The sequence below is a fragment of the Dermacentor albipictus genome, chromosome 1 (genome assembly GCF_038994185.2).
Source record: "Dermacentor albipictus isolate Rhodes 1998 colony chromosome 1, USDA_Dalb.pri_finalv2, whole genome shotgun sequence".
Classification (NCBI taxonomy): Eukaryota; Metazoa; Arthropoda; class Arachnida; order Ixodida; family Ixodidae; genus Dermacentor; species Dermacentor albipictus.
Window position 1 is genome coordinate 515400875 of NC_091821.1, and position 1076574 is coordinate 516477448.

The window sequence follows — 1076574 nt, forward strand, 5'->3', positions numbered from 1 at the left end:
TTTGGACATCATCTAAAAGTCTTAGAAAAAAGAACAACACCCACAATCCCTACAATGGGCGGCGAGGTGCGACGTTTCTGATGAACTATATGCCGCCAAGTATTCTCTTGGCCTCATGTTGATGTTCAACCTATACTGGTCTTTATTATTCCTCTTTTCTCAATCATTTAATGGTCCGACCTGTAGGTAAGGGTAGCTTTAAAATACCTGAGTCGGCAGTACGAGCAGGCATGAAGCAGTTGAAAGATTAGTCTTAGGTAGAGACATTGTAATTGGTTATCCTGCGGGAATTCGAAAGAAAAAATTACTTTCATAGAGTTTTCCTCGAAAATCTTTAAAATGTTTACAACACCCGAGTTAGATTAGTGGAATTAGTTATAGTCATATGTTCCGAATTGAAAAAGTCATGGCAACACATTAGGAAAACGAGCTTTCTCAACCATATTGACAAGCTAGCACAAGCAGGATATCCTCAGTCTGTCATTAAATCAGTGTGCGCTAACACTTTCAAAGTAATAAAAACAAAAGAAGACAGTCTGATCACCCGGGAAGATCGTCGTTAGAATAACAAAATAGCCGTCGTTCGGTATCTACATAGAACTTCACATGAATTAAAACGTATAGGCACTAAGTATAAGGTTGAGGTTCTTTATTTCAGCGAAAAACCAACTTTAGGCAACTTGTTCGAGTATTCGCAGGAAGCCATCGCAGTGCGATATTTGGCACTTCATAAAATTTGTAGATTCTGCGATGGACGTAGCATATATGGTAATGTTTACGTAGACCAGTCTGATCTTTGCGTCGACGGGAGGATAAGAAACAACCTGGCGGCATATAATTAATCAGGAGCGAAGCATCTAGCCACCGACTATAGGGATTGCGGGTGTTGTCCTGTTTTCGAAGCCAGTTAGATTAGCTTCAAAAGCACTAACCAGCTTACCCGCGAAATGGCACAGGCCTCGCACAGAAAGAAAAAAGGAGATAGCTGCGTCAGCCATCAGACGATCTTGCTACGTTAAAGGAAATTCAAGTTTTTTATAGTTAGACTTTCTTGAACTTTTAACGTTGCCTTTCAAATAATTTAGGTCATAATCTTGACACGCATGCGCAGCCATCCAACTCTGTTGTTGTGTATATATTTGTCTGCTTTCAATAAGGTTTTTCAATTGTGAGTAAGGGTGTCGTCCTGTCCTCTCTCTTCGTTCTCGTCATTGTGCGTTTTTACAATTTAAAGCCCGTATAACGCTCTCGCGCATTTAGGTATAATTAGAGCGCAGCTGTATATGGCTAGGGTTCCGTGCTTTTTGTTCTCCGTGAAGAAACACCAGTAGGCATCCAGAAATATAATGGCTCAAAGCCTCGTAAGGCAGAGGCTACAAGCACTCAGCCAATTCAAGCGAACAGTGCCTACATTTCTCCTACTCAAACATACAACAAACAGAGCAACACGCTGAAAACTATCATGCTCGTAGCCCCCTAAACAAGCGAAAAATTCAATGGCTGATAGCCTCGTAAGGCAGAGTCTACAAGCACTCAGCCAAGTGAAGTGAAGAGTGCTTACATTTGACATACAGAATAGCATGTTGAAAACTTTCATGATAAATGGCTCGTACCTCCCTAAGTGAGCAAACAATGCGATGGCTCATAGCCCCGTAGGGCAGAGGCTACGAGCCCTCGGCCATGCGAAGCGAGCAGAGCTTACATTCGTTCTACTGACGCATACAGCATACATCATCACCACCAACATCATCATCATCATCATCCTTCCAACGCCCACTGCAGGGCAAAGGCCCCTGCCACACTTCGCCAACTACCCCGGCCATGTGCTAATTGTGCCCATGTTGTCCCTGCGAACTTCTTATTCTCATCCACCCGCCTTACTTACTCTCACCTCCTGCTATGCTTCCCTTCTCTTAGAATCCACTCCTTAACCTTTAATGACCATCGGTTATCTTCCCTCCTCAATACATGCCCTATGCATGCCCATTTCTTTTGCTTGATTCCAACTAAGATGTCAATAACTCGCGTTTGTTCCCTCACTTAGTCTGCTCTCTTCTTATCCCTTAACGTTACACCCATCATTCTTGTTTCCATAGCTCGTTGCGTCGTCCCCAATTTAAGTAGAACCCTCTTCGTAAGCCTCCAGGCTTCTGCCACGTACGTGAGCACTGGTAAGACACAGCTATTATACACTTTTCTCTTGAGGAATAATGTGAACCTGCTGTTCATGATCTGAGAATGCTTGCGAAATGCAATCCATTCCATTTTTAATTTTCTGATTATTTCAGTCTCATGATCCGGATCCGTGGTCACTACCTGCCTTAAGTAGATGTAGTCCCTTACTTCTTCCAGCACCTGGCTACCTATCGTAAAGTGTTTCTCTTCCAAGACTGTTGAACATTACTTTAGTATTCTGCTGATTAAATTTTAGACCCACCTTTCTACTTTGCCTGTCCAGTTCAGTCAGCATGCATTGCAATTGGTGCCATGAGTTAGTAAGCAAGGCAATATCATCAGGGAATCGCAAGTTACTGGTTCCTACCAATCCAGGTTTCTAAACACTTCCTATAAAGAAGCTGTGAATAGCATCGGAGATGTTGTATCGCCATGCCTTACACACTTCTTTATTGGGAGTTTGTTGCTTTCTTTATGGAGGACTACGGTGGCTGTGGAGTGGCTATCGATACCTTTCAATATCTTTGCCTACGGCTCCCCTACACCCTGATTCCGTAATGCCTGCATGACTGCTGAGGTTTCGAGAGAATGAAACGCTTTCTCATAATCAATGAAACCTATATATAAAGGTTGGTTATATTCCGCACATTTCTCTATCACCTCATTGATAGTGTGAATATGGTCTATTGTTGAGCAGCCTTCACGAAATACTCCCTGGTCCTGTGGTTGACAGAAGTCTAAGGTGTTCGTGGTTCTATTTATGAGTACCCTAGTAAATACTTTGCAGGCAGCGGACAGTGCGCTGATCGGTCTATAATTTTTCAATTCTTTGGCGTCCCCTTTCTTATGGATTAAGATTATGCTGGCGTTCTTCTGAGATTCCGTTACGTTCGAGGTCATGAGACATTGCGTATACAGGGTGGCCAGTTTTTCTACAAAAATCTGCTCACCATCCTTCAACAAATGTGCTGTTACTTGATCTTCCCCAGCTGCCTTCCCCCTTTGCACAGCTCGCAAGGCTTTTTTTACTGCTTCCGTTGTTACTTGTTGGATGTCAAGTTCCTGTGTTGCCTATTCCGTTATCGTAGTAGGTGTCACTGGTACACTGGTACTGTACAGATCTCTATAGAACTCCTCAACTATTTGAACAATCTTATTGGTATTATTAATGATATCGTCGGCTTTGTCTCTTACGTATACAGGCGATTCTTGCCTATTTCTAGCTTTTTCGTCACTGCTTTTAGGCTTCCCCCGTTCATGAGACAATGTCCAATTCTATACATCTTGTACTTCCTTATGTGAGCTATATTACGCTTGTTGATTAACTGCGAAAGTTCTGCCAGTTCTATTCTAGCTGTAGGGTTAGACGCTTTCATACATTGGCGTTTCTTAATCAGATGCTTCGTCTTTTGCGATAGCTTACCGGTATCCGGTCTAACAAAGTTACCGCCATCTTCTATCGCACGCTCCTTATGATGACTCGGGTTGCATATGAAGGGTCCTTAATGATGGCCATAAGACAGTCATTCATTGCTTGAACTCCAAGGTCATCTTCTTGTGTTAAAGACGAATACCTGTTCTGTAGTTTGATCCAGAATTCCTCTATTTTCCCTCTTACCGCTGACTAATTGATCGGCTTCTTATGTACCAATTTCTTCCGTTCGCTCGTCAAGCCCCGGCTAATTCGTGATCTTTCCGTCCAATGGTCACTGCAGCACACCTTGCCGAGCACGTCAAGATTTCGCATGGTGCCAGAGTTAGCGCAGTGTATGTAGTCTCTTTCATTTCTAGTCTCCCCGTTCGGGCTCCTCCACGTCCACTTGCGGCTATCCCGCTTGCGGAAGAAGGTATTCACTATTCGCATATTATTCTGTTCCGCAAAGTCTTCTAATAACTCTCCCCTGCTATTCCTAGTGCCTGTGCCATATTCTCCCACTGTCTTGTCTCCAGCCTGCTTCTTGCCTGCTTTGGAATTGAAGTCGCCCATCAGTATAGTGTATTTTGTTTTCACTCTACCCATCGCCGATTCCACGTCTTCATAGAAGCTTTCGACTTCCAGGTAATTATTACTTGATGTAGGTGCGTAGACCTGCACGACGTTCAATTTGTACCTCTTTTTAAGCTTCACAACAACACCTGCCACCCTCTCGTTAACGCTATAGAATCTATGTATGCTACCAGCTATATCGTTATTAATCAGGAATACGACTCGTAGTTCTCGTGTCTCCGCTAAGCCACGGTATAGTACAGGAGGTGCCCGCTTTTTAGCGCTGTATATGCCTCATTTGTCCTCCTAGCCTCAGTGAACTCTATTATATTGTTACGTCCAAGCGCGTCAAAGGGACGCGGGAATCAAGAAGAGAAGGGAAGAGGAGAACGAAGACTGTGCAGCGGCCATTCCTGTTCTTCGTAGCCTGCCGTTCGTGCTCTCGCACGCCTCAATAAACCCCTTTTCCCCGTGCTTGTAACAAATTGGTGGACGGTGCGGGGTACACCTCGTAACCACGGAGCCTACGCTGCTACAACTTCGCCGAAGCCGTCGACTTGCCGGACTTCCGCCACCTTCACCTGCCATGCCTGAATACGCCTGCCAGATTCCTGAAGGATCTGACGCGGCTTCAAGGCCAACACCTGGTGTTCCATGGCAGTACTACCGGGTGCCACTCACTTTCGGAGGAAAAGCCGGAGAAGATGTCGACGAGTGGCTCACGAACTACCGAAGGGTGAGCCGATCTAACGGTTGGAACTCGATCGCACAATTGTCCAACGTAGTGTTTTCCCTCACCGACACAGCGCTCGTCTGGTATGAGAATCACGAAGACACGCTCACTTCATGGGAGCTTTTCGTCGAGGAGATCAGAGCGTGTTTTGGAGACTCTAGCGCAAAAAAGAAACGCGCTGAACAGACGCTTTCGCAAAGAGCTCAGATTCCCGGCGAGACATGTACGACTTATATCGAAGAAGTGCTGAAACTGTGTAAAATAGTCAACTCTCAAATGTCTGAAGATGACAAAGTTGGACATTTGTTAAAAGGAATAGCCGAAGACGTCTACAATTTTTTGATCGGCAAGGAAAGTTTGGATTCCGTGTCTGACGTCATTCGCCACTGCAGGACCTTTGAGACGCTGAAGATGCGACGGATAATACCGAAGTTTGGTCGCCTAGCTAATGTCACTACGGTGGCAAGTGTAGACCCGAGCTCGTGTGTTGACCTTCCATCCACTATACGGCAGATTGTTCGCGAAGAGTTGCTCCATCAAGAAGAGATGTACCGTTGCACACCCGGCATCACTGGCGCGTACTCACCACACGAGATGAGAAACACGGCCGTTTCGACATCATGGCAACCCACGGTTCACTCAGCGTCCATCGAGTATAGGTCTACCCCACAAACGAGAGGGACCATGAGCTATCAAGGTCATGACTACGACCAACGCCCACGCCACACGCACGCCTCCCAGCGGCCGATGCCTAGCTATGATGAATGTCACCCACCTGCTGTCTATGCAGTCGACAGCAACATGCGCGACTACATGGAAGAACATCGCAATTTGAGGCATCTGCCGGTGTGTTTCCAATGCGGTGTCGCGGGCCACATAGCGAGGTTTTGCAATCGTCGCCGAACAACGTGGAATGGTCGATCCGGATCTTCAACAAGGCCCACACCTCCTACGAGGACTACTCAACAGCCGTACACCACCTCTTGGTCAGCTGGCGTCCCTCCCGGCAACGATTACTGGCAGAGAAGCTTCCGGAGCCGCTCGCCGGCATCTGACAGGAGTTTGACACCACCGCCAACTTCTCGTGCGCCACGTTTACGTCAATCTCCATCGCCAGTGCGCCGCTCCGCCTCGCCTTCACAACCGGAAAACTAGCTAGCGCGGCCGATGGGGGTGAGGTCGCTCGACACGTGCTATCGACAGAAATGCCCCCTGCAGTTGCTATGATTAAGAACAAAGTGCATGTACTTGTTGATGGTGTTTCTACAATGGCTTTAGTGGATACCGGAGCAACTGTATCCGTAATGAGTCTCGGTTTTAAAGGTCGGTTGGGGCGTAAAGTTGTATTTCGGTGGGACCAGGCTGCAACGTTTTGTGGAGTGAGCGGCGAGTCGTTGCGCCCTGTTTGTGTGTGCACTGCTGACGTATCCTTGGCTGGTGGAGTTTTCGCGACAGAGTTTGTAGTTATTCCCCGATCGACGCACGAAGTGATTTTGGGCATCGACTTTTTGCGACAGTGTGGTGCGACCGTCGATTGTCGCACGGGGGAAGTTTGCGTCGATGGCCATATTTCGTCCGGGCTCTTAGAGGAGACTTGCAGTCACGGTGAACTTTGTGTATCTGCAGATACTGTTGTGCCTGCGTCCACCTCTGTGTGCGTGCCGGTTGTGTGTCGCGGTGAAGTTCCAGACAGTTTCGATGCCTCCGTAGAGCCAATGCTTCTAAATTGTATGAAGAAGAACGTTTTTGTCCCTCATTGTGTGGTTTCTATTGGCAACGGGCGTGCTGGCTTGTGGACGGCCAACTGCTCAGCGGAACCTGTCCTGCTTCCAGACGGCTTGAAACTCGCCTACTTTACAGAATACACGTCTTCGTCCGTAGCCGTACTAACAGATCCACCGTGTGAACCTGCTGACCTTCGCCACGTTTCAGACAACAAGCTTCTGTCTATGATAAACAAGTCACTCAGCACAAGGGAGCGCCATACCTTGGTGGATACGCTTTCTAAGCATCTGTCAGTGTTTGACTTTGCGCAGCCGGACAAAGCGTTCTCGATTCCCGAGTCACGAACACGCCATACTATCGATACGGGATCTGCGCGCCCGATCAGGCAAAAGCCTTATCGCGTGTCGCCTAACGAGCGGAAGATAATCGGGGAACAAGTGAGTGACATGATGAAAAATGGAATAATACAAGAGTCCTCGAGTCCTTGGGCAGCTCCGGTCATACTTGTCAGAAAGAAAGACGGTAGCTGGAGATTTTGCGTCGATTATCGAAGATTAAACGCCGTGACTAAGAAGGATGTCTACCCCCTGCCCCGGATTGATGATGCAATTGATTGCCTGCATTCGGCCTCTTATTTTTCTTCAGTGGACCTGCGCTCAGGATATTGGCAAATCCCGATACACCCGGCAGACAAGGAGAAAACAGCCTTCATAACCCCGGATGGATTATTCGAATTCAATGTGATGCCATTTGGGTTGTGCAACGCTCCAGCAACCTTTGAAAGGTTCATGGACACAATTCTGCGTGGGTTAAAGTGGAACATCTGTATGTGCTATCTTGACGACGTTGTTATATTCGGGCGCACATTCAATGAGCACAATACGCGCCTGGATATTGTACTCGACTGCATCAAAAACGCTGGCCTGGTTCTGAACTCCAAGAAATGTAACTTTGGTGACCGTCAAACCCTTGTGCTGGGTCATCTTGTTGACAAAGACGGTATCCGGCCTGATCCCCTCAAGACGGCAGCTGTCGAGGCATTCAGTGCACCGCAGTCAGTGAAGCAACTTCGTAGTTTTCTGGGTCTTTGCTCTTACTTTCGCCGATTTATTCCTGGTTTTGCTGACGTCGCTTATCCTCTGACAAATCTGCTACATAAAGACGCCCGGTTTGAGTGGACACCCGAGTGCGATTCTGCATTTCGTCAGTTGAAGTTCCTGCTGACCTCCCGACCTATCCTTCGCCACTTCAATCCTACTGCGCCGACAGAAATCCACACAGATGCTAGTGGCGTTGGTCTGGGTGCCGTATTGGTCCAACGCTATGACGACCGTCAGCACGTGATTGCTTATGCAAGCCGCTCATTAAGCAAACCTGAACGGAATTACACGGTGACAGAGCAAGAATGCCTCGCTGTAATCTTTGCGGTTCAGCGATTTCGCTCGTACTTGTACGGACGCCCATTCCAAGTCGTCACAGACCACCATTCCCTGTGCTGGCTCGTCAACCTTCGCGACCCTTGTGGTCGCCTTGCGCGCTGGGCTTTGAGGTTACAGGAATATAACTTCACTGTTTCCTACAAGAGTGGCCGAAAACACGCTGACGCAGACTGCCTTTCCCGTATGCCGCTTGCCACGACGAACTGCGACGCAGACGATTTTGATCATCTCGTCGCTTCTGTGACACCCGCTTTTCCAGATATTGATGCGTTCAAAACGGAACAACGGACAGACACTAAATTGGAGCCACTCTTTACTTCTGCCCATTCAAGTGCAACAAGCAGCTACTGTGTACGTGACGGGCTCCTGTACAAAAGGAACTACTCAAGCACGGGTGCACGCTTCCTTCTAGTGGTGCCGGAGCGTCTCCGGCCAGCAATCCTTCAGGCTATGCACGATGACCCTACCTCCGGGCACTTAGGCACTGTGCGCACACTTTATCGCATTCAAGAACGCTTTTACTGGCCCCGGATGCGACATTCGGTTGAGTTTTATGTCGCCAGCTGCATACAGTGCCAACGTCGGAAACGCCCAACCACTGCCCCCTCTGGTCTCCTTCAACCTGTGCCGCCTTCCAGCTCACCCTTTCGGCAAGTTGGCATTGATCTATTAGGCCCTTTTCCAAAGTCATCTAAGGGGAACCGCTGGATAATTGTCTGCGCCGACTATTTCACACGCTATTGCGAGACGGCGGCTATACCATCAGCAACTGCCACCGAAGTGTCGCTTTTCTTACTTCACGCTATTGTTCTACGACATGGACCACCTGGTGTTATCATAAGCGACCGGGGACGTCAATTCACGGCGGATATAGTGGAAGAGCTTGTGCGTTTGTGTAACTCGCACCTCAGGCACTCGACGCCGTATCATCCGCAAACGAATGGCCTCACTGAGCGCACTAATCGAACGATCACAAATATGCTTTCCATGTATGTTGCGTCCGATCACAGGAATTGGGATGAAGTTCTACCGTTTATTACTTACGCATACAACACCGCCAAGCACGAGACAACCGGCTACAGCCCCTTCTTCCTTCTATATGCTCGGCCGCCCCAGTATACGCTCGACACTGTCCTCCCTTTTTACCACCACGACAATCCTACGGTCGCCGATACGCTGTGCCTCGCTGAAGAGGCTCGGAGACTTGCGCGTCTTCGGACTTTGGCATCACAAGAAAACTCCAAAGCCCGCTACGACGCACGACATCGGCCTGTTACATATAACCCTGGTGATCTCGTTTGGCTTTGGACTCCCACAAGGAAGCGCGGTTTGTGTCAAAAGCTGCTGGCAAACTACGATGGACCGTATGTTGTCATCGACAAAGTCAGCGAAGTGAACTATACTCTCGCGCGCCTCACGAACACTGGTAGACGTTCTGCTAGGACACAAGTCGCGCATGTCGCACGGTTGAAATCATGTACGCCACGACAAGCTAGTTGACTCGCCCAGGGGGCTTTGTCTGCGAGGGGAGGTATGTTACGTCCAAGCGCGTCAAAGGGACGCGGGAATCAAGAAGAGAAGGGAAGAGGAGAACGAAGACTGTGCAGCGGCCATTCCTGTTCTTCGTAGCCTGCCGTTCGTGCTCTCGCACGCCTCAATAAACCCCTTTTCCCCGTGCTTGTAACAATATCTTATTTATTGCGCACTAGTTCCTCCAATAGCACTGCTAGACTAGCCTGATTAGGTAATGTTGGAGCGTTGAACGCTGCCAGGTTATATACATACATACAGAATACCATGTGGGAAACTGTCAATGATCAATGGCTTGTACCCCCGTAAGCAAGGAAAAAGTACAATGGCTCGTAGCCGGGTAGGGTTCATGGCTACTCTAAAAACCGCCAGGGGGCCGAGAAGCACAGTCGTACCTTACATGGGATCCTGCTTTTCTCTCTATTTTGTATATAACATTGCTTGCAAACTCAGCGAATTCGGTAACCTCAGATTCCTGAACTTGCAAGGCATCGTTTGACACCAGCCACGACGCAGTGAGTAGACCTTTACTCGAATGATCGAACCCTGAACATTCTGTCACCATGCGCTCCGAGATAACCCTAACGCCGGGGAACCCGTGATATGAGCGGGAGACCAGTGGCTCGCGCCTGCAGGCCCGCGGTGCACGCGCACGGCGCTCTCGCAGTAGGAGTGAATCACGCAGAACCAGAATCTGAGGCGAAGCGCGCCCGCTTTTCTGGAAACACAGATGGCGAACATTTTACAAGAAGAGCCGAAAACGGGACTAATGGAGCTGACCGGGGCTAACTCCTATACCATACCACAGTGGACATACGACGCGAATAGCGGCAAAACGACGGGTAAAGCCCGCATCGAGTGGATGCACGTTGGTCATAAAGGCAGATCAGCAAAAGAAGACAATAAACCCACCGAGGAAAGAGCGACGGAAGTCCTGAAACCAGACCCCAAACAGCAAGCGCAACCACTGCCGCAGCGTCAACGCATTCTGAAGACGCGCCCCTTCCCTACTGACGACTTCAAGATCGTCTCCCGCCTTTAAGTTGGTCTTGACCTCTCGAAGCACACACTCATCGCAGTGACACATGCCATCGGAAGATCCAGTTGTTTGGTCCAGCAAGACTTTCACGATAATGTCCGAGTACAAGTGCAGTAACTAGAGAATGTGATCATCGCGAGCACGGCAAGTACGGAACGAGCTTCTTAACTGCAGCATATCAACACCACACAACTCAGTGGAACCGTCTATCAAGTAAATCCCCACATTCGACACCCAGACGATTTGTGCCGTGGTGTGATATACGGCCTCGAACCGGGTACAAGTTCCGCGGAGATTGTTGCCGGCCTTCGAGTGGACTCAAGATACACGGTTCTCGGCGCGCGCATGCTAGGATCTTCAACCGCCGCGGTTATCACCTCCGACGGACAGCACGTCCCTTATTACGTAACGTACCAGATCTGTGGCTACAGATGCAATCTCTACGGAAAATCCGTCCAATACTGCAGAACCTGCGGCACCATCAGTCACCGAATGGATATATGTCCTCAGCCGAGAGCCAACTTCTGCTAGAAATGCAGGCGCGATGGTGTCACGGATGGACACGATTGTCACCCGAAGTGCAAAATTTGCGGCGGAGACCACGAAATGTCGACCACAGCATTTTCTGTGTCCGAGATTCTGAAATATGCCCTCCGGGATATAACGTTATCAGAAATGACCGCAGTAGCAGGGGTGGGGGCGTTGCCATCTTTCTGGAATGCAGCCTTAAATACACGGTCCTTTACAAACCGTCCGACATTGAAGCAATATGTTGCAAAATTCTTGGACGCCCTGACTTGATTGTGGGATGCGTATATCGCGCTCCGGGAAGCGCTGCCGCTAGTATTGATGCACTGAATAAGAAACTGCATGACTTACGCGTTCAGAACAAAAACGTTATCATAGCGGGGAATTTCAATCTTCCAGACGTTGAATGGGACGGAATGGAAGCGGGTGCGCGAGACCGTGACGCAAGCTCGGCAATTATAGATATGTGCTTCTCACATGGACTTACACAAGTAGTTCGTGACTTTACGAGGGTCTGCGGTAATAGCAAATCTGTTCTTGACATGTTTTTTTTAAGTCATAACATTCTATCGAGATACTATAGAGTTGACATTCTGCCCGGGATCTCGGATCACACGATTGTAAGATTGTCCTTAAATATAAGTTCCTTTTCATGGGTCCGTAGGCTTGTTTCATAATACAGACAGTTTAATGAAGCTGATGATACGGCAATAATAGATGAACTAGCCTTCTCTTTTGAGAAGTTTGAAAAAATAAGTCAAAATGAATCTGCGCATATCGATGAGTTGGGTGTGTGTGTGTGTGTGAAGTGATTTTAGGAAAGGAAACGGAAGAGATGAGTGCAGCGCCGTAACTGTCTCTCACAGGAGGACACCTCAACAGCACTGCACGGGAAAGGGGGAATGGGAAGAAAAAGATGAAGGAGAGAAAGACAGGACGAACGTGGCTAGGGAAAAAAAAAATGTGAGTGCGGGGCTCAGAGCCGCGCTCTCAAGTGCGTGGCATTGCAGTAGTCTAGCAGTGCCGAAAGAGCGTGCTTCACGATGGACGAGTGGGCTGCAGGGAATAGCAGCGCGGTCGCCGTATCGTAAGTCAGTCCCAGTCGCCGATAGACTGTACACAAGTCCGTGCACTCCACATCGAAGGCAGGGCAGCGAAGTAGCAAGTGGTCGAGCGTCTCCAAATCGGCGCAGTTGCTGCACGCGGGGTCGCCAATTCCCTGCAGGCTGTGTGTTCTAGCAGCCGTCCTGTAGCAGCCGACGCGCAGGCGAAGCAGGAAAGAGCGGTCCGCCCGGGAGAAGCCCACGCGGGGGAGGAGTGCGGCGACGCGCTGGTCCGGGTGCTCGCAGAATGGTTGCTTTGGCCACGTCGAAGCCGCCGACCGAGGTAGTTAAACTTTAAGCGAACGGTTCACAAATATATATGCCGCTTTGTACCTCTCAAATGTATAACAAAACGAATGCACAGCCCATGGATTACGAGAGAGATCATACAACTGAAAAGAAAAGTGGCAAGGCGTAGGACACTTTATAAGCGTTCACATGATTCCGTTGTTCGTGATGATATGTCAAACCTTAAGGGCCCCTGAAACGATTCGGACAAATTTTGTAGGCGCATAGGGTACAGCTTAAGTAGAACATTCGCACCACAATTTAAGTGAAGCGTTACGTATTAATGGAGTTACAAGCGATTAGAAGTTACCCTCCTCCCTAGCCATGCCTTTCCTCCTCAACTCGCTCGCCGAGCGAGCGGCGCTCAGCTCCGCCTTCACTGGTCCTGCGTCACGATGCGACGTCACATCGTCCACTTCCGGTTGTTGGAGCACGCCTCCTCCCGCGCGAGACTTCTCCGCTGGCCGCTTGGCCGTCGACCGTCGATTCTGTCGTAGCGCCGAAGGTGGCCGGTATTCCGGTAACCACAGGCAAGCTGGTCATTTCGGCAAATGACTGGAGGCATAAACTCAAGCTGATGAAGGAACTTCAGAGTAAACGTACGTGAGCAGCCTGATCGGTCTGCATGGTCCAGACACTTGTTGGCGCAGCGCTTAACCAGTCAAACGAAGCGCTAATATTGCTCTAACCAAGTGTAAAACATTTGAAACATTTATAAGAACAACGTGTTGATGATTACACTCCTGCGAAAAATACACACCAGCAGCAACGAAAAATGCACTTCGTTGCTGCTACTGTGTATGGTTGAGCTCTGTGCCACCAGATGGCTGAACCGTGCAGACCATTCACATTTACCTTTCTGCTCATCTCATGGCTCATCCCGGCACAGTCAAGCGGCCAGACCCTGTCCCCTTGCGCTTGTGTTTGCCCTAATACCGGACTTGCGAAACGCTATTGCGTTAGTAATCTTCCGCTGTAAAGTGACGGCCACAAACGCGCAAATCCTGGCGCCTATCGGATAGCCGCAGTCCGATGCGCAGCAGCCAGTTCGCTCGTATGCTGCCTTGCAGAGGGATACGATTTCGCAACTTCACATCTTTCCAGTCGCTACGTCTGCAGCCCACAACGCAACAAGGGTGATTCATCGTGCTCACGAAAAGACTGATCGACACTGACGGCGGAGCTCTCGTCAAAGACTGCGTACGTTGTAACACAAGCAGACGACACTTGCTGTGTGCCGGAAGTGCTCAAGTGTACTAAAAAACTATTCTTGTGTATTCTCTTTAACTTATTTTCTTTTTACAAAAACAAAGTAACTAACATTCCAACTATTACGAGCATCATTTGTTCACCATAAAGTTGGAAAAATTATCGACCACGCGCCCTGGTCAGCCAATCAGATAGCTCGCCCATGTGACGTCATATGGGTTATTTGCATCATATGGGTAGGGGCGCCTTAAAATTCCGCCGAGCAGTGCGCTGCGATCGACAGCGATGTGCATTTTAAAACCTTATAATAAATTACACGCTTTACGCAGAGCACTTAGATGTGTCAATTAATGATCAGAAGGACCTACTCTAACGACTCAGTACGTTTGTAGAAAATCGCCAAAATCGTTTCAGGGTCCCTTTAAGTAAACAGCTAAAGTTAATGATGAAGGAATCCAGGGACAAGTACTATGGTGTCACTATGGATACTTTTCCACGTGAATCCCCCCAAAAGGTTTGGAGGCACCTGGCGTCAACTAAGAAGGTGGTCACTAAAATAAGCACAGAAGAGGGACTTATTGAGGATAAAGGTCATATAGCGGACGCCTTCAATAACGTTTTTGCTATTGTGTTCGCCAGTGATGACGGAAAGCAGTCAAAATTTGAGGTACACAAACAGCTACCTGTTGCAGAGGAACTGCGGGTAACGTATGAAGGAATATTAAACTTGCTGCTTAACCTAAATACAAAGAAATCGGCAGGTCTGGAAGAGATACCAAATCTGTTCTTAAAAAGGTATGCTGAGTGGACTGCAAAGAACCTCTTCATTATCTTCACGAAGTCACTACGGTCAGGCACACTTCCGGGAGAATGGAAAATTAGTAAAGTTATACCCGTATTTAAAGACGGTGACACCACGTCTACTGCCAATTACAGGCCCATTGCACTAACGTGTGGCTGTTCTAAAGTGTTAGAACATATTGTTTCTAAGTGCATTCGGCTGTTTTTGTCACAGAACAAAATTATTAGTGACTATCAACATGGGTTTCGCGAGGGCTTGTAAACCGTAACGCAATTACTAGAAAGTGTTCACGATTTCAGCAAAGTTATCGATGGCAAGGGACAAATAGATCTGATCTTTCTCAACTTCAAAAAAGCATTTGGTAAGGTTAATCATAGAAAACTGTTAATTAAACTAAAGGCTATTTTAGGAGATACAGGTGTAGTCAATAGGTGGAGGACTTTCTTACTGATCGCCGACAGTTCGTCAGTATTGATGAAAATAGGTCCGAGGTCTGTGAGGTCGAATCAGGCGTGCCTCAAGGTTCAGTTCTTGGGCCTGTGCTGTTTCTGGTATATATAAACGACCTTATCGAAGAATCGGCCACAGTTACAGCGAGGTTATTCGCAGATGACGGCGTCATCTATACAGAAGTGAAATCTATTAGTGACCAGATACTTTTAAATACCTTCTTAGGAAAAGTGCACCAATGGGGCGACACGTGGCAGGTGTCTCTTAACCCAGCAAAGACTGTATGTAGGACCATCACACACAAACATGAACCTCTGTGATTCACATACACTCTACAAGGTGAACCACTTCATCGCGTAACCGAGTACAAATCTCGGAATTTTAATAACTTCTGACCTTAGTTGGACACCACACATTAAAAAAGTAGTAGGGAAAGCCAACCAGAGATTAAGTTATTTTCGACGTGTCCTTAAGCTAGCATCTCCAGTCACGAAACTGACTGCTTATAAAGTGCTCGTGCGCCCAATATTAGGATATGCATGTGAGGTGTGGGATCTGTATTGGAAAGATTCAGTGGCAAAATTGGAGCACGTTCAAAGACGTGCATTGCGGTTTATTTATTCCCGATACCGCCGGCAAGACGCCGTAACACCACTTTACGCGAGAGCAAACCTGCCCCTATTTACTGTCAGGAGGAAGGAAAAACGACTTAGCCTTTTCTATTTAATCATGAATGAGCTTCTGCTTGTTGATAAGTCTCGCTACATAAATGAATCTAAGACCCGCATAGTGCGACATAAACATAGCAGACACGTTAAGAAAAATCGATTTCACAAGCATTGCTACTGTAGCGAAGAGATTGTAGAAGAGACGCTAGTGGGTTCAGCGTTACTGGCTCTAAACGCTAGTGGGTCGAGCGCTCCTGCTCAGCAACGGCTCTCGTGCTTGAAAGCTGTGACTGCCCTGCCCGTCGACGTTGCGCTGCTCCCGAGCTCTATAATAAACACCTTTAGAATTGCTGGAGTGTGCGGGGTAACCTCAGACGATCATCCTGGAACTCCGGTCCCGTACCTTACCATCTACCATGCCCCAAGACGCCTCCCAGCAAACGCCTCCTCCTGCACCCACTGCGTGTCCCGGGGTGCCTCGTCATCGCGACCCTCCTATCTACACTGGAGCGGACGACACTGACGTGGACGAATGGCTCATGGCGTACGACAGGGTAGGCGACCATAACAAGTGGGATGAAGCAGCCAAATTGAGCCATGTTCTGTTCTACCTTGCTGGAGTGGCCAGCCTGTGGTATAACAACCATCAAGTAGAGTCCCAAGCGTGGTCGGAATTTGACTTCCCTCGCCGATGTATTTGGTCGCCCTGCAGTTCGCAAGCTGCGTGCCGAGCAACGTTTGCGAGAACGAGCTCAACAGCCAGGCGAAACGTTCACCAGCTATATCGAAGATGTCCTGGATCTATGCAGGAAAGTCGATTCGACCATGGCGGAGTCTGATCGCATCCGAAACATACTGAAGGGCATAGAAGACGAGGCCTTTAACATGTTGCTGGCCAAAAGTCCACGCTCTGTGGCTGAAATTGTCACACTGTGCCAGAGCTATGAAAAACTCCGCAGGCAGCGGTCACTGACCCGTCGATCTCTACCGCGTGACGAACACCTCGCTGGTTTGGCTGCCATGTCCAACCAGGCAGCGTTGCTCGCAGAAATGAAGGCGTTCGTCCGCGAGGAAGTTGCCCGGCAACTCTCGTTGATGGATTTTGCACAGCCGCATTCGGTACACGCGCCTACGCCAAGTTTTGCGCCTCCGCTTCGCCACGTCATAGCGCAAGAACTGCACGAGGTTTTGCCTGAGCAGCACCAGCGTGTTCCTGCGGCTGCGCCTCACAGCTACGCCGAAGTCATGGCCAGGCCCCAACAGATGCCGACGGCTGTGCCACTCAGCTACGCGGAAGTCGTCACCCAGCCTCAACAACTCCCTCAACGGGGACCTCTAACGTACGCCGAAGTCCTCGCTATGCCCCGACAACAGCCGGCTATGCAATCACTTCACCAGGCGCCACGTCCAACGCGTCCTTCCACATGGATGGGACCTGCCGCAACGACTCGCTGGCGTACAGCGGACAATCGACCAATATGTTTTGCGTGCGGCTATGCAGGCCACGTCGCACGCTACTGTAGTCGCGTGCAGTGGCCTAGCGCTACACTTTATGGGCCAAGTTCTATGGCGGGTTCTCCGCGCCCTTATTACGACGACGAACCTCGGGCTGCGTCACCACCATTCCGCCGGTCCGGCAACATCCGCCGCTCAACTTCTCCACGCCGACGCTCCCCATCACCAATGCGGCCTCGTCCCGAAGCTCGGGATGAGGAAAACTAATCGTCGCAGTCCATGAGGCAAGGGCTGCGACGCCGTCGAAACGCGGAAGTCCTCAACGTAGCCCGACCAATGTGATAGACGTGTTAGTTGACGGTGTGCGCACATATGCCCTCGTGGATACCGGAGCCGCTGTATCAGTTATGGACGCAAAGCTTTGTCGCTTCCTTCGAAAGGTTACGACGCCCATTGCTGGATTCGCCCTCCGCACAGCAGGCGCACAGCGTATTCACCCGATTGCGGCGTGCACCGCTCGTGTTCTCATCGAGGACGTTGTATACGCCGTCGAATTTATTGTGATTTCCTCGTGCTCCCACGAAGTTATCCTGGGGTGGGACTTTCTCGCCCGCCACGATGCCGTCGTTCATTGCGCACGGGCCGAACTCGAACTGTCGCCGATCTCAGATATGACGCTTGCCGATGATGATTCTTTTGCAAACAAACTACTCGTCAGGCACGACACCAACGTTCCTCCCAACTCTTCAGTGATTGTATCAATGCATTGCAGCAGCCTCTCCGACGCCATCGCACTACTTTCTCCATCAGGCCGCTTTTACACTCGAAAACGTCTGCTGCTGCCTTTTGCGACTGTGAACGTCAAACAGGGCTCCACAGCTATTTTTGTCTGTAACCCCTTCTCATACCCTGTGATACTGCTTCAAGGCGAATGTCTTGGCCAGGTGGAAGTGCTCGACGCCGTACAAATTACGGATGTTCCCGAAGACACGTCCTGCGCCAGATACAACACGCTCGGTTCTCTCTCGACGTCCGACCCTTTGCCCACAGGTGTGTTCGATTCATCTATTGCCGATGGCCTCACCCCACCTCAGCGTTCGCAGCTTCTGCGCATCTTAGAAGAATTTCGTTCTTCTTTTGATGTCGAGCAACCTTCCTTGGGCCGGGCGTCTGCTGTCACGCACCATATTGACACTGGCTCCCAACCACCATTGCGGCAACGACCATATCGCGTCTCTGCGACGGAACGTCGTGTGATTAATGAGCAAGTGGACGATATGCTTCGCCGCGAAGTCATCCGACCCTCGAACAGTCCATGGGCATCCCCTGTCGTCCTTGTTACGAAAAAAGATGGCTCGATACGGTTCTGTGTAGACTATCGCCGCCTGAACAAGATCACTCGCAAAGATGTGTATCCGCTGCCGCGAATTGATGACGCCATCGATAGCCTACAAGGAGCAAAATTCTTTTCATCCCTAGATTTACGCTCCGGCTATTGGCAAGTACCCATGGCTGACGTCGATAGGCCGAAGACAGCCTTTGTCACACCCGACGGCTTATACGAATTTAACGTCATGCCGTTTGGACTTTGTAATGCACCAGCAACTTTTGAACGCATGATGGACACAGTCCTCCGCGGTTTGAAGTGGCACACGTGCTTATGTTATCTCGACGACGTTGTTGTTTTTGCCTCTGACTTCACCACGCACCTTCAACGCCTACGGCATGTTTTGACTTGCTTAGCGAAGGCTGGCCTTCAACTGAACCTAAAGAAGTGCCGATTTGCAGCGCGGCAGCTCATGATATTAGGCTATGTCGTCTCGAAGGATGGAATCCTCCCCGATCCAGCCAAACTTCGTGCCGTAGCTGAATTTCCTAAACCGACGTCCGTCAATGAACTGCGCAGTTTTGTAGGTTTGTGTTGCTACTTCCGGCGCTTCATTCGCAATTTCGCCGCCGTCATATCGCCCCTGACGAAGCTCCTTGGCAGCAACGGACCTCTCCATTCGTGGTCGTCCGAGTGCGACGAGGCGTTCAATAAGCTCCGTCGTTTGCTGACGTCTCCTCCCATTCTGCGCCACTACGATCCAACGGCACCTATTGAGGTACACACAGATGACAGCGGTGTTGGCCTCGGCGCTCTCTTAGCACAGCGCAAAGAAGGGTTTCCTGAATATGTTGTGGCATATGCAAGCCGCATGCTTACTAAAGCCGAGACCAATTACACCGTCACGGAAAAAGAATGCCTGGCGATCATCTGGGCGCTTACCAAGTTCCGGCCCTATTTGTATGGTCGCCAATTTGATGTCGTCACGGACCACGATGCACTATGCTGGCTGTCGTCATTGAAGGATCCCTCAGGCCGTCTCGCCCGCTGGGCGCTTCGCTTACAGGATTACGATATCCGCGTACTGTACCGCAACGCATGCCAGCATGCTGATGCTGACGCCCTCTCACGTTCTCCCTTGCCTGACGACAATGCCTGCTGCGCAATATCCCAGCTTGACGTTTCTTCCATCGACATTGGGACCATCGCTTCTGAGCAGCGCAAGGACCCCTGGATTGCCTCCATCATAGACTGCCTTGCTGATCCGTCATCGCAGCTAACCACTCGTGCATTGCGCCGTCAAGCTCGCCATTTCGCCATTCGCGACGACCTGCTTGATCGACGCAATTACACCTCTGACGGCCGCCAGTGGTTATTAGTTGTACCTCGAAGCCTGCGTTCTGAAATCTGCGCATCGTTCCACTCTGATCCACAGTGTGCGCATTCCGGACTTTTCAAAACCTACCAGCGCCTCCAACGACGCTACTACTGGCGAGGAATGTACAACTACATTCAAAAGTTTGTTCGTTCATGCCCCGATTGCCAGCGCCGAAAATCTTCACCCCACCTCTCGCCAGCTGGCCTGCAGCCTCTACCCTGCCCTACCCAACCGTTCCGGCGCGTTGGCATCGATTTGTATGGACCACTTCCCCTGACGTCGGCTGGTAACCGGTGGGCCATTGTGGCAGAAGATCACCTTACACGATACGCTGAAACCGCCGCTCTCCCAGCAGCTACAGTGCGCGATGTTGCATCATTCCTGCTTCGCCGATTCATCCTGCGGCATGGTCCACCTCAAGAATTGCTCAGCGATCGCGGACGCGTCTTCCTGTCGGAAGTAGTTGAAGCGATTCTCAAAGAGTGCCACGTTGTTCATCGTACGACTACGGCGTACCACCCTCAAACGAATGGCCTCACAGAACGCTTCAACCGTACGCTCGGCGACATGCTTTCAATGTACGTTGCCTCCGACCACACGAACTGGGACGCCATTCTGCCATTCGTCACCTACGCGTATAATACCGCTACGCAGAGCACCACTGGATTTTCACCCTATTTCTTGCTGTATGGTCGACACCCTTCGCACACCATCGACACCATTCTTCCGTACCAGCCGGATGCTTCCGAGTACGTCCCTTTTTCTGACACGGTCCGACATGCAGAAGAGTGCCGTGACCTCGCGCGGGCCTTTACTTCCGATGATCAAGAGCGCCAGAGGAGCACTCGCGGTGACGGCACTGCCACGGTCACCTTCGATCCGGGAGCGCTCATGTGGCTCTCAGTCCCTTTAACTGCCCCTGACCTCTCATCAAAACTGGTCCCTAAGTATGAAGGCCCTTATCGTGTCCTCGAACGCGCATCTCCTGTAAACTATGTCATCGAACCAGTTGAGCCATCTGAAGACATGCGCCGCCGGGGACGAGACATTGTCCATGTCGACCGTTTAAAGCGTTACTACGACCCACTCATCGTGACGAGCAGTTAGGTCGCCGGACGGCTCCCTTCTCGCTCCCGGGGGGTGGTTGTAGCGAAGAGATTGTAGAAGAGACGCTAGTGGGTTCAGCGTTACTGACTCTAAACGCTAGTGGGTCGAGCGCTCCTGCTCAGCAACGGCTCTCGTGCTTGAAAGCTGTGACTGCCCTGCCCGTCGACGTTGCGCTGCTCCCGAGCTCTATAATAAACACCTTTAGACTACGAGTACTCATTCTTCCTTTCGACAGCACAGGACTGGAATTGTCTCCCTGCAAACATTGTAAACGCAGGGACGCGCGAGCAGTTTTACGAACTTTTGTCCGAATACTTTCAACAATAGCGCATATATGGCTGTATCACTGTAATCTATTGTTCCATTCACTGCTTGCTGTATATTGATATATTGTTACCACTCCTGTCTTGGTCCTGATGTGGACCGACAGTATCTGTAAATAAATAACAATAAAAAATGGCAGGAAAGGAATGTTAGAAGAAACTCCGTAACAATCCGCCTCCCTACCAAGTAAGAAGACCGCAACTTGACAACACTCGCGCCAGAGAGAATCACTGGAGCTCGAGCACCGAAGACTTCCCCGCGTTGGTTACCACCTCAGACAGCTCACGGGGGCCCTCGCCTCGACAAAGACCTGGCCGGAGACGCTCTCGCTCTATCCTGAGATCACATTCTACATCCCGCTCTTTGTCATGGTCTCGCTCCGTTAGGCGAATCACTTACGTCACCGCGGCGAACGGAAGCAGCGCCTCGAATTCCTCACGCAAACCGAGCAGTTCGGGCGAGACAGCAACGATATGGACTCTCGAACATAATGTACAGGATCTACAGAGGACGATACAACAGCAACTGGTAGCCGAGTGCAACATGTCAGAACTTGAGGAAAGAGTAGCGAAGAGAGTAGAAGTATGCATACTAAAACATGTAGAAACCAGAATAATGAAGCGGGTAGACGAGCGGCTGCAAGCACAGGTGGGCTTCGCGGCTGTGCCACCAAACAGACCGCTAACCAGTTCATCCTGATCATGCAGGTTTTCGCCCGCATCATCGTCCACCTGCTCGTGTCTGCCTTCTTGACAGCCTCTTCTGCCACTTCGGGAAACTTCGTGCCTGCTGCCAACGGAAGCGAACCCAGCGTCTGCCTCCTCCCTGTCGCCCATGCTTCAGGACGTTTGACAGCGCCTCCAGCCCCGCTGTGGATCATCGAAACTAATGTAGCTACCGTATCGCCGTCGACATCATCATATTGACACGTGTACTTATGTTTATCGGGCAACCACGTTTCGCCGCTTAACAACTGTAATCGCAGAGCGAGGGACGCGCCTGCATGTATCCGACGTTTCTGGAAAGTTATCGACGCTTCTATCCGCGTGTCTGTTGTCGCCGAACCTTGTGCTATCAGATTTCATCGCGTGACACGAATGGTGTAGAACTTTGTGGAAGACACGCGGGTCCCATCAGTTAATCTGGAACATTCGACGACTGATCTATAAAAGCCGACGCGCTTGACTCGCTGATCAGATTTTCGACGATCGCCGACTGTGTTCGCCGCTATCGTTGTGCTTTAAGTGTATCCTGTTTTGTGGGCACAGGTTCGCCCAATAAAAGCTAGTTTTGTTTTTCACAGTACTGCTACTGTGTTCTTTCTTCACCGTCACTACCACGTGACATCTGGTGGAGGTGCTAGTGCGTTCATGTACCGAACGCCCCCGCAAAGCCGCGATCCAAGCCCGAAGCCCGAGGACAAAACCGACACCGCCCAAGACCAGCGTGCTAGCCGCAGACTGCAAGGACTGCCCCCAGAGCACGGACTTCTACCTGAGGCGACAAAGAAGATCGTGGTCAAGACAACCTCAATGGCTGCCCCAGCGTCCCCCGTTATCTTACAACAACCCCGGGACCCACCGACCTTCCATGGAGCAGCGACTGAAGACCCGGAATCCTGGCTGGAGACCTACGAGCGAATCGCGACATTCAACAACTGGGACTCCGACGACAAGCTGCGGCATGTCTACTTCGCCTTAGAAGACGCCGCCAGAACGTGGTTTGAGAACCGGGAGTCGACCTTAACGACATGGGACCTCTTCCGTAGCGGCTTCCTGCGCACCTTTACAAGCGTCGTGCGCAAGGAAAGGGCCGAAGCCATGCTGGACGCCCGAGTGCAGCTACCGAACGAGAACGTTGCTATCTTCACGGAAGAAATGAAACGTCTCTTCCGCCACGCCGACCCGGATATGCCCGAAGAGAAGAAAGTCCGCCTTCTCATGCGTGGTGTGAAGGAGGAACTTTTTGCCGGAATGGTACGAAGCCCACCGAAGACCGTCGACGAGTTTCTTCGCGAGGCCACCAGCATCGAGAAGACACTCGAGATGCGAAACCGGCAATTCGACCGCCGCACGACCTCGACAAACTACGCCAGAGTTCAGTCACTGGCCGCCGACGACCTACGCGAGACTATCCGAGCTGTCGTGCAGGAGGAGCTACAAAAGCTGTTCCCATCATCACAGCCTCAAGTGACTTCGATTGCCGACGCCGTGCGTGAGGAGCTCCAACAACAACTTGGAGTAGCCCCTGAATCGCCGCAGCGTGAGCCGCAAGCGATGACCTACGCCGCCGTCGCACGCCGTCAAGGACCCCCTCCGCGACCGCGCCAGGGCCCTGTCACGCCGCAGTTTCGTCGTCCGCCGCCGCCGCCGCCAGCACGACCACCCGTCGCCCAGCGCACCTACGCGAGGAAGACGGACATTTGGCGTGCTCCTGACCACCGCCCGCTCTGCTACCACTGCGGAGAAGCGGGTCACGTCTACCGACGATGTCCGTACCGGGAGATGGGACTGCGAGGTTTCGCCGTCAACGCGCCGCGTCCACAGCTTGGCGAGCGCCCACGTGACATCGCCGATTACCTCGCCGCTACTCAGTGGAGCCCTCGACGGCCATCCCGTTCACCGTCACCAGGCCGCTACCTGTCACCGCAGCGCCGACCGTACACTGGTCCAGCTCGGGGCCGCTCTGCGAGCCCATATCCGGAAAACTAAAAGCAGCAACCGATGGAGGTGCGGTTGCTGTTCGTCGAACTGACGAAGATCCTCCGCAGCCGATGAAGTCGATGAAGAAACCATCCCGACGACCTAATGACGACACGCCGCCGTCCCGACGAAGTCAGCAAGCCAAGACTACACCGACGAAAGACGACTTGACGACGCGACGTTCCAGTTTCAGTTCAACACGACGCAGCCGTGATCCGACGCCAAGACCTAACTGCAACGCCAGACAAAGAACCACCGACCTCGACGTGCTTCTCGACGGCCACGCAGTTACCGCCTTAGTGGACACCGGTGCTGATTACTCCGTCATGAGTGGACACATCGCCGCCCAGTTGAAGAAGGTTAAGACTGCATGGGAAGGCCCTCAAATTCGCACCGCTGGAGGACATCTGATTACGCCGACTGGAATCTGCACGGCAAGGATAACCATTCATGACCGGACTTACCCTGCCACCTTCGTTATTCTCCAACAGTGTTCTCGAGACGTCATTCTCGGTATGGACTTCCTGAACCAACACGGCGCCGTCATCGACCTGAAGTCGAAGTCAATAACGCTGTCGGAAGATAAAGCGATACCGCCGGAGAGCCCTCATAGTCACCACGCCTTGAGTGTGCTCGAAGACCAAGTGAGCATCCCGCCCCGCTCCAGCATTATTATTTCGGTCGGCACCGAAATACCCGCTGACGTAGAAGGTGTCATCGAAGGCGACCAACGCCTCCTGCTAGACCGTGAAATTTGCGTCGCAAGAGGGATCGCTCGACTGCATGGAGGGAAAACTGAAGTGTTGCTGACAAACTTCAGCCCGGAGTTCAAGCACATCAACAAGGGCACGACGATCGCGTACATCGAGGAAATTGTGGAAACCAGTAATGCGTTTGTCCTCTCGGATTCCGCCACATCTACCCCGACGACCACGGTTCCCGAACCAGACTACGACATTAATCCAAGTCTCCCAGCGATTAAGCAACAGCAGCTCAGAAGTCTGCTCCGACGATACAAAGACTGCTTTTCGACGACATCGAGGATTCGACAAACACCAGTCGCCAAGCATCGCATAATCACCGAGGAGTACGCTCGACCACTCCGCCAAAGCCCTTACCGAGTTTCGCCGCGAGAACGCGAAGCTATAAGAGAACAAGTCGACGAAATGCTGCGCGACGACATCATCCAGCCGTCGAAAAGCCCGTGGGCGTCCCCTGTTGTCCTGGTGAAGAAAAAGGACGGAACCCTACGTTTCTGCGTCGATTATCGTCGTCTGAACAAGATCACGAAGAAGGACGTATACCCCCTTCCACGGATAGACGACGCATTGGATCGGCTTTGCAACGCTAAGTACTTCTCCTCGATGGACCTCAAGTCTGGCTATTGGCAAATAGAAGTCGACGAAAGAGATCGCGAAAAGACCGCCTTCATCACCCCAGACGGCCTCTACGAGTTCAAGGTTATGCCATTTGGACTGTTCTCGGCGCCTGCAACGTTCCAGCGCGTGATGGACACGGTTTTAGTGGGATTGAAATGGCAGACCTGTCTCGTTTACTTGGATGACGTCGTTGTATTCGCCGGAAATTTCGACGATCACCTTAGGCGGCTTGCCACAGTACTAGAGGCCATCAAGTCATCAGGGCTCACTCTGAAGCCAGAAAAATGCCGCTTCGCTTACGACGAGCTTCTGTTCCTAGGCCACGTCATCAGTAAATCCGGAGTACGCCCCGACCCGCAGAAAACAGCTGCCATCGCAAAGTTCCCGCAGCCCACCGACAAGAAGGCAGTGCGTAGATTCCTTGGCATGTGTGCCTACTACAGGCGCTTTGTTAAGGACTTTTCACGCATCGCCGAGCCGTTGACACGTCTAACTAAATGTGATGTTGAGTTCAAGTGGGAAACGCCGCAGGCCGACGCATTTGAAGAACTCAAACGACGCATGCAGTCGCCGCCGGTACTTGCGCACTTCGACGAGCACGCCGATACAGAAATCCATACTGACGCCAGTAGCCTAGGCCTCGGTGCCGTTCTAGTCCAGAGGAAAAACGGAGTCGAACAGGTGATATCTTACGCTAGCCGGTCGCTGTCAAAAGCGGAAGGCAACTATTCTACGACCGAAAAGGAATGCCTCGCCATCGTTTGGGCTACAGCTAAATTTCGCCCTTATCTTTATGGCAGGCCATTCAAAGTCGTCAGTGACCATCACGCTTTGTGTTGGCTAGCGAGTATAAAGGATCCTTCAGGACGACTGGCGCGGTGGAGCCTCAGACTACAAGAATACGACATCACTGTAACCTACAAGTCCGGACGAAAACACTCCGATGCCGATTGCCTATCACGTGCCCCTATTGACCCGCCGCCGCAGGATGACGAAGATGACGACGCCTTCCTTGGCATGATAAGCGCAGAAGACTTCGCTGAGCAGCAACGGGCAGACCCGGAGCTAAAAGGCCTGGTGGAATATTTGGAAGGGCACACCGACGTTGTCCCCAGGGCATTTAAGCGCGGACTATCTTCCTTCACGCTTAAAAACAATCTCCTCGTGAAGAAGAACTTTTCACCAGTCCGCGCCAACTACCTTCTTGTTGTCCCGTCAGGACTTCGTCCAGAAGTATTGCACGCCCTACATGACGATCCGACCGCTGGACACCTCGGTTTTTCCCGGACACTCTCGAGGATACAACAAAAGTATTATTGGCCGCGCCTGACCGCCGACGTCGCCCATTATGTCAGAACATGCCGAGACTGTCAGCGACGTAAGACACCGCCGACAAGGCCAGCCGGATTACTACAGCCAATCGAGCCTCCTTGCCGACCATTCCAGCAGATCGGGATGGACTTGCTGGGACCCTTTCCGACGTCAACAACCGGAAATAAGTGGATCGTCGTGGCGACAGACTACCTCACCCGCTTCGCTGAAACTAAAGCACTGCCGAAAGGTAGCGCAGCCGAAGTGGCGAAATTTTTTGTCGAAAACATCCTGCTTCGACATGGCGCCCCAGAAGTCCTCATCACCGACAGAGGAACGGCCTTTACAGCGGAGCTCACCCAAGCCATTCTGAAATACAGTCAGACAAGGCACAGGAGGACCACGGCCTACCACCCGCAGACGAATGGCCTTACGGAGCGGTTGAATAAGACCCTCGCCGACATGCTAGCGATGTACGTCGACGTCGAACACAAGACGTGGGACGCGGTCCTGCCGTACGTAACCTTTGCGTACAACACGGCGGTGCAAGAAACAACACAGATCACGCCGTTTAAGCTGGTTTACGGCAGGAACCCGACGACGACGCTCGACGCCATGCTGCCGCACGTCACTGACGAGGAGAACCTTGACGTCGCTACCTATCTCCAGCGCGCCGAAGAAGCCCGACAGCTCGCCCGCCTACGGATCAAGACCCAGCAGCGTACCGACAGCCGACATTACAACCTCCGACGACGCTTTGTTGAGTACCAGCCCGGCGACCGTCTTTGGGTATGGACCCCTATACGCCGGCGAGGACTCAGTGAGAAGCTGCTGCGACGCTATTTCGGACCCTACAAGGTCATCCGACGTATTGGCGCACTAGACTATGAGGTCGTGCCAGACGGCATTTCGCACTCACAGCGGCGCCGCGCACGATCTGAAGTGGTCCACGTGGTGCGCCTTAAACCATTTTACGGACGCTGCTGAACTTCCTTAGTTTATTGTTTTCTTTGCTACGAGTGCTTTTCTTTGTTACTTTCGTTTGTTTGAAGCATCGGGTCGATGCTTTTTAAGAGGGGGGTAATGACACGTGTACTTATGTTTATCGGGCAACCACGTTTCGCCGCTTAACAACTGTAATCGCAGAGCGAGGGACGCGCCTGCATGTATCCGACGTTTCTGGAAAGTTATCGACGCTTCTATCCGCGTGTCTGTTGTCGCCGAACCTTGTGCTATCAGATTTCATCGCGTGACACGAATGGTGTAGAACTTTGTGGAAGACACGCGGGTCCCATCAGTTAATCTGGAACATTCGACGACTGATCTATAAAAGCCGACGCGCTTGACTCGCTGATCAGATTTTCGACGATCGCCGACTGTGTTCGCCGCTATCGTTGTGCTTTAAGTGTATCCTGTTTTGTGGGCACAGGTTCGCCCAATAAAAGCTAGTTTTGTTTTTCACAGTACTGCTACTGTGTTCTTTCTTCACCGTCACTACCACGCGACAATATGCGCAACCTATAAAGCTGCAACCACCGTCCACCGCGCACTGTGGGCTTCGCGGCTGTGCCACCACACAGACCGCTAACCAGTTCATCCTGATCATGCAGGTTAGTAGTTGGTATCAAGCTCCTTTTAAAAAATCAAGTGATTACTTTTTGGTGCAGTTGCCAAGCCCACAGTGCTGCATTTTACTTATTTCTGAATTTATTGAAGTCATACGCGCCTTGCTAATGCTTACAGGGGACATAGAGACAAACCCCGGTCCTGAAAAAGCCGTCCTCGACGAACTAAAAAAATTGTCTACTAGCCAGGCCACACTAATATCTAAGATGCAGAGCCTCAAAACCCAGCTAACGAGCACAAACTGCACTATTGCTAATCTAAGCACCCACCTCACAGATTTAGAAAATCTCTGCAAAAATGTTTTAGCTCTCCGAACAGAAGTTGACGCCATTAGCACTAAGACCGGTCAACTAACCCATCGTATGTGCGATATTGAAGAGCGCCTCGACGACTTCGAGAACCGTTCCCGGCGCAACAATTTAATACTATATGGTTTTCCTGACCCTAACCCGAAGGAAACATACATTCAATCGGAGCAAATAATCATAAGCCACTGTCTTGAACGCTTTGGTCTTATAGTCGAGCCCAAAGATATAGAGTGAGCACATTGACTAGGCGTTACACCACTAACCGCAAACGACCCATCATAGTGAAGCTTTCATCCTTCAAAACTAAAGAATCTATCCTCTCAAACGGTCTAAAACTAAAAGGCACAAATTTCAGCATTAAGGAAGACTTCACGCGTCCAGTTCGAACCGCCCGAAAACAGCTCATTGCCTTTGCTAGGAGCAAATCCGTACCGTTTTCATTACGTTACAAAACATTGCATATTGGAGCCCAGCGATATATCTTTGACACTGCATCAGGAATTGTCAACGCCGTATCGTAGGGATCATGTCGCCGTCAGCCACCACGCCATCAGCACCATAAATGCGCAAGAGCGAATCTTTCATTTTCTGTACTTTATACTAACATACGCAGTTTTCTTCCGAAACGCGTGCTCCTGCCTAATCTAGTGCAATCAACCGGCAGTAGTATACTGATACTAACAGAAACATGGCTCAATGACGACATTTCAGATACGGAGGCACTGGCTGACTTGCCGAACTTTAACATTTTTCGCCACAACCGCAAAAATGCACGTTGTGGGGGCGTACTCACCGCCACTAACAAAGAGCTATCATGCTCTCTAATCATTGTATCTTCACAACTGGAATCGCTATGGGTAATGTGTCGTGCCCCTCCCGAAGCAATAATACTTGGGGTATGCTACAGGCCCCCCTCGAACTGATCCAGATTTTGCCCTCGAACATAATGAAATATTATCCCAGCTTACTAAAAAACACCCCAATGCACACATCCTCTTTTATGGAGACTTCAACTTCCCTAGCAATATTTGGCTCAATCAGGCTTCACCAGCTTCAGGTAACACCGAAGCAAGCGAATTTATCAATGTTTGTCTCAACTTTGGCCTCATCCAACAAGTAACAGAACCGACGCGCGTCATTTGTGAATCCTCAAACATTCTAGACCTTGTACCAACGAATAACCCCGAACGCTTAAAATCTATCGTATATTTACGAGAAATAAGCGATCACAAAGTCATTCATACCACTTTTAATTTCGTCCCCAAAACACGTCCCGTCTTCCGCAAAACAATTCACTTGTACGATAAGGCTAACTCTGAAGCAATTATTAATGAATTACGAGATTTTCTGCCTGTTTTCCAATCCAATTTCCGTTCCCGTTCCCTCAATGACAACTGGCTAGTGATTAAAGACGGAATTACTGACCTGACTAATAAATTCATCCCCACGGCGAGCTTTCTTGCCAATAAAAATAAACCATGGTTGTGTAAAAATTTAAAAAGACTCGAAAATAAGAAAAAGCGCCTTTTTCGTACTGCGAAATGTGATGGAAGTCCGTGTGCATGGGACAGGTACTATTCTGCGGAAGGCGCTTATTACACTGCAATTCGGAAAGCGCGAGAAACATCTTATCATTATGACTTAGCTAAAATTCTAAAAACTAACCCTAGAAAATTTTGGGAAGTCATAAACCCGCCACAAAAACGTGACGTCACACTTACAAGCGATAAAGACGAAATTATGAGCGATGCTGTTTGTGCTGACACTTTTAACATCGTGTTTTCATCCGTGTTCACTGAAGAAGCCGACTTGCCTCTCCCTACGCCACCTACTGCGACACTGCCAATGATGGCCCCTGTTGTAATTTTTGTCGCTGGCATTTCATCCCTCATTGACAAATTAAAACTTTCATCATCAGCTGGTGTCGACGGCATTAACTCAAAACTGTTAAAAAATAATAAAGAAATTATTGCACTGTATTTTTCGATGCTCTTTTCACTTTCACTTGAAACAGGAATCTTACCAGACGACTGGAAAGAGGGCAAGGTCATTCCAGTCCACAAATCAGGTAACAAACAATCCCCGCTAAATTACCGCCCCATTTCTCTAACAAGCGTCCCATGAAAAATTATGGAACACATCATTTACTCTCACATTATGCACTTCCTTGACACTAACAATTTTTTTCATCCTTCCCAACACGGATGCCGTAAATCTTTAACTTGTGAAACCCAACTTGCCATATTTCTTCATGATCTACACTCTAATCTCGACCTCAACCTTCAGACCGATGCAATCTTTCTCGACTTCGCTAAAGCATTCGGTACAGTATCACACAAACGTCTAATACTAAAACTCTCCCAGCTGAATTTGCACCCTAACGTTTTCGCATGGATCGTAGCATTTCTCAACAAACGCTCCCAGTATGTTTCAATTAAATGTAGCCGCTCCAGCTCCCTCCCTGTAACATCCGGCGTCCCCCAAGGATCTGCACTCGCACCCCTCCTACTCTTCATATATATTAACGACCTGCCTGTACATGTATCCTCCCATATCCGTTTATTTGCCGACGACTGTGTCATCTATCGCACAATTACAAAAATTTCTGATCAAACTACACTCCAACATGACCTTAATCTTGTACAACAGTGGTGTGATCTTTGGCTAATGAAGCTTAATCCTACTAAATGCAAGCCCGTTTCCTTTCATCGCAAACTTAATCCCCTGTCATTTTCATACCTAATCTCCCACTCCACTGTCGAACAAGTTCAAACATACAAATACCTAGGCGTCACCTTATCCTCTGACCTTTCATGGAACACACACGTCAGCAATCTCATATCATCCGCGAACAGATCCCTCGGTTTTTTAAAGCGTCATTTGCGTCACGCACCATCAGACATAAAAGTTCTCGCGTACAAATCACTCATCATATCGAAACTAGAATATGCAGCACCCATCTGGAGCCCGCATTAAGCATACTTAAGAAACGAACTAGAATCTGTGCAAAATCGTGCCACTAGGTTCATCCATTCTCCATATTCATACGACATAAGCATATCATCCCTGAAACGAAAAACTGATCTTGCTAATCTTTCTGTGCGTCGCCGCATCGCCAGTCTTTGTTTGTTTCACAAATTATTTCACAGTCCGCTCAATCAAGCACCGTATATCGTCCCACCGGCGCGCATATCCCCCCGTACGTCCCATCCTTACCCAATCGCACGCGCACGTGCTCGCACCACTACTTTTGCAGCCTCATTTTTTCTGCGCACAGCAGTGGACTGGAATGGCCTTCCCCGGAACATTGCAGCCATCACGTGTTCATCAACTTTTGCGGACAACTTAACTACATTTGTTTCTCATGAAGATCACTCTCTGTAACCTTGATTTGTTAACCCACCCCTTATGTAATACCCCCTAACCGGGGTCTTTAAGGTAATAGAGTGATGATGTGATGATGAAGCGAACATTCTCGACCTTGTTTAACGACGCCTTCAAGTCTTCGAGGAAACCCTGACTGCAAAGCTTCTCGCATCAGCAGACAGAACCATACAGATAGTGATAACTAAAATCATGGAAAAGGTAGAGTCACTAACCCGTACGGTCACTGGATGACTTCATGGTACAACTGGATCGCTTCATGAATGGCTTCATGGCACAACACAACTTCATGACCTATGCTTACAAGGATTTCGTGCCTCATGAACATCTGGTGGAGCAGTTAGGAACCAAACGCAAAGGACGAAGAGAATTCGAGGAGAATTCGAGCCCGACAACACCAAACCACCTACTCCAGGTGGACAACCACCAACATGGCGGCTCCCAAACGTAGACATACGGAGCCACTTCCCACCCTCCGCATTTGACACTGGAATTGCAGATCCTATAAACCCCGCTCGGCCAACCTGGAAGAATATCTCAAAGCAAACAATCCTGACATAATCGCGTTACAGGAAACCAACACCAAGAAAATAAACCTCCCCGTCTACAACACTGGCACGCACTGCCGGCACCGCAATTCATGTCAAGAAGACAGCAACCGCACAGCCTCACGAAATTGAAGACAATGAAGCCGAACACACCATAGTGGAGGTGTTGCCGCCTCGCAAGAATCGACAGAGCCTCTACCTGGCCAATCTCTACAGCCTGCCGCGGGGGCAGCTACTCCACTACGACCACTTCGTCCGGGACCTTCGCAAGAACGTTAACGGCAACCGGTTTGTGGTAGTAGGGGACTTTAACGCCCCACACGCGGCCTGGGGCTGCTCCAATACCAACAAAAAACGGGCACGGGTTCACGACGCCACACAGCAGCACGGTCTTACGTTATGGAATGACCTGCTCCAACCCACCCGAGTGGGCAACAGCGTGTCGAGGGACACCAATCCTGATCTCACGTTCACTCGAGACGTGCGAAAGGCCACGTGGTCCCGACTCCCGGACACGCTAGGGAGCGATCACCACATAATTCAAATCGAGGTTGCACAATCTCACCGCGTGCACAAGACAGGAAAGGCGCGGCTCACTGACTGGAACGCGTATAGGAATGAGCTTGACAACGATTCGGACATCGAAGACGTTGAAGCTTGGCTAAACGGTATCGCTGGTGCGGCTGACGGCCACACCAGGACGATTCAACTAGATGAGGACAATCTGGCGGTCGATAACCACCTACTGGACTTATGGGAGGCTCAGCGATCGCTCCTCAAACGATGGCGACGCCAAAAGGTCAACCGCAAACTCCAGCGCCGAATTGCCCTGTTAAGCATGCAAGCAAAGGAGTACGCTGCACAGCTAGCGAGCCAGAACTGGCGATCCGTCTGCGACAAACTTCAAGGGACCCTCAGCACAAAGAAGACTTGGCATATACTTCGATCCCTGATCTACGACACCCACACCTAAACCCAACAAAGACGTACAATTCACCGACTAATCCACAACTATGGCGGCACAGAGGATCAGCTACTCCAAGAACTTCAGACGAAGGTACACGACTCGGCCAACTCGTAAACCACTACCACCAACCTTTCCACCCCCAGGGAGTACCAAGGAGCGCCAGGTGAAGAGCTAGATCGGCCTTTCACACAGGCAGAGTTGCAGGCGGCCTTCTCGAGGCTAACACGCAATACGAGCCCGGGCAAAGACAGAGTCACCAACAAGCACCTTCGACAGCTACCCCCTCGGACGTTGACGGCTCCCCTTCGGTACTATAACGACACTCGGAGGTAACGATGGTACCCAAGCCAAACAAATCCATCTCCATCGGAAATCTCCGCCCCATCTCCCTTACGTACAACGCCGGGAAACTGTTTGAACACATGGTCAATGAGCGGCTCACCACACATCTCGAGAAAAACGATCGCTATCCGCACACTATGTTGGGCTTCCGCCAGATGCTCTCTACGCAGGACGTCCTCTTCCAGCTAAAGGAAGATATTCTTCACCATTTGAGCAAACACAGCAAGTCTTCCATTCTATCACTAGACGTAAAGAGCACCTTTCATAACGTGAGCCATGAAGCCATTCTCCGTAATGGTGAAGATATAGGCTGCGGTGCCAAAAATACTCCTACACGCGTGGTTTCCTTACCAAGCAATGCTTACTTTACCTTACCAATCCCTACCGTGCGGCCACGGTGGGGATTGCCAACCTCCGGAGCAAGACATTTAACCTACCTAACAGGGGTACGCCACAAGGATTGGTAGTCTCGGCACTCGTATTCAACGTGTCCCTCCTCAAACTTTCGCGCCTCCTAGGCACCATCCCAGGGATATTCCATGCTCTATATGCAGATGATATTACACTGTGGATGAATGGCCCGAGCACGGGTGAACAGGACGCGGTGAAGAACACTATGGCATCCTCGCTTGCATGGGCGACGAGTGCTATAGGTGCTTCCTCAGCTGTGTCCGCGCGTTTGGCGCGGGCACAGCTGCGTCTTCAGCAGGCGATCAACATCATCGAATAGTACCTCAACACCTGCGGCCTCCACTGTGCCCCAGATAACTCTGAGCTGTTAGTATTCGGGGCACACACCCGGGGCCTGCCCCCTAGCCACAATGCACCGTACCCACAAGTCCTTCTTCAGGGAGTCCCGATACCGAAGGTCGACTCAGTTCGAGTCATCGGAGTCTAATACAGTATGATGGGTCCGGCTCCGCCACACTCCCCAGGCTACACAACACCGTGGCACAGCTTACTCATCTGATACAACGGGTGGCCAATCGCCGCAATGGCCTTAAAGAGCACGACGCTTTGCAAATTGTACGAGCCCTCCTTTACAGACGCATTACATACGGGACTCCTTACCGCAACTTGAAGACAGCCGAGAAACAAAAGCTAAACTTTCTAATACGAAAGGCCACGAAGCTCGCCCTAGGACTACCGACAACCGCCTCCACTGACCGATTGCTTCGCATGGGAGTTCACAACTCCTGGGAAGAACTCGCGGAAGCGCACCTCATCAACCAGATCGAGAGACTCAAGCTCACAACCTCAGGCCGAGCAGTCCTCCGACGCACACGATGCGTAACCAACCTAGAAAACGATGACGAACGTAAGAAAAAGATCTCATCGAAGCTGTAAGAATGTCTACAAGCTCTTGAGATCCCTCGGAACATGCATCCAGAACACAATCGAGGCAGACGGCTCGGCAGGCTAAACGCCGTCAGACAAAAGCACCGTAACGACCTGCAGGCGCGCTACGTAGACGCAGCCAAGTATCCGGGCCGAAACGCCTTCACCATCGTCACAGACTGCAGGGGGACGACAGTGGCTTTGGCGACAAATCTCGCCAAGCGCGCGGACACAGCTGAGGAGGTCTCTATAGCACTCGCCACCCATACAAGCGAGGATGCCATAGCGGTCTTCACCGACTCTCAAACAGCGACACGCAACTTCATGAAGGGCAGGATCTCCAACAAAGCGGTCAACTTACTGAAACGTGGCGATACTCTTCCCCCCTACACCTGCATCATGTGGGTGCCGGGACACGAGGGACTCGAGGGAAATGAAGCGGCACACGCCGCGGCCCGCGCAAGCATTAACCGGGCTTCCTCGCACGAGATTCTAGACAAGTCGCACCCACCCAAATCAGCAAAGGAAACGGAAACAATACCGTTAACTTACCAGGCACTACTACAACACTATCGGCTTGGACGCAGTGTATACCCTCCACCACATCCAAAACTAACAAGAAACGAAGGCCCCGACTACAGGCGACTCCAGAGCAATACCTTTACCCACGAAAGCTTACTGCATCATTTCCACCCGACGCTATACAGCTACACCTGTCCACACTTCAACGTGCCAGACACCCTGGCGCACCTCCTCCTGCAATGCAAGAACACCCGATCAAGCATCACAGCGACACAACTGAAAGCAACAGACGCCGACCCAAACCTCCTAGCTGAAACGTGTGAGGCTGCAATCTCCAAGCCGGATCTGGTCGACCAGCGCGAACTCGTCGCCCGAGCCAGGAGTGCGATCTAAGCCAGAGGGTTCCTGGAATAAGGGACCCTCCCACCTCGACTGACAAGTCACAACTTCAAATAAAGGTTTCATTCTCTCTCTCTCTCATGGCTACTCACTTTGCGTGGGTCAGTCGCGATGGCACTAACCCTGCGATCACTGTCGGTGATACTAATGTGGAGGAGTCGGGACCAAAAAGGGAAAGATTTAGGTGTTTCGTGTTGCAGACATATCGCTTGCGATGCCACACCGATCCGGTCCAACCAACCACTCAGCGGCGTGCGTGCATCGATTTGACATTATCATAGAATATGTTTTAGCTGTGAGTAAAATAGTGACCAACGATAAACACAATTAATGTGCATGCGTACCTTTTGTCACGATGTCAATGGATCAAGGCAATAATGAGTTTGTACCTTTCTTCAAAATTCTGTGTAACCTCTGTGTCGTGTGCTAAGCAGCGTCACTGATGATTCACCTTGAAAGGGTGGAATGGCTCGTGATTTTTTCCAATGTCCGTAATTTGTCAACACTGAGATATCTTAGTATTCTAATGGGCATAATGTTCCCTTTATCTTCCGTACATTTTCTCGCAATGGCAGTTATAGGCCGGTGGGCTAAATTTTTCCCCATGCGTAAAACAAACCTATAATTCGCCAGAGCACTTGAATACAAAATTTACTACAAAGGTCCCAATAAATCCACACACTTCGACCTCTGCTTCCGTATATTTATGCCCTCACCCTTTTCCCAAAATTTCTTCTCTAGTTCGCCGACAACAACGTGGAAACTTCCTACGAACCCCCATAACTAAATGAAGAGAAGTGTGCAATGCACCATCCGAGAGTGCCTGTAACTGCGAAAATTAAGCCGGTAACGTCACATTTGCGCCACACATGCGCAGTAATATGATTCTCATTTTCATCAAATACGAGGGGCGTTCAATAAAGATTTCCCCTTACCAAGTTCCTGTGGACGGAGAGTAGCGAAACTTTGCAGATTTATTAGTCCTTCTCTACACAGGTGCCACCAAGGGACACACTTCTCCCATCTTTTATGCAAATGCAAGCAGTTCGCTTGTAGAAGTCGACAGGTTGCTACAAATGCCTTGTTGTGACTTCAGAAATCAGAGTCTCATCCTCTGGAAAATGCTTGCCCACCAAGCGCGACTTCATTGTTGGAAACGGGTGGAAGTCCGATGATGTGAGGACGGGTGAATAAGGGGCAGGTGGTAGAATTTAAAATGCGCACCAGCGTGCTTTCATCTGGGCAACATGCGAGTTGTGAACTGGGGCATTGTCTTCGAGATGCGGACAACTTTGGTGAGCATGCCACGTCTCTTGCTTTTGATGGCCTCCCGCAATTTCCGCAGCAGTGAAGCATAGTATGCCCCAGTAATCGTGGCTTTTTTGCAAGGAAATCCATCAAGACTACTCCATGCTGGTCCGATGAGACTGTGAGCATGACCTTGCCCGCCGACGCCTGGGCGCGTGCCTTCTTTAGACTCCAGATCATAGTGGTGAACCCAACTTTCACCCCGTGTAATCAGTCTGTTGAAAAAGTCTTCCTGGTTTCCTTGGCACGTGGTCAAAAGAGCCTGGGAGTGTTCGACTCGTTTCGGCTTTTGGAAAGGTGTGAGCAGCCGGGAAACCAAGCGAGCAGATGCCTTACGCATATGAAGATAGTCCTGAACGATTTTTTCGACGAACCCCACACTAATCTTGACCATTTTCGGGCTAGGCCTCGAGCGGTTACGCTTCGATTTTCTAAGATGGCGGCCTCCACTTGCTGGATGGTGTGTTCATCGATAGCGGAGTGGGGTCGCCCTGCAATCGGAGCCGTTTCCACCGAAGTCCGACCACATTTGAATTAAATTAAAATTAAATTATGTGGTTTTACGTGCCAAAACCACTTTCTGATTATGAGGCACGCCGTAGTGGGGGACTCCGGAAATTTCGACCACCTGGGGTTCTTTAACGTGCACCTAAATCTAAGTACACGGGTGTTTTCGCATTTTCGCCCCCATCGAAATGCGGCCACCGCGGCCGGGATTCGATCCCGCGACCTCGTGCTCAGCAGCCTAACACCATAGCCACTGAGCAACCACGGCGGGTCACATTTGAATTGACGACGCCAGTTATTCGCTACATCATATGATTGGGAATCCTGCCCATTAACCTCGTGTATCTCATCGAACGTCTCCCTTGGAGTGCGGCCTTTCAAGTACAGGAACTTGATTAGTGATCTGTATTCCACTGCATCCATTATCACGCGTCACACATCTTCAGCACCGGCAAAAGAAAGACCTTTATTAGTTGAGGGTTGCACATTGGCACGTGACTTGTATTAACTTATGTCATTGCACATGCGCAGTTTCAGCATCCTGCAATAAATAGCAGTGAGTCAGGGGAAATGTTTATCGAACGCCCCTCGTAACCACTCGGTACACAAGAAGTGCTTTAAGGACTTTTGGTAGCATTGCGCTTAACAGCCACATAACGCTTTCGTACACTTATTAGGGATGTTTACAAAAGCTCATGTCTGCCTGCTTTTCCTGGACCTTCTCCCTTTCGCTTATAATTCCCGCATGCTCTTGAAATACTATATTTATCGAAAGCTAAGCTCTGTCAGGACATTACGCAAACTTCCTGCACTCTGTAAAATGGGCTTGTGACACTCTGAAACGCCTGTACAAGGAATTTGTTTCAAAGGTTGTAATTGGGATACACATTTGAAACTTTCTGTGGTGGTAACATGTAATACTGCGTAAATATAGAATTGGTGTCTTTATTATTTACTGAATAGTAACAGGGAAACTGAAAGCATTTGATATAACGCTTCTGAACGAGCAAACAAAGAGGACGTAGCAATTTTAATTTATTTCGTATTTAAGCCAGACACTTCAAAATTTCCACGTTTGTCACACCTAACATATCCCATCTTTACGTTAAATGTAAACTTGCTTAACTGTAACGGCACCTTCAAAATTTGCATATAGCGCTTCGAATCGTGCGTCGTGAGCTGACCGGTTCGTTGTGGAATAATAAGACAGTTGTTTTGCATCAGTGATCAGGTCATCATCGACATTTATTTCAGCACATTTTTTTTTTGTTTGGGCTTCAATGACGCCAGAATTTATCAGGATCTAACGAGGTGGATTCATCATGGTGCCTTAGGTGTCAAGCGGAGCCCGCAAGCGAAGAGGGTGATGTGGTGCTAAGATATCACTCGGCTTGCCTGAAAGGCCTTGGCCTGGGCGTCGACGTAAGCTTAAATCTTGCAGAGACATCAATATATTCTCACTAATAGCCACGATTTCAGTTTATCGGTGTGGACGCGCTGTTGATAATAAAGGTTCTAATGAGTAGGTTGTAATTACCGTTTCTGGATCAACCTGATCAACAGAAAACAAAGCTTAGCCGCTTACATAGAAAGTTGAAGCTCTGTCACCGCATCCCTTTCAGTGCCTAAAGTGGTGGCTCCATAGATTCCTTAGAAAGATCAATGTCGCACTTGTCACCAGCATTACAGTTCGGCACACTGTAGTACATAAGGCACTATCCTTGCTCACGTTTCAGATTTCATCGCACGAAAGGGAGAAAGCGCGCCGTCTTCCGTCACGCGCAAGGCTCCGCGGGGAAGGTAGAGAAGAGGGAGGGCGCGTTCTCCTCCGGATGAACCATGCGCCTGCTCGGGCAGCTGTATCTTGAACGCTACCTGCGATACGGAGATCCGCCATGCGAAAGAGGGGGGGCTTTCTCTTCGAGGCGGCGTGGTCGGCCGCGCGTGCCTGCCTTGTCCTCTGAGTCTTGAAGACAATCAGCGACACGGACGGAGTCCGCCGTGCGCTCTGTTTTCGCTTAGTTCGCACTCATGCGAGCGGCAGCACGAACGTCAATTCGCTTGCTGCTCCTGCCGCGCTTATTCACTGCAGCGTTTTGACAGCGAGTTTCCGAGGTCATCGAGTGAGATGTGTTCATGCTTGCCTTTGCACGCGTGACACCACGATTGATTATTTAGTCAGTATGCCTATGTTTACAACTTTAAACCACCGATAAAGCTACTATCCTGACTTGGTAGAACTGCCCACTAATTTGCTGTCGCAATCGTGGCTTCGCCTTTCGAGTGAAACTGCGACTTTTTTCAAACTTCCCTGTATATGAAGGCAACAGCTCATGCTGGAAACCGTTGAACGACGACGTTGTTTCAATAAGGAAGCCATTGCTACAATGAAGGCTCAGAGAAGCGTTCGTGTGAAGGTGCCTTAGTCGGCAGCAATTGACGTGCATTTTCTCAATGCCTTGCTGATATGGTCCATACAGCCACGTATAAGGTTACGAAGCGTCTTACTTGGAAGCTTAGTTACTCGTTGGCGGAATTGCATTGAAATCACCCAACCGAGATTTTCGACACACCTTCTACTATTGGTATCATAATCATCATCAGTCTGGCTACGCCCACTGCAGGACAAAGGCAACTGCCCTGGTCATGTGCTAATTGTGGCCATGTTTTCCCTGCAAACTTCTTGATCTCATCCGTCCACCTAACTTTGTGCAGTCCCCGGCTGCGCTTTCCTTCTCTTGGAATTCAGTCCGTAACCCTTAATGATTATAGGTTATCTTCCTTCCTCATTACATACTCTGCCCATGCCCATTTCTGTTTCTTGATTTCAATTAAGATGCCATTAACTCACGTTTGTTCCCTCACCCAATCTGCTCTTTTTTATCCGTTAACGTTACACCCATCGTTCTTCTTTCTATAGCTCGTTGCGTCGTCCTCTATTTAAGTAGAACCCTCTTCGTAAGCCTCCAGGTTTCTACCCCGTAGGTGAGTACTGGTAAGACACAGCTATTATATACTTTTCTCTTGAGGGATAATGGCAACCTGCTGTTCATGACCTGAGAATACCTGCCAAACGCACCCGAGCCCATTCTTAGTCTTCTGATTATTTCAGTCTCATTATCCGTATCCGCGCTCACTACCTGCCCTAAGTAGATGTATTCCCTTACCACTTGCACTGCCTCGCTACCTATCGTAAACTGCTGTTCTCTTTCGAGACTGTTAAACGTTACTTTAGTTTTCTGAAGATAAATTTTAAGGCCCACCCTTCTGCTCTTCCTGTCCAAGTCAGTGAGATTCCATTGCAATTCCATTGCATTGCACGCTGAGTTACTGAGCAAGGCAATATGATCAGCGGCTCGCAAGTTACTGAGGTATTCTCTATCAACTCCTTTCCCGAATTCTTCCGAATCTAAGTCTCTGAATATCTCCCGTAAACAGGCTGTGAATAGCATTGAATAGCATTGGAGAGATCGTATCTCCTTGCCTGACGCCCTTCTATATTGCGATTTTGTAGGTTTCTCTATGGAGGACTATGGTGGCTATGGAGCCGCTATAGACATGTTTCAGTATTCTTACATACGGCTCGTCTAAACCCTGATTCTCTAATTCCTGCATTGCACCTGGGGTTTCTATTGAATCAAACGCTTTCTCGTATTAAATGAAAGCTACATGTAAAGGTTGGTTATATTCCGCGCATTTCTCTATCACCGGATTGATAGTTTGTAGCCTTTACGAACTCCTGCCTGGTCCTTTGGTCCACAGAAGTCTCAGGCGTTCCTGATTCTATTGGCGATTACCTTAGTAAATACTTTGTAGGAAACGAACAGTAAGCTGATCTGTCTAGAATTCAAGTCTTGGGCGTCGCGTTTCTTGTCGATTAAGATTGTGTTGGCGTTCCTAAATTCTTGTACGCTCGAGGTCATAAAGCATTGCGTATACAGGGTGCCCAGTTTTTCTAGAACGGTCAGCCCACCATCTTTCAACAAATCTGCTGTTATCTGATCCTCTCCAGCTGCCTTCCCCTATTGCATAGCTCCTAAGGCTTTCTTCCAGCGTCACTTGTGGGATATCTAATTCCTCTAGACTATTCTCTCTTCCATTATCGCGTTGGTGCCACTGGCACTGTATAAATCTCTATAGAACTCATCAGCCACTTGAGCTATCTTATCGATATTAGTAATATTATTGCCGGCTTTGCCTCTCAACGCATACATCTGATTCATGCCTATTCCTAGTTTCTTCTTCCCTGCTTTTAAACTTTTTGCGTTTCTTAGAGCACGCTCAATTCTGTCCATATTTTACTTCCTTATGTCAGCTATCTTACGCTTCTTGATTAACTTGGGAAGTTCTGCCAGTTCTATTCTAGCTGTAGGGTTATATGCTTTCATACATTGGCGTTTTTTAATCAGATCTTTCGTCTGCTGCGATAACTTCCAGGTATCCTTTCTAACGAAGTTACCACCGACTTCTACTGCACACTGCTTAATGATGCCCATAAGATTGTCGTTCAGTGCTTCAACACTAAGGTCCTCTTCCTGAGTTAAAGCCGAACATCTGTTCAGTAGCTTGATCCGAAATTCCTCTATTTTTCCTCTTACTGCTAACTCATTTATCGGCTTCTTATGTACCAGTTTCTTCTGTTCTCTCCTTAAGTGTAGACTAATTCGAGCTCTTACCATCCTATGGTCACTGCAGCGCACCTTGCCGAGCACATCCACACCTTCTACGATGCCAGGATTAGCGCAGTGTACGAAGTCTATTTCATTTCTATTCTCGCCATTCCGGCTCCTGCACGTACACTTTCCGTTATCCCGCTTGCGGAAGAAGGTATTCATTATACGCAAAATATGCTGTTGTGCGAACTGTACTATAACTCTTCTCTGTTATTCCTGCTATACTATCGGTATAGCCTCCCAAAATTTGTTGCGTACAGCCATCGAATAATAAAGTATCATCTTTTCCTTGTCCATAGGAGCTCCAAGTGCAGGACAATCCAATAATTTTAACTGGCTGCAGTCACAAGGTCTCAATAATGACATGCACATGTATTTCTGCTTCCTCAAATCGGAGGATAAGTTTTCTTTCACAGAAGGGTTGTGGAACAACCCTTCTGTGAAAGAAAACTTATCCTCCGATATAGATAAAGGAGATGGCTTTTCATGTTCAAAGGACCCACTTTCCGCCATTGGTGTCGCTGCGTCAACGTTACGTAGATGCCGACGGCTTTGCACGTATGAATACCGCTTGGAACCAGGCTTCTCTGAATGCAACCGCACTGTTACGGTTCACTGTGTGTGGTGATGAAAGAAACGGATGGCAAACGTCTGAGACGCGACGTGCGTAATCGTCAGGCTGGTTAATACGAATGACTGATACATCAGGTGTGTGAAACGCGAATGTGCACCACTGCAAATCCTATTCTCCTTTGTCCTACGTTCAACCCCTCTACTCCAGGGAGTGCTTTCTTTGAGAATTCCTCAGTGCGGGCTGACCACTGTGCTGGCAAGGCCCTCTATTAGTCACCAAGAGAGAATGAGGTAGCCCAAATGGTGTAGGGTTTAAAAAAGGCCAGCGAGACGCCACGAGCAAATCTCTGGCCTTGCGTGCAGGAGCAAGCATGCCGAACGTTTGTGTACTTTTAGTCTTGGAGCGCTCCGCTCACTTGTATTGATGTAGTAAACTTCTGTTATTTGTTTTTACACCACCTCGTCATCCCTGCCTGATGCTCTTTGATGATCAATCTGGTTAGAACTCCAAGCAGACGCTGTAGAAGGTCGACTCAACCCGGTCCCCAAACAACTGGAGGTGACAATTGGTGGTAGCCGTAAGAGAATGCGCAAGTAGGTGCCTCAGAACACTTTATTTAGAGCACAAATAATACTCAGTTCAAATTATTTATCTGCCCGGTGGAAATGATAAACAGGTGAAAAGGTGAAAGGTGAAACAGGTGAAAAGGCTGATTTGTTAACTGAAATAGTGAGTTGAAGAAGAAAAGACAATCACTGCTGAAATTATTGTTACGGGGATGGTGGGAGTATAAACAGACTCTATTTACAATATATGTGAATCGAACTGCAGCTGCGAAATCTCGTAATTTAGGTCGTTAACTTGACGTAGGCCTTCATAAGGCCCTGTGTAACGAGAACGAAGCTTCTGAAAGACGCTGACCCGATGACATGGTGTCCAAAGTAGCCCCCATGCACTTGGCGTGAACCTAACATCGCGATGGCACCGGTCATAACGCTGTTTTTTGATAAGCTGCGAGGCTAATAAGCGAGATCAGGCGACTTGACATGTCATGCAAGCGCAATCAATGACTTCACGGGCGTACTCTGTAGCAACACGTGGCACAGAAGGGAGGGCGGCGTCAAACAGCAATGTGAGGTCGTGACCATACAAAAGATCAAAGGCTGGATATCTTGCAGTGTCCTTTCGGGACGAGTTATACGCGGACGTCACTCACACCAACGTGGCGTCCAAGTTGCGGTGATCGCTGGAGACGTACATCGACAGCATCTCTGGGATTCTTCGGTTGTGGCGTTCGGCAAGACCGTTCGTTTGTGGGTGGTAGGCGGTTGACAACTCGTGCTGAGTGGCACAAGAGTGGAGGAGGTCGTTGACAACTCTAGACAAGAATCAGCGGCCGCAGTCTGTAAGTAACTCTCTAGCTGCACCGTGGTAGAGAATTACGTCGCGCAGGGGAAAATCGGCGAAGTCTGTTACGCAACCAGTCCGCAATGCTAGTACCACGCAGCATGTCACGTAATTAGTAGCGGCAGCGATGATTCTATTCCCTGTAGCCGTCGTCGGAAAAGGGCCAAACAGGTCAAGTCCTACGCGAAAGATCGGCTCAGAGGGAACATCAATTGGACCGAGTCGGCCGACAGGTGGCAGGGGAGGTTTCTTCCGGCGTTGACATAGTTCGCAGGTATCAACATAACGATGCACAGAGCGCTAGAGACCCGCCCAGAAGAACCGGCGTCGTACGGGGTCGTATGTACGCGAAACTCCAAGGTGCCCCGCCATTGGTGCAACGTGAAGTTGTTCGAGAACGACGGATCGCAGATGACGAGGAAGGACAAGAGTCTCTCAGGGCTATCAGGATTGATGTTGCGGGGGTAGAGGATGCCGTCGTGCATCACGAACATGCGGCACGTGCCGTCAGTGCTGCCAGATTGCACTGCGGCGGTTGTGGACTGTAAGGATTAGTCGCGTTGTTGTTCAGCGCGCGTGTCGTTCATGTCAGTAAAAGCCATCCCGCAGGTCGCGGGATCATGCACAGCAGGATCAGGGGGATCCACGGGATGGCGAGAGAGGAGTCAATGTCTTTGTGGAGGCGTCCAGTCTTGTAATTGACAATAAATGAACATTTCTGGAGCCGGAAAGCCCAGCGACTAAGCCGTCCTGTTAGGTCCCGGAGGGAAGACAGCCAGCAGACTGCGTGGTTGTCTGTAACGACCGAAAACGGGCGGCCGTATAAGTATGGCGGTAACTTAGCGATAGCCCAAACTAAAGCTAAGCACACACCCAGGAATTTTGGACATGCGTTTAGTATCCTTTTTTGCCACCACGTGGTGTATCGACCTTAAAGATTTGTAATTCGCGCCATGACGTATGCCATGACGCACTACAAAAGAAAACATAATGAAAAGAAGCACACGCTGAGACTGTTGCTTCACCTCTGTACTTGAAAACGAGCGCGCTCATGTATCAGCCTTATCTTGAAGACAACCTCCTACTTGCTCGACTGGCCATGAATCGACGATATTGCTGGACACCTTGCCAGACAGCTCGTCGGTATTCCGGGTGAGATGTGTGGGCGAGATAACGGCTCCCGCAAAGCTTCCCTTTGGTTCCCTTCATTGTTTTTTCCAATTATTTGTGCACCACTGCGGGACGGGCTTCCGTATAGTCAGCTTTATATTTCTAGGGTTTTCGATAAAACCGGTGTCATGTAGTAAGGGGAAGCTTTAGCTCGGGCCTCTCTTCTATGCCGGCTGCTCAAATACACGTAAATGGCATGATTTTATGAAAAAACGGCTCAATGATCTGAATGAGAATTGTTGCATTTACCAGAGATCATGTTGCATTTACCAGAGAACGTTAAATTGCAGTGATTGCAGCAAAAATAATTTGACAAGACTTGTCGGAAATCAGCAAATTTGAAAAAAAGAATATAAGTACGATGTTTACCGATGCGTTAGTTAGCATCAAAAGCTAATATCACATGTCTGTAAAGTGCATCCCTTGGAGCATCTCGATCGGGCAAAGTTTACGTATGAATTTATGACGTATGTGAACTTGTTACAATGCTTGTAAAGGTTTTGCAATGCCACATTCCGGAGTTAGTGGCGTATTTCAGGGTGTTGCATGATGTATCATTTTCGTCCGCATTATTCGAATTAGGGGCAGCTTAGAGAATTGCGATATCATTTTTAGTTGCTGAGATGCCGGGTTGTATACTTCAGGTACTGTTTCTTAAAACTTCGAATTTTTTCAGAATTAAAAGAAAGTGGAAGTTAAATAAAAATTCGGGCTTGCTGCAATCTCATTTAGCGGTTTCTTTTGAGTACAACATAACTCATTAATTATGGTGCAGTGGTCATCAGAAGAAATGATTACTCATTTCCCATGTAGGAGCTAAAGCTTCCCGTTCGGTTCGATTTAGAGTGTTGTTGCTGAAAGAAGCAAGACGGGTAGGGTATTCACCGTATGGCTGCCGCACTTCGATGGGGGTGAAATTAGAAAACACCCGTGTACTTAGACTTAGGTGTACGTTAAAGAACCCCAGGTGGTCGAAATTTTCCTGAATCCCCCACTATTGTGTGCCTCATAATCAAAGGGTGGTTTTAGCGGGTAAAACTCCATAACTTATTTTTTAAATTTACACAATCTGCATTAATTTTCAGTGGGTGTCAGAGACACTTCTACTGCATGCTAGTTCTTGAAGTATTGTCTTTTTCAATGCCAAGCGTTGTGCAGCGTTGTGCAACTTATTTATACCTGCCGTGGAAGCACTGTGCCGCTGCTTTTTATGCGAAAACGGACTACTAGCGTTTTAGGCGGCTGACAAGCACGACGTCATGGGACGTCTGGATGGAGCGAATAGTCGATGCGACTGGAGAGATCTCGTAGGTTACGTCGGTTACCTGACAAAGGACCCACTAAGGCCAGAATAGCGGGACAGTTTATCCGAGTGGTCGAAGCGGCGGGTGGCAAATCGTAGAAGGACAAGATCCCTGGCAACATAATCGGCGTCCCGGTGACTAATCTCACAAATGCTTTTCAGCTTTTTTCTAAAAAGCACAAAGGCGATGGTGAGCAACTTGGCGTCTTTTTTGGGCTCGAGCAGTGACATGATAGGTATGCTGAAACACGGGCTCCTGATAGGCAGGCAGTATTGTATGAAAAGGCAATACTGAATCTAAGCTGAACAAGTAATAAAATATTAAGTAACCTGTAGTGCCGCAGTAGTCTGTCACATTCGACGCTAATGTGGCAAAAGTTAGAGCATTATCCGAACCACGATGGTTTTCAGAATCATACATGGAGAGCTTGTCCGTTATTGTTCGAATAAGCCGCTCCGTAAGATTTGATTTGATTTGATTTAAGGATTTCCGTTTACACACACACATGTACAGAGGAGTGGTAAATAGTGGTGGATGAGGGAAAAAATCCGCACAGACGCGGCTTGAGGTAACCTCACCCCCTTAGGTACAATAAGACTGCATGGGGTAAAACATCAAGCGCTATATAAATTACATATATATAGTGGCCATAAAACATTGCAGTTATACAATATATGAAAAAAACAGTGAAATATTTCCACAATAACAATGCAAAACACAATACGGTATTGAAATAAATAAATGATATACACTTGATAACACAGACAAAAAAAGATCATAATATACTTTATTAACCATGAACAGACGCGCTCTAAAGAAGTGAAAGCAATAGAGTTTTAAATTTTGACAGCGAAAAATCCTGGAAATTGTAGCCTGCTCTGCCATATGAATTCAGTAACTTGGAAGGTTGTTACACAACATTTGACAACCGTAGCTATAGTTCTAGAGCGCGAAACCTTCCATAATTCAGGTGTACGAGTTGATTATTTCAATGGTATGAGTTGACGAATAGATTTGCAAGTTCTACTAGTAAAGTATAGTCACGTTTGGTATTAAAGTAATACTCGCGTAATAGTCTGCAGTTATAGATGTTATGGGCTGCAAGAATATTGTATTTATTGAACAGGTATTCAGTCTGGGCGGCAAACGGTACATTAGCGATGACACGTATTATTTTCTTCTGCATACGAAATAATTTGCTCAAGTTACATTCAGTTGTGGTGCCCCATACAAGATGCCCATAATGTGTGTGAGGCACGAATACGGCATTATAAATCAGTAATTTTAGAGATACGGGTAAAGTATATCTGTAGCGATTTAAAACACCTGTTATGCGGCTATGTTTTTGGAGTACAAAGCTTACATGGTCGTCCTATTGCATAGTACTTGTGAAGTGTACCCCTAACACCTTTGCAGAAAGAGCAAGTTCTATATTTGTGGATCTATGCGCTATTATTAGACCTGGATGAAGGAGACTCATGCCTTTGGTATGAAAAATTACGGCCTTTGTTTTCGCCGTATTTACTTTTAAACAGTTCTCAGTGGACAAATAGGATAGGCTGCAGAAGAAATCATTTGCCATAATAATTAAATTGGTGCAAGAGCCGGACGAGATGAAAACACTTGTGTCATCTGCGTAAATGATAAATTTCACCTTTTCGTAGACCGAAGTAATATCGTTAGCATATAAGTTAAATAGCAACGGGGCCCAAAATGCTACCCTGTGGGACGCCACAAAATATTTATTTGGTTACCGATGTATTGTGGCGAACAGAAACTAACTGGCGTCTGTTATTAAGACAAGATTTTAATAATTGAATTCGAATGCCTCGAATTCCATATTTCTGTAGTTTGTAGAATAAAATGTTGTGAATAATATGATCAAACGCCTGTGTACACTCGACAAATATGCCTATTGTTAATAGCTTATTTTCGATGTTCTGCAATATAAATTCTTTTTGATCGAGAAGAGCTAATTCAGTCTATCTGTTTTTACGGAAACCATATTGAGCATTTGAAATTATCTTGTATTTTTCACAGAACGCAGACAACTGACTTAGAATAATTTTTAAATACCTTTTGAAATAACAGAGAGGATCGAGATTGGGCGATAATTTTTAATGTCTAATTTATTACCCTTTTTAAATAATACTACTAAATTAGCAACTTTCATTTCTTCTAGAAATACGCCTGTGGAAATGCATAAATATTAAATATATGTCAAAATAGGGGCTATATCATATGTAACAAATTTTATAGGTTGAATTTGTAGACCATCGACATCGCAGCTGCGAGATGTTTTGAGTCTTAGGTATACAGAACATACATCCGAAGGCATGAGTGGCTGAAAAAATATTGTGTTTGCGTTTGGAGTAATGTGCACATAGTGCGGTATAGGAAAATTGAGGTCAACGTCTCTGTGTACAAAATAATCACTGAAGGCGCTTGCCAAATCCTCCTTTATCAAAAATCTACCGTTTTAACTAATTTGTTCAATTGGATCATTCCTCTGATATCTATTCATACGCGCATTTAGTCTATTCTATAGTTTCTTTGAGTCATTCGTACAAGACGAAAACATATGCAGAAAATAAGCATCGCGTGCTTTCCGTAGGTCTTTGATTAATTTGTTACGAAATATTTTAAATGTTTTTAAGTCCAGAGGCTCTCGAGTTCTGATGAATTTGGCATATAGATTATCACGCTTCTTCATTTTTTTACAAAGAGCATTCGCTAAATCCATCCGTTAAATCAATCCGTTAGATCCAGTCGTCTTAGGGTGGTATGCTGTACGAAATTTGTGTTTGGCAAGCAAGTAGTCCACAACTGCAGAGAGGAAGGCGCCACCACTGTCAGTTAGAAGTTGACGACAAGCGCAGTGGTGAACCATGATGTTGTGCAACAGCAAGTAGCTTACGGCTGTTGAAAAGGCTCTGGTGAACCCGGATAAAGTTCTACAATCTGTTGCGACGGCAATCAATTTGTTGCATGGGTCAGATGTGGGAAAGATGCCAAGAGGTCTACACCAACGTGGTAGAAGGGTTCGGTAGGAATGCCAAGAGCAGTGGCGTAGCCAGGAATTTTGTTCGGGGGGGGCTACGCCACTGGCCCAATATATATATATATATATATATATATATATATATATATATATATATATATATATATGTAGCTGCACGTTTTTCCCTGCAACCACTTCAGCAAATTTGAGGAGGTTTGTGGCATTTAAAAGACTACTGGCTTCGAATTTTTCATTTAGGAGGTCAATTATTTATTAAAAATTGGCCAAAATTGAAAATTTTCAGAAAACGAAACTATCACGTTTAAAACTCCGTGACTCAACAATGAAAAGTGATATCACAATTCTGTGAATTGCATCTAATAGTACATCTACAGCGGACAAAATAAATATGTTACACATGAATCTCAAAAAAATTTAGTATTGTGGAAATACGGCTTTTGCAGAACCCTTGTACACAACGTAACCAATTAACGTAAGATACAAATTGACACAGCAAACTTGTCCGCTTTGACTGTTATAATAAATGCCGTTTACAGAACCACAATATCTGTTCTTCATGCATAGCTATTAGTTTGTAAACGCCGTGCTTCTATTTTTTCAAACTTTCGAATCTTCCAAAATATTTTAAACGAAATTCAGGCCCTAAATCGAAGTTCTGTTTGCAACAGACACTAGGATTTAACTTTCTCTCTCAAATGCAACCAATTTCAATAAAAGCGATTAGCAGGATTACCTCAGAAAAGCGTTTCTGCGTTTTACAAGTATTTGAATAGGCCGCGTCGGATTGGGCCCGAGCTAAAGCTTCCTCTTAAACAATTTATCGAGGGATCAAATACATGAATAATAACTGCATTGTCATTGCCAAAGATGCTGCAAACGAATTCTTGAAAGCTACGCTCTGTAAATACAAGTGAAATATGTATTTTTTTCGTAAAATATTATACTCGTATGTGCCAAAAATTGTGCCCAACATAACTGACGTCAATGCGTCCATGTTTTTTGTCTATTTATTAAGTAAAGAAAATATCAAACGAACTGTAGAACTATATCAGTTCGAAACCAGGAAAGCAGCGCATGCCGCTAATATGAAAAATTAAAAGGCAATGAACTGAACAAGTTGAGGACAAATATCTTAATGAAACTTTGTCATTCAAGAACCGTGCTTACATTCTTGTATATATGCAATGGCCAGTGAAAAATCTCAATGACGCTGTCCTTTGCTGCATTGTATTACGCAGGAGTAGCTGTCCCTTGTCGTGTATCGTGAGTAATTGCACCGAAGTTATAGTCGCGACAGAGAGCACGTATAAAAAGCAGTTCTGCAAGATATATGAGGGCAAGTCAAATGAATGAGCCAACAACGGGGTACTTTATTTCAAAGTAGTCTTCATGAGAATTTAGACATTTGTCCTATTGACTAACGAATTGCGTGATTCCCGTCTTATAAAACTCCTTGGGTTGCTGCTTCAAAAAGTCTGTATCTGGTTCCCTTGAGCTGTTTTTTCGGTTGCCCCAAAATGTAGAAGTCGCAAGGTGACAGGTCTGAGCTGTATGGCGGATGTTGCAGCGTTTCCCACTTGAACTTTGCCAGTTTTGTATTAACCACATAAGCGACGTGGGGACAGGCATTGTCGTGGAGCAAGATGACCCCATTCGTCAATTTTCCACGTTGTTCGTTCTTGATTGCGACACGCTGCCGTTCTGGCGTTTCACAATATCGGAAACAATTGATAGCCTGTCAAGATTTAGCAAATTCTATCAGTAATGGACCCTGTCGATCGAAAAAAAAAGTCAACAACACCTTTCCAGCGGAAATGATGGCCTTTACGTTCTTTGGGCGTGGTAAATTCGAATGTTTCCGCTGTAAGCTTTGCCGTCGTGTTTCAGGCTCGTAGTAGTGGCACCAAGGTTCGTCCCCAATCACAGTTGCAAACAAGAAGTCGCCATGCTCATTGTGATACCCGATCAGATGAGTCAAGGCAGCGCGAAACTTCTTCGTCTTCTCGCGATGGATAAAAATCTTGGGGATCCATTGCGCACCAAAGAGCCGATAGCCGAGAAGCTCATGAATTATGGCGTGAACCGAACCGTGACTGATGTTCAGACGGTCTGCCAGTTCATCGATGCTTATCCTCTGTTCTTGTTTCATCAGCTCATGAACCTTTGAAATTGTGTGGGGGGTGATTGCACGATGGTTTTGGCCCGGTCTTGGAATGTCTTTGCAACGTCCTTTGAACCGTTTGCTCCAACGATTCACAGTGGTCAATGAAATGCAGTGTTCAACGTACACGGCAGTCATATGGTGATTAATTTCTGTTTTGGAAACACCTTCAGCTGTCAAAAACTTCGCGACACCGAGTTGTTCAACTTTTGAAGTGTCCATTATGTGACGCAACCATATTCAACCCAGTGTATGAGAGCATTAAAGAACATTTATCTTCACACCTGCGTGTCACTTTTGTAAATGAGACATGCCGTTCTCCTACGCGCATGCCTCGCAGATAATGAACCGAACCATTATTGCGTGGTTAGGGTAGGCTCACTTTCATTTGACTCGCCCTCGTACATTAGAAATGCAAAGATACAATGGGATATGCAAATGAGAAAATACTGCTTGATAAAGGACAAAAAAGTGTCACTGGAAGCAAAGTTCACTGCATGTATACACAAAACCTCGCAACAAGATATTTAAGTATACGTATAAGTCTCCAATGAGTCTATGTATGTAACTGTATAAGTTAACTGTATATAATGCGTCTAATAACTGTATAACTGTAATAACTGTATAATGCGTACATAATACTGTAATAAAGAAGTAACTGTATATAATGCGTCAAACAAGGCAAATAAACATGTTGCACAATCATAGATTCACAGAATCCTAGATTCCGCCCCCATTCCATCCACTCCCCCCGATGTATTGCGCGCGACGGAAGGCGGCGCGCTTGCTCCCCGCTTTTCTCCTTTGCGCACACAAGACTGAGCCACCATCGTCGGCTCACCCATTCCACCTCCCCTCCTACGCTTTCACTCGCACATACAGCATGTAGCGCGTGGTCACGATGTTATCACCCTTGGACTTTATACGAAACATGAGGGCGATGGCAGGAATGCGCCTGGAGTGTCCATATAATTGCTTTCGCAATAATATAATAAACGTATCCGGCAACTGAAGCGTCCCGTCGCCCATTACTTTCCGCAAAAGAAGTATCAAAATCGAACTTTCACCATGCGACAATTCGCTGCGCCGCAACAATGTATTTTTTTTCTGTGAGGCGGAGGCACCGAAAGGAAAAAGAAACGCATAGGAAAGTATCTTGGCCAGAATCTAATGCCTACTTCGGGCACCTAATGGGGCTATGGAAGGAATACCGAAGAAAACATGAGACGCTTGGTCCACTGAGAACCATACGCATACTGCTCAGTATCCTACAGCGGAGAAAGAAGACCTTCCGGAAAGGTTCCGCTCAAGGAATGCGGTGCAATCCTTCGAGTTCCCACAGTGATGGCGGCGAGCGACCATTGTTTTTTTTTTTCTCGTCTGCTAGCCAGAAGACATCCAAAACTCTGTTCGGTGAAAATCCACTCGGCCAGAGCAAACCGAATTCGCACCAAAGTGTACCGCACGGTGGTCGGGGCCATACGAGAAAAACGTATGCGCTCTGGTTGGCTTTGGCAGCCCGCGGTTAGGGTAGCGAGAACAAAAAAAAATCGAAGAGGCTCAATGTGTCCTCGCGAATAAAAGTCAAAGTAGAAAAAATAAATAAGAACGTATTTACTTTGGCTGGCTTGAGTGTCTTGGCATGGATGTTCTGGCGTAGGTTAAAAAAAATGTTTATATTTTTTTATGTGACATGACGGCACAAATGAACCACCCCAACGCTTCGTCTCATTGGACCTCGCTGCCTGTTTGTCAACTCGTCTGCTAGTGTGTTGATTTGGCTTGTCTCGTTGTATGTTCCGATGTAAGACTTTAGAAAAGTGAATAGACATTTGGCGTCAAATGTTTATAACAACATTAAACGCACAAAGTTCCGTAATTGAAAATCTAAAGCACAACTTTGGAAATGTCAATGCACCTTTCACATCAAGAGCTTATGAGATTTATACCCATAAAGTTTCGCAATTGATATCCATGCGCTCCACAGATTCCATGGCCTCAGTGAGATGCCGCGGCGAGCCCGCTCACCATCAAAGCGCCCTCGAAACTTCGTGCTCGGATGGGACTGCTTGGCGTTATGTGACTTCCGGTGAATGGGCATTGCCACGAAATCCAGCCCGAGTTTGCAATCTTCGCGGTTAAATGTCTTTTCGAGCGTCAAAAAGACATTATAGACAAAATCCAGAGTGATTTCCGGCGCCGGAGGTCACTTCGGTCGGCGGTGCATGGACAGCACGAAAAAATTTCGGGGGGGGCTGAAGCCCCATAAGCCCCCCCCCTGGCTACGCCCCTGGTGACAAGGTCGTACGTACTGATTCCCCGAGGTGACGGAAAGTTGGTAGATCATACATATTGGACAGAACGGTGGTGCGAAGATGCCTGGCGATGACCAGCACCATCTCAGATCTACTATCGTACATGCTGCGCCAATGTAAAGGGCCGTCCTGGAATAGGAACATGCCAAGAGAAGGAGAGAAGGATCATATGACCTAGATGTGAGCTTGTCCATGATCCCACGTATACTAGATCTCAGCGCTGTTCGGCAGCGAGGTCAGTGAAGCACATAGCGAAAATACAGAAGCAGAAGCATAGGTCGCAGAAACATCAGCAGCATCGCCTGGGTGGTAGTACAAGCAGCTGGCATGTTGGTGTAAACTCGTACAAGCAACAGTGTACGGATATTCCTGCACGCGTAGTGCCCACTAACCTAGGCGACCGGTAGGGTCTTTGAGGGACGAAAGCCAACAGAGCGCATGGTTGTCTGTGGTGAATGTAAAGGGCCGACCATATAGGCAAGGGCGAGATTTCGCCACTGCCTAGAGAACTGCAAGACACTCACGTGCCTTGCAGTTGAATAAATGAATAAAATGTATTATATACAACCACTAAAATTGCGAAGGAAAATTCAAAGCATTAGGTTCCTCTATCTGCTTCAGAATAATCGGCTATCTCTTAATCGGCAGCAATACATACAACCACTAACAAGGCGATTAACAAGGCACCAGCACGCCAAGTCATTAACTCCGTATTTGGCCAGGACCGAAACCTTTAAATATTCCTTGTTTCCTCGCACAATAACTGAATGCAATAACGTGCCTATATCGCTTCTTATTAACACTGACAGCATTGAATGAATCGACATCTGAACATGCTACAGTTGAAAAGTGTTGTTTGCTTCTTTTTATCTTGTTTTGTTGCAGTGTTTTTGAAATTGTTTATTTTTTATTTTCCTGTCATCATTCCAATGTAATTATTTGTTGTTATTTCTGTTTTGCTACCCGTCTATTCTCGCATTTCCTTGTTGTTTTTTTTTTCTGTAGTTCTGCCCCTCCGGCAAGGGCCACTACAAGGCCTGCAGTATTTTCTAAATAAATAAACAAACAAATAAATAAATAAATAAATACATCTGGAGAAAGCAGATGGCTGGCATAGGCAATGACGCGGTCGTGGCATCATTGTCATTGGCAAAAAATGACACCAATTCCATTAATACTGGCATCAGTGCGGACTTCTGTTGGAGCAGTCTGGTCCTAGTGCGCAAGACAGAATGGAGATGTTAGGCAGTTGCTTGTTCAGGTCCCCAAGAAAATGAAACGTCTACCTTCAGAAGAGCAGAGGGCGGGTGACCTCCGCAAAATCGTGCATGAGGTGGCGCAAGTAGGAGCACAGGCCCACGAAGCTCCGAACATATTTAGCAATCTTGGCACGGGAAACTTCTGTATGGCACGAGCTTTGCCCGGGTCTGGGCGCACAACAAATGAATCAACAAGATGACCGAGGATAGTAATTTGACGCAATCAGAAGTGACTTTTAGACGAATTAAGGTGAATGCCAGCATTGTGAAAGGCACAAAGAACGAGCGAGAGGCATATTCGATACGTGGCAAATGTAGGAGCAAAAACGACGGTGTCATCTAAGTAACAAATACAAATGGACCACTTGATGTTATGAAGGAGTGTGTCTATCATGCGTTAAAAAGTAGATGGAGAATTACATAAGCCGAAGGGCATAAATTTGAACTCGTATAAGGCATCGGGTGTTCGCGGTCCATGTCGTCGACGGCAATCTGCCGGTAACTGGAACCATGGTCGATGGAAGAAAAGCACTTCGCACCATGGAGGCAGTTGAGGGCGTCATCAAGGTGTGGTAGAGGATAAACGTCTTTCTTGGTCAACTTGTTGAGGTGCCTATGTTCCACGCAGAAGTCATAGCTGGCGTCGTTTTTGACTAGAACGACAGAGGATGCCCAAAGACTGGATGGTGGTTCAAGGGTTCCTCGAGAGAGAATCTTCTCGACCTACATTTGAATTACTTGCCGTTCATGCAAGGACAGACGGCATGATCGCCTGTGAAAAGGGTGTGCGTCACCGGTGTAAATACGTGTGTCGTGAGAGAGATCGGGCCTGAAGGTCGACGTAGGTCAAAAATGTCGCTCAACGTGTAGATCAGTTAGAATTAGTAGTTGGCGGAGTGAGGCGAAAGTTCGGGAGCAATTACGTTTGTGAGCTGAGGAAGGACAGCTGGCAAAGAAGTGTCAACGGGAGACGATGTAATAAAAGCAGTCAAGGCTGAAAACAGGCAAACTTGGGAGGAAGGCAGCTTACCTAAGGCTATGCCTTGTCGTAGGACGTGGTCACTGATTCCGAAGTTGACGAGGTGAAGGCTAGTAGAGCAGCGAAGCACATAGTGAAAATACAGAAGCAGAAGCATAGGTCGCAAGAATATCAGGAGCATCGTGCGAAGCACGATGTTCCTGTTGGCTTGAAAGCCAACCGGTGCCGCGGCTCCGATCTTCCAGCGAACGATGGGGATGATGCTCTCAGGCGTGTACGGCTCATGCGCAGAGTGAATGTCCTCGCACGAATATGTAGGAGCCGTATTTGGAATCTTGTGGTGATAGACAAGTACCTGGGGTCTGGCGTTGGTGATAACAACGACGGTTTGTGGAAGAGCAACGTGATACGCAAGGAGGACTTCCACGAGAGGAGACGCAACATAGTCACCATCAGGCACAGGTGGAGCTGTATAAAGCAGGACACTGTTCATGGCTTGTGGGGCGAGTCGAATGGGCTCAGCGAAGCAGAGCCTGCAGGGAACATCCTCAGGAGGGTCACGACAAAGTAAATCAAGTGGAAGAAGTCCACCGGAGCAGTAGATAAAGGCGGAGCGAGTGGATAGTAAATCAAGGCCTTGAATAACGTCATGGGGACACTCTTAAAGAACAGTAAACAAATCAGATGTTTGGAGGCCACCGACACCAACGAGAACGGCACACATTCTTACTGTGGCCAGTGTTCTTCCGCTAGCAACTCGCACAAGACAGGAAATCACAGGTGTCATGACGTAAGTAAGCCGTGTACGAAGCTGGTCGTTCATCAAATATATGTACGCGCCTGTATCAAGCAGAGCAGTGACAAGGATACCATCTACGTCACATCAAGTAAATTCTGTCGGTAAGGTCAGTAAGCAATTGCAATTCCGATCGTTCTAGCAGTGTCACCTTTCAAAGCTGCACCCGTCAGTTTATCGTAGAGTGCAGGTGCATGGGGGACGGAGAACGGCAAATAGGGGATGAGTGAGACAGGGGTCGACCGTGGTGAGGGTGAGCGACCCTGCCGTTTAGATGAGGATGCCTGCGTAAAGTTGTATGGCTCTGTGGAATCTTGCGGTGATGGACGAGTATCTGGCAAGGGGCGGTAAGGTTGGAGCGCAGACTAATATTGGCATGACGTTCAAGTACTGCGGCAGTGGCGGGAAATGTGACCAACGTGCCGGCAATTGATACATATCGGCCGGACATCGGATGTTCGCCATTCCGCTCGGTTGCTAAAAGGCCGACAAGGGTACTGGCCTCACGAAAAATACATTGTAGGATAATGTCGGTGTCCCCTCGGTTGACGGAATAGACAGGCGGAATTCCAAGGTTCGCCAGCTCGTCGCGCACAACAAACTGCCCAAGAGAAATAGTCGGCCGAGAATAGTTCAAAGGGGTCTGGAAGGCAAGCGGTGCCACGGCTCCGATCTTCCGGCGAACGATATGGACGAGGCTCTCAGGCGTTGACGGCTGATGCACAGATTGAAAGTCGTCGCACGAAGACGTAGCAGCCGTATTTCGAAGACGCATCAACTGGTGCGCGTTGCGACGACTTTTTGCTTCTTCGAAGCGTCGACATTCATTAATGTCGTCGGCTAGCGTGGAAAAAATTTTATGCACGAAAAGATTACACGCGTCATCTGCTGTGCCCTTCAGTACGTGGTTAACTTTGCCTTCTTCTGACATGCTTTCATGTCACATGTCATGTGACATGACATGTCAGCCTTGGGGCAAAGCGCGAGAACGTCCGGGATGTATGTCCCATAATTCGGTTGGCGCCTCTAGCGGCCCAAGTTCCCTTTGCGCAGCTCGCTCACGGCCAACAGGTTTCCCGAAAAACTCGTGCAGTTGTGCTTACATTGCTCTTAGCTCTTTAGTTCTTCCTTGTGATTTCAAAACCAGAGCCATGTCATTTTTTTCATGTATAAAATTATGTTAACATGTTAACCAGCATAGCAGTTTGGTACCCGCTGTTGTTGGCGCTGACACTCTTGTACATTTGGAGTCGCTCATCGACATCAAGATTCTCGACACCGCAAAAGGTTCCTAAGTCACAGGACTGCGACGAAATGACTGTTGGTGACCCCTTCTAACCACATATGCGCTTATCCCACTTAGTGGGAACATTGGTGGTGCGTTAAAGCAGTGTTTTCGTCAGGAATCGGTGTTGAAGCCAGATTTAACTTCAGGAGCAACTTGTTTTGCACCCTCCCGGCAGGGGGAAAGTTAGGGCTATTTTTTTTCCCTTCACTTCGTGCAGACTCGTGTATACGAGTGTAGTGCTGGGCAGACATTATGACGTCGTCTGCTGCACTTGGCTCGCTGGGATGTAGCCAATCACAGCAGAGTGCGCGTCGTCTTCTGCACCAGCAGACGAAAAGCACGTGACGTCGTACTTAATAGCTGCATAATAGCTGCATAGAAGATTAAAATACTTCTTCTCTTCTTGTGTTAGCGACGACAACACCCAAGGGAGCGTGGCGTCGAGCCTTACTCGTAGCCGCTTGCCATCGCACCTTGCAGGAGCAGGGATCGTCGTCACACAAGTTGGTATCGCGAATTGACGACGACGCGGACGGCCGTAGCATTAACCATATCACCCTACCCTGAAACTAAACTCCAGTGTACGATTTTTTTTTCATCAACACATCTAGACAATCTGAAGCTAAATGCATGGCGAATGCGCACTGCATGATGGCAACGCGGAGTCCAAAACAGCCTGCATCATCCATGAGTAAGATATCTAATTTTACCTTCTTGGAAGGTCAGCTCACCTCCCTCTGTGACGCATGGTCGCGCAAGCACTTCGCTACCGTCTTCAACGAATATTTACCGTCGTTGCTATATGACTAATACTGTTTGACGTACGTTGCCTGAATTTATTGAAACTACAGCGTAAGAAGTATAGTTTTCGTGCTACACTACAGCTATCAAAAATGACTTCGTGTAGGTAGGCGGAGGTAAGCTCACCTACGCCAAGTTAAAGTATGGCGAGTTCCTACACTAACTACACTCATGTAGCCAGTGTAGACAAAAGATAGCACTGTTGACTTCAAGAAGCACCAAATGTAAACAGTAAGGCGATTAATTAGAGCTGGCGTTGGAACTGTAATTGCAGAGCAAGTGTGATTCACTCTGCACGCAGTAGGTTTTTGAAAGGCAGCAGGGAGGGAGAGGGGAGTGTGTATGCGTATGCTCGTCTTGAGTTTGCATGCGTGTGTAGTTCAGTTTGTGCGTTCGCGCGTGCTCGTCTCTTCATATTTGAGTCTGCGTGCGCACGAGCGCGTTTATGCGTCTGCGAGCATACGCGCGTTTGTGTATGCATGCATTTTCATGTGCGTGCGGTCGCCCGCACATTCCTCTGCGTGTGTACATGCGTGGGCGCGTGTAATTGTGCATGGATACAAACGTGCCTGTTTTCTGTGCGTCTGTATGCGTGAGAGAGAGAATGGTGAATGTCTGTTTGTGTGTATATGTGTGTGTGAGTGAGCGAGCATTTCCTTGCTTGCACCTACTCTCGGATGCAAATGGGTAACAGACTTTAAAATAATGGGATTTCCGATTATGATGCATGCAGTATTGGGGGACTCGGGAATAATTTCGACCACCAGGGGATCTATAACTTGCACCTAAATCTATGTACACGGGTGTTTTCGCATTCCGCCCCCATCGGAATGCGGCCGCCCTGGGCGGGATTTATTCCCTCGACCTCGTGCTTAGCAGCCTAACGCCACAGACACTAAGGAAGCACAACGTGAATAGAAAGTTTACTTGAACATTATTTGTATCCGCAGAGACAGGAACGAATGACACTGCCTTTATAGCATTATCACTTTCTGAAAGCGAAACCGACGCGCTATAATAAATATATATCTATCTATATAGTGGATATCATAATTCCGTCTTTCGTTTGTACGGCACAGGCAACCACACAGTCGGTGCCCCTGACGAGTCAAGGTTGTAGGGTTGTACATACATTTCCTTTTCTTCATATACGGCAATGCCTTCTGTCCGTGAGTCCACGTGCTGTTCACAAGCTATTGCAGCATACCGATCGACTCGAAACAATCCATCTTTACTTATTTTATTTCTTTTTCTTCTTCTCCTTCATCTTATTGTCATTATTATCATCATTAGGATTCAAGATTCATTTATTTCTCCAAGAGAAAAAGGCCCGGGCCAAAAATATGCCTTGGAGCAGCTTGATCGGGTCCGGGGCCCATTTCCAATATGGCAGCAGAGGAGGGAAAAAAATACGATTTCACATAGATGATGAATCAAGGAACCATACACAATGCAGAATTACAATGATACTTAATCCAAGACAAAAGTAAAATTCAAATACAAAATGCAGTGAGAAGCGAAAAGAAGCATATATCAACGGTATAGCAGGAACAGAAGGATTAAAACATAATTGCAATTCAACACTACAATATAGTAAATGAAGTTCCAACACAATACATAGCAATATTCTTTCATTTTATATCATGGCAAGAATATAACAAGAATACCCTAATTTGGTTTGGAGCCCACCACATGGTCAAAAAAGCTGCTGAACAATTGTATTTTGTTTAGGTTCATATTTTCTGTGTACCATTTGTTTGTGTTAAGGGTGTTCTGAACCAAGAAATGCAACCTTTGGGAGGCATGCCTTGTGCGAAGTTGGGGTAGATGCCATTTCTCTTTGCGTCTTGGGATTACATTATAAGCGTGTGCGTTTGTGTCACCGATGAAAGTTGGAGTATCAACTTAGCCCGAGGTAAGCTCTAGTTATTCAAGGCGCCAAGCATGGATGGTAAATGACTCCTAGATGATGGATGGGAGATATTCTATGTTTAATAAACTGTGGCCTGGTATGAGCTAGGTAATCTGAGCCAGAAACTATGCAAATTGCATTTTCTTGGAGAAGTAGTAGTTGGTTGAGATGCACGCGAGCGGCACTTCCACACACAAGATGACAGTAGCCTATATGAGAATGAAATAATGAATGATATATTATTTTCTAACTTGCACGGGAAACAAGTGGCGACCTCGTGAAAGCGCTCCTACAGATTTTGACAAGTTTAAAGAAAGATAATGGAAGTGTAAAGAAAGATAATGGAAGTGATCAGCTCATTTAAGATGTTCGTCACATATTCCGCCAAGAGATTTATATTTACTTATGATTTCGGTAATGTAGTCTCCAATAAGCAGTGGGATTGATATCGTAACTTTCAGATTTATCGAACGAAAAATAACCGCCCTTGCTTTGTTATAAATTACCTTTAAGCTGTTTACATATGGCCAATTATGGAGGCTTTCTAATATAACGTTCGTTTCAAGCAGGAGTTCATTCGATGAGTTTCCAGATAAAAATAAACTAGTGTCGTCGGCACATATTATAAATTTAGCTTTCTTGAAGATATTGACGAGATCGTTCACATACACGTTAAAAAGGAGCGGCCCTAAGATGCTGCCCTGTGATACACCACATCTTATATGTTCACAGCAGGAGCTACTACCATCAGCACATACAGATTGCTGCCGTTTTTCAAGTTATGATCTGATCAGCTAAAGCGGATTGCCTCTTATACCGTATGCATAAATTTTCTCTGAAAGAATGTTATGATTTGAACAGTCAAACGCTTTGCTGAAATTAATAAGAATGCCTAGTGTTAGAAGTTTATTTTCAATATTTTGCAAAATTAGTCCTTCTTGTTTAAGCAGCGCAAATTTCGTAGATAAGCCTTGTCTACAACCAAATGGGGAATCTGAGGACAGGTGATTATCATTAAAGTAAGTTTCCAAAGGCTTAAGCTGCATTTTTTTCTAGTGGTATCGAGGAAATTGGCAGAATCGATATTGATCGATAGCTGCCCATATCTTGTGTCGTCCCAGATTTGTACATAACAATCACTTTGGCTAGGTTTAGTCTGTCTGGGAAGGCAGAGGAGGATATCGATAGGTTAAATATATACACCTAAAGCTTTCATCGGCCTCCAAAGAAAGCATGTTCTGTGCACGGATGCGATTTTGACAACCGTATGGCTGGCCTTTTCCTACATTGCTTTCCACGCTGAAAGCTCGAAACGCCCATCAAGTCGAATGGCGGGGCATTTGAATATATAGCTCCAAAGGAAGAACAACAAAACAAATTTCGCGCCTTCAAAAACAAAATGACGTCACTTCTGCTTTTAACGGACATGGCGTCACGTTATTTCTTCTTCCGCCGGAAGTGTTCCCACCACATACAGATGCCGCCACATACAGATGGAGCCCCATGAACCGGCGATGGACCTCCATGTTTTGAACGTATGGGCTCCTATGGAAGCTTCGCTACCAGGTATATTCACCTTGGCTTCACTGTGAGAACGCCTGTGCAGTCAGTATTGCCGCCCTGTATTTTGTTTCGACGGCACCATCACCATCGGCATGGTCCCGCGAGGAGCTAGCTGCTAGCGGTTCGCGTTCGTTGTCTTCCTTGCATCGGCGGCAGCCCATTCTTTTGATGACGATGACGCTTTAAATCTGCCCTATCATTGCGTTGTGCATCCCTTACGCGACGAAGCAAGCTTTCGGCAGCACACGTTCGCTGCTGTATTGACATTAAAGCTTTAAACTACTTACTTTCGAAAAAACAACGTAAATACCTATCGAAAGTGGACTAGCCGCAAGGAACATGCTCACGCAGCGATGCCATTGATGGCTATATCACAAAACGCTGGGCTCGGTCAGGTCGCCCTTAAAGACGTTCTGTTTCAGCATCAGTTATGCTTTCCAAGAGCTTACCCGCAAAACATTTGTGCAAAACAGAAGCATGTGTAATATTTATTCACTCAGCTAGATAATTTCGAGGACGGGCTTCAAACTACTCATTTCTGTTAGCCGCATAAGATCAATTATTCAATATTTATTTATCGCAGCTTCGTTTATTACGCGAACAACTGCTCAACTTACTCGCTATCTAGAGGTTACTAATTTGAACACTCGAATGATAACAATAATGTCAGCAAGATTTACATCGCTCTACTAAAGTTCGGCGCCGTTAAAAAATAACTGCCTGGATATTCATGTTGTTGTACGCTTCCCATAAAGCAGGTGCGAATGCTTGGAGGGGTTTCCTTTGTACAATTCAAGTTCATAAACTTAAGCACATGTGCCCAACGGTACACTTCTGCCTTTACGACGGACTCTCCTATGTTATACAAGAAGCACTTCAGCGCTACGGTGCATCACACAAGGTGTGTTCGAACATAGTGCGCGCTCGCGATTACATATATAAGCGTTGGTGGCATTAGGCCCGGTTTCCTGGCGTCAGTAAGAATAAAAACAGCTGCCTGGCAGAAAGCAATGGATAATTTTTAGTACATTGTATCAAATGTAGTAGCGCTAGAACAAAAAGTACCGGAGTGTTGGGATGAGTGCTTTGCGGAATATGTTTTAACTGTCTATTGCTGAAACAAAGAAAAATATAGTGTGTTTTTTTTTAGAACTAATGCTGATATACGTATACAGTCAATGGAAACATGAGTTTAAACCTAGTGCCCGTGTTGGGAGTAGCCCCGCACCGCACGGCTACATTGGCACATGAGATATTGGCTTGTTAAGGCGAAGGCCTGAATTGGTCCGTAGCAATGGCTCATACCCGAAAAAAAGTGGCGTCTAGTCTAGTGATCAAAAGTGGAAGAGTGATACAAAAAAGTAGATGAATGGTACGAGAAATACGAGCAGCACTGGCTCATTCCCGAAAAAAATGACAATCAGGAATGGCTCATACCCCCTTAAGCAAGCAAAGATGCAATGGCTGAATATGAATGAAGAAATAAGAGAAAAAAAGAACGAAGGAAAGAAAAAAGAAACAAAATAACGAAAGAGAGAACAAACAAAGAAACAACGAAGGAAAGTAAAAATAATAATGAGCCATTCCACTCTGTGAAGCTGGTTGACCAGCGAGGCGCAGGTGACACATAATTTTGAACAAAGGTACGAACTCATTTATTGTCTTGATAGGTAGTCATTATTTCACTCGCTACTTTGATCACATTCTTCGATAATGTCAAATCAATGCGCTTACGGCGCTGGGGGGTTGGTTGGGCCCAATTGGTGTGGCATCGCAAAGGATATGTCTGCAACACAGAACGCGTAAACCACTTCCTTTTCGCTGCCGACACATACACATTCAAGTCACCGACAACAACTGAGATAGTGTCATCGCAGCTGATTCCCTGAAAGTGAGTAACCATGAACCTTACTGGACTATGAGTCATGGCATTTTTTTCTTGCTTACGGGGGTATGAGGCATTGCTCACGGGGGGATGAGCCATTGATGACGACATTTTTCCACATGCTGTTTCGTATGTTGGATGCGCGATTAGGAAGAATGTAAGCACTGTTTGCTTCACTTTGCTGAGTGCTTGTGGCCTCTGCCTTGCGGAACCATGAGACACTGCATTTTTTTACTTGCCCAATGCAGCATGAATGCTTGCAGAGGTATGAGCCATTGATGATGATAGTTTTTGTTCGCAGAGAACGAAAATGCATGGAACTCTAGCCATATACAGCTTTGCTGTTAAAGCGAAACAGTGCGCGTCGCTGTCGTTGTGCTTTTAACGTTACTTCTTTTTCTGAGGACAAATGTGCGAAATATGGAGTTAGATTCGCGGCTCTCAATTTTAGAACATTGTTTGTTCTTCACTGTCACTTCTACGTGACAGTAAAGACATGCTACATTTTCATTGAGTGAATACTGGTAAAATGACCATAGACCTTTGCTCCGCTTGCGTTTACCCTTATAACAAAATATTTTAAAAATCACAACCTATTTCTTCATCTAACAGTTGCAGAGAGCAGACTGTCTCAAGAGAAAAGAGAGAGAGAGAGAAACTTTATTGCAATTGTAAAGATTTGAAGGAGGGGTGGTCGGAGCCTCTAAGTCCAGGGCCCCACTGGCCTCTGCCGCCTGCCTGACCTGGCTAATTAATTACTTTTGTCCTGCCAGGTCGGAGCGGGCGAGCTGTGCCTCCACTGCTCCATTGTCCTACTGGTATTTGGCCTGTGAGGGTGCTTAGTGCCCGTGCATTAGGGTAGGTATGCCACCGCACCAAGGACAGTTGGCGCTATAACGAGTGGGATACATGGCGTTTAGCAATTTTAAATGGGGGAACACCCCGGTCGATATTTTACGCCAATTGGCGCCCTCTTCCCCGTTAAGTTGTGGGTGAGGCGGCGGGTATTTTTTGCGGACTCCACGCTGATGAGCAAGGATGTCTTTGGCATTTAAATTGGTGGAAGTTTGTGAGGAAAGTGCGCGTGGTTGGGGTTAGAAGAGGGACGCCGTCGCTTGGTTAGTGAACCCTCGAGCTAACGCGTTAGCCTCTTCGTTCCCCTATACCGCCGCGTGACCCGGGCACCAGAGTAGGCGATGATGGTGGTTGAAAGATTTGGGGATTAGCGCGAGGCTAGCCGCAGTCCCGCTCCCCTTTAGAAACATGCGACATGTCTCCTGGGAGTCCGTGACCACGACCGAGTCCCTTTGCGAACACTCCGCGTGAGCGAGTGCGATCGCCACTGCTAATATTTCAGTCGAGGGGGGGGGGGGGGATCCCGCCGTGGCCGACGCGGTAATTTGCTTTTCGCTGATAGCGCTCACGACTGCCAGGGCGTACCTCCTTTGGTAGTGCTGCCCGGTCGCCTCTGCATACAGAGCTGCATCCGTGTAGAACGTGTTGTACCTATGGTTATTAGAGTACGCTGACTGAATGTGTTGCGTGCGTGCTCTGCGCCTTTCTTTGTTGAACTCGGGATGCATATTCTTTGGAATTGGGGCTACTGTAATTTTGAATCTCATTGAAGGAGGGAGAGGTACGGCCTGCTCTGTCAGATAAACGGGGTGTGTTGGGATATTGAGTCTAGCCAATATTGCCCTAGCACTTTTTGTGAAGCTGAGGCGCTCCCACTGTCGCATCAGGGTGGCTTGCCTCAGTTCGTCGAAAGTATTGTGCACTCCTAAAGCTAACATGCGCTCCGTTGAAGTACATTTAGGCAGGCCCACAGCAGCTTTGAAAGCTGTTCGGATTATGGTGTTAGCCTGCTTTTCCTCCTCCCTGTTTAGGATTTGGTACGGCAAGCCATACGTTATTCGACTAACCACTAAGGCCAGTACGAGCCTTAGGGTATCTTCTTCTCGCATTCCCGCTTTTCGATACGTCACGCGACGTATCATTTGGGCTATGTTGTTGGCTGTGGGTTTTAGGGTCTTGTGTGTCTGCACCGCTCTCCCGTCGCTCTGAAGCCACAAACCCAGGACTCGCATCGTGGGTACCTCTCGGAGTGATTGGCCCTCAACCACGATGTTAATCGATCCTCTGGATTTGTAGCCTTTCGTGTGCATCCGGATAACCTCAGATTTTTCGGGTGTGCACTTCAGGCCACTCCATCTAGAAAATTTCTCCACCGCTAATACTGCGCTTTGGAGCGTATATTCCTTATCCCCTAGTGAACCTCTGCTCGTCCACAGCGTGACGTCGTCTGCGTAGAGCGTGTAACCTAGGTCGGGTATCCGATCCAGATTGCGTGCGAGGCGACACATCGCAATGTTGAAGAGAAGAGGAGATAATATAGCTCCTTGAGGTGTTCCTTTGTCAGGCATTTTAAATAAATCCGAAGTGATTTGGCCAATACTTATGCTCGCCTCGCGGTTGGAAAGAAACGCTCTTAAGTAATTGTATGTGCGCTCACCACAACCCGCGAGTTCGAGTTCCTCCAATATTGCGGCGTGAGAGACGTTGTCGAAGGCTCCTTTGAGGTTTAGTGCTAGGACTAGTCTCTCGTCGCCGTACGGTATATTAGTTAGAATGTCGTCTCTAAGTAGGAGGAACGCGCCCTGGCAAGATAAACCCGTGCGAAATCCTATCATGGAGTCCGGGAACCAGCTCCGCTCTTCCAGGTATCGCCGCAATCTGCTATGGATAACCCTTTCATAGAGCTTACCTAAGCAGGACGTCAGCGAAACCGGCCATAGTGTATCAATCGAGGGATTCTTTTTTGCTGTGGGGATCATGATTATTTTAACCAATTTCCACTCTTGGGGCAAGTCTCCATTGGCCCAGCACTCACTATTAAAAATCTTTGTGATTTCGCTAGGGCTACCGAATCCATGTTTCGAATCATTGCATTTGTTATCGAGTCTGGGCCTGGTGCCGAGTTTTTAAGTGCGGATTGTGCCGCCTCATACACTTCCGCATACGTTATATCTTCGTCTAATTTAGGGTGCGCCTCCCCCGCGTATTGTCTCCTCGCGTACGATGATCCCGCGGTAGGTGAGGGTCCTATGGACGCATGGACGAGATCCTGGTCTTTATCGCATGGACGAGCGCATGGACGAGATCTTGGTCTGTACCCTGGAAGTTGTCTGCTATAATTTGGAGCTTCTTGTTATTCTCAGTACGCGTGCTCATGGGGTCTAGCATGCTTCGTAATATTCGCCACGTACTGGTCGTTCCCAGAGTTCCTAATAGGGTTCCACAGAACGTTGCCCACTTGTTTTTAGCGAGCTCGTCCGTGTCCGAGCCGTCGGATTCTGTTACGCAGTGGCTTATTTTAGTTTTTGCCGAACGCGCTCCTATCGCAATTGCGCGTTTTTTGGTGGGAACAGCCTTCGAGACTGCCTTAAGCTGTTCCGCCACGAATACCTTGCGTTTCTCGAAGTCCTTCGCGCATAGCTGTTGAAATTCCGTTAACCTTTGGGTAACTAACGTCATCATTTCAGGCATAAATATTTTCAAGAGAAAAGACGATTTTATTGCTTACTATTGAGGTTTCACCGGACGGCAGAAAAGGGAAATTCAACAAAAAATATCCTTAGTATATTTAAAAGTCCGTCCACTTTGAAACGATTCATTTGAGTTCCTGCTTTGCACGCTGACACCGACTGGAGGAAAAACGGCGGAAAGATAAGCAAAAAATAAAAGATAAGAAGAATAGTGAAGGGATAGCAAGAGTGAACAAACTCAAAGAGCAATGGCCGCTAACAGTCGCAAGCGTTCGTATACAGTCTGCAGTCGTTTTTGAGAAGCACAGTTGGTCTTTGTGGCCTTGAGCATCTATTAGTACTTGGGACAAGTCCCCGAGACATTTTCCTCCCAGCGCTATCTGCCATCCAAGCGGCTAATACTGAGCTCCTGGAGCCGAGCGCGGAGCGTCAGGCGTTGTGTCCAGCATCCATGATCTAACCAGACGCGTCGGCTTAGAAACGAGAAGATGGTTACTAATGCCTTTTGATGATTTGGATATGTTTTTCAGGAGACCCGAGACAGCACCCTGCCTTCTAATGTCTTATTATGCTGGCGTTCCCGTACCCTAAACTCAGTTCTTAAGGGACGCTCACCGTAAAATGTGGTAGTGTTGCTTACGTTTAACATACGCAACGTATCTTTCCTACGTATGTAAGCTGAGATACGCTATTTCAAACTGCCTGTTCAGAATAGCGTTTCGCTGAATAAATATTGTTACGGGAAGGAAGAAGCGTTCGTCTATTTACAAGTGGCTTTTAATGGCGGAGCCAACAAGCGTAGAGCATCGATACTCTTAAACACTTCTTCGTCGTCTCTAACACCACCATCAGCGTCGTCTTCTTTCCACATTACCGACTGTGACATCACCCCCGTCGGAAAAAGCACCTGATTGGTGCGGCTCATCTGTCCGAGAAAGGTAAGGTTTGAGACGGCTGACGTGGATGATGTCAGAGAGAGGTGAAGGCACCGTGGCATCCAGCGGAGACACTTCATACGTGACAGTGGTCACCTGGCGAAGGATGCGGTAAGGGCCATAGTATTGCGAGAGGAATTTCTCCGAAAGACCAACATGCCGAGTTGGATACCAGACTAGCACAAGAGCACCTGGTTCATAATGCACGTCGTGATGGCGCTGGTCGTAACGGCACTTCTGGCGTGTCTGTGAAGCAGAAAGACGAATGCGGGCAATCTGGCATGCTTGGGTCGCTGTGGTTATGACATCCCGAGTGTACTCTGTCGGCGAATCGAGCGTGGTCGAGAGGAGTGTCTTGAAAGGCAAAGTTGGCTCACGGTCGAAGACGAGATAGAAGGGGGAATAGCCAGCTGTGTCGTGGCGCGGGGAATTGTAGGCGAACGTGACAAATAGTAGAGCAATGTCCCAGTCGCGATGATTGGAGGAAACATACATTGCGAGCATGTCAGTTATTGTGCGGTTCAGGCGTTCGGTAAGACCGTTAGTTTGAGGGTGGTAAGCGGTAGTAAGTTTGTGTTTAGTAGCACATGATCGAAGTAGCTCGTCTATGACTTTGGAAAGAAAGTATCTGCCGCGATCGGTGAGAAGCTGACGAGGTGCCCCGTGGTGCAAGATAACGTCGTGAAGCAAGAAATCAGCGACGTCTGTAGCGCAGCTGGTCGCTAGGGCTCTAGTAATGGCATAGCGAGTTGTATAGTCCGTAGCGACGGCAATCCACCTATTTCCGTCATTCGACATAGGGAATGGTCCGAGAAGATCAACGCCAACGCGAAAAAAAGGGTCGGCTGGTATATCCAAAGGCTGCAGCAGTCCGGCAGGAGGCACAGCTGGTCTTTTCCGGCGTTGACACGACTCACACGTGGCAACATAGCGGCGAACGGAGCGGTTGAGACGGGGCCAGAAGAACCGTCGCCGAATTCGGTCATAGGTCCGCGTATCGCCAAGGTGTCCAGCGGTGGCAACGTCGTGCAGCTGCTGCAGTACAGTCTGTCGCAGATGAGAAGGAATCACGGTCAGGAGCTCGGGCCCGTCGGGGTGCATGTTGCGGCGATACAGGATGCCATTTTGTAGCACGAACATGTGAAGGGATGGGTCAGACGGATCAGAGAGCAGGCGTTCGATAATTGGGTGTAACGACTCATCGCGTCGTTGTTCAGCGCCAATGTCTTGCAAGGCAGAGAGCGAAAGAACGCAGATTGGTGCGACATCCACTAAGCCGTCCGGTACATCGACGGGATTTCGAGACAGGCAGTCGGCGTCCTGATGTAGAAGACCCGACTTGTAGACCACACTGTATGTGTATTCCTGCAGCCGTAGGGCCCAGCGACCGAGGCGTCCGGTGGGATCCTTAAGGGAGGAAAGCCAACAAAGGGCGTGGTGGTCGGTTGTAACTGTAAATGGCCGACCATATATATAGGGTCTGAACTTGCCCACCGCCCAAATGAGGGCGAGACACTCGCGCTCGGTAATCGAGTAATTTCGCTCTGTGGGAGAGAGGAGGCGGCTGGCGTAGGCGATGACGCGGTCGTGCCCACATTGGCGTTGAGCTAAAACTGCGCTGATGCCATAGCCACTAGCGTCAGTGCGGATTTCTGTCGGAGCGGAGGCGTCAAAATGGGCGAGAACAGGAGGTGTGGTGAGCAGCGTGATGAGCTGCGAGAAAGCAGACGCTTGTTCAGAGCCCCAAGAGAAAGGAACGTCTTTCTTCAGGAGGTCAGTCAAGGGGCGGGCAACATGGGCGAAACTTTCCACAAACCTGCGGAAGTACGAGCATAGGCCAATAAAGCTGCGAACATCTTTGGCACAAGTTGATACGCGGAAATTCTGCACAGCGTGAACTTTAGCGGAGTCGGGGCGAATGCTCGATGAATCGACGAGGTGTCCGAGCATAGTTATTTGGCGGTGACCGAAGTGGCACTTGGACGAGTTGAGCTGCAAGTCAGCGGTGCGAAAAACAGAAAGAACAGATGAAAGTCTTTCAAGATGAGTCGCAAAAGTTGAAGAGAATACGATGACGTCATCCAAGTAGCACAAACAGATGGACCATTTCAAACCACGCAAGAACATGTCCATCATCCGTTCAAAGGTCGCCGGGGCATTGCACAAGCCAAAAGGCATTACCCGGAACTGATAGAGGCCGTCTGGTGTGACGAATGCGGTCTTTTCACGGTCCATTTCGCCCACGGCAATTTGCCAATATCCAGAGCGAAGGTCTATAGATGAAAAATAAGTGGCACCATGGAGACAATCCAGAGCATCGTCAATGCGGGGAAGTGGATATACATCTTTCTTGGTGATCGTGTTTAGATGACGATAGTCAACGCACAATCACCAGCTGTTATCCTTCTTTTTGACGAGAACATCAGGGGACGCCCACGGGCTGGAAGAGTTTTCAATAATCCCTTTGGCAAGCGTCTTGTCAACCTCGCTCTGGATAACTTGTCGCTCAGAGGGCGACACCCTGTATGGCCGTCTGCGAACAGGTGCCGCATCGCCGGTATTTATCCGATGTGTCACGACCGTAGTTTGACGCAAAGGGCGATCGTTCAGATCGAAAATGTCGGAGTAGGACTCGAGGAGGCCACGGAGCTGTGCGGCTTCTTGGGTTGAGATGTCCGGTGCAATCATCTTTGTAAAGTCGTCGCTCGGTACTGATGCAGAAGGCGCAGAATGAGCAGTGGTCGAAGACGGCGCAACAGATAGAGCAGAAATGTGGCACTCGTGCGTTGGTGACAACGTGTCAAGATACATGCCTCGAGGAACTACTTGTGGGCACTGTCCGAAATTTAGGATGGGAAGGCATGTCGGATTGTCAGCTACAGAAACGATGGTGTGTGGGAAGGAGACATTGTAAGAAAGCAGGACTGACGTCGAGGAAGTAAGGACATAGTCTCCGTCAGCTACAGGTGGGCTGGTTAAAACAGGGATGAAGGTTGCTGCAAGAGATGGCAGGCGTATAAAATCCGCGGAACAAAGTTTAGCTGGAGCTTGAGCCGGAAGGTCAATGGGAACAGGTAGGGGTAGGTCAAGTTGTACAACACCGGGGGAACAGTCAATCAGAGCAGAATGAGCAGACAAAAAGTCGAGTCCGAGGATCACATTATGAGGGCAATGTTCAAGCACACTACACAAAACGGACGTGTGGCGACCGGCGACACTGACACGAGCAGTACACATTCGAAGCGCAGCCGGAGTTCCACCATCGGCGACCTGGAGCAGTCGAGTCGGAGCAGGGGTAAGTGATTTTTTCAAGCGCGTTCGAAGCTCCGCACTCATGATGGAAATTTGGGCTCCAGTGTCGATGAGTGTTGTAACGGGCAAACCATCCACGTCCACGTCCAGAAGGTTCCGATTAGTAGGCAGGGTCAGCAGAGGAATTTCAGGCCGGTGTTCTAGAGCAGCGTCACCTCCAGGAGCTGCCCCAGTTAGTTTCCCGTCGGAGAGCGGCGACGGTAAGCTGGGGATGGAGAGCGACGCAGCTGGGGCGAACGGGAGCGGCGACTGTGTGGTGACGGCGATCGGCTGGTCGCGGTGGCTCGAGCGTTGTCATGTGCGTCTTCAACCTCGGTGGAGAGTGATGGCGGGCGAGGATTCAGTGGGGAGCGGCGGTAGGCGGGAAAGCTTGGTCGTGAGTGGGCTGGCCAGGAACTTCGACAGTGGCGAGAGATGTGGCCCACATGTCCACAATAAAAGCAGATGGGTCTGTCGTCATGGGTGCGCCATTCGGCCGGGTTGCGATAGCTCGGATAGGGACCGTATTGGCTCCGGTGAACAGGGGCAGAGGCAGCAGACGAAGCAAAGTCAGGACGGCTGGCGGAGCAGATGGATGGAAGACCTACATTGGCAAGTTCTTGGCGAATGACCGACTGAATGAGGGACACAAGCAGCCGGGAATCGTCAAAGCACTGCGTGACTGGCGTGGAAGGAGGCGCTGCTTCGATTTCTCGCCGAACGATACGTACGACGTTCCCGCTGGAGTTGGACTCACGCGGTGGACAAATGTCTTCGCACCTCGACGAAGCTGCGGTATTAGGTAGACGAGTAAACTGTCGAACTATGCGGCGACTCTTCCCGTCCTCAAAGCGGCGACATTCGTGAATTATCTCATTGACCGTTGTGATGTTCTTATAAACAAGCAGGTTAAACGCGTCATCCGTGATGCCCTGTCCGTCTGTCTGTCTGTCCGTCCATCCGTCCGTCCGTCTGTCTGTCTGTCTGTCTGTCTGTCCGTCCGTCCGTCTGTCAGTCTGTCTGTCCATCCGTCCGTCCGTCCATCTGTCTGTCCGTCCACCCATCCGTCCGTTCGTCTGTCCGTCCGTCCGTCCGTCCGTCCATATGTCTGTCTGTCCGTCCGTCCGCCCGTCCGTCCGTCCATCCGTCCATCCGTCTGTCTGTCCGTCCGTCTGTCCGTCTGTCTGTCTGTCTGTCCGACCGTCCGTCCGTCCGTCCGTCTGTCCGTCCGTCCATCCGTCCGTCCGTCTGTCTGTCCGCCCGTCCGTCCATCTGTCTGTCCGTCTGTCTGTCTGTCTGTCTGTCTGTCTGTCTGTCCGTCTGTCTGTCGTCTGTCTGTCTGTCTGCCTGTCTGTCTGTCTGTCTGTCTGTCTGTCTGTCTGTCTGTCTGTCTGTCTGTCTGTCTGTCTGTCTGTCTGTCCGTCCGTCCGTCTGTCCGTACATCTGTCCGTCCGCCTGTCCGTCCGTCCGTCTGTCCGTCCGTCTGTCTGTCCGTCTGTCTGTGTGTCTGTCTGTCCGTCTGTCTGTCTGTCTGACCGCCCGTCCGTCCATCTGTCTGTCCGTCTGTCTGTCTGTCTGTCTGTCTGTCTGTCTGTCTGTCCATCTGTCTGTCGTCTGTCTGTCTGTCTGTCTGTCTGTCCGTCCGTCCGTCTGTCCATCCATCTGTCCGTCCGCCTGTCCGTCCGTCCATCCGTCTGTCTGTGTGTCTGTCTGTCCGTCTGTCTGTCCGTCTGTCTGTGTGTCTGTCTGTCCGTCTGTCCATCCGTCCGTCTGTCTGTCTGTCTGTCTGCCCGCCCGTTGGTCCATCTCTCTGTCCGTCTGTCTGTCTGTCTGTCTGTCTGTCTGTCTGTCTGTCTGTCTGTCTGTCTGTCTGTCTGTCTGTCTGTCTGTCTGTCTGTCTGTCTGTCTGTCCATCTGCCTGTCGTCTGTCTGTCTGTCTGTCCGTCCGTCTGTCCGTCCATCTGTCCGTCCGCCTGTCCGTCCGTCCGTCTGTCCGTCCGTCAATCCGTCTGTGTGTGTGTCTGTCTGTCCGTCTGTCCATCCGTCCGTCTGTCTGTCAGTCTGTCCGCCCGTCTGTCTGTCTGTCTGTCTGTCGGTCTGTCTGTCTGTCTGTCTGTCCGTCCGTCCGTCCGTCCGTCTGTCCGTCCATCTGTCCATCCGCCTGTCCGTCCGTCTGTCTGTCAGTCTGTCTGTCTGTCTGTCTTTCTGTGTGTCTGTCTGTCCATCTGTCCATCCGTCCGTCTGTCTGTCTGTCTGTCTGTCCGCCCGTCCATCCATCTGTCTGTCCGTCCGTCCGTCCGTCCGTCTGTCTGTCTGTCTGTCTGTCTGTCTGTCTGTCTGTCTGTCTGTCTGTCTGTCTGTCTGTCTGTCTGTCCGTCCGTCCGTCCGTCCGTCCGTCCGTCCGTCCGTCCGTCTGTCTGTCTGTCTGTCTGTCTGTCTGTCTGTCTGTCTGTCTGTCTGTCTGTCTGCCTCCCTGTCTGTCTGTCTGTCCGTCTGTAATCTTACGCCGACCCAGCGGCGGAAGTAGTCTGCCTGCTTGGGCCACTAGGTATGTGCTCCTTTCATGCCTGATGACGCCAGGAAACCAGGCCTGGTGCCACGAACACTCAGAAATCTATTAGGGAGAGCAAATAATGCTCCCTCACACCTTTTGTGTTGTACAGTGGCGCTGAGGTATTTCTTGTACAATGTAGGAGAATTCACTGTAAAGAAAGAGGTGCATGGTTGGGCTCATGCGTTTTAGGTTCATCAACTTGAATTGTTTCAAGGAAACCTGGCCAAGTATTCGCACCTGCTTTATGAGAAGCCTGTCACTATGATATACAGGTGGTCTTTCTTAATGGCACCAAATTTTAAGAAACAGATCAATGTAAGTATTCATGACATTATTGTTTTTATTCGAGTGTTCAGGTGGTAACCTCCGGATACGGAGCAAATTGAGAAGTTGTGTACGGAATTCACGAAGGTATCTTAATTATCCTTGGAAACAATTACCTTGGGTGGCTAAAGCAAATGAGTAGTTTGGAGCCTGTCTTCGAGATTGTGTAGTAGAGCGAAGTATGTGGATTAAGAATGCCCCTATAAGAGCTAAGAACAAATATTTCGCAATTAAGTGTTACTGACGCGGGAAAACACCAAGGGTAAAATCGACTTGACCACTTCCAGCCTTTAGATATATTGCCATGATTGGTCAGCTCCGTGAGCATGTTCTTTGCTGCCAGAAGACTGTCGATTTTTATTCCCATTGTTTTTCTGAAGGCAAGCCGTTTAAGCTAGAAATGTCAGTGTAGCAACGAATTTGCGCTGCCAAAAGCTTGCTTGGGCACAGAAACAATACACGATTGAACGATATTGCAGATATAGCGCGTCATTGCCCTGAAGACAGTGCGCCACCGCCGACAGCAGCAAGATAACGAAGGTGAACCACTTGGCAGCTAATTACGGAGCCGTGCCAGCCAAGGGTTACAATACTAATGTTATAGGCGCTTTCTTTCTTTTTATCGGTTTCGCTTTCAGCAAGAGATAGTACTAGAAATGCAGTGTCATTTATTCTTGTCTCGTCGATTTAAATAGGGGTTTTAACGGTCTCCACATCGCGTTTGTTTCCAGGAGTAGGTGTAAGCAGGAAAATGTTCGCTCACACCCGTAAACACGCAAACACCCGCGCAGGCACACACACACGCACTCTCTCTTCCTCACCCGAACACACACTCTCTTCCTCAGACGCACGCACACAAACTCACTCCACCGCACGCACAGACATCCATGCGCACACAAGCACGCACAATTTTGCCTGAAGGCATGCATGCTGAGACTGGAAAAAGCGCGGTCCCACACGTGCACATTCGCACGCCGCCATGTATGCACCGCAAGCACGCAAGCGCACACATACATGCACTAACACGCGCGCACACGCTCACGCTTACGTACGCACAGATGCAGGCATGCACACACGTCGCGAACGCTCAGACATGCATACATGCACTCGCCTGTATGCATATGCAAAAACGGAGGCACTAACACACACTCTCTCTCCCTCACGCACACACACACACACACACACACACACACACACACACACACACACACACACACACACACACACACACTCTCTCTCTCTCTCTTCCTCGCGCACACACATGCTCTCTGTCCATCGCACACGTACACTCTCTCCGTCTCCCTCGCACAAAAACGCGCTCTCCCTCACACACACGTACTCTCTCTCTATCCGTCGTACGCGTGGGCACACACACGCACATAAACACACGCACAGACATACATGCGCACACACGCACGCACAAATTTGTTCGCAATCGTGCATGCTGAAACTCGAAAACACACGCAGGCACGCGCGCACGTTTACACGCGAACGCAGGCACGCACATACGCCGCGAACGCTTACACACGCATACGCGCACTTGCACCCATGCCAACGCATATACGCAGGCACACGCCCGCACACACATACAGAGAGTACACATGCCCATGCAACCATGCCCAGGCACGCTCAAGACATGCACACGCATAACCACTCTCTACAATCTCGGCTGCCTGCCAGATACCTGCGCGTGCTAACAGACTTCATAACCATAGTGTTTCTAAATATACCCTAGAGGGAAATGTGGCGCTAGTGTCTACGGGGGCTCTCATGAGTGCGCCTCAACCTACATGGGAATGGTGGGAAGTACAGTCTTCGGATTGACTTCGATCCTTAGACCGACTGCGTTTGATTAAGGCGCAGTAAACAAAGTTATAATCAAATATTATCGCGTAAAATTGAAAGTTATTTCTGCAGTATTCTATGTAATGCGTAACACCTTACATAAACATTGTATCACTTTGAGATTGAAGCATGGTTTGCCACCAGGGCACACCAGGGTATGCATTCCTCAGCAATTGTGTTCCCGATTTAGCCTAGAGAATAATTATTTATTTATTTTTACAAAAGCAATAACAACCGATCATGTGCTTGTACAAAAAATACTCAACAATAAAAATGTTGTGTTGTGAGAAAAGTGTTTTATCTTTGGGAGACATGCTGCAAGTGTCGTCTGCTACGACGCTTGCTCGCTGCGAAGGCGGGAAAAGTGAACTTTTCTCGCAGATGGCAGGCACTTACGAACTTTGCCACTCTTTCTAAAGGCTACGTCGGATGTCACGATCGCTGAACGTCCTTTAAGCACATCTGCTGCAGTGCTAACGGGGACGCTTTTGACCTCCTACGAGTATGCCCTTTTATTGTATGTTGACCTACCGCTTCTACTGAAGCGTGCGCGAGCAGCTGTTATGTCGTGGATTTGCGCTTACCCGTTTTGCGACAGCAGACTACAGCCATGAAGCAGCAACCTTTCCTACCACAAGTAAGTTTGTGTTCTCTAATGTCTTGAAACGCATTTCAACAGGCACACAAAAAGAGAAATCTGTAATGAAGCCCTAACAAAAATTTTATCCCGAAGACACTAGAAGTGCCATTATATACTAAAGAGAATGCGTTATGAAAGCAGTCTGCGGTATTTTCATTGTATTCTGCATCACTAGTAGTGAAATGTTACTGGCAGGTTATCAAAATACACAGCACATGTCTGCAGATAAACTCAACAGATTTAAAGCTAGCAGTGCAAACATAAACATATACAAGAAGCCAAAGAGCTGTAGAAAAGGAATAAGTTGCATCTACATACTGACCACGCAAGGTGCGACTTAACTAAATACGTCATTTACAGCGGTGTGAGAGCAGTGTGGATCAGACAGCAAATGGGGAAAGCCAATATTCTATTTGGGATTCCGAGAAAAAGATGTGAGTGAGAAGGCCATGTAATGCGTAGGGCATATAACGAGTAGACCGTTAGACTAATAGAAAGGGGTGCCAGAGGGAAGGATGCCCAGTCGATGACAGCAGAAATGTAGGTGGGCTTGATGAATTGGGAAATTTGTGTGCACAAGGTGGAATTGGCTCGGGCAACACTGAAGTAATTGGAGATCACTAGGAGAAAGTCGCATCCTGAAGTGAATATAAAAATAGGCTCATGATGGTGAATAACTTCTTGTTGCACTTGTGTTGAATACACAGGTTCCCAATTGACAATCTCATCTTTCTGCGAAAATGGCTTCAAGCCATGGGCCTGAGAGGATTTGCACCAACCAGACGTCATGCTCTATGCTCCACCCACTTCGAGGCATCTAACTTTTGGGGTGGTCTACAACGACGCCAACTGCGTGAAGGGGCAGTGCCGACTTGGTTTCAACCAGCCAGTGACAACACGAGGGTAGAAATATGTCTGTTTATTTCAACTTTCAATATAGTTTTCACTGCATAGCAAGGAAGTGAACGGTAGCAGATCCCAGAACGTCAGTCTCCCTCAGGTCCTGCAGAAACATGGGAAAAAATGCAAAAAGAATGTTAACAGCAGGTAACAGCAACAAAGAGGAAAAGTAACATGAAAGAGTAAAAATGATGAATACATGTTGCACAATGCAAATGCGCAGCAAAATATGGCAGTCCCATACAGTATGCCCCAGCAATGATTTGATATTGCTGTGTTTTTGTCTTGAATGCACTGTGTTCATGCGCATGAACTTATCAGGGAATAAACTGCCCGATCGGATCAAGAATAGTGAACGAGTACTGACACAATGTTTGTCTCCTTTTCTTTATTTGTAGATACGTTGCAATCCAATAACGTAGGCACAAAGCTCCAACTGCTCAGGCACACAACCAAGAATGAAAGGTTCCTTTGATTTCACCAGTTATAAACGCACGTCAAATGACATGTGCCTTCATACCACTGGTAGTGTCACAGAGACAGCATGTGTAACCTTGCGGGATTTCAAGCTAGTGAAGCGGTGACAATCACCGCACAAAGCATACACTGAGGCTCTATTGCGAAATTATCCCATCCTAGGCATCTCACATGAACCATATTCAAGTTATTAAAAAAGTGAGGGAGATACTTTTGGCTTCAAGAGAAGTGATAACACACAACAGTTTAATGGAGACTCATCCCATACATGCCGACAAGTCGGGTGAAAAGGCAGGGCCAATTTCAAACAGCAGAGGTCCTGTGATGTGTAAGTTTTGGCATAAAGCCACACTGCACCTAGGATGTTTTGAAACAGTCATATGAAAGTTTGATTTAAAACATTCTTGTACGCAGTGCGATTTGAAGTTTAATATCATGATTACTGAATCACAAGAGGCATCTCCTTGTTTTTAAAGTCAGATAACATAAGCTTAGATGAGAAATAACTTCAGCTAGGAACTGTGTATAGATGGAGGAATGAAATACATGGAGCAATAAGGAAGGGCCTCTAGCTAATACAGATAACCAGGAAAACATTTCCTTGAGGCAGAGCCAGGGCTAAGTATCATACTGTGCGTAACAGTTACGAAACTGTAAAAAAATATGTAAATAGGAGAATTTCAAAAGCACATCACACATGATTATTAAAACAAGATTACACAGAGTATAATAACGTGTATAACTAGAGTTTTAAAAAGTTAGCAGGGTGTACCCCAAGGTCAGGAGGAAGGCATTCTATAATAAAGTTGGACCAATAGTAGTGCCACATTTTTAATGATTTCTTCTTCAATGGCACCACAGAAAGGTGTTCTTCTAGTGGAAGTAACATCTAATATTAGATTTGGCCTAATCCGGTTTTGAACAGGGAGCGATTTATTCAGGAATTCGTAAAACAACATATTGAGGGCTTATTTGTTGAACTTATGAAATAGTAGTATGATGTGAGTACAAAGCAACAAGGATGCATTAGCTGCAGGGTTGTAGAAAAGATTAATTTGTAGGGCCAATTTTACATGTGCTGCATTCAGACGTGTACATGTCACAGATAAAAAGTTTGAATTATTTCAATCAAACTTATGCTTGATTGCAGTGACCAGTTGCCCCCCTATAAAATTGAATAATCGAAACTAATATCTTTCTTTACCAGTACTTCCCTCCAAACTTCTACTAACGCCACAGTATCATCATCATCAGCCTGGTTATGCCCCCTGCAGGGCAAAGGCCTCTGCCATACTTCTCCAACTACCCCAGTCATGTACTAATTGTGGCCATGTTGACCCTCCAAGCTTCCTAATCTCATCTGCCCACCTAACTTTCTGTCGCCCCCTGCTACGCTTCCCTTCCCTCGGAATCCAGTCCGTAACCCTTAATGACCATCAGTTATCTTCCCTCCTCATCACATGTCCTGCCCATGTCCATTTCTTTTTCTTGATTTCAACTAAAATGTCATTGACGCACGTTTGTTCCCTCACCCAATCTGCTCTTTTCTTATCCCTTGACGAACGCTGCACAAATACGCTAAATAGAAGTTGGCCTCGCAGTTTCCGTACGTCAACTGAAACCCCTCGCACGCTGACTATCCTCAGTAACGCTGCTTTGTGTAGCAATAGCACACGACACAATTGCTGTGGTATTATAATTTGCTTTTGTTTTGTACCCTCTATTTCCTGTGAAGGCACCAGCAGCAACGCCAGAAGCTCGCTCGATGTATGCGCTGCAGGGAAGGGCAGTGTTGTTGTGAATCAATACATTGTACGCAAGAATTCGGTTACTCAATGCATCACCATAGTTGCTGGGTTCGAATAAGGCACTCCTGATAGGGCCACTGAAAAAGTGAAGAACCTTATATAGGCGATTCTCTGGTGTAAACATTAGATGTGGACATTGCTCTTGAGCCATAGAATTACTGTTTCAATTAGTGAGGCAGCATTTCGTGGACTTCTTCCTGGCAACCTTCACTCCTTAGCCATTTAGACTTGAATGACTAATTTTAACGAATACCTACAAACGTTTACATTTCTTGAAAAGGTTGACAAATTTGTAAATTATTTTAAGATAAAATTGCACAATGTTTGACCCTAAAAATACTTCTGTATGATCATTGCATATATGGATGTACATGAGTCACTTATCAGACACACAAAAGCATTAGCATTCAACGGCCAAAAGCATTAACTTATTTCACAGAAGTCTGTATGGTTGAGTGAGCGAAGAATTGAGCAGTAGTTCTGTGAGGTCGCTCAGAACCACATCTAAGAGATAGAGAAATGTATAATAAATTGCCTCCTACAGCTTGTTTTGTCAGTAATGTAACTGGTCAGGTGTAATGCCCAAGTAATAAGTAGGTCTGTCTAAATGTGTACACAAAATTCGTATGACAGCCTAAGAAAATGTGCGCCTGTAAAACAAGTGGACACTACTTGCATAGGTAATCTACTGCATGTGTTCGGTCAGCAATTAGTTCAGCTATGCCACATCTGTGGTTCTCCTTTGGTGCAATCATGCACAATTCTTCAGATGCCTCAGCCTTTCTCCCAGTCAACTGCAAAAGATGTTTCGGATCCTTGTTCTAAGAATGAAAGCAATACAGGAGGCTTCCATAAATTCAACCCTTGTAGGGCCGACAACACTCATTGAATTATTTGGCCGGTTCAACGGCAGAATTTCCACAAACAAAACATAAAACGCACAGCTGATTTTTTGACATTAGGTTCCCTATGACAACATGCCCTCAAAACAAAAGCACAGCCACTATTTCCGTCTGAAGCAGAACACCAACGTAGAAATTACATGAAAGCTCTCAAACAAAGTAGAAAGCAAAAGCTTACTCACTTCCTTAACAGCAAGAAAAATATGCAAGGAACTATTGTGCGTTGTGCATTCATTTCTAGTTTTCTAATACCACCTTTGCTACAACACGTCCATCTTATACTGTAAAGGTTACGACTTCCGTGAAGGTGGTTTTGGTTTTGTGCCCACTTGAAACATGAACACATTTCTTGACGAAAGTTTCTAGAAAAAAAAGGCATACATTGGAATCCAGTAAATACCATAATGAGACATTGTGGGCTGCTGTTACCGCCTGTAAATTTTCCTAGTGCAGTAGGCACTTTTTAGGAAAGATGTTGTGTGTTCAACACACTCACTGTCCCCTAAGCTCCTCTGATGCAGAAAGTGCCACTAAGGAGGCACTACTGAGGGGACACCATAGGGGTCAGATGTGTGCATTCTTACTGGTGAAGTTCTATAATTATCTGGCAAAGGTCAATTTTTGGATCGAAATAACAGAAGGTTGGCCCCAATGAAATGCAAGATATCAGGCCGAGACCTTTGGTCAGAATCGTATTGCCCGAGTCAAATGAACGCAAGTGTACTGTATTCCACAACTGCCAAGAGTGAACTGCAGAAGCGAATAGTAAGGATAATTCAGTTCGCACATATAATTTGTAATGTTTGCGCATCTGCACTTGAATGATGCTTTAGTGTTGCTAATGTGAAACCTCCAACGGCATTTTTTACTGAAGTTGTAGCTTGCATACTGGTCAGAGGTGTAATGAGAAACATCTACCTTACAACTCACGCAGGGGATACCAGCTGACTACATTGCAGCAGAAGAGGCCCCTACAGTAGGTATTGTAGCTGATACCTGCAACAACACTGAGACACCATGCGAGCGTGCAGAGGTAAGCATGAAATGTAAGAAAGGTGACAAGCGAGCTGATGTGTAATCTATTGTGATGCAGGTGCAAGGCATTGCATCAGGAAGCAGGCAGGCTAGGGATGACCAAGGTACAAGTGAAGACTATGCACCACACCAAGGCCCCCCCCCCCCATCCAAATCCACAGGTTGTTCAAACCATTACCAATCAGGACCACACATACTCCACAAAAGAAAGCCCTACGACAAAGGCAAAGCGGCTGGGAGAGTCCCTCAAGGAAGCCAGAAAGAAGATAAAAGTGCTTGAAGCAAGAACAAACCGTTATTGTGAGCGAAGCCGTACCCTGCAGGGCATGATTGACGAAATGAGGAGCAAATCTTTGATTACAGAGGAGGCACAGACAAAGCTGGAACAATTTGGAAACCTGCCAGTCGAAATATTGAGTAATTGGTGCAAAAATGCAACCGAGCAGCCTCGAGGCAGGAGGTACAGCATGGAAATGAAAAAATTTGCCACGACACTACATTATTACTCTCCTAGTGCATATGAATACATGAGTTCATTGTTTGCGATGCCTAGTGAGCAATCCATACGGCAGTGCCTCAGCATTGTAGGAGGCTGGCCTGGCTTCACAGCTGAAGTGCTAACATCACCCAAAGAGCAGCACAAGAATGACACGCCAAGAGGGCGCCTGTGCTCCATCCTTCTTCATTGAATGAGCATAAAGAAAGCATGTCAACTAGACCATTCAAGCGGGCGGCTGATAGAGTTTGTGGATCTCGGAAATGGCCAGGAACCTCACGAGGCAGACAATAGCCCCCTTGCCACAGAGGCACTTGTATTTATGGTGGTAGGCTTGGCAGCGCCGTGGAAGATGCCCTTTGGATACTTCCTGAATGCTGGACTTTCAGAAGAAGTTCTTAAAAATTTGCTGTTCGAAGCCATCCACTGCATAGATGAATGCGGACTGAAGGTGACAGCAGTCGTATGTGACTGCCTTATGGCCAATGTGGCAATGGTGAAGCTTTTGGGTGCCGGGTGCATGAGCTCACATTTGAAAACTTAAGAACATCGTTACCACACCCGCAGGATAAGGAAGAAATCTTCGTGATATTTGATGCGTGCCACGCACTCAAACTACTCAGGAACCTTTTGGGTGACGAAACTCTATGGAGTGCGACATATGGGGTAAGAGTTATAATTCATGCAACATAATAATTATGCGTATGGACTGTAACGTGACAGTGCCACCATATTAGAGGCATTAAAGGCATGAAAGTATATAGGCACTCTCCTTTTGATGCAGGGATGGTAGCTATGAACTGAATACAAAATGGATGTCCAATTCTTACACCTCATGATCAGGACCAACAGGAAATTGTTTCACGCTAAACGTGTAACCACCTTGTACAAAAAGCATCCTTCTTTGTGATTCACATATATTTCAGATAGTAACTACAGTTAAAACTTGATCTAACGAAACCCGACTTTACAAAGTTCTTGATCTTATGAAGCAACTTCCATTGTCCTGCAAGTCCCTGTACAGTTCAATGTTGTCATAAACCCGAAATAAGGAATCCAACTTGGCTGAACTCGATTTAACGAACTTGTTCCTGAAGCGAACAGGTTTTGCATGAGGGAGGCTTTCGGAAAAACGAGTAAAATGTCAATGTCTTTCATAGAACCTTTCAATGAGAAAATAATACTTTGAGGCTACAGCTAGTTTCTCTATGTGTATAGTAGGCTGCAACTTTAACCAGCTTTAAATCTACAACTGCAGTTCACACTCTAAAAGTATGAAATCACAGTCAATTATTTTACAATCACTTTAACCATTATGGAATGCGCCTTGCCATTTCTCCTGCATGTGATATGCCCATCTCTTTAGGTAATCTACCCGGACAGGTGGAACTGCACCAGCTTCAGAACAAAACTTCCGCGGAAAAAAAGAGGAGCAAAGGTATTGCAATGTGTACAGATAAGAGACAAGGGACTATCAGTGCTTATCAAATGTCAGCTACTGATGTGTTCCTTCAAGCTATCCCAATATATTTATTTTAGGCAGTCTTTGTCCGCATTATTTTGGCCCACAACTGCTAGAACTGTCAGTGTCGTGGCTGGGCAACGTCATGGTACCTCGTTTCCACGTACACCAATTGTGTTGCAGTTACCTTTCACTGTGTTTATGTTGATATGTACTGGCTTCCCAATGATTGTTATTTATTTTACAACTTGTTTCAATTGGTTGTGGAAAGTATTTCCCATAAGACAATTCATGGTTCAAGATCATGTATAGTAAATAATAGAAGAGCGCTTTAAAACTGTCCCAAGAAAATAGCCTCAAAGTCATGGTTTATTTGTGATAAAATTGACACGTGCACTGATGCTGCCAATTCCGCATGGAAAGCACCTTTTGTCGTAAGCTCATTTAATGTGAATAAAATTGACGCAGATTTTAGAAGGTGTACTTCAATAATTTTGGGCATCCTCCACACTCATAAGTCATTGGAAACATTTTTGTATTTTTGTGACGTCTTTGGCATCCACATTTATAAATAAATCAGTGCTGTGGAATGTAGCGCATGCACAAATATGTGAGGAACCAGTTGCACATGTGAAAGGCAGCCTGTGAACTGACAGTTGACATTGCAGGGCAACCTACTTGTGCAAGTTGACCTTCATCACTGCCACAATAACCGGATATCAAACCATGAAGACACCCAAGATAATTTCACATGACAAGTTCAGTGGCTTGCTAGCAGAATATCAGACACACTTGAATGTGAAAACCTGGCCACAAATGGATGCGCGTAGACATTTCAGTGAATTCAATTACAACCCGATGCATTTTTTCACTGCTGGCAATTGAATGGAAATACATTGTCCTTCTTCATGAGCTGCAAGAAAGAGAAGGTTTCCGAGCAGGCAACAAGCTGTCCCGGGCTCATGTGGAGTACTACAGGCAGGTAAGATATGCGTGCAATGTTAGTTGCTTGTGATTTTGCAAAAATAGATATGGTATGTAGTTCAAGAGCGGTGTGCCCATGTAGTACAGGTTTTTTTGTTGCTTCCAGATCATGAAAGTCAAGCTGGCAGCACAGACATTCAGTGCCTCAGTAAGCAAAGCGCTTGCTTTTGCTTTAGAACTTGGTGAACCTCAGTTTCATGCATGTCATGGAACTGCTGAGTTCATCAGCATGATTGATCGGTACGAACTTCATCTTTCCGTACATTCTAATCAACTACGCAATGAAGCACATACTCTGTGTGATCCTGTTTAGTCTGATGGTGTAATGGTAAAAAGATTGTGAGAATGAAACTAGAAAAATGAAATCATAATGGTAGAATAAACGCATATTATAGGAACACCAACCATGAAGCAGAACAGTTTCCATCATGAAAAATGAGTGTCTAATAAATGTCTCTTTTTTCACGTTCAATCTTACTTTACACTGTCAACCAAGTGTCGCAAGTGTCTTTCTGTAACATACACTGCCTCTCTTTGTCTTTTTTTTTGCAACCAGTAAAAATGTACAGTATGTAGGAAGGTTACCTCCTACCCATTCTCTTCGGTTTGGTTACCTTTCTCAACACAGCCTATTGTGCACTGCCTAGGGCCTTGAGGGAATAAACGAATTAAACACCACTGAATACAAAAGTGTGCAATCATGACTAAATCGATTACCGTAGACAACCATCACGATGGCAAACCACCACGTATTTCATCCAATGCACGCACTCAAGCTTGAATTTATCAAACATTGCTAGTTCAGGAGTTCAGGAGTACGTGATGCTTGAGAAATGACTTTAGCTCTTCAACTTGTATAAATCTTATCCAAATGATGGTGTCTTATACTTCACGATGCTTTGACATTCTGACGCAGCCGAGAAAAACAACTTTAGTTTGCATGTGCAAAACGAGACTGCTACTTCCCCCTACTCCAGATATTGGATTCCACCATAAGTAGGACAGCACTGTACCACCAAAGAGGCCATTAAATTTTAACAGTGCTCACAAACCTTTCCAGCAATGAGGGGTGACCAACGTAACAATTATCCCACTCCAGTGGCTGAGTATGCACTTGCACATTACTGGAAGGAATATAATGCAAAATTTTCTCGAGGAAATCATTGAGCCCAAATTTTTAGCAACCATTTCATTAGATGCGGACTCTTGCCTTTCACTTAGGCAAGCTATGAAAGAGCCCCGGGCAGAGGTACATTTGTGCGGTCGTATCTGATGATGTCTGAGGAGTGTGGGTGGAAACATTTGCATTTTCTTTTTTGTCTTCAATTTCACTTCTGCACTGGTGGGAACTGCTACTGTCTACACAATCCTGTGCACACCACACATTATACTCTAGTGCTAATTAAGCTGTAAACATTTTCATTCACTAGAATATCATTCCATGTACATGTCATGCTGATTAAATCACTGTTCCAGATAGAGATGCATCAATTTAACAGCATGACGAGCCACAGGTATAGACATCATTTTATCAGCGTGCTCCATATATACATAGCAGACTACAGAATATGCCAAATGCTTGCAACAGAAACTGGACAAGTCATATACCCGCAATGACAAAAGACAGCTAATAAAAAAGGAACTCCTTCCATTCCACTTGAAATATGGTAATTTAGGTGCTTTGATGCTCGAACATTTAACTTGAAGGTGTATCATATGTACATATACATATATATATATATATATATATATATATATATATATATATATATATATATATATTGCGATGAGGTTTATTCTCGTTCCCGACGTTGTGGAACGCTAGGCAAAACAAGGCACTGCAAGGGCTGTCCGAAGCACGGGGTCGCTCGAGATCACGGCACGGCCCTTCGTCTTCCTCTTCAGACGGCACATACACAGGGGCGCGTCTGCTTCATTACAATGCCCCGGGAGCTAAGCGTAGCCATCCTGGCGACTCAGGGCGCGGAGAAGATGAGCGGGTCGTAGTACGGTTTCAGGCGGTTGACATGTACTGTCTCTCGCCCACGACGACGCAGGTCTGGTGACACGGTGAGCGGCTCGACGATGTAGTTGACCGGTGAAGTGGCCTCGATTATACGGTATGGACCGTGATAACGCGCCAGGAGTTTGGAAGAAAGGCCAGGAATGTTGGCTGGTATCCAAAGCCACACAAGTGAACCAGGAACAAAGTTGGGCGGTGGTTGATGAGCACGGTCATGTCTTGTCTTTTGACGTTCTTGAGTCTCATTAGTCAGGGCACGTGCCAGCTGACGGCAATCTTCAGCATATTTGGCGACTTCGGAAAGCGGAGTATACTCTGTAGCGTCAGGTTGTTACGGCAGTATGGTGTCCAAAGGGCATGATGGCTCACGGCCATACACAAGGAAAAAGGGGGAAAAGCCGGTGGTCGCTTGCGTCGCGGTGTTGTACGCGAACGTAACAAAGGGGAGTACGGTGTCCCAGTTGGAGTGGTCGGATGAAATATACATCCGCAACATGTCGCCAAGTGTGCGATTGAAGCGCTCGGTAAGACCGTTGGTTTGGGGATGGTACGCGGTCGATTTGCGATGAATTATCCTGCACTCAGCGAGGAGGGCTTGGATGCCCTCCGACAGGAAGACACGGCCCCTATCACTCAGTAATTCTCGGGGAGCACCGTGGCGAAGGACAAAATTGCGAAGGATGAAAAAACCAACGTCACGGGCGGTCGCTGCTGGCAGTGCTGCAGTCTCAGCGTAGCGAGTAAGGTGATCTACGCCGACAATAATCCACCGATTTCCACGCCCGCTGCATGGAAACGGGCCGTAGAGGTCGATGCCGACGCGGTCGAACGGACGAGACGGGCATGGCAGCGGCTGCAACGGTCCTGTGAAACGCTGTGTAGGTGTTTTGCTTTGTTGGCATGTAGTGCAAGACTGAATGTACTTTTGCACAAAGTTGTACATGCCTCTCCAATAATAGCGCTGACGCAACCTTGTGTAAGTTTTGAGGACGCCGGCATGAGCGCTTAGGGGGTCAGCGTGAAAAGACGCGCAGACGTCAGAGCGCATATGACGAGGTATAGCGAGGAGCCATTTGCGTCCGTCGGGCATGTAGTTTCGGCGATATAGAATGTTGTCCCGCACTGAGAAGTGGGTTGCTTGGCGACGCAGTGCTCGTGTCGAAGGGACATCAGACGGAGCAGCAAGGTAGTCGAGTAACATTGCAAGGGATGGGTCCTTGCGCTGCTCTGTGAGCATGTCAGGGATGGGGAACGGTGACAGGGTGGACGAGGAAGCTGACAACGACGCCAAATCAGGCGTCAGTGGGGAGCGAGAGAGCGCATCAGCGTCGGAGTGCTTGCGACCAGAGCGGTACATGACGTGGATGTCGTACTCTTGCAAGCGAAGCGCCCAACGTCCCAAGCGTCCAGACGGGTCTTTCAAGGAAGAAAGCCAACAAAGGGCATGGTGGTCAGTAACAACGGCGAAAGAACGGCCGTAAAGGTATGGGCGAAACTTGCTTAATGCCCAGATGATCGCTAGACACTCCTTTTCTGTGACGGAGTAATTTAATTCTGCTTTCTTTAGAGTACGGCTCGCATAAGCGACGACGTATTCATCATAGCCAGCTTTCCGTTGCGCTAAGACCGCGCCAAGGCCAACTCCGCTGGCGTCAGTATGGACTTCCGTGGGAGCATCAGGGTCGTAGTGGCGAAGAATCGGTGGTGAGGTCAACAAGTGGCGCAATTGCTGAAATGCTGCATCACATTCAGGTGACCATGCTGCTATGCCGTTACTGGCGGAAAGTAAACTTGTCAAAGGCGCCATGATGGATGCGAAATTGCGTACGAAGCGACGAAAATAAGAACATAAGCCAATAAAACTTCGGAGGGTTTTGATAGACGTGGGCCTTGGGAACTCTGCAACAGCGCGGAGCTTGTCTGGATCCGGGAGGACGCCGTCTTTTGAGATAACGTGACCCAATATGGTTAGCTTGCTTGCAGCAAAGCGGCACTTTTTGAGGTTAAGCTGTAGACCGGCAGAGGCGAGACAGGTCAGAATGTCATGCAGGCGAGCGAGGTGCGTCGGAAAATCGGTTGAGAAGACGACGATGTCGTCGAGGTAACATAAACAGGTCTTCCATTTGTGGCCACGAAGGATGGTGTCGATCATACGCTCAAAAGTAGCAGGCGCGTTGCACAACCCGAAGGGCATGACGTTAAATTCGTAGAGGCCATCGGGTGTAACGAATGCGGTTTTCGGACGGTCAGGCTTGGCCATGGGAACTTGCCAGTACCCGGAGCGCAGATCCAAGGAACTGAAGTATTCTGCGCCTTGTAAACAGTCGAGAGCGTCATCGATTCGAGGCAGAGGATAAACGTCTTTCCTCGTTATCTTGTTTAGGCGTCTGTAGTCGACACAAAAGCGAATGGAGCCATCTTTTTTCCTCACCAATACGACAGGTGAAGACCAAGGACTTTGAGAGGGACGGATGACTTTACGTTGGAGCATGTCGTCCACGTGCTCCGTGATGATTCGGCGCTCTTCGGCAGAGACACGATACGGGCGCTGTCGCAAGGGGGAGTGGGAACCAGTGTCGATGATGTGAGAAACACCGGTGGCACGGCCCAGTGACGTCTGATGACAGTCGAAAGAAGAGACAAACTTGTGAAGGAGAGCGAGAAGTTGGCGGCGATGAGATGGGGAAAGTGCAGGGTCGATGGCCTTGTCAAAACCCACTGAAGGTGATGAGCCGGAGACCGAAGCGATGGCGTCAAGGTGACGGAGGGAGGCGGCAGGAACATCGAAGTCGTCGACGTAGTCGACCGCTTGAAAGTATCCTACCGTCTCTCCACGCAGTAGGCTGATCGGGTACTGGTAGTAGTTGTTGACCAGCATCACAGTTGAGCCAGAGGTTACAGTAAGCACGGCAAACGGAAGAACAATGCCCTTGCGTTGAGCAAACACATCGGACGGCGTGAACACTACGGTGGCGTCAGATGCGGAATCAGACGACAAGACAACAGCCATCGACGACTCAGGAGGTACGGCTGTGTCGGCATCAACAGTGAGTTTGTCGGCAAAGTGAGGAGAGCTGGTCGGCAGTGATTCACATAGTGGTAAAAGCGACACTTCTGCACGTGAACAGTCAATGACAGCATGATGACGTGACAGGAAATCCCAACCAATGATGAGGTCGTGAGAGCACGATGGTAGCACGAAACACTCGATTATGTACAGAACGTCGTTGATGACGACACGGGCCGTGCATACAGCTGAAGGGTGGATTCGCTGCGCGCTGGCAGTGGCGAGCACCAGGCCAGAGCGAGCTGTAGTCACTTTTCGTAGATTGCGGCAAAGGCCCTCGTGAATGACGGAAACGGCTGCTCCGGTATCGACTAGTGCCACTGCTGGTACTCCCTCTACAAAAAGGGTAATTACATTTTGCGGCGAAGATTGAGGTCTTGAGAAAATCGACGTATTTGCAGTTCTTGCCTCAGGAACTGCAGCAGTCAGTTTCCCTCTTCAGTGGGAACTCGACGACGCAGGGGCGAAATCGAACGCCGACGAGGGGAAGGGGAACGCCGAGTTTCCAACCGGCGATCAGTGTCGAGACGTCGCGGTGATAATGGAGGCGTGGCGGCGTATTGTGGTGCGTAGCGGGGCCTTTCAAAGCTGGGAGACGCAGTTGAGGCGCGGCGGCGACAGAAGCGTGCCACATGGCCAGCAATGCCGCAGGCGAAGCAGATAGGCCGGTTGTCTTGAGTGCGCCACGTCTCGGTGGGACGAAAAAAGTGTGGTGACGGTCGGGCAACTTGAAATGAAGCCGGATTCATGGGCGATGGAAAGGAAGCGGTCTGCGCAGGTGGCCGTGCAACCACGGCTGCATAACTGAGCGGCAGCGACGTAGGGTGGTTGGCAAAGTTGGTATGGGCCAGCGGCACACTCATAGGGTTGGGTGGGGGGGTTGTAGGAGCTGCAGGAAGCGCTTCAGATATGTGATTTCGGATGGTTTCCTGCAGCGTTGGAGGCAAAGCTGCCGTAGGTGCGTCACTGTGAGGCAGCAGCGAGAGCTGCCTGGCCACCTCTTCACGGATAAAATCTTTGATATGCTGCGAGAGGGTCGAGTTGGTGAATTCGGTAGAAACCGCGATGCTGGAGACGGAATCGGCGTGCTGGATGTTCTGGCGGGCGATGGAACGTTGGCGGCGCAGCTCGTCAAAGCTCTGGCAGAGGTTAATGAGGACGGATACGCTAGTTGGGCCTTTGGCCAGCAACATCTGGAATGCGCTGTCCTCGATGCCCTTGAGGATGTGTTTGATCTTGTCATCCTCGGACATGCTGGGATTGACCCGCTTGCACAAATCGAGAACATCCTCGATGTAGCTGGGGAATGTTTCACCAGGCTGCTGTGCGCGCTGGCGTAGACGCTGTTCAGCGCGTAGCGTACGCACAGCTGGGCGATCAAACACTTCTGCAAACAGAGTCTTAAAGGCGGACCAGCTTGTAAAGTCTGATTCGTGGTTGAAGAACCAAAGTTTTGCTACGTCGGCGAGGTAGAACGGCACGTTGGTCAGCTTAGACTGGTCATCCCATCGGTTATGGGCACTTACACGTTCGTACGATGAGAGCCAGTCTTCCACGTCGTGTTCGGCGGTCCCACTGAAAATGGGTGGGTCGCGCTGACGAGGGACGCCGGCACAGATGACAGTGGCAGCCGGTGGGGCGGGCAACGAGGTGGCGGGATCAGGCATAGTGCAAGGCGATCTTGTTGGCAGGGTTCGAGTGCGGAGCTCCAGGACGAGGCGAAGGATCTCAGCAACCTCCACCAAATGCGATGAGGTTTATTCTCGTTCACGACGTTGTGGAACGCTAGGCAAAACAAGGCACTGCAAGGGCTGTCCGAAGCACGGGGTCGCTCGAGATCACGGCACGGCCCTTCGTCTTCCTCTTCAGACGGCACATACACAGGGGCGCGTCTGCTTCATTACAATATATATATATATACACACACACACACACACACACACACACATATATATATATATACATATACCATTATACATTATAATTTATACAAATCAATACTGTTTTGAATGGAGATAAACCAGAAGGAATTGCCGATAGTTTCTTGAGATCAGTTAACCTAACCTAAAAGAAGCACCACTAGAGTCATGAATGAAAAAGATTATCAGGTACTTTTAGCACATACACTTAGAGTAAACAGAACATAAATATATGCTCCCAGCTTCTAGCTTCTGCACGTTACACGCCGCGAGAAAAAAATATCCACATTTGCTGTCGTGAACATTACCTATAGCAATGCCCAAGCTAAAGGGGGGGGGGGGTTGTGGCTTTGCAGACGTGGAAACGGATAACCAGCCATGGTGCTAGGAGCATCTGTTTTTACTAACTGCAGTAGTCAGACGAGCAACCCTTACGTACTCCACGCAATAATTGTCAGGTTGGGGAGCATGACCAAAGCCTCGTCATAGTTGACTGTTTTGTTCGATCCACTTTTACGTAGAAGCGAGGTGGTCAACCAATATGCCTAAGCCTGGCTCTGGCTGTACAGTATTTCTCCAGTATTGTACGGTACTTCAAAGTAATGAATAAAGGCATTTCCACAGGCAGTGTTTAATAGCGACAAATAAGGCTATTCGCAAAACTTCTGCCAGTCTGAGATTGAACGAGTGCTCTTCAGGGAAAACTCCACATGACAGTAAGGATTGCTCCTATGGGCAGTGAACAGGGGGAAAAAAGTAAATGTACACTTGATATCAGCCAAATGCAAACATCAAACCTTAGCGTGTACAGATGTTTGATCAAATCTGATCAAAGCATACCAACTGAGGAGACTATGTCTTCACTGCTGCTGTCCGTTAATAGTTTGGTTGTCGAGTCAGCCAAAGTACAAATTTTTATTGTTTGGTCGGTGAAGTGCTTCGAGCACTGGAGACCAGTTTTTACAGTACCTCTTGCGATATTTTATTTTTCCAGAGTTTCTAATGCGCCAAAAAGGGTAAAACATGAGCAATACTTAAAAGAGAAACTGTCATTTCGTAACATGTAAGGCGTGGCTTGCGAAAAAGTTCTGTCGCAAATGCTTAGCAACGTGTCGAAGCACTGTCGATGAAATTGTTCATTATTTTTTGGCCCAAGTAAGAAATTATTTTAACGCTGACAGTAGCATGTAGTGAAAAATTACCCACACGTTCTATGTCTATAAGCTTGACACAAATAAAAAAAAACAATTTTTTCTGTTTGGCAATGTGAAAGCAGTGCATGCACCAAATGACCGTAGATGCAAACTGCCTCGTGAATGGAATATGCAAGGTAGACTATGAAGCAAGTAACACTAGGGTTCATAAACTGCATTAACTACCTCTTTCCTTCCAGGACATTTGACACGCTCAACTCCAGGAGTCCTATTGCGAAAGGTTTCAAGTCTCCTCTGTGACCATCTACGTTGCACTACCAGAAGGAATTCATAGAACTCACCGGAAGAGAACTGTTGGGCTTGAGACTAGGGTCAAGAAAGCCAGTGGTCGAAGACGGATGAAGGATGTCGGTCATTTCTCTGGCATTCACCCTCAAGAGTGTATCCCCGCTATCAACAAAACTATTTGACAAAGAGCTGTGCAGGTACGAAGGAAAGTGAAATCACTAAGCATGCAGTTTAATTCCAAGAAGAGAAAATTATAGTTTAACCATACATGTGAACTATAGCTGCCCATGCAATGGCTTTCATTGCCTCATTTGCCAATCTGAGTACACTAAATACGCTCAATCCCACTCAGCTGCACATGTATTCATAAAGGTTTCACCGACTAAGTAATTGGTGAGTTGTATTGCATGACTGGAATGAACTTTATCACAAAAATATAACTCACTATTCAAAATGTGGCAACCCACTGCAAGGAAATGCATTAACAGCTAGCAAGATTCATACAATGTGCGCAATGATTGAACTGCGTAGCTTCCATAGCAAGGTAACGTTGTATTCAGATGATTGTATGCTTTAGAGAAATTCACAGAATGAATCTGATGTGCCTTGCTTGGAAAAGGAATTAGCATTTGCAGTAGTCATGAAAAATGGAATTTGTGGCTAAATGTTGTCAACTGGCAGTACATTTCTGTTCCATGTAAACAGCCTACACCTCAGTTACATTAGTTTAGTCATCATCATCATCAGCCTGGTTACGCCCACTGCAGGGCAAAGGCCTCTCCCATACTTCTCCAACAACCCTGGTCATGTACTAATTGTGGCCACGTTGTCCCTGCAAACTTCCTAATCTCATCCGCCCACCTAACTTTCTGCCGACCCCTGCTACGCTTCCGTTCCCTTGGAATCCAGTCCGTAGCCCTTAATGACCATCGGTTATCTTCCCTCCTCATTACATGTCCTGCCCGTGCCCATTTATTTTTCTTGATCTCAACTAACATGTCGGTAGCTCGCGTTTGTTCCCTCGCCCAATCTGCTCTTTTCTTATCCCTTAATGTTACACCCATCATTCTTCTTTCCATAGCTTATTGCATCGTCCTCAACTTAAGTAGAACCCTTTTCGTAAGACTCCAGGTTCCTGCCCCGCAGGTCAGTACTGGTAAGAATCAGCTATTATACAGTTTTTTCTTGAGGGATAATGGCAACCTGCTGTTCATGATCTGAGAATACCTGCCAAACGCACCCCAGCCCATTCTTATTCTTCTGATTGCTTCTGTCTCATGATCCGGATCCGCCGTAACTACCTGCCCTAAGTAGATGTATTCCCTTACGACTTCCAGTGCCTCGCTGCCCATTGTAAATTGCTGTTCTCTTCCGAGACTGTTAAACATTACTTTAGTTTTCTGCAGATTAATTTTTAGATCCACTCTTCTGCTTTGTCTCTCCAGGTCAGCGAGCATGCATTGCAATTGGTCCCCTGAGTTACTAAGCAAGGCAATATCATCAGCGAATCGCAAGTTCCTAAGGTATTCTCCATTAACTCTTATCCCCAATTTCTCTCAACCCAGGTCTCTGAATACCTCCTGTAAACACGCTGTGAATAGCATTGCAGAGATCGTATTTCCCTGCCTGACGCCTTTCTTTATTGGGATTTTGTTGCTTACTATATGGAGGACTACGGTGGCTGTGGAGCCGCTATAGATATCTTTCAGTATGTTTACACACGGCTCGTCTACACCCTGATTCCGTAATGCCTGCATGACTGCTGAGGTTTCGACAGAATCAAACGCTTTCTCGTAATCAATGAAAGCTATATATAAGGGTTGGTTATATTCCGCACATTTCTCTATCACCTGATTGGTAGTGTGAATATGATTTATTGTTGAGTAGCCTTTACGGAATCCTGCCTAGTCCTTTGCTTGACAGCAGTCTAAGGTGTTCCTGGTTCTATTTGCGATTACCTTAGTAAATAGTTTGTAGGCAACTGACAGTAAGCTGATAGGTCTATAATTTTTCAAGTCGGTGTCGTCCCTTTTCTTATGGATTAGGATTATGTTAGCGTTCTTCCAAGATTAGGGTACGCTCGAAGTCGTGAGGCATTCTGCATACAGGGGGGCCAGTTTTTCTAGAGCAATCTGCCCACCATCCTTCAACAAATCTGCTGCTACCTGATCCTCCCCAGCTGCCTTCCTCCTATGCATAGCTCCCAAGGCTTTCTTTACTTCTTCTGGCGTTACCTGTGGGATTTCATATTCCTCTAGACTATTCTCTCTTCCATTATCGTGGTTGGTACCACTGGTACTGTATAAATATCTACAGAACTCCTCAGCCACTTCAACTATCTCATCCGTATTAGTAATTATATTGCTGGCTTTGTCTCCTAACGCATACATCGGATTCTTGCCAATTCCTAGTTTCTTCTTCTCTGCTTTTAGGCTTCCTCCGTTCCTGAGAGCATGTTAAATTCTATCCATATTATGCTTCCTTATGTCAGCTGTCTTCCGCTTGTTAACTTCGAAAGTTCTGCCAGTTCTATTCTAGATGTAGGGTAACATGTAGGGTAACATGTAACATTGGCGTTTCTTGATCAGATCTTTCGTCTCCTGCGATAGCTTACTGGTATCCTGTTTAGCGGAGTTACCACCGAATGCATTTGTATGTACGGAAGTGTTTGTATGCTTTTGGGCTAGTTGGTGCATGGTTAGCCATGGACGCAAAACAGTGATAAATACATGTTCAGAAGTAATACATGCAGTGCGCTCTAACCTTACAAGTCTGAGTAGTTGTCTTATTTTTCTTCACAGGTACATCTGCACCAGCCACTTGAACCAAGACCCACTAGAGATGTATTTCAGCTACATCAGGCAGCGGGGTGGATGGAACAATAACCCATCGGGATCGCAGTTCCGACATGCTTACCGAATGACGCTTGTCCATGCAGTCGTCGCATCTTCAAGAAATGCCAACGTAACTCCACAGCTGGAGGGTATCTGCCTACCCAGGAGTCAGGCACATGCCACTGGCTTCCTCCCTGTACAAAGCAATGACAACGTCGATGGGAGCAACACTACACACTGCAGCACTGGGCAACCAACAGCCACTCCCATAGTAGATGCTATCGATCGTGATTGCTTTGTTTTTAGTGAATACTTGGGAGAAGTGCAGTACATTGGTGGTTTTGTGGTTAGAAGCACGACAAAGAATCTGTCTTGTGCAGAGTGCGTTGCTCTGCTTGTGTGTGACACTGTGCACAGCTTGTTGACAACTCTGAAAGACAATGGTGGCCTGATTGACCCTTCTAAATTTGTACATGCTGCATTACACACATGTGAGCGCATCATGCGTCAGCACACCGATGTGCACAAAGAAAGTATTGACACACTCACATTCAAGGCATTCCAAGAGTTTGCTAACCGAAATAGCAACATGCTTCAGCAAATGCCGCATTACCATGCAGAACCACAAGACATTATGAACCTTACAAAAGTGATGCTGGCCAAATACATAACACTTCGACTGTGAGCTATTGGCCGTCGGATCACAGAACAGAGCAGAGGGGCGTACCTAAGGCATATCATGACAAAGCGCATACTATTCCTGCATCAGTAGGAACATGTATAAGCATGCTCAGAACATCAGCGGCTGCGAGCACCAACTGTACACTCTTTGAGCAATGCCACTGAGAGGACACAGCTAGCTGTAAGGGTATGGGACTATAACAATTAAAGGCACCTAACATGGCTGTGTCATACAGGCCATGATCAGCGGTGCTCTTAACAATGTAGAGTTAAACATGATGCGTTTACAAACTACCATTTGCCAGACAACTTGAAGGTGCATGCATAGTGCATACAGAAGTTTGACCACCAGTGCCATACTGTAGGTTTTAGTAAATGCAGACCAGGTGTTGGTTTCACACTGGTGGAAAAGGTCAGATTCGACTAGTGTGCAAGTTACACATAAGCTACCACTTCAACAATTGGCCTCACACATAAATGCATCGACAATGCAATGGCCCTTCTTTTCACACTTAAGGTCGACTAGCTAGCCTGCCATTCGTGTTGATATGTTCATGTAACAAAAATCTGACAGAAAACATGCAGACAATGCGCTAAACTTACGCATCAGTTTTTGTATCTCGTCATGTCAGACAGCATAAGGCAATGGTGCAAGGAATATGCAAGTCCTTATAAAGATGGCTGTTGAACGCAGCCATTTATCACCCCATAGTCAGACTGTGGCCATTGAAGGCTTACTAGGTTGGTGCACTATGTTTCCATGCTTGCTCATTAACGGGGCTGATACGCTGTTATAGTGACTGCTGCACCATTGAAATGCACAAACTGGATTGTTCCTTTGTTGTTCGTTTTGCAGACGACAATTTCACAAATCACTACACTCTCGTCTGTGACACATGACACCTCTTTATTCCAGCTACACACATGGCAGAAAATGTGATTTGATGTCACAGTGACAATCTCACTTGCATACATGTACATGTATTACTGTGGAGTGTTAGGCAATGCCCACGTGACCCAACAGGAATCAGTTACAGCACAGGCTACTTCACACATATGCAGATAAATTGTTGCGGTATTGAACACTACCCGTAATGTGATTATACGTAATGCATGCTCCAAAGGTGCACTTTCAGTGCCTGTTGCATGTATGTTTCATGCACTCTGCATGAATGCCACAGCTTCACTACATATCACCGATGCACATTACCCCTATGTGCCCCTTCACAGCACTTCTACCACCATTTCGATGTGATGTACGTTGTGAAGGGTGTAATGTTCTTGTTTTGTGTAAATAGTTGGAAACCTTCTTAGGTTACGCATCATCAATTTTTCCTACACCTATGACATTTACAAAAATATGCCAGCACATAGGCACACACAACAACAATGGACATTTACAGTCTGCTTTCATTTTACCCTGCAGACATAAGAATAGGTCTGCACATGGTATTGCAGTGCTTTCGCTCTTGGCCCTTTTTTTGTTGTCTTCTTGGTGTGAGGTGCAAAGTGTTTAAATCAATGTTATGAGTTCGCCATTCCTGTTTTCTTGTAGGTTCACGTGTTCCATTACACTTTGGTGACAGAGAATAACTTAGCCCAACTGTGATATTCACTACATTAGCAAATGTGGGTGTCTTTGGCATAGAAACAAAGTAACAGATGTTGCTCTTCCCTTACAATTTCCTTGGGTCTGCGGTTCATGGGTCTTTTGCAAAAGAACTGTTCTATCAATGTCTTACCTAGACTGCTTGGCCCATTTTGCTTACTTGCAGCAACGGTATTGTACCATGGCGTTATGAACGTCTCAGAATGCTTTACTCGTGCTGAACTGGTGTACTGTGCAATATACTACAGGCTTGTCACGATGCTGTGATAAGTTACAGAAGTGTTACACCTATTTAACAACAGTTCTGATATTATCTCACTTATGTTGCTGCATGTAGCATGTGAAAAGTGCTCCTAGAATAAGAACTGGTCCGCATTTCCTGCTCACTATAAGTATGCTTTGCAATCTAGCCTGTCCAGTGTGATCAATGTGGTCAAGCTTACAGATCTGTCCACTTGTAGCAGGGTTATGAGTAGCCCATCTGCTGAAAGAACCTAAGGCAGGTTAGAGCGAGAAAAGTATTCAGTACTAGAGCTGCACATTTGTTCTGTCAATGTATGTATTTTATTCATTTCTTCTAGCTTTCTGTATTTCAGTAATTATATAGCGCTGCTGTTGCTAAGTCTTTCAAATGATGATTACTTACATTTTGTCAATTCATCTTCGACACATGGCCACCAAGTCCTTATCCTCAGGTTTCACTTGTCCCACACCAACACCTTTGAACACAGTTTCCTTTCCTGAACAATTGCAACATAGAATGCTTTACCTGGTGTGCTAGCCTTTCATTGCCAATTGGTATATTTGTAGATGATCAATCAAACCATTACCCTTTAGCGCAAGTATGTCTACACTCCTGTTGTTAACTAACACTTTTGCTATCTTTGTCTCACTGTCACAGTTCTTGTTCATGGTTTCAGTGGCTTTTTTCTCTTGATTTCATTCTCATATTCTAGTTTTCATTGTTTGTACACTGCGATCCACTTCCTTCTGCTTGCCATTGCTTTCAATGTCTAGTTCTAATGGCTCATGAGTATGTTCTTCCTCTATTGCCCAGATTGTTCTCGTAGCTCTTCAATTACCACAATATATGTACTCTACATTACGTGCTATAGCACCAGCACAGGCTTAGCTATGTCTAAATAAGCACACCCTATTTGAACTCTGCATAACAATCCCAGCAATCTTTACAAAATCTCTGGCTGTACCTTGCATATGCAGTCTTTGCCAGACACATGAATGTCACTGTATATTAAATTAACTTACCTGAAGTCATTGCAAAGCTTTTTTGCTCAACCTCTCAAGCCACTGAAGTGGTGCATATTTAGCATAAGCAGAGGCAACTGTAAGGTCAGACATTCTAGGAAGGTTACAGATTGATTTCCCATAGCAGCAGCTATTTCATTTCTATCATTGCAGTGGGAACATTCAGTCATGCATAATGCAAATGTTTTGCTAAAATGTAAGAGAACATTTATTAGCGTTAATTACTTAACCTTTCAAACAAGTGTGCAATGATGCCTGTCTAATGCATACTTTTTGTGTTTGCAATGAGCAATTCCTTATATACATGGCATCAAAACATGGCCTCCGTGTATGCCTTATCATACACCTATGAGTAGATCCAAACAGGGCAGAAGTTTACATACACAGGACGGAAATTCTAGCAAACATCAAGGCTTGAAGCAATGAGCAGTAATCGGACAAGGAATCTCATTCGGAACAACATGTCGACAAAGGGTCTTGTCTTCATCAGCGTAGCAACTGCTTTCCTGAGCAGTGCTTTCATGTATGCATAGCTCTCTCCCCTCAAGCTGGTACAGCACAACAATGACATTAAGAAGCATCCGAGCTGGCCAAAAAAAGGAACGCAGTGCCGTCTGCAAAACAGTAGGAAGTAATCAACACTCCGTTCCATCGTTTGGCCAGCTCGGCTGTTCATTTCCTTGTTGCGCTGTATCAGTTTCGGAAATGCAATACCAACTTGCCCAATTCTCAACACTAGTAGGCGCTCCCCAGCCCTCAATAGGGGACGAGAAAAGCGCTTGCATGGTAGCTAGTAAACCAGTAGTGTAAATATAAGCAGTAGCATCAACTATTTCTTCATGCTGACTACTATTAACATTACTATGTTTTTGTGGTCTTGCACCTGGTTATGCCAGGAGTGTTCATAACCCCAACACTGATTTATTTCTTCTATTTGCTCTGTATACATCTTTGTACTTTGTCACAGGGCATCCTCAACCATCTCAACATCCTACACAGCCTAACAACTTTTTTTTTTCATACTGTTACCGTTTCTGTGGTATGTAGTGCCTTAATTTTTTTCTATCTTTGAACGGGATGCCTATACATGTTCTTTGCTTGCAGCTATCATATCTAATGTTAACAGAACACTAATAGGTAGAAGTCCATTTCTTTGACCACATTATCTCCCCTCCCACATCCTTTATTCCTTTTTTTTCCATTTCCGGAGAGATTATATGAATAATGGTAATGTAATTAACCATGCACACTCAATGGCTCCACCTGTCTACCTGTGCATGAAAGTTCTTTTCAGTTTCTAATTTTTGTCTCCATTTTTCGAAAGAACATAATCCCTATTGTCCCCTTTTTTATAATTGCATATCTCCTTCAACTGTTGCCCTTGATTTCCAGTCTACCTTTCTTTTTTTATTTTACCAACCCCACACCGGCTTATTCTTTTCCGCCTACTGATGGTGGAAAAGAGTTACCTACACATGCATGAAAATGCAGCTAAGAATAGTAGTTGTTGCCCTGACGATGAAGAAGTCATTTTGTCACAATGTTGTCTCCAGCGTCATTTAATGTTCAAATACTACTCATGGCTTGCTTTTTGTTTCCTATGATGTAGCCTTCTATATGGTAGTCCAAGCAGATAATTTCGTGTCACTAAGCACATATTGCATTAAAGCCAACATACATTTCAATAAGCTAAGCCAAATTTTATACCAGGCACTTAGGGGCATCTAACCAATATATAGGCCGCATTTATGCAAAGTCTCTACTTCTCTTTAAATGCACACAAGTTGTACAACAATCGCGGTTACTGCTGTCGTGATTTTGTTACAATAAGGCCAGCTGCTATTACCCTCTTACTTCATCACTGCCACCATCTATCTGGTAATGGAATGTTTTCTATGGACTACTAAGACTGCTAGCATGCATGCTTTGTGCAAGCGCCCTTTCCACAGAATATAATAACATTACAAGTCAGGCAATAGCCACATCGAAATAAAAACAGTGGCAGCAGAATTACTACATGTACCATGGCCAGAACGCAGTGCACAGCTGTCTACAAAAATAAGCAAGCTGTTATGAGCCACATTAGGCTGGTATCCACATACCTAGGCAAAAGAGGCCTCACTTGTGTGCCAAATGCAAACATCTAAAGTATTTCCTCCTCATTCGAGAGGCTTTTCCTAAAATGAAAAAGAGGATACTCAGGTGTGCCATATACAGAAATGCACTTGTGCAAGGCTGGAGAAAAGAAACTGGCAGAATGTACTCATGCCCAACATAGTTAATGAACCACATGCTCAAAAGTAGAAAACGAAACCACAACTTATCATCACGTTTGGTTTTTCATCAAATAACATAAATGTATATATACCTACCTGTATGCTAATCAGAATTGCAAGTTCTGTCTGTTTTGCAGGTTGTCAAGTTGGAATGCTGTAATTGTTACACTTGTAAATGTTGGCGGTAGTGCTAATGGGTATCATGCTCTTGTGCTCCTACTATATCGCATGTCCTTGCGATTTCTGTATTTTTCTTTTAACCAATGCACGAGCGCAAGCCTCGGCATGTAAGCATGTTTTTTACAAATGCTTTTTGGGGTTACAGTACATTCACCACTGGTTTAGTCAGTGTCCACTTTCTGATTATATCTTACTAATCTGTTCCACAAGCAAACAAAACAGCTGAGCTTGTTTGTACTTCTTTTCTTTTGCTGTGATTCCTTCATCTGTCCATGGGATTTAAGCTCTGGAAACATTTAAATAATAACTAAACCTGCTTTTATACACACTGCTTCTAGTGTACAATTATGAATTCCCACTCTGCTTCAATGCTGCCACACACACTGCATTTATCTTAATACTAATCTGCAAAGTCAAAAGCATAGAGTCAATTTCATGCAGGCGTTAGCCAACTTCAATTGCAAGGTGCGTTGACGGCACAACTACCCCAAACATTGCCAGGTTTTACTATGCCCCGATTATTTTATGAGCAAGGAAAGTCAAGCTCATTACAATGGTGGTCTTTTTTCTTTTCCTTCCTTCCTTCCTTTTCTTCATGCAAAAATTTTCAGTTCATCGACCAGCGCTTGTCCTCTTTTCTTTCTCGTGTTTCGTTTGTGTGTGCGCTGCCCAAGAATGGAAACCACTTCTGCTGCAGGTGGTAGAAATGACCAAACCTCACGCGTGCCGAGAAATTGAATATGTGCAGTATGCATTCAACATGACCAGAGTTCATTCCTGCATCATAGCTGCACCGATCGATCGAGTTACTGGAGGATACACGCCATGCCGGCATTGCTGAAGCAGAAATGATTACTAATACTTTCAAGTTCCGTCGCATGAGCATTGTTTAAAAATGGTCAAGCTATATACATTGCTGCCTGTATTGTATATTGTAGAGGACGTACTAGTTAAAGTTGAGTGCGCATGTCGTACTTGTGCTATGCTGCGATATAATTTGTTTATTATGCAAAATAGAAGTGAGGCGTGAAGATAAGACACAAGAGTAGAGAAGTGGACAACACGAACGCCGACTATCAACTGAAGGGAGCAGTGAGGCGATAAAAGAAAGAAGACACAAAACTCATTTGCGCATGCTCAGGAATGGTAACAGCACGTGTCAGTTGGGTACACGTGCCGGTCTACGTGAGAGATAACTGTTAAGGCACTTAATCTCTTTCTTAAGTAAAGTAATTGAAGATTGACTCACGCACGCACTTCCACCATTACAGATATGCCATGCCTCTACCATAAGACGCGTATCTTCATTCTTATGCCTGTGCAATATCGCGCATTCATCTAACTCTGGCGTGCAGTTACAATCTCGGCAATGTAGCGAAAGATTAGAAGGCCATCCACCGGTTAACGACCTTTTATGTTCCATTAGCCTCTGATTGATACACCGTCCCGTATGCCCTACGTAGAACTGGCCTGAGCTAAGGGGAATTTTATAAACACAACCATACGACAGTTAGTAAAACTGTTGTTCTTATTGTGCTTCACTGGAAAAATATCTGTTCGTGTTTTGCCTTTTACCCGCTCCTTTTTATTCTGTACGGCAGCGGATATCTCACCTAGCTTATTGGGAGCAGTGAAAGCAACATTAACATCATATCTACTTGCAACTTTTTTAAGCCTGTGCAACACGGTATGAATATACGGAATAGCCACTACTCTTTTTTTTTGCTATTACTACTTTCTGCAATCACGTCCGTCCCTCTCGAAACCGACTTCTTTAGGCGCTCAGCCACAGTGGCCACTGCTACACTAGGATAACCTGCTTCTAATAGGCGCCGAACCTGCGCATTAAAACTGGCCCTCATATTGTGCATGCAGGATCTGGTGAGGGAAGACCTAAGGCACGACATGGCAATTCCGTTTTTTACTACTTTGGAATGCTTGGATTGAAAGTTTAGCAACGGCTCCGAAGATCTTGGGGAGTACTGCCGACAAACGTAATGTTGTTCGAAGATCAAGGAAATGTCAAGAAACTGAATTACGCACCGGAGGAAATTCCTTGGAAAACTTTAATCCTCCTTCATAAAGTTTAAAATGCTCACTTACTGAGATAGCAGCGGGATCGAATTCTTCCCTGTTGCCGAAAATCAGGTAATCAGGTAATCATCAACGTAACGAAATATATTGATAACGCTATCACCTAAGGCTTCCTCTAAGCAGTTGTCAACCTTACTGAGGTAAATGTTACTAAGAATAGGGGCAACCTTTGAGCCGATGCAAATGCCTGATTTTTGCAGAAAAATGCCATCTCTCCATCCAATCAGTGTCGACTTCACGTACATTGAAAGAATTTCTAGAAAAGTTCCCGTGGAAACACCGCATCTGTCAATAAAAGCCGACTCTTGCACTTGTTCTTTAATGCACTCATTTACGGAATTTAGCAACCCGTCATGCTGCAAGGAATAATACAGGTCTTCGATATCCATACTAAAAGCTGTACAATCACCAGGTTTTTCCTCTCTCAAATACTGAACTAGTGCCTGAGAATTACGTAAGCAAAAGGGGTCTGAAAAAACTAGTGCAGCTAAGCAGTTCTGCCGGTAACTAGGGACACCGACCTGCCACGTCCCTTTCTCTGACACTATAGCACGAAAAGGAATTTCTTGGTTCTTGTGCGTTATCAAGATATTTCGTTACGTTGATGACTACCTGATTTTCTGCAATAGGGAAGAATTCGATTCCGCTGCTACCTCAGTAAGTGAGCAATTTAAACTTTATGGGGGAGGATTACAGTTTACCAAGGAATTTCCTGAGCGACGCGTAATTAAGTTTCTTGATATTTCCTTGATCTTCGAACATAAACATGTTTGTTGGCAGTACCTGTCAAGATCTTCGAAGCCGTTTCTAAACTTTCAATCCAAGGAATCCAAAGTAGTCAAAAACGGAATTGCCATGTCGTGCCTTAAGTCTTCCCTAACCAGATCCTGCATGCACAAAATGAGCGCCAGTTTTATTGCGAAGGTCCGACGCCTATTAGAAGCAGGTTATCCTAGTGTAGCAGTGGCCACTGTGACTGAGCGCCTAAAGAAGTCGGTTTCGAGAGGGACGGACGTGATTGCAGAAAGTAGTAATAGCAAAAAAAAAGAGTAGTGGCTATTTTGTATATTCATTCAGCGTCGCACAGGCTTAAAAAAGTTGCAAGTAGATATGATGTTAATGTTGCTTTCACTGCTCCCAATAAGCTAGAAGATATGCGCTGCCATACAGAATAAAAAGGAGCGGGTAAAAGGCAAAAAATGAAGAGCTATTTGTACAGTGAAACATAATAAGAACAGCAGTTTTACTGACTGTCGTATGGGTGTGGTTTATGAAATTCCCCTTAGCTGTGGCCAGTCCTACTTAGGGCAAACGGGACGGTGTATCAATCAGAGGCTAATGGAACATAAAAGGTCGTTAACCGGTGGATCGCCTTCTAATCTTTCGCTACATTGCCGAGATTGTAACTGCACGCCAGAGTTAGATGAATGCGCGATATTGTACAGGCATAAGAATGAAGATACGCGTCTTATGGTAGAGGCATGGCATATCTATAATGGTGGAAGTGCGTGCGTGAGTCAACTTTCGATTACTTTACATAAGGAAGAGATTAAGTGTGTTAACAGTTATCTCTCACGTAGACCGGGACGTGTAGCCTATTGACACGTGGTATTACCATTCCTGAGCATGCGCAGATGAATTTTGTGTCTTCTTTCTTTTTTTCGCTTCACTGCTCCCTTCAGTTGATAGTCGGCGTTCGTTTTGTCCACTTCTCTACTCTTGTGTTCTATCTGCACGCCTCACTTCTATTTTGCACAATAGACAAATTATATGGCCGCATAGCACATGTACCACATGCGCACACAACTTTAACTAGTACGTCCTCTACAATATACAATACAGGCAGCAATGTAAATAGCTTGACCATTTTTAAACAATGCTCAAGCGACGGAAGTTGAAAGTATTAGTAATCATTTCTGCTTCAGCAATGCCGGCATGACGTGTATCTTCCGGTAACTCGATCGATCGGTGAAGCTGTGATGCAGGAATGAACTCTGGTCATGTTGAATGCATCGTGCACATATTCAATTTCTCGGCACGCGTGAACTTCGGCCATTTCTACTACCTGCAACAGAAGTGGTTTCCATTCTTGGGCGGCGCACACACAAATGAAACACGAGAAAGAAAACAGGACAAGCGCTGGGCGAGCAACTGAAAATTTTTGGATGAAGAAAAGGAAGGATTATATACCGAGTCTTCATGAAATGAATGTGGATTACATACAAACGCCGTCACACACTCACGAGTGATTAATGAACGAGCTCGCTTCGTTTGCCAGTTGTTTACTTCGTTCGGCGCACTGAAGTAATCCATGTCTGTCGTCTGCTTTTTTCATACCATTTTTTTGTGAATAGGCAGAATTTCGCTGATGGCATCAACCGTTTCGTGTTTACATTGCTGTGGGGACAGTTAACAACACCATAATAATTTCTGGTCATCCGAAGATGCGCCGTCACAAACAAGAGACCTTTCGCGCGCAGCACGAACTGAACGCGGGCACGACCGTAAATGGAAGCGGCGGCAGAAATCTACATCCGGTGGAGATGAAACCATTCCGCCAGGGGAGAAACGAGCGCTGACGTCGGGTATGAAATTTGGTGATCGGACGTCTATTACCATCTCAACGCCAACTGTAATAAATCGCTTTGTGATTTACATTCGGCGCTTCTTCAAGGGAATGTGCCCACTACCGGGAGGAGTATTTCCAATTGCTAGTAGGTACAGCGGGACGTGGCACTTGCGTAGACGACGGATGTTAGCGCGCGTGCGCGCGTAAGAGCGGGTGCGAGAGAGGAAATGGGGGGAGTTTTGTTCCTTCAATATACGACTCTGCCTAGGTACTACGGAGGAGTTTCTTCGCGTGCGTTGTATGCGCTTGTCTCTAGGCGTACCGGCAGAAGTCGCAGGGTGCGGTAGTGCTGAACTTAGCATCGCAAGGTGGCGGGCTCGACGCAATTATATTATTCGATCATGTTTTTACTAATCACAACAACGTATCATTATTTCGAATTATTGGCGGCGCCTCCAGGACACCAAAGCGGCAACGGGGACATCAAAGCCAGAAGCCAGACTGGTCCGTAGGCTGGGGCTCACAGAGGCCGGCGCGTGCCAGGGAAGTATAAGATCGGCTGTCCGCTATCGCGGACAGGCAAGTTCTTATGCGAGTGACCCTGGCACGCTTCGGCCTCTGCGGCGCCAACCTACGGGCCGCTTGCTTCCAGCTTTGATCCCCCCGCTACCGCTTGGGTGCCCCGGAGATCCTGCGCCACCTGCTTTAGTATATCCTCAGGTGCTCTCCTGAGGCCTCCGTTTGCCGGTTGCATGTGCACTCCTGGAGCAGTGCTTGTAAAAATTCCGATCTATCGTCGCGACGAAAGAAGCGACCCGCGACTTATTCGACACCAGTCAAGTTCAGGTTCAAGTTTATTTTTATTCTAGTACAGACTAGAAACGTCCTCCCGGGCTAAAAGCTGCCGCCAGCAGCTTGACTGGACCCAGGAGGCGTTATACATGGCAGCGCGATAGCAGTAACCTTTTTGGTACAAAAAAACTTAAGCAGAAATTTACTAAACCTAAATTTGAGAACTCACATACACGCTTATGACAGGATATGTCAGAATCAACAAGACATTTTTATACAAATAAAACAAAAAAGGCAGAAAATAAAACATGGTAATTTATATGCATCGTTATACATGAATATATATGCCGAAAATTCTAAATAATCATGTTCACGCTAATCAATTCTCTCGTAAAGAGTTAACGAATTACATCTTCTACTCTTTAAGAGAGAATTTATTAGCGTGAACATGATTATTTAGAATTTTCGGCAAATTGTGCCTAATAGATTGTAACTTATACTCGGTGCGAAAGCGCGGTACAAGGCAAGGTTCAGGGTTTCTGAGATGCGCAGGTATGTCATGGTGTTGCAAGGTCGCTAGTGATGTAAGAAAATCTCTCCATTATTTTTTTGCAAAATGAAATATTTGTAAAAGACGATATACGTAGTATTGATCTACCCATATGATTTGGTATGTTTGTGAAAATGTTTTTATTGCTGATCGGGCTTCAATATTAGCAATGTGTCGGAAAAGCGCCTTTTGTAATGTAACTAATTTATTTATGTTAGTTCGTGTTATGGTTGCCCTTACTAAACTGCAATAATTAAATTGCGAGGTGAACAATGCGTGATAAATTTGTAGCTTTGCTTTTGTCGGCATGTAAGCCCTACAGTGAGATAGTACACCGGCGACCGCAGAAAACCTCTTTCGAAGGTTAATAAAATGAGCATCCCAACTCAAATGACATGAAAAGCAGTGGAACTACCAACTAAGGAGGTAAACAGGGTATGGGAGACAGGACAGGTGCCTGACGGATGGCGGTCGGCTATAGTGACACTCATCCCTAAACCAGGAAAACCCCTTCATTTGGACAACATGAGGCCAATATCACTAACCTCGTGCATAGGCAAGGGAGCGGAGCACGTGATCTTGAACAGGGTTTCCGGGTACATAGAGCGCAGAAACCTAGATACTAGGCTTGCTCATCGACGCGAGGGGCTGTAATGCCAGAAAAATTACCCACGTCACAGCCAAAACGGAGAATATGTTGCGGCTAATTACTAGGGTGTCCAACCGAAAGAAGGGGTTAGGTGAAGACAACCTCCTTCGGATGTATGCGTTCCTCATGAACCATATTAACCATGTGGCGTCAGCTCTACTGTGGACAAAAGCGGAAAAGACCAAATTAAATACACTCATGCGCAAGAGCATCAAGAAAGTGCTAGGCTTGCCTATTGCCACGAGCTCCGACAGGCTAGATCAACTCGGTATGTACAATAGCATAGACGAGATTATTGAGGCACAGGTCACTGCCCAGGTGGTTAGGCTATCGTCGACCCAAGCTGGCAGGCGAATTCTCGGCGAGGTTGGCATGGCTCCTAGGATAATGGAGGACCGGCGTATTACACTGACACGAGAAACGAGGGCAACCTACCTAGTGAGGCCCTTCCCGCGGAACGTACAGTACATCCGCAGCATAACGAGGGTAGACGTAAAGCCCGTGCTCGAGCCATATTGAAGAAAGTTAGAGATGACAGAGACTCCGCGGTCTTTGTCGATGCGGCACAGTACGGGAACAGGAGAGTGTTCGCGTTGGCGGTTATAGACGGGCGGGGGGGGGGGGGGGGGCTTCGCTCCTCGGCCTCGGTCAGAGCGGCCACCGCGAGTATCGCAGAGCAAATTGCGGTTGCGCTGGCCTTGTGTGACCCAGAGCGTTCCTACATTTACACTGACTCGAGAGACGCAATCATAGCTTTTGAGTCCGGTAACGTTGCACGAGAAGCGGCCTCTATTTTAGAGAAAAAGGACTTGCCTCGGTTTTCATTATATCACGTGGTTCCCCGCACACACGGGGACGAACGTTCTCGAGGGCTTCCCAAACCTCAACGAGCTTTGCCACGACCGTGCGCGAGAACTCACGCGCCGCGACGGTCTGGAGGCTCCGGAGGGACAGGAAGGGACTCAGCAGAACGATCCACTGCTCACATTTAATAAAATTACTAAACATTACCAACTTGGTTGGAGAATTTATCCTCTGCCTCACCCGAAGCTCAGTAGAGGTCAGTCAGCTACACTTAGAATGCTGCAGACGGGATCTTTCCCGTCGCGGGGATTCCTCAGTAGGATGTACTCGGATGTCGACCCTAGTTGTCCCGACTGCACTGAAACCTTTTGCTCAATGGCTCACATGTTCTGGAGATGTCCCGCGTTGCCTAACGACTTCCTCTCCAGCGAAGCCGAATGGGAGGAGGCCATGAGAAGCACGGTACTCCGTAAGCAAGCCCAGGCTATCCACAGGGCCCAGGAAAGAGCGGAGCGTCATGGCGTTCTGTCCTTTACGTGGGCGAGGCCAGCGGCTACAATGGCCTCCCGTTAGGAGGTGCTGACAGTAGCTCCTCAGGATTAATTAAAGTTCGTTGTCTGTCTGTCTGTCTGTCCAAGTATATTGTGTTCATTAACGAGTTCTAGGTGTTTGCCTAAATAAGTGATTGAATGTTCCAACTGAAAATGTTTGTTTCTGGCTCTGAATAGAATAGCTTTTGTTTTAGTGGGGTTAATTCGGATCATATTTGAATGTGACTAATCAGATAGCTTCATTAGCAATGCATTACACCTGATGATTAGTTCGTTTGCGTCTTTTCCACAGAAGAGTATAGTGCTATCATCCGCATATATAATGAAATCAACTGCAGGATCTATATTTACTAAGTCATAAATATAAAAGGTAAATAATAGTGGGCCCAAAACACTCCCTTGTGGCACTCCATTTTTAAGTGTTAAGAAAGAAGATAGGACGTTGTTAATACATACACACTGAGTTCTATTTCTTAGATATGATTCCATTAAAGTGAGTGGATGTCCACGTACTCCATATATTGATAGTTTATATTTAAGAATGTCATGACTGATGCAATCAAATGCCTTGCTAAAATCAATGAAGAGCCCGAGGGCGAATTCTCCGTTGTCTATGCTGTGCACAATACTTTCTTTCAAGGATAAAGGTTCGGCTTCCGTAGATCTACCTTTTCTAAAACCAAACTGTGAGTTTGTTACTGCATCACGTCTGTCTAGAAACTTTGTTAGGCGCGTAGCAATAATTTTTTCTAGCACTTTGGAAAAAATGTGTGGGACAGACATTGGTCTATAATTAGAAACATTATTTATATCGCCATGTTTGTATAGCACAGATACTTTAGCTCGTTTCATGCCATCTGGGAAAGTCGCCTAATCTATTGCTAAATTGAATTGGTGCATACTCGACTTCCTGTCGCCGCCGCTTGTAACGGTCCGCGTCGATGCGCTGCCTTTGTTGAATGCGATGTCTTGTTGAGTGCGAACAGGAACCACCTCAACCGTGACCTTCAAACAGCCTACACCGCCGCAACCAAACTTGATCGAGCCGAGGTCCTCAAGCCCCGCCCGAGGATCACAAGAACAACAACACCTCTTCTTACTACTAATTTCTCAAACACACTCCCGAACGCGAATAGTATCCTCAGTAAATACTACCCTATTCTCACAAGCAACCAGAAACTTAAGATTTTTCCCGACCCTCCCTGAGTAGCCTACAGACGCAACACTAATTTTAAAGCTGTTCTTGTGCGCGCCAAACTACACACAAAGAGGAAGATGGGAACCAATCCATGTGGCCGCTCCTGGTGCTCAACATGCAAGCATATTCAATCTACTACTACAGTAAAAAGTACAGCGTCGAATTACGCAAACAAGGTGACTTCGGCTTTCACCTGCACATCAAGCAACGCAGTCTACTGTCTAGAATGCGCCGCTTGTAGCAAACAATAACTAGGGGAGACTGGACAAAAATTCATACAAGACTCAACGGTCACCGCGCGGACACAAAACACAATTTCTCGCGAAAGGAAGTATAAAGGAATCATACATCATACACAAGTTTAATTGCCTACACCCGACGGGAATTAATTTGGCACTCGGCAACTTAGAATCTTTAAAAGTGGTAACTTAAATCTGAAATTCTCATCTCATCAACCAAGACACGAAACCCATTATGTCACCAGCTAATCTTAATTCTTAGCTTCACCTACTCTTCCATTTCGAAAAATTTTCTCCGGCCTACTACTCAATTTGATACAGTCTTTCAGGTTTTTACGTATATATCAACTGTGCGACCCCCTTCTTCCAGGTACACTTGCCCCCGCCCGTTTCTGCGCACGTCACCCTCCTGTTTGTTATTCCGATTTTGGTCCCCCTCCCGTTCTCTTTCCCTTTATATATATATATATATATATATATATATATATATATATATATATATATATGTATATATATATATATATATATATATATATATATATATATATATACGCAGGAAAGAGACGACGAACTTTTTGGAAGACTTCTTTTACTTAACGTTTTCGGCTGGTGGACCAGCCTTCGTCAGAGTACAGTAACGCATGTACAACACATACACAGCTTTAAAGGCACCGTATCACGAGCAGAGGGCGCGCTATCTACACTGACTAGACCATACACCGCGCATCATAAATCATTATCATTGCACATTATAAATGATTGTCGATGACACGCATTTTGGAATATACAAAAAATGAAATGCAGATGTGTTCACGATACAATACATACAAACATGACTCTCAAATAAGTGCCAGCGGTTACAATGGTTATGTGTAGTGAAAACAAAATGACTTACACATACAGATACAAAGGCATGATGTTTAGCACATGGCATCTCTAAGTGCAACCTCGAATTATCTAAAAATTGATATGTTAAAACGTACAACTTCGAGCCACAGCGACATACGTCAAAAAAGCCACATGCAAAATAGGAGACTGAAAAAAGCGCTGAAATCATGTGTGTACACTGTGTGGGAAGTGTATATTTGTGCTTAATCTATATATATATATATATATATATATATATATATATATATATATATATATATATATATATATATATATATATATATTGAACCCCCTTACCAGCACATTGCGAAGACAATATGCCTTTTTCGGCGCCTCAACCCAGAGTATCGCCATTTCTGGATGCCGCCGTAACGACACCTACGTTGAGCGACTGGGGCAACGCCCCATGATAGACCATGCCGCGGCCTTTCTGTAACCCCATACATTGCACCGCAGACACCTCGTCGCCATCTTAACTATTTCAAGATTACTCGACGTATTGCTGCTATGCTACTCAAGTCACTCTTTCAACTCAAGTTCTTTTTTATTTTTTGTCTTTTGTGTTACTCGCGCACTGACCGCCTGACCGGCTCGTCCAATGCCACAAGAACATGCCGCCAACGATACCCCTGAATACATCCTAGACTCACGAATCCCAAACACGCTTCCAGGCCCCCGTATTTCTTAAAATTTTGTATTTCTCTTTCTTGTCTCTTTCTCTCTCCCTTTTTTTCTGTCTTGGTGTCGCCCAGGCTTTCCCCCTTTTTTTCTCTTCCTTCCTTCCTTTGCTGTTCACCCCGCGCTCCCACTCTTCCGCTCTTGTCCCCCCATCTTGGGAACGAAGCTCACTGACGTCGGACGACAGTGCTCGTTTCCTCTCAAGTCTCTCTCTTTAAAACCAGCCGCCAGCGACAACACCTGCACGTGACGTCACTGCACTAACCCTTTAAATCTAGCACGCCGAGGATTGCGAGGCCACCTTTGACGAAGATAGGACCTCCTATCGAAAGGTTGGCCAGCCTTTCTGAGGCACCTTGTCCCTGTTTACAAACTTTATACCATAGTGTGCTATTCCATCTGTCAGCCCCTTTCTTGTTTTTGATCATGAGAAGAACATTCATAGAAGGATAAAAATGGGTTGGATCGCATACGGCCGATATTGTCGGCTTCTGACTGGAAGCTTGCCATTATCATTGACGAGAAAGGTATCCAATCGGTGCATTTTACCGGTGCTCACATATGAGGCAGAGACTTGGAGACTAACAAATACGTTTGAGAAGAAGTTAAGGACCGCGCAAAGAGCGATGGAGCGAAGAGTGCTAGGCATAACATTAAGAGACAGAAAACGAGCATTTTGGATCAGAGAGTATACGAGTATAGCCGATAGTCTAATTGATATTAAGAGAAAAATATGGAGCTCGATAGGTCAGGTAACGTGCAGGTTAGATAACGGTTGGATCATTAGGGTTACAGTATGGGTTACAAGAGAAGGGAAGCGCAGTCAAGGGTGATAGAAAACTAGGTGGGGCAATGGAATGAGGAAATTAGCGGACGCAAGTTGGAATCGTTGGAGCAGGACAGGGGTAATTGGAGATCGTAGGGAGAGGCCTTCGTCCTGCATTGGACATAATATAGGCTGATGATGATAATTTTGATGATGGTGATGAAGATATCAACCGTCAGGACAAGAAATGTTGCTGCAGTGCTTCATTTGTCAGATTGTGTTTAGCTTCTCTATGGCTATCTGCCTTCTAACGCAGAAATTAGGATAAAAACGGGTTGGTTACATCATGTCGAAGCATGATGCTAATAAAACAAATACTCCAAGAATGTGGGGAAGGGGAACATGATATTGGTGCCGGTTTCTCTCCAAACACGTAATAATTTCATGCAGTACATCTTTGGCAAAAAAATAAATTTCTTCCTGAACATATGCCCCAATGGTGGTTCTTACAAGATAATGAAAGGACGATGCATATTGAGCAGTGGCACAATAGTGATCACCAGCTTTAGCACAGCCAGGTTTATTATGAACCAGATGGTTTAACATGAACTAGTGGCCGAAAATAGATGCATGTTTCCGTACACCCACTCATAATCCACATCCAATACTTCAAACAGTGCGCATAATTGTTTCTCTTAGAGAAAACTAAGTAGGCCCTAAAAACACACTCCATTGCCTGTTGTACTAAACGGGCCTCAGTTTGTTTGCTCCCGTCGTGATATACGCTCTCGACATATGTGTAGATATCTTAAAATGCAAAATGTGTCAGCTCTTTCTGCTGGAACACTACTGTGACATTTGGTACTGTAGGAGAAGACAGGTTGATATATAATTTCATTTTGTTCAGACGCTAATTACGACAAATGATTGTTTCGCTTGGTAACATGGCGCATATTTTCCGACAATGAAGCGAAGCAAGTGCACAAGAAGTTTAATGACCACCCATGCTGCGCAAACGAGACCGCATTGTCGCATTGAATGTGCAATACAGACCACTTTGTAACCCAAGCATCTACTGCTTGTGTTGCAAGGATTTTTAGCATGGATGTATCTCTACTGCACAACTTGAAAAAGGACCCCTAAAAATTTAAACTAAACACTCCCCCATTCCCCACTTCTGATCGAAATTTTGTAACTTTCTTTAGCCTTCTGTGATTACGACCCTATAATAATATCGCTGAGCTTAAAACGGATATCATGTCTTCCTGCGTCATCATATATGGGGTCGAACTCTTGATACACCTCGTTCTTTGTTAAAAACATGCAAACCACAGGCTGCTCCTCAATTTCAAGAGATACTCATATGAGTGGCACAAACACATGACAAGCAGTGCCTCTATCACTGCAATAGAGTACATCTGACATGCAGATAATTTGACTTGGTGCTTAATATGCAGGCTCATTATTATGCATGGTGCATAATATGAATAATATGCATCCCCAGTATAGTTGTGTGTGCCTCGTCTCTCCTACGCTTTTCGTCTTTTGACTGGTTCGTATCTCAAGGACATGCAGATTCAAGTAGAGGAGAAGTTGCGAACGTATTTTATTTGATTTCAGTGGGGAGTCTCTTCGCTTAACATGGATTGCTGCAATTGTCTATACCAATCAAATATACCTGCTGAATTACCAAGCTGTAATGTCCCTACAGAGTAGCACAGCTTACTCACGAAGGATAAGTGAGATAATGAGAGTTAACTTACTGTTCTCACACAGACGCATCCACGGTTTAGCTCAGTACCCGCGGGGGCGCTAGTCACCAGCAGCCAGGGTGTCTCCCCGTGGGGCGTTTGTCTTCAATCAGGGCTCCACACACGCATATCTAGATCGGAATGCTCAGTGTCGCCACTCACCGTCACCCGAGACATTGTCCAGGGTGTTCCTGCGGCGTCCTCATCCAGAGTGCACAAGTGGTAACGCACATTACCTAGCAGTCCGTGCAAGGAGTTATTTTTATAAGCATAGACTTAATAGAAACTCAAAGCATATGCCATTGGTGTTTGATTGAAAAATGGCTTTTATTTGAAACAACAAATTAAGCAGACCTGTGAGAGAAAATAAGAGACAAAACCGACCAATGCAATTAGCACATTTAACAATTCATTCTAAGCGTGACCGAGTAACCTAATATAGCATAGAGGTCAGCTCGGACGCATTCATGGTCAAAAAGCGTGAAAATTCCGCTTCGTCTATTTGGCGACTTGATCGCAAGTAATTTGGGCAAAATATGGTTGTGCACGGCACGGCCTTGACACAAGTGGCCCAACATAGGCTCCAACGAGAATTAAACACGCGGCGCTGCTCAGCTTATAATTTTCCCCGTACCTAACTCTCTCTGGCGTTAACGTCGTGCGCTATGCATGACAGGAATGTTGACAACATACTGGTGTAATCGATGAGAAATAAACAAGCAGTTATCACCACCTGTTGCGGTCACTGATGCGACAGCAGGCGGGAGTAGCAACGTACTCCACAGACACAGCGACAGGGGACAAAACGGCAGCGCGAGTGGCACTTAACGCGCAAGAAAATACGCGCTGAAAGTATGATGACGACCGCTTTGTAGGACACAGCGCTTTAAATCGCAGATGAAAATCCCAGCAAAGTGCAGCGGTGAACGTTTACCGACGGAGCCGAGTGGTGTGACAGTAGGCGAAACGCAAGAGCGATTGTGTGTCCCGAGCATGTTAAAAACATGGCATGCAACTCACAAACAATGCTTCTCACGGAATTCACCTTGATTGAATGGCGCTAAAATCGTGGGAACGTGATCTCACTGACGAATGCACATGGGTGAAAACGAACAGCGGAGGCGGCCATTCTGGTAAGAGACCGTAAGCGCAGACGAACCCGCTTTTTCGTTTTCTTACGAGACCGCGGCGCGAACGTGGTCGGCCAACAGGTTTTTGGGAAGGACCAATGAAGATACAGGAGGAACGCTGACTTTCAACGGAGCTTATTGAAAAATTCCGGCCAATTTTATTCAGGTGAAGAACTTCGCACATGCGCAGCAGCACGCATGTGATTAAACACGATCACAGTGTTCACCGAGGAATTTTTGTATCAGGGAGGAGAAATGAAGGTGTACTAATGTATCGATCTGCGGCCTTCCCAATAAAAATAATTTTCCGAAATTTATCTTGCAGTTTTCGTTTTTGCTTATGTCAGAAACCATGCCCTGTGGAATGAAGACTTGCATTGCCATTTGTTGGGCGTGTTTCGTGAAATGAGCCGAGAGAAGGGCTTCGAGGTTGTCGAAGTAAACAGGGAAGTGAGAAGTTGTGGTGGTTTCAAACGAGACGGGATCCACTTCAATTACAGGCTAGCACGAGAAGTGGGCTGGCGACTTGGTGGTCGCAATGTTGCTTTTTTAGGGGGCCCGCGAGCGCTCAGGAGGACAGAGTGGATAGTAAAGAAGAAGCTCCCCCAGGGGAACATCAGAAGAGCATTGCCGTCGATAACAGAGAAAGGAGGAAAAAAAGAAAAAGAGCTCGCCATGCAATAGGCTACATAAACATGCAGGGCGGAAGAAAGGGAAAGTGGGCAGAGATTGAGGAGCAGTTACACAGAGAACAAATAGGCTTGTGTATGCGGTTACAGATACGCACGTTAGAGACTCAGAAGAGCCGCCAGTTATTGAGAATTATGTTTGGGAAGGGTGCAAGAGAACTAAGTCGGAAAGAAACGGAGGGGGAGTCGGAACGCTCATCCATCAGGGAGCCATATGGAAAAGAGTAAATTCACAATGTCAAGAGCATCTTTGGTTATAAGGTACAATGAGTGGGAAAGAAACATGGCTGGGCGTTACGTATTTGTGGACCGGAAAAAATTGCACAGAGAAGAATGAAGAGTTAGTGGAATGCATTAGCTCTGATATTAAGGGTTTCGTGAATGGTGCTGAAATTGTCCTATAAGGTGACATGAATGGCCACACACAGGATTTAGATGGCTATACCGACAATAACGGGAGTCAATGCTGAACCTTGGTGAGCAACATAACCTCGTGATCGGGAATACAGGGCCTAGGTGTTAAGGACAGATCACGTGGGAAGTGGGAAACCGGCAATCGACCATTAATTACTGTCTGATGACAGAAGGACTTCATGATAAGTTGAGAGAAAGGGTCATCGATGAAGAAGGGTTCAACAGCATAGGGAGTGACCATAAACGCATCATTTTCAAAATGGGATATGTAGTTGGGAAAGAGAGCAAGGAGAGCGAAATGGCCAGTCCAAATTTGAACGCAGAACAAATAGCAAACACAGTCACAAGAGTTGAGGAAGAACTTGGCAAATGGCCAAGTAAAGAGTGGGAATATGGTTAGCTTCTAAGTGTAATAACGACAGAAATACGGAAAGAGAAACAACATGTTCGTTGGAAAGGAAAAAAGAAACCGAAAAGCTTGTGGAACAAGGAGATACGAAAAGGGATCGCCGAACGACACACAGCATCTCGAGAGCACAGGCAGGCAACGAAGGCGCAGTTGCCGAAGGATGAAGTAACCAGTAAATGGGAAATATACCGGGAGAAATAGTCTATGGTTCAAATACTGGTGCAAGCAAAATTAAAAGGTGAAAGTGAACGTTGGTTGTCAGAAACACGTGAGAAAAAGAGGGCCGCACCAACAATATTTTGGAGCCACATAAAATTATTAGGCAGGATGTCAACAACAATGCAACATATCCTAAACGAAGATGAAAACAGACTGAAAGGAGAAGCGGCAATAATTTACATCAGAAAAGCAACAGCCGAATCTTTCCAAGGCAATGATGAGGTTGTACTTGATGAAAAAACGAGCATGAAAGAGACCCAAGTGGAAAAGTAGCTGGTGATGATTAATTTAAACTGGAAGAAAGAGGAAGAGAAAATTCTTAAGCACATAGCCACAGGGCAAGACGAGGTTCCCGTTAGGCTGATAAATGAACTAGGACCAAGAAGTAAGCAACCTCTGGTGAAAGCAGTGGAAAAAAACTTTGAAAGATAGACGAATACCAGACAGTTGGCGATAAAGTAGATTGAATTTAATTTATAAAGGTAAGGGGGAGAAAGACAGAATTCACTCGTATAGACCGTTGACCATTACATCGGTAATATACAGGCTAGCAATGCAGGCAATCAAATTAAACCTTCAAGCATGGGCAGAGAATAATGGCATTTTGGGAGAGCTTAAGAATGGTTTCAGAATAGGTAGGTGTTTGGATGATAATTTGTTTGTTCTTACTCAGTGTATTGAAATATCAAAAGCAGAAAGCAGACCGTTGTATGTGGCCTTTTTAGGCATTACAGGAGCCTACGGCAACGTAGACCACAACATTTTGTGGGATATTCTGGAAGGGGAAGGCTTAGGTAACGATTGTCTACAGCTTTTGAGAGAGATTTACCTAGAAAGTACCGTTTGCGTTGAATGGGAAGGGATGAGGAGCGAGGAGAAAGTTCATATCAACAAGGGACTGAGGCAGGGGTGCCCTTTATTCCCGCTGCTGTTTATGATGTACATGGTGAGGATGGAGAGGGCGCTAGAAGGAAGTAATATCGGGTTTAATCTCTTATACAAACAGGCGGGTACAGTAATAGAGCAGCAACTCCCAGGTTTATTTTATGCGGACGACATTTTGTTGCTAGCTAACAAGCAAAGTAATATCTGTGGACAGGAAGGCAACAATTTAGGTTTGAAATTTAGAGTTAGAAAATCAGGTGTCATGGTATTCAATCAAAACAGTGAACAGACAGTGGAGATACAGGGCCAAGAAATACATCGGGTAAGAGAATATAAATACCTTGGTATTTGGATAAACGAAGGCAATGGATATATGGAAACACAGGAAAAAAAACATAACCGTAAAGGGGAAAAGAAATGCAGTCATAATGAAGCACAGAGCGCTATGGGAATACAATGGGTACAAGGTACTCCGAGGTATGTAGATAGGTGTAATGGTTTCAGGACTTACTTTTGGAAATGCGGTTGTTTACTGTAAATCAGGGGTACAATCAGGACTCGACGGGAACCAAAGGTCAGTGGGTCGCCTCGCATTGGGCGCTCACGGGAAGGCTACAAATGAAGCTGTGTAGGGTGATATGGGCTAGACTAGTTTGGAAGTGAGGGAAGCTCGCAGTAAAATTGAGTATGAAGAATTGCTGAGGAATATGGAAGAAAGTGAATGGGCTGGGAGAGTGTTCAGGTATCTGTACAGGAAAAACATTGATTCACAGGGGAGGAAAAGAACTAGGAAGCTTACCAGCAAGTATGCGGCCTGTAGGGTGGACAACACAGCAACAAAAAAGGTCAAGCGGAAAGTCAGAGAGGCTGAATTAATCTCATTGTTGGAGGCAATGGAAAAGAAACCTGCCATGAGTAACTATTTAGGAGGAAAAAACGAAATCAGGAAACAAACGATTTATGATAACTCAAAGGGTAGCTCATTACTTTTCCAAGCGAGATCGGCATGCCTTAGAACACGCACCTCTAAAGCGAGGTATAAGAAGGAAGAAGAAGCATGTGCTTGCTGCGGTAAAGCTAGGGAAACTACGGAGCATGTTTTATTAGAATGTGAAGACGTCTACCCAGCGGTCGATTTAGGCACCACTGGCACCACCTGCACGGTGAAAAACCTCAATGTCGTATGGATGGATAGAACTTTCTTCTACGTCGGGCAAGGTTTAACGCGACCCGGGCTCAGGTCACTCACGGGGGAACGTCAAGGCCCTACCTCAGCGCCACTTCACGGGCTTGCTGGACGACCCACGTCTGGATTCCAAGTTCACAGCCGTATTGCTGTAGGTTTTTGAACCAACGGGCCAGCTTCCTCCTGGGCTAAAACTTAGGTAAAAGATGAGTTTGAACTTCCTTCTATCGATGTAGGAACGGAAGAAACGCAGAGCCATTAAAACAGCTAGTGCTTCTTTCTCTGTTGTGGAATAATTCAGCTGAGTAGGGCTGTATGTATAGCAGTAGTATGCCATAATTCGCAGGTGCTGAGTGGGACAACATGTCAAATCCCTTTGGTATAGTATTACCCCTGTACCGTAATTTGAGGCGTCCTTGTTCATCCCAAAGTTAAATTGGGTAGGAAGGTAAATTGGGTAAAAGGGTAAGAACAGGGTTGGAGGATACACGTTGTATTAGTCCTTCATAAGCCTTTTCGCATTCTTTGGTCCAGACAAAATGTGTATCTTTCTTTGTGAGCTCCGTCAAGCACTTGCTGATTTTCGGAAGATTTTTATTCAAGCACCTAAAGTTACTTGCGAGTCCAAGGAAGACTCTCAGCCGTGAATGTCGTGTGGTTTTATAAGCTTCGTGACCCTTTGGACGGACTCCTCTTTCGTGCTCTTCGTAGCTCCGTTTAACACTCTCACAAGGAACACTTCCTTTGACTCAAAGAAATCGCTGTTCTACTCATTTATTTTGAGGTCCGCGTCACTGAGTGCTTGCAAACCTTTCTCCAGATGTTTGAAGTGCTCCTCTTCTGACGGTGAGTACACTAGGATATCATCAATGTAAACGTTGCAGAAACGTCCCAAATGTGGCTGCGAAACACCGTTCATCATCTTTTGAAACCAGGCTTCAAACATGAAACTGTGTGAAGAATGCCGAGCACTTCTTCGTCTCTTCTCGCAGGGGCACTTGCCAGAAGCCCTTGCAAAGGTCGAGACGAGAAAACATTTTGCAGCCTCCCGTCTCATTGATTCATGATCATCAGCACCAGCCTGGCTACGCCCACTGCAAGCCAAAGGCCTCTCTCTTACTTCTCCAACTGCACCGGTCATGTGCTAATTGTTGGCCATTTTGTCCCTGCAAACTTCTTAATCTCGTCCGTGCACCTTACTTTCTGCCGCCCCCGGCTAGGCTTCCTTACCCACAGAATCCAGTCCGTAAACCTCAATAACGATTGATTATCTTCCCTTGTCATTACATGTCCTGCCCATTCCCATTTTTTCCCTAATTTCAACTATGTTGTCGTTACCTCGCGTTTGTTCACTTACCCAATCAGCTCTTTTCTTATCGCTTAACGCTTCGCTAAGCCCACCATTCTTCTTTCCATAGCTCATTGCGCCGTCCTCAATTTAAGTAGAGCCCTATTCGCAAGACTCCAGGTTTCTGCCCCATACGTGAGTACTTGTAAGGCACAGCTGTTATACACTTTTCTCTTGAGGTATAATGGCAACCTGCTCTTCATGATCTGAGAATGCCTTCCAAACGCAACCCAGCGCATTCTTAATCTTCTGATTAATTCAGTCTCAAGATCCGGATCCACGGTCACTACCTGCCCTAAGTAGATGTATTCCCCTTACCACTTCCGATGCCCAGCTACGTATCGCAAGCTGGTGTTCTCTTCCCAGACTTCTGCACCCTTCTGCTTAGCCTCTCCAGGTCAGTGAGCATGCATTGCAATTGGTCCCCTGAGTTACTAAGCAAGGCTATATCATTAGCAAATCGCAAGTTACTAAGGTATTCTCCCAGAAATCTTATCCCCAATTCTTCCCAATCTAGGTTTCTGGATACCTCCTGTAAACACGCTGTGAATAGCATTGGAGAGATCGTATCTCCCTGCCTGACGCCTTTATTTACTGGTATTTTGTTGCTTTCTTTATGGAGAACTACAGTGGCTGTGGAGCTGCTTTAGATTTCTTTCAGTATTTTTACATATGGCTCGTCTACACCTTGATTGGGCAATGCCTCCATGACTGCTGAGTTTTTGACTGAATCAAGCGCTTTCTCGTAATCAATGAAAGCTACATATAAGGGTTGGTTATATTCCGCACATTTCTCAATCACCTGATTGATAGTGTGAATATGGTGTTCAGTAACCTTTACGAAATCCTGCATGGTCCTTTGGTTGACAGAAGTCTAAGGTGTTCCTGGTTCTATTTGCGATAACCTTAGTAAATACTTTCTGGCGACGGACAGTAAGCTGATCGGTCTATAATTTTTCAAGTCTTTGGCGTCCCCTTATATATGTATTAGGATTGTGTTGGCGTTCTTCCAGCATTCCGCTACGCTCGAAGTGATGACGCATTGTGTATGCAGGGTGGCCAGTTCTTGTAGAACAATCTGCCCACCATCCTTTAAGAAATCTGTTGTTACCTGATCCTCCGCAGCGTCCTACTCCCTTTGCGTAGCTCCGAAGGCTGTCTTTACTTCTTCCGGCATTACCTTTAGGATGTCAAATTCCTCTAAACTATTCTCTCTTCCATTGTCGTCGTGGCAACCCATGGTATTGTATAAATGTCTATAGAACTCCTTAGCCACTTCAACTATCTCAACCGTATTAGTGATGATATTGCCGGATTTTTCTCTTATCGCATACATCTGGTTTTTGCCAATTCATAGTTTATTCTTCACTGCTTTTAGACTTCCTCCATTCCCGAGAGCACGTTCAATTCTATCCATATTATACTTCCTTACGTCAGCTGTCTTACGCTTGTTGATTTACTTGGAAAGTTCTGCCAGTTCTACTCCAGCTGTAGGGTTAGAGGCTTTCATGCATTGGCGTTTCTTAATCAGATCTTTCGTCTCCTACGATAGCTTACTAGTAACCTGTCTAATGAAGTTACCACCTTGCACACTCTTTAATGATGCCCATAAGATTGTCGCTCATTGCTTCAACACTAAGGTCATCTTCCTGAGTTAAAGCCGAATATTTGTTAAGTAGCTTGATCTGGAATTCCTCTATTTTTCCTCTTACCGCGAACTCATTTATCGGCTTCTTATGTGCCAGTTTCTTCCGTTCCGTCCTTAAGTGTAGACTAATTCGAGTTCGTACCATCCTATGGTCACTGCAGCGTACCTTTCCAAGCACGTCCTCATCCCATATGATGCCAGGGTTAGCGCCGAGTATAACATCTATTTCATTTCTACCCTCGCCACTTGTGCTCCTGCACATCCACTTTCGGATATCCCGCTTGTGGTAGAAGGTATTCATTATCCGCATATTATACTGTACTGCAAGCTCTACTTATAACTCTCCCCTGCTATTTCTAGAACCTATGCCATATGACCCCATCAGTTTTCTCCCCAGCCGGCTTCATGCCTACCCTGGCATTGAAGTCGCCCATCACTATGGTGCATTTTGTTTTGACTGTACCCATCGCTGCTCCCACGTCTTCATAGAAGTTTTTGACTTGCTGGTCATCATGACTGGATGCATGGGCGTACACCTGTACGACCTTCAATTTGTACCTCGTATTAGGTTTGACATCAAGACCTGCCACCCTCTCGTTAATGCTATAGAATTCCTGTATGTTACCAGCTATATGCTTATTAATCAGGAATTCGACTCCTAGTTCTCGTCTCTCCGCTATGCCCCGGTAGCACAGGACGTGCCCGCTTTTGAGTACTGTATGTTCTTCTTTTGTCCTCCTAACCTCACTTAGCCCTATTATATCCCATTTACTGCCCGCTAATTTCTGCAATAGCTCTTCTAGACACGCCTCACTAAATAACGTTCTTGCGTCAAACGTGGTCAGGTTCAATTTATCTTTGATTACTTCATCTATATGTGGCAGACGAAACGGGAAAAGGTCGTTATGTTTTTATTTGTCTGTAGTCGGTGCAAAGGCAGAATGTTCCATCCTCTTTAGGCGCAATCATGATTGGAGAAGCAAAAGACGATGCAGAGGGGCTTATGAAAACAGCATCAAGGATTTTCTGCTGCTCTTCTTTGAGCCAAAGCTTGTCTCTCGACATATGAAAGGCCTTCCACTTCACTGCTGTCGTATCGCGTAGTTCGGATGGGACTTGAAACTTTGACGTCGCTCTTGGGTAGCCTCCCACACAAAGTATCTCTGGGTACATCCGAGTGACGTCTTCTGCTGCAGCGGGCTTGTGAGCATTATCATCGTCATGCGTTTTGTCTTGGCCATCCCAGCAGAAGCTCAAGCGTAGTTCTTGCATCATTGGACGGTCCAAAAGCATCTGACACTTCACGCCGCTAAGAACGATGGCTTTTACGGAAATGCTCTTGCCTTGAGACGTAATGAGCACATCCACCTATTTATTGCGCACTTCTTTGTCTCCGCCATATCCGTAGACCACGACTGGATAATCTTTGGTTATATTTGGCTCTGGGATCTCGTTCTTGTTGACCACAGTGATTGACGCTCTGCTGCACGCGAGTGCTTTCACATCCTTTCCATTGACTTGTGCGGGAACATATATCAGCTTGACACGATCAATAAGGAAAATTGCTTCCTGTAGAGGTGGCGAGAGTTGGTCAGGCATAATTTTAAATATATTGTTTTTCTTCTCTTTAGAACAGTATTCCACAAATAAACCAGATTTGCCGCCTGCCTAGCAAAAATTGTCACTTCGGATCCGCGGTACCAGAGATATTTCATTGCCATTAACTTTTGCCGCTGCATATTGTCGCTCCTGAAATAATTGCTTCATAATTGGCAGTAGGTGTTCTAGTGTTTGTGGTGCCCTAAGTTGGCCTTGATGCCGTATCCGCTTGGCAAGTCCCAGTATGATGAGGGGCACAAGCGACAAGCCTCACAGTGTAGGATCTGCTGCATGCAATAGCCTCCACTTTTCAACAAAATTGTTATGAACCGGGCCAGAAACGTACTTGAAGGCTATCGCCCTGTCACAACTTTCGAGCCTACTTTCCAAAATGTCGACAAAAAGTGTTTCCTCGAGTCCGCCCAAGTATTTGTTGCCTTTTCGGTCAGTCGGAGCTCGTACCGAATCCTTGCAACGCCTCCGAGGTAGAACCGCATGTTCATAACCTTGTCAACATCACCCTGCCAACAATTATGGTCACATGTGTATTCATACAAATCAAGCGAAGCCTCAACATTCTTTGTCAATGACCCGTCGAAGATATACGGTTGAATAAACTGCATTCATGTCATCAGAGACCATTGGAGGCCCGTTTGCCTAATGAGTTCCAACAGTTGTTGCCACTGGCTGTTTTTTTTTTCTTTCAAATCAAGCACATCTCACAAAATATATTTGTTCTGGAAACGTCTTTGTCTTTTTCACAGCGATCTACTTCTGCAGTCATGAGCCCATTCCCCTGCACTTTCGCGTCGCTATGCTCCTTACAAGAGGCGCGACGGCCACTCCATGTACGTGGTCGCTGCTATTTATCTTGTGAGCATTCATCGTCGCTTCTTCGCCGAAAGCAAGTCTACACGTTTTAAGACAAAACAGTCAAAGTTCGCGCTAATAGGCCGACGCAGTCTACAGCGCTCACCAGCTGGACACCATCTATATCGGTGGCCCCGACGTTGACACACATTTTTCTTGGGAAATCGGAGTGGCCCACGAGGCAATTAACACAGGATCGTGAGGTAAACTGCGCCAACTTCATAACAACACTAAGAACAACTAGTTATACGGTCGCCATTACTGTTTATTCTCTCTTCTTCTTCTTCTACTCCTCAAGACCGTCCACTCGTGTCATCTTTCTCTCCAACGTTGCATTATTTTTTCTTCGATAAAGTCAGTCGAAAGTCAGCGTTCCTTCCTGTCTCTTCGTTTCTCCTTATCAAAAATGTGTTGCGCGGTATCTACGTTATTCAGTGTAAGCCGATTCCTCCCAATTAGGCTGTTGACGCTGAATTTTTTAAAATTTCCCAATTGATTCATTTGGTGCAATATTCTCTTTAACATCTGTCTTGTCAGTTCTGGCCAACATGTCATCGTTCTCCAGCTTGGTTTGCCCTATCATTCTGTTTATCAAGGATTGACTAACGGACTAGTTGGTTCACTATGACAGAAAGAACAGCGATTCAAGACGGGACACGAAGGCTGAACAACACACACACACACAGTGCTTGAAGAACTGCGCACTGTGTGTGTGGTTCCACCTTTGTGTCCTGTTTTGGAGCGCCGTTCTTTTTGTGTTCTGTTTATTGCTGGCGTTTTATTGTAATGGCACCAGGTACCAGGGTGCCCTTTAATATGCTTATTTGTCAACTCTGTGTGTAATGGTTTACCCGTGCCTCTTAATTGTGTATATTTCTTCGAAAGAAATAATCAATAACAATAATAATGCATGCAATACCCGCTTGTTATTCGAAAGCCATATATATATATATATATATATATATATATATATAGTGATGCAGCAGTTATCACGACGTTTATTAAGCGTCGGAGATGCGCTGAACCGACCACGCCCCAAAGCACGGATCACACAAGAGCGAGCCCGACAAGCGATGATGAATAACCCCATATTAACCCCACATCGTGATGATCATGTACAGATGACAAGGTATAGCTTATAAATGCCCACACAAATGTCCCCTCGCGCAGAGCGGCCATCCTGGCCGCAATTCAAAGGGGCGGCGAACGCCTCGTGAAAGGCTTCATACGGGAAATGTGGACAACCTCAGCAGCAGGGCAGCGGCGGTCATTTCGAACAATAAGCGGTGCCACGCGATAGTTAACCGGAGACGTCTGCGCAAAGACTTTGTAGGGGCTGATGAACCGAAGCTGAAACTTGTCACACAAGCCAGGAGTACGAACTGGTGTCCGGAGTAGCATTCCCTCACCAAGGCGGAAGCACACGGCGCGGTGGGAGGCGTCGTAATGCTGCTTGCGGTCCTGTTGCCGTGCTTTGGTGTTGATGCGGGCGAGCTGGGGACAACGCTGAACGCGGGACACATATACTTCGCAGGAGGATGGACATCGATTAGCGGTTGGTGCGAAAAAAGAGACGTAAAGACAGGAAGAGGGCGAACGACCATAGACAAGGTAAAATGGCGAGAAACCGGTCGTGCGTTGAACGGTGGTATTGTACGCAAAAGTCACGAATTTGCCAAATTGCGTCCTAGTTTCTGTGATCTCGTTCGATGTACATAGCTAGAATGTCTGACAGCGTGCGATGAAATCACTCTGTTAGGCCGCTGGTTTGCGGATGGTAACTGGAAGTGCTGTTGTGGGTGGTTCCGGAGGCTCTGACAACTTCATCAACTAGTTGCGAGAGGAATGCTTTTCCTTGGTCACTCAGGAGGACGCGAGGAGCACTGTGACGCAGTATTAAGGCTTGAAGTATGAATGCAGCAACTTCAGGCGCTGAGGCAGAAGTCGCACAAGCTGTTTCGGCGTAGCGTGCCAAGTGGTCAATGGCTGTCACAATCCATCGTTTACCGGTGAGAGGCACAGGAAGAGGACCATAAAGGTCAATGCGAACAACTTCAAATGGTTGCGACGGACAAGGAACCGGTTGCAGTTGTCCGCTTGGAGCGGATGTAGGGTGCTTTCGACGCTGACATAAGACGCAGGAAGCGACATACCTCGCTACAATGGCGGACAAGCCAGGCCAGTAGAAGCGACCTTTGATGCGGTCATAGGTTTTCTGGAAACCAAAGTGACCAGCAGTCATGTCGTCATTAGAAGCCTGCAGGACATGAGCACGTAGAGAGCGTGGCAGGACAGGAACCCGGCGTTGACCGTCAGGGTGATGGACATGACGGTACAGGACGCGGTTGTCAATTTTAAATTGCGTCAGCTGTCGACGAACGCGGGCGTTAGGTGGGCGCGAAGCTCCTTGAAGATGGTCTATGATGCGCCGACAGTAAGAGTTAGCAAGTAGATGAGATTGAAATACTATGTTGTCCTGTGTAGGCACCTTGTCTACAGTGGCCAACGAGAAAGCATGCGAAGAGGTGTCGTGCGAAAGCTTGTCACGGATGGTAGTTGGAAGTCCATTGCATGGTGCCGCAGGAAGCGGACAGCAAGAAAGTGCGTCTGCACCCTGGTGTTTTTTTCCGGACTTGTAGGTAATAGCAAAGTCGTATTCTTGCAGACGAAAGATCCACCGACCAAGTCGTCCTGACAAGTTCTTCAGCGCCGAAAGCCAGCATAATGCATTATGGTCTGTAACGATGGTGAAATGGAGGCCGTGAAGATAAGTTCGATACTTCTGCACAGACCAAACGATAGCTTACATTCCTGCTCCATGATGGTGTAATTCTTTTCGGCGTTTGTGAGAACGCGACTTGCGTACGCGACGACCCTCTCACCCAAAGTGTCGTCTCGTTGTAGGAGAATGCCACGAATGCCGTGACCACTAGCACCCGTATCCAGGAGGGTAGGAGCAGCTTCATCAAAATGGCGAAGTACTGGTTCAGATGTGAGAGCGCGCTTTAGATGGCCAAACGCTGATTCACATTCTTAGACCACACAAAGGGAACATTAGAACCCAGTAATTTGTGCAGAGGCGACGCGATTGAGGCGAAGCCTCGTATCAATCGGCGAAAATAGGAAGCGAGGCCTAGGAAACTGCGCAAATCTTTCGTCTTTTCGGGACGAGGGAAGTGCCGAGCCTCCGAAACCTTGTCAGGATCAGGACGAATACCGTCGTTGCTCACAATGTGACCTAATACCTTGATCGTCTTGCTCGCGAAATGGCATTTCTTGGTGTTTAGCTGAAGTCCAGCGTTGGCAAGGCACGTGTAAGCTTCATCCAGATGTTTCAGGTGCTTAAAGAAGGTTGACGAGAAAACAACAATATCGTCGAGATAGCACAGGCAAGTCTTCCACTTTAGCCCACGAAGAACGGTGTCAGTCATGCGCTCGAACGTTGTGCGCGCATTGCAGAGGCCGAAAGGCATGACATTAAACTCATATAGCCCATCTGGTGCTGAAAACGCTGTTTTCTCCTTATCGTCCTCATGCATGGGTATCTGCCAGTAGCCGGAACACAGATCGAGACTGGAGAAGTACTCAGCAGCCTGCAGGGAATCCAAGGCATCGTCTATTCGCGGCATAGGGTATACATCCTTGCGTGTGGTCTTGTTAAGTGCTGGGTAGTCGACACAAAATCGAACAGAGCCGTCTTTTTTACGAACCAAAACAAAGGGGAATGACCAAGGGTTAGCACATGGGCGTATTATGTTCCGTTGGAGCATGTCGGTGACGTTCTCGCCGATGACTTTCCTCTCGGCTAGCGATAGGCGATACGGCCTACGGCGCACGATAGATGTGCCATCTGTCTCTATGCGATGCGTCACAATCGAAGTTTTTCCGAAAAAAGATGAATGCGCATCAAGGGAAGCTTCATGTTTTTGCAGCAAAGCAAGCAACTGTTGTGACTGCGAAGGTGTCAGGTCGGAAATGATGGTAGCTACAAGTGCTGACGGAGATGCGGCCTATTCTGTGCAAGAAACTTCAGAGGAGGCTGCTTTAAAGGAAACAACAAAGACAGACTCCGATTCAGGGGCGCAAGCCAATGTAGAGCCTTTAGGGATGAGAATCTTTTCGGATGTCTGGTTTGTAGCGCAGAGAAGTGCAGAGCCATGATCAAACCGAACCAGCCCTGATGCAAAGGCTAATCCTCTTGCGAGACATCGTGCAGATGGCAATACGAGCACGTCGCCGCAGTCGACGACATCAGACGTGATAGTAACAATGCTTTGATGGCGAGGTGGTAGCGCGGAATCTTCTGCAGCAAGCAAGTGAAGTGGTGCGTCATTTGCATGAAGTGAATAGGTCGTGTCGGTCATGAGGAGAACGCCTTGCCCGCAGCAGATGGAGGCGGAGGCCGTAGAAAGAAAATCCCATCCCAATATGAGCTGCTGGTCACATGAACTTAGCACTGCAAATTGCACGTAATGCAGATGTCCATCGATGGTAATACGAGAAGTGCACATGGCGGTAGGTCGAATGGCGGCCCCTTGAGCAGCGATTAACGTAGGTCCATTATAGGGGGTCGTAATTTTCCGGAGTCGCGAACACAATGGACGGTGAATAACTGAAACACTAGCACCAGTGTCTATCAAAGCTTCGACTTGTACACCTTCTACTACAAACGATATCATATTGCACGGACGCGATGGAGGAATTTCGGTCCAGTCGTTCAATGCAGCTTTTCCTCCAAAAGCTGCATAATTCAGTTTTCCGGACGACGCTCAGCGAAGTGAGAAGCAGGCCGAAGTGGGGACGTAGAGCGGCGAAGGGGTGATGGCGAGCGGCGTCTCGCAGGACGATACGTCTGAACCGTTTCTCATACTACAGTAGTTGATGGACTGGCCGCGCGGCGGAGCATAAGGACGGCGTTGCTCATGCAGGCTCCCTAGACGTTGGAGAGTAGCTCCGGGCGAAAAGCCACCCCGTTCGTATGCGTCATATCCGCGACGCTCGTCTTGCTGGCGCTTGCGGCAGAAACGTGCTATGTGGCCAAGATAGCCACAGTAGTAGCAGATGGGACGAGGAGGACGCCACTGCGGATAGCTGGTTTCGGTAGGTGCGCTGGTAGTCATGGAAGCCATGTGGGCCGGCGTTGGTTTTTGAGGCATCAGTGGAACGATGACTGGAGTAACTGCGGCGACTTGTGCGTACATTGGTGGGGCCCGAGGGGTTAGAGGGCAGAATCGACAGCTGGCGCAATCGGCGACCTGATCGAAGGTCCAGGAGGTTGAGCGGGGAGTCAGAGGACGGAGGACCAAAGAGCACGCTCCACCACTTGTGATGCAGCAGTTATCACGACGTTGATTAAGCGTCGGAGATGCGGCGAAGCGACCGCGCCCCCAAGCACGGATCACACAAGAGCGAGGCCAACAAGCGATGATATATATATACATTATATATACATTGCTTGCTAGACAGCTTTTCCACACGGACACAATTTTCATCAGAACCTAGCCATATACAGCTTCACTGTGAACAAATGTTCGATGCAGTTCTGCCTACAGGGCAGCAAGGGCAAATTGATGTGCTAAAAGAAGTACATCGTATCATTCACGGAGAGCTCGAAGAAAAGGTTTCGAACCATGCGCAAAACGTCAGGCTCGCGGAGGATGGCGTGTAGTCCGTGCTCCAATTGAAAGATGAAGTCATGAAGTTGGTGACGCAAATTGATAAGCTAGCTGGCATGTGTATGGAAGTGCAAAATAGTCATGACAATGTAGAAAGTATGTCCAGAAAGCCTAACATAGTTTTTCTTTGAAGACGCGAAGACGAAGTTATACGAAGCTTTCCAATTATCAACACAGCTGCAGACGAAACTGTTTAGCGTAAAGTTGACCTTGCTAATGATGATCCTACAGCTTTTGGCTCATTCTAGCGGCCGCCTTTCTCAGGAAACGTACAGGCCTTATATGACTTAGGCAACGTTGGTTGAAGTGTTAAATTAAATTATGGGGCTTTACGTGCCAAGACCACGATTAGATTAATAGGCACGCGCACACGTAAACTGCACCTAAACCTAAGTGCACGGATGTCTTCGCATTTCGCCTCCATCTAAATCCGGCCGCCGTGGCCATGACGCGATCGCGCGACCTCATGCTTAGCAGCCCAACACCACATCCACTAAGCAGCCATTGCGGGTTTCTTTCAATAATGAAGACAATGTACGCAGTTTTTGTGGCTGATTTTAATATATGCCGGATGTACATAGGGATAATTCAGCGTCTGTACTGCATAATTCGTCTTTCTTAATATCGCCTTGAAAGAAATCATAAATGTGCACTCGCTGTCGCAGTTTGGTAAAACGCCAACAAAAGTCAGTTCTCAGAGTGCTAATGTACTGGATTAATTTTTCCCCCGTGAACATGACATGGGGTCTTCTGTTACTGATACACCAGGGATGCGTGATCACGGCAATATCGTTTCAACAATTTCTTGCGGGATTATGGGACACCGAACAACGCATGCGCTCTAGGTTTTATTTTGTTTTTGAAGAAGCTCATGGGATTTCACAAGCCAGTGAGCTGAATGTCTTTTATGGTGACGTTGATTAGCTTAGTTCCTGCTTATACATCAACGCATTGTGGGCCCAAAGTTTTGTTTCATCGCGTGGGATTGCATCTGCGTGTCGTACTGACCAGCCGTGGTTGACAGAAGAAATACGAACGCTGGTAAAGAAGAAACAGCGGCTCCTTCGATCTGACTGCACACCACCTGTGTTTGCCCTGCACGTAAAATGAAGGCGGTTGACAAAACGGTCGTAAAAGAAAGGCCTAATGCGCGTAACGCCTAACTTTTTAATCGTGCTTAAAATGAATTCAGTGAAAATGTGGGAGTACATAAAAACTAAGAGCAATCTAGATTCTTTATTCTGGATGAAATCGACAGTATATGGTATGCAACTGCAGAAAGTAAAGCAGAACATTTCAATGAATATTTTTGTTCAGCATTTTCAAGTCAAGTAGGCAAAATTACGGCCTTCAAGAGCTTAAAGAACTGACGCATATAAGCGGTGTCGACATTTCAGTATCTCGCGCAATATGCTTATTAAAAAATGTAAAAGAACACTCCGCCGCTGGCCTAGATGGTATATACAATTTTATTTCGAAGAAATGTGCCGTATCTATTGCTTCCTATATTGTGCTTCTTCAGATCTCCCTTGATCAACGTGCCCTAGTACATGAGTGCAAAAAGGCAAACTTAATACCTGCGCGCAGAGGTGGTGAAAAACAACGGAATTGTAAGTAAGATCCCATATCATTGACGAACGTAGCTCGCAAAGGACTTGGACATATTATCTATACGTGTAATGAGTCACTCGCAAAATAACATTACTTTCTGTGCAATTTAGCATAGCTTTAGGACTGGCCTTTCGTGCGACACACAGCTAGTCGAGTTCACTAAGGAAATTGCAGATTCATTAATTCCCGATAGCTAAAATGATTGTTTATTTCTAGATTTTCAGAAAGCGTTGAACTCTGTTTGCCATATTTAATAACTGCAAATGTTATCGTTCCTTCACCTGTTCATTGGGCTATTACCTGGATATAGGCCTAGTTTTATTTATTTTGTAGTGAAGAGGAATGCACGGCCCCGCAGCCACATCACCAATCGTCCGGGAGGCGTGAGCTCGAGATTGCCTGAGCGGCTCTGGTTGAGACATGCTCCCTGCTGCTCTCTTGTGCTGTATTCATATTATATTGTGGTGGAGGTGCTACGGTTTTCCCCAATCTGGAATTACGCACCCGAACACTGCCATCCGTCATGCCTGACGACCCGAACCCGACATCCCCACAGGTTACTCCAGCCATCGTATGTGCCGGTGCCCAGCGTCAGCGGGATCCTGATATCTTCAGCGGTACCAATGAGAAAGACGTTGAAGATTGGCTGGAATTGTATGGACGCGCCAGCAACACCAACAAATGGGACGATCCCCTAAAGCTCGGCAACGTGATCTTCTATTTATCGGGCGTCGCCAAGCTGTGGTTTAAAAACCACGAAGCCGATCTCCGCACGTGGGCTAGCTTAAAAACCGGCATCGCCGAAGTTTTCGGCCACCCTGCCGTGCGCAAACCTTGCGCTGAAGAACGCCTACGAAGCCGATCCCAGCAAACTGGTGAAACATTCACCAGCTACATAGAGGACATCGTCGACCTCTGCCGGCGTGTCAACCCAACGATGGCGGAGGCCGACAAGGTACGTCACATCAGGAAGGGCATTTCCGACGATGCCTTTTATATGCTCCTCTCCGAAAACCCAGGCACTGTCTCTCAGGTCATAGAGCTTTGCCAGAGTTTCGACGAGCTCTGCAGACAGCGCGTTCTCACGCGGCGCCCCCCTGCGTCCGACAAACCCTCGCGAGCATGACCGCGGCTCCTAAGAAGGACTCCCCGCTTGACCACATAAAAGATTGCGTCTGTGCTGAGGTCGCTCGTCAGCTTTCGCTGCTGTCCTCAGCCACGCCACCACCTTCGCTTTTGCCGGCCAACCTTCGCCAGGTCAACCACGAGCAAGTGTGTGCAGCTCTCCCTTCTGCCCGCGAGACTCCGCCTGTGCCGACTCCCGTGGCTTTTCCCGAGGTGATTGCACCTCTCAGCTATGCCGAGGCTCCCGCGCGGCAACCATCTCCGACCTCTGCGCCTTCCCCATCGGTCGTGCTACCGCGTCCAGCTGCTCACTTCGTTCAGCCGCGGCACAGCAGTGGACAATGGCGCACAGCTGACAACCGGCCAATATATTTCGCGTGGGGTGTACCTGGCCACGTTGCCCGATTTTGTCGTCGCCGAGCAACGTCCTACCGCCGTATCTTCGGCGCCGCTCACCTTCGCCGATGCGCCATGGTCCTTGTTCGCCGGAACGGGAGAACTAATCGTCGCCGTTCCAGAGGCAAGAACTGCGTCACCACGAACTGACCATGGCCTCTCCCTTCTCTTACTAATGTTATTGACGTATATGCGGACGGCGGGGGGGGGGGGGGGGGGTCGCTGAATTCGCCCTCGTTGACACTGGTGTCGCAGTTTCAGTTATTAGTGCCCAACTTTGCCGTTCGTTCAGAAAAGTCATGACGCCATTGTCCAACGTGTCACTTCGTACTACCAGCGCAGACCGCATCACGCCTGCAGCTGCGTGTACTGCTCGCATTGTGATCAACGGCCTTCGTCTACATCGAATGATTTTTTGGTGCTGTGTTCATGTTCCCACGATCTTATTTTGGGCTGGGACTTCCTTTCCGCTAATAAGGCTGTCATCGACTGTTCTCGTGGTGAAGTGGAATTTCAAACGATGTGTATTGCCCCACTCCTTGACGCTCGTGAACCTGAAGATAGAGTAATTGTTGCCCAAGACGTTACAATTCCACCGCACTCATCTGCCCTTGCCACAGTGTCAGGCAACGTTGTTGCTGATGCCAGCGCACTTTTTACGCCATCTGCAATTTTCGCTCATCGCAAATGTTGCCCGCTGCCTTTCGCTCTTTTGGACGTTCATGCCGGCGTCAGTAGATTGCTCGTCGCCAACCAAATATCCTGTCCTCTCACTTTGCTTCGTGTGCAGTACGTTGGCCGTGCCAAGTGTGTCGACCCTATTGCCGTCATTGACATGTCAATTGGTCCCATCGCCACTCATGAGGTCGCCGGCGTGACCTGTAACCCCGCGCAGGAGCCGACTTCGCCCGATGTTTTACACAGCTCCATCGCCGACACATTGACTGTTTCTCAACGCGCCCAGCTTCTACGCCTTCTCGACAAGCTCCATTCGTCTTTCGACTGCGAGCATGTTCCCTTGGGCCGCACGTCGACTGTTTGTCATCGCATCGACACGGGTAGCAGTGCGCCACTGCGACAAAGACCATATCACGTATCCGCAACGGAGCGTCGTGTTATCGACGACCAAGTAGCTGACATGCTCAAGCGCGCCGTCATTCAGCCTTTGGACAGCCCCTGGGCATCTCCTGTTGTTGTTGTTAAGAAGACGGATGGATAGATACGATTCTGTGTCGATTACCGTCATCTTAACAAAACAACTCGCTAGGATGTTTACCCTCTTTCAAGCATTGACGACGCCCTTGACTGTCTCCAAAGCGCGGAGTTCTCTTTTATCGACATAAGCAGCGGCTATTGGCAAGTTCCCATGGCACCCGAAGACCAACCTAAAAAGGTCTTTTAACATCAGATGGCCTATATGAATTTCGTGTCGTGCTTTTCGGGCTTTGCAATGCCCCCACAGCATTTGAGCGTATGATGGACAAACTTTTGCGTGGTCTCAAGTGGTAAACGTGCCTGTGCTACTTAGATGATGTCGTTATTTTTTTGCCAGATTTTCCCACCCATCTCTGCAGGCTGGAGGAAGTGTTGCAATGCCTAACTGCCACCGGTCTTCAGCTGAACCTGAAGAGATGCTTCTTTGGCGAAACTCACCATCCTTGGCCATGTAGTATCTAAACACGGTATTCTTCCTGACGCCACCAAGCTGCGTGTAGTTGCTCATTTTCCCGAATCTTCCTCCGTAAGAGAACTCCGCAGCTTCCTTGGCCTGTGTTCTCACTTTCGCCGCTTCATTCGGAATTTTGCATCCATCACCGCTCCCTTGAATCATCTTCTACGCCTGGTCGTCCGCTTGTGGCGATGCCTTCAAAGAGTTGCGTCCTCTACTGGCCTCGCCGCCCATACTGCGTCACTTCGACCCGACAGCTCCGACCGAAGTACACACCGACGCCAGCGGTGTAGGACTCGGCGCTGTGCTCACGCAGCGCAAATCTGGATTCGACGAGTAGCACGACATCGTTGCATACGCAAGCCGCACCCTCACCAAAGCCGAGAAGAATTATTCCATTACGGATAAGGAATGTGTCGCCACAATCTGGGCACTTGGTAGATTTCGACCCTACCTCTATGGCCGCCCCTTCTACGTGATTACAGACCACCATTCACTTTGTTGGCTATCCACGTTGAAGGAACATTCAGGTCGATTAGCTCGCTAGGCTTTGTGGTTGAAAGATTTCAACGTGCGCTTGTCTATAGGTGTGGCCGCCGCCACACCAATGCCGACGCGCCTTCCCGTTCGCCTGTGTCTATCGAAAGCAATGCCTGCCTCTCTGTCGTTGACCAAGTACTTTCGTTCCCAGCAGGCTGCGACATGGCTGACATGCGACATGACAACGTAAGGATGTCTGGATTAGTACTCTTATCCGCCTCTTTTTAAAACAGGCGACTGTTCCTTCACATTCTCGAGCTTTGCGCCGTCAAGCATCTCACTTCAAAATTCGGCATTGACTTCTCTATCGCCGGAATTACGTCTCTGATGTCCGCAAGTGGTTGCTGGTCATACCTCGACATCTTCGTGGTGAAATATTGTTACGCCCACAAAAGGAGTTACTTTGAAGCCGGGTAGCGTTAGATGCGATGGTCTTGATCAGCTGAGCGCCTGTCGAGATTCAGCTAGCAAGCCACCCGTCGTCTTCTTCGTTCACCCCTCTTCGGTGGGTCCGCATACTGTTTGTTGAAGCGTGAACCCACTATGTACGCAAGAGCGTCACATTTCCCTCCGCGCAGACGAAGCCCGCCGGGCAAGTCAAACAGGCTGTCAAGAAATAAAGGGTTTTAAACGGGCGACATGCGAAAGTTCAGTCTTTGCTGACCATCAGCCATTTGATGTGAGACGTGCTATGCGGTAGGTTAATTCGCTGATGCGCTCAGTAATAACATAGGATCCAACATGGTGGGCCAGCACTTTTTCACATAATCCTCGTTTCCTGGTTGGTTTCTAGAGCAACACTAAATCACCAGGGTCATATATCACGTGTCGGCATCGGCGGTCGCAGAGTGCCTTCGAACGGTCTTCTGAAACAAGAGTGCGTAATGAAGCAAGTCGTCGGGCTTCTTCGGCAAGACAGACTGTCTCTGATATACAAAGATTATCATGGCTGGAAAACGGGAAGATAGTGTCTAGTTTACAACGAGGCGCACGAGCGTAAAGAAGAAAGAAGGGACTGCAGCCCGTAAGTTCATGCTTTGAGGTGTTAAATGCGTACGTAATAAAAGGTAGCACGCTGTCCCAGTTCTTGTGATCTGACGTGCGTTCTGTTCGTCGACGTGCGTTCCATTCTGTCTGTTTCTTTGGGGATGACACGGGGTGGAATGTGGAAACCTTGAAGCACATAGACGAAGCATCTCTTCGACCTCGTCTGCAGTCAACTGCCACCCACGATCACTGATGATGACTCTGGGAGGTACATGTCGGTTAATGACAAAACGCAGCTGAAAAAATACACACTTCGGTTGCAACAGCCGATGGTATTGCAGCTATCCCACAGTGGCGTGTCAAGTGATCGGCACACACGATAATCCAGCGATTCCCATCTGATGAACGCGGGAAAGGACAGAGGAGGTCGATCCCAACATGCTCAAAAGGAGTGCTGGGGGATGGCACTGGCTGGAGTTGACCAGGAGGAGCACTCGTCGGACGCCTGTAACGTTGACACTCGCTGCAGCTGGACGCATACTGGCCGGTCTTCTGGCGCATTTTAAGTAAGTAGAACCTTTCTTGAAGGCGGTAGAGAGTTCGCGCCGAACCCAAATGGCCAGATGTTGGATCGTCATGCATAGCGCTACACGGAGACACGGAGACTCTCCGGGACCACCAGAACATATCGTGGGCCTGTAGCGGAATAGTTCTTTTTGTAAAGAACCCCATCACGAAAGCAGAAACGAGTGGATGGTGCTGATTGCCTTGCAGTAATGAGCAGTGATTCTAAAGTTCTGTCTTTTTGTTGCTCGACCTTGAAGGTATCTATATCAGGAAATCCCGGCTCCAGTGATGCGATAGAGCAGCCGAAGTTGTCCGCATCGCAGTCCGTCGTTGGAAGCGGCATGCGCGAGAGTCAGTCAGCGTCGGCACGTCGGCGTCCGCTTTGATAAGAAATGGTAGATTTATATTTCTGTAAACGAAGTCTCCAACACGCAAGCCGGCCGGACGGATCACGGAAATGAACCAGCTTGCAGAGAGAATGATGGTCTGTCACCACAGTGAAGGGGCGCCCGTACAGGTACGACTGGAAGCGCTGTACTGCGAAAATAACTGCAGGACATTCTTGCTCTGTAACGGTGTAGTTACGCTCGGACTTACCTAAAGAGCGACTCGCATAGGCGACGACGTGTTTATTGGTCTCGACGCGTTGAATAAGGACAGCACCGATGCCAATACCGCTAGCGTCCGTATGAACTTCTGTGGAAGCCGCATGGTCGAAGTGTCGGAGAACGGGCTGGGACGTCAGACGAGGCTTCAGCTCACGAAAACTAGCTTTACATTCAGGAGTCCATTCAAAGGGAACGCCCTTCTGGAGGAGGCATGTCAGTGGATAGGCGATGTTGGCAAATGCACGAATTCACCGGCGGAAGTACGAGCAAAGCCCTAGGCAACTGCGTAGCTCTTTTACATGGCGAGGTTGCTTGAAGGCTTCCACCGTAGCAGTCTTCACTGGATCAGGTCGTATACCGTCATTATCCACTAGGTGTACCAGAACGAGTGTTTGGCACTCTCCAAGATTACACTTCTTTGAGTTTAGCACCAAACCCGTTTTGTCCAAGCAGTCTAGCACAAGATCGAGACGTGCGTTGTGCTCACTGAACGTGCGCCCGAAAATAACTACATCGTCTAGCTAGCACATGCATACTTCCCACTTCAAACCACGCAGGATGTGGTCCATAAGGCGCTCGAAAGTTGCAGGTGCATTACAGAGCCCGAACGGCATCACATTAAATTCAAAAAGCCTATCTGGTGTTACAAATGCCGCTTTCTCCTTGTCTGCCTTGTGCATAGGAATCTGCCAGTACCCCGACCTCAAGTCAACAGACGGAAAGTAAGACGCTGATGAGAGGCAGTCGACAGCATCATCAATACGCGGAAGAGGATATGCGTCATTTTTATTGATGGTGTTGAGGCGGCAGTAGGCAACACAAAATCACCATGTACCATCTTTCTTTCTAACCAGAATCACTGGTGCTGCCCACGGACTACAGTATTCTTGGATTACATTTTTATTTAGCATTTCATGGACTTGGTCATTGATCAACTTGCGTTCCGATGGTGAGACTCTGTATGGTTTCTGTCACAGCGGTTGGGCAGAGGCCGTATCTATGCGATGGTGTATAAGAGAAGGAGGAAACAACGGTGGCCCCTCTTGCTGGAAGAAGTTAAACAGTCAGGCATGTTTTAGCAGAATATTCGCCACTTCGTGACGCTGCTTAGTGTTAAGTGACTTGTTTACCACAGTCAGAAATGAGAAATGCGCCGCAGGGCAGGCATTAACGAAATGGCGCTAATCCGCAGAATCAAGGGCCTCTGTAAGAATGGTGAGCGATAGCACTTCATGTTCATGGTAGGCGGCAAGCTTCAGACCCTGTGGTAGTATTGCAGTTTCACTCGAACAGTTTACGGCCCATAAGTTGGTGCGTCGCTGAACAACTGACAGCGTGAAATACGGTATCAGTACATTGCTCGCGTGCAATACGGTATCAGTACATTCACGAAGTGCCCCGGGTTTTTGTTTACCTTTTGACCATGTTTCATCCCGACCAGACGGGCTTCCGTCAAACACTGAACTTCACATTCCTCTTGATGCAACTCAGATGAACGGGCTCCATGGTAGCATCAAACATTCCGTCGGTGGTAGGGAAACAGGCAACTGAAACACACATTGCGGATAACGGAGGCACAAGTGTATCCGTGGATACACAAAGCACACTTTCACGATACGGTGGGCCTTCCAAAACGCAGCAGAAAAGCTCGTACCTACACTGATTTCACCCGTTTTGCAGTCGATGGTGGCACCACACAGTTTCAAAAAATCAAGGCCCAGGATTACGTCATGCGCAGAATGAGGTAGAACAGCGAACTTCGCGTTAAATATTTGACCACCGAAGGTAACGTCGGCATAACACACGCCCACAAGGTAGAACAACTCCCCACTCACTCCGCGAAACGTATCGGCACGGTCCCAGCGAAACATCACTTTTCATCCTAGGAGGCTTTTGAACGCAAGACTCATCCCTGAAACGGTTGCTGCCATGTCCACTAAGGCCATAGATGAAACCCTGTCAATTAATACAGGCACCTTATTATTAAACACACAAATGGTAGGAGGTATCTCTGTCGACATCGAACGTTGTCCAGCGACCTCAACTCCAACGGCCGCGCTGGCTAGTTTTCCGGAGGAGGCGACGGGTATCTACGCCGTGGAGAGGGAGATCGGCTTACACGAGGAGCGGGTGGTGGTGTCAAGCTGCGATCGGATGCTGGAGGACGGTTCCGCAGCGGCTCCGGGTGCTGGTGACGCAAGCTTCCTAAGTATGCGTGCGAGGGCGAATATGTTCCGCCCAGAGAAGCGTGGTACCGCCTAGACATCGTCGAACCTCGGTGGTTGGCGGCGATTGCAGTACCTGGCAATGTGACCGAAGACGCCACATCTATAACCCACAGGTAAACGACGATCGATGAACTGCCTTTCGATGCGCTCAGCCATGGGGGGGGGGGGGGGGTCGTCTAGCAGAGCGATGCGGCTGAGCCTGCTGCACAGGAGGAATGGTCGATCTGCGTGCAAACCTGCTGGGGCGAGGGTGTTCTGCAGGTCGGTGTTCGGGCATAAATGTGCCGTCACGTGGCCATGGAGCTCCTCTGTGGTTGACGTCTGTGACACATACCGCCGGTTGCCAGGAAGCGCAGGGTGCGGCAGGCGCCTTGTGTTGCCTGTAATAAGCATCATGTTGTCGTATGACGTCGCGCACAAATTCCTAGTGCCGCAGCAGCTCTTCACCCACGATCTGCCGTATAGTAGACGAAAGATTGGCGCACGGGCTCTCATCGACGCTGGCAACGTTTGTCACATTCGCCAGGCGTCCAAATTTTGGCCCAATGCGACGTGCTTTCAACGTCTCAAACGTACGGCAATGACGCACGACATCTGAGACGGAATCAACGTGTTCCCGGCTTATGAGGAAATTGTATGCATCTTCTGCAATTCCTTTGAGGAGATGTCCGACTCGGTCTTCCTCAGACATCTGTGAATTGACTATTTTGCACAGCTTGAGGATTTACTCTATTATATGGTGCATGTTTCTCCAGGAGCTCGAGCTCTTTGAGCTAGTGTTCTCTCTGCGCGTTTCTGTTTGGCGCAGGAGCCGCCAAAACACTTCTTAAATTCCTCAACGAAGCACTCCCACGTTCTTAGGGAGTCTTCGTGGTTTTCATACCACATCCGCACTGTCTCACTCAGAAAGAGTACGACATATTCAAGCTGAGTGACAGAATCCCAATGGTTGTAGCGGCTCACCCTTGCGTAGTGCGTCAACCAATCGTCGATGTCTTCGTCCACTTTTCCTGCGTCCACTTTTCCTCCGAGTAGTGCTGCGAAGGTCCAACTGGCGCTGACCTTTGAGCAGGTGAAACTAGAGCTGGAATTTATCCACCTCCGTCCTGAGCCATAGGAAAAGTCGTTGGCAAGAGACCGGCAATACGACGTCTCCGGCGAATTTCTACATGTTGCGGCTCCATGGTACGTTGTGTAGTACCCCACACCTTCACCACTCTGTTACGCCCACAAAAGGCGTTACTTTGAAGCCGGGTAGCGTTAGATGCGATGGCCTTGATCAGCTGAGCGCCTGTCGAAATTCAGCTAGCCAGCCACCCGTCGTCTTCTTCGTTCACCACTCTTCGGTGCCCCCCATACTGTTTGTTGAGGCGTGAACCCACTATGCACGCAAAAGCGTCACAATATGTTCTGCCTTCCACACTGACTCGCAGTGTGCACATGCGGGTGTCTTCAAGATGTACACCCGACTTCGCTCCAGGTTCTATTGGCGTGGAATGTACACCTCTGTGTGCAAGTACATTCAGTCGTGCCCTCAGTGTCAACGCCGCTCAGCATGTCTCTGGTCCACTACAACCAATCCCGTGTCCAGCCAGGCGCTTCGATCGCTTTGGCATTGACCTGTATGGACCCCTTCCGAGCACCGCTTCCGGGAACCGCTGGATAGTCGCCGCCATCGACCATTTGACGCGATATGCAGAAAGAGCCGCTCTGCACTCTGTGGTTTACGCTCACGTAAACGAACGAACTGCTGCGTGACCGCCCTTTTCAACAAGAACCCGGAACAGTTCCACTGTCAGATTAGGAATCAGTTATCCTCGCCGCCATGTTTGGAGCTATTGCTTGTCCTTGGATATGCGCAACCGCCTTTAAACCCTCCGCCTCTGAGGGTAGAGTATTTCTAACCACCGCCAAAGAGCTAGTAGTTTACTTCCCGAGGCCGACCCTAGTTTTGAGGGTGTTGACCCTCATCGTGAGAGCAGCCACCGCTTCTACTAAGTTCACGAGTGAGCCTCCGAGGCTGTGTACTGACTCACTAACCCCATTCACGGAGTTCCTAATGTTGCTTTCGAATTCCTCGAAGTACCCTTGTCCCTCACCGGAAGCTGCGAGGGCCCGCTTCTTGGGGGACCGCGCTCCGTGGGAGCCGGCGTGGGCGGCGCTTGAACCTGACTCGCGAAAGGACTCGAACACGGCCCTGAGCTGCGGCAACGCGGCTCTGAGATGCGCGTTCTCCTGCTCTAAGTGAATGACTCTAGGGTTGCTCTGCTCTGGCGGCGAACACTTCTTTACCCTCTGCTTGACTCGACCGGCCCAGGTGGTCGCCTGGATCCTGACCTTCGAGCGAGAGCAACCCCTGGAGCAGGAGCGCCCTCTGTACCGGCCGCGGTGGCCGGCTGCCGTGGCGGAGCGGCCCCTCCAGAACACCCTGGGCACGCTTGGATCTCATATTTGGCAGATGGATGCCACCTGCGGCGCAGGTGTTTGCTCGGTGTTCTTTCGCTGCCTCCTTCTGCGACGGACCAAGTAGGGCACTTGGAAGCGTTGCTTGCAGGCTTTGTCCGCCGTGAGATGAGGCCCGCTGCAGAGGGCGCACTTGGGCAAGCACCCATGCGAGCACTTAACCTAGGTTCCTACATTAGGCAGTATGATAGCAAGAGCTTGGTGGTGCAATCCACCACCCCGTTCCAAAGGAGACGCTCATAACATCCATCCATCCATCACGGTGTTCCCCGGAGGATGATTCCACATCCCCTCCAAATTGTTTTCTCCAGGGCCGGGCACACGTCGACGCGGTGACCCAGCCTCCCACAGGCGTGGCAAACGTCCGCCTGGCGTCTGTGGTGCCTACAGCTAAGCATGCTGGCGCCGCAAATTACGTAGTTCGGACCTTTCACTCCGTGCAACATAACGACAATCGCGGTGGTGTCCTTAACGAGTTTCACTACGAGGGCTTTGGGATTTCTTGGCAGGACGATCATGTCGTGCAGCCTGTTGTTGTCAAAGTCGAGGTGGACGTCTCGCACGGTCTCCTTGCACGTGTTATCCGGTGCCGCCAAGTACGAGTTTATTTCGCCAAGTTTTCTTTGAACTCCCCTTTTCTTCTGTTTGAACACCAGCCGTTTTTCCAGCGTGATGACATGTGCATAGGGTCTTACGTAGCCCCTATTCGTTGCGACATTTTGCTGGCAAAGGTGGACGACACAATGGAACGGCTGTTTAATTGAGACCGGAACAAGCAGCCCGCCTTCAACTAGGCCTCTATTGTAGGCGAAGTTTTATCTATCTTTAGCAAAAATGGACTTGGGTTGCGTGCACCCATGGACTCTCGGACCTTTGGATTCTACAGTTTTATACCTAAAAATCATATTCTTTTATGTGCACGTTTGCTGGAGTTGACCCATGGGCTGAGAAGGAGTTGCTGCCCTTTGACTTGACAAACTGCAGGACAATTAAGGGAGGAATAGCGGTGTTGTGAATAAAATCGGCTCTCCAAAAATCGGGTCCGCATGAGATTAAGCCCAGTTTTTAAACTTAGGCAAGCCTTTCTTTGGCTGCAGAATTCACTATCTCGGTCTTGACTACCATTCCAAAACCCTCCTTCTAAAATTCAAGCGAGGCTCGGGAAGTACAATGTTTGAGGATCAACGGAAAATGTTCCCTTATATCCAAATACTTTCCCACAATCTTAGGAAGGTGGAAAGAAGGCGCGGCATGCCAATTTGGTTCTCTGCCCCAAATAAACTTGGAAAGTTATGTTCACGTATCTGTAACGCCAGAAAGCATGGATGCCAGAAGAACCACCAAGTGCCGTTAGTTAAATGTACTACTGGAACGGTGCATTTCATTCCCATGTCATTTGGAATATTTTGCCTAGGCGAAACTGGTCGCTGTGTCAATGACCGTTTAGGAGAACAAGCTCAAGAACTTAAAAACCTAGATGATAAATACGCCCATTTAGTTGCGCATGTTAGCAAGTGTACTGGTGGTGTGGCCCGGTTGAAAGAGACGACGATTCCACTAAAGAGCAGTGACAAGACCTTGCGCATCACTTTAGAAGCCTACCACATTAGGGAATTTGTTAGCAAGTGCTTTAGCACCTCTTTCCTCGTTCTCTTCGATGCTGAATTTGATCTTCTGGATACAGCTATCGGGGTTTCAGATTGCGAAGAAAAAGAATTGTTTGCGTTTTGTTGCACTTGGTTTGCTGTATTGTACTTGCGTTGTTAGCACGCTATCACCCTTGAAATGTTTCCTGCTTTATTTCCCTTGCTTCACTCGGCATATATGAGGTGTACTATCCTTGCCAATAAAACTATTTTGTTATTCAGTGTTTCTGTGCACGTGTCTCCTTTCTTGGGGTCGTCTGTTAGCGCTGCTACTCAGATGTTTCAAGGGGGAGAGCTGCTTTGTATACATCGATGGTGTGGTCATCTTCTCTGAGACATTCAAAGAACATCTGAAGTGCCTAAGAACAGTCCTTCAAGCCACTTGCTCAGCGGAGCTCACGCTGAAACCTGAGAAATGCCATTTCAGCTATGAAGAACTGAAATTCCTTGGAGAAGTCGTGAGTGCAGATGGAGTTCGCCCAAACCAGACATAACTGCAGCCGTCGCCACTTTTCCTGTTCCCTCAGATAAAAGAGCAGTGTGACGTTTCCTTGGCTTGCGCACTTACCATCGTCGATATGTTACCAACTTCTCCAAGATAGCCGAACCACCCACGCGACTCACGCGAGAAGATGTACACTTTGCCACAGGGCGAGAGACAGCTTTCGCAGAGCTGCGGTAGCTCGCGCAGACAGCACTTGTACTTGCCCATTTTAATGAGAAGGCAGATAAAGAGGTACACACAGATGCTAGCAACTTCGTACTTGGGGCTGTTTTTGCCCAAGCATCCGGGGTGCTCCAGAGGCAACCATCGACGTCTAAAGCTAGTTGCTGGGCCCGAAGTCTAACCGTAGCTGCTAAACACGTCTGAGCCCAGCAACTGCCGTTAAACGTCACTGGAAGGCTCCTTAGTGTCCCGGAGGCCACCGTTCCCACGCTCTCCACAAGGGGGACGCTGACTGTGCAATGACACATTCGTTTTGAGCACGTCATAGCTTACGCCAGTTCTACACCTTCCCGTGTCGAGACCTACCACTCTTCTTCAGAGAAAGAATGCCTCGCAGTCGGCATGGACGGCGACGAAATTCCGGCCCAACCTCTACGACCGTCCCTTCAAAATTGTGACCGATCACCACTCGCTGCACTGGCTGGCCAATCTCAGGGATACGTCTGACCACCTTGTTCGTTTGAGTTTGCGCTTGCAGGAGTTGGACATGCCGATTGTGCACACATCCGCGCACAAATACGAAGATGCCGGCGCGTTTTCACGCACACCTCTGGGACATCCTTCTCCTAGCTCTGAGGATGAAGATGGTTTCCTCAGGTCCATTCCTGATTCTGACTTCATGTGAAGACAGCAAGCAGACAAAGAATTATGGCCTGTTGTTGACTACCTGGAGGGCCGAAAATCCCACCTTGCTCAACACATTACTTGCGAGTTATCCACATATTCTCTCAGAAGCGGCGTGCTGTGCAGGTAAGATGACTGTGCAGCGGCAAAGCTTTTCTCCTCGTTGTGTCTAGCGGTATACGTGATTACATCCTCTTTGCGTGCCGCGACGAACCCACGTCAGCACACTTGGGCTACTCGTGGGCTTTCGCCCTAGTACGCCTGCAGTACTACTGGCCACGACTTTCATCTAGCGTACACTACTATGCAAAACACTGCCGCTAGTCTCAGCCCCACAAACCACCAGCTGTGAAAGCTGCGGGCCTACTCCAACCAATTCCACCACCTGAGACATCGTTCGAGCTAGTGGGAATGGACCTTCTGGGGCCCCTGCCTTTGTCGTACGCTATAAATAAATAAATTATTGTTGCAACAGACAACCTGACTCCTTATGCGGAGACAAACGTTGCACGGCAAGACGTGATTCCCTTTGTACACGACATCGTCCTGTGGCATGATGCCCCGTCATGTCTGATCACGGACAAATGAGGACAAATGATGGAGGACTAATCCAGACTGAGCTTCATGAGTCGTCGAAAAGGAAGAGCCTATCATCGACAAACACGTGGACTGACGGAGAGGTTAAAGAAAGCTATAGCAGGCATGCTATCAATGTATACAGACGTGCAGCACAAAATTCGGGACGAGTTCTTCCGTGCATCACGTGTGCCTCCGATACAGTAATAGAGGAAACAACGCGATTTTTGTATTTCCGCCTGGTTTACGGACTCAACGTGCAAACCATGCTTGGCGCTATGATTCCCCGTGTCAAACGCGATGATATTGCTCCACACGCCGAGTTCTACACCCAGTGCGCCGAAGAAGCCGGCCCACTGACTCGCGTCCCTTACCAAGAAGATGCCGATGCACGACGCTACAGCCTGCGCCGCTGAGAGGTCATTTATGACCTTGCTGACCGAATCTGCGTGTGGACCCCTATTCGGCGCCCAGGCTTCTCTGAAAATCTTTTAAGCCGGTAATACAGACCGTAGAAATTTCTGAAACGTATCAGTGATGTTACCTACGAGGTATTTCCGGATGGCATTTTGCCTTCGCGTGGCCAGCTTCGACCCGAAATCGCGCATATCGTACGGCTCCAGCCGTACTTCAAACAGTAGCTCTTGCACCCTTGTGCCGTCAAGTCAATGCTTTCCGAAAATGCGTGTGTGTGTGTGGGGGGGGGGGGTGTCTAATGCCGCTTAATATTTGTGGGATAAGCACGCATAGAAGACGATAAAGTAGAGGATCGGACTGAACAGTCATCTGTAACGAGAAACCACCTGATCGTCTTGTTTACTTGACCGTCCAAAACACGCGACATTTTTAAAGGGGCAATGGAAGCTTTAAAATAAAACTGTTCAACTGGGTGAAAAAAGAACGGTGTACTGGGGGAACTACAGAATGGGTTCAGAGGATAATATGTTTGCAGCAACTCAATTTATAGAGATTTCAGGAGCTCAGAATAGACTCTTATGGATAGCATTTCTAAATATTAAGGGACCATACGACAACATAGACCGATAATTGTTATGGGATATTCTCAAGCACGAAGCATAGATGAGAATTCCGTGGAGCAGCTGAGGGAGAAATATGGAGTGTACAGAATACAAATTGTACGGGAATGCCGAAAATGTTCCGTAGTTGTGGAAATTATACAAGGCCTGAAGCGAGGATGTCCTGCGTCTTCATTGTTGACGCTTTATGTTAAAGGCATAGAAGGCAACTGGAAAACAGTGAATGCAGTGGGTTTGATTATTCAGGAATGCGTAATGGACAAAGGGGAGCACAGAAGGTACCCGGACGACACAGTGTGGACGGAATAGTGTTACTAGCGGACAATGCAAGATATTTATTTTTTACTGGCACTTGCGAATATTTGTGCTAACGCAGAGACAAATTTAGGCATTAGGTGCAGCTCAGCAAAATCGGGAATTGTGATCTTCAATGAAGAGACGTGGCATCAATTCAGCAGCAAGTCGCTCCCATAGTCACAAAATTGAAATGTCTCGTCGTATACACAAACGAATGAAAGACTTACTCAAGCATCCACCAAGATAACCTGAAAATAAAGGGCAAGTGGAATGCAGCAATAAGGAAACATAGAGCAGTTGGGGGCCTCAATAATTATGAGGTATTGCGTGTAATCGGGAGAGGAGAAATGGTGCCAGCATTAATGTTCACAAATGCCGTTCTATGCTTAAAATTGGATATCTTCTCGGTGCTGTAAGTTAACCAAACATCGCTAGGCTGGTTGACTATGGGAGCCCACTGCTAATCCGTCAATTAAGCAGTGTTGGTTGACATAAGTTGTGCCTCATTTGAAGTCAGAGAAGCGCAGTGCGAAATCAGTTCCGAAGAAACACTCCGGAACATGAATTAAAATAAATGGCCGAATAAAATGCAGATATATCTGTACCTAAAAAACATGAGCACAGAATGGATGAAGAAGTCAAGAAAGTTAGCAACCAAGTACAAAGTAATTGAAAGTGTAAATAAACAAGCAGGAGTGCTCAGAAAGAAAGTGAGAGAAAGTGAGAAGTTGATTGGATGCAAAGAATGGAAGCAAGAAAGACCATGGAGGTTTACAAGAATTGGAAAAAAGAAATTAGAAGGGAAATTGTGTACGATAACACAGAGGGTAGCGCCTCGCTTTTTGAGGCTCGAGCTGGTTGTCTAACGACGAAAACATACCGGAGAAAATATTGCGGGTACTGTTGGAGGACAACGAACATCGCACGTCGCAGAGCAGGTCCGTTCATGAGATATAATTCTAATTCAAATTAGAATCTTAGCTGTAGTCTAAATTTGAGGGCTGTCCCACTAAGTATTGACTTTCCTCATCGCGCCGGCTAGCAATCCACTGATCACGGTCTAGTAGGCTCCAGTGGTCCCCTGGCCCACGGTTACAACCTGGCGCCTCTCAATAGCGTCTCTGCAGGCCTCTGGTTGTGCCCAGGTGACCTCTGCTGTCCGCACGGTGGCTCTGGATCAGGACCAGCAGCAGGAATGTCAGCAGCAGCAGGTGCAGTAGCAATAGCTGAGCCTCACGCTCGGCGGATATATGCAGGCACAGCTGGGGTTGTGGTGATTCTGGCAAGGCTCTCGGGTACGCGTCTGGACCCCGACAACAGCGACTTCGACACCAGCGACCTTCGAGCCCTGCGTTTTCAAGCCATCTCTTCTCTCAGTGCTCGAGTCTTTTTCCTCTCCGCTAGTTCCTCGTCCCCTTGGTTTCGTGCAAAGGCTTCATTCGGTGGTGTTCTTTCACCCTCGACTGACAGCTCATGCCATTGCCCGCCTACGTCGTCTTCACTGTCAGCCACTTAAAGCGTTTGGAGCTGCCGCCGTTCCGCAGAGATTTTTCGCCGTATTTTCAACAGTCTTCAACGGTCATCACAATTTCAACCACGAAGCTCTCCGCTCACTCATTAGAGCGAGCCGTAGGTCGTGCACAAATAACTTGATATTGTCTACACTATGTGATTGTGTAAATGAAAGCAGGAAAAAATCTGGAAGAAAAGGCATATTGTTTTTTATTTCAGATGTGTGCTTATCAGACTATTACAAGAGCGTATATTAAACGTGCGCATAGACTGGGAACGTTTGTGAGAGTTTAGTGAGAAGAACAAGCCAATCGCCGTCAAGATGTGAAAATTTACAGTTAGAAAACAAGTTTTGTGATGCCGATCAATGCTAAAAGATAAGCAATATGCAATGCAAGAGCGCTTAAGTCATTCGACCAGGCGCGCTCGCTCGAAATTGATCGACGATGTGCACTCCAATAACTTCTCATTCAAACTGCGTTTAGATAAACTCTTTGTGGAGATCAAAATCTTTGCCTATAACAATAGAGATGATAAGGTGATGGATAGGAATAGATAACTGCGTGACGAGCGTTCCTACAAACGAGAAACTTTACTTGCGAGTTTACGACGTAGCTCTTTTGCAACTTTTTTTTGCTGTGTTGCTAGTTAACTGCGGTAGCTTGAAAAATAACGCAAATTAGTTTTCTGTTTTTCCTCTGTCCAACCACACATAGTAATCTGAACTGAATCGTGGCTGCATGAATCTATTGCAATATGTGTCATACTGTCACGTTGTAGTGACGATGAAGAAAACAGTCGTAAAACAGTGAAGGATGAAACTAACTATTTATTGAGCGAACCTGTACCCACAAAAGCAAGTTACACTGAAAGCACAGCGATTAAAGGCGAACGCAGTCAGCAATCGTCGCAATCTGCTCAGCGTGGCAAACGCGTCGACATTTATATCAGAGTCATCGAAGATTCCAGAATAATGCGTGGTGACGGTGTGTCTTCCAGAAAGTTCTACACAATTCGCGTCGCGCATACAATCAGATTACACAAGGTTGAATGACAACAGATAAGAGATACAACCATGGATAACATTCTAGAAAATTTTGATACATGCAGGTCATCCTGCGGTGAGCAATAACGTTTAAGATTTGTTAGCTGGTGAAAAACGGTCCCCGAAAAAGATAAACAAGCACACATGTTAATGCGATCGCAGTTTCGCATGTGCGGAACATTGGTGACGAAAGATACTGTTTACCGGGCATGTATCAATTGGTAAAAAAAAAATTTTTTCTCGATCGCAAACGTTGCATGGAAATCTGAGGATGTTTGTTGTGGGTGGCAGGCACAGGAAATTTCTGCCCGCCTGGTGGCGTCGGGTCCGGCGTTATTGCATCCTGGGGGAGAGGTGCCACCGTGTCAGCCTCATGATGCGCCTGCTGAGACGCGGTTGGGTACCCCCAATGATGCACAACGTCCTCGGTCTTGGGTCTTCTCAGGCCTCCCTCACCAACGCTTAATCCTGCATGCTGGAAACTGCGCGAACGCAAATGGTCAACATGAACGTGCCAGATTGTCTCTGCTAGATAAGTCACTTGGCTAACTCGCCGCACCACATCGCGAGGAAGAACTTGAACAACCTACTAACCTACAAAAAAGGACAGGAAGAAATAAAACTGCGGAATTCATAGCAGGTCAAGAATAAGCCTGTGAGTTGAAGATGTATCTTGTGAGCCTTTCCAGAAATAATAATTATCTCAGCGGTGTTTCTCGCGTTCAATACTATATTTCTTGGCCTCCTTGATGGTCAGGAAATCATGGCGACTTTCAAAGAGCTCGACCTCACATCATCCATTATCGATGGTTTAAAAATGAAGCCTTTTGGTTATGCTATTGACATAATTTTACCCTATGTTAAACACATAAGGAAACTATGCATCTCTAATGCAGTGTTCTTCTGGGGTAACCGCACGTACACTGAGCGTCCTTATTAGAGCAAATATTCCAGGCTCGCTGTAAGATTTTTGCTTTAATCTTGACGACCAGATCTCTGACCATGGCGTACAAAGATTACGCCCGAGAGACCCTAAAGCCAAATTTCCATTCGTTCCAAGATATCTAGTTGAGGCCTGCCACATCGCAGGCCACGTGCCCTCAAGCTCACGCCACCCTTCACTGTGACTAATGAGTGAGCGCGGCCTTGGTACATGTTATGAAAGCTTATGAAGCAGATGTAGCTCCCGTTTCGGCCCTCCAGTTGCAGCATGAACTGGCACACGTGAATATGCGGAATAGACGTTTCCTAGCGTTGTATCCAGAATACCCTGTGCGAATTGTGACACACTCTACAACGGCGAAAGCAGTGAGTTTGAAAGCATTGAAGCAACAAATGTAGGATGTCAAAGATAAGAATTAGAAATAAATCATAAGTGAAAAATATTGTCATTCCCAATGCACTTGGCTAGCGCGGATCAGTCTGAATATGCCATTGACTGAGGCAAGGCTTACATAATTGCCAAGGAAACTGGATTTGAAGGCACTATCTGACTCTTTTGCTACTCCCACTATACTCTTAGGCAAAATTACCCAATTTTGGAGTAATGGAGGCCGCTAGACCTTCATGATTAGCAGTTAATTCGCTAAGGAGCAACGACGCAGAGATGCGTGCGTGTGCAAACCTGCAGGAATAAACGTTACACCGCTTTTCAGATGGCGCTTCTCCACGGGACGAATGTCAGCATTTACTCTCACTGGCCACGCTGTGCACATGGTTAACAGTTGTTCACATCATCAATGTGAACAACGGCAGTTGGCGGCACGTCCAGAGCCGGCCCTAAAACGATTTGTTCTGTTCCTGCAGGTGCGCAACTACGTCACAAGAGTTTCAAGTGGTTCATCGGACGTCGGATGCTCTTTTGCACGGATGGCTTCGACGGTGTGGTAGCTCTGCTGAAAAACGTGGAACTTTTCCAGTTCTTCTTGACTTCGGTTCGCGTCACAAGATGGTGCTCTGATCAACAAGCGCCGTCATCGTCTCCATAAAAGCGTATCGCTTGCAAGCAGCAAGCGCAGTTAGCGGCACGTCCAGAGCCGGCCCTAAAACGATTTGTTCTGTTCCTGCAGGTGCGCAACTACGTCACAAAGTTTCAAGTGGTTCATCGGACGTCGGATGCTCTTTTGCACGGATGGCTTCGACGGTGTGGCAGCTCTGCTGAAAAACGTGGAACTTTTCCAGTCCTTCTTGACTTCGGTTCGCGTCACAAGATGGTGCTCTGATCAACAAGCGCCGTCATCGTCTCCATAAGAGCGTATCGCTTGCAAGCAGCAAGCGCAGTTGGCGGCACGTCCAGAGCCGGCCCTAAAACGATTTGTTCTGTTCCTGCAGGTGAGCTGGTTTCGCTGTAGCCACTTTTCTGTACATTCCATGCCGTCAACTGCAAAACTGTCATTTGCTTGATCTACTGCGTATGTTCTTTTGTGCGCATGTGTGATGGAGGGAAAAGATTGTGCTCAATGTGGGGTTGATTTTGCCGGCGAAGACCGGTGCATGGAATGCTCTAACTGTGCATCGTTGTATCACCTCGGCCAAGAGTGCTCAGGTGTGGCTGAAGGCACCTTCTTGTCGATGGGCCCGAAAAAGAGAGAAAAGTGGCGGTGTAAAACATGTAGATCAGCGGATTCTTCCCAAGGCAGTTCTAGCCAGTTAACAGCTATTGCTGAAAAGCTATCGTTTCTGGATTCTATTCATGCGAAAGTTGAATCCTTTCCCTGGTTCCGTCGAAAATAGACGAACTGTTGTGCCTCAACTCCGAGATCGAAGTAGTGAAAACAAAAATGCAGGAAATACACGACTCGGTTGACTTTCTTTCAAATAAATATGATTCTTTGCTGAAAGGATCAGCAACACGAGAGAAACAGGTCACTGAATTGTCTTCTAGGGTGATGGTACTTGAGGATCAGGTCGCTTCTCAGGCAGGTGTCATTGAAGACCTTAGAGGAGAAATAAATGCCTCTGAACAGTATAGTAGGTCCTCAAACCTCGAAATTCATAACCTACCCCAACTTCCTAGTGAAAACTTGACTACTACTGTTGCTGAACTGGCTGCTCAACTGGGCATTGATTCATTCCTGCCAGGTCACGTAGTAGCTGTGCACCGCTTGCCCAGGAAGAGCAAAACAGCTCCAGTTTTAGTGCGCTTCCTTTCGGTGGGCATACGTGACAGCTGGCTGGCAAAGCGAAAGAAACTGGAATCTCTGGCGAAGGAAAATGAGCCCTCGGTTTTCTTTGTCGAAAACTTGACGAAATACAACAGAGAACTGTTCTGGGAGACAAAGACTAAGGCCAAAGAGGCCGATTTCAAGTTCGTATGGGTGAAACATGGCAAAATTTATACCCGTAAAAAGGAGGGTGATCCAGTTGTGTGCATAATGAGCCCTTGTGACTTGTCTCGGCTAGTCTGACCTCTTCTATCCTCTGCTGTGTCTGTTGTAATCTTTTTCCTGATTCATGGCTTCGTGCGAACAATTTCGAGACTTTCCTTCTTTTTCTGTTCTTTTAAAACCAGGTGAAGGCACATTCACTGTTTTTCATGCAAACGTGCGTAGTATTCGCAAGCACTGGAATGAATTTTGTGTCCACACTGGTGCAGTACGTGATATAGCTGATGTTTTTGTCTTAACTGAAATTGATATTGGGCAGGAACATACTGGTCTCTTTCAACTCGAAGGTTATCACAATAATTTTTTGACGCGCAAGGACGGCCGTGGCGGTGGAATTGCCATTTTGATTAAAAATTGTTGGATTTCAAGTCCTCTGAACATAATTTTCACAAGTGCTGAATCGCTAGCCCTTCGTATTCACACACGATCTTTTGCTATCACATTACTCGCTATTTATAGGCCGCGAAATCTAAGTGTTAGAAAGTTTGTGGACGAATTGCATCTACTTGCTTTTCCATCTGGTCACGTGTGCATGATAGGTGATGTTAACATTGACGTGCTGAAGAAAGAACGACACATTGTAGCTGATTACTTGAACACGCTTGCTGACGTTGGAATAGATTCTATTATCAACCTCCCCACACGTGTCGAAATTTTGGGTACATCGCTTGTGTCTTCATGCATAGATCACGTCAACGTTCGCACTGAGAACGACCAGGTACTTCCGTTTATTATTGAGCAAAAGCTATCCGATCACTTCTATGTTGGGTGTAGCTTTCTATCGTCTCAGCATGCTGCGGCTGACAACCCAGTATCACAGATAGAGGTTATTGATAAAAGAAAGTTGGACTCGTTGTTGCAAGGCTACGACTGGAAATCTTTCCTAGCAGAAGTTCCTGCCAGTCACCTGTATAAATCTTTTATTGCCGTTTATACGCAGGCAGTGCACTCTTGCAAAAACGTAGTCGTCTTAAAGCAACGAAAGCCGAAATGCCCGTGGATAAATGGAAATGCTCTAACCGCGTTAGCTGAAAAAGAACTAGCCTGGGCGCGTTGTCGGCGCTCACCTAATAATCAGTATCTTCGTGAAGCTTATAAGATGGCTCGCAATAAAGTCACTGCTGTGCTTAGAGGTGCCAGGCGACAGCACTTCCAAGGTAAATTTTCTGAATTTAGAAATAACCCGTCCAAGACTTGGTCCGTGGTTAACGAATCAAGGGGACGTCCCCGGAAAAGCGCATACCAAACTATTGCGAAGAATTTCGGTCCACCATCTATAACGTTGGCAGATCAATTTAATTCCTTTTTCTCGTCTACTGCAGCAAGCTTGTCCGGTAAGACGGCTAGTTATTGTATGCCACAATCGGTAGTTGACTCTGCATTCCTGCCTGAGTGTACCGAGGATGATATTCGCTATATTTTATTTAACTTAAAACAGCACAAGTCGGTTGAATTAGATGGTGTATCTGTGGACGTCCTTCGCAGAAATTTCGAGGCCCTGAAGAATGTTCTTTTAGCAATTAGAAATAACATTATAACCACAAAAGAAATACCGCCTGGCCTCAAGGAAGCGCTTGTAGTTCCTCTCTTCAAAAGCGGACAGGTCAATGTTGTCACAAACTACAGGCCAATTTCGATGCTTTCGTGCATTGCTCTTATACTTGAAAAGCATATTTTTCACGTAATGCAGAGCTTCATTGATGCGCACAGCATAATGTCGCCTAATCAGTACGGATTTACTTGTGGGCGTGGCACTAGATTAGCATTAGATGAATTAACCGATTTCCTTAATAGTACTCTTGAAATTAGTGCATTCGCTTGTGCATTATTTCTAGATGTATCAAAAGCTTTTGACTCCGTCAACCATGAAACTTTACTTTGTAAACTTTATAGCTATGGCTTCCGAGGGCCTTTTCTAACTTTCCTTGAGAATTATTTGCACGGTCGAATTCAAGTAGTAGTTCTCGGAAATATTAAAAGTAAACCTAGGCAGTTGAGCGCTGGAGTTCCCCAAGGGTCGATTTTAGCTCCCCTTTTATTCAATTGTACGTTAATGATCTCAGTCAAGCAATTTTTCGCTGTCGGGTGTTTCAATACGCAGATGACACGCTTTTAGTATCTCGTGGTACTAATTACCATCAAGCCGTGGCTGAATTACAAACTGACACTACAAATGTTATCAGTTGGTACCGTAAAAATTTAATTTCTATTAACCAGAATAAAACTAAATTAGTATGTTTTCACGATCCGCTGAAATCTATTACTGTCATCACTCCACTGTTTCTTCATTCTCCTCTGTGTAACAATTGCTCTTGCTCTCCTATTCCATACCTCTCAAGTGTCAATTATCTCGGTGTTCACTTCGATTCTAACATGTCCTGGAACACTCACTTGGCTAACGTTTGTGAAAGGCTGCGCAAAATAGCCTGCCTACTGCATTCTATTAAAGCACTATGCCCAATTTACGTAAGGAAAACAATAGCACATGCATTAGCGTACAGTGTGCTGAGATATGGAATCTGTTCTTTTTATTTCTGTTCAGTGTTCTGGCGCAATAAAGTTGATTCTTTACTAAAATCCATAATTCGGGTGGTGATGTATGGTGTGCACATTACTAACAATTTCAGTCTTTTTTTCATGCTCGCACATGCCCTCGTTCAGGCTGTTATTCAAAGAAACGGTAATCCTTTTGTATATATGGAACAATGAGTTCTGCCTCCCGTATGTCCCCGCCAGAGCATTACGTACACGCGACCGCTTTACCTTACCAAGAGTACGGACAAGATTCGGCAAACGTGTCCGTGCCTTCTATGTACCTGATGTGTTAAATGACCTGCCAGATAAAGTTTTATCTTCCAGCACAGGGAAAGAAGTTAAATCTTATATTTTTGATTTGTATGTGTAATTTGGTTTCTTTCCTTTCTTTCTTTCTTTCTTTCTCTTTTTAGTTTTATTTTGAGTCTTGTACATAATTGATTTAGTGTGCCGCTCCCTGGCTTGCTCCATTCTGCCGAGCGCTGCCCCACAAGCCCATTGTTGGCTTGGGCAGGCTCGTATTTGTATGTCATTTTCGAAATAAATAAATAATTTATATATATAAAAAAATACGGCTGTCGCCTGCTTGACAACTCAGTGGCAAGGGGAATTTTGCTGCGCATACGCACGGAATGAGACGGTCAGCGGTATGTTCCGTAAAAAAAATAAAAACGATTACACATATATCTTGTCATGCGTTACAAAGTTCTGCAGTTTGCGAGTTGTCCTTACATATTATTATTGACGTCGCCACGTCGAGGAAAAAAGGGGCGCCCTACCCACAGCAAGTGCTGTGAAAATTTAACGACGTGGGCTGCTAGCCAAGATTACCCGGCATCGGCTGTCCCGCACGCATGCTGGTTAGTTGATTGGGCAGTTATGTGTGCTTCCTGCATAAATGCGGAACACGCGCATGACCGCGTGTACATGCACACGGTGTTGGTATTGAAGATAGCGTACAACGCGCAGACACGCGCAGGCAAACACACACGTTCAGCTTTCCATATACACATGCGCGAATTCTTTTTAATCTCTCAGGAGAGAGACGGGTGTATACTCGCGCGCGCGCGCGCGCATGTACACACGCATGCGTGATACAAGAGAGACAAGTGTTCGCATGTGCGCACCTACAGCTTTTTCTATTGTGCCTACGAACGTACACGAACGTGTAGGTGGCGGTGTACACACTCACTGACCAAGCCACGCCCACCGCACATGCACGCACATTTCTATGTCCATGCATGAATACATTAATTTACATGTCGGTAGCAGAACAGTGCGCACGCATGCACCCGCACAGTGGCGTAGACAGAAAACGTTTTTGAGGTGAGGGGGTCCCCTTTAACCGGGAACGGGAGGGGGTCCAGGCAGTGGTCATCATATGGTACACAGAAATTTTCATGGGAGGCATGTACGCAGTGCACTGCCCTCCCCTGGCTATGCCCCAGCACACACACACACACACGCACACACGCGCACACACGCACACACGCACACACGCACACACGCACACACACACACACACACACACACATGCATGAATACATTAATTTACATGTCGGTAGCAGAACAGTGCGCACGCATGCACCCGCACAGTGGCGTAGACAGAAAATGTTTTTGAGGTGAGGGGAGGGGGCGACGCACCCCTTTAACCGTGAACGGGAGGGGGTCCAGCCAGTGGTCATCATATGGTACACAGAAATTTTCATGGGAGGCATGTACGCAGTGCACCCCCCTCCCCTGGCTATGCCCCAGCACACACACAAACGCACACACGCACACACGCACACACACGCACACACACGCACACACACGCACACACACGCACACACACACACACACACACACACACACACACACACACATGCATGAATACATTAATTTACATGTCGGTAGCAGAACAGTGCGCAGGCATGCACCCGCACAGTGGCGTAGACAGAAAATGTTTTTGAGGTGAGAGGAGGGGGTCCCCTTTAACCGGGAACGGGAGGGGGTCCAGGCAGTGGTCATCATATTGCCACGTGGTAGTGACGGTGAATAACACAGTAGCAATACTGTGAATGACAAGACTAACTTTTATTGGGCGAACCTATGCCCTCAAAACAGGCTACACTTATAGCACAACGATAGCGGCGAACACGCTCGGCGATCGTCGAAAATCTGATCAGCGGGTCAAGCGCGTCGGTTTTTATACAGCAATCGTCGAATGTTCCAGATTAAACGTTGGGACCCGCATGCCTTCTAAAATGTTCTACACCATTCGTGTCAAGCGATGAAATCAGATAACACAACGTTCGGCGACAACAGACAGCGGATAGAAGTATCGATAACTTTCCAGAAACTTCGGATACATGCAGGCGCGTCTCGCGCTGTGCGGTAACATTTGTTCGGCGGCAAAACTTGTCGCCCGATAAAGACAAGTACACGTGTCAATACCCCCCTCTTAAAAGCATCGACCCGATGCTGCAAACAAACGAAAGTAATAAGTAAGCACTCATAGCAAAGAAAAAAGCAAAATAAGGAAAGTTCGTTAGCGTCCGTAAAATGGTTTAAGACGCACCACGTGGACCACTTCAGGTCGTGCGCGACGTCGCTGTGAATACGAAATGCCGTCTGGCACGACCTCAGAGTCCAGTGCGCCAATACGTCGGATGACCTTGTAGGGTCTGAAATAGCGTCGCAATAGTTTCTCACTCAGTCCTCGTCGGCGTATCGGGGTCCATACCCAAACACGGTCGCCGGGCTGGTACTCGACGAAGCGTCGTCGGAGGTTGTAGTGTCGGCTGTCGGTCCTCTGCTGGTTCTTGATTCGCAGGTGGGCGAGTTGTCGGGCTTCTTCGGCGCGCTGGAGATAGGTAGCGACGTCAAGATTCTCTTCGTCCGTTACGTGCGGCAGCATGGCGTCGAGCGTCGTCGTCGGGTTCCTGCCGTAAACCAACTTGAACGGCGTGATCTGTGTTGTTTCTTGCACCGCCGTGTTGTAAGCGAATGTTACGTACGGCAGGACGGCATCCCAGGTCTTGTGTTCGACGTCGACGTACATTGCCAGCATGTCGGCGAGGGTCTTATTCAGCCTCTCCGTAAGACCATTCGTCTGTGGGTGGTAGGCAGTTGTCCTCCTGTGCCTTGTCTGACTGTATTGCAGAATGGCCTGGGTGAGCTCCGCTGTAAAGGCCGTTCCTCTGTCGGTGATGAGGACTTCTGGGGCGCCATGTCGCAGCAGGATGTTTTCGACAAAGAATTTCGCTACTTCGGCGGCGCTACCTTTCGGCAGTGCTTTAGTTTCAGCGAAGCGGGTGAGGTAGTCCGTCGCCACGACAATACACTTATTTCCGGTTGTTGACGTCGGAAAGGGTCCCAACAAGTCCATCCCGATCTGCTGGAATGGTCGGCAAGGAGGCTCGATTGGCTGTAGTAATCCGGCTGGTCTTGTCGGTGGTGTCTTGCGTCGCTGACAGTCTCGGCATGTTCTGACATAACGGGCGACATCGGCGGTCAGGCGCGGCCAATAATACCTTTCCTGTATCCTCGACAGCGTCCGAGAGAATCCAAGGTGCCCAGCGGTTGGATCGTCGTGTAGGGCGTGCAATACTTCTGGACGCAGTCCTGACGGGACAACAAGAAGGTAGTTGGCGCGCACTGGTGAGAAGTTCTTCTTTACGAGTAGGTTGTTTTGAAGCGAGAACGAAGATAATCCTCGCTTAAATGCCCTAGGGACAACGTCGGTGTGCCCTTCCAAATACTCGATGAGGCTTTTCAACTCCGGGTCTGCTCGCTGCTCTTCAGGGAAGTCTTCTGCGCTTAAAATGCCGAGGAAGGCGTCGTCATCTTCGTCATCTTGCGGCGGCGAGTCAATGGGGGCGCGTGATAGGCAATCGGCATCAGAGTGTTTTCGTCCGGACTTATAGGTTACAGTGATATCATATTCTTGCAGTCTTAGGCTCCACCGCGCCAGCCGTCCTGATGGATCCTTTAAATTCGCTAGCCAACACAAAGCGTGATGGTCGCTGACGACTTTGAATGGCCTGCCATATAGGTACGGGCGAAATTTCGCTGTAGCCCAAACGATGGCGAGGCATTCCTTTTCGGTTGTAGAATAATTGCCTTCCGCTTTTGACAATGACCGGCTAGCGTAAGCTATCACGTGTTCATGACCATCTTTTCTCTGGACTAGCACGGCACCGAGGCCTAGGCTACTGGCGTCAGTGTGGATTTCGGTATCGGCATGCTCGTCGAAGTGCGCAAGTACGGGCGGCGACTGCATGCGTCGTTTGAGTTCTTGAAATGCGTCGGCCTGCGACGTTTCCCACTTGAACTCGACGTCAGATTTAGTTAGCTGTGTCAGCGGCTCAGCGATACGTGAAAAGTCCTTGACAAATCGCCTGTAGTAGGCACACATGCCAAGAAATCTACGCACTGCCTTCTTGTCGATGGGCTGTGGGAACTTTGCAATGGCAGCTGTCTTCTGCGGGTCGGGGCGAACTCCAGACTTGCTGATGACGTGGCCTAGGAATAGAAGCTCATCGTAAGCGAAGCGGCACTTTTCTGGCTTCAGAGTGAGCCCTGATGACTTGATGGCCTCTAGTACTGTCGCAAGCCGCCTAAGGTGATCGTCGAAATTTTCAGCGAAGACGACGACGTCATCCAAGTAAACAAGACAGGTCTGCCACTTCAGTCCTGCTAACACCGCGTCCATGACGCGCTGGAATGTTGCAGGCGCCAAGCAGAGTCCGAATGGCATGACCTTGAACTCGTAGAGGCCGTCTGGCGTGATGAAGGCGGTTTTTTCGCGATCTCTCTCGTCGACTTCTATTTGCCAGTAGCCAGACTTGAGATCCATCGACGAGAAGTATTTTGCGTTGCAGAGCCGATCTAATGCGTCGTCTATCCGTGGTAGGGGGTATACATCCTTCTTGGTGATTTTGTTCAGTCGACGATAATCGACGCAGAAACGTAGGGTGCCGTCCTTTTTCTTCACCAAGACAACAGGGGATGCCCACGGGCTTTTGGACGGCTGGATGATGTCGTCGCGCAGCATCTCGTCGACTTGTTGTCTTATAGCTTCACGTTCTCGCGGCGAAACTCGGTAAGGGCTCTGGCGGAGTGGTCGAGCGCTTTCCTCGGTTATTATGCGATGCTTGGCGACTGGTGTTTGTCGAATCCTCGAAGACGTCGAAAAGCAGCCTTTGTATCGTTGGAGCAGACTTTTGAGCTGCTGTTGCTTAATCACGGAGAGACTTGGGTTAATGTCGTAGTCTGATTCGGGAACCATGGTCGTCGGGGTAGATGCGGCGGAATCCGAGAGGACAAACGCATTACTGGTTTCCAGAATTTCTTCGATGTACGCGATCGTCGTGCCCTTGTTGATGTGCTTGAACTCCTGGCTGAAGTTTGTCAGCAACACTTCAGTTTTCCCTCCATGCAGTCGAGCGATCCCTCTTGCGACGCAAATTTCACGGTCTAGCAGTATACGTTGGTCACCCTCGATGACGCCTTCTACGTCGGCAGGCGTTTTGGTGCCTACGGAAATGACAATGCTGGAGCGAGGCGGGATGCTGACTTGACTTTCAAGCACACGTAAGGCACGGTGACTACTAGAGCTCTCCGGTGGTATCGCTCGATCTTCCGACAGCGTTATGGACTTCGATTTCAGGTCAATGATTGCGCCGTGTTGGTTCAGGAAGTCCATGCCGAGAATGACGTCTCGCGAGCACTGTTGCAGGATAACGAAGGTGGCAGGGTAAGTACGGTCATGAACGGTAATTCTTGCCGTGCAGATTCCAGTCGGCGTAATGAGGTGTCCTCCAGCGGTCCGAATTTGGGGACCCTCCCATGCAGTCTTAACCTTCTTTAACTGGGCTGCGATGTGTCCACTCATTACAGAGTAATCGGCCCCTGTGTCGACTAAGGCAGTGACTGCGTGGCCGTCTAGAAGTACGTCGAGGTCGGTGGTTCTTTGTCTGGCGTTGCAGTTGGGTCTTGGCGTCGGATCACGGCTGCGTCGTGTTGAACTGAAGCTGGAACGTTGCGTCGTCAAGTCGTCTTTCGTCGGTGTAGTCTTGGCTTCGCGACTTCTTCGGGACGACGGCGTGTCGTCATTAGGTCGTCGAGATGATTTCGTCGTCATGTTTGTCGACGGCGGAGGATCTTCGTCAGTTCGACGGACAGCAACCGCACCTCCATCGGTTGCTGCTTTTAGTTTTCCGGATATGGGCTCGCAGAGTGGCCCCGCGCTGGGCCGGTGTATGGTCGGCGCTGCGGCGACAGGTAGCGGCCTGGTGACGGCGAACGGGACGGTCGTCGAGGGCTCCATTGAGTAGCGGCGAGGTAGTCGGCGATGTCACGTGGGCGCTCTCCAAGCTTTGGACGCGGCGCGTTGACGGCGAACCCTCTCAGCCCCATGTCGCGGTATGGGCATCGGTGGTTGACGTGACCCGCTTCCCCGCAGTGGTAGCAGAGCGGGCGGTGGTCAGGAGCGCGCCAAACGTCGGTCTTCCTCGGGTAGCTCCGCTGGGCGACGGGTGGGCGCGCTGTCGGCGGCGGCGGCGGTGGTCGACGGAATTGCGGCGTTACAGGGCCCTGGCGCGGTCGCTGAGGTAGGCCTTGACGGCGTACGACGGCGGCGTAGGTCATCACTTCGGGTTGGGGTTGCGGTAATTGAGGTTGGACCTCCGGAACTCCAAGCGACCTCTGAACCTCATCTTTGACGATGTCAGTGATCGAGGCCACTTGAGGCTGCGACGACGGGAAGATCTTCTGAAGCTCCTCTCGTACGACTGCCCTGATAGCCTCGCGCAGGTCTTCGGAGGCCAGTAATTGAACTCCGGCATAGTTTGTAGCGTTGGTGCGGCGGTCGAATTGCCGGTTTCGCATCTCGAGTGTCTTCTCGATGCTAGTGGCCTCGCGAAGAAACTCGTCGACAGTCTTCGGTGGGTTTCGTACCATACCGGCGAAAAGTTCCTCCTTAACACCACGCATTAGTAGCCGGACTTTCTTTTCCTCGGACATTTCTGGGTCGGCGTGGCGGAATAGGCGGCTCATTTCTTCTGTAAAAATCGCCGTGGTCTCGTTGGGCAGCTGCACTCGGGTTTCCAGTAGTGGTTGGGCTCGTTCTCGGCGTACGACGCTTGTGAATGTCTTCAGGAAGGCGCTTCGGAAAAGGTCCCAGGTCGTTAACGTCATTTCCCTGTTCTCGAACCACGTCCAGGCAGCGTCTTCCAATGCGAAGAAGACATGTCGCAGTTTGTCGTCGCTGTTCCAGCTGTTAAATGCAGCGACCCTCTCGTACGTCTCGAGCCAGGTTTCCGGGTCCTCGAATGTTGAACCGCGGAACGTGGGGGGCTCCCTGGGCTGCTGCAGCACGACGGGGGATGCTGGAGCTGCCATTGGGGAGGACTTGGTGGCAATCGTCCTGCTCGTCTCAGGTAGGAGTCCGTGCTCTGGGGGCAGTCCTTGCAGCCGGCGGCTAGCTCGCTGGTCTTGGGCGACGTTGGTTTTGTCCTCGGGCTTCGGACTTGGATCGTGGCTTTGCGGGGGCGTTCGGTACATGAACGCACAAGCACCTCCACCAGATGTCACGTGGTAGTGACGGTGAATAACACAGTAGCAATACTGTGATTGACAAGACTAACTTTTATTGGGCGAACCTGTGCCCTCAAAACAGGCTACACTTATAGCACAACGATAGCGGCGAACACGCTCGGCGATCGTCGAAAATCTGATCAGCGGGTCAAGCGCGTCGGCTTTTATACAGAAATCATCGAATGTTCCAGATTAAACGTTGGGACCCGCATGCCTTCTAAAATGTTCTACACCATTCGTGTCAAGCGATGAAATCAGATAACACAACGTTCGGCGACAACAGACAGCGGATAGAAGCATCGATAACTTTCCAGAAACTTCGGATACATGCAGGCACGTCCCGCGCTGTGCGATAACATTTGTTCGGCGGCAAAACTTGTCGCCCGATAAAGACAAGTACACGTGTCAATATGGTACACAGAAATTTTCATGGGAGGCATGTACGCGGGGCACCCCCCTCCCCTGGCTATGCCCCAGCACACACACACACACACACACACACACACACACACACACACACACACACACACACACACACACACACACACACACACACACACACACGCACACGCACGCGCGCACACACACACACACACACACACGCACACACATGCATGAATACATTAATTTACATGTCGGTAGCAGAACAGTGCGCACGCATGCACCCGCACAGTGGCGTAGACAGAAAATGTTTTTGAGGTGAGGGGAGGGGGTCCCCTTTAACCGGGAACGGGAGGGGGTCCAGGCAGTGGTCATCATATGGTACACAGAAATTTTCATGGGAGGCAAGTACGCGGGGCACCCCCCTCCCCTGGCTATGCCCCAGCACACACACACACACACACACACACACACACACACACACACACACACACACACACACACACACACACACACACACACACACACACACACACACACACACACACACACACACACACACACACACACACACACACACACACACACACACACACACACACACACACACACACACACACACACACACACACACACACACACACACACACACACACACACACACACACACACACACACACACACACACACACACACACACACACACACACACACACACACACACACACACACACACACACACACACACACACACACACACACACACACACACACACACACACACACACACACACACACACACACACACACACACACACACACACACACACACACACACACACACACACACACACACACACACACACACACACACACACACACACACACACACACACACACACACACACACACACACACACACACACACACACACACACACACACACACACACACACACACACACACACACACACACACACACACACACACACACACACACACACACACACACACACACACACACACACACACACACACACACACACACACACACACACACACACATGCAGCATATGAAAAAGGACTGGAATATGGTTAGCATATATACATTATATAGGGCTCAGATGTCTTCCTTTGAACAATGCGATATGGCAGAATCACCCCATATGTGTTCACACCTTTTGAATGGCAATGAGCACTTTCTTCATGTACCATAATGAATTTGTGCATAGTTCTGTAGCTTTAAATTTTGTGGCACCTACCCATGAAGAAATTAAAAAGCTTTCAATAAATCTTCACCCAGAAATTTGTATCTATACTGTTTATATGCATTTTTAACACAGCACAACCATAGCACATAATAACTGCCAAAATATTGCATAGCATGGCCTTCCGTTGGAGATTTTAGTTGCAGTGCTTGCTAAGTTACTGCTTGCCTCACAGCCTCACTTTTCAGATAGCTCTGACGAGTCGCTCTTATAGAACAAAATATAAATGCTGAGTTTTTACGTCGTCATCTGCCATGCAACAAACCGCACTGCAGCAATTTCAATTTTTTTTTTCAAAGAGAAGCTTTCTTTGCGTACTGTCTCATACTTCTGCTTGGGTTGTTCGGTCGGTCGGTCGACCGATGGTCAGATTCTCGCTGAGTAGGTTTATCTTCACTCTTACATATAAAAAAAGAACCATGCCTGGCACCGGGTTTCGAATCTCCGACACCATGCTCTAATCATTAGGCCACAACAGAACTTTCTTTTTCTTTATCGCATGGAAAAAAGGCAATACCTCTGTACAACAATATGGTCTAGGTTCACACAGTTAATAATCAGGCAAAGAAACACAAGTGTCTAATAATGGCATCCATTAGGGCTGCGGCTTTTGGGAAGGCCACGACTGCAAGCGTGCTCCTTTCGTGCACAACGGCTTGTCGAGTGCGCGTGACAACTCGACAGGTATTACGAGGGGGCCACGCATGTAGCTTACGCAGATGCAGCGGAGTACCCACAACTACCAGCCATGGCCCTAGCTGTGGTCACGGGGCCGAATCGTACCACTACCACCACCGCCTTTATACACACCACAAAATCCGAAGAGGGCGAAGAAGCTTCCATCGCTTTAGCCTACGCAATGACTACGGCCGCTTGCATCATTAGAAACTCCCAGACGGCTATCCGCAACTTCACCAGAAGCGTCATATCATTGCAAGCAAACCGCATACTCTATAGCACGTCGCCATCCCGTCGCCGCCATGTTCATCTAATGTGGGCCCCAGGTTATACGAGCCTTGCCGGGAATGATGCCACTCACGACACTGCCCGAGAAATTGTCCGCTGGGTGCATCACCTGTCATCGGAGCAGCAACCCCCTGCGATGACCCGCAGCCCAGCAGGCTGACGACAAGGCAGTCATCTCCTGGTGCGGCCACACGAAAGACAGAACGGTAACATAAGGCGAAATCCTCTCGCATTACCGTAAGGCAAGGGTGAAGTACCCACCTTCTGGCAAGTCACTCAATAAGCACCAGTCGACAGCATGTAGATTATTACAAACACGCACATTCCCCACACCCTTGCTATACAGTCACATCCACCCAGATGTTGACACACCACAATGCAACGCGTGCGGGACGTCTCACATTGACCTCAGCCACATTATCCATACATGTCCTGCAGCGACAGACACCATTAAACACAGCACCAACCCTACATTTAAAATCACCCAGCCCAAGAAATGGGAGGCTGTGCTGCTCAGCAAATGCCCAGAGGACCAACTCTGGACAGTGTAGCTGGCTGCCGTTGCCGCCAAGACACAAGGTCAGGCCACCGCCTTAGGAAGGGGGGCTCTGGTGGGACTAGTCCCCCCGCCCCACTTCCCACCAGCAAGGACATTTAATGAAGTTTCGTCTCCCTCCCCCTCTCTCGTGCAATCACCAACTAACTCTCTCAGATGGTCACCACATGTCCATTGTGATGATGATTTCCATACTATGGCCCTGGGAAGGACGATGATGGCAAAGTGTGCATGCATAGTCATGGGGGCAATGCTTCAGAAGAAAAAAATGACCTCGAAAAGCCAAGCTTGAGGGCACACAGAAGAAATTAATAAAAGAAACGGGAGCCAATCACAGGTGTTCGAATGAGTGTAAGAAATAATGCAAATATGAAGAAGATGACAGCAAAGGGTGCACGCACGGTCGTGAGTGCAACACTTCCGACGAGACAATGATGAAGAGCCAAGCATGAGGGCAAAAGAAAGGAATAAATGAAAGGGGAGCCAATCACAATAAAAGCTCCGACTAAACATTCACATGAACATAGGAGGCTCAAAAAGAAGATAATAACAAAGTTATGAAATTATGGGGTTTTACGTGCCAAAACCACTTTCTGATTATGAGGCACGCCGTAGTGGAGGACTCCAGAAATTTCGACTACCTGGGGTTCTTTGACGTGCACCTAAATCTAAGTACACGGGTGCTTTCGCATTTCGCCGCCATCGAAATGCGGCTGCCGTGGCCGGGATTCGATCCCGCGACCTCGTGCTCAGCAGCCTAACACCATAGCCACTGAGCAACCACGGCGAGTAAAAGATAATAACAAAGTGTAGTCTACAATCCGGAGGAGTTCTAGGAAGATGCACAGCAAGGAGATCCATACTTTCGTATATACTCACAATGGGAGGCTGGCCAACAAGCAGTCAATAAATTTAAAATAAATCAGATATAAAGAAGGATAGACCAATATAAGGTTTGTCGCATTCAGCAGCATGGATGCGCAAGAGAACATTGTAATTCCGGTTTCCTCAATCTAAAAAGCAGTAATGAAATGGGCAAACTCATAGCATTTAATTAAATACTTCTCTTCATGAAGATTCCACGATGTGCATTGGATGTGTACAATTATTTTAATATATATTGTAGGCATGTTATATACATCTTAGCATCATAAGGTCGCACCTTGTCGTTCGTAGCCTCTCTGCACTTGTAACATTGTCTCTCCTACTCTGTCTTCAGGCATGAATAATGCAACAACAGGGTGCCCACATTTTTATTGTGCTACTGAATACTGCGACATGAAAATATAAAAGGTAGTGACACCTCGAATAATTGAATGAGGTGCCAGCCTCATTTCTCAGTCAAAGGTACAAGAAGCAGTCTGTAATTGCAAAAAGAAAAGGGGGGAGAAGGATCTAATATTGGGGAGGTTGGCTGGAGTGTCTGTAGCAACCGTCATTCCAGTCTAGAGAACTATTGCATGGTCATCTATAACGGTACCTATCCAACTAAGATGGACTTCAGGGACACAATGTTGGTTTGGGCTAGTTGGTATCTGATATTAAAAAGATTAACAGCGCACTTAAAAGACAATGACAAAGAAAGCACATAGCCTGTAACTTTCTTTGACCTCTTCTTTTAAGTGTGCTGTCAATCTGTTTATATTAGAAACATGATTCTGTTCTTTAAAAAATGTAACACCAAGATAACAACTCACTGTTGATAAAAATTTGGTCTCACGCAGCAAAGCATATCTTTAGGTTTAAAGAAACATTGATTCAGCCACATGAAACAAATACATTTACATTACTGGGAGTGGCTACTTGTAGTCTCTTTAGAATGAGGAGTGACATACTTTCAGTCCACGCAGCCTTCCACATGCCTTCCACACGCATGTAGAAAACTTCCCCTGTGTGAGACATGGGCAGTTTTTGTGCACTCGCACACATCTGAAAGGCAGGCTTTGTGGACTGAGCTTAAGACGCCCCTTACTAATGAAATATTGCAATCAGGTAGTCAGGTGGCAAATTATTTGCTACAGCAAATAATTTGTTAGAAGAATTGCTGTCCAGATTTGCTATAGCAATTCATTTGAAGTAAACTAAAATTTATATACACTTGTATTTTGTGTCAGTCTCATTGAAAATGTAAGAAAGTTATCCAAACAGTACAACAACCGGCTAATTTTTGTAGACATTCATTATCAGTGAAATGTTTCTCCTAGACTCACTCACTTCTTTATATATTTTGATAGTACGCGTTTAAGGTTAGTTGAGCTCGGCGTTTATTCTTCTTGCCTCCTATTTCCGGTGTCTGCTATAGCAGCAGAACACTTTATAGATATTCATAGTACAATTTTAATGCAGAAATTACATTGCAGCTCGTCATATATGAATCATGCCGAGGGACAAAATGGCAAGTTTAGTCCACTAGGAGTAATTCCTGAACTTGGTCCCTGGGGGTGAACAAGTCATCCCAAATGGATCGTCCTCGCTGTTGATCTGTGTGGACTAACCGTTCATCGGTGAGGTGCAGTGGCATGTGGACTAACTGTTCATCTCGCGAGGTGCAACGGCATTGGGACTGACGGGTGAACCTGGTACCGTTAGTGTATTGAGACTATCGGTTAGACATGACACCGTTAGTACCAAAAGGGATTAATGGTTGTGGCAGCTCATTTAGTCCCTTAAGGGATGAACCACACGCCCATTTGACTCTCTTTTGCCCTAGAGTGTACAGAAAAAACGGTGAATCGTAACAAGAGCACTCTTCCTCCTGCACACGCATAATGCCGTTGGCTCGAGTTGTTTGTGAACAAGACATCCGTACAGAAACTTAAACGTATAATTCCTATTACCACGTTTTGATCGGCGTACTTTCTTTTTTTTTCTTGTAACATGAGCTCCAGTATCAAGAAAACGTATACCCGGGATGAAGCATTGAATTTGAATTTTATTATCCTGTTGCAAAGTATACGAGTTAATCTGAGTAAAATGTTGAAGACGGCAAAAATGTACTTGATATGTATTCTTGTAGTCTAAATTAGTAGGACAAGTAGATTTGTCAGAAACCAAGTGCAGCAGCCAGGAAAGAAATATTGCCAACTCAACAAATGGTTTTGGAGCTACATCACTCGTTCGGTCCAAAACTTACCGTTAATGAAGACACAAAAATACATATGCCACAAATACAGGACATACGTATCAATTCATTTACTTAAGTGCGCAGACAACATAGGTACGCACACAAAAGGCCATTACATCTGTGTGTTTGTATACTCGAACTTCATTATCGAGGCCACAATGACGTATTAACCTTCTCCTGGCATCGTCGCCTGAATGGTAAGTTCAATCTATTTCGCGGTAGATTTAGCTTGCCGGTAACAGCACACTTAATTGAGACTAAACGTGGACACGCGCAATAGGCCAGTCATATCACTACTCCAAACCATCCCATTATTAAGGTGTTTTCTGATTATATACCAGTGAACAAGACATTTGAATAGATATCAGCCAGACACTATTCCTCCGCATCAAAAATGTTTCCCGAGTACAGGCGCACATCATTGCTATTGTTCTCGATGAACCTAATCAATGCACGTGACCACTCAAAAACAAATTACAACCATTCACAGTGACACTGAGTCAAGCAGCACACTCGAAAAAATAATATACTGCTCTTCTGGAGTCGCGAAGTACTTTAACTTTCGCATTGAAGTCGCGCAGCTAGTAACATGGCCGAGTTACAACTGCGCTGTGTTATGAGCACACACGGATAAAGGCAACACAGCAAAGCAGCACATAACAAGCAAGTGAGCAAGTTTCAGTTCGCTGAGCTCTTTACTGACACATGCCACTTGATCCACCAGCAGCGCTGACCCCACTGAGGCTCTCGGTACCATGGGCGTTGAGCTTGCCAACCCGGCAGGACAGAGGCCTACTTTGATACGCTATTCAAGGAAGCGAGGTACTTGGCCTGGCACCAGCAAAGACACTGACGCTTACTCAGCCTCAGGCGATGACTCGTCGGATGAAAGCTTTGTGTCGGCGATGAGTGCAAAGGCCACAAGGACGCTCATCAAGATGTCATCACCTACGAGTGCATCAACCTTGCAAGCAAAGTATCAGCGCTGGCCGCGCATCATCCTCTTCATACTGTGGACTCCTCCATCAGCCTACGAGGATTAAACAGGCAAGTTCTCTCCATTTGCCTTGAGGGAATAGCACTAAATAAAATTAAAGAGTTTAGACTAAACACGTGGAAGAATGTCTTGGCGGTCGACATGACCCGTGTAAATGCGCTAGATAAGCTCCGACAGATAACGGTATTGGGGAACATCAAAGTGCGCTCTGTTATACCAATGGAATGCACCCGTACTTCCGGCGTCATCTACGACATTCACCTGGCAAGCGCCAACTCGGACCTGCCTAATCCGGTCTAACGACCGTATGAAAGATTGGTCATAACGCGCGTATTCCAGCTTGGCAACAGCCGTTGTGTGAAGATAGTGTTGAAGGGTGACATCATCCCTTCACATAGTAAAGTCGGCTTGGTGACACGTAATTCGACCGTGTGCGCCCGAGCCGCTTCAGTGCCATAAGTGTTTCAGGATCGGACATGTCAAGGGTCCCTGTGCAAAATCTACGATGTGGCCCCGATGCGCGAGGCCACATGCTGTCGACGTGTGCAGCGCAAGAAATATTAGGTGCGGTAACTGTAATGAATGTCATGACGCCACATATAAAGATTGCCTACGTGATAAAAGCGAACAAGCAAACGAACATGCTTATTTTGCAAGAATACAAAATGTCCTTGTGGGAGGCAAAGAATAAAGGCAAGAAAGCCTGATGAGGTATTGGCCCCCTGATCAATAATACAGTCTGCAACAGTTAATATGATATAATGTACATTTCATTAGGTACATAGCGCATGTCTTTTGTTTTCATCTGATCGCATGCGTATTTGTTATGTATCTGCATTCAACAATTACGCAACAAAAACCTACATTGTAATGTAATCAAGACATTTTTGCGAGAATTATTGTAATTTATCAGCAGGAATTCAAACCGTAAGAGAAGTTAAATAGAAATATACAAACGTAATTTGACAACATTTATGGATCGACTATGATATTAGTAGCCAGAAGGAATGGTTGATAATTCCGTCTCAGCTGCTTGGTATATAATGTAAGGTCAATATTCAGTTCACGGAGGTTTAATAATATCACTATTTTGTATTCAATGGCCTGTTTGCCATAGTTTCTGAGTTATTTTTCTAGTTCTCCGGCTAGAACTTCTGAAACAATATTCCGTGGATACAGCGCTTAGGAACGCATCCTGTAATATGTTTTTGTATGTGTTGCATCAGCTTTAGATAATATACTTTTTTAAGAAATTCGATTTCATGTTTAAGAAAAAGTGGTTCAGTGGCTAGGTCCTCTCCATGACCTTTAATATTTCCTAAGATACGAAGCATGCGCTTTGGTAGATTAATAACTTAGCGTCATCATCATCATCATCATCAGCCTGGTTTCACCCACTGAAGGGAAAAGGCCTCTCCCATGCTTCTCCAACTACCCCGGTCATGTACTAATTGAACCCCGTGTTGTCCCTGCAAACTTCTTAATCTAATCCGCCCACCTAACATTATGCCGCCCCCTGATACGCTTCCCTTCCATTGGAATCCAGTCCGTAACCCCCAACGACCATCGGCCATCTTTCCTCCTCATTACATATCCTGCCAATGACCATTTCTCTTTTTTTATTTCAACAAAGAAGTCCTTACCTCCCATTTGTTCCTTCACCCAATCTGCTCTCTTCTTATTCCTTAACGTTACACCTATCATTCTTCTTTCCATAGCTCGTTGCGTGGCCCTCAATTTAAGTAGAACCCTCTTCGTGAGCCTCCAAGTTTCTGCCCCGTACGTGAGAACTGGTAAGACACAGCTGTTATAAACTTTTCTCTTGAGGCATAGTGGCAACCTGCTGTTCATGATCAGAGAATGCCTGCCAAACGCACCCCATCCCATTCTTATTATTCTGATTAATTCAGTCTAATGATCCGGATCTGCAGTCACTACCTGTCCTAAGTAGGTGTATTTCCTTAGCACTTCCAGCGCCTCTCTACCTATCGTGAACTGCTGTTCTCTTCCGAGACTGTTAAACATTACTTTAGTTTTCTGCAGATTAATTTTTAGACCCACCCTTCCTCTTTGCCTCTCCAGGTCAGTGAGCATGCATTGCAGTGGGTCCCCTGAGTTACCAAGCAAGGCAATATCATCAGCGAATCGCCAGTTACTAAGGTATTCTCCATTAAATGTATCCCCAATTCGTCCCAATACAGCTCTCTGAACACCTCCTGTAAGCACGCTGTGAGCAGCAGTGGTCAGATCATATCTCCCTGCCTGACGCCTTTCTTTATTGCAGTTTTGTTGCTTTCTTTATGGAGGACTACGGTGGCTGTGAAGCCACTATAGATATCTCAGTATTTTTTACATACGGCTCGTCTACACCCTCATTCCGTAATGCCTGCATGACTGCTGAGATTTGGACAGAACCAAACGCTGTCTCGTAATTAATGAAAGCTACAAATAAGGGTTGGTTATATTCCGCAAATTTCCCTGCCACCTGATTGGTAGTATGAATATGGTCTATTGTCAAGTAGCCTCTACGGCATCCGGCCTGGTCCTTTGGTTTACGGATCTAAGGTGTTCCTGATTATATTTGCAATGACCTTAGTAAGTACTTTGTAGCCAAAGGACAGTAAGCTGATTGGTGTATAATTTTTTAATTCTTTGGCGTCCCTTTTCTTATGCACTAAGATTACGTTGGCGTTCTTCCAAGATTCCGGTACGCTCGAAGTCATGAGGCATTGCGTATACAGGGTGGCCAGTTTTTCTCGACCAATCTGCCTACCATCTTTCAACAAATCTGCTGTTACCTGATCCTCCCCAGCTGCCTTCCTCATTTGCATAGCTCCCAAGGCTTTCTTTACTGCTTCCGGCGTTACCTATGGATTTCAAATTCCTCTAGACTAATCTATCTTCCTTTATCGTCGTGGGTGCCACTGGTACAGTGTAAATATATGTAGAACTCCTCAGCCATTTAATCGATCTCATTGATATTAGTAATGATATTGCCGAATTTGTCTCTTAACGCATACATCTGATTCTTGCCTATTCCTAGTTTATTCTTCACTGCTTTTAGAATTCATCCATTCCTGAGAGCATGTTCAATTATATGCATATTTTACTTCCTTACGTCAGCTTTCATACGCTGTTGATTAACTTGGAAAGTTCTGCCAGTTATACTCCAGCTGTAGGCTTAGAGGCTTTCAGACATTGAGGTTTCTTGATCAGATCTTTCGTCTCATGCGATAGCTTACTTGCATCCTGTCTAACAGAGTTACCACCGGCTTCTATTGCACATCTCTTAATGACGCACATAAGATTGTCGTTCATATCTTCAACACTAAGGTCCTGCTCATGAGTTAAAGCCGAATACCTGTACTGTAGCTTGATCTGGAATTCCTCTATTTTCCCTCTTACCGCTAACTCATTGATCGGCTTCTTATGTACCAGTTTCTTCCGTTCCCTACTCCTCCTCCTCCTCCTCCTGCTCCTCATCATCATCATCATCATCATTATCGTCGTCGTCATCAGCCGAGTTACGGCCACTGCAGGACAAAAGCCTCTCCCATACTTCTCCAACTACCGCGGTCATGTACTAATTGCGGCCACGTCATCCCTGGAAACAGGGTGGCCAGTTTTTATAGAATAACATGCCCACGATCCTTCAACGAAGATGCTGCAACCTGATCTTCCCCAGCTGCCTTCCCCCTTTGCATCGCTCCCAAATCTTTCTTTACTTCTTCCGGCGTTACTTGTGGGATTTCAAATTCCTCTAGACTATTCTCTCTTCCATTATCTTCAAGGGTGCCACTGGTACAGTATAAATCTCTATAGAACTCTTCACCACTTGAACTATCTCATCCATATTAGTAATTATATTGCCGGATTTGTCTCTTAACGCATACATCTGATTCTTGCCAATTCCTGTTCCCTCCTCAAGTATAAGCTAATTCGAGTTCTTTCCATCCTATGGTCACTGCAGCGCACCTTGCCGAGCATGTCCACATTTTGTGTGATGCTAGGGCTAGCGCAGACTTTAAGGTCTGTTTCATTTCTAGTCTCGTCATTCGGGCTCCTTCACGTCCACTTTCGGCTATCCCGCTTGTGGAAGAAGGTATTCATTATCCGCATATTATTCTGTTCTGCAAACTCTACTAATAACTCTCCCCTGCTATTCCTAGAGTCAATGCCATGTTCCCCCACCTACTTGTCTCCAGCCTGCTTCTTGCCTACCCTGGCTTTGAAGTCGCCCATCAGTATAGTGCATTTTGTTTTGACGTTACCGATCGCCAATTCCGTGTCTTCGGGGAAGCTTTTGACTTCCTTGTTCATGACTGGATGTAGGGGCATCACCTCTTATTAACCTTGGTCATGACCATACAGGTCATGACCTCTTAATAAAAAGGTCATGACCTGTATGACCTTCAATTTGGACCTCTTAATAAGTTTCACAACAAGACCTGCCACTCTCTTGTTAATGCTATAGAATTCCTGTATGTTACCAGCTTTATACTCATTAATCAGGAATCCGACTCCTAATTCTCGTCTCTCCGCTAGGCCCCGGTAGTAGAGGACGTGCCCGCTTTTCAGCACTGTATGTGCTTCTCTCGTCCTCCTAATTTCACTGAGCCCAATTATATCCCACTTACTGCACCCTAATTCCTTCAATAGCACTGCTAGACTCGCCTTACTAGATAACGTTCTAGTGTTAAACGTTGCCAGGTTGAGATTCCAATGGTGGCTTGTCCGGAGCCAGGGATTCTTAGCACTCTCCGCTGCGTCGCAGGTCTCACCGCCACCGCGGTCAGTTGCTTCGCAGGTTCTAGGGACTGAGGGCCGGGGTTTGATTGTTGTGGTCATATAGGAGGTGTTGGCCAAGTACTGCACCAGGGTGGACAATCCTGCTTTTGTGAGGGAGTGAGTTACCGGTTCTGGCCACCGGGATTATGCCACACTCCAGGCCTGTTTATGCAATTTTATCAACACGCGGATTTTTTTAAAATCCGGTGAAAGACTGCGTGGCACAGGGATTCGAACCACGGTCCTCTTGCACGCGAGGCGGATGTCCTACCTTTACGCCACCGCTGCACCATCTCCACCCGGCACTGTTAGGCTCTAACCTAGTGTATTTGGTTTTAATTGTTCCCGATTCAGCGTTTCAAATGGCAGTTTTCAGTAAAATGATGTGTGGTGCAGTGGTTTAGTTAACATGGAAAGGAGAAGAGAAGCGATCCTACTCAGACATCCTGCAGAACGAGCTTGATCAGTGAAGAGATGATTCACGTGCCGTACCCATGAGAGTGGTCCATGGAACCAGAGTTCTAGGAATTTCTGCATTAGTAAGATCAGCGCTTGCCTGTAGTATTTGTTTACTCGTGTCCTTATTTTATTTGTGCTGTTTAACCTCATTTCTAGGAACTTCGGTTCGTTGTGGAATTTATTGGGTGGTATAATAAATTATTATATTGTCGCTGGTGAGCTTGTTAATATGCCTGAACATAATACATTTTTCTGTGTTTAGTTTCAGTTTATTTTTTGTTAGCCAACCTGAGAGTTTAGAGAGGTATAGATTTGCTGAAGCTTTTCCATCATTATTTGTGGATCCTGTGAAGAACAGGCAAGTGTCATCAGCAAACATTTTGATTTCAGGTGTATGTTGAACCTCGGTTATGTCATTTTTATATAGAAGGAAAAGCATGGCACCTAATATTGATCCCTGTGTAACTCCTTTCTTACCCTTAGACACTGGGACAATTCATTCTCTACGCCAATAAATTGATATCTTGATAATAAGTAGCTTCTAAATATGTCCAGGAAAACTCCACGAATTCCATAGCGGTGTAATGTCAGGAATAGTTTACTGCGGTCGACGGAATCGAAAGCTTTAAAGGGACACTAAAGTGAAAAATGATTTCTTCTGCATTAGTAAATTACCGTTCTACAACACCAAAAACACCACTCTTACAACGCTAAGACGTTCGGTTAGCCAGAAAAAGCGCAAGAACGAAATACGGGTGGCGACACCTACTTGAGTTCCCGCACCTGGAGGCTGTGACGTCATGGATTTTGATGGCATCTTCAAGGGCCTACCAATTATATATAGCGGTACAGATTGACTACATTGTGTTCTAAAGGAACCAAATATTAAACATGGCAAGTTTCGGGAACCTTTATTCAGCCAACGCGGCCCAAATGCGAAAACATACTTTGGAATCCCTGACGTCACGCTGACGTACCGGCGCTGGGGTTGCGGCGCGAACTTCAAATACTGATACTTGGACCTCCATTTTCCGATCTAATAATCAAACTATTTATTTGAAATGACTGCCTGCAGGGTTCTCAAACAATGCCCCATTAGTCTAAACTGATTTATTGTTTCCCTTTAGTGTCCCTTTAGGCAAGTCAAAGAAAACACCTAACATAAATTTTTTTGCTTATTAACCTTCTAATATGCGGTTTTTAACGTCGATTTGAGCTTCCTCCTTAGCTGTGTTATATTTATTTATTTATTTAGAAAATACTGCAGGCCTTGTACTGGCCCTTGCAGGAGGGGCAGAAATACAGAAAAAGACAACAACAAGGAAATGCAAGAATACATGAGTAGCAAAACAGTAAGAGCAACAATTAATTACATTGGAATTTCAGAAACACTGCAACAAAACAAGATAAAAAGGAGCAAACAACACTTTTCAACTGTCGCATGTTCAGTTTTCAGTGCATTCAATGCTGTCAGTGTCAATAAGAAGCGATATGGGCAAGTTATTCCATTCGGCTATTGTGCGAGGAAACAAGGAATATTTAAAGGTGTTGGTCCTGGCAAAATACGGAGTTCATGACTTGGCGTGCCGGTGCCTTGTTAATCGCCCTGTTAGTGGTTGTATGTATTGCTGCGGATTCTGAAGCAGATAGAGGAACTTAATCCTTTCAATCTTCCTCCGCAATTTTAGTGTTTGTATATTATTCATTTTCATTAAGTTTGAGGGAGAGTCTGTTGAACGGTATTTAGAAAATATAAAGCGCACAGCTTTTCGCTGAATTTTTTCTAATGCATCGATGTTGCGTTTCGTGTGCGGGTCCCAAACAATTGCCGCATATTCTAGTGTAGGCCTTATAATGGTGTTGTAAGCCAACAGCTTGGTTTCCGGAGGTGCCATCTTTAATTTATGCCTGAGCAGACCAAGTTTTCTTAAAGCTGAAGCACATGTAGTAGAGATATGTTTATTCCAGGAAAGATCGTGCGTTATGATAACCCCCAGGTACCTATATTCCTCGACTTCGGATAAGGGTTGAGATGCAAGATCGTAAGTAAACAGTAAAGGGTACTTTTTTTTAGTAATTCTCATAGAAACTGTTTTATTAATGTTGAGCTCCATGTTCCACTGCTGGCACCAGGAATTAATGCTCTGAAGGGTAGAATTTAAGAGGACTTGGTCTTCGTGGCATTTAATTTCATTAAATAAAACACAATCATCAGCAAACAATCTTAATTGAACGGGTTGAGCGATTACTTCTACAATATCATTAATATATATTAAAAATAACAAAGGGCCAAGCACGCTTCCTTGAGGAACACCGGAAGTAACTGGCACTTCTGAAGAGCAGTCGCTTATGCTGACGAATTGTGTGCGCTTAGTTAAGTATGCAGAAATCCAGCTAATTAAGTATGGCGGCAGTTTCATTATTTCGAGCTTCTCAATTAGCTTATGGTGACAAACAAGATCAAATGCTTTTCTGTAATCCAGAAATACAACATCAATCTGACCAGGTTTATCAAGAATGCTAGCAAAGCTGTGGATGACTGAAGCTAACTGAGTGACGGTGGAAAACCCCTTCCTAAAGCCATGCTGTACCGGTGTGAGGATGCTATTGTCACTTAAGAATTCTTTTATCTGGTTAGCTATAATATGTTCCAATAGTTTGCAGCAAGATGAAGTAAGGGAAATCGGTCGATAGTTCGTTATTAATGTCGCTTCGCCTTTCTTAAGCACCGGTACAACCCGAGCCGATCGCCAATCTTTGGGAAGGGCGGCTGAAGATAAAGATACACCAAAAATGCGCACTAGAAAACGTGCAACCATTTCTGCATAGCGGCACAAAAAGGCATTTGGGATGTTATCCGGTCCTGGTTATGATTTCGTTTTTAAATTTAACAGCATAGAAGCCACACCGCTCGTCGATATAACAGCAGGATCAACATAACAAGGGGTACAGCTGCAGGCTACATGGTTCGGGGCACTTGAAAATACGCTGTGAAAAAATTGATTATAATGTTCTGCTATACATCGCTTCTCAGTAACCGTTACACCATTGTGTACAATGCAGTCAATGGGTTTCTTTGTGCTAGCTAGATGGTTCCAGAATTTTCCTGGTGCACTGCGCATAAAGCTAGGCAAGGTATATTGAAAATACCGTTGCTCAGCCTTGAATACAGCCTGATTCAAGGCCTCTTGAATGTTCTGGATCTCAGTGCAAAGTGCATGCCGTTGCCTTAGCCTTTTTAGTTTTCGCTTAAGTTGCAGTACCTTTCGTGTAATCCACGGATTTCGTTTGGACTTCTTTTTAACTTTGTTTGGAATAAAGTTATCGAGACAGAAATGGCACATTTCTTTGAACTTATTCCAGAGCACCATGACGTCATTCCCATCAAATTCACTCAGCCTGTGATCCAAGTAGTCCAAAACACTTTCATCTCTGGCACGGGAAAAATCCTTTACAATCACTGTTTTATCAAGGGCAATATCGCAATGGTCCATGGGACATGAAAAGTATACAAGTTCATGATCCGAAATACCTTTTTCTACAGAGGTGACAAAATTTTCAATAGAGCGACTAATAAAAATGAGATCAAGCATAGTTTCACTATCTTCTTGTAAGCGCGTCGGCTGTGTCACAATTTGTTGCAAGTTATTAGTTAGCATAATATCAATCAAGTAATCGACATTCTGATCGTAACTGTAAGCAGAATAATCCCAGTTAACGCCAGGCAGATTGAAGTCACCAACGAGAAGTATTTTATCCTGAGAAAAAGTCGACATATGCGCATAAAGGTCATTTAGGAACTGCGTAGGTGACTGAGGTGCACGATAAACCGCGAATAATAAAAAGGATCGTCCCCAACAGCGAAAGTTTAGGCTGATACTTTCGTGATTTTCAATCTGCCGAAGTAGAAAAGCAGGTATGCTATGTTTGACTAATACAGCTACACCGCCTCCTCTGGAAGGCCTGTCACGTCGAAATACCTGACAAGAAGGTGGAAAAACGCTTGTGCTATCAATGTCATCGCGCAGCCAAGTCTCAGTAATCACAACAACATGTGGACCGTAATTTAAAAGGGTAGCTTCAAGCAGGGCACTTTTGTTCACTACGCTGCGCGCGTTTATGTTTAAAACCCGTAGATTCCTAGTAGTCGAACTAATTCATTGAGGGGCGGATGAGCTTTGACGAGTATTTAATTCTATTCTGGAGTTAGTGTTTTCGTCCCACATAAACAATTGTCCATCCACTCGTAGCTTATCATTGATAAGTTTTACTTTCTTGCCCAGTTCTTTCTCGCTTTTTGCACTCTCCCACAAAAGTTTCCGCTTTCTGGGCGTGTCCGGAGAAAAATCGCTTTGAACTGACGTTCTCGATCCTTTAAGCTTGTATGCGTTTTTCAATACTTCCTGTTTCTCGTTATAATCTTGAAAATATATTATAACTGGCCTATTTTTGCTAGGTTTGCCCAACCGATGAATTCTCCCTACCGAGTTGCAGGTAACATTAAGTTTCTGTAAAAAGATGTCCCTCAAAACTTTTTGCTTCAAATCAGTAACAGTTTCGTCGCTGCCTTCTTGTGCCCCGAAAACAATCAAATTTGACCGCCTGCTCCGGTCCTCTAGGTCAATGATTTTTTTATGCAGAAGATTCACCGATTGTTCAAGGGATGCAACGCGAGCACCTTGTTTATTGATTTCGTCGAAACGTAACGCCATATCTGACATTAACTTTTCCATCGTGCTTTGCCGAGTCCTAAGTGCCGCCATTTCAGCGGTAAGTTTGTGTTGCCCTTCTAACAGTTCTTTCAGAAGTTCTGCTGTCTATGGATCAGGGTTCAATTCTACATCCCCGCAAAGAAGAAGCCGACACACAGAATACACATTGTACGCTATGATAATGCACTGTTTTGTTTGTCGAGATATTTTAATTGTCGAGATATTTCTTCAGACGTCTATTTAAGCATTTTTCATCTACTTTTGAGAATCAAGGTAGAAAAGATATCGGTCGATAATTCGTAAATTCACAAGAATGGCCATCTTTATGGATGGGAGTAAGTCTTTCCACATTAAATTTTGTAGGGAAAGTTCCTGCCAGAAATTAGGCATTTACAAGATATGTTAATATGGAGCTAAGTATAGATGCGACAGTCTTTACTGATGCCAGTTTACGTCATCATAACCATCTCAAACATTGATCCTTAGTTATATTATGTATCCGTAGACCTCTTCTGCTGGAACTTCGTGCAACACGAGATAATTCAGCTAGTTACCTATTTCTATTTCATATTGCATTGAATACTCATCACAAACAATCACATACACAAAGTACCGATTGATTGCATTCGCAAGCTCCCTGCCCTTTATTATAATAACGTTACGTTTCACTTGTTTAAGTTTATCGCATGGTACTGTTCATCAAGCTAAAGAATTAACGTGCTTCCATGTTTTTTGCAGGATCCGACTTTATGCGCGAAAACATGTCTTCATGAGAGGCTATTTTTGCCTTTCTAGTATCACTGTTTAACCTGCTTCGGAATTGCTTGATTTCTCCAGTATTGTAATATTTCGGCTAGCAAGAAATCTGTTGAAAAGTGCGTTTTTCTGCTTGATTCTTTTCAAGAGGTCGCTATTTGTCTATGTCTTTCTACGTTTACCCTTTCAGACTGTTGCAGAAAAAAAGGAGTGTGGTAGCATTCAAAGAAGACCTAGGAAACTGTGAAATACTTTCTCTGGATTTTTTTGCACATACACACGTGACCAGTCAGCTAGTTTATTCGTTCACTGAACTTATTAATTTATCTATAACACTTCTGCATAGCGAGAGGGTTGGACGTTCATTTTTAAGGAACAAGCTATGCATGCAAATATACATAGGTAGGTGGTCACTAAGGCGTGAGCCCTACATGCCTGTAATAAAATTATGGGGTTTTACGTGGCAAAACCACTTTCTGATTATGAGTGGAGGACTCCGGAAATTTTGACCACCTGGGGTTCTTTAACCTGCACCTAAATCTAAGCACACGGGTGTTTTCGCACTTCGCCCCCATCGAAATGCGGCCGCCGTGGCCGGGATTCGATCCCGCGACCTCGTGCTCAGCAGCCCAACACCATAGCCACGGAGCAACTACGGCGGGTTACATGCCTGTATTGTAGTCGCATTTGTTTAGGTTTGTTAGACAGACGTCGATAGATGTGGAACTACTGGAACACGGGTAAGCTCTAACATAGCATTTTCACAACTATAGGATGCTACAGGGTTTTTCAGAATAGGCCCATATAGATCTTCAGCCAGCATATTAGGTTCGCATTGCCCATGATGAAATATATTTTTGTCTAATTAGAACAATGCAGAACTTCCAAATGGCGCATAAAGCGGTGCTTGAATATGGTTGGGAGTCTGTATACTAAAGTAAGCAGAAACGAATTTGCTTCCATTGCTAGGCATTCGATGTCATCATTACTCGTAGAAAAATCCCCCAGTATTTTGATGGAATATCGCTGTTTCAAGTACATAGATAACGCTCCTCCTCTTCCGGCGCGGCCCATACGTACTGCAGAATAGTTGGCGAAGTCGGGGCACATGTAAGTATTACACAGCTATGTCTCTGTAAACACTTTTGCACCAAGGTGTATGAAAAGAACTCAAAGATAAATCAAACTGTTCCTTCTTATTTTTATTACTTCCTATATTTTGACGTAAACTAAAACCAGTCTTAAACAAGCATCTCTGCTCCTCGCTGCTGTTGTTTTTCAATGAAAATAGAAATAAAATTATTTTCCTTGCCTTTTCTTTTGTCCACATGAGGATATCTAAGGCAGCAGTGCTCGTTATCTAGATTTCATCAGAAATTTCATCTTTGCTCGCAAAAGCTTTTCCTGCACTCATCCACGCATACTTCCATATTGCCAAATTCCATCGCTGTAGTTACCCTAACGAGTTGCTTATTCTGTCGTGTCAGGTGCTCGTTAATGCAGATGGCACTTTCCATGCCCATGTGACCAACGTCAGTCGGAGGCATCTTCTCTTTCTTTGACTTCGCGAGTAGCGCACTATGTTTCTTGCGTGCAATGAACAGGACAACAACATTCAGTTCATTCTTTTTTTGCCGTGGATACTCTGTGGGATATGTAGATGTCAATATCAGAGATTGCTTCGCCTAGGAGCTCTCCTATCACTTTTACCACGACTATTGAGTCGAGCTCCACTGCGCCTTTCATTTAGGGATTGTTACACCTTTGGTATTCCTCAAGTTATTCGATTTCCTTTCCAAGCCGTTTATTTTCAGTCATCACTTTATCATTCGGCGAAACTACTGTTTTTATTTCGCATCTTAAGTGCCTTGATACAAGTTCCTATTCAAGTCATCACATCTATCGCTGCCGAATTTTAAGCTTTCTTTCAGTGACCTTACCTCAGCACGTATTTCTCGTTGAAAATCAGATATTAGTGTCGAAATAATTTTCTTGTCACCTTTACTCACATACGAAAAATTACTGAACACATTTCAAATTAAGATCAGTTGTCCGGCAACACTGCAAGGAAGCAAGGAATGTAGCTCGGAGATACATGGTGCTTACCTGCAAGAGATTGCATATGTACTTTTAGTCGCCCGGTCGCTTCGTGCGCCGTTGCCGGACTACGCAGAAGATCATAATTCTAGTGTTTGTAAAGCCAATCTAAGATAAGCTGGTAACCTTCTGGGCCGAATCGGGGTTATCCCGCTCCAGCAATCAAGCAAGCTGTGATGAGGCGCCAGTTGTCGCTGCACTGCAAGGGATTACAGTTGTACTCTTTGTCATCCAATCGCTTCGTGCACTGCTGCAGGATTGCACAGAAGACCATAATTTCAGCGTTTATAAAGGTAACCGAGGATTAGCTGATAAACGTTTGCACCAAATCCGAGGTATCTTGTTCAAGCAATCAAGCGACCTGTGACGAGGCGCCCGTGGTCGCTGTACTCCAAGGCATTACCGAAAACCTTTTATTCACCCAATCGCTTCGTGCCCTGTAGCCGGACTGCACAGAAGACCCGAATTCGAGCGCCTGTAGACCCAGCCGAGGGTAGGCTGATAAACTTCTCCGCCGAATCCAATATATCTCGGTCTAGCAATCAAGCGAGTTGTGGCGAGGCGCAAGTTTTCAATGCACTGCAAGGGATTAGCGATATAGTTTTGTCGCCCAGTCGTTTCGTGCATGGAGCGGACGGCACAGGAGCGCAGAATTCCAACGCTTATAGAACCGACTGAGGATAAGCTGATAAACGTTTGCACCAAATCCGAGGTATCTTTTTCAAGCAATCAAGCAAGCTGTGACGAGGCGAAAGTTGTCGTTGCACTGCAAGAGAGAACCGATATACTTTAGTACCCCAATCGCTTCGTGAACTGCAGCCGGACTGAACAGGAAACCATAATTACAGCGCTATAGTGCCAACCAAGGATAAGCTGATAAATTCCTGCACCGAATCCGAGATATTTCGTTCAAGCAATCAAGCGCGCTGTGACGAGGCGCCAGTCTTCGCTGCACTGCAAGGGATTACCGATGTAGTATAGGCACCCAATGGCTTCGTGCTCTGCAGCCGGACTGCACAGGAGACTACACTTCCAGCGCTCGTAAAGCCAACCGAGGATAAGCTGCTAGTCTTTTGCACCGGATCCGGGATATTTCGCCCCGGCAATGAACAGAGCTGTGGCGAGGCACCAATTGAAGCTGCACTGCAAGAGATTTAACCGCCCAATCGCTTCGTGCACTGCTGCAAGATTGCACATCAGACCCTAATGCCAGCGCTTATAAAGTCAACCGAGGATATGCAGATAAACTTCAGCACCGAATCCGAGATATCTCGTTCAAGGAAACAGACCAGTTGTGACGAGGCGCCAGTTGTCGCTGCACTGCAAAGGATTACCGATATACTTTTATTCGCCCAATCGCTACGTGCACTGCTGCCGGACTGCAGTTGAGACCAGGGGGAGTATACTGTAAAAGTCAACCTAGTCGACTGTTCATTTCGCTCTCTGCTGATTGGTTGCAGCTGTACGAGCGAGGAGGGGACGAGTGGCCCCTGCCAATTACCCGCGGCCTAAATGGGCAGTCCACTAGGTGGACTCCTACAGAATACCACCCCAGAATTCCAGCACTTACAAAGCGAACCATCGGCTCGTGCACTGCTGCCGCACTGCACAGGAGACCAAAATTCTAGCGCTTATAAACCCAATCAAGGATAAGTTGACAACCTTCTGCGCTGAATCCGAGATATCTAGTTGCGTCAATCAACCGAGCAGGGTCGAGGCACCGGCTGTCGCTACACTGCAAGGGACTACCGGTCTATTTTATCGCCCAATTGCTTCAAGGCGGGATGCTGAAGTGCGCAGAAGGCCAGGATTGCAGTACCTATAAAGCAAACCGAGGGTAAGCTGATAGCTTTCCGCGCCGAATCTGAGATATCTTGCTCCGGAAATGAACAGAGCTGGCGAGGCGCCAGTGGACGCTTCATTGCAAGAGAATACCGATATACATTTCTTCGCCCCATCGCTTCGTCCACTTCTGCCGGACTGCACAGGTAAAGGCCGATCCACACGACGAACCAAGTCCGCGGGCTGCTCGGTCACGTGATGCGACGTCACGGCCCGCCGCGGTCCGGTCCGGCGCAGAGCACTTCCAAACGGCGGACCGCAATAGCAGATGGCAGAACAGACCAACCAGCTACACTCTCGGCCAGAGTGTTATCATCGTTATCATTCCGGCTCGAGTCCCACAAAGCCGGGATCATCTCAACGAGGTATACAAAATGAAAAAAACCTTCTCGTCACTCCAAGAGGACACGGTGCTTAAAAAATATATCTGCTGCACGCACGTGTAGGCGGAACGGCGGACATGAAACGACTGGCTTGACTGGCTTTTGCTGAGCCGAAAACTAGATTGGATTTGGCTGAATTAAGACACTCTGTTGCCGGACAACATTCGTTGGCTACGCCAAAATCGCTGCGGTTTGCATGTGGTCCGCCGCCAAAACGGAAGCGGGAAAAGCCTCGGCGATTTGTTGGACCGCGAGGGCCGCGGTCTTGCGCGGGACAATGGCGGTAGGCACGAATTGGTGACGTCCTATCACGTGATGCGCGGACCGCGGTCCAAAAGGGCAATTTGGTCCGTCGTGTGGATCGGCCTTAACCAGCTTTTCAGCGCTTATAAAGCTAAGTGAGAATAAACTGATAACCTTCTCCGAAAATTTGGTATATCTCCTTCCGGCAGTCACGCCAGCCGTGACGAGGCGCCAAATGTCGCTCCTTTGCAAAAGAATGCAGATGTACTCTTGGTAGCCCAGTCGCTTGGGGCACTGCTGTAGGATTCCACAGGAGACCATAATTCCTCGCTCATAGAGCTGTCATGAGACAATACAGGAAAAAAGAAAGAAGAAGAAAAAGCGGACGATACGAAGGAAACAAGAAGAAACGAGGAGTCGGCGGCAGATATAAAGACAAAGGAAGATAGAAAATAAAAACATACGAATAAAAGGAATACAATATAAAAGCAAACGGAGAAGCGCAAAACTGCACGCGCAGCTACATGGCCAAGGGGAGAAGAGACACGTAGTCGGAGAGAGCGGCCCAGCTACGCTTTTGGACCAAGGTGAGCAGAAGGGGCTGCAGGACGAACAGCACGGGTGGATCGCGGAGACGACGTCAACTCAGTGGAAGCAGTTCTTCAGCAGTCGCGGCCACGACCCACGAGCGGAATGGACCTCCCACCGGAAGCCGCAGCTCCAGGCTGACGGCGCCGCTTCCCGGATTCCCTGCGGCTACAATATGCAGCATGCGGAGTTGACCGGGTGATCCAGGCGCCTAGGTCACTCCACCCTCCTGACCCCCTGAACAGGCCAACCGTGGACCGAACGTCGGACACAGCGACGTCGAGTATACGACGCATCGGTGTGCTCAACGACGTCTCGTCGGAAGGAGCGACGACGAGGTGACGTGGCCACGTCGATAGACTTTACGCAAATATTTTCAACTGCATAATACGTCGTGTGCGAGGACCTAAGACAATGTTTTCAATTACGTAGCTTTCTATATATTTTGTCGTATGTTACGGTTTTGCCATTGGGTTCACACCTCGTGCTTTCTGCATTTTTCATATGCTCATGCCCCATGAAGGCTTTTTCTAACTCAAACGTTCCTTGCGTCGTGTTTGCCACCCTGAGACCGTGACAAAAGGCAACCGAGTATAGGCTGATCAACTTCTGCAGCGAATCCGAGATATCTCGTTCAAGCAATCAAGACAGCTCTGACGAGACGCCAGTTGTCGCTGCACCAGCAATGGATTACCAATATAATTTTGATCGCCAAATCGCTTCGTGCCCTGCTCCAGGACTGCACAGCAGACCAGAATTCCAGTGCTTATAGAGCCAACCGAGGATAAGCTTATAGCCTTATGCGCAAAAAAATCTAGGATATTTGCTCCGTCAAACAACCGAGCAGCGACGAGGCGCCGGTCGTCACTGCACTGCAAGGGATTGCCGATAGACATTTATTCGCCCAATCGCTTCGTGCACTGATGCCGGTCTGCACAACAGACGAAAATTCCAGCTCTTAGAAAGCCAACCAATGATAAGTTGGTGGCGTTTTGCGCCGAATCCGCGATATCTCGCTCGGGTAATGAAGAGAGCTGCGGCGAGGCGCGAATTGACGCTCCGCTGCACGGGATTACCGATAGTTCATTTTGATTTCTCATATCATTTTATGTCAGCATTCTTTTTTTTAATTAATTACCTATGGGGTTTTACGTGCCAAAACCACTTTCTGATTATGAGGCACGCCGTTGTGGAGGACTCCAGAAATTTTGACCACCTGGGGCAAGAACAAAAACCCGCAAAACAGGAGCTTGACTAGGTCCTAGCCCCTTGGCAACAGGCACAGATTCATACATACTTTCAGTGTACATATATATATATATATATATATATATATATATATATATATATATATATATATATATATACGCATACCAGAAAACTTCCTGTTAGTTTGTCATTGAGAGAGAGAAAAGAAAGAAAAAAATAGAAGTGCGCACATATTCACGAATAGAAAGAAAAAATATAAGTACATTCTTAGCATTTTCTTCAAACATTGTTACAACATTAAGATTTCAGAAACTTGCCATTGTAACTCATACAGCTACTCATAAGGGTATAATTCAGTACAGTAACATGCTTTCGTACAAAGGATATTCATCAAGAAATATAAGCAAAATACCGTTATATAAACGATTTTATTCAATTTGCTCAACCGTGTGTTTCATCGGTTCCACGCAAATGCACCGTATTCTGACAGTTGTCCCGTAAACGTTCACTTAGAAGTATCATTTAGGGTTATATCATCATTCTGTAAGGCGTTTAGTAAATTCAGTACGTTATATTCTAATCCAGTAAATCCATACTTTTGTTCTTGAAAATGGCAGTAGCCAAGCATTCTTTTGCCTCATACTGAATTGTACGTGTGTGAGGAAAGTTAATTTGCCTATATCTAAGAAAACTGTGTTGTGTAGAAGACTGTTTTTGCGCTTTAACACAAGGTTTGTTTGTACGAGTGTTGTACGGGAATCACATTAAGGGAGCAAAATATTGCAGCTGTATTAGCATTGTAACAGGCATTCGCAATATTGCGAGCGCCTTTTTTCCGCAGGACTAGTAGTTTGTGAAGATTCGTTTGGGAAGTGGTGCTCCATACGAGATTGCAATAATCTATATGAGGAGCAAGAAGGCTGTTGTAGATTAAAAGTGTTTTTCTTAGGGGGTAAAACATGCCTGAATTGGCATAGTATGCCACAAACCCTGGCCAAAGACGTTGAAACTCGGGCGACTTGATCATCTCACAATAAATGCTCATTAAAAACTGCTCCTAGAGCCTACTGTTTTTACCAGCTCTACCCTCTCCGCACCACGCTTTCACGTTATGTTGCTCTCAGTTTTTTTTCTGTGGTGGAGCAAACAGAATAGCTTGTGTTTTTGTACTATTTATTTCCAATCAGTTAATTTTACTCTATTTAGGTAAACTACTCAGGGTGCCATTTGCCAGGTTCGAAAGGTAAGCCAGACTAGTTCACTGGAAAAACAAACTGCTTTCGCCGGCGTAAATTATGAAGTGTGTTTTTTGCTTATATGAACGATGTCATTTATGTAGATGTCGAATAATGTTGGACCAAGAACACTGCCTTGCGGAACTCCTTGGAACATTTTTAAAGAGTTGATTCGTTGGATTTATTTCAGACGGCAGAACAGAGAAATTGGTAAATGGTCACCTGAACTAGTGACAATCACACTTGGATCTGTACGATGTTTCGAACAATTTGTTATAAATACATCTATTAAACTATCAGAGAGGTGACGGATGCGTGTAGGTTCCATAATAAAATCACTACAGTGATATGACTTGGGAACCACTCGCGATTGAGAAGATTTCGGCGTCTGGTGTAAAAAATTGATGTTTAAGTCGCCTCCCATAGTAAGACGCCATTCATTCTTTGACGCAAACCTGAGTAATGTTCAAAAAAAAAGTGTTGGTGTTTCCATCTGGTGGCTGGTATTCAACGACAAATATGCATTTTTCACCCTTCAGTGCTAAAACTTCATAATCTTCGGTAGCTATGAAAAAGTCGTCGAGCAAGTTGCACAATAAGCGCTCTGACACAGGCTGCAACACGCCCCCGCCACGTCGACAAGGTCTGTTGACAAAAGGGACCTTTAGCGTGTCCAGTATTCGGGCAAGCGCGGCCGGTTTTCCGGTTTAGCGGGGGCGCCAAGGTGAGCGGCCCGATCGGTGGCGCCAGCTGGTGGCGGAAAGCTCAACCACACAAACACAGCGCTAATTACTGTATTCTGCTTAGCTGCTAGCGTAAATTTTCGACAGTGGCGTAATCGTGTTCACAGTTACGCCGCTGCCAAAAATTTGCACGAGTGGCGAAGCAGGATATGGTGAGTTACTGCAGTTTTAGCTATGAGTTTGTCTGGTTGAGCTCTACAACACCAGGCGGCTTCACCACTCACGTTTACGCCCCGACCATCCGGTAATCCGCCCAAACCGCTCCCGTTTACCGGAATAGCGTACAAGCTAAAAGTCCCTAAAGAAGGCGTAACCACACAGGCGCATTACTTCGTTCTCAGAAGTATGCCATGCCGCCTTGATCATGATAACTTGAAAACGGAAAGACTATTCATTAAAAAGTGTAGTGAGACGGTCATGCTCAGTAAGCGCAGATTGCGTGTTGCAGTGTATAAAGGTAAAACAATCACTGTATTTAAGCGTTACAACGTCGCTGGGTGTGGCCATAAAGAAAAATAAGAATAGACCGAATGCGCTTTCCTAGCTGTCTTTAGTTACCAATTATTTGTAGATCCGCTTCACACGCAATTCTCACTATACGCAAATCCTGTCTTGCACGCGAAAACCTTGCCTCACTTAGACCATGCGAAACGCCAGTTTGCTCCCTTTTTCTTAGCGATGGTCATTCCAAGCAGTTGCTTTAACTGAGGACAAAGGTTTTCGTTGACGTACACTGGTTTCTCAAGGGTAAATCCAATGTTCTTTGTTGTTAGCCTAGTCTTCCTGGTCTTCTGAAGCACCGTATCTCGTTTTGATCAGTGGTTGAAAACAACCACTATGTTTGGATCTGCATTGGTGTTGCACACAGGAACGTGGTGACAAATCTCGACATCCTCCTTCGTAATGGGCTCACCGAGTGCACTTCCAACCCGATTTAGTAGCTTCTCGAGATTCTCTATTTTTCATGCGGCACTCATTTCACTTTAATGTTTTTGTTCCGGGAATACTGATCTTGCGCTGTCACTTGCTTTTTCAGTGCCTCAACCTCGTGCACAAGCACCGATTGCGTTGCCTTGAGGGTCTCGTTCTCTGTCATTAAGGTGTTACATTCAGCTTTTAGATTCTCAAAGGCTTTGTTTATGAAGTCAAAAGTGCCTTTCATTTCCTGGAGTTTTCGACGGAATTCCATTTTCAAGTCCGCAATATCAGTAGCCATAGTTAACACAAGTCTTTGGCAATAAAATGAAATACGTATGATATCAACCGACAGCAACTTCGCAGCATGTACAGCAAATTTATACAACTCAAAAGGAAAAGAATAATAGAACCATCTCAACCTGAAGAAAAGCGGAAGTTTGACAATGCGCTCACGCCGCTGTTCACGCTGCCAAGTGACCCGCGTAGCCGTCCGACCGTCTTTTCATATAGTGCAAGCATAAGCATAAGAGGCCACGTGGTCCGGATGAAGGGCGGATGCGTCCTAGGGAGTGCAGTGTTGTAACAAGCAGCTGGGCACCAGAATCGTTGAATGCAGCAACCGCCGGTTCCGCACCATGCATGCCTGTAATGTGCAGGATATGTGGTTAGGTACAGAAAGTATCGCAGTCACTGCTACCAATTATTTAATCACATTTATTCACATTTTAATCACATTTAATCGCCCAATCGCTTCGCGCACTGCTGCCAAACTGCACAAGAGACCAGCACTTATAAAGCAAACAGAGGTATATTTATTTATTTATTTATTTATTTATTTATTTATTTATTTATTTATTTATTTATTTATTTATTTATTGTACCCTCAAGGCATACAAGCATTCTAGAGGGGAAGGGGTCAATCATTCAACATAAGTTCAGTTATTTGCACATACACAATCAAAAATTTCAAGAAATGGGAATGAATGTAATTTCTAATAACAAAAATTCACACTGTCATGCACGGCTTGTACAATGATTACGGCAAGAACATACCATTGCAATCGATTGAGACACTAAAAGATGAAGTTTCCAACCAACATAGAGAAGAAAAAAAATTGTTGGAGTGCGTTAAATTTCGCTGGAAAGAGCTTCACGAAAATGGTCACAGTTGGTAATGTTAACTAATGAGGCGGGAAGATTGTTCCAGTCGAGGCTGGTTTTGGGCAGGAAAGAGTGCGAGTATGTTGCAGTGTTTTGGTGAGGGACATGAACTTTATGGTTGTGATCAAGTCGAGATGAATGATGAATGATGATGATGAATGATGATGAAGCTGACTGGTTAAGCTGGTTCTGCGTCGAATCCGAGATTTCTAATTCCGTCAATGAACCGAGTTGTGACGAGGCACCAGATGTCCCTGGACTGCAGGCGTAACCGATCTACTTTTCTCGCCCAATGGCTTCGTTCCCTGCTTTTCAACTGCGCAGGGGACCAGAATTACACCTGTTAGAAAGCCAACCGAGGATAAGGTGATAGCCATTTGCGCGGAGTCCGTAATATCTCATTCGAACAATCAAGCGAGCTGCGACGAGGCGCCAGTTGTCGCTGCACTGCAAGGGATTACCGATATATATTTAATCGCCCAATCCCTTCATGCCCTGCCGCTGGATTGCACATGACACCAGAATCCCAACGCTTATAAAGCCAACCGAGGATAAGCTGATATCTAGTGGCGTTGATCAACCGAGCAGTGACAAGCGCCGGTTGTCACTGCATTGCAAGGGATTACTGACTTACTTTATCCGCCCAGTCGCTTCATGCCCGGCTGCTAAAGAGCACAGCAGACCAGCATTTCAGCACTTATAAAGCACACCGAGGACAAGCTGATAGCCTTATGCACCAAATATAGGATATCTCGGTACGGCAGTGAACAGCGCTGTGGCGAGGCGCTGGTTGGCACTGCACTGCGAGAGATTACTGATATACATTTATTCGCCCAATCACTTCGTGCACTTCTGCCGGCCTGCACAGGTAACCAGCATTTCAGCGCTTGTAAAGCCAAATCAGGATAAGCTGATAACCTTCTCCAAAATTCGGGATATCTTGTTCTGGCAATCACGGCATTTGTAATGAGGTGCCAAATGTCGCTCCTTTGCAAAAGATTGCAGACATACTCTCAGTCGCCTAATCGCTTGGGGCACTGCTGCAGGATTGCACAGGAGACCATAATCCATGCGCTTATAAAGCCAACCGAGTATAAGCTGATAAACATCTACACCGAATCCGAGATATCTCGTTCATGCAATCAAGCGAGTTGTGCCAAGGCGCCAGTAGTCGCTGCACTGCAATGGATTAATGAGATAATTTTCATATCGCCAAATCGCTTCGTGCCCTGGTCCAGGACTGCACAGAAGACCAGAATTCCAGTGCTTATAGAACCAACCGAGGATAAGCTTACAGTCTTATGAGCCGAATGGAGGATATTTGTACCGTCAAAATACCCAGCAGCACCAAGGCCCCTGTGGTTCCCTCGGTGCAAGGGATTTCCGATGTACTTTAATCGCCACACCGCTTCGTGCGTGGCTGCTGAACTGAGCAGGAGACCAGAATTCCAGCCCTTAGAAAGCGAACTGAGGATAAGCAGATAGCCTTTTGCACAGATTCCGGAATATCTCGTTCCATCAATCACGCGAGCTGTGACAAGGCGCCAGGTGTCGCTTCACTGCAAGACATTAACGATATATTTTCAACCGCCCAATCACCTCGCGCCCTGCTACCCGACTGCACAGGAGACCGGAATTCCAACGATTATAAGCCAACCGATGATAAGCTGACAACCTTCGGCGCGTAATCCGAGATATCTAGTTCCGTCAATCAACCGAGCAGCGACGAGGCGCCAGTAGTGACTGCACTGCGAGGGATTACCGATATACATCTAATCGCCCAATCGCTTCGTGCACTGATGCTGATCTGAACAAGAGACCAGAATTCCAGCTCTTAGAAAGCCACCCGAGGGTAAGCTGGTGGCCTTTTGCGCCGAATCCACGATCTCTCGCTCGGGCAATGAACAGAGCTGCGGCGAGGCGCGAATCGACGCTCCAATGCACGGGATTACCGATAGTTCATTTTCATTTCTCATTTCATTTTCTGTCAGCATTTTATGACACAAGACCAGAATTCAAGCGCCTATAAAGCCAACCGAGGGTAAGATGATAAACTTCTCCGCCGAATCCAATATATCTCGTTCTAGCAATCAAGCGAGTTGTGACGAGGCGCAAGTTTTCAATGCACTGCAAGGGATTAGCGATATATTTTTGTCGCCCAGTCGTTTCGTGCATGGAGCGGACGGCAAAGGAGAGCAGAATTCCAACGCTTATAGAACCGACTGAGGATAAGCTGATAAACGTTTGCACCAAATCCGAGGTATCTTTTTCAAGCAATCAAGCAAGCTGTGACGAGGCGAAATTTGTCGCTGCACTGCAAGGGAGAACCGATATACTTTAGTAACCCAATCGCTTCGTGAACTGCAGCCGGACTGAACAGGAAACCAGAATTACAGCGCTATAGTGCCAACCAAGGATAAGCTGATAAATTGCTGCACTGAATCCGAGATATCTCGTTCAAGCAATCAAGAGCGCTGTGACGAGGCGCCACTCTTCGCTGCACTGCAAGGGATTACCGATATAGTATAGGCACCCAATGGCTTCGTGCACTGCAGTCGGAGTGCACAGGAGACCACAATTCTAGCGCTCGTAAAGCCAACAGAGGATAAGCTGATAGCCTTCTGCACCGGATCCGGGATAATTCGCTCCGGCAATGAACAGAGCTGTGGCGAGGCGCCAATCGACGCTGCACTGCAGGGGATTTAACCACCCAATCACTTCGTGCACTGCTGCAGGATCGCACATCAGACCGTAATTTCAGCGCTTATAAAGCCAACCGAGGATAAGCTGATAAACTTCTGCACCGAATCCAGGATATCTCGTTCCGGCAATCAAGCCAGTTGTGACGAGGTGCCAGTTGTCGCTACACTGCAAGGGATTGCAGATGTACTTCTATCTGTCCAAGGGCTTCGTGCACTCCTGCCGGACTGCACTGGAGACCAGGCGCAATATACCCTAAAAGTCAACCTAGTGGACTGTACATTTCCGTCGCTGCTGTTTGGATGCGCTATACGAGCATCTCCTCACTCGTATAGCAGCATCCCATCAGCAGCGACTGAAATATACAGTCCACTAGGTTCACTTTTACAGAATACCACCCCATAATTCCAGCGCCTCTAAAGCGAGCTGAGGATAAGCTGATAACACCCTCCGCCAATCTGGGGCATCTCGTTCCGGCAGTCAAGCGAGCTGTGACGTGGCGCCGGTTGTCGCTGACCGGTTGTCGATGCATTGCAATGGATTACTGATATACTTTTATTCGCCCAATCGCTTCGCGCCCTACTGCCGGACTGCACAAGAGACCAGAATTCCAGCGCTTATAAAGCCAACCGAGGGTAAGCTGATAGCCTTCTTCGCCGAATTTTGGATATATCGTTCCCGTATTCAAGCGAGCGGTAACGAAGCGTCACTTGTCGCTGCACTGAATGGGATTGCAGATGTACTTTTAGTCACCCAATCGGCTCGGGCACTGCTGCCGGACTGCACAGGAGACCGGAAATGCAGCCATTGTAAAGCCAAACTATCATAAGCTGATAACCTTCTGCACCGAAGCCAAGATATCTTGCTCAAGCAATCAAGTGAGCTGTGACGTTTCGCCCATTGTCGCTGCACTGCAAGGCATTGCCGATACACTTTTCGTCACCCAATCGCTTCGTGCCCTGCTGCCGGACTGCAAAGCAGACCAGAATTGGAGCGCTTATAAAGCAAACCGAAGATAAGCTGATAACTTTCTGCGACGAATCCGGGATATCCCGCTCCAGCAATCAAGCAAGTTGGGACGAGGCGCCGGTTGTCGCGGCACAGCAAGGTATTGCAGATGTACCTTTAGTCGCAAAATCGCTTCCTACACTGCTGCCTCACTGCACAGCAGCTTTTTCCAGCGCTTTTAAAGCCAACTGAGCTTCAGCTGATAACCTTCTGAGCCGAATCCGCGATATGTCGCTCCAGCAATGAACAGAGTTGTGGCGAGGCGCCAGTTAACGCTGCACTGCAAGGCATTGCACATGTGCTTTTTTTTTACTCACCCTATCATTTCTTGCACTGCTGCCGGCCTACACAAGAGACCTGGGGTGGTATGCAGGATGTGCCGAGTTTCTCGTTCACCCGAGTTTTACCCGAGTTTGCTCGACGGCAGTAATGAACGGTGATAGCGCGGAACGCGGAAAAGCTACAGGCAAAAAAATATGTAGACAAAAAGCCGCATATGGCAACATGAACGCACCCTGCGCGGCACGCTGCTTCCACGTTTTAGCCGCAGAAAGCTGCACCAGGAAACGCGCCAGCGCCGCGTATTGTTATCAACGAATTATCGCGACTTTGCATTACTGTCACTGTCCCGCCATAGAGAAAGGGATTGAACAAGAGCGGACACTCGGCGAAAATTGGAAACAGGAAACACGTCACGCTATACTTTTACCATCGACGAATTGGGGTCGCCAGCATCGAGAAAAAGAAGAATGTGAAATGAAATTAACAGAAATTGTTTTATTTTTTTATTCTTTCCCAGAAAAATTAAAAATATTTGCGTATAAATTAAGTTAAACTTTTCGGCTTACTTCCGTTGCCTAGCGACAGGCGAACCGGCGAATGACGAGGCAGATGTTTGCGTCATTCGTCAGACACGCCGCCGAAGCGACAGAGACCAGCCGCGCAGCTGAGAGTTGGACTGTTTGGTCACCCGTCTGACTGTTTTTCTATTTTGGGATTTAGCCTGGTTTCATGGGCACCCGGCGAATTCTTGCGTTCGTTCGGAACTTCGACATGGCGAAATTGCGCTATTGGACAACGGCAAGATGAGAAACTTTCTTTGACAGTCTGCGACGCATTTCAAGCAATTAGGCTTATCCGGCACCTTGGCTAGACTTGTGATGCAGTTAACGAAAAACAGCGTGGCCGTCGTGGAGCAGTTAATTTTAATTAAAGAATTGTACTGGGAGATGATTGCGACGCTTCCTATAAGCCCCAATATTATTTTAACTAATTTCGGTAGTTTTTGGGCACGCTAGTCGCACAGGGTGCTGTGACGCAGTTTCGCGTGTACTGAATCTTGCTGCGACAAGTATGGGCCATTTTGCGCTTTCGCTGACCCCCAACATTATTGTGACTAAATTAGGTTACTTTTTGGAGTACTTTGCAAGTGCAGTGGGTGCGCCTGGCGCTGTGACGCAGTTAGCGAAAAGCAGCTCGGCCGTGGTGCGCGGTTTCGCGCTTTAATGCACTGACAAGTTCATGGCGCTTTTCTTTCTCTGACGCCCAACATTGTTGCAAATTATTTTCGATACTATTATTTTATGAGGCCTGCTCGCCGCGCCTGTCGTGACGCAGCAAAAAGCAGCTCGGCCTTCGCGCTTTAATGTATCTAGCAAGATAAATTTGCGGCCCTTCCTCTGGCGCCCAACGTTATTGTAACTTATGTTTTGGTAAATTAAAAATGTTAAAGCTAATTGCCTTTGTTCGTAATCTCGTCTGTTCGCCACTTTCGCGCATGTCGCCTCTTCAAGCGCTTTACTTCAATGACACATGCTTGTCATTTACGTTTCTCAACAGATGTCCTCCTGTAGCGGCTTGTACGGCAGGTACTGTTGTGTACAGTGGTGCCAAAACAATGGAACAACGAGAAAGAAGCCCAGCACCAGTTTTTTTCGTATCCCACAGGACAGCAGGTTTGTTGTGTTGCAATTTAGGAGAGCACTGTTTCTGCTGCTTTAATGAAAATATCCAGCAATGTCGCCCGATTATAACAGTTATTTAGCTGAAGTAATCCAGGGAGGTGCATAATGTGTACGCTCTGGAATCATTTTGGGATTCTTAAAAAATCGTGAGCATTTACACATTGCAGCAAATCCATGTTTTTTTTTTTTTGTGGTATAAGCGTACCATGGTACCTGTAACTTAAGTGTTGTGTACCTCTTTGTCAGTATCTTGTTATAGAAAATTTGCAAAATGAAACATTCTATCGCATTAAGTCGAACATTCTAGAGGCCCCTACAGCTGTTCGGCAATTTCAAAACTAGCGTACAAGTTTGTTTTTTTTATAACTGATGTAGCGCATTTGAAATTCCTGATTTGTTAAGCATGTACGCACTCATGCAATAAAATGCTTGATGCTTATTGTTTGTGCCATACAACATGCTGTTTTAAAACGTGCGCAGGTCGACGGCATGGGTGGCATATTCCCGCAGAGCCGACCTTATGGAAAAGCCGGCAGGTGTATTGTACAGGTCATACAGGATATGCAGCTACCATTTTACTGCAAAAGATTTCCTGGACCCAGGTCGCACGCGACTCATTAGAACAGCTGTACCTACAGTTTCCTCAGGTACGCAATAGAGCAAAGATCCAAGTTTCAGCACTGTCTTGGTGCACTTTGCTGTACCTCATGTACGTCTCTCAGTGTCTTCATAGTATTGCTAGTGGTAAGAGTTTTGTGGCAATTATTTCGACCTGAACCAACCTCAGGTGAACATTTTTTTTCTATTTAGCTTTTGCAGATGCTGCTGATGTGCCATCTGTTGGAGGTTTCGCTGTTGCATCACATCAAAACACCGTCCCAGAGGGCCATCTGGAAAAGTCTATAGGCATCAGCACTATGTGTGAAGACCCTGCTTTGCAAGGTACTTGTATGTCCTGTGTTTGCGACTAACACTCAGATTTGCCAATCAATGTAGGCTGCAGCCGTCCTGCAAGTGAGGAACAAGCTGGTGAGGACGTCCTACATAAGACATGCGAGCAAGGCTCCCTCATGACGGCAAGCCATGCTGCTAAAGGTGAGTTAGGTATCAAGTTAAACTTAACAAAGTGGCAATGATCGGTATTTTTCCAGCAAGCCTACAACAGATGTCTGGCTGCAACACCTCTGTGAGCGAGCTAGGTGCAAGGGCCTCCCAAGTGGATATGTTTGGCAGCAGTTCTACCGAGGATGAGCGTTGTGCTGTTGATGGTAACTATCATACATTTTATAGAGCAGACGCATAGTTCTTTTAACAACATTGTTGTTTCAAATCAGGGTGTGTTGAATTTGATTTTTACCTGAATCTGAAAAAGGTTAACCTGGCTATATAGATATGCCTTATATAGAAAGACTATAGAAAGGCTATATAGAAAGGCTATAGAAAGGCTATATAGAAATGCCTTATCTATATAGCCAGGTTAACCTTTTTCTTTAGAGACTTTTTACGGACTAGTCAATATTTAATTGTTGTTTTTCAGAAATCTCTCTCGACGTCTGTTATACTTTCTGCCTGGAAAACAGCTAAAATTATTCCGCTATTCAAATATGGTAGTACGCAGTCCTTACTAAACTACAGACCCATCGTTATAACGTGTCATTCTTGTGAAATACTTCAATGTGTAATTTGCGAACATATTGAATTCTTGGAGTGTAATGGTTTATCTGGTGCTCAGCACGGTTTGGATTTATCACTGCAACCCAGCTTATTGAATTCACTACCGTCGCACAGGCCCCATCAGGCCCTTTATGCAGGTGATCGAATTGATGCAATATTTATTGATATTTCAAAAGCTTTCGACACTGTGTTGCACTCTGAGTTGTTCAAGAAGCTCACTGTTATTCTTAACAACAAAGTGTTTAACTGGATTTCTTTTTTATCCAATCGGTCCCAGTACGTACTATGACGTACTCTTTAGGTCTTCTCAATCCTCCACATGCAGTGTAACGTCTAGTGTGCCTCAAGGTTCAATATTGGGTGCGCTTCTATTTTTGATCTTAATAAATGATCTAACAAGTAATGTTCCTCTTAGAATCTGCATTGGGCAGATGATTGTGTTTTGTACCATACGATTAAAACTCTTCACGATCACATCATCCATAACGACTCGTTTGCATCACTTCAATCATGGTGTGACTTGGCAGATGCAAATCAACTTCCAGAAAGTTGTACCTATGTCTTTTACCAAAATTTTCCGCCTTCTCCACTTACCTATTCGTATAATGGCTATCCTCTAGGAGATGCTTCACCTCGAACTCGTGCAACCGTGTGCTTAGGCTGCTTGCAACGCATATTACGTTCATCCCCACTTAGCACACGACTCCTCACTTATAAAACGCTGGTTCGTCCAATACTGAAGTGTGGCTCTGGCGTTTGGAATGCACACAAAATATCTATCAAAAAAAGTGCATCTGACAAGAAAGCTGTGGGCTTCGTTTATCGTTTTGACAGGTATTTTTCGCCCATTTCCCACCTTAGTCTTCAACTTGCCAGTCTCTCTTCTCGTCGTCACTTTGAATCTTTCAGGTTTCTTTATACTCTTACTCCCCACAATTTTCCTTACTTGGCAAGTAAGGAAAATCTAGACCCAATATCACCAGACATCACCATGAGTTCAATACGTCCACTTGTCACCATCATACCGAAGCGTTTAGTCTCCCTGTCCTTTCGGGAGATTGCGAAGTGCTCTGCCTGGTCACGCAAGATCTTTACCACTCAATGAATTTCTATTGGATATTAGTCATGATGTTCTGTGCTCTTTATGCTATTCTATGTATTGTATTTCCCCACTCCTGCGATAGCCCTTCTGGGCTGCAGTATATCGAAATAAGTGAAATTAATAAATAAGTCCCTAGTCGACCATAACCTTTGAATAACCATTACATACGAGGTAACTGGAAAGTCAAGGTGCGATATTTAAGCAGTACTGTTCAGATTGGAGCACGCTCATAAAGTGCACAATCTTTTAGGATGATTCTTCTTGTGACATATATTTTCCATATATGTGTACTATGATTGCATCATTATGTTAAATTGTGTGGTGGACACTGGCATTTCTCATATCTGAAATTGACGAAGCTTTTATGAATGCTTGTCTGCAGAAGCATGGGCTTTGTAAATGCGTAGAGTGATATCTCTAACAAACTCTGTGAACACATGACATACAACTTATAAACTATGCAATATTTATTTTGTTTAAAGAGCACAGTGCAATAACTGTTGATGCTTAGCATTTGGTTAGGTCTTGCACCGCAAGCTAGGAAATAATTGTCAACGCACAAGCTACCGTTGCTTTGTACTTTCCACTATTTTGGCAATAAGTGAGGGAGGTAATGCAAAATTGTGCCAGGCAAGTTCTTGTTAGCGTTGTAGCTCAAAGGATGCTTGGGATGCATAAGCTGTTTGGGTAATATCTTGCTCTGTGTTTTTGTGCAGATTCCATTTCCGAGGTGTCCCCAAGCGCCAACATTTTCGATTCAGCTGAAAGACCAGTAGGAAACTATCCCGGTAAGTGTTTGGTTCATTTAACGCTAGCCAAAGGCTTTGTGGGTTTTCTTCAAGATGGGGGGTGTTCTTGTAATAGTGGTTCATTTTAATAATGTAAAAGTTGAGCAGCCGAAGGAAACTCATATTGTTTGATTTTTGTACTATTTACTCAAACTCCTTCATGAGTATATGCGAGAAAGGCTCCCTCATCGCGTTGACACAAAGCAATTTAGATCTACTTTTAATTGTGTTCATGGAGGCTCTGTGTAGGACTTGTACCTGCGAACAATGGTTATATTGGGTTGAATGTATCGTACTGTTTTACAGTTTCATAATGAGCTGTTTAGTATGAAGTAACCAGTAAATTAGTGTTGTATCAAGAAATTGTCGAATTGTTGTACACGTAGCTTTATTTATGCGTGCATATTTTTTGTATCTTACAGTTGCTTGGAAGAGCGCAGTGAGGAGCTCTCCGTCAAAAAAATTTAGGGCGACCGTCCGGCGACTGCAGTCCAAGCTAGCAAGATGCCAGCGGACCATCAAACGGTTGCAGAAGAAGCAGAGCAAGCTACCGCCATCCATTTCGAAGGCACTGGGCATTATTCGTCCATCGGTGACAGAGGAGGTTTTTAAACTTTTGTGTACACACGTGCGATTGCAGCAGAGGGGAAAAGGCAAGCGCTTCCCTATCTGGCTCAAAAAGTTTGCCTTGCATTTGAACTTCCGTGGACCCCGTGCATACCGTTTTTTGGCACCAATTTTCTCTTTGCCAACACAGCGTACTCTGAGACGCTGGTTGTGCAACTTTAGGATGTCACCAGGAGTGATTCCCGGAATTATTCAAAGTATTTCTGCTGGCAATCACGCATGGAATGAGCGCGACCGAGTATGCACCCTCATGTTTGATGAAATAGCACCCTCCGGAGGTGCAGCAGCTCCTCCGGGGGGAGGGGGGGACATGGCCCTACAGAATGCTATTCCTTGTGAACACGGCACCCACAACAGGCTCAAAACAATTTCTTTTCACCTTTACCAAGCGCCAGAGTATAGAGCAGTGCGCACTGGTGGTTGCCTCAAAAATGTTACTCTTGCCCGCGTCCGGTTGAAACGTTTAATGCTTCTATATTGATTTTCCACACGTTACAGAGCTGATGAGGACTGGGTAAGGATTTAAGCCCAAAGCAATGCAGTATTCTCAGCAAAACAACTTTGTTTGTTAATTGGATATATAACGCCAAAAGTATATGAGGGTGTGTGCGCGAGGAGTGGGGGAGGGTTAGCTTGTGGATTGAGGGATGGAGGGAGGGGGCACGGATTTAAATGCAATGCCGTAGTCTCAGCAAGACTACTTTGTTAATTGGATATGTACCGCCAAAAGTATATGAGGATGTGTGCGCGAGGAGGGGGGAGGGTTAGCTTGTGGATTGAGGGATGGAGGGAGGGGGCACGGATTTAAATGCAATGCGGTAGTCTCAGCAAGACTACTTTGTTTGTTAATTGGATATGTACCGCCAAAAGTATATGAGGATGTGTGCGCGAGGAGCGGGGGAGGGTTAGCTTGTGGATTGAGGGATGGAGGGAGGGGGCATGGATTTAGATGCAATGCGGTAGTCTCAGCAAGACTACTTTGGTTGTTAATTGGATATGTACCGCCAAAAGTATATGAGGATGTGTGCGCGAGGAGGGGGGGAGGGTTAGCTTGTGAATTGAGGGATGGAGGGAGGGGGCACGGATTTAAATGCAATGCGGTAGTCTCAACAAGACTACTTTGTTTGTTAATTGGATATATAACGCCAAAAGTATATGTGGATGTGTGCGCGAGGAGGGGGGGGGGGGTTAGCTTGTGGATTGAGGGATGGAGGGAGGGGGCACGGATTTAAATGCAATGCCGTAGTCTCAGCAAGACTACTTTGTTAATTGGATATGTACCGCCAAAAGTATATGAGGATGTGTGCGCGAGGAGGGGGGGAGGGTTAGCTTGTGGATTGAGGGATGGAGGGAGGGGGCACGGATTTAAATGCAATGCGGTAGTCTCAGCAAGACTACTTTGTTTGTTAATTGGATATGTACCGCCAAAAGTATATGAGGATGTGTGCGCGAGGAGGGGGGAGGGTTAGCTTGTGGATTGAGGGATGGAGGGAGGGGGCATGGATTTAGATGCAATGCGGTAGTCTCAGCAAGACTACTTTGGTTGTTAATTGGATATGTACCGCCAAAAGTATATGAGGATGTGTGCGCGAGGAGGGGGGGAGGGTTAGCTTGTGAATTAAGGGATGGAGGGAGGGGGCACGGATTTAAATGCAATGCGGTAGTCTCAGCAAGACTACTTTGTTTGTTAATTGGATATATAACGCCAAAAGTATATGTGGATGTGTGCGCGAGGAGGGGGGGCGGTTAGCTTGTGGATTGAGGGATGGAGGGAGGGCGCACGGATTTAAATGCAATGCGGTAGTCTCAGCAAGACTACTTTGTTAATTGGATATGTACCGCCAAAAGTATATGAGGATGTGTGCACGAGGAGGGGGGGGAGGGTTAGCTTGTGGAATGAGGAATGGAGGGAGGGGACACGGATTAAAATGCAATGCGGTAGTCTCAGCAAGACTACTTTGGTTGTTAATTGGATATGTACCGCCAAAAGTATATGAGGATGTGTGCACGAGGAGGGGGGAGGGTTAGCTTGTGGAATGAGGGATGGAGGGAGGGGGCGCGAATTTAAATGCAATGCGGTAGTCTCAGCAAGACTACTTTGGTTGTTAATTGGATATGTACCGCCAAAAGTATACGAGGATGTGTGCGCGAGGAGGGGGGGAGGGTTAGCTTGTGGATTGAGGGATGGAGGGAGGGGGCACGGATTCAAATGCAATGCGGTAGTCTCAGCAAGACTACTTTGTTTGTTAATTGGATATATAACGCCAAAAGTATACGAGGATGTGTGCGCGAGGAGGAGGGGAGGGCTAGCTTGTGAATTGAGGGATGGAGGGAGGAGCACGGATTTCAATGCCATGCGGTAGTCTCAGCAAGACTACTTTGTTTGTTAATTGGATATGTACCGCCAAAAGTATATGAGGATGTGTGCACGAGGAGGGGGGGAGGCTTAGCTTGTGGAATGAGGGATGGAGGGAGGGGGCACGAATTTAAATGCAATGCGGTAGTCTCAGCAAAACTACTTTGTTTGTTAATTGGATATTTAATGCCAAAAGTACATGACGATGTGTGCGCGAGGAAGGGGGGAGAGTTAGCTTGTGGATTGAGGGATGGAGGGAGGGGGCACGGATTCAAATGCAATGCGGTAGTCTCAGCAAGACTACTTTGTTTGTTAATTGGATATATAACGCCAAAAGTATACGAGGATGTGTGCGCGAGGAGGAGGGGAGGGCTAGCTTGTGAATTGAGGGATGGAGGGAGGAGCACGGATTTAAATGCCATGCGGTAGTCTCAGCAAGACTACTTTGTTTGTTAATTGGATATGTACCGCCAAAAGTATATGAGGATGTGTGCACGAGGAGGGGGGGAGGCTTAGCTTGTGGAATGAGGGATGGAGGGAGGGGGCACGAATTTAAATGCAATGCGGTAGTCTCAGCAAAACTACTTTGTTTGTTAATTGGATATTTAATGCCAAAAGTACATGACGATGTGTGCGCGAGGAAGGGGGGAGAGTTAGCTTGTGGATTGAGGGATGGGGGGGGCACGGATTTACATACAATGCGGTAGTCTCAGCAAGACTACTTTGGTTGTTAATTGGATATGTACCGCCAAAAGTATATGAGGATGTGTGCGCGAGGAGGGGGGGGGGTTAGCTTGTGGATTGAGGGATGGAGGGAGGGGGCACGGATTCAAATGCAATGCGGTAGTCTCAACAAGACTACTTTGTTTGTTAATTGGATATATAACGCCAAAAGTATATGTGGATGTGTGCGCGAGGAGGGGGGGGGGGGGTTAGCTTGTGGATTGAGGGATGGAGGGAGGGGGCACGGATTTAAATGCAATGCCGTAGTCTCAGCAAGACTACTTTGTTAATTGGATATGTACCGCCAAAAGTATATGAGGATGTGTGCGCGAGGAGGGGGGGAGGGTTAGCTTGTGGATTGAGGGATGGAGGGAGGGGGCACGGATTTAAATGCAATGCGGTATTCTCAGCAAGACTACTTTGTTTGTTAATTGGATATGTACCGCCAAAAGTATATGAGGATGTGTGCGCGAGGAGGGGGGAGGGTTAGCTTGTGGATTGAGGGATGGAGGGAGGGGGCATGGATTTAGATGCAATGCGGTAGTCTCAGCAAGACTACTTTGGTTGTTAATTGGATATGTACCGCCAAAAGTATATGAGGATGTGTGCGCGAGGAGGGGGGGAGGGTTAGCTTGTGAATTAAGGGATGGAGGGAGGGGGCACGGATTTAAATGCAATGCGGTAGTCTCAGCAAGACTACTTTGTTTGTTAATTGGATATATAACGCCAAAAGTATATGTGGATGTGTGCGCGAGGAGGGGGGGGGTTAGCTTGTGGATTGAGGGATGGAGGGAGGGCGCACGGATTTAAATGCAATGCGGTAGTCTCAGCAAGACTACTTTGTTAATTGGATATGTACCGCCAAAAGTATATGAGGATGTGTGCACGAGGAGGGGGGGGGGGGAGGGTTAGCTTGTGGAATGAGGGATGGAGGGAGGGGACACGGATTAAAATGCAATGCGGTAGTCTCAGCAAGACTACTTTGGTTGTTAAGTGGATATGTACTGCCAAATGTATATGAGGATGTGTGCGCGAGGAGGGGGGGAGGGTTAGCTTGTGAATTGAGGGATGGAGGGAGGGGGCACGGATATAAATGCAATGCGTTAGTCTCCGCAAGACTACTTTGTTTGTTAATTGGATATATAACGCCAAAAGTATATGTGGATCTGTGCGCGAGGAGGGAGGGTTAGCTTGTGGATTGAGGGATGGAGGGAGGGGGCACGGATTTAAATGCAATGTGGTAGTCTCAGCAAGACTACTTTGTTTGTTATTTGGATATGTACCGCCAAAACTATATGAGGATGTGTGCACGATGAGGGGGGGGGCAGAATTACCTTGTGTATTGAGGGATGGGGGAGGGGGCACGGATTTAAATGCAATGCGGTAGTCTCAGCAAGACTACTTTGTTTGTTAATTGGATATGTACCGCCAAAAGTATATGAGGATGTGTGCGCGAGGAGGGGGGTGGGTTAGCTTGTGGATTGAGGGATGGAGGGAGGGGGCATGGATTTAAATGCAATGCGGATGTCTCAGCAAGACTACTTTGTTTGTTAATTGGATATATAACGCCAAAAGTATATGTGGATGTGTGCGCGAGGAGGGGGGGTTAGCTTGTGGATTGAGGGATGGAGGGAGGGGGCACGGATTTAAATGCAATGCGGTAGTCTCAGCAAGACTACTTTGTTTGTTAATTGGATATGTACCGCCAAAAGTATATGAGGATGTGTGCTCGAGGAGGGGGGAGGGTTAGCTTGTGGATTGAGGGATGGAGGGAGGGGGCGTGGATTTAAATGCAATGCGGTAGTCTCAACAAGACTACTTTGTTTGTTAATTGGATATGTACCGCCAAAAGTATATGAGGATGTGTGCGCGAGGAGGGGGGAGGGTTAGCTTGTGGATTGAGGGATGGAGGGATTGGGCATGAATTTAAATGCAATGCGGTAGTCTCAGCAAGACTACTTTGGTTGTTAATTGGATATGTACCGCCAAAAGTATATGAGGATGTGTGCGCGAGGAGGGGGGGGGGTTAGCTTGTGAATTGAGGGATGGAGGGAGGGGGCACGGATTTAAATGCAATGCGGTAGTCTCAGCAAGACTACTTTGTTTGTTAATTGGATATATAACGCCAAAAGTATATGTGGATGTGTGCGCGAGGAGGGGGGGTTAGCTTGTGGATTGAGGGATGGAGGGAGGGGGCACGGATTTAAATGCAATGCGGTAGTCTCAGCAAGACTACTTTGTTTGTTAATTGGATATATAACGCCAAAAGTATACGAGGATGTGTGCGCGAGGAGGGGGGGGAGGGTTAGCTTGTGGATTGAGGGATGGAGGCAGAGGCACGGATTTAAATGCAATGCGGTAGTCTCAGCAAGACTACTTTGGTTGTTAATTGGATATGTACCGCCAAAAGTATATGAGGATGTGTGCACGAGGAGGGGGGGATGCTTAGCTTGTGGAATGAGGGATGGAGGGAGGGGGCGCGGATTTAAATGCAATGCGGTAGTCTCAGCAAGACTACTTTGGTTGTTAATTGGATATGTACCGCCAAAAGTATACGAGGATGTGTGCGCGAGGAGGGGGGGAGGGTTAGCTTGTGGATTGAGGGATGGAGGGAGGGGGCACGGATTCAAATGCAATGCGGTAGTCTCAGCAAGACTACTTTGTTTGTTAATTGGATATATAACGCCAAAAGTATACGAGGATGTGTGCGCGAGGAGGGGGGGAGGGCTAGCTTGTGAATTGAGGGATGGAGGGAGGAGCACGGATTTAAATGCCATGCGGTAGTCTCAGCAAGACTACTTTGTTTGTTAATTGGATATGTACCGCCAAAAGTATATGAGGATGTGTGCACGACGAGGGGGGGAGGCTTAGCTTGTGGAATGAGGGATGGAGGGAGGGGGCACGAATTTAAATGCAATGCGGTAGTCTCAGCAAAACTACTTTGTTTGTTAATTGGATATTTAATGCCAAAAGTACATGACGATATGTGCGCGAGGAAGGGGGCAGGGTTAGCTTGTGGATTGAGGGATGGGGGGAGGGGGCACGGATTTACATACAATGCGGTAGTCTCAGCAAGACTACTTTGGTTGTTAATTGGATATGTACCGCCAAAAGTATATGAGGATGTGTGCGCGAGGAGGGGGGGGGGGTTAGCTTGTGGATTGAGGGATGGAGGGAGGGGGCACAGATTTAAATGCAATGCGGTAGTCTCAGCAAGACTACTTTGTTTGTTAATTGGATATGTACCGCCAAAAGTATATGAGGATGTGTGCGCGAGGAGGGGGGGAGGGTTAGCTTGTGGATTGAGGGATGGAAGGAGGGGCACGGATTTAAATGCAATGCGGTAGTCTCAGCAAGACTACTTTGTTTGTTAATTGGATATATAACGCCAAAAGTATACGAGGATGTGTGCGCGAGGAGGGAGGAGGGCTAGCTTGTGGATTGAGGGATGGGGGATGGGGCACGGATTTACATACAATACGGTAGTCTCAGCAAGACTACTTTGTTTGTTAATTGGATATATAACGCCAAAAGTATATGTGGATGTGTGCGCGAGGAGGGGGGGAGGGTAAGCTTGTGGAATGAGGGATGGAGGAAGGGGGCACGGATTTAAATGCAATGCGGTAGTCTCAGCAAGACTACTTTGGTTGTTAATTGGATATGTACCGCCAAAAGTATATGAGGATGTGTGCGCGAGGAGGGGGGTGGGTTAGCTTGTGGATTGAGGGATGGAGGGAGGGGGCATGGATTTAAATGCAATGCGGATGTCTCAGCAAGACTACTTTGTTTGTTAATTGGATATATAACGCCAAAAGTATATGTGGATGTGTGCGCGAGGAGGGGGGGTTAGCTTGTGGATTGAGGGATGGAGGGAGGGGGCACGGATTTAAATGCAATGCGGTAGTCTCAGCAAGACTACTTTGTTTGTTAATTGGATATGTACCGCCAAAAGTATATGAGGATGTGTGCTCGAGGAGGGGGGAGGGTTAGCTTGTGGATTGAGGGATGGAGGGAGGGGGCGTGGATTTAAATGCAATGCGGTAGTCTCAACAAGACTACTTTGTTTGTTAATTGGATATGTACCGCCAAAAGTATATGAGGATGTGTGCGCGAGGAGGGGGGAGGGTTAGCTTGTGGATTGAGGGATGGAGGGATTGGGCATGAATTTAAATGCAATGCGGTAGTCTCAGCAAGACTACTTTGGTTGTTAATTGGATATGTACCGCCAAAAGTATATGAGGATGTGTGCGCGAGGAGGGGGGGGGGGTTAGCTTGTGAATTGAGGGATGGAGGGAGGGGGCACGGATTTAAATGCAATGCGGTAGTCTCAGCAAGACTACTTTGTTTGTTAATTGGATATATAACGCCAAAAGTATATGTGGATGTGTGCGCGAGGAGGGGGGGTTAGCTTGTGGATTGAGGGATGGAGGGAGGGGGCACGGATTTAAATGCAATGCGGTAGTCTCAGCAAGACTACTTTGTTTGTTAATTGGATATATAACGCCAAAAGTATACGAGGATGTGTGCGCGAGGAGGGGGGGGAGGGTTAGCTTGTGGATTGAGGGATGGAGGCAGAGGCACGGATTTAAATGCAATGCGGTAGTCTCAGCAAGACTACTTTGGTTGTTAATTGGATATGTACCGCCAAAAGTATATGAGGATGTGTGCACGAGGAGGGGGGGATGCTTAGCTTGTGGAATGAGGGATGGAGGGAGGGGGCGCGGATTTAAATGCAATGCGGTAGTCTCAGCAAGACTACTTTGGTTGTTAATTGGATATGTACCGCCAAAAGTATACGAGGATGTGTGCGCGAGGAGGGGGGGAGGGTTAGCTTGTGGATTGAGGGATGGAGGGAGGGGGCACGGATTCAAATGCAATGCGGTAGTCTCAGCAAGACTACTTTGTTTGTTAATTGGATATATAACGCCAAAAGTATACGAGGATGTGTGCGCGAGGAGGGGGGGAGGGCTAGCTTGTGAATTGAGGGATGGAGGGAGGAGCACGGATTTAAATGCCATGCGGTAGTCTCAGCAAGACTACTTTGTTTGTTAATTGGATATGTACCGCCAAAAGTATATGAGGATGTGTGCACGACGAGGGGGGGAGGCTTAGCTTGTGGAATGAGGGATGGAGGGAGGGGGCACGAATTTAAATGCAATGCGGTAGTCTCAGCAAAACTACTTTGTTTGTTAATTGGATATTTAATGCCAAAAGTACATGACGATATGTGCGCGAGGAAGGGGGCAGGGTTAGCTTGTGGATTGAGGGATGGGGGGAGGGGGCACGGATTTACATACAATGCGGTAGTCTCAGCAAGACTACTTTGGTTGTTAATTGGATATGTACCGCCAAAAGTATATGAGGATGTGTGCGCGAGGAGGGGGGGGGTTAGCTTGTGGATTGAGGGATGGAGGGAGGGGGCACAGATTTAAATGCAATGCGGTAGTCTCAGCAAGACTACTTTGTTTGTTAATTGGATATGTACCGCCAAAAGTATATGACGATGTGTGCGCGAGGAGGGGGGGAGGGTTAGCTTGTGGATTGAGGGATGGAAGGAGGGGCACGGATTTAAATGCAATGCGGTAGTCTCAGCAAGACTACTTTGTTTGTTAATTGGATATATAACGCCAAAAGTATACGAGGATGTGTGCGCGAGGAGGGAGGAGGGCTAGCTTGTGGATTGAGGGATGGGGGATGGGGCACGGATTTACATACAATACGGTAGTCTCAGCAAGACTACTTTGTTTGTTAATTGGATATATAACGCCAAAAGTATATGTGGATGTGTGCGCGAGGAGGGGGGGAGGGTAAGCTTGTGGAATGAGGGATGGAGGAAGGGGGCACGGATTTAAATGCAATGCGGTAGTCTCAGCAAGACTACTTTGGTTGTTAATTGGATATGTACCGCCAAAAGTATACGAGGATGTGTGCGCGAGGAGGGGGGGAGGGTTAGCTTGTGGATTGAGGGATGGAGGGAGGGGGCACGGATTCAAATGCAATGCGGTAGTCTCATCAAGACTACTTTGTTTGTTAATTAGATATGTACCGCCAAAAGTATATGGGGATGTGTGCACGAGGAGGGGGGAGGGTTAGCTTGTGGAATCAGGGATGGAGAGAGGGGGCACGGATTTAAATGCAATGCGGTAGTCTCAGCAAGACTACTTTGTTTGTTAATTGGATATGTACCGCCAAAAGTATATGAGGATGTGTGCACGAGTAGGGGGGAGGCTTAGCTTGATGAATGAGGGATGGAGGGAGGGGGCACAAATTTAAATGCAATGCGGTAGTCTCAGCAAGACTACTTTGTTTGTTAATTGGATATTTAATGCCAAAAGTACATGACGATGTGTGCGCGAGGAGGGGGAGAGGGTTAGCTTGTGGATTGAGGGATGGGCGGAGGGGGCACGGATTTACATACAATGCGGTAGTCTCAGCAAGACTACTTTGGTTGTTAATTGGATATGTACCGCCAAAAGTATATGAGGATGTGTGCGCGAGGAGGGGGGGAGGGTTAGCTTGTGAATTGAGGGATGGAGGGAAGGGGCACGGATTTATATGCAATGCGGTAGTCTCAGCAAGACTACTTTGTTTGTTAATTGGATATATAACGCCAAAAGTATATGTGGAAGTGTGCGCGAGGAGGGGGGGGGGGAGGGTAAGCTTGTGGATTGAGGGATGGAGGGAGGGGCACGGATTTAATTGCAATGCGGTAGTCTCAGCAAGACTACTTTGTTTGTTAATTGGATATATAACGCCAAATGTATATGAGGGTGTGTGCGCGAGGAGTGGGGGAGGGTTAGCTTGTGGATTGAGGGATGGAGGGAGGGGGCACGGATTTAAATGCAATGCGGTAGTCTCAGCAAGACTACTTTGTTAATTGGATATGTACCGCCAAAAGTATATGAGGATGTGTGCGCGAGGAGGGGGGGAGGGTTAGCTTGTGCATTGAGGGATGGAGGGAGGGGGCACGGATTTAAATGCAATGCGGTAGTCTCAGCAAGACTACTTTGTTTGTTAATTGGACATGTACCGCCAAAAGTATATGAGGGTGTGTGCGCGAGGAGGGGGGGGGAGGGTTAGCTTGTGGATTGAGGGATGGAGGGAGGGGGCATGGATTTAGATGCAATGCGGTAGTCTCAGCAAGACTACTTTGGTTGTTAATTGGATATGTACCGCCAAAAGTATATGAGGATGTGTGCGCGAGGAGGGGGGGAGGGTTAGCTTGTGAATTGAGAGATGGAGGGAGGGGGCACGGATTTAAATGCAATGCGGTAGTCTCAGCAAGACTACTTTGTTAATTGGATATGTACCGCCAAAAGTATATGAGGATGTGTGCACGAGGAGGGGGGGGAGGGATAGCTTGTGGCATGAGGGATGGAGGGAGGGGACACGGATTTAAATGCAATGCTGTAGTCTCAGCAAGACTACTTTGTTCATTGGATATGTACCGCCAAAAGTATATGAGGATGTGTGCACGAGGAGGGGGGGGGAGGGTTAGCTTGTGGAATGAGGGATGGAGGGAGGGGACACGGATTTAAATGCAATGCTGTAGTCTCAGCAAGACTACTTTGGTTGTTAATTGGATATGTACCGCCAAAAGTATATGAGGATGTGTGCACGATGAGGGGGGGAGGGTTAGCTTGTGGATTGAGGGATGGGCGGAGGGGGCACGGATTTACATACAATGCGGTAGTCTCAGCAAGACTACTTTGGTTGTTAATTGGATATGTACCGCCAAAAGTATATGAGGATGTGTGCACGAGGAGGGGGGGGGCAGGGTTACCTTGTGTATTGAGGGATGGGGGAGGGGGCACGGATTTAAATGCAATGCGGTAGTCTCAGCAAGACCATTTTGTTTGTTAATTGGATATATAACGCCAAAAGTATACGAGGATGTGTGCGCGAGGAGGGGGGAGGGTTAGCTTGTGGATTGAGGGATGGAGGCAGGGGGCTCGGAATTAAATGCAATGCGGTAGTCTCAGCAAGACTACTTTGGTTGTTAATTGGATATGTACCGCCAAAATTATATGAGGATGTGTGCACGAGGAGGGGGGAGGGTTAGCTTGTGGAATGAGGGATGGAGGGAGGGGGCACGGATTTAAATGCAATGCGGTAGTCTCAGCAAGACTACTTTGGTTGTTAATTGGATATTTACCGCCAAAAGTATATGAGAATGTGTGCGCGAGGAGGGGGGGTTAGCTTGTGGATTGAGGGATGGAGGGAGGGGGCACGGATTTAAATGCAATGCGGTAGTCTCAGCAAGACTACTTTGTTTGTTATATGGATATGTACCGCCAAAAGTATATGAGGATGTGTGCGCGAGGAGGGGGGGAGGGTTAGCTTGTGAATTGAGGGATGGAGGGAAGGGGCACGGATTTATATGCAATGCGGTAGTCTCAGCAAGACTACTTTGTTTGTTAATTGGTAATATAACGCCAAAAGTATATGTGGATGTGTGCGCGAGGAGGGGGGAGGGTTAGCTTGTGGATTGAGGGATGGAGGGAGGGGCACGGATTTAAATGCAATGCGGTAGTCTCAGCAAGACTACTTTGTTTGTTAATTGGATATATAACGCCAAAAGTATATGTGGATGTGTGCGCGAGGAGGGGGGGAGGGTTAGCTTGTGGATTGAGGGATGGAGGCAGGGGGCTCGGAATTAAATGCAATGCGGTAGTCTCAGCAAGACTACTTTGGTTGTTAATTGGATATGTACCACCAAAATTATATGAGGATGTGTGCACGAGGAGGGGGGGAGGGTTAGCTTGTGGAATGAGGGATGGAGGGAGGGGGCACGGATTTAAAAGCAATTCGGAAGTCTCAGCAAGACTACTTTGTTTGTTAATTGGATATATAACGCCAAAAGTATACGAGGATGTGTGCGCGAGGAGGGGGGGAGGGCTAGCTTGTGGATTGAGGGATGGAGGGAGGAGCACGGATTTAAATGCAATGCGGTATTCTCAGCAAGAGTACTTTGTTTGTTAATTGGATATGTACCGCCAAAAGTATATGAGGATGTGTGCACGAGGAGGGGGGGAGGCTTCGCTTGTGGAATGAGGGATCGTGGGAGGGGGCACGAATTTAAATGTAATGCGGTAGTCTCAGCAAGACTACTTTGTTTGTTAATTGGATATTTTATGCCAAAAGTACATGACGATGTGTGCGCGAGGAGGGGGGGGAGGGTTAGCTTGTGGATTGAGGGATGGGGGAGGGGGCACGGATTTACATACAATGCGGTAGTCTCAGCAAGGCTACTTTGTTTGTTAATTGGATATATAACGCCAAAAGTATATGTGGATGTGTGCGCGAGGAGGGGGGGAGGGTTAGCTTGTGGATTGAGGGATGGAGGGAGGGGCACGGATATAAATGCAATGCGGTAGTCTCAGCAAGACTACTTTGGTTGTTAATTGGATATGTACCGCCAAAAGTATATGAGGATGTGTGCGCGAGGAGGGGGGGAGGGTTAGCTTGTGGATTGAGGGATGGAGGGAGGGGCACGGATTTGAATGCAATGCGGTAGTCTCAGCAAGACTACTTTGTTTGTTAATTGGATATATAACGCCAAAAGTATACGAGGATGTGTGCGCGAGGAGGGGGGAGGGCTAGCTTGTGGATTGAGGGATGGGGGATGGGGCACGGATTTACATACAATACGGTAGTCTCAGCAAGACTACTTTGTTTGTTAATTGGATATATAACGCCAAAAGTATATGTGGATGTGTGCGCGAGGAGGGGGGGAGGGTAAGCTTGTGGAATGAGGGATGGAGGGAGGGGGCACGGATTTAAATGCAATGCGGTAGTCTCAGCAAGACTACTTTGGTTGTTAATTGGATATGTACCGCCAAAAGTATACGAGGATGTGTGCGCGAGGAGGGGGGGAGGGTTAGCTTGTGGATTGAGGGATGGAGGGAGGGGGCACGGATTCAAATGCAATGCGGTAGTCTCATCAAGACTACTTTGTTTGTTAATTAGATATGTACCGCCAAAAGTATATGGGGATGTGTGCACGAGGAGGGGGGAGGGTTAGCTTGTGGGATCAGGGATGGAGAGAGGGGGCACGGATTTAAATGCAATGCGGTAGTCTCAGCAAGACTACTTTGTTTGTTAATTGGATATGTACCGCCAAAAGTATATGAGGATGTGTGCACGAGTAGGGGGGAGGCTTAGCTTGATGAATGAGGGATGGAGGGAGGGGGCACAAATTTAAATGCAATGCGGTAGTCTCAGCAAGACTACTTTGTTTGTTAATTGGATATTTAATGCCAAAAGTACATGACGATGTGTGCGCGAGGAGGGGGAGAGGGTTAGCTTGTGGATTGAGGGGTGGGCGGAGGGGGCACGGATTTACATACAATGCGGTAGTCTCAGCAAGACTACTTTGGTTGTTAATTGGATATGTACCGCCAAAAGTATATGAGGATGTGTGCGCGAGGAGGGGGGGAGGTTTAGCTTGTGAATTGAGGGATGGAGGGAAGGGGCACGGATTTATATGCAATGCGGTAGTCTCAGCAAGACTACTTTGTTTGTTAATTGGATATATAACGCCAAAAGTATGTGTGGATGTGTGCGCGAGGAGGGGGGGGGGAGGGTAAGCTTGTGGATTGAGGGATGGAGGGAGGGCCACGGATTTAATTGCAATGCGGTAGTCTCAGCAAGACTACTTTGTTTGTTAATTGGATATATAACGCCAAAAGTATATGAGGGTGTGTGCGCGAGGAGTGGGGGAGGGTTAGCTTGTGGATTGAGGGATGGAGGGAGGGGGCACGGATTTAAATGCAATGCGGTAGTCTCAGCAAGACTACTTTGTTAATTGGATATGTACCGCCAAAAGTATATGAGGATGTGTGCGCGAGGAGGGGGGGAGGGTTAGCTTGTGGATTGAGGGATGGAGGGAGGGGGCACGGATTTAAATGCAATGCGGTAGTCTCAGCAAGACTACTTTGTTTGTTAATTGGACATGTACCGCCAAAAGTATATGAGGGTGTGTGCGCGAGGAGGGGGGGGAGGGTTAGCTTGTGGATTGAGGGATGGAGGGAGGGGGCATGGATTTAGATGCAATGCGGTAGTCTCAGCAAGACTACTTTGGTTGTTAATTGGATATGTACCGCCAAAAGTATATGAGGATGTGTGCGCGAGGAGGGGGGGAGGGTTAGCTTGTGAATTGAGGGATGGAGGGAGGGGGCACGGATTTAAATGCAATGCGGTAGTCTCAGCAAGACTACTTTGTTAATTGGATATGTACCGCCAAAAGTATATGCGGATGTGTGCACGAGGAGGGGGGGGGGGAGGGTTAGCTTGTGGAATGAGGGATGGAGGGAGGGGACACGGATTTAAATGCAATGCTGTAGTCTCAGCAAGACTACTTTGTTAATTGGATATGTACCGCCAAAAGTATATGAGGATGTGTGCACGAGGAGGGGGGGGAGGGTTAGCTTGTGGAATGAGGGATGGAGGGAGGGGACACGGATTTAAATGCAATGCTGTAGTCTCAGCAAGACTACTTTGGTTGTTAATTGGATATGTACCGCCAAAAGTATATGAGGATGTGTGCACAATGAGGGGGGGGGAGGGTTAGCTTGTGGATTGAGGGATGGGCGGAGGGGGCACGGATTTACATACAATGCGGTAGTCTCAGCAAGACTACTTTGCTTGTTAATTGGATATGTACCGCCAAAAGTATATGAGGATGTGTGCACGAGGAGGGGGGGGCAGGGTTACCTTGTGTATTGAGGGATGGGGGAGGGGGCACGGATTTAAATGCAATGCGGTAGTCTCAGCAAGACCATTTTGTTTGTTAATTGGATATATAACGCCAAAAGTATACGAGGATGTGTGCGCGAGGAGGGGGGAGGGTTAGCTTGTGGATTGAGGGATGGAGGCAGGGGGCTCGGAATTAAATGCAATGCGGTAGTCTCAGCAAGACTACTTTGGTTGTTAATTGGATATGTACCGCCAAAATTTTATGAGGATGTGTGCACGAGGAGGGGGGGAGGGTTAGCTTGTGGAATGAGGGATGGAGGGAGGGGGCACGGATTTAAATGCAATGCGGTAGTCTCAGCAAGACTACTTTGGTTGTTAATTGGATATGTACCGCCAAAAGTATACGAGGATGTGTGCGCGAGGAGGGGGGGGAGGGTTAGCTTCTGGATTGAGGGATGGAGGGAGGGGGCACGGATTCAAATGCAATGCGGTAGTCTCAGCAAGACTACTTTGTTTGTTAATTAGATATGTACCGCCAAAAGTATATGAGGATGTCTGCACGAGGAGGGGGGAGGGTTAGCTTGTGGAATGAGGGATGGAGGGAGGGGGCACGGATTTAAATGCAATGCGGTAGTCTCAGCAAGACTACTTTGTTTGTTAATTGGATATGTACCGCCAAAAGTATATGAGAATGTGTGCGCGAGGAGGGGGGGGTTAGCTTGTGGATTGAGGGATGGAGGGAGGGGGCACGGATTTAAATGCAATGCGGTAGTCTCAGCAAGACTACTTTGTTTGTTAATTGGATATGTACCGCCAAATGTATATGAGGATGTGTGCGCGAGGAGGGGGGGAGGGTTAGCTTGTGAATTGAGGGATGGAGGGAAGGGGCACGGATTTATATGCAATGCGGTAGTCTCAGCAAGACTACTTTGTTTGTTAATTGGTAATATACCGCCAAAAGTATATGTGGATGTGTGCGCGAGGAGGGGGGGAGGGTTAGCTTGTGGATTGAGGGATGGAGGGAGGGGCACGGATTTAAATGCAATGCGGTAGTCTCAGCAAGACTACTTTGTTTGTTAATTGGATATATAACGCCAAAAGTATATGTGGATGTGTGCGCGAGGAGGGGGGGAGGGTTAGCTTGTGGATTGAGGGATGGAGGCAGGGGGCTCGGAATTAAATGCAATGCGGTAGTCTCAGCAAGACTACTTTGGTTGTTAATTGGATATGTACCGCCAAAATTATATGAGGATGTGTGCACGAGGAGGGGGGGAGGGTTAGCTTGTGGAATGAGGGATGGAGGGAGGGGGCACGGATTTAAAAGCAATTCGGAAGTCTCAGCAAGACTACTTTGTTTGTTAATTGGATATATAACGCCAAAAGTATACGAGGATGTGTGCGCGAGGAGGGGGGGAGGGCTAGCTTGTGGATTGAGGGATGGAGGGAGGAGCACGGATTTAAATGCAATGCGGTATTCTCAGCAAGAGTACTTTGTTTGTTAATTGGATATGTACCGCCAAAAGTATATGAGGATGTGTGCACGAGGAGGGGGGGAGGCTTCGCTTGTGGAATGAGGGATCGTGGGAGGGGGCACGAATTTAAATGAAATGCGGTAGTCTCAGCAAGACTACTTTGTTTGTTAATTGGATATTTAATGCCAAAAGTACATGACGATGTGTGCGCGAGGAGGGGGGGAGGGTTAGCTTGTGGATTGAGGGATGGGGGAGGGGGCACGGATTTACATACAATGCGGTAGTCTCAGCAAGGCTACTTTGTTTGTTAATTGGATATATAACGCCAAAAGAATATGTGGATGTGTGCGCGAGGAGGGGGGGAGGGTTAGCTTGTGGATTGAGGGATGGAGGGAGGGGCACGGATTTAAATGCAATGCGGTAGTCTCAGCAAGACTACTTTGGTTGTTAATTGGATATGTACCGCCCAAAGTATATGAGGATGTGTGCGCGAGGAGGGGGGGAGGGTTAGCTCGTGAATTGAGGGATGGAGGGAGGGGGCACGGATTTAAATGCAATGCGGTAGTCTCAGCAAGACTACTTTGTTTGTTAATTGGATATATAACGCCAAAAGTATATGTGGATGTGTGCGCGAGGAGGGGGGGTTAGCTTGTGGATTGAGGGATGGAGGGAGGGGGCACGGATTTAAATGCAATGCGGTAGTCTCAGCAAGACTACTTTGTTTGTTAATTGGATATGTACCGCCAAAAGTATATGAGGATGTGTGCACGATGAGGGGGGGGCAGGGTTACCTTGTGTATTGAGGGATGGGGGGAGGGGGCACGGATTTAAATGCAATGCGGTAGTCTCAGCAAGACTACTTTGTTTGTTAATTGGATATGTACCGCCAAAAGTATATGAGGATGTGTGCGCGAGAAGGGGGGAGGGTTAGCTTGTGGATTGAGGGATGGAGGGAGGGGGCATGGATTTAAATGCAATGCGGTAGTCTCAGCAAGACTACTTGGTTGTTAATTGGATATGTACCGCCAAAAGTATATGAGGATGTGTGCGCGAGGAGGGGGGGGAGGGTTAGCTTGTGAATTGAGGGATGGAGGGAGAGGGCACGAATTTAAATGCAATGCGGTAGTCTCAGCAAGACTACTTTGTTTGTTAATTGGATATATAACGCCAAAAGTATATGTGGATGTGTGCGCGAGGAGGGGGGTTAGCTTGTGGATTGAGGGATGGAGGGAGGCGGCACAGATTTAAATGCAATGCGGTAGTCTCAGCAAGACTACTTTGTTTGTTAACTGGATATATAACGCCAAAAGTATACGAGGATGTGTGCGCGAGGAGGGGGGGAGGGTTAGCTTGTGGATTGAGGGATGGAGGCAGGGGGCACGGATTTAAATGCAATGCGGTAGTCTCAGCAAGACTACTTTGGTTGTTAACTGGATATGTACCGCCAAAATTATATGAGGATGTGTGCACGAGGAGGATGGAGGGTTAGCTTGTGGAATGAGGGATGGAGGGAGGGGGCACGGATTTAAATGCAATGTGGTAGTCTCAGCAAGACTACTTTGGTTGTTAATTGGATATGTACCGCCAAAAGTATACGAGGATGTGTGCGCGAGGAGGGGGGGAGGGTTAGCTTGTGGATTGAGGGATGGAGGGAGGGGGCACGGATTCAAATGCAATGCGGTAGTCTCAGCAAGCCTACTTTGTTTGTTAATTAGATATGTACCGCCAAAAGTATATGAGGATGTGTGCACGAGGAGGGGGGAGGGTTAGCTTGTGGAATGAGGGATGGAGAGAGGGGGCACGGATTTAAATGCAATGCGGTAGTCTCAGCAAGACTACTTTGTTTGTTAATTGGATATGTACCGCCAAAAGTATATGAGGATGTGTGCGCAAGGAGGGGGGGGGGTTAGCTTGTGGATTGAGGGATGGAGGGAGGGGGCACGGATTTAAATGCAATGCGGTAGTCTCAGCAAGAGTACTTTGTTTGTTAATTGGATATGTACCGCCAAATGTATATGAGGATGTGTGCACGAGGAGGGGGGAGGCTTAGCTTGTGTATTGAGGGATGGGGGAAGGGGGCACGGATTTAAATGCAATGCGGTAGTCTCAGCAAGACTACTTTGTTTGTTAATTGGATATGTACCGCCAAAAGTATATGAGGATGTGTGCGCGAGGAGGGGGGGAGGGTTAGCTTGTGGATTGAGGGATGGAGGGAGGGGGCGTGGATTTAAATGCAATGCGGTAGTCTCAGCAAGACTACTTTGTTTGTTAATTGGATCTTTAATGCCAAAAGTACATGACGATGTGTGCGTGAGGAGGGGGGGAGGGTTAGCTTGAGGATTGAGGGATGGGGGGAGGGGGCACGGATTTACATACAATGCGGTAGTCTCAGCAAGACTACTTTGTTTGTTAATTGGATATATAACGCCAAAAGTATATGTGGATGTGTGCGCGAGGAGGGGGGAGGGTTAGCTTGTGGATTGAGGGATGGAGGAAGGGGCACGGATTTATATGCAATGCGGTAGTCTCAGCAAGACTACTTTGTTTGTTAATTGGATATATAACGCCAAATATATATGAGGATGTGTGCGCGAGGAGGGGGGAGGGTTAGCTTGTGGATTGAGGGAATGGGGGAATGGGCACGGATTTAAATGCAATGCGGTAGTCTCAGCAAGACTACTTTGTTTGTTAATTGGATATATAACGCCAAAAGTATATGTGGATGTGTGCGCGAGAAGGGGGGAGGGTTAGCTTGTGGATTGAGGGATGGAGGGAGGGGGCACGGATTTAAATGCAATGCGGTAGTCTCAGCAAGACTACTTTGTTTGTTAATTGGATATGAACCGCCAAAAGTATATGAGGATGTGTGCGCGAGGAGGGGGGAGGGTTAGTTTGTGAATTGAGGGATGTAGGGAATGGGCACGGATTTAAATGCAATGCGGTAGTCTCAGCAAGACTACTTTGTTTGGTAATTGGATATATAACGCCAAAAGTATATGTGGATGTGTGCACGAGGAGGAGGGAGGGTTAGCTTGTGGAGTGAGGGATGGAGGGAGGGGCACGGATTTAAATGCAATGCGGTAGTCTCAGCAAGACTACTTTGTTTGTTAATTGGATATATAACGCCAAAAGTATATGAGGATGTGTGCGCGAGGACGGGGGAAGGGTTAGCTTGTGGATTGAGGGATTGGGGAGGGGGCACGGATTTAAATGCAATGCGGTAGTCTCAGCAAGACTACTTTGGTTGTTAATTGGATATGTACCGCCAAAAGTATATGAGGATGTGTGCGCGAGGAGGGGGAGGGTTAGCTTGTGAATTGAGGGATGGAGGGAGGGGGCACGGATTTAAATGCAATGCGGTAGTCTCAGCAAGACTACTTTGTTTGTTAATTGGATATATAACGCCAAATGTATATATGGATGTGTGCGCGAGAAGGGGGGAGGGTTAGCTTGTGGATTGAGGGATGCAGGGAGGGGGCACGGATTTAAATGCAATGCGGTAGTCTCAGCAAGACTACTTTGTTTGTTAATTGGATATGTACCGCCAAAAGTATATGAGGATGTGTGCGCGAGAAGGGGGGGAGGGTTAGTATGTGAATTGAGGGATGGAGGGAAGGGGCACGGATTTAAATGCAATGCGGTAGTCTCAGCAAGACTACTTTGTTTGTTAATTGGATATATAACGCCAAAAGTATATGTGGATGTGTGCGCGAGGAGGGTGGAGGGTTAGCTTGTGGATTGAGGGATGGAGGCAGGGGCACGGATTTAAATGCAATGCGGCAGTCTCAGCAAGACTACTTTTTTGGTTAATTGGATATATAATGCCAAAAGTATATGAGGATGTGTGCGCGAGGACGGGGGGAGGGTTAGCTTGTGGATTGAGGGATGGGGGAGGGGGCACGGATTTAAATGCAATGCGGTAGTCTCAGCAAGACTACATTGGTTGTTAATTGGATATGTACCGCCAAAAGTATATGAGGATGTGTGCACGAGGAGGGGGAGGGTTACCTTGTGGATTGAGGGATGGGCGGAGGGGGCACGGATTTAAATGCAATGCGGTAGTCTCAGCAAGACTACTTTGCTTGATAATTGGATATGTACCGCCAAAGTATATGAGGATGTGTGCGCGAGGAGGGGGGGAGGGTTAGCTTGTGGATTGAGGGATGGAGGGAGGGGGCACGGATTCAAAAGCAATGCGGTAGTCTCAGCAAGACTACTTTGTTTGTTAATTGGATATATAACGCCAAAAGTATACGAGGATCTCTGCGCGAGTAGGGGGGGAGGGTTAGCTTGCGGTTTGAGGGATGGAGGAAGGGGGCACGGATTTAAATGCAATGCGGTAGTCTCACCAAGACTACTTTGGTTGTTAATTGGATATTTAATGCCAAAAGTACATGACGATGTGTGCGCGAGGAGGGGGGGAGGGTTAGCTTGTGGATTGAGGGATGGAGGGAGGGGGCACGTATTTAAATGCAATGCGGTAGTCTCAGCAAGACTACTTTGTTTGTTAATTGGATATGTACCGCCAAAAGTATATGAGGATGTGTGCGCGAGGAGGGGGAGGGTTAGCTTGTGAATTGAGGGATGGAGGGAGGGGGCACGGATTTAAATGCAATGCGGTAGTCTCAGCAAGACTACTTTGTTAATTGGATATATAAATCCAAAAGTATATGAGGATGTGTGCGCGACGAGGGGGGAGGGTTAGCTTGTGGATTGAGGGATGGGGGAATGGGCACGGATTTAAATGCAATGCGGTAGTCTCAGCAAGACTACTTTGTTTGTTAATTGGATATATAACGCCAAAAGTATATGTGGATGTGTGCGCGAGGAGGGGGGGAGGGTTAGTTTGTGAATTGAGGGATGGAGGGAAGGGGCACGGATTTAAATGCAATGCGGTAGTCTCAGCAAGACTACTTTGTTTGTTAATTGGATATATAACGCCAAAAGTATATGTGGATGTGTGCGCGAGGAGGGGGGAGGGTTAGCTTGTGGATTGAGGGATGGAGGGAGGGGCACGGATTTAAATGCAATGCGGTAGTCTCAGCAAGACTACTTTGTTTGTTAATTGGATATATAACGCCAAAAGAACATGAGGATGTGTGCGCGAGGACGGGGGGAGGGTTAGCTTGTGGATTGAGGGATGGAGAGAGGGGGCACGGATTTAAATGCAATGCGGTAGTCTCAGCAAGACTACTTTGTTTGTTAATTGGATATGTACCGCCAAAAGTATATGAGGATGTGTGCACGAGGAGGGGGAGGGTTAGCTTGTGGAATGAGGGATGGAGAGAGGGGGCACGGATTTAAATGCAATGCGGTAGTCTCAGCAAGACTACTTTGTTTGTTAAATGGATATGTACTGCCAAAAGTATATGACGATGTGTGCGCGAGGAGGGGGTGGTTAGCTTGTGGATTGAGGGATGGAGGGAGGGAGGGAGGACGGATTTAAATGCAATGCGGTAGTCTCAACAAGACTACTTTGGTTGTTAATTGGATATGTACCGCCAAAAGTATATGAGGATGTGTACGCGAGGAGGGGGGAGGGTTAGCTTGTGAATTGAGGGATGGAGGGAGGGGGCGCGGATTTAAATGCAATGTGGTAGTCTCAGCAAGACTACTTTGTTTGTTAATTGGATATGTACCGCCAAAAGTATATGAGGATGTGTGCGCGAGGAGGGGGGGAGGGTTAGCTTGTGGATTGAGGGATGGAGGGATGGGGCACGGATTTAAATGCAATGTGGTAGTCTCAGCAGGACTACTTTGTTTGTTAATTGGATATGTACCGCCAAAAGTATATGAGGATGTGTGCATGAGGAGGGGGGGAGGGTTAGCTTGTGGAATGAGGGATGGGGGAGGGGGCACGGATTTAAATGCAATGCGGTAGTCTCAGGAAGACTACTTTGTTTGTTAATTGAATATTTTATGCCAAAAGTACATGACGATGTGTGCTCGAGGAGGGGGGAGGGTAAGCTTGTGGATTGAGGGATGGGGGGAGGGGGCACGGATTTAAAGGCAATGCGGTAGTCTCAGCAACAATACTTTGTTCGTTAATTGGATATAGAAGGCCAAAAGTATATGACGATGTGTGCGCGAGGAGGGGGGAGGGTTACCTTGTGGATTGAGGGAATGGGGAGGGGGCACGGATTTAAATGCAATTCGGTAGTCTCAGCAAGACTACTTTGGTTGTTAATTGGATATGTACCGCCAAAAGTATATGAGGATGTGTGCACGAGGAGGGGGGGGGAGGGTTACCTTGTGGATTGAGGGATGGGGGGAGGGGGCACGGATTTAAATGCAATGCGGTAGTGTCGGCAAGACTACTTTGTTTGTTAATTGGATAGATAACGCCAAAAGTATATGAGGATGTATGCGCGAAGAGGGGGGGAAGGTTACCTTGTGTATTGAGGGATGGGGGGTTGGGTCACGGATATAAATGCAATGCGGTAGTCTCAGCAAGACTACTTTGTTTGTTAATTGGATATGTACCGCCAAAAGTATATGACGATGTGTGCGCGAGGAGGGGGTGGTTAGCTTGTGGATTGAGGGATGGAGGGAGGGAGGACGGATTTAAATGCAATGCGGTAGTCTCAACAAGACTACTTTGTTTGTTAATTGGATATGTACCGCCAAAAGTATATGAGGATGTGTGCGCGAGGAGGGGGGGAGGGTTAGCTTGTGAATTGAGGGATGGAGGGAAGGGGCACGGATTTAAATGCAATGCACTAGTCTCAGCAAGACTACTTTGTTTGTTAATTGGATATGTACCGCCAAAAGTAAATGAGGATGTGTGCGCGAGGACGGGGTGAGGGTTAGCTTGTGGATTGAGGGATGGGTGAGGGGGCACGGATTTAAATGCAATGCGGTAGTCTCAGCAAGACTACTTTGTTTGTTAATTGGATATATAACGCTAAAAGTATATATGGATGTGTGCGCGAGGAAGGGGGGGGTTACCTTGTGGATTGAGGGATGGAGGGAGGCGGCACGGATTTAAATGCAATGCGGTAGTCTCAGCAAGACTTCTTTGTTTGTTAATTGGATATGTACCGCCAAAAGTATATGAGGATGTGTGCGCGAGGAGGGGGGGAGGTTTAGCTTGTGGATTGAGGGATAGAGGGAGGGGGCGTGGATTTAAATGCAATGCGATAGTCTCAGCAAGACTACTTTGTTTGTTAATTGGATATATAACGCCAAAAGTATATGAGGGTGTGTGCGCGAGGAGGGGTGGAGGGTTACCTTGTGGATTGAGGGATGGGGGAGGGGGCACGGATTTAAATGCAATGCGGTAGTCTCAGCAAGACTACTTTGGTTGTTAATTGGATATGTACCGCCAAAAGTATATGAGGATGTGTGCGCGAGGAGGGGGGGAGGGTTAGCTTGTGGATTGAGGGATGGAGGGATGGGGCACGGATTTAAATGCAATGTGGTAGTCTCAGCAAGACTACTTTGTTTGTTAATTGGATATGTACCGCCAAAAGTATATGAGGATGTGTGCGCGAGGAGGGGGGAGGGTTAGCTTGTGAATTGAGGGATGGAGGGAGGGGGCACGGATTTAAATGCAATGCGGTAGTCTCAGCAAGACTACTTTGGTTGTTAATTGGATATGTACCGCCAAAAGTATATGAGGATGTGTGCGCGAGGAGGGGGGAGGGTTAGCTTGTGGATTGAGGGATGCAAGGAGGGGGCACGGATTTAAATGCAATTCGGAAGTCTCAGCAAGACTACTTTGTTTGTTAATTGGATATATAACGCCAAAAGTATACGAGGATGTGTTCGCGAGGAGGGGGGGAGGGTTAGCTTGTGGATTGAGGGATGGAGGGAGGGGGCACGGATTTAACTGCAATGCGGTAGTCTAAGCAAGACTACTTTGTTTGTTAATTGAATATGTACCGCCAAAAGTATATGAGGATGTGTGCACGAGGAGGGGGGAGGGTTAGCTTGTGGAATGAGGGATGGAGGGAGGGGGCACGGATTTAAATGCAATGCGGTAGTCTCAGCAGGACTACTTTGTTTGTTAATTGGATATTTAATGCCAAAAGTACATGAGGATGTGTGCGCGAGGAGGGGGGAGGGTTAGCTTGTGGATTGAGGGATGCAGGGAGGGGGCACGGATTTAAATGCAATGCGGTAGTCTCAGCAAGACTACTTTGTTTGTTAATTGGATATGTACCGCCAAAAGTATATGAGGATGTGTGCACGAGGAGGGGGGGATGGTTAGGTTGTGGAATGAGGGATGAAGGGAGGGGGCACGGATTTAAATGCAATGCGGTAGTCTCAGCAGGACTACTTTGTTTGTTAATTGGATATTTAATGCCAAAAGTACATGACGATGTGTGCGCGAGGAGGGGGAGAGGGTTAGCTTGAAGATTGAGGGATGGACGGAGGGGGCACGGATTTAAATGCAATGCGGTAGTCTCAGCAAGACTACTTTGTTTGTTAATTGGATATATAACGCCAAAAGTATACGAGGATGTGTGCGCGAGGAGGGGGGGAGGGTTACCTTGTGGATTGAGGGATGGGGGGAGGGGGCACGGATTTAAATGCAATGCGGTAGTCTCAGCAAGACTACTTTGGTTGTTAATTGGATATGTACCACCAAAAGTATATGAGGATGTGTGCGCGAGGAGGGGGGAGGGTTAGCTTTTTGATTGAGGGATGCAAGGAGGGGGCACGGATTTAAATGCAATGCGGAAGTCTCAGCAAGACTACTTTGTTTGTTAATTGGATATATAACGCCAAAAGTATACGAGGATGTGTGTGCGAGGAGGGGGGGAGGGTTACCTTGTGGTTTGAGGGATGGGGGAGGGGGCACGGATTTAAATGCAATGCGGTAGTCTCAGCAAGACTACTTTGGTTGTTAATTGGATATGTACCGCCAAAAGTATATGAGGATGTGTGCGCGAGGAGGGGGGGAGGGTTAGCTTGTGAATTGAGGGATGGAGGGAGGGGGCACGGATTTAAATGCAATGCGGTAGTCTCAGCAAGACTACTTTGTTTGTTAATTGGATATATAACGCCAAAAGTATATGTGGATGTGTGCGCGAGGAGGGGGGTTAGCTTGTGGATTGAGGGATGGAGGGAGGGGGCACGGATTTAAATGCAATGCGGTAGTCTCAGCAAGACTACTTTGTTTGTTAATTGGATATGTACCGCCAAAAGTATATGAGGATGTGTGCACGATGAGGGGGGGCAGGGTTACCTTGTGTATTGAGGGATGGGGGGAGGGGGCACGGATTTAAATGCAATGCGGTAGTCTCAGCAAGACTACTTTGTTTGTTAATTGGATATGTACCGCCAAAAGTATATGAGGATGTGTGCGCGAGAAGGGGGGAGGGTTAGCTTGTGGATTGAGGGATGGAGGGAGGGGGCATGGATTTAAATGCAATGCGGTAGTCTCAGCAAGACTACTTTGGTTGTTAATTGGATATGTACCGCCAAAGTATACGAGGATGTGTGCGCGAGGAGGGGGGGAGGGTTAGCTTGTGGATTGAGGGATTGAGGGAGGGGGCACGGATTCAAATGCAATGCGGTAGTCTCAGCAAGCCTACTTTGTTTGTTAATTAGATATGTACCGCCAAAAGTATATGAGGATGTGTGCACGAGGACTGGGGAGGGTTAGCTTGTGGAATGAGGGATGGAGAGAGGGGGCACGGATTTAAATGCAATGCGGTAGTCTCAGCAAGACTACTTTGTTTGTTAATTGGATATGTACCGCCAAAAGTATATGAGGATGTGTGCGCAAGGAGGGGGGGGGTTAGCTTGTGGATTGAGGGATGGAGGGAGGGGGCACGGATTTAAGTGCAATGCGGTAGTCTCAGCAAGACTACTTTGTTTGTTAATTGGATATATAACGCCAAAAGTATACGAGGATGTGTGCGCGAGGAGGGGGGAGGGCTAGCTTGTGGATTGAGGGATGGAGGGAGGAGCACGGATTTAAATGCAATGCCGTATTCTCAGCAAGACTACTTTGTTTGTTAATTGGATATATAACGCCAAAAGTATATATGGATGTGTGCGCGAGAAGGGGGGAGGGTTAGCTTGTGGATTGAGGGATGCAGGGAGGGGGCACGGATTTAAATGCAATGCGGTAGTCTCAGCAAGACTACTTTGTTTGTTAATTGGATATGTACCGCCAAAAGTATATGAGGATGTGTGCACGAGGAGGGGGGGAGGGTTAGTATGTGAATTGAGGGATGGAGGGAAGGGGCACGGATTTAAATGCAATGCGGTAGTCTCAGCAAGACTACTTTGTTTGTTAATTGGATATATAACGCCAAAAGTATATGTGGATGTGTGCGCGAGGAGGGTGGAGGGTTAGCTTGTGGATTGAGGGATGGAGGCAGGGGCACGGATTTAAATGCAATGCGGTAGTCTCAGCAAGACTACTTTGTTGGTTAATTGGATATATAATGCCAAAAGTATATGAGGATGTGTGCGCGAGGACGGGGGGAGGGTTAGCTTGTGGATTGAGGGATGGGGGAGGGGGCACGGATTTAAATGCAATGCTGTAGTCTCAGCAAGACTACATTGGTTGTTAATTGGATATGTACCGCCAAAAGTATATGAGGATGCGTGCACGAGGAGGGGGAGGGTTACCTTGTGGATTGAGGGATGGGCGGAGGGGGCACGGATTTAAATGCAATGCGGTAGTCTCAGCAAGACTACTTTGTTAATTGGATATATAAATCCAAAAGTATATGAGGATGTGTGCGCGACGAGGGGGGAGGGTTAGCTTGTGGATTGAGGGATGGGGGAATGGGCACGGATTTAAATGCAATGCGGTAGTCTCAGCAAGACTACTTTGTTTGTTAATTGGATATATAACGCCAAAAGTATATGTGGATGTGTGCGCGAGGAGGGGGGGAGGGTTAGTTTGTGAATTGAGGGATGGAGGGAAGGGGCACGGATTTAAATGCAATGCGGTAGTCTCAGCAAGACTACTTTGTTTGTTAATTGGATATATAACGCCAAAAGTATATGTGGATGTGTGCGCGAGGAGGGGGGGTTAGCTTGTGGATTGAGGGATGGAGGGAGGGGGCACGGATTTAAATGCAATGCGGTAGTCTCAGCAAGACTACTTTGTTTGTTAATTGGATATGTACCGCCAAAAGTATATGAGGATGTGTGCACGATGAGGGGGGGCAGGGTTACCTTGTGTATTGAGGGATGGGGGGAGGGGGCACGGATTTAAATGCAATGCGGTAGTCTCAGCAAGACTACTTTGTTAATTGGATATGTACCGCCAAAAGTATATGAGGATGTGTGCGCGAGAAGGGGGGAGGGTTAGCTTGTGGATTGAGGGATGGAGGGAGGGGGCATGGATTTAAATGCAATGCGGTAGTCTCAGCAAGACTACTTTGGTTGTTAATTGGATATGTACCGCCAAAGTATACGAGGATGTGTGCGCGAGGAGGGGGGGAGGGTTAGCTTGTGGATTGAGGGATTGAGGGAGGGGGCACGGATTCAAATGCAATGCGGTAGTCTCAGCAAGCCTACTTTGTTTGTTAATTAGATATGTACCGCCAAAAGTATATGAGGATGTGTGCACGAGGACTGGGGAGGGTTAGCTTGTGGAATGAGGGATGGAGAGAGGGGGCACGGATTTAAATGCAATGCGGTAGTCTCAGCAAGACTACTTTGTTTGTTAATTGGATATGTACCGCCAAAAGTATATGAGGATGTGTGCGCAAGGAGGGGGGGGTTAGCTTGTGGATTGAGGGATGGAGGGAGGGGGCACGGATTTAAGTGCAATGCGGTAGTCTCAGCAAGACTACTTTGTTTGTTAATTGGATATATAACGCCAAAAGTATACGAGGATGTGTGCGCGAGGAGGGGGGAGGGCTAGCTTGTGGATTGAGGGATGGGGGGAGGGGGCACGGATTTAAATGCAATGCGGTAGTCTCAGCAAGACTACTTTGGTTGTTAATTGGATATGTACCACCAAAAGTATATGAGGATGTGTGCGCGAGGAGGGGGGAGGGTTAGCTTTTTGATTGAGGGATGCAAGGAGGGGGCACGGATTTAAATGCAATGCGGAAGTCTCAGCAAGACTACTTTGTTTGTTAATTGGATATATAACGCCAAAAGTATACGAGGATGTGTGCGCGAGGAGGGGGGGAGGGTTACCTTGTGGTTTGAGGGATGGGGGAGGGGGCACGGATTTAAATGCAATGCGGTAGTCTCAGCAAGACTACTTTGGTTGTTAATTGGATATGTACCGCCAAAAGTATATGAGGATGTGTGCACGAGGAGGGGGGGAGGGTTAGCTTGTGAATTGAGGGATGGAGGGAGGGGGCACGGATTTAAATGCAATGCGGTAGTCTCAGCAAGACTACTTTGTTTGTTAATTGGATATATAACGCCAAAAGTATATGTGGATGTGTGCGCGAGGAGGGGGGGTTAGCTTGTGGATTGAGGGATGGAGGGAGGGGGCACGGATTTAAATGCAATGCGGTAGTCTCAGCAAGACTACTTTGTTTGTTAATTGGATATGTACCGCCAAAAGTATATGAGGATGTGTGCACGATGAGGGGGGGCAGGGTTACCTTGTGTATTGAGGGATGGGGGGAGGGGGCACGGATTTAAATGCAATGCGGTAGTCTCAGCAAGACTACTTTGTTTGTTAATTGGATATGTACCGCCAAAAGTATATGAGGATGTGTGCGCGAGAAGGGGGGAGGGTTAGCTTGTGGATTGAGGGATGGAGGGAGGGGGCATGGATTTAAATGCAATGCGGTAGTCTCAGCAAGACTACTTTGGTTGTTAATTGGATATGTACCGCCAAAAGTATACGAGGATGTGTGCGCAAGGAGGGGGGGAGGGTTAGCTTGTGGATTGAGGGATGGAGGGAGGGGGCAGGGATTCAAATGCAATGCGGTAGTCTCAGCAAGCCTACTTTGTTTGTTAATTAGATATGTACCGCCAAAAGTATATGAGGATGTGTGCACGAGGACTGGGGAGGGTTAGCTTGTGGAATGAGGGATGGAGAGAGGGGGCACGGATTTAAATGCAATGCGGTAGTCTCAGCAAGACTACTTTGTTTGTTAATTGGATATATAACGCCAAAATTATACGAGGATGTGTGCGCGAGGAGGGGGGAGGGCTAGCTTGTGGATTGAGGGATGGAGGGAGGAGCACGGATTTAAATGCAATGCCGTATTCTCAGCAAGACTACTTTGTTTGTTAATTGGATATATAACGCCAAAAGTATATATGGATGTGTGCGCGAGAAGGGGGGAGGGTTAGCTTGTGGATTGAGGGATGCAGGGAGGGGGCACGGATTTAAATGCAATGCGGTAGTCTCAGCAAGACTACTTTGTTTGTTAATTGGATATGTACCGCCAAAAGTATATGAGGATGTGTGCGCGAGGAGGGGGGGAGGGTTAGTATGTGAATTGAGGGATGGAGGGAAGGGGCACGGATTTAAATGCAATGCGGTAGTCTCAGCAAGACTACTTTGTTTGTTAATTGGATATATAACGCCAAAAGTATATGTGGATGTGTGCGCGAGGAGGGTGGAGGGTTAGCTTGTGGATTGAGGGATGGAGGCAGGGGCACGGATTTAAATGCAATGCGGTAGTCTCAGCAAGACTACTTTGTTGGTTAATTGGATATATAATGCCAAAAGTATATGAGGATGTGTGCGCGAGGACGGGGGGAGGGTTAGCTTGTGGATTGAGGGATGGGGGAGGGGGCACGGATTTAAATGCAATGCGGTAGTCTCAGCAAGATTACATTGGTTGTTAATTGGATATGTACCGCCAAAAGTATATGAGGATGTGTGCACGAGGAGGGGGAGGGTTACCTTGTGGATTGAGGGATGGGCGGAGGGGGCACGGATTTAAATGCAATGCGGTAGTCTCAGCAAGACTACTTTGCTTGATAATTGGATATGTACCGCCAAAAGTATATGAGGATGTGTGCGCGAGGAGGGGGGGAGGGTTAGCTTGTGGATTGAGGGATGGAGGGAGGGGGCACGGATTCAAAAGCAATGCGGTAGTCTCAGCAAGACTACTTTGTTTGTTAATTGGATATATAACGCCAAAAGTATACGAGGATCTCTGCGCGAGTAGGGGGGGAGGGTTAGCTTGCGGTTTGAGGGATGGAGGAAGGGGGCACGGATTTAAATGCAATGCGGTAGTCTCACCAAGACTACTTTGGTTGTTAATTGGATATTTAATGCCAAAAGTACATGACGATGTGTGCGCGAGGAGGGGGGGAGGGTTAGCTTGTGGATTGAGGGATGGAGGGAGGGGGCACGTATTTAAATGCAATGCGGTAGTCTCAGCAAGACTACTTTGTTTGTTAATTGGATATGTACCGCCAAAAGTATATGAGGATGTGTGCGCGAGGAGGGGGAGGGTTAGCTTGTGAATTGAGGGATGGAGGGAGGGGGCACGGATTTAAATGCAATGCGGTAGTCTCAGCAAGACTACTTTGTTAATTGGATATATAAATCCAAAAGTATATGAGGATGTGTGCGCGACGAGGGGGGAGGGTTAGCTTGTGGATTGAGGGATGGGGGAATGGGCACGGATTTAAATGCAATGCGGTAGTCTCAGCAAGACTACTTTGTTTGTTAATTGGATATATAACGCCAAATGTATATGTGGATGTGTGCGCGAGGAGGGGGGGAGGGTTAGTTTGTGAATTGAGGGATGGAGGGAAGGGGCACGGATTTAAATGCAATGCGGTAGTCTCAGCAAGACTACTTTGTTTGTTAATTGGATATATAACGCCAAAAGTATATGTGGATGTGTGCGCGAGGAGGGGGGAGGGTTAGCTTGTGGATTGAGGGATGGAGGGAGGGGCACGGATTTAAATGCAATGCGGTAGTCTCAGCAAGACTACTTTGTTTGTTAATTGGATATATAACGCCAAAAGAACATGAGGATGTGTGCGCGAGGACGGGGGGAGGGTTAGCTTGTGGATTGAGGGATGGAGAGAGGGGGCACGGATTTAAATGCAATGCGGTAGTCTCAGCAAGACTACTTTGTTTGTTAATTGGATATGTACCGCCAAAAGTATATGAGGATGTGTGCACGAGGAGGGGGAGGGTTAGCTTGTGGAATGAGTGATGGAGGGAGGGGGCACGGATTTAAATGCAATGCGGTAGTCTCAGCAAGACTACTTTGTTTGTTAAATGGATATGTACTGCCAAAAGTATATGACGATGTGTGCGCGAGGAGGGGGTGGTTAGCTTGTGGATTGAGGGATGGAGGGAGGGAGGACGGATTTAAATGCAATGCGGTAGTCTCAACAAGACTACTTTGGTTGTTAATTGGATATGTACCGCCAAAAGTATATGAGGATGTGTACGCGAGGAGGGGGGAGGGTTAGCTTGTGAATTGAGGGATGGAGGGAGGGGGCGCGGATTTAAATGCAATGTGGTAGTCTCAGCAAGACTACTTTGTTTGTTAATTGGATATGTACCGCCAAAAGTATATGAGGATGTGTGCGCGAGGAGGGGGGAGGGTTAGCTTGTGGATTGAGGGATGGAGGGATGGGGCACGGATTTAAATGCAATGTGTTAGTCTCAGCAGGACTACTTTGTTTGTTAATTGGATATGTACCGCCAAAAGTATATGAGGATGTGTGCATGAGGAGGGGGGGCGGGTTAGCTTGTGGAATGAGGGATGGGGGAGGGGGCACGGATTTAAATGCAATGCGGTAGTCTCAGGAAGACTACTTTGTTTGTTAATTGAATATTTTATGCCAAAAGTACATGACGATGTGTGCGCGAGGAGGGGGGAGGGTTAGCTTGTGGATTGAGGGATGGGGGGAGGGGGCACGGATTTAAAGGCAATGCGGTAGTCTCAGCAACACTACTTTGTTCGTTAATTGGATATAGAAGGCCAAAAGTATATGACGATGTGTGCGCGAGGAGGGGGGAGGGTTACCTTGTGGATTGAGGGAATGGGGAGGGGGCACGGATTTAAATGCAATTCGGTAGTCTCAGCAAGACTACTTTGGTTGTTAATTGGATATGTACCGCCAAAAGTATATGAGGATGTGTGCACGAGGAGGGGGGGGAGGGTTACCTTGTGGATTGAGGGATGGGGGGAGGGGGCACGGATTTAAATGCAATGCGGTAGTCTCGGCAAGACTACTTTGTTTGTTAATTGGATAGATAACGCCAAAAGTATATGAGGATGTATGCGCGAAGAGGGGGGGAGGTTACCTTGTGTATTGAGGGATGGGGGGTTGGGTCACGGATATAAATGCAATGCGGTAGTCTCAGCAAGACTACTTTGTTTGTTAATTGGATATGTACCGCCAAAAGTATATGACGATGTGTGCGCGAGGAGGGGGGGAGGGTTAGCTTGTGAATTGAGGGATGGAGGGAAGGGGCACGGATTTAAATGCAATGCGCTAGTCTCAGCAAGACTACTTTGTTTGTTAATTGGATATGTACCGCCAAAAGTAAATGAGGATGTGTGCGCGAGGACGGGGTGAGGGTTAGCTTGTGGATTGAGGGATGGGGGAGGGGGCACGGATTTAAATGCAATGCGGTAGTCTCAGCAAGACTACTTTGTTAATTGGATATATAACGCTAAAAGTATATATAGATGTGTGCGCGAGGAAGGGGGGGGTTACCTTGTGGATTGAGGGATGGAGGGAGGCGGCACGGATTTAAATGCAATGCGGTAGTCTCAGCAACACTACTTTGTTTGTTAATTGGATATGTACCGCCAAAAGTATATGAGGATGTGTGCACGAGGAGGGGGGGGCAGGGTTACCTTGTGTATTGAGGGATGGGGGGAGGGGGCACGGATTTAAATGCAATGCGGTAGTCTCAGCAAGACTTCTTTGTTTGTTAATTGGATATGTACCGCCAAAAGTATATGAGGATGTGTGCGCGAGGAGGGGGGGAGGTTTAGCTTGTGGATTGAGTGATAGAGGGAGGGGGCGTGGATTTAAATGCAATGCGATAGTCTCAGCAAGACTACTTTGTTTGTTAATTGGATATATAACGCCAAAAGTATATGAGGATGTGTGCGCGAGGAGGGGTGGAGGGTTACCTTGTGGATTGAGGGATGGGGGAGGGGGCACGGATTTAAATGCAATGCGGTAGTCTCAGCAAGACTACTTTGGTTGTTAATTGGATATGTACCGCCAAAAGTATATGAGGATGTGTGCGCGAGGAGGGGGGAGGGTAGCTTGTGGATTGAGGGATGGAGGGATGGGGCACGGATTTAAATGCAATGTGGTAGTCTCAGCAAGACTACTTTGTTTGTTAATTGGATATGTACCGCCAAAAGTATATGAGGATGTGTGCGCGAGGAGGGGGGGAGGGTTAGCTTGTGAATTGAGGGATGGAGGGAGGGGGCACGGATTTAAATGCAATGCGGTAGTCTCAGCAAGACTACTTTGGTTGTTAATTGGATATGTACCGCCAAAAGTATATGAGGATGTGTGCGCGAGGAGGGGGGAGGGTTAGCTTGTGGATTGAGGGATGCAAGGAGGGGGCACGGATTTAAATGCAATTCGGAAGTCTCAGCAAGACTACTTTGTTTGTTAATTGGATATATAACGCCAAAAGTATACGAGGATGTGTGCGCGAGGAGGGGGGGAGGGTTAGCTTGTGGATTGAGGGATGGAGGGAGGGGGCACGGATTTAACTGCAATGCGGTAGTCTCAGCAAGACTACTTTGTTTGTTAATTGGATATGTACCGCCAAAAGTATATGAGGATGTGTGCACGAGGAGGGGGGAGGGTTAGCTTGTGGAATGAGGGATGGAGGGAGGGGGCACGGATTTAAATGCAATGCGGTAGTCTCAGCAGGACTACTTTGTTTGTTAATTGGATATTTAATGCCAAAAGTACATGACGATGTGTGCGCGAGGAGGGGGGAGGGTTAGCTTGTGGATTGAGGGATGCAGGGAGGGGGCACGGATTTAAATGCAATGCGGTAGTCTCAGCAAGACTACTTTGTTTGTTAATTGGATATGTACCGCCAAAAGTATATGAGGATGTGTGCACGAGGAGGGGGGGGATGGTTAGGTTGTGGAATGAGGGATGAAGGGAGGGGGCACGGATTTAAATGCAATGCGGTAGTCTCAGCAGGACTACTTTGTTTGTTAATTGGATATTTAATGCCAAAAGTACATGACGATGTGTGCGCGAGGAGGGGGAGAGGGTTAGCTTGAAGATTGAGGGATGGACGGAGGGGGCACGGATTTAAATGCAATGCGGTAGTCTCAGCAAGACTACTTTGTTTGTTAATTGGATATATAACGCCAAAAGTATACGAGGATGTGTGCGCGAGGAGGGGGGGAGGGTTACCTTGTGGATTGAGGGATGGGGGGAGGGGGCACGGATTTAAATGCAATGCGGTAGTCTCAGCAAGACTACTTTGGTTGTTAATTGGATATGTACCACCAAAAGTATATGAGGATGTGTGCGCGAGGAGGGGGGAGGGTTAGCTTTTTGATTGAGGGATGCAAGGAGGGGGCACGGATTTAAATGCAATGCGGAAGTCTCAGCAAGACTACTTTGTTTGTTAATTGGATATATAACGCCAAAAGTATACGAGGATGTGTGCGCGAGGAGGGGGGAGGGTTACCTTGTGGTTTGAGGGATGGGGGAGGGGGCACGGATTTAAATGCAATGCGGTAGTCTCAGCAAGACTACTTTGGTTGTTAATTGGATATGTACCGCCAAAAGTATATGAGGATGTGTGCGCGAGAAGGGGGGAGGGTTAGCTTGTGGATTGAGGGATGGAGGGAGGGGGCATGGATTTAAATGCAATGCGGTAGTCTCAGCAAGACTACTTTGGTTGTTAATTGGATATGTACCGCCAAAAGTATACGAGGATGTGTGCGCGAGGAGGGGGGGAGGGTTAGCTTGTGGATTGAGGGATGGAGGGAGGGGGCACGGATTCAAATGCAATGCGGTAGTCTCAGCAAGCCTACTTTGTTTGTTAATTAGATATGTACCGCCAAAAGTATATGAGGATGTATGCACGAGGACTGGGGAGGGTTAGCTTGTGGAATGAGGGATGGAGAGAGGGGGCACGGATTTAAATGCAATGCGGTAGTCTCAGCAAGACTACTTTGTTTGTTAATTGGATATGTACCGCCAAAAGTATATGAGGATGTGTGCGCAAGGAGGGGGGGTTAGCTTGTGGATTGAGGGATGGAGGGAGGGGGCACGGATTTAAATGCAATGCGGTAGTCTCAGCAAGACTACTTTGTTTGTTAATTGGATATATAACGCCAAAAGTATACGAGGATGTGTGCGCGAGGAGGGGGGAGGGCTAGCTTGTGGATTGAGGGATGGAGGGAGGAGCACGGATTTAAATGCAATGCCGTATTCTCAGCAAGAGTACTTTGTTTGTTAATTGGATATGTACCGCCAAATGTATATGAGGATGTGTGCACGAGGAGGGGGGAGGCTTAGCTTGTGTATTGAGGGATGGGGGAAGGGGGCACGGATTTAAATGCAATGCGGTAGTCTCAGCAAGACTACTTTGGTTGTTAATTGGATATGTACCGCCAAAAGTATATGAGGATGTGTGCACGAGGAGGGTGGGGGGAGGGTTACCTTGTGGATTGAGGGATGGGGGGAGGGGGCACGGATTTAAATGCAATGCGGTAGTCTCGGCAAGACTACTTTGTTTGATAATTGGATAGATAACGCCAAAAGTATATGAGGATGTATGCGCGAAGAGGGGGGGAAGGTTACCTTGTGTATTGAGGGATGGGGGGTTGGGTCACGGATATAAATGCAATGCGGTAGTCTCAGCAAGACTACTTTGTTTGTTAATTGGATATGTACCGCCAAAAGTATATGACGATGTGTGCGCGAGGAGGGGGTGGTTAGCTTGTGAATTGAGGGATGGAGGGAGGGAGGACGGATTTAAATGCAATGCGGTAGTCTCAACAATACTACTTTGTTTGTTAATTGGATATGTACCGCCAAAAGTATATGAGGATGTGTGCGCGAGGAGGGGGGGAGGGTTAGCTTGTGAATTGAGGGATGGAGGGAAGGGGCACGGATTTAAATGCAATGCGCTAGTCTCAGCAAGACTACTTTGTTTGTTAATTGGATATGTACCGCCAAAAGTAAATGAGGATGTGTGCGCGAGGACGGGGTGAGGGTTAGCTTGTGGATTGAGGGATGGGGGAGGGGGCACGGATTTAAATGCAATGCGGTAGTCTCAGCAAGACTACTTTGTTTGTTAATTGGATATATAACGCTAAAAGTATATATGGATGTGTGCGCGAGGAAGGGGGGGTTACCTTGTGGATTGAGGGATGGAGGGAGGCGGCACGGATTTAAATGCAATGCGGTAGTCTCAGCAACACTACTTTGTTTGTTAATTGGATATGTACCGCCAAAAGTATATGAGGATGTGTGCACGAGGAGGGGGGGGCAGGGTTACCTTGTGTATTGAGGGATGGGGGGAGGGGGCACGGATTTAAATGCAATGCGGTAGTCTCAGCAAGACTTCTTTGTTTGTTAATTGGATATGTACCACCAAAAGTATATGAGGATGTGTGCGCGAGGAGGGGGGGAGGTTTAGCTTGTGGATTGAGGGATAGAGGGAGGGGGCGTGGATTTAAATGCAATGCGATAGTCTCAGCAAGACTACTTTGTTTGTTAATTGGATATATAACGCCAAAAGTATATGAGGATGTGTGCGCGAGGAGGGGTGGAGGGTATACCTTGTGGATTGAGGGATGGGGGAGGGGGCACGGATTTAAATGCAATGCGGTAGTCTCAGCAAGACTACTTTGGTTGTTAATTGGATATGTACCGCCAAAAGTATATGAGGATGTGTGCGCGAGGAGGGGGGGAGGGTTAGCTTGTGGATTGAGGGATGGAGGGATGGGGCACGGATTTAAATGCAATGTGGTAGTCTCAGCAAGACTACTTTGTTTGTTAATTGGATATGTACCGCCAAAAGTATATGAGGATGTGTGCGCGAGGAGGGGGGGAGGGTTAGCTTGTGAATTGAGGGATGGAGGGAGGGGGCACGGATTTAAATGCAATGCGGTAGTCTCAGCAAGACTACTTTGGTTGTTAATTGGATATGTACCGCCAAAAGTATATGAGGATGTGTGCGCGAGGAGGGGGGAGGGTTAGCTTGTGGATTGAGGGATGCAAGGAGGGGGCACGGATTTAAATGCAATTCGGAAGTCTCAGCAAAACTACTTTGTTTGTTAATTGGATATACAGTGAAAGCTCGTTAATTCGAACTTCAATAATTCGAATTTATGGATAATTCGAACTGTACGATTTGGTCCGGCCAAGCTCCATAGAAGTGTATGTATAAAAAAGTCCGTTAATTCGAACGCGAGAAGGTTCCCTCACGGATAATTCGAACTACGCTCACCTGGCACACGGCCAGAGAAAAGCGCCTACTGCCTACACACAAGGCTGCATTGCCTCCGAAACGGAGAGAACGGCGAGAGAAGGCAAAATCTGGAAAAAATCTAACCGACGCGGGGTCAGCCAGAAGGCAGTGGCGGCTGCCGCCTCTCCGTTCTACGTAACCTCCAAGACTTCTTGCCCGTTGCGAATCTCGGAGGCTTTGCAAATCTTGTACAGCTGCTAATGTTGTGCGGAGATGGCACGGCAAGCACCAAAACACAGCGAACCAAGTACGTCGCAGCTGCGCTTGCAATCAAGAACCAACGAATCAGGGCCTTCGCCACCTTCACATGTTCAGCGTCTTTGTCTCGGCAGTCTTCATCGGTTGTGCACCTCTGTTTTCAGCTTAGGAGGTATCGGCCGTCGCGAATCATTGTGATAGTGTTAAGCCTCGGCTAACGTTTGTTTCGGTGGACATCGGTGGTGTGGCACAGTCGGACCCAGAGCTTCGACTTGAAAATGGCGTGTGCCAGCGGCACACGCCATCACTTTCTGACATGCCCTACTGCTTCCAAATCGCAGTGTACTGTTGCTCTCCTTCACTTTCGTTAGTTCGAACTTTCGTTAATTCGAACTGAAGCGGCTTCCCCTTGCGGTTCGAATTAACGAGCTTTTACTGTATAACGCCAAAAGTATACGAGGATGTGTGCGCGAGGAGGGGGGGAGGGTTAGCTTGTGGATTGAGGGATGGAGGGAGGGGGCACGGATTTAACTGCAATGCGGTAGTCTCAGCAAGACTACTTTGTTTGTTAATTGGATATGTACCGCCAAAAGTATATGAGGATGTGTGCACGAGGAGTTAGCTTGTGGAATGAGGGATGGAGGGAGGGGGCACGGATTTAAATGCAATGCGGTAGTCTCAGCAGGACTACTTTGTTTGTTAATTGGATATTTAATGCCAAAAGTACATGACGATGTGTGCGCGAGGAGGGGGGAGGGTTAGCTTGTGGATTGAGGGATGCAGGGAGGGGGCACGGATTTAAATGCAATGCGGTAGTCTCAGCAAGACTACTTTGTTTGTTAATTGGATATGTACCGCCAAAAGTATATGAGGATGTGTGCACGAGGAGGGGGGGATGGTTAGGTTGTGGAATGAGGGATGAAGGGAGGGGGCACGGATTTAATAGCAATGCGGTAGTCTCAGCAGGACTACTTTGTTTGTTAATTGGATATTTAATGCCAAAAGTACATGACGATGTGTGCGCGAGGAGGGGGAGAGGGTTAGCTTGAAGATTGAGGGATGGACGGAGGGGGCACGGATTTAAATGCAATGCGGTAGTCTCAGCAAGACTACTTTGTTTGTTAATTGGATATATAACGCCAAAAGTATACGAGGATGTGTGCGCGAGGAGGGGGGGAGGGTTACCTTGTGGATTGAGGGATGGGGGGAGGGGGCACGGATTTAAATGCAATGCGGTAGTCTCAGCAAGACTACTTTGGTTGTTAATTGGATATGTACCACCAAAAGTATATGAGGATGTGTGCGCGAGGAGGGGGGAGGGTTAGCTTTTTGATTGAGGGATGCAAGGAGGGGGCACGGATTTAAATGCAATGCGGAAGTCTCAGCAAGACTACTTTGTTTGTTAATTGGATATATAACGCCAAAAGTATACGAGGATGTGTGCGCGAGGAGGGGGGGAGGGTTACCTTGTGGTTTGAGGGATGGGGGAGGGGGCACGGATTTAAATGCAATGCGGTAGTCTCAGCAAGACTACTTTGGTTGTTAATTGGATATGTACCGCCAAAAGTATATGAGGATGTGTGCGCGAGGAGGGGGGGAGGGTTAGCTTGTGAATTGAGGGATGGAGGGAGGGGGCACGGATTTAAATGCAATGCGGTAGTCTCAGCAAGACTACTTTGTTTGTTAATTGGATATATAACGCCAAAAGTATATGTGGATGTGTGCGCGAGGAGGGGGGGTTAGCTTGTGGATTGAGGGATGGAGGGAGGGGGCACGGATTTAAATGCAATGCGGTAGTCTCAGCAAGACTACTTTGTTTGTTAATTGGATATGTACCGCCAAAAGTATATGAGGATGTGTGCACGATGAGGGGGGGCAGGGTTACCTTGTGTATTGAGGGATGGGGGGAGGGGGCACGGATTTAAATGCAATGCGGTAGTCTCAGCAAGACTACTTTGTTTGTTAATTGGATATGTACCGCCAAAAGTATATGAGGATGTGTGCGCGAGAAGGGGGGAGGGTTAGCTTGTGGATTGAGGGATGGAGGGAGGGGGCATGGATTTAAATGCAATGCGGTAGTCTCAGCAAGACTACTTTGGTTGTTAATTGGATATGTACCGCCAAAAGTATACGAGGATGTGTGCGCGAGGAGGGGGGGAGGGTTAGCTTGTGGATTGAGGGATGGAGGGAGGGGGCACGGATTCAAATGCAATGCGGTAGTCTCAGCAAGCCTACTTTGTTTGTTAATTAGATATGTACCGCCAAAAGTATATGAGGATGTGTGCACGAGGAGGGGGGAGGGTTAGCTTGTGGAATGAGGGATGGAGAGAGGGGGCACGGATTTAAATGCAATGCGGTAGTCTCAGCAAGACTACTTTGTTTGTTAATTGGATATGTACCGCCAAAAGTATATGAGGATGTGTGCGCAAGGAGGGGGGGTTAGCTTGTCGATTGAGGGATGGAGGGAGGGGGCACGGATTTAAATGCAATGCGGTAGTCTCAGCAAGACTACTTTGTTTGTTAATTGGATATATAACGCCAAAAGTATACGAGGATGTGTGCGCGAGGAGGGGGGAGGGCTAGCTTGTGGATTGAGGGATGGAGGGAGGAGCACGGATTTAAATGCAATGCCGTATTCTGAGCAAGAGTACTTTGTTTGTTAATTGGATATGTACCGCCAAATGTATATGAGGATGTGTGCACGAGGAGGGGGGAGGCTTAGCTTGTGTATTGAGGGATGGGGGAAGGGGGCACGGATTTAAATGCAATGCGGTAGTCTCAGCAAGACTACTTTGTTTGTTAATTGGATATGTACCGCCAAAAGTATATGAGGATGTTTGCGCGAGGAGGGGGGGGAGGGTTAGCTTGTGGATTGAGGGATGGAGGGAGGGGGCGTGGATTTAAATGCAATGCGGTAGTCTCAGCAAGACTACTTTGTTTGTTAATTGGATCTTTAATGCCAAAAGTACATGACGATGTGTGCGTGAGGAGGGGGAGGGTTAGCTTGTGGATTGAGGGATGGGGGGAGGGGGCACGGATTTACATACAATGCGGTAGTCTCAGCAAGACTACTTTGTTTGTTAATTGGATATGTACCGCCAAAAGTATATGTGGATGTGTGCGCGAGGAGGGGGGAGGGTTAGCTTGTGGAGTGAGGGATGGAGGGAGGGGCACGGATTTAAATGCAATGCGGTAGTCTCAGCAAGACTACTTTGTTTGTTAATTGGATATATAACGCCAAAAGTATATGAGGATGTGTGCGCGAGGACGGGGGAAGGGTTAGCTTGTGGATTGAGGGATTGGGGAGGGGGCACGGATTTAAATGCAATGCGGTAGTCTCAGCAAGACTACTTTGGTTGTTAATTGGATATGTACCGCCAAAAGTATATGAGGATGTGTGCGCGAGGAGGGGGAGGGTTAGCTTGTGAATTGAGGGATGGAGGGAGGGGGCACGGATTTAAATGCAATGCGGTAGTCTCAGCAAGACTACTTTGTTTGTTAATTGGATATATAACGCCAAAAGTATATATGGATGTGTGCGCGAGAAGGGGGGAGGGTTAGCTTGTGGATTGAGGGATGCAGGGAGGGGGCACGGATTTAAATGCAATGCGGTAGTCTCAGCAAGACTACTTTGTTTGTTAATTGGATATGTACCGCCAAAAGTATATGAGGATGTGTGCGCGAGGAGGGGGGGAGGGTTAGTATGTGAATTGAGGGATGGAGGGAAGGGGAACGGATTTAAATGCAATGCGGTAGTCTCAGCAAGACTACTTTGTTTGTTAATTGGATATATAACGCCAAAAGTATATGTGGATGTGTGCGCGAGGAGGGTGGAGGGTTAGCTTGTGGATTGAGGGATGGAGGCAGGGGCACGGATTTAAATGCAATGCGGTAGTCTCAGCAAGACTACTTTGTTGGTTAATTGGATATATAATGCCAAAAGTATATGAGGATGTGTGCGCGAGGACGGGGGGAGGGTTAGCTTGTGGATTGAGGGATGGGCGGAGGGGGCACGGATTTAAATGCAATGCGGTAGTCTCAGCAAGACTACTTTGCTTGATAATTGGATATGTACCGCCAAAAGTATATGAGGATGTGTGCGCGAGGAGGGGGGGAGGGTTAGCTTGTGGATTGAGGGATGGAGGGAGGGGGCACGGATTCAAAAGCAATGCGGTAGTCTCAGCAAGACTACTTTGTTTGTTAATTGGATATATAACGCCAAAAGTATACGAGGATCTCTGCGCGAGTAGGGGGGGAGGGTTAGCTTGCGGTTTGAGGGATGGAGGAAGGGGGCACGGATTTAAATGCAATGCGGTAGTCTCACCAAGACTACTTTGGTTGTTAATTGGATATTTAATGCCAAAAGTACATGACGATGTGTGCGCGAGGAGGGGGGGGAGGGTTAGCTTGTGGATTGAGGGATGGAGGGAGGGGGCACGTATTTAAATGCAATGCGGTAGTCTCAGCAAGACTACTTTGTTTGTTAATTGGATATGTACCGCCAAAAGTATATGAGGATGTGTGCGCGAGGAGGGGGAGGGTTAGCTTGTGAATTGAGGGATGGAGGGAGGGGGCACGGATTTAAATGCAATGCGGTAGTCTCAGCAAGACTACTTTGTTAATTGGATATATAAATCCAAAAGTATATGAGGATGTGTGCGCGACGAGGGGGGAGGGTTAGCTTGTGGATTGAGGGATGGGGGAATGGGCACGGATTTAAATGCAATGCGGTAGTCTCAGCAAGACTACTTTGTTTGTTAATTGGATATATAACGCCAAAAGTATATGTGGATGTGTGCGCGAGGAGGGGGGAGGGTTAGTTTGTGAATTGAGGGATGGAGGGAAGGGGCACGGATTTAAATGCAATGCGGTAGTCTCAGCAAGACTACTTTGTTTGTTAATTGGATATATAACGCCAAAAGTATATGTGGATGTGTGCGCGAGGAGGGGGGAGGGTTAGCTTGTGGATTGAGGGATGGAGGGAGGGGCACGGATTTAAATGCAATGCGGTAGTCTCAGCAAGACTACTTTGTTTGTTAATTGGATATATAACGCCAAAAGAACATGAGGATGTGTGCGCGAGGACGGGGGGAGGGTTAGCTTGTGGATTGAGGGATGGAGAGAGGGGGCACGGATTTAAATGCAATGCGGTAGTCTCAGCAAGACTACTTTGTTTGTTAATTGGATATGTACCGCCAAAAGTATATGAGGATGTGTGCACGAGGAGGGGGAGGGTTAGCTTGTGGAATGAGTGATGGAGGGAGGGGGCACGGATTTAAATGCAATGCGGTAGTCTCAGCAAGACTACTTTGTTTGTTAAATGGATATGTACTGCCAAAAGTATATGACGATGTGTGCGCGAGGAGGGGGTGGTTAGCTTGTGGATTGAGGGATGGAGGGAGGGAGGACGGATTTAAATGCAATGCGGTAGTCTCAACAAGACTACTTTGGTTGTTAATTGGATATGTACCGCCAAAAGTATATGAGGATGTGTACGCGAGGAGGGGGGAGGGTTAGCTTGTGAATTGAGGGATGGAGGGAGGGGGCGCGGATTTAAATGCAATGTGGTAGTCTCAGCAAGACTACTTTGTTTGTTAATTGGATATGTACCGCCAAAAGTATATGAGGATGTGTGCGCGAGGAGGGGGGGAGGGTTAGCTTGTGGATTGAGGGATGGAGGGATGGGGCACGGATTTAAATGCAATGTGGTAGTCTCAGCAGGACTACTTTGTTTGTTAATTGGATATGTACCGCCAAATGTATATGAGGATGTGTGCATGAGGAGGGGGGGAGGGTTAGCTTGTGGAATGAGGGATGGGGGAGGGGGCACGGATTTAAATGCAATGCGGTAGTCTCAGGAAGACTACTTTGTTTGTTAATTGAATATTTTATGCCAAAAGTACATGACGATGTGTGCGCGAGGAGGGGGGAGGGTTAGCTTGTGGATTGAGGGATGGGGGGAGGGGGCACGGATTTAAAGGCAATGCAGTAGTCTCAGCAACACTACTTTGTTCGTTAATTGGATATAGAAGGCCAAAAGTATATGACGATGTGTGCGCGAGGAGGGGGGAGGGTTACCTTGTGGATTGAGGGAATGGGGAGGGGGCACGGATTTAAATGCAATTCGGTAGTCTCAGCAAGACTACTTTGGTTGTTAATTGGATATGTACCGCCAAAAGTATATGAGGATGTGTGCACGAGGAGGGGGGGGGGAGGGTTACCTTGTGGATTGAGGGATGGGGGGAGGGGGCACGGATTTAAATGCAATGCGGTAGTCTCGGCAAGACTACTTTGTTTGTTAATTGGATAGATAACGCCAAAAGTATATGAGGATGTATGCGCGAAGAGGGGGGGAAGGTTACCTTGTGTATTGAGGGATGGGGGGTTGGGTCACGGATATAAATGCAATGCGGTAGTCTCAGCAAGACTACTTTGTTTGTTAATTGGATATGTACCGCCAAAAGTATATGACGATGTGTGCGCGAGGAGGGGGTGGTTAGCTTGTGGATTGAGGGATGGAGGGAGGGAGGACGGATTTAAATGCAATGCGGTAGTCTCAACAAGACTACTTTGTTTGTTAATTGGATATGTACCGCCAAAAGTATATGAGGATGTGTGCGCGAGGAGGGGGGGAGGGTTAGCTTGTGAATTGAGGGATGGAGGGAAGGGGCACGGATTTAAATGCAATGCGCTAGTCTCAGCAAGACTACTTTGTTTGTTAATTGGATATGTACCGCCAAAATTATATGAGGATGTGTGCGCGAGGACGGGGTGAGGGTTAGCTTGTGGATTGAGGGATGGGGGAGGGGGCACGGATTTAAATGCAATGCGGTAGTCTCAGCAAGACTACTTTGTTTGTTAATTGGATATATAACGCTAAAAGTATATATGGATGTGTGCGCGAGGAAGGGGGGTTACCTTGTGGATTGAGGGATGGAGGGAGGCGGCACGGATTTAAATGCAATGCGGTAGTCTCAGCAACACTACTTTGTTTGTTAATTGGATATGTACCGCCAAAAGTATATGAGGATGTGTGCACGAGGAGGGGGGGGGGCAGGGTTACCTTGTGTATTGAGGGATGGGGGGAGGGGGCACGGATTTAAATGCAATGCGGTAGTCTCAGCAAGACTTCTTTGTTTGTTAATTGGATATGTACCGCCAAAAGTATATGAGGATGTGTGCGCGAGGAGGGGGGGAGGTTTAGCTTGTGGATTGAGGGATAGAGGGAGGGGGCGTGGATTTAAATGCAATGCGATAGTCTCAGCAAGACTACTTTGTTTGTTAATTGGATATATAACGCCAAAAGTATATGAGGATGTGTGCGCGAGGAGGGGTGGAGGGTTACCTTGTGGATTGAGGGATGGGGGAGGGGGCACGGATTTAAATGCAATGCGGTAGTCTCAGCAAGACTACTTTGGTTGTTAATTGGATATGTACCGCCAAAAGTATATGAGGATGTGTGCGCGAGGAGGGGGGGAGGGTTAGCTTGTGGATTGAGGGATGGAGGGAGGGGGCACGGATTTAAATGCAATGCGGTAGTCTCAGCAAGACTACTTTGGTTGTTAATTGGATATGTACCGCCAAAAGTATATGAGGATGTGTGCGCGAGGAGGGGGGAGGGTTAGCTTGTGGATTGAGGGATGCAAGGAGGGGGCACGGATTTAAATGCAATTCGGAAGTCTCAGCAAGACTACTTTGTTTGTTAATTGGATATATAACGCCAAAAGTATACGAGGATGTGTGCGCGAGGAGGGGGGGAGGGTTAGCTTGTGGATTGAGGGATGGAGGGAGGGGGCACGGATTTAACTGCAATGCGGTAGTCTCAGCAAGACTACTTTGTTTGTTAATTGGATATGTACCGCCAAAAGTATATGAGGATGTGTGCACGAGGAGGGGGGGAGGGTTAGCTTGTGGAATGAGGGATGGAGGGAGGGGGCACGGATTTAAATGCAATGCGGTAGTCTCAGCAGGACTACTTTGTTTGTTAATTGGATATTTAATGCCAAAAGTACATGACGATGTGTGCGCGAGGAGGGGGGAGGGTTAGCTTGTGGATTGAGGGATGCAGGGAGGGGGCACGGATTTAAATGCAATGCGGTAGTCTCAGCAAGACTACTTTGTTTGTTAATTGGATATGTACCGCCAAAAGTATATGAGGATGTGTGCACGAGGAGGGGGGGGATGGTTAGGTTGTGGAATGAGGGATGAAGGGAGGGGGCACGGATTTAAATGCAATGCGGTAGTCTCAGCAGGACTACTTTGTTTGTTAATTGGATATTTAATGCCAAAAGTACATGACGATGTGTGCGCGAGGAGGGGGAGAGGGTTAGCTTGAAGATTGAGGGATGGACGGAGGGGGCACCGATTTAAATGCAATGCGGTAGTCTCAGCAAGACTACTTTGTTTGTTAATTGGATATATAACGCCAAAAGTATACGAGGATGTGTGCGCGAGGAGGGGGGGAGGGTTACCTTGTGGATTGAGGGATGGGGGGAGGGGGCACGGATTTAAATGCAATGCGGTAGTCTCAGCAAGACTACTTTGGTTGTTAATTGGATATGTACCACCAAAAGTATATTAGGATGTGTGCGCGAGGAGGGGGGAGGGTTAGCTTTTTGATTGAGGGATGCAAGGAGGGGGCACGGATTTAAATGCAATGCGGAAGTCTCAGCAAGACTACTTTGTTTGTTAATTGGATATATAACGCCAAAAGTATACGAGGATGTGTGCGCGAGGAGGGGGGGAGGGTTACCTTGTGGTTTGAGGGATGGGGGAGGGGGCACGGATTTAAATGCAATGCGGTAGTCTCAGCAAGACTACTTTGGTTGTTAATTGGATATGTACCGCCAAAAGTATATGAGGATGTGTGCGCGAGGAGGGGGGGAGGGTTAGCTTGTGGATTGAGGGATGCAAGGAGGGGGCACGGATTTAAATGCAATGCGGAAGTCTCAGCAAGACTACTTTGTTTGTTAATTGGATATATAACGCCAACAGTATATGTGGATGTGTGCGCGAGGAGGGGGGAGGGTTAGCTTGTGGATTGAGGGATGGATGGAGGGGGCACGGATTTAAATGCAATGCGGTAGTCTCAGCAAGACTATTTGTTTGTTAATTGGATATATAACGCAAAAGTATACGAGGATGTGTGCGCGAGGAGGGGGGGAGGGTTAGCTTGTGGATTGAGGGATGGAGGGAGGGGGCACGGATTTAACTGCAATGCGGTAGTCTCAGCAAGACTACTTTGTTTGTTAATTGGATATGTACCGCCAAAAGTATATGAGGATGTGTGCACGAGGAGGGGGGGAGGGTTAGCATGTGGAATGAGGGATGGAGGGAGGGGGCACGGATTTAAATGCAATGCGGTAGTCTCAGCAGGACTACTTTGTTTGTTAATTGGATATTTAATGCGAAAAGTACATGACGATGTGTGTGCGAGAAGGGGGGAGGGTTAGCTTGTGGATTGAGGGATGCAGGGAGGGGGCACGGATTTAAATGCAATGCGGTAGTCTCAGCAAGACTACTGTGTTTGTTAATTGGATATGTACCGCCAAAAGTATATGAGGATGTGTGCACGAGGAGGGGGGGGAGGGTTAGGTTGTGGAATGAGGGATGGAGGGAGGGGGCACGGATTTAAATGCAATGCGGTAGTCTCAGCAGGACTACTTTGTTTGTTAATTGGATATTTAATGCCAAAAGTACATGACGATGTGTGCGCGAGGAGGGGGGGAGGGTTAGCTTGTGGTTTGAGGGATGGGGGGAGGGGGCACGGATTTAAATACAATGCGGTAGTCTCAGCAAGTCTACTTTGGTTGTTAATTGGATATGTACCGCCAAAAGTATATGAGGATGTGTGCACGAGGAGGGGGGAGGGTTACCTTGTGGATTGAGGGATGGGGGGAGGGGGCACGGATATAAATACAATGCGGTAGTCTCAGCAAGACTACTTTGGTTGTTAATTCGATATGTACCGCCAAATGTATATGAGTATGTGTGCACGAGGAGGGGGGGGAGGGTTACCTTGTGTATTGAGGGATGGGGGGAGGGGGCACGGATTTAAATGCAATGCGGTAATCTCAGCAACACTAGTTTGTTTTTTATTTGGATATGTACCGCCAAAAGTATATGAGGGTGTGTGCGCGAGGAGGGGGGAGGGTTGGCTTGTTGATTGAGGGATGGAGGGAGTGGGCACGGATTTAAATGCAATGCGGTAGTCTCAGCAAGACTACTTTGTTTGTTAATTGGATATATAACGCCAAAAGTATATGAGGATGTGTGCGCGAGGAGGGGGGGAGGGTTGCCTTGTGGATTGAGGGATGGGGGGAGGGGGCACGGATTTAAATGCAATGCGGTAGTCTCAGCAAGACCACTTTGTTAATTCGATATGTACCGCCAAAAGTATATGAGGATGTGTGCACGAGGAGGGGGGGAGGGTTAGCTTGTGGAATGAGGGATGGAGGTAGGGGCCACGGATTTAAATGCAATGCGGTAGTCTCAGCAATACTACTTTGTTTGTTAATTGGATATGTACCGCCAAAAGTATATGAGGATGTGTGCGCGAGGAGGGGGGGAGGGTTACCTTGTGGATTGAGGGATGGGGGTGGGGGCACGGATTTAAATGCAATGCGGTATTCTCAGCCAAACTACTTTGTTAATTGGATATGTAACGCCAAAAGTATATGAGGATGTGTGCGCGAGGAGGGGGGGAGGGTTACCTTGTGGATTGAGGAATCGGGGGAGGGGGCACGGATTTAAATGCAATGCGGTAGTCTCAGAAAGACTACTTTGGTTGTTAATTGGATATGTACCGCCAAAAGTATATGAGTATGTGTGCACGAGGCGGGGGGAGGGTTACCTTGTGGATTGAGGGATGGGGGGAGGGAGCACGGATTTAAATGCAATGTGGTAGTCTCAGCAGGACTACTTTGTTTGTTAATTGGATATGTACCGCCAAAAGTATATGAGGATGTGTGCATGAGGAGGGGGGGAGGGTTAGCTTGTGGATTGAGGGATGCAGGGAGGGAGCACGGATTTAAATGCAATGCGGTAGTCTCAGCAGGACTACTTTGTTTGTTAATTGGATATTTAATGCCAAAAGTACATGACGATGTGTGCGCGAGGAGGGGGGAGGGTTAGCTTGTGGATTGAGGGATGCAGGGAGGGGGCACGGATTTAAATGCAATGCGGTAGTCTCAGCAAGACTACTTTGTTTGTTAATTGGATATGTACCGCCAAAAGTATATGAGGATGTGTGCACGAGGAGGGGGGGGATGGTTAGGTTGTGGAATGAGGGATGAAGGGAGGGGGCACGGATTTAAATGCAATGCGGTAGTCTCAGCAGGACTACTTTGTTTGTTAATTGGATATTTAATGCCAAAAGTACATGACGATGTGTGCGCGAGGAGGGGGAGAGGGTTAGCTTGAAGATTGAGGGATGGACGGAGGGGGCACCGATTTAAATGCAATGCGGTAGTCTCAGCAAGACTACTTTGTTTGTTAATTGGATATATAACGCCAAAAGTATACGAGGATGTGTGCGCGAGGAGGGGGGGAGGGTTACCTTGTGGATTGAGGGATGGGGGGAGGGGGCACGGATTTAAATGCAATGCGGTAGTCTCAGCAAGACTACTTTGGTTGTTAATTGGATATGTACCACCAAAAGTATATTAGGATGTGTGCGCGAGGAGGGGGGAGGGTTAGCTTTTTGATTGAGGGATGCAAGGAGGGGGCACGGATTTAAATGCAATGCGGAAGTCTCAGCAAGACTACTTTGTTTGTTAATTGGATATATAACGCCAAAAGTATACGAGGATGTGTGCGCGAGGAGGGGGGGAGGGTTACCTTGTGGTTTGAGGGATGGGGGAGGGGGCACGGATTTAAATGCAATGCAATAGTCTCAGCAAGACTACTTTGGTTGTTAATTGGATATGTACCGCCAAAAGTATATGAGGATGTGTGCGCGAGGAGGGGGGGAGGGTTAGCTTGTGGATTGAGGGATGCAAGGAGGGGGCACGGATTTAAATGCAATGCGGAAGTCTCAGCAAGACTACTTTGTTTGTTAATTGGATATATAACGCCAAAAGTATACGAGGATGTGTGCGCGAGGAGGGGGGGAGGGTTACCTTGTGGTTTGAGGGATGGGGGAGGGGGCACGGATTTAAATGCAATGCGGTAGTCTCAGCAAGACTACTTTGGTTGTTAATTGGATATGTACCGCCAAAAGTATATGAGGATGTGTGCGCGAGGAGGGGGGGAGGGTTAGCTTGTGGATTGAGGGATGCAAGGAGGGGGCACGGATTTAAATGCAATGCGGAAGTCTCAGCAAGACTACTTTGTTTGTTAATTGGATATATAACGCCAACAGTATATGTGGATGTGTGCGCGAGGAGGGGGGAGGGTTAGCTTGTGGATTGAGGGATGGATGGAGGGGGCACGGATTTAAATGCAATGCGGTAGTCTCAGCAAGACTATTTGTTTGTTAATTGGATATATAACGCAAAAGTATACGAGGATGTGTGCGCGAGGAGGGGGGGAGGGTTAGCTTGTGGATTGAGGGATGGAGGGAGGGGGCACGGATTTAACTGCAATGCGGTAGTCTCAGCAAGACTACTTTGTTTGTTAATTGGATATGTACCGCCAAAAGTATATGAGGATGTGTGCACGAGGAGGGGGGGAGGGTTAGCATGTGGAATGAGGGATGGAGGGAGGGGGCACGGATTTAAATGCAATGCGGTAGTCTCAGCAGGACTACTTTGTTTGTTAATTGGATATTTAATGCGAAAAGTACATGACGATGTGTGTGCGAGAAGGGGGGAGGGTTAGCTTGTGGATTGAGGGATGCAGGGAGGGGGCACGGATTTAAATGCAATGCGGTAGTCTCAGCAAGACTACTGTGTTTGTTAATTGGATATGTACCGCCAAAAGTATATGAGGATGTGTGCACGAGGAGGGGGGGGAGGGTTAGGTTGTGGAATGAGGGATGGAGGGAGGGGGCACGGATTTAAATGCAATGCGGTAGTCTCAGCAGGACTACTTTGTTTGTTAATTGGATATTTAATGCCAAAAGTACATGACGATGTGTGCGCGAGGAGGGGGGGAGGGTTAGCTTGTGGTTTGAGGGATGGGGGGAGGGGGCACGGATTTAAATACAATGCGGTAGTCTCAGCAAGTCTACTTTGGTTGTTAATTGGATATGTACCGCCAAAAGTATATGAGGATGTGTGCACGAGGAGGGGGGAGGGTTACCTTGTGGATTGAGGGATGGGGGGAGGGGGCACGGATATAAATACAATGCGGTAGTCTCAGCAAGACTACTTTGGTTGTTAATTCGATATGTACCGCCAAATGTATATGAGTATGTGTGCACGAGGAGGGGGGGAGGGTTACCTTGTGTATTGAGGGATGGGGGGAGGGGGCACGGATTTAAATGCAATGCGGTAATCTCAGCAACACTAGTTTGTTTTTTATTTGGATATGTACCGCCAAAAGTATATGAGGGTGTGTGCGCGAGGAGGGGGGAGGGTTGGCTTGTTGATTGAGGGATGGAGGGAGTGGGCACGGATTTAAATGCAATGCGGTAGTCTCAGCAAGACTACTTTGTTTGTTAATTGGATATATAACGCCAAAAGTATATGAGGATGTGTGCGCGAGGAGGGGGGGAGGGTTGCCTTGTGGATTGAGGGATGGGGGGAGGGGGCACGGATTTAAATGCAATGCGGTAGTCTCAGCAAGACCACTTTGTTAATTCGATATGTACCGCCAAAAGTATATGAGGATGTGTGCACGAGGAGGGGGGGAGGGTTAGCTTGTGGAATGAGGGATGGAGGTAGGGGCCACGGATTTAAATGCAATGCGGTAGTCTCAGCAATACTACTTTGTTTGTTAATTGGATATGTACCGCCAAAAGTATATGAGGATGTGTGCGCGAGGAGGGGGGGAGGGTTACCTTGTGGATTGAGGGATGGGGGTGGGGGCACGGATTTAAATGCAATGCGGTATTCTCAGCCAAACTACTTTGTTAATTGGATATGTAACGCCAAAAGTATATGAGGATGTGTGCGCGAGGAGGGGGGGAGGGTTACCTTGTGGATTGAGGAATCGGGGGAGGGGGCACGGATTTAAATGCAATGCGGTAGTCTCAGAAAGACTACTTTGGTTGTTAATTGGATATGTACCGCCAAAAGTATATGAGTATGTGTGCACGAGGCGGGGGGAGGGTTACCTTGTGGATTGAGGGATGGGGGGAGGGAGCACGGATTTAAATGCAATGTGGTAGTCTCAGCAGGACTACTTTGTTTGTTAATTGGATATGTACCGCCAAAAGTATATGAGGATGTGTGCATGAGGAGGGGGGGAGGGTTAGCTTGTGGATTGAGGGATGCAGGGAGGGAGCACGGATTTAAATGCAATGCGGTAGTCTCAGCAGGACTACTTTGTTTGTTAATTGGATATTTAATGCCAAAAGTACATGACGATGTGTGCGCGAGGAGGGGGGAGGGTTAGCTTGTGGATTGAGGGATGCAGGGAGGGGGCACGGATTTAAATGCAATGCGGTAGTCTCAGCAAGACTACTTTGTTTGTTAATTGGATATGTACCGCCAAAAGTATATGAGGATGTGTGCACGAGGAGGGGGGGGATGGTTAGGTTGTGGAATGAGGGATGAAGGGAGGGGGCACGGATTTAAATGCAATGCGGTAGTCTCAGCAGGACTACTTTGTTTGTTAATTGGATATTTAATGCCAAAAGTACATGACGATGTGTGCGCGAGGAGGGGGAGAGGGTTAGCTTGAAGATTGAGGGATGGACGGAGGGGGCACCGATTTAAATGCAATGCGGTAGTCTCAGCAAGACTACTTTGTTTGTTAATTGGATATATAACGCCAAAAGTATACGAGGATGTGTGCGCGAGGAGGGGGGGAGGGTTACCTTGTGGATTGAGGGATGGGGGGAGGGGGCACGGATTTAAATGCAATGCGGTAGTCTCAGCAAGACTACTTTGGTTGTTAATTGGATATGTACCACCAAAAGTATATTAGGATGTGTGCGCGAGGAGGGGGGAGGGTTAGCTTTTTGATTGAGGGATGCAAGGAGGGGGCACGGATTTAAATGCAATGCGGAAGTCTCAGCAAGACTACTTTGTTTGTTAATTGGATATATAACGCCAAAAGTATACGAGGATGTGTGCGCGAGGAGGGGGGGAGGGTTACCTTGTGGTTTGAGGGATGGGGGAGGGGGCACGGATTTAAATGCAATGCAATAGTCTCAGCAAGACTACTTTGGTTGTTAATTGGATATGTACCGCCAAAAGTATATGAGGATGTGTGCGCGAGGAGGGGGGGAGGGTTAGCTTGTGGATTGAGGGATGCAAGGAGGGGGCACGGATTTAAATGCAATGCGGAAGTCTCAGCAAGACTACTTTGTTTGTTAATTGGATATATAACGCCAACAGTATATTTGGATGTGTGCGCGAGGAGGGGGGAGGGTTAGCTTGTGGATTGAGGGATGGATGGAGGGGGCACGGATTTAAATGCAATGCGGTAGTCTCAGCAAGACTATTTGTTTGTTAATTGGATATATAACGCAAAAGTATACGAGGATGTGTGCGCGAGGAGGGGGGGAGGGTTAGCTTGTGGATTGAGGGATGGAGGGAGGGGGCACGGATTTAACTGCAATGCGGTAGTCTCAGCAAGACTACTTTGTTTGTTAATTGGATATGTACCGCCAAAAGTATATGAGGATGTGTGCACGAGGAGGGGGGGAGGGTTAGCATGTGGAATGAGGGATGGAGGGAGGGGGCACGGATTTAAATGCAATGCGGTAGTCTCAGCAGGACTACTTTGTTTGTTAATTGGATATTTAATGCGAAAAGTACATGACGATGTGTGTGCGAGAAGGGGGGAGGGTTAGCTTGTGGATTGAGGGATGCAGGGAGGGGGCACGGATTTAAATGCAATGCGGTAGTCTCAGCAAGACTACTGTGTTTGTTAATTGGATATGTACCGCCAAAAGTATATGAGGATGTGTGCACGAGGAGGGGGGGGAGGGTTAGGTTGTGGAATGAGGGATGGAGGGAGGGGGCACGGATTTAAATGCAATGCGGTAGTCTTAGCAGGACTACTTTGTTTGTTAATTGGATATTTAATGCCAAAAGTACATGACGATGTGTGCGCGAGGAGGGGGGGAGGGTTAGCTTGTGGTTTGAGGGATGGGGGGAGGGGGCACGGATTTAAATACAATGCGGTAGTCTCAGCAAGACTACTTTGGTTGTTAATTGGATATGTACCGCCAAAAGTATATGAGGATGTGTGCACGAGGAGGGGGGAGGGTTACCTTGTGGATTGAGGGATGGGGGGAGGGGGCACGGATATAAATACAATGCGGTAGTCTCAGCAAGACTACTTTGGTTGTTAATTCGATATGTACCGCCAAATGTATATGAGTATGTGTGCACGAGGAGGGGGGGGAGGGTTACCTTGTGTATTGAGGGATGGGGGGAGGGGGCACGGATTTAAATGCAATGCGGTAATCTCAGCAACACTAGTTTGTTTTTTAATTGGATATGTACCGCCAAAAGTATATGAGGGTGTGTGCGCGAGGAGGGGGGAGGGTTGGCTTGTTGATTGAGGGATGGAGGGAGTGGGCACGGATTTAAATGCAATGCGGTAGTCTCAGCAAGACTACTTTGTTTGTTAATTGGATATATAACGCCAAAAGTATATGAGGATGTGTGCGCGAGGAGGGGGGGAGGGTTGCCTTGTGGATTGAGGGATGGGGGGAGGGGGCACGGATTTAAATGCAATGCGGTAGTCTCAGCAAGACCACTTTGTTAATTCGATATGTACCGCCAAAAGTATATGAGGATGTGTGCACGAGGAGGGGGGGAGGGTTAGCTTGTGGAATGAGGGATGGAGGTAGGGGCCACGGATTTAAATGCAATGCGGTAGTCTCAGCAATACTACTTTGTTTGTTAATTGGATATGTACCGCGAAAAGTATATGAGGATGTGTGCGCGAGGAGGGGGGGAGGGTTACCTTGTGGATTGAGGGATGGGGGTGGGGGCACGGATTTAAATGCAATGCGGTATTCTCAGCCAAACTACTTTGTTAATTGGATATGTAACGCCAAAAGTATATGAGGATGTGTGCGCGAGGAGGGGGGGAGGGTTACCTTGTGGATTGAGGAATCGGGGGAGGGGGCACGGATTTAAATGCAATGCGGTAGTCTCAGAAAGACTACTTTGGTTGTTAATTGGATATGTACCGCCAAAAGTATATGAGTATGTGTGCACGAGGCGGGGGGAGGGTTACCTTGTGGATTGAGGGATGGGGGGAGGGAGCACGGATTTAAATGCAATGTGGTAGTCTCAGCAGGACTACTTTGTTTGTTAATTGGATATGTACCGCCAAAAGTATATGAGGATGTGTGCATGAGGAGGGGGGGAGGGTTAGCTTGTGGAATGAGGGATGGGGGGAGGGGGCACGGATTTAAATGCAATGCGGTAGTCTCAGGAAGACTACTTTGTTTGTTAATTGAATATTTTATGCCAAAAGTACATGGCGATGTGTGCGCGAGGAGGGGGGAGGGTTAGCTTGTGGATTGAGGGATGGGGGGAGGGGGCACAGATTTAAAGGCAATGCGGTAGTCTCAGCAAGACTACTTTGTTCGTTAATTGGATATAGAAGGCCAAAAGTATATGAGGATGTGTGCACGAGGAGGAGGGGAGGGTTAGCTTGTGGAATGACTGATGGGGGGAAGGGGCATGGATTTTAATGCAATGCGGTAGTCTCAGCAAGACTACTTTGTTTGTTAATTGGATATGTAACACCAAAAGTATATGAGGATGTGTGCACGAGGAGGGGGGAAGGGTTAGCTTGTGGAATGAGGGAGGGGGCACGGATTTAAATGTAAAGCAATGCGGTGGTCTCAGCAACACTACTTTGTTAATTGGATATTTAATGCGAAAAGTACATGAGGATGTGTGCGCGAGGAGGGGGAGGGTTAGCTTGTGGATTGAGGGATGGGGGAGGGGGCACGGATTTAAATGTAAAGCAATGCGGTGGTCTCAGCAACACTACTTTGTTAATTGGATATTTAATGCCAAAAGTACATGAGGATGTGTGTGCGAGGAGGGGGGAGGGTTAGCTTGTGGATTGAGGGATGGGGAAGGGGGCACGGATTTAAATGTAAAGCAATGCGGTGGTCTCAGCAACACTACTTTGTTAATTGGATATTTAATGCCAAAAGTACATGAGGATGTGTGCGCGAGGAGGGGGGAGGGTTAGCTTGTGGATTGAGGGATGGGGTGAGGGGGCACGAATTTAAATGTAAAGCGATGCGGTGGTCACAGCAACACTACTTTGTGTGTTAATTGGATATATAATGCCAAAAGTATGACGATGTGTGTGCGAGGGGGGTTGGGGGTGTTAGCTCGTGGAACGAGGGATGGGGGAGGGGGCATGGATTTAAGGGCAAAGCAATTTGGTGCTCAGCAACACTGCTTTGTGGGTTAATTGGATACGCAGCGGCGACAGTATACGTGGATATGCGTGCCATTTTTTGTATTTCAGTTTGCTTGCAGTGCGCAAAATGAATTGCAGATGTATGATTGGTGTTAAAGCTGCTTTTTTATGAAGTGAGATAAAAATTACTTTTTATTTTTCTCTAAGGTTCTGTATTGTATTGAAAGCTTTATGTTGTGTATGTATTAGCATTCTTTTCAATGCTCCAAATGGACTGCATACCACGTTTGTTTTATTTTGGGGGTAGAGGGCATGGATGTATATTTAAGTGCAAAGCAATGTGGTGGTCTCAGCAAGACTGCATACTAAACTGTGTGTTAATTGGAAACGAAATGCCAAAATTATACGTGGATGTGCGTGTCATTTTTCGTCTTTCAGTTTGCCTGCAGCGTGCAAAATGAATGGCAAATGTATGATTGGTATGAAAGCCGCTTTTTTATGAAGTGAAATAAGCATTACTTTTTGTTTTTCTCTAAGCTTCTGTAGTGTACTCATAGCCTCATGCCTTGTGTTGTGTATCAGCATTCTTTTTATTGCGCCACATGGACTGCACAGTGTTTTATTTTGTTGGAATGAAATAAATATGGAATTCCATTGAAAGCTTATCCTAGCATCTCTTTTCTGGAATGGCACTGTTGTACAAACCCTGTCTGACAACTGCCTTTCCGTATATTTTCACATCCTACAAAATGCTGCTTCCCGCCCTAAGCAGCGCGCGCCTGTAGAAATAAAAAGCACGCGCAATAATAGTGCGAAAAGGGGATCAGCGCAGCAGGCGCCACGTGTACCAGCTAGTATTCAAAACGCGCTCGCACAAAACTGAAACCGGAAGTGTGCTTCAGGTTTTAACATCGACGGCTTGGTGCGCTGCAGTCAATTCGGCCGCTGGGCTCTATGGGAGTGTCCCCTCTTATTGTATTCCTTTCTCTATGGTCCCGCTATCTGTCTGCACACTTGCCGTGAGCCGTTTGCCACTCCTTTGCCGGGCGCGTAAGGGCGAGCCTCCTTTTGCGGGCACTATACTTCTATCCTCGATCGAATGCGAACAGAGTACATGTGGCACGTTCTTGCACCGACACTTTCACTCAAACGAATACGTTAGAATACAACAAATTAAATAACGAACATTTTTATTTGTTTATCTGTTTTTCGTTTTGAATGTTAGAAATTTCTGATGACAAACGGAGATCGAGCACATTATTAAATTTTGCACTTCTTGCCGCGAGTGGCGACAGTGAGGCGAAAGCTCACAAGCGGATACATTGAAGAGCGTGCGTCTAAATGTCGTACGAAAATCCCTCACGTGACCAGATCCTAGGCGCCAAGGGACATGATCTTTTAGGGACTTTTGAGAAGGCGCGATGATATGGCGCGAAGTGATGCTGCCAAAGTTGATTTGTGCTGTGTTGAATCTTCGGCCCACGCCGACCGCTGATCGTATGGTGTCTCCGCAGTGGGTTCAGTATTTGTTGGCGAGTAGTCGTGCAGTAGTAATGGTGTGGCACATCGGCTTTTAGTCTCGGTGAACGCGCATGGTGGTGTGAGACGCGTATTTCTGTAGAATTCAGTGGTGCTGACGATCGAAATTTTCAAGTGGTGTAGCGCCTCGGCAATGCAATTTGTGAACCGGCGTTGTGCAGCAGCGTCGTCACATCGCACATGCACCTTTACTTGACGGGCGTCATAGGCGAAGGTATGGTACGTGCCCTTCACCACGACTTACGTTACATAAGTAACATAATGCTTAAGGTGGTGTTTGCTCACAACTGTTCGTGCGTCCTGAAATGGGGCAGCGTACGTTTTCAATTGTGTTCAGCGCTAGTGCGCCATCCGTGACTTCATGTGATTTACTTTTATTCTGGGCTTTACGAGAGTTATCGCCTAGAGCTGTGAACTTAACGGAGCTTTAGTGACATCACAATGCCTGCCAGAATTCCACGAACTGAAATGCACAGTAGATGTTTAATATTATTCGTACCAAGGGCACAATAAACACGGTGAGGTGGAGCCTAATACTGTCCCGTTATGTTCAGCTGTATCTCTACCCGTTTTCCGTGCTCTTAGTTTTAGCAATGAGATGCAAGCTTCTGTGTAAAGTTGGGACGAATAAATGTGTATATGTGCGTCTTCAATAGCTTCACCGCACCACTTTTGCGTAATGCGATGAAGCAAACAGTGCATTGCGGTGACGAGATGCATGGCAGCCCTAGTTCCAGATTTGATGTCCGCGTTACCGATAAGCTACTGCCCCGCCCATTCTACTATTATCTAAGGTGCTATTGGACGCTCTATTTGCCGTTATTTTTATTTCACATGCTGAATGGCCCGACCGCGCTACAGATATGTAGTGAGGTGAAGCTTATCAAGGTTACCAAATGCTTTGACAGTGTCAGACCTAACAGTTTTAGAATAACATGTCCAATACAACAGTCCAGACATTCACTTTAACCATTTTATTAGGACTGTCAAACTAATCTTACAGTACAACAAAAATATTGTAAGCAACTCAAGGGTTGATTAGCAAGTAATACTGGAAAGCACATGACTTGCGTCAAACGATGTGGTGAAGTGCTCTAAACATTCAACCGACACACCTGTAGTGCTTAAAAATTTCTAGCATATTGATGCAGGTTGATCAGACTTAATGCGATATTGGCTGCTTTACAATGAAAGTAATAGGATTGGATAAGAGGATGCAAATGACTTGTGTGCTGCTTGGTTATGCAAACCACATGGGCCCCAGAAAACCCAAACAGGCTTCTTGTTTACGCATGCAGCTTGTGTCCACTAATATAAAGCTCTCTCATGTCAGTAGCATAAAGAGAGGCTATAGAAATAGGGCTTTGAACTTCACAACTACAATTGTGTTTCTTCTATACTCATACAACCTAAAGACTATGCTTTCCTGACAGCACCTGCCCAGCTCACTGCCATATTTTGCGACAAGAGCAGTGATCGCTCAGTTAGATTTGCCTGTCCTAATATTGCTCCAACAATTTTTTAAACAGTTCATTTTTTAGGCACGGATCGTGTCATGCCCAACTAGAAAATTAACCACGCAAGAAGCTACTACAATCAACTAAAAATCAGCAGTCTTCTGAAAGTAGCTTGATTTGCAGCTCCTCAGATTGGCTGGTATTGAATTTGGAGAAGGAAAGAACAGCTTACACAAACATGTCTCATCAGAAAGTTGTGGTGGTGTGCAGCAGGCTAAGGCAGTGAAAGGAAGCCATTCTGGCATTGGTCTACCACTGTCCCGAAAACAGGGACTGCAGCCGAGGCGACTTCACTTGGCTTTGACATCTTCAAGTTTCTTTAGCGAGCACAGAATACTCAGTCAAGGTGAGCTCAATGCACATCACCCGCATTGGGAATGCAAATACGTATGGCCAAGAGGATGCAACTTTGACAAGTACACATCACAGACCTCAAATTAAAAAATGACACCATCTATCCCAACTGCCACACCCTCCACTAAAAGCAGCATGGGCAAGTGGTGCCTTCATCCAGAGTGTCAGTGCGACTCTGTCCCAAGAGGCAGCGATCCAGTATAGCACTTGATGTAGGTGTGAAAATGTACCACATTCACAAAATCGGGCTTTCAGGCTGGGACCATTTCCGTGATGCACTTCAGTCTGCAGAATGTGAAGGTGTTGAAGAAATGCTAGCAACACACATCCTTTACAAACTGCAAAAAGAGACATGTGAATTAGAGCTTACTGGGGCAACATACAGCCCTGACAAGCACCTGCTGCAACTTTGGGGTGAGCAAGCACGCAAAAAACTCTGATCAAGGTTTTGCACAAGACTGAGCAGACAAGATGTCATAGTAACAAACTTGCCAGAGACTAGTCGATGGACCACTGCATGTCATTTGAATGCATAGGTCTCAGTAAGATGTGACACATTCTCGGCTATAACAGGCTGAACCAAATACTGCAATACTATTGAAAACACGCTGCTCAATCTTTCATGCACATCTGAATAATTTGAGGAACAAGCTGCAGTTGCTTTCCCCGACCCCCTCTCAGTGACTAACCATCACCAGAGTTGCACTACGCACCTTAATGATTACTTGCCAAGGAAGCAATAGCAAGCGTCTTTAAGATGGCAGAACCTGTTCTTGCCTTCGAACATGTCAACACTTAAAACGCACGTGGCAAATATGGAGTCATTTTGCAGATGTTGATGAATCTTGCCGAAATTAGGAAGCAAGCACTATTCCTTGTAATCAATGAATTCTGGAATATTGGAATTCCCCACAGAGTGGAAACACTTCCGAAACCACGCAAGAAACCCGACGCCATAGCCAACCTTTGATCAGTCTCACTCACATTGACACTGTGTAAATTGACTGAAGGAGTATGCCTCGCGAGGCGGAACCAGCACGTGGAAGGACAAGACTATTTCCACCTGTGCGAGATTGGTTTCTGGCGTAAGCCTGACACGTGCGATAATAGCCTCTTTCTGCATCAAAGCATCGCCGATACCAGCCGCTTTGGAGGAAAGATGTATGGGTTGTTAGTCACAGTCGAACGAAAAATAATGTCGAGCACAGTCTGCAACGAGGAGGTACTGGTGGCCTTTCATGAAGCCTGCCCAGCATTAGGGTTGCCAGTGTTGCCAAAGCCTCTTATGCAACCAAATGTTTAAAATATGAAGTTACAGTAAACAGCCAAAGAACTTTTACCAACTGCACAGGTGGAAATGCAGGTGTAACCCGGACAAGGAGATTTGGTTGCAGGAGTGATTCGCTGATGAGTTAAGATGACTTACCAGTTAGTGACACGGTATACCGAAATGTGCAGTATGTGTATGTACTTTAAGACCGAAAAAGATTACTTTTCTTCAAAAGCTCATCTATTTTGTTTCAGGATGCCACTGCTGTGCTTTAGGCTTGTGTGGACAGGGTTATACAAAGCTGCGTAGACAAAATGCTACTAGATACAGCTATGAAGCGTAATATTCTTCCAGGCTGAATTCTCGCTCCTTGAACTCATTCGAGATCATTAACTGTAGCACCAAATTAGAGGACCACTACCAGAGCAAAGGCATGTACTGTGCCCATCTCAATTCTTGTGTTATGCCAGTCTTTTTTTTACAGCAACAGCTGCTATGGGCAAACTTCCTTGGTTGTACTGATGTCTACTGGTGTTGTTACTGAAACTCCCAAATTTCTTGCTAGAATATTGCTGATAGTTCTCATTGTGCTCCGAGGATTCAAACATATCAAAAGTTTGGCAGTCCACAATTATATATTTCACCCACCCTGCTGAAGGTACAGTAGTGGTGAATACTGATCCTGGAGAGCGAAATCAAGCCAGCAGGTGCCATGATTGGCTAACACCTGCTCAATGTCCGCGTGCTGTATATAAAGCTGGCGTTCACGCCTTCAAGTTCTGACACATCACCTTCCCACTTATGAAGGCAGTCCTATGGTAATTTTTCCTATTACATGTAATGGCAGTGATTGCGTGCATCTGCTTCATTAATCTTTTTATAGTGCTTGGCACCTCAGATTTACTGGACGGAGCTGTTGGGGTCCCATTTTCTTCAAACACAGCGCGAGACATGGCAATGGGTAGCCCAAATATCGATTTGAGAAAATCAAAACAAATTCAGCACTAAGGAGCTAAAGGGTTCTTTTGGTGGAGACCAGTGGCCAAGTCCAGATATGAAAGAAGAGGAAGAAAAGTCGAGTCTTTCCACTTTAACACTGTAAGGCACAACTCCCACAAATAAATACGACTCCAACTTATTTTACTTCCTTGAAGGAGATTACTGACTTCCATTGGCAAGTGTTCACTTCAACAAACACTGCATGAAGCAACCTTCCTCCTAATATTTCACCAGCTACTGCATAATTGTTTTGCGTTATGAGGGAAACTGCAATTTTCCTTATGCCAGAACATGCCAAATTTTGTTTCTTGCAGCAGGATATTAGATGTGCTATACCACACCTAAAAACTTGTGAATAGTTGTAGAGAGAAAAATAAAAGTAATAAAGCAGTGGCTTTTTTGTGCGTAGACTACGCATACACCTGGTGCTCTCATGGCCATTTCTTACCTATCTGCTAAACCAGTCTAAACAAGAAAAGCTTATACACGATTATTGTGCAAAGTCAGACCACAACTAAACCGGAAATATCCTTCGTAAGCAAAGTATATTGATGTGGTGACATTTTCTGTAGCCCTGCTATTGGGCTTTCTTTCCTGTTCAGATATGCAGGTTCATTATGAAGTGACGACAAAAAATGACAATTTTAATCATTGAAAGACTTAGTGAAACCTCTCTTGGGTTGTTTTTTCTGGGTTTCAGACTCTGCACATTGCATTTTGAGAATATTTTCTTTGTTTTTGCTTTTGTTTAAGCTAGTTTATGGGGAGGGCATGTAAACATATTTTACACCATGTCAAGTACGTGGTGCCATACAGTGTTCTTGGATGGAGTGCTGCCCTTTCATTCTGTAAACTATAATGTCTGTTTTCTGTGTCCAAGGCCATTTTAAATTTGAGTTTGAGTGTAGCATTTTGCTATGTTTTTCCTCTGTCACCCAAGCTTGGAAGTTTGCTGCCCACTGCTGGTGGTGGCATGACACATGACATTTTTTTTAAATAAAAGGAAGTCTGTCGCTTGTCCTGTGCACTGGTTGTCTTTGTCTTTTTGAATTACAAATTTGTGCCTATTTTTGCTCTTTTGTTGCATTTCACATTAGTTGACTTCATTTAACCACATTGCGCTCAGTATGGATATGTACTGACTATGGTGACAATACATTATTATAATAAATAGAAGTTAATATTTCACAAATAGCGTCTTTGCATGGTTGTGCAGTGATGGATTGTGGCTATAAGGCACCAGCGCTGTAGGTAGCGTTGCTTCTGCAGAATATTGTTCAACTCTAAAAATAAAGTCTGCTACCTTTTAGGAGCAGTTTACAGGCCTCCGAATTCACCTGCCACAATATTTGAACAGCTTAACCAGTATATGCATCGCCACGTAAAGCCTGAAGACAAACTGATTCTGGCAGGTGATTTTAACCTTCCCAATCTGCTCTGGAACACCTTTTCGATAACCAGTGTTAAAAGTGTCGAGAATGAAATATTAAACATTGTGTTCAACTTCGACCTCTTGCAAGTTGTAAATGAGGCAACCAGAATTCAGAACGGCTCTGAGTCAGTCCTTGATCTGTTCCTTATAAGTGGGAATATTAAAGACAAAGTGATCTGCAGCGTCAACTCCGGCATTTCAGATCACAAAGCAGTAGTCTTGACGTTAGAGGGCATCGCATTGGAACAGCGAGGCAATGTCAAGTTGTTTTCTAATTTTTCTAAAGCAGAAGACGAGTCTATTCTTGATACTCTCAATTTTAATTATGACTCTTTCAGAAACAGCACTTGTTCGGTAAATGACTTGGGGCTTTTCTTCAAGGGGGTTATTCACGAATGCGTTCAGCGTTTCGTGCCAAGGATAGCTAAAAAACATAACTTTCGAAATCCATGGATAAGTCGAGTAACGCTGCAGCTGCAGCGAAAATTGAAACGCCTAAAGAAGGGCGCGAGAACGACAAACAGGTCTGACTTGAAACTAATGGTCGAACAGATATCGGAGGAGGTGAAGAACAAGATTGCGCATGATAAGAAAAACTATTTCGATATAACACTGCCATCCATTATCAAAAGGTCACCTGAAAAATTTTGGAGATTGGTGAGCCCGAAGTCTCGCTCTAACGACGGACGTGTAGTTTATGGTGGCTGCGTGCAGGATGATGCAGGGGCTTCCATGTCATTCAATAAAAATTTCAGACACATAATTACGCAAGATGATGGCCGTATTCCGCTTTTTGAAGTGTCCGTACCTCCTATTCCTGATGTCGTAATAAGTGAACATGGCATTTTAAACCTGCTGTTGAACCTTGAGGTCAAAAAGTCGCCTGGACCAGACAATATACCAAATGCTTTCTTGAAACGTTATGCTGAGTGGTGTGCAAAATACTTACATGTTCTGTACACTCGGTGTTTAAACGAAGCTGCAGTACCTGATGATTGGTGGGATGCCAAAATCGTGCCCTTGCACAAATCTGGTGACAAAACACTCATTCAGAATTGCCATCCAATTTCGCTAACCTCAACGGCTTGGAAAATATTACAGCATGTTATTCACAAACATATAACTGCTTTTATTGAAGAACATAAGCTACTTACCTGCATGCAGCACGGCTTTAGGCGAGGATTTTCAACTAATACTCAACTTGCAGAAATCATTCATGACTTTGCAGCAGCCATAAACGAGGGTAAACAAACAAACGTAATTTTCATGGATTTCCGTAAGGCGTTTGATAAAGTCTCGTATAACAAATTGTTGCATAAGCTAAGCTACATTCTGCAAAATCACAAACTACTCGCCTGGATAAAGAGTTATTTGACTAACCGACGTCAGTTTGTAAGACTGAATTCAGCCAGTTCAGATAAGGTGCCCGTTGATTCCGGCGTCCCCCAAGGATCAGTTCTTGGTCCGCTTCTGTTTTTACTTTACATAAATGACATTGTGGATCAGATTTCTATGGGTATTAGGTTGTACGCTGATAACTGTGTTCTGTACGAAAAAAATTCCTCTGTCGACGATCAAATTAGACTGAAAGATGCCTTTAAAAGCATAGTAACATGGTGCAATCAGTGGCGAATGGAAATTCACTTCGATAAAACTGTCTTTATGAGAATATCGTTAAAAAACAAGCCTTTCTGGTACAACTACCAGGCCGAAAATATCATGCTTTCTGAGGTAACTGCATATAAATACCTTGGCCTCTGGATTACTAACACTCTCTAGTGGAACAAACATGTTGACATTGTCACGGCAAACTGCCTTCGAAAACTATTTTTCCTAAGACACTCTCTAAAATTCGCTACGCCTCCTGTGCGTTTTCTTTCTTACAGTGCCATCATTCGACCAATGTTGGAATACGCAATTGTCATATGGGATCCCTTTACTAAAAGAAACATTACTAAACTAGAAAAAGTTCAAAAAAGGGCAGTACGATTCATATATAATTCGCATGGCCGCACTTCAGTTACGGAGCTTCTCAAGAGAAGTGGATTGCCACCTGTAACACAAAGGAACCAAACGTGCCGTTTAAAGTTTTTATGTCAGCTCATAAAGGGGCACTACAACATTGATACATCACGCTTTATCACTTTCTCTACTGGTTATGCTACACGTCATCGACACTCACAGACAATAACACCGTTAATTACTAAAAAGAATTGCTTCAAATTTTCCTTTTTCCCCAGAACTATTGTTGAATGGAATAATCTTACTGATGACGTTGTAACTCAATGCTCATTGCCATTATTTGAGTCGCACCTATGTTTATGTAGCGAGTGATTTACTGTGTGTTATTCAGTAACTGCTTGCATTTGTACATCGCGAGTGACCTATGTTATATATCGCTGTATATTTGCTTGGATGTTTTTCACTTTGTATGCACCCTGCTAAGGTCCTGGAAACAGGACCGCAGCATCAATAAATAAAATAAAAAAAACTGCTTTCAAACATCATTGTTCTTATGTGCATTTGCATAGCTCCAGTTCTTGTAAACAACAGACATCTGGTGGAAGAATAGCTTGCACCTGCTGTTGGGCCCAATGAATAGCCAAATTTCTGCCCGTTTTCATGTTATTAGCATGTTAGTAAAGGCAATCGCTTTTATAGTGACCTGTTTGCCCAGTGCAGAAGCTGCTGCGGGGTGTGAGAATCTTGTACACATCCTCAGCTTTGCAAGGGACACAGCATCTGGCACATAGTTTGTCACAGGCCATGTCTTCGGGGCAAGTTGAGTTGACTCACTTGCATAGGGAGAACCAAGCTTGTTGGATATGAAGTAGACCGCCTGTACACTCAGTGGCCTTCTTCATTTTGTGTGACATGTGTGCTTGTAGCGACCCTTGCTTTATGCACTTCTTGTCCAGCAGCGGTCTTTGGCTTTTGAAACACTCAGGATAGCTTTCAGCAAGCTGGACAGGAATACCACTGAAAAACCAGATGTTAATCATTCACTTATCATGCAAAGCTTCGTACAATATGATGAGGGCTTAAATAAATGAGTGTGTTCCTCAAAGCTTTGTACCACATGTCATGAGTTTGGAGGAATATGGTGTACAGCACTTTTTTGATTGCATGCTATAGATTCAGCAGGTGCGGCCGTGGTTTAGGTGCAGCGCAAGGTCAAGAAAACATATCTATGAGCAGCACCCTGGTAGGAGTGGCAGCGAAAACTAGTGGGAAGCCTGTTGAACATCTGGTTGACCAGGGTGCTGGCTTCATCAGGCAAGTGTGAAACAAGAGAAGGAAGTCATGAACATATCAGAAGGTTTTTGCATATATATACACTGTGCTAATGTTCTCAGGCAGGTCTCTGTCATAACACGACAAGTCAGCCTGCAGGCTATGCACGACCAACTACATATACCTTCGGTTCGGACAAAGAACTGCTCATTGCACCTGACGAGGATGGAGTAGGAAAAAAACAAAAACAGCAGCTCTATTAATCTGGTTTCACTGGTATCAGCAGTCATTTGTAAGTGTGCACCGCCATACTCCCGAATGCTTTCTTGCGTGACACCAGCAAGGACCAGCTTGAGGCAAGGGGTAATAGACGTCTTTACAAGCTAAAAATGCATGCATGCATGGACAGCTAATTGTGTCCAAAAAGTAGGCCCTTCACAGGGGCACGGGAGAAGGAGCAGAGTATTGATAGTGGGCAAAGACAAGCTTCTCTGCTACAGACACCCAACATTGTTGCCATGTAATAACCGCTGAAACAATCCCTCTGAGAGATAAAATCATCGTTGTGCATCCATAAAAAGGGCAGACAGGCAAAGCCCCTTCAGCAATGCTACCAACTTCAAAAGGCCCACTTCGCACCATCCTAAATGCTTCCTCCTTAGATTTTTCTGGGTGCGAGCATTCTACTCTCCAAACGTTGTCATTGAGATGACTGTTGGCATGGTGGCAATATAGTTCAGAAGCAATTGCAAGAAACCTCTCCCTAGTTAGTCTGGAGGCTAACGGTACTCATGGAGCGACCCCATGAGACAAGCAACCTGACTGGATGTCTCCAAGCCCTTGTTCGCTTATCACATTGTTCTGTCAGTAACAACCATGAGACCTCAAAACGAACAAGCTCAAGCTCAGCACTCGCGTGGTTACTGAAGAGGATCCATAATAAAAAGCACAAAAACAGAAAACTCAAGGGAAAAGATAAAGCTCCATTTAACACTTAGTAATGCTGCAGCCCACCCCTTTCTTTTATTTTGTCTGGTCATGCTATATATAATTTTACTCTACAAAGGCATGAACTTCTCCTGTTTAAGTGATGTTCCCAAGCTCAATCAGTGCCTGATATTTATACACATTATGTGCTGGCTCAAAGAGGCTCGAAACAGTTTAATAAAAGCTTCTAGTAGAAAAGGTGCCTGGAATAAAAAAAAATGCTGTGCTGCAGCTACCCTAGCAACATCTTGTCCCCTTAATAAAAATTGTGTTTCCATATCAACTTCAGCCCTCCAGTTTAGACTAACGTACCAGTGTACTTATGAACAACGAGTCAGTTCTCAAAGAGTATATGCAGTCGAGCCAAAAGCATGGGCATGAATCCGAATTATGCTCTTGCATTGAAGGTGAATAATGTATTTCATAATGGTGAATGCGTTTCAGTAAGCTTCCCTGCAATATGAATTTGAAGTGTACAAAGGATTGTCAATGAACTTACCACGAGCACAGATGCACTTGCAATTTGTGTCACAATTGAAAATAATGAGCGCAGTGTAAACCTATGTGCACATCCACTCTTAGTATGCATTACTGCACCATGCTTATTTCCACCCCTGTATTGTGGTGTAGCAAGCCACAATATAAACGTTGCATAATTAGGCTTTTTAAGATTACCTTTCTTGCAATACACCAATGTTTCGCGGCGAAGCCTAAGCAACATACTGCGGTGAAGCATACCAAATATGGAAAGGGGCCATTGTCAATGGACATAATAAGTGTTCTTTAATTATACACTCATGCACGCGCCACCTCTCAGGTCGCGTAAGTGGACTTACTATGCTGGGTGATAGCGGCCTCCTCGCACATTTAGTGTGCTTCAAGCGTAACTAAAATGTACTGCGGCAAAGAAGCTGTGGAAAAACAAATGGTTTTTACAACAGTACAGAAATAAACGCGCACCATGCGTCAGTCTACCGCACGGAAAAGCGTCGCAACAAAAGGTAGCTGAGACACGCAGGCCGTGTAGCCCACTTATTATTCGGGAAGGGTATTATGTGTACTTCAAAATTTCAGACACACAGAAATATGTCTATATGCTTACGTTCGCACTCCTTGCGTAATAAGACTGCCAGAACATCCACAATAGAAAGTAACTTACAAAACACAAACGCAAAGAACACAGACATATGCCTCGTTTTCAACTCTATCATCATGCAAATGACATATAGCACGGGAAAACGTGAACAAGCTTTGTGTCAGCATCGTAAACTTCATACTCCGCAAGGAGTACACCAGAATCCCACGACATCCGCTAATGAGACCAAAACGCAAGCACATGTCTGTGAACGCGCAAATGGAGCCCCTAAGCCACTCTGCTTCACCACCACCTTCACTGCACGGCTGCAACACTCGTTTCCAGCACAGCACACCACGCACATTCAGCACTGAACAGTGGGCGTTCGACGCAGTCACATATACATGACTTGTAGCTAGCAGCACATCCCACGATGTCCGTTAAGCAAAGTCTGACACGGCGAAGCCACATTGCGGTTCGCAGAACTTCGCTGCCGAGGCGCTAGGCCGCTTAGACACCACCGCCGGGTTCTCTAGGAAGCACGGGTCACAAAACGCAGATTCTGTACGGCCAGAGCTCACCGAGGCCAAAGCCGCACTGCCGCACCAACACTGATCACGGCTTTCTGCCAATTAACACAGAGCCTACAACCAACACACAAGCAACGCAAGCACAATCACATGAGCAATGTTGAACAACGCGCTTTCCAGAGAACGATCAGGCCGAGGACGAACACAGCACGGTGTCGCTCGGCAGCACCATCGCGCCTTCTCAAAAATCCCTAAACGATCCTGTCTCTAGGCAACCAGGATCAGGTCACGTGAGGGATTTTTGTACGACATTTAGACGCACGCCGCACGCACGAGGGAGTTCATACGATAAGAAGTCGCCTAGGGGCGCTGCTGTGCTATTCTCCATAAAGTCAGGCTTCACCACTCTTTTTCTATTAGCGGAATAGAAATGGCGCGCCGCGGTATGGCTGTTCATTGCAGGCGCTTCACTAGGCTATTAAAGCCCCCGCTTTATCGACTAAAATCGACACATTAGTCATAGATACGGGAGCAACGGTTGTTGCTGCAAATTGGCGGTACGTTATTTTAGGGTCCATAGTGACGCAGTTCAGTGAAAATGTACCAGTTTATCTTTGTGCGCGAAGCCTCTGCGATACATTGCGAAGAAGTGCGTGCTTCCCCGCGACACAATTCATCGCTTGTCATCGTTTGCCCAGTGAAAGTGCCTCTGAGCGCATGTACGCAGTATTTGAGTGTGTTGTGCAGTCCACGGTGCTTGCGGAGAACCTCTGCTGGAGCCAGCAGCGATCGCAGATGGATATCGTAACGACACCGCAGCAATCCCATTTTGGCAGGTGAGGGCTCTTATGTGCAGTTCGAAATGAGACTTCGAACGGAGAAAGGTGTTGGAACTGTTCAGCGCACAGTACTTGTGATGAAGAAATGCCATTGTACTGGGTCTAGAAGAGCGAGCGATTCTCGGACGCTGATCGTGCTTACGACGCTCTGGCTGCGGTACATCTCCGATGATAGAGCAGCCATCTCAAACGACTGCTGCGATACCCACTCCTCAGCATCGTCATCCCCCTCGGTGCATCGATGCTTTGCAAGCAGCTACAATGAGGTGGCGATAATTATTTACTGTACGCTACGTCGTCACAATGCAGGCGATGAAACCGTGTTGTGGGGCCATCTAAGCCCGAGATGCATGCGTAAGCCAGCGACAGTCAACGCTTTCTTTATAGTGGTGCTCAGTACATCCAGAGATGACAGTGCGTAGTGCGTCTTTCATCTCGGCCGTCAAGATTGTTGATGCCTCTGAGATCGACATCGCGTCACCGTTGCCGAAAGATAAGTTGGGCGTGGCCCAACCGTGGTTGGTGCGTGCACAAGAGTTACATGCCTCGCGCGGGGCGTGACCTCTGCTTTTGATTGAGAGGCGAACTCATGCTAAACTCGTACATCGTGAAACGCCCTGCGAGTTCCACTCGGGAACATGGCGGTGGCAGCAGCAGCCTGTGCCAGTGCATCCAGTGGCAGCAAGCGTCGGTATGACCGTCTGGACCCGTTCACCAACATGACCGACGTGGGGTCATTTTCGCTCGTCGAAGACATCAGTGCGCTTGCTGTGTGACGAGCTAGGCGAAGACTCGTCTGCGCAGACAGCGTGGCGGGCTTCATTCGCTCAACGTCATAGAGCAAGTCCTCTGCGCCCTCCGTTTCTACGGGACTGGGGATTTTTCAGGGAAGCCTCGGCGCCGAGCGTTACATTGAACGTCATCAAACTACTGTTAGCCGCTGTGTCAGACATGTGTCTGACGCGCTTATCGATGCGGCCGTGCGTAAGCGGTGGCTAGCTTTCCCCAAGACTGCGGCTGAGCGGGCATATGCAGAAAATGTTTCCTACTTCGCGGGAACATTACGAACGTAGTCGGGTGTGCCGAGGGAACGTAGGTAGAAATAAGGGCGCCTTCAATGCCAGCGTTACTGTGATTAGCATTGAAGCAATGTCTAGACACGCCATATTGCCAAATTTGTCACTTCTGTGTAGCCAACTTAAGTTTTTTTTATCTACATTTCACATGCGGCTGCCTATGATACTGATTTTCTCGCTGATGGATGACTTTTTGCCGATTGTTCTACTTGTCTGTGAGGGTGCTTTCCAAATGGCTCACTTTCTTGGGAAAGAGGTCAATTAAGTATAAATGGGTAAACGGATATCACAAATTGTGTGAAGTATCCTGTGAATGCTAACATTATAAAGAACTTGGGGTTCTTCATTGGTGAAGTTACTTAGTATGCATAATGCTGAATTTTGGTCATGTGTCGTCTATCGGCCGCACTATGAAATATCGAGGCATTACTACATTTTTTGGAGCACGAGATGTGGATGCTGCGCCAAGCCGGTTCTGCCTATGCATTTTTGGCGAAATGAAAATGCATTGCGAATCTTAGTGTGCTGGCTTGCATGAACAAAATAGCCTAGATTCTTTTTTCTGTTCACTGTTGATGCATGTCCCAGATGTTCGGTGTATCTTCTTTTTTTTTGGGGGGGGGGGGTAGGCAGCGTTACTCTGGTTACATAAATCATATATTTTCCTTTCATAATAGGGCACGAACTTTTAAGAAGTAGAACAATGGAGATCTAATGCTCTGCAGAACTCGATGTGCGTGAAGATGTCTTGCACCACCAAGGCAAAATTACCTATCGGGAGAATTGTGGTGCAGATGCCACTGAAAAGTGGGGGTTTAACCCGCATTGATAAAAATAAAAAGTGCGGAGCAAATAAAGCTTTCGTACAGCTTCAGAGCAATGTTTACACAAAACGAGATATGCTCAAACTAGTAAAAGCTTGCCGCAATGACAAAGTAGGATGAGCGACATGCAGAATATTTTGGCATTGAACATGTCTTGTAACCGCTGTATTTATTGTTATCCTCGCTGTCACACCTTTCCCTCCGGCACTCCTTTTACTGAAACGTAGCACTGTATTTCCATTGGTGTTATGATGGTGATGGTAACAGTAGCAGTAAGGCTGGTTAATGCTTGTCCCTTTGATTCCTGTGAGTTTAGTGGTAAAGAATATGGCACGTGCATAGACCTGCGCTGAAAAATTGAACACTTGTGATTTTTTGCGAGCTAATTTGTGTTGGGACATTTCGAAAATGTGCACAATTGTGGCCTAATAACTAGAGCATTGGTGAGGTTGAAGACTGGGTGTACCGGTATAGAAGCTTGAAGCTGAATTGCACATCAATTCGACGGGACAAAAAGACGAGAAAGACAGACAGCAGAACGCTCTGCTGTGTGTTACTCTTCTTTGTGTGCCGCCGAATTGTTGTGCCATCCAACTTCAAATAGAGCACTGGGCTTCTTTGGTGCAGGACCGAAGAAGTGATCTGTTCGACAACATGCCAATGCCTTGCCCCACAATTATGGAAGTCTTAAGATTTGCAAGCAAAGCTTTGCTTTCAAATCTGCCTGCTCATGTTATACAACACTTATTGAAGGGACCGTCATACAAAAATTAATGGGGAAATCATTGGTCTGTGAAAAGTGTAATTTGTATAGTGACACTGTTGACATAATAGGTCCCATACCGGCCTCAAAATAGTACTGGACTGAGAAGTTTGTTTCCTATGTGAAACACAAGCTTCCATTACATGCTGTGCAGATAACCAAGCTCAGTTTAACGTGATACACAACACTCACTGTAATCTGTTTTTCATTCTAAAGAAGTGCCAAACACCACTCTCTTTTTCTTGGACGTCATGGGAATATTTGGCGAGACTTTTTTACAGCCCCTCATAATGGAAGTGTGGCCAGCCAGCTTTGCTTGGATGCCTTTTATAGATTTCTGTTCCTGATCATTGTGTGCTATCAAATCGCTAAAGTCAATGCAACTGGTGCAAGGCATTACGTGATTCTATAGTCGGATACAACTTTAGGAGGCGACGAAATCTGCACTTTAAAGGCAGGTGAACACAAGCCTGCACCAATGGGCAAGCACACTAGACTGACGTCGTGCCGCCGGATGCACCAATACCCGCTCGTTGGAGAGGGACTTTTTTCTTTAGACGTGGCGGCAATCGGCTGCTGCGCTTTGGTTATCTGGGCGGGGCCCCTCCTGTTTTCTGAAATTGTGTCTGACGGTAGAGGATGCCGCTTTTCATGAAACACAAAAGGACAACGTCTACAATTACTTGGCCTATGAAATGGATACATCAGAAGTAAGCTCTGCAAGGGCTTAAGCTGTGTGAAACTTAGTACATGAAAACATATGACATTGCTCAAGAATATGTGGTTTCGAACATGCATGTAATGGCACGTTTGAATTGAGAAGTGTTCCAGTCATTTGCACAGTCTCAGTATGCATAGGTGATAGCATTATTAAGCTCCTGCTGGTTTTTCTCTTTTCATTGTGAAATACACAAACCATTTATCTTGTGGCTAGTCAACATGCGCTGTATTCTTGCACATAGAAAGAACAAACATCACAGTGACGTGTATGCTGCATTAGTGTGTTTTCCACTTACATGGTCCAACAGTGGCATATGTTGTCTTACGTTCTTGCCTATTTTGAAGAGACAACAAGCGCATGTTACAGGGGTCCTAATGCGCTCAGCACAATGTTTACTCCAATAATTTTATTCATGTTTTTTAATAATAAACGAAATAATAAACTGAAAGCTCCTTTATAGGGTGTATTCTGGGGGCTCGACTGGAGAGCAGTGAGGGCACCGATGCTACTGTTGCCGAGCAGCCCTCTGGATCTCTGCCACACTCTCAAGAGCACGTGCCTGGCGCTCACCTACTGCTATCAGGCGGTTGAGTGCCTCCAGCAGCGGAATGTTTTGCTCCAAAAAAAAGTGGATTATTTATTATATATATTTATTTATTAATGCGTCAAGGGTCCAAAATAGGACATTACATGAGGGGTGGGCATGTAAAAGGCGGGATTGATGATGTGGAAATTAGAAAGATCAGTCGGAACACTCAATGGCAGATCTAAAGCGTGCTGTATCGCGGATGAGTGCAGTTTGTCTGGGAAGGCCATTCCAGTCTCGGGCAGTTCGGACGAAGAATGACTGCAGGAACGTAGTGGTGCGGGCTTGTGGTGGGATTACGGAGTTCGGATGGCCTGTTCGACGAACACGATGAGGCAGCTGGACCAGCTGGCTGTCAGGAGGTATGGAATAAAAAAACCTGTGGTAGAGGCATAGGCGAGAGATGTGACGACGAGAGGCAAGAGGCGATAGATCTAGTTTAGATTTTAGTGATGAAACGCTAGTGTGATATGAGTAATCTGAAAGAATAAATCTAGCAGCACGGTTTTGAACGCTTTCAAGGGCTTTAGTGAGATTAGTTTGGTAAGGGTCAAAGATAGCACATGCATATTCAAGTTTTGGTCGCACAAGCGTTTTATAGGCAACTGATTGCATGGGTGGTTGTGCCATGAAGAGATTACGGCGAAGAAAATCAAGAATTTTGATAGCTGAATTAATTAGGTGGCTTGCGTGATTTGTCCAAGACAAATCTTTGGACAGGTGAATTCCTGAGTACTTTAAGGCGTCAGTAGTAGATATAGTGCAGTTGTTAATCTTGTAGGCAGGGGGAATGTAGTTAGGTCGACGGTGAAATGAAATATGCACAATCTTACTAACGTTTAGGGACATGAGCCATGTAGCACACCAGTCTTGAATATGAAAGAGGTCCTCCTGAAGAGTAGAGACGTCTGCGACGGTATTGATAGGGCGGTATAGGACACAATCATCAGCGAAAAGACGTATTGCAGAGGTTACAGTGAATGGCAGGTCATTAACGTAAATTAAAAATAGGGGTGGCCCAAGAACAGTGCCCTGAGGTACACCAGATAGAACGGAGGAAACGAAAGATGTAAGGTTGTTAGCATATACAAACTGTTTTCGGTTAGTTAAAAACACTGGACTCAGTTAAGAACAAGTGGGTGGATGTTTAGGCGTGATAATTTTAGTAAAAGGCGAGGGTGTGGAACCTTATCGAAAGCCTTTTCGAAATCTAAAAACAGGGCGTCAGTTGGAATGTTAGAGTCGAGGTTTAAATGAATATCATTAATAAATAAAGCTAACTGCGTTTCGCATGAGTTATCTTTCCTGAAGCCATGTTGATTAGGGTGAAAGAACTTTACTGAAGTTAGGAAGTTAGCAACATGAGAGTAAATGACATGTTCCATGATTTTGGAGCATACGCTGGTGAGTGAAATGAGGCGGTAGTTACCTGGGGAAGAGCGATCACCTTTCTGGAATGACCTTCCCTGTTTTCCAGTCTCTTGGTACAATGCCTGTGTCAAGTGATTGCTGAAAGATGATACAGAGGATCGAACTACAGACATACTTCGTATTTTTTAACACTTTGGCATTAATGCCGTCGGTCCCACAGGATGATGAGCACTTCAGGCCATCTATTGCCTTAACGATGCCTTCCGGCCTAAAATTAATACCTTCCATTGGTGTAAAATCGAAAAATGGTAAATATGGTAGTTCATTGGCAGGTTCTTTTGGAAACATTGAACAAATTCCAAGGTACAAGGCATCAGGAAGATTTGAGTCAGGAATGGGTGAGCCAGAATTATCACATAGAGGAATAGAGCTATTAGTTTCGGGTTTTATCGTTTTCCAAAAACGCCGCGGGTTAGAGTGCAACTTGTTTAGGACGGTAGAAGAAAAGAAATTACGTTTTGTGTGTGCTTTTAATGAGTTATATTCTTTAGTAGCTTTCTTAGATTTTTCCCAGGCAGAAGAAGAACCTGAGTACTTTACTACTCGAAATAATCGTTTTTTCTTATTGTTTAAGCGCTTTAAGGTAGTGTTGAACCAGGGGGAACGCGCTCTTCCATTTATCGTGATAGTTGGAATGTAAGGAAATATTAAACGCAGCATTTCTGTTTTGAAAAGTGCCGAGTTACTCTCAGTCGACCGCTGCTGATATGTAAGGTATGCTGATATGATATGATATGTGATATGTAATATGTAAGCTGCTCATGAAAGATAGAAAGTTCGCGATTAATGCTTGAATAATCGGCTTTATCATATAGTGTTAGTACTTTCTTTGATATTTTACTTTTGAGTATATTGCAAGGAAACGTGGCATGAATGACGGTGTGATCGCTAAGACCACTGACGTACGTAAGAGGAGGCATCTTATCGGGGTGCGACGCTAAGACGAGATGTTGGATGTTTGATGAGTGTTGAGTTATTCGCGTAGGTTTATTAACAAGCTGCGATAGACCGAACAGCAAGGAAATGTTTATAAATTCGCTAGCCATGTTTGTTTGTGTGAGACATGATGCAACGTTACTCCAATCTATAGTTGGAAAGTTGAAGTCCCCGAGTAACAATATGGGGGTGTTACGATAAGCCGTTGTTAGTTCAAACAACGCATCGTGAACAAACGAAAGAAAGGAGCTATCAGTGCAGGGTGGACGATAGCAGCAGCCGATGAGCGTGCGCGGTGAAGTGGCGTGGCAGCACGTCCAAATCATTTCTAGGGGCGTTCTTATATTTACAAAAGAGCACTTAAGTTGGCGATGAGTAGCAATAGCCACACCGCTTCCACGGGTTCCATCGCACCTGTTTTTGCAAAAAAATAATAAACTCTGGTAGATCAGGAAGAATTTCGCAATCAAGTATTGTGGAATTTAACAATGTTTCCGTTAGTTCAACAATGTTACTGGATGAAGAGGAAATGAGGCTGCATAACGAATCCCGTTTGGGTATGAGGCTGCGGATGTTAGTGTAGAGCAACGATAGATTGTGCTTAACACGCTGAGTCGGCCTCAGTGGCTTTTGCACTTGCTGCTAGGATTGAGGTTCAACGACAGACTGTTTAGCGTGATCGCAAACGTAGGTTTTTCGGCCTGAGATAAGTTTGTCGTAACGGAGCTTGAATGGATACTGCTGCGCTTTTCCAAATTCGATGAGACGTCTCCTGGCGAGACGCGTTTCTGAGGAGAAGTCTTCGCTGATGCCGTATTCGCTGCCCTTCAGCTTACCGCTTGAGAAAAGGACGCCTTCTTTATCTTTAAAGTGGGAGAATTTTACTATTATTGGCCTCCCTTTTCCCTCTTGAAAAGTGCCAAGTCTGTGGGCACGCTCTATATCACGCTTTTGAATAGTTACGCCGAGGTTTTTGTTGCAGTGCACAATTATTAATTCCTCAGAAACACGCCACGACTCATTTCGCGCATCGCTGAGTCCGTAAAAAACCAAGTTACATCTTCGTGATCTGTTTTCTATCTCATTAATGCGGTCAGTGAGCACAGTTACCTGAGCAGCGCTGCTAATAGTGACGCTTTCTATGTGATTTACTTGGGACTTTATATTCGAAAGTGACAATCGGTCGGATTCAATCTTGGTCAACCGTGTGCCGAGTTTGCTGAACGTTTTCTCATGATCAGCAAGGGTTGACCTAATTGAATTTAGCTGCTAAAGCATGGCCGACTGCCCGATTTGCAACGTCTTCAGAACATCAAGCATATCAGCAGGAAGTAAAGTTGGATAATTTCTAGGTCCAGGATTAGTCTCAATATCTCTTGCCAACAAAAGCAATTTCAATAGCATGCGAGCACAGTCAGATACTATACAAAGAGAGCGCCGTGGGCTCGTCACCACGAGTACTGTTCGGTAACCAGTGCGTTTAGCGAAAAGGCAACAGCAATTTGTTACCTGCGTAGCGAAGAAGTGAAGTCGGTTAGGATGGCCCATCACTGACATGCCGCCGAGCCCACTGAGCGTGGCGATGGTTTGTCTAGGCTTTATATAGGGAATCCGAGGGAAGATGGCGCTATCAATCGAAGATAGTGTGCCAGGGAGCCAGGGCGTCAGCCGATGACACCGCAGCGACAGAAGTGGCGTAATCTGTGATGCGCATTTCGGTGTTCCGTAGAGGTAGGTGGCAATGCGGGGCGTCCTCATCTGCAGGCAGTGCAATCCAGGCAGATTGTTCCAAGCACGGTGTTAGCTTCAGAATCCAAGACAGCACCAAGTACTGCGTAGCGAAAAAGTGAAGTCGGTTAGGATGGCCCATCACTGACATGCCGAAGAGCCCACTGAACGTGGCGATGGAATGAATGGAATGAATCAACCGCATATAAACCATTATTTACAAAGAAAAATGCTCGTTGCACTATCGGTACTAAGTGCCCTTAATTGTGGATACCTTTAGTATAGTATGCATAATAAAACAATGTGTCGGGACAACGTTGCTTTATTTTTCATACCTGTAGTTTTTTCACAGCCAGTTGTCATGTTGCTTAGTGTGCCAGCAGCGGAGTTGTCCCCGCACCTTCACGAGTTTCTACTGTCAGCACCACAAACCTATTTTGGTTCACTTCAAAACAAATGCTTCTTCTTACATTCCCATCTTATCCGAGCTGATTGCCTCCTATGCCTACAAACATCATATTTTTTCCCTTTACGCAACTTTCTACCATCCTCGGCTGAAGTTCTCTCTCCTTGACATCCATTCTGTCACGCTTATGTAATCACCTGTTATGAATTGGCAACAAGAGATTGAAGACGTGCATGGCCTGGCTGCCGATTCCATTTTTGTTTCTTAATATCAATTAGCATGTCAGTTGCCACGGTTTACTACGCCACTATCTTCCTGCCTTAATGCTATCTCCAACAATTCTTGTTACTTCGCTTTCAACACAGTCCTCGACTTCTCAAGTTTCTTTGTTAACCTCCAGCTTTACGTCCAATATTGCATAACCGGTAGAATGCAATGATCCTAAACTTTTTTTCAAGGATATAGATAACGTAGCGATCACAATTCGGTAATGCCTTGCATGTGCTGTTCAACCCATGACATTTTTGTATAAGTTTCTGCTTTATATCAGTACCTGTTATTGATATTTCCTCTGGATAAAGATACTCTTCCATAGATTCTGCGGGCTGAATGTCACTCATGAATTTCGGTTATCTCTCCAAGTTAGTGAAGGCTACCTTTATCTTTTATATATTTTAGTGGTCCCACATGCATGTAAAATCACAAACGCTTATTGGTTCTCAATGCCTTTTTTAAACTGCTGGACATTCAGTTCGTTACTACAAAAGTGACTTAATCAGTGCACTATTATTATGCTAAATATGAAACAGGAGAAATATTGTCACATGGTGGTGACGTTCAAGAACACAGTAGCAATACTGTGAAAGACAAAACTAACTTTTATAGGGCGAGCCTGTGCCCACAAAAACAGGCTACACTTATAGCACAACGATAACGGCGAACATCGTCGGCGATCGTCGAAAATCTGATCAGCGGATCAAGCGCGTCGGCTTTTATACAGCAGTCGTCGAATGTTCCAGACCAATAGTTCGGACCCGCATGCCTTCCACAAAGTTCTACACCATTCGCGTCATGCGATGAAATCAGCTAACATAAGGTTCGGCGACAACAGACAGCCGGGTAGAAGCATCGATAACTTTCCAGAAACTTCGGATACATGCAGGCGCGTCCCGCGCTGTGCGATTACATTTGTTATGCGGCGAAACGTCGTCGCCCGATAAAGATAAGTACACGTGTCAATACCCGCCTCTTAAAAAGCATCGACCCGATGCTGCAAACAAACGAAAGTAATATACAAAAACACTCGTAGCAAAGAAAACAACAAAAATACGAAGTTCGTCAACGTCCCTAAAAGGGTTTAAGGCGCACCACGTGGACCACTTCAGATAGTGCGCGGCACCGCTGTGAATGCGAAATCCCGTCTGGCACGGCCTCATAGTCCAGTGCGCCAATACGTCGAATGACCTTGTAGGATCCGAAACAGCGGCGCAATAGTTTCTCACTCCGCCGTCGTCGGCGTATCGGTGTCGACACCCAAACACGGTCGCCGGACTGGTACTCGACGAAGCGTCGTCGGAGGTTTTAGTGTCGGCTCTCGGTCCTCTGTTGGTTCTTGATCGGTAGGCGGGCGAGCTGTCTTCGTCATTCATTCGACATTCTCTTCGTCAGTGACATGGGGCAGCATTGCGTCGAGCGCCGTCGTCTGGTTCGTGCCGTAAACCAGCTTAAACGGCGCGATCTGTGTTGTTTGTTGCACCGCCGTGTTGTAAGCGAAGGTTACATACGGCAGGACCACATCCCACGTCTTGTGCTCGATGTCGACGTACATTGCTAGCATGTCGGCGAGGGTCTTGTTCAGGCGTTCCGTGAGACCATTCGTCTGCGGATGGTAGGCAATTGTCCTCCTGTGACTTGTCTGGCTGTACTGCAGAATGGCTTCGGTGAGCTCTGCCGTAAAAGCCGTTCCTCTGTATGTGATGAGAACTTCTGGGACGCCATGTCGCAGCAGGATGTTCTCGACGAAAAATTTCGCCACTTCGGCTGCGCTGCCTTTTGGTAGAGCTTTAGTTTCAGCAAAGCGGGTGAGGTAGTCCTTCGCCACGACGATCCACTTATTCCCGGATGTTGACATCGGAAACCGCCCCAACAAATCCATCTCTATCTGCTGGAATGGTCGGCGAGGAGGTTCGATCGGCTGTAGCAATCCTGCTGGCCTTGTCGGTGGTGTCTTGCATCGTTGACAGTCTCGGCATGTCTTGACGTAACGGGCGACGTCGGCGGTCAGACGCCGCCAGTAATACCTTTCCTGTATTATCGACAGCGTCCTGGAGAATTCGAGGCGCCCAGCGGTTGGATCGTCGTGTAGGGCGTGCAGTATTTCTGGACGCAGTGCTGACGGTACAACGCGAAGATAGCCGGCGCGGACGCGCTTAAATACCCGAGGGACAACCTCGGTGTTCCCTTCCAAATACTCGACGAGGCTTTTTAGCTCCGGGTCTGCTCGTTGCTGTTTAGTGAAGACTTCCGCGCTCATTATCCCAAGGAAGGCGTCGTCATCCTCGTCGTCTTGCGGCGGGAGATCGATCGGGGCACGCGATAAGCAGTCGGCGTCGGAGTGTTTTCTTTCGTACTTGTATATTACCGTGACGCCATATTCTTGCAGTCTGAGGCTCCACCGCGCCAGCTGTCCTGAAGGGTCCTTTAAGTTAGCTAGCCCACACAACACGTCATGGTCACTGACGTCTTTGAATGGCCTCCCATAGAGGTAAGGGCGGAATTTAGCTGTAGCCCAAATGATGGCGAGGCATTCCTTTTCAGTCGTAGAATAATTGCTTTCCGCTTTTGACAGCGACCGGCTAGCATACGATATCACCCGTTCACGTCCTTCTTTCCTCTGGACTAGGACGGCACCGTGGCCTAGGCTACTGGCGTCAGTGTGGATTTCGGTATCCGCGTCCTCATCGAAGTGTGCAAGTACCGGCGGCGACTGCATGCGTCGTTGGGGTTCTTGAAATGCCTTGGCCTGCGGCGTTTCCCACTTGAACTGGACATCACATTTGGTTAGATGTCTTAGCGCCTCCGCGATGCGTGAAAAGTCCTTGACAAACCGCCTATAGTACGCACACATGCCAAGGAACCTGCGCACTGCCTTCTTGTCGGTTGGCTGCGGGAATTTTGCGATGAGAGCTGTCTTCTGTGGGTCGGGGCGTACTCCTGATTTGCTGATGACGTGGCCTAGGAACAAAAACTCATCGTAAGCGAAGCGGCACTTTTCCGGTTTCAGAGTGAGCCCTAATGACTGAATGGCCTCTAACACTGTCGCAAGCCGCCTAAGGTGATCGTCGAAATTTCCGGCGAAGACAACGACATCATCCAAGTGAACAAGGCACGTCTGCCACTTCAGTTCGGCTAACACCGTGTCCATGACGCGCTGAAACGTTGCAGGCGCCGAGCACAGTCCGAATGGCATGACCTTGAACTCGTAGAGGCCGTCTGGCGTGATGAAGGCAGTCTTTTCGCGATCTCTCTCGTCGACTTCTATTTGCCAGTAGCCAGACTTGAGGTTCATCGACGAGAAGTATTTAGCGTCGCAGAGCCGATCCAATGCGTCGTCTATCCGTGGAAGGGGGTACACATCCTTCTTCGTGATCTTGTTCAGTCGACGATAATCGACGCAGACGCGTAGGGTTCCGTCTTTTTTCTTCACCAGGACTACAGGAGAGGCCCGCGGGCTTTTCGATGGCTGGATGATGTCGTCGCGCAGCATTTCGTCGACTTGTTGCCTAATAGCTTCACGTTCTCGCGTCGAAACTCGGTAAGGGCTCTGACGGAGTGGTTGAGCGCTCTCTTCGGTTATTATGCGATGCTTTGCAACTGGTGTTTGTCGAATCCTCGATGACGTCGAAAAGCAGTCTTTGTATCGTCGTAGAAGAATTCTAATCTGTTGCTGCTTACTCATAGGAAGACTCGGATTCACGTCGAAGTCTGGTTCGGGGACTATGCTCATCGGGGTAGATGCGGCTGAATCCGAGAGGACAAAGGCATTGCTGGTTTCCGCAATTTACTCGATATATGCGATTGTCGTGCCCTTGTTGATGTGCTTGAACTCTTGGCTGAAGTTGGTTAGCATAACTTCCTCTTGCCCCCCGTGAAATCGAGCGATCCCTCTTGCAACGCAAATTTCAGTGTCGAGCAGTAGATGTTGGTCGCCCTCGATGACGCCTTCTACGTCAGCGGGTGTTTCAGTGCCGACGGAAATAATAATGCTAGAGCGCGGCGGGAGGCTCACTTGATCGTCGAGCACACTGAAGGCGTGGTGACTACGACAGCTCTCCGGCGGTATCGCTTGATCTTGCGACAGCGTTATCGATTTCGACTTCAGGTCGATGATAACGATGTGCAATTTGTTAATGTCTCCTTCACTGTGTTGGTTGCGAGATCCTTCGTCGGCACCACCTCCTTGACTCATCGTAGCTATATAGGCTGTCTTTCTTTCGCACACACTATGAAATATTCGTGACGCTCGCAGTCACGCAGAGTGGAGGAACTGAGCGTACTCACAGAAGCAGCACCGGAAAAATTGTTTCTTCAGCATTACGGCGTGAACAGTAGGTGCGCGTTGCGATCTCTAAAATCGCCGAAGCTATTAGCAGTCTTACGGGGTGCACGGAAAGATTGCTCACGGAGGAACAGAACTATCGAAGAAATAGTGGTCATCGTTGAGCCTGATCACTACGTCACGCACTGCAACGTCGTTGTACGAGTTTTTTTACAATGGGCCTCTTCGATGTTTAGCCGCCATGCTCGCCCGGCGAATGGATGTAATGACGCCACCACAGCGCTCCCTCGTGGTATAATGCGAAGCGTACTAAATTACAAATTAGTCTAATACACATTCAGTATACATCTAGTAAGATTTATGATGCTTCTAAACAACGCTAAATTAACTAATAATATTCTACTAAATGTATTTCTTTTATAACTTGCTTGTGCGTGTAATGCATTCGGTGGAACGACAAACAAGTGAAAGAAGGCACGACCATGCAACAACGGTATGATCACGTGAGCCCCAGTATGTCGACCGCCCAGAAGGCAACGCCCAAGGAATGATAGCCACCCAGAATGAATCTAGTTAAACCAATGACACTGGAGGCTTGTCGAAAGATAAGCTGTGTCTCGGTATTATTTGTGCTTTCATCTTGGTGTCGCCAGAGCTCGTGACGATCCCGAGTTTTGCCAAACTCGGCGCATCCTGCATAGCACCCCAGAAACGCAGCTCTTAGAATGCTAAACGAGGATACGCTGATAGCCTTTTTCGCAGAATCCGGAACATCTCGTTCCGGAAATCATGTGAGCTGTGACGAAGCGGATGTGATTGCTACACTACAAGGGATTCCAGATGTACTTTTAGTCGCCCTATCGCTTCATGCACTGCGGCCGGCCTGCACAGGATACCAGAAATGCAGCGCTTACAATCCGAAACGCGGATATGCTGATAGCTTTCGCCACAAATCCGAAATATCTCGTTCCGGCAATAAAAAGAGCGTTGACGAGACGCGAAATGTCGCTGCACTGCAAGGGATTACAGATGTACTCGTAGTCGTCCAATCGCTTCGCGCACTGCTGCCAGACTGCAGTAGAGACCAGCGGGAGTATACCGTAACAGTCAACCTAGTGTTCTGTTAATTTCGGTGGCTACGGACTGGATGCAGCCGTAGGAGCGAGGAGGAGACGAGTGGCCCCAGCCAATCAGCAGCGGCCGAAATGGACAGTCCATTAGGTGGACTCCTACAGAATACCACATCACAATTCCAGCGCTTACAAAGCGAACCCAGGACACGCTTACAGCTTTTTGCACCGAATCTGGCATATCTCGTTCCGGTAAGCAAGTGAGCTGTGACGAGGCGCCGGTTGTCGTTGTACTGCAAGAGACGGCAGATGTGGTTTTATTCGCCCAATGTCTTCGTGCACTGCTGCCGGACTGCACAGTAGAAGAGAATGCCAGTGCTTTTAAAGCCAACCGAAGATAAGCTAATAACTTTCTGCTCCGAATGCGACATATCTCGCTCCGCCAGTCAAGCGAGCTGTGACGAGGTACTAATTGTCGCTGCACTGCAAGGAATCGCAGTTGTTCTTTTTTCGCCGAATTGCTTCGTGCACTGCGGCCGGACAGCACAGGAGGTAAGTATTGCAGCGGTTACAAAGTCAATCGAGGATAAGCTGATAACTTTCTGCGCCGAATACGAGATTTCTCGTTCCAGCAATCAAGCGAGCTGTGACGAGGTGCCATCGCTGCCCTGCAAGGCATTACCGGTGTAATTTGAGTCGCCAAATCGCTTCGTGTACTGCTGCAGGAGTGCACAGCAGTCCATAATTCCAGCGCTTATAAAGCCAACCACAGATAAGCTGATAACATTCGACGCCAATCCGGTGTGCCTCGTTCCGGCAGTCAAGCGAGCTGCGACGAGGCACCAATTGTCGCTGCACTGCAAGGGATTGCAGATGTACTTTTAGTCATCCAGTCTCTTCGTGCGCTGCTGCCGGACTCCACAGAACATAATTACAGTGTTTTTAGGCGAAGCGAGGATAAGCCCATAGACTTTGGCGCCTAATTCAGGACATCCTTCTGGCAATGAAATGAGCTGTGACGAGGCGCCAGTTGTGGCGAGAGTGCAAGGGATTACCGATCTACTTTATTCGCCCAATCGCTTCATTCCCGAATGCTGAACTGCAAAAGAGCTCATAATACAAACCGAGGATAAGATGATAGCCGTCATTGCCCAATCCGGGATATCTCGTTTGAGCAATCAAGCAATCTGTCATGAGGCGTGGGTTTTCGCTGCAATGCGAGGGTTTATGATGTACTTTTTGTCACCCAATCGCTTCATGCACTGCTGTCGGACGGCTCAGAGTACCCAAATCCTAGCGCTCATAAAGCCAACCGAAAATAAGCTGATAGCCTTCTGCGGTGAATCCGGAATATCTGTTTCCGGCATAAAGCGAGGTTTGACGAGGCGCACGCTGTCGCTGCACTGCAAGTGATTGCCGATGTAATCTAAGTCGCCCAATTGCTTCGTGCACTGCTTCTGGACTGTACCGGAGACCATACTTCGCGCGTTTATAAACGCAACCGAAGATAAGCTGATAACATTCTCCACCAAGCCGGGGTATCTAGTTCCGACAGTCAAGCGAGCTGTGACGAGGCGCCAATTGTCTCTGCACTGTAAGGGATTGCAGTTGTACTTTTGTTCGCCCAATCGCTTGCCGCACTGATGCCGGACTGCACAGAAAATCCAGAATGCGAGCGCTTATAACGCCGACCGAGAATAAACTGATAGCCTTCTCCGCATATCCGGGATATCTCGTTCCAGCATTCAAGTGACCTGTGACGAGGCATCAGTTGTTTGGCACTGCAACGGATTGCTGATGTACCTTTATTCGCACAATCTCTCCGTACACTGCTGCCGCAATGCACAGGAAAGCATAACTGCAGCGCTTTTAAAGCCAACCTAAATTAAGCTGATAACTTTCTGAGCCAAATTCGTGAAATCTCACTCCGGCAATTAACGGAGCTATGGCGAGGCGCTAGTTGACGCTGCACTGCAAGGCATTGCAGATGTACTTTTACTCGCCCGGCCATTTCTTGCACTGCCGCCTGACTGCACAAGAGACCAGAATTCCAGCACTTATAAAGCCAGCCGAGGATAAGCACATAGCCTTCTGCGCTGAATTCTGGATATCTCGTTCAGGCAATCAAGCTCACTTTGACGAGGCTTCAGTTGTCGCTGCATGGAAAGGGATTACCGATGAACGTATAATGGTTTCCAGCAGGTACGAACGCGAGCACAAGTAAGTAGAAACGGACAGGACAACGCTGGGCTTACAATTGAGTCCAGTGTTGTCCTGTCCGTTTCTACTTACTTGTGCTCGCGTCCGTACCTGCTGGAAACCATTATACGTTCCCCATGCACCAACTGGCCCAGCAAACTACTCTACTAAAAGACTACCGATATATTTTTAATCTCCCAATCGCTTCGTGCCATGCTGCCGGACTGTACAGGAGACCGGAATTCAAGCGCTTACAAAGCCAACCAAGGATAGGCTGATAGCCTTCTGCGCCGAATCCCGGATACATCGTTCCCGTATTCAAGCGAGCTGTGCCGAAATGCCACTTGTCGCTGCACTGAATGGGATTGCAGGTGTACCTTTATTCGCCCAATCGCTTTGTACACTGCTGCCGCATTGCACAGGAAACCAGAATTTCAATGCATATAAAGCCATCAAAGGATAAGCTGCTAGCCTTCTGCGCAGAATCTGGCATATCTTATTCCGGCAATGAAGCGAGCTACGACGAGGCGCCAGTTGTTCCTGCACTGTAAGGAATGGCAGATGTACTTCTATTCGCCCAATCGCTTCGCGCACTGAGCTACACAGAACATCCAGAATTGTAGCGCTTATAACGCCAACCGAGAATAAGCTGATTGCCTTCTGTGCCATATCTGCCATAACTCGTTCCGGAAATCAAGCGACCTATGACGAGGCGCCGGTTGTCGCTGCACAGCAAGTGATTGAAGATGTACTCTTAGTCACCTAATCGCTTCATCCACTGCTGCTCGACTTGGTATCTCGAAGAAGTTGGTGTCCTGAAAAGAATGCTTAGGGACAGTTCATCTCATAGTAATAGTGCTGAAAAGACCAGGAGTCGACGCCGTCATCGACGGAAGCATACAACGCAAGGTGCAGTTCATGCACCGATTTCCGACGACAGCAGCCTCTAGTACAAGCAGAATCGAGACCCCAAAAAGGCCTCAAACGGAAAACAATTATTCTTTAAGGGACTGGCCGGCGCTCCCGAGTGTCCAGCCTTCCAAGGAGCGTTTACGCTTGATACTTCCACATCCTGATGCGCACACAGTAGACCGCCAAATCATTCCGATTCCGCATTCAATTATCCATGTCACCAGAGTAATGTTCGTCAGCTTCGAAACTCCATCCTATTGATGAGGACTGGAAGTGCTGGACGCGCAAAGCCCAACCCGGGAGTGAACCATGGCTAACAACCACCAGTCATTTCGTAAGGAGGTCAGAGATACATCGATTATTCAGTGGAACGCCAGAGGCCTATGGTCTCGCATTGTTTATTTTGCCAATTTGTGCACGTTAGCCGTTTACTACTTATCGTTATCTGCGAACCAAAATTAGCCATCCGATCAAGTTATCCGGCTACGAGTCAAATACGTCCTCAAGTAAAAACGAAAGTAGCAAGGTCGTCGGCTTCATTCGCCATTAGCTTGCTTACGTGGTCCAGTATGTGCAACGTCATGACGACAGTCAGTACGTCTGCCGAAAATTCAAAAAAAAGAAAGCTAGCGATTACACGCGTAGGTGCTTACTTATCTCCATCATGCCCGTTTGATGTCAAAAGACTAGAAGACATAATAAAAGCATATCCTTGCGCTTTAAATATTACAGGGGGATTTAATGCCCATCACACAATTTGGGGGATCTCAAGCGTTAACACAGCGGGATGAAGACTCGTTTTATTTGTCTCTAATGATGGCCTCTTGCTGCTGAAAGACACTGCATTTCTACGGGGTACGGCGCACAGCAGCTACCTGAACTTGACCTTTGTACCATACCGCTTTGCCACGCTTAAGTGGTTTTATGCGAAGCATATTACGAGAGCTCAACCCAGCTCCTCAGGCGCGGCGGTGTCGCCTTCAATACCACGTGACACCGTGACGTCACGACAGAGCAGAAACGGGGCTCCAACTCGCGCCGTCGCCCCCCGCATCGGACGTGGTGATCGTCGAGCAACGCAGCGTTCGGCGCGACAACGACTTATTCATGAGGTGCAACGCCGCAGACACCGACACCGACGACACCGGCTTTTCTGCGACACGATCTCCTTAACGCTGTCGCGTTAAAATAAAGGCTAGTATGCTTCGCATCCTGGGCGTAACCTTAGCTAAGCCACAGCCATTTTTTTTTGGACATTGAGACACATGGGAGCGACCCTATTCCCACTTACTTTAACATTGACGGGATGTCTAACACTCATCCGCCTAACACACTACAAAGAATAGATGGGACAGTGTCTAAAAAGCTACTGGAGAACGCTTGTCAGAAAAGTATCTACTCTGGACAGCAAGAAGCTATACATAAAGCGTTGCAGACTGCTATGCGCACGTTCATGCGCTCACCGAAGAACTCGTAATTCGATCTGGAGCTGGAGATGGTGCGACTCCGCGCGATTCGTCGTCTCGCCAAACGAAGATACTGACGCACGAAGTCAATTCCTGATCTAAGCAAAAGGAACTCAAAGAAAAATACAACGTCGCATGAATAAACAGGAATCCGTTAATGGAGAAAATATTGTGAGTCCATTGGCTCCCGAAAACCATTGTCTCTTATATGGAGAACTGTGAGAGGCCTACGTTATGTTCCGGAACAACGCCTCCCATTCAAGGCCACATCCTTCTTCCAACGCCGGCAAGACCTCAATGTAGTGAAAATTTTTGTGCTACGACTACATGCGAGTCCACGGGCACAAGATCCCTTACGTTTAAATAGGTTCCTGGCACACGTTTTACGCACGGATCTGTCATTCACCACTCAAGAGCTCGATGTGGCAGTTGCCCTATGTAATGAGTCATCATTACCTGGACCAGTCAGTATATCTTACCTTATATTGTGCTACCTCGGGGAACGGGCGCAATGTCCATTGCAGCCCACCATCAATGAGTCCTGGCAGGCTGAAGACATTCCTCAAGAAGGGAAGACCAATGGTCTGATACCGCTCCTGAAACCTGGCTGGTCTCCTATATAGGTTACTTCTTACCACTAAATCGTGCTGGCTATTTGCATTGGCAAAGTGACTAAAGGAATGGAGGGGGGGATCTTTGCCAGACTTGAATGGTACCTTGAACGCGTTGAAGTTTACCCAGACACCATGGCTGAATTTAAACGTCACCGATGCCCCGTGGACGTCATTGATTTAGTTATGTACGTTGAACATCAAAAGACGTGTAAGCGATTATCTGTCGCCATGTTCCTCGGCATCAAAGGAGCATAAGACAATATCCTGCATGAGGCTTCATTAGACGCTGCGGAAATGGTTGGCCTTGGCGGTCGCCTCTATCACTAAACACACTGTTATTTACATATGTGGTCTCTCTGTTAATGCCGACGACGGCCCAACTTCTCGACATTGTTACACACCGCGTAGTACCAAAAGGAGATTGGTGTGTTGAGCCCCACTCTCTTCAACTTTTCGCTTATTGGTCTCGTAGAATGTCTACCAAATACAGTGAAGTTGCGAATCTATGTCGATGACATCTGTGTCTCGGCATCTGGTGGTACGCGTCCTCAAGTGCTTGCAAGGCTGGAAAAATCTGCGACGTTGATATCGACGTGCCTTAGGGAACAAGGTCTCAGAATTTCTCCAGATAAATGTGCATTGGTGGCGTTTAGCCAGAAGCCAATGGCGCCTTGCGCCATATCCATCCATGGACCAATTATCATCGGGATCTACCGTGAACTCAATTATCGACCGTGACCTCTGTGTGAGTCCCGCTGTGGCCTACCAAAAGAAGCGCCTGACAACCATCCCTCATCTTTTCACGTTTCTTTAAGGAAAAGCATGGGGTGCTTCAGTGCACGTGATTATGTAACTGTGCCGGACACTGTTTCTCGACTATCTGAGGTACAGGTTGGCAGTGCTAATACCTACAGAAGTAACATCCCTACACTCAAAAGCGCTCAAGCCCAGGCACTTGGGCCCATGCCAAGGGCTGCAGCGATGTGTACCAACATCCGAAAATATTGCAACTGCGCATCATTACCCAGCCAAGATTCAGATTTTTATGGAAGCGCTCAGAGCATACGTCAGGCACCTAGCACGCACCCCTCCCCACTGTCCCGCCTCACTGCCAGAAGACCGCCCACGCGCCCCTCTTATTGTCAGACTATACTATTTTATCGTGCATACCTGTCATCAGATTACACAGCTGCAGCGAGGGTTTAGCTTCGCCCATGGTCCTAGGCCCAGCCACTGGGTCGACTGATGGTACCTGGGATTCAAACGAAGGCACAGCTCTCGTCACTAGCTCACCAACAACTTTGGTTGCTCTTGCTGTACGAACAATAAAACGATCATACCCATATATACACTGATGGTTCAACCGCCGTGAATAGATCTGCAGGATCAGTAATTTTTCCTGCGAAAGTCACCTCCTTCAAGTTTAAGATACCGCATCAGACTACATCCACAGCCGCTGAGCTTGCAGCTCTTTCTAGCGCACTACGCATAATTCGACAGAAACTACCTCAAAAGGTAAAATTTTCAGCGACTATAAGGCAGCTCTACATTGCTTGCTTTCCGCCTTAGGCCGTTGACTCTGCGAACAACCAGTGCTACAAACCTGAGAGCTCTATCATTGCCTCGTCGAGCAAGGACAGGACAGTGGCTTGGAGGCCTCAGGTGAGCACCTGAGATAATAGTAAAGACTAGAAGGGTGGTCGGGTAAGGTTTACTGTTTTTATAATAACGCGCTGCTTACACTGCGTTTGTGCGCAAATTCTCACTCGCTTCACGGCAACGCACCAAATGCTTCGCCCCATTACCCAGACGTCGTGTGCTGAAGCCATTACAAATTACCATTTTCTTTTACCATAGCTGAAGAATCGTAGCAAGCTCGGTGTTTTAATAGAGTTTTCCTCTTGGTCTACGTTTTCTTTCAATGAGTGAGGAGACAATTACGTGTTGGCCACAAGCTTTTCCTTGACGCAAAGCCGCTATAAGAAAAATTGGAGGACGCTTAAGCTTCGCCTTCAAGAGTGGAACGCGACAGCATTCCCGTCGACCCGCCAAGGGGTGTAAGACAATGCGCGACGGCGCAGCGATCACTTACGAGGCGCCCCGCATCGGACACGGTGAGCGTCGAGCAACGCAGTGTTCGGCGCGGCAACGAAATGTGCGCCTGAGCAAACGGAACGAACCAAAGAACTCGGTGTCTCGGAGGAGGAAACGATCTACGCCAGCCGAACGTCGTGATCGGCACGGGCATAGAGATAGATAGATAGTAATCTAAAGAAAGGAGCGGCGTTTGAGTCTGCAACCGGTGTGGGAGAACGGCGAAGCGTCGTCAGGGGAGAGGGAGTCGGGGCATGCGACGCGCCTTGCACCGGTCCGCGCACAGCCGTGGCGCGCCACCTGTCGGGGCAGCGCCGTACATTGAAAGGAGGGGGTCTTTTGTGTTTGCCGCAAGATGGCTCTGCGTGTGCGGTAAGCACAGAAGAAATGTTGCGGAAACGTACTGCGCTACTCATGTAAATGCGACTTCTGTAAGTTGCATGCTCATAATTACCGATATACACCGCAGTATAACTTTCTACGGCACGTTTCTAAGGCAACACCGCATTCACTAGAAACGCTTTTGTACTTCTCTCACGCATCAAACTCGTGGCTGAGTGGTAGCGTCTCCGTCTCACACTCCGGAGACCCTGGTTCGATTCCCACCCAGCCCATCTTCGAAGTTGCTTTTTATTTATGAAGTGCCCGCAGTGATTTATCGCTCACGGTCAACGCCGCCGACGCCGACACCGCCGCCGACGGCACCGGCTTTTCTGCGACACGAGCTCCTTAACGCTATCGCGTTAAAAGCCACACGCGTTGCAGCAGGAAAGTGCTCATGGTTAGAAGCATGCTTTTAACGCATATGGACGCACATCCGCAAGTGTGTGAGCGCTTCTCATTCCGCGTTCCATGCACTCAGTCCCTCTCTTTGGCGTCGAAAAATTTTGGACAAGAGTGCGCTCGGCGTAACGTACGCGGCGTTATGTCTTACCTGATCGTACTAGCGTTCTCGGAAATGTGCACTCCTAACTGCAACAAAAACCTACTCTGTGTCGTCGTTATTGCTGTGATCTCAACACATGGAGGAAGGGAAATTTAGGAGGGGCTCTGACGTCACTCATTGTGAAGCTAAGTGAAGCCGCAAGTTGGCGTTGCTCCTCCATTATGTTGGGCCAGTACTCGCTTGTTCACATTTCTCGCGAAGCTACGCCACGCTTCGTGAAACCGGGCTGCTCGGACGCGCGCGCTCCACAGGAATACTAAACAAAAGTATGTAATTGCCATGTCTCATTGCATTGCCATAGCCGAAGTCATGTTTAAAGAACTCCATAATGACCTTCGAAAATTGGGCCTTTGAGGTCAAATCGGCTGCTTCTACCGCCTTTTATGAAAATAAACAATCTTTATAAGGCAAGCCAACTGAACCGTTTTCATCAACCGCAGGTACCGACCGGTGCCAAGTTCTTCCGTCTTTTTTTTTTTTTTTCTAGAAAGGTCACCTTTATCGCTGGCTACTTCTTGCTTTCCTCTTCTTGGGCCTCCTGGGGCTTTCAGACGGACTTCCGAGCTAGACGTCTGGCTATACGAAAAAAAAAATGTACTCATTCTCATTGCACTGTAACAATGCACTGGAGACGCGTACGCCACACCGACCCATTTGCGATCCATTTGGATTTGATGAGCACAAACATATTCTCACTGTGGATTGAGGAATCGTCGTGCTTTATTGAACAAATTTTGGATGGCCGCGCATCACTACGAAAGTGCCTCGGCGAGGAGGCAGAATGTCGTTTCTGACCCCGCGTTTAGATTAATTGACTGCGGCCTGACGTGTCTTCTTCCCGCGTTAAGTGAAGCTTTAAGGAGCCAAAATCCAAAGTTTTGCGATAGCCGGCATATGGTGCAGAACAATACGCGTGTAGAACTGACCTACGGGCTACCACGGAACAGCCGCGTGATGTGTTCGCAGGCGTACGTTATGTGGAACATTGCTCACTACTGCAGCGCATCCGCTAGCCTTCTCTTCCCTGTGTTTCTCTCGCGCGCAGATAAAATACGCCTGTGGCAGGAAGGATTCGTTCCTTAGGTCAAAGCAGCCGCTTCTTTCCCATCTTCCTGGATGAAGCGTCGACTTGCCGGCGCACGGTGCCGAGGGCAGCAAAATGCACATATTTTGCGTAACGCTGATCAGCACCTGTATTGTGGGACACACGTGCAGGTGTGCATGAACCCCGAACGCGCTTTGCTTAGAAGACTTCGTGCTCTCGCGAGTACAGCGAGAGACAAGCTACAGCTAAGCAACGTGTGTTTCAAAACACGCCAAGGCAAGTTGTTACTGAACACGAATATTCTAGACCCGTCGTGGTTGCACAGTGGCTATGGTGGGCTGCTGAGCACGAGGTCACGGGATCGAATCCGGGCCATGGCGGTCGCATTTCGATGGGGGCGAAATGTTAAACACCCCTGTACCTAGATTTAGGTTCTCGTTAAAGAACTTGAGATGATCGCCATTTCCGGAGTCTTCCACTATGGCATGCCTCATAATCAGAAAGTGGTTTTGGCACATAAAACCCCATAACTAACATAAAAAGGAATGTTCGAAAACCAGGACTATGCCTTCTTGCATAACGTCCGTTCTACGTGCGGCAAATGCACCATGCCCTGCCAAAAGCAGGAATCATTGACCTGCAAGGTGTTCATTGTACAGTTTCTGAAACGCATCGGTTTTGACTTGCGATGGGACGTTAACATGATTCCCCCCCAGGGGCAAAATTTCCCGCGGATATTCCTTCGTCCGTTGCTATTGCCGTGGCGCCTTACATTGCGTACAGCGTTGCATGCGCTTTGATTTCACGAGCTTTAGTTCCTTCTGTCCCACCTGGCCACAACAACGTCCGGGAGAGCACGGTCCAGATAAAATAGCGCAACAAAACACGGAGACTAACGCAAACCTGCCCATGCGACGCCTTTTCTACGGTACGAAACCTATGGAGCAACATGCGTGAGTGCACAGAACCATAACAAAGCCGCCGTTATGGCCCGAACGCACATGCGCTACAGCAAAACAAAGAAAAAGAACAGCAAGAAAAGAGAACTTACTACGTCATTTCCTCCACACTTTTCTCCTAGCTTGCGAAGGGGGTAGGGCCTCTCCTCAGTTTTCCTTCCTCCATTTCTCAACACGTGGTGCCATGATCATGTCGCCAGCCTCTTACTCTTCGGTGGGGCGCTTGTCCACGTTCCACGTGAATGATGTTTCAGCGTCGTTGAAAACGGAGCGATGCGGCTTTCAGCGGCGAGTTGTGGCGTTGTCAAAGGCCTGCACACAACCTTTGCGTAACGTCGCGCATGCGTTTCCTGAAGCATTTCAAGCGAAATGGCAGTAAGACATGTTACTATCGCCTAATGGGAGTCAGTACCCACTCCTGCATCGCGTTCACCGCAGCGGAGCCCAGCGCAAGAGCGTAAACAAACCTAAATCTCGGAAGCAATGACGGAGGTTGCCGCCCTGAGCGCAGCCATGCTAGCGGAAGTGGCCTGCTGCGAGAACCAATAGGCGTGCAGCTCTGACCATCCCCCCCACCGGAGCCTAGGAGATATGTTTTCCTTATACGGCTTGGGCAACCGGCGCCGCTACTATCCGAAAAGATGTCAAAGGGCGAAAAATTGGAAGAGCAGGTTGTGAGAGAAAACTTGAAGGCAGAAACTGAAAGGCAGAGTGAGAGCTAGCTTAAGCAACTCTCTCCCTCTCAAGGCTTTTGGTCACGTGATAGTACGAAGTGTCGAGATGCCGCCTGGGCCGTCGATGCGTCGGGAAAAAGATCCCAAATTGAAATATTGTTTTCCTTCCCTTTAGCTGTCGCGGCGCCATTTAACACTGACGGGTGCAGCTACGCTCTCGCTCTTTCGTATTTTATATTTCTTTTTTCTTACTTGCTTTCTGTCCCATTTTCTCTCATATGCATCACGGAAACATGGCTTTATGAGGATAACACTAACATGTTTGAATTTCCCTCTTGTCTTTCAGAATACTGCTCCCGTTCAAATGATTATCACGGAAGATAAGCTTTTTTTTTCACTAATATTACTTACACTAGCAGCCGTGACATTTCTATGTCCATTGCGCAGTGTGAATCGGTAGGGGCTGAAGGAGATCGTTCGTTTATATCCGTTGACTCTGAAACCGTTCGTTTCTATCCGTTGACTCCAGACCCTGAAAAATTGGTTCCTTGTGTTACCGCTCGCCGTCATCATCTTCATCTGAATTTACGATTCATCTTGATAAGATATTCAACATTTGAGTTTCAAAACACTTTTACTTGGGACGACGTCTCCTTCCGCCCCCGCACCACAAACTAAACAGGCTGCAGGGGCGAACGCCAAGCTTTTTACAAAGAAATACCTATCCCAACGCCGTCACGGTACACATCATCTACCTGGACGGCTACCGCGACGATGCGTGCCCCTCATGTGAGGTCACGGCGACACTCGCACACGTAGTCTCGGAGTGCAGAAACGCTCCGCCCGACTCTACCTCGGGCAAGTGGGAGAAGACCCTGCGAAGCCCACTCGTACATGACCAGCAACAACCCGTCCAGCAGGCTCGCGCAGCGGCCGCCATGTATTCCCTGTTGGTCCCGGCGTGGGAGACGCACACTGCGCGCCGACGTGCGTCCTGCAGGACCGTTATTAAAGTTTGTCCAGTCAAGTCATAGTGGTTAATATTATTATCAATATTATAGATATCGACAGTAATCAGTGAGTAGCCTACGCTGACTGCTTTACTGGATTTTGGTATGAGCAACTCATAACATCACCAACAAGATGTACTACTCATGAACCAGGAAAACGTCTAGGTCATGCATAAACTAACATAACTCCTACACCTAAATCAAGCGTTATTAAAACTGACGTTAGTGATAATTATCCTATTTTTGCCATTTTAACTCATTGCATAGCTCGCATTGTTCACGGTACTTAGCCAAAGTATTCAATAAGAATAAATTTATAGAAGGCGTAAATAATGTTGACTGGCCCGAAATTGATCAGGTGCGAGGCCCTGAAAGCACACTTGAAAGGTTTTGTGACTTGTTTCGGGAAGCCGTGTCTGGGAACACTGTTAATAGCAAATGTAAATGGCGGTACCATTCCCCTCGATGTCCATAGATAACCGAGGGGCATCTTGAAAGTATGCGTAAAGAAAGGTGGCTTATACAAAAAAACAGCCATTCAATCTAACTTTCACATTAAGATAAAAAATACTGCCACATTCTAAATTTTTTACTGAAGAAAGCTAAGTGAAGTTATTATGATAAGGAATTTGTTAGCGGCCAGAACAATTCTGGAAACAATGGGAATTACTCAACGCATTCTTAAGCCGAACAACGTGTCAGACTCCAATCTCTAAAATTAGTTCTAATGAAAGTAAACGCGAAGAAGAACTTCAAACTGGTAGTGCTTTTGGTGAATTCTTTTTTCGAAATTTACAATCGGCATCACGCGGGTGCTGATTGTAGCATGCATCGCGTTCATTTCTCGTTTATTTTCTTTGTCCCTGTAATACCAGAAGTTTTCACTGAGATTATAAACAGCAAAGACACCTCGCCCGGATTAGATGGCATTCAAGCACGGCACATAAAATTGGTAGGTCAGTTAATATATCGAACGTTCGCCAACGTAATTAATAGAATATTTAAAACTGCAATTTTGCCGTGCACTCTTAGGAACTCTACAGTCATACCCATTTTTAAGAAAGGCTATAGGTCCATTATTTCTAATTTCCGACCTATTTATATTGCTACGGGGAAGTATTCCCGATGACGAAGAGCCGAACAGGAAGAAGACGAAGACGACGATTGGAAGCTAGCGCGGGCTGTTGCCTCTTGGTCAACTGCGGCGTATTGCCTTGTAAATATACTTGTAAATAGCTTTTCGTCGGTGTCTTCCTACGTAACATATTTGGTGGAGGTGGACGTTCCCTGTACCTCGTCACGGAGCTTCGCAGTGGACGGTACGTCGAGCCTACCTTCATGGCTCCCGGCGACGCCAACCCGACTCCACCGGCTCCGACACCTGCTGCCACTTCGACGACCTACATCACCCTCTCCGCTCCCCGTGATCCTGGCGTATTCTCGGCAAAAGATGGGGAAGACGTCGAGGACTGGATCAGCCTTTACGTACACGTCAGCCGCAATAACCGGTGGGACCCAACTATCATGCTCGCCAACGTCGTCTTTTACCTCGATGGCACACCTCGAGTTTGGTATCGGACGCACGAAGATGAGCTGACCAGTTGGGATTCGCTTAAGCAAAAGCTTCGAGACTTGTTCGGCAACCCCTACGGTCACCAACTTGCCGCGCAGAAGGCGCTTTCCGGTCGTGTGCAGACGTCAACGGAGCCCTACGTCACGTACATTCAGGATGTCTTGGCTCTATGCCGCAAAGTTGACGCACACATGACTGAGTCCGACAAGGTCTCCCACATCCTCAAAGGCCTTGCCGAGGACGCCTTCAACTTCCTCGTATTTAACAACGTCGCGACGGTGGATGCAGTTATAAAAGAGTGCCGTCGCCTGGAATTCGCTAAAAGCCGACGTATCGACCAACAGTTTGCCCGTCTGCCCAACACCCCAGCGACATCTTCCTGTGCCGACGCTCCTCGTCCCAACAACACTGGCGATGTTACCAGGATTGTCCGGTGTGAGATCGAGGCCGCCAATCCGGATGCGTTCGACTCCAGCCTCTCCAATGCACCTGCAGTCACTGTTTCCCTGATCCAGGAAGTTGTCCGCCAGGAGTTCGCCAACATGGGTATTCACACCATCTGCTCGGCCCATCGCCCTGATCCTCACCCGGCATCTTCGATTCCACCCCGTCCCGCACCTTCGTAACCACCACGTTTCCGCAACCCCTCTGAATGGCGCACTGCAGACAACAAGCCAATTTGTTTTCACTGCCATCGAATTGGGCACATTTCTCGGCACTGCCGCAGTCGCTGGAGTTCCCTGAACCAGTCTACATATACTGCCTACTCTCGCCCCCCAGGTGGCCTTTCTCGTCCCTATGCTGCCGGCTCAGATAATGCCGCCACCGATTCTCCTGCGCCGAACCGCCCCTATTCTCGTTCGCCTTCGCCCCAACGACGACAATCTCGCTCTCCCCAGCCCCGTCATTCCTATTCGCCGACTCCCTTCGGACGCCGCTCCCAGCCGGAAAACTAGCCGATGCAGCGCCTCGAGGGGACGCTGCATGGCTCCCTACGCCGCCAAATCCTCTCCTGACGTTGCCCACTCATCTGAACCTTCTTGACGTGCAAGTCGACGGTGTTCCTGTATCAGCTCTCATAGACACTGGGGCGCATTTGTCGGTAATGAGCGCGGATCTTCGTAACCAGCTGAGGAAAATAATCACCCCCGCCACGACGCCTGTTGTCCGTGTCGCCGATGGCGGAACAGCCCCCGTAATTGGTATGTGTGCCGCCCGCGTCTCCTTCGCCAATCGCTCCACTACCGTGCTATTCACAGTCATCGCTCACTGTCCCCACGACATCATCCTCGGCCTCGACTTCCTCTCCGCACATTCTGCTCTCATCGATTGCTCCGCCAGTACTCTCCGCCTCGACCTGCCTGTTCTGGATCCCGCTGAACAACACCTTCCTCGCCTCAGTTCCGTCGACCTCGTTCGCTTGCCACCTTCGGCACTGACTTACGTTGACTTTGTGTCATCCCCACCCGTGCCTGACGGTCACTACATCGCGGTTCCTATGCAAGACATCCTCCTTACACACGGGATCACACTACCTCATACTATTTTATCTATTACGGCGAATTGCGTCTGCCTGCCAGTGGTCAATTTTGCCTTGACGACACAAGTGCTGCCACGCGGGATGTCTCTGGCCTAGCTTTGCTCATTCGAGGATCACTCAGTAGGATCCATTATAGTAGACGACACTTCATCTGATACTCCTCTACCATCGCAGTCGGCTAATTGTACCATCGCCAACTTACAGAAAATGATTGCACCCGACATGCCGTCCGAGCACACTCGTGCGCTCTACCACGTTCTGATTTCCTACCAAGATATTTTTTGACGTAGTAGTTCTGCGGAAACCCGCAAGGTGGAGAGATGTAATGAATGAAGGGAAAAAAAAGATATTTTTTACTTTAACGATCGTCCTTTGGCCCAAACAACAGCTGCTAAACATCGCATTAATACCGGCGATGCCCCTCCTATTCATCGCCGCCCGTATCGAGTATCACCGGCTGAGCGTCAAGTGATTCACACCGAAGTTCGCCAAATGCTTGCCAAGAACATTATTGAACCGTCATGTAGTCCATGGGCGTCCCCGGTTGTGCTGGTAAAAAAGAAGGATGGCTCATGGCGCTTTTGCGTGGATTATCGGCACCTTAACAGGGTTACCAAAAAGGACGTGTATCCCCTACCTCGGATTGATGACGCCCTTGACTGCCTCCACGGTGCTCGTTATTTCTCCTCTATTGACCTTCGCTCCGGATATTGGCAGATTGCCGTGGACGATCTCGACCTCGAGAAGACTGCCTTTGTAACACCCGACGGTCTTTATCAATTCAAGGTGATGCCGTTCGGCCTATGTAACGCTCCTGCCACTTTTGAACGCATGATGGACTCCCTTCTTCACGGTTTCAAATGGTCCACGTGCCTGTGCTACTTGGACGACGTTATAGTATTCTCCCCAACATTCGCTACGCACCACGAGCGCCTCTCAGCAGTCCTGGACGTTTTTCGGCGAGCCGGTCTGCAACTCAACGCATCGAAGTGCCAATTGGGCCGTCGCCAGATTACCGTCCTTGGACATCTCGTTGATGCGAACGGAGTGCAACCGGACCCAGGCAAGATCCATGCTGTTACGCACTTCCCTGTTCCGAAGTATGTCAAGGATGTGCGCAGCTTCATCGGCCTTTGCTCGTACTTCCGCCGTTTCGTCAAAAATTTCGCGGCCATAGCACGACCACTAACCGAGCTTTTGAAAAAAGACGCCCCTTTCCAGTGGGGCGATAACGAGGCCTCTGCATTCTCGCTTCTCATCGATCTTCTCACAACACCTCCCTTTCTGGCCCATTTCGATCCTTCTGCGCCTACCAAAGTCCGTACTGATGCCAGCGGTCACGGAATTGGCGCAGTACTGGCACAACACCAGCGTGGCCACGACCGTGTTATCGCTTACGCCAGCAGGCTCCTCTCGCCCGCGGAGCGCAACTATTCCATCACTGAGCGTGAGTGTCTGGCCCTAGTTTGGGCGGTTGCGAAGTTCCGCCCATACTTATATGGCCGACCCTTTTCCGTTATCTCAGACCATCACGCGCTTTGTTGGTTATGCTCATTGAAAGACCTTTCAGGACGACTTGGTCGCTGGGCCTTACGCCTCCAAGAATATTCGTTCTCTGTCACCTACAAATCTGGCCGAATACACAAGGACGCTGACTGCCTGTGTCGCTACCCGGTAGACGAGTCTGACGACGCCGACAGTAGTACCGCCAACGGCATTTTCTCGGTGTCTGCCTTCACTAACATCGCCGATGAGCAGTACCGAGACCTATCGCTGCGAGTACTCATCGAGCGTCTGCGCTCTACACCTACCGACGCATCCGTTCGCCGATATGTCCTCCAGGGCGGCATTCTGTACCGAAGGAGCTTCCTCCCTGATGGCCCTGATCTTCTTCTTGTCGTGCCAAAACATCTACGACAGACTGTGCTCTTTGAGATGCATGACGCACCCACTGCAGGACATCTTGGCGTAACCCGCACGTACGACCGCGTCCGCCGCCGCTTCTATTGGCCTGGTCTTGCTCGCTCCGTCCGACGCTATGTTGCTGCCTGTGATCCCTGCCAGCGTCGGAAAACGCCTCAGGTGCTACCTTCCGGTCATCTCCAGCTGATCACCGTCCCTGTGGAACCGTTTTTTCGTGTTGGATTAGACCTCCTCGGTCCCTTTCCCACGTCATCCTCTGAGAACAAATGGGTAGCCGTCACAACTGATTAGGCCACCCGATACGCTATCACGCGGGCTCTACCTACCAGTTGCGCCACTGACGTCGCGGACTTTCTCTTGCGTGACATTATCTTAGTGCATGGCGCCCCGCGACAGCTGCTTACTGACCGTGGTCGTAACTTCCTCTCGAAAGTTATCGCCGACATTGTGCGTTCCTGCTCTATTCAACACAAGCTGACTACCTCATACCATCCTCAAACCAATGGCCTGACAGAGCGCTTAAACCGTACTCTTACCGACATGCTGTCCAAGTACGTTTCGAAGGACCACCACGACTGGGACGTTGCCCTTCCTTATGTCACCTTTCTTACAATTCTTCCAGGCACAACACCGCCGGATTTTCTCCATTTTATCTACTCTACGGTCGCAAACCAACCTTGCCCCTTGACACGGTACTTCCTCCTGCTGCGACCTGAACAATCGAGTATGCGCGCGACGCCATCGCCCTCGCCGATCATGCACGCCAGCTTGCTCGTGCTCGACTGAAGGACTCGCAAACCACGCAGCAGCGTCAGTACAACGCCCGCCACCGTGACGTACAGTTTTCGCCTGGTGCACTCGTGCTCCTCTGGTCGCCCTGTCGTCACGTTGGACTTTCCGAAAAGCTCCTTTCGCGATACACAGGGCCCTACCGCGTGCTGCGCCAGGTGACGCCTGTGACTTATGAAATTGCTCCTGTGAGCTCAACCTCGTCATCTACTCTGGCGTCTAGTGATGTCGTGCACGTCAGTAGGCTCAAGAGCTACTACACTGCTTCAGAGTCCAGCCTTTAGTCGCTCCGGGACGGCGCTTTTGCCGCCGGGGGTAGTGCTACGGGGTAGTATTCCCAATGACGAAGAGCCGAGCAGGAAGAAGACGAAGACGGCGATTGGAAGCTAGCGCGGGCTGTTGCCTCTTGGTCAACTGCGGCGTATTGCCTTGTAAATATACTTGTAAATAGCTTTTCGTCGGTGTCTTCCTACGTAACAATATAATTACGATATCATCGAGCGATGCTCAAGAGACGAGCCGCCGCGAGAACGACGATGAAGTTGGTCGCTGCCCTTGGCGCGAGCGAGTGTGGGCCTGGCTCCAGTGTTAGTAGCCTGTGAATAGCATCTTTCGTCTGTGTGTTTCCATACGTAACAATATCTTATCCTCTGTTAGCAAAATAATTGAGAAGCTATTTGTTGCGCGCTTGAAGAATTATTTGAAAAAGTTTAATTTATTCAATAACTCCCAATTTGGTTTTCGTTTAGGTCGCTCAATTGAATTGACGTAATCTCGTTAACTGACTACATTAGGAATTGTATTGACAAAGGACTTCTAGTTCTATATTTTTTATTCCTCGAAAGCTTTTGACACAATCACGACATGCTACAAAAAAGTTAGATGCCTCTGGAATAAATGGTCAACTGTCAGTCCTTGTGGAACATAAAACCAACAGTTTATATATCGGGCAATTATTCAGACACCAAAAACAATTATTCAGAGGGCACAACAGGGCTATATTTTCGGACCATTATTAATTAGCTACATAAGTGACCTTCTGCAACACGCTTCACCTTCACAATGCATGTTATATGCTGATGACACAGCTATCTCAGACTCAAATGTATCTTTAGCATCGTTAACTCATAAATTTAACAGTTCGTTAGCTAAATTTGTTACTTGGTGTCGCAGTAATCACTTGATTTTCAATCCAAACAACACTGAATTGATGGTTTTTCGCTACCCTCAATGAAGACTACCATTTTCACCTTGACTCACACTTTATTTCTACTAGTGACTGTGAATCATTTCTTTGTATCTACCTCAATCAACAACTAAATGTTCATAAAGATATCGCACAAGCTAAGAAAAGAACTTCTTACGGTGTACGAGAGTTCTTAAAAGCTCGCCTCTTCTCTGTCTACTACGGCTCTCCTTTCACTTTATTATGCACTCATTCATAGCAATACTAATTACGGGATTGATGGTTATCGCAACACGTATCAGTGCCACTTAATGTATGTGTAGCACATAGAAAACCAAGCTCTGCGTATTATTTCTAACTTTAGCCGAGATAATATTCATATCATACAACTGTAGGATAAATTGCTGACAACTACTAAATTATTCGCACTCACCTTAGAACTAAGCTTTTAAGATTGATTAATAAAGATCTCACACACAATTTTATTTCCTTTGATTCCTTGGAAATTATTAAGCCTACTCGTTTTGCTTACAAAAAAAAGTTCTTGTTGCCGAATGCTCTTACTAATTAAGGTAAGATGACAGCAGCATCCTGCGCTCATAAAATGTCTAATTCACTTCCCTACCCTACTAAACATAATCTCTTACTGCATTATTGAAACACTTAAAAGCCATCTTTTAAATAAATAATTCTGTTATGACTAGGTTATTATATTTACTCTGTTCCTTTGTTTGATTCTTTTTTTCTTTCTTTCTTCTTTCTAATTTATGTTTCTAGTTATTTTACATAATAACGATGCACTGTTACGCTTCATGTTAACTTTACATACATATTTTCAGCGTTAATATGAATTTATATTTCTCTATCAAATATTTATGCCATCACAAAGCTAAGTTATGTATATATAAACCTCGCTTTCTTTACCCATTTCTTCGTTTGGCTTGGTTAATTCTATATTTCTCTGCTAATTTCGTGATTTGTATACAATAACCTTGAACAGAGGGTCACGGTACGGTCTTGTTACCTTGGGGTCCACTTCTGGATATGCTTCTTGAGTAATTGTGCGAAAATTACTCGTCAATTTCGGTCAATTTTCTGCATGTCACAGTTATGCTATCGCAAGGTAAACTACTGACAAAACTTTATCGCCAACCTACTGATAGAAACCAGCTTCTGCATTTCCGGAGCAGCCATTGTTAGATATGGGGCTGTTTCCTGCGCCTACTTCGAGTTCCCCAGACTACATCGAATCGCAGCACAACTAATTGAGAAGCGCAGAAACACGGAAAGCACATTCCAGAGGAGCGCTCGAGCAAACAAGTTGAAGGCCCCAACTTCGTACCGCCGGGAGTAGGTTGGCCCTCGGACAATGGGGCCCAAGCGTCCCCCCTTGTCCGCCTTTGAAGAGTACATTACAAGTCAGCAAGGCAAGACCGCAGGGAGCCGCCGGGTGTGACACCGCCGCACGGGCGCCTACCAATGGCCGAAAATGGCGTCATCTGAGCGGACTCTCCCATTGGCCGAACATGACGCAACTTCCCAACCTCGAAGGGTTTAAAAGACGCAGACCGGGAGCAGCAGGAGAGCAGTCCCTGATTCACCTCTGTCGAACTTCTTGCGACGGGCCGCAACGTCCGAGTTGCTGCCAGCCCGTAATGACTGTACGACTGTTACTTGACTCTCACCTCTCTGTATATAATGTAAAGTAAAACCTCTCAAGTTTGTTTTCATCCCGAAGTCCGTCCACAACGCCTACAACTGGTAGGCAGCGGTGAGATCGCCTCCGAATGCAACAGCTGGTGGCAGCGCTACGGATCAACCTTCGTCGAGAGAGATCCTAAGGAACCGGGAAGAGGCAAGAAGAGAGAGCCTTCGTCGAAAAAGGTCCGAAGAAGCTGGGAGTGACGATGAAGAGCGAGCCTTCGACCCAGGGAGTCCGGAGGAACCGGGAACAGCGGACAGATGAACCCGATGGCAGGGTGCTGCAACCGTAAGTGAGCGCGTGGTTTTTTTCCTTTTGATTCGCCAGACTCAAATGTTGTGTGTTCATTTTGATAGTTCTGGGAATCGGGAGTTTGTTCCACTGTGTGTTTGCAAAAATTAAGGAAAACAGTTCTAACCACCTGTCGGGGCAGCTGCCATGGATCTGAGAAGGTTGACGAGGTTATACTTGTTTTTGGTGTGCGATGATTTGGGAGTTGAGGCGGACGAACGGATGAAAACGCCAGCTATAATAAAGGCGATTAACGATAGCTGCAATGATGGCAAAAGCATGAAGCTTGCTTGGGAGGTGATACAGGAACCACGGGAGCGTGAGCGTCGTGAACGTGAGCGAGAGCGTAGTGAACGTAAGAGTGAGCGTAAACGTGAAGAACGCGAGAATGAACGGAAGCGTGAACTTCAAGAACTTACTCTTAGCTGTGAGCGTCATGAACGGGACAATGAACGCGAACGTGAATATCAGGAACGTAGGCGTGAGCGTGAGCAAAAGTATGAGAGAGAGAAGGCAGCACTGATCAAAGAGATACAGTATTGTGATCAGTTAATGGTACAGACAACGGCTGTCTGAGAATTCTGTAGGTAGTACAGAGCGAAAGCATGAGGCAGCATCGAGCGGATTTTCGCCGAAAGCCGACGAGAAGAGTAGTGCCTGTGAGGTTGGCTGCAGATTCATAAGTTAAGGGAAAAGGCTAGCTGCTAACGATGCCTTAGTGGCAACAGAGGCCGTTAAAGGCCGCAAGGAGAGCGACGAGGTGCTGTGCCAAGAGATGACTGTAGAGACAGCTAGGCCAGCTGCGAACAAATTGGCACAGTTACCGCGCGGGTGCGTCGCTTGTAATATTATCGAGGTTGCTAGCGAAGAAAAAGGTACTGCTGACCCGACAGACGCAAGCGCCCATGTAGAGCCAGATCTGCGTGCAGAAGTTAAGTGCGAACTGGACGATGCAGTTGAGAGTAGTTCTCGGGATGGCGAGCTCCGTAGTTCATGAGAGAACAACTGCATTGTTCAGGATCGGTGCGGCTCTCCGCCAGTCTAGATAGCCTACATAGGGATGATTCCGTTGTTAATCATTCGGAGTGTGTGCGTGAGACAGCGATCGATACCGACAGGCTGTGTGCCGAAGTACAGCGTGAGCTGGGCAATGCAGTAGAGGGCAGTTCGCAAGAGTGCGAGTTGCATAACTCGAGTAAAGCCTGCTGCCTTGTTCCAGACTCGGTTGGGCTGTCCGCCAGTCGAGGCAAAGTGAGGGTAGATTTAAATGTAAATCACTCAGACTGTGCGGGTAAGAGACCGATCCGGGCTGACGAAATGTGTACCGGCCAGCACGAGGCACGAGAAGGCGACAGGAAAGCGAGTGCAAAGAGAAAGCGCCGTAAAAAGAAGCGCGGTAAAGACAGAAAGACGGTAACTAAAGTAGCGCCGCCAAAGATAGCGAGAAACCCAAAAGGGCAGGGCGCGAGGAAAAAGGTGCGGTCGTCACGGACGATGTTGACGCATCCAAAACGTTCGAGCCACAGGTCAAAAAGAGACCGCGAAGTATGTTCTGCACGGACGCGGACAAAGGGCACGGGGCAGTTAAACACCTCGTCGTTCCGTAGTTCTTTTCAAAGCTCAGCGTGCAGTACGATGAAGCGCAAGGTGGCAGGACGAGATCAGGTGGGGAGTAGCGACGCGGTCCACCGAGTTTGTGAGGAAAGCGTGGTGCCAGGACGCAAATTGGCAGGAGACCGTAACGTCTTGGGGGAGCTGATAGTGAATCAGCCCTTTTGTTGTTCCTCGATAGCCAGAGTAGCTTTCAAACCGCGGCCACCTCGGGTACGGCTCAAAATCATGAGTCAGTTGAAAATGCTTGGAACGGGATGCCAGGAGAGCTTCCGTAGAAGTAAAGCACGTTGTATTTTTTTACTTTGAGCATCGGAAAGTTTTCGCGATTTGAGACTAGGATTTCTTTCAATGTGTAAGGTTTGAGCTTTGTTTGTCTTTTCGTTGGAGAAGCTCCGAGATTTGAAAGATGAGGTTTATGTAAACGTGTAGTCTCGCGAGTGTTAGTTAATGAGTATATAGGCTCTTTTTTGTGTGTGAATGAGTAACCTGAAGGGCAAGGTTATTGTTGAGAGGCCTATCGTAACGCGCGTGTGTTTTAGTTGACCTTCATTTTTTATAAGCGTTTTCTTTTTATTTTCTAAGGTTAACCGCATAGTTTTCAGTGAGTGCATGATTTGCACTGAGAGGCGTTCTTAGTTCCATTAGCGCGTGTTCTGTGTGGACGGAAGGAAGCAGATTTATGACTAGGTTGCTCGTGTGCTGAGGGCAGCCTATTCTGATTTCTCTGATAAGTATGAGTTGAACAAGTTATTAAAAGACGCATTATATTAAGGGTTCTGTGGAGTGTGTAAGTCCCGCAAGTTTAATTGTTCGTTTAAGTCACGTGTCCTGTAGGACTTTCAGGCAAGAAACGTGAGTAAGCGTAAATGAAAAGTTTGCCTACAACGCAAGTACGCGTTCTGTTTAGTGACCACAAGGCTAGTGCACTCGTGATTACGTACTCGTGAGGTTGACCAGATTGTTCAGTGGCACCAATACGTGCGATAAGTACGCCACTGCGATAGATTGGAAACACGCTGTTCGTGTAGTTAGGCCACTTAAGTTATGTTCGGCTGTTTTCAGTTGTTGTTTGCAACGTCAACGACCCTTTGTTTTGCAACAACAATCTTATTGTGGTCTTGTCGGCATTCGGGGAGAAATGGATAGCAGTTTGGAAGGGTGGTTGGAACTGCTTTGTCAAAATTGGGGAAATAAAACATCAGGGTTCATTTTGACTCAGTAATAGCCTGGCGAGTCAGGGGTGAACAGCGTGCGCTTACGCGTGGTGCAGCACTGTGTTGTTTTGTTTGTTTGACGTATGTTCTCCAGGGCCCAGGATCCCGAAGTTCGTCAAACGAGGCTCGACACCAATACCCTGCAGGTTCTTTCAGCGTTCCTCATGGCCAGCGAATTGAGTTCACCGGCCATTCAGAACATCCGGGGCGAGGACGAGCTGTTAGATATGGGGCTGTGTCCTGCGCCTACTTCGAATTCCCCAGACCACATCGAATCGCAGCACAACTAATTGAGAAGCGCAGAAACACGGACAGCACATTCCAGAGGAGCGCTCGAGCAAACAAGTTTAAGGCCCCCACTTCGTACCGCCGGGAGTAGGTGGGCCCTCGGACAATGGGGCCCAAGCGTCCCCCCTTGTCCGCCTTTGAAGAGCGCACTGCAAGTCAGCAAGGCAAGACCGCAGGGAGAAGGTGGGCCCTCGGACAATGGAACCCAAGCGTCCGCCCTTGTCCGCCTTTGAAGAGCGCATTGCAAGTCAGCAAGGCAAGACCGCAGGGAGCCGCCGGGTGTGACACCGCCGCACGTGCGCCTACCATTGGCCGAAAATGGCGTCATCTGAGCGGACTCTCCCATTGGCCGAACATGACGCGACTTCCAGACCTCGAAGAGTTTAAAAGACGCAGACCGGGAGCAGCAGGAGAGCAGTCCCTGATTCACCTCTCTCGAACTTCTTGCGACGGGCCGCAGCGTCCAAGTTGCTGCCAGCCTGTAATGACTGCACGACTGTTACTTGACTCTCACCTCTCTGTATATAATGTAAAATAAAACCTCCCAAGTTTGTTTTCATCCCGAAGTCCGTCCCCAACTCCTACACCATGTGCAACATTGAAAAGCCGGTATCCCCTACAGTCAGGCTCACCCATTCAAGCGATGTTGTTCGGATCGCAAAGATTTCATTTCTAATAGCGAACAACGCAAAGTGCTCTCGTTAAATGGCAGTATCTGTCAAAGTTAATTGACGACGCCATATGCCGAGCAGATCAATTAAACAGAGCCGATATTCTTAGCGAAAACGGGTTACCCGAAAAAAGTAACAGCACCAATCTTGTACTAACATTCTCGGTATCAGCGCCAAAAGTCTTTTCTATATTGAAACGCCATCACAATATCCTTTCCCAAAGTGAACATCTTCTCGATATTTTTTTCCGAAACGCCTCGCGTCGTGTACCGACGGTGTAAGAACCTCCGCCATATGTTAACATATGTTAACATATGTTAACATCCTCAAAATTAAATGAGCACTACAGGACGTCTGGCTGTAACCCATGCAACAAAGCGCCTTGCAAGGTGTGTGTGCACATGCAAACCACAGAGAGGGTGATTAGTACGTGCTCAGACTTTACCTGAAAACATCGCAGATCTTTTAATTGCGATACCTCGAATGTTGTATACATACTTGAGTGCACAGTTTGCAGAAAACGATATATTGGCCAAATAGAAACCTCGTTTCGAATACGCTTTAATAACTGCAGATCGCATCGCAACACTCATCCTAACCTTCCATTATCAAGCCATATTCGCTTACCAGGCCATTTTTTCGAAAAAGTCAGGGCCACTATACTTGCATCAGGTTTTCGTTCCCATCACGATCGTGAAGTCCGCGACTCTTACCTAATCTATAAGTCCAACCCCGTGTCATCTGACATTAACGAAAGCACAGGCACACTAACCAGCGTGCCTACTAAGCATTCTTGACATTAGCCGTGACGCCATATGTATGCTGTGAGACGCAGCTTTCTTTTAAGAACCCTCTATTATTATTGTCTCTTTTTTTTTCGCTGTTGCGTCTGTTCTGTGTCACATAATGTCCGTAGTCTGCAAACGACACAGTATTCCACCGTACGAATGCCCATAATAGCCCTGGTCATTCAGCCTGCTCGCCATGACGACTACTGAGCAGCGCGCTTCCCTTGCACCCTGAGCGTACTATCGCGCGGTGCCTTATTATCTGCATGTTTCTTTTTATGGTATTAGTTTTATTGTATTATTTCTGTATTGTTGATTCTCAGTGGTTTACATTGTAATATTCAGTAAACGAACGATTCATTTCTGCGCCGTGCGCCACGTGTGTGGCAGCGCTATCGCCAGTGGTATCGCTGTATTTATGTTGTTTTTTCTTGCTAATATTGCGCACAACCTTATCTGATGTATTGCGGGTTTATAAGGAAGCCCAAATGCACGTACATGTTAGTTTGACAACGGCTGGTCCACCAGCCGAGGCGTCATCCAATTATATTGTGCGCATGCAACGTACGTTCCACTCTTTTTCTTCATTTTACTACCAGGGCAAGGAACTATATATATATATATTGTGAGCATTGAATTACTCCTGCATTTTCTTCATCTGTATATATTCAGCACCATAGCCAGCGTTCTCGTTTTCAGCGCGCGACCTGTTAAATAAACCGCCGAGGTTTAACAGCTGTCTCGCAAGTGGTGTCTTGGTCCTCTACGACTTCGAGTTTCCCTGGAGCTACGTTCAGGTTGCCCTCGCTCCTCCTTTCCGCCACCATGACCAAAGAAGATCCACCAGGAACCTCCGGCGTCACCGTCTCTGCCCCACTCGCCGTTCCTTCATGGACCGTCAGCACGCGCTAGCACGATCTCACTATGTTCGCTGGCCTTCGCAGTGACGTCGTTGACGACTTGCTGGATAATTATAACCGCGTGAGTGAGTCTAGCCATAGGGATGACATGCACGAGCTTCGCAACGTCGCATTCTACCTCACTGACGTTGCCAGGACTTGGTTTAAGCACGAGAGCACCTTGCCTGACTGGGTGGCAATCAAACACCAGCTTCGGCAGATTTTAGGTGCCCCCAACGTCCGCTCTGAGGTCGCCAAGAAAAAGCTTGATAGACGCATGTAACCTCCCAGGGAAACATACATCTCTTATATCAAAGACGTCCTCTTCCTTTGTCGCGGCGTTGACGCCACCATGATGGAATCTAGTCGTGTTTGTCTTATCCTGAAGGGCATTGTGTGGTATCACGTGTTGGCTTCTGGTTTCGGTTTTGGGTCATTTACGTGAGGGCGCCTCTCAGCGCCAAACACTGTAAATTGCCAGCAGCGTTGCCACTCGCAGAAATATATTCATTCTTGGTCTGGTCCCAGACTGAAGTAGTCCGGCTTTTTCTTGCGGCGCTGCGCGCCCCGGCTGTTTAGGTCTCATGCCGTAGATCCTCTGTCCGGCTGCTCCATCGAAGCTACAACAAACTGGCGACGAGGTAAACCACTTACTTTACTTCATACGTCCCCTTACCTTTCTACTTCTGCTGTTCTCCTGCTACCGGCATGGAAGACACTACGTTTACTTCGACGTCGTTTACCTCAACTCCCCCGCCTTTGTTCTCGATGCCCAGCATGGCGTTCGCACCCCCAAGGCGCCTTTCCTGGCATTACCCGGTACTCCTTTGGTACTGAGGCTCACATGGAAACGTTCTTTTCGAACGTTTCTCCAGGCGACCGGATGCGAGGCACTACGAGACGAGAGGAAGAAAGCTATTTTACTGAGTAACTTAGGCTTCGAAGGCCAGCGTGTCTACTACGACCTCGCGTCACAAACGGACCAAGCGGCTATTGCGTTCGAAGACATTATTCGCATCTTCTACCAGCACTACGCAGAAAGCACCAATCCCCTGTTGCACCACGTTATTTTCTGGGACAGGAAGCAACTACCTGGGAAAGCCTTTCAGGACTTCGTCATTGTGCTACGAAGGCTAGCGCCTGCTTGTGGGTTCGGCGCTTGGCACGACGAATCCCTTCGCGACCAAATCCTCCAAGGCGTCGCATCAACAAGAATACGAGAAAGGCTACTGTACGAAGGATCGTCCCTCACGCTCAAGAAAGCCGAGAAAATCGGATGAAGCGTGGAGCAAGTTGATAGGGAAGTTCAAGTCTTAAACAACTCGTTTGTTCAGCGCGTCAAGCCGCAACGCCAAGATGGTGTCGCCAGCCATCTCCTTCCTCGCCCGGGCGCGAAAGATGGCGGCCCCCGCCCCCTTTCTCCCTCGACCCGGCGCCTTCAAGATGGCGATCAACGGCATGGCGGACAGTCGCATCCTCGAGCGGCCGGCCAACGTGACGGCCGGCCCGAACTCTGCGATACCAGTCGAGAGTTCGCACCCCATTGTTACCGATGTGGTTCAACTCACCACATCGCATCCGATTCAGCCTGTCCGGCAAAGCAAGTTACCTGCCGTGCGTGCGGAAAAGTGGGACATTACGCTGCGGTTTGCCGTTCGAGGAACCGAACGCAGCGACAGTCTCTTGCTCGAACACAGCTTGTTTCCGTTACCGCTGATACCGAATCCGCCATAGCAGTCCCGTTTGTCCTTACAACTCAAGCAGCAAATTCCCGTCCGGCAACAATTCGCGCCGAAGTCCTCATGGCGAATACTACCCTCAAATTGCTCGTGGACACAGGAGCTACGGTGTCGCTGATGAACAGCTCCCTATGCGATGAGCATTTCAAGGTTTTTCAATTATCTCCTTCGAGTCTTCGACTGAAGAATTTTTCGTAGCAAGAAATTCTGCATTCAGGACATTTCTCCGTGCTCGTCAAGTATCGCAACAAAGATGCAGTAGTGACATTTCACGTCACTGACCGAGGCACTTCTCTTCTGGGCTTAGACGCCATTCAAGCTTTGGGCAAGGGTCTTCGCTCACATGTCAGCAAGTATCAGGACTTCCAGCTGACCCAAGCGTCCAGCTTCCGTATCTTCCACACAACACTCCAGCGGAGTTCACCCATCTGTTCTCAGGACAATTGGGACTTCTAAAGGGCTTCTTCCGCGACGTTCGTCTCCTACCTTCAGTGCAGCCAATGTCAGCGAAACGGCATCCTCTACCTCTGGTTCTCCGGGAGCAAGTCTCCGCCGAGCTGCAACGCCTGGAATCAGCTGATATCATCGAACGAGTCACTGCGTCCGAGTGGATTTCTCCGCTCGTCGTCGTTCGAAAGGACAATTGCATTCGACTTTGCGTCGATCTTCGAGACCCCAACAAGGCTATCATCATTGACGCCTTTCCACTACCGAGGGCTGACGAACTGTTGCATCGACTCACTGGTGCTACTGTCTTTAGTAAGTTGGACTTGCGGTCCGCTTATCATCACGTTTTATTGTCCAAGAAAAGCCGTGAGCTTACTACTTTTCTAACTCATGACGGTCTTTTCCGCTTCAAGCGTGTGTGTTTCGATTTGGCATCTGCGCCATCCGCTTTCCAGCAGATCATGTCATTAGTTTTAAAAGACTGTCCAGGCACCTTGTGCTACCTTGACGATGTTCTTGTATGGGGTCAAATTGAACGTGCCCACGACAGAAATTTGCAAACCGTCCTGTCTAGCATAAGTAATGCAGGCATGCAGCTTAGCCACAAGTGCGTATTCAGTGTCCCAGAATGAACTTTCCTAGGACATAAAATTTCCGCTAAACGGCATTTCGCCGATGGATAGTAAAATTCAGGCAATCGTGGAGGCACCGCAACCTAAGGACAAAAAAGCTCTACATTGATTTCCGGGCCTTGGGATATTATGCTAAATTTATCCCACACTATACCGACGTAGTGGAACCGCTAAGGAAACTCCTAAGGCAAGGACAGGCCTTTGTCTGGGATCGGCATACTGAATGCAGCTTTCAGGCAGTTAAAGTCGTACTTGCATCACGCCCGGTGGTACGCAAGTTTCAACCGCATCTGCTATTGTTGTGACGGTTGGTGCTTCTGACGTTGGTATAGGAGCCGTCCTACAGCGAAAATGCGGAAATGAGCTCTTTACAGTAGCTTTTGCTTCTCGTACGCTATCTTCCGCAGAATGACGGTACTCCGTAAGTGAACGGGAAGCATTGGCATGTCTGTTTGCGTGTGAACACTGGCATGTTTACTTGTGGGGTCGACAGTTCACTCTACGAACTGATCACTAAGCTCTAGTCGCATTGCTATCTTCAAAGGGTCCTGAACAGCGACGATTAAGAATCGCAAGGTGGAATGCAAAATTGCTACATTACCATTTCAGCATTGAGTACTGTAAAGGTGACCAAAATGTCATTGCGGACGCATTGTCACGCCTACGTGTCCCTCCCGAATGTGAACCAGCACTATATCAGGAAATAGTGTCTTTAGTTTCATCTTGTATTACAAAGGAGGAATTTCCAACAGCCACACAAGCAGATCCAGTCTGCCAAGCATTAAAAGACAAAATAGAAAAGGATGGAGAACTGCGGCGGTCCTTCCGTCCGAGTTGAAGGCGTATGCTGCTGTACAGTCCGAATTGTCCTACATGGATAATCTGCTTATCCGAGGTGAACGTATCGTTCCTCCTGCTTTCTTGCGTCAGACACTCCTGTCTATTGCTCATGAAGGTCACTTAGACATCACGAAAACCAAGCTCAGATTGAGAGGCATCTACTGGTAGCCTCACATGGATATGCAAGTTGAGGAACTTGTGGGAAACTGCTTTGTGTGCCAACAAGCAGATAAATCTGCCAAACCATCTTTTTCTCCATTACAACCTGTAGAATTGCCGTTAAGACCATGGGAAAGTTAGCCATAGACATAATAGGCCCTCTTGATTGTGCTCCACAGTATGCACGTTTTGCTTTGGTCATGGTTGACTACCATTTCAAGGGGCCCGAAGTTGATGTTATGCCTTCCGTCACATAGGAAGCCGTCATGCACAGTCTTATGTCCATATTCAGTAGAAAAGGATTTCCTGATGCTATAGTGTCCGACAATGGCCCACAGTTTGTTTCTGCACAGTTCGAAAACTTCCTGAAGGAAAGAAGCATTAAGCATTTCTTCTGTTCTCTTTACTACCCACAGGCCAATGGCCTGTGGTTAGTAATCATACAGATTGCTAATCCTAATCATACAGATTGCTATTTTGGAACAGCGATACCTCAGACTTGCGGTCTTAGAATACTTGGCAATTTACATGTTTACTCCACATATGACTACCGGTGTGTCTCCAGCTATGGTGCTCCATATTTGACAACCGCAAACTCGGCTGGACGTTGCGAACATGCCTCCAAGTCATCCGGAACTTCGTTCGCCAAAGTTGCGCCAGGAAGTGCAGAGTAGAGCACGTGAAAAATACGAAATTACTAAAAAGTATGTGGATTGTCGTCGCGCAACCAAATTTCCTCAGTTTCAGCCAGGCGATCTGGTTAGGGTACGTACTTCACGGAAATGTGGTCCTAAATGCTCCGGTCCGTTCAAGATATATCGCAAAGCAGGCCGAAGTATTTTCCAGCTTGAAAATGGCAAGTGTTGGAAAGCGTCTAAACTGGTGAAGTACTCGGTACGTTGGCGTGAAACAACAAATGAAAGGAGTCATTTCAATGACGACACACTCTTTGACGATAGTTTTCCGCCTTTTCTTCCAGTTCCTACTGGTACCCATTTTACTGCTGCAACCACTCCTTTGCAACCACCTGTCTCACCACCGCCGCCGGGTTCACCCCGTGCAGAAAAGTCTCGTGAACATCCGTGCGGCACTCCTCCCCAAGACACTGCCCCTGAAGGCACTCAGGACACTGACACCTTCCAGTCCCTGTACGAGTAACACTTCTGCTGTCCTTGCTCTACAACCGAACCAGTCCTCCGTAGGTCTACACGCCACAGACAACCTCCGGAACGGTTTAAGGATGATGTTTCCAAGTAGCTTTCTGCCTTGGGTTACTGTCTACAGGGGTGTTAACCCTCCCTTGTGGATTCGGCTCTTAGCACCAAAAGTCTTTCCTTATTGTTTGTTAGGTAAACAGGGCATAAGTAGTATCCTTCAAATGGGGAGATTTCTGGCAGCATAGAGGGTGCTATGTGCACGCTGTTCTTACTGCTATACTGCAGATTTATCAGTGGATCCTAGTGGTAGGAACACTTGTCTTCATTTCTTAGCATCCAAACAGAAGGGATACCATACATTTCTTGTACATTACATTTCTTGCAGCATAAACATGTAGTATGCACATTTTCACTACGGTAATAGCCGCCATACGAATTTTTCTTTCATGCCAAAAAGTTTTTTTTTTAACATTAAGTCGTTAGCATCATTACGGGGGGACTATCCCAACTTTTTCGGAGTGTAAAGTGCTTGTACACACAATCTCCAATGCACGACAGCCACAGAGACTGTCGCGAGTCAGGCTCAGGGCAAATGAGCCACCCATCAATGCTGTCCGAGGGGGCACACAGGTGTTTGCACTGTCTAATTTGGTACTCTGAGTTTTTTTTTTCACGTAGTATCTGTGTGGGCAAGGCTGCATCTCATCGTCTTCCCAATACGGGTACTGAAACTCTGCAGAACTGGAGTGCAATCGTGTTCATTTTCAGTTTTCATGTTGTGCGTTTTTCTTAAAATGGAGAAGCCAAAGATGTCATTTCCAATGTGTGAAAATGTCAACACTAAACACGCGTGTTCCGGAGCTAACACGTGTTCTTCTGTGACTCATGTCTTACTTTTGTTGCGAGAAAAGCGAGTAGCGCATTTTCCTCTCAAGGGAGAGGTGATGTGGTGTCCTTTGTTGGCTACTGGTTTCGGTTTTTGGGTCATTTACGTTAGAACGCCACTCAGCGCCAAATGCTATAAGTTGCCTGCAGCGTTACCACTCACAGAAATAAATCATTCTTGGTCTGGTGCCCGACTGAAGCAGTCTGGCTTTTTCTTGCGGCGCTGCGCGCCCCGGCCGTTTAGGCCTTATGCCGTAGATCATATGTCCGGCCACCCCGTCGAAGCTACAACACATTGCCCACGTCGTGTTGACGCACTGGGGATAAAGAATCCGAATACCGTTAACGATGTGATCGCGAGTTGCCAACACTTGGACGCACTGCAGGCCATTCGTTTACAAGATGTCGCCTTCGACGCGTCTCCTTCCTGGGATACGGACGTGCGTATGCCCATTCGGACCCTCATACGCGAAGAACTCCAAGCGTGTGGCCTGCTCAGTCCTCCCGTTCTCAAGCCTCAACCTTCGGTTTCTCGCCTGCGTGACATCATCATAGAGGAGCTGCCCTCCATGACCTGCGCTGCGGGCTGTGCCGTTACTTCATTGTAGATCTCATATGCTCAGATTGCGGCTATGCAACCAGCGTTCGTTCAGACTCCTTCTCCTGCTCCTGCTACTGCTCCCTACCATCTGGCTACTCTTACCACCCCGTCCGCCTGCCACAGCATTTCACACTACCCGGCCTATTTCCCGCCCTCTTTTGTTATTATTGCGGTATTCGCTGGCACATATCGCATTTTTGCCGAAGACTACTACAGGATGAACGCCATGGCTACGATGTTTATGAGAGAGACATGTTGCTTCCTACGAGTCCCTACTAGCGCCGGCTTTCCCCACGCTCACTTTCTCCACCTACCGAAGCGCCTCGCAACTACCCGCCAGGGCGCCGCCGCTCGCCCTCCCATCTCGGACGCTCGACATCACCCTTGCAACCGGCCACTCGCACGCCTGACTACCGATTTCAAAACTAGCTGGTGCTGTTTTTGGAGCGAAAGCTGCATGGCTCGCACAGACTACAATTCCTCCTGTGTGCCCGGCCAGTACTTTATTCGTGTGTGCAGAAGGTGTACCAGTTCTAGCCTTGATTAATACGGGAGCACCTATTTATTTTATTCACGCTGACTTGTGCTCTCGTCTACACAAAATTACTACACCTTACAATGGAGCTCTTCTTCGTGGTGCAAAAAATGCTGTGATTCGGCCATCGGCGCAATAGACCGTTCGAGTTTCGATCGACGGCATACGCCACCATATCCTGTTCGCAGTATTGGCTTTCTGTGCTCAAATGCCTATATTAGGGTGGGACTCTCTCTTCGGCGTCTGCTTTCGTCTCGTGCCATCAACGCCTCGTTAACTTCACAGAGACCGACGATAGCGACGACGTGTGGAAACTGCGCCTTCGCGTGCGAACTGCTGACGATTGTAGGGTGCCACCTGGCCGCGAACGTCACGGATTGTGATGTTTTAGTTATACCGTCAGCCTGTTGCCTATGCAAAGAGATTGCTCTGGCACCCAGCCTTGTTCGCTTCACCAACGGCACGGTCACTTTGGCTGTACTCAACACAACCACTGAGCCAGTACTGCTTCCTAAAGGCGCTGTTGTCATGTGCGTCTTGGACACGCAGCTTGTCTCTGTGTTTACCTCGACTACTGCTGTTTCACGACCACCCACAGCTGTAGAACCCGTGCCTGCTTCTGTTCTCGCTAGTGTTTTCGCTAGCGCCATCAGCACCGATCTAACGCCACAGCAGACGGGAGAGTTACTGGCATTGTTATTCAAGCATAAAGGCACCTTCGACGCCCACTCTGCTCTTCTGGGACCGACTGCTGCGATGGCTCATCACATACACACTGATGGAACTTTCATCGAGCGCCCGCGGCCATACCGCGTTTCTTCCACCGAACTTCAGGTCATCGACACCCACGTTACCGTCATGCTGGAACGAAGCATAATCCGCCCTTCCTCAAGCCCTTGGTCGTCACCTGTCGTTTTGGTGGGTAAGAAAGATGGCTCAGTGCGATTTGGCGTACACTACCGCGCGTTGAACAAAATAAACCGCAACGATGTATATCCACTGCCCCGAATCGATGATGCATTAGATTCATTACAAGGCGCGGAGTATTTCTTCAGCTTTGACCTACGCTCGAGATATTGGCAGATCCCCATGCACGCAGCAGACAAGGAAAAAACAGCCTTTGCCACACCCGATGGACTTTACGAATTTAACGTAATGCCTTTCGACCTGTGTGATGCTCCTGTCACATTTGAGTGGATGATTGACACCGTACTATGGGGCCTAAAGTGGAAGACTTGATTAGCTACCATGACGAAGTCATCATATTACTGTCGGCCTTCCATCAGCACTTGCAGCGCCTCGGCGAAGTCCTGACAAGCCTATCAGCTGCTGGCCTTCGGCTGAATACAAAAAAGTGCCGCTTCGCCAGCAAAACCATTAAATTACTTGGACACCTTGTCAGCAAGAAGGGCCTACAACCTGACCCCGATAATATTAACGCTGTTCTCCGCTTCCTCAGGCCTCGACATGCCAAAACTTGCGTAGCTTCTTTGGCTTAGCTTCGTATTTCCGGCACTTCATACGTAACTTTGCCATCATGGCGGCGCCGCTCCATCAACTCCTTCCTTCTGGATCTTCTTACGTATAGTCGGACGAATGTCAAACTGCATTTAACACCCTCGAGCATGCCCCCACGTCCGAACCTGTGATTTGTCATTTCGACAACACCGCACTTACTCTTCTACATACTGATGCCAGCGGCCACGGTATCGGCGCTGTTCTAGAGACCTTTCACGACGATCCCACTGCCGGTCACTTAGGTTTCCATAAAACCTTTGCGCGGATTCGCAGCCGCTTCCCTTGGCCAGACTTGCAACCAGCGTAGCGAAATACGTGGCTTCCTGATCGCTCTGCCAACAGCACAAAACGACTGACCTAACCTCCAGTTGGACTGCTACAACCTGTCCCGTGTCCTGAAGCTCCTTTCGCAAGCGTTAGTACCGACCTCAATCAATCTTTATTTTCATTCTGTCAATGATACAGAAAGAAGGACTGTGACAAAAAGCTGTTTTTCAGAACAGCTTGACTAGGCCACAGCCCCATGGAAAAATTTCGGAGCGGTAACAGCACTACCGTAAATTAATCAAACTAACACACACTAACAAACTAACACACTAAGTAAAGGAAATGCTAAGATAATACAGAAAGGCAGTTTTTACAGTCGCCAAAAAATAAATACAGAACACTTTCTTAGAAAAATGAAATATCTGACATGCTATCAAATACAAATATCTAGAATAAATACACTGAATGTACAGAAAAAACAAAACAGAAATCACTTTGTTACAAACAGTTACATACAACCAGATGAAACAATACGGTTATGGATTTGATTAACGAGACAGTTTGTAGTATAACCAGTGTTAAGTAGTAGAAATATCAGAGCTATACATTACTGTGTATAACTTGCGGATATCCTGATATGAACAATCAAAGAAGTCAAAATTGTTAAGGTAATAGTGATTGAGGAGGGACGGAAGAGTGCAAGACAAGCGCTCTTTTCCGGAGTTTATTAGTACTGTGTCTATACTTCCCAATTTTCTCCATGACGCGTGGGATAATTTAAATGCCTAATTCCTAAATTGGCCAGAACACGCAAATTTCTTATGTTCTTACGAGTTTCTAATTTGAATTTTCTGCTTAAGGTATAATTGTATGCCTGGTGTATTTTAAGTATTCCTGAAGTGCACAATAAAACATTAGTAGATGCCGCAGAAGGTGCATTGAAAATATGCCTAATACATTTTTTCTGAACCAAGTATACTTGATTTAGATTTGTGACCGTCGTTGTACCCCATACTAGTTGGCAATAACTTAAACGAGAGCTAAAGAGCGAATGATAGAGTAGAAGCTTGATGCCTTTTGGAAGTAAGTATCGAAGCCGACCAATTACACCTGTCACCTGAGCTAATTTTTTGCAGAACATGTCTTACGTGGTAATCCCAACTCATAATCGCGGAAAAAATATGCCCAGACATTTAAAATGGTCAACTATTTCAATAATGTGAGTACTCAGTACTATGTCTTCATGAGGTGGAATAATTTTATTTTTTGGTCGGAATATAACAGCTTTTGTTTTATTTTCGTTAATACGCATAGCATTTGCCGCTGACCATCTCTCCAGCGTTTTCATTGTCTGATTACAAGTTCTGATAAGCTCATGAATATCATGCCCTGAAAATAGTATGCTGGTATCGTCAGCATATATTATGTATTTCGCCTCGCAATTAATATTTACAATGTCATTAAAATAGATATTAAATAATAGTGGGCCTAGAATACTGCCCTGTGGCACTCTACACAGCAAAGGTTTCACTCCGGAAATTGAGTCGCTTATCTGAACGACCTGCTGTCTGTTCGATAAATAAGAGTCAATAAGCGTTAGGGCTTGTCCACGAATACCATAACAATGCAATTTCTTTAACAACATTTTATGGTTTACTAAATCAAAGGCCTTTGAAAAATCAATAAAAAAGCCGAGAACGAGCGCCTTAATTTCAAACTGTTTAAGAATATACTCTTTTTGCTCCAGGAGTGCCAGTTCAACTAATTTATTTTTCCGAAAACCAAATTGATTAGGTATAAATAAATTATATTTATCAAGGAAACTTGAAAATCGAGTGTGCAGAATTTTTTCGAAGGCCTTTGAAAACACAGGCAAGATAGACACATGTCTAAAATTGCCAAAGTTATTTCGGTCACCTTTTTTGTAAAGTACGGTCACTTTTGCTATTTGCATTTTTAAAGGAAAAACAGAGTTAGTTAAACAAATGTTAATGATATCGGCTAAAATCGGCGCGAGAACATCAGACACGTCTTTAATAGGACGTATTTGAATTCCGTCGATATCGCAACTGGCGCTATTTTTTATACTTTCTATTGTCCATAAGACTTCGTGGGCGGTGACAGGACACAAGTACAATGACTGAGCGTTGTGAGTACATACGTATTCGCACGCATCAGCCGGGGTTCCAGTCGTTATCATACCAGTGAAAAAATTATTAAATGCATTAGCCAAAGCTGATCCATCCATATCAATACCGTCTACTTCTAGTTTGGAAACAGGGGCGGTACAATGGCCGCGATGAAGGAGTGTGTTTAGTCTAGACCACAGTACGTCAGAACGATTGCCAGGAACTTCAAGATATGTGGATTGATACTGAGTTCTCGCGGATCGCAAGCGTTTTGTAAGTTTGTTACGATAAGACTTGAAGGCCAGCCAGTCCTCCGGTAAATTAGTATGTAGGAATTTTTGGTAAAGTTTATCTCTTGTCTTGATTTGATGACGCATCTCCGGCGTTATCCATGCTTTTCATGTTTTACAAGTTAATCTGCGCTCTTTTAACGGAAAATTCAAATGATATAATCGCTTGAAAATTGCAATAAATTTATCGTAAGCATTGTTTGCGTCAAGAGATTTGCTTACATCGCTCCAATCTGCCTGCAATAGACTGTTACGAAATGCACTGAGCGCCACAGGTGTAATTAACTGAAACTTAATTATTCGCGGCTTTCCTCTACGTTGTGTCAATAGCTCCGCACATAAAAATATTGGAAGATGACCACTGATACAACATGACAAAATACCTAATATTTTTCTCAGACAAATTTGTGATGAAAAGATCTAGGACTGACTCGCATTCAAGTGCCACTCTCGTGGGTATGTTAATTGTATTTATGGAACCATTAGACAGTATGATAGTATCAAAGTCACAGCTAAGAGAGCCTGTAGAACTGACTTCAATATTAAAGTCTCCCCCAGCAATTAATGTATACTTATTTTCTGCCATATATGAAAGGAATTTATCATAAAATTCGGGAAACTTTGCAATATCGCCATGTGGTGGACGATAACAAACTGAAAACACGTTATTGTTTGCACGTACACAAAGCATATCATAATCAGGGTTTGTCTGGGTAAAGTAATCCAATAGCTGACATTCAACGCTTTCGTAAACTAACAAAGCAACACCCCCACCATGGCCGTGCATGCGATTTTAATAAAATGTCCTGTAATTGGACAGTCTAAAGATGTCGCATACGTTAGTGCTCCAAGTTTCCGTCAGCATTATGGCGGAGTATTGGAATGAAAATTCAGTGAAAAACTCTTCTAGGCACGAGACTTTATTTCTAATCGACCTCGCATTTAGGCGCACGCATCTGCATGAATTAGGAGGTAGCTGACATACAATGTCGTTTAGGTCATTTGGCAGATAATAATGGTGATTTGCCATTTAAGTTACTTCCACAAAGGAACATAACGGCAATTAGACTGTCTAGAGTCGGTTAAGGTCACCATAGCTCCCAATGTGAACAGCACGTGCTCGTTTCGTCTTCCCACCAGAACCTTACCGTGGCTATACCAGACGTATTCGTATCCTTTATCCTTAGCCATTTTCTTTGATTCTCGGAGCAGTTCCTGGCAGTGCCGCGTCAGACTCTCTTGAATGAAAACCATCGGGTCGGACTGTTTCAGGTTACTTTTGTTCGTTAACCACGCATCCCTTGTTTGTTGCTGAACGAAGCGAATAATTATTCCTGGTATTGTCTCTGGTCTTGCTGGTAGCCTATGAACAGATAACACGTCCGATTCAACCACATGGGGAACTTTAAGTTTGTCAGCGACTGTGTTTAGTGATGCAATCAGGTTTTCATGCGGCACTACATGGACCCCATGAATTTCCAAGTTCAGCCTTCTGCTTCTGTATTCTAGCTCATTTGTCTGTCGCTCAAGATCACTTTGTGCGGTTGTGCGAGTAGCATCTTTTGCCTCCAATTATGCTACCTTCTTTCTTAGCTCTTTTATTTCATTGTCCTGGCGACTGATTGTTTTCTCAAGATCGTCAAATTTGTTTGACATGAACTGTAGACTGTGCTCCATCTTCTGAACCTTTTCTGTCAAAATCGGAAGACTTTCAAGCTTCTTATTGTTGGAAGACAGAATTGCTTTCATATCTGAACCATCATGGTTGTTACTTTCTACGGAAGCTGACCCCGAACTACGGCACGGCGGACACCGCCAAGTTTCCTTCTGCGCAGCATTTTTACCTTTGAAAGATTTTTCTGTGATTCCCGCACACTTTCCTAAATGATACATGCGACGACATTTGCTACACTCTACAGCACAGTCGTCAGATATAGACAGATGACATGTCGAACACAATGTTGACATTGCAAGAAGCAAAATGATTTCAAAAGGTTTTCGGCAGCGGAAGCAGCAACAACACTATGCAAAAAGTGTCTGACTTAATTACTGACCTGCGACAACGTGAAGACAGTGCCGAAAGATAGCGGTGATTGCAGGGTGCTGCCGCCGCTGCCGAAATGACCGCCGCCGCAGGAAGGAACGCTATGTATACTGATGTGGTCCGCTGAAAATGGCGCCAGCGCAGTAGTCCCGCTGTACAAGGTAGCGCGGTCAGGTTGGTCGAAGCTTCCGAAAATGTCGGCAGATGATCCCTTTTGCAGCTGACCACGATGGCCAAACTTTCGACGGGCCCAAGCGGCAGGCACTGCAATGTCCGATCCAGCGTCTATTCTGATGTGGTCCGCTGAAAATGGCGCCTGCGCAGTAGTCCCGCTGTACAAGGCAGCGCGGTCAGGTTGGTCGAAGCTTCCGAAAATGTCGGCAGATGATCCCTTTTGCAGCTGACCACGATGGCGAAACTTTCGACGGGCCCAAGCGGCAGGCACTGCAATGTCCGATCCAGCGTCTATTCTGATGTGGTCCGCTGAAAATGGCGCCTGCGCAGTAGTCCCCCTGTACAAGGCAGCGCGGTCAGGTTGGTCGAAGCTTCCGAAAATGTCGGCAGATGATCCCTTTTGCAGCTGACCACGATGGCGAAACTTTCGACGGGCCCAAGCGGCAGGCACTGCAATATCCGATCCAGCGTCTATTCTGATGTGGTCTGCTGAAAATGGCGCCTGCGCAGTAGTCCCGCTGTACAAGGCAGCGCGGTCAGGTTGGTCGAAGCTTCCGAAAATGTCGCAGATGATCCCTTTTGCAGCTGACCACGATGGGGAAACTTTCGACGGGCCCAAGCGGCAGGCACTGCAATATCCGATCCAGCGTCTATTATGATGTGGTCTGCTGAAAATGGCGCCTGCGCAGTAGTCCCGCTGTACAAGGCAGCGCGGTCAGGTTGGTCGAAGCTTCCGAAAATGTCGGCAGATCCCTTTTTCAGCTGACCACGATGGCGAAACTTTCGACGGGCCCAAGCGGCAGGCACTGCAATATCCGATCCAGCGTCTATTCTGATGTGGTCTGCTCAAAATGGCGCCTGCGCACTAGTCCCGCTGTACAAGGCAGCGCGGTCAGGTTGGTCGAAGCTTCCGAAAATGTCGGCAGATGATCCCTTTTGCTGCTGACCACGATGGCGAAACTTTCGACGGCCCAAGCGGCAGGCACTGCAATGTCCAATCCAGCGTCTATTCCTGCGACAACGTGAAGACAGTGCCGAAAGTGAGCGGTGATTGCAGGGTGCTGCCGCCGCTGCCGAAATGGATGACCTCTATGGACGACTACCCTTATCGACTGGCGGTAAACGATGAATCGTCACAGCTGTGGACCACTTGACACGGTACGCTGAATCAGCCGCACTACCTTCGGCATCCGCAGAGGAGGTTCCAGCTTTTTTCTTGGAGGCCATCATTTTACGCAACGGAGCCCCACGGGTCCGTTTGAGTGACCCCGGCAGTACTTTTCTGTCTAAATTTCTCGGCGATGTTCTCCGTGTGTCCAATACCATCCATAAAACGACAGCCAGCTACCACCCTCAAAATAATGGTGTCACAGAGCGCTTTCATCGCACGCTGTCCGACATATATATGTACATCATCCCTCACCACACCAATTGGGATGTCATTCTACCATTGGTCACTTTCGCATACAACACGGCTGTCCAACGCACTACGGGGTACTCACTTTTTTTTCTTATGTGCGGTGGTCAACCGATCACAATCCTCGACGTTTCTTTCTTCAGTGTTCCCGTGTCCTCGTCCACATCAATGTGGGATCAGTTCGTTTAGCGCATTGCCCGGTGTCGCCAACGTGCACGCCTCAACACGGACGCCAGTCACCCAGACCGCAATATTCGCTATGATGCATCCCACCATGTAGCTTCCTTCCACGCTGCAGATGAAGTGTGGCTGTAGGCCCCAGTTCGCGCGCCTGGCTTATGCGAGAAATTTCAGGCCTGTTTTATCGGGCCCCACATCGTTCGGGAACAGACTTCACCAGTTAACTATCCTGTCACTCCAGTTGTTCCGCCTTTGGACGGACGCTGCCATGCCACAGAGAGTGTAGATGTTTCGTGTTTAAAGCCTTTCATACAGCTTTTGCGCCATAACCAGCGGCCAGGTTGGCCGCTTGCATGCGTGGGAGATATTATGTGAGCATTATATTGCTCCTTCATCTTCTTCACCTCTATATATTCATCATCAAAGCCAGCGAGCGCTATCGCCGTCAGCGCGCGACCTGCCAAATAAATTGTCGAGGTATAACAGCTGTCTCGCAATATATATATATATATATATATATATATATATATATATATATATATATATATATATATATATATATATATATATGTGTGTGTGTGTGTGTGTGTGTGTGTGTGTGTGTTAGGCAAAGAGGGATTCTTCAGGCTACCTTTCAAACGTAAAGAACTTGAGTGGTGCTACAAGGTAAACAGAACAAGTATTTCATTTTGACGGTTTCGATCGGTGGACCGATCTTCATCAGGGTTTACAAAAAAATGGCAGTTTGGCCCTGGTAGGGAAGACACCAGACCGGGTACCCGGTCGTTCTTACATACATCAAACCGAGAGGAACAGTTTTGACAGTGACTGATTTTCGGCGCCTTGGCAGATTTACAGCGGCCTTTGGCAGCTATGCAGGGCAAGAGGAAGGCGGAGTCACATGTATGTAGAGCAAGGAGGTCAGTGAAAAAAAAGGAAAAAGAAAGAAAACAGAAAGAAAAAGAAAAAAGCACACAGGAGGAGGGAGACGTAAGACGGAGAGGGAGGGGGGCGAGAAGTAGCGGCAGCTAGGTTCCCGTGCACCCGAGGCAAGGAGGGAGAAAGCGGTCGCTCCGCAGCTCCAGTGCGTGGGCTGCCGTTGTAGCGGGAGCGGGTGGCGGGGGGCACAATAGAGAATGGGTCCAGAAGGAAGACAGAAGAGCGGCAACTTGTAGAAAGAAACACAGTGTCACAGTACAAATATACAAGGCACGGCAACTTTGTGGTCCAGCTACGGTGCGAAAAAAAGAAAGAAATATAGTTCCAAAAAAGAATATATGCATGGGATTCGCAAAGCAAGTGCGCCCATGGGCTTAGATTTAGGGAGTCGAGTTAAATAGCTTCCTTGTGGTCCAGTTTTTGAACGTTTAACAGACAACTGACATCAAGTCAGCACGTGCGTATTTCAAGAAGGGCAATAGGTCACTCAGAATGACCACTTCAGTGGCAGGGTCCAGGAAACTGAATTTATTGGTTTTCTGCTCGCCCCCTTGAGGCGCATGCGGAGGGGTGAGCAAGCAGTGAATAGCCAGCGTCTCAATTTTAGAGTACATAGCATGTATTCGCCTTTCCCATGCACTTTCACGGCATATCCCGGAGGCACGTCATCCGCCCCGGACTGTCATTAATTCCTTTAGTGTACGTTCCAAATTTATGGATGAAAAAAGATGCTCTCTGCTCGCGTGCCCTGGTGTGTTGGAAACCAGATTGCAAGAGCACAACGCTCACGCGTTCAAAGGAGTGATCTGGCAGCCGAACGTATATATATATATATATATATATATATATATATATATATATATATATATATATATATATATATATATATATATATATATATATATGTTGTCACGGAAGGATGGACCAAGAGAGGAAGAAGAAGATCGCGAGACGCTGGCTGCTGCGGGTTGTTGAGGGTTAGCCACCTTGTCTACGCTGATTCATCCTGCGTCGGTACAGCGTAAAGCTATTCCGTGCTGTTTCTATTCCCAAATGGCCGACGCCGCTCGCTCATTGGTCAAATTCTTTGAGACCCCGCCCATTTCTTCTGCCTGTCATGCGACGTTAGGAATGCTCAAAAACCACCACGTCAAAGTAACGTTTGCGCACTCATTATGCTAGGTTATGCCGAACAAACCCGCCAAATTCGTGGAATAACCGGCGAGTGCCCCGTTCTGTTTGGAATAAAAAATGGCGGCCTTTTTTATTGCGTTGGCCGCGGCGGTGGCTCGTCAGCCCGGGAGCGGGAGGATGCGTTTGACATGCCAGACGATCTGTTTCGGCGACACTTTTGCCCGAAGAAAGAAACTGTGCTGTGGATGTGCGACGAAGCGGAGGAGGAACTCGGAGGCTTGAGAACTTCAGCGCTGTCGACGGAGCGGCAAGTGCTGTGCGCGTTGCGATTCTTCGCAACGGGCAGCTTCCAAGCCTCGGTAGGGAGCGAGGAGACGATCGGCGTCACCCAGCCTGCGGTCAGCAAGTGTGCGCGACGCGTGGCGGAGGCAATCGTCCACGCCGGGGCCCGCAACAAGTGGGTTCATTTCCCGAGGACGTCACCTGCGATACACTAGTGGTGCAGGTTGAGGCATTTCTTTACTTTGCCTCTCTCACTTCCTCCTCCTCCTCCCGAGGACGTCGGAGGATATGGGGGCCGTGCAGGAAGGGTTCCTTAGACGCGGCTCCATTCCCGGCGTCATCGGAAGCGTGGACGGCAGCCTTATCGCCATCATAGCACCGGAGGGCGAGCAGAAGGTGGCATTCATGTGCCGCAAAGGCTACTACGCCCTCAACACGATGTTTGTAAGTATCTTAATTTTTATCTAACTTACCCGTCATAGCAACGCGTGGCTTATGTTTTGCGCGCTCTCATCAGAGCTGCGACGCAGGCATACGGATCCTCGCCGTCGACGCTCTGCGACCGGGGTCAGACCATGGCGCCCAGGTCTGGAGAACTACGTGGTTGCGTCGTCGGTTCCAGGAGGGGAGGGGCATATTGCCAAGGCCGGCGAACACCTACTCGGTGAGCAGCGGGAAAATTTTGTACGGTTCCAATTCTGGCAGCATGCAGCAAAGCGTGCTCGCACCGTAATAGAATATTGAAGCCCGAACCGCTTATGTTATAGTAGGTTATTAAGTACAGGCGATATGTAGAATTTTTTCAATGGTATCTGCACGAAACAAAGTGGCAACACACCTGCGCTGTACTCTAAACTAATTTTCAATGTGAGTGTGCAGTGCACGTGTTGTCACATTATTTTTTACACTGATAGTCATTTATGAATGAAGACTACACAAATGCTACTGCAAATGCTACAATGTCCCAGCCATCGTTATCTGTGATCACAGCTGCGTCAGGTGCTCAGCCTGTATATTCCTTTTTGGCAGCCTTTCTGTAGTAGTTGCATTTTACATGACCCATGCTTCGCCTACTAAACTTTGTGCAGATTTCATACTATTTTTATATCATGCTGCAGGTGACAGCGGCTACCCCCTGGAACCATGGTTCCTGACCCCAGTCACAGGCCACCTTCCTATACACACTGCAGAAGGCAGATACAACACTGCACATGCTGCCATGTGGTCCGTAGTGGAGCGGTGCATTGGGCTTCTGAAGAGCCCCTTCCGCTGCCTTCAGCGGTACCGCGCCCTCCACTACGAACCAGACCGTGCTGCCAACATCGTTGCAGCATGTGCGGTGTTGCACAACTTGTGTCTTGACGAAGGTAACGTGTTGGATGTTGTTAGTGATGACAGCAGCAACAGCAGCAGTGACGATGACAGTGGCAACCCCTCCGCACAGAGAGTTCCCCGAGGGAGGGCAGCACGCATGATGTACCTGAGAGGCTGTGCTGCCCAGGATAATGTTATTAGTTCGTTCGGCACGACACGGCAGCAGCACCAGCACTACCTACGAAGGGTGCGAAGGCGGCTGCGTCGACAGCAGCAGCGACAGCAGCAATAAACACGTGCCTGATACTGCAGGCAGATGTTTATTACTGCTGTCTACACACCTAATAGAGAGCAGGAACCAATGTGAAGAAATGTGTGCAATTAGTGGATAGCGTGCTGTTTTTTTTTATTGAATCTGCTCAATCATAACCAGCGTTTTGACGTGTCCCCTGCCAGTGAGCTGTCACTACCTGAGATGATTGCATCATTCCACTGTGACACTACATGAGAGCCTTTCATTTAGTACCTGTGGATAGAACACTTTGTGTTCATCAGCGGAATGTTGTAGCCACTTCTCTGGGCAGCTGGGATTTGCAAAATGATTTGCTGCGGCTGCTGCTTCTGTCATCACCGACACTGTCACCGCCATCTGCACTGTGCATGGGAGGAAATTGGTCTTCGTTTCCTCGCTACCTATTTTGGCTGCTGCCAAGCACAACACTTCCCGCTCCACCATGCGTACTGTTCTCACGCACCTTCTAGGCCCTGCGCTGCTGTGCCACACAGCCACCACACAGTTCCTTGACAAAAGGCCAAGTTATGCCAGAAATGATCGCCTGGCATGTCAAGCGCGCTATTTTCCCTTGGGAGAGTGCACGTATGCATATAGTTCTGAAATCGAACGAACATGAATTGTAAATATTCATTTCAAGTGCCACTTGCATTGTTTAAAATCGTTTATTTATATCCGCATTGTAAATAAAACCATGTGATCCATCTTCAATGCTATCTTTCATAAAACCAAATGACAGACAAGTACACAGAGCATGGCTACATGGGACCCAGTACACTACTAGTTGGACCGTTGGCAGATGTTAAATTGCATAAATATGACACGAGCATAATGATCGTTTTTTGAACTCGCGCACATCCATTTATCTTCATCCAGCAACTTAACAGCAAGAAAGATGTCTTGTCTATTATGTAGTCAGCATGTTTGTAGCACGAAGTGTTTTTTTTTTTTTCAATGACTAGTGCCGTAATAGGATCACAATATAAAACAGCCATCACATGCTTTCAATGAACGGCAAGTGAGAAAATGCTTGGTACTTCAACGGTATTTCATATAACGGCTGCAAGAGCAGCCTGGCAGCGAATGTCAAAATAGTGGCCACATCGATGGCTCCACTATGTATGTCACAAACTGTGCTCAACTACAATGGGGACTAGATTGTATTGCTATCATAGGTAAGGACACCTGAAATATCACAATAACTATCACAAGTAACAGGCGCTTGGCGTTAAAAAAATTCCAATTCGGCCACTTTGCCTTGCGAAGGCACGAAAGGTCTGACATTGCAAACATGGCATACATATGGCATGAAAATTCATTTCCGGTTATCACAGCATTGCAGGCAACTGCGCCTGTATGTGTGCGAGACAATGTCGTAGTTGCCGAAAAAGTGATTGCATAGTGTATCGTCCTTAGAGAAACGGTGCACATTGAAACATATCAGTAACAGCAAAACAAAAGTGAGCAACACCTAACGAAAATATGGCAAAAATTCTACATATAAGTAATAACGTCTCACTTGGACCAATAAAAATACACACGAAAAGAAATGAACTTGCGGAAAAAGTAGGATTAGGAACAAAAATGGAAAAATATGGCAAAAATTCTACATATAATTTATATAACGCCTCACTTGGGCAAACTTGCACTGCGAGTGAAAATACACATGAAAAGAAATTACCTTGCAAAAAATATGATTAGGGACAGAAGTGTATGGAAAATAGTCATATCATCCTTTAGTGTTACATACTAAAAACACATGCATTCATGTTTCAAGTGACATCACAGCACTATCAGTTTTCGCTGCCATGGTCACGCATTAACTGCACATCAGTTCGCAAGGCTGGCTACAACTCGGCACAACAGCTTGCGAGGACGTATGGGCACCACTACCAAATGCTGCAGCGGTGATTTGAACGGAAAGATAGGCAACACATGCACTAAAGGATGATATGGGGGGGGGGAACTGTCCGTCATGGCTGAGGCGGCTCGCGGAGGCGAGCCAGGGCAGCCAGGAGCTGGCGCAGCGTGGTCGCGATGAGGCCAGTGGCCTCTCTCAATCCACGCATGTCTGCTGCCAGCTGCTGCTGGACCTGCCGGGTCGCCGTCAGCTCCTCCACGAGCAGCTGGTGATGCTGCGAAACAAATTCGCTTAGTTAGCTACAGGTTATGCAATGTAAATACTTGATTCGCACTGTTTGCAAGTGTTGCAGTTTCAGCAAGGTTGCTCTTGAGGGCAGTGAGATCATTTACATATGACATGACAAATGGCCGTGCAAACCTGTATGGTCTGTTATGTTAAAAACATGTGAAACATAGCACATCATACCAAGCTGCCTCTACCGGTCAGAAGACAGTATTGGTGACTAGTTGAATTGTTAAACAAAAGATGATCATGCTGTGGTGATACATGCAACTTTGAAAATGCTTTTAAGTTGCTATGTGTTAAAGAACACCTCAAAGGATATGTAAAAACGTGCATGAGCCAATGAGCCAAATGACTACAGATTCCTCTCATGTGTACTATGGTTGTAATGTACATTACCATGCGCACTAATCATCTCTTCAAAAATGACCTGGCCTAGTTGTACGTACCTGCCTATTTTGCTGCAGCAGCAGCTGGTAAAACTGGCGGCCGTCCGCATTCGCTGCCTCAGCCAGCTGCCCCTGCCGCGCATTCTCGGCGGCTGCCCTGCAGGCCGCATCCTCCAGCGGCTGTTGGCGGGGTGGCCTGCGGGCTGCTGTCGAGCTGATGGTCCTTAAAAATAAAATTTGTAAACAGGATAAAAAAAAATTTGCTCCGTCCTGCGTATAAATTTTACTGGTTCATTATCAGGTGGAAGCCCAGAAAAATAATTCCAGCAACACACTGTTCACAAAATGAACAGTAAATTTGCATAAACAGAAAGGCACTGCACCATTATAAAACACTACACTGATAGTACTTTCAGCTTGTACGCTACACAAGCTGCATTACAAATGGTGTTAATAGTCGAACAGAATATTGTTCCATTTTGCAGTGACATTTAGGCAGGCACTTTTTTTGCCATGCAAATAAGATAAATACACAATTTCTGTTTAAAAGTTCTTCACAGATACTGCTTTGTTGCTTTGAGTGATGTGTTCGCATTGCAATAGCTGCTGAAGTGCCTCACGTGCGGTGCCACTTGTCCCCGGCTCGGTCTCGATGGAAACGTGGGCAGCTGCTGGTGGGGCAGGGGGCACTTGTACAGGCTCCTCCTCACTGGAGGTGTCCTGCTGGAACAATAAAGTGCGAGACATGATGTGATTAGGTTCCATCAACTGGTTGCAATATCTACTTCACTTATAGTTTTTAAATCAGAAAATTCTTAATCCAGCATGTGACATACTTGTGACTTAGAGCTTTGACAACTCGTTGCTAATGCTTTACGGATTAACGAGCCATGAAATCCATCACAAGGTGTTTCTTAACAGCAGTGGGGCAGCATTTCCATTCTTGCAAAGTACGGATATCATGTGCCGGCATGTGTGCTGAATTGTAAGAAAACACACACAAGCACAAACGGCAAAATATTCACCACGGTGTAACTTCCCGACATCGGTACACATAGCTACGCACCTCGGCGTCGTCGGTGAAGAAGTCCACCGGAGCGGAAGCTGGGCCGGTTCGGCCAAGCACGTCGAGCCCGCGGCCCTCCACGCCGCCCGGCTTCCCGCCTCCCGTCTTCCTGCGAATGCATGAACGCCGTGAGCTCATACGTTCCGAAAATGTTGCTAGCCGCGGGCTCACCTCTTCTCGGCACCCGCCTGAGCCGCGATGCTCCGGCAGTCATAGCACAGCCGGGCATAGCATAGTCATAGCATAGAGGCGCCAGCGCCGGTCTGCTTTTACTGCCGGACCGATCGCGTTCAGCGCCGCGGGAACCTCCTCCCAGAGTGCTTTTTTTTGAGCAGCACTCATAGTTGGCGAGAGGCTTGTGGCGCCTCTCGCCAAGTATGGAAGCTACTCAATGAATTCAATCAGCATGGTGGCCTGCGCCGCCGAAACTTGCGCGCTTTTAGCAGGAGTAGTCGCCATTTCTTCTTCACTCTCAATTTTTGCCGGACCTCAGCGAACTAATACCAGCAAATCGTACCGTTTCAGATATCACTATGCCGTTAAATCATAACGGTTACATTCATTTAATGTGTTTATCACGCCTTAAGTGTCACGTTAAATTTAACGCAATTGAATAACAACAACAAAAAACTTTTCTCGTGCAAGTTATATCCAGCAGAAGTACCTGTACCGCCCACACGGGGGAATGTATCACTGCGCAGCAGTGTGTGGCAGAGAAAAAAAAAATGAGCCTCTGTTACGGACCAGCTTCGATTTAAATCAGGACCTGCATTCGGAAATAGTTGCGATCGTTTATAGAAAACGTTTACTTACCAGCTATCTGTTTTGATGCCTTCCAACCTTCATCGATTCTTCCGTATCCTATGCGAATAAAAGCAAAAGTGAACACCATGCGATCACCGCAGATGCTCATATGATACTGCTCAGTCATTAAGCACAAGAAAAATTGATGTGTTTACTCACCGAGCACTACGCTTTCACAGTCTTCATGATGTCGACACTTCCAAAATTCTTCTCGGGTGAGAGTACCTCGTACGCCGAGATTTTATCTAATCGGGCAGCATTATGGGCAAATATACACCAAGTGCGGCCCACAGAACCAATCAGCTGTTTTCACGTAGCCGCCATCTTACTTGTGCGTAGCGAATTGGATTGGATGTTGAATTGGCACATGTGTGGCTAGAACTCAAAAAATTAAAATATTTGTGCTTACTTTCAAGCACGCTTCAACTTATCTTGCGTCAAAAGATTACAAAACAATTTCACTCTCAGCGACATACAATTGTTCTTCTATTAGGCGTTTATATCTAAAAGTTACTTGCTATACGATCCCTTTGCAAATAAAGAAGCAAGCAAAACATGCTTCCGGCAACGATGGAGGCTGCTGGTCGGGCAGATTGAAAAACGTCGCTGGTTCCCGCCCCCATACGCAGAAACAGTCACGTCATTTTGACGTCCGGAGTTTGGGAATCTTTTCGTTTGGTATAGAGTTACGTTATCGCGCCCCTGTATTTATATTGCAAATACAGTGTTTATATACTTTTAAAATCCCCGCAACATATTGGTGGGAGGTGCGGAGGACCACGGCTGGAAACGGAGCTCCGCAGTGGACGTCGCATCACCGTCTGCAACATGAATGACGGTTAGCACGCGGGATCAACGTCGTTGCCGCCTCCAACAACACCGTCGCCACCTACATCGCTGTCGCCTTCGGTTGTGGTTCTGCAACCCAAGGATCCTGGAACTTTCTGCGGGACCAATGGCGCCGACGTTGACGAGTGGGTTGCTATGTACGAACGCTTGGGTGGAACGAGCAGATGGTACCCTACGCTTATGCTAGCCAACCTGTTGTTCTACCTACGAGGCACGGCAAAGGTTTGGTACGAAAACCGCGAAGAGGAGCTCACCAGCTGGAACCAATGCAAAGAGATGTTGACAGAGTTGTTCGGTAAACCAGCCGTCCGTAAGGTTGCCGCAAAGCAGGAACTGGCCTGCCATGCCTAATCCCCCATGGAGTCCTATGTCTCGTACACCCAGGGCGTGCTGGCACTTTGTGGTAAAGCCGATCGCGACATGAGAGAAGCTGAAAACGTCGGGTACGTACTTAAGGACAGTGCTGGCCTACGTAGACGCTTAAGAAAGGTACTCAACGCAGTATACCTGTCCGGTCATTTTCGCTCGTCGAAGACATCAGTGCGCTAGCTGTGTGACGAGCTAGGCGAATACTCGCCTGTGGAGACAGCGTGGCGGGCTTCATTCGCTCACCGTCGAAGAGCAAGTCCTCTGCGCCCTCCGTTTCTACTGGACTGGGAGTTTTCACGAAAGCGTCGGCGCAGGGCGTTACATTGGACGTCATCAAACTACTGTGAGCCGCTGTGTCAGACATGTGTCTGACGCGCTTATCGATGCGGCAGTGCGTAAGCGGTGGCTGGCTTTCCCGAAGAGTGCGGCTGAGCGGGCATATGTAGAAAATGCTTCCTACTTCACGGGAACATTACGAACGTAGTCGGGTGTGTCGACGGAACGTACGTAGGAATTAAGGTGCCTTCAATGTCAACGTTACTGCGATTAGCATTCAAGCAATGTTTAGACACGCCATATCGCCAAATTTGGCACTTCTGTGTAGCCGACCTAAATTTTGTGTTACTGATATCTCGCATGCGGCTGCATATGATGCTGACTTTTTCGCTGGTTGCTGACTTTTTGCCGATTGTTCTACTTGTCTGTCAAGGTGCCTTCAATATGGCTCACTTTCTTGGGAAAGAAATTAATGAAGTATAAATAACACAAATGAATATCACAAATTTTGTGAAGTACCCTATGAATGCTAATCTCATAAAGAACTTGGGGTTCTTAATTGGTGAAGTTACTCAGTGTACATAATGCAGAATTTTGGTCATGCGTCATCGATCGGCTGCACTATGAAACAGCGAGGCATTGCACAAGTCGTTGCAGTGCGGGATGTGGATGTTGCGCCAAGCCGGTTGTGCCTATGCATTTGTGGCGAAATGAAAATGCATTGAGAATCTTAGTGTGCTGGCTTGCATGAAGAAAATACTTCAGGGTGTTTGCTTTGTTCACTGTTGTTGCATGTGCCAGAGGTTCAGTATATATATTGGGGGGGGGGCGGTATTTTGGAAGCACAAATCACATATTTTCGTCTCATAATATGGCTCTAATTCTTAAGCAATAGAACAATGGAAATCGAATGCCCTGCAGAAATCGGTGTGAGTGAAGATGTCATGAACTACCAAGGCAAAATTACACATCGGGAGAAATGTGGTGCAGAAGCCAATGAAAAGTGAGTATTTAACCCGCCATGATAAAAATGAAATTTGCAATGCGAATAGACCTTTTGTACACCTTTAGAACAATGATTACACAAAATGTGATATGCTTAAATGTGTAAAAGCTTGCCGCAATGCTAAAGTAGGATGAGTAACATGCAGTAGATTTTGGCATTGAACATGTCCTGTAACTGATATTTTCGTTGTAAGCCTCGCTGTCACGCCTTTCCCTCCGGCACTCCTTTTACTGAAACGTGGCACTGTATTTCCATTGGTGTGATGATGGTGATGGTAGCGGTAGCAGTAAGGCTGGTTAATGCTTATCCCTTTGATTCCTGTGAGTTTAGTTGTAAAAAAATATGACACGTCCATACACTTGTGCTGCAAAGTTTGACGCTTGTGGTGATTTTTTGTAGAGCTAATTTGTGTTGGGGCATTTGAAAGGTCTGCACCATTGTGGCCTAATAACTAGAGCACTGGTGAGGTTCAAGACTGGGTGTATTGGTATAAAAGTTTCAAGTTAAATTGCGCATTAATTCGACGGGGCACAAAGAAAAGAAATACACACAGCAGAACACTCTGCTTTGTGTGTTATTCTTCTTTGTGCCGTCGAACTTTTGTGCGATCCAGCTTCAAATAGAGCATTGGGCTTCTTTGGTGCAGGACCGAGCAAGTGCGAGCTATTCGACAACATGCCAATGCCTTGCCACACAATTATGGAAGTAGGAAGGTTTGCAAACAACGCTTTGCTTTCAAATCCAACTGCTCATGTAATACAAGCACTGATTGAAAGAACCGTCATAGAAGAATAATGGTGAAATGAACGGCCTTAGAGAAGTGTAATTTGTATATTGACATTGTTGACATAATAGTTGCCACACCGGACTCAACAATTGTACTGGACAGAGCAGTTTGTTTCCTATGTGAAGCACAAGCTTCCATAACATGCTGTGCAGATAACCAAGCACAGTTTGTTTTGACGTGGTACGCAACATTCATTGTAATCTGTTTTGATTCGCAAGAAGTGCCAAACACCACCTCTTTTTCGAGGACGTCATGGGAATATTTGGCGAGACCTTTTTGCAGCCCCTCATAATGGAAGTGTGGCTTGTCAGCTTTGTTTGGATGCCTTTATAGATTTCTGTTTCTGATCATTGTGTGCTATCAAGTTCCTAAAGTCTATGCAACCGGTGCAAGCCATTACGTTATTCTATATTCGGATACAACTTTTGGAGGCTGCGGAATCTGCACTTGAAAGGCAGGTTAACACAAGCCTTAGCCAATGGGCACGCACTCTAGGCTGACGTTGTGCCGCCGGACGCACTAATACCTGCTCGTTGGAAAGGGACTTTTTTCTTTAGACGTGAAGGCAATCGGCTGCTGCTCTTTGATCATCTGGAGTTCTCCTGGAAGCCTCTCCTGTCTTGTGAAGTTGTATCCGACTGTAAAGAATGTCATTTATCATACAACACAAAAGGACAAAGTGTACAATTATTTGGCCTTTGAAATAAATACATCACGAGTAAGCTATGCAACGGCTTTAACTGTGTCAAAATTAGTACATGCAAATATATGACATTGTTAAAAATACGTGGTACCGAAGATGCATGTAATGACATGCTTGAATCGGGGAGTGTTGCATTCGTATGCACAGTCTATAGGTGACAGCATTATTAAGCTCCTCATGTTTCCTGTCTTTTCATTGTGAATTACACACACATTTCATCTTGTTGCTAATCAATACGCACTGTATTCTAGCACATAGAAAGAACAAACAGCACAATGACATGCATGCTGCATTAGTGTATTCTTCATTTACATGGTCCAAGAGTGGCACAGGTTATCTTACGTTTTGGCCCATTTTGAAGAGGCACCAAGTGCATATGAAAAATGCACAGTACAACGTTTACTGCAATAATTTTATTCATGCTCTTGGATAATATACAAAATAATAAGCTGAAAGCTCCTTTATAAGGTGTCTTCTGGGAGCTCGACTGGAGAGCAGTGAGGGCACCAGTACTACTCTTGCAAAGCAACCCTCTGGACCTCTGCCACACTGAAAAAAGTACGTGCCTGGCGGCTCGCCTACTGCCACCAGTCGGTTGAGTGCGTCCAGCAGCAGAATGCTTTGCTGCAAAAAAATGTGGATTGTTGGAATGAATTAAGCGCATGTAAACCATTATTTACAAAGAAAAATGCTCGTTGCACTATTGGTATTAAGTGCCCTTAACTGCGGAAGCCTTTATTGTAGTATGCAGAATAAATCAATGTGTAGGACAATGTTGCTTTATTTTTCATAACTGGGGCTGTACTTTTCAAAGCCAATTGTCATGTTGCTTAGTGTGCCAGCAGCTGAGGTATCCCCGCACCTTCGCGAGTCTCTACTGTCAGCAGCACAAACCTATTTTTGTTCACTGCAGAGCAAGTGCCTCTCCCTAGAATCCAGTCTTATGCGAGCTGATTGCATCCTATGCCTGCAAACATCATATTTTTTCCCATTACGCAATTTTCCATCATCCTCGCCTGCAGTTCTCTCTCCTTGACATCCATTCTGTCACGCTTATGTAATCACCTGTTATGATTTGACGACAAGTGATTGAAGACGTGCATGGTCTGCCAGCCGATTCCATTTTTTTTGCTTAATCTCAACTACCATATCGATTGCTACGGTTTACTATGCCACTGTCTTCCTGGCTTCATGCTATCTCTAATGATTTTGTTACTTCGCGTTCTACACAGTCCACGACTCCTCAAGTTTCTTTCTTAACCTTCAGCTTTACGTCCCATATTGCATAACCGGTAGAATGCACTAATTCAAAACTTTTTTTCAAGGATACTATAGATATTAATATATAGATATTCATAGATAGATCATATTCAAACTATCAATCAGGTGATAGAGAAATGTGCGGAATATAACCAACCCTTATTTATAGCTTTCATTGATTACGAGAAAGCGTTTGATTCTGTCGAAACCTCAGCAGTCATGGAGGCATTACGGAATCAGGGTGTAGACGAGCCGTATGTAATAATACTGAAAGATATCTATAGGGGCTCCACAGCCACCGTACTCCTCCATAAAGCAAGCAACAAAATCCCAATAAAGAAAGGCGTCAGGCAGGGAGATACGATCTCTTCAATGCTATTCACAGCATGTTTACAGGAGGTGTTCAGAGACCTGGATTGGGAAGAATTGGGGATAAAAGGTAATGGAGAGTACCTTAGTAACTTCCGATTCGCTGATGATATTGCGTTGCTTAGTAACTCAGGGGACCAATTGCAATGCATGCTCACTGACCTGGAGAGGCAAAGCAAAAGAGTGGGTCTAAAAATTAATCTGCAGAAAACTAAAGTAATGTTTAACAGTCTCGGAAGAGAACAGCAATTTACAATAGGCAGCGAGCCACTGGAAGTCGTAAGGGAATACACCTACTTGGGGCAGGTAGTGATGGCGGATCCGGATCATGAGACGGAAATAATCAGGAGAATAAGAATAGGCTGGGCTGCGTTTGGCAGGCATTCTCAGATCATGAACAGCAAGTTGCCATTATCCCTCAAGAGAAAAGTATATATTAGCTGTGTCTTACCAGTACTCACCTACGGGGCAGAAACATGGAGGCTTACGAAAAGAGTTCTACTCAAATTGAGGACGACGCAACGAGCTATGGAAAGAAGAATGATAGGTGTAACGTTAAGGGATAAGAAAAGAGCAGATTGGGTCAGGGAGCAAACGCGAGTTAATGACATCTTAGTTGAAATCAAGAAAAAGAAATGGGCATGGGCAGGACATGTAATGAGGAGGGAAGATAACCGATGGTCATTAAGGGTTACGGACTGGGTCCCAAGGGAAGGGAAGCGTAGCAGGGGGCGGCAGAAAGTTAGGTGGGCGGATGAGATTAAGAAGTTTGTAGGGACGGCGTGGCCACAATTAGTGCATGACCGGGGTTGTTGGAGAAATATGGGAGAGGCCTTTGCCCTGCAGTGGGCTTAACCAGGCTGCTGATGATGATGATAGATAACGTAGCGATCACGATTCGGTAATGCCTTGCATGTGCTGTTCAACCCATGACATTTTTGTATAAGTTTCTGCTTTATATCAGTACCTGTTATTGATATTTCTCCTGGATAAAGATACTCTTCCATAGATTCTGCGGGCTGAATGTCACTCATAAATTTCTGTTATCTCACGAAGTTAGTGAAGGCTACCTTTATCTTTCCTATATTTTAGCGGTCCCACATGCATGTGAAATTACAAACGCTCATTGGTTCTCAATGCCTTTTTTAAACTGCTGGACATTCAGTTCTTTACTACAGAAGTTACTTAATCCGAGCACTGTTATTATGCTAAATATGAAACAGGAGAAATATACTTATCTGCAAGTTGTTGATGTCTCCTTCACTGTGTTGGTTGCGAGATCCATCGTTGGCACCACCTCCTTGTCGCATTGTAGCTATATAGGCTGTCTTCCTTTCGCACACAGTATGTAATATTCGTGACGCTCGCGGTCACGCAGAGTTGAGGAACTCAGCGCACTCACAGAAGCAGCACCGGAAAAGTTGTTTCTTCAGCATTACGCCGCGAACAGTAGACGCGCGTTGCGATCTGTAAAATCCCCGAAGATTGCTCGCGGAGGAACAGAACTATAGAAGAAATAGTGGTCATCGTTGAGCCTGATCACTACGTCGCGCACTGCAAGCTCGTTGTACGAGTTTGTTTACACTGGGCCTCTTCGATGTTTAGCTGCCATGCTCGCCCGGCGAATGGATGTAATAATGCCGCCACAGCACTCCCTCGTGATATACTGCGAAGCGTACTAAATTACAAATTAGTCTAATGCACATTCAGTATACATCTAGTAAGCTTTAAGTTCTTCTAAACAACGTTAAATGCACTAATAATATTTTACTAGATGCATTTGTTTTATAACTTGCTTGTGCATGTAATGCACTCGGTGGAACGACAAACAAGTGAAAGAAGGCACGGCCATGCACCGACGGTATGATCACGTGAGCCCCTGTTTGTCGACCACCCAGAAGGCAACGCCCAAGGAAAGCTAGACACCTAGAGTGAATCTAGTTAAACAAATGAAACTGGAGGCTTGTCGAAAGATAAGCTGTGTCTTGGTATCATTTGTGCTTTCATCTTGGAGTGTCGCCAGAGCTCGTGAAGATCCCGAGTTTCGCCAAACTCGATGCATCCTGCATAGCACCCCTCTATTCCTTACACCCCATCTCTACTCGAATGTAGTAGACGCATTTGGGGTGCGTGCCTCTCGAGGAGGTGAGGAGAGTGGTGTTTGAGCTTCCTAGCATTCAGGCCCTTTTGATGGTCGCTCCTTGGGCCCTGATAGCAGGTGTTGCTGCAGATCGGCTGATTCGGTGTGGGCTGGGAATCCATGCACCGCCACTTTGTAGCTATGCTCCGAATCCGCTACGTATGCATTGAATGGTTGTTGTTTGCCTCACACCTTCATGCATGTGATTCGACCAATGATGTACGCACCTCCAGTGAGAGTGCGGATGCGATGATGATATTCCTCCCTTCTCGGATTTACTGTACGAAATCATCTCCGGTGATTCTTTTGTTTGTTAGGTCTGCTTATGCTCCAGGTAACGCGGATCATCTCTTGTGTTAATTCTGTTGCCAGGCCTTCATTGAGTCCCGTGTGGTGTTTCAGTATTATCTTGATGTGATTTCTCAGTAATCGTAATAGAGGGTTCGCCTTCATGCTGCGACGACTAGCGCCCCTGGCGCCGTGGTGCCCGCCTCCTTTCGCGGCGCCTGCTGATAACTGTCCGTTAAGCTTATTCTTGCTGCTGGAAGCCTTTTGCCTGTCGTTGTTGAAATGACGGACCGTAGCCGGCGAGCAGTGGCAGATCAAAGAATGCTTCATTGCTTGGTGTTGCTAGTTCTATAACGAAAGAGAAAAGGCTCACATGACTAGACATGATAGCAAGAGTGCGACACGTGTAATCTGTCTTGCTCATGCTATACGTGAGCACGTGGGCTTGATAACGTTACATCACGCGTGCTTGATAACACTACATCCCTTCCCCCTTAGCTGGAGTAAGTGAGACAATGTGGGGGCTTCCGTAGGCGAGTCGAACGACGTGGTGACTGTTGGGGCCCTATAACGTAAAACTATTCCAATATGTTTCTATTCCAATTTCCTGACGTCAAATTTGCGTAACCACCGACGCAAGCACCGGGCGGTCACCCATAGGGTTGTCTGAACTGACCAATCAAACGCTCTCCTCGTTCATAGGAGGTCCCTTTTGTTTGTTTGAAAAACGAATAACATTGCCTACACTGAGCGGCTTGTTGTATCTAATTGGCTGACAAGAGGCGAGGAGAACGCTCAAGTGGAGAGGGATTCACTAGGGCAGAGCCAGTGCACTAAAAACCGATAACCGGATGAAGAGGGTGGTGCCGGCGTCTGCGATTGGTCGGCTTTCCCTTACTTAGCTTGTGGTGGCTGGTCGAAAATCGCGGCGGCATGCAACGGAAGCTTAAGAATGACGCTAAAATTGACCCTCAGCAAAGAAGAGTTGGCAGAATGAGGTAGTAAACGTGTCGAAAGTGCTTGAAAACGTTACACGGTCACGCAAGAAGTTTTATTATACGCAAATACACCCATGCTTTCCGGCAGGTGCGAGTAGCCAGCGTCTCAGCGATCGGCGGCAGCTATCTTTTATTCCTTTCGGAACGGGGCAGCCTGCGGCTATTCCGAAAAAAATTCAGTTTTGTTCGGCATATTAATGCATCTTTATCGCGTACACGTCACTTTGACGCGGTGAGTTCGTGCGGTTTTGTGACGTCGCGTGACAGGCAGGTGAAGTGGGTGCAGCCCAAAAACTTTTTACCAATAGCCGAGGGCTAATCGCGAAAAGGGGTCGAATCAGAAATAACTGTTTTTCTTTTTTCTGTCAAATCATGCATAATCAGTGTGCACACATCATATCAGATGGGGAGCTATTGCGGTTTTTGTAACGTCGCGTGACAGACAGGTGAAGTGGGGGGTGGTCGAAAAAAGTTTTTGACCAATCGTGGAGGGCTGATAGCAGAATTGGAATAGAAAAGTTTGCAATAGTTTTACGTTATAGCGCCCTTGGTCTTCGGCTTGAGAGCCGACATCCCGTGCGTCTGAACCTTCATGAGCTGCAGCCTGCTCGGCGCTACACTGAGCTTCGTCGCCTGTCTGGACTTCTCTCGGCTTGCTAGGTGACGACCCTGTGCCGAGCCGTGGCCGGAGTTGGTCTACGTGGCGCCGCTGCGGTCCCTCCGGTGTTTGCAGTGTAACCATGCGTGATCCCTTCGTGGACACTACTGTCGCGGGCATCCACTTCCGTGTAGACTGAAACTGGCGTGACCATACTCGCCTGCCAGGTTGATACCGCGTTAGTGCTTTTGCTGCTCCTTGAACAGGTTCGCCGGAACCATCATTTTCTGCCCCCTTTTTGTCCGTCAGTGAAGCTGTCAGCCTGGTTCTGGAACGGAAGCCCAACAGCAGTTCTGCGGGCGATTTTCCTCCTTCCAATGGTGTCGTTCCCTAACGAAATAAAAACTTGATTAGTCGCTCCTGCAATGTACCTGCCGGATTCTTTCGAAGCCCTTCCTTTACTGTCCGCACAGCCCGTTCCGCCAACCCATTTGACTGAGGATGGTATGAATCTGTTCTGATGTGTTTCACTTGGCTTTCCTTCAAGAAACTGGACATAGTGGCAATTGAAAACTGTGGTTCGTTATCAGATACTAAGCAGTAGGGCAGGCCAAAACGTGCGAAAATACCTTTAAGTACTTTTATGGTCGTCTCTGCTGTAGCGGTCTTTGAACGTATGGCCTCAATCAACTTCGTCTCGGCATCCGCCAACACAAAAACTTGGCAGCCACTGATGGAGCCCGTGAAGTCCATATGCAACCTATACCATGGTTTGTTGCTCGCCGAGACGGAACTTAAGCAGCCGGCATGGGCCAACATTGCATACACTGAGGGCAGCTTTTAACCAACACTTCGATGTCCCTATCTAGACCAGGTGCTGTACGACGGCCTCACAGCTCAGGTGATTCACCGATTCTGACTGGCACTGGCCTTGAAGTACGCGGACCACATTGTCACTTAGTGCTGGCACAAGAAGCGCACGCTGCTTCCCTGGATCCGTGATGCTGTGGCCCTCAAAAAAAACCTCCAAATGGACCCGGTGTTCCAGCTAGCTAAGTGTTCCAACTTGTTTTGACTAAACTAATCAGCTTGGCGGCACGCGCGAAAAGTTAAACATGAACACATGCCGTTCGACGACAGCGGAAGCGGTCTGTAAATACGCTCTGTAAAGTTGCGTACTTTTTCTTCTCCAAGATTACAGGAGATTCTACGATTTTGCCGTGCAGCATTTCGTCGACTAGTTGCCTTATAGCTTCACATTCTCGCGTCGTCGAACCTCGGTAAGAGCTCCGGCGGAGTGGTCGGGAGCACTCATCGTTTATTATGCGATAGTTTGCAACTCATGCTTGCTGAATACTCGATGACGTCGAAAAGCAATCTTTCTATCATGGAAGAAGACTGTCAAGCCATTGTTGCTTACTCATGGGGAGGCTAACATTTATGTCGAAGACTGGTTCGAGAGCTATGATCATGGAGTTAGATGTGGCAGAATCCAACAGTAAAAGCTCATTGGTGGTTTCCACAATTTTCTCGAGGTGCGCAATCGTCGTGCGGTTGTTGACGTGCTTGTACTCCTGGTAGAAGTCGGTGAGCACCACTCTGCTTTTCCTGCATGCAGTCGCGCAATCCCTCTTGCTACGCAAATTTTACGATGGAGCAGGAGATGTTGATCGCACTTGATGACGCCTCCTACGTTGGTGGGTGTTTCGGTGCCAGCGCAAATGAGAATGCTGGGCGAGATGGAAGGCTCACTTCATTGTCCAGTGCACTGAAGCCATAGTCACTATGGGAGCTCTCCAGCAGTACTGCTTGATCTTCGGACAGTTTTACTGACTTTGACTTCAGGTTAGTGAATGTGCCGTGTCGATTCGGGAAGTCTATGCCGAGAACGACGTCTAGTAAACACTGCTGAAGGATTACAAAGAGGGCAGGGTAAGTTTGGTCATGAAAGGTTATTGTTGCCGCGCGATTTAGGTCGGCGTTATTAAGTGTCCTCCAGCGGTCAGGATATGATGGCCTTCCAGTGCAGTCTTAACTTTCTTCAACTGGTTCGCAATGGGTCCAGTCATGATGGAGGAGTCGGCTCCTGTGTCCACTAAAGCGGTGGTTGCGTGGCCGCCGAGAAGCGTGTCGAGGTAAGTGGTACTTTCTTTTGCGTTGCGATTAGGTCTTGACATCGCATTAAGGCCGCGTGGCGTTGACCTATGGATCGTACCCTGCGTCTACAGGTCTTTATTCGTCGGCATATTCTTCACTTCTAGGCTTCGTCGGGATGGCGGCGTTATGTTGAAATTTCGTCGAGTGAGTTTTTTCGGTGTCTTCGTCGGCGTAGGATCTCCGTGCGTTCGACGAAGAGCAACCGCGCCTTCGTCAGTTGTAGTAGAGTTGAAATATGGGCGAGTTTGAAAGGAGGCATACTTATGAGTCAGTGCGACAACAACGGAAGACACAGAGATAGAAGAACACAGAGTGAAAGCTGTCTAACAACAGAAATTTATTGAACACGATGCTCCATAAAAACGCACGGATAAACCAAGACCTGCCTACGTAGGAACTCTAAGTCGCCTGGAAATGGTTATTGAGCAAGCAAGTTTCGCAATCTAACAAAACAACAGATGGATCGCATGCACAATCATCGCACAACCTTTCTATATGGAAGCATTCAGCAAGTTCGCGAGCATTTCTCTATATGTGTCTGATGTAAACATCAGTTTATTTGACACAGGACTGCACCCCTAAATCTTCAATGCGCGGAAGTGGAGAGGCAGGTTTTTCTTTTAAAATATTCTTATGCTGACGCAGGCGCACACTGATGCTGTTGCTCGACTGCACAATGTAGCATTTCCAACAAGGGAGAGGAATTCGATAAACTATAGAAGGATCGATGTTTGGGTGAGTTGCTACTGGTTGAAAACCTTGCGCTGCCCCTTTAAGATGTTCGATAAACTATGCCTACGCTGCAGGAAACGAAGGCTTTGCGACGATTCACGGAGCAACCAACAGTTGATCCATCTTTCTTCTTTTAAGTCGCAGCACAAGCTTCACCGACTTACGGTGGGCCGAAAAAACAACATCCATGTGAAAACGTTTAGCTGTCTTCTTAAATCGATGCAGCAGACTATGAACATATCGCCGGGTCACTATGCGTGCCATCTAAACCCCTCGACGACAAAGAAGACGAACGGGCCCCTCGAGAGTACGAGCACGATTAAGAAAAGACAAAAACATCCCTTTTGCTGGCCGGCATCATTCTGCACGTCCTTTTCGAGTACGACGCAGTATTGCTACTTCCAGCAAAAAAGCCCATGTGCTTGTGACCTGCGACAGTGGTGAAGGCGCTGGGTACCATCGCTTCATGATCGGCACTCCTTCCAGAAGACCTGCATCTTCGCCCGCAAGACACCCACACGTCGTGACGCCTGTACACCGCACGAGCCGCCGCCTAGACCGCAAAATTTGGCTTCTTACAAGAATAAGCTCTGTCAGCGGCCACCCTAACTCCAGAAATGGCACTGTGAAGCAGCCCAAAACAGGTAATGGTCCAGAACCTTCGGATTCCCGACCCCTTTCACGGTGACACACACCAAGATGTGGAAGGCTGACTTGAGCAGTATGAATGGGCTGCTAGATATAATCACTGGCACCCCGACCAGAAACTTTTTGACGTCTATTTTGCCCTTGAAGGCAGTGCAAGGGCGTGAATAAAAATCACGAGGGGAGTTTGATGACATGGGACGAATTTTCCCATTGGTTACTCGATGCATTGGGGAACACAAAACGCCGTGAAAATGCACAACGCCTCCTTCAGTCACTTATCCAATAAAACAGCCACATGAAGGTGTCGCCCTCTTTGCCGAAGATATGGCGCATCTGTTTCACCGCACCGATCCCAAAATGTCCTAGGCAAAGAAGCTGAGCCACTCATGCGGGGTGCCAAAGAACCACTGTTCGCTGGCCTTATGCGCAATCCGGCGGCAGCTGTGTACGAGTTTGTTAAGGAAGCCATGGCAATTGAGCGGGCGCTTCAGCAACGGTACCAGCAGTACAATCGCTTGGACCCTGGGGCACCGAAATGAGCCGAAGCACTCGCCACAAGGATGAGACCTATTTACGCCAATTGATCCAGCAGATTCTGCTAAAAAAATTGCTAAGCAGAATGCTGGGTACGCACCATCAGCGCATGCACCCCCGCCGCAAGAGTTCATGGTTTCCTCCGTCGCTGAAGTGATGGGCCAGGAACAGGCGTTTGTCGTTTCCGAGCCATATCCCGACATGTCATACCAGCTGAATGCCTACAGCAACGGAGGTGACATTTGCCATCCATTGCCTTCCGGGCTGCCATGCCGAACGCACACAGATATGCAGACGCTGTTTGTCGTCCCTTCTCGTCCATACCTACACCACAGTACCGTCAATGGCCTCCAGTCGGAGCCTGGATTCAACTAGAAACTGTAAGGCGACCCCAGCTATGGGAGACCGATATGCGGTGCCGACGACAACCATGTTTGCCGGCAAGTGAGCCCATCTAATTTACGGTAGTGCTCACCGTCTGCAGCACGTTTTTCCTCGCCGAACAGCTGAAGATTTCCTGACGTCGAAAGGGGCCGGTCTCCGAGCCCATGGCGGGGAAACTGAAAGCAGCGACCTCTGGGGGTGACGTTGCCAGTGATCAAGTTGCCCAAGATCCGCCACGGTTGCCGAAAAAGGAAGGCGCCGACAAAATTGTAACTGCCGACCTCACTGTAACAATTGACGAGCACGAAGTGACGACCGCAGTTGACACCGGCGCAGATTTTTCTATAATGAGCGAGCAGCTGGCCGACAAACTCAAGAAAGTCAGAATGGAATGAACGGGTGGTTACATTTGAAATGCTGGAGGCCACATGACACCTACAAACATGGCAAGTGCACGGCAAGACTCACGATCGGGAACGACGCCTTTGTCGCCACATTCGTGGTTCTACCAGAGTGCTGAAAATCACTTATATTAGGAGTGGACTTCTTAAGGGATTACGGTGCCATTTCCGGCATACGCGACAGCGCGGAGACATTTTCCTGTGATAAAGACCCGACCCATGGCACAGGACTCCAACGTCGAGTCTTACGTGCAGTCGACGAGGACGTGTGCATACCACCGCTTTTATGCAGACTTCTTTCCGTCCGCTGCGGCGCACAGCATCAAGACGCAGTAGCGGAACATGTAACTGCTATGCTATTCCGCCAAGATGTTGCCAACCCCCTTGGCATCGTCAGCTTATTCGACAGGAGGGCGGAGGTGCTCTTGACAAATTTGAAAAATGAATGTCGCCACATCAGTAAAGGCACCGTTGTCGCGTACCTGGATGAAATCGACCGCGCTGAAGGCTCTTTTGCAATGCAAAGAGAATTCAAGGCTCGTGCAGCACCATGTGCATCCGCTGTGGCCGTCGGTTCGCTCTTAACGCCAACAAAATGACACAATCTTATGGAACTGCTCGAAGAATTTAAGGACTGCCTCTTCTCTACGTCGCGAGTAGGTCCAACGCCGCTGACAAAGCATTGCGTCATCAGGGAGGACACAGCAACACCCATTCTACAGAACCCGTATGGTGTGGCTCAGAAAGAACGTCAGGCAATACAGCAGCAGGCAGTACAGGATGATGTTGTGCAGCCATCAAGGAGTCCGTGGGCATCACCTGTAGTACTTGCAAAAAAGAAAGATGGTGCAGGTTCTGCATTGATTATCGCAAGTGGAATCACATTAAAGAGAAAGATGTTTATCTGTTGCCCCGGATCAATGACTCTTTGGACAGGCTACGGCATGTGCGTTACTTCCCCTATATGGGCCTTAAAAGTGGATACTGGCAGATAGAGGTTGATGAGGGAAATTGAGAGAAGAGTGCTCTTCTGACACCTGATTGGCTTTACGAATTTAGGGTTCTGCCTTTCCGCTTATCCTCGGCCCCAGCCACGTTTCAATAGCTCATGCATACTGTCCTATCCGGTCTAAAGTGGAAGACTTGTCTGGTGTACCTCGGTGGCGTGACTGTTTTTTCTGCCGTTTATGACGAGCATCTAAAATGGCTGCTTCTCAGTTCTTCAAGCCAAATGGTTCGCGAGGCTTACACTGAAACCAGAAAAATGTCACTTTGAGTTTGTAAAACTTCAGTTCCTAGGTCATGTCGTCAGTCAAGACGGTATTATGCCTCAGCCAGATAAAATTGCAGCCATCGCAATGTTCCCACCGCCTACCGAGAAGAAGTCAGTCAGACGCTTCCTGGGTCTCTGCACCCATTACCGGAGATTTATCGCAGATTTTGCCTAACTCGCCTTTCCGCTCACCCGCCTCACAAAAGAAGACATTGCGTTTGCATGAGGAGAGGAGCAAGAAGTGGGCATTCAACTCGTTGCGGTAGCATCTACAAACTAAGCCTTTGCTTGCTCACTTTGACGAGGACGCATCAAGAGCAATCCACACAGATGCAAGCAACGTGGGCCTTGGCGCTATTCCCGTTCAGTGGCAAGACGGTGCCGAGAGAATAGTTGCCTATGCGATCAGAACAATGTCATGTGCTGAGTCTAACTTCTCGACCACGGAGATGGAATCTCTGGCTGTCGTATGGGCCGTCGCGAAGTTTCGCCCGCAGCTATACGGCAGTAATTTTCAAGTCGTAAGCGACCACCATTCCTTGTGTTGGTTGATCAATATGAAAGATGCTTTTGGACGTTTGACACGCTGGAGCTTAAGGCTTCAAGAATGTGACATGACGACAGTCTACAAATCGGGAAGACAGCACTTAGACGTTCACAGGCTCCCGAAATCACCAATTGAACCGCCTAGCGGAGACGCGGATGACTACGCTGGTTTTTTTAGAACTTGTTCATGCGGTCGCCATCTCTCTGCAACAGGAAGACGACCGGCAGCTCAACTCACTCATGGAGTTCTTTAAACGTCGAGCTGCGAAAGTGTCGAAATTATTTTCAAGGAGTCTACCTTCATTCTGTTTGAGTAATGGAGTTCTCTGCAGGAAGAACTTCTCTTCAACAAGGAAAATCTATCTGCTCGTAGTTCCCACGAATCTCCGCCACGAAATCTTGCAAGCCTGTCATGACGAAGCCACCTAGGACCACCTCGGTTAGATGCGAAAATTGGAGCGAATCAAAGTAAGATACTTTTGGCCAAGGCTCGCAGCAGATGTGAAACATTACGTTAGAGCGTGCCTTGAGTGCCAGCGATGCAAAGTACCACCGACTAAACCCGCTGGGCTATTGCAGCCCGTTGCAGTACCGGCAACGCCGTTTGCTGAAATCGGAATAGACTTTCTTGGCCCCTTTCCAATATCTGACAGCGGAAACAGATGGCTCATAGTCACGACGGAGTATCTCACCCGATACGCTGAAATACAGGCAATTCCGAGCTGTATTGCAGCTGAAGTGGCACGATTTTTTATCGAGAACATTGTCCTGAAACACGGTGCTCCGGCGGTCGTCATAACCGACAAAGGAACCGCCTTCACAGCTTAGATTTTGCGCATTGTGCTCACGCTCAGTGGCACAGCGCATAGGAAGACGACAGCCTACCATGCACAAGCGAAAGAGCTTACAGAACGCCTCAACAAGAATATTGCAGACTTGCTTTGGATGTACATCGATGCGGAGCACAAGCATTGGACAAAATATTGCCGCAGGTCATATCCGCATATAATATGGCACGCCAGGAAACAACCAAAATGACGCCGTTTGGTTTGATTCATGGTAGAGAAGTCACTACAGTGGTTGATTCTATGCTGCCTCATGAGTGCAATGATTCACCCGCAGGCGCCGCAGAATTCCCTGAGCGCGCCAAAGGAGCACGGCAATTCTTGCGCGTCAGAATACTTTCACTTTCTTACCTTAAGGGCCCCACTGTGGAGGTATTACATAAGGGGTGGATGTACAAAAAAGAAAACACTTTGACCATCCAAGATGAGTAGCGAGCTCTTACAGCGTCAATTAAGGCATGCCGGTTGGTGATGGCCACGATAACGTGGGGAAGGCCGTTCCAGTCTACAGTAGTGCATAGAAAAAAAGAAGACGAAAAGCTAAGAAAATGGGTTCGGGTGTGATCAATACTCAGAGAATTGGAAAGCATACTTAGCGCCAGTGATCAAGGACAGAATGGAGACGACACCACAATGCGCTAACTGCAACCACTTTATTTTCAGAAAACAACCACCTATTTAACAAATCCAGAGTGGCGCCACGTCATCCAAATTTTCACCATTCAAAGCCGTCTCCATATCTAACAAGTCGACCGAAGGGGCACTAACACGCGTACCACTATTCCGACATATAGCTGGAGCCTCAATAATCTCTTGCACACCTTTATCTGTGTGCTTCGCAAGAACACAGCAGAACCCGTCCACCCGCGCACTGCCGCATTCCTGATAGTGAGTTGAAAGATGACCATGCATGTTGCTTATTTCTCTCGTTTAGGCTACGTTCTCTTAACCGATCATTAAGACGCCTTCCTGTCTGTCCGATGTATTTTTACCACAGGACAGCGGAAGCTAGTAAATAACAGCTTCCACTGGTGGTTTAGGATTATTCGTACAGCTTATTGGAGCTGGCTTACGGTACGGGTTCGTTAACCGACATAATTTTTTGAGTTTTTCTGGCGCTGAAAAGACCACTTTTGTGTCCACATGGCTAGCCATTTTCTTAACATTAGGTGCCGTTCTATGCAGATAGGACACTACCGCTACCTTCCCTCTGTGTTCCGTCCATTCATTTGCCGCCTCCCGATTAGTGCTCTCCGACCCGCATCTTTTAACAGCCCATCTACGACCAAAACCTACACTGACTCCGGAAACCTTGCTGCTGATAACCTTCCCGACTGGTCCATAAGACTCTTATAGATCTTATGGGGGCAAGATTTCTTTAATGCATTTCCAAAGCACAAGTTGGCAATGCTCCTCTTGACGAGTTTCGAGCGGGCGGACCGATATGGCAATACGGGCCTATTATTTCTAGGTTTATACTCCCAACACGTGTGCCGTTCCATAAACTCCAGCTGAATATCTAAGAAACGTAGCACGTTATCAGTCGGCTCTTCAAGCGTGAAAGTAGGTGGGCTACGGCCTACAGAAAAAACTTCGTAAAGCTTGTCTACTGTAGAACATGCGTCTGCTTCGAAAAGAACTAGATAGCCATCAATGTACCGGACAACTTTATCCACCCTGTGCTCCCACATGGTACGCGACAGGTTTTTGTTATGGTAGGCTAGAAAAACGTCCCCTTCGTGTAAGCGGCAAACATTAACCGATGCACACACCCTTTTTTTTAATGAATATTTCGTCATTCCATGCTGCATACGTCGAGCAAACCCGTACAAAAATGACAGTTGATTAACCATTAATATATTGTTGGAAAATTGTTGAAACAACGGACTTCAACAAATTTTCAAAAGCAATTGAGTTCACTCAACCCTTGCACAACAATATTTCCGTTAAGTGTTCTCAATAAACAATTTATTGGGTAATTTGCGATGATTTTTCTAGTTGTTGTTTTGTTGTGTAGCAGTTGAGCCCACTATACAATAACTAGGACTCGCATATGGAGACATTCCAAACATTTATTGCGATGCGTTCGAACCTCGTTACTGTAACTTTGCGGCAGGCAGGTCCTTCTTTCGCCTCGCTTTCAATAAAAGAATATTGTGTGTGACCGATGGGGTGGAATCGAACGTCGGCCGTCAAGCCCGGTACTCTAACCAATAGACGAGGCAACCTAAAGTTTGCCCGCGCGGCACCAGCGCTGAATGCTCCCCTAGTGGACCGATGCAAGTTTCGAGAGTCGCCGCTGCGCTAGCGCGCGCCCATGTTCTGTACGGCGGGAGCGCTCGTGCGCGTGGTTTTTGCGAAGCCGAGTGCGACCTCATCAGCCAGGAAAGGTGGCACACAATACTGATGTGTTGTTGATTGCCACAGCAGCCTCGCAAACGCGAAAAGTCGTACACCGCCCGTGAAGTTCTACAGATTTCCGGGTAAGTGGTACGAGAAGGACAGACGACAAGCATAAATAACTGCAGTGCGCTGAGTCAAGAAAGTCTCATACTTTCGCATTCGCGTGTAATATCTTGAAATCGGAATAGACATATGCCTGTATTTAGTGCACGGCCGTTTGTTTAGTCGTGCCGCGTTGTTGAATTGTGGTGGCATCCGCCATTTGTTAGCGGTAAATGCATGCGTGTTGCGCCGCTAAGCTCTACAACGCGTGCTCGATTCTCAGCAACGGCGGCCGCATGTCGATAGGGGCAAAATGCAAGAACACCCATGTTACCATGTGCTTTGATATTTGTGCACGTTAAAGAACCCCCAGAGGTTAAAATTATTCCTGAGACTCCCCATTACAGCCGGCCTCGTAATGATTTCGTGGTTTTGGCATAGTTTTGGCATTTAGAACGCCCGAATTTATTTGATTGCACTGTGCCTTCCCTCGCGATCGGCATGGACGAGCTCAACAGAATTATTTCCCTTTTCCAAACGCTTCAAATTAAGTTACTAGTTGGGCACGTAACGAAAGGGGCCATGCGCTACTTTTGTGTGGTAGCAGACCGTATTTAATGCAAGCCGCGGTCATCGCGTGCGTCGGGAAGCGGCAGAACGGAAAGCAGCTGCTCGAGACGTGCGCGTTATGTTTTTTCTTTGCCCATGCTTTCTAAGTATCTAAGTTTGCAAGTATCATAACTTGTAGTGGTACCACTCTTGTAGAATAATATATGCACACAATCACAGGAACGTTACCTTTGGAAACATATTATTGAGAGTAATTTAATCCCCACAACAAATAGGCACACATACTGTTTCATTTATATGCGATGCAGATGGAAGCTGCGCCAAACAGACCAATGGCAATCACAACAGTCTTCCCAGCAGTCAGCACCACCGGGACATATGTTTTCGTACTGCAGCGACACAGCTCTTGAGCAGCAGCAAGACACGTGTGTAACAGACTCCAGAACATGCCTTCGTGAAGTGACGGAACCGTCAAGAAGCAGCCCAACGGATCTGCAGTCATCGAATAGTATGACAACAGAAGTTCCTGCTACCAGTGTGACTTATGTTGTAAATGAAATAAAAGTGGCTAAATTTCTGAACATGATGCGTCCCTCTAACTCGACGTCGTCAACGATCTTGTCGGACACCTGTGACACGCACTTGGCTTTCACTCTCACATCACCGTCCACGATTTGTTCAACGCCGTACACGTTCGGAAGCAGACGCTCCCCTATCGTGAGGTTGCCGCCACGAAAAAAAAAACGGTCGGCGTCGGCAACCTTCTTGAAACCGCACGGCAATCTTTGCATCGCTGTTGCGCCAGCAGGCGATCTGCCGACGACGAAAACGGAGCGCCGTGAGAACGAGCAGCAAAAAAAAGCGTGGATGGCACAATGTAAACAAAGCGGAGACTGCGCCACGACGCGACCGCGCTGCTTGGCGTTTCCACATTGGGGCGCTGTCAGGAGGCGCAGTAGCGCCGCCTGGCCATGGTTTTCTCGTCTATTGGCGGCGAGGAGTTACGGAGTCGCCATCTATCGGAAGCGCCTCGCTGGCGTAGTATGAGGGATCACGTGGCGCGCTCCTCATACGTTTTGCTGTCAGCGCTCACTGAAAACACCACGCGCGAGCTTTCCCGGACATTTCTGTAAGTATACTCTGGAAACGAGAGAAGTTTTTTGCTGTCTAAACAATAATCTTGGGCAAACTGAAAGCACACAATCGTTTACAGTCGCTATTTCCTTACCGAATACGTACAGTGAACGCCACTGCGCGCGGTCGCCGCAAGTCTCCCGAACCAGCTTCTTGCGTGAAAGGTGGGTAAACGCTATGAGCAAACTATGTGAAATATGTTCTTATAATGTTTGTATAACTAAATGGGGCGTAATAGAATAAAGACTGTGCGTCTATATGCTCGTCCGCGCACTGTTTCGTTTTATCCGCGCGCGCGTTTTCGCACCGCGCCATGAGATTTAGGCCGCAGAATATGAGCATTTGACAGCATACAAGCAACCATTGTTGCGTGGGCGCTATCAGAGCGGTTCAAAGTAATTTCATTGTAGAGACTTCGACGCCTACAGGGACTGTGATGTGCCGTCGTAACGATTCCATAATTTTTTTCTTCTAAATTCTTTGAAATTTAAATATTATTTCTCGAGTTGCGTCGCACTGTATGTTTATCGGTGTTCTCAGGGTGCAATTTCCCACTGCTCCTTTTTTGTAATCCAGTGCATTAATTCATAACATAAACATGACCATATGCCATGCTTTTTTTATATGTGCTTCTTACCGCTGCCTTTCCACTCCACTGAACTTGCCAGTATCTATAGCATCGACAAGTTCATAGACCAAACCATCATGACATTAGTCGGGCAGCGGACTGGGGCGAGCGTCGCAGTGTGCGTTTTCAGAACATCGCAGACCAGGCGCCGTAGCAGAAATCTTCCTCGCATCTGTGCTTGCTGCATACCCGAGTTGTAGCCGATGACTGTTTGCCGGTTTTATGTTTCCCGAGCCAAGCTTCACGCAGTTTCTTGTCCTGCGGCTACGTGTGAATAAGGCTGACACCGGCCTTCGTTACGTGCGTCCGGCCCTGCGGCACCGAGCAGTAGCCTACCATATTGCGCGCCTTCAAAGGCAGCCACTACCTATTGTAGTGCCATCAAGCGTTGTAAAGGAGACACTCGAGGGGAGAAAATTTTGCCACTAAATAGGGACCGCAGCGTACGAGGGAATTTAAACTCGTTTTCAGCTCGCTTCGGTGCTCCCGAAGCAGCCGACGCGGCCGCTATATCCACGTGATCCCTCTAGGCACGTCACGCCGACGGTGGCGCCAGCTTTTCCAGTGGTGGAGCTCGAGGCCAATAGGCCACGAGCGCGCGCATACTCCTCTCATTCGAAAGCCACTAAGCTCTGAAATGTTTGGGGCGTGCGCCGCGTGCCACTTCCTGGAGCTGTCACTACAGCTGGCGCTTTGAAGCGCCTATCTCCGGTACAGCCCCACTTTCGTAGCCATTTTCGCTACGTAAAAACTGCAACGTTAGACTAGATTCATGACCGTCCAAATTCATAAAGATTTATTTCTTCGCCGGCGTACAAATGCCATCGTCGTTTTAACATATGCTAGATGACATAACCATGGGTACGATCCGAGATAAGCACGTTTCGCGGAGCAGAAGAATGCGTAGTTCACTCGCAAACACGGTGACTACGCGCATGTCGAGTTCCCCAAAAGTAGACACGGCAGCAGCACTGGCCGGCGGTAACACAGGTGCCGACAGGTGACGACGCTACCTTCGAGCATCGGACACGCTGTGGGAACCGTAAGATGCAAGCGCGCACACGGTACAAACATACACGGGTGAGGTCTTCGAATTTCCTGCGACGTACCCACTGTCCGTAAAGCAAATATAGTTTTTTTATCCAATGTGCGTGGTCATCATCATCAGCAGCAGCAGCCTGGTTACGCCCACTGCAGGGCAAAGGCCTCTCCCATATTTCTCCAACAACCCCGGTCATGTACCAATTGTGGCCACGCCGTCCCTGTAAGCTTCTTAATCTCATCCGCCCACCTAACTTTCTGCCGCCCCCTGCTACGCTTCCCTTCCCTTGGGATCCAGTCCGTAACCCTTAATGACCATCGGTTATCTTCCCTCCTCATTACATGTCCTGCCCATGCCCATTTCTTTTTCTTGATTTCAACTAAGATGTCATTAACTCGCGTTTGCTCTCTGACCCAATCTGTTCTTTTCTTATCCCTTAACGTTACACCTATCATTCTTCTTTCCATAGCTCGTTGCGTCGTCCTTAATTTGAGTAGAAATCTTTTCGTAAGCCTCCATGTTTCTGCCCCGTAGGTGAGTACTGGTAAGACACAGCTATTATATACTTTTCTCTTGAGGGATAATGGCAACTTGCTGTTCATGATCTGAGAATGCCTGCCAAACGCACCCCAGCCCAGTCTTATCCTCCTGATTATTTCCGTCTCATGATCCGGATCCGCCGTCACTACCTGCCCCAAGTAGGTGTATTCCCTTACGACTTCCAGTGCCTCGCTGCCTATTGTAAATTTCTGTTCTCTTCCGAGACTGTTAAACATTAATTTAGTTTTCTGCAGATTAATTTTTAGACCCACTCTTTTGCTTTGCCTCTCCAGGTCAGTGAGCATGCATTGCAATTGGTCCCCTGAGTTACTAAGCAAGGCAATATCATCAGCGAATCGCAAGTTACTAAGGTACTCTCCATTAACTTTTATCCCCAATTCTTCCCAATCCAGGTTTCTGAATACCTCCTGTAAACATGCTGTGAATAGCATTGGAGAGATCGTATCTCCCTGCCTGACGCCTTCCTTTATTGGGATTTTGTTGCTTGCTTTATGGAGGACTACGGTGGCTGTGGAGCCGCTATAGATATCTTTCAGTATTTTTACATACGGCTCGTCTACACCCTGATTCCGTAATGCCTCCATGACTGCTGAGGTTTCGACAGAAACAAACGCTTTCTCGTAATCAATGAAAGCTATATATAAGGGTTGGTTATATTCCGCAGATTTCTCTATCACCTGATTGATAGTGTGAATATGATCTATTGTTGAGTAGCCTTTACGGAATCCTGCCTGGTCCTTTGCTTGACAGAAGTCTAGGGTGTTCCTGATTCTATTTGCGATTACCTTAGTAAATAGTTTGTAGGCAACTGACAGTAAGCTGATCGGTCTATAATTTTTTAAGTCTTTGGCGTCTCCTTTCTTATGAATTAGGATTATGTTAGCGTTCTTTCAAGATTGCGGTACGCTCGAGGTCATGAGGCGTTGCGTATACAGGGTGGCCAGTTTCTCTAGAACAATCTGTCCACCATCCTTCAACAAATCTGCTGTTACCTGCTCCTCCCCAGCTGGATTACCACTTTGCATATCTCCTAAAGCTTTCTTTACTTCTTCCGGCGTTACCTTCGGGATTTCGAATTCCTCTAGACTATTTTCTCTTCCATTATCGTCGTGGGTGCCACTGGTACTGTATTAATCTCTATAGAACTCCTCGGCCACTTGAACTATCTCATCCATATTTTACACGTGTACTTATCTTTATCGGGCAACCACGTTTCGCCGCTTAACAACTGTAATCGCAGAGCGAGGGACGCGCCTGCATGTATCCGACGTTTCTGGAAAGTTATCGACGCTTCTATCCGCGTGTCTGTTGTCGCCGAACCTTGTGTTATCAGATTTCATCGCGTGACACGAATGGTGTAGAACTTTGTGGAAGACACGCGGGTCCCATCAGTTAATCTGGAACATTCGATGACTGATCTATAAAAGCCGACGCGCTTGACCCGCTGATCAGATTTTCGACGATGGCCGAGCGTGTTCGCCGCTATCGTTGCGCTATGAGTGTAGCGTGTTTTGTGGGCACAGGTTCGCCCAATAAAAGTTAGTTTTCTTGTTCACAGTATTGCTACTGTCTTATTCAACGTCACCACCACGTGACATCTGGTGGAGGTGCTTGTGCGTTCATGTACCGAACGCCCCCGCAAAGTCGCGACCCAAGCCCGAAGCCCGAGGACAGAACGAACATCGCCGAAGACCAGCGTGCTAGCCGCAGACTGCAAGGACTGCCCCCAAAGCACGGACTTCTACCTGAGACGACAAAGAAGATCGTGGTCAAGACAACGCCAATGGCTGCCCCGGCGTCCCCTGTTATCCTACAACAACCTCGGGACCCACCAACCTTCCATGGAGCAGCGACTGAAGACCCGGAATCATGGCTGGAGACCTACGAACGAATCGCAACATTCAACAACTGGGACTCCGACGAGAAGCTGCGGCATGTCTACTTCGCCTTAGAAGACACCGCCAGAACTTGGTTTGAGAGCAGGGAATCGACCTTGACAACGTGGGACCTGTTCCGTAGCGGCTTCCTACGCACCTTTACAAGCGTCGTGCGCAAGGAAAGGGCTGAAGATATGCTGGACGCCGGAGTGCAGCTACCAAACGAGAACGTTGCCATTTTTACGGAAGAAATGAGCCGTTTGTTCCGCCACGCCGACCCGGATATGGCCGAGGAGAAGAAAGTCCGCCTACTGATGCGTGGGGTAAAGGAGGAACTTTTCGCCGGGATGGTAAGAAGCCCACCGAAGACCGTCGAAGAGTTTCTTTCTGAGGCGACGAACATCGAGAAGACACTCGAAATGCGGAACCGGCAATTCAACCGCCGTACAGGCTCTACCCACTACGCAGGAATTCAATCGCTGGCCACGGACGATCTGCGCGAGACCATCAGGGCCATTGTGCGCGAAGAACTGCGGAGGGTCTTGCCTTCGTCGCAGCCTCAAGTGGCCTCGATCGCCGACATCGTAAAAGAAGAGGTGCACCGATCGCTTGGAGTTCCTCAAGTGCAACCAGAACCGCCGCAGCCTCAGCCGCAAGCGATGAGCTACGCCGCCGTCGCCCGCCGTCAAGGTCCCCTTCCACGACCGCGCCAGGACCCCGTAACGCCGCAATTCCGTCGACCACCACCGCCGCCGCCAGCACGCCCACCCGTCGCCCAGCGCAGCTACCCGAGGAAGACAGACGTTTGGCGTGCTCCTGACCACCGCCCGCTCTGCTACCACTGCGGAGAAGCAGGTCACGTCTACCGACGATGCCCGTACCGAGAGATGGGACTGCGAGGTTTCGCCGTCAACGCGCCGCGTCCACAGCTTGGAGACCGCCCACGTGACATCGCCGACTACCTCGCCGCCACTTAGTGGAGCCCTCGACGACCGTCCCGTTCGCCGTCACCAGGCCGCTACCTGTCGCCGCAGCGCCGACCGTACACCGGCCCAGCCCGGGGCCGCTCTGCGAGCCCATATCCGGAAAACTAAAAGCAGCAATCGATGGAGGTGCGGTTGCTGTTCGTCGAACTGACGAAGATCCTCCGCCACCGACGAAGACGACGAAGAGACCATCTCGACGACCTAATGACGACACGCCGCCGTCCCGAAGAAGTCGGGAAGCCAAGACTACACCGACGAAAGACGACTTGACGACGCAACGTTCCAGCTTCAGTTCAACACGACGCAGCCGTGATCCGACGCCAAGACCCAACTGCAACGCCAGACAAAGAACAACCGACCTCGACGTGCTTCTCGACGGCCACGCAGTCACTGCCTTAGTCGACACAGGGGCCGATTACTCCGTAATGAGTGGACACATCGCCGCCCAGTTGAAGAAAGTTAAGACCGCATGGGAAGGCCCTCAGATTCGAACCGCTGGAGGACACCTCATCACGCCGACTGGGATCTGCACGGCAAGAATAACCATTCATGACCGGACTTACCCTGCCACCTTCGTTATCCTCCAACAGTGTTCACGAGACGTCATTCTCGGTATGGACTTCCTCAACCAACAGGGCGCAGTCATCGACCTGAAGTCGAAGTCAATAACACTGTCGGAAGATCATGCGATACCGCCGGAGAGCCCTCGTAGTCACCACGCCTTGAGTGTGCTCGAAGAGCAAGTGAGCATCCCGCCTCGCTGCAGCATTGTTATTTCGGTCAGCACCGAAACACCCGCTGACGTAGAAGGCGTCTTCGAAGGCGACCAACGTCTACTGCTAGACCGTGAAATTTGCGTCGCAAGAGGGATCGCTCGACTGCATGAAGGGAAAACTGAAGTGTTGCTGACAAACTTCAGCCAGGAGTTCAAGCACATCAACAAGGGCACGACGATCGCGTACATCGAGGAAATTCTGGAAACAAGTACAGTAAAAGCTCGTTAGTTCGAACCGCAAGGGGAAGTCGCTTCAGTTCGAATTAACGAAAGTTCGAACTAACGAAAGTGAAGGAGGGCAACAGTACACTGCGATTTGGAAGCAGTAGGGCATGTCAGAAATTTGGCGTGTCAGAAAGTGATGGCGTCTGCCGCGGGCACACGCCATCTTCAAGTCGAAGCTGTAGATCCGACTGTGCCACACCATCGATGTCCACCGAAACGAACGTTAGCCGAGGCTTAAAGCGATTACAATGAATCGCGACGGCCGATACCTCCTAAGCTGAAGACAGAGGTGCACAACCGATGAAGACTGCCGAGACAAAGACGCTGAATATGTGAAGGTGGCGAAGGCCCTGATTCGCTGGTTCTTGATTGCAAGCGCAGCTGCGACGTACTTGATTCGCTGTGTTTTGGAGCTTGCCGTGCCATCTCCGCACAACATTAGCAGCTGTACATGATTTGCAAAGCCTCCGAGATTCGCAACGGGCAAGAAGTCTCAGAGGTTACGTAGAACGGAGAGGCGGCAGCCGCCGCTGCCTTCTGGCTGACCCCGCGTCGGTTAGATTTTTTTCCGATTTTGCCTTCTCTCGCCGTTCTCTCCGTTTCGGAGGCAATACAGCCTTGTGTGTAGGCAGTAGGCGCGTTTCTCTGGGCGTGTGCCAGGCGAGCGTAGTTCGAATTATCCGTGAGGGAACCTTCTCGCGTTCGAATTAACGGACTTTTTTATACATAGACTTCTGTGGAGCTTGGCCGGACCAAATTGTACAGTTCGAATTATCCATAAATTCGAATTATTGAAGTTCGAATTAACGAGCTTTCACTGTAATGCGTTTGTCCTCTCGGATTCCGCCGCATCTACCCCGACGACTGTGGTTCCCGAACCAGACTACGACATTAATCCAAATCTCCCTATGATTAAGCAACAGGAGCTCAGAAGTCTGCTCCGACGATACAAAGGCTGCTTTTCCACGTCATCGAGGATTCGACAAACACCAGTCGCCAAGCATCGCATAATCACCGAGGAATGCGCTCGACCACTCCGTCAGAGCCCTTACCGCGTTTCGCCGCGAGAACGCGAAGCTATAAGAGAACAAGTCGACGAAATGCTGCGCGACGACATCATCCAGCCGTCGAAAAGCCCGTGGGCATCCCCTGTTGTCCTGGTGAAGAAAAAAGACGGAACCCTGCGTTTCTGCGTCGATTATCGTCGTCTGAACAAGATCACAAAGAAGGACGTATACCCCCTCCCACGGATAGACGACGCATTGGATCGGCTCTGCAACGCCAAATACTTCTCGTCCATGGACCTCAAGTCTGGCTATTGGCAAATAGAAGTCGACGAAAGAGATCGCGAAAAGACAGCCTTCATCACCCCAGACGGCCTCTACGAGTTCAAGGTTATGCCATTCGGACTGTGCTCGGCGCCTGCAACGTTCCAGCGCGTGATGGACACGGTTTTAGCAGGATTGAAGTGGCAGACCTGTCTCGTATACTTGGATGACGTCGTCGTCTTCGCCGGAAATTTCGACGTTCACCTTAGGCGGCTTGCAACAGTACTAGAGGCCATCAGGTCATCAGGACTTACTCTGAAGCCGGAAAAGTGCCGCTTCGCTTACGAGGAGCTTCTATTTTTAGGCCACGTCATCAGCAAATATGGAGTCCGCCCCGACCCGCAGAAGACAGCGGCCATAGCAAAGTTCCCGCAGCCCATCGACAAGAAGGCAGTGCGTAGATTTCTTGGCATGTGTGCCTACTACAGGCGATTTGTCAAGAACTTTTCGCGCATCGCTCAGCCGCTGACGCAGCTAACTAAATGTGACGTCGGGTTCAAGTGGGAAAAGCCGCAGGCCGACGCATTTCAAGAACTCAAACGACGCATGCAGTCGCCGCCCGTACTTGCGCACTTCGACGAGCACGCCGATACCGAAATCCACACTGACGCCAGTAGCCTAGGCCTCGGTGCCGTCCTAGTCCAGAGAAAAGATGGACATGAACACGTGATAGCTTACGCTAGCCGGTCGTTGTCAAAAGCGGAAGGCAATTATTCTACAACCGAAAAGGAATGCCTCGCCATCGTTTGGGCTACAGCGAAATTTCGCCCTTACCTATATTGCAGGCCATTCAAAGTCGTCAGCGATCACCACGCCTTGTGTTGGCTAGCGAATTTAAAGGATCCCTCTGGACGGCTGGCACGGTGGAGCCTCAGACTACAAGAATACGACATCACTGTAACATACAAGTCCGGACGAAAACACTCAGACGCCGATTGCCTATCACGTGCCCCCATTGACCCGCCGCCGCAAGATGACGAGGATGACGACGCCTTCCTTGGAGTAATAAGCGCGGAAGACTTCGCCGAACAACAACGAGCGGACCCGGAGCTTAAAGGCCTGGTCGATTATTTGGAAGGGCACACCGACGTTGTCCCCAGGGCATTTAAGCGCGGATTATCTTCCTTCACGCTTCAAGACAGTCTACTCGTGAAGAAGAACTTCTTACCAGTCCGCGCCAATTACATTCTTGTTGTCCCGTCAGGACTTCGTCCAGAAGTATTGGACGCCCTACATGACGATCCGACCTCTGGACACCTCGGATTTTCCCGGACACTATCGAGGATACAAGAAAAGTATTATTGGCCGCAAAAGGATAGACAGCTGGGCGAGTTGGTACGGTAACATGATATTGGCTTCTAGCGCGAAGTGAAACACGGACACAGAAAGGAGCAGACAGGACGAGCGCTAACTCTCAACTAAATTTTTATTGAAACGAAGAACATATATATAGGTGATTGCAAAAACCGTAGCATCAGAACATGACAATGTAAAAGCATCAGTTAAACATGTCAGTGGGTAAGGAAGTCAAAGAACAAAAAAAAATTATTTCAGATTAGTACACGTATTGCGAAGGTACTGGAATTCGCAATCTAACAGAGACAACGAAGCATGACTGACACAAGTGTCTCCTAATCTTTTTATGTGGAAAGCCTCGATAATTTCCCTCGTGGTTTGGCATCTGTGTCTAGAAAGAATTTTTGTGTCTTTAAAGAAAGGCTTGCATCCACAATCGGAACAATGTGGATGCAAGCATCCAAAGTTTGCCTGTGAACCTGAACTGTCACCTCCGGAAAAGGTCAGCTTGTCTAGATCCATTTCTCGTTGGGTCACTGAAGACTTTCGACCAAGGTGTGTGACTGAGTGCGTTGATGTGATCGCGAGGACTGTACCTCAGCCCTGTAAGTCAGACAACCTAACTGGTGTGTCGCGTTTTTTCATCAAGCACGAGCTTAGGTTGGTTACTGCGGACAAAGAAGGTTTCTTTGTTGTTGTTCCTGAAGGCTTGTACGCACAAAAAGCTAAAACCGCTATTGACAAAAACTTTGTTCCAAAAATTGCCAATTTAAAGAAAGTGAAAAAAACTGCAATTGATTTGCTTGAGAAATTTGGACTGGAGCGCCTCGCGTCGGGTGTTAAACGTTCCAAGGGTCTGCACCTCGAAATATTTTTTAGTGCCAAGACACATAAGCCGGAAGTTCCCTTTCGAGCCATTATTTCTGAAAAGTGAACTTGGCAGTACGCTGTCTCAACTTTTTTGCTTAATGTATTATCTTCAGTTCGTCTTAACGACCCCTTCCTGATAAGACATTCGGAAGAAATTGTGGCCTTTCTAACAGAAAATAATCCAGGTAAATGCTCAGCGATCAGTGTTGATGTTAAAGACCTTTTTTATTCGCTTCCGCAATCGGAACTAATGTGTTGTGTTAAAGAAGCACTGACGCTCAACAATGATGAGTTCCGGTTTACTCAGGACTGTGGGATGCCTGTGGAATCTTTTTTAGAACTGTTGTTGTTTTACATAAGGAATACTGTTGTAAAATGGGGTAGTTCTATATACGTACAAAAATCGGGAGTTTGTATTGGTTCTAAAGTTGCGCCTGTTTTGAGTGACATTTACCTAAGTCGCGTTAATAGAAAACTACAAAACAATCTTAAGGAATTGGCCGTGCATGTGTTTAGATACGTAGACGACTATCTGGTGTTTTGTTCTCGCGATAACTATACCAAGAAAGCAACGGATATTTTAAAGGTTTTTAGGGAATGTGGTGGGGGCCTAGGTTTCACGCTAGAAATTATCCAGGGAAACAAATTACAATTTCTAGATCTGTGCTTAACGTTCCAGGATGAGCATGTCTGTTGGCATTATTCGCCTAGGGCCAAGAAGCCACTGCTTGAATTTTCTTCTTGCCATTCTAAACTTGTAAAACAGGGGATAGCTTATTCAACTCTTAGGTCTGCCATTACTAAATCATGTCCGCACAATATGCAACAAAGTTTTTCACAACAGATAGAAAGGCTTGCAAAGGCTAGCTATCCCGTGCATCTATTATCACTAACCTGCGAAAAACTCGTAAAATGGGTTAAAAGCCCTGGTAAGAAACAAGAAAAACAGAAAAAAGATACAAAGTTTGCTGTAGTACCCTACGTTCATAGATTATCACATGGTCTAAGGAATGTGGCCAATAGGTATGACGTCAGTACCGTTTTCTCGGCCCCACGAAAGTTGGCTAGCATGTGCCCTTTGATAAATAGGAGACTTGAACAGGAAGGCAAAAAAAGAAAAGATGATTGCGGAGTTAAACATGTGTCCCCTTTAGTGCCTTGCAGCACGGGCATAGTTTATCAGATTCCACTCGAATGTGGGAAAGCTTACATTGGACAGAGTGGTAGATGCATTAACATTAGACTAAAAGAACACAAACATTCACTAAACAACCCTAACGCATCACATTTAGCCGCACATTGTTCCGATTGTGGATGCAAGCCTTTCTTTAAAGACACAAAAATTCTTTCTAGACACAGATGCCAAACCACGAGGGAAATTATCGAGGCTTTCCACATAAAAAGATTAGGAGACACTTGTGTCAGTCATGCTTCGTTGTCTCTGTTAGATTGCGAATTCCAGTACCTTCGCAATACGTGTACTAATCTGAAATAATTTTTTTGTTCTTTGACGTCCTTACCCACTGACATGTTTAACTGATGCTTTTACATTGTCATGTTCTGATGCTACGGTTTTTGCAATCACCTATATATATGTTCTTCGTTTCAATAAAAATTTAGTTGAGAGTTAGCGCTCGTCCTGTCTGCTCCTTTCTGTGTCCGTGTTTCACTTCGCGCTAGAAGCCAATATCATGTTATTGGCCGCGCCTGACCGCCGACGTCGCCCGTTATGTCAGAACATGCCGAGACTGTCAGCGACGCAAGACACCGCCGACAAGGCCAGCCGGATTACTACAGCCAATCGAGCCTCCTTGCCGACCATTTCAGCTGATCGGGATGGACTTGCTGGGACCCTTTCCGACGTCAATAACCGGAAATAAGTGGATCGTCGTGGCGACGGACTACCTCACCCGCTTCGCTGAAACAAAAGCACTGCCGAAAGGTAGCGCAGCCGAAGTGGCGAAATTCTTTGTCGAAAACATCCTGCTGCGACAAGGCGCCCCAGAAGTCGTCATCACCGACCGAGGCACGGCCTTTACAGCGGAGCTCACCCAAGCCATTCTGAAATACAGTCAGACAAGGCACAGGAGGACAACGGCCTACCACCCGCAGACGAATGGTCTTACGGAGCGGCTGAAAAAGACCCTCGCCGACATGCTAGCGATGTACGTCGACGTCGAACACAAGACCTGGGATGCCGTCCTGCCGTACGTAACATTCGCTTATAACACGGCGGTACAAGAAACAACACAGATCACGCCGTTCAAGCTGGTCTACGGCAGGAACCCGACGACGACGCTTGACGCCATGCTGCCGCATGTAACTGACGAAGAGAATGTTGACGTCGCTAGCTATCTCCAGCGCGCCGAAGAAGCCCGACAGCTCGCCCGCCTACGGATCAAGACCCAGCAGCGTACCGACAGCCGACACTACAACCTCCGACGACGCTTCGTCGAGTACCAGCCCGGCGACCGTGTTTGGGTATGGACCCCGATACGCCGGCGAGGACTCAGTGAGAAGCTGCTGCGACGCTATTTCGGACCCTACAAGGTCATCCGACGTATTGGCGCACTAGACTATGAGGTCGTGCCAGACGGCATTTCGCACTCACAGCGGCGCCGCGCGCGATCTGAAGTGGTCCACGTGGTGCGCCTTAAACCATTTTACGGACGCTGATGAACTTCCTTAGTTTGTTGTTTTCTTTGATACGAGTGCTTTTCTTTGTTACTTTCGTTTGTTTGCAGCATCGGGTCGATGCTTTTTAAGAGGGGGGTAATGACACGTGTACTTATCTTTATCGGGCAACCACGTTTCGCCGCTTAACAACTGTAATCGCAGAGCGAGGGACGCGCCTGCATGTATCCGACGTTTCTGGAAAGTTATCGACGCTTCTATCCGCGTGTCTGTTGTCGCCGAACCTTGTGTTATCAGATTTCATCGCGTGACACGAATGGTGTAGAACTTTGTGGAAGACACGCGGGTCCCATCAGTTAATCTGGAACATTCGATGACTGATCTATAAAAGCCGACGCGCTTGACCCGCTGATCAGATTTTCGACGATCGCCGAGCGTGTTCGCCGCTATCGTTGCGCTATGAGTGTAGCCTGTTTTGTGGGCACAGGTTCGCCCAATAAAAGTTAGTTTTCTTGTTCACAGTATTGCTACTGTCTTATTCAACGTCACCACCACGTGACAATATTAGTAATGATATTGCCGGCTTTGTCTCTTAACGCATACATCTGATTCTTGCCGATTCCTAGTTTCTTCTTCACTTTTTTTAGGCTTCCTCCGTTCCTGCGAGCATGTTCAATTCTATCCATATTATACTTCCTTATGTCAGCTGTCTTACGCTTGTTGATTAACTTCGAAAGTTCTGCCAGTTCTATTCTAGCTGTAGGTTTAGAGGCTTTCATACATTGGCGTTTCTTGATCAGATCTTTCGTCTCCTGCGATAGTTTGCTGGTATCCTCCCTAATGGAGTTACCACCGACTCCCATTGCACACTCCATTATGATGCCCACAAGATTGTCGTTCATTGTTTCAACACTAAGGTCCTCTTCCTGAGTTAACGCTGAATACCTGTTCTGTAGCTTGATCTGGAATTCTTCTATTTTCCCTCTTACCGCTAACTCATTAATCGGCTTCCTATGTACTAGTTTCTTCCGTTCCCTCCTCAGGTCTAGGCTAATTCGAGTTCTTACCATCCTGTGGTCACTGCAGCGCACTTTGCCGAGCACGACCACATCTTGTATGATGCCAGGGTTAGCGCAGAGTATGAAGTCTATTTCATTTCCAGTCTCGCCGTTCGGGCTCCTCCACGTCCACTTTCGGCTATCCCGCTTGCCGAAGAAGGTATTCATTATCCTCATATTATTCTGTTCCGCAAACTCTACTAATAACTCTCCCCTGCTATTCCTGGCGCATATACCATATTCCCCCACTGCCTTGTCTCCAGCCTGCTTCTTGCCTACCTTGGCGTTAAAGTCGCCCATTAGTATAGTGTATTTGGTTCTCACTCTACCCATCGCCCATTCCACGTCTCCATAAAGGCTTTCGACTTCCTGGTCATCATGACTGGATGTAGGGGCGTAGACTTGTACAATCTTCATTTTGTACCTCTTATTAAGTTTCACAACAAGACCTGCCACCCTCTCGTTAATGCTATAGAATTCCTGTGTGTTACCAGCTACATTCTCATCAATCAGGAATCCGACTCCTAGTTCTCTTCTCTCCGCTAAGCCCCTGTAGCACAGGACGTGCCCGCTTTTTAGCACTGTATATGCTTCTTTTGGCCTCCTAACTTCACTGAGCCCTATTATATCCCATTTAGTGCCCTCTAATTCCTCCGATAGCACTTCTAGACTCGCCTCACTAGATAACGTTCTAGCGTTAAACGTTGCCAGGTTCATATTCCATTGGTGGCCTGTCCGGAGCCAGTGATTCTTAGCACCCTCTGCTGCGTTGCAGGTCTGACCGCCGCCGTGGTCAGTTGCTTCGCAGCTGCTGGGGACTGAGGGCCGGCGTTTGATTGTTGTGTTCATATAGGAGGTTGTGGCCAAGTACTGCACCAGGGTGGTGTTGGAATCCCACCGCTGCCACCAGCTATTTGATCCGCACCGATGGCACCGGCTGTTGGAACCTCAGTGCCGACACCCGTTGTTGCAACCGGACCGTTGGCGCCCGTTGTTGCAAATGGGTCGCAAGCCCCAAGGGTAGCGTTGGCCTGGCGGCCTTGGGCACACTGGAAGCATCCGAAGGTCCCAGCAAAGCATGAGGCGACTGCTAACAGAACAACTTGTTTATTCTAGCATCGCAAAGAGCGGGCGGTCAGGTCGACCGAAGTAGAGAGTCGGGAGAGCACGTTACTCAACAGAAGAAATCGGTGCCTCTCTCTTGGCGTCGGGGGGCAGCTGCTCTTATACTCTCGGAGTTGAGAGCAAGAGGGAAGGTCACGGGACGACACCACGTGACAGCGGCGACGGACGGACTGAGAGACACGTTGGGACAAGGAGGTGACGCATCAGCCGGGCCGGCGCCGGTCAGACCTCCTCGCTTCACACTGGGGGAGCTCCTCTCCCCGGCTGCCGCGCTTTGACAAGCGTGGGCACACACACACACACACGCACACACAAAGACACGTGGCACTGAACATGCCGGGACGCGCTCGGCGGGGATGCGTCGCGGCCGCTCCGAACGGGCCAAAATGTCCGCCGCTTTGAACGAAGCCCCGGCGTCCGTTGAATCCGCGCCGGGTACACCGCGCGTCATAGGCGAAACGTAACAGTGGCCAATCCTGCTCTGGTGAGGGAGTGCGTTACCGGTTCTGGTCACCGGGATCAGGCCACACTCCAGGCCTGTTTTTGCAATTTTATCAACACGCGGATTTATTTTTTAATCCGGTGGAAAATTGCCGGCAGCGGGATTCGAACCACGGACATCTTGCACGCGAGGCGGGTGTTCTACCTCTACGCCACCGCTGCACTTCTGTGCGTGGTACTAGAGATCAAAGAACGAAAGCGCTTTGAGATCGCAGCGCGAAGCCGCTATAACTATTTACTTCAAAGAGCTTCGGATTTAGCAACGGCCGCAACAGTATCACAGCTAATCGCTGTATCTGCGGCTGCTCCCATCTCTCGCCTAGCAAAAAGCACGCGATTTATTTGAGCCTCGCCTAACTGTCGTCTTCTCATCTCGTAAACCTTGAGGTCTCGTATGTTCAGTTAAGCACACCAAAGGGAAATGAAAGAAATACAGGTAACGGACTCTTATCATACCTTACTTGTCACCTCGTCATCTGCAAAGGTACTACAAACTATTTTAGAAGCTTTATTTTTGTAAAGATAGCAAAACTAGCAGTAGTCTTTATTTCTAGATGGCGCTACAAACGTCAAAGCAGCGTTCGGGTGTGTATGTGTGCGCGCAAGCGGGTGCAATCGAGCTTCGTTTTGCGCACACTTTTGCAACAGTACACACGGTTACCGCTCGTTTCGTAGGCGCATTTTTTGGTCGTATTATTTATTGTTTACGCTACAATGTTCTTAAAAATTTATGAAGGGTAGTGGCTGAAAAATTATTGCTAATTATGTAGCGGTTTTTCAGTGCCGTTATTTTGTGTTTGAAAGGTTTTTATAATTGAATACGATAGTAAAGCTGTGAACTGCTTTCGGGCTCAGTTATTCGGTTGCAGTTGTGCGGTGGTCCACGCCTCGTGCTTTTTGATGAAAGTATTTTTTTTCTTTTCGGACACCATCACGCACATTTTAGTGATATGCTTTAACGATGATAAGTGGGGCGTTTATCCGTTGAATTGGTTGGCTCAGCCAGCTACTAGTCTTGGACTGATGTGCGAGCCTGGTTGTTTTGGTGAGTTGCGCGGCAGAGGTCATGATGCCTCTTGGAGAGAAGGCACCCCGAAAGAGTCGCAACTGAACTTCTGCAGATAGGTAAGTAATCTCGTTTTCTTGGGCACGTAGCCTTTTTTTCTATTTTGACATTGACGAGCGTGAGATGTTAAGCCCACCGTTCACTTTCTTCAAGCAAACCGCACGCCCCGGAGCAAATGCGCGCGATACTAAAAGGCCAAGATATAGTCCGGCGTTCTCATATAGTCCGGCGTTCTCGGCGCGCCAGGCCGCGGCAGGCGAAGTCGGATACGCTGCGCTAGCGACGCCAGGGGTGCAAGAAATTTGCTTCCTCTAGAGTTCGGCGTGCGCGCGCAGCTCGAGGCTGGCGCCATCTGTGCGTCCGGGAGCGCAACTTCGCCGCGGCGAACAGCTGTTTACATGGCGCATGCGCGTCGTTCGGGTAGCGCGCGCGCTTCTCGTTCCGCGCGCTATTTGTGCGCTAAAATGAAAACTTTTGCGGGATGGTGTTAACTTGTCCTGACAGCGAAAAAAAAAACATAAGGTTTTACGTGCGAAAACCACTTTCTTTCTGACCTGGGCTTCTTTAACGTGTACCTAAATCTAAGCACACGGGTGTTTTTCGCATTTCGCCCCCATCGAAATGCGGCCGCCGTCCCTGACAGCCAGAACATCGCACTCATATTGCTAGTACTTCGGCTACGTCAAAAACGGAAGCGGACCATGTATGTACATGCGAAAGCTATTCGACAAGCGCCCTCAACTCGGCGACTACCACCAGCTAGTACAGGAGCTGCGAAATGCAGCTTACCTGTGGCTGCAGCGCGCAGTGCATTCTGGTCTAGCGGCAGCCGCGTGAAATAGAACACGCTCTATGTCCGCGCCGGCGGCGTTGTGCTCGCCAAGCGCGCCTAAGCACGCCGGCTACGCCGGGACGCCGGACAGTAGAGTGCGCGCTTTTCACCGACGTCGCTTAACCGCGCCGCGCGTGGCCGCGCGCGCGCGTTACGCCGGACTATATCTTGCCCTTAACTCTCGCTGCCGCCGTCGCTTCCTTTGAAACTGGTAGGCGAAGATGCAGCGGCGCCCCATGTGCGTAAAATTGCATTGCTTCATTTGTTGCTGTCTAATAACGTTTCCTTCATTTGTATAAGAGAACACAATTGGAACGTAATGATCGGCTTCTCTGCGCAGTGATAATTTTGTACAGCGGCCAGGTCATCTCTCAAGGGCAAGATATAGTCCGGCGTAACGCGCGCGCGCGGCCACGCGCGTCGCGGTTAAGCGACGTCGGCGAAAAACGCGCACTCTACAGTTCGGCGTCACGGCGTAGCCGGCGTGCCCAGGCGCGCTTGGCGAACTCAACGCCGCCGGCGCGGAGATAGAGCGTGTTCTATTTCACGCGGCTGACGCTAGACCAGAATGCAGTGCGCGCTGTAGCGGCAGCGAGCAGAAGGCAGAATGGCGGCCTGCGATGCGCGTCCTGACAGTGCGCCTGTGGTTTTTTCAACATCTGTGTGTGATGACAGCGCGAGTGAGGACGCCTGCTTGAAGCGATTAGCAACCATCCATGTGTATACGATGTGAAACGCATGCACCACCGCGACACAGAGCGGAAGAACCACGCGTAGGAAGCTATACGAAAGCAGTGTGGTATCGCCACAGGTAAGCTGCATTTCGCAGCTCCTGTACTAGCTGGTGGTAGTCGCGGAGTTGAGGGCGCTTATCGAATAGCTTTCGCATGTACATACATGGTCCGCTTCCGTTTTTGACGTAACCGAAGTACTAGCAATATGAGTGCGATGTTCTGGCTGTCAGGCATGGCGGCCGCATTTCGGTGGGGGCGAAATGCGAAACACACCCGTTTGCTTAGGCTTATGTACACGTTCAAGAACCCCAGGTCAGAAAGAAAGTGGTTTTCGCACGGAAAACCTTGTTGTTGTTTTTTCTGGCTGTCAGGACAAGTTAACGCCATCCCGCAAAAGTTTTCATTTTAGCGCACAAACAGCGCGCGGAACGAGAAGCGCGCGCTACCCGAACGGCGAGGGTATAGACAAGAACGGCACCGAGAGCGGCGCTGCTGCGCCGGCGTTGAGAGCGCCGCATGCGGAGCAAAATTCTATTAGCCGGTGGTACCCCTCTCCCATCTCTCGTTCGCGCCGCCTTGATTGCCTCCTGCACTGCGCGTGTTTGGGCACGTTTCGCGCCGCGCGCGGTGTGTGCGCGTGGACATTTCTTTCGAAGGGCGGTGTACAGTCTCTCTCACATTTAGGGGAAAACTCGAAGCGCATTGCATCGCGATGCGGCGAGCGCTTGAGTCAAGCGGCGGCAGCAGCTCGCGCAGATGCTCGAGGGGCGGCATCTTGAACGGCGTCGTCTGCTACGGCGACGCACGCTGGCCGCATTGTCGAGAAACGTTCTACTGTCAGGTGCAGGGCGCTGATCACATCATTACTGCGTGAAAGGAGCCGGTATTCTTTGCTAAGCGTTGCGCGACGCCCACTGATACGCCTCGAATGTAAGTTCATCGCTGCATGGCAGTCATAGACGACGTACTGATTCCATACATTCTTGACGGCCCGTTTCTGGAAGGCGACTATATATTCTAACGCGATAGGACGCCGATCCACACTGCTCGTGCTGTGCAAGAACTGCTAGAAGAGCGCGCAGTCACTCTCTTGGAGCGGCCGCCTCAATCCCCGGGCGCCAACATCATTTAAAATGTCTGGGGCTCGTTGAAAGTATCGCTGGCGCAACGTCCCCTCTATCAGTCGCCCGAGGATAGGCTTCGATCCACCATCGTCAGTGACTGAGACGTGCAGCGAATGAACACATCCCTGATCAAGTCATTCTACACTTCACTGCCTTCCAGGATGAGCGCTGTCATCGCTGCCGCTGGGGACATGACGAGATACTAACTGAAGTTCCGAGCGTGACGTGTCCAATTCCCCACCGGCGGGCAGGGTCTGTCTGGTGTAGCGAAAGATTATCGAGAAAAATCACTTCCAGCTCATTGTCTGAACCTAAAACGTTCATTTAATCGTGTCCGTTTGTTTCACCGTGTTCGACTCCCATTGTTGAGTGCTTTGTTTTCCTTTCGAGTCAAACAAAGACTGAGCACGTTGCGCGCACATCTTGGTGCGTTTTGTCGCTGCTCATTACGGTAGCACACACAGTGAAGAAATATACGTGCACACGCTCAGTACTCCGGCCTTTCGAAAGAACAAATGAACCATGTTGTCAAAAGAAGTTTGTGGAACTCCATTATCGCCAATGAAGGATCAGAGTGTGGCGACGCACAACGTTTAGTAAAGAATATCAGCTCAGTTCCCGCAGTACCGATGAAATCGGTGCATTGCCCCTGACAGTACCCCGCTTCCCGAAAATGCGGCCAGCGCGCGCCGCCGTAGCAGACGACGCAGATCACGACACTGCCCCTCAAGCGTGTGCGCCTGCTCGAGCTGCTGCCGCCGCACGACTCCATTGCTTGCCGCATCGCGACGCAATACGTTCCGAGTTTTTCCCTTAGTGTGAAACAAACTGCACATGCTATATTTGCCTTTAAGAAGATCGGTACGCTTGACGATTATTTTTATGGCTGCAATGCGGCGAAACGGCAGCGTCTGCTTAACCATGTAAGGGACGCTGAGCAGGTAATTGGAAACGACATCGTATGTGCCGCCGGAAAAATCGTCAGCACATACGATGCGGCACATACATAGGGCACCTACGAGCTAAAGTCATTTTTGCAGTTTCTCACATCATGTTTACTACAAATCCGTGTTGTCTCTGATGGCGACAACGGACTTCTATCGACACTGTGCGGAAATAAACAAGATATATCGCTGCATAGCACAAGTACGACATGCGCACACAACTTTAACTAGTACGTCCCCTACAATATGGAATAGAGGCAGCAATGTAGACAGCTTGGTCATTTTTTAACAGTACTCAAGAGACGGAAGTTGAAAGTATTATTAATCATTCCTGCTTCAGCAATGCCGGCGCGACCAAGACGCGAGTGTGTATCGTCCAGTAACCCGATCGATCGGTGCGGTGGTGAAGCGGGAATGAACTCCGGTCATGTTCAATGCATCATGCACATATTCAATTTCTCGGCACGCGTGAACTTCGGCCACTGTTAGCGCATACAACAGACGTGGTTTCCATTCTTAGACAGCGCACACACAAACGAAACACGAGAAAGAAGACAGGACAAGCGCTCTTTTAACTTAAAATTTTTATATGAATAAAAGGATTATGTACCGAGTAATTATTAATTTCACGTGGGTTACATATAGAAACCGTCATACACTCAGGAGTGATCAATAAACGAGCTCGCTTCGTTTGCCAGATGTTTACTTCGCTCGGCGCATAATCATGTCTGTCGTCTGCTTCTTTCGTACCATTTTCTCGTGAATCGGCAGAATTTCACTGGTGGCATCAACCTTTTCATGTTTACATTGCTGTCGTGACAGTTAACAACACAATAATAATTTCCGGTCATCCGAAGAGGCGCCGTCGCAAACATGAGACGTTTCGCGCGCAGCGCTAACTGAACGCGGGCGCGACCGCGAAGGGAAGCGGCGACGGAAACCACCGTTGGAGATGAAATCGTGCCGCCAGGGGAGAAACGAGCGCTGGCGTCTAGGATGAAACTTGGCGTGCGGTCGTCTATATGCAAGACGCGCATGCGCCATGTAAACAGCTGTTCGCCGCAGCGAAGTTGCGCTCCCGGACGCACAGATGGCGCCAGCCTCGAGCTGCGCGCGCGCGCCGAACTCTAGAGGAAGCAAATTTCTTGCACCCCTGGCGTCGCTAGCGCAGCGTATCCGACTTCGCCTGCCGCGGCCTGGCGCACCGAGAACGCCGGACTATATCTTGGCCTTCATGGGGGCTCACGTGGGCCGTCTAAGCACTTGTTATAGCGTTCCGATACGTTAGAGGTGCGCTGCCTTTCATGCTATTTAGGCAGGCACTACAAGCTTAGGGGAACCTCGACATATAATTGTGCAGAAGGTGTGCAGCTGTGCTGCGCTTGTACCACACTCGTACCGGAAGGCGGTGTTGCACTTCACGCTTACGCATTTCGTAACTATAGCGGCCGCTGTGGCAATTTGTGGCTCGAGATCGTGGATACCATCCCTGCAGCGGCCGCATTCCAAAGGAGCGGAATGCAAAAACGCTCGTGCATTGTGCACTGTATGCACGTAAAAATTTCCAGGAAGTCAAAATTAATACGGAGTACCCAACTACGACGTGCCTCATAATCAGATCGTTGGTTTGGCACGTGGAACATCAGAATTATTTTTTTTTCCCTAGTGGCTCATCGTATACCGTACGGTTAGTCTGATCACCATTTGTACCGTAGCGGTTAAGCGCGCCTCGATTTAGGTTGCGGCTAATGATGCGGCGCACCGCGAAATATATTTCGCCTCTTCGGGATTTGCGGAGAACGGCCAACCGATTACTCACAGCTTCCGCGCGGTGGCTGTACAGATACACAGCGCAAATGAACAGAGGTGTTGTGACGACGTCGACAAAGAACGCAGCCATCGACGGGCTCACCTTATCGCCTATCACCGCCAAAACTACCGCAGTAAGCACCTTTATCTAGTGCGGCGGATTGCCATTGAAGGCGTACTGTACAATTTTAATAGGCGATAACCGAAACATGCCACCGTTCTCTGCTGCCTCTTTGAGTAGGACCGATCCGAATGTGCGTTGCTTGCAGGAGCGAAAGGAGCTCCGATCGACGCGTTGTCGCCTCGAGCTAAGCGTCGCAATCGAGCACCGTTTGCGCGGTGAGGAATGGTGCCTGCACGAAGCTAGCTCACTGCGCGGACGCTACCGCGCAAAACGCGCAAGGGCGTGTACGCGACGTTCTGCACACGCCGGAGCGGCTAGCTTCGAAGAAGCGGTACATACATGTTCTCACTCGTACAGGCACGCTCACGCTTGCATCGCTCTCGGCTATCTTTAGGTAATTCCTTCTGAAGCTGGACTTCTACCCAAACATTCGATATTGGCTTGGTATCGGCTATGCACTGTCGCGTGCTCTTTGGTTCTGCGAGAGAGCCGGGAAAGCGAAAGATTTGTCGGACAAGTGATACTACCCAATGATAAATACTGTATTGAGAACGGTATGTTTTTCCCACTAAGGGCAACAGATAACTTGGCTGTGCATTTTGTTTCGTTTGTGGTCAATAAATATTGCTTCTGGAACTCCTCTGGTGTTGCGCTATATATAGAGCAGAAAGAACTATTGTTTCATCACAAAGACCAGAACACAAAAGGACTTATGGAAGCATTATTTATTGATCACGAAGAAATTTCATAAGCAAGATTTTTGTGACCCTTAGTGGGAAAGAGTTGCTGCAGTACTTCTCGTTAATATCACTTACAGGACAAACATTTCAGTTCTCATGTTTTTGTTAGTTTTTGACGCACATGTTTATTCTACAGGACGTATTTCGGTTCTTTTTTATTTGTGCCGGGCTGTTTCTGCTGCGCATCCATGGCTTTTTCTTTGTGATGTTGGCCAGTGTGTTTAAAATGTTTCTTCACGAATAAACTTCTAGTTCAGTCAGCGTTCATGTGCATTCCTATCTTAATTCATCCTTCTAGTCTCTGTTTGGGTGTTTGTCAAATATAAATGCACACCGAATTGGCGAAGTGTCAATAAAATTGATACATGAAGTTATTTGCCCTGTTTATTTCAGGAAGAGCGATATAGGGTCTTATCTCTTTCTTTTTAACACTGAGTACATTTTTTCTAGTTCAAGGAGTCCCTTGAGGAAGCCAATAAGAGTGATAGTAACTTCTTTTGTGTGTAAGATTTATAAATTTCATCCATTCAAGGCATGACATGGTACATGCCTGATTGTAGGTTGCAATCATTTGTAGTAAAATCTAATTATCGGTTCTCATTACGCTTCTTTGTACTGTTCTGCATTCTCCAGGCACATGAACCTTTTTATGCTCTAAGTGCATGCGTGCTTTTTCTATATGTTGGAGCAAAAATTGTGAGCCTAAATATGCATATATATCACTTTCCTTGTAATTTAATTCAACACCGGTGCTGTAGCTCCCTCCGTCTTTCAGTTCCTGCTTCGTCCCAACTTTTATGCAACCTTTATGTATTTTATGCAGCAAAATTCTGGTGCTATTTTAATAACATTTTACCTGCGAAATTGAGGTAATTGGTGTTTTGTACATTCATTTATTTGCGTTTTTCACTGTGTCACCAATCTGGCTGTCGAGTCATTGAAACCTTTTCTCATCCTTTATGACTATTGCTGGGGTACCTGATGCTGGAAGTGCAGATGACCATTTATTTGGCTGTTTGGAATTCTGTTAGCCGTATGTTACTACCAATTTTCTGTGCTAAATTATTTTTCCTCTGATCGTTCGAGGTATTAGCCTTGCCTCATCTCTTTATTGACTGAGGTACCACTTAGTGGCTCGTTATAGGGAAAAAGGCCCCAAAAAGTGCTGTAATTAGCTATGTGCAAGTCCAGAAATATTACCTGAAAATGAGCTCACTAAATTGAGGAAATGCCACCAACAAACTCTTCTGTACCCCAAATTAACATTATTCAATGGTGTACTGTTTGTTCTTGACTTGTGCCAGGGAGATAAGCTGCATTCATTACACAAAAGTTTTACAAGTTTATTTCTGAAGAACGCAAACCTGGCTCGTGAGAAACATTATTCAGGTGTTCACCATGCCTGACAACTTTCTAAATGATGTCTCGTCAATTATTAGATGTTGAGTGATGTTATTTTATAAAATAATTGGGCAACGTGAAAATATATACATCTCCAAGACAAAGCTCAGGCAAGTCTACTTTGGTACTTCATTGAATTTTAATAGCAGTGAAAGCCGTGTGCTAAAGCTTGTATATATTTACGTGAAGTCACTTGTTTCAAGTCTGTTATTTTGCTTTCTCACACTCAGCCGTAGCTCTTCCTGTGATGTGTTAGTGTGCGAAACATTTTAATGTAGCATATTCAGATGTCTTTTGTGTATTCACACGCAAGGAGCTTCAAGTGTTCATGTGTTCAAAGTCGGTTGTTACAAGGGTATGCTTAAGCCCTGCCTTTCGAGTCGCTTTGCCTTCTAGTCATAAACGTAAGTCGAAAGTGAAGACCACAATCGTTTTGATTGAATTCTTATGTTTTGGTTTTTCAGATATATGCACACTGCTAGAGTGCTGTAGGTACAAGCCTATGTCTCCAGGTTCGATGTAGTGGTGCCTTATGTACTGCAATGTTTCACGTGCACGCATCTTTAGTGTAAATAAAGGTACTTCAAGTTGACCAGTCTCTTCTTTGATTTTGTATGTGTTTGGGAAAGCTATGAGCAGGCAGCGGGGCATGCAAGTGCGAACAGCAAAGAAACTTCAATATATGAATAAAATCCACTAGCCCAACAAAACGTCAATCATATTTCAATGATGACTTCTGAAATCGCAATGCCATCTCAACTGTGCCACAATGTGCTTTTCAATGCTGTGGCAACCCGCCGTGGTTGCTCAGTGGCTATGGTGTTGGGCTGCTGAGCACGAGGTCGCGGGATCGAATCCCGGCCACGGCGGCCGCATTTCGATGGGGGCGAAATGCGAAAATACCCGTGTGCTTAGATTTAGGTGCACGTTAAAGAACCCCAGGTGGTCAAAATTTCCGGAGTCCTCTACTACGGCGTGCCTCATAATCAGAAACTGGTTTTGGCACGTAAAACCCAAAATATTATTATTATTATTAATGCTGTGGCAATAATAACTCAACAACAGGTCAACAGAACTACCACCACGTCAGTTCAACGCAGAAGCAATGGTAACTCAACAACCATTCAACAAAACGAACACAACGGGCCGTCTAAGGACATGGACTTTCAATGGTAACTTAATTATTCAACATTGAGGTACCCAATGGTGTTTCAATTAAATTTCAGTGGTCAATATTCAAGAGTGCTCAACACTCCACCCAACAATTCTCCAACCAACTCTCAATATTCCTCAATCAAAATCTCAACGTTGACCAACGATGCTTCAATGCCTTCTCAATAATATTTTTGTACGGGAAGCTACCAACTAGGCATATCTAAAAAGCCCCGAACGGTTTAACCGACTGAATTTTGAAATACGACCACGCTATACTCGTCGATGCACAGTTCTACGCATGCTATTAGTTTCTTTTGGGGCAAGGAATAGAAATAAGCAGTACGGTCATCTGTCAACTCACTGTCAGGAATGCGGCTGTGCGCCGGCGTACGAGTGCTGCCGTGCTCTTGCGAATAAAAGTTTTCCCACCCTAAATTGCTCCGAAAGCTTGATAAAATTGTCAAAAATCCGATGATCCCTAAAAGGTGTTCATCCTATCTCTCCAACATAGAACACTACGTTGTGCTTGAAAACTGTCGCTCTGATCCCTCAGGGGTACTATCCGGTGTACCCCAGGGTAGCGTTTTGGATCCGCTCCTTTCTTTAATTGTCAATAAAGATATGCCAAATAAATCACAGTACCCATTCGGCTGTTCGCAGACGATTGTGCCTTGTATAATAAGGCAGAAAATCCTGATGACCAGACTCTTCTTGAATTAAATTTGCAAAAGATTAACACCTGGTGCGACACATGGCAAATTGTATTAAACACAAAAAACTTGTCATGATGGTTACGAGAAAAAAGAAACCTCTGTTTTATACGTACTCCATTGAGAACACTTCCTTAACAAGGGTTTCCGCTCATAAATACCTTGGTGCTATTACTGCATCCGAAAATGTTCTTGTCGATGACATGTGTACCAAGCCATGTGTTACACTATGGTCCTTCAGAAGACGCATTCACAGCGCAACTGCTGAAATAAAAATCCTGGCATACAAAACGTTATTTACACCAATCTTTTAGTATGCCAAAATAAATGGGACACTTACACGGTAATGAATAAATCTGAACTTGATAAAATACAATGCCTCGCTTTAAGGTTTTTTTTTATAATAGGTATCGGCGACATGACTACCCCTCTAAACTTGACAAAATTGCCAATCTGCCCTCTCTAGAATCTAGAACTTGCCCTGAAAGACTAAAATTTCTCTTTCTTGTTATTCATGATCTCGTTGGCATAAATAAAAACCATTACTTTATCATGCAACCAGACACCTATTTTAGGAAAAGACACAGTATGTACATTCCCCCTCCCTCTGTCTTTATTGATTCTCTTAAATTTAGTTTTTTCCCTAGGGCTATCAATGAATGGAACGGGATACCAGACACTATATTGAAACTATCAAGAATAGGTGAATTTCAGGAAAAGTTAAGTCTACATATTTTACATATTTTGTCCCATGTGACCTTAATTTGTTCATGAGTACACCTCTATAGTGCGTCTTCCAGAAAGTGTTCGTTCGTTAGCATATTTGCTCAAGTATGAAGACAGTATTACAAGTGCAATGTTCCGATCCATACCGCATGTTAATTTTGCTAGGGTCTGGACACTCTCTGTATGTCTTTCTATGCATCACCTTTGTATGCCACTTTGGGTGCCTTTGTGTACAACGTACTTTCTTGATCTTGTATATCTAGTAACCGCTGTTTTCTATAAGTTTTCATCTGAAAGAATATTCTTGTACCTAGAAAATCAACACTAATATATGATGTTGCACTACCTGGCAAGGAATGTAACATTTTGTATGTTCTTTCTGCACTTGTTCCACTCCTGTAATAACCCATTGTGGATTGACAGTATTAATAAATAAATAAATAAATATTTAAATAAATAAATAAATAGAAAGATAAGCATGTGAGAGAGATTATTGAGGCTGACGCTGTCTGTCGGAATAGTGATACGTGTGTTACTTTCCCTTCGGTCGGCTTGTCAGGTAAGGAAACGGCATTTTTGGATAGTCGAAATTTGGATGATGTGGCGCCACTGTGCATGGGCTGAAAGGGTGGTTGTTTCCTGAAAGTAAATTGGTTGAATTTAGCGCGTTGTGGTGTCGTCCCCCTTCTGTCCTTGTTACCCGACGCTAAATATGCTTTCGAAGTCAGTTTACCAACACGCCCAACAAATGGCAATACTTGGAGAATGTGCTGTAGAAAGTGATATGCGAGCTGGTGGTAAGATGTAAGGTATCTGATTGAGCGAACTATGATAAATTTTCTGAATTAGGGATAGACTAGCAATGCGACAACAACATTAAAAGAGGGGAGGGGGGCAGGCCTGCTTCTCCCGTTAACGAATATATGCTTACGTTGTATGAATACGATGACAGGATTAACCTAGTAGAACAATTCTACACCATCTGTAGTGCATTTAAAAGATAAATTTCATTAGGGTTCCAAATTGCTGACGCATATTCAAATTTAGGGCGAATTAGAGGCTTGCTTGCAAGCAGTTTATTATGGACGGATGGATGCGTGTTGTTTAGTGGCGCAAGGGCCAGTTGTGGCCAAAGAGCGTCTTGACTGATAATAATGTTACGCGCTGATTGGTGAGTTACGATGATGGGGTGTAATATGGCTGTAAAGTGGCCTAAAATTAATTGCTATCGTAGAAGCATAAAACGATATATTGTATAAAATTATGACAGTGATACGTGGAGTGGTCTCTGGGTATAGCACGAATGACAAGTGAACATGGGGCAAAAATGCATGAATATGGAAATAGCACATATGTCTCCTTAAGGCTTTTGAGCCCAAAGGCTGGGAGGCAGGTGCTTTATTTTAATTCTGCTACCGCCGAAGAAACCTCTGTTAAAGGGAAGCTGAAGAGTCTGTCAAATTCAATAAGACGCTCATATACGGATGCGGGAACCTTATAAACCATGTAGATAAAATTTGGTTTTTTTTTCAATTAGGAGCGACGTAATCGTCCGTTGAAATTGCGCTGTAGCTCCGCCCCCCGTCGAGTGAGCGAGCGGAGCGGAGACCGGAAACCGCGGTGTTGTGACGTCAACTCTAGTGTTTCGTTCCTTCGCAGCGTCCGCGACCGTGCCTGACCGCGCTTGTTTCTGCGCGCGTGCCATCGTAATCTGCTTAGATCGACCCTGCATTCCTTTGTTGGTGCGTCTGCGTGTATGTAGGGTGGTAGTCAACGTGCTTGGCAGTCAACGTGAGAGGTAATCAACGTGAGTGGTAGTCAACGTGAGTGGTAGTCAACAGATGAAGGTCACTACACGTACTGCATGAACCGAGAAGCTTTTCACCCGTTTAAACCGTCTTTGCAGATTGCCGACAGCTTTGGACAGCGCACAAATGCCGACGATCGCATCCCCGCTTACGTTCCACGAGGAGGCATGCAAACAACACTACAAACAACACTCCGGCAAACAACACTACAGTTGTTTGACCGGAAACGAGCTCACTAGATCGGCGAAAGATCGGCGAGATCACTAGATCGCTTTGCAAAAAAACATACTCACCAAAGAGCATTTCCAACACGATGAGATTCCATGACTTTGCTTTCGTTCGCGTCGAAAGCACTGCTCGCACCAGCATCGTTTGCTTCTTCGAGAGGCCGGCTCTTCGCAATCGGCTCGTACATGTAGGGAGTCACGCCGAACTCCTCAGAAAAACGCAGTCTCTCTAAATTTTCCACTACCGTCTCAGAAAAACAGCACCAAACTACCTGGCACCACGCTTCATGTGTAGCGGCAGCGGTCGGTTAGTAGAGTTAACGTCACGAGGCGCACCAACCAATCACTGGCAGAAACGAGACGCGCGAGGTGGGCGTGTCCGCTGCTGCACTTTTCGTCGAAATAAAATATATTTGCGCTTTCTTTCGCTCAATTTCGATACGATATTCGAATTCGGAGGGTTGAAAACCATTATGTACAGATGTTCACTAATTTTTTCTGGAAAACCTTTCAGCTTCCCTTTAGGAGCCTGTGCTACGGATTTCCTGGGGCTATAATATGAAAACTGTGTACAGCTTTTAAAAATTGGAACAGGCATTGATGTTCAAAGAGAGGTTCCATACCTATAATCATTTGAGGGTGAAGTGGCATTTGTTGCCGGTGTGGTAATGGAAAATGCTTTTTCCTATTTGTGTCTAATTTCATGCATTGCATCCGGATGTGAAGCACGGTAAGTGGCTCACCACATTTATCACACGTGGGTGGATCACCACTGGACAAGAGGTATGCGTGTGTACCGTATGTGTGTCCTATTCTAATTCTGCAAAGTGTTACTTCCGTGCGGTGGTTCTTTGATACCGGCGGCCAGTTGACAAGATATGGCTTGATAACATGCAGTTTATTTTCTGTTTCTTTATCCCAGAACCGCTGCCAGTAAGCCCTGAGCGTTTTCCTTAGGGAGGGCATAAGGTCCATTACAGGGACAGTCATGAAAGAGTTGGAAGCGTTCGCGTGGACGGGTGTGGCTAGCTGGTCAGCCAACACGTTTCTTTCAATCTCGCGGTGCCCCGGCACCCAGCATACTACGATATGCTGCTTGGACGCATAGGTGGTGCATAATGCTGAATAGAGAGATACAATTATAGGATTTTGATATTTCTTGACAGTTTTCAATGCGTTTACAACGTTCAAAGAGTCTGTATATATAACTGCCTTTGGGATAATAAATTCTTTAACGTGTTTAATGGCAGCCAATATCGCGTAGGCTTCTGCTGTGCAGATGCTTCTGCTCGGGTGCAGAACACCGGTATCCGAAAAGGATGGACCGACTGCTGCGTAAGACACGCGAGAATAACACTTTGATGCGTCTGTAAAAAATTCAGAAGAAGAGTATTTGTGCTGTAATTCGAGGAAGTACATTCGGATATGCGCGACAGGCGCGCGCTTTTAACAGCAACGAAAGATGTATCACAGTGTATAGGTTCCCACAGCTAGGTTGGGGGCCGTATAGCAGGGGGCATAAGGCGGTATTCAAGCAGTGGAACCCTTGTTTCTTCAGCTGTGTCTCTAACACGCAGTGAAACAATTGCAGGATGCTTAAGCTTCGCCTTCAAGAGTGGAACGCGACAGCGTTTCCGTCGACCCGCCAAGGGGTGTAAGAGAGTGGGCTACAGGGCAGCCATCACTCACAAGGCGCCCCGCATCGGACGCGGTGAGCGCCGAGCCATATGGTCGAGCAACGCGGCGTTCGGCGCAGCAACGAACCGTGCGCCTGAGCAAGCCGAACGAACCGAAGAACTCGGTATCTCGGAGGGGGAAATGATGCACGCCAGCCAAACGTCGTGATCGGCACGGGCAGAGAGATAGACAGATAGCGATTTAAAGAAAGGAAGGACGCTTGATTCTGCAGAGGGAGCAAGGCAAAGCGTTGTCAGGGGAGAGGGAGTCGGGGCCGCGAACCGCCTCGCACCAGTCCTCTCAGCTCCAATGAGCGCGTGGCGCGCCATCTGTTGGGGCAGCGCCGTACATGGAGAGGAGGGGGTCTTCTGTGTTTGCCTCAAGATGGCTCTGCGTGTGCGGAAAGCGCAGAAGAAATGCAGCGGAAGCGCACTTCGCTACTCGTGTGACTGCGACTTCTGTAAGTTACTTGTTCATAATTACCGATATACACCGCAGTATAACTTTCCACGGCTCGTTTCGAAGGCAACACCGCATTCACTAGAGGCGCGTTTGTACCGCTTGGAAGCATAGAACTCGTGGCTGAGTGGTAGCGTCTCCGTCTCACACTCCGGAGACCCTGGTTTGATTCCCACCCAGCACATCTTGGAAGTTGCTTCTTATTTATGAAGTGCCTGCCGTGATTTATCGCTCACGGTCAACGCCGCGGACGCCGACACCGCCGCCTACGACACCGGCTTTCCTGCGACACGAGCTCCTTAACGCTATCGCGTTAAAAGGTTGTGCCACTGTGGGCCGGTTGCGAAAAAGTTGAGAACTGAACAAATCGTTTATAGTAGAATACGCGGGGTGCTCACTTTTTGCGTTCACTCAGAAAATACATGAAAGACGAATATGTTCTCTGCAGATGAAGAGACCACTCATCCGATTCAACGTAAAGGCTTTCGATTGGGCTTGTTCTAAAGGCGCCTGTTGATAGGCGAGTTCCTAAATGGTGGACAGGGTCTAGCATATTTAGAGCAGTTGGAGTAGCCGACTGGTAAACTATGGCTCCATAGTCTAGTCGTGTGCGTATGAGGCTTTTATACAAGCTCATGAGGCATTTTCTACCACTGCCCCAGGTTGTGCGTGACAGCACCTTTAAGATATTCATTGTTTTCATACATTTGATTTAAGATATTTTATGTGTGGTGCAAAGGTTAATTTCGCGTCTAAAATTATGCCTAAAAATTTGTGTTCCTTGCTTATAGGCAGACGCTCACCCTGCAACACAATTTCAGGATCAGCGTGCAGGCCTCTTTTTTAAGAGAAAATGACACAGGGGCTTTTTTGTGGGTTCAGTCTGAACCCGTTCTCATCAGCCCATTTGGAGACCCTGATAAGACCAAGCTGGACCTGTCGTTCACAGATTGCAAGAGAACTTGATTGAAAACCTATCTGCACGTCGTCAACACACATTGAACAGAAGATGTTATCTGGGCTGTGTAGACGAAGAGAATTCATTTTTACTATAAATAGCGTGCAGCTGAGCACAGCACCCTGCGGCCTCCTGTTTCCTGTACAAACTTCCGTGACAGAACATTGCCCACTCGAACAAGGAATGTGCGATTAGACAGATAACTTTCAATAACATTAAACATATTACCGTGTATATCTAATTGTGAGAGGTCTCTCAATATCCCAAACCGCCTAGTAGTATCATATGCTTTCACCATATCTAAGAAGACTGATAAAAAAACCTGCTTATGAACAAAAGCTTCACGGATACGTGCCTCGATACGTATGAGGTGGTCACTGGTGGATCGACCCTCCCGTACCCGCACTGATATTGGTCGAGGAATTTGTTTGATTCGTGAATATGTAGTAGGCGACAGTTAATCATTTTTTCGAATACATTGCAGAGGCAACTTATTAGCGCTATAGGTTGGTAACTTGATACAGAGGAAGGATCCTTCCCGTGCTTCAGAATTAGAATTAAAATCGCCTCCTCCCATACGGAGGGGATCTTGCCGGAAAACCATATAACGTTGTAGAGGTAAAGGAGGTTTTTTTGTGTTTCGGAGGGTAGTTGTTTCAGCATTTCAACATCTCATATATTACGCGGTCTGAACCTGGGGCGGATGTATTACAACAGTACTTGTACTTAGGAAGGTTTCGGATTAGTGTGAGGAGCTCGATATGTATTCAATATGTGCACCAAGAAAATTGGCTTGATCTTCAAGGCTTTCTCCGTGGCTATTTACTAGAGGTAAGGAATACGTTTGTTGCCCATTAACTTTCTTAACTCTAATCCATACTTTTCTCTCATCTGTATACGAGTTGATGCTTGATATAAATTTTGCCCAACTCTCTCGCCTTGCTTGTCGGCGCGTTCTCCTTGCCTGGGATTTGACATGCTTAAAGTTTTCCAAGTTTTCTGCTGTTGGCGAATCGCGAAACAGCGCCCACGCTTTGTTCTGGTTCCTTCGTGCTTGCCTACATGCGTCGTTCCACCAGGGAACACGCCACTTAGAACCCATGCGGATCGCTTGAGTAATACATTTACAGGCGGCACCCAGTATAAAAGCTGTAAAATATGCAACAGCATCATCTATGGTTATACCAGACATCTCAGTCCAAGTCATGTGTGTAAGAGTTCGGTACCGTTCCCAATCGGCTGAGTCAATCTTCCACCGAGGGACCTGTGGGGGAAGTTGATCTCGTTTCGGTGTAGTTAGGATTATTGGGAAGTGGTTACTCCCATACGGGTTGTTAAGCACATTCCATTTATAATAGGGTAAAAGCGTCGGCGATAAAATGCTAGGACCTATGGCAGAGTATGACTTGTTGGCTGGGTTAAAATATGTGGGCTCCTTCGTAATCAAGAGACATATTCCGGAAGAAAAAAGCACTTGTTCAATGACGCGACCTCGCCCATCACAGCATGAGTCGCCCCATAAACTACTGTGTGCATTAAAATTACCAAGAGTCAAAAAGGGCTCCGGGAGCTCATCTATTAATGATTTTAGGTCGCGTCTGTGAAGCTGATAATGTGGTGGTATGTACAAAGAGCACATGGCAATGAGTTTATTTAAAAGTACGGCTCGAACGGCCATGGCCTCAAGGGCCGTTTTGAGCCTCAACTCCTGACACGCTACACTTCTATCAGCAATGATAGCTACACCACCAGATGATACGACAGCATCCTCGCGGTCTTTCCGGAAAGTCATGTATTCTCGGAGGAAGTTAGTGTGCTTCGAAGTTATGTGGGTTTCTTGCACACACAGCACTTTAGGTTTAAACTTACAGAGAATTTCTTAGACGTCTTGTAGGTTTCTTATTAATCCTCTAATATTCCACTGTATGATGTCATCCATGTCGAAAAAAAAAGTTGTTCTGTGTGTCTCAAGAGAGAGGAGAATGACATTACTTTACAGGGCCTTTGTTAGGCCCTGTACTTAGTGTTTTGTCTTTTTTGGAGCGGTCGAGAGAACCACGCCGCTCCTTCGACGCTACTTGCGCCGTTTGGCTTAGGCTGGTCTCCATAGCCTCTTGCGAGGCACTGGGCACCCGCTCCAGAGAGCGATGTGTTCGTCGCGTAGACTTCGCCTCAAGCGACGGAGTCTTCGTCCCCACGGGGCCGGAGGTCGACAGGACCCCTGTGGCCTCTGCGGTGCCCTGGCTGCTGCCGGAGCTTGAAGAGGCCACTGGTGAGGACACTTTGAGAGATGGCAGGGCAGCGTTGGCTGCTACCACCGTAGGGGCGGGTGGCGTTAGCCTCGGCACGCTAGGCGTGGTCCGGACTGCCGCCAGAGGCCGTTGTGGTGGCGCCCCACGATGCACCACTTCAGCGAAAGATGTTTTCAGTGAAAATAGCGAAGAGACCCTTTGTCGTGCTTCACGGAATGTTATGTTCTCCTTAAAGTTTAAAGTACTTATTTCTTTTCCTTTCTTTCAGGCTGAACAAGCTCTGGAATATGCAGGGTGACAGCCGTAGCAGTTCGCACAATGTACCTCATTATTGCAGTCGTCAGCAGAGTGACCGGTTGTGGCGCACTTTGCGCACATAAGCTGTCCTCGGCAGCTCTGGGATGCGTGACAAAATCTCTGACATTTAAAGCAACGTCGCGGATTAGGAATGTAGGGTCGAACATGTAGTTTTACATAGCTGGTTTCAAGGGTCTCGGATAAAGTAGTTGAGCTGAAAGTGAGTATTAAGTGGTTTGTTAGGATTTCATTATCATTCCGTCTGATTTTAATGCGCTGCACATGGATTACGCCTTGATCCTTCCATCTGTCTAGGAGTTCTTCATTCAGTGTCATTAAGTCTTCATCGGATACTACGCCTTTGACTGTGTTCATAGTTCGATGTGCGCTGACATAAACAGGGATGTTACCAAAGGCTACGAGGTGTGCGAGTCTGTTGTACTGTTCCTTGGCCTCTAGTTCGAGGAGCAAATCGCCACTTGCCATCTTTGTTACTTTGTAATCAGCTCCGATGGTCTCTTTTAGGCACTTGGCCACAAGAAATGGTGAGATTACTCTGGTTTTTGTAGATAACTGTTCACAATGGAGTACGTGGAATTTCGGAAATGTTTCTTTGTTTCTGGGTAAGAACAGCGAGGTTGCGTAGGTGCGTACCCTTTTCGATTTGAAGATCCCATGCAAAAAAGTGAGTTCTTCGGCAACGGCGTCTGCCATCCACCACGAAGCCCTACAAGGGGGCGTGGCAGAACATGTAAACAAGTCTACACAGCGCCAGCAGTATGCCGTTACTATAACCCAATATGGTATACCCAAGGTAGAACAGCCACACCAGGTTAACCCTTGCCGCCAGGAAAAGTCGAAATGAATGGAAAAGATGAGATGACAGGAAAGATCAAAAGTGGAAGAAAAAGACAAAGATGAGGGTAGAGAGAGACAGGAAAAGGCGACTGCCGGTTTCCTCCAGGTGGGTCAGTCTGGAGGTGCCGTCTGTATGAAGAAGAGGCCAAAGGGATGTGTTACCATCGTCGGGGGGCCTTAAAGGTCCAAACTCCAACCATCGGCTCAACCTCCAGGATCTCCCTTTCCCCAGACACGGCTAAGCCGTGCACGGCTACCCGCGGGAGGGTCCAACCCTCATGTGCTCGGGTACGTGGTGTCGCAACACACCAAACGCCTGCTTGCGCAGACGCCCCTGCGGGGAATAAGTTTATTATGAGAACGCGAGTTTCGTAAATGACGTCTGAGGAAAACTAGAGTTTTGTTACTTGATGACATTATGATGGACACACGCAGAGGTCAATTAAGATCTTGAGAGATAGTGACACCTAGATATTTAAGGGAACTAACTGTCTCAATGAAAGTGTTAGCAATGGTGTACAGAAAAATGAGAGGTTTACGACAACGAGTGAAAGACATTGCTTTACATTTAGTGGGGTTTGAAATCATTAGCCAACGATCAGACCAGTTTAGGATATTATTTACGTTGCGTTGCCGCGTGATCTGATGGTTTGTGTTATTTATTGATTGGCAAATAGCGCAATCGTTTGTAAACATGCGAACTGTGCAATAAACTTCCAATGGTAGATAATTAATGTATAGAAGGAACAATAAGGAACTCAATCAGGGTGCCTTATCATTTGGCGTCCACCAGTCAGCCATGGAGGACCCCAGATGATACGCGGACAGGGTTAGAGGCAGTGTTATTGATGCATACACACTGTGAACTGTCAGTAAGGAGTTCTTTAATCCTTCGTAAGGCACCTGGGTGCAAGCCCAGATGAGAAAGTTTTAATATCCAGGTAGCATACAGTCTTCAAAGCACCGCATTAATGGATTCAAGGTCCCAAAGAGATTTTTGACCAAACTCGACGCATTAAAACGTCCCAAGCACGGTAGCTTAAAAACGAAGGGTGAATACGTCTCGAAGACGTTTGCATACGACAGACCGTATCTGTTCAGTTTGCGTGCAGGTCTTCCACGGCGCCGTTCTTGGCGGGATAATTCTCCATTTATCAAGCGGCACTCGTCGTGTCAATTGCTGCTGTATTCGCCCGGCATTAGCGAGTTGGCCTAGGAAAAAGAAGCCTTTTGTGGTGTTGACCTCATGTCCAAAAAGACGAACGATTCCAAATGAATTTGACACCGCAACAGGCCACGAGGAAACGGTGCGCGAGTGCAGCAACATTGAAGCCAGTCTGGGTGCCGCGGACAACGGCTCCACATCGAGTGCGGAGGAGCGATGCCAGTCAGCAGACCGTGCGGGTGCTAGTGGTGATTCTGACAGCGCATCCTCTATTTCAATAGCTTTCGCTTTTTCATAAACTTTATCATCATTAAATTGTTTGCGACGATTTCTCCCACTCCCCTGCAGTAACTTTTTTGTCATGATCAGCGGTGCAAATGTGAAGCGACCGAGTGGTCATTCTCATGGCTTTGCAAATTCATTCATACCACGCACTATAATCGAATGAAACCACTTGCCATTGCAGGTAGCTACTGAAGGATACGCAGCAAAATTCAAAGAGCTGCTACACCCTGAGTGTGGTGCCCACCCTAATAACTTTTTATACGTTTTGTTATCAGTTAGGTGTATTTTACCGACGGCATAATAATTTTTGTTCCGTTTCATTTTGTAAGAATTCTTATGCAGTGTATTTATAAGCTTTTTTTCTACAGTACGCCTAAATAAATGTATAGAGTTAAACAGCGAGCATCACTTTCGATGGCTCCGAAGGAATACATCGTACAGCCGTTACTAGGAACGGTGCTCTGCAGAAAGTGTTGTGGTGAATTCTACTGTGCGCACAATGTATACAAAAGCTATGTGCAGAAACCACCGTCGATGAATGTCAGTACAAGCGAATAGCCCGAACGAGCGAGTGAACGACAGGAGAGAGAGTGAGTGAAATATAGTTGGCTAGAGGGAAAAAAACGAACCAACGTTGCGCATCAACAGTACATACGACAGACCACTGACCTCTTATCAACCACAAAAACACCCGGAGACAGAATGTTGCTCGCTTTGATATTCATGGGACTCACCGGTAGGGGATCGGCACGCTTGGGCGCGTAGCTTGGTGTGATCGCTCCTGCTCAGACGCGCCGATCGCCTGACCACAATGATGCGGCACTGACGGACGAGAAGTTCATTTGAGGGATCGCCAGACCTTTGTGCGCAAGCGCAAGTAAGAATGGGTATGAGAGAAAAAATCTGGGGACTTTTGCTTGTTGATTATGTGACTCTGCCTAGGCACTGCGGAAGGGGTTTCTTAGCATGTGTTGTATGCGTTTATCCCTTAGACATGCCGGCATTGCGGAGTAGGGTCGAGTTTGTTTACGCCCCGACGTTGGCTGCCCGCTCGGTGACGCAGTGAAGAGAGACGCCCGATTTGGTGATCTCTGTGTCTGAAGGTACATCGAACAGGTAGTGATAGGTTGGTAGTGATTTCAACGCCCCTCACCCAGATTGGGGGTACCCTACTTCTAGCCCCCGAGGTAGACGTGTGCGGGACGCCTTCGCGGATGCGTTGTTTGTACTACTGAACCATCCCGATTCAGCAACGCGGGCTGTGCCTAAATCTCGACGTACAACATACGCACCCGATCTTACGTGGTGGTCGGGTCCCGGCACTGCCACTTGACACCTGGAGCCCGACTACTTGTGTAGTGACCACTACCCTATCATCATCGGCCTTCATCCGTGGTAGGCCCACCGATTGCGCCGCAAGTGTACTGTGGTCAACTGGGAAACCTTTCGCTCCGTTCTTTAAGATACCTCTGTGGACTCGTCACCGCTAATTGTTACCGCATACAAAGCGCGATGAATGAAGCTACAACCATCAGCTGGGTAGACGTCGATCGACTGGCACCGGATATCGGCCTGCTCAACTTGTGGGCTGCTCCCAGACAAGCTGAGCTGGCAGCATCCCGAGACCCCACTTCTGCACAAGCACGTACAAGACTGAATTTGCCTTACTGCTAAGGCCCGAAGATATGAGCGCGAACCTCTCGCGTTAGCAATGGCATACGTGGTGTGAGCGGTTTTCATCCAAGACATCGAATGCTTCTCTCTGGCGAATGTTCCGTGCCATGGAACACGGTTGCCGCAGTCCAGACGCGGCGGCCACAGCCTGCTTCGCTACTGGCTTGTCGCCGGATGATTTTGCCAGAGAAGCAGCCCGGAAGTTTTTCCCTCAGTACGACGTGTTGCCTCTAACAGGCAATGGTACTTCCTTGGCAGGCATTCCGGCACATATCGACAAGTTACCATCTATAGCAGACTCCGAGGAAATGGCAAGTTCTTCCAACATGCCTGAGTTCCTCGCAGCGATAGATGGTACCATTCGCAAGACAGCACCCGGTCCAGACTCTATTACTTATGAGGCTTACAAGAACCTGAGTTGCGATGTGCTGCCTCAACTCCTCGGCACCATTAACAAGGTATGGGTAGATGGCGTCGTCCTTCCCGGTTGGAGATCGGATATTGTGATCCTGATTCCGAAACCCGGCAAGCCGGCGACCGACCTTGGCAACTTCCAACCCATTTCCCGAACGTCAACGTTGTGCAAGCTTGCTGAGAAAATGCTAGCCACACGACTATCGTGGTGGCTAGAGCACCACGGTTTCTACCACGCTGCTAAATTTGGCTTCCGTCCATCCATAGGTACTGAAGATGGGCTGACTGTCTTAGCATCCTCAGTTTGATCGTCAACTCGTAGCCACAGTGTCCATACTGTCCTCGCTATGGACGTCGAAAAAGCGTATGATAACATCAGTCATGCTGCCATCTTGGCTTCAATTAATGTGCTGCATTTTCCCGCTAGAGTATGGAATTTTCTCAAATCTTTCCTTAAAGACCAACATTTTGCAATTCGCCTCAGTGGTGACGCCGTCGCCTCATTTATCCCTCTTCGCGGAGTACCCAAAGGAACGGTATTGTCACCCACATTATTCAATATTGCTTTCATCCCGCTTGCATGGCGCTCACACGATGTACCCGACATAAAGTTCTTCTTGTACACTGATGACATCACGGTATGGAGCACTCATCATGACCTGCAGACTCAAGCCGCTGCCCTTCAATAAACTTTAGATATCACGTCGACTTACGCTTCTTCGGTCGGCCTTAGGCTTTCCGTCAGCAAATCTGCTTACATGTGAGTCGCCGATGGCTGGGGCAGGCGTAAACTCTCTGCAACACTCATTCGTCTTCATCTATCCGGAACCCCATTTCAGCAATGTTCAACTTTAAACATTCTGCGTCTGACGGTACACGAGTCGGGAACAGGAACTGCTTGGCTCTCCAGCGCTAAGAAACAGGCAATTCAGGCGTTGGGGTCTGATTAGGCGCAATGCTCCTAAAACGGGCGGTGCCCGCTCATATGTTGCGCGGCAGTTGGTGAAGGCAGTAGTGCAACCACACCTTGTTTATCAAGCCCGATTCCAGCGTTTGACGAGGGCACAATGGTATCGCCTTGAGGCTGTTAATCGCGAGGCAATGAGGGTCATCACTTGCCTTCCCCGCATCACCCCGATCAAGGCTCCCCAAGCAAATGCACATTTGAACATACTACAGTGAAAGCTCGTTAATTCGAACTTCAATAATTCGAATTTATGGATAATTCGAACTGTACGATTTGGCCCGGCCAAGCTCCACAGAAGTCTATGTATAAGAAAGTCCGTTAATTCGAACGCGAGAAGGTGCCCTCACGGATAATTCGAACTACACTCGCCTGGCAAACGGCCAGAGAAACGCGCCTACTGCCTACACACAAGTCTGTATTGCCTCCGAAACGGAGAGAACGGCGACAGAAGGCAAAATCGGAAAAAAATCTAACCGACGCGGGGTAAGCCAGAAGGCAGCGGCGGCTGCCGCCTCTCCGTTCTACGTAACCTCCGAGACTTCTTGCCCGTTGCGAATCTCGGAGGCTTTGCAAATCTTGTACAGCTGCTAATGTTGTGCGGAGATGGCACGGCAAGCTCCGAAACACAGCGAATAAAGTACGTCGCAGCTGCGCTTGCAATCAAGAACCTACGAATCAGGGCCTACGCCACCTTCACATGTTCAGCGTCTTTGTCTCGGCAGTCTTCATCGGTTGTGCACCTCTGTTTTCAGCTTAGGAGGTATCGGCCGTCGCGATTCATTGTGATGGTGTTAAGCCTCGGCTCACGTTCGTTTCGATGGACATCGGTGGTGTGGCACAGTCGGACCCGGAGCTTCGACTTGAAGATGGCGTGTGCCCGCAGCACACGCCATCACTTTCTGACACGCCAAATTTCTGACATGCCCTACTGCTTCCAAATCGCAGTGTACTAGTTGCCTTCCTTCACTTTCATTAGTTCGAACTTTCGTTAATTCGAACTGAAGAGGCTTCCCCTTGCGGTTCGAATTAACGAGCTTTTACTGTAGATGAGCTGGTGCAGCAGCGACGTGATGCTCGCAGGCTTAAGGCCAGCCTTTCACACGCAGCGTCTGCTCTCAGGGCTTACGCTTTCTCGTACTCCCTTCTACCGCCACCATCGCCAGTTCTTCCTCCCTGGAGTTTTGTACAGCTGAGCGATAACAAGTCAACTGATATACGTTGACCAACATCAACTCACGCGGCGGCGTCGCTTCGTGACCGAATTATAACTCAAGATTTCCACCTGCTGCTTGGCTCCGTCGTACTTTTCGTTGATGCAAGCGTTCAGGACTATGAAGCAATCACTGCAATTGATTGCCCTTGCGCACCTGCCATTAATAAGAAGACCCGGTTTCAAATCCAAGAGCCTCCTTCCTCCTGTTGTGCTGAGCTCCTTGCTGTCCGAGAAGCGTTGTGCTCTGTGGCCGCCTTTCCCATGGTCCCCACGGCCCGCATCGTCATCCACACTCATGCCCTCCAGGCGACGCGGCTTCTGCGACGCGTCAATCGCAGCCCTGAAATATGTCAACAAATCCACCTTCTGGCGGCACGCATCCCGCAGCCAATGTATATCGAGTGGATCCCACGCGAGCTTCAAAGCTTCCAAAGCAGTGCGTATTCTGTGACCCGTCTAGCGACCATCACTGCCTCTGCTGTTTCACCTAGATGATGCCACCCTTTTAACAAGATAGGAGCACCTCCGGCGCCGCACACGTCCTCTCATACCTCCGTGTGCGGTAAACCTCCCCAGCGGTCTTACCCGTGCAGAGGAGGTCGCGCTTCGGAGGATCCGGGTCGGGGTTACCCTCACTCCTGCCGTAACTCGGAAGTGGCCGCACTTTTACACGTTATATCCTAGCCCTGAGTATCCACTCTGCAAGTCACGAAATGCTGAAGCCGACCTCCACCACCTGCTGTGGGTTTGCCCTGCACTGAAACCGTCGAGGTTCCGGCGCCTCGCAGCAGCGGGACGTTCGGCGCATAATCCGAGCGATTACACTGTGTGGTTGAACGCCACTGCCTGTTGTCACGCCACGAGGATTATTGGCTTCGCGTCTCGCCCACGTTAGATAAGGTTACATTACGTTTGGGTGAGATTTAGTTTACGTTAGGTTACGTTAGCGCAAAAGGCGTAAGGGTGCCGCGGCGTATTCTCACAGTGGTTACCCTGTGTGGAATATTGTGTATTCATCTTTGCCGTGTTTGCTTAGGTTAATACTAGGTTATGCTAACGTTAGGTTAGGTTATTTTAGCGTAAGAGGCGTTAAGGTAGTGCGACGTATTGTCGAAGGGGCGTCGAGCGTCACTGCCGGCCTTTCAGCGACTTGCGTTCAAATGCGGTTGCTCATGCGGTCTTACTTCTAAATTTTCAGTACATGCGGCCTGTCCTCTACTACGCTCCTTATTGCTCCCACGGAAACATCTGTCATGTTATTTCCCAGGTACATCGCCGTAAGGCGCGATAACGCAATGACTGACTTAGCACAAGCGCCGCAGGTGCGAGACAGCCTGTCCGACAAGGCGGTCGCCACATGGGGCGTATGTACCCGCTTCTTCACGTATTTCACCGCGCCAGCAGCCAGCGTCCGAGTGTAAACAAACTCGTCCCCACTTCGCAATGCCGGCACGCCTAAGGACAAAAGCATACAACGCGCACTAAGAAACCTATTTCGTAGTACCTAGGCAGCGCATATATTCAAGAAGCAAAAGCCCCCAGATTTTCTCTACTGACGGCGTCCGAATTAAAGGCCTGCGAAATGCATAGCGGAATCTCCCAGCTCACTGCTCTCTTTTGAGACGGAGTGGCATATCGAGCAAGCGAGCCGCGAGTGAAGGAACAGCGGAAGACAGGGCGGTGCCTGACTCTGCGACGTGATTCGCAGTCGATGCAGAGAAACGCGCTGTGCGCGCGACACGCGCACCAAGCTCTCACACGGCAGCGCTTCACCGCCCCTCAACGCAATCCAACGCAAGGTGGCGATACGGCACCGTCATCGTATCGGTCATATGGCCAAGCGTGTGGCCAAGGCTACCATGGCTTTTTGGTTCTTTATTCCATGCATGCCGTGTGAAACCGGGCTGTGCATATAGTTCCGCAATTGTGGCCGTTTGATCAGTCGTGTATATCTGACTCTTTTCGGTTGCGCTGTCCTTTCTCAAGCAAGTATTGTGCTTTGTTGTCTTACTTGGCACTGTTTGTGCAGCGATTTGGTTGATTTTAATTTGGAGAGCAGCTGAGTTTTTCCTTCGAGAGTGCCGAGTAGAGGGCACTAATTGGCTCTTCAAGCTCATTGCCATGTCGCTATGGCTATGTAAGGCGCCTTTCTAGTAACGTTGTAATTAAGGCGTAAATAAATGAAAGTTGGAGGCGAAATGTTGCTTTTGAGTGCCTGGCATCGGGTCGGGCGTCATGCAGGAAACTAGCAAGTTTTACAGGATGTGCAGAAAGGCAGGCTGTGTCTGCGCACATTGCCTAAATTGCCTAGATAGCCGTCATGCAGGAGTGCAGAGTTTAGGTCTACTTGGTTCGTTGGATCGATCGAAGTCGTAGCGCTGGATTGAAAGGGACATGGAAGAGGACAGGACGTGCGCTATATGCTATCATGGTGGTAGTTCAGTCTCCCGTTTAGCAAGAACGTTGCAGACAAGGGAACTGACAAACGGGCTCTTTGTTAATGTTCATTACGAGCACAGTAGCGCAAGAGATCAGGTGAAGTACCTGTCCTGTTTCCTAGCCCTGGGCTACAGCGCACTTATATCATATTGCGTGAACCACACCGCCGTTCTGCTTTCGCTTGCGATTCAGCTTCTTCGATTGTGTTTTGGCCCCTTTTATCATACGTGACTAGTATTTCATGGTCTTAAGAGGAAATGTGTGTCCAATATGAGACGGCCAATTCAATTTTCTTCGGAGCCTCAGAATGCTAGCAATATATTGCTCTGCTACTAGCTTTGTTCCTGTTATAGCTTTTGTAGTTCGCGAACGGATGCCGCATATACTCTGAGTAGCTCACTAGTGGATACTGCATTCGTGAGTCGTTATTGTTACTCGATGTTACTGTTACTCGATGTAGTCACTATTTTTTGCTGTTTGTGACTGGTGCCGGTCTCTACGCTGCGCGGCCTTCGCGGCATTTAGACGGCCGCCTGCCGAGTTGTGTGTGCCATGTGTACGCAGGAAGTTTCGGAAGTGCTCACGCGGTTTTTTTCGATTTGTGCGCTGTTGGTGTACTTCGCGCAACAGGGCATCCGCTGGTCCTTGTGCAGCAAATTGTTCAAGCGTACATCAAACGGGGGAACCTCTATTTAGGCATGTCAGCTCATTAAGTAACTTGATGGGTAAAATCGCATAGCATTTGCTGATGTACGTGTAAGAAACGACCAGTCTTCCACCATTACCTTACCCCTCCCTGTTCTAAACGTTGATGACGATGATGATGATGATGATGATGATATGTAGTGTTTATTGGCGCAAGGGCCAAGTGTGGCCAAAGAGCGCCAAGGCAGTGTTGATAAGTTCGCAATGTAGTTATGAGTTCTATGGGGTTATGTAAAGTGGCTGCATAGGGGCCTTAAAAATAGTCGCTCTAGAGTGCGTAAAATCTATATGTAATAAGATTATGTCGATGACAAATGCCGTGTTCTATGTGTAATAAAATCCACCGTGAAAGAGTGATGCAATAGAGAAAATATATTAGATGGTGAAATTACCTGGAGCACCACTGCCTCGCCAGAGCCCTTGAAACACAATGGCCTAGAGGCATGTGCTATATGAAACAGCTATCACAGTGGCATCCTCTATACAGAGGAGACGTTACGAGTGTGTGGGGCTAATAACATGTAATAAAACATCTTTCAGGACGCCCTGGACTGCGCTGGAGTCAAACAGCGGTTCTGGGCCGAGTAACATTACCGGATGAAGGGGGTTGTGCTGGCGGTATGCTAAGGGAAAATGTTTCTTTCTTTCAGATTCGGCTTTCCGACACTCCAGAAGGACGTGGAGGACGGTCAGCCTCTCCCCGCATCTACCACAGGTTGGAGGCTCGTTTCCGGTGAGTAAAAAGTTATGTGTGCCAAATTTGTGTCCTATTCTTACACGAGAGAATAGGACATCTGTCCGGCGTTACTTTGTTACGGAAGGCGAGAATCCTAACTGTGGCTTTATCGCGTGGAGCTTATTATTTGTTTCCGCATCCCATAGCCGTTGCCACTGGTTCCGTAGTTTCCTCCGTAAGAAGGGCTTCAGGTCTGTGACAGGAACTGCAGCGGTGGGATTAGCAGAGTGCGATGCAACTGACGTGGCCATCTGGTCCGCAAGAACGTTACTTTCGATGCCCCTATGACCTGGCACCTAGCATATGATGACATGCTGATTACCTATATACACTTTACACAGAGCAGAATAAAGTTCGTTAATTACCGGATTTTTGTGGTTAGAGAATGCCATCAAGGCCTTCACAACACTAAGGGAATCCGTATTTATCACTGCTTTCTGGAGTTTTGATTTCCTGATATGCTTCACAGGCGGCAATAGTGCGTAGGCCTCAGCCGTAAAGATACTAGTTTCCGCATGCAGTACATCGGTTTCCGAGAAGAATGGCCCGACGGCTGCGTAGAACACCCCGTCGTGTGACTTCGATGCGTCTGTGTAGAACTCCGTGCAGGAGTGTTTGTGCTGGAGTTCCCGGAAATGCATTTGGATTTCAATCTCTGGAGCATTTTTTGTAACTTCCATGAAAGATGTATCGCATTGCATCAACTGCCACTCCCAAGGAGGTAGCAGCTTGACCGGATGCATTAAGCGAAGTTCGAGGAGTGGAACATGCATTTCATGCCTAAGCTCCCTCACACGCAGCGAGAAAGTCTGTCTTACGGAAGGACGATTACGAAACAGTGTAGCATATGTCATATCATTAATGGTGTTAAAACGGGGATGTTCGGGATTAGAGTGGACTTTCAAAAAATATGTTTGGCTGATGTATGTTCTCTGGATATGAAGTGACCACTCATTCGATTCTGCATATAAACTTTGTGCGGGACTCGTTCTGAAAGCTCCTGTGGCTAAACGAATACACAGACGGTGAACAGGGTCTAGCATCTTTAGCGCGCTCGGGGCGGCAGAGTTATTTACCACGGCACCATAATCTAATCGTGACCGGATGAGGCTCTTATAGAGGTTCACTAGGCACTTCCTGCCACTACCCCACGTAGTCTGGGATAGAAGTTTCATTATGTTCATTGTTTTTAGACACTTTTCTTTTTAATGTGTTTAATGTGTGGGACGAAAGTGAGTCTATTGTCGAGTATAACACCTAGAAATTTGTGCTCTTTGTTTACAGGTACTTGTTGTCCACACATTTCTAAGCAGGGATCAGGAACCAGGCCTCTCTTCCTTGTAAACAAAACACAAGAACACTTATGAGGATTGATTTTGAATCCATTTTTCTCTGCCCACCCTGACACCTTGTTCAAACCATGCTGTACCTGTCTCTCGCACACTGCGAGGTTACAGGATTTGAAACCTATTTGAATGTCGTCCACATAGACAGAATACAAAATGGACGGTGGTAAGGAAGCACGAAGTGTTGTCATCTTAACGATAACGAGCGTGCAACTGAGCACGCCACCCTGGGGTACACCGGTTTCTTGTGCAAAAGGACGTGACAGCACATTGCCTACTTTCACCCGGAAGGTACGATTGGACAAGTAGCTTTTTATTACGTTTAGCATATTACCATGAATGCCCATTTCTGACAAATCTCTCAAGATTCCGTAACGCCAGGTCGTATCGTGCGCCTTCTCTATATCGAGGAATATTGATAAGAACTGTTTGTGTACAAACGCGTCACGAATATGTCCTCCAATACGTACAAGATGATCGGTTGTGCAGTGCCCTTCTCGGAAGCCACACTGAAAGGGATCAAGCATTTTGTTTTGTTCAAGGAAATAGATGAGTCGCCGATTTATCATTTCTTTCAAATACCTTACACATGCAGCTTGTGAGGGCTATCGGGCGGTAACTTGCCACTGAAGAAGGGTCTTTCCCTTGTTTCAAAACAGGGACCACAATGGCTTCTTTGCAAGCCGTTGGAAGGTACCCTGCGTCCCAGATAGTGTTGAAAAGTGTTCGTAGTGTTACTTGCGTGTCATTGTGTAAGTTTTTGAGCATTTCATACATGATTCTATCGGATCCCGGTGCAGAGCTCTTGCATGCGCTCAAGGCAGCTTTCAACTCGGCAGCACTAAAAGGGCAATTGTACGGTTCATTCTGTCGGCATTTATTGATGAGTGGCTTGCATTCTTCTATTTCTTTATATTTTAGGAAGGATTGCGAATAATTATTTGAGCTTGATACACTCTCAAAATGCTCCCCAAGTGAGTCGGCCTGATCTTTCAGTGTATCGCCCTGTGTATTTACTAGAGGGAGTTAATATGTTTGCCGCCCTCTAATCCTATTAACCCTGTTCCAGGCTTTGGTCTCATCTCTAAACGAGTTAGTACTCAATAAAAACTTGTGCCGGCTTTCTTTTCTGGCCGGCCGGCGGGTTCTCCTACCTTGGGATTTTATTTTTTTAAAGTTGACAAGATTATCAGCGGTGGGAGAAGCTCGCAGCAACCCCTACGCCTTGTTCTGATTCTTACAGGTGGCCCGACATTCGCTGTTCCACCACGGTACACGTGGTTTGCATGCCAAACCACTTACTTCGGATATGCATTTTGATGCGGCATCTATTATGAATGCTGTAAGATAATCCACAGCAGCATCAATTTCTAAAGAAGACAGGTCAGCCCCTGAGATGCTAGAGAGAGTTCGAAATTTCTGCCAGTCGGCTGTGTCTATCTTCCACATAGGAGCTTGTGGAGGATATTCGTTTTCTTTAGATGTTCTTATCAGTACGGGGAAGTGGTCGCTCCCGTAAGGATTGTTCATAACTTCCCATACGAGTTCAGGCAATATACACGGGGGAACTAGGCTGAGGTCAATTGATGAAAATGTTCTGTTGGCGAGAGAATAATATGTGGGTGCCTTCTTGTTCAGCAGGCATGCACCAGAAGAGAAGAGGAACTGTTCAACAAGACGACCTCACGCATCTATACGAGAGTCGCCCCACAGGCTGTTGTGCGCATTGAAATCCCCAAGTACAACGTAAGATTCTGGCAATTCATCTATGAATTACTGAAATTCATGTTTGCTTAGTTTGTAGTGTGGGGGTATATAAATCGAGCAAATAGTGATAAGTTTGTTTAGCAGAACAGCTCGCACCGCCACTGCTTCAAGGGGCGTTTGTAGCTGTAAAGGTTGACATGCTATACTTTTATGAGTGAGAATCGCCACACCACCCGATGATGCGGCGGCATCATCGTGATCTTTGCGAAACGTAACATACGTACGGAGAAAGTGTGTGTTTGGATTTTAAATGTGTTTCCTGTAAACACAGCACTTTTGGATTATGTTTGTGGATGAGTTCTTGCAAATCATCAAGGTTTCTAAGAAGACCTCGGACGTTCCGCTGAAATATTTGTCTATTCATTTTTAAAGTAAATTGGTGCTCTGTTTACGGAAACGGAAGTGATGCCTTAGATTACAGAGCTCTTTCGAGGCCCTGTAACCGGGGTTTTGCTTTTTCTGAAGTGTTCGAGGGAGCCTCGCCGCTCCTTAGGCGCTTCGGTGTAGTGTCCATTGCCTCTATTGAGGCGCCGGACACGTGCTCTTGCGAGCGAGATGTTGTCAGGGAGGGTGCCGCCTTGGAGCGCAAGACCCCTGCGCCCACCAGCCCGGAGGTCGATGGGGCACCCTGAGCAATTTGGCTGCGCCGGCTGTTGCCAGCGCTAGAAGGGGCGGAGGTGGGTGGGGCAGCCTCGGCTGCGCGCACCTTCGGGGTCGGTGGCCCCGTCTGCTGGGTAGACGGAGCAGCGCTAGCTGCAACCACCGCGGGGGCAGATGGCGTAACTGCCGACTCACGGCTTGTGGGTCGGACAGCCGCCGGAGGCCGTTGTGACGCTGCCCCTTGACGCGCCACTTCGGCAAAGCTGGCCTTAGGGAGGTATGCAACCCGCCTGCGTGCCTCTTTGAATGATATGTTTTCTTTTACCTTTATTGTTACTAGCTCTTTTTCTTTCTTCCAAGACGGACATGACCGCGAGTATGCGGCATGCTCGCCATCACAATTTACACAGTGGAAAGAATTCTCACAAGCTTCAGAGGAGTGTTCATGCGCGCTGCATTTCGCACAAGTTTGGCGGCCTCGGCAGCTCTGCGAACTGTGGCCAAAACGCTGGCACTTGAAACATCGGAGGGGATTTGGCACGTATGGTCTTACACGGAGCTTGATGTACCCGGCCTCGATTGACTCGGGCAGGACACTTGAATTGAAGGTGAGTATGAGGTGTTTGGTCACAAGTTCTTTACCATCTCGCCTCATCTCAATTCTTTTGACATCTATAACATTTTGTTCACTGAAGCCCTCCAAAAGCTCAGCCTCAGTGAGCTCCAGCAAATCATCGTCCGAGACAACGCCGTGGTTGGTGTTCATAGTACGGTGCTGGGTTACTGTTAGTTGGTTATCCCCAAATGACACAAGCTTAGACAGTTTCTCGTAATGTTTCTTATCGCGGAGCTCAAGGAGGAGATCACCGCTTGCCATCCTTGTCGCCTTATAACCGGCTCCAAAAACATCAGTCAAAGTCTTTGATACAAGGAACGGTGAAATAGTGCGCACTGGTTTGCCGGGTTTTTCCGAGTGAACTACATGGAAACGTGGGAAGTTGTGGACTTGGCGTCCGAAAAACTGAAAAATTTCATCGGTGCGCCCTCTTTTCTGAGGGCGATCAGGGAGTGGAGAAAATGAGCTATCCATAAATATATGTGAAATTTCGGCAGCAACGCTAGCCACCCATCATGGAGTCCAACAAGGGGACGCTGCAGGGCCTGAAAAACAGGGCCTGAAAACGCCATCTGTACGTTGCCGCTATAACCCAATATGATATAACCAAGGTTGGCTACTCACACAAGGTAAACCCTTGCTGCCAGGAAGGTCGGAAGTAATAAAGAAATGAGAAGGATACAGGAAAGGTGGGAAGTAAGGAAAAGACGAAAGTTGTAGGGAGAGAGAGACAGGAAAAGGCAACTACTGATTTCCCCCGGGTGGGTCAGTCCAGGGGTGCCGTCTATTTGAAGCAGAGGCCAAAGGGGTGTGTTGCCTCCGCCGGGGGCCTTAAAGGTCCAAACACCCAGCATCAGCTAAACCCCCAGGATCCCCCTTTCCCCAGACACGGCTAAGCCGCGCACGGCTAAACGCGGGCGAGTCCAACCCTCGTGTGCTCGGGTACGTGGTGTCGCAACACACCAAACGCCTGCTTGCGCAGACGCCCCTGCGGGGTGTTCTAAACGTTGTCAAAGGCGGCCGAAACGCCTTATACCTAGCGGGTTTCTCGGCCGACTGCACAACTACGAGGCCAGGACTGTTTAGAAATCGTTCTATATTGGATTGAAAGCTCCCATCGCGGACAAATCAAGGCAATTTTCAGGCACGTAGGACCTTCGGGGCTGTATTTTTCGGCGATAAGGTAGCTTCGCCGATTGTGGGATTAGCTGACTGAGCTATGTCGAATGCTCGGTTGCCGTAGTCGCAAGTTCAAATCCCGCCTGAACAGGAGTTTATTTTCTTTTTTTCTTTCTTTTTTTTTACGGTGGTCAGCTTGAAATCCACCTCCTCCAGTGCACAACATCTTCAGGCTTGGTGTGACGCCTGTTATCGGCAAAAGATGCGGAGAGCTAGTGGGGCTATACTAATCCAGGTACAAACAAATTAGGAAGGCCCACTAAGCTTCAACAAGACACTCCCTCACCAGAACAGGAATTGGCCTCCCTGGTGCAGTATTCGGCCAACCCCTCCCACATGGCTCACTCAATTACCCAATGACCTTCAGTCTCCAGCAGCTGCGGAGCACCGGACCGATGCGGCGGTCAGACCTGCAGCGCAGCAAAGGGTGCTAAGAATAACACCGTCCGGACAGGCCGCCAATGGAAACTGACCCTTGCAAAGTTTAGTACCCGAAACTTCTCGAGTGATGCTAGCTTAGCAGGACTCTTTGAGGAATTATCAGACATTGTTTGGGATATCATCGGCCTTAGTGATATGAGAAGAACTGGTGAGGCTTATACATTGCTGAATAACGGACATGCCCTCTGCTAGAGAGGTCTCCTAGATAAGACGCAATACGGGGAAGGAGTCCTAATCCATAAGGACATAGTGGGCAACATTGACGAATTCTACAGGTATATTAAGAGCGTAGCTATTATCGTAATCAAACTTAATAAGAGGTATAGGTTAAAGGTAGTACAAGCCCACGCTCCAACATCCAGTCACGATAAAGAGGAATCAGATCAGTTCAATGAAGATGTTTAATTAGCGATGAGCAAAGTGCAAACTCAGTATACTGTAGTAATGGCCGCCGTGAATGCAAAAATATGGGGGGAAACGCTGCTGAAGAAGCAATTGGCAACTACGGCGCCGATTCTAGGTAGCATTAGGAGAGATGCTGGCAGAATTCGCAGAACGGAATAAGCTTCGAATAATGAACACCTTTTTCAAGACGCGTAGCAACAGAAAATGTACCAGGAAAAACCCTAATGGTGAAACAAGATATGAAATTGACTTCATACTTTTTGCTGATCCCAGCATAGTGCAGGATGTTGAAGTTATAGGTAGGGTAATGTGCAGTGATCATAGGTTAGTGAGGGCTAGAATTCAGCTCACTTAGAAGATAGACATAGCAAGATTGGTCAAGAAGGAACAGGTCAACCTTGAAGCAGTAAGGGTAAAAGCAAACAAATTGAGGCTGGCACTTGCAAACAAATATGCAGCCTTAGAACAGAGAGATGATGTTGACACAGAGCTAATGAATGAAACCGAAAGAAGGTTGGTTTCAGAGGCAGCAATTGAAGCGGGAGGCAAGGCACCAAGGCAACCAGCAGGCAAGTTCTCCCATGTAACAAAGGACCCAATAAAGAAACGACAAAAAATGAAAGAGTCCAACTTAAGAGATAAGATAGAATTCGCGGAACTGTCAAAACAGATCAACAAGGGGAAAATAAGTGATATTCGAAAATATAACGTAAGAAAGACTGAAGAAGCCGCAAGAAATGGACGCAGCCTGAACTCAGTGAGAAAGAAACTTGGCATAGGACAAACCAAGATGTATGCACTAAGATAAGCAGGGTAATATCGCCAGCAATCTCGAAGATATAATAAAAGCAGTGGAAGAATTCCTTACTGGTCAGTACAGTACCCAGAAAAGCAAGGGTACCTCAATTAGACACAATAATGAACAGGCTACAGAAACTCCTCCTAAAACTAGCTGTGAGGTCAGAAGGGCACTGCAAGACATAAAACGAGGAACAGCGTCAGGACAAGATGGAATAATAGTCGCGATAATTATAGATGGAGGAGACATAACGCTTGGAAAACTGGCGGCTGTTTATGCCACGTGTCTATCTACTGCGAGGGTCCCAGAAAACTGGAAGAATGCAAACAGTATACTAATCCGCGAAAAGAGAGACTTTAAAGAATCGAAAAATTATAGGCCCATTAGCTTACTACCAGTATTATATAAAATATTTCCCAAAATAATCTCCAATAGAATAAGCGCAACACTGGACTTTAGTAAAGGATTTCAACGTGTTTTAAGGAGTCCTCCCGTTATCTTAGGTTCACGTTCGAACTTTGCAAAGAAAACTTCGTCAGATTTTTTCATTTGAAAATTAATAACTAAAAGTGAGAGTCATGTGTGTTGGCAGTATTGTCGTAGATCGAAAAAATCGCTCCTCCCGTACGAATCGTCCCACTCCAAATTATTAAATTTGGCATAGTTTCCTTGTGCTTCACGAATGCTCTTAACAAGTGTTGCACCCACTCATTGCAGCAGAGTGTTGAAGCCCAGAAGGCGAGATTAATATCCGCAGGGTATACGGTCGCACTTTTTATGGCGGCGTCAGAATCCCTGTTTAGAAAGTACACAAAAAAGAAAACCGTGGAAACCGCGGACAACAATGAATCTTCAAAAAGAAAAAAGGTCGTAGCGACGCCGTATTTGCATGGCTTGTCTCATAATTTTAAGAGGGTGGCCACTAGGAATGGCGTCACACTAGCGTTTTCGGCACCGAGCAAACTGGTTAGGCTGTGCGAAACCATCACAGGAGAGAAGAAAGATGTCACTAGTAGCTGTGGAAAAAAGCACACCGCTTTTTTCATAAAGACTGTGCATCTTCGGTTGTGTATCGCATACCTCTCTCATGCGGACTGTCCTATGTCGGCTTGACAGGTCGTTGCATTAATGACCGCATGCGTGAGCATCGCTATTTCCTACCTACTGGTACAGGAGGGAACTTGCCATTGCATTGCAAAAAGCACGAATGCCGACCAGTTTTTGAGAGTGTATCGATAGGGGGAAGAGAGCGCAGTAAACTGGAAAGAGAAATTAGCGAAGCGTTCCACATGAAAATGTTGGGTGGGCATACATGTGTGAGTGAACCTTCGGTTCATATAAATCACAAAGAACTTCAATTTCTAAATTTATCATGCTAATCCACGTGTTGTTGTTTTTGTCGGGAAGGGGTGTGACTCAGCTTTTGTGTAAGTGTATAACTTTTGTTGATAATTGACTACAAACCTTGTTATTGTTCTTGGGTGTATACGCATGCGTGGTGGAGATTTGTGGAATGTTTTTACAATAAACTTATGTTGCAAGTCCAGTGTTGTCTTGTCCGTTTCTACCTACTTGTGCTCGCGTCCGTACTTGCTGGAAACCATTATACGTTCACCATGCACCAACTGGCCCAGCAAACTACTCTACTAAAGCATTGGTTATGTTTATTTTTTGTGATCTGGATACAGTGTTGTAGTTGCATATTCAGAGCTTATGCCACTTTCACAAGTCATAAAATTTAGCATATCTTTCAGGTTGTAGCTTAAGTGTGCTGCTATATGTTCTATTACAAGCTGCAGAAATTTGAGTGTGAGGCCTGCCCACCTATCTGGCAAGTACAACGAGAGGGAACACCACCTAAGGTTTAGTGCTACTAATTGAAGAGCATACATGTGTCAGAGATGGTATGTGGGCAAGTCGTTCTGGTGAAAATACTGCACCTGCATCCAAAACAATTCAACTAGCAGCGAAGTGCAAGGCTTCGTCTCCACTTCGACGAAATAGAGCACCAGTGCAAATATTTGAGCATACTTGTCCAGGACAGCAAGTGTTTCTACACTGAAAACATTTCAAGTACCAGCATGCACGATAGTGCCATTGACAGCGGAACTGTAGACTACAAAGTGATGTGCTCCCGGGCTGTTCATCAATGGAAGTCTGCCTTGACTGTATGCCAAATGTTTTTTAATGTGAAAGCGAGGGTCAACTGGTAAAGCATTAGCTTGGGGCTACATGAGTGAAAGCTTTTTGTCATTCAAAGTGCTTTTTATAGCGAAGCTCTTAGCCCTTAGTGTTTCGGCATTTGTTGTGTCCGTGTCCGTTACCAAAATGTGTGCCCATCGCGACGACAATGCAGGGACAGAAGCAAAGGCTCGTGCCCCCGTAAGGCAGAGGTTTCAGCAAAGTGAAGCGCACAGTGAATACATTTTTTTCAAATCACGGACACAGCATACAGAACAGCGTACCTTTCAATAAGGAATAAGCTGAAAACAAGCATCGCAGCCACATAACTAGCGATAAAGTGCGCCTGCTAGCAATGCGAAAAACGTAGCGTTCCCCGCATCCTGTTCTGGTAGCGATTACTGCTGCGCAAGCTGCCACGCCGATGGCAGTTTGCGAATTGGCAAATGACGTCCCTAGTTTTTTGTATATGAAATAACGAGCCTAGCACCTGATTTCAGTGTTGCAGCACCGCTACGGGCGGCAGCGTGTTGTCAAAATTACCATCAATCTTAAGCAGTAAAACAGTGCATATCCCCACAGCAGTTGCAGTGCTGGTGTTAAACAGCTTCGCTGGACATCCACTTTCGCAGGGCCACCATGGCGAGCCAATTTTTTTTTGTGCTTTGGGATACTGAAGATATGTGCAAAGTGTACTAATGCATTCATGCGTTTTCAGATGATTCATTGCGACCATATGCCTCTTTTTGCGAGAGTTGTACATATGGACATTTTGTACATTGCTGTTTGTGTAAACCGATTCGTACTTATTATAACCATTGCCCCCTTGGTTACAGACTTACACAAGTTTCTAATAATGAGGCTTACACATTCATTTCTCATGTCCTAGCGTACTTAGATTGTTTTAGTTGTGTCGCGTTAGTCACTCTTATCGTACTCTGAAATAAAGTAGTGCTCACTTGTTACACAGATTTCCTCGTTAGAGTATTCTATACAATCTTTCACGTCATGGTTTCTTTTTGTTTTGTTTTATGGTTGTTTAAAATATTTTACTGTAAGTATATTTGATGTACCCACAGGCAGTATTTTTGATTTTTACATATCCCAGGTGTTTGATTTTTATCACAGAATTGATTTCTTGATGTCTGTCGTTATTCCTTTTCTGTGTTCTTTACAAGCTTCTAGACTACTAGTAGAATTTCTTGTAGGCAGCTACCATCCGATTCAATCTCGCATTTTCTTTGTGCTTCTAGCAGTTGCTGTGATATCAATTTCTACATTAGTCTGTTCACCTGATAGCATGTGCTCTTTACTGTATAAAATAAGAAACTTTAGCACACTTCGCGTTCATGCTGTTCGTCATTGCATGTGTACTTACGAATTTCGTTTATGGGGGTTCTTGTTATTGTTGATCCATTTCTAATTCATTAAGAATTGTTTCTGGGAGTTTTAGTCATTCTTGATGTGTCTTTTATTCGATTTACTTTGCATTTCTCCGATATTTTGCTCAAACCTTGCATAAGTATTGTTTTCGCAATGAAGAGTTGCTTTGTGATATGACCCTTTCTTACCCTCTTGGCACAAAAAGCTTGGCCTGGCCGATTGTCAAGATTGTCATGTTGTTAACGGCATGTCATCCCCATTTTGGTTATAAGCATCGCTGCTGCATACCAAAGGCGGCATTGCGGATTCATTTTCGTGGGCATGTTCCTTTTCAGGTGACTTGGTCGAGGATGCGAAGGCCTCTATAGGCAACAGTGCTTGCGAGCACGCCAGGAGCTCAGCAGCACTAGACACCGACACTTCGACTCATTTGGAAACCGTGAAAACGAGCTTCAGATTAACATAAACCTTTCAAAGCTACTGCTAGACTGGCTTTTTGATAACGTCTTAAAAGCGTTTAGAAATCATAAATAAAAAGCCGTAGCAAAGGGATTATTTGTGTCTTTCCCTATCCTATTTCAAGACCAGCTTTTCGAATGCGTTTTAAGAGCTCTTCTTGATCGTTTCAAAAATTGTAATTAAGCCGTAGATTAGCAGACATATACGACGTTTCAGCCATAAAGTTTTCTTACTCGTGTCTGCTTTAAACCGTTCTTATCGTTGGGGATAAACGCTACAAACACGTCATATATCTCTTTTGTGCTACCTGGGAAGCGTTGGTGGGGCACTTTGTCAAACGCTTTAGCGAAGTCAAGGAAAATTGAGTCAGTCTACATGTTAGTGTTTTACTTTGAGTGTAGGCCATGACGGAAAAGAGCTAACTCCGTTTCACAATATAGTCCCTTGCGGAACCCATGCTGTGATGGATGAAAAGAGCTATTGGAATCAAGGAAGTTCGTTATATTAGTGTAAATAATATGCTCCATGATTTTACACTGTATGCGTATATAAATGGGCAGGTAGTTTAACGGCGAAACTTGGTTGCCTGACTTGTAGGCCTGAACGCCCTTGCCTACTTTCCATTCGTTTGGTAGAGTACCCGAAGAGAACGACTGTGAGAGCAAGAAAGTTAACAACGCGGCAGAAATATGCTTAGTGTTTTTAATGGTTTACAGGTGATTTCGTCAGCATCCGCGGACGAAGACGCTTTTTGTTTTTCAATTGGTGATGCGACGCCGTTGGCCGAAAAACTTATGGCCGGCATTGTAGACATGGCAGGTGAAGAAAACACGGGTAGGGGAACTTCAGGCTCAGTCGTAAAAACTGACTAAACGGCGACATTAAAAGTATTAGCACACTCACAGTCTGAAAGAGTATCACCCTCATCATTATAAGTATGGATAGTGCGAGTAGGCTGAGGGTTCATGGTCTACCAGAACTTACGGAAATAATCAGCGATCATACGAGGGAGGTCTGAGTGAAAAAAAGGATGCTAACGTTGGCGAACCGCTGTTTAATATGCGTGCTGAGCTTGATAGTACTTGTCCAGCGACTCGGCATTTGGTCTTAACTTCGCAGAATCAAAGAGCCGTTTCTTCTTGGTCTCAATTGTTTTCAAAATTTCGGCAGACCACCATTTGTGGCAGTTGCTAGGAATATAGATAAGTGGGATATGCTTATCGGCTAAAGAATTCATCTTATGAAATAATAACCAGTTGTCTTGCACAGATCGATCTCCAAAGGCGGACTCGTTAGTTTTGCAAAATACCTGAAGTTCGTCGTTTATAGCACAGTAGTTCCCTTTTTTGTAGAGGCATTTTTTTTCATGTGTGACTGGCGTAAAGACCGTTTGAAGGAAAATGAATTACTTTGTGGTCACTCAGTTTGCGAAAGTAAGGAATGGACGATGAATATTCGGGGTACGTGGTTAGTGTACTATCAAGGCTGTTTGCACTATCTTGCGGGACACGAGTTGGTTCATTTATTAGTTGTGTCAGATTATGGTTCAGACAGAAGTGATGAAATTTGGCAGTCTCCGATTTACCTGTAGCTAACTGTGTAGTAATGTAATCTATACTGGGGTAATTAAAGTATTCGAAAAGCAAGATACACGCATTAGGATAGCTCTTGGTTAATTCCCTTAGGATGTTGTTAAGTTTGCTAGGGAAATCAGGACTATGGTTATCGGTCGGTAGCATACACAAATAATAATTAGTTGGGGACGGCACGGCAGATTAGCCATAGAATGTTGAGGTTACATGATATACTGACAGGGCAGCAGGACAGCTCATTGTGAAAGGCGATCAGAACGCCACCCAATCTGGCACCGCGCCTGTCCTGTCAATATATATCAAAGTTAGGCAATTTATTCAAAACGTTGACACCTGAAATGGCGCTGGGAAGTCAGGTTTCCGTTACTACGAGCACGCTGCTTTCTGATGCTTATACGAGATTAGGCACTATTTCACGTCTTGGAAGGAAGCTGCGTATATTGGTGAAGTTAACCGAAAGTGAAAAGGTGGCACGAGGCGCACGAGTGGGATGGCAGTGTGATTGACAGCTGTGATGGTATAGCTATGTCTGTCCTTGCACACTTTGTGAAGATTCATTAAAAAAGAAATGTTGCGAACCCGATATGCAGCTTTTTTGTATCGAAGTGAGTAGGGCATAGGCTTCTCTGAGTAGGGCATAGGCTTCTCTTTCCAAATGCGTTGAGATGTTTACGTGCGTTTTGTACCGCCGGGAAACATCCTGACCAATACTATATAGGGTTCCTTTCAGCGAACGAGTGTTAGTAAGGATCGCCTCTTGTCTTAAAGGCACCAAATCTGGCAATGATTGGACTATTACGCCCAGGGTTATGGTGACCCAAAGGATGTGGACTCTGCATTTCTATTGAGTCAAGTGTTATGTTTAGGTGGCCGGGAGCAAAGTTGGATTTTTCTTTCTTCAGGGTGTGTATGCAATTCTGATCAAGAGTCGGGGGTTGCATAGAATATTAGGTTGTTTCGACGACGCCGGGAACGATCCTCGGCGTCGTCGAGACGGTTATCTAGGTTATAAACACGACACGGTGTTTCGGCGCTATTGGTCCGTACGGCTACAAGCTGCTGTCGCAAGTGTTTGTTGTGCTTGCAACGGGCTTCGACGGATACCTTACGATTTACAGGTCAGCGATGACATTATTTGTTGTAACAAGATGTGCCTTGAGGTATTTAATTTCTGTAATTACCGTTGACTGACCGGCGGTTGGCTTGCGCAACTCGGCAAGAATAGTCCATTGTCTTGCCCAGGGGTAGACTCGATGTCGCCCTCGACTAGCAGCAAGGAGCGCCAAACAGCGCCCCACTCACAACAAGTAGCAAACAAACGAAGCGGGGTCGGCGCCTGAAGCAGCAGGTAATTACTATTTTTTTTTCTTTTTTGCGAATAGGCTGCACGAAGGACCAGCCTGCATGACGAGGAGCAGTTGATTACTAGTCACACCTGCTGAACAGTGACCGAGCGCACAGTGATACCAATGGGAGCGGTGGCTTTGTAGCTGGAGGAGCGATTGTTGTCATGGCCGATGGGATCTTCCAAGCTGTACTGAGGTACAAGTGATAAAAAGTGGCATAGATTGCCACATTGGAGCTTGAGTACTGTCCAGCCAAGAGTCGCATGACAAAGGCTGGGCAGATCTGCCGGATGGTTGTGCCCGCAACAGTAATGCGCACGCCACTGACTCAGTAGCTCAGGAAGGAATATCGGAGCTATGGCTTGACGAGTAACCTGCATGACAAACAGCAGTGGTTACGCCTGCTGAACAGCATCGAGCCCACCTTTACACAGCAAGAATTGGGCAACCGACGATACAATCACCGCCACCAATTCGTTGCCTATGCACCCGGGGAAAGAGTCTGGTTTTGGTATCCGGTACGACTTTGAGGCCTCTCTGTGAAACTTCTACGCCGATACTTAGGACCAAGGTTCGGACAAGGTTCTGAGCCGTATTAGCGCCGTGAATTACGAGGTCCTGGGTGACGGTTCATGCTACTCCAAACGCCATCAGCACGTCCCTGAGGTAGTGCCGGTGGTGCTAAAGAAGCCGTATCTTTCTGAATGATGTGGACAACGAAATGCTCTTTATCGAGTGTAACGACTACCATTTGATGAGCATCGGGACGGTGCTCGTTCTGGAGGGAAGGTAATGCCGCGTCACTATATGTGCCAACTACACCTTGACGACGACAAAGACGATAACCGGGCCGCTCAAGAGTAGGAGCACGATAAAGAAAAGGGACGTTCTTTTATGCTGACCGGCATTCTGCACGTCCTATTCGAGTACGAGACGGTACTGCTACTTGCCGCGATAATGCACCTGTGCTTTGTGACCTGCGACATTATGGAATGACAGCAAATCTGCTAATCCTCTTTGCACATGCCGCCAGTTTTAACAGGACGAGATTTACATTTCTTGAGGCTCTCGGACCCCCACACAAGCACATGCGCAGCGTACCCCGCATTTGTTAAATAACAAGCTGTTGCTGAAAAATATCGTATCACTTATATAGGCAACACGTTTTAAGGACGGACGTAGAAAATTTTGAGGAATAGAGCTCCTGATAATCTTGAATAGACCAGACGAATCACTAAGAAGTGCTTGTTTGGAAGGCGGGGCGAAAGACTAGCAAATGTGGTCGTATTGAAAAAAAACAAGCGTAGGTCGAGAAAACTGCAATAAATTACCTTTTTGCAATTCACACGTGAAATTTTTCACAGAAGCGCTTGGAAAATCTTCAAAAGGCTTACGGGGTGAAACGGGAGATAATCTCTCCTAAAAATAATTAAAAATCATCGACTCAGCGACAAATCATCACTACCAAATCACATTCCACCAGCCGATCTACAACACTGAAAAAGATGTGGCTTAAATCGGCGCCACCTTAGAGCCAATGCACACTCCGGATTTCTGAATAAACAGGTTGCCTTCGCATGAAACAAACGTGGACTTGAAATAGAAGCTGAGGAGCTCTAAAAAGGCTTCTTGATCTCTTGAAGCTGCTGTTAACAAAGGCGATTTCATCGTTATGCCCGACAATAGAAACAAGAAGAGTGTTTGAAGGCCTGCACTGCCTGGCGTCGAGTGCCAATTGTACTGTTTTGTACGCATTTCCAACGTCTTCACAATTGTTATAGCCTCCGTCAGAAATTATGCTACGGTCTTGGGCGTGTTGCGCATAAGTCCGGCGAAGAGCTCTTGCTTTAAGCCACGCACGAGGAAGCTAATTTTCTTCTCCTCAGGCATATCCGAGTGGGCGTCGCGAAACCGGCGCGTCATCTCCTCGGTGAACACCGCTATGTTCTCGTGGGGCAGCTGCGTGCGAGTTTCCAGCAAACCTCGGGCTCGTGCATTGTGCAGCACACTTGTGAAGGTCTGCAGGAAGCCGTCGCGGAACATGTCCCATGTCGTCAGGGTAATTTCCCTTTTCTCAGACCACGACCTGGCGGTGTCTTTTAAGGCGAAGTGCACACGCCGCGCTTGTCGTCGGTGTTCCAGTTGTTGAATGCAGCTACCCTTTCGTATGTTTCCAGACAATTTTCCCGGCTTTGAAAGGATCATCCGCGGAAGGTCGGTGACTCACTGAGCTGTTGCAGCGCGATGGGAGACGCTGAAGCTGCCATTGGGGTTGTTGAGTTGGCCAGGCTCCAAAGCGTGAATCCGTGCTTCGTGGGCAGGTTTTGCAGCCTGCGACCTGCTCGATGATCCAGGGCCAAGTTTGTGCGATCTTCAGGTTGCGGCCTTGGATCGTGTTTCTGCGGGGGCGTCCGGTACATGAACGCACAAACACCTCCACCATATGTCACGTAGTTGAACGCTGCAGCGAGACTATTAATAACTTGTTATTGGACAAAACATGTGCCCACAAAACCAAGTTACAGCGGAAACACAACGCTAGCAGTGAACACTGTCGGCGATCGCAAGAATCTCATCAACGGGTCAAGCGCGTCGGCTTTTATATATCAGTAGTCGTAAGTTCCAGCGTAATCGCTGGCGCCGGCATGCCTTCAAGAAACTGCTACATATTCCGTGTCACCCAAGCGACAAGGTTATGCGGTGTAGGGGTTGGAGGACGGACTTCGCGGATGAAAACCCAAGCTTGGGAGGGTTTATTCTACATTATGTACAGGGACGGTGAGCGTCAAGTACCAGTCGTACAGACATTACGGGCCGGCAGCAACTCGGACGCTGCGGCCCGCGGCAAGAAGTTCGAGAGAGGTGAATCAGGGAATCAGGGCATGTCCCAGAATGCTCAGGTCTCTCTGGAAGGCTTCTTATAAACCCTTCGAGCACTGTAAGTCACGTCATGTTTCACCAATGGGAGAGTCCGCTCCGATGACGCCACTTTCAGCCAATGGTAGGCGCCCGTGTCGCGGTGTCGCACCTGGCGGCTCTCTGCGGTCTTGCCTCGCAGACTGGCAATCCACTTCTTCTAGGCTGGAGAAGGAGGGGGGGCGCTCATGCTTCATTGCACAAGGGCCCACCTGCACCCGGTGGCTCGGCTCCGCAGCGGTAGCAGATGCCTTCTTCAAAGCCGAAGGGGGACGATTGAGCTCCATTGTACGAGGCCCCCTTCTAATCCCGGCGACGCACGAACTTGTTGGCACGTGAACTTGTTGCCTTAAACTTGTTTGCTCGGCCGCTTCTCTGGAATGCACTTTCCTGCTTCTGCATTCCTCAATTAGCTGTGCTGCAATCCGATGTGGTCTGGGGAACTCGAAGTAATCGCAGGAAACAGCTCCATATCTAACAGCTCGTCCTCGCCCCGGTTGTTCTGAATGGCCGGTGAACTCAATTCGCTGGCCATGAGGAACGCTGAAAGAAGCTGCAGGGTACTGGGGTCGAGCCTCGTTTGACAACCCTCGGGATCCTGGGCCCTGGAGAACATACGTCAAACAAACCAAACAACACAGCGCTGCACCACGCGTAAGCGCAGGCTCTTCACCCCTGACCCGCCAGGCTATTACTGAGTCAAAATCAACCCTGATCTTTTAGTTCCCCCAATTTTGACCAAACAGTTCCAACCACCCCTCCAAACAGCTGTCCATTTCTCCTCGATTGCCGACAAGACCAGAGTACTATTGTTGTTGCAAAACAAAAGGGTCGTTGACGATGCAAACAACAAATGAAAACAGCCGAACATAACTTAAGTGGCCTAACTACACGAACAGCATGTTTCCGATCTATCGCAGTGGCGTACATATCGCACGTAATGGTGCCACTGAACAATCTGGTCAACCTCACAAGTACGTAATCACAAGCGCACTAACCTTGTGGTCACTAAACAAAACGCGTACTTGCGTTGTAGGCAAACTTTTCATTTACGCTTACTCACGTTTCTTCCCTGAAAGTCCTACAGGACACGTGACGTAAACGTACAATTAAACATGCGGGACTTACACACTCCGCAGAACTCTTAGAATAATGCGTCTTTTAATAACTCGTTCCACGCATACTTATCAGAGAAGTCAGAATACGGCTGCCTTCCACACACACTAGCAACCCAGTCATAAAGTCTGCTTCCTTCCGTCCACACAGGACACGCGCTAATGGAACTAAGAACGCTTCTCCGTGCAAATCATGCACTCACTGAAAATCTACGCGCTTAACCTTAGAAAATTCAACACTTAAAAAGAAAGAAGGTTAAATAACACACGCGCTTTACCTTAGGCCTTTCGACGATAACCTTGACCTTCAGGTTACTCACACACACAAAAAAAGCCTATCTACTTATTAATGAGCATCTCGCGAGACTACATGTTTACTTAAAACACATCTTTCAAATCTCGAGCTTCTCAAACGAAAACACAAACAAAGCTCATACCTTACACATTGAAAGAAATCCTACTCTCAATTCGCGAAAACTTTCCGATGCTCAAAATAAAATACAAAACAACACGTTTTACTTCTACGGAAGCTCTCTTGGCTTCCCGTTCCCGATTTCACAATTTTTCACAATTTATTTATTTATTAGTAAAAATACAGAGAATTGCATGTGCGTAGTATACATAAGGAGGTCCCAAAGTCAGAGACTGTATCGGGACCTCCTGCTAAAGACACTTATGATGTTATACAAAGTTTAAAGCAACAGTAGTATAGATGAGAACTAAGAGTAATATCGAAACATGATTATAGCATATGAGTAATAAGAACACTTGTTAACAGCAGGACAATATAAAAAAACGGAATAAAAAAAATGAGGAGAGTTTCAGTAAGTGTTTAATATGAATGATTTTAGTTCTTTTTTAAATTGGTATAAAGTTTTTGCATTTTTGATGATAGGGGGTAAAGTGTTCCAAAGCGATATTGCGGAAAATTCCGCAGTCTGTTTACCATAGTTAGTTCGCACTTTAGGTAGAAGAAAATTATTATTGAGTGCAAATCTAGTGTGACTATGAGCTATTAGGTCACAAGGTGAGAAGCAGATTGATGGTAGTTCCTTAGTCATATATTTGTAGAATAAAATTCCTAGATTATATTTGGTCAGTTCTGAAATGGTTAGGATGTTGTTTTCATGTAGTAAGGATTTTCCATTAGCAAAGCGTGAACTGCTTGTAATTATTCTTATGGATTGGTTCTGGATTACCTGGAGGGATGCCAAGTGAGTGTTATAAGTGTTACCCCAGCATAGTATGCCGTAGTTAATATGAGAGTGAATGAATGAGTAGTATAGCGAGATTAATGTATTATGTGTAAAGTAGGGACGAGTTTTAATTAGAACGCGAATACCGTATGCTATTTTCTTTTTGATGTGAGAAATGTGATCTTTATATTTCAAGCTGCAGTCAAGAGAAATCCCAAGAAAAGATGAACATGGACTGGGAGAGATGGAGTGTGAGCCGAAAGTTAAAGAAGGGGAGAATGCAGAATGTTGTTGATGTGAGGAAAATACAACAAATTTAGTCTTAGTGGCATTAATGGATAATAGGTTGGCATTACACCAACTTAAAACATTTTGTAGATCAGTATTTAGCTTGTTAATAAGAAGTGACATGTGTTTATCAGAGGAAAATATGGTAGTATCATCAGCGTATAGAATGCACTTAGTAGAGGACAAACAGTTAGGTAGGTCATTAATATAAATCAAAAACAGAAGTGGTCCTAAGATAGATCCTTGAGGGACGCCAATGTTAGTGGTTTGTTCTCTGGAGTAGACGTTAGATACAGACACTATTTGAACCCTATTTGATAAGTAACTTTTTAATAATGAGAGCGCAGGACCACGAACACCGATAGCCTCAAGTTTAGTAAAAAGGATAATGTGGTTTAAGCAGTCGAATGCCTTTGTTAGATCAATGAAAACTGAGCCTGCAAATAGACCATCGTCAATTATTTTTTTTAATTGGTCAGTTAGATGTATGAGTGCCAAATCTGTGGAATATCCATTACGAAAGCCAAATTGGCATGAGGAGAGAATGTTAAATTTAGTGAGATATTTGGTTAGACGCATTGCGATTAGTTTCTCCAGAACTTTGCTGAAAAAGGGTAAAATACAAATAGGGTGGTAGTTATGTATTAATGTACTGTCACCTTTTTTTAGAACTGGAATTACTTTACCGCGTTTAAGCTCGTTAGGAAACACACCAGTCTTGAATATCGAATTAGTAATATGAGACATGATATCAGAAATTAGGTGGGCAATCATTTTAATGGTAGCAGGTAGAACTTCATCTATTCCAGAACTGGTGGGTTTTAGGTGACATATAACGTTATATATTTCTTCTGGCGTTGTGGGAAAAAGAAAACATGTGTGAGGGAGTCGATTAAGTTGAGTGACTTGTGAAGGAGAAGGTGTGTCATTATCAAAAAAGTAGGAGCTGAAGGCGTTAGCTATTTGGTTAGGGGAGTTATACTCTGAGTTATTGTATATAATTTTTGATAGCTGTTCTGGTTTATAATTTCTGTTTAGAAATGAGTTGACGATGTTCCATTTCAATTTGCTGTTATTGCCGGCTTGCAAGATTTTTTGTTCAAGATATAATCGTTTTGCCACTTTTAACTGGTTGTTTATAGAGTTACGTAACCTTTTATATCGTGCAATTAATTTGGTATTAAAAGGCTGGTTTTTAGTTTTTTTGTACAGGTTATCGCGTTTACGCAAAGCTGCTAATAACTTTTTAGACATCCATGGATTGTGAGAGAATGCAATGGTTTTTTTACATTTCCTTTTACAAGTGAATTTATGAATAAGTGATATAATTACAGTAAGACATTTAGAAAATGCTTTTTGAGGATCATTATAAGTTTTTATTTCAGACCAGTCTATATTAGTAATGGCAGTTATGAAGCTCTCTTTGTCCAGAACGTATTTGAAGTGTGGAAGAGGGCAAGGACTCGAGTTATGTTTAAAACGTAGAAGCAATGGGTAGTGATCTGTTATGTCCATATCAAGAACTTTTGCCTCTGGTGAAGTTATTAAGTTAGATAGGACATGATCAATTAGCGTTCCTGTGCCACTAGGAACCTGTCGTGTAGGAACATCAATTAAGCATTCATATGCGTAGCTTTGTAGTAGACTGGTGTAAGAAATTACTGTTGGTGATGTGTCATTGAGTAGGTTAATGTTGATATCACCCAATATAATTACATTTTTATTTTCTAGTGAAAGGGTATGTAAAGTATGATCAAGATTATAAAAAAAGTCGTCGACTGATGGTGAAGGCGAACGATAAATGCATCCAAATATGAAATCTCTGTTATCATTAGAGGGAGAACAATTAACTATTTCAATCCAGACAGATTCGCAATTAGTGATAGGTAAATGTAGGTCATGTCGTCTGCGGTAAGTAAGATCAGGAGAGATATATATTGCTGCACCACCATGACAGCTAGTTAATCTGTTACAATATTCTGAATCTGTGGGAATTGCTCAGAAGTTAGGGAAGCAATAAAGATTTTTGTCATCGTCTGACAACCAAGTTTCAGTCAAGCCTATTAATGAGAATGAGCTAGAAGATGAAAAAAGGAAATGATCAATCTCCTCAAAGTGTTTGCGAAGGCTTCGAGCATTGAAATGAATGACTGAATGAAATCCACTTATGAAAGAGTTAACTTGATTAGGTTCCAGGAAAGAGGCCATGATAAGCGGTGAGACAATGAACACTAGTTGCTATGTTATTAGTCTATTCTAGTCAAGTCGGAATGATCACGGATGCGCAGAACTCTGCTGTTAGTAGTCTTTCTAGCCTTGATTTGACAGTTGTCAGTCCACAGAAACATCCACTTCTTTTCTTTCTTCAGTGTTAGGGCTTTGGAAAACAGGGCCTTGTTAGATGGGGTCAGATGATCATTTACGAAGATAGGTGCGTTAGAAATACTGGAGAAGCCTAGGTCACTGACACAAAGCTTGGCCTTACGAGCTTTACTGATGAAGTCAGATTTTTTAGTTCGAGAGCAGAAACGAGCAATGATGTTTTTTTTGTCAGTAGACCGTGTTGGCACGCGATGAACAATGTCGAGATCATGAGGTGATATGGAACATCCAGACTTCTCCCCTAGCATTTCCATGATTGCGAGGCAGTCCTCTCCTTGGCTACAGGGAACGCCCTTGATCTCAACGTTGTTGAGGCGTGAATATTGCTCAAGTTCTTCTACCTTGCGAGTTAATGAAGTGTTTTGAGATTTCAATTCTTTATTCTCGTTTATCAATGAGGTATTTTGGCCACGTAAGTCCTGGACAAGTTGATTCAAGTGTTGAGCACTTGATTGAAGGGATTCAACTTCCTTCTTTAACTCCGCAACATCAATGCCGGAATCTTTCATCTTTAGCAAAAATCTGTCGAACACCTTATCAGAGGTGTCTTTCACTAAACTGTTAATTTTAGCCTCTAGATCCTCGATTTTTTTTTTTAGAGTTCAGCATTAGTTGGCATGGTAAAAAATAAAATACAAACTCGAACACTAGCAGGAGGAAAACACAGTTGGTGGCAGCAGTGGCAGTGGTATGGAAAAAGGAAAGAAAAAGAAAATAAAAGTTGCGATGAATACCTGCGTAAACGATGAATTTTTAAAGATGTGGCTCATGCAATGCCACTGCTGCCAGTGAAGGGTGGGCGTCGGTGCGTGCTTATTTAAAGGGAAGGTGCTCCAGGCAGCGACCTCCAGTGGTAGTCTTGTTGATGATGTCAGCAGGCCACGATGAATCCACGCAGTCGCAGCTTCACCACGTGGCGATGATTCGTCCGGGAGGGCAGAACTTCAATCTGTCACCTCGAAGATTGCCGTTTGAGACAGAGGGGGGTGGGTGAAAAGTGTCCGGTCAGGGTATCTGCGTAAACGATGAATTTTTAAAGATGTGGCTCATGCAATGCCACTGCTGCCAGTGCTTACGACTTACGACTTACGACTGACTCATACTTTCAGCCTGACCCGCGGTGGGCGAAGTTTCAAAGCTACTCTGGCTGCCGAGAGACAACAAAAGGGCTGATTAACTATCAGCTCCCCCAAGACGTTACGGTCTCCTGCCAATTTGCGTCCTGGCGCCCCGCTTTCAACACGAACTCGATTGACCGCGTCGCTACTCCCCACCTGGTCTCGTCCTGCCACCTTGCGTTTCTTCGAACTGCACGCTGAGCTGTGAAAAGAACTACGGAACGACGAGGAGCTTAACTGCCTCGTGCCCTTTGTCCGCGTCCGTGCAGAACATTCTTCGCGGTCCCCCTTTGACCTGTGGCTCGAACGTTTAGGATGCGTCAACATCGTCAGTGACGACCGCACCTTTCTTCTCCTCGCGCCCTGCCCATTTGGGTTTCTCGCCATTTTTGGCGGCGCTACATTAATTACCGACTTTCGGTCTTTACCGCGCTTCATTTTACGGCGCTTTCTCTTTGCACTCGCCTTCATGTCGCCTTCTCGTGCCTCGTGCTTGCCGGTACACATTTCGTCGGCCCGGATCGGTCTCTTACCCGCACAGTCTGAGTGATTCTCACTTAAATCAACACTCTCTCTGCCTCGACTGGCGGACAGCTCAACCGACTCTGGCACAATGCAGCAGGCTTTACTCGAGTAAGACAACTCGCACTCTTGCGAACTGCCCTCTACTACATTGCCCAGCTCACGCTGTGCATCGGCACACAGCCCGTCGGTATCGATCGCTGTCTCACGCGCACAGTCCGAATGATTAACTGAATCATCCCTATCTAGGCTATCTAGACTGGCAGAGAGCCGCACCGATCCCTGAACAATGCAGTTGTTCTCTCGTGAGCTACGGAGCTCGCCACCCCGAGAACTATTCTCAACTGCATCGTCCAGCTCGCACTTCACTTCTGCACGCACCTCTGGCCTGACATGGGTGCTCGCTTCTGTCGGGTCAGAAGTACCCTTTTCTTCGCTAGCAACCTCGCTAACATTACCAGCGACGCACACACGCGGTAACTGTGCCAATTTGTTCGCAGCTGGCCTAGCTGTCTCCACAGTCCTCTGTTGGCACAGCACCTCGTCGCTCTCACTCTGGCCTTTAACGGCCTCTATTGCCACTAAGGCATCGTTAGCAGCTAGCCTTTTCCCTCTACTTATGACTCTGCAGCTAATCTCACAGGCACTACTCTTTTCGTCGGCTTCTGGCGAAAATCCGCTCGATGCTGCCTCATTCTTTCGCTCTGTACTACCTACAGAATTCTCAGACAGCCGTTGTCTCTGTGCCAATAACTGATCACAATGCTGTATCTCTTTGATCAGTGCTGCCTTCTCTCTCTCATACTTTTCCTCTCGCTCAAGCTTACGTTGATTCTCACGTTCGCGTGCCTTCTCACGTTCGTGACGCTGACACCTAAGAGTAAGTTCTTGAAGCTCCTGCTTCCGTTCATTCTCGCGTTCCTCACGCTGACGCTCACTCCTAAGTTCACGACGCTCTCGCAAACGTACACGACGCTGACGCTCCCGTGGCTCCTGTATCACTTCCCAAGCAAGCTTAATGCTTTCATCATCATTGCCACTATCGTTAATCGCTTTTATGATAGCTGGCGTTTTCATCCGTTCGTCCGCCTCAACTCCCAAGTCGTCGCACACCAACAACAAGTCTAACCTCGTCAACCTTCTAAGATCCATGGCAGCTGCCCCGACAGGTGGTTAAAACTGTTTTCCTTATTTAATTTGTGCAAATACACAATGCAACAAACTCCCGATTCCCAGAACTATCAAAATTGAACACACAACCTTTGAGTCTGGCGAATCATAAGGAAAAAAAACCACGCGCTCACTTACGGTTGCAGCACTCTGCCATCCGGTTCATTTGTCCGCTGTTCCCGGCTCCTCCGGACTCCCTGGGTCGAAGGCTCGCTCCTTCTTCGCTACTCCCAGTTTCTTCGGACCTCTTTCGACGAAGGCTCTCTCTTCTTCGCTCTTCCCGGTTCCTTAGGATCTGTCTCGACGAAGGTTGATACGTAGCGCTGCCACCAGCTGATGCATTCGGAGGCGATCCTACCGCTGCCAACCAGATGTAGGGGTTGGAGGACGGACTTCGCGGATGAAAACCCAAGCTTGGGAGGGTTTATTCTACATTATGTACAGGGACGGTGAGCGTCAAGTACCAGTCGTACAGACATTACGGGCCGGCAGCAACTCGGACGCTGCGGCCCGCGGCAAGAAGTTCGAGAGAGGTGAATCAGGGAATCAGGGCATGTCCCAGAATGCTCAGGTCTCTCTGGAAGGCTTCTTATAAACCCTTCGAGCACTGTAAGTCACGTCATGTTTCACCAATGGGAGAGTCCGCTCCGATGACGCCACTTTCAGCCAATGGTAGGCGCCCGTGTCGCGGTGTCGCACCTGGCGGCTCTCTGCGGTCTTGCCTCGCAGACTGGCAATCCACTTCTTCTAGGCTGGAGAAGGAGGGGGGGCGCTCATGCTTCATTGCACAAGGGCCCACCTGCACCCGGTGGCTCGGCTCCGCAGCGGTAGCAGATGCCTTCTTCAAAGCCGAAGGGGGACGATTGAGCTCCATTGTACGAGGCCCCCTTCTAATCCCGGCGACGCACGAACTTGTTGGCACGTGAACTCGTTGCCTTTAACTTGTTTGCTCGGCCGCTTCTGTGGAATGCACTTTCCTGCTTCTGCATTCCTCAATTAGCTGTGCTGCCATCCGATGTGGTCTGGGGAACTCGAAGTAATCGCAGGAAACAGCTCCATATCTAACAGCGGGAGCACACACAACAGATAGAATCAACAATGGCATTCACGTAAATTCGAAATCGTGTATGTGCGTCTTGTTCACAACAATAACGTTTAACATTTCTTAGCCGGTAAAAATCGGTCACCGGATGAGGCTCAACACGTACATGTCTGAATATATTGAACAGTGAGCCACCATCACCGCAGGTCCACTGTCATTGATCAACGTCGCTGCCATTTGAACAATGGCCGATGTCTAGCGCAGCCTGGTGCAACTGCACCGGTGCGGTAATCAAACCCCTAGGTTGCAGGACAGCTGCACGATACGCAGACGATGGTAGTCCCTCCCACTGCCAAGCTCACATTGAGAGAATGAGTTGGGCAAGTCATGCAATGTGGACCCCAGTCAGACGAGCAACACTATAGTGTCAGTTTGAGTGAAGGCACTTCGCTGTCATACGCCTGCTGTGAGACATTAAGGTATAGTGACACTCGGTAAACTCGTCTGCTAGTACGTCCGCAGAGTTCGCTTCCCTACGTGTGTAGTCGCGATAGCACTGCTTTAGAAAAAAAGAGAAATAACTGTGTAACACTCAATGAAGGGTAGACACTAATCGTGAAAGCAATCTTTCTGTGATTTTTAAGGCTATAAGCAAATACCGGCTTGCGACGCTTTATCACGTGAATGCAGTTGGAGAGAGAGAGAGAGAATGAAACTTTTATTTGAAGTCGTGACTTGTCAGTAGAGGTACGTGGGAGGGTCCCTTATTCCAGGAACCCTCTGGCTTGGATCGCCCTCCGGGCCCGGGCGACTAGTTCGCGCTGGTCGACCAGGTCCGACTTGGAGATCGCAGCCTCCCACGTTTCAGCGAGGAGGTTTGGATCTGCGTCTGCTGCTATTAGTTTTGTCGCTGTGATGCTTGCTCGGGTGTTCTTGCATTGCAGGAGGAGGTGCGCCAAGGTGTCAGGCACGTTGCAGTGTGGAAAGGTGTAGCTGTGTAGCGTCGAGTGGAAATGATGCAGCAAGATTCCGTGGGAAAAGGTATTGCTCTGGAGTCGCCTGTAGTCGGTGCCTTCGTTTCTTATTAGTTGGGGATGTGGTGGAGGGTACACCCTGCGTCCAAGCCGATAGTGTTGTAGTAGTGCTTGGTAAGTTAACGGTATTATTTCCGTTTCCTCCGCTGATTTGTGTGGGTGGAACCTGTTGTGACGCGAAGCGCCAACTGATAAGACAAGACGATGCATTGACGGGGAACCACGGAACTCCTTTTATTCCGATGGCAATCGCTTATATACACTTGATATAATTGACAGCGCCCCCTATACACAACACATTCCCCCTCATTAACAAAAAAAAAAGAAAGGAAATAAAATCAATCCACTTTCGCGCACTCACTTCACATCACATGAAACGAACGACGTTCTCACTGTCAGGTAAGCTCGTAGTCTTGATATCGTGCTGGCACTCTTCTTGTTCGTTCCGGCCTGGTGCGAGATGGTGCTGTGGTTGTGGCCAATTGCGATCGAGAATTGTCTTGCTGATCGGGAACCTCTAGAATAGACTCCGTTACTGTTGGCTGTGCACCGTCAGAATGGCTGGCGCTTCCCTGGATGTCTTCTGATGGCACCATTTCAGATTGATTCTCGTCGGCGGTAGGGGTATTTTGCTCCGCCATCTTCCCTATGTGAAGATCCAGATCGCAGGAAAACCCCGAGGCCGCACTGCGTTGCGCTGTAACCGCGTCAGCTAGTGCCTGTCCTGTCCCAACTTTACCAATTACTGTTAGTTTTGATGCGTTCCATTTCGTACCGTTTGCCAGCAAAAACGAATTCGTGCCCACTCGTCTCTTCACCTGGATCGGCAAAGAAAACTTGTGTTTCGTCTTTGGTCCGCCTTGCTTTATTTTTACGAAATCTCCTGGCTCAATGGTAGACGCTCTGGCACCTCGTTTTTCATCGGTGTACTTTTTTGTTCGTTGTTGCTGCTCCTTAACGCGCTGTTTCAACTTTTCCATGGCGGCACGCGGTTCCTCGAAAAATTCCCTTTCTGGGAGGCCAACAACATCCAATCTTGTTCTGGGTCTTCTTCCATGCAGTAGGTAAGCCGGTGACGCTCCTGTAGTTGCATGTGGGGTGGCCCTGTAAACACCCAGGTAGTCCCAGATTGCCTCCTTCAGTGGTCTTCGTTCCAATGCCGCGACCTGAATATATTCCTTGAGAACGCGGTTGAACCTCTCAATCTGACCATTGCATTGCGGGTAATACAATGTTGCAACACAATGCTGGATTCCCCGATCTCGTAAAAACTGCTCAAAACATGTCGACATAAACTGACGCCCATTGTCAGTCACAATGCTTTTCGGGTACCCTTCTCTCGCAAAAAGTTCCAAAAGCACTTTCACTACTGCCTGCGCAGTGATTGTGGACACAAATGCCACCTCGGGCCACTTGCTGTGGTAATCAATAATAGTGATTGCAAACCTGCACTCCGGAGGGGCACGCTCCATCGGCCCAACGATGTCGATTCCCAGCTTTTCCCACGGCTTCTCGGGCCACTTTACTGGCTCCAATGGGGCCATTACGGTTTTTGCCGATTTATCTGATGCTTTGCAGATAGCACAATTGCTAACCAGCGATTCCACATCCCTGTCCATTCCGGGCCACCAGTACTGTTCCCTTAACCGTTGTTTGGTCCTTACAATGCCTGGATGTGATTCATGTGCCATCATGACCAGCCTGGAAGTGAGTGTCGATGGGGGAACGACGCGTTCCGCGCGAAACAGTAGCCCGTCTATCACCGACAGCTCTTCTTTTATACAAAAAAAAGACCTTAAATTTCCAGCTAAACAGCCCTTTTCCGGCCATCTGGACGTAACATGCTGCGCCACCTCATTTAATAATGAATCATCAGCTGTTTCTGCTTGCAACTCACTCTTAGTGATCATGCTGGAAACCACAGCAACTACTTCCTCCACCGGTTCGTCCTCTGCAGAGGTCAAAGGTAACCTAGAAAGTGCATCCGCAACGACATTGGTGTTCCCCTTTGTGTACTGCACAGTGAAGTTGTATCGCAAAAGTCTAGCACACCAGCGTTCAATACGCAGTGGGCGTCTTCCAACCCCATTTGTGGACAGCAGTGTCACCAAAGCCTGATGATCAGTTCGTAAGACAAACCTGCGGCCCCACAGATAAACGTGCCAATGTTCGCAAGCCCATAAACATGCCAGCGCCTCTCGTTCCCCGGTAGAGTACTTGCGTTCTGTAGGAGTTAGTGTCCTCGAAGCGAATGCCACTGTACGTACTTCTCCGTCGACTACCTGCTGGAGCACAGCTCCCAGTCCATATGCCGAGGCGTCAGTGGTCACTTGTACAGGCAAAGACTCATTGAACATAGCCACCACGCCGCATGATGACAGCATCTCCTTGATCCTGCAAAAGCTCTCCTCAGTGCTCTGATCCCACACGAACTTCTGTCCTTTACGAAGAAGTCGTCGCAGCGGCTCCACCACCTCTGCATAATTGGGAAGAAAATGTGAGTAATAGCCTACGAGCCCAAGGAAAGACCGCAGCGAGACTACATCGGCAGGCGTTTGTGCTTTAATCACAGCATCCACCTTTGACTTGAGTGGGGCAAGACCACTTGCACTCACACGATGACCCAAAAAGGAGAGTTCCTTGACAGCGAACAAGCATTTCTGATTTAGCTGCAGCCCCGCCTCAGCGATCCGATGCAATACCTCGCGAAGGTTACGGTTGTGCTCGTCCTTAGTCTTTCCAAAGACTATGATGTCGTCGATATAAAACAACACGCCCTTGCAGCCTTTCAAGATTTCTTGCATCATTCGCTGAAACGCGGCTGGTGCCGATGCGAGGCCAAAACACACTCTGCGGAACCTAAATAAGCCTTCGTGCGTAATAAACGTCGTTAATTCGCGACTATCTTCGGCTAATTCCACTTGATGGTAGGCTGCAGCAAGATCCAGTTTCGAGAACCATGCTGCTCCGCTCAGCGCATGCAACAGTTCCTCAGTGTGTGGCAAAGGGAATCCATCAATGACTACTGCTTTGTTCGGCTCGCGTAAATCGACGCATAGACGAATAGTTCCATCCTTCTTCTGCACAACCACTATAGGAGACACCCATTCCGCAGCACAGACCTTTTCTATAATGCCTGCATCCAATAATCTTGCCAGTTCAGCCGCTACCTTCTCTCGCAGCGTCAGCGGCAAACGTCGAACCTTCGCTGCTACTGGTTTTACATCTGTACGCCGCTTCACAGAATGGACGAAGTTTTTCGCTAATCCCAACTTATCAGCGAAAAGAAAGGAAAACTCACATAATTCAGGAGGAAGCGACTGGGGGCTGACCGTGACTTGCAAACACTCCAGTGTAGAACCGATGATGTGCAATTGCAGCTGGTGAACCCCATCCAGTCCTAGTAATGCCATGCCTTGGGGAACAACGTAAAATCGAAGGCAAGCCGAGTTGTTCCCGCGTACAACTCTGGCTGTGAACCATCCCAAGACCGGAATTTTCTTCTGTGAAAAATCCCGCAGCGTCGCTGAAGCCGCAGTCAAAGGAAAGCTGTTGGCGAACTTGGCTCGATAAACGTGGTCTGGCAAAATAGACACCGACGACCCAGTATCTACCAGCAACTGAAGTGGCTCGTTCTCAATAACGACGTCTACGACCAAAGTCCTTCGTTCCACTTGTCTGACCGCCAGTACAGTGAGCACGTCCTCTTCGCTAGCGCCGTCGTTTCGGACCGTCCGCACGTCCCGCTCTGCCGACCTGCCACAGACCGCTCGAAAATGTCCCATTCTGTGGCACTGGGAACAACGTTTCCCCCGTGCTTTGCATTCCTGTGAATTAGCTAGGTGCCTTGTAGAGCCGCACCGGTAACACTTGCGCACCGGCGTCATTGCCGCGTCGCTGTCTGGTCTTTTGCCTTGAGATACATGCTGCACTATGTCCGTTTGTGACGACCCTTGGTCATAGATCGCAGCCCCCTCCGCTGCCTGCTCGTACGTCTGTAGCATTTCCACTGCCTCTGCGAGCGTCAGTTGTGACCCCTTCACGAGCAATTTCTGTCGCAACTCAGTGCTCCGTACTCCGTCAACAACCCTGTCTCGTAGAGCCGCTTCCAAGAATTGCCCGAAGTCGCACGTCTTTGCTAACTGTCGGAGAGCACTGACGTACTCTCGTATCGGCTCGTTCGGCAGTTGCCGACGTAACGTGAATCGACGTCGCTCGACCAGTACGTTAACGGTGCTTGAGAACTGCCGCTCCAATAGGCTCAACGCCTCCGTGTAACTATCCCCTTCACTTGCCTCCGTCCCGTCTTTTCCTGCTGTTTTGCTTGTCTCCGGCCCGGCTTTTGTCGTGTCTGACGTTCGTGCCGGCTCTGGGCCCAATGTGCGAAAAACACGGCGTCCCTCGACACCAAGACATTGCAGCAGAATGGCCTTTTTCCGTAGCGGCGGTTGCGCGTCCATCCCCGTCGCTTCAAGAAAATTTGTGAAATCATCGCGCCACTGCTCCCATGGAATTGTCGCATCTCCAGGAGTCTCCAGGAAAGGCGGTAATGGCGGTAGTCCGTACGCTGCCATTTCGTAGGTGACGCCCCTTGGAACAGCACGGAGCCAGGTAAGGGAAAACAGTTCGTCGCTAGCTCGCTAGCTTCGCCGACTGCGCCAGATTGTTGTGACGCGAAGCGCCAACTGATAAGACAAGACGATGCATTGACGGGGAACCACGGAACTCCTTTTATTCCGATGGCAATCGCTTATATACACTTGATATAATTGACAGCGCCCCCTATACACAACAGAACCTTTCTAGAATACCGTGCGGGGAAGCCCGGTTGACGCTTGCGCGGGCCGCGGTGTGTGCCGCTTCATTCCCCTCGAGTCCCTCGTGTCCCGGAACCCACATGATGCAGGTGTAGGGGGGAGGAGTATCGCCACGTTTCAGTAAGTTGATCGCTTTGGTGGAGACCCTGCCTTTCATGTAGTTGCGTGCCGCTGTTTGAGAGTCGGTGAAGACCACTATGGCATCCTCGCTTGCATGGGTGGCGAGTGCTATAGCGGCCTCCTCAGCTGTGTCCGCGCGTTTGGCGAGAATTGTCGCCAGCGCCAGTGTCGTCCCCCTGTAGTCTGCGACGATGATGGTGAAGGCGTTTTGGCCCGGATACTTGGCTGCGTCCACGTAGCGAGCCTGCGGGTCGTTACGGTGCTTGTGTCTGATGGCGTTTACCCTGGCGAGCCGTCTGCCCCGATGGTGTTCTGGATGCATGTTCCGAGGGATCTGAAGAACTTGTAAACATTCTCGCATCTTCGATGTGATCTTTTCCTTATGTTCGCCATCGTGTTCTATGTTGGTTACGTATCCTGTGAGTCGGAGGACTGCTCGGCCTGTGGTTGTGAGCTTGAGTCTCTCGATCTGGTTGATGAGGTGCGCTTCCGCGAGTTGTTCCCAGGAGTTGTGAACTCCCATGCGAAGCAATCGGTCAGTGGAGGCGGTTATCGGTAGTCCTAGGGCGAGCTTCGTGGCCTTTCGTATTAGAAGGTTTAGCTTTTGTTTCTCGACTGTCTTCAGGTTGAGGTAAGGAGTTCCGTATGTAATGCAGCTGTAAAAGAGGGCTTGTACCATTTGCAAAGTTTCGTGCTCTTTAAGTCCATTGCGGCGATTGGCCACCCGTCGTATCAGATGAGTAAGCTGTGCCACGGTGTTGTGTAGCCTGGGGAGTGTGGCGGAGCCGGACCCATCCTTGTGTATATGGACTCCGAGGACTCGAAGTGAGTCGACCTTCGGTATCGGGACTCCCTGGAGAAGGACTTGCGGGTCCGGAGCGTCGTGGCTTGGAGGCCGGCCCCGGGTGCGTGCCCCGATTACTAACAGCTCGGATTTATCTGGGGCACAGTGGAGGCCGCAGGTGTTGAGGTACCGTTCGATGATGTTGACCGCCTCCTGAAGACGGGTCTCCTGTTCGCCCGTGCTCGCGCCTCTCGTCCACAGTGTGATATCATCTGCATATAGAGCATGGGATATCCCTGGGACGGTGTCTAGGAGGCGGGGGAGGTTGAGGAGGGCCGCGTTGAAGAGGAGTGGCGAGATTACCGAACCTTGTGGCGTACCCCTGTTAGGTAGATGAAATGACTTGCGCCGGAGGTTGGCAATCCCCACCGTGGCCGTACGGTTGGTGAGGAAAGCGCGCATGTAGGCGTATGTTTTGGCACCGCAGCCGATGTGTTCTAGATTACGGAGAATGGCTTCATGGCTCACGTTATCAAAGGCGCCCTTTACGTCTAGCGCTAGAATGGAAGACTTGCTGTGTTTACTCAAATGGTCAAGAATATCTTCCTTTAGCTGGAAGAGGACGTCCTGCGTGGAGAGCATCTGGCGGAAGCCGAACATGGTGTGCGGATAGCGATAGTTTCCCTCGAGATGTGTGGTGAGCTGCTCGTTGACCATGTATTCAAACAGTTTCCCGGCGCAGGACGTAAGGGAGATGGGGCGGAGGTTTGCATAGGAGATGGGTTTGTTTGGCTTGGGTACCATGGCTACCTCCGAGTGTTTCCAGGCTGTTGGTAGCTCGCCCTTAATCCAGCAGTCGTTATAATACCGAAGGAGAGCCGTCAACGCCCGAGGGGGTAGCTGTCGAAGGTGCAGTTGGAATAAATTATTTTACTCATAAACGAATTCACGACATAGCGTTCTCAATGAAAATGCAGCGTTGTTTTGCAAATAGTGCCTAAAAATTCGGCAGGCATACTTAAGACTGCTTACGCATGTGGGAATGGAAAAGCGTTGTAGTGTCTGTAGGAAAAAGTTTTCGCTTAGGTATTCGTCCGTATGTGGTCGTGCATGTTTTAAACTTGCACCGGCATTCGTTTTTGTGTTCCCTTGCTTCGTCTTCTGCGGCGTGCTTCAGTGGGCGACCAGGTTTCACAGATGCCGCTGAGTTAGACCCTTCGCAGCACATCCCAGTTGGAACCGCACCGACAAAGTTCGAAGAGAAAGTGATGCGTGGGAGACAACGAAGTGACGTATGCAATGACGCTTGCACTAGGAACACGTCATTTATACACTCATGATGTGGCGTCGACAGTGCATCGCAGTAGCCATAGAAGCGCCGAAATTCCAAGAGCGAGTGACACGTGATAGGGAGGGACGGAGGCATTGATGTGACGTGTGCAATGACGCACGCGCTAGGCGCAACGTTGGCCAACCACAACCGCGAAGCCACCGTGACGTCGGGGAAGCGTGCTCGTCTCGCACCCCGGAGGCCGACATGCGCGGAATTTTCAGCTGCAGTAATTTACATTTTACAGGAAGCTGCCTGAGACGCCAATCGGTGCGTTTCGCGACTTGTTTTCACCGTCCCGCCGCCCCAGTGCCGCGTAACGAGGCATGGCGTCGACACGCGTGCAGCGCCGCAGAGCGGGCGGCGCAGCCGGGGCGGGGCCTCGCGGGTGAGTAGGCCAGTCGCCGGGTGCACGGCGCTCGTCAGTCGCCGCCGGTTCCGGGCAGGAGCACTTTCGCTGTTCCGCTGCGTGACATGTCCACCGGGCCGTGAGGTTGTGCGCGACAGGAGGAGTTCCCCCCTGGCGACCTTGGCTGCGCCATGCTCAAGGGATGGTTCGACGCCTTCCGCACCGAAGGTGGACCGACGCTCTACGCGTATGCCAACAGGACCGCGGTGACAGAGGACATGCGGAATATTCTCATATACGTCTGCTTCTCGACGCTCTTCATCGCCTTCATCATCGTCTTCCCGGGGATACGCAAAGAGGTGAGTTCGGTCCCCTCTTAAGTGCTTCCGGTGAAAATACTGGCTAGCACGTCGTGTTCCGTCCTTGCAGTGCTGTTCTCGGGAACCACACTGTTGCGCGGCGCTTCATCGATGCTGGCGAAATTTCAAACGGCCTTGTGTATAATGTAAATGCACCTGAAATGTGAAACTCGCTGTATGAGACACGCAGCTTTATTAAAGCGATGGTACTGGTCCACTGCACAGACCTAATAAAATCGATCTTTCCATGCCATTGTTAATGAGGTCGTTATTGAAAGCGTAGTGTTATTGGATGAGGACCTAGTAGTCGCACATGATTGCAACAGGCGTAGATTGCAACATCGTCGCACATTTATGGTTAGAGGCAAACCATGATCTTCGCGGACACGATTTCCTTAGTTTTTCTAGAGACGCACTTGAAAGGACGGGAAAAGCGATACTTGGAAGTCATCACGTGCTCTACTAGTACTGACAGCTGTTAGAGACAGATCGGAAGCACGTTGCAAAAGTTATGCTGACTTCTCGCTCAGGCTTTGCATGCCCTGCACTGCTTCCTTGCTAAGGCTTCTTTTACGCGTAATCTTTACGAACAGCACTTCGGCAGCGCCGCCAACGGAGGAGAAAGTGGCCGACCGTTCGTCAGCGGCGCGCCGCAATGCCCGGCGTTCTTGAGTGAAACCGTGACTTCCTTGACACAGTTTCGTCCACAGCGTCGGCGATGATAGCGTCGTTTTATCCCGTTTCTTTAGGCTCGCAGCAGCTTAGCACATCGGCGCTGCAGAACAGGCGTACACGAAACTTTAACGAGAAGCCGCTGCACATTCCATATACAAAGACAGCGGGTCGTGTGAGGAATGAGACAGCATCTTTCTTCGTGTACGTCTCGCCAATGTCACATTAAATGCCTTCTGATTAGTGCGCTTTAGCTATACAGTATGGCGTGTATTAATGAGCTTGTACCAGCATGCTTGCAGGGCTTCTAAACTGCGCAGTGTGAATCTGTACCTCAAAGAAACTGCTGCTCTTTCTAAAATGCTTTTGCTTTCCCTGCATGATTGGGAAGACACTCGTTTATATCGCACAATTTATCATGTATTCTTCGATGCAGTCTAGTACAAAACATAGCGATAAAAACTGCGGTGCTATAGGAGCCGCTATAGGACGAAATTGGGTGCTATAACAGCCGCTATAGGACGAAATTGTGATACACGCACACCGCTGATTGTGTGCGTGGCCATTTGGCGCTGCTTGTTTTTAGTACCAACGTTGACCAAATATTTCCCGCTAATGCAGTTGTGCTTACCGACTAAAAGATCCCTTTTCGGCTGTCAAGTAAGCGAATATCAGTTTTTCAGTGATTGAACACTGGGACATACTTCATCGAAACAATTCCGACATATTTAGGATGCTTATGAAATTCGGTCATCCATTAGCAGCATTTTATTCTAAAAGATTTGTACTTGCCTGAGCGACTCGAAGTCAATTCGTCCTTTAGAATGCAAGTACACGTAGCGTGAAAAGAGCTGGATAGAAGCCTGTATAAAAGCGAGATCTATGCGTGTGCTTCCGTCGACTAGTCGAATAAAAAGATGCGCTATTTACAGACGTGTCCGATGTAGTGCTTGCTTTTTATGTTCTCCTCATTTCAAGGAATGAACGAAAAAAAAAACATTGATAAGCAAGTAATTGAGGAAAGAGCGCAAGAAAGACAGAAATGGCACGAAAGAAGCGCGTAGACATGGAAGAAGCGCCGCTGTCAACAGTATATATATATATATATATATATATATATATATATATATATGCTACACATCTCACTGTCCATATGGCATTGCAACAGCAAATCGCGTCATATATGTACCACCCAGGGTCTCTGAATGTACTCCTGAGTACGCAAACAAAATTTAATGGGCAGTGTCAAGGTGTAGACGATTGCACTCAATTGGCGCTACAATGTAAAACTATTCCAAACTTTTCTATGCCAATTCTGCAATGAGCCCTCTGCGATTGGTCAAACCCTTTTTTGGACCACCCCCACTTCACCTGTCTGCCACGCGACGTCACGAAAAGCGCGATATCTCCCCATCTGATATGACGGGCACACACACATTATGCATGATTTGACCAAACAAAAGAAAAAATGTTATTTCTGATGCGACGCCTTTTCGCTGTGAGCCCTCGGCCATTGGTCAATTATTTTCGGGTTGCACCCACTTCATCTGTCTGTCACTCGACATCACAGAACTGCAAAAACTCACCGCATTAAAGTGACTTGTACGCGTTAAAGGGAAGCCGAAGAGTCTGTCGAATTCAATAAGACGCTCATATACGGATGCGGGAACCCTATAAACCAGGCAGGTAAGATTTTTGGGGGGGTGGGATTTTTCGCTTAGGAGCGGCGCAATCGTCGGTTAAAATTGCGCTGTAGCTCCGCCTCCCGTCGCGCGCCGCGCGCTTCTGCTGACGCTGACGATGCGAGCGAATACCGGAAACCGTGGCGTAGTGACGTCAGCACTGGTGTTCCGCTCCTTCGCAGTCTCCGCGACCGTGCCTGGCCGGGCTCATTTCTGCGTGCGTGGCGTCCTAATCTGCTTCGCTCGACTCTACATTCCTTTGTTTGTGTGTATATAGCAGGGGTAGTTGACGTGCACAGCATCAATTGAACTTTTAGGCCGATGATGCAGGCGATCTGTGCAGCGTATACGCTTGCACGAACACCAGCGGCCGCGACGATGTTCCTATGTTCCATTATTTCCTGCAAGACAAGAAGCTTTCACCTATGTGGGAGGCTGCTGTGAAGCGAAACAACTTCAAGCGCTCAAGAACAGCAGTGTGGTGCTCTAACCACTTCCGTGACGATTACTACCGGAGTTTATCAATAATGCGTGCATTTGGTCCTCCTAAAAGAAAACAATTAGCACGCTGAACGGAATGTGCATGTTTATCTCCCACCCTTGACGCAGGTTTCATCGCCGAGCGCCGCGAATTTTCTATTCGCGCGTGTGTTGTGAAACAGCCTGCATGCAGCTACCATAACGCAGTGAAAGCGTAAAGTTTGCATTGGAAAGCCTGCTCACGCCAGGACACTGCGCTCCCCCTTCTCTCGCATACATAGGGAAACCGACCATCTCACGTAGCCGACAGAATTCGCCGGTTACGAGTAGGGTGCGGATTGCGCGCTGATGTAGGTTCTATACTACACGTGCTACAACAGCCGGTAAACTTTTCCCGCGTTTAAACCGTTTCTGTAGATTGCCGACAGCTTTGGGGGAGCGCACAAATGCCGAAGATCGCATCGCCGCTTGCGTTCTACGAGAAGGCATGCAGGAACATAACACTACAGTTTGCCCGGAAACGTACTCACTGGAACGCTGAATGCAGCTTAGCAAAAATATACTCGCCAAAGAACATTTCCAACACAAGGAGATGCTAACACTTCGCCTTCGTTCGCGTGGAAAGCAGTGCTTGCACCAGCATTTTTTGCTTCTTGGAGAGGCCGGCTCTTCGCAATCGGCTCGTACATTAGGGAATAAAGTTTAAACCCCTTACAAGTGATCTTGCACGCGACAGAGACAGCGCGACAAGTGAGGCGATGGATGTCGCGTTCACACGTCGCCTGCGAGCCGAACTCCATGCGAGCGACGGCTTTGAGCGACGACTTCCAGGTATAAGGGCAGCAATATACCCGCCGAAACTAGCGTGACGCATGCTTTATCAGTTTAAGTTGATGTATTTTACTAAAAAGGAGCATAAAATATTTCTGAAGGTCTTGCACTAGGTTCTTATTCGTGCACGTGTAAAATTCAATAACTTGCTCGTTCCGTGCGACAAACAGTAGTATTTGAGTTATGTACACCCAGCTCCGGCTTCGCACTATTGGCTAGTCGCTCATAGCACTTCCGGGCGACGAGCGACGAGTTCTAGATTTCTAGAAACGAGCGATCGAGCGACAACACTGAGTGATCTGTTCAAGCGATGGCCCGTTTTGTCGCTCGAAGCCGTCGCCCGTCTCTGTCGCGCGCAAAATCGCTCTCGTGGAGTTTGGACTTAACGCCGCACTCCTCAGAGAAACGCAAGCTCTCGAAATTTTCCATGACCGTCTCAGCAAAACAGCACCAAACTACCTTGCACCGTGCTTCGTGTGTAGCGGCAGCAGTCGGTCCGGACGAACACCATTGTAGACGTCACAAGGCGCCCGACCAATCACAGGCGGAAATAAGGCGCGCGAGCTGGGCGTGTCTGCTGCTGCACTTTTCGTCGAAATAAAATATGCTTGCGCTTTCTTTCGCTCTATTTCGATGCGATATTCAAATTCAGAGGGTTGAAAACCACAACGTACTGCTCTTCAGAATTTTTTTTCTGGGAAAGCTTTCAGCTTCCCTTTAAAGATGCATTATTATGCCGAACAAAACTAAATTTTCTTCTGAATAGCCGCTGGCTGCCACGTTCCAAAAGAAATAAAAGATGGCGGCCGCCGATCGCTCACGAACTGGCTACTCGCACATGCCGGAGAGCATAGGTTTACTTGAGTACAATAAAACTTTTTGCTTGATCGTGTAACGTTTTCGAGCACTTTCGGCACCTTTACAACCTCGTTCTGAGAAATCTTCGCAGCTGAGGATACGTTTCAGTTCCATTCTTAAGCTTCCGTTGCATGCCGCGCGATTTTCGACCAGCCACTTCCGGCCAGTTAGGCGAAAGCGGACCAATCGCAGACGCCGGCACCATCGATTTTCAGTGCAGTGGCTCGGGCCCATCGAATCCCTCTCCACTTGAGCGTGCTCCTCGTCTCTTGTCAGGCAATCAGATAAGACAAGCCGCTCAGTGTAGGCTATATTACTCGTTCTTTAGGCGCACAAATGTGAGCTCCTGTGAACAAGGAGAGCGTTTGATTGGGCTGTTCAGACCACCTTGCGCGTGACGGCCCGATGCTTGTGTTGGCGGTTACGCAAATTTGACGTCAGCAGATTGGAATAAAAAGATGCTGGAATGGTTTTATATTATAGGGCCTAATATAGGGCCTAATATTTTTGCACTTTGGTTTAAAAGTAAGAAATTTTATATTTGCGACCGCTGAATTATTTAATAGCTACTGTTTGCCCCTGGCATATTGATTTATGACTGAATACGCCAACTTTTATAAGATGAGCAGAATTCGTGCTTAATGGAGAATGGCAATTTGGACATGCGAGGCGGGCTCGGATATTTTGGTATTTTTGCCCAGACCTGGAAGGCTTATTGTCCTCAGTTCACGTTCCGAGTGGGTCATCACGAGCACGTTATAACACAGTGCCTGGACCAGCAGTTGCGTGCACTGGTGTGTCGAGCACTATGTTTGTGGGGCGAGAGGGACCCTCGACCACATAATATGGGAATGTCCGTACTCCCCCGGGGGAACGCACGAAATAGATAGTAGAGACGCCTGGGAGACCCTGCTGCGCAGCTCGGACTCTGAGCTCCAGCTCCGGCTCGTCCAACTGGCTCAAGAGGCTGCTGGGACCCAAGACCTCCCAGCCTGCATCTGAGGCGGCGGCACTCGCCCCCTGACCTGCGTGTCGGGGGGTGCGTAGATCGCCTTTTCTGTTGGACATTAAAGTTTATTCTATCTATCTCCCGGATGCCAACATAATGGCTCACGCAAAACTTTAGCGAAACTTGCCAGATCAACAGTGGATGTCGATTGGCGTTCTGCACGTAGGTGCCGTTTGGTGAGCAGACTTCTGTCCACGAAAGAGCTCGGGCCAAGCGGGTCTCCCAGAAGCGTTTCCGCCATCACAGATCAGTGGTCGGTGAGGTGGCTGACGGGACTAGTCTATCACAAACGTGAGCAGCGCAAAAGCAACACGTCAGCGCTCATCTCGTTTTGGGTTCACGCTTGGCCTGGGTAGCGTGGCTCACGAGGCCGCAGGGCGTCTGTTGTGCCGCCTGCCATTGTTGGAAAACCACCTCTTTCTTCCCAACAAGAGCGGAGGTCATCGCCAATGAAGCACACACGAGCGATGGCCGCACAAGGCGTGGGCCGGGAGTGCCGCTTTTCAACGGAAGCGCGCAGAACTGAGTCGAAAGCAGCGGTCGTCTCCGGAAGGAATCCCGCAAGGCCACCGCCGCAGGGGCCGCGGTTGCGGCAAGCGCGGCGAGGGAGAGGGCGCCAAGGTCGCCGCTTTCTGTTCGGCCCGGCGCGTATGCAAATTGGAGCGCGGCTTCGCCCGAGGTCCTTGGCGAAAGCGAAAGCGCCTCGATTGCGCCAGGAAGACGCCGCGGCAACAAAAAGGGGGCCGCGGCGGCACTTTGTTTGTGGCGCCGTCGCGTTCGCCCAGTTTGTTGAACGGGCTGATCGTTCTCAAGCTCCCTGCAAGCATGGCCCGTGGTAGGTAGCACCGTGCTTGTTCTTCGGGTGGATTATTCCAAGAGACGGACATTACTAGCACGAGAAAAATACAGACATATTAGAGTAATTAACAAAAATTCACCAAACAATTTCTTAATTATTTACTTTACGACATATATTGCAATTTGCGAATTGTTCTCGGTGTGTTTGCGACACTTTATTCTCCGGGATGACGCAGGTTTCCAACAATTATTTCCCAAAGTCTGGGACGAAATACGTGGGCGCTTCACTTACTTTTCAGCTTCAATGCATAATGGAGCGTTTTGTCAACAAAGTAAGTTGAGCAACAGTGCATCTTTACGGCGAGCTTGATGGCGTATATATTCAAACTTGTGTCATTTTAGAAATTCATTCCTTCTGCATACGCCTTGCAAACTCACCGGCTAGAAGTCATATATTGCGAAATGTGCCGTAAAGTAATTAATTGCGAAGGGAATTTGTGAACTTTTCCAATTAGTTGAATACCTCTTTCGATTCCTCGTGAGAGTAATGTCTGCCTCTCTGAATAACCTAGCTCGATAGTGGGAACTATGTTATCTCCTACATGCGATTTTTAAAAATTCAGGGAAGCTTAGAAATTATTACCCCGTACAGTTATAGTGTACCAAGTATTGGAGCTTGTCTTACGATAGCTAATAATATATTGGGTAATGGCATCAGTGAAGAAAAAATTACTACGCTTTTGCTACGATCGTCTTCAAAAGGAGTGGTGCAGTGAATATGCGCAATGATATGAACTCGCGCTAAATTCACGTATTCTACCGTAGTCATTGAAGCATTGCCGCTTTGTCTTTTATTTATTTTTGCATGGCACGCGATATAACCGGCATCAATAGGTTGTCATGACCCTCATGGTAGCAACATGGTCGTCGACAGTGCTTCGTGCTTACGACACGTTCTTTATGTGCATCCTCCAGGGTGCTCGAATCGGGGAGTCTCGTGCTGCAAAAACAAGCTTTTTGCAGTCGTGTATCGGTTCTGCGTACATTTACGTCGCGGAACAGGACGTCGTGTTGTACTTTAGGCTCAAAAAGTCGGTGAAAGTTGGAGACAAGGCGGATTCCCCGACCAGCAATAGCCGGAGTGCGGCCGCGTTGATGAACGTGAGGCACAGCTGTGAGTCTAAAAAAGGAACGTGCTTTGCCTAAGATGCCACGTGTTATGGTATTTCGCATAAGACATTAAAACAAAGATGTAGTCAGCAAACATCGAGTGAAGTTCCTGCGTGTCTCATCACTTCGAGGTGCCTCTCCGAGTCGACGCATTACACGAGCGAGTCGCGCTCAAGCGCCGATCGAAAACGGGAGCCGTGCCGCAAGCAGCGCACTTGACCGTCGCCACCGAAGCGCACAATAGTCGGCGCCGTCCCTGAGAGCGCCGCAACCTGGATGCATGCGCGATTCCGGCGTGCGCTTTCCATGTGGGGCGGCCATGAGATAAGCCGTTTCCTGGCCTCCAGCAACCCGTGCTCGGCCTACCGTTTTCACTCCCAGTTTCGGCCGCTGTGCCACAGAGGCGGTCGCTCGGCAAGGTTGCGCGCAATGACAAAGCCCGCGATACTTAGCTGATCTAGCACCATAGCTGATCTAGCACCACTTGAGCTCAGAACTAAATACGACAGATTAAAATTCCTCTTCGAAGTTATTCACAATCAAGTTGACATTAAACCAGATGATTATTTTGAGCTTCCTATGAACGCGTCAACGAGGCATCGTCATAGCATGTACATTTCCCCTCCACTCGCCCGCAATGATTGTTTCAAGTTCAGTTTCTTTCCTAGGGCTATAAGAGACTGGAATTTGTTACCCGACTTACTTGTAACCTCGATGTCCTCAACTACCTTTCTGGAAAGTCTTAAAAGCACCATTTTTTGTAATAACACATAGTGAGTTACCGAATATGTATGCATTTACTTTTACATGTGTGACTCCTACTATGTCTATGACGATGCGGTGCCAAATTGTGAATGGTTCTTTATTACTTTCCCTTGTATGTTGTAGTTCATACTTTTCCATTTTTAGGCAAGCTTTGTGAGCCAAAGCTTGTTGCTCGGTCGCATTGTATGTATCTATTTGTTGTTTTTATTCTCCATTCCTGTAATAGCCCGATGAGGGCTGACAGTATCAATAAATGAAATGAAACAACGCAGCATGCTGGCTGCGAGAAAGTTAAACATTAAACGATATTCAAGTACAGCGCAGCTTTCACGAAGCGGTTCAATAGCTCCTTTGATATTAGGAAAAATGCCTACAATTGTTTTTATTTTAATCGCATGCAACAGGTAATTTCTTGCAATATTCGCATTTACGCGTCACACCTTTCGCGAGCTTTGCTTAAATGCACACACCGAATCAGGCACGGTGTGAGGTGTCCTCGCGGTGAGGTCGCGGGGCTGAACGGCGTGTGCGGGCGAAAGATGGTGGTGACAGACGACACATGAGTACGAGGCATTTGCGAATATACTTGAGCATTCTACACCTCTTGTGTCCAAGTGGCACGCATCCTTTCGCACAGAGTTCGGAAAGACTGAGCCAAGCCACGACGTCGTCCTTCCCTGCGCTGGTGCGGCAGCCACAACCTGCCCACGCCACCACCCTTTTTCGGCTACGTGTTTGTCGAGCGACCCTATTCCACAAGGGTGAAATCAAAGGAATGCTGTTGAATAATACGCTCTTGTCGGGAGCTGTCATTGTATGGCAATTCTTCTTTTATTGCTCAGAACGGAGGTACGTTGACAGCTTCACTGTTAAGCCCGTGTGCTGCTGAGACGCAGGGACACGCGCGCCCATGCACACACGTGTTGGCTGTTAACACTTTTCACGAGGTACACTTCTCGAAAAAAAGAAAAAAAAACTCCCATATCTAAGGTCGCGCTGCTTTAGCAGAAATAAGCTATGTGGTTGGGCGCACATTTACAGCAAGAAAACTTGCAACCACAATTTCGCTAGAACTAAAATATGATATAACTGTTTGATGACGAAAATTAGGCGACGTGCTGTAATTACGAATTCGAAGCCGAGAGACAGTCAAGTCATAACTGCTCGGCATAAATCATAATACATGGGCGTTCCAGTCAACAGAGTCCCAAAAGCGCGCCTTTGAGATGATCTCAACTAGAGTCATTTTGTAAGCACATTTCACGGACGAATATCCCGCAAGCGCTTCGAGTTTCACAGTTTTTGCCAAGCAGACTTGACTTCACTACTCCTCGGCTTCAATTTTGCATTTATAACAGGCCTAATTTTAGTAAATCAATTTTTTTGCCATCTATTAGTGTTTTCTGTAAAATATTTCAAGTTTTTTCTGAATGTCCACCCAGCCACAGCCTATCTGCCAATATGGCAGTCGCTTAGGTGTGGAAGTGTGTAAACATAAAAATAGTGTTCACGTAAAAAAAATGGCTGTGGCTTAGGTAAGGTTAAGCCCAGGATGCGAAGCATACTAGCCTTTATTTTAGTTGTTGAACCACTGTTTAGCCTGGTGAACTGCTGTTGCTTGGCTATATTTGGTTCGGCTAGACGAAGAAACAACTCATGCATTACTTCTTCGCCTTCAAGAGTGGAACGCGACAGCGTTCCCGTCGACCCGCCAAGGGGTGTAAGACAATGGGCTACAGGGCAGCGACTACGCGCCCCGCATTGGACGCGGTGAGCGTCGAGCAAAGCAGCGTTCGGCGCGGCAACGAAATGTGCGCCTGAGCAAGAGACGCACGCCTTAGAAACAGCGCGTTTCTAAGGCAACACCGCATTCACTAGAGGCGCTTTTGTACCGCTTTGAAGCGTTGTACTCGTGGCTCAGTGGTAGCGTCTCCGTCCCACACTCCGGAGACCCTGGTTCGATTCCCACCCAGCCCGTCTTGCAAGAGTTGAGCCAAAGCCACTTCTCCTCTGTCGTGACGTCACGGTGTCACGTGATTTCATGGTCACCGCCGCGCCTGAGGAGCTGGGTTGAGCCCTCGTAATATGCTTCGCATAAAAAAGGTCTCCTGTATATGTAGCTCCAACTATACCAAGTGACAGAATATGGAGCCACAGAAAGTATTGGGGAGGTGAATTAATACTGCACATTGTGCCTGTTGGGTAATGGTGAACGCTTTCAATGCTTTCGAGCCTACTTCGTCAGTGGGGTGGCAATGAGCGCAAGCCACTCCGCCAGCTCCACTACCGTACTTGGACGACCGCCGAAGACCAACGCGGACATCGGAGGCGAGCACCCCATCGGTTGTGGGCAGCCATTGTGGCGAAGCTGGTCACGTGTACCGGAGTCGTGCCTCTACCGACGATTCTGACTGCGCCGTTTTTCCATAAATTTGCCCCGATGGGGGTTCGGATTCCCGAGATCGCAGAATTTCTCGACCAGCAGCGCAGGTGGGACATCTGAGAGCCGCAGTCACGCTCACCCTTACGGCGCTGACATCTCCCGTCACGCGATAGCGCCTCCAGGACGGCGCACTACGCCTGCAAAACTGAGGTCAGCGACCTTCCGTGGCGAGGCCGTTCATGCTCGACGCGCTAACGGCCGACGCGACGAAATCACAACGACGACGCCAGAACGTTCCGCAAACAAGATTTCGCTGGACGTACCTGGGTTGATCGATGGCGGAAAAAAAAAAAATGGGTGCACTTGTAGATGCCGGCACAGAATACTCGATTTGCGAGTGCTCTGCAAAAAAGTTGGTACTTGCCACGTGGTCACACCGCGTAGCCTATGCACCACTAGATGCCACCCTCCTTGCCGCTCGTACATAGCCATTCTCGGCATGCACGATAATGTGGCGCCACTGTTCACCCAAGTCGGCTCATTAAAGAGAACTGCTGCAGGGGTGCGCGTTTCGCAGCATCACGATAGCGCCACTCGCGAGTGTTCAGGTCACGTGCGACGAGCTCGGTCATCGCAGGTCTAAGGCGTTTGTGTAGCGCGAAGCCTCGTTGAACTTCGTGATACACCGGTCCTCCTTGCCACCTCGAGGCATCGGCACATATTTCGGGGCACTGCTTTCGCCGAACATTGTCGAGTGTTGCGCTTCACAAGTGGACACAGACGACAGTTCGCGCTGAGACACTCATGTAAACTTCGAGGAAGACTAGAAGAGAACTCTTGAGCGAGTTCCAGGCGTGCTTCGCTCGGTCTGCTAGGTGAGTCAAACACCAGTCACGCTGCATCGAATAACATAGGACAACGCACACGACCACAGAACGTGAAGCAATGCAAGCCCATGCCATGAAGATGCTAGATGATGGCGTCATTCAGCTTTACCGCAGTCTGTGCTCTTCCGCGGTTGTTCTTGTGAAGAATAAAGACGAAACGCTCCGTTTCTCTGTTAATTATAGGCGCCTCAACGATATTGCCAGGAAGGGCGTCAACCCTCTAACACCTATGGGCGATTCTTTAGACAGGTTGCGGTGTGCTATGTATTTTTTGTTTCTAAATCTAAAAAGCGGTTATTGGGAAGTCGGGTTAGATTAAGGAGACCGCGAGAAAGCAGCTTTTTTTACTTCAGATCGCCTTTTCGAATTCAGATCACTTTCTTTCGGCCTCTGTTCTGCGCCAGCAACTTTCCAACGAATGATGCATACCGTTCTCACTGGTCTGAAGTGGCAAAGCTTCCTCGTCTACTACGACGATGTGGCTGTTTTTCGGCAACATTTATGGAACACCTGAAACGACTGCGGCAAGTCCTCGAAGCCATGCTATCCGCTAACTTCACCCTTAAGCCTCAGAGGTGTCGCTTCGGCTACAAGGAGCTGAAGTTCCTAGGGCGCGTGGTCAACGCGTCCATATTTTCCTTTTTTTTTCTTCGCTGAGGATGTGTTTCGAAAGCCAAGCTAATCTTTTGGTTACTAATATGACACTCAGCTTGTTCCTCATCTACGGCGGCCACCTTCCGATGGGGGCGATATGCAAAAACACCGGTGCACTTAGCTTTCTTGGGTGCACGTCAAGGAACCCCAGGTGACCCAAATTTCATCACATCCAAATCACATCGAGGTTTTGGCACGTATAACACCATAACTTTTTTTAAAATTTGTTCCGCTAAACTACAGTTCTGAGAAAAGAGCCAACACGTGTAGTGAATGGAGTAATAGCTAATGAGGGGCTTTTTCTGGCAGCATAGCCTTTCCACTAAGGGAAAAGTTGAGATTAGTCGACACTGTATAACATAATGTATTATAACGATACGCAATCGCTTTCTTTTTAGTGCTATTCTCATGTATACTCTCTTTTCAAAATTAATGCCCATATGCCGTTGGTTGCCACTCTCTTCAGCCACCGTATTGAAATCCCTATTTAGCCTGAGTTGCTCGTGATTTGTTGTCTTGGTGCAGCGCGCAGTCGTCAGCGCAGAGCTTAGCGTGAATAATTTTAACGTTTATATAATTAAAATAGAGACAGGAGTGGACCGAGGATGGATTGCTGCGGAACGCCAGAGTAGTCATCAGAAATCAAGTATGAGGGCGTCCTATTCACAATAATGAATCGACTGCAGTTCAGAAGACGGGCTTTCAATCATACCTAACATCTTATCATGTATTAGTACAAAACTCAAGCTACGAAGCAAATTTTTTATGAGAGACCTTATCAAATGATTCGCTAAGGTCCATCAACGTCACGTCTGTTAGCTTTGTTTATTATGCTTGCAAAGTAATACAGTTTCAACCAACTGAATAGTTCTCAAAAGCCCCATCTAAGGCCATCTTATAGATATTGTTACGTGTAGACAGACACAGACAAAATAGGCTATTTACAGACTATTTACACTAGACTGGAGCCAGAGCACCAGGCCGACATTCACTCGCGCCAAGGGCACAGACTCACTTCGTCGTCGTTCTCACGGCGGCTCGTCTCTCGGGTATCTACCGATAATATCGTAATACTACCCCCCGGCGGCAACAGCGCCGTCACGGTGCTGTTAAATATCCAAGGCACGTGGAGAGTTGTAGGGCTTGAGTCGGGCGACGTGGACAATGTCACTGGTTGTCACAGCAGAGGACGTAGTGGGCGTGGCGAGAATGATTTCGTAGGTGACATCTGCCACTTGGCGAAGCACGCGATATGGGCCCGTGTAGCAGGAAAGCAGTTTTTCACAAAGGCCAACTTTACGCGATGATGACCAAAGCAACACGAGTGTGTCGGGGACAAAATTGACATCACGGTGACGGAGGTCGTAGCGCTGCTTTTGTTTGTCTTGAGAGACTTGTAGACCAGCGCGCGCAAGTTGGCGAACATGGTCAGCATGGGCGATAGCATCACGGGCATAAGCGCTAGTTGATGCTGTGGTGGACGGAAGCACAGTGTCCAGTGGTAGCGTCAGTTCACGGCCATACAATAGGTAAAAAGGAGAAAAGCCAGCAGTGTCGAGACGGGAATAGTTATACGCAAAGGTGATGTAAGGTAGAGCCTGGTCCCAGTCACGGTGGTCGTCTGAAACGTATTTGGATAGCATGTCTGTAAGGGTGCGGTTCAAACGCTCAGTGAGGCCGTTCGTTTGAGGGTGGTAGGAAGTGGTAAACTTAGGCTGTATTGATCAGGCACGCATGATGTCGTCAATGACTTTGGCTAAGAACGTACGGCCACGGTCTGTTAGCAATTGACGCGGAGCACCATGCATCAAAATGATATCATGCAGGAGGAAGTCCGCAACATCAGTTGCGCAACTGCTCGGAAGAGCGCGCGTTACGGCATAGCGGGTCGCGTAGTCCGCCGCGACTGCAACCCACTTGTTTCCTGATGTAGATTCCGGAAATGGGCCGAGAAGGTCTAAGCCGACACGATGGAAGGGCTCGGCAGGGATGTCGAGCGGCTGCAGGTAACCAGCGGGGAGCTGGAAAGGCTTCTTGCGTATTTGGCAAAGTTCACAGGCGGCGACGTAACGTCGTACGGAACGGGCAAGGCCCGGCCAGAAAAATCGGCGACGTTCACGGTCATAGGTTCGAGATACGCCGAGGTGTCCGGCCGTTGGTGCATCGTGAAGCTCTTCTGAAACGGTTGGGCGGAGGTGTTTAATTATGACAAGTAGGAACTCAGAGCCGTCCGGATGAAGGTTACTACGGTACAGAGTTGAGTTGAGACTGGAGCCAGAGCGCCAGGCCGACATTCACTCGCGCCAAGGGCACAGACCCACTTAATCGTCGTTCTCACGGCGGCTCGTCTCTCGGGTATCTACCGATAATATCGTAATAATATGATAGAATGGTGTGTTCCCCATGAAGAACAATAACATGTTTATTAATTATATGCTACGAAAACTTGCATAAAGTTGGTGGCGAGGAAACTAGGCTGTAGCTCTTAATCCATGTTTTGACTCCGCTTTTCTGTAGAGGTTTTATCCTAGCTGTCCGCCAGTCATCTTATAATGTTCCTCCGCTGATGGACCTTCTGAATAGGATTCACACGTGTTGGCACACCACTTCATATAATATTTTAAGAAAGCGTTCGGGTGACCTCTTAATGTCAAGCTTTAACAATAACGGTGTGTTCAATGGGGCTAGTTGGTTGATCTGTACCATAAAAACAGGAACAGTGCAACAGAGGACGAGCCACCAAGCTGGACGGAGCGCTGACTAGCGACGAAATGATTTATTTTCTGAAGCAGCATATAAAGACATAATTGAATGTGACACCAAGGACCGAAAAAGAAGGATAAGAACAATAAGCGTCAGCCACGGAGTTAATACAGTTCTTTTGTTGATAGCGTGAGGGACGCTGAACTGACGCACGCGCCGCCACTTTTGAATCTGCAAAATGGCTCAAAGATTTCCCGCGCGCACTTTTCACTATGTCTTCCAATTATTTTGCACCTCCTAAAGATCGGGGTGCTACCACACGTGTTGCGGTCAGATGACTGTGCGGGTGGGTGCATTAATGATCGGCTCCGCGAGCATGCCGCAGCACTAAAAGGAAACCCGCACAGTCATCTGACTGCTCACTGTAACACGTGTGGTAGCACCCCGATCTTTAGGAAGTGCAAAATAATTGGAAGACATAGTGAAAAGTGCGCGCGGGAAATATTTGAGCCATTTTGCAGATTCAAAAGTGGCGGCGCGTGCGTCAGTTCAGCGTCCCTCACGCTATCAACAAAAGAACTGGATCATTTCCGCCTTTATCTCTCCTACATTTTTATTTATAGGTGTTTTAGACAAACTATCAATGACGATTTGCGTGTCTTCACGTTTGCTTGTTTGCCGCGTTTTTTATTGGTTTAAAATTGCGCTGCATTTGTAAACTCTCCCAGGTATTTGGTATGCTAATTGCGCCGTCCGGATTTCCTTCTTTTTCATGCTACTTTGGGAACGAAGCGTTCAACACAGTCAAAGACAATGCCTTAAAAAGTGCAGCCAGAAATTATTTACAGTGAAAGCATTGCTCCTAAAGTCGTTTTAATTAGAGGTTTAATTAATATACTCCTCCTTAGCACATGTAGCATTGGGAAAGGATTGAATCGTATTACCTTGTTTAAGCGAAACAGTTTAGCGGCAGCAGGCCGGTTTTGTGGTATGAAATCCCAGTTGTTACGGCACAAGCAATCTCTTCTTTTATAGTGTCACTTATAAGGAGCAGATTAAGAATACACCTTGAAATATTTAGCATTATTGTGAATTGCTGGTGGCAGTCACAACTTGTAGTAGGTCGAAGCTAGACGCTAATTAATAATCCTAATAATTATCATCATGCCTGCTTTCTGACATACGTTAAAACCTGCAGCAGTAATAGTGCTGCTACTTTTAATGTGACCACAAACTCACAGCGCACTACGAACGTATTGAAGAAACGAGCCAACATGGCTGAGTCGCAAGTGCACGACATCCAGGAATAATGGCTGCCCGAGCCGAAACATTTAACATTTTTGTTCAGTTTCAATTCGGGCAAAACTAACTGTTTTTATTGTTTTCGATTCAGTTCAGCTACTATACCCGCCGTCGTTGCTCGGTGCCTCTGGTGTTAGGCTGCTGAGCACGAGGTCGTGGGATCAAATCCCGGCCACGGCGGCCGCATTTCGATGGGGGCGAAATGCGAAGACACCCGTGTACTTAGATTTAGGTGCACGTTAACGAACCCTAGGTGGTCGAAATTTCCGGAGTTCTCCACTAGGGCGTGCCTCATAATCAGAAAGTGGTTTTGGCACGTAAAACCCTATAATTAGTTCAGCTACTATATCTTGCTTCCAACGCGTCTGCGTATGACTGGCTGACGTGGCGCTCCTCTTTGCCTGCGCGCTCTCATGGAAGTTCGCGCCATAAGCGCGTACAGCTCATACTGCTCCATGCATCGGGGAAGCTTTGTAATCATGCCAATTTCTTGGAAAAAGGAAGTGTCTGCTGAATAATCCAGTTAGGTATACATGGTGCTTGGTTGCTAACTGCTTACATACAGACTTTTCATTAGGCAAAGAGCAAAATATAAAAGAAAATTTAGAAAAAACATAATAATAATAATAATAATAATATTTGGGGTTTTACGTGCCAAAACCACTTTCTGATTGTTAGGCACGCCGTAGTGGAGAACTCCGGAAATTTTGACCACCTGGGGTTCTTTAACGTGCACCTAAATCTAAGCACACGGGTGTTTTCGCATTTCGCCCCCATCGAAATGCGGCCGCCGTGGCCGCATTTGGTGACAAAAATGGTGACAAACACTGTGGAAGATTTAGGTGCTTTTGCGCTAGGTGTAGAAACATGTCCATCCCTGTTGCATTGGTATAGGTTGTCCCAGCTAACCTTAGCCGAGCTGTGCAAAAAACAAAAAAAACAAAGAAAGGATACAAGAATCAAGGTAAAATATGCTATTGTAGAAGCTGCTATGCTTGGTCACCAGATCTCTTACTACCAAACGCCGTAAGCCTTATAATGGTATCTTGCAGCCTGATTGTTCATCATATCTCTATTTGAACAGCTTGGCTAGCGTTAGGTTGGACGCACGGCATGCACTTGCCAATAATTGTCGCAATAGTGGAAGCAGCCATGCTTGTCGTTCATTTTCCATACTAAGAAGAATGGGACAAATGATCGAGCATGATCGCTCACCCTGCATTTTATGACCGTTTCTAAACCAAGCTTGACGTGCTATTAACTTTGTACTCAGTGCATAAATGCCAAACAAGACCACAAAGGAAAATGAGCAGCGCGTCCTCCCACACGGCGATTTCCTGTTTTCTCATAAAGACTACCCCGTGTGAATTTCACACCGCAAACGATTAGAAATATGTTAATATTAGGGGGGGAAAGCACATGGCGGCCTGCAGTGCTGGCAAAGTAACGAAAGACAGGCCACGTGCGAGACGCTCCTTCACTCGCTCCGTGTTCTCGCACAACCGAAACGACCGTTTTGTAGGCGAAATGCACGCACATTTTGTTCTTTTTTTATCGCGGAAGGCCTCCCAGCACGTGTGCGACAAAAACCACGGCACCAACAGTGGCCACGCAAAGCATCTGACCCGGCCGAGCTTGCAGCAGCGAGCGCCACTGAGGCGGCGCAAATGAGCGCGGCTTACGCAACGCGGCGCGGCGCTAAGCGTGTCAAGGCTGAGGCGTGCGTGAGCAGCCGCCGCCAGGGGACGCGAATCCATCTTGCGTCGGCCATTCACTCGGCCGCACACAAGATGGCGGGCGGCAGCATGCGCTGGATGGACACGCCCGCTGCTGCTGTTCGGGAGCGTGCCGTTGAGCAGCGACGGCTCTTTTCCTGTTTGCCGTGGAAAACGAGGAGAGCCATGTCTGTACTCCAGTTCGACGCCGTCGCAGCTGGTTGGTGCATGGCATGTGGGGTTCGCTGCGCTTTCTTCACGTAGGGATCGAAACAAACAATTTTCGTACCCGTGCACTCAGTGAAGGAGAACCAGCGAAGCTGTATTGGGATGCCTATATTGACTGCTATATTGATTTATATAGTCATTGCTGTATTGACTGAATGAAGACACGTAAGTTCGTGGTTGTTGTCGTCTTTGTCTCATTCGTTCCCGCAGTAACTACACCTTTGTAGTCGCAGCGGCACACCACGATCGGTTGTGCTGCTAACCTTCTCGCCGAAGGTTAAATCCATACACGACCCGTCGCGCATCGTCGGCACATTGACGTCCCTGTAGCAGTCAATTCCTAAAGAGTTCCAACAGGATACAATCCACTTGCCGTCGGAGCGCGCTAGGCCAACGTTAAAGTCTACAATTGGTGGCTACACCCCAGGGGTGAATCCCCGCATGGCTGCCATTGGCTGTTTCAATGCAGACGCTTTTGCGACGCTAGCACCTAGGTCCTCTTCCGTTACGGCTCTAGCAGGAAGGCGGTATTTTGGCAAAATGGCAGCGCACTCGATTGTTTACGTTGTCATGGGAACACGAGCAGCAGCCGCGCGGCGTCTCCTCACCCTTCCGCTCTTCGTATTTTTGTTTTGTTTTATGTTCATTACCACTACCCGCTCCGCTCCCTTTCCACCCTTCTCCATTCCCCGCGCATGGTTACTCTTGCTTTCTTTTTGCCTGTGCGCGGCGCGTATCCTTTCTTTCTTTTATAGCGCGCGCGATACGCCAGGCATTGGTATTGTTTGTCAACTGGTAGGGTGTGCGCTGTGGGTTCATTTTTGCATGCCCGCTGTCTTGGCCGTAAATTGACTATGCCAGCACTTGCCAGAACATAATGTAGCGAAGTGTCGCAGCCGTTCGATATCTGACGCATCAGCTCACCAGGGAGACGAAGATGAAGGGGGTGAGCTCTTGCAGGGGCAAGTCTAAATCAGCAGGTACGACGACGAGAGGTAGCATTCCAACAACTAGGTTTATTCACTTGGTATTTTACCTTAAGTTTACACTGTACAAAAATATCTACAAACAGAACGATGTCATACCCGTCGTCGGCCTGCTTGAGCGGCCTGGTCTCCCCCGGTGAAGTTGTGCCGTCTGCTGTTGTCTACTTGCTCACACAAGAACTACCCAAACTATTCTTTAAATAAGTTTCCGCAGCATTCAAGGGACAGCATTCTTCGCCAATGGGCGATGTCGTTACTCCGACCAATCAGGCAGGACGACATCATCCAATAAGGGTAATAGTTTAAGGGGCCAAGAAAAGGTCACGTCAACACTCCATATACAAAAGCCCTCTGACCATAACTAATCAGCTTTTGACAGCCGAGCGTGGGAAGAGGACGCGTCATGTGCACGTAGTGACGTCACAGGTGCGGCGGCCGCGCGGGAGCACATGCCCGCGGCGCTGTCGCTATTATTTCGTTACAAAGGCTTCCCGAGGAGCCCACAAAATTCGCGGAAGGAAAGCAAAGAGGCTCGCGGTATACTCATTACGCGACAATATATAAGTTCCACTTCCAACACAACAGGCCTTTGGCCTCGCTTAATTGACTTCCGCTTTCGAAAACAAATATTTTCGCATAACTTTGTACGATACACGTTACGAAAATGAACAAAAGTGAAAAATGAATGACATTTACGTGACTACTAAACAACACAAAAGTTCACACACAGTGCAAGAACAAAAAAGAAAGAAATCCTAAAGAAAACGCGAAGGCCGTTCCATGTACACACATATAAAATATTTTTATTTAATGCCGTAAAGGCCAAAGTCTACAAAAGCTTCTAATATGCGCACTGAGAGCTCCTGATATACTCACTGAGATATTGCACAAAACTGGACGTCGTGTATGACAGAATGATGACAACTAAGGAAAGAGAAAATTCACTGGTAATGGATGGATGGATGCAAAACTTTAATGAAGGTCCTGTACGCGGCTCAGCGCGCTGCGGGCCGCTCCCACGTTGGGAGAGTCAGGCCATGCCCGACCGCCGCATCGTGGGCCCATATTTGCGCCCCGGCATCGGGGCTCGGTAGCGGAGAGCCACTTGTCCTCATTGATTTGTTCTGTGCCTCGTAACGAGGGGCAACGCCAGCGCATATGGTCTAGGCTAGCGAAGTCATTGCAGTGCTTGCACGAACTAGTGGCATAAGTGTCGGGACAAGGCTTGCGGAATAAGCTGGGCTGGGATATGAGCCTGTTTGCAATAATCTGAGTGTCAATGCCTGCGCTCTATTTAACTTCTTGTGAGGAAGGGCAAAGTCTCTCCTGCCAAGATAAAAGTGCTGCGCAATTTCATTGTGTGTGATCGGTTGATCTCTGTTCTCCACCACTGCGGGCCGGCGTTAGAGTTCTCCATGGTCGCGGAAAGCGAGACCTCGCGCCTTGGAGTGGGCCAGCTCGTTGAGGTTTGTGGGGCTTCCCATGATGGATCCCATGTGAGCGGGGCACCACGTGAGAGTCTGGATGGCGATGCTTTTGCCGTCGAGGATGCGACCGGCTTGACAAAAATAATGACACGCAAAATACCTACAAGATAGAATAAAATGCATTGCTTTATTGACAGCTATTACCAAACAAAACAAGAACTTACTTATATACCTGCATAAATGTATATGAAATGTGTGATATGACCAATACTACTAGGCACAATGAAAAAGACATGGCAGAACAAAAATAACATTGTACTAAAAACGGAAATACACATTATCTCATTATTTGGCGCTTGGCCACAACTTGAGTAACGGTGGCAACGGTGGCAACGGTGAGCAGAAGGCAGTCAGCTTTTGAAGCTCCACATAGAAAACATTCGCAGAAAGGCCTATTCTTAAAGACCAGGTGAAATAAGCCAACAACGCGACTTTTCTGTCAACACGAATGCAATGCTTAGGAGTAAAATTACGTTACTTAAGGCAATAACTCATAACTTCTGCGCACTCCTTTGTGTAAGAAACACAAACTGCAAAAATCTGTATAGGACACTTGCAGTGTTCATGCTTTCCAGAAAGAAAAGCGTATCATGTCGTCACATGAAGGTTGTTGCACGCTTTTCCCATCGAAAATTACTGGGATAATACATAAACACGAACAGTATTTTATCAACTGTTAGTGCGTTTGTAGAACCGTGACACACAGAAAAAGCGCTGAGGGTGGAAGGAAAAGCTATGTGAGTTATTGGAAGTTGCAGAATGAGACTTAGCACAGGAGAACACAAGTCATAGACACAGTCACGGTCAGAGTCATAAAAACACAAGTCACAAACCACGTGACAATAAGGAGGAACATCTATTTGTCAGCGTTCTCTACCGGTAAGAGTGTAGCACTTATCAAGGAGACTCGTGGACCGTGTACATGCGCCTTCTGCTGTCCTTTGGCCTGCGTGCTCACCTGTTGTCTTTGGGCACCGGAAGAACCTTGCCTGGGCTTGTTTGTAACGTATTAGTGTGCCACTGCACGATGCACAAGCGGTGCGGGTCGTGAAACGGGCGAAACGTGGCGGAGAACAGGCACACAGCTATCGAAGACCACGAAATTGCCCACGCCGGTCAACGAACAGCAGCGCATGCTTTTAGACAACAGCAGATAACGAAACATGAAATTTCATGCAGCGTGCTAAACTGGCGCAGGGCCGGCGGGCACGTGCGGCTGCAGTCGAAGGTGAGGGAGTTGGGAGGGAGGGCAAGGAGAGAGGAGCTCGTAGGAGGGGCCAAAGGAAACTGCTTCCTAAAAACCCTTAAACTTCGTAAAGTAGCGACACTTTCCTCCTCTACCTTCACTCCCCTACAACTGGCTCAGCTTTCTGTCGATCTAAGCTTCACTCCTCCTCGTTTCTCATCTCTGTCACGCTACTTGCTCGACCATGGCGCCACCTACACCGCTCGAGTGTAGCGGGCGACCTTTCGCAGAGTGCATGCACGCAAAGAACGGCGGTGCGCAAGCGTTGCCTTTCTAGCTCCGAGTGAGTGCGTGTACAGCGCAGAATTTCCACACGGACGGTTATCAAATTCAGTGACGGCTGTTTTTTTTTGTGTGTGTGTGTGTTTTGATAAGAATGTTTTAAGGTATCTGAACTAGCGCGAACGCTGTGCCATGACGAATCCGAATTATCGCGTTCGCTACAATACAGTGCGAACCATTTGTCAAGTGCGTGTCGCAAGACATAGTTGCGAATGGTTGTAAATAACACATTTACGATCGAATGCCAACATCCTGACCTCGAGGAAGTCCTCAGTAGCCTAAATATTCCGCGCCGTCCTTACCATGTCAATTCTCGGTGCATATCGACTATGATGTATAAAGGCCGAAAGAGGGCACGAACGCTCTGAAGGTTCGAAAGAGTGTCGCAAGCTACAGCGCCGCCAACGTGCGTGCTTGCCAATCCTCTAAGCACGCGCAAAAGCTCAGAGGTGGGCGCTGGTGCTATTATGTTTTCCGTGTCTCAACGTCGACAGAAATACGCGTTGCCGATCATCGAGTCAGGATTCTGCGTATATCGAAAATGAAATTAGTTTTTTTATTATTCGTTCGCGAAGGGAGAATGCGGTAAGAGCGCTTCGTTCAGGTTCACGCAGACAGACAGACAGACAACGAACTTTATTTAGTCCTGAGGAGCTACTTTCAGGACCTCCTAACGGGAGGCCATTGTAGCCGCTGGCCGCGCCCACGTAAAGGACAGAACGCCGTGACGCTCCGCTCTTTCCTGGGCCCTCTGGATAGCCTGGGCTTGCTTTCGGAGTACCGTGCTTCTGATGGCCTCCTCCCACTCGGCTTCGCTGGAGAGGAAGTCGTTAGGCAACGCGGGACATCGCCAGAGCATGTGAGCCATTGAGCAAAAGGTTTCAGTGCAGTCAGGACAACTAGGGTCCACATCCGAGTAGATCCTACTGAGGAATCCCCGCGACGGGAAAGATCCCGTCTGCAGCATTCTAAGTGTAGCTGACTGACCTCTACTGAGCTTCGGGTGAGGCAGAGGATAAATTCTCCGACCAAGTTGGTAATGTTTAGTGATTTCATTAAATGTGAGGAGTGGATCGTTCTGCTGAGGCCCTTCCTGCCCCTCCGGAGCCTCCAGACCGTCGCGGCGCGTTAGTTCTCGCGCACGGTCATGGGCAAGCTCGTTGAGGTTTGGGAATCCCTCGAGAACGTTCGTCCCCATGTGTGCGGGGAACCACGTGATATAATGAAAACCGGAGCAAGCCCTTTTCTCTAAAATGGAGGCCGCTTCTCGTGCGAGGTTACCCGACTCGAAAGCTCTGATTGCGTCTCTCGAGTCGGTGTAAATGTAGGTACGCTCTGGATCACACAAGGCCAGCGCAACCGCAATTTGCTCTGCTATACTCGCGGTGGCCGCTCTGACCGAGGCCGAGGACCGAAGAACCCCCCGCCCGTCTACAACCGACAGCGCGAACACTCTCCTGTTCCCGTACTGCGCCGCATCGACAAAGACCGCGGAATCTCTGTCTTCCCTAACTTTCTTCAATATGGCTCGTGCACGGGCTTTACGTCTACCCTCGTTATGCTGCGGATGTACGTTCCGCGGGAAGGGCCTCACCAGGTATGTCGCCCGCGTTTCTCGTGTCAATGTTATACGCCGGTCCTCCATTATCCTAGGAGCCATGCCAACCTCGTCGAGAATTCGCCTGCCAGCTTGGGTCGACGATAGCCTAACCACCTGAGCAGTGACCTGTGCCTCTATGATCTCGTCTATGCTATTGTGCATACCGAGTTGATCTAGCCTGTCGGAGCTCGTGGCAATAGGCAAGCCTAGCACTTTCTTGATGCTCTTGCGCATGAGTGTATTTAATTTGGTCTTTTCCGTTTTTGTCCACACTAGAGCTGACGCCACATAGTTAATATGGCTCATGAGGAACGCGTTGTACATCCGAAGGAGGTTGTCTTCACCTAACCCCTTCTTTCGGTTGGACACCCTAGAAATTAGCCGCAACATATTCTCTGTTTTAGCTGTAACGTGGGTAATTGTTCTGGCATTACAGCCCCTCGCGTCTATGAGCAGGCCTAGGATCTTAACTGAGTCGACTCTGGGAATTTTCTGCCCATTATTCGCGTATAATGCCACGGGTAGCTGGTTGAGGGGTGTCAGACCCCGAACCCCTTGCCTTGCGGGTCTGTAAAGCAACAGCTCCGATTTACTCGTAGACAGCTTGAGACCCGTGTCCGCGAGGTAAGCCTCCGTCTCGTCCAAGGCCGCTTGTAGAGCTTGCTCCATTTCAGCGAGGGAGCCCCCTGGGCACCAGATCGTGATGTCATCTGCGTAAAGTGCGTGACCTATGCCCTGGAGGCCGCCCAGCCTATCTGATAGACCCTTCATGACGATATTGAAGAGCAGTGGCGAGATGACTGATCCCTGAGGGGTACCCCGAGCTCCCAATTCGTACACGCTCGACCGAATCTGCCCCACCTGAATAGTAGCAGTTCTATTCATGAGAAAGGACCTGACGAAGGCCTGGAATTTGACTCCCAGGCCTATCCCGGCCGTGGCTTGCAGAATGTATCTATGAAACACTGTGTCGAACGCCTTAGTGAGATCCAGGGTGAGAATCCCTCTCACGTCCCGGGTGCCGCTATCAAAGATTTGCTTCCTTAGCATTAGCATAACCTCCTGCGTCGATAGGCCGGGCCGAAAACCAACCATATTATGTGGGAAGAGGTTTTGGCGCTCTATGTACCCGGAAACCCGGTTCAAGATCGCGTGCTCCGCTACCTTGCCTATGCACGAGGTTAGTGATATTGGCCTCATGTTGTCCAAATGAAGAGGTTTTCCTGGTTTAGGGATGAGTGTCACTATAGCCGACCTCCATCTGTCAGGCACCTGTCCTGTCTCCCATACCCTGTTGACCTCCTTAGTAAGTAGTTCCACTGCTTTATCGTCCAGGTTTCGTAATAGCCTGTTAGAAACTTTATCCGGACCCGGAGCCGATCTGCTGTTTAAATTGTAGATCACCGCCCTGACCTCTGATTCTGTGAAAGGCACGTCCAGTTCCTCTACCGTCGCGCACTCGATCTGCGGATAATCCTCTTCCTGCGTCGGCCCTATAGGAAGGTATCTATCCGCGATCGCATTCAAAAGTGACTCTTCACTGCCGCCCTCCTGTTTGTGCCGGTGTATGACTTTACTAAGTGTTTGCCTTTGATTATGCTTTGTCTGCGCGTCACCCAGGAGGTGCTTGAGGAGGTTCCACTTCCCTCCTGAGCGCATGGACCCGTCTACTGCCGTGCAGACCTCGTCCCATTGTAGCCTATTGAGCTCCGCACAATATCTCTCAATCTCTGTATTAAGCTCCGCAACCTTTTTCCTCAGCCTACGATTTAACCATTGTGTTTTCCACCTCATCAGAATTGACGATTTTGCCTCCAACAGATGCGCTAGGTGCGGATCCACTCTTGGGACCTCCGCTTCTGTTTGTACTACCTTAGTAGCCCTCTCGACGTCCTCTGTTAGCGATTCGATAGCCTCGTCAAACGAGGAAAATGTGCTCGTTCGCTCCTTCCTAAGTTTCCTGAATTCGTCCCAATCCGTGACCCGAAATACCCTGGCCGGTCGGGCTTCCACCGTCAATGTTACCGCTACTATGAAGTGGTCACTGCCCAGGTTCTCCTGCTTATTGGCCCCCGTTACGTTACCTACGTTCCTTACACAGGCCAAATCAGGCGTTGTGTCTCGCGCGACTGACGTGCCCAGCCTAGTGGGGAACCCTGGGTCCGTTATTACCGAAAACGCAAGATCATCCAGGATCCTTGCCAGGTTCTCTCCTTTTACAGTCCGTCTGACGTAGCCCCATGCATTATGAGGGGCGTTAAAGTCCCCAGCAACTATCAGAGGAGAGTGTTTGGCTATCGAAGTCGCCTTCCTAAGCAGGGAGTTAAACGTCTGTCTCTGGTCCGACGGCGGGCTATAGACATTAAGCACAAAGACGCTCTGCTTGAGACGCCCGTGCGGTATAACCTCCACGAAAAGGGCCTCCATCTTACCCCGTCCAGAGTGGATTGGATGTTCAATAAAGGCTAGATTTTTTTTAATCATAGTAGCTAGTCCTCTGCCTCCCTCGTTCCTGACCGACACAGTGTTGAAGCCAGAGAGGGTAGGGTCGTCACATAGTGTTTCCTGTAATAACAAAATCTGCGGTTTTTCCACCTCATTCGCCAATAGTTGCCGTAGCGGAGCCTTGCGCCTTTGAAAACTAGCGCAGTTCCACTGCCATATTACCAGCTCTTTGTGATCGGCCGCCATGATGCTACAACAACATACCTTGCTCCACAGCCGGAGCAACCTCGGAGTGATTCACTGCCTTGCTTTGCGTTCGGACCTTGGCTTTGGCCTTAATCGCCGCCTTTTTTCTAGTACGGTCGCTCTTTGGACCAAAAGCTTTACGCTTTCCTGATTTTCTCTACTTATCCTAAGTAGTTCCTCCAACATCTTTCTTTGCTGGACCTCTCCCTCAGACGTTTCCGAGTCGCTCTCGTCGTTAGGAAGGGGGGCCTTACGTTTTGCTTTAGTGAGCCCTACGCGGGGTATATGTTCGACTACCTGTGGCGTCTGGTCGCACGCCTCTATTTCAAAGGACTCTGGGTTTGCCTTGGCGGCTTTGAGTCGGCGTACCTCCTCTCTAAGCTCCTTAACTTCCTTAAGTAATGCGTCCACGTGCGACCTACTACCATGCTCTGGCGAAGCCGACCGCGTTACCTCCGTGGGTCTCTGTAGCTCCTTCTTCTTCTTCCCTTTGACACGATCCGCCCAGGTAGGCTCCTCCTGGATCCGCACGCTGGACACCGAGCGCCCTCTTGATCTGGAGCGCTGCCTGATTGCACCGCGCTTCCGCGCAGCTGGCGTGCGAGAGCGGCTTCTTTCGGTGCTGCGCTCCTGCACAGCTGGCGTGCGCGAGCGGCTCCTGCCGCCCGCCGTGATGGCGTCGGTGCCCAGCTTCAGCTGCTCGGCGCGTCGACGCCGCTGCCGCCGTCTTCTTCTGACGATATATGGTACTTGAAATTTGTCCCTACACTCTTTGGCCGCTGTGGGGTGCGGGCCACCGCACAACGTGCATTGCGGATCACACTGGTGATCTTCCGCCGGCGATCGTTTGCCGCAGGTGCGACACCACTTGCTTCCAGGGTTGGGACACACGTCAGCCCGGTGTCCCAGTCCTCCGCAACCGTAGCAGACTTCCGTGTGGCGTCGGTAGAGTGTGCAGCGAAACATGCTCGCGCCGCATGCCACGTAGTTGGGCACCCTCATTCCCTCGAAAAGTACCACCACCGCTGTAGTGTTCTTGATCCGCCTGGCCTCCAAAGCACCCGGATTCCGATTATTTACAATTCTCGCTCTGAGTTGAGCCTCGCTGACTTCCACGTCGACTCCTCTTATGACTCCTCTACACGTATTCTCGGGTGGAGCCAGGTACGCCGCCACCCTAAACGTGCCTTCACCGAGCCTGATTTGCTGCACTCGAGCGTACGCGTCCGCGTTTTTCTCGTGAGGAGTACACACGACAAAAATGTTCTGAACTCCGTTGGGGCACATCGTGTCCTCTTCGATTGCGGCCGGAGCCAAGGATGCTGCCATGGCCAAGGCTTGCTCAAAGCGTATTTTACTGACCTTGTTGACATTCAGGCCGTCGCGTGGTCTGACAATAATGCGAAAAGTGTCCCTCGGCAGCCGAGGCAGCCTCGAAGCAGCGGTGACGCGTCGTATCGCGTCGCGTGGTCCGGCGGTGCGGCCGCCGTCCCTCCGTCTGCTACTTGTATTTGCACCGTCTTGACCCGAAGAATATTCTTACCTGCGCCTGCCGGGCCGGCGGCCGTACGCCACCTTCCATCCCGCGTCGCATGCCTCTTCTGGAGTAATCTCTTTCCCTTCGACAACGTCCATCCTGGATTCAAAGTCCCACATGCGCGGGAGTAGGCCTAAGCCTACCCTCGCCGTGTTTCAAACACTCGCAGAACGGCAAAATGTCCTCCTACCGACGAAAATCCGGTATCGGCAGAGTCCTCTTGACGTGCCACGTCGATTAAAGCATAACTCGCCCGGTTTCGCAGGGAGACCCACTCGAAAACATTGATGAAAGCTGGAGCCGATGTCAAAGCGCCCGCACTAGTCGACTTCTTCTTCTTCCTGAACCCAGGTTCACGCAAGTGCATAATTTTTTCAGGTTAGTGACTTATCACCAATAACATTTCAGCGCGCGTTAGCTCGTCCGTTCACGAAGTGACGTACCTGCCGCGAACCGAGTTGCACTAAGGTGCATACATTGAGGACGGTTGCGCTCGCTGCGAAATGACATTTGCGAGGTATGACTTTGGTGAAGTGATGACCGCGCCAAGAATTCACGCGCTATGACGCAGCTGTTGAGTGCAGCAGTTTGTTTTAAAAAATATCAGGCGTAACCTAAAAAAACGCCTGTTCCACATATAAGGAAAGATTTATAAAAGAACGTGTTTATCTGAAGAAATAATATTCCTTGAACATTACAAACCTTCTGTGGGCTCATTGCAATTTCGACTGCTGCGTTTATTTGTAATTGGATATCGTATCAGGAACTTTTCGCGTGATCAGAAGTTGTGACAACGGTGGCGTTTTAATTTATAAAATGAAATCTACATGCGGCAGCGCCTTGAAGTTTCCTCACGCGGTGGGAATAAGCAGCAAAGTTAACAACAGATGGTAGCGCCGGCGCTTGCACATGAAGCGGATACCTCCTCTGGCCCGCGCTACGCTATTGGTGATATTCGGCCGTTTCCCAGCTAGCCGAGTTGGGCGGGGTCACTTGCGTTTCGCGAGATAGCGATCACGTGGCCTCACCGCCACTGGTAGGTCGCGTGTGTTGTCTCAAGGTAGAAAAGAAACGCGTAGGCGCCAACATACAGTGACTCATTCTGTTTCCCGCACCGTACCTAACGATGCAGACGACGGCTTGCACGCAGCAGACAACGGAAGCGAGAAGCGTTTTCGACGGAATAGTCGTACTGTTTGAGCTGGCTCCTTTCTTTTTTTTTACTGAGGAGGAAAGCTGTTTTGCTTTATCAAGAACGTTAGGTTCGGTGCCTTCCTTTCAGTTTCTTAGGCAGCACATCGTCTGCGTCACGTTAATAAAGCAAAATCAGCCCCACTACATACGCGTCGTGCCTACTTCCCGGTTCGAAGAAAATAGTAGAATGTCTAGAATAGAGCCCCTAGCGTGCTTTAGCTAATCAAGTAATCTACGGCTATTTATCAGTCGAACATTTTGCCTCTGTCTCCGTAATCTTTTCTCTCTTCCTTGAAACCTTTATATCGACCTTGTATAAATAGTTTGCACAGACGTCATCACGGCCGCCATTTTTAGGTACTAGCAAGTCGTGAAGGAGTGTAATCGAGAAACGTGACAGCATCACGGAACGATAGGCCCATCTTGTGTCAAACGACAAAGCGATAACAGTGATAAACCGGTGTAAAACAGTCACCGTCAATAAGCAAAACACAGTGCGCGTCTTAATGCAGCGCACTGATGTCATCATGGCCGCTAGCTTTGGGTTCTAGCGCAGTGAGAGCTGCATCCATGACGTCATATGAAAACTATCCATAATTACCTATGCGGCTAACGGATCCGGTCGTATGAATTTATGTTCTGCTTTTTTTTTTCTTTCCGCGCGTGCAACGCCACCACCGGAAATGTTCGAAGCAGCCAAAAAAGAAGCAAAGGAAAAGAGGGGGCGCCACATCAGCTTGGCGGGTTTCAGGTGCGAAAAAAGAAACAGGGGAAGGGAACTGCGGACGCTACGCAAGTATACCTGGCAGCTAAGCTTCCATAGAAGCCCATACGTTAAAAACATGGCGGATCATCGGCTTTTCAAGGGGCTTGGCCCCATCTGTACGAGGAGGGACCGCTTCCGGTGGAAGCAGAAACAATTTGACGCCCCATCCGTTAAAAAGAGAAGTGACGTCAGTTTGCGCTCGAAGGCGTGAAATTTGTTTTGGTGGTTTGCCATAAGAGCTGTATAATTAAATGCCCCACCATTCGACTTGATGGACGTTTCGAGTTTTCAGCGCGGAAAGTGACGCACAAAAAGGTCAGCCCTATGGGTGTCGATATCGCGCTGTTGAGCAGAACGTACTTTCTGTGAAGGCCGACGAAAGCTATAGGCGTAGAGTGCTGGTTCTATTGTCGGACGCCAAGCCAGTTGGACTGCGCAGTGCCAGAAAACAGCTAAAGTAAGCAATTATCTGGCGGTCATAAGTCACTGCTTTTGACTGAACAGGTTGAGTAACGACGAAGCTTCCGGCGTCACCAAATTCAGACAAACGCCGACGAGCAAAAGGGCAAAACATGTGAGGGGGCGTATTGTAGCAGGTGAACTTTGCGAGCGCGCCTTTCTGAACACTTCAAGAGCTGCATTGCATTGCAAACGATGGCGACGTCTTACGATGGGTGCTGAAGAAAGGCATTAATTAATATTGATAAAATACAGTAGAGTTGCCTTTTCATCACTCGCAACGCATATATAAAATTGACAAGGAATTTTATTTTTGTTGAATGTATCTGTGTCTCCCTTTAATTAATAAAACGCTTTTTTTTCTTTCCCAGTGTTTGTTCCTTCCAAACTTACTCGCTCTTCAATCGCTGCTCCCATAACCAGCTGCCTTGCTGATGTTGCTGACAATTTGTTCTGATCCGCTTTTTGCGTGAAGCTTCCCGACCTGTTTAGATCGACCTTGCGCTATACTCGAGGAAGAGTGTGTTGGCGCTCGCCTGCTGGCGGTATAGTAACGGGAAAGTGAATTTCTTCTATCACCTTCAGTTATAAACCGACTTGAAAAATTGTTTCTGCCAAGCTATCCCTTTACAAATTCTAGTGTAAAACTAAAGTGAGCAATACGGCCTGATGAGGGAGCTTTTAATATAATTTATGCACTCGAAAACAACATATTTTATTGTGGTAGCAATTATATGCACACGCTAAGCGATTTTCTGCAGTAGCCATGATATCATCATCATCATCATGATCATCATCATCAGCCTATTTTATGTCCACTGCAGGACGAAAGCCTCTCCCTGCGGTCTCGAATTGCCCCTCGCCAGTCGATTCCAACTAGCACCCGCGAATTTCCTAATTTCTTCACACCACCTTGTCTTCTGCCGTCTGCTACTGCCTTTCCCTACTCTTGGTACCCATTATGTAACCCTAATTGTGCAACGGTTATCTAACCTGAGCGTTACATGTCCTGCCCAGTGCCATTTCTTTCTCTTAATGTGAATTAGAATATCGGCTATACCCGTTTGCTCCCAGATCTAAACAGCTCTCTTTCTGTCTCTCGAGGCTCTGTTTAGCATTCTGCGTTAGGATGGATAGCTGGGAGTGTTGGTTAAGCATGATCTGACGTGAAGGCGAGACAACGATGGTGGACGAAGAGGGAAAACACCACACACACACACAGGGCGCCACTTCCAACAATGCTTAATGAGGAAAAACGGCACAATTTTATACAGGGAGCGCAATCGCAGTTTCTCAGTGCGCATTCGCGTTCCGGTAAAGCGCTTCTTTGCGTGATAGCGATATTAATGCAACGCTTACGCACTTATCACCTGCCTGAATGATCCTTTGGGCCTCAGTTATTATTCGAACACATTTGTCATTGCTTCTGGCCACCACAGCGCAGGCGTAGAAGTCTGGCTTACATTTGCAATTTCTACAATGGGCTCCCTGTATAAAATATTGGCGTTTTTGCCTGATTAAACATTGTTGGAAATGGCGCCGAGGTAAATATACCTGGTAGCGAAGCTTCCATAGGAGCCCATAAGTTCAAAACATGGCGGTCCATCGCCGGTTCATGGGGCTTAGCGCCATCTGTATGTGGTGGGAACACTTCCGGCGGAAGAAAAAATAATGTGACGCCATGTCCGTTAAAAGCAGAAGTTACGTCATTTGGTTTTCGAAGGCGCGAAATTTGTTTTGTTGTTCTTCCTTTCGAGCTATATATTCAAATGCCCCGCCATTCGACTTGATGGGCGTTTCGAGCTTTCAGCGTGGAAAGCGATGCAGGAAAAGGCCAGCCGTGCGGTTGTCAAAATCGCATTCCTGCACAGAACATACTTTTTTTGGAGGCCGACGAAAGCTTTAGGTGTAGAATGCTGATCCTATTGTCGGATGCCAAGCCCATCGGCCAGCGCAGTCGCACGAAAACAACACAATTATCTGGCGGTCGTAACTCACTACTTTTCCTGCGAAATACATCACTACTTTTGACTGAACAGATTAAGAAGCAATGAAGCTACCCGCGTCACCAAATTCAGACAAACTTCGACAAGCAAGAAAGCACAAATTGTGAGGGGGGCGTATTTCAACAGGTGATACGAGTGCGTCTTTCTGCCCATTTCAAGACGTGCATTGCACTGCGAGTGGTAGTGGCGTCAACGCCCCCTGTAGCGGTGGGCGCTGAAAAGAAGCGCATTCATTAATAATAATAAAATTTAACGTATTTTCTTAACTCATCACGAATATATAAAATTGACTAGGAATTTTATTTTCGTTGAATGAATCTGTGTCTCGTTTGAATTAAAGAAACGCGTTTTTCTTTCCCAACGTTTGTTCCCTCCAAACATAGTCGCGCTTCAATCGCTGCTCCCATAAACCCCCATGCTGATGTCGGTGACAATCTGTACTGAACCGCTTTTCGCCCGAAGCTTCGCGACCTATTTGAATCGACCTTGGTGGCACCCTTTGTGTGTTTACTCTTCGTAGACCGTCGTTGTCGCGCCTTCTCTTCAGATTGGCCTTCTGCGTTCCATCGCTCTTTGTGCGGTCCTTGTTCCCATGCTTCTTTGTCATTCTCCCAGTCTCTGCTCCATATCTCAGCACCGGTGATGTTTCGCATCGATTCGATAACATCGCGGCCGCGCGCCGTATGCTGCGGGTGAGCCGAGAAGTACGGTGGCCCGATCTGGCGCGCGTAAGTGAGGAAGGGAAGCGCGCCATCTTTCATGGCGCGCAAAGAAGCAGGGGGCTGGGAGCGGGTGAGTTTTCTGCCCGGGCAGCTGCTTCATGTGGTGGGGCTGAGTGTGTCCACGCGGGCCCTATCTTGAAAGCGATCTGTGGTAGGCACAGAGTCTAGGCACGGAGAGCTGATGGCTTCGGGAGCGCTGTGTTCTCGATGCATGGTTGGCTTCACCTATTTACTGACCGTATTGTACTTACTTACTATAGCTGCTTAATAATTTGCCATCTGAAGTGGTGATTCGCATTTTCGAACGAAGTTGGGACATTCATGCTTGCTCCATGCCGTCAAATAGAATCGAATTCTAACCATCGCCAATAAAATGGTCCCGCTTTATTTTTGCTTCATGATCGCAAGTAATGGATGGACTTCAGTATCTCAGCAAGACGTTTGTATGCTATACGAGAACAGCACGTATACTACAAAATTGGCGAGCAAGATCTCTTTTACTTGCGTCGCTCCGTAATACAGCTAAACAGGGCTGGCATATTAAGACCCACGTAATAGGTTTATGATGATGATGAAGTCACTTGATATGTTACTAACTCATCTGAAGAATCTGTATATCAGAGTATTCTCAGAGGAAAGTTGGAAGAAATAAAAGAACCTACGAAACCTTCCATAACGGCAAATTAAAAAGAAAATGTTTTCCGACTTTTACAAAAACGAGACACCCAGAACTCTTGCGAGTAGCAAATAAACTGCAGACTGAGCAACTCTTAGGTAATGATTACGCGGAGCAGCTCACTCTAGTGTATTGCTTCACATTACCTAGCAATCCAGTCATAGAATTAAAAAGAAAACGTTTGCATAAGCAAACTTCAATGTTGGTCTTTATTTGAACACGGTGCCTTGTGCACTGCTCAATAACTGCTGTCAGAGTTTTTCCCCTGAAAACAGGCCAATTTAAGTAGCCGTTGAGGGCAACGCTGCCACAATGAAGTTTTTAGTCCTCATGTTCACCAGACGCATGAGCCAAGAACCACTCTTTCTCAACAACGGAACGTAGAGGAGAGAATGGGATGGCCACTGAAAGAGAAAAAAAAAAACCCAGAAGAAACCGACAGAAACCATCAAAAGATAACTTTTCATTCCAGCGAGAGCTCGGTTATGAGAGAGGGGTAATATGTCGAGTCATGTGTGACGCAAGCATTTGTGTTAAATAACAAGAAGACAGCGGCTACAATGGATTGACAACGATGGTTTGAAGACAACGTCTTGACGATGACGGCGGGACAACAAAGGCTTGACGACGACAGCGAGGCTGGCGGTGCACAACAAGAGCGGCAGGACGAAGGCGCACCAGTGGGGACGACGGCGTAATGGCGACGCATTGAAGGCGGCATGAGCGAGGCGCGAATGGAATGCGCACAGCTTAACTACGATGGCGCTACGGCCAAGTGGTAGCACGGCTACAACGTAATGATGACTGTGCGGTGGCAGCCTGCGTGTGACGCATGAGACAGGAGGCTTGGAGGGGCAAGCAGCCGTTGTGTTACCGGTATACCACGATACCGAACTCGCAACTTAAAAAATGGACTCTGGAGTTTCGCACACTAAGACGATGGTCTGGTTATGAGGCACGCCATAGCGGGAGAATCCTGAATACTTTTCGCTACCTCGCTTTGACACGGCATTTTTTTTTCATATGATAACTATAGAAATGGGGGTGCCACGGCCAATATCGAACCCAGGGCCTCGAACTGAGCAGCGCCACTGCACCAGCATGTCTCGTAACGCTGTAAGAGCAATTAGACAAGCTGGAACCTGATATCGAGTGCGCAATAACTTTTACCCAAACAAGTTGCTTTCTCGATTTTGATGCTCCAAGGAAACCTGTGAAATAGTAAGCGATCTTCCGAAATCAAACCAAGCTGATCGTCAGTCATTGTTTACGCCGTAGAGACAGCATTGCACGACAAATTGAATCCGTTTTTTTTTCTCAAGAAACAAACACTTGGAAGCCTAATATGGATCCTAAACAAGGGAAGAAGGGGATCTAGGGGCTGGAGTTTGTTAATTATAGCCAGATAAAATTAACAGACAATGAAGCCTAGGAAAGCATCAGTCAAATTAGCTCGCATTGAAATTGGAACGTAGAAAATAATCACGAGAACTGAGAGCAGGCGATAACTCGTCACCGGTGGGAGCCGAACCCAGAGCTCTCTCATTAGGCGTTGTGCGACGGTGACGACTATCAGTTCGTCCACTAACTTCGGTATTGGTGGTTAGCAGATAGGAGCCAGCGCCTCCCAGAGCAACGGTGGGCGCATGCGGAACATCCTTCTTGCGCGATGGCGTCACGTAACACTTAATCATAGGGCAGACACGTGGCTAATAAACCTGCGTATACTACCTAACGACATCAATGCTGCCATACTCGAGACGCTCGGTATGAATAACCGAGAGAATAAGGGGAACTGAGGCGCTCGCGTAATGCGGAGATCGTGTGTTTGGCTTTCACCGGCGACAAGCTATCCTTTCTCCACTTTTATTTCCCTTCTGTTTATTATTCTCGGCATTCCAATTTCAGCCACAGCTAATTTTCATGGTGTTTTCCATGAATTTATTGTCTGTTGGCTTTATCTGGTTATAACATAGAGCCTCTAACTTATCTAAATGCCGGAAATGCGTGCTCAATCTTCAAGCGCTTTGTAGCAAGAGCTGATTAAATAACGCGATTTCTTTCCTTTCTGGCCCTTAAAAAGGCACTAAAGGCGAATGTTAATTCAAGCTAAAGTGATAGATTAGTGCTCGAGAATCGCTAAGGCGTCGATATTATCGCGAACAGAGCCTTAATAATCGAGACATTGAGGTAAATGGACGACTTGATTAGAGATACTCCCGGGAAACTTCAGTACTTGCTCGATGATTAAAGCACTCCTCAGTTAAATTCCGTCACTAGTAGTCAACCACTCATTGCAAGAAACATCCTCGTAATCTAAGAGGAAATAAAATGCCACTTGTTAAGTTCTGTTGCTTTCTTTTGAAAAAAGAACTAATTGAAATTGCTCTTGACAACGACCGCGCGGTCGAACGGTTTCTCTCGACTCCGCGCGACCCACGCTTTCGCGTTTCAGTAGTTATCGCGTAGTGCTGCGCTCGTTTTTCTGGCTGGCTAACCTCACGCAAGCGGCAAGTAGCAGAGAACTCAACATCCATGTGATCTCGCGATCTGCCCAACAGTCTACACCACTTGCCCTCTAAAAACAGCTGCACCCTTTGGGGTGTATATTTGACACACTACGATAATCGTCATCTGCCTTGTCCGCATTTCCTTTCTTTAAGGTGGCGAGCCCGGTACTTTCCAGTAACGAACGGCATGCGTGTTATCAGCATGGCATAGCATTCCCGACATGGTAAGTAACGAGCGCAGTGTTTTCAAGAAAGGAAGTGCGGGCAAGACAGTTGACTATTTTCGTTGTGTGGCAAGTGTACACTCCGAAGGGTGTCAACTTTTCTTATAGACTCTAAGAACAGTTTACACCCTTTGGACTGCCCCTTCTGCAACTCAACGATAATCGTCATCTGCCTTGATGCGTTTCCTTTCTTTAACGCTGCGAGCTTGGTACTTTCCAGTAACGAACGGCACGTGCGTTATCAGCTTGATAGCATTGCCGACAGCCCAAAGGGTGTAAACTGTTCTTAGAGTGTAGAGCGTGGCCAAAAAGTAGCTAGACTCTCCACTGCAGCTGTTGCTACTACTGCAGTTAGAGCAGCGGAGAATCCACTGCTCTGATTTTATCTGTCTTGGCTCGGTACCGCCGTCTGTCGGACGCCGTTTTATTCACCAACGCCAGTGTAGGGCGGGGATGGCGTACGCTACGTCACTACTCCCCTGGGTGGGTGGCGGAAGATTTGAATTTTGAGAAATGTATTCAGACCCTTCAGATACGATTTTCTCGTACAGTAAGTATTTTCTTGGCATGAAAGAAGCGTTGGAAGGTTTCGGAATGGTATTTAAGGAGTCCACGTCGACTTAGTATTAGCCTTTAGTGTCCCTTTAAGGGCTCAAAAGCATATTAAGCACTGTGTATTTTAATTTGAAACAGTTACATAAAGGAAGAAGCTGGTAAATGCGTCAGGTGGCCGTATTTGGTGCAGCATGAAACAGAGCTGTCGTGTCATTCGAGGTATCTGTAGACGCGTGATACTATTGAATCCTACGATGTCGTGGATGATGGTGTGTGCCGTGCGTGGCTAACGCGCCCGTCATTTGAAATGAATCCTAGCTTCACGCCCCTCCTGTCGTATGTGTTCTGCTCGTCCTTAGCCCTGCTGACCAGACGACAGATACGATCGCTTGGCGCGAACAAGCAAGGATGGAAGGGTGCGTTCTTCCGCTCATTTTTTTCGTGTACCGGCGTGGACGGCCACGTTCGGCAGTGTTTTAAGGACACGGTCGAGATGAACCAACTCGCCCAACTCAATGAGTTGCTGAGTTCTGATTGTGACTTTTTCGGAAAACTTGGATTTGCATTGGATTCGAGAATTCTTCATTGAAAATTGCCATATATTTGATTCCACATAATGTTAGTAGGGGGAGGAAGAAAAACAACGCGAGTGCGTGATACCGAGCCATGGCGCTGTAGGAGAGCAGCGGACGCTGCACACCACTTCCAGAGCGGGGCGGGTAACTTGAGATGTTTTTGGGACCATAAGACCTTTGAGGCTGCCTACTTGCTGTTTTGATGTAGTGTTTGGTCACTCTTCCCGCATGCTTGCGTCTCTTCGAAACAATGTGCAGCCGCTTAATATCACAACATGCACGAGTGTGCATCTGCTGACGTGTTGTTTTCTAGTTTCATTACCAACATTGTTTTGTTGCCCAGATTACTGAGAGCGTTGTTATTCATTCATAGACGCCTCGGTTTAGGTCCAAGTTTGAACGGTATTTCACACACAAGGCAAATAAATACCTATAAGCCTAAATTTACCATCGAATGATCTCCGAGCAGAACTTGATAATTTGGACTACTGGACGAGACCACGTTCTTGCTCGTGCGCTGTCGCAATTACGTAATGTTGCACCAGCAAGCCCCATTTACTCTGAACTTCATTTCATGTATATCGTCGCATTTTAACTGTTCTCTCCCGTACACATCCGTCATCATCAACCACGTGGCCACAGCTTCAAGCCGGTCAAGAAAGTTTTCCTTCTGCATTCGTGGCAGCCAACGCACTGGTTCTCTTCGGAGGCGTCAAGCCATCATATGCCGACGGTTTCACAGCGATGAGAACAACTCGCAGTCAGTGGCGTAGCCAGACACGCACCTACCGGATGAACCTGACGGCAGAGGTTCAACCAGCGTACTCCTTAACCGCAAAAAGACAGCAGGTTGAGTGCCTACGCCTGGCAGACCAAACAACCGAATTTTTCTGGAGCGAACAGCTGATCCAGCTGAGGCAATTGAAGAGATATCAGAGGGCGCCTGAGCACTTCTTATGAGTTGTGAATACGAAAGCATTAACGCCCAAATGAGCGCTGCTAAGTGTCATTCGAGTTTTGCGCTGGGGATAATGTTTCCGAGATTTCCTGCGCGTTATGTTATCGAGTTTTGCAATTAAAGTGGTGCAGGTTATTTTTCTTTACCGTTTGCACGTTCGCACCGTAGTAAGTGGTCGAGTGCATTAAGCGCATTGTATTCGAACACATTGGCCATACACACGATCTGTTAAAACTGAATGCGCCACCTGATTGATAAGGCTTGCATGTGCGGGCTGCACATGCAAGCCTCGGCGAAGCAGAGCGAGTAAAACGGAACCTGCTGCAGCGATAGCGTGCCGGGTGCTGCGCGAGGGGCGAAAGCATCGCCGTGACGTGCCGGTGCCTCTTCGCACGTTTTCCTGCGTTCTCTTCGTCGGCGCCGTACTGGCTCGAACGGCCACGTTTCGCTGCTTCCGATGTTGCTGTCGCCGACGATGTAGATGCTTCAGATCCTAGAGCGGTGCGTGCGGCCCGAGCCAGCGAACTCTAGCAGCCTGCGGCGCCGTGTGCCACCGATGTCCTGCGCGACGAGAGACTGAGGAAGCACCAGCGGCCACCAAGGCTGGCAGGCGCGCTAAGCTCAGTGGGGGTGAGAGGGAGGGGCATGTCTCGGCTATGCCCTATTTGTGCGACAGATTAGTTGTGGTTCTTTATTTTTCTAATTATTTCACACAGAACGACCATGCATACAATGCTTTACCCAACCTGGTAGTTTCATCCCGATATTCTGAGTGGCCTTGTTTGATTGTTTGAGTGGCCTAGATTGAGTGTACTTCGCTGTGTAATTCCTCATGGTATTGTACACAGTATCTCTATACGGTGTCGAGAAAACAACTGTATAAATTTTTGATATGGATCATTTGCCCACGTCCCCTTTACCGTTCTGTACTCTCCAGTCTGCCAGGACATTACATACTTCAGAGAGTCCGCATGATGGCTTTATCTCATGTGGCATTTTTGTTTAAATTGCGCATTAAAACATAATCTCGGAAAATTCGGTTGCACAATAACGCATCTAGTATGAATTGTCGCCTTTGTAATCTGCACAAAACAGTAGAGCATTTCCTCATACGTTGTAAATCGGCAAATATATTTCGGAATGTGATGCAAAGGAATTTTAAGAAATCCTTAATTTTGGTTCAGCATACCATGCGATACTTGATTGCACCCCATGAAGAAAACGTGCAATTTCATACGCTTTCCTCATTGCGCTACATTGTATAGAGTACAGTCACGCTGTGGACGGAAACGCTGAACCCATCGGTTCATCAAAATTTCAGTATGCTCAAATGATTGTTCGCTTGGCTTACATGTATGACTTAACGGACCCATTGAGCGAGAAAGCGAGCGTATGTGGCTTTCTCGCTCAATAGGCCATTGGATGCTTTCGCATCAAAGGGGGCTAAGTACCTTTGCAGAATTCACACAACAACGAACATGGCGTTCCAGAAAACACATCAAGCGGATCTTCTCGCTAGAACCCAACTTCGCAGTGGCACTGAAGAAATCCTTACCAGAACGTTTCGCCATGATGCGTCAGGTAACCAATGTGGCACCTGAAAATGAAAAAGACTGGTGTGTTCCTGAAGGAATGATTATTCTGGGCCGATCTGTGCCAGCCAATTCCAATCACACTGTAAAGAAGACTTCCCGGAATTCATCGCATGTAAAGTATCCTGTGGCAAGCTCTGTATAACAGCGAATAATCTATATCTACAACCTTCAAATCGGATTTCAGTACAAGCGCTAGTGCATATCTTCAAAATAGCTCATTCTAATGTATTTATATGTGGCGACTTGAATGCGCACAACACCATCTGGGGCAGTGATCATTGTGATGCACGGGGTAACGTTATTGAGTGCGCCACAGATAAATGCCCCCGCAGGGGCGTCTGCGTCAGCAGGCGTTTGGTGTGTTGCGACACCACGGACCCGAGCACACGAGGGTTGGACCCTCCCGCGTGTAGTCGTGCGCGGCTTAGCCGTGTCCGGGGAAAGGGGGATCCTGGAGGTTGAGCCGATGCCGGGTGATCGGACCTTTAAGGCCCCCCGGCGGAGGCAACACACCTCTTTGGCCTCTGCTTCACGTAGACGGCACCCCCGGACTGACCCACCCGGGGGAAATCGGCAGTCGCCTTTTCCTGTCCCCCTCTTCAACCTTTTTCTTTCCTATCTTCTTTCTTGTACTGTCCTATCATCTCTTCTCTTCCGTCACTTCCTAATTTTTCTAGGCGGCTAGGGTTAACCTTGTGTATATGCCCTCCCTTGGGTATGTTATATTAGGTTATAGCAGCAATGCACGGCTGGCGTCTGCAGCCTTACACGTTAAGTGCTACAGCGTCCCCCTGTTGGGCTCCATGGTGGGTGGCCGCCATTGCCGCCGAAAATGTCCGAAATATTATGGGAACACCTGCTTTTCCACGTCTGCTTGATCGTCACCCTCAAAAGAGGGGACGCACCGATGAAATTCTAAGCCTATTCAAACCAAAGGAAATTTTCCCCCGATTCCAAGTCGTTCACAGCGAAAAAACAGAAAAACCAGCTAGAACCGTATCTCCTTTCCTTGTTGCTAAGGGCTTGACTGATGCACTTGGCCCAGGCTATAAGGTCACCAAAATGTCGAGCGGGGATCTCCTCCTTGAAATCCATGATAAAGAACAGCACAGCAAACTAAATAAACTTGTGGCATTTGGAGATATACCTGTTACCGTTTCACCCCATCGGTCTATGAACACAGCACGCGGTGTAGTATCTGATGCAGATCTCATTGACTTGTCCGAAACAGAGCTGTTGGAAGGCTGGAAAGAGCAAAATGTAATTAACGTACAAAGAATCATTATCCGAAGAGAAAATAAAGAAATTCCTACAAAGCACCTGATCCTCACCTTTGCCACTTGCGATCTGCCACAAACAATAGAAACTGGATACACGAAGATAGCTGTCAGACCATACATCCCTAATCCAAGAAGATGCTTCCAATGTCAGAGATTTGGCCACGGGTCGCAGAGCTGCCGTGGTAAACTTACATGTGCGAAATGTGGAGCCCAAGGCCACGCCTCAGATAAATGTGACGCAACACCTCGCTGTGTAAACTGTGAAGGTGAACATCCAGCATACTCCCGATCTTGTCCCAACTGGAAAAAAGAAAAAGAAATAATCACCTTAAAAGTACACGAAAATATCTCCTTCAAGGAAGCACGAAAAAGGTGCTCCCCATTCCACACCAAAACGTACGCCGATGCGACGCGTCAGGGGGCAGCGCCGCACCGGCCTGCGCCACCTGCCCGGCCCGCGCACAGCGAGTCGTTGGCTGTGGCATCCCCCGCCCCCGAGGTGGAAGCAGTTAAACCTGCGCCACCTACCAAGACACAGAGGCCGGCTACCCCGGGTACGTCGGGCCTCAAGACCACGCCTCGCCAGGCGAGGTCTGACAAACAAACGAGAAGCCCGCACGCGCGGGCGTCCAGTGCCTCCCAGGAGGCAATGGACACAACACCGGCACGTTTGGTGCCGAAACACCGGCATGGCTCTCTCGAGCTCGCCAAAACAAACAAAAAACCCATAACAGGGCCAGACGACGGTCCTGTTACCTAAAATACACCACTACACACCTGAACACAGAACATTTCTCATCCTCATAAAATGGATGTACAAATTATTGATTGGAATGCCCGTGGTATTCTAAACAACTTAGATGATATCAAAGAAATAATACAAGAATTTAATCCTAGGCTGTTCTGCGTTCAGGAAACACACTTGAAAACATCAAATACAAATTTCTTAACACAACACACATTATTCCGGAAAGATCGCGATGATGGCCATGCCGCGTCTGGTGGCGTGGCTATTATAGCCCAGAAGTCAGTTGCTTGCCAACACCTCCACCTTCAAACTAATTTTGAGGCAGTAGCGGTTAGGGCGATTCTTTTCGACAGGTTGGTTACGGTCTGTTCCCTCTACATACCACCCGAACATCGCTTGCAACTAAGGGATCTTGAAACACTAGTCAATCAGCTTCCGGAACCATTCATTTTAACAGGTGATGTGAACGCACATAATACGCTATGGGGCGACTCGCGCTGTGATGCAAGAGGGCGTACTATAGAAGACTTTCTTTTATGTACCGGTGCAGTTCTTCTCAATAAAAAAGAACCCACGTTTTATAGCACCACACATAGGTCATACTCATCAATAGACCTAACCATAACCTCTCCATCTATAATGACGTACCTTGATTGGAAGGTCCTAAAAAACCCTTACGGAAGTGACCACTTCCCTATTCTTTTAACTCTAACAAAACGAGCTGATCCCGCACCACAGATTCCCAGATGGAAAATCGACTCTCCGGATTGGAAAATGTTTGAAGAGATCACATATTTACAGTACGATGATTTGAGTTCTTTAAACATAGATGATGCTGTGGCATATTTAACAGGTTTTATTTTTGACGCCGCTGAAAAATGCGTAAAACAAACTAACGGACTTGCCAATAAGCGTCGTTTGCCTTGGTGGAATGACGAGTGCAAAGAGGCACGGAAAAAACAAAATAAAGCTTGGGGCCTGCTTCGTGACTCTCCAACTACGGAGAACCTCATTAATTTCAAGAAGGCGAAATCACAGGGCAGAAGAATACGACGAGGTGCTAAGCGAGAAAGCTGGGAAAGATACATATGTAGTATCAACTCTTACAAAGATGAGGGTAAGGTATGGAACAGGGTGAACAGATTAAAGGGCAGGGAAGCACAACCGCTTCCTTTAGTAAACGCTCAAGGCAACACCATGAAAGATCAGGCAGACTTCCTGGGTACGCATTTTGAAAATATTTCTAGTGCATCACACTATTCGCCAAGTTTCCTAAAGTTCAAGGAACGCATAGAGCGAGAGCGCCTTGAACGAAAATGCGCAGCAGATGAACCTTACAACTGTCCCTTTAGTCTCGCTGAACTGAAGGCTGCTCTCATTTCCTGCAGCAACTCAGCACCAGGTAGTGACCGCATAATGTATGCAATGATCAAGAATATGCATCCAGAAACATTGAACACACTTCTGTCCCTCTACAACACCATGTGGGTATCTGGGCATATTCCATCCTCATGGAAAGAAGCGATTGTCATCCCAATTCATAAGCAAGGCAAAGACCCCGCATTAGCCAGTAGCTATAGGCCAATAGCACTAACAAGCTGCATGTGTAAGTTATATGAAAAAATGGTAAATCGGCGTCTAATCTATTTCCTGGAAAGCAACCGTCTACTTGATCCCCTTCAGTGTGGTTTCAGGGAGGGTAGGTCAACAATAGACCACCTAGTTCGCATTGAGGCAAATATTAGGGAGGCTTATATACACAAACAATTTTTTCTCTCTGTATTCCTGGACTTGGAGAAAGCCTATGACACAACATGGCGATTTGGAATCCTCCGAGACCTCTCTGTGATGGGCATACGCGGCAACATGCTAAATATGATAGAAAACTACTTGACGAACCACACGTTCCGTGTTAGAGTGGGCAATGCCCTGTCCAGGTTATTCACTCAAGAGACTGGTGTGCCGCAAGGAGGCGTGCTTAGCTGCACCCTCTTCATTGTGAAAATGAATTCCCTCCACAAAGTCATTCCATCCTCAATGTTTTATTCGATATATGTAGACGATGTGCAATTAGGATTTAAGTCTTGTAATCTTGCTGTCTGCGAGCGCCAAGTCCAACTCGGACTGAACAAGGTCTCACAATGGGCAAATGAAAATGGCTTCAAGCTAAACCCCCTCAAAAGCTCCTGTGTACTTTTTTCTAGAAAGAGAGGTTTGATACAAGATCCTGATATTATGCTGCATGGACAACACATACCACTCAACACTGAACATAAATTTTTAGGCATAATACTCGACTCAAAACTAACCTTCATTCCCCATATCAAGTATTTGAAAGCTAAATGCCTTAAAACAATGAACCTCCTGAAAATACTGTCACATACAACATGGGGAAGCGACAGGAAATGCCTCATGAACCTCTACCGGAGCCTTGTACGATCGCGGTTAGACTACGGTGCGGTTGTGTATCACTCAGCTACACCCAGTGCTCTGAAGATGCTGGACCCTGTGCATCATCTTGGTATCCGCCTCGCCACCGGCGCCTTTAGGACGAGTCCGATTCAAAGCCTCTATGTCGAATCGAATGAATGGTCGCTCGATCTGCAGCGGTCATATTCTACATTTAATTATTTTCTGAAAGTACATGCTAACAAAAGCCATCCTTGTCATCCCACCATAAACGATATGACCTCTGCAACACTCTTTCTTAACAAACCTACAGCCAGAGAGCCATTCTCAATCCGTGTGACAAAGCTGAGCGAGGAGATGGATGTTCCTATCCGTGAAAATAGTCTAATGGCTTCTGCCAAGCCGTTTCCACCGTGGTTGTGGCGAATCATTGACTGTGACACGTCATTTGTGGAGGTAACGAAGCACGCTCCAGAGGCGCACATTCATATGCATTTTCTTTCATTTTCTTTCATTTGCTTTCATGCACTTTCAGAGGTATTGAAGGTAACGTCCTGGCAGACCGAATTGCTACCTCCTTAGACACAAAAGCTTCCAACATGTCCGCAGCCGTTCCGGTCTCAGACCTAAAGCCATACTTACGGAAAGAGCTCAGAACTTACTGGCAGCATAAATGGGACTCTGAAACCCATAATAAACTCCACACAGTTAAGCCACATTTAGGATACTGGCCATCACTTACCAAGTCCAGACGAAGTGATGCCCTATTCTGTCGTCTCAGAATAGGGCACACTTACGGTACACATAACTTTCTGTTGAGTGGCGCTGAACGTCCAATATGTAGTAGATGCGGGGAGACACTCAGTGTTCAGTATGTCTTCCTAGAATGCCGCGAAACACTAGTCGAGATGAAAAAACACTTCCCTTTAGCATACAGTCAGTGTATACCACTTCACCTTGCACTATTTCTAGGCAGAGAACCACTATTTCACATGCAATCTACCATAGCCTATTTAAACGACGTTGACACGCTGCACGTTTTCTGTGCCAGAAATTCGTAACACGGCCTCTTGCGAGAAGCCACTGTTGCGATGTGAACCTTTGCTCTAGCACATGCCTCCAGGCCCTTGTACTCAAGGGATCAGCGGAGGCTGTTGTGCTATTCGTCAACAACAATCACCTTTCCATTTTTATTCATGTAACACTATTACACCATTCTTGTACATCCTATACTTATAGCATACCCTACTTCAGCCATTCTCATACTTTTATTCCTTGTGTATTTTATGCAACTTATTGCTCTCAGTTTTAGGCCTCTCTACAGCCACATCACATCAGCCATTAGTCCATTCAGTGCTCATCAAGCCATTAGTCCATTCAGTGCTCATAACCATTGTCTTGGCGCTCTTTGGTCACACTTGGCCCTTGCGCCATTAAACACTACATATCATCATCATCACAGATAAATGCTACTTGACTGCTTTCAACGATGGGTCGCCAACGTTCCTTCGTGGATATAATTACTCAAGCTGCATAGATGTTACCCTGTGTTCACATGATCTAGTGAATGGTGTGGGATGGACAACAGATATGGAAACGCGCGGAAGTGATAATTTTCCCATCCTTGCTTACCACCCTAGCATGCACTGTGATATCAGGCGTTACAGCAGATTAACCAACTGGCAAGCTTTTCGGTACCGCCTAAAGGATCAAATTAATCCACATGCAACAGTGGAAAAATTTACAGAATTTTTACAGGACAATATGAACATATGCACAAAGAAGGTCCCAATTCCAGAAGATTATGCTGCAGTTGACGGAGAATATGAACACCTAAGAGCCGTACGACGTCGATCGGAAAGAGCTTACCGACGGAGCAGAAGATTAAAAGCATGCAGAAACGCTCAGAAAATACACAATGTAATGCGCAGACGAATGGAAAATTTAGGCAAACGGCGCTGGTGCGATTTCTGCGGCACGCTGTCTCCTCACACGGCTGTCCCACGAATCTTTCTAGTAATTTACTTTTATTTATTCTCTATATTAATGACATTGTAAACATTCCATTAACTCCTAATATCCTGATGTATGCCGACGATACTAATCTCTTTTTTTCCGGCTCCAGTCTCCAAGTGCTTGAACACCAATGTAATACCTGGCTTGAGGAGTTAGCGGTTTGGCTCTATGTTAATCAACTTCAATTAAACGTAAACAAAACAAAGTTTATGCTCTTCCATCCAAAAAACCAACCATTAGATCATCACATCAAACTATTTTTTAATGACTCAAACATCGAGCAAGTTCATAGTTGCCGGTTCCTTGGAGTGTTTTTTCGTAGCGATTTGGGTTGGAGTGATCATATAAACTACATTAGACTAAAAATGGCCAGATCTATTTATGTTATTTATCGTGTTAGACATCTCCTCCCACTACAAATTAAAAAACAGTTATATTTTGCCCTTGTTCAGTCTCACCTGGTGTATTGCAACCTAGTGTGGGGTACATGCAACAAAACTGATTCACACAAACTGCTTTCTCTCCAGAAAAGAGCTCTACGTTCATTAAGTTCAAGTTCATCTGTTGAAGCTAATCTTTTCGAAACATTTCATGTTCGCAATTTCTTTCACTTATACAATTTTAGTTTGGCTCTTCACATTTTTTATAAAGTCAAACATGACTTTAACTCTTTTTCTAATACTTATAATTCGAGAAACGTTGCGTATGGTCTACGTTCCGTTGCCCTATCTACTGCAAGACCCAGAACAAATTATGGTAAACAAACAACCGATTATCAAATTATAACATTATGTAATGCTTACCAGTCTCTTACTCAGATTGCTTTAGAAAGTTATAGTGTGTCTGTATTTAAGAAAAAACTGACGACTCTTTTCCCCCCCGGTTAAATTTCAGCTAATTCTGTATACTTAGTTTTCTTTTTTTGATTGTGCATATTATGAAATGTTTTGTTTATTGTTAATGGATATTTATTATTGTCTATCATTAGCTATTTTCTATTGTGATCATGTTTGCTCATTGTTTTTTTTTTCCTCTGTGTCCATTCGGCCCCCGTTTCCATGATGTGTGATCGGGGTTTAGGCCTTGTCAGGAGGTATGCTTTGTCTACCTCCTTTAGCCTCACCTCGAGGGCATATTGTATTGTATATAATATGGCCGAATAAACATACTACTACTACTACTACTACTACTAATTCGTTCTTTAAGCGGACCTGTAACACAGAGCTTCCCATTTCGTGCTCTCGCTGTAGCTCGGGACACGTGTGAAATAATAGTTGCAGATGAATTTTGTGAGCTTATTTCCAGACCTGCTTTTTCATCGCAATGTGCGGAATTTGAGATTTCAGTAGTGTTGGCTAAGCGAAAAATTACTGCTTGCTACTGGGCCCAACATCCTCAATTAGATCATACTTTAACATTAAGCGAGCTTCAATGTGCAATTGCATCATGTCGCCAAAAGTCTGCTGCTGGGCCGGACGGCATTACGTACAATATGCTAAGAAACCTCGGACCGACAGGTACAAATGCTCTCTTAAACATCTATAATAACTTATGGATAGAGGAAACTGTACCTGACTCTTGGAAAGTTGCTCGAATCATACCAATTTTAAAACCTGGTAAGACGCCCTTGTGCCTTGAATCCTTCCGCCCTGTTAGTTTGACATGTTGTATATGCAAAGTAATGGAGAAAATGATTGACGCGCGACTTCAATGGTGGTGCAATGAAACGGATGTGCTGTCCAACTACTTAGTAGGTTTTCGAAAACATAGATGCACAATGGATGCAATATTAGATATAGTAACCTGTGTGGAGCACGAGCGTGCACGTGGGAACATGACTATAACAGTATTCTTAGACATCAAGAGGGCATTTGACACTGTTAGTCACGTTCATGTTTTGCTAAGCATGTTGGAACTTGGTCTGTCTGGCAGGTGCTTGCGATGGATGTCTGAATTTCTATCAGGTCGCAAAATATTTGTTCAGACGGGTGAAGGAAAGAGTGCTGAACATGTCAAACAGGGAGTACCACAGGGAAGCGTGCTCAGCCCCTCCCTTTTTAACTGCGTCATGGCTGATTTAACAAGAAGGCTGCCATCACAGTTAAAGTTTTCACTGTATGCAGATGATGTGTGTATTTGGACATCTGGGTCTAATGCTCAACTACTTCAAATGGCATTGCAAGACGGCATAAATATAATCAACAAATTTTTGAGAGAGAGAGGAATGGTACTATCACACGCAAAGACAGCTGTATTGCCCTTCACTCGATTCACTCGATGATTGTCACACAGCATCGATTTCTACGCATAATACTTGAGAGGCAGCTATCCTGGGCACCCCACATAAAAAAACTCGAAAACGAGGTCAATGCCATAGTGACTGTACTTCGAAGACTTGCAGGCACATCATGGGGTGGATCAGTATCGTCCATGCTGGCTGTTCACAATGCATTAATACGACAAAAAGTTGCGCATTCCGCGCCCATCTTACACGGCCTTTACCACACGTCAGAGTAGCGACTTCAAAGACATTTAGCTAGAGGACTACGCCTATGCCTAGGAGTTCCACGAGCGACTTCTAGTTCTCTTGTAATAGCTGAGGCTCGCCAATCACCATTTCCAGTTATGCGAAGTACAGAAACTCGCCGGCATTATTTCCGTCTTCAAACCCAGCATAAGAACCACCCTTTGGCTCTAGACATAATGAAATGAGATAGAAGTTATGTTCATGTAGAAATTCAAGAAAATCTTCACATATTGCCAAGAAATGAATTTTGGAACTCAGACATCGAATATCCTCCATAGCTGCTTACAGTTCCAAAAATCGAATTGTCAGTAGATGGGATATTCAGCAAAAGAGACATGTTCATTCGAGCTGCTCAAGAACTAGCGCTGTACCAGAGATATATGCGGTATTCAGGATACAAACACGTCTATACAGATGGCTCCAGTACAGCAACCACTTCAACTTCATCATTCATTATACCGCACCTCAACAAACAAGAATCATTTCAGTGATCTCGTGCGACTTCGTCCACAACGGCTGAACTGTTCGCAATCTTATGTGCGATGAAATTTATATTGTCAGTAAGAGATGCGCAAAAATGGGTAATTTTCAGCGAGTCAAGGGCGGCTCTAACATCACTCTGCAACACAAAGGGGAAAACATTCAGTGACAGTATAATATATGAAACACTTAAAAACCTCACAAAGGCAAGCGAAGCGAAATATTCAATAGCGTTCCAGTGGATACCAGGGCATTGCGACATTCCTGGCAACACAGCAGCCGATGAAGCAGCACCACAAGCGTACCTCAAAGATGATACGGCTCCGCTCCCAGTATCAAAGGATGAATTACGCTGCATTAAACAGACAACGCCCCTCAAAATGTCTAGAAACACTTGGTTTGACCAGAATTCTAAGAGCTCGGACTTATATCATATTGATCCATTTATTGGATTCAAATTTTCATTGTCATTAGATAGAACTATGGAAACCCTTATTCTTCGATTAAGGGTAGGCACTGCCTACACAAAGCATTTCTTACACAGAATTGGCCGTGCGGAAACCCCCGAATGTGATTGTGGATTTGTAGACGAAGATATATATCACCTCTTTCTAGATTGCCCACATCACGACACACCAAGAAGGCGACTTAAATCAGCGCTAAATAAATTAGACCGCAGACCTTTCAGTTTAAGGAAACTTTTGGGCCCTTGGCCAACAACGGCCTTACAGAAGAGTGCATTAAAAGCACAAAGACTTTTCTTGAAGACAGCGGCATTGCTGGACGTTATTAGCGCTTTCATTGTTCCCTTCATTTCATTGTCAATGTATATATCCATCTCTTTGTGAATTATGTTTACTGTTCTGTTCTGACTGCATGTTGTAATGCATTTACACGATTTATGTACCACCCGCTGACTAGACAATGTGTTATTAGGCGACAATATCTTTTGTACTTTTGAGACTTTCATCTACATAAGTGTGGAGACATTTACATTGTATATTGTATGTGCCATGTGTTCCTCACGTCATAGTCTTTCCGTGGAAACGTTGCGTGGTAAGTCCTGGTGCTTGTGTGAAAAGACTATTTGATATGCAACCTTGAACCCTGTACGATGTATGACGGAACCGCTCAAGAGATGAGGAGTAGCCGGTGCCTTAAACTGTGCGCCAACATCTCCTTATATCATATCAATAATAAAAAAAGGTGCTGTTTTTGCGTAACAATCCTTGTGCGTTCGCGTGTCTGATAATGAAAGGGGGTTATAACTCTATTTATTTATTTATTTCATCATTCATCATTAGTACAAAGGAGGTCCCGGAGTTACAAGAACTGTCAGGAGGACCTCCTATTAGTAATTTAACATTGCATGAATTTATAAATCTTGGCAACATAGCAGCGACAGACATCAGAAAACACGAAGTTAATGAAAAATAAACAAATACAAAAAGTTGCTTACAATAATTGAAGTTGAAAACACAAGCAAATGAAACCGATACAGCGTATGAATAAATAAATATGTAGTAATGGACACGTTATGGAAACATAGGAATGACATATGTCGAAGAACACGGGGTTAATGTACCAGATAGGAGATGTAACAGATAACAGACATCAAAAATGATGTTTTTTAAGGAAAACACAAACAGAACTTTTTGTACTCTTTTCGAAAGCCACGCTGGTACGTCGTTCTCAAAACTGTGGTCGGAAGAAAAGTAGTGTAAATATTTGAACGTGACCAGTCTGGCAGGGGCCATATGTATCAGTATAAAACAGACAACCTTGGGGTTTTCATTAGTGCGAAGATAAGCAAACCAGAATGACCTTAAAGAGACATAGTTTCTGAGAATGATTCCTGGCATAAGCCACTGTCACAATTTTTAAAAGAAAATGTAAACCGACTTCCTTGAAATGATCATTTTACACTAAGAAATCTGAAGTTGCAGAATTCGCACGAGCACTTTCGTCACGTAGAAGTAATGCTTTTGCAATAGACGTGCACGACCTTTACTATTCGCTTCCACAATACAGTTTATTGGTGTGAGTAGAATCGTCCATTGATAAGTTCGGTAGCGTGGCTATTCAAAGTGAATCAGGGGTTCACGTTAGCCAGTGTCTTGAGCTTTTAGCGTTTTACCTCAGGCCAACATGTACAGAATAGAATTGGGAAGGCTATCTGCCAAAGCAGAATGTGCGCGTATAGGCTCGGTCATTGCCGGTTTTTTGTGACCTGTCGTAAGCCAACTTCGACAAAGCATTCTGCAGCTTCCTCGTGCCTAGTTCTCTCTTGAAAGGTTTGACGATTCTATATCTTTTTTTATTGTGAACTAATTTTGCTTGATCCTGAAGCTGCTGAGATCATAATAACGGCACGTGAATAAGTGATAAGCTCCGTTGTCAGGGAAGTCACGTTTTCTCGACATTTTGGTTTGAGTCGCAAGATAACCACAGTTGCTAGCTGTATGAGCGTGAAGCCAGCAAAACGTTGTTACCATTTAATTCCACACACTCCAAGTTGTTGAAAGGGGTGTGGCGAATATTTGTTTTAAGAATGCTCCGTAGAAATCATGGTCGCTATTATTGGTACAAGCTACACACCGTCAGTCGGAACGATTATCGAAAGCAGGTTATCTTGAACACGTACAGGTTACGGAAATGCTCCAGAAAAACTGACGAAACAGCCGGAATCGCTCACAGACTCCAGTAACGAGAAAGCTATTTTAGCATATATTCACGCAGTGTGTCATGATCTAGAGATAAAAGCACTAAAGTCACGAGTATCAGTTGTTTTCTCGGCCTCCAAAAAACTGTCTTCACTATACAGGCTCAATACGCCCTACAATGACTGTAATGTCGAAAAAGAATGTTCCAGGAAGCACAGAAATACTTTTATGATTGCGTTGAAGGTGCAATCTACGTGAGGCCTTTACCTTATGTTAAGCAATATGTCGACCAGACTACCCGATGTGTTAATGAAATATTCCGAGAGCAGATTAACAAGATAAGAAAGGGTGAGGAAGGCTTTCTTTCATTACACTGTGACAATTGCGCTTGCAGCCACTCTTCTACGCAGCCCAAGTTATCTTAAAGCAAGCGCGTGCGTGAAGCCGAAATGAATCACAGAATAAGCGAGCAGTGTGTTATTATCAAATAAAGAACCGCTTAAGCTTCAGATGCTGATGATAATGGCTGCAGACATGCGGAACTTAGATGTGGTTCATGAGTACGGGTAAATTTAGTGCGCTTCCCAGTAGGTTCAGCACCATGGTGCATTCTTTCTTTGGTCCGCGTTCTTGCTTGTGTGCTGTTTTATTTTGATAATTTGCTTCATTTGCAAATGAGAAATGTTTCGTATTCAATATGACGTCGGGAGGCCTTTTTTCCCGAATGTCTGTATTGGACGCAAATCCAAAGTATTGCTATGTCAACATGGCAAGTTCAATCCTGGTGATGGTGACTGTATTTATTCAATGGGGGCAAACTGTAAAAATGCTCCTGCAATTCGACAGTGGTGCACATTAAAGAACACCGAGGGCTCATAATTAATTCGAATGCGCCCACTATGGCGTGCCTCATAATTGGATCGTAGTTTTCTCAAATGAAATTCCAGAACTTAATTATTTTATCAATGCAAATTTGGAACATCCTTGAAAGACTCACATATTTTTCTTTTTCATACCTTTTTTTTACATAAATACGAATATACATGAATGCTGTGCACCCTGCCTTGTGCCCACATCTTTGATTTATTGCTTTACCGAGAATAGGAAAAGAAAAACACAACGTCAGCATTTCAGCCACTTCGCAAAAGCGCGACTTTCTGTTGCCATCCATGCATTCGGCCGAGAACCTGATTTCGTCCAGTCGTTTGCATCCACGAGAGGAGTTTCGACCATTTCTCTCCACAAGAGCCGCCGCGTTCTTTGATCCCTCAGCGGACAGCTGCTCTCTCGAACAGCCTTGAACCTAACGCGGGGCTACCCCTGTCAAACCAGCTCCTACAAGCTGACATTTCGCGGAATGCGCCAGCTACTCGCTTCACAACGTATGCATCATTCTGAGCTTCAATTCTTTAAAGCGACGCGTTCTTCCTCTGCCATTCCTTGGTTCAGCCTGCGTCGGTCGTTCGGGTTTTGGCTCAGTAGATTCGCGTTCACTTTGCAGCGGCGCGACATTCGCGTATGCTGCCGCGCATGGCTACGAGGATGACGATGGGCCGAGCATGGGCTCTCCAGGCCAGCGCGCTCGAACGACGGCATGCTGCTCCGCTGGCCAGCCGTCATAGTTTGTCCCTGCCGCTCGCAATGAAAGTAGGCGGCGTCTAGATACCGCTCACCTGCAACTTAAATCAAGTGGGACCGGAGGTGTGATTGGAGCCCCAGCGCTCACAGCGCAGTAGTCCGACGCTATAACCACTATGCCGCCACTTTTTTTTCTTACATAGTATTGCATAGTTTATAATGCTACATGCGAAAAACGTGCAAGCCTAGCCAACACATCTCATATTGATTACCTACAAAGGATATATAAATCATGCTGTGCACATTATGCACCACATAAAAACTACAAGTACTCTTGAATTTAAAAAGTGACAACGGCAGGCAACTGATCATGAGGTGGTACCAGTCCGCCTAAAACTTCGTTAAGTCATACATGTCCTTCGAGCGAACAATCATTTGAGCATACTGAAATTTTGATGAAACGATGGGTTCAGCGTTTCGGCCGACAATATGCCTTACTCCATACGCTATGTAGCACAATGAGGAAAGCGTATGAAATGACACGTTTTCTGGGTGAGGTGGAATCAAGTATCGGATGGTAGGATGATCCAAAATGAAGTCTTTCTTAAAAGCAGTTTGTAGAGCATCCCAAAATATTATTACCTACTTACAACGTATGAGGAAATGCTCCACAGTTTTGTGTTGATCACAAAAGGGAAACTTCACTGTAGATTCTTTTTTGTGCAACCGACTTTCCGGAGGTAATATTTCACTGTGTAATTAAAAATATTTTTTCTTGATGAGATCATGCGGACTCTTAAATACGTCATGTCCTGGCAGAGTGGAAAATATCGAACGGTAAAGGGGAGGTGGGAAAATTATCGATATCAAATATTTACGCAGTTGTTTTCTCTACATTGTGCGGAAAACCATGAGGACTTAAACAGCGAACTACATTTCATAGATAAAACCCCACAGACAAGGCCACTCAGATTATCGTGATGAAACTACCAAGTTGGGTAAAGCATCGTATGCATGGTCGTACTATTGTATTTGAAATAATTCGCAAAAATGAGAAACTACAACGAATCTGCCGCACACATAGATGCAACAGACTGACAAGGAGTAGCCGGTGCCACCATAAAGGCCCAACCTCTCCTAACATTCACTTCAATAATAAAAAAAGTCCACCAGCGCATACGAATCTAAAGGTATTATCTCGCCTCATAGGCTCACAGGCAGAAGGCCACACAAAAGTAGCGAATATTGTATGAAAACATTCAATGTAGGTCTGGGCACACTGACGTATCTGCAGCTTATAAAATATTTTGTCGCTAGAAATAAGTTACAAACAGGTGCCTACCAAATATAGTAATGCAGTATGGCCTAAACGCATGTCGTTAAAGCGCAGGCACACTTTATCGTCAGAAATGTGCTTATATGCATCAAAGGGGACACCAAGGTATTTGGGAACTATGATTGTGAAAGTATTTATAACAATATTACAAGGCCAACAGTGTAATATTCAGGATGTCAGGCTAAAATCCTTCTGGACGCTTGATCAGTCCTATGCACTTGGTAGAGCAATGGTAACGAGACACAAAAATGAATAAAAGAATCCCGGAAATGAAGCAATGCGAGGTTTACAAATGAGTTATAAGACGTAAGTGACAGCGAAAAAATATTGTAGGAAAAATATGTTACAACTTTTTATATAGTGACACCTAAGTATAAGAGCTAGAAAATCAATTAATTCTGGATTTTTAAATATCAACGTCTATTTCTTTTTTTAGAATTTCATAAATGTGTATCTAAAACATCTGCGCGCTTGTAGTGACGCCTGTCACCGGCAAAATAAGCCAAGAGCGAGTGGGGCTCTACTAATCCAGGTACAACCAAATTAGGAAGGCCCAATAAGCTTCAACAATACACTCCCTCACCAGAAGAGGAATTGCCCTCCCTGGTTCAGTATTCGGCCACTCCCTCCCAAATGACGCACTCAATTACCCAATGGCCTTCGGTCTCCAGCAGCTGTGGAGCACCTGCTCAAGGCAGCGGTAAGACCTGTAACACAGCAGAAGGTGCTAAGAATCTCTGGGTCTGGACAGGCTACCAGTGGAAAATGACCCTTGCTGCGTTTAACACCCGAACCTTCTGGAGTGAGGTTAGCTTAGCAGGACTATTTGAGGAAAACATTGTTTGAAAGTGTACAAAGAGGATTTCTTCGATGCTTCCATTTAATTCTACAATCAATGGAAAACAAAGTAAATGAACTATACTCTGTGTTTAACCAAATGAAAGGTTGTTTTTATGTAGTTATGGTAACAGAAACCTGGCAATCGGATATTTCAGACGAATTTGAACTACCTAATATGAAAATGTTCTCTGTTTTTAGGCTTGTCCATATCTGAGTTTCCTTCTCCGAGATAATCTCCTTCATATCCCTTGGGTTCGTCAGTGCCGTAGCATTTGGTTCTTACTTCATCGAGGAGCTGCTCGTCTGTTCCCTGATACTGGTGCACTCGCCTTTGAATTGCTTTGCCGCTTTCTGCTTTAGTCTTGGTGGGATCCAATAGAGCCTTAAGAATACGCCATGTTTTAGCCGTGCTAAGTGTCCCATTCAGCGAGGTGCTGAACTGTTGCCACCCTTGCCTGGCTAGGTGTGTTGCGTACTCTTCTGCTTGGAATGTTACCGCAGCTATCTTCTTCTGTAACTTCTTATTAAATTTCTGCCTTTTCCACCTGCTGGTGAGACCGCGTCTTGCCTCCCATAGCTTGAGTAGCCGCTTGTCTACCTCTGCTGTTTCTTCGGTTCGATCTACCTCCTTGGTATACATTTCCAGTATTTGTTTAAGTTGTTGACACCACACCCTTATCCAGGTGATGTTGCCCTCCAGCTCCCGGCAGTGGTGTCTAAAGCCGTCCCAATACATGAGGCGAGGTGGGCCGATCTTCCTCTTGACATTTTCTGCCACGGTGCTTATTCTTATAATGTGATGGTCACTGCCCAGGTTTTCTAGCAGGTTCTCCCATTCCACTTGCATTGCTCCTAAGGTTAGGTCGGGACACGTGTCTGGGCTAACGCTGCTGCCCCGTCTAGTTGGTTGATTCTCATCCGCAAGGAGCTCGCACCTGATGCTCTCTGCAGCTACACAGATATGTTGCCCCTTCTTTTCGTCCTTGAGGTAGCTCCAACTCGGCCTCTTAGCGTTAAAATCTCCCGCTATAGTTAGGGTGTTCGGCCCGGCCAGCTTGCTCGCCCCGGCAAAGAGCTTAATGAAATCTGCCTTCTTCTGCCTTGGGGGGCTGTATAGGTTTACTATGAAGGTGCTCCTGGCTTTCCTTTGATTCTTAGGTATAACCTCTGTTATTACAAATTCAATCTGTGTATCCTCAATCTCGTCATTGGCTATGGCTATAATTTTGTTGCTAACGAGGGTTGCGGTCTCTTGGCACTTGTACCCTCGCAGCATGGGTGTGTAATTAGTTTCTTGAAGCATAATTAGCATAATTATATCAGGTGGTGTGCCTTTGGTATAAATAAATTGCTGCAGGAGTCCCTGCTTGCGCCTGAAACCCCTGCAGTTCCATTGCCATATCTCTAATTGGTTTTGTCCTGCCATGTTGCGGAGTTACTAGCATTTGTCCCTTGGGCTTCTGATCCAAATCTTCTTTCGTTATATAGCCTATCTTTGGCATCGTTAATGGTTTTCTGGGTATTTTGACTCTTCACGTAATTACGGAAGCTCTGATCTTGCAGCGCTACCTTCTGCTGTATTTGTTGAACTTGGTTCTGCATAGCTGCCATGAAATTGTGCACTTCATCTTTGAAGCTCTGCTCTTCTGATTGTTGCTGTTGTGCGGGCTGCTCAGCCGGCGGCGGCGGCGACCTGACGGGCGAACACCCTGCCTGCCTTAGCCATTGCATCTCCCTTATTAGGTCATCATTTCTTTTCTTAAGCTGGCGCGTCTCTTCATGGCTGAGTTCTAGCTCTCGCTTTAGCGCCTTGTTTTCCTCTATGATTCTATCGTAGTTTGCCTATCACCAGAGAGGAAGTCACCGCGGCAATGAGAGCCATCACGTAAAACACAGCGGCAGGAATAGATCGAATTACAAACTCTCTCAAAAGGAACCTAAGCGATGAGGCAGTAGATCAGCTCAACGCCTACCTCAACAAGCTTTGGAAAGAAGGAAAGATACCAGGTCACTGGAAAAATGCTGTAGTAGTCATGATTCCCAAACCAGGGAAGAAGCTGCAGATCGAGAATCTCAGACCAATCTCCCTCTCTTCTTGCCTGGGAAAACTTTACGAGAGGATCATCACGAAATGCATCCAGCAACACCTAGAAAACAAGAGCCTCTGCCCAGACACCATGTTCAGCTTCAGGGCGAACCTCTGGATGCTGGACGTGCTTCTGCAACTTAAAGAAGAGGTCCTGGAGACAATACCCAAGAATGGGGAAAACGTAGCCATGATACTTGATATAAAAGGTGCTTTTGACAACGCCAGCCGAGCCGCTATAATGGAGAGGCTAAATAACACTAACTGCGGGAAAAGAATCCATGACTATGACAAAGACTTCCTGATCAACAGAACGGCCACAGTGAGACTAGGGGAGTTGAGGAGTGATGTCTTCGCCACCCCAAGCAAAGGCACGCCCCAAGGCTTGGTCATCTCGCCCGTAATCTTTAATGTGGTGATGATCGGCCTAGCAGAAAGATTAAGCAGAATCCAGGGCATCCAGCACGCGATGTACGCAGACGACATCACGGTCTGGGTGAATCATGGATCCCTGGGAGAGAAAGAGGAGAAGCTACAACAAGTAGCAAACTGCGTAGAAAGATACGTGAAGGAAAGAGGACTAGCCTGCTCTACAGAGAAGTCTGAGCTACTGAGGGTAGGAAGACACCTCACTGATGCACCACTGGAGGTGAAACTGGAGGGGCAATACACCCCGGAGAGGAACATAAGAGTCCTGGGAATATGGCTACAAGAAAGCAGGAAATGCAACCACACACTCAGCCTGCTCATAAAGTCGGCTGAACAGGTAGGCAGAATGATAACCATAGTCTCCCACCGAAGGCATGGGATGGAAGAATACGACATGCTAACGCTCGTCAGAAGCCTCATAGTCAGCAAGGTAATCTACTCGCTGCCATACCACCCCATGATCTAGAGCGAAACAGAACAAGCAGAGACAATCCTGTGGAAGGCCTACAAGACGGCACTTCACCTACCAAGAAACACACCGAACGACAAGCTGCTACAGCTAGGGATTAGCAACACCTTCGCCGAACTGGCACACCTTGGAACACAGTTTCACTGACTCAGAGACACGGCTACGGGAAGGGTGCTGCTGACAAGGTTAGGTCACGACCCAAGGAGGCATCACGACCGATCCGCCGATATACCCGACGAGATCCGTAAGACCCTGTAGGTCAATCGCATTCCGAAAAACATGGATCCAAATCTCCACGCGGCCAGAAGGCAGGCGCGGGCAGATTATGTGGAAAGGCATTTAGCCAAGCTAGAAAACACGGTTTTCATGGATGCAACGCTGTATCTATGGAATAGACATACAAATTACGTTAAGGCAGCTTCGGTAGAGGTTGACAACGCAGGCAAGCTAATCACCTGCGCAACTACGCGTAGCGCCAGGATAGTGGAAGCGGAGGAAGTCGCTGTTGCGCTGGCAGCGGCTGAGGGCTATCGAAAAGACAAATCAATGGTCATTTTAACGGATTGAAAAGAGACATGCAGGAACTACAAAAAAGGGTAGAATCTCCAGGGCTGCCTTAGCTATCCTCCGCAAGGCAGAACACCTCAGACACACAGCAACCAACAAACTAATCTGGATTCCGGCACACACGGGGATAGAAGGAAATGAAAGGGCAGTCAGCTTGGCTCGCGAGATCACGTACCGAGTCGAGCGGCCACATGCCCTGGGACAGCACTTCACCGTGGAGATCAGCTATTCAGAGTTACTGAACTACCACACAGGCAAGAGAATTAGATACTCCCCGCCACACAAAGCCTTAACACAGCAAGAAGCAGCTAGTTGGCGGAGGCTGCAAACGGGAAGCTTCTCTAACTTATACTAAGCAAGATGTATCCTACACAATTTAGGAACACTTGCCTATGGTGCGGGGCAACCCCCACGCTTTACCATATAACCTGGGAGTGTAAACGTAACTACACATTCCCCCAACACAAAACCCCGAGTGCGGAGCAGTGGGAGAGCCGGCTCAGCAGCTGCGAGCTCGCCGCCCAAAGGGCAATGGTGCAGCAGGCAAGCGAAGCAGCGCGGCTCAGTGGAGCGCTGGATAGGGGCCCAATCCTGCTAAGAAGGACAAGCGTATGCAGCTATGAAGACGAAGACCGAACGCTAAACCCTTAATTGACCAAATAGCTTTCTCTCTCTCTCTCTCTGTTTTTAGGCGAAGTCGTCGAGGGGGTGGTGTCACTATGTTACTATGTTATTATCATCGTGCCGCAAATTCCGAGTGTATGTCCTTTGATTGGGCTCCCTACTCCCATCGTAATTGTGGGTGATTTCAGCACAGACATGTCTCGGCATACTGAAAGTGGTTCATGAACTTTTTTCTTGGGAGGGTTTGGCATTCACTGTTACACAAACCTCGGTGTGCCTGCGACGAGTCATTGGTCGTCTATAGGCCTCACATTGACCTACAACCTTTCCAGTGTCGCTACAGAGCCTTTGGCCATATACCATAGCGATCGGAAAGCGGTGGTAGCCTTCGTGACCGACTAATAAATAAAAAAGCCAAACAAATGAAGGTTAAAAATATAAAAAAGCATTGAGTACGCAATATTTTACAGCAAATTTCTCAAAAAACTAAATTATTTTCAATCAACATTTTTATTATGAAGATATTTATGGCCATACATGCATTTACAGAGTGCAATGACTGATTTTTTTTCTTTTGAATTTATATTGGTTGGCGTAGTGCCCCGGGTTTTGTCTACCTTTCGTCAACGAAAATTCTAAGTGTGGTTGCAGTATTGTAGTACTGGAGTAACTGAGATGTCATGCAGCATTTGCGATGTGGCACGTGTGCTAAAAGATGGTGACGTCATTTTTGCTTCGCTATATACCAGCGGTGTAATTCGTTGCTGAGGGTGAAATCGTGATATTCGGCTTGCGTACTTATTGCCACTTTGTTCACGTTTATTTTCTCGCGGCCATGTCTGCGTGGATTCCTCTTGTTCGCGTCAACGAGGAGTGGTGAAGTGACGTCGATCTGCCTATTTTCCGATCCATAACTTGCTTTTCCTTTGGCGAGTAAGCAGCTACCTTCTTCCAGAGCGCATTATTCCTGTTTAAAATAACCGTTAGCAACACGTCGCACAGGCGTTGCCTGTCGTGCGAGTGGACCACAACAAGAGGGGCTTGCGTCCTTGACTCGCTCCATTGGCACCCCAAAGGGCCAACATTGTGCGGCTAACGGGAACTTGCTGCGGCGGCGAGGCGCCCCGCGGCCACGCCGGAAGTTGCCCATGCCAGAAAAAGGACGCGGCTCTCCACCGGATACGCTTAGCGTATGTTAACACAGTGAACGGCTTTTTAGCGTCAGCCGATGGATGTGATAGCTGCTAAATAGCTGCAGCCCATTAACTGACCAGTGTTAGAAGGTGTCGTGCTCCAGGGCTAGTACCAAATGACCCAACCCCTTGTTTCCATTCGTCTCCTGCCATGGATCCCTGCTCCTTTCTCCTGGTACGCTAATTTTGGTGTGCACGTGCACCCGATTTTCAAATGATCGCCACAGAAACGCGAAATAAATGCATCGGACCGAACAGGTACCCTTCGTATAGACAGTGAGCAGATCGTAGTGCCGCGTGTACTTATCTTTTTCGGGTGACCGATCTTTTTCACCGTGTAACAAATGTTACCGCTCGCTGCGGGATGCGCCCGCACGTATCGAAAGCTTCTCGAATGTTATCGATGGTTCTTTCTGCTGTCTGTTGTCACCGGAGCTTTTGTAATCTAATTGCGTGTGCAACGTGAATTGTTTACAGCTTTCTAGAAGACACGCGGGCGCCAGCGATTACTCTGGAACCTTCGATGGCTCATGTATAAAAGCCGATGCGCTTTACCAACAGATCAGATTTTTCGACGATTACCGACTGTGTTCGCCGCTGTCGCCATTCTTTAGGTGTAGGCTGTTTTTGGGGCACAAGTTCACCCAATAAAACGCTAGTTTCGTCGATCCCAGTTTTGCTGCTTTCTTCACCGTCACTGCGACGTGACAATAGCAACAGCCCTAAAGAGCGTGCATAGAATCTACGAATCTATATTATTACGAGGATTGCAATCGATCTTTGTAGAATGAGTTCGCACAATGGCAGCCGTCGGAGATTGATTTGTGGGGTTTAGTATATCGGTGCCATGAAATACCGCAGAGAATTGCTCTGGAATAGTTTTGACCCACGGTGTTTGAAAAGGTGGCATTTCTATTCACACTTGAACTATATATGCGCGGCAATTCTAGATGCACTTGAACCATATATGCGCGGCACTTCTGCCTGCACTTGAACACAGACACGGGAGGTTCTCTTCCGCTACATTGTAATGAGTGTGATTGCACTCCTATCTTCGACAACGTATCAGTCGTGGGGATGGCTGAGACTCAGCAGGAAAGAGAGTTGATTGAAGCTTATCCCATCCGTAAACTTGGTCCCGAGAAGGGTGCAAGCACGGTGTGGGTGATAACTAAGAGCTTGAATTTCTTCATTAATGTGGCCGTTTATAGTAAAGTGCTTATCTTGTGTATGATATCATGTACTTTGCGCATGTTGAGTATGAACTGGGGGACCACATTTTCGTGAATACACTACAGTTGTTAGTCCAGCCACCTTCCTGTCGCGTTGTCTATGTGTAGCTCCCGATCTTTTTTTTTTCAATTTTCAAATTTGATGGCATTCTTCTATAATAGGCATTACCGGCAAGTGGCACCGTAAAGCTGCGCAGTATTTTGAAATTCACAACCGGTACACTATTGAAACGATACACTTGTCAGAGCACATGTCGTTTTTTTTTTAATTTTACACCACCAAGAATTTGTTACTGCGCCTCACGAGAATGCATACAGCAAGCGTGCATTGATGCCTTATAATGCAGTGCGCTTGCGCCACTTTTAAGCAATCTCCTATCGAACGATCCAAGCCAATAAAATAAGTTACGTTGAATTCAAATGAACAGCCTTCACAACAACAAAAAGATATACGGAACATACATAATAGTGAAGCGAGAAAGAAAAAAAAAATTGACCAGAGTGATTTCGTTTCCGTTGGCGTCATCGGTAAAAAGAAAACCTTAAATATTGCCTGGTTTATAGCAATATACTCACGAATGGCCGGCGATTTCTACGTGCCAGCAAATATTGAGATACCGTTCTGTTTGACAGGTCGATATACAGGAGTTTGTCAGAACTGCTAAACAATGTGGCAATGCTTGTAGCGTTGAACGGACGTTGTTAACCGATGTTTAGAGAGGTACAGCCAATGAAGGAACTTGAACGGCCGAGCAGGCCAGGGATAACCAGTTGTGTCCCCTGGCGTTGCCGTTAATGGCCATTCACCGGCAAGGCAGGGTCAGCGCTTGATGCGTGCTGTCAGTGCTTTGGTGTCAGTGCTTTGTAATGTCAGTGCTTTGACAGCACTGACATTACGAAGGCAACAGTGGGCTTTGCAGGCCCTGCAATTGCCGTCAAAAAACGATAATTGCCCCTTGTTGGACCCATGTAATGTGCTGGCTGCGTAGCCAGGGCCCGCGTGTGCACGACCAGCCCCTCCAAAAAAGTATATTTTTTTACTTACAGATTGCACCGTATGTGCCAACCTCACTTTGTTGGGGTCCAACCAGAGTGTATAATCAATAAAAGGCCGAAATATTTGTTTCACCCATGGCAAAATCAGAGATCTGGCCCGTTGCCTGTGCTGTTATTTTTCCGCTGGTGGAGACGAAGTGCTTTCTTTGTGGAACACATCTCGCCCATGTCTGTGCTTTTCTTTATTTCTCACTGCACTTGTAGGGTCTACCGCCCCCTACATCGCGGTGATGAATGTACAGCGCCCCGAGCACCCTCACGGTGCCTGTTCATCCACGGTCATCGGTTCGAGAAAGCGAGGAAGTACATCGAGTGATAGCGAGGACACAGAGCTGTACTCCGCATCAGGTGACGAGTCCTCTGAAGAGAGCTTTCGACTTGTCTAGTACCGCAAGGCCAAACGAAGAATTCTCAACGGATCTTCGATGTCCAGCTCGAACACCGTGAAAACTGCACCTCAGCGATGGCTTCACTTCATCCTGTTTGTGCCACAGAACGCTACTGGCAACGTACGCCTCCTCAACAGGCAAGCACTCTCCGTATATCTAGAGAACACTGTGCCGAACGAGATCAAGGATATGAGGATAAACATTAGGCGAAGCATCCTGACAATCAATGTGATGAACCCAAGCGCGCTGAACATACTGCAGCATGTAACGCAGCTGGGTAACATCAAGGTCCGCTCCATCGTGCCAGCGAATTGTGCCACAATAAGAGGAGTCATCTATGGCAGTGATAATGTAATACCTAACGCAGACCTCCCAGTTCTCATAAAACCAGCAAGTGAACACAACCTCATTGTGCATGTTGGTCGCCTCGGTAACACACGTTGTGTGAGGATAACGTTCAAAGGTGACTGCCTTCCATCCTACGTGAAGGCTGGCCACTTTCGCAACCAGGTTCGACCACTTATTCCAAGACCAATGCAATGCTTCAATTCTCAGAAGATTGGCCATGTGAGAGTGTTTTCAGATATTCCGCCGTGTGCCCTCGATGCGCTGAACCCCACTCAGAAGACAACTGCAGCGCAACCGCGCTGAAGTGCCCGAACTGTCAGGGTGATCACTGCGCCTCTTCCAAAAGCTGTCACCAGATCAAGAAAGCGATCCCCGTCTTAAACAAATGCTGAGAGACACCTCTACCCACGAAGAGGCCATGGTGAAAGTGGGGTGAAGAAGACGTCACCGTCGAAAGACTTCACGAAGAAGAATATAAACTTTTCAAGAAAAGTTAACTCGTCAAGCAGCACCATCAGCTGAAGTTTATAGCACCCGAAAATCCTATTTCAGAAGGGAGAAAACTGCCAGATCTCTCTCCACAATGGAATGGCCACCATTTCCTCGTACACGACCGCCAGAAGAGCCGCAGAAGCCGCCCCCGACACAGCAACGTGCTGTATCCCAGGGGTCGCGGAAAACAGATGAGCAACTGGTAGCTCTTATTAGGCCTTTAATGAATGCCATTCCCGTGTTGCTAAACAACATGCACACGCCATCTGGCTGAAGTGCGTTTCAAGTACTGGACGCTCTGCGTTCGGTGCAGGCAACATTTGAGTAGATCATGGCTCCGCAGCCTCTGCCTTTCAGGGATGAGGTCCGACAAGCAGCTATTGTTCAGTGGAATGCCCATGGAATAAGAGCGCGCATTTCGGATTTGCGTCGCTTCGTGTATGCCAATATGTTTCCCATTATTGTCATTTACGAACCGAACTTCTCGAACCCTATCAGGCTTTCTAGATATTAATCATTTCTGTCCTCAACTGTTGGTGAAAACAGAAACGTTTTGGTGTTCATACGCCGTGACCTCACTTAAATTCATCATCATGTGCCAACTAACGACGATAATCAATATATATGCCGAACAAAATGAAAAAAGAATTTTACCTTTACTTTTGTGGGTGCCTACCTACGTCCGTCAATTCGATTTGGTCACAAAAGACTACAAAACATCCTATCCTCAACTCCGAATCCCTGGGTCAATATTGGAGATTTCAACGCCCATCATACACTATGGGGAAGTTCGAAGGTCAACGCGAGAGGCAGAGCTCTGGTATCTTGGTAGCTCTGCTATCTCCAGTAATGAACTTTGGCTGAATGATGGAAGCCCCACGTATTTACGTATCTCCACATACAGCAGCTGCTTTGACTTGGCTTGACTTGGTCTCACGAAGCCTTATCAGACGTACTGGGCGGTTTGCGGACTTCGAGACGCACGGAAGCAACCATATCTCCACGTACGTCAAGATCAGAGGATTGTCCTTCTCCAAAATACGAGATACGATCCAGAGTGGACTGGACTAAATTTCAGTCTGTGATCACTGCGACGCCAATCCATCTTTCGACTTGGAAGAGGCAATCAAGAGCGCAGTGCAAGACACTATGCGCACTCTCACATGCTCCTCGACACTAAAGGAATTTGATATGGAACTAGAACGACTTCGAGCAATCCGACGACGTGCTGAACGAAGATACCGACGTACGCAGACAATGGACGATTTACGGACCACCAGACGCACGAAAAAGAAAATCCAGCGCCGGTTAGAGAAGCTCGAATCGCAACGTCGGACTACCTTCTCTGAGTCGCTAGGTCCACGCAAGCCTTTATCGCAACTATGAAGAACGTTGCGCAGTCCCTGGACACTCCCCGTACAGCGGTTCTCATTCAAGGCTCTTGCCCTCTCTCAAAATGGACCGCAGATTGACGTGGCAGAAGATTTCTGCGCCAGATTATCCGGCCAACTCACAGCTCTCAATATTCCAACACTTTCGAGTAGTTGTCCGCCGCCACGTGATCACCGCATGATTTACCATTCTCAATCCACAAACTTAAAGCAGCATTACCTTTGTGTGGCCGTGCATCAACGCCAGGACCTGATGGAATTCCCTACCGAGGTCTGAGTCATCTGGGTGAGCGAGCGAGAGGTGCTCTCCTTGAGCTGTAAAATGAATCTTGAAGTGATGGTGCGCTACCACCAAGCTGGAAGACAAGTCGCCATGTTCCACTGCTGAAGTCTGGCAAGTCGCCGTGGGAACTGTAATCGCTTGGCAAGCTGTGTGGGAAAAGTAATGGAGAGGATGGTCCTAGGACGCCTGGAGTGGTACTTGGTGTACCATAACACCTACCCGGATGCCATGGCGGGCTTTCGATGTGGCATCAATCGATAATGTCGTCGATCCGGTCACCTACATTCAGCATGAGAAATTCCGTAAGCGTCTCTGCGCTTCTTTGTTACTCGACGTCGAAGGGGCGTATGGCCACGTTACGCATGGAACCATCCTCTCTGCTCTCGCAGATGTAGAAGTGGGTGGTCGGATGTTTCAATGGATACGGAGTTATCTCTTCATGCGATCCTTTCTTGTTAGCACCGAGGAACGCCATAGTTCTCTACAATATAGCTGCCACGGCGTCCCCCAGGGCTGTGTACTTAGCCCTGTGTTATTTAATCTAACCATAATTGCTCTCCTTGAGCACGTGTCAAGCACAGTCAGGTTGTCAATGTAAGCGGATGACATCTGCATATGGACGTCTGCAGTAATACGCCTACAATTGCGAGCGAGAATTCAGAGAGCCGCCACCCAAACTGCTACCTACCTCCGTAATCGAGGCCTGGAAATTTCCTCCTAAAAATGCGCATTAGTGCGATTTACGCGCAAACCCATGACAAACTACAGCGTAATGATAAATGACCAAATAATACCACATGTTTGACCGCAAAAATTTCTAGGCGTCTTAATCGACAGAGAATTATCATGGAGCCCTCACGTATCATACGTGCAAAAACGTTTGACAGGCATCTACCACCTGTTCAAGTTTTTCACTGGCAAGACTTAGAGAATATCGACAAGTGCCATGTTTCAACTGTAGAGGGCGAATTTTCTAGGCTTTCTGCGATACAGCATGCGAGCAATAACCAACACAGGTAAAACGAATCTACGCGCAATACAAAGTGTTCAGGCTCAAGCGCTCCGGATATGTCTAGGCCTGACTCGGAGTGCATCAACAGTCGCTACGATAGCAATCGCTGGAGATCACTTTGTCAAGACTCACATTGAAATTGAAGTGCTCAGGACCCACATAAGGCATCTAATCAGGACTCCTCGTCACCACTCAGCCTCTCTACCAGCGGACAGACTTTGACATCTTTCAGCCAAACGATTGCTGCACATGATGAATCATTGCCAGCTTGTTTTACTCCGGCTGCGAGATCTTCGATTCTCCCATGGTGCCTGGATCAGCCAAAAATCAACCTCACAATACCTGGCATCAATAAAAAAACTGATCTATCATCACCAGCCCTTGAACAGCTCACGCTACTATTTTTGTACGAGGACTACCGTAACACTACACATATCTACACTGATGGATCTGCCTTGCCAAACAGCTCCGCGGCGGCAATCGTGATACCAGCGACAGTCACAACAACCAAATTTAAGACGACTCACACGACAACGTTGATGGCAGCAGAGCTCCCAGCGCTCTTTACTGCACTTCATTACATTGGTAATGAACAGCCACACAAATTGACGATATTCTGCGATTCTAAGGCGGTGCGGTAGTCTCTACTATCACCTTTATGACGCAGACCGCACGAACAGCTATTATTTCACATTATAGAGACGTAACACCACATACGTGATGCAGGTCATACAATAGCCCTCCAATAGCTTCCAAGTCACTGCGAGATTACCGGCAATGAACGGGCCAATCGAGCTGCCCGTACGTTCAGCCCACACTGAGGAGCACCACGCACCTGTTCCACTTTCTAGAACTGACGCTGCATGGAAGCTCCGTCTGCTTGCTCGGCAGTACACCATGTAACAATGGAATGACCCCCTTTTAAGAAATTCTCGACTGTACTCCCTTGATCGCACATTAAGTCTTCGAGCGCCATCACAGCTTCGCCGTGGAGACGCCACGCTTTTGTATCGACTGTGGTTTGGCATTGCCTTTACCAAAGCCTATGCGTTCCGCATAGGGATGACCGGCACCCCAACCTGTGACCACTGCGGCCATGAAGAATCCATTGACCACATTGACCACATTTTCGTGCGCCCGCCCGCAGTACAGCCTACAGAGGAAGTTCCTTCGCCACGAACATGACCAAATGGACGACCAACCGTTATAAAAAAAATAATTCTACACCGTCAAAGGGACCTAACGTCACTGAAGAAGGCCGGTAGATCGCACAAGCGATCGACTGGCCTTTGTGAACGTCTTTGACTGGAACGTCTTTTGTGTGTGTGTGTCTCCATGTGGGCGTGTTTTTTTAAGCGTTTTCCTCTCTGTCATTTTTCTATCCCCTATCTCCCATCCGCAGTGTCGGGTAGCAAATCGGAGACTGATGTCTGGTTAACCTCCCTGCCTTTCCTCTTCATTTTTCTGTCTCTCTCTCTCTTTCCGCTGGTGCGCATGCATTTAGCTTAATTTTATGGTTTGATCCTAGGAGGTCATTTAGCATATGAATATGTATATGTATATATACAAACAGGCGAATGCACGAGCATACCGCTTAAAATAAATGCACAAGTAGAAAGAGACATCCCTTGCGATAGCGCTGAACTATTAAAACAGTATCAATCGATCGATCGATCGATCGATTCGATCAATCAATCAATCAATCAATCAATCAATCTTTATTTCGGACATAACTACAATGCTGTAGGTATGTCCAAGAGGCGTGGAAAAAGGAAACGCTTACGTTTCCTGACAAGGCCTTCGCCTCGGGCGTACACATCAGACAGCATTTGCACTAAATCAAATACAGTGTGCAATGATATAATACCAAAGAAGTAGAACAAAACCGATATAATACATAGGGAACAGAAGCAAATTTACACTTGACATAGATTATAATGAACTGAACACACAACACATATAACAGTATCGATGAGAATTTTAATAGTGCAATCGCGAAAGCTGTAACAAGGAAGTGGTTTGAAGGGCGGTTTTTTGTATAATTAATTTTTGCTTACCTCGAAACAATGTTCGTTTTTGTGGGAAATAATTAGAACGTCGTCTGTATTTTTTTATTTTCTTTGCTAACGCATACTAAGAACCAGCTCTTTGCTCGTGGCACTTAGGCATGGCATATAATGCCTTGAACCATGCGATACATAATATTCGCGCGTGTTCGAAGGAACAGCTCAGGGCTTTTACTGAATGGACCCGAGACTGACCCGGGCCCGCTGAAAAACATCTCATACGGGCCCGGGTTTTCTAGTCAGCCTGGGCCCGTGCCGTGCTCTACCCTGTGTACAGTGCGAATCCCCGAACACAAAGGGCGATGAAGTGCTGAAGACGTCATCATCGTCAAGAACTTATGAAAAGGAAGCATCACGTTCGCGTACTTCTTTGGGATGAAGGAGCGGTCGAGCAGTTTAAAGCAAGATTTGGGTATGCATTTTTCAGGGCATTGCAGACCTTGCCTTCGTGAACCTCGTTTTTCTGATTTGAGAATACTGGATACATGCAAAGGTAAAACTGCGCGTCAACTGTTAGAGGCATTTTACATCCGAACCAATGGTCAATACGGCGCCAGACAAAGCTAAATTTTTTTATGTGAGGGCTAACTGCAATGTCTAAGTTCTTGCCGTAGATGACATCTTCTGAGCTTCGTCACCACATGTGATCGCCCGTTTACACTTTCTACACTGGCTACACTGTCGCCCGTTTACACTGTCTTCAGAAGCAAAGCGTGCTACACATATATCATGGTTTGCTTCTGAAGAAACCGTTGTGAGGGTAGAGCTGGTCATGCGGTGCGCTCTTTCCTTTCACGGTGTTCTTGAAATTTTTCTGAGTGATCATGCTACAAGAATTATATCTTAGCCAACACCAACTCACCCGATTGTGAAACATTCAAAAGCAAAATTCACAAGAGGGGTTCAGAAAGCTTGGTCATGGGGATTCATCGTGCTTTTCCTTTTCCATTTCTTTTCTTTTTCTTCTTTTTTTTAACGCAGTGACGACATTACGCAATATAATAACAACAGCTTGGTGGCACAACTCATCACCCCGTTCCAAAGGGGTCGCTCATGGCGTCCATTCATCTATTCATCCAGGGAACTTTAGAAAGCGTCAAGCCCTTTATTCGCAAAAGGATAGAAAGTTGGTCGAGTTGATACAGTAACATATTCTTCGATGGGTACAATGTTCTATGTTGGATTGCCACAATACAAGAATATGTTACCTTTATTCGCAATACTTGAAGTTGTCGAGTCCGCTAGGGAGTTGGATGACAATATAATCATGCGCACGAAGGGAAACGATAACGAATTACATGACAAATAACCTATACAATATTGAAAACGGGCTATTAGCACTAACCGTATTTTTCGATTTCAGTAAGGCAATTGATTCCCTTGACCATAACATGTTGGCACATAAGTTATCAATTTGCGAAACAAGCAGTATACCTTTAACTTTAATACAGACTCACCTATCTGACGGAAATTAATATGTATGTATGGGAACAAACAAATTACCCTTGCTACCAACGACAACACGTCTATCGCAAGGAGGCCGGTTAGAACCGCTTTTGTTTAACGTTTATATAAAGACCATTGTAAGCATTGATTCAAGTGTAAATTTCATCAGATATGCAGATTATTTCACCAAGCTTATTGCTGGTCCTGACGCCAGCAAACTGGTGATCTAATGCAACCATATACTTCTTTTTTATTGGGATAAAGACTTGCCCTTAAGGCATATTTCTTGGTGCGTATATGGGTATTATATATGTGCTGTGAGGCCTGTATTATGTATGAATTGAAGCAGTGTTTTCTGGAATCTGTTATGTATCCAGCGGTCATAGCCGGTTGTCACACTGTAGCGGAGGCCTGCTTGCAGTTGGAGATGCGAGCGTTCCGATATTAAACCAGTACGTGTCCATACTAGGTGGTATGTATCTGCTTCTATCACATAAACGGAGCAGCAGTATAGACACGTAGCACCCAGTGGTAAATGCGACTAGTTCCACCTTGAGATAACAGCCGGTGTAAGGGCCACCCCGGCCCGAAGCCTCCTAAGCACAACTTCCTCAGCCCTAGTAAGGTAAAGGGGGAGGGAGCAGACACACTGTGGGATAAGAGCGCGTGTGTCTTGCCGGAGAAAATTTTTTACGGGCCCGGAGCGAGTTAAGGGGTTGAGGTGGGAGGGGGATAGGCGGAAGATCAGAATTAGGAGGGCGGTGTGCCTGATGGTCAGCAGCAATGCTGTGAGGGTTCGCTGAATGGCCTTGAATTCAGTGTACCTTGACGCAAGTAGCTGTTTTACTATTGATAGTGTGTATTGTCTCGCAGATTTCCATCGCCTTATCAACCTTCTTGAGTTCCTGAATAGCCGCTGAAGAATCAGTGAAGATATATAGTTGCTTGATGGTAGGCAGCTTAGATGTCGCATCTTGCACAGCGTCAGCATGGCTTGAAGTTCTGGATGGCATGGCGTCTCTGGATGGCTTGAAGTTCCATACTAGAGCGCTGGCTTCCGTAGATAAATAGCGCAGGTGGCCGCTGATGAAATTATGCGCAGTACTCAGGAATGATGTCCTTCCGCCGTCTGGGAAAATGGCAGCATCCGTACAGACTTTGCAGGTGTTAGCACATGATGCATCGACGATATTGTGTTCGTCAATAATACCTGTTGTATCGCTGCGTCGTAACTTCGTTGGCTTATTATTTGTGATGCTGGTGAATTCCCAGGGAGGCATTGGATAGGGCTGATTGTCAATCCGAGAGCCGCGTTGAAAATGAGCATGCAATGCAGTGAAAGCCGGAATAAGTTGCTTTTGTATTTCACGTGCTTTTTCACGTTGCGAAATTCGCTCTGCAATTGTGTTGAGCTGGACATAATACTGTAAGGTTGGTATCGGAGTGATGCTGGGCAGTGCTGTGATTGTGCACATAGCGTCGCGATTAATCGTCTCCAACTGTGCCAGCTCTGCCAAAGTCAGCCGTTGAAATTGTGCCTGATATAAAATTCGTGGCTGCAAGATTGCACGCACGAACCGTCGAGCTGCGCCAGTACGAGCCCCAGCTGCTTTTGCTGAAATGCGACGAATAAGGTGAAATGTTTTTTTCGAACTCTGTCTGGTTTTACGGAGCCAGTGTGCACCAATGCCGGCCGGAGTGGTGAATATCGAGACCCAGTATGCGGACCTCAGAAACCTCAGGGATTGCCACTGCGCCGAGTCTAAATGTAAAGAGGTGCTGCGTGATTCTTGTGCGTCCTTTCTTGTTGGCCTTCACAACATAGCTTGATTTTTGGGCGGAAATGTCCAACCTTGCTTTCCGAGTGTAGTTGTTCAGAACATCAAGGGCTTTTAGAAGCTGTTGAGTTTGTCTAGATATATCTTCATGTACGTACCACAAAGTGACGTCATGCTCATAGATTAAGAACCTCACGTGTGGAATCCGATGTAGTTGCCAGGCTAGAGGTATTAGAGGAACGTTGAAGAGGAGCCAAAACCAAACCTTGTGGGACTCCTCTGTTCGATGTGAAGTATCTTTCTGACCTTCCATCTACTCTAATCGCAAATGTGCGATTCTGAAGGAATGAGTAGATGAATGTTATCACCCGCGGTGGAAGTCCCAGGTCCATGAGGTTGGCTATAATGACTGCATGGTCTATATTGTCATAAGCTTTCGTTATGTCTGTTGCTACTACCTTGCGCACAGCGCGACTGTGTGGTGAAACCTGTAAAACATCGTCTGATTATATAAAAAATCCGTCTTCAGTTCCCAAGTAAGAACGGAATCCAATTTGAGCAGGATGATATTTATCGTGGCGTTCAAGCCACCAGGAAACACATGTGGCCAGCATCTTTTCAGCGAGCTTGCAGACAGTTGAGGTTAGTGAAATTGGGCGTAAAGACTGCAGGCTATTTGGACACTTTCCTGATTTCGAAATCGCGACAACAATTGAATGCTTCCAATCAGGTGGAACGTTTCCAGTCTCCCACACATTATTAATAGCCTGAAGAAGTGCATCGAGAGCTGCTGCTTCTATGTTCTTGAAAACCTCATAAGGAATACCATCGGGATCAGGTGTGGTTTGTTGCTTTGAAGTTTCAATCGCCGCTATTAGTTCGGCCATGCTGAAAGGGCTGGATATTTCGGATTTGGAAGTTCTGTCAGACTGATCAATTTCGGGGCAGTTTATGGGTGACGCTTGATCGTATTTCAGGAAGAATGCTCTAGCAGCGTGTTCTGCAAATTGATGTGGCGAACTCTGCATCGCTAATCTAACGCTCGCTGCAGGGCAGGTTGCTTATGACCGTGTTCCATAGACCGGAACGTACGCCAAAGTGCTCTGTTTCCAATGCCCGATCCAAGATTCTCGCACCACTCATTCCATCGTCGTCGAGAAAGTTGCTTTTCGTGCCGACGCGTCTTCGCCGCTATTAGGTTAGCACGTGCACGGCTACCTGGTGCAACGGGATTCCTCGACGCATACACTTCTGGCTGACGTCGCTTTGCCCAAAGTTGCCAAGGGGCGAGGTCCGGTTGAGGTTGTTCCTCGTCAACTGTGGTTACAGTGGTGTTCCTCCGTAGCAGTTCTTGCAAAGCGGGAAGAATTTCTCATGGCTCTGAGAGTACTTTTTCAATCGATGAGTCCCGAAACTTATCCCATTGCTTGACTGTTACTCGTCGCCGAATTTTCTTTATGCGCGTTCTGGGCAAACCAAACAGTTTTGGCATATGATCACTGCCCCATGTATCTGGTTCCACCCGCCACTGCGGCATTCCAGGACCCAACCATCACGTGAGGTCTGGAGCGTTTGTTCTAGATACTGCGGGTACAGCACAGGTAGCCACAGCGTGATGGTTCAACAGTGTAAAAGTGGCATCGCTGATGATGTTTTGAACTTCGTATCCTCTTCGGGAGTTGTACTTGTACCCCCTTTCTGTATGTGGGGCATTGAATTCTCCACCCACGATAATAGGAATTCCCGGGTACGTAGACCGGAGATGGGCTATCCACCCCAAGTTCAAACGTGTGCGCTGTGGTCTGGCGTAGAATGACACTAGAATGACAGGAGTCTTCACTAGTCGTGTCAGGAACCCGACAACTTCTTGATTACCACTACACCATGGCTCCAGATCAATCACTGTGTTTGCAATGTGCGATAATATATAAACTGCAGCTTTTCCCAGAGCTGAAGCCATTGTAGTAGCACGTCTATCTCTAATAGATGGGTTATAATACCCATTAAAATTGGACAGGGAGCATAGCTTATTATGCCCTTGAGTAAGCAGTGCCCATACATGTAGCTAATTGTATTGAAGCTCGGTTTTAATTTCTCCTAACTTGGAGCTTAGGCCCCGACAATTCCACTGTAGAATTCCATCCTGTGACAGCTGCTGCAGAAAATTAGCCATGATGCAGGCAATTCTGAATGACCGACGTTAGTTGAGCAAGTTAATCTAAAGCTGCTGTCCAAACAGCTTGGTTGACCTGTTGTGCCGGACGATCCAGGCGTAGCGGTCGCATTGGAAGTGGTTAAATGCGTCACGTGTTGGTCCTCTTTTCTGACGACGCATAATTACCAATTCTTTATGTTTGCGTAACCGCTCAATCTCTCTGGCCAGTGCGTCTATCCGAGCGTCAATGTCATCATGGTCATCATCTGACCGATACAGAGGTTCCGGTAATTTGTGTTTCTTTGTCTGCGACTGCTTGCCACGCTTAAGAACAGAAGAATACAGTTGTGTTTGTGGGGCCTTTTCTTCTTCTGCCAAGAGCGTCTCTACCACTTCTGCAAGAATCTGATAACGATTGTGTGCTGTTGTATAGTCGTTTTTGGTGTAGCCTTTCGTATCCCTACTGTGGCCTTCTGTTTAGTCGGACAATTTTTGCTTGTCATATCGTGCTCATCAGATTTACATAAGCCACATCGATATCGTAGTTGGCCTTCTGGTGTGAGCTTTTATGGATCAATAGTACGCTTTGGGCAAAATGCCTGCATGTGTCCGCGATGAAAGCAGCAGTAGCAGAATATTGCCCGAGGGATGTAGGGTTTAGGTCGCAATATGCAACCATAGTAATAAAACCGTTGTGGGATACATTGAGGGCCCTTTACCGTCACTAAGCTTGTACGGCTTTTGCCCACGAATCTAGCTGCGAGGACCCTGTGTGTCGTGGAGGTCAATTCACGACATATTATCTCGGGGGTGTCTTCCGGGTCAATGCCATAGACAACACACCTCTGTATATTAGGGCCCAATTCAAAGTAGCACTGCACAGGTAGGTGTTGGTGTTCGGACAGCGGGATAGATGTTAAAGTACACATTTTCTGCACATCACTGAGATATGCCAAGTGCACAGTGATCGAGTTGGTAGATTTATATGCTGCGAACCCTTTGTATCCAGTGGTTTCAAGAGATTGGTCGATGATACTTTGGACATATTTTGTGGCTACTGAAGTTATGTCGTAGCATGAAAGGGGGCGTACGTGAACTCGACAGGATTGAGAAGGGGCGGGCGTTGGGTTAGACTGAGAGGGAGCGGGCGTAGGGGAGGCCTTTGAGGAATAGTCTGGGGTGGCCCTTGCCTTTTTTGCCAGTTGCTCCGATGCGATGGCGTCTTGATAGCATGTTGATAGGGGGACCTCGCTTGGCTGCATTCGTCGAACCGCCAGAGGACCAGATACTTGATGAAGCTGTTAGCTGGTCCTTGTTGAACTCACTTAAATTTATTGCCTTATAAACAAACGTTAGGTTTCTCCATGCCAGAAAAAAGGCAGGGAGAACAGGACATGCCACAGATTTGGTGGTGATGAAGTTTAAACAGTTGAGAAACATGCATTGCCCGGTGTAATATATTTTTCAAGTCTTGCATGGCATTCACGTATTACACACCTCTGTAAAAGTCTGGCTTTAGTCAGTGGTGCAATGTCACGGCGCTGTTGGTTGCTTGCTTTAAACGTGAAAATTTAGACATATTATGCATTGCTCGTTCCTCAAATTCAGTATTGAAGCTTAGTTTATCTAACTGAATCCAGCATAAAAATTTGTAATAATAATAAAAAAATTTATTCGGCATCAGGCTTGAATCTGCTGTGAACGCTTTTCAAAAACTTAGCCCTATTGCCATAGAAACACATGTGGCAATTATATCTCATTGTCTTTTAATTATCCAAACGAAATCTTCAACACTTTTTTTATAATAAATGGTTGCCATATGTAGGCGTAGGTCGGTTATAAATCGCGTACCATGGACATGTGTCTGCCACGCTTTCGTGCACGCTATGAATGCTCTAGAATAACATTCCTTCAATTCTGAATGAATACAAACAAACACAATACATGTTCGCGAGCACGTTTTGTGAAAATTCCGTGCTAGTTGCTGATGTATGTCGCTTATATTTGTATCTGTTTCTTGTTCTTCGGTCGTATGCCATTCTTGCTTTATTTCATGCATTTTGCGCGGGATATTTGCATTTTTATACCGCACCCTTCATGCATCCATTCGTTAAAAAAGCGGGGCGAAATAAACCCGGACGAGGTAGCAACACAGGACAAGCGCTAGCCTGCGAAGTACTTGAAGTTATTCTGCTCATGCACACCTTTGAAAGAAGGTTCGCGGGGAGGGGGAATGCACATCCAACCGCGCAATTGTGGCACGTTATCTGAAAGTGAACTCGTTAAAATAAAACTAAAGCACACTATCAGATTAGTGGCCCAGATACACTCTGTGAGTAAGAGTGGTCCAAGAAGTGTTGACGCATGCTTCACCTTTACATGTAATGGCTCACGTTTTAAACATCCCGCGTGCTGCTTCGTCTGTGTATTGGCGCAGTGCCCGCGTCTCTGGAAGAATTTCATAGGAACCACACTTTCCGCAATGGATGGCGAGATGTTTAATTAAAGGCTTCCTTCTTTTGCATTTCCTCCTACTGTGGTTGTTGTATCTTCTTTTTTTTAAATTATGGGATTTTACATGTTAAAAACACGATCTGATATGAGGCACGTCCTAGTGGGGGACTCCGAAAATGGCCATCTGGCGTTCTTTAACGTGCACGTAAATCTAAATAGACGGGTGTTTTCGCACTTCACTCACTTCGAAAAGCGGCGGCCGTGGCCAGGATTCGATCCCGCGACCTCGTGTTTAGCACTGAACACCACAGCCACTGACCAACCGCGGCGGGTTGTGCTTATCTTCCTTGTAAAAGTTACCTGGGCCCCTGTCAAGATGCCCATGCAGCTTTAAGTCCAGGCAGCCATCAATAGCTGTATGGTGAACAAAATGGAAGAGCAAAGAATTATAGGCTCATTAGCTCGCTTTCTGTATTCTATAAAGTATTCATCAATGTCATTTCTGAGAAAATAGGGCGACGGGTGATTTCAGTTAACTTGGAGAAGACGATTGCTTCACAAAAAGATATTCTACAATGTATCACTGCATTTACGTACTACATCGTTTCACTGAACGCCATATGGGGCTCAAGGTCCAGGAATGAGGCCACGTCATGTAGTCCACAGCTGCGGCCGTTCTCACGTGCTTATGACGCGTCATCAAGATGCCGAAAGAGAGAGATTCATGGAACCCGAAAATGTCGGAGGGGCAAGGCTTGCGATTCAGATGGAGTGCTTGAGATGACATGAAGAGCAAGCAAATACAGGAGGTGGAGAAGACAAAAGAAAAGAAAGTAGAAATTCAGCATAAAATAGAGCCCGGATCAAAGAAGACCTGACTGGTGTAGGTATAACTGCACGGCCTTGGATGCTCGCACAGCGTTTTTACTTACGGTTCTAAAATTTAGTAGCCTTTATTTGTCAACGACACAAAGCAAAACCGCTGCTGCTTACTACGCAGTGTTGTAACAGAAGCAGTGACAGCACGTGCTGTGTCAAGCAATTGTTTCACGCAAGCGCTTCATGGAAGCTATGCGGTCTATTAGCTTGGCGAGTAGGTTCTTCTGTTGGCGGACAACTGAGAGCAGTGGGGAAAATGTACATTGGTCCTTCGTGGTCAGCCGTTCCTTTGCTGAGGGCACAGAAGGCTCGGTAGGGCAAGACTGCCACGCTTCGCTCAGCTTCTGACCTTGGTTCCTCCGCTTGCAACCTTCATTGTTTTCGTTTGTGGAAAAGGAAGCGGTGGCTCGCGCAGCAACGAGGAGGCGCGTCTCGTCAGCGGGAGCGCCGAGCCGGCTGCGCAAGCCGACCAGGTTTCCTTCCGTTCGGCTAACTCAACCTGATTTCCGCGCGACAGAAAATGAGGTGTCGAAAGTGGATCAAGGCAAAACCCGGTGGCGCGTGAAATATCAGCGAGCTGCATATGCCGATGCAGCCTCTGCTGGGCGTGACGCCGCTTCGCTGCCGCCATTCCAAAGAGAGCTGATCCGCAAACGTGGCGCGTGCACGTGTTGTTGTTCGCTGTGTTGCAGCCGAGATAAAGTGCAAGGTTCGGGAATCCTTTCTGTAAGTTATTTGCTAATCCCAAGGGAGTGTAGGCTCCGTCTGCTGTACGGCCCCTACCGGTGGAGATGAGTTTATCGAAATGCAACAAGTATGAATTTCAAGACAGCAAATTGCCCTCTCCGCTTTAATTTTATGATATGTCGTGTCTTTTTGTATCTCCTATTTGTTTTCTTCTTCCGCCGGTTTAAGAAATACTTTTTAAAGCTAAATTTTACTTCCAAGGTGCACGTTAGCACTGTTATGCAGTGCGATTCCGAAAGCCGTTTATCATTGACAAATCGATGTGCGCGATGTCGGCGTCACCATTAAGAAAACGGCGTCGATAGCCTCATCAAGTTGCTAACTTTTTCTGAGTATCTCTTCAAACTAAGGCGTACAAGAGCACACAGCGCGGTGCGTCGGCGAGCGTCTTATTTCTGATATCACGCTCCAATACGCCAATCGCTTAAGCGCCGTACTCTTTGACTCACGGATATCTCAACAGAACACAGAGAAATCTCGTAGAGAACGCCCACAGTGTAAGCGAAAAAATGCTCAGTGCAATCATTGTCGCATGTCTTCTTTTTGTTGTCTCCGTATAAAGGTGCAGGCAGAAGAGTAATCTTACGAGGCTCAGGGACAACTGTGTCTATGTCCTTTACTGTTGATGTCAGCCCATGAATATCTGCTCAACACAAATTTCTTGCTTCAATCGCATGGTTCTACACCAAGTCCACCTGTCGCATTTCTTGTTCGCATTCTTGCACGGACAGAAAATTATGTATCTGGTTGAGTATTTGGCGATGGCCACGTGCGCTGGGATTACAAGCCGCGTAGTAGAAAGCGTAGGACGAGCACTGAACGCTAGTGTTAGGATAATAGCGCCATTTCTTGTATACACAGGCTACGCGAGTGTAGCTATTGCATGAAGGCGCCGTCTTCTTTATTTGATGTACAAAAAAAAAGACGAACGTAGCTCCGCCAATCCAATCTACATGAAGACATTTTTATAGCAGTAGTGTAGCATGAAACCTACACTCTCTACTCGGCAGTTTCAATGAGTTTAAGCAGCAAGCGACAAACTAACAGGATGACGTTGAAAATGCGTGGTGCCATTTTGTCGGCGACTGCTGGCACTGATATGCCGACGATAATGAAAGTTCGCTGCTGGAATGGGCAGCGAAGTGCTGGCGTAACCGTGTGTCGCAGACGGTCACATATGAAACCGAGCTAATCCTCAAAGACACAAATGTCTTACTCATGGATGGTGCAGGCTGTTTCAGACTCCGGGCTGTATTAGATGGATATAGGAATGGTCTTCTCCGAATTCACGATGTATTTGACTGAAATTGTGTTCATTGTTTGCTGAAAGAAATCTACATTGGCTCTTAGTTTCAGGCCAGGGCATGTGGGCAGCGAATGTGTGCGAAGACTGGCGCTTTTCGTCTGCAGAAGACGACGCGCAGCGCTTACGGGTGAACGCAGCGTGAGCCCAGTGCAGCACACGACATCATAGCCCGAGACTAGACTCGCCTTCGCGCAGGCTCGCCTAGACGAGCCTGCGCGAAGGGTAGGTAAAACATAGCCCTAATTTCTTTCGCAACGACGCTGACAAGGTGCAGCATGCGTCTGTGCAATGAGCGCTTATGAATATAACATGTTATTCTTGTGTGACCATGTATAGTACAAGTTCCACTTCCAGTGAAGCCGGTTCGTTCTACCAAGTGAATTAGCACCACACTTTGAAAACTTTCCGCATAAGACTCGTGACATATTGGCCAATAGAGTCAAAAAGTATACTTGGTGCCACATTTCGCACTCTTAAGAAGGCAGGAAAACATATGCACAAGTCACTTGTGAACGCAGCTTTTTCGTGCACGCGTCAAACTTTGCAGACATGTTACAGAGCGTGTTCCCTATTCCTATCAAATATAAGTTCGGTGCTACATTGTACACCGAGAACACAGGGGAAACCTACAACGCACCTCGTATTACTCCGGAAAAGAGGAAAACAGCCGTATTGAGTGTATATTTGCGCACCTGATAATTAAACACTAAACATTCAACAATTGCCACACAATGCTTTTACTATATTCCACCCTCCAGTTCGACGAAATGGGAACCCATGTACACAGCTTCCAGGGCACTCACAAACATTTCATCTGACGGTCATATAACGATGCTGAGACTGTGCCTACATTGTTTTTAGAGCGCTGCTTTCAGACGCCCGCGTTGCCGGCGCAGAGCGATGAGTGGCGGACGGCAACGCAGCCTGCAGCAAGGCGGAGTGTAGAGGCGACGATGGCTACGAGATGACGCCTGAGTAGCGTGCGTCGTCTTTGCAGTGATGCCATGCGACGAGCCCATCCAACAATACTACGCATGAAAGCGCTACATTAGCGGAGGTCTGTCTGCGGCGGCTGTTGTGAATGGCGCGCATGCGTCTCCCGCGGGTTGTCTCGCGCGATCCCCCGATTAGCGAGGTAGATACGCCACACTTAGCTGCGTTTGCAACCTGCCGCACGAGGCAGATTATATCGCGAAATGAGAACATGTGTAGAGCTGCGCTCAAATTTCGCATTAGAGAGTGTCGTAATCGCCGGTGAATTTTATTGCGACAAGCGTAATTCCCTGACAGCCTTAACACAATTTTACGAAATCCCTCATAAACGGTTCTAGTTTGGCCTGCTCCCCGAGCAAGTGAGAACTGCTGGTGTTACCACCGAATTCTGTGGTAACACCCTTATGAAAATATGAGACGAGTTTCACATGAAAGTCTGTTGAGTTTTGACATCACAGCCATTAGATTTTCTGATGAGTTTCTTTGGAATTTTCTGATGTATACCTAATGTCATTCTAAAACGTATTGGCCACCGTCTTTCTGTAGAATTCTTGACGAGTGTTTTTCCTGTGAGCATGAAATGTCTTCCTAATGTGCGCTCCAAAGCAGTTTTCTTGTGACATTCTCATGTCTTCCTAGTGAATCTCTAATGAGCTTATACATTCGACTGCTGGTGCTCATAGCACTCCTATAACAAAATTGGCCACGTGTGGTAAAATTTTCTTGTGTCCCAATGGCAGTAAGACCTTATTTAAATATGTTACCTCTGCGTGACAGTCTTTGGTGCTTGATATATGCAGCCTGTATGCATGTATGTATGTCCAGCAAAGATGCAGCACTTTTGAAGACATGTACATGGACCCTACTTATGCTGCATGTTAGACATTACTCAATGAAATTTAACAAAAACATTTATTGGGCATATGAATGCTTCCTTAAATGCAGAAGGAGGTTAAATGAAAGGAAAACACAGTATCAGTCTGGTTACGGATGTGATATTTTCCTTTCATTTATTCTCGCTACTTATCATTGAGGAGAGGCTGTTCTTGAGGTGGAGTGTCATCATCTTGAAGTAAGTACACGTGTACCCTGCACGGTGTAAAGGACAGAAAATTAACAAATTTTGGCAATCAACCACAGAAATACACGCTGTATCACTTGCTGCAGAATGATCTGGAGATGTTATAGCTAGTTCTGCGAAAAAGTTATGTGGTGTCGGTTCACACAAAGTTGTTGAGGAACCACTGTGTGGCCTTTGGGTGCAGCAGCAACTACAGTAAGCAGAAATTGCTCTTGGCTGTACAAATGTGCTACTTGGATCAGCTGTGGCATGTGTACATGTCGTGAACTACTTCAGCTATATCGGTTTCCACTTGATAAAGGACAGCAGTGTCTGTGGATTGCTAGCGTGAATGAGAAAATCTATTACTTGGCATGGAAATGAGCGTAGGAGTGTTTGTGTACGGGTAACCCAATGCATCCCAGAGACATCCAAGTGCCAGTCGTTATAGAATATTTGCATCAGCTACGGGCACAGTTCTCATACATTTCAAGCCTACTATGTCATGCCTGTGTTGGCTTCCTGAATGATGTCATTTATCACATTCAAGAAATACACCACACCATGTCTGGGGTTTTTTATCGTTTACACCCGAGTACTGCTTTCAGAGGGAGGGCACAAGTTGAAAAACAAATGCGCAGAAGCATGATAAACAAGCTTGCATAAAAAGAATTTATAAATAAGCTTGGTGGTTGCTATCCCACGTAGTTAGAGTATTCCTCTTTGTCATGCAATCATAATGAGCATTGACTGACACACACATACCACATCCCATTTTTGGATGTGGTATTCCTCACTGATTTTGTTGTATCAATCGGTTGCCATAGGCAAACGAAACAGATAATCTAAATCCAGTGCACAGCTTGTGTCAATGCATGGTCAAATGGGACGAGCACACTGGTTTTTTGTGTGAATTATGGTGCTCGCCTAGGCGCATGCTGAGGCACCAGCTAGTCAGCGTGCCCTATGTACATTGGACCAAATATACACGTGATCAAAAGAATAGCCTACATCACCCCTGACAGACACGAGACAAATTTCGGGTATCGTTAACTAAGCAAGCCTCCAATACCTGGGTGCCTTTGTCAATTAACTTGTGGACTGCAATGCACATATATTTCCAGCCAAAATAAGTTAGGCAGCTTATGCACAACAGTCATGTTGTATGGTCTCCCTTCCCTCGCTGCGCAAATTTTGTCCTGAAAAGTTACTTGAACTGATTGAATTGAAAATTGAATTGAGAAAGGCAAGGAGGCAAGCGAGGCTTGCTTGGTTAAAGGTAGCACCAAATTTGTCCAGCACGTGTAAGAGCCACTCTACTGTATTCCTTTCACATGTGGCCAAATGTACATAGCGCAGACTGGCTGGTGCCTAAATATTACCTATGACATCACCATATTTCACTCAAAAGACCAGTATGCTCATCCGACTTGGCCACACATATCCGCATGGGGCTTCAGGCCGGATTAGGATTGTTTATCTGTTTTCACCCATGGCTGAAAATTGACAAGAGAAATCAGTCAGGCACACCACATGAATAACAATAAGTGTGAGCCAGCCCCCATTATCAATGCATGAAGAAAGGCATCCTTTGTATATTACAAGGGATAGAAATTAGTCTATGCCTGTTTACTTACTTCTTTTTATGCAAATACCGTTTATCATGATTTTAAGCCTTTGTATTACAGCTTCTGCCATCCCTCTCAAATTAACTGGTGCACAACACAAGTGCACCATCCAGTGGTATTTTTGTTAATCCTTCCATCAACTTAAACAGTCAGTTGTTAGCCAAGGTCATGTTGCATGGTCTCCCTTCCCTCGCAGCGTAAATCTTGCTTGAAAAGTTACATGAACTGATTGGCAAATTCAAATGGACACTACAAGTTTCGCCGAGTGCACACAGCTGGTTCTCAGAAATGCACAAAAGCAGTGATGGGTATCTGTTGTCATCCTGTAGTGTGTGCAAACTAGCTGTGACATTGCTGCAGTAGACACACTCACAACTGCTACAATGCCTACCAGCATGAGCAGGGGAAGCTTGCAAAGAAAATAATACGAAGACTGTGAGAGAAAAAATAGCTTACCAGAAAACACCTCACTACTTAAGTAACTGCAGCACAATGAATACTGGCCTTCCTATTTCATTTCAAGAAATTCGAGTTCATCAAATGTGTATTTGCCAGTGACAGTTATTCTGAGAAGAAGACAGACCTAATTGTAAATATCAATGTTAAACAATGGTATGCACACTGCGTGCTTAGAACTGTGACATATATGGCACACTACACTTCGAATTCTAACATGGACAAAACAGCACATGTGTGTATCATAAGCAGAAAGAAAAATAGGGAAATATATGTTACAGCATAGAAAACAGTTCCAAACAAATAAAACCAAAATAACAAGAAACATACTGTGTAATAGGCAAAAATAAAATGGACTTGCAGCCAAGCAATTGATGCGAGAAAAATACTAAACGTCAGGGCATGCGAGGTGTAGTTTTAACAGAACAAGATAACGCGTGCATAATGTCTACAAACACAAATAAGCAGCAAGTGGAATAAAGTTGCATAAATACTTAGCCTATTTAGCAAGTTGTATTAAGTGATATGTCAATACACTTATCCACTAATGATACCAAAATCCTACTTTTGTGAACACGTACACTTAAAGCGTACCGACATGTCCATCCAGATTACACGCCGTGCTGCTGCAGCCAAGGCCACAGGTTATGTGGACACTGTTGTGGGTATCGGCTTCACCACTACAAAGAGAATTCTGTGTTAACTTATGGCTGTGGCAAAATAAGACTACCACATCGTGAACACATGCAAGGAGCATGCAAAAACAGTCACGAAAACAATGCCTGCACTGGTGCAGGGTGGCAACAGAGCACAAAGTCGAAGTCACTGATGAATGTCACGATAACAGGGACCCCTTCAACACGGCAAAATTTCACACGCAGCAGCAGCAGCAGCGCATTACATGAATGTTTGTTTACATGACGATTCGAGAGTTTCTTTCACGACTTTAAGTAACTAGCCCTTGTAATGCTTAGTTACGTCAAAGTTATGGCAACACCCCTTCAAAACAAACCTGTACCAGTAGCACGCTGTGATAAATTTTTTTCCCTAATACTGCTCGTAAAGCGAAAACCTTGTAAGCAGGGATTATCTACAACGTCTAATCATTTATAAGCGAGGAAACGTCATTGCAGTAAGAATCGGTCAAGAGGTAGATGAGTCGTTATCATACGACTTCAGCAGAAAAGCGGGAGCTCACGCACAAGCGCGCATGATGAACACGATTATTTCGGAACGTAATCTTTCTCATCAGAAGAAAACGCTTATCAAGATTTTCAATTCCGCATTATGGCAATAAATTCGCGCGACTAAGCTCTGACACCCACCATCGGCATAGGTTTCACTGTTGTCGTGGGAGTTCTCTTTCCTACGTTCGCAAGGCACCTTATGCCCACACGAGAAGCACGCACAACACGTGTGTAGTTAGCACGGGTAACTCTGAACTTAGTGTCACACATTACTTCCCCCCTCTTTCTTGGCTTCTGGATTGGATTGGCGCGGCTCGCTACGTGCTTGCGCGCGCTTTTCCGAGCGCAGATTGGCGTGCGCCTGGTTTCTGCACTAGGCTGTTATGCGATCGCTTTTTCGAGCGCAGATTGATGCGAGCCTGGTTTCTACACTAGGCTTTTGCACAATCGCCTGCTTCTTGCACTGGGCTTTCAAAAGGCGAAGTGAGCGTCGCTTACTGCGGAAGTGCTTCGCCGCGGGCGTACCGTGCATGGAAGCGCGCAGCAATGCCGGGAAACATTCATACAAAAGCAAAGGGTCAGAAAAGTGCGCTTTATTTTCCATTACTTTGTCACACTGGGTAGCGCCGTGCGATCGCTTCTAATAAACGCAGAAACGAGTCCTTGCAGCGCATGTGCCCATTAATCGATGCCCACCATAGCCATATCAGGTGCGACTCGAGAAACTGTGGAGTCACCCTGTAGCCGGCGGAGACGAGGTGGCGCTTCACCTTCTGCCAGTAGCTTTCGATTTTCTGGGTGTGAGCGCCCGTGATTGGGTCTACAAAGTGCATGCTGTGGTTAACAGCCTCCCATTGCAAATTCAGTCTTGCTCCGCTAGCCCCCACTAAGTTCGGGATGCAGTTGTATGCGGCCCATTCATCACTGTGGATGGTGGTTCCCGGTTCAACGTTGGCTGCAATAATGGGGCCTAGCGTCGCCGCGTCTCGTCGGTCGACCTTGAATAGTCGGAGCTCCCCGGTGGTCACGCAGATCATGCCGAATACCCATGGTCCACGATCTGCAATGCCGCCGTAATTTTGACGGCTCGGCGGAACGTTGTCGCCCGTCGTCAGGCGGCCTCGATTGTATTTTCGCTTGCCGCGAAGGAGGCATTCATCAACTTGCACAATCCTCCCGGGGCCACCGAGTGGGGGTTGCGCCAGCAGCTCGTCCCGCACGACCTCACGAGCGTAGTTCCTCCACTCGGCGATGACATGGTCCGACAGATTAAGCAAGTCGCCGGTCATCTCCTTCATGAGCCACGTGCTCATGCTCACGCAGTACGTGAGCCAAATCACTTGCCGCCTGCAGTAAGCGACGCTCACTTCGCCTTTTGAAATCCCAGTGCAAAAAGCAGGCGATCGTGCAAAAGCCTAGTGCAGAAACCAGGCTCACATCAAGCTGCGCTCGAAAAAGCGATCGCATAACAGCCTAGTGCAGAAACCAGGCGTACACCAATCTGCGCTCGGAAAAGCGCGCGCAAGCACGTAGCGAGCCGCGCCAATCCAATCCAGAAGCCAAAGAAGAGGGGGGAAGTAATGTGTGACACTGTGCGCTATTCTGGACACGCATGGCGGCTGCACAGCCGCCATTATCCGCCATGTTTACTCTCTTATTGGCTGTGGCGAGCTCACGTGCCTAGAAATTTTTGCCGGGAAACGGAAGTTTTGCGAAATGTCATTTTGCGTTTTCATCAAGATGACGAAACGTAACGTGGAGCTGCAAATTTTATGGACTAATACATTTTTTTGGTCCCTGGCATATTTATTGTGATGGTAGTGCTTCAAAAAGAATGTGAGCGGTAGCGTGCAGAAGCCAGTGCAATGCATCTGCGATTGCGCGAATATGTGGTGGCGACTCAAGATATGCGCCATGCCAGCTTGCTGATTGGCTGAAGGAATATCTCGTGAGGAGCGTCACAGGAAGGGCTGTTTCGTAATCGTCATTTTGACGATGCGTGACGTTGCACTGGGCTGCCATTGCTGAGATTTTCCGCCATAATTTTTGCTGCGACGAGCCGCGCGAATTAGGCTAATGAGCAGCCATATGCAATGGCAGCCGAGAGGAATGCGTATCGCCACATTTTCCCCATCGTTTGGCGCCACGAAAATCTTTTGTTCATAACGCGTGCTCATAGTATTTGCATCGCTCTCGGGTGGTGTTGGCATTTGTGTTTGGGGCCATCATTTTTTTAAAGAACGCGTTTATACAAAAAATTATTGGTTGAGCATTGCAAACTTTCAGCAATGTTGTCCACTTTTCACTGCTGCATTTGTATTGTAATCGAGATTAATGCCTTTTCGCACAATCAGACGTTATGACAACGGCCTCTTTCTAATTTATAAAAAGAAATGTACACAAGGCGGCGCCTTGAAGTTTCCTCTCTCGGTGCGAGTAACCAGCGAAATGAACAAGAGATGGCAGCGCCGGCGCTTGCGTCGCGCTAGTGGTGATCTCTGGCGCCCGCAACGCTATCGGTGATATTCGGCCGTTTCTCAGCCAGCCGAGTCGGGCTGAGTCACTTGCGTTTCACGAAATAGCGATAACCTGGCCTAGAACGTGCGCGCATCACCACTGGTAGGTCGCGTATGTTGTCTCAAGCAAGAAAACAAGCGCGTTGGCGCCAACATGCGATGACTCATTGCATTTTCCGTGGACACGCATCCTAGCTATTGAAGCAGACGACGGCTTGTACGGAGCAGACGACGGAAGCGCGAAGCGTTTTCGATGGAACAATCATACGCTTTGAGATAACTGCTTTATTTTTACTGCGGAGGAAAACTGTTTTGATTTACCGATAATGCTACATTCAGTGTCTTCATTTCAGTTTCTTAGGCGAAACGTCAAGTTGGCGTCACGTTACGTAACCAAAACTGGGCCACCAGCGCCATTTTGTTTGCGTCGCGTCTACGTCACGCACCGAAGAAAATGGCGGAATGTCTAGAATAGCGCCCACTAAGTTCAGAGTTGCCGTTAGCACGCACGGTTGCTCACCTTTTGAATGGCATGACGCGGTCAAAAAGCGCCCTCCAAGTTGCCGGTGCTTCGATGTTACTTCCAGCAGACATACCGGTGCAAAGTGGACGAGTAGTGGCACGCGAACAATACGCATTATTTCTTCGCAACGTCCACCCAACTTTCCACGACAACCAGAGACAAAGGGAACGCACTCCCCGGCATGAACATCGTTTGTCCACATTTGGCTGGCGCGCCACGCACACGGCGAGTTTGCAGCGAGACGCAATCTGTCTGTGGCACTTATGCGCACGCGAACTAAGTCACATTTCGTTACAGCAAACACAAATACACACGATCAAACAGGCACACCGTTGCAGCTCGCACGACCGACCGACTCGTAAACAGAGGGACAGGCTGATTGGATTGGATTGGATTGAAAACGGGGTGGTGGGTGGCGCCACCAACAGGTCGGTTGGGGCCAGCCAATGCCTCGGCCAGCGTCATCTGATGATTTGTGTGGCTACCTAATTGCGCATAGCTGTTGCAAGACAAACAGAACAACTAATAAGTTTATATTGTAAACTATAGCTTGGCATAGAACGAAACTCTATAACGCATTTTCAATTTGAGTCGCTTCTGCTATGTGCAGCTAGCAAAAGCATGGCCTTCGAGATCTGAAAATGTTAACGCTATAGAAAGCCGTTGCTGGGACGTTATTAGAACGATTTGCACTTTGGTTACCTCTCATAAAACCCGCGAATTACGCATTTCGCTGCTCCCCATGCTACCTGCACCATCACTTCAATTTAAATAACTTCCTGCAGTCGTTAACATCAACTATATAGCCTCAGACATCGTCGACGCGATCTCCGGGGGACACGTGCAGTGTGCGATGTTTTAGTGCCCGTTGCAACAGTGTCAGAAGGAAAGCATCAAAGGGGCTCGTGTGGCGCAGCTTACACTCCTCTCGTCCATATCTTCCTTTCGTGTTAGTGTGTTTAATGTGCGCGGGTTGCACTCCTGTCGCTCGTGCCTTCTGTGTTGATCGTGCTACCCACGAAGATTCCTCGAACAACCCACATGTCTCGGCAGTGTGCATTTGTCCTATGTGGTATATGCCAGAAATTTGCGCTGGCATACGATGTGCTTGCAACCAAGTATTTCAGTGCGTTCCAGCAAATAGACGCTGCCGCTTACGCGCAGTTTTTTTTTTCCCGCCGTGGTTGCTCAGTGGCTATGGTGTTGGGCTGCTGAGCACGAGGTCGCGGGATCGAATCCCGACCTCGGCGGCCGCATTTCAATGGGGGCGAAGTGCGAAAACACCCGTGTACTTAGATTTAGGTGCACGTTAAAGAACCCCAGCTGGTCGAAATTTCCGGAGTCATCCACTACGGCGTGCCTCATAATCAGAAAGTGGTTTTGGCACGTAAAACCCCATAATTTCCTTACGCGCAGTTTTCCACGTCATGATCATGTCAGTCTGCACAATTGTCGGTTTGCCACTTAAAGACCATCCGACTAGTAACACATCCGAGAAATCAAACTGCTCAGAACGAGGCATACGCTATAGGTTTGCACTGTTTACCAAGTGTGATAACGGGGCAAGACGAACTTGCACTGCTCTTTAAAAAGGAAAGAAAATGACGTCGTTGTTTTGTGCCTAGCCGTGATATATCGGAAGCGATCCAGAGTACTGGGCGCTCACGCTGTGTTATATCGTTTTCTGCATTATTGTCTCTTAGACTGCCCCCAACGATGAATCGGAACCACCCCACCAAAGGCCAAGGGTCCGAGTGTCTTAATTAACTGTATCATAATAATTATCATCTTCATTAACACCAATGGTCATGAGTTCAACTCCCACCAATAGTCATGGGTCCGAGTGCTTTCATCAACTATACCTTAATTAACTGTACAATAATTACCATCGCATTCATTAACGACAAAGTTCGTGTGCACGACTCCTACACAATACCATGGGTTCGAGTGTTTTCATTAACTATACATTAATTAAATATGCCTTAATTACCATAACATTTAACAACAAAGGCCGTGGGATCGAGTGCCTTAATTGAATATAATAATTACCAGTACCTTAATTAACATCGCCTTCATTAGCAACAAAGGACGTGTGTTCGATTTCCACCCGAGGTACTGGGTGCGAGTGGCTTAATTGCTAGATCTTAATTAACCGCGCATTAATTAGCACCTTCTTCATTTACAAAGGTCGTGGGTTCGAGTGCCTCAAACAACTGTATCTTAGCTGTGCCTTAATTACCATCGCCTTCATTAACACCGAAGATCGCGCGTTAGAGTGTCTTAATTGACTATATCTTAATTAACATTAGCTCAGTTAACACCGCCTTCATTAACAACAAAGGTCGCGGATTCGATTCCCACACAAGGTAATGTGTTCTAGTGACTTAATTCCTAGGTCGTAATGAACTGTACCTTAATTAGCATCGTCTTCATTAACAAATGTCGTGGGTTCGAGTGCCTCAAGTAACTGTATCATAACTGCGCCTTAATTAACACCGTCTTCATTAACACCAATGGACATGGGTACGAGTGTCTTAATTACCGACATAATAATCACCTGTGGCTTAATTAACATATTAATAGGCTTCGACTTCCACTAAGGGTCGTACGTGCGTTCGAGTGCACTAATGAAATATGTCTTCAATAACTGTCTCAACGGTGCCTTAATCAACATCAAACATCGTGGGTTCGTAGCCTTAATTACCGCCAAAGGTAGTGGGTTCGACTCCCATGAAAGTTTGAGAGTTTCTAACCTTTTTGTACACCGACAATAAATCAATAAATCCGACAATGCCGGATTTTCCGGCTCATGAGCCATTTAATGCAATCGCATCACAAAGAATTTTTCACGACTTGGCATCGTACACATTCATATATGATGTACTTTGACATTAGCAATAACACAAAAAAGCTGCATACTCCTCTCATCAGAAATCATAAGGTGCATTCTCATTTGAGTCTCTGATGTACTTGTGATGCCAAAAAACATTAGACGTTGCGTTTGTTATGAATGTCTGATGTCACATTAGGAACGCATAACGTCCTCTACAGAAACTCATGGTTCAATTTCATAAGGGAAGTACGTCAGACATAACAAGAGCGAACTGAGGGAATACGAGGCCATGAAGATCGTGGCGAGGAACGGCCAAGTGATCCCGGCGGTCGACAAAATACGGGTGCTGGGCATGATTATAGGCAAGCGACGGGGTAACGACGAGACCATTTCCCGCCTTACAGTCAAGATTACCAACGCAATACGTCTCATCAGACGGGTCGCCAACCGCAAGGCCGGGATGAAGGAGGAAAGCTTGATTCGGCTTGCGCACTCCTTCGTAATCAGCCACGTCACCTACGTTGCAGCCTTCCACAACTGGATGCAATGTGAAAAGAATAAGATCAACGCCCTGATACGCCGAGCTTACAAGGCGGCGCACGGACTATTCGAGTGTACGAACACCAACAAGCTCCTGAGCCTGGGGGTGCACAATAGCCTCGAGGAAATAGCGGAAGCGCAACGGACCGCTCAGCTGGAGCGGCTCTCTATGACCGCAGCCGGCAGGCGCATACTTAAATATTTGTGCTTCACGCCCGGGACGAAAAGTGCGAGTAATGATGTTCCTGTCTCGGACAGGATCCGGCGCCGGATTTGCGTAGACCTCATCCCGAGAAACACGAAACCGGAGTTACACGCGCTACAGTTAAGTAGAGACCACCCGCCGTCGCGGCGCCATTTAGTCATGGTGTCGTTCTGAAGGCGACTAAATAAAGTTGTATCTCTCTCTCTCTCTGTGTAGAGCTGCGCTCAAATTTGGCATTAGGGATTATCGCAATCACCGGTGAATTTTATTGAAACAAGCGTAATTCCCTGACAGCTTTGGAAACTTCTACGAAATCGCCCATAAATTGCCACATTATCACTGGAAACATTGTTTCGCACTACATTACCTTTAGAAGAAAATCTAGCGATGCTGCGCTGTTATGTGCATGGGAATGCCGGTATGTCGGGCTTTAGGACACTGCTTCGAATTGGCATTGTGCTCCGAAAACGAGGATGCCTTGAAGACGCGCCAAGCAAGTACTGTTTTGTGTTTCAAACTATTCATTTTATGCTAGAACAGCACGTAACTGACTGTTATTACACGCAAACATGTTTTCTTTAATGCTGATGACTTGCAATATGATTTACAAATATATGAAACGTAAGAATTATCAGCGGGCCGCTAAAGTTGAAGGGCAGACGATGAGATTCACGATCGCTTTGGAACAGCTTGTCGTCTGTTACTTTTCTTTGCTTAATTATGCATTGTAGGTGAGTAACCATCATTGAAAGACTCAATGGCTGAATGAAAACCTTTTACAAACATTTCATTTTAATAAGGCATTATCTCTGTACCCGTATCCAAATGTTTTTGACGAAGCCTCGTATACAACAGCAGCCAACCCAAGCCTCGAAACGACGGCACAGCGCTCGTTAGAAAACTCCATTGGCGGTGGCGCCAGATTTCGCTCCAGTGAGAAACTCTGTGCTCGCAAACGCCCACTCTGCATGGTTCGCGAAATGCGATTTTAACGTACGGCAGCGCTTAAATAGTTATTTGTTGCAAATATTTTAATGATTCCACCCTGTTTATACTTCTATCATACATCTCCCACAACATGCCACTATTTCAACCAAATATAATTCAATTGCCTCATTTATATCACGGAGTTCACAAGGGAAGGTAAGTACATATGTGCTTCTTACAATACGTGAATACAGTCAAAAACGACAATTTAGTGTTTATTTACACCGTTCAGAACTTATCGACCCACTTCGAACTTTCGCACTTAAAAAAAATAGTGAGCGCAAGACAGATCGGGACAGACGGACGCCTATAAAAGGCTAGTTAATGTTTAATGCACTAACAATAGTGCTTATATAGCAATCCTACACACGTATACAGAATACCAACAAATAAAGCAAGCACACATACATTGGCTTGTAACAGTTTCGCTTCTGCAGAAATATTACCTATTTATCCAGTAGGGAAGGGATGGCGCGCTTTTCTCCCGCTTTCTTGATGTAAAATGCTTCATCAATGTCACGTTCCGGCATCGTCCTTGCCTTTTTTTTTAAAAAAAACTTGGCTTTGCCGAACAAAGACGTGCATGTGAGCTATTTGCACTGAGTTGCCAAACGGCTGCCGTATCCTTTCTTGATGTTGTTTTGCTGTTTGCCTCGCTCTCTTGTTAAAGCATTGTTCATTGTGTATGTAAACTGTACCACTGAGGAGCGGGATTTCATACACCACATCTCATATGCACTCAGTGTGTCTTGTTGCGGGATCGTTTAAACACGCCAGCTGTCTTTCCTTTCTCACGGGTTTGCACACACTGGGGAGTTTACAGGGAGCAGAAGAAACCATCAGTGAACCATCATCAATTTAACTAAATTAACCAGCGCGGTGTCATGCGCACACAGGTAAACATGAACACACATTGCTCGATGACAGCGGAAACTGTCTGTGAAAACGCTGAAGGAATCGCGGCAGCAGCCGCGACCCAATTTGACCTCCGCGCATATATCGTTGCAGCGCTTACGAAACGTAGAAATCACGGCCCACGCGGAGCTACCGTCACTACGCGCAATCTTCAGACGTCGCAGATCGCTTTGAAGATCAGGTGCGCGCGGGCGCGCGCTGTAGTCACATGCCAGTCCGCTTTAAAGACACACGAGCGCCGGCAACGCGTCCCTACGGCTTCCGCCAAAGCGTCTACAACGGTGTCCGCGATTCGCGTGACCAACCCCATAGTAGACGCCGCGGTTGTGTCCAGTCTGTATGGAGTGGCGGGCGAGGAGGACAGCGAGGGACCGTAGCAGCCTCCGGAGAAGAACGCCCCTCCTCCCTCGCCTCACCCCTGTGCCTCGCGCGACAGAGGAGAGGACACGTCTCCGGGCTGAGTTCCTCGCTCGCGCACGCGAGATTGAACCGCGTTCGCCGGCTCACTCTTGCAGCTTCCATTCATACGGAACACAACGGCAACGGCGACGGCAGAAATCTGCCTCGAGTGTCCATATAATTGCTGTCGCAATAACAGATGAGAATATTAAGCACCTACTGTGCCACTGACCTCAAATTTAACCCCAAGGACATCCACTACATTGAGTGCATAAATGGTCGTCGGGTGAGTAGACAGATTTGGAGTACGCTTAAGCTTCGCCTTTATGAGTCGAACGCGGCATCATTCAAAAGTCTTCACTGCTTCTAACGCTTCCTGGAAACCGCAGCTCATGTAACCGCACAGTTTACGGGCAAACGCTGGCCGCGAACGCTATGCTAGACACGTGACCTCTTTCCAGGGCGCCGGATGCGTGGAGGCGAGTGTCATTTGGATGGTGTTGTTGCAAAGAACCGAGCTTAGTGCGCCCTACTATGAATGGTAGAAACGGTGGAAAAAATGTTTATGATGGAGTTTCCGCATAACATAATTATGTTTTCTGGAATAGTCAACTTACAATCCCACACTATCATGTATGTAGGTTGTGTTTAGGTTGTGTTGTACGACTTTTCTGACGCAATCTAGTTTGAGAAACTCAGTTAGTTCAGCAACACCTCTGCGCCACGCGGAGGGCCTGCGTGGCTGTGGTTAAAAATTTTTCGCTAAACGGTTCCCGACGCAAGACGCCGACACCGCGGGTTTCGAGCGACGTTGGACCTTTAACACTATCACGTTAATGTGCCACACCGGTTCAGAATGCAGTGAAGGCACATATGTGCTTTATGAGAAGTGCTGGCTTGCGCGAGTGCCTTTGATTGCGTGCGCGTGCACCGCATATCTCTCTCCCTTCTTTCGGTTCCCCCTTCCCCCAGCGCAGGTTAGCGTACTGGATGTTTTCCTGGTTAGTATCCCTGCCTTATTTTGTTTTCCAAAGAAGGGCCCTCCTTCGCTGCAAATATACAAGTGTTGCTTGTCTTCCTATTACCTGCACAGAGGGAAAACTTTGTAATCGTTTGTTATGTGACGAAGAAGATCGGCTGCCCGAAGAGCCCCCTTGCCATCGCGTGGCACGTACCCAGTTCGTTCGCTGGCTGCGCCCTACCTGCTGCTGCTGAGTTTGTCGCTGCTGCACTACGAGCTGAATAAACCCCCTTTACAATTGGTGGAGCTGCGGGGTACAACCAGAATTCTGGAACTTCGTAATCGGACACTGCAGCCCGTCTTCATAATGCCGGAAGAAGGACCACCACAACCACAACCCGCTGCCCCGGTGACTACCGTAGTCTGCCCCGGCCCGTTGCGGCGACGCGACCCACCCATCTTCAGTGGTACAGAAGACCATGATGTCGAAGACTGGCTCGCTGACTACGACCGGGTGAGCATCCACAACCACTGGGACGACACCAAAAAACTTAATTACTTGTCGTTTTACTTGAGCGGTGTCGCCAGCGTGTGGCACCGCAACCGCGAACGTGATCTGACGACGTGGACGGCCTTCAAGACTAACGTGACAGAGGTATTCGGGCGACCCGCGGTTCGCAAGCTTCGCGGCGAGCAACGTTTGCGTGGCCGTGCGCAAGAGTGCGGGGAGACATTTACGAGCTATATAGAAGATGTTGTCGACCTCTGCAATCGCGTTGACGTCGCAATGCCTGATGCCGAGAAGATCCGCCATATCTTAAAAGGCATTGAAGACGACGCCTTCCAGATGCTGTTGGCGAAAAATCCCTCGACAGTCTCTGAACTCGTCAGTCTGTGTCAAAGCTTAGACGAACTGCGCAAACAACGCGTAGCCACCCGCCAATCTACACCTCAGGCCACTTCAATGTCGAGCTTGGCTGTTGCCCCGGATAACACTTCGCTGCTGCTACAGATCAAGGAGTTCGTCCGTGAAGAGGTGGCTCGTCAGCTTTCCTTGATTTCACTTGCACACGGCCAGCCGAGTACTCCGTTGGCGCCCGCTCTCCAATCTATCATCAAGGAGCAGGTAGCCGACCACATTTCACCTTCTCTTCAACAGGCTCCGACGGCCGCTCCCCTGACGTACGCCGAAGTCGCGATGAGGCCTGCGCCACAGACCTACGGCCCCCTTCGCCCACCTTTGTGCCCACCCGTATTCCCTCCACTCCGTCCACTGGTGAACTATGCACGACCTCAATACCATTGGCACACGGAAGACAACCCTCCGATTTGTTTTTATTGTGGCCGTGCTGGACACGTGGCACGTCACTGTCGGCTGCTTACACCGAATTTCCCGAACAACGTGCGTCCGTATGCGCCACGTTTTCAAAAACGCCGCAACTATTCGGACACCTTTGAATCTCCTTCTGCCGTCGACACCGCATTTTCCGCCGCTCGCCGTTCACCTTCTCGCCGCCGCTCGCTTTCCCCCATGCACCGGCGGCGGAGCCCTTTGCTCCAGGAAAACTAAATATCGCAGTTCAGGAGGCGAGAACTGCGGTGCCAGCGAAATGTATAAGGCCTCACACTTCTCCGAAGAATGTTATTGAAGTCGTAATCGAAGTAACATTGACGCTAGCACTTGTCGACACCGGCGCTGCACTTTCAGCGATAGATGCCCGTGTTTGCCGCAAGATCGGAAAAGTGACGACGCCGCTTTCTGGACTGTCTCTTCGAACTGCCAGCGCGCAGCACGTCGAGCCATCCGGCGCCTGTACTGCTCGTGTCGTAATTCAGGAGGTCCTCTATATCATAGAATTCATCGTGTTGCCATCATGTTCACATGACGTCATATTAGGGTGGGACTTTCTCTCCATACATCATGCGATCATTGACTGCGCCCGCGCTGAAATCGAGCTGTTTCAGATTTCGACCGATATTATCAGTGACCATAAGGACCATTATCGCAAATCGCTGTTTCAGACGACACCGTTATACCTGCCTGGTCTTACACTCTTGTCAGTATCTCTTGCGAATCTGTAGACGACGGCACAGTAATCTTCGCTCGGTCTGAACTCTTAGTTCGCCGCCGTTCACTACCACTGCCGTTCTCCGTCCTCGAGTTCAAAGGTGGCGCCTCTTTCATGTGCGTCTCCAACCCATCGGCTGAACCAATTACTTTACGCCACCGTGAAAGCCTTGGCAGAGCAGAGCCACTGACCTCATCTTCAATATTTGACACGATGGACGACTCCACTTATCTTGCTGCTCTCGAGGCATCGCCTCTTCAGTCACTGCCGCGTTCTTTTACGCCAGCTATTGCCAGTGACCTTACGACGACGCAGCGCGACGAACTTCTTGGCTTGCTCCAAGGCTTCTCTTCGTATTTTGACTGCCAAGCAACATCACTCAGCCGCACAATGAATGTTTCGCACACTATCGACACTGGGAGCCATGCACCAATTCCACAGCGTTTCTACCGAGTATCGGCGACTGAAAGACGCATTATCGATGACCAGATGAACGATATGCTCAATCGCGGTGTCATCCAGCCTTCTAGTAGTCCTTGGGCATCACCAGTTGTCCTAGTTAAAAAGAAAGACGGTACTATACGATTTTGCGTGGATTATCGAAGGCTTAACAAGATTACTCGAAAGGATGTATACCCGTTGCCACGTATCGACGACGCCCTTGACTGTTTGCAAGGTGCGGAGTTTTTTTCCTCCTTAGATCTCCGCTCTGGCTACTGGCAGGTGCCCATGGCTGACGCTGACTGTTCGAAAACCGCGTTTGTAACACCAGACGGCTTGTATGAATTCACTGTAATGCCGTTCGGTCTGTGCAATGCGCCCGCCACCTTCGAACGCATGATGTACGGCATCTTACGCGGCCTGAAGTGGCATACTTGCCTCTGCTACCTCGACGACGTTGCCGTCTTTTCTCCCCACTTTCCGACCCATCTTCGGCATTTACATCAAGTTTTGACCTGTCTCCGGAATGCTGGTCTCCAGCTTAACTTAAAAAAGTGCCGATGTGCAGCTTGAAAACTGACTATATTAGGCCACGCTCTCTCCCAAGAAGGCATTCTTCCTGATCCTGCTAAACTTTGCGCGTATCCGAATTTCCAAAGCCCACTAACTTGAAAGCACTACGCAGCTTCATTGGCCTATGCTCTTATTTTCGATGTTTCGTTCGCAATTTCCCTACTGTGATCGCACGTACCACTAAACCAACTTCTCCAAAGCGACATTGAACTTTCTGCTTGGTCGGAAGCCTCTGATGGTGCCTTTACGACTCTTCGTCACCTACTCACGTCTCCGCCAGTTTTACGCCATTTTGATTCCAGCGCACCTACAGGACTTCACACAGACGCCAGTGGTGTCGGCCTTGGTGCCGTGCTCGAACAACGCAAGAACACCAATGCCGCATACGTAGTCGCCTATGCCAGTCGTGCCCTCACGAAACCTGAGGCCAATTACTCAGTAACAGAAAAAGAGTGCCTGGCTATCGTATGGGCTCTTCAGAAATTTCGTCCATATCTCTACGGTCGACGCTTTGACGTGGTGACGGATCATCACGCTCTTTGCTGGTTGTCCAACCTAAAAGACCCGTCGGGCCGCCTCGCTCGGTGGGCCCTCCGAATCCAGGAATATGATATCCGTGTCGTCTATCGCTCGGGACGCAAACACGCCGACGCCGATGCCCTCTCGCGCTCCCCAGTTACTTTAGACAGCAGCACTTCTACCAACAGACATGACATCTCACCACTTGACATCCTGGACATGGCATCGGAGCAACAAAAAGATCCATGGATCGTCATGATGTTCGACTTTTTGTCAAATCCTCCGGCAACTTCGGCACCTCGAGCGCTACGCCGACAGGCGCAGCATTTCACAATCCGGGATGGACTTTTATACCGCCGCAACTACCACAATGACGGCCGCAAATGGCTCTTAGTAGTGCCTCGCTACCTACGACAAGAGTTCTGCTCCGCTTTTCATTCTGACCCGCAGTGTGCTTACGGCGGAGTATCAACAACTTGCACATGGCTTCGCCTACAATATTGTTACGTAGGAAGACGCAGACGAAAAGCTATGTACAAATATATTTACAAAGAAAATACGCTGCGCTGGGCCAAGAGGCAACAGCCCGCGCTAGCTTCTCATCGTCGTCGTCGTCTTCACACTGCTGGCCTTTCGTGATCGCACATATTTTGCCGTAGCACTACCCCCGGCTGCAAAAGCGCCGTCCCGGAGCGACTAAAGATCGGACTCGGAAGCACTGTTGTAGGCTTTGAGCCTACTGACGTGTACGACATCACTAGATGCCACAGGAGAGGACGAGGTTGAGCCCACAGGAGCAATTTCGTAAGTCACAGGCGTCACCTGGCGCAGCACGCGGTAGGGCCCTGTGTATCGCGAAAGAAGCTTCTCTGAAAGTCCGACGTGACGAGAGGGCGACCACAGGAGCACGAGCGCACCAGGTGAAAACTGTACGTCACGATGGCGGGCGTTGTACTGACACTGCTGAGTGGTCTGTGAGGCCGTAAGTCGAGCACGGGCAAGCTGGCGTGCATGGTCGGCGAGGGCGATGGCGTCGCGCGCATACTCGCTTGTTGAGACCGCAGCAGGAGGAAGTGCCGTGTCTAGGGGCAAGGTAGGTTCGCGACCGTACAGTAGATAAAAGGGAGAAAATCCGGCGGTGTCGTGCCGGGAAGAATTGTACGCAAATGTTACGTAAGGAAGGGCTATGTCCCAGTCGAGGTGGTCCTTGGAAACGTACTTGGCCAGCATATCGGTAAGAGTACGGTTTAACCGCTCTGTCAGGCCATTGGTTTGAGGATGGTATGAAGTAGTCAGTTTGTGTTGAATGGAGCAGGAACGCACAATGTCAGCGATAACTTTCGAGAGGAAGTCGAGGAAGTAGGTCGTCGAAGTGGCAGCAGGTGTCGGAGCCGGCGGAGTCGGGTTGTCGTCGCCGGGAGCCATGAAGGAAGGCTCGACGTACCCCGCGCCTCCACCAGATATGTTACGTAGGAAGACGCAGACGAAAAGCTATGTACAAATATATTTACAAGGAAAATACGCTGCGCTTGGCCAAGAGGCAACAGCCCGCGCTAGCTTCTCATCGTCGTCGTCGTCTTCACACTGCTGGCCTTTCGTGATCGCACATATTGTGCCGTAGCAATATTATTGGCGAGGGATGTACACCTTCGTTCACAAGTACGTACGCTCCTGCATTGCCGGCCAGCGACGCAAATGTGTTCCGCATCTCTCCACCGCACCTCTCCCACCACTTCCCTGCCCAACTCAGCCATTTGACCGTGTCGGCATTGATATATATGGGCCTCTTCCATGTACTGGCGCTGGCAACCGATGGATTGTTGTCGCCGTAGATCATTTGACACGGTATGCTGAAACCGCCGCTTTGCCTGCCGCATCAGCAAAAGACATCGCCTCGTTCATTCTAAACAACTTCGTTCTCCGCCATGGCGCGCCTCGTGAACTGTTGAGCGATCGGGGCCGCGTATTCCTCTCAGATGTCCTGCAGTCATTCCTATCTGAATGCCAAATTATTCACCGCACTACTACTGCTTATCATCCACAGACCAATGGCTTAACAGAACGATTCAACAGAACTCTTGGTGACATGCTATCAATGTATGTTGCATCTGACCACTCCAACTGGGACCTTGTACTTCCTTTCGTCACTTACGCATATAACACTGCCTCTCAAGCCACTACAGGATTCTCGCCATTTTTTCTGCTTTACGACCGCCATTCCTCCAGCACCATTGATACGGATCTCCCGTACCGGCCGGACCCTGCTGAATGCTTACCTGTTTTAACTGTTGCTTAGCACGCCGAGAAATGCCGCCAACTGGCCCGTTCGTTGACGTCTGCTCAACAGTGCCGCCAAAAAGAACGCCATGACCTCAATCCTCCCCCTCACCCCTTCCCCGTCGACTCACTCGTGTGGCTTTGGGTACCGCCTGTTGCTGCTCCTGGCCTTTCGTCTAAGCTCCTCCCGAAGTACCACAGGCCCTACCGCGTAGTTGCACAAACATCACCAGTGAACTATGTGGTTGAACCCGTATCGCCATCTCCCGATCTGCGTCGTCGGGGTCGAGAGACTGCGCACATTGACCGGCTGAAGCAGTATTACGATCCGCCCACTTCTTCCTATGTCGCCAGGATGGCTGCTCTTCCGTTATAACGTCTCTAAAACAAGTTTTTGATTACCCCTCTAATGAACACCCCGACGCCATAATTTGTCTTTTTATTACCCGTAACATGCCTCTCATTCTCTTAAATATGTAGTGCTTGAACATTCCAGATCTTTCAGTACACCGCAAAGCACGGCAAACATGCGTTTTGGAGCGTTTGCATGTAGGTACACTAACAGCTTCGCAGTAAAACGCAGCCCAATGTAATGCAGATCATGATAAGCAAATTGTTAGTGGAGCTTCAGCAGTCTCAGTGCAGTTATGACGAATTAGCTTCGATTCGTTCGTCACGTAGATGCACTCAGGTGTGCTCCGGTGTTCTCGTTCGTTACGCGTAACAGCCCGCAGCGGCTGCCACAACGAATACATTACCCGCCGATTCACCTACTTGTTCGTACCAAACGCAATAATGTTGCCAATTAGTTATGTTTGCACACAATAATTCTTTATATGCGCGTATACATAGGTAACCCCCAACTGTCATTTCCCTAGAAGTCCAGAGTGCACAAGATTGTGACTCTCGTCTCGATTTCCTCCAAGCCCGACGAAGCGACAGGGGGACATTGACGCTGGCTCGCCCTTCAGTTAGCCAACTCCTTGTTCGTGAAGCTGATGCGGCTGAACACGATTAGAGCGCAGCCCTTAGGCACCAGAGCGAGTGTCGGTGTAGCCGACAGAACGAGCACGGCGAAAGATGAACGCGCAGCGGGGGCATGAAAGACGCGACCAGGAAAGGAAAGTGCAGAGGAGGGTGCAGCGCAATCACGAGGCGCAAAGCGCATGAAAGTGCGGCGAAAACGGTGAGGAGGAAATCGTTGTGCCGGCGCAACCAGGCATGCGGCCATCGCGGCAACAAAGCGTTGTAGCGGGCCTCGGACCCACTGCGCATGCGCTACATCGCCAGCGGCGCCGCTAGCAAGCACGCTCCGCGCGAGCCACGCGTTCCGCCTCCACGCTTTCTTTCTAAACCGCCGGTGGAACTTTCCTCGTCTGCGGCTGCTGCTAAACGAGCTGCCCGAGTAGGGAGAGAGAGAGAAACAACTTTATTTGCCTCTGTAGGGTAGGAAGTTAGGGCAGGTAGGCCTAGTGTGGCTCCCAGGTGGGGCCGACGTCTTGGGCCCATCAGACGAGTGCGAGTTGCGTTTTAACGCGACAGCGTTAAGGAGCTCGTGTCGCAGAAAAGCCGGTGTCGTCGGCGTCGGTGTCGGCGTCCGCGGCGTTGGCCATGAGCGATAAATCATGGCAGGTACTTCATAAATAAAACAACTTCCAAGATGGGCTGGGTGGGAATCGAACCAGGGTCTCCGGAGTGCGAGACGGAGACGCTACAACTCAGCCACGAGTTTTTTTTTCTTTATTGCCGGCTTCGACGTTCTAAATCATAGTTTACAAAGGATAAAACATGTGAGCCACACTTCGGTCAACACGCTACTAAAATCTTTTCAACATCGCTAATTCATCAAATACAGAGATCCATTGCGGTGGATCAGGCAGCGCTTTGAAACCGTCTCTCACACACACAACACTCTCAATGAAGTTTTCCCGAGTCGGTCGAGCAATAATGTCTCCGGTTTGGAATTGCAGTCTAGTTTTCCACATTGCGTGGAGGCTCAGGACCATAATAAGGTCATACGGGACATCCTCGGTGTTATCAATCGGTAAGAATCGTATTCCATATGGGTCTAAGGGTAAGTGTTTTTTCAATGTTCTCTGCAGAACATCCCAGTGAAAGATGGCGTCCCAGCAGTCTAGGAATGCATGTTCTATTGTTTCCGGTTTTTTGCATAATAAGCAGTCGGTGGTCCAGGGGATGAATATACCCTTTTCATGAAGCCAGGTCTTAACGGGAAGTGTGTTTGTGTGTAATTTGAAGAAGAAAGATTTAGCTGACGGCCGTATTGGCATTTTTTTCACTCTCTTTAAGACATCTTGTCCTGGGCCTCCACGGTGTGGAAGACGGTACAAAGGTGCAGGGAACATCGTGTCCACGAGATCTCTGTATAGTTTTTTCCTTGTAACGGTTGACAGGTATAGCTGTGAAAAACGTACATTCAACATCCTATATGACCATACCACTTCACGCAGGTAACCAGTCACAGCTCCTGGTATGTTGTGAACAGTCGAAACAATGAATCCTGGAATTTGTCTACGCAGCCGTACCTGATTCACTGTTCGGAGAAACGGATCTTTTTGATCCCGTAGAAACAGAAAACGTGACACGACTTGTCGCAGAAACAAATGAGCTAGACCAAGCCCACCTTTCTTGACAGGGAGGAACAAGTTCGTTCGACTCATCCTCTCCCAGGTAGACGCCCAAATAAATGTAGCGAAAACTCGGTGAATTTTTTGTACGCTTACCCTCGCAGCACACAACACATTCATAACGTACCATATCTTAGATACTAAAAAGAGGTTGCAGACAGTGGCTCTAGAAAACATTGACAATTGCTTTCCTCTCCACCCGTCAGCTTTTTCCTTTGCTTTCGAAGCTTGATCGAGCCAGTACGATTCAGGTTCACGGTAACTTCCGAGAGGCACACCCAAGTACTGCGTTGGTAACGACGACCACTTCAATCGACAAAGGGCCTCCGGCGTTTCTTTCCAACTACCATGCCAGAAGTCGTAACTCTTATCCCAGTTTATCTGGGCTCCAGTTGAATCGCAGAACTTTTCAACCACAGTCGTGGCCTCCTTAATGCTGGCTGTGTTTGTGCAGAAAATCGCGATATCGTCGGCATATGCCAAGATTTTTACGTGTGCTGCCTGGAGCCGATAGCCTGCTATGCGCTCGTTATTTCTGATCGCCAAACAGAGTGGTTCGAGATAAGCAGCAAATAGAAGGGGCGACAGCGGGCATCCTTGCCGCACAGACGAACGCACGCGAAAGCTATCGGTGAGCTCCCCATTAACAATAATGCGCGTTGAGCATTCTCTGTACGCCATCGTGACGCCTTCCGTTATGACGTTGCCAACATTCGCATGTTCCAGTATGCAGAACAAAGCCTTGTGCGAGACGAGGTCGAATGCCTTTGCCAAATCGATCTGCATCATCGCGACGTGGTCGCCAATCGCATCGCAACACTCAAGCACACTTCGAGCCACGTGTACATTTGTTGTGATACTGCGGCCTTTAATGCCACAAGTCTGGTGCGGCCCTACCAATGTTTTAATTACACTTTGAAGTCGTTTGGCCAAGGCTTTCGCGAATATTTTATAGTCGACGTTGGCTAGAGTTATCGGGCGATATGACCCTGGCAACAAAAGTTTTTGCTCATCATCACTCTTCGGAATTAGCACGATATATGAGGTTGTGAAAGACAAGGGCAATCTTTTTCGCTCAAACGCTTCACTTATAACTTCGTGAAGAACGCGGGCCAATGCAGACTTGAAGGTTTTATAGAAAGTGGCTCCCAAGCCATCGGGCCCAGGTGCTTTACCGATGGGCAACTCATCTATTGCGCACTCTATCTCACTCAGGCTTATTGGTAGTTCCAGACGTGTCCTAACTTCTTCATCGAGCTTTGGTATCAATGAGAGAAATTCTTTTTCGTAGCTATCTTTAAGGTCCCGCGGGTGACCTAATATTGCTTTAAAGTGATCGGCGATCCCTTGTTTGATGTCATTTTTGTCGCGCGTAACGTGATTGCCTTTAGCTAGCTGGCGGATTTCTTTCCGACATGCGTACCTTTTCTCCTCTGATAAGGCTCGTTTCGTTGGAATTTTTCCCGCCCACAACTTCTCAGACCTTGATCTCACAAGCGCTGCTTTATATTTTTCTGTATCTATCCTTTCTAGTTCAGTTTTCACTTTCTTTAATTCGTCAACATACGCACCAGGCTCGAGACTTTCCATGCTGATAAAAAATTGCAGTTGCTGGCGAAGATTTGTTTCTGCTTGTTTCTGCTTGTGTCTAATGACACTGCTTCTTTGAATGGCCAACATTTTGACTCTCTGTTTCAATTCTTCCCATTGAATGGCAAAGCTTACTGGCTTGGCTGAAGTCAGGTTTTCTAGTTCCTTCACTACAGCATCGACAAAAGCATCGTCATGTAACAACTGCGCATTCATTTTCCAAAGATCCCAATTAAAGGTGTGTTTGCTTTGTCTTTTCCCGAACGTGGCAGTTACCAAACAGTGATCGCTGTATGCTACAGCTTGCACATCATATTCACAACATAAGGGCACTAATTCGGCTGACACGTATAATCTATCTAATCGAGCGTGGCTATCACGCTGAAAGTGGGTAAATCGCGGGCGAGTACCGCTGGCAAAAACACTACCCACATCTTCCAGGTCATAATCATGCACCACTGCATTTAGAAATTCGGCACTCTTATCACGAACGCGTGAACATTTTGCTCGGTCTTCGGTATAGCAAACACAGTTAAAATCTCCCAGCAGTATTACGACCTTGGAACAGTTTACGTACGCTTCAAGACGCTCAAAGAAAGATTGACGATCCGTTTCAACATTCGGCGCATAGATACAAATAGCACGATAATCCACATCACGAAAACAAAAATCAGCCACCAAGAGACGCCCAGTTTCACACAAAACACTGATTGCACACAAATGCCAAAATGATTTCGTAGGAATATAGCGCAGCCGCCTGATCCACCAACAGCGTGACAAACGCATACATCAAAGTGAGCACGAAAATTGGACACCATTATGTCTGTTACCTCTTGGCTCTCAATTTTCGTTTCTTGGATTCCCACTATATGTAAGTCATTATCCAAGAAGAGACGACTTAGCTGACATTGCCGCCTTCTTGCACGGAGCCCTCTTACATTTAACGTGGCCACACGTAGCGTTCCTTCAATATTAACCGCCATGGCTACATGGTATAATGGTGCCCATCACAGTTACACAAGGATGAGTGCTCATAAAGGTGCACCGGTAACCATGTCTAATGCCTCTAAAGGAGACGCAACTCGACCTTCCGGAAAGGGCACTCAAGTGCAACTTGGGCCCCCCCTCCTGGGAAGGTTCCAAAAAACTAGCGATCAGGATGACGGCCATTGCACTCACCAACCCCCCTACCCCACTCGAACCTTACAGCACGGAATTACGGAGGCGGTTTACCCGCCTGCCGTGGATCGACCGTAATGTTCGACCGCAGTTTCAAGGTCGACCTCCTTATACCTGGCGCTTTGGGCGGTGGCTCGTCTCCGCCGCTGTCATCCTGTTTCGCCGTCCGGCTAACGGTCTGGTTGTAGGACCGTTTCCCCGTCGTTTGGCTAGTTGGGCCGGTGAGGGTGTCCATGCCTTCAGGTTCGACGAGGCAGGAGGACACCTCCGTCTCAGGTGGGATCTTCTCTTCAGCATTCGGCATGGCCGCGGTGCCCTCTACAGTCGCTTGTTGGTGTCCTGTGGCAATAGCCTGAACGACTTGTTTCTCCTCCTGTTCAAGACGTACCGTCGGCTTTGCCACGACGTCAGCTGCTTCACCCGCCGCGGACGACGTGTCTTCCATGTCCGCCTCGTCCATGAGTAGGGCAGAGTTGTCCTCGTTGCCCACAGGTCCGGTCACGCTGGCATACGTGCGCTCGCACTGACTGTCTTCATGACCGAAACGTCGGCAGGCACCACACCGTGGAATACGGCACTCGCGACGAATGTCGCCCGTGCCGCGGCAGCGTAGGCACAGAGGAGCCCTGCCCGACACAACCACGAGAGCCAGTTCCCCGGCGACGCTCACCTGATGCGGAAGGTCGTCGAGCTTTACGCCCGGCTTCAACTTCAGCGTAACCAGCCTTGTTGTTGAGTTCTTATCAGCCACGCCGTGAACCCGCCACCGCTCGCGAACGACTTCGGTGACCTTTCCATACGGCGCGAAGGCAAGCCGTACGTCCTCGTCCGGAACGCTGGGCAGCAGCCAATGCACTTTCATGCGTACGTCCTGGTTGGCGGGGTCGATGACCCCGCCAACCTTTTGACCAACTTTTTGACCTGCAGCTCTCCAACGCTGACAATCTTTTTCACTGCGTCGCTGTCCTTGAAGGTCACGGCCCATACATGGCTCATACGGTAGGCCCCGAGAGCATCCACTTCCGGCAGGAGCGATAACTGGGCGAGTGCATCGCGAAAATCTTCCACCCGGTATGGGCGGGCCCTGATATCACAGTGTAGAAAAACGGTATTCAAAACAAAACGCCCTGTTGGCAGACTAGGCAAAACAACTTGATACTCGTCGTCCGAGGCAGAAAACCTGTTACCGCGGCCCATCTGGGCCGCTGAAGCCGCTCCTACGGAGCTCATGATTAACACGTCCGTCACGCTCGGTGGCCGGAAGCGTTCACTACCACTCAGCCACGAGTTCGATGCTTCCTAGCGGTACATACGCGCCTCTAGTGAATGCGGTGTTGCCTTCGAAACGAGCCCTGGAAAGTTATACTGCGGTGTATATCGGTAATTATGAACATGTAACTTACAGAAGTCGCAATTACGCGAGTAGCGAAGTGCGTTTCCGCTGCATTTCTTCTGCGCTTTCCGCAAACGCAGAGCCATCTTGCGGCAAACACAGAAGACCCCCTCCTCTCCATGTACGGCAGTGCCCCGACAGATGGCGCGCCACGCACGCATTGGAGCTGTGCGTGGCGGGTCGCGGCCCGGACTCTCTCTCCCCTGACAACGCTTTGCCTTGCTCCCTCTGCAGAATCAAGCGTCCTTCCTTTCTTTATATCACTATCTGTCTATCTCTCTGCCCGTGCCGATCACGACGTTTGGCTGGCGTGCATTATTTCCCCCTCCGAGATACCGAGTTCTTTGGTTCGTTCCGCTTGCTCAGGCGCACGATTCGTTGCTGCGCCGAACGCCGCGTTGCTCGACCATATGGCTCGACGCTCACCGCGTCCGATGCGGGGCGCCTCGTAAGTGATGGCTGCCCTGTAGCCCATTGTCTTACACCACTTGGCGGGTCGACGGGAACGCTGTCGCGTTCCACTCTTGAAGGTGAAGCTTAAGCGTCCTCCATTTTTTTCTTGTCCGCTCTTGTCAGCAGCTGGTTCCAACCCTCCTCGGAAAGAGCTAGCAGCAATGATTTTGGGGGAGGGTTACCCTCGCATCCCCAGAGAATGTGTGCCCGAGTGGCGAACACTCCATGGTCACACTACCGAGTTGCGCAGGGTAAAGCCCCTCAATCTCCCAAAGTAGCGCCATTCACTTCCCTCCTCCTCCGCTCGGCGCGGCCTCGACGGTGGCGCCGCTGGTGGTGGGCCTGCCGTAGCAGACGACGGCTAACACGCTACGGGAGGAAATCCGCGGAAAAGTTCGTTCGAGTCCTGCGGAGCAGTTTTTTCAATCTAGATCTTGCTTTGTCAGTCGGTAACTGGCCTTAAGAATGTCGTGTCGGATTTGCGGAAGAAATAGAGAAAAGCACCGTTATTCAAGGCGTATTTAAGGCGTAAAGCGCCCGCACGTTGAAAGTTCGTGTTGCTGAAACACGACACAAGCACGCGGTGTGCTCAGACACGCGAGTAATTACCAGAGTTTCAGGTTTTGACAGCGCGAAAGTATGTGCACGTGGTTTCGTAGGTTAATTTACGTACCTGCAGGATGCTTTTGTTCGGCCGGCGCGTGAGAGATTCCGACTGTCTGCGGTCAGCAATGCCTGGCAGCAGGGCCGTTTCTGTTCCGCGCCTTTTACAGATGTACGTAGCTCATGCACAGGTTGTGGTGGCCATGAGCAACGTTTTCACACATAGGCGGTATAGATAATTTTAACAACGTACCGGCATATGAAATCGTTATTTATTTATTACAGTGCAAACGGTTAGAATTTGATAGAAAAGAAAGAAGGAACTTGATGGGACAACTGGAAAGAGGTTCAGAAAATAATTACCCCCCTCCCTCATTTGCACCAACAACACTTTTGTTGAAGTGCTAATTTTATCTCTGTATACTACGTGCGTCTGTATTCTTTTGCGTTGTAAGTTTTCACAAGGAAGCAGTGTTGCGTTAACTGGAACAGTCAAGGCACACAAGACAGAAGAAAAGTTGATTCTTGCGTTTTACATCCCAACACCACGATCTCATAAGGCACGCCATAATGGGGGCTCTGGATTAATTTTTTTTGCAGCTGGGGTTCTTTACCGCACCCCCAATGCACTGGACACGGGCCCGTTTTGACACGGGGTCAAAAGAAGAGGTTGGAGGAGCCGTGTCACTTCACAAAGCCGCGCGTTCTTTGCCACTTGCTCGAAGTCAGCCCGCCCGATCTTGTGAATCCACACTTTTCTTCGTTTTGCGTTGCGCCCGGCTGATGGTAAAACAAAAAGATTTTTGCCGTCACTGGGTCTGTTGTGGCAACCGTAGGCGCAGCAGCACGGCATCGCAATTAAGCACTCGGCCCTAACACATTGTGTAAAACTACCGCGCTCCTTCAAACCGCCTGCCGTACTTCGTCGCGCAGACCCAAGAATGGGGGTCGCAGGCCCAAGATTGGGGGTCGCAGCGCGCTGGAAAGAAAAGATATACAAAAGCGCGGCGCCTGCTCTGCGCCGGAAAGAAAAAAAATATACAAAAGCGCGGGGCCCGCTTTCACGTGACACAGATTGGCCAATGGAGGAGCGGAGGAGGCTGGGGCGACAGGAGGAGTGGAGGAGGAAGCGCCTGGGTGAGCGGGGTGGCGGAAAGATCTAAGAATGGCGCTACTTTTGGAAAATTGAGGGGTTTTAGCGCAGGGGCGCCCACCGCGCCATCTCCCGCAGCCCGGATTCACTAGGCGCGAGCGTGCCTTCCTCCTCGCCCTTCGGACCGGTTCTGTGTGGCCCGTCGAGTGGCGGCATCGACTGCGTGGAGCCCCCTCTCCCCTTTTCGGTGACTGCGGCGCGATCGAGACACTCCAGCACCTGCTATGTGAGTGCCCCAACTTTTCGCTCGCGCGCGCGTCCCTTGCCCGTGTTTACCGTGGGCACGGCCTGTCGTGCGACACCGTGACTGAACTCCTGCACCCCTCGGGCTGCCCTTCACAACACAGGACACTTCTACGTGCGCTCCTGACATTCGCCGAGGCTGTCGTCCTCGCCGACCGCCTTTAGCTCCATCACATTTCCGCGGCGTGCTGCTGTTTCCGGTGGTCTTTCTCTCCCCCTACTTTCATTCCTTACCCCCTGTGCAGCGCAGTTGAGGTGTCCTCTGCTGAGAGACAGTTACTGCGCTGCACTTTACCCCAACCTTTCCTTCCCTTCATCAAGAATATCCTTCTCTCACTCTCCATGGTCACACTTAGTACAGACGGGGTCGTAATCCCCTCCAGTGATTAAATAAAGCCTAGAATGACTGAGAATTGAATCGGTCTGCAGTCTCCAAAGCATGGTGGTTTGCGCTCATTCGAGGTCGGGTTGGGGAGGCGGGCACACGCGTCTCGTCTCCTTGTAGAAGTTGGTAAGGTCAGCATAGGATTTGGGGGCCTCTGCGAGCGCATTTGGGTTCGAGGGGCCGGCCTCCCGATTAGTTAGGTCTCGGGCTAAACGCTCGATTCCTTCGTTCCCAGAGTTTCCCGCGTGAGCAGGTACCCACACTAAGCTTACAGTTCTGTCGAGAGCGCAACCGCAGAGGATGTGTGCGGCGGGGCGACTGAGGGAGTTTTTTTAGAAATTTTGGATGGCTTGTTTAGAGTCACTGAGAACCGTGCTTGTGCGGGGATCCGCGATGGCTAGCGCGATCGCGACCTCTTCGGCAGCAGTGTGGGAGTGGGTGCGCACTGTAGCGGCACTGATGAGAGTGGTGGTTGGCGTCGCTACGCAGGCGACGTATGTGTTGGAGTCGCATTTCGCCGCCTCCACCTACATGGCATGTTCGTCGGCCGTGTAGATGACGTCTAAGGCTTGTGCCTTCAGTTTGCGGCGCCTATCGTGGCAGCCGGGTAGCATATTCTTGGTCATGGGTTTGATGACCAGCCGACTGAAGACTCCAGTCGGGAGGGGAGCTAGTTAGTTAGTTAAATGGGGTTTAATGGCGCAAAAGCGGCTGAGGCTATGCTGCGCCAAACACGAGGTGTTTTGAAATACAGTTTATAAAGTGAAAGACTGTGTTAATAATCTATATTTTATGTAAAAATCCAGTGTCGTCTAAACATTTACAGACGTCACAAAATGGGACTAGTGGATCAGCGCCCAAAATCAGAGCAGGGTGTAACGGTATGTGTTGTTCATATAATTTTTTCAAGAGTGCTCGTCTGTGTGTTTCAATCTGCGTACATGTGAGTAATATGTGCATAACTGTTAGACTAAGATTAAGACTAAGACTAAGACTAAGATTTGGGGAGAAAGAGACAGGAAGAGACGACTGCCGATTTCCCCCGGGTGGGTCAGTCCGGGGGTGCCGTCTACCTGAAGCAGAGGCCAAAGAGGTGTGTTGCCTCCGCCGGGGGGCCTTAAAGGTCCGAACACCCAGCATCGGCTCAACCTCCAGGATCCCCCTTTCCCCGGACACGGCTAAGCCGCGCACGGCTACACGCGGGAGGGTCCAACCCTCGTGTGCTCGGGTACGTGGTGTCGCAACACACCAAACGCCTGCTTACGCAGACGCCCCTGCGGGGCACGGAGGGGAGCAGTGGGGTGGATGTCACCTGTAGAGTTGATGTTAAGACGATTAAGAATGTAACGACCGTGTTCGGTGCGAGAAAGACGGTGTATTTGAGCAGTCGTGTGTGCCTCTATCAGCTTTGCGAGGGTGTTGTGTACTCCAAGCTGGAGGAGACGCTGTGTGCTGGCGGACTGGGGCAGTCCCATTGCCACCCTGTGCGCCGAGCGGATGATGCTATTTACCGCCTCTTCGTCTTTGCGGCGGAGGTGGTAATAAGGGTATGTGTAGACAATCCTACTAATGAGGTAGGATTGTGTGAGGTGGCAAAGGTCGGTCTCCCGCATTCCCCTGCGGCGAGTGGCAAAGCGGCGGATTAGCCCGTTGATTTGGTGGGCTGTGGTTCGGAAGCGTTGGATGGCTTCCGAGTTCTGCGTGTTGTTCTGCACCAGCATGCCTAACACGCGGATGGTCTGTACGGGGGCTGTGGGGTGGGTGTCAATGTGGAGTGTGATCGGCTCTTTAGGGTCGGGGATGGGTCGGCGAACACGTTTGTCTCGTACAACTAACGGTTCAGACTTGTGGGGTGAACCAACGAGACCGTTCATCTGCACGTAAGTGTGGACGGTGTCCATTGCCTGTTGAAGTGAATCTTGTATCTCCCCGTGCGAGCCAGAGTTTGTCCAGAGAGTAATATTGTCGGCGTATATTGAGTGCTTAATGTGGGGTTTGGTGTCGAGAAGTGTGGGAAGGCCTCGCATTGTAATGTTGAATAAGAACGGGGACAAAACAGCTCCCTGTGGTGTTCCACGGGTGCCCATGGTGACCTTGTCACTGCAGATGTCTCCAATGTGGAGTTCAGCAGTGCGGTTGTGGAGAATGTTGGCAATTTAGTTGTTGGTGCGAGTGCCTACATTCATCTGCGAGAGGTTGGTCAGTATAGAAGCGTGCGACACGTTGTCGAACGCTTTACTGACATCGAGGCCGAGAATGGTGCGTGTCGCCCGGATGTGACCCGGGTCGAGTATGTCGTGTTGTATCTGCCACATGATGTCTTGGGTAGAGAGTCCAGCCCGAAACCCAAATATGGTGGGGGGGAAGAGATCCTCGTTGTCTGCGTGAGTGGGGAGTCTGTTCAGAACTACGTGCTCCATAACCTTCCCCACGCAACACGTGAGCGAGATGGGCCGGAGGTTGCCCAGACGAGTCGTTTGCCTGGTTTGGGTATGAAGATTACCTTGGCATGCTTCCAGGAGTTTGGAAGGCGAACTTCATGCCAGTGGTGGTTGAAAAGGTCCGCAAGTGCTGCCACCGACTGGTCGTCGAGGTTTCGGAGCATTTTTTTGGTGATATGGTCATCGTCGGCGGCCGCGGTAGTCTTGATGCGGTTGAGAGCGGCGCGGACTTCCGACGACATGATGTCTTTGTCCACGTCTGGGTTCTGGGAGCCTTTGTAATTTAAGGGGGTGGGAATGTCGGTGGAGGTCTTTATGTATTTTTCTTTCAAGGTAGCGAGGAGTTCCTCGTTCTTACCTGGAAACGCGTGTATGATGCGGTTGAGATTCTTGTGTGATGCAGACTTGGTGTGGTTCGGATCAAGCAAGTGCTTGAGCAGAAACCATGTGTTCTTGCATCCCAACTGCCCGTCGAGTCAGTCGCAAGTCTGATGCCATTGTTCCTGACTAAGTTTGGTGGAGTAGGCTTCGATCTCTCGTTCGAGGTGAGCGAGGCGAAGCTTGAGAGGGCGGTTGTGCTTGCGTCGGAGCCAGCGACCCTGGAGGCTGCACTGGGCCTCCCACATATGCATGAGTTTAGCATCTGGGGTGTGGCCACCCTCCTCCTGGGTGACTGTGGAGGTGGCGTTGGCTGCGTCGCGGAGCAGAGTATCTGTCCTTGTGTCGAGGTCGTCTATGGGGCTTTGCGGACGCTGAGCTCGTACGTATCGGAAAGCGTCCCAGTTGGTGTGTTTGAACGCGCGGCGGGGGCCCTTGCTGTGTGTGGCTGTGAAGGTAGTACTGAGAACATAGTGATCGCTACCTATGTTCATACCGATATTTTCCCAGCGAGCACCTGGGATGTTGCGGGCGAAAGTGAGGTCGGGGCAGATGTCTTTCATGATGCTGTTACCGAAACGGGTGGGCCGTTCGGGGTCGAGGAGGAGCGTCAGAGCCAGTGCCTAGGCAGTGTCCCAAACCTTGGCTCCTTTACGACCGCAGGATTTGCTGGGGTAGCCCCACTCGGCCTGTGGTGCGTTAAAGTCACCCACTATAAGTAGCATCTCGTTCCGCGCGGTCGCACACGCCTCGCGGAGGAGAGTGGCTACATTAGTGCTCTTGTCACTTGGGGGGCTGTACACGTTTAGGATGTTGAGTGGCGATTTTGTTCGGCTGTTTGGAAGGACCTGCGCGAAAGTGTGTGGGACTTCGGAGTAGTGAAGATCGACTTTATTAGTGCTGAGGTTCTGGTGTACAAGGCTGGCGGTGCTCGGGCGGAGAAATGGCGCCACTGATTGGTTGTAAGTGGTATAGCTCGCGAGTTTGGTGTCGGTGTATGTTTCCTTGAGCGCTATAATGTGGGGTGTAAATGGCTAGGCCTGCAGGGTATACTCCAAGGCTCTCCGCTTTGCCTTGAAGCCCCTGCAGTTCCACTGCCCTACTGTGATGGGCGCGCTAGCCATCGCGTTTCCTCTAAGGTTCGGGACGCTGCGGAAACGCTACGTCGGTTTTGATAATACCGCCAGCAGACGCGCGCGCGGCTGCACTCTCGGTAGATGGAGGCGCACTAGGCGACTGAGTTGGCTTTGGTGTAGTGAGGACGTCAGTTTACGGAGGGCCCGCGAGGCGATCGAGGCGTGTGGTTAGGGTGTGAATATTGGCTGGCATTTTGGTGCAGCCTTCAATGAGCTGGTCGATAGTGGGGGTCAGCCGTCTCAGGACGTACCCTATTTTAGTTAAGCGGGCGTCAAAGGTTTTGCATTTTGCCTCAAGGTCAGACGTAGAGGAGGGGTGAGCTGCCTTGCGCTTATTGCACTTGGGCTGGTCGGTTTCCATGTTGGGGTCATTGGTGAGGTCCGAGGTGGGAGAGCGAGCCCCCTGCTGCGGCCACGGTTGTGGGTGCGCCTGTGCAGACTCAAGGCTAGTAATTTTAGCATTTGCCTGTGCTAACTGTAGCTGTAGTTGTTTAACCACGTCTGCCAGTTCCCTTAGCTGGGAGTTCGGCAGTTGGCTTGTGGCTGGTGGAGGGGTATTCCACCTGACCTATTTGGTGGACTTGTTATCCGGCCCGTCCTGGGAGGTAGCCCGGGAGTCCCGAAAGCGCGATGGCAAGCGGCTAGGACTATTGTGACTGGAGCTGCTGCTTCGCAGTGGAGGGAACGCGTCATCTCCTGGGGATCGTTGTTGGCGGCAGCGGCTCCGAGAGCGAGACTGATAGCCACATGACAAGGTGCCGGGGTCAGTTTCAGTGTCCGTGGAGGATTTGGAAGGTTTAGGTCGGTCGGTAGGCACGAAACGGTATTTACAGCTTCTACTGCTAGTGGGATGTGGGCCTTTGCATACGATGCACGTGGCTTGACAAGTTCGTGGTTGGCCGACTGGTTGAGGTTCGTGGGCCATACCACAGCGGCGGCAAGTGGGTTGGCGCGGTTGTGGGCACATATCTGTTTTGTGTCCTAGCTTGCGACAGTAAAACAAGCCTCCGGGCACCCCTTGTAAGGGAAGACATCGAAAGTGAAGCCCAAATACTGCATGTATTGAGGCAGCTAGGTGTTGGCGAACGTGACGACAAAGTGTCGTGTCTGGCCCATACGCCGCGCAGCAACGATAGGGATTTCGGGATTGCGAGCCCGAAGCTCGGCGAAGATTTCGGCGTCGCTTTCATAGCTGTAAGCCTGGTACAGAATCCCCCGCATGTAGTTGTCTGGGGCTGGGGCGTAGGCGGCGACCGGGACTTCTGTAGTGTCGATGGTGATGGCACGGACCTTGGCGTAAGGCACTGCACGAGCACTGTCAAGCGTGCTCACTGTCACTGTGTTGTTAGTAGGGTAGATTCTAACCTGGTCGACGTTGGCGGCTGCGTAAATGGCAACAGCCAATTGGGTGGGGCCGACGGTGTGGAGGTTGAGTGAGCCCTGTGGGCGAAGGGCTATCTTGAGGTCGTCCGAGGGCAGGCGGGGAAGCCGGCGCTTCTTGGACGGCGGTGGAGGGCGGCCTCGTTGCTGTGCATTCGGGGCAGAGAGCGTCGTGGCCGGCGTCTGGGCTCCGGCAGGTTGTTGCTCAGGCGGAGATGGGCGTCGGTAGCGGAGTTGCATCTCGGACGCCGTCCATGTGCCGTCGGATAACTTCTCGGCGGTGATATCGGAGCTATCTACGTTGTAAGGCATCTTCTATTCGGCGTTAGGCGCGGCAGGGTGCGGCGTCTCCACCGCAGCTGCGCGCGAACGCGTCGAGGTCGTGGCAGCTCTTTGGCTTAGCTGCCGCAGCAGGTTTGGCCAAAGGAAAAAGATAAAAAAACATGAAAATTTGGTTGCCGTGGTATGGAAAGCGCAACACTGGGTCCGAAGCGATGGTAGCAAGTCCACGGCAAGAAAAGTGAAAGTAGGTGGCCGGTATAGAAAGAGAAAATTGCCCGAAAATCACGGAGCGCATATGTAATGCGTCCGCTCTCTCCGAGCGCTGCAGCGCCACCACCCGGTATTTTCCTGCCCGAGCAGAGGCGGCCACCGAGAGAACTTCGGAATCAAATCATTTGCCACAATATGTGGCGAATTCAAAACACCCAAATAGCTGCGCTCGAAATTCGCATCAGGGAATATCGTCGGCGAAATGTTCTCGGTGCACGAAAGAGGCGCACGAGAGGCGCGCCAAAAGCGACTTCGCGCGGTGCGTCCTTTCGGCCCGAGCCGAAGCCCGCTGGGCGTTTCAGTGCACGCCTCGCGTTCCAAAAAAGCTTCTCGCTTGGGGCTGAGAAATTTCATTAGAAACGTTTCATTAGAGTACTTAAGCTAGTCCCGTGAGACATTTTTCTCTGATTTTCTGAATTAATCGGAAACTGGTTGCGATTTTCTTGTCTGCGTCATTTAATCTTCTCTCACAAAGCGGTCGATGACTGTTCATAAAGGTATGGAACTTTGAGGTCCCCAGCGGGTTGGTAGATGTATTCAAGCATCATTAACGAGACTGATCGGGCTGGATTGGTATTTCGTCTGCACTGTTCAATCACGCTTTCCTTGACATGACAAGGGCAGATAACATACTTCAAGGTTTAGTCGTCCGCTAAACTGATTTGTTATTCTTTCGTAGTTTTTCTTACCGTTATACATTGATCTCACATTTTTTCGCTCACCTTTCTGACCTCAGAAATATGTTGCCTTTCCTGTTGCATGCGAATATTGGTTTCACCGTAATTATTAGCCATTTTGCATGTCCTAACAATTTCCTGGCGCCATTTATTTCATTTACTTGTTGCACTGGTAAGCTGTTTTTTAGAGAACATGATTCTTCCGTGTTTGCAGTTTACTCACCTCCAGACATTTAAGCTTCTTACGAAGTTCATTACAGTGAGGGATGAATGATGTATCTGAAGAAGTGCATTGAAACGTTCGGAAAGGCATTTCCCGGGAAGCATTAGCGCTGTTGAGCTGTTTCGTTGTCGCCAATAACTCTAAACAGGTGAGCTAGCTTACCCAGTGTTGCATCTGGGTCGCAAGCCCCAAGGGTAGCGTTGGCCTGGCGGCCTGGGGCACAGCTGGAAGCATCCGAAGGTCCTGGCAAAGGATGAGTCGACTGCTAACAGAACAACTTTTTTATTTTAGCATCGCAAAAGAGCGGCCGGCCAGGTCGACCGAAGTGGAGAAACGGGAGACCACGTTACTCGACGGAAGAAATCGAATCCTCTCTCTTGGCGTCCGGGGGCAGCTGCTTTTATACTCTCGGAGTCGAGGGCAAGAAGGAACGGCTCGGATGAGGCGCACGTGACGGCAGCGCAAGGACACGTTGTGACAAGAAGTGACGTATCCGCCGGCTCGGCGCCCGTCAGACCTTCTCGCTTCACCGTTGAGGAGCCCCTCTCCCCGGCTGCCGTGCTTTGACAAGCGTGTGCACCAACATGCAGACACGCACACACGAAGACACGTGGCATTGAAACATGCCTGGACGCGCTTGGCAGGAGGCGTTGCGGCAGCGCTGAACTGGCCAAAATGTCCGCCGCTTTGAATGAAGCCCCGGCGTCCGTTGCATCCGCGCTGGCTATAGCGCACATCAGAGGCGAAACGTAATAGACCGCCCTGCCGGGAGAAGGAGATTCCGATGGTCAGGGGACTGCATGCGCTGTCCGGAGGGATGTCGCTCGATGATGCTCATAATCGAAGTCGGTCGTCCCTCGGCATTTCTTGAGCGCAGCGCACCGAGAAGGCCTCGTTCTCACGTTCAGGTTCACACAGGACACTGCAAAGTGACTTCGGGAGAGTTGCCTTTTTTTTGTTCTCGTTCCCAGCAAGCGTTAGAACTACGCCGAAACTCAACCGCTCAGTCAGCAAGCACGACACAACCCTCACTAAGTAATGCCAGGCTCTTTCCCCTTTTATACTACTGCCTAGTTCCTTACAGTAGTTTAGCAGCACTCAGAACGAAATAAAGTGATTACGTCATTGCTCTGCTAATTCCGAAATGAATTCCCATAGTTGGTACGTACCAGCACCAGTCATACAGCTGCATAAAATCTGCATATGAATAATCGAGACAGTCTATCACAGCAGTGTCATCAGCGTAATCAAAATTAAAGAAGCTTTTTTTTGGACGAAGTACTTGTGACATCTGGTGATGCATTTATTGACAAAAAACATCCTGTGATCTGACAAGCCCTCCAGTGTTTCCCATTCGCAGGCAGAACTTTGTATACGTTCCAAAATAAAAATCAAATCAAGTGTGAATGATGTTGTAGGACACATCCTTGTGTAATCAGACACAACTTGAACTAAATTAGGACAAAAAGCCAGTTCAAGTAGCCGCTCACAACCAGGCACTTCCCGTGTTCCAGGTAATTGCGAACACCAGACAATGCCGGATAAGCTGAAATATCCAAGTAATAATGTCCTGCTATTGCGAGGCAGGTAAGTGTCCATAAAAGTTCGTAGCTTTACTAAGACGTACACCGGAGCATTTGGGGCGCTGTGAACACCCCTAATAAAGATTGCTTGTTTGTCTCATCTTATCTGGTCCCATAGCGCTTCTACGCCATTCACATCCGGAAGTACAGAAAATGCTATGTTGTCTTTGATAATGAACGCAACTCCACCTCCTCCCCCCCCCCCCTCTGTCTTCTCGATCCATTCTTACTATATTATAGGTAGGAGGAGTGACTTCAGTGTTGAGTACATCGCTGTGCAGCCAAGTTTCTGTGCTTACTATTATGTCAGGTTTATGTTGTAGGATTAGGGTTTCTTATTCGACAAGTTTATTTAATATGCTTCTGGCATTCACATTTATCACTTTGAACGGTTTTGACCCTGTGTTCCTGCGTCAATCGCTACTCCCAGAAGGCGTATGGCATATGTACCTTTGTTTCGTAGTTTCGTCCAAGGCGTTAAGAATTTTGTTCACCTTCATCTTATTTAATGCCATCTTTACCTTGACGCCGTTTTTCCTTCCATCTATGGTGGTATTCCAGAGTTTTTTTCCGAATAGCATGCGCTCTTTTAGAATGGTACTCTAGCATGCTTATTTTCCCTCCTTTAAGCTTGTAGCAATTATTCATAATCTTAGTTTTTTCCCCTAAAATCACCAATCCTAAGGATAACTGGGCGACGCTTATCCGGACTCAGCTTACCAAGACGGCGTATTCTCTGAATGGTACTTCGCTTCTCTCTGAGTTTTGCCTCAAATACATTGTCGTTTACTTTTCTCAGCAATGTTTCTTCGTTTTCATTCTCTTCTTCCAGTATACCTCTTACAATCAGGCTGCTACGCCAGGATTGATTTTCCAAGCCATCAGCTTGTTTAGCTAGTGCAGCAATTTTCGCCTGACAATCACTTATAGTAGTCTCAATATCTGATAGCCTTATTTGGAATTTCTTTATGACCATGAGTTTTGCTTCGATGGAATCGAGTCGTTTGAATTTTCACTATACCTGCCTCAGAGGATGTTTCTTTTTCTTGAATTAGAGTAACATTGGCGAAAATATCTTTTTGGGTTTGCAGAATTTTATTTAGGGTGGCTTGAGAAACAGGCTCAGAGTTTTCCTCTACATCCCCTGAAAGCTTGAGTAATACGCATGCCATTGAAAAACAGTCGCGGACATAATCAAGCAGTACTTGTCGACACGGCAGCACAACTAGACAGAGGTAGCCACTACGAAAACCGTATCTTTTTGCACTAACCTGCACGAACAAAGGCCGTTGAGGTGACATCATAGAGAAAGGAATACAACAGGAGCGGACACTCTCATGGAGCCCAGCGGCCGAATTGACTGCAGCGTACCAAGCCGTGGATGTTAAAACCTGAAGCACACTTCCGGTTTCGGTTTTGTGTGCGCGTGTTTATACTAGCTGGTGCGCGTCACGCCGGCTCCGTTTTTTTTTTGCTGCAAATATTTATATATTTGTTTTTAGTTAATAAATATTTATTGGCAAATCATTTTATTAAGTAAAACTGTATTGCGAACGATCTTCACAAGCCTCCACTGAATATGTGCCATGTGCAATTTCATAAGGACCCAAGACATCTTGTGAAGTCAGGAAAATTAATGTTTATTTTATTCTTTGTAAATGCTCGTCGCAGGCTTTTTGTGCATTCATCCAACTTTGTGGCACCAGGTAAGCAGCAATAGTTTCCGCAGGAAGCTCCACCAGATGACGTGAGCTGAAAAAATTACAAGCGTTATTTGGTAGTAACATGTAAGAATAATGCCTGTAGAGGCGAAGCGTGCGAAAGTGGTGAGTGGGCGGCATTACAAACAAAAGCAGTTCGTATTTACACACACGGCGTAGAAAATACCTGACTCATCCCAAGCAAAACCGTACATACCACAAACACATTTTAATTCCAAGCATTCCCCTCTTCGCAATACTAATTTCCTGCGCTTTAATAGCACGAATGTGCGGTCAACGGCGTGTTTCGCGAACTTGGCTACAACCGACGCGATAGTACGCTACGAATACACAGAGGTGGCCACAACAAAGACTCTCAACCAGAGCATGCTGGACGCTCGCAGAATTCCTTCTCCTCGCACTCAAGACAAAATGCGTGGGTGCCGTTCAGAAGACAGAATTTTCGAGTTACAAGCTCCTGGCGTTTGAGCTCCTTGCCTTATCTCTTGCGCGTTCTGCCGGCGCAAGCAATGCACTCCCGTGTTATCACTCTCGACGATTGTTTGTCGCGTTTTCGACAAGCGTGGGTACCGAAAGAAGGCTTAAATTGTTGCGGGGACATAAAAATTGTCACAAACTTGTCGCAGTAAGATTTAGTACGCGCCAAACTAACTTTGTCACCACGGCCGAGCTGCTTTTCGCTGCGTAAAAGTACCGAAAATAATTTTCAACAATGTTGGGCGTCAGAGAAAGAAAAGCGCCATGAACTTGTCAGTGCATTAAAGCGCGAAACCGCGCACCACGGCCGATCTGATTTTCGTTAACCGGGTCATAGCGCCAGGTGTGCCCACTGCGCTCAAAAGGTAGCCCAAAAAGTAATGAAATTAGTTTCAATAATGTTGGTAGTTAGAGAAAGCGCCAAAACTTGTCGCAGTAAAATTCAGTACACGCGAAACTGCGTCACAGCACCCTGTGCGACTAGCGTGCCCAAAAACTACCGAAATTAGTTATAGTGATAATGGGGTTTATAGGAAGCGTCGCAAACATCTCCCAGTACGATTCATTAATTCAAATTAACTGCTGCACGACGGCCATGCTGTTTTTCGTTAACTGCGTCACAAGTCTAGCCGAGGTGCCGGGCAGTAAGCCTAATTGCTTGACGTGTGTCGCAGACTGTCGAACAAAGTTTCTCGCCTTGCCGTAGTCCAATAGTGCAGTGCTGCCATGTCGAAGTTCCGAAAGAACGCAATAATTCGCCGGGAGGCCACCAAACCAGGCTAAATCCCAAAATAGAAAAACAGGCAGACGGGTGCCCGAACAGTCCAACGCTCAGATGCGCGGTCGGTCTCTCTCGCTTCGGCGGTGTGCCTGACGAATGACGCGAACATCTGGCTCGTCATTTGCCGGTTCCCCTGTCGCTAGGCAACGGAAGTAAGCCGCAAAGCTTAATTTAATTTATACGCAGATATTTTTTTATTTTTCTAGGAAAGAATAAAAAAATAAAACAATTTCTCCTAATCTCATTTCACATTCTTCTTTTTTTCGATGCTCGCGGCCCCAATTCGTCGGTGTTAATACTATAGCGTGACGTGTTTCCTGTTTCCATTTTTTTTCACCCGCCGTGGTTGCTCAGTGGCTATGGTGTTGGGCTGCTGAGCACGAGGTCGCGGGATCGAATCCCGAAAACACCCGTGTGCTTAGATTTAGGTGCACGTTAAAGAACCCCAGGTGGTCAAACTTTCCGGAGTCCTCCACTACGGCGTGCCTCATGATCAGAAAGTGGTTTCGGCACGTAAAACCCCAAATATTATAAATTTTCGCCGAGTGTCCGCTCTTGTTCTATCCCTTTCTCTATGGTGACATCGTCCAGGCAGGGCTGCCGTGTCGTGCCGTGTCCACTGATGATCGTAGGTCTGGGAATCAGATTTATAAGTGGCAGGCTCCGTGACGTATCACGGTGATATGACGCTATATGCCGTGATATGGTGCTCATCGATGGGGCGCAGAGAACGTTTTCCACGAGGCCATGATCAGTCATATTCGGTGCACGGCGAGGGGTGTCGGCGATGAATCCCGGAAGCCGCGACAGCGTTTCGTCGATCGGAGCCGGGGAATCGGAGTGCTGCCGTCCAGTGGCCTTTATAACCGGCGGTGTGTCGTAGGCTAGGATCAGGATCGATGCGCAAACCTGCACATACAAAGGCACTTGAGGGGACATCGTCATGGCAGGGCTGCCGTGTCCACTTAATGGCAGCATAATCGTACTGATACAATCCAACAGGAACCATATCAACAGGGGCAATCACGTAAATAACACATAACAGTGTAATTAGTATATGGCCTTGCGGGACGCCAGATTTTATTAAGGAGAAATTGCTCTTAGCCTGCCCGAGAGGAACCTGCTTGCGCCTGTGATGCTGAATGTTTTTCAGGAGCGTCAACAATGTGCCGCGAAAACCTAACATGGAAAGCTTAGTTAAGAAAATGCGATGACTCACGCGGTCGAAGGCCTGACTGATGTCAAGAAAGATTGCGCACACAATGTGATTACGTTCCAAAGACAAATCTAACACGTCAGGCAGATCTCCAAGAAGTACTTAGGTACCTTTACATTGAATCAAACCATACAGGGAAGGGGATAGAATTCTGTGTTTATCCAAGAAGCTTGTCATTGTCAGCAATAAATGCTTCTCCAATACTAGAGATAAGCTGGGCAACACAGAAATTGGGTGATTGTTTTCTGCTCTGATATGGGCTCCTCCCTTAAAAAGTTTAGTTACTACCGCAGTTTTCATATTTAAAGGGATTGTACCACAGGAAATAATATTGTTAAAAAGGGAGAGCAACACAACTTTTATCACACCAAAAGTGGTGCGCAGGTCATTTACATAAATACCATGAATATCTGGTGATTTGTTACAGTTTAGACTAAAGATAACTGGCCTAAGTTCGTCTTCGGCAAGCAGAGGTAGATGCGCAAACTCTGTTATGCAACCGTTATGTACTGTTATGCAAAGTACACGACGGTAGAAGCGGTGATGCAAATTACCCGACAATCGAGAAAAAAAAGTGTACTGAAGGCACTGGGCAGTGGGCATTGTGCTGGTGTGCTGGTGCATGAGAAGACGACGTGAAGTGCTTGCTTCCCCGTTACGATATAGCGCCGACCTGTTTAAGACTAGCGCTACAACCTATAACTAGTGACCCTTCTGCTAGGCGAACACCCCCGTTGCATTTGGTGGAGCTCCTGGGTTTCCCTTCGACATCCTGGAACTCCGCAGCCGAACGCCACCACCAGCTGTTGCAATGGATGAACCGGGACCATCCCAGGCTGCTGCTCCCGTGCTCCCCACCATCGTCTGTTCTGGCGTCATCCGGCAGCGCGATCCGGCTATATTTAGCGGCAGAGACGACCACGACGTGGAAGACTGGCTCGCCGAATATGACCGTGTAAGCGCCTATAATAGGTGGGACGACTGCGCCAAGCTGACAAATGTCATCTTTTACTTGACTGACGTGGCAAACCTATGGTTCCGCAATCATGAAGCCGATTTGACCACCTGGTCGGCTTTCACGGCAACTTTGGCAGAGGTCTTCGGCCGTCCCGCCGTTCGCCGGCTTCGCACTGAGCAGCGCTTGCGTGGTCGAGCTCAACGCCAGGAGGAGACCTTCACTAGTTATATCGAAGACGTGCTCTCGCTATGCAAGCGCGTCAACTCATCTATGGACGAAGCTGACAAGATTAAGCACGTCATCAAAGGCATCGATGACCAAGCCTTCCAGATGCTCGTCGCGAAGACTCCGCGGACGATTGCCGAGGTCGTACAGCTCTGTCAGCAGTACGATGAGCTGCGCAAGCAGCGTGCATCAAGTCGCACTGCTCAGCAGGACACCACGGATCTATCTCCGTTGGATTTCGGCCGCGACGCTGCCGACATATCTGCTTTAATGCCGGAGATAAAGCAGTTCATCCGTCAGGAAGTTGCCCGCCAACTCTCTCTGGCGAACAGCACACCCGAGCCGTCGACAACCTTGGCTCCCTCGCTTCACCACGTCATTCAGACCCAAGTTGCCGCGGCGCTGCCATGTGCCCCTCCTCCGCAGCCTGCAGCTGGACCGCTAACTTACGCTGACGTTGTCGCCCGGCCTTACGATCCTCCGGCTCCTGATGCCTACCGGGCCACTGGCACCTTCCATGTGCCGCCGCCACCTTCACGCCCGATGGTCCTCCCTTACTCGGCCGCTGAAGCCCCTGTCGTCAACCCATGGCGTACATCTGACAACCAGCCAATATGTTATTCCTGTCATTTTCCGGGCCACGTAGCACGATTCCGCCACCGTCGCAGCCCCCGTTTACCTAACAGTGGGGGTGCCTCCAGCTACAGGCCTGCTCGACTTCCGCATCAGGACCCATCTAGCCTTCCTCAGGACTCATCTTACAGTCGCCTCCCCTTCACGCACGCCGGTCACCTTCCCCACGTGGCCGATCCATTTCCCCGATGGTTCGCCGACCCAGCCCAGCCCGAGAGGAAAACTAACAGTCGCAGTTCCAGAGCCAAGAACTGCGTTTACGTCGAACATTTCAAGGCCTCATTCTAACCCGGAGAACGAAATTGAACTGTCCGTAGACGGCGTCACCGTACACGCTCTTATCGACACCGGAGCCGCCGTTTCTATTATTAGTGAGAAGCTTTGCCGCAGTTTGAACAAAGTGACCGTTCCCCTTACCTCTCTTTCTCTGCGTACGGCAACCTCGCATCGCATTCAGCTTTCAGCGTCGTGCACAGCCCGGGTTTTCATTCAAAGCGTTATGTACGTTATAGAATTTGTCGTCCTACCTCGTTCCTCACACGACGTTATTCTTGGATGGAATTTCCTATCTGTCAATCAAGCTCTTATCGACTGCGCTCGTGCCGAACTTAAGTTATCAGTGCCGTGCTTCGACCCTGACGACCATTCTTCTCCTAAAGTTGTTGCCGCCTCTGACATCGATATCGCACCTTTCTCCGCCGCTCTGGTTCCTGTGTCATGTAACTCTGCTGCGAACTCATCTGTTCTGTTTACACCGTCGGCCACTTGTGCGCGCCGCCGGAACTTTCTGCTTCCGTTTGCTGTCGTCACTTTTTGCGACGGCTCTGTTGCCCTTTACGTCTCCAATCCGTCCGCCTGCCCATCATCCCTACTCCGCGGCGAGTGCCTGGGTGCAGCTGAAGCTTTCAATAGCGTTTTCCCGGCCACCATGTTTGGTGATAAGGCATCACTTCCGATTTGTTCCGGCACTAATCCCGCCGCGACTGATGCCCCTGCAGACGTCTTCGCTTGTGCCGTCGACGCAGAACTCACACCTGCGCAGCAAACAGAAATCATCAAACTCCTCCAACGTTTTCGTTCCTCATTTGACATTGACCAACCATCCTTGGGTCGAGCGTCCGCAGTCGTTCACCGTATCGACACCGGTCAACAAACACCATTGCGCCAGCGTCCCTATCGTGTGTCGGCTGTTGAACGCCGTATCATCGACCAGCACGTTGACGACATGCTGAAGCGTGGCATCATCCAGCCCTCTAACAGTCCCTGGGCATCTCCGGTTGTCCTCGTTAAAAAAAAGGATGGCTCCATTCGGTTCTGCGTAGACTATCGCCGTCTTCACCGAATAACGCGCAAAGATGTCTAACCTCTGCCGCGCATCGACGATGCCTTGGACTGTCTGCAGGGAGCGGAATTCTTTTCGTCGATGAATTTGTGGTCCGGGTACTGGCAAGTGCCAATGGCAGAGGCCGATCGTCAAAAGACAGCCTTCGTAACGCCTGATGGGCTATATGAATTTACTGTCATGCCATTCGGCCTCTGCAACGCGCCTGCCACTTTCGAGCGAATTATGGACACCATTCTTCGAGGGCTGAAGTGGAAAACGTGCCTCTGTTATTTAGATGATGTTGTGGTTTTTTCCACCGACTTTGCGTCGCACCTCAACCGCCTCGAGCCAGTACTTGCATGCCTCTCCACTGCAGGACTGCAACTAAACTTGAAGAAATGCCACTTCGGCGCTCGTACGCTTACTATTCTCGGCCATGTAGTTTCAAAAGACGGTATCCTTCCGGACCCCACTAAACTTAGCGCCGTATCCGAGTTCCCTAAACCAACCACCATGCAAGAGCTTCGCAGCTTCATCGGCCTGTGCTCATATTTCCGACGCTTTGTCCGTAACTTTGCCTCTGTCATTGCCCCCTTGACGCAGCTTCTCATCGGCAGTTCTGACCTATCAGCCTGGTCCTCGGCGTGCGACGACGCATTCCAAGAACTACGACGCGTTATCACCTCGCCTCCAGTACTGCGACACTTCGATCCCTCTGCTCCAACTGAGTTCCATACGGACGCTACTGGTGTCGGGCTCGGCGCTGTCCTCGCACAACGTAAGGATGGCTTCGAAGAGTACGTCGTCGCGTATGCCAGCCGCACCCTTACCAAAGCCGAGGCGAAATACTCGGTTACTGAGAAGGAATGTCTGGCCATCATTTGGGCTATCGGCAAATTTCGTCCTTATGTGTACGGGCGTCCATTTGACATCGTGACCGACCATCATGCCCTATGCTGGTTATCTTCACTAAAAGATCCAACTGGTCGGCTTGCCCGTTGGGCATTGCGCCCACAAGAGTACGACATCCGCGTTGTTTACCGCTCAGGCCGCAAGCACTCAGACGCAGACGCTCTATCCCGGTCACCCCTGCCCTATGGTCCTGTCTATTCGTCTATCTCTACCTGCGGTGCCTTCGCCCTCAACATTTCCGACATGCCATCAGAGCAGCGCAAAGACCCATGGATCTCTTCGCTTATTGACTTCCTGTCCAGCCAGTCGCCAGCACCGATCTCTCGGACGCTTCGTCGCCAAGCCACGCACTTCATCATTCGGGATAACCTGCTGTACCGCCGCAACTACAATTCCAGCGGCCGTAAGTGGTTGCTTGTTATACCCCGACACCTCCGCTCCGACATCTGCGCCACGTTCCACGACGACCCACAATGCGGCCACGCTGGTGTATTAAAGACATACTCTTGCCTCCAGCTTCGGTACTACTGGCGCTGTATGTACCGTTTCGTTCGCCAGTATGTCCGGTCATGCCACATATGCCAACGACGCAAGACGCCACCTCAACACACCACCGGCCCCTTGCAACATTTACCATGCCCCGCGCGCGCGTTCGACCGCGTCGGCATTGACCTATACGGTCCGCTTCCCGACACTCCAAGCGGCGACCGCTGGGTTATTGTTGCTATCGACCACCTCGCGCGGTACGCTGAAACTTCAGCCCTAGCATCTGCCACAGCAAAAGATGTCACCAGTTTTATCCTTCAAAATCTAATTTACGCCATGGAGCACCTCGAGAATTACTGAGCGACCGCGGTCGCGTTTTTCTCTCAGACGTCATTGCAGCATTGCTAAAGGAGTGTCGCATCATTCATCGCACTACCACAGCATATCATCCTCAAACTAATGGGATGACAGAACGTTTCAACCGCACCCTTGGTGACATGATGGCCATGTATGCTTCATCTGACCACTCGAATTGGGATCGCATTCTACCTTTCGTCACCTACGCTTACAATACCGCCACGCAAAGCACCACTGGGTTCTCCCCTTTCTTTCTCCTTTACGGACACGAACCTTCATGCACTATGGACACGATTCTACCTTACCGGCCAGATGTTTCGGAGTGGACGACTGTTTCTCGAGCGGCTGCTTACGCCGAAGAATGTCGCCAGCTCGCTCGTTCGTTCACATCCCAGGACCAGTGGCGCCAACAGCTTCGCCACGATTCATCCACTACGGCTACGTGCTTTGCGCCTGGCTCGCTGGTCTGGTTGTGGGTGCCCTCTACTCCTCCAGGCCTTTCCTCGAAGCTGCTCTACAATACCACGGTCCTTATCGGGCACTGAAACAAACATCCACGGTCAACTACCTCATCGAACCACTCGAAACGCCTTTCGACCAGCGTCGTCGGGGCCAGGAAATTGTCCACGTCTCCCGCCTCAAGCAGTGCCATGACCCATCTGTGTTCTACTGTCCTTAAGTCGCCAGGATGGCTACTTTTTCGGTGGGGAGTGATTGTACTGAAGGCACTGGGCAGCGGGCATGGCGCTGGTGTGCTGGTGGATGAGAAGACGACGTGAAGTGCTTGCTTCCCCGTTACGATATAGCGCCGACCTGTTTAAGCCTAGCGCTACAACCTATAACTAGTGACCCTTCTGCTAGGCGAACACCCCCGTTGCAAAAGCATTAAAATCGTTAGCAAAGATGTGATCATCTGTACCAAAAGTAGCGAAATCACGTTTGCGATTACCATACTTACTAGCGTATCTGAGGTTATTAAACAAATACCATGTTTTTCTGGTATCTACCCGAGCAGATTTAAATGCATCCCGTCAATGCATTCGCTTAGCGCGACGAATCATCACATTTGCCTTATTTCTCGCTTCTTTGAATCTAGAACGCATAGCTTGATTTTTGAATAGCAGTCTGCAGTCTCCCATTCGACGACATATCAAGGCTCTCTGCAACTAAGCCAACTGCAGGAAGCAAAATGTCGATTTTAATATCGCCTATCAAGCAAACAAGGTTCACCTGACTGAGTCGAGAGTTCGTGATCGAGTGCGGCTAGGAACAATCTTCCGTTGAAACAAGGAGGCTGATAAACAGCAAACAAAACCAACGACAAGGTAGGCGTGTTTAGTCGGAGGGCAATAACTTCAGCATAGTGAAATCTATATCTTAGCTCTGTTACGATTAGGGTATCTGTACTACAGTATCCGCAGAAGACAGCTGCCATCGTAAACTTCCAGCAGCCCATCCACGAGAAGGCAGTGCGTAGATTCCTTGGCATGTGTGCCTACTACAGGCGTATTGTCAAGGACGTTTAACGCATCGCTGAGCCGCTAACACATTTAACCAAGTGGTATGTCGAATTCAAGTGGGGACGCCGCGGGAGCCGCATTTCAAGAATTCAAACGACGCATACAGTCGCCACCGGTATTTGCGCACATCGACGAGGACGCCGATACCCAAATCAACACTGACGCCCGTAGCCTAGTCCTCGGTGCCGTCCTAGTCCAGACGAAAGTCGCGCTTCAACGGGTCATAGCTTACGCTAATCTGTCTCTCAAAAGAGGAAGGCAATTATTCTGCTACCGAAAAGGAATGCCTCGCCATCGTTTGGGCTACAGCAAAATTTCGCCTTTAGCTATATGACACGCCATTCAATGTCGTCAGCGACAATCACGCGTTGCGTTAGCCTGTGAATTTAAAGAACCCTTCAGGGTGGCTCGCGCGGTGGAGCCTCGGACTGCAAGAATATGACATCACTGTAACCTACAAGTCCAGACGAAAAGTCGTTGATGCCGAATGCCTATCACGCGCCGCCATTGACCCGCTGCCTAAGATGATGACGCCTTCCTTTGAATAATGAGCGCGGAAGACTTCGCTGAACAACAACGAGCAGACCCAGAGCTAAACATCCTCGTCGAGTATTTAGAAGGGAAGACTGACGTTGTCCCTAAGGCATTAAAGAGAAAAAATGGTCTTTGTTCTCGCTGCGAAACAACCTACTCGTAAAGAAGAACTTCTTGTTCCCTCAGCGCTGCGTCCAGATGTACTGTACGTCCTACACGACGACCCGACCGGTTGACACCTCAGATTCTTCCAGATGCTATCGAGGGCACAGGAAAGCTATTATTGACCACGCCTGACGGCCGAAGTTGCCCGTTACGTCAAGACATGCCGAGACTGTCAGCGACGCAACACGCCAGCGACAAGACCAGCGCCATTACTACAGCCGATCGAGCCTCCTTGCTGACCGTTCCAGCAGATCGGGATAGACTTGTTGGGACCGTTTCCGATGTGATCATCCGGAAAAAGTCAATCGGGGTGCTGATGGACTACCTCACCCGCTTCGCTGAACGAAAGCTCTGCCGAAAGGTAGGGCAGCCGAAGTGGCGGAATTCTTCGTCTAGAACATCCTACTGCGCCATTGCGCCCCAGAAGTCCTCTTCACCGACAGAGGCACGACCTTTACAGCGGAGCTCACCCAAGCCTTACCGCTATACAGCAAGACAAGCCACATGAGTACAGCTGTCTACCAACCGCAGACGAATGGTCTCGCGGAGCGCCTGAATTAGACTCTCACGGACATGCTCATACTGTACGTCGATGTCGAACACAAGACCTGGAATTCTGTCATGCTGTACGTAACCTTTGCTTACAACATGGCGGCGCAAGAAACACCACAGATCACGCCTTTCAATCTAGTGTATGGCAGGAACCCGACAACGATTATCGACGCCATGCTGCCATACGTCACCGACGAAGAGAATCTTGACGTCGGCACCTATGTCCTGCTCGCTGAAGAAGCCCGACAGCTCGCCCGTCTACGGATAAAGAATCAGCAGAGGACCAACAGCCGACACTACAAGCTTCGACGACGCTTCGTCGAGTACCAGCCCGGTGATCGTGTTTGGGTTTGGACCCCAATACGCCGACAAGGACTCAGCAAGGAGAAGCTTTTACGCTGCTATTTCGGACCCTACAAGATTATCCTGTGCTTTGGCAGGCTCGACTATATGGTCGTACCAGACGTCGCTTCGCTTTCACAACGGCGCCGCTCACAACCTGAAAGTTCATGTTGCGCGACATAAGCCATTCAGCCAGCGATAATGAACTTTGGGACTTTGCATTGCTGAGCTTTCTTTATTTTTGTACTCGGTCCCTTTGGACTATATTTCTTTGATAATTGTCCTTTTGTTTCGCTCTCCTGTCATGTTTGTAGCACCGGGACGATGCTTCTTGAGAGGGGGCATTGACACGTGGACTTGTCTTTTTCGGGTGAGTGCTTAACAAATGTTATCGCTCAGCGCGAGACGCGCTCGCAAGTATCGGAACTTTCTCGAATGTTATCGATGATTCGGTTGTCACCGAAGCTTTTGTATTCTGACTGCATGTGCGACGCCGATTGTGTAATACTTTCTCTAAGACGCGCGGGTGCAATCGATTACTCTGGAACCTTCGATGACTGGTGCATAGAAGCCGACGCGCTTGGCCGACAGATCATATTTAGACGATCGCCGACAGTGTTCGCCACTATCGTTGTGCTTAAAGGGTAGCCAGTTTCCTTGGGCAAAGGTTCGCCCAATAAAAGTTAGTTTCGTCATTAGCAGTACTGCTACTGTGTTCTTTACCGTCACTACTACGTGACAAGGTTTAGAAGTCTTTTGCAACTTCACTGCTTCATTCCCAGCTGAGAAAGGCGTTTGTTGTGTTGGAATTCATTTTTATGTGGTATGATTTACACCAAGGCTCCCGCCGTTGGGAACCGCACCCGCGCATCATCATGCGGCGGCAAGTTGTTTTTCGCGAGCACTTCAGTTTCTGTTTGCCATATCATTTGTACATCTTAATTAATTAATACAAGAAATTACTTTGGCTATGTTGTCGTTGTCTTCCTTATCTTACATATTCAAGAAGGCTTACACACACACACGCGCGCGCGCGCACGCACACGCACACACACACACACACACACACACACACACACACACACACACACACACACGCACATATGTATATATATTCACACGTGTACCTCTTTATCGAGCGACCACGTTTCACCACCTAACAAATGTTATCGCACAGCGCAGGACCCGCCTGCTTGTATAGAAAGTTTCTAGAATGTTATAGATGCTTCCATCCGCTGTCTGCGACCGAATCTTGTGTAATCAGAATGCATGTATGCGCGACGCGAATAATGTAGAGCTTTGTGGAAGACACGCGGGTCCCAGCGATTGCTCAGGTACATTCGACGACTGATGCATAAAAGCCGACGCGCTTGACCCGCTGATCAGATTTTCGCCGATCGCCGACTGTGTTTGCCGCTGTCGCCGTTTTTTGAGTATAATGTGTTTTTTGAGGGCACAAGTTCGCCCATTAGCTGTCGTCGAATTTGAAATGCAGAAAATTGTGAAGAAAAGCGATGTGTAAGTGGCCGAAAAGATAACTTGTCGCCGGTGGGAGCCCAACCCACAACCTCCACATTACGCGTGTGTTGCGCTACCACTACGAAATCGCGACCCTGGTTTCTCCCTCTACTCTGGTTTATTCGTTGCGAGAGTCTCGAATCTGGCAGCCGTGGTGTCATTAGGTAGCATGGTAGGGTTTATTGGTCCCGTGGCTACTGATTACGTGACGCCATCGGGAAAGAAAGGGCGTTCCACATGCGCCCACCATGGCTATTAGATACGCTGACTAACACTCTAGAGCTAGATCTAGGAAACAGAAATACCGAGTTTATTGGATGGATTGATGACCGTCGCAGTTGCATAGTTGGTAGTGAAACGCATGCGTAATGCGCAGGTTGTGGGTTCGGCTGCCACCGGCGACAAGTTATATTTTCGTCCACGTTCATTGCCCCCCTCATTGTTTTCTACATTTCAATTGCATCTGCAGCTAATTTTCCCCATGCTTCTCTTGGCTTCATTGTCTGTTGGCTTTTTGTGGTCATGATTAAGAAAGTCGAACCCCTCAGCTCCTTTTCCGCTCTCGTTATATATATATATATATATATATATATATATATATATATATATATATATATATATATGTATGTATGTATAGTTAAGAAATTAGCTGTGGGCTTTTGCGTGCAAAAAACCCCGATCTGATGGTCCGACACGCCATCTTGGCGGAATCTGGAAATTTGGACGACCAGTGGTTTTTAACGTGCGCCTAAATCAACGTATGAGAGTCTTTACACATTCCGCCCCTATAAAAATGCAGCCTCCGTGGCTGGGATTCGATCTCATGACCTCGCGCTTAGTAGCCCAACACATACATGTGTGTTCGCATGTCGCTCTTCCCAACTGCCCAATCTCCAAATGGCCTGTCAACTATTGTGGAGATGCGAGGCAAAGCTTTGTTTTACAGTGAAGCTTTCATTACGAGGATAGAAGCGCTTAAATATTGTTTGTGAATCATGTGAATCAGATGTATGCGTTAAGAGACAAAGCCGGCAATATCATAACTAATATGGATGAGATAGTTCAAGTGGCTGAGGAGTTCTATAGAGATTTATACAGTACCAGTGGCACCCACGACGATAACGGAAGAGAAAGTAGTCTAGAGAAACTCGAAATCCCAAAGGTAACGCCGGAAGAAGTAAAGAAAGCCTTAGGAGATATGCAAAGGGGGAAAGCAGCTGGGGAGGATCAGGTAACAGCAGATTTGTTGAAGGATGGTGGGCAGATTGTTCTAGAGAAACTGGCCACCCTGTATACGCACTGCCTCATGACCTCGAGTGTACCGGAATCTTGGAAGAACGCTAACATAATCCTAATCCATAAGAAAGGGGACGCCAAAGACTTGAAAAATTATAGACCGATCAGCTTACTGTCCGTTGCCTACAAACTATTCACTAAGGTAATCGCAAATAGAATCAAGAACACCTTAGACTTCTGTCAACCAAAGGACCAGGCAGGATTTCGTAAAGGCTACTCAACAATAGATCATATTCACACTATCAATCAAGTGATAGAGAAATGTGCGGAATATAACCAACCCTTATATATAGCTTTCATTGATTACGAGAAAGCGTTTGATTCTGTCGAAACCTCAGCAGTCATGGAGGCATTACGGAATCAGGGTGTAGACGAGCCGTATGTAAAAATACTGAAATATATCTATAGCGGCTCCACAGCCACCGTAGTCCTCCATAAAGAAAGCAACAAAATCCCAATAAAGAAAGGCGTCAGACAGGGAGATACGATCTCTCCAATGCTATTCACAGCTAGTTTACAGGAGGTATTCAGAGACCTGGATTGGGAAGAATGGGGGATAAAAGTTAATGGAGAATACCTTAGTAACTTACGATTCGCTGATGATATTGCCTTGCTTAGTAACTCAGGGGACCAATTGCAATGCATGCTCACTGACCTGGAGAGGCACAGCAGAAGAGTGGGTTTAAAAATTAATCTGCAGAAAACTAAAGTAATGTTTAACAGTCTCGGAAGAGAACAGCAATTTACAATAGGCAGCGAGGCACTGGAAGTAGTAAGGGAATACATCTACTTAGGGCAGGTAGTGACGGCAGATCCGGATCATGAGACAGAGATAATCAGAAGAATAAGAATGGGCTGGGGTGCGTTTGGCAGGCATTCTCAGATCATGAACAGCAGGTTGCCATTATCCCTCAAGAGGAAAGTGTATAATAGCTGCGTCTTACCAGTACTCACCTACGGGGCAGAAACCTGGCGGCTTACGAAAAGGGTTCTACTCAAATTGAGGACGACGCAACGAGCCATGGAAAGAAGAATGATAGGTGTAACGTTACGGGATAAGAAAAGAGCAGATTGGGTAAGGGAACAAACGCGAGTTAATGACATCTTAGTTGAAATCAAGAAAAAGAAATGGGCATGGGCAGGACATGTAATGAGGAGGGAAGACAACCGATGGTCATTAAGGGTTACAGACTGGATCCCAAGGGAAGGGAAGCGTAGCAGGGGGCTGCAGAAAGTTAGGTGGGCGGATGAGATTAGGAAGTTTGCAGGGACGGCATGGCCACAATTAGTACATGACCGGGGTTGTTGGAGAAGTATGGGAGAGGCCTTTGCCCTGCAGTGGGCGTAACCAGGCTGATGATGATGATGATGATGAAATATTGTTCATTTATTTATTTATTTATTTAGGATATCTTCAAGGCGCGAAGGCATTGCAGAAAGGAGTGGGTGAACATAACAAAGAAGTTGTGCAAGACACAAATACACAGTCAACGGGGCGGGAAGATGGTTCGAATCTTTGCTTGTGCTAGGGATGAATGCATTACTACAAAGCTGCTTACGTGAAGACGGCACACCAACTTTGAAACTGTGGTCAGAGCGAGCTGATATGTATGACGGTTGGGTGATAAGCTGTTCTTTCAACAAAGGATTGTGGTGGTAGATTTTATGGAATAGCGAAAGGCGGAAACAACTACGACGGAAAAAAGTTCTGGCAAGTTATGTATTGTCTTCATTGAGGTAACGCTAGCATGTCGGGAGTAGTTTGATAAGATGAAACACGCTGCACGATGTTGCATGGCTTCTATGCTGTTTATGAGTGTAATGTTAGCCGGGTCCCAAATGGCGCATGCGTATTCTAGTTTGGAGCGAACTAATGTTTTGTAGATAGTTGGATTCCGTGACGATGGTGCGGATGAGAAGTTTCGGCGCAAATAGCCCAACATGCGATTGGCGTGCTACATATAATGTCGACATGCATGTGCCAGGAAAGGTTAGTGGTGATGTTTAGTCCAAGGTATTTGTACGATGAGACAACTGATAGAGGGCTATTATTGAGGAAATATGTATGCAGATTAGTAGTATTCGTACGCTGTGCTACGTGCATGCATTTATATTTGTTTAGGTTAAACTTCATAAACCACTTGTTGCACCAAAACAGAACGTTATCAATGTCGTCTTGAAGTTTACGAGAATCATTGAGGTCAGTAATATTATGATATATAACGCAGTCATCAGCCAAAAGCCTACTAGTTGAAAATGTCACACAGGAAGCAAGATCATTAATATAGATGAGAAAAAGTAGAGGACCTAGAACCGACTCTTGCGGCACGCCTGACGTTACCGCGAGGGGCGCAGACGACGAATTGTTCGCGATTACGTATTGTGTTCTATTAGCAAGAAAGTTTTTAATCCAGTCCAATACTAGTGGGTCAATGTTAAGAAGACTAAGCTTATGGAATAGTAGGTTATGGGATACGGTATCGAAGGCTTTAGCAAAATCGATAAAGATGCAATCGGTGTCAAATCCTAAGTCGGTGTTAGAAAAGAGGTCGTTAGTAAAGCAAGCTAGTTGCGTTTCGCAGGAGGATTTCCTAAAGCCATGCTGACTCTTGTTCAAAAAAAAAAAAAGAATTCGTCTCAAGAAAATCAACTATGTGGGAATATATTATATGCTCCAGAATCTTACAGGGAATGCTGGTTAGTGATATGGGACGGTAGTTTTCTGGGCAACGTGTGTTACCTGATTTGTGAACAGGAACTACCTTCCTCACCTTGCCGTCGCTTGGTAGTGATGAGCAGTGTAATGATTGTTGGAATGTCATAGAAAGAATAATTGATGAATAGAGTTCGGTACAATTGACTACATTTGAATTAATATTATCTGAACTCGCAGATGAAGATATTTTCAAATTACCGATTAGTTTTGTAATGCCCACCAAGTCTATAAGAATTGAATCCATTGCGCTATCATAAACTTTCGTTGAAGGTTGCAAAAGCATAGGTGCAGCGTCATGAAAAAAGGAAGCAAAGACATTACTAAAAATTGTTCAACACTGATCACTTTGAACAGGTTCACTTTGAACAGATTGGGATAAATTGTATTGTGGCAGGTGTATTATCACGAACAACATTCCAGAATTTACGTGTGTTGACGTGCAAGTACGATGGTAATGTAATGTTTAAAAAGGTTTGCTTAGCTTGAGAAATGGTGCTGCAATATTCATCGTTAATGCGGTGGTATTCAGACTAAAGAATCGGTTTGTTAGATTTTTTTGCGGAATGAAATAACCGTTTTTTCTTGTTCCGAAGACGGCACAAGGCGGTCGTAAACCAAGGCGACTGGGGATTACAGTGTACTTTTCCTTGGGGAACATATTTTCGAATTAGGAATAACAGTTTGCACTTATAAAGGGATCAGTTTTCTTCAAGAGTTCGTTGATCGAAATCGGGCATCATTGCATCCATAAAATGCTCCATTTCTTGTGCAATTGCGGGAATATCAGCTTTGGAATAATCGCGAATTGTCTTAACCTTCTTTGTGTAAGAAAAGCGTGTTTTTAAATCAGACTGCAGCAATGAATGATAACTTATCCCAGGAAGATAACTTAAGGAGGAAACTTGGTCGGGGGTAGTAGACAGCACTAGGTCAAGTGTGTTAGAAGGTGTTAGAGTGACTCGGGTTGGTTTGTGGACCAGCTGTGTTAAGTTGAAGTCAAAGCACAAATTTAAGAATTCAATGTACTCTGCTGAAGTACGCTTAAAATTAACGCAGTCAGCCTCCCATACTATGCCTGGAAAATTAAAGTCCCCTGAAAGAAATACTAGAGAATTGGGAAACCTAATAATCAATTTATTAAGGACATCATGGGAATCTGCAAAAAATGTAGAGGACAATTTTGGTGGCCTGTAACAGGCACAGAATATACAGGGATGGTCTGAAATGCTCACGCGCACACAGACTAATTCTAGGAGTGATGTAACGTCACTAACAGATGAACTTAGGTTATCTTTGATGGCAATTAAAACGCCCCCTCCTGACCGGATATCGCCGTTGCACCTGTAGATGTTATAAACTTTCACAGTCGAATATTTCACTGTTCTTTATTTTCGCGGAAAGCAATGCTTCAGTAAGAACTATGACGTCAGCGGAGCAAGAATCGATAGTTGAAGATAAAGCTGTGCGCTTGTTGGAAACGCTACGCACATTAGTGAAAAGAACAGACACGCTATTTTGACAAGGTCGACTTGAAGATAGCTATGCGGAATGAGAGGAAGGATTGTTAAGACCTGTGGCATCGTTATTTACTTCAGCGAGAAATCGGAAGAATGAAGTTCGCAGATAGTATCGGTGACAGAAGAATACACAAAGATTTTTTTGTTCATGACTAATTGATTTTTCCGCAAAGAACATGATTGCCCGCTGGCTTTTCCGAATTTTTCAATTAGTTTCTTTCGAGATTGCCGTGTAACCCTGCAGAAATCTTCTCCCAGCGATACTTTTGTGGCTTTTAGTACGCGTTTCAGTGACAGGATCTTTCCTCTAGTTTTGAACGATGAAAACTTCATAATAGTGGAGCGAGTCTTGCCCACCCCAAAAGAGCCAAGACAATGCGCCCTAGCAATCGTTATATCAGATATTTCTAATTTTAGACGGTTGTAATAAGATCGCGCACAAGGATTTCAGTTTGTGCCCATGTTTCCGAAGCGTTATCAACAACCCCATAGAACAAAAGGTTGTCCTTCCGTGATCGATCCTCCAAGTCGTGAAGCCTTGATTTTAATTCCGGTTTTCGGCACTAACGGCAGTATTCACTATTTTGGATATGTCTGTGGTAGGCGTGGATGACTGAAGTGTTTCTACAACTGTTTCAAGGGTGAGCAATCTGTCTGACAGGTCCAACACTTTGGGAGTGAGGACTTCCTGGGTTGTTTTAAGTTCCAAAAAGGAACGCATTACGTTTTTATGACGGGACTCAGTTATAGCGGATAAAGCAGCAGTGGCTGCAAGGACTGGGCTAGTTACATCATAAGGCCCACGATTCATCTCTACATCCCCGCATAGAAGAAGCAGTTTGGAAACGTGCGCACAATCACACAAAAAAAAATTGTATATAACACAGTCGGGCAAGACAGGAACAGCGAAAAGACGTTATTTGAACGCTTGTAATGCAGTGACGGACTGCCACTAACCTGCACATAGAAGAAGGAGGCATTGAGCGGCGAGCGCATTTTCGCTGCTCCTCCGTGCCCACTGAAGGCGGCCAGGCCGTGCCAGCGCTTTAAGTAGTGGCGCCATTCTGACGTTGCGTGTGACGTTTGAAGAGGGAGCTGTGGCCGTTCTCACGGCGGTGACGACAGCAGAACCCACGCTGTTTGGCTGATGTCGAAGATGGAAGCACTCGTGCTGACAATATCTGGTAATCAGCAGTGTGTGGTACCGAGCCTGACGATCCGCCAAGGAAGAAAATCCGCACATAGAAGAAGCAGACATTGAGCGGCGAGCGCATTTTCGCTGTGATTGTTTTCGTGAATGTCCGAAAAATTACGTCACTAGACCACTGAGAGTTTTGCGAAGCAACTGGCACGTTTGACAGCGGCAGGTTTTCGGTAGGGCATTATCCGCGTGATCATCCAAAAGCTCGTTGGGCGTGTGAAAGTAGGGCGGTCAACAGGACAATGTAATGTAGCTCCTGCGGGAAAGGAAAAGAAAATTGTTGCAATACCCTATGCACATAAAACATAGCATGGGCTCAGCAGGCCGATTCGATTTATGGGTTTCTGCCCCTAACACGACGAGCGAAATCTGGAAAGGGAACTGGCGAGGGCAGCTGCCCTTGGTAGTAAGAAAGGCTGCACAATTAAAGGGACACTAAAGGTTACTATTAAGTCAACGTGGACTGTTGAAATACCATCACAGAAAGCTCGAAACGCTTGTTTCGTGCCAAGGAGAGACTTATTTTAAGAGAAAATGCGTTCTGAAGCGTCCGCGTACCTCTAGCGCAGTTCAAATCGCCCGCCCTCCGATCGAGGAGAACTGACATCATGGTCTCATAGTGACGTTGCGCCATCGGTGAGTAGAACGGCGTCCGCAGACGGCGCTACGGCTTTTCTGCGCAAAACGCAAACGCGCGGCCAGAAACAGAGCCAAGACGGAGCCGACAGCAGTGCGAAAGCGGGAGTATGGTGGCTAGCGGAAGGAGAAACGAATTACGTCCCACATTACGTCCCACGGCACACGGAGAGTCCGTTTTCGTTAAACTATAGGCTGCGGCGAGCTCGCAGCGTGGTCGGCGTGGTCTGTGAGAAGTGACGAGCCTTTTCGCACTCGCAACAGGGCATAAAAAAGTGCGAATCGACGCAAAACTCGGCCTAGAAACGTGCTTCGCCACAGCTGACCCAGATGTCGTTTCCCGCACCGCCACCAGGCGCCGCTACTATACCTCAAGCTCTAGCGCAAGACGCCCATAAGCTGGTACTTCATTCTATGACGCAAACTTCGACGCTCGTCGCAATGGACCCTGACACCGACAGATTGGCTCGCGATGGTGGGCTCAACGTCAGCGATTTGAGCACCTGCTGCTGAGGGCTCGCACTGCCGGCGTCGTTGCGTACTACGACGGCGGCCTCGACACCGGCTCTCCGGAGCGGGAAAGCAACGAGGGCTTCCCACGACATCACATGGACGTGGCATTCTCGCTGCTTGTTCCAAATGAAAGTTTCACGAGCCAGCAGAACCCGCACAGCACGACGCGATAACGAAAGTACTGAAACTCCAAAGCGTGCGCGGCGCAGAGTAGAGCGCGCGGAGTCGAGCGAAAACGAAACCTTTCGACCACCCATACTACTGAAGGGTAACGTCAAAATCTTATTTTTTGTTAGAATCGAGTAGACGTAGACAAGTAGCATTTTCTTCCCACTTATAATCGAATGAAATGATATTTTTAATACGAGTAGTTGAATATTAGTAACATAAATTACGGGGAGACCTTTCGTCATCGGTTTAGTACCGGAATGTCGCTGGCGGGTCTCAAATCGTGTCATGCATTTACCTCAATTTCTCGGTTACTAAAGCTCTGTTCGCGATTATATTGACGCCTTAGACGTTCTAGAACATTGCTCTACGACTTTAATTTGACTTTCTGGTAACCTTTAGTGTCCCTTTAAGCATAATTGTGCAGCATTTCCAAGCTGGTATCGATTCAATATACCTATATTTAAGTCGCCAAAAAACAACACACAGCGCACAAGGTCACGGCACAACGGGACACTGTCCTCTCTTGTGTGCTGTGTGTTGTTTTTTGGCGCCTTAAAAGCAGCCATAATGAACAGTTAGTGCTAACATTGGCACAAAAGGAGGCCTAGTTCAGACGACAACAGGTCCAACATCAGCAGTGGAGCCTGAACGATCAAAATTTACCATGGAAAACGTTTACTGGAAAAAAGCAGAAGAAAAGGTCCCTAATAACGCCGCCGCAGTACCCGATGAAATCCTAATACAGCTAATCAAGGACCTCGGTCCAAAGACCAAGACATGGCTGACTAATAGATGATCGAACGAATGACTAAAGCGAAGAAAATTCCAGTTGGTTGTCATGTAAGCAAGATGAAGATAATTTTCAAAGGCAAAGGGACAAGGATAAGAGGAGCTCGTAGAGGACAGTAACGCCGGTACTATACAGAATGGAAATGCAAGCCATTACATTAAAACTGTCGAAATGAGCGGAAACAAATGATGTACCAGGGGAACTACAGAAAGGGTTCAGAGCAGGCAGGCGCTCAGGAGATAATATTTTTGTTGTAACTTCGTGAATAGAGTTGCCAGCAGCTCAAATATGCCTTCATCGATAGCGTTTATAGATATTAAATGAGCATATGACAACGCAGGCAGGAAATTGCTACGATATACTCTCAAGCACGAAGGCACAGATGAAGATTTCATGTCGCTGCTGAGGAGGGAGACGAGAGAGTAAAAATTGTATGGGAAGCCCGAAATTGTAATGAAGGGGTAGAAATTCACCAAGGACTGAAGCAAGCATGCTTTCTGTCTCCACTGTTCACGTTTATGTTAAGGGCTTAGAACGACAAATCGAAAACAGTCAATTAAGGTTTGAGTTATCATACACGAGCAATGAACAAATGGTGCAGCACAAAGTCCCCGCACTGATGTATGCGAACGACATGGTGCTATTAGCGGACAGTGCAAGAGACTTACAGACACTGAACAATATGTGTGGCTACGCAGCGACAAATCGAGGTCCTAAATTTACTACAGAGAATTGCGATCTTTAATGAAGTGACGAGGAACCTGTTGTCGATTCAACTGCAAGTCATACCCATAATCATGCAATATACATACTTCCGCGTATACATATATGAAGGAAAGACTCAAGCACCCGTCACGATAATGTAAAAATAAACTGAAGCGGAATACAGCAATATTGAAACATAGTATACTTTGGGGCCACAATAAATATCAGGCCATGTATAGAATCTGGCAAGGAGTCATGGCACCAGTACTCACGTTCTCAAATGCAATTCCCTGCTGAAAATTGGATTATTGTAGGGGTTGGAACTTAAGTGAGGGTTGGTGGGCGGGTTGGCTTTGGGAGCCTTAGGCCAAGCCGCAAATAAGGCAGTGCAAGGGGACATGAGTTGGGTCTCGTTTTAATTCAGAGAAGCGCCAGGCAAAATTCGTTTTGAAAAGGCTCAGCAACGGATCAAAAGAAATAGGCGGCTAAAGTGCACAAGTATTTGTACCAAAAGCGTGGAAACAGAATAGAGAAAGAGATTAAGAAAGTTGGCAACCAAGTGCAGGGTAACTGAAAGTCTATATAGACAACAAGGAGGAGCTAGATAAAAAGTGAATGAAATCGACAGCGAATTGAATACAAATAATGAAAACGAGAAATGCTATGGTGATTTACGAAAATGCGAAAAAAAGTTAGAAAAGAAAGCTTGTACGATGACGCGTAGGCAAGTGCCTTGCTATTTTATGCTCCAGATGGTCGCCTAAAGAAAAAACATACTGCAGCAAATATTTTTCCTGGACTAGGACGGCACCGAGGCGTAGGCTACTGCCATCAGTGTGGATTTCCGTATCGGCGTCCTCGTCGAAGAGCGCAAGTACTGGCGGTGACTGCATGCGTCGTTTCAGTTCTTGAAATGCATCGGCGTACGACGTTTCCCACTTCAACTCGACATCACATTTAGTTAAACGTGCAGCGGCTCAGCGATGCGGAAAAAGTCCTCGACAAAGAACCTGTAGCAGGCAGGCATACCAGGGAATCCACGCACTGCCTTCTTATCGATGGGCTTCAGGAACTTTGCGATGCCAGCTGTCTTCTGCGGGTCGGGGTGGACTCCACGTTTGCTGATGACAAGGCCCAAGTACAGCAGCTCGTCGCAAGCGAAGCGGCAGTTTTCCGACTTCAGAGTGGGCCCTCATGACTTCATGGCCTCTAGTACTGTCGCAAGCCGCCTAAGGTGATCGTCGAAGTTTTCAGAGGAGACAATGACGTCACCCAACTAAACCCAAACTAAACCCAACTAGACTTGTCTGGCGGACCAGACCAGTCTGGTCTGCGACTTTAATCCTGCTAACAGCGTTACCGTGGCGCACTCGAACGTTGCAGGCACGAGCACATTCAGAATAACAAGACCTTGAACTCATATAGGCCGTCTGGCGTTATGAAAGCGGTCTTATCGCGATCCCTCTCGTCGACTTGTATTTGCCATTAGCCAGTCTTGAGCTCCATTCATGAGAATTATTTAGCCTTGCAGAGCCGATCCAATGCGTCGTCTATCCGTGGGAGAGAGTATACATCTTTCTTCGGTGGACTTGTTCAGTCGATTATTATCGACGCAGAAACGCTGTGTTCCATCCTTTTCCTTCACCAGGACTACAGGAGATGACCACGGGCTTTTCGACGGCTGGATGATGTCTACGCGCAGCATTTCGTCGACTTGTTGCCTGTAGCTTCACGTTCTCCCGTCGAACTCGGTAAGGGGTCTGGCGGAATGGTCTAGCGCACTCTTCGGTTACAATGCCATGCTTTGCAACTGGTGTTCGCCGAATCCTCGATGATGTCGAAAAGCAGTCCTTGTATCGTCGACAAGATTTCTGAGCTGTTGGTGCTTGCTGACGGGGAGACTTGAATTTATGTCGAAGTCTGGTTCGGGAACGATGGTCGTCGGGGTAAATAAGGCGGAATCTGAGAGAACAGCAGGAATCCTGGTTTTCACAATTTTCGAAATGTGTGCGATCGTCGTGCCTTTGTTGATCTGGTTGAACTCGTGCCTGAAGTTGGTCAGCATGACTTTCCGCTTTCCCTCCGTGAAGTTCTAGAAGAAAGATACAATAATTAGCAAGGCAACCGTTTTGTTTCAGATAAATAATGAAATGCTGGGGAACTAACGTCTCTGACTCGTTTCGAGGTCCGAAATAATAATAATGCTGGTATACTTAACCATACTTCTATTTTTCGGAGTGCAGCTTCGGGTAATATCTTTCTCTGCTGTAAATATCGTCTGCATGATCAAAAGTAGCGGTGTATTGATTCAATTTCCTTACAATTGTGCCATAGGGATGATATTCGTCAGAGTAGCTCTATATAAGCAAAAATTCAATTGCGGGATACGACAGCGTAGTCTTGTGTATGTAACTTCCGATTGCCGAGAAGGATACCACTGCTTATTCCAAGAAAAACCGACATGTGGTATTACTTCAGCCTCGTCCGCGCAGAACTGCTGCGCCAGGTGGTAGTGCAGGCGTCCTAATAGACCAAGTCCCTGGAGCGTTCCACAACGACGCTTCGCTGGGCGATTACCGTGACTGCGACGAGCTCTTCATGCGTGTCGGTCAGCCCGGAGGTGCTCCGTGCGAGTGCTCGCTGGAAGGCTGAGCGCCGCTTTACAGGCGACAAACTGGCTTACTTCTGAACGCGCCTCAAAAACTACTGGGAAGACTTCTGTGGGAGTGTGAAGACTAGGACAAGGACATATGATCGCTTTATTTTAACCCTCTGCTTGTGCGTAGCTATGCAAAACAACGTATCTTACATAAACGCGTAGGAAACAATGACTACGTTTTCCTGTGAGCAGACGATCGTCCTACAGAGTTCCCAAGCTTTCTGATAAGTCGTTATGTTGTTTGGGCAGAAAGCCAGCCTGCATCCCCTGTTCTTTAATCTGTAAGCACTCTTTGGCGAGTACCTCAGTCATATCACGCGAAAAGTGCAATGTCTTGTATCTGCTTAAAAATGCGTAATTTTCCAAGACATTCAATCGTAATAATGGTGTAAATGTAGGTAATTGGGAGCTTTCTAAGCTATAGAGAGGTATAAAGTTTGTAAACAAGGATAAAGCACGTCTGAAAGGCTGGCCATCGTTTCGATAGGAGGACCTATCTTCGTTAAAGGCGGCCTCGTCATCCTCGGAATGTTAGCTTTAAAGATTGTGCAGAGACGTCATGTGCGGTTGTTGTTGGTGGCGGTTGGTTATAAAGGGAGAGACCTCAGATATAATGAGCGCGGTCGCTTGACCTCTGGGAGCGTGGTTCCCAAGACGAGGGGACAAGAGTGGCAGAGTGGGAAGGTGGGAGGAAAGAAAAGAAAGAAAAGAGAAAAAACGGGGGGACACCAAGAGGAAAAAAGAAAAAGAAAGAAGAAGAAGGGGGCATGGGAGGACGTTGGGGAAGCGAGAGGTTAGGGAGCATTCGGGGATGCCATTGGTGGCATGTTTTTGTGGCTTTAAAAGAGCCGGTCAGGTAGTCAGTGCACAAGTAATACAAAAGACCCAAAAACATGAGTGGAAAGAGTGACTTTAGTAGCATAGGAGCAATGAGTCGAGCAATATTGAAGTAGTTAAGATGGCGACAAGGAGTCTGGGGTACAATGTATGGGGCAACTGGAAGGCAGCGGCATGGTCTTTCAAGAGACGTTAGCCCCAGTAGCTAAACGTAGGTGTCGCTACGGCGGTATACAGAAATGGCGATACTGTGTGTGGCTGAGGTGCCGAAAAGGTATACTGACGTCTGGGACTTCGAAATGAGTTGGTGAGGGTGTTTAAAAAACACATAATAAAAACAGACATAAGAAAAGAGAAAAGAGGGGGGGGGGAACAAAACCGGAATAACAAATAGGAGGGTGACGTGCGTAGAGGTGGGCGGGGGCAGGTGTACAGGGGAAAAGGGGTTCGTACAGTTGATACAAACGTAATAACATGAAAGAGTGCAATAAATTTAGTAGTAGGGAGGAAAAATTTCCGAAATGGAGGGACAGGTGAGGTTAAGAACTAAGGTTAGCTGCTGGCATAATGTTTTGTGTATCTTGGTTGATGATATGAGAATTGCAGATTTAAGTTACCACTTTTAAAGATTCTAAGTTGCCACGTGGCAAATTGATTCCCGCCGGTTGTGGGCAATTAAACTTGTGTATGAGGTATGATTCCGTATATTTCCTTTCGCGAGGTTAACGGAAATTTGTTCGGGTTATATAGAACCTTACTTCGTCGAATATATGACTATGTTCATTAAAGTGGCCGGCTACTGCTTTAGGTAAATTGTGTGTTGTGTCCGTGCGCTGACCGTTGAGTCTTGTATGAATTTGGTGTCCAGTCTCACCTATGTATTGCTTGCTACAAGCGGCACATTCTAGACAGTAGACTACGTTGCGTGATGTGTAGGTGAAAGCCGAAGTTACCATGTGTGCATAATTCAACGCTGTACTTTTCACTGCAGTAGTAGGTTGAACATGCTTGCATGTAGAGCACCTTGAGCGGCCACAGTGACCGATTCCCAACTTAGTCTTTGTCCTTAGTTTGCATGCACAAGACTATCTTTAAAATTAGTGTTGCGTCTGTAGGCTACTCTGGACGGGCCGGGAAAAATCCTATTAAATTTCTGGTTGCCGATGAGAATTCGGTAGGATTAAGTGAGCAGGTTATTCACGTTTGTGAGTGCGTTTGAGAATTTACTAACTATTTAAACCAAAAGTAACAGAGCATGCCGAAAGAGACAGATTGGGCTCCTTGGAAAATGCATGGACATTATTTAGTATCGGTAGGCGAACAGCAATTTGGTGGTGGGTCAGCTTGAAATTTGGGGTTACGTCAACTTGAAACAGAGAGGTGGGCCCACTGATATTTGGGGGCGGGCCAACATGAAATATGAGGGTGGGCCATATTGAATTTTGGGGGTGGGCCAACATGAAATTCGGACGCGGGCCAACTGAAATTTGAGGATGGAATAACTTGAATTTTGTGGTGGGCTGAGTTGAATGCGTATGTGGGCCAACTAAAAATTTGAGGGTGGGCCAACCTAAATTGGGGAGGGACAACTTCAAATTTGGGTGTGGGCCAACTAAAATTTGGGGATGGGCCAGCTTAAATGCAAGGATGTGCTTACGCATACTGATACAACTCCACTGGAGTTTCTGTATTCTTTTTGGCTTTCCTTTGCGCTGGTGATTTGATCGCTCCGCTGCTTTTTCCTAGCAGGGTTTGTCACTGGCAGAAACCAGGCCAGTTGACAGCTCAAAAGTGGCCCGGAAAAAAGGAAACCTTCCAGCTATTGCGACAGCACAAATTTTGATTGAAGAAAAAGGCCCAGCGTATGCTGCAGGATAATTTTAGTTACGATACACGCGATTTGAATAAAATGACTCTTCAGAAGCTATCTTACACCACTGCTATCCGCGTTTATATTCAACAGACGCGTGTAAAACATGCGGAAGGAGAGCAACGCTGCGACACATGCTCTGGGAGTGTGCCGGCAACAACGGTAATCAAACCAGCTCCGTTAGCGGCGCGTCCATAATCGCGGCCGTGGCCAGGGTACGAGAAGGCTCGAGCTCGCTTCTTCCCGACGCCGCCCCGGATGCGGGAGCCGCCGGGGACCTCCTCCGTAGGCGTCGCCGCCGCTGGGAGGCGGCTATCAGAAGTTCAGAGCTGGCAGACCAGCTCTGGGCCGCCCGGCAAGCTGAAGATGCCGCTCGAGTCCAAGGACTTCAAGCCGTCACCTGAGGCCACCATAGCAAGAACTGCCGGACTATTCTATATTAAAGTTTCTTCTTCTTCTTCTTCTTCTTCAGAAGCTTTAGGACTGTTTTTATTTGTTTCAAAAACGCTTTCGAAAATTCTTCTGGAGGAATGAAATTTGACATCTGGCCTTATAATATTGTACTAAAAACATTTTGAAATTTTCATCAATATCAGGCGCGCGGTACAAAAGTAAACCTTCTTGGGTCGTGTCCAACCTTCAGTCGATCGTCGTCTTTCAAGCCATAGTTCTACATAGCCATAAATCTACATACACGCTGTGCATGCTCCATGCTTGTGAACACAAGGCATTGGAAATGGTATTTGTCCTGCTTTGAATACGAAATATGTCGGAATGATTACGACCTAAGAGACAAAAGTCAGCAGACTTGTGAGCTCAAGATAGCAGACTGGTGGGCTAGTTGGTGCTGCATAACTTGAGTCAAAGCGCAAAAACAAACAAACACGAGGACAGGAGAAAGGAACGAAGACAAAGCGCGTGTCTTCGTTCCCTTCTGTTGCCTTCGTGATTTTTTGCGCTCTTCCTTAAATTGTGAGCGCATTTCGTGCAATGTCAGCGTTCTGCCGCAGTGAAGACCAACATTTTATCGCATTCACCCACTACGGGCAACTGGACTCAAGGCTTATGGTGTGGTTATTAGGGAGAAGGTGTCCAGTAGTATTGAAATGGAACAATGTAAAGCAACGGCTCCGAAATAATGCCTTTGTTATAACATTTAGAATGTGATTATACCTATTACAATTATATTCTCGGCGCATCCACCACTGTGGATGTGTTCCATGTATGAGGCTCATTATCATTATTGTCACGTATGCGTTCTCACTGCTACCAACGCTATTTTCATGAGCCTGACGACGAATCGCACACTAACACACCGCGATATTGCCTGGAACAATTTATATGCGATGCACACAATGTATGCCTTGTCCACTACAGTCTTTGTTGTGAAATTGTTATTTCGGAAGATTATATTTTTTCCCAACGACCTCCTTCCTATCCGTGCACCGGTTGGTTCTTGTGGAATTCATTCTAGTGGGCGAGCGCAGTCAAGCATCAGATTTATGCGACAGAAGATTTCATTTTATTTGCGCTGTGGCCATGACGATGCGGCCTAACGAGGACAAAAGTCAGCTTAACAAAATGGAAGGAAGAACAGACAATGGAAGCCCGATTCCTAGCACTTAAGCACAATAAAATTGAAGAAAACCAAGCTAGTGAATTTTAACGGCGCTACTTGGCATTTCTTCACTTACAATACACCCTGAGACGCTTAGCCTGACGATGCATTTTATGAGACAGCTACTAGAAGAAAGAAACATGGCAAAAGCGACGTTTCATTATTTAACTGTCGCAGTATGTATGAATGAAAAATGAATTTGCAATACCCATTTCATTATTGATAAAAGAAAGTGCAAGTACTGACAACCAAGAAAAAAGCGTACTCGACGCAATAACTTGGTTGCTATGCTTTCTGAGAGCTGCATGGCGCATTCAATTCCAACGAGATAGGGGTACATGTTGCAAGGAACTACAGGGGTGGGGAGAGGGTCGAAGTTAATGTTTCGGAGTTTCCCGCATTGGCGGGGTCCCTGTCTAGCTTCAGGACGTCCTAACTCATAATGATATTTTAAATCATTTTTTTCTATGCACCTAAGTTTTCTCCTTCTGCAATTACAAGACTGCGAAAGTAGCAAATTGCCTTCTTATCTCTCGTTATTGCGCGAGTTTAATAGAGAAGCCTCAAATCTCGTATGCTTTCCTCGTGTTTCTATGGCTTCGTATGAATGTCTGCCATGGTGATATGTAGCTATATGTTTATACATACATGTAGTTCCGTCGTTCGACCTACGTGCGACGTCGCACATTTGTGGGTCTGTGCAACTCTAGAACACTTTCATTTGACACACTTCTCGAACTTTGCAAGTGTGTTTGAGCTTTTTGACTCTTTTCGGTGTTGTTCACCACGAGAAAAAACCGGCGCTGGACGCCACTGTTTCTTTGAAGTTCAGTTGAGTAAATACGGAAATGTATAAAAAATGAAGACTATATATTCGTTGCATTCTCGCAATGCATGCTCCGGTGCCCGGAGCGTGCAGGGTGAGAAATAAACCAGAAAGGAAGCGAGGGCACCACAAATTGCTATGGCACGGGATAAGATAGATGCAGTCCTCATCCATGTGGAGAGGTATCTTATATTCGGATTGATGTCAAGTTGAATAAATGGTGTTGGATAGGCCATGTAGAGCAGATCGCCGATCGTCTAACAGAGGGAAATGCTTTGAAGAGTCGCGGTGGTGAGAATGCTGTATTTGCGTACATCGAAAGGAGTCGGCGAAACGATGGGTTTCGTCCTCTTCGCATAGAAATCAGCCTACCATTATGGTCTACTATCGACAGAGGTAAAAGTGACCAAAGCTAGATTAGCGAGTTGCCACGTGCTTGAACCACGGGACGCTCCTTCGCGGATTTCTCACGCCGCATGTTGTGTTTCGCCTCCAGCGCAGTGAAATTTTGCCTCCGCATAAAGGAAATGAACGGGTAGAAGTAACTGGCGTTATTTAAAGGATTCCCGTAGTTTGCATAGTGTATGATGCGCGTAAGTGGTTAAAGAATCCCTAAAATGCATGCGATTGGAGTCAAGGCAGCTCTTTTTTTTTCTCTTTTGCATTCGACGGCGTTCGTTTCGAATGCAGACTGGCTCTCGAGAAACACCTCTGTGGTGGCGCACCGAACAATGAGGCATGCACAGGAACTCAGGGACGCCACTAACGAGCGATATCTGTTACGCAAATGCGCCTCGCTGTGGCGGCTGAAGGAGAAAAGTGCGCCGCCGTTCGGACATCGCGGACGGCTGCTTATCTAATAAAGTCAAGGGGAACTCGTGAAAGCGTCACGTAGGCAGAGGGTGCAGTGTTCGAGCGCGCGAGTAGCGTGCATCGCCGAGATGACCGTGTCTTTATAGTGGCAGTGAAACCTTGGCACACGCTCTGCTGCTACTCGTAAAGATAGAGAGAAAGCAGTGCCGACCGATGTGCTTGATCTAAAGTTTCAAAGGGAAAGTTATACAGGTGCTTTCCAGAAACTTGGTAAAAACCGCCCATTTATGCACGACCACGAAGCACATTACTGTTGTAGTTCAAGTTTCTGCTGCGTGGTCATTTACTCATAGCCGTAAATGTTTTTGGGATGCTGTTTGGTTTGGGCTTAGTTCAACAGAAGGCTACCAAACTAATGCCTTTGGTGAAGGTGTGCTTTCTACCCTCTCGATTTCTATTTCTCGAGTGTTCATTTTTTTTTTCTGTCATCCGGGTATGGTTGATTTCGAACACTTACAGATTATGTAGTCGCGCAAGTAGTACACCCTCTTGACACATTATGGTCTGGATCTTTTGCTTCTGAGCATGAATTACTCAATGAATCATTTGAATGTTTTATTTGATGCTCCCACGAAGAGCGTTGAACTACTGAGGCGCGGCACAGTAACAAAGAAAGGACCGACTGACAGCTGCGGCAGCAAACAAAAACATGGTTTTATTGCGCGATAGCACTCCTTTAGTACAACTTGCCACGGCGCTCTTAGCCGTGGCTGATACGGAAGCTCCACTGCTTTGCAGGCACGTCACCGCACGACGTCATATAGGGAGGTATCACATCCCTCACCCCAAGTCATCTATGCCAGAACGCCGCACTGGATGGCGCGGCCGAGAGGAATGTCTCAGAACCATTGATTCGGTCGGGGCGAGCGCAGACGCCAGGCTGGATGGTTCCCGTAGGGCGAACGAGGCGTTCGCCCCACCTGCTCAAATCCTAGGTGTTGGATCCCAAGCCCTTCCGCCCATGGTTTCGAAGGCGTCGGTGGATTCTTCCATCTAACGTCCGGACCTGGTGTCATCCCCGTGCCGCAGCACACCGGCCACCCGCTGCTTATGATTTTGGCGAAAGTTCCTTGCGCATACAGTCACCGCACTGAAAGCTCTGTCGCGGTAGCAGGCGACCCGCGTTCATCACGTTGGGATGCAGTCTTGCTAGGCTGCGCCGCAGGTTCCGTGCCTAGCATCAGCTCCGCTGGGGCCTTGGTGGTCTTCGAGGGGGCGTTTATTGTTTGAATAGAAAAGTGACACTTGACACGCTAGAGTGCCTCTGCTCTGCTTTCTTGGTGCATATTTCACCTCTCGAGCCCTGTGTTCCGCTCTGCCATTAATTAGCGGGTGATCAGGGTGTACGTCGACTGAATGCCGTTTAGTTTGCGTAACGACTGCATTTCCTCGCTCGTAAACTCTGTGCCGTTATAAGAAAGAGTCAACGACGACCAGGAAAATATCACCGTCAGTAGTCCGGCAAAACTGAGATGGATTCTGCTCCACGGCCGCTCTGCTTTTGTCCAAAACATGCGCAGGCGGTTTAGGTTCACACTGCCTGCTTTCTTTTCTACGCGCTGTCAGTGACGCACGAATTCTTTGATCTGCGCGTTCATCGAAGACCACAAAACGCAGGACTTTGCGACAGCCTTGATTGCCGTTACATGCGGCTGATTTGCGTGCATCAAGACGCGGACACGTTTTTGCAACGCCCCACGAACTACCGCGCGGTTTCCTCAGACCACGCACTCGCGGTGCACGGACAGCTCGGGCTGTCATACCTGGTACGTACCGTGTGCTTTAAGAACCCATTCTCTCGGCCAGCCGTCAACAATCCATTTACTAACTTTTCATAGCTGGAAGTCTTGCGACGTGCAAAATGTTATTTTCTGGGTGGTGACTGGTGACCGTGCGACCATCGCTATGTTCCACCCCCTTCAAGCGGCAATGCAAGTACCGTCCACTTTCGGAACCAAGTGTGTTGCCACGTATCTTCCCGATGCAATATTTCTCATTAGGCATCATGGAGAAAAATTTAAAGACTCTGACGATGGGTTGCGTTAATTTACAGGATGAAAAATGCAATGGTATCGCTCAGCGAAAGGAGTTCACAGCGCCGCCCGCGAGCCAGCCTAGCTTCGTTCTCCTCTTCATCCAATCTCCGCTCGCACGTTTCACGTCACCGTTCGCAGACGATGCCCTCTGGACAAGTCATTCAGACAATCGACTGTAGACTGTCTTAAAGCGTGGACATGTGTCAGATGTGTTTTTCTGGAGCGGTGACCATAGGTTGTGTTGCTGGGGATTATATACGTAACGTCACTGAGGCGGTCCACAATGACGAATGGACCGGAGTAGCGGCATAACAAAATCCAGCACCGACCGTTTCCACAACCGCACAAGATCATGTTTAGTATAACACACAGACCGGTGGCGAGCGTCGTAACGGATCTTTGAATGCTGTTGAGATGCCAAAGTTCGGAGGCGTGTGATGCGACGGGCTTCTTCTGCTCGGCACAATGTTTCGGCAACCGAAATTTGCACGTCTAAAACAGAAGGAATTGTGCCGAGACAGCTGCGAGTAGAGCCAGCGTAGAGCAGATAAAACGGAGGGCACCCCGTGGTGCCACGCTTCGCGGTGTTGTAGGTGTGAGTTATAAAAGGTAGTGCTTCGTCCCAGTTTTCGTGCTTGGAATTGACATAAATGGGTAACATGTTCGCAAGGTTCGTGCTCTCTAGAGTTCGTTGGTCGGCGTGTGCTACGGAGGGGCATGGCGGAGCTGGAAGGCAGACAGATGCAGGATCTGCTCAACGACGTCGGCGACGAATTGACGCCTGCGGTCGCTGATGGAGACTCGGGGAGGACCAGGGCGTAGAATTACAAAGCGAAGCATAAACTGCAATACGTGGAAGGCCATTGCTGCAGGTAGTGCCGCAGTTGGTCGACAAAGCCGAACTATCCATCGATTGGCATTGTTAGATTGCGAAAATGGGCCGAGAAGATGAGGGAGTCCGTGCTGAAGAGTCGCGGAACGCTTGCAACGTTGGGATTGTTCGCTATCCGCGACATAGTTTTCTGTGTCGTGTTGCATTTTGAACTAGTAGGATCTTTGCTGGATGCGGCGCAACGTTCGGGCAAAGCTCATGTAGCCGCAGTTTGCGTCACCGTGCGTGAAGCGAAGAACGCGGAAACGTAGTCTGAGGAACGACGACAAACAGGTGGGCTCCTTGGCCTGAATATTTTTTCTTGTAGAGGATGTTGTCGTGGACCACAAAACAGCTTGGGCTGACGTGCTCATTCGCAGAGGCAAACAGAGGATCTAAGCCACGGTCGTCATGTTGTGCTTTCCAGAATGTTGCGAGATCGGGCAACGGGACGTCGATAGCGTCGATATACTGATCGAAATTTTGAGCGTCGCACTCAGTCCTAGGTAGAAGTAGGCACCACCATAGGCAGTCAGCATCTGCGTGGCAGCTGCCGCTTTTGTAGCGCACTACAAAGTGAAACTTGTAAGCACAGGGCCCATCGCACAAGTCGGCCAGAGGGATCACGTAGGTCCACCAACCAACAAAGAGAACAATTGTCGGTAGGGACTGAGAAACGAGAGCCGTAAACGTACGGGCGAAACTTGTAAATCGCAAAAACGACTGCCGGGCACTCCTGTTCCGTCAATGTATAGTTGTGTTCTGCCTCGCTCAATGAACGCCTTTCACAGGCAAGCCCGCCTTCAGCATTGTCATGGCAGGGTTGGACGAGCGCTGAGGGGACGCCGATTCCGCTGGCATAAGTATGAATTTCTGTAGGAGCAGAATAATCCAAGTGGAGTAGCACCCGCCCCGATGTCAGTATGAAGTTTAGCTGCGTAAATGCAGAGTCACAATCCGGTGTCCAGTGGAAAGGCACATCTGTTTGCCGCAAGTCAATCATTGGTTGCGCCCTGTCAGCGAAAGTTGGAATAAAGCGGTGGAAGTATAAGCATTGTCCCAGAAACTTTTGTAGGTCCCGGAGAGATTGAGGCTTCTTGAAGTTGCTGCCAGCGGCGACTTTCTGTGGATACGGTCTAAGGCCGTTTTTGGGCCCAAGGTGTCCCAGAAAGAGTGTTTCGCGTTCTCCAAAACAACATTCCTTGGAGTTCAATCTCAGTGCAACTTTCTAGAAACAGGTTAGAACAGGATCAAGGCAATGGTTATGTTCCTGCAATGCTCGGGCAGAGATCACCACATCGTCCAGGTGAAATGAACAGATTTCCAATTTGAGGCCCCACAACAATATGGCCCCCTATCTTTCAAACGTAGCGGGAGCATTACACAAGCCGAATGGCATAACATTTATTTGAAACAAACCGTCCAGCATTACAAGAAACTCTTTTCTTTGTCAGTCGGATCCATAGTAGTTTGCCAATACGCGGATCGCAAGTTTACCGAGGGAGAATAAGTCGCCGAATGTAAGCTACCGATAACGTCATCAGTGCAAGGAAGTGAGTAGACGTCCTTCTAGGTTATAGAGTTGACGCGTCGAAAGGCAACACAGAACCTCCATGACCCGCACGTTTTCGTAACCAAGGTACCAGGCGCAGTCCTGGGTCTCTACGATTCTCGAATAACACCGGCGGTTAGTATCTCAATCCGTGTAGGCATTTGGGCTTGTTGGCGTAAAATTTTGAAGTTTTTCTTGTAGTGCAACAAAACACGAGGATGCAGAAGAATAAACAGGCACACGCAGGTGCCAACTTCCTATAACAATTTTATTCAGGGACGAACGCCACTTCCTCCCCCTCACATTTTCTCGCTTTTAGGCATGGGTCTAGTGACAAGGTAACAGAACAAATGATAGTACAACTCACTTGCAGACTAGGCAAAAACTATTATGTTTAACGCATGCGCGGGAATTGCAACTTTTACTTTCATAGTGACAAGGACGACTGGCTAACACAAGCTTTGCCAAACTCTTCAATGTGAGCACTTTCAATGATGAGACGTGTTAATTCGCATTTACTTCTCCCGGAAATAACTGTATCTTCAAATCGCGGAACGCATCGATGCTTACGCCAATAAATTGCGAGGAAGCCATCTGACGACACCTTGTTAACTTTATTAGAGTGCTCCCTAAGCCTATAATTAATGCAGCGCCTGTGTGTGTCTGCGTCCGCATGTTTATTGCGCTACAAGGAAAACTTCAAAATGTTAGCATCTCGCTGTCTTGCTCTGAAATGACTCTGCGCTCCGACGCGCAAACTTGGTAAGGCATTTGTTGGAGTTTAGTAGTGTGGTTTGCTGGGCTAGTTGGTGCATGGTGAGCATACAGGCGCGAGCACAAGTACAGGCGCGAGCACAAGTAAAAGAAAATTGTCCGTTCCTTTTACTTGCGCAGGCACCCGTACTTGCTGGACCCCCCTATGCATTCTTTTGTTGGAGAGGACGTGCAGATTCGGTGTCAATGTTGTGACGAGTGCGTGAGCTCGGCATATGAGTTCCCTGTACCTTCTGTACAAAATTAAATATTTTAGCGTGTCTAGCCAGCAATGTAACTAAGGCTCTGCGCTTCTGCGGGGGAAGAGACTTGCTAATCGATTTTCAGTTTTCCGCTTCTGTAACAGAGACACCAGCAGGGTCAACCTTAGCAAGTCGCTTAGGGCTCCAATGCAGATGCCACACTCCTTTTCAAACCGGGCAAGGTGCATACCCTCCGGTAGCATAACTGACCTGGCTGTACAGTTCACCACCCAAAGTTGTGTTTTTCCGCCAGTAAGCTATACAAGGCAGCGAGGCACAAGCATATTTTTCTTCACACTAGGCAAGGGCAACGGCTCAGTCAGACTATCAAATGAACTGTACTGAGGTCGGTTGTCGAAGCATTAACTAGCACGCTGGACGTGGACGAAGGCGGAAGAATAGAATATTTTACTACAACGACGAGGCCGCTTCGACAGCGAGGCTGCTGAACGAGAGTGGACAACAGAACTTTGCTAGTTCCGCTGTACACAGTCCCACAACACTCTTGCAAAATGTCGATTGCCAAAAATAACGCGGTGCGTGAAATGAGCAAGTACTGCAATTCTGCCTTGAAAGCCTTGCCAGCGACACAAACACACGCGATGCATACACCGACTGGACACAAAGACGCGCTGCCCACTGCCTGAAAGGTAGTAGGTTTGTCCCCATAAAACGTAACATTACTGGCAAGTCATTAATTGAAAACTAAACTCATCGCAGAAACAGCTGCTGTGGCGTCTATCAAAGCCATTGTGGGAATATCATCATCAAGCACTTGCACGTTGTTTTGAAGCATCAAAACTGGTCGAGGCACAATTGTGTGCAATGCGGTACGTCCACCGACCTCACCTCCATCGGGTGCCCAAGGTAGTTTCCCAATGGTGGAGGTAGAAGCCGCGGCTGTCGAGGTGGCCACCGTCGCTGACGCGTAGTAGGAGGCGGCGATAGGCTTCGCACAAAGGTGGGGGGGGGGGGGTGTCACGATGGACCTTCTGTCGGCAGATGGGCTGCTGGATAGCTGGATCCAAGGGTCAGTAGGTGTGATCGGGCCGTGGGCTTCACTGTGGAAATGCCGCAGGTCACTCGGAAAATTTCGTACGTGGGCGACATCGCGTAGGGCAGAACCGTGGGATGTGTCCACGAATACCGTACTGGTAGCACACGGGCCGTTCACGCGGCATACCAAAAGCCGCGGTATTGTGAGTGTATTTGGCACACTGCTCGTGTTCTGGAACGAAAGGAGAGGGTCCGCTGTTGTAGCTGTATCTGTCAAGGAGCTCATAAGGCGACTCCATGTTAGAAGCCATTGGTATGTTATTTATTTATTTATTTATTTACCTATTTATTTATTTATTTATTTATTTACAGAATACTGCAGACCGGATCGGTCAAAGCAGGAGAGGGTACATAATTTGTTAGTAAGCCCTATGCCTTAGGATCAGCAACAATGGTAAAGTTACAATTTACATACAGAAAATACAATAACAAAACTAAACAAGGTTACTAAGCAAATACACATTGTGAGAGTACACGCCCCAAACACAGGTATATAGACAAAGGAGCACACTATGCACAGTTAATAAGTAATCATCATTTCTAACCATACATATACGCACCTATATACAGGCTCTCAAAAAGTTGAAGAAAGGAGAGTTGAGTCATGAGGCAGTGAATTCCAGTCAGATATTGTTTTAGGGAAAAATGAATGTTCGAAGAAATTCGTGCGAGCAAATATTGGCTTGCTGCTATGACTGTGTTTATGTCGTGAGGTTCTTGTTTTGCCCCTTCGAAGTAGTCCTGTGGCTGAACGCCTAGTTTTTGAAAATACAAGGAGGGAAAAAAGCGCAGCCGGGCAGCCTTTTTTCTTTCAGCCAATGGCTCAAAGGCTGCCTGATGTAACATGGCGGAAGGAGCGTCCCTTCGCTTATACCGGTTATATATAAACCTTACTGCTAATCGTTTGATTTTTTCTAATTTATCTATGTTGATTGTGGTGTGTGGGTCCCATATTATGCTGGCGTATTCAAGAGAAGGTTTGATTTGTTCGGTTGAAGTCTAAGTACGCTTGAAGAACTGCCTAATTTATGTTTTATGAAATCTAGATATTTCCTTGCAGAGCAGCAGATGTCGGAGATATGGGATCACCATTTAAGATCAGATGTTAAAGTCACCTCCCAGGTATCTGTATTCTTCCACTTGACTAATTATGTTGTCCCCAATGCCATACGTAAATTTTATTTTGTTGATCTTATTCGTAGCACATAATAAATGGTTTCGTCATAATGAATTGTCATATCCCACTTGTTACACCAGTCTGCGAGGAGCTGCAAGTTCGATTTCGAGCCCTCAGCTGAGGCCCGCGGTTGGAGTAGCTGCGCTCGTCGAAACTTGCAGCATTGATAGTTGCGGATGGTATTTTATACTGCGTGTCTCAAGCTCGCACAGGAACAGAAACATGCCGACCTAGTTCTTCGCGTACAATGAGACGAATGGCGGAAGAAAGGTGGGCAGGTAGTGAATCATGGCATACATCGGCGGTAGCGACCATTCTGACGATGGTCAGACGTCCGAACTTCGAAATGATGCGACGGGTTTTAAGACGCTAAAAGTTTAACAGTGATTAATTACGTCAGCGACTGGTTCTAGACGCTTGTTGCCGATGAGGAAGTGACAAACATCCCCAAAAATACGTTTGATAATATGGCCCACCACTACTTCAGTATCTCTTAATGTAGGTTCTGAAAGTTTGCCTGGTGACTTGAGTCCTTTGCCACGTCTGCTTCACCCGTTCCTACTTCATTGCTGGTTCTCAAAAGCATTTTTTTAATTTCCTCCACAAATAGTTTCGAGGTTCTCAACCTGTCTTCATGATTCGCAAACCATATTACCGCAGTAAAATCAACGAACAAGCCCACGTTAGAAAACAGGCTAGCGGCATTCCAACCGTTGGATCGGCTCCACCGCCGATAGTGGCTGAGCCACTCATCCAAGTCGTCGCCAGGTTTACTGTGAAGGTCCGCGGCTCCCTGTAGTGGCAAGGAGATGCCCTCGCGGATGGTCGCTGGTCTCCGTTTGAGTTCACTTCTTTAGGTAGTGGTGCCAAGCCCGCAAGTCGATGGCTGCGGCTAAGCTAGTCCTGTTGTGCTTCCGTCATTGCCAGGCGGTGTTTCTCAGGCAGCACTATGTAGTGCCTGGCTTACCCTGCACCTTGCACGACAATTGGGACGATGGATCGTGTTTATTTGCAAGGTGAATAATGCAAATGCATCGTTCAGCGAAATCAGTTCATAGCGCCGCATGCGAGCCAGCCCAGCATCGTTCTCATCTTCGTCCACACTCCGTTCACACGTTTAAGACAAACCTCGAGCACAACCTCGAACTTCGAGCACATTGCGCGTCGTACCACGGCGATGGAGACGCCGTGGTACGACGCGCAATGTTCGCTGGCCAATAGGAAAGAGACGGATGCCCTTCCGGGCGTCCACCGCATTTCTGCGAACGTAAATTCACACAATAATGTGGGGCTCCCGCACCGTGGGACAACGTGCGCAAAGGCCGGTGCCATGAAAGATGAGGAACCGCGTAAGCTGCATGCACCTCTTCTGGCCCACCTTTAAAGAGAAGCGTATATTTTGTAAGACTCAGTCTTCAATCTACGTTACATTTTCTGGTGTATGTGCTGGGTACATGCTACCACTCCCAGATCGAACACCGTCTACAAGCCCAGTACGAAGTCCGGTCGAGCTGACTCCCGTTCACGTACGGACAAGCCATCAACTTCAAGGACGGCCACCTCAGCACGAGCCTCTACCCAATAAAGTCAGAATGATGAGTACATCGGTTCCGTCTTTTGCGCCGACCGAAGTCGCCCTCAACCAGCCGTGAATCCCCACATCCTTCCATGGGGACACCTTCGAGGATGTAGAGGACTGGTTCGATAACTTTGAGCTACGCAGCGCCTACTTTGACCTCGAGGACTATGCGCTGACCTGGTTTGGGAACCGTGAGGTGGCCCTATCGACATTGGAAGAATTCCGACGGCAGCTAATCGGCACATACAGCAGCCTCGATCCTTCAAGGACACCTTCGAGGATGTAGAGGACTGGTTCGATCACTTTGAGTGTGTCGCAGAATGCAACGGCTGGACTCCAGAGCGCAAGCTACGCAGCGCCTACTTTGCCCTCGAGGACTAAGCGCTGACCTGGTTTGAAAACCGTGAGGTGGCCCTATCGACATTGGACGAATTCGGACGGCAGCTAATCGGCACATGCGCCAGCCTCGATAGCAAGGAGTGAGCTGAACCTGCAATTAAGGCGAGAGTCCAGCGGCCGAACGAAAGCGTCACAGTGTTTATCGAAGATATGTGCTGACATTTCCGACGCACAGATCCATCCATGCCGGAAGAAAAGAAGCTAAGGAACTTGAAGTGTGGTGTCAAACAAGAGCTATTTGGTGGCCTAATACGCAACCCACCAAAGACCATTGCAGAGTTTCTCGCGGAAGTCATATCAATTGAAAAGGCACTGCAGCAGCGGACAAGGCAGTACAACCGCGACGTGTCGACCCTATCGCGTGACCGTCTCGCTATACCCTTGGACGATACCAATGCCTTGCGGGAGCACATTAGGCTTGCTGTTGGAGAAGAATTCCAAAAGCTTCAGGTGGCTGCGGTATCGGTACCGCGACTCGCTCTGGCTGAGGCTGTCCGGGAGGAAATCAGGCCGGCAGTACAAGTCCCGGAGCGAAGCCAGACACCACAGCACGAGGTACGGCAGCCACAGCCTCGCTTGTCGTATGTGGAAGCTGCAAGAAGTTCGTTGTCCCCAATTTTTAACGATGTGCGCAACGTCCCGGGCTTCCATAGTGTGCGCGCCGTTGAACAAGCAACTGGCGACTTCAGGACTCGCCGCACGCCATTCATGGCTGAAACACGACCACACCGCAAGAGCGAAGTGTGGCGCACTGCAGACCGGAGGGCCTTGTGCTTTCATTACGGTGAAACCGATCACCTCTACAGGGTGCGTCAATACCGCCGAGCTGGGCTTGGTAGATTTTCACTGAATGCGCCGTGCCCGCGCAATGGTGAACGTCCCCTGGAGATTGAAGCCTACCTCGCGGACGCCAGGACCTCGTTGCCCCACGATTCCGCGACCCCCGGTCACCGTCACCCGCCCGAAACAGGTCTTCGAGCCCCGTCTTCACGCCGAGCGCAACAAGGCGTCGCTCAGCCAGTCCTGCCTCCAGGAAAAATTGAGTCCAGCGACCTACGGCGGTCATGTCGCTGACGTTGTGAGCGCTTAAGATCCTCCACTACGACGAACGCGATATAACGTAGTTGAGAGGCAGAGAAAGCAGTATATTTTGGTGTCAATATCTTGCGGCGTACCAGTTATTATAGATGACCACGAAGTCACGGCGTTAATCGACACAGGTGTGGACACGTCTGATATAAGCCAGAATCTAGCGCGTATACTTAACAAAGTTTCGACGCAATAGACCGGCACTCAGATTCGCACTGCAGGAGGGCACCTCATAACTCCAATGGGCCGGTGCACGGCACGAGTCGTGCAAGCCACTTCCTGCACGGCACGAAGGGGCTTCACGTACATCGGTGACTTCGTCATTCTTCCTGAATGCTCTAAGGACCCTATACTCGGCTTGGATTTTGTTCAGACGAACGGTGCCATCATCGACCTGCAAGAGTCTAGCGACAGCTTCGCTACTACGCAAGCCATAGCGAACAGCAATGACAACGATCGCGACATCGCGCTTCGCGTGGCTGACGATCACGTCACGTTTCCACCCGAGAGCAGCGTGCTTACCCTTGTCCGACGCGACATGGAGGACGACGCCGACGGAATTGCCGTCTGCCTTCAAGTCTGCCCGGCGCACATCTTTAAATGTATAAAAAGTTCACCTACCACTCCTTGCCTGACCAGTGTTATATATACAGATATATATCCAAATGGGCATGCACCCACCTGCCGCGTGTGCCTAGTTAAAGCGTGCCATGTATAGAAAATTTGATATGTACCCTGTACTCTGACCCTAATTCCTTTCGTTCTTTTTCTTATTTTTTTTACTACCTCTTTCTTTTACCGAAATATGTGCTTGATTGTTGTCTTCAGTCGTTTTTATAGCGTTGACATATCATGTGTGAATTGTATAACCCCCTATGTAATGCCTTTTGGGGCCTTTAGGGTATTCAAACAAACAAACAAATAAATAAATAAATAAATAAATAAATTGCTGAGGCAGACAGCCCCTGTTTCTTGAGTGCCATTTTTGCATAGCCAGAGGGCTTCTTCAGGTGCAAAATAAATGTGCAGTCGTTTTGCTAACGAAATTTAGCAGCGAGTATCGGCGTGTACCGCGAGGAAGGACAATTGCATTTCTTCGCGAAATCACTGATACTGCTGACATTGCTACTTTGGAAATCGCACCGTCTCAGCAATCCGAGTTACCCAGCCTAAAAGAACGGATTCACGTTAACGCAGCTCTGCCAGACCATCAGGAAGACCGTCTACTGTGTCTTGTGGATGAATTTGCGGACTTTTTGTCAACGTCATCCAAAGTGCGGTGCGCGTCCATCACAAAGCACCGCATTATTACGGACAAGTCGACACGTCCTGTTGGTCAGCATCCTTACAGAGTGTCTCCAGTAAAAAGGGAAGCGATCAAGCATCAGGTGAAAAAGATGCTCCAAGACGACGTGATCCAGCCGTCCACAAGCCCGTGGGCCTCCCCTGTAGCGTTAGTCATAAAGACAACACACTACGCTTCTGTGTAGATTATAGAAAGCTCAACCGTGTCACCAAGCGCAATGTTTATCCATTGTCACGCATCGACGACGCATTAGATCGTCTCCAACATGTCAAGTTTTTTTTCTTCTTTGAATCTTAAATCAGGATATTGGAAAATCGAAGTTGATGAACAGGATTGTGAAAAAACAACGTTACACCTGACGGGCATTATGAGTTCAAAGTTCTCCCCTTCGGCCACCTTTCAGCGCATGATGGATACCGTGCTTGCTGAACTCAACTGGCAAACCTGCCTCATATACTTGGACGACGTCGTCGTGTTCTCGAGCACGTATGACGAAAATCTCGCTTGACTCGAGAGTGTCTTGGCTGCGATCCATACGACCGGCCTCACCATGAAACCTGGAAAATGCTACTTCGCGTTCCAAGAGCTCAAATTTCTTGGGCATTTCGTTGGTCCTAAAGGCGTCCGACCAGATGCCGACAAGTTAGCTGCCGTCGCTAAGATTTCGCCACCCACAGACAAGAAAGCTGTCCAACGTTTCCTTGTTTTGTGCGCATATTATAGGCGCTTGGTCGAGGAATTCTCGAGAATTGCTGAGCCTCTGACATGGCTTACACGCGACGATGTGCCTTTCATATTGGCGGACGAGCAGCTGCAGTCGTTCAACAAATTGCTCAATCATTTGCAAGCGGCCCCAATACTTGCTCCTTACGACGAAGACGCTGACACGAAAATTCATACTGACGCCAGCAATACGGGTCGCGTTTTTACAATTGCTTGTAGGTACAGAGGGGCGTGGCGCTTTTGAAGGCGCTCGATGTTTCTGCGCACACGCGAGTAAGAGCGGGCGCGAGAGAGAAAATCTAGGGGCTTTTGCTCCTTGAATATATGACTCTGCCTAGGCACTACAGTGGAGAAGTTTCCTTGCAAGTGTAGCGTGCGTTGGTCCCTAGGCGTGCTGGCGTGGCGGAAGGGGGTCGAGTTTGTTTACGCTCCGCCGCTGACTGCCTGCGCGGTGAAGCAGTGTGCACGGAGGCCCCATTTGGTGATCCCTGTCTCTGAAGGGGCAAGGTTCTGACTGGTATATTGGAAATACGCATACGGGTCTCGGCGTAGTTTTTGTGCAGTGGCAAGCTGGTGCGGTACTCCCCATTGCTTATGCAAGCCGCAGTCTCACCAAGGTTGAGAAAAACTACTCAACCACTGAAGTAGAATGTTTAGCGGTTGTGTGGGCAATTGGTCAATTCCGATCCTACTTGTACGGTAGACCCTTTAAGGCTTTCAGCGATCAAAACCATGCCCTGTGCTGGCTGGCCAACCTCAAGGATCCTTCAGGCAGATGGACCCGTTGGAGCCTGCGCTTACAAGATCAGAATATAACAGTTGTCTACCGATCTGGAAGGAAGCACAGTGGCGCGGACTGTTTTCCACGCGCACCACTCCCTACGACGTCATTGGGCCCTGACCATGACTTGCAATGAGTCAGCGTTATCGATGCCATAAAGATGGCTGGGCACCAGTGCGCTGACGCTGAGCAGACGTTGATCGAGCACCTTCAAGGAGTTGAAGGTGTTTTACACCGCTCGCTCGTGCGTGGCTTATCATTTTACTATTGCGTACCGGGTTAGTCGTCGCTACCGACGACTAACCCGGGACACCGAAACCGAAGCTATTCCGCAAGCAAACTCGTATGAAGTGGGTAAGTTCCTTGCACGCCACGTCATTCTACGACATGGTGCACTGTCTGTTCTCATCGCCGACCGCGGTATTGTTACGGGCTTTTCCCGTGCACTGAATCACGCATCCTGCCCAGCATAGATGAATGTTCCAGAAAGACGATGAAGACGACGATCAGAGTAGTGTTCGTGTTGTCGTTGTTCTGTCAACTTGAAATTTGAACCTGGGTCAACTAAAATTTGGTGGTGGGCTATCTTGATGTTTGGGAGCGGGCCAACTGAAATTTTGGGGTGTGCTTACGCACACTTAGACAATTGGAGTGAAGTTTCTGCATTTTTTTTTCATATCTCGTAAAAGGACATCGCTCTCTTACAGTGCATGTTGGGCTATTCCCCCTTTGAAGAAATTACTAACCACGAAAATTTAGGTGCAATTGTGTCTAGCAACCCCTCCTGAAGCCGTTATGTCAATTTATAGCTGTCTACGCGTTTGGTAAACTGTGTTTTCTAAAAGACAATTTGAAAGAAGATCCCGCATGTGTTAAATTCCTGCTTTATTAACGCCTGATTCGACCGACGCTAGAGGAATGGCTGCATTGCCCTAGCCCTTTATTCACGAGGGGTGCCTACAGACAGACAGACAGACAGACAGACAGACAGACAGACAGACAGACAGACAGACAGACAGACAGACAGACAGACAGACAGACAGACAGACAGACAGACAGACAGACAGACAGACAGACAGACAGACAGACAGACAGACAGACAGACAGACGGACGGACGGACGGACGGACGGACGGACGGACAGACAGACAGACAGACAGACAGACAGACAGACAGACAGACAGACAGACAGACAGACAGACAGACAGACAGTGAACTCTATTTGATCCTGAGGAGCTTCAGCGGAGGCCCCTATCGGGGACCCGCGGAAGCTGCTGGCCGGGTCCAAGTCGGGGCAGGAATACCGTGATGTTCCGTCCTTTCTCGAGCCCTCTGGATTGCCTCTAGTTGTGTCTGGAGCGATGGGCTCCGGAGTGCCTCTTCCCAGTCGGCTTCGCTGGAGAGAGGGCCGTTAGGTAACGCGGGGCATTGCCAGAGCATGTGCGCTAAGGAGCAATAGATCTCATTACAGTCCGGACAGCCCGAATCGACGTCTGTGTAGATACGGTTGAAAAAGCCCAGCGAAGGGAATGAGCCCGTCTGGAGCATTCTGAGTAAAACTGACTGAGACCTGTCTAACTTCGGGTGAGGAAGAGGTTAGGCCCTTGTGCTAAGCCGACAGTGAAATGTTATCTCGTGAAAAGTAAGGAGCGGATCGTTCTGCTGGATTTCATCCTGTCCCCACAAGGCCTCCATGCCACCGCGGCGCGTTAGATCTCGCGCACGGTCATGGGCAAGCTCGTTGAGGTTAGGTATGTTGTGATGAACGTCCGCGCCCATATGGGCGGGAAACCAAGAGATGAAGTGAGTGCCAGGGTTTGGTCTCTTTTCCAGAATGGGGGCAGCCTCGTGGGCTAGGTTACCCGATTCGAAAGCTTTGATGGCCGCTCGTGAATCGGTGAAAACGTTGGTGCGCGAGGGGTCGGTCATGGCCAGGGCTATAGCAACCTGTTCCGCGACTCCACCTAAAGCAAACCTAACCGACGCCGTGGAGCGTAATTCCCCTTTGCCGTCAATGATTGCCAACGCGAACGTGCTAGAGTTGCCGTACTGAGCCGCGTCGACAAAGACAGTCGAATCTTGATTCTCGCTGGCCTTCTGTAAAATCGCCCGTGCTCGGGCTTTTCGCCTCCCTACATTGTATTGCGGGTGCATATTTCGAGGGAATGGGCTGACCACAAAGGTTGCCCGCGCCTCCCTGGATAAGGTGATTTTCCGTTCTTTGAGTATTCTTGAAGCCACGCAGGCCTCGTCTAGGATGCGTCTCCCTGTCCTGGTTGACGAGAGCCTGACTACCTGAGCGGTGACCTGCGCTTCGATCACTTCATCAATATCGTTATGCATACCGAGTTTGCTTAACCTGTCCGAGCAAGTGGTTACTGGTAACCCCAGTACCTTTTTGATGCTATTGCGCATGAGAATGTTAAGGTTATTCTTTTCGGTTTTGGTTGAGTTAAGGGCCGAGGCTACATAGTTAATGTGGCTCATTAGGAAAGCGTGATGGATCCTGAGGAGGTTGCCTTTACCTAGTCCCTTCTTTCATCCGGATACTCTAGCAACTAGTCTCAGCATGCTCTCGGTTTTCGCCGTGATGCGCGTGAGCGTTTTGGCGTTACATCCACGCGCGTCAATCAGTAATCCTAGGATTCGGATAGATACGACTTGAGGAATGGGCTGCCCGTTTCTCGCAAAGAGGGATATGGGTAGTTGGTTTAGGGGGGTGAGCCCCCTAACACCTTGCCTGGCCGGCCTGTAAAGTAACAATTCAGATTTGTTTGGGGATAGTTGGAGGCCTGTGTCTTCCAGGTAGGACTCCGTTGTGTCTAGGGCTGATTGTAGCGAGTGCTCTACCTCTGCGAGTGATCCTCGGGGCACCAAATCGTGATGTCGTCTGCGTATAGCGAGTGGCTTATATTAAGAATGGATCTGAACTTTTCTGACAAGCCCTTCATGACTATGTTGAACAGTAAGGGGGAGATGACTGCTCCTTGGGTAGTGCCTCTGGCCCCAAGTGCGAACTCATCTGACTTGAGTTGTGCAATCCTGATGGTGGCTGTTCTGTTCATGAGGAATGATCTAACAACAACATACCAGAAAAAAAAACATACCACAACAACAACTTACCAGAAAAAAATTATTTTCTTGCCGCGTTTCAGCCTCGTGTACGAACTCTTGAGTACAAAGTCTTCACGCCACTCTGAATGACAGGCAGCCAGCGTTCATTCTTGGTTTAGAGAAGAAACACTGGACGAGGAAGAAGTTTGGCACGCTACGCACTGTCTTGTGAAAGGAAAGTCAGTGGACACAGGCCTATGCAAGATATCGAGCTGTATTTGTGTCACACATGTGATACAAATCAAATGAAATGTTCACCTATTTATTTATTTATTTATTTATTTATTTATTTATTTATTTATTTATTTATTTATTTATTCATTTACAGATACTGCAACCCAGAAAGAGCTATTGCAGGAGCGGGTAAATACAATGGGGCAAATGCGAAGCACAATACATGAGAAGCGTACGTGACCACGTGGTTAAAGTGAGTACTCAATAGAATCTGCAAAATATTTTGTGGTAAGCAGCGGATGGAGCCACGCAGGTCATTCCAGAGTTCAATAGTCCTAGGAAGAAAACTGTATTTAAAAGTGTTAGCGGGAGCGAGAAAGACCGATGACTTATCTGGTTGCTGTTTCTTTGATTAGGGGTTTGCTCGTGTCTGGTATGTGTTAGGGAAGGCATAATGTGGAGAACAAAACAGAGCTTAGAAGTCTCAGAGAATCAATGTAACGTCGGTGGGAAAGAGGGGTCAAACCAAGCATATGCAGGAGAGGTGATTGGGAAAACATTCTGTCATAGCGGCGGTATAGAAGCGAATCGCCTTTTCCTCAACAGATTAAATTTTGTTAATGTCCGAAATTTTGTAGGGTTCAATATGGTAGCCGCGTATTCAAGAATAGGTCGTACAAGCGTTTTGTATGCAATGAGTTAAATTTCTTTCGGGGCAACACAAAGGGTTCGGGTCAGGTAACCATGTTTGTTAGTGCTTTCTAACAAGTTATTAGAATATGTTTTCACTAGGATAATCATGTAGTGAAAAGGAGGCCTAAGTACTTATATTCAGAGGCGAGTTGCAGGAAAGTAGAGTTATAGGAGTAGTTGAAATATAAGAAATTTGCATGCCTGTGAAAGGATATGACAACTGTCCTTTTAAAGTTAATCTTCATTTGCCACAGCTCGCACCACTTGCAAAAACCTATAATAGTCTTATTCAGAGTGTTGTGATCATTAGGTGTGGAAAGAACATTTCAAAGAACGCAGTCATCAGTGTAACGCCGAATATTTACCGAAACAGTGTTTGGAATGGGGGTAATATAAAGCAACAAAAGTAAAGGCACTACAATAGACCTTGGAGTACTCGGGAAGATACGGGTGCGTCAGCGTAGTTGAATGAAAATAAACATACTGTGTAGTGTTATAAAAAAAGCTACAGATCCAGTCAACAAGAAGAGTGTTGTTAAGTATATTGCTCAGTTTTTCCAATAGCTTTTGCAATAGTTTTTCGTTCCGCCGCTCTTTGCGCGGTCCTTAAGTTGTTCGCAGGATTCTTTGTGAGTCTACAAGTCTCTGCCCCATATGTCAGCACCGGTAAAATGCATTGATTGCACGTCTCTATTTTCCATGACAATGGTAAGCTTCCAGCCAGGATCTGACTATGTCTGCCGAATGCACTCGAACCCATTTTTATTCTGCTGTAAATTTCCTTCTCATAATAAAGGCCCCCTGTGTGTTATTGACCTAGGTAAACGTACTCCTTCACAGACTGTAGAGGCTCAATTGTGATCGTTAGATCTTGTTCCCTTTGTCTACTGTGCGTTAATCTTCAGTCTTATTCTTATACTCTCTCTGTTAAGGTCCTCGATCATTTGTTGTAGTTTGTCTGCCGTATTGCTCAATAGAACAATTTCTTCGGTGAACCGAAGGCTGCTCAGATATTTCCCGTCGATTCCTAAGCCTTCCCACTTTATTAGCTTGACTACTTCTTCCGTGCACGCAGTGCATAGCAGTGTCTCCATGTCTGACCCCTTTCTTTATAGATATCTTCCTACTTGTGCAAAATTAAGGGACTTGTGGAATCTCTGCAGATATTTTCCAAGATATTTATGTAGGCGGTCTGTACCCCTTGATTAGGTAATGCCTCTTTGATTTAAGGTATTGATACTGAATTAAATGCCTTTTCGGAATCTATAAACGCCAAAGTATATAGTTCGCATTCTTCCAGTTCTCTGGGACCCTTAATGTCGACAGGCAGTTCTTATAGAGGACCGCTAGTTTTTCAAGTATTATGTCTCCTCGATCTTTGATGAAATCCATTGGTAGTCCGTTTTCTCCTACCGCTTCCCCCGTTTCATGTTTTGCAAGGCCTTTCTAACTTCATCGCTATTTATAGACGGAGCCCCTGTAACCTGTTGATTACTGCTTCGAATGGAAATATCGTGGCTGATTTGGGTACCATACAGATCGGTGAAGAATTATTCCGCCGCTTTTATTACATCTTTGAGCTTGCTGATGATATTACCATGCTTATCTTTCAGTGCGTACATCTTGGTGTTTTTCCGATGCCAAGACTCCTTCTGGCTGATTTAAGCCGGCATCCATTTTTGCTGCTTCCTCAGTCTTTCTCAAATTATAATTTCAAATGTGTCCAATTTTCTCCTTGTTGATTAGTTTGAAAGTTTGACAGATCCAAAGGTAACTGGTTTTCCATTTACCCTTTACCTCTCTTGAACTACGGAAAAGAGGCAAAACAAAGCAGATTTTTACCTTTTTCTATCGTTATCGCAAGCTGTCCTGTTTACGTAAGTATAGGGTGACATCATGAAGGTGCTTTAAACAGTCACGTTTTACACCAATTTTGAGCGGTTGTATTCCACTGCCACTTATAATGGTACGTGCTCAAACAGGTATTGTGAAGGGTCCATGCGGCCACGAAGATTTCATGGATGCGGCCGTGCCACGTGCCGCGAGAAAGAAGGGTTCCGAGCTACGTTGAAGAAATTGAGAAAATGGGTTATATTCTAAAAAGGTGCATGGTTAAATTTTACAAACACAGCTCCTAGCACACTGCATGCTAAAGTCTTTGCGCCTATTGGGGAACGAGGGTCAGTGGCGGGATAGTCGCCTAGCATGAACATTGGATGCGTGAGAAATTTTACGGTCACTATATTGAGGCCATCGTGAAGTTCTGAACAAAATGTGCTACGTGAAGCAGATAAGTGGTAACACCAGTAACAAATACAATTCCTGCACCCGGTAGGTATATGCGTGGAAACAAATTTCAGAATTGACGTAAGGGCTATGTTGCTACGATTTATGCTGTTGCGGATGGCTATCCACCCACCATCACCAGTGCGCACGTCATGGGCATTTCGTAGGAATTCGTAGCTGCTCGCACACTTCAATATTCACGATTGCCGATTTTCCATTTAGGCCATGTCTGAGGATGCACGACAGAGATGAACGAGCACGTGTCTAAAACTGCGGACATAAAATCACGGAATAATGTCAACATAAAGCTGCCTATGTTCGAATACAAGACGGACATCGCTTTGTTTTTTTATAGCTCTGCCCTCGGGGAAAGCTTCTCAGGACCTAGTGAATGAAGTTCTCTGTCTGTCTGTCTGTCTGTCTGTCTGTCTGTCTGTCTGTCTGTCTGTCTGTCTGTCTGTCTGTCTGTCTGTCTGTCTGTCTGTCTGTCTGTCTGTCTGTCTGTCTGTCTGTCTGTCCGTCCGTCCGTCCGTCCTTCCGTCCGTCCGTCCGTCCGTCCGTCCGTCCGTCCGTCCGTCCGTCTGTCTGTCTGTCTGTCTGTCTGTCTGTCTGTCTGTCTGTCTGTCTGTGTGTCTGTCTGTCTGTCTGTCTGTCTGTCTGTACGCAATCGCTATATCTGTGACATGCGTGCATTAGACTAGCTGTTGGGAGGTTCAAATTCGCGCGAGTGACATGCAAGCGCCCAGTAGCTCTTGTTGATGTACAGCTGTTTGAAACGGAGCATGAATTGCTGAGGCTTTCTAGATTCAGAGAGCCACTTGCTTTACTGTCACGTTACGCGACCGAAAATCTTCAGCGGACAAGTTGGAAGGACGGAATTTAGAACGGGAGAAATCAGTTTGCTTTAGTTTGATCGAGGTGAATTTGGCAACGGTAGGCCGCGATTTCCTGGCGCTGCACTAATCTATAATCTGGGAGCATGGAAGAGGACTTCACCAGAAAAATCAGGTTCACATTTCTGGAAAGTGTCTCATATACGTTCTGTGTCACGTTGCCTGCGAGGCCATAGAGGATGAGCTTATCTTGACACAATCTACCCTCAGCTTCATCCAGGCGGGAGTCACCGTTTCATCTTCCGTGGCAACGCTGATGAGGCTATGCAAATTTGCACTATTTTCGAATGCTTCAACTGATAAGAAAAGAGATTAGAAAAAAATATTAGAAATTCGAATTAGTTCTCACAGGAGCTAACATTCCTATCAGCTCGGCATGACGAGCATCCAACTGAACTCGCAAATACAGCAACAACGTCATCGCCGAGCTTTGAACCAAGGTTAATTTTCAAGTCTGGTGATATAAATAATAGCTTAGCACCATACACGCATTCGGTGGCCAAGTCAAACAAAACCAGTGAGCCTAAGAGGAGCAGCAGAAAACGACTGACTGAACGTCTCGCGCTAAAGTATCGACTGAGTGGCACAACGACGCACGAGGGCTAGCGCCACTGAAGCCAGACTGCCATGCCTTTTAGTCGTGTCAGCAATGGTGTCGTTAACCATGATAGCCGCCCGTAAAGCCAAAGGAAAGCAAACTGTCGGTCATTCGGTACGAGGAACCGTCGTCAACCTGATCCGTGGTAAACAAGGTTGATGTCATATTTACGATGGCAGCTGTGGCACCAGGAGCGAAAAAAGAATCTATTAATACAAATGAATGGTAAGGCGACAGTATGTGTTACACTCCTATCCAAGCACTGAACAGTACAAATCAATGCGCCAGGCCATCATGACGTTGAAGTAATTCTGCAGCCCTGCGCGGAACGCTAAATCCCATAAAATATTTTAAATACAAGCACGCGTTAAGGTGTAAACGTAATTTATCGCAGAAATCAAGGGACACTAAAGTGGTCTCATCAACGGACAAGTAGGCCGAGCTCGAGCATCAACAACAGTTTTATTTTACGTGTATCCCGGGTGTTCGTATTTGTCACTGCGAACAACCAACGGGGAAAAGGGAGTCACCCTGGAACCCTAACGTAACGACAATATTGTCGGGTCATAGTGCGGTTTCTGGTCGTGTAACTGTTTCGCGGTCTCAGAGCCATTGGTCAGTAGATGGCTGGAAGGGCTCAATGACGTAATTGACATGGGACGTCTCACGTAGAACCCGCTGAGGGCCATCATACTTAGCCAGTGGTCTTGTGTAAAGGCGGGGAGTGGAGACGGCAACGCAAAGGCATGCCAATGTGCCAAGTGAATGTCACGACGAAGAGGAGGTATGGTCGTGATAGTGCTTCTAGCGGGCCTGTTATTTGCTGGTAAGCGTGCGCGCGAGCTCGGGGCATCCCTCAGCAAAGGTTATGTTAGAAAGAGTTGCGCGTACATAAGGATGAAAACAGGAGAAAAAAGAAACGAAGTAGACTTAAAGAACGCGAACCAGTCTTAGTCATAGTCGGCGTTCGTCCTTTTCTACGCGAAACGCTTGTCGAGAAGAAGTTCTTCAGGAGCATCATTGCAGAGGGCAACTTCAGGTAAAGTCGTAGATTCGAAGGCTTCAGGGACATAGGAGTGGATTGTGTCTACAAAGTAGGAAGGCTGATGGCCGTAAAGAAAGAGGAATGGGGGGAATCTTGTTGTAGACTGAGTGGCGCTGTTGTAAGCGTAGGTAACGAAGGGTAATATCTGGCAGCAATTGGTATGGTCAGCGGAAACGTACACGTCAAGCATTTCGCCTAGTTTTCGGTTAAAGCTCTTAGTCATTCCGTTAGTTTGGCGATGATATGCACTGATAGTGCGATGAACAATGTTGCATTCACGTAGAAGAGTTTCTATGGCTTCGCAGAAGAAGGAACATTCGCGATCCGTTAGTAGCTCACCAGTTGCACTTTGTGGAAGAGTGAAGTTATGAAGATTGTACTAGGCAGCTTCACGTGGTGTCACAGACGGAAGCGCTGAAGTTACGGCGTAGCGCGTGAGGTGGTCCACAGCGACGATGACCCAGCGGTTTTCATTTGGAGCACTCGGAAAGGGTCTGTCCAAATGTATTTCGATGCGGCTGAAAGGCCGGGTGTGACTAGGTAATGTTTGGAGTAGCCCGGTTGTCGCGTAAGGTGGGCTCTTGCAGCGTTTGAACTTGTAGCACAAGTGGACGTACTGCTGGACGAAGCTGCATATTCCGTGCCAGTAGTACCGAAGCCGCAAGCGTGTGTAGGTCATTGATACTCCGGCATGTACGCATTGCGGCTCCGCATGAAAGGAGGTACAGATGTCAGAACGTAGACGACGAGTTATCCCCAGCAACCATTTGCGGCCAACAGATAAGTAATTGCGGTGATACAGAAGCCCACCGCGGGTGGTAAAGTGATGAGCCGCGCGTCGAAGCGTGTGGGTGGTGGTACGTGGAGACATTTTAGACCGGAACTTTGCGACAGAGGCTATCCAAGGACGCTGACTCTGCTCGGTTGGCATGCCGCAACATGTAAACGACAAATAATCGTTGCTTAGGACAGACGCAGCACCAGGTTCACGGGGCAGTTGAGAGCGGGAAAGGGCGTCGGCGTCTGCATGTTTACGTCAGAACAGGTAGACGCCACGAATATCATAGTCTTGGAGACGTAGTGACCAATGGGCCAGACAAGCAGATGGATCTTGAGGGAAGACCACCAGCACAGGGCATGATGATTAGTCACAACGTCCAATGGTCGGCCGTGGACAAATAGTCGAAATTTTGTGATCACCCAAACGATGGCAAGGCATTCTTTCTCCGTAATAGAATAGTTCGTTTCCGCTTTGGTGAGGGTACAGCTGTAGTAAAAAAGAAAGCAGTACTCGTCGAAGCCAGATTTGCGTTGGGCAAGAACAGCGCCGAGACCAACGCCGCTATCGTCCGGGTGGATTTCAGTACGCGGGCTCGGGTTTAAATGGCGCAGAAAGGCACATACAGTGACATGTCGTTAGTCATAGCATAGGCTGGAGGCAGAGTTCGGGTACGGAGTTCGAGGAGGAAGAAGAAAAGCAGCCCCTCCACCAAACGCAAGCGCGCGGTATGGCGTAATCGTGATTTATTGCAAGGACACTCTAGTTGGACACTTTTATTCTTTATCATTTCTTTATTAGGTCCATTGTTATTTAGAAGAGCTTACCTACTCGTTGCCTTGGTGCCTTACCTCCCAATTCAATCGCTACTTCTGAAGCCCGCCTAGTTGTGGTTTCATTCATTGCCTCTATGTCATCTTCATCTTTCTATTCTAAGGCTGCAGATTTGTTTGCAAGTGCCAATCTGAATTGGTCTGCTTTTGCCCTTACTTCGTCTAGATTAGCCTGTTTCTTCTTGACCAATTTTACTCTGTCTCTCTTTATATTGAGGTGAATCCAAGCCATCACTAACCTATAATCACTGCGCTTTACCATACCTAACACTTCTACGTCCTGCTCTATGCTGGGATCGGTAGAAATTGCGAAATGAATTTCATTTATTCTTTCACCATTAAAGCTCTTCCATGTCCACTTTTTGTTCCAACACTTCCTTAAGAAGGTGTTCATTAGTAACAGCTCATTCCTTTCCACAAATTCTACCAAAATCGCTCCTCGAATGTTCCTAGAATCCACGCTGTAGTTGCCGTTTGCTTGCTGAGCAGCCTTCCTTTTCCTCACTTCTGCAATAAATTCGCCCATGACTACAGTATACAGAGTTTTCAATTTTCGCATCGTTCATGCAACGTCTTCATAAAACTGCTCTATATCTTTATCCTCGTGACGGGAGGGTTGGAATGTAGGTTTGTACAACATTTGTTCGATACCTCTTAGTCAGCTTTATTACGACTACCGCTACCCTCTCAATAAGGCTGTAGAATTCGTCAATGTGGCCCACCATGTCCCTATGGATTAGGAATCCTACTTGGAACTTCTTATTTGGGAGACCTCTAAAGAGGAGGACGGGACCATTTCTCAGCACTGCATAAGCCTCACTAGTTCTGCCAACCTCGCTAAGGCCAATGATATCCAAGACAAAGCCTGCTAGTTTCTCAAAAAGTCATGCTAGGCTAGCTTCACTCGAGAGGGTTGGGGCGTTAAACGTTTCAAGGGTCAGTTTTCATTGACGTCCTGTCCGGGCCGAGAGATTCTTAACACCCTCTGCTGCGTTACAGGTCTCACAGCCGCCTTAGGTGCTTCGCAGCTGCTCGGGACTGAGGACCTTGGTAAATCAAATGAGTCATTTGGGAGATATTGTAACATTGTTAATTGCACAAGACATGTCGGTTGCCATGGAGCAAGGAGGTATTTCGCAATTCTCCTATGTAAATACTGGCTGAAAATAGTCATAGAAGAAAGAGAGAGAGGGAAAGGGAAAGCAAAGACAGGGAGGTTAACCGGATATTATCTCCAGTTGGCTACCTTGTACTAGGAGAGGGGCAAGGCTATGTGATAAGGTGAGATAGAGGAAGATTTTAAAAAAAGTAAAAAAAAGCTGCACGCGCACGTACACACGGACTGTTTCTATGGGCACTGTCACGCAGCCCGCAAAGACGTTCCTAGTCTTACACAGTGTCACCGTACAATCCTACGTCACAGAGTGTTCAGTCACACTCTGTCAAAAAGTCCCGTGTCTTCCAAGTACCGCAGCAGCACCTTCATAGCGGATCACGCTGATGTTCGCGTAGGCCAGTTTCCAAGGATCTTGTTTTCTGTCATTGGTCGCTTGTCTAGTTTGTCTAGGGTGACTGAGAGGACTGCTCTTTGCGGGTTGCACTGACAAAGAATGTGCTCGATTGTTTCATTGTACCCGCAGAAGTCACAAAGTGGGCTGATGGTCATTCCGATAAGAAAAGAGTACGCATTCGAGAATGATACCCCAAGCCATAGACGGACTAGAAGGGTGCAGTCACGTCGTGGAAGCTCGGGCGGAATACGGAGTTGTAAATTAGGGTCCAGGGTATGAAGGTGTGCACTTGTGAACTTAGATTAAGTCCACTGAGCTAATGACAGGTCACGTGCAACTGCGGAAAATGTTTTTCGCTTCATCAGTTTTCGAAACAGGAATGGCAAAGCTGTTGACGCTGTCATGGACAGATCGGGCAGCTCCGTCTGCTCGATCATTGCCATGTGTTCCACAGTGACTAGGCAACCACTGATATATTAATCGTGTCCTTCATCAACTACGCGATGGTGGACTTCTCTGATCTCTGCGACAAGCTGCTCATGTGGTCCATGGCGCAGTGCTTAGAGTACACTCTGTAGGGCTGCTTTGGAATCACAGAAGACTAATCATGCATGGGGTGGTTCCTCCTGAATGAAATGAAGAGCCGCACGCCGAGCTACCAGTTCAGCAGCTGTCGCTTAAGATACATGTTACATTTTTAGCTGTATTTTGACAGATCTTGTTGGTATCACCACAGCGGCAGCTAAACTTGCAGGTGTGACTGAGCCATCGATGTAAACGTGTACGCAGCCACTGTGCACCTCATGTAAAAGTCCTAATGTGGCTTGCTTCAGGGCAAACGATGGCATGTTGGCTTTCTTCATGATTCCTGGGATGGTGAGACGTATTTCAGGTCTGTGCAGGCACCATAAAGGTGAGTGTGGTCTTGCTGCAGGCACGTAGTTCGATGGCAATGAGGTACGATTGGCGACAATTTTACGACTGAAAGTTGCGTGTGGCCTTTCTGCGGGTAGAGCGGCAAGATGGTGAGAAGGTAGTCGGGCAACGTGCTGAATATGCGCTTTGAGAGCGTCGGTTGCCACGTACGTTGATATTGGGTCATCTTGAGCTATGAGAATCGTTGACGCTGTAGACGCACACCTTGGAAGACCGAGACACATCCTTAGAGCTTGAGCGTGTAGTCCTTGGAGTACACGCGGGCTTGATTTGCAGGTGTTACCAAGCACAGGAAGGCTGTATATTGTGAAACCGAGGAACAAGGCGTTATAAAGCTGCAGCATCGACCGCACCGATGTGCCTCATGACTTTCCACCGAGAAATTTGAGATCTATTATTGTCATTAACCTCTTCTTTAGGTATCAAATGAGTGGGCTCCCTGATAGGTCGCGGTCGATAATTACCCCTTAGAAGCGGTGTTTCCGTGCATTTGCAACTTCTTGCCCATTGACACTTACGGAGTAACGCTTCATTGCCTTCCGAGTGAATGTAACAAGGCAGCACTTCTCTGAAGGCAGCTCTAAGTTTTGTTTTCGCAAGTACAGTGATGTTAACGTAGCTGCCTTTTGGAGCCGTGCTCGTACCTGCAGTCGTTTTACAGCAGACGCCCAAATGCAAACGTCGTCGGCATATATTGATACTCGAACTGTGTTTGGCAAGCATCTGACTAGGCCAACGAGCACTAGGCTGAATAGCGTCGGGCTCAATACTCTGCCTTGTGGTACTCCGCGGAACGTTTGGTGTTGAGTCGTGGCACCATCCTCGTTCATCACGAAGAAATGCCTGTCGGTCAAATAATTGCACACCCACTGAAAATTGCGGCCACTGATTCCGGCTTCAATCAGAGAATCTATAATGGCATAATGTGCTATACTATCATAGGCGCCGCTTATATCAAGGAATAATGCCGCAATCAGTCGTTTCAGACTTTTCTGATGCTGAACAAACGTGACCAAATCGACGGCATTATCTATGGATAAGCGCCCATGCCGGAACTCAGCCATAGCGTCTGGGTACACGTTGTGATTTTCCATGTGCCATTCCAGGCGCGTCAAAATCATTCTTTCCATTATTTTCCCTATGCATCAGGCCAGAGCGATGAGGCGGTACGATGAGAAATCTAACGGTGATTTACCAGGTTTGAGGAGTGGAATCAAGCGGCTGCATTTCCATTCACGTGGAACGAAACCGTTGCGCCAAGACTTGTAATGGTTTAGCAGGATGAGTCGTGCTTTCTGCCCAAGATTGGCGAGCGCCGCATAGGTAACGCCATCCGGCCAAGGTGCTGATGAGCGCCTGCAAGTCGCCAGTGGCGCTTCCAGCTCCTCCACCGAAAACATTACATCCATGCGGGCATCCCGTGGCACAGAAGTGGCACATGGTTTAAGTGCGCGTTGGAGTTGCAAGCTGGCAACTCTTGAGCAAAATGTTTCAGCAATGTGAATTTCGCTGTGACCTTGGTGCAAAGCGAGGGATTTGATAGGAACACGCTGTTGCGGTGACACGCGAAGTCCACGCACGGTTCTCCATATTTGAGGTAATTGCTGACGTGGATCCAACGACTCACAGAAACGTTTCCATCTTCCATCTAAACGCTTCCATCTAAACAGCGCCGTGTGTGAACGTAAGCTTACTCGTTTTCACAATTAAACAAACGTACTGGTTGTCATCATGAGGTGGGACTGGGTGCAACACGTATGTCAAATCACATCTAATAGATACAATTACCTTGCTCACAGCACCATAGGTGGAGGACATGAATGCCTCATAGCCAGAAATGCGTATAATATTCTGTGCGTTCGGTTCGAAAATTACGAGGATGGGAAAACGGGTTTCGAAGACAAAATGTCAAAAATCTGAAATTCTCGATTTGAGACCACGGGCATTTCACTGCAGTAGAGATGCTTGCTCGACTTCCTTGTGGAAGGGCAGCAAGGGGCGGGCCATGGTGCTATGCGATGCTTTCAAGTACTGGAGTCAGCGCGTCCACTACTTGTAGTGCGCTACGAGCAGCCGGAGTGTCCATGTTTGTCAGTAGTAGACGTATCACATCGTTAAATGATTTCAGCATATAATCACTTGTGAATCCTTCTTTCGCATTTGGTCGGCTGTAGTGCCATTTGTGGCCCTGGCGCGTGGCATGTCTTCGGCAGTGCTGGCGTCACTTGATTTTATTTATTTATTTTATTTATTTTATTTACAGTACACCCTGCAGCGCCGAAGCATTATAGCAGGGGAGTGGGTACAACATGAAGTGACTAGCACGAGAATATAATCACTCAAAAGGAATATAATCACTCAAAAGCATTAATGGCATGGCCGATTTTTTGGTTGACATTCGTGCTCTTACTGGAGACAGATGGAACAGGAGGCGGCGTTGCCAGACGAGACATTTCCCTTGAACCGGTAGAGGATTTCGTAGGCTCGTTTCCGGGAGTGATGTCGCCTTATCGCTGCAGAAGCATCTCTGTGTGACGATCCGTCTCTGGCAATTTTTCACAAGGTTTTCTTCTCTTTCTTTTGGTGCGGAGAGTTTTTTGAGGGTGCAGCGTGCGAGCCTAGACAATTTGGGCACTTGAGCTCTGTTGCACGGTAAGTGTCCATGTCGTGTTGTTCGGAACATCGTGGGCATATCTTTGTACAGTGAAAGCTCGTTAATTCGAACTTCAATAATTCGAATTTATGGATAATTCGAACTGTACGATTTGGTCCGGCCAAGCTCCACAGAAGTCTATGTATAAAGAAGTCCGTTAATTCGAACACGACAAGGTTCCCTCACGGATAATTCGAACTACGCTCGCCTGGCCCACGGCCAGAGAAACGCGCCTACTGCCTACAAACAAGGCTGTATTGCCTCCGAAACGGAGAGAACGGCGAGAGAAGGCAAAATCGGAAAAAAAATCTAACCGACGCGGGGTCAGCCAGAAGGCAGCGGCGGCTGCCGCCTCTCCGTTCTACGTAACCTCCGAGACTTCTTGCCCGCTGCGAATCTCGGAGGCTTCGCAAATCTTGTACAGCTGCTAATGCTGTGCGGAGATGGCACGGCAAGCTACAAAACACAGCGAATCAAGTACGTCACAGCTGCGCTTCCAATCAAGAACCAACTAATCAGAGCCTTCGCCACCTTCACATGTTCAGCGTCTTTGCCTCGGCAGTCTTCATCGGTTGTGCGCCTCTGTTTTCAGTTTAGGAGGCATCGGCCGTCGCGATTCATTGTGATGGTGTTAAGACCCGGCTAACGTTCGTTTCATTGGACATCGGTGGTGTGGCACAGTCGGACCCAGAGCTTCGACTCGAAGATCGCATGTGCCCGCGGCACACAGCATCACTTTCTGACTCGCCAAATTTCTGACATGCCCTACTGCTTCCAAATCGCAGTGTACTGTTGCTCTCCTTCACTTTCGTTAGTTCGAACTTTCGTTAATTCGAACTGAAGCGGCTTCCCCTTGCGGTTCGAATTAACGAGCTTTTACTGTATTTCGGCAGACAGCAGTCACATGTCCAATTATTTGACACTTTCTGCACTGAAGCGGTTTGGGTACGAAAGGCCGTACCACATGCCGAAAGTGGCTAACCCTTACATGTGATGGTAGGCAGTCACCTTTAAACACGAATCTTACTGAGGTCGACTTGCTAAGGCGCCGAGCTTGTAGTAAGGCAACACCATCTGTCGCAGGTTTGATTAAAATTGGTGGGTCGCTGTCGCTAATCGATGTGTCAAGATCATAAACAGCACCAGCCGTGGTTTCGTGGTCCTTCAGAATGAGGTAGTGGGCATTGATGTTGCCCAGGAGCTTAACTGCCATCAAGGCATTGATTGCGCTTCGGTTGTGGACATCAATAACCAGGACGTTCTTTCAAGTATTGATTCTGATACCTTTGATTTGCCCCGGGACAAGAGCTTCCAGAGAAATTCAAATCGTTTTTCGATTAAGGCAGTTAAGGTTGTCGGCAGGTGTGTCCGGCACAAAAAGAATTGTGTGCGCCGATGGCCTTCGCTGTGGAATGACGGTAGACTTACTTGACGAAGACCGACCACTGATGTTTCTTCTCTTGGCCTTCCGGCGTACCACTCTTTCGAAGCCTTCGTCATCTGACCAGTCGTCACTTGGGCAGGAGTACACCACAGTGTCCTCGCTGTCAGCTTGACTAGGAAGGCAATTTCTCTTCCACGGGCCGGTTCCTGCTGAAGCAGTCACGTCGTGTCGGCATTCTGCTGACTCCACTTCCATTGCCGTGGCAATGGGAGTGGCGTCTCCCAGTAAAACACGCGAAAAAGCCGACGATACTGCAGCGCAAAGGAAAAGTGGCCTCTGCAACAATCACTTCGTCTTCACTTCCGTAGTCATCGAAGGTTTTAGCGATAGCACTAGGATCTCTTATGTCGTATTCATCTGATATAAATGTTTGGTGGGTTTTTGGTAAAAATTTGGTAAAATGGTAAAAAATTAGTATACTCGTAGTGGCGCCTTGAAACTGAAAGAATAATAGTAGCAATAACAGCTTTGTGATCGGAAATACCGCTGGTAATGTCGCACCCAAAGCCACTTGCAAAGAGCGGTGAATTCAGGAAAATCAAATCTCGTAATGGGGGCGAGGGCATACCTAGTCGCCATCTGTGGGATCACGCGGCGCGCTCGTCATGTTTGGCTTACGGAGCTCAATAAAAGCACCACGCGGCAGCCCTCCTGGACATTTATGTAAGTACTCTCAAAACGATGGAAGCTTTTGACACTCGATATAATAATCTCGGGCAAACTGAAAGCACAGTATCATTTACAGACGCAATCTCTTTACCGAATATCTACAGTGAACGCCACGGCGCGTGGTCGCCGCGATGGAGTCTCCCGAACCGGCTTCTAGCGTGAAAGGTAGGCAAACACTGATAGTAAACTATGTGAAATATGTTCTTCTAGTGGGCTGTCTGTATAACCAAATGGGGCATAACAGAATGGAGCCTCAATCCAGTGATCGTACGGTTTCGCAGTGACCGACTGCGCGTCAGCTTGCATGTCCGCGCAGAATATTTTGCTTTCGCTGTGACCGTATTTTCGCACAGTGCCTTGAGCTTTAGGCCGCAGCATATGAGCATTTGACAGAACACTAGCCACCATTGTTGCGCGGACGCTATCATAACTGTCCAAAAATTATTTCGTTATAGAAACTTCGCCGTCTACGGTGACTGTCATGTGTCGTCGCGGCGATTAAATCTTTTGTTGTCTTTGAATTCTTGGACATTTCAATATTATTTCTCAAACTGCGTCACACTGCATGTTTATCGGTCTTCTCAGCAGCCGATTTCCATCTGCTTCGTTTTCGTAATCCAGTGCATTATTTCATAACACAAACATGACCATATGCCATGCTTTTTTTAAATGTGCTTCTAACCGCTGCCTTTCCACTCCACTGAACTTGCCAGTATCTATAGCATCGACAAGTTCATATATACCAAACCGTTATCACATTAGCCGGGCAGCGGGCGCGGGCGAGCGTCTCAGTGCGCGTTTCCCGAACATCGCAGACCCGGCGCCGTAGCAGAAATCTTACTCGCGTCTGTGCTTGCTGCATACCCGTGTTGTAGCCGATGGCTGTCTGCCGGTTCTATGTTTCGCCAGAGAGGCTTCACGCAGCTCCTTGCCCTGCGGCTACTTGTGAATAAGGCCGACACCGGGCTCCATTGCGTGCGCCCGGCACTGTGGCACCGAGCAGTAGCCTACCATGCTGCACTCCACCAAAGGCAGCCACTACCTATTATAGTACTCTCAAATGTTGTCATTGGAATGCATCATGTAACCGCACAAAACAAGGGACAAAGAAGGAACCCACAGGACAGGCGCCTGTGCGCCGGTCCTGTGTGTTCCTTCTTTGTCCCTTGCTTTGTGCGGTTACATGGTGCATTCCAATAACGACCACCAACTAGCCCGCTCATCCCTGTTAAACAAATGTTGTCAAGCAGGCACTCCATGTGGTAAAGCCTCACCACTTAATCAGAACCGCAGCACAGGGGGGACTTTAAGCTTTCGTTTTCAGCTCGCTTCGTCGTTTCCGAAGCAGCCGACGCGGCCGCTGTGCCCACATGATCCCTCGTGTCACGTAACGCCAACGGTGGCGCCAGATTTTCCAGTAGTGGAGCTCGTCCCAATGGCGGACTCTCTAGCAGTATCAGATAGCATTTGTTCTAATCCAAGGGACAGTAAAAATTCAGGCAACTCTTTAGAACGTAAGACGTTATGAACAGTTACTTATAAAGAAACACACGAAATGTTCGATATATTGCAGTTCCCTATACAGATTAAAATTGTAGAGCGAAAAGTGTACTCTTGTATGAATGTGTTAAGGACCGCTAATTCATTTGAGGCAGGTCTGAGTGGTCGATAGAACACACCAATGATTACATGCAATTTGTTATTGTTCGCATGACACCAGATCGTTTCGATCTCGTGGGCGTTGCAGTGCAGAAAACTGTATTCGTATAGGAGGTTGAGTACAGTTTTCTCCAATACAACGCCCGCATGAGATCGAAAAGATCTGAGTGCATAAAACTGTATGTGAGAGCGCAAAAACAAGGCAACGCCTCCGCCCGCTTTCCTGTCTACTCTTAAAACGTTACATATTCACACGTGTACATGTTGATCTTTCTCGAGTGACCACGTTTCACCGCTTAAGAAATTTCGCACAGCGCAGGACGCGCCTGCAAGTATGGGAAGTTTCGGGAATGTTATCGATGCTTCTATCCGCTGTCTGTTGTCGCCGAACCTTGCGGTATCTGATTTCATCGCTTGGAAGACACGCGGGTGGAACTTTGTCGAAGACACGTGGGTCCCAGTGATTAGTCTGGAACGTTCGACGACTGCTGTATAAAAGCTGACGCGCTTGACCCACTGATCAGATTTTCGACCATCGCCGACTATGTTCGCCGCTTTCGTTGTGCATTAAGTGTAGCCTGTTTTGTGGGCACAGGTTCGCCCAATAAAAACTAGTTTTGCCTTTCACAGTATTTGTACTGTGTTCTTTGACGTCAAGACCTCGTGACAATATTGTGTGGGGGAGGGGAGGTTATTTCGCAGGCATAAACGTCACCGTGCAACCAGGGGTGCTATGCAAGATGCGCCGAGTTTCTGGTTCACCCGAGTTTTGACCGAGTTTGCTCGATGGCAGTCAGTGAACGGAGATAGTGCGGAACGCGCCGAAGGTGCAGGCAAAAAAATATGTAGACAAAAAGCCGCGTATGACAACATGAGCGCACCCTGCGCGGCACGCTGCTTCCACGTTTCAAGCGCACAAGGCTGCACAACGAAACGCGCCAGCGCCGCGTATTGTTATCAACGGATTATCGCAACTTTGCGATACCGTGACTGTCACGCTGTCTGTCAGCACACTTGCCGTGAGCCGCTTGCCACGCCTTTCCCGGGCGCGTCAAGGGCGTGCCTCATCTTTCGGGCGCTATCTATCTATCCTCCATCGAATGCGAACGGAGTACATGCGGCGCATTCTTGCACCTAAACTTTCACTCAAACGAATACGTTAAAATGCAACAAATAAAATAACGCACATTTTTATTTCTTTAGGTATCTGTTTTTCGTTTTCAATGCTAGAAATTTGTGATGACAAACGGAGATCGAGCAAATTATTAAATTTTGCACTTCTTGCCGTGAGTGGCGACAGGGAGGCGAAAGCTTAGAAGCGGTACATTGAAGCTGGTCGCACGCACGAGGGCGTTCATACGGTGATAAGTCGCCTAGGGGCGCTGCAGTGCTATTCTCAAATTCGAGGGCAGAGAGGCTAGTAGCAAGATAGCATTTGAGGAGCGATTGAGAAAAATGGGGGAAATTCGGTGGGCTAGGAAGGTTTTCAGTTACTTATACACGAGAAATGTTGACACGAGGTGGAGGAAGCGAACTAGAAAATTGACAAGCAAATACTTGGGCAGTAGCGGGGGAACAAGTAAGGAATCATCTGTCAAGAAAAAGGTTAAGGAGGCAGAGAGGGGTATGTGGAGTACAGAGATGCAAACCAAATCGGCATTGGAGACACACAGGACGTTTAAGCAAGAAATAGCCAAAGAAAATATTTACGATAACTCTAAAGGAAGCTCATTGTTGTTCGAAGCCAGGACAGGTGTACTGAGGACTAAAACGTACCGAGCCAGATACCAGGAGATAGATTTGGTATGCGCGGCGTGTAGAGAGGAGGAGGAAACGGCGGAACCCCTGATACGTACTTGCTTGTAAACAACTTCACCCTGCAGTTGAATCTAACGGGGAACTATTCAAAGCCTTGGGTTTTAAAGACAGTGAAAGTAGAATAGACTTTGAACAGGTAGAAATAACTAAACGGAGGCTATCTGATTGGTGGACAATATCAACGCAAAAGTAAAGGAGTAAATACATAGGTATGCATGCATATAGAACCATTTAAGGCTAGGTGGCGCGCGTCGCCGCAGCCCGATTCAAAGGGTTGAGCCACAATCATCCATCCATCCATCCATCCATCCATCCATCCATCCATCCATCCATCCATCCAATAAAGTCGGTCATGATCCATGGAGGGCATGGAGGAAGAAAACTAAGGAGAGGCCCTGACGTCACTTTTTGTGAAGCAAAAGTGAAGCCGGAATTTGGCGTTTCTCATGGCGATGCTCCGCCTTTTGGGCCACCCTCCTCTCTTGTTTACATCTTTCGCGAAACCACGCCGCGCTGCGCGTGGTATCACGCTCGCTCGCGCAATATCCGGCAGAGCACGGTGCAGGTAACACAGCGCAACAAGACACGGTGACTAACGCAAACCAGCCCACACAGCGCCTTTGCCACGACACGAAACCCTACCAGAGCAACACGTGTGAGCGCTCAAAACCATAACAACGCCGCCATTGTGGCGCAAAAGGCGTGGCCATACAAAAAAAATAAAAAAGCAGCAAAACAATGAGAACCTACAGCGTCATTTCCGCCACACTTTTCTCCTAGCGCGCGGAGGGGGTAGGGCCTCTCCTTAGTTTCCTTCCTCCGTGATGGAGGGTCATGGCCACTCTTTATTAGGGGAATAGAAACGCAGCGCCGCGGTACGGCTGTTCATCGTAGGCGCTTCACTAGGTTATTAAGGCCCCCGCTTTACCAACTAAAAACGACACAACAGCTGTCGCTGCAAAATGGCGGTATGTTATTTTAGAGTGCGCAGTGACGCAGTTCAGTGAAAATGTACCAGTTTATCTTTGTGCGCGAAGCCTCTGCGATACATTGCGAAACGTGCGTGCTTCCCCAGCGACAGAATTCATCGCTTGTCATCGCTTGCCCAGTGAAGGCGCCTCTGAGCGCATGTACGCAGTATGGGCAGGTTGCAAGTGCATAGGCGGCGCCCTGTCTTTCCGACCCCTAGCGCCATCTGACGAATAGTTGCGCGAATGTGGTAGGATAACTCACGGCGTCAGCAGCCCGCACTGCGTGTTTGGCGTCCTGCCAAACGGTAGCGATGGCGCTAAACAGCGTGCCGATAATAATTTAACCGGGTTTCGGAATTATATAGCTTTTTTCGTGAAAAGAATTTAGAGAAAGGAAGTCGTCTATTTGAAGTGGGGCACGTCTACGACGTGAGGGAAGTGTTGAACTCGCACTAATAGGAAGTGACTGCTAGGTTTATTCCGCAAACGAAAAATAATGCACCAGCGAGGTGCGTGAAGCTCAGCGTAAGTTACTTCGTTATCTACGGTGTGGACGCATGAAATTATAGGCGACATTGATTCTTGAAGATCGGCGACAGCAGACAAATCCTAGCGGGGAGCTGCGATTGCCGTGCTGGCATCGCAGGGAAGTGCAAGGACGCCGCGGTAGTTTCCCTGTACATACAGGACGGCAAATACGAATCCAAAACATCTCATCGAGGAACGTGGAGTGTACGAACGACTCGTAAGACCTGCCGGAGGTATTCTAACGTTGCTCTCCCCAAACACAGAAAAAAGGGGATGAACTTACCAGTTGTGTTAGACTACGCTGGGAAAATATTTTCGCCCAAGTTACTGGAAGTGCGATACTCTTATGTTGCGATTTTTTCAGTGCGTGCAAAGGAGGTTCCAATAAACCACGTTGTCAAAAATTTTGGTTATCTCAACTGCCCCTTCGTTGATAATATGCTGGGCGCAGAAGGGTGTATGCCAGCTCAGCCGGCTGCAACCCCTCCTCAAATCTCTCAGCAAGCCCTAGCGCTGTTTGAATGGGAGAGGATTGGGAAAGAGTTCCACAGCTTTACTGCAGTACAGTGTGGGAACAAACTACTTTGTTTGCTGCATATCCTGGTACGCACTGCAGGCAGTGGCGTAGCAACGGGGGGGGGGGGGCGTGGGCCCCGGGTCCAAGGGGCCTGTGTGGGGGTGTCATATACGTCTGGAGACACACGGAAATTGTTGATAACCTCACCTTCCTCGAATAAACCCGGGGGAGGGGGGGAGGGGACAGAAGACCTATGGGCCCCGGGTGCCAGACGACCTAGCTACGCCACTGACTGCAGGTGTCCCGTTGCTGCCATCATTGCTGTAAAAGCAAAGAATTCAGCGTTATAACGCACTTGACATGACGCCGGAACATAAAACAGCTTATGCCGTCTGACGAGCGCTATCCAGTGTTGACGCCGTTCTGCTTCATACGGTCGGCTTGGAAACCTGTAAAACTTTGTTCCTCGTGAGTTGGTGTACGTGCTGTTGCAGCCCACTACTCAACAGCTCGGGTTGAACTTCGGCATTGCTCAGAAAAGGCAACAGCTACGCGCGAAACAGTCCACATACAGGCTTCCGAACCACATACAGACTTTCCGAACGCAAGCGGGCCGGTCGTATCCTGCCGGTTCCGCGCTCGCCGCCGCGAGGGGCGCCCTAGTAGGCGCGGGAACTACGTTCGCAACCAGCCTATATGAGTGTGTTGTGCAGTCGAAGGTGCTTGCGGATTACCTCTGCTGGAGCCAGCAGCGATCGCAGATGGATATCGTAACGACACCGCAGCACTCGCATTTTGGCAGGTGACGGCTCTTGTGTGCAGTTATGAAATCAGATTTCGAACGGAGAGAGGTGTTGGAACCGACAGTCAACGCTTTGTTTTTGATAGTGGTGCTCAGTACATCACCGATGACAGTGCGTTGTGCGTGTTTTATGTCGGCGGGCAAGATTGTTGATGCCTCTCAGCTCGACACCGCGTCGCTGTTGCCGGAAGATAAGTTGGGCGTGGCCCAACTGTACTGGGTGCGCGCGCAATAGTTACATGCCTCGCGCGGGGCGTGACCTCTGGTTTTGATCGACAGGCGAACTCGTGCTAAACTCGTACATCGCGAAACCCCCTCCGAGTTCAACTCGGGAACATGGCGGCGGCAGCAGCAGCCTGTATCATTGCATCCAGCGGCAGCAAGCGTCGGTATGACCGTCCGGACCCGTTCACCTGCATGACCGACGGGGAGTTTCAGCGTCATTTTCGCCTGTCGAAGACATCAGTGTGTTGGCTGTGTGACGAGCTAGGCGAAGACTCTCGTCTGCGGAGACAGCGTGGCGGGCTTCATTCGCTCACCGTCGTAGAGCAAGTCATCTGTGCCCTCCGTTTCTACGGGACTGGGAGTTTTCAGGGAAGCGTCGGCGCCGAGCGTTACATTGGACGCCATCAAACTACTGTTAGCAACTGTGTCAGAGATGTGTCTGACGCGCTTATCGATGCGGCAGTGCGTAAGCGGTGGCTAGCTTTCCAGAATACTGCGGCGGAGCGGGCATATATAACAGAATGCTTCCCACTTCGTGGGAACATTACGAACGTAGTCGGGTGTGTCGACGGAACAGACTTTTTAACAGACTAACAGACTTGTGATTAACAGACTTTTTCGCTGGTTGATCACTTTTTGTCGATTGTTCTACTTATCTGTCAGGGTGCCTTCCAAATGGCTCACTTTCTTGGGAAAGGGGTTAAGTATAAATAGATAAATGGATATCACTAATTGTGTGAAGTAACCTATGAATCCTAATCTCATAAAGAACTTGGGGTTCTTCATTGGTGAAGTTACTAAGTATGCACAATGCTAAATTTTGGTCATGCGTAATCTATCGGCCGCACTATGAAACAACGAGGCATTGCACAATTTGTTGCAGCGCGAGATGTGGATGTTGCGCCAAGCCGGTTGTGCCTATGCATTCGTGGCGAAATGAAAATGCATTGAGAATCTTAGTGTGTTGGCTTGCATGAAGAAAATACTTCAGATTGTTTGCTCTGTTCACTGTCGATGCATGTGCCAGAGGTTCAGTGCATCTTCTTTTTTGGGGGGGAGCGGCGTTATTCTGGATGGATAAATTGTATATTTTCGTCTCATAATGGGGCTCTAATTCTTAAGCATTAGAACAATGGACATCCGATACTCTGCAGAACTCTCTGTACGTGAAGATGTCATGAACCACCAAGGCATTATTACATATCGGGAGAAATGTGGTGCAGATGCCAATGAAAAGTGGGTCTTTAACCTACCATGATAAAAATAAAACTTGCAGAGCAAATAGACCATTTGTACAGCTTTAGAGCAATGATTACACAAAACGTGATATGCCCAAAGGAGTAAACACTTGCCGCATTGCCAAAGTGGGCTGAGCGACATGCAGCATATATTGGCATTGAACATGTCTCGTAACTGTTATTTTTTATTGTAAGCCCTCGCTGTCACACCTTTCCCTCCAGCACTCCCTTTACTGAAACGTGGCACTGTCTTTTCATTGGTGTCATGATGATAATGGTTACGGCAGCAGCAAGGCTGGTTAATGCTTGCCTCTTTGATTCCTGTGAGTTTAGTGGTAAAGAATATGGCACGTTCATACATACAGCTGTGCTGCAAAATTTAACATTTGTGATTTTTCGGAGAGCTAATTTGTCTTGGGAAATTTCAAAGATGTGCACCATTGTGGCCTAATAACTAGAGCATTGGTGAGGTTGAAGACGGTGTATTGGTATAGAAGCTTGAAGTTTATTTGCACAACAATTCGACGGGACACAGAGAAATACACATAGCAGAATGCTTTGCTGTGTATGTTACATTTCTTTGTGTGCCGTTGAATTGTTGTGCGATCCAACTTATAATAGAGCATTGGGCTTCTTTGATGCAGGACCGAGGAAGTGTGAGCTATTCGACAACATGCCAGTGCCTTGCCACACACTTATGGAAGTCGGAAGGTTTGCAAACAAAGCTTTGCTTTGAAATCCACCTGCTCATGTAATACAAGCGCTGATTGAAAGAACCATCACACAAAAATAATGGTGAAATCAATGGCCTGTGAAAAGTGTAATTTGTATATAGACACTGTTGACATAATAGGTGCCATACCGGTGCCATAATAGGTGCCATACCGGCCTCAAAATTGTACTGGACAGAGCAGTTTGTTTCCTATGTGAAGCTCAATCTCCAATTACATGCTGTGCAAATAACCAAGCTCAGTTTGTTTTGACGTGCTACACAACATTCAGTGTAATCTGTTTTTGATTCTGAAGAAGTGTCAAACACCACCTCTTTTTCAAGGACGTCATGGGAATATTTGGCGAGACCTTTTTCAGCCCCTCATAATGGAAGTGTGGCCAGCCAGCTTTGCTTGGATGCCTTTATAGATTTCTGCTCCTGATCATTGTGTGCTATCAAATTGCAGAAGTCTGTGCGACTGGTGCAAGGCGTTACGTGTTTCTATAGTCGGATAGAACTTTAGGAGGCTGCGGAATCTGCACTTTAAGGCAGGTGAACACAAGCCTGCACCAATGGGCACGCACTCGAGACTGATATTGTGCCGCCGGAGAGACTAATATTGCTCGTTGGAGAGGGACTATTTCTTTAGACGTGTAGGCAATCGGCTGCTGCGCTTTGGTCATCTGGGTGGGGCCTCTCCGGTCTTCTGAAGTTTTATCCGACTGTAAAGGATGCTGCTTTTCATACGACACAAAAGGACAAAGTGTACAAATATTTGGCCTATGAAATGGATACATCAGAAGTGTGCTATGCAAGGGCTTAAGGTGTGTGAAATATGGTACATGCAATTATAAGACAATGTTAAAGAATATGTGGTATCGAACATGCATGTAATGGCACATTTCAATCGGGGAGTGTTGCAGTCATATGCACAGTCTATAGGTGATAGCATTATTAAGCTCCTGCTGTTTCCTTTCTCCATTCTGAATTACACACACCGTTCATCTTGTGGCTAATCAACACACACTGTATTCTTGCACATAGAAAGATCAAACAGCATGATGACGTGTATGCTGCATTAGTGTATTTTTTATTTACATGGTCCAAGAGTGGCACAGGTTGTCTTACGTCTTTGCCTATTTTGAAGGGACACCAAGCGCATGTTACAAGTCTCCTTAATATGCACAGCACAATGTTTATTGCAATAATTTTATTCATGTTCTTGAATAATAAACAAAATATTAAACTGAAAGCTCCTTTATAAGGTGCCTTCTGTGGGCTCGACAGGAGAGCAGTGAGGGCACCGATACTACTGTTGCGGAGCAGCCCTCTGAACCTTTGCCACACTCTCAAGAGCACGTGCCTGGCGCTCGCCTACTGCCACCAGGCGGTTGAGTGGCTCCAGCAGCAGAATGTTTTGCTGCAAAGAAGTGTATTGGAATGAATCAGCCACGTACAAACCATTATTTACAAAGAAAAATGCTCGTTGCACTATTAGTACTAAGTGCCCTTAACTGTGGAAGGCTCTAGTGTAGTATGCATAGTAAAACAATGCGTTGGGACAATGTTACTTTATTTTTCAAAACTGGGGTTTTCTTTTTCAGAGCCAATTGTCATGTTGATTAGTGTGCCAGCAGCTGAGGTGGCCCCGCACCTTCACGAGTCTCTACTGTCAGCACTACAAACCTATTTTTGTTCGCTACAAAACTAATGCCTCGCCCTACAATCCCGTCTTATACGAGCTGATTGCATCCTATGCCTACAAACTTCATATTCTTGTCCCATTACGCAATTTTCTACCATCCTCGGCTGTAGTTCTCTCTCCTTGACATCCATTCTGTAATGCTTATGTAATCACCTGATATGAATTGGCAACAAGTGATCGAATACGTGCATGGCCTGCCTGCCGATTCCTTTCTTTTTTAATCTCAACTAGCATATCAGTTGCCACGGTTTACTACGCCACTGTCTTCCTGCCTTAATGCTATCTGCAACATTTTTTGTTACTTCGCTTTCAACACAGTCCTTGACATTTCAAGTTTCTTTGTTAACCTCCAGGTTTATGTCCCATATTGCATAACCGGTGGAATGCAATGATTCGAGACTTTCTTCAAGGATATCGGTAACGCGGCGATCACGATTCGGTAATGCCTTCCATGTGCTGTTCAACCCATGAAATTTTTGTATAAGTTTCCTGCTTTATATCAGTACTTGCTATTGATATTTCACTTGGATAAAGATACTCTTCCATAAATTTTGCTAGCTTAATGTCACTCATGAATTTCTGTTACCTTACCAAGTTAGTGAAGGTTACCTTCATCTATTCCATATTTTCGCGGGCCCACTTGCACGTAAAAGCACGAACACTCATTGGTTCTCACTGCCTTCGTTAAAGTGCTGGGCATTCAGTTCGTTACTACGAAAGTGACTTAATCCGTGCACTCTTATTATGCTAAATATGAAACAGTAGAAATATACTTATCTGCAGTTTGTCGATGTCTCCTTCACTGTGTTGGTAGCGAGATCCATCGTCGGTACCACCTTCTTGTCGCATCGTAGCTATATAGGATGTCTGCCTTTTGCCCACACTATGTAATGTTCGTGATGCTCGCAGTCACGCAGAGTTGAGGAACTCGGCGCACTCGCAGAAGCAGCACCGGACAAGTTGTTTCTTCAGCACTTCGCCGTGAACAGTAGGTGCGCGTTGCGATCTGTAAAATCGCCGAAGCTATTGGCAGTCTTACCGGGTGCACGGGAAGATTGCCCACGGAGGAACAGAACTATCCAAGAAATAGTGGTCTTCGTCGAGCCTGATCACTACGTCGCGCACTGCAAGCTCGTTGTACGGGTTTGTTTACACTGGGCCTCTCTGATGCTTAGCCGCCATGCTTGCCCGGTGAATGGATGTGATGACGCCACTACAGCGCTCCCTCGTGGTGTAATGCGAAGCGTACTAAATTACAAATTAGTCAAAGACGCATTCAGTGCACATCTCGTAAGCTTCAAAATGCTTCTAAACCACGTTAAAGTAACTAATAATATTGTACTAAATGCATTTGTTTTACAACTTGCTTCTGCATGTAATGCACTCGGTGGAACGACAAACAAGTGAAAGAAGGCACGACCATGCAGCGACGGCATGATCACGTGAGCCCCAGTTTGTCGACCGCCCAGAAAGCAACGCCCAAGGAATGATAGCCAGTCAGAGTGAATCTAGATAAACCAATGAAACTGGAGACTTGTCGAAAGATAAACTGTGTCTCGGTACCATTCGTGCTTTCATCTTGGGGTGTCGCCAGAGCTCGTGAAAATCCCGAGTTTCGCCAAACTCGGCGCATCCTGCATAGCACCCCAGGTCCCAGTGAAACCAATACCGTGCGACGATTTTTTTAAAGAAAATTAAATTATCGGCTTTTACGTGAGGTGCGCCGTGGTGAGGGACTCCGGAAATATGGGCCACCTCGTATTCTTTAGCATACACGTAAATCCAATACACACAGGTGTTTTCGAATTTCGTTCCCATCGAAATGCGGCCGCCGTTGCCGGCATTATTCTATCCCGCAACCTCGTTCTTAACAGCCCAACACCGTAGCCACTAAGCAACCACTGGGTTCATGTGGCGAATGTGATGCAGCCAGAAAGGCAAACCTTGAATATTTGTTAGATAGCCTGCTTGCATTAAGATTTAACATGCAGCGTTTATCAGGCATGCATATTCCCTTGGGAGCGCGGTAAACAATGGTCGCTGGCATCATCACGAGTTTTTACAAGTGAGTTAGAAACAACGCTCCAATTGTAAAGGTGAATATCAACAAACGCATTTTCGTACATGAGGCGCACCGTTGTTGCGCATAGGTGCTACAGCGTCCCATAGCTTCTTACGGATGGAGCGTATCTTTGAAAAAAACATCTTAGTACATGTGCCACTGGGCCCTTTTACTTTATAGCCAGTCTGTAGAGCACTAAGCGTTTCACGAAAGTGAAGGAACTTCAAAATGATGGGGTGAGGTCTCCCACCTCTTCGTCTACCAAGCCTTTGCAATCGCTCAATTTGGTGCAGATTAAGCTTGAACATGCCAGTAAAAAATTGTTCTAACTTGCAATCGCAGCGATTCATTAGTCTCACGCTTCAGTTCTGTTAGACCATAAGGAATGAGGTTGTTCGGGCGCTAGCGATTTTCTAAATCATCATTGTGGGAGGCAAGTGTGTTAATATTGCATGAAATTTTCTAAATCTCGCTCTGTAGGTTATTGTAGTGCACTGTGCTAAACTTGGGTGCCTTGTGCTCAAGATGAACTATTTGTTTTTCGATGGCCTCAAAATAAGCGTAGACAGATTTTCACATGTCTTCTGTATCCTGTGTTATCTTAAGCTAAGCGAATGTTTCGGACACGATAGAGCTAGAGTGATCCGTTTGTGTAGCGGAGCGTTCTGAAGGGCTCCGATTTTTTTAGATATCGCCGCTCCGTAGGAGGCTTGCTCATGCAGTAAGCAAGATAACACATGCAGAAATGTATGTTGAAAGACATTCGTGTGGGTAAGGCATCAGCAACAAGGACCTGTTATATAGATTACAATGAGCGTTATCAAGGTAGCATGCCCGCACGAAGAAGAGACAACGTTTGAACATCTGACAAGTTTTGCTGCTGCCTTGCCCACTCAAACGATGAAACTTCGGCTATACCGAATGGAGCCGGCGTGATGACTGGGATTAGCGGGTCATTCAGGTCACCGACAGCAGTGGTCAGTGGCTTGTCGGATGCCGCGGTGAACAAACCGTGAGTGTCTTCAAGGGTGAAGATAGGGCAGGCGTCGCGCGCATGCGGAAAAGTCAGCACGTGATGACATGGGAGCAGTGGTGCATCCAGGAAGACCTTCGTAGTATTCTCCGGAAAACAGCCAAGCCGGTGAAGACAGCGCGAAAAAGAGACAACGTTTGAACACCTGGCCAGTTTTCTGCTGCCTTGCCCACTGTAACGATGAAACTGCGGCGAGTCATATATCAAAGTGAGCTGGCGTCATTACTGGGATTAGCGGGCCATCCAGGTCACCGACAGCAGTGGTCAGTAGCTTTTGAATGCCGCGGTGAGCAACCCTTGAGTGTCTTCCAGGGCGAAGATAGGGCAGTCGTCGCGCGCATATATATATATATATATATATATATATATATATATATATATATATATATATATATATATGGTCCTTGAATCGCCAAGCTGGCAATTAAAAAGCTGTAGGGCACTCGATATAATATCCTAATCACGCCTTTATTGTGTGCTGAAGTGTGCCTGATTGTTTTTGCCAAGAGAAAACAAAAACCCACGCAATACGCGCATTACGAAATAGATGCGTGCTCGTATGCCGCTACTCAAGTACCTCCAAGCTAACTTTGAAAGATATACGACTGCATTCGTTTATCGACGCATCGTATAAGGCTTCGTCGTGTAGGATGGCCCGAGACGCATCGCGACCTCACTAGCGTAGTGTGATAAGCGTCAGCATCTGCAGACGCAAGAATGTTGTGCTCGATCATGAGGCACTCGGGAATGCGGTAACCTTCGCGTACCACCCGCCGTGGTTGCTCAGTGGCTATGGCATTGTGCTGCTGCGCACGACGTCGCGGGATCGAATCCCGGCCATGCCGGCAGCATTTAGATGAGGGCGAAATGCGAGAACACCTGTACTTAGATTTAGGTGCACGTTAAAGAACCCCAGGTGGTCGAAATTTCCGGAGTCCTTCACTACGGCGTGCCTCAAAATCAGAAATGGTTTTGGCACGTTAAACCCCATAAAAAAACCTTCGCGTACCATGAAACAACGCTACAAAAGAAATTCAACCAATGTTCAATAACAGTGTGCAAAAAAGCACGGAAATAAGAAAATAAAGGCAGCTGCAGAAGAAGAGAAAAGAGCTACTCAGGTGTTTATTTTACTAAAAAAACGAATCGAAATCACGAAAGCCTGTCCGAAAGCACACTGCCATTCCGGACAGGCCACCATTGGAATATGAACCTGGCAACGTTTAACAGTAGAACGTTATCAAGTGAGGCGAGTCTAGCAGTGCTATTGGAGGAATTAGAGGGCAGTAAATGGGATATAATAGGGCTCAGTGAAGTTAGGAGGCCAAGAGAAGCATATACAGTGTTAAAAAGCGGGCACGTCCTGTGCTACCCAGGCTTAGCGGAGAGAAGAGAACTAGGAGTTGGATTCTTGATTAATAAGAATATAGCTGGTAACATACAGGAATTCTATAGCATTAACGAGAGGGTGGCAGGTCCTGTTGTGAAACTTAATAAGAGGTACAAAATGAAGATTGTACTGGTCTACACCCCTACATACAGTCATGATGACCAGGAAGTCGAAAGCTTCTATGAAGACGTGGAATCGGCGATGGGTAGAGTGAAAACTAAATACACTATACTAATGGGCGACTTTAATGCCAAGGTAGGCAAGAAGCAGGCTGGAAACAAGGCAGTGGGGGAATATGGCATAGGCACTAGGAATAGCAGGGGATAGTTATTAGTAGAGTTTGCGGAACAGAATAATATGAGGATAATGAATACCTTCTTCCGCAAGCGGGATAGCCGAAAGTGGACGTGGAGGAGCCCAAACGGCGAGACTAGAAATGCAATAGACTTCATACTCTGCGCTAACCCTGGCATCATACAAGATGTGGACGTGCTCGGCAAGGTGCGCTGCAGCGACCACAGGATGGTAAGAACTCGAATTAGCCTAGACCTGAGGAGGGAACAGAAGAAACTGGTACAAAAGAAGCCGAATAATGAGTTAGCTGTAAGAGGGAAAATAGAGGAATTCGAGATCAAGCTACAGAACAGGTATTCGGCTTTAACTCAGGAAGAGTACCTTAGTGTTGAAGCAATGAACGACAATCTTGTGGGCATCATTAAGGAGTGTGCAATGGAAGTCGGTGGTAACTCCGTTAGGCAGGATACCAGCAAACTATCGCAGGAGACGAAAGATCTGATCAAGAAACGCAAATGTATGAAAGCTTCTGACCCTACAGCTGGAATAAAACTGGCAGAACTTTCGAAGTTAATCAACAACCGTAAGACAGCTGACATAAGGAAGTATAATATGGATAGAATTGAACATGCTCTCAGGAAAGGAGGAAGCCTAAAAACAGTGAAGAAGAAACTAAGAATTGGCAAGAATCAGATGTATGCGTTAAGAGACAAAGCCGGCAATATCATTACTAATATGGATGAGATAGTTCAAGTGGCTGAGGAGTTCTATAGAGATTTATACAGTACTTGTGGCACCCACGATGATAATGGAAGAGAAAATAGTCTATAGTCGGACACAACTTTAGAAAAAAAGTGGAGGCCCCGCCCAGATGGCCGAAGCGCGACAGCCGATTGCCTCCGCGAATAAAATAGTCCCGCGCCAAACATCGTGCTCCTGAAACGTGTAATTCTCGATATAAATAAGGACTTTTGCATTTTGATGACTGGTTTATTAGAGCTCTCATGTGCTACAGCACATGCCGGATGGCGGCAGAAAAATAACCTCGTGCCTTTCACAACGCTGCCCGTCGTCTGCTCTTTAGCTTCATTGCAAGTGATAAAAGTAGAAAGAACAGCTCCGCAACGCTTTTGCGCTTGTATACTTGTACACGGCATATCTACTACTCGTTTCTCAAGCTTAAAATGAATCAATTGCTATTGAAAAAGTACTTATATAAAACAACGCCTCTATCGCAACCATTACAAACCTGGGGCGAGAATACGGTCGAGGCAGGAAGGTGCAAAAATGCTTCATTCATCGTTTTAAATAGCATAAATTTATATTTTTTGGTTTTGTGTTTTCTCAATTTCACAGCACGCATTCTAAAGCTTGCGCGTGCAGTGAGAACTGGTGGACAGCAATCGACGGTGCCACACAACGCTCGAACACCATCGCCAGACGCTCGGCTATCTCACTGCTGACAATAGATAGGTTTCGCTTGTCCGGTATTTCGGTAAAACGCAGGCGGACGGGGAATTCGGGGCAGCAACACGATTATGCCAGTGTCGAAAATTTACGCCAGCAGCGAAGAAGAATACGCTCGGTTAATGCAATAATAACTGTTGGTCTGTTTGAGCACTGCGCCACCAGGTGGCTGCACCACGCAGACCGCTCTAAAGCCCCTCAATCTCCCAAAGTAGCGCCATTCACTTCCCTGCTCCTCCGCTCGGCGCGGCCTCGACGGTGGCGCCGCTGGCGGTGGGCCTGCCGTAGCAGACGACGGCTAACACGCTACGGGAGGAAATCCGCGGAAAAGTTCGTTCGAGTCCTGCGGAGCAGTTTTTTCAATCTAGATCTTGCTTTGTCAGTCGGTAACTGGCCTTAAGAATGTCGTGTCGGATTTGCGGAAGAAATAGAGAAAAGCACCGTTATTCAAGGCGTATTTAAGGCGTAAAGCGCCCGCACGTTGAAAGTTCGTGTTGCTGAAACACGACACAAGCACGCGGTGTGCTCAGACACGCGAGTAATTACCAGAGTTTCAGGTTTTGACAGCGCGAAAGTATGTGCACGTGGTTTCGTAGGTTAATTTACGTACCTGCAGGATGCTTTTGTTCGGCCGGCGCGTGAGAGATTCCGACTGTCTGCGGTCAGCAATGCCTGGCAGCAGGGCCGTTTCTGTTCCGCGCCTTTTACAGATGTACGTAGCTCATGCACAGGTTGTGGTGGCCATGAGCAACGTTTTCACACATAGCCGGTATAGATAATTTTAACAACGTACCAGCATATGAAATCGTTATTTATTTATTACAGTGCAAATGGTTAGAATTTGATAGAAAAGAAAGAAGGAACTTGATGGGACAACTGGAAAGAGGTTCAGAAAATAATTATCCCCCTCCCTCATTGGCACCAGCAACACTTTTGTTGAAGTGCTAATTTTATCTCTGTGTACTACGTGCGTCTGTATTCTTTTGCGTTGTAAGTTTTCACAAGGAAGCAGTGTTGCGTTAACTGGAACAGTCAAGGCACACAAGACAGAAGAAAAGTTGATTCTTGGGTTTTACATCCCAACACCACGATCTCATAAGGCACGCCATAATGGGGGCTCTGGATTAATTTTTTTTTGCAGCTGGGGTTCTTTAACGCACCCCCAATGCACTGGACACGGGCCCGTTTTGACACGGGCGTCAAAAGAAGAGGTTGGAGGAGCCGTGTCACTTCACAAAGCCGCGCGTTCTTTGCCACTTGCTCGAAGTCAGCCCGCCCGATCTTGTGAATCCACACTTTTCTTCGTTTTGCGTTGCGCCCGGCGGATGGTAAAACAAAAAGCTTTTTGCCTTCACTGGGTCTGTTGTGGCAACCGTAGGCGCAGCAGCACGGCATCGCAATTAAGCACTCGGCCCTAAGACATTGTATAAAACTACCGCGCTCCTTCAAACCGCCTGCCGTACTTCGTCGCGCAGGCCCAGGAATGGGGGTCGCAGGCCCAAGATTGGGGGTCGCAGCGCACTGGAAAGAAAAGATATACAAAAGCGCGGCGCCTGCTCTGCGCCGGAAAGAAAAAAATATACAAAAGCGCGGGGCCCGCTTTCACGTGACACAGATTGGCCAATGGAGGAGCGGAGGAGGCTGGGGCGACAGGAGGAGTGGAGGAGGAAGCGCCTGGGTGAGCGGGGTGGCGGAAAGATCTAAGAATGGCGCTACTTTTGGAAAATTGAGGGGCTTTAGACCGCTCGACCGCTCACGTATACGGCTCTTCCCCAACGCCCCGGGCGTCCGCCTGCGTTTGAGCGGAATACCAAAAAAACTAAACCTCTCGATAGGTAGTTTACGCTAAGTTGACGGCGACAAATATTTGCTTTGAAGGCTTATTCTGCAAATATTTTTTGTTACGCGCACTTTTCTGATTTCTCCTGAGAATGGTTTTGCTTCATCACTTCACCCCGTCCGACGAACAACGCAGCGACAGTGTACGAACACACCCGCCGCTACCGTTGGCACCAGTCTTGGAAAACCTTCTCGCCATAAGTTCACTCGGGAGCGAAATAAAACAACATGGACCAAGCACGCAGGATGTGTGTTCGCAGCGGTCGCCGCGGGATTCTGTTTACAGGCAAGGCGTAGTGCAGCGCCAGCGATGCTCGCTGCAATGTTCCTTCACCGGATCACGGCTCAGAATAAATGCACGCGGCACAAACGGTGCATCGTAAGCTCGCAGTAATATTTCCGGCATGATAGGCCATCACAAACAGTTTTGGAATTCACTTTGACGAGGGGCTGAAGCACACAGCTGACGCGACCTCGCCCAGTTCGAAGCGCGGGCGGCCATCTTCTCTGTCGGCGGGGTCACCGGCCGTTTGGCTCATGAAGTTTATCCAGAGCGCGCGCCCATTGGTGGATGCTCGTGTGCCTCCGCATCGGAGGAGTAAACGTCCCTTTTTTCTAAAGTTGTATCCGACTATAGAGAAATTCGAAATCCCAAAGGTAACGCCGGAATAAGTAAAGAAAGCCTTGGGGGAAATGCAAAGGCGGAAGGCAGATGGGGAGGATCAGGTAACAGCAGATTTGTTGAAGGATGGTGGACAGATTGTTCTAGAGAAACTGGCCACCCTGTATACGCAATGCCTCATGACCTCGAGCGTACCGGAATCTTGGAAGAACGCTAACATAATCCTAATCCACAAGAAAGGGGACGCCAAAGACTTGAAAAATTACAGACCGATCAGCTTACCGTCCGTTGCCTACAAACTATTTGCTAAGGTAATCGCAAATAGAATCAGGAACACCTTAGACTTCTGTCAAGCAAAGGACCAGGCAGGATTTCGTAAAGGCTACTCAACAATAGATCATATTCACACTATCCATCAGGTGATAGAGAAATGTGCGGAATATAACCAACCCTTATATATAGCTTTCATTGATTACGAGAAAGCGTTTGATTCTGTTGAAACCTCAGCAGTCATGGAGGCATTACGGAATGAGGGTGTAGACGAGCCGTATGTAAAAATACTGAAAGATATATTAGCGGCTCCACAGCCACCGTCATCATCATCATCATCATCATCAGCCTCGTTACGCCCACTGCAGGGCAAAGGCCTCTCCCATATTTCTCCAACAACCCCGGTCATGTACTAATTGTGGCCATGCCGTCCCTCCAAATTTCTTAATCTCATCCGCCCACCTAACTTTCTGCCGTACCCTGCTACGCTTCCATACCCTTGGAATCCAGTCCGTAACCCTTAATGACCATTGGTTATCTTCCCTCCTCATTACATGTCCTGCCCATGCCCATTTCTTTTTCTTGATTTCAACTAAGATATCATTAACTCGCGTTTGTTCCCTCACCCAATCTGCTCTCTTCTGATCCCTTAACGTTACACCTATCATTCTTCTTTCCATAGATCGTTGCGTCGTCCTCAATTTGAGTAGAACCCTTTTCGTAAGCCTCCAGGTTTCTGCCCCGTAGGTGAGTACTGGTAAGAAACAGCTATTATACACATTTCTTTTGAGGGATAATGGCAACCTGCTGTTCATGATCTGAGAATGCCTGCCAAACGCACCCCAGCCCATTCTTATTCTTCTGATTATTTCTGTCTCATGATCCGGATCCGCAGTCACTACCTGCCCTAAGTAGATGTATTCCCTTACGACTTCCAGTGCCTCGCTGCCTATTGTAAACTGCTGTTCTCTTCCGAGACTGTTAAACATTACTTTAGTATTCTGCAGATTAATTTTTAGACCCACTCTTCTGCTTTGCCTCTCCAGGTCAGTGAGCATGCATTGCAGTTGGTCCCCTGAGTTACTAAGCAAGGCAATATCATCAGCGAATCGCAAGTTACTAAGGTATTCTCCATTAACTTTTATCCCCATTTCTTCCCAATCCAGGTCTCTGAATACCTCCTGTAAACACGCTGTGAATAGCATTGGAGATGTCGTATCTCCCTGCCTGACGCCTTTCTTTATTGGGATTTTGTTTCTTGCTTTATGGAGGACTACGATGGCTGTGGAGCCGCTAATATATCTATCAGTATTTTTACATACGGCTCGTCTACACCCTGATTCCGTAATGCCTCCATGACTGCTGAGGTTTCGACAGAATCAAATGCTTTCTCGTAATCAATGAAAGCTATATATAAGGGTTGGTTGTATTCCGTACATTTCTCTATCACCTGATTGATAGTGTGAATATGATCTATTGTTGAGTAGCCTTTACGGAATCCTGCCTGGTCCTTTGCTTGATAGAAGTCTAAGGTGTTCCTGATTCTATTTGCGATTACCTTAGTAAATAGTTTGTAGGCAACGGACAGTAAGCTGATCGGTCTATAATTTTTCAAGTCTTTGGCGTCCCCTTTCTTATGGATTAGGAATATGTTAGCGTTTTTCGAAGATTCCGGTACGATGGACGTTATGAGGCATTGCGTATACAGGGTGGCCAGTTTCTCTAGAACAATCTGCCCACCATCCTTCAGTAAATCTGATGTTACCTGATCCTCCCCAGCTGCCTTCCCCCTTTGCATATCTCCTAAGGCTTTCTTTACTTCTTCCGGCGTTACCTTTGGGATTTCGAGTTCCTCTAGACTACTTTCTCTTCCGTTATCGTCGTGGGTGCCACTGGTACTGTATAAATCTCTATAGAACTCCTCAGCCACTTGAACTATCTCATCCATATTAGTTATGATATTGACACGTGTACTTATCTTTATCGGGCGACCACGTTTCGGCGCTTAACAACTGTAATCGCACAGCGAGGGACGCGCCTGAATGTATCCGATGTTTCTGGAAAGTTATCGATGCTTCTACCTGGCTGTCTGTTGTCGCCGAACCTTGTGTTATCTGATTTCATCCCGTAACGCGAATGGTGTAGAACTTTGTGGAAGGCACACGGGTCCGAACGATTAGTCTGGAACATTCGACGACTGCTCTATAAAAGCCGACGCACTTGACCCGCTGATCAGATTTTCGACGATCGCCGACTGTGTTCGCCGCTATCGTTGTGCTTTAGGTGTAGCCTGTTTTGTGGGCACAGGTTCGCCCAATAAAAGCTAGTTTTGTCTTACACAGTACTGCTACTGTGTTCTTTCTTCACCGTCACTACCACGTGACATCTGGTGGAGGTGCTGGGTACGTTCATGTACCGAACGCCCCCGCAAAGCCGCGATCCAAGCCCGAAGCCCGAGGACAAAACCGACACCGCCGAAGACCAGCGTGCTAGCCGCAGACTGCAAGGACTGCCCCCAGAGCACGGACTTCTGCCTGAGGCGACAAAGAAGATCGTGGTCAAGACAACCTCAATGGCTGCCCCAGCGTCCCCCGTTATCTTACAACAACCCTGGGACCCACCGACCTTCCATGGAGCAGCAACTGAAGACCCGGAATCCTGGCTGGAGACCTACGAGCGAATCGCGACATTCAACAACTGGGACTCCGACGACAAGCTGCGGCATGTCTACTTCGCCTTAGAAGACGCCGCCAGAACGTGGTTTGAGAACCGGGAGTCGACCTTAACGACATGGGACCTCTTCCGTAGCGGCTTCCTGCGCACCTTTACGAGCGTCGTGCGCAAGGAAAGGGCCGAAGCCATGCTGGACGCCCGAGTGCAGCTACCGAACGAGAACGTTGCTATCTTCACGGAAGAAATGAAACGTCTCTTCCGCCACGCCGACCCGGATATGCCCGAAGAGAAGAAAGTCCGCCTTCTCCTGCGTGGTGTGAAGGAAGAACTGTTCGGCGCAATGGTACGAAGCCCACCGAAGACCGTAGAAGAGTTCCTTCGCGAGGCAACCAGCATTGAGAAGACACTCGAAATGCGGAACCGGCAATTCAACCGCCGTACGAGCTCTACCCACTACGCAGGAATTCAATCACTGGCCACAGACGGTCTGCGCGAGACCATCAGGGCCATTGTGCGCGAAGAACTGCGCAAGGTCTTGCCTTCGTCGCAGCCTCAAGTGGCCTCGATCGCCGACATCGTGAAAGAAGAGGTGCACCGATCCCTTGGAGTTCCTGAGGTGGAACCAGAATCACCGCAGCCGGAGGCAATGACCTACGCCGCCGCCGTCGCCCGCCGTCAAGGCCCCCCTGCGCGTCCGCGCCAGGGTCCTGCAACGCCGCAATTCCGTCGTCCGCCGCCGCCGCCGCAGCCAGCACGCCAATACGTCGCCCAGCGCACCTACGCGGGGAAGACGGACATTTGGCGAGCCCCTGACCACCGCCCGCTCTGCTATCACTGCGGAGAAGCCGGCCATGTGTACCGCCGATGCCCATACCGCGACCTGGGACTGAGAGGGTTCGCCGTCAACGCGCTGCGTCCACAGCTTGGCGAGCGCCCACGTGAAATCGCCGATTACCTAGCCGCCACTCAGCGGAACTCTCGACGACCATCCCGTTCACCGTCACCAGGCCGCTACCTGTCACCGCAGCGTCGACCATACACTGGCTCAGCTCGGGGCCGCTCTGCGAGCCCATATCCGGAAAACTAAAAGCAGCAACCGATGGAGGTGCGGTTGCTGTTCGTCGAACTGACGAAGATCCTCCGCCGCCGACGAAGTCGATGAAGAAACCACCTCGACGACCTAATGACGACACGCCGCCGCCCCGACGAAGTCAGCAAGCCAAGACTACACCGACAAAAGACGACTTGACGACGCGACGTTCCAGTTTCAGTTCAACACGACGCAGCCGTGATCCGACGCCAAGACCTAACTGCAACGCCAGACAAAGAACCACCGACCTCGACGTGCTTCTCGACGGCCACGCAGTTACCGCCTTAGTGGACACCGGTGCTGATTACTCCGTCATGAGTGGACACATCGCCGCACAGTTGAAGAAGGTTAAGACTGCATGGGAAGGCCCTCAAATTCGCACCGCTGGAGGACACCTGATTACGCCGACTGGAATCTGCAGGGCAAGGATAACCATTCATGACCGGACTTACACTGCCACCTTCGTTATCGTCCAACAGTGTTCTCGAGACGTCATTCTCGGTATGGACATCCTGAACCAACACGGCGCAGTCATCGACCTGAAGTCGAAGTCAATAACGCTGTCGGAAGATAAAGCGATACCGCCGGAGAGCCCTCGTAGTCACCACGCCTTGAGTGTGCTCGAAGACCAAGTGAGCATCCCGCCCCGCTCCAGCATTGTTATTTCGGTCGGCACCGAAATACCCGCTGACGTAGAAGGTGTCATCGAAGGCGACCAACGCCTCCTGCTAGACCGTGAAATTTGCGTCGCAAGAGGGATCGCTCGACTGCATGGAGGGAAAACTGAAGTGTTGCTGACAAACTTCAGCCCGGAGTTCAAGCACATCAACAAGGGCACGACGATCGCATACATCGAGGAATTTCAGGGAACCAGCGATGCGTTTGTCCTCTCGGATTCTGTTGCATCTACCCCGACGACCGTAGTTCCCGAGCCAGACTTCGACATAAATCCAAGTCTCCCTGTGATTAAGAAGCAACAGCTCAGAAGTCTCCTACGACGATACAAAGACTGCTTTTCGACGTCATCGAGGATTCGACAAACCCCAGTCGCAAAGCATCGCATAATAACCGAAGAGTGCGCTCGACCACTACGCCAAAGCCCTTACCGAGTTTCGCCGCGAGAACGCGAAGCTATAAGAGAACAAGTCGACGAAATGCTGCGCGACGACATCATCCAGCCGTCGAAAAGCCCGTGGGCATCCCCTGTTGTCCTGGTGAAGAAAAAGGACGGAACCCTACGTTTCTGCGTCGATTATCGTCGTCTGAACAAGATCACGAAGAAGGACGTATACCCCCTTCCACGGATAGACGACGCATTGGATCGGCTCTGCAATGCTAAATACTTCTCATCGATGGACCTCAAGTCTGGCTACTGGCAAATAGAGGTCGACGAAAGGGATCGCGAAAAGACCGCCTTCATCACGCCAGACGGCCTCTACGAGTTCAAGGTTATGCCATTCGGACTGTGTTCGGCGCCTGCAACGTTCCAGCGCGTCATGGACACAGTATTAGCAGGACTGAAGTGGCAGACCTGTCTCGTTTACTTGGATGACGTCGTTGTATTCGCCGAAAATTTCGACGATCACCTTAGGCGGCTTGCCACAGTACTCGAGGCCATCAAGTCATCAGGGCTCACTCTGAAGCCAGAAAAATGCCGCTTCGCTTACGACGAGCTTCTGTTCCTAGGCCACGTCATCAGTAAATCCGGAGTACGCCCCGACCCGCAGAAAACAGCTGCCATCGCAAAGTTCCCGCAGCCCACCGACAAGAAGGCAGTGCGTAGATTCCTTGGCATGTGTGCCTACTACAGGCGCTTTGTCAAGGATTTTTCACGCATCGCCGAGCCGTTGACACGTCTAACTAAATGTGATGTTGAGTTCAAGTGGGAAACGCCGCAGGCCGACGCATTTGAAGAACTCAAACGACGTATGCAGTGGCCGCCGGTACATGCGCACTTCGACGAGTACGCCGATACAGAAATCCATACTGACGCCAGTAGCCTAGGCCTCGGTGCCGTTCTAGTCCAGAGGAAAAACGGAGTCGAACAGGTGATATCTTACGCTAGCCGGTCGCTGTCAAAAGCGGAAGGCAACTATTCTACGACCGAAAAGGAATGCCTCGCCATCGTTTGGGCTACAGCAAAATTTCGCCCTTATCTTTATGGCAGGCCATTCAAAGTCGTCAGTGACCATCACGCTTTGTGTTGGCTAGCGAGTATAAAGGATCCTTCAGGACGACTGGCGCGGTGGAGCCTCAGACTACAAGAATACGACATCACTGTAACCTACAAGTCCGGACGAAAACACTCCGATGCCGATTGCCTATCACGTGCCCCCATTGACCCGCCGCCGCAAGATGACGAAGATGACGACGCCTTCCTTGGCATGATAAGCGCAGAAGACTTCGCTGAGCAGCAATGGGCAGACCCGGAGCTAAAAGGCCTGGTGGAATATTTGCAAGGGCACACCGACGTTGTCCCCAGGGCATTTAAGCGCGGACTATCTTCCTTCACGCTTCATAACAATCTCCTCGTGAAGAACTTTTCACCAGTCCGCGCCAACTACCTTCTTGTTGTCCCGTCAGCACTTCGTCCAGAAGTATTGCACGCCCTACATGACGATCCGACAGCTGGACACCTAGGTTTTTCCCGGACACTCTCGAGGATACAACAAAAGTATTATTGGCCGCGCCTGACCGCCGATGTCGCCCATTATGTCAGAACATGCCGAGACTGTCAGCGACGTAAGACACCGCCGACAAGGCCAGCCGGATTACTACAGCCAACCGAACCTCCTTGCCGACCATTCCAGCAGATCGGGATGGACTTGCTGGGACCCTTTCCGACGTCAACAACCGGAAATAAGTGGATCGTCGTGGCGACAGACTACCTCACCCGCTTCGCTGAAACTAAAGCACTGCCGAAAGGTAGCGCAGCCGAAGTGGCGAAATTTTTTGTCGAAAACATCCTGCTTCGACATGGCGCCCCAGAAGTCCTCATCACCGACAGAGGAACGGCCTTTACAGCGGAGCTCACCCAAGCCATTCTGAAACAGTCAGACAAGGCACAGGAGGACAACGGCCTACCACCTGCAGACGAATGACCTTACGAAGCGGCTGAATAAGACCCTCGCCGACATGCTAGCGATGTACGTCGACGTCGAACACAAGACCTGGGATGCCGTCCTGCCGTACGTAACATTTGCTTACAACACGGCGGTGCAAGAAACAACACAGATCACGCCGTTTAAGCTGGTTTACGGCAGGAACCCGACGACGACGCTCGACGCCATGCTGCCCCACGTCACTGACGAAGAGAATGTTGACGTCGCTAGCTATCTCCAGCGCGCCGAAGAAGCCCGACACCTCGCCCGCCTGCGGATCAAGAACCAACAGAGGACCGACAGCCGACGCTACAACCTCCGACGACGCTTTGTTGAGTACCAGCCCGGCGACCGTGTTTGGGTTTGGACACCGATACGCCGATGGTGCAGCGGTGGCGTAGAGGTAGAACACCCGCCTCGCGTGCAAGAGGTCCGTGGTTCGAATCCCGGTGCCGGCAATTTTCCACCGGATTTATATTTAAAAAAAATCCGCGTGTTGATAAAATTGCACAAACAGGCCTGGAGTGTGGCCCTGATCCCGGTGACCAGAACCGGTAACGCACTCCCTCACCAGAGCAGGATTGGCCACCCTGGTGCAGTACTCGGCCACAACCTCCTATGAATACAACAATCAAACCCCGGCCCTCAGTCCCCAGCAGCTGCAAAGCAACTGACCACGGCGGCGGTCAGACCTGCGGCGCAGCAGAGGGTGCTAAGAATCACTGGCTTCCGGACAGGCCGCCATTGGAATATGAACCTGGCAACGTTTAACGCTAGAACGTTATCTAGTAAAGCTAGTCTAGCAGTGCTATTGGAGGAATTAGAGGGCAGTAAATGGGATATAATAGGGCTCAGTGAAGTTAGGAGGCCAAAAGAACCATATACAGTGCTAAAAAGCGGGCACGTCCTGTGCTACCGGGGCTTAGCGGAGAGAAGAGAACTGAGAGTCGGATTCCTGGTTAATAAGAATATAGCTGGTAACATACAGGAACTCTATAGCATTAATGAGCGGGTAGCAGGTCTTGTTGTGAAGCTTAATAAGAGGTACAAAATGAAGATTGTACAGGTCTACGCCCCTACATCGAATCATGATGACCAGGAAGTCGAAAGCTTCTATGAAGACGTCGAATCGGCTATCGGTAGAGTGAAAACTAAATACACTATACTAATGGGCGACTTTAATGCCAAGGTAGGCAAGAAGCAGGCTGGAGACAAGGCAGTGGGCGAATATGGCAGAGGCACTAGGAACAGCAGGGGAGAGATATTAGTAGTGTTTGCGGAACAGAATAATATGAGGATAATGAATACCTTCTTCCGCAAGCGGGATAGCCGAAAGTGGACGTGGAGGAGCCCGAACGGTGAGACTAGAAATGAAATAGACTTCATACTCTGCGCTAACCCTGGCATCATACAAGATGTGGACGTGCTCGGCAAGGTGCGCTGCAGTGACCACAGAATGGTAAGAACTCGAATTAGCCTAGACCTGAGGAGGGAACGGAAGAAACTGGTACATAAGAAGCCGATTAATGAGTTAGCGGTAAGAGGGAAAATAGAGGAATTCCAGATCAAGCTACACAACAGGTATTCAGCTTTAACTCAGGAAGAGGACCTTAGTGTTGAAGCAATGAACGACAATCTTGTGGGCATCATTAAGGATTGTGCAATGGAAGTCGGTGGTAACTCGGTTAGGCAAGATACCAGCAAACTATCGCAGGAGACGAAAGATCTGATCAAGAAACGCCAATGTATGAAAGCCTCTAACCCTACAGCTAGAATAGAACTGGCAGAACTTTCGAAGTTAATCAACAAGCGTAAGACAGCTGACATAAGGAAGTATAATATGGATAGAATTGAACATGCTCTCAGGAACGGAGGAAGCCTAAAAACAGTGAAGAAGAAACTAGGAATTGGCAAGAATCAGATGTATGCGTTAAGAGACAAAGCCGGCAATATCATTACTAATATGGATGAGATAGTTCAAGTGGCTGAGGAGTTCTATAGAGATTTATACAGTACCAGTGGCACCCACGACAATTATGGAAGAGAAAACAGTCTAGAGGAATTCGAAATCCCGAAGGTAACGCCGGAAGAAGTAAAGAAAGCCTTAGGAGATATTCAAAGGGGGTAGGCAGCTGGGGAGGATCAGGTAACAGCAGATTTGTTGAAGGATGGTGGACAGATTGTTCTAGAGAAACTGGCCACCCTGTATACGCAATGCCTCACGACCTCGAGCGTATCGGAATCTTGGAAGAACGCTAACATAATCCTAATCCATAAGAAAGGGGATGCCAAAGACTTGAAAAATTATAGACCGATCAGCTTACTGTCCGTTGCCAACAAAGTATTTACTATGGTTATTGCAAATAGAATCAGGAACACCTTAGACTTCTGTCAACCAAAGGACCAGGCAGGATTCCGTAAAGGCTACTCAACAATAGACCATATTCACACTATCAATCAAGTGATAGAGAAATGTGCAGAATATAACCAACCCTTATATGTAGCTTTAATTGATTACGAGAAAGCGTTTGATTCAGTCGAAACCTCAGCAGTCATGGAGGCATTACGGAATCAGGGTGTAGATGAGCCATATGTAAAAATACTGGAAGATATCTATAGCGGCTCCACAGCCACCGTAGTCCTCCATAAAGCAAGCAACAAAATCCCAATAAAGAAAGGCGTCAGGCAGGGATATACGATATCTCCAATGGTATTCAAGCGTGTTTACAGGAGGTATTCAGAGACCTGGATTGGGAAGAATTGGGGATAAATTTAATGGAGAATACCTTAGTAACTTGCGATTCGCTGATGATATTGCCTTGCTTAGTAACTCAGGGGACCAATTGCAATGCATGCTCACTGACCTGGAGAGGCAAAGCAGAAGAGTGGGTCTAAAAATTAATCTGCAGAAAACTAAAGTAATGTTTAACAGTCTCGGAAGAGAACAGCAATTTACAATAGGCAACGAGGCACTGGAAGTCGTAAGGGAATACATCTACTTAGGGCAGGTAGTGACGGCGGATCCGGATCATGAGACGGAAATAATCAGAAGAATAAGAATGGGCTGGGGTGCGTTTGGAAGGCATTCCCAAATCATGAACAGCAGGTTGCCATTATCCCTCAAGAGAAAGGTATATAATAGCTGTGTCTTACCAGTACTCACCTACGGGGCATAAACCTGGAGGCTTACGAAAAGGGTTCTACTCAAATTGAGGACGACACAACGAGCTATGGAAAGAAGAATGATAGGTGTAACGTTAAGGGATAAGAAAAGAGCAGATTGGGTGAGGGAACAAACGCGAGTTAATGACATCTTAGTTGAAATCAAGAAAAAGAAATGGGCATGGGCAGGACATGTAATGAGGAGGGAAGATAACCGATGGTCATTAAGGGTTACGGACTGGATCCCAAGGGAAGGGAAACGTAGCAGGGGGCGGCAGAAAGTTAGGTGGGCTGATGAGATTAAGAAGTTTGTTAAGAAGTCTGTCTGTCTGTCTGTCTGTCTGTCTGTCTGTCTGTCTGTCTGTCTGTCTGTCTGTCTGTCTGTCTGTCTGTCTGTCTGTCTGTCTGTCTGTCTGTCTGTCTGTCCAGTCCTGTCTGTCTGTCTGTGTGTCTGTCTGTCTGTCTGTCTGTCTGTCTGTCTGTCTGTCTGTCTGTCTGTCTGTCTGTCTGTCTGTCTGTCTGTCTGTCTGTCTGTCTGTCTGTCTGTCTGTCTGTCTGTCTGTCTGTCTGTCTGTCTGTCTGTCTGTCTGTCTGTCTGTCTGTCTGTCTGTCTGTCTGTCTGTCTGTCTGTCTGTCTGTCTGTCTGTCTGTCTGTCTGTCTGTCTGTCTGTCTGTCTGTCTGTCTGTCTGTCTGTCTGTCTGTCTGTCTGTCTGTCTGTCTGTCTGTCTGTCTGTCTGTCTGTCTGTCTGTCTGTCTGTCTGTCTCTCTGTCTGTCTGTACGCAATCGCTATATCTGTGACATGCGTGCATTAGACTGGCTGTTGGGAGGTTCAAATTCGCGCGAGTGACATGCAAGCGCCCAGTAGCTCTTGTTGATGTACAGCTGTTTGAAACGGAGCATGAATTGCTGAGGCTTTCTAGATTCAGAGAGCCACTTGCTTTACTGTCACGTTACGCGACCGAAAATCTTCAGCGGACAAGTTGGAAGGACGGAATTTAGAACGGGAGAAATCAGTTTGCTTTAGTTTGATCGAGGTGAATTTGGCAACAGTAGGCCGCGATTTCCTGGCGCTGCACTAATCTATAATCTGGGAGCATGGAAGAGGACTTCACCAGAAAAATCAGGTTCACATTTCTGGAAAGTGTCTCATATACGTTCTGTGTCACGTTGCCTGCGAGGCCATAAAGGATGAGCTTATCTTGACACAATCTACCCTCAGCTTCATCCAGGCGGGAGTCACCGTTTCATCTTCCGTGGCAACGCTGATGAGGCTATGCAAATTTGCACTATTTTCGAATGCTTCAACTGATAAGAAAAGAGATTAGAAAAAAATATTAGAAATTCGAATTAGTTCTCACAGGAGCTAACATTCCTATCAGCTCGGCATGACGAGCATCCAACTGAACTCGCAAATACAGCAACAACGTCATCGCCGAGCTTTGAACCAAGGTTAATTTTCAAGTCTGGTGATATAAATAATAGCTTAGCACCATACACGCATTCGGTGGCCAAGTCAAACAAAACCAGTGAGCCTAAGAGGAGCAGCAGAAAACGACTGACAGAACGTCTCGCGCTAAAGTATCGACTGAGTGGCACAACGACGCACGAGGGCTAGCGCCACTGAAGCCAGACTGCCATGCCTTTTAGTCGTGTCAGCAATGGTGTCGTTAACCATGATAGCCGCCCGTAAAGCCAAAGGAAAGCAAACTGTCGGTCATTCGGTACGAGGAACCGTCGTCAACCTGATCCGTGGTAAACAAGGTTGATGTCATATTTACGATGGCAGCTGTGGCACCAGGAGCGAAAAAAGAATCTATTAATACAAATGAATGGTAAGGCGACAGTATGTGTTACACTCCTATCCAAGCACTGAACAGTACAAATCAATGCGCCAGGCCATCATGACGTTGAAGTAATTCTGCAGCCCTGCGCGGAACGCTAAATCCCATAAAATATTTTAAATACAAGCACGCGTTAAGGTGTAAACGTAATTTATCGCAGAAATCAAGGGACACTAAAGTGGTCTCATCAACGGACAAGTAGGCCGAGCTCGAGCATCAACAACAGTTTTATTTTACGTGTATCCCGGGTGTTCGTATTTGTCACTGCGAACAACCAACGGGGAAAAGGGAGTCACCCTGGAACCCTAACGTAACGACAATATTGTCGGGTCATAGTGCGGTTTCTGGTCGTGTAACTGTTTCGCGGTCTCAGAGCCATTGGTCAGTAGATGGCTGGAAGGGCTCAATGACGTAATTGACATGGGACGTCTCACGTAGAACCCGCTGAGGGCCATCATACTTAGCCAGTGGTCTTGTGTAAAGGCGGGGAGTGGAGACGGCAACGCAAAGGCATGCCAATGTGCCAAGTGAATGTCACGACGAAGAGGAGGTATGGTCGTGATAGTGCTTCTAGCGGGCCTGTTATTTGCTGGTAAGCGTGCGCGCGAGCTCGGGGCATCCCTCAGCAAAGGTTATGTTAGAAAGAGTTGCGCGTACATAAGGATGAAAACAGGAGAAAAAAGAAACGAAGTAGACTTAAAGAACGCGAACCAGTCTTAGTCATAGTCGGCGTTCGTCCTTTTCTACGCGAAACGCTTGTCGAGAAGAAGTTCTTCAGGAGCATCATCGCAGAGGGCAACTTCAGGTAAAGTCGTAGATTCGAAGGCTTCAGGGAGATAGGAGTGGATTGTGTCTACAAAGTAGGAAGGCTGATGGCCGTAAAGAAAGAGGAATGGGGGGAATCTTGTTGTAGACTGAGTGGCGCTGTTGTAAGCGTAGGTAACGAAGGGTAATATCTGGCAGCAATTGGTATGGTCAGCGGACACGTACACGTCAAGCATTTCGCCTAGTTTTCGGTTAAAGCTCTTAGTCATTCTGTTAGTTTGGCGATGATATGCACTGATAGTGCGATGAACAATGTTGCATTCACGTAGAAGAGTTTCTATGGCTTCGCAGAAGAAGGAACATTCGCGATCCGTTAGTAGCTCACCAGTTGCACTTTGTGGAAGAGTGAAGTTATGAAGATTGTACTAGGCAGCTTCACGTGGTGTCACAGACGGAAGCGCTGAAGTTACGGCGTAGCGCGTGAGGTGGTCCACAGCGACGATGACCCAGCGGTTTTCATTTGGAGCACTCGGAAAGGGTCTGTCCAAATGTATTTCGATGCGGCTGAAAGGCCAGGTGTGACTACACTGTAAACGGAAGTAACTCCGAGGTGGGAGTATACTGCTTGTCCTATAGCGACCCCCCGGTTCGGAGTTTTTTTTGCTCCGTATGATCGTAGTAGAATTTTCACTCCGTACGAGCGGAATTTTCGCGTGGAATTATTGGAGTTTTTTTCTGTCTTTTTTTATTTTTTGCTTTGCTATTGACGGAGTTTTTTCGAGGTGCAACGGGAGTATGAAAAGAGCCATCGCGTGAGTTTGCGCGAACATGTTTACATGCAGAGGCTGCTGGTCAAATTTCGAAATATGCACACGAGACCGCGTCGAATTCGACGAAACAAGTCAATGAAAGCACATATATCATGACATACATAAACATTTCAGAAACGCCCAATGCAGAAGTTTGAAAGACATCACACGTACACGCGATACTCAAGAAGCAACGGTGCCAGTATATATAGCCACGATATTGTGTGCCTCGAAACCGCCTAGGGAGCAGCTGTGCTGTTTTCAGAATTGCGACTCACATGCTCGTTCATACGAGATCTCTCTCTCTGAAATTAACAGAATACTTTAAGCAACACAAAACTGTTAATTCAAAATAGTGAGAGAAAAAAAGTTAATGGCGTAATTTTTCAAAATTATCATGCCATTCTGTGAGTGCTGAAGCGACTTCGCACACTGCCGGCGTTCGCGGCCAAAAAGTAGTGCGTTAGTTACAGTAAGGAAGAAAAATGTAAGTGCATGTGTTGCATAGCAAAATTAAATTTTTGCGATATAGTGGTAGCGTAGCAAGAAATTATTACGTTTGAGCATGACCCGCAGCAGCCGAAATAACACCGAGAAATGCACAGTCATACATTTTATACACCGCACTACTTGCTGTGCGTCCGAGCACTCTGTCTCGGTTGCGAAAAGGAGCTACATCGCTGATCTGTCGAGTGAATCCCTAAACTCGGAGCCAGCAGGCATGCGTTTAAATCAGTGTCTCGGATAGAGCGTAATGTTAATGCAATATAGGAAGCAATGACGTGACCAAAACATATATGCGCGATAACAATTCGATTCACATCGCTCAATAAGAAGCTTTATTTTCAGTACGCATACTTATGTCCTACCGTTTTTCTTCGGGCGAGGATATCCGTTCACAGATACATAAAAACAGTTGCTTGCACTCCGGTCTTTCTCACTGGCAACACACCACCGCAACGAACTTGGGTTACGCCATTCATGCGCGACTAGCACGGATGTCGTCGCTCGAACAGTGACTACTGTTGCCATTGCTACGCGGTCCTTTCAAACACTACACTGGACGTTGTCAGCATGTACTCAAAAGAACATAGAAGTCGCATTTCACATACTGAAGAACACAAGACAGGGTGACGCAGAACGAAAACACAGCCAGAACGTGAGCCGACATCACGAGCCAGTGAGCAGCTTCGAGGTATATCTAAGCCTTTTTCCGCACTTGAAAACGTGGTTCTTGCAATCATCGTTGTCAGCAACGCGATCACAGCTAATGTACTTGATGCTAAGATACAGTGAGCTTCAGGCATGCCTATAACACTTTCTGGAAGGAAATACGGGAAACAAATTGACGAAACGCTGTCACGGAACGACACTTCACAGACGTAAACAAACCGTCAGCCATGAGCACTGCCCGCTCCGACGAACGCGCCCGGTCGCTGGCGAGGCGCACAGCCTCATGGGAAGCGCCACGTGACCAACCTGTATCGACGGAGGGGAGTATTTTAAAACTCCCTGTCGGAGTTTCACGGGAGAACAAGATTTTTAAGCGGAGTAAAATCGCGTCATGTCGCCTTAATACTCCCGCAGCTAGCCAGCGGAGTGAAACGAGGGGATGGCGCTGTTTTGCTCCCATACATCGGAGTAAATATTTTAGTGGGGAGGTTTTAGGGCACATCACCTCTTAAAAACTCCCAGGTGGGTTTATTTTCGTTTACAGTGTAGGTAATGTTTGGAGTAGCCCGGTTGTCGCGTAAGGTGGGCTCTTGCAGCGTTTGAACTTGTAGCACAAGTGGACGTACTGCTGGACGAAGCTGCATATTCCGCGCCAGTAGTGCCGAAGCCGCAAGCGTGAGTAGGTCATTGATACTCCGGCATGTACGCATTGCGGGTCCACATGAAAGGAGGTACAGATGTCAGAACGTAGACGACGAGTAATCCCCAGCAACCATTTGCGGCCAACAGATAAGTAATTGCGGTGATACAGAAGCCCACCGCGGGTGGTAAAGTGATGAGCCGCGCGTCGAAGCGTGTGGGTGGTGGTACGTGGAGACATTTTAGACCGGAACTTTGCGACAGAGGCTATGCAAGGACGCTGACTCTGCTCGGTTGGCATGCCGCAACATGTAAACGACAAATAATCGTTGCTTAGGATAGACGCAGCACCAGGCTCACGGGGCAGTTGAGAGCGGGAAAGGGCGTCGGCGTCTGCATGTTTACGTCCGAACTGGTAGACGCCACGAATATCATAGTCTTGGAGACGTAGCGACCAATGGGCCAGACAAGCAGTTGGATCTTGAGGGAAGACCACCAGCACAGGGCATGATGATTAGTCACAACGTCCAATAGTCGGCCGTGGACAAATAGTCGAAATTTTGTGATCACCCAAACGATGGCAAGGCATTCTTTCTCCGTAATAGAATACTTCGTTTCCGCTTTAGTGAGGGTACGGCTGTAGTGAAAAAGAAAGCAGTACTCGTCGAAGTTAGACTTGCGTTGGGCAAGAACAGCGCCGAGACCAACGCCGCTACCGTCCGGGCGGATTTCGGTAGGAGCGCTCGGGTTGAAATGGCGCAGAAGAGCACATACAGTCACATGTCATTAGTTATAGCATAGGCTGGAGGCAGAGTTCGGGTACGGAGTTCGAGGGTGAAGAGGAAAACAAGTACCTCCACCAGACGCAAGCGCACGTTGGGCATAATCGTGATTTAATGCAAGGATCAAGTGACACGAAGCGGTCCCATTAGTCGCCAAGAAGGCCAAGCGGGGAGAATCAAGAATATACCTCTTTTACGTGTTTTCCTGGCTTCCATATTCATCACTACATAGGTATTTTTGACGCCGTTCTTGGGCCTCTGCTTCATCACCTTAAATAAGGTCCTTTGAAAAGTATTTCATCATTCTTTGATGCGAGCGAGCGCGTCATCACTGTTATCTGTAATAAGTAGTGGCTTCTGGATGTTGTTTCCCACTTGTCTGTGGCTGTTTGTTCCGTCTAAGCGCTGAATCTTTCGATATTGCAAGTGAGAACTTCATTAGAATTGGCTGGTCTCTGTTTATTTTAAATAACTTTTTGTGAGAACACGCAACTGCCGCGATGCGTGACTACAAGTTACGTGACAAGTCACTCCACTGCTGATTGCCAGCAGCCGTAACCTGACAGAAGTGCTGCTTTCGTTCATGCGTCTGCCGTGATGTCGCAGCGTGGCGGCCTCTTTCCGTTCGTTACCATTCATCTTGTCTTGCGGCAGCTGTTCATTGCTTGCTTTGATGCAGGTAACTCTGCAGGGTTCTTTAGACAAGCGCGGTAGTGGCGTACTTCATATGAAGCGATACAATAGCGCGCATTCTGGGAGCCTATGGCGGATTGATTGGTCTGACTCAACGTTCCACAGCAGCAGAGGTACCACCGTAGACGATGCCATTAATTAATTTACCCACTGGGGCTGCCTAACGGGAAGCTTTATTTCCGCAATTTAAATAATGACATACCAGAAAATTTTATTTTCTCCAGCATTTGCTGTAGTGAAGCGGATGGATTGTTATTTCGTGTAATAAGAAATGTTCACATTACCTCACGTCAGAGGGCTCCCGGACTAAGGAGCCTTCCCTTCTTAGGGTGATACCGGGCCTAGCTTGGGTCACTTTTTGAATAATAAACCTTTCTCTCTCTCTCTCTCTCTCTCTTTCACATTAACTCATTGCCGGAAGCAGATTTTTGTTATGCCACTTACTCTTTTTCTCTTTCTTTAGGGCAGGGGCGTGGTATGAATCGAAAATGATATATAAAAATCAACTGTAAAGTATGCTTCTAAGTAGCCGAGCTACTCATGCCACATAATTATGAAAGCTGATGAGCAAAACGCGAGCAAAGTGAAAGCAGGAGCCAACGTTTCGACAAGTGGACTTGTCTTTTTCAAGGCGACGTATGCTAAAGCTCTAAAGATTCTAAAGCTTCCTTTGGAACGTTTATCCCTATTGGTTGCAATGTCTTGAACTTATGGATAAGGTATGATTCTCTGAATTTTCTTTCTCGTTCAAAACGGAAATTTGACTTTAAGATGTAGAGTTTAAGTTCATCAAATTTATGACCTGGTTGGTTGAAATGCTCGGCGACGGCTTTGGGAAGCTTTAGCTGTATCCACGCGATGTCCGTTTATTCAGACATTCTTTGGTTGTCCTGTTTCACTGATGTATTGTTTCTTACAGAAGGAACAATAAAGCATATAAATCCCATCCGAACTTGTACAAGTGAAGCTAAATTTGACTTGATGTGTATAACTATTTGCGGTGCTTTTAATTTTAATGTCACTTTGAAGGTTGCTGCAAGTTTTGCACCAGGGGCGACAACATGCTTTATTACGGGGAATGCTGTTGGCTGACTTTTGCGTGCACTAACATGTCTTCAAAGTTCCTGTTTCGGCGATAGGTAACCCTAGGTACACCTGGGAACGTTTTTCTCAGACGTCCGTTACTTGGTAATATTGGATGGTATGATTGGTTTATGTTTGGGAGTGCATTAGAATATCTTAATATAAAGGCCGGCGGTCTTTCAGATTCTAGTGTGCGCTGTTTCTTCGCCATTTCCGACTGTCTCTCCAATCTTGACGCGGCATCATAATAGCAAATTGTTATACACACGAAGTCAAATCTAGCTTCACTTGTACAAGTTCGGATGGGATTTACATGCTTTAATGTTCCTTCTGTACGAAACAATATATCGGTGAAACAGGAAGACCAATGAATGCCTGATTAAACGGACATTGCGCGGATACAGCTAAAGCTTCCCAAAGCCGTCGCCGAGCATTTCAACCGACCAGGTCACAAATTTAATGAACTTAAACTCTACATCCTACAGTAGAATTTCTGTTTTGCACAAGAAAGAAAATACAGAGAATCATACCTTATCCATAAGTTCAAGGCATTGCAACCAATAGGCATGAACGTTTCAAAGGGAGCTTTAGAATCTATTCGCTATGCTAAATTTTAAGCTATAGGCAACAACACTTAGTTTGGTTCCTTGACGTACCCCCTCCCTCCTTTTTTTAATTTTTTTCCCTTTCCTTTGCATTTTTTTTCAGCCGGTGTGTCAGACGCCGTTGACACATCGGCTGACACGCGTGCGTTGACACCTGGTTGACAGAGGGGGGTGGGGGGCCCAGGCTTCGTGCACAGCATTCCTTTACGCTCAGTTCGACACGCTAGGACACCTTCCCTCGTTTCCGTACCGTGCCGCCTTACACCCTCTCCCATTTAGAAGAACCGTACCTATCTATATTGTGGCAAGGAAAGGATACGTCGCCTTGAAGAAGACAAGTCCACTTGTCGAAATGTTGGCTCCTCTTCTCACCTTGTTCTCGTTTTGCTCATCGTCTTGAATTTCCATCTCCCGCATTCCCCGCGTTTTCCCATAATTATGAACGACTCATCTGGAACCGCTACAGCGTAGAAAGTAGACGCGTGGTACGGCGTTTTTTAAAGCGTTCTTAATTTGTGAGCAGCACGTTTGCGAAAACACCGTTATCAATACAACAATTTCATGTAAACCGACTACCAATCGTTATATTTCACATGATGTTACAGTGCTATACTGAGTGGTAATACTTGATTGTGTTCAAGAGCAATGGAGTTGAAGAACAGTCGTGATTTTTTTAAATAACGTCTTTCTGCAATCAAAAAATTTCCTTCGTACGTATAGTAGAATATAGATTTTTTTTCTCTCAAATACGAAATTTTCGGTGAAATGTTTCCAGCGTTTTTGTAAAAAGACTATTGCGGCATTCGATATTGCCTTTGGATTTCGGCATTGGAAATCGGATATATTCGCACAGGAACAAAATTTTTCATTAGCGCGCTACCCATTGCACGAGCGAATGTTCACGCCCGCCATAGAACGCGGGTCCTCTGTTGCCGCTACGGCGAAACGATCACAAAATAGCAACTCTTAGAAAATGGCTATAAAGCAGGTGTTGCATAGCCACTTGTCTTCGATGATGTCCTACTAAAAAAAAAAAGACGGAGAAACTGAATTGCTTCCTCTTCTTTTTCGCAGAAATTATCAACCTTCATCAGCGTCACAATAAGCCTGCTTGTTGGAGCTGTCGTACTAAGTGAGTACCAAACATTGTTTTTGCTCTACTGTTTTAACCAACCTCTCTGGAATATATTTTCTTGCAGAATAACTAAATAATTTGGAAGCAAGCATTAAAGAAGCACCTGCGTGGTAAAATGTAATAGCAGCATGGTTTTGGCTTCATTTTGGCCTGTTTAAAAAGTGATTTATAAAATGCTTACTAACTTGCCTCGCTACCCGGAAGCACTGAAGAGGCCACCAGTTGGATACATTGGAAAATACGGGCTACGCTGTGTGTAACTTGGGCCTAAAATTGCAACGTTGTAGGTCAGTTCATTGAAAATAATTACTGAATACGGGTTTTTTAAGAATTTTTTGCATTATACGCGGTGTTTAGTTTGGTCTTGACGCTTTCTTCGGTCGAATCGAGTTGTTGATGCGTCGTTGGAAAAGGAGGAGCGTGTTTTATGCGGCGGCGGCGGACCCACCTGCGCGTCGAGCCGCTGTGCCGAACGCCTCGCAGCGGCGGTGCCACGGCGACGGCTGCCTGACGCGCCGGGCGACACAGTGGCCTGGAGGCAGTAGCTCGAACAAGTCCAGCTTGCATAATGAAACCTGGCAGCGCTCGAACCGATGCATGAATGGGAGATCACGCTAAATAAAGTTTTTCGTCATCACGCTAGCGAGAGCGAATGTGCGAAAATTGCGCCTATTAGTTGCATTCTACGCCTTTATACTTAGACATGCTGTTTCACACGTGACCCGCGTGCCGTGAGTAACGAGTGACATCAGACAGCAGCCGCTTCAGACAGGAATATTTTCAGAAAATGTAAAAAAATGCAGTGTACCCGTTTAAACGCTGGTAACATGTAAGCAGATACACCGGGATTACGGGCGCACATTCATTTCCATGGAAATAGCTTCCAGAAATAGCTTCGTGATTTGAGAGATCCTTCAGTAAGATTAGACCCTTTTCGTCAGACTCAAAAACCCATAAACACTTCTTGCTTAGCACGCTTAAGCGTTCGAGGCAGTTCAGTCAGCTGAGGTGAAAAGGCCTGTCCGTTCAATCACAGACATTTTCCTGTCCAGTCACTTCGGCTTCTCAGACTTGCTTGCGATTTGAAGGGAACGTGATAGGTGCGTGTTGGGTGACTGCGGCGAAAAGAAGCCATGCTCTCTCAGCTTCAAGGGTTATGGGGCCCTAACACGTCAAACTATTCAAATACGTTTTTATTCCGATCTCCTGACGCCAAATTTGCGTAACCGCCGACGCAAGCATCGGGCCGTGACCCGCAGGGTTGTCTGAACAGACCAATCAAATGCTCTCCTCGTTCAAAGGAGGTCGCTTTTGTTTGCTTGAAAAACGAATAACATTGCCTACACTGATGCGGCTTGTGTTATGTAATTGGCTGACAAGTGGTGAGGATCACGGTCAAGTGGAGAGGGATTCGATTAGGCCTAGCCACTGCACTGAAAATTGATAACCCGATGAAGAGGGGGGTGCCGGCGACTGTGATTGGTCTGCTTCCCCTTACTTAGCCTGCGGTGGCTGGTCAAAAATCGCGACGGCATGCAACGGAAGCTTAAATATGACGCTACTACGGATCCTCAGCAAAGAACAGTTGGCAGGACGAGGTCGTAAACGTGCCGAAAGTTCTCGAAAACGTTGCACGTCACGCATAAAGGTTTATTATACGCAACTAAACCCACGCTCTCCGGCAGGTGCAAGTAGCCATTGCCTGAGCGATCGGCGGCAGATATCTTTTATTCCTTTCGGAACGGGACAGCCTGCGGCTATTCAGAAGAAAATTCAGTTTTGTTCGGCATATTAATGCATCTTTAACGCGTACACGTCACTTTGACGCGGTGATTTTTCGCGGTTTTTTGACGTCGTGTGACAGGCAGGTGAAGTGGGTGCAACCCGAAAAATTTTGACCAATAGACGACAGCTAATGGCGAAAAGTGTCGAATGAGAAATAACTATTTTTCTTTTCTACGGTGAAATCACGCATAATAAGTGTCTACACGTCATATCATATGGGGAGCTATCGCGGATTTCAGGACGTCGCGTGACAGACAGGCGAAGTGGGGGTGGTCCAAAAAAGTTTTTGACCAATCGCGGAGGACTGATTGCAGAATTAGAAAATTTTGGAATAGCTTTACGTTATAGCGCCCATGTTGTGGAAGAGAAAATCTTACTTAAGGCAACCGCTTTGCCGCTGCACTCTACGGAGTAAATGTTAGAGCAGTTTGGAACCTTATGCGTTAAAGAATGGCCTGCATTAACTTTTATGGTTTGAACGCTTCGTTAAATTAAATGCTCAAAAATATTTTACAGTGCAAGAAGCAGACATTCAGTGCCACACAGAATCAACGACTACGACAACACCCGATTTTAAGGGGTATGCCGAAAAGCCTGCACTGTAAATTGTAGGAGCACTTTAAATTGAGGTACTCGAATTCATGGTGGTAAATGGCGCAAGGGAAACACGTACGTGGGGGAAAGCAGGGACATGACACAGCTCCTCGTCTAGTCGTTTTTTTTCCCCCGTGAAAGTGTTTCCCTTGCGTTGTTTGGCCGCGAGAAATTGTCCGAATAATTGACGGGGTGCAGCGCAGACACAACCCGTGTGTAATAGCACCAGTCCCCCCGAGAGGTAACAGTGGTTTTCAAAATCGTGATGAACCTTACAAAAAGAGCATACATCATTAATTTCTTCTTTGTGTAAGAAACGCATTTCTAACCATGATTCTTGAACATGTTCTGCCAGATTGCAGCCTATGGGTTATCAGATCATGAAATGATTGTCATGCTTAAAGCTATGCTTATTATGATATAAGTGAAGCTGAAATCTGTCCAACATTTATAAGTCTAAAAAACAGCAAGGCGTCCGGTATAGAGAACTTGCAGGTAAAATCGATAAAATGCTTTTTTAATACATTACGTCTGTGCTCCCTTAAATATTTATTCTTGGTGTCCAATTAGGTCAATTTCCTCATGCAATGAAAAGACCGAAGGTAGCTGTTAATTACAGATTTGACAATAAAGACAAGGCGAAAAATCGCACGCGAATATCTGTAATACCATTTCTTTTTTTCAAAATGCTTAGAAAAGATGTTTTCTCGATTAACCATCTTCTTTAAAGAATAAATATACATTCCGACTCCCAGTTTGGTTTTAGGAAATCGCATTCTACCTAAATAGCCTTGCAAAGTGTCAAAGGAAGCGTGTTACAGAACATTGAAAATAAGCACATCACTCTAGGTATTTTAATCGGTTATAGTAAGGCCTTCGATTCACTCAACCGTAGTCTACTCATACAAAAACTCTCACGTTACACAGTTCGTGCTAGACAGCTCGAATTGTTCCGTTCATATTTATCCAACAGGGCTGAATGTGTGTGTATCGGTAATTACCATTCATGTCTCCTTTTTAGAAAATGTGGTATGCCCAAGGCAGTATTTAGGGTCCTGTTTTGTAAACGTATACATAAACAATATTGTCAGTAATAATACAAGCTCAAACTTTATTATATATGCGGATGACACCGCTATGTTGCTGTCTGGCCCTGATGAACGTGATCTAGCGTCAAGATGTAATCACGTCCTTGAGAAACTAGTATTTTGGCCCCATTCTCTGTGTCTTAACATTAAACCAACTAAAGAAATGTACTTTTCTCTGTGCCCAAAATGATTTACGGAGGAAAGGATAGATACTCTAACAGACACAGAATTGAAATTATCCTTGAGGACAAATTCCATTGCGTTGCACTTAACTCGCATCTCACTTGGAATTCCCACATTGACAATTTGCGTGAAAAAACGTTCGATGGGTACAACAGGAGCGCTCTCGCGTTGGCATGCCATTCTTCCATTGCAAGCAAAATAAGTTTATTCCGGACAATTTTCTTCACATAATAAGTATTGCAGTTTGGTATGGTTACTACACAAGAACTGTTATTTATTTATTTACTTATTTATTTATTTATTTACTTACTATCAGGGCCGTTGAGGCGTTCCAGATAGGAATGGTAAACATTTATACAAATAAAAAAAAAGGAGACTTTTAACATAGGTGATGAAGAAGCCCAGATTTGAAAGCTTCACGCTCAAGAATGGAGACGATGCAGGCGGGCAGGTGGTTCAAGTATTTATTTGTTAATATTTCAGTACATCTATTGCAAAATAGTTATTCGCAACATCGCAAATGATGATTAGTTATCTTCGACCGAACATTATTTCCAGTCGTACAACATTATGAAAGTACAGCACATGTACAAATTGCGTGTTTTGCGCTCATTATGTGTGCCCACATTTAAGCATTTCATTACCTCACTTGCACTGGTTCAAAAGTGTATTAATATTCGCACACATAGCACTGATGTATGGCTGATACCACGTTCCCGCACTTTTTTTACACATTACAATACTTTAACCACAACCTTCCTTTAGTCCGTCGGAGGTACAAAGATATAGCGACGCCCATATTACCATTAGTACGCAAAATATATTTTAATAAAATATTTTTGTTCGTATTTAGTTATCTTCTTGGGACATGGGCAAACCTATCCTGGTAATATTGGTGCTTCACCTCGCAGTGTTTTATAGAGGGAGTAATTTCACCTTGAATTGTACAATGTTTAATGTTTATCTAAGGTATTTCTGTTGATCTGTCGTTTTATAACTGTCTTACATAGTGATACGCTTCCTACACTCTCTGCATCAACATTAAGGCAAGAATTTTGGCAATACACTCACTCAGGTATCTATTATTGCATACTTTAGAATTCCTACACGTTTACCCTCTTTGTGTCATCATATGTTCTCAGCATTTCTGATGATTTGTTATATTTAATACATACTTACATGTATTTATTCACGCCTTGGCATGGAGATCAAAGTCGGGCACCACATGTGCATGAAGTAAAAAAAAAATAGCCACTGCCTTGTATCTGGGCCTCTGTCAAGCTGCTGACCGCATCTTTTAGCCTTGGGGCACTATAACGTAAAACTATTTGAAACTTTTCTATTCCAATTCTGCAATCAGCCCTCCGCGATTAATGAAAAACGTTTTTGGACCTCCCCCACTTCACCTGTCTGTCACGCGGCGTCACGAAAACCACGATAGGTCCCCACCTGATAAGACGTGTACAAACTGGTTATGCATAATTTGACCCAACAAATCGACTGCCTTTTCAACATTAGCCCTCGGCTATTGGTCAAAAGTTTTCTGGCTGCACCTGCTTCACCTGCCTGTCATGTGAAGTCACAAAACCCCAAAAGCTCACCGTGTCAAAGTGACGTGCACGCGTTAAAGATGCATTAGTATGCCGAACAAAACTGAATTTTCTTCTGAATAGCCGCAGGGTGCCCCGTTCCTAAAGGAGTAAAAGATGGTTGCCGTCGATCGTTCAGGCAGTGGCGACTCGCACCTGCCGGAGAGCATGGGTTTATTTACGTGTAATAAAACTTCTTTCGTGACCGTGTAACGTTTTCGAACACTTTCGGCACGTTTACGACCTCGTTCTGCCAACTCTTCTTTGCTGAGTATCTGTTTTAGCGTCATTTTTAAGCTTCCGTTGCATGCCGCCGCGATTGTCGACGAGCCACTGTAAGCTAAGCCAGGGAAAGATGACCAATCATAGACGCCGGCACCACCCTCTTCATCCGGTTATCGATTTTCAGTGCAGTGGCTCGGCCCCATAGAATCCCTCTCCACTTGAGCGTGCTACTCGCCTCTTGTAAGCCAATTAGATAAGACAAGTTGCTGAGTGCACAGTAAAATAATTTACACCCTTGATGGTGAGAATTGCGAATCATAACACCCTTGAAGGGTGTTTTCATTCAAGAAACATCCCATCATCATGACTTTTTGCGAAGCATAGGGCAGTTCTAAATGCCATAACACCCTTTTACCCACCGAAAGGGTGCACTGACTAAGAATATTGGGGGTGGGTGCAAGGGTGTTTTTGTTTGTTTTTACCACATTCACAAACATACAATTGCACGAAGAGACGGCGTGTCCCACGGCACTAAAAACCAGTGGCGGATCCAGAAATGGGCCCTGCCTTACCCCAAGCCCTTCCCCCCCGAGACATGTCGGGCTTTCAAAGCCGACAAAACTCCTGAAGAGAGTCCCCCTCCGTTTCACTGTCTGTTTTGATAAGCCATTTTAAATATGTCCTGGGAAAAACCTGTTGCTGAAGCACTACTATATATTATGTCACAGTGTTCTAGGTGGCACACAGTTCCCAAATGTCGTCACGCACAAATTCCGCGGAATCCAAAAGCGCGCACCTACTTTTTCTAGTACTGAATACTTAACCAAAAGAAAAATGTTCAAAATGTTTTCAGCAAGGCAGAACTAGTGCAGCTCTTGCTTTTGGGACGCCAGGAATCTAGCAAAATGAATAGGCCACGTGACAGCATGCAGCTGGACGCGCCACAATTGCTCTAAAGCAGTGCGGTCGTCTAGGTTTCTTTCAAGCATGACAAAACAGGCAGAAAAGGGTGCGACGAACCATACGCGGACAAAAGATACGCCGATTCGAGAAGCTTTGACCCCACCTGACCTTCTTTCGCCGAATCAATAACCCCAATTCGTTCTGCTTCTCTCAAGTTTATAAACAAGGTAGGTTCGTTGGCAAACTTGAGCCTTCTCAACCACCACAATGCTTTGCTCAAGCAGCATCTGCAGAAAGAGCCGTGCAAAACGCTCATGGCTTCGCGTCTGCGTCAATTTACGAAGCTGGCTGTACAAAAAGAAACTATTAAGTTTGTAGTTGTATAGTAAAGGAACGTTCTACTGGCTTACAAACAGCTGCCTGAACGGAGTGCTCAAAAAGAAAGGGAGAATAATCTAAGAAAGTATAGAGAACCAACGTACAACTTGCGATGCATAAAGTATTTACAACACCGACTAACGACGGTATTTACTGAAATATTTCCCCTCCCAAATTGGAGACAGTATTATTGCATGCATGAATAGGATATCAAGCCAATCATTGTAGATATAACGAGATTCCAGAAATTGGCGGGGCATTTGCAGACCAATCTTTGTTCACGGAACAGTGGTGAGGCATTTTTCAAGTGTGCGCGCTACTGCCCACCTGCCAAGTACGTTCGCGATGTCTTGGCATATGTAGACCTGCGCGAGACTCACCCGTCTCCCCTCGCGAGACGGGTAGGACAGGTGCACATGCTGAATACGGGAAAGAAATACTTTGCAGAATGAAATTGAATTTTGTCAAAACACCAGAGCTCTGGATTGCAGGTTACAGCGTGCACAGGGGCGCTCTGCCAGATTTTAAAGCGAAGCTTTCTATGCCTCCTCCCTCACTTTTTCCAATTCTGCTGCTGCTGCTGTCACTGGCTTGCCAGCCGCGTTGGTGGGTGGTTTGAGAGCGTGCATAATGAACATGAGAGGGACGCGGTGAAGGCGTGTGCGAGTCCTTTTAGCGAGAACTTCGTGGGCATCGCTACAATACTCTTTGGACCTCTTTGTCCGTCACAATGCCCACTGAAACACCCTGGCCATCGACACAATGCCCTCTGGAAGACTAATTACGCGTTAGCCCCCTTCTGCCCACCCCCACCCACCGCAAAAGTAGTGCAGAAGGTGCAGCACTTACTTTTTTGTACTCACATGCAACAGCGCAGAGGAGAGACAGTATGGTACTAAGGGGAGACAAGAGAATGCTTAAAGCCAACACCCAGACGAAATGTCATCACAGTTCCCACACTTTGCCAGGAAATTGTTGTTGTCATTCAATAGCCTTTACCACAGCTGCACCCTCGTCGAGCAAAGGGGTTCGGCGATGGTATAGGCACAGCTATTGAATGGGAACAATACTAAATTGCTCTGCTCGTGGTAGTTTGAGGGCGAGCGTAGTTGGGTCGAAAATGACTTGTCTACCGCATGCACAAAATACCTCGATTTTGAATATATCTTCCTCATTACCCGTCAAACTGCTATTATAAGCAACTGCAGTAAGACAAAGACCGACATCAGATTATGACAACGACAACTCACGGTGCTGTCCACCAGAGGGGAATCGTTGTTATATTTGTTCTTTCTTTTGAGCAGTCATAGGCCCCACTCGCTCACCCGCTCATAATATCAAAGAAAAAAAAACCCGAGATCTGGATTCGCTTCGGTTGCACTTTCACGACAGCAGGCAAAGAAAGACTTTTCGTACTTGGAAACTTAAGGTTTTCGTGTGATTCTGCACATGTGAAATTTCGTGGTGTCGCCTATACGTTTAGAAAGCTATTATGCAAGTACTTTTATATCTGCCGTTAATCCAAGCTATTTAAAATTTGAGTGAGCACTCCAGTTCAGAAATATGAGCATTGTGAACTTCTTGAGAATGCCAATTAAAGCTTTTTTTTCTCTCTCTGTTTCTCTGTGCATAAAAGAAAAGACAGACTCGCAAGTACCTCTGTATCTTATACAATCAGGAAGGGCCATGTCTCTTTACAAATGAACGTCCAAGCAAACATACAAAAAAGAAAGCATCGACAAATAAATTCACTTACACGCAGTTACCAGCCCACCTTTGCCCCCATTTGATTTGATATCAGCCCATGTTTCTGGAAATAAATTTCCAGTGAAACTACCCGTAAACACAGAAAATGGCTTAGAGGTAGCGTAAAATAAATAGCTTTGAAAGTAATACACACATAGTTTAAAAGAATATTTGTTTTTATGCCTTGAAAACGAAACCGAAATTGAAATAACTTCCCCCGACGGGTGTCGCCGCTATCGCCGCTACGTCATTTCCTGCGTCTCGCGGCGGGCCGCCGGGAGCACATGTGTGTGTTCTCCGTGACATTCTTGAAGTTGTGAGTAATTAGATTGTTTTTTGCTGCGTTTAGGTTGTACCACCTCGTTGTTTTCGTGTACTTTTGTGCTCATCGACGCGAAGTGAGCGTCCGGAGTGAAGGCGACGCGATTATGCGTGAGAAAGAAGGGCACCAGCGGCCTACGACATCTGTGTTTCTTTGTGACAGTGTGTTTACTACGCCTACGACGGCCGTCATTCGTGGCGAAGGAGAAAACATCTTCCATTCGGCCTGAACAGTGATGAAGTGGACGTTTTGTTTTTCGGCGGAATGCATCGTCAACATGGTCCATCCACTACGTAAACGAAACGGCGTGCCCAGAGTACAGATCGTGACAGCGCTCCGCCTTCAAACCGAGGGCCTTTTGCAAGGCGCATGAACTGCTCATATAAAAGGTACGTACGTAGCCACGTTCAGCATCGCGTTTTTTATGGTGCGTCATTGTGGTAGTAATTTTCGCGTAATTTATTTAAAGGACAGCGCAAGGTGTGTTGGATGCGAGTGTAGTATATGTACTCCAGCCGTAACCTATGGGCACCGAATGTGAAAAAGAAAAAAAAAATGAATGTTTCATTGTTCACGTGTCCTCAACTAGAATTGTAGAGAATTAAGTACTGCTACGCGTCAGTATTCGGCGCAGGCAGGGAAATAATACTTTGGTTTGACTAATTGGTTCTTTCTGTTACCAAAGATGGGCGCAGACTTATACCGGTGTCACACGGCCACTTTCGAGCACGATTGAGCGCGTTCTGGATCGAAATTTTCGACCGCGATTGGCTCCCATCCACCGATTGTGCAACGAGGCCAAACGCGTCCAGAAATTCGATTCCAGTCAGGATCTATCGCGGCCAAAAGTGTGCAGTGTGACAACCGTATTAAATGTCGCTTGTGTACTTTCACTCAATTGTTATTATTTTTTTTTTGTCGGAGGTCCCGTGGTAGGTAATGGCGCAGGCAGCTTGCAGTGCTTGTGGTTTCATGACTAGAACTAATGCAAAACAAAAGAACCACGACCGTCCCGGCTATGTAGTACTTATCAATCGCTTTAAGTTGTGCTCGTTTGTTATAGAAGCTGTCGTGCTGTTGCGGATGAATGCGTGGTTGCGCTATTTGTTTGTAAATTTATCTTTTTGTATAAATAAGCACACCGAGCCTAATAAATTTTTTTCACGTCCATGTACTAGTTTCTTGGTTTCACGCAGGCGTGCTTATTATTACTATTTGTTTTCTTGTTGTGTGACTGAACCCTGCTTAAGGCGTCCTGTCAGTTGTCAACAGTATTTCTGAAATGAATTGCACTTAGCGTCCTACGGTTATTGTACGCTTCACTACCTTATTTTAATGTCTAGTTATAAAGTGTATGGTTATTGTAACTATTCTTGGCCTTTATGTATGTATTTACTAAGCTGGTAAATGCTTAATTCTATTTGCAGTTTTGAGAGGTTCTTTTATTGAGTCGTCAATCTCGAATGGTATTAATGGTGGGTTGTTTTCTTGTGCCCATGCAGTTGCAGTCAGAACGAAGCAATTGCATGGGAATCGACTGGCTGTCTTGGGCCTACACATTGCTGAAAAGACAGTGAAGACGTCTGACCCGACAGGTATACTTTTTTCATCACAATTGGCCTACATATTTTTTTCACCGGAGGATGAAGACCTCCCCCAGTGAGCTCCAATTACCCCTGTCTTGCGCTAGCTGATTCGAAGTGAAGCCTGCAAAATTTTTTGACTTCATCGTAGTCTACTTCTCTACCGTCCTTGACTACCCTTCTCTTCTCTTGGCATCTATTCTGTAACTCGAATGTGCCACCGGTTATCTGCCCTATGCATTACATGGTTGAAGAAGGCACTTGGGCTAGTTGGTGCTCATTGCAGACTTGAGACATCAATAACTAGCATGAAAAAGACAACATCGAGAAGCACATAAGAAAGAAGTCTAGACTTCAACTGAAATTTTTGCTACACAGAAACATGGAATGCACAGAATGTCGACGGACAGAAACAACACAAGAGCTATCGGAACAAATTTATGAACAGGTTAATTTCACTTACGAACATTCTTGGTAAGAGCCAGAGACGGGTGCTTACACACCTATTCCCCACTTTTTTGATGCAAAGTGGTTCGTATATTTCCCTATGTACCTGCTTCTGGAGCTGCCTGAGCACACGATTGCTTTGAAACTGCTCGGTGCATGAGCACGTATGGCGATGATTGGCCATGTGGCCACCAGCCACCAAGGCACTCAAAACTGCCCTATGTGTCCTCAAGCCAAACAGGTCGGCGTTTCAACGACCGCTTGGGGGAACAAAGATAGGGCAGCTGTCATGGCTGGTGGCCATCTGGCCAATCATTGCTGTAAGTGCTCATGCACTGAGCAGTTTCAAAGCACTCATCTGCCCACGCGGCTCTAGAGGCAGGTCGACATGAAAATATTCGAAGCACTTTGCATCGAAAAGCGGGTGATAAGTGTGTAAGCACCCCTTCCCTTGCTCTCGCCAAAAAAGAGTGTTCGTATCTCGAAATGAACCTGCCCATCGATTGGCTCCAATACCTCCTGTGTCAGGCAGGGAAAAGGAAAGATAAATGTTGCTTCCATGCGTTGAGGTCGCATCCCCTGAATCCTATGTTTCTGTGTAGCCAAAATTTCAGTTGAAGCCTAGAGTTCTGTCCTGTGTGCTTCTAGCTGTCGTCCGTTGTCTTTTTCGCGCTAGTTAATGATGTCTCACGTCTGCACTACATGGCATGACCAGCTCCCTTTTTTTACTCTTTATGTCAGCTAGGATATCAGCTCCTTCATCTACTTTCTGAACCACGCTGCTGTCTTCCTGTTTCTGCTGCCATCAGGATAGGAGTGGACATGACAAATGAAACTGAATGTCATTTAGACAGAGGAGCAGTGAGACTTCCTGTGCTTTACCTTTTGCTGTTGTACATAATAGTTGAAATTGCACCAACACATCTTTTCCACCTTGTGATTTTCCCATAGCTGTGGCAAATAAATATATAGGCTTTAAGAAACTAGAAATGCAGTTTGCCTAAGAAAGAGAATACTCTTGCACCTAAAGGTAATGTGTATGATCCTCTGACTCCTTTGATGCATGTGCCTTGAGAGGTGTTGACGTTGTTCTTCATTTCTTTCTCAGTAAGCTTTACTTGATGGATCTGACTTTGTATAAAGAAATAAGTTCTAAGAGAAGAAGAGAAGAGAAAATAATGTAGAGAAAGGCAGGGAGGTTAACCAGAGGAAGTTCCGGTTGGCTACCCTGCGCAGGGGGAAGGGTTAAGCGGGATAAAAAGAGAAACAGAGTAGAAGGGGGACATAGAAAGAAAGGGAGACAAGCACGAACAAAGCGCGTATACTACAGAGCGGTAGGGGGCGGCATTCTTAGAGTCTGTCGTGAAGCCCCGTGGACCGCAAGAACCTTACTAGCGCGAGTAAGGCCTTCAACATAATACAACAGGCCTTCAACATAATACCTAACAGGCAGAATTGTCGAGGTTGAAAGTTAAATTTTCTTTCATGACATATTTTTTTCAGGCTGTACTAGTTGATCATGATGTTCGACAGACAGCGCAGACTTGTACAAGGGACGTCAAAAGTGGCGAGAAATGGAACAAATGCTATCGCCTCTTTCTCCATCCTTTGTCGAGTTCACATTGTCTAACGTCATCGACCAATACCAACTAGCCCGTTTGCGTACCTGTACTAGTTGAGCCATTTATACTATGGTACTCTAAACCAAATGTGATAAATTCAAAATTGGTGCCTTTTCTATCTTTGTACAAATACCTGTTTCATAAAATAGTTTAAAGTGTTATGGTTGATGTCATGTTTCGACACCACCATAACCTCATAAAATATCTTCATGGATGCAAAAGGTGCCTCTTGTGCAAGTTCTGTTCTAGCCTGACACGGAAAACAAACCTGGCAGAAGGTAGAGCACATGCTCTTTTGTAAACAAAACGCATGATTGCATTTTCTTGGCAGTTATTGGAATGTTTTCTGATGTTTATCTGCATGAACATTAATTATCTCAGCTGCTAAAGACACATCACTAGACACTGTGAGCAGAAAAAAGTGAGTGTGCAGTACTGTTGAAGTCATGCAACATTATGTTTAAGCAAACTGGCAGGGATGTCAGCTGTTAAAAAGAAAAAGCTGACTTCTAGAAAAATTTGCACTCCTAAATGTGGAATTGAAATTCACTATGCTTATAAGCTACAAAAGATTTCCAGGATGATCAGACTAGTTACACTGGCCATTTGCTGATTCAATAAGGTTCACTGAAGCTTGTTTTTAAATTCACACTGTTTTTATACAGGGTGATGATTTTCAGTCTTGTGGAATTTTTAAATATAGTCCTGTTGCATATAGCATAATTCTAGTCCTTGAGCAGGAATATTCAAACACGCAGATATATCTAGCGCAAGAAATCAAAACATATTAAACTAATTAAAAAATTTATTATCTTTCGAATGAATTACATTATAGCTAATATAACCGAAAAGAAAGGGGCTTAACCAAGAAACCCGATGTTTATTAATCATATCCTAAGAAGCCAGCAAACACTGACACCAAGGACAAGTTAGGGTAAATTACTTGTGATTAACAAATGAAATAAAGAAATGATAAATTAATGGAAATGAAAGTGGATGAAAAAACAGCTTGCTGCAGGTGGGGAACGAACCCACGTCTTTGCATTACGCGTTAGATGCTTTACCAATTGAGCTACTGCGGGCGCCGTTTCCCCATCACTTTCTTGGGTATTTATGCTTCCTAGTAGAACGCTGGGAGTGTTTGCCAGCGCCACCACATATCTGGGGCACATATTGTAATTTACGAATCATAGCCAGTGAGATTACAAGGTGTATCTACTTGGAATTGATTTCCAGAATGGCGTCAGTTTGGAGATATGCACCATCAAACTTGCCGGAAAAATGCACTGTTGTTCCACTTACTTTTTAACAAAATGTACTTTTATGCACTGAGGCACAAAAGTGGGTTGTGCACTGATGCACAACCCACTACTTTACCAGTAGTACTGAAAACATTTTGGCTCTTTATCATTAATGCACTGATGTTAAGCTATAGAATGTCACTTGCCCCATCTTCCTATCTCTTCACGTTCCAAAGTAATCGAGCAATGCATGGCATCCAGTGGTGATGTCCGGTTGAAACAGTGGGCTGTAATTGAATTTCTCACTGCGGATGGTTCTGCACCCTTCAACATTCATTGCCATCTGAAAGCAGTTTACGGGGATGCCTGTGTTGAAATCAGCACTGTGCGTAGGTGGGAAAGTACTGAGAAACATCAAAATCCAGCCGCATCAAATGTCCAGGATCAGCACCGAACTGGACAGCCCACAATGGCTTCTTATGAGGATCATCAACATCAGGCAGACGAGTTGAATCGGGTCAATCGTAGGATCAAGCAACACCAGATTGCAGCAACACTCGCTATTTCCATTGGTTCAGTGAACCACATAATTAAAAACCTCCTGGGTTACAAGAATTGAACTTGTTGGCTATACTTCGACTTTTTCATGTCAGTCGTCAGTTACCGTGACACCCAACAAGCGCAAGTCTTCTTGTAACGGAGGTCTTTAATGATGTGGTTCACTGAGGCAATGGAAATGGTGAGTGTTGCAATCTGGTGTTGCTTGATCCTGCGATTGCACCGAGTCAATTCATCGGCTGATGTTCATGACCCTCATCAGAAGCCATTGTGGGCCATCCATTTCGGTGCTGATCCGGGAGATTTGATGTGGTAGGATTTTGGTCTTTCACAGTCCTTGCCCACCTCTGCACAGTGCTGACGTCAACACAGGCATTCCTGTAAACTGCAGTCAAATGACCATGAATGTTGATATGCGCACAACCTTCGGCAGTCAGGAATTCAATTACAGCCTGTTGTTTCAACTGGACGTCACCACTGGATGCCATGAATTGCTCGATTACTCTGGAACGAGAAGAGATAGGAAGGCGAGGCAAGTGACATTCGATAGCTTAAGCATAAGTGCATCAATGATAAAAAGTTTAAAATGTTTGCTGTAATATTGGCAAAGTAGTGGGCTTGGAGGCAATAATTTCTGAATTGCCCTCATATAGTTGTGTAGCCTGTCTCTCCTGCATTCATGATGTGGCAGATTAAATGTCTTATTCTTTCGAAATAACAATTTCCTGGAAGTAAGCACTATCTGTGCTTGTTTTCTTTAACCTGCTCTTCATGTGATCTTGAAATATTAAAGTGAATGATGCAGGGAAGCGCTGCTGGTCATGTTTTGTGTACTTTTCCTGACATTAAATTGCAACAAATAATTTTGCAGGTAGAAAAGAAGCAGATGGCTACAGTGATCAATGAAGAAATGGCTTCATCTATGATGGCTCGCCTTAGGACATTGTAATGGAGCTACAAAAAGGCATCATCATCCTCGCCTGTGCCCTGGAACTTTGGTTTGAATGAGACTGTTCTTCAATGTAGAACGGCCGCAAGACTTGTCACCACAAGGCATAGTGCAAGCTCAAAATATTGTACAGGAGGCTAGAATAAATGACCCTCCATGCAGTCACTCTGTATCTGTGATAAATGGGACCATTTCATGCAGAACACTAACAAGTGATAATGTGTTTTCTCTCAAAGTTGCTATGCAGTGCGTTTGTAAACACATTACCTATTGTATGCACACCATACATAACATTTCTGTGTGCTAGCCTAACTGTAGACTTAGAAACAAACAATGAAGTGTATATGTACCCGCTTCCACATGCCGTACTTCAAGGGCTATTATATTGCTCATTACACCCGATAGGTGAAGGGGTAATATATTCCTGATCACACCCTTACACCCCATGGGTCGAAGGGTAATATGTTGTTCAAAACACCCTCAAGGGATAGGGTGTTATTGGAATATAGAATAACCATCATAAGGGTGTAATTCCCTATAAAATCTAGCTTTTTCAAGGGTGCTAGGGGGTTAGTTATAGACACCGAAAAAAACCCTAAGGGGTGTAAATTATTTTACAGTGTGGAGGCAATGTTATTCGTTTTTCAAGAAAGGAAAGGCGACCTTCTGTGAACGAGAAGAGCGATTGATTGGTCGGTTGAGACAACCCTGTGGATGACCGCCTGATGCTTTCGTCGGCGCAAATTTGACGTGAGGAGATTGGAACAAAACATATTTGAATAGTTTTACGTTATAGGGCCCCGGCAAACCATTCCAAGCATGTTTGAAAAAGAACAGAACCTGAAATTTGAATTTTTAGAAATTTCTTGGGCAAGAACCCCAGAACACTGAAGGAAACACGGAACAATTCACTTTTGTGCCAGTGCGAGCACCTTAACAAGCGAAGAGGCTGCAATACTGGAGTTTTTCTTATACCCATGAACGTTGTGTATTTCGGATGGAAAAGTACGTAGAAACCGCCGTTTCACAGATGCATCCCGTTTTTTTACCAATATTTTCCTAAATGTTCAGTCGAAAACGGAGCATGGAAGAATATAGGACGCCATCTGTTCTTGTGCATGCTCTGAACTAATATCGTGTTTTTTCGTATGTGTCCATAGCTTGTATACAATATTCACGATTTTGGTATCAAAGCGCGAACGCTCTCAACAAGTATTTCTTAGTCATTTTCCAGCGACAAATATTGTCGGCTTGTCATTTTGATATCCGCCAGTGTTCGTCGCAGAAATTTCTAAGTGCTCTGGCAGCCTAATAAAGAAAGCATGTGCATGAGTGAATTAGAACCCCATGTAGTGGACGCCTAGAAAGTGCGGTCACCTCACTTTCTTCTATACATGATGGGCTGACACCACGCTGTGTGGCTTACCTCTGACGAAGGACTGTAGGAAGGAAAAAAAAAAGCAAAGCAGAAGGCAGGGAGGTTAACCAGAATAACGTGTGGTTGGTTACCCTACATCAGGGGAATGGGAAAGGGGAAAACAAATATGACAGTGACACAGAGGATAGAAGGAAAGAAGAAAATTAGTGGTGAGTTTGCTGTGGCGTATGTTCTAATAGTAATTGCACTACTAGTTACGTACGTACACAAGCCCGTCGTCCACAAGAAGCACAAAAGTGCCTTCACAGCTTTATGGGCCGACGAGCGATGGGGGTGGAGTGCCATCAGCACCTGCACGGAAAGCGGCCGATTGTCTAGTTCTTGTAGAGCGTAAGCAAGTTCTTGTCTTTCAGGGGCATATCGTGGACAGCGGTAGGGCAGGAGGTGGATATTTTCTTCGGTGCCGCACACCTCACATGCTGCACTGTTGGTAGCTCCAATGAATGAAGAGTATGCCTTCGTGAAGGCAACTTCTAACCAAAGGCGATAGAGTAGCGTAGCTTCATGCCGAGGAAGTCCGAATGGAGGCCGGAGTTGCAGTAAGGGGTTTAATCGATGCAGTCGTGTAGGTCTTAAGTTTGGCGAGTGGCACACGGTCTGTGAGAGACTGCGTGCCAGGTGTCGAAGCTGCATTGCGGCGTCTGCCTCGAAAGCGGAATTGGAACGCTGTGCTGTTCTTGATGTGATGTGCGAGCAGCGTTATCGGCGGAATCATTGCCACTGATTCCACAATGCCCAGGTACGCATTTAAAGACATCCTCGTGACCTTCGTGTTGGACGTGCTTGTGAAGTTTCGCGATTTCGTATGTCAGCTGTTTGCGACATCCGAGTCGGAGAACTGACTGCGTGCAGTGTAATGCCGGTTTGAAGTGAGGGAGCACAGCTCATTTTCTAAGTCTTTCAAAAAAAAAAATCAATTAATTCAAGTGCACGACGCAGAGCCGTTAATTCTGCCGCCGTTGAGGTCGTGACATGCGATGTCTTGAACCGCAGTGTTATTCCTCACGTTAGTATAACCACCGCACCATAAGAACTGGACGACGTAGCCGATACATCGGTATAGATGTGCACGTGGTTGCTGAGGCAGGGGAAAATTCCCAAAGGAGGAGGATAGCAGACAGGCTTGAGCATCAGGGACCCTATAACGAATTATGTTTTCGTGTCCTTTTCCTTCTATATTATGACTTTCATTAGAGTAACTAGGGCAAGTAGCAGTACGTAATGTGTAAACTATCGACGTTAATGGTGGACACAGCCACAAAAAAAAATATGGTTGAGTTCAATTCACGATGTGTTGCGAGTTTATGACTTGCGAAATGAAATTTATTGCCTGCTGTTCTACTTCTGACATTGTTTTCGCATGCATTTGATCGTGAAAGACTCCTTACTTTGTCTACTAGACACCGTTGCCCGATTGATGCAAAATTGTCTAAACTACTGCACCCCAAAGATTGTTACTAATCCATCGCAATCCAAATATGCTTCCACTCGCCATGGTGTCATTGTGGTTTCAGCGTTGCACTGCTAAGCATGAGGTCACAGAATCGAATCCCGGCTACGGCGGCCGCATTTCGATTGAGGCGAAACCCCCGTGCACCGTAAATTGGGTGCATGCTGAAGAACTCCAAGTGGTGGAAATTAATCAGCAGCTCCCCACTACAGAGTACCTCATAGTCATATCGTGGTTTTGGCACGTTAAATGGCAGAATTTTCTAAAGATGTTTCCGAGACTGGTGACTTGCCGTGAGGCTCAATATTAGGACCTGTTTTATTTCTCGTCACGAGACATTGCTAACTAGCGCTAAAGAACCGGCGGTATACGTGAACGAGATGTACACTGGACACAATGCTAAAACGAATTTTCGCTAGCCTGAAACTTTATCGAATGTGCAGAACCAAGGCGCAAGGAGACAACAGAGGCTTTTAGCGTGTCCGCTATTCCGGCAAACCGGGGCGGTTTGGGTGAATTACCGGATGCTCGGGGGCATAAACCTGAGTGGCCGGAGCGGTGCAGCCACCTGGAGTTGTAGAGCTCAACCAGACAAACACAGGGCTAAAATTGCAGTAACCTACTTTATTCTGCTTCGCTGACGGTGCAAATTTTCGGCAGCGGCGCAATTGTGTTCACAATCACGCCGCTGTCCAAAACTTACATCCTAGCTGAAAAGAATATAGTAATTGGCTCTGTGTTTAGGTGGTTGAGCTTTGCGATATCGGCCTGCGCCAACAATCTGGCCGCTCGCGTTTACGCCCCCGACCATCCGGTAATCCGCCCAAACCGCCCCGGTTTGCCTGAATAGCGGACACTCTAAAAGTCTCTAACGTCTATGTTTTCCCGCTTCTTGTAACACAGAAACGGCCAAAACAAATCGATATGCATGTTATTTTTCAGATGGGAACATTCTTTTTTTTTTGAGATCCAGCGACGGGGTGCTTGCACATCTATCACGCGCTAGCAAAAACGCTGGAACAGGTGGATGGCTACTTTTGCGAAACGGAATAGCAATCGCATTTATGACATACGCAAAAAAAAAACATTGTGAGAAGTTGAGTCAATGCGTCGTTCAAACCCGGGAGGAGGACTTGAGGATTAGAATTCTCGAGGAAGTGGTCCAACTTCTCTAACGACGGAGTGTGGCGCCGCACTCATGCAGTGAGCACCTTGTTTGCAGACTCATAATGATTTCCTACACCAGATACAATCCTAGTACTTGGATGCATATAAAATAATTTCTCTAAGCCAACTTCCCAACGTTGACTTTAGTGGCGCTTTTGCATTGCCCCCTGCCACGGATGGTGAGGCTATTCTCGGGCTAGGTTCCGCCGAAGTGCATACCGATGGGAGAGGGCGACGAGGTGTGTGTGTGAAGTGATTTTTAAAGAGAAATGGAAGAGATAAGTGCAGTGCCGTAACTGTCTCTCACAGGAGGACACCTCAACAGCACTGCACGGGGAAAGGGGTGTGGGGAGAAAAAGATGGAGATAGTGACCGGAAGTAAAAAGGAGAGAGAGACCGGAATAGCAAAAAAGAAAAGACGACAATTTAGCTAAGCGTTTGCGGGGCCTACAGCCGCGCTCTGAGGTGTGTTGCTTCACAGCATTACATCAATGCCGAAAATTCACGCTTGGTGATGGAACTGTGAGCATTGGGGAAGAGTAGGCACTGCAGGGTGGTGGATGGCGAGCCACATCGGCGGTAGGAGGCGTACAGAGCCTCCCTCTCGGTCCCGAAGGCCGGGCAGTAGAGAGTTTTAGTATTGGGGACGCAAGGCGTTGGGGCCCCAAGCGCTTGGGTGCGTTTGCGTTTGCGTACGCAAGCAGAAACGTGTTATAGGTTCGCGGCCCCAAACGCAAACCGCAATGAGGTCGCATGCGCTCGCAGCACCACCAACGTCTGACCGTTGCTGCGTTATCATGTTATAAAATATGAAATGAAGCATATGAGGTAAAGTACATTAAACTCTTTTTATTAGAAGCAGTTAATAGAGAGGCTTACAGCGTCCGGTAATCGGGTAAACGCAGGCTGGGGCGTTGGGGCGGAGCCATGAACTAGAGCGGCCTGCATGGTGCTGCCACCTGGTGGCGCAAAGCTCAAACAGACAAAAACAGCTAATATTGCAGTAACCAAGTGTATTTTACTTTGCTGTGGGTATAAATTTTTGGCAGCAACTTAATTAAGCCAGTGCCGATAATTTACACCAGCAGCGAAGTAGAATAGACTTGGTTACAGCAATATTAGCTGCTTTTGTCGATTTGAGCTTTGCGCCGCCAGGTGGATGCACCAAGCAGGACGCTCCCGTTTATGGCTCCGCCCCAACACCCCAACTGCGTTTATCCGAATACCAGACACACAAACCTCTCTAATACACATAAAAACGACGTCTGTCGACACTTGGCGAAAGATTGATTAGATTATCTACCCGCTAGCTACTCGTAAGTTCTCCTACACCGCAAGAGTCACGTGGGTAACGTGACCTCTTAGGGGCAGCGATGTTTTCGGCCGCTCCAACAACCCAAGGACGCAAGTAGACGTAGCGGTCTGCGCATGCGCAGTAACGTCACCCCTAGTTCTTGCGTACGCAAGCCGCTTGCGTCCCCAACACTAAAACTCCCTAAGTGAAGCAGAAGGTGTTCCAGTGTCTCCACGTCGTCGCAGTTACAACACACGGGGCTGCCGGTTCCCGTGAGCCTGTGTGTGCGCGTCGCTGTTTTGTAGCAGCCGATACGCAGGCGGAGAAGGAAGGCGCAGTCAGCCCGAGAGAGGCCCGCACGCGGGAGCAGGCGCGGGGGCGTTCCCGCTGCGACGCGCCGATCGGGTTGTTGCGCAGTGAGGCTGCGCAGAACCGCTGTCTTGGCCGCGTCGAAGCTCGTCACCAAGTGGGTGAGGGGAAAGCGCTCACCGTGCGCCGCATTGGCGAGGCAGTCAGCCTCCTCGTTGCCTGGCAATCCGATGTGTGCGCGTATCCATTGAAGCGCCAGGTCGCAGCCTTGATTCACGACGTGTCGCAGCTTGCAGCCAACTCGAACAACAAGGGGCACTCCGCCGTAGTCCCTGGCCAGCATGCAAAGTGCCGCACGAGAATCAGTGAGAATGGCCGCTGACACAATGTTCGGATGTTCCAAAAGGAGGTCGGCAGCGCGATCAATGGCGGCGAGTTTGGCCACTGTCGATGACGCGGCAAAGCGCAGTCGGCACTGGCGCGTTTCCGAGATGTCCGGTGCCATGCAAGCCGCAGCACCAGTCCCGTCCGGCGTCACCGAGCCATCGGTGTAGACGAGAAGTCGTCCTGCCAGTCGCTCGTGCAGTAGAGAGGCGGTCTCCTGTCTCATGGCGCACACCGCAGTTCGGCGCTTTGATGCGATGCCAGGCACCGCGATGTTCACGTCGAGCAGACTGGAGTAGTACGGCAGGGAGACGAACTGTGGCGTGGCGACGACCCGATGAGCTTTGAGAACTCGGTGGCGCACTTGCCCATTCCCGAGTTCGGCAGGGAGTGGAGTCTGCAGACGAGCCGCTGTCCCTGTGGTGAGCGCTGCAGGCGCTCAATGTGGTGGAGCGCCTGCTTTCGTGCACGAAGCGATGGCGGCCAGTTGCCCACTTCCGCGAGTGTCGCCCCTACATGGGAGGGGCGAGGGAGGCCGTATAGTTCTCGCAACGCAGTACGGTGTGCCATGTCCATAGCATTCCAATTCGCCGATCGAGCGTTGGTGGTGGGAAGGGCGTAGAGTGCCCTCGATGTGGCCACAGAGTTGTAAACGCGCAGTGCGAGTTGCGGCGTGCATCCGTGTCCACGCGCGAGAAGAGAGCGCGCGGCGCTGGCGAGTTTCCTTGTTTGCTTGCAGATGTGGGAGACAGCCGTATTGAAGTTGACGCGGCAGTCGATCTGCAGGCCGAGATAACGGATGCTCTTGCGGCACGGGAGAGGGCAACGGCGCAGTCAGCGGTGGCGCTTCGGAACGTGCTCGCGTGCCTCGTGGGTGCACCAGCAGTGCCTCTGTTTTGGTCACCGACAGCTGGAGACCGATGCTTCCCATGTACTGGTCCACAGCGTCAATTGCAGTCTGGACAGATGCACGCACCTGATAGCCGACTTGAGTAGGGCCAGTCGCAAAGAGGGCGATGTCATCAGCGTAGATTGCCACCCGTACTTCGTGCGACATCGCTTTTGGGATGTAGTCCGGAAGTCGCGCGAGGGCAAGATTAAACAAAATGGGGCTCAAAACACTGCCCTGCGGAACACCAGAAAACATACTGCGCGGCCGGCTGAGTGCAGCGCCAACGCGAACCCGAAGCGTGCGATCAGACAAGAAGGCTCGCACGTAGTCGAGTAGCCGGTCGGTGATGCCGAGCTCTTGCAGCGCACTGACGATCGTCGAATGCGGCAGCCCATCGAATGCGCCCTGTACATCGAGCAGGACGAGGTAGCCGGCCTCGCGACGGCTCGCCGCCTGCTCGAGAGTAGCGACAACCTACACTGTAAGCCGAAAACGGGGAAAAGGGGACTAACGGCAGCCGTTGGACCTTTGGATCAACGGTTAATCCACCGTGCGTGCCGTGTGCAGAGGCAAAGTGTCGTGCTCAAATTTGTGCGACTAAATGTTCGTCCTTGCAAGGTAACGGTCGACGGTGGAAATCAACGGCACAATTTAGTCCTCTGACTTTAGTCCCTTTAGAGAGGGGGGCTCCGTGTCCTCCCTCTCCTCCCTGCCTGGACGGGGTGGCAGCGGGTCATAAAACACTGTCGCTCTGCTGTCATCCCGCCCACACGAAGGTCAACAGGCTTTCACCATTGGCTAACATTTTGGCGGGAATCGGGCCCTGCTTGCGTGCACTCCGGGTAAGCGCGCGCAAGTCGGGTCCCGGGGAGACCACATCGGGACGTCTGAAGGTGCGTACGTGTTTTTCTCTGCCGGCGGCGGCCCCCTTTGTCCGCCGCCGCCGGCCGATGGCTACTTCGGCTCGTCGGGGTCCCGGCCTCGCCGGGCGCGCGCGCACTCTTCCGTCGTCTCGATGTCCTGAGGCAGCGTCTGCCGATCATGCCCCCGTCTGTTCGTCTGTCATTTCATTCTCGGCTTTTGTTCTCGATTGCCGCAAGGCGTTCATGCGCCGTCTGGGCCGGCAACCGGATACAAGAGGCCGAGACGAGGCATACGGTCGGTTTCTGAGGGAGCTCGCGCGTCCCTTTTCGCCTATAGGCATTCCAGGAGGAAGGCGACGGCCCGTGTTCTGCTCGGGCTACGTGACCCTTTGAAGAAAAAGCCAACCTATTCGAACGCACTAGGCCGGAGTCACAAACAAGAAAAAAAAAACTGCAACATGTGCTGCGAACGAAGAGTACCGAACGCCGTTGAGTCCCCTGCTCGGACCCATATGGGTGACAACACCCGATAGAAAACAAAATAAATAAATAAAATGACACGTGCAAACGATTTGCCTGCTTCGCATAAAGGGTTTGTCGAGAACAACGAGAGGGAGAGTGCGGCACCGTCGTCGACATCGCAAATTGGCAGTGCATGTCGTCTGCTAGGAAAGTGTCGTCTGTTAGGAAAACAAGTTGTGGGGCTCGCGCGACGGTCGCGCGCCGCATTTGGTACGAAATTGCTGTTCTGTCAACAGGCTTTGACGCTGAAATGTCGCACTCACGTACGGTCTCCTCCCAAGAGAATGCACCGCAACGCAAGACGGCAGCCCGTTTTAAAGAAGACGAAAGGAGCCTGCCGACGACACTCCTGAACGGCTACAAGCATATTGTGGAATACAAGAAAACTTACGTCGCGTCGTTGACCAAGAAGAATCAGACATGGAAAGAAATAACAAAACATTTGAATGCCAACCACGGGATTACGCGGCGCGATCACCTGCAACTGAAAAAATGCTGGACCAACCTGAAGCAAAAGTGGAAAGAGGAAGCTGCGGAAAAAAAGGGAAAGCGCCACAAAACTGGTAAGCGCACATGTTCTGCATGACTGACTTATTTGGGCTACTTTTTATTATGTGTAGTCACAGGAGATAAGAAAATACGCTCGCAATCAATCTTTCCGCGACTGCGGGAAGCGCACCAGCATGGGGCGCGGGTGCTTCGCGATGAGCAGAGTCACCTTTCCTACTGCGCGGCACACTGTTAACTGAGGAATGCGGACCGGACCTCCGGTGACTGTTTGAAACGTGCCAGCGCCGTAAAACATCACAGCCATCAGCAACTGCAGCATAGGAGGCACACAGTCGGTCCTCTATTGTCCCCGCTTACCCGGATAGGCAACGTAGCGAGAAGTCGCACAGCGTTCTTCGTGAATCTGTAGCGACCGAGGAATTGTTCGTCGTCGTACAGCTCCATCGAATTCCCTCGGTCACGTAGGGTGGGTCGCGGAATTTTCGGCAAGGGCTGCGCCTCTGAAAATGCTGTATCCATGGCGTAGCAAGCAAACTCGAAAGCAGCTAACCTCCGCGCGACGTCCGTTCGGGAGGCTGCCATGTTGGAAAAACACACGAAGTCAGTTTCAAGCTAGCCCGGGAGCAGACTTCAAACTTGAGCGGACTTCGACGCAGCCAAGTCGTTCCCAAGTCGTCCGCAAGATCAAGCACGATTTACGACGCGCGGCGAAGCTGTCTTGAGACTGCCAGAAGTCAAGTTCGAGCCAAGTTAGATCTCTGCATTCGGTGGTTGTAGAGTGCTTCTAACTTATATTTGACTGTGACTGCTCCTGACTTAATTTCATTTTCATGATTTTACTCTGGCTATGACACGTTTCATCTGCTGTATACTTAGGAGTTGTTTTATTTTGTTTGAACTGCTGCATACTTTCAGTCAATTTTTTTATCTTCTGTATCTATATGTCATTACTGTATACCAAAGACTTGGCATTTGTATGCTGGTATTCCTTTTTTTGTTTTGTTAATTGTGGCTCAAGATGATGGTGGCAATATGTAATCAAAAATAAACATGGGTTACTTGAGTTCGATCATTGTTTTTGCTTGAAAAGCTATGGCAACCTGGAATCATTGGAAAAGTGATTTCGGACTAACTGGGAAGGACTAAAAGTTGCTCCTGCAGTTACTCCCTGTGGACTAACCTTAACAGACTAACTGTTGGTCCTCTAGGGACTAACTGGGAAGGACTAAAAGTTGCTCCTGCAGTTACTCCCTGTGGACTAACCTTAACAGACTAACTGTTGGTCCTCTAGGGACTAACTGGGAGGGACTAAAAGTTGCTCCTGCAGTTACTCCTGTAGACTAACTTTAACAGACTAACCGTTGATCCTCTAGGGACTAACTGGGAGGGTCTAAAAGTTGCCCTCACTTTTAGTCTGCAGTAGTTGCTCCCCCAGTTAGACCGCTGCATTTGCTCCCGCAGTTAGTCCAAAATTGGTTCAAAATCTGTGGCAGGTCATTTAGTCCCCCAAGAGACTAACAGCCATACCCGTTTTAGTCCTTTTTGGCTTAGAGTGTAGGCCAGGGCGTCAGCCGTTGCGCGCAGCCGGTGGAAGCCGCTCTGCTCGGGAGCGAATGCGTCGAGTGCCGCCGCAATCCACTCCAGACGACGAAGTGCCATAGCTTCGACTGTCTTACCGGCGACAGACGTGAGTGAAACCGGGCGGTAGGAGCTCACGCTCCTTCGCGGTTTGCCACTCTTGCGGAGAGGTACCACGGTTGCTTCTTTCCACTCAGGAGGGACGACGCCGGTGCGCCAGACGTGGTTGTACACCTCCAACAGCGATGGGAGCTGCTCGTCGTCGATGTTTCGCAACGTCTGGTAGGTGATTCCATCCGCGCCCGGCGCAGAACGTCCTCTACGAGCGTTGAGTACGATGCGAAGCTCGCTCAAGGTGAAGTCCTCCGTGCACAGCGCCTTCACCTGCTGCAGAATTATCTTCGTCGGGAAGTAGCGAAGCGGCGCGAGGAGAGCGGCTTTGTTCTGCTCAGGAAGCTCGGGAAGCTCGAAAACTGGGCCATCCGGCGGAAGCAATGGCTGCGGCGGTGCAAAGGCGGCGACGAACGCGTCCGCGAGCTGCTCTGCGCTCAAGCCCTGTGCGACCGCGATGGAAAGCTCAGGACAGCGAGGGACGTTTGGTCGAAGGAGAGCGCCGAGAATGCGCCACGGGCGCGATCTGTTGCGCGTATGGTCGAGCGACACACACAAACTGCTCCAGCTCTGATTGCGCCGCTGCCTGGCATGACGGTGGCACGCCGCATCAAGGCGATTGTAGAGAGTCCAATCCTCTCTCCTGTCACTCTTGATGGCTAAATCTTCAGCGGGGCGCCCGACAGCTCGAAGGTTAAGCAGCTTGATGTCGGGCACCGGCGTTCCCGCAGGCACAGAACAGCATTTCGTGGCGGCGTCGACACAACGTGTCACCTGAGTCAGGAAATCTGTGTTCGCAGTAGGGGGCGTGGCACAGAGTTTCCGAAACTGTGTCCAGTCGGTAACACGGTAGGAGCAGCGCGGTCCATGGGCTGTAGCGTGCGGCTCGAGGGAGATCGGGTAATGAGCGGAGACCTGAGTGTTGGGGCTGCGTCGCCACTCGTAGTGGCAACCCTCGCTCACAAGCGACAAGTCGATGGCGATTTTCCGCGCACCCCGGCGCACGAATGTGGGACTGCCGGTGTTGAGAAGTAGGAGGCACGCAGAGAGGATGGAGTTCAGCAAGTCCCTACCTCGCGGCTCGGTGTGCGGGCACCCCCATGTTGTGTGGTGACTGTTGAAGTCACCCAACACCAAACAGTCACCTCCGATGCGAGTGACAAGCGCAACCACGAACGAGCTGTCCCACCGACGCACGGGCCGAACATGAACACTGGCGACACAGGTGTCGGCACCCCCAACACGCACAGTCACGGCCACGCACTCGATTCCACTGGTCACGATGTCGGTGACATTTACGTCGGCTTGCGCGAGACATGCGCGAACATACAGAGATGCGGGGGACCGTCCAGGTGAATGCAGCGGGTCACAGCAATGAGTCTTGTTGCAGGTCTGCGACTGGCATTCGATGGCACTGTGATAGGCCACAAATCCGGGGAGGTTAAACTCGCCGGGATGCGCGTAAGTTTCTTGTAGCGCGAGCACGTCGTATTCGTGTAGTGAGAGGTGCTCGGCGAGTTCAGCGTGACGGCAGCGCATCGAGCGGACATTCCACTGGAGGATGCGCGGCCGACGTTTCGGAGATCACCTATCCATGCTGGGGCAGGGCTTGCTGGGCTGCAAGGGCCGCGACGCACACACATTTGCCGAGTGGTGTCTACCATCGCTGCTGTCTCTATTAGGACGCGCAGTGCTGCTGCGAGGGCTGCAATAACTGCATCCTTTGGATCGGAAGTGGCGGAGGTAGTGGGCTGTTGCGTCTGCGCTTGCTCCGCTGGCTGGGCGCCGCGACCGCTGAGCGCGTCCCTGAATGACAACCCAGGTTGTACGACCGCGGAAGGACGGCTGGCTGCTCCTTGCTTCCGTCGGATGGCGTCTGATGAGGCGCGAGCTTTAGCGATCGCCTGCTGTCGCGTGAAAGGCTCAGGCGACAGTGACAACAGTACAGCAGTACAGCTCCATTTGCCAGTTGGGGCAGCGCGGCTCCGAGGCTGCGTGATTCCCGCGGCAGTTAATGCAGCGCGGCCACTGCGCGGTGCAGTCGGCGGTAGCGTGCGATTCTCCGCAACGGAGGCAGCGGGCATCGCGCGAACATGTTGTGCCGGCGTGACCAAACAAGCCGCATCGATCGCACTGGAGTGGCCGCGGGAGTCTGGGACGAACCGTGCGACACTGCTTGAAGAGGAGCACTTCGGCTGGAACGGCATTGCCGGCGAATCGCACCGCTATGTTGTGGCCCCTGCGCTCGCATGAGAGGACGGTCACGGAGGCTTCAAGGTGGTCTCTTATTGTGTACGCGTCAAACGAGCGGTCGACACCGAAGATGGTGCCAACACAGGTGTCTTTTGTGAGAGCTTTCGCCCTCACTGGCACATCGCCGACGGTGCGGACTTGTAGGAGATGTGACAGTTCTGCCCCCGGGAGCGCGTCGACAGCGTGAACATTCCGTCGAAAGTTCACCCGCACGCGGTGTGCTCCCTAAATAGCTGAGAGCTGTGCGGCGATAGATTCTTGCGTCAGTCGCAGGAAGTTGCCTTTCTTACCTTGGGGACGAAACAGGACCGTGTCAGCGCGTTCTCCTGGAGCTGGGCCGTCGACCGAGGGTGTATGTTGGATCATCTCGAGAGGCCTGTAGCGCGGCCTCCTTTTCCCGGCCCTCTTGGTTAGTAAGGGGGGATTTACGCTGTGTTGATTAGCCTGCTCGGTTGAATCCGAGGCGGAGATGAGTGCTGGGCGACGTTCTGTCTCGGTGTGGGGATGTTGCTGCCGGCTGCTTTGCGGAGCGAGCGGCTGGAGCGGCCCGAGAACACAGCTTGGGCGCGGGTGCGCCGAGCTAGCTGGGTCGGTTGAGGAATGCATTCCTTTTTCCCCCATTGCCTTTTTCACTTCGGCGCCGTCGTTGCTCATACCTTGAGAGCTTGTTGCAGGTGTGGCCCCGGCGTGAGTCATTGGAGAGGGAGACTGACCCTCTCGCTCTGTCGGGCGCGGACGAGTGGGTGGCTCGGCCAGTGGGAGCTTTTGTTGTTCCCCGTTCGACTTGTCGGCGCTTGCTTAGGGAGCTGGCCCGTTCTGCGAATGCTCGGCAACCGCTGCCACGTGGAGGGCTAGTGAAGGTGTCGCCGGGTGGCTGTCATGGCGCCGGCGGGAGTCGTTCGCTTGTTGCTCGCTATGTTGCGGAGCTTCGAGAGATGGCGGTGGGCTGCTTTCCGTCGTGGCCGCGGTCGTAGTTTCATTGTCAACGCGAGTCAGCGGTGAGGCGGGCAATGATGCAGAGGACGAACGATCAGACCTCGTGGATTTAGAGCTTGCTGACCCGTTACATGAGGCGCTGAGCGATGGCGACGGCTCCGTGCTGTCAGAGCTGGTGGCCGGCGAGGAGGAAATCGTGCTGCTACTCGGAGACGTAGGTGCTGAGGCATTGCTGTCGCTTTCCATCTCGGCGAGAGATGCTGCGGCGGCAGTGGTGTTGGCGGCTTCTCGGCGATGGCGGTTGAAACGGGCGTGGCGGTTGGCGTTCTTGCGGCCGGCGTTCTTACGGGTTGTCGGTGACAGGCGCTTTGGCATCCCTTCCGAACCTAGCATACGGCGGGCCTCCAAAAGTAGCACTTCCAGTGCTCGTGAGCGAGGCTGTGGCATGCCGAGACGAAACCCGGGCACTGTGTCCTGGGTGTCATCCATATCAGGGTCCAACCAAGGGCCGGAACTGCCGGCTGCAGGTTCATACCTTCTCCCCTGGGAGCCCTAAAAAGGGCTACGCTGAAGAGCGCTGTCGGGGAGAAGGTTAACAAGTAGCTAGGGTTAGGGATAAAAAAAAAGAAACTCTCACAACGAGCACTGTAGGAGGTGCCGAGCGCGACGAGGTGCTGTCGTCGGGCGGCACCCGTCGACGGTATTTCTGTTGCCAGTGTGGCGCCACTCTCGGCAGCACGGTAGCTTGATCGTCCTGGGAGGCTGGTAATTGAAGTTACTTGATGGACCTTCGAGGGCCGCCCACCCGCTAAGCCTGGCTTTGCGCCTGATGGCCATGCTGTGCCTCATAGGGAGGCGTCACTGTCTTTCGTCCAGCGTCGCTCAAAAAACGCCAGCTTGACTGTCGTGTCGGCACTTGGTATTGTAGTATGCTTGAGTCCTTGTCAAACGTACCCCAAGGTTAGATCGTCCTACGTCTGTGTGTGTCAGGGTATGACAAGTATGCCGCCGGCTGTAACTTAACGGCAATGCAAAATAAACAAAACATTAAGATTGACTTATCCGCGGGATAGCTACAAATCAGATGGCAGTTGGGTTAGTCGTGCGTCATATAGAAAGGCGTGCTCAAGCGGAACGATAGTTGCCTGGCTTACACAAGACTGTGCACACTTTTCAATGTGGAAAGCTTCGCTGATTTCACATGCAGCTATGGTTACCCGTCGTAGTTGTTAAGGCGAAATAAATATTTAACATGGTTCAGCCTTAAAAGGCCCCTAAATGATATAAATTCTTACAATGGTTACTAGAGGGAACTGTAAGCTGAGTGGTACTCAGCCTGCAAGGAATTGATGGACTTGCCTAAAGTTCTCGTGGCGTCAGGTAGCTTTGAAATTGAACAATGTTATCACTTTCAACAAAACATTCTGTTATATACATCGCAGTCATTATGCATGTGCGCAGAGTCTTCTCGCTTACTTCCTCTAGAAATATATGAACGCTTTAGGATGCAAACCAGTGCAGGCAGGTAAACCGCAGTAAATAAAACCACAAGGACGTTTGAAGCCGCAAGCATGGACACCCGACCAATCCATGCATGGAGCATCCTTCTTGTGGCAGTTGAACGACTACAAACTCTATCTGGTAATTTTATGAAGCAACTCTGACCCACAAATCATTGTGGGATCTAAGGCCACCGAGTGGCTTCTTGCTCCCTTTCAGTGGCGTCCTTCCCCGTACTTCTTTAGACCTACAAATGCGCACTATTCACGTCTGTACCAAACGTCATGGCACTGTCTTCCGTTTTACAAACCGCCGTCAATTCTGTCGGGACTCCGCCGTCTAGGATAGGCGCAGGCAATTTCTTTTCCGCATTATCCTGTGGTAGCTTCAACACTAGTCAAGGAGACGGAAGGTGTTTAAGGTCAGAAGTCGGTGCCCCTCGATGATTCGAGTGCACGGTGGCAGCGCGAAGGAAGAGCCGTAGTCCAGTAAAGGAACGCTTTACCGAAACGCCGAGGTGTGTGTCCGAGTCCAAGCCCGAACTCCGCTCTCTCCCACGAAACCAAAACATGACTTTTTAAACCATCAGTTACACAAAGGAATCGCAAACCAGCCAATCACACATTGTTAAGAACGGCCTGCTGAGGTGCAAGTTTCGGCAGCCAGTTGCGACAGCGGCGTCAAACTTTTCTGGGAAGGCCGCCGCAACGCTCTAGCCACAGCGTCACTAAGTCGACTGTGTCTGGAGGAAATACGCGCGTCCTCGGCTCTCCGTCGCAGGAGCCGAGATGAGTTCGACGAAGCAGGCTCTGTGCCGGAACACGACACCGCCTTCCCGGTCTGCCGCGAGCGGGGGAGTCCCCGAGGGAACATAGTTCGAGGCTCCTTCCCACGCGCCGTTCAAGACGAAAGACAACGGGCAACCGGCCGTGCTGCGGCGGTCAGCTTGGGGAATAAAAGGCACCTTTCCTGACGTAAGCCCCGAGTTCGCCGAAGACCGCCTTACCTCGGTTGAGGGCCGTGGACCTGTGCGGAAGTGTGTGTGTGTAATCCCTCGTGCAGGAGGTGACTAGTTTACGATGACTGGTCGAATATTTCCCTCACCTTGGGATCGAGGGAAGACCGAGTGTTCATAAACCGCTGTTTTGCGGCTGCTCGAGTGTGCTTTTTCTCGTAGTCATTCTAGACTGGTGAACTGCATTGTCCTTATGTAGATGCTTTAAATAAACCCATATTCCTCGTTCTCGATGAGAAGCAGTCCTTCTCTTCATCAACGTCCTCAGCGGGGATAATTGAGACGACGGCATGGGCCAGCTACCATCTAATTCATGCCCGACTTCAATTTTGACAACTGGTTACGAATGGTGGGATAGAGCCCCCAATCCTTACAACATGCGAGTTCACATCATTGCAACCAATAGCACAACCACCTTCGAGCCGCACATGGCATTGGTGGAAATATTGGTACAATTTACAACACGCCTGGGGATAGGATTGCTCAAAGACAGGTGTCACCTCCCTCTCTCCTACGTTAGGTTATCGGCCCTTGATGTCCTCCCCTTTCTCCTACAAGCGGTCGCCACGCAAGCTGCGAGAATGTTTCCATTGACTGCATGTCTGCGATCAGTGCGCTGCTCTGCCAGTACTGAGAAAACTGTGTCCCCCGTGCAGCTGTGGGATGGTTCGCCTGAACTCCATACACCATAATTTGGACCCGATGGCAATCACACACTAAAGCATCCATCGATCGTAGCTGGCTAAGTGGTGGTAAAGCTACCACCATTTTCACAGGCATTTTAAGAAGGCGCCTATGCATGCCAAACATTTACAATCAAACCGGCTTCCGTGACGGAGACGGCCGACGGGACATGTGGGAAGTGCGTGGTCATTAGCGGTGTCGGTGACCTCATGCGCCTTTTCTTTTCGCGCCCCTTCAAGTCGGACCGTCTGCTCTTTTCTCCGAGCGAAGGTGCACGTGTGGTGCCTCTGCTACGGCACAGCGGCTAATCCGCCTTTTTTTTTTCCACGCGGGGGGTTTCCTGCGTCCCCTCTTCGTGCAACCCACCTGCGTCCTTCGTTTCCGGTTATTGGCCGATACAGCAGCGTGTGCAATCTTCCTGCTCCTTGCGGTTGTCGCATAAACTGGGCTACACAACAACAGCAAGACCACTCCCTAACCTCAAACTAACTGACGCCTTTCGCGCACCACGCAAAACGCGCATTGTGCATGTGAAATCTGCTGATTGTGTATGACTGGCAGGTAGGACACGACGAGGTAGAGCGCGCTATTCATGGCATACTAGCAGGCGAAACGTACGGTCCCCCTATATGGACCAATCGAGAGCGTGTACCCTGGGTCCGTCACGTGCATGGTGTCGTTGGCGTGAAGGCATGTGAAGGAGGGACTGCAAAGCACCGAAGCGAAGCACACCATTTCTTTTTATCATCAGAGGCCCCTTGTTTAGAGGACATCTAGTGTTTCAACAATCTCCTGAAATGAAAGCGCAGTGCATTAGTGTTTGGAGCCCGTTGAATATTTGTGGGGAAGCGGAAGGACATTTGTATCGTATCTGTGTCGTATTGTAGCTGACGCGTATCGTGTGTAAATATCACAGAGAGCATGAGTATGTCTCACCCTCCATACAGAGGAGAACAGTGACGTATAGTTTACACTCGATTTAACAAAATGATCGCCGCGCTCGAGTTATTTCGTAAAACCGGGAAGTTCGGAAAATCGAGTAATGGATTTTTGGGTCCTTCTAAATCTACAATTTTAAACTAGCGACACGCAAAAAGGTACCGTGGTATTGTACTTGCCGCCAAACCATGCCTGCGCGTGTAAAAAGTCCGTGAGGGGGGCTGAATACCACCGCCCCTATCGCCATGTGGTACGTAAGAATGCTAGCGACTGCTTTGAGTCCATCGTTCCGTGCATGCGCCTGGCGTGCAGCGTCGACAAAGTAAAGCTAGGGCCGTGACTGCGGTGCCTACATTTTTTTACGCGACAGCGTTACAGCGTACGCTCGAAAAAAAATCAATCTGTGTCAATCACAGCTTTTTTTCACTCATTTATTTTTTAAAAAGGATTTATTCCAAGCTAGTTTCGTTAATTCGACATGATAACAACATTGAACCTTATCGGTATTTGCCGAGGAGTGAAAATTTCTTCGTTAGATCAGGAACTTGTAAAATCGGGTTTCGTTAGATCGAATTTTAACTGTATATTAACTTGCCCGAAATATAGGCTGCTGATATAATCGTTGAAAGGTTAAAGAAAATAAGGCAGAGAAAAGTAAAAGACGCAAGTCCAACGAAACTTGGGAATCTAAACGATGGGACGCTGGTGGGATTGAGCAATGGTGACACGCGTACTTCTCGCCAGTAGCTGTTAGCTGTGTGTGTCATGAGAACGAGCCATGCTTTTCGAAGAGAGATATGCGCACACAAAAGTAGTACGCATATCCAGCTACAGTAAACGAGTGCAATTGCAATCAGACTTGCCTGGAGCAGTTGAGCAGGCGGCTGATGGCTGCACGAACGCCGCCTCTTAGTACCTGCTGGGTTCGAGATATGTTGGATACGAGCGCCAAAAACCTGCATGCGGTATGGCTGCTCGCGGCTATTCGCGTTATCAGCCTGTGGATTTTGTTACGAGTGATGGGAAACGTAATTTGCGCTTTTTCTTGGCCTGCTTCGGCGCGTGCAGCGGCCGCCGCCGCTGATAAGAGAGCGAAAGTGAAACGCGGTTCCGTCTAACACATTCGTATCTGCTTGAAGCCGGAAGACTAGCAGTGTTTGAAATTGTACATTTGTGCATTAGACTATACTAAAAGAGCATAGCAGCTTGATGAAACACTTCAAGCAGCATAGAGAGTAAACGATGACACTCCGGAAACAGTAAGAGGAAGCTTTACCTTGGGGAACGCACATGAAAAAGCTGAAATTGTTTATCTGGTCTATACCATGCCGAATTTGACACGGTTTGATGAATTAAAATGAAGTGAAAATCTATAGCTGTCGGGAGCAGAGGTTGTCAACGAAAAATTTGTTTTTTTTAATTGTAGCATCTGGGGACACGTATAAAGCAAATGATACTGCATCATACGGAGCTGCAAATTACACGACTAACTTAGGAACATAATTTTTGTGTACTAAGCTTTGTAACCATTTCAGATTGGTTAATTATTCTATACATTAATTTATCCTTTTTCGATGCTCTTAACTTCGGCACTTTGCAAAGCAAAGAGATGTGTTGTGTTGCAGCGAGAAACTAAGCATTACGCATAATTTGATATTCTTCTGCACTTTCCAATGTTAACAAAATGATTTCAAAGATCTCATTGGAGTAAGTTACAATATTTTTGAAAGCACATGGGTGCTCAGTAGCCACTGAAAGTAAACGCCAAGATTCGCCCTTCGGTTAAGATTTGTTTAACTCAGCAATATTCCAAACGCGCTAAAATTTGTTAAAGTGTTAAAAATTTGTTCAACGGCAATTTCAACAAATGAAAGTGAATAGCTCGGCAGACATATATGAGGCCGTGTTTCAAGTGGGTATGACGCCCATCATTTATTAAGCCTCTCATGATAATAAAAACTAAAGATATAGTAACACGTTCACTGGATCTCATAAAGGGCAACTAAAGAAAGTATAAGTGCACCACCTGAATACATGTTTCTGTAAATCAAAATACGTCAAATGGACATTTTATGAGCTCGAGATGAGCATAAATTTCATCAATCTTATTTCTGAGGCTTTGTGCATTTAAATGAGACAAGGAAAAAACCTTTGAAATAGCTATTTTCATTTATTAACGTGTTAAGGGAGTCGCTAGTATAATACATCGTGAAGGTTAACAATAACAGCAGCAGTAAAAAAGAAACCAACTTAAGCAATTAGCTCAAGGTCTTGTTTACAGGCAATCCTTATTGCCCCTGCGCCAGCTTCTTTCCTTAGAAAGACCTTTCCATGGGAACACCACGAAAAGTGGTAGCCTTGTTCGCGTGCTCTTGATTTGGCAAGCCATAAGAGCCTTCTGTTCAGTGCCGTCAAATTATCGGAAAAGGACATGTCTTTACCACACTTCTTCACAACTTCACGCTTTGCAAGCCAATTTACAGCGCAGGAGGTCACCAATTTTATACTTCACCGTTTTCTCCTTCGTCATGGTGGTCCACGTGAACTTTTAAGCGACAGAGGCCACGCCTTCTTATCTGAAGTCATCGAACAACTGCTTGCTGAATGCGCTATTGTTCATCGTAAATGCACTGCTTATCACCCACAGACTAACGGTACCACCGAACGCTTTATTCGAACTCCCGATGACATGCTCGCCAAGTATGGTTCACCGGATCACTCTAATTGGGACTTAGTTCTTCCGTTTGTCACCTATGCCTACCACACCGCGACTCAGGCCACTACCGGATTCTCACCCTTTTACCTTCTTTACGGCCGTCATCCTTCGCACACAATCGACACCATTCTTCCCTACCGGCCGGACCCATCCAAATGCCTGCCGATCTCGGAAGCCGCCAGACACGCCGAGGAATGTCGCCAGCTGGCCCGTCGGTTTACCTCGGACGACCAGAACCGCCAAAAAGCCGTTCACGATGCCCACAACTCGACTCCCACTTCTCTCCCGGGCGCTCTCGTCTGGTTGTTAGTGCCCCACCGCACGCCTGGGCTAGCTTCCAAACTGCTTCCGAAGTACGACGGGCCATACCGCCGGGATGGGCATTGTAAAGGCTGGAGTTCACCGGCAGAGCCGTGCGGTGACGCTTTCCCGCGTTGGCACTCATGACAAGAGCGGACGAATGTTCGAACGAAATTATACATTCCCCGCCAGTAATAGCGGTGTCGAAGTCTTTCGTAGGTCTTGAAGATTCCCGCATGGCCACACTGAGGGTCGACGTGGAACGAGGAGCAGAGCTCTGCTCACAAGATTCTCGGAATGACGAGTAACCAGGTGCGTCCCTCTGGGGCTTAGTTGCGTCGATATAGTAGCTGGTCGCGAATCGCAAAATGAGGCACTTGTCGCCGAAGCGTACGTGACGCTGGAACTTTCGACGTATCCGAGAGAAGGTCGAGCAGAGATGCAGTCCAGGGATCATTACGCTGTGCAGCAGCGATAGTGTCAACGTCCAGAGAGGATAATGTGCACTCGCAGGGGGTGTCGGGACTGGCCTTCGGGGGAAGCGGTGAACAGGATAGCGCGTCAGCGTCGGAGTGCTTTCGCCCGGAACGGTACACCACGTGGATGTCGTATTCGTGGATTTGCAAGGCCCAGCGGGCAAGGCGGCCCGATGGATCTTTGAGCGTCGACAGCCAAAATAGTGCGTGGTGCGTGTAGTGCGTAGTATATATATATATATATATATATATATATATATATATATATATATAGCCACTGAGCAACCACGGCGGGTCACGTGGCACTATATATATATATATATATATATATATATATATATATATATATATATATATATATATATATATATATATATATATATATATATATATATAGTGACACGTGACCCGCCGACCCGCCGTGGTTGCTCAGTGGCTATGGTGTTGGGCTACTGAGCACGAGGTCGCGGGATCGAATCCTGGCCACGGCGGCCGCATTTCGATGGGGGCGAAATGCGAAAACACCCGTGTGCTTAGATTTAGGTGCACGTTAAAGAACCCCAGGTGGTCAAAATTTCCGGAGTCCTCAACTACGGCGTGCCTCATAATCAGAAAGTGGTTTTGGCACGTAAAACCCCAAATATTATTATTATTGACACGTGCACTTGCCTATCTATCGGGCGACCGCGTTCTCGCGTCGAAACTCGGTAAGGGCTCTGGCGGAGTGGTTCAGCGCACTCTCCGGTTATTATGCAATGCTTTGCAACTGGTGTTATCGAACCCCCGATGACGTAGAAAAGCAGTCTTTTTATCCTCGGAGAAGACTTCTCAGCTGTTGCTGCTTGCTCATGGGGAGACTTGGATTTACGTCGAAGTCTGGTTCGGGAACTATGGTCGGCGGTGTAGATGCGGAATATATGAGAGCACAGTCAATCGCCCAGTGTTCACAACACTGACCGGGAAGAGGTATAATAGCAAGTTCCTCAAAGGGACGGCATAAGACTTCTACTGCAACGTGCCACAAGCCCCGGCTTGACACAATGTGGTATCAGCGCGACGGGGCCCCAGCCCGACAGGTCACCCGCCTACGGAACAAGAACCAGCAGCGTACCGACAGCCGACATTCCAACCTCCGACGACGCTTCGTCGAGTACCAGCCCGGTGAGCGTGTTTGGGTTTGGACACCGATAAGCCGACGAGGACTTAGTGAGAAACAACTGCGACGCTATTTCAGACCGAACAAGGTTATTCGACGTATTGGCGCATGGACTATGAGGTCGTGCCAGACGGCATTTCGCATTCACAGCGGCGCCGCGCACGACCTGAAGTTGTCCATGTGGTGCGTCTTAAACCTTTTTATGCATGCTGATGAACTTCTTTTTTGTTGTTGTTGTTTCTTTGCTCATCATCATCATAATCAGCCTGGTTACGCCCACTGCAGTGCAAAAGCCTCTCCTAGACTTCTCCAACTGCCCCGGTTATGTACTAATTGTGGCCATGTCGTCCCTGCAAACATCTTAATCTCATCCGCCCACCTAACTTTCTGCCGCCCCCTGCTGTGCTTTCCTTCCCTTGGAATCCTGTCCATATCCCTTAATGGCCATCGGTTAGCTTCCCTCCTCATTGCATGTCCTGCCCATGCCCATTCTTAATTTCAACTAAGATGTCATTAACTGGCGTTTGTATCCTCACCAATTCCGCTATTTTCTTATCGCTTTACGTTACACGCATCATTCTTATTTCCATAGCTCGTTGCGTCGTCGTCAATTTAAGTAGAATGCTTTTCGTAAGCCTCCAGGTTGCTGCCCCGTACGTGAGTACTGGTATGCAGAGCTGTTATACACATTTCTCTTGAGAGATAATGACAACCTGCTGTTCATGATCTGAGAATGCCTGCCAAACGCACCCCAGCCCATTCTTATTCTTCTGATTATTTCAGTCTCATTATCCGGATCCGCGGTCACTACTTACCCTAAGTAGACGTATTCCCTTACCACTTCCACTGCCTCGCTACCTATCGTAAACTGCTGTTCTCTTCCGAGACTGTTAAACATTACTTCAGTTTTCTGCAGATTCATTTTTAGAGCCCCCCTTCGGCTTGGCCTCTCCAGGTCAGTTGAGCATGCATTGCAGTTGGTCCCCTGAGTTACTAAGCAAGGCAACATCATCAGCGAATCGCAAGTTACTAAGGTATTCTCCATTAACTTTTGTCCCCAATTCTTCCTATCCAGGTTTCTGAATACCTCCTGTAAACACGCTGTGAATAACATTGGAGAGATCGTATTTCCCTGCCCGACGCCTTTCTTTATTGGGATTTTGTTGCTTTCTTTATGGAGGACTAAGGTGGCTGTGGAGCCGCTATAGATATCTTTAAGTATTTTTACATACGGCTCGTCTACACCCTGATTCCGTAATGCCTACATGACTGCTGAGGTTTCGACAGTATCAAACGCTTTCTCGTAATCAATGAAAACTAAACTTAAGGGTTAGTTATATTCCGCACATTTCTCTATCACCTGATTGATAGTGTGAATAAGGTCTATTGTTGATTAACCTTTACGATATCATGCCCGGTCCTTTGGTTGAGAGAAGTCTAAGGTGTTCCTGATCCTATTTGCGATTACCTTAGTAAATACTTTGTAGGCAACTGATAGTAAGCTGATCGGTCTATAATTTTTCAAGTCTTTGGCGTCCCCTTTCGTATGCACTAAGATTATGTTGGCGCTCTTGCAAAATTCCGGTACGCTCGAGGTCATGAAACGTTGCGTATACTGGGTGGCCAGTTTTTCTAGAACAATCTGCCCACCATCCTTCAACAAATCCACTGTTACCTGATCCTCCCCAGCTGCCTTCCACCTTTGCATAGCTCCGAAGGGTTTCTTTTCTGCTTCCCTGGTTACTTGTGGGATTTCAAATTCCTCTAGACTATTCTCTCTTCCATTATCGTCGTGGGTGCCATCTCATTCATATTAGCTATGATATTGCCGACTGTGTCTCTTAACGCATACATCTGATTCTTGCCTATTCCTAGTTTCTTCTTCACTGCTTTTAGGCTTCCTCTGTTCCTGAGAGCCTGTTCAATTCTATGCATACTATACTTCCTTATGTCTGCTGTGCTACGCTTGTTGATTAACTTGGAAAGTTGTGCCAGTTCTATTCTAGCTGTAGGGTTAGAGGCTTTCATACATTGGCGTTTCTTGATCAGATCTTTTGTCTCCTGCGATAGCTTACTCGCATCCTGTCTAACGGAGTTACCACTGACGTTTATTGCACATCTCGTAATGATACCCATAAGATTGTCGTTCACATCTTCAACACTACAGTCCTCTTCATGAGTTAAAGCCGAATACCTGCTCTGTAGCTTAATCCGGAGTTCCTCTATTTTCCCTCTTACCGCTAACTCATTGATGGGCTTTTCATGTACCAGTTTCTTCCGTTCTCTCCTGAAGTCTAGGCTAATTCAAGTTCTTACCATCCTATGGTCACTGCCGCGCACCTTGCCGAGCACGTCCACATCTTGTATGATGTGAGGGTTAGCGCAGAGTATAAAGTCTTTCTAGTTTCATCATTCTGGCTCCTCCACGTCCAGTTTCGGCTATCCCGCTTGCGGAAGAAGGTATTCATTATCCGCATATTATTCTGTTCTGAAATGTCTACTAATAACTCTCCCCTGCTATTCCTAGTGCATATGCCATATTCCCCCACTGACTTGTCTCCAGCCTGCTTCTTGCCTACCTTGGCATTGAAGGCGCCCATCAGTATAGTGTATTTTGTTTTCACTCTACCCATCGCCGATGCCATGTCTTCATAGAAGCTTTCGACATCCTGGTAATCATGACTGGATGTAGGGGCGTAGATCTTTACGACCTTCAATTTGTGCCTCTTATTAAGTTTCACAACAACACCTGCCACCCTCTCGTGCAGGGTGCAGTGGTTGGGTAGAGGTAGAGCATCCGCCTCGCGTGCAAGGGGACTGTGGTTCAAATCCCGGTGACGCGCAATTTTCCACCGGATAAAAGAAAAAAAATCCGCGTGTTGATCAAATTTCATAAATAGACCTGGAGTGTGGCCTGATCCCGGTGACCAGAACCGGTAACGCACTTCCTCACCAGAGCAGGATTGGCCAGCCTGGTGCAGCAGTTGGCCACAACCTCCTATATGAATACAAAAACTAAACCCCGGCTCCTCACTCCGCAGCAGCTGCGAAGCAACTGACCACAGCGGTGGTCAGACCTGCGACGCAGCAGAGGGTGCTAGAATCCCTGGATCCGGACCGGCCGCCATTGGAATCAGAACCTGGCAACGTTTAATGCTAGGACGTTATCTAGTGAGGCGAGTCTGGCAGTGCTATTGGAGGAATTGGAGGACAGTAAATTGGACATAATAACGCTCAGTGAAGTTAGGAGAAGAAATGAAGCATATGCAGTGCTAAAAAGCGGGCACGTCCTGTGCTACCGGGGCTTAGCGGAGAGACGAGAACTAGGAGTCAGATTCCTGATTAATAAGGATATAGCTGGTAACATACAGAAATTCTACAGCATTCACAAAAGGGTGGCAGGTCTTGTGAAAATGTCTCTTTGCTACGGGTGTTTGTTTTTATTACTTTCGTTTGTTTGCAGGATCGAGTCGATGCTTTTCTTTAAGAGGGGGGCGGTATTGACACATGCACTTGCCTATCTTTATCGGGCGACCACGTTTCGCCGTCTAACAAACGTTATCGCACAGCGCGGGACGCGCGTGCATGTATCGGAAGTTTCTGGAATGTTATCGATGCTTCTATCCGCTGTCTGTTGTCGCCGAACCATGTGTTATCTGATTTCATCGCGTGACGCGAATGGTGTAAAACTTTGTGAAAGACACGCGGGTCTTGAACATTTCACGACAGCTGTATAAAAGCCGACGCGCTTGAGTGGCTCATCAAAGTTTCCACGATCGCCGAGTGTGATCGCCGATATGGTCGTACTTTTGAGTGTGGCCTGCTTTTGAGGGCACAAGTTCGCCCAATAAAACGCTAACTTCTATAATTACAGCTTTGCTGCCTTCTTAACCATTACTCCTATGTGACTATATATATATATATATATATATATATATATATATATATATATATATATAGTGTGTGTGTGTACGGCTCGGAGCATCGTTTTGGAATTTGGCAGGTATGAGGTGATTGTGTGTCACACTGACGAAAGCGAGCGCGCTTGTGTCCCATAATCAAAGAATTTTATATTTGGCTCAAAACGCGGAGCAAGGTTGTGGAAGGGGGGGAGGGGACTCGATGGTGCAACAGTAACCAACCCGTGTACCCTGACGTAACAGAAATTCGCGCAGAAAGAGTTATTTTGCTTGGATACAACATTGTATAACCTGAAAATGTATTTTATCGAATTATGCTAGCTTCTTTGAGTGAGAGAGTAATTTATTTCTTGTTTCTAGCTAGCGCATGTCCAAAAGTGCCGCCGCCTTGTGCAAATGAACGGAATCGCGTTGAGCGGAGTGGCGCATTGACACATTACATCCGATATAGCCATCGCGTCCAGTAAAGAGGTGTCGGCGTCCATAGAAAGTTTTAGAATCAGGCTACGCAAGTCTAAAAATTCAGTTTTAAAAATTTCTGCTCCCTTTTGAGAGACGCCACTCCACATTTACGCACTTGAAGGGGTAGGCATCATTCTGCTCTACAAAATAGAAGGTCCTTGAAAAACGGTAGACTGTCCCTTACAACACACCATTTGATGTTGACTAAAACTTCGCTTCACATACATTTAAACATGTGCGTTTCATCTGCATATTCTTTATGCTCCTGTATGACGGCCAAACAAGAGAAATTGCACAGTCGTTTTGTCTTTACTTCTGCCGGAAAGCTTTATGCAGAAGTAAAGTGAGCTGCACTGAAATATGAAGCAAAGAACCTTTTTGAAGTTATATTTCTCTTTCCTTGCGCTCACCTATGAAGTCCTTATGCCTTTTCTTTATAACCTTCGTTACTGTTCTCATTTCCAAACATCCTGCAAATTAATTACCATTCGTTTGTTCGAAGGAAGGGATCAGCGACGAAATTCTGAATTCATGGATCTCGTTGTCTTGTAATGACGGGTAGAAGCCGTCATGGAGAGGCTGGAAGCACATCATTGATCCTGCACCGTTATTACGATAATATGAGAAACTACATATTTTCCTTCGTACCAGCTTTGCTGCTGTTCGACCTAAATCGCCAGATGTGGTTGTCACATGCAAGCCACTCCACAGAACTCACTCCCGCGCGCTACTCTCAAACTGCCACTTTCCCGTCTCACTGTGTGGGCTTGGCGAACGCGCGCTGCGTCAGCGGATCTGTGGATGAACCAAGCACTGACAAGCCGCCGTCTTTTTTTTCAGCCTGCATCTATGGCAGCGATTGGCACGTGGCCAGCGCCGTGGTGTCTAGTCCGTACCGTGCTTTCTCGGCTGACCGCATTTCCGCCCGGGTCGGCGTCCACATAGGACTCAACAGTGTCAACATCACTCTTCGCGGTGAGTTGCAAAATGTGGCTTATAGTCCGTAAGTGCTAGTCCACTAAAATGGAAATGCATGACAGGTGAATGACAGCGCTTACAAGGCAATGCAGAAGAAAGAGGAAACACAGACTTTCAATTGATTCCGTGTATGTATTTTAGTACGACTCCTTAAACGCTTATTCAAAAGACATCCCCACCTGAAAAAAAAAGAATAACGCTCGAAATACCCTTATTCATGGTGACATTCGTACGCCACTAGAAAGCTCAAGCTCGCTCAGCGAGCAAACGTTCAGTGACCACCTTTAGAGCGCAAGGAATCCTATACTAGCCATGAAAGGTAGGTGACCGAAATTGTTCGAAAGCAGTAAGGCTGTAATTTCCTGTTCGGATACTCTTGCTTATTATTGCCTTCATTCTGTGGAGACGTGTATACGTGCTACGCAGGAGATGAGTTAAACCCGGATAGGAAACAGATTAAAAAACTCGCAGTAAAGTGCATGAAGTGCAGTGAAGGACATTCTCTAGTATTTTGCAAGAAGACAAAGTTAAGAAACTTTATTTAACTACCTGTATGATGTGTTTCTTTGTGAAGTGAAACAATGTAAACCAGAACTAGTGACACTACAGTGCTCGCGCATATGAAGAAGAGCGATAAATAACTGTAATAATGAAATACATACCAGCTCAGAGTTTTTTTTTTTTCAAAAGCATTCGGTATATTATCAAGACCGCCTGAGGAGTTCGTGTTAACTATCAAGACGCACGATAGCACACCTTCTTAGGGTAATGAAAAAAATTCCCTAAAGACCACATAAACAGACACCGCACCGGTTTAAACCGGCGAAAAGACCGAATGAAATAAAATTTATCGCAAGCCATCACTGCCAGGTTGATGACTGACGAAATTGCGCCTTCGTACGCTCCCAGCCCCTCGAGCCAAGTCGCCCGCTACATAGTGTCTCCGTAAAATCATGGTTCCCTTTTGACCGGTCACAGAAAAGCAACAAAATGAGAGAGAAATCTGAAATCTTCAACAAATAAAAGGTAAACTCTCCGTAGTGCAAGGGCGTGTGCACACAGGTGATGACGCAGCTGCACCACGAACTGCGCATCAGCCCACGCCAGTGTGGAAGGTACAGAAGAATGTTTAGTGTGTGTTGTGTGGCTTGCTAAATTGAAATCAGTGACCAAAGTACAACGTGAATTTGGAGAGTTTTTCTTTTACTTGGTGAATATTTCACATTTCTATCTTGTATCGTTGAATTCTTGTTGCCCCTCAAAAGTGCACCATGAATTTACGGACACACCCTAGTTTTCTGCAGTAATCGCACTAGATGGTGCTCTATACGGGAGCTGCAAGCATGGAAATCGCAGCATAACAATGGAGGTGGTTGGTATGCATGTATTTCCCTAAACTTCGTCTTTCTCTCTTCAAACAGTCCTGTCACTGTGCAAATTGCTCGTTTGCAAAACATATTGCGTCACCAATTCTCTGGGATTAGGCATGTGCATAGAGTGTTCTTGCGTACCGGATTTTAAGGCAAGGCGTTTCCTGAAAATTTGGCGCAATGTGTAATGGCTACTGGTGTATACTGCTATCCTGTCAAATGGCTTGCGCACAAAAAAAATTACCCGCCCGATGCTGTGATCGAACCTGGGCTGCCCAGCACAGGAGCCGGTTGCTCTAATCAAGAGAACACAATTGCACCTTACGCGCTAGGTTAGATGCCCCATTATTCAAAGTCGGCGAGATTATGTTTGCCTTTGGGAGGTAAGCGAGCGCCTGAGGAGGAAGGCTGAGCTTGAAGAGAGGGAGACAGTAAGATTTTATTGAGCGAAAAGGAAAGTGGTGCTAGGAGCCGGTCCCTATTCCAAGACTCCCCAGGAGGCACGAGCCACTCGCCGCACCTGGTGGAGGAGACCCCTCTGGGTCTTCAGGTCCGTGCCGGCGAGGATGGTCTCTCACTGCTCCCTATTTTTGATTTTGATCTCAACAGGGAGGAATTCCATTTTGGTGGCATGCTCGTGCATTCCTATGTTACGTGGACGAGAGTTGGCTTCCACCCGCACTACGGGCAGTGGCCGCGATAGACTCTAGGCCAGATGGATGTCACGTACAGCCCGAGGTGCGGGTAGGTCGTCCGCTCCGCTCTAACTCGGGTGGGGCAACGCGTATGCTATGCGTTCCAAGGTGCAAGGATGCCGCGGCAAAGGATCGGATCGGGGTGCCTCGGGCTGCGCTCTTGCTCGGCAAGCCGTAACAAGAGCCCTTTCGGCGCCCACAACCCCCGCGTGGTCCGGGCGCCAGATGACACTGTGCGTTTCCCGGAACGTGCGACCTAGTATGTGTAGGGCACACGATGGTACTCTGCCTTGCATCAACAGGCGACAAGCCACCTGTGAGTCCGTGATGATCACAGAAGGCTGGCTGGCTGAGTCTTTTGCCCCAATTGCCATTGCAACGGCGGTTGTCTCCACGTACCTATGGATTTGGTCCTAATTGTAGCACCAATTTGGGTTTTCGATTGGTGTGTCGGGCTTGCAGCCACTATTATAAGGCCACTTGGCCACGGAGTTCCATCTCTGTGCAATGCATCACCAGAATTCAGTTCCAAATCCTTTTTGAATTAGTGTGTCCCATCCTTGCGGGGACCTTGGTGGTGAACATAGCTCATGTATTGGGGAATCGGGGCCACTATGAGGTTTTCGCGCATCGTTCGATGTAAACGATTAAGTCTTCCTCGCAGTATTGCGGACATACGGGGTAGCACACTCTTTCTAGCAGGATTATACCGGTTGGGGATAAGCTTAGGTGTCCTCTTTACGATATGAATAGCGCTGCCTTTATTTATTCGAAGGTGCTGTATACTCCCAATGCGTTTAGTTTCGCCGTGGAGGCGCCCATAGGGAGTCCGTTGGTAGCTTTGTAGTCGGTTCTTACAAGGGCATGTATCTGCTTCAGTTCCATTTTACACCATTGCTGGTAAAGGAAGCTGTATGTAATGCGACTGATGATGAAGGCATGAACAAGTCTGAAAGTTGCGGGCTCACTAAAGCCGCTACGATGCTTCGTTATTCTTCGTATCAATTTAGAGAGTTCACTGTTGTTCGCAGAGCTGTGATTGTTTTATTTGCGCGTCTGTTACTTTGAACCCGAGTACCAAGTATACGCATTGTTTGTGCCTCTTTGAGCTCTTCTCCGTCGAGCCGGTGCGAGAATCGTGCTTTGCAGTGTCCTCTGCCGTGAATTCTGATGAATTCAGATTTCGCCGGCGCGCAAGCCATTACGCTCTTTACTGAAAAAATGGTGTGCCGTTTGTATAACCTCTTGTAGCACGCTTTCTTTGTGTCGCAGGGATCCTTGTGTTACCCAAATCGCGATATTATCTGCGTAAAGCGCGAATTGTACGTCCCGCATTTGTTCCGGTTCTTTAGTTAACCTGTTCATGCTCATATTGAAGAGCAAAGGGGAAAGTAGTGAGCCTTCAAGAGTTCCACGATTGGGCATCCTGAGAGTTTCAGATCGAACATCTCCTAGCCCTATTGTAGCTTTTCGGCCCGTTAAGAAGGAGCGAATGTAGTTGCAGGTTTTTTCTCCACACGCCGTATTGCTTAGTTCTTGCAAAATAAAGTCGTGTTCCATGGTGTAAAAGGCGCTTTTCAAATGTAGTGCCACCACTACGTGTTCTGCCCCTGTTGGCATGTAGTTGATCACCTCGCCATGTAGTCTTACAAATTTGTCTTGCGTGGATAAATGCTGCCTAAAACCGTACATGTTGTCAGACAGGTAGCCGTTTCCTTCTAGGTGGTTAGTTAATTTACTTAGTATGACTTTTTCAAATAGTTTTCCTAGACATGAGGTGAGAGATACGGAGCCCAGGCTTTGCAGGCCATGGGCTTTTCCGACCTTCGGCATAAGAATATGGACAATTCCTGCCGTTGCATCGGCAGTGTTACTGTGGCCTTTCCAGATTTTCTAGATGCTCTTCACTAAGGTTTTGTAGCATTGCATAAGCTAGTTTTTGTGGTCCGGGGGTGGTGTTCCGTCTTGCGGATTGCTGCGAAAAGTCCGGTCTTCGAAAGCGTCTAGCTTCCCATTTGCGGGGTGATTGTAATTCAGTTTGACTGGAGCCACGGTTTCCGAGCCGACGTAGTTCTCCCGAAGCAAGTTTTTGAGTCCTTTGTTCGAGCCCTTGAACTTCCCGGCAAGCGTAATTAGTTTCCTGTTGGTGACCGTTTTCGCAACCTCCGGCTCCAGCATGCTTGGAAATATTGGCCATGTTTTGACTGTTGTTGGATGTGCCTCTGACGGAGTCGCAAAACTGTACCCACGTTTCGGTTTCCAGTTTTCTAGCATAGTTTGCCTTTTCAGTTATTTCTGCTATTTTCATTCTGAGTTTCCGAGTTAGTATCTGCCTTTTGCACATCCTAGTAGGCCCCCGCATGCCATCTCATAGTTGCCGGAGAAGGGCTACAATTATGGAGTTTTACGTGCTAAGGCTGATTTGCTTAGAAGTGCTGCCGTGAGCCTCCAGAATGTGAGCAGCCCACTCTTCTGCGTTATCGAGCCAGCTGTCGCAGAAGGCAATGTTTCGCTAAATCGACCAGTCCGTGGTTGTTACTGCAATGCCAGTACCATATTTTGAGTCGGTCTGTTATGCATGTTAGGCTACCGGCCATTGTCCTCGCTTTCACTTGTGTTTAATTGACGACGCCGTCTGCTCGACCCGGGCTTACGCTCCTACTTTTACGTGCCGTTTGTTTAAATCTTACAATTGATTCGTTCGGTTAGCTTTTAATGTTTGGAATTCTAGGTAAAGCTGCTTTTCGAATTTCTGCATGCTTTGCGTTTGTTGCGAGATTTGCGCCAGTGCGTTTTCTATCGGTGTTTCTTCATGTCCTTGTTTTATTCATGCTGTTCAATGTCAGTTCAGAACTTTGCGAGCGTTGGCGTTCTTTTAAGAACGCCAACGCACGTTTGATTTTGTTCAGGTTCTCTCTTAGGAGTTCGTTCTCGGCTATTATTTTTTTACATTCTGGATTAATTTTATGGAAACAGCGGGGGTTACCACCTTCGGCCAGCTTATCTTTGCTTTGTCGAATGTTTTCGAGTCCTCCACCCTGTGTTCGGGAGTCTCGGGTTGCGGAGCCCTAAGGGAGGGGGATTGGGAGATGGGAGGGTCTGGGTGTTAATTTCTTCTTGATTTTTTTATTTATGGTACCCTCAAGGCGCGGAGGCATTACAGAGGGGAGTGGGAAAACGGGAAGTATAACAATAAAGTATGGAAAATGAACAATGCAGCGTGTTAGTATTTACTAATTATACAATACTATGTAATATCTTGCCCAATATTTGTATGTACGACAGACAATGTAAACAAAGAAGCATCTTGATAATTGCTGTTAGTACAATGTTAACCAGTGTCGTCCTTACTCGCTTGTAAGTGCGGAAAGTAAATGAAGTAACATGTTAGTAATTCCTAATTATACAATATTAGCTAATGCCTTACGAAACAGTTTGTGGTCGACAATAGATACAATTTGACAGGGAAGGTAGTTCCACTGCCGTGATGATCTGGGAAAAAAATATTGACTGAAAGTGCTGGTTTTGCATGTTTGAAGGCCGACCTCATGGCGGTGACCGATGCGGCTCGATAGGTAATGAGGCTGAGAAATGAAGTTACTGTGAAGGGAGGAATGATAATAAAATTTGTGAAACAGTGTCAAACGTGCTATTGTTCTACGAGATGCAAGTGCTGGAAGAGATAGATTGTCCTTCATTGATGTTATGCTAGCGGTGTGGTTATAATTTCAAAGTATGAATCGGACTGAGTTATTTTGGACAAGCTCGAGTGAAGAAATAAGGTTTTCATGGTATGGGTCCCACACAGCTGCAGCGTATTCTAATTAAGGACGCACTAATGATTGGTAATGTAGTAATTTTAGGGATGGTGGTGCTTTGGAAAACTTGCGGCGTAAGTAACGGAGCATGCAGTTAGCTTTAATTATTATGTAGTCAGTGTGAATGTTCCTGGTTAGTTTTGCTGTTATAAGAACTCCTACGTATTTGTATGAGGAACTTTATTTAGATAGTAAGTAGGAAGAGTACTGGTGTTCCTCTGAATGCGCATACCGTTACATTTATTAACATTAAGTTCCATAAGCCAAGTGTTACACCAATCAATCACATAGTCCAAGTAAGACTGAAGAGCGTTAGTGTCGCCGTTAGTAATTATTTCACGATATATCACGCAATCGTCAGCAAACAAGTGAATTTGAGATGTCAATGAAGAAGGTAGGTCATTGATATAAATCAGGAAAGTAGGGGCCCTAGTTCTGATTCCTGAGGCACACCAGAACGAACCTCAGTCAATGATGAATCATAATTATTTGCAGTAACAAATTGATGACGGTTAGTAAGAAAACACTCAATCCATTTCAGCAGGTTACTGTCAAGGTTTAAAAGACCCAGCTTGAATAGCAGCAGTTGGTGGCAAACCTTGAATGCTTTCATAAAGTTTAAAAATACACAGTCGGCACACGAGGCGTGGTCTAAAATACAGTTTAATATACGAGTGAAAGATATTAGTTGGGTTTCACATGAGAATGTTTTGCGAAAATCATGTTGAGCAGAGGTGAAAATGAGTTCGAGTCAAGAAAGTTAACGAGATTAGTAAATATAACATGTTCAAGAAGTTTGCAACAGGTGCTGGTAAGCGAAATCGGGCGGTAATTCAGGGGTGAGCTTTTGTTACCAGGCTTATGCAATGGAACCACCTTCCTTATTTTCCATTGAGCAGGCAGAGTACAGGTGTTTACTGATTGCTGGAAAATATTAGCAAGTATTACAGAACAGTATGAGTGAGTGTTTTTCAAAAATTTACTGTTAATGGTGGCATAACCGGGAGCTGAGTTTAAAGGCATATCATCAATCAGCCTAGCAATACCTGAAAAGTCAAGAGCTATGGGTTGCATAATGAGATAGTTGTAGTGTTCTGTGTTTAGTAGATCAATGTTCGATGATATGGAAAAATTATTTGCAAATGATTCACCGAGAATTTTTGCGCAAGCTTCACTTGGAATAACTTCACCTGACCCGTCTTTCAAAGTGATCGAGCTATCAGAAGACGGGTTGATGACGCGCCAAAACTTTCGGATATCTGTCGTAAGCATGTCAGGTAATGTATGGGATAAGTAATTGTCTTTAGCATTTTTAGTGCAGTTAAGTACAGATGATTGGCAACGTTATAGGTTTTCCAAGTTGTTTCACTTGCAGATGATTTAGCGAAGCGATAGAGACGTTTTTTTCTGTTAGATAGGCGCTTTATATAAGAGTTGTACCAAGGGGATTGAGGATTAGAAGTGATGATGCGATTAGGAATGAACTATTCAGCTAATAGGCGTATTCGGTCTACAAATATATACCAATTTGACTGGACCGTACAGTTCTCAAGATCAACAAAAAATGTTTGAATACATGACGATAGTTCATTGTTAACGGCTTCAAAGTTGGCTTTCTTGTTCTCGCGTATTACTTTCTTAACTTTTGTCCTTTTGGGATAGCAGATTTTTAAACCGAATGTCAGTAAGGTATGGTCGCTAATATCAGGTAGATATGTTATAGAGGAAGCAAGTTCTGGTCGATTAGTTAGGATTGAATCGAGCGTGTTAGCGGTTCTGATTGATGATCTGGTAGGCTGAGTCACAAGTTGGGAAATTGAAAACAGGGAACACATTTCACAGAAATCTTTAGCCTTAACGGAAAAAGGCTTTATGGTGGGTGGATGCGTATTCTATATTAATTTGGGAAAATTAAAATTGTCCAGTAGGAATAACGGTGTTGTAGGAAAACGGGAAAAAATTAGATTAATAGCAACGTGTACCTGTTCAGCGAAAGTGGTAGATGACGAGGGTGAGCGGTAGCAAACGCCGAGGATTATCTCTGTGTGACCGAGAATTAGGCAAGCCCACGTGGTTTCAAGTTCAGTGTTAATATCCGTAGTAAATGATGGAATATCTTTAGAAATTGCAAAAAAGACGCCTCCTTCTCGACGTGCAGATCGGTCAAAGCAGTAGACAGCGAAATTGCCGGCAACAGGAAGTATCATAATCACGCACATGTCCAGGAAGGGAAGCCAAGTTTCTGTCAAGGCAATCATTTTTGTATCGCACGTGTCGATTGCCGAAGATACAGAATGAAATTTATTCACAAGACTTCTTATATTTGTAAAACTAATAGGCAAGTAAGGTAAAGCATTTTGTGACGTTAGGCCACTAGCCCTTACGCTTCCCTATTGTAACGCACGTAGTGGAGCCGAAAGATTCTGTAATGGGCCAGATGCACTCTGCGCTCTTTCACGGATGCTATCGGTAGACGCGTCATAAATATAACATTTATTGTTCAGAAACAATTTATTGTAGCGGAGATTGAAGTTGGGGGAACCGGGGTGACTGGTACCGAACTCGATTAACTTTTTGCGAGCAACGCGGGTGGGAACCGAGAAGTCTTCGCTAATTGTAAGGTTATTTTGTTTGAACTGATCGCGCAGCGCGAACACTTGCTCCCCGGTTTTCGAATGGGAAAACTTTGCAACTATGGGGCGACACTTGTTAGGATCGAAAGGGCCGAGGCGATGTGCGCGATGGAGGGCGTCATCTTGAAGTGTATCGCAGAATGATTTAATCGTTGATATTAACTCGGTCTCGGTTCCTTGCCATGATTCTTTTGTCGCGAAATATTAGGTTATCACGGCGCGATCTGTCTTCAAAGTCAACGAGGCGTAAGTCAAGCGATTCCAAGCGACAGGTCGTACTATTTACCTTCTCATTTACTTCTGAGATTTCTTTGGTTACGTGGTCGATGTTTTTAAATTTTTCTTCAAGTAAATCTAAGCGATTTTGCAGACCAGTAATTTTTGTTTCAATGTTTTTCTGGCCATATTTGATTGACTTTACGTCAGCAGCTAGTTCGGATTGTGTTTTGTAATTTTGAAGTGATCGAGTGAGAAGATTATTACGCAGAATAGAAAGTTTTTAAAGAATCTGAAAATTTGGGTGGAGTCAGTAAAAACAGACAGACGGGCAATGAGTTAAAAATTTTGCTGATGGCAGAGATGGTGGTAATTAGCGTAAAGCTAAGGCAATTGCCAACAATTCCACCTGAAGGCGTGAAGGCGTGAATTCAGATAGGCGAATCGAAAAAGACCAATTGCGATGCGGTGATACAATGCGCACACCTGCCTTTTCTTCACAGACTGAAGCATCGGTTGTTATAGCGGTCTTTGTATCCAGGTGTGCAATGTGTTCATCCAGAATACTATTGAGATATTGATAGAGAAGATGTTTACCATCATTTGGAAAAAAATATCATCAAAGTCAGTTTTAGCATCTGGAACCGAGGAATTTACTAAAGCCACCTCGCGTAGAAGAATGGCTTATTGAGTCCAATAGTTTTTGAGCGAGAACAATTTGTTGGCAACGTGAGTGATACTACAGTGAGTTAAAAAATGAGACCGGTTCATTAATGAAAACATATTGTGATCTCCTCTATGGTGATTCGTGTATCTTTAGAAAGGTTTGTACTGTTAGGATTTGAAATCACATGAGAAGAGAAGGCAGACGCGCTTCTTCATACAGGATATCGTTAACGACAAATTTAGGAAGCCCTAGACTTAAGCGTATAGCCTCTCGTTCTTATAGGATCAGAAGCCGAATTTCGTAGACACGTCCGCCAGAAAACAAAGCGCAGCCAAACTCCATTATCGGGCGACCATACATAAAATAGATCACAATGAAAATATGCTGATGCAGCCCTGATCTAATGCTGCTGAGTCTACGCTGTATTGTCCTTGTTACTCGTCGTCTGGTGTTCGTTCGTGCTTGGAACATATTAGACAGTGCAATACCAACTAGCCCAAACTTTCATCCTTCCAAGTTTCTTTGCAACTTCATCCAGTTTTAACAACAAGCAAGCAGACAAGTGCAAGTAAAAAAGTTGAAACGACAATAGGCGCAGCGGAAACTTCCAATTGTTTAATATATTTTACAAACTTCTCTGTGCATTAACTGCCCATAACGTAAGTGCAGTAACTGAGCATGTGTTGGTGGGCTAGTTGGTTAAGCATCATTACAAAGACGGCGCCGAACACAGATTGACAACGCGAATGACAGATTGAACGCGAATGACAGATTACATAGCATAGATATAAGATGGAAAATCAGCTCTCCTGTCATATAAGTGCGCATTGTAAGGCTCACAAGTGCATCCCAGATTTCGGTAGAACCAGTGTTCTGTACAGAGCTGACCATCAACTCACAAGGGAGATATTGGAAGCGCTTGAGAGAAAAAAGCACGGACTTGAATGTATCAGTGAAGCCTCAGTTTCGCTTTCGACAAAGGAACTGGCATATCTTGAGAGTGACTCTTGAAATGTTATTCTGTATCTTCGCTTCCTTGTGCGATGCAGATGACTGCCCTGTTTAGTTCTTGTTGTTTTTTGACAGCAGCTATATATTGCTATGTCAAGAAATAAAACACTCAGTTGTTAGTGCGCCTACGTGCTGTCTCGTGTTCCCCTTCTTCGTGTGTCGTTTTGTTCGGCTCCGTCTTTGTAATAAGTGCAGTGTTGGCCTCAAAACGATCTGCCTAATCTCCGCAACTGTTAAAGTGCGCTTTAGTTTACCTTGTAATATTCCAATGTGTTTTTTCATAACGTCTTGCCAACACAATTAATAAATATCAGAATATTCATCAAACCTGTAAGCACCGGCTCTGCATTCACTCTCAAAGACTAACCTACGAGGTGCCTAGGCTCCTCGTAGAGGGCATACCCCTCTACTTTTTTTTTCCTGTTTCATCTAGCTTCATTTCTGTCGTTTTGTTTTTTGCAGCTATGCCAAGGTACAGCAAGAAAGAAGAGATCAACTTCAATGAGAGGTTCACGTGGCTTGGACGTAAGTTTCACCATTTAATTTACCTCACAACGTCGGAAGTCTGCGCCAATGTTTGTGTGGTTTCAAACGAATGCCGTTTTCTTTTTCCTTATCTCACCAACGGCAGCGAATAAGGTATAAAAACGGCTAGCTGGTCATCCATATTCAAGCGACTACAGTACAGAAACAGGCGAAGGAACAGACACAGCGTTTGCGTCTGCTATGCGTGCATACATGCGTAAATGAACGAATGTATGAATGAAAGAATTTTACTTTTCTTTCGTGGGAATACATGAGACATGACCATAACAAAGAGCCATTAAACGTGGCTTGAATATGTTTGAGGCCCGACGACAGGCGCGGCAAACAGCAGTACAGCATCGTAGTACCTGCACTCTTAAGAAGGAAAAAAAAACAAACAAAAATGAAGATCTCTGCGCCCATCATACAAATGAGCTCACGATCGCCACACTATGCACAGACAAAACAAATGCACTAAAGACAGAAAGCTTATACACGCTAAGATTGTATTTAAATATTAGGACGCTGAACAATTCAACTAAAATGGTTCGTAGGCTCTTCCACATCTGTACCAACATGAACAATGTTTTTCTTTACATATATTTCATTTACATTTGCAGTACTGACACTTCCCATTCATACCAAAACAGGCGCGCATACTATGGGTGCACAATGCAAGTAACACATTAGATAAGCACATACGTGATGGAAAAAATCACTTGAACATTGCATACGCTTAGCAATAGCTGAATAAGAACAATGCATAGAAATAATAATAAATCACATCGCATCAAAAAATACCAGTCGTGCTGGTGTGTTACGTAGAACAATTCCAAGGGTTATGAGTTTTTGTTTAGAGCCTCCAATCTTATACAAAACCCAGACAAAGTTAGTTCTTGTTATAACGTGATCTTATCAATTCAAATCAAATGAAATGTTTATTGGACATTATGTGTACGATCTCAGGAGCATGGAAAAAAGCCATAAAAGATGGCTTGGCAGGGCATGTGCTCCCTACAAGGTATGTGCACATTTACAAAAGTATGCCTAAAACAAATCAAATAATTTATATACAATTTAAAACAATGTCGCATCACTAATCAAATATGCGCAAGGAACAACTGTCAATTAGTCTACGCATGATGAATGCAAATAAAAAATTCCTAACGGTTGGACAGCTTGACCAAACTAATGTACAACAAATATGCTTCCTTGCTTCCCATCCCACTACAGTGGCACCGCAAATATAAAAAAGGTAAAGGAAAGTTGTGCTCAATTTCACAGGTGCAAAGGATACCACACAAAAAGAAATATTACTGTTTTTTGAGTTCAGCAATGTTGGTAGCACAAAAGATAACTCCTGGTGTGCGTAGTTTATTCGTCTATGCGCAACATACCATCTCTTGGAGTTTGTGGGATATCTGGTAGATAAACTTAATTTTGATAGCTTCGGTATGAACTTATTACATTTCTTCATTTCTATGTTGCGTTGCTTAAGTAGCGTGACAGTGCGAATTGAATGAGTGTTGTGGACGCCAAGGCTCAGGAAAAGAGGTTCCGCACCGTAAGCAGAGCTGGAAGCATCACGAACGGCTTTCTTCTGCGGCAGATATAGTTTCCTGATATTAGTTTGTGGTGTATTTCCTTAGGCTTGAAAGGAGTCGTTAAGATGTGACAGGAAAGGAAAATTGTCAATCACTAATTTTACCTTCGTCGGTAAAAAAGAAACGTAGTTTATTTAGTACTCCAACAGTCCGTGCGAGTTTTTTTTTTAACCTAATATAAATGCTCTGTTCATTTTACATGCTCTTCAAATATGACACCGAGCAGTTTTAGCTGAGTTGACAATGTCAATGATGAAGCCACTGATTTGAAGATGCCTTGAGTGTTTCTCACCTGACTTTTCGGCCGGAAATGTACGGCCTTTGTTTTAGTGCTGTCTAGAACAAGGCAAATCACGGTACTCTTCTCGCTTAGCCGGCTAGAACACGGTTGGCGTAATCTGTCAGATTTTCAATGAGGTGTAAATATCACGTTCTCGTCATCTGTATACATGATAAGGTGAGTTGATTCCTCCATGCTTACAATTTCACTGATGTAAATATTAGATAACAGAGGTCCAAGGATGCTTCCTTACGGTACGCTAGGCTTGCTGCTTGGATGCGAAACGTTGCGTTATCTCTGACAATTTTCTGGAATCGACATTTGCGGGATATGTCAATTTAAGCAGAGGAGCAATGCCACTGAAACCGTAGTGACGTTATATATATATATATATATATATATATATATATATATATATATATATATATATATATATATATATATATATATATATATATATATATATATATATATATATAGTGCAGTGTGGATGATGCGAGCACATGCCTTAGACACGTCTACGATGACCCCAAGACGTCGTAATCTGTCTTCTATCGCCTGTCGAATTACTTCCTTATGTGGTAAAGGCACCGCCTCAGTTCGTAAGCCCTTCCTGAAACCAAATTGTGGCTTGGATAATATGTTGCACTTTTCGCAAAATGATGTCATTCGCTCAGCGATCAGTTTTTCTATATCCTTAGAAAACACACGAAGTATCGATAATGGACTGAAATTCGATAATATATTTTTGCCTCCGCCTTTAAATAATAGGCTAACTTTTACAAGTTTCATTCGTCTAGGAAAGGCGTCTTGCGAGAGAATATGGTTGTGCATTTGTTCAGGGAGGGCGCTGATTAAATTGACTCTGTAATTCATCGGCCGGATTTGTATGTTCTCAACGTCGCATAATTTACTATTTTTAGTTAAAATTGGCACACGCTAAACTTCAGCAGCATTTGTGGCGAATGAACAGGCGCTCTCGGAGTTTCGTCCAGGCCATAATAGTCGAGGACGTGTTGGTCATAGGGTTTGCTTCCGGGTAACACAGAAAGGCTGTTGAATACTGCGAGGAAATAAATGTACTGCGCGAAATTCAACTGAAGGACGTAGTAAGGAACACGGCCAATCGCCATCATCGTAGCTCTTGTCCCTTGCTGCGTCCTTGTCTTCCGCGCAGCCCATCTCTTTCCCCGCAGTATGACCCTCTCAAAAACAACTGCTGTTCAATAGTTTAGCTAATAGCGCCCCTGATACCGATATCTCATCATCATCATCATCATCATCATCATCATCATCATCATCATCAGCCTGGTTACGCCCACTGCAGGGCAAAGGCCTCTCCCATACTTCTCCAACAACCCCGGTCATGTACTAATTGTGGCCATGTCGTCCCTGCAAACTTCTTAATCTCATCCACCCACCTAACTTTCTGCCGCCCCCTGCTACGCTTCCCTTCCCTTGGAATCCAGTCCGCAACTCTTAATGACCATCGGTTATCTTCCCTCCTCATTACATGTCCTGCCCATGCCCATTTCTTTTTCTTGCTTTCAACTAAGATGTCATTTACTCGCGTTTGTTCCCTCACCCAATCTGCTCTTTTCGTATCCCTTAACGTTACACCTATCATTCTTCTTTCCATAGCTCGTTGCGTCGTCCTCAATTTGAGTAGAACCCTTTTCGTAAGCCTCCATGTTTCTGCCCCGTAGGTGAGTACTGGTAAGACACAGCTATCATACGCTTTTCTGTTGAGGGATAACGGCAACCTGCTGTTCATGATCTGAGAATGCCTGCCAAACGCACCCCAGCCCATGCTTATTCTTCTGATTATTTCCGTCTCGACCATTACCGATTTACGACCTGCCCTAAGTAGATGCATTCCATTACCACTTCCAGTGCCGCGCTACCTATTGTAAATTGCTGTTCTCCTCCAAGACTGTTAAAGGAGGAGGAGGAGGAATAAACTTTTATTGTTGAACCAGCACTTTATGATGGCCGGGCCTACGCCTCCCATGAAGGGACGTCGAGGGCTTGCCTCGCCGCCGCCTCGCGGGCGTGCTGGGTCGCCCAGGTTTGGTCGTCGAGGGCGGAGCTCCGCAGAGCCTCATGCAACCTCGACGAGAGAGTCGTGGTGTTAGTCTGTGCGTACTGTGCTGGGCACTCCCATAGCATATGCGAAAGCGTAGCCGGGTGAATTCCACAGCACCGGCAGTTGGGGGTAGTGTAGACGTCCGGAAATATAAGGTGGAGGCGGGCGGGTGAAGGGTACGTGTTTGTTTGTAGTAGACGCAGGGTGGTAGCCTGCGCCCGGCTGAACTTTGGGTGAGGCGGGGGGAAGATTCGGCGACTCAGGTAAAAGGCCTTAACAAGATCGTTATAAGTTGTCAGACTGTCCCTGGTGTCCAACTCATCTCCAGTGACTCCGGCGCGGTTGACTAGGCCTCGCGCAATGGAGTGGGTGACCTCGTTGAGATTGGGGAGGTGGGGGTGGACAGGGCCCGCATGGGCCGGGATCCATGTTAGGGAGATTATGCTGTCATTAGAGTGTGGTGCCTGGCAGAGGATGCGAAGAGCTTGGGGACAAATACGCCCTTTGCTGAAGTTAGTAACGGCTGAGCGAGAGTCACACACTATGGTGTGACAGGTGGGATCTAAAGTGGCCAGGGCGATGGCCACTTCTTCAGCCGTCTCTGCAGTGGGGGTAGTGACGCTGCAGGCATGGTGTAGGGCTCCATCGCGTGTGGCAACGGCCACAAATCGTGTGCCATGGGAGTATCGGGCTGCATCAACAAATGTGACGCCAGGTACGTTGGCAAGGGCTTTTATGATAGCTCCGGCCCGAGCTTGGCGCCGGGCCCTGTTATATTCAGGGTGCATATTTCTAGGGATAGGGTCTATGTAGATCCAGCTACGGATGTCGGTCGGGATCGGTTGTTTGGGGCCCTGTTGCTGATGGTAGGTGAAGCCAAGCGTGGACAGAATAAAGCGCCCCGTTTCAGTATGGGTGAGCCGTTCAAGCTGAGAGCGTTGTTGGGCTTCAATGAGTTCGGAAAGGTTGTTGTGAACTCCCAGTTGGTTGAAGAGTTCAGTGCTGGTGCAATGTGGGAGACCAAGTGCTTGCTTGTAGACCCCTCGTATGAGGGTGTCGAGCTTGTTCTGCTCAGCCCGGTACCAGTTGAGGTACGCAGCAACGTAGGTAATGTGGCATATGACAAAGGATTGGACGAGTCGGAGAAGGCTTTCTTCTTTGAGTCCTCCTCGACGGTTAGATATACGTTTAAGAAGTCGTAGGGTGTTTTGAGATTGGGCACAGATCTTGTTGAGAGCCAAGGCGTTGGAGCCGTTGGTAGAGATGGTGAGACCGAGAACGCGGATACTAGGGACGTTTGGGATAGGACTGCCATCTTGAACATTACTTTAATTTTCTGCAAGTTAATTTTTAGACCCACTCTTCTGCTTTGCCTCTCCAGGTCAGTGAGCATGCATTGCAATTGGTCCCCTGAGTTACTAAGCAAGGCAATATCATCAGCGAATCGCAAGTTACTAAGGTATTCTCCATTACCTTTTATCCCCAATTCTTCCCAATCCAGGTCTCTGAATACTTTCTGTAAACACGCTGTGAATAGCATTGGGGAGATCGTATCTCCCTACCTGATGCCTTTCTTTATTGGGATTTTGTTACTTTCTTTATGGAAAACTACTGTGGCTGTGGAGCCGCTATAGAAATCTTTCAGTATTTTTACATACGGCTCGTCTACACCCTGGTTCCGTAATGCCTCCATGACTGCTGGCATTACGGAACCAGGGTGTAATGCCAGCAGTCACGGAGGCATTACGGAACCTCCATGATGCCTCCATGAATGCTGGCATTACACCCTGGTTCCGTAATGTCAGCCGTAAAGCCGATGTGTAGTTTATAACTAATTTGAGTGGTTGTGCATGTTCCCATTTACGACCAAGAAGAATGTGTTACTGCGCACATATTGGTTCACTGGGTTATAACGTTTCCTGAATAAATAAATTTTCGAAGTAATTTCGCTTGGCATCAATTGGGGATTTATACAGTTTATTGCGAAACTTCCTAAAAGTACGCGGATCCCGTATGTGTCTAGTCTCGTGAAAACGATTCATCTTTCTGCCTTATCAAGCGCGGTGAGTCAGCTGTTATCCATGCTTTCGGAGCCTTTCTTACGCTGTGGGGTTTCCAAATGAATTTTTCTGATAATCGGCATTGAATTTGGATGAGAAAATATTATTGGCATATTCTGGGTTTGAAGCACTCAAATGTTGTTCCCAGATAATTGTCAGAACTTATTGAGAAATAATTCCAATGTTCCGATTCCAATGGCGGCCTGTCGATCCTCTCCCAGAGATTCTTAGCACCCTCTGCTGCGTCACAGGTCTGACCGCCGCCTTGGTCAGTTGCTTCGCAGTTGCTGGAGACTCAGGGGCCGGGGTTTGATTGTTGTATTCCTAAAGGAGGTTGTGGTCAAGTACTGCACCGAGATTCGCACGGCACCGAGATTCGAACCACGGTCCTCTCGACCGCGAGGCGGATGCTCTACCTCTACGATACCGCTGCACCTGGGCAGGGTTTAACGCTAGAACGTTATCTAGTGAGGCTAGTCTAGCAGTGCTATTGGAGGAATTAGCGGGCAGTAAATTGATTATAATATGGCTCAGTGTGGTTAGGAAGACAAAAGATGCATATACAGTGCTAAAACGCGCATGTCCTGTGCTACAGGGGCTTAGCGGAGAGACGAGGACTTGGAGTTGGATTCCTGATTAACAAGGATATAGCTGGTAACATACAGAAATTCTGTAGCATTAACGAGAGGGTGGCAGGTCTTGAAGTGCGCATGTCCTGTGCTACACGGGTTTAGTGGAGAGACGAGAACTAGGAGTTGGATTCCTGATTAACAAGGATATAGCTGGTAACATACAGAAACTCTATAGCATTAACGAGAGGGGGGCAGGTCTTGTTGTGAAACTTAGTAAGAGGTACAAATTGAACGCCGTACAGGTCTATGCCCCTGCATCCAGTCATAAAGACCAGGATGTCGAACGCTTCTATGAAAACGTGGAATCGGCGATGGGAGAAGTCAGAACAAAATACACTATACTTGTAGGCGACTTCAATGCCAGGGTAGGCAAGAAGCAGGCTGGAGACAAGTCAGTGGGGGATTATTGCATAGGCTCTAGGAATAGCAGGGGAGAGTTATTAGCAGAGTTTGCAGAAGAGAATAATATGCGGATATTGAATACCTTCTTCCGCAAGTGCGATAACCGAAAGTGGACGTGGAGGAGCCCGAACGGCGAGACTAGAAATGAAGTACACTTTCTACTCTGCGCTAACCCTGGCATCATACAAGATGTAGACATGCTCGGCAAGGTGCGCTGTAGTGACCATAGGGTGTTAAGAACTCGAATTAGCCAAGACTTGAGGAGGGAATGGAAGAAACTGGTACATAAGAAGCCGATCGATGAGTTAGCGGTAAGAGGGAAAATAGAGGAATTCCGGATCAAGCTACAGCAGAGGTGTTCGGCTTTAATTCAGGAAGCGGACCTTAGTGTTGAAGCAATGAACGACAATCCTAAGGGCATGTATAGGGAGTGTGCAATAGAAGTCGGTGGTAACTCCGTTAGACTGGATGCCAGTAAGCTATCGCCGGAGAATAAATATCTGATTAAGGGACGCCATTGTATGAAAACCTCTAACCCGACAGATAGAATAAAACTGGCAGAATTTACAAGTTATTTACCAACGGAAGACAGCTGACAAAAGGAAGTATGATGTGGATAGAATTGAACATACTCTCAGGAACGGAGGAAGCCTAAAAGCAGTGGAGAATCAAATCTATGCGTCAAGAGACAAAGCCGGTAATATCATTACCAATATGTATGAGCTTCTTCACGTGGCTGAGGAGTTTTATACGCGCGGTACGCGCCGATGGACGCACCACTGGTGGCGGCCTTGCCCACAGCACACGGGAGAGGAGCCAGGCGAGCGCCGTAGTTTGTTGTGTCGTTGACCGCGCTTCACCGTCTTATTCACGTTTTCAGAGCAAAATAGGCAACACCCTTCACATGTGTGGGGTGGCCAAAGCTTCAAGGAATGTGGAAGTATTTTTCCACGGTGGGGTGCTCAAATACCGGCGAAAACGTGCCGGCGAGATGGTCCCAATCATTGCCCGCAAAGCCTCATCAGCCCGAGCGACAGTAGCAAGAATGGATCGTCACTTCGGCGGGAAACTTTTTGTTCTGATCCTTTCCTTTGTCTCGTCAGTTTTTTTTTTACTCGGTCATAGTTAGGGCCAAACAATGAAATCTTCCTTACCTCAGTAAGGAAGCCTTCATTGCGGTTTGGCTATCTTATGCCACTCTGAAAGCTTCCTTACTGAGGGGCCTTCGGCGAAGGCTTCCTTAGTGCTTCCTCAGCATAAGGTAGCTCCAAAGCTACCTTCATGTGTCCTCACGGCGCTCCTGGCCCTGAACGAGTGCTTCACCTCACTGCTTAACCACGTGACGTTTGCTTGCGCATGCGCACTGTCGCCCACCTGCGGAGAAGCGCGAGCACGGTATGTCTTGCCAGGCATGTTTGTTTCCGTCACGCGTGCGGCATGGAAGCGTTGCTAGGCGTTGCACGACGCCGCCGTGCCAGTGTTGCTGGAGCACATCAAGTTTTGCACTGTTGTGCGCTACTTCTTTAAGTTTACTAAAGAAAACTCGAAGAAAGCGTCCACGCTTCTATATATTAGGTCTTCCATTTAAAGATTGTGTGACGATGCAACATTTTTCATTGAATAACGGTGCTCGGGTAAAGCTTTAAGAGATAATCTCGAACCCAGGCATGCGGCAACCGCTCCTTACATGAGGACGGGTGAAGGGAGCTTTCAGAGTACGCTATTAGGATTTGGAGCGGTCATAGTTGTCTGGAAGAACCTTGGCAGGAACTAGGCGAGCAGGCTTTTTACTGGCAGTATTTACATTTGAAACATGATATACATTGGCAGGCTAGCGCGACTCCCACATGGAGCCCGCAAAACAAACAAACAGCAAACAGTTTACGAGCACACAGCTCACTACTACATTTCGAGCATGACAACGATCACTCAGCTCCCGACGACGAGCACACTCTAGCAGCCCGCAAACCCTGCTTATATCCTCTCCGCTTGACGTCATAGTTCGACGTCATCGTTCGACGTCACCGTTCGACGGCCCCGTGGACGGATTCCCCGTGGACGGATTCCCAGTGGACGGAAATGTTCGTGTTGCACACACACACAGGTTTCAGTGCCGCACAGCTCTCGGCGTCGACGTCAGAGGGCTTCGTGGAACCCTGCTCCGTCCCGGGTGGCACTGCCGAGTACCACATTCCTGAGCTGACCGCGCGCCACGTGGCTGCCGGTCATCCGCAGTTCTATGAAGGGCGTCCCGTCTGGTGGGCTTGGAACACGTGGAGCGGGCTGAAAGCTGGCACGTTGCCACCCCGTACGGCCATTCCTAACAGCTCCTCCATGGCCCGGAAAATCTCGCCTGGCCAGTGCTGGCAACCGCTGGGCAGGAAGAGAATGGCTGGCGAGCAAGATGGTGGCTTTGCTCTCTGCAACCCCTACGTGCTTGGAATGCCTTCAACCATCTTACAACAACTGGCACAGAAGAGTCGACCTGGCAACACAATACCGCTCAGCGTTCAAATGCCCGGAATCAGCTGCTAACCCACCACGCCTCCTATCACAATTTTCATGCAAGTCGCTCAACTGGAAATCCCAAATTTCGCCCGAAAATTTTGTGCCGCCAGAGCGAGCGTTCACGCTCCTCCTCGCTCCTGCTGAGTTTAACCAAACCCGACCGTCGCGCTGCACAAGAGTAAAGGTTTACGCAGAATTAAACCGAAGGCTTTCAAAGAGCAATACCCAAACATAACTTAAGCAGCTTAACTTCACGAACAGCCTGTTCTTACCTTATCGCAGTGGCGTACTTATTTCATAAACTGCTGCCACTGAACCGTCTAGCCAACTCCACAGGTACGTCATCACAAACGCGCCAAGTTTGTGGCCCCTATTCCAAACACGTGCTTGCATCATACAAAGTTTTCATCACGCTGACTCACATTTGTTCCTTTAATCCACTCAGGCCACGTTCCTTAAACAAACCACACTTGCGTAACTTACGCAACACAGAGGAACCTTTGAACAAATGTGTCTTTACTAACTAGCTCTTCGCACGCGTACTAGAGAAGTCAGAATACGGCTGCCCTCGACACACACAAGCAACCCAGTCATCAACGTTCTGCTTCCTTCCGTCCGCGCAGGACATGCGCTAATGGACCTATAATCTCTTCTCAGTGCAAATCACGCAGTAACTGAAAATCTACGCGCTTAACCTTAAAACATAAAAAACACTTAAAAATAAAGAAGGTTAAATAACAAACACGCGCGTTACGATAGGGCTCTCAACGATAACCTTGACCTTCAGGTTGCTCACGCACACAAAAAAAGGAAGCCTATATACTTATTAATGAACACCTCGCGATACTATATGTTTAAAAATACCGTGTCTTTCAAATCTCGAGCTTCTCGAACGAAAACACAAAGCTCATACTTTTACATATTGAAAGAAACTTAAATCGCGAGAATTACTAAGTGCTCAAAAATAAAACAAAACACGTTTCACTTCTGCGGAAGCTCTCTTGGCTGCCCCCCCCCCCCCCGTTTCAAACAGTTACAACTGACTCACTTCTGAGCCGTACCCGAGGTGGTCGCGGTCCGAAAACTACTTTTGCTACCGAGGAAGAACAAAAGTGCTGACTCACTATCAGCTCCCCCAAGACGTTACAGTCCCCTGCCAATTTGCGTCCTGGCGCCCCGCTTTCAACATGACCTCGACTGACCGCGTCGCTACTCCCCACCTGGTCTCGTCTTGCCACTTTGCGCTTCTTTGTACTGCACGCTGAGCTTCGAAGAGAACGACGAGGAATTTAACTGCCCCGTGCCCTTTGTCCGCGTCCATGCAGAACATGCTTCTCGGTCCCCCTTTGACCGGTGGCTCGAACGTGTTTGATTCCTCAACGTCGTCCGTGACGACCGCACCTGTCTTTTCTCCGCGCCCTGCCCTTCTGGGTCTCTCGCCGTCATTGACGGCGCTACATTAGTCACCGCATTCTGATCTCCTCGGCGCCTCGTTCCGCGGCTCTCTCTCCTTGACCTCTCCTTCATGCCGTCATCTCGCGCCTCGTGCTGGCCGTTGCACATCTCGTTGGGCCGGATCGGTCTCTTACCCACACAGTCTGATTGATTTTCATTTAAATCAACATTCTCTCTGCCTCGACTGGCGGACAGCTCAACCGACTCTGGCACAATGCAGGAGGCTTTACTCGAGTTATGCAATTCGCACTCTTGCGAACTGCCCTCTACTGCATTGCCCAGCTCAAGCTGTGCATCGACACACAGCCCGTCGGTCTCGATCGCTGCCTCACGCGCACAGTCCGAATGATTCCTAATTAAATCATCCCTCTTTAGGCTACCTAGACTGGGGGAGAGCCGCACCGATCCCTGGACAATGCAGTTGTTCTCTCGTGAACTACGGAGCTCGCCATTCCGAGAAATACTCTCAACTGCATCGTGCAGCTGGCACATTACTTCTGCACGCAGATCTGACTCGACATGGGTGCTCGCGTCTGTCAAGTCGGTAGTATTCTGTACCTCGCTAACGACCTCGCTACCAGTTACGCACACGCGCGGTAACTGTGCCAATTTGCTCGCAGCTGGCCTAGCTGTCTCTATAGTCCTCTGCTGGCACAGCACCTCGTCGCTCTCACTCTGGCCTTTACCGGCCTCTGTTGCCACTAAGGCTTCGTTAGCTGCTAGCACTTCGAGTTCACCTATGAACGTGCTGCTACTCTCACAGGTACTACTACTTTCCTCGGCTTTTGACGAAAATCTGCAATATACTTCCTCACACTTTCGCTGCGTCCAGCCTACAGATTTCTCAAGCCGCTGTTGACTTCCTGCGTATAGCTGCTGCAAATCCTGTATCTGTTTCTTTACTGCTGCAATTTCTTTTTCAACCTCCTGCCGTTTCTGCTCGCGCTCTTGCCTAATTGATTCCCGTTCCTGTCTTTTGTTTAGAATTCGTTTACCCAGATGTTCAATTAAATTCAAATCATTGCCACTTTGCAGAATGGTCTTACGAATTTCTGGTTCCGTCAAGTCCTCATCTACGTTTACCTCGATCTCCTCACACAACCACAACAGGTCAGCCCTCGTCAAACACATTAGGACCATGGTCACTACTTTAAGCTTTGGCTCTGCTGTCACACAATACTTGCTGCGATACCCACGCAAATCAGAATACAAGTAAAAGATCCCAGCGAATCAAATCCAGAAACACAGTGAAATTGAAGCCTGGTAAATCTTACAGCCAAAACCAAACGCTTACCCACTCAAGCAGCACCATATCACCAATCCTTTCCAGCCGTATCCAGTCAGTTGCAAGAGGTGGTCAATCTCAAGTCGCCTCCAACTTGATCAGGATGCCGGTCGGTCAACATGTGCCAACGTCCGTCAGCTGCCGTTGCTGTCTCCGAGTCGTAGGCCGATTTACGAGCCGTAGGCCGATCTAGGAGCCGTAGGCTGATCTCACCGCTGCCAACCAGATATTAGGATTTGGAGCGCTCGTAGTTGTCTGGAAGGACCTTGACAGGAACTAGGCGAGCAGGCTTTTACTGGCAGTATTTACATTTGAAACATGATGTACATTGCAGTCTAGCGCGACTCCCATATGGAGCCCGCAAACCTAACATACAGCAAACAGTTTACGAGCACACAGCTCACTACTACATTTCGAGCATGACAACGAGCACTCAGCTCCCGACGACGAGCACACTCTAGCAGCCGGCAAACGCTGCTTATATCCTCTGCGCTTGACGTCACAGTTCGACGTCATCGTTCGAGGGCCCCGTGGACGGATTCCCCGTGGACGGATTCCCAGTGGACGGAATGTTCGTGTTGCACACACACACAGGTTTCAGTGCCGCCAGCTTTCAGTGCCGCACAGCTCTCGGTGTCGACGTCAGAGGGCTTCGTGGAACTCCTCTCCGTCCCGGGTGGCGCTGCCAAGTACCACATTCCTGAGCTGACCGCGCGCAACGTGGCTGCCGGTCATCCGCAGTTCTCTGAAGGGCGCCCCGTCTGGGGGGCTTGGAACACGTGCAGCGGGCTGAAAGCTGGCACGTTGCCACCCCGTACGGCCATTCCTAACAACGCTTGCTTCCTCCATCGGTCCTTCGCTGTAAGGAGGCCCCACGTAAGGTTAGAAAGCGCTCGGTGGAAAGGAACGTTTCATTGTTTGGGCCTTAGACTCGTAAGCGACGAAGTTCGTCAGTGGTGCAGACGGCATTTCGCTCAAGTTCGGAATGCCGTTTGCCGCATATGTTGTTTTCCGCTTCTTTACCGCGTTGCGCTAGCTAGGCAGCACCACTGTACGAACGCATTATGTTGTATATTAAAGCTACTGAAGTTTTCCAGTACTGAAATTGGTGTTTTTATGTGGCCCGGTAAATCCTTGCACCAGCTGTCGTGCACTTCATGTCTGTACATCTGTTTTATGCGTGGCTTCGCGCATGTTTAGCTGTTGCTAGTTGCTTTATGCATAACCTTGCTGCGAGGTTTTCACCCTGCCTCGTTTGGGAAGGGTATAAATCAAGCTGTGTCTTACCGGAATGATGCCAAGGAAGTGATTCTTTTAGCACCTTTATTCTTTTCGCCCGAAGGCATCTTAGATATTGTGTGTTTTTTAAATGTGTTTATAAGATAGGTAGCTAAGGGCGAGAATTGCTAATAGTTGCTGCATGTGGTATTTTTGTTCCATTTCTCGCTGAATAGTTCGCGTCGTGTTTGCGAAGTCATCACACCTCCTGCGGCCTGAGCGGACTTAACAAGTCGAGTGATTTGTTTGTTTCCCAACGTAGTCCCTCTTGCATGTGAATTTTGTGCTCAACTGAATTATTTCTCATTATACTTACGCTGCAGAGGGCTAGACCCGGCCTTGCCGCCAGCGCTCATCTACTTTTACTGGCGCTGCTCTGCTTTTAGATATATCGTGTAGCACCCCTCTCTAGTAACATAAAAAAGAAGTATCGAAAAGTTAGTTAGACTTTAGCTTTGTACGTTTCCAAGCAGCTCTATTCAGCACCTTAAAATCGCAAACACTGCAGCGGGAACGGCAGTTCATCGGCGTATGCAGCAGAATTGCATCGGCGGTACAGCACTAACACGCGCTTTTATTAAACCATGCGTTTAGTGACTTCATTGACTACTGTGCGCGTTTCCATCAATAAATTCGCAATTACTCTTCTTGAGGCGACTTGTACTGCACTTAGTGGGCGATGTCACATGTATTCATCGGCAGAAAAATCACAACGGCATATGCAGACATCGCACCGTGCGGATTTGTTTGATATGAGTCTGCACTAACGACGGGTACTAATTATTGAGGTACAGAAGCAGCATTACGGCAAGGGTAGAATTAAAAAGAAACGATCGAAAGACCGCCTTACTCAACAAAATTTATCGGCTAGTTAACATGAGCTCCACTTCATGTAAATGGGGTTCATGGCGTTTGGCTGCGGGACGCACCTGGCACGTATGTGTACCATGTTGTCCCAAACACCGATAACATCGTATTCATACCCGCTCCCACAGTGGTCAGCGTCATCTCTACCACTGTCACCGCAGAAGCAGCAGCCTGGCACCCGAACAAAGGAGAAATCGTAGCCACGAACTTCAGCCATCCTTGCTGCAAAGGGTTGTCGTCTGCTACTGCTCCCGCGCGTACTGTTGGAAGCGCCCGCTAGGTGGCTATCAGTGCCGCCTCTATAGGCGATGCACGAGGCGTATAGAGATTTATACAGTACCAGTGGCACCCATGACGGTAATGGAATACAGGATAGTCTAGAGGAATTTGACATCCCATAAGTAACGCCGGAAGAAGCAAAGAAAGACTTGGGAGCTATGCAGAGAGAGAAAGCAGCTGGGGAGGATCAGGTAACAGCAGATTTGTTGAAGGATGGTGGGCAGATTGTTCTAGAAAAACTGGCCACCCTGTATACGCAATCCCTCATCACCTCGAGCGTACCGGGTCTTGGAAGAACGCCAACATAATCTTTGTCCATAGGAAAGGGGACGCCAAAAACTTGAAAAATTATGTACCGATCAACTTACTGCCCGTGGCCTACAAAGTATTTACTAAGGCAATCGCAAATAGAATCAGGGACACCTTATACTACTGTCTATCAAATGACCCGGCAGGATTTCGTAAAAGCTACTCAACAATAGACCATATTCACGCTATCAGTCAGGTGATAGATAAATGTGCGGAATATAACCAACCCTTACTCAATGCAATTCAGCTTTATTCAGCATCTGTCAGATGTTAGGAGCATGGACAAAGAGCCTGAAAAGGCGTGACTTAGTCCGTGCACCATAGCATGGCATACAGTGGCATCAATTCCAAACTGAAAGCACAGGAGAAAATCAACTTGCACGAAATACAGAAACTACGGAAAATACAAGAACAATGCAAACAACAGGGAAATATGTGCATAAAGAAAATCCATGAATATACAGAAACATCGTGGGAAATTCACTGGATCAGAAACGAGGATAAAATGTAAAACGGGTTAAAATTATTTTTTTATGACCTTTTTGAAAAGACTGGTAGAATAGAGATTGGACGGTAGTTTCTAAGATCATTCCTATCACCTTTTTTGTACATTGCTGTAATTTTTGCTTTCATTGATTACGGGAAAGGGTTTAATTCAGTCGAAACCTCAGCAGTCATGCAGGCATTACGGAATTAGGCTGCAGACGAGCTGTATGTAAAAATACTGATACATATCTATAGTGGCTCCACAGCCGCCGTAGTCCACCATAAAGAAAGCTACAAAATCCCAATAAAGAAGGGCGTCCGGCAGGGAGTTACTATCTCGGCAATAATATTCACAGTTTGTTTGCAGGAGGTATTCAAGCACCTGCGATGGAAAGAATTAGGTATGAGAGTTGTGGGGATGCGCGACTCTCACGCGTCCCCTGAGATGTTGTTTTCCCGCATAGCTCTCGTCTCCTGCGATCCGGCGTCGCCGCGTGGCCTGCGTGATGCCGTGATGCCCGCGGCAGTTGGTCTGGTTGAAGCGCAGAACAAGAGATGGCGCGAGTGTTGCGCTGCTAACGGTGGCGTTACGTGGACACCACGGTGGACACTCAAAGGAGAAGGCTCTTGCTCCTTGGTCCAGGATCGGCAAGCTGCATGGCCGTTCTGTGAGTGTGCCGATCCATGCTTCTGCGATACCCTCTCGCGTGGCATCCTTCAAACGTGCCACCGTTCGCGTGACCGTATGCGCGAACGACCAGGCGTTGGTATCCAGCATGGAGCGAACATAATCGCTCGTTATCTGGTCGTGGTGAGACGTACTTCTAGATTTGTCGCGCGCCCACGGCATGTTTTGTGGATAGCAACTCGGCTAGCAGGCTATCTATGAAAGGGGCCATAAATGCCCTTGTGATTTTTTGCACTACTGTGTTGTCATTCAAAGAGTCAAAGAGTCAAAGAGTTTATTCAGACAACGTGGTACAGTTGCCTAGGGCGCAGACCAAAAAACAAGTGATTGCCTGACAAGGAGTCTGTGCCGTTGCTCCCATTCGAGAGCACAAGACATTCAGCGCATAAAATCAACACTAAACAAGATGGAAATACAGAGTGGTTGGTAACATTGAGACGAGAGTTATTTCATATTGGATATTTATGTACAATAGGGAAAAATTGATGTAAGAGATAACAGAAAAAAACTAAACAAAAGGAGTGGTTATGCCTGCAGTGACAATAGATACATAGTGATGTTATTTTTAAAAGCTTTGAATGATTTACTTTCTTGGATAATGTTTACAGCAGGATGGTGATCGTTTAAAAAACTGGAAATTCTGTAGCTAAGTTTCTGGGTGCCGTAGTTTGTACGTATTTTTTCCTTATTGTAACATATGTGCCGGGTGTTGTAGGTGTGTGTTTTCATTAGAGATTGTTGAAAAAAAGCCGTAGGATCGGAATGCATTTGTAGGTAACTAGCTAACGCTATGTTTTTGTTTATAACATTCCACAGTGTAAGCAGTTGATGTTTTCTAAACAGTGGGGCAGTGTGGCTAAGGTATGGTGCATTGTCTATTAGGCGCAAAAATTTCTTTTGTGATAGATATATGTTTTCTATGCTTGTTTTAGGTGCTGTGCCCCAGACAAGAAGACAATAGTGGAAACGCGAATGTGCCAGTGTGTAGTATAGTTGTTTCTTTAGCCAGATGGGCAAAAGGCTCTTTATTTTATACATGATACCAATGGACCTAGATATACCAGTGCGAACTTTTTCAATGTGAGGTGACCAGTCAAGATGCTCGTGAAAGATGACACCAAGAAATTTATGTGTTGGTACACGTTTGATAAATTCATCGCGAAATTGGATAACTATTTCTTGTTTTATACACTTGTTACGAGTGTGAAATAAAATGTACTTAGTTTTTTTAGTGTTTAACTCTAATGCATTACCGTAGAGCCACGTGGACAAATTTTCCAGCCATACATTGGTTTCAACTTGGAGGACTTTTAGGTCTTGTCCGCAGAAGAATACATTGATATCATCAGCGTACATTATTATTTCTGGTGTAGAGGGCACGTTAATTATATCATTTATATAGAGCAGAAATAACAGCGGCCCAAGGATTGATCCTTGTGGAACTCCATAATGTATCTGACCTAAGCTGGATTTAGCATTCGTAATATTCGTGTACTGGTGAAGATTTAGGAGGTAATTCTTTATTAATGTGAGAGCCGTTCCTTTAATGCCTTATTTATATAACTTGTACAGTAAAACAGGGTGCTTAATGGAGTCGAATGCCTTTTTAAAGTCTAGGAAAACACCTATTGTATATATTTTCTGCTCAAAGTGGTCTGTTATCTTATCCTTAATTTTTATTAGCGCCATTTCAGTAGATTCCTCTTTCTGGAATCCGTATTGCTGCTCGGTGATGATGTCGTTTCGCTTGCAGAAGTTTAGTATCCTGGTGTTTATAACTTGTTCAACTACTTTCGAGAGGATTGGTAGGACTGAAATTGGCCTATAATTATGTATGTCATTTCTATCACCTCCCTTGTGTATGACAGAGATTTTTGCAATTTTTAATTTATCTGGAAATATTCCGGTACTCAAAATCAGGTTGCATATATGCATAAGTGGCTGATTAATCATATGACTGATGAATTGATGAAGAGCACGAGTGAGAATCCCACAGAGTTAATGGAGAATACCTTAGTATCTTGCGATTCACTGATGATATTGCCTTGGATAGCAACTCAGGGGACCGATTTCAATTCATGCTCACTGACCTGGAGACGCAAAGCAGAAGGGTGGATCTGAAAACTAATCTGCAGAAAACTAAAGTAATGTTTAACAGCCTCGGAAGGGAACAGCAGTATACGATAGGTAGCGAGGCAGTGGAAGTGGTAAGGGAATACGTCTACTTAGGGCAGGTAGTGATCGTGGATCCGGATCATGAGACAGAAATATTCAGAATAAGAATGGGCTGGGGTGCGTTTGGCAGACCTTCTTAGATCATGAACAGCAGGTTGCCATTATCCCTCAAAAGACAAGTGTATAACAGGTGTGTCTTACCAGTACTCACCTAAGGGGCAGAAACGTGGAGGCTTATGAAAAGTGCTCTACTTAAATTGAGGACTACGCAACGAGCTATGGAAAGAAGAATGATGGGTATAACGTTAAGGGATAAGAAAAGAGCAGATTGGATGAGCGAACAAACGCGAGTTAATGAATTCTTAGTTGAAAACAAGAAAAAGAAATGCGAATGAGCAGGAGATGTAATGAGGAGGGAAGATAACCGATGGTCATTAAGGGTTACGGACTGGAGTCCAAGAGAAGGGAAGTGCAGCCGGGGGCGGCTGACAGTGAGGTGGGCGGATGACATTAAGAAGTGTGAAGGGACGGCATGGCCACAATTGGTACATGACCGGGGTTGTTGGAGAAGTACGGGAGAGGCCTTTGCCCTGCAGTGGGCGTAGCCAGACCTATTATTATTATTATTATTATTATTATTATTATTATTATTATTATTATTATGAAGAAGAAGAAGAATCATAATGTACGTACGTTCGCTTGGATTGGAACACCTTTCCACTTGGGAAGTGGTAAATTACAGAAAACACATTTTGGTGGGACCTACCTGTCGTTATTTCAATATAATCTGTATTTTGGTTCAATTCTTCTATTACGTCACGATACAAGTCATTTATTGTCATTAACAACATGCCTTTCCTCCCCTAACATGGGCGGTTTAGGATCCATTTACCTTGAAAAGGAAAGACGAGAGGTAAAGAGCGCTTAGCTACAATAATTCTTTTAAGGCAATGTCTTCCTCAGCGTGTGGCTTCTACTTTTCTGTACCGCTTACCTGGGTTTCTAGGTATTTTCTTGAGTCGATGCCGAAGATAGCGCAATCTAATACTGTGCTGTGATCATGAAAGTAACGTAGTCTAAAAAAGAAGGTCATTTATGTGGGTATGTGCCGGTGAAAAGTGTGCGCTTATCCTGAACATAGTGCAGTCCAAAAATTATTCAAGCCAACGCTCCTCCTACTTCCCTAGAGGGCAACGCAACAGAATGCCGTGCGCCGTGATTCCGCTGGTTCCTTAACTTGCTCGGGTTGACATTCTCTTTCATAGATTGCAACTGGTCAAATGCCAGAACGTAAAAAAACCTAGTGACAAACGTGCAAGAGACCTACACAGAGCTGACTGCTTTTCTTCTCCAAAGCGAAAAATCAAAGGGGTGCTCACACATTGCTCACCAAGTGTGTCAATCACATGAGCGTCAATTATTTCTCTCATCATGTGTTCTGTTGCTTTATTAATATGAAATGATTTTAGCTTCCGTGGTCGACGACATTCAATGAGAACCTTGAGCCAAAAGCCACAGCCTATATCTGGGCACTCAAGACGACAATGGAGGGAGAACGAAACGGCAACATCCTGACAACGTTGCAAAACAAAAAAGAGATCATCCAGAAAACCTGTCAAAAGTTAGAAAATGCAGTATTTGGCCACCACCCTTTGCACGGGACGGCGTTACATTACTGTCCAAACAAGTTCCAAAAAATATTTATTCCCATTTCTTCCTAATGTTTGTTCACAATAACAATCAAGCTTTACCTTCTGGTAAAATGAAGTTCAATCTGTCATTTCCAATAGCGATGTTCAAATAGCATATTCCATGCACTTCAATACCGTGGCGGCTTGTGCTAGATGGTACATACTCTACAGGGAAACAGAGTGCGTCTCGCACCAGCATTCCGTCTTTAGCCTTTACTGAGGCAGAACTAATTTAATGACCGCTGTAGTTCTAGGAAAACCTAATCGGTGTCTCATTCTTGTCGTCACGCGCAGTGATGTACTGTGTTTTCTTTGGGTATATAGGTGTGTTCCTTTCTTAACATAAATTTCAGCCATCAGTTAGCGCTGGTGTGTGTTCCCCTTCTAGCCATTTGTCTTTTCGCTCTGTTCCCCTGTAGAGTACACCTTACACTTTATTGTCATCTTCTGGCGCGTCCACTGCGTCTGTGTTGCTTGTGCTTTATTCAACGCCAGTGGTACGTGAGTTTGCGGCGGGGATTTCGTGCCGCCTTGGGAGATGGCGCCAGGTTGCGCGACCAAGCCGGCCGCGTCCGCCATGCTGCGGATGTTTGTCCGAGACGTGACTTGCAACGAGGCTCAGTTGAAAACAAGTTCATGGCGGCTGAGGAAGCTTTCAAGCCTGTGTCGCCACCTGGACGCAGACGCTTCTGCATCATTCTTCATCTTCCATGAAGTCGCTGTTACAAGTGCTGATGCCGAGCATTGCAGCGCAATGGAAGGAGAGGTGGGAAGCGTTTTCCGTTAACCGATTGCTTAGCGAGTTACGCACCAGCGCAGCAAACTGCTCGACTGGGCCGACAACGCCAGGATTATGCGGCCAGTCACGAAGGTGACAGCAGCGCCACGTACCGCGTCCACCTACCTAAGACCGCACATTCATTGGCGACCACTTTGACGCGACAAGAAATAAATCGCGCACTTGCGCCCGAAAGGCAAAGCACCGATTGCGATAGCAAATGTATAGATAGAGGGACGAAGTAAGCATAGTAGTTTTATCGGCCATATAAAGTTGTAAACACTCGCTTACTAACTAAATTAACAATCACAGAAAATGTAAGCGTGAGTCAACGAGGACGTAGAAAGAAACACACAGACAGAGACAGCTCCGTCTTGTTTCAGCTTCTTTCTACGTCCTTGTTGAGTCGCGCTTACTCTTTCTCTAATGAATTCGAACCGACTAGCCCGGCAACGTGCTTTAACCCAATTAACCAGCGCGATGTCACGCGCGCACAGGTAAACATGAACACATCTCGCTCGATGACAGCGTAAACTGTCTGTGATAATGCTGGAGTTATGAATCGCGGCCGCTGCGAGTTAATTCAGCTCCGTGGATCTGTCCCTTTAGCGCGAACGAAACCGCGAAAGCACAGCGAAGACGAAGCTACCAGCACTACGCGCGCTCTACAAACATCGCAGATCGCTTTGAATATGAGGCCCGCGAGGGCACGAACTTTGGCCACGTCGCAGATCGCTTTCAACACACACGAGGGCTGGCAACGCGTCCCTACGGCGTCCACCAAAGGCGTCTACTACGCCGTCCACGATTCTCGTGGCCAACGGCACATCGCGGTTGTCTCCACTCTGTACAGAGTGGTGGGCGAGGAGGACATCGAGGCACCACCGTATCAGCCGCCGGAGAAGCATGCCCCAGCTGCCACCCTCCTGCCTCGCGCGCCACAGCAGAGGGCCGCGTTCCTCACTCGAGATGGAACCGCGTTTGGCGGCTCACCCTCGCAAGCTTTCATTCATACTCACGGCGACGCCGATGGCAGAAGTGCACCTGCAGTGTCCATACAATTGTTACCGCAATAAAAGTAGCGACACACGCTGAGCACCTTGGAAAAAGAGAAGCGGTTGAAGGCGGCTGCGCCACATGTCTGCAAAACAAGCCATATGTACGCGATTGTTTCCTGCCAGTGTCTGCGAAAGGAAACAATCGCGTCCTCATGAACCAGTGAACAGTACACTTTTGAACAAATGTACACTTTTTGGGTCATATCTTGCCACACAACAAAAATCGTCAACTGTCTTACTTGAGCTTCCTTTCTTGAAAACGCTGCTCTCGCTACTTTCCTGTCGAGAATACTCTGTCATGATAAGGAGCATGCCCTTCGTGACTTGGAAGTACTGGGCTCGAACCGTGAAATAAAGGAAATGCGGACAAGACAAATGGGGATTGTTGTTATGTGGGAAGATACGACCAAAAATGTGTAATTTTGCATAAAAGCTTATGGCGTGGTGCGGTGTGGTGGAGTGGGGTGTGCCACGCACTACACTCATTTTAAGTTCGAGGCTAGTATTATCTCCAACCAATTGGCTTTGTCGGTAGTCATTTCATGCTTACATATACTCTCGTTTGTGGGAGGGGCAGAAATGTTTATTTCATGACACAGCATTTCTAAAACATCGGCGCGCACCCGAGCCGAATGGGCCAGATTACCATGGTTGTAATTTTCTACATTTTACTTGCGCGCTGATAATCGACAGTTCATAGATCCCCAGTCTGACCGATATACACTTTTGCGCAGGATAACGGCACGCAATTCGCGACAACCTGCTTCGTCGGCCCGACGGGCACCAGTGGTTATTAGGAGTATCTCGCAGTCCGAGATATGCGCTTCTTCATCGCGATATCTTCATCCCGCCTCTCGCCAGCCATTTCGCAACCTTTACCTTGCGCTACGCTGCCGTTTTGGCGCGTCGGCATCTATTTCTGTGGGTCCCTGCCCCTGACATCGGCCGGAAAGCTCTGGGCCATTCTGGCAGTTGACCACGTCACGCAATACGCCGAAACTGCTGCCCTTCCGGCAGCTACAGCGCGCGGTGTTGGCTCCCTTCCTGCTTCTTCGATTCATCCTGCGTCATGGGCCACCTCAGGAACTGCTCAGTGATGGCGGACGTGTCTTCCTGTCCGAAGTGGTTGAAGCCATTCTTAGAGTGCCGCATTCTTCATCGTGCAACTGCGGCGTACCATCCTCCCACGAATGGCTTTACGAAACGCTGCAACCGCATGCTCCGCGACATGCTTGCCATGTACTACGTCGCCTCCAACCACACAGATTGGGACGTCATTCTGCCCTTCGTGACCTACGAGTACAATATCGCTGAGAGCACCGCTGGTTATTGCCCCTTTTTCTTACTGTACGTGCACTACTCGTAAACGATCGACACAAGTGTACCAAACCGGCCGGATACATCTGAATGGGCGCCCATTTCTGCCACGCAAGACGTGCTTGTGTAGCTCTCGGTTCCTTCCGCTGCACCTTGTGCGTCTTCAAAGCTACTAAAGTACGAAGCGCCCTACTGCGTCGTAGAACGCGCATTCCCCGTCAACTACGTAATCGAGCCTGTTGAACTGTCTTCGGACATGCGCCGTAAAGGACGAGACCTTGTGAACATCGAGTGCCTCAGGCCGTACTATTATCCACTCATAGTGAAGAGCTGATAGGTTGCCGGACGGCTCCCTTTTCGTTCCCGGGGTAAATGTAGCGAAGAAGAGGGACGCTATAGTGGGCCATCCTCTCCAGCGCTTTCTAGTGGGGCAATCTTTCCAGTGCTTTTGCTCGGGGAACGTCCCTCATGCTGGGACTCCGTACCTTGCTCTACCGGTCGATCACAAACGCCGGGGACTAATAAACGCCTTTATAATTTATTTATTCATTCAGCTGCCTCACGGGCTCCAACCGGAGTATTATGTGAGAGGGGGTTAGAAATTCGGGTGCGAACTGACGCACTTCGAACATTCTTATTTGAACATCGTTACACAATAGTAAGTAAATAAAGAAACTGGAAAATTGATAGAAAAGGAAACACTTCAAAAGAAAATGCTGGATAATTTTTCTTTGAATTATTTTATTTAATAATAGAGTTTCACGCGCCAAAAAGCATGGTCCGATTATAAGGCACGCTGTAGGGGGGGGGGGGGGAGGTCTCCGGAAATTTGGATCACCTGGGTTTAAATTGCACCTCAATTTAAGTACACAGGTGTTTTCCCATTTCGTCCCTATCGAAATGCGGCCACCGTGGCCAGGATTCCCTCCAGCCACCTTCTGATTAACAGCCTAGCACTATAGCCACGTAGGAACCATATCGCGCTCTTTTTTTTTAGATAATGGCGTCAGTCATGTGAACAACGTTGTCCGGGGGACCATTCCAATAGATTGTTGCACGTGGCAAGACTGATGAGTTCAATGCAGTAGTTTTCCACGAAAGTTGTTTGAAATGGAGGTGATTATGCAATCGTTACCATGCGCGATTTGTCTCTGTAGAGGTAGGGCGAATGGATGATTTCTATGAACAAGTTTCTGGAAGAAACAAGTAAGTGAGATTGTTCTGCGAGATTCTATCGAAGGAATGAACCACAATGTCTTAATGTTACTTATGCTGGAATTCCAGTTGCAGTCTCGCGCAGTAAAACGAGTGGCGCGATTTCGTACGCCTTCAAGGGAAGGAATGAGGCATTCTTGATGAGGTGACTAAATGGAAGATGCGTGTTCAAGCTGAGCGCGAACAAATGTTTGATAGGCGAGTTGCCGAGTCGAAGTGGGCATGGGTCTGAGGTTGCGCTTTGGATAACCTAATGTGCGGGTAACTTCAGCAGCGATTTGTTTTTCAATGTTGGTTCTCCATGAAAGATGATTAGGAAAATAATGAACGCTGTGATACTAATATGATGACGCGAGGGTGACTGGACTGTTATTAGGTAAAGAAGAGTATAGGGAATTGGATTGTTTTCGCATAAATGTCATTAATCGGCATTGATCAGTCTTATAAGACATTTGCCATGATGAGCACCACGTAATAATGTGGTCGAGATTTTCCTAGAGACCTATATGTTAGCTGACAGAGCGGATTTTGCTGTAAATAAAGGCATCGTCCGTGATAGATTTGATTGTCGCGGTGATGTTTAATGGTAAGTCGCTAATATAGATTAGAAATAATAATGGACCGATTACACAGCCTTACACGTACCACGAAGCACAAATGAGACATCCCTTAGATGTACTTAAGACGTCGTTTATCGTCTTGCACATTTCGACCTTACCAGCACGTCTTGTGCACATTCGTGGCTTACTGCAAAAAGAGCCTTATGTCACTGATTAAAAAAAAATTATGGGGTTTCACGTGCCAAAACCACTTTGTGATTATGAGGCATGCCGTAGTGGAGGACTCCGGAGATTTTTACCACCTGGGGTTCTTTAACGTATTCCTAAACCTAAGCACACGGGTGTTTTCGCATTTCGCCCCCATCGAAATGCCGCCGCCGTGGCCGGGATTCAATCCCGCGACCTTGTCGCCCAACACCATAGCCACTTAGCAACCACGGTGGGTAGGCCATTGATCAAACGCAGTTGGTTTCATCCACTGGGGAGCCAGCCTTCTTAACACTTGTTACGGCCACTACACCGTTTGAGCTGTCCACTTGATAGCCAACTTGCAAACTATGTCCTTAATGAGTAGTGCAGTCCAGTACCTGAACTACGTAGTAGCCGTCACGTTGCCAACGAAAAAACAGAGCCACCACGGGCAACGCGGCGATTAGCCACAGTGTGTCTGGTGTAGAATCTAAAAACGTTTGCACCCTTTAGGGTGTATATTTGCGTCACAACAATACTCGACATCTATGCTGCCCTGATTTCTTTCTAATGCTGCGAGCCCGGTACTTCTAAGTCACGAACCGCATGCGCCTGGCAGAGCGTGTCATAACGTTCTCGACTGGAAAGCCGCGAGCCCAGCGTTTTCAATAGAAGAAGCACAAGCAAGACAGGCGATGGTTATCGTTGAGAGGCGAGCATAGACCACGAATGGTGCAACCGTTTTTAAAGCGTAGCAGCCGTATGAAGGACTATCACGGACAATCTCCGATTGTCGAGAGCTGTGATCTATGCAAGCCAATCAGGTTCTTGGTCTTTACCGGAATGAGATTACCCGAATGAGACACTTTGAGGGCTGATTGAGTTTAGAACTTTAATATATCGCGCCGCCAGCCCGCTTCTGTTCTTCTCTTTCTTACGGCGTTCTCGCGGCAAATGCGACTGCAAAACTAAATCTCAAACCTACAAATGATGACAGCAATTTAAATGATAATCTAAAAGAATGAACAAGTTGTAGACTTGCCTAATGTTTCCTCTTTAGAACACAAAGAAAGTTCTAATGTTCGTTGGCTAGTGTTTTCTTGCGAATATTCAGTAGTGTGGTGTTCATCAGCGACGCAGGTCAAGCAGGACTACCGAGAGGCGCTCGCCAAAGGCCTTCCGTTCCCCATCTTGACTATTGGCGAGTACTTGAGCCAGGACCTGGAAGGGTTCTGCTGGGGCCGGCGCTACCGCCTCGCCGGCCACTACGCTTTCATCCTGCTCTGGTATGTCTCTTTCTTATCCTTCCAAGACGTGTTTGTAAGGCCAGCATCAGGCATCTCGAGCCTCGCCTTTGATGCATCTTTAGCGGTTAACACAAAAATGACTTAAAGAAAGCAAGGACATGTAACCTAGTGTTGCACTGCAACGGCTCTGAGTCTCAGTTTGAAGAGGCAAACGTGCTGGGTCGCCATCACAATCGCGAAACGCGGGACATTTATCAAACCTATTAATTATACCAATAAATATGGGGCCAGGTGGGTGAATCAATTTTCAGCGCCCTTACACGACAAGGAGTTCGCGCTTTTGGCCCTATGTCATCCCTAATTTAAACCGGATGTTACTTTAGCAAACACTCTTACCATAGATGGGTTCTTACAAGTTATATTGCTGATTCAATAACATACCAATATGACGATATGACCACTGTATCTTGTGCATTGCTTACCTTATGTATATATTTGTGTGGTCTCCATCAATAAATCTAGTTGCTAGTTAGCGCTCATGTTTATCCTTGTTTCGTTAGCACTTCGTTCTTCTTCTTTTATAGCCGCACTTCACTACTTCGCGCTAAAAAAAATACAGCATGAGCCCCCCCTGCACTCGTCTGTTCTCGTGGTGGGAACACATCGGTTATCATCCTGCCTCCAATATACATGTCCACTGCGCCCAGAACGTTGAGACAGGACAATGCAATGTATACACCAGGGCTCTTTCTACTGACAGCAAGCACAGCTCAAGCTGCAGTCTCTCTAGTGGTGTCTTGACGCCTACATCCTCCGTATCAGGGTCGCGCAGACGCAGCGTTCGTCAAACTCGGAGGACGAGCACGCAATCCGAACATGTTACTCGCCCTCGGAGGAGAAAATGACAGTGGTGCAAAAACCATGTTACCATAGCTACCGTTCGATTTCGCCTTGTCAAAGCTCGTGGCGCTTGCGGGACGAACGGCGGATGCTCCGGTTCTACATGCGCCCGTTGAGATTATGGCTGCCAACAGCGGCGCGCTGTGTTATAAACACATGGCTGGAAACGCTCTGGCCATGACTGCTCTGACGGCCGGGTGTCTGAGAACGCTCGACGCCAGCGGAGAGCGAGGGAACCTGCGGAACAAAAGGCACGCACTCTCTTTCAACGAAGAGAGCGTTGCTCGCGAAGGCACCAGCCGAAGATGCCTTAAGTGGGTAGTTTTGCTCGGTGTGCGGGCGCGTCCGGTGGGGTCGAGCTTTTCTCACGAGGTGCCACTCGGCGCTGACATCCAGCGCAAAAGTATCCGAGTGCGCCAATTAAAATACATACTTCTATGTGTGGCCTAAGGTGAACATCACCGCGAGTTGTCATAAATTCATGTTTAAGGTGATGTTTCGGGAATTGAAAGTGTGCAAAAGGTGACATGAACTTGCCCTATACTTACAGCAGAATTCCTACACCTCTTAAGGAGGCCCTGAACCGCTTTTTATCCTACACTCTAAGAAGTATTCCGGGGAAAACGGGAGTAACTGGGCAGTTAGTCCTAAAAAGGGCGCTTTCGTCCCTCAAGGGAGTAACTGCATGGATGTGCGTGCCGTGTGCAAATTTTGGAGAGTAAGTGTTTAGTCCCTGCTCGGAAAGAGAGCAACGGGAGGACGAACGGCAACAGTTACTCCCCATGTGCTCCGCTGTTTCCGTCCGCGTCGCGGAGTGATGCGGCAAAAACTGTATTGTCTATAAATCGTGAATAGTTCGAAGTTCGTGCACTGTTTATTGAACTACATACAAAGCAGCACTTTGCCTCTTCGTGAAAAAATTGCGTGAAATATAAAATGGGATTGTGAAGAGCCATGCCCTTAATGCGCGCACCATGAGTGAGCGATACACATTAAACGCGCAAGTCATTGATAGACTGCCAGATTTTGCTGGTCAATAGTACCTAAGTTCATTCCGTTCCAAGGAGATTACGAACTCGACTGAAGCGATGTGTAGCTCAAACGGGACGCACTAAGCGACAGAGCAATCGTCCGTCTCTGTCGTCTTATGTGCCCCTTTTGAGCTCGCTACACGTTTACATCGCGTAGTGCCTCAGTTTTAGGCCCCCTAAGAATACTCGGGCTTTGTAGACGCGTAGGATACAGCTGGACTTATTATTTCGCACCATAATTTGTGTGAAGCGTCTCATACTAAGAAAGCTAAAAACGATTGCAAGTTACCCTCCTCCATAGTCATGCATTTTCTCCTAAACTCGTTCGCCGAGGGATCGGGGCTAAGCTCCGCCTTCGCTGGCTCTGCGTCATGATTGCACGTCCTGTCGTCGAGTTCCGGTTCGCTGGGAGCGAGCGCGCGAGGCCTTTCCATGCTCTCCGCCAGCTGCTTGGCAGTCGACCCCAAGCAAGCAGCGTGCGTTGCGAGCATTCTGTCGCTGCGCCAAGCGTGTCTGGTATTCTGGTAACCACAGGCGAGCTGGGTGTTTCGACAGATGGCTGGAGGCATAAGCTCAAGCTGATGAAGGAACTTTAGCGCAGACGTACGTGAGTGGCCTGATTGGTATGCACGGTCCAGCCAACCTGTAGGTGCAGAGCTTAAGCAGCCAAACAAAGCGCTTATATCGTTGTAACCAAGTGTAAAACATTTTAAACATTTACAAAAACAACGTGTTAACGATTACACTTCTGCCACAAATTTACACCAGCAGTAAAGAAGAATACATTTCGCTACTGCTACTTTGTGTGGTTGAGCTTTGTGCCAGCAGGTGGCTGCACCATGCAGACCATTTACGTTGTGTTTCTGCTTATCTTGTGAAACGGCGCGGTCAAACAGCGGGGTCCTATTCCCTTGCGCTTGCGTTTATCCGAATACCGGCCTCGCGAAACGCAATTGTGTTAGTAATCCTCCAGTGTAAATTGACGGCCGCAAACGCGCAAATCCGGGCGCCGATCGAATAGCGGCAGTCCGATGCGCTGCAGCCAGTCCGCTCGTCTACTGCCTTGCACAGGGACTCGATGTCGCAGTTTGACATATTGCCAGTCGCTACGTTGGCAGTCCGAAACGCAACAAATTCGATTCATGGGGCTCGCCAAAAGACTGAGACCTACTCTCACCGCGGAGCTCGTGTTAAAATGGAGCACGTTGTAACACAGACAACGCTTGCTGTGAGCCGGAAGTATTTAAGTATAGTGAGGAATTGTTCTTGTGCATTCCCTTTCTGTTGCTTTCTTTTTATAGGAAGTTATTCACTAATATTCCAACTATTACGAAAAACATTTATTCACCATAAAGTTGGAAAAGTTATTGATGAAGTGCCCTGGGCAGCCAATAAGGTAGTTCGCCCTACTAACGTCATTGGGGAAAATGACATCAAATGGGTAGGCGCGGCTTAACGTTCAGCCGAGTGATGAGCCGTGATCGGCAGTGATGTACATCTTTTAAACCTTATAATGAATTGCCCGATTTACGCGGAGCACTTAGATGTATCAATTAATGATCAGAACGACCCACTCTAACGACTCCCTACGTTTGTACAAAACCGTCAAAATCGTTTCAGGGTACTTTTAAATAAAATTCCCTACGAAGATTTTAATGGCCTACAAGTAAAGCCAATCAAGTTTGTTGCTGATCTCTTAGCTTCTTGTTTCGTTTATCTATGTATCAACGTATTGTATCTGCGTAATTCCTTAAAGGGAAGCTGAAGAGTCTGTCGAATTCAATAAGACGCTCATATACGAATGCGGGTACCTTATAAAGCATGTAGGTAAAATTTGGTAATCGTCGGTTGAAAGGTAATCGTGAAATGTAGGTAATCGTCGGTTGAAACTGCCCTGTAGCTCCACCCCCCGTCGAATGCCGCGCGCTGCTGCTGACGCTAACGATGCGAGCGGAGACCGGAAACCGCGGTGTTGTGACGTCAACTCTAGTGTTTCGTTCCTTCGCGGCGTCCGCGACCGTGCCTGACCGCGCTTGTTTCTGCGTGCGTGCCATCGTAATCTGCTTCGATCGACCCTGCACTGCTTTGTTGGTGCGTCTGCGTGTATGTAGAGTGGTAGTCAACGTGCGTGGTAGTCAACGTGAGTGGTAATCAACGTGAGTGGTAGTCAACGTGGTAGTCAACAGGTGAAGGTCACTACACGTACTGCATGAACCGGGAAGCTTTTCACGCGTTTAAACCGTCTTTGTAGATTGCCGACAGCTTTGGACAGCGCACAAATGCCGACGATCGCATCCCCGCTTAGTTTCCACGAGGAGGCATGCAGGAACAAAACACTACAGTTGTTCGATAGGAAACGAGCTCAATAGATCGGCGTTAGAACGGCGTTAAAACGTTAGAAAATGAAACAAAAAATTCTAGCCCAACGAAATATCAATCATATTTAAGTGACGTGCTCTGAAATCTCAAAGCCATCTCAACTGGGCCACAATGACTTTCCAGTGCTGTGGCAGTAACGGCTAAGTAAGAGTTCAACAGAACTACCACAACATCATTTCCATGCAGCATCACTGGTAACCCAACAACAATTCAACAAAACAAACACAACTGTCTACGGACAATGGACTTTCAATGATAACATAACAATTATTCAACATTGAGACACCCGCTGGCGTTTCATCAAAATTTCAGTGGCCAATATTCAAACGCCCTCAACACTGGACCCAATGATATCCCCAAAACTCTCAAAGACTTCGTGATATGATGCTCAACATTGACCAATGATATTTCAATGCCTTCTGAATACATTTTTTGTAAGGGATAACCTATTCCACGTCCGTCATGCTTCCAAGCTTTGCAGCGTCGTCTGCTAAGTCCACTTTCCGTGCGCCATCTATTTTCACTCCACTATGGACCGAATGTTTTCAAGTCCTAAAAAAAATTGAGCAAGTTCGTATGGGACAATGATTCTACGGAGAAAAGAAAAAAGACCTTTAGGTAAAAGCTCCTGATTCAGCGCCTTCACTTGCTGGAAGCGGATTTGAACAGCTCTGGCGCTGCAGTACATTTAGAAAACGTGCGATCTTAAGAGGAAATGGCGACACTGTCATGATAAAGCATCTCGTTCGTTGTTCGCGGGTGGCAATTTGTTGAGAACAGTGGATAAAGAAGAGCATTCACTACGCGTACGAGCCAGGGCACACGGCGTTGTAAGCAGCCGCACCTGTACGAGCAGAAAACTTTCAGTGGCAATGAAGGGAAAGCTACGTAGGCAAAGCGCGCACAAGTGAGAGTGGTTGTAGAAAGAGTTCGGGGTTTCAATCCACGTTAGCTTAGTCTGGGAAAGAGAGTATATAAACACCTTATTGGTGACAGTTAAATAAGACAGAACACACCTCCACGTGCAAAAACTTACTGATTTTGCGGCTTTTCCCTTCCGCGTCTGGGCAAACGCTAAACAGTGGCACGTGGAAGCTGCGGCCATTCAGCGTCCGCTTCGAGCAACTAAAGGTCGAGCGCTAAAGGCACTGTCAACGATGTCGGACTACTTGGCACCCTAGCACATCTGCTGCAGCTCCGTGCCCGTACCTTTCCCTTCATTACCACAGAAGGTTGTCAGGGAGTATAGTAGTCATAACCGATGGATGCGCAGTTGCTTCTTTCCTTACAGTGCAAGCGTGTCCATGTCAGTAAGCTCCTATGCCGCCGAATGGCCGCCAACATTTCCACCCCTTTTTCCAGCCATGTGTGATCAAAGTACATCTCCACGCAAGCTTCTCGACGGTGGGCATCTTCTGCTGGCGGGGATCTTCTGTCACCGAACTCACGTATTCAGACTTATTCATCGGCACAGGTGCCTTGCTAGCCCTGGCGCGAGGAAAATGTTTTGCCCAATAGCCCTTTGCACACGTCCCTCACTTCGCTTTGCACACGTCCTGTAACGTCGCGCTGTTAACGAAAGAGGTTCATTAGAATCTTCTGCCTCGGCACAAGAGGCATTTTTGTGTATCGTAAGTTTATATTGTCACGTGTTAGTGACGGTTAAGAAGGCAGCAAAGCTGTGATTAACGAAACAAGCGTTTTATTGGGCGAACTTGTACCCTCAAAAACAGGCTACACTCAAAGAACAACGGTATCGGCGAACACACTCGGCAATCGTCAAAAATCTGATCAGCGGGTCAAGCGCGTCGGCTTTTATACAGCAGTCGTCGAATGTTCCAGGCTAATCGTTGCGACCCGCGTGCCTTCAACAAAGTTTTACGCCATGCGCGTCAGGCGATGAAATCAGATAACACAAGTTTCGGCGACAACAGACAGCGGATAGAAGCATCGATAACTTTCCAGAAACTTCGGATACATGCAGGCGCATCCCGCGCTGTGCTATAACATTTGTTAGGCGGCGAAACGTGGTCGCCCGATAAAGATAAGTACACATGTCAATATAATCTATTTGCTGCTTCTATCTGTTGTCTGTGTTGTTTACTAACTTTGCGTAATCAGATTGTATGCTCGACGAGAATGGTGGTGTACTTTGCGGAAAGTAGGCAAGCACTAGTCAAGTATACATAACCCACTATCGACGCATGTGCTGTTCAGAATGGCCCTGCCCGTGTAACTTGTTTTTGTGCACGGGTACAGGCTCACACAATAATGAGTTAGTCTTGTGATTCCTCGTTGTGCCATAATTGATGCCACTATTGCCACGTGACACTATTAATGTAACACTGATGTGTTTTGGACGTGTTGATGTGCGAACATGGTTGCAAATGGAATACAATGCATGAATTTCCCAACATTAAATCGCTGAAGTTAGTGCATCGTGATGTCACCGCTTCCTTTTGTTTCTGTCTGCTTAGGCGAAAGTGTTATCGAAATATGGATGAGTCGATGATAGTGTGGATCATCGAATGTATATCAAGTGGAATTGTTCTGTGCATCTGAAAACATTCAGATTGGGTGCCATGAGATATGTTGTCCATTCGAGGGTTGTGTACTACTCGCGATTGTCGTTATCATAAGCTCAACCAGAATAGCGATCGGCAAGCATTAAAAAAAAAAACTCTAAAGCGAAGCTGTTTATGCGGACCCTGTGCTGTCGTTGTCGGATTTCGCTAAAAGGGGCCATATGACCTAGCGGGAGAGGGAAAGAAGAGCTCAACAGGGAAAAGTGGGTGTTAGAGTGACTTTTTTCTCCTGTGAGGATGCTATCTTATACACGGATCTTATATGGTTGGTAGTCGGTGCATTTTCGGCGATCGGGTCAGATCGGCATCATATTTATCGACGATTGATTCCACCCTGCCGCGAAAGAAAAAAATGTTATGCCGGCGATTTGCGACCAAAGAACAGTGCCCAGCGATAAAAACGTGATACTAGGAGCGCGTCGCTGTCAGCTATTCTTGCCCCAGCAAGAAGTCCCGGCAGCCACGTCAATCGTCAAACCACTCCAACCAATCGTCGGAACGATTGCAACGCCCGCATCTTAAAAGGTGAGCCTTGCACCAAATATACAGAGCTTTGGATTAGTGTTTCCTCACGTTCCATCTCAACTACAACTATGGGAAGACCACGGGCAGTGCGTACTCCTTAGGAAGAAGCTGCCTACAGCAAGCGTCAGCGAAAGTTGGCTCGTTAACGGACTGGTTGTCGCAGGGCTGACCGAGAGCTGCGAGCCCGATATTTACAATATAGACTGTTTGCGAAGTTAGACTTGCATGGTGTAACACTCAATGTAAGTAACATAGCTTCGCTGTACGACCATTTTCACGTACTGGAAGGGGCGGTGATCTTTTTATAGGGCGGTCGCCATGTACTTCGTCATCGTTCCCAGCGCAGGAGTCAGAGATACGAACGTAGATAACGGCAGACAAAACACGTTTTCACATTTAAAGCACATTGCCTCAAGCGAGAGCACGTCCGCACGAACTAAGATACTTTGAAGATTGCGTTTCTTTTTCCGGAAAACAACACTCGGTGAAGGACCACAGAGTAAAAGCTACAAAAGTGTAGCGTGAGTACGTCTGAGGTTTAGTATAAGTAAATGGCAGGAAAAAAAACGCAGTCAACAATCGGTGATAACATGATACATACATATATGATTACACTCAAACGAATAACTATACAAAGAGTAAAAGTTCTTATCTACGACACTCAATTCCATTTTATTTCAATTCAATTTATTTCTGTACTTTATACATCAGAAATGTAGCGAACAGGGAGGAAATAGTTGTCTATTGAGAAGCTTGAAGCGATCCCCGTTCCCTTACAGACAGTCAATGGCAGTACGACAGTGGTTGTTTTCAATTTAAAGGATTATACAATAGCATAAAAACTTTGATTCTAGTGAGAATGCAAAGTAACCGCTTGTGAAAATAAAAAAAAATGTGAACAGGTGAAGAACATACATATTTATTTATTTGATACTGTCAACCCCGTTCTTGGGGTGCTTACAGGGAGGGTGATGTGTCAAGAATACATGGTACATAATTTTCTTTCTATGCAAAATACAAATTCACTGGCGCTCTTGGTAGTTAACGGCAACAACGAGAAAAAAATAGAAAAAAAGGAGCAAAGAACAGTAGATATACAAAGAAAATTCAACAAATATGCTCGTAGTGAAAATTCACTATACATCCTCGCAAAAGAAAGTATCTAACGCGTTTGCAAATTCGGCAGGGCCCTCGTTGCTCACAGCTGCATTAGGCAATCTGTTCCACATTTCAATCATGTCAGGAAAAAAGGAGGAACGACAAGCATCAGTACGTGTTAGATAAGGTTGAATAGCTCTGCTATTGTTGAGGCGATAGCATCTCCTTCCTGAAGGTTGTAGATATAGATCCTTGTTTATTTTTGTTCGCCCACTCATGATTTTAAAAAGACACTTTAGCCTATGCTTACGCCTGCGCTCCTCCAGAGGCTCTAGTTCACAAGATTTTAACAAGGCTGTAACAGACTCTATGCGTCGGTATTTTCCGCATATGAAACGGACTACCAATCTTTGCATTCTTTCTATTTTTGCTTTCAGGACTTTCTGATGAGGGGACCACGCAACACAAGTGTACTCCAAGGCTGGTCGTACAAAAGCTTTGTAGGCTGTTAATTTCACGTCCCGTGTAGCGCATTCCAGTTCTTTCTTTAAAAAGCATAGTTTTTGGTTTTCCTTGGAACATAAAATATCAATTCATCATCATAAATTTTCATCGTGTTCATAATAGGTATACAGACCTTTTTTTAATTTCTTTCTGGTGTAATCATTAGACATCGTCATTCAATGTTTATTCGTCCCTCTGTTATTCATACCGATTGTTTCAAGTATAGCTTTTTTCCAAGAGCTATCAAAGAATTCAGCTCCCTGTAGGAAGAAGCCGTTTCATCCTCATCAATTGATTTCTTCGCGAAAGACATTGCAAATATCCTAGTTTTTAAGTAATATACTTTACTCTGTGTCTTTGTTATCTTCAGCTGTTTATGCTGTTACCTCTTGGTGTTATTAATTTTAATAACACCAAGAGGTAACACCAATTTTATTTTATTGTCCCCTTTTGTGTTTCAATGTAGAATTTTACATCTACAAAATATGTGATTTAAAATTTTTCGTATTCTTCTCCTGCTACAGCCCTGTGTAAGGGCTGGCAGTACCTCTAAATAAATAAAATAAAATAAATGTGTGAATGCCATTGCAATGTGTGCATTATATTGATTCCTAAGTATTTGAAAGAAGTTGCAATATTTAGAGGATGGTTTCCGATGTGGTATATGAAGCAAAGTTCGCTCCTAGTTGGGCGAATATGCGTAAATGTTGTTTTGCTATAGTTTATTTCCATGTACCATTTTAAATACCACTCGTCGAATGCCTGTAAACGTCTGTTCAGATTATTTGGTCACCTTCGCAACCTATCGGGGAATAAATTAAACGATCATCGGCAAAAAGTTTCATTTTAACAGGCGGTTCAACTAGCGCACCGATATCATCAACAAACAACAAAAACCGGATTTTGCCCCAAAACAGAACCTTGGGGAACCTCAGAATACAAACGCAATGGATTTGAAATGATATCCTCAATCCTAACAGACTGTTGACGCATAGCTAAATCGGCCTCTATCTATTGTATTACTTGTTTACCTATTCCTGTTTTATCGAGCTTAAAAAGCAATTTCTATGGTGTTAGGCTGCTGAGCACGAGGTCGCGGGATCGAATCCCGGCCACGGCGGCCGCATTTCGATGGGGGAGAAATGCGAAAACACCCATGTGCTTAGATTTAGGTGCACGTTAAAGAACCCTAGGTGGTCGAAATTTCCAGACTCCTCAACTACGGCGTGCCTCATAATCAGAAAGTGGTTTTGGCACGTAAAACCCCATAATATTTTATTAAAGCAGTTTACGGTGAGAAACCTTATCAAAAGTTTTCCTAAAATCGACACTTACTACGTCTGTTTGTAGGTGTGCATCCATGTTAAAGTAGAAATCATGGAGTGTTTCTGTTAACTGTGTCACCATAGTGACATGTGTACTTATCTTTATCGGGCGACCACGTTTGGCCGCCTAACAAATGTTATCGTGCAGCGCAGGACGCGCCTGCATGTAAAAGAGGTTTCTGGAATGTTATCGATGGTTCCCTCCGCTGTCTTTCACGGCAACTTGCGTAATCTGATTGCATGTGTGCGCGACGCGAATAGTGTAGACCTTTGTGGAAGGCACGCGGGTCCCATCGGTTAATCTGGAACATTCCACGACTGATCTATAAAAGCCGACGCGCTTGACCCGCTGATCAGATTTTCGACGATCGCCGAGCGTGTTCGCCGCTATCGTTGTGCTATAAGTGTAGCCTGTTTTGTGGGCACAGGTTCGCCCAATAAAAGTTAGTTTTGTCTTTCACAGTATTGCTACTGTGTTCTTAACGTCACCACCACGTGACAATAGAAAGACCGCTCCTAAATCCATGCTGGATTGTGGAAAGTAACTCGTTAGTGTAAAGAAAACTAATAATATGTTTCGCAATAACGTGTTGTAGGGCCTTGCAGCAAACTGACGTCAAGCATATGGGTCGGTAATTGTTTACTTGCGTACGGTTGCCATTTTTAAAAACCGGGATTACTATTGCATTGCGCCAGTCTTGTGGAAGTGAATGAGATTAAATTGACTTCGCAAATATTATCGCTAAGTAAAAGGAAACCCATTCGGCATATTGTTTCAAAAATTGAGTTGGTAGACCATCCCGTCCGCTTCCCTTCTTCGCATCTACTTCAAGCAGCAACTGTAAAACACCTTCAAGGCTGATAATAACTGGTTGCATTGCGGTCCTCATGTCGCCGTTCATGTATTCGCCTATCTTATCACCTCTGTCTGTTGTATAAACTGACTGAAAGAAGCGATTCAAAGTATCAGCTAAGTCTTTAAATCATGTCAGGACTTTTCCTTCATGTTCGATCTGTTCAATTTTTTCGTTTCTTTCATTGAAGTAACGCCAAAATTTGTGTGGTGAACTTTTAAGAAAGTTGGCAAGCGTGTGATCAAAGAACGAACGTTTTTTTCGATTTCACAAGAGCTTTTTTCATCTCAATTTTTATAGCTGCAACTTCCATCGCTCTCACTTTCTGTTTTCGTAGTTTATTAATTTTCCGTTTGATATGGATAACGTTGCGTGTTATCCAGCGGTTTTGTTTGCGCGTTTTCTTAATAGGAATTGGTGAAGTAATATGAGATAGTGAAGTACAAAAAAAAAATATTTCTACATCTGACAACAGTATTACAAAAGCCAAAATTTCCGAATAAATGTTGCAATAAATGAAATATCCTACAAGTTCCTCGTGAAAACGTCACACAAAAACAGAAAGGCGTATATACTGGACATTAAAAAATATAACTTCAATGTTTTAAGTGTGAGGTTAAATATATTACTTCCGCTGGTATCACATGCATTTAGGATCCTGGGCGTGAGGAATTGCCATGTATGTTCGCTATACTTTTTTCTGCATCGACGAACAGTCCACTTTTCAGCGAATCTAGTACGAAAAACTTTATGCTTTAGGGTTATGACAGCAAGAGATCTCAGAAACGCATTCACTGCAGGTGTTGAAAACCTAATGTAATAGAGTAGCCGATGTAGAGAAGTTGTGTTGACGCAAACAATATTATACTCAAGAACCTAATGTCTACTGTGTACTTTATAACACCAGTATTATGCCTCACGACTTTCTTTTGCAATACCAGTAGTTTATGAAGGTTAGTTTTTGATATCGCGCCCCAGACAATGTCGCAGTAATTAAAATTACATTAAAACAGTCTGATGGGTTATTATCTTTAGTCACCTAGGGAAATGAAATCGGCATCTAGAAAGAAAACCCGCTGTATGACACAGCGTTTTTCAAAATTGTCGCAGTACAAGGCGGAAAGCAGACAGGGAGACGTTCTTCAAGAGCCGCAGGACATCTTGTTCGAAAACAAACCGGCCAGAGACACATCTTGTTCACGCTCGCCGATTCTCACTGACCCACTAGATGAAGTCCGTTAATGTCCCCATCTTCGTTCTCGTCTGCATAAAATACACGCGTCATTTATCCCCTCTTGGCCAGCATCGTCCGGATGCTAGACCAGGAGAGTCACTTGGGGAAGGAAGGGTCCCTCGCATAGTTATTCGCTCACATACGGCTTCATGCGGACAAGGTGCACAAGTTCACGATGGTGCGTGCGGCACCGCATACAATTGCGGCTATCGGGAACGACCTCGTGCGTGACATCACCGAGTCGGCGCAATACTCTATATTGTCCGAAGTATCGTCTTAACAGCTTCTCGGAGAGGCCTCGTTTCCGAATGGGTGCCCAAATCCACACTCTGTCACCGACGTCATAGATTTTTGTTTGACGGTGAAGATCATAGCACCCTGTGTCGTAGTCTTGCTGCTGGTAGCTCCGCAAGCGTGCGAGCTGCCGAGCCTCTTCTGCGCGTTGCGTAAACACATCGGTCTCCCTATCAGTGTCGTCAAAGTCACGTGGAAGCATCGCATCCAACGTCGTTCGTACATCCCGTCCGTGAACAAGGGTGAACGGAGTCATGGGCGTCGTCTCTTGTTTCGCCGTGTTATATGCAAAGGTGATATTAGGTAGGATGTCGTCTCAATTTTTATGTTCATCATCCACGTACATGGAAAGCATGTCTTCAATTGTTTTGTTTAGGCGTTCTGTTAATCCGCTGGCTTGTGGATGGTAGGCGGTTGACTTCTGATGAGTCGTTCCACTTAGCAGCAAGACATGATCTAACAGTGCAGCCATGAATGCGGTTTTTCGGTCTGTTATTACGATGGTTGGTGCACCGTGTCGCAACACAACGTGCTCAATTAAAAAAGCGTGCCACCTCGGCTGCTGTGCTTCTCTGGATTGCTTTTGCTTCTGCGTAACGTGTAAGATAGTCGCTTGCGACGATAACAAATCGATTCCTAGCAGCAGAAGTAGGGAGTGGACCCAATATATCCATTCAGATTTGATCAAATCGTCTTCGAGGAACCTGGACGGGTTGTAGGAGGCCGGCTGGTTTCGACGGAGGCGACGTGCGCCTCTGGCAGTCGAGGCAAGTGCGAGCGTGATGTTTCACGGTGGTGGTAAGTCTCGGCCAGTAGTACCTGTGCTGCACTCCGGCCAACATTCTGATGTAGCCTAAGTGACCAGAAGTCACCTCGTTGTCGCAGGCTTGAACTGCTTCCGTACGAAGAGCTGCAGGAATGACCAGCAGATAGGGGAACCCGGTCGAAGAACAGTTTCTTTTGTACAGGACATTGGCCCGCAAACAAAACGACAACAGTCCTCTTGCAAAAATTCTAGGCGGTTTCGCAGGTCTGCCCTCTAAATAACCGATGAGTTCAAGCGACCCAGGGTCGCCCCGTTGTTGTTGGGCGATGGTAGATGTGTAGAGAACCCAATGAAATGACGAGTCTTATTGAGGATAGCAATAGGGGCTTGTTGGTACGGCATATCTTAGTTTGTTATAGCGCAAGCTTGACAAGGACAATAGAAGGCACATCTGACACACACAGCGCTACTTTCAACAACAGGTTTATAACAGGTTTATAACCTGTATAACCAACAGGTTTATATACCAGTTGTTGAAAGTAGCACTGTGTGTGTCAGATGTGCCTTCTATTGTCCTTGTCAAGCTTGCGCTATAACAAAATAAGAGTCTTATTCGGGTGGAGCAGACGAGTCTATCAGTGATCAAGAGAGGCAGTCAGCATCTGTATGTCGTTTCCCCGAGATGTACTTGACAATCATGTCAATCTCTTGCAGCCGTAGCCTCCGACGCACCAATCGTCCCGAAGGATCTCTAAGGTTTATCAACCGAGACAGTATGTGGTGGTCGCTGATAACTGTGAAGTGGCGGCCATACAACTATGGACGAAATTTCATAACCACTCATACTACGGCGAGGCATTCTTTCTCAGTTGTCGAGTAATTAGCCTCTGTGCATCAGAGTGTTCTACTTGCGCAGGCAAGTACTCTTTCTGTGCCCTCCTGCCACTGCACAAGAACGGCTCCCAAGCCAACATTGCTCGCATCAGTGTGGAACAATGTAGGAGTGGTCTCATTAAAATGAGCATGCACTGGAGGTGTCTGAAGGCGTTCCCGCAAGTCGTTGAATGCACCTTGCTCTTCATGGCCCCATACAAAAGCAACGTCGTCTCTCGTCAGGGGATAACAGCGACGCAATACGAGCAAAGTCCGAAATAAACCGCCGGTTAGGCACAGAGGCCCAGGAAACGCCTGACAGCCTTTTTATCGGATTGTACGGGAAACTGTGCTACGGCGGCGATTTTCTCAGGATTTGGGCGAACACCTGCGCGGCTGACGACGTGACCGAGAAACTGTAGTTCCGCGAAGTCAAAGTGGTACTTCTCCAGCTTCAGGGTGAGGCTGGCGTACCCTATGGACTGCAGAACCGCTTCAAGCAGTTCGAGGTGTTCTTCAAACATTGCGGAGAACACAATGACGTCGTGCAGGTACACTAAGCAGGTTTTTCACTTCAGACCCGAAAGCACAGTATCCATGAGGCGTTGGAACGTAGCAGGGGTAGAGTACAACCAGCAAAGCAAGTCTTTAATTTCGCATAGGCCATCTAGCGTTACACAAGCAGTTTTTTTTACGGTCTCTCTGATCTACATCGATTTGCCAATATGCGCTTTTTAAGTCCATTGAAGAGAAGTAACACGCGTGACGAAGCCTGTCGAATGAATCGCCTATACGGGGAAACGGGTACAGGTCTTTCTTTGTCACCTGATTTAGTTTGCGTTAGTCCACGCAGAAACGCAAACTGCCGCCTTTTTTCTTGACTAGAACTACAGGAGATGCCCAGGGACTGGATGATGCTTGGACCACATCGTCTTCCAGCATTTGGCACTTGTTAATGCATGGCTTCACGTTCTCTGGGAACCACACGATAAGGATTTTGGTGAATTGGGCTTGTCGTATCCTCTGTAATTATTCGATGCTTCCTTAGAGGAGTCCGTCCGATGCTGGACGTCGACACAAGTCAGTCAATAGCGTGAGCAGCCGCTCTCGCTCCTGCTGTGACAAAGCAGTGCTGACGTCAAGCGCAGAAGCTGGGTTTTGCGTGGGCGCTTCTTCGAGTCGTCAACAGCAGCCGAGAACATCCGCAACACCATCGAAATAAGCTACAGCCATGCTTTTTGGAAGGTACCATCACTCTGTGCTAAAATTGGTTAGTAACAGGTTCGTGCGCCCGTCGGTGACATTTACGATTCCTCGTGCGACCGAGATACTGCGAGTAAGCAACAACGTGGTTATTTGGTCCGCAACTCCCTCGTAATGAAACAGTGTGTCATGTGCTACCGAAACAAGGGTACATGATCTAGGTGGGATGACGAAGTCATCTTTTGCTAGACGAAAGGAGTTGTGTTGTGGCGATAACCAATGGATTTAACCACGGCTCTTATAAAACGCCACCATGTGGTCCGGGATGTTCATTACAGCGCCGCATTCTTTCAGGAAATTCTTTTCAATACTCCAATCTTTACAACACACAGGAAAAACGACGAAAGCGGCCACGAAAGAAGAATCCCAGATGCTAATTATAGCAGTACATCTTCCAGTGGGCATCAGTAATTGCCCGCCTGCCGTCCTTATGTGAGGTTCCGTCCAGGGCATCTTTACTTTCTTCAGGTGCAGAAAGAGTTCCTGACTTACTATAGAGGACTCGGCACCAGTGTCGACTAACGCTGTCACTGGTTGTCCGTCCACCAAAACATCAATGTCAGCGCTAACGATCTCTTCGGTGTCGGGGTTTATCGGCTTCACGTCATTCTGCGGCGAGAGTGTTGGATTTTTTTTATTATCTTGGGGTGGGCCTGCAATCTTAACCCCACAGGTCCCCGCCTTCAGTTTCCCCGGCGTGGGCTGGGCGACATTGGGCTGGGTGTGCATTGGTTCGTGCATTGCCCCGCTCCTCAGTGATTTATTTTTAGCTCGCCTAGACGTCGCCGTGTCAGTCAACCTTTGTCAGACTAACATTTTTAAAATATTTCGTTACGTGGGCGATTTTTTGTTTTGTGTTCAGTGTTCCCCGGCTGACCTTGAGACTGAGGTTGCCTCGGTAGTGCCGATAGTCCAAGAATGCCTTGCGCCCCTTGACGTTACCTACGAGCTCCCACAGGATCATGAGATCTGGTTTTTGGATTTGCGCTTAGCTTGTTCGGATACTCATACGTGTTGGTCTTATGAACCTCGTGCTAACAAACCACTTCTTCCGTTTCATTCTGCCCATTCCAAGTTGATCAAGAGAGGCATTGCTAACCTTTGCCTTAATCATGCTTTGAAAAAGTCGTGCCACCATACTGTTTCGTCTAGCTTTGCCTGTCAGTGCAATCGGCTTTCGCAGGCTGGTTATCTCGTGTCCCTACAAGTGTCAATAGCAGAACGAATTCTAAGAGAGCGTATAAAAGACAACCAGCACGCAGATAATCCTGTAACTTCGAGGGGTAGGACTAGCGTCATCCCTTATATTCACACCGTCTCACATAATCTTAAGAAAATAGCCCAGCGAGCGAATGTTCGTGTAGTGTTTTCTGCCCCTAACAAGCTAATGAGGATTTGCAAACTCACTAATCCCAATAAGGTAGCTCCTCTTTCCTGTGACAAGAACCACAAAAATAAGTTTGTTAATTGCACACATTGTGTTGTTTATTGTTTTCCACTCAAGTGCGGAAAACGTTACGTTGGTCAAACTGGCCGATGTCTGAATGACAGGCTGCGCGAACATGGTTACAATGCCAAGAATTGTATTGCAGCTGGGGGGTTTCTTGCGCAGCACTGAAAAACGTGTGGTTGCGAACCTGTCTTAAAGGAATGCGTCATTCTTGGTCGCAGTCGTAATCAGCTCACAAGAGAAATCATCGAAGCAAAGGCTATCATTGGTCTGGGCCATGCATGTGTAAGCTCACCTTCATTATCATTATCAAGCAATGAATTGGCGTATCTCCGACTGTTGCCACAGGCTGTCTGAATATGTTACCACTTGTTTACTATCGGTGTTGTTGCTTAATTTCTTTGTTATCTCCTGATGTCATATGGTTTGCCGAGTGTATAAGTAGTCTTGTGTCACGAAATAAACTGTCAGTTGGAAGTTAGCGCTAACTCTGTTTTCCGTTACCTTTGATTACCCCTACCTCCTTCCTTTTTTGCTCTTCCAAGCTGCGCTACAAGCCTAAAACTGTCATGACATACCAACTCGCCCAAACTGCCACGCTTTTGACCGTCATTCGGGTGTGCTATTGGAGGTCGCTGAAAAGCAGTTTCGTCGTGGCGTAGCATGGAGTCGTCATTTGCACGTCGACCATAGGACCATGGACGAAAAGGTCGAAATGATGTGTCGCGATGCCAGCAATGACGCGAAAGGTGGCCGGCGCCTCCGCAGTGAAATCAGATTGGGCGCCCATCGACGGCGCGCCATGCGTCGGTTCTCCGAAATCGCGGCCGTCCCGTGGTGTCATGTTGCGGCGTTGACCAAGGCGCTGTGAACGGCGGCTGGTGGTAGGACTGTAGCTGCATAACGGGTGCGCGCCTCGAAGCCTTCTCTTGCGGTGGCGACCAAGGAACGACTGTCGGAGGCTGGTGGTACTGCGGTGTGGTTGTAACGGATGGTGGACATGGGACAGCGGTGGCGTAACTTAGGGTTCAAGAATAGCATTGTCTCTGCCTAGAAGCTCGAAGAGCGTGTATCCCCTCCAAAATATGCTTGTATCGTCGGCATATTGATTCAGTTGTAGATTGCTAGAAATATTATTGTGTCCTTATTCTTCGGTGGTGGTCCTGAAGATCGGCTGCCGATAACGCCTGCCAAATTTCGTCCCACGCCACTCTAGTGATTGACGCTACGGGTCTGTCCACTGTCGGTGTCAGAATCTTTTGAATTTCCTCACTGACGAGTTCTCCGATCAATTCCTGCAAGGGATTCGGATAATCACCAGCCACTGCCGCGGCATTGATTGTGATGCTGGTGGACAGTCAATCGTACTGCCTGCATCTCTGATGAATGCCCGCTCAATAGCTGTAGCCTATTTGATAAAGTCAGTGACGGTGACTGCTGGATTCCGCACAAGCCCCGCGAACAACTGCTCTTTTACACCTCGCATAGGCTAGCACAACTTTCTTTCTTCAGTGATGTTCGAGTCAGCTCTACGAAAGAGGCGGGCCATGACCTCGGCGAACATTTTGACCAACTCATTAGGTTGTTAGACTCGTAGCTCCATCATCTGCTGGACGCGGTCGCGTTGGTCAGCATTCGCAAAAGGATCCGTGATTTTCTGCCGAAAGCCATTCCATGTCGTTAGGCTAGCTTCACGGTTCTCGTACCAAGTACGGCCACTGTCGTCAAGGGCGAAATAGGCGTGGGAGAACTTTTGCTGCTCAGTCGACTGGTTAATCTGCGCCACGCGTTCATACTTGTCAAGCCGGTCTTCAATGTCTTCGAAGACTGTACCGCGATAGCGATCGGAAACCTGAGGATGCATAATGGTTGCTTGCTATGGAATGGATAACCGGCTGCTTTGTGGTGCTTGCGGTGGGCTGGTTTCGGCCATAGCGAGATGTGTGGAACTCCTGGAGAGAGGTGGTTGAAGAGGGGAGAACTCCGACGCAAGGCCTCGTAGTCGACGATTAAAGCGATGCACGGGTGTCGTAACTGGTGATAACAAGTCCGGGCTAGATGAACGACTCCCAGAAGGACTCCGGAGAATCAGGCGTGGTCAATACTCAGCACCTCCACCAGTGTCACAGTACAACGCGGACAGCAGACAGACAGCCGTTCTTCAAGAATCGCAGGACATCTTGTTCAAAAACAAACAGGCCAGAGTCACGTCTTCTTCGCCCTCCCCGAATGTCACTGACCCACTAGATGAAGTCCTTTAATGACCCTATCTTCGTTGTCGTCTGCATAGGATACACGCGTCAATATGTGCTATATAATTTTTCTATTTCATTGACGTATCAAAAACAACTCAAAGTGATTTAAAACTTTCAGTTACATCTATTAGACTATTGCAAAGCACCATGTGATTACTATGGGTGAATACACAATTTAGAGGTCGAAAGAAAACAGCTTTGCTTTTTTAGTGTGTATATACAGTTCAACTGCATTTGACCACTGACTCAATGGTTCAAAAATAGCATTGTCTCTACCTAGAAGCTCGAAGAGCGTGTAGACGCTCAAAAATATGCTTGTATCGTCGGCATATAGATTCAATTGTAGATTGCTAGAAATATTATTAGGTCCTTATTATCAACACTAAGATACAGCGACTGCTTGTGAAAAATATCAAGGCAAGAGCCACATATGCCATGCTGTTCTAACTTATAAATTAGAATTTCATGATTCGCAGGATCAAACGCCTTTGGAATATCTGTAAGTATATAAAGAGTTAATTTAACATGTCAGTATTTCACAAAATAATTGCTTTTCGTAGCAGCAAGGCAGGCTCCCTTGATTTCCCTTTAAGAAATCTGAATTGGAATTTGATTCTCACAGAGTGTTTACCAAAAAAGTCAATTGCTCGCCACAGTAATTTTTTAGGAAAGCCTTTGAATATAGAAGAAACGAAATAGGACGGTAACCTAATAAAATATTCTTGTCACAAAACTTAACGGAGTTAGAAACCTTAGCGGTATTGCTTCGTTTAAAGGGAAGCTGAAAGGTTTTCCAGAAAAAATGAGTGAACATCTGTACATAACGGTTTTCAACCCTCCGAATTCGAATATCGTATCGAAATTAAGCGAAAGAAAGCGCAAATATATTTTATTTTGACGAAAATTGCAGCAGCGGACACGCCCAGCTCGCGCGTCTCGTTTCCGCCTGTGATTGGTCGGGCACCTCTTGACGTCAACTCTAGAAACCGACCGCTGGCGCTACACATGAAGCGCGGCGCCAGGTAGTTTGGTGCTGTTTTTCTGAGACGGTAATGGAAAAGTTAGAGAGACTGCGTTTTTCTGAAGAGTTCGGCGTTACTCCCTACATGTACGAGCCTATTTCGAAGAGCCGGCCTCTCAAAGAAGCAAACGATGCTGGTGCGAGCAGTGCTTTCGACGCGAACGAAAGCAAAATCTTGGGATCTCCTCGTGTTGGAAATGCTCTATGGTGACTACGTTTTTCGCAAAGCGATCTAGTGATCTCGCCGATCTTTCGCCGATCTAGTGAGCTCGTTTCCTATCGAACAACTGTAGTGTTTTGTTCCTGCATGCCTCCTCGTGGAACCTAAGCGGGGATGCGATCGTTGGCATTTGTGCGCTGTCCAAAGCTGTCGGCAATCTACAAAGACGGTTTAAACGCGTGAAAAGCTTCCCGGTTCATGCAGTACGTGTAGTGACCTTCACCTGTTGACTACCACGTTGACTACCACTCACGATGATTACCACTCACGTTGACTACCACGCACGTTGACTACCACTCTACATACACGCACACGCACGAACAAAGCAGTGCAGGGTCGATCGAAGCAGATTACGATGGCACGCACGCAGAAACAAGCGCGGCCAGGCACAGTCGCGGACGCCGCGAAGGAACGAAACACTAGAGTTGACGTCACAACACCGCGGTTTCCGGTCTCCGCTCGCATCGTTAGCGTCAGCAGCAGCGCGCGGCATTCGACGGGGGGTGGAGCTACAGGGCAGTTTCAACCAACGATTACCTACATTTCACGATTACCTTTCAACCGACTACAAGAACGGCGCCGAATAAAACAACGCACGAAGAAGGGAAACACGAGACACCACGTAGGCGCACTAACAACTGAGTGTTTTATTTCTTGACATAGCAATATATAGCTGCTGTCAAAAAACAACAAGAACTAAACAGGGCAGTCATCTGCATCGCACAAGGAAGCGAAGATACAGAATAACATTACAAGAGTCACTCTCAAGATATGCCAGTTCCTTTGTCGAAAGCGAAACTGAGGCTTCACTGATACATTCAAGACCGCGCTTTTTTATCTCAAGCGCTTCCAATATCTCCCTAGTGAGTTGATGGTCAGCTCTGTACAGAACACTGGTTCTATCGAAATCTGGGATGCACTTGTGCGCCTTACAATGCGCACTTATATGACCGGAGAGCTCGTTGGGGCAAGTTATCCTCACCATGTGATCGTATCTGTTGCGGAAAAAAATGCTCAAACAGCTCAAGCATCCTAGCGCTGTAAACCAGGGTCGAGCACGCCCTTCTGAAACCAGGATTGCCATTATTCCATATGTTCACGGCATTTCGCACAATCTCAAAAAAGTAGGAACACGATCTGGTGTTCGTGTTATATTTTCCGCTCCGAAACGTCTTGGGTTGATGTGTGCCAAAGAGAACGCAGGAAATCGGGAAAACAAACAGGTGTGCGCAAAAAAACATGGGCAGAAACATGTCAGATGTGTACAGAAAGTAGTTTATTCGGTACCCTTGTCGTGCGGTTCAACATATGTAGGCCAAACGGGCAGATGTCTGAATGACAGATTACATGAGCATAGATATAAGATGGAAAACGAGCTCTCCGGTCATATAAGTGCGCATTGTAAGGCGCACAAATGCATCCCAGATTTCGATAGAACCAGTGTTCTGTACAGAGCTGACCATCAACTCACTAGGGAGATATTGGAAGCGCTTGAGATAAAAAAGCGCGGTCTTGAATGTATCAGTGAAGCCTCAGTTTCGCTTTCGACAAAGGAACTAGCATATCTTGAGAGTGACTCTTGAAATGTTATTCTGTATCTTCGCTTCCTTGTGCGATGCAGATGACTGCCCTGTTTAGTTCTTGATGTTTTTTGACAGCAGCTATGTATTGCTATGTCAAGAAATAAAACACTCAGTTGTTAGTGCGCCTACGTGCTGTCTCGTGTTTCCCTTCTTCGTGTGTTGTTTTATTCGGCGCCGTTCTTGTAATCATGCTTAACCAACTAGCCCACCAACACATGCTCAGTTATTTCAACCGACGATTACCAAATTTTACCTACATGGTTTATAAGGTACCCGCATTCGTTTATGAGCGTCTTATTGAATTCGACAGACTCTTAAGCTTCCCTTTAAGCATGCCCGTTTAACGGATTTGGAACACAGGAATTCTAGAAGCGGGCTTGTATGCGTCAACACAGAAAAGACATCTGAATACGGTACATTAAATTGTTTCACACATGAACACATCACAGGAATAGTCACGGCTCTCTGTGCAAAGGCAAAATAACCAATAGACTGGAAAAATTGCTTCGCGTAAATACATACAAGCTTTAGCATAGTTCTTTCACCACAATTACAATCTAATGAATTACCAAAGCAGAGGTGTCTGGTGGTTTGAGCTTGTTGTCCGCGCCATCTATGTATTTTTATGTGGCCCCATTATTCGAAATAGAACAACGGTCAACTTAGCCATTAATTGACAATACGTCATTGAAAGTTGTCGGGTATGGTGAAAAACACCTGAATCATGTGTTTCTGATGAGCCAGGTTTGCTGTCTTCAGAAATAAACTTCTAAAGCTTTTGTATAGTGAATGCAGCTTATGTACCTGGTGGAAGTCAAGAACTAACTGCACACCATTTCTTTTCATATGGTATTTTGGAATAGAGAAATGTTTATTTTTCGCATTTCCTCAATTTAGTGAGCTCCTTTCCAATGAATTTTTCTGGAGTGGCACAATGCTAATGAAAGCACATTGTGGGGCCTTTTTCGCCATTGCCAGTAACTAAGTGGTACCTCGACCAATAAAGAGATAAGGCAAAGCTAGCTAATACTTTGAATAATATAGGAGGAAAAAATGTACTTATTTAGCACTGAAAACTGGTAGTGTCACACAGCTAATACAATTCCCACCAGCCAAATAAATGGTCAGCTTCACTTGCACCATCCATTAGCCCAGAAATATCCATTATAAAGCATGAGAAAAGGTTCCAATGAGTGGACAGAAAGATTAGCGAATAGTGAAAAACGCTGATAGGTGCATATACAAAACACCATTTACCTCACTTGTGCAGGTAAAATTTGAATAGAATGCCACCAGAATATTCGTGCATAAGATGCATAAAACTTGCATAAAAATTGGCACACAGCAGTAACTGAAAGACGAAAGAAGCTACAGCAACCGTGTTGAAAAAAATTACACCGAATGTAATATGCATGCATCATTAGGCTCATGGCAATTTTTCTCCAATATATACAAAAAGAACGCATGCACTTGAAGCATAAAAAAAGGTTGGTGCACTTGGAGCCTGCAGCACAGTACAAAGCGGCGTCATAAGAACCGAAAAGTAGAGCTTCATGTGTTTGAAAACTATGAATGTTTGCCTAGTACGACCAGGTATGTGACATCATACATTGAATGGATGAAAATGATAAATCGTACACACAAAATTACGATTGCTTCTATTAGCTGCCTCGGGGGACTACATGAAGTTGAACTAGAAAGATCTACATCAATGATAAAAACAAACAGATGAGGTCCTATGGTGTTCTTTCAGAAATAAACATTACAAATAACTCGTATCAATTCTTCGGTCGCTTCGTCAATTTGCTTACATATTTGACAAACAACCCAAACAGATACTAGAAGGATGAATTAAAGTAGGGACACAAACGCTGACCTAACTAGAAGTCTATTCGTGGAGACAAAGATTCAAACACGCTAGCCTACTTAACGAAGAAAACGTCATGCGTACGTGGCACAAACAACCTGGTACTACAAGAAAAACTGAACAAAGGACATGTCCTGTAGAATAAACGAGTGCGTCAAAAATGTACACAAAACACATAAAAACTGTAATTTTTGGCCTATAAGTGATATTACTTAACGAGAATGCTGCAGCAACTCTTTCCCGCCAAAAGGGACATTAATTTTGCTTATGCATTTGTCTTCTTGGTGATCAATAAATAATGCTTCCATAATTCCTCTTGTGTTCTGGTCTTTGAGATGAAACAACTGTTCTTTCTGCCCCTTAGAGCAGAAAAAAAACTAATTTATTTTATCACAAAGAACAGAACAACAGAGTAATTACGGAAGCATTATTTACTGATGACGAACCAAACAAATGCATAAGCAAGATCTGTTGCCCTTAGTGGGAAAGAGCTGCCGTTCTTAGGAGTATTTCTTGCTACGTAGTATTACTTATAGACGACTATTTAGGTTTTCGTTTTTGACTGAGGTTTATTCGACGTCACAATTTTTTTTCGTGTCGCACATCGCTCTTTCTGCCACGCATGCATGGCTTTTTAAGTTTGCCAACTTGACCTGTGTGTTTAATACCTCTGCCTTCCAGAGTAAACTTTTAGTTGAGTGTTGCTACCTATTCCATGGTCCTCATCTGTTTGGGCTGCTGTTCATAAACATTCTCACAAGAAAAAGAAAACACCGCCCCTCAAAAGGTTGCCTATCCTTTAAAAAAGAGGCAGAGCAAATGGCAGAGCAAATGAAAGGCAGAGCAAATGGAAAGTAGCCTTCACAGCGTCCATGCGACAGCTGTTACACCACAGAGCAGCAACAAAATAGTTAAAGACCCCACTTGACGGATAGTGGCGACAGAGATGCGAGCTTCCTGGTGAATCAGCCCCATAACAATGGATGTCTCTAGCACGACGCCAAGCTGCTCTTGACGTACGACACTTTAGCATCCGAGAATTTGTGCATGTGTAACCTGTGAGAAGGAATAGGACAGAAAATGAGATTACGCTGATTAGGAATCTGCCAAACACTGCACATAACTACGCTCGATATAGAAGTAAGGACTATACTGGCAAGTAAAAATTTGCGTCTCTCTACGAGGGCCGTCGAGAAAAGGAAGAAATTGGTTACTCATATTGATACTTTTTGTGCGCAAACAAACAGGGACGAAGAATAGGGGCAACACAAGGACGACCGCACAAGGACGACAACACAAGGACCGCCAGGGCCCTCTTAACCACAGTTATTGTTACCAAAAATGCGCACAACGACGTTTGTTCAAAGCTCAAAGAGGCAGCAGAGAAGCGTGGCGTGTTTCGGTTATCACCTATTAAAAGCGTGCAGTACGCCTTCAACGGGAACACGCCACGCTAGATGCTTACTGTGGTGGGTTTGACGGCGAGAGGCGATAAAGCGAGCCCGTCGGCGGCTGTGTCCTTTGCCGACGTCATCACCACACCTCTGTTCATTTGCGATGTGTATCCCTGTACAGTCGCCGCGAGGAAGCTGGACTTATCTGTTGGCCGTTCTCCGCACATCCCTAAAAGGCGAAATATATTTCGCTGCGCACCGCATCATTAGTCGCAACGCAAATCGAGGCGCGCTCATTGGCGCAGACTATTGCGGACGTGCCCAGATCAGCTTCCGTTTTTAAGGTTTTCGGCTGTTTCTGGGAAACCGACCCACAAAACTATACCTTTTATGAAGGGGCAATTTCCCAGAAATGCGCACATAGTGGACTCTTATTGGTGGGATTTCGTGACACCTTGAATCTCCGACCATCCCGCGAGAGTCCCAGCCCTAACGGGCTACGCCTACTTACGGCGCGGCAGCACGAGAAGGTCTAGGCCTGACCTCCACGCTGGCGCGGACGACCGGAGTTCCAAGCGAACTATTGACCAACAGAAACCATGCCCAGGATCGTAGCTGTCGAGGGGATAGATATCACCCCCGAGGAACTCCATGAAGCGGGATGGACGATTGCCCTCCGCAGCAAGCGAAAACCAACGAGTACGCCGGCATATGACCGCCAACGTGTCGCCAATAATATGGCGGCTGGCGGCCGCACAGCCAACTCGCTTGTAAAACGTTTCATGAAGCAAGTAACGGCAGCCTGTAGGCTACCGAAATTACCCAAGGACCTAATCAAGATCATCGTGCGCTCTAAGGGAGGCCTCGACGTTTCCAAAACCGATATTGTACTCCTCGCCCAAGTCCTGGCCATGGCGGCGGCCTTGGCGGAACAGCAGACTGCCGTGGACACCGTGCGCCCGAACAAGGTGCAGGACATTTTGTATCTCTATTCCATATGATTAAAACGCGAGGGCATATGCAAGGATCCCCAAAAATACATACTAAGCTCGGCGCTTTTGAGGTGGCAGCCTACATCCCTGCGCCCCATGACATGTGACATGTTGTAATCGGAAACGTCGACCCTTCATTTGACGAAGAAGCCCTTAAAAGGATGATTCTGAACCCCAGAAACCGTACCGCATTAGAAGTCAGACAAATTAAGAACACACACAAGTAGTTATACCCTTCGACTGCATGCGGGCGGCCATTACGGTCATGTGCGCAGCCGCCCTCGTTCCGTGCTTTCTATGCAAACGGTAGGTGGGTGTATGCTACGCGTGTGGTCACGTGGGTCACGCCCCAGTAGCCAAGAGGAAAAGAACAAGTGCCGCGGCTGTAGGAAAACGAAGTCTTAAGATTCACACGAGGAGGAACACCAATACAGACCCAAATGTGAAGCATGTCGTGGTCCCATATAACCGGGGACAGGACAAGCAAACAACGCTACCACGTCCCATAAATCGTAAGGCGTCGGCGCCGAAGGCGACGACGCCTTACGATATATGGGACGTCAGTATCTCCCACGCACAGAGCTCGGTGACACCTGTAGCCGCAAATGGTGGCTCCATCCTTCGAGCTTGCAAGTAATTGAGGGGGCTCTCTCGCTCCAGGAGGCGAACCGGCTCAAGGAAAGGCGAGAACACAAGCGTATCTAGATTCAAGTTCCGGTCCCGGTCCCAGCCCGTGCAGCGGGCCACGTGGGCCGGCAGAGTCAGGGGCACAGTACTCTCAACGGGAAAGAACACTACAACGGCCACACGGGCGAGTGGTAGGCACAATCAGTGCAAGTCAATGATCCCCGAATTCAATCACTTAAGGCGGGAAATCAACAGCTGTGGCGCGAACTTGCAGAGTTTGAGGAGGTCCTAAATACCATTAGAGGGAAATCTCTAACCGCGATGAGGATAAAATTAAAGCTGTAGGCTTGTTTGCTGCAAAATGGTGGAACCGAGCGAAGCCCCAGCTACCGCCACCGATCCTCCTGCCAAAATAAACAGCAGAAGCAAGCGTGCTTCCATAGAAATGACCCTAGCACACATGATGGAAATTCTCTCCAGGATGCATACGATATTAACTCAACTAGAGAGAACGAAGTCCCAAGCCAAAGGCAAGCTTACGGTATCGACAGTGCAGACTCGGGCAAACCCGAATCCCGAAGGTGGGGCTAAAGGGCTAATTGATCATCCTCAGTGGGCAAAATGGCGAACGCGAATAGCAATAATCTAAAAATCTGGCAGTGCAACTGCGCAAGTTTCCAGAGGTGCGAGGCCCCATTGGGACAGCTTATCAGATCTATTGTGGACAAGCCGCAAATTATATTGTTGCAGGAAACACTATCTAGAACAGAAATGTGTCTCTCGGGGTACCGTACGGTAGCATACAGGAGAGGAAAGGGCAGAGGTATCGCTACTCTTATCAGAAAGAACATCTCGTTCATTGAGCATGAGGTCACCGCGTACAAAGCGGGCCTCGAGGCCCAGTTAATAGAGATCATACCCAACAGAACAATCAATTCTAACGTTTCCATTTTTAACGTGTACACCGCACCGTCGCATAGGAAAAGAGACTTCAAAACATTACTAGACACCGCGTCTAGGGCGGCAAGAAACACGCCTCTCGTCGCGGGTGACTTTAACGCCTCCAATACGGAATGGAGGCATGCTTACAAAAGCGCAAAAGGGATGAACTAGGCCGTAAACACTGGCAGCTCGGCTTTATACTTGTCACAGCCCCAAGGCTCCCCACCAGATCCGGTAAGTCGGTCAGTCGAGATAAGACCCCCGATCTCCCCTTCCTGCGAGGGGGGGGGTTCCAGAACCTCCAGGAGGGGTTCTTCCTCTAGGCAGTGACCATCACATACTCAAAATTTTGTTGCGTGTCAAACCCAGACCGCCCGCGAGATATGAGTATGTGGACTGCGACCTTTGCCTAGAAATCTGAAATAGAACAGTCGCGCAATACGAGACGTATGCAGATCTTCCAGAGACTATCAACATGTCAGTTAAAGGAGCAACCAAAGAAATCATTACGGATGTGGAGGCTCCTAAAATGAACTCGTGACTCGCTCACCTTATGGAGGCCAAACACGCCCTCTAGTCCATGTGGAAGACCCCAAAGCTTAACCGTAGACTCTGAGCAAAAATGGCGCTTCTTAACAAGGAGATTGAGTCCTATTCGGCCGAGCTCGCCCGGCAGCAACGGGATGAGACGTGTACCACAACGGACGGGCGTATGCGAAGAGGTAGCAAATGGAGCTTATTTAAAAGTCTTCTCAACAATGTACAGTCGAAGGACACCGTTAGCCTTGCGACGGATGGACTCATAAAGAAATAAGTCGCAATCGCTCTCACCGAAAGTGAATAAGCCAACAACTTAGCATATACTTGTATCCCCCTCGCCAAAGACGGGGATAGCCCGGTAGAGCGTGTAAATTACATGAGGCTCTCGGCACCTGATTTAAACGAACCCTTCACCGTGTCAGAAATCAGACATGTTCTCTTGAATCTAAATTGCATATCAGCCCCGGGACCCGATGGAGTCGTGAACAAACTCCTGAAGAACCTAGACGATATGGCAATCGAGATAGTCACGGCCAAAAGTAATGAAATATGGAAAAGTGGATAGGCCCTGGTAGACTGGCGTACCGCTATACAGGCACTCATACCCAAACCAGGCAAACCCCCACATAAAAAATTTCCTTACATCATGGTTGCGGAGCACGCGATACATAACAGGATCACTGAACATATTGAAAACAAGGTGTTCTTTAGGCACAACCTAATCGGCTTTAGACACGCGAGAGCAATCTTTGATAACCCTTATACCGACGTGAGAGGGATCCTCGCACTGGACTACTCCAAGGCCATCAGGGTCGCGCATAGACACACCCTGACAAAGATTTCCCCTCTTAACCTGGGTCAGCATTTTCGTGACTACACCAAATCTTTCCTCCCGGATCGCAAGGCATACATCCGACTAGGGAAGGCCTGCGGATGACCCTATGAGCTAGGGAGCTTCAGCACCCCGCAGCGCTCGGTCCTCTCCCCACTCATATTTAATATAGCCATGCACAATCTCTCCGCTCGCCTCACTGTAATACCAAACTTGCATGACGCCATTTATGCGGACGACATCATGATCTGGGCGCCGAGCGGGTCGCTATCCATGCTCCAACAGCAGTTACAAAGCGCGTTAGAGGCTATGGAAGACTCTTTCAAACGCGGGCCTTGAAGTTTCCCCGCAAAATCGGAGTCGCTTTTATAAAGACAATCTAGACAAGGGGTCAGAAACCTTGCGCTTCTCAAAACTCCGACTGAAATTCGAGCTAAGAATAGACATCCCATACCTAGGATGGACTCGGTCAAGATGCCAAGGGCTGTAACTCGACGACGTTCAAGAGGCTCACTGGACAGGCTTGTAATATCCTAGGACTTGTAGCCCGTGTCTAAAATCAAAGAGGTGGTCTCAAAGAGGACAATCTGCTCGGAGCTTATCGGGCATTCTTCGCGAGTCATGTTATCTATATTGCGTCGTACCTTAATTGGTGTATGGCGGAAAAGGTCAAACTCGACTCCCTAATCAGAACCGTCCTCAAGCGTGGCTCATATTCAACTCATATTCCTTTAAAACGAGTCTCAAATATTATGTGCCAAATATGACTTTGAAAAGAATCTTACGTGACCATCCTGAGCCTTCGAAAATGCAAAATGCCAGCGTGTGGCAGATAGCCGAGAACCGCGTTACAAAGAGTGATGTACTTGTGGCTCAAGGTAACAGCAAAATAAGAGAGTGGTGCTGCTACCCCGAATGCGCAAGCATGAATGGCTAATTTTTAGGAACCTTTAAAGCAAGCACCCGTCCCTCATGGGCCCACATTATCAATGCATCATGCCATGCATAACCCTTCACAAGATGTATTTCGGCTGCTGAGCACGGGGTCGCGGGATCCAATCCCGGCCACCACTGCCGCATTTCGATGGAAGTGATATGCGAAAACACCCACTTAGATTTAGGTGCACGCTAAAGAACCCCAGGTGGTCAAAGTTTCCGGAGTCCACCCACTACGGTGTGCATCATAATCAGAAGGTGGTTTTTCCACGTAAACACCCATAATTTATATTTTTTAACCCTTCACAAGAAACTCACAATCTACATAATATGGCTTATGTGGCACAGGGCTCTCCGATGGAAGGAGTGTGAAGTGATTGCATGTGTCGTTTATGCGGCTCGATGCCCGACAAGAGTTTGAGGTCACCTAATATAAAAACTGCAAAGCCGCAACTCAGCTTTTCCGAACAACAAAAATCTGTGAGGTGGCCGCATAGTAAATGTTTTCAATATCCCAAGTGCGTGAGAATGCCGGAAAGACGGAGTGCTACCAAGAGGCCCAAAGCGCTACCGTGGCTGCCATAGTTACGAAATGAGTAAATGTTAGGTAAAGCACTGCCGTCCTGTTTGAACGTGGTACACGCGTAGTACTGTCGCGCATCTGCCGCAAAATTCTTTGTCGCAGTTCCCCTAAGCTCTTAATGCCTGCCTAAATACTGACACGTGTACTTATATTGAACAGGCGACCAAGTTTCGCAGCCTAACAAATGTTATCGCACAGCGCGGGACACGTCTGCATGTATCCGATGTTTCTGGAGAGTTATCGATGCTTCTATCCGCTGTGTTGTCGCTGAACCTTGCGTTATCTGATTTCATCGCGTGACTCGAATGTTGTAGAACTTTGTGGAAGGCATGCGGGTCCGAACGATTAGTCTGGAACATTCGATGACTGCTGTATAAAAGCCGACGCACTTGACCCGCTGATCAGATTTCCGACGATCGCCGACCGTGTTCGCCGCTATCATTGTGCTATAAGTGTAGCCTGTTTTTGTGGGCACAGGTTCGCCCAATAAAAGCTAGTTTTGTATTCCACCGTATTCTTGCTTTCTTCACCGTCACTACCCCGTGACATCTGGTGGAGGTGCTTTTCGTTCATGTACCGGACGCCCCCGACAAGCCGTGATCCAAGCCCGGAGCACAAAGAGAACGCCAACGTAGTCCCGGAGCATCGAGCAAGCCGCCGTCTTCGACAGCTGCCCCCGGAGCACGGATTTCTACCTGAGAAGACCAAGAAGATTGTGGACAAGGCAACCCCAATGGCAGCCCCAGCATCCCCCATCGTGCTGCAGCAGCCCAGGGAACCTCCGACGTTCCGCGGATCAACATTCAAGGACCCGAAAACCTGGCTCGAAACGTATGAGAGGGTCGCTAAGTTTAACAGTTGGGACAGCGACGACAAGCTGCGGCATGTCTATTTCGCATTGGAAGACGCCGCCAGGACGTGGTTCGAGAATCGGGAAGCCACATTAACGACGTGGGACCTTTTCCGAAGCGGCTTCTTGCACACGTTTACAAGCGTCGTGCGAAAAGAGCGAGCCCAAGCTCAACTAGAAACCAGAGTGCAGCTGCCAAACGAGACGATCGCAATCTTCACGGAGGAGATGGTGCGTCTTTTCCGGCACGCCGACCCGGAAATGACGGAGGAGAAAAAAGTTCGCTTCCTGATGCGCGGCGTCAAGCACGACCTTTTCGCCGGACTTATTCGTAACCCACCGAAGACCGTGGCTGAGTTTTCTGCAGAAGCATCGACATCGAGAAAACTCTGGAGATGCGCACCCGGCAATATAACCGTCAGGGGCACACGCCGCAGTATGTCATCCAAGGACTAGGTTCGGACGACCTTCAAGAGACCATCAGGGCCATTGTGCGCGAAGAACTGCGCTAGGTCCTGCCTTCGTCGCAGCCTCAAGTAGCTTCGATCGCTGACATCGTGAAAGATGAGGTTCAGCGATCGCTTGGGGTTCCTGAGGTGCAACCTCAATTACTGCAGCCCCAGCCAGAAGCGATGACCTACGCCGCCGTCGCACGCCGTCAAGGTCCCCCTCCGCGACCACGCCAGGGCCCTGCAACGACGCAATTCCGTCGTCCGCCGCCGCCGCCGCCAGCACGCCCACCCGTCGCCCAGCGCACCTACGCGAGGAAGACGGACATTTGGCGAGCCCCCGACCACCACCGCTCTGCTATCACTGCGGAGAAGCCGGCCATGTGTATCGCCGATGCCCATACCGGGAGATGGGACTGCGAGGTTTCGCCGTCAATGCTCCGCGCCCGCAGCGAGGTGAACGCCCTCGCGATATCGCCGACTACCTCGCCGCTACTCAGTGGAGCTCTCGACGACCGTCGCGTTCGCCATCACCAGTCCGCTACCTGTCGCCGCAGCGCCGACCATACACTGGCCCAGCCCGGGGCCGGTCAGCGAGCCCGTATCCGAAAAACTAAAAGCAGCAACCGATGGAGGTGCGGTTGCTGTTCGTCGAACTGACGAAGATCCTCCGCCGCCGACGAAGACGACGAAGAAACCATCTCGACGACCTAATGATGACACGCCGCCGTCCCGACGAAGTCAGGAAGCCAAGACTACACCGACGAAAGACGACTTTACGACGCGACGTTCCAGCTTCAGTTCAACACGACGCAGCCGTGATCCGACGCCGAGACCTAACTGCAACGCAAGACAAAGAACCACCGACCTCGACGTGCTTCTCGACGGCGACGCAGCCACCGCCTTAGTAGACACAGGAGCCGATTACTCCGTCATGAGTGGATTCGTCGCCACCCAGTTGAGGAAAGTTAAGACTGCATGGGAAGGCCCTCAAATACGCACCGCAGGAGGACACCTGATTACGCCGACTGGGATCTGCACGGCAAGAATTACCGTTCATGACCGGACTTACCCTGCCACCTTCGTTGTCCCCCAACAGTGTTCACGAGACGTCATTCTCGGCATGGACTTCCTGAATCAACATGACGCAGTCATCGACCTGAAGTCGAAGTCGATAACGCTGTCACAAGATCAAGCGATACCGCCGGAGAGCTGTCGTAGTCACCACGCCTTGAGTGTGCTCGAAGATCAAGTGAGCATCCCGCCGCGCGCCAGCATTATTATTTCCGTCGGCACTGAAACACCCGCTGACGTAGAAGGCGTCATCGAGGGCGACCAACATCAATTGCTCGACCGTGAAATTTGCGTCGCAAGAGGGATCGCTCGACTGCACGGGGGGAAAACGGAAGTGATGCTAACCAACTTCAGCCAAGAGTTCAAGCACATCAGCAAGGGCATGACAATCGCGTACATCGAGGAAATTGTGGAAACGAGCAAAGCCTTAGTCCTCGCAGATTCTGCCGCATCTACCCCGCCGACCATAGTCCCCGAACCAGACTTCGACGTAAACCCAAGTCTCCCCATAAGCAAGCAGCAAGAGCTCAGAAGTCTTCTCCGATGATACAAGGACTGCTTTTCGACTTCATCAAAGATTCGACAAACACCAGTTTCAAAGCATCGCATAATAACCGAAGAATGCGCTCAACCACTCCGCCAGAGCCCTTACCGAGTTTCGACGCGAGAACGTGAAGCTATTAGGCAACAAGTCGACGAAATGCTCCGCGACGACATCATCCAGCCGTCGAAAAGCCCGTGGGCATCCCCTGTGGTCCGCGTAAAGAAAAGGGACGGAAGCCTACGCTTCTGCGTCGATTATCGTCGACTGAACAAGATCACGAAGAAGGATGTGTACGCCCTTCCACGGATAGACGACGCATTGGATCGGCTCTACAACGCTAAATACTTCTCGTCGATGAACCTCAAGTCTGGCTACTGGCAAATAGAAGTCGACGAGAGAGATCGCGAAAAGACTGCCTTCATCACGCCAGACGGCCTCTACGAGTTCAAGGTCATGCATTCGGACTATGCTCGGCGCCTGCAACGTTTCAGCGCGTCGTGGACACGGTGTTAGCCGGACTGAAGTGGCAGACGTGCTTTGTTTACTTGGATGATGTCGTTGTCTTCGCCGGAAATTTCGACGATCACCTTAGGCGGCTTGCGACAGTGTTAGAAGCCCTCAAGTCATCAGGGCTCACTCTGAAGCCGGAAAAGTGCCGCTTCGCTTACGATGAGCTTTTGTTCCTAGGCCACGTGATCAGCAAATCAGGAGTACGCCCCGACCCACAGAAGACAGCTGCCATCGCAAAGTTCCCGCAGCCAACCGACAAGAAGGCAGTGCGCAGATTCCTTGGCATGTGTGCCTACTATAGGCGCTTTGTCAAGGACTTCTCACGCATCGCGGAGCCGCTAACACATCTAACCAAATGTGATGTCGCGTTCAAGTGAGAAACGCCGCAGGCCAAGGCATTTCAAGAACTCAAACGACGCATGCAGTCGCCGCCGGTACTTGCACACTTCGACGAGGACGCCGATACCGAAATCCACACTGACGCCAGTAGCCTAGGCCTTGGTGCCGTCCTAGTCCAGAAAAAAGAAGGACTTGAAAGGGTGATATCGTATGCTAGCCGGTCGCTGTCAAAAGCGGAAAGCAACTATTCTATGACTGAAAAGGAATGCCTCGCCATCATTTGGGCTATAGCTAAATTCCGCCCTTACCTCTATGGCAGGCCATTCAAAGTCGTCAGTGACCGTCATGCATTGTGTTGGCTAGCTAACTTAAAGGACTCTTCAGGATGGCTGGCGCGGTGGAGCCTCAGACTACAAGAATATGACGTCACGGTAATATACAAGTCCGGAAGAAAACACTCCGACGCCGACTGTTTATCGCGCGCCCCCATCCATCCCCCGCCGCAAGACGACGAGGACGACGACGCCTTCCTTGGGATAATAAGCGCGGAAGACTTCACTAAACAGCAACGAGCAGACCCGGAGCTAAAAGGTCTCGTCGAGTATTTGGAAGGGAACACCGACGTTGTCCCTAGGGCATTTAGGCGCGGGTTGTCGTCATTCATGCTACAAAACAACCTGCTCGTGAAGAAGAACTTCTCACCAGTCCGCGCCAGCTACCTTCTTGTTGTACCGTCAGCGCTGCGTCCAGAAATACTGCACGCCCTACACGACGATCCAACCGCTGGGCACCTTGGATTCTCCCGGACGCTGTCGAGAATACAGGAAAGGTATTACTGGCCGCGTCTGACCGCCGACGTCGCCCGTTACGTCAAGACATGCCGAGACTGTCAACGACGCAAGACACCACCGACAAGGCCAGCAGGATTACTACAGCCGATCGAACCTCTTCGCCGACCATTCCAGCAGATTGGGATGGATTTGTTGGGGCCGTTTCCGATATCAACATCCGGGAATGAGTGGATCGTCGTGGCGACGGACTATCTCACCCGCTTTGCTGAAACTAAAGCTCTACCGAAAGGTAGCGCAGCCGAACTGGCGAAATTTTTCGTCGAGAACATCCTGCTGTGACATGGTGCCCCAGAAGTCCTCATCACCGAGAGAGGAACGGCTTTTACAGCAGAGCTCACCCAAGCCATTCTGCAGTACAGCCAGACAAGCCACAGGAGGACAACTGCCTACCATCCGCAGACGAATGGACTCACGGAGCGCCTGAACAAGACCCTCGCCGACATGCTAGCAATGTACGTCGACGTCGAACACAAGACGTGGGACGCGGTCCTGCCGTACGTAACCTTTGCGTACAACACGGCAGTGCAAGAAACAACACAGATCACGCCGTTCAAGCTGGTCTACGGCAGGAACCCGACGACGACGCTTGACGCCATGCTGCCGCACGTAACTGACGAAGAGAATGTTGACGTCGCTAGCTATCTCCAGCGCGCCGAAGAAGCCAGACAGCTCGCCCGCCTGCGAATCAAAAGCCAGCAGAGGACCGACAGCCGACACTACAACCTCCGACGACGCTTCATCGAGTACCAGCCTGGCGACCGTGTTTGGGTCTGGACCCCGATACGCCGACGAGGACTCAGTGAGAAACTACTCCGACGATATTTCGGACCCTACAAGGTCATCCGGCGTATTGGCGCACTGGACTATGAGGTCGTGCCAGACGGCATTTCGCATTCACAGCGGCGCCGCGCACGATCTGAAGTGGTCCACGTGGTGCGCCTTAAACCCTTTTACGGACGCTGACGAACTTCGTTATTTTTGTTTTCTTTGCTACGAGTGCCTTTATTTATTAACTTCGTTTGTTTGCAGCGTCGGGTCGATGCTTTTTAAGAGGGGGGTATTGACATGTGCACTTATATTTAACAGGCGACCAAGTTTCGCCGCCTAACAAATGTTATCGCACAGCGCGGGACGCGTCTTCATGTATCCGAAGTTTCTGGAAAGTTATCGATGCTTCTATCCGCTGTGTTGTCGCCGAACCTTGCGTTATTTGATTTCATCGCGTGACTCGAATGTTGTAGAACTTTGTGGAAGGCATGCGGGTCCGAACGATTAGTCTGGCACATTCGATGACTGCTGTATAAAAGCCGACGCACTTGACCCGCTGATCAGATTTCCGGCGATCGCCGACCGTGTTCGCCGCTATCGTTGGGCTATAAGTGTAGCCTGTTTTTGTGGGCACAGGTTCGCCCAATAAAAGCTAGTTTTGTATTCCACCGTATTCTTGCTTTCTTCACCGTCACTACCCCGTGACAATACAATCGAAAGGCAGTGCGCCTCACACATATCGGAATGAGGTAGCAAGCACTTAGACAATGTGGCCAGAGTACAAAATTTTCACTGTGCAGAGAAGCTGATCCTTACGTGCTAAGTGCGTTCTCTCATACAAATTAAGGTTAGCTAAGGTAAAGTAATTGGACAGGAATAAATTAAGCAGTGCAATTTCACGCACGTCGGGTGCCACTGCCTCTTCGCCTACAATGGTTTCAGTCGAAATGTCAGCAGCAGCAAGCGTTACATTTGCGCGGTTGCGCTCCAGGGCATGATGTGGTTTGCATGAACAAAGTGAATGGTGTGCTTTATATCTCACGCTCGTCAAAATCAAAATAAAAAAGAGGCTATGTGTTCAAGAAAACTAGATTACTTAGCTATCTGCAAAAGTGCGGTTTCGACTGGTTTGGGGTGCCTTCCCTCCGATAGACATCATAAACTCTGCCGCACAACTGATGAAAACAGCCAGGTTCGCACATCAGTCGGAGACCAGTAGCGGCGTCAGCGAACGAGTTGAATGGACACACACCCACTTATAGTCGTTAAAGCATATCACTGAAACGTGTCTCATGATGTCCGAAAAGAAAAAAAAAACATACTTTAATCGATATGCTCGAGGGGTGAACCACCGCGCAACCGCAACCGAGTAACTAAGTCTCAAAGCCATTCTCAGCCTCACATCTGTACTCTTCCCGTGAGCGCCCAATGCAAAGCGTCCCAGTGACCTTTGGTTTGCCGTCGGGTCCAAATTGTACCCCTCATTTCAAGGAAACAACCCCATTTCCAAAAGTAAGTCCTGGAACCATTACACCTTTCCACCTACACCGCTGTACCTAGTCCCTATTGTATCCGCATAGCGCTCTGTGCTTCACCATGGCTGCATTTCTCTTCTCCTTTACTGTTATTGTTTTTTCTTGTTTCCATATATCTGTCGCCTTCGTTTATCCATATACCACTATATATATATTTTTTTTGGCTCAAGGTACTTCCTGGTCCTGTATTGCCGTTGTATGTTGACTGTTTTCATTGAATAATATAACACCTGATTTTCGTACTCTAAATTTCAAACCGAAATTTATGCTTTCCTGTCCACAGATATTAGCCAGACAATGCAAATCACTTTGCCTGTTAGGTAGCAACACAACATCGTCCACATACAATAAACCTGGAAGCTGCTGCTCTACTACTGTACCCGCCTGCTTGTATGAGAGATTAAACCCGATATTAGTTCTAGCGCCCTCTCCCTCCTCACCATTTACATCATAAATAGCAGTGGGATTAAAGGGCACCCCTTCCTCAGTACCTTGTTGATATCAACTTTCTCGACGCTCCTCATCCCATCCCAATCAACGTTAACGATATTTTCTAGGTAAATCTCGCTCAAAAGCTGTAGCCAATAGTAGTCTAAGCCTTCCCCTTCGAGAATATTTCACAAAATGTAGCAGTCTACGTTGTCATGCACGCCTGTAATGTCTAAAAAGGCCGCACATAATCGTATGCTTTCTACTCTTGCTATTTCAATACATTGAGTAACATAAATAAGTTATCCACACGCCTACCCAACGTGGCACTTATAGCACTACCTAGGAGTAGGAATTATTGCTAATTTCTTTATTTTTACAAATGATTATGTTGTTAAAATACTTTGCAGCGCCCTTGCAGATGACAAGGTGACAAGCAAAGTATTATGTGAGTCAGCTATCTCTAATGTTTTCATTTCCCTTTGGCCATGTTTTATTTCACTGAACATAGAGGGCTGCAGGCTTGGGATACGACATTTCGGCGAAGCTTAAATGAATCGGGTGCTTTTCGTAAGGTGAGCGCTGGCAGCAGCCGCTGATACAACGATTAGCTGGGGTACTGTTGCGGCTGTTGCTGAATGCGAAGCTCTTTCAAGTCCATGGTTATAACGGGTGCGCGCTGCGAACTCAAAGTGCGTTCGTTGTTTGATCTCTAGTACCAAAGCCGCAGGATAGGAAAATTGCAATTGCTTTCCAGACAGAGGGTACGGCACAAGAAATTCGAAAGCCTCTCACGTGTATGTTTGCATACTGTGCGCCCTTGCATCCCACGGTTCTCACAGCGCATCCGATGCTCCATGGTAGCGTCGTAAGTCTTCATTACGTGTCGGCGCCTAGCTTGTCACCACCATCCCTGATGCCACTGCGTCTACTTTTGGGGAACTTTACGTGCGCGCAGTCACCCTGTTCGAAAGTGAATTTCTATTCGTCTGGTCCCCGAAACGTGCTCATTTTGGATCGTACCCATGACTATGTCATCTGATGTGTCTTAAAACGACTACGGCATTGTACGCCAACGAAGAAATGTTAAATTATTATGAACTTAGGCGATCATGAAGCTGGTTCAATGGCGCAGTTTCTACGTAGCGCAAACGGCTACGAAAGTGGGGCGGTCCCGGAGATAGTAGTCTGGCTAACGCGGTGCTTCAAAGCGCGAGCTGTAGCAACAGGACCAGGCAGTGACATGCGGCGCACGTGCCGAGCGTTTCAGAGCTTGCTGGTTTTGGAACGCGAGGAGTATGCGTGCAGTCGCGGCCTAATGTTTGGGGCACTGCACTCGACGGCCGGCGTTCGATGCCAACACCGGCCACACAATATTTTCTTTCTGTGAAAGCGAGGTGAAATCAGAACCTGCCTACGTGCTGCGAAATGACAATAATGAGGCCAACAATGCTCCGCATTAAGAAGTTGGAATGTCTTCATTTGGGAGTCGTCATTATGCTGGACTCAACTGCTACACAACAAAAAAAACTTTAGAAATCAAAACAAATTACACAATAAATTATTTATTGAGAAGCACTCAGTGGCAATATTGTGGTGCAATTTATAGCGAACTCAATTACTTTTGAAATGCTGTTGAAAGTCCATTGTTTCAACAATTACCCAACAATATATCACTGGTGAATCAACAGTAATTTTTGTACGTGATAGAAGTTGGTCTTATAGGAAAGAGACAACACACTTGCAAGACACGACGGTTGCTCTCGGCTGTTATGAGGCTTCGAATGGCCATAGGCACAGCAATGCGCAGAATCGGATGCAACGGCTTCAACAGATGTGGGCGCAGTGTTGACGCATGGTAAGTGAACGGGCGGAATTAAGGGTCTTGGGAAGCCTTTGGTATAACGGCAGTACGGTCCGAAGTCCTCTGGTAGAAGGACGGTTCATGAAAGGCGAGCTCAAAGATGGAAGGAGAGGTAGCGTGTCCTGGAACAGGCAGTTTTTGATGAAGGGCTTGAAGCTTAGACAGGGAAGGGTATGGATGTGTCACTACTGGTCAGTAGGGGCAGTAGGCCACAACTGCGGTAGCAGCTGAGGCACGCCATTGCGGTCATCGAGCTTGCCGAAGCCGTTCTTTTAAAGGGCAGCTCTTTGGCGCCCGTTCATGCGTTTTTTCTTGCGGCGCAGGCTATTGAGAGGTAAGTGAACGATGCTCCAGGCCAGCGCGCCACCTTTCTCAGTCTTCTCCTTGACGCAAACCTTGAAGTTGCCCCACTTGCGGTCCAACTTTTTGCCGAAGATGATAACAAAGTGGTTGAATGAGCTGGCCATGTTGGCCAGGGTGGCGGAGTACAAAGCTCGCGCGGTGAGGACCGCGAAAACCGCTCTCAGGGGTTTTTAGGCGGTGCGCTACCTTAGGCTGGGAGCGGCCAGCTTCGCTACTGATCCTTCGATGTACAAAATCTGTTGGGGAGCGCTTTGCTCGCGCTCGTGGCGTGTTTTCCTCGGCGAAACAGGTACATGCTCTTATCGTCGTTTTACGAGTCTGCAACAACCTCACAAGCTGGCTGCTGTGGCTGCAGCGGTAGCGGTTGCTGCTGGCGTCCCACCAGGCTGGAAGGGAAGCCCATGAATCACTAGGCGGTGCCCGAGCGACAGGTGGAGCCGCCGGAGGGGACTCCTTTCTTTTCCCTTCGAACCTGTGAAAGCATTCCATGTCATGGTTCTTGCTTCCGCTGTAGGCGCCCCAAATATGTCGGGCATTACATTGGCACAGCGTTCCATGGTGGGGTAAATGAAATAAAAAAGAGTGCCGAGAAGATCACACACTTTCGCTCGACCGTGGCTAAAGTCGTACAACATAGAGTCGTGCCGGCAGTTGTGGACTTACCGGTGTTGTCGGCGCTATGTAGCTCTGCTGGTCGATGAAGGTTAGCTCTGTAAGAGATGTAGGTGCAGTCGCAAAAGACAGGGTTTGATTTGTGACGTCCTTGCTACGATAAGGCTCGTGGAGGGACGACATGAACTACGGTGGCTGCACGTAGCAGTATCCCTCATTGCCAGAGTAGCGATTCGTATAGCACTTATGGCTTGTGTATTTTTGGTTGTTGAAGAAGGCCTTAAAAGGTGTTGGCGTTGTTGATATGCTGGTTTCGGAGCTATGGTTCGGATCGATGCTTTGCGGATGGTATTTGGACTCTTCGAAGCGGTAGCAATGGTGAGAGGAGCAAGAGTAGTGGCTATTTTTGCGGTTGTGGTTTTCCAGCCAGTGGTTCGTCTGTATTCCATCTTTCTCAGGACTCAACGGCTGGCGCGTTTCTTTTCCGGATAGCCTTTCAGGCAGCGTTTTGTTTTTGAGCGAGTCTTACTTGTCTGTTGTGGGCGTAATCTGGGGATCCATATCGGCGGCCACCTTGTTATTGCGAAAAAGCTGACGCTGTACCATCGCCTCTGTCTGTAGTTTCGGTTGTTGAACGCACGGTGTCCGTGGTCTGGCGTTCACGCTGACCTCAGTTTTGAGGTGTGGTTGTTGTACCCGCGGTGTCAGTGATCTGGCGTTTGTGCTGGTCTCCGTCTGAAGATTCGCTTGTTGAACGTGCGGTGTCGGACGAGACATTCATTTGAGGTATCGTCGGCCGTTTGTGCGCAGGCGCGGGAGAGAAAATCTGGGGGCTTTTTCTCCTTAAATATGTGAGTCTGCCTAAGCACTACGGATGAGGTTTCTCAGCGCGTGTTGTGTGCGTTTGTCCCCTACACATAGCCGCATCGCGGAGTGGGGTCGAGTAGGTTGGTTGACCGCGCGGTGAGGCAGGGGCATGGACGCCCCATTTGGTGATCGCTGTGTCTGAAAGTACATCGGGCAGACTTTCTCGAGCCTGCGGCGCCGCTGCGGAGTCAGTAAGGCCGGATTAAACTTTTCTTGCTCCTTACGACGCCCCACCTAAATAAAGCACTGACATTTCCGGGGGAGCAGTAGGGACCGTAGTAGAGGCCCGGCCTGCTTTTCTGGTGAAGTATATTAGCTCTTGGCTGGCTTTTCGTATGCTGCTGTCCGCGAATTTTCAAAAACATTTTTTTTGTGGTCCCCTTTGAGTGAAATAAACGTGCAGCGCCTTAGGAGCCGTGGTTGAACGCCACTGCCTGATGTCATGGCGTTGGTGGGTGTTTTGCGTCTCGCCCACGTTAGGTTAGATTAGCTTGGGTTTAGATTAGGTTTATGTTACCTTAGATTAGGTTACGTTATCCTTAAAGGCGTTAGTGTGGCGTGGCGTATTCTCGCAGCCGTTGCACCATGCGCATTTTTCTGTTTACGTCTCGGCCACGTTAGTTTAGGTCAACGTTAGGTTACGTTAGGTTATCGTAAGAGGCTTTAGGATGGCGCGGCTTATTCTCACAGCGGTTACGCTAGTGATTATTGCCTTTTCCTCTAGGCCACTTTGCTTAAGTTAACGCTAGGTTACGTTAACGTTAGGTTACGTTAGGTAAGCGTAACAGGCGGTACGGTAGCGCAACGTATTCTCATAGCGATTGTAGGGCAGTCGAGCGTCACCGGCGACCTTTCAGCCACTTGCTTTCAAACGCGACAGCTAAGGCCGTCTGAATTCTTGATTTTCAATATGTGTGGCCCAGCCTCTACGATGGTCCCTCCTGCTCCCACGGAATCGGGTGTTAGCGCCCGCTGCGTCACCCATTTAACCGCGCCGGCAGCCAGCATCCGAGCGTCCACAGTGTTGGCACGCCAGCGACAAACGCATACAACGCGCGCTAAGAAACCTTCTCTGTAGTGCCTCAGCAGCAACAGCATATTTTATGTCCATTACAGGACGGGGACCTCTCCCTGCGATCCCCTGTTACCTCTGTCCTGCGGCAACCGATTCCAACTAGCGCACCCGACGTTTCTAATTTCGTCGCCCCGCCTATTCTTCTGCCGTCCTATACTGCGCTTCCCTTCTCTTGGTACCCATTTTATAACCCTAATGGTCCCGTGGTTATATAACCTGCGCATCAGATGACCTGCCCTGTGCCATTTTTTTCTCTTAATGTCAAATAAAATATCGGCTACATCCGTTTGCCCTCTGATCTAAACCGCTCTCTTTCTGTCCCTTAATCTTATGCCTTGCATTCTTCGTTCCATCACTCTTTGCATGGTCCTTAACTTGTTCTCAAGCTTCTTTGTCAGACTCCAAGTCTCTGCCCCGTATGTCAGCACCGATCAAATGTATTGATTGTGCACCTTCCTTTTCAATGATAATGTAAGCTTCTAGTCAAAGACTGACAATTTCTGCTGTATGCGATCTAACGCAATTTTATTCTTCTATGACTTTCCTTTTCATGATCAGGGTTCTCTGTCATTAATTGACCTAGGTAAACGTACTTCTTCACAGACTCTAGTGGCTGACTGGCGATCGTGAACTCTTGTTTCCTTGCCCGGCTATTCATGAATATTTTTGTCTTCTGCCTATTAATCTGCAACCCCACTCTTGCACTATCTCTGTGAAGGTCCTCAATCATTTGTTGTAACTCGTCTGCAGTGTTGCTGAATAGAACAATGTCATTGGCAAACCGAAGCTTGCTGAGGTATTCGCCGTCGATCCTTACTCCTAAGCCTTCCCAGTTTTAATAGCTTGAATATTTCTTCCAAGCGCGCAGTGAACAGCATATGTGAGATTCTGTCTCCTTATCTGACCCCTCTCTTTACAGGTAACTTCCTGCTTTTTTTGGAGAATTAAGGTAGCTGTAGAATCTCTGTAGATATTTTCCAGGATATTTGCGTAAGCGGTGTGTTCTCCTTGATCACGTAATGCCTCTATGACTGCTATATACTCTTTTGAATCTAATGCATTTTAGTAATCTATGAAATCCACATATAGAGGCCGATTGTGTACTCTGCATATTTCTCGATTACCTGATTGATAACATGGATGTGATCCATTGTAGAGTATCCCTGCCTGAAACATGCCTGTTCCCTTGACTGACTAATGTCCAATGTTGCCCTTATTCCATTGCAGATTATCTTGCTGAATATTTTGTATAATACTGAGAGTAAGCGAATGACCCTATAAGTTTTTAATTCTTTAACGTCTCCCATTTTGTGGTATTGTATAATGTTTGCATTAAACCAGTTTTCTCGGACCCTCGCAGTCGATAGACACTTCGCATAGAGTGCCGCCAGTTTTCCAACCAGTATGTCTCCTCCATCTTTGATCAAATCAACTGTTATTCCATCTTCTCCTGCCGCGGTTCCCCGTTTCATTTCTTTCAAGGCCGTTGAGACCTCATTGCTAGTTGTAGGAGGACTGTCTGCATCCAGTTCATTACTGTTTCGAATGGAGTTATCCTGAGTTTTGTGGGTTCTGTACAAGTCAGTATAGAATTCTTCCGCTGCTTTTACTATATCTTCGTAATTGCTGATGATTTTACCCTGCTTATCTTTCACTGGATACATCTTGGTTCGTCTTATGCCAAGTTTCCATCTGACTTAATTCAGGCTGCGCCTATTTTTTACGGCTTCTTCAGTCTTTGTCACGTTATATTTTCAAGTATAACTGATTTTCGTCTTGTTGATCAGTTTTGACAGTAGCTCGAATTCAATCTTATGTCTTGAGTTGGACACTTTCATTATGTGTCGTTTATTAGATCCTTTGTTACTTGGAAGAGCTTGCCTACTGGTTGCCTCGGTTTCTTGCCTCCCACTTCTGGAAGGCAGTCTAGTTACGGTTTCACTCATTACCTCTATGTCACCTTCATCTCTCAGTTCTCAGGTTGCCTATTTGTTTGCAATTACCCGTACTGCCTCTAGCTTAACCTGTTTCTTTTTCACCAATTTTATTTTTCTCTCTTCAAATTGAGGTGAATCCTAGCCCTCACTAATCCATGATCAGTGCACTTTACCATACGTATCACTTCCACATACTGCACTGAGCTGGGATCGACAGAAAGTATGAATTTCTTGTTGCAACATTTGGGCTTTTCCAGGTGCGCTTTCTGCTGCTACGCTTTCTGTTAAGGGTGTGCATTATTTGGAGCTTATTCCTTTCTGGGAATTCTGCCAGCATGTCTCTTCTAGCGTTCCTACAATTGACGCCTTACTTGCCAATCGCTAGTTCACTTGCCTGCTTTATTTCCACTTTTCGTTGAAGTCGCTCATTACTACAGTATACTGAGTTTGCGGTTTTCTGATCGCCAGCTCAGCATCTTTATAAAACTGATCTACATCATCATCGTGACTGGATGTTTCAGTCCATGCTTGTACTACATTCAATCATAACTCTCATTGAGTTTGATTGCGTCTTCTATTACCCTCCCTATAATGCTGTTGAATTCGTTAATGTTGCCCTTATAGATTAGGATACCTACCTTGTATTGGTTCTTATCCGGGAGACCTCTACAGCACAGTAGAAGACCGTTGGCCAGCACTGTATAAGCTTCACCAGATCTTCTAATCTCGTTAAGGCCAACGGTATCTCAAACAATATTAGGCAGTTCCTAAAAGAATCCTGCTAAGCTGCCTCATTCGACAGAGTTCGGTTGTTAAAGGTTACCAGGGTCAGTTTACATTGGCGGCCTGTCCGGGTCCAGGCACTCTTAGCACCCTCTGCGGTGTTACACGTCTGACCGCCGCCTTGGTCAGATGCTCAGCAGCTGCTGGGGATTGAGGGCCATGGGTAATTGTAGGAATCATGAGGTAGGAAATAGCTGAATGCTCCAGCAGTTAGGCCAATTCCTGTTCTGGTGAGGGAGTGTATTTGTTGAAGCTTAGTGGGCCTTCCGATTTTGGTTGTACCTGGATTAATATAGCCCCACTAGCTCTTGGCATCTTTTGATGGTGTCAGGCCTCATTCCAAGCCTGCAAATGTAGTGCACGGGAGGAGGTCAAATTCAGGCACACAATCGCCAGATTAAAAAATATATATATATACAAAGATTCGCACTTCCGACTATGCCAACCGAGCATTCCCAGATGCGGCAAGGCTACCTTATCGCCAAGAAGTACAGCCCAAAGGGCCCTACATGCCTAAGAGATCCATTGATTTATCCGCCCTCTGCGTCATAGGTTGAACGATATTGTCACGTAGGTCACGGTGAGCTGCCTGGCACGCCGGCAGACAGAAAGGAACACTGCGTCGACGTTAGCTGTAAAAAGAGTAATGGGCGAACTTGTGCCCGAAATCAAGTAAACAACGCGGTGACGGCGAAAGCAGCAAGCGCGTCTGGGGCGTTCGTCGGATTGAGCCAGCGCAGGCGGTGGTCCCGCATTTATACGTTTCGCCTGCATGATCGAAACGCGTCAAGCGACGCCGGTTGCGTCGCAGCGACGTGAGCTGCGTACCTCGCGTCGCAAGAAGCTGAAATAAACGCACGTGGCATTACCCCCCCCGTGAAAAAGCATCGCCCCGATGCTAAAGAAATCAAGAAACCAGTGCGCATGCAATCAACCAAGGATAACGGAAAAAAAAGAATGTCTGTTAGTCCGCTAACGCTCAAAAAACGTCTTGAGGCGCGCGACGTGCACCATGTCAGGTCGTGCGCGACGTCGCTGTGACTGCGTCACTCCATCGGGCACAACCTCGTACACCAGCGGTCCAAGTCGTCGAGTTATCTTGTAGGGCCCGAAGTAACGGCGCAGGAGCTTCTCACTAAGGCCGCGGCGACGAATCGGTGTCCACATCATAACGCGGTCACCAAGTGCGTACTCTTGGTCTCGTCGTCGTAGGTTGTAGAGTCGGGCGTCGACGTTTTGCTGCTCTTTAATACGCATTCGGGCTAGCTGACGAGCTTCCTCGGCACGTTGAAGGAAGCCGGCAACGTCTGCATGGATGCTGTCGTCTTCAACGTGAGGCAACATCGCATCAAGCATCGTGGCGACTTGGCGACCGAAGACAAGCTCGAATGGCGTCATCTGCGTTGTCTCCTGTGGCGCGGTGTTGTAGGCAAACGTCACGTACGGAAGGATTTCGTCCCAAGTCTTGTGCCCGGCGTCGACATACATGGCGAGCATGTCGGCGAGTGTTTTATTTAAACGCTCCGTAAGGCCGTTTGTCTGCGGGTGGTACGCTGTAGTGCGCCGATGGCTCGTGTGGCTCAAGTGCAGAATCTGTTGCGTAAGTTCAGCTGTGAATGCCGTACCTCTGTCTGTAATAAGGACCTCGGGTGCACCATGACGGAGGACGATGTTCTTTAAGAAGAATCTGCCGACCTCGATTGCATTTTCCAATGCTAACGCCGCTGTCTCGGCATAGCGCGTCAGATAGTCCGCTGCTGCCACTATCCACCTGTTCCCGCAAGTGGACGTCGGGAAGGGGCCAAGCAGATCCATGCCTATCTGCTGGAATGGTTTCCATGGTGGCTCGATTGGTTGCAGGAGGCCGGCTGGCCTTGTAGGCGGTGTTTTCCGACGTTGGCAATCTCGGCAGGTTTTCACGTAGCGTGCGACGTCTGCGTTCAGGGCCGGCCAGTAATATTTTTCTTGAATTCTTCTGAGAGTTCGAGTGAATCCCAGATGCCCTGCTGTCGGCTCATCGTGAGACGCTTCTAAAATCTCTTGCCTTAGCTTGACTGGCACGACGAGTAGATATGCCGCTTTGTACGGCGTGAAGTTCTTTTTCACAAGCACATTGTCGCGCAGGCATAGCGATGAAAGCGCGCGTCTGAATGCCTTTGGCACTGAATCGGTCTTCCCTTCGAGATATTGAACCACACAGCGTAGATCAGGATCGGCACGTTGATCTTGTGCGAAGGTGTTAGAGCTTATGGGCCCAAGGAAGGCATCGTCGTCATCATCGGAGGTCGGGGCGCATTCAACAGGTGCTCTCAAAAGGCAGTCGGCGTCTGTGTGCTTTCGGCCTGACTTATACACGATGGTGACGTCAAACTCCTGTAGTCGCAGGCTCCAACGAGAGAAGCGACCTGACGGGTCTTTCAGGTTAGCGAGCCAGCACAGAGCGTGGGGGTCACTGACGACCTTGAAGTGCTTCCCGTAAAGGTACGGCCGAAATTTTGTGGCCGCCCAGACGACAGCGAGGCATTCCTTTTCGGTCGTCGAATAGTTCAATTCGGCTTTCGACAGTGATCTGCTCGCGTAGGCGATGGCTCGCTCCAGGCCGTTCTTTTGAATCAACACAGCACCGAGTCCTATGCCGCTTGCATCCGTGTGGATCTCGGTGTCAGCGCTCTCGTCGAAATGGCCGAGTACTGGCGGTGACTGCAAGCGTCGTTGAAGTTCGCGAAAAGCGTCTTCTTGGGGCTTCTTCCATGTGAACTGCGCGTCGGCTTTCGTAAGGCGAGTGAGAGGCTCTGCAATTCGAGAGAAATCTCGGACAAAACGCCTGTAATACGCACAGAGCCCCAAAAATCTACGGACAGCTTTCTTTTCACTAGGTATCGGGAAACTTTTGATGGCTGCCGTCTTTTTGGGGTCCGGACGCACGCCTTAGCGATTTACTACGTGACCGAGGAACAGGAGCTCTTCGTAGGCGAAACGACATTTCTCTGGTTTCAGAGTGGGTCCCGACACCCTAATTGCCTCTAGCACGGTCTCCAGCCTATTAAGGTGCTCGTCGAAGGTGGATGCGAAAATGACTACGTCGTCGAGATATACAAGGCATATCTGCCATTTCAGCCCAGACAACACGGTGTTCATGACTCGCTGAAGTGTCGCCGGCGCTGAGCATAGTCCGAACGGCATGACTTTATATTCGTAAAGACCGTCCGGCGTGATGAAGGCAGTCTTCTCACGGTCCCTTTCATCGATCTCAATCTGCCTGTAGCCGCTGCGGAGGTCCATCGACGAAAAATACTTGGTACCGCACAGTCGATCTAACGTGTTGTCGATTCTCGGAAGCTGATAGACGTCCTTTTTTGTGACGCTGTTGAGACGCCTATAATCGACGCAAAATCGTAGGGTACCGTCTTTCTTCCTTACAAGCATCACCGGTGAAGACCACGGGCTCTTGGACGGCTGAATGACGTCGTCGCGAAGCATTTCTTCAACTTGTGTCTTGATTGTTTCACGTTCTCGCGCTGAAACGCGGTAGGTACTTTGGCGGACGGGACGAGTCGATTCATCGGTTATAATGCGATGCTTCGCTATGTGCGTTTGCCGGATCCTCGACGACTTAGAAAAACATTCGGAATATCGCAGAAGAAGGCGACGTAGCTTTTCTTGCTTTTGTTGAGGCAGGGAGGCATTAATGTCGAAGTTCACCTCATCAGCCACCGTCGACGACGCCTCACGGGATGACTCGGAGGGCGCTAATGCGTCGCTTATTTCGGCGAACTCTTCCAAGAAAGCGACCGTCGTACCCCTGTTGAGGTGCTTGTGTTCCGTGCTGAAATTGGTTATTAGCACAGCCGCTCTGCCTTCACGCAGGTGGACGACACCGCGTGCGACGCAAATTTGGCGATCCAGAAGCAGCTGCAAGTTCGCTTCGACAATCGCATCGCCGCTTGAGGACGCGTCTGTTTCGACGAGTGCGATGACGCCAGCATTTGGCGGGAGGCTCACTTGATCGTCGAGGATGGTGAACGCGGCGCGATGATGATTGCTTTGCATTCTTTCTGACCGTTTTGTCGTCAGTGTTATGGTTTTCGTCTGCAGGTCGATCACCGCGCCGTTTTCGTTCAGGAAGTCCATCCCGAGGATTACGTCGCGAGAGCAGTGCTGTAGGATGATGAAGTTCACAGGGTAGGTGTGACCGTGAACAGCCACTCGCGCAGTGCATCGTCCCGTCGGGGTTATGAGGTGGCCTCCTGCTGTGCCTATTTGGGGACCTTCCCATGCGGTTTTGACTTTCTTGAGCTGTGACAAAAATCGTCCACTAACGACGGAGTAGTCGGCCCCGGTGTCGACGAGTGCAACCACTGAATGTCCATCTAGGGTAACTTGTAAGTCGGCACTTGGTGTTCGCGTTCGATGTCGATCGGTCACCGACTGTGCGGTCTGTCGCTTCGCACGGTCGCGGCTGCGTCGGGTGGAAGCCTCGTGGCAAGGTGCTGTTGTGGCCTGCAGCCGCGTCATCGAATTTGTGGTGTCGGGTTGCGGCTTCGTGTTTTGTGGCGTCGCTGCGTCGGGTCGCGTGGTGTTGTCGGAATGCAAAGAGGCGTCGGAATGCGTCGAGGCGGCGGAATGCGTCGTGGTTGTAGGAGGGTTTTTCAGTCTTCGCTGTGGCGTCACCTCCTGACGTCGCGGGCTTTAGTTTCCCCTACGAGGGCTCAGTGACCTCTCCCTCGCGTGCCCTGGGTACGGCGAAGACGAACGGCGTGGGTAGGGTGACGCGGACCTGAAGCGACGTGGGGCAGCATCTTCGGTCGCTCGAAGATAGGCTTCAATTTCTCGAGGCCGTTGGCCAGGAAGAGGTCGTGGGGCGTTGATGTTGTACCCGCGGAGGCCCATCTGACGGTAGGGGCATTCTCGAAGGAGGTGGCCGGCTTCACCACAGTGAAAACAAAGCGGTCGTCGATCTCGGGTTCTCCAGATGTCAGTCTTCCTCGTGGTGGTTTGTCGAAACGTGTTTGAGCGGACGGCCTGCTGCGGACGCGGTGGTGGCGGGTAGGCTTGGCTGCGTTGAGGTGGCGCGTACGTTTCCCGTCGCCAGCTGGTCGGCCTCACTTGGCTTTGCAGAGCGGCGGCGTAAGTTGAAACGCGTGGCTCCTGGCAAGGTGGCGATATGGTTGACGCCGTTTCGGCAGGATCGAGTGTGCCCAGCGCTTGTTGTACCTCGTCCCTTACAACGTCGGCGAGCGAGGATATTTGTGGTTGCGGACCCGGTAGCAACTTGCGCAGCTCGTCGCGCACGATGGCACGGATGGTATCTCGAAGGGCCACTGCGGAGGTACTTCGGGAGTCGTCGCAGTCTGACGGAGGAGTGCGTAAGTTGCGGTCGTATTGCTTCGCGCGCAGCTCGAGCGTCTTCTCGATAGTGGCTGCTTCGGTAATCCATTCGGCGACGGTCCTCGGCGGGTTGCGAATGAGAGCAACGAAAAGTTGCTCCTTGACGGCCCTCATAAGGTACTGAAGCTTCTTGTCTTCAGTCATGTTGGCATCAGCGTGGCGGAAGAGCTTTTGCATTTCTTCCGCAAAGACGGTTACGGACTCGTTTGGATGCTGCTGGCGAGTTTGAAGCAAGGCCTCAGCTCGTTCTTGGCGCAGAATACTTGCGAAAGTTGCAGATAAGTGCCTCTTGAAAGCCTCCCACGTTGTCAGGGACAGCTCCTGGTTCTCGTACCAGGTTCTAGCAGAGTCTTCGAGAGAGAAGAAGACGTTCCGAAGTTTGTCTTCGTCAGACCACTTGTTGAATGTTGCAACTCGTTCGTAACGTTCCAGCCAATCTTGCACATCTTCGCAAGTGGAGCCGCTAAAAAGCGGAGGTACTCGCGGCTGCTGGACGACGAGCGGCGCAGGTGTAGTGGCCGCTTGCATTGGTGACGTCGAGCGGTGGTTCACACGGCGACCAGGGGCAGGTAGTGGTCCCAATTCAGCCGGCAGTCTTTGAAGTCGGCGGCTGCTCCGGGTTTCTTCCTTCTTGTCTTCTCTGGAGCCGTCTTCCGCGTCGCCAGCTCCAGATGCACTTGGGCTGGTGTCCCGGCTTTGAGGGGGTGTCCGGGGCATAAGCACCTCCACCAAAGTGTCACGTAGGTCACGGTGAGCTACCTGGCACGCAGGCAGGCAGAAAGGAACACTGCGTCGACGTTAGCTGTAAAAAGAGTTTAATGGGTGAACTCACCGTGAACAAATCAAGTGACCGTGAACTCACCGTGAAAAATCAAGTGAACAACGCGGTGACGGCGAAAGCAGCAAGCGCGTCTGGGGCGTTCGTCGGACTGAGCCAGCGCAGGCGGTGGTCCCGCATTTATACGTTTCGCGTGCATGATCGAAACGCGTCAAGCGACGCCGCCTGCGGCGCAGCGACGCCGGTCGTGTCGCAGCGACGCGAGCTGCATACCTCGCGTCGCTAGAAGCTGAAATAAACGCACGTGGCAATATATTGACAAATGTAAATGGTCCTAACAGCGTGGTTCCCCAATCTGTTGCACGCATTCGGCCTTGAAGCGCCTAGGTACATTATATGTTTTCGGTGGACTTGAACAGCACTTAAAGCTTGTGTGAAAAGAAAGCAAGAAAAAGGAAAAGGGTATCAGTCCTTGCTGAAACAACGTATATGTTCGGCGAACTTTAACAGCACTTAAAGTTAGCTTGAAAAAAGGAAAATGATCAAAAGAATAAAAACGTTTTCAGTTATTAGCGGGAATTTACTAGTCGCGTATGGAGGTAGCTACACCACACAGCTCACGGTCCGGGCTGCCTGCCTCAGGCATCGGAGAAGTCCTTCCGGACAAGACGGAAGTGATACGATACTAAGTACCTAGGCAGAGTCATATGTTCAAGGAGCAAGAGCCCCCAACTTTCTCTCTCTCGCCCGCTCTTACTCGCGCCTGCGCACAAACGTCGCGCGGTCCATCAAATGAACGTTATGTCGCTGTCGGTATTCTGGCTTTCGCAGTGAGCCCTGTCTCAACATTTAGTTGTATGCACGCTGTCGGGGGTGTGACGTTCGCGCCGTCTTCGGTCTGAACATTCAATTGTTGTACGCGTGGTATCTGTGGTCTTGCGTTCGCGTTGGCCTCGGTCTGAGCATTCGGTTGTTGTACCCGTGGTGTCGGCGGCTTCGCTCTGATGATTCCGTTGTTGCACATGAGGTGTTGGTGCTGTGGCGTTCACGTTGACCTTGGTGTGGAGGTTCTGTCGTACGCGTGGTGTCGGTGGTCTGACGGTCGCGCCAGCCTCGGTCTGAACATTCGGTTGTTGCACGCGCGGTGTCGGTGGTTTCGCGTTCGCGTGGGCGTCGGTCTATAGGTTTTGCTGTATGCGCCGTATTTGTGGTCGAACGTTCTCGGTGACTTCGGACTGAAGATTCGGTTGTTGCACACGCGGTGTCAGTGGGCTGGCGTTTGCATTGGCGTCGACGTGAACATTCGGTTGCAGTACGCGTGGTGTCGGTGGTCTTGCGTTTGCGTTGGCCTCGGTCTGAACATTCGGTTGTTGTACGCGTAATGTCGGTGGTCTGACGTTCGCGCCAGCCTCGCTCTGGACATTCGGTTGTTGCACGCGCCGTGTCGCTGGTCTGGCGTTCGCGTTGGCCTTGGTCTAGAGATTCTGCTGTACTCGCGGTATTTGTGGCCGGGCGTTTCGGTGACCTCGGTCTGAAGATTCGGTTGTTGCACGCGCGGTGTCTGTGGGCTGGCGTTCGCGTGGGCGTCGGTCTGAACATTTGGTTGTTGTACGCGTGGTGCCCGTGGTCTGACGTTCGCGTCGGTCTCGGTCTGAACATTCGGTTGTTGCACGCGCGGTGTCGGTTGTCTGGCTTTCGCGTTGGTGTCGGTCGGGAGGTTCTGTTGTACGTGAGGAATCGAGGGTTTGGCGTTCGCGCCGACCTCGGTCTGAACATTCGGTTGTTGTACGCGTGGTGTTGGTGGTGTGGCGTTCGCATTGGCCTTGGTCTGGAGGTTCTGTTGTACACGTGGTGTCGGTGATGCGACATTCACACCGTCCTCTGTCTGAACATTGGGTTGTTGTACGCGTGGTGTCGGTGGTCTTGCGTTCGCGTTGGCCTCGATCTGAGCATTCGGTTGTTGTACCCGTGGTGTCGGCGGCCTCGGTCTGAAGATTCGGTTGTTGCACGCGCGATGTTGGTAGTCTGGCGTTCGCATTGTCCTTGGTCTGGAGGTTCTGTTGTTCGCGTGGTGCCCGTGGTCTGATGGTCGTGCCAGCCTCGTTGTGAACATTCGGTTGTTGCACGCGCTGTGTCGGTGGTCTCGCGTTCGCGTTGGCCTCGGCCTATAGGTTTGCCTGTATGCGCCGTATTTGTGGTCGGACGTTCGCGGTCACTTCTGTCTGAAGATTTGGTTGTTGCACGCGCGGTGTCAGTGAGCTGCCGTTCGCGTTGGCCTCGATCCAAACATTTGGTTGTACGCGTGGTGTCGGTGGTTTGACGTTCGCGGTGGCCTCGGTCTTGTCATTCGCTTTTTGCAAACGCGGTGTTGGAAGGTCTGGCGTTCGCATTGGCCCTTGTCTGGAGGTTCTGTTATACGCGTGGTGTCGGTGGTGGGACGTTCGCACCAGCCACGGACTGAACATTTGGTTGTTGTACGCGTGGTGCCGGTGGTCTGACGGTCGCGGTGGCCTCGGTCTGAAGATTCGGTTGTTGCACGCGTGGTGTGGGCGCTCTGGCGTTCGCGCTGGTCTTTGCCTGGTGGTGCTGTTGTACGCGTTGTGTCGGCGGTCTGACGTTCACGCCAGCCTCGGTCTGAACATTCGGTTGTTGCACGCGCGGGGTTGGTGGTCTGGCGTTCGCGCTGGCCTCGTTGTGGTGGTTCTGTTGTGTGCACAGTGTCGACGGTCTTGCGTTTGCTATGACGTTGGCCTGCTCACTGGGTGTACATTGTGGGTGTACTGCTAGTTTAGTGTCTTCTCCTACAGGTCTTCGAGGGACACTATCATTCAAAAAGTTTCGTCGCCATCCAGTGACATTTCGCACTCAGAGAGGCCAACTCAAAAATACATGAGTTTATTACGACAATGTAGAAGACATCGACTCGCGGCGGCTGGTTATTGGCTGGCTCACTTCCCCCTTCTCATCTTCTCATCTGTGCACCTCTTTTAAATGCCTTTGCGAACTGGGACGGAACCCTTGGTTAAGTCTCTATGCTCACATTTTACCAATGAGCTTTTTAAAAGTAGGTGGTGCCATGAAAAATAAACACTGTGATCCAACTCCTATTCTAGTCCTGTTTTTGGAGCACACAGACCAACATCTCTTACACGAACGCCACATGGCCCGTTTGTTCCAGGTTCACACGCCTCGGTGCAACAAGCCTGGTGCAGTGGCATGCCCCGAGAACACATTGATCGCGCCGCGAGCCACTAATCCAAGAAATGCCACAGAATCCCTCTCGTACACGAAATGGCCGCTAGGTTCCCGTTACATACGTATGCTCGATGGCGTAAACAGTGTGTCCCACAATTTCACGTGAATGTCGACACCCACGTCAGTGTCAGTGCTTGTCTTAGCCCAAAAGAACTCCCCTATATGTTACTGAGCGACGTGCGCGCGGTGAGGTGGTTGCATGGTCTCTCGCTGCGTACAATTCTCCTTTAGATGTTCATATTTATTTTATGTATTTATAACATGCTGCACACCACACATCGGTCCTCGCAGGAAGGGCACTCAAGCGTACAAGGCAAATAGAAAACAAGGGGAGCAAAAGAAAAAAAAATTGCAACTATAGAAATTTAAATACTATGCAATAAATAGAAATAAATACGCACAAGAGAGAACATAAAAGTAACGCACTTCTTTAGAAAGGGTTTAATATATCGCAGGTCGGGCGTTCCTCATCGACAACTGTTCTTGGAACTGCTGACGTAATATACATCTTTGGCGGTTTCAATTATCCGCTCATTGATTGCCCTGCCATGTCTCCCACATGTCGCCTCTCATCAGATTTCCTCGATTTAACTCTTGACTACAACTTAGCACAAATTGTTAACGAGCTCACCCGCAGTACAACCATATTGGACCTATTTAACGACGGTACCAGACTACTGGTCCGCATTCTTACATAGAAGGATTTAGTGACCACAAACTCCTTAATTTCCAAATTATTCTACCTTTAACTTTTACAGATTCACTGACTAAAACTATTCGGGATTATAACGTGGTAATTACGTTAGATTCAACTCCGAACTAGAAGCTTTTTATAACAAACCTTTTCTGCCGTCGTTTGCCTCAAGGACCGTGAATAAGAATTGGGTTCTTTTTAAGCAAGAAATGTTAGAATTAGTTGACAATTATGTGCCGTTAATCTCCATATGCGACGATAAAGGTAACCTTTGGTTTACTAACAACTTCAAACATTACGAAATAAAAAGAACTGTTTCTACAATACTGCGAAACGTAAGAATGCTGCCTCCCGCTGGGATAAGTAGAAGCATTGCTTACAAGTATTCTGTAAAACTTGAGGCGCAGCAAAGAAGAAATATTATTCGCTGGACTTCCCTCACTTATCAGAAATACTCCAAAAAATTGTCGAAAATACTTTTTCCCAATAATAAGTCTACTAATCGCATTACAATACACGATTCAAAACAATATCCCATTTCTCATGAAGATTCTGTGGTTGCTTTCAATGGATATTTCGTGTCTGCTTTTGCACAAGAAGATCGTTCGAGTGTGCCAATTCTTCCTGAACAACCCTTCCCTTTCATGGCTCCAGTCACTGACGAAGATATTGTGAACCTCATCGCGAGTCTTAATGTTTCTACTTCATCTGGCATTGATCACATAAACTCTTAAAATACTTAAGAATACTACAAGTATTTCCAGTCGCTTTCTCTGTCTCCTCTTTAACCAGCCTGTGTCATCAGGTGAGGTGGCTAAGGACTGGAAGATTCGTAAATCCGGTGACAAGCACTCGCCATGTAATCATCAACCCTTCTCACTAACATGCATGTGCTGCAAATTACTTGAACATATTATAACTTCTCATATCTACGGTCACCTTGAATCAAATAACTTTTTTTTATCTAATCACCCACCCGACGTTTGCGCCCCTCTTTGCACAACATCCACCCAACCAGGGAGCCCCGTACACGCCAACGCAATCATGGCCGCCAACGCAGCTCCAGCAGCAGCAGGTTTAACCACGTGGCAGTGGAACTGTCGCGGCTTCGGAAGGAAGAAGGCAGTCATCCACAGCACATCGTACATGCCGCGCGCAAGCTGGACGTTATACTACTACAAGAAACACTAACGGACGCACCGTCCCTCCCCGGCTACAGAGTGTACAAGGGACTGCCCGACGGGAGAGGCCTCTGCACCCTGGTCAGGAAGGGACTCACGTTCGTCGGACACGAGCTGCAAAGCAATATCAAGATCGAGCACACACTCACCGAAATTATCCCGGACAAGAAGAGAAAAGGAAGCATATATGTGCTCAACGTCTACAGCAACCCACCGCAGAGAAAACAGATATTGAAGACATTACTGCACAGAGCCAGCACCGTAGCGGGCCGCAACACGCTGATCGTGTGCGGAAAATTCAACGCGATGAACCCTGCGTGGGGCTACGACATACCACTGACCAAAAAGTGAAGAACTTCACGGAACGTGTCGACCTTCTAGAGCAAGGATGCTCGCAGTCCAGTAACTCTTCGGCCGCTTCGAAAGCCGCGTCTGCAGAAATAGCTGCTTTGAAAGCTTCCACGGATGATTCCGAAAGTAGGCTACGAAGGAACAACCTTCTCTTTTTTGGTGCTGAGGATAACCCGTGGGAAATCTGGAAGCAAGCCGAAGAAACTGTTGTCGCGTTCAGCTCTACTACGCTAGGTGTACCGCTTGACCCACTAAACATTGATCGGGCGCATAGACTGGACACTAACAGTGAAGATAAAAACCGCCCCATAATTGTTCGCTTTGTTACATTCAAGGATAGAGATGCGGTATTGAAGGTGGGTCCGAAGTTGAAAACAAGTGACATTTCCAACAGGGAAGACTTCTCTCGCTCAGTACGCTTAGCGCGCAGGCAACTTTCCGAATTTGCAAAGGCTTGCTCTTCCTCGTACAAAATAAGGCACGATAAGCTTCCTATGGACGAACGAAATTTCATTTATGACGCTGATATTGATAATATCGTGCTGCAAAAAAAAGTGAACTTGAAACGGCGTTGAGCAGTCCCTGTTACTGAAGTTAACGGTTCCGTCAGCGTTCCCCGATGCCGCTCCGTTGAGCATGTGCCGTGTCGTCCTTCATTGGTAAACGTTACGCTTATCAATTGCCGAAGCGTCAAGAACAAAACAGACGAGTTAACAGGGCTCGTATCATCTTTTGGCCCTGACATTGTTATCGGGTCTGAATCTTGGTTGGATGAATCGATATCCGGCTCTGAAATATTTCCTGCGGAATACGTGGCCTATCGCTAAGACCGCAATACGCACGGTGGGGGCGTTTTTGTTCTGGTCAGGCACAGCTTGCCAAGTTTCGTAGTTCACTTGGAGGGTAACAGCTGTGAATCTGTTTGGTGGAAAGTTGTTCTAGAACATAGCAAACAGCTTACAGTTGGAGCATTTTACTGTCCTCCTAATGACAACAGCACTCGTACCTTTTATACCCTTTCCCATTTATTAGTTATGGTCTCAACTGATTATTTTCTCGTCGATGGTGACTTTAATATGCCAGATGCGCAGTGGATTAATATGCTGCAAGTACTTCCTTCATGCTCATCCTTGTGGTCGGCTTTGTACGATCTTTTCGCAACGCATGGTCTTTATCAATTCGTGGAGGGACCGATACGTCGCCATGGCAATGCCGCTTGCACCTTACATCTTCTGATTTCAAACTCTTCTTCGTTGCTGCAATCTGTTTCCGTAGTTCCCGGAATAAGCGACCATGATGCAGTGGTTGCCTGTCTTGTTGCTCCCAAGCCGTACATACCGCCACCGAAACCCGGAAAAGTTTATTTCTTTGATAGCGGAAATTACTCTGGTGTTTCTGAAACGCTGGAGTCTGACTTCGATACTTTCTCAGAACAAAGCAGCACTGTATCTGTCTCCGAGTTATGGCTGCTGTTCATGGGCGACGTGTTCGAGTTATGGCTGCTGTTCATGCTGTACATGGAATCATGACATTCAAAGCATCACTTTAAAAGCAGGGCGGGTACTTAATTTTATCAAACGGAACTTTACGCACGCGCCACTAGATGTCAAGAGAACACTTTATCTAAGCAACGTTCGCCCGATTCTCGAATACGCGTCTGTTGTGTGGGACCCGCATACACAAATTATTGTGAATAGCTTAGAAGCGATACAGAAACGTGCGGCCCGTTTCATAACCGGCATTTACTCATTTGCAAGCAGCATCACAGAAATAAAACGGCACATATGTTTGGAAGATCGTTCACTACGCCGTGTTGTTTTCCGCCTCTCTTTCCTTCGAGATATCGTCTTCGATCGCACGCCACTAAACAAAGAGACTTATCAACAGCCACCAACATACATATCCGGGCGCCGCGACCACTTACTTAAGATAAAAGAAATATGCGCGCGCACAACAACATACCAAAACTCTTTTTTTTTCCCGTACAATACACGAATGCAACCTCCTGCCTCCTGAGCTAATTGAAGTTGCTTCTGATGTCACATTCCCCACTGCTCTCCAAGCATATGTTTGCAGATAAAAATGCACTCGCCATTTGAAATCTTCTTTGATGTTTATGTTTTTCAATATTAGCCAGCATACTGTGACAATGAGTGTATCTTGTTACCTGGGCGAAACTTCTTTGTGCTGTCTCATACGCTCCCTCAGAATTTAACACATGTATGATTGGTATTGTACCCATGGTCTGAAGTGTTTAACCTTTTCAGAGTGTGCAATCTTGTATTTTAAATTGATTATCTGCCCTCCCTACTGTAATGCCCAATGGGCGAAGTAGGTATGTAAATAAAAAAAAATGAAGTAAACAGGAAGGAGTCGCGACCTTTATAATTATGGGTTTTACGTGCCAAAACCACTTTCTGATTATGAGGCACGCCGTAGTGGGGGACTCCGGAAATTTGGACCACCTGGGTTTCTTTAACGTGCACCTAAATCTAAGTACACGGGTGCTTTCGCATTTCGCCCCCATCGAAATGTGGCCGCCGTGGCCGGGATTCGGTCCCGCGACCTCGTGCTTAGCAGCCGAACACCATAGCCACTAAGCAACCACGGCGGGTGAGCCGCGACCGTTACCAAGACGCCACGGAACTCAACTTCACCCTCATCACGGACCCGACACATCCGACGAGAATCGGTAACTCCGTGTCCCGGGACACCACTCCGAACCTCACGTTCGTCAAGAACGACATCCGGGGCGCGATCACCTGGACAAACACGGGGACCGACCTAGGCAGCGCCCACACCATCGTGGAAGACGGCATACCGGAACACAACGACACCAGCATCAAAACACACAGATGGATAGACTGGGATGCCTTTCAAGATGCCAGAAGCCAGGAGAGCGACGGTGACGACGAGATCGAAGACATCGACTCGTGGACGGCCGAAATAACCAAGAGCGTACGCGACGCGTCCAGAGAAATTGAAATGGGCGCGGAGATCGAAAAAGTAGACAGCCGGCTTGCACATCTCATCGAAGCCATACAGTCGATACTCGATCGCTGGAAGAAACAACGGCTTAACCGCACACGCAGAAAGAAGGTGGCGGAGCTCAACCGAGCGATCGAGGATCACTGCCGCGCTCTCTCCACGCAACAGTGGAACGAGATCTGGAACGCCGCAGACGGGCAGATGCAAAGCGGGAAGACGTGGAACCTGCTGCGGCACCTGCTCGACGAAACCAAGACCAAGTCGCACCAAAACGACAGACTCGCCAGGCTCATACATCGGGCGTTCTCAGCACATGGCGTCGACGAGATCACCAGGCGCATTACCGGCAAATACCTGCCGACTAGACCCACCGAACAACACGCGCCGTACAGCGGCCTGCGTAACGCGAAACTCGATCGTGACATCGACGTCGAGGAGGCACGCGCGGCCCTGCAGGACCTCAACAGCCGGTCGGCAGCCGGCCCGGACCTCGTCACGGCGAGGTCCGGGTGCTCAAAACCTCGACGATGGCTCGATATAAAACCTCGCAAAATACTTCAACAAGTGCTGGAGAGCGGGCGCGCTGCCAAAGCTGTGGAAGACAGCCAAGACCATCCTGATCCACAAGCCGGGGAAGCCGCCGGACACGGATAACCTCCGGCCCATCTCGCTCACGTCCTGCGTGGGCAAGGTACTAGAGCACGTACCTACCTGGTAGGTACCTACGTACCTACCAGGTAGGTACGTAGTACGTAGACAGGTAGGTACCTACGTACCTACCTGTCTTGCCTGTTGGCAAGACAGGTAGTCTTGCCAACAGGTGGCAAGACTACCTGGAACGAGAAGGCCTACACCCGGCCACTTTGATCGGCTTCAGACAGCACCTTAGCACGCAGGACGCGATGCTGCAGCTCAAATACCAAATTATCGATGATGGCGGCAGCTCCCGCGACAACAAAGAAATCCTAGGGATGGACCTGCAGAGCGCCTTCAATAAGGTGAAACACTCGACGATTCGGTCCCAAGTCTCCAAGCTCAAGACGCAAGAGAAGCTCGGGAGCACCGGCACACCGCAGGGATCGGTCATTTTGCCGATACTGTTCCACCTGGTAATGATCGGAGTGGCCGAAAAGCTCGGGGACATCGAAGACGTCAGGCACACCACCTACGTGGACGATATCACGCTGTGGGTGTCCGGTGGCAGCGACGCCCACATCAAGGGCGCGCTGCAAGCCGCCGTCGGTGCAATAGATCAGTTGGAAGGCACCGGACTGAGATGTTCGCCGAGCAAATCGGAGCTTCTCCTACTCCTACCTACCAAAAACAACAGAGGCAAGACCAGACAACGGGAAAATGAAAAAAAAATCACAATCGTAACCAAATCCGGCAACGTGATCCCCGAGAACGGCAAAATTAGGATCCTAGGCATCGTCATCGAAAAGCACGGATGAAATGGCGAAACCATCACCGGCCTCAAGGCAAAAGCAGCCAACACGATTCGACTTCTCAAACGAGGCACTTCCCGAATGGCTTCCATGAGAGAGGAGAGCCTAATTAGGCTCGTCCAATCGTTCGGCATCAGCCACGTCGCGTACGTTGCAGCCTACCACAGATGGCTGCAACACGAACGTAACAAAATCAACGTGCTCATCAGAAAAGCGTACAAGGCGGCGCTGGGCCTGTTGGAGTCCCAGAGCACGACGCGCTTGTTACAACTAGGGATAGACAATACGCTCGAAGAAATAGCCCAAGCGCAACGGACCTTTCAACTGGAGCGGCTGTCCATGACCAAAGCCGGGAGAAAGAAACGGGACGATCTGGGAATTGGACGCTTGAACGAGGTGGAGATGATGCTCCCCGTCCCCGAAGAGGTCCGAGGCCAGACCAGAATCGACCCCATACCGAAGAACATGAGTCCCGAGTTCAACAAGGGAAGAAGAACGGCGAGGGCCGAGGCTCTCATCGACCAGCATGCCAACGACGAACACGCACGGTACGTGGACGCAGCCGAATACCAACGGAACGCCTTCGCAGCGGTCATCATAGAGGTGTCAACCAGCGCCACGAGGATGGCAGCGAGCGTGAGAAGCGCCAGAGCGGAACAAGCAGAGGAGGTAGCCATCGCCCTGGTCATCGCCGACGCAGACTGCCACACGGTGCTGAGTGACTCGAGACAGGCGGTGCGAAACTTCGCCAAAGGCCAAATCTGCAGGGAGGCTGAGCTTGTACTGCGGGCGGTCAAACTACAAGAACGAAAAGTACGACTCAAGTGGTTCCCGGCGCATGCGAGCGACGCGTCGGAACGCAATGAGAACTACAATGAGACGGAACACGTAGCGACGCGAGCGCTAACCAACCGTGCCCCGGCGACAGACCGTCCGACGTGGTTCGAAACCAAGGACCGCATGACGGATTACAATGAAACCAGGAAGGCATACCGCCTGGCTCGCAGGACTCTCCCACCCCCGCACCCGAGGCTGAGTCGAGCGGAGGCGGTAGTACTGAGACAGCTACAGACGGGATCGCTACCGAGCCCGAGACTAATGAATCGCATGTACCCCGAGACATATCCGACCCATAAGTGCAGAGTCTGCCGGAGGGAGACCGCAGACTACACGCACATCTTGTGGGACTGCGTTAAATACAAGCAGAAGCAAAGTGAAGAACGCTCCCACCGCGGCTCGAGGAAGCCGCGAAGAGCTACGACCGAGACGATCAGCTCTGGGCCGTCTAGCAGGTCCTCGAGGCGCTCGAAAGGCGCGGCCCCAGCGAGCCGGCAACGGCGAGCGGAGACCCGCGCCGAGTAACGGCGACTTCGTAGATGACGTAGGCCCTGGTCGGGGCGCGCGAGCGCCCAACTGCAGGCATAAATAAAGTTGGCTCCGATCTAAAGCAATATCTAATCAGCATGGCTTCAGAAAAGGCTACTCAGTTATTTGAATCTACGACTGACCTTCAGTTTAACATGAACTCTAGCGATCAAACCGATTGCCTCTTTCTTGATTTCGCTAAGGCGTTCGAAACTGTACCTCATTGCCGTTTAATTTCTAAATTGTCTGCCCTTTTTTGTTGACTCATTAAGACTCTCTTGGCTACCTAACTTCTTCTCTTCGCCCTCAGCAATTTACAGCCGTCAACAACATTTCGTCTAACTTTTGCGACGTCACGTCCGGTGTCCCTCAAGGCAGGGTGCTACGCGCATTACTCTTCTTAATATACACCAACGACATCAACTAGCCTTTCATCATCAGTCAGGTTATTCGCCGATGACTACGTCATCTACTGGAATAATAAATGTTTCGATGATCATCTTACTTTTTAAAATGACCTTGAACTAACCTATAGATGGCGCGTAACATGGCAGATGTCCTTTAACGCCTCCAAATACAAGTACATCTCGTTTATTCGGAAGCGCACTAACTCAGTGTTCCACTATTCGATTTATAATACCATAGTTTCGACTGCCCCATAGTACACATATCTCAGCGTTTATCTTTCATCGGACTTATCCTGCACAACGCATGTAGCAACTGTCTCATCCAAAGCTTCTAAATCTCTCGGCTACCTGTGTAGAAACTTGCGTAACGCGCCTTCTAATGTACGAAAATTAGAATATCTTACTTTTGTTCGCCAACAACTAGAATACTTCATCCACAGGGTCCCCATATCAAGATTATATAATCCGTATGTTCGAAGCCGTTTAAAATAGGGCAGCTGGATTCATCTCTGGCAACTACGACTATCATTTGAGCATTACCAAAATAAAACAAGACCTCGCATTACAGTCATTTGAAGATCGCCGCGTCATCGCTCTTTTATGTGTGCTTCAAAGGAACATTTATAGTAATAACTTTCACTGTTTGCCGCTTCATGCTCCTGTGCGCACGTCTCGTCGCATTTACAACGCACTTAGTTTCATGCGCATTTGTGGTCAAACGCAGGCAGTTAACTCATCACCACTACCAATAGTTATTGCACATTGGAACAGTCTCCTGGATCACATTGCATCCATCTCCAATCGTGAAACATTCCGTGATAACCTGAATTCGTTGCGTGTTATTATAGTATAACAATGTTGCACTTTGCTATTTTTAGTGTAAGTACTGTTGGCTCCCTTACTCCATGCCATTCTATGGGCCTGTAGGTTAATATTATTGAATAAATAAATAAATAAAGTTTGTATGTATTTGTCCTGGCGAAATGTGGGGTTAATGCATACGTGTGATCGGGAAGTGTACGCCTTGTGGACAAAGGGGTCACGTATGCTGAGGGGTCTGAGGATGATTCACGAATAATTCGTTGCTATAGGAAATTAGGGCGAAGCATCTGCCTCCGTGTCTCGAAGAGAGGAATGCCGTTTGCCACCATTAGCTGTGTGGGGGAATCGGTGCACTTATACTTAGGATAAATAAAACGAACAGCTTTTCTCTGAACTCTGTCCATGGTTTTAATGTTATGTTTAGTGTATGGATCTCATGTAGCGCGAGAATACTCTAGTTTCGGTCTGGTAAAAGTCGGGTAACGTAATATTTTAATGCTGGCAGGTGAATTACTGAGTATTTTTTAAGAAGCAAAGTTCACGGTAGGCAGAACAACAAATATTACTAATATGTGAATTCTGGGAACGGTTGTTAGAAAGTGTTACGCCTAGGAATTTATAATTTTCAACTACTGTTAAGGATGACGTAGCCAATGTGTATTCACATTTTAAAGGACTTGTCTTATGAGTGAAACGAAAGCAGACTGCTTTGTCTTTGTTCAAGGACATGCTTAACCTATTACACCATTCTTAGATATTGTGTAAGCTTAAATCAAGTTCTGTCTAGTCATGTACTGAAGATATTTACTGAAATAAGATGCAGTCGTCCACTAATAATCTCATTCCACGGCGTTGAACATGTCCTTCAACCATGCGTGGATTATCTTGCAGGTTTGATATTACACTTCTGTATCACATTTTTGCTCAAATGATCCTTTTCTCTTAATACTGCCGCTCCCAGTGAGCATTTTTAAAATGCTCAGTGTGTTATGGTCACTTCTTTGACTTCTGCTATCCGGGGACGTTGAAATCAATCCGGGTCCAACAACAGAGGCGTTATTGCAGCAAATCCTGGACAAGGAGACACAGATGGAAGCTAGACTAGCTGGCATTGAACTAAAACTAGAATCTTTCTCTGAGCTGTGCGGTAGGTTAACTACCCTTGAAAGTACTGTTCAACATCTTCATCGCACAGTCGACCAACCCCAACAAAGAGTGATTGAATTTGAAGACAGAGCGCGAAGAAATAATCTGATTGTTTTCGGTCTTCCAGAGAGCATTAATAAAACAAGACAGCATATTGAATAACAAGTGTTAGAGGGAATATTTTCTGATACTGTTGGCGTCACTATTTCATCGGTGGAGCGCATTCACAGGATTGGTCATAGGAAACAAGAGGGACACAGACTAGTTATTATGAATTTATATGACTATAATGAAAAAGCAGCCATACTCAAACAGTGCAGCAAACTGAAAGGGACCAATTACAGTGTCTCTGACGACTTCTCTCGGGAAACGGCGCAAAAAAGGACATTGCTTTGGCGATCAGCGCAAGAAAAAAAGCGCAATTGGGCAAAGATTAAACTGGTCCGTGGTAAACTTTTTATCGATCGTGCCGCTTATACGTGGGATTCGCAGTCTAACACGCGTGTGAGGCTTGCGAACAACCAAGATGGTGAATCGCTCCACCGGGACTGAGGTGACCAGTTTGAGACCAGATTACTGAACGAAAATGCTCGAAGTAAAATACCTTGCCTCACGCTTTTAAATGTGAATTCTCGCAGTTTACTCAACAAAATTGTTAATTTTAACTGGCTTATAGAAACTCGTCGCCCTTCTATAATTTCTGTGACCGAAACTTGGCTCAATACCTCAATCTTAGATGAAGAATTTGTACCACCTGGTTATTGCGTCTTGAGAAAAGATAGATCGTCAGGTCGCGGTGGTGGCGTGGCCTTATTTATTAAAGACGGCATCGACTTTTCTTTGCTACCCGAGCTTCCAGAAACTGAGTCAGTTTGGTGCAAAGTTAATATTTCTTTCTCAACGTTAGTTATAGGTGTTATATATCGTCCTCCAAATGCCCATTGCAATGTGTTTCCTGCTCTGAATTATTATATCGCAGCACACAGATTAGACAACTACAAAATGGTCTGGTGTGGGGACTTCAATTGGCCATGCATAAATTGGGCTTCACTCGTATCGACTGGTCGTGACAAGGTACAGTGTGACTTGCTCATTGACATAGTAGTTTCTCTCGGTTTCTCACAAGTTGTCCACTCTCCTACGCGTGGTGACTCTTTGCTGGATATTGTGCTTTTGAATGAGCAGTTGGTTAATTGTGGGTTCGAATGTGAAGTCGGTGATGGTCTGTCTGATCACACAGCAGTCGTTCTTAAATTGAATATTGCACCTGAACCCAAAAGACCAGAATACAGGATGATTACTGACTTCACTCGTGCTGATGATGTCATGATACTTGGTGCTTTGGCGTCACATTTTGATGATCTTTTATTTAGTAGTGAACACTGTAATATTGACATGTTGGTCGAGCTATTATATAAAGTTGTGCATGACTGTCTGTGCAGCTTTGCGCCCAAGAAGTGTGTTAAAAGAAATGCCAAACATATCTGGTAGAGCTGGAAAATTATCCAACTTATCCGTCGCATAAAGAGACTTCGCAAGCGATGTAAGTCACAACATATAAGTGATTGTGCGCTTTTAGTTTCCTTGAAAACGGCTCTACGAACCAAAATGCATGACGCTAGGAAATTTTATTATGAGAACACACTGACAACATTCATGAAAACCAACCCACACAAATTCTGGAAAACAAGTACTACGTGTGGTCGCTGTTCTTCATCCATTGTTGTTAATGGTAAACCATGTTCTAACCCTCCTGTTATCTCTGAAGCTTTTAATAAATGTTTTAAATCGGTATTTGACAGCGACAACGACACTAGGCCGATGTTTATTCTAGTCACTGAATTGCCATGCCTCCCGAAGTTGGATGTAAGTTATAACGGAGTTCTGAATCTTCTGTTGCAAATTGACACGACCAAAAGTGCTGGAGCAGATAATATACCTAACATGTTTCTAAAGAAGTTTTCTGAGCGGTGTGCCGGGTACTTATTTCCCAATCTCCCTCCAAACTGAAACCTTTCCACAAACCTGGAAAATAGCTAACGCAGTACCAGTATTTAAGTCTGGTAACAAACAAAGCCTCTCCAATTATGGACCAATTTCGTTAATATGCACTTGTTCCAAGGTATTGGAACACATTATACATAAACATATTGTCTTGTACTTGTCTATCAACAATATTTTGTCTAATAATCAGCATGGTTTTCGGGCTGGGTTTTCTACTCTCACGCAGTTAATTGACTTCACACACGACATTGCATCATGCCTAAATCATCGCGGTCAGATGGACGCCATTTTTTATAGACTACTCAAAAGCATTTGATTTGGTTGGTCATAGTAAGCTCAAAAATAAACTTGGCGCCTTTTTCAAGGGAACTCACGGTGTCCGACTACTAGGCTGGATTAAGGACTACTTGCAATTAAGATCACAGTTTGTCACGTTTAATCACTCTCAGTCAACGTCTGTCTATATAATATCTGGCGTGCTGCAGGGATCAGTTCTAGGGCCACTTTTATTTCTCATTTACATTAACGACGTCGTCCAGATAACTAAAAACACGTTAGTTAAAATCCCTTTATTCAATATGAATAATGCGTGCGACCAGCTTACTCTAAATAATGTGTTTTCTTCATGCTGTGATTGGAGCAACACATGGCAGATGAGGTTAAATGTTAGCAAAACTTATCGATGTCACTCACTAACAAGAAAAATCCTTTTCGTTTTGCGTACACTAACAACACACATCAACTAACGCACGCGAACGAGTTTAAGTACCTAGGTGTAACGTTCTGTTCAAACTTGAATTGGTCTAAGCATGTAAAATTAATTTGCTCCAAGGCACTCGGGAAACTCGGGTTCTTAAAATGTAAATTAAAAATGCAACCAAAATCTGCAAGCTGATGGCGTACAAATCGTTAGTAAGGCCTTTACTTGAATATGCATATTATCAATACCAGAAGCAGTAGAATTTTTTGTTTATATTTCCGATTATTTTGACCACTTCGTGCATTGTTTTAGGCAATAAAACAAGCGAATTCAGAAGCGTCTTTCCTTGCGCGTTCGCAGTGTTTGATAGATTAACAGGTAGCATGTATTCTCCCCTACTTATGAATTGAGCATTTAGTACTCGAGCAGGTTCTTCGTCGCTAAGAGTACCCTCAGCTGCCGTTACATTTATGGCCTTGAAGTGTTTACAAGCACTTGTAATTGAAGTGGGCAGTCAAGTGGAAATCTTGCGTACATTTGCGGGCTTCTGTCTCGCTGACTGCCGGGTCGTATTCGGGGTGGACGAGGAGCGTCGCGCCAGCAATGGCTTCTTTGATGCCTCTAAACGCGCGGGCAACGGTGTCATTCCAGGCCACAGGAGTATTCGTTGTCTCGAGGCCAGAAAGTAGGTCGCGTAGAGGCTGCCATATATTGGCGCAGCGAGGAATGAAGCTGCGGTAATAGTTGGTGAGGCCAAGAAATTCGCGTATCTGCACTGGTGGTGGTTTACTGAGGACAGACCGCTTATGCCTGTTTCATAAAATAAACTACATTAATAATGACCTAACCATGACACTTCTTCTGCCTCCGAGCCATTTGTCATTCCGTTTTGATTATCAAATGAAGGTTTGGGTGCCTCAGTGTAAAAACAGTGCATACCTTGAAGCCTCCATCACGAAAACAAGTCAAGACTGGAATCGTCTTCACGCCTCCATCGTCACTATCACAGATCATGATGTCTTCAAGTCGGCTATCTGGGATCATGTGCTGCCCCATTAGCCACATTTTCTTTGTCTATTGGCACTCCTCCCTGTAATGCCTGTACGGCTTTGAGAGTAAATGAATGAAATGAAATTAAACCCACAGATGGCTGTGACGCAGGTCGGGAGTGGACGAATGTCGTATGGTTTGTTGCGGCGGTCGAGGAAACCCAACTCCGTAACGCCCAACTCGCTATTTGGACCGTTCACAACACAACAAAACTTGCTGAGTCTTGCGAGCACATGACGTAGATGGAGCTTGTGAGCTTCGGCGACGATGCTGTAGGCGAGGATGTCGTCGAGATAAGCAAAGCAACACGTCAAGCCGCGTATTACCTGGTCAACGAAACGCTGAGAGGTGTGGGATGCATTACGTAGCCCGAAAGGCAAGCGCAGATATTCGAAAAGGCCACAGAGTGCTATAATGGCGGTCTTGGGACCAGGTCGACCTTGCTAAAAGTGATGCTGCCATGCAGTGGTGCCGTAAAGTACCGAATGTAAGGTATTGGATACCGGTCTGGGACAGTAGCCTTGTTGGGAGCATGGTAATCGCGGCTAGGGCGCCAGTCATTGGTTTTCGTAGGCACCATATGGAGCGGCAAAGCCCAAGGACTGCTGGAGGGACGAATGAAGTCAAGGTTAAACAAGTGTTGAAAGTCTTCTTTAGCGACAGCTAGACGATCCGGCGCGAGGCGACGAACGCGAGCAAACACAAAAGGGCCAGTTATGACAATATGATGTGCCACGCTGTGAGCTACCCAGGACTGAAAGAAGGGGGGTTGCAAGACGTCCGCAAACTCAGCAAGGATGCCTGACCAAGGGTCGAGAACGGCCATGTGCGCCTGGAGAAGCCGAAGCGGTGGAGTGCGACAGGGAACTTCTTGGACGTTCAAGCTCGTCTCGGAGTATAAGATGTGGCTGCGCCGCACGTCGACGACGAGCTTGTAGTGCTATAGAAATTCGGCTCCAATGGTGAGGTGGTGCACGGCCGTGATGACAAAGATCCAGCGAAAGGTACGTCTGAGACCAATGTCAAGAGTCACCGACGTTTGGACATAAGTCCGGATGATCGATCCGTTGACCGCAGTAAAAGGAGGCGAGTCGGGAAGATGGCAGCGCTCAGCCAACGTCGGAGTAAGGAAGCAAATCTCGGCGCTTTTGGCGCCGACTTGGTGACACGGTTGGTGACGTGGAAAATGCGACTAGATCTGGGGCCGGGAACAGCGGTCGCCGTCACTGTTCGGCTCAACCGTTTCTCGCCAACCGTTTCTCGTGGACCAACTCAGGTTCCAGCGTCGAGAATGAAGACCCCGTCAGGATTATGTGCACCTTCGGATAAGGCGCTGCAGGCAAAGTTCCCGGAAAAGTGCGCTGTTGGTTGAAGGAGAGCGGTCTCCTACCAAGGCTTGCAAGAGACGCAATAAGTCGGTATGTTTTCGGTGGCCGAGCTCCCCCAATGTAAGAAGTTGCTGTGATCAATTTCGCTCCGTTTCAGTAATGCGCGGGATGAGCGTCGCCTTAAGGTAGTCATGGGGGCGATCGATGAGTGGGGAGCGTAGACATCGCGAAGAATCGCAGCAGCGATAGGTGGAAGCGCTTCAACGACGTGCTCGAACGTGGTCGACTGCGAACTGAGATGGTAGCCGTGGAGTAACGATTCGATGGTAGTGAACCAAATTTCCGAGACCAACGACCAGAACTCCGGGAGATTGAGAGCGGAGATCTCGGTATCGCGGGACAGTGGCGTTGACGGCAGTACTTGAGCAGGAGAATCCGTGGCCATGGTTGACAGGAGAGAAGGCGGACTGCGATTTTATGCGTTTTATTACAGCTCGCTTCATCATACACCATATCTGTTGGCCCCACCCCCTCACCATTCCCTGCGTACAGGACATTCCTTACAAGTCCACGCAGCCATGCTACAACCTTATCTGCATCTTTCTTTTGCCGATCATCAACTGACAAGGAATGACCTGCCCCATAACGTCGTCGAAATCTCCTGTTCCTGGACGTTTGCTGATAAGCCTAATACTAATATTGTTCATTGAACTCATGTGGCCACTAATTAGAATAAACAACATTGGCAAACCCCACCCCTTATCTAATACACCAGTGAGGGGTCTTTAAGGAAATAAAAGGGAAGTAAAGTGAAGACAGCGGGGCTCCATGCAACGGTAGGCCCAGCTAAGCGGCTGAGGCACCCGGAGCTGACAGCGATGACGCGGAGTCCGAAGTCACCAATTGGTGGGTGACGAAACCCAGACAGACGCTGGTACCTGGTGTCCACAAATTATATTTTATTTGAGCCCGCTCAATCAGGCGGAAGCTTTATTCCGCCGATTGCACTGCTCGCGACAGTGCAATCCGAGACGTCAGCAGGCTGGGCTAGTCGGCATCGTCTTCTGTGACCGGACCATTGTGGCACGTAGTAATGCGCTACAGGCTGGTCGGTGAAACATTCTTTCGTCAATGAAAAGCCTTATTTAGCGCAGCTTTCACACGGACGCCTGATCGTGAACGAGTAAGGCTTTTTCATGAAGAACGAAAACATCACCGTCTTTGCGCAAAAGATGACGCGTCTCCCCCCATCCTCCCCCTTCCTCGACAACCTGAAGATGTCTGAAAACTTCGGATGCGTAAAGCAGGAGCTCTTCGCCGCACCGCTAATACGTTAGCCCTCTAAGTCGACGTCGAACACAAAAAGACGTATGGTGCGATCATTCAGTATTTAATCTTAGCTTACAACAAAGCACTGCGAGAAACAACGCAGAACACGCCGTCAACTACTGTCCACGCTATGCCGCCCCACGTTGACGACGAAGAGAATCGGAGGTCGCCAAATAAGCACAAAAACTCGCCCGCCTGCACATCAACAAGCAACAAAGGATGGATAGCCGACGTTACAATCTTCCACCATGGTACGTGGAATACTAGCCCGGCCACTGTGTTTGCGTTTCGACCTCGATACGTTGACGATGACTTGGCGAAGAACTTTTGCGATGCTGTTTCGGGCCCTACGAGATCGTCCGACGTATTGGCACAGTAGACTGTGTGGTCGTGCTTGATGGGAGTGCACATTCAGAGCGGCGCCGCTCAGGACTTGAAAGAGTTCATGTTGTTCGCGTTAAGGCGTTCGACCATAGCTAACGAACCTTGGCAGTTCCTTTGTTTGTCGCCTTGTTATTTTTCTCTTCTTCGCTCCCATGGCTTTCTTTACTTCTTCCGACGTTACCTGCGGGATTTCGAATTCCTCTAGACTAATCTTTCTTCCATTATCATCGGGGGGGCCACTGGTACTGTATAAATCTCTATAGAACGCCTCAGCCACGTGAACTATCTCATCCATATTAGTAATGATATTGCCGGCTTTGTCTGTTAACGCATACATCAAATTCTTGCCAATTCCTAGTTTCTTCTTCACTGCTTTTAGGCTTCCTCCGTTCTTGAAAACATGTTCAATTCTATCCATATTATACTTTGTTATGTCAGCTGTCTTACGCTTGTTGGTTAACTTCGAAAGTTCTGCCAGTTCTATTCTAGCTGTAGGGTTGGAGGCTTTCATACATTGGCGCTCCTTGATCAGATCTTTCGTCTCCTGCGATAGCTTACTTGCATCCTGTCTAACGGAGTTACCACCGACGTCTATTGCACATCTCTTAATGTTACCCATAAGATTGTCGTTCATATCTTCAACACTAAAATCCTCTTCATGAGTTAAAGCCGAATACCTGTTCTCTAGCTTGATCTGAAATTCCTCTATTTTACCTCTTACGGCTAACTGGTTGATCGGCTTCTTATGTACCAGTTTCGTCCGTTCCCTCCTCAGGTCTAGGCTAATTCGAGTTCTTAACATCCTATGGTCACTGCAGCGCACCCTGCAGAGCACGTCCACATCTTGTATGATGCCACGGTTAGCGCAGAGTATGAAGTCTATTTCATTTCTAGTCTCGCCGTTCGGGCTCCTCCACGTCCACTTTCGACTATCCCGCTTGCAGGAGAAGGTATTCATTATCCACATATAATGCTGTTCCGCAAACTCTGCTAATAACTCTCCCCTGCTATTTCGAGTGCCTATGCCATATTCCCCACTGCCTTGTCTCCAGCCTGCTTCTTGCCTACTTTGGCATTGAAGTCGCCCATCAGTATAGTACGTTTTGTTTTCACTCTAGCCATCACCGATTTTATAGAAGCTTTCGACTTCCTCGTCATCATGACTGGATGTAGGGGCGTAGACCTGTACAACCTTCATTTTGTACCTCTTATTAGGTTAACAACAAGACCTGCCACCCTCTCGTTAAAGCTATAGAATTCCTGTGTATTACCAGCTATATTACTGTTAATCAGGAATCCGACTCCTAGTTCTCGTCTCTCCGCTAAGCCCCGGTAGCACAGGAAGTGCCCGCTTTTTAGCACTGTATATGTTTCTTTTGGCCTCCTAACTTCACTGAGCCCTATTATATCCGATTTACTGGCCTCTAATTCATCCAATAGCACCACTGCTGCCACTGCTGTATTTGTATAATAATCAACATTGATGTCTTTTGCACAATCAAAAGTTATGACAACGGCGTCTTTTTAATTGATGAAAAAACATGTCCGCAGGGTGGCGCCTTGAAGTTTCCTCCCGCGATGCGAATAACCAGCGAAATAAACAAGAGATGGCACTGCCGGCGCTTGCATCGCGCTAGCGGACATTTCTAGCGCGCGCAACGCTATCGGTGATATTCGGCCGTTTCTCAGCCAGCCAAGTGGGGCTGAGCCACTTGCGTTTCGCGAAATAATAGCAATAACGCGGACTAGAACGTGTGCTCATCACCCCTGGTCGGTCGATTACGTTGCCTCGAGGTAAAAAACAAGCGCGATGGCTCCAGTGTACGATGACTCATTCTGTTTGCCGGGTGCACGCATCCTAGCGAATGAAGCAGATGACGGCGTGTACGCAGCAGACGACGGAAGTGGGAAGCGTCTTCGACTGAATAATCGTACGCTTCCAGCTAGCTGCTTTATTTTTACTGGGGAGTAAAACTGAATTGCTTTATCAAGAACGCTAGGTTAGGCGCCTTCATTTCAGTTTATTAGGCAAAACGTCACATTTGCGTCACGTTACGAAAGCAAAACGGGGCTATCAGCGCCATTTTGAACGTGTGGCGTCTACGTCACGCCTTGAAGAAAATGGCGGAATGTCTAGGGACCGGATCTTATAACGGTTCGGAATACGAACCATTCGCTTCGCCGCTTACGTCACTAGATATGTCACTCCTAAGCCGGTGGTGGAAGGAGGGGAGGACGCGACCAATAGATGAGAGCATGCCATCTCTGATGTGTACGTCATTATATGACGAGTAATTCGAAGAATTGCAGAATGTTTCTGCTTGCCAAATAAATGTAAAATATAAACTAAATATTATATGCCAAGTTCTGAAGTATAAACGTGCGGTGCCGGGCGTTTACGCAATGCAGAAGTAATTTATTAATGTCATTCGTTTTCATTCTCAGCCGACTGGTGGTATCGCAGGCGCAAATTAGTTGGCAGAGCGCAGCGCTATGTCGTCCGCTACCAGTATTTGGTAATATGCACGCAACAGGAACGCATTGCCAGCACTTCTTAAGTAGCGAGCGCGACAAAACCGTTAACTGGTTCTTAGGGACACCTTTACTAGTGGTCTATATTCATTTCCTTCTTTTTTCGCCCTTCGTCATCGGTTCGGACATGACTTGCTCGCCGCCTCGTTGCCGCTATCCCTGCGACCTGCCCGGCGGCGCGTCGCGTGATAGAAGTAATGGACTTGAAATCTAATATTAGGATATACGGGCCCTGCATTGCCCTGCGCGAAGTAAAATCAAAGAGTGTGGTGCTGACGGTGCGCGCTGTACTGTGAAATAGAGGAACATATTGTGGCAATGCGGAACCAGGGAAAATAGGGCAGCCAAATAAGAGATATCCACACTATCTTCCCATCTTGACTGCATAGTTTTATCAGCCGAACAAAGGAAGCGCTGAACCAGCCTAGGTTGAACCCTTCTGATTGCTGAACGGCGATCTGCGAGCTATTCACGCTGGCGATAGCACTGGGAATTCGACCTAATATCTCCTTGGCATTGGCCTTGAAGCGGAGGTCAGGGGAAGGCTGACCCAGCCCTTCTACTGGTCAGCACAGTAATTGTGAGAGCAACTTTGTGTACAGTGTCGGCAGCAGAAATCCAGACCATTCCGATTATTGCTTCGCGTCCGACCGACCTCTGGGAGCGGCAAGATGGTGGAGATGAACCGCACCGTGCAATATTCCTTCCTCTGCGTGGAATGACCACTGGTACGCTTGCGCCCGAGTCTCCTCAATTCGATAGCGTAGCCTGCAAAAGGTCTACTTAGAAAGCCGGCAAGGGCGGTGCAACTCGTTATCCGTCACTTCTTCGAACGCGTATCGCGCTTCCAGCCGTGCTCGACACCGAAAGAGCAACGCCAAGCCGACGACAAAGGCAATTGGTTGCCTCCGAAGCAACCAACGCACGCGCACGCGACTCCCGCGTGTCACCGGGGTCGCACGACCGGCGCGCGCGGCCAGGGTCGCAAGTCAACAGCCAAGCCACAGCAACGGAACCCAGTGCGGACTACCCCTAGGCCGGTTCCTACGACTGGTTCGCTTTGAAAATGATTGACAGATGCATGACAAATTGATAAATTGCGATATCGCCCCGCTGCCTCTGACAACCTGTGACGTAACCAAAATTTAATCCTATCAGGGGAGGCCAAACGAACGGTTCCCCAACCAAACCGTTATATGATTCGGCCCCAGAATAGCGCCCTTGGAACAAAACCGTGCCAAAACCTATCGCCAGAGATTTCAGTTAGTGGTACACGACTGAAGCGCGACTAGTTGAGGGAGGGGGCGGGGGGGACAAATACTGAAACTAGAAACCCATGTGAAAAAAATGTGTTCAAATATTTTTAACCAGAATACCACTACATATCCCGTTTCATGTATCTTTGCTCTACTAAAACAACAAAAGGATAGCTTTTTCACAATTGATTGGTTCGTTCTTGGTGACCCTTATCAACCAGTGATTCTGGCGCAAAACTTCGCAACACTGTGCAAACAAGTTATTATGTCGCTGGGAATGGCTTGATCATTTGAACGCGGTGGTTTCATCCGAGTTTATTTTTAGCGTGTTTGTTCGAAGTGTAGCGTGCACTTCACTTCAAATTTTGCCGGACCTAGCGCATGGAATTCATTGTCGAAAGATGTGAGTTAAGCTTTTTATTATCGTGAAATTCGCACTGTGGCATCCGACGCGCTGGTCTCGACGTCACGATAAATGCCGAGCGCTCCGCGAAGAAACATCGCGCTATGTTCGTTCGCTTTCCGTAAGAAAGGCTCTGAGTATCCGACGGGCAGCAAAATTAGTAAGGGCAATGTTTTGTAAATGATAATGTGGGTCAATGTTATCTGATAACCGTTGGATATGAATACCGGGTGTCGCACGGAATTACGAATGATTCTGCAAAAAGGTTTCGCACTGGAAGCGTCCCAGGTATATCGCAACAATGGCTCTGAGGTGAAGCGTCGCTTTAATTACATTCTCATTGATAAATCTCGGTACGTCTGGAAAACTGATAAGGATGCCCTTGAGAAAGAACATAGACAGTCCCTCAAACGCACTGCCCAACATTCTATTACGCCTTCTGTTTGACGTTCTAAGCACAGGCTTGAAAAGCTCTCGATTATGAATATTAACGCCAGAAGCATTACAAACAAATTTCGTGACTTCCTGTCTCTTGTGTCTTCGCATTCCCCACATATTGCGGGCATTACGGAAACGTGGCTTCACAATGGCGTCCATGATTCCGAATTCACTCCCCCAGGCTACGTGGCGATGCGAGCGGATCGACAGGATAGCAAAGGCGGTGGGGTCGCTCTTATCGTTCGATCTGACATTAAGTTCTCCGTTATGAAGGCACCAGCAGAAATTGAATCTGTCTGGTGCAAAATGTTTCTTAATGAACAGTCCATTGTAATCGGCATTCTTTATCGACCGCCAGGTTCATCTGTCGATGTATTGCGCATCCTTAATGATTATTTGAACGTACAAACATTCAAACTGTCTAATCTTATTTTGATGGGCGATTTCAACGCTCCAGGTATCCATTGGCCATCATTTACGTTTTCTGGTCGGGATACATCCATCTGTCAAGAATTGCTGAACATTTCCTTGTTCTTCGATCTAAAGCAAATTGTTAACGAAGCAACAAGAGGTGACTCGTTGCTTGACTTGGTCTTTCTCGGTTCAACTCTTTATCAGTGTGGTTTTGAATGTGATATTGTTGATAGAATTTCGCACCACAAGGCTGTGGTAGTTACTATTAACTGTCCTGTTTTAACGCCGCTGTCGACTTTAACTACATTTCCTGATTTCGCTCGCGCTGACGATGTTGCTATCACCGATTTTCTTGCTTCTTCTTTCGATGCATTTCACACGATTAGTCACACGGGTGACATCAACGAACTAGTCAGCAAATTCGGAAGTATTGTCAGTGACTGAATGCAACGTTTTGTTCCGCTAAAAACGAAAAAAAAAGAACCTCAAAGTACCCTGGATGACATGTGATATCCTTCACGTATCACGCCGCGTTGGACGCCTCAGGCGCGTGAAGTGTTTATCAGACCCTGATAGTTCCATCAGGTTTCGTAGGGCAAAGGAAGAACTGCGAGTACTTACAAAATAGGCAAAAGATCGTTTCTTCAATGTCTAGTTAGGAAATCTTCTAAAAACTAATCCTCGCAAATTTTGGCGCTGTGTTTTGCCAGCGGAGTCTACATCGGCATCTATAATCGTCAATGATGAAACAACTAATGATCCGTTAATAATAGCTGATGCTTTTAATGCCTACTTCAAATCTGTCTTTTCATCAGATACTCACGAAGTTCCATCCTTTGACACTCCTAAAGTGACAACTCCGATTACTGATATCATGATTAATGAGCATGGTGTACTAAACCCAATACTAAAGTTAGACACTAAAACATCCACCGGTCCTGATGGTATACCCAATTCTTTTCTCGTTCGTTATTCATTGTGGTCTGCTCCCTACCTAACCATCATCTTTCAAAAGTGCCTCAATACCGGCATCGTTCCATCCTCATGGAAGCTGGCCAAAGTACACCTATTATTCAAATCCGGTAATAAGCAGCTCTTGTCTAATTATAGACCTGTTTCATTAACATCATATTCATGTAAGATGCTGGAGCACATTTTTCACAAACATATAGCGGAATTTCTTGAATCTAATAACATACTTTCTAACTTTCAGCATGGTTTTATGAAAGGTTTCAGCACCTTAACACAACTAGCAGAATTCTCACACGACATCCTCTGTGCCCTTGATATCGGCACCCAGATCGATGCTATATTTATAGATTTTTCCAAGGCTTTCGATACTGTACTGTAGTCTAATCTCTTAATAAAGCTTAACATGATCTTGAAAAATTCTCACTTGGTTAGTTGGATTGCCAGTTTCCTTTCTCATCGGTCACAATACGTATGGTATAATTCAACTAATTCTTCTTCAGTTGACGTGTCATCTGGTGTACCCCAAGGGTCGGTTCTTGGTCCTTTACTATTTCTTCTATACATTAATGACTTACCTCGAAGCGTCACTTCACACATGCGCCTTTATGCGGATGACTGTGTTTTGTATTGTGTGGTTAACACACCAGATGATCATCTTGAACTCAATTCCTCATTTGTCAGCTTCTGTACCTGGTGCAACACTTGGCAAATGAAAATAATTTTACTAAAACTGTGATAATGTCATTTTCTAATAGTGCCTCTCCTTCATTGACCAATTACACTTTCAACGACTTAACCTTGCACAGGGTCTCAGAATACAAGTATCTTGGCGTCATATTTACCACTAGCATGTCCTGGTCACAACACATTAATTTCATTTGCACTAAAGCACTCCGGAAGCTCGGGCATTTGAGGCGCAATTTTAACAATTCTCCAAAGGAAACTAAGTTGCTAATTGTATAAAACTTTAATTCGCCCAATCGTAGATTATACTCCTCCTGTCTGGAACCCTCATAAGCAGTGCGACATTAACTCCATTGAGAGCATACAACGAAAATCTGTTAGGTTCATATATCGTCGCTATGATCACTATTTTTCACCCTCTCGCGCCTTATCTTCTTTGAACCTAACCCCTTTATCCATACGCCGTCACATTGAGTCATTGAAGTTTCTGCATGGCATCGTCAATTTTTCTTATCATGTCTTACATCCCATATATATTCCTTCAGACATTCCTCGGCCAAGTAGGAGTCACCGTAACCTTAATATTAAGCCTTACTTTGCGCGATCTAATAAATTTAAATACAGCTTTTTCGCACGTACCATTGAATTCTGGAACTTAATTCCCGGAACAATTAGGTCACTGCCACTACATGATTTCCTGTTAAAAGTTAACCACACCTGATTATATGTATTTTCATGTTCCTACAGTGTACTTACTCATTCTCGTTTTTGTACTGATTCTCAGTGTTGCTGCTATTTTGAGTTTCATTTGTGTCATCTGCCTTATTTCTTGTGAATTTTTAATGTTATTGTTTACTTGGTTTCTTGTATGCCTTTTTTTTGTCTAACCCACTCCTGCGATAGCCCCATATAGGGGCTGCAGTATGTACAAATAAATAAATACTAAACATTACGACGTTACTAAACGTTACGACTGTGTGATGGACATTCTACTTGTCACCCATCGAAATATGTTTTATTTGGTCATTTGTATTGGTTGAATTATTCTAGACGAATAAAAGTTAAGTTTCTTTTGAAACCTTTGTGGCACTGTCATTTATTTCCATCCTATTCGCTCACCTTCCTAAGGAACCTACTCGAGCCATGGCCCTCAATAAAAGTGAGCCTAGTTATGTTCACATTAACACATATACCACTCCTATAGTTTAATGGCACGCTGGCACCTTCGGCTGACCTGAGTCCCAAGCTCGCATCAGCCTCAAACGAAAAATAACTTCCAGCGTAGCGGTCGAAGTGCGAGACGCTAAAGAAATTAAGATTCGCGCCAAGCAGCATGAGACCTTGACGTCACTGCCATTTCCAGTTAATTTTCTGGCCTTTTGGAGGCATTATATGAAATCCTTCCAAAGTTTCCCTGTCGCCCTGATGAAGATCAAGGTGCGCGATATACTGGATGTTCATAAAATGGGGCAACTTGTGGGTAACGTGAGCCGAAGGTTTAAGTAAGTGGGTTAGTTACGCCTCTCTAAAAACACTTGAAGAGCTGTAGAAACGTATATCACAAACCGCGTAGGAGGTTTGTCCAATGGCCGAAAATAGAGAGTTTCAGCGTGGCAGGTATTTCAGTAAACGCAAACGGACTGGGCGTTTTGACGGAGGAGTGGAGGCGCGAACATGAACAGCCTGCACGTCATACCAACATAGTGGCGCAGTGGTTAACGCGACAAACACGCAGCCGATATTGCAGTAACAAAGTCTATTACACTTTGCTTTTGGTGTAAATTTTCGGTAACAACAGGATTACGCCGCTGACGAAAATTGACACCAGTAGCAAAGCAAACTACACTTGGTTGCTGCAGTAGTATCTGTCCTCGTCTGGTTGAGTTCTGAGCAACCAGTTCACTGCACGGAGCAGGGCGTTCACCATTGCGCCTCCGCTCATCGGTCAGAACTACCAGTCCACTTGCATTTACCGGAATAGCGGCCACACCAAAGAGCTCTTGAATCAGAACAAATGTTACGGCGCTATGCAGACGAAGACAAAGTGAGACACAAATGACATATACGGGTGCAACTTCCAACTGCTCATTCACCTGAAACCATGCAATTTCATACAAGAAACCTAACTAGAAAATAATCACAGTAGAAATACACTGACAAGGGCGATAGGAGCTAACACTGCTCCTCAGCCAGTGATCTGAACTGAATTATCATTGCAGGCTCATAGGCGCACGCCTGCATTACAGGCGGAAGCCGGGTATCAAACCAATTGGGGCAGCATAACGTGCTAATCTTGGTGACGATCACAGGCTATCTTTTATGAATGACATTTCTTTCTCACCTAATGGTAGTGACGGCATGTCAACACACTTGCTTTCTTCTCTTTTTATTAAGAAAGGCTCTATTATGTCCCTTTCAGTGCGGTTTCTTGCTTTCCTTACAAATGTCGGTCTGTACAGGAGTGGCACACAACCACAGCGCTTGCAGTGGTCTGCCATGTTGCTGATGACCGGTAACCGCTGTTTTCTCGCTCGATCGCTGAAATGCCGGCCTGTTTGTCCCTGCCGCACTTTAGGATAATATTGTAAACCACATCACTAACACAATCGGTCTAGCGTGTGACATGCTTTTTAGGCCACGTAGCCGGCAGCTTATTCGCCATCAAAGGGTAAATCGTGACCAGTTTGCAAGGGGTGGAAAACACAATGCGCAAATTGAATCTGGTTACGACCTTCTTTACATTGTCTGACAGCTTATGAACGTACGGTATTACGTGCGTGCACACTTTTCCTTTTAATTCTGCACTATTTCTCCTTCTTTATCCTTTGCGGGAGGCTTTCGCGGACACCCGTAATAATGGAGGGAGAAAATCGAGCGTCTTGCAATCGTGTAATCTGATTGCTAAAACCTCAAACAAGATTGTGCTCACCCGCAGTGGTCGCTTAGCGGCTATTGTGTAGGGTTGCTCAGCAGGAGGTTGCGCGATCGAATTCTGGCCACGGCGACCGCATTTCGATGGGGGAGAAATGCGAAAACGCCCGTATGCTTATATTTAGGAGCATGTTGAAAAAACCAAGTGGTCCAAATTTCCGGTGTACCCCACTATGGCGTGCCTTGTAATCAGATTGTGGTTTTGGCACGGGAAACCCTATAGTATGTAAGATTGTGCTAGGCACGCGTTAGCTATTCCCCTCTTGATCAGTTTAGAATGTGCGTTGTCAGCTTGTACTAAGAAATGGGACTAATAAACGCATCCTGCCATCTGTATCGTCCTCACCAATCGTCCTCGTGTTTTAAGCGCCTTCACACGATCGTCTTGTCAAACCAACTTGCCAAACTATGTGTACTGCTTAGCACCGTAACTTTTGTTTTTAAGTCATGAACCAACTAGCTCAGCAACTAATTTTGTTAAATTGTCTCTCTAACAACCCAACGTAGCGGGAGCATTTTCATGCATGATGCGTGTGCAGTGTCAAAAGTGCTAGGTAATTACAGTTGCGACAAATTCACCGACGGCTACAACACGCCCTAATGCAAAATTTGAGCGCAGCTTCATAGGTGTTTTCATTTCGCAATATATTGGCTTGCGCAGACAGTCTGTCTCGTGCGGCAAGTTGAAAACGATGCGAAGTGTGGCGCGACTGCCTCGCCAATCGGCAGATCGCGAGAGACAGCGCGTGGGGGACATGCGGGCACCATTCACAGCAGCCGCCCCAAGCAGACCTCCCCTCATGCAGCGCTTTGTTTCCATCTGTGGTATCGGTGGCGTTATCGGGGAACAGACGACGCGCTATACTCTGTCCCCATTCCGCAGCCATCGTTTCTAGAGCCCGTCTTGCACGGCACTACGCGTTTCGCCTCACGCGCTCGCATGCCCTCATGCTACCACTGCACCCTCCTCCTCCTCGCGCTCCCTTCGCTATCCTTCACCCCGCGCTGCGCTCCGCCTTTGGTCTTTCATCCTTCGATGTGCTCGTTCACTCGGTCACGCTGAGCAGTTCCCACGGCGACGCTCGCCACAGGAATGGGCACCTAAGAGCTGTGCTCTAAAATTTATAAGCAAGTGTTCGAAAGTGCCATACGGCCGTTCTCAGCTACACAAGTTTCCTGGTGTCTCCTGAGAAATGTACGTCACACGGAGTTTACACTTGGTCAAAATGGAGCGCGTGGCTAACTGCATGTCATTAACGGTGGATTTTTAACATGGGGCGCCTAATTAGAATCGTTGGGAATAATCACTGAATTCTCGTATTTTTCCTACTTTCATGCCTGCAACGAGGCTCGTAAGTGGTTTTCGCGGCGCTTCGTGAACTGAAGAAGGCAACTTCTTTGAATTTTGTAAAAGTGAGGGCCGTGTTATGGACAATGTTTAAGGAAAATGGAAAAGCAATAAGTTACGACTGCATGCACTCCGGAGCGTTTTCAGTGTGTTCTAGCAGAAGCGCGAGCTTTAGCCCGCTGCCCTAGCATAAATAAAGAACCTACTGATATCTAACTTTACAAAATGCGGGATCGTTATAGAAGATTAGTACGTGAAGTGACATGCATGTGGATTAAGTAAGCACTCTGCGCAAGATTCATTTTGCAGGGCTCGAAAGCGTTTTACGATTGCTTTACGCTGCAATGGTACAATGTAGCATTCTATCTTATACGCACTTTTTACACTAGCTTATTGTGTCTCTCCGTTACTTCTTGCTTTTCCCAGTCTAAGTATTTTATCGCTCCCATTTATTCGTTTGCGGCATCTTTGTGCTTACGTACTTCTGGTGAATGATATATGATACTGGTGAATACAACGTCGATGATGTGATGCTGCTGTTGTGAAAGTGACAGTCCACTTTGACACATTCTTTCTCAATCTTACCTTGTTTCTGATATGTGCATGAAAATGAGGCTGAGTCAATCTGCAGATTGCTGGGGCCTCTGGGTTGCAGGTCAAACATCTGGTCAACCCAGCAACACGGTCTGCTCTTGCTATACACGTGGTGTGCGTGAGATGCGACGATACAATACTGTTGTGCCAGTTAACTTCCAGTGGGATGTGATTTGCAGGACTTCCCTGGCGCTGTGGCTGCTCATGAACGTGCTGCTGTGCGCCGTGCCCCGGTATGGCGCCTACGCCATGCAGCTCACCGGCGCCGTGATGCTGCTCAGCGGCGCCCTCTACGCGTCGCTGCTGCCGGCACGGCCACTGGTCATCCCCTTCGAGGGCGGCCTGCTCCGCTTCACCTTCGGCTGGTGCTTTTGGGCAGTGCTCGGAGCAGGCGAGTATCGTCGTCTTTCTCGGCACCATGTGCGCCTTCGTTTTGCCTGCCAGTAGCTTTTAGGATTCCCAGCCATGCACCACGAATGCTTAGCGCCATTTTCCTGATAGAAGTACGGAAAGGTTAAACACAAAAAAGCGTGGCCCGGGGAAGAGCAACCAGAGTTGCTCTTCGTGCGTTCGTGCTTTAGCACTCTGATTGCAAGCACCAGACACGTTGAAGCAAAACGTCAGGACTGCGTGAAGAGTTCAATAGCAGAGTTTCTGAACGGTAACGACGTAGTTGGAATGATTACGGCATCAATCCAGAGTTTAAGACAACCGGAGTGTAATGGCACATGTCTTCATTGATGGAATTGCAATGGAATCGGAACTCAGGATTCCGAAATGCAGTTGGAAGGCATTGGGCGCGTTGTCCCGGAGTGTTACGTGTTGATTTTCTCAGTGGCTATGGTGTTGGGCTGCTGAGCACGAGGTCGTCGCCTTAATGCCGGCCACGGCAGCCACATTTCGATGGAGGCGAAAACATCCGTGTATTTGGATTTGGGCGCACGCTACAGAAACCCAGGTGGTCCAAATCTCCGGAGTGCCACACTGGGGCGTGGCTCATAATCATATCGTAGTTTTGGTACACAAAACCCCATAATTTATTAGGTGTTGGTTCTAGGTGATAATACACCACTGATAAATTTGCCATTTTTGATAAATTAGACTAGGGCAATTTATTACATTTCTCAATTTTTACAATACGGCGCCTTCAATATTTAACTTTAGTTGACTACCTGTGCCGCGATAATTATAAACAGCACGGTATTCTGTGCTTGCAACACTTCTGATGACCTAAGCAGAATTCTTCGTTACCATCTTTACGTTCGTTTAGACGTAATAACATTTGCCTTTGACTGACTTTATTGAAATTTGGACAATATATACAATTGTCCAGGTGAAGAGGGCTACAGGTGACACACATGGCCACCTGGCTAGGACCTAGACACGCTGCATTCACGCAGGCACACTTTCGACATGGTAAGTGACGAAGTGCAAACAAATTCATACAGGAAGGCTACAAGAGTTCACATACAGCAATATACACAAGAAAAGTACACCTTACATTTAAATCAATCTATTTAAATATTGGTAATAACTACATACATGTTCACTTGACAAAAAAACAAAGCAAGGAACCCTAACTGTATCTCCTAAACAACAATAAAAAAGTGTCCTCTTGACAAACATGCTCAAAACAAAGGAAGAAATGCTAACGGGCGCATACAGGATTAGTGAGAGTTACCTCTTTAAAGGGACACTAAAGCGAAACAATAAATCAGTTTAGATTAATGAAGAATTGTTTGAGAACCCTGCATCCAGTCATTTCAAAGAAATAGTTTGATTATTAGATGAGGAAATGAAGGCCCAAGTATCAGTATTTGAATTTTGCGCCGAAACCCCAGCGCCGGTACATCAGCGTGACGTCAGGGATCCCAAAGTATATTTTCGCATTTGGGCCGCGTTGGCTGAGTAAAGGTTACCGAAACTTGCCATGTTTAATATTTGGCTCCTTTAGAATACAATGTAGTCAATTTGTACCGCTGTATGTAATTAGTAGGCCTTAGAAGATGCCATCAATATCCAAGACGTCAGAGCCACCAGGTGCGGGAACTTAAGTAGGCGTCGCCACCCGTACTTCGTTCTTGCGCTTTTTCTGGCTTACCAAACGTCTTATCGTTGTAAGAGCGGTGTTTTGGTGCTGTAGGACGGTAATTTACTGATGCAGAAGAAGTAATTTGTCACTGTAGTATCCCTTTAACGTTTAGTCAAAACGTAATAGTGTCTGTATCTTAATTAAAGATTTATTTAAGGATTTATGTAGTTTAATTGCTTTGTTTTAGTGACCTTCTTATCACTTAGCTAAGGAGACGAGCTGGCAAGAGTTACTCGATGGAGCGAGAACATACTTGACGTACGTCAAAGGTATGCAAGCCAGAAGCAGCCACGTCGCAAGTGCTTGCACACTGCGCGAGTCCGTGGCAATTTGGAATGCCCGCCATGCTTTTTCGTACACTGTCGGGTATCCAGGAGGCGTGATAACAGCTGGTCCCGAGGGTGAGCTCAAGAATGGTGCCCGTTTTTATTCCAGTAAATGTGAAACCCAAAAGGCAGCAGGCTTTTGAGACTCCATTGGGTCAACACTGATTTAGTGCGGTAGCTGCAATCTGCATCGACACTGCCACCTTGGTTTTCTTGCCCATATTTTTAATTGATTGCTCTCACCCATAGCAGAGCACGGTAAGCATTATCTTGTGCTTCTATTTACTCCAATATTTATTAGTTAGCTAAATTACGGGCAATAATGACCTAAATAAAATGCCACCATGCGTGTTGGCTCTCGTGTTTAAACAAAATAGTATCTGAGGGTAACTATCAGGTTGCTGAGACGGCAAAAGTACTTTTTTGTCGCGTAGATACAAAAGTGAATGTAAGCAAATGAAATCATTTGGTTTATAGGATTTGTACGAATTGAATGCACAAGTTGACCCCCTCGGAAAGGGAGAATGATCGAACTCTCAACCATTTGGAGAAGTGTTTGAATTACGGGGACCTCCTCTCTCCGCAATTTAGGGGGAATGGAACGAAAGGCTGGGAACTGCATAACTCTTATCAGTAGTGCATGACTAGCTGAAGCCACAAATAAAACTAACGCAAACGCAAGATTTGGGCGCTACACTTGACAACTGAATTTATTGCACTACGTTAGACAAAACAGAAATACACTAAAATGAGCCTTAGCGCAAGTTTCTAGCTGTCTTCTGGTCCTCCAGGGGAGTATTGCGCTCGGGGTACCCGTTCTCGTGTTCTTTGAGTCATTTCTGCAACAATGGCATCATCGAGCAGCAAACAGCTAGCCTAAGAGCAATTTATGTTATGCGCACGAACACGCTTTCTGCGTTTTCAGATTACACCGGTAAAGTCGAAAATCACTGGCTGGTAAAAAAAAAATGATGATTCAAGAAAAATAAATATTTCTGGGTCTGCAACTAGATTCTCAAGACCGCTTCGTGCCTACGTTCGAGGGGGAAAAAGGCTGTTAGAAGGTGAGAAAATTTATCGTGGCAACAAACTTCGCTCACAGCCTGATCATCAAGTTGAGGTTGTTAATTAAACCGACGAACTGTTATCCATAGTTAATGAACCAGACGCGGAGTGTGCTCTTTTGCAGGATGCGCACTGAGAGCTTGTCTTGCTGCGCCCCGGCAGGCGCTGCTAAGTCGGTGGGATGCCAATATGCGACAAAGGTCGCGGTGACTTCCGTTCTGTGCTTGACGTTGTTGACGACAACAAGTGGTGTAAAGGTGGTTAACAGCTTCCGAGAGTTGTACGCGGTTGTTTCTCACTGCTGAGTTTAATCAGCAAGACATTCTTGTTCCGCGCTCATATCGTGAACACCACAGAAAGATGGCAGTACTTTGCTGGCAAGGCCTGCACTGTTTAAGAAGTTGTTCACACAGTCCCTTTCAGAGCGATGGATGCCAGATACTCGCGCTTACATTCATGCACGGCCCGCGCTTCAGTACGAATACTGAGAGGCACTTCACCATGCTTCCTTTTCTAAGCCAAAGCCTGGCGTCACGACCAATTCCGACATTAATAAATAAGAATGTACAGTCGCCCAAATCTTTAACTGGTGTACGGGAGCGGCGACTTTTCCGGGCGTCAGCGCCGTATGACGCGGCGAGGCTGGAAACAGCCTAGTAGACGATGGGCCTAGCTGAGCGCGCTTTGTCCGCATGCGCTTAGCCTCAGACTGTTTCCAGCCTCGCCCCGTCAAACGGCGCTGACGCACGGAAAAGTCGCCGCTCCCGCACACCAGTTAAAGATTTGGGCGACTGTACAGCATAATATACTAAACTATAAAACTACATACCCTACAGTTATATTCAGTAATGTTCAGTGCCGTTACTGTGGATGTACTGTCTTGTTTTCCACTCTATACCTTGTTTACAAATAACCGGTTAGAATGTCGGTAAAACTTAAAAGTAAAGAAACCAAAACAAAAAGAAAAACACGTGCCATTCTACTGCTGGGAAGGGAGATTAGCAGCGAAGCTGCTTACACAGGACATAGAGGTGACACAAAATTTAGACCAAAAGTATGAGATAATTTTATTTCTCTTGAGCAGTGATGGTGGTCATCCCGAAGAAAGACACACGCGCACACACTTTTATTTTAATCGGCGGTCTTGATCGATGGCACACGAACACAGACATATTTCCTGATCGGCGGCACAAACTTACATTCATTCTAGATCGGCAGCACCCAAACGCAAACACACGTTTTCTTGATCGCTGTGCCTTAGTCGGTGGTCATAGTAGCACCATGTTCGTATCATGCTCTTCATCTTATGCAAAAGTTTATACGCCTCACAACGTGCATATGCAGTTATTGTTTAAAAGGTGGTCATCGTGACGATGCATGTATACGCGCACAAACTCTCTTATCACCTCTGTTATGACATGCGTAAGCATTTCTATGCCTACCCAACGATAAATGTGTCCATCGGAGAGAGCGAGTAAACTTTATAGAAAACAACACACACGCGTAGGCAGCTCTTTCGCAGTGCAGTGGGCAGTCCCGTCAGTCGAGGAATCCAGCGGCTTCAGCTGCCCTTCTCGCTTGGTTGACCAGGTCATCCGTCGAGTCGGAGTTGCACAGCGCTGCCACCCGTTGCCGTGTGGAGGGGTGTGTTATGGGTGTGAGCTGTAGCTTGCATTGCGCGAGCCCATACCGCGTGATAAAGCGTTCCGCAATGATCGCAGTGGGTGCATTTATGGAAATACAGCGCAGGCTGTTTTGCGTGGTAGAGACTCAAGAGTGGATATTTGTTTGTTTTCAGTTTCCGCCACATTACCGTTTGCTCTCGCGTCAGAGCATTATGACGCGGCAGTAGTGTTCTTCGTGAAAGGCCATATTGTTGTATGAAATGCGTGTAGGTTAATGGTATGGGCTTAGGGTGGAACTGCTCGGCGTGCCCGGCTCCCGGTGTGCAGGCGCTCCGACGTAGGCGTGTGCCTGCTGATTGCCGCGTAAGGACTCATGCCCCGGAGTCCACAAGATTTGTATGTAAGCGGGAGCTGGGGCGCTCCACTAAGAATGCGATGTGCGGCTCTGGTATTTTTGCCCTGGAAAAACTTCTGCATGCCTTCTGGGAGTCCGTCAGAACTATTACGCGCTCTCAGTGCTGTCTCGTCGTGATGGCTAACGCTATCGCTAGTTCCTCTGCTTCTGCAGAGCTCGCACTGGAAACCGACGACCATTTATTTAGGTCCCGTGATTGCCGACTACGCTGGTGAAAAATGCGGTTCTTCTTGTGGTGCTGGCAGCTTCTACATACAAGACATTGGGGTGATTTTCATACTTCCTTACGAGCACCTGCGCTCGGGCATGTTCCCGTCTGATGTCGAAGTTCGGGTTCATGTTTCTAGGAATTGGCGAGACGTGCATAGTTTTCTGTATTCGTTTTGGAATTTTTGTCAGTGCGCTGGTCTTACGTACGGGATACCCAAGACGTTTAAAGACGCAGTGTACCGCTGTTGTGCATTGTAGTCATTCGTTTTGATTTACCAGGTGGGCCTCTATAGTTTCCCGTGCGTTGTTTTACACCCCTGTCTCCTTGAGGCGAAAGGTAGCCGTTCCGCGTGGGAGTCCGAGCGCTTGCTTATACGCCTTGCGCATGAGGCAGTCGAGTACCTCCACTTCCCCATTATTTAGATATGGTGCCGTGTACGCAATGCGGCTCACAATCAGAGCCTGCGCTAGTTGGATCAGGTCCTTTTCCTTGAGTACCGTCTTCCTACTCGTAATTTGTTGCATCATGCGCAAGATCTGCGGGATCGTGTGTCGTAGTTTCTGTATGGCGCATCCTCCGGCCCCGTCTTTTTGTAAGTGTAAGGTGAGGATACAAAGTCTGTGCACATTGGGGATTTCCCTAGGACCTATTCGCAGGTGGATGGTTGGTGCCTGGGTTGTTGATTGTTCTCGTGAGCGCTTCTCAATTATGAAGAGCTTCAACTTCTCCAACGCGCATTGCAGTCTGCTTGTCTCTGCGTATCTTGCTGCAACGTAGACTGCCTCTTGCAACGCCTCTTGCAACGCCTCTTGTGGTTCTCTTATGGACCCTCCAACCGTCCACATCGTGATGTCGTCTGCAGACGACATGCCTGATCCCCGGCATTTTCTCGTGTTGCGCTGGAAGTTTCATCATGACCATGTTGAAAAGTATCGGCGACAGCACTGCTCCTTGTCGCGTTCGTTTATTAGGTCTCTCTATTCGCTGTGACCTCACATTTTCCCAGCCCTGTTGTGGCTGTACGATCTGTGAGGAAAGCCCTCACGTTTTTCCAAGTTCGTCGCCCTCAATTTGTGTCGCTGAGATTTGCCAGTGTGGCTTCGCACCCCACGTTGTCAAAGGCCCTCTTCAGATATAGTGCACGAATTGCTTTCGGGCAGCCACGGCGTTGCTGCATTCAGCCCTTCTTGAGCTGCAGAACCACGTCTTGCGTTGATACTTTTGGGCTGAAAACCAAACAACGTGGTCGGCAGGAGTTGATGTTCTTTGATGTGCGTCTGTAGCCTGTCTAAGATCACGCGTTCCATCAGTTTACTGATGCGAGACGTGAGCAAAATGTGTCTTATGTTATCCAAGCAGGGCATTTTTTTCATGCTTTGGTATCCGCGTAACGTCCGCATGCTTGAATTTCTCCGTCACGTTAAGAGAATGAATGGCGTATACCGCCGTAAGCAAGAAAAAAAAAAGATTATATACCTGGGAGTCTACTGATATTGAAAATGGTGCCAAGTGATAACTAATCTACTGAAAATGTATATCCAAGTGATGAGGCGTTTAAGATTTTGCATAGAATGAGGCGAATATGCATTCAATTCGGGAGCTGAGCTTTTCGCAAGCAGATTTGTTGACGGACACGAAAAATCCACAGAACTCTAGCCACAAACAGCTTCACTTTAAAAAAGGCCGAGAACTCATTGTGCCGTACGGAGAGCTCTTCTCAACTCCGACACTTGTGGAAACAGAAAACTCCGAAATGTCACCGCCGATTTACACCCGCGGAATATGAGCTTTGAAAACCCAGAACCTTCTGTTAATAAACAACTCAGCCCCTTTGCCAATCTTACGAATACATTTTTTTTTGTGCGGTTATTTTTTAAAGTTTAATACGGCTCGATTACTATACTTCTAAAATGTCTATTTCACTTCAAAAGCAATGTAAAGATTTCACTAGCGTACTGCCGGTATAACTCATTTATTGCTACATTCCTCCGGCCAAGGTTGTCGTCTTCTTGTCTTAATTACCCAGCTGGCGACGTAGATCGCCACACACTCTCAATGGGCTGTCCGATTGAAGCCTTTTCAACTTTTCCACTATGTCTTTGGTAGTATATTGTCTTCAGCAGTCCTTGTTGTCTAGCTGTCTCGATGACGTTGTAAGGTCCTGTAAACGGCGTTTTCAAATCCAGTCCCTTTCGGACCAGAATCCACGAATCTTGTTCAATCTCGGGCATCTTTGTGCATTGTCAGCGGTCAAAATTCTTTTTCATTGTCGCTCTATATTTTTTGTCGCTGATGAGAAATTTTGGGCTGTTCCTTTAGATCAATTTGTTTCACTAAGCCCAACTCGTGGTCCACTGGCAGCCATGAGCTCGTTCCGAATGCCGCAAAGTGTGGGCTGCATCCCAGGCCTGCTGTATATGATCTGTTGAGATGTGCAACAGCGGCTTCCAAGGCACATTTCCAGCCGCCTTTGGATTCGGGGTATAATTGTCTGTACATCTTCAAGTCCCTCATCACTCGCTCTGCACCGGAATTCGCTTCCGGATGGTAAGCTGCTGGGAAGCGAAGGGTGATATTTCTTTTCTCAGCCCAAAGTCGCAGTGTTTCGCTTTTAAAGGCTGGACCATTGTCTGCGACGACGACTCTGACGTTCTTGAAGCGTTCTCGTTCTAGTAATATCACGCAGTTTGCGTCCTCCGTTCCAGCTTTGGCGGCTACAAAACACGTGCACTCCTCCGCGGCGAGAAGGAATGCTTGCGTCCTCCTAACTCCCTCCCTCTTCTTTTTGATTTTGGCAAAATCAAGATGCACAACCTCAAAGGAGATAACGCAATACTCTGGCAAGACCATCCTATTGCCTCTAAGCTTGTACGCGACTTTAACAAGCTGACACTACTGACAAGTTTTCACATAATTTGTTATGTTTTCTTTCATGTTTTCTTTTTTTTTAAGTGAAACGCTAGGATATCTTGTGGTATGTTTTACAGAATGCGTCATGTCCTCCTGTCTCGGGACTAGGGTGGTAAAGCTTCAGGACTGTTGGCCAGCTGCTGCAGTTGATTCATCTGTCATTTCTGAAGGTGAAAAAGTGCGTTCAGAACTGTTATATCACTGTCTGGCGGCGTTACAGCTAGCTGAGTTTCACGAGTCAAGATGGGTCCTTTAGAACAAGTTTCAGGCTCGTCTTGTTCTTTCGAGGCAGGAATGGTACCTTTAGTGACGGTGTCGTTAGCCGTAAACGCGGAAGCACTTGTGACGCTTCATAGAACATCAGGCGTGGTGACATCCTCCAGTGGCTTGGCATGTTGCTCGTCACATGCTTTCTAGCTTTCCATGGTGGTTCGTCTTTCGTTGAACGCGACGTTCATCTTCTTCTCCACAGGTTCCTGTTTTCGACAGCGCCAATGTACAGATTTTACTAGGGTACTGCCCGTAGAACCAATTTTTCTTGTTGTTGTTGTTGTCCTGACTGGCCGTGGCACATACCCACAGTGGGGGATTGGCCAAGAATCGGGTGATTTATTAGGTGCATAAAAATAATAACGATATTAAGGGAGTTAACAATTTGAGCGTGTGAGTTTAAAAGTAAACGTTTTGTGTTTGGAGAAAAAGGAAATAATCAGATGAAAACCGGGTATAAAATAATAATAATAATAATAATAATAATAATAAATAATCAATATTATTATTGACAGATAAGAAATAAAAGAAAGCTATGGTTGGGAGGGAGAACGATCAATCTAACATGGAAATTGATTGGTTTCAATGAGGCAGTTTTGGATCGCCAAGCAAATATTTCTGCTGCTGAACCCAACAATGGAGGCTCCAAAAGATAGGATCACAGGCACTGATAAAGTTAGACCAATAGAGCGGAGCGGGATTTCGAGTAGTCGTTTTCTTATAATAGAAAAACATCTGCAAGACAACAAGAGATGGTCGATTGTCTCCGCATCGCCACAGAATGAGCATAATGGTGAGGGGACCAGACCAGACCTGTGGAGGTAGAAGTTCAATGCAGGTATACGGCAGCGCAGCTTCGTGATGTACACTTCAATTTTCCGTCTTTTGGAAAAATCTCTGTTCCAAGGGTGTAGGAGATGTCCGTAATCCACAGAGTTAGTAACTGCGGAGCCTGATACTGACTGTATAATGATACTCCTACGAAATCTTGCAGCAGTAACATAAGCAGTCAAAGGGCAGCAAGGAAGAATCGGGTCACTTATCGATGCCTCGGCTAGAGAGTCTGCAATTTCATTAATGATTAGTCCTTTATGGCCAGGCACCCAAATCAAACGCACGCTTCTTAAGTAACCAGGTACCAATTATTGAAATGTCCTCATCACGCGAGAATCACTAGAAGCAGTAAGGGATATGAGCACAATGATAACGAATAAATGACTATCACGGCTGACGTATTTGATGGTCCTAATTTACGTTATGCCAGCACCACGGCCAGGAATTCGGCTAAAAAGATCGGTATGAAATCTGGCAGCCGAAGAGAAAATGTCCGATCGAGAATCGGGGAAAATATTCCTACACCTGACTTTTCTTCACATTATGAAGCATCTGTAGCAATTACAACGTTTGTTTGAAGGTTTTTCAGGTGATCTTGTAATATACCGTCTAGAATACGGGGTGGAAGTAATTTTGCATTATTAGGAAAGATGTCATTGAATTGAATATCTGTGGCAACAGCTCTGTCGGTAATACGAAGTGCATCGCATATGCGCACGCCCAAAGAGTCAAGTAATTTTTGCATGAATACAATTTGCAGATTATATAGTCGCGGCCAGATGACTCCAAAGCAATGCAGGTTGTGAAATAAAGATTATTTGGGGATAACGCAGTGGTGATTCATAAATCCTTAAGAACGTCTGCACTGAAAAAAACCGGAACCTGCACGAAAGTGGCGTAACACGGGATTCTAGATAAAGAATAGAATTTGCAACAAATTTAGGAAGACCTAAACACAGACGTAATGCTTCTCTTTCTAAGAGGATTAGAGGGGGGGGGGGACATGTAGGCTGGGGCTCCATTCATTGCTGCATTCCTCCTGTCAACGTCGTCGTCTTCTCTTCTTCATTACCTCGCAGGCGTTGTGGATCGCCGCAAGCAAGTATTCATATTTTTTGCGTTCAAAAATATTATTGTTACGGGAAGGAAAAAGCGTGTGTCTATTTGCAGGTGGCTTTTAATGGCTGATCCAATAAGCGTAGAGCAGCGATACTACCAAACTCTTCTTCGTCGTCTCCAAGACCACCATCAGCATCCTCCTCATCCCACATTAGCGACTGTGACAATATGAATATTCGAAACACGTTGAGCATATTGCGGTCTGTTCGGAGGCAGACGGGATCCTTTGCGACTGCTTCTACATAACCTGTTAATGTGAGTGCCACTTGATGCTAGAACGTAGCACCTGTTGGCGGAATTGAGCTCGTGAGGTAAGCTCAGCCTTTTGACAAAGAAGCCTTAAGGAAAATCCAGCCTCTTCGTTGGGCATGATTGATACGCAAAACCTGCGAGTGCACGTCTTCTCAATCAAACTTGTCATAAATTATATGGCGATTTATTTAGGTTAAATGAGATTACTTGTAGCATCTTTAATCTTGTTGTCATTAGTGTTATTTTTCATTTCATACAAAAACACATACATTCACAGAAAAGGATATAGTCAAGAAGTAGGCTGGCAACTGTCACCGAGAGGTGCACAAAGCCTTCCTATGCTTTAGGAAGGAAGGGGTAGAAAACGAAGTCGAGGATCAGAAGTAAAGAAGAAAGAAACAGCAAGATGGTCGTCTTTGAGACATGTCATCTTGCTGTGATTCGCCAAAGTAAGAATAAATCTAAGAGCTGGTTGCACTCATGAAAACCTTTATGATGAAATGAATTGGAATGGGTTGCAATTTTACAGTCAGGAACATAAACCTTATTTGCATGATGAAGGCGGCGTCTTATGAAATATGGTGGAGCTAGGGAAACTGAGCGAGCGGGTCGCTTGTGTTGTTATATTTTGTGGAACAGAGTGAGACGGAATGTCTCGCGGCGGTTAGTAGGCAACCTGAGGTTAGAAGAGCATTCATGTGTCTTGAACATGAGATGCGGTGAAAGTTGCAATGATGAACAAATCAAACTGACCGATTTTGTACAGCTTCAAGCTGCTTCATAAGACAGGTATTACTAGGCTCTTCCACGGACGAAGCCTATTCCAAACATGGCCAGGTAGTGCTAGGGCAAAGGAGGAGGAGGAAATAATTTTATTTTGTGTCCTGCGAATTGGTGGGGAGGGCCAAAAGCCCCGCCTAGGTGACGGCCAGGAGTTCGTGGCTCCTGGCGGCATCCGCGGCCCGCTGGACGGCACGTAATTGATCCTTGAGGGCGGGGCTGAGCAGCGCGGCTTCCCAGCGCGTGTGAAGGCCGCGTTCTTGACATCTTTATGTGTCCCTCGGCATTCCCATAATATATGCTCCAGAGTGGCTCTGGATTCGCATGTCTTGCATTTATCCGTTTGATATATATCTGGATATATGATGCGCAAGAGCGCAGGGTTCGGATATATCCTAGTTTGTAACTGCCGCCATGTGACAGACTGCCTTTTTGTCAATTTTGGGTGAGGTCGTGGGAATATGTCCCGCTGTAACCTATAGTGTTTCGTATTGTCATTATATGTTGTCATTCTGTCCTCTCACTCCCATTCATTTACTGCAACGTCACATCCGGAGGGTGTCGGGACGTCGCTTGCGACTGTGGCTCGGTCCGTAAGCCCTCGAGCCCCGTCGTGTGCTGCCTCGTTGCTGCCGTCCTCCGCGAGGGTGTGAGCGAGTGTCCATATGATGTACACCTTTGTTTTGAAATTTTGACCTGCTGCAAGAAGATTGTGCAGTGCCACCGGGGAGATTCGGCCGTCGGCAAAGTTTGTTATTGCCGTCTGAGAGTCGCTGACTATCACGGTTGCGTTAGTCTGAGCTACTGCGAGCGCTATGGCTACTTCTTCCCCGGTCTCGTTACTTGTGGTGCGTATCGTCGCGCACGTCTTACACGGTTTCTCGCTATTGATTACGGCTGCTGTAAACCCCATCTGCGACTGTATCCAGCTGCGTATACGAAGACTGCGTCCTTGTCTCTGCCGAATTTCGTTTGTATATGCTTCGCTCTGCTCTCTCGTCTGTCCTTATTGTGTTCTGGGTGCACGTTCTTTGGTATTGGGGGGTATTACCTCTGCTTCCTTCGTCTCTCTCGGGATGTCCACCTTGACACCGTGCTATATGTCGTAACCTATGTCTAGTCTCTCTAGGATGTACTGCCGGCTCTAGTCTTAGAGAGGCGTTCGTATTTTGCCGTACATTGCGCTTCAATGAGCTCGTCTATCGTGTTGTGGAGGCCTAATTTTTGCAGAAACTTGTCCGTGCTGGTACTGATTGGTAGCCCTATGGCTAGTTCGGATATTTTCCGAATGAGGCATTCTAGTTTGATCTTTTCCGCGACATGTCATTTTAAGTACGGCGCTATGTATGCTATTCTACTTATTACGCAAGCCTGTATTAACCTGATCGTGTTTTCCTCTCTCATCCCGCTATCTTTGTTTACTATCCTTTTGATTAGCATCATGATTTGCGCTACAGTTCCTTACAGTCTTCTGAGGGTTTCTCCGTTGTTGCCCTTGGCTTCGATGAGGAGCCCCAATGCCCCGATCCTGTATACCACGGGTACGGGTTTCCCATCGGCCGTCTTTAACTGTATCTTGTCTCTATGGGTGAGATCGTCCCTGTAGTTGCCTGGTTTGCGACCTCTGCGAATCGGTCTGTACAGTACCAACTCCGATTTCTCTGCCGAGCAGGTTAGCCCTGCCCCCTCTAGATATCGTTCGATTCTTTCGACCGCTGCTTGAAGCGTTTCTTCTATTTGCCCGTCACTTCCGTTTCTCACCCATAAGCTGATATCGTCAGCGTATAAGGTATGGTTGAGTCGCTAGATTTCTTGTAGCTTGACTGGCAGCCCGATTAGTGCCAGATTGAATAGCATCGGTGATAAGACGGAGCCCTGTGGCGTACTTGCGCTGCCTATCTCGATCTCTTCCGAAACTAGGTCGGCTATCGTGATCTTTGCCTTTCTGCCCGTTAGGAAATTGCTTACATAATCATAAGTCCGTTTTCCCAGTCCTAGTCCTCCTACTTTATCTAGTATCGAAGGCCTTTTTTAGGTCCAACCCGAGAATCGCCTTTGTCGATCTTCCCGAATCTTCTATGATCTGATGTTTTAGTTGTAACAGAGCGTCCTGGGCTGAGAGCTTTCTCCTGAATCCTATCACCGTGGGTGGGAGCGCGTCCCTGTCCTCGAGCTAGGCGGTTATCCTCGCTAGGACCACGTGCTCCATGTGTTTCCTCACGCAAGAAGTGAGAGATATGAGTTTCAAATTCTCAATCTGCAGTCGCTTGCCCGGTTTAGGTATTAATGCGATTTCTGCCGTGTTCCATTGCAGCGGAATCTGCCCAGCCTCCCAGCTTTCGTTAATATATTCTGCTAACTTAGTTATGGACTCATCGTCCAAGTTCCTTAGCGTTTCATTCGTTACCCCTTCTAGGCCGAGTGACGACTTGCTATTGAGTTTCAGTAGGGCTGCCCTGACTTCGCCGATTTCGCCGTCTAATTCGTCGCTTACCTGCCCTGTGTAGTCAGGGTGTATGACGGGCATCGTTTGCGAGATGTATCTTTTCTCAATTTCCTTGAGGAAGTCCTGCTCTGTCCCTGGGTACGCTTGTATTAACCGACTTATATTTTGCCTATGTGCCGACTTGGTCCCGTCCGGGTCTATCAAATATCGAAGGATGTTCCACGTTCTTGCCATTCTTATCTGACTGTCCATGTCGTTGCATTTTTCTTCCCACTGTAGCCTGCATAGATGCTGGGCATACTGTTCTATGTCCGTGTTCAATTTGGCAATCTTTCTACGAAGCGTCCGGTGGTGTTTTTGTTTTTTCCATTTCTGTTGCAACCCTGCCTTAGCTTCCCACATGTGTAGAAGCTTATTGTCTACGTTATATAAATGCGCCTCCGCCGGGACCGTTTTCGTAGCTGCCGCCACATCTTCCTTTAGTTTTTCGGTCCGTTCCTCAATACCTTGTGTCACGTCGTCGGCCTCCTCCCTTATTTTCCTGAATGTGTCCCAGTCGACAATCTTAAGTTGAATACCCTTTGTCTTGCGTGGTCCTGCCCTTACTGTTACTTCTAGTATATTGTGATCGCTCCCAAAGTCGCGTTGCATATTTGTCCACTGCGTGTCCCGTATGTTCTTGATGAACGTTAAATCTGGCGTAGTATCCGCGCAAACGCTGTTACCTATTCTCGTGGGAACCGATGTGTCGGTCACGAGGGTCAGGCCTTCCTGTTGCGCGTCTAGCCAGAGATTCCTGCTTTTTTGAGTTTCGATTTTGTATCCCCATGCCGTGTGTTGTGCTTTAAAATCGACTCCAATCACTACCGCTCGGTTATCCGCTATGGCAAGGTTTTTTTAAGGAGCGTTCGAAATTTATGGTGTCTGCATTTTGGACTGCTATAAATATTTAATACGAAGAGACTGTGCTTCGTTATCCGCATGGGTATGAGTTCGAGAAAAATGTGATCGATTGACTTAGCATCCGTGTCGTGTTGCACAACCGAGTGATTTCGCTTTAGCAACGTCGTTAGCGCCTTCGTCTCCCCTTTGGCAGTACCAAAGGACTTGTATCCCGACAATTTTGTCAGCCCGTGCGTTTCTTGCATCATTATAATATCCGGGTTTTATTTGTCTTTAAGGTGTTGTTGCAGAATGTATCGTTTTCGATCGTATCCTCTACAATTCCATTGGCAAATCGTGTATCTACTTCGTCTGTCCATGGCGGCGTTACAGGTTTTCCAATCCCTAGGAGGGTACCGGGGGCCTAGTGTACGGCTTCATGGCCGTCTTAACCGGTCCTCCCCTACTTGCTTGCGGTCCCCATATTGCTAGTTTCGCTTCGAAGTCAGCCATAATTCGTTGCACTTGCTGTAGTATCGCCTTTCCTAGCGCCTCTATCTTTGCCTCAAGCCTCATTTCCAGTTGTTCTAGCTTAGTTTCAAATTTGGTTTCGCTCTGTTCGATGCTGGCTTCGATATTCGGTTCAAATTCCTCCTGTCTTTCTTGGAGCGTCGGGGCTGGCTTGGGGTTTTTTATTCCGGTTTCAATCGGAGCGTTCTCGGTTTTACGTTTAATGTGGGTGAGTTCTACGTCTTCTTCCATTGCTGTGTCTTTTTGCTCCCTTATAACTCGCGAGGCTTCCTCGTTGCGTGGCACCTTCCCGCTCCTCAAACGGTCGTTCTCTTCCCTGAGTTTTCTCATTTCATCCATAAACGCAACACTGCTCTGCCTGATCTGCGCCAATTCTTTCTCTAGCGTCTTAACTCCATCTTGAAAAGCGGCCTCTGCCCCCGCACGCGCCCCGGAAGCCGCGTCCGCCCAGCTCACCTGTAAAGGTCCTGCGGTGCCGATGACGTTGCTCTTTCCTTTTAGGCTTCCAGATCCTCCTCCCCTCTGTGATCCGGGAGATCCGGTATTGCTGGTCTTGGGTCTGGATCTCGATCTGGACCGCGATATCGATCTGGTTCTGCTGTTAGACGTCGAGTGGCCCCTTTCCCTTGCCTAGAGCTTGGGAAAGTCTTCCAGTCCGGATCCGTCCCTCGTTCGATGCTCAGACCATTGTCTCCAGACTTCCCGTCCTGGCCTGTACTGTCTCTCAGCTTCCCTTTCTTAGTAGATCGCTTCTTCTTCCTCTCGTATGGCTCGCTCCTAGCGGCGCCTCTTTATCCAAGTACAGTAACTTGTATCTGGCATTACATCGGCGATCCGCCGTAGGGTGGTCTTTGCCGCAGAGCTGGCACTTCGCTTCGCACTCGTGGTCCTGTGGCGGGTTCTCCATGCCGCAGCCTCTGCATATCCTGCTGTTCGGGTTCGGGCACACATCGGCTCTGGGTCCGAGGCATCCGCACTGGTAGCACACGTCTATTTGCTTCCGGTATAGTGAGCACTTGACCAGTGCCCTTCCGTATCTCACGTAGTTTGGCACGTGATGCCCATCGAAAAGGATGATGACGTTCGTGGAGTTCCCCATCCTTTCCGCTATGAGGGCCGTCGAATTCCTCGGTGTTACTAGCATCTCCGCTATTTCTCTAGGAGACACCTCGTGCGTTACTCCTCTTATCACTCCCTAAGCTGTATCCTCCGGAGCCGACTCGTACGCGTTGGCTCCGAACTCCTTGTCTCCCATCCTCAGTCGAGTGATGGTTGTGTATTTTTCGGCGCGCTCCACCGATGGCGTGCTGATCACAAGAATGTTCTGTTTGTAGTTGGCACACACCGTGTCATCTCCCGATTCCTTTCTGGTGATTCCCGTGGCGTTGTCGACGCAGCATTCTAGGCGATTGATCCCATAGTCGGCGACATTGAAGCCGTCGCGTGGCCGCACTATTATCTTGTACTCTGCCTTCGGCAAACTGGGAATCCTGCTTGCCGCCATAATTTGTCTTGCTTTCTGTTCCTTGCTCCACCTATTGCTGAATGCGTTCTCACTTGAGAAGCGCGCTGCCTGATTCTTGGTTCCTTGAGATATTGTCTGCTCATTGGCACATTCTCCTCTCTTCCCCACACGCCAATCTGCTTCGTCCTCATACTGTTCTCTCGTTATATCCTCTCCTTCCACGCTCACCGCTGTCATATTGCAGCTCTAACCCGAAAAGAGGCGACCTCGCGGTGCTGAAGCCGCCAGCTTTATTGGGTCAGGCTTAGCGGCCGTGTAGGCGTGGCCTTATATAAAAGGGGTCGATGGGCCGAAAATAAACGATCCACCCACTTGAGTATGATATCAGGGTGGTCTGTGGGACTTCCACTTCGTTCTCGATAATAAGACGCCGGTGAATTCTTCGAATGTACGCCGAGAATAATTCAAAATCTGCGGAGCCGACGCGACACGCATCCATACATTGGGTGTTCTTCTTTCTGCTCGGATAAGGCAATTTTTTTTAATGCTATAGGCACGAAGTAAAGGTTTCTTCGGATGTAGCGATGACTGCGATCAGCTTTTACGATTAGGTAACATACTTGCAACTTCCACATTACATCATATGTAGAGCCGTCGATATAGTTACGTAGAAGTGACGGTGAAGAAAGCAGGAAAACGGGAAATGACGAATCAAGCGTTTTATTGGGCGAACTACTGCCTTCATCAACAAGCTACACAAGGAAAGCCGACAGCTGCGGACACGGTCGGCGATGGTAGAAAATGTGAACAGCAGGTCAAGCGAGTCGGTTTTTATACATTTGTCGTCAAAGGTTCCAGAGAAATCGCTGGGGTCCGTGTGTGTTCCAGAAAGTTATACATCATTCGTGTGGCCCATACATGAAATCAGATTACACAAGGTTCGGTCACTACAGACAGCGGATATAATCATAGATAGCTTTCGAGAAACTTCCGATACATGCAGGCGCCTCCTGCTCTGTGCGATCACATTTGCTGGCGGCAAAGCGTGGTCACCCGATGAAGATAAACAACCACACGTGTCAATATTTATGTTCTGGCTAAGGAATTCTTTCAATATTCCAAGAAAGCGTTCAATGTTCTTTGGTTTTATTTCTATAACATCTATATGGACACTCCAGGCGATGTTTCGCCGTCACCGCGATGTTACATTATAAGTACAAGTGCAATAAAATTCCATCACTCCCCTCGCGCGGTGTGCTGCGCGCGCGAGAGAGAGGCGAGAATGATGGTTAGCTGGGCGTGCGAAGTTTTCGCGCGTGCCCAATGTCACGTGATGAAGTGCGCGTCTCCTCTTCCTCTATAGGCTACCCAAGCACCGCGAGCGGCGCCACTGCTCCTGACGGGTAGCGCCATCTGTGGCAAAAAAGTCGAAACTGGGAATATCTACTACGCATTTCTGCTGCACCGCGCTGCAGCCGCTCGCTTTTTGTGCACGTGCAGGGCCCTCTCCTCGCTTTGCACGTGCGGCGCGTCACAATGTATCGCCTTCAGTGCGGCTTCAAAAAGATCGGCCAGCTATTTTAGGAAAGCCAACTTGTTAAAAGGAGAAAAGCTCGTCAGTCACGTAAACTCTGTGGAGCAGACAATCAACGGCAACGATGCACAGCTCAATGCAAAATGTATTTCCCAAGTGAGCGACAACATCGTGTACGACGTGTGCCTCGAGATGAGTGTCATTCTGTGATATGTTAAAAATACTGATTGTCTATACACACTGCGAAATGAAGTCGCGTACTCTCGATGTTCTTCCTTGTCGAATATGAAGCATATGTTTTAGTTGTTTTGATATGGCAGCCTTACAGTTGCTGTCGTCTACTGTCGGGGACGAACGTTTGCGGCGTGCGAAAAAAAAAATAATTTTACGGCCATGGCATCCCACTGAAAAGCCTGCGAAAATACACTTTTGCTTCGCCCGTTGGAGCATCACCCACTGACTTGGCGGCGAGGCAGCTAAAATTTAAGCACTGGGAAGCCGGTTGAATTGATCACCTCGTTGATTTCGGCGGTCGCGTCATGCCTGCACTCGAGTTTTGGGAAAGTATCGGCTTTACAGGTGCATAAAACCTGCTGCGCGAAGGCGGTTCAGTGTGAGTGGTGCAGAATTAAAGGCGTGATATGGTATCGTGCGCGTGATGCGCTCGCGTAATTAGCACGCTAGTGAACGCACACTCGAAACAGTGTGCTAGTGTTTATATTAGTAAACGTAAGCATATTATGTTGCCTTTATTTTCGCTTTATAGGGCAGCCTGGAGTATTGTGGCAGAGCTGCAAACTTGGAGTTAGCTTTGGAAATGCGCACCATGCCATGTTGCTGAATATTTGTAGAGGCATGTTTGGAAGGCAGCTGCATTTGAAAAGTAGTGACAAATAGCTTCACTGTCTCGCGCTTATATTTTTTCTTTCATAGCTGCAGTGGTCGTGCCATGAAAAGCGGAATTCTTGCGTTCGAGAAGGCAGATGCACCTGCAAAGCTGGCATTACGGCTCAGTGCAAGCACACAGATGCGGTGTGCATTTACGTCAACAATAAAGAAGTAAATTCATGCACCAGCCAGCCCTAGAAATGGGGCAAGCCAAGCGGAAAGCCAAAGAGACGCTTAGAACAAGATGTCTCGGACCTCTTCCCAAATGAGTTAGAAAAACATTCATGCTGTAGAATGCACTGCTTCAGTGAAGTAACTGCACTAGTACTGAAGGTCACGAGAATTAGGGGCTCGTTACGACACAGCAGCCCACGACACCGCAATACTTCGGACCGCGCTTTTCCCTGCGGCGGGGCCGCTTTTGCCATAGTGGAGACTTAACTTCGCGCAAGAAGCCTTTTGACAACATTCCCAGCTGGCGACGCGACGCCCCATTGCCTTGGCTCGACTGAATAGCACGGGCGCGCACGTGCAGTGGCCGCCTGCAAACTGGTTGCGCCTGGCTGCGCGGGCTCCATCTATCCCCAGTTTTGCGCGGCTCGCTCGCTAGAGCAGCAGTGAGTGCTGTCGTCGCGCGCCCAAACTTGAGCTTGGGTTCCCTATAGACGAGGCAACCTAAAGTTTGCCTGCGCGGCAGCAGCGCCGAATGCTCCCCTAGCGGACCGATGGAAGTTTCGAGGGTCGTCGCTGCGCTAGCGCGCGCCCGTGTTCTGTACGGCGGGAGCGCTCGTGCGCGTGGTTTTTGCGAGGCCGAGTGCGACCTCATCAGGCAGGAAAGGCGGCACGCAATACCGTGTTGTTGTTTGCCGCAGCAGCCTCGAAAACTCGAAAGGTCGTACGCCACCCGTGAAGTTCTACAGATTTCCTGGGAAGTGGTACGAGAAGGAGAGACGACAAGCGTGGATAACTGCAGTGCGCCGAGTCAAGTAAGTCTCATACTTTCGCATTCGCGTGTAATATCTTGAAAGTGGAATAGTCATACGCCTGTTTTTAGTGCTCGGCCGTTTGTTTAGTCGTGTCGAGTTGTTCAATTGTGGTGGCATCCGCCGTTTGTCAGCGGTAAATTCATGCGTGTTGCGCCGCTAAGCCCTACGACGCGTGCTCGATTCCCAGCCACGGCGGCCGCATTTCGATAGGGGCAAAATGCAAGAACACCCTTGTTACCGTGTGTTTGATTTTTGTGCACGGTAAAGAACCCCCAGAGGTTAAAATTATTCGTGAGACTCCCCATTAAAGCAGGCCTCATAATGATTTTGCGGTTTTGGCATGGTTTTGGCACTTAGAACCCCCGAATTTATTTGATTGCACTGTGCCTTCCCTCGCGATCGGCATGGACCAGCTCAAGAGAATTATTTCCCTTTTCCAAACGCTGAAACTTAAATTACTAGTTGTGCAGGTAACGAAAGGGGCAGCGCGCTACTTTTGTGTGGTAGCAGACCGTATTTAATGCAAGCCGCGGTCATCGCGTGCGTCGGGAAGCGGCAGATCGGAAAGCAGCCGCTCGAGACGTGCGCGTTATGTTTGTTGTTTGCCCATGCTTTCTAAGTATCTAAGTGTGCAAGTATCATAACTTGCAGTGGTACCACTGTTATAGAATAATATATGCACACAATCACAGGAACGTTACCTTTGCAAACGTATAATTGGGAGTAATTTAATCCCCACAACAAATAGGCACACATACTGTTTCATTTATATGCGATGCAGATGGAAGCGGCGCCAAACAGACCAATGGCAATCACAACAGTCTTCTCAGCAGTCAGGACCACCGGGACATGCGCTTTCGTGTTGCAGCGACACAGCTCTTGAGCAGCAGCAACACACGTGTGAAACAGACTCCAGAACATGCCTTTGTGAAGTGACGGAACCGAGAAGCTGCCCAATGGATCTGCAGTCATCGAGTAGTATGACAACAGAAGTTCCTGCTGTCAGTGTGACTTATGTTGTAATTGAAATAAAAGTGGCTAAATTTCTGAACATGGTGCGTACCTCTAACTCGATGTCGTCTACGGTCTTGTCGGACACCTGTGACATGCGCTTGGCTTTCACCCTCACATCACCGTCCACAATTCGTTCAACGCCGGATACGTTCGGAAGCAGACGCTCCCCTATCGTGAGGTTGCCGCCACGAAAATAGCTGTCAGCGTCGGCAAGCTTCTTGAAACCGCACGGCAATCTATGCATCGCTGTTGCGCAAGCAGGCGAGCTGCCGCCGTCGAAAACGGAGCGCCGTGAGAACGAGCAGCGAAGAAAAGCGTGGATGGCACAATGTAAACAAAGCGGAGACTACGCAGCGACGCGACCGCGCTGCTTGGCGTTCCCACATTGGGGCGCTGCCAGGAGGCGCAGCAGCGCCACCTGGCCATGGTTTTCTCGTCTGTAGCCCGGCCGTCACTGCGCGCGGCTCTCCGCGCGGCCCACCCACCGCATCTTGGAGCTAATCTGCTGCGGCTGCAGTGCCACAGGACGAGCTGACATGGCTGGTAGCTTCGTGCGCACTATTTGCCCATGTGCCTATGGTTTTTGAGATCGCGTGATCTCAACTTTCCGAGTAACGATGAAGTGCGAGGCAATACGAAGCGTTTACATCCCGCTGTCAGCATACTTCATTATGCCAGCGTTGTGGCAGCGAGTGCTTGTTTCGCAGACATCGAGTTACATCTGTTGCAGGAGCCCTTTGCCGCGGACCAGTCGGTCGATACTGATCAGGCAACTTACTGAGAAAAGGTATCGCGCCCGGTCCTTTCTTTGCGTCCTTCATGTATTTTGCGCTGCGTGTTACTTGTTGAGTGAGATCAGCTCGTGTTCGCCTGAGCGCGAGTGACAACACGCTTGTCAAATATCAATTTTTAAGAATATTACATGTCAATATTATCGAATATAGAAATTTATTGGTCATAAATTGATTTCAAAAATTTAATTATGTGGTTTTACGTGCAAAAACCACTTTCTGACTATGAGGCACGCCGTAGAGGAGCACTCCTGAAATTTCGACCACCTGGGGTTCTTTAACGTGCACCTAAATCTAAGTACATGGTTTTTTTCGCATTTCGCCCCCATCGAAATCCGGCCGCCGTGGCCGGGATTCAATCCCGCGACCTCGTGATCAGGAGCCTAACACCACAGCCACTGAGCAACCACGGCGGGTATAAATTAATTTATTATTAGAGGAATGTTTGCTGCAATTTCTACGGCCGATGCAATTGCGAACCTTACTTCGCGTAATTGTCTAATACATTGACATGGCTAGCAATGGATCGTCTTTGAGTTTGAGCGGAGCGTGAGAATGTGTCTAATTGGTTAATTACTGTGTCGTTTTAGAGCCATGCTGACAGCGCGTCGCTGACGTCTCTGTTCTTGTTGACACGTCTTTATTCACATTTTGCCCTTAAAGGGCCGCAGTGAATTGGTTTGGGAAGTGGCGGGTCTGAAACGGTAAGAGAAACAGTGATAGGGCAGACCTAATTATCTCCATCATGGGGTCTGATGGGGTCAAGAGCATCCAGGAATTCCTACAGTGACCGCCAGAACACTTTGGCAGTCGCAGCACTGCTTTGTCTCGGTAGTGGCCAGGTCTGTAGGAAGGTTGGTCGACATTCCGATGGCAGCGCAGCAAGGGCTCTTTGCCTGGGGACGCAACACAGCGAGCAGTCCCATATTCAGTGTTCGAGGTCGACCCGGTTGTTGCAGAGGCTGCCGGTACCCGCACGCGAACGTTCCAGGCCACGAGGGTCTTCCTTTCTGCGAACACGCTGCACGAGGAAGGAAGTAAGGAGGGTGCCAGACTGTCACAAATTGGCTCTGGACCCTTCACTATATGTAAGCCCCCTTTCCACAAGGAATACACGATACATATCGTCTTGATACACCAGCACCTATCTATGCTAGGACAGACAGCTACAAGTTTCCCTTCTTTCCACGGACTACTTCCGAATGGATTCATTATGCAAAAAAGAAGTGAGGCGTGCGGACAGGACGCAAGAGTAGAGAAGTGGACAAGTGGAGAAGTGTTGTCCACTTCTCTACTCTTGTGTCCTGTTTGCACGCCTCACTTCTTTTTTGCATATTGAATCCTTACCAACTAGCTCAGCTTTCTTTCGTTCTAAGTTCCGAATGGAATTCTCTGGCCGCACCGTACAACATGTGACTGTCTTTATAAATATGTATGTTTCTTTTAGATTAGTATTTCCGTTGCACTAAGGAGTGTGCATACATTTGTTTTCTTTGCTGTTGAATGATCGCGGCAAGTTCTCCTCTTTCACTTCGTGCGCAACGCTTAGTTGCCTATTGTGACTAATCTCATGCATTCATCTAGTTTATAGCGTTGCGTTTGCGCCCCCTTCTGCTTTCCATAATTTACCCGGAAGAACGTATTGATTAGGGCTTTCTGTTTTGATATTTTCACGAATTGCTTTGTGATCAACATGTCATAGAAAAGTTTCTATTATTTCTGTATGTATATGCATATACCTATGTATCTTTGTATTTCTATGTCTAGTCTTGCAGTTAAGTATGTCGACCCCTCCCATCAAAGACCACAATGTGCTCTGCAGCATGTACTAAATCAATAAATAAATGTGATACATACATTGCAGGAGAAAAAGAAACATCTTTCAGAACATGATTACAATGTCAGAATTTGTGGAACAATGAAAGGCGAGAGCATTGGCGATCCGAGGAAAGGTGAGCGTGGACAAAAATTGTGAAACACTGGCATGACGAGAGTAATTTGATAAAATATTAAACAAGCAGCGTACTTCTGGACTGAGTCAAGGGCAGTAGAAAGTCTTACAGGGTAAGGGTTCCAGATTGCTGTGGATATTCTAATATAATCAAAGATGGAGTAGATATTGGGCTTGAAAAGTTTTCTCTCATTTACAGGTGATTACTCTCGACTTGGAGTGTCCTATAGAGCTCCGAAAATGCTAATACATAAGAAAAGCTATGTTAACGAGATGGGAAAAAATAGACCCTTGAGCTTGCTGTCACCAGAACTAACTAGGCGAGTTGGCAAGTATTCGTGGTGAAATATGTAGTGCGCGCAATAGACAAGGACGCAACGAAGTTGGACACACGATCACCTCGGAAATATCGAAAATGCCCATATTACAGCACGAATAAGGACATTCAAAGATTGCAAAAAGCAGAATAGCAGTGTCGTGCCTTCGGGTGGCTTTGGTAAAATCCTGTTGCCACCCAACGAATGGATGCTTTCCAAAGCAGGTACAAGGCTAGCTCCAGTGGGATTCCCGGAACACATTCATTTGCAAAGCGGTAGAGAAAGCAAGTAAGATAGTAAAAGGTTTACAAACAATAGATTCAAGGAACATGCATAGCACGGAGAGAAAAGGCCTTGCGGTTGCACCTTATGTGCAACCGCAAGGCCTTTTAGACTATTTTTCGCATGGGCTAAAGAATGTTGCCCGCCGGTATGGCGCTGAGGATGTTTTCAGGGCTCCTAACAAGACCCCAAAAGTGTGGCACGCTGTTTCAAAAGAGTTTCATATTACAAAAAGAAAATGCAGCTGCGGTTTTAGACAAGATCAAAAATTTACAAAATGCAAAATACGTATTGTGTACCGGATTTCGTTATCATGTGGCAACATGTACATAGGACAAACCGGTCGATGCATTAACACTCATATAAAAGAACATCAACATGCACTTGAAAATGGGGGGATGCGTACACACGAAAAAGGCGTTAGACATGGACGGACGCAGTGTCCGTCTGTGTCTAATGCTTTTTCCTGGTGTGTGCGTCCTTTATGTTTCGCTGGTACCCCCTTTTTCAAGTTCATGATGCACCAACTGGCCCAAGAGCTTCAGCTAAAAGATCAACATTCTTTCGGAAAAGAGAACCATTCGCGCTTGTCTAACCACTGCAACCTATCTCATTGTCAACCGGTAATTTTTGACATTGATATTTTGTTTTCAGAAGTAAATAAACTAATACCTGAAATTACAGAACCGTTTCATGTAAGGTGTGCTGAAAAATGCATCAGACAACCATCGGTTGCTATTCCTGACAAAAGATTTGCATTCTCGAATACTGCTTGAACCGTTCTAATCTGTTTATGTAAAAATTGCTGACTCGTTTTGCCCAGGCCCAGTGCAGATAGCTGACGGTTTTTTGTTCTGTCTCTTTCCAGAAATAAACAGCTGTGACAAGCGCTCGCGTGTCCACCCTCTCTGCGTTCTTGTGTATTGCGCGCGCTAGAAGTTTCCCCTTGAATTGCTGTCAGTATTGTATAAAATATTCACCAAGATAACTTCCAATAGAATCAGGAGAACACTTGGTTTATAACAAGCAAGAGAACAGGCTGGCTTCAAGAAGGGATATTTTCCAATGGATCACGTCCGTGTCATCAGTCAAGTAATTGAGAAGTCTGCGGAGTAGAATAAACCTCTCTATATGACTTGCATACATTATGAAAAGGCGTTTTGCTCATTAGAAATACGAGCAGTCATGGAGGCATTACATTATCGAGGAGTACAGGAGGTACCCGGGAATATCTTCGTAACTATCAACAATGACTCTACAGCTACCCTATATCAACAACTAAAGGAAAAAATGACTATCAAGAAAGGAGTCAGAAAATAAGACACAATTTCTCGAAAGCCATTCACTGCATAGGAAGGCTTAGGAGTGAGGGTCAACGGCGAATACCTCAGCAACCTTCGGTTTACAGATGACATTGCCCTGTTCAGCAACACTTGGCATAAAAGGAAACCAATGCTTGAGGACGTAAACCATGAAGATATAAGAGCGGAGCTGAAGATTAATATGCTGAACAGTAAAGTAATGTTTATTGGGCTGGCAAGGGAACAATAGTTCATGATCGCCAGTAAGCCTCCAGAGTCTGTGTAGTAGTACTAGGCCGATCGCTCACAGCGCACCTTGATCTTTAAAAGGAATTTATAGAAGCATAAAAATTGGTTATAGCGCATAAGGCAGGCCTTACCAAATCCTGACAGGGAGCTTACCACTTGCGCTGAAAAGAAAACTGCATAATAATTGCATTCTAGCAGTGCTAACATGAGGGGCAGAAACTGGGAGCTTAACAAAGAAGCTCTAGAACAAGTGAACCGCCGCGTGAGGAGCCAATGAACGAAATATGTCAAGCGCGGCATTCAAAGACGGGTAGAGAGGGGTGTGGATCAGAGAGAAAACGCAGATATCCAATATCTAGTTGACAGTAACAGAAGAAAAATGGAGCTGGGCAGACCATTCAGTGCGTAGGGCAGATAACTGGCGTGACCACTGAGGTACATATTTGCTGTAAAACGTAGGGAAGCGCAGTCGAGGACGGCGGAACACTAGGTGGGCTGATGGAAATGGAAAATTTGCAGGCGCAAGTTGAAGCCAGCTAGCGCAGGACAGGGAAAAGACGGACATGGCCGGGAGGGGCCCTCGTCCTGCAGTGGGCATAAAAATAGGCTGATGATGAGTTGCAGCGTATGGTAGCGGACTCTTATTCCACTCTGCTTGGTATGTTGGGAAAACACGTGCAAACAAACAGAATTTCGAACCATGGAAGCGTAACTATGAAACACCTATGTCGTCGTAGTGGAACCTTTTAGGCTGTAGCTCCTCTTAAGTCGAAAAAGAACCCTCGCCGAGTATATCGAACCAACCTGATATAATAAAAGACTATTTAAGGAAATAAAAATAATTCCGCCGTGATTTATATGCATATTTATGTTAGGTAATGGTAAACATTCATTTCTTATTCAACCCTTCCCACTTGTGTTCTTGCGGCAAGAGTGACTATTTTGTAAGAAACTCAACGATATTTACGTATTGCATCTGACTCTACGCCGGACGATTGTCGAGGCTGCAGAAGCATTCCTTGGTGGACTAACTGTGTCGTAAGCCGGCATCCATAGGTGCTTCTCCACGTGCTATGATTTGTAAGACATTGCGGAAAAACGCTGAACAACGATGTGCCGCTATATACCTGTAGAATTAAATATTTTTTTCGTATTATTACCATTAGCATACACAGTCGAATGATGACTGTGTACAGTTTCATACCACTGAAGATGGCAAAAACGCTTTACCATCTAGCAGATGGACGTCGGTATGTTCTTATTTATTATTTCAGCAAGCTATGGTCAAGTTCTAATTTAAATGAAAGGAGCACTGTACTCTGCTGGCGCTAGAGAATAATATTTTTATGTACATCAGAGTATTTAGTGCGGCGTGCCAGTCTATCTATCTATCTATCTATCTATCTATCTATCTATCTATCTATCTATCTATCTATCTATCTATCTATCTATCTATCTATCTATCTATCTATCTATCTATCTATCTATCTATCTATCTATCTATCTATCTATCTATCTATCTATCTATCTATCTATCTATCTCTGTCTCTCTCTCTCTCTGTCTGTCTGTCTGTCTGTCTGTCTGTTTGTCTGTGTGTCTGTGTCGTTCACTGTTTTCCCGCCAACTTAGGTTTATGGGGCTAGTATGCTAGTGGGGGACAGTATCGGGCTGCAGTGCTGAAGGAACCGGGTTCGAAACGAACCGTGGTTCCGAATTGGATCACTGGTTGTGTGTGCCGCTGTTCAACGAAACTCTTTAAGGCCAACTTCGATCACTGGGTATGTGTGAGTGGGTATGACGCACTCATCAGTGAATCTCTTTGACGCCAATTTTGGTCACTGCGTATGTGTCTGTTTTCAGTGGGGGACAAAAATACTCCGAAATTTATAGGTTGTGTGCAGAATTGCAGCTGAATCATATATTGCGACATTTCCGTTTGATTCACGCAGATGCGCTAGGCGCAGCTCGACAGCACAGCGTGCGCAGAGGGAAGTCAGAAAAGCCCGGCATCAGATCACGCGCTTGAGCGATGGCAGTAAGGTCCTTCATTACACTGCTCCAGTACTGATCACGCTATCGTTGGCATTCATCGTGAAATAAGGCTTTTCCGCTTTGTGTACCTTGTGCTGTCCTTTGTCATTTTATTAAGGAAATAAATTAAACACAACGTGGCCCTGGCACAGTGGACAGGATGTTCGCCTTCAAACTGCGTGAACGTTTGATCCGATTGTTGGGGAAAGCGGGAACTGACAAAGGCAACATACTACGAGTGCTTTCCTCTATGGTCTTTGCCCGTTTGCGCTTATCCTAACTACAAATGCACACCAAGTCGCCTATTTTGCCATTTTAATCAAGTTCGAACAGAGGTCGGCTATCTTTTGTTTTTCGCTTGCTTGACGAAAGACTGGGATCTTCGCCGATTTCTAGCTGACAGCTGCTGTTCGCCGCAAATAGGCCGGATGAATTTTGCACAACCGCGGGATCCCAGTGGTGGATGGGGAGCTGCAGTACCAGAGTCTACACAAGGAGCAGACGGAGCGCGCGCTCTGTCTGCTCCACGTACAGTTCCGCGTACAGCGCCAGCAGACGATGTCACGCGGCATCGTCTGCTGGCGTTGAATTTGGAACTAACGCATAGAGGGCGCGTTCTTATACCGACAGAAATATACTGTAGAAGGATCGACATTTGGGCGAATTGGTACTGGTGGAACAACTTGAAGGGGCAGCGCAATATGATGAAAACAGAAGGCAGGAACAGACAGGACAGTGCTGTCCTGTGTGTTGCTGCCTTCTGTCTTCGTCGTATTGTGCTGTCCCTTCAAGATGTTCAACAAACGGAAAGAACGCATCAATGTCAAGGCAACGCCTCGACCTAACGGCAGTTGGTGAATAAGTGTTGTAGCTAAGAGCGTTCAGGATAAGCACGGTTTACAGTCGCCTCGTGCCAGGACATATTAAATTGAGGTGCCCTAAGCAATTGACGCAATTCCATTCTGTGCGCTATTAAAGTGTACCCTTTTCCTACGAAGGTTGTACAAAGGACACAGTGAAGAAATTATACATGCACATGAGCATTCATCAACTGTAGGCGAACAAGAGAAAACAGCGTTTTAACTGAGGAAGACAAATCCCCTGGTCCAAGTGTTTGAGGCTTCCGGTCCTTCTTCCTGTATTGCATACTGTAAGTTCGCACACAGGGTGGCGTAGCGAGAAACAGAAGTGAAGCAGCTATCGCAATTGGCCATTCTTATTAGCATCGCTCACACACAGCTATCCCACGCGCGCCAGCAGACAAATTCACACAGGATGTTCGCTGCCACTAAATGTCAACGAAATTATTTATAACAAAAGCATGTTACATCTTCCCTTTCATATCTTGTTTTTCGTGCAGGGTCAGTCGCGGCATTCTGTGGGCTCTCGATCATGGTGCTTGACATTTTCTTCCCGAACAAGTTCTCTACAATTCTCGAAGTTGACTACGACACGCCTTACCGATACTTCGTGGGCCAGGACTGCGTTACAGACCGCAAAACCAGCACAGTCACTTCCCCAGATGGCGACAAGGTACGGATTTTTTTTCTTCTTAGATTCCAACAAATGGTTTAACTGAGCCCAAAGAAAAATTGAAGCTAGTTAAAGAATGATTGGCGACCCTAATCTTTGACTTAGGTATATCTTAATGGTACTCGCACTTCGGCGTTGGCGCTCTTTAGGTTACGCGAGCGCACATCTTTCCCCTGGCACGATATGCAGGCGAGGAGCGAGAGAGGGCGAGGAGGAAGCGCAGCGTGCACAACCTGGTGGGGCGTTGCCCCCTAGCGAGCGGCTCAGGGAGCGCACCTCACGTGCCCTCTCCAGTGATGACATCAGAGCATGTACCGAGAGCGTGTGTGCAGGTGTTGCGAACAAGCAGGCGATCGCCGGGAGCGGAGGAGTGAGAGAGGAGAGAGTGATGTCACATCTGCTCTGCTAGCCAGATGATCAGTCTATGCCACGGAACTGTTTTCGATTAATTATCCGGTTGAATATCGTGCCACCTTCTTGTGTGTGAGGTTATTACTTACGCCATTGCTACCGCTTCCTACTTCCTGCTTTCCAGGAATTTCGCCAAAGTCGTGCTCACATGGCGGGTCTCTAAAGCCTACGATTATGTGCTTTGTGCGAGGTAATCAGTGATTTCTAATTAATCCTCATTATTCCAGACACTTCAGTAACTCAGCGTGTAACTAAACTTATCCTCTGATATCATTTCAATAATGAAGCCCATGAATTTTGCACTCTAATATTTTTTTCAGTCTTTTTTATATTTATTTTGAATTTCGTCCCCGGTCGTCTCAGGAGGCGAACCGGAAGCGCAGCGCAAGGAAGAAAAGTGTCACTCGATGCGTCTGCCACTAATATAAGAAGACGTACAAAGCTCAACACAACAAGCGCCCTGGTATGATGTTCGAATTTGTCGGTGTCCTTCTGAAAGAAGCAACTAGCTCAGCAAAAAGCTTTGTGAAATAAATTTATTCATTTTAGGGTACTGCTCTGGCCGAGTTGGTTGCATTGTTTGATGGCAGGGTTTGTGTACAAACTAAGGAATGAAGACAGGAGACGAGACAAGTACAAGCACAAATTTTCTACTCAATAATATAAGTGAAAAGCTTGAAATTTGAAATACACGGTGTATGACGTGCACTTTGTTGGCATAAAAAACACAGAAATAAGAAATCATTTTTAAATAAACAAGTGAGATTTGAGGACAGTGACGCGTGCGCCATGCACCGTAGTATCCATTCATACGCAACTTGTGCCGAGAAATGATGATTTTTCAGACGCCGTTTTTGTGATAGACAATCTACCTCTTTTACAGCGAAGCTGTTTACCTGACGCAACTGTATAAATGAGCCGTATGCGTGGATGGCTAACGTCCGTAAAGTGAACAAAAAAGATGGCGGCACTGCGTGGTCTCGTAGGGAGATATGTGGGCTGGCTTACGTCCGTTAACTGTGCTAAACGATAACGTACTATAGTACGGCGCAGGTGAAAGAAAGGACACGTGATTTCACTGCTCGCCGCACATGCGCAATTGAGGAGTGCGCCAGAGCTGGCCAGGGTTGCTGCTCGCTGCGTCTGCTGTTGTCTGCTCTCTATGCAATAACGCGGCAGTTGATTTATTTATTTATTTATTTATTTATTTATTTATTTGTTTGTTTGTTTGTTTGTCTGTTTGTTTGTTTGCTTGTTTGTTTGTTTGTTTGTTTGGATACCTTCATGGCCCATAGGGCGTTGAAAAAAAGAGTGATAACAATAACTATAAAAAGCAACGGGCGAATATCAGGTAACATATTTAAGCACACTTTTAAAGTGAATTGGATCCGTAATAAATGCAATGGAGGTGGGCAAGTGATTCCAGTCATTACAAGTCTGAGGAATGGAAGAATGAAAGTGTTGGTTAGTGGGACAACGAGGGCTGGGAAAGTAATTCTTGCTTAAGGTGGGGCTTACCGTAGTAAATCTTATGCAATAAGGCGGGACGTGCTACTTTCCTGCGCAAGAAAAGGGACGGAAGCCGTATCGCCGTTTTCACAGATGAAACACTGGAAAGACGGGAGTACTTGGAAAAAATGAAGCCTGTGCTACGAACTGTACAGCTTCAAGGCGACCATAAGACTTTTCAGCAAATGGATCCCACACTGCTGATACATATTCTAGTTTGGAATGAACAAAAGTTTTTATAACATTTTACAGGGGCCATTGAAAAAAGTTACGGTGCAAGTATACCCCATTAGCATCACTGGCAATATAGCGTGTTGGCCAAAACAGGTTAGAGTTAGTGTGGATCCCTAAGTATTTGTAAGCAGTCAATTGTTCGAGAGGGAAACAATTTATGTTCTACTTACATGCGTTAGTGGAAAATTTCCGAGAAATCTTCAATAGTTTGCACTTTGTCAAGTTGAGTTTCATTTTCTATGAGTTACGCGAATTAGAAATATTGTTTGGGCCAGTCTGTAGTAGTGATGCGTCAATATCAGAGGAACTCACGCGATATACAACACAGTCGTCTGCCAAAAAAGCCTTCTAGAAAAGTTAATGCGATCAGGTAAGAAAAATTAGTAAAAGAAGGGGCCCAATGGCAGGGCCTTGGGGCCCTCCTGAAAGGACAAGACAGAGAGAACAATGGTAGCCATTAGCAGTTACAAATTTCTGCAGGTTTAACAAAAAGTTTTTAATCCAAGCAAGAATGTTAGAGTTGAGATTTGCTTTACTCAGCTTAAGATAAAGTAGTTCATGACAGACAAGATCAAAAGCTTTATGAAAATGTAATACACAATCAATATAAAATCCCATGTCTAGAGCTACTAATAGTTCATTAGTAAATGAAGTTAATAGCATTTCCCAAGGATAATTTCCTCCTGAAACCATGCTGACGCGATGTGAAAAAATAATTAGCTTCGGAAAAGGTGACCGGGTGAGAATAACTGACTTGAAAGATCTTACAAGGGACACTGGCATGGGCATATTCAGACCCCCCCCCCCCCCTCCCCCGAGATGTTTCCGTGTTGTCGTTCGCTGCCGACCAAAACAACCCCCGGCGCCGGAAATAACGCTGGATTTTGTCTAGAATGTCTTTGTCACGCTCGAAAATACTTTTCAGCGCGAACATTGTGAAATCGGGGTGGATTTCGCGGCAACGCCCATGCACCGGGAGTCCCATAACGCAGATAGCCCCATACGAGCACGAAGATTCAAGGGCGTTTTCCTGCCGAGCGAGCTTGTCGCAGCATCACGCGGACGCCGCGGAATCTACGGAGCGCATGGATTTCAATTCTGAAACTTTATGGATATTAAGTTCTCACAGAGTTTTGATGCAAAAGGTGCATTGACATTTCCAAAGTCATGCTTTAGATTTTCAACTCGGGAACATTGTGGCTTTAAAGTTTTTATAAACCTTTGACGCTAAAGGTACATTGACTTTCCTAAAGTCGTACATAGGATCATACAACGAGACAAGCCAAATGAACACACTATCAGACAAGCAGACAAAGCACGCAGTGAGGTCCGATGAGACGAAGCGTTTTGCTGGTTCTTTCGTGCAGTTATGTCACAGAAAAGACTATCAACCTATTTTTTCACCTGCGTCAAAGCATCCACGTCAAGACACTACAGCCAGCAAAGGTAACTACGGTCTTATTTATTTTCTGCTTTTACTTTTACTCGCGAGGACACATTGAGCCTCTTCTTTTTTTATGTGTGAGTGTTCGCTACACGCGGGCGGCCGGAACCAGCCAGAGCGCATGCATCTTTCTGTGTTGCCCCGACCACCGCGCGGCGCACTTCGATACGTGCTCGTTTTTCTCTGGCCGAGTGGATTTTCGCCTGGCATAGTTTCGGACGTTTTCTGGCTAGCAGACGAGAAAAAGAAAAAAATGGTCGCTCGCCGCCATCAGTGCGGGGACTCAACGGATTGCATCTCGTTCGCTTGAGCGCAACCTTTCGGCAAAATTTTGTCTCCCTGGTGTAGAATACCGAGAAAAATGTCTATGGGTCTCTGTGGGCTAAGCATCTCACCTTTTCTTCGATATTCCTTCAGTTGCCACATTAGTTACCCAAAGTAGGCATTCGGTTATGGCCTATATGCTTTTCTTGCGTTTTCTTCATTTCTGTGTCCCGCACCACAGTAGAAAAAAAAAGACGTTACGGTGCAACAAATTCTCATATGGTGAAAGTTCAATTTTATTACTTCTTTTGCGGAAAGTAATGGCCACGGGTTGCTTCATTTGCCGGATACTCTTATTATATTATTGCGATAGCAATTATATGGGCACTCTAGGCGCATTCTTGCCGTCTACGTCGCCCGCATATTCCGTATAAAGTCCAAGGGTGCCCCACTCCATGCCTCCATGCATCATGCCTGGATGCATGGATGCATGCCTGTATGCATCATGCATCATGCCTGGATGCATGGATGCATGGATGCATGGATGCATGCCTCCATGCATCCATGCCCCACTCCTTTGGAGTGGGGCATGGATGAGCTGACGATGGTGGCTCAGTCTTGTGTGCGCAAGGGAGAAAAGTGGGGTGGAAGCGCACCGCCTCCTGTCGCGCGCGATACATCAGGGGAGTGGAGGGAGTGGGGGGCTGTGTTCTGTGAATCTGTTGTTGCGCAAGATGTTTATTTGCTTTGTTTGACGCATTATATACAGTTACTTTTTCTTAGACATACAGATTTATTGGAGACTTATACGTATATTTAAATATCTTGCTGCGAGGTTTAGTGCATAGGTGCAGTGAACTCTGTTTCCATTGACACTTGTTGCTCTTTATCAAGCTGTATCTTCGCATTTGTATATTATATTGTATATTTGCATTTTTAATGCATGAGGGCGACTCAAATGAAAGTGAGCCAACCAACCTCGCGCGATAATGGTTTAGTTCATTTTGTGCGAGGCACGCGCGTGGCACAGATTCATCTCTTATTTAGAAAAAGGACACGCAGGTGGGAGGATAAAAGTCCGTTAAAGGGCTCCTTACCAGTTCTGGCCATTTTGAACTGACAAGCGCATAGCACGCATTGCGCAATAACGATCGTGTCTGAAAAGTATTACATCGCTACGTGCCGCGGAAAGATTTGAAATTTCAAACCGTACGCCGTTTTTCCTTCTCCTCGCGGCCACTCCACTCTGAGCTGGAGGATGGCGTGCTCGTGTACCTGTGCCTACGTACTGATGTGCGCAGTTTGACGTCGCTCGCGGTGACATGTGACTTTGAAAATTATTCAAGACAACACCTGTCATGTGTTTGATCTCTTTCTTGAATTAACAAATTGGGGTTTAGAGAAATAATAAAACACACGTACAAACAGAATGTCTGCGTGTTTTTTGTTTTACTTCGCACCGAAGCAACTGAGATGTACTTTCGCTTCGTCAGCTAGTTTTCACGGTTCTACGGTCACCTGCGCACATAGTGAAACTATGCCATTTTCTACCGTGTTGAAGCGCGTGATCATGTTCGGCGATCCACTTGTTCTGCCTCAGTATTCGTGTAGCACTGAATTATACCGCTGGTCAAGCTTCCTTGTGCACAGCAAGGTAAATGTACCTGGTAGCGAAGCTTCCATAGGAGCCCATACGTTCAAAACATGGCGGTCCATCGCCGGTTCATGGGGCTTAGCGCCATCTGTATGTGGTGGGAACACTTCCGGCGGAAGAAAAAATAACGTGACGCCATGTCCGTTAAGAGCAGAAGTGACGTCATTTTGTTTTTGAAGGCGCGAAATTTGTTTTGTTGTTCTTCCTTTGGAGCTATATATTCAAATGCCCCGCCATTCGACTTGATGGGCGTTTCGAGCTTTCAGCGTGGAAAGCGATGCAGGAAAAGGCCAGCCGTACGGTTGTCGAAATCGCATCCCTGCCCAGAACATACTTTCTTTGGAGGCCGACGAAAGCTTTAGGTGTAGAGTGCTGATCCTATTGTCACGTGGTAGTGACGTTAAAGAACACAGTAGCAGTACTGTGAAAGACAAACTAGCTTTTATTGGGCGAACCTGTGCCCACAAAACAGGGTACACTTAAAGCACAACGATAGCGGCGAACACAGTCGGCGATCGTCGAAAATCTGATCTGCGGGTCAAGCGCGTCGGCTTTTATACAGCAGTCGTCGAATGTTCCAGACTAATCGTTCGGACCCGCGTGCCTTCCACAAATTTCTACACCATTCGCGTCAGGCGAATAAATCAGATAACACAAGGTTCGGCGACAACAGACTACGCATAGAAGCATCGATAACTTTCCAGAAACTTCGGATACATGCAAGCGCGTCCCGTGCTGTGCGATAAGATTTGTTCGGCGGCGAAACGTGGTCGCCCGATAAATATAAGTACACGTGTCAATACCCCCCTCTTAAAAAGCATCGTCCCGATGCTACAATAAGAGCGAAACACAAAAGGACACTTATTAAACGTAAGTAACAAAACAACGAAAAGAAACAAAGTCCAAAAGAAAGTTACGCGAAGTCCCAAAGTTCGTCAACGCTGGTGGTACGGCTTGAGTCGCACAACGTGGACAATTTCAGGTCGTGAGCGGCGCCGCTGTGACAGCGAAATGCCATCTGGCACGACCTCATAGTCCAGTGCGCCCATACGTCGGATGATCTTGTACGGTCCGAAATAGCGTCGGAGTAGTTTCTCACTGAGTCCTCGTCGGCGTATCGGGGTCCAGACCCAAACACGGTCGCCAGGTTGGTACTCGACGAAGCGTCGTCGGAGGTTGTAGTGTCGACTGTCGGTCCTCTGCTGGCTCTTGATTCGCAGGCGGGCGAGCTGTCGGGCTTCCTCGGCACGCTGGAGATAGCTAGCAACGTCAACATTCTCTTCGTCAGTTACGTGCGGCAGCATGGCGTCAAGCGTCGTCGTCGGGTTCCTGCCGTAAACCAGCTTAAACGGCGCGATCTGTGTTGTTTCTTGCACCGCCGTGTTGTACGCAAAGGTTACGTACGGGAGGACCGCGTCCCACGTCTTGTGTTCGACGTCGACGTACATTGCTAGCATATCGGCGAGGGTCTTGTTCAGGCGCTCTGTGAGACCATTCGTCTGCGGATGGTAGGCAGTTGTCCTCCTGTGGCTTGTCTGGCTGTACTGCAGAATGGCTTGGGTGAGCTCTGCTGTAAAAGCCGTTCCTCTGTCTGTGATGAGGACTTCTGGGGCACCATGTCGCAGCAGGATGTTCTCGACGAAAAATTTCGCCACTTCGGCTGCGCTGCCTTTTGGTAGAGCTTTAGTTTCAGCAAAACGGGTGAGATAGTCCGTCGCCACGACGATCCACTTATTCCCGGATGTTGATATCGGAAACGGCCCCAACAAATCCATCCCAATCTGCTGGAATGGTCGGCGAGGAGGTTCGATCGGCTGTAGTAATCCTGCTGGCCTTGTCGGTGGTGTCTTGCGTCGTTGGCAGTCTCGGCATGTCTTGACGTAACGGGCGACGTCGGCGGTCAGACGCGGCCAGTAATACCTTTCCTGTATTCTCGACAGCGTCCGGGAGAATCCAAGGTGCCCAGCGGTTGGATCGTCGTGTAGGGCGTGCAATATTTCTGGACGCAGCGCTGACGGTACAACAAGAAGGTAGCTGGCGCGGACTGGCGAGAAGTTCTTCTTCACGAGCAGGTTGTTTTGTAGCGTGAACGAAGACAACGCGCGCTTAAATACCCTAGGGACAACGTCGGTGTTCCCTTCCAAATACTCGACGAGACCTTTTAGCTCCGGGTCGGCTCGTTGCTGTTTAGTGAAGTCTTCCGCGCTTATTATCCCAAGGAAGGCATCGTCGTCCTCGTCGTCTTGCGGCGGGGGATCGATGGGGGCGCGCGATAAGCAGTCGGCGTCGGAGTGTTTTCGTCCGGACTTGTAGATCACCGTGACGTCATATTCTTGCAGTCTGAGGCTCCACCTCGCCAGCCGTCCTGAAGGGTCCTTTAAGTTAGCTAGCCAACACAACGCGTGATGGTCGCTGACGACTTTGAATGGCCTGCCATATAGATATGGGCGGAATTTTGCTGTAGCCCAAATGATGGCGAGGCATTCCTTTTCAGTCGTAGAATAATTGCCTTCCGCTTTTGACAGCGACCGGCTAGCATAAGATATCACCCGTTCATGCCCGTCTTTCTTCTGGACTAGGACGGCACCGAGGCCTAGGCTACTGGCGTCAGTGTGGATTTCGGTATCAGCGTCTTCGTCGAAATGTGCGAGTACCGGCGGCGACTGCATGCGTCGTTTTAGTTCTTGAAATGCGTCGGCCTGCGCCGTTTGCCATTTGAACTCGACATCAGATTTGGTTAGATGCGTTAGCGGCTCAGCGATGCGTGAAAAGTCCTTGACAAAGCGCCTGTAGTAGGCACACATGCCAAGGAATCTACGCACTGCCTTCTTGTCAATGGGCTGCGGGAACTTTGCGATGGCAGCTGTTTTCTGCGGGTCGGGGCGTACTCCGGATTTGCTGATGACGTGGCCTAGGAACAGAAGCTCGTCGTAAGCGAAGCGGCACTTTTCTGGCTTCAGAGTTAGCCCTGATGATTTGATGGCCTCTAGTACTGTTGCAAGCCGCCTAAGGTGATCGTCAAAATTTCCGGCGAAGACGACGACGTCATCCAAGTAGACGAGACAGGTCTGCCACTTCAATCCTGCTAAAACCGTGTCCATGACGCGCTGGAACGTTGCAGGCGCCGAGCACAGTCCGAATGGCATAACCTTGAACTCGTAGAGGCCGTCTGGGGTGATGAAGGCGGTCTTTTCGCGATCCCTTTCGTCGACTTCTATTTGCCAGTAGCCAGACTTGAGATCCATCGACGAGAAGTATTTAGCGTTGCAGAGCCGATCCAATGCGTCGTCTATTCGTGGGAGGGGGTATACGTCCTTCTTCGTAATCTTGTTCAGACGACGGTAATCGACGCAGAAACGCAGGGTTCCGTCCTTTTTCTTTACCAGGACCACAGGGGATGCCCAAGGGCTTTTCGACGGCTGGATGATGTCGTCGCGGAGCATTTCGTCGACTTGTTGCCTAATAGCTTCACGTTCTCGCGTCGAAACTCGGTAAGGGCTCTGGCGGAGTGGTTGAGCGCACTCTTCGGTTATTATGCGATGCTTTGCAACTGGTGTTTGTCGAATCTTTGATGAAGTCGAAAAGCAGTCCTTGTATCGTCGGAGAAGACTTCTGAGCTCTTGCTGCTTGCTTATGGGGAGACTTGGATTTACGTCGAAGTCTGGTTCGGGGACTATGGTCGGCGGGGTAGATGCGGCAGAATCTGTGAGGACTAAGGCATTGCTCGTTTCCACAATTTCCTCGACGTACGCGATTGTCATGCCCTTGCTGATGTGCTTGAACTCTTGGCTGAAGTTGGTTAGCATCACTTCCGTTTTCCCTCCGTGGAGTCGAGCGATCCCTCTTGCGACGCAAATTTCACGGTCTAGCAGTAGACGTTGGTCGCCTTCGATGACACCTTCTACGTCAGCGGGTATTTCGGTGCCGACCGAAATAACAATGCTGGAGCGAGGCGGGATGCTCACTTGATCTTCGAGCACACTCAAGGCGTGGTGACTACGAGGGCTCTCCGGCGGTATCGCTTGATCTTCAGACAGGGTTATCGACTTCGACTTCAAGTCGATGACTGCGCCATGTTGGTTTAGGAAGTCCATGCCGAGAATGACGTCGCGTGAACACTGCTGGAGGATAACGAAGGTGGCAGGGTAAGTCCGGTCATGAACGGTAATTCTTGCCGTGCAGATTCCAGTCGGCGTAATCAGGTGTCCTCCAGCGGTCCGAATTTGAGGGCCTTCCCATGCAGTCTTAACCTTCTTCAACTGGGCGGCGATGTGTCCACTCATGACGGAGTAATCAGCACCGGTGTCCACTAAGGCGGTAACTGCGTGGCCGTCGAGAAGCACGTCGAGGTCGGTGGTTCTTTCTCTGGCGTTGCAGTTAGGTCTTGGCGTCGGATCACGGCTGCGTCGTGTTGAACTGAAACTGGAACGTCGCGTCGTCAAGTCGTCTTTCGTCGGTGTAGACTTGGTTTGCTGACTTCGTCGGGACTGCGGCGTGTCTTCATTAGGTCGTCGAGATAGTTTCTTCGTCGTTTTCGTCGGCGGCGGAGGATCTTCGTCAGTTCGACGAACAGCAACCGCACCTCCATCGGTTGCTGCTTTTAGTTTTCCGGATATGGGCTCGCAGAGCGGCCCCGGGCTGGGCCGCTGTATGGTCGGCGCTGCGGTGACAGGTAGCGGCCTGGTGACGGCGAACGGGATGGTCGTCGAGGGTTCCACTGAGTGGCGGCGAGGTAGTCGGCGATATCGCGAGGGCGTTCACCTTGCTGCGGGCGCGGAGCGTTGACGGCGAAACCTCGCAGTCCCATCTCCCGGTATGGGCATCGTCGGTAGACGTGGCCGGCTTCGCCGCAGTGGTAGCAGAGCGGGCGGTGGTCGGGGGTGCGCCAAATGTTCGTCTTCCTCGCGTAGGTGCGCTGGGCGACGGGTGGTCGTGCTGGCGGCGGCGGCGGCGGCGGACGACGGAACTGTGGCGTGACAGGGCCCTGGCGCGGTCGCGGCGGGGGCCCTTGACGGCGTGCGACGGCGGCGTAGGTCATCGCTTCTGGCTGGGGCTGCGGTAATTCAGGTTGCACCTCAGGAGCTCCCAGTGATCGCTGAACCTCATCTTTCACGATGTCAGCAATCGAGGCTACTTGAGGCTGCGACGAATTCAAGACCTTGCGGAGTTCTTCGCGCACAATGGCCCTTATGGTCTCTTGGAGATCAACGGAGCCCAGCGCTTGGACGGCGCACTGAGGCGTGAGCACTTGGCGGTTATATTGCCTAGTGCGCATTTCTAACGTTTTCTCAATCGTCGTAGCCTCTGTCACGAACTCGGCTACGGTCTTCGGTGGGTTTCGGATTAGTCCGGCGAAAAGTTCTTGCTTTACGCCTCGCATCAGGAAACGCACTTTTTTCTCTTCGGACATTTCCGGGTCGGCGTGCCGGAAAAGACGGGTCATCTCTTCTGTAAAGATAGCGATGGTCTCATTAGGTAGTTGGCCTCGGGTTTCCAGCAGAACTTCGGCCCTTTCTTTTCGGACAACGCTCGTGAACGTCCTCAGGAAGTTACTGCGGAACAGGTCCCATGTTGCTAGGGTGGACTCCCGGTTCTCGAACCAAGTCCTCGCGGCATCTTCCAAGGAGAAGTACACGTGTCGGAGCTTATCTTCAGAGGTCCAGCTATTGAAGGTCGAGATCCTTTCGAAGGTTTCGAGCCAGGTTTCAGGATCCTCCGACGTAGCTCCACGGAAGGTAGGGGGCTCTCTGGGTCGTTGAAGTACGATGGGTGAGACTGGGGCAGCCATTGTGGTTGTCTTGGCCACAATCTTCTTGGTCTTCTCAGGCAGAAGTCCGTGCTCCGGCGGCAGCTGTTGTAGACGACGGCTTACTCGATGGTCCGTGACTACGTTGGTGCTCTCTTTACGGTCCGGGCTTGGATCACGGCTTGTCGGGGGCGTGCGGTACATGGACCAAAAGCACCTCCACCAGATGTCACGTGGTAGTGACGTTAAAGAACACAGTAGCAGTACTGTGAAAGACAAACTAGCTTTTATTGGGCGAACCTGTGCCCACAAAACAGGGTACACTTAAAGCACAACGATAGCGGCGAACACAGTCGGCGATCGTCGAAAATCTGATCTGCGGGTCAAGCGCGTCGGCTTTTATACAGCAGTCGTCGAATGTTCCAGACTAATCGTTCGGACCCGCGTGCCTTCCACAAATTTCTACACCATTCGCGTCAGGCGAATAAATCAGATAACACAAGGTTCGGCGACAACAGACTACGCATAGAAGCATCGATAACTTTCCAGAAACTTCGGATACATGCAAGCGCGTCCCGTGCTGTGCGATAAGATTTGTTCGGCGGCGAAACGTGGTCGCCCGATAAATATAAGTACACGTGTCACTATTGTCGGATGCCAAGTCCGTCGGCCAGCGCAGTCGCACGAAAACAACTACACAATTATCTGGCGGTCGTAACTCACTACTTTAGACTGAACAGATTAAGAAGCAATGAAGCTACCCGCGTCACCAAATTCAGACAAACTTCGACAAGCAAGAAAGCACAAATTGTGAGGGGGGGCGTATTTCAACAGGTGATACGAGCTGCCCATTTCAAGACGTGCATTGCACTGCGAGTGATAGTGGCGTCAACGCCCCCTGCAGCGATGGGCGCTGAAAAGAAATGCATTTATTAATAATAATAAAATTAAACGTATTTATTTACCTCATCACGAATATACAAAATTGACTAGGAATTTTATTTTAGTTGAATGAATCTAAGTGTGTCTCGTCTGAATTAAAAAAACGCGTTTTTCTTTCCCAATGTTTGTTCCCTCCAAACATAGTCGCGCTTCGATCGCTGCTCCCATAACCCCCCATGCTGATGTCGGTGACAATCTGTACTGAACCGCTTTTCGCCCGAAGCTTCGCGACCTATTTGAATCGACCTTGGCATTCTTGTAGCCACGACCGTGTGCATTACGCTCGATACATGGTGTCAGAAGTGGGATCGCTCAAGGGACCATTACCGACCTGCGCCCGCCTGAGCCACTTCAAGTGGGCGACAACGCAGCGGCGTCCTGGCAGACATTCAAGCAGCGCATCGAGGTGTACCTGATAGCAACTGAGCCCACGAAGCCACGCAGTAAGGAGCAGAAAGCTGCAATTTTTATGCGTGTTGCGGGTCAAGAAGCAACTGACGTGTTTAATACTCTGAACCTATCACCGGAGGAAGCTAAAAACTACGACGTTTGGGTTAAAGCATTTGAAAACTACTGCTTACCTAAGTGTAATCAAACTTATGAGCGATATATGTTTCGCTCGCGTCGTCAGGCACACGGAGAGCCATTCATACAGTTCTTTGGGGATTTGCAACTAAAAGCAAGAACGTGTAACTTCGGGGATTTATGAAATGCCATGCTGCAGGATCAAATTTTCTATGGCATTTGCAGCTCTTCCCTGCGAGAAAAGCTTCTCCGAAAAAAAGACCTGACCCTAGCCACAGCGGTCGAATGCTGCAAAGCTCACGAACCTGCCGAATCGCGAAATAGGGCATGGACGGAGGAAAACAAGATTGAACCTGTTTTACGAACGCAAGCTAAACACAGACGCCAAAAATGCCGGTATTGCAACTTCTAGCAGGCGCCAAGGAAGTGTCCGGCGTACGGCAGAACATGCAATAAGTGCACGAAGCCTAACCACTTTGCCGCCTGCGGTACGAGCAAGCGAGCAGCCGTTCATGACGTGGTCGAAGGAGCGGAGAGTGACAATGGCTTCGACGTTCTGGAGATCGGGACGACGGAAAGCAAGCGTGGCCCCGAAAGGTGCGACTGGATTGTGACAACGAGCATTGAGGGAACTGATGTGCAGCTGAAGGTCGACACGGGAGCGCAGGCTAACGTGTTGCCGCTTTCGCTGTTCAAAAGGCTCGGACCTAGACAGCAGCCGTACCCTACGAGGAGCACCCTGCTTCATAACGGCGGCTGCGAAATACCGCCCAGTGGGAGAGTTCGCCTCGCCGTGCAGTTATACAAGCGGCGTGTACTGCTTGAGTTCTTTATAGTAACGAAGCAATCCATTCTGGGCCTCAGGGCAAGTGAACAATTTGGTCTGGTCAACAAAGTGAACTCGGCGGACAACAGCGAGACATAGGGAAGCTTAAAGCAGGCATTCCCAAGGCTATTCACGAGCATTGGCAGGACGCGGCGTGAGTACAAAATGGTGCTCCGGAAGGACGCTGTCCCTGTGGTTCAGCCAACCCTGCGTGTTCCTTACGCCCTCAAGAAGCCACTTACGAAAGAACTTGACCGGATGAATGCTGCGAACATCATCGAGAAGGTGGAAGAACCGTCAGACTGGGTAAGTCCCTTGCTTATCGTGAGGAAGAAAAATGGAGATCCGCGGGCATGAATCCGCGGGCAAATAATAGGGCGGTGAAGAGAGAGCACTTTCAGTTGCCATGCCGGGAAGAAATCGAAGGTGATCTAGCGCATGCAAAGCATTTCAGCAGACTCGATGCAAACAGTGGGTTCCATCAAATTCCCCTCGACAAAAAAAAAATCGGAAATCTGCGCATTCAGTTCACCGTTTGGTCGGTATCGGTATCTGACTGCCATTCGGTATTGCATCTGCGCCCGAAGTTTTCCAGCGTACAATGAGCCAGATATTCGACGACCTCCCGGGAACACGTGTGTACATTGACGATGTGCTAGTGTGGGGTTGAACTTTGAATGCAGAAAAGTGCATTTTTGGGCGTACTGAAATCAGATTCTTGGGCGATAAGAATAGTTCCAAAGGTATTGTGCCAAATCCCGACCTGATAAAGTGCCTTTTAAACCACCCTCCGCCTTTGACCAAGAAAAACGTTCAACGCTTGCTTGGCACCGTGAACTATTTCGGGAAATACTTGCCACTGTTAGCCCACACTGAGGCCCTACGCAGCCTGATTAGACACGACACACTTTTTGAGTGGACGCATGTTCGCGAGCGTGAGTAGGTGCTGATCAAAAAGATGGACGGAAGCACCCGTCCTGGTTGTCTCTAATCCCGAGCTTTCCACGAAACTGGACAGATGCGTCAGCATTTGCACTCAGAGCAGTGCTTTTTCTACATGGAACAGGCTGGTGCATGGTAGGCTATGCATCGCGAGCACTCCCAGAAACTGAGCGAAGGTACGCCCAAATAGAAAAAGAGGCCCTAGGCATAACATTCGGCTGTGAAAAGTTTATAGATTACGTTATTGGAAGACATGTCGTTATCGAAACTGACCACAAGCCATTATTGGCTATTTCAAAGAAAGAAATAGGCGACATGCCACCCCGTCTGCAACGACTATTTTATCGACTGCTGAAGTACGAGTTTGAGTTGCAGTATATTCCAGGCAGCAAATTGGTTGTTGCCGACACCCTGTCACGAATCCCATCACAGAAAACAACCAGAAAAAGGCTCAACAGTCGTTTAAGTTCATGCCGTGGGCGTTCTGACTGCCGTTGTTGGACCAGCCACCCTATCTCGTCTGCAGGCAGCAACGACCATTGATGCAACGGCGCAAGACGTCATCTCCAGCCTGCAGCCTTCAATACCTGTAGAAGGTGAGGTAAAGTCCTGCGCACAAGAACTTTCTGTAGTCAACAGAGTACTCCTCAAGGGAACTAAAGTAGCCGTACCTGCAAGAATGCGAACAGATGCTGCGACGAGGGCACCAAGGGGATCTGGGTTTAGGAAAATGCAAATCGAGAGCTCGCAAGTTGATATATTGGGCAGGAATATCAATGAAATGGGCAATATCTGTTGACAAGTGTGACGTTTGCAAGAAGTTTGCTTATCGACAGCCTGACGAGCCCCTGTGTGAACGCACCGTTCCAGACAGGCCATGGGTGAGGGTTGGTACAGATCTTTTTCAATACGCCGGAAAGCATTTTTAGCTGTCTACGACGCCTACTCTACTTTTCCAGAAGTCGAGCATCTCAAGGATACCTCTGCAACGACTGTCATCCATAAACTACGTCAGATCTTTGCAAAGCATGAATTGCCACTAGAAGTTTGCAGTGATGGCGGCTCGCAGTTCACTTCAAAAGAGTTTAAAGATTTTGAGGCTCGTTATGACTTTGTGCATACGATTTCCAGTCCCCATTTTCCCAGGTCCAATGGACTCGCCGAAAAGGGCGTAGAAGTGGTCAAGCGGCTTCTTGGCAAGACTGAGAGCAAGAAAGAGGACTTATATTTAGGCCTTCTCAATTACGGTGTGTGTCCTCTCGAGGGTGGCCGATCACCATCGGAACTGCTAATGGGACGAAGTCTCAGAACGCTACTTCCAGATTTTTCGGCGTCGTCATCAGGTCCCGTCAAAAATCATGTTCAAGCAAGGACCACAAGAAGATCACTAACTCCACTACAGAAGGGAGACGTCGTCCGCATCCTCGGAAATGGTAGGTAGGAAATCAAGGCGCAACTCCAAGATCTCGTGGCCCCAAGGTCGTGCACCGTTCTGACGGAGGATGGCCGAGTTTTCCGTCGATATAGACAGCACCTTCGCAAAACACCAGAAGTGGTCCGTCGAGCCATCCATTACCAGGCGGACGACTGCGACGACACCCCCGATTCACCTTCGAGCGCAGCCTCGCAGCAGCCACCTGAACCTCCGCAGGCCGCACCGGATCGACCACCAGCAGGTACGTCCGGCCCACCCAACCTTCCAGATTCACTAAGGCGATCTACCAGACCGCGAAGACCACCAGATCACCTGGCCTACACGCAGGGATTCAGGCAGACTGAAACCTAGAAGCGTTGACTGCTACTCTTCGATGTTGAGTGTTTTCCGTGTTTTCAGTGTTTTCATTCTTCAAAGAAAGGAGGATGCAACGGCCAACCACGATAGCAACACTGTGCAAACGAAGAGAGCAGCGCAGCTATACATACGTTCCCTTCTTATCAATAAAGCATTCTTCTTGTAGCCACGACCGTGTGCATTACGCTCGATACAAAGGGAGTTGATATTTTCGAAGCAGCGAATGACAAAGAAAAAATTGCAGAGTTACGCAATGAGCTCAATGCCCTAAATCAACACCAGTAAACAAAACATGGAACGTCATGGCTTGCCTGAAACTGAACGCGAAAATTTATTGGAGAAACGTAATGATCTCGCTGTCAAGCTTGGTCTGCCAGTGCTTAGAAAGAATTATGTTGATGGGCTGCATCGTATTCCATCTTGTTCCGAGCGAATTCCTGTAGTGCTCATCAGGTTCTGCGAACAGTCCACAAAAGCACAGTGGATTCCAAGCGTAGCACTCTCGTGCAATGCAATACGAATACTCATTTTTTGGCAACTTAACTGCGCAAAACAACAAGCTACTGTGGCTCCCGAAAGCAAGACCTGCTGAGGCACCAAGGAAGGGAAGATCTTTTCTCCAAATGAACCAAGTACTCGCGCCGTTTGCATTAACAATGTGAGTGATTTAGGCAAAATTGTATAGAACTGTGTGTTTTTGTGTTTTTCCTTTTGAAAAGAAGTTGAAGTATGGCCTGTTTTTCTGCTGATTCATTTCATGAACTGCTAAAGATATCTGGCTATTGTACAAACAATAGCCTAGCCTTTTATTACTTAAATGCGCAAAGCCTAAGAAACAAGGCCGAGCAAGTTGAGGCACAAATAGAACAGATAACTACACTTGCGATTTCTTTGCTTTTACTGGGACATGGTTTCGCTCGGACGAAAACGTCTTTCAGTTCTCTGGCTACAAGCACATCACTAAATTCAGGTAAACGAGGTGGTCATCATCATCATCATCATCAGCCTGGTTACGCCCCCTGCAGGGCAAAGGCCTCTCCCATACTTCTCCAACAACCACGGTCATGTACTAATTGAGGCCATGCCGTCCCTACAAACTTCTTAATCTCATCCGCCCACCTAACTTTCTGCTGCCCCCTGCTACGCTTCCCTTCCCTTGGGATCTAGTCCGTAACCCTTAATGACCATCGGTTATCCTCCCTCCTCATTACATGCCCTGCCCATGCCCATTTCTTTTTCTTGATTTCAACTAAGATGTCATTAACTCGCGTTTGTTCCCTCACCCAATCTGCTCTTTTCTTATCCCTTAACGTTACACCTATCATTCTTCTTTCCCTACCTCGTTGCGTCGTCCTCAATTTGAGTAGAACCCTCTTCGTAAGCCTCCACAGGTTTCTGTCCCGTAGGTGAGTACTGGTAAGACGCAGCTATTATACACTTTCCTCTTGAGGGATAATGGCAACCTGCTGTTCATGATCTGAGAATGCCTACCAAACGCACCCCAGCCCATTCTTATTCTTCTGATTATTTCTGTCTCATGATCCGGATCTGCCGTCACTACCTGCCCTAAGTAGATGTATTCCCTTACTACTTCCAGTGTCTCGCTGCCTATTATAAATTGCTGTTCTCTTCCGAGACTGTTAAACATTACTTTAGTTTTCTGCAGATTAATTTTTAAACCCACTCTTCTGCTTTGCCTCTCCAGGTCAGTGAGCATGCATTGCACTTGGTCCCCTGAGTTACTAAGCAAGGCAATATCATCAGCGAATCGCAAGTTACTAAGGTATTCTCCATTAACTTTTATCCCGAATTCTTCCCAATCCAGGTCTCTGAATACCTCCTGTAAACACGCTGTGAATAGCATTGGAGAGATCGTATCTCCCTGTCTGACGCCTTTCTTTATTTGGATTTTGTTGCTTTCTTAATTGAGGACTACGGTGGCTGTGGAGCCGCTATAGATATCTATCAGTATTTTTACATACGGCTCGTCTACACCCTGATTCCGTAATGCCTCCATGACTGCTGAGGTTTCGACAGAATCAAACGCTTTCTCGTAATCAATGAAAGCTATATATAAGGGTTGGTTATATTCCGCACATTTCTCTATCACCTGATTGATAGTGTGAATATGATCTATTGTTGAGTAGCTTTTACGGAATCCTGCCTGGTCCTTTGATTGACAGAAGTCTAAGGTGTTCCTGATTCTATTTGCGATTACCTTAGTAAATAGTTTGTAGGCAACGGACAGTAAGCTTATCGGTCTATAATTTTTCAAGTCTTTGGCGCCCCCTTTTTTATGGATTGGGATTATGTTAGCGTTCTTCCAAGATTCCGGTACGCTCGAGGTCATGAGGCATTGCGTATATAGGGTGGCCAGTTTCTCCAGAACAATCTGCCCACCATACTTCAACAAATCTGCAGTTACCTGATCCTCCCCAGCTGCCTTCCCCTTTGCATATCTCCTAAGGCTTTCTTCGCTTCTTCCGGCGTTACCTTTGGGATTTCGAATTTCTCTAGACTATTTTCTCTGTCATTATCGTCCTGGTTGCCACTGGTACTGTATAAATCTCTATAGAACTTCTCAGCCACTTGAACTATCTCATCCATATTAGTTATGATATTGCCGGCTTTGTCTCTTAACGCATACATCTGATTCTTGCCAATTTCTAGTTTCTTCTTCACTGTTTTTAGGCTTCCTCCGTTCCTGAGAGCATGTTCAATTCTATCCATATTAAACTTCCGGATGTCAGCTGTCTTACGCTTGTTGATTAACTTTGAAAGTTCTGCCAGTTCTATTGTAGCTGTAGGGTTAGAGGCTTTCATACATTGGCGTTTCTTGATCAGATCTTTCGTCTCCTGTGATAGTTTACTGGTATCCTGCCTAACAGAGTTGCCACCGACTTCCATTGCACACTCCTTAATGATGCCCACAAGATTGTCGTTCATTGCTTCAACACTAAGGTCCTCTTCCTGAGTTAAAGCCGAGTACCTGTTCTGTAGCTTGATCTGGAATTCCTCTATTTTCCCTCTAACCGCTAACTCATTGATCGGCTGCTTATGTACCAGTTTCTTCCGTTCCCTTCTCAGGTCTAGGCTAATTCGAGTTCTTACCATCCTGTGGTCACTGCAGCGCACCTTGCCGAGCACGTCCACATCTTGTATGATACCAGGGTTAGCGCAGAGTATGAGGTCTATTTCATTTCTAGTCTCGCCGTTCGGGCTCCTCCACGTCCACTTTCGGCTATCCCGCTTGCGGAAGAAGGTATTCATGATCCTCATATTATTCTGTTCCGCAAACTCTACTAATAACTCTCCCCTGCTATTCCTAGTGCCTATGCCATATTCCCCCACTGCTAGCTTTGTCTCCAGCCTGCTTCTTGCCTACCTTGGCATTAAAGTCGCCCATTAGTATAGTGTATTTAGTTTTCACTCTACCCATCGCCGATTCCACGTCTTCATAGAAGCTTTCGACTTCCTGGTCATCATGACTGGATGTAGGGGCGTAGACCTAGTGTACAATCTTCATTTTGTACCTCTTATTAAGTTTCACAACAAGACCTGCTACCCTCTCGTTAGTGCTATAGAATTCCTGTATGTTACCAGCTATATTCTTATTAATCAGGAATCCGACTCCTAGTTCTCTTCTCTCCGCTAAGCCTCGATAGCACTGGACGTGCCCGCTTTTTAGCACTGTATATGCTTCCTTTGGCCTCCTAACTTCACTGAGCCCTATTATATCCCATTTACTGCCCTCTAATTCCTCCAATAGCACTGCTAGACTCGCTTCACTAGATAACGTTCTAGCGTTAAACGTTGCCAGGTTCATATTCCAATGGCGGCCTGTCCGGAGCCAGTGATTCTTAGCACCCTCTGCTGCGTCGCAGGTCTGACCGCCGCCGTGGTCAGTTGCTGCGCAGCTGCTGGGGACTGAGAGTCTGATAGTTGTGTTCATATAGGAGGTTGTGGCCAAGTACTTCACCAGGGTGGCCAATCCTACTCTGGTGAGGGAGTGCGCGTTACCGGTTCTGGTCACCGGGATCAGGCCACACTCCAGGCCTGTTTGTGCAATTTTATCAACACGCGGATTTTTTTTCTTTTTTTTAATCCGGTGGACAATTGCTGGCACCGGGATTCGAACCACGGACCTCTTGCACGCGAGGCGGGTGTTCTACCTCTACGCCACCGCTGCACCTGGCACACGGGTCACCTACCGAGGTGGTAGTGTGACCCTATACATGCGCAAAAGCCCATCTTTCGACATGCAGACTGATTACACGGGTATTTTCGATAATTTGGAGCCTGTAAGCGTACAACACCGCAACATTTTTTGTAATTGTGCTGTACCGCCCCCCATAAAGAAGCACAGAGGCCTTTATTCAGTTTATTGAGTTCTTGGAAATCGCGAATTCGAATAAATAGCGCGTTATTGCGATTGGGGATTTTAATACTGATATTATGGCTACATCTCCTGTTCAAGTGTCCCTAACAGAACTAATGTTTCTGTTTGGCTGTGCTAACATGAGAGTCGTGAACACGAGTAAACAAATCGTCATCAACCTCAGTAGATCTCTGTTACGCAAACTTCCTCGTGACGCAATCCTTTCTGGAGTGTTTTCGTTAGGTCTGAGCGACCACTTACTGCGCTCTGTAGTTCTTTTTCTTTCAGTAAAAAAACGAACCACTCCTATTTACTCAAATAGAAGCAGTGAGTCTAATAATATCGCAAGCTTCTGTGAATTCATGACAACAAATTGGGCAGATGCTTACAGTGCAACTGAGACAAACGACCCATACGATAATTTTATAACAAAAGTGGTTACCCATTATATAATCGCTTTTCCTGTTGTAACAAATAAAAAGCACAGAAATGCTCGAAAATATTGAATAACCAAGTCTCTTCTTGTAAGAATAGAACAAAAAAAAAAGATTGATGTGCTCCAGTTTTCCCAAAACAGGAAGTTCCGATATCGTAGCCTAGTACAAAATGCTTCGTAATACACTAAACACCAATCTTAAGAAAGCAAAGTCACCTTTTTACAGAAATGAGTTCTCGCTTATACGGAACAACCACAAGCTGATCTGCGAAGAAATTAAAACTCTCATAGGTAACAAAACTAACACAACACCTCTTGAAGTGCTGATAAAGGGTTATCTTGATACCGGAGTTGCGTTAGCAAATTTATTGTGCATTTCCTGGAAGCGGGCAAATATACAGCCTCAAATCCCTCATATATAGTACCTCCCTTACGTCATACTGTCGCAGTCTTCAATGAAGCATACTAAACAAACTGGTTTAGTGTGTGCGAACTTGTGCCCGGAAACTCAATATTAAGCAGGCACATAATTTAAAAGAGAAGTCAACCGGAGCCTATTCCACAGTCAACCGCGTCTCTACGCCGAACGCACTTTTCACGCGCCCCGAAGGCCAGGAGCCACACCGTGACTTCTCATTGGATGGGAGGCTCGGGCGCTGCCGTGTGCGAGTGCACGGCAAACACGCGCTGTGTCGCCATGCGCTATGCGCGAGGCGTTGCTATGAGTAATGGCGTTGGTATGAGTAATGCCTAGGGGCTTTAGCGATGAGGCGCTTGTAATGGTACCTCCCGAGAGTTCTCGTAACTGACATCTGCAGAGCTCTCCGCGGCATAAGACCCCCTCCGAAAACGCATCGTCCCGATGCGTGTGAAACAAATTGATCTATAGATGTGTTTTCATTGCCTGTCGTAGTAAGGCTTCATGCGGACTACGTGTACTACCTCCTCATGGCTGTGTCGCTTTGATCAGTCTAGTTCAAGAGGGATGACTTCGTAATTCAGGTCACCTACTCAGCGAATAACCTCGTAAGGTCCCAAGTATCGGCGAAGGAGTTTTCACATAGTCCGCGACGACGCACTGGCGTCCATATCCACACTTTAGCGCCTGGGTGGTACTTAACTTTTCTGCGGCGCAGGCTGTAGTGGCTTGCGTCCCTACGTTGTTCCTGGCGTATGCGGAACCGTGCCAACTGCCGGGCTTCTTCAGCTCGTTGTAGGAAGTCGTAGACGTCGTACGGTTTGTTGTCATCATCTACTGGAGACATAGCATCCAGGGTGGTTGCTACTGTGCGGCCATAGACCAGTTGAAATGGAGTGACACGAGTTGTCTCCTGTACAGCCGTATTGACACGTGTACTCGTCTTCATCGGGCGACACGTTTCACCGCCTAACAAATGTTACCGCACAGCGCAGGACGCGCTTGCATGTGTGGGAAGTTTCTGGAATATTATCGATGGTTCCATCCAGTGTTTGTGACCAAACCTTGTGTAATCAGATTGCATGTGTGCGCGACGCGAATAATATAGAACTTTGTGGAAGGCGCGCGGGTCCCAGTGATTAGTCTGGAACATTCAACGATTGATGTGTAAAATCCGACGTACTTGAGCCGTTGGTAAGATTTTCGACGATCGCCGACCGTGTTCGCCGCTATCATTGTGCTATACGTGTAGCCTATTTTTGTGGGCACAGGTTCACCCAATAAAAGTTAGCCTTGTTTTATGCGAAGCATATTAGTAGAGCTCAACCCAGCTCCTCAGGCGCGGCGGTGTCGCCTTCAATAGCACGTGACACAGTGACGTCACGACAGAGGAGAAACGGGGCTCCAACTCGCACCGTCGCTCGCGGTGTCGCCTTCAAGGCTGACCGCGTGACACCGTGACGTCACGACAGAGGAGAAACGGGGCTCCAACTCGCGCCGTCGCGCGCGGCGTCGCGGTGTTATATAAGCAGCTGCGCTTGCCTCTGCTAGACACTCACGAGGTGAGATGCCTCCTGGAGACAGAGCTGCTCGTTGGAATGAGAAGCGAAGGTTGCGGCGTGCTACAGAGACTGTTTCTAGGTGGCTTTGCTACGGCGCAGCGACTACGCGCCCCGCATCGGACGCGGTGAGCGTCGAGCAACGCAGCGTTCGGCGCGACAACGAAATGTGCGCCTGAGCAAGCGCCGCACGCCTGAGCCGACGCCGACGACACCGGCTTTTCTGCGACACGAGCTCCTTAACGCTGTCACGTTAAAATAAAAGCTAGTATGCTTCGCATCCTGGGTTTAACCTTAGCGAAGCCACAGCCATTTTTTTCACAGTATTGCTGCTGTGTTCTTCGACGTCACCACCAGGTGACATCTGGTTGAGGTGCTTGTGCGTTCATGCACCGAACGCCCCCGCAAAGCCGCGATCCAAGCCCGAAGCCCGACGACAAAACCAACTTCGCCCAAGAGCAGCGTGCTAGTCGACGACTGCAAGGACTGCCCCCAGAGCATGGACTTCTACCTGAGACGACAAAGAAGGTCGTGGCCAAGACAACCCCAATGGCTGCCTCAGCGTCCCCCATTATCCTGCAACATCCTCGGGACCCACCGACCTTCCACGGAGCAGCTACTGAAGACCCGGAATCCTGGCTGGCGACCTACGAACGAATCGCGACTTTCAACAACTGGTACTCCGACGACAAGCTGCGGCATGCATACTTCGCTTTAGAAGACGCCGCCAGAAAGTCAGAATCACCGAAATCGTCAAATATGAGCTCGGGCGATCTCTTGGAGTTCCTGAGGTGCAACAAGAATCGCCGCAGCCCCAGCCGGAAGCGATGACCTACGGTGCCGTCGCCGCCCCCAAGGCCCCCCTGCACGACCGCGCGAGGGACCTTTAACGCCACTATTCCGTCGTGCACCGCCGCCGCCGCCCGCCCGCCCGCCCGTCGCCCAGCGCCGCTACGCGAGGAAGACGGATATTTGGCGCGCTCCTGACCACCGCCCGCTCTGCCACCACTGCGGAGAAGCCGGCCATGTGTACCGCCGATGCCCATACCGGGAAATGGGACTGCGAGGGTTCCCCGTTAATGCGCCGCGACCACAGCTTGCCGAACGACCTCGCGATATCGCCGACTACCTCGCCACCACTCAGTGGAGCGCTCGACGACCATCCCGTTCGCCATTACCGGGCCGTCACCTGTCCCCGCAGCGCCGACCATACACTGGCCCAGCCCGGGGACGGTCAGCGAGCCCGTATCCGGAAAACTAAAAGCAGCAACCGATGGTTGCTGTTCGTCGAACTGACGAAGATCACCCACCGCCGACGAAGACGCCGAAGAGACCATCTAGACGACAAAATAATGACACGCTGCCGTCCCGACGAAGTCAGGAAACCAAGACTACACCGACGAAAGACGACTCGACGACGCGACGCTCCTGCTTCAGTTCAACACGACGCAGCCATGATCCGACGCCAAGACCTAACTGCAACAACAGACGAAGAGCCACCGACCTCGACGAGCTTCTCGACGGCCACGCAGTTACAGCCTTAGTGGACACAGGGGCCGATTACTCCGTAATGAGTGGACGCATCGCCGCCCAGTTGAAGCAAGTTAAAACTGCATGGGAAGACCCTCAAATTCGTACCGCTGGAGGACACCTCTTCACGACGACTGGAATCTGCACGGCAAGAATTAACGTTCATAACCGGACTTACCCTGACACCTTCGTTATCCTCCAACAGTGTTCACGAGACGTCATTCGCAGCATAGACTTCCTGAACCAACACGGCGCAATCATCGACCTGAAGTCGAAGTCGATAACGCTGTCGGAAGATCGGGCGATACCGCCGGAGAGCTCTCCTAGTCACTATGTCTTAAGCGTGCTCGAAAGTAAGTCAGCATCCCGCCTCGCTCCAGCATTGTCATTTCCGTCGGCACCAAAACACCTGCCTACGTCATCGAAGGCGTCATCGCGTCATCGAGGGTGACCAAGGCCTACTGCTAGACCGTGAAACTTGCGTCGCAAGAGGGATCGCTCGACAGCATGGAGGAAAAACTGAAGTGTCACTGACAAACTTCAGCCAGGAGTTTAAGCACATCAACAAGGGCATGACGATCGCGTACATCGAGGAAATTCTGGAAACCAGTAATGCGTTTGTCTTCTCGGATTCCGCCGCATCTACCCCGACGACCATGATTCCCGAACCAGACTTCGATATTAATCCAAGTTTCCCCGTGATTAAGCAACAACAGCTCAGAAGTCTGCTCCGACAATACAAAAGCTGCTTTTCCACGTCATCGAGGATTCGACGAACACCAGTCGCCAAGCATTGCATAATCACCCAGGCGTGCGCTCGAGCAGTCCACCAGAGCCTTTACCGAGTTTCACCGCGAGAACGTGAAGCTATAAAAAAACAAGTCGATGAAATGCTGCGCGACAATATCATCCATCCGTCGAAAAGCCCGTGGACATCCTCTGTTGTCTTGGCGAAGAAAAAGGACGGAACCTTACGTTTCTGCGTCGATTATCGTCGACTGCACAAGATCACATAGAAGGATGTATACCCCCTACCATGGATAAACGACGCATTAGATCGGCTCTGCAACGCAAAATACTTCTCGTAGATGGAAATCAAGTCTGGCTACTGGCAGATAGAAGTCGACGAGAGAGATCGCGAAAAGACCGCCTTCATCAAGCCAGACGGCCTCTACGAGTTCAAGGCCCTGCCATTCGTACAGTGCTCGGCGCCTGCAACGTTCCAGCGTGTCATGGACATGGTGTTAGCAAGATTCAAGGGGCAGACCTGTATTGTTTACTTAGAGGACGCCGTCATCATCGCCCGAAATTTCGACAATGACCTTAGGCGGCTTCCGACAGTACTAGAGGCCATAAAGTCATCAGGGATCACTCTGAAGCCAGAAAAGTGCCGCTTCGCTTAAAATGAGCTTCTGTTCCTAGGCCACGTCATCAGCATGTTTGGTGTCCGTCCTACCACCAGAAGACAGCTGCCATCGCAAAGTTCCCGCAGGCCATCGACAAGGAGGCAGTGCGTAGATTTCTTGGCATGTGTGCCTACAACAGGGGATTTGTCAAGTACTTTTCACGCATCGCTGAGCCGCTGACACAGCTAACTAAATATAACGTCCAGTTCAAGTGGGAAATGCCGGAGGGCCACGCATTTCAAGAGCTCAAACGTAGAAATGCAGTCGCCGCTCGTACTTGCACGCCCATACTAAAACCCGCACTGACGCCAGTAGCCTAGGCCTCGGTGCCGTCCTAGTCCAAAGAAACGATGGACATGAACACATAATAGCTTACGCTAGCGGCTCGTTGTCAAAAGCGGAAGGCAATTACTATACAACCGAAAAGGAATGCCTGGCCATCGTTCAGGCTACAGCGAAATTTCGCCCTACCCATATGGCAGGCCATCCATAGTCGTCAGCGACCATCATGCCTTGTGTTGGCTGGTGAACTTAAAGGATCCTTCAGGACGGTTGGCGCGGTGGAGCCTAAGAATTAAGAATATGATATCACTGTAACCTATAAATCCGGGCGAAAATGCTCTGATGCCGATTGCCTATCACGCGCACCCATTGACTCGCCGCCGAAAGATGACGAAGATGACGACGCCTTCCTTGGCATTTTTAGCGCGGAAGACTTCACTGACCAGCAGCGAGCAGACCCGGAGTTGAAAAACCTCGTCGAGTATTTGGAAGGGCACACTGACCTTGACCCTAGGGCATTTAAGCGAAGATTGCCTTCGTTCTCGCTTCAACACAACCTACCCGTAAAGAAGAACTTCTCACCTGTGCGCGCCAACTACCTTCTTGTTGTCCCGTCAGGGCTGCGTCCAGAAGTATTGCACTCTCTACATGACGATCCGACCAATAGACATCGCGGATTCTCCAGAACACTATCGAGGTTACACGAAAGGTATTATAGGCCATGCCTGACCGCCGATGCCGCCGTTATGTCAGAACATGCCGAGACTGTCAGCGACGCAAGATGCCACCGACAAGGCCAGCCAGAATACTACAGCCAATCGAGCCTCCTTGCCGACCATTCCAGCAGATCTGAATGGACTTGTTGGGACCCTTTCCGACGTCAACAACCGGAAATAAGTGCATCGTCGTGGCGACTCACTACCTCACCTGCTTCTCTGAAACTAAAGCACTGCCGAAAGGTAGCGCAGCCGATGTGGCGAAATTCTTTGTCGAAAACATCCTGCTGCGACATGGTGCCTCAGAAGTCCTCATCACCGACAGAGGAACTGCCTTTACAGCGGAGCTCACACATGCCATCCTGCAATGCAGTCAGACAAGGCATAAGAGGACAACGGCCTACCACCCACAGACGAATGGTCTTACGGAGCGGCTGAATAAGACCCTTGGCGGCATGCTAGCAATGTACGTCGACGCCGAACAAAAGACCTGGGATGCCGTCCTTCTTTACGTAACATTCGCTTACAACACGGCGGTGCCAGAAACAATACAGATCACGCCGTTGAAACTGGTTTACGGCAGGAACCCGACGACGACGCTCGACGCCATGCTGCCGCACGTCACTGACGAGGAGAAGCTTGACGTCGCCAGCTTTTTCCAGCGTGCCGAAGAAGCTCGACAGCTCGCCCGCCTGCGGATCAAGAACCAGCATAAGACCGACAGCCGACATTACAACCTCCGACGACGCTTCGTCGAGTACCAGCCCGTTGACCCTGTTTGGGTATGATGGACCCCGATACGCCGACGAGGACTCAGTGAGAAACTACTGTGACGCTATTTCGGACCCTACAAGGTCATCCAACGTACTGGCGCACTGGACTATGAGGTCGTGCCAGACGGCATTTCGCATTCACAGAGGTGCCGCGCACGATCCGATGTGGTCCACGTGGTGTGTCTTAAACCTTTTTACGGACGCTGGCGAACTTCCTTATTTCGTTGTTTTCGTTGCTACGAACGCTTTCCGTTATTACTTTCGTTTGTTTGCGGCAACGGGTCGATGCTTTTTTTAAGAGGGTGGTAATGACACGTGTACTTTTCTTCATCGGGCGACACGTTTCAGCGCCTAACAAATGTTTTCGTCCAGCGCAGGATGCACTTGCATGTGTGGGAAGTTTCCAGAATGTTATCAATGGTTCCATCCACTGTTTGTGACCGAACCTTGTGTAATCTTATTGCATGTGTGTGCGACGCGAATAATGTAGAACTTTGTGGAAGGCGCGCGGGTCCCAGCGATTCGTCTGGAACATTCGACGATTGGTGTAGAAAAGCCGAAGCGCTTGACCCATTGATATGATTTTCGACGACCACCGACCGTGTTCGCCGCTATGGTTGTGCTATACGCGTAGCCTGTTTTTGTGGGCCCAGGTTCGCCCAATAAAAGTTAGTCTTGTTTTTCACAGTATTGCTACTGTGTTCGTCGACGTCACCACCACGTGACAGTATTACAGGTGAAAGTGGCGTAACGCAAGATTGCTTCCTGCGTCTTATGTTCGAGGTCGACATTCATGGAAAGCATATCGGCCAGGCTTCGGTTTAGACGTTCCGTCGGGCCGTTTCTTTGGGGGTTGTATGCAGTGCTTTTCCTGTGACTGGTGCGAGTCATCTTCATCAAGCACTGCATCAAATCGGCTGTGAAGGCAGCTCCTCCATCAGTAATCACGACCATTTGTGCACCATGTTGCAGTACTATGTTACAGACGAAGAAATTGGCAACTTCAACTGCCGTTCCTCGTTCAAGGCAGCCAGTTACAGCATATCGTGATAAATAGACCGTCGCTACTGCGATCTATCTCTTCGTTGACGATGATGTTGGGAACGGTCCAAGAAGATCCATTCCAACTTGTTGAAATGGAGTCTTCAGTGGGTCTATGGGTTGGAGAAGGCCGGCTGGTTTCACCGCTGGTGCTTTGCGCCTTTGACCTTCGTGACATGTCTTCGCGTAATGCTGCACAGACGCAACCAATTTAGGCCAGAAGTATCTGAGACGAATTCTGGCGAACGTCCGGCTGACACCTAAGTGACCCGACGATGGTTCATCCTGGCAAGCTTCCAAAATTTCCGGTCACATGGCTGACGGTACGACGTGCAAGAATTTTTCCTGATTGCGTTCAAAGTTTCTCTTGTAGAGCGCATTATCTCGGCGGCAAAATGACGATAAGCCTCTCATAAACATACGTGGGACTTGGACGACGTATCCTTCGAGGTGCTTGATGAGTGGGAGCAATTCTGTGTCGGCCCATTGATGCTCGACGATTTGCGAAGCTGTCATCGCTGTAAGGAACGGGAAATCTTCTTCTGAAGGAGTAGACTCCGCTGGTGAGCGGGACAAGCAGTCAGCGTTGTTATGTTTCCTTCCAGGCCTGTATGCAACAGTAATGTCGTATTCTTGGAGTCTGAAGCTTCCCCTCGCAAGTCGTCCATGTGGGTCCTTTCGGTGGGCCAGCCAGCAAAGAGAATGGTGATCGCTGACTGCGTGGAACGGCCTACAATAGAGGTATGGTCAGAACTTGCTGATGGCCCATATGACAGCCATACACTCCTTTTCTGTCGCGGAGTGATTTGTTTCAGCTTTTCAGAGACTGCGGCTAGCATACGCTATGACTTTGTCTTCGCCATTTTGCCACTGAACTAGAACTGCGCCGAGACCGAGATTGCTTGCATCTGTGTGGACTTCTGTGTCCGCTGTTTCGTTGAAGTGGGCGAGGATCTGTGGGGCTTGCAATCGTTCCTTTATTTCATTGGATGCGTATTCTTGTTCAGTATGCTACGCAAAGGGTACGTCTTTTTTAGTAGGTTTCGTTAGAGGTTCGGCAATTTTTGAGAAGCTCTCTACAAGTCGTCTGCAGTAAGCGCATAGTCCTAAAATTTGCCGTAATGTCTTCTTGTTTGTCGGCGTTGCAAACCACGCAACAGCAGCAGTCTTGTCGGGATCCGGACCAATACCTTGCGTGCTAATTACGTGACCCAGGAAACGAAGTTCTTGGAAACCAAGTGGCCCTTTTCCGGTTTATATGTTAGGCCTGCGGAACGGATGGCTTGGAGCACTAAATGCAGCCTCTGTACATGTTAGTCGAATGCTGCGGAAAATACCACAACGTCGCCTAGGTAAACTAAGCATGACTGCCATTTGAGACCCGAGAGGACACTGTCAATCATGGGTTGGAATGTCGCCGGCACACAGCAGGGGCCGAATGGAAGTGTTTGAACTCACACAGGCCATCTTGGGTTACAAAAGCAGTTTTTTCCCGATCTCTTTCATCTACTTCAATTTGCGAATACCCGCTCTTGAGATCTAATGAAGAGAAAAAATTTGCATGTCATAGGCGATCCAACGTGTCATCAATGCGCGGTGTGTCATCAATGCGCGGTAAGGGGTTCCTTTACATCACGCTTGGTCACACTGTTGAATTTCCGGTAGTCAACACAGAATCTCAATGTATTTTCCTTTTTTCTCGCAAGGACTACGGGCGACGCCCACAGCCTGTTTGATGGCTGAATGACATCGTCCTCAAGGATCTCTTGCACCTGACTCTTTATGACCTCTCGTTCAACCGGTGACACTGGTACGGATGTCGGTATAAGCCTGGTCGCTTCGTCTGTTATTATGCGGTGTTTAACAATTGGTGCGTGCCGTACCTTTGACGTGGTGGAGAAACACTCTGCGAATTCATTTATGAGGCCCTCCATCATTTTTTTCTGGGCTGGCGACAGAATTTGGTTGATCGCAACTGATGTTATGGCGTCATACGTAGTTCGGACAGCAGGCGGCCTTAATGCTAAGCTACATACATCTCTGACTGCAGTAGCGCTGCGTAGGAAGGCAATGGCTGTGTTCTTTGTGCCGTGCTGAAATTCACTTTCGAAGTTCGTCAGCAATACATCAGCACACCCATCGCGTAGTTGAACATTTCCTCGGGCTACGCAAATACTTTTTTTTCAACAGTAGCTCGACGTTGGCCTCCGCTATACCTTGCGAGTCTTCGAATGCTTCGTTTCTTACGCGAACCAGCATGCTGCATTGTGGTAGCATGGTTATGCCATCGTCGGTAACCCGCAAGGCAACGTGTTCTAGCTCCTCCGACTCTTGCATGTCTATAGCCTGCTTCGTAGAAAATTACACACTAGAATTTGTCAGGTTAATTATGGCACCATTTGTTAGAACAAAGTCCATTCCGAGTATTACATCCTTCGAACATACTGGTAGTACGACAAAAACCGCGACGTAAGAAAAACCTTGAATTCCGATTCTCATTGTACAGCCATCCAGGGGCGTTATGAGGTGTTTCCCAGCAGTACGATCAGGGGTCCACTACACGGCATCAAAATATTTTCAGTTCCTTAGTGATTGCATATCTTACGACGGAATAAGCAGCACCTGTGTCAACTAATGCACTCAATTTATGACCGTCTATCGCAATGCGCAAGTCTGATGAAATTCTCTGTTCACTTATTTTATTCATCTGCTTCTGTTCGTCGCGCTGCTCGGTAAACTTGACGGAGGATCTTGGCTTTTTGGAACGTCAGCGGCCTCGCCTCCACAGGCCGCTCGCTTCAGTTTTCCTGACGTGGGCTCCGTGAACGACGCCTTCGTGAAATCGAGGATGTTCGTGAACTCGGTGATCGGTAGCGTGTAGACGCTGATGATCGTGACTGTTATTGGTATCTAGCAGCCGGGTCCTTTTGTTGGGTCAAGTAGCCCTGAATTTCGATGGTTGTTTCGCCATTACGGGGACAAAGTACATTTATCGTAAAGCCACGAAGACCTGCTCTGCGTTATGGGTTCATTCTGTAAAGGTGTCCAGCTTCTCCGCAGTGGAAACAGAGTGGTGTCCGATCGGGTGCACGCCACACGTCGGTTTTTCGTGGCTTCAGCTCTGCTAGAAGGGGTCCCCTGCGCAGAGTCGGCTGGCGGCTGCTGGGGGTCGTGAATGGAGCACTATGCCCGGTCGGTTGGCACAAAACATCAGCGTACGTCGCCACGCGACGTACCGGTGGTGGTTGTTCATGATGCACAGGTGGTTCCTCACGTCCGGGCTGCAGAATGGCGTGGCGAACTTCATGTCGAATGACGGCGGCGAGAGTTGAAACTGTTGGCGTGGCTTCCGGTAGCTGCAGCTTTCGAAGCTCCTCCTTTACGATTGATCACACCAGTTCTCTTCGCGCTTCGGTGTTACTACCTGTGCCTGCTGACAGGAGATCGTCTGGTGCGCTGGTGAGATCACGATTGCAGTGATGGGCACGCTGCTGCAGTGCCTTCTTTATGGTCGTCGCTTCGGTGCTAAACTTAGAAACACTGTGCGGTGGGTTGCGGACGAGTACTGCAACAGCTCAAATTTCTCCTCTACGGTCATGTTTGGATCAGCGCGCTAGAAGAGACGGGACATTTCCTCGATATACATGCCGACACTCTCGTTAGTGCGCTGGTTTCTGGCTTGCAGAGCATGCACTGCCTTTTCACGGTGATCGGTGCTGGCATATGTGAAAATAGCGCCGCTTCATGATTGACGTACCATCTCTTCGCTGACTCATCCAACGCGAAGTACACGTTGCGAAACTTCCATGCCTTGTCCCAGCCGTTGAAGTCGCCCACTCGCTCTAAGTGCTCTAACCAGTCTTCCACATCTTCGAAAGTGTCACCGTGGGGGGACTCGGGCTTGCGTGGTGGGTACACGATGAGGTGAGACGTTGCAACTCGGCTGATCATGATTGCACCGTCGCTGGGAACTGTTGCCTGCACTGCTGCAGCAACAGGAAGTGGTCCGAACTCGGGCGGGTCTCCTCGGATGCGGCGGCTTGTGCGCTGGTGTACTGAAGTCAGTTCCCTGGGTTCCAATCGCTGAGTGTCGGGGCTTCGTTCTCTTACAAACTGGGGACTTCCAATCATACCCCTTACCCCCACCAGAAATGTCGCACTCTTCAACGAAGCACACTAAGCCAACTGGTTTCTTGTGGGCGAACTTGTGCCCGGAAACTCCATAGTAAACATGCACACAATTTAAAAGAGGAGTCACCCGGAGCCTATTCCACAGTCAACCGCGTCTCTACGCCGAACGCGCTTTTCACGCGCCCCGTAGGCCAGGTGCCACGCCGTGACTTCTCATTGGACGGGAGACTCGGGCGCTGCCATGGGCGGGAGACACCCTCTGTATCGCCATGCACCATACGCGAGGCGTTGCTGGCGCTCTTCTAATGGCGATGCTATGAATAATGCCTAGGGGCATTAGCGTTCAGGCGCTTGGAATGGTACCTCACGAGAGTGCTCGTAAATGACATGAGCAAAGCTCTCTGCGGCAATATATGTACAATATAAATTCTGACTTGATATTCCTGACACCAACAACCGAAGCAGAAGTTACAACCATTATTAGTTCTCTCAAATATACCTGTGCTCCTGGGGACGATGATCTTTCACCATTGCGGTTAAACATTCTATTGGGTGCTTTATAGGACCGCTGGCTTACATATTTAATCAGATGTTGGTTACTGGAGTGTTCCCGGGTAGACGAAAGCTAGCCCGCGTTACTGTTCTTTTCAGTGGTGCGAAGAAAACGGAATTCGGCTATTGCCGTCCAATTTCAGTTCTGCCAGTTTTATCTAAGGTTGCTGAAAAAATAGTTTATACGCAACTTTTTGGTTGCTTTTCCTCCAAGAGTGTGATAAGTATTCATCAATATGGCTTCCAACCCGGCGAGTCGACTGAGACCGCAATACATTATATAAAAAGTGTCTTAATTTAAAACATTGATATAAGTTTAGACTGACAAAGAACCCTGAGACCAAATCAGGAAGAGCGCAAGGAGCAATGCTACTCTCTGAACATCACTCATCTTTCTTCTTCAATTGGTCTGAACAAGTGGTCAGCACAGCCTGAGCCCCATCACGCCTGTATCGCCCGACACCACAACTTCATGATTATATTGTCACGTGGCAGTGACGTTAGAGAACACAGAAGCAATACTGTTAAAGACAAAACTAACTGTTATTGGGCGAACCTGTGCTCACAAAAACTAGCTACACTTAGCGCACAACGTTAGGGGCGAACACAGGCGGCGATTCTCGAAAATCTGATAAGCAGGTCAAGAGCATCGGCTTTTATACATCAGTCGTCAAATGTTTCAGAGTAATCGCTCCGACCCGCGTGCTTCCACAAAGTTCTACACTATTGACGTCGCGCATACATGAAATGAAATTACAGAAGTTTCGGTGACACACAGCTGATGGAACCATCGACAACACTCCAGAAACTTACGATACATGCAGACGCGTCCTGTGCTGTGCGATAACATTTGTTCGGTGGTGGCAAACGGTTATCCGGAAAAGATGAACAACTCCACGTGTCAATACCCCTTAAAAAGCGTATACCCGATGCTGGAAACAAACGAAAGTAATCAACAAAACACCCGTAGCAAAGAAACAACAAAATAAGGAAGTTCGTCAGTGTGCGTAAATGGGTTTAAGACGCACCACGTGGACCACTTCAGATCGTGTTCGGCGCCACTGTGCATGCGAAATGCCGTCTGGGACGACCTCACAGTCCAGGGAGCTAATACGTCGGATGACCGTGTATGGTCCGGAATAGGGTCGCAATAGTTTCTCACTGAGTCCTCGTCGGTGTAACGGGGTCCAAACCCAAACATGGTCGCCGGGATGGTACTCGACGTAGCTGCGTCGGAAGTTGTAGTGTCGGCTGCCGGTACGATGCTGGTTCTTGTTCCGTAGGTGGGCGAGCTGTCGAGCTTCTTCGGCGCGCTGGAGGTAGCTAGCGACGTCAAGATTCTCTTAGTAACGTGGGGCAGTATGGCGTCGAGCGTTGTCGTCGGGTTTCCGCCGTAAACCAGCTTGAACAGCGCCATCTGTGTTGTTTCTTGCACCGCCGTGTTGTAAGCAAAGGTCACGTACGACAGGACCGCATCCCACGACTTGTGCTCGACGTCGACGTAAATTGCTTGCATTTCGGCGAGGGTCTTGTTCAGACGCTCCATGAGGCCATTCGTCTGCGGGTGGTAGGCAGTTGTCCTCCTGTTTCAGAATGGCACGGGTGAGCTCTGCTGTAAAGGCCGTTCCTCCGTCGTTGATGAGGACTTCTGGGGCACCATGTTGTAGCAGGATGTTCTTGACGAAAAATTTCGCCACTTCGGCTTTGTTGCCTTTCTGTACCGCTTTATTTTCAGCCAAGCGGGTGAAATTGTCCGTCACCACGATGATCCATTTATTTCCGCATGTTGACGTCGGAAACGGTCCCAACAAATCCATCCTGATCTCCTGAAATGGTCGGCAAAGGTGTTCCATTGGCTGTAGTAGTCCTGCTGCCCTTGTCGGTGGTGTTTTGCGTCGCTGAGAGTCTGGGCAAGTCTTGACGTAACAGGTGACGCCGGCAATCAGTTGTGGCCAGTAATACATTTCCTATATCCTTGACAGCGTCCGGGAGAATCCCAGATGCCGAGTGGTTGGATCGTCATGTAGGGCCAGCATTACATCTGTACGCAGCGGTGACGGAAGAACAAGAAGGTAGTTGGCGCGGACTAGTGCGAAGTTCTTCTTCACGAGCACGTCGTTTTGTAGCGTGAACGAAGACAAACCACGCTCAAATGCCCCAGGGAAAACGTCAGTGTGCGCTTGCACTTACTCAACGAGGCCTTTTAGCTCCAGCTGTGCTCGTTGCTGTTTAATGAAGTTTTCCGCGCTCATTATTCCAAGGAAGGCGTCGTCTTCCGCGTCGTCTTGTGGCGAGGGATCAAATGGGGCGCGTGATAGGTACTCGGCGTCAGAGTGTTTTTGTCTGGACTTGTAGATTACCGTCACGTCATATTCTTACAGTCTGAGGCTCCACCGCGCCAGCCGTCCTGAAGGGTCCTTTAAGTTAGCTAGCTAACACAATGCGTGATGTTCGCTGACGACTTTGAATGGCCTGCCATAGAGGAAGGCGGGATTTTGCTGTAGCCCAAATGATGGCTAGGCATGCCTTTTCAGTCGTAGAATAATTGCCTTCCGCTTTTGACAGTGACCGCCTAGGATAAGATATCACCCGTTCAAGTCTGTCTTTCCTCTGGAGTAGGACGGCACCGAGGCCTAGGCTGCTGGCGTCAGTGTAGATTTTGGTATCGGTGTCCTCGTCGAAGTGTGCAAGTACCGGTGGCGACTGCATGCGTCGTTTGAGTTCTTGAAATGCGTCGGCCTGCGGCGTTTCCCATTTGAACACGACATCACATTTCGTTAGATGTGTTAGTGGCTCCGCGATGCGTGAAAATTTCTTGACAAAGCGCCTATAGTAGGCAGACATGCACTCTAAAAATTAGGGAGGGTATCGCGGGAGTGAAGCGGCCGATTTACTCTTCAAAACGTTCTTTTACTCTCGCAAAATGTCGAGTGGAGTGAAATGCATTGTTAACTCCGTCACTAAGGAGAGAGCGAAATGAGCTTTTCACTCTGCCCTTCAGAAAGAAAGTAGAATGCCCGTTCAACTCTTGGGGCAATAGAGAACGAAACGTAGCGTAATCTTCTGCTTCAACTGTAGGAGGCTGGCCCCGAGCATGACGATGTATTACTGACTCACGCTGAGCAAAGAACACACCGTTTTGCTTCCAAGAGAACAGGCAGCCACCAAGGGCGCAGCCAGGTGGGGGAGGGGGGAGGGGGGTGTTTATGGGGCTTCAGCCCCCCCCCCCTAAATTTTTCGTGCTGTCCATGCACCGCCGACCAAAGCAACCCCCGGCGCCAGAAATCATTCTGGATTCTGTCTAGAATTTCTTTCTCACGATCGAAAACACATTTCACCGCGAACATTGCGAACTCGGGCTGGATTTCGCGGCAACGCCCATGCACCTGGAGTCACATAACGCAAGGAGCTCCATCCGAGCACAAAGTTTCAAGGTCGTTTTGGTGGCGAGTAGGCTCGTCGCGGCGTATCGCGGTTGCCGCGGAATATATGGAGCGCATAGATGTCAATTCTGCAACTTCATGGGCATAAAGTTCTAATAAATGTTTGATGTGAAAGGTGCATTGACATTTCCAAAGTTGGTTTTAGACTTTCAATTGCGGAAATTTGCGGGTTTAATGTTTTTATAAACATTTGACACCAAAGGTTCATTGAATTTTCTAAAACCTTACATCGGGACATACAAAGAGACGAACCAAATCAGCACACTCTCAGACAAGTTGACAAAGAACGCAGTGAGGTCCGATGAGACGGAAGGTTGTGGTGGTTCATTTGTGCCGTCGTGTCACATAAAAAAATCATTTTTTTTCATCTACCTCAGACCATCCATGTCAAGACACTAAAGCCAGCCAAGGTAACTGCATTCTTATTTGTTTTTTCTATTTTGACTTTTATTTTTTTATTTGCGACGATACATTTACGGGAAGGGAGGGCTCTTTAAATTTTTTTCTTTTTGTTCTCGCTATCCTACCCGCGGGCTGCCATAGCCAACCAGGGCGCATGCGTTTTTCTGTTGTTGTTTCGACCACCGCGCAGCGCACTTTATTGCGCTTTCGGTTTTCTCTGGCCGAGTGGATTTTCGCCTTCCAGAGTTTTGGAGGCCTTCTGGCTAGCAGACTAGAAAAAAAAACAATTGTCGCTCACCGCCACCACTGTGGGGTCTCGATGGATTGCCCGATGTTCGCTTGAGCGCAACCTCTCCGGAGAGTCTTGTCTCGCCGGTGATACCAAGTATGCGTATGCCTCTCGACGGACCAAGCGTCTCACGTTTTCTTCAATATTCCTAAGGTAGCCACATTAGGTGCATAAAGTAGGTATACGATTTTTCCCAACGTATATTACTTTGCGTCTGTTCATTTCGGTGGCCCCGCCCTTCAAAAAGAAGACAAAAATACATTGTTCCAGTACAGCGAATTGTCGAGTGGTGAAAGTTCGATTTTGTTAATTCTCTTTTGCGGAAAGTAATGGGCCACGGGACGCTTCAGTTGCCGGATACTCTTCTTATAATATTGCGATGGCAATTATATGGACACTGCAGGCGCATTCCTGCCGTCGCCATCGCCCTCATGTTTCGTGTAAAGTATAAGGGTGACAACATCGTGACCGCGCGTCGCATGATGTATGTGCAAGGAAAAGCGTAGAATGTGGTGGAATGGGTGAGCCGACGATACAGGCTCAGTGTTGTGTGCGCAAAGGAGAGAAGCGGGGGGCAAGCGCGCCGCCTTCCGTTGCGCGCTATACATCGGGGGAAGTGGAAGGAGGGTGGGCGTGCCTTAGGATTCTCTGATCTGTGAATCTGTGTTTCGGCAACATGATTATTTGCCTTGTTTGACGCATTATAACGGTGGCATTTTTTTAAATGCGCGTATTTATTGCAGACTCGTGCGTATAATTAAACATCTTCTGGCGAGGTTTTGTGTATACTTGCAGTGAGCTTTGTTTCCAGTTACACTCTCTTGCCCTTTACAAAGCTGTATCTTCGCATTTGTATGTTCCATTGTATCTTCGCATTTCTAATGTGCGAGGGCGATTCAAATGAAAGTGAGCCAACCCATCCCGCGCAATAATGGTTCGGTTTATTATCTGCGAGGCATGCGCGTAGCACACAAGCATCTCCCATTTACAAAAGTGACAGGCAGGTGTGAGGATAAATGTTCTTTATTGCTCTCATACACTGGGTTGAACAAGGTTGCGTGCCGTAATGGACGCTCCAGAAGTTGAGTAGCGTGGTGTTGTGAGGTTTTCGACAGCTGAAAGTGTTTCCTTAAAAGAAATTACTTGCAGTAGGGCGGCCGTGTACGTGGAGCACTGCATCTCATTGGCCACTGTGAAGCGTTGGAGCAAATGGTTCAGAGAAGGACGTGAAAGTTGCAAAGACGATGCAAGACTGGGCCAAAGTCACCGTGCGATCACCCCCAACAGACTACAAAGGTTGAGGAGCTGCTTAGACAAGAACGGAGGATAAGCATCGATGAACTGGTAGATCGTGCGAAAATCAGCCACGCTTCTGTTTACACCATAATTCATGAACATCTCGGTTACCGGCCCTTGTGTGCGCAATATATGCCCAAGATTTTCAACCACTGCCAGAAGATGGACAATTTTGGCACTGCCTTGACTAATCTGATCTGGTATGGCAATAAGGGTGACGACGACTTGTCTGCAATTTTGATCGGGAACGAACCAAGGTGCCACTACTACGAGCCTGAAACACGACGGCAAAGCTTACAGTGTAAACATTCGAATTCACCACCCCCAAAGAAACCAAACGCCGTCACCCCCGCCGGAGAGATGTTGTTGACTTTTTTTTTAGATCATCAGGGGTCATTAGTGATAGAATTTGCCAATTATTCAGAGAGTATAAATTTTTTCCGATATTGTGAAACCTCGGATCGGTTGCATATCGCAATCAGGAACAAACGACGTGTAAAATCGATGAATGGGGTCATCTTGTTCCATGACAATGCTCGTCCCCATTTCGCTGATGTGGTTTATACAAAACTGGCAAAGTTCAAGTGGGAAACGCTGCAAGATCCTCCATACAGCTCAGACTTGTCGCCTTGCCACTTCCACATTTTAGCGCAGCTGAAAAAACAGCTCAAAGGGAACCAGATTTGTGTCGGACGCTGACGTGAAAGGGTCAGTTGCAAACTTTTTGAAGCAGTAACCCAAGAAGTTCTACGATACGGGAATAACGCAACTCGTTTGTCAATAGGACAAATGTCTAATTGTTCATGGACCCTAATTTTGAATAAAGTACCCCGTTTGTAATATGTTCGCACTGGCTCATTTTCATTTGACTGGCCCTCGTGTATTTTGCAGAACTCCTGCTTCTTATACGTGCTGTCTGTTGCGACTATAATTTCGGTGCAAGTATTCACTATACACGACCGGCGACACCTTCTCCTGCGTAATATATTGGAACAAATGACAGCGTAATTTAGATTTTTCATTGGCCGTTGCATATGTACAAGAATGTAAATAACGTTCATGAATGACAAAGTTTCATTAACATATTTGCCCTCAAATTGTTCATTTCATGACCTTAACATTTTTCATATCAGTGAAATGCACTGCTTTGCTAGTTTCGAACTGATATAGTTATAACATTCCTGTGATATTTTCGTTACTTATTTAATAAGACAAAAAGTATAGAAGCATTGATATCCGTTATTTTGGGCACAATTTCTGGCACATGAGAGTATATTCTTTTATGAAAAAATTAGAGGTGTGCGAATATCGGAAATTTCGAATACGAATCGAATATTTTCCTTATTCGAAGCGTATTCGATTCGAGAAATGCATATTTGTAAATTCCCGAATATTCGAGGACGGCCGAATAATGGTCGAAACGGCGAATATTCGGACAGATTGTGAATAATTTAGCAATTAACGAATTATATGCTTGCTCGACATTGTCCTAAAAACATGCTTATTCACTGAGCGTTCCACATGATCCGTTCATTATCTGTATGCTCTGCATCAAGATGGCAAGTTGGACGAGTTTGTTGGGATTCATAGTAAGGTTCGTTACAGCGCAACACAAAACAGGGACAAAAGAAGGTACAAAACGACCACACAGCGTTACAGTACTGTGATCTTAAGTGCTGTAACGAACCTTACTATGAATATGTACGATCTGCTCCAGTCTATCTGCATCAGGCCCGTGAGACATGATCAGTTTCAATTTTTTTTGCCGAGCTTTATTCCAGGGCTCTTTCATAACAATATATGACGTACTTTCGGGCTTTGTAAGTATGCGCAATAAAATATGCGCCTAGAAAATGTTACCTGGACAAATGTTGTCACAGTGCATAGAGAGCCCTTACTTTCTCAACATCTTGAGCAGTCAATTTTACATCGCGATAATCTGGTACAACGATAATCTGTAACAATATGAACCTGGCAATGTTTAACACTAGAACGTTATCTAGTGAGGCGAGTCTAGCGGTGCTATTGGAAGAATTAGGGGGCAGTAAATGGGATATAATAGGGCTCAGTGAAGTTAGGAGGCCATAAGAAGCATATACAGTGCTAAAAAGCGGGCACGTCCTGTGCTACCGGGGCTTAGCCCAGAAAAGATAACAAGGAGTTGGATTCCTGATTAATAAGAATATAGCTGGTAACATACAGGAATTCTATAGCATTAACGAGAGGGTGGCAGGTCTTGTTATGAAACTTAAAAAGAGGTACAATATGAAGGTTGTACAGGTCTACGCTCCTACATCCAGTCATGATGACCAGGAAGTCGAAAGCTTCTATGAAGACGTGGAATCGGCGATAGGTAGAGGGAAAACTAAATATACCATACTAATGGGCGACTTCAATGCCAAGGTAGGCAAGAAGCAGGCTGGAGACAAGGCAGTGGGGGAATATGGCATAGGCACTAGGAATATCAGGGGAGAGTTATTAGTAGAGTTTGTGGAACAGAATAATATGGGGATAATGAATACCTTCTTCCGCAAGCGCGATAGCCGAAAGTGGACGTGGAGGAGCCCGAAAGACGAGATTATAAATGAAATAGACTTCATACTCTGCGCAAACCCTGGCATCATACAAGATGTGGACGTGCTCGGCAAGGTGCGCTGCAGTGACCACAGGATAGTACCAACTCGAATTAGCCTAAACCTGAGGAGGGAACGGAAGAAACTGGTACATAAGAAGCCGATAAATGAGTTGGCGGTAAGAGAGAAAATAGAGGAATTCCAGATCAAGCTACAGAACAGGTGTTTCGCTTTAACTCAGGAAGAGGACCTTAGTGTTGAAGCAATGAACGACAATCTTGCGGGCATCATTAAGGAGTGTGCAATGGAAGTCGGTGGTAACTCCGTTAGGCAAGATACCAGTAAACTATCGCAGGAGACGAAAGGCCTGTTCAAGAAACGCCAATGTATGAAAGCCTCTAACCCTACAGCTAGAATAGAACTGGCAGAACTTTCGAAATTAATCAACAAGCGTAAGACAACTGACATAAGGAAGTGTAATGTAGATAGAATTGAACATGCTATCAGGAATGGAGGAAGCCTGAAAACAGTCAAGAAAAAACTAGGAATTGGCAAGAATCAGTCGTATGCGTTAAGGGACAAAGCCGGCAATATCATTGCTATTATGCATGGGATAGTTCAAGTGGCTGAGGAGTTCCATAGAGATTTATCCAGTACCAGTGGCACCTACGACGATAATGGAAGAGAAAATAGTCTAGAAGAATTCGAAATCCCACAGGTAACGCCGGAAGAAATAAAGAAAGCCTTGGGAGATATGCAAAGGGGGAAGGCAGCTTGGGAGGATCAGGTAACAGCAGATTTGTTGAAGGATGGTGGGCAGATTGTTCAAGAGAAACTGACCACCCTGTATACGCAATGCCTCATGACCTAGAGCGTACCGGAATCTTGGAAGAACACTAACATAATCCTAATCCATAAGAAAGGGGACGCCAAAGACTTGAAAAATTATAGACCGATCAGCTTACTGTCTGTTGCCTACAAACAATTTACTAAGGTAACCGCAAATAGAATCAGGGACACGTGCCTTAGAATTCTGTCAAGCAAAGGACCAGGCAGGATTCCGTAAAGGCTACTCAACCGTAGACCATATTGACACGTGTACATATCTTTATCGGGCAACCACGTTTCGCCGCTTAACAACTGTAATCGCAGAGCGATGGACGCGCCTGCATGTATCCGACGTTTCTGGAAAGTTATCGACGCTTCTATCCGCGTGTCTGTTGTCGCCGAACCTTGTGTTATCAGATTTCATCGCGTGACACGAATGGTGTAGAACTTTGTGGAAGACACGCGGGTCCCATCAGTTAATCTGGAACATTCGACGACTGATCTATAAAAGCCGATGCGCTTGACCCCGCTGATCAGATTTTCGACGATCGCCGACCGTGTTCGCCGCTATCGTTGTGCTATAAGTGTAGCCTGTTTTGCGGGCACAGGTTCGCCCAATAAAAGTTAGTTTTGTCTATCACAGTATTGCTACTGTGTTCTTAACGTCACCACCACGTGACATCTGGTGGAAGTGCTTTTGGTCTATGTACCGGACGCCCCCGACAAGCCGTGATCCAAGCCCGGAACGCAAAGACAACACCAACGCAGTCCCGGAACATCGAGCAAGCCGCCGTTTTCAACAACTGCCCCCGGAGCACGGACTTTTGCCTGAGACGACCAGAAAGATCGCCACCAAGTCCACCCCAATGGCAGCCCCGGCATCGCCCATCGTGCTACAGCAGCCCAGGGAGCCTCCGACGTTCCGTGGTTCAACTTTCGAGGACCCGGAAGGCTGGCTTGAGACGTACGAGAGAGTCGCTACGTTTAACAACTGGAACAGCGACGACAAATTGCGATATGTCTTCTTCGCATTGGAAAACGCGGCCAGGACGTGGTTCGAGAACCGAGAAGCCACCCTAACGACCTGGGAACTTTTCCGAAGCGGCTTCCTGCAGACATTCGCAAGCGTCGTACGCCAAAAAGGAGCCCAAGCGCTATTGGAAACCCGGGTGCAGCTACCTAATGAGACGACCGCGATCTACACGGAAGAAATGAGCCGTCTCTTCCGCCACGCTGACCCTGAAATGCCCGAGGAGAAGAAAGTCCGCCTGCTGATGCGTGGTGTGATGGAGGAACTTTTTGACGGAATGGTACGAAGCCCACCGAAGACCGTCGACGAGTTTCTTTGCGAGGCCACCAGCATCGAGAAGACACTCGAGATGCGAAACCGGCAATTCGACCGCCGCACGACCTCGACAAACTACGCCGGAGTTCAGTCACTGGCCGCCGACGACCTACGCGAGACTATCCGAGCTGTCGTGCGGGAGGAGCTACAATAGTTGTTCCCATCATCATAGCCTCAAGTGGCTTCGATTGCCGACGCCGTGCATGAGGAACTCCAACAACAACTTGGAGTAGCCCCTGAATCGCCGCAGCGTGAGCCGCAAGCGATGACCTACGCCGCCGTCGCGCGCCGTCAAGGACCCCCTCCGCCACCGCGCCAGGGCCCTGTCACGCCGCAGTTTCGTCGTCCGCCGCCGCCGCCGCCAGCACGACCACCCGTAGCCCAGCGCACCTACGCGAGGAAGACGGACATCTGGCGTGCTCCTGACCACCGCCCGCTCTGCTACCACTGCGGAGAAGCGGGTCACGTCTACCGACGATGTCCGTACCGGGAGATGGGACTGCGAGGTTTCGCCGTCAACGAGCCGCGTCCACAGCTTGGGGAGCGCCCACGTGACATTGCTGACTACCTAGCTGCCACTCAGTGAAGCTCTCGACGACCGTCCTGTTCGCCGTCACCAGGCCGCTACCTGTCGCCGCAGCGTCGTCCATACACTGGCCCAGCCCGGGGCGGCTCTGCGAGGCCCTACCCGGAAAAATAAAAGCAGCAACCGATGGAGGTGCGGTTGCTGTTCGTCGAACTGACGAAGATCCTCCGCCGCCGACGAAGACGCCGAATAGACTACTTCGACGACACAACGACACGCCGCCGTTCCGACGAAATGTGGAAGCAAAGAGTATGACGACGAAAGGCAACTCGACGACGCGACGTTCCAGCTTCACTTCAACACGACGCAGCCGTGATCCGACGCCAAGACCTAACTGCAACGCCAGACAAAGGACCACCGACCTCGACGTGCTTCTCGACGGCCACGCAGTTACCGCCTTAGAGGACACAGGGGCTGATTACTCCGTCATGAGTGGACACATCGCCGCCCAGTTGAAGAAAGTTAAGACTACGTGGGAAGGCCCTCAAATTCGAACCGCTGGAGGACACCTCATTACGCCGTCTGGAGTCTGCACGGGAAGAATTACCGTTCATGACCGGACTTACCCTGCCACCTTCGTTATCCTCCAACAGTGTTCACGAGACGTTATTCTCGGCATGGACTTCCTGAACCAACACGGCGCAATCATCGACCTGAAGTCGAAGTCAATAACGCTGTCGGAAGATCAAGCGATACCGCCGGAGAGCCCTCGTAGTCACCACGCCTTGAGGGTGCTCGAAGATCAAGTGAGCATCCCGCCTCGCTCCAGCGTTGTCATTTCGGTCGGCCCCGAAACACCCGTTGACGTAGAAGGCGTCATCGAAGGCGACCAACGTCTACTGCTCGACCATGAAATTTGCGTCGCAAGAGGGATCGCTCGACTGCACGGAGGAAACACGAAGGTGTTGCTGACAAACTTCAGCCAGGAGTTCAAGCACATCAACAAGGGCACCACGATCGCATACATCGAGGAATTTCAGGAAACCAGCGATGACTTTGTCCTCTCGGATTATGTTGCATCTACACCGACGACCGTAGTTCCCGAGCCAGACTTCGACATAAATCCAAGTCTCCCCATGATTAAGAAGCAACAGCTCAGAAGTCTGCTTCGACGATACAAAGACTGCTTTTCGACGTCATCGAGGATTCGACAAACCCCAGTTGCAAAGCATCGCATAATAACCGAAGAGTGCGCTCGACCACTCCGCCGGAGCCCTTACCGAGTTTCGACGCGAGAACGCGAAGCTATAAGACACCAAGTCGACGAAATGCTGCGCGACGACATCATACAGCCGTCGAAAAGCCCGTGGGCGTCTCCAGTTGTTTTAGTGAAGAAAAAGTACGGAACCCTACGTTTCTGCACCCGCCGTGGTTGCTCAGTGGCTATGGTGTTGGGCTGCTGAGCACGAGGTCGCGGGATCGAATCTAGGCCATGGCGGCCGCATTTCGATGGGGGCGAAATGCGAAAACACCCGTGTACTTAGATTTAGGTGCACGTTAAAGATCCCCAGGTGGTCGAAATTTCCGGAGTCCCCCACTACGGCGTGCCTCATAATCAGAAGGTGGTTTTGGCACGTAAAACCCCATAATTTAATTTTTTACGTTTCTGCGTCGATTATCGCCGATTGAACAAAATCACGAAGAAAGACGTATACCCCCTCCCACGGATAGACGACACATTGGATCGGCTCTGCAATGCTAAATACTTCTCATCGATGGACCTCAAGTCTGGCTACTGGCAAGTAGAAGTCGATGAAAGGGATCGCGAAAAGACCGCCTTCATCACGCCAGACGGCCTCTACGAGTTCAAGATTATGCCATTCGGACTGTGTTCGGCGCCTGCAACGTTCCAGCGCGTCATGGACACAGTATTAGCAGGACTGAAGTGGCAGACCTGTCTCGTTTACTTGGATGACGTCGTCGTCTTCGCCGGAAATTTCGACGATCACCTCAAGCGGCTTGCGACAGTACTAGAAGCCATCAAGTCGTCAGGGCTTACTCTGAAGCCGGAAAAATGACGCTTCGCTTACGATGAGCTTCTGTTCCTAGGCCACGTAATCAGGAAATCTGGTGTCCGTCCAGACCCGCAAAAGATAGCTGCAATCTCACAGTTCCCGCAACCCATCAACAAGAAGGCAGTGCGTAGGTTCCTTGGCATGTGTGCCTACTATAGGCGCTTTGTCAAGGACTTTTCACGCATCGCGGAGCCGCTAACACATCTAACGAAATGTGATGTCGAGTTCAAGTGGGAAACACCGCAGGCCGACGCATTTGAAGAACTCAAACGACGCATGCAGTCGCCGCCGGTACTTGCGCACTTCGACGAGTACGCCGATACAGAAATCCATACTGACGCCAGTAGCCTCGGCCTCGGTCGCCGTTCTAGTCCAGAGGAGAAACGGAGTCGAACAAGTGATAGCTTACGCTAGCCGGTCGCTGTCAAAAGCGGAAGGCAACTATTCTACGACCGAAAAGGAATGCCTCGCCATCGTTTGGGCTACAGCTAAATTTCGCCCTTATCTTTATGGCAGGCCATTCAAAGTCGTCAGTGACCATCACGCGTTGTGTTGGCTAGCGAATATAAAGGATCCTTCAGGACAACTCGCGCGGTGGAGCCTCAGACTACAAGAATACGACATCACGGTCACCTACAAGTCCGGACGAAAACACTCCGATGCCGATTGCCTATCACGCGCCCCCATTGACCCGCCGCCGCAAGACGACGAGAATGACGACGCCTTCCTCGGAATGATAAGCGCGGAAGATTTCGCTGCACAGCAACGGGCAGACGCGGAGCTAAAAGGCCTCGTCGAATATTTGGAAGGGCACACCGACGTTGTCCCCAGGGCATTTAGGCGTGGATTATCTTCCTTCGCGCTTCAAAACAATCTACTCGTGAAGAAGAACTTCTCCCCAGTCCGCGCCAACTACCTTCTTGTTGTCCCGTCAGGGCTTCGTCCAGAAGTATTACACGCCCTACATGACGATGCGACCGCTGGACACCTAGGATTTTTCCGGACACTATCAAGGATACAAGAAAAGTATTATTGGCCGCACCTGACCGCCGACGTCGCCCGTTATGTCAGAACATGCCGAGACTGTCAGCGACGCAAGACACCGCCGACAAGGCCAGCCGGATTATCACAGCCAATCGAGCCTCCTTGCCGACCATTCCAGCAGATCGGGATGGACTTGTTGGGACCCTTTCCGACGTCAACAACCGGAAATAAGTGGATCGTCGTGGCGACGGACTACCTCACCCGCTTCGCTGAAACTAAAGCACTGCCGAAAGGTAGCGCAGCCGAAGTGGCGAAATTCTTTGTCGAAAACATCCTGCTGCGACATGCTGCCCCAGAAGTCCTCATCACCGACAGAGGAACGGCTTTTAAAGCGGAGCTCACCCAAGCCATTCTGAACTACAGTCAGACAAGGCACAGGAGGACAACGGCCTACCACCCGCAGACGAATGGTCTTACGGAGCGGCTGAATAAGACCCTCGCCGACATGCTAGCGATGTACGTGGACGTCGAACACAAGACGTGGGATGCCGTCCTGCCGTACGTAACATTCGCTTACAACACAGCGGTACAAGAGACAACACAGGTCACGCCGTTTAAGCTGGTTTACGGCAGGAATCCGACGACGACGCACGACGCCATGCTGCCCCACGTCACTGACGAGGAAAATCTCGACGTCGCTAGCTATCTCCAGCGTGCCGAAGAAGCCCGACAGCTCGCCCGCCTGCGCATCAAGAACCAGCAGAGGACCGACAGCCGACACTACAACCTCCGACGACGCTTTGTCGAGTACCAGCCCGGTGACCGTGTTTGGGTTTGGACCCCTATACGCCGACGAGGACTGAGCGAGAAGCTTTTGCGTCGCTATTTTGGACCGTACAAGATCATCCGACGTATTGGTGCACTGGACTACGAGGTCGTGCCAGACGGCATTTCGCTGTCACAGCGGCGCCGCTCACGACCTGAAATTGTCCAAGTTGTGCGGCTCGAGCCGTACCACCAGCGTTGACGAACTTTGGGACTTCGCGTAACTGACCTTTGGACTTTATTTCTTTTCGTTGTTTTGTTACTTATGTTTAATAAGTGTCCCTTTGTGTTTCGCTTTCTTTGTAGCATCGGGACGATGCTTTTTAAGAGGGGGGTAATGACACGTGTACTTATCTTTGTCGGGCAACCACGTTTCGCCGCTTAACGACTGTAATCGCAGAGCGAGCGACGCGCCTGCATGTATCCGACTTTTCTGGAAAGTTATCGATGCTTCTATCCGCTGTCTGTTGTCGCCGAACCTTGTGTTATCAGATTTCATCGCGTGACACGAATGGTGTAGAACTTTGTGGAAGACACGCGGGTCCCATCAGTTAATCTGGAACATTCGACGACTGATCTATAAAAGCCGACGCGCTTGACCCCGCTGATCAGATTTTCGACGATTGCCGACCCTGTTCGCCGCTATCGTTGTGCTATAAGTGTAGCCTGTTTTGCGGGCACAGGTTCGCCCAATAAAAGTTAGTTTTGTCTATCACAGTATTGCTACTGTGTTCTTAACGTCACCACCACGTGACAATATTCACACTATCAATCAGGTGATAGAGAAATGTGCGGAATATAACCAACCCTTATATATAGATTTCATTGATTGCAAGAAAGCGTTTGATTCTGTCGAAACCTCAGCAGTCATGGAGGCATTGCGGAATCAGGGTGTAGACGAGCCGTATGTAAAAATACTGAAAGATATCTATAGCGGCTCCACAGCCACCGTAGTCCTCCATAATGAAAGCAACAAAATCCCAATAACGAAAGGCGTTAGGCAGGGAGATACGATCTCTCCAATGCTATTCACAGCCTGTTTACAAGAGGCATTCAGAGACCTGGATTGGGAAGAATTGGGGATAAAAGTTAATGGAGAATGCCTTACTAACTTGCGATTCGCTGATGATATTGCCTTGCTTAGTAACTCAGGAGACCAATTGTAATGCATGCTCAATGACCTGGAGAGGCAAAGCAGAAGAGCGGGTCTAAAAATTAATCTGCAGAAAACTAAAGTAATGTTTAACAGTCTCGGAAGAGAACAGCAAATTACAATAGGTAGCGAGGCACTGGAATTGGTAAGGGAATACATCTACTTAGGGCAGGCAGTGACGGCGGATCCGGATCATGAGACGGAAATAATCAGAAGGATAAGAATGGGCTCGGGTGCGTTTGGCAGGCATTCTCAGATCATGAACAGCAGGTTGCCATTATCCCTCAAGAGAAAACGTATAATAGCTGTGTCTTACCAGTACTCACCTACGGGGCAGAAACCTGGAGGCTTACGAAAAGGGTTCTACTCAAATTGAGGACGATGCAACGAGCTATGGAAAGAAGAATGATAGGTGTAACGTTAAGGGATAAGAAAAGAGCATACTGGGTGAGGGAACAAACGCGAATTAATGACATCTTAGTTGAAATCAAGATAAAGAAATGGGCATGGGCAGGACATGTAATGAGGAGGGAAGATAACCGATGGTCATTAAGGGTTACGGACTGGATTCCAAGGGAAGAGAAGCGTAGCAGGGGGCGGCAGAAAGTTAGGTGGGCGGATGAGATTAAGAAGTTTCCAGGGATGGCATGGCCACAATTGGTACATGACCGGGGTGTTTGGATAAGTATGGGAGAGGCCTTTGCCCTGCAGTGGGCGTAACCAGGCTGATGATGAATGAATGAATGATGAATCTGTAACAAGCGTTTACCTGACAGAGAATTACCTGACATTACCTGAGTGCATTACCTATAATGAGTGCATCTTTAACCTGAAGCAGCCTCGTAAAATGCAATATTATTTTTAAACGGGTAATAAACTATTTTTACCTCGTTTTGCAATTTTTGATACTACACATATATTCGATATTCGAAGACAGTTTTTCGGCTTGTTTGTATTCGATTCACATTCGAAAATTTCAATATTCACACACCCCTAGAAAAAATACATATTTTACTTGTTTTGACAGTGCGTAGCATTCAAGAAATCATTTGCAACGCCTTTGGCAATGTCAGTGCAATATGTGTTTGATCCATGAATACATGTATTTGATCCGTCGACGAATTCTTTAAGAGGAAGCTTTAGCTCGGGTCCAACTCCAACGCAGCCTATTCAAATACATGTAAAACGCGCAAGCGCTTTTCTCAGATAACCCCTGGATCGCTTTTAATCAAATTTGTTGCATTTGAGAGAGAAAGTTAAATTCAAGTGTCTGTTGGAAATGGAATATTGATTTAGAGTCTGAATTTCATTTAAAATGTTTTGAAAAATTGGAAACCTTGAAAAAGTAGAAGCACAACGTCTTAAAAAAAAATTGCTCTGCGTCAAGAACGGATATTGTGGTTCTGTAACTGGCATCTATTAAAACAGCCAAAGCGGACAAATTTGGTACGTCAATTGTTATCTTACGTGAATTTGTTTCGTTGTGTACAAGCTTCCTGCAAAAGCCGTATTTCCATATCACTAAATTATTTTAGAATCATCTATAACAAAAGAATTTTGTCCGTTGTAGATATACTATTAGATGCAATTTGCAGAATTTTTATATCATTTTTTGTTGTTGAGTTACAGAGTATTAAACTTGATAGTTTCGTTCTCTAAAAATTTTTGAAATATGCCAGTTTTAAATAAAGAATTTGACAGCCTAAATTAAATATTCAGAACCAACAATCACAAAAATTCAAGTTTTCCTTTTAATGCAACAAACCTCGTAACATGTCGTACAGTTGTTGCCGAGAATAACGAATTCTTCTACATATTGCTACAGGATAGTATTTCCAATGACCAGGAGCCGAGCAGTAAGAAGACGACGAGGACGATTAGAAGGTAGCGCTGGCTGTTGCCTCTTAACCTAGCGCAGCGTATTTTCTTATAAATATACTTGTACATAGCTTTTCGTCTGCGTCTTCTAACGTAACATATCTGGTGGAGGTGGACGTTCCCTGTACCTCGTCACGGAGCTTCGCAGTGGACGGTACGTCGAGCTTTCCTTCATGGCTCTCGGCGACGACAACCCGATTCCGCCGGCTCCGACACCTGCTGCCACCTCGACGACCTACATCACTCTCCCCGCTCCCCGTGATCCTGGCGTATTCTCGGGCAAAGATGGGGAAGACGTCGATGACTGGATCAGCCTGTATGAACACGTCAGCCGCAATAACCGGTGGGACCCTACTATTATGCTCGCCAACGTAGTCTTTTACCTAGGTTGTACACCTAGAGTTTGGTATCGCACGCACGAAGATGAGCTCACCAGTTGGGATTCACTTAAGACACAGCTTCGAGACTTGTTCGGCAACCACTACGGTCACCAACTTGCCGCGCAGAAGGCACTTTCCGGCCGTGTGCAGACGTCAACAGAGCCCTATGTCACGTACATTCAGGACGTCTTGGCTCTGTGCCGCAAAGTAGACAACCACATGAATGAGTCCGACAAGGTTGCCCACATCCTCAAAGGCATTGCCGATGACGCCTTCAACTTGCTCGTTTGCAACAACGTCGCGACGGTGACTGCAGTCATAAAAGAGTGCCGCCACATCGAACTCGCTAAAAGCCGACGTATTGACCAGCAGTTTGCCCGTCTGCACAACACCCCAGCGACATCTTCCTGTGCCGACACTCCTCGTCCCAACAACACTGCCGATGTTACCAAGATCGTCCGGCGTTAGATCGAGGCCGCCTATCCGGCTGCCTTCGACTACAGTCCCACCAACACATCTGCAGTCACGGTCTCACTGATTCAGGCAGTTCTCCGCCAAGAGTTCGAAACACACCATTTGCTCGGCCCATCGTCCTGGTACCCGCCCGGCTTCTTCGATTCCGTAAAAATATATTTTGATACGAGCACCCGAGTTAAACCTTCCCCTTAAGGAGGAGGCTGAGCTGCAACGTCAGCCTCTCCCGGAACGAAATTTCTGGCTACGCCACTGGCAGCCACAGTTCAACGGAATGCGGAGTGAGCGCTCTGCTTTTTCACTCGGAGCTGCTCCACCACACGCGCGCTCAACATCCCGGAACAGCACAGCACCGGAGAGAGGTTGTCCCAGGCCCCGCACACTCACGAGCACATGATAAATGGATTTCTCTGCTCTTTCTGCGCATGCGCTAGGAGCAGTGGTCACGAGAGAGAAATGTGGCTACTTTCTCTCCTTGAGATTTCTCTTCGCCTAGGTACTAGAGAATAAAGTTGTTAGCTCCGTTCGTCCCTAGCCGAGCTGGCAACACAATCTACAGAAAGCGTGGCCGGCAAGGCGAAGAACCCTTGTCCAAGGTGACTTTGTTGCTATTTTGTTGTGACGGTTGCACATTAAATTTTTATAGTCGAAGGGGGATACGTTTGGAAGTGAGGTGTCTTCTCGGATGACATTAGTGGCAAAGCATTACGTCGTGCCGATACATTGTTCATTAGTGTCGCTGAGCAAGGTCAGCATACGCATACTTCAAGATATTTGGGGGAACAGAAACAGTTCATGAATTCGACTGCCGTGCCAACGCGAGTTTGTTCCTTTATTTTTGTTTTTTTGCGGTGATTTCATATTAAATTTTGATAGTCGCAGGGGGATACGTTTGGACGTGAGGCGTCTGCTCGGATGACTTTAGTGACAAAACATTGCGTCGTGCTGATGCATTGTTCATTAGTGTCGTTGAGCATACCACACACTTCAGTTGAATCGCGGGAACGGAAACAGTTTGTGAATTCAACTGTCGTGCCGATGAATTGGTTCTTAATGCAACTGAACATACAACACAGTTGGAGATTCGTGGGAGTGGAACATTTTGTACTCTGTATGTGAAAATACTAAAACTTGCGTCGCCATGCAATCTGAGCCTTAAATTGTTGTGAAAGCTGTACAGCCACACGGGCAAAACACTGCGCCCTGCGGATGAATACGGAACAAATGTATGCTATCGAAGAATGGTCGTCATGCAATATCATAGAAGTATGCCCTTGGAAAGCTGTACAGTAACACTGATATTGGCTACGTGGTGCAGATTGGTAGCGATTCTGAGGTGCTTGTGCCCAAGTGTAATTAATGAAGGAGCGCGTGTTACTAATCACGGCTCTTACGATGTCTAGCTCATATACGGGGCGCTCTATGTGGACGACACAGGGGCTCAGATCACTACAACCACGTGAGAAATAGCTCTGAAGGCCTGCCAGTGCACTTGTTCGGCGTCTCCGTGCTTGTACTGCGACAGGAGACGTGACGGAAGGTGCGCGCGTATATCACACTGTATCCTCTGACAGTGGCCGCTTTCCACTATTGGTATACTTCGCCGCAATACACGGCGCATGCTTGATTGCGTGACACTGCTGACTTACGGCGAAGCTGACTATAGGAAACTACATTGTAAACGTTCGAGCCATATTGTCCGTCACTGCGGATAGAAAACGCATACGCGTTCAACCTATTTGAGCTGCATTCTTTTGTTGATGTTTATCCCTCTTTACTAAATGAAACGGATAACATACGCCTGTGTGGTTTATTTAAAAGATTGATAGAAAGCCTGGTAACGTATGTGCAGTCAGTCGAAAAACACTATCTATGCAGGTGTCAACGCTCATGTAAAAAAAAAAATGCAATTCAGTGATGACCCTCTGGAGGTGGATCCGCAGCTATGTAAGCACAGCCGTCTCATCAGTCGCACAGTAGGAGCTGAAGATAACTTTTCGATGCTAATCATACGACATTGACAGCGATTCATTTGTAGTCAGCCAGTGACAAACGCATTGCACTAGACAGTGAGACTTCGCCTTATTTGCAATGCTTATGTAGCGAACAGGAGAGCGAAACGTGAAAATATTGTTTTCATACAATGCAAGTCATCCATCTAGTGGAATTGCGTTTATCGTTGATGTAATGTTAACACATTTACTCTCTGAAGTCGAACTTTTACTGCAACTTAGTTTCCATTGGTGCAGGTGCTTGTATTGGAAACATCCAAATTATGATTTATCAAATCAGAATGCCGTCTTGTAGTTTGTGAAATTTTCCTCCGGTCTTAAGTCTTTTCTGAATCTGGAATAGCTGCCTGATTGCACAAACCACGTAGCCAATATCAGTGTTACTGTACAGCTTTCCAAGGGTACACTTCTATGATATTGCATGACGACCATTTTTCTATAGCATACATTTGTTCCGTATTCATCCGCAGGGCGTAGTGTATTGCCAGTGTGGCTGTACAGCTTTCACAACAATTTACGGCTGAGATTGCATGGCGACGCAAGTTTTAGAACTTTCACATACAGAGTACAAAATGTTCCATTCCCACGAATCTCCAAGTGTGTTGTATGCTCAGTTACCTTAAGAACTAATTCATCGGTAGGGCAGTTGAATTCACAAACTGTTTCCGTTCCTGCGATTCAACTGAAGTGCGTGGTATGCTCAACGACACTAATGAACAATGCATCAGCACAACGTAATGTTTTGTCAATAAACTCATCCGAGAAGACGCCTCACGTCCAAACGTACCCCCCTGCGACTATCAGAATTTATTATGAAACCGCCACAAACAAAAAAAAGCAACAAACTCGCATCGGCAAGGCAGTCGAATTCATAAAGTGTTTCCATTCCCGGGAATATCTTGAAGTGTGCGGTATGCTGACCTTGCTCAACGACACTAATGAACACTGCATCGGCACGATGTTATGCTTTGCCACTAAAGTCATCCGAGAAGACACCTCACTTCCAAACGTATCCCCCTGCGATTATAAAAATTTAATAAGGTACCGTCGCAACAAAATAACAACGAACTCACCTTGGACAAGGCTTCTTCGCCTTGCCGGCCACGCATTCTGTCGATTGCGTTGCCAGCTCGGCTAGGGACGAACGGAGCTAACAACTTTCTTCTCCGTAGTACCTAGACGAAGAGAAATCTCAAGGACCGAAAGTCCCCACAATTCTCTCTTGCGACCACTCCTCCTCGCGCACGCGAAGAAAGAGCGGAGAAATCCATTCATGATGTGCTCGTCCGCACACTCTCATGTTCAACAAATGGCCACAGAGGGCGAAAAAATCGACCGCGCGCCGCATCTAACAATACCAGCATAGTAGAGTCACATCGGGTTGCTTACGTTAGTTGCAACATTTTCCGCTAGAGGCGCCTATTAGGCGCAATATTAGGTTACAAAGTTTCTCTTACAATTACCGAAGCGTTTTCATTACATAAAAAAGAGGGCAATATTACCATTGTTAATTAGATATTGTTCTATTTGTTGGTAAGTTTATTGCTTCTTCGTCATTATAAACGCAAACAGCGTTCAGCATCATCGATCTTTCACGTGACCTTTTGCCTGGATTTAAAATTTTCACCAGTATTTTCGAGTGCACGGCGACACCGATTCATTCGTTCGTACACTCAGACTGGTTGCTTCTATGTTTCTAAAACTAGTTTATTGAGCTTCGATCTCTCGCGTTATTTAACTTGAGGTAAAGTGATGTGTTTGCAAGCGGAGACGTAAGCCCCAAAGTCTGGTTTCGGTCGGGAGCCAATTGGCATACGCCTGCACCGCAATGGGAGCTGGATATTGCTGCGGCTTACAACGGCAATAACGGTGAGTCGTTTAACACCGCTGCTTGAATCGTTATATAATATCCGTCTCATAAACTTACAGGCGGGGACAAGTCAACGAACTAGATCCTGCATTACATATGGGCAATCAGGATCTCAGTTGCTGTTTCCTAAATAAACCTTTACTTGCTAGGCTGTCACACAATCAGAAAAGAAAGAGCGGCATCAAAAAGCGCGTCTCATTTTTCAGCTTATTGTGGCCGTGGTCATAGGTGACTGAGTAGCCTTATCTATATACATATAAAACTTTTTTTCGAGTCCGACGGCAACCTCTTTCGTCCACAAAACCGAATAATCCTTTGGTAAAATAAAGTTAATGTACAGAATTTAATGTGTGAAACAGTTGAAAGCATTATAATTCACCCATATTTTGTACTTGTTCATTCCAAACGTTCTTGCTGGTCAGTTCGGTTTACCGTAGTGCATTTGTTTTTACAGTAGGGAAGCGGTGCATCACGTTCGTGCAGAGAAATAATGCATCTGTTCGAATAGCTTCATGACTTTCATGCATTTGCTTGTGGAACCAGCAGTATGATCTCTTCTAATGTATAATTGAGCGCACAAATGTTCTCATTAGTGATCTTAATAATACTTGAGCTGTTGACATGCATTGTGGTTAGGCAGACATCAATTTTACGGAAAATAGGAATATTTATCTAACATGCTGCTTAAACACCCTAGAACAGGCAGTGTACATTTGCATGTGTTCTGTAGTCGCAAATCATTACAATATGTCACACCTTTTTGCATTTTACACTTCAAAATTGTGCTTTTTCAATTTCTCACTCAGTCAAAATATCTGTTCCAGACATGCATGAAAAAGGACGGCACCAGTATAAAGCAACACGCTCCACGCACTAAACAGAAACTGCTGCCTGCTACGACGAGGCCATTGTGTGGACGTCGGCTGCTCTCTCCAATCTGCACTGGTGCTTGTCGCTCGTTACCACACCGCCAGGTGCGACGAAAACAAGCACTATGCCAGTCATCATGTGGTTGAATGTACCGCAAGCGAACCGTGTGTGCGAGTGCTCGCTGATGCCATGTTGATCTTAGCCAATGTGTGGAGCAGATTCTGTACCTCAGGTGAGTGGTATGGTGAAGTGATTGACTGCAACTGTTAGCTCAAACGGATAGGACACTCTGCCCAATCTGTTGAGATGCACACTTTAATCCAAGAAGAAGCACGGACGATGCTGGCCAAAAGTGTTCCGCCACTTTGCCCTTAACCTCTATTTCAGTAGCCCAAAAGTGTACTGGTACCTGGCAAAAACCCTTAGCCTTCCAACAGTAAAAATTGCAGAATAACTCTAATCATGATGTTGTTGTTGGTTATATTGACAGCGGCACTGAAAGGCCTGGTCGTGCAGTAAACTCAGCACTCTTGTTTCTGGTGTCTGGTGTCTGGTATAGTGAAGCAGTGGCTCCAACCTGTAGCTTTAATGATAGGTGACGGCACAGTTCCTTCTGGACCCATTCTGATTTTGCTAAGACAACTAATAAGTAAGGGGAAGGGCTGTGGTCTATGTAAACGCACTCATCTGTGACCAAGCTGCGAACAATTGTGCACTTGGGACAGCACTCGGAGTAACCCCATAAGATCCCCTTTTTTTTAAATGGCTGGGACGAAAAAATGTTTTATTTTTAATCCGTCGCACTTATTGAAGTATACTAGAAACAACTTGCGGAAGTATAACCTCAAGATGGACAAGGATGGTGTTACATGGAAACACGTACTCAGAGTCCACCCATCACCTGAAACTGAAATACCTGCCAAAAAACGCGGAAGGACATTTGAACGAGACTTCTTTCAGCAGCATGAAAACGTTTGCTTCGGAGGTCTTCAGCAACAGTGTGTATTTGGCAATCGAAACCTTCATTGCTTTTAATGTTCTACCTCCTACTGCCCCACACACAGCCAGCTTTGTACAAAGGAAGGACAAGCTATCCGATGCTTTGAACAGCTCTGTAATGCTCTGAAAGAAGCGGAAAATGAAGCGTGCCATCACCTCGTCTACAGAGCACATTGAATGTTTAAAGGCTTGCGTGCTTTGGATCAAGCCCTGGAAGTTTGATTGCCCTCGCCAACCTAGGATTTGCACATGGGCGGCAGTTAACAATCAAAGCAATCTTCTTGCTGTGGCAAGACCTCCACGAATCTTTTAATTTTCAATTCTTGCTAACGCGGCAGCGAAATCAGGATCCACTTGAGAATATGTTTGGGCTCATTCGGCAGCAGCATGGTTGCAATGATACTCCAATTGCCTGCCAGTCTAAAGCACATTGTTGTGTCAAAGCTTTTCAAGCTTTCTGTCAACAGTAACTGTGAGGAGGACAAGGGCTTTCTTTTAACTCCACTTCGGTCGCTGCAACTGACCAACCTCAGCAGACCGATTGAAAGGATCCCTAGCTCCACAAGTGCTACATTTACAGAAGGGCTCACGGAAATTACAGCAGTAGCAAGGGCTGACGTGCTTGAGTAAAGCATAATTTACTATCTGTGTGATATTTTATACAGACATTCCTAAAGAAATGTTGCTGCAGCTCGTCCCACAACCTCCTGAAGGGAAGTAACCAGGACCTTGCAAAACCTAGTCAGGTATTTACATTGTTTAGAGCTACTTAAATAAAGGGCAATGCCCTCAGCCATTTAACTGTGCCAGCTGATGCAGCATACGAGAGGCCATTGTGCACCATCATGGTGTTACAAGTGAACTGTTCTCCATTATAGCCAAGGAGACCGATCATCCACTGTTTTGTAGTTCAGACGGCAAATGGCCTTTTCTGCAGCTCTATGTCCACCTTAGATTCTCTGGCATTTGCGGTTTAAAAACCGGGCGTTAAGCTTCCCAAAGCACCTAAATCTGCTGCCAAAAGAAAACTGAAGAAGCTACAGTAGGAAATTCTCGGGTGTCTTGTAAATCTAAGACCAACACTTTCTTTTTCGCTTCAGTGACTCGTGGTTTTGGTTTTATTATCTTTGTTAGCATCCCGGCCTTGTCAAATTATTCCATTGGTGCCAAGTATCACATTTCCTTTTCTAGGAATATAAGCTTTTTCGTTGCCCATTCTTGTTCGAGACGATTCTTCCTCCTCATCCAAACGTACAGAACAAGCAATCCTTGCTACATAGCATTTGACTTGTTCGTGGCCTTTAGTGCTTGCAAAGTGGAGTGGCTTTCTATTTGCGCGCAAGATTTCTCATCCCCATACTGAGTTGCTATTCTCATCCAGAATTTCTCTCCTTGCTTGAAAGACTGGGTTTTTGCCAGGTACACCGAGGCGATTGCGAGTTTTGCTGCGATGCTGTCCCTCTTGGTCGTTGTTGCCGTGTTACGTTTCTCGGATGTGGCGGCCTGGTCAGTTGCATTGGGCAGCAGTCTCTCGAGGTAAACACCTGCTCCTGCAGCCCGCACAGCGACATGGACTCCCAATTTACACGCGCCGTGGGCGAATTGTGCTTGCGGCCTTCCTCTGCGGCTGCGACTTGGCATGAACGAAGACCAGCATACGTGCTTGCATGGTCTGAAGTGAATGAAGTTAACAGCCACGTGGGTGGAAAGGCCCGCAAAACTGGCTGCCAAAGGTGATGCCCACGAAACAGGCGATGCACATATTGGGTTAAAGCGCGGCACGAAGTGCGAGCGCCACTTTAGCGGCCCCCGAAAGAACAAAAAGAAAGGTGCATGTTGGATAGGAGTTGAACGCTAAAGTGGCGGGTAGTCCACGTTGCTGTGTTGGCTGCGGCAGCAGATGCTTGGTTCACCCGATTGCTTTGCGATTCAAGTTGCTCATCTTCAACGGCAACAGTCGGTTCAAACAGGTGGGACGCTCTGTCCAATCTGTTTCCACTGCTGGTTGTCGCTCGTTACCAGACCGCCAGGTGCGACGAAGGCAAGCACTATGCCTGTAGTCAGACGGCTGAATGTGCCGCAAGCGAACCGTGTGCGCGAATGCTTGGTGATGCCATGTTGATCTTAGCCAATGTATACAGTAGATTCTGTACTTTATGTTAGTGGTGTGGTGAAGTGATTGATTGCAGATATTCGTTTAGATGCTGTCCCTCTTGGCCGTTGTTGCTGTATTACCTTTCTCGGGTGTGGCGGCCTGGTCAGTTGCATTGGGCAGCAGTCGGTCAATTTAAGCACCTGCTACTGCAGTCCGCACAGCGACGTGGACTCCTAATTTACATGCACCGTGGGTGAATTGTGCTTGCGGCCTTCATCGGCGGCCGTGGCCTGGCATGAACGGAGACCAGCATACGTGCTTACATGGTCAGAAGTGAATGAAGTTGATAGCCACGTAGGTGGAAAGGCCCGCAAAAGTGGCTGCCAAAGGCGATGTCCACGAAACTTACGATGAACATATTGAGACAAAGTGGGGCACGAAGTGCGAGCGCCGCTTTAGCGGCTCCGGAAAGAACAAGAAGAAACGGGCAGGCTGGCAAGGAATTGAACGCTAGAATGGCGGGTAGTGCATGTGGTTATGTTGGCTGCAGATGCCTGCGTCACCCGATGGCTTCGCAATGCAAGTTTCTCATCTTCAACGGCAACCGTCCTTTCAAATAGGTGGCACGTTCTGTCTAATCTGTTTGCGCAGCTGGTTGTCGCTCGTCACCAGACCACCATGTGCGACGACGAAGTCCCGTTTATGAGCTCGCGTTAATGATTCCAGCTCATGTCGACATGCAAATTTTATTTCTGTTGGATGAGAATGTACATGAACACTGCTCGTCTTCTGCCGATAAAGTAGCACGTTCTGTTCACTCACTGTGGCTTGTTTGTATGGGCGTCAGTAGAGGCTCTTTGGTCTCCTGGCAATCAGAGCGCAGCGTATACGCGGCAGCCGAGGCATCGAGGCATGCCGCCTAGCCAGCAGGGCGAGCACGGCGCGCACGAGCGGATACAAGCGTACACGACCGGCGAAAAATGGTCATATTGGATAATGCTATAAAAAAAATGCATTTCCACTTTCGTTTTAGCAGCGCCATCTGACGTCCACCTAGGTAAATTCCATGCGCGGCCGCTGCTTATTTTCGAACCACTGCGGAAGGTACAGTTTCCCTTCGCTAAAGTTGGTTCATTATTCTATGGTTGTCCGTCCAGCGAGCAGCGAGGTCCACCGAAGGGAGATCGTCCGTCAGCCATCGCGCGTCGCCGTGAAAGTACGACAGTCGTTCGTCATTCATTGGATATAACAACAAATGCTCCATGGTAAGTGAATTCTCACTTAGGTGCACATCCTGCGTATATGACATGCTATCGCCAGGAAGTCATCGCGGCGCGTAGCCGACGCGATTGACAACGCACTAGGCTAGCGCGCTTGTCTCTCGGATGTCAATCGAAAAAGCCAGTCGTCGCGATAACTGCGTGTGATTGTATCGCTTGCCGCTATCTGTAAGAGCTTTGCACATAGCAAACGTTTCCAGAACCAGGGTATGTTGAACAAGACGCGAGGCGAGAGGACGCTTAAAATGGTTTGTTGACCAGGCCTTAATTCCGAGCCTATGCGGAGCATGCTTAGCGTGCGTTTTGTGTGTTTGAATTTATTCAGTTTGGCAGCCTATACTGTGTACGGAACGCTGTTGAAATAAGGAGTCATATAACAGAAGGCGCTATTTTGCTGGCGGCATACTTTCGTTATAAGCCGCGCGCTTGACGGTGTCTCGCCCAGGGGTAATCTGCGACCACTGAAGTTACGTGCAGCACAAGTGCACGCTGCAAGACGTCAATTGGGCGCCTTATATTGAACTTACTGAGAACGCATGAGGAATTCATGTTTTATGCTGAATAAAGTATAAACCCCATGTAAGCGATCTTGCGCGCGAGATCTACAAGCGATGCGATGGAGATGGCTGTCGCGTTCGCTCGTCGCCTACAAGTCGTACTCCGTGCGAGCGACGATTTTGAGCGACGCCTCCCCGGTGTTGCCGGTATGGGGGCTGCAAACACGCGTCGAAACTATCGTGAGGTGTGCTTTAGTAATTTAAGTTGATGTATTTTACTGTAAAAATAGCATAAATATTTCGGAAGGTCTTGCAGTACGTTCTTATCCTTGCACGTATAAAAATTCAATCGTTTGCTCGTTCCACACGACAATCGCTAGTATTTGAGCGATGTACATCTACTTCCGCCTTCGCGCTATTGGCTAGTCGCTCATAGCGCTTCCTGGTGACGATCGACTATGTCAACATTTCCAGAACCGAGCGATCTCCTCAAGCGACGGTCCGTCGCTCGTCGCCGTCGCGCACTAAATCGCTCTCATTGCGTTTAGTCCTAAGATTGAACTGTTTTTGCTCCTGTATTGAAATGGTGTGATTGTATGTCTGATTTTGTGTCTCCTGTTGCAGTTTTCGAGCATGGTGCCAATCTGCAAAGGTGCTTATGTCTACGAACTCGGTGAATTGTCAAGCAGCGAGTTAAGCATCGGCATTGAATATAACGGCTGCTCTGTGAAATTACAATCGCAGAGCCGCTTTGCATACGCTCATTGTTTAGGACATGCCTGTGCAGTTGCTACTTTGAGTTGCCGTTTCAGAGTTATGTTATATGAACAGCTAAATCACCCTTCCTCTGTGGGTTACAAGCGTAATGTGTGCATCTTGATACTGCATGGCAGATCAAAATGTGTTTATCGCTTTAATAGTTTTAGTAGAGGAATAAAGTATAAAAATAAAATGTTGTTTTTATTCCGTGTTACCAGTCATCTGTCATACACAAAACAAAGAGTTGGTCCAACAAACTAATAACTGCGGTCTTACTGTAACTTTTACATGCCTTCAAGAATGTATAATGCTAATTTTCAAACAGCAGCAGTAGTCGAGTCTGTCAAAAATGAACTCCATTGCACACCTCATAAATAAAAAGTTCACGCCTTTTAATAAGCTTAGACGCAGGCTGCAGTGAACTTTCTTGTTATTATTGAAATCTGGGTCAGCTTACCATAACAAGCCATGTTGCCCTTTCTTATAGGCACATCCAGTCATATCCGTTGAACTGGAGGACCATATGTTAATTCCTACTGAGCATCATGTTTGCAGATGTGATCCTCAAATGATGGCTTGAGCAGTGGCACAACCAGAGATGGTGTGGGAGGCACATTGAGCACGTGTTTAGGATGTGTCACAAGTGTTTGCGACACACCAGTCTAATGACAGACCTGTTACATCTGACAGTTACCAACATTCTATTTATTAGCAGAAGTATTTTAACATGGGTGCCGAATGACGATGAACTGTCAATTATTTCTTTTTTGTTTACGCCTAAAAGTGAAGTTAGTTTAGCAGTTGACTGTTGCAGTCATTTAGATGTTCGCATGCATTTCAGTAAGAACAATAATAGCTAAGACTTTCTTTTAGTGCCGTGACCTTGACTGTCTTGACGTTGTTTTACACCATGTCCTCGTGTTGACTTTTGCACACTATATTTTTCAGGCACCCGCTTTATGTAATGCCAGAAGGCAGCTGCAATGACACAAGGATGTCGAAAACCCAGCCCAGCGCGACTTCACATAGTGCAGAGGAGCGCACTCCAGAGAACCAAAATACATTGCGACGCAATTTGGGCAGGAAAACTAAAATGTAGGTATAGTGGGTGTACCATTTGACTAAATGTCAACAAAATCAAAATACAGTATGTCACACCAAGATCAAAATTCTCGCGATCTCTAGGCAGTCATTTTAACATGGTATATTTATGTAATTTCTCTGATGGTAAAGTCAAAATCAAGTATGCTCTCTGGAGACAAACACATAGGATAAAATGTCATTGAAAAGTTAGAAATGTGTTTTAAAAAGCTGTTTAGTTGTAAGAAGTGACTGCTTTCTTTCTTGCCGCTCAAGAGATATATCGAGGTGATAAAAAAATAGTGGTACAATGAAATTGCATATTTGCTCAGTGACATGATACCTACTTGCAATGTGCACGGTGCCTGTGTTCACTATAAAAGGCAACAGCTCATGCTTCGTTAGGTGCTTACATACATTTAATAGCTTTAGTAGCTTACATTTAACAGCATGTGAATGCAAGGGTGCAAACACAAACCACTGTGATTCGGTATTTTAAATGCTGACTTGAAGTAGGCAGATTTTCATGTCTTCCTTTTTATCTATGTTTTTACACCTAATATTAGAATAATGGATTCCTTTGAGGTCCCAGAAAGGGGAAGCATTGGGGGAAGAGAATCCCACGTTTAATAAGCCATTATCGTTTACGTGCGTGCTCATGAAACCAGTTCATTAGAACCGCTCGTGTCTCCCACAGTGAAAGCAAGGAGCAATGAAGGCGTTTCACTGCATTCATTGTGGTGCACACCTTATGTCTTGAAGCCGGAGAGTCACTTGGAATTGAAAATTATGTGAAAATTTTTAAATTGTGGTTTCTCCAATCTACTTGCCAAGCAAGTATGCTAGTGGAGGTAGAGATGCGTTCAATGCAAAGTACTGAGAGTATCTGAGTAGAACACTTGTTCATCAATTGGCGATGGTGAACATACAGTGTTAAGAAAACGCCCCTTAGTGTCATTGCTTCTGTAGAAATAGTTCTTCTGGACTTACGACAAAGTGTAGTGAGGCGATGTATTAATCGTCCTAGACACCTATGTACTTGTTTTGAGACGAAGATTCTGTGAAGTGCGATAATTTTTCTTTAGCGCATCTTAACCAGTTCAGTAGGAAAAACGCTTTGGTTTCAGGTAGTTGGTTCGTTGTGCAAGTATATGCATAGTTGCATGCAAAATCCACGTGCATGGAAAGGATGTGTGAAACAGGATGATGCCATTCTCAGTTTGTTTTGCTTTGTTGTCATTTTCGTGCACTTGCCTGACTGTACTTATGCTTATGTCGCCTTTGATGCATCATATTCATCACATATGATTTTTGGTTCACATCTGAAGGCATGCTATAATTTAGTTAGATTGCATATTCAACGAGTCACAATAATTGATTATGTAATTATGCAAGCTGCTCCTCAGAAATATAGCATTGTTACCATAATGGAAATGAAAAGCTACCATATATCACAGGAAATTTGATGCGCAAGATTTTAATGCCAATACACCTTGAAGTTTTATACTCAATTTTTTATTACAATCCGGAATTAAAAATTGAACTTTTTTTCGAACCTGCATATATATAATCTCGTACTGACCATCGGGTTAAATTGAGCGTTCCACACTGTCGCACGAACCTATTTTTTATTCATTTATTCCTAAAACTAACAATGAATGGAATCATCTGCCGGCCTCAATTGTTAACATAACCGATACATCTGCTTTTAGAACTACTATTGAAGAATACTTTTGTTAATGCGCACTTTCTAATTTTTTCTTGTTATTATTACACCCTGTTATCTGCACATGCTCTGTATTTCGTTCCACTCCCTTCTGTAACGCCTTCGGGCCTTGAAGGTACAATAAATAATTAAATAAATAGATTCGCTACAGAATAGATAATATTGTAAATTAAATTTTATTTATTTGTGAGAGTGTAACGGATGAATCCCAACAGCACCAGGAAACTGCTTTCAGGAGGAGGCCAACCGAATAGGAAATATAATACGCCTCTGTACCGGTTTGAGACCGGGCAGGGTATTGCTGCAGAACCACGACAAGACACACATAGAAACAATGGGGTGCAGCCCATACATGAATAACTTTATGTGAATTATAAGCAAAGCGAGCTAGATCTCTGGCCTCGCATGAGAATATGCAACACATTTCTAAATGCACTGTACTCTCACTCAGGAACATCCATACGCTTTACAGGAGGTTATCAAATGAGCTTCTGTCTTAGAATATGGCACACAGAAAAAGTTTCTTGCACAATTTATCTACGTTACCAGCCCCATGCTTAACAGCTCATCTGGTAACCTCTGCCATATAAGTGCACGCATTTTGTGCCAGAAATGTGTTTGCTGGCCAGTAATGTGGCACATATTTCTTTTCATAGTGTCAATAGTCTGTGAGTTTGCACACGTTTGTTCTGTTTAATTTCCATTGTATACTTTATTTTTGAAAAGAAGGAGCCAAATGAAATGAAATGATATTTCTACACTGTCATACTGATCAAACTTTAGAGAATAAACTTATGTTTAGTTACAAGATGTGTTCTGAAGTTCATGGGCATCATTGTAATCTGATTTTATGTGTGTCAGTATGTTTCTCAAATTATTATTCAATTTGTCTTGTGACTGATGAATAAAGATTTTCACCTTTTACGAAAAAAATTTTTTAATTTGAGTAGCTCGGCAACTACAGATTACATCCCATTCACCAAGCATAAGTACAGAAGCTGCTTATGAAGGAATCAAATGCTTCCCACATGTAAGTATTGTGAATCCCTTCAAACCTGCCATGTATATACATCGTGCTTTCACACTATTGGGAAGAGTACTAGCACGCTGTTCTGAAGGAGTACAAACGCTCTCTTTGGGGCAGTAGGAACACTCGGCTTGGAGGAGTAGAAGTACTCGGTTGGGAGGAGTGGAAGCACTCGGTCTGTGGGAGTACTATGACGCCTGTGGGCAGAGTATTAGCACTATGCGGAAGAGTACTAGCACTCTTTGTGGGGAGAGCACTAGCACTCAGTGGAAGAGTACTAGCGCTCCCTTGCCGGGGAGTAACCAAACTCTGTCAGGAAGAGTTGACCTACTCTCTCAACGAAGGTCGTTCCACTCTCGCAAAGAGAGGAAAATAAGGAACAAGCAGATACTCCCTCAAAGAGAGTGCCCGGAACTACCTTTGTTTCTAGAGTGTGCCAAGGAATCTACGCACTGCCTTGTCGATGGGTTGCGGGAACATTGTGATGGCAGCAGTCTTCTGCGGGTCGGGGCGGACTTCATATTTGCTGATGACGTGGCCTAGGAACAGAAACTCATCGTAAACAAAGCGGCACTTTTCCGGCTTCAGAGTGAGCCCTGACGACTTGATGGCCTCTAATACTGTCGCACGCCACCCAAGCTGATCTTCGAAATTTCCGGCGAAGACAACGACGTCATCCAAGTAAAGACACACGTCTGCAATTCCAATCCTGCTAACACCGTGTGCATGACGTGCTGAAACGTTGCAGGCGCTGAGCACAGTGCAAATGGCATGACTTTGAACTCGCAGAGGCCGTCTGGCGTAATAAAGGCGGTCTGGCGTGATGAAGGCAGTAGGAAGGCACTCTAGCTGTTCTTGGGCACTATAATAAACATTTGATTGAATAATTATTGTTGTAGTAAACAATTTTGCTTTTTAAGTATGTACTAGTATATTATTTCAATGCAGTAGCTTTTGTGCAATAAAATAATATGCCACAGCAATTATAGCGTGCCTTACAGAACAAATTGAATGTACTTCTCAGTCAAAACATCATAGCGAAAATAACCTATTTATACATTTATATATATATATATATATATATATATATAATGTTATAATATATAACATTATATTATACATATTATATATATATTATATATACTATGCGAATGAGCTGTCCCCATACATTCGAATAAGCGCTTCAATAGAACGGCTTGGCAAAGGGCAACGAGAGACACCTAATAAAACCCTTTGATTCTCACGCCTATATTATTATTTTCTGACGGTATGTCATTTCATTATTGTCCAGAAAGACAAACTTGACATGTTGAAACTAGTTACAATAGAACATTACCTTTACACTCTGAAACCTTTTTATAGCAATAGACTCGATGTGACGGCCTCCCAATCAACAACCTAAAATAATAAGTTAGGGGCTCCATGGGCAAGATTTGACATTATCAGGAATCGGGAAGAGACAAGCTACGAATTACGTTAATTTTAACTATCCAGATTTTTTTTTGCGTGTGTGAGTGCTGCAGATGTTTCAATTCACTTTTGCTGATTTTCTCGGGATCCACTTTTTCAGATTTCTTTCATGCACCAGCAACAAGCACAATTATATTGACACGGATACTTTATCTGTATCCGATGACTGTATTTCACCGGCTAAAGAATTTTAAGCGCTATCACTCCGCGCAGGACGCGCGTGCACGTATCGGAAGGTTCGCGAATGTTATCCATGGTTATGTCGGCAATTGTCTGTTGTCGACGAGCCTTGTAGAATCTGATTGCGCAGGTGACAGGAATTGTGTAGTACTTTCTAGAAGGCGCCGGCACCAGCGAATACGCTGCAACTTTCGACGAATGATATATCAAAACCGACGCGTTCAACCTGCAAATGAGGTTTTCGACGATCGCCGACATTGCTCACCGCTATTCTTGCGATTCAGTCTGCAGCATTTTTCACCGTCACTAGAATACGTGGGAATATTTCTAACATATTGTTTTTCAATTCTTACATAGTTGGCTGTGCAATGAGCTGCCAGAAAATGAAATGGCACAACAGCTTTTGATATGATTTGGCATCGTCGTGCAGGTGTTTGCAAAGCGATCTTACGGATGGACAACGCGCGAGCGCGATCGCTGATGTCGATATCTCCTGCACTAATGTTACTTCAAAGATCAAAAGAAACTGCTGCGGCAGGCATACATTCATTAATCAAACATGTTATTTTTATATCTAAAAGAGCATACAGACCACTAACTTATTGTTTCAAGCTTAGTTTACAGCAGGCTGTTTTAGGTCGGACTTGGACGGTTGAAGACAAAAAAGTCCAGCAGCAGTGCGCCGCAGCCGAAGAGCGAGCTTTGGCGCGCTTCAGAGCTTGTGTCCAGCGGTTGCGTGCCCTCTTCCTCCGACCAACGCGAAGCAAAGTGTTCGCTTATCACCGCGTGCCAAAGCTTACCGACGCGTGGTTGGGTATTTACTCTCTTCGCTCCTCCTCCAATGCCGCCCCAGTACGGCGGCAATAAGAGCACCAGCTCAGTGGCGGTACATCTCGATGACATGCTGCTGCCCAAGCCGAAACGCATAGTCGCCGCTGTTTGCCACTGCGTGCACCCCCCCCCCCTCCATGCCACTGCGTGCACCACCCTCCATGGTGGTGACCACGCGAGACCTCTGGTTGCCGAAGCGCCGGGTGGGCATCAGCGGACCACCGAGCGCGCTTCCGAAGCCGAAACGCAGAACCACCTTCAGTTGACTCGCTAGCAGCGTGTCAGGCCTCGGTCACTCGCCGCCATCTCTTCGCCGCGCAACGTTCCGCGTACGCGCTGCCTCCCGCGACCTCCCGGTATACGAAGCAGTTGTGGCAAGTTACGCTCCCTTTGCGGCGGCTGGTGCGAAATGTTCCGCACGAGACGGATTGTCCGAAGCTCACAGGAGGATTATATTCTAATATGAACCGTCTGTGAGCCCTGGACATAATAAGTAGTTTAGTAAACATAAATAATTTTATATAAACAGTTTAATCTCCGCCTTTCTGAGTCGTGAGCGAGGCAAGCGGTGGAAGTCCTTCGCCTGCCGCTGCTGCTAAACTAGCTGCGCGAGCACAAGCTCAGCGCCGTAACGCCAGAATCCAGACATGCGCTATGCTGAAGCAGAAGCTAGGCGTCGCCACCAAGAAGACCACGAAGTGCGTGCCATCGAAGCAGAATCGGTGGCACAGAAGCCGAAACGGTTGCGGCTATGCGTTTCGACTTGGCCAGCAGCACTTCATCGAGACCAGCCGCCACCGAGCCGGCGCTCTGATTGCCGCCGCCTGGCCGCCGCACAGGGGTGGCATTGGAGGAGGAGCGAAGAGAGTAAGGGTCGCGCCGTGCGCGAGAGATGGCGCCGGCCTGAGCCGGGAGATATGGCGCGCGTTGGCCCCGGCTATGGAGCTTGTTACGGCGAGGGACAACGAAGAGGCACAACAGCGACGCAAAATGCAGGAACGTGGGCTAGCGAGCTGCGCTCTAAAACAATTGTCGCCGTCTGTTATGTTGCCCTTAGTTGTTCCGCAAGTTTATTGATGATCTGAGGTCGTATAACGTAAAACTATCCCAATATATTTTAATCTAATCATCATCATCATCCTGGTTACGCCCACTGCAGTGCAAAGGCCTCTCCCATACTTCTCCAACTGCCCCAGTCATGTACCAATTGTGGCCATGTTGTCCCTGTAAACTTCGTAATCTCATCCGCCCACCTAACTTTCTGCCGCCCTCTTGTACGCTTCCCTTATCTTGGAATCGAGTGCATAACCCTTAATGGCCATCGGTTACCTTCCCTCCTCATACATATCCTGCCCATGCCCATTTATTTCTCTTGATATCATCGAAGATGTCATTAACTCCCGCTTGTTCCCTCACCCAATCTGCTCTTTTCTTATCCCTTAACATTACACCCATCATTCTTCCAATCATATTCCAATCTCCTGACGTCAAATTTGCGTAACCCCCGGCGCAAGCATTGGGTGGTCACCCGCAGGGTTGTCTCAACAAACCAATCAAATGCTCCCCTCGTTCAAAGGAGGTCACTTTTGTTCGCTTGAAAAAACGAATAACATTGTTTGCACTGAGCCGCTTGTCTTATCCAAGTGGCTAACAAGAGGCGAGGAGCATGCTCAAATAGAGAAGGATTCGATGGGGCCTAGCCACTGCACTAAATATCGATGACCGGATGAAGAGGGTGGTGCCCACGTCTGCGATTGGTCCGCTTTCTCTTACTTAGCTTGCGGTGTCTCGTCGACAATCGCGGTGGCGTGCAGCGGAATCTTAAGAATGACGCTAAAACGGGACCTCAGCAAAGAAAAGTTGGCAGAACGCGGTGGTACACGTGCTGAAAGTTCACGAAAACCTTACACGGCCACGCAAAATGTTTTATTGCACGCAAATAAACCCATGCTCCCCGGCAGGGGCGAATAGCCAGTGTCGGAGCGATCGGCGGCAGCCATCTTCTATTCCTTTGGGAACGGGCCAGCCTGCGGATATTCAGAAGAAAATTCAGTTTTCCTCGGCATATTAATACATTTTTAACGCGTACGCGTCACTTTGACGCGGTAAGTTTTTGCGCTTTTGTGACGCTGTGCGAGAGGCAGGTGAAGTCGGTGCAGCCCGAATCTTTTTTACCAATAGCCGAGGGCTAATGACAAAAAGGCCTCGAATCAGAAATAACTGTTTTTCTTTTGTTCGGTCAAATTATGCATAATTAGTGTGTACACGTCATATCAGATGGGGAGCTATCGCGGTTTTCGTGACGTCGCGTGACAGACAGATGAAGTGGGAGTGGTCGAAAAAAGGTTTTGACCAATCACGATGGGCTGATTGCAGAATTGGAATAGAAAAGTTTGGAATAGTTTCACGTTATAGCGCCCCTGCATGACGTTACTAACTTTTTTTTGTTAGTAACCCAGCCCTGCCTTTGTTTTGCTAGGTAACTTTATTATTCCAAACATTTGCTGGAAATTCCATCCATTTTCAACATTAGCCAAAAGATTTCTTCATTTCTGCCCAGTCTTTTCACTTGCGCATATATGAGAGCCTAGAAGGACACCTTGATCTAACGCCAACATTCCCTGCCGGTTGCTGAAATCTCATGCAGCGCTTGTCTGCGTCCTTTCGCCGTCCTGTGTCCAAGTTCGCGCTCTTACACGTCATGGATCCGCACCAACTAGCCCGGTCGCTTACCTCACTACAGTCTCATCCTAGCCTCGTGTCAAATATCACCCACATGCCTGCTTTAAGCAATGAGAGTTTACTCTCGTTTACAATCAATATATAGTTTCCCAAAGCTGAAAACAAATCTAGAACCTTATGTAACTTCAATAAAGGTAACATTATTGCTATAAACCAGTGCTTGTGCACATTTCTTGACACGATTTTGGAATATTTCGACCAGTGAGACGTTCACTTGAATTGTAACATGTTCATTTCTGGGAATAATGAACTCGCAAGCAGGTACATCCCCTTAGGCACAGTCACCTCTAATCGCAAAGCGCTATGGTACAACACCTATACTAAATGCTTCTCAGGCAATAAAAAATATGGCTGTATAGATCAGCCAAAACTACTTGGAATGTCGCTAGGTAAAGAACTTAAGACGTTGCCTGTTAGTCGTACACAAGTGCGCTTAAAAGCGCCAAAGGCAGATTCTGCTGTAAGCATGTGCCATCAACGCTTTAAACATGTACTAATAAAGTTTTGCGCACTACAAACCCCATCGACAAAGGTGACGTTAGCTTATTCGATCACACAGGTAACACCATTCCATCAATCAAAGGCTCCTGAACGATTATTCTGAAAATTTTTCTGACACTTTCAATGTTTGCTTACCTGCTGCAAAATTTTACAACCATTGAGTAATATTTCCAATAATAATTGACCCTGCCGGTGTAGAGGGCATAATTATCAGTACCAGATTTTAACCATCACCTGACTGCGATTTCATTAGCCGTTCTTAAAAAGCGCTGCTGCCTAATCCTCAATAATAATAACAAAGTTTTCGAACATTCGCCTGACACAGGCTTTTACGGGCTGAGTGGAAAGTCGGCAAGGTGATTCTACTACATAGGTCAGGTAAAACGCATCCCCCAATTACCTATACTATACTATACTATTGGAATATGAACCTGGCAACGTTTAACGCTAGAACGTTATCTAGTGAAGCGAGTCTAGCAGTGCTATTGGAGGAATTAGAGGGCAATAAATGGAATATAATAGGGCTCAGTGAAGTTAGGAGGCCAAAAGAAGCATATACAGTGCTAAAAAGCGGGCACGTCCTGTGCTACCGGGGCTTAGCGGAGAGAAGAGAACTAGGAGTCGGATTCCTGATTAATAAGAATATAGCTGGTAACATACAGGAATTCTATAGCATTAACGAGAGGGTGGCAGGTCTTGTTGTGAAACTTAATAAGAGGTACAAAATGAAGATTGTACAGGTCTACGCCCCTACATCCAGTCATGATGACCAGGAAGTCGAAAGCTTCTATGAAGACGTGGAATCGGCGATGGCTAGAGTGAAAACCAAATACACTATACTAATGGGCGACTTTAATGCCAAGGTAGGCAAGAAGCAGGCTGGAGACAAAGCAGTGGGGAAATATGGCATAGACACTAGGAATGACAGGGGAGAGTTATTACTAGAGTTTGCGGAACAGAATAATCTGAGGATAATGAATACCTTCTTCCGCAAGCGGGATAGCCGAAAGTGGACGTGGAGGAGCCCGAACGGCGAGACTAGAAATGAAATAGACTTCATACTCTGCGCCAACCCTGGCATCATACAAGATGCGGACCTGCTCGGCAAGGTGCGCTGCAGTGACCACAGGATGGTAAGAACTCGAATTAGCCTAGACCTGAGAAGGGAACGGAAGAAACTGGTACATAAGAAGCCGGTCAATGAGTTAGCGGTAAGAGGGAAAATAGAGGAATTCCAGATCAAGCTACAGAACAGGTACTCGGCTTTAACTCAGGAAGAGGGCCTTAGTCTTGAAGCAATGAACGACAATCTTGTGGGCATCATTAAGGAGTGTGCAATGGAAGTCGGTGGCAACTCCGTTAGGCAGGGTACCACTAAACTATCACAGGAGACAAAGATCTGATCAAGAAACGCTAATGTATGAAAGCCTCTAACCCTACAGCTAGAATAGAACTGGCAAAACTTTCGAAGTTAATCAACAAGCGTAAGACTGCTGACATCAGGAAGTATAATATGGATAGAATTGAACATGCTCTCAGGAACGGAGGAAGCCTAAAAACAGTGAAGAAGAAACTAGGAATTGGCAAGAATCAGATGTATGCGTTAAGAGACAAAGCCGGCAATATCATAACTAATATGGATGAAATAGTTCAAGTGGCTGAGGAATTCTACAGAGATTTATACAGTACCAGTGGCACCCACGACGATAATGGAACAGAAAATAGTCTAGAGGAATTCGAAATCCCAAAGGTAACGCCGGAAGAAGTAAAGAAAGCCTTGGAGATATGCAAAGGGGGAAGGCAGCTGGGGAGGATCAGGTAAGAGCAGATTTGTTGAAGGATGGTGGGCAGATTGTTCTAGAGAAACTGGCCACCCTGTATACGCAATGCCTCATGACCTCGAGCGTACCGTAATCTTGGAAGAACGCTAACATAATCCTAATCCATAAGAAAGGGGACGCCGAAGACTTGAAAAATTATAGACCGATCAGCTTACTGTCCGTTGCCTACAAACTATTCACTAAGGTAATCGCAAATAGAATCAGGAGCACCTTAGACTTCTGTCAAGCAAAGGACCAGGCAGGATTCCGTAAAGGCTACTCAACAATAGATCACATTCACACTATCAATCAGGGGATAGAGAAATGTGCGGAATATAACCAACCCTTATATATAGCTTTCATTGATTACAAGAAAGCGTTTGATTCTGTCGAAACCTCAGCAGTCATGGAGGCATTACGGAATCAGGGTGTAGACGAGCCGTATGTAAAAATAGTGAAAGATATCTATAGCGGCTCCACAGCCACCGTAGTCCTCCATAAAGAAAGCAACAAAATCTCATTAAATAAAGGCGTCAGACAGGGAGATACGATCTCTCCAATGCTATTCACCGCGTGTTTTCAGGATGTATTCGGAGACCTGGATTCGGAAGAATTGGGGATAAAAGTTAATGGAGAATACCTTAGTAACTTGCGATTCGCTGATGATATTGCCTTGCTTAGTAACTCAGGGGACCAATTGCAATGCATGCTCACTGACCTGGAGAGGCAAAGCAGAAGAGTGGGTTTAAAAATTAATCTGCAGAAAACTAAAGTAATGTTTAACAGTCTGGGAAGAGAACAGCAATTTACAATAGGCAGCGAGGCACTGGAAGTAGTAAGGGAATACATCTACTTAGGGCAGGTAGTGACGGCAGATCCGGATCATGAGACAGAAATAATCAGAAGAATAAGAATGGGCTGGGGTGCGTTTGGCAGGCATTCTCAGATCATGAACAGCAGGTTGCCATTATCCCTCAAGAGGAAAGCGTATAATAGCTGCGTCTTACCAGTACTCACCTACGGGGCAGAAACCTGGATGCTTACGAAAAGGGTTCTACTCAAATTGAGGACGACGCAACGAGCTATGGAACGAAGAATGATAGGTGTAACGTTAAGGGATAAGAAAAGAGCAGATTGGGTGAGGGAACAAACGCGAGTTAATGACATCTTAGTTGAAACCAAGAAAAAGAAATGGGCATGGGCAGGACATGTAATGAGGAGGGAGGATAACCGATGGTCATTAAGGGTTACGGACTGGGTCCCAAGGGAAGGGAAGCGTAGCAGGGGGCAGCAGAAAGTTAGGTGAGCAGATGAGATTAAGAAGTTTGCAGGGACGGCATGGCCACAGTTAGTACATGACCGGGGTTGTTGGAGAAGTATGGGAGAGGCCTTTGCCCTGCAGTGGGCGTAAGCAGGCTGATGATGAGCCGATTTCACTTAATAGCATTCTCTGTAAAATTTAGACCATATTTTTTTCTTGTCTCGTTTGGTTTCTTGAATCACACTCGTTTGTGCCCTCGCGTGCAGCACAGCTTCAGAGAGACATGCTCTTGTGAAGCGTAGCTAGTACCACTCATGCATAAACTCAGAGTCATCCTTGATCGACCCTCATTCGCAGATAACACATCTTAATATTTTCAAAAGCATTTGATAAGGTATGCTATAAACTACAACAAGATAAGCTTCGTATTCTAAACCTACATAGGACGTTACTTACGTGGCTTGAGGGTTTTTCAACTAACTGCTCCCATTAAGTTACGATCAACATCACTGACATAGAGCTTAACAGTGTTCACTCTGATGTCTCGCAAAACTCGCTACTTCACCCTCTTCTCATTCTTATTTGCATTAATGATTGACTGTTCTCCGTTTTTTATCACATATTCGTTTGTTTGCTGACGACTGTGTAATCTTTCGGCAAATGACACTTGAATAACCCTTTAACTAGCTACAAATGCCTTGGTGTACATATCTGTAGCAACATCGCCGGGTCTATTCACTATGGTAGAAGCTAGAAGCTAGAAGCCAAGATCATGCTATTCACTTCACTTACGTCGCAAGCAACACTAACAAATATTTGGGCTTTCTTCGTTAAATTGTCAATAACTGGTGGATGCGCGAACAAGAGCGACATCTGGTGGTGCTTCAAGGTGGCTTCCTCCGATTTCTTGCTCATGCTTCCTGTGCAACCTCCCCCTCTGCTTTTCTCATTGCGCTTTTTCGGCTCTCACCGTATTTGATCCTGCGGTGCGCTCCGCGTTCGCTCTTTCATCTCTCGCTATGCTCGTTCGCTCGGTTACTACGCCGAGGCAGGCCAACGCAGGAACGGGCACCTAACAGCTGCGCACTAAGAAAACTGCCAAACGCGTATTACTGCGCTGCATGTTACTGTGACGCCGGTTTCGGCAAAAGTTCCCTAGAGAATGGCGGCTACAAGGGAGCAAAGGAAACCGTTTTTGGAACCACTGTGCCTGTGTATAAAAAAAGAAGTAGCTTTTCCTTCAGCTTCGAGTCGTTTAGGATCAGGCCATGTGATATGCCTTTGTTTGCTTCGGTAATCACGCATTCTAACGGAAACGAGTGTTGGAGCGCTACTCTGGATATTGTCAAATCCGGTAATGGCAGCACTTTGAGGTAGAAAGCAGCCCTCCGAGTCCATCAGAGCTGACAAAATAGCAAACTTGACAATATGGCCAAATTTTGCCATGTAAAAAAAGCATCTTTATTTTCCATACGGTGGATACTCGGGCTTTCTCGTGCATTACGCTGTACATGTAAGGTGGAAATACTGCTTGTTTGTGCTTTGCACCACCATCAAGTTTATCAGTGATTTCTATTTTACAGGTTAACGTTGAGGGCGGTGAACCCGTGGCTGAGGCAGCGTCCTATCGTTCAACGGGAATTGTGAATGGAGCTTACGAAGACAGCGACGACGGAAGCATCGTTGTCCACGGAAAGCGCGCCGTGTCCCTGCACAACTTTGGGAAGTATGCGGCCAAGGAGGAGCGACGACGCAGCTTCGCACCCACCAAGTGCGTTTTCAGCTCTCAAGGCCGGCTTTCCAACTGCATAGGATTTTTGCATATTGTTTAGTTTCATAATCAGTTTTATGCAGTTTTGGTACGAGTCATCAAGCTATCTCTTACGAGCTGTTCTAACACGTGCAATGTTGGATTATAAGACCTACGGTGCTTGGTCACCAGACCTCTTTCACCACCAAGCTAATTAGAGTAGATGAAAGGAGTGTCCCCATGGCTAAGGAAGCCTTGGCCTTACGCACGGACCACGAGAAGAGGGTCAAGAAGAGTGCTAATGTTTCAGTGGGTGAGCTTGGTCTTGCCTGAGACTTGCGATCGCGTGACTTTCATTAAATAGGTGCACTGCCTATTTATGAGACAGTATATGATAGCCCTACAATATAGTATAGTGACCGATGCTAGCTTCCCCGTAAGAACTGTAAACTGGCGAGCGAAAGACGGGGAACCGAGGAAGCTGAAGGGAGAAGAACGCCTTTGTTTATTCCTCCTGACTCGTAGCACGGAGACCTCGCGTCGGAGTGTGCCAGTTATAAGCTCTGTTCGATTAAGGCGCATGGTGCAACAAACGAAAAAGGTGGTGCGGGTCGTGGTGTGTCGGGCTGCATCCACAAGGTTCAAGGACACTCTGCACCGTGGCGGCACCTTGCGTTTGTTCACCTTGTTCAGTCGAGCACGGGGGCGCATCTCGGGGAATCGAAAAGCTTGGCTCAGTGCGCCCTTCTTTGTTCCAGAGAAACTTGGCTGAATCGAACGAACCTATCGAAGGCGGCCAACAAAGACGACGATGACCGCTAGAGGGCTCCCCCTCCCCCCCGCTGAGAAGAACGGAAGTAATGCGGAGAGGGCATTCTTAGCTGCCGAGCGCTAGGGTGGAAAGCACATGCGCAGCGCCAGGAGGAAGTGAAGTGGCAGAGAGAAATGGCGAGTTGTCTCGGTTTGCGGGCTTCACCGTTTCAATCTCACCACGACACTTTCGGGTCCGTTGTCGGATACCGTAGCCAGTTGCGGATCCAGGCACTTGCTTAAGGGCTTGGGGGGGGGGGGTGGTAGGGTGCCCTTACTTTATTTTATTGGCTTACTGGTAGCACAATAAAAAATTAAATTATGGGGTTTTACGTGCCAAAACCACTTTCTGATTATGAGGCACGCCGTAGTGGGGGACTTCGGAAATTTTGACCACCTGGGGTTCTGTAACGTGCACCTAAATCTACGTAAACGGGTGTTTTCGCATTTCGCCCCCATCGAAATGCTGCCGCCGTGGCCGGGGTTCGATCCCGCGACCTCGTGCTCAGCAGCCTAACACCATAGCCACTGAGCAACCACGGCGGGTTGTTAGCACAATACTCCCGCCATAATATATATACACCGCTGGATCTTGTTAACAGTCATCCCACCCATTTGTTCTAATCAGTTTTCTCGTTCATAAAGAATTCTGCCAATGAAAGCTTTACGGTGGCCACCCTTCAGATAGGTCCATAATTTACTGCGCTAAGTCTCTAAATCGCTGTTATTGGTTCTCGGTGTATTACGGGGAGAACAAGCACTTTGTCATTATTAGAATGAGCGAGCACTCATCTTGGGGCCCTATAACGTAATAGCTTCCAATATGTTTTTATACCAATCTTCTGACGTCAAATTTGCGTAACCGCCAACGCAAGCATCGGGCGGTGTCCCGCAGGGTTGTCTGGACAGAGCAATGAAACGCTGTCCTCGTTTATAGGAGGTCACGTTTCTTTGTTTTAAGAACGAATGGCATCGCCTACACTGAGCAGTTTGTCTTATCTAATTGGCTGACAACAGGCTAGGAGTACGCTCAAGTGGAGAGGGATTCTACGGGGCCGAGCCAGTGCACTGAAAATCTAACCGGATGAAGCGGGTGACGCCGGCGTCTGCAGTTGGTCCGCTTTCCGTTACTTTGCTTGTGGCGCCTGGTCGAAAATCGGAACGGCATACAACGGAAGTTTAAGAATGCCTCCAAAACGAATCCTTAGCAAAGAAAAGTTGGCAGAACGAGGTCGTAAGCGCACCGAAAGTGCTCGAAAACGTTACACGGCCACGCGAACAGCTTTATTGTATGCAAGTAAATCAATGCTCTCCGGCAGGCGCGAGTAAAAATTAACTTATAGGGTTTTACGTGCAAAAACCACTTTCTGATTATGAGGCACGCTGCAATGGAGGCCTCCGGAAATTTCAACCACCTGGGGTACTTTAACGTGTACCTCAATCTAGGTACAAAGGTGTCTTCGCATTTCGCCCCCATCGAAATGTGGCCTCCGTGGTCGGAATTTGATTCCGCGACCTCGTGCTCAGCAGCCGACACTATAGCCACTGAGCAACCACGGCGGGCGGCAGGTGCAAGTAGCAAGTGCCTGAGCGACAGGGGGCAGTCATCTTTATTCGTTTCGGAGCGGGGCAGCCTGTGGCTATTCAGAAGATAATGCAATTTTGTTCGGCATATTGATGCATGTTTAATGCGTACACGTCATTTTGACGTGGTGATTTCTCGCGATTTTCTAACGCCGCGTGACAGGCAGGTGAAGGGGGTGTCGCACGAAAACTTCACCAATAGCCGAAAGCTAATGGCAAAAAGGCGTCGAATCAGAAATAACTATTCTTCTTTTGCTCGGTCCAAACATGCATAATCACTGTCAACACGTCATATCAGATGGAGAGCTTCGCGGTTTTCGTGGCGTCGCATGACCGACAGGCGAAAGGGGGAGGAGGGGGTGGTCGTCCAAGCATAGTTTTTGACCAATCGCGGAGGGCTTATTGCTGAATTGCAATAGAAAAGTTCGAAATAGCTTTATGTTATAGCGCCCTTGGTGCGTTTTAATAGATGCTATATTAAAGTGATGTATGCGCTGAATGGAGTGCGAAATTATTATATAACACACAGAGTGTTACAATTATGAAAAATATTTTATTTTTGCCCAATAAATGATATTCGTGCATTTTTTTTCATTTATTCATTGTCCTACATAACTATAAGACATAGCAGTTACCGAAAAAGTTACTCGTACATGGGAGAACATAAGTCTAAAACCTGAAAGCAAAAACAGCATGGAAATTTTGCTAGTGCTTGTAGCATTTTAGTGACAAGATGACATTATGCAAATCACGCCCGTCGAAGGAGGTTAGCGCAGTCAACAAAACTAAAACAATGGTAGCATTTTTATGCAAAAGAGTTGCAAATGCAAGATCAGTTCGATGTCTCAAATTCGTAGTGCAGAATGTTGGAACGACATACATATGAAACATTCGTCCCACCTTAGTATTCACTATAAACCCTACAAAATCAGCATTGTGGCAGCGCAAAAGAAAATCCCTCTAAAACTCGACAACATAACTAAAATAGTGATTATACACCTCACAACAAGCAGCTCGGGGAACAAAACACACGTGCCATTTAGCTACGCAACCCCACTCTCCAGCTGCAATTCAACATGTATGTCGCATTTGACTGAAATTGAAAACAGACGTGAAGATCAGAAAAACAATGCGAATCATCGTTGATTTACGCCCGAAATATATAGGTATCCCCTTCCTCGAAATCGAAAATCAAAGAGAGGGCACGTGAGAATACTTACGCAATGAAGCTTTATTGCAGATAAAAATATAAAAATGTCAGTTCATGTGTGGTGTTTCTATTTTACACTATACTGTGTAAAAACAATACAGAAACAAGATTCATGGCAATAGAACTAGAACGCCAGCTTGGTATACTTTGGCAGTTGTATTTAAAAGTCCGCTTTAAGGGCCGAATAGCAAGCTAGAATTACACCGAAAATTTAAACTTACAACCTCCATGTAGTCCGTTGGCGAAGCGATTGATAACTTTTTCACTCTCACCAGGGATGCCCCTTTGCGTATGTAGCAAGGCTAGGCTGGTCACGCGTGGTTCACTCATCTGTGATCGCAGCACTGGTCTTAAGCGACGCAGTGCGGAGAGACCTTTAGGCATTGGCAACGCCGACAGGCCAGTATTTGCACAAGTGCCGTAATAATCGCAAGGAAAATGTCACCGTCGCATGTGTAAAGCGCTCAACAGCAGTAGAAGGGATGCCCGCTTCGCTTTCGCACTTTTGCGCCACAGTTGGGCTTCAATCTGACTTATATGGACATGTCTTCCAATATCTCAGCCATACCGCTTGGCAATCTCCCTTTCTAGTTGGACGGCATAAAGACGAAGAGTCCGCAGAGCCGAAAAGTGTCTTCGTTAAACCTTGACTTGAAGTCTGCCAACCGAGTTGTGCGCTGCACACCTGGAGAAGCACTCTGGAGTGTTCCACCTGTGGTGGGTTCTGGTTCAGCCGCGAGCGCTCGGCGACCGTCTCCCGACTTGGAGACGGTTCTGTCGCCTCTGCCCGTACGATGGTCATCAACAAGCGCGGTGCCAGCTTCTATACGCCTGATCTCTGTGGTAGCCACGATTGCGTGTCCATTGACCGCCTACAAGCAGCCATCAAGTCCCATACACTTGTATGGGACTTGATGCTTGACCGACCACGCCATCCCTCCCAGCCCCGTTGCCGCTACTTCGTTGTATTCTCCGCCCCCTTCCACGGCTACAACCTACGAGCGTTCTTTTGTATCCTTCAGACTTCCGACTTTCACCGGGCTTCTTCTCCAGCCGAGAGCCTAGATAGCAGCACCAAAGAGAGAGAGAAAGAAATCACTTCATTCTATTACAAAAAATGGCCTCAGTTCAGAGGGTCGCTTGCGGCATGCTTCAGCGCTAGGCCGATAAAGTCCGCAGAAAAATCGTTGGTCATGAAGGGTCGTTGCGGCGGTCAGCCACTCGGGCGAAGGGACAGGTGGGAGTGATGAGGGTTTGGGTAAGGGGCGTAGTTTTGGAAGGCATTGCCATAGGATGTGCGCTGTGTTGGCAGGATACAACTCACAAGGGCTACAGTCAGTAGGTAGGCCTTGCGGGAGGTGCTTCCGTGCCGGAGTGAGCAGAGTGTTCGTATGAGCTTGTCGGTTGACTGTGCCCTGCTGCCTTGTAGTGTCTTGGTGTAGCTTACGGTATACCCTGCGCTCGTCTCTAAACGGGTGCAATTGTGGCGGAAGCGTTGGTGAGAGGAACTGATTTGGTCGGGGTCTGTTGGGAGCCTGGAGTATCACATCCCAGGCAAGCTAATTAGCTCGTTCATTCCCCAACATCCCCTCATGAATAGGAACCCAGACAATCTCTACTTGTCGATGAATGCATTCCTGTAACTTTTCTGTTTTATGTTTAGGTAAGTCGCCATGTACGAGTTTTCTGCGTGCTGACAATGGATCATTGGGAGCTTTCGTTGGGAGATAATGTATTTGTGCTACTACCGCTTGTAGTTCTTCTGTGGTCGTATCAGTGTCTGAATTCACTGTGCATTTTCCGAAAGGTGTGATTCACCACTGCTACAGCAGCGCGTTTGTCTTGAACGATAGCATCTGTATAGTAATACGTGCCATGTGGGTTGCACCCTATGTGTCTTTTGTAGTATGCTAATCTTTGTGTCCGCCTAGTCTTATTTATCACAGGGTGAATGTGTCTGCGGAGTGGTGTCATTTTCAGAAGTGGCCTAGTTCGCGGGGAAAGTGATAATGTGGCTTGTGGGAGTGTGGGTGATAGTTGAAAGCCTGCACTTTAAAGTATGTGTCTACCCTGCGCATTCTGTCGAAGTCGGAGTTCTTGCGTTCGTTTGTGTGGCATAATTACTTCGGTGAGGGTATTGTGACATCCTATGCCAACGAGTAGTTTTGTGCCCATGCTGACGGGGAGTACCAATGCTAGTTTGGTAGCCTTGAGAATTAACGCATCCATGCGTGCCGTATCTTGCTTGCGGAGATTGGTATAAGGCGAATGGTATCGGAGTCTGGATATAAGTAACGCGTCACGAAGACGTTGCACGCCTGCTTCTTTTAGTCCACGGTTTCTATTCGATACCCTTCGCTCTCCTTGTCTGTGCAAGCGTTGTGTTGTAGCGGCGGGGCCACCGTCTCACTGTACATCGAGCCTCAAATAGTTTGGCTGGGTTATGGGTGTGTTCTCCCACATCATCTTGATGCATGGAGGTTTCCACCTGACGTTATGTAATAGGAGAAGTGCTGATTTTTACGGAGCACATGGAAGCCTAATTTTTTTCCGCCACCGCCTGAACGGTGTTGAAAGTCTGTTGAAGGGTGCCTTTTATCATACCTGGGGATCCTCTTTTTATCCAGATGGTGATATCATCGGCATAAATTGCGTATTTGATGTGTTTAACTTCTAGTGCCTTGTGTATTCTGCACATGGCTATGCTGAACAACGTCATTATTTATTATTTCTTTATGCTGTACTTCCAGTAAGGAATTTTATCAATGTGGCAAAATAATAAGAGGCTCGTGTGAATTGCTTTGAAGAACATGTAAATAATAATAATTGTACTTATAATTATTACTAATTACTTAATTACCTCAATTATCTAATGACTTTATGAATATTATACCTTCGCAATTTTCAGAAATGGTTACACGAATCTATTTTATCCGCCCCACACGCAAAGAAATTCAAAGTTGAGAATGAGAAGCAATGTCTTTTTACTGCTGCTATGTAAATCTCTGTCTTCAACTCGTCTCGGTTCCAGCGACGAATTTTCACGCTAGCTAGAATTTTATTATTATTTCTTTAAAGCAAGCCGTCATTACGCGGCCAGACGCGGCAGATCACTAGCGATGGAAGCAGTACAGCCGCTATGCTAGTGAAATGACGCAACTGAAAAAATTCACCGTCGTTAAGCACATTCGCTTGGTGTCATCTATGGAATGTTGAAAGCATAAACTGGCTGAGATTTTGTTATTGTTGTTATTTAATTAAAAGGAACCTGCTTAATGCTGCTCACGCAAGAGAACCACCCCGCTCGCAAATATTAGCGCCGTACAATTTGAATCGATAAACGGCCCAGACTGGAATCGATGCCTATGATCTACTGCTTATCGATCGCCAGAAAGGCCTTAAAGCCTTTATTCAAGTAATACAGCACAGACTTTAAACACAGAAGTCTAATAAAAACAATAACCTGCCGATTTTGTATGTTCTATGCTTGTCGGTTATTGTATCTACATTTATAGATAAAATATTTAGCCGCGTCGGCTAGCCGAAACGTACGAGTTAAAGTAGAGCTCCACGTACGCGCGCCATGCTGGAACGCGCCCCACTTGAGTTTTCGCGCTCTACACGTGGCGAACTTTGGGCAGTGCCTGATTACCGGGCGTGAAGCGCGCAATGGGGCCGAGCGCGGCGCCGCGGAGGTCGGTCGCAGGCGGTCCTGCACGTTAGGGCGCATACCCATTGCTCTGAAAGCCACATACATAGTGACAGCACAGGCAGTTACACATTTCAGAATGCAGCGGAGCACTGTTATTTGCGAAGGAAACGCTATTTGTTTGTTTCCCGGTTTGATAGGCAAATGTTTCGAGCTGATATCGTTGTTTATTTCTGTAAAAACGTTAAAATTTAGTTTACGGAGATGAGCACGAGTTCTGCGTCGACGAAATAACCCTAAGGGTCATCAGTTCTTCTAAAGCCAGACGGTGACCATTTCCTATACGAAACAGTGTGTAGGCTGTGTATGCGAACGTAATTCGCTCAGGCATCATTCTCATAACCCTAAATAGGTAATTGAAATGACTTGGCTTGAAGAAACGCATGGCTGGCGGCACACAGCCACGGTCAGCCATTCTCGGCGGCGACCGGCGCTCAGGTCGAGCCCATCTTCGCCTGCTTGGCAAGTCGCTGCAAATGAAACAAGTACTCATCTACTTCCTGGCTTAGTAGTGTCTTTGCCCGTATGCGTGCGGTTATATATGAACCAGATATATGGTAATTTCTGTCGAGCTGTGCACGTTTGGCAATATAAATGAAAAAAAAATTAATGAAATTGTGGGTTCTTACGTGCAAAAACCACGACTTGGCGCGCCGCAGTGCCAGGTCCACCAGTTTGGACCACCAGAGGTTCTTTAATGTGCGCCTAAATGTACATCGAATATTCTTTGCCAGTAGAAATAAACTGGTTTTCTGGAAATATAGACAATTCCTTACCTCGTTCGATTATGTGTGCTTAAGTGCGTAATATGAGTAGCTTGTAGCATCCAAATATTAGCTCGGACTCTTGTTAGTCATATCCGTATATCTGAATGCAATAGGGTAGGTAATTCTTCTGTCGCATGCGTGAACCTTTGATAGCAAAGAGTAGCTTTGAAAGAAACACGGCACTGCATCACAGCGCGCAGAATGCATCTCATAGCGTAACAGCTTTTCTGGAGGAAGTGGCAGGTTCTCGCTCGTCGCAAGGAAGTGCAGGCGGCCAATCGATTGGGCGGACTCACGACCGATCAATTCAGCAGGTGCGAGCTGGATAAAGGAAAGAAAGCCTGCCAGCGCACGCAGCAGTCGTTTTCTTGTAAACCACGGCCGCTGCACGTGAAGCTCAATTTTATGCTGCTATGTGGCTGCAGATATTTCTCGTCGTACGTGCAAAACGCATTCAAGTTTCTCACAAAGACTAATTTTGTAGACCGTGTTTCAATAAGTTAAATTCCTCACTTGTACACAAATACGCATTCTTCACCCGTTCAACACATGTGACTTTCATTGATATCCTATTTACTTGAAGCATCTGCAAGTATGGCTCACTATCTCTTAAGAATGATTTTTTGCGGCTGGCATCCCGTCCAAGTCTTGCTTGTTCTTTTGGCTCTAATTTTTCGGCAAGCCGGAGCATCGGGCAGCATCGGGGCAACAGCGTCGCGCATTAGCCGGTGACACACCCTCAGAATCCGCACAATACGCAACTGAAATGCTCCTCGAAGTGGCGCTCGCGAACGACTAACGCGGCTGAAACATTTTCTCAGCACGGCTGAACGGCAAGTTCAGGTTGCTCGGAAAGCTCCGGCCATCGCGGCGTCAAATAGAGTGATCATTTAGCTCGTGGCTTGCGCGTTTGTGGCCGAACTAACGTATCGGCGAAAAGCAAGTGGTGCCTATTTCTGTAAATTCATTCTATCTGCTTTCATTGTGTCTCGAAGCCCAACAAGCTTTGTATTCACGAGCATTACCGACAGTACTGACTTCGCTTCTCGAATGTCTCAATACAGTGCTGGAACTCAGAGCACAATCGTGACTGCGAGCGCAGTGGCCCCTGTCCTCTGCGTGTTAACAGCCGACGTAGATGTCCGCTTTTGGAGAGGACTCTTTGTAGCGAGGCGGTTGTTATTTCCTCTCTCAGCGTAATTTAACCACTTACTGTCATATTTTAGTGGGAAAATCAGCTATTTTAACCACACCAGGCGCGCAATAGACTGAGCAACGCGCGCTTTGCGACAGGCCTCTGACCGCAGCTCTACTCCTGCTGACACGGAGAAGCAGCGAACTAGGCCGGTCGGCGCACCTGTTCTTCGAGCCACAGTGGTACTACTGCCGACCTCCGACACCGGACACGTTGCGTTTCGACCACCGTGAATGCGTCTTCCAGCGCGTACCAAAGTTTTGCTTAAACGTGGGGCACGGTTAATGCACAACGCACGGGTCACATCTTGGCTTACACCGTGAGCAAAATCAATCACATGTTTAAAATTAATTCGCACAACGTGAGACACGAACAAAGGCCAAAAAGACACAATGCAGCTAGAGCAGCGAATGAGGGGATGCAGCAGCTTCCGGCCCTTCGCGCGCCGGGTTGTCTGCGAAACGGAATGTCTTCCGGCCGCTTTACGTTCCCCAAGCAGCGGGCGTGCGAATTGCGCCGCAGAAATGTTACAGAAATTGCGGCAGTAATGCCTAAGCATTCTTTAGTCGGCCTGTTACATGCCTTGCTTAGTTTATGCATGTAGACCTATCGCTTTTCTGGCGCTAACGAAACAAAATCCGTGTCACGGATGGTGTGGGAATTGTCAGTAGAAAGCTGCAAGGCCCCTTCAAAACGATGGTATCAACTGAAGCGAAATGCTGTCGTAACCGCTTTCACTACAGCTGCTTATCCCCTTTCTATTTTCTCTTTTTCCTTTTTTGCCACAACCTTGACACGGCGACGGCACCAGTTTGTCTAAGGCCACCAATCATTTATTATTATTATTATTATTATTATTATTATTATTATTATTATTATTATTATTATTATTATTATTATTATTATTATTATTATTATTATTATTATTATTATTATTATTATTATTATTATTATTATTATTATCACATGTACCACTCAGTTATTTTTATGTTCAGCAGCCCCAAAACAGGCTTCTTTGCGCACACACTCTGATGTGAGAAAGTAAGCTTTCGAGGTGGGCTGCGTACAACAGTTCTCTCTCCGATCGATTCTTTCAACGCGATAGCGTTAAGGAACCCGTCTGGCAGAAAATCTCATGTAGCGCGTCGGACGTCGCATCGGCAAAACGCTTTTCGAGCCACGTATACCCAGCATTTCCATATGATGCAAGGAATTGACTAAACTATTTGAATTTCTCAAGCTAAAATACGTAGAAAAATCGTAAACTACGATTTGCACAGAACCTACACCCATGATAGCTCCAGGATTGTAACTTGACTGTACAAGAAAACCTAATTCTGTTACGCGAAAACTCAAACAAACCCCTCTACACACACAAACCGGCCGCGGCGTTCACAGACCGGTGGCGGCGTCGGCCATCTTCCGCGCGCCGGCGCTATGGGTGTCTTGGAGCCACGGAGTGGCGCGCCCGGTTCCTTGGGTTAACTCCAGCTAGAGCTCGCCTCCGCCACATCGCGGCCCACGCAAGAGCACGAGATGTTCATCTGAGGGATCGCCAGTCGTTTCTGTGTAGACGTGAGTAAGAGCGGGCGCAACAGAGAAAATCTGGGGGCTATTGCTCCTTGAATATATGACTCTGCCTACGCACTACGGAGGAGGTTTCTTAGCACGTGTTGTATTCGCTTGTCCCCTAGACTTGCCGGAATTGCGGAGCGCGGTCAAGTTTGTTTACGCTTCGCCTCTGGCCGCCCGCACGATGAGGCAGTGGGCACGGACGCCCCATTTGGTTATCGCTGCGTCTGAAGGGCGGTGCAGGATCTCCAGGGCACCCAATGGGTAGCGGGAGGACCAAAGCTGCAAGCAGGGCGGCCCGTGCCAGGGGTGTATAGGATCGGCTGTCCATTCTACACGAGAAAGCCTTGGCCAGGCGACGCCTCCTGACAGCGGCCCCAATGTGAAAACGTCAAGCAGCGCGGTCGCGCCGTGGCGCAGTATACACTTCGTTTACATTGCTTCGTCCGCGCTTTTCTTCGCTGCTCGTGCTGACGGCGCTCCGTTTTCGACGGCGGCAGATCGCCTGCTTGCGCAACAGCGACGCAAAGATTGCAGTGCGGTTTCAAGAAAGTTGCCGACGCCGGCAGTTTTTTTCGTGGCGGCCACCTCAAGAAAGGGGAGCGTGTGCTTCCGCACATGTACGGCGTTGAACAAATTGTGGACGGCGACGTGACAGTGAAAGCCAAGTGCGTGTCACAGGTGTCCGACAAGATGTTGTACGACGTCGAGCTAGAAGTATGCACCTAGTTCAGAAATTTAGCCACTTTTACTTCAATTACAACATAAGTCTCTCTGGCAGCAGGAACTTCTGTTGTCATACTGCTCAATGACTGCAGATCCAGTGGGCTGCTTGTTGACGGTTCTGTCACTTCAGAAAGGCATGTTCTGTTTCACACGTGTCTTAATGCTGCGCTGTGTCGCTGCAGTGCGAGAGCAAATGTCCCCGTGTTGCCGACTGCTTGGAAGACTGCTGTCATTGCCATTGGTCTGTTAGACGCCGCTCCCATCTGCATCGCATAGGAATGAGACAGTATGTCTGCCTATTTGTTGTGGGAATTAAATTAGTCCCAATAATATGTTTTCAAAGGTAATGTTCTTGTGATTGTGTGCATATAATATTCTACAAGAGTGCTACCACTACAAATTATGACACTTGCACACTGCCAGTCATACCTTTTCACCCTCTCTCGATCTTGTGCTTGCTTTCTGTATATAGGCGGAAAGATGGTAGGAATGTATGATGGATGCTGATTAGGTCACTCTTGCAGTTCCCAACGAAATGGGTGCTGCAAATTTGCGTGCTTTCTGATGGCTCCCAGGGAGTGTCATCAACACTGCGAGCACAGAAAGAACACATGCGTTAGGCACCAATAAGCATGGACCTATACTAACGAGAAAGACCGTCTTCCCATCTTCAGCAACGTGGCCTAACTTATAGCTCCTTATACCCTCTCAGCCTTAGCTTCAAGCAAATCACATATTAAGATGTTTTCGACAAACTGTGCACTCCTTTAATACATGGTGATTCGGAGATGCCTGTAACTTGTGCTGCCTATTTCTTGTCACGTAACATCACTGCATGGCACGAAGGGAACTGCATTATTATAAAGCTAACGCAGTATAGGGGAAAGTTGGGCGAATTGGTGATTAATAATCATATCGTGTTGGTGAAGCGGCGCACTGACCAGTACGAAGCGAGTGTTACAAGCACAGCGAGTGTCACGTATTCGTGTGTGTGTCTGCGTTGTCCTGGTCAGTGCGCTGCTTCTCCAGAACACTAAAGCAGTTTCCTTCCCAGAGTACACAAAATCCTAGACCACAACAGCCAAAACACACATCTGCTCAAAATTAACAATTTAAGTACTACATAGGCGCATATTGCCTTATATCAATGCAGATGTTGGAGTAATTGCAACTCATGGCATTAGTCAGCAAGGTATATTTTCACTGCTCATGAGAAATGGCTCGTACAGACTGCTCCGCGCAATAAAACGAGACCACGTTAACAAGGCATTAACTTGGGGCCAGCAGCTCGGGCGCAAGCATTAGCGATACATGCCTCACATAAGCATGTCAAGTTCCTCGTCGGGCGAGCAGCTAAATTTAGCTCACGCCGATAACCGGCTACTACAGGAAATGAAGATTTTCGGCAGGAAGAGTGAATCAGAAAGAATGTGCAAGCTGGTAATTACCTTCAAGCATGCTTGCATATTGTGAACTTAGAAAGCATGGCCAAACAACAAACATAACGCGCATTTCTCGAGTGGCTGCTTTTCGATCGGCCGCTTACCGACGCACGCGACGACCGCGGCTTGCTTAAATACGGACTACACAAAAGCAGCGCGCGGCCTCTTTTGTTACCTGCACAACTAGTAGTTTAGCTTGCAGCGTTTGGAAAAGGGAAATAATTCTCTTGAGCTCGTCCTTGCCGATCGCGAGGGAAAGCACAGTGAAATCAAATAAATTCGAGGGTTCTAAGTGCCAAAACCATGCCAAAACCACGAAATCATTATGAGGCACGCTGTAATGGGGAGTATCAGGAATAATTTTAACACCCGGGGGTTCTTTAACGTGCACAAAAATCAAAGCACTCGGTAACAACGGTGTTCTTTGACTTTGCCCCTATCGAAATGCGGCCGCCGTGACCGGGAACCGAGCCCGCATCGTCGAGCTCAGCGGCGCAACACGCATGCATTTACCGCTAACGCACAGCGGATGTCACCACAATTCAACTACACGACACGACTAAACCAACGGCCGTGCGCCAAAAAGAGGCATATCACTATTCCGTTTTCATCGAGTGGCCGTGATATTGCAGGCGACTGCAAAAGTATGAGACTTACTTGACTCGTCGCACTGCAGTTATCAATGCTTGTCGTCAGCCCTCGTACCACTCACCCCGGAAATCTCTAGAACTTCATGGACGGCGTTCGACCTTTCGTGTTTTCGCGGCTGCTGCGGCAATCAACAACACAGCAGTATTGCGTGCCACCTTTCCTGGCTGATAAGGTCGCACTCACCATCGCAGAAACAACGCGCACGAGCGCTCCCGCCGTGCAGAACACAGGCGCGCGCTGGCGCAGCGACGACCCTCGAAACTTCCATCTGTCCGCTAGGGGAGCAATTGGCGCTGGTGCCGCGCGGGCAAACTTTAGGTTGCCTCGTCTATGGCGGACAGCCAATTTTGTATGCAAACAGCCCCTGCCACTCTTTGGCCTCCGCGGCCCCAACCGACGGACCAGTCCGGGTTCCAGCTTTGGTCTCGGCGTTGCAGCTTTAGTGTTCCGGAGGTGCCGCCAAAAATTCGAAATAATGGCACGTTGTTATAATTAGTAATATTTACGTCCAGCTGCCAACTTGTGACGCTAAGTTCAGCACTACCGCGCCCCGCGACTTCTGCAACACCAGTCAGAACTTTGCCACTGACGGTACATCGCACAGACTTTCTCGCGCCTGCGGCGCTGGTGCTGAGCCAGTCATCGTCACCGGCGGCTTTTCAGTCACTTGCCTTCAACCGCAGTTGCTAAGGCGTTCTGCCTTCTAGATTTTCAATATATGCGGCTGAGGCTCTACTACGGTCGCTACTGCTCTCACAGAAACATCTGTGCTGTTATTTACAAAGTACACCGCTGTAAGGCGCGAGAACTGACGGAGAACCGCCGCGACTGACTTAGCCCGCTGCTTCACCTACTTTACCGCGCCGGCAGCCAGCGTCTGAGCGTAAACAAACTCGACCTCACTCCGCCATGCCGGCACACCTAGGGACAATAGCCTGCAACACTCGCTAAGAAGCCTCCTCCGTAGTGCCTTGGCAGAGCCATATATTCAAGGCGCAAAGCCCCCCAGATTTTCTCTCTCGCGCCCACTCCTACTCGTGCCTGCACACAAACGGCTGGCGATCCATCAAATGAGCGTCTTATTGCAAGAGGATGTGTTTCCACCACAAAGCTCACCTTCGTGCATATAGCGTTCGCGGCAAGCGTTCCAGGTAAACATTACGTTTGCATATGCTCCAGTGCCAGGAAGCATGAGAAGCAGTCAGGGATCTTTGAATGCTGTCGCGTTCCACCCTTAAAGGCGAAGCTTAAGCGTCCTCCAACTTTTTTTTTTTTATGCGACGCAAGTCTATGGGCAGTCCAGGCGCATCTCTGCCGCCAGCGGCGCCCTGAGGTTCCTGATAAACTCCAAGAGAAATGAAATCGTGGCCGCGCGCTCTATTTTCGAAGCGTGCCATCCGCGAACGCGGCTCAATGCGTGAGCGAGGGGGCTGAAGCGCGCCTCTTCTGCCGAGGCACGGGAGTGAGGCGACAGAGGAGGGGCATTCTTCACCGGCGGCTGCTGCTTACGGTGCGCCGGGCGGGCGCCGTATCTTGAAAGCGATCTGCGACGTGACCAAAGTGCGTGCCCGCGCGGGCCTCATCTTCAAAGCAATCTGCAATGTTTGCTGAGTGCGCGTAGTGTCGATAGCTTCGCATGCGCTCTGCTTTCGACGTTTCGTTAGCGTTGAAGCGAGAGATGCACGCAGGTCAATTCGCTCGCTACTGCTGCGGTGATTCTTCACTCCAGCATTTTCAAAGCGAGCTTCCGCGGTCATCGAACGACATGTCTTCATGTTTACTTGCGCGTGATACCATGATTTTCAATTTCGTAAGCGAATGTTAACAAGATTGTACAGTCACTAAATCTACTATCCTTGCTTCGTATAGCTCTGCTGATTTGCTATCGCAATCCGTGCTTCGCCTTTCAGGGGAAACTGCGACCTTCTTTTTAAATTGTTTCTTCATCGCTTAAAAGCTAGCAATCATCTGCATTTACACTATGATAACGAATAAGTCTCTTAACTTCGCAAATTACGCATTCTTGTGCAGATACACTTTTTGCACGGCACAGATTTTCCTGGGGTACTCGAGAAAAAATATGTCGCTACATGGTCATCCTCGCGGGTTTGCTTGCTCATGTATCCTCCTGTTTGCTGCCACTTCGTTGCGGTCTCTAGTTATAGCAGTGAGCTGCCACTACGTCGCCGAGCCTTTCTATTTGGGACACTTTCTGTGCCGCATCAATGTGGGACTGCGCCCTAACCAAGATCGAGACGCTCTTGTGCGATCAAATTACGCGCTGGGTCGGAGCGCCATGCCACCGCACAGCGAGATCTGATAATGGCGCTCACATTTTGCTTGTGTGACGACGAGCCTTAAGAATTCCTGTCCCTCATGCGTGCCTGCCAAGAAGTGATAACTGCGCTCTTCCTTTGCTCAAGTTTCACTTTTCAAAATGTTGTTGTGCCAAAGAAATTGATTATGCCTAAGAAATCAGCTCTGTCAGTGCTTTGTACACACAGAACCATTAATGAATTATTTGTATGACAGGCTTCAAGTAAGTCTCAAAAGGCTTATTTGTATCACTTATCGGTTGCAAAGTAAATTAGTCCAATTTTAATGCTTGTGTAATTACTACCTCGAACCGCTTCAAAAGATATCGTACCGTGCTTACACCATATCGAGAAAGTCTAATAATTATAGTAGCTTTCCAAATGTTAAGTATTTTCGAACGTATTTTCTGAAATAAACTTCAGCTAGCCTACTGCAGGACGTTGGCTTGGCCCACCGATCTACAATTATTCCTGTCTTGTACGCCATCTTTTCTCTGCAAATGTCCTTGTTTCGGCACACAGCCTAGTTATATGAAATACTGTGGGCGTTTTGTAGAAACAGACGAGGAAACTGAAGGCTGCATTCGTAAGAGGGCAAGCTAGTGCATCAACAATTACAGTCTTGACGACTCCAGTCCCTGAATGTACGTATAGGCTAAGACTTCCCAACATTGTCTGAGGATCTGCTCAGAAAGCGCATGAGTACCTTACTGAAGTTTTGAAGGTAGAGGGAGACTCCGGAGGAAATTAACTTTCAGCTCACCGGTGTAGATGTCTTCCTTACGGCTTCGCGAAGCAATATGTATGTTGATGTCATTGTACACCAGAGGCTCCTGTAAAAGCACGTCCCTCTTCTGTAATGTCTCCATAAAGCTTGTTTAGGGTCGCCAGTTTTTGTTGGGCTGTTGAGGGCACCCAGAAATTCCTGCAGAATTGTGCATGTTGCTCACGTGTTTTCATTTTGCTAGTGCAGTTTGTCTGAGCAGTGTTTAATTGCACCATGACATTCCAGTGAGCACAAAATCTAATGATAATCAATAAAATGACACATGAAGCTGTGTACCTCTGTGTGTAACATTTTAGTGGCCGCCATATCAGTAACATCAGAATCTTAGAAAAAAAATGCAATACACACAGCCGCATCACTCCATGCGTATACGCGTTCTTGTGCCCAAATTTACACTTGTACATGAATGTGCTCAACAGTCGTCGATTCAGTCTTGCAAGCATACCTTATATTTTCCCTAGCTGCCTTCACCCAGAACGATCACACACTCGTGACGCCTGCGGCAGAAAAGATGTTGCACATCCGCCGCCAAGATTTGTGAGTGGTGGCGCTGGCTAATTCTCCCAAGCTTAGTTCTAGTAGTAACAGATAAATACCGAAGAAAATGGATGGGGAAACCGCGCCGCGATAGCTCAATCGGTAAAAACATCGCACGCGTAATACGAAGATGTGGGATCGTTCCCCATCTGCTGCCTTTCATTGTTTATCCACTTTCATTGCGATTACTTTATCGTTTCTGTAGTTCAATTCTCAAGTGGAAGTAATTTTCCATATGTTTTCTTTGGTGTCTTTGTTTGTTGGCTTCTCATGATATGATAAATAAAACTCGGGCCCCTCGGTTCACCTCTTTTATCTCTTAGGCACACCTCATGTGAAATATGCAGGCTCCTTAGAATAGGGGTTTTCATTAAAATGGGTGCTAAAAGTATAACTCCCATGCAAACGATCTTGCGAGCGAAACGACGGAGGTGGCTGTTGCGTTCACTCGTCGCTGGCAAGTCGAAGCCAACGCGAGCGATGACTTTGAGCGACGTTTCCCCGGTGTATGTATGAGGGAAGCATATACGCGCCGAAACTGGCGTGACGCGTGCTTCTTATTAATTTGTGTTTGTGCTTTACAGTAAAGAGCTGCATAAAATGTTTATGAAGGTCTTGCAGTAGGTTCATATTCTTGCGCGTACCAAAATTTAGTTGTTTGCTCGTTCCATGCGACAATACTTAGTACTTGAGTGATATCCAGTTCCTGCTTCGCTCTATTATCTAGTCGCTCATAGCACTTCTCGATGACGCGCGAGGAATTCTAGATTTTCAGAACTGAGCGATCGAGCGACACGACTAGTTATTGGTTCCCGCGATGGCCCGTTTCATCGCTCAGAGTTGTCACTTGTCGCCGTCGCGCACAAAATTACTTTCATGGGATTTTGGCTAAAGAGTGCAATCTAAAGTGTAAAAAAAAAACATCTCTGTAAGACCCTGTAACACCCTTAAGGGTGTTAAAACGATGTTTCGCGAGTGTGTGTCGGTAGGCGAGACTGTCGCACAAACTTTAGATGCCTCAGCTTCGCCCGTGTTCTCGAGTGAATGCATTTCGTTTTGCAGACGATCCAGCTTCACAGTGACGACATCGAAAGACGTGAACATCGACCTCCAGTCGGCAGCCATGTGGTGACCAGACGACCTGGCAGGCTTCCGTGCCTGTCACCGACACTCGAGCAACATCGACACTTCTCATGCTCAATGCCGCTGTGCGGGACGGCGCTCTTTGAAGCCGGACGTTCTTCGTCGTCATGCCCTCGAAGGAAGGGCTGTGATTTGCGTTACGCCCTCAGCTATTGCTGTTTGCTTCTGAGCGTGCCACATTCTGAACGCAAGCACGTTCAGAGACATTCGTATCTTCGGCGCCAGTGTGTGTGAGGACGTGTAGAAACTGAAAGCATTTGTTAGAAGTGTGGAAGGTTCAAGCATTCCAGCCAATAGAACACACCGTTAATGGGTGGTTCGTAAAAGTTATCCACCGCCAAAACGTCTAATGGAACCTTAGAGAAAGTGGAAGCGATTGAGCGCTTAAGGCAATTTTCAAATTTTTCTCTCGCTTTTTTTTTTCAGGGGGGGTGGATGGAATTGGGCGACCTGTGTACTAAAACAAAGGCGGAACGCTCGTCATGGCACATTCCACTCCAGAAAGCGTTTTACACCACAATAGCGTTTCAAGCATCATTGCAGGTAACAAATTGATGGCACACTAGTCATGCGAGAAGCAAAAAAAACAAACGGTGGAATGTGATAGATGGCCCAATGTAAACGTAGAAACGAGCGAGTGCTTACTTTAATACTCAAAAATTGTGTGTGAAGTATGACACTCGAAATGCATTTGATGCAACTCAAGTAGCACAAGCAACCTTTTTAATTTTGTTAAGTATGTATTTCTTGCACTGCCAGTGGCATGCGCCAGTGGTTTCCATTTCTGAGAGTCGTGTTGTAAGTGTTAGGAACGCGGACGAGCAGCGGCCATTTATGCTTTAAATACTGATATTGGCATTGCAACTAGCACCTATTAGCCTTTACGTTCTTCTATGCATAAAATAGTCGAACTGAAAGCCATACAGCATGCAGGTTATCTGAAATTAATTACTCGCTGAGTGCAAAAAGAAAGTTTTCCTAAGTTTATTCCAATCATACGTGATGCGCTTGACTCCTTAGTCATCGGCACGGATTCTACCACAGACTGCTCAAATGCGTTACTTTCTTATCTAAAGATGGAGGAATGCAAGCATGGTAAATTTGATATTTTCACACCGTATAGATGCAATATTCGCGGCTATAGCTGATGCAAGCAGTTTTTATTGCTAATGTTCGCTTTCTTTCGCCAAGCATTGCCGAAGCTGTCGGCACTATGTCAGCGCCGGATGACAGCCTCGCGAAGGCTCAACCCGTTCAGGGCGCTTAATCACGCGCGATCGTTAATTGTCAAGATCGACGCTGCTCGTTGGTCGTATGCGACGGCGTTTGTGCACAGCGGCCTCCCGGGGCCTGGGCTTGAACGGTGCCGACGCAAGCAGAAGCGACTCCAGATGTGGTGATACTCTAGTCGGGCCGGGGACACGTGTCACGCCGAGCTCTGTGGCTGGTCCATCAGATGTAGGGAAGTCTCTTCCGGCGCATGCGCAAAAGAGCTGAAAAATCGGCTACTTCAAGTGCGCACTCGTGTTTTGAAGCTTTGTGATAAAAATGAAATAAAAAACGCAACTTACTGTTTTGCTTCCTTCTTGGTGCTGGCAACTGTTGAAAATATGCAATTGTGGCGCATGGCAAAACCTGTTGTACCTGTTTTTAAGCGCAGGAACCGCTTAAGAAACGACTGACCGATGGCTATGGCCCTTGGCGTCGATAACAAAGTAAGGCTCACACTTGGAGGTTAGAAGGACACAAGGTGGTGTTCTGCCCGTGCTGCGTTGTCAACTGCCACGCCAAGCCAATAACCATTCTGGCACTCGAACAACCAGTGGGGCCTTTATTCGTTTATTTATAAATTCTAAGTTGCTAATCTATAGCACTATAAAAATGTGACCACCCCCGGACAATGAATAGCTTCCAGAAACAGTGCTGCTACCAGGGGCATTATAACGTAAAACTATTCCAATATTTTTTTATTCCAATCTCCTGACGTCAAACTTGCATAACCACCTACACAAGCATCCGGCGGTGACCCGCCGAGTTGCTTAAAGATACCAATGAAATGCTTCCCTATTTTATAGGAGGTGACTTTTGTTTGCTTTAAAAACGAATAACATTGCCTACACTGAGCGGCTTGTCTTATCTAATTGGCCTATAAGAGGCGAGGAGCACGGCTCAAGTGGAGAGGGATTCATTGGGGCCGAGCCAGTGCACTGAAAATCGATAACCGGATGAAGAAGGTGCGGTGTCTGCGATTCGTCCGCTTTTTCTTACTTGGCCTGCGTTGGCTGGTTGACAATCGCGGCGGCATGCAACGGAAGGTTAAGAATGCCGCTAAAAAGGATCATCAGGAAAGAAAAGTTGACTGAGCGAGGTCGTAAACACGCCCAAAGTGCTCGAAAACGTTACACAGCCACGCAAAAAGCATTATTGTACGCAAATAAACCCATGCTCTCCGGCAGGAGCGATTAGTCAGTGCCTGAGCGATCGGCGGCAGCCATATTTTATTCCTTTCGGAACGGGACAGCCTGCGGATATTCAGAGAAAAAAAATCAGTTTTCTTCGGCCTATTATTGCATTTTTAACGCGTACACGTCACTTTGACGCAGTAAGTTTTTGCGGTTTTGTGACGTCGTGTGACAGGCAGGTGAAGTGCGTGCAGCCCGAAACCTTTTGACCAATAGCTGAGGTCTAATGGCGAAAAGGCTTCGAATCAGAAATAACTATTTTTCTTTTGGTATTTGCAGTCGTGCATAATCAATGTGTTCACATCATATTAGATGGGGAGTTGCCGCGGTTTTCGTGACGTTGGGTGACAGACAGGCGAAGTGGGGGTGGCTAAAAAAGTTGTTGGCCAATGGTGGAGGGATTATTGCAGAATTGTATAAGAAAAGTTTGAAATAGCTTTACGTTATGCGCCCCAGCGTCCCGATAACGTAAAACTATTCCAATATTTTTTTATTCCAATCCCCTGACGTCAAACTTGCGTAACCACCTACACAAGCATCGGGCGGTGACCCGCCGAGTTGTTTAAGGATACCAACCAAACGCTCGCCACTTTCATAGGAGGTCACTTTTGTTGGCTTGAAAAAATAACTAATAACAGTACATACACTGAGCGGCTTGTGTTATCTAATTGGCTGGCAAGAGGCAAGGAGAACACTTAAGTGAAGAGGGATTCGATGGAGTCGAGCCACTGCACTGAAAATCTATAACCGCATGAAGGTGGTAGTGCCGGCGTCTGCGATTGGTCCGCTTTGAAGTGAAGTGAAGTGCAGTTTATTTCCAACACCGAGTCGGAGGTTCTTGGGCGAAAAGATGTCACATCTTGAGAGTGCCCAAGGACCCATTAAACAGCAGCAGACAGATTGCAAAAATGATCATCTGAAACGCTGTACAAAAACATAGGCATGAAATATAATACACGCAACGCAACACTTTTAGTGCACAACATAATTGCATATAATGCAGATGTCACAAAATCCTTATAAGCACTTGTGCAAAGGCAAAAAATAATTTTATACATCAAAATGAAATATATACCAAATAGCAAAATGAAGATGTTGTTAGAATGATTCTTACATGTTTAAAAGCATATTTCGCACATGTTTCTTGAATTTATATTCTGGTAGTTCGAATTTGGTACAAGTTAAGAATTTGTTTAGTATTGCTGGTATCTGGTATTGAAGAAGACATTCTCCGTAGCTTGTACGGGAAAAAGGAACTGGTAAGGGTTGATTACGGAGAGAGTATCGGAGGGAGCTATCACATGAATGCTCATAAAGCTTCTTTTTTTGTGTAAAGTAGTAGTTTATATGTATAAAGATCACTTGCTCTAGTAATATCGTGCTTTATGAATAGCTGATGAGTACGCAGTTCGCGAGGGTGCCCATAAAAATTTTCAAATATTCTGAGAACCTTCTTCTGCAATACTTCGAGTCTGTTTAGGTTTTGTACAGTCGTTTTTGCCCATACTAGCGCGCAGTAAGACAAGCGAGAGTAGAAATGGCCGTAATATATAGCTTTCTTTAGCCATAATGGAACTAGGTTTGATAACCTGTACAGACAGCCTACAGTTTTGCCCAATTCAGAAGCAAGCCTGGACACATGGGTATTCCACGACATTTTTTCCTCGAACCAAACACCAAGAAATTTTTGCCTGCGAACGCACTCTAATGTTGTGCCTTGAAATGAAAATTTCAGATTAATACATGGTTTGTTCGTAGGCCTAAAAATAACGTATTTTGTTTTACGTGCGTTTAATGCAAGTTTGTTTTCATTTAGCCACACTTCCAAATGCCTTAAATAATTTGTTACAGTAACTTGGAGACTTTTCATTGAATCAGCACTAAAAAAGACATTCGTATCATCAGCATACAGAACTAGTTTTTCTGAGTAAGGGATATTACATATATCATTAATATAAACTATGAATAATAAGGGTCCTAAGATCGAACCTTGCGGGACGCCTTGCTTAAGTCCAATTACTGCTGACGCTAAGCTTCCGACTTTAACATATTGTTTTCTGGCAAGTAAGTAGTTTTTAATAAATTGAAGAGCAACACCGCGTATTCCGTAGTCGTATGATTTTTGTTCTAGGATATCACGTTTTATACTATCAAAAGCCTTTTTCAGATCAAGAAACAATCCAACTGTATACAGCCTTTTTTCAAAATTGTTTAGTATCTCTTCTTTTACGTTTAATAGGGCTAATTCAGTGGACTTGCCTTTCTGAAATCCGTACTGAGCATTGTTTATTATGTTATACTTACTAAGAAAGTTCCTTAGTCTGCAATTTATGGCAGTTTCAAACACCTTCGATAGAACGGGCAAAACAGAGATTGGCCTGTAATTCGAAATGTCATTTAGAGCACCGCCTTTATGCACAGGGCATACACGCGCAAGCTTGAGATCGGAAGGGAAAACTCCAGAAACGAACATACAATTAATGATATGAGCTAGGGGCTCCTATGAGCTAGGATCTTGCTGTGGCTGGTCGAAAATCGCTGCGAAATGTAACGGAAGCTTAAATGTGACGCTAAAACGGATCCTCAGCAAAGAAGAGTTGGCAGAGCGAGGTCGTAAACCTGCCGAAAATGCTCGAAAGGGTTACACGGCCACGCAAAACATATTATTGCACGCAAATCCATGCTCTGCGGTAAGTACGAGTCGCCAGTGCCTGAGCGATTGGCGGCAGCCCTCTTTTATTCTTTTCGGAATGGGGCAGCCTGCGGATATTCAGAAGAAAATTCAGTTTTGTTCGGCATATGAATGCATCTTCAACGCGTACACGTCACTTTGAAGCGGTGATTTTTTGCGGTTTTGTGACGTCGCGTGACAGGCATGTGAAGTAGGTGTTGCCCGAAAACTCTTGTCCAATAGCCCAGGGATAACAGCGAAAAGGCGTCGAATCAGAAATAATTATTTTTATTTTTTCCAGTCAAGTCATACATAATAAGTGTGCACACGACATATCAGATGGGGAGCTGTCGCGGTATTCGTGACGTCGCGTGACAGTCAGGTGAAGTGGGGGTGGTCCAAAGAAACTTTTGATCAATCGCGGAGGGCTTATTGCGGAATTCGAATCGAAAAGTTTGGAACAGCTTTACGTTATAGCGTTATGCTATAGCGTTACGTTATAGCGTTATAATAACTAGCATACGAAGCAGGGAGTGACGCAGCTACCAGGCACCTTTCCAGGATTTTTTTTCAGGTTGGGGGGGGGGGGGGCAACTCAACGTAACTTTACGTAACTAGTAACTAGTAACGTAACTAGTACAAATGTGGATGACGCCCACCATTCGCCATAAAAGCGCGCAAACCCACAAAGGGAAATGAAATAAGGTGTATTTTACAGGTTCGCCTGTGCGATACACCTCTCCTTCATTTGGCAAACAAAGAACCAAGTCAAATGGACTCGCGCAGGAAAGAAGCGCAGGAAGAACACTGCCAAGAACTAGTAAAGAAGCGAAAGCGTAAAATAAAGAATACTTTAGTAGAATAGAACTTAAAAAACACACCAGTTGGCAACAAAGGCACACGAAGTGCGTGGAGTTGTGTTACTACGCCAGCAAATCACAGAAGCCAACAAAATCGTCGTCATGCGGCCTTTTCAAAATGGCGTCGTACTTGATACCTCCGGAGCGTCTGCTTTTCTTGAAGAGACTTTTCATCGGCGGAAGCAATCAGGTGTGCGACCGTCATGGACGAAATGCATGGAGTCTGAGCCTTTCGCTCTTCAAAAGTCTGCAGTGCAGTCCATTTCACTGCTGAACCCGTTTTACTCATGAAACTTCACTGCCAACTGAAGTGAAACTTCGCAACACAAGTAGTTGCAGCGAAGCTGGCATGTTATTTCAGTTCAATAAACATTTAGGCATTCACCATACCACTATAATAAGCGAAGGAAAAGGTCTAAAATTACGCGCCTATAATGTTATTTTTGTATTTACCGCCTTATTTGGTAACAGAAAAAGTTTGAAGTACGAATTATTTGCAGCCTCGCGGAGGAACAGCGGCTGGCGGTTATGAGGGTGTGGGCGGGGCATCATTGTAGAGTTGAGTTGTATCCGGCAATAGTAGCGTTTTTTTTTAATTAGGTCTGGGAGAATTATGCAGAAATATATATTTGCGGAACAAACACAGTCCTTTTGGGTCCCTCGTTTACTGATCCAACAAGATAAGTGTCACCATCGACTCGTATTGCTATTTGGGAAGTTACGTAACGATACGTGGCCGCCAGTCGCGTCCAACCGCGTATGGCGGAGGAAACTGCGATTCTACATGTACTGCGCCCTCCGCGGAAGGTTAGAAAAACACCTACATAAGCACAGCAGAGACGTGGCTACGTTAGGCGGCTCCAATGCTATGCTTTTTACAGGTGTTTTATACCCCAGATATCAGTGCTTAGTATTTAAGATAAGAAGTGCAATGGAATTCCAAATGACACGCAACGTAGTTTTGTATTATTTCATTTATCCACTTAACGGAGCCCTACAATAGTGCTGTAACAAACCTTTGCCGTCCTCGTTATTCCCTCTTCAGACCCTCTCCACACCCGTAGACAACTTTACTCTTTCTCATTAATAAACTGTAGAAGCGTCATTCAGAACACAGGGAATTGTCCATCACTTGCGGCGGTGTTTTCTCTATTTTCTTTCTAAATAAAAAGACGTTGATACATAAATATTTTCATAAACAACAATTCAATTAGTTAATTTTCGCTTTTCCTTCCCATCTGGCAGTTGCCTTGGCTCTCTCCTTCAGTAGATCGCTTAATTTCTCAAATCCTTGCGACTCTTCTTTCCAGTTGGCAATTTTGCACGAAAAGAGCTGTACAATTAGGGGAAAACCAGACGAGTTAACGGGTGACAGTCATATTGCCTATGAGCTTAAGCGTTATTGCAAGGTTTTATGATGGATGCTGCCTCTTATTATTTTATTTTCCACTTTATCTAACTTATACCACGGCACGGGCGTATGGTTCTGAGGATCTGTCAATGTCGCGCTGAGCCGTCACTCGAGGCAATAATGAAACAAAAAGAAAATGTTAATGCAATTGGCATTTTCTCTGGCCGAAACTCGTTCCACGTGCATACAGACCAGCTGACCACGAACTGAATCCCTTTCCTGGTCCCTGGATCAGTCTAAACGAAGAAAGCTGAACTAACGAAGCAACAACGATGCGCGTTACTGTTGAATAGGCGGCGACAACTGAATGCACCTGGAGTCAATCGCGCGGGCACTAAAAATTGATGAGGAAACTGGCCTTCACATGCCAGAAGACGCCGATAACTAGCGCCGTGCAAAAGGAGTGAAAAAGGCAGGAAAACGTTGACCGCCGAACAACTGTCAAGTCTCAACATTGATTTCGCGGCGATTTAGGAATGTGCGGGAGAAGTGGTGGCGGGGAGGGGGTATGCGTCTTAACTACGGGGGGGCCTTTGGTACGTGCCTGGCAGCTACACTTTCGTATGTGGAAGCAGAACCCGTCTAGCAACTGATTTGTGTTTTCACAATGCTGTGGGAAGGCAGCGTGCAGCGAGAACGTACGAGCAGTGTGCACACGATGAGTGCCGAAGGAAGTAGCAACGTCAATATGCATAACAGCGTCGTACTCAGTCTAGGCAGGACGCAGCGGTTCCTGCCCAACGCAAACCACGCACAGTCACGACACCTGAAGAGCAGCGGGAAGACGACGAGGGGCGAACGGTACAGCAATGTCGAAATGTACAACGATGTCATGCTCAGGCTCGGCAGGACCCAGTTCAAGGCTGCGCCACATTGGTCTATAGGATCAACTGATACCACAGCTTCGCCGGCCAGCCACTTTCACAGCGTAGATAGGAGCCTGATAATTAAAGTGATAGCTTTAAGTGGCTTGTTGTAATGACTCATACCTAAACAGCATGGCGTCTAGTCGAGAATTACAAAAAAATCACCGCCCCTTCCAGTCCGTGAAGATGGTCGAACAGCGAAGCTGTGTTATTTACACCGAGTGTTACACCATGCAACGTCAAACTTCGCAAGCAGTCTATATTGCCACGACCACGACACAGCTGACAGCCACTCGGTGCAATTCGGTGACACATGCTAGGCATGTTGGGTGGCTGACGAAGGTGCCAGGACAGCAACATATATAAAAGATCTCTAGCGTCGACCTGTCTTTTGTGGCTTTGTCTGCGACAAACTGGTGGAGGTGCTGGGTACACGTCTATGTACTCTGATCCAAAGGAACAGGGAGCGGACAACGTACGCAAAAGCCGACGGCTTCAAACACTGCCTCCGGAATATGGCCTGCAAGATCTGCCGAGGATGTCCACCACAACCGCAAGCCAGACACAGGGGACGTACGGTACGGGACAGCCTCCTGCGTCGCTGGTTCTCCACACCTGGTTCTCCACAAGTTAAGGAACGTGTACTTCGCTTTAGAGGACTCTGCCTGAACATGGTTCGCTAAGCACGAGCCATCCATCACCAGCTGGCAAGAATTTCAAACGCAGATACGCGATACGTACAGCAGCCCAGCAAGAAAAAAGCGAGCAGAGCAAGCCCTTCAGAATATGGTTCAAAGGGCGAACGAAAGCGTAGCCATGTTCGCAGAAGACATGTCGCGGCTTTTCAAGCGTGCTGACCCTGGCACGACAGAAGCGAAGAAAGTACGCCTACTGATGCGTGCAGTGAAAGAGCCGCTGTTTGCTGGACTGATGCGAAGGCCTCCAGCTACAGTAGCTGAGTTCGTCAGTGAGGCGACAGCAATGGAGCGAGTCTTTCAACAACGCTCCTCGGTCTACGATCGCCAAATCAACCTGGGATTAGCATCTTCTCTCTGGTTACGCTATGACACCGATGCGCTTCGAGAGCTTATGCGTAGTGTCGTGCGTGAGGAGCTCGACCGGCTACAGGGAGTGCGATTTCAACCGACCGTAACATCCCTCAAAGATATCGTCCGCGAAGAAGTTCGCCAGGCAGCACAGCCATTCGTGCAAACCAGATCTGAAGCCGCCCCCGTACTGACTCATGCGCAAGCAGCGAGGCTACCCGCGCACCCGGGGAACCACCGTAACCCGCCTTCTTCTGAAGAACCGCTGTGCCACTTCCAGGGCCAAGGTTCACGTACAAATATGTACGGGTCCACGAGCCCCCGAATCAATACGCGAAAGTCAGACGTGTGGCGCACACCTGACTATCAGCCACTCTGCTTCCACTGTGGCGAAGCGGGCCACTTGTACCGTGCCTGCTACTACCGAAGAATTGGACTCCAGGGCAATCACCCGGCAATCGTCGTCCACGTGAGAGAGAGTGCCCGAGAGAAATCCAGCAATATCTTGCCAGTCAATCTTCGCCGCCATACACGCAGTTCCCATCGGTTGAACAGTCTCTGCCAACGACCACATCTCCGTCTTCGCAGAGGCGCCAGTCACGATCACCATCTCCTCGACGATCGGCGTCACCTAGCCGCTACACTACGTTCTCCGCTTCCGTGGGCAACCGGCCCACGAGCCCAAGTCGGGGAAACTGAGAACAGCGACCTACGGAGGTGGGGCCGTTGTTCAACACACTTCGAAAGATCCTCCGCTGCGACAACACGACGACGATGATAACGATGACGACAATGATGACTGCGTGCCTTCGACACCTTCCTTCGAAAACCGTGAACCTGTTTCAGCCGACATACTCGTTTCTGTAGATAACCATCCGGTAACCGCTCTTGTCGATACTGACGCTGATTATTCTGTCATGAGCGGACAACTGGTTATGGCATTTCGCAAGGTGACGACACCGTGGCCTGGACCTAAGCGCCGTACAGCCGGCGGTCATGTTCTCACGCCGATCGGCAAATGGACTGCGAGGGTACAAATTCGTGAGATCACATTTGTCGGTTCATTTATTATACTGGAAGAGTGCTCTAGGCAGGTCATACTCGGCATGGACTTTCTTTGGGAGTACGGCGCAATCATAAACCATCGCGAGTTGCTTGTCACATTTTCCAGTGAACACGCAACTCATTCGCACAACTACCACCCACAGTCCACGGTGTTACGCGTTTCGAGTGACTGTGCTACTTTACCACCCCGGAGTACTGCGTTGATCACCGTAGAAACTGATGATGATCCTCCCTATCTCGGAATCGCTGAAGGCAATCTGTCAGTCTTGTTGGCTCGACAGGTTTGCGTAGCCCGCGCCATCTTGCAGCTGTCGTCACGGACTGCCCAGATTTTGTGACCAATTTTAGTCGTGAATACCAGCACTTCGCCCCACGAACTGCCATCGCCTATTTGGAGCCAGTCAGTGATTTTCCCGCTTGTTTAACTGTAGGCCAAAAGGGTGGAGATTCTAACTGGTACGTACCAGCCAACAGCAATATTGATGTGAATTCTAAATTATCAGGTGAACAACAGGCTAGCATTCGAAGGCTTTTGCGGTCTGTTTCGCTTCAACTTCGCAGGTCAACCAAACGCCTATTGCGAAACAGAATTATTACAAATCCCCATGAAAGACCCGTGCGCCAACGTGCCTACCGTGTTTCTCGTAAAGAGAAAGACGCCATCCGAAATAAAGTCAAACAAATGCTTACCGATGATATCATACAGCCCTCCTCCAGTGCATGGGCGTCACCTGTGGATCTGGTGAAAAATAAGGACCGCACACTGCGTTTTTGCGTTGACTATCGCAAGCTTATCAACGTTACAAAGAAGGACGTTTATCCCCTTCCCCGCATCGACGACTGTTTGGACCGCCTTCGAAATGCTCGATACTTCTCATCAATGGACCTTCGCAGCGGCTACTGGCAAATAGAGGTGGATGAGCGTGACCGTGAGAAACTTATTACGCCTGGCGGACTCTACGAATTGAAGGTCCTTCCTTTCGGATTGTGCTCTGCGCCTGCTACTTTTCAGGGCATGATGGACACGGTTCTATCAGGTCTCAAGTGGCAGTCATGCCTTGTCTATTTAGTTGATATCGTTGTCTTTTCAGAAACTTTTGAGCAGCACCTCCAGCGCTTACAAGCAGTTTTTGACGCAATTCGTACTGCTGGCCTGTCTTGAAAGCCTGAAAAATGCCATTTCGGGTATGACGAACTCAAATTTTTAGGCCATGTTGTCAGCTACGAGGGCATTCGACCAGATCCCGACAAATCCATTGCTGTTGCTTCGTACAGAAAACACGAACTCTGCCGTTTTCTAGGGCTTTGCGCATATTATCGACGCTTCGTGGCTAACTTTTCACGGATAGCCGAACCATTGCAACGGTTGACTAAGGATAATGTTCCGTTTGTCTGGGAGCAGGATCAACAAGAGGCCTTCTGTGAACTCCAGAAACGTCTGCACACTCCTCCTGTTCTGGGACACTTTGACGAAGACAGTGACACCGAGTTGCACACGGATGCCACCAAAGTTGGCCTTGGTGCCGTCCTCGTACAGTGGCAAGATGGAGCCGAGCGCGTCATTGCGTACGCAAGCCGTACTTTGTCTCCAGCTGAAAGCAACTATTCCACTACGGAAAAGGAATGCTTGGCCGTTGTGTGGGCAATTGCTAAGTTCAGACCATATTTGTACGGCCGATCATTTAGAGTTTTGATAGATCACTATTCATTGTGCTGGCTTGCCAATCTTGAAGACCCATCTGGCCGTCTTGCACGCTGGAGTCTTCGCTTGCAAGAATATGATATGACGATAGCGTTCAAGTCCAGGCGTAAACACACCGACGCCGACTGCCTGTCACGTGCTCCACTGCAACCATCGCGATACGACTTTGATGAAGAGGACGCATTTCTGTCCATTATCACAGTATCAGACATCAGCAAGCAACAGCGCGATGATTCAGAACTCCGGCCTCTCATCGACTACCTTCAGAACCGTCTGCAAGAGCCGCCTTGTATGTTCAGCCGCAAATTATCCTCGTTTTTTCTCCGCGATGGCGTTCTCTACAAACTGGGTTTTCACTCGACCGCAACCGCCTGCCTTCGTGTAGTGCCGTCTTCACTACGTGACGGTATCCTGCGGGCCACTCACGACGAGCCATCTTCGGCCCACTTGGGATTCGCACGGACGTTTTCACGCATACGCCAAAAGCACTTCTGGCGTAACCTTCGCCGTGACGTAAAGCAATACGTGAAGACATGCCGCGACTGTCAGAGACGCAAGACACCACCCGTACGTCCGGCTGGACTACTCCATCGCGTGGATCCTCCGCGGATCCCTTTTCAGCAGGTTGGCATAGATTTACTTGGACCATTCCCCACGGCGAGGGCTAGTAACCGTTGGATTGCTGTTGCCATAGACTACCTTGCACGTTACATTGAAACCCGAGCACTCCCACAAGGCACTGCGAGTGATATTGCGACCTTCTTTGTACATGGCATCGTACTCCGCCACGGTGCTCCAACAGTGGTTATAACTGACCGGGGCACAGCATTTACAGCGCAGCTCACAGAAGATATCATGCTTCTCAGTGGTACAGTTCACCGCAAAGCCACTGCTTACCATCCCCAGATGAATAGGCTCTCAGAAGGGCTAAACAAAACGATCGCTAATATGATTTCCATGTATGTTGACGTCGACCACAAAAACTGGCACGACGTTCTCCCATATGTTACGTTTACATATAATACAGCCGTTCAAGAAACTACCGGCTTCACCCTTTTTCGCTTGGTACATGGCCGGGAAGCAGTCACAACGTTGGACGCAATGCTTCTACCCACTTATTGTTCTAACGTCACTGATGCTGCGGAATTCGCTCGATGCGCCGAAGAGGCGCGCCAGCTCGTACGAATGCGTATCTGCCACCAACAACACAACGACGCCGACCGGTACAATCTTCGTCACCGCGACATCGCTTGTGAACCCGGTGACGAAGTATCGCTGTGGACACCGATCCGCCAGCGTGGTCGGTCGGAGAAACGTTTGCGCCGCTACTTTGGACCTTATAGGATCGTTCAACGACTCGGCGACGTGACATACGAAGTGATTTCTGAAGGAGAAGGCACCACTCGCCGTCCCCGACGCCCACGCCTGTCGGTTGTCGTCCACGTCTCTAGATTGAAGGTATACCACTCCCGCTGAACGCAAAGCTCCACACCTCTCCCACCATCTACGTCTGCCTTCACACTATCACCGTGGCGGTCTCTAGTGCATCAATGTTCCGCATCGAAACGATGCTTCTAGGGAGGGGGGTAATGCGACAACCTCGGCACAGCTGACAGCCACTCGGTGCAATTCGGTGCCACATGCTAGGCATGTTGGGTGGCTCCGAGAAGAAAAGAACGACGAAGGTGCCAGGACAGCGACATATATAAAAGATCTCTAGCGTCGACCGAAGTCTTTTGTGGCTTTGTCTGTGACAATATTATAAACCTTTTGTTCCGCTTTTCTTTCACCTAATGTTCGCTTTTGCGTGCTTCCCGTGGTAAGCATGCTTTAGGAGTGCTTTTTTTTGCAGTTCTCCCAGTGTTTCCTTTTTTTTTGCGCGTGGAGTTTCTCTCTGTGTTTTGCCGCGCTTCTTTCGCCGTAGGCAGCTTCTTCCTCAGGAGTGCGCACTACTTTTGGTCTTCCCATTGCTGTAGCTGGGATGGAATGTGCGAAACAACTAATCCAAAGACCCTATATAGGGCGTACTGTAGCTTGCGTTCGATGTCTCAAGTTTGCTCGGTGGCGGGGTTAGCAGCATCCGCGAGGCATTGCCGCTAGCGATTCTTCAAAATAAATGTCTTTAAAATTAAATCTGTTCAGCTGGAACAGCTCATACCCCCTTAAGCAATGGCTCATACCCCCGCTAACGCGGCCTTCCCATTACGATGACAGAAGTCTAATACTACGCTGGAACGACGAGCGGCAACGGAGCAACTTTAGAAGACGACGACGATCGACGATGATCTTCTTAGCGAGGTCCGACAAACACGGCACAGGGTGTGCATAGACAGCTTCGATATAAACTATCAACAGCAGCAATGGCTTGTACCGTCGTAAGCAAGGTGCAATGGCTCATATCGCCGTAATCGGTGGCTAGAAGTGCTCAGCAGAGTGAAGCGAACAGTGCATACATTCGTTGAAATCACGCATGCAACACACAGAGCAGCATATGTTTAAATAAAGAGCAAGCTCAAAACATGCATCCGAGGCATAAAAAATTATACAGTTCCATTTAACACGACATACGTGTGGGAATGCAAAAAGCATTCTAGGCCTTTTGGTGAAGTGTTCCTTTTTTGTTCCTGCGCTTTCTTGTGTGCACAAGCTCTCGCCTGCGTTTTTTTAACTACGGCTCTATAGGCGTCTTGCTCTGAAGTTTGAGGTAAAGTAGCGGCGCCTGGTGGCCGCGAGAAACGTTATCCGGGTAGTACCAGCTTGAGTAGTATTGAGCGCATGGCTGTGGCGAAGCACGTTTCCTACCCGGGCTTCGCCTCGATTCGCACTTTTTCTGCCTTGTTGCGAGTGCGAAAAGGCTCGTCACTTCTCATTGACCCCGCCGACCCTGCTGTGAGCTGGCCGCGGCCTATAGTTTAACGAAAACGGACTCTCTGTGTGCCGTGGGACGTAATGCTGGACGCAGAAGGAATCGGCGACGCCGATCCGGAGATACCTAGCTCAGCCTCGAAAAAGCGCCACCGTCGTTACTGCTGCGTCGTGGGCTGCCATGAACAAGAAGGCCTGAATCCCAACATCAGATTCTACCCTTTTCCTTCAAGGCCTCCCGAACCGGAGCGTTGGTCGCGCTGGATAAATGCAGTTCGTCGCGCTCTGTAAGGGAAACTTCGCATCATGGTGACTACTTCCCCTGTCCTGAAGCTTGCTTGATTATCTGCGTTACTGCGAGCAGCACAGGTAATATGCGAGCAGCACAGGTTAGATAGTTTAATAGGCTCTTCCTTGACCTCAAGCCGGCACGTTGAGGCAGCGCAGCAAGGTAGTATTGATTACAGCACAACTATGTTCGAGCGCTGTCATTAAAAACTACATCAAGCGAGTAGCGCACGAGCTGGCGCTGCAGCGCGATTCGCACCTACGTTACTGCGAGCTCATATGCATTGCATCAGTTATTTATCAGTTGCTCAAGGGACAGATGGCCGCTGCTACAGCGCAGGCATAACTACTTGTCTGGCGGCATGCAGTCAACAAGGATAGCAGGATCGAGCCCCGCCGCTTCGCTGGATGTCGAAAGACCGCTGCCGTCGCGGTTCGTACCGTCGTGCCCTCGAGCACGACGCACAGCACGGCGCTCGAGCAGTTCCGCTCACATGATGCGGGCTTATCGCTGCTGTCATCATCATCATCACCAGCCTGGTTGAGCCCACTGCAGGGCAAAGGCCTCTCCCATGCTTCTCCAACAACCCCGGTCATGTACTAATTGTGGCCATGCCGTGCCTGCAAACTTCTTAATGTCATCCGCCCACCTAATTTTCTGCCGCCCCCTGCTACGCTTCCCTTCCCTTGGGATCCAGTCCGTAACCCTTAATGACCATCGGTTATCTTCCCTCCTCATTACATGTCCTGCCCATGCCCATTTCATTTTCTTGATTTCAAATAAGATGTCATTAACTCGCGTTTGTTCCCTCACCCAATCTGCTCTTTTCTTATCCCTTAACGTCACACCTATCATTCTTCTTTCCATAGCTCGTTGTGTCGTCCTCAATTTGAGTAGAACCCTTTTCGTAAGCCTCCAGGTTTCTGCCCCGTAGGTGAGTACTGGTAAGACACAGCTATTATATACTTTTCTCTTGATGGATAATGGCAACCTGCTGTTCATGATTTGGGAATGCCTGCCAAACGCACCCCAGCCCATTCTTATTCTTCTGATTATTTCCGTCTCATGATCCGGATCCGCCGTCACTACCTGGCCTAAGTAGATGTATTCCCTTACGACTTCCAGTGCCTCACTGCCTATTGTAAATTGCTGTTCTCTCCCGAGACTGTTAAGCATTACTTTAGTTTTCTGCAGATTAATTTTTAGACCCACTCTTCTGCTTTGCCTCTCCAGGTGAGTGAGCATGCATTGCAATTGATCCCCTGAGTTACTAAGCAAGGCAATATCATCAGCGAATCGCAAGTTACTAAGGTATCCTCCATTAACTTTTATCCCCAATTCTTCCAATCCAGGTCTCTGAATACCTCCTGTAAACACGCCGTGAATAGCATTGGAGATATCGTATCTCCCCTGACGCCTTTCTTTATTGGTATTTTGTTGCTTGCTTTATGGAGGACTACGGTGGCTGTGGAGCCGCTATAGATATCTTCCAGTATTTTTACATATGGCTCATCTACACCCTGATTCCGTAATGCCTCCATGACTGCTGAGGTTTCGACTGAATCAAACGCTGCTGTGAATTCATTTATAGCAAGCATTTCCTCGCATTTGTCCGCCTGAATCTAGCAGCGTGCAAACCTTACCCGAAGTTCAACTTCGTACGCGACTCGCTCCACTTGCGAATGACACCGCGCTAAAGTTTCGCCGCTTATTTCTTGAACGGCCTACACGTATTCGGCGTTGCATAATTTCTTGCCTTTACGCAGCGTGCCATCCCTGCAAAAATCTTCGCCTCCCTATATTCGCTGCAAGCCATGGTACAACACAACCGAAAGGGGCGGGTCCATATTGTAAACGTGCTTTCCGAAGCAGACGACCGAGCTTGGTACTACCCAGTTCAGGACAGAGGGCGCTTTTTAGCACCATTTTCGCAGCGGCCCCCAGGGCAAAGAAGGAGCCCCACAAGGCCAAATGAAACCGTGCGAAGCTTCCTAAAGCGCTCGTTTGCCCGGGAAGAGTTTATAATTCATAGGGTCGCTCAGCGGCGTTCAATTGGACAGTAATGTTTTTTAACGCGCTAGCGTTAAGGAGCTCGTGTCGCAGAAAAGCTGGTGTCGTCGGTGTCGGTGTCGGCGTCCGCGGTGTTGGCCGTGAGCGATAAATCACGGCAAGCACTTGATAAATAGAAAGCAACTTCCAAGATGGGCTGGGTGGGAATCGAACCAGGGTCTCCGGAGTGTGAGACGCAGACGCTACCACTCAGCCACGAGTTCGCTGCTTGAAAGCGGTACAAACGCGCTTCTAGTGAACGCGGTGTTGCCTTAAACACATGCCGTAGAAAGTTATACTGCGATGTATATCGGTAATTATGAGCATGTAACTTACAGAAGTCGCATTTCCACGAGTAGCGAAGTACGTTTGCGCTACATTTCTTCTGCGCTTACCGCACAAGCAGAGCCATCTTGCGGCAAACACAGAAGACCCCCTCCTCAATGTACGGCGCTGCCCCGACAGGTGGCACGCCATGCGCGCATTGGGGCTGTGCGCGGACCGGCCCCGACTCCCTCTCCCCTGACGACGCTTCGCCGTGCTCCCACGCGGGTAGCAGAATCAAGCGCCGTTCCTTTCTTTAGATTACAATCTATCTATCTCTCTGCCCGTGCCGATCACGACGTTTGGCTGGCGTAGATCGTTTCCCCCTCGGAGACACCGAGTTCTTTGGTTCGTTCCGTTTGCTCAGGCGCACGTTTCATTGCCGCGCCGAACGCTGCGTTGCTCGACGCTCTCCGTGTGATAGGTGGCCGCAAAGTCCCATGCGGGGCGGCGCCTCGTAAGTGATCCCTGCGCCGTAGGGCATTGTCTTACACCACTTGGCGGCTCGATGGGAACGCTGTCGCGTTCCACTCTTGAAGGCGAAGCTTAAGCGTCCTCCATTTTTTTTTATTTTGCACAATTTTTGCACACTCATCACATGACGCCACCTTCTTCCCCATTGGCTGCGCTGCCACGTGCCCTACAACGCACAAACTAGGCCACACGTTTAGTCAGCCAGATGACTACTGCGTCACGTGCGCAATCCGCCTTTTGCGATGGATTGTAGCGCCATCGTGCGGTGGCCACGAAAAACAATTTGGCAGACGCCGCTGCGCGGCAGACTCGCGGCCAAACAAACAGCGGGTGAGCTGAGACCGAAAGAACGTGTGCGCGCCGTCACATTTTGTCATCGTCAGCTAGCCATTGAGCCCACTGGGGAATGCTTTGTACTCGGAGGTTTCTTCAGCGTGAGGTACGGCTGGAAGAAGAGCTTCGGCAACGCTTTACTGGCTCCTCCTTGGCCTGAAACCGCTGCCCCTGTGACGTCAAGTGAATAAGTAATAAAACAGTACGGATACGTGCAAAAAACGCGTTGCTCGAATAGGGCATGAGGTGTAGTCTTTAAGGCGAATATCACGTTTCACCACTCCATGTATTGCTTTATGGTGTGCTGTTCTAGGCGTACGTACATACGCAGGCAGTGAGAAGGCCAACAGAAGGCCGAGTTGCAAAGGTTATTTACCCACAGAAATTGTTTGTACATTTACAAAAATGCCAAATAACATGGTCAGAATGACCAAAATTGGTCATGCCCCTGTTTGTGGGGCGCCTATTTGCCTCTTAGAACGCGCCGCGGTACGAACATAGCGGTCGACCACGTCTATTTTTTGAACTAGTGCGTGTGCACAAACAGCGTCGGTATTACAGTTTTAGTACTGCGTACACTGCGTACGCAACGGCGTTGCGTACGTAAGATCGCTTCGTTCTGCAAAGTGCGCATGGGGATAACGCGGCACGAACGGTACGCGATGCGTACGCAGGCATCCGATTCTTGCGTGAGTACTTAGGGAGCCTTGCGTGGTGCTCTCGTGGTTCTCGTTTGTTCGGGAGAGCGCGAGTCAAAAGAGTTTCTCATAATGGCAGCGTCAAAGGCGACCAGCGGAAGGCTGTATTTTTCAACGCCCTATGATTTGGCTTTGCTGCGTGAAGTGAACGTACAAAAGCCATTCCCAGATCTTGCACGGTGGGAATGCATAGCAAAAACAGGAACTTCGTTTTTGAGACAGTGCCCAGTGTGTGCTGTTTGCGCGAAAGTCTCGAGCTGCTTTTGGCGCGGTTCGTCGCAAATGACCGGGCCAGCCTCAGAGAGCAAGTACTCGGTTTTCTTTCTTTTTCGATATGATTCGCGCATTTCATCCGTATTAAAAGTAGTCTCTTAAGGGCCAAATTACAGTCCAACGAAGCGGAAACCCGCTCACACGTTACATCACGTTACTGCAGCGTCTAGTTCGACCGACCGTTCGACGTACTGGCAGACGCGGCCAGTGCGCTCCGACACGTCCGGCGTCAAACGCGCGCCCACTTACGTACGTAAGCATTTCGCAGTATTTAAAGCCCTAGCGCGACACCCGCTCCTACGTTCGGCAAAGCACTTGCATGCTGCGTACGTATCGTGATGGCGCGGTATTAAACTGTCTATTGTCACTTAGTAGGGACGGCAAAGAACACAGTAGCAATTCTGTGAACGACGAAACTAACTTTTATTGACTGAACCTGTTCCCACAAAACAGGCTACACTGAAAGCACGCCGATAGCGGCGAACACAGTCGGCAATCGTCGACATCGGATAAGCGGGTCAAGCGCGTCAGCTTTTATACATGAGCCATCGAACGTTTGAGAGTAATCGCTAGTGCCCGTGTGTCTTCCAGAAAGTTCTACACCATCCACGTCGCGCATACATTCAATCAGATTACCCAAGGTACGGTGACCACAGACAGCGGATAGAACAATCGATAACATTTGACAAACTTCCGATAGATGCAGGCGCGTCCTGCGCTGAGCGATAACACTTGTTTAACGGTGAAAAGCGGTAACCCGAAAAAAGATAAACAAGTACACGTGTCAGTAAGAAGTCCAGATGTGTGGGTGACAGCGAAGGCGCTCTGAAATGGGTTAGTTACACAGCAAGACGCGCGACTCAGTTGCAGAAGATGCCGCACAGGAAAATGAGCCTTAGTACATACCGTACTACATCCCGATTCGCTAAACGAACATAAAAGCCTTCTGTGAGCAAAGGTTCCTTTATGCCTACAAGAATGATGAAACGACTACTAGCAACGATTGCTAACAAGCACCATCAGCTACTTCCACAGTGCGTGCACGCGACGTTTCCAATGTCAGCCCGGCAGGGCACGTGAGCTTGGCTCAGATAACTGCGCCGACCCGTCACGAGCATTCGCTGAGCGTTTCTAAAGCTGCAAGTGTGCACGGTGTGAAGTTGCGAAATGACGGCGTTCTAGCGGCGGTCTCACAGACACGATAGAAAAGAAAAAAAAAACACTTCGCGTTTCACTCAGCCAGGCAGCGCGAGCTCAGTGATCGTTTGTTTCGCCAGCTCAAGCGTACATTTGCGTCTTCATCGAGATTATTCGTATGATTCCGTAATGACAAGAACATAGAGGTAAACTGCATATGCCAGTACATACCTGTCACAAAGTGCAGCCCTAATCCAGGCTTGGCGGCTCTGTCAATCGCGTTTTACAGACGGAAATGTGAAAATCCGCATTGCCCTGCTGGGATGGTGACGAGAGTAGCAGCCATAAACGAGACGTGACATTGACATCGCGCCATATTGCGATGGCAATAATGTTCGAAAGGCGTTCCCTGCGTGCGGCAGCGAGAATGACAAGGCTCACAATTGAGTGAAAAAACTTTGTTGGAGTTCCGCGCCGAGGTCGCCAACTCGTCGCGCACGCGGCTAGTCCCGCATCGGGGCGGGCAAGTCTAGCTCAGCGCGGCCCGACCATAGGCACGCCGGAAAGCCAGAATTCGCTTGTCTAGAGCGGGGCTACGCAAACGCTTGTCCCACTCCTCCTTGCTTAACTTGGGGTATCTCGTCCCGCACTCCCGGAGCATGTGTACTAGAGTGGAGTCTGCCCGCTGGATGGGCAGGCGTCGTCGTGATATACGTCGGTGTAAACCTTGTAGAGCGGAAAGAAACGGTCTGTAAGAGTTTAAGAGAAACGGCTGGTGCCCTATTCCACGGGCAAGTGCAGCGCCTGCCACGGCCGTACCATAGAAAAAAGAACCAACTTTAGAGAAGGGAAACTGTACCCTTCCACAGTGGTTCGAAAATAAGAAGCTGCAGCGCATGGAATCTTGCGCGAGGCCCGACAGATTAATTAAATTATGGGGTTTTACGTGCCAAAACCACTTTCTGATTATGAGGCACACCGTAGTGGAGGACTCCGGAAATTTCGACCACCTGGGGTTTTTTAACGTGCACCTAAATCTAAGCACACGGGTGTTTTCGCATTTCGCCCCCATCGAAATGCGGCCGCCGTGGCCGGGATTCGATCCCGCGACCTCGTGCTCAGCAGCCCAACACCATAGCCACTGAGCAACCACGGCGGGTGCGCGAGGCCCGACAGATGGCCCTGCTTAAATAGGAAGCGGAAATGCGTTTTCTTTAGTGCAATATCCAATATTGCCGCTTTATTCCAGTGGCATACGCTGGGTACGCTCCGTGCTTGCCTTGCTGGCTTTGCGGCATGCCTCAGCTGCCGCATTTTAATTGCCAGGAGACTAAACAGCCTCTACTGACGCCCATACAAAGAAGCCACAAGTGAGTGAACAGGACGTGCGACTTTGTTGGCAGAAGAAAGGCAGTGCACCTTCTCGTACAACAGCAGAAATAAAATTTGCATTTCGAGATACGCTGAAGCCGTTAACGCGAGCTCGTAAACTCCTTACTTTCATCGTCGCACATGGCGATATGGTAGTGAGCGACAATTAGTAGCGCAAGCAAATTGGGCAGTGCACGACCTGTTTGCATCGACAGTCACCGCAACTTGCATTGCGAAGCAATCGGGTGACGCGAGGCATCTCGCTGCCGTAACCAACACAGCGACGTGGACTAGTAGGCATTTTAGCGTTACCGCATTTCCAACCTGCACGTTTATATTTGTTCTTTCGGGGGCCGCTAATGTGAAACTCATACTTGGTGCCCCACATTCTCAATATAGGCCACATCACGGCCGATGAAGACCCAAAAGCTTAATCAACCCGCGGCTGCAGCAGGAAAGGCCGAATGGGGAGAGCACCAATTACGGTGCATGAAAATTGGGAGTCTTTGTCGCTGTGTGGACTGCAGTAACAGACGGTTACCTCGGGAGACTAGTGCCCATGCAGCTGACCAGGTCGCCACATCGAGGAAACATAACACAGCGACCATTATCAAATTAGACTCTGCATTCAACCACCGCATAAGGTTCAGGCAATATACTGTGCATTGGCTAAGATCCACATGCAGTGGGCATTCACGCACTACAGGTCGCTTACAGCACATTCAGCTATCCAACTTCAGGCACAGTGCTTGCCTACGTTGCACATGGCGGTCTAGTAACGAGTGACAACCAGCAGCGCAAGTAGATTGGACAGTGCCCCAACTGTTTGCATTGATAGTCGCCGTAACTTGCACTGCGAATCAATCGAGTGACGCAGGCACCTGCTGCCACTGCCAACACAGCGACATCAATTACCTGGAATTCTAGCGTTACCTCCTTTCCTGCCTGCACGTTTCTTTTTGTGCTTTCGGTGGCCGCTAATGTGTCGCTCACACTTGGTGCCCCACCTGCTCTCAATATGGACATGGTCCGTTTTGTGGGAATCACCATTTTGCAGGCCTTTCCACCCATGTGGATATCATACACTTCAAACCATGTAATCATGTATGATAATCTCCGTTCACGCCAAATCGCAGCCACAGAAGGCCACAAGCACACTTTACCCAAAGCTGCAGCAGGAAAAGGACAAAGAGGAATCACCAATCGCAGTACACGAAAACAGGGACTTTGTGTCGCTGTGCGCACTGCAGGAGCAGGTGCTTACCTCGAGAGGCCGTTGGCTAATACAACTTACCAGGCCGCCACATCCGAGAAATGTAACATGGCACCCATGACCAAGTGGGACAACATTGAAACAAGGCTCTGCAATCAAATCACTTCAGCACACTCTAACATAATGCTCAATCTATACATTGGCTACGATCCACATGACAATAGTGAGCATACACCCACACGGGTGGCTTGCGGCACTTCCACTGTCCGACTGCAGGCATAGTGCTTGCCTTTGTCGCACATAGTAGTCTGGTAACAAGCAACAATCAGCAGCGCAAGCAGATTGGACAGTGTGTCCCCCGTGTTTGCAACGACAGTCACCGTTGAAGATGAGCAATTTGCATTGCGAAGCAATCGGGTGACGAAAGCATCTGCTGCCGCAGCCAACACAGGGATATGGAGTGCCCGGCATTTTAGCGTTACCACTTTTCCAACCTGCATGTTTATTTTTGTTCTTTCGCATGCCACTAATGTGTAACTCACACTTGGCGCCCCACATTCTTTCGTTTTGCAATACCTAAAAAATGTACGCATTCTCACTGCACTGCAAGAACGCTCTGGAGACAGGTACGACACACCAACCCATTTGCGATCCGTTTGGAGTTTACGAGCACAAACGCATTCTCGATTGAGCAATCGTCGTGCTTTATTGAACAAACGTCGGGTGGCCGCGCATCCCTTCGACAGCGCGCCGGCGAGGAGGCAGATTGTCATTTCTGACTCAGCGTTTAGATTCATTGACTGCGGCCTGAGGTGCCTTAATCTTACCACTGTAAGTGAAGCACCACGGAACCAAAGTTTTGCGATAGCCGGCGCACGGTGCAGAAAAGTACGCACGTATAACTGGCCTACACGCGACCTTGGAACCGCCGTTCGATGCGTTCGCAGGCGTAAGTTCTGTGGAGCCTTGCCGACACTTGCAGCACATCCGCTAACCTTCACTTCCCCGCGCTACTCACGCGCACGGATAGGATACGCGGGAGGATTCGTTCCCTAAGACAAAGCAGCCGCTTCTTTCACATCGTCCAGGATGAACCGTCGGCTGGCAGGCGCTCGTAACGCTCTATCAGCACGTGTATTGAGATACACCTGCGCAAGTGTGCCTGAACCTCGAATGCGCTCTGCCTAAAAGACTTCGTGCTGTCGCGAGTACTGCGAGGAACAAGCAACAGTTAAGCAACACGTGTTTTAATATGCACAAAAGCAAGTTGTTACTGAACACGAACAATGGATTCATAACGCACGCAAATGCGCCGCATGCGCTGTTAAAGGCAGGAATCACTGACCTGAAGTGCGTTCATTGCACAGATTCTGAAACGCATGGGTTTCGGCCTGCGGTGGCACGTTAGCACGATTCCCTCAAAGAGGGCAAAATTTCCCACTGATATTCCTTCGTCCGTAGCCATTCTCGTGGTGCGGTACATTACGTACAGCTTTGCATGCGAGTTCATTTCACGAACTTTAGTTCCTCCTGTCCCACCTGGCCACAGCAACATCCGGGAGAGCACGGTCCAAATAACGCAGTGCTGGAAAACATGGAGACCAACGCAAACCTTCCCGCACGGCGCCGATACCTCGGTACGAAACCTACGGAGCAACACGTGCAAGCGCGCAGCAACACAACAAAGCCGCCATTGTGTCCCGAAAGGCGTGGCCGCTACAGCAAAGGAATGAAAAACAGCAAAAAACAGGAGAACCTACTACGTCATTTCCTCCACACTTTTCTCCTAGCGCGCAGAGGGGGTAGGGCCCTTCCTGAGTTTCCTTCCTCCATGGCTGGTCGTATGATGTCTTCGCAGTGTGTTCAGAATGTGTTGGCGAAAAGTCGTGCAGTACTAGTGATGTGGCATGTCTACTTTTGGTCTCGGTGAACTCTGGTGATGTGAGACCTGTATTTTCGAAGAATTCAGTGGTGCTGACGATCGAAATATTCATGTGGCGTTGCGGCTCGGCAATGCAATTAGCGAACCGGACCTGTGCAGCAGCGTCGCCGTGTTCGCCCTTTTCGGCAGCGTGATCACATCGCGCATGCACCTTTACTTGACGGACGCCGTAGACCAAAGTATTGTACGTGTTCTTCGCCACGGGTTACGTTAGGTAATATAATGCTGAAGGTGGTGTTTGTTCACAACTGTTCACGCATCCTTGAAATGGGACACCGCATGTTTTCAATCGTGTTCAGCACTAGTGCGCTATCTGTGACTTCATGTGATTTACTTTTATCGTGGGCTTTACGACAATTATCACATAGTGCTGTGAACACACCGGAGCTTTAGTGACATTACGTGATCTGCCAGAATTCCACTAACTAAAATGCAGAGCGTATCCAGCTTTTCTGGACACAAGGGTTTAGTTTGCCTGAGTGCCACCACGGGGCGTACTGACCTTAACATTTTAAAGCTTCCCGCGGTGACGCGTGATGACGTCAACCAAACAAAAATTTTGAGAATAATAGCTATCCCTGCGGATCGAACTTCGCAACAATGTTTGTCCCGCCGGCGTTATCAGTGTTCTTGATAAAGCGTATTCGCTCGTCGCCTGGAAATTACTCGTCATTCTAAGAGCGTTTTAGTCGCGACGAGCAATGGTTGATTCTGGGCTTTTGATGCGGTTCTTTATTTCTCTTCTTTTTTTCTTTTCCTTTTCTTTTTAATTTTTTTCACTCTACGGAGTAAAGAAGCTAGCCTGACCGTCGGAAGCACTTAGGGGCAGCCTTTCTTCAGTCGGCACACATTGTTAACGTCCGAACATCGCACAGCATCTACTAGAGACGTCGTCGCGGGCGGATTTTGATTCTCCCCTATACAATTCGTTAAGGTTCACACAATTATTTCACTAGCGACATTGCAATGCGCACTGATGGGCTACCGCCGCGGCTGCAAATCTAGATGTGCTCTAGTACTAAGACATATACATGGATATGTTGGTTTTTCAACTTGACAGAAAAGTCACGACACAACAGTTGAGGAAACTGTCCCTGTGTCGTCGCAGTGTGTGAGACCAGGCTAGTTGGTATTCTATACTAAAGTGAGTAGCGCAAGAGTGGACACGGGACACTAAAGAGGCGACAAGGATAGGCGCAAATTTCCAACTGGGCGCTTGTCCTTGTAGCCGCTTTAGTGTCCCCTGTCCACTCTTGCATTAGTTACTTTAGTCTGTGTCGTTGTCTGTTATCATCCTATGGCCGAAGTTGCTCGCCATATTACGTCACATTTACTGGCCACTAGGCCAGGTACACCCTCGGGTACGACATGTACAGTACTTGCAGTTAGTTTCCAAAGTAGTCTCCTATGGCGGTTATCGACGTGCGTGAAACAAGGACGCTATTTAAAATTATTGTGCAATAATATATGCGCAATTTGTATGTTCTCTACATTCGCTACCATGTTGCCGTTCCACCTTTATTACATAGCCGCTATGTAGACTAGCAATTATCGAACGCCATAAAGGCTGTCCACATACTCAAAGACCTCGCGCACAACTCCTGACACTTAATTGTATTCAAGAGGTGTGCGACTGCCCAGGACATCCTTAACGAATGTTGCATTACACGTTATGAGGTTTTACTTGCCAAAACCACGATTTCATTATCAGGCACCCACTGGTGGAGGATTCGGTAATAATTTATACCACTTGGGATTTTTTAACGTGCGCCTAACGTACGCGGGTTTTCGCATTTCACACCCATTTCACACCCATTTCACACCCATTGCTGCCGTGGTTGGGATTCGATGCCAAGGCCTCATGATTAGCAGCCGAACCCAATAAAAGCTAAGCAACTACGGAGGGGAAGGAATGTTGGCAGTAGTAGGAAGGTGACAGCTGGTACATGAGACAATTTGTTCCCATCCTGATTGCGCGAGAATCGGTACCATCTGTCGAAGAATGACACCGTAGAATGAACTTTATTCAATGTGATGGAGTCCGCGTCCAATATTTCAGACCCGAATCAAACTAACTACTGACGACCAGGCATCTCGCTAATACGTGCAGTCGCTTGACAGCTGCCGAGCGCTGGCGTCGGCCACAGGACCTACTTGACCTTTGTTGAACACTTGCCGACATTCTCGACTTTTTAGAGCGCAGCTCTTTGGCGTTCGTTCCTGGGTTTCGCGTCGTCGTCGGCGTTGTCGTCGGCCTCGTAACCAGCTCCGCCCCCCTTTCATCCCCCCAGCGCTAGCAGCGACCGACTGATACCGCTGGATGCCGCTGACGCCGCTAGAGAGTCAAGATAACGTGACTGCATAGAACACCGTCGCCGCCATGCAGAAAGAGGAGGAAAGGGTCCCCCCCCCCCTGTTCTTGTGTGGCGGATAGGGTGCTCTTCAGTTGCCGACGCGCCGGTTATTTCACGTAGGCCCCGGCACGTGGACGAATACGTGACCGCCTTCCCACGGCTAGACCTGGTTCTTAGCGCTGCGGAAGCGAGGGTATCATATTGTTTGTGTCGGCATCGGCGGCGTTGTCCCTGAAACCAACTCCGCAGCTGGGGTTGACTCACTATCGGCGTCAGCGGCATCAGTCAGTCGCTGCTATCTCTTCCCTCCTCCCTTTATCGTGTTGTCCGCTTGCTGCGCGCGCTTCTGCCCCCATCGTTTGCCGCTGGGTGTACACGCCGCCCCCCTCCCCCCTCTTCCTGCGAGTCTCCGGTTGTCAAAGCGCCGGCTCGAACCTAATTCCTTTCTTCGCTCCTCCTCCAATGCAACCCCTGTGCGGTGGCAATCAGAGAGCCAGATCGGTGGCGGCGGATCTGTATATGTGCACCGCCCGAGCCGAAATTGCCGCTGCCGTTCGCCCTGTGCGGTGGCAATCAGAGAGCCAGATCGGTGGCGGCGGATCTGTATATGTGCACCGCCCGAGCCGAAATTGCCGCTGCCGTTCGCCACTGCGAAATTATCTGCCAGTTCTTTCTGAGCCATGAGCGAGACGACCGACGGAAGTCCTCCGTCTGCTGCTGCTGCTGCTGCTGCTGCTAAACGAGCTGCCAGAGCAGAGGCCCAGCGCCGTCGCTGTCAGAATCCAGAGGTGCGTGCCGCTGAAGCAGAAGCTTACCGTCGCCGCCGTCGAGATGATCCAGGAGTACGCGTCGCCGAAGCAGAGGCTAAGCGCCGCCGCCGAGAAGACCCTGCCGTTCGCGCCGCCGAAGCGGAGGCTCATCGCCGCCGTCGAGAGCAACCAGCAGTAAGCGAGGCTGAAGCAGAAGCTCATCGCCGCCGCCGAGAAGACCCTGCCGTTCGTACCGCCGAAGCGGAGGCTCATCGCCGCCGTCTTATGCGGGAGAGCATCCCGTTCCTCTCGCTCGTAACGCGTCCCACGGCTGTGACAACCTCGCGAGGCACTTGTATAGATCTCGTCTTTGAGAATCAAGCATTGGTGTACCAAGTCGAACATATATCAGTCTATTTCTCCGACCACAAAGCTTCCTTCATGACTGTCAAGAACTGTTAGTGGAGTCTTTGTTAAAGGAATACGTGTGAAAAACAAAAAAAAATTCTGTGATAGCGCATACATGTGTTGCTCGATTTCTTTGCCTCAATCTATCGAAAAGGTGAAACAGCTTATTTGCTGCGCTCAAATTTCGCATTAGGAAGTAACGTAATCGTCGGTAATTTTTTCGCACCATTGCGTTTCAGCTGAACTGCTTCAACGGCCACTTTATTTGTGCCAAAATTTGGCCGCCCTGTCAACGTTATGGCTTCCTATTTTTAAGTCATCTTTTATATTTAGGCTAATGCTGTCCTGAAATTTCCAGCGGTTTCATCTTTGCCAAAATGCCTGCATTTTTGGCAGCCTCTGTTCATATTTTGGAGGATTTTTAATAGACGTAGAAACCATTGCGTGGCCCCCTGACCAAGCTGCTCAATAAGTCATTTTATATCCCTGAGGTCTTCTGCAAGCTTCTGCCTTCTTGCCGTTCATGAACCTCCTGATTTCCCTGTCAACTGTATCTCATTTTGACGACTTCAATCCCACGGAAGTTGGCAACGATATAATGTACATGGGATTAAAGCCATTTAAATCAGTTCTACTGTGGATAAGACAGCCGCATTTGCTCACTGTGAATGGAAATATTGCGTTAATGAGCGCCATTCTTAAGCATTTAAATTGATAGTAAAAAAAATTATGCGGATCCCATGTATGTGCGAATCGATGTAACCAAAGCTTTCTGTGTTTGTTGTCATTGTAATACGTAGTCTCCACAGAGTAGACAGGCACTCTCTAATGAAATTCTGTCAATGTTTGCCTGATTACGCCTACCATTGTGATGCAAATAAACGGAACTTCAACTCATTTTCTCAGAAACAAACGCTGAATGAAATGCTGACGTCATCTCATACAAGATCAACAAGCGCCGTAGTTCTCCATCTTATGAGGTCCCTATTCGTAAGCTTATGTTCGTGATATTTTTTTTTGAGGGGGGGGGGCAATGTTCTCTTGTACTCTAGAAATGTCCCTCAGACGTCTCTGATGTGCTCGTTTTTATTCTCAAGTACCCAATGAAAAATTCCATCGCTACAACTTCATGATGTCCCGGTAGCAGGCCACCATGGCGCGTCGCGCATGTATGACCACGCTGATTCATTTGCTCAGTTCAATTCTTTGTTCAACATCATGAGGATGTTGGGTGCGTCGACAAAAAGCCAGAAGAAAGGCTTGACAGAGGTTTACGCACCCTACAATGACTTGGCAACAGGATCGCAGTGTATCATACAGCATGTGTAAAGCATTCGCAATAGTAACATTGACACACATGAAACGGCATTTGAACATTACAGGCAAAAATAAAAACAAGCAGAAAGCCCTATGACAAAACTTTCAGCAGTACATAAATTTACAACAATTCACGGCGCGTTATTTAATGTCTGTGGAACAATGTAGCTAAGCATTCGGCGACCATAATTCGTTCGCGTTTTAGGCACAAACCACGTGAAGCCAGTGCGGGTAGCATACTTAAGTTCCTTGCATATCAAAATTGCCAGGTCTGACATAAATGTATTATTTTGTCTTAAACTTGCTCGATACCGCCTTAACAGTAAGTTTTCATGCAGTTGGGGAAGGGGGGTGAGGCCAAGTGAAAGAAAGATTGGTGCGGTATGTTCAAATCTCGAAGCAACAACAATATTTCGAACAATTCTCTTCTGAAGCATGTGCGGTCAGACAGTCACACAGACGCTCGTCGTCCCATGACCAAGAATGATCCCCTTTTAATGTACCGTCATGAAATATATACAGACAGAATGGTCACATGACTTGTGTGAGAACTGGTTCAAAGAAATGAAAGCATAGCGCTTATCTTAGCGCGTGTCTGTGGCGCAGGCACACACACAGTGCGTATAAGGATGACGTCACATCTTCCCCGTTTTACAAGCACTGTGTGCCTACCAAGAAAGGAAAGCACTTTGCAAATCAGTCATCAATGCCGAGTCTTTTCGGCGCTCGTACGACGCGACCGTATCGCGTAGTTCTTTGCTCGGGTCTCGAAGTTTCGTTCGGTGGAAGGGTTCCCTGGGTGTCGCACGATTGCTTAGCCACGATGTCCGCGTTGTCGGTCGTGTCCGTTGGCAGGCTGCTTTGTTGAGGCTGTTTGGCCGGGACGGGACTGGTTTCTCCTCCGTTTGTGAGCAGGAACAGATGGCGTCTGTTTCTGCGGACGGTGGCCCCTGCAGTCTGGACCCAGTAGGATCTTGGTGTTGAGGAAGGACGAAGGACTGTGCCCTCGGCACATCTGTTTCTCAGCCATACTTGGTTGCCTGCGGATAAACTGGGAAGAGGTCTCGCAGCTTGACGTCCATCAAAATACATCTTTTGTTTCTGTCTGCATTTTTCGTCCTGCTTTTTCCAAGAAACGGTTACCACTCGCGGTTTTAAAGCGGATGGCATGCATGGCACTCGTGAGCGTAAGCGGCGGCTCATGAGCAGTATGCGCTGGGCTATAGCTGGTTGGGCCCGGTGTGTTTCTATATTTCAGCAAGGCAACGTATGGGTCCGGCGCTTTCTTCAGTAGTCTTTTGAGAGTCCCTACCATGCACTCAGCTTCCCCGTTAGCTTGTGGGTAACGAGGGCTCGTTGTGACATGCTTGAAGCCGTATTTTCTTGCAAAATCAATGAAACCAAATAAGACGAACTGTGGTCCGTTGTCCGATAATACCGTTTTCGGTATCCCATGCCTAGCGAAGATGCTTTTCAGGTGCTGAATGACCACCTGTGACGATGTCCTTGATCCAGTAGGGCCAGCTCAGGATACCTGGAATGGTAGTCATCAACAACAAGATAGACAGCTCCTTTCATTTCAAACAAATCAATTCCGATTTTCTCCCATGGAAGCTCCGTTGTTTCAGATGGGATCATCGGTTCGGAAAATTGGGTGCGCTCTGCAGCACAAATTTGGCAATAGGCTACCGTTGTTGCGATTTCCTGGCTAATTCCCGGCACCAGACTGATTCCTTGGCGTTTGCGCGGCAGCGGGCAATACCTTGATGCGCTTCGTGGATTCTCTGAAGCATTTCTTTCCGCATAGATCTTGGGATTACTAGTCTGGCGTCCATTAGAAGCAACTGCTTGCAAACCGTGATGTTGCCACGATGCACCCAGAATGGTTTGAGAACTTGCGGTAGCCGATCCTTTGCGGACCAACCTTGCATGCAAGCTTCGAGCAACGATGCGCACTCGGGATCCGTTGCCTGCTCTGAGCGTATGCAATCGAGCATGTCATCTGAGAGCGCACATAGAACGACTCCATCCACGTGAGCCGAGACGTCAGCTTCAGACAATTTGCCGATAGACAGTCTCGTGTTCATCCCTCTGGCTCGAGAAAGTGTCCGCTGTAGCGATGCTTTTACCCGGGACATGTGTGAGCGTGAACGAGTACCGCATAAGACGCATTCTGAACCTTTGGATTCTTGGTGGAAGAGAATCGAGAGGGTCGCGACCCAGTAGCGGAAAGAGGGGCTTGTGGTCTGTCTCAAATAAAAACTCGTCGAAGTTCGTCGAAGCGTTCTGCTGCCCAGGTCAAAGCCAACGCTTCCTTCTCGATTTGTGAATACATCTGCTCTGTTTTTGTGAGCGATCTGGAGGCATATGCTATTGGACGTCTTTCGCCAGATGGCTCATCCTGGAGCAGTACAGCGCCAAGTCCTTGCGAAGACGCGTCCGCCGAAACGATTGTCGAATACATGGGGTTGTACCTTGCCAGGCATCTGTTAGAGCTGAGAGTAGTCTTGATCTTCTCAAAAGCTTCCTCTTGTTGAGTTCCCCAACACCAGTCGCTGTCTTTGTTGAGGAGGCCGCGTAAAGGCGCAGATATAGACGCAGCATCAGGAAGAAACCTTGCGAGGTGGTTCATCATGCCTAATAAGGAACGAACCTCAGCGACGTTTTGGGGTCGAGGCAACTCCTTGATTGCTCTGATCTTCTCAGGATCTGGGCGTACACCATTGGCGTCAAAGATCATGCCCAGAAATGCTACTTGCTCAACAGCGAAACAAAATTTTTTATTGTGAAGGGTTACTCCTGTTTGTTCCAGTCGGTCGAGCACGTTACAAAGGTGGTTGTCATGTTCCATTTAGTTCTTGCCGTACACCAGAATGTCGTCCATGTAGTTCAGTACGCCATCTAGACCTTCGATGACCTGCGAGAACTTTCTTTGAAAAATGTGTGGTGCGGATGTGATCCCGAACGGCAACCTGCGGTAGCAGTACCGTCCATACGGCGTTATAAAAGTGGTGAGCTTTTGACACTCCTCGGAAAGTTTTATCTGGTAGAATCCAGAATTCTCGTCCAGTTTAGAAAAGACCTTGGCTTCCTGGAAGGTTCCCATAACTTGTCTTACCGTGGGTAGCTGATGACGCTCGCGTCTGAAAAATTGGTTCAATTGAGTTAAGTCGACGCATATCCTTACTGCTCCAGACGGCTTCATTACGGGTACAATAGGAGCGCACCATTCTGTCGGTTCCTCGACCTTTTGTATCATTCCTTCTCTCTCTAGCCTTTCCATTTCTTGCTTGACTTTTTCCTTCATGGGAATAGGAATCCGTCTGGGTGTAGACAGAGCGTAGGGTGTTGCATTTGGAACGAGACGTATGGTATGTTCTCCAGATATGGAACCCGTGCCTTGGGATACCTTAGGATACCTGCTCACGATGTCGTCAGCAGTTGCTAAGTCATCTAGGAAGCGAACGATTCCAAGGGCTTTGATAGAGGGTAGTCCCAGCAAGGGTGTGCGGAAGGTATGCACAACGTAGATGGTCTGCTTCGAACGGTTGTCTTTCCAAGCTACTTCAGCGTCAAACTTGACTATCGTACGAATGCTTGCACTGTTCGGTCCTTTAAGATCACCTGCTTTGTCCAGAGAACGCGGAAGTAAAGGAAAATTTTGCCCGACGACTGTCACTTCAGCTCCCGTATTTACTTTCATGCGGAGCTTATGACCGTTTATCAGTACCGTGACGAAGTGCTCAGATGGGGTGTTCGCAGATCGCTCGACCGTGCCAAGAAATTTATCAGCTTCGGCAATGTCGTCAAGATTCCCGTCTGCTCGTCTCTTTTTTCGGCACGCCTTTTCGAAGTGGCCTAACGTTCGGCAAAACCTGCACCTTTCTTGTTTCGATGGACAACTGTTTTTCGGAAGAAATGGTCCGGCGTAGAAACTGCAGGACTTTCCACGATAAGCCGACTTGTGACCGCGTGTAAACTTTTTCCTCTTTCCAGGGGTTTTCTCTGGCTTTACTGCGGCGACGCAAGCTTCTGGGATAGTGCCCTCGTGCTCTTTTAGCTCGGCTTGCTGTTTCTTTACCGTTTCGCTTGTAGGCGCTTTTGCCAAAGCAGTGCTCAGCGTGAGATTAGGATCCATCTGTAGCTCTTCCGAGAGAAGGTGGTCTCGTAGTCCTACTACGAAGCGGGCTCTTATTAGGCGTTCCTTCATTTCTTTGAACTCGCATCTGTCTGCTAGCCTGTTAAGCTCGGTTGCAAACTGGTCTACTGTTTCCCCCAGCTGTTGGCGGCGTAGATTGAAGCGAGCACTCTCGTAGACTGTGTTCTTGGTATGGACGAAATAGCCCTTAAATTTTGACTTTACGAGGTCGAAATCCTCCATTTCTTCGTCTTTGACGTTTAGCGACCGAGGAATCTCCCGTGACCTTCTGCCCATTGTATTGAGAAGAGTCCTTACTTGTACTTCGTCTGGTTTCTCATGTAGTCCGGATGCGAATCTGTAGCCGTCGAATTCGTCCATCCAGGCGGGCCAGTCCGCAGCGTTCTGGAAGTCGAAAGGCCTAAGAGGCTTGATTCCTGCCATGCTGAAGCGTTGCTTGACGAATGTCACCGGAAGGACTTGCTCTTGTGGAAGCAGGTACTCGTTCGCTTGTTGACGTGCTGCTACAGCGCTACATCGTAGCCAGCTTTGAGATATCCACTTCTGACACCATGTCAGACAGCCAGACAGACGCTCGTCATCCCATGAACAACAATGATCCCCTTTTAATGTACCGTCATGAAATATACGAAATATATACAGACAGAATGGTCACATGACTTGTGTGAGAACTGGTTCAAAGAAATGAAAGCATAGCGCTTATCTTAGCGGGTGTCTGTGGCTCAGGCACACACACGGTGCGTATCAGGATGACGTCACATATGATATTGGTAAATGGCGCGGTGCCCCAGACCAAGATACAACAATTAACGACTGAAGAAAAGAGTGCATTGTACAGCATTTGCTTAACACGCTTAGGTAGGAAATATCGCAGTCGGGACACGATGCGGACAACCTTTGACAACTTGCCCCTGACCATTTCAACGTGATCGTCCCACGAAAAATTTTCGTTAAAGAAAACACCCAGACTTTTGACCACGGGAACTATTTGAATGGACGACGAACCCATCTTTAAGCAGATATGTGGAGTAGAAGCAATCTTGTTACGAGGCCTAAATAATACAGCTTTCCTTTTTTTGGCGTTCATGGTTAGCGAGTTCGATTCAGACCATTCATGAAGTAGGCGCAGACTCTCTGTAGCTTGCCGTTCAAGATCGCGTACATGTGCTGCTCGGAAGAGCAGAGTGGTATCATCTGCGTAGATCACAAATGTTGGGATAATACTTCAGCAGACTATGTCATTGACATAAAGGAGAAAAAGCAGAGGTCCCAGAACACTTCCCTGCGGAACGCCAGAAGAAATATGTTTAACATCTGATAGTTCGTTGTTTACTGTGGGTTGACATAAACTATGGGTTGACATATACTATTTTGTGCGTCATACTTCGCCACATTCATTTTTGAAACTATGCCAGAGCTAGAAAAGGGCGGCCAACTCACTACGTCCCTTTCCTCTGTTTACTTCCGCAAAGTGTATGTTTATCGCTGTGGTTACCAAATACGCCCAGCGGTATGCTACTACTCAAGCCTTTCTGGCGGCTGAGCAACTGAAGTCACAGGCTTTATTCAACATGGCGTCGACGTTCAATATGGCTATCTTCAATTACTCTTCGCGGACTTCGCTCACCGCCTTCTCTCCAATGTCATCTCTTACACTACTCGCTCCTGCTAGACACAACACAAACACGCAACGACCTTAATGAAGTATCAATTACACGCTAGTTGACATGCTGTCAATGAATATTTCCGCTGAGCACCGGGATTGGAGCGTGGTCCTGTCTATGGTTACATTATCCGTCTGCAGCCTCGCTGAACAACACCGCTTGTTACTCTTCACTTTTTTTTCTTTTTTTGTCGACAAGAGCATAGTGTATTTCTTCTGAATGTACTTTCGGCTTTAGGTGTGGTCTTGCACGCCCGCTTAGACTGTTACGTTGACGGCGACCGTTGTCGTCAGGCTTCTGCCTCATTCAGAGCTTCGCAGGTACCAGAGAGCACAGAAAGCTGTCTTCCCAAACAAACCACCAGGATTCGAGCCCATCTCCCAAATGCATCATCTTGCATTTGGGAGATGCGCGCGCTAACCATTACGCTAGCACCTGCCTCCACCAATTTCTATTTATCTGCCTTCCCACTTCACGTTTTTGCCGCAGACGCAGACAAAACGGATACAGAAATGACAAAAAAGAAGTAAAGATTGCTTGAGCCGCCAGCTGACACATGACCTTAACTTTGGCAGGTTATTCGCATTGGAGCGCATGTAGGCTTGAGGCTGCATGCAGATTGTGAGTCGCCTTAGCTTTATAGTAAATCTGCTTTCACCGACTCTTTTCAGCTGGAACTGAAACGCCGGACAAAAATGAGACCTACCATTGAATATTTTTTTCTTGTTTTCTAGGTTTAAACCGAAAACGCTCATTTACACATATAGTGTTTTGTTTAAGAAATGGCATAAGGACTATATTTCGAGGTCATATACTATATTTCGAGATCATGTCGTTGTGTCAATACGGGCCCGCACCACGTATTGACGAAAGGGCACCACAGTGCCGATGCATGCGGCAGGTTACTGAATGAACAAAACAGAAAACGACTGTTTTTCAGTTCTCGCAACATATTGTACACAGAACACAAGGCACCCACCACCATGGCGTTGTATTTTTGACATCAGCGACACACAGTGGCGGACTGATATACTTCCTAAAGAGGTTTCATTTTATTTGGTCATCGCAGAACCGCAGGCACAGGTTGCGTCTCGCGTATACCGCAGCCACGTACTGTGGCCGCGCTCCTTTTGCTCTAACAATGTGTCCCCCGGCGGCTTCACGCGCTCCCGCAGGTGGTGGATTGGACTGCCACTTCATAAGTTTAAATACATAACCTCTTTGCATAGAAACGACGGCAAGGTTGTTAACATATTGCTGGCTTGGGTTTGTTTGGCACGAGGCCCAAGACCCTGTCTTCTATAGCGCGTTCTTATGTTTGCGTTCGCGTCTCTGTCTTGAAGGGACGCGCACCGTAAGAGGCTCCAATGGTGCCTGCGTTGAGCGTATGTAAGGGGAAAAACGCGGTTCTAAAATGTCTGTTCACAAACTTGTGCAGTAAACCAATGTTTATAGTATTCGCGCAGTACAGTAGTAGTACAGTAAGAGTCACGAGTATGACATCCGTAACCGCAAGCGCCACGTTATGGTCGGAACTTGTCGGGACAGCGTAGTTGTAATCCACAGAATCTGCGACTAAGGAATACGTGGCTAGGCATGACCGATTAATAATTGTGAAGATTGGTTTTCAGTAAAGGATTGCTACCAAGAACGGCGGGAGCTTATACTGCCGCAAAGGACGGATGCTGGGCGGTGACTCCCATCATCGGCACATCACACATCTACACTGGAATTCAACTGGTTACGCCAACTCTTGCTTATATTCTCTCGCCCCTAAGCTGCCACTTCGCCTGCCACCCGGGCCACAGCTTTTCCTCTTTGTCCCTCGCTTCTTTCCCAATCTGCTGAGACGTGCTACCACTGATGCTTGCTCAGTGGCGCTGGCTAACACTCCCAGGGTTCTACTAGGAGACCTAAATACCCAAGAAAGTGGATGGGAAAACAGCACCGCGGTAGCACAATTGGTAGAGCATCGCACGCGAAATGCGAAGGCTGTGGGTTCGGTTCCCACCTGCAGCAAGTTGGTTTTTCATCCACTTTAATTTCCATTAATTCTTCGTTTCTTTATTTCATTTATTAAACGCAAGTAATTTCCCCTGTGTTGACCTCGGTGTCAATGTTTGTTGGTTTGTGATCACATTACTAATAAAATCGGGACCCTCGGTTAACCCCCTTTCTTCTCGTTAATATATATATCTATAATTTTTCTTATCTAAGCCTAAATGACCGCAATATAAGCGAGGTGAGGTACGGTAGCTCGTTAGTTTGGACTAACGATGCTCTTCACGAAGCACTTTCGTCTTATGCGTGCTTGCGAACGGGAATGACAGACAGGAGGGTAACAGGCCTTCCTGAAATGAAACATTCGGAATAACTCTTTGTTTGGCGGTTGGACATATGTCGAGGATCACCGATACGAGCCACCTGCAAGTCTGTATCACCTTGCAAAGGGGAACTCAGATGAAGCGTTGTCAAACGGATAGGCTTTTAATTATCGTAAGTATATCTCTATTGAAATTGCTTACGATGATGTGAAAGGCGACTAATAAGCATTTAATTTTTTTGTGTTATTAAAACATCCTGTTAATAAAAGGTTGCTGTGCTTTACAGCCCCCCAAATTAAAAAGCTAATTATGAAAAATAAATTGTTGCGGTAAATGTGTAAACGCAGACACAAGAAAAGGCCTAGTCCCTTTCCCAGTATTCACTCAATGAAGAGGGAGTACCTGTATACTCTCACGTTGTAGTAATATCAAGAACGAAACACTTCCGAAAGAGTTAGTCACGAGTGTTACGCATTATAAGATGAGCTTGAGCTGGAAAAGAAAGCACTCAAACATAACCATGGCTGCGCGCAAAGTACTTCCTCTGATTCCGATCTACGGATCAAGGCGTCGGTTCATCAGACTGGAATGCTTGTGCAGTGCAGCTCAATCTCGGGTCGTCAAATGTGATGGAGAATGTACGCCAGCATTCGCTTCACGCGCGCAATCTGATAAGAGAACGCTCTTTCACTATTGAATCCGTGAGAACATGCTGGATATTAGAAACACATGCAGGCGCATATTGAGCTAAGTGATAACTTTGGAACTGTGTTTAGACACTAAGAAAAGCCCCCCCCCCCTTAAAAAAAAGGTTACATGTGCTTTCAATTTTAGCTGAAACCTAGTGCTTGCGGTTTAAAAAGGGCCCCCAACACTGCACAGCGGCCCCGCATACACAGTAAAAATAATTTGCCTTACTTTACAGAAAATTTGCTGGTTATTTGCGACCGAACACTCTTCCGTAAATTAAGAACGGTCATTTCCGTAGAACGGACAACTGTAAAAGAGAGACCGTAATACAACATACGAGTGCTTCTGTATCTAGAAAACGGAAGACTCTGTATTCTAAATCTCTACTATAACCGTTAAAGTACGGTGCTTCTCGTATTCAGAAAACGGAACACACTGTATGCTGAATTTGTACTATAACCGTTCAAATACAGGTGCTTGCCGTATTCAGAAAACAAAAGACTCCGTATGCTAAATCTGTACTATATCCGTTAAAGTACAGGTGCTTCCCGTATTTCCTCTTGCAGAGCAAATCTATTGTTCGGAGAATGTGCAATCGAGGACAAATTTGCCTAGGACGTGCGAGAGTCGACCGAATTTTGTGGTGCACTATTTGCTGGGATCAGCCGTGCTACCATTTGCGTTTAGAATGTGTATACGTGAGCCACTGTTTTCAGCGGTCTTGAACAGAAATGCAATTTGGTCAAGGCGCGCACTTCCAGGGAACTTTTGTGCAGGATAGTACATCTCCTTTAATGCAAATGCAATGAAGGCTGCTCATAGCCAAAGCAGCAGGTCACCATTGAGAAAATTGTCTTGTCAACACACTGACATGGCTGCAGAGATAAAAGATTTTGCACTTTGTGATATGAATGCACTGCATAGCATATATAAAAAAAATGTGCAACATTTCAGTCCTCAAGTTCTTAGATCACAGAAGCAACTTTATTTTCTTCAATCAGTCGTCTTGCACTTCTTCCTGGTGAAAGTTGTTCTTGACCCCAAATGCTTGCAAGGATAAGCTTGCTGCTGTAAAAAGAAACAAATAGTATTCGTGAATATCCATCCTAAACAAAGCGACAAAAAAGTATAATCACAGAACACGACAAAGCAGTAACTTCAGCGTTAGAAAAACATGTAAGTAGACCAACATTGTTGGAACAAGGGATGCTGCTGTAGCCAACATTTGGACATACGTGCTTGTCATTAGGGTAGCAAGTGTTTTCCTTGGATGCTCATAGCCAAAGCAGCAGGTCACCATTGAGAAAATTGTCTTGTCAACACACTGACATGGCTGCAGAGATAAAAGATTTTGCACTTTGTGATATGAATGCACTGCATAGCATATATAAAAAAATGTGCAACATTTCAGTCCTCAAGTTCTTAGATCACAGAAGCAACTTTATTTTGTTCAATCAGTCGTCTTGCACTTCTCCATGGTGAAAGTTGTTCTTGACCCCATATGCTTGCAAGGATAAGCTTGCTGCTGTTAAAAGAAACAAATAGTATTCGTGAATATCCATCCTAAAGAAAGCGGCAAAAAAGTATAATCACAGAACACGACAAAGCAGTAACTTCAGCGTTAGAAAAACATGTAAGTAGACCAACATTGTTTGAACAAGCGATGCTGCTGTAGCCAACATTTCGATATACGTGCTTGTCATTTGGGTAGCAAATGTTTTCCTTGGCTGTGTTGTTTTGGATTGTGCATAGCTCACTGGCCCCTAGCCTCATTGGGGGAGAAGAAATTGGTGTATATAATAGGTCAAGAGAAGCCAAAGTGTTAAAATAAAGGAAGGAAGGGTGTGCTTAGCAGTGGCGATTGTGATGGAGTGGGCATGAGCACTGTTGTCAGTACTTGCTGCGAGTAGGGGTGACCATAATAGAAAACGATGTACACATGTAAGCAGTCAATAATCCAGTAGACCTAATCTTCCCAGAAGAGAAAATAGGTATCAAGATAAACAGCTTGCACTTTTGGAAAAGCGAAACGAAGAATTAAGGAAAATAAATTTTGTATCAAGATGCATCTGGTTAAGATCACTGTATATTGTAAATGAAGGCACATTATGAATATATATTTTGTTGAAAGCCGATGAAGAAAAGATATATTAACCAAAAAATAAAAATAGGGACATTAAAATTAAACTGGGCATGACTATAAAACAGTAAAGAACAGCCTGTAGAAAAAATGTGATGGACAATATAACCAGGTGGAAGATTGCAAAACGCCGAGCGCTGTTTATATTCATGCTGCTGTTGACGGCTTCAAGTTTCTGTCTTCCTGTGGAATCTTTGTCTTACTTGAACAAGGAAATGGGTCATTTTTTAAACAAGTCAGTTCACATGCGGTTCAAAGCTTAAGCATTATGACAATGAAGGAAAATATGGGCAGTTTTCCTGGGTGTGCTTTCATCACCAGTTATTTCCACTGGTGTAAGCCCAAAGTTTTATGTTCTAAATGGACCTTAGCTCCTGGCAAACCATTAGCTGGTCTTTCTTTCAACACAGATGCCTGCACATTATGTGTGTTGGCAGGAGCGCTAGAGAACTACATTATACCTGTTGCCACAACCAAGATGAAACTTGGCAACAGTGAGTGAAAAAAAACAGCATTCCAGAATACTCATTCAAGTCGTCTGGAAAAGTTGCTTAAGTTATTGTACACCCCCACCCTACCATAGACATAATTATACACCACACTGACTCTCATGGTGTCAACCATGCTATTAAAACACTAGACATGAAGTGAGGAGAATCAGCGGATAAGAGGGCACAATTCTTTTTGTTATGACATCAAATGTGCTTTACATTATTGCTACATTCCAGCTAACAAAGGAGCAGCCCGTTTGTGAGATAATGACCAATGCATACGAAAGCTAATGACATCCTGTGCAGCGGAATGTTGTCGATGAGGTGTTATGCGCACAAGTGCACTCTTTCACACAAAATGACATCCTGCAGTCAAACCTTGTGCAAACATTAGGGTTTCAAAAACACCACAGTGTAAAGCAGAGTGCTAAATTTGTTGAAGATTGCTAAAAATTATTCGATTGCTCATTATCCTTACTGTTCGTTAAAGATTCAGATTGTTCCCTACGGGTGCTGTAAACAGGCACACTGCTTTTACAGTCGTAGGAACAATGAGCTGTGGCACAGACAAGAAGAAATGCTCATGAAGTTTATGCAAGAGTATTCCCTACAAATTACGCCCCATTTCACGTTCGAATGTGGTAGAAGAGGAAGACGAAAAAAACTATTCTCTGGAGGAGGATGCATACCCCAGAATAGAAGAAACAAGAGTACCCTAACCATTGCTGCTGCCGATGCCTGTGCACTAGCAGTTACATATAATGTGGCAGTTACAATTGTTTTGCCACAACCACTGGAAGCTGCTGCCAGTTTACCAGTACACAGTTGTAATAAATTTAGGGCAATTTAAAGCTCTATAATGGATCTATCTCATATGACACAATTGGAATGCAATATTCTGCAAATAAGTGAAGCGCGATGTGCCATCCCATACAATGAACCACCTTTGAAGAGTCTGGATCACCACCTGCACTCTTAGGCAAAGTTACACCCTTTGGAGTGCCCCTTCTGCCACACAACAATAATCATTATCTGCCTTGATGTGTTTCCTTTCATGAAAACGCCACATCCGCTACTTTCCTGTCGGGAATGCTATCATGCTGATAACGCGCATGCCGTTCGTTACTGGAAAGTACAGGGCTCACAGCGTTAAAGAAAGGAAACGCATCAAGGCAGATGACAATTATCGCTGTGTGGCAGAAGGGGCCCTCTAAAGGGTGTAACTTTGCCTAAGAGTGTGGGCAGTGACGAGGTTAAAGAGTGGGTTCGGTGTAAAGTAGTGCACCTGTATAACCTAAAGCTGTGGAGAATGCATTTAGTATCAGCTGTGAAGTTTTCTAATTTTAATTGCACACAGTAAAAACCTGCATGCAGTTTTGCAAAACGCAAACCCCCTAGCTTTTTGTTGTTCAAAGGTAACGACACGTAGGGCCATAACATCTACACTATGGATTTTGTTCCCAAACAATCAAAGTGAAAAGCACCACTCCAAGTGTTATGTGCCTTCTGTCTCACATTTTTTGCCACAAAATTGTTACTATTAAATGCTGTGATCGGCAGAGAAACGGATGTTTGGAGCAATATAGAGTATTAAGTACTGTGATCTCAGTTCTTTCACTGCTCTTTATGCATTATCGGGTCTTAAAGTAAAAAAAACGAGGAATAAATACATGGGTATTTCACGTCACAACCCTCATGAGGTATTTAGTAGCCTGGATTATAAAGGATTCCAGATTTACAACGCAGGACAACTTTATTCCACTGAAAGAATGGCATCATGCCAGTGATTCTTCATTTGGTGCTATATTTATTTGTATTAACTTCAGTTGGAATGTGTTTGTATTGTCAGCGATAACGCTTCACATGTTATCGATTGACTGTTTTCCCAATTTAGGCAAATTCGTATTCGCAAATAACCTTGTATGATACCAAGAACTTGCTTAGCAGGAGTATTTCTTACATTTGCAAGGTATGAGGCTCTTGAATCCATATCTAAGCCTGGGATGCACGCCACCCTCTAATCTCATCAGCAAGTTTCTGGAGCTCATCTACAAGGTTTGTTATGATGAATGTAAAGTTGCTTGAACGGGAGAAATAGGGAATTTAAACAGGTGAATTATGCAGCATAAGAATGATGTCAGCAAGAAACAAGCATCAAGAAGCACTGCCGCTCAATGTGCATAGACTATCAAATGCAAGAATTATTTGGGATGATTTAAAATTCTCGCATTAGAACGAACTGCCTTTTAATCTACATATAAACTGATTATTCACTCTACTACCACTACCTCCACCAGAAACATTCACAATCATTATCCTATCTATGCCACATCATCCTAACTAATATGCAAGCCTTCATAAGCTGCTTTTTTTACTGATAATTCTCTATGGGAAAGAGGTGCCCGTATGAAGACCATATCATATACTTATTACCCGTTTTTGATAAATGATAAGGGAAAAACTTCACACCAAAAATGCATTGAGCTTGAGCAAGTTCTACGTTTGAAGCTGTTGATTCTTTTTTCTCTTTGCAACCGTTGACCCACTTGGTTAGCTAAGTAGACGGAAAGGCTGCAGGAGAAAGGTAGGGGTGCCAAATTAGACTTGTGCCCCAGGGGGCCTTTTCACGGTCACTGGAGGAACTGCCTGTGGCCTCGGCATCTTCCTTGAAGGCCATGGCCATGTCTGAAAAACCTTGTCTCCACAGGCTGCATAAAGAAGGATAATTTTTTGAACTAAGTCATTTTCTTAAAAGAACCCATTTAAGTTGTATTCGTGGCATTGCACCACAAAATTGACACATGACTGGCCACTCAAGACACTTTACATGTATTCACAGGCTTATTCCTTGGAAAAACACTTTTATGTAGCACACAATGAGTAACAGTAACAGAAAAGTGTACCGGGAGGCTTTCATATTGCTCTACAGCTTTTCATTGACACTTTTCATTTAGTTATTTGAGATATTTATTAACTAATTAAGAATTATGTAATTAGGCAGAATGAAAAAAATAATCTGAGTATCTCCAAGCGATGGCAAACAACATTACCTTCATTCTGTCTAGTTACACTGCATTTACATATTTCTAAATCATGATGCATGATAGTTAAGACACCCTGTAGATCATAAAACAATATTAAAATTTTCATAATCATCTCTTGCGTGTTATTAGTGGCTATGGCTGCTTCAAGTTATTCTTTCAGTACGGTAGAAGCAGGTTTGAAACTGTTTTGCGTCGAGAACGTGTAATCTAGGAAATCAAGCAAAAGGTCATGCTGTGTTCACTATTCAGATGTTTAACTAAGAAGCTGCAGGAAAAGGAAACAGGACACAACACCTAATAAACAATAAGAAATTTGAAAATTTAAACTGAACAAGAAACCAGTTTTTGAAAACGCAGAAAAAAGCCACCAGCTTACGTCGAATACACCCTTGCTATGTACTTCAAGTGAAGTTGTTACCGCAATGCTTGGGCACCATGTGAATGTAACAACCAACAACTTTGAGCAGAATATTAACACCACTAAATGAACTGGCCTTTGAAGATTCTTGATCTGAAATCCTCAACGACTTCTGCTGGTGTTTAATCTGTCGAGCTCAATCTGCATTCTCAAAAGCTGGCTCTCAGCCATAATTTCTCTAAACGCAACATCAGCTTAAACCTCAAGATAGGGTTGACCTGTAAATAAAGTGGATAATGCATGGCAAACATCATGGACACACTCGCATGTTAACCAGAGGGTTCACTTATGCAGCCATGAAATTGTGATGCAGACACATGATATATTGAAGCTGGTTTTGTAAAGTGTTTCATGCTTCCAAGGCTTCTACTCCAGTTGTGAAAGCTGTCTCCAGTAGCTAAATAAGCGATGATAATAAAAAAAGAACTTCAACATGCTCACAACATGTTGGTCATTTGCAAGTAAGCAGCAGCCTTTTTGGGCTCCCAGGTTGCCTGGTGAAAATCTACTATGCCACAGTACTTGCGTTACCCAGTAGAAGCCACTTTAATATACAATGTGTTCAGAGCCCTTTCCCTTTTTCTGCTTTGGAAACAGTTTACCATGTGTTCAGTAGGCGTCGAGAAAGGGGACAGTAAACATTGTGCACCACTGATTTCTAATATGTTTTGCTGGATGCAGCAAACCGCACCTGATGCAGGTGAAGACAGTGGAAATGCGGTGTCATGCATTCGCTTGTCCTGGAAGCAGGGCATATGGTGGACTAACTAGTGCGTACGATCAGATAATTCTGCTGCCAGAAAAACTTTTCTTTGTGGTTTTTGACATTTTAGGCGGTCTCTGCATGTATGCTATGCGTTTGTGTGACAATCTGAACCCGTATACGATAGTGTTCTATTACATCAAGTTTTTTCTCATTTACCAGTATTTCCATTGGACGCCACTTATGTTAGCAACACTGTAGACACTGCAATGATAAAATTTTGGACACCTTGAAACACTGCTTGGGCAGCTTATGGCACATCAGGCAGGCATGTTAGGGGAGGAAATGCCACACACCCGTGCAAAAAAAGTGCTGCTGCAAAGTTGTGAAGCACCAACTTCCCGGACAAGGTTGGCTTCAGTCGAGGGCGCTCGATGTGCTGTCCATCCCCTGTAGTAGAGAACAGTGGTGTGGACTCTTTTATACTGGCTTTCTTTTCCGGTCGGAACCTTGGCAACAGCTTCCGCCATACTTTTTTGAACCTGCAACATGTGCAGAAAAAGTCACATCACTGTGCGTTGATTGTATGGCTTTATTGTTCTACACATTCTATCAAGTCATTAAACGATTCAGTTCACACATTTTTACTACTGTATACAGTCTAGTTGCTACACACGCGAAACATTACCATCCCTCTGACAGAATGCAACAATAGAAGCGTACACTGTAAAGCTACACTAAAATTTAAATTGATGCGACACCGTATGAGCATACGGTATGCTTACTGTATGCTCTAGCCCTGTGTCAAGTAAAAGTTAATTGTCAATCATTTGTGGTGTATTTCAACTTATTCTGGGTCACCGAACTGTACAACCAATGTTACAAGTTTACACATTGTTGGCTTTTGATTGCCTATGTGATCCGTTTCCTACTTACGCATGCAGTAATCCCACTGTAGTAAGGAAAGAGAGTTAGAAAAAGAAATGCCATGATAATCTTCCACATTTGCTGAGGGCAGGAGCAATGGCCAATACCATGTGGTTGAAGCAACATAAATACCCAGTTTTCACACAGCTTAATTGTTCAGCAAGTAATAAAGAGGTACGCTGTGCGCCTGTGCATGACCAATAAAATCTGACTACTTGACACTGCACTAAGGCTCCTGCTTGGTACTGTTGAGCAGTTCGGCTTTGGTTTTCTGATACACAGAACTGTTTAGGTACCAGTAGTTTACTTTGCAATAAAATGGAACTTGGAGCACTGGTCAATTGTAAATAAATAATGCGACAGCAAGTATAACACAAGGATAGGAATATGGGTCTCTTTGAAAAAGTACATACACATTATGATTATAACGTGATGCGATGCCACAATGAAAAAGAAAGCAACGCATAGAAGTGGACGGCACTTCCATGCCACCAAGGTTATTGGACAGACAGTATTTCAGAGTGCCCGCAACACAGTCAAAAAAGGCAAAGCTGCATTTCCTTGCATTCAACACAATGTGTTGGCGGGCTAGTTGGTGGGAATCCATAAATAATTTGTTAAGCGCAAAACAATGGACACAAGAAAGACGACCCCCCCCCCCCAGCACAAGGCGCTACTCTCAACTGACATCACTTTATTGCGTCACTCCTATATAGAAGGCAGATTCTAGAAGAACATGCGCAGTGAGCACCATGTGCAGGAACCACCAACAACCGATCAGAAGAGCGCACTCATGCGACGGAATCCAAAAATCCATATTGAGCCCTGCACAAGGTTAAGGAAGGCACACTAATGCACTGTTACCCCAATGACTGTATGAAGAAAGCTTCGGATAACTCTCAGGTGGTGGTATCACAGCATTTTTTCAAAATTGTAGTGTCATGAAACATGGCTTTGCACTTCCATATTTTACAATGTTAAGCCAAATGGGAACCTGTGCCTGTTGGTATGGATCGCTTATGTTCGCAATGTTTCGTGATACTTCGATTTTGAAAAAAGAGCCGGGATACCACCGCCAGAGAGTTATGGGAAGCTTTCTTCATGCAGTCGTTGGGGTCAGAGTACATTAGTGTGCTTGCTTTAACCTTGTACAGTACTCATTATGTTTTTTTTCGGATTCTGTCGCATGAGTGTGCTCTTGTGATCAGATGTTGGTGGTTCCTGCATACGGTGTTCACAGCGCATGTTCTTCTAGATTCTGCTGTCTACAAAGGAGGGATGCAATAAAGTGATGTCAGTTGAGAGTAGCGCCTTGTTCTATCATCTTTCTTTTGTCCGTTGTTTTGCGCTAAAAAAGCAAATATGTATTCCTTGTGTGTGTTTGAAGACACCTCCACACGCAGTAGCAATTCCAGTATTGCTGCCCAGTGGTTTAGCTCATCGCAGTTTGAAGTGCCACAAAATATAAGGAGCGAAAACTGCATTATAGTTTTGTTGCAAACAAGAATATAACCGGAAGAGCATTCCGAGGCCAGAAACGATAAAAAACATTTCATGATGCACCACAGTGCAGGGTTTTATAGCAAAGTCAAATACATTTAGTGTAAATATCACACTATGATGGTACACAATGGTGGTAATCTGTAATAATATAAAAGGTGCCCTAATGTTACAACAAAAGTTGACATTACTTAATAATATCCCTGTAAAATTTAGCATCCAGGGGCACCAGTTGGTTAAACCATAGTGATGTAATGTCTATGTATACAAGTATTACCTATGCATTTCTGTCATTGTCCAAATGGCATAAATGAATAGGTAATACTTGTATACATAGATATTACATTGTTACAGATATTATCACTATTGTTTAACCAAGTGGGTAAACTATGTCTGCCTCACACTAGATTAGAATTAAACCATAAATTATATATAGTCACCTTAACAGTAACACCTCATTTGAACTTCACAGTAAGTAGACGCCTGTTGATGCCAGCCTCCCCCAATGCTAAACTGTGCTGCATGGTTTACAGAGAAATTATAGTGGTATCACTTAACTCTGAAGCTATTCAGGACTGGAGCATTGTTGAAAACATCTACAAATGTCCCATTTTATGTATAACAGCCTGAGTTGCTTGCACATCTTACCAATTGCAAATTAAGATTACTTCTCCTTGTTTAGCATTTTGCCTGCTAGACCACAATCCAATGTCATCAATATATTTATTTATTTGAGTACCCCAAGGGCCCGTTAGGGCATTACATGGGGGGGACGGAAAAGTTCAAGCATGAGTGAAATCTGTACAATGTAAATATATGAAGGCATTAGGAACCACACAAACATCTAGCAGAAGCAAACAAAAAGAAAGAAAGAAAGAAAGAAAGAAAGAAAGAAAGGAAAGGGTAATGGAGTTTATACAATGTTTAGTAGCGTGAAGCACTCATAAAACCTAAAATATGATGCAAACAATCAGTACCCATCAGAACACGAGTTTAAGGATACAATCGAATAATGATTTAGGTAAACAGCCTACACAGATACATATAAGATGAAACGGAATGAATTTTATACAATGCCAAGCACTTAAACACACTGTTTAAGTAACTATTCAAGGAAATGTGGGTTCGGACAGGTTGACACAATCTAAAAAGGTTAACAGTGCTGCATGAAATGATGATGATTCCGTAAGCGAGACAATGTTTGCAGGTAGCGACTTCCAATCGGCAATAGATAAAACTAGAGGCGAATTTTTATAAGCGTTAGTCCTGGCAAATATAGCTTTTTCTTTATGAACATGCTCTGTGCCTCAAATATATTACCATATTACCTCAAAGAACCTAATTTGGCTCATAGATTAACACCTTCACATACTGCCACAGCTGCACTCAGTCATATGTGTTGCAATCATAAAGGAGTGCTTGCCCACCAGTATTCCAATGTCACTGACAGTGATCACCTACACATCTAAGTAGATGTTCATGATTCAGGTAGCAAATAGCCAAGAGAAAAAGAATCCACTCACTGTGAGAGCTACAATACTGCGATAACTTGAGAGAGATGGACCCACTGCAGGCAGCAGACCTCTTCTCAGCTCGAGCAGAACAGCAACATGCCTTTCAGTAAAAGAAAAGGATTGATTAGCAATGATAAGTTACCTTGTTTTTGCTGAGTGTCAATACAATCTGACTTTCATGCATATCCACTCTCCGCTTTAATTACACAACTGCATTATTCGTAAAATAAAAGAGCATATGATGATACCATTCGCTTCTCTTGTATGTCCAAATTTTTTCGCACTGATACCCCGTTTACTGCTTGCTTACTGAGACGAATGCCTTGACTGCCCAGACATCATTCGAAGCAACACGTCTTGCAGCAGTGAAAAAACTTTCACCAAGGAAACACAGCAGAGCAGCCCGTGCAAAGAACTTTTTTTTCTGGTCACAATTAAAACGTGCGCCCAAGCAATATATATCAAAACGTTTATTTAAAAGAAAAAAATGCAGAAAGCGAGTGGGTGGAGCCCTAGTCCAGGGCCCCACTGGCTTGAGCAGTCCGCCGTGCTTGGTCGAGGAGCGCTAGTTGCAGCTCCCGATCCTCGCTGGCGAGCGAAGTCTCCCACTGCTCCCTTCCGGAAAGTTTGCCGGCTATTTTTGGTGTATTAATTTTGGGTGGCCTGTTCTGGCAGTCCCACGTAATGTGGGCGAGGGTTGGCCGGCCTCCGCACCAAGGACAGCGAGCGCTGTACAGCGTTGGGTGAATGGCATTTTTCAAGTAAAGGTTTCGAACACCCAAGCAAGAAAGTAACGATCACAGGTAGTGAGCCACTGCTATTGCCTCGAACGTTTATTTCCGTATTCTAACAGAAGTTCTTGTATCGGATACAGTATGCTCTCAAGCAAATACAAGCGTCAATACAAGTGCGCCACTGAACGCAGTTTTCTTCTACGCTTTTAACCCGAGTGAGCAAAAGGTTAGAAGTACTTCGCGGAAATTGCGATCGAGCCGATCGCGCTACCACTGGAATCGGTCTGAAAAGATAGGGTGATCCCTTTCCCCATTCATGCGTCATTTTTGCCCTAAGACGTTGCATAGTGGTCTTTTGAAACAATATTTCTGTTCGCGACACCGGCTTACCACACATCATTTTAACACCTACGTTATGCAAACCAAAAAAGATTAAAATGGGCTTACCTCATAAGCAAGTTACGAGTGCGCGTAGACTGCTGAACACCCGTTGAGAGCAAGCAGGCTATCCGTGTCCAAGCACATACGTGCACCCAAACACAGGACAACTCCTTCGATGCCGCAGCGTGCCGAGTTTTGTACACGAAGCAAAAGACATCCAGCGCAAATATCTCCGCGCGATAACGGCAAATGACGAGCGCACAAGCGTACACCACAGAGCGACAAATTCGGAACTTTGCCAATTCGAACGTCCCGAGACCCAAACAGCGTAACCACCCATCGTTTCTGTCCTTCGCTCCCAATGCGTCAATCTCTCTTTCTTGGGGTCTTGCTCCACTCTTGAGTACAAATCAAGAGATATTTACGGCGAATTAACAACTTTTACCGCACGGCACGAAAAATTCCGGCAGACTACACATGTGCAGCTCCGTCTGCCACTCCTAACGGCCGCGCAGAGCGCGCTGCCCCCTGGTGCCACACTCTGTGAGCGCGGAGAACAAAACAGAATCGGTTTCGTTTTCGCATTTGGGCTTTAGTTACTGAAACTGCAAAATAATTGCTTGAAAATAATTGAATTCTAAAATAGGAAAACGCTTTCTCTCCCGCAAGTTAGTGCGTTTTATACAAACGGAGAGAGAATGCAAGAAGCAGGAAGGCAGGGAGGTCAACCAAACCGTTCGCTACTGGGGATAGCAAACTCCTGTGCAGCAATGAAGTGCAAAGCAGTGCGCTGCGATGCGTCCATAAGCTGGGCTGGTTGGTGCACGTAATGAGTTGTGTCATAACATTTACCCATGTATAAAGCACATGGAACTAATGCTGTTGCATTCTAGGTCGAAAAGTAATAAAGCTTGAATCGTTACATCTCGGCACTGGGCATTCTTTTCCGTCTTTTTTATTGTTCTTTTGGACAGTACACACAGTACTAGCACGGCAATAGGTCTTTCATCTTCACTCACCTTCCAGTAGTTCGCACACATGTCGATGCATGTTCGTGTTCTTTATTCTGCCGTACAACAATGAGCGCGCTTACCAGTCTTGTTTCAAGATGAAGCGCCAAATGTTTGCGATTACATCTTTCGGCAAGAATTAACACATGACCAGTGAAGATTGTGCGTAGTCGATTTGTCTCAATGAATGGGCGGTTATTGTCAGAGACGAGTTATTTTGTAAATATTGACACGTGTACTTATCTTTATCGGGCGACCACGTTTGGCCTCCTAACAAATGTTATCGTGCAGCGCAGGACGAGCCTGCATGTAAAAGAAGTTTCTGGAATGTTATCGATGGTTCCGTCCACTGTCTTTCACCGCAACTTGTGTAATCTGATTGCATGTATGCACGACGCGAATAGTGTAGAACTTTGTGGAAGACACGTGGGTCCCATCGGTTAATCGGGAACATTCGACGGCTCATCTATAAAAGCCGACGCGCTTGACCCGCTGATCAGATTTTCGACGATCGCCGAGCGTGTTCGCCGCTATCATTGTGCTATAAGTGTAGCCTGTTTTGTGGACACAGGTTGGCCCAATATAAGTTAGTTTTGTCGTTCACAGTACTGCTACTGTGTTATTCAATGTCACGACCACGTGACATCTGGTGGAGGTGCTTGTGCTTTCATGTACCGAACGCCCCCGCAAAGCCGCGATTCAAGCCCGAAGCCCGAGGACAAAACCAACGTCGTCCAAGACCAGCGAGCTAGCCGCCGGCTGCAAGGACTGCCCCCAGAGCACGGACTCCTACCTGAGACGAGCAGGAATATTGCCACCAAGTCCTCCCCAATGGCAGCCCCAGCATCCCCCGTCGTGCTGCAGCAGCCCAGGGAGCCCCCCACGTTCCGCGGTTCAACATTCGAGGACCCGGAAACCTGGCTCGAGACGTACGAGGGGGTCGCTGCATTTAACAGCTGGAACAGCGACGACAAACTGCGACATATCTTCTTCGCATTGGAAGACGCTGCCAGGACGTGGTTCGAGAACAGAGAAGCCACGTTAACGACCTGGGACCTTTTCCGAAGCGGCTTCCTGCAGACGTTCACAAGCGTCGTACGCCGAGAACGAGCCCAAGCACTACTGGAAACCCGAGTGCAGGTGCCCAACGAGACCACCGCAATTTTTACAGAAGAAATGAGCCGCCTATTCCGCTACGCCGACCCGGAAATGTCCGAAAAAAAGAAAGTCCGGCTACTAATGCGTGGTGTTAAGGAGGAACTTTTCGCCGGTATGGTACGAAACCCACCGAAGACTGTCGACGAGTTTCTTCGTGAGGCCACTAGCATCTAGAAGACACTCGAGATGCGAAACCGGCAATTCGACCGACGCACCAACGCTACAAACTATGCCGGAGTTCAATCACTGGCCTCCGAAGACCTGCGCGAGGCTATCAGGGCAGTCGTACGAGAGGAGCTTCAGAAGATCTTCCCGTCGTCGCAGCCTCAAGTGGCCTCGATCGCTGACATCGTCAAAGATGAGGTTCAGCGGTCGCTTGGAGTTCCGGAGGTGCAACCTCAATTACCGCAACCACAACCCGAAGCGATGACCTACGCCGCCGTCGTACGCCGTCAAGGCCCTCCTAAGCGACCGCGCCAGGGCCCTGTAACGCCGCAATTCCGTCGAGCACCGCCGCCGCCGCCGACAGTGCGCCCACCCGTCGCCCAGCGGAGCTACCCGAGGAAGACCGACGTTTGGCGCGCTCCTGACCGCCGCCCGCTCTGCTACCACTGCGAGGAAGCGGGTCACGTCTACCGACGATGTCCATACCGGGAAATGGGACTGCGAGGGTTCGCCGTCAACGCTCCGCGCCCGCAGCAAGGTGAACGCCCTCGCGATATCGCTGACTACCTCGCGGCTACTCAGTGGAGCTCTCGACGACCGTCGCGTTCACCATCACCAGGCCGTTACCTGTCGCCACAGCGCCGACCATACACTGGCCCAGCTCGGGGCCGGTCAGCGAGCCCATATCCGGAAAACTAAAAGCAGCAACCGATGGAGGTGCGGTTTCTGCCCGTCGAACTGTCGAAGATCCTCCGCCGCCGACGAAGACGCCGAAGAAACTACCTTGACGACATAACGACACGCCGCCGTCCCGACGAAGTCTGGAAGTAAAGAATGCGACGACGAAAGACGACCTGACGACGTCACATAGCAGCCACAAGTCAACGCGACGCAGTCGTGATCCGACGCCAAGACCGAACTGTAATGCAAGACAAAGAGCCACCGACCTCGACGTGCTTCTCGACGGCCACGCAGTCACCGCCTTAGTCGACACAGGGGCTGATTACTCCGTCATGAGTAGACACATCGCCGCCCAGTTGAAGAAAGTTAAGACTACGTGGGAAGGCCCTCAAATTCGTACCGCCAGAGGACACCTCATAACGCCGACTGGAATGAGCACGGCAAGAATTACCATTCACGACCGGACTTACCCTGTCACCTTCGTTATCCTCCAACAGTGTTCACGAGACGTCATTCTCGGCATGGACTTCCTCAACCAACACGGCGCAGTCATCGACCTGAAGTCGAAGTCAATAACGCTGTCGGAAGATAAAGCGATACCGCCGGAGAGCCCTCGTAGTCACCACGCCTTGAGTGTGCTCGAAGACCAAGTGAGCGTCCCGCCCCGCTCCAGCATTGTTATTTCGGTCGGCACCGAAATACCCGCTGACGTAGAAGCTGTCATCGAAGGCGACCAACGTCTCCTGCTAGACGATGAAATTTGCGTCGCAAGAGGGATCGCTCGACTGCACGGAGGAAACACGAAAGTGTTGCTGACAAACTTCAGCCAGGAGTTCAAGCACATCAACAAGGGCACGGCGATCGCATACATCGAGGAAATTCTGGAAAACAGCAATGCGTTTGTCCTCTCGGATTCCGCCGCATCTACCCCGACGACCATGGTTGCCGAACCAGACTACGACATTAATCCAAGTCTCCCCGTGATTAAGCAACAGCAGCTCAGAAGTCTGCTCCGGCGATACAAAGGCTGCTTTTCGACGTCATCGAGGATTGGACAAACACCAGTCGCCAAGCATCGCATAATCACCGAGGCGTACGCTCGACCACTTCGCCAGAGCCCTTACCGAGTTTCGCCGCGAGAACGTGAAGCTATAAGAGAACAAGTCGACGAAATGCTGCGCGAAGCCATCATCCAGCCGTCGAAAAGCCCGTGGGCATCTCCTGTTGTGCTGGTGAAGAAAAAAGACGGAACCCTTCGTTTCTGCGTCGATTATCGTCGTCTGAACAAGATCACGAAGAAGGACGTGTACCCTCTCCCACGGATAGACGATGCATTGGATCGGCTCTGCAACGCTAAATACTTCTCCTCGATGGACCTCAAGTCTGGCTATTGGCAAATAGAAGTCGACGAAAGAGATCGTGAAAAGACCGCCTTCATCACCCCAGACGGCCTCTACGAGCTCAAGGTTATGCCATTTGGACTGGGCTCGGCGCCTGCAACGTTCCAGCGCGTGATGGACACGGTTTTAGCAGGATTGAAGTGGCAGACCTGTCTCGTTTACTTGGTTGACGTCGTTGTATTCGCCGAAAGTTTTGACGATCACCTTAGGCGGCTTGCCACAGTACTAGAGGCCATCAAGTCATCAGGGCTCACTCTGAAGCCAGAAAAGTACCGCTTCGCTTACGATGAGCTTCTATTCCTAGGCCACGTCATCAGCAAATCCGGAGTACGCCCCGAGCCGCAGAAAACAGCTGCCATCACAAAGTTCCCGCAGTCCACCGACAAGAAAGCAGTGCGTAGATTTCTTGGCATGTGTGCCTACTACAGGCGATTTGTCAAGGACTTTTCACGCATCGCGGAGCCGCTGACACAGCTAACTAAATGTAACGTCGACTTCAAGTGGGAAACGCCACAGGCGGACGCATTTCAAGAACTCAAACGACGCATGCAGTCGCCGCCCATACTTGCGCACTTCGACGAGCATGCCGATATCTAAATACACACTGACGCCAGTAGCTTAGGCCTCAGTGCCATCCAAGTCCAGAGAAAAGATGGACATGAACACGTAATAGCTTACGCTAGCCGATCATTGTCAAAAGCAGAAGGCAATTATTCTACAACCGAAAAGGAACGCCTCGCCATCGTTTGGGCCACAGCGAAATTTCGCCCTTACCTATATGGCAGGCCATTCGAGGTGGTCAGCGATCATCGCGCGTTGTGTTGGCTAGCTAACCTAAAGGACCCTTCAGGACGGCTGGCACTGTGGAGCCTCGGGCTACAAGAATGCGACATCACTGTAACCTACAAGTCCGGGCGAAAACACTCGGATGCCCATTGCCTATCCCGCGCCCCCATTGACCCGCCACCGCAAGATGACGAGGATGACGATGCCTTCCTTGGAATAATAAGCGCGCAAGACTTCGCCGAACAGCAACAAGGAGACTCGGAGCTAAAAGCCCTAATCGAGTATTTGGAAGGGCACACCGACGTTGTCCCAAGGGCATTTAGGCGTGGATTATCTTCGTTCACGCTTCAAAACAACCTACTCGTGAAGAAGAACTTCTCATCAGTCTGCGCCAACTACCTTCTTGTTGTTCCGTCGGCGCTACGTCCAGAGGTACTGCACGCCCTACATGACGATCCGACCACTGGGCACCTCGGTTGCTCCCGGACGCTATCGAGGATACAAGAAAGGTATTACTGGCCGCGCCTAACCGCCGATGTCGCCCGTTACATCAAGACATGCCGCGACTGTCAGCGACGCAAGACACCACCGACAAGACCAGCGGGATTACTACAGCCGATCCAGCCTCCTTACCGACCTTTTCAGCAGATCGGGATAGACTTGTTGGGACCGTTTCCGACATCAGCTTCCGGAAATAAGTGGATTGTCGTGGCGACGGACTATCTCATCCGCTTCGCTGAAACTAAAGCTCTACCGAAAGGCAGCGCAGCCGAAGTGGCTAAATTTTTCGTCGAGAACATCCTGTTGCGACATGGTGCTCCAGAAGTCCTCATCACCGACAGAGGAACGGCCTTTACAGAGTAGCTCACTCAAGCCATTCTGAACTACAGTCAGACAAGGCACAGGAGGACAACGGCCTACCATCCGCAGACGAATGGTCTTACGGAGCGGCTGAATAAGACCCTCGCCGACATGCTAGCGATGTACGTCGACGTCGAACACAAGACGTGGGATGCCGTCCTGCCATACGTAACATTCGCTTACAAAACGGCGGTGCAAGAAACAACACAGATCACGCCGTTCAAGTTGGTTTACGGCAGGAACCCGACGACGACGCTCGACGCCATGTTGCCGCACGTCACTGACGAAGAGAATCTTGGCGTCGCTACCTATCTCCAGCGCGCCGAAGAAGCCCGACAACTCGCCCGCCTACGGATCAAAAACCAGCATCGTACCGACAGCCGACACTACAACCTCCGACGACGCTTCGTCGAGTACCAGCCCGCCGACCGTGTTTGGGTATGGACCCCGATACGCCGATGAGGACTGAGTGAGAAACTACTGTGACGCTATTTCGGACCCTGCAAGGTCATCCGACGTATTGGCGCACTGGACTATGAGGTCGTGCCAGACGGCATTTCACATTCACAGCGGCGCCGCGCACGACCTGAAGTAGTCCACGTGGTGCGTCTTAAACCGTTTTACGGACGCTAACGAACTTCCCTTATTTTGTTTCCTTTGCTACGAGTGCTTATTTATTACTTTCCTTTGTTTGCAGCATCGGGTCGATGCTTTTTAAGAGGGGGGTAATGACACGTGTAGTTATCTTTATCGGGCGACCACGTTTGGCCGCCTAACAAGTGTTATCGTGCAGCGCAGGACGCGCCTGCATGTAAAAGAAATTTCTGGAATGTTATCGATGGTTCCCTCCACTGTCTTTCACCGCAACTTGTGTAATCTGATTGCATGTATGCGCGACGCGAATAGTGTAGAACTTTGTGGAAGACACGTGGGTCCCATCGGTTAATCTGGAACATTCGACGGCTGATCTATAAAAGCCGATGCGCTTGACCCGCTGATCAGATTTTCAACGATCGCCGAGCGTGTTCGCCGCTATCGTTGCGCTATAAGTGTAGCCTGTTTTGTGGGCACAGGTTCGCCCAATAAAAGTTAGTTTTGTCGTTCACTGTACTGCTACTGTGTTATTCAACGTCACGACCACGTGACAATATTATGGGAATGAGTTAAACCAACTACATCGCAGTTCAGCAATGCCCGTTCACACTTGGGTTAGTTGCTTGCCGCATTCGAAAATTTCATCCGACCGTTCTACTTGGATCTATAGGTCGCCAGTCTCCTTCGAGACCATTTGTTGCTAAATGTAAACGCAGTTACGATCATTATACCACTCCCTGCGTTTCGGTACTGATTTATAGTACGTACAATTTTTGGCATCGAACACCAATGTCATTCCCAGTGGACCAGCACCTGAGTGCCGCAAACTTGTTTACGTATGCACGCATGCCCACGGCTCTTCGTTCCCTTTAACATATATGCTGTATTATTAACTGCAAAGCGCTTAATTTGAGAACATTGCGAGAACGCGCATATATTTGCGCATATGATCAGCGGTACAAGGCCCAGATGCGCGGCAAACTGCGACCGCAATAGAAGATGCGTATTTATACAATCTGTTATGGCGGCTTTTGGTAGAAGGCTAGCTCTCACATTTTGTACGCATCTTCTTAATCCGTACAGTTTGCGGGTTCAATAAAATATTGTTAGCTTAAACTTTGTAAGTACGACCGCTCATTCAGACAGCTTAAATTTTCTCACAATAATACGGATGTTCGATCAACAAAAATACGGAATTCTGTCTGTTTCGTCCAAAACACTGTATAGCCGTTATATGATTACAGTGAAAATGTCCGTAAAGCTGAACACGGAGAACACTTTCCGTATATTAACGGCAGATTTCGCCATATTTTTTTTGAAATATGACATACTTTCCGTATTTTTATCTGCAGTTCTCCGTATAATTACGGAACATTTTTACAGTGTACGGGAAATTCAAAAGCCAACCACTTTCCAATTAGTGGTATATATCAAACCAGCATATCGTGGTTCAATGTAGCCCTGTAGTCCAGGGACCAGTTCTACCACGGGTACAGTGTCGGAGCTCATATTTCATGTCAGCATTATTGTCACAAAATCACAGCATTTCTTTCTTTACATCTTATCATTAGACAGCTAAAATACATCCAGCGAAACCCTCACCTTAATATTTCAGTACTTTTCATTCTAACTTGCATATCCGTGCTGATCCATATGTTACAAAGTACTGAAAATGTATCCAATGCTTTCCTGCAGGAAGCTGTTTTTATTCCTTAGGATGCCAGGAAACCGAGTCTGATGCCACCAACGCTCAGAAACCTCATCGGGAGCGCGCACAATGTTCTCGCGCACTTTGTTGGATGTACCGTAGCGCTAAGGTGCTTCTTGTATAATGTATTAGAATAAGTTATAAATACAGACGTGCAATGTTGGGTCATGTGCTTAAGCTCATGAAGTTGATTTGTGCCAAGATAACCTGTCCAAGCTTTCACACTTTATAAAAAGTGTACAGCACCATCAATATGCCGGCTGCTTTTAACTGCACGAAACAAAACTGTTGAAACGATACAAACAATGTTAACACCATTTTATCATTCGAGTGTTCAGATTGGTAACCTCTAGATGTGGAGTAAGTTGAGAAGTTGTTTGTGTAATTAACAAAGATGCCTTAATAAAATTTTCAGTAATGGTTCTTACAAGACTAAAGAAAATGAGCAGTCTGGCGCCCGTCCTCGAGATTGTGCAGCCAAGCGAAAAAATTTTGATTAAACATGCTTCTGTAAGAGCCATGCGAACAAAATTTTTCCAAGTAAACACTCTTGGGAGACGTAACTGACGCAGAAAAAGAACATCTGTAAAGTCACAGAAAGAATAGCACTTCACGACGGGACATAAAGGAACCACACACAAACTGCGCTAACTTTAACCGCTGTTCTTTATGCGATAATGAAGCAACTAGCCCGTCAGTCATTCCTTCCAAACCTGTAAAGTCAACCTGACTACATCTGGCCTTTTGTGATGCTGTCATCAATAGTATGGCACCGTGAACATGTTCCATGTTCATATTTATTTATATATTTATTTATTGCTTTCTCGAAGGCAAGCATTTTAGAGTTTTAGTGTCAATACAGCAGTGAACGTGTGCCGCCGAAAGCGTGCTTGGTCGCAGAAGCGATGCAGGACGGAATGATGGTGCAGATTTAGCGCGTCGTTGGCATCAGGACAATGCGTTGCCGCCGAGAGAAGGAAGATAACGAAAGTGAACAGCTTGGTAGCTACTCACGGAGCCGTGCCGATGGTGGTGGTGCCATGATGACGAAATCTGAGGTGGCGATATTGAAGGCTGAGACGTTTTTTTATTTTATTTTTTATTCCTTTTTTTTACAACGAAGTCGTTAAGAGTAAGCTTTAACTCGGGCCAAACTCCGACGTGACCTATTCAAATAGATGTAAAACGCCGAAACGCTTTTCTGAGATAACCCCTGGGCCGATTTTAATGAAATTTGCTGCATTCGGGAGAGAAAGGTAAATTGTAGTGACTATTGGGAGCCGAATGTCTATTTAGGGCTTGAATTCAGGTAAAAGATGTTGAAAAAATCTAAAATGCGAAAAATACAGAAGCACGAAGTTTACAAAAATTATAACTCCGCATCAAGAACTGATGTCGCGGTTCTGTAAACAGCATCCTTTAGACAATTTAAAGCGGACAAATCCAATATGACGATTTATATCTTACGTGAAGTCCTTAGGTTGTGAACAAGGGTTGTGGAAAAGCTGTATTTCCACATTAATAATTTTTTAGATTCATGCGTAATATATCAATTTTGTCCGCTTTATATGTACTGTTAGATGCAATATGCAGAATTGTGATATGAGTTTTCATTGCCGAAAGGCAAAGTTGTAAGCATGATGGTTTCGTTATCTGAAATTTTGCGATTTTTGCCAATTTTGAGTAAAGAAATGATGACCTAAATAAAAAATTCTAAACCAACAGTCACTAGATTTTAAGTTTTTCTTTTAAGTGCAATGGACCTTGTAAAATTTGATGCAGTTGTTGTGGAGAAAAACGAATTCTCCATTTACATGTATTTAGATAGGACCACCAGATTTAAAGGTTCCTCTTATGGGCTACTTTCCCCACTATCGCGTCTGCGTGTAGAGCAAAATCCCGAAGATAGCGCATAACTGGCCTGACCCGCAGCGCAGGTGAAGCAAGCGTTCAGCTCTCCCCATACGTGGGCTGATCCCGAATGTAACGCCATGCCAGGCCGACCAGCGGTGGAAGTGAAGCAGGCATTAAACAGTCCCCATACCTTGGCCGATCCCGAAGACAGTGCAATGCGGGGCCTACATACGGTGGAGGTGCAGTTCGCCATAGAGGGGCCTACATACAAAGCTTTGCTTGTCATCTTTCTTCACAGAGTGGGAGGGCACTGCGATTTTTTACTTATCAAACATCAGGCCATCGACAGCGAAACCAGGGACACCAAAGCCGTCCTCGAGGTGGACCTAGAAAGTGCCTTCGACAAAATGACGCCCTCTGCCATACTCGCGCAGGTATCCCAACTAAACCTAGGTGAGAAGTCATACGAATATTTCAGTCTTCCTCACCGGCAGAACGGTGGAGCTCAGAGCCGGTAACCTGAAGACGGACGAGGAGACATTAGGGAGCCAGGGCACTCCCCAGGGCTCCGTCATCTCACCTATGCTATTTAACCTTGTTATGATTCAAGTTGCCAAGTTGACAAAAGTCTATGCCAGCTTGAAGGACTGAAGCACACGATATACGCGGACGACGTTACGCTGTGGGTGGACGGGGGCACTGATGTCCGCATAAAATCCACACTACAGACGGCCGTCGACACGATCGAAGAAAGTCTGGAAGGTACGGGACTGCGTTGCTCCCCAAATAAGTCGGAGCTCCTGCTTTACCAACCGATCAAGATGCACAGAATCAAGAATCAAAGGAAACACGAGAAGATCAAAATCCGCACCTGGGAAGGTAACACAATGCCGACGGTGAGCAAGATCCCAGTCCTGGGCATGACGATCGAAGCGGTCGGTAGGAACGGAGACACCGTCACCCGCATCATGGGTAAGGCGGCCAACGCCACCAGGCTGCCCAAGCGCGTTACCACCAAGAAGGGAGTCATGAAGGAGGAAAATTTCATCAGGCTTATACACCCCTTCGTACTCTGCCACATAGTGTACGTTGCAGCCTTCCGCAAGTGGATGAAACGCCAAAAGAAAAAGCTAGACATCCTAATCCGGAGGACTTACAAGACACCCCTTGGTCTACCCGAAACTACCAACACGAAACGTCTCCTCCACCTGGGCATACACAACACGCTCGACGAGATCGCCGAAGCGCAAAGAGCCGCTCAGTTGGAAAGACTGTCATGAACAATGCCGGCAGAAAGATCCCGTGCAGTCTAGGCATCGGTTATCACGAACAGCAGGGACCAAAATGCCTCGTCCCCAACCACGTACGATGGAACGTGTGGGTTGACCCCTTGCCGAGGAACATGCACCCGGAATTCAACGAAGGCAGAAGACGCGCTAGAGCCAAGGCACTGACAGACCTGCACGCGGAAGACACCGGCGCCAGATACGCGGATGCAGCCGAATATGCCGGCCGCAACGGCTTCGCGATCGCGGTGGTCGACTTTGTAGGCAACGTGCGGACGACCGCCAGCACATCGAGCAAGCAAGTGGAGGAAGCAGAAGAAATAGCAATCTCCCTGGCCATCATAGACCGAGAATGCCACATGATCCTCAGCGACTCCAGACAGGCTGTGAGGAACTGCGCCAAACGAAGAATTGCCCCAACGGCGGCACGCATTCCGCTCCGACAGGCAGACCACGGCAAGAGGACTCGAATCAAGTGGTTCCCGGCGCACGCAGGACAAGCGTCGGAGAAGCATGCCCGAGCGCGCCCAAGGCAACGGCTGCCCGCTGTGGTTCAGCGCCAAAGACGGGATGACCAGCTATAACGAACTGACCAAGGCTTTTGACTGGCCCGCAGACTTCTCTCTCCGCCCTGCAAAGGGCTGAGCAGGTCGCAGGCCGTACTGTCCGGGCAAACAAGAATGGCGGAACAAACGAGAACTCTTCCAAGGCTGGCGCTATTGCATAGGATGTACCCGGAATCGCACCCACATGACAAGTGCAGAGCGTGCTGCAAGGAGACGGCCACATTCGAGCACATGCTATGGGATTGCTACAAACATCCAAGCGAAGCTAACTCAGGACGTATACCGCCGCAGCTTCAGGAAGCAACGCGGAGCGACCACCAAGAAAAACAACTCCAGGCCGTCCAGCAGGTCGTGGAGGCGCAGGCTAGGCAGGAGCCTGGCGAGCCGGCAACGGCGAGCGGAGATCCTCGCAGAGCACCCGCCACGCTCAATAAACGCTTTCCCAATCCAATCAAATTACTTATCCGGGTTTATCCTGCATGCGTCTGCGATGAAAACAAGAAGCAGGTATGCATAGAAAATCTGAGGTGGCGTCGGCAGGTGGTAGCGCAGAAGTTAGCATGCCCAGTTCCTGCACGTACTTATATCTGCATTGACATGGGTTTGTTGTAGTCATAGCGACCAAAGCTCTACTTTTCCTGCGCGCTCTAGTCATTGTGAAACTAAGGATGTAGTTAGCATGCCCAGCCACTGAATGCAAATTGCAGCAGTTACGAGTGGTGGAATCCCGCTGGTGCTGATTGTGAAGAAACCTTCCTTTCTCTGTCCATTCTCGCGATGGAAGCTAAAAGGAGGAGGAGGCCTGACGGACACAACGTTGATGGTCACCATAACAGAATGGATGGACGACCTGCGGAAAGGACAAAGCACACCAAGTTTTTAGCACTTCTCCTAGAGGAAAGCGCTACAATGGTTAGTATGCCCTCACGGGGATGGTAGACCGAACTGCTTCCACTGCTAATACTGAACTGATACTAAGAAAATACTCCGTTCGCAGACACCACGCTACACTGAAATTAGAAAAACAATATCAGTTCACAAACTGATAGTGTCAATTATCTGGTGTCCTTGTGCATGTGGAGGGCATAAAGGTCCTGGCAATGAAATGGTAGTATCTTTGTTTTTGCTGCAGTTGCACACAAACAAAATTCGTTCAAGTGATCGGACAGCGATCTACCAGCGGAGAAGACCAACGCACAAATTAAATATAATTGCTGGTTTCAGAACTTCCGATGTACTTTGCGCTTAGCTACTATCTGTAATATTTTTTTTTTCTTTTTGTGCTCTTATGATGAGGAAAACTCCACATTACTACAATATCAACAACAGTACACGAAATAGACTGGCTTTGAAGCTGTGACCACGCACCGCACTTTTGTACACATGTAGTATCGGGGCAACACGTTTGAGCAAAATGATTAGGTTTTCGGTCAAACACTGTGACAAGCGGGAAGAAATCGCTGTCATGCCCGGTCGAAACAATACCATCTGAAATCTTATTTACTTATACATTTTTTTGAAAAATCGCTATAACCCTTTATACATTTGCTTCGTATGAGTTATATAGTAGCTTGCCTCGTCAATCTCAAAAATGTATTCTCTTTGCGGGAGAAGGCGTTCGTGAAAAATGACGCAACATAACAGTAAAACATCCAGCAAGGTTCGTATCCAGATGATTGACGAAATTGTGCACTGAGAGCGTGTCGACTAGCCTGTGATTGGAAGTTGAATTATGATCGTTGTAAGCTTGTGTTGCGTCTAGCACGAGCGAGTAGTGTTAGCGATGACATTGGTGTGAAAACGGTCAGCCCGGTCTGCGATTTGTTCTTGTGGATCTCCCTATTGAACGTCGCAGTCGTCACGATGAGCGCACTCCTGTGACATTATTAGCTCAGTGGGCTGGGAAGGCTCGAGTCGTAGCTCACCTTGAGGGGTATTGGGTAACAATTATTAATATACGTACTCGATGATTAAAAATATGCAGAAACACCACTAGTGCTGTCCAACTATTCGTAAACAGGCCCCCAAATTTCCGATGGCCCACCCCAAACTATAAGTAGGCCCACCCCCAAATTTCAAGTTGGCACACCCTCAAATTTAAATTGGCCCACCCTGAAATTTAAAAACGGCCGCGCCAGATGTTCTTTTCGCCCAGCCTTAAACTCCAAGTTGGCCCAATCCCAAATTTGAATTGGGCCACCTTTAATTTTCAAGTAGGTCCACGCACAAATTTCCATAAATCGTCATCCAAATTCCGAGTCACCGGACTCCAAAATTTAGGTTGGCCCACCCCAAAATTGCCCCCCAATTCAGATTCGCTGACCCGAAGATTGGCCCCACCGTTAGGCAGGATCAATCCCATATCACCCCCAAATACAATTTGGCCCGCCTCCAGAACACCAGCAAATTTAGGACGGCCCACTCCAATACCACCCAAATCGAGGTTGGCCCACCCCCATATCGGCCCCAAACTAACGTTTGCCCATCCTCGATCGCCTCAAATTTAGGATAGATCACCGCATATCACCCACCAATTAAGGTTAGTCCACCCATATATCACCCCCAATTCAGATTGGCCCAGCCGCACATCACCCCGATGGTTAGGTTAGCCCGTCCCCATGTCACCTCCAAATTTAGGTTGGCCCACCCCCATATGATCCCTAACTCCAGGTAGGCCCACCCCATATCAGCCCCAAACTTAGCCTGGCCGACCCCTCTATCACCTCAAATTTAGGATGGCACACAAATCACTCCCACATTTAGGTTAGCCCATCCTCATATCACCCCCGATTCAGCTTCGGCCAGCCCCATATCACCCCCATAGTTAGGGTGGCCCACCCCCCATATCTCACCCAAATTTAGTTTCTCCCACCCCCGTATCATCCCTAAATCCAGGCTGGCCCACCCCTCATATTCCCCCATACTTAGGCTTACCCACCCCTATATCATCTCAAATTTAGGTTGGGCCACCCCATATCAGCCTCAAATTCAGCTTGGCTCATTACCATTTCACCCCAAATTTAGGTTGAGCCACTTACATATCACTAGCAAATTCAACTTGGCCCATGACTGTATCACGCCCAAATTTATGCTTATACCACTTCCAATTTCAAGTTTGCAACCCCAACCCTTTCGACCCTTGTATTCATATGGGAAATGCGTCAAGTTTTTTGGCATTACAGACACGATTTTGTATGATTTTGCTGCCAAATTGATGGGGTACTCGCCAAAAAATGCTGCGCATTAAAAACAACTGCACCAAACGAGCGACCCCATATGTTGATCCTAAATACTGACGGCTAGCCAAGCTAGCTTCTCTGTAGAGCGACCGGAGCAAACACAGCGCGGTACATTTATTCAAATGGTTTTTTTACGGCCACACCTACGGATTCATACCACTTGGCTGTATGGAACACTTCAACAGTAGCTATAAATCCACACGCTGCATGTCTTCTCCTTGTTAATGCATTTCTTATTTGAATGGATCTTTAGAAATAATTAAAGTTCGGGCAGCGACTCAGCTTAGCAGACCCTTTGTTCCGCACGAATGTTGCATAGGAATGGCACCCGCCACCGGGTGGCATTGTGCCCCAGGTGGACCTTATTCGCTCGGAGTATGTGCGAATAAGGACAGGCGAAAGTCGAACAAAACGGACCTTCCAGAAGAACGCAATAATAATAATAACCATTTTGTTCTCCCAGTTTCCACGCTACAAAGCACGAAAGTTTTTGTTGCATAACACAAAGCTATGCACAAGCTTCTAGTTATGATGTCCAATGAATAAAATCTTCCTAAATGCGATGACTTAACAAATGAACACGACACTGCTATGTTTTAGGAAGGAAAAATAGAAAACATATTTCAAGAGAACCACTGGGAAACCAGAACCGAAAGCAAATGTTGGGGTTTTGTGTTTCTGCCATCTAGTGAGACACTACAAAACTAGGTCCTATGCGGCTTTCAAGAAAGTGCGAAGCGGGAATCGAACTGCGGCCATCGCGACGTGGGACTAAAGCTGCTCGCGATTCCACCACTCGGCCACGGTTTTTTTTTTATGCTTCGTACAGCGGTACGCTCATGTTTTTATAGATACCACGTGAATTTTCACGACAGTGTTACAAAAAACGTTTTTGGGAACAGTGTTATGCTGTGTGGAGAGTCGAGATAGGCATCAATCGAAAGCTGAGTCTCCGCACTACATACGCTGCCCTGGGTATTACGATAGACGCGGTAGTTTAATCACAGCCACCATTCTTGCCTCGAAAATTGAGTAAAAATTTTGGTCGTTTCCATAGGCCTCCATTACTAAATCTCTAACCGCTGTGGGAACAAAATTCTTACGTACCATAGCGTGATCACTGCATTTGGCTCGTGTGGATTGTCTTCCAGAACACGTGTGTCACCTGCCTTTTTCGATAATCGACCTGCAGCTTTTGTTATTAGCAAAAAACTCGCTCGTTCCACTGAAAACGCACTAGCTTCGTGCCGGGGCCGCTTGGGGTGCTAGTTGGTACGTGTCCACTGAAGCTGGATATGTAGATGTTTATTATTATTGGTACTAACCCAGTCAGAAAATCCGACAGAGCGATCTTCTTGGAACTACAGAGTTCTTGCCGGTCCTTCAGGATTTCTTGTTGGCGATGTTCCAACAGCAATAGGATTCCTGAAGGTCCTTCAGGACAGCCTGTGGGAACGCTTCCCACACCAATAAGATTTTTGAAGGTCCCTCAGGACGCTCTATTGGCATGCTTCCCACACCAATAAGATTCTTGAGAGTCCCTAAAACCTGCTGTTGGCGAGCCTCCGACAGCAATATGCTTGTTGGATTTCCTGCAAGGCTTTCTATGGGCGCGCTTCCCACACCAATAAAATTCCCGAAGGTCCCTCAAGCTCATAGGCGACCTTCCAACAGAAATACAATTTTTGAACATGTCGCTTCAAGACCCCTTCCAACAGAAATACGATTGCGGAATCATATATGTGCCTCGTATATGCTGAACACTTTTGGGCTTCTTAAATACGCTTCACAAACAAACTAGTAGGCAGACCCCTTAATGTAGTCATAATAGGCCGACAACAACGTGACTGACGAACGCAATCGAGTCCTCGCAGTGTGCGTGCTTCAGCGAACTTCCATGCAATGCTGACAAAACTGCCGATCGACTGGCGTACCACATATCAACCATTTATCGACAACGCAATTTCCACAACGCCTCTGCCTATATTTATGCTTTCTCATGCTCCGAAAGAATGGAACCATTCCTCTAGAGTTGGAATGGACAAACTTCAATCAGGCTTTTCACGTTCGGAAGGATAGATGTACAGCGCAGTCAACGAGATCGTACGCCCACGCCACCGACAGACTTGAACTAACTGCCCTGATGATTCAGTTTGCATTCGTAGCGATTTGAAGCAGACCACATCTTCCTTCGCACAGTGCAAGCGAGCAACGGCGACACGGCGCGGTGCCTATGCTGCTGTTTCAGCGAAAGCTGCCGGTATGTCGCACTCGATCGCCGCGGCGCTTCGCTGAATGAAATGTGGCTGTGTAGACGGCTGTAGTTGTGCGCAGTGTTATGCTGACACACTTAGCTTTTCAGATACAGTGGTTGCTTTTTATTATACGCCAAATAGTCAGCAAGCGATGGTGATTTCACACGACCAAAATGAGTGCGCTCGCGAAAACCATTTCGAGCTGAATGTTGAATTTGGACTCGATCGAGCACGCATCGAGCACGATTGAGCACATTATCGCGGAAGAAACTGACGAGAACGAGTTTGTTTTATTAGCGCATTTGCTTGCACTTTCCGATTGCGTAACGTTGCTGATGTGCAGTTTCGTTGACGACCTCAGCGGACGCCAAATGAGCGAGGGAGCTGTGCCATTCCCTGGACGCACTGCCCGAAAGATTACCGCGATAATCGTACCTTTGCGCTATCGATTTTTCAAATAAACCGTTCTCGAAATTTACGACGTTTCCATATGTTGTACGGCACCTATACGCCCGAACCACGGCCAGCGAATCATGAAAACACATGATTACGCCTAATAACTGAGCAGTGGCCTAGCTAGGTCGTCTGGCATCCGGGGCTCCTATGTAACTGCCCCCTTCCCTCCCCCTCCCAGTGTAGTAAGGAAGACGAGGATATAAAAAAAATTTGGGGAGTGGGGGGTGGTGTTTCAGCACCAGCGCAGCCACGTTGGACCCTCCCTTTTTCACCTTCGCTCCCAGATATGCTAATGTAGCAGTTATTCAGGCTGTTTTATTTTCTGCACCAAATAGCACAAGTTGTTTCACTGATAGCTTGGGATAGGTGCATTTGCACATCGGCTGTCGGACTGTGAGGCTTGGCAGCCAATACAGATAAAGTTTTAATTAGCGATTTTAGAAGCGGCATTTCATTTGCAAAATTAAAGCCTAACAATCGTATGTTGCCCAACAGCAACGTCAGAAAAATCATCGCAGGTATACTACGGCGTGCAGTATTTTGGCTGTCACCAGCCCTGAACCAAAACGAAAATTAAAAAACGTGTCAGTGATCCCGATTTCCCAACCCTATCAGAAAACACCTCCTGCTTCCTTTGCTGAGCAGGAGCTAATGCTATGACAATCACGAGTTCTCTTCATTCTGATCCATAAAGCCTTTCTTTATTTGCTGTTATTGGCAAACGAGATCATCCGAGCTGCAGTACCGCCACAAGATTGGAAACAGAATAGAGCACGCTCCACATCGAATCCTGGTGTCACCATGCAAAAACTAGAACGCCACCATGATGGCCGCGCCAGAGAAAGCTTGTGCTGCTGTTGGTCTGCACTGGCAATGGAGACGATAGAGAGATCGATGTTGCTGGTGCAGTATTTCATATTTCTTTCAGTACTGCCCATATTGGGCTGCCCACAGTGCCTAAGTACTGCATGCTCTAGCACGAAAGATAATTTTGTTTGGAGAAGTTTTTGTTGAGTTCATGATATGAATTTGGGTCCTCGGTTCCCAAGTTGCAATGTTTCCTCTTTAATTGCCAATTAAGCAGTTATTTATTACATCTTTATTAGTTATCTGCCATATTTTGCACAATACCGAGTTCCTAGTGGTCACAAAGACACATAACCTGATAAAATACCGGGAGATATGATCACAAAATTCATTTTTCTGTAAAAAAACAGGACACTGTATTTGTGACATGAAGTCATACAACAACAACAACAGGAAGAGGTATAGGAAGAAAGAAGAAGGACGGAAAGGTAGGAAGTAAGGTCAGCCAGACGCACGTCCAGTTTACTACCCTAGGCAGGCAAAGGTTTTTAAGGGAAGAATAGGAGAAGGAAGGAAGAAGATGGAATCAGTGTGAATACGTGCTATGTCCGTACCTTCGCGCCTATAATTAGTCACTGAGGCCTGTCGATTTCATGAAACGTAGCAGTGCCCACATCGCCTTGTGAGCCGGCGACGCGTGGTGCCATTGTCCAAGAATCAGTCTCTGAAAATGGTCTGCTATCTAATCGGTTTAACACCATCTGAAGAATGTCGCATTCGAGCTCATAGAGATCACAAAAACGCAACACGTGCATGCTCGTCTCTTCACATTTGCACTAGTAACAAATTGGTGTGTCGGTTATTTCAATAAGGAATGCGCAGGCTTTCCTAAAAGCCACCCCTATCAAGAGGCGGCACAATAAAGTTGCATGACGGCGGAAGAAGTTCGACGGAATCTGTAGCCTCATTGTAGGATCCAGCCTGTGGAGAGGGCAGTTGGAAATAATCGGGGTGTTCTACAAAGTTTCAGTCTTGCTTTGAGCAAGTAAAGGACCCCTCACAGTGTCTGTCCTTGACAAGCGTATAGGAAGTCTCAGGGTTTTTTTATGGACTGACCAGACGGTATTATCAGCAAGGTCATTTCCGATGATGCCACATTGCCCCAGATGCGATTGGAAGAAGATGTCATGTCCGTTTATGAGGGCGTGATGGAGAATCTGTCTAGTCTAAAACACCAGTTACTCGTGGGTCTCGCGTCGTAACGCTGACTGCATAATCTGAAGGGCTGCGTTGGAGTCACAGAAGACGAGCCCGTTTCAAGGTTTGGCTTGTGCGATGTAATTAACAGCGGCATGTAGAGCGGCAAGTTCTGTTGCCATAGAGGTCATTATATGGGACACTTCCAAAGCAATTGTGACTTGTAAGGTCGGGTTGATAGCAGTGCCTGTGAAGCTGGTGGTTGAAACAGATGAGTGTAAATCTGCGTTCTTTGTTCATTTGTCTCGTTCAGTAATGACAGTCTGAAGTGACTTAAAGCCACTGTTGATTGACGGGCCTTCTTCAGAATTCCCGGAATCGTGAGGCGTACGTGTGGCTGTCGTAGGCACCAGAGGGGTAACGGTGGTCTTGCTGCTAGGTAAAGCCCGACGGAAGGTAACTTTCATGTGTCGCAACAAGTTTGGAAAATGTGTCTTGAGGTCTTTGTACTGGTAAAGCAGCAATATAGTGACTTGGTAATGTGTGCTTTAAGGTTGTCAGTCGTTATATATGTTGGAACCAAGCGGTCTCTAGCAAGCGTGAGTGTTGCACGAGTCGAGGCACATTGTAGTAGTCCAAGACATGTCCGCAGAGCGTGCCTTTTGTGTGTATGAATAGTTGTTTGACTTGTGTTCGCCAAAACCAAGCAAGCTGCACAGATAAGAGCCTAGAAACAGTGCTCGGCTAAGCTGCAGCATGGAACATACCGACGTGCCCCAGGATTTTCCGCACAGGAATCTTATTATATGTACAACAAAAATTAGTCTGCTTCAGGTAGATGCAGTGTGGGCTCCATGAAAGGTCTCGGTCAATAATCACACCTAAGAAGCGGTGATACTCCCGGTATTTGATACCCTGACCATTGAGGAAAACAGGCTACGATGATATGGGTTTGCGCGTAAACGCGATTAATGCACATTTTTCGATGGGCACACTAAGGCCTTGTTTGCAGAGATACGAACAAGTTGGGATGGCTACCCGCTGAATTCTTGCGCGCACTTGAAGACGAGTCACCGCAGAAGGAAAAAGACAAATATCATCAGCATACATTGGTGAATTGTCTTGGGTAATATTTCAGCAAGGCCAACCATTGTTAGGGTAGAGAGAGTAGGGCTCAATACCCCGTACTCTGGGATGCCACCGTGACAACAACAAAATGACAAAGAGATGGTTAGCTACGACTAGGAGACAGTGTTATTATTCAATACCGCGAAACTGGTACACAACTAATACAAACGATAAAAAACTCATAAATGGAACACTGTATACATATTGACGATACACAAACCATGGTGGGTCATGAGCGTATCGCAGGAGCGCCCAACGCATGAACCGTTTCGCTACCATTTACGCCCAGTCAAGCCCGCATAGATAACAGACATATGTGACAACCGCCCTCCATCTGGCCAGTGCCGTTACTACGCCACTGAAACTTGGTAGTTTATTAATTCCGTAAGCCTTTTCAGTGCACCTAGAAATTAAATATATGCCTAGTATGTTGAAACAAAGGTGATTTCCGATGAACAGTGTATTCTTGGCACTGCACCAACACAATTGAGCCGTATAGCATGCAGTTTAAAACCAATAATGTAATGTTAAATATATTTATATGTAAACTATCAGGTTGCGTACACATAACATATATATATATATATAGTCATATAATGAGAAGCCAACAAACACTGACACCAAGTACAACATAGGGGAAATCGCATGTGCTTAAGAAATGAAATATAGTAATGATAAATTAATAGAAATTAAAGTGGATGAAAAACACTCCCAGGGTTCTACTAGTACACATAAGTACCCAAGAAAGTGGATGGGGAAACGCCGCCGCGGTAGCTCAATTGGTAGAGCATCGCGCGCGACATGCGAAGGTTGTGGGTTCGGTTCCCACCTGCGGCAAGTTGTTTTTTCATCCACTTTAATTTCCATTAATTTATCATTACTTTATTTCATTTCTTAAGCACATGCAATTTCCCCTATGTTGTACTTGGTGTCAGTGTTTGTTGGCTTCTCATTATATGACTAATAAATATCGGGTCCCTCGGTTAACCCCCTTTCTTCTCGTTTATATATATATATGGTTAGCTACGACTAGGAGACAGTGTTATTATTCAGTACCGCGAAACTGGTACACAACTAATACAAACGATAAAAAACTCATAAATGGAACACTGTATACATATTCACGATACACAAACCATGGTGGGTCATGAGCGTATCGCAGGAGCGCCCAACGCATGAACCGTTTCGCTACCATTTACGCCCAGTCAAGCCCGCATATATAACAGACATATGTGACAACCGCCCTCCATCTGGCCAGTGCCGTTACTACGCCACTGAAACTTGGTAGTTTATTAATTCCGTAAGCCTTTTTAGTGCACCTAGAAATTAAATATATGCCTAGTATGTTGAAACAAAGGTGATTTCCGATGAACAGTGTATTCTTGGCACTGCACCAACACAATTCAGCCGTATAGCATGCAGTTTAAAACCGATAATGTAATGTTAAATATATTTATATGTAAACTATAAGGTTGCGTAGACATAACATATATGTATATATATATATATATATATGTTGGTTCTCTTTACACGCTGCTGGAATTCATGTCAAAAGAACAGTATGCCTTCACTGGAACAACAGATTTGGTTTAGATATGTGAAGTAATGGATGCTGCATACTCTTGATAAATCAAACTTTCACACAATCTCGAGATAGCCAATTAAGAATTTACTATAATCTGCACTAACTCTGTCCGAGATAACAATTATAAAGCACAATGTTCCGTAAATCTATGAAGCAAGGAAATACTTTAAATCCACGCTAAAGTACACAGATAAGTGGATTTTAAGATTTGCAGGTAATTGTGTGTGAAATAATGTCACTACTGAAATGTGTCATTAACTCCAATTTCACATGGTCAGCCAGTAGCCACCTAATGTTTGAGAAGGAGTACACACTTAAGCCTCAAAATCAACCTTGACCTACTAAACTGTTTTATTGATGTCATTCACTGCTCATGCAGTCTTTAGCTTGCCTCATGTTTTCGTATTACTATTTTGTGATGTGTAGAACGATGCAACCCATTCGTCTATACACTGTAAAAAATCTCGTAATTTTACGGTCAAACCTGCCGTAAAAATTGCGTAGACCGTTCAGTTTCATGAAGAAAGGCGGAATATTTACGGACGTGAGCTCTGTTTTTGAAATACGGAGATCCATCCGTAATATTATGTGGAGGGCAACTCAGCATGTTAAGAGCGAAAAATCAACACGCAACGAATATAAAGAAAAGACACTGCCCCGGCTCACCAGCAGTTAGATAATATCACCATAGGTAACTCTGCTTGAACATTATTCATAGGCGAATCGTCAGTACGCACACACAAACGGAAGAAGTTTCAGTGGTGGCGCTGCTTACCACCTTTTATCGCTTCTACACGACGGGTTGCATTTCTACGTCTCAGCAGTACAGACTGCACGGACAGCACGGAGGAAGGAAACTGAGGAGAGGCCCTGACGTCACTCTTTGTGAAGCTAAAGTGAAGCCGGAAGTTGGCGTTGTTCATGACGTTGCTCCGCCTATCGGGCCAACTCTCTTCTCTTGTTTACATCTCTCACGAAACCACGCCACGCTGCGCGCAACCTACTTCTCGGCCGCGCGCGCTCCGCAGCAATCGTTAGCACGTTAGCATGATTCCGCCAAAGAGGGCCAAATTTCCCGCGGATATTACTTCGTCCGCTGCCGTTGCCATGGCGTGGTACATTGCGTACAGCGTTGCATGCGCGTTCATTTCACCAACTTTAGTTCCTCCTACCCCAACTGGCCACAGCAACATCCGGTAGAGCACGGTCCAAATAACGCAGCACAACGAAACCCGGAGACCAACGCAAACCTGCCCGCACGGCGCCTTCGCCACGGTACGAAACCTAGGGAGCAACACGTGTTAGCGCACGCAACCAAAATAGAGCTGCCATTGTGGCCCGAAAGGCGTGGCCGCTAAGGCAAAGAAAAAAATCGGCAAAAAACAGGGGAACCTACTACGTCATTTCCTCCACACTTTTCTCCTAGCGCGCGGAGCGGGTAGGGCCTCTCCTCAGTTTCCTTCCTCCATGGTGGACAGTGACTGGAAATGGCGGTGTGCGGTCGTGGTATACCAATAGCATTTGGGATTTCACTGAGAGAATAAGAAGGAATCGACGATGAACTGCTACGCAAGTAAGTGATTTAAGTGTCAATTTTCGTTGTTGGTGCACGTCGCGCGTACGAAATGCACCGTGATGGCCGGTGACGGGCTCAACTGTGTTGTGTGAGCATGCCCTGTCCATGCCCTGCAACGACATTCCCGCTTGGCCATGAGGATTGATAAAGCCGCGGCATTGCGAGTCTGTGATAAATGGTGTAGCGTTTGTTGTGCTGATTTCATATAAAGTACATTGAGACGCGTAGGCAACATCAGCGACGATGTCGTCTGTAGCAGTTCGTTATCGGCTGTATGTGGGAGCTGGTTTACTGACGTTGGCATTCCAGTTTTGCAATGTGTTGTGCTGTGTTCTTGGCATTCCGAAATAAAGTGAAGTTACTGTTCCCCTCACAATCTCTCACGACGCGGTGTAACACTACACTGTAAAAAAAATTGCCTTACCTAACAGAAAATTTGCTGGTAATTTGTAACCGACGGTCATTTTCCTAGAACGGACAACTGTAAAAGAGAGACCGTATTACAAGATACGAGTGCTTCTGCATCTAGAAAACGGAAGACTCTGTATTCTGAATCTGTACTATAACCGTTAAAGTACGGTGCTTCTCGTATTCAGAAAATGGAACACACTGTATGCTGAATTTGTACTATAACCGTTAAAATACAGGTGCTTGCTGTATTCAGAAAACGAAAGACTCCGTATGCTAAATCTGTACTATATCCGTTAAAGTACAAGTGCTTCCCATATTTCATCTTGCAGAGCATATCCGTTGTTCGAAGAATGTGCCATCGGGGCCAAAATTGCCCAGGACGTGCGAGAGTCGACCGCATCTTGTGGTGCACTATTTGCAGGGATCAGCCGTGCTACCATCTCCGTTGGGAATGTGCATACGTGACCCACTGTTTTCAGTGGTCTTGTACAGAAATGCAATTTGGTCAACGCTCGCGCTTCCAGGGTACTTTTGTCCACGATAACACATCTCCTTTGATGCAAATCTCATGAAGGCAGCTCATAGACAAAGCAGCAGGTCAGCATTGAGAAAACTGTCTTGCAAGCACACTGATATGGCTGCAGAGAAAAAACACTTTGCACTTTGTGATATGAATGCACTGCATAGCATATAAACAAAAACGTGGAACATTTCAGTTCTCAAGTTCTTAGATCACAGAAGCAACTTTATTTTCTTCAATCACTCGTCTTGCACTTCTTCCCGGTGAAAGTTGTTCTTGACCCCAAATCCTTGCAAGGATAAACTTGCTGCTGTTAGGAGAAACAAATAGTATTCGTTAATATCCATCCGAAAAAAAGCGGCAAAAAGTATGATAACAGAATACGACAAAGCAGTAACTTTGTGTTAGAAAAACATGTAAGTAGACCAACATTGTTGGAACAAGGGATGTTGCTGTAGCCAACATTTCGACATAGGTGCTTGTCATTAGGGTCGCAAATGTTTTCCTTGGCTGTGTTGATTTGGTTTGTGCATAGCTCACTGGCCCCTAGCCTCATTGGGGGAGAAGAAACTGGTGCATATAATAGGTCAAGAGAAGCCAAAGTGTTAAAATAAAGGAAGGAAGGGTGTGCTTAGCAGTGGTGGTTGTGATGGAGCGGGTATGAGCATTGCTGTCAGTACTTGCTAAGAGTAGGGGTGACCAAAACAGAAAACGATGTACACATGTAAGCAATCATTAATCCAGTAGACCTAATCTTCCCAGAAGACAAAATAGGTATCAAAATAAACCGTTTGCCCTTTGGAAAAGGAAAACGAAGAATTAGGGAAAATAAATTTTGTATCAAGATGCATCTGGTAAGATTACTGTATATGGTAAATGAAGGCACATTATGAATATATATTTTGTTGAAAACCGATGAAGAAAAGATATATTAACTAAATATTAAAAAATAGGGACATTAAAATTAATCTGGGCATGACCATAAAACAGTAAAAACAGCCTGTGGAAAAAAAATGGGATGGACAATATGATAACCAGGTGCAAGATTGCAAAACGTCGAGCGCTGTTTATATTCATGCTGCTGCTAACAGCTTCAAGGTTCTGTCTTCCTGTGGAACCTTTGTCTTATATGAACAAGGAAATGGGTAATTCTTTAAACATGTCAGTTCAAATGCATTTCAAAGCTGAAGCATTATTATAATGAAAGAAAATATTATGGTCAGTTCTCAAGGATGTGCTTTCATTCACCAGTTATTTCCACCGGTGTTAGCTCAAACTTTTAATGGTCTAAATGGACCTTGGCTCCTGGCAAACCATTAGCTGGTATTTGTTTCAACACAGATGCCTGCACATTATATGTATTGGCAGAAGTGCTAGCGAACTACACAATACTTGTTGCCACAACCAAAGTGACACTTGGTAACAGTGATTGAAAAAAAAACAGCATTCCACAACACTGATTCAAGTCGTCTGGAAAAGTTGCTTAATGTACACCCCTCACCCCACCAGACACATTTATACACCACACTGACTCTCATGGTGTCAACCATGCTATTATAACACTAGGCATCAAGTAGGAGAATTAGGGGAGAAGAGGGCACAATGCTTTTTTGTTAGAACAGCAAATGTGCTTTGCATAAATGCTACATTCCAACAAACAAAGGAGCAGCCGAGAGTGACCAATGCATACGAACGCTAATGACATTCTGTGCAGCAGAATGTTGACGATGAGTTGTTATGCGCACAAGTGCACTCTTTCACACAAAATGACATCCTGCAGTCAAACATTGTGCAAACATTGGAGCTTGAAAAGCACCACAGTGGAAAGCAAAGAGTGCTAAATTTGTTTAAAATTACTAAAAATTTTTCGATTATTCATTATCCATACTGTTCGTTAAAGATTCACAGATTGTTTCCTACGGGTGTTGTAAACAGGTGCCCTGATTTTACAGTCGTAGCTACAATGATCTGTGGCACAGACAACAATAAATGCTCATGAACTTTATGCAGGAGTATACCCTACAAATTACACCCCATTTCACATTCCAATATGGTAGAAGAAGAAGACGAAAAACACTACTTTCTGGTGGAGGATGCATACCCCAAAATAGAAGAAACAAGTGTACGCTAACCATTGCTACTGCCGATGCCTGTGCACTAGCAGTTACATATAATATGGCAGCTACAATTGTTTTTCCACAAGCACTGCAAGCTGCTGCCAGATTACCAGTACACAGCTGTAATAAATTTAGGGGCAAATTAAAGCTCTCTAATCGATTTATCTCATATGACACAGTGGGAATGCAATATTCTGCAAATAAGGGAAGCGCGATGGGCCATCCCATACAATGGAGCACCTTTGAATAATCTGAATCACCACCATTACTCTTAAGCAGTTACACCCTTTGGAGTGCCCCTTCTGACACACAACAATAATCGTTATCTGCCTTGATGCATTTCCTTTCTTGAAAACGCCACGCCCGCTGCATTCCTGTCGGGAATGCTATCATGCCGATAACGCGCATGCCGTTCATTACTGGAAAGTACAGGGTTCGCAGCGTTAAAGAAAAGAAATGCAACAAGGCAGATTACCATTATCGTTGTGTGGCAGAAGGGGCACTCCAAAGGGTATAACTTTGCCTAAGAGTGTGGGCAGTGACGAGGTAAAAGAGTGTTCTGTGTAAAGTAGTGCACCTGTATAACCTAAAGCTGTGGTGAATGCATTTAGTATCAGCTGTGAAGGTTTCTAATTTTAATTGCACACAGTAAAGAACCTCCACGCAGTTTTGCAAAACGCAAACCCCCTACCTTTTTGTGGTTCAAAGGTAATGACACGTAGGAGAGAGAGAGAGAGAGAGAGAGAAAGCAAGGACAGGAAAGGCAGGGCGGTCAACCAGAAGAGTATCCGGTTTGCTACCCTACACTGGGAGTGGGGGAAAGGGGAATAGAAAAAAGAAGAAAGGGAGAGAGTAAGCACAGAGTAGGTGTGGGAGGGATACTATGCACAGGGACATTATAAACGGTCTCTTAAACCGGTGTACCTCAAGTATTGCAGTAATGCACGATTCGCTTTTCGTGCCAGTGACGGGTGTGGCCACGGTCCGAGTATCTTTGACTCGGTGAAAGGTCGTAAGTCTAGTCGGTGTAATGTTTCCTGCAGAGAGAGGCGTTGTACATCGTAGCGGGGGCAGGTACACAATAGGTGCTCGATGGTCTCCTCGCACCCACAGGAATCGCACATCGGGCTCTCGGCCATTCCCAAACGAAAGGAATATGAGTTAGTGAGTGCTACTCCCAGCAACGAGCGGTACAGCAATGTTGCTTCACCGCGGGAAAGGGCCATAACATGTTCACACGTAGGGCCATAACATGTACATTATGGGTTTCGTTCCCAAACAATTGAAGTGAATAGCACCACCCTAAGTGTTATGTGCCTTCTGTCTCACATTTTCTGTCAAAAATTGTTAGTTTCAAATGCTGCGATCGGCAGAGAAATGGATTTCTGGAGCAACATAATGTATTTGGGATCTCAGTTCTTTCACTGCTGTTTAAGCATTATCGGGTCTTAAAGTAAAAGAAAACGAGGAATAAGTACATGCATATTTTACGTCACAACACTCATGGGGTATTTTGGTAGTCTGGATTATGAAGGATTCCAAATTTACAACGCAAGACAAATTTTATTCCACTGAAAGAATGACATCATGCCAATTATTCTGCATTTGGTGCTATATTTATTTGTACGTAGTTCAGTTGGAATGTGTGTGTATTGTCAGCGATATCGCTTTACATGTTTTAGATTGACTGTTCTCCAAATTTAGGCGAATTCGTATTCGCAAATAACCTTGTATGACACCAAGAACTTGCTTAGCAGGAGTATTTCAAACATTTGCAAGATATGAGGCTCTTGAATGCATATCTAAACCTGGGGTGCACGCCGCCCCCTAATCTCATCAGCAAGTTTCTGGAACTCATCTACGAGTCTTCTTATGATGAATGTAAAGTTGCTTGAACGGGAGAAATTGGGGATTTAAACAGGTGAAATATGCAGCATAAGAATGATGTCAGCAAGAAGCAAGCATCAAGAAGCACTGTCACTCAATGTGCATAGACTATCAAACGCAAGAATTATTTGGGATGATTTAAAATTCTGGCGTTGGAACGAAATGTCTTTTAATCTGTATATAAACTGATTATTCACTCCACTACCACTACCTTCATCAGAAACATTCATAATCATTATCCTATCTATGCCACATAATCCTAGCTAATATTCAAGCCTTCATAGGCTGCTTTTTTTTACTTCTAGTTCTCTGTGGGAAAGAGGTGTCCGTATGAAAACCATGTCATATACTTATTACACGTTTTTTGATAAATGACAAGGGAAAAACTTCACACCAAAAATTCATTGAGCTTGAGCAAGTTCTACGTTTGACGCTGTTGATTCTTCTTTCCCTTTGCCATCATTGACCCACCTGGTTAGCTAAGTAGACAGAAAAGCTGCAGGAGGAACGTAGGGGTGCCAAATGAGATTTGTGCCCCAGGGGACCTTTTCGCGGTCACTGGAGGAACTGCCTGTGGCCTTGGCATCATCCTTGAGGGCCATGGCCATCTCTATGAAACCTTGTCTCCACAGGCTGCATAACGAAGGATAATTTTCTGAGCCAAGTCTTTTTCTAAAAAGAACCTATTGATTAGTATTCGTGGCTTTGCACTACAAAACTGACACTTGACTGGCCCCTCAAGACATTTTATGTGCATTCAAAGGCTTATTCCTTGGAAAAACACTTTTATGTAGCACACAATGAGTAACAGTAACAAAAAAGTGTATAAGGACACTTTCATATTGCTCTACAACTTTTCATTGACACATTTATATATTTATTTATTTGAGATATTTATTAACGAATTATGTAATTAGGCAAACCGCAAACGATATTCAGAGTATCTCCAAGCGATGGCAAACAGCATTACCTTCATTTGGTGTAGTTACATCGCATTTACATATTTCGAAATCTTGGTGCACAATAGTTAAGACACACTCTAAATCAAAAAACAATATTACAATTTTCATAACCATCTCTTGCGTGTTATTGGTGGCTATGGCTGCTTCAATTTTTTCTTTCACTACGGTACAAGCAGTTTTGAAGTGAAATTGTTTTGCAACGAGGGCGTGTAATCTAAAAAATCAAGCAAAAGGTTAAATTGTGTGCACTATTCAAATGTTTAACTAGGAAGCTGCAGGAAAAAGAAAGAGGACACTACACCTAATAAACAATATGTAATTTGAAAATTTAAACTGAACAAGAAACCAGTTTTTGAAAACAGAAAAAAGCAAGCAGCTTACGTCGAATACACCCTTGCTATGTACTCCAAGTGAAGTTACCGCAATGCTTGGGCACCATATGAACGTAACAATCAACAACTTTGAGCAGAATATTGTTACGTAGGAAGACGCAGACGACAAGCTATGTACAAATATATTTACAAGGAAAATACGCTGCGCTTGGCCAAGAGGCAACAGCCCGCGCTAGCTCCTAAATCGTCGTCGTCGTCTTCACACTGCTGGCCTTTCGTGATCGCACATATTGTGCCGTAGCACTACCCCCGGCTGCAAAAGCGCCGCCCCGGAGCGACTAAAGATCGGACTCGGAAGCAGTGTAGTAGGCCTTGAGCCTACTGACGTGTACGACATCACTAGATGCCACAGGAGAGGACGAGCTTGAGCCCACAGGAGCAATTTCGTAAGTCACAGGCGTCACCTGGCGCAGCACGCGGTAGGGCCCTGTGTATCGCGAAAGAAGCTTCTCGGAAAGTCCGACGTGACGAGAGGGCGACCACAGGAGCACTAGCGCACCATGTGAAAACTGTACGTCACGATGGCGGGCGTTGTACTGACACTGCTGAGTGGTCTGTGAGGCCGTAAGTCGAGCACGGGCAAGCTGGCGTGCATGGTCGGCGAGGGCGATGGCGTCGCGCGCATACTCGCTTGTTGAGACCGCAGCAGGAGGAAGTGCCGTGTCTAGGGGCAAGGTAGGTTGGCGACCGTACAGTAGATAAAAGGGAGAAAATCCGGCGGTGTCTTGCCGGGAAGAATTGTACGCAAATGTTACGTAAGGAAGGGCAATGTCCCAGTCGTGGTGGTCCTTGGAAACGTACTTGGCCAGCATATCGGTAAGAGTACGGTTTAACCGCTCTGTCAGGCCATTGGTTTGAGGATGGTATGAAGTAGTCAGTTTGTGTTGAATGGAGCAGGAATGCACAATGTCAGCGATAACTTTCGAGAGGAAGTTTCGACCACGGTCAGTAAGCAGCTGTCGCGGGGCGCCATGAAGCAAGATAGTGTCACGCAAGAGAAAGTCCGCGACGTCAGTGGCGCAGCTGGTAGGGAGAGCCCGAGTGATAGCGTATCGGGTGGCGTAATCAGTCGCGACGGCTACCCATTTGTTCCCAGAGGATGACGTGGGAAAGGGACCGAGCAGGTCTAATCCAACACGAAAGAACGGTTCCACAGGGACGGTGATCGGCTGGAGATGACCGCCAGGTAGCACCTGAGGTGTCTTCCGACGCTGGCAGGGATCACAGGCAGCAACATAGTGTCGAACGGAGCGAGCGAGACCAGGCCAATAGAAGCGGCGGCGGACGCGGTCGTACGTGCGGGTTACCCCAAGATGTCCTGCAGTGGGTGCGTCATGCATCTCAAAGAGCACAGTCTGTCGTAGATGTTTTGACACGACAAGAAGAAGATCAGGGCCATCAGGGAGGAAGCTCCTTCGGTACAGAATGCCGCCCTGGAGGACATATCGGCGAACGGATGCGTCGGTAGGTGTAGAGCGCAGACGCTCGATGAGTACTCGCAGTGATAGGTCTCGGTACTGCTCATCGGCGATGTTAGCGAAGGCAGACACAGAGAAAATGCCGTCGGCGGTACTGCTGTCGGCGTCGTCAGGCTCGTCTACCGGGTAGCGAGACAGGCAGTCAGCGTCCTTGTGTAGTCGGCCAGATTTGTAGGTGACAGAGAACGAATATTCTTGGAGGCGTAAGGCCCAGCGACCAAGTCTTCCTGAAGGGTCTTTCAATGAGCATAACCAACAAAGCGCGTGATGGTCTGTGACAACGGAAAAGGATCGGCCATATAAGTATGGGCGGAATTTCGCAACCGCCCAAACTAGGGCCAGACACTCACGCTCAGTGATGGAATAGTTGCGCTCCGCGGGTGAGAGGAGCCTGCAGGCGTAAGCGATAACACGGTCGTGGCCACGCTGGCGTTGTGCCAGTACTGCTCCAATTCCGTGACCGCTGGCATCAGTACGGACTTCGGTAGGCGCAGAAGAATCGAAATGGGCCAGAACGGGAGGCGTTGTGAGAATGTCGATTAGATGAAAGAATGCAGAGGCCTCGTTATAGGCAGTATAGAGGCAGTATAGAGGCAGTTATAGAGGCAGTATAAGTAGGCCGGATCGGGGCACTCCAGCGACTACGACAGTGCCGAGAAATGTACCCGATGCGATGGCAGTGGAAACAAATAGGCTTGTCGTCAGCAGTGCGCCATTCAGATGGGTTGCGGAAACGTGGTGGGTAAGAAGATGCGGGACGGGGCGAAATCGAAGAAGCCGGGCGGGTATCAGGGCGATGGGCCGAGCAGATGGTGTGAAGACCCATGTTTTCAAACTCCTGGCGGACAACTGCCTGGATCAGTGAGACCGTGACTGCAGATGTGGTGGTGGGACTGGAGTCGAAGGCAGCCGGATAGGCGGCCTCGATCTCACGCCGGACGATCCTGGTAACATCGGCAGTGTTGTTGGGACGAGGAGCGTCGGCACAGGAAGATGTCCCTGGGGTGTTGGGCAGACGGGTAAACTGCTGGTCAATACGTCGGCTTTTGGCGAGTTCCAGGCGGCGGCACTCTTTTATAACAGCATCCACCGTGGCTACGTTGTTGCAAACGAGCAAGTTGAAGGCGTCATCGGCAATGCCTTTGAGGATGTGGGAGACCTTGTCGGACTCAGTCATGTGCGCGTCAACTTTGCGGCACAGAGCCAAGACGTCCTGAATGTACGTGACGTAGGGCTCCGTTGACGTCTGCACGCGACCGGAAAGCGCCTTCTGCGCGGCAAGTTGGTGACCGTAGGGGTTGCCGAACAAGTCTCGAAGCTTTTGCTTAAGCGAATCCCAACTGGTCAGCTCATCTTCGTGCGTCCGATACCAAACTCGAGGTGTGCCACCGAGGTAAAAGACGACGTTGGCGAGCATGATAGTTGGGTCCCACCGGTTATTGCGGCTGACATGTTCGTAAAGGCTGATCCAGTCCTCGAAGTCTTCCCCATCTTTTGCCGAGAATACGCCAGGATCACGGGGAGCGGAGAGGGTGATGTAGGTCGTCGAAGTGGCAGCAGGTGTCGGAGCCGGTGGAGTCGGGTTGGCGTCGCCGTGAGCCATGAAGGTAGGCTCGACGTACCGTCCACTGCGAAGCTCCGTGACGAGGTACAGGGAACGTCCACCTCCACCAAATATGTTACGTAGGAAGACGCAGACGACAAGCTAAGTACAAATATATTTACAAGGAAAATACGCTGCGCTTGGCCAAGAGGCAACAGCCCGCGCTAGCTCCTAAATCGTCGTCGTCGTCTTCACACTGCTGGCCTTTCGTGATCGCACATATTGTGCCGTAGCAATATTAACACCACTAAATGAACTGGCCTTTGAAGATTCTTGATCTGAAATCCTCAACGACTTGTTCTGTCGTTTAATCTGTCGAGCTCAATCTGTATTCTCAAAAGCTGGCTTTCGGCCATAATTTCTCTAAACGCAACATCGGCTTAAATTTCAATATAGGGTTGACCTGTAAATAAAGTGGATAATGCATGCCAAACATCATGAACACTCTTAAATGTAACCAGAGGGTTCACTCATGCAGCAATGAAACTGTGATGCAGACACGATATATTGAAGCTGGTTTTGTGAAGTGTTTCATGCTTCCATGGCTTCTTCTCTAGTTGTGAAAACTGTCTTTACTAGCTAAATGAGCGATGAGAATAAAAAAAAACTTTAATGTGCTCACAATACGTTGGCCATTTGCAAGTAAACAGCAGCCTTTTTGGGCGCCCAGGTGGCCTGGTGCAAATCTACTATGCCACAGTACTTGCGTTACCCAGCACCAGCCACATTAAAATGCAATGTGTTCAGAGCCCTTTCGGTCTGTTTTTCTGCTTTGGAAACAGTTTACCATGTGTTCAGTAGGCGTCGAGAAAGGGGACAGAAAACACTGTGCACCACTGATTTCTAATATGTTTCGCTGGATGCAGCACGCCGCACCGGATGCAGGTGAAGCCAGTGGAAATGCGGCGCCATGCTGTCGCTTGTCCTGGAAGCAGGGCATATAGTTGACTAATTAGTGCGTGCGATCAGGTAATATTGCTGCCGAAAAACTTTGTGGTTTTTCACATTTCAGGAGGTCTCTACATGTCTGGTAAGCGCTTTTATGACAATCTGAACCCGTATACGATAGTGTTCTCTTACATCAAGTTTTTTTCTCATTTACCAGTCCTTCCGTTGCATGCCACTTTTGTTAGCGACACTGTAGACACTGCAATGGAAAAATTCTGGACACCTCGAAACACTGCTTGGGTAGTTTATGGCACATCAGGCAGGCATGTTAGGGGAAGAAATGCCACACACCCGTGCAAACGAAGTGATCCCGCAAAGTTGTGAAGCACCAACTTCCGGGACATGGTTGGCTTCAATCGACGGTGCTCAATGTGCTGTCCATCCCCTGTAGTAGAGATCAGTGGTGTGGACCTTTTTATACTGGCTGTCGTTTCTGGTCGGAATCTTTGCAACAGCTTCCACCATACTTTTTTGAACCTGCAACATGTGCAGAGAGCGTCACATCACTGTGCGTTGATTGTGCGACTTTATTGTTCTACACATTCTATCAAATCATTAAAAAATACAGTTCGCACATTTTTACTACTGTATATAGACAGTCTAGTTGTTAGAGACGGGAAACATTACCCTCCCTCTTACAGAATGCAACAATAGAAGCGTACACTGTAAAGCTACACTAAAATTTACATTGATGTGACACCGTATTAGCATACAGTATGCTTACTGTGTGCTCTAGCCCTTTGTCATGAAAAAGGTAATTGTCAATCGTTTATGGTGTATTTCTACTTATTCTGGGTCATCAAACTGTACAATCAATGTTCCAAGTTTACCCATTGTTGGCTTTTGATTGCCTATGTGATTCGTTTCCTACTTAAGCATGCAGTAATCCCACTGTAATAAGGAAAAAGAGTTAGGAAAAGATATGCCGTGATAATCACACACATTTGCTGAGGGCAGGGGCAATGGCCAATAGTATGTGGTTGAAGCTACATAAATACTTAGTTTTCCCACAGCTTGATTGTTCAGCAAGAGGTATGCTGTGCACCTCTGCATGACCAATAAATTCTGACTGCTTGACACTGCACTAAGGCTGCTGCTTGATACTGTTCGGCAGTTCGGCTTTGGTTTTCCGATATACAAAACTGTTTAGGTACCAGCAGTTTACTTTGCGATAAAATGGAGCTTGGGGCACTGGTCATTTGCACATAAATAATGGGACAGCAAATATATCACAAGGATAGGAATATGGGTCTCTTGGAAAAAGTACATACACATTATGATTATAATGTGATGTGATGCCACAATGAAACAGAATGCAACGCATAAAAGTGGACGGGAGCTCTATGCCACCAAGGTTAGTGGACAGACAGTACTTCAGAAGTGCCCGCAACACAATGTGTTGGCGGGCTAGTTGGTGTGAATCCATAAATACTTTGTTAAGCGCAAAACAATGGACACAAGAAAACGACCCCCCCCCCCAGCACAAGGCGCTACTCTCAACTGACATCACTTTACTGCGTCTTTCCTTTATAGATAGTAGAATCGAGAAGAACATGCGCAGTGAGCACGATGTGCAGGAGCCACCAACAACCGGTCACAAGAGCGCAGTCATGCGACGGGATCTAAAAAACAACATTGAGCACTGCACAAGGTTAAAGAAGGCACACTAATGCACTGTGACCCCAATGAGTGTATGAAGAAAGCTTCCGATAACTCTCGCGTGGTGGTATCACAGCACTTTTTCAAAATCGTAGTATCGCGAAACATGGCTATGTTGAGTCAAATGGGAACCTGTGCCTGTTGGTATGGATCGCTCATGCTCTCTAAGGCGCTCGTTAACACAGCGGCCTGACTGCCCTACATACACTTTGCCACATGACAACCGAATATTTCGTTTCGTGATACTACGATTTTGAAAAATGGCCGTGAAACCACCGCCAAAGAGTTATCGGAAGCTTTCTTCAAACAGTCATTTGGGTCACAGTGCATCAGTGTGCTTTCTTTAGCCTTGTACAGTGCTCATTATGTTTTTTTTATTCTGTCGCATGAGTGTGCTCTTGTGATCAGATGTTGGTGGTTCCTGCACATGGTGCTCACAGCGCACAGTGTCCGTTGTTTTGCGCTAAAAAAGCAATTATGTATTCCTTGTGCGTGTCTGAAGACAGCTCCACACGCAGTACCGATTCCAGTATTGATGCCAAGTGGTTTAGCTCGCCGTAGTTTGAAGTGCCAGAAAATATAAGGAGAGAAACCGGCATTATAGTCTTGTTGCAAACAAGAATATAACGCGAAGTGCATTTTGAGGCCAGAAACTATTAAAAAAATTTCATGATGCACCACTGTGCATGGTTTTATAGCAAAGTCAAATACATTTATTGCAAATGTCACACTATGATGGTACACAATTGTGGTAATCTGTAATAATATAAAGGGTGCCCTAATGTATAACAAACGTTGACATTATTTAATAATAGCCCTTTAAATTTAGCATGCAGGGGCACCACTTGGTTAAACAATAGTGATGTAATGTTTATGCACACAAGTATTACCCATGCATTTCTGCCATTGTCCAAATGGCATAAATGAATGGGTAATACTTGTATACATAGATATTACATCTCTCTTGTTTAACCAGGTAGGCAAACTATGTCTGCCTCACACATGATTAGAATTAAACCATAAATTATATATAGTCAACCTAACAGTAACACCTCATTTGAACTTCACAGTAAGTAGACGCCTGTTGATGCCAGCCTCCCCCAATGCTAAACTGTGCTGCATGCTTTACAGAAAAATTACAGTAGTATCACTCAACTCTGAAGCTATTCAGGACTGCAGCTTTGTAGAACACATCTACAAATGTCCCACTTCATGTATAACAGCCTCAATTGCTTGCACATCTTACCAATTGCAAATTAAAATACTTCTCCTTGTTTAGCATTTTTGCCTGCTACACCGCAATCCAATGTCATCAATATATTAACATATTACCTCAAAAAACCTAATTTGGCTTATACATTAACACCTTAGCATACTGCCACAGCTGCATTATCATATGCGTTGCAATCATAAAGGAGTGCTTGTCCACCAGCACTCCAATGTCACTAACAGTGATCACCTACACAGCTAAGTAGATCGTCATGATTCAGCTGCCAAATAGCTAAGAGAAAAAAAATCCACTCACTTTGAGAGCTACAATACTGCGATAACTTGAGAGAGATGGACCCATTGCAGGCACCAGACCTCTTCTCAGCTCCAGCACCAACAGCAACTTGCCTTTCAGTAAAAGAAAAGGATTGATTAGTCATGATAAGTTACCTTGTTTTTGCTGAGTATCAATACACTCTGACTTTCATCCATATCCACCCTCCGCTTTAGTAATACAACTGAATTATTCGTAAAATAAAAGAGTCTATGATGATACCATTCGCTTCTCTTGTATGTCCAAATTTTTTCGCACTGATACCCCGTTTGCTGATTGCATACTGAGACGAATGCCTTGACTGCCCAGACATCATTCGAAGCAACACGTCTTGCTGCACCGCAAAAAGTTGCACCAAGGAAACACAGCAGAGCAGCCAGAGCAAAGAACTTTTTTCTGGTCACAATTAAAACCTGCACCCAATCAAGAAAGTAACGATGACAGGTAGTGAGCGACTGCTATTGCCTCGAACGTTTATTTCCGTATTTTAACAGAAGTTCCTGTATCGGATACAGTATGCTCTCAAGCCAATACAAGCGTCAATACAAGTGCGCAACTGAACGCAGTTTTTTTCTACACGTTTAACGCGAGTGAGCAAAAGGTTAGAAGTACCTCACGGAAATTGCGATCGAGCCGATCGCGCTACAACTGGAATCGATCTGTAAAGATAGGGTGATCCCTTTCCCCATTCATGCGTCATTTTTGCCCTAAGACGTTGCATGGGGTCCTTTGAAACAATATTTGTGTTCGCGACACCGGCTTACAACACTTCATTTTAACACCTACGCTATGCAAACCAAATAAGATTAAAATGGGCTTACCTCATGAGCAAGTTACGAGCGCGCGTAGACTGTTGAACACCCGTTGAGAGCAAGCACGCTATCCATGTCCAAGCGCATACGTGCACCCACAGACAGGACAACTTCGATGCCACAACGTGCAGAGTTTTGTACACGAAGTGACAGACATCCAGCGCAAATATATCCGTGCGATGACGGCAAATGACGAGCGCACAAGCGTACACAACACAGCGACAAATTCGGAACTTTGCCAATTCGAACGTGCCGAGACCCAAGCAGCGTAACCATCCATCGTTTCTGTTCTTCGCTCCCGATGCATCAATCTCTCTTCCTTGGAGTCTTGCTTCACTCTTGAGTACAAATCAAGAGATATTTACGGCAAATTAACAACTCTTACAACACGACACGAAAAATTCCGGCTGACTACACATGTGCAGCTCCATCTGCCACTCCTAAAGGACAGATGGATGAATGGATGGATATTATGAGTGCCCCTTTGGAACCGGGTGGTGGGTTGCGCCACCAAGCATTTGCTACTATACTGCCTAATATCCCACCCTGCTTAAACCATGCAAAAAGAAAAAAATAACACACTGAACTACCACGCCCAAATTTTCTGATCCCCTACTGTGCTTTTGTATGCCTCCGTCTTATGTCGTTTCCCTACTTTTCTTCCACCAATCTTCCAGTCGCCTCTTACTATTCTCTATTGCGGACATGTTTGCTTTACCACTGCTCCCTCTGAACCCAAGGGCTTCAAGGAGGCCAGTGGTGCCTAAATCGACCGCTGGGTAGACGTCCACACATTCTAATAAAACATGCTCCGTAGTTTCCCTAGCTTTGCCGCAGCAAGCACATGCTTATTCCTTCTTATATCTCGCATTATAGGTGCGTGTTCTAAGGCAACCCGATCTCGCTTCGAAAAGTAATGAGCTTCCCTTTGAGTTATCATAAATTGTTTCTTTCCTGATTTAATTTTTTCCTATTAAGTAGTTACTCATGGCAGGTTTCTTTTCCATTGCCGCCACCCATGAGAATAATTCATTCTCTCTGACTTTCCGCCTGAACTTCTTTGTTGCTGTGTTGTCCACCCTACAGGCCGCATACTTGCTGGTTAGCTTCCTAGTCCTTTTCCTCCACTGTGAATCAATGTTTTTCCTGTACAGATACCTGAACACTCTCCCAGCCCATTCACTTTCTTCCATATTCCTCAGCCATTCTTCATACGCAATTTTACTGCGAGCTTCCCTCACTTCAAGACTAGTCCAGCCCATGTCACCCTGCACAGCTTAATTTGTAGTATTCCCGTAAGCGCCGAATGCGAGGCGACCCACTGACGTTTGGTTCCCGTCGAGTGCTGATTGTACCCATTATTTATAGTAAATAAACGCATTTCCAAAAGTTAGTCCTGGAACCAATACACCTTTCCATATACCTCGAAGGACCTCGTACGTATTGAATCCCCATAGCGCTCTGTGCTTCATTATGGCTGCATTTCTCTTCCCGCTTACTGTTATGGTTTTTCCTGTGTTTCCATATATCGATTGCCTTAGTTTACCCATATACCAAGGAATTTATATTTTGTTACCCGAGGTATTTCTTGGCCCTGCATCTCTACTGTCTGTTCACTGTTTTTATTGAATAACATAACGCATGATTTTCTAACACTAAATTTCAAACCTAGATTGTTGCCTTCCTGTCCACAGATATTAGCCAGACGTTGCAATTGACTTTGCTTTTTAGCTAGCAACGACGCAGCTGCTGTACGTCGGGTGACACGTGGGAACACATAGCGGGACGTCGGTCACGTGGAGGGAAAGACGACGACACAAGGCTGCGGATGCAAAGAACGCTGGTCAGTGTGTGTACCTGTTGCCACCACCCCTGCCAGAATAAGGTGCTCATACCACTGCGCCTCCTTTTATCCTCTTCCCACTGCGGGCTTGTGGCGCAAGCGTAAAGCTGGCTCCGATAGCACCGAAGATTCTTGAAACGCGCAGCTGCTGTAGGCCGGGACACACGTTGAAGCAGATAGAAGGACGTTGGTCTCGGGGAGTGGAAGACGACGACACAAGCCTGTGGAGGCAAAGAACTTTGGTGAGCGTGTATTCCAGTTGCGGCTACCGCTGCCAGAATAAGGGGCCGATACCGCTGCGCCTCCTATTATCCTCGTCCCACTGCGGGCTGGTGGCGCAAGCGCAATGCTGGCTCCGATACCACCGAGTATTCTTGAAACGCGCATCTGCTGTAGGCACACCTGGAAGCTTATAGCGGGACGTTGGTCACGGGGAGTGGAAGACGACGACACAAGCCGGTGCGCCTCCGTAATCGTCTTCGCCCTGCGGGCTGGTGGTGCAAGCGTAACACTGGCTGCGAAAGCGCCGAATATTCTTGAACCGCGCAGCTGCTTTAGGTCGGGTGACACATAAAAGCACATAGCGGGACGTCGGTCACGTGGAGGGGAAGACGACGACACAAGGCTGCGGATGCAAAGAACGTTGTTCAGTGTGTGTTCCTGTTGCCAGCACCCCTGCCAGAATAAGGTGGCGGTACCGCTGCGCCTCTTTTTATCCTCTTCCCACTGCAGGCTGGTGGCGCAAGCGCCACGCTGGCTCCGATAGCACAGAAGGTTCTTCCACCGCGCAGACGTACTAGGCACACGTGGAAGCAGATAGCGGGACGCTGGCCACGGGGAGTGGAAGACGATGGCACAAGACGCTGCGCCTCCTTTTATCCTCTTCCCACGGTGAGCTGGGGGCACAAGCGCAACGCTGGCTCCGATAGCACTGAAGATTCTTGAACCACGCAGCTGCTGTAGGCCGGGACACACGTGGAAGCAGATAGCGGGACGTTGGTGACGGGGAGTGGAATACGAGTACACAATCCTGTGGACGGAAAGAACTTTCGTCAGTTTGTGTTCTTCTCACAACGCTACCAGAATAGGGTGCCGGTACCGCTGCGCCTCCTTTCCTCCTCTTCCCGATGCGGGCGGTGGCGCAAGCGCAAAGCTGGCTCCAAAAGCACCGAAGATTCTTGAACCGCGCAGCTGCTGTAGACCAGGGCACACTTGGAAGCAGATAGCGGAACGTCGGTCGCGGGGAATGGAGAACGACGACAGAAGCCTGCGGATGCAAAGAACGTTGTTCAGTGTGTGTTCCTGTTGGCACGGCCCCTGAAAGTATAAGGTGCCTGTACCGCGCCGCCTCCTATTTTCCTCTTCCAACTGCGTGCTGGTAGCGCGAACGCAACGCTGGCTCCGATAGCTCCAAAGATCCTTGAACCGCGCAGCTGCAGAAGGCCGGGATACACGCAAAAGCAAATAGCGGGACGTTGGTCAGGAGTAGTGGAAGAGGACGACACAAACCTCCGGATGCAAAGAATGCTGGTCAGTGTGTGTTCGTGTTCCCACCACCATGCCAGAATAAGGTGCCGGTACCACTGCGCCTCCATTAATCCTCTTCCAACTGCGGTCTGGTGGCGCAAGGGCAAAGCTGTCTCCGATAGCACCGAAGATTCTTGAATCGCGCAGCTGCTGTAGGCACATGTGGAAGCAGATAGAGGGACTTTGGTAACGGGAAGTGGAAGACTACGACACTAGCCGCTGCGAGTCTTTTTATCCTCTTCGCATTGTGGGCTGGTGGCGCAAGCACAACGCTGGCTCCGATAGCACCGAAGACTCTTGAGCCGCGCAGCTGCTGTAGGCCGGGGCACATATCGAAGCAGATAGCGGGACGTCGGTCACGAGGAGTGGAAGACGACGACACAAGCATGTGGATGCAAATCACTTTGGTGAGTGTGTGTTCCTGTTGTCACGACCCCTGCCAGAATAAGGCGCTGGTACTGCGGCGCCTCCTTTTATCCTCTTCCCACTGCGGGCTGGGTGCGAAAGCGCAACGGTGGCTCCGATAACACCGAAGACTCTGGAACCGCGCGGCTGCTGTAGGCCAGAACACACGTGGAAGTTGATAGCGGGACGTTGGTTACGGCGAGCGGAAGACGACGACACAAGCCTGCAGATGCGAAGAGCATTGTTCAGTGTGTGTCCGCATTGCCACGACACCTGCCAGAATAGGGTGCCGGTACCAAAGGAATTTTGTATTTCCCGAACACATGTTTAAAATTATGCGCCACTTTGTGAGAATACGGTATCACCAATGGTTTAGCCTTCTTTTCCAATGATTGACCTTCTTCGCTGCTTAAGTTTCTTTCTTTTCGCACCTTTTTCAACAACGCCTCCGAAACTTCGCTCAAAAATAAACAAGGAAAGCCAGCTTTCTTCAACTTCAAAATCTGTTCGTCAAAGCTTTTGTGTGCCTTATGAAAGCACAATTTTTTAAGGGTGAATTCAAGGAACGTAGTGGCAATCGCACGTTTGAAATCTTGCAGTGCGTAGAATTATGCTGAAACAATTAATTGCAGGGTCGGTATACCAACCTCGTGCCCGCAAGGAATTTCTGCCGTATCCAGTGGCGACACCGTATTCTCACGAAGTGGCGCGTAATCTTAAACAAGTCACCGTGAAATATAAGATTCCTGTGGTTTTCGCCGCGCCTCGAAAGCTCGCTACTTTGTGTCGTCTGATTGGATCTCATGACGCTAAAGGTAGAGTGTTCTATTAAACGCTCTACGTTTGTGAAGTGTGCAGAAGCGGTTGTATACCGTGGAAGTGTGGGAAAGTGTATATCGGACAAAATGGCCGATGTATTAGTGAACGCCTGTGGGAGCACAAGCTTTCGCTGAAAAATAGTTATGGCTCAAACTTGCCACTTCATTGCAAGGCCTGCAGGAATGAAAATAAGCAAGAATGTGAAGGAAGGCAATACAATTGTATTTATTTATTTATTCATTCACCTCACAGGCTCCCGAAGGAGTATTGCGTGAGGGGAGCATACAGGGAATTACCAAAAAAAGGAGTAAAAAGAAATTATACATAGTTAGCGTGTAAACATGAAAGAATAAATATCTAACAATATAAATAACGGGATAAATGAAACAAACGACTGTGTGAAGTAACACAAAAAAGTACCAAGAAATTATACAAATGGTAGCAGGTGAAGGTGAAAGAACAAATCTGTAATAGTGTTAAAGATATTCAAAACAAACATGCACGCAAAGTAAGTACACTGTGGCACGTGAACTGTTGGAGGCCAACCAGATTAAGAATACAGTGGATGCCCGTGTCACCATGCCTGTGTCTCGACACTGTGACAGCAGCTGTGACAAGGACACTAGCCGCTGCGCCTCGTTTTATTCTCTTCCCACTGCGGGCTAGTGGCGCAAGCGCAACGTTGGCTCCGATAGCACCGAAGATTCTTGAACCGCGCAACTGCTGTAGGCTGGGGCACACATGGAAGAAGATAGCGGGACGTTGGTGACGGGTAGTGGAAGACGACGACACAAGCCTGCGGATGCAAAGAACGTTGGTCAGTGTGTGTTCTTTTTGTGGCAACCACTGCCAGAATAAGGTGCCGGTAACGTTGCACCTCCTTTTATCCCCTTCCCACTGCGGGCTTGTGGCGCAAGCCCAACGCTGGTCCCGATAGCACCGAAGTTTCTTGAACTGCGCAGCTGCTGTAGGCCGGGACACACGTGGAAGCAAATAGCAGGACGGTGGTCACGAGGAGTTGAAGATGACGACACAAGGCGCTCCGCCTCCTTTTATGCTGTTGAGACTGCGGGCTGCTCGCGCAAGCGCAACGCTGGCTTCGATACCACCGAGGATTCTTGAACTGCGCAGCTGCTGTAGATCAGGACACACGTGGAAGCAGATAGCGGGACGTTGGTCACGGGGAGTGGAAGACGACAACACAAGCCTGCGAATGCAAAGAACGTTGGTCAGTGTGTGTCCCTGTTGCCACCACCCCTGCCAGAAAAGTGTGCCGGTACCGCTGTGCCTCCTTTTATCCTCTTCCCACTGCGGGCTTGTGGCGCAAGCGCAAACTGGCTCCGAAACCACCGAGTATTCTTGAACCGCGCGGCTAGGCCGCACACACGTTGAAGCAAATAGCAGGACGTTGGTCTCGGGGAGTAGAAGACGACGACACAAGCCTGTGGATGCAAAGAACTTTGGTGAGTGTGTGTTCCAGTTGCCGTTACCGCCGCCAGAATAAGGGGCCGATACCGCTGCGCCTCCTTTTATCCTCGTCCCACTGCGGGCTGGTGGCACGACGGCAACGCTGGCCCCGATAGCACCGAAGTTTCTCGAAACGCGCAGCTGCTGTAGCCAGGACACACGTGGAAGCAGATAGCGGAATGTTGGTCACGGGGAGTGGAAGACGACGACACAAGCCGCTGCGCCCCCTTCTATACTGTTCCCACTGCGGGCTGCTGGCGCAAGCGCAATGCTGGCTCCGATACCACCAAGTATTCTTGAAACGCGCATCTGCTGTAGGCACACCTGGAAGCAGATAGTGGGACGTTGGTCACGGGGAGTGGAAGACGACGACACAAGCCGCTGCGCCTCCTTTATCCTCTTCGCACTGCGGGCTGGTGGTGCAAGCGTAACGCTGGCTCCGACGGCACCGAAAATTCTTGAAACGCGCAGCTGCTGTATGCCGGGGCACACGTGGAAGCAGATAGCAGGACGTTTGTCACGGGTAGTGGAAGACCACGACACAAGCGTGCGGATGCTAAGAACGTTGGTCAGTTTTAGTTCTTGTCACAACGGCTGCCAGAATAAGGTGCTGGTACGGCTCCACCTCCTTTTATATTCTTCCCACAGCGGGCGGGTGGCGCAAGCGCATAGCTAGCTCCGATAGGACCCAAGATGCTTGAACCGCGCAGCTGCTGTAGGCACACGTGGAAGCAGATAGCGGGACGTCGGTCACAGGGAGTGGTAGACGACGACACAATTCCGCGGATGCAAAGAACGTTGGTCAGTGTGTGTTCCTGTTGCCACCACCCCTGCCAGAATAAAGTGCAGGTACCGCTGCGCCTCCTTTTATCCACTGCCCACTGTGGGCGGGTGGCGCAAGCGCAAAGCTGGCACAGATAGCACCGAAGATTCTTGAACCGCACAGCCGCTGTGGGGACGCGTGGAAGCAGATAGCGGGACGTTGGTCATGGGGAGTCGAAGACAACTGCACAAGCCGTTGCGCCTACTTTTATTCTCTTCCCACTGCGGGCTGGTGGTGCAAGCACGAAGCTGGCTCCGATAGCACCGAAGTTTCTTGAACCACGCAGCTACCGTAGGCACACGTTGAAGCAGATAGCGGAACGTTGGTCACGGGGAGTGGACGACGACGACACAAGCCGCTGCGCCTCCTTTCATACTCTTCCCTATGCAGGATGGTGGCGCAAGCGCAACGCTGGCTCCGATACCACGGAGTGTTCTCGAACTGTGCAGCTGCTGTAGGTCGGGACACACGTGGAAGCCGGTAGGGGGAATTTGGTCACAGGCAGTGGAAGACGACGACACAACCCTGCGGATTGAAAGAACGTTGGTTAGTGTGTGTTTCTGGTACCAGTACCACTGTCAGAATAAGGTGCCGGTACCGCTGCGCCTCCCTTTAACCCTTTCTCACAGCCGGCTGGTGGCGCAAGCGCAACGCTGGCTCCGATAGCACCGAAGATTCTTGAACCGCGCAGCTGCTGTAGGCACACGTGCAAGGAGATAGCGGGACGTGTTTAAACGGGAGTGGAAGACGACGACAATAGCCGCTACGCCTTCTTTCATCCTCTTCCCACTGCGAGCTGGTGGTGCAAGCGCAACGCTGGCTCTGATGGCACTGAAGATTCCTGAACCGCGCCGCTGCTGTAGGCCGGGACAAACATGGAAGGAGATGGCGGGACGTTGGTCACGGGTAGTCGAAGACGACGACACAAGCCTGTGGATGCAAAGAACGTTGGTCAGTGTGTGTTCTTGTTGTCACAACCGTTACAAGCATAAGGTGCCGTTACCGCTGCGCCTTCTTTAATCCTCTTCCCACTGCGGGCTAGTGGCGCAAGCGCAAAGCTGGCTCCGATAGCACTGAAGATTCTTAAACCGCGTGGCTGCTGTAGGCCGGGACACACGTGGAAGCAGATAGCGGGACGTGTTTAAACGGGAGTGTAAGACGACGACACAAGCCTGCGGTGCAAATACCTTTGGTCAATGTGTGTTCCTGTTGCCACTACCACTGCCAAAATAAAGTACCGGTACCGAACGCCTCGTTTAGTCCTCTTCCCACTGCGGGCGGGTGGCGCAAGCGCAAAGCTGGCTCCGATAGCACCGCAGATCCTTGAACTGCGCCGCTGCTGTAGGCACACGTGGAAGCAGATAGCGGGACGTTGGTTACGGGGAGTGGAAGACGACGACGCAAACCGCTGCGCCTCCTTTTATTCTCTTCCCACTTCGAGCTGGTGTCGCAAGTACAACGCTGGCTCCGTTACCAGCGAAGGTTCTTAAAACGCGCAGCTGCTGTAGGCCGACGCACACGTGAAAGCAGATAGCGGGACGTCGGTAACGGGGAGTAGAAGACGACAAAGCCAGCGGATGCAAAGAACGTTGGTCAGTGTGTGTTCCTGTTGCGACGACCCCTGCCAGAATAAGGTGCAGTTTCCGCTGCGCCTCCTTTTATCCTCTTCCCACTGCGGGCGGTTGGCGCAAGCGCTAAGCTGGCTCAGAGAGCATCGAAGATTCGTGAACCGCGCAGTTGCTGTAGGCACACTTGGAAGCAGATAGCGGGACGTTGGTCACGGGGAGTGGAAGGCGACGACGCAAGCCGCTGCGCTTCCTTTTATTCTCTTCCCACTGCGGGCTGGCAGCGCAAGCGCAACCCTGGCTCCGATAGCACCGAAGATTCTTGAACCGCGCAGCTGCTGTAGGCACACGTGGAACCAGATAGCGGGACGTTGGTCACCGGGAGTGGAAGACGACGACACAAGCCTGCGGATCCAAAGAACGTTGGTCAGTGTGGGTTCTTTTTGTCACAACCGCTGCCAGAATAAGGTGCCGCTACTGCTGCGCCGTATTTTATCCTCTTCCTTCTGCGGGCTGGTGGCGCAAGTGCAAAGCTGGCTTGACAGCACCGCAGATTCTTGAACCGCGCCGCTGCAGTAGGTACACATGGAAGCAGATAGCGGGACATTGGTCATAGGGAGTGGAAGACGGCGATACAAGCCTGTGGATGCAAATAACTTTGGTCAATGTGTGTTCCTGTTGCCACTACCGCTGCCAGAATAAGGTGCCGGCACAGCTCCGCCTCCTTTTATCCTCTTCCCACTGCGGGCTGGTGGCGCAAGCGCAACGTTGGCGCCGATAGCACCGATGTTTCTTGAACCGCGCAGCTGCTGCAGGCCGGGAGACACGTGGAAACAAATGGCTGGACGTTGGTCGCGAGGAGTAGAAAATGACGACAGAAGCCGCTGCGCCTCCTTTTATGCTGTTGCCACTGCGAGCTGCTGGCGCAAACGCAACGCTGGCTTCGATGCCAACGAGGATTCTTGAACTGCGCAGCTGCTGTAGACCGGGACACACGTGGAAGCAGATAGCGGGATGTTGGTCATGGGGAGTGGAAGACGACAGAACAAGCCTGCGGAAGCAAAGAACATTGGTCAGTGTGTAATCCTGTTGTCAAAACCTCTGCCAGAATAAGGTGCTGGTACCGCTGCGCCTCCTTTTTCCTCTTGCCACTGCGGGCTGGTGGCACCAGAGCAGCGCTGGCTCCGATAGCACCGAAGACGAACCGCGCAGCTGCTCCAGGCCGGGACACACGTAGAAACAGATAGCGGGACGTTGGTCACGGGGAGAGTCAGACGACGGCACAAGCCTGTGATGCAAATAACTTTGGTCACTGTGTGTTCCTGTTTCCTCTACCCTGCCAGAATAAGGTACCGGTACCACTGCGCCTCCTTTTATCCTCTTCCTACTGCGGGCAGGTGGCGCAAGTGCAAAGCTGGCTCCGATAGCACCGAAGATTCTTGAACCGCGGAGCTACTGTTGGTCGGGACACACATGGAAGAAGATAGAGGGACGTTGGTCACGGGGAGTGGAAGACGACGGCAGAAGCCTGCAGATGCAAAGAACGTTGTCAGTGCGTGTTCCTGTTGCCACAACCGCAGGCAGAATCAAGTAGAAACAAAAGTACATTCAAGAAAATAAACACAGCACAACAACAAATGCAATGAATCGGAATTACTTTTGAGACCCAACATGAAGTTTCTATGGCATAGTGAAGAATACTTTTTCCCCCGGCTTTTTTCTGCGCACGCGAAGACATGAAAGCTGATGTGTTCTCTCCTATTTTGCGTATCTGTCACCTTTTCACACAAGAAAGAATGTATCAGCACGCCCGTCTTTGCATATCCATTTCTTTTCTCTCATACCATGAAATCTACAGCTGAAGGCTGTAGCAATGCTCAGCTTGAATGAGCCAATACCTGCTACATGCACTGTGCTGTTGAACATAGCTTTGTAAGTTAGGTTGATGCACAGCACAGTCATGTGCTATATACATTTGATATTGACTCTAGGTGGGATAAATAAAAAAGAAGGCATGTAAATAAGAACGTTCCCTGATGAGCTGTGCAGAAGTGCTCTCCCATTTGGAGAGAAGCCGAGTGCAACTGCAATGATCAAGAAGACAGCTTACACAGCATTTAAAATCTACGATTTAAATATGCTACACATTTTTCCGAGGTTGGGAATCTAGGTGTTAAAGGTGACACACATTTAAACAGATCTCTACGCAGACTGGTAATGTTATGTTTCGCCTAGTTTGACAAAGTATGCGCTACTACTGATATGTCAAGTTAAGGCTGCTCTTCAGCTGTAAGTGCCAATCCCTCAATTATGCATAGGGCACACTTGAGCTAATGGTAACCAAAATTACTGCACCACTGAAGTCGATTTCCTGACATCTGATTTTTTTCTCAGAAACCTACCTTTCTAAAAAAACCTTCACAACAATATAACCACAACCTCTCTTGAGAAAAGACATCACACTGGTCCTTGAACACTAATTTCGCAGTGGCTCCTTGCGACGTGAAGTTATGTATGTCAGTGCCTTAGAAAGTACAGGAAAATTTAATAATGGCAGCATGACAGGTACACAACAAATGAATGGGATAAAACATCACACAAGATGCCATCAATGTTCATGTCTACATTTCAATATGGATGTTTTTAGCAGTGAATACGAGTTCTCATCAAACTGAGTGTCACAATGTCAGAAAAGCGAAGGGCAAGGGTCTTTCTATTCTAAACTGACAAATGTGCTTTAGTATGATTCTTCGCAAACAGGATGTGCTTGCAGTGAACGGTCAAAATTTTCGACTAACTACAGTGGGCGTGCCCTGCAGTGAGGAATCTTCTGTATTGCGGTAAAGCGTATTGATAGTGACAAGAGGTAACCTGGCATGTATGGCCTTAGCCAACAAAAGTTGCCGAAACATCATCCTGCCACGAAAATCTCCTTTGTTGCATTAGGTGCGTCAATGACTGAAACCCTACATTCCCAATTCGCGTAAATGCTTCCCGCTTTTGCCGTGCTTCAACGCAACAGAGAAATATGTTGTGGTGATAACGGTGGTCGAACAGGCGGGTGCAAATGTTTCGACAGGGTAGCTTGCCTTCATCAGGGCAACTGCTTTCTTTGGCAGTTTTCATATATGTGAGCCTCCCCCACTCCTAACATGGGAGGTTTAGCTCGTAAGACCTTTGCCAAGTGAAGTACGGACAAGCGTTTGGTAGTGGCTAGTAGAGAGCCAGGAGTGTAAAAAGCTTTGCGAACTTCGGTTGCGTAAGGTTAGTTTCGACGCAGTACAAATATGTTAAGTGGCTAGACATACAAAAGTTTTGAGATGAAGCATAGCAACAATGCCTCGCCTTTGATGCAAAGCAGCTTGTCAAATGGCATGCTGATCTCATGGCTAATTATGCACTTGGTGGTCTCCCAGTGACATACAAAATGACATTGATTGACTGTGTTGTAAATGGGCGACAGCATTACTGGTGCAAAAGCGTAGTTTCGCTTTCGAAAACTGCGCTCGGCTAAAAAGAGCACCTTGACTTCCATATGACTAAAGCAGTTGGGCAGAAAACTACGAAATAACGAAGCTATTATGGAAGAAATAAACAGTTCAGAAAAAATGACCATTAAAACATTGGCTTATTAGGTCGAGAAACCAATGGTTCAAAACATCACAGCCACGTCCAAAATAGCTCTGAAGGTCTGCCAGTATACTTAATGGGCGCCTCGGCGCGCGCAATGTAACAGGAGACGGCGGTTGCGCGTGTATATAATTAAGGAACCAATATTATATATGTTCCGTGGCAGTGGCCCTTCTTCAGTTTTGACATGTTTCACTGCAAAACTGCTTAGCATGCTTCACTGCCTAGCACACGTTTACTGAGACTTCAGGACACCGACTTATTGAACATATCTTTCGAGGAAGGTCCGTTTATCACGCTTGGCAACGTTTGACCCCACTTACTGCATTAATTTCGTTTGTTCTTTATAATTTTCTTATCATAGCCACCCTGTACCACGCAGTAGCAGAGCTGGTGCCACGTCTTAACTGGGTCAGGAAAAGTAAGCATGCATGCAACAGGCACGGCGGCACTGGTTCTTGGTGGGAAACTTCAAGAGACGCTCTTCCGCGCAGCGATGCCATTTGTCGTATTAAAAGAATACACTTGATGATTAAATGAGCTGCAGCGAAGCTGTAAAAAAGCTGTGGTAATGCTGTTCTACGACCATCTCGCTCAAGCGAGATGGTTGTAGAAAAAAAGCGCGATGTAACACGATCTGACGGAGCAGCTCGTCATGCCAGTGTTTTCTTACATCCTCGTTCTTTCGCGCATCCTTCCCAGACCCATATTACTGAATGGTTCTGTGCACGCACTCACGATCCTGACGGAGGCAATACCACTAACATGAGCAGCTTTATATGGGATAACACGGCCCACTCCAGAGGCCGGCTGCAATTTGATGCGGCCAGGAGGCAAAATATGCGCGCAAGGTACCTAGCGGTAACGCATCAAACAGATCACCGCCCCAAGCTTTTATTACGCGCATTAGCGTGGAAAGATGAATTACTCGCGCTGTAACTGGGTACGGAATACGAACCGCTTCGCAGCGCAATCGGTCCCGTAAGACAGACGCCATGCAAATGAACGGATGTGATATCATGTGTTATTGCGGACGTGATGTCATGGGTGAAGACATTCAGGGCACCTTTCGGCTGCTATGCCCGGGTCGCACCAGTCGCAGCCAAAATTATTACTAATTTCGTTATTTTTACAAAAATAACACTACTAAAACATTTCATAGTGCCTTTGCAGATGACGAGGTGACAACTATCGTAAGAGCCGGTTACGTGTATTTCTCTCATTTTTTTGGTCTTCTTCTATTTAACTGAACATACGAGACCAGCAGGCTTGGGAGACGACATTTCGGCGAGGATCAAATAAATCGCATGCTTCTTGCAAGGCGAGAGTCGGGAGCAGCTGCACATACAGCAATTAGCTGTGATACTGTTTCGGCTGTTGCGGAATACGAAGCTCTTTGAAGTCAATGGTTATAGCGGCTGCGCGCGGCGATCTCAAAAGGCGTTCATTGTTTGATCCCTAGTATTTCGGCCGTTGGATAAAAGCTATATTTGCTTTCAGCACAGCGGGTGCGTGGCAGGAACTTCGAAGACCTGTCACGTGTATGCGTGCAGTGTGTGCGCGCTTGCATCCTACGGTTCCCACAGCGCGTCTGATGATCAAAGGTAGCGTCGCCGCATGTTGGCGCCTGTCTTATCTCCGCCGGCTACGCTGCCGCCACGTCTCCTTTTGGGGAAATCCCCATTACGCATTATTCCGCCCCCAAAACGTGCTCGTTTTGGATCTTACCCATGGCTATGTCATCTAGTGTATGTTAAAACGATCATGGCATTTGTACACCTGCGAAGAAATGTTAAATCGTTATGAACTTGGGTGGCCATGAAGCTAGTCTAACGCTGCAGTTTCTACACAGCGAAATTGGCTACGAAAGTGGGCCGGTCCTGGCGATAGGCGCTTCAAAGCGCCAGCTTTAGCAATAACACGGGTTAGTGGCACGCGGCGCACGCGCCAGGCATTTCAGAGCATACTGGCTTTCAATTGAGTGGAGTATGCGCGCGCTTGTGGCCTAATGGTTAGAGCACCGGCCTCGACGTTCGAGGCCACCCCATTGGTCACACGTTGTTTTCTTTTCATGAAAATGAGTCGAAATAAGGACCTACCTGCCGCAAAGTGACAAGAAAGAGGCTGGAAGGCTTCGCATTAAATATTTGGAGTGTCTTCATTGCGAGTCCTAATTATTTTATTGTGGCGCTACACTCTTAAAAAAAAGAGAGTCAAGAGAGGGTCACGACTACCTCGACTCTCTTTTTTGAGTCGCTGACTACCTTTTTTTTCCAAGGGTAGTCACAAAACGAAATCGTGAATGACGCATGAAATGGATGACTCCCATGCTGCTTGAAGGGAGTCAGTGATAGGCACATATGATGTTATAGGTTGCAGTGAATGTGGATTCGTTGGCTCACTCAATCAAATAACTGATTGACTATACCAAAGAAAACAGCACGATATGTAACTACCCGAGTTCAACTCTATAGCCGCAAAAAGTAAAATGCGTTTCATGCAGTGCTGTATTACTGCATAATCAGTATAGCAAGAAAGGCAAATTGTTTTTTTAATTTTTCAGTAAGAAATAATTGAAGCAGGGTGGTACAACACCAAACTCCAAAAGTAGTAACACTGGTTGGTATATTTATGCAACGCACTGTACATTAATACGTATTTTGTACATAAAGATACCTTAAGGGGGGGGGGGGAGTGCATGAATATTGATTGACCATGCACTGAATGGAAAAAACAAGAAAAAAATACAACACGAATATACACACAATGTCAACAGAACAAAAACTGTGAAGTACACCCACTTAGACTTCATAACATAAAGCTAAGAAAATATTACTATTTTTAATGAAACCCCTAATTCACATCTGGGTACCACTTTCCCTGCCAGATAAAGATAGAGGAACTCTGGTAATACCTCATCTTCTGGCTGCGCCGCACAGACTACATTGCGTTTAGATACCTTACGTGCTTATCGATGTCTCCTGAATTCAACAAGTCCCATCTTGTCTAACGAGAACAGAACCTCATCCTGAGCCGCAAAAATACCTGCAATCTGTGCAAATTGTGGGTAGTCTGCCTTACCCGTCGTGGTTGCTCAGCGGCTATGGTATTGGGCTGCTGAGCACGAGGTCGCGGGATCGAATCCCGGCCACGGCTGCCGCATTTCGATGGCGGCGAAATGCGAAAACACCCGTGTACTTAGATTTAGGTGCACATTAAAGAACCCCAGGTGGTCGAAATTTCCAGAGTCCTCCACTACAAGTGCCTCCTAATCGGAAAGTGGTTTTGGCACCTAAAACCCCATAAGTCAATTTCGTCTCCCTTGGCCATTAAAAGCACATCTCCCACGTGGTATGCCATTTGCGGCACAGTGACTGACTTCGCCTGCCATACGTTACCTGGAGGCAGGCGCTCCTCAATGCACGTATGTAAAACAGATCTTCGCACAGGTTTCAGGCCTGACATGGTGTGGCGTTGGTTGAAGACAATCTCACGGAATTCATAGCTTTGAGAAAGTTGGTGAAGCTCTGCAAGTGTTTTACATATGTTTTTGAAGTTTTTCATCTTTGATGTACGCCAGATTTGTTTGAGTGGTCCGAAAAGAGAGATCATGCATGGGTAGTGCACAAGGTAATGTAAGTTAGGGATTATGCGGGCTTCTGGGTAGCGGGTAACGAATGAACGGAGAAATTCTTGAACTTTCACCTCCATATAAACAAGAGACTCTGAGGGAAGATCATCATACAAAAGCATGCCTACAACTTCTCTGAATAGGAGGTAAACCTCCCAGCCTTCGTTTCCCTCTATAATTTTAGAAGCGAAAATCTCAGGTAACAATCCGAAAAGGCACCACTTCTGTGAAGCAGTGCCCTTTAGAGGGGTATTGCCTCGTACGAAGGCTTCTGTGGGGCGTGGTGGTCTGTCAACGCTTTAGATTTAGAATCTAAAAACGTTGTGGTCCGTTTGTACCATCATTGCGGCCACAATGGAATGTGCAAACTTCGTGCACTGTTTTGCAAACCACTGTGCAAAAAACGTGCAAAGCGCTGCTCTGTTTTTGCTGAAATTTTGTGGAGCGATCGCATTTTGGCGTCGACTTTACACTTGAAACAGTTAAGTGCCTTGTTTGTAAGAAAAAAAAACGCAAATTTGCCTGTGCCATTGAGGCTGCAAACAGCTGCCGTAACGGCGCAACATAAATCAGTGTCGCCGCCAGCCGTCAGCTTTAAAAAGCAGCGTCTAACGGAGGACGGTCGCCTGTTCCAGGAGCAGGCAACACGCGGCAACGCTCCCTGATATGCTGCTTTCTGCAGCTGATGACAGGCGGCGCTACAAGTTTATGCGTACAGCGTCGCAGCAGCAGCTCGCATTTTCATGAGCGCCGGTAAGTTTGCATTAAAACAAAGATCAGGCAATTAACTGTGCTAAGTGTTATACTAAACGAAGTAGACACCAAAATGTGGTCGTTCTGCCAAATTTGAGCAAGGATAGTGCAGCGGTGAGCGAAAACTGTTTTGCGAACGCGCGCAGCGAAATATTCAGGACCCGGCACACGACTTACGGCTTTCGTATTTACTTCGACTTTGGATTCGTAACTATGAGAAGCACGGCTATGGCTCTGACGGCACCTTGCTATCTACGGCAGTGAACGAGTATCTAAACGCGAGTGGCATTCCTCTCTTGCTTGGGTTGTGCCTGTGAAATCTGACAGCGGTGGCAGCATGTCGTCCGATCCGCCTTCAACTGAACGCTCGCCGACTGATGCGGATGGAGCGGTTTGCCTCTTGTTTGCGTTGCGCCTGTGAAATCCGGCAGCGGTGGCAGTATGGCGTCCGATCCGCCTTCAACTGAACGCTCGCCAACTGGTGCGGAAGAAGCGGTTTGCCTCTTGCTTGCGTTGTGCCTGTGAAATCTGACAATGGTGGCAGCATGTCGTCCGATCCGCCTTCAACTGAACGCTCGCCGACTGATGCGGAAGGAGCAGTTAGCCTCTTGTTTGCGTTGCGCCTGTGAAATCCGACAGCGGTAGCAGTATGGCGCCCGATTCGCCTTCAACTGAACGCTCGCCAACTGGTGCGGAAGAAGCGGTTTGCCTCTTGCTTGCGTTGCGCCTGTGAAATATGACAACGGTGGCAGTATGTCGTCCGATCCGGCTTCAACTGAACGCTTGCCGACTGGTGCGGAAGAAGCGGCTTGCCTCGTTTCGCAGGGGCCATCAAAAAAAATCGTGAAGCTCACAGGCGCCCGGAAACTCGCCGACCTCCACGAAAGCCTGCGGACGGGAGGGTTCGTGTACCTGATGACAGGCAACGATCTTCTAATACAGGTGAGCGTAAATGTACTGCGCGTTATGGAGCGCAAAGAGGATTTGGTCATTGTTTGGTTCATTTTATGTTAATTTGTATACGATGTTTTTTGCAATGTTGTTTGCCTTCCTTCCTTATTTTGTGATTTGCCTCTGTATTTACTTTGCCCCTCCCCTCTGCAATGTACAACCGTACCTTGAGGGTATGATAAATAAATAAATAAATAAATATGGGCAAAGTAGCTACAGTATGCGTAGCGGAAATGTCGAGCACGATTAATAACTTCGGTTGCCGCGCTTTGAACTGACAGATCGAGTCTTACGAAATTGCTCTGTCACTTCACTGTGCTGCCAACTACTAATATTTTTGTTTCGTCGCAGCCAATGCACTTGGCCTTAAATTGAGAAGTGTAGCGCATACTTGCCCGTACGAACACAACGTTGCTCAACTATAATTATTGCCGTGTCGAGAAGCCGCAAGGAAACTAGCCTTTTCAGGACTTCCATCTTCTGAAAACTTGTGCAGTTGGTTTACTACTGATATTGGGGTCAGGTGTGCAATCGCTTCTCTATCTGGTAGGAGAGGGAGTAGTAACAGCTTCAGTCAATGTAATGGTGCTTTAGTTAGCATAACTGGTCGCAGTATGCCATATTCTGCAAATTTCTGTAGCGTTTAACTAATAAAACAGGCAAGGCGACGAAAACGGACTTGTTGTTTGCCTGTTCAATGTTTGCCATCATTTGTGCGCTGCAACATTCACGCAGCAATGAAGTTAATTTGAACCAACTGAGGAAAAAAAATTGATGGCATTTTCAGCAATAGGACTATGAAAACCTTGGGCAATCAGCAATATGGTTCTATCTTTGCGAAATCATCTGTTCTTATACATTGGTGGTTGCTGACATTGCATAAATAAGCTTAGCCTTGTTAGCTTAATGCATCCTGTACTTAGCTCACCTATGGGCAGCAGGATTAGTGCTGTGCTGTGCTGTGATGGCTCTAAATAACAAACCTGTTTGGGACAGTACAGCAACCATAAAAAAAGGCTGTTTAATTAATCAATGCCTGTTCCGTGTCCACAGCTTCACTTCTAATGTGCAAAACTATTGATAAACCATCTGGGTGTGCTTTCAGATCTTCCAACGACCGGTTCCAGTGCTACGTCGACATGGGTGAAAGCACGACGGTGTGTGATGGAGCATTGATTAACTTGGTTGCCTCTCCAAGCCACGCCGAAGCATCAGAGGCACCAAAAAAGCCGTATGCACCCGATCTTATTTAATCTGTACTCATGCATTAACTCTGTATAACATTAACTCTGTATAACATTAACTCTGTATAACATTAAAACCTGTCGTATGCTGGAAAGCTATAATATTGCTATTAGCAGTACTTTAAAGAGCCCCTCACCAGGCCACATAGCTAATTTAATTATACGCTGGATGTTGTTAGGTGCCCTCTTGGGAGCATTCTACTGCAAAAGTTTTCAAATTGGCTCATTAATAGCTGAGATAGAAATATTGCAGTTCCGCAAACCCATGATTTAAGGAGGCGAGCGTCACAGCCAAAAAGAACGCTTGGATGCCCCTTGCCAAGCCACTAGTGGAGAAAAGGCTGCATGTTGTTCCATACATGCATGAAGTGGCCCACGATTTAAAGAAAGTGGCCAGCAGGTATAAAGTACCTATTATTTTCTTGGCTCCACGGAAGCTTACTGTCCTGTGCCCACGCATCTCAGACCCACAGAAGCTGACCCTTTGTGGTAAAAATCATACAAGGCCATATGTGACTTGCACGGTCGGTATGGTATACGAAATTCCACTTAATTGCGGCAAGGTGCATATCAGCCAGACAGGTTGTTGCACCAACGATTTGGCAAGGGAACATGAGCTGTCTGCCAGGAATAAGATTAATGCACATTTGCCCAAGCACTGCAATTACCGCTCGTGTGAGCCATATCTTTTCCACATCCGCATTCTTGGTAAAAGCAATGATTGTCTGCATGGGAATATTGGAGGCCTGTTTCATCAACATGAAATGCGACGTCTATGTCAGTGATACATCTGTGGCACGGATCTGTGGCTTGAACTGAATTGAATGACAGTTTCTGTAGTGTATGACTGAATAATAATGGGCAAACTTGTTTGAGTATTGCGTGCAAACATATGTGCGCACATGGCCACCTTCACCTATATATATGAACCTGTTTGCTTTCAGTAAAGTAGTAGCAAGTGACACTCATTCCTGTTCTAAAGCTTTTTTCTGCCCCTGGTTGTATCTTAACTTTGGGGAATAAGCTCATGGGAATTTAGTAAACAAATAAATGCATGCCATAGGGGCAATTCCACTATGTAAAAATAAAACGTTTTGTTTCCCCTAATATTTTTATGTATCTATATAGTCCTAGTTCCACTTTTATAGCACACCACTGTCCTTGTTAAATATTGGAATGCTCTGCTACTAATAGGTATGACAAATGAGGTGTATTTATGAAAACATAAAAACAAAAAGCTGCAAAATACTTTTTAAAATTTTGTGCAGTCTAGACAGCCCAAATATAACTGATGATATATGAAGAGCTTAAGAAGCACAATCATGTTTGCGACTCCTCAATCTTTCCGTATCATCTTTCAAAGTCTTATCGGACCTTGACATTTGTATCTATCAGTAGCTCAGATTTATGTAATGCTGAGGGAAAATTTGACTTCCTGTTTGAAATAATAGCGATGTTTCACCAAAAAAGCTTATAAGCAAAGGCACCAAGAAGTTATCAGAAAAAATACATTCATTCAAATAATAATTCATTAGCCACCAGAAATGTCATAGGGAGTTAATAATGTTTGGATAAACACAAGCGGTCTAGTTTTTGTATTTGAGAACCAGACTGTTCTAGTATATTTTTGTTCTATCAAATCATCCTTGGCCTTCATCTGACCTGCTTTTGTTCACTGTTTCTGGTCCCAAGACAATGCTAGTCTGGACTTGGCACTTTATGGCCCAGTATTTGTCCTTCATAAAGCAATACCTGTGTAGACGATTTAGCTAGCAACAAGTCTTCCTCAGAAGGAATGTTTGCAGGTGCGTCACTATGGTTGCTTATTTAACCTTGGTGGGGGAGCTTCTTGCTCATGGTACCAATGTCTGTGAAGGGACCAATAATGCGCCTTCCTTGTGCATGGTACCAATGCGAAAAGGGGGAGAGGGATCATGGTGTGTTGGTAAGGAGGTATCTGTATAGGGGGTGATAAAATTGCTCTTTAAATTTCGTTTTAACAGCCCATTCATGCTCTAACGAGTCAGTTGTCTCAGTCAGTGATTTTTGCTGTTCGTACATCATTATCCTTGAAAAGCAATGGGCTCCATTTGCTATGGCAAATGTGCCCATATTTATCAAGAGCCCTTCCTGTATTCATAGCTCGTCACTAACTATATAGTAGGTATATTTGAGCATGTGGAGTGATAGTCTGTGATACCACATCTTATGTTTTTCTAGCACTGGATTTTGTTGTTGATTTCAATGAATACTTCTTTTTTTAAGGCTGTCTGGTAGTGCAGTTCAACATGCGGAGAATGCAGTCAAAGGACAGTACAAGGAATTGTCAACGTACACACTGCCTCCGATGCCCATTGACGTTGCTGCACACCTCTGAAATATTACAGCAGGAGGCGTGCCTGACAATCTTCAAAAGAGAATTGAATGGATTGCCTACAATTCGTCATCTCAGGCAATGTAAGTCACAACAATTACCTGGATGCATTGGGCGGCAAAATAATGAGAACTCACTCACACTCACCAAAATTCTATTCAGCCGGGTTCATTCGGGCTAAGACCTTCAGAAATTCGACTCAGTCGGACTCACTGAGACTCACTTTCGAGATCAGTCTGAGTCGACTCATGCATCAGTTTGCCAACCTATGCCAGATGTAAATAAAGTTGGGATAGAATGTACCTAATGAGAATTCATTCCACAGTAAATGTCTCAATTATGTTCAGTCGTGCATTTTTCCCAACCTTGTATTGCAATATGAATGGTAAGCACAGTGTTAATTAGCGTATTACGCTCCATTCTCATGCGTCTATGTCACTAAGGCAAGTGGGAGGTGTCTATAATCAAAACAAGTTTTTGTTGTCTAATTCATGATTATAACTTCGTTTCTGCGTAGTTCCCCTTGAAAACGCTCGATAACCGAGGGGAAAAATGTTTTCCTAAAGCTTTGCATTGTAGCAGTGAACAATGTCCAAATTGTGTAGTGCCTTTTTAAGTGTTTAGCAGTGTATATGGCATTGTTGGTTCGAAATGTTTTTATCACTGATACATCGTTGACTAGTTCTGAATTACAGCTCACTCATAACCTCGAAATTTAAATATTCAATGGCAATGTCGACATTGCAGCCCTGAGCCCATTTTCTTTATTCTGGCTAACAACACGAACCGTGACACTAGCAGTGCTACATTTTATGCGGGTATACAAATACCAACTGAATTGGATGGAAAGACAGTTGTGGCTAGATGAATTCGTACAGTGCTGCGTGTTTCGTGTGAAATATGGGGGTTTGGCTACCAGGAGGGAAAGACAGTCATGGCTAGATGAATTGGTGCAGCGCTGCATGCGTCATGTCAAATTTGCGGGTTCGGTTACCACCAGCAGCATTTCTTCTACTTCCATTCCTTTTCCTTCGCAAAAAACAGTCATGAAAGCTACAGGAAGCTTAACACTCAGTCATAATTTATGTCATGCTTCAATAGAGCAATATCCTCCGTGGTTTCCTTGCCATGAGTCTTGGGTTAATGAGTGGGCGAGGGCACTAGAATGATGCGTTGAATAAAGCTTCTTTAGCTGCTGGTTACAGTTCTTATAGGTAGTGTACACCACAAAGGTAAACGGTGCATAGACAGAAGTGCCGACTGTCAACAGAGATGTTATTATTCAGTGTGCCGAATTTACACAAGCAAGTGAAAGAGCTATATGAAAAACTTTTGAAGATAGAACAAGAAAAGCAGACGAGTGGGCAAAAAATGAACTATGCTGGAAATCGAGATACAAAAAAAATATAAGATTGCATCACAAATACAGTCCGTTCACGTGACTTCCAGAATAACTTTAGCTCTTTTTCTGATAGGGCAGTCAGAAAGGCATCTGCAAGGTCAAGCGCAAGATTTGGCATGTTGAATCCACATAAAACATTGTGTTGTTGAATCCACATAAAACATTGTGTTCGAAATTTCTCTTTCATGCGGCGCTTGTCATATGGGGCAAACTGCCAGATGCCTTCATGAGAGGTTGTGCGAACCTGCATATAATGTGCGCAATGGCAGAGAAAGTTTTTTTGGCACATCATACTAGCATGCGTGGCTGCACTCTTTGGTTTGAAAGAATGTCAGTTATTCACAAGCACAGGGATGGTCTTACCCATATCATACTTGAAGTAGCACAATTGGCACGGGATCCGAGTGCATGCATCAGCAAGCCATGCATTGCATTATCAGAAAGAGAGCGCAAGTTTCTGGGAAGTCAAACCTACGGCCAGTATTTTTTATGCAACTCTACATTCGTTCGCGTGCCTCTTGATGGTCTGCTTTGTTCTCCTTTTTAGTAGCTATTTTTCAGATAGCTGTATCACTATTGTGTGTATTCAGCAATAAAACCTCCATTGGTAGTCAGGGCTTGTGTCTATGTCCTCGTTTAACCTTTGCACTGTACACTCACGATAATGGATCAACAACTAGCTTAATAAGCTGCCCTTGTAAATTCTTATAGGGGATGCTCCTTCAAGTTTGTATTCATGGCTAATTTTCCCTTGTGTGCATGTTTCAGTAATAAGCCAACTTGAAATATTAATTAAAACCTTTTATAACATCTTGTTTGGGGAAAGTATTTCAAGAGTTTGTGAACTCTGGTCATGATTATCCGTTTATCTTGGCTATTGCAGGACAAAAGGATTAAGTGTTACCCCTGTCCTGTGTAAAATCCATCAGATCAATTCTCTAACCTCGGTCTTGTCACGTACCTAATGCTTTCATGGTGCAGTTTACTTAAATTCTCCCATCTGATGACTCACAGTTCAACTGTTTGATATTATTTCATGGAAATGGTTGCGCTACAGTGCTGTTGCATATTGTTTTTTGTGTATTGTTTGATGTCGAAGGTTGATGCATGCTTTTTTAAACATCAGGTACCCAAATAAACTGTGCAATGTTGCTGCAAGGAGCCTCGTAAACAAGTACCCAGCGCTGAGGGACACATTGCACCTTGGCCATGTAATAGCATTTTCTTATAACTTTTTTTAATTTCTTTTGCACTTTTAGATGTTAAGCATATCCTGGCCAAGGCAGCCGCATTTCAATGGGGCCATAGTGCAAGAACACCCGTGTACTTAGATTTAGGTGTACGTTAAAGAACTCCAGGAGATCCGAATTTCCGGAGTGCCCCACTACGTCATGCCTCTTAATCAGATCGTGGTTTTGGCGCATAAAACCCCATAATTTTTTTTTACATTAAGCATGCTGCCAAAGCCTTTCTTACTACTTTGTAAAGTTTATGGCCATCCTTGCTTGCAGCTGTTCAGGTCTGTGTGCTTGTGATTGAGTAGAGATGTGGTAGTTTTAAAGCTTTGCAGCTTAACTAAATATGAAGATATCAACAGCACCTCTGCATCTGGCATGCATATGGCCACCTCTTGTAAAATTAATTGCATGCTCAGCTAAATATGTATTTGGTTAAATAATACATTTTTGTACCTGTAGCCATTTTCATGCATTAAAGTTTTGACCAACACCAATACTGAAAGTAATTCTCAGATATTGTGTTGGAAGGTGTGCTAAAATAGCTCACTTGGTACATTTTGGAACATGAAGGAAACAGTGCAAAGGTTAGGGCAACTCCATGTTTAACTGTGCTGTGTTTGCAGTTTCTTTAAAAACCTGAAAACTGGAAGTCATTGAACTGTTGATTAGGTATGTAAAGTCAATTGCTTTCATTTCATTCCAGTTCTCATGGTATATGTGCCCAAGAAACAAGTACAAAAACATGCGAAAGTGAATGCCACCAGGATGCCCTGAAGTCAATGCATAAGTGAAAGCAAGAAAGGCAAGCGAAATTGTGACACATGCTCCAAATCTGGATTTTGAAGACTGGTGATCAGCTGCAAGTTTGCATGCATATTTCACTAGATAAACTGGCTCTTCTTTCTTTGTTATGTGGCTTAGTTGAAACATTTAGTTGCTTCTCTTGATGTACTTGTTCGTTTCATTTACATGTTTTCTTTAAGAAATGCAAACATGCAATCCAGCTATAGCTACTATATCTGCAATACTGTCATCAGAGATTTTGTAGGTGATCAAAGAAGCAAAATATCATATCGCATCGCCACCTTGAACCTAGAGTGAAACATTAGTTCAAGATGTAGTGGTAGATGCATTTATAGACTAGTAATACAGCATTCGTACTGTAATGTATATTGATGTACATACTAAGATGTAGTGAAAAGTGTGTGGCTATGCTGCTCTGACACTTCAGTTGTTTTAACCCTTCATTGATGAGTTTTGCATACAGCATACCAAAAAATATAAATTTTTCTTGCTGATCTTTGGCATTGAGTAAGAAGTTTCTTGTTAAATGTATTGAGCCAACATTGAATGATTGGCAGCAAGTGTCATTTGTCGGTTTGTAGCAGGAACACAGGATGGGAAAAAAAAGACATGGGACTCGTTTTCTTTGGAAAGCACGGTCAGAGGAGACAGACCAGTGCAAGATCTGCTGTAGTGACCTCAGACACACAATGCAAAGAGCCCTCTGTACAGATTCCAAACGCAGCCATATGTCGCTTGGGGAGAAGCCCAATCCTTCCCTCATACTACTAAAGGAGTTTCTACAAAATATCCTTTATTTTCGTTGATTATGCTTATTCTCAATGTCTTTGCACATTTAGGTATAAAATAATTTTTGTATTTATATGCGTGCTCATTAAAGGGTTAAACAAAATGGTTCCAATGAATGTAAATGTATAACTTTAGCGACTCTAGTCACAGTGTGTTGATCATTCCATAATCTTTGTGAGACCACGAAACAGGAACTAGGCAGCATGAAAATCACTCAGCAGTACCAAGAAGGAAGTTTCAGCACTTATACAGTACTGCAGAATACACTTCTATGCTGTACCTGTGGTGTACTTTTTATTATGTGGTCTTGATCCCACTATGGGGAAATAACTCTGCTTTGCAAGTGCATTGCAGTACTTTAATACTTTAACTGCTTGCTGCAAAAGGAAAGTGCCATTAGAGTATTACATAAGGATAATGTGTTATGAGGCAGTCGCTAGACGTGGTATGTCACACCACTGAGTTGCCGGCGGCCATTATAATTAGCTGTTTTCTGTGGCGTTGTTAACTTGACAGAACATAGTGAGCATTATTTGATCAATAAACAATACTACATAATTCTGGCCCTTATTTGGAACTTTGTCTCATTTCCGTGATGAGCGCAACCCGCTTTTGATGTTACTGTGATGGAGTGACTCCTTGCAAAGCAGCAGGGTAGTCTTGTTAATGATGCTGTCATTCACACTTACGCAGATTGTTTAGTAGGCATTAGCTCAGTGCCATTCCCCTATAGAATCACAGCTTGCATTTCATTCATGTATAATAGAAACATTCTGTAGATTTCATGTGAAAATGTGACAGTGGAGGGCATTATGCTATAAGTTCACAGCAGTGAGCCTCATTATTGGAAGACAGCTGTTGTCTCAAATTACTTGCAGCAGAGTGAAGCCATGTACAATGTACATGTGCAGTTTAGTATGGGCCACAATGACCAAAACAAACTTCAATAATGTTCTTGTATTGCAAAAGAAAATTGTTCGAATAATCGCTAATGTTGACAATACAACCACCTCCAAGTGTGCTTTTGAAGCACATAACACTGTGCCCGTCAATCACTTGTATAACTTTAAGTTGTTACAAAAAATTTATTTCTCAATGGCATCCACTGCCAATTTTTATTCTACTCTGGCATCTTTGGACATGCGTCGTGCTAACATACACATAAGACCTATTAATACATGGAATATACCATGTTTTCGCACTAATTATAAATTTCTAATGTTTTCTTACAACCTGCCCCATGTTCTAAACACGTATAAACATACAAAAGGGTATACCAAAGCTGAGCTGCGGAAATATTTTGTTGAAATGTGATTTTATGTCTTTGCTAGTAGATGCTGCATGTTTGCTTGGTTATTACTTTTATTATTTCTGAACATATGTGTGACCATTTCAGCGTTTCGATTTTACTGTTCAAATTTTGTGCAAAGATTATTAGACTCTGTATGCATAAATAGTGAATGTTTCTCTTTATTGAATGCGACTATTCTATGTGTGTCTGTTGAAGATTTCCTGCACCACTCATGTGCTACTGCTTGTAGGGGTTTTCTGGACACAGTCAAGCTGTGCAGGCAGCTTTTTGCCAAAAACCTACCCTCCAGTTGAATCTGGAAAATGAACTTATGCATGTATCCTTACACTTATTTAAATATGTTCTGCCTATTCTGTATCCACGTGTGTGGGCTTGTGATATACCCTGATGGCAAGGCCATTTATGGTTCGTTCAAAGAGAACATCTACGGATGCATTATAGCTATTCTCAGGCTCCTCTCTTCCTGCTGTAAACTGGATTCTCTGCTTATAAGAAATAAGTGTTCCTTGTGATTACTATATGTGCTCTTGCTAAAGGTTACTGTGATGTGTTCATGTTCTTATTGAATAAAATGTTTACAAAGTTTTAACAGTTGTGCTGTTCTTTCAGATCTTAACCGGAGCAGGCAGAATTTGACGCAAACATGGAGGCAGTGCTAATGGAAACATTTAGGAGGTGAGACAACAGTCTTTTTTGACAAATTGGATGAAATGACGGCCAAAAAGTTGCACTTTTGAAACATTATGGGATGTACTTACTATGCCGGCACCACGAGGATATTGAACTGGCGCTATTTATAATGTCCGGTTTTGCATTTATCTGGCCTTTATGCATATTTCTTTTCTTCCATAAGCATCAATGCTGTATGATTGCTTTGATTTGGTGAGATTGTAAATTTGTCGCTTAATATCAATATAGAAATTTAATTCCTCTGTCCATGTATGCCTCCCTGGCATATTGAAATAAATGAGTCCTTTGTCATGGCAAAGGATTAAATCCTTGTTCAAATGCCTGAAATGCTAAATTACCTCATAAGTTTGGACATATTGCAGCTGTTTAGTATGCCTTGTAAACCGAAGCATAATGTTTCTCAAGGTTGGCCATTGATTCCAATTCAGCAAATCAGACTGTTGTCTTCTGTTTTTGCCAGGTATAGTCCATTGATGCATTTGAGGTTAATACAGTGATAGTAGTGAAATATTTGCTCTTGGTGTTTCCCTCAATGTAGTGTTACGTGCTCAGTGTTTTTTTAGTTGTTTATAGTATTGCAGTTTATCATGACAAATAACGGTGGTTGAATAACTAGGCATTTGTTGCACATGCAAACTAAAATCTATTATGTTGTGAGCTTCCATCTTAGTGTAGAGATAGTCTATTGACTACCCAGGCAGAGGTCATAGCAGTTGCTGCAAAGGGTCTGGTTAAGTACCAGGAGGTAGTTTCACCAACTCTTGTGATGGTAATCATGTACACCACCATTGTGAGTCTTCAAATGACTACCCTAGGAAGGGTCATTGTTGCCATTCCAAAGGGTACCACTGACTACCAAGGGGTACTTGCATGGACCAGTGAGGTAGTCACATCAACTCCTGCTTTGGGGGTAATACATACACCTCAGTACTTGCGGGAGAGTCACCGATACTGAGGGAGTCGACCACACTGTGTTTCCAAGAGAGTACGTGTTACCACCCAAAAGGTAGTTTAACCAACTCTTGCCATGGTAGTCGTGTACACCACCATTGTGAGTCTTCAGATGACTACCTTAGGAAGGGTCATTGTTGCCATTCCAAAGGGGCACCGCTGACTACCAAGGGGTACTTGCTTGGACCACTGAGGTACTCGCATCAACTCCTGCTTTGGGAGTAATACATACACCTCAGTAGGTCTTGCGGGAGAGAGTCACCGGTACTGTGAGGGAGTCGCCTGCACTTTATTTTCAAGAGAGTACGGGTTACCACCCAAAAGGTCATCATATGTGCGACGAGCAGATACACCCCGAAAAGAGTCGCTTGCGACTACCTTTTTTTTAAGAGTGTAGAGTAAGCCACAGTATCAGCAGCCCTACATGAAAATGTCAGACACAAAAGGGACGGTGATGATGATGATGATGAAGCCTCAGTTAATGGCACAAACTCAGTGTGGGGGAGAGGCCACGAATCGGGTGGTATTATGATTCAATGAGCAAAATAAAATAAATTCGTTATTAAATCAATAACGCACGAAAAAAAGGAAAACAAATAACCCAAGTTGCAAAATAAAGTGTGAATAAATGAGATAAAGTACTGATCAATACTATAGTGACCCTTGCGTTGATAGGATTGTTAAAAACAAAAATAGCTAGAAAAAAATAAGGTCAATTATGAATAATAATAGTAGGATTTAAACTGTGAATTTGTGTTTCTCCTTTTTGAATTTTCGAAATTGAAGTAAAAATAAATCAAGTCTTGAAACTAAAAACTATTAACAAGGCATCCTTTTGTGCCACATAGAAAATTATAAATGGCTAAGCAAACGTTCCTGTGGCTATATCCCAAAACTGTTGCTCCAAGGGAGAGTATAAGAGTACTGCTCAAAGGTAATCCTAAGTTTTGAAGTGGAATTTCTCGACATAGTTTTCGATGCGTAGAAAACCACCGACATGATAATAAAAAAATGTTCTATAGTTTCTTGTTCATTGCAGAGGTAGCATAGAGGGAATACCGCCTGACCACATCTGTGCAAATAAATATTAAGTATTGGAATACGGCAACGCAGCCTAGTAAATCAAACCTCGAATTTCCGGTTAGGACACCATTGTCGGTTTCAAGAATCATTTAGGTGGAAAAAATCTGAAGGTTTTGCTTATCACAGAGCTTTTTTGTCCTCGCTCAAAGAAAATTGCCTATATCTGGCTGCAGTAATGTGCGCAGTTGCCGGCAGCACACATAGCTCAGGACCTGCTAATAAGCTCGTGCTAAGGAATCGGCTATATCAATAATTTGAATGTCTCGGTGGCCAGAGACCCATACTATATACACTAAACTTAAGTGACGTGGAGCTAATGAATAAAACGTTTCCTGTTGTCGGCTTTGTAGACGCAGTAAGTGCGCTGCATGCAGATAGAGAATCTGTGACTATAGTAACTCTTGTAATATGAATAGGTAATTTCCGCAAGGCAAGAACTATTGCCAGAAGTTCGGCACGAAAGTCTGATGTGTAATCTGGTAGGCGAAGATAAAAATACCAATCGAGGGATGGTGAGTAGATACCCACACCTGCCCTCTCTTCACGCGAAGAAGTATCAGTCGCTGTTACGTTTATTTTGAAACGGGCCAAATAATCTTCTAAACGGCCATTCAAATATGTTGTGGGCAGAAAGTTAGCATTGTGCGGAAAAATGTCTGCAACTTCAATTTTCAGCGGCCCCGGAGACCCATGAAGTGGAATCATTTCGCTAAGGCGAACATGTAAAGGTGTTAATTGTGCTTGCACAAATACAACTTGTGGAGTATGGAACCGTGACCACGTGGTCTCAACAAAATGGACCTGGTTCACTAATAAATGCCTATTGTCCACGTCGTAGCGAACAATCAAAAGCTCTTAAGTAGGTTTGAACTGTAAGCATGTGAAATCGTGTCTGAAGAGTAGGTAGGTGCGCTTCCTGGTATAATACATTATTAGCAAGGAATTCAGGAAGACCTAAACATAGCCGAAGAGCTTCTCTAACAGAACAAGGGGCCTTAATTTATATTTTGCGCTTCCGGAGAAGGAAACACCACCAAATTCTAGAATCGGTCGTACATACATACGATAAATCATAGTTAATGTATACTTCGCATACCAGAACATCGGTTACTGATTCTGCGTAGTAACCCTACGGCTCGTGTCGCCTTCGTTCCAGTATTTTATATGTGAGAACGCCAGTTAAGTTTTCCATCATATATGATACCCGAGTATTTAGGCAACTCTACCTGACGAATGGTTCTCTGTTCATATACTAATGCTAACTGTAACGGCCCGGAGAGCGGAAAAACAAGGACTGCACTTCTGTTTACGTTCAGCGACAGGTGTAGGTTGTGAAGCCACGTCTGTAGAGTACAGTGGTGCATTTGCAAAGACAGGTGAAGGGAATTGATGTCTCTAGCTGCCTAGAAAAATGCAATGTCATCTGCATAGATATACAGATTCACATCCGGGTGCAGTGGTAGGGAACTCATCAACAGGTTAAATTGTATAGGAGACAGAACAGCCCCTTGGGGCACCCCTCTTGTCTGATCGAACATTCTTGAAGAAAAGCCGTTTTGAAAACAATGACATTTTCTGTTTCTTAGAAATTCAAAAATGCGCACCGTTATATATCTCGGAAAATTGTAGGACTGTAATCTGTCCAGCAGTGGAGAGCACTCAACGCTCGCATAAGCTTTTGGTATGTCAAGTGTCACTAAAGCGCTATCGTTTCTATGCTGAGCAAGTTGGATGCGGCTTTGCAAATGTACATGCGCACACCAAATGGAGAGACATGGCCGGAAACCTATTTGACTTGGACTAAGTAACGAATTTTCAGATATGTGATCCATCATATGATCATGTAAAACTCTTTCAATTAGTTTTACCATATTTGACTTAAGGGAGATAGGCCTAATGTTGTCAAGGATGTAGCCAGCATCTTGTTTTTTAAGCAGCGGAATAATTTTGGCTGACCTCCATTCGGGTGGAATCCAAGCAATATTTAGAGAATAATTCACCGTGTTCAGAGTATCATCACAAGACATTTCAAACAACTTTTTGAGCATGGCATCGGAAATGCCGTCAGGACCTGGAGCTGAGGCAGGCAGAGATCTAAGAACATTAGAGAGCTCTGACACTGTGACTTCCACAAAGTCATCGGCGATGGGAGGCCTTAGTGACCCATTCGGCAAACGTGATGTTAAGCGTTGCGCTAAGCCATTTCCTAAGAATTCTAAAGAAGCAGATAACTCGCGTAGTGAAAGTATTGTTGATTCAGAATTCGCTGGTGTTGGTATGAATTTTCTAAGCGAAGGAATCTGAACAGAGCTTTTTTGTTGCTGGGCTCAGAGAGGAATTCATGATGTTTTTCGTCATACTCGTGTTTGGTATTCAATACTGTTCTCTTGAACGCAGCAGCTGCGAATTTATAATCGCTCCAGTTACTCGAACACTGGTAGTAAAGTAATTTCTTCCACGCGGCTTTTCTTCTATAATTCCGCGTACAGTCCGAATTCAACCAAGGAGAGGTAGTACTTTTGTTTATGTTGTAATAAGATTAAATATTAAATATTAAAGATTAATAAGATGAAATTGGGACTTTTTAAAGGAACCTTTACTACAGTGCAAAGCCTCATGGCTTTTTTGTCATTGGGTACCGTTTTCTGGGAATTTAGGACCGTTTTCAAGATATTCTGAAATTTTTGATAATCGACACAAGTACGCGTCGGAGACTCCTGGGGAATAATAGGGCATACAATATCGAACCTAATAGGTACATGGTCACTATTTGAGGCGGAGTCGACAGTAGACCAGGAAGTTACGGAAATTCCTGAACTGGCAAATGTTAAATCCAATGCCGATTTAGAAATAACCTGAATAAAAATAGCTGACTTCGTGTTTAAGCAACAAAAATTTTGATTAGTTGCCCAGTCCGACAATCGCTTTCCACATGAGTCCGTTTTGAAACCCCAAGACACATGATGCGTCTACGGCTATCACAATTTCTTTCCTACAACAGTTGACAGCGGTATCGAGGAAACGAGTACCATTCACACCTGTGGGAAAATATGTATTAACTAAGGAAAATGGGGAACAACCAGGAATAGTTACATCTATTGCTAGTATCTCACACTCTGCAGACATATACTGGTAGGAAACTTTTGCTTTGTGGCACATTTTAGCTGTTATCAAGAAAACGAGTCCTTCATTTCTCGATAGACGATCCAATCGAAGTAAACGATAACTTTTTATATGAAAATCTTGGCCATTGGAGAGCCAGGTTTCCTGCAAAAGAATAATGTCGGGAGAAAGTTGTGAGCAAAAATATATTAAATCGGTAGCTGCAGAAATAATGAAACGGAAGTTCCACTGTAATAACTTTAAGTAAACTATGATGAATTATTGCCTGCTTTAGAAACCGCTTGCTCTAAAACACTGTCTTTTGAGAAATCTTTCACCGAAAGAGTGTTTTGCCCTACTTTCTTGGTTTTGCTTGAGCGTCAGGGCTGGAAGACTTAGGATTATATTCTAATTTGGAAAGATTATCTTTCACAAACATTTTGGTTTTTGAGTGCGGGACAGAGATCGATGGGTTATCGTTAGGTGATTTTGTGCGCTTAAGAGTCGGGAGGTCCATTTCTACATCCTGGTTGTTTTCCGACACTGATCCAGAGAAGGACCCGTTGTCGGTCTGTTGAGTTGTTGAGTCTGTTGTTGTTGTTGAGTTGTTGGTCTGTTGAGTTGTTGTGTCTCTTCAATGAGCCTCGCATTGTCTGCGTCTTGTACAATACCTGATGAAGGATCCACTAGTTGTTCAGCATTCAAAGTTAGGGTCTGTGTAATAATCTGCAAGCTAGCATGGGAACTCGCTAAAGGACTGAAAAGCTGAATCATTTGTGATGTCAACACTTAAGCTAGAGTCTCCGAAAGGTTTGATGTTAATCGTTACATAGCTTTTGACACCACTATTTCGAGCACTGTCGCAATAGAATCGGAAAGGGCTGAGTCAGCAACCATTTGCTGACGGGCTGTCACTCCTGCATATCCCTTAGGTCACCCCTGGACCTCAAGAAGAGCATCACGGCGTGAGCAACGTCTCCTTTCAATTACACCTACAATTTGCATTTCATCTGATCTTGCAGGACAGTTCGAGTAGTTGGCGGAAGGAGCAGCACCGCAGGGACAACATTTCTCTTCTTTGGAGGAACAATTACTAAAACTGTGGCTACCTCCACAAGCACGGCAGCGGGGTGCAGATCTGCAGCCCCTGACGCTGTGACCAAATCGCCAACATTTGTTATATTTTAGAATGCGTGGAGCTAGAGCTTCTACCTTGTAAATTAGGGGCCAGACCTTAATTTCTGTTGGCCGCATCGTCCCAGCACATGTAACTATGACTGACTCTGGTTGGTATCTTCTTATTGTCAATCACTCGACTGCACCCGTTAACGGAGATGACGCCAGCCACCGAGAACATTTCTAAAATTTCTTCAGGCGTTAAGTGACGTCCAGCCCTCGTACAATGCCTCTAGAGCATGCGAGATGTGGCTCTATGAAACAGCTCACCGGATGGGAAGCGAATGTGGAACCATTTAGCAGTTCTTTGACACAGGTGTGGTCTGGCGAGCAACATAGTATGCTACCTCTGCCGAACTGAGGGGCCTCTGTGATCTGTCAGTAGTGGGGTGAGTACTTCTTTATTTCGCTCTGAATCGTTTTTGGGTTTTTCATATTGATCGTACCGCCGTCGGTCGGCACAATGGCCACAGGAACAGTGCCGCCTCCACTGCGAAGAAAAAACTCAAGCGGCAGCTCCTCAGGAGCTACCGACGCCGACCACGGTGAAGCCCCGTAGCCAGGTGATGATACCGACATCAAGCAAGGCTGACATAAAAACACATCAGAAGAAAAAAATGTATATAAACGAGAAGAAAGGGGGTTAACCAAGGAGCCCGATTTTATTAGTCAACATATAAGAAGCCAACAAACACTGACAACAAGGACAAAATAGGGGAAATTACTTGTGCTTAATAAATGAATTAAAGAAACGATAACCTAATGAAAATTAAAGTAGATGAAAAAAACTACTTGCCACAGGTGGGAACCAAACACACAACCTTCGCATTTCGCGTGCGATGCTCTACCAATTGAGATACCGGGAGGCTGTTTGCCCATCCACTTTCTTCGATATTTATGTGTCCTAGTAGAACCCTGGGAGTGTTAGCCAGCGCCACCACTAACAGACCTAGGCGGCGGACGTGGAACGTCCTTTACTAATAGTAATGTTACCATAAGGTTTATTATGACTAATAAAATCGGGCTCCTTGGTTACTCACCTTTCTTCTCGTCTATTACATAACGAGGGTCTCGAATCCGGCTACATTGATGCCTTCAGGTAGCATATGCGGGTTTATTGACCAGTTGCCTTCACCCAAAAAGATCACGTTCTCGTGACGCCTGCGGCAAAAAGGACGTTCCACGTCCGCCGCATAGGCCTGTGAGCGGTGGCGATGGCTAACACTCTCAGGGTTCTACTAGGACGCATAAATACCCAAGGAAGTGGATGGGGAAACAGCGCCGCGGTAGCTCAATTGGTAGAGCATCGCACGCGAAATGCGAACGTTGTAAGTTCGGTTCCCACCTGTGGCAAGTTGGTTTTTCATCCACTTTAATTTTCATTAGGGTATCGTTTCCTTAATTCATTTATTAGGCACAATTAATTTGCCCTATGTTGTCCTCGGTGTCAGTGTGTTTTGGCTTCTTATATATATATATATATATATATATATATATATATATATATATATATATATATATATATATATATATATATATATATATATATATATATTGTGGGGTAATGTGGGATTCTCCGCCGTACTCTTGGGACAAAGGAACGACAACACACAGTAGTGCAAACAATCACAAGGGCATTCATTGCACCTTTCATAGATCAATGCCTGCTTGCCGAGTTGCTATCCACAAAACATGCCGATGGGCGCGCGACAAATCTAGAAGTCTGACTCACCGCGACCGGAACCGAGCGAATATGTTCGCCCCATGCTGGATCCCAACGCCTGGTCGTTCGCGTGTATAGTCACGCGAATCGTGGCGCGTTCGAAGCATCGGTCAGCGCGCGGCACGGCACGTCCGTCCCGCTTGCTTCCCGAACCCCCAAGAGAGCAAGCGCCTTCCTTTCGGCGCCCAAGTAACCTCGCGGCGTTAGCAGCGCAACACTCGCGCCATCTCTCGCACTGCGCTTCAACCACATCGACCGCCGCGGGCGTCACGCAGGCCACGCGGCGAAGCGGGAGTACAGGAGACGTGCTATGCGGGAAAAACATGAGGGGACGCGCGAGAGTCGCACATCCCCACATCCCCCCAAACTTAAATCACTACATATTCCGGCGAAACATGTCACTCGGTCTCACATCAACGCGCGCTTCGCGACAAGGTAGTACATGTAACAGTGGCCGCGCCGAAGAAATATCCACACGCTGTCCATAGCATGCGAGCCGACATTGTCCCTGGGTGCACCGCTGGCGTCCGCCGGTCACAGTAGCAGCTTTGCAGCCTCGACGGCACGATCCCAGGCCAGGACTCCGGAGACGACGACGCAGTAGTCGGTACGAACAAGTGGCGCTCGCGCCGACGCGCCCTGCTGGGAAGAGCCGCCGTAGCTGTCGGTGACCGCCGGCTCTTTTGTCCGCCGCCGAGGGTTGTGAGCTGGATACAGGAGGCCACCGAAGTCGCCGCGCCGAACTGGCCACAGCATCACCATCGCCCGGGGTGGCTCGATCGTAGTCCAGGGCAGCAGCGCAGGCGATGTGCAGGTAACAGCAAGCCATGGGTGAATCCAATCACGCTGCGTAAACTCAACACACTCGGCAAACACTAAAGTAGTGCAAGGGAGAGGAACTCTGCATGCGTATCGCCTACGGGGTACGATGTTCAACCCGGCTAGCAAAAGATCGGGCAGCTACTCAGATGCTAAGTTCACGTGAACGAAGGTCGCTTTCTTGAGTCGAACGAGTAATTTTAATTCGTGCAAGGCTAAATAGAATGAGGGAAGCAAATTGCAACGCCTCAACGCCACGGTCCACCAGGTTGTGTCCCTCCACGTGCGACAGGCTGCTGCGTTAAGCCTTAGGCCTAAAGCGTCGCTACCCTGACAATACCGGCATCCAAAAAAAAGCAACACCCAAGATGGGCGCCAAACCGGCAGCCGCGAGGAGACTTCAGCTCTGTGAGGTGGTCCTACTCCGCTCGGTGCACACAACATCCGAGTTGACGGCGCCCACCGTCCCGACGGTGTCGGAGCGCCCGGTGCCAGGCCGCAATACCAGTCAGCCCGTAGTGGCACCCGTGGCCCGCGGCCACCCGGCTCCCAGAGCCGCGACTTCATCCGAGTCAAAGAGATAGAAGAAGCTATTTACATGAGAAATTCGGACCACCCACGAGGCTTCCGTACTCACTCGCTTCAGGCCTGCCAATATGCTCCGCGGGCGCTATGCCTCGCTCTCCCAGGATGCGGACCACGTGGTTCTCGTACCGACGAACGCCCTTAAAAAAACACTTGCGAAAAGGCTTAGCATGTTGACATGTTCAAACACACTACAGCCACCGTCACCTCACTCAAGAAAGCACGCCGCTGACGCTAGCGATCAAAATCCACGCTAGGCCTACGCTTCGGTTCAAACAAAGGTCTCGACCAAAGCAACATTTAAAATTATCGTCCGATGCCCCAAGAGGTCCACGTTGGGCAGCCAGATGTGGGGTCTGCTGAGTGGGGTATCTCCCACCGTACTCTTGGGACAAAGGAACGACAACACAGTAGTGCAAACAATCACAAGGGCATTTATTGCACCTTACATACATCAATGCCTGCTAGCCGAGTTGCTATCCACAAAACATGCTGATGGGCGCGCGACAAATCTAGAAGTCCGACTAACCGCGTCCTCGCGAGCGAATATGTTCGCCCCATGCTGGATCCCAACGCCTGGTCGTTCGCGTGTAGTCACGCGAATCGTGGCGCGTTCGAAGGCGGCCACGCGAGACGGTCTCGCCGAAGCATCGGTCAGCGCGCGGCACGGCACGTCCGTCCCGCTTGCTTCCCGAACCCCCA

General features: G+C 47.5%; 3 protein-coding genes and 5 long non-coding RNA genes across 11 annotated transcripts; 4 read left to right on the forward strand and 4 right to left on the reverse strand.

Moving 5' to 3' along the window:
• Positions 1 to 79055: 79055 nt before the first annotated feature.
• Positions 79056 to 103234, reverse strand: LOC135906004 (uncharacterized). The gene is made up of 3 exons (XR_010565588.1): positions 103159 to 103234; positions 97583 to 97694; positions 79056 to 79154 (listed from the first exon to the last, which is right to left on the reverse strand). It is a non-coding gene; the product is annotated as an uncharacterized lncRNA (long non-coding RNA).
• Positions 103235 to 332748: 229514 nt separating this feature from the next.
• LOC135912426 (putative nuclease HARBI1) lies at positions 332749 to 334066 on the forward strand. The gene is made up of 2 exons (XM_065444879.1): positions 332749 to 332908; positions 333579 to 334066. Exons 1-2 carry the CDS (start codon positions 332749 to 332751, stop codon positions 334064 to 334066), a joined length of 648 nt encoding a protein of 215 aa, XP_065300951.1.
• Positions 334067 to 438519: 104453 nt separating this feature from the next.
• On the forward strand, positions 438520 to 951536 carry LOC135912446 (dual oxidase maturation factor 2-like). 3 transcript variants are annotated; one of them, XR_010567670.1, is made up of 9 exons: positions 438520 to 438844; positions 660233 to 660290; positions 703222 to 703356; positions 714232 to 714294; positions 740629 to 740782; positions 824833 to 825044; positions 854582 to 854754; positions 854944 to 855355; positions 931340 to 931477. XR_010567670.1 is itself a non-coding variant. In XM_065444889.2 (9 exons), exons 1-9 carry the CDS (start codon positions 438677 to 438679, stop codon positions 949941 to 949943), a joined length of 1221 nt encoding a protein of 406 aa, XP_065300961.1. In that variant the 5' UTR covers positions 438524 to 438676; the 3' UTR covers positions 949944 to 951536. The 3 variants fall into 3 exon arrangements, 1 of the variants encoding a protein (XP_065300961.1); XR_011511602.1 differs by lacking the exon at positions 931340 to 931477 and adding an exon at positions 855529 to 855718; XM_065444889.2 differs by lacking the exon at positions 854944 to 855355 and adding an exon at positions 949874 to 951536 and having other exon boundaries at positions 438524 to 438844; positions 931340 to 931527.
• LOC135912431 (uncharacterized) lies at positions 521363 to 527971 on the reverse strand. Its single transcript, XR_010567663.2, has 3 exons — positions 527690 to 527971; positions 524061 to 524146; positions 521363 to 521411 (listed from the first exon to the last, which is right to left on the reverse strand). It is a non-coding gene; the product is annotated as an uncharacterized lncRNA (long non-coding RNA).
• On the forward strand, positions 668988 to 675683 carry LOC139054897 (uncharacterized). The gene is made up of 3 exons (XR_011511603.1): positions 668988 to 669495; positions 670609 to 670701; positions 675429 to 675683. It is a non-coding gene; the product is annotated as an uncharacterized lncRNA (long non-coding RNA).
• A 31148-nt stretch (positions 951537 to 982684) lies between the features above and the next one.
• LOC139054610 (uncharacterized) lies at positions 982685 to 984533 on the reverse strand. The gene is made up of 2 exons (XM_070531874.1): positions 983253 to 984533; positions 982685 to 982976 (listed from the first exon to the last, which is right to left on the reverse strand). The coding sequence occupies exons 1-2, from the start codon at positions 984413 to 984415 to the stop codon at positions 982685 to 982687; spliced, it is 1455 nt and encodes a 484-aa protein (XP_070387975.1). The 5' UTR covers positions 984416 to 984533.
• A 5679-nt stretch (positions 984534 to 990212) lies between these two features.
• LOC135912432 (uncharacterized) lies at positions 990213 to 1001006 on the reverse strand. Its single transcript, XR_010567664.2, has 4 exons — positions 1000589 to 1001006; positions 999417 to 999507; positions 995823 to 996008; positions 990213 to 994009 (listed from the first exon to the last, which is right to left on the reverse strand). It is a non-coding gene; the product is annotated as an uncharacterized lncRNA (long non-coding RNA).
• Positions 1001007 to 1055849: 54843 nt separating this feature from the next.
• On the forward strand, positions 1055850 to 1066332 carry LOC135912447 (uncharacterized). Of its 2 annotated transcripts, XR_010567672.1 has the most exons (5): positions 1055850 to 1056571; positions 1057686 to 1057811; positions 1060090 to 1060281; positions 1062727 to 1062811; positions 1063542 to 1066332. It is a non-coding gene; the product is annotated as an uncharacterized lncRNA (long non-coding RNA). The 2 variants fall into 2 exon arrangements; XR_010567671.1 differs by lacking the exon at positions 1062727 to 1062811.
• The last annotated feature ends 10242 nt before the right edge of the window (positions 1066333 to 1076574 follow it).

Coding starts and splice junctions, on each gene's coding strand:
- LOC135912426 (XM_065444879.1), top strand. CDS start 332,749: ATGGGGGCCGTGCAGGAAGGGTTCCTTAGACGCGGCTCCATTCCCGGC. Junction 332,909..333,578: donor CCTCAACACGATGTTTGTAA/GTATCTTAATTT, acceptor ATCATGCTGCAG/GTGACAGCGGCTACCCCCTG.
- LOC135912446 (XM_065444889.2), top strand. CDS start 438,677: ATGCTCAAGGGATGGTTCGACGCCTTCCGCACCGAAGGTGGACCGACG. Junction 703,357..714,231: donor TGTCAACATCACTCTTCGCG/GTGAGTTGCAAA, acceptor TGTTTTTTGCAG/CTATGCCAAGGTACAGCAAG. Junction 825,045..854,581: donor TTGGGCAGTGCTCGGAGCAG/GCGAGTATCGTC, acceptor TTTTTCGTGCAG/GGTCAGTCGCGGCATTCTGT.
- LOC139054610 (XM_070531874.1), bottom strand. CDS start 984,415: ATGGCAGGAATCAAGCCTCTTAGGCCTTTCGACTTCCAGAACGCTGCG. Junction 982,977..983,252: donor GCTGACGACATCGTGAGCAG/GTATCCTAAGGT, acceptor CCAATTTTTCAG/ACGCGAGCGTCATCAGCTAC.